Source organism: Equus przewalskii, chromosome 20 (assembly GCF_037783145.1).
Source record: "Equus przewalskii isolate Varuska chromosome 20, EquPr2, whole genome shotgun sequence".
In the NCBI taxonomy this organism is placed as follows: domain Eukaryota; kingdom Metazoa; phylum Chordata; class Mammalia; order Perissodactyla; family Equidae; genus Equus; species Equus przewalskii.
In genome coordinates, this window is record NC_091850.1 from 40,709,796 (window position 1) to 41,863,228 (window position 1,153,433).

General features: G+C 34.8%; 1 protein-coding gene across 10 annotated transcripts; it reads left to right on the top strand.

The window, feature by feature from the left end:
• The first annotated feature begins 47,748 nt into the window (after nucleotides 1–47,748).
• Nucleotides 47,749–952,832, top strand: CDH18 (cadherin 18). Of its 10 annotated transcripts, none has more exons than XM_070587164.1 (13): nucleotides 47,749–48,170; nucleotides 300,488–300,552; nucleotides 639,725–640,208; nucleotides 715,670–715,964; nucleotides 741,861–741,980; nucleotides 828,753–828,920; nucleotides 852,023–852,210; nucleotides 868,964–869,217; nucleotides 880,500–880,636; nucleotides 909,755–909,876; nucleotides 920,967–921,084; nucleotides 941,947–942,092; nucleotides 950,409–952,832. In XM_070587164.1, the coding sequence occupies exons 3-12, from the start codon at nucleotides 639,981–639,983 to the stop codon at nucleotides 942,042–942,044; spliced, it is 1,728 nt and encodes a 575-aa protein (XP_070443265.1). In that variant the 5' UTR covers nucleotides 47,749–48,170; nucleotides 300,488–300,552; nucleotides 639,725–639,980; the 3' UTR covers nucleotides 942,045–942,092; nucleotides 950,409–952,832. The 10 variants fall into 10 exon arrangements, with proteins under 10 accessions (XP_070443265.1, XP_070443260.1, XP_070443267.1 ...); XM_070587159.1 differs by having other exon boundaries at nucleotides 47,770–48,170; nucleotides 941,841–942,092; XM_070587166.1 differs by having other exon boundaries at nucleotides 47,770–48,170; nucleotides 941,950–942,092.
• The last annotated feature ends 200,601 nt before the right edge of the window (nucleotides 952,833–1,153,433 follow it).

A 1,153,433-nucleotide genomic window follows, 5' to 3' on the forward strand; every position in this document is an offset into this window, starting at 1 on the left:
CTTTTTAAAAAAATCTGTGTCAAATGAGGCTTGGAGATTTAAAAATCCAATAACAGGTTTAACTTGTGGAAAATTTCACATGTTTACTCTTTATGTTTTATTGCCTCATATTTTACAGGGTGATTTTATTTTCTTCAAATACGCTCATGAAGATAAAGAGGGTTTGAGTTCAAGGGATTTCAGGGCTGATCAAGGAAAAAGATATAATGACAAGAAGCAGTATTACACCATAAGCTTTTCTGGAAGAGATGTGGACAGGGTTGCATGGGAGAAGAAATCCCTCACAGCTTGACACTATCCAGAGGCTAGGGTGTGGGGGCCACCACCCAGGAAAGGAAGAGAGTAAGAGAACTCCAGGGGAGCGGGGAGCCAGAAAGTGGGCTTCCGTGTCTAGATGATGTGCTCAGCGGCACATCGGGGAGTCTCTGAGTCAGAGAGCTCCAAAGGGCAGTCATGACTTCGGGTCTTGTAACTACAAGACTCTATCTTATCCATGGCCAGCAGATACTGGGTGAGATTTCATGGAAGATGCAAAACAGGCAGGCTTTAAATGACTAAAAATCTCCTTGTTTGGACTGTTTTGGAAATCCTCGCATGTGAAAAAATTTTAGTTCCATGTCAGTTGCCTTTTAAGCTAATGCTTCTTAACATGCAGTGAAGAAATAAACAACCTAGGGACCAATACAGAAGAGAATATCAGTTTTCAAATCTTTAAAAAAACCTGATAATATCAATATTTTAAATATAGCTTAGATAATCAATAGGAAAGTGAAATAAGGAATTAGAGAGGTGAGAGTAGTATAGGAAATAAATGTCTTAGAGAAGTCCAAGTTACATTTTTATGAATACTTCAGTAAAATTTTATCTTCTATGAATATTGTTTAATACCATTATTTATAAAGTAACCTTTCTCTTCTCTTCATACTTTGACTGAAATCTGAGCCTGTAATATATTAGCCGTCTAGTTAATGAATAATGTTCAGAATACTAATTATATTGTGAGCATGCATTAATAAGCAGAAGAAAATAATAGCAGGGTCCATTTTCCCCTTTTGCTTTCATTCATACTGTTTTAAAAATGAGCACTATAAAATAGGGTAATATCTTTAGAATTGAAATGGATGAATAAACCTATTCAAATATAATAAGGCTCACACATGGTACATAATTGAGACAAAAAGGAGGTACAATATAGTGTCCTGGGCATACTTTACTAATACAAACCATGGCCTTATAGATTATTGAATATTACAAACAATGTTTTTTTCAAAAGAGTTATAATAACCAATACCAGTTTGCAATCTGTTTTTTTGACAAGTAAGGACAGCAAAATAACACATCAACAATACAGAAGACATTCTAATATTATATAATAGTGAATGTGTAAGAGGAGATAAAGATCACCACTTTTAAATTAAGTAACTTTAGCTTCTTGGAAAACTTCCAATTTTGTCCACATTTTTCTTCTTTGATGATAGACTGGGAAAATTGCATTCGACATCTACCTGCATTGCATATCCGGCAGGCAGAAACCACCAGAAGAAATGGTTAGACCACTGAATGGTTAGCCAATGGATTTAGTGACACATGGAAATTTGTGGTTCCCCAAAAATAGCTTTATTTAAGCCTTTTTTGGATAACAGTGACAAATGCTGAAATGCCAGTATTCTTTGAGCAAAAATCATACATTTCAAGAGTTAATGTCACTCTCAGTCATCTCAAAATATTGTAATTGAGATTTTTAAAAAATGTCTATTTCTGTTGCCTCCTATTTCTTATTAAATATATTTTTTTTCTATTACTTTTCTTTCTTCCTTCCTCCCTCCTTTCTTGTCTTCCTTCCTTTCTTCTTTCTTCCTTCTTACTCTCCTTCCATTCACTAAGCAATGGAGGGGCAATGGATAAAGTGTGAATCTCTTTTCTCTATACAAGTACAAAGTCAAATGGAAGGATGAGTAAAGGAAGTGAACAAAATAAGATTCCTCCCACCCCCACCCCCGACCACTGCTGGGATATTATCTTCAGTACAAAAATAAATGTTTTAAAATTGCTGATAAATAATAATACATATTAAAATTCTTTTGCAAGATGGCTGGGAGTCGTAAATTAATTGCTTATCTAATATTCTCAATAATTTACAATGTCTGAATTCGTGATATATCTTCATTATAGGAAATTGCTGTATTTTTTTTTGGAATAGTGATTTAGGTATGAATAATCGAAAGTAAATTTTGTTATAGATGCTTGCTATATGCACAATTGGTTTTAATAGATCTTCAATTATGAAGGAAAAGTTGTTATATTTTCAATTAGAGAAAGAGGCTCTGTTCTTGTTATTTTTCTTTATCTCTATGATAATAATGATGAGCCAAACATAGATAAGATAAAAGGGTTCAATATCACGTAGACATGTTATTACATTCTTACTTGTTATTATATTCTATTATTATTCTTACATATTCTATTCTATATCCTTATTATATATTCCATACTTACATATTCTATATTCTTACATATTCTATACATATTCTTACATGTTATTACATTATATAGTAAGATATAATATAAAATTGGAACATAAATTTAAAATATTTATCATTGTCCTTTGAGCTATAGAACATCCTTTATTATTAATGATATTTCATGTGACCAAAGATTTTCAAATTATTGTAGGTTTGTTAACATTAGATGGGAACTAAAACAGTGACACTAAACATAAGAACCTATTTTAACTACTAATGTGTACTAACTTGGTCATCTTAAGTTTGGCGATATCAAGTATGCAGTTTGGAGCCCAGAGGAGAGTCTTGGCCAGAAACAGAAATGTGGATGCCCTAAGTTATATAAATTTACATAAAAATTTAATCATCTTTGGAGATTCTCCATGTATGCTGTATTGAGTTTTCAGCAGCTTACTTCCCTCTATCAGAGGAATTTTCATTCATTTGGAAGAGTAAGTCATATGATCATATACCAAATAAACTGTGTTACTTAAGTCATTTTAATTCAGATATCCAAAGTGTTCTCAACAGATGTTTAGGAGGGAATTTGTGATCTAAATTGAAATTGTAGTATGGGGAGGTAGGCTTATGGCAATTTTATTGTTGAAAAATAATTGTTACAGAAGCAAGAATGTGCATAACAAAAAAGTGTTGCTGCCAGAAGGAAGCATTCAGCCTGCAATGAGTGTTGGGGAGACAAGTGCAAACTCTGATGTTAAACATTCCTTTTAACACTGTCTCTGTCACTCACACTTTTTTGACTTTTGGGTAAATTACTTTCACCTCTTATTTTAGTTTGCAAGGACTGCCATAACAAAATACCTCAGATTGGGTGGTTTAAACAAGAGAAATTTATTTTCTCCCAGTTCTGGAGGCTAGAAGACCAAGCTCAAGGTGTTGGCAGGTTTAGTGTCTCCTGAATCCTTTCTCCTGGGCAGGCAGATGCCACTCACTCCTTCTCACTGTGTTGTCACATGGCCTTTTTCTCTGTGTACATATATCCTTAATGTCTTTTCCTTTCCTTATGAGGACACCAGACTTATCAAACCTATAGTAAGAATCTCTATAGAAAGACTATCCCTAATAGTTATAATATTATTTATAAAAAATAAATGTAATCTGTTATGATATATTATTTTCCATCAAAGTCACAAATCATTCTTGAAACAAGAAAGCATAAATCTTATTTGATGATAGCTAAGAAAGCATAACTTTAAAAATTATCTGTTGCCAAAAGGAGGCATTATGATATAAATTCATAAATTTGTAGCACTCCAACAGACTGTTAAATAATGATGGATGCTGTTAGAAATAAAACAATATTAGCAAATAAGATTATTGACTTAAAGTCTTATAACATTAATAATATAGATAGAGCTAGTTTAAAGAAATGACACATGTAAGCTTTGTAGCAAAACATTCCTAGAGTTGACATAGTAATATTAAATTAAACCCAGACACCACTTTTATATAAGAAAAGCATATTCAAAAATTGTAATATTTCTTTTTCTCTTCAGTCAGAGGTTATGATGAGTATAATCATGATAATTCCTGAAAAGTTAATCAAGTTGAGTAATCAATGAATATTACATTTGCCAAGTAGACACAGATTCTCTAAGTTCTCTTATCTGTGGTACACAAATGTCAGCAAGAAAACTATGAAGAAATAAACCAAATAAGGATTCTTACATATGAAATCTAAACTACATAAAGTGTTAAGAGTATCTGAAGAGAAATTTACATATATTTTTTATTTTGCTCCAAATTTGCTCTCAAATTTCAAAAAACCATAAGTATATATGTTATAAAATAGTGAAAGTTTACATATTCCTCTAGGGCAAACAAGAGTGCATTGCCTTGTAAGATGCAGAATGCTAGATTTTCCATGGTGATCAATTCAGAAATAAAAGAAAATATTTGAATAAATGAATTGTTATCTTTGTTAAGTAATAACTCTTTATAAATACTGTTTCTATGCTTCTTTTAAATGATAATTAAATTATTTGCATCTCTACATGAAAGAGCTGAATTATGATAACATGGATAGTTAGTGTGGACTTTTTTAACAATTTCTAAAATATAGTTTAAATTTTATTATTCATTGGACAAAATTGTCAGTTAGTTTTCATATCTATACAGTAAGTTGAATATAAGGGAAATGACAGAAATCAGAAACCTGGTTCCTCACTTTTGCCGTCTTTTTAATATATTAAAATAGCTTTTCTTATGCATGATTAATACTATCCAAAGACAAAAACGGAAGAGGGCAAGGAGAACAATATTGACTTGGCCTAAAATATTCTTAGATAAAATGTGTCGTGTGTGTGTTCACTTGTCAGCTATATTTAGATTTTGTACTGAACTCATATTTGGGATGCCTTCTTCAATTGCCTTGATGTTATCCATTTATTTCTCAGTCATCAGTCTGCGTCTCACCTGGCAAAGTGTTCTCACAATTTCCAGCCTCAGATGAAATGCCCCACTTCATGCCATGAGGTTTGGCTTCCTGAGCAGCCTCCGTGTGGCCAGAAATGGAACCCTGAAATGAAAGGGAGCTTGTCACCCTTGTTGAGAACTCTGATAGATGAAAACATGAGAAATAAGGTATATTCATTCCATAGAACTGCTGTAACAAAGTGCCACAAACTGAGTGGCTTAAACAAAAATTCATTTCCTCACAGTTCTGGAGACTACGAGTCCTAAGCCAAAGTGCCTGCAGGCTTGCTTCCTTCTGACGGCTGCGAGAGAGCATCTGTTCCAAGCCTCTCTCCTGGCTTCTGGTGGGCTGCCCACACTCTCTGATGTTCTTTCGCTTGTGATACCATTACTCCCATCTTCATCTGGCGCTCTCCCTGGGTCTCTGTCTCTGAGTCCAAGATTCCCCTTTCCATAAGGACACCAGTCAGAGCAGTCCTCACTCTAATGACACCATCTTAACTTGGTTATCCACAAAGACCCTATTTCCAGATAAGATCACATTCATAGGTACTGAGGGTTAGGACTTCAGCATCTTTTGGGGGTACACAATTCAACCTACAAAGTGGGAAACCTGGGAAGATAACCACCGGAGGATTACTTTGATGTACAACTTCTTTTCAAACTTTAGAGAGAATGACTATGTTGTATTAATCATGATTTCTGTATTTTATATGTTTTGGCATCTCGGGGGTACCTAGCTGGCTGGGGAAGGATTGCCCCTCCCAGAGGTAGCTAATTCCTGGAGATAGTAAACAACTTGTTGGTGAGTCCATCTTTCATATACAAACCAGCTAACTCTGAATCCATACCCCTAAACACTCCCTTTATCTTTTATATACCAAACCATATTTCTCCTGCCCTAAATCAACTGAGGGGCAGCTCCCAGACAACAAGGGCCATCCCCTCTGCCCTAAAGCCCACCAGAATTATTCAAACTAGTCAATCCTAAAATGTTTACCCTGCCCTGCCGCACCTTTCCCACAGAAACCCCAAGAAAAGCTGTGACCTGTGTTTTTCCCTTTGTCCTCCTTCTGCCTCCTGACCAAAATCTAGTTCTTCCCCATGTGACCTTGCGTGACATGGCATGGCCCCATTCTCTTGGGAAATGTAAGTACAAACTTCTCGTTTCAGTGGCATTGACCTCTGTGTCATTACTCAGTCACCTCTATAAATTAAAATTCCAGAGGTACTGTTGAGACACAAGTGCTAAGTAAACACGCACGCCCACCAAAAGATCTCGTGGGCTCTTTCAGGCTTTCTGTGAAATGAATTCTGTTGCCTTACTTCCCACCTTTCCATGCCTCACTTCCCCTTCTTTCTTCACTATCACTACCCTAGTATGGAGTTTGCACCTCTAAGATCAAATATCATCTCTTTTTCCTCATCTCAAGCTTTGTTATCTAGAAGACCAAGCTAACATTTATTTGGAACCAGAAATGTACACAATGAAAGAAAGAGTGGTGAAATAAGGTTTAAAATCTAGATATTAAAATCTATTAAGAATTTTTAATAAAATAATTAAAACAATAATTTAAATAATAAGATGTGGAGCCATGGATGGAAAGACAAATCAATATGAAATTTAAAGTTTAGAAACGTGCTCAACTGTATGTATGTGATTAGCAAATAAAATAATATTTCCAAGCAATAGAATGAGTTGCTCAATTGGTATAGTAAGGACAATTAATTGATTGATTAATTAAGAAAAAATGCCCTGTGCAGTAAATTATTCAATTTAGTTAGTAGCCAATAAACCAAACAACAAAATAAGGTAGCATTTGTCACATATTCAATTGAGAATATTAAATAATATTCTCCAAATTGGAGAATGTGTAACAAATACGATGGTCTACTCTGAATGTAAATATGGTAATACTTGCTAAAAATTTTGAAACATGTCATACTCTTTGAATCAGTGATTCATTTTCAAACAGAAACTATTTTAAGGTAGACTGAGGCATTTACGTGAATAAGTATGTTCAAAGGTACTTATAAGAGAATTTCCAGGATGAGGTTATATAGATTATGACCCATTCATGTATTAAACATCCATTAAAATGATAGCGGAAAATAATGGGGATCGATATGAAGAGATATTCATAATATATCATTACATGAAAAGTAAATTATAAAACTCTGTGTTAGTAAGTCTCTCATTTTTGGTAGAACTAAAGAGTTACACTGCATACAGAGAAATTATAGTTGAATATATAAAACCAAAGATATACAGAGAAATTCTAACAGGAGTTATTTTTGGTATTATGATCACTAATGAGTTCTATTTATTCTTCATGCCAATGTGAATTTTCTAAACTTTCTGTAATGAACATGCACACATTTTCTGTAAAATATAAAATTACTTAAATATGATTTGTGCACTCCGTGTCTGTGAATTCCAATAAAATAAATAGTTTAATTTTCTTAATACCAGAATTTCAGAAATATTGTCTGCAAAACACTGTTCTAGAGAAGAAGATGACTCAAGAAAGTTGGACATAGAGGAGAAGAAAGATGTAGATGAGATTGAAAATATTCATGAGGAGTATAATATAGTTGTTCTTTTTTTAAATGTCTTGACCCAGTTTTGAGGACCTACCTAGAGGCTGGTCCTTCTTGAACAGCCTATTAAGTCCACACCCCAACTGTTTCTCTTATCCAGTGTTCACATTCTGGACCACCATGCAACCATCCTAATCTCTCCAGGGCCAGGTACCAAAAAACTGGAGGCAGGCCCTCTGTTCTGGAGCCCACAAAATTACGCAAACTCACCAATCTGCTGGGAACCCGAGGAACATGGCTAACTCCACTCTGCTCACCATATGTAAGTTGTCCCTTACAGCTCTTGTTTGCTGTCACCCTCTGCCTGGGGATAACTTCCTGTGTGGTCCTGCCAGCAGCCTATCTCCTTCTGAGCTGTAAGTAACATACAGTTCTTCCTTTTGTCTAAGTGAGTATCAGTGTGTTGTGTTCCACTATCTTTTGATGGTGAATCTTTCAATCTCATAAAACAAGGAGGTGTGCATGTTTGTATCTATACATACAGACATATATATATATATATCTTTTCCCTCAAAACTTCTGATCTAGTTCAAGTCTTCCTTACCTCTATGCTAACCATTACAAGATCCCTCTAATCCAAACTATCCATCTTCCAATTCAAGATCCCTAATACTCTTTCTAAAACAAATCACATTGTTATGTCTCTCTGTAAAAACTCTTTGTTTAGGTGTACAAATAGATGTGAGTCTGACTCCAGATTAGTTTTCCCATCCCTGTTAATGCACATTACCAGATCACAAGGATCTGTGCATCTGTAAAGCTCTCTGGCAGTACTGTTTCTACTTCCTGCATTATCCTTGTCATATCCAGCTGGAAACTTCCTGATCATTGTTCAAAAACTAATGCTAATATATGTTCAACTCCAAGGATAAAATTTATAGCTTCCTCATCTATTAGTATTTGTTGGTAGTGCTGTTGAGTCAATTCTGACTCCTAGCAACACTGTGCACAGCAGAGCGGAGCCCTGCTCGGTCTTTTTGTTCCATCCTTTCACTTCTGGCGCTATATCAGACAACGTCCACTGCTATTCATATAGCTTTTATGGCCAATTTTTTCAGAAGTGGGCAGCTAGGTCATTCTTCCTAGGCTGTCTTAGTCTGGAAGCTCTGCATCTATTTCTATAACACTTTGCAAATACCACCATAAAGTGACCCATCTATGATATTTATGTGGCTACATTTCCAACTCCTAATAACAAATGGACCTTCTAAGATTAACAAGTATAGCTAATTTCCCCTATTTTCTCTCCCAATTATCAACCACCTGATAGGTAGGGCACACTCAATAACTTGTTTTGCTGAGTTGAATTGAATAAAACTATGTGCATACCTTAGTTAGGAAAGACTGACTGATTTGAAGATGTAATCACTTTTATTGAAAGTCTTTCTTAAATTAGACGTTTTGGGGAAATTATAAGGGAAATGGATGAGATCTTCTCCCACCCCCACACAACCCTAACAATATATCACAAGTACCTGTCCTCCTGCTTCTATGTGGCTCAGAAACAGTTAAATATGAAACACCAGAGACATCGCAACAGAATTTCAGTCCAGAAACCAAGGACTTCTTTCAGGTAACACTTAACCTCAAGTTATTTTTTTCCATTTAAAATCAGGGAGATTTATATACTATATCCATCGGGGAAAAAATGCTAAAGAAAATGTCATTTTGGCAGTCTTCAGAAGGATGGATTCCTATTCGAAGAGAATCATATGTTCAAAATCCTGCATTTTTATAAGTTTATTCAATACCGTAGAGACAGAAAGTGTTAGATCAAGATAAATAGATGTAAATCCTTCATGCTCTGTAGAATGAATATCCTAGAAATTGTAGTGGTATGAAAACTCTGCACAACTGAAAAAAAAAGCTTTGAGATAAAGATTTGATCAACCTAATAATAACCTACAGGATCAGCACAATCTCTGGGCCAGGGTAGTAATCAAATGAGAATAATGGGTAAAAGATGATAGGGAGACTTTGTAGGAGAGCCATACTCTGGCCAAAGAGTTGCCCAAATGTGTTAGTGAAAAAGAATCAGAATAAGGGCCCAAATTATGCCATAACAGTATATGTATATTTTTATATAATTATGTATAAATATTATATGTGTGTATATGTATGTATATAATATGCAAATAATTATATGCAATTTATTGCAAAGTGTGACTCAATTTACCAGTTTATTAAATCCAAAGCTCTAATCACTCCTCTTCTTGAATTGTCAGATTAATTTATACCAGAAAAAGCTGGTGACACCTGTGGATGTGAGGCTGGGACCTGCCAAGAGGAGATCCAGTAAATAATGCCCTTTATCGGCACTCTTTCTTCATATCAATACTATGTAATCCAAATCATATCTTTCACTTGAAGTCCAAATTTTGGATTCTACATTCCTAAATATATTTCTATTTAAGCTGGCCCTCAAAATTTTAACCTTACTCATGCCTCCTTATTACTTTTTCTAAATTCAAAATAAGAACTAAAAGAATTACTGTTTATAAATAAAAATAATTGTGACATAAATCCTGCTTCTGCTCCTCAATATTCTTCATAATAAGTAAAGATCTGTATTTCAGTGCACATGTGACTTAGGAAACAAGGATAAGAAATGAACACACTAAAAACATGAAATCACACTTGCAAATAATGGTGTTGCTCCATTGCGGTTGCTCCCTCCACAGCAAAGCAATGTATGACCAGAGGCAGCATTTAACCCAACTCTCTGAAGGATACTTTTGTTATCTGCTGCCAGGAAAGGGAAAATGAAGCCCATTTATCAGTGGCAGAGATGAGATCCTAACATGTTTGAATTACCATTTCTGGGCTCTTTCCACCATTTATTTTACAAAACAGAAGCATCCAGTTCATAGAAACCTTATGCTAGAATTCTCTAGCTATGAGGAACAGATGGCAGCTTGTGGGGTGGTTGGGACATGGAGGAATAGGAACTTAATATTCTGTATTTATTCATTCTTGGGACAGAAAAACATTTGAGAGGCATTGCAGTTTGCAAATTTGCAAATAGAAATTATAAATTGTGTTAGTTAACAGCTTTTATTTTCAAATTTATTCTATGAATCATGAGATTTGGGCCATCAGAAAATATTTAAAAAGAATATATCGTTATATATATCTGTATACATTTATTAATTTGATGTAATATTTTCACAGGAAATACTTGATTGTTCCCTTATTATTTTTAAAGATCCATTGAAGACTACCAAAATATGGATTATAATAGAGATTTAAAAAGAAGAGGGAATATTTCAAAATCTGTTATTAATATTTAAAAAAATACAAAAATAAAGATTTCTTTTTAAAATGTGTTGAGGTATGGTCGCAGACATGATTTTCTTGTCTTTTGTGCCTAAAAATTTAGCTGTTTATGTCTTTGGAGTCAGTAAATTAGCCTGCAATCTGCCTATTGATAATAAGGAAACTAAAGTGTCTTGTCTCACATTATGTCAAACCATAATTATATGAACATTTGCACACAGTTAATTTTGTTTGTATTCACTTAGAAATACCTGCTGGGTAGGGATTATCACTACATTCAGGATATGCCTGATTTGCCAAAAGGCCAGAAATATCATCCTAGCATACTAAATTCTCTCAGTAACTGAAGTACATTTAGAAAGAATGAAAATGAGGCATCTTCAATATTTCAGGGAAGATATTAGCTAATTTTCGAGCACTTTTGTACATGAATTTATACAACCAATTTAAATATAGAAGACATGGTTTTCTGTTCACCTAATGCTTGAGGGATAGGACCTACATAATTCTATTGACAAAGGAAGACAAAAAATAATTGATGCTCAAGCTCATCTCCTATTTACCTAATTTACAAAGTGGACAAATTTATCAATATCCAATATAGAATTACCACAATTCCACATCAGTATTATAGACTTTTAAAGGAAGCTACCTAATTCTAGCCTCTATCAAAAAGATAGCTGGAGAAAATATGTCAGGATTATTGTCTAAAGACTATGTGTACCACATATTCACATCTTGAGACAATTTATTTCTAAAAGGCTCTACATTACCCTTGCTTTGACCCAACATTTTAGTGTTATGAAATCAGATTGTATGGGAAGTCACACTTGCCAAAAGAAATGGTTTCACATGAATAACACAAGGATATTGAAGACATTATTTCTTGGATCACTATGACCCCACTGAAGTCACATTTGAAAACGGTTTGGGGGCTGGCCCAGTGGCGCAGTGGTTAAGTGTGCACGTTCTGCTTTGGGGGACCGGGGTTCACCGGTTCCTCTCCCAGGCGTGGACATGGCACCGCTTGGCAAGCCATTGTGGTAGGCGTCCATCCTGCATATAAAAAAGTGGAGGAAGATGGGCACAGATGTTAGCTCAGGGCCAGTCTTCCTCAGTGAAAAGAGGAGGATTGGCAGCAGATGTTAGCTCAGGGTTAATCTTCCTCAAAAAAAAAAAAAAGAAAGAAAGAAAAGGATTGGTTGGTTTGTCTGTTTTGGTAAAGTTCCTCCCTGTGGTAGGCTGAATGGTCCCTGAAAGATGCCCGCCTCCTAATCCCTGGAACCAGGAATACATTACATGTCTTGGGAAAAGGAACTTTGCAGATGTAATTAAGGTTGAGGATCTTAAAATCAGGAGATTCACCTGGAATAAATGGTTAGGCCCAATCAAATTACAGGGGTCTTTATAAGCAGAGAACGAACCCTAGCTGGAACAGAAGAAATTCGGCAGAAGAGAAGTTATAGAGACTCAAAGCATGAGAAGGACTGAACGTGCCGTTGCTGGTTTGAAGATGGAGGGGGCAAAGTGACCAGAACCCCAGGTGGTCATAAGGAACTGAGAGAGTCTGCCTGATGATAGCCAGGAGAACACAGGAAGTTCAACCAGAAAAAGATGCAAGAATTCTGCGAACAACCTGAATGATCTTGGAAGCAGATGTTCACTGAGAGCCTGGAGATAGGAGCCCAGGCCGGCTAACACCTTGATTTTGACCTTGTGAGATCTGCCACCAGTCTACCCACTAGGACTTCTGACCTACAGACCTGTGAGTTAATATGTTTGTGTAAAAGAACTAAATTTGTGATAATTTGCTACAACAGCAATAGAGAACTAATATACCCACGCACAGGAAATAATGTACTTCCTACTTCGCATAACAAGAGCAACGTGACCCATTATAGTCTTTTCGTGGCTATAAAGATGCTCGAAGCTAATTTTTAATTTTGTCAAAGATATTATGCACACCTTTATCTCTTGCATAGTTGTCTTTTTCTTTTCATGTATTCTAATTTTTCCCTAATTTTTTTACAATGTAATCATGATTATGTTTTAATCAATTTTTAAATATTTTTATTAAGCTGAAATATCTTCTTTAGAACTGATTGGAATATACATATAAAAAATTAATTTTATGTTTATGTTTATTTATAGTTTCTTTTATTGTGAATATTTAAATAGGGTTTCCAGGAATGCAAAAATGCAAGGTAAAATAAGTTAGGATTGGTTGTGATGGATATCTATTGGGTTTCCTAAGCAATATCCACTTCTTCTTCCTTTGATAAGAGCGGCCTATTTCTTGGGATTTAGGCCTCCTGCATTACATAAAATCTTGGTGGCAGTGTCATAGCATATGTCATATTACTTTAGTAAGGGGAGTATTTTCTGAGCTCTCTGGGGAATATAGATAAACTGGTGATTCTGTGTTCTTATATAATTAATCCATTTTAGCATGTCCACTTGGGTCAGCCTTTTGAACCCATCCTCAGTACTCTACCAAGGCTGTTCTGGCATTTCCTCCTGATTTACTGTTAACTACCAATTTTTCTAAGTTTTGTTAAAGCAAAATTGCACTGGATACAGTTAAATTGGTGAGGAGGACTTTAAGACTACTGTGATGCAAGATAGGGGTTGGAATACAGTCTGAATTCAACTCCACCGTCACAAAGGGAGGGAGTATTTTTAAGAGCTGGGAGTCAGGGTAGGGGGAAATCTTAGGCCATCTGTGTTTGCTAATTGGTCTTACCCAAAGAATACTCTTGTATCTAAATGACAGGAGGTAGTTTTATAACTTGGGTCAGGCACCCACAGAAAGAAATTAGGTTCCTACTTTTCCCTAGAGATTGAGAGAAAAGGGCATCATCTTCCTTGATGACCACATTTCAAAGGGGTGGCTCCCAGGACCTTGAGAAAGGCAGACCTGGATTGTAAAACTGCATGAAGTTTTTCAAAGCATGAAGATTTTAAACAGATTTACATCTCAAAAGAACAAAGGATTTTCAACAACCACAGTTTTTAAAAAGTAAATGCTCTAAGAAAGGGAGGTCAGGTGCCTAGAGTCAGGAAGAAACCTGTCTAAGGTTAAATCAAGACTGGAGATTAGGTTTATTCCTAAATATTTTATTCTTTTCGATGCTGTTGTAAACGAGACTGTTTTCTTAATTTCCTTTTTTGATAGTTCATTGTTTGTGAATAGAAATGCCATTGATTTTTTTATGTTGATTTTGTATGCTGCAACTTTAATGAATTCATTGGCTCTAACAGGTTTTTGGTTATTTGTGGAATCTTCAGGATTTTTTCCATACATGATCATGTCATCTGCAAACAGAGAGAATTTTACTTCTTTTCCAATCTGGATGCCTGTTATTTCTTTTACTTGACTAATTGCTCTGGCTGAGACTTCCAGTATAATGTTGAATAGAAGTGGTGAGAGTGGGCATCTTTGCCTTATCCCTGATCTTAGTGGAAAAGGTTTCAGTTTTTCAGCACTGAGTATATGATAATTGTGGGTTTTTCATATTTAGCCTTTATTACGTTGAAATAAGCTCCTTCTACACCTAATTTCCTGAGAGTTATCATGAAAGGCAGTTGAATCTTGTGAAGTACTTTTTCTGCATCTTAGTATAATCACACACAAATAATAAAAATAATAAATAAAAATGACAGGATACTTTTGGAGGTGATGGATATGTTTATAGCATAGACTGTAGTGATATTTTCACAAATATGCTTATCTCCAACCTCCTCAAGTTGTATAGATTAAATATGTACAGCTTTTTTGTATGTCAATCATCCCTCAATAAAGTGGTTTACAAAAAAAAAAAGCAAGAAAAAAGTAAGAGGAGACTATCAGGCTGTCTTGGTCAGCTTCAGCAGCAGGTTAGAACTAGCTTCAATTGTCCTTGACAGGATGTGGAATCCTGAATCATGGGAGAGTTTCCCCAATATCAATAAACTCTCCCCTAATCAGATTAAAATCTCCTCTACCCCCTTCACAGGTCCAGGACTCTCATGAGTCATCTGAAGACATGTTTTCCTGGTGCCTTCAGGTATATATCCAGTGCTACAACTCCTTTGGCGAATAATCTCTTTCCTCCTACAGCAAGGACAGTGCTTATGGAGCCAAGCTGAGACTTGACCCTAGTTATCAGTATAGGATAGTATATCTTATAGTAAAGTCCTTGAATCTGCAGCCTCATTGCTAGTAGCTTGTTAAAATGCACATTTATAACCTACTTAACAAATTGGAATTCCTGGGGATGGGAACTGAGATACTCAATTTCAACCATCTCTCCAGGTGAATCGCACATTACATTTTGAGGACCACTAGTCTGTAGTGTGGGCAGGTGAATAAAAATACGGAGAAGGGCAAGCATCATCTCATAATGCATCCACTTCAGGTGAAATCCTTGATCTTTTCCAGATAAAGGAAGGCCTCTCTTCTATAGTAAGGGAAGGGACCACTTTTGTTGCCTGGAGAAGTCAAGCAAATCTGTCAGGTTCAGCTTTCTCAAGAGCAGCTACCAGTTGCCCCTGCCTCAGTTCTCAAGGTCTCACCTCTTCTCCATTAGAATGAACACTTTAGCATAAAATTTTCCTGAGGGCTGGAATTTTATCCACTTTTGTAAGTAGCTAATTTGTAAGAGGAAACTCTCTTTAGACAAGACATCAACATTCTCTGACTTGATAGCTGGCCTACATGAGCCTGTCATTTTTTTTTTTTTTTTTTCCTTTCAGGGCTTTTAGAATCTTCCAGTTGCCTCATCAATCATTATAAACACTTGTAATTGCCATTTTCCAATATTTCTCAACTTCTAGAATGATTGTGTAGCCCAGTATGAACCCTCCTACCTTTACTCAATCTAAATTCACAAGATATCATAGTCTCAGTACTTCAGATGTTTACGAAGCTAAGAGTTCGGTGCTCCCTAACTTACTCTCACCAGCGGCCAGCAAATGACCTGGTACTGGAATCACATAATAAGAATCTGCTTGCTAGGAATCCACCTCTAGTACCAACTGTCTTTGTTTAGATTTTCCCGTAATCAACACTGAGACAGGAATTTGAGTACAAGTAGTTTATTTGGAGACAATTTAAGAAAACAGAACCATTGTATGGGAAAGTTAGACCACCAACAAATACAAATACCTACATCAGACCAATTGAATTTCAAATATCTATTTAATTAGTGCTTTTTCCTCTATACTATGGGTCAGAAATTTTTTTCTATAAAGGACCAGTTAGTAAATATTTTAGGCTTTTAAATTTAGGGCTAAATGATCTCTATCAAAACTACATAACATGTCATTGTAAGACAAAATCAGCCATAGATAACGTGTTATTGAATGAGTGTGGATGTGTTCCAATACATATTATTTATAGAGACAGATGATGGGCTGGATTTGGCCCTGAGGCGATACTTGACCAACTTGTGCTGTATGTTTTGACCTACTTGAGGGTAACTTTCCTACTTGAGGGTAAGGATCATGATGACTTGTTATCAATATAACCTAAGTATCTGACCAATGGTGTACACATATATGATGTTGATAGAGTAAATGAATATAATCTTTCATATATTTATAGATGATATGGATGATGACATTCACGTGATCTTTCTCTTTGCTCAATTCAATGAACTTGAGAATATGATTGCTTTTTAAAATCTAAGCTTGAAACTAAAACCCAAGATTGAATCACGCATAGTTATCTTTAAAGCAGAATAGCAATGCACCACACACATAAACTGGACAGTAACCTAGTTTACTCTATTGCCTTTGATAAGGAAAGAATATTTCCCTCAGTAGGTCAATTGTAAAGAAATGAAAAGTAGATGAAGCATAGAGAGAGGTAAACTTTGAATGATTAGCACAACCCTATTCAAGACAGAAATGTAGAGCTTTGAAGAACCACATTGTCACCATGACAGCCAGAAGACCGTTATGAAAGGCTCTGATCGAGCACATATTTTGCTCGGTATTTTGCCTAATTCCCTCTTGCTTTTGTTCTCCTACCTACTTTTGGTTGAAAATGTATTTTTAAAATATATTATGATTCCATTCATTAAAAGTTCTACTACACATAAAACTATTCATTGTACTGATAAGAACATAGCCTTGGATGGTAAATTTATAAAGAATAGCAACTCAAAATCCTGCATGTAATGGGTAAGAGAATGGCTAGAAGAAGACTTCAAGGGATGGTGTACTCAATTATGAAACAGCACAGTATGTGCACAAGTATTCTTTATATTGTGCTAGCCCTTTACAGTTCTGCTACAAATGTTGCTTTGCAAGCAATTCCTATATAATAAGAAAAGTATTTGCTTAAGAGTTTGTATATCTTGCCTTCTTGGCAGTCTTTTTTGAGGAATTCCTTTCATAAGTTATCTAAAGATTGCTCGGTGTGTCAGAATAAAGCATTTTTATGCATGCTTAAGCATCACTCTTGTATATTAGATATATAAAGAGAATTGAATGAAACTTTTTATTTTTTCTCAAAATATGGAGCACGTCAGTTCTAGATCTAGATTTTAGCTCTTAATGCAACTGTACTGTGATGCATTGTCCCCCTTCCTTTCTGATCAATGTAACAATTTTAACAACCTTATCACTTGTAAATCCTAAGTCAGTACCTGCTCCTAGCATCTTACATAAAAAAGAAAACATAGAAAACAAAATTAAAAGCACAAACATTTTAAATTTACAACTTCTTGATTTATTTCCTATTGCAAATAATTTTTATTGCCCTGTTTATTATATAAATAATATAAAACAGCAGTCTCTCATTGGTGAAATGTTCTTTATAGTAATTTACAGAATAACTACATACAATCATGTGCTGTATGTATTCTCTTTTGCAATAAAAAATGGCATTGAGCATAATTACAAGAATTAATGACCTTGCATTAGTGTAGCCTTAAATCAAGCAAAGCCTGTAAATTATTTTAATTGCAGCATCCAGTCAGAATATTTCGATCAATGAGCCTTTACAAATTGTATTAAAATGTGCAAAAATAATTTTGCTGTGATATATATCATGTTAACACACATTTATGATGACCGACTTCAAAATACAATCTTCCCATCAACCTTTTCTTCTGGAATTATGCATTGATTTCTCAACTTTGAATATAAGAAGGCAGCTTAAGCTCAGACTCTTGTCATTGAAGAAGTAAAAATATTTTAAACTCTTCTTCCTCATACACCTAACAAGTTCTCTAGTTACTAGGTCAATCTACCGTCTCTTTCTGTACTAGTTTGCTGTTGCTGAGTAACACGTTACCACACTTAGCTGCTTTAAAAAGCAAACATTCATTATTTCACAGTTTCTGTTGGTTAGGAGTCTAGAACATTTTAGCTAGTCTTCTGTTCAGGGCCTCGCATGGTAAAATCAGGATGTCAGCTGGGTAGGTCATCTTCCTTTCTAAAGCTTGGGAACCTCTTCCAGGCTTACATGGTTGTTCGCAGAATTCAGTTTCCTCTGGCTAGAGCACTGAGATCCCCATTTTCTTGCCCTGTCAATGGGGAATGCTCTCAGCTCCTGGAGGCCACCTTCAGTCCCTTGTCATGTGGCCCAGAACATGGCAGCTTACATCTTCAAAGCCACCAGAAAAATATCTCTCTTACATAACAACATAATCACAGGAGTGACTATCTCATCATGTTCATACGTCCCGTTTGCACTCAAGGATAGACCCTGTATACCAGGGGCAGGGATTCTGTGGGCCATCTTAGAATTCTACCTACCATACTGCTCCAATCACACTTTTTAGCCACAAGCAGAAAATGGTCTCTCTTGGGCCTAAGAAAATAAATTTTTGTCACAGTCTACAACTACCAAACTGGAAAATAGTTAGCATTTACCTTTGAATGAAATTAAACTTATCACTTCAAGAAGAAACAGAGGGGTTAAATAATTTCTGAGAATTTCTAATCATGAAACAATTTCTGATTTATTAAACTTCTGAATATTAAGCATGGACCATCTCCTGATACCTAATGCCACGTTCTATCATGAAGAGGCATGCGCAATATCATGAAGATGTATACATAATCCCCTCTTACGAATTAGTAAACATGTAGCCATGGCTCAGGGAGGTTTTAACTGTTATCTCATAGAAATGAGATTATCAACTATATGGAACAACTTTTCACTCCATCACTCAATCCCAAAATATTCACCCATTTACCTCAAAGTTGATAAATATTTAATAATCATGGAAAAATTTGAGAAATGTATTAAAAATTTTCACAATGCAAAACTTATCCCAAAAATGAAGGCGATAGTACAGTAGACCTGCCAAATGACAACCAGGGCAGCAGATAGCCAAGGTCAAAAGCAGAGAAATATCTCCTTCAATCTGTTTTTTACTTTAATATATAATTCATTTAGTGATATTACAAACGTAACTAGATCTAGCCAAGGACATTTTTATCAGGTGTGATAAATTGTGTTTGACCTACTGGTACCACCCACTGAATACCTAACTTCATGTATTTCAATAACTTTTCTGATAATCAACCACCTGGGCAACATTTGCAGTCTTTCAAGCTGTCACTTTGGGACATGAATTAGTGTTAGCATACCTATAAATCATTGCAGCAAGTCAGGAGGAACTGAAGCAGAGAGCTGCTGGCTTCAAAATAGTCAGATCACCAAGTAAACTGTGGAGATACATTAATTCAGTCAAAATAAATAGATTCTACTTCTAACTTACTTAATTTTGACTATTTTCTTTTTTTTGTTAAATTCTACCAAAATCGCTGTTCCTAAAATTAAAACCATTGCTGTTAAAAGTAAAGGATTATCATCATAAACAAACCATGGCTTGTGATAACGAAACTAAAGAACACTCAATAATGAGGAACGAGCATCTTGAAATAACAAATGATTGAAAAGTAAGAGTGATTATAATTATGGGCTGATGTTGTTATGTCAATCTTCCTGTGAGCCTTTGAACCAACAGTTTCAGAGGAATTAGAAGCAGTACTGAAAAGGATGGAACAGCATCTTGTTTATTGCAAGTCATTTCAAAAACTTGTCAAGGTCATTTTGATATTTTGTGTCCATTGGGGAGATTTTGTTTGACACAAGAATTCTACATAATACCTCTAAATAACAACATCTACTAGCTTCCTAGTAAAAATCTAGGAGAAGGTTAGTTATATTACAAACATAATCATTACACTATGTATCTTCATAGTTCAAGTTTATTGTATTTTATACCTCCTTGCAAAACAATCTACAGTCCAATTTCAGTTTTTATCTAGTGAAAATCAAAAATACACATCAATACATTAAAATGAGTAAAATAATCTATCAGCTCTCACTTAATTTTATAATTTTACTTAAAAAGATATAATTGAATCTAATATGATTTTGTGTTTGCTTTTTAATCAGGCACAGTTAGTTTCAGGTGCCTTTTTATGAATATCTATTTTTTAAACATTTTTTACTATTGTTTCTGCAAAGCATTATATCCAGTTTAATAAAACTGGATAATCAAATATGTCATTTAACATAAGTTTTGATAAAGTTGGAAGTAAGGAGCCATCATAAATAAAAGATATTAAATTTCATATGGGTAAGATGTTGTGAATAAGAAAAAGGATAATAACAATGATATCTAACTTTCAGACATACTAGACTTCTTGGACATAAAAAATAAAAGTTTTCACAATAATAGCCAGATTAAAATTAGGCAGGTGAACTGAATTCCCAGATATATTTCTTCTCTCCCTTGAGGCCTCATGAAAGTAACTATGTGTAGAAGGTATAGACTCATGTAGATAAAGAGGAAAAGAGAGAATATCAGGAGATGAAAAAGCACAAAATAGGCAAGTGCTAACTGACTTAGCAGACATCTCTGCTTTGTGTTCAGAGTGTGCAGAGGCCAAAGCAGAAGAAAAGGATAATGATTGTCACCCACACCTTGAAAGGTTGATAATGCTGAGGAACCAGGTAGGGTCACAAGTAAGAGTGAGATGTGTAGCATATAAATGGAGAATCTGTGTCAAGAACACTAGGTGCACACTCCCAAAGACCTGTAAAAACATGACTGGTGAGATTGACCATGATCAAGGAAGATGTTGGTTGATCTCAAGGAACCAATGGGACATTTAGAAATAGCCACATCCCAACTCCAGCTTCTGTCATGACAGTGCTGACATTTGGGTGTTCTCCTCTCCAATCAGTATTGCATGAAGTTGTCAAAGTGACAAGCCCCACCCGTATATAAATTATTCCATTACATAACATTAGTGCTTCACCCCTAATTCAGACATTCATTCATTAAATGAGTAAATGAATACTCACCACAGTCTAGTAAATGTTCTAGGTAATTGAAATATGTTAGTCATTATGAGTGAGAACATCACTTCTCCTATGGAACTTATACCCTAGCTGGGGCAGACCCACGATAAACATTAGCCATAAAAATACAAAAACTACCTAAAAATAAGTGCTCTGAACAAAGAAAAAAGTAGAACAGTTTAAGAACGGTCAGGAGTATTGTGGAAAGAGGAATTAGTTATAATATTAATTAGAATGTCCAAGGGAGGTGTCATTGAGAAGATGACAATCAAGCAATAGTTGTAATGAGAATGAGGGAATTGGCCATGCGGGTACCTCAGGGAAGAGAATCCCACACAGAGAGAACAGGCAGTGCAAAGGACACAAGGATGGAGTGTAGTTACTCTTTTTAAAAAAATGTAAGGAAGCCACTGTAGCCGGAGGATAAGGTGGGTAGTAATCGGGTGTCACAGAGAAAATAGGAGCAAGATATTACAGATAACTATCAAGAATTTAAAATATGAGTGGCCTATCAAGAAACAGGATATAAAAGAAAGTTCTCCACATGAAAAAGCAAAACAAAGGACAAAAATTATAAACATGAGCAAAAGGAAACACAGATCATGAATGCAGCAGAAGAAATGTACACAAACTAAAGCAATACCAACCCATTTTCAGAGATGTGAAAATAAATTATATCCCTCAAACAGGAAGAGTCTGCCATTAAAAAAGAACAATCAGATTAAAATAAAGAGTATTTGAAGTAAAAATATAAAATTAAAAAACTTGAATTGAAAGTTCTGAAGATAACTTTGAGGAAGTCTTACAGAGAGCAAAGCTAAAGTAAAAATTTTAAATAAGAAAAAAGAAGACTTAGAGGAACAATTCACAGCAGCCCATGTTAAATAAAATCTACCCCAGAAAGAGATTAAGAGCAAAAGATTGGAGAAAATACATAAATAATAGAATAGCATTTCCCAGAAATAGAATCATGATTCAATACAAAAATCATTCAGTATTGATTTTTTAAAATATCTGTATCAAGGGTCATTTTCATATTTCACCATACTAAAGAAATTTTTTTTTTTTAAGCTAATGTAGATTTGCCCTGAGCTAACATCCACTGCCAATCTTCCTCTTTTTGTATATGAGCCACCACCACAGCATGGCCATTTACAGATGAGTGGTGGAGGTCTATACCTAGGAACTGAACTCTGGCTGCCAAAGTGGAGTGCACTGAACTTAACCTCTAGGCCACTGGTTCTGGTCTGACTAAAGACAATTTTAATGGAGTTGAGAGAAGAAAAGCCACTTTAAATATAAAGGTATGATAATGAAATTGGAAGTGGATTTTTTCAATAACGTTGCTGAATGATAGAAGACTGGACAAAACTTTGACAACACTTAGAGAAAATGATGCTTGAGAAAGAATTCCATTCTCAGCCACACTAATAATCAAGGATGAGAGATAATAAAGACAAGGTTGGGGAAAAAACAACTGAAAGGATTTATTTTCATGGAATCCTTTCTTAGGAAGACATGCTCCAGTAAAAGGAAATCTTAACCAAAAACAAAATAAAATAAATAATCCAGAGACAGTGACTCCACCCCAACAGAAGTCCCCAACGTACAGTTGTACTGTAGTCCTAGATAACAATCAGTCTAGCTTGGGCACAAAGTGAAGGGGGGCAGTGAGGAAAAGCCAATACAATAGAGTAGGTAATGCCATGAAAGAATTATGAAAGCCGAAGAAAGAAATCAATGTTTATATGGAAAAGTATGCAAATGAATAGGTAAGGCAATTAATAACTCAAAGAAAATCTGTATAAGAAAAGCATTTTATCATATTTAACCTTTTGTGGAGTGATATTTACATTGACATAATTATGCAAATATTGAATATTTACTTAAGTAACATACACTTTTGACCATAATTAGAAGATAGGAGAGAGAGAGGAAGTATAAAGGAACTCAATCCTCATGTACTGTATTAGTTTTCTATTGCTGTCACAACAATTGACCAAAAACTTCATGACTAAAAAAACAAAACAACACCACCACCAAGTACTCATTGTTTTACAGCTCTGTTTGTCAGTAGTCCGAGTGGGCCCAGCTGGTCCTCTACTTTACATTTTGCAAGACTGAAACCAAGGTGTTGGCAAGTCTTCATACCTTTCTCGAGGCTTTGAGGAAGAATTACCTTCCACATTTAGTCATGCTGTTGGCCAAATGTGGTTCTTTGTGGTTGTATAAGTCTGAAATGCCTGTTTTCTTGCTGGCTGTCAGCTGGGGGGTCACCCTTAGCTCTCGGTGGCATATCATATTACTAGCCCATTCCCTCTGCCAGCCTGCAGACTGTTATATAACTGCTTGTATTTATTTTCTATTGTTGCCATAATAAATTCTACAAACTTAGAGGCTTGAAAAATCCCATGAACTTATCATTTTACAGTTCTGTAGGTTAGAAGCCCAACACGGATATCACTGGGCTAAAATCAAGATGTCAGCCAGGCTGCATTCCATTAGAGCAACTCTAGAACAGAATCCATTTCCTTCATTCCCTTGTCTTTTCCAGCATCTAGGGGCCACCTGCAGTCTTGAGCTTATGGTCCCCTTCCTCCATTTTGAAAGCCAGCTACGGCAGGTGGAATCCTGCTCACATCACATCACTCTTAACTTCTTTCCTGTCTCTGTCTTCTAATTTTAAGGATCCTGTGATGACATTGGTCCCTCTAGATAATCCAAGATAATTTCCCTATTTTAAAATCAGCAAATTAGGGGCCAGAACCCGTGGCCGAGTGGTTAAGTTTGCGTGCTCCACTTCAGTGGCCCAGGCTTTCGCCAGTTCGGATCCTGGGCGCAGATGTGGCACCGCTCATCAGGCCATGCTGGGGTGACGTCCCACATGCCACAGCTAGAGGGACCCACAGTTAAAAATATACAACTATGTGCCGGGGGGATTTGGGGAGGAAAAGGAAAAATAAAATCTTAAAAAAGAAAATCGGCAAATTAGCAACCCAATTCCATCTGTAAACTTAATCTTCCTTTATCATGTAACCCGTCATCTTCACAGATTTTGGAGGATTAATACATTGATGCCTTTGAGAGACAATTATCCTACCTACCACAATCGCTATTCAGTCCATTCATTTTCTGTTATTCCTTTCATGTAATAATCAGAGCACAACCTCACATAATGGCATGAAGTACTTGTTGGGCACTGCGAATCACATTCAGGACCTGAATTAACCAATCATCTCTCCACCATCCTAAGTTCACTGCCTTGCTCTACTTATTTTACACCATCTGTTCCATACTAATTCCCATTTAAAATCCATCCTACACTTATCTTGACAAAAGTGTCCTAAATTCTCCATAACTTCCCAGCATTCCTTGTTAAAAAGTCAATATAGGTTAGAATTATTGCAGTATAAACAAGCCCAAAATTCCAATGGCTTAACAGAGTAAAAGTTTCTTTCTCGCTCGTAAAATCTCTGAAGTTCCCAATAACATTCGAGCTCCAAAGTCTTCTGTGTGATGACTCATTTTTCTAGGCTGATGAAGGTCCCCTATCCTGTAGCTGTACCTTCTGAAGCACGTGGCTTCTCCAGTTAACAAAACAGAGGAAGAGAGAGAGCAGGAGCCATCTCCCGGTGTCATTGAATGTTTCAGTCAAGCTCTGACATAGGTCACTTCTGCTCACTCACTGGCTAGAATTTAGCAATCCCTAATGTTGGCAGTGGGAGCAGGAAAGTTTAATCGTCCCAGATTCATGCAAAAAGAGGGGAAGCAGAAAATGATGAGCACTAGAATTTCCCACAGTACTCGGTCTCAGAGACAGGCATGATCTTTCCTAGAATACAATCCCCAGTGATAATTTCCAAGACCTGGTGGTAGGTTGAAACATTCATTCTTAAACATTTATCTCTTTAGTGAAATCTGGTATTGTTACCCAAATTATCGTAATGCCATCTATCTCCCACTGACAGGGCAGTTCTAGTAACACAGCTGCTAGTTGTTATCAAGGTGGTCGCTGTAGCCTCATTCTGCTAAATATTTAGATCAGAGAGTAGAGTATTATCTATAGCATGATTGAGTTTTCATTCAGTCAAACACCTCTGCATAGTTTATCCATGCAACATTCCACTGCTTATAAATACCCTACAATTTCCACTCCCCGGTATAGACTCAAGTTGCTACTCATGCCATCTTGAAATGCCTATATGAATATCAAAATTGAAAACTTTTTCCCATTTTATTGTAGCTTCAAGTATTTATGTTGAGATACCCAGTGCTATTCAGATTCATGATTGCATTAGTTTAAGCTGGGTATTACCAAAAACTTGGCTTAACCAAAATGCATTTATTATTTTGGTTTCTGGGTCAAGAGTCCAGGCATGCTCTATCCTGTCCTCTGCTCAGAGTTTCACCAGGATGCGATCAACATGTTGACCTGGCTGCATTCTAATCTAGAGACTTGACTGGGGAAGGGTGCACTTGGAAGCACATTCAAATTGCTGGTAGAATTCATTTCCTCATGGCTACAGAAGTTATAGCAGCTTATTTCTCCAGGCCTGCAGGAAAGACAGTCTCTGAACTCAGCGAAGGCCCCCATTCACTTTTACTGGGATTCTAACAGATTAGGCCACGCCGACCTCTTTTGATTAACTTAAAGCAGGTTTATTTGGGAACATAACCTAATCAAAGGCTTAGCACTCATCTTCTTTGCCATATAGTTTAACTTAAACATGAGTGTAACACCAGGCAGTGGAGATCATGCAGGCCATCTTAGAATTTTGGCTACCGCATGGTCCTGTTTTCATCTCTCAACCCTGGAGGATTTTTGGAACTTTTGCTTATCTTCACTATTCGAAAATTCTGGGAAGCTGTGTGAGTTATCACTAATTATGTGATGTTTATGGTGATCCTTTTCAATCTAGAAACTCATTTCCACATTTCTGAAAATTTGTTTATATATTTACTCTAATAATTTCTATGCGTTCATGTTTGTTCTTCTATTTTTTTTTAGGCTCTCATATTTCCTTTTATCTTTAATAATCTAACATATTCATTTATTTTTAATATCTACTCTATTTTCAATTTCCAACAAATTCTATTTTCATCTGAATGTTCCTATATTCTAGTAGCTTTGTCTTGTTTCTGAGATGAAATGCCATCTCACATAATTGTAAAGAAATTATTTGTAGATTTTTCCCCCTTCTATTCAAAATTTCTCTGGTATCTCTCAGTAACTTATTTTGCATTTGCTAGTTTTCATCTCTGACTTTTATTTAGAGGATTTCTTCAAATGTTTGATTTTGTTTGCCCATTAGTCATCAAAAGAGAAACAGAAAATAATTGATTCAAAGCTCTGTGTTTCAGATGGAGCTCGTTGAATGGTGGGCCTCATCATAAAATGTTAGCTCTGGCTTTCATTGGATCTCTTCCTATTACATGGTTTAATTGAATTTTATTTTTAAAAATCTCTCTGATTTCACCTTCTGCCTCATCTCTCTTGCTTCTGCCAGAGAAGGTTCTGTGCTTTTAAGGACTTATGTAATTAGATTGTGCCCATTGGATTAATCCAGAATAATTTCCCTTTTTTTCTTTAAGGTCCATACCTTAATTTAATTTGCAAAGTCCCTTTTGCCATGTAGTGTAACACATTCGTAGATTCTAGGCATTAGGGCCAAGGCATCTTTGAGATGCCTTTATTCAACCTACCACAGTGTTGTTCAGCTTCCCCAGAAAGTAAACTTCTTACTTCCTGCCTGTGTTGTAGAAGCCTGGCTGTCAATATTGGTGGTTTAGGGAGGAAATAGCTTCAGAATTTCAATTAATCTCCTTGCTTTCAGGTTAATGTCTAAACCACATTCAACTTTGCCTGATAGCTCTGAATTCACACAATGCCTGATCCAATTTCTCTGACTCTCAGCTTTCCATGTTTCTGCAAGAGAGGTCCAACTATGTGATGCTGAGTGTTGGTTGGGAGATTCCAATGTCTAGTGGCTTCACAGATAAACTTTTAACAGAATCACTTGTTGTCAGCCACCAGAGCATCCTGCTTCAGCAATATATGGTGCCTTTAATTCCTGAGCCTTTCCTGTATTTGATGAGTTTTATGCCCGCGCACACACACATACACACACACAAAAAAACACACACACACAAAGATGAGCTTTCTCTGCTCTGCCAAATCATTTAACTCTCATTTATCTTCTTTCCAGTTTCTAAAACTTGGTTGCTATCTCTTGTCTTCTGTTATATCCTCTCCTGTGCACATGTACTTGTTAGTTAATGTAGTTTTATTTTATACACTTCTTTTAGAGGACAGTTAGGAGAAAGTGGCTATATCTAAATGTTTTCAGAATTTAAAAGTGTTTGTTTGTTTTCAAATACTCGATTTATTTCCATCAACTGTTATGGCTAGTCTCACAAATTTGTATTTGATATTTAGTAATGGCTTTAATTTTTGTTTAATTTCATAAGAATTATTTAACTAAATGATTTCTTAGAAGTATTTTGGTTTATGTTCCCCTGAAAATGGGAAGTGTGTGCATATGTGTGTATATCTGTGTTTGCTGTGTTTTTTCACTGACTTCTAATGTCATTACACAAAGATGGATGAAAAAGTCTGTGACTTATTCCTTCCTTAAAATGCATTGAGGTCTTCTTTGTGACATTATATCTTGTTACTGCTTGTTTGAAAGTTTACCTTATTATCATTATTATTATTGTTATTACTATTTCATTTATTGATTTCAAAACATGCAATGCTTAGTTCCTAATCACCCTGCTTTGTTCTCTTTTACTAATTTCCCCATGATTCTATTATATGAGTTTAGCGTTGGATTGCTATGAAGATGTTTTCTCACTGGTGTTTGTTCTTTTGGTGCTGTTTCTTTTACACCCCTAAAGAATATCTTTCATTGTTTTCTCCTTGTGTCAGTAGGTCATATTCCAAAACTGCAAACTTAGTTTTAATATTAGGAATCCATTGACGTAATTCATCATACCTGTCAATATAAAGAGAAACACCACACAATCTCCGTAGAGTGACAGTGGGTATTCCATAACATGATAAAATGTGATTTCAGCACTAGAATCGTAACTCCACTCAAAGTAGGTTTTGGTAGAGAATCTTTGATGACTGTGTGTTTATATTTAATTCACCCTTATGCTTAAAAGATAATCTATTTATAAATTCTTTTGTTCGACAATTTAAACATGTTATTTGACTTCCTGCATCCAGCCTTACTGCTATAATGTTGGGTATACAACTAGCTTTTGTTCATTTGTGCATGACCAGTTCTCCTTAGATGCTTTTTAAATTTCTTTTGTCATTGGTATTCCTAAACTTCGCTGTAATATGCCTAGCTTTGTGCATTCTTTTTCTTTTATATTCTACTTAACTACCTATCAATCATCTTAGTTCATGGTGATATACTTTTACATTCCGTGAAATGGCCAGTTATTATTTTATCATCTTTATTTTTCTTTCCTCTGTGACTCTTATTATATCAGTAATGACATTTCTACCTACATCCTTCCTATCACTTATTCTTTATATGAGTCTTTTCATCTCTGCCTCTTTTCTTGATGCTCTTTCCTCTTTTCTAGAACAATTACATGTCTGTTTTTATTTATGTGCAGTCTGATATCTATTTAGCTATCTATCTAAACATTCTCAGAGTGATACTGAAAATTGGCACTCAAGATATGCTTCTCTGGATGAGATTATGAGGAAGGAAATATAAGGTTCTCAAGTGGGTATCAAATCACTAACAAGGCTCTCCTTGATCATCTTCTTTTAAATTGAATCCACCCAAACCCAATGTCCTCTACTTCACTTTTCAGATGTATTTTACTCATTAGTACTTATCATCAAACATACCACATTTTATTCATTTATTATATTTCATTGTATATTTCTTCCCAATAGACTGCGAGATCCATGAGGACGGGGTGTTTGTTTGTTTTTTCATTGTTTTATCCCTAGCCCTTAGTCATTGCTCAGCACATAGTAGGCACTCAAGAAAGGTCTACTAATTTTAATACTTGATGAAACAAAGTTACTTTATATAAACAAATTAACCACATAATGCTCTAGAATAGCATTCTTATGAGATTGAAGGATACTTACTGTATAATATTTAAGGCAGCTCATGGTCAGGACTTCAGCATTCTTACAGCATTGTCTATCATATCTGTTCTTTCCTTAAATGAAAGAGGACACATTGAGTTAGATCAATAGATGTAAATTTTTACTTGCCAAAAGCAATACATGGGTATGTTTTTTAAAAATTGTTTATATTCTCACTAAAAACTGATCTTTCAAAGCCCATGTACAGCCACAACTAGAAGGACCCACAACTAAAATATACAACTATGTGCTGGAGGGATTGGGGAGAAAAAGCAATTAAGAAAAAAAAAAATCCCATGTACACATTTTTTTGTCATAATAAATTTCTTTATCTTTGCCAAATAATCTTTACAGTGGAGAATTAATCTACACTCCTACTTAGTTATCTCCATCCCAACCATCCCTCTAAATTTCTGGAACTTTTCCCTGGAAACTTTGTTTGTTTGTTTTATTTTAATTGTGTGGCAGGAATTTTACCATGTAATGAAGTAAAGCAGAAAAACACTGAAATAGACATATGGTAGCTTGGGCGTAAATGTTCAGCAAAGATTAAACAGCTTAAAACTATGGCTTATGTATTTCTCAAGCATTTTCTGATATATTTAATTTATCTGAGGAAAACTTTGAAAATGACTAAGACTGGCACATATATGCTTAAAATATGTTTAAATTTTGTGATGATATTCAGAACCTCTTGAACTTATATCATTTAGCTCTTTTTATTATACAGAATTTCTTTTTTTTAAGGATTGGCACCTGAGCTAACAACTGTTGCCAATTTTTTTTTCCGTTTTTTCTCCCCAAATCCCCCCAGTATATAGTTGTATATTTTAGTTGTGGTACTTCTAGTTGTGGCACGTTGGATGCTGCCTCAACATGGCCTGATGAGTGGTGCCATGTCCGCAGCTAGGATCAGAACCCTGGGCCACTGGAGCAGAGCATGCGAACTTAACCACTCGGCCATGGGGCCGGCCCCTATATAGAAATATTTTTAAAAGTATTTTATTAAGGTCATATTCGCTTACAACATTGTATAAATTTCAAGTGTACATACACAGAAATTAATTCAAAATGGATTAAAGAAATATTTTAAACATACTGAAGTATGCATACTTAAAATAATATTACAAACGCCTACTCGTGAAGTTTATCAAATGTTAAAATTTATCAGATTTACTTCATTTCTTTATTTTTAGCAATGAATCATGATGGATAATGGGAAAGTTTTTTGTGCCCCTGTACTGTACCTTTCTCTTGGAGTAAGCAATCTCTTGAAGTCAGTGCAATTTCTAAATGTCCAATGTCTTAAAATATAATTTATGTATGAAAGTTTTCTGTGTTTCAAAAACTGCATATCTGGCATTGTATTATATGCATTGTTCTGGGGGAAAAAAATTCCCCTAGAGGTAAAAGCGTAAGAGATGCTAATGAGTTTTGGAATAAATCTCAGTGTGTCTTTCTCTATTTGTAGTCCTCTTTGTGATGCAAAAAGGAGATTGTCTGGAGTTGAGCCTTGGATTTCCAGGGACCAGTGGATATTTTCCCCTGATGTCCAGGAAGGGTTGTGACCTCTTAGTGGCCCCTAAGGCTCTAAGTGATAGGCAGAGGGGATCCATGAGCAATTCATATAAACAGTGCCCAAAATCTAGATGGGCCTGCCCATAAGCAGTTTATTGATTCCTTCATTAAAAGCTGCCTCTCATGCTAAAATAAGGAGAGAGAAAAGGGGCAGGGGTTCCTTCCTAGAACAAAGTTCTCTGACCTCCATCAGCCTCTTTGTGGATGGAGGAAAGACGAGGGAGCCATGATTTCTCTTCATTTGTTGACCCTGGACTTTTGTTTATTTCTCCAATAAAGTCTGTTCTTGGATTCACGTCATGTCTGATGATATGAAATTCATTCCTAGCTATGTCGCACAACAGGTAATGATTTTTTTAAAAAAAATGATTTTCCGAGCATTATTGCTCATAACCAGATGGAGAAAATTCATTCCTAGTACTCTCCTTTTGGAAAAGGCAAGAAGGAATCAATAAAGCCATCAGAGTGGAAGATATTCCCCATGGGAGCAAAGATATCCTCCTAGGAAGATTGATGATCAGGAGCAACTGAGGTAAAAAGGGAGAGAGACCCCGAGGAATGTGGGTAGATCATTGGGAGAGCTAGTAACCATGATGTCAGACACCAGGGTGTTCCTGAGAGGGATGCTGTTCCTTTAGAATGTGAGCCACAACTGCCCATGAGGAGTTGGCAGTCATGTTACCTTCTTACTTTTACTGGAAAATGCTAAGTTCTTTCCTGCCCATCATCTATTGAATTCATTCATCCATTCCTCTCGCAGCCCCTTGCATGGTATACCCATTCTCAAATGTTGTATCTTATCTCAGATGTCTCATCTTTAGAGATGCCTTCTCTGACCATCTTATCTAAAGTAGACACTCTTAGCCACTGACCCATTGATCTTGTCTATTTATTTCAAAGGACTCATCAAAATCTGTGATTATTTGAACCGAATGTGATTTACTGACTGATTATTTATTTTTGGTCCCACTGGTTTTCATTTCATGTTAACTGTAATTATTGTAATCATTGCTATACTCAGTGGGCTCTCAACCCTATTCCACTCTACACTACATTTTTTGTAGAAAACATTGAGAAAGTCCCCTTAACTATCCTAATATAACATTTATAGATAATATAACTTATCTATCCACAACTTCCAAAAATTTAACATGATGTAAAAATTATAATATAAAAGAGAAATAAAAGGAAAATAAAACGTGTTTTAATGTGTAAATACATTTCATTTATCACAATAGACTAAAACAGACATATAATATAATATAGAATAAAAAGAGTAAAATTCCTGAACCCAATGAAAAATCACCAAGATTGTGATAGCCAAAGCTGATTCAAGTATGTTGTATTAGAGGCCCAAATACTATGGTAGCACTATGGTAAATAATACTTGGTAAAGCTTTGAACAAATCAGGGAACAATCATTCCTCAATTTATTAGGTAATTACAGTTCTAAGAAAAACTCTACAAAACATAATGTGTGTTAAGTGTATTTTCTTATTTTTTTAAGTGAGGTATAAAGTACAAAAGTAAAGGGCAAAACCTTAAGACTGTAGCTTGTTGAAATTTTGCCTATGTGTACCCCTGCATATGCATCCTCCAGGAAAAGATATAAATCATTAAAAGTCCCTGGAAGGCTCCTTCATGCCTTCCTGGCGTCCATACCCCTCCCAATATAACCACTATTCTGATTCCTAGCACCATAGATTAGTTGTGCCTATAACCTTTTGTAAATGGCTTATTTGTTCAGCATTATACCTATGAGATTTATTTATGTTGTTCTGAGTAGTTTTGGTTTGTCTTTTATATTGCTATATCATATTTTACTGTATGAATTTATCACAATGTATTCACTTGCTGATGGATATTTTGGGTTGTTTCCAGTTTTTGGCTCTTAAACATAATGCTGCTATGAACATTTTTGTATGTCTTTGATAGACATCAATGCTCATCTATCTTGCCTGAAGAAGAATTTCTGGTTTCTAGATTATAAATATGTTTAACTTTAGAAGATACTGCCAAAATGTTTTCTAAAATGCCTGTGCCAATTTACATTCCCAAGCAATGTAACAAATTCTGATTGTTTACTATTTTGGCTAACATTGGATATTATCAGACTTTTAATTGTAGCCATTCTGGTGGAATATACTGTTGAGACAAAATAATCAATAACCATTCCATGGATAAGAGAAATAAGGTGAGTTTACTTGAGCCAGAGTAAAGATTATAACCCAGGAAGGCCTTAGAAGGTGTTCTGAAGAAGCATGGGTTTCAGCACAGTCTAATATCTTTTTAGAACAAAGAACTTACATTAAACACACCCAGGATACATTTTCATCAGAATTTCAAAGAGGTATTCAGTTGCAAATTAGCAGGACAACAGGTCCATACAGTCAGAAAAGGGACTCATTCAGGAGTTACCAATAGGGCATAGGAGGGAAGGTATGCATTCTTATCTTAAGAGAGTGCATTCTTTACTTTTAATAGTTGAAGCAGATGTACAATGTATGTTTGATAAGCCATAAGTCAGGCTTTTTAGGTCAAGCCAATCAGTTTTGAACTCGAATAGTTACCCCATATACCTCAATAAATGAAAACCTCTCGTCAGTGCTAGTATCTTACTGGTTTTTAACTTTTTTTGCAATATTGTTTTCTAGTCTGTGGCTTTCTTTTTCACTTTCTTAATATTATCACTTGATGAATAGGAGATCTTAATTTTAATAAAGTTCAACTTATAATTTAAAAATGTTTTTAATTGTTCTTTTTGTTGTAAAATTTTAAATTCTTTGCTTATCCTAAAGTTATGAAGATGTTCTCAAATGTTTTCATTAACTTTTACATTTATAATTCATCATAATTTAATTGTTTTGTACTGTGTGATCTAGGGCCAAATTTCAACATTTTATGTAGGTTTATAAATACTGACGGAGCAATATTTATTGTAAAGACCAATATTTATTGTAATATTTCCTTAAAGAATGGACTCTCTATTCTGTTGTTGGTCCTTTCTTGAACCAATGCCACTCACTCAATTTGGATACCTTTAAAAAATACAAAACAAAAGACATATCTAATATAGGAGAAGAAAAATAATTTTCTCTCTACCCTTCTAGATTCTTGATTGAGATGCCCCTGTAATAAAAGACAAATTAACAGGAAAAAAACAAACTAGAAGTTTAGCAACATGTATACCTCCTGGATACATGGAAGATGCTCAGGAGAACCAAGTAACTCCCCAAAATGACACAAGCCTTCATCTTAAATCCCATCTGCAGCTAAAGACAAAAGAATATGTTGCTGCGGGGTGGGGAGCCAGTTATGGGAGGTTTTCAGGCAAAACACAGGAAAGGATGGTATGGTTGTTATGCAGATTTAAGTGTCTGCCTTCTCCATTGATAAGAATTTCTAGAGGTTTAGTCATCCTTCTCTTGGTACAGAGAACAGAGAGAGGGCCTTCCCTGCAAATGGAGATTTCCCCTAGATATGTAAATACCTCTTACATAAAGGTAATTTATATTAGGTTTTCAGAGCTTTTCTTATGTCTGCTGTTTCTTAAAAATAACCAGCTGAAGATAATCCTTATGCCAATGAGTCATATATTGGGGTGGCAAATTCTGCTAATAAGCCAATAATGCAGAAAAATGGAATTATAAAAAAGTATCACATTAATCAAAAGAAGACACAAATAAATGAAAAATGACCAAATTACAGATGATACAAATAGAAAACAAATGTGAGACAGCTGACTTAAACTCAACCATATTGACAGTTACAATAAATTTACAGGCAGACATTGCCAGATTGGATGAAAAGAAAGATCCAACCGTAGGCTGTCTACAAGAAACTCATTTTAGATATTGAAGACATAGTTAAAAGATGAAACTAGATGCTCTATGCAAATGCCAGTCAAAAGATAGCTGGGGGCCAGCTCTTGTGGCCAACAGTTAACTTCAGTGTGATCCACCTTGGCAGCCTGGGTTCAGTTCCCAGGCATAGATCTACACCACTTGTCTATCAGCAGCCATGCTGTGACAGTGGCTCACAAAAAAAATAGAGGAAGATTGGCAACAGATGCTAGCTCAATGTGAATCTTCCTCAGCAGAAAAAAAAAGTTAGCTGGGGTGTTTTCATTTATATCAGAAAAAGTACAGAACAAGGAAGCCAAGCCATTTCGCAATGATAAGAGGACAAAGTCATCAAGAGGACCTAAATTTGGACCACCATCAAGAGGACACCAGAAATGGAATAGCTGGATCATGTGGTAGTTCTATTTTTAATTTTTTGAGGAGTATCCATACTGTTTTCCATAATGGCTTCACCAATTTACATTCCCACTGCAGTGTAGGAGCATTCTCTTTTCTCCACATCCTCTCTAATATTTGTTAAGAATAGATTGGTGGTTACCAGAGGGGAAGGGAAGTAGGGGGAGGGGGAAAGGAGCAAAGGGGCACGTTTATATGGTGACAGATGGCAATTAGACTTTTGGTGGTGAACACTATGTAGTCAGTACAGAAGTCAAAATATAATGATGTACACTTAAATTTATACAATATTATAAAGCAATATGATCTCAATAAATAAAAAAAAAGAAGACACCAACAAATAGAACTTGAAAAATGTCATCAAATGGAGAGTGGCTGGGAAAGGGAATTAACATAAATTTTCATTGATGAAGCATTCATAAAATCTAGACAGTACATTATTTTGTTACAGTTTTTATTTATTTATCCATTATGAATAGTATAGTTCATACTTGGAAAGTATTTATATCAGCCATGGTACCAATGGTAAACAGAAAGCATGATTATATTAAGAAAGTTTATTTTCAAAAGGGACTAATTACAAAGGTGTAGGTGTTATGTAGAGGACCAAAAGGAATAGGGTAGGTATGTGGAGGTAGAAGCTGTTACTGCCCTCGACTGGAACAGACGAGGAATGGGAGCAGTTATTGGGAACACAGAGAGAGTCATGATGAGAAGATCTTAGAAAGGAGCAGTGATATTTGGTTGATGGATTCAACCTACTCAAGGTGACAACTCAAAAATGTAGCCTGGGGAGTAAATAACCTACCCTCAATTTCCATCCTTGCCTCACTTTCTACCATATTCTAGTTTCCTTCCTAGGTTTCCCACTCACCAAAACCTATGGACACCAGAGCACACAGGAGCCTAAAATGGTGTTCTGAGAAGAGAGGAGGGTGGAGAAGAATGAAGACTGCATATGTTAGGGTAAATAGAAGCTGTACAGTATATTGCTCATGAAGAAATAGAAGATGTTCTTTTACAAATTCATTCCAAACTCTGTCATAGGTTAAATTGTTCCCCCCAAATTCACATGTTGAACTCCTAACTCCCAGTACTTCAGAATATGACCTTATTTGTAAATAGAGTCATTGTGGACATAATTGGTTAAGATGAGGTCATAAAGGAGTAGGGCAGGCCAGTAATCCATTATGACCCCCATCTTTATGGAAGGGGGAAATTTGGACACAGACTACAAAAATAGAGATTGCCATGTAATGACTGGAGTTATGCTGCTACAAGTCACAAACTACCATAAGCTAGTAGAGAGACCTGGAACAGATTCTTTCCTAGCACCTTAAGAGGGTGCACGGTGCCTCTAGCACCTTATCTCAGACTAGAATTTAAACATAAGGCTGCTTGCATATTATGGTAGTTTTTGTGTCCTTGTGGCTATGCTATAGTACCCAGTAATTTAATGGAATACTAATGTAAGTATTGCTGTGAAGGTATTACACAGATGTGGTTAACTACTATGATCAGTTGACTATCTGTGTAAGTAAAGAATTACACTTAATAATGTGGGTGGGTCTCATCCAATCAATTGAAAGGTTAAGAGCAGAAATGAGATTTCCTAGAGAGGAAAACTCCTTTCTCAAAACTGCAGCATCAATTCCTTCCTGAGTTTCAGCCTGCTGATCTGTGCTATAGATTTCAGACTTGCCAGCCCCCACAATCATGTGAGCCAATTCCTTAATATATATATTCTGTTTCTCTGGAGAGTCTTGAGATGGATGTTTCCCATTCCTTTGGAGAGCACAGTCTCATCTCTGTTCTCCTTTATTTCTAGAAGTTAATTCGTTGTCGTCTTAGGAATAAGCCACCGTGACAATCTTCTCTTTTACTTCAGATTTTTTATAATGTCAGTCTCTTTATATATTTCTATTTCTCCTTTATTTTTATAATCTTAGGAATCTCAATCTCTCTCTCCGTCTCTCTCCCTCCCTCCTCACACTGAGTGATAAAAGGAACTCACAACCATGTCAGCCTGCTTCATTTTCCCCTGAGTTCTCAATGTCAGTTCTTAAAAGTGGGTGTGTGAGAAGTGAGACTAAACAACTTCCGCCATTTTCTGTAACACTTTCTGTCAAGGAAGGATAAGGCAAGGACTCATAAGTTAAGGCAAGATAATTTCTAATTTTTAGGAAGAGCATAGAATCAGGCCACAATAGATTCCTTAGCTTCTTTTAAAAGCTGTTTTATATAAAATTGAACATAACCTCACAAATATGGAATATCTAACAATGGAATCAGAAATTAATTTTGGCTAGTAGGTGGGTAATCATAGAAAGGCCACTTCGTGGAGTGATGACATTTTAACTGAAGTAGGACAGTAGTATGAGAATGACTAAAATCCTTATAAAAATGATGGAATCATTATAATATGCCAGAGGCAACATTGGCAATAAACTTAAATCTTCTGACCTCTCTTACCAGAAGCCCAGATTTCTGATAAAAGATTTAAAGACGTCTGTGATAGAAATTATTTCTTGAAACAATCCTTGATTTCTTTTTATGTAATATAGAATGCTTATTTTTAATAAATATTTTAATATTAGTATTTTATTTACTTAATAAATGTCTTAGCCAGATTGAATGTAAAAATCTTACTGCATTCCAGACTCAAGTATAAATATCTCCATGTATCTGTTGTTTTGAATTATTTCATATCCTTAATGGTAAAATAACTGAAAAATGGAGAGACTGCTGTGAAAAATATCCTTAATTAAAAGTGTAATTTTGGGGGCCGGCCCAGGGGCCAAGTGGTTAAGTTCTCAGACTCCACTTCAGCGGCCCATGGTTTCACTGGTTCAGAACCTGGGAGCAGACATGCCACCGCTCACTGGGCTATGCTGAGGTGGCGTCCCACATAAGACATCTAGAAGGACCCACAACTAAAGTACACAACTATGTACTGGGGGGATTTGGGGAGAAAAAACAGAAAAAAAAAAAAAGAGGTTGGTTGGCAACAGTTGTTAGCTTAGGTGCCAATCTTTAAAAAAAAAAAGTGTAATTTTATGCTTCAGCTATAACTTCTCACTCTCTTTCCCAACCAAAGAGTTCTACGAACAAAATTTTTTGACAATTATGGCTCAAATTTCTAGTGTGAAATTTTATATATCTCTCAATTTCCATTATTCTTCTTAGTTAAAAAACGTCCCTCAAACCTAAGCAATTCTAACCTGCAGGCAGGCGAAGCCTTCTGTGCACCGTAAACGTCCTAATACCTCAATCCCATTTATTTACTTGATTTCTTTTGTCTATTGTTTGTTGGTTGGTTGGTTGGTTGATTTCAATCCTCAGTCTAAGTTAACTTTATTTCTTCCTATTTCCTTTAAATTAAAGTTGTTAAATTTGTTGACCATCTCCCCAGAGTCTCTGGTGGTGCAAGCGGTGATGATGCTGTACAATCTTAGCCCACAAACTTTAGGTCCAAAGTGACAGAAAGTTTTGAGCTCTTCTAGAATTAATTCATAAATTAGTCACTTCTTCCCCCCCTAAAATTGTCTTCAAGGTATAAGTGTAGTTACAGGCGGGTGTATATATCCACCATTCTCTTTCCAGCATTCATAGGTTTTAACACCAACTTCTATAGCTTTAAAACTGTTAACGATAATTCTACTTTTAATTGTCTTCTTGTCTCTTTAAATGATGTACTTACTTAAAATTGTAATTCACTCCATTCTGCGTGTGAGTATATATATGTGTGAATACGTATAGCAACTCATGGGGACCCCACATTTTATGTGAGCCCCTTGATCTTTTTCTTAAGTATGAGGTTTCAAAAGACTTGCCTCAATGTCTCAGTACATTTGTCTCCTCAGGCACTTTTCCTAGCAACCTTAAAATATTTCTTCCTGTAATCCACATTGGACTTCGTGTTTTCTTTCTAGTTTGCTAGACAGCATTGTTCATATCACTGATACTTTCTCTTTCCTGTGATAGTATTGATTTTTCTCTTTCTAACTTTCTTCTCACTCACAACTCCCAGCCACCACTTTAAACTTCTACTCTCACTTTTCCTTTTTTTACATCTTGAAAGCTTGTGATTTTTTCCTGCTCCATATGTATAATTCAAGAGTAAATGGGCCTGTAGAGTGAACTCTCAAAGTGTATTTGAAAGGATTCTTAATAAAATGAATATGATTGCAATGGTACCTTCAGCTCTAAGTTCTATAAAACTTCATAAATGTTTATTAGATCGGATAGGCAGCACGATTATTTATTTCAGTGCAGTACACTTCCTATGGTAGAAAAATTTTCTTACTGCAGAATTACTGTAATCTTCTCCAGAAAGCAAACTAAAGTAAAACATCTGAGTAAACATGTCCTTTTGGCGAAAGACTGTCCACTTTTCTCTAAGATCACAACATGATACTCTCTTTTTTTTATGTAATGACTCACAGTCAATAAGCATTCCTATAGACAGTTAACGGCCTCACTGAAGCCTATAATATTTCTAATACCTGTGTACAATGCTACAAAGCAATTCGTTTCAACATCAAGATGTTTCTTTCTTCCAGGAGGCGGAAAGGCCAGAGCAGGAAAAGCAGCATGTGTCCAAGTAATTTGATGAAAACACAGACCACAGAAAAAGAAGCAATGCGATTGAAGATGAGCAATGCTCAGAACTCACTGCAAAACATATGCAAACCAATAACCAGATGCTTCAGCTGCGTTCGAAGCTGGCGCTAGATGCAGCCTTTATATAACACTCCTCTCTGGAATAATCTGGTGCAACTGCACTACGCTTCTTAGTATTATAAGTACCCCCAGTTGTATGTACCTTTCTCCTAGTATCAATCAGTTCATGTTCCATCTGATGCCTCGGCCTCAGCTATGTAGAGAGAAATTGTAAGCAGAATCAAGTTGTTATGTGGAAGGAACACCTGGCTCATATTCTTCTGCTTTACAGAAGATTGCCTGTCTGATTCTGTTTCATTTCAGCTCTCTGTTTGAACCTAGAAGAGTCAAATGTTTACGTATTCCTAGTATAAAGCGATTTTTGGCCACTTTCCGCATTCCTATAACCACAGCTTAAAAATTAGCGTTTTGGGGAAATTGTTGTTGAATCCTCTATGTCGAAACATTTAACAAGTCTTTTGTAATCGTCTACTATTTCTTATTCCTGACTGCTTCTTATAGAAAGAGAACCCTAGAAATGGCAAACTCATTTTTTTCCCTTGACTTTGTCTCTATGTAGTGTGTGTAGAGGGGTGGGGTAGCGGGTAACTCAGGGAGTGGGGAAGATATTTTGTATATGGCATTTTACCATTACAAAAGGATTCTTGGCATTCATGATGCCACACTCTTTTCCTATCTCAAAATACATCACAAGCCAGTTATACTGTGGTTTATTATGGCATATGTTCATATGTTTATTTCTATAGGATTGTTAGTTGCAGATAACAGAACCAGTCTAACTATTCTAGCAGTTAGGGATTTATTAAGCATATTAGTTTTCTCACAGACTCATCAGGAGAGGAGAGAACCAGGCTGAGATTCTGCACACTCAGGAGCTACATATCCAGGGATGGAAAGCGAGAAAAGTTTATGAACAACCATACACAGACACTCCATTCATGGAAACCTCACTGTACTTCGCTTCACTGTATCCATCTCGCTTTGCTCATTTCCACTTTGAGTCTCATGAAGACACATTTGATTGGCAGATGTGAAGACACACACCAACAACTTATCTGATGTTAAGCCTAAAAAATGCAGATTTTAGCTTTCAAGACAATCATACAGGAAGACCTGGAAAAGGAGTTTGAAAAGGGTACTGAGTGTTCCTTCCACAGTAACTTGTATATCAGCTGTTGTCATCTATACTTTGAATTTTAAATAAATTTAGCTTGAATCTGCTATCCCACAGCTCAGAAAATTTAAGTGGCTGTCCAACATTTTGGGAATTCCTAGGGGGTTAAATTCTCTTGGAAAACCCTTATTTTGGATATCCTGTTTCCTTTAAATATCTCTTCATTATTTCAACCTGCATCCTGAGAGTTCCCCTTCACTAAGTTGACCTAGAATCGAATTGACGTCTCAATAGTTATGCATCCTGCACGTTTGTATTTTAACAATTCTTCTGGTATTTTGGTATATTGGATGGGGGTTGTGTAATTAGTTTAACTTAAATTTTGCTTCAGCCACCTCTGTCACAATCAATTCCTTTAACCTAGCCCCTCTTTCCAGCTGGTCTCTGATGCCGCGTTGCTTCACCCAAACCCCTTTTTATTCCCTGCACCTTCCCCAACTACACCTTCAAATTCCTACTCATTACCTACTTATCAACATTAACCTATGTCCTTGGATAACCATAGCTCACTCAAGATAAACTCAGGGGACCTCACCTTTAAAATCAGATCTGTCTCAGAAGTAGACAGTTCTCTTCTTGAAAATAATGTGTCTATATTTTTAAGTAATGATATTCTCTCCGAGACACACATAATAACTCATACTTAAAAATAGCAATTCAAAACTCACTTATTGAATCTTTGCTGTGTTAATAGAATAAAAATGCTCATTGTAGAAAATAAAAATATATGAAATATAATTCCTGCTCCAAAATTGCTTATAATCTCTTGAGAGATAAAATACATATGAAAAGAAATAAACTTACAGAGATAGGTAACAGTAATACCAACTGGTACTAGTGGTAGAGATGCTATGTACTACTAGAGTTTAACAAAATGAAATATTGACATGAAAGTAAAAATGATGGTTTGCCATCACCAAAGGAATATATTCACTTGTTAACTAGCTCTTCCATTGTATAGACATTTCCTGATATATTATTAGTGAAGGAAATCTTTCTTCAAAGGTTAATGTTTGATATGCACAAATCATATTTCAAAAGTGAGAGGGTATTTTCAAAAATAAAATAGTTGTATTTGTTAACGTTTTTATGACTCATATGTAAATATACTATAAATACTTGCAATAAATTCTTTTTAAATATACAAGTGCATGTTATTTCATAAAACAAGTGTTCGTCAAAATTCCAAAGATTAAACATATGAACTGGAAAAAATTCAAATTCAAGGGTTTAAGTTCATATTTTTCTACATCTGGTATAATTTCTGATTATCAAAAAGTAATTGGAGACAATAAGTAATACAGACTGTGAATCCTTTCAACGTACTGACTATTTAAAATAGTTTACCTATTTATACAGAATTCTGTTTCTCTCTTATATGAAAAGTGCTTATCTCATTTTCATGTTGTAATATTTGTTTTTTAAGCTTTAAGACATTGTTCATTTCGCCTTTGTAGTCCCATCGTGTCTTGCCTTATATTTCACTATTGTATTCCCCATGTGTTGGCAATGAGTTTTGCATGTAAAGTCACTCAGTATAAAATTATCCAAAGAATGGTTAACACATGGGAGAAAATAATCAGTGGTTGGGAAAGAGGGTCACAGGGCTGATTCTTTTATACGTTTCATTCACCTGTCATCTCTATTATTATAATTGACCCTAATGGACCACAATACAAAACATAATACTGCTCTTTCTAAAGCACCAGTGAATGCCTGATACATTTTTTACTGTGGCTTCTTTAAACATCTATTTTCTGGATTTCTCAAGCCGACCCTTCTCAGAGTCGTTCACTGGCTTGTATCTATGGATCGTTTTCAAATGTCAGAGTTCTCCATGTTCCTGCTTTTCATCTTTTTATTCTACATATTATTTCTTGATTCTCTTGGCTAACATAAATGATGATATATATCTTCTGTCCAAACAACTAGCTTAAGTACCAAAAACCCAATTAGTAAACATTTACTGGACTCTACACCTAAATGTCTACCATAAATATCAGCACCATCATTTCCAAAACCAAAATATACCTTTCTGCCCCCATCATCACTCAAAATCAAAGTAGACCCATAATTAATCTTTGTCTTCACACTTACCAACATTCAATAATTCTTCAAGCCCTGCACATTTTATCACCTAAAAACTGCTCATTTTCCCTCATCTCCATCCCCACAGCTAGTATCTTTGTAAAATCTCCCCTTATTTCTTGTTGTCAGTGAATATTCTTTCTAAAGCATTACTATTATTAGTATCAATATTATTTATTTATAAAACATCATTCTAACAGCACTTTGTTGAAAAAGATTCTTTCTAAAATATGATAATACCCGTTTTACTTTATTTCTACAATGTTTTCACAAAATTATAGGGAAAAAATATAATGTCAGGAATAAAATAGACCCTGACCTCACTGTTTTCTCTCATTCTGATCTCTTCTTAATATAGAATGCAACATCATTCCTGATTGGCATTTCCCACCTTTGCAACCATCCATCTATGCCCGCTTCAGGACACTATTTTCTACTTTTAAAATCTTGCAAACCCAAAGTTAAGCCTCAATATTTTCCCCTTTGTATTTTTCATTTTTAAAATGTTTTTCTTCTCCCTTTTGAAATCTTCTGAGGAATAATTTTTCACTCTGTTCACCACGCCTGCATGCTCACCTTCCAATATGGTTACTTTCCACTTCCATGATTCTTAGTGCTCTCCATATAATTTTATTGGAGAACTTGCTCATAGTAATAACTGTAATTATATAATTGCAATTATATAATTACAAATATATATTTTTTCACTAGATTCGTCAACTTGAAGACAAACGAAATCCTACTTACACATTTAAATCTCCAGCTCCTTGTAGGTTATTGGGAGCATTAAGTTGTTTGTTATTGGGGCCGGCCCAGTGGCACAGCGGTTAAGTGCGCACATTCTGCTTCGGTGGCCTGGGGTTTGCCGGTTCTGATCCCGGGTGCAGACATGGCACCGCTTGGCAAGCCATGCTGTGGTAGGCATCCCACATATAAAGCAGAGGAAGATGGGTATGTATGTTAGCTCAGGGCTAAGCTTTCTCAGCAAAAAGAGGAAGATTGGCAGTAGTTAGCTCAGGGCTAATCTTCCTCAAAAAAAAAAAAAAAAAAGAGTTGTTTGTTATTATTTTTGGAAGAGATAAATTACTTCACCAGATTAATGTTTCATGTAAAGCTTATCTCTTTACTCTTGCCTTACAAGAAATAGCCCATTCCTCTTTGTTAGTATAGATCCCCCATGAAATCTTTTGGCCCTGCCTTTTCATTTCCTTTGTGACCTTGATAAATTAAGCACCTCTATCTCACTCCTTCTCATGTCATCTCTTTTAATCGGTTCTTTATGTACAGAAATATACTTTTTACCACCAATTATTAACACGCTCAAACTATGCAAGATATTAGACTCTCTCCCTCCTCCCTCCCCCCTTCTCATCTCTCTCTTCCCATTCCTGCCAAATTTCTTGTAAAAGAAACCAAATTTTTGCTTTCCAGTAATCCTTTCAATCTCTCAGGCATGCAAGCTACTGAGCACAGCTCAGGAAATCTATGCACTCTTACAAATTGGTGCCACTGGAAATTTATGGCTTGCAGGCTCAGCTGGGCCCTCAGAGAAGATCAGCCAACCTTCTCCTTCCACATGGTAAGGTCCTCACCTTAATTTACCTCAGTGGCTAATCCTATTCCACATACATTTCTACTGGCTCTCTTCCCAATACCTCCTAATAGTCCTCTTTCCTCTCAGCACCTGGCTCTAGAGGTTGTTAAACTTGAACACTTCAGCTTCCTATCCTCCATATACATCCCTTTGATTCTCTAGGTTTAATTTCATTTATTTTTTCCTCCTCTACCTGTTCTAATTATATGACCCACAAATTAACATTCAGATGATTATTTTCTATTATATTACCTGCTGGTTCCTGAAAACTCAACACTGTTAAGAATGCAGGCTTTAAGATTCAGTAGACGCTTATTAGTTGGGTTTCACTGGAGAAGGTAATTAAACTCTTGAAGCTTCACTTTCTTTAGATGTAAAATGAGACGTCTATTTCACACAGTGTTAAGTGAGATAATGTTTGCAGATTAGCTCAGAACTTGTCATGTATTGAGTACTCAATCACTCCAAAAAAGCAAATTATTTTATTGCCATTAATTGAATGACTAACATATGTCAGGTACGATTCTAAAAATTGTGAGGGGAAAATGGGTTAGACAATTCCAATTCTTTTTCTTCACGGAGTTTACATTATTGTAGGAAAGTTGCATATAACAACAACAACAAAAATATATAATTAAGAAAGGATTAATTTTATAACAGAATTGAAAAAAGAGGTGAAGAAGAAATCTGTGCCGGTAATAATTCATCTTTCCTTTCAGTCACCCATCTTATTTGACAATTTAAAATCTTCCTAAGCTGCCTCTCTCCTTAGTAGGTTGCAAAGTCATGTAGAGACCTTATTTTAAAATTTTTCCCAATATTAGTTCATCCTGCTCATTCCCACTGTGAGCTCACTGGTCCTCCCTTCATTACTCTTGAGGGAGACCTTGGCAATGGTGTCCCTAGTGATTGCTCACTCTCACCAGGGTCCTATTCCAATGCAACCTACAATCTTCTGTTAGATTGAGGTTCCCAGAGCACAGTTCAAATTTTATCACTTTTCTGTAAAAAAGAATTTCTAAAAGGCTCCCACTTACCCAATTACTCTCACCCTAGTATTCAAAATCCTCCATATCATTCCCTTCCTTCCAGTCATACCTTCTAGGCCCTACGTGTTTCTGCCATCCATCTTTGCTTTTCCGCCAATATCCCTTGCCATCTCTGGCTTCCTTTGACCCTTTGGTTTTGCTTATGTTATCCCTCTCTCCTCTGTTGCCCTTTCCCTCTGCCTGTAATTTTTTTTTTTTTAAATTCTCTTTGATATGAATCAGTGCAAATGTCATGATTTTACAGGGTCTTTCTGTTGTCCTAAGGGAGGTATGATCTTGCTTTTGAGAACTTAGCTGCTCTTTGAACTACTGGTAAAGAAGCCATTAATCACTCTTCCATGTATTTTGCTTACTTGAGATCTCTTTATCTCCCCAGCAGCTTGTAGACTCCTGGAAGATTGACTGATTCTACTCAGTACATTGAAAATACCAAGAACACAAAGAAGCCTATTCTCTCCTTTACTTAATTACTTTTCTCTTACTGAGAGTACAAGGCCTGATGCAGAGTTGCTCAATAAATATTTGCTGAACTGAGTCAATTAAATCAAGGAGGTTTGCCTCTAATAAGTGTTACAACACTTTATAATTTGGGCTTTAATTGAGTGTAACTCTATGACCATACCTACCTTATGGCCTTACCGGGTCTTCATTGTCAAGACACTTTAGCACGTCTTACAAACTTTTACTTGTAGTATATGATGTTGAAGGTGGCAACTACAATGACTGCTGCCTGGAATTTAATTCCAACTGAGAATTGAGGTGTAGTTAAGCATTCCTATACAATTTACTTTAATGAGTACAGTAATGTATTATTACAAAGAAAAAGTAACTAAAAGGTTGGTTGACCAAGCAGTGTGAAATTGAGATAAGCAACCACTTCCTAATTAGAAATTAAGAAACTGCACTTCTAGGGTTTAGCTAAGTGTTGGAGGAGGTCGTCGAGAGGACATGACCCTAGGTTGACCCACAAGCGAGCTGGACCTCAAGCAACCAGAGGCTCCTCATTTCCTCCCCTGTCCTTGAAATATTCTTCCCACCATTCCCACAGTGGGAGCCGTTTTCAAGGATACAGCCTTGAGAGAGAAGGCGTTGTTGAGCCCATCTGACAGTATACCTGACTGAACCCACGTAAGGCCTCTATATACTTTTAAGATTCTGGTTGTCAGGTCTTGTGGCCACTCAAGACAAGCCTAGTATGTAAGTTCCCTTGTTTATTAAACCTGCTACCTACCAATCTGGAGTGGTCAGCCTCCTCTTTTTTCAGTCTCTCCCTGTCCTCTGTGTACAGGAACCAACACTAAGTTGATCCGCAATGCTCTTTTATTTTTTTTCCCCTGGAAGCAGGTGGGAAATGAAAAATCAATCTGGTCTTCGTGGTTTGCTTTGTGCTCTTTTATTATGGTCAGTTACAGCAGTCGAGCAGTGAACGTGTCACTTTTAGAAGAAAATCTTCTTAACCTCGAAGGGATGAATCAGGTGTGAAATGCTCTATTTGATACATTCAGAGGGATCCTTTTGTAGATTTATGCTTTAAAATTGAGAAACATTTTATACACTGAAGTCTGACTTAGGCTGTAGTTCAAAAATATCTGCAAACATTGTCCCTCTTTTCATATGAGAAACAAAAATATAGCTAGCTATTCTTCTGAAATAAAACGAATAACTTTTAACATCAATCAATACAATGGGGTCTTCTTTAATTGATCCAAGCCATACAGCCTACTGAATGCATTGCTGCTTCTAGCAAAAAGCATTTATTGGTGTATGCAATTTCGCTCTTAAATTTGTCTTATGTATTTGAATTAAAAGATTTTATCACACATGCAACTCTGTAATTCCCAAATGATGCTGAATAGCAGGTGTGTAATTATAAATTAACATCAGCTGGCTAGGAAGGGGTAAATTTTTAAAATGCAAAAATCTGCAATGACATTAAGCTTGCTTTGAGCCTCTGTTCTCTCAAGCCCTATCTCTAAGGGAGATAAAATAATGAAAAATCCTCAGCTAAACTGCTGGCAAAACTCTTATTGTTTGTACCACTCTTGGAAAAGACTCTTGGGACTAGCAGTGGAATCCTTGCTATTGATTGGCTGGTTAAATAGAGGACTATTAGCTTCAGACAGGCTAGATTGATTGTAAGGCAGCAGCAGGAGCTGAGACTCAGAGCTGAGTGAGCGTCAGGGTGAAAAGGAGAGAGAGAGGGGAATGCGAGGTGGAGAGGGAGGCAGTGCACGTTCGTTCCCTAGCATCACTCTGTGACTGCCGGTGCCGAATATCTTGCTCCGTAGCTGCCCCAGTCAACAACTTACTGAGGTGCCTTTTCTTTTACAAGAGGATGTCTGCTTTGAGCCCCAGCAAGAAATAGCAGACTTCACCTTGGAATAGTTCGTCTCACTCCTGCGTCATTAAAGAGGATCTTGAAAAGGAAACAAAAATCAAGTCTCCCTTCCAGCCCCACTTTGTTCCAGAATTGAACAGAAACAGTTTTGTGCTCCAGGTAAGGAAATTATATTTTTATCTCTGGATGACTTTTTAGTCATATACAGTAAAAGACATCATAGCTTTGCATGTTTTAAAAACTGAGTTTGCAGTGACGTGTTAAAGTTAATGCAGCACACAGGCATGTGCATTTAGAAATGTGTTGTTGCATGTTTATATGAATATGTTTGTATTTTATTTCCAGGTTTATGTCAAGTTTTTCTTTGACTACTAAATTATAAGTTTATGTAGCAGATACTCTGTATGAAGAAGAGAAATAAGCAAAGTCCATACTAAAAAGAGCATTTTTGGTGACAACCTTAAAATATATTCACATATGTGGTTCTTAACTGTTAAATAACTTTGAAAAATAATAGCATATTGTGAAAGGACCATTATTGCATTTACTGTCTATTATCATGTTTCATGCAGACATAGAATATACTATGTGCTTTTCAGTGAATGTCAGTGGTTAATTTTTTGCTAAATCTGTCTTTTGATTGCAGTCTTAACTCTTCAACGTAAACATGACGTGTCTTAAATGATGTGACATTAGACTACCGTCTTATTATGGTTAACAATTAGTCTCACAAAAGTACTGAAGTAAGGCAAAGAAATATGACTCTGAAGATATTTAGCTGTTCTAGAGTTCACAGCTAGAGCTGCAGTTCCATCAATTATTGTCTTGAGTGTCAGTGATGGTATGTGCTGGGAAAGTGTCTATGAATATATAGGAACTGCACATATTAAATTCTTTGCTGGAAACAGAATTTTTTTCATTTTCTTTTTGGGGGAAAGTGATGGGATGGAATAGGATTGATGGGTTGGAGCAATGCACTACTGATGTAGTTGACTGACCTTAGGCTTACAGGTCAGAAATGTCAACTGCTAAAGAGACAGCATTGCAATATCAGACAAAAGGGATTTATTTCTCCTTACTAGAACTAAAATGGTTTGTGACAATTTTGCTGTCAATTTACTTGCTTTTGAACCAATGAAGAGAGATAGTTTACCCCAAGGGCTGCTCTGATTGTCCTTTTGAGTGAAGTTCCCTGAGTCACTCCACTAATCAAAGATCAAGCTGCTATCTGTGATATGTCAGCAAAACTTTTTAATTTGTTGTTCAGTGTTTCAAACAAGAATGTGGGTGCCAACACTTAGGAGCCAATGTAGCTGAAGTTAGGCATATTATATACTCTGAATGGCTGTATTTTTGTATGCTTCACCTTTGCTTGTATTTTAAACACAACTGCATATTTGAGGAACACAATTTTTCATGTCACCTGTTTTGTCTTCTAAATGTGAAATAATGTTTTAGTGCTTTGGGATCATATAAATATTACAGCTACCAAGAGACTTCCATTTATATTAACCATATCAGAAAGGAGTAATTGTATTGTTATTATAAATTTTATAAAGTGCAGTTTGACTAAGGGAATAGAAATGTGTATTAGAGAATATTGAAATTTTTTGTCTTGGTATTGTCATTTAAAAAGATGATATATATCTCTTGTGAGTATTATGCTTGAGAAACTAACACCAAACTATTGACTGAAGAAGGTGGCAGGCACTGTAGACGATACATATATGTATATAGTAGCAGTGATATATCAAATGCACATGCAGCATTTGTCTTAAATCTATTATAACCTTTTTAAATTATTGCTTTGGATATTATATTAATTACGTCAACTTTTTGTGCAACTTATCCAAAATGGTGTTTTTAATCCTTCCACCTTATTGTTTATGCAAACAATGTGATATATCTCAACAAAGGATACAATTAAGGTTTAACTAATTCATCTAGTAATTTTTATATTTAATAGACAAAATTATTTAAAATTCTATAACTTTTGCTGCAGCAATAATAAGCGTCTGACCTATTTATACTGCAGTTTCCTTAGAGCACTTCTTTATGGGTTATATTGAAGTATATCAATGAAGAAAACTAATTCCTAATTGCATTGTGTGTTTTGGTGAGACCCTTAATGTTTTAACATGAGTAGATGTAAAGATCCATACCTAATTTTTTTCTATAATAGGCATGTTTTTCCTTTATATAGATTTTTAAAATCATTTCTTAAACTATGTGCCTCTTGCACTTAGGTATTCTTCTCAGCTTACCCTCAACATTACTTTGATTCTCTTTTTTCGTTATCTTACCAATCCTGTAACTGCTCCTAGGAGGTATTTGATTCCCCTTCTTCTTAATAGGAAGTGGTCTCATGATTGGGAAAAGAAAGGAAGTTCTTTTTTGAATAGCATTTCACACTTTCCAGCTATGTAATGAATATGTCTACTGCATTCCAGATCAGTGCTCCTCAGTAAACATGATGGAGGAAGACAAGTGTCCTAGAAGTGGCATATAAAGCATCTGTCTACATCCGAAATCTAGCAGCTTACTTAGTTCAGCTTAGGAATTCTCACTTTTCTTTGCATTTTTACAGAACTCAATTTGACCTTTTATTCAACTTTCTGTTCACTTCCATAGTATCAGATGTCTTTCCTGATTACTCATTTTAGCCATAGTAAACCATCAAGAATAGAGAAAGTACAAGCTCCTCTGTTTTTATAGATATCTGAACCATTAGGGGGCTCTTTCTTCCTGTGTTATACTCGGCAAACCACTGAGAGAGGTGATATTGCATTCTTAGAGTATTTTCCCTGTTTTTAAAATGTGAGAGCTGCTTGCAGTAGCTTTCTCTTACTTCCCACGAAAAGAAACATTCCAGATAAATAAGAATTCTTTATTTTCACAGGAAAGTGAATTCATCCTATGCTTTCTAAATTTATTCTCTTTAAAATATTCTTGTATATAAAATATTTAATCTTTGAAAATAATAATGGCTGGAAATATGAAAATGACATTTTAGGCAAATTTAAAGATTGTATGTTATGCAACTAGCATCATAAGAAATATTAAAATAAGAAAAAAACTGAAGGGAAGAAACTTCCTTTACAATTGTATGTAAATATCCGTGAACATCACAGAGAAAATGAGCGACTCTAGGCTTACATGCAATTTGCTTTCAGGAGAAGAGAACAGCAGGCAGCTAAAAGAGAATACTACTTGGTTCCTACAAAAGCAGACATAAAAGAATTGAAAATAATAGGATTGTTTCATTATGCATACACAGGTAGGAAATGTGTTGTCAAATAGCAAAAAAAGTTTCTTCATCACACTATATGAAGTTTTCATAAATATACACAGAGGGTGAGGCAAGGGCTGATTATGGAGGGAAAGGGCGTTTTCTGAATCGCTTCTGAAAGTTATGCATATTGAATTGTGTTGCAGACTTCCTTAGTAAATGTAAACACATTCCTCCCACCTCCCCAGCAGCTAAAGATGTCCCCTGACTACGGGACTTGTTTGGGGATTAGTCAACACTTAATAGTGACTGTGCAAAAGCAATCTATTTAGGGGAGCTAAGCTTTTCATCAAATGGTACCAGATCCATGGAATGAGAAAGAAGTGACATACACTTTCTGAGAGAGATTTCTTTTGAGAAGTGAGAGAAGGGGAGAGAGCCTGAGCAGTTAATCATGGAATTCCAATCTTGTTTTGAAAGCCTCATTGACTTATCAGGTAGAAGAGTAGTTGCTTAAATAAAATGGGAAAATGGAAATGGTACAGGTATTTCCTTTACTGGTATTTTGAAAGTAAATACATAAGAGTTTTATTCTTTGTGTAGAAATTCGTGTACCTTGAGACGAGTGAATTTTGAATGCAACTAACATAATACACATAGTTGTGTGGGGATCATTAATGTCTAACTGGAAGATTGGTATATACTATAATGTAGTTCTTTATCACAAAATTAGGTTTTGGTAATGTAAATTATTGAGTAATAAGTCTTGAGTGGGAATTCCAATGCTAGAGATTTAACATAATCAGTATGAAAAATATTTTAGAACTTTAAATCTTTTCTAAAAAGAGATTGTCTTTTATGTTAAAGTAGCACAGCATTGGAGATGAAGAAAGGGGCTAAAATTGAAAATAAGACAAAGAAATAAAAGTGTACACGAATGACTGTACGTGAATATTTTTGTTGCAAAATTTTACCCACAACCAAGAGAAAGATATAGCACTGCAAGTTAAATATTCATATTTTTGATTTAATGGTAGAGAAGTGGTAATACCCCGATGAGTAACATTTCTATTGTTCTCATGGTATGGGGAGAAAGCTCTATAGAGAAGTAAAAAGTAGGACAATCAGTAACTGGCATGGGTAACTACTAACACCATGGGCTAAAATCAAGCTTTCAAGGGAAACGATATAGCTCATTCTTATGGAATTTAATATAATGGATGGAGATCGATGATGTCAATAATTAGAAAGCATAAATCTGTTTACGTTTGTCATTGTTGGTACCAATGAACTGAACTGCATTCTCTGCAAAGTTACTTGCGGGGGCCTGTTCGTCTTTGTGAAACTTTATGTATGTATGGTTGGGGGAGAATGTGAGTGTGTGTGTATATATGGGTATGGTTGTTTTTAGAGTTTGAATAACATTAAAATGTAGTCACCTTTACTGTGTGACGTAATTTGTGCTTTCTATTTTCCATTTCCTACTTCAATAAATTACCCTTACTGTATTCAGTCCCTCCCTCCCCACTGGCACTCACACAAACACGGACACTATGATTATCTCTAGGTATTCTATATTAGAATTTGCTTAGATATGACCTTAGATTTGTCTATATTATGCCTCTTCTAATGGGTATTGTTTCCTGTCCATTAGAAGTGCATCTTGAGTCAAGTACCTGAATCCTTAAACTTTCTTTTTTACCAAACTTCAGTCACTCTAAGGTGTAAATGAGAGGATTTTTGGCACAGGGTTACTGAGATTAATGGAAGATAATGTGTTGGACGAGGACATACATTTCATTAATCACAGAATGGATAAGGTATAGGTAGAAATAAGAGCAAGTGTTATCACTTATCTACCAGGTATACAAATGCCATTCATCTCAACTTATCCAGTTATCCATTCTCACCCATGCTTGGCAGAAATAAAGTAAGTGGGAAAAGATCCAGTAGTAAACAGTAGTATATAACAAATAGCATTTTAGACCAGGCATGGCAAATGGGTTTCAAACATACATGAGAAATATGTTTTTTAAATGAATAGACATATTTTAGATGAGTTTTAGATTTACCAATAAATGGGAGGAGAGAACATAGAGAACCCATATACTCCCTCACCTCCATCTCCCCAACCCTGTCAGTTTCCCCTGTTATTAACATCTTTCATTCGCATGGTACATTTGTTGCATTGAATGAGTCATTATTAATAAATTATCAGTAACGAAAGCCCATAGTTTACATTAGGGTTCAGTTTTTGTATTGTGTACTCTATGGTTTTAACAAACGTGTAATGGCATATGTCTGCCGTTATAGCTATATGCAAAATAGTTTCACTACGCTAGTCTCCTGTGCGCCACCTGAATAGTTTCCCTCCCACCCGCCCTCCCTCCCCTGTACCTTGAACCCCTGATCTTTTACTGTCTCCACAGTTTTGCCTTTATAGGAATGTCGTATAGTTGGACTCATACAGTATGTGGTCTTTTCAGGTTGGCTTCTTTCACTTAGCAACGTGAATTTAAATTTGCTCCATGTCTTTTTGGATCTTGATAGCTCATTTCTTTTTATTGCTGAATAATATTCCGTGGTATAGATCAACCACAGTTTGTTTATCCATTTATTTACTGAAGGACATCTTGGTTGCTTCCAAGTTTTGGCAATTATGAATAAAGCTGCTGTAAACATTCATGTGCAGGTTTCTGTGTGGACATTAAGTTTTTAATTCATTTGGGTAAATACCAATGAGCATGATTGCTTGTTCATACAGTAAGAGTGTGTTTAGTTTTGTAAGAAACTGTCAAACTGTCTTCCAAAGTGGCTACACTATTCTGCATTCCCACCAGCAATGACTAAGTGTTCCTGTTACTCCACATACTTACCAGAATTTGGTATTGTCAGTGTTTTGGGTTTTAGTCATTCTAATGGGTATATAGTATATCTTGCTGTTTGTTAAATATACGTTTGATAATAACTCCTTGTGCCATGTTGAGAATAATTTTGAGGCACACAATGATTTTCAGGAAACATGTCCATAATCAATTGGCAATGTTTCCTTGCCAAATTATTTTTTTCCCTTTGCAGGACAGGGTGTGTATGTATGTGTAGGGGCTGCTACTTGTAACACATATTTGCTATTCATAATGTAGGGCTCTGGTGGAATGAATGTATAAATTAGAGCAATGAAAGAATTCAATGCATATTTGTCGATTATCAGATAGTAACCAGTATTTTCCTATTTTTAAAGCAGTATGATTGAATTAGGGAACTTAATTCAGTATATTCTGTTCCATATTGCACTTTCTGGCCATATTTCTCTTGTGGCTAGAATTACCTGGCTTCACATTGCTTATAAGAGAAAATTCCAAGTCCTTGGGTAGATGGTGATTCTTCATAATTTGGCCTTGACCAAAGTTTCTGTCATTTCTGCTGGTTACTTGGAGCTCCAATTAAGCTGTGTTTGCCCTAGCCCCCAAAGCACTTTCTCTCAGCTCTCAGCTTCTGCCTGTGATAACCCTCCTGATTTGATTGGCCTTCTTTATCCTCTCTAATAATTCAAACATTACCAATCTTTCTACAAATCCTTGAGAATTCCTCTGCTGTTAATCACATAAGACCTGGTCTTTACTAAACATTACAGAATCTTTCTATTCAAACTGTATGATTCAAAAGGGGAAAGAAAATCTTTTGCATTTATTTATTCCGGTCCTCAAAGTGCAATGTTCATGCTACTTATTAATACCTCTTAGTTGAAGGAATAAATGAAAACATTAGTTCTTCTAAGTATAAAATATGTAAATGATTTTTAAAAATTTTGTCATGTTTCCAAGTTCTTTTCCTTTTTCTCCCCTTTTCTTTTCTTCTAAAGGGGGCCAATTCACTTCAGGGAAAAGTTCTTGTGCTCTAATCCTTACATGAAGATGGGTACTTATAAAACTCGTAGTCGTGTCATTGAACTGCTCTGTACCTGCTTTCCTGTCCACACAATGGAACAACATGAAGTTGTATTATGGTAGTTAAGTTAATATATACACATCTCTTGCAGATATCATTATGGATGAATATAGGGTCATTATGCAGAGTATACTATTGGATATCCCTCAGAAAACAAAATTTAAAGTATTTGGTGAAAGAAGGCAGTGCAAGGCAGAGAAAACAAGGTGAAAATTTGCTTATGCTTATGCTCCCTTTTTGAGCATTCATTTGAATTTAAAAGATGTTGAAATGAGAGCCAAAGGATTGAACTATTTTGCTAACGTACTAATTAAATTTGGAAGGTCTCCTGAAACAATGTACAGATAAGAGTGTATCTGAAGCATAAATAAACCAACAGTCTGTGAAGATGTTTCGAGGTCCTGCAAAAGAGCAGATAGGGAATGTATTTAAAATGCCACTGTCTTCTCTGTCACCATCTCCTTCTCTGTGTGTGGATATTGGCGTTGACATATTTATTTGTTATAAATTGACTTATATGCTGAAATTCCCTTTCTTGATATTAATTTAATAATATATATGTGCTTTTAATATTGTTTTTTAATAAAGTTTAGTTGTTGGCTGGTAGAAGTACCCAGGGTATCATTTCTTCCATCTAGTTATTGAATGCTTCTGTCATAAATCAATATAACCTTAACTTCTTGGCTGGAACTAGAGAACTGACCAATTCATTGTCAAGAATACTTCTTGATAAACGGCTTCTTAAATCTACTGAGGACAGAACACTTTGACCCGTAGAAGCAAAATTATCACTGAAAAGAGAGGTTTTTCAGAGCAAATTTCTGAGGCTCAGTCTTGAAATTTACTTGATAGAAAAAGAGAATGGAGAGTTGGATTTCAAATTTGAGTCTTCCTGTCTCTGAAGCTCATTTTTTTTTTTTAGCCCTATGTTATATTTTCTCTCTTACTCTAGAAACTTACAAAAGGTTTTTATTTAAAAAATTTGTAAGTTTGAATTTTATCTTCCTTATAGCATGGAAAATAATGGCATTTATCTTATAGGGATAATCCGAGGGTTCAACAACATCATACAGGTAAAAACCTTAGAAGAGTGACTGACATAATCACAGGCATGAAAACAACAGCAAGATCATTTATTTACATTAGATGCTTCTGAATTCACAGTGCTTGAAAATGCCTTCTTACTATTTATTCAATCATTCAAGAAACATTTTCTGGGCAGCTAATAGTTATGAAAATTTATTCTTAACTATTTTTGTGGCTACGAAGATGAATAAAGGAAAGATAAGTGTTCCTCATCTAGGAGACAAGGAATAAAACCATGCGGGTAATTGGACTATTGGTTTTTAACTCCAGTCATTCCCCTCCATCCTCTAAGGTGGGGTGGAAGCTATTGAAACAACATTTTTCCTTTCCCAGCTTGCTTTCTATGAGGTTCTGCAAAGGAAATACTAGAGGGAGGGTAGAAGGCAGGAGGACGGAAAACGACCTTTCCCTTTTCCTTTTCCTGGCTGCTCATCTCAGCATTACCTCACAGTGCTCTTCACTTCAGCAACGGCAGTTGCTTCAACTAGCATTTGCTTCCTGTTTCCAGCTGTTTCCAGTACTCACAGTACTATCCTCATTGTGCCTCCTCAACAGTTACAGCACCAGGCAAGTAGTGCCCTTTCCCTCCCACCAGGGGGCCCCTTCTCCATCTTTTAGGTTCCTATATCCTTAATAAGTAGCCATTCTTCAGAAAACAAAATATTTCTAAGTCCTATATTTAAAAAAAAAAAGGGTGGGGAATACTTCAAGACAGAGAGTGTAAATTAAAGGTTTGTTCTTGTCATTTTTTAAAAGGCATTTATTTGATTCTAAAGATCATAGAAAAAGAACCAAGGAATTGTTTGTTCTTCCAGCCTTAAGGGTGGTAACTGCTTCCAACATTTCCTCTCTCTCTCACCTCACTATTTTCTTGCATTTTCAGTCTTCCAAGATGTATATTCAACTTTCTGTTAAAATAGCTGTTGTGATTTCTGTTCTGACTCAACACTGACTGAATAAAGAGTTGATACTTAAAGTTGATACCACAAGAGTTGATGCCAGAAGTGGAATGGGATACCAATGTTGGGTCCAGGGAATTGGTATGATTATATCTTTGGCCATGAGCAAAGTACTGAAATATTTGTTAATGGCAAATGGAATACTAATAATCTATAGAATGCAGTGGCTTCCCAATTAATCAAATAACCAACCATGTTGACTTGTGTTGAAGTGCTTTCCGAAGCAAAGCTCCAGAAGCCAAGTCATAAACTGTCCATCACTGTTTGCAGTGCTGATTACAAGACTAGAAGACGGAATAATTGTTTTAACTTCACCTGAGAGCTTACAGATAAACCAGAAAAACAAATAAAAACCACACACAAAAGCTCATGGCTTTAAATTTAGATCAAATCATTGCAAGAAAAATAAGGTCATCAGAATGGATTTGAATAACCTGAGAAACTTGAAACCCTGAGTTTCTCTAAGCCTCTCTCATAGACAGAAGACTTCTTTCTTTGTCAGAGGGGACTAACCTTTCTTTACCTGAAGATCCCATAATAATTCACCTGATGGACTTGCCCTACAAAGGTTGTTCATTTACCTCAAGACTCTCCTCCCTGCCTTATTATCTCCTGACCCATCATTAGAATCAGAGCTCTTCTAGAGCTCAGCATGCTCTAGAAGAATACATACAAAATGTGACTTAGGAGGAAGGAAGTAACTTATACTTCAAAATAATTGCAAGACTTTGCTAACTGATATCAGCCAAAGGCCAGGGAGTATGTGAGGTATTGGATTCAAAGAGAAACAGAAAAAGGATGATAAAATATAATAGCTGAACTTACTGATATGGGTGGACCTAACAGGGGTTCTGTATTTAATAGGTTTGATTGCACATCTGAAAGTAGTGCTAAGAGTTTACTTGGTAGGTTGACTGAAATGGGTATTTAACAGTGACCTACATTCAAAGAGGTTGACATCTCATAACTTGTTTATCATAATATAGAAGGAAGAATGCAAAGGCTTAGAGAGATAGGAATGTTGGAGCAGATTTATTATGTGCAAATTGCCTCCCTACTCTCTTCCACCTCACTCCCACCTCGAGGATTTGGAGGATGTTCTCTTTATGAAGGCAGTGAAAAATAAATAGGAGATGAGGATACAAAACATTTCAAATACTGCTTGAAATGATCTGTGGTGCTATCCACAGCAGTGCAGACGTGATGGTGGGGAATGTCACCATTGATTCTTCATCTGTCACCATTGAGATGAGCTCCCTGATATCAGTATATCAGATGGGGAGATTCCAGAGTAATAGAAGCCAAGTAGATAACTGCCAAGGCTAAGATGATGCACTTAGCAAGTAAACAGCAGGGAAAAATTGCTGTTCAGGATGTTTTTACTGTCAGGGATCTTTGCTGTTGGCCAATTGCTCATGCTATTCTTACTAAAATTTTACTCAATATTTACAACAACACATTTTATGTCTGTGACTAGAAACGTGACTTGAATTTCCAAAATGGAGAGCATGACCTCTCATCCAGTTCCCAAAACAAAACATATCTGGAGCAGCTTGATTGATGAGATGGTAGGTTCCCTTGGGTAAAGACCAGCTATACTGCATCAAGTATATATTGTAAATTTCCCTCCATGCCTTCTTCAAAGGAGCCAATGGTCACTTATTAGGGTGACCATACATGGAAGAGAAAAAAATAAATCCCTGGAAAGTGACTCACTGTCTCTGAAGTGATGCTAATTTCTGGTGACCTAAAATATATAGTGACCTGTCAAAGTGGGAGATTATGGTGGTCAGGTGATATGTAAAGGTTTGAGCTACATTTGAATCACAGTGGGCTCAGTCTTGTTAACTCACCCTTTGATTGTTTTCCTAATTCCTGAAAGTGTACTTAACATAAGAATAAATTTGCAACATCTTTACATGAGATTTCTGATCCTGAAACTGAAGATATTATAGAAGGAAGAGCTAAATGAAAGTTTTGGGGGAATTTTTACCACTCCAAAATGGTAAACATTTGTAATAATTGCTAAAATTTTTCTTAAATCCAGGATGCTGTATGAAATGTGAGAGACAATAAAGAAGAAATCAGTTACTTTTATCTTTGCTCAATATGAAAAGTCATCCTAGAGAACTTGATATTAGAGTTGTCTCTAAAATGGTAATAAGTATGCCCCAAAGAATTGTGGGAGGAGGGAAGATATTCAGAATGACCGTGGAGGGTTGGGAAACGTACATGTAGCCCAGCATGGCTGAGATATTGGGTCTGTATTAGGACCTGTGAGCTGTTGGCCCTGGAGAAATAGACAGGCAAACAGATTACCAGAGTATATTCTGTATTATGCTAAGGAATACGGACTTTTTGGATGATAAACCTTTAAATGTTTTTAATCCATGGAGTAACATAATCTGCCTTTAAGTAGGTATCTTAAACATTAATAATAATAGAATACAAGTGCTCAAGGTCCTTTCTATAATTGGAGAATGGGCAAATATGCTGGATATAGCTTCTCTACTAACTTCTTTCATTTCAAATTTTAGCCTGAGTTAGGTTAGACTTCCATTTTGTTTGGGCTAATAACAAGAGTTTAAGGAGCTCTCTTGGGACCACTACTGTACCAGACCTAATATAAATAAATGAGTTGCCTAAAGCAATAGAACTTCTTCAACATACCAGTTAGTGTTTTATGCATGCTAAGCACACTTTAGATCTGTCACAACCAGATGTTCAATTTAAACTCGCGACTGGTATCTGAACAGCAGCAAAAGATTTTCAAACCCAATGAACACTAATTAAAAAAAAATTCAACAGAATTTAAGTAGTCTCCTCTTTTGATTTTATTCATTTATATATATAAAAAACAAGTTGAAGTTATTGTCAATAGTTAAATGGAGGAATATTAAAGAGACATTCTAGGCCTGCCTGTTATATGCAAAAAGAATGAAAGAATATATCTATTTTGCTAAAAATTGAAACAGTGCTCCAAAATGCTTAGCAAACAAATAAAAGCTGTCTAGAATATTTTCACATAAATATTAGACTCTGTTAATGCAATTACCTGATACCCTCACATATGTGCTCTCACAAACTTCACATGAGAAAACACTTCCGGGTGACACTAATATTCTTTTCACCACTCTCCCTTGCCCTTCATTTTACAACTATACGGTATTGGGAAAAGAAAAAAAATATTCTTTGTTGCAGAGTCAGATGCATTTTTGCCCCCATGCTAACAAGTCCTTCACTAATGATCAACTCAGTGTGAAATAAGACCTTCTTTCCACTTTTGGAGTTAGGTTTGCCATATGTTGTAGAAAGAACGTTCTAGGTTAGAGTAGTTAGTATACAATGGTAGAAACTCTTGCTACTCACAGTATGATCCATGTACCAGTAGAATGACATTAACTAGGAGCTTGTTAGAAATGGCCAAAATACACTGGAGTCGACTGAATTAGTATCTGCACTTTGACAATATCCCCAGGCGATTTGCTGGGATATTAAAGATTGAGAAGTACTAAGCAATGCTAGTTATTCTGTGATTTAAATCTAATCGTATTCTTCTTATTTGGTGGTACTGGTATGTCTTTCAATATTTTTATATAAAGTATTGTGATTTGAATTAATTTTTGGTAATCATGCCTCTATATATTTCATATTATTAAAATTTTAATTAATAACCTTGCTTTACATTTTGCTTAATAACTGAGGTACATAAGACTGCTCTAAAGCATTTCCTAAAATATTCCCCCACTCTGATGCTAGGAAGATTCCTCAGGCCTTGTTGAAAAATGATATCTAGTATTCCTTTGTGTGTAGCAATAAACTCATTCTGTTCCTCATACTGCTCCTTGTCCCCAAGCAATTTGAAAACTCTTGATACTAATTTCTATTTCTCTTTTCAAGGGTTTATTACACATATTAACTATTTTGAGTGAAAAATCAATTCCCACCAAATTCCTTTACCCTTTGGATTTGTGAACGCTCAAAGTAGGTCACCTATTTTCTTTTCTATTACAGATCCCTAGTTTTTATAATACTATATCCTCTGTCTATGAGTTTTATAATTAATATTTTCTAAATTTTTGTGATAAAATCTTGAATATTGTTATAAAAATCCTTACATCCCTTTTGTTCATAATATTTGATTCGATGCTTGTGATACAGGTCTTATCATAATATCATATAATTCATATTTTCAGACAAAAAATACAGACTGTCATTTTGTTTCGAACTTTTTGAGAAAACGATGGATTTCTTTTTGATAACTAAAAGAAATCATAAATATATTACAAGATAAGAGTGAGTAAATGAGTTGCATATGTAATCTTATACAACTATGAACTTGTAATTATTTAAAGAAATTACCTTTTACTGCATATAATTTTTGTTCCTTTTAAATCTTCTCTTCTCCACCTATTCATTCCTGCCTGTCCCCAACACTAGGCAACCACTGATCTTTTTATTGTTCCAAACCACTACTTTTACAAATATCTCTATCAATATCTATATCTATATATCTATATAATTTTAAGACAACTTTTTAGGTTCATAGCAAAATTGAGAGGAAGGAACAGAGACTTCACATATATTCAAAAATCTCCTGCGTGTGCATACGTATAGCCTCCCTCATTATCAACATCATTCACCAGACTGGTACATTTGTTACAATTGATGAATCTACATTAACACAAAGTCCATAGTTTACATTAGAGTTCACTCTTGGTGGTATAAATTCTATGGGTTTGGACAAATGTATAATAACATGTATCCATCATTATAATATCGTACAGAGTATTTTCACTACTCTAAAAATCCTCTGTACTCCTCCTGTTCATCTCTCCTTCCCCTTGAACCTCTGGAGACCACTAAACTTTTTACTGTGTCCATAGCCTTTTCAAGAATGTCATATAGTTGGAATTGTACAGCATGTAGCCTTTTCGGATTGTTTTTTTTCACATGCATTTAAGGTTCCTCCACACCTTTTCATGGCTTTGTAGCTCATTTCTTTTAGAACTGAATAATATTCCATTTTCTAGATGTACCACAGTTTATTTATCCATTCACCTACTGAAACACATCTTGATTGCTTCCAAGTTTTGGCAATTATGAATAAAGCTGCTATAAACATTAGTATGCAGGTTTATATGTGGATATAAGTTTTCAACTCATTTGGTTAAGCAGCAAGGCGTGCAATTGCTAGATTATGTGGTAATAGTGGTTTACTTTATAGGAAACCTCCAAACCATCTTCCAAACTGGCTTTGCCATTCTGCATTCCCGTCAGCAATGAATGAGCATTCTTGTTGCTCTACACCCTCACCAGCATTTGTATTTTCAGTGTTCTGATTTTTGGCCTCTCTAATAGTTATGTAGTGGTACCTCATTGTTGTTTTAATTTGCTTTTCCCTAATGATTTATGATGCGAGGCATCTTTCCATATGCCTGTTTGCCCTCTGTGTATCTTCCTTGGTGAGGTGTCTGTTCAAGTCTTTGGCCCACATTTTAATCAGATTGATTGTTTTCTAATTGTTGAGTTTTAAGAATTCTTTGTATATTTTGGATATAGTCCTTTATCAGATATGTCTTTTGTAAATGTTTTCTCCCAAGCTGTGACACGTCTTCTCATTTTGTTGATGCTGATTTAATTTTAGAATTTATTCTTTATTTTGTTCACCTACTTCACAAACATGCCCTGTGTACCTTCGACAACAGTAAAACTTAATTCCTAAACCACCCCAAACTTAGTCTAATGGAGGAGACAGAAGGTTTTCTTTTCTTTTCTAAGCAGCTCTAAATAAAAGAGCTGTCCTGAAGATCAGGCTACTTCTACCTGGGGGAATCTGTTAGGACTACTTGGTGGAAGGAGCTGGTGGCAGTTGAGATTTCTATACTCTGGGTCTTTCTACTATTAAATTACCTTTGACTCTTCGTTTAATGGCTAGTTCTTTTCTTTCTTTTTACAGTGTTTAAAGTCATCAAATGATTCCTAAGATACTGATTCAATCCTTAAATATTATATGTTATTTTATCAAACTGTATTTGGCTTGAGCTTTCCATTGACATATAATAAAACATTAAAAATCTACAAATATAAATCAGAAAACCCCACAATATTTAAAAATTATGGCTATGAATCCAGGAATTTGGAATACAGATTCTGAAAATAGAGTGCCCTCTTTGACTATCTAAAACTCAAGAAAATCCATAGGAAGATGCATTATTCTAGGGCAAGTCCCTTTAAAAATCGTGCCTGTCAAACAAGAAATTCAGAAATCTGTGAGAGCACAGGAGTCTGATGGCAGAGAGAACGCTGATTCAGTCCTTGAATTTTCCATGACGACTTCTCACCTGCACTTAGCAGCTGTTTATTGCTTGGTTCACTGGAGCATATGATGCTGAACCAAGCCATGGGTCAATAAAGTCATTTACAATGATCAACCCTCTGAGTGAAAGAGGTGATGAATCAACCAAAACCCCTTTAGGCAACAGACCTCGCAGGGAAATTTTGCACTTTAGGTAGTAACATATAATCAAATGAGTCAGCAGCCTGCACATCTCCCCAATTAATTTTACTACCTTTGGAGAAAGCATGCAACAGACTTTTAAAAGCTTTTCTCCTTTACTAGGGATGTTAGTGGTTAGATATCAGACTCTGCAAGAAAACTTTTATACCTTGACCTTATAAGTATATAGACAGTGATTTCTTGATTTTTATATTATCAGGTTTGAATTCAATGTTAGCTTTGATATCCTTCACGTCTATGTGATATTTTCCTATTAGATTGAGCTAAGAAAATTGGATATTTTATAATTATTATAAAAATGGTATTATTAATTAATACTTCAATAAAATCCTAACAATTCTTTTTGAGTGCATACTGAGTCCCTGAGCCACACATTTTACTCATCCTATATCATTTAACCTTCACAGGAAGGTGTGAAGCAGATGATATATTTAGTCATATTTATGGAAGCTGGGTGTTTAAAAAGGTTAAATAATGTCCTTAAAGTAGTAGAGTTGATAGGTGAGCCAAGTTAAAACTTGCATATAGGTCTCTCAGAGTTAAAGTCCATGTTTCTAATTACTACGTTACCAGCAAATAATGACATGACATTTATTTAGATACTGTCTTTCATAAAATTAATGTATAGTTTCTGAAACTTTAGCACTTTTTAACTGTTTGAAAAGATTACTAGATTATATTCCATATGATATTTCAAAATTGATGTATGAATTAAATAATTTGTTACATTTATGTTTTAATCACAAGAATGACACTTTATTGAATGATAGTAGATAACATATTTGGAGTCCAGAGAATGTGACACCATGCTAACTGCTCAAGTGTATGATCTGACTTAATCCTCCTCTTAACAGTGGGAGGGGTGTTATCAAACTATGATGAACTGATGTCTACCAAATAATCTTTTTAAGTTTGAATAGAGAGAAATGTAACCAGAATTACATAGTTTTTCTGTGTGAAAATCCTACCTGTTAATACACTCTCCATTTTTTAAAAACTTTACATTGCCAAACAATTTCACATTTAGGCACAATTGTGAATGACTTCTGAGACATTTAAAAAGGCAGCATGTTTGTGTATTAATTTAATCTGCCTGTAAACAATGTTTCTAACTTCATATAGAGATTCATCAACTCAACAAGTATTTATTCCATGCCTACTGGGCGAGGCATGAAGTAGGTGTTGTATAAAGTCAACATGTTTAATAAAATTGACCCTGCACTTTTGCAGTTCCTAAATATTTTCTGAGGGATAACATAAGCACATGCAAATGTAAATAAAACAGCCCTAATTAAATGAGTGTTCAAGAAAGTGAAGTGCAAGCCAAATTAGTGCATGATGCATGTTAAGTGAATTGAATTCAGAGAGGAGAGGGACCATTTAGGGCTAATGTGGTCCCAAAATGCTGTAACAGGCAGAACAGATGGACTATATATAAACCAGATGTCAACTGGGATTTCCTGTGTCCTATCAAAGCTGGATTTATTTGAAATCAACCCACTTTCCGCAATTTCAGGCAATGTGAGACCCAAAGTCTTCTCTATGAGTTCTATGAATTCCTAGAAAAGCATCAAGCCCGCACATAGGCTGTCTCAGTTTACGAAAAATCTCTCTGTCCGTCAAGTCTTTTTTCTTCTGAACTGCATGGATCCAGAACCAATCTTTATTTCTTTTTGAGAAGTACACAGCTCCTTCTCAGATTTCCACAAATAGACCAAAAATGTAACAACATTCTCATATGTCACTTTGTGCAGACAATAGTATTTAATCTAAACTTGAGTAGAAATAGAAGAGGGGACGAGTACATCATAGGAACACTACAAACTAAGGGTCGAAATATAGACACTCCTATTGGTAATGTTCAACCACCAAACCATCGGAGATTTTACCCTGCCCCTTCATTACAGGTAGCACCTGGATTCATGACAGCTCAGAGGCTGTCCTTATCTTGTTCTCTCTAATTTCTCTACCTCATTCATTACTTCCTGACTTATTTAAAAGAATGTCAAGTTCTTTTCACTTTGCAGTCTGGAGCTATTCATCTCCTTACTCTTTCTCTTAAGCTCCAGGCTAACCCACAGAGGCCTTCTATAAAACAAGATACACCCTCCTTAGGAGGCTCCTGTGTTTATTATATGTAAAATATCTCTTGTGCTTTTCTGATTTTGCCAACTTTAAAAGGATTAATCTGGGCAGACATTATGAAAATGACATATTGCACTTAATGTATTTTTGGACTTTGGAGGACTAAATTTAACCTGGAAGTGACTATTGTGCAATGGTTCTGCACATGCTTCAAAACACTATGGAAGAGAATTTTTCTACTTGTTGCACTTTAGAGGGGTGGAAGTTGAACTCTACTATTCATGCTTTAAAGCATAAAGGTTCACTTTTCCAAAGCATTAAAGCAATTGCCGTAATAGGTGAAAACTTTGACTTCCATGGGATTTTTCTTCTTTTTTTTTTTTTTTTTTGAAGATTAGCCCTGAGCTAACATCTGTCACCAATCCTCCTCTGTTTTGCTGAGGGAGACTGGTCCTGAGCTAATATCTGTGCCTCTGTGCCCAGCTTCCTCTACTTTGTATGTGGGATGCCTGCCACAGCATGGCCTCACAAATGGTGCATAAGTCTGCAACTGGGATCCAAACTGGTGAAGCCCAAGCCGCCAAAGTGGAATGTGTGAACTTAACCACTGTGCCAAAAGGCCGGCCCAAAATTTTCTTCATTTTGAATGGTGTATACTACATTGCTACATTACTTTAATATCAGTGTTGAAAAATTACCAGTTATACTTGCTGTTTATGATCTATTTAGACAGTAAGATATATATTTTACATATATCGTATATATATATATTTTTAATCTGTCTTTGCCCTAAATTGAATTGTAAATGTGTCAGATCTTCCACTAAGTGGTCATCCTGTCTTTTCATTGAATAGCTCAAGTTATTGGAAGCTGAATAAAACGTGTCTGATTGTTATAAAGTTACTCATATCAAGCCAGAGTCTGTGTCTCTGTAATTTTCATTCCTTGGTCTTACAGTTTTCCCTCGGTCCATGCAGCAAATGTCTCATGGTTCTACATGTGATTTCCGCTTTTGTTTGAGCTATGTTCATGTTAAACTTCACCATCCTGGTCACTCCCCTTTCAACGTTTTTCCCTATGGTGCCATTAAAATATGATAACTAGAACTGAATACAATGGTCCAGATTTGGTCTTATCCATGAAGGATAAAGGATGTAGCATCTCCCTAATTTGAAACACAACACTTTTGCTAATGAAGACATATACTGATTTTTTTGTGGCTACAAAGCAATTTATTGAATTTAATGACAATGAAAATCTCTGAGTTTCTTTTACATATGTTGCTCCTAAAGTATATCTCCACCATCATGTTTTTATATAACTATCATGATAGAAAATTCTCATTCTTATTTTCTTTAGTCTCAGATTTTGTTGTCCAATCTCTTGATGCAATTAATTGTTTAGCTTACATTGTTTTGGATTTCTTCACATCCAAACTGCAATCTATGTTATTTTTATATTTTCTATAAAATGTTATTTTATATTCTCTATAAAATTATGTGTGAAGCAAAAAAACCTAGTAAAATATTTCTCATGAAACTGATAATACCTAGTTTTTATTTTGTGTCTACTACTATCAGGAATATGAATATACATGCCAGTAGTTTCCTGAAATAGACTCTTTTGTCTTTCTCATATTTTAATTTAGGAATTTCACTGAGTATTCCTAGTCTCTAAAGCTTCAAAGAAATATGCTTGTTTCCTTTAAAGAAATGGGTTTCCCAGCTCTGAGGTATATTATTTCTGACAATCCTTCTTTGACTTATGAGGTAATATCTCCTTCTGATATTCCTGAACAAGACTAATTACCAGAAAATGTCACAGATTGCCTGAAATCATCACATTGATGAGAAAAATTCTCCATCTATTTTAGAGTAGAATTTTATTTACAAAATATCCTAAAAAGAACATAAATATGTATTAATCCTTCATTGATAGATTTATTACTCAAAAATCACTTACTTAGCTTCTAACTTTTAGTCCCTAAATTAGTCACTAAAGGGCCAATGGAATGGTGTGGGGCAAATAAGGCACTGATGCTTTTGAGGAGACCAAAGTGTAACGGAGTGAAAAGCTATGTGAATATATGATGACTTGAGGACCGAACAATGAATCTTATGCTAGGGTTATGTAAATGTAATGCTGGAACATATAGGAATGAGCACATGAGAGGACAGCAGTAAGAGACAGGAATGGGCCTGTTTGGAAAAGTGTTTTATGTCACAGTCTTCAATAAAAAGAGGAATGGCCATTTGGCAGAGAATGAAGTATCTAAATTTTGAGCTTTTCAATGTGATTGACCCTATGACTCTTCGGGTCTTGTATAGACTATAGTGCAGTGGTCCCTCTTACACAGCTGCTTCTTAAGCAGACAGTGCCTAAGTAAATGTAAAGTCTTTTATATCTTCTGAACACTGATGGGTGGTTACTCAACTTAGCCTGCAGGTTGTGAGGGCAGGATGAGATGAGTTTAATTGCTCTTAAAATACTTTGATGATTTCCTTACAGAAAGTGAGAGGATAAGATTTTCCTTTGAGATGCAATATTCTATTAGTGATATGGACAATGACAAAAGGTGGGAAAAGCATAAAAAAACACAAAGGTCCAGTGACTGGTTGTAATGAGGGGTGAAGAGGTAAAGGAAACAGAAGAGACATGATAACTCCCTATTTTCTGGCTTTGGAAATTAGAGAAATGGTAGTACTATACACAGAAATTACATATAAAGAAGAGTTTGAAAAGCAGTGGTAATGATGGCTTTGGTCTGCAGTATTATGACTTTGAGATATATGGAGGAATAAATGTGAGTTTAGTAGACATTTGGGAATTTAGTCTGAAACCTCAGGAAAGATTTGGGAGTAACCATCATTTATCACTGCCAGATGAAAACGTGGTGTTGGCTGATGTTCGCTGAGGACAGAACCACAGAAAACACCACAGTGGAAAATCAGATTTGTTTAAGAAGGATAAAGTAATGTAGACTGAGAAAGAATGTTAGAAAAACAGAAAGACATTTAGAGTAATTAGTGCCTACAAGTCAAGAAAGTAGAGAATTTGAAGTTATTTGTTGCTTTATAATAAATCACTCTAAAGTTTGTGTGCTTAAAACGGCACCCATCCTTCCAGTATTTCTTAAAGTTTCTGTGTATTGTAAATGTGGGAAAGCCTTGGCTTGGTGGTTCTAGTGAAGGTGTCTGACACAGTTGTAGGTACCTTGTGGCTGGAGTAGCAGTATGGGAGATGCCTTTGCATATCTCTCTCTTCATTTAGTCCCATGGCTTCTCCATAGGATCTCTTCATGTGAGCAATTTGGGCTTCCTTATTGCAAGACAGCTTCAGGACATGGGGCTACTTACATGGTGGCACAGAATTCCAGTGCAAGTCTTCCAGTTAATAGTTTGAATATACTGCCTTTTATGACCTAACCTCAGAAGTCATATGGTGTCACTTCTGCAGTGTTCTATTGCTACAGGCCCGTGCAGATTAACCTGAAAAGGATTAAATTCTATCTCTTGATGGAGAGATGGCAAGGTTTTAGAAGAGCATATGTAATTGGAGAAACTTTCTATCTGTTGAAAATTCAATGTACACCATGAAAAACTGACCAAAAATGTCATATATGATGGAGATATAAAGTATGGCAATGGCTAACCTATGCCATTAGCCCTGCAAAGGGGCATTATACAACAAGATAAAAGTAAAAGCAAGATTTCAGTGACCCAAGAATTGAATGGGAGGTAGGGAAGTAGAGAGAGGGTATAACAATTCCATTTATAAATATTGAAGATAAAGAACTATAGGGTATGGTATGTAGAAGAGTAAACTTTTCAAAATGAGAAAGACGAGTGTGTTTATATGCTAAAGAGAAATATATAGAACATGGATTGGAAGTTATGGCCTTTGGGTCAATTCTGGTCCCCTCCCTGTTTTTATGAATAAAGTTTTATTGGTACGTAGCTAGACATTTGATCTGCAACAACAGAACTGAATGATTGTGACAGAGCCCATCTGGCCCACATAGCCCAAAATATTTACTATTTAGAACTTTATACAAGATAATTTTTTTACACCCTGATCTAGGAAATAAATGGTAGAAATATATATTTAAAAAAAATTGGGGCTTCTTGCTGGAGCAAGGTTTCTGAAAAATTAAATATCTGTAGGATCCAAATTTTATCCAAATTCTGCTAGCCTACTAGCCAGTATATACTAGGCACTGAAAAATATTTGTTGAACTAGTGAATGTACGAATAAGAACAGCAGCTTTACTAACAACTCGATCACTCTTTAGGAGTGAAAGACAAAAGAATAAATGCTGATTCAGATTTCTTTTCCAGCAAAGTGTGGTGTAGAATAAGATAGTGGGCATAGAAATGAGAAGGTTGCTATGTTCTAATCCCTGTTTTCCCTGTAACATAGTAGAAGTGATTTTGTCAGTTTAAGTGTGAAGGGAGAACGTAGTTCAGTCTCATGAGATATGCACCTTGAAGATTATAATGAAATTAATGAGTTTTCCTGAAAAATACAAGAGTTAACTTTGTTCACCTAGCAGAATTACTACCTGCAAAGATTTGCCTGCTGCTACCTGGGACATTTAATCTGTATTCCATCTTCCTACGAATGTGGTCAAAGTGGTATTTCACCAAGATTTTCATCTGTAATAGAGGGGGTTTTTATCTTCACAGTATGTTCTCAGAATTAAATTACATAATTTTATAATATGCCCAGTACATGTTAGACATTATTTCTGAATTTTGTTGTTGCTGTTTGTTTCTTTTGGAAAAAGTCAATATGGCAGGTAAGGCAGCATGGCAGTTGAGGAATTTTGACAAGAAATTAAATGAGAAGGTTGTCAGCATAAATGAAAAGAAAGGAGGCACCAATGATATTTCAAATAAATAATGATTATGACTTGTTTAGTACAGAAGAGAGGGGAAAAAGTGGGAAAAAAGAGAATTTTAAGATTGTGAAGATCATAAGACCAGGGTTTGGCAATAACAATATGTTGTAGAATATGGATTCAAAAATAACAGTTATGACTTGAAACCCCTGCACAAGATACAGTTAGGCACTTATTGGGAACAATGATTCAATTCCAAAAAGTGAGTCACAATCTCATTCAAGGTCAAAAAGAATTGATATTAAGTAATAAAAATAAATAATTTGGCAAAATTATCTCTCCATATTTAGTAAAGGTGGGACAATTTTAATTTTATAATTTATTATAAGAATGGAAAGAAACGCTTCTTTGATTTTTTGGGTTTTTTTTGCTCAGGAGGATTTGCCCTGAGCTAACATCTGTTACCAATCTTCCTCCTTTTGCTTGAGGAAGAATTACCCTGAGCTAACATTTGTGCCAATCTTCCTTTATTTTGTATGTGGGTCACTGCCACAGCATGCTGCTGACTAGTGGTGTAGGCCCATGCCCAGGTAACTGGAAAAGGGCCACCGAAGCAGAGAATGTCAAACTTAACCTCTAGGCCACAGGGCCAGCCCCTCAGAATTTTTTCTCATGTTAAAACTGTGTCCAGCAATAATTCAGGGTATCTTTGCAATGGCTATCAAACTTAGACTGTACCGCCTCATGGAAAGAAGGGATTGAAAAGTTGTGGAGCATCTCTTTTTTGTCACAAGCACAGAAGAGTGCTAATGATATTTAGTAACAATGTCAAAGAATACCAAACATCCTTCTGTGCCTGGGTTGGATGTTTATAAATAAGAATTAGCCTGACAATAGCAACTTTGTTAAAAAAGGCTGTATAGAAACTATAATCATAGACATTAACATGATATAAATCTTTCTTTTAAATGAAAAGGAGATATGACTAGATTAACTTTGAGGAGTGTTTTCAAAATTACCATGTAAATTAGAATCTTTCCATAGCATAAAGATCATTGTTTTATAAATCCTTACATATACAATAGCTTATTTTTAAAATAACAGAGTGAATTAACAAATGAGATTTATCTCTAGGAAAATTGCCAGAGAATCTTGATGGCCAGAAAAATCCTAAAATAATATGTATTAAGATGGAGGCTGCTTTCTGAGAAAATGAAATTTCACATTGACTAAATTCTTCTACAGAAAGCCAAGATGATTATTTGACTTAAAGATATTTTCTTAGTTAATTCTGTATCTAATCTGAATTTCTATCTTCTTTTCTGAGATGTTTCAAACCCTGACAACATTTGAATTATCAATGTTTTTCTTTGTTTTCTCCCGTATTTCTAAGTCCTGAATATAAAATTATAGCCAGAGGAGAAAAAGTAAACAAATTGTGTCTGGAAGGGAGTTTTTGTTTCATTGCTTTTTTAGGGGGGTAAGTATGGCTGTGTTTGTATCTTTTTCATATTTTGCTAGCAAATCTTTGATAAACGTCCTGGCTATTGTCTGATGATCCTGAAAAACTCAGTAGGATATTTTGAAGAAATCCCATGTAACTCCACTTACTCATAGACTTATTCATTTTTTGCTCTTATAAACAAACAAACAAAAAAACACAAACTCGCCAAAGTTAGTAGATTAAAACAATTGCAAGTTTGGAGATGTGCTTAAGATATCATCTTTGGCCATCACAATGTCATCACCTGTGTACAAACAGTGAGATTCTGAAGAAACAGTGAGTAGTCTGTTAGTGTGTGAGCCAAAACAGAGGCTCTTTAAGTGAGAGGCAACGATCAGCATCAGAGAGAGCTGTGAGCCGAGCAGGACAAGTGCTTCTTTCTCTCTGTTTTCATTAACAGTGAGTGGAAATAAGACAGTGGCTCATGGCATAAAATGTAGAAGGGCAATTACGACTTTAACTTGAAGTAATTAGACCAATTTCTTCCCTGGCATGGCTAGAAGATACAGATTAGGGAGGTACTTAAGCCTTTCCCTTTGGAAGAGTAAAAACCTAGTTAGTGGATTTTGACTAGGAGCTGGTTAAGCACCAAGGATCATCCCTGAACAAGCTTCTTTCTAACCCAAATCTCTTAAATGAATGAAAATGAAAGATTTATCTTTAAGGGATAAGAAAAACTCCACTAAAAAAAAACATTTTAGATAATATTTTATCTCTTCACTAAAGTTTTATGTAAGAACCAGATTTAAATTTGTTGCTGGTATTTCTTTCATTCATTTATTCCGTATGAGTTTCAATTGTTGGTATATCGAATTACCAGAAACTTTGGGTCTTAAAACAGCACAAAGGTATTATCTTGTAATTCCAACTTTGACCACACCAGGTTAAAACCAAGGTGACAGCAAGGTGCATTCCTTTCTGAAATCCCTAGGGGAGAATCCGCTTCTTAGTTTATTCAGATTTTTGGCAGAATTCAGTTCCTTGTGGCTGTAGGACTGGAGCCCCCGGTTCTTTTCTGTCTGTCAGCTGAGAAAGGTTACTCCCTTTAGAGCCTGCCCACATGCTTTCTCACAGGGCCCCTTCCACCATTTTCAAAGCTAGCAATGGTGGGTCTAGTCTTTTCACACTGTGAATCTTCCTCCTTCTTGTTGACAGATCCCTCACCCTTGTCTTCCTCTTGAACTTTTAAGAGCTCATGCATTTAAATTGAGCCCACTCTTATAATCAGGGATAATCTCCTTATTTTAACGTTTGTCACTTTTATTCCATCTGCAAATTATCTTTTGCCATTTAAGGTACTATCTTCACAGATTCCAGGCTTTTGGATGTAGACGTCTTTGAAAGATCATTATTCTGCCCAACATAAGTCCCTGCTGTATATCAGGTGCTTTGCTAGGTATCAAAGATGTAAGTAGTGAAAATTGAGATTCCCTCTGGGATCCTAATTATGCATGGTAGGCAGATAATCAATAATCAGTCACATAAATATAAAATGATACCTGTGTTATGTCAGACAGAGTAGGCTATATTATATTTTTGCTCTAATAAACTATCCCCAAATATTAAGGGATTAAAATTACAAGTGTATTTCTCACTTAGGCTACATATTATGTTTGGTCAATTAGGGGCTGCTCCATGTAGTTCTCAATCTGGAATCCATACTGAAGAAGCAGGGACCATCTGAGCATGTTGGGAAAGAGAGAGCAGAGGACTGCATACTGGCTCTTAAAGCTTCTACGTAAATGGAGTAGCTGCTCCTGCTACCCACCCTCCACTGGTTAACCAAGTCACATATCCACACTTAACTTCAACTTGACAGGGAAGATGCAATCCCACTAAATGCCTGGGAGGAGAACCAGAAATATTTGGAGTTCACCATGAATTGTTACTAAATAGAGGTGAGTAAGTGCTGAAGGGGGAACATCCCTGCTGCTAAGAAAGGACTTTTCAGGGGAGGTTACCTAACCTGAAATATCAGACCAACTTCCTTGGAGAGTGATTTTTTGATCTGGGGCCAAAGGATGAGTAGGAGTTTAACAAGTGAAAGACTGACAGGGAGAATAAGAAGCTGCCAGTCAGAAAGGACATGTTCAGAGTCCCAGTGGGTGGCAGGAGGCATCTTGAAGGTTATTATAACCGTTGTACAGGCAGGCAAATAAAACCTGGTATCTTATAATAAAGCCCTGTATTTTTAAGAAATATTACAAATAAGGTTCTGTGTTAATATGTTAATCTAGTTTAAAAAATACTAACCATAAATAAATCCTAATAAAATTCACTTAATCACTGCTTTCTCAATATTTTGAATAATAATTCAACACATTTTTAACAGACTCTAAAGGAATCTTTAAATTAATACTTTCTGAAGTCCCATCAGTGAATTATCCACGTCAAATTCACCTGGGATGCCCATTAAAATGTATAAGCCCAGCCCCCCGATATTTAGAGTTGGATTAAGGTAGCAAATTTTTAGGAAGCTCTCCAAGGAATTTGTTTCAGTATAAGTTTTAGAAACACTGTGTTACATAAGGCAAATTTCTGAAATCCACAAAATATATGCGTGATTGCTTTTGGGGCAATGAATTGTTCCTTAATCTTGAGTCTATACATATGAACACATATATAATTTTTAATTCATATTTATGATGGCCTAAAGAAGATTAATATGATCATGTTCCAAAACACCTGGAAAACCACCATAGTACTAGAACTACTATGTAAATTATTTGTTAGGGACTGAAAGCTTGTCTCCCCACAAAATTCATATACTGAACTCTAATCCCAATGTGATGGCATCAAGAGGTGAGGCTTTTACAAGGTAATTGGGTCATGAGGGTGGAGCCCTCAGAATAGGAATAGTGCCCTTCTAAGAAGAGGCCAGGGCACTAGTTGGCTCTTTTCCCCCGGTGTGAGGATGCAAAGGAAAGCTGGCAATCTGCGACCTGGAGGAGGACTCTCACCAGAACCTGACCATGCTGGTACACTGATCTCAGACTTCCAGCCTCCAGGATGGTGAGAAATAAATTTCTGTATTGGTCAGCCACTCGGTCTCCGGTACTTTGCTGTGGTAGCTCTAACTGACTGAGACAGTGTTTGTACTTACTTAAATTCTCCATAGAACTGGCCATAAGAGCTACTGCTCTGATTGTCATGGAAAAATAAAGTAAGAATAAAGATCACCTTGATATATAAAAATGCATTCTTGTAAATTGAGAGGAAAAAAAGAACAGAAAACAACCATCTGTGAGTGAGGACTTCCCAGTGACTTGAATAGTTTCAAGAAAAGTGAAAATGGAGCTAGTTCCCAACTCTGGTTGTATGAGCATGATCTATACAAAAGTCTCTGCTATTTCCATTTGCTTTAGATTCCACAAAAAGCAATTTGGTGTCCACGAAACTTCATCCTTCAATTACATTAATATTAATCTGAATTGCATGTGTTTTATAATGTTAGTGAGTTATTTTGCTGAGATTTTATACCACAGTTTATGCAATAAGAGTAATATGTTTATGTAGTTTTATATTAGAATGTAGTCAAGTTATATTTAAATAAATAATTTAGGCCAAATTTAGGACCTATGAGTTTTTTCAGTTTTCTTCCCTTTTAAAATGGGTCTGTGTATTATAGTACAGAAGGGTGAGAAACATGAGTTTGGGATATTATATTACTCCCTTTGTCTGGCTAATTGCCTCTCATTCTTAGTATCTCAGGATAAACATTTCTAGCTTTGAGTAGCTGTTAAGGACCTCAAAAGAACAGAATTGATCACTTAAATGGAATGACTCGCCACTGTCGGAGCAAGCAGCTCTGAGCACTGTAATGACCTACCTACTAGATTCTGGAGGTACTGGGTAGCATCCATTTGCTCGTTGAGATTTATCTCCACATTCTCCGCCCTGCTCTCTTCTGTGAAATGCTGATAAGGATGGATGTCATCAACAGGCCCCCTTACCCTCTGCTTTCCATTTGGTTTGGCCAATATGAAGCCCCAGTACAAGAGGAGAAAGCGAGAAGAGGGTGAATTCAATGTATTTATTTTCTTGTTTTCTTCCTTAAAGACTCACCTTGGGCTGGAAGTGTCTCTTGACCAAAAAACACTGTCCCTCTCAAGGTTGCCCTATCTCCAGAACTTTCTCTTACAAGGTTCCAGTAACAGATCCCTCTCCTCTCTTCAAGCCCATGGGAGGAAATGGCTCTGCAATTACTAGCCTTGCCTAGTTGTTCTGCTATACTTGTCCATGACTTTGTAAATAGTACATTTATTAAGCACAACTCAAATTGTCCTAATATTTCTTATTAGGGCTCTGAATAATATACTTTAAAATGATAGATTCTTTTGTTAAAATTCCATTCCATTTCTAGCACAGTGTGTGGAATGCATGTGCTCAATAGATATTTCTTTGATGGATAACATTAGTATTAGCTAGGGTATTGATTAAATGAAAATTGAAATTCAGATCTAGAGAAGGACAATTCTATTGGCGACACTATTACTTGAAAAAAACCTTTAACTTTGATTTATTATTTAACCTCTAGTTACTTGTATTATTAAAATTCTGTAGATTGCAATCCTAGCTGCCAAGTAGTTTTAAAGTAATAAGTGTATTTAAATCACTCTGCATAGATGTTAGGACTCTAGTTCTTTATGTTTCCAATAGAACATTAGCATGCATTAGCAGTTTCTCAAACATGCCCAGTATTCGTTTTATCATTGTTGCAATAACATTGCTGTTTACAGTTTCCTTTTGATTGTGCATTAACATTTGCCAGGTCCTTCTACCTAAACTTAATGATACCTAGTGTTCAGTCTTTAAACATGATGAGTATAATAAATCTCAAAATTGAACAAACCATTTTGTGTGAGAGAATCATTGTCTTCTAAGTATTTGGATTAGTCAATAAACTCTAAAGATCACTTTAAATGGAGGAAAATATAGATTTCAAAGATTTTAGATGCATTAGAAAATTTTCATATCAAAGATGCACTAAAAATGTCATTGATATTTTATCTTCACTTCCTGTATATATGTTGAAAAAAACTGGATTAGTGCTTTTCTTTGAGTAGGAATTCAACACATATGATAAATATGCTGTAGTATAATAAATGCATAATAAAATATAGAAGGCTTTTCTACACAATTCTTATGTGCCCACAGAGCCTATTAGATCTCTATATCTCTCCATCCCCACTGCTATTGTCTTATCTTGGATTAAAACAACCTCAGCTGTCTCCTGAATTACTGTAACGGTTCACTTTACTACTTTTCATGTCTCATTCAGTCTTGCCCCACAAAAATTCCTCTTTATGTAGTAGCTAAGATAATACTTCAAAAGAACGCATTTAATCTTCTCACTTTCTTGCTTGAAATTTTTTAATGTTTCCCCATAGGGTCAGGATAAAGTGCAAACTCCTTAATTTTAAATATAAGAGTCTCTGTTATTTGGCCCATGGTTACCTCTATAACCTGCTGTCTTCAAACTTTCTCAGGTGTATCTCTGAGTGTTCCACTCATATGGAAGTCAATGTAGTTCTCAGAAAGCAATAGCTAGTAGATGTTTTGCCGTCATTACCTGGAAAGAAAATAAAAATTAGAAACACAGGCACCCTGTCTTACAAAGTTTGTATTTTGCTTTGTACACCCTTATATGTATCTATGTATGTATATACATATATGTTTTTCTTTATTATATGAAATAATTGTTACATGTATTTATTATATGAAATAATTATTATATATACATATTTATATACATGTCCATATGTGCATATATCATAATTTGTATATGAAATAATAAAATTATATTTTACATTTTAAGTTAATAAGTAATTAAATCCATGTTAATAATATATATTGATATATTCTTATATGAAATAATTATGATGTATATGATGTATATATCATAATTACTTCACACAATACAAATTTTTAACACTAAAATGTTATTCAAGTGCAAACATTTTAAAAAGCATTTAAATTTATGAACTATTTTGTTTCTTTTATTTGTCATATTTCAATGTGAGTCTTCACAAACTGCAGCTGTGGATTTATATGTGAGGACCACTGCAAGTATTTTGTACAAACTTTCTTCTGCCTGAATTTTCTTCTTTCCTCAGATTCCACCACCGTTATATACAGTATGAGATGTCTTTTCCTTTCATTTGACTATTACACCTTAGTTTCAATTTTATTTCTCTACTAAGTTTTTCCTAAACTCTCCAAAGCTGAGTGGTTTCTCACTCTCTTTGTTGCATTGTACTCAATCTTACACCACTGCAGTACACTTGAGATTCTCAAGATCATGACTAGGGTCTTCCTCACAATCAGCTTACTGGTACCTGTCTTACCCAGGCACAGTGTGGTCAAAAATAAAGATTCTATAGATCAATGACTACATCACAATTTCAGCTTGTAAGTCAAGTTCAGGAGCAGCTGTGTAGAAGGCTGATTTGCTGAACACACTTCAGAATTCTCTAGTCATGAACAGAGATGCTCACTTGTTTTTTCCTTCTTTGATTCTAGCCTCACTGGGCAAACATCAGTTATGCTTTTCTTGTCATATTTGGAAAGAAACACTTCTAACTGTGAGAGGAGCATTGTTATAAGAAATTGATAATTCATAACTGATTTACCCTCACTGTTATTGAATTTGATTCTTATGCCTTTAAAAAAAATAAAATATTTGAGTATATATATCTACAGCATGTTCTATGTATATTTGTCACTCCATATAGAAATTTTTTCTTGAAAATTATCCTTGAACATATTTCATACACACACACACACACGCCAAAATATTATTATTGTATTGATAGATTTATCTTCAATATATGGAATTATTTTGGAAGGGGAAGTGATGATTATTTAGATGTCATTTTTATGATATGCCCAATGCAATCTAGCTTTAAAAGAAGGTATTAACATCCATATTTATTATCAAATGAAATACTTTTTTAAAATATAGATTTTTTAACTTCAAGCTGGCTATTTTGAAAAATAATAGGTAATGTAATATCGTAGATCATTAGTTAATCACATAATTTAAAAAGAAAAACTAATATAGGCTTCCTATATATTTGGACACATTTAGAATTTTGGGTCCTTCAGCCACAAAGCATGCATTAAACTGGCATTGCATATTTTTTAATTAGATATAATTTATAAATCTATTTTACAATATCAATATATTCCAATATACATAAGATTTTATTATGTATATTCAAAATTACAATGTCCTTTTTCCTATTCTCTATTGTAGATCTGTTAAAGCAGAAGGCATTGAACATAATCAGGCATTAATAAAAGTGTTTGGGATCCTAAGAAAAATAAATGCTAGCTAAGAGAGTAACTATGAGGTCACACAATGAAATCTTAGTGAATCCACTTCAGTCTTCCTGTTGATCTAAAAATAAGTTTATGGAATCTTTACTTTGTTTGTAACAGGTACCATCATATTTTCATCTGGAAAAATTGCCCACATACTCTTCTATTTTTTTTATTTTTTTATTTTTTGGTGAGGAAAATTGTCACTGAGCTAATATCTGTGCCAATCTTCCTCTATTTTATGTGGGATGCTACCACAGCGTGGCTTGATGGGCAGTGCTAGGTATGCGCCCGGGATCCAAACCTGCGAATCCTGGGCTACTGAAGCAGAATGTGCAAAGTTAGTCACTGCACCACTGGGCTGGCCCCATCTCTTCTTAGGTTTCAAACCAAGTATGTTAACTAGAATGATCCAATATTCAACAAAGCATGCTACCAAATTTTATATCACTTTCATAGTTAATAGTGAAACCCTTTGTACATAGGTTAATTCCCTGGCTCTTTTGGATTTCATTTTTGGTTTTAAGATTCCAGTCCATGTGGCTTGGCATTTTAGACACCATTATTTTCCCTTTATCAATCATTTTAACTCTTGTTTTCTGATAGAAATTGGGTCAATGAATATCAATTCATGATCCTCAAATAAATGCATTCTGAAGTGTGGTGATTTTTTTCACACCTTGGATAAAGTTGCTTCTTTCTGTTTTCTTATCTTTCATCAGATTCATCTCTGCCTTTTGATAGAAGGCATTTACAGGAATGCCAGAGACCCTGCCCTCTATCAAAGAGAGGCAGATAATGTCAGAAAATCTAGCCACCAAGGCCACGTACTTTTCTTCCTGTGGTTTATCAATTTCAAGTTCCCAGTACTAGCCAAGTGGGTATTCTGCTTGCAGGAAAAAGGAGAATTGAAAACAAATAAAGTGTTTTCTCAATATGCTTGGTTGAAAAGGCCGATGGCAAATCTCTGTCTTTTTCACTGTAATGCTACATTTTTGTAACTCACAGTGTACTTTGCTTATGAGTCTAGCTTCCTTTTTCAGCCTCGCCAAACACAATCTTTCCCAACTGTGCTGTGTGCTTGTGCATACTTCTCCAATTTGTAAGTGTCTCTTTGAATTAGCATCTCTGTGTTCGTAATATGTTTGGCCACAATCAAATCTGGCAGGACAAAGAGGGAAATAGGTTCAGCAATAAAGCTAATCACCTGTGAACTGAAAAGCCTTGCACTTGGTTGATCTTGATCATTGAAATGAAGTATTAATGCATATTTACTGAAAAATTTCAAGAACTCATTTCATAGACATTTGAAAGAAAAGAAAGGTATGCTCTGTATTCCTAGAGTATTTACAGAAAGAGCAAAATGAAAATGAGCTTTCACATTCCGAGAATAGTTCCCTCTGAAAAATCTTGCTATAATCAGGTTCTATTTTCTATTTTTTTGTGTAGTTATTCAGCCAGGATACACATAGTAGAATCATGGCAAAAATTAAAAATATAACATTGCATGTGTGTATATACAATGAATTGAATTTAGGTGTTGTATTTTTATTTCTGAAGTGATAAATGATGAACTGAACCAGGAAGAGTAGAAAGATCAAGGTCGTCCAAGGGTAAGGTTTGTGGAAGACATTGTTTTTAATTCCCTTCCATTCTAGAGTGAACTCTGGAACACAGGTAGTAGTGACCAGGGATAGTCACACAAATTGGGAACTGTGATGAGGGTAGAATATGAATCTGACGTCTCTAAGCAGCTTTCTCTGACTGCCATTTTATCTGAAAGCAATTTAAAATCTTTCTGTTCTGGCAAAACTCTGAGTTTTCGTGTCAAAGGTGTGAAAGAGGCTTCAGAGTAGCAGCTTTAAAGCCATGGTTTGGGAGAAGCAGGGGCAAAAGAAGAGAAAATACCAGAGGAGGTATGTAAAAATAATTTATAATTTGGCAAAAGATTGTTTTCATAGACATAAATATTGCCACATAACACATAAAACTAAAAAGATTGGCGTTGAATTGAGAAAACACTATTAGAATTGTGAGAAAAAAGGGCAAATATATAAAATTTAGACTTCTAACAACAACATGAAATGCAGAATAAACTTGTTAATCAGTTAATTATTTTTATCTGCTACTCTGTTACAAGAACTATTAACTATTAGTCTAATTGTTTGGATGCATGTTTATGTAGTGTCTATTTAACAGCAGAATATATAGATTGTGTCACTTCCTAATAACTTGTGCTATATTTTGTGCAATTATTTATATTATCAAAATAATTTAAGCTATTTATTAAAACAAATAAAGAAAAAGTTTTGCTAACAAGTAAACCTATATTTTCATGCGTGATTGGAGTATTTGAAAGCTCAAACAAAAAGATGATAAATTATTTTTCAGTAAGTCACTTTATTCACCCAGACGCAAATATGATATTGGAACTATGAAATGTATTTAAAATAGAAGAGCAGAGTCTAGATTTTCTTGATAGATATTAAGATACACTACAAGTTTATCCTATTGAGAAGGTTGTGGAATTGGCATAAGAATAAACCAGTGAAACAAATTGAAGAGCTCTAAACTGGAGCCCTGTAATTATGGAATCATAGTATATTATGAGCAGTATCATAAATCAATGAGGAAGGCATGAAATACTTGGTAGAAGGTAGAGGGAAATATCTCTGTCTGTAGAATAATAAAGTTGAATTCTTTTTTTTTTTTTATGAGGAAGATTTGCCCTGAGCTAATATGTGTTGCCAATCTTCCTCTTTTTGCTTGAGGAAGATTGTCACTGAGTTAACATTTGTGCCAATCTTCCTCTATTTTGTGTGGGATTCTGCCACAGCATGGCTTCATGAGCGGTGCTAGGTCCATGCCCAGGGTCCAAACCTGTGAACCCCAGACTGCCAAAGCAGAGTGTGGGAACTTAACCATTATGCCATGGGGCTCGCCCCTAAAGTTGTATTCTCACCCTACACCATCTAAAAGATTGAAATCCAGCTGGATTAGAGTTTCTTATGGAAAAGCAACTATAATGTTTTTTATATGATATATCTTTGTATAATCCTAATTATATAAACTATTATGGTAATAAAAATCATCAGCACAAGACTGTAACATGGATCCTTTATAATTACTTCCCTCATTTTCTTCTCATATCTAACAATAATAATTAACTATAATAATTGATGTTTATTTAGCATTTGCTATTACTACTAATAAAAATAATAATAGTTGATGTTATTTAATACTTACTATCTACCTATCATTTGCTAAATTCTTTACAAACAGCAGTGTAATATATATACTGGGTTTTGTGATATTCAATCACTTGGACAGAGATACAAAGCTAATTAATGTCAAACCTTGGATTTGAAACTAAAATATTGACTCTGCCCTTAATCACTCCACACGGTTATCTCTTACATGATTCTCCTGTAAGGTATAGTATAACAGTCCCCTGCTGATTTATTTTTCTTTTTAACGATTTTACCATGGGGTGGAAGATATATTCTTAAAACTCACTCCAAGGAGGAGGTGCTCAAATGTATTGGTTCAATTATGATATCTTATTTACTTTATTTAGAGAGATAAATTTTTCTTATTTAACCAATATTCTGAATCAATTATTCATAACATCAAGCTTACTGACTAGTCAAATTTGATAGTCATTGCTAAATTCACTCAAAAAATATACATTAAATATTCAAAGTCAAGTATGTTCAGAATTTGTTTTACCCATTTATAAGGCATATGTATCATACAAATAAAATCTAGCGTGTGTGGTGTGTAGAAGAGAGTATTGATTGTTTTTATTAGAGGCTCAAAAAAGTATATGATGTCCCCAAATTTAAAAACAAAAAAAATGGCAGTTTAACCAAGGAAGTTCCTATTCACACTTTTAAAAATAATTTTTCCCCTGCTGTCTTTCCTGTGATTTTCAAAGAATGTGAATCTTCATTTAATGCTCCTCATGCCACAGTGTGTAACTCTGTGTGCCACTCTTTCTAGAAAAATACCATGGAGCAAGAAATCATATTTATCAAAGGAGAAGAATGTTGAAGAGATTTATAATAGAACCACATTACATTGTCTTTTTTTTTTTTTTTTTGCTTCATTACTATGACACTCTAAGAGCTGAGATCTATCAGGTACCTGTGATGGCATATACATGTCCTCATTTACTTGATCCTAATTTTATCTTAAATTATTATTTCATATAGGATTTTAATTATTTTAAACATAAATTTTGTTTGCATTTTTTGTAAGTTGCCTTGACTTCATTGTGTGAGAGGCAAATCTGTAAATAAGTTCATTTAAAGACTAGCATTTATCTTGTCATTCTTATTTCACCTGTTAACCTGTTTTACCAGCAGACCTTTAATAGTTTCAATGGTATAATTTAACGTTTCAAGCATTTGGTGTGAAACCAATGTGCTCATGTCTGAAACACAAAGAAAGTATTTCTGGATAAGCTGGTACATGTTAAGATGATGTCCAAAAACTCATTCAGTCCCAAATGAAACTCAAGGCTCTGAAAATGTTAGTACGTTCTTGATAGTACTATTAAAATCTCCACTGTCATATTTATGAATTTTCTACCTTGTTTTGACTTCAAATAGGCTTTCATTTCTGGTTTTGAATTTCTTTCAGGAGGATAGTATTTATCCCAGTAGAGAGATTATTATGTACCGAGTACCAAATAACACATAGCCCCACTCCAAATGGCTATAACTTGGAATCAAGAATTTGAGAGTGGAGCTCGCTCTATCACCACTGATGTCTGTAATGATTTGAAGCTTTCATGAGGAGCCTCAGATGGGCAATATACTCAGACAGTCAAGTGCCATATTTTCCACCATCGATTGCTTTTATTGGTACATATTTGACCAAGGTTGTCAGCCCTGATATTGAGGTTATCCTCATACTGAATATAGCTCTAAAATTTTGCTGAATGATTTGATGGTTTACCTTCTGCTAGAAGCAATTCTGAAGTTGATTCTTACTGGTGATCCTAAATGTTCGTTCATAGCTGACAACTGATCTGTGCCACATTTAAGCGTGCTCCCAGTATATCAGGTTGAGCATAACTGTAACTCAAGTACAGATTTTTTCCTCTTTTTGCAGTTGCTCAAAAACTTTTTATCATTTCAAAGTGTGATTAATATATTGGGACAAACATATCAAAATTGTAGAGCTAGTACAGAATTTTATGACATTATATGTGACATGATACGAGCCTCTTAAAACTGTGCCTGATGCATAGTGTTCAATAATAAATAGTGATGATGATGATGATGATGATGGTAATGATGGTTACTTTGGCCCTTATTTGGTTTATGTTGGCATGTAATCTGTGATTCCCAAGTTTTTCAAGATTATTCTGCATTTTATTCCTTTATTGTAAGGCTGAATTTCTCTTTTAATTTGGTACTACCTGGAATTCGATGAGTCTATTTGATGTTACTATTTTCAAGTCAGGTAAAACAGTAGGTACGAGGCTTTAAATGTGTGTACTCATGGAACACACAAGTCTACATGCTTTCTCAGGTTAACGTTAAAGCGTTGTTAGCCTCTCTGATACATCCACCAACTATACACTCAAAACAATGTGGGACAATACTAAAGCTTTAGTGAAATCAGATGGACTTATTCATACTATTGTGGAGTAGAAATAGATATTAATATAACTGGTTCAGACATTAAAATTTAGGCAATTTGTTAATTTTGTTAAAGAAATAAACATTTAGACAGTTTAGCCATTAAAATAGCTAGTTCAGTTCTTTCAGCTTGGAAACGAGGGATGTGAGACAGATGGGTTAAGTAACTCACACAAGCTATAAGGGACAAAGTCAGGTCTCCAATCAGGAAATTTTCAAGGTAACCTCTGTCTTCTTTCCACAACGAATTTCTTTGTCATGGTCTTTATTATTTTCTGGTGAGTATGCGTGTGTAGTGATGGTCATAGGGAGTAAGATATAATAATAGCTTTTAAAAGCTATTTTACTTCACATAAATGTTTTATTTCGCCACCAACAGAGTCAAACTCTTTGCTAGGATTTTCTAAATGTACTTTCCCAAATGCTCAAAAGCCCTAACCATCAACTTATGTTAACTGCAAATATAGGAACAAATTTCCCATTGCTTTATTATGAAAAGCACATTGTCATAAGGTCTTATGATTCCTGGTTTCAACATACAAAGCTCTTTTGGACTCTTTGCAATAAATATTATCAACGGCATTTTAGAAACTGCAAGCTGACATTAATTCTGCATGGGTATCAGCAGTAATCTCACGGTTGAGACAATGCTAGAAAGGCAGCACTGGGCTTCAAAAAAAGGAAGCTATTTTCTCTTTAGTTTCATGACTATAATTTATTTCAAATGAAGATTGATATCGGGAAAATTTATTTTTCATATACTTTTTTCAGATGTCTGTGCCTGAGATCTTTGATGATAAGATGTTGGCAATGATATACATCCATTGAGTCCTAGAATGAGACCACCACAGCACAAAGATCAAATATTCCTCAGCAGAAGTGATTATCAGTTTTACATAATATGCAATTTCAAATTAGCTAGTATGTAATATTGTTTTCTTCTGCACTTCTACCAAGAATTGGAGAAGCTGATTTGAGATTCATTTATATTCAGTAAACAAAATGAAATCTCTTTCTGTCACTGCTCCCGTCCTCAAAGAATAGAAGAATGTGGCAGAGATTAATGGTCATGATTAACTCCCTACAGGTTGTGGTTTCATGCCCCAGTGATTATTCTGTCATTATTCTGCATGAGATGCTACTAGAGCCACATATGCTTTCAGCCACAAAGCCGGGCAAGACCAAAAGGTCAAGCTACTTAGTAGCTTGATATTCCCTCATTCTGGCATGTGTACTCCTGGCAAAAAACATTGCAATTACGTAGTTAAAATGTTAACATTGATATATTGGGTAATGCAGTGGAGTCTATTGTGAAGAATAGACTGAAATCAAGAGATGAAAGCACCATTTCCTTTTAAAGCATCCAGCTTATCCACATGATGAATGCATTGGACAACTAGCTTTGATCAATTTAATTAGGAGTAGTTTTGAAACCAGCTCTCACTCTGCCCCCTCCATTCTTGTTTTAGATCATTTTATTTTGTGAATTGCAGATTTTGAATTTCTGCCCATTTCTTAATTCACACTTATTTGTTCTACATTTTAGCAGAATGGGGAATTTAGTCCATCAATGTCTGCACTTTGCTCTTTCTGTTGGCAAGTAAAGTCATAATTCTATGGGTTTATCAGTCAAAAGCAGTGTATTTTCTATTAAAAATAGGATGGTCCTCAAATTACATTCTTTAAACACAAAGGAAAGATTACTTTTTATGCTCTATTAGGAAATACTTATACATTTAAAATAAGCCTGTCCCTAAACCTTTCCAAAACCCTCAAATGGATTTTTAATAAATATGACCTCATACTGCTCAAATGTATGGGATATGATGGGGCTAGGGTACCACAACTTTCAGTTGCTGTAGCCAGAGGTAACCACATTTTGTTGCCACAGAAAAGGACTGTAGAAATATTTCACAAAGGTAGAAACTTCGGACAGATTTTTTACCATGGTTTTATTCTTCAAAAAATTATTTTTTTCTCAAGTTTTTCCACACAATGAAAAGCGTTTTGGCATTGATTTCCTTTTGCCTGTTAGTTTTGGTGCTAGTTTAATTCTAGATGCTCAGTATTGGAATTATAAGGTGTTTAATTTTTCATGACTTACAGCCATAATATCTTTTATACCAAAGAGTTTAATCATCCCTGTTGCATCAATAAGTTTTTTATTTCCTTCAGTTCTCCTTTATTTGTGTTTTTATAAAATCATAATTTATAGAACATATATTTTGTCATATATTTTGAAATGTGTCAATGTACTATTAGTTCATATAGAACAATATGGTTCCATTATATGTGTAAAATTTAAGTATTCAATAGATTTCACTGCTTTCCACAATAAAAATAATAATTTTAAAGTGATGTTAACATTGTTATAAGAAATAGAATAGAGTTATGGAAATACCTCTGTTCTATAACAATTGCTATACTGTAATCATAAACATTTTGTTGCAACTTAATATAAATGCATACATTTTTGGAAACATAAATGATGTATTATTTAACTTTTTTGACCTTCTTCCCAAATGTCCTAGTAATAAAGAGAAACAGGAGCTGAGACCCAGGATGATTCAACGGTGCATGTGAATCGTTACTTGTTATCCTAAGGGACAAGTAATGTTCAGGGTTTGAGTGGACAAAAACTGGAATTCACTGAGAGGTTTCCGAGTCTGAATGTTTGGAGATGATTTGACAGTGTAATTCCTAAGCTATTCAAAATACCATAGACTTGGTTGCAAATGTAATGTAAGGGGTCACTTTAGAGGTCTTTGCAATTCAAACTGGGCATAAGGTAAATGGTGGCAAAGACTTTTGCATATTACCATATGATCTCAGAGATGGAGCCACTATGGGTTGATTTGAAAAAAAAATAGAAAGCAAGCATTGATTGTAGAATGCAACATTTTTCAGTGTTTGCATTTGCTACAAGAGCTTGATTCCATACTTATCTATGGAAATTATTATACTTTTTAATAAACTATCTACTAGTAACTCCCCAGTAGAATTATATGTGTGTATACACAGTTACACACATATAAATACTTACAAACGCATAACCCATATACACACTCTAAAACAAATAAGAAAAATATGGGTAAAGAAGGCATTCAAAAGGCTAGGTGTGTTAACGAAAACATTAATGTCTGATAACTAACTGGGCTAGCTACTGGGAAATTACCAGCTTCTTGTGAGATGCTAGTTGAGTTATAATGTAGGTATCTTGAGTATCCTTTCAAATCTGTTTTAAACCTCTGTCTGTTGTAGAGAGCTCTAATTGTGATTAGAATGGGCACACTGTTTAACTGTATTTCATGTTTAATTTCCCTTCCTTATCTGACCAAGAATCAGGGTTCAGGTAAATCTCGTGCAATTTCTTCCTTTTTCTCTACCATTCATTCAATCCAACACAAACTTTAATTTGCTAGCAATTTAAAAGTTGATCATACTTGTAGTTTCCACATCCATAAGTGTAACAGTGCATGGCTGGATCTGTGGGGTAAGATGGAGTATGAATGCTCCATGAGTAGTCAATGTAAAGGTTGAAGATACAATAAAGGTAGGCAAGTGGGTGAGTGTTTAGCTAATTGACCAGCAGGAAATCACCTAGGCATTCTAATGTATTGTGCTAGGTGGTGAGATGGAAAATAAAACATATCATTATCCTGTTCTCTTTTGAGAATTTGCAGCTATAACACAAAATATGTGCATGAAGAAATTAGACATTTTTTGAGAAGAGTTATATGTGTAAATTATCAATACTGTTATGGTTTACTATAAGATTATATGAGAAAAAGAGTAATCCATGAGATGGGCTAAAGCCTGGTACACAGCAAGTTCTGAGAGATATCAGTGGCTAATACGAGAGGGAAGACAGCAAGCCCAACCTGCCACATGGAGTATGACTGTTCAAAACAGAGAGCTAAGCAGCTCTGCCCAATTCAGAAGCAGTGACTTGCAGATTTAGAACTTCAAGGCTCCGACTGACTATTTTATGGAGAAGAAAGCTTTCCCATATTCACATCCCTCCTCCATATCTTCTATAGCTCTAACAATCAAAAATACCATATTCATTTGAAGCAGAATGAAGGCAGAACCACTAACATGGTGCTCCCTTGAGTTTCCTGAATGGTTAAGTTGTAATAATTCCAGTTACTTTCCTGCCTATTTGTGTGTTCTACCCTGTCAACTTTCTCTACGTTGAAAGCCTTCACTGAAACATGTTACGTACTGTAACAACTTGCAGGGCGGAATCTAACTCAGTTTTACCAAGCTCCTCCTTTAACTCCCATTGTAACCATTTCCTCGTCAGATGCACTGTGGAGCACCAGTACTAATTTGCAGGTGCCACTCAGGGTGACACAATCAGAAACATTAGGAAAGCTTATTCTGACCAAACATCTCTGTTATCGTATTCTTTAGCTGTTTCCTTGATATTCGCTGAACTATAAACTCTTCTGGGGACAACAAATATGTTCATTAAATTTGTTTTTTATGCTTTTTTGGTGAGGAAGGTTGGCCCTGAGGTATCTGTTGGCAATCTTCCTTTTTTCTTTTTTTCTCCCCAAAGTGTATAGTTGTATATCTAAGTTGTAGGTTATACTAGTTCTTCTACGTGGGATGGCACCACAGTATGGCCTGATGAGAGGTGTGTAGGTGTGTGACCAGGATCTGAAAAAGCGAACCCTGGACTGCCAAAGTGGAGTGCACGAATTTAACCGGCAGGCCAGAGGTCCAGTCCCTGTTCATTAAATATTGAATGAGTGGATAGAAGGATTTGCCACAACAGTGAGATATAAAGGAGAGCAGAGACCTAGTGGCACGGGCTTCTTTCTGAGAAGGATTGGACTGGCAACACTTTTAGTTATTTTTAGTGGCGGAAAAGAAAAGGTAGCAATTTGTCAAATACTTTATAGTTAAAAATATAATTTAACCTCTGGTGATCATGTTTTTTTTGGTAATTTGATTTATTTGTCCTTTTTCCTCATTGAAATTAAAACTTAAGATAGGGGCCGGCTCCGTGGCTGAGTGGTGAAGTTCGCGCACTCCAATGCGGCGGCCCAGGGTTCAGATCCTCGGCGCGGACATGGCATTGCTCATCAGGCCATGTTGAGGCAGTGTCCCACATCCCACAACTAGAAGGACGTGCAACTAAGATATAGAACTATGTACGAGGTGGGTTGGAGAGATAAAAGCAGAAAAAGAAAAAAAAGATTGGCAACAGTTGTTAGCCCAGGTGCCAATTTAAAAAAAAAAAAAAAAGCTTAAGATAAGTTGGTTGTTTTGTATCCAGGAATAGTGTAACAGTCTATAAACTATTTAAATTTTATTGTGTCTTCTAATGAAAAGAAAATTATGTATAGTATAATAAACAGATGCTCATTCAAAGGAAGTCACACATACATAAATTATTTTATTTAAAAATAAAGTGATAGAAGAAAATAAATCCAGGTAGTGTTCATGGTCTTTGCAAAAAGTCAATTGATTCTTTGAACAAAGCCACAAAATTTACGAAGTAGGGAGTCCCAGCTGTATGTGGATTATCAGACTTATATAAATATTTAGGTTTTTAGATGCTAATTTACTTGGCTTTTTGCTTAGCTCTAATTCCCTTTCACTTAAGAAGTAGTGTTTAACACTGGGCATATGTCTGTACCATGTAGACAGATTTATTTATTCACATTCTTTATCCTGATTAGATTAGGTACGAGTATTTCTTTAAGATTTGCAGGTGGTTCTGATATGGAAGCAGGGTTGACAACATTGTGCGAGGAGAGAGGCAGTCTCTCTGTGTGAATGGTACAGACAAAAACCACCACACTACAACAAATTGGTGGTTAGCTTTATTCCTCAAATTATGAATACTATTTGTGACAATTCCTCCATGTTTCAGCACTTAGGAAAAATGTGTAAATGAGTGCTGAATTATAGCCACGATCGAGATTATTGATATTTGCCAGAATCTTAAGTGCCCTTTTTGATACAGGATAAGTGTGTCCTCCTTAAAATACAATCCATTAATCTACAAAAGGATATTGGTGGCTCTCCTGAAATAGCATGCATTATCAGAAACCCCCTTATTAATGAAAAGTGGGTGCCTAGGAATTAGGTACTAGATAACTTCAAACTTGCAATATGTATTTTTCTTGAGAGAGTTCCAACTAAAAAGGATTTTCCAAGACACAAATATGTAGTTTAAAACTTAAACATCGCTGTGCAAAACCAATATTTGAGCAAATACAGCCTTTATTCAAAACTGTGATGGGTTTTTATTCTTTCTCACTGGGATTGCAAGTCTTTCATATATTCAATATTGACATCCTCACTACCTATTTTTATGAAAACAGCAGAATGCCACTCAAACTGGGAGCTATTTTTGCCTAAACATTTTTTTTTTCCCTCTAAACCCAAACTTCTCTGCAATCCTTTGGATTTTGTAATCAATATAAAAAATCAGGTTGATATAAATCATGCTCTCCAACAAATCAATTGGTTACTATATTATAGAAAATGTAGTGTGAAAATTACCATAGGAAAAATTTCTTTAATCAGCATGTATTGGACTTCCGTTGCTGCTTATAAAGATGGACTGCTGCAAGAATTGTCCTCACGTGGCAAAAAAATGAAACTAGAAAACTAGGCAAAATATATGAAGTAATGGTTTTAGACATTGCATAATAAACAGTGCGAGACTGTGGTCCCTGAGAAAAGAGAAACAAGTGAGGTGAGGTATTTTCCAGGACGCATGTAGGAAGGAGAAAGCAAAATACAGCCCAATCTTCTGGATGCAAAAGGAGACAGAAGTTAGAATTTGGAGGGGTAATGAAGGCTAGAAATTACGGGACAGACTTCTCGAAGAAGATGCTGCACAGAGACTGCCAAATATTTGCACTTTGGTCTGAGAGGAAATGACTGAAAGGTGAGGAAAGGACCATAAGTCATCGGTAGGCAAAACATATCCTAGAGCTGGGAATAGTTTATAAGCCCGACGGTCAAAAGAGAGAGACCTCAGTTACATGAGATGTCGGGGAGACTCCTCAGAAAGCCTTTATGTGATAGGCAGACTAATGTCCTCCCCTCCAAAATCGAATCTTCAGACCCTAATCCCTGGTGTTGACAGTTACATGGCAAAAGGGACTTTACAGAGGGAATTACGATTACACACCTTAAAACAAGCAGACTATCCAGATGGGCCAAATGTAATCACAAGAGGTCTTAAAAGTGGCAGATAGCAAGCAATCAGTCAGAGAGATGTGGCGGCAGAGGAAGAAGCAGGAGAGATTCGAAGCCTGAGATGCTTTGACCTGCCATTGATGGCTTCGAATACGAAGCCAAGGTACCATGCATGAGTCAAGGAATGAAGGTGTTCTCTAAAAGCTAGAAACAATCCTCAGCTGGCACACTGTAAGCAAACCTGAACCTCAGTCCTGCAAGTACAAGGAACTGAAATCTGCCAACAAAATGAATGAACAAGGAAATGGTTTCTTTTTGGTATATTACTGTTGAGAAATAGTGATATATCCAAGTGGTTATTAATGAAGATTTTTCCCTAATCCATGTGCTTTTGACAGTATATTTTTAATAATTTTTCACCCCAAGTGAAGAATGTACAGTGAGAAAATGCTATCATTATCAGGGAGTTTAGATTGATCAAAGATAGGCTATAGTCAGAGGAAAGTGTAAGTCTTAAGAAAAAAACAATAAAAAAATTGTTAATATAGGGGCTGGACGGTGGTGTATGGTTGAGTTTGCATGTTTTGTTTTGCTTTGTGGGTTCAGATCCTGCACGTGGACCTGTCACTGCTCATCAAGCCGCGCTATGGTGGCATCCCACATAAAAAATAGAGGAAGATTGGCAACAGATGTTAGCTCAGGGCCAATCTTCGTCACACAAAAAAATGTTAATATATATTAACAGTAAGGTAGTACAAAGAGCTCAGAAGATAGCCATCTATGATATACTAAATAATTTGCTGTTCAGTTTTCATTAACGTATTTTTAGAAGGCAAAGAAAAGGAGGCACGATGTGTAATAATTAAGGGTCTGTAAAATACAGCATAAGGTTAAAAAGAATAATCTAGGCTACTTCTTTTTATAAAGACCAATGGCTAATTTTGATAAAACTCTTAAAGATTAGAATGTTTTCTTCCTTCTTTCCTTCCTTCTTTCCTTTCTTTTTTTCTATTAAAGAGAATGTAGGAATTTATTCCAACACTGTATAACAGATACAAAATTTAATGATAGTAATGATGTTGAACATGGGTGAATGGAGTGCAGAGAGAACAACATTCAATTATGGGCAGATCTGTTTAAATCAAAATCACCATGACTGATTGAACAACTTGGTTTTCAGTTATGAAGAAAACTGAATTTTTTTGAGACAGACAAGAAAAAAAAAATCACCTTTTTCTGCTCATAATGATTGAAATATTGTCCCATGAAGACTGATAAGGACAATTATGTGCTCTGCATATGTGTTTTGCAGCTCTATTTTGGGGTATAGTAGATAAATATACATGCTCATTTCGTTTAAAAAATATGTATTATTTGATTCTTCCTTAATGCTTCTCCTTATATGATATATAGGCACTCAAATTAGTATCTTTGAATATCAAGCTTTATTTAATAAAATATTTTTTAGTTAAAAAATCCCACTCATATTACAATTTTATGCATATACTAAAGGGTAACCATAGCTCACAAAAGCTAATATCAGCTCATGCAAAAGGAGTTCAGTTAACAAAGTTTTTTTAATTATTATTTTTATTTTATTTTACTACCTACAAAGTTGTGTGCTTTAATTTCGGCAATGAATGGGGAATGAGTTAGCTGCTATAAGGTCTTAGCCTCTAATTGTATTTCACATATGCAAGGTGCTTTTTGTTATGAAAATATTGAAAAGTCAATAAGGCGTTAAAATGATATATGTGTGTGTATGTGTGTCCGTGTGTGTGTCATTCACAATTTAAAATTTTTAAATTACATTTAAGACCTCAAAAGCTTTTTTTTTTTTTTTTTTTAAAGATTTTATTTTTTTTTCCTTTTTCTCCCCAAAGCCCCCCGGTACATAGTTGTATATTCTTCGTTGTGGGTCCTTCCAGTTGTGGCATGTGGGACGCTGCCTCAGCGTGGTCTGATGAGCAGTGCCATGTCGGCGCCCAGGATTCGAACCAACGAAACACTGGGCCGCCTGCAGCGGAGCGCGCGAACTTAACCACTCGGCCACGGGGCCAGCCCCAAAAGCTTTTTTATTATATACAGAAATCTATGATACTTTAAGGCAAAATATGTGTCCTTTAAGATTTTCTACAGAAATTAATAACACCAGCCACGTAAACTTTTGATTAATATAAAATTCTGATTAAGCAGTCTTTATTGTGTCAACTCTTACAAGGGTAGTACTGTGAAAAAATTTCAAAAAATAAAAAAATGAAAATCAGATGGGGTCATCATACAAAGCAAAATGGCATGCCTATTTACATGAAGAAAATGTCGATGTCACAATCCAATGTATACATCAGGATAGATGCGGAGAGGGCTGATGGCCACTCTGAGTTTATTATAACCAGCGTTTCAATATATACATAGCTTACAGCTGTTAAACATACACAGGTGTTCTGAATGAAGTAATTAGTGAGTGCCAAGAATTCTCAGTGATTTCTCAAGGAGCCCTCCCTTGGCCTCTGTTTTGATATTATCATGTTATTGCTGTGCTCCTATATTTTTATCTTGGAGCAGGCAAGGTCTCTTAGGCAACGGTCCCTCCTGCTCCCGATATCGATATCGTGTCTCCATCTGTGCCCCTGGGCGGCCGCCGCCTGGCTTAGGTTGCCCCCAGGGGGTCCTACCCGTCATTGGCTAACCGGCCTTCTCACCTCCGGGTCACAGTTTGTTGGCAAGCTTTTTCCAGTGATTATTAACCCTTCCTGTGTCAGGGGTGGCTACAGAAAATAAGATATTTATGTTAACTTTTGCAAAGTTAAATGGATAATAAATAGTCCACCAAAAGGAATGTACTTAACTCATGAATATTGTGAAAATGCAAATAATGTTGATAATGGATTAGGCTTTATAACCAAGAACGGAAAACAATACATCTATGTAGACTTTGTTTCAGTGTAGCAAACTTTTTGTTGCCTCTACTCACTTGATTTACAAATCTACAATCAGCAAATTTTATGCTTTATATTTATTTAAATAAAATGAAGGCTCAGCTTATTTCAATACTCAAATGAGTCAAAAAATATACTTTTTTTGCATGCCTACTGCTTGCGCTGTGAGGGCAGCGTGTTTTTCACATGTAGACAGCCATTTTTCAACCTTTGAGGAGTGTATGAATTTGTAAGGCTACCATCATCCACAAACTGCGTGGCTTAAACAACAGAAATATATTGTCTCACAGTTCTGGAGGATAGAAATGCAAGATCAAATGTTGGCAGGGTCGGTTCTTTCTGAGGACCATGAAAGAATCCATTCCATGCCTGTCACCTAGCTTTTAATAGCTTGCTGGCGACCTTAGGAGTTCCTGGCTTGTGGAAGCCTCATACTGATCTCTGCCTTCATCTTCACAGGGACTTCTCCCTGTGTGCTTGTCTGTCTCCAAATTTTCCCTTTACATGAGAACACTAGTCATATGGGATTAGAGACCAACCTAATGACTTCTTGTTAACTTGATTACCTCTCTAAAAACCCTACCTCAAATAAAGTTACATTCTGAGATACTGGGGTTAACACTTCAACATACGAATTAGCAGGGACACAATTTCACCCACAAAGGGAAATTTCAAGTCTCTGATGGACAAGATTGTTTATTAAATAATATTAAAATATTACAAAGCTGAATGAGCATCCACACAATAATCTAAAACGCAGTGAATATTAAGAGTAAGATGATTTATTGTTAACTAAACAGAGAAATATTCTAAAGACTATTAGGAGACTTTCTGGATGGCTTGAGACTTTTAGGATTTTTTGGAAAGATTTAAAGGTAATGAATTGTCAAAGAAAATTGGTAGACAAAAGACATAGAAAGAAATAGTGTGGACATACTGAAGTAATGTTAGGTAAAAGACAACAAGAAGTAATGTGAAAAATAATAGGCTGATCATCTTGGACTTCTGACCACACTTGTCTTTAGAAATAATGCTGAAGATTATAGAACTGTGGGAACCTCAGTTGATGGAGGTCATGTGAGCTTGGCAGTTTTGATTTAAATACTGTAGTATAAGAAACCTCCTGACTTGAAGAACAATATAATAAAAATATCAGTGAGAAATTACTTTATCATTATGTACAGGAAAAAAAAAAAAGAAATTTGGGGAAGGTAGACAATTGTAGCAAAGAAAACACTTGTTGGTGGCTGCTTTGGTCTGTATAAGAAAGTAAAGAGTAGCTATAGATACAATGACAATAACTTACAATCAGCAGAACTTCAAATCTGAAACCTGAAGCGGAGGTGGAGGTGGGGTGGATATTTGTACATTTGTAGACATACGCACACACACAAACTCACACATGTTGGACACTGTAGAGAAGCCATGCTGTTGTATGTAGACACTTTACTCTCTCACTTTTTATTTTTCTTCTCAAAGTTCATTACTGCTGAGAGAGTGGGAAGTAGGCCCTGAGCCTGTGCCTTTTTTCCCATTAAAGTTTCAATTAAACATTGTTCCATTAAACTCAGAATTTTAAAGTTGATTTATTAAATGCCATAATAAAAGAGAACACACATACATATATATACAAATACATACATACATTTGAGCAGGACAGTTTCACAATTTGAAGAAAATATAACCTAGAAGAAAATATCTGAATTTATAACATTCTAAACTGACAAATATTGTCTTTTGCTATTCTCATTGTCAAATAGGAGACTCCTTGTCCTTTCTTTAAATTCAGAGGAAGAATAATCCTGAGTTTGAAAACTTCTGAGTCATAAAATATTGCCTAAATATAAGTAGATGAATAAACCACTTAAGATCTTATCTCAGTATATATTTGTATATGAGTGTGTGTGTGTGTGTGGTGGGAGTATATATAACAATTGTGGTGTAGATTCACCTCACACCTTACCTTAGATGAACAAATGAAATACAATTATTTTACTTTTTTGCTGATGTAGTTTTCTTCACAAAATCCCCTTGCTGATTATTAGTTGGAGAAATAAGTTTGTCAAAATGAGCAACATAATTTAAGCTCAGTAAGATCAACTAATTTAAATAGGCCTCTTTGGTCATAATATGCATAAGGAGCTCCATTTCCCAGCTGGCAGGCTCCCCAGCTGCCTCCTTCCCTCTTTCCATTGTTCCCTAGGTGAATTGTAGGAGGACAGAGTGAGAGACATATTCATGGTGGTTACTGGGAAGAATGGGGATCCTGGATCATGGTGTCATCCATCCCCTCTAGTATGCAGGAAGTCCCTTTTCTGCCTACAGACATTTGTGGCTAAGTTCTATGGCTAGCGTGAGTGCAGAATGGACAAATTCATGGAGATTCTAGTCTCAATTGAGCTCCCTTCAGCTACTACTGACGTTGTTCACCCCTAGAGGTCTGGCTCTGATGACTGTTAGGTCCGTGACATTATGATTTAGTTAGCAACATTCCCTAAAAAGACATCTCAGTCATTCTATTGTCAACATGTCTGGAAATTTCCCCAGTCATAATCTCAGTTGCTTCTGGAGTGTCTTTATAAAGTTAAATTTCAGAGCTAATCACAGAGTCTGGGTCGGACCATGCTACATCATTAGTTCTGTTGTTCCTTGTGTTGTTGTCAAATTCCCAAATAGGTTCATGAGCCACATCAACCCTCAGGGCACCTTCAGTCTTCTAAAGAACATGACCTTCTCCCCAGGCAAGGGCCTACAGAAGGAAAACACACTGTTAGTTCTAAGGATTTTGTGGTTTTTCTCTTCCTCTTTTATTCTCTTTCCCATCATTCCTGGGCTTCCTTCAGACCTGGAACAGCAGGCCAACTGGTTAACCAGGAGCTCCATGTTCCAAATGCATTAAACATACAGACTCAAGACCTCCGGGCTTGGTTGTTGACACCTCAAAGAGTGATAAAGGAAACTGGAAAATCCTTTCTCTCTCAATAACACCTCTTTCTTACACCTAGTATCTTGCTATCAAATCCTGCTTTTCATGTTAAAGCTGAGTTTTACCAGCTTTTTGCTCTTGAGCGTTCTTCTCTAAATCCCCAAAGTGACCGCTAATCCCCCGCCATCTGAAACAAGGAAAGATAGTTCTATGCTGTGGAAGAATGAAAAGAAGAGCCAATTCATTTAAAAAGTTTTGCACGTCTACATATAATATTATATATACAAAGTTACAATTTACCAAAATGTGTGGCATACAAAGAATGCAATCATGTAAAATTCTGTGTCACTACATAGATTAACGAAAACCGTATTTTTCAAGTCAGTCTAACCAGTGACAAAAAACACGAATGTCAAGTCACAGAACTTAATGTTTAGTTGATCGTATGTTGAGCTAGAAAGTCTCAACTAATCACCATACAGTCACTTCCTCCTTCCCCTACACCAAGAAAATGAGAACGTTAGCCAGTGTTCTTTTGAGAAATGGAATTATATGGAGGAGGGAGCCAAATGCCAGTTCTAGAGTAATCAATACACACACACATACGAACAAAAAGAGAAAAAACAACACAACACGTGTTATATAGACATAGATTAGATGCAAGTATGGGGTTATGGATATTTAGTTTTTATCACAACAACAGTCCTTCCTTTCTTTACAAAATGACTTTTGGAATTTCCAGGCTTACAAATGTGGCTTCTACTCTTCATTTGCAGAAATCGTGTTTGCAGGCATTCATTAGAGCCTGTGCTTAATTGCAAGATACTAGTTTATTTGTGAAGGTCTAATGCTCTGAGAAATTATAGAATATTCAGATAGTGTGGGATGATGACAATGTAGGCAAAGATGAAAAAAGAGCAATAACAAGATTTAGGCAATCCTGGGCTTGATCACCTAAAAACTATCTTTTTGAAAGTGATATTTAACTTACTGAGCCTTTTGTTCCTTTTCTTCATCTGTTAAATGGGCATATGTGTATTTACCCTGAGAGACTGTGTTAATATTAACTGTAACACTTGTAAGATTTGTAGCACACTGTCTTCCTCTGCACAGGCATTTAACACATGACTGTGCATATTGGTATTAATGAAGCTATTCTACTCTCTAGAAAACAAACACAAAATGATTTCTCAGAGTTGGAAGACAGAAGGGTATTCAGATGACTAGCTAAGAAAATTGAAAGCCACACCTAAGTAACTTGCAATCATTATTTCAAATATATTTTTTTTTTAGAGGCTGGCTCCTGAGCTAACATCTGTTGCCAATCTCTTTTTTTTTCATCTTCTTCTCCACAAAGCCCCCCAGTATGTAGTTGTATATTCTAGTTGTGGTCCTTCTGGTTGTGCTATGTGGGACGCAGCCTCAGCATGGCCGGATGAGTGGTGCCATGTCCACGCCTGGGATCTGAAATCCTGGGCCACTGAAGTGGAGTGCATGAGAAATGAAATCTAAAGTTTTAAAACATGTAGAAAGCTACCTTTTACTAAAGAAAGAACTATTAATCAACATTTCACAGTGCAGTGTAAGAGATGCTGATGGACCCCAAGTTCTCCAACTCAACCACTCTCCAACTCCCTGTTTTACTCAACTCCATCCCTTAATCTTTCCAACCAATTTAATAGCCACTTCAGAAGCAAACACCCTTTAAAATGCTATTTGGTTTATCTCATACAGCTTTTTAAATTATTGATATGATAACATTGATTTATAACATTGTATAGGTTTCAGGTGTACAACATTAAAATTTGACATGTATATACTAATAGTGTGCTTACCACTAAAAGTATAGTTTCCATCTGCCATCATATAATTGACCTCTTTTACCCATTTCACCCCCCTCCCACCCCCTTTCCCCTCTGGTAACCATCAATTGTTGTCTGCTTCTGAGTTTTTGTTTTGTTTATTCATTTGTTTTGTTTTTATTTTATATTACACATACAAGTGAAATCATATAGTATTTGTCTTTCTCCTTCTAACTTATTTCACTCAGCTTAATACCCTTGAGGTCCATCCATGTAGTCACAATGGCAAAGTTTTATCTTTTTTATGGCTGCGTAGTACTCCCTTGTGTGCATGTGTCTGTGTGTGTGTATACCAAGTGTTCTTTATCCATTTATCCATTGATCGGCACTTAGGTTGTTTCCATATCTTAACTATTATGAATAAAGCTGCAATGAAAATAGGGGTGCATATATCTTTTCAAATTAGTGTTTTGGTATTATTTTGATAAATACCTAAAAGTGGAATGCCTGGATCATATAGTAGTTTTATTCTTAATTTTTTGAGGAATCTCCATGTTATTTTCCATAATAGCTGTACCGATTTACATTCCCACCAACAGTGTATGAATGTTCCCTTTTCTACACATCCTCTCCAACACTTGTTATTTCTTGTGCAATCCCTATCAAAATCCCGATGGCATTTTTCACAGAAATAGAACAAAAAAATCCTAAAATTTATATGAAACCACAAAAGACCCTGAATAGCCACAGGATTTCTGAGAGAAAGGCACAAAGCTGGAGGTATCACACTCCCTGATTTCACAATATGCTACAAAGCCATAGTAACCAAAACAGCATGGTACTGGCACAAAAACAGATATACAGATTAATGAACAGAATCAAGAGCCCAGAAATAAATCCATGCATTTATGGACAGCTAATTTTCAACAAGGGAGCCAAGAACATACAATGGAGAAAGGAAAGCGTCTTCAATAAATGATGCTGGGAAAATTGGACAGCCACGTGCAAAAGAATGAAACCAGATCACTATCTTGCACCATACACAAAAATTAACTCAAAATGGATTAAAGACTTAAATGTAACATCTGAAACCATAAAACTCTTAGAAGAAAACATAGGCAGAACTCTGTTCACACCAGCCTTAGCAATATTTGTTTGAATATGTCTCCTCAGGTGAAGGAACAAAAGCAAAAAGAAGCAAATGGGACTATATGAAACTAAAAAGCTTCTGCACGACAAAGGAAACCACCAACAATGAAAGGACAACTTACTGAATGGGAGAAGATATTTGCAAATCATATATCAGATAAAGGGTTAACATCCAAAATATGTAAAGAACTCATACAACTCAACAATAAAACAAATAAACAACTCGATTAAAAAATGGACAGAAGATCTGAATAGACATATTTCCAAAGGAGATATACAGATAGGCAACAGGCACATGAAAAGATGTTCAGCATCACTAACTACCAGGGAAATGCAAATCAAAACTACAATCAGACATCACCTCACACCCATTAGGATGGCTATTATCATATAGCGTTATATTTTACTTTTAATTTAAAAACTAGATCAGTGAAATGGCTTATTTTCACCTGTCTTAAAAGAAAAGAAAAAATATTTCTCAGTTCACCTCTTGCCCTAGATAAATAAAAGGAAAAAGAAATAGATAATCTTTGATGTTATCTCCATCACTGGCATGAATTGAATCTGTGGTGGTGAAGGATGATACTGATACTTCCACTGATCCTTAGTTTTGTCTTAAAAAATTAGAAAAATTAGTGCAGTCGTGCACCACTTAACAATGGGGGCACATTCTGAGAAACGTTAGGTCGTTAGGCGATTTCACCGTTGTGCGAACATCAGAGAGTGCACTTACACAAGCCTAGATGGTATAGCCCGCTACACACCTGGGCTATATGGCACTAATCTTATGGGCTATATGGCACTCATTATATTTGTAGTCTGTCTTTGACCAAACCGTTGTTATGTGGCACATGACCGTACTTAATTTGTCTAGGTTACCTTGGTACCATCCTTGGTTCTCTAGTCCCTGTGGTCACACTTTCTGAACAGTATTCCAGTATTCTAGAAAAGGAGGGGACTCCATGGAAGGTGGTTGGCAGACATCCCTCGCTAATCCATTTTCCAACGTATTGGGCACGGGAGAACTTACATATCCATGGTGCATAGATTTCTGATGATTTTCCCCAGATGGATTTAGCTAATCTAAATGTTATAAAACTAAAAGCAACTTAAAAAGATTCTGGCAATTAACTCTAGAATAAAGCTATAATAAAGTAAAAAAATAAAAATACACAATTCTCCTATAGCAAGCTTGTCATTAGCTACTTTATAATGTGTTTAGAAATCTGACAAGATTACTCAATCTCTTTAAAATATGTATAATAAATGTATAGATATATGTGTTCTATGTACACACACACAGACACATATATATATATAAATATAGTTTCAGATGGGAATTTATGTCCATTATTGTTAACAAATAACCTCAACAAAAAATATACTGTCTCTTGAGATATTAATGATAATATTATACAAATTTTATTGATAAAGGAGTAGCTAGCTGTAAGTACATTGGAGACAAATATGGGGGAAAACTGTGCTCTCCAAGATTAGAGGCCACTGGTTTCCATGATTTCCAAATCAATTGAGTAAACAATCATTGGTTTTAATAAAAAAATAATACTTAAAAATACACTTATTAATTAGCACATGTACTAAAAATAGTTACTGTACAGCCTATGAATATGTACCTGAACCTGAGAGAACTGATTATGATGCATTTATTTTCTTGGGAACTAAATTTGGAATGAGGTATATCTGTTTCTTTTTTGTTTTTTTAATAATAATTATGTATTTTCCTTAACCAAAACACCTCTCTTCATGAAGTAATCTGTCTCTCTCCTCCTTGGAAATTCCATTGTATTTCATGAGGCATATCTGTTTCTTAACCAAGATATTTTTCAACTAAAAATATTGAAAAACCCCATCTGCAAGCCATCACTATCAAACTCTAGGAGTACATACAGCTTTAGTGGGATTAAACGCAATTTCCCAAATGAGCCTGAGTAACATTGTTTACAATCAAATTTTCTCAAATTCATTGGATAGATAAGAAAAGGTCATTTCATATAGGAGGAATACAGGAATAAATATAAAACTTCAGTACAAAGAAGTTGAATTCCTACCAAAATGCATAAATTTACCTTGACTTAGACTGTGCATACACAAATCTCTCCCCCGCTTCTATTTCTGTCATGTACACAGGCAAACACACTTTTTTTTAAAAGTATAGTATTCACTGTTTCAAAGTTAGAATACCTGCTTGTGTTTCCATTATAATATTCTATGATGAGAAATTATTTTATAAAAATTTTCCTGTTTAGATTACATTGAGTAAAACAATTGTCATTCAAAAACAGTTTCTCACTGTCATAATTCTGATGGAAAGGATTCAAACATGGATTCAGCTAAACTTGGATTTGCAGAGGGTCAGCACGCAGCCTGTTACCAGAGGGCAGGACTTGCCTGAGAACATGCTGGTTTTGCAGCAAGCATTCTTCACAGACTTATAGACCAATTAAAATGTCAATTCAGCCGATGGCAAAGAAGAAGACATTTGCAACAGGAATGCATGAGGAAATCTGCTTTGAGCAAACATTTTTCCAGCATTAGTAAAAATTAAAGTTTTTAACAACATACCAACTTGGTAATGCTTGAAATAAGATTGCAAAGACAGTGATTGTCTGTTGCACAAAGATCTTCCACATTAAGTGATTGTGCAGAGAAATGAACTTTAGTGTATTCAGATGAGGCATTTGGAGAATATTCTCAGTTAAATTCTGACATCTTGCAATTTCATGTCTAGCATGAAAACAAGGCAAAATGCTACTTCAAAGAAGGTAAAACACAAGAACTCTGATTCATTGGTTGCATATTAATCTCTATTGAGTTAGAAGTCATACTCAAAGAATTACTGATATGGCTGTGAGTGATTTGAGTTTTATTCTCCCACGTGCTTTATAGAAGCGTTTCAAGTGTGCACACATAAATTAGAAATAAGGTTCTTTTAAATCATGAATCATGTCTGTAATGAAAAACACTTCATGAAAGGTTTTAGACTTATCTGAGAACATCTGTTCAGAGACAAATTTTTTTTTGACGTTAATTTATTGGTCCTGAAAGGTTCTGGAAATGGAGAATAAGGTGCTCTCTTGCCTTTAGGGAAGAATATAACATTTCAGATTCATCTCATGCTGCCCCACGTTAATATTATTCAACTTTCAAATGAAAAGAAACTCCATATGGTTCCCTTTGGATAATCCATATATTATCCTCACTACCATAAATATGTAAGTGCATTGTTGCTTAAGAATTATATTCAGGAGCACTGAACTATAATTAAAAACAATGCACATAAACAGTAGTTTAATCAGTTGTTTGTATTCATTCTTATCTATATCACTTAAATCATATCAATGTATTTTTATTGAGCACCTTTAATAGTAATTGCTCTGCTGACTAAAAAGGAGCATGAGACTTTTCCTTTTTGGTTTTTGAGGAAGATTAGCTCTGAACTAACATCAGCTGCCAAACTTCCTCTTTTTGCTGAGGAAGATTGCCTCTGAGTTAACATCTGTGCCCATCTTCCTCTATTTTATGTGTGGGATGCTGCCACAGCATGGCTTGATAAGTAATACGTAGGTCGGGGCCTGATCCAAGCCGGTGAATCCTGGGCTGCCCTAGCAGGGCATGCAAACTTAATTGCTATGCCACCAGGCCTGCCCTGAGACATGGTTTTGATGTCAAGTGGCTTACATCCTTTTTCAGTTTTCTAGGGCTGCTATAACAAAATACTGCAGACTGGGTGGCTTAAGCAACAGAAATTTATTTTCTCACAATTCTGGAGGCTGGAAATCCAAGATCAAGTTGTTGGCAGATCTTGTTTCTCCTGACGCCTCTCTCCTTGGCTTGTAGATGGCCATCTTCTTGTTATTTCCTCGCATGGTCATCCCTTGATCTGTGTGTGTTTTGAGGGTCTCTTTGTATGTCCAAATTTTCTCTTCTTCTAAGAACACCGTCATACTGGATTAGAGTCCACCCAGAAGACACCATTTAAACTTAATCACCTCTTTAAAGACCTTATCTCCAAATACGGCCATGTGTTGAGGTATTTGGAGGTTAGGACTCCAACATATGAATTTAGAGGGGGACACAATTTATTCCATAACACATTTTTAATTGTTCGTAGGAGTCATCAATCACATTGAATATAGTTGTTTATTCACAGAGGTTTCTTTCCAGTTCTATTTAATTTATTTCATTGTCAAAAAATTTAATTTTATTACAATTAAAAGGAATTCAGCATGATGTTTGTGTATGTGTCTGTAACTTATACTAGGTCCCAAGCCCACTTGCCAACAGAGGGCTCTTGCCCCAAAAGTATCTTTTCTCTCAGGCTCCTAGGTATTTTTCCAACCAAATTGTAACTTTTTGCTTCTACTTTTAGACAATTAGGATATTTACATTTTTCTACTTGTAATTCCTTCCTAAAAACTGGAAGAACCTTACAAGTAAGGATTAGGCATTAAATATTTGTATAACCTCAGCATGAAAGCAAAGTAAGTAAAATGAAGGGGATTATCTTTTATTGAATATTTACCAATATTCAGACTCTCAGGTTTAAATCATTTGCCTGCTTTGCACTTCAAATTACTTACTACTAATAATCATTGTTGATGAAATAAAGTGGTTTTAATTGAAAACCATATTACTTTTTTATCTGGAATATTAATATACTCACTAAAAATGTCCATTAAGTAAACTTATTCCATCCATCATAACATCTGCTTTTAGGAATAGAATTAATTATTCTATCCTATTTGATTATTCATTGTACCCTTTTTGTCTCGTATGTCATTGTCACCTCTTACAGAAAGGAAAGTACATGTAAGCAAATAAATTTTAAAGTTTTATGCTTTCTCTCTATATCCATGACTTTAAACTTATTTTTCTAATAACTTGTTATTAGTAAATAAAATATATAATAGAATATGGATGTTAGTTCAGTTGGTTATAGCCTAGTCCCCAAGCCTGAGGCAATCATCAAAGAGTAAATGTTAACCATAATCAAGATTGTTTAGACATCATTCCTAGACTTACACAAAAATATCTATAATTCTTCTTTCTCACAATCAAAGAGTCTAAGTTATTCTTTAAATTCCATATGTTTTTGTTAAATTCTTATTCTGTCAAGATTGTCCGTTAAGCTATACTCTAGTTGATGAATTTTGTAGAAAAAAGATAATTAATGATACAAATGGTTTCCATTATTTGAAAATCAATAATTCATCAGCACCTTTTGAAACCAGGTTGCAAATTCTGTTTCCTATCTCTACAGAGTTAGGACATGCTTATGGGAAACTGAAAAGAAAGCAAGATAATACATCAAATTTATAAATTATTGTAGGTATTCAGACAAATGATAGTCTTATACATTCCATATCCATTCCTGATTGTATCACAAGCTAATGAGAAAATTAAAAAAAAATTTAAAGAGGTAGAACGAAAATAGAATCTATAATTGGTTCTTAATACCAATTATAGATTTCTCAGCTTTCTTTACTCTCTCCATCCTCTGCATGCTGCCCTCTTTGCCCAAGTACTTGACACAAATCCTTAATGTTTCATCACTTTCTATTTCCCAATGAATGACACCTGCCTAATTTGAAAAGTGGGCCTAAGGTTAATTTTACGAAAACAATTCTCCTTAGTATCTCTCTTATGCCCTGTTTACAATTTTCTCTATAGTCCCTTGCATATAGAACCTTGCATATTGTTTGCAGTAAATTATCTTACTATATTTTCCATTTGATTCTTAGCTGCATTTTATTTGTTCCTTATGAGATTATAAGATCTTTTCTAAACTACTTTTTCAACACTCCAGAGTTTCTCCAAGGCTGTTGTACTCCTATGCACATAGAAGGTCATAAAAGAGACAGATTAATGTGCTAATGAAAAGTTGCCAACAGTGAATTTTTCCACAGCTAATCCTACTTTTCATTAATGTTCCACAAAATGAAAGCAATTCCAAATTATAATATAGCCACCATGATGAGTATGGCAAACCTCTTAAAGTTATCATTTACTGCTAAATATGTAATTTTATGGTGATATTAATAACAATATACCATATGTCAAAAATTTTAAAAATAATAACTTTGAGTTCTGTCAAGCCCATTATGTTAAAAGCCTAATGACAGATTAACTAAAATGAATATGCTAGTCGTTAAACTCACTCAGTGGCTATCAATCTGGATCTTAATATGTTTAATTACTACGTTAATGCCATTCAATTAGTCAAGCAGCTTAGCTTCATCTATTTCCTGGCTTTGCTGATGATAGAATTGTAAATGTTTATACATGAGAAAGTGAGAAGTCTGCCAACACCCAGCAAAGGAAAACATAGAATTATCATCATTTCTAAGACAGAATTTCCATCCTTTGGGGGAAGCTGCTAACTTTGACGTTAAAGAAGTCAATTAGGCAGTACTCATTCTCTAAACTATATATGGAAAGACATCCCAAGGTGGGCATTTGGAAATAAGCCATTGGCCAACATTTTCTAGATGGGTTTGATTAGCTACATAACCCTAGTGTAACAGGTTGGACTGACTTAGATTAAAAAACCTGCCGAATGGGCATTGTTGGGTCTTATTCAACATTGTGAAACATATCAGTAGCAGACAAGCACGGGTGTCGAGGTAAGATTTAAATTATATGTTTCCAATGGGAAAGAAAAATGGAAACGTAATCTTGGGAAGCAAAGCACTAGTGGACAGATGACAAGGGAAGTGTTAAGCCTGCTTGCTTGGTGCAAGACTAATATATTATTTGAACATTTGTTCTCAGTAGCATTTAGGAAGACATGGTCATGACTCTGGATTTCTTTTCCTTTTTTTTTAACTGGTCACTCACTCTCTTCCCTCTTCTTCCCCTATCAAACACTACCACTGTTAAGATTTAGATTCTAGGTCATACAGAATATACATTTGCCTAATTCATTCATTCGCTTTTTTCAACAAATATCTGTTCATTTCATCTTTGGCTCATATTAATGTTCATTCAAAAGTTCATATTGGGCACACGTATGCCACACCATATGTTAAGCGCGAAGATTTCCTACCTTTCCATTGCTGTCTCTTTCCTCTTTTTACGTTGGTATTTTCCTAGCGTTCTTTTTTTTAAAATTTTTCGCTCTCCATCATAAATATTATTGATTCAGTGGCATGTAGTCATCTTCAAGAAGATTGTTTAGGAGGAAATACTCATGAAGTATGAGTGAGTGCAGGAAATCATTGTCCAGTTAATCCCAAGTTGCCCATGAAAAATTTCACACAGTTTGGGATAGCCAGGATTTTTAGTGAACAAGACACCGGGAAACACAAGTCAAACAAGAAAAATCCTCTATTCTTTTCACTTGTCACTTTAAAGTTCCCTGATGTTTATTAATTCCATGTTTTATTGAGCACTGTATCATCTTACTAGCTCAGCATAACTCTAAAGAAAGTTATGTGGTGGGGCGTAAGAGGTAGTGCCATAAACTTGTGTTAATTATACACACAAACAAACATACTCAGTTTATGCTCATGCAGTCAGCTCATAGATATGTCACTTGCCACCAAAATCATCCTTGTCATCTATCATCAAAACAAAGGCCTAAAATCCCCACTCTCTAAATTTCTTCATACTGAAGACAAGGAATGAGATTTTGACATTTTTTTAAAAATCGTTATGACTGTGCTTAATATCTAATATGGGTGTGATAATAAAAGGAGATAAACTAGCAACCTGATCCAAGACACTGGGGCTTTCTTTTTGCTGAGCCATTATAGCAGTTTCTGTTACTCACTTGGCATGTGATTCCTGTGATTCTGGGCATGTCCTTTCCCTCTCCCAGACTCAGTTTTCTTACGTGAGTCAGCCTCTCAAGGAATATGGCAAGAGATAGATTGGTCAAACATTTTGGAAATGAAGAGGTTGAGATATGTAGGAAAGTAGCTAGAAAATATGGTGAGGGTGAAGGAAGAATTTTGTTTTAAAATCAGAGGCAGGGATACGTATAAAGGGGAATACTTTAAACTGCCAAGTGTATATAATAGTCATTCTACCTGATGAGGATTATTTTAGATTGGTTACTTTTAAAAACTGCATAGGGGAAGGAGGCTCTGAGGAGTGGAATTTACTTACCCTTTTTTAAGAGATATTTACATTGTAAAGGAAATCTCCATCTGTAAAGGTGTCTCCCTCTCTGCACCAGGAAGAAGAGGGGATGACCTTATCTCTAGAAACTCTTAATCAATGCCAAAGGCAAGGACTTAAATCTGCATCTTGTTTACTGTACTTATATGGTAATCTCCCATGATCAACTCCCTCTTCACCCCCAACATCCTCCTTTGTCTTTAGCTAAAAATAATATTTAAGGTGGTGGCTTCAGCCATTTACTTAATCCAGTTTGATTCTTATCTAAAAATTATAGGACCACTCAATAACCAGACCCCACCTGCACTGATACCATTTTAATGACTTTTTTTCACATATTCTTTCTTTTGTCTTGTAAAGAGATAACTCACATACCTATGCCTTAAATTTAGCCCTACCCTCAACCCATGTTTGCAGCAGCTCTTCACTGCCCGTGGGTCCTGTCCCCATGCTATTCCATACTATTCTCTAAATAAAAGAGCACTACTGCCAGACCTTGAGACTCCAAGAAATCTTTCTTTTGACTCCTCGGCTCACCGACCCCACATCACTACCTACCCTATAATATTAAAAGAAGATTAACATTTGTGAAAGTGCATCCTGATGACTAAAGTACTATGTAAATATCATGATGAATTTTATCCTCATTATCATCATCACGAATGCCTCCAATATATATATTTGTGTACTGAATGGCTAGATTTAAAGTATTCTTTAATTGGAATCCAGATAGATTTTTAATTCCTTTTTTGCTACAAAAATTTTTTTTTAGGAGATTAAAATGATCAAGCCAATTTGCTGCAAAAATTTTTAGAAAAATATAGAGTGTTCAAATTAACTCTCCAAATTCTTCTAAATGCGTTAAAGGAAAAAGGAGAATATTTGTGTGCTCACTTAATGAAAACATTTTAATTGTCCATATATGTTGATAATACTATGTTTGATTAATGTGGACAATTCTCCCTACTCGTAAGATTTGAAGCCTATATTCATATTGTAATATTGAAAGTTACTTGAATATCTGTGCTTATGATGCATTGTTTATCATTCTAACATTGATTTGATGCAGAACTTTGACCTTTGGTAAAAAATCCAATATATACCTGTTCTCGTGGGAAAATATAATAGATTTATGAGAATATTTATCAAGGTGATTTTTAGAACAGCATTTCCACAGAAAGTGGAACTTCCTTGTAATCAAAATTAAGCAAATAACTGTTCCTCCTAAGATTTCATTTATCTTTTTGAATTTCCAATTTATCCCTTTGTCATAATTTAAGCTTTTCATGTTATCTTAGGCCACTTGTGTAATAAAATTGAAGGTCTTTACAGCCCCAAGATTCCTCACATTTAGCAAGCACCATGGAATCTCTAAGTCTTTTCCATTTTATTAACATTTAAAGAGAGAAAACTTGTCCCTGAGCTTACTACTTACTGTCAACAAACATTTTTTTTGCTGTCTGTGGCATTCATTTATTTATTAACTCTATCAAACATTTAAGGAAATCTACATGGAATTATTGTGCAAAATTCAAGAAAGAAAATGAAGAACCAATAGAGGTTCAATATGCTATAAGATTTTTTGGAAGGAGAGACCATTTGTGACTGAGGAACAGATTCGGAAACTATCTAGGCCAAGGCTCATTAGAGGAGAAGCACGTAAGCTGGGTCACTTTTTAAATTTTTACAACACCTTAGTTCGCACGTTAGAGCAAGATGGAAGGAGAGAATACGCAGATGAATGGAAATACACCACAGGTTTTATTTTCAAATAACTTACAGTCATATGGAATATGTCACCTTGATATAAGGTTATAACAGCAATTTTACATTTTTTAACATGTAAAGAAGAAAAACCACAGATTAAATTCAATCATGAATATAGATACCAAAATCTTAAAATGTGAACACACAAAAGGCAACAACATATTGAGCTAATTCTAAGAATGAAAAATTGATTTAAGAAATCCATCATCAAAATAAGAAATTAAAAATAGATTCACAAAAATAATAATTTTTTAATATACAAAATTTTTAACCAACTATAAAAATATGAGGATTGGTATCCAACACTCAAAATAAAAATAAACTCACCGACAAACAAAAAGTCTAAAACAAACAAAATGTCTCATAGGAATGAACACTTTTAACAGTGAAATGGTAAATGTACCCTCTTTAAATCGAGACTGACAAAAGAAGTCCACAGTTCCCACTTTTGTTCAGTGTTGTATGAGAAATCCTAATCAGAGCAGCTAAATGAAATGCACTTATGAGAGCAAGTGAGAACATCTGGCCCTGAGCTAACATCTGTGCCCATCTTCCTGTACTTTATATGTGGGATGCCTGCCACATCATGGCTTGCCAAGTGGTGCCATGTCCGCACCTGGGATCCAAACCAGCGAACCCCAGGCCACCAAGGCAGAATGTGCAAACTTAGCTGCACCACTGGCTGGCCCCAAGAACATTTTTAAAAAGCCCATTTGCAGATGGTATGATTATCTTATATTTAATTAGAAATTTTAGCAAGCTTGGTAATTATAAAATGAATATAATCCCATCCACTATTTAGAGGTGACACCATTTTTAAGCTCCACCAAAAGTATAAATGTCCCTGTTTCACCTGTAGTCTACATAGTGGAATATATTGTCAAACATTTTCCCCCAGTGTTGTAAGTAAAAAAATAGCTTCGTTGGGAGCTTTCATTAACATTCCCTTTATTATGAGATAGGTTAACTCTCTTTCTTATATTTAAGGACAGTTTGTAAGTCTTTCTCTGAAGTGACTATACATTTGTCCAGTTATGGGTTGTTAGTATTTTCTCTCCTTTTGGAAGCTCTTTATGTCAAATGCATGCTGACCCTTTGCTGTAATATAAACATAATATAAAATGAAAGTATCTTCTCTGTCTGTCATTTATTACAACTTCATTATGGGATTTCCAAGCAACTTCTCTATAATACAAGTACATAGTTTAATCTTTTCTTTTGGATTATGAATCCTATCTGGAATTCACTGCAGTCTGCCATACCTCCCCTCTAAATTTAGATGAGATTTATCTAGAATTTATACTGGTGCAAGGTGTTAGGATATGTTCAGTTTTCATCTTTTTCAGTGTGGCTGTCCAGTTATCTCAACATCATTTAATAAATATGTTTTTAGGTCTAGTTTGAGATATCATCTTTTAATCTCATACTAAATTTCCTTATGTACTTGTGTATATTTTTAGATTTTCTATTTTGTTCCATTGGATTCTCTCTCTATTCTAACAACATACTACACTGTTTTAACATCTTCAATGGCTAGCCATCACCTTCACATGACTTTTCTTTGTCAAGTTTCCTGGCTATTCCTGCTTGTCTAAGCTTTCAAAGAAGAGGACCTTTTTAGCCAACTTGTGTGGGTCTGGGGAATAAATCCTGATGGTGTTTTTTATGGAAATTGCATTCAATTTATACATTAACTTAGGGAGAAATGCTGTGGTTAGGATTTGAGTGTCCTATCAAGAACAAGATATGACCTTGCCGTTGTTCAAGACAAAACTTTTGTGCAGAGGCTGAAATTAGATACGTGAAAATGATGGGAGTTAGGTTTCCTAACACTGAGAAGAAGAGATTCAAACGATTAGAATCACTTTGTGGGAATGTGTGACATTTTGTACATAGCTAACTTTCTGCTATTCAGGCAGAGCTAGAATAATGCAATAACTGAGATGATAACTATGAAAATTCATATACTACATTTTAGTTTATAAAGAATTTCTTCAGAATGATCTTGTTTAATTTTCAATGTAATTTGATTTTACTAACAAGGGAACTGAGACTTATAGAAAATAGCAATTTTCCCTAGGATCATAGATAGAGGAGCTATATAAATCTAGCTTTTTTATACCTGCAAACCTCATGTCCTTGCCAGAGGATCATGCTAACCACTCATCTTTAATTTTGAAGTCTCTCTCACCTAAAATATTATTTCCAAAAGTGTGTACCATAGAATATTGCTTCCTTATATGGTTAATAAGTTTTCTTCAATTAAAATAAAGTCAACTGTAGTCAATCTCTTTGGGACACAATGGGTTAGACCAGTTTCATTACTGCAAGACTTCCCAAAGCAAATAATATACTAATATAATTTAGTAGCAAAAGTTCCTCAGATAAAACAAATATAAGCACATTCATAAAACTGTAGAGGTTTAGATACCAAATTTAGAGAAAGACCCCACACATCGAACTAACTAGCCTGTATATGAATTCCTGAGCCTTGCACTCTAAAAGGGTAGTGTGTCCTGGGAAAAGTTTTGTTATCCTCACAGAGTTGAAGATATAGGTAAGTGGATTGCATAATAAAGCAAAATTTGCAGAGGAATTTTACAGAATTTTGTGATGTCCTCTCTTCTTCTCTAATCTCCCCACTATTTCACTAAACCCAATGATACTCCTTACAGTGATATTATTTTATTGAATGCTTTCTTCCTTGATAAATTGAAAACACTTGAACATTAAGACACGTGGCCAAAGTTTCCTAGTAAATGATCAGGCTCCATACTATTGTCAAATGTGAGTAATGAAAATTCTGACATGTCTAGGTATTGTCTAAAAAATGATATACAATGTTTAGGTTGATTAATAATTTAAAATTATATAATTGACTAAAATTATCTAAATGAGTAGGCTCAAAATGTCTTTATAAAGAAATAAACCAAAGTAAACATTACACAGTGGGTAAATAATCTATTTTTCCTTTTCAAATATCGTTATATATTTCTTGGTTACAGTTTGAAAGTGGAGTAATAAAAACATGTCCTTTAAAAATAAAGATAAAGCTAGGATACAGAATTCTCCATGTCTTTCTGCCATTACTCATTATTTTGCTCAGCCTTCTTTCTTTTGTTATTTTCTTTTTCTTTGGTGATATCTAAGCTTTCCCGAATTTAAATTCTTCCCTTTTTTTCACAGAGTTAACTACATTTACAAATACAAATCTTATCTGATGAAAATCTGTATCGAACCTACATCTCCATTCAAAAGTTGGTTTTTTTAAATGAATTTCATATCTTTATATTAAATAACTTCTTATAAATCTCCATTAACCGAAGAGACAATATAACATGAATCCACTCAATAAATATAGATAAAGCTTCTATAGGTCAATTACACTTTAAGTACTGAGGATATTCACACTGTCCCTTACGTTTTGATTGTGTATTGTTGTATAACCAACTACCAAAAAATGTAGAGGCTTAAATCAAGAGAAGTAGATTTGCTTGTGATTTTGCAATTTGATGGCAATTGTTTGGACAGCTTATGGATGCTCTATGTGTTGTCATCTGAGCTGGCTCAACACTGGGGTGGAGGATCCACTTTCACGATGTCTCTTTCACATGGCTGGCAAAGCTGTTGCTGGTTGATGGCTGGGAGCTCAGCTAGAGCTGTTGTAGGGGCTCACTTTTTCCCTATGTGAGATACTCCACAAAGCTGTCAGGGCTTCCTTACAGCATGACAGAAGGACTACAAAAGGAAGGAATCAGAAGACAGCAATCTGTTCAGAGCTAGGTCTGGCCTGACACTGCATCACTTTAGTCACATTATGTTAGTTAAAGCAGTCACAGGCCCAGACATTTTCAAGACAATGGGAATACTAAAAATAAACAACAACAAAAAAACAATGCTCACCTCTTGGTAGAAGAAGTAATAAAAATTTGCTTCATCTTTAGCCTGCCATTCCTGATACGTGGAGAAGATAGGGATCTGGAAAATAATTATAAGAAGATTTCAGTCAATAATTATAGATAATGATAAATGGATCCCCATATGTTTGCAGATTTCTGTAAATGAGGAACCTCAGTATTGTTAGTGGTATAAAATAGAGGGGCTCTGTATTTTTAGAGATAGAAAGGCATCTCTGGGTACATATTTTTTAATGTAAGAAATGAACATTACTATTGTATTAGTTATTGATTGTTGTGTAAGAATCTTACCTGAAACTTAGCAGCTTACAGCAATACACCTGTAGTAGTTCATAGTTTCCATAGGAGTCTGGGTGTGGCTTACTTGGGTCCTCTATTTTAGGGTCTCACAAGGCGACCCTCAAGGTGTCAACCAGGTTCTCATCTGGTAGATCCACATCCCAACCCAAATGATTGTTGGCAGGATTCACTTTCTCGTGGTTATAGGACTAAGGCCGTCAGTTTCTTGCTGTCTGTCAGCTAAAGGCTGCCTTCAGCACCTAGAGAACATCTGCAGATCCTTGTCATGTGGGGTTCCCCAACGTGGCAATTTGCATCCTCAGATCAGGAAGGCAGTAAAACATTCTAGCCAGATGGGAACTAAGATCTTATGTAACTTAAACACACAGTTATGGTCACAGGATCACATACATTCCAGAACCTTTTTTTGTACACTATAGATTAGTATCAAGTCACAGTTTCCACACACAATTCAAAGGCCAACAGAGGCCAGGCCAGGGACATATGTGAGTGTGGTGGCCTAAGTGTTAAATGTTAGGCTATAAGGAAAGATGTGGTCTTTCTAATGGGTGAGTGTATTCCCAGTATGGAGAGAGTATCAGTCTGTCTGAGGTCCAATGACTGCTTCCATTTGGAAATAGGGGCTCGGTATTGCCAAATAACCTGGTTTATCTTTTCTTTTCTTTTCTTTTCTTTTCTTTTCTTTTCTTTTCTTTTCTTTTCTTTTCTTTTCTTTTCTTTTCCAGAGAAGCTGAACTTCTTTATTTTCATGGGAAATTTTGAAATGTTTGTGAAACAATGTGTAGAAAATGTATCTCCAAGCCAGATCCACGTTACAGTCCACCAGTTCATGACATCAGATTTAAAATCTCTCTCAAACCGACTCTGTAATTATATCTTTTTATGTTTCCTTCATGAAATATGCATGTGTATGAAAGAAAATTATGAACTTTAAATAATTTGTTACTATAACATATTGAAATTATGTAATATTTGAAATTGTGAAATGTACATAAGTAAATATACCGTGATGCTAAGTTGGAAAAATAATGCAACAAAAATAGTCATTGCTTTCTCACCTTCACTGAGATATGTATTGTGTTAATCTGATATATAGGAAATGTTAAATTGAACAATATAATGCTCTCTGGCTCTTTCATGAATGTTCCCTATACGAATCTCTCCAGCATTTCTCCAATCTCTCCTGAAGAGCACTTCCAAAACAACAAATCTAATCATGTCACTTTTCTGTTTAGAATCTTTACATTTTTCTCTACTGAACAGTTTCTCCTTCTTCTACTGCCCTTTATCTACATGTACTTTATCTGCTGGGCAATCTGATATTTCCCCCATATTCTCGATTTATGTTCTCTCTGGTGCCGTTGCTTAAAATCTCTTTTTCAGTTCATTTTTTCCTACCAGCCAAAGTCTCCGTCTTTCACATTCAGTTTAACTGTTCATCTTTTCCATTAAGGCTTCTTACTTCCTCTAGAATTATTTTCATTTCTACTTCTACCAAAGCTTCATTGCACTTGAAGACTTTGGTCTCATAACACTTATATCAATCTCTCTTGTATTATGCTATGTGTATTATGTGATATAGTTTCTATACTTCTGGATTGTAAGCTACTTGTGAGAAAAAAATCTTGATTTCATGGAGTCTTTTTCAAAACTCTTATTCAATGTAATTGCTCAAAATACCTGTGTAAATTCATTTATTTATCACAAAGTAACTTTTAATTATGTTATTCAGTATTGAATTATGCACACACACGACTTTATGAAATATGATTTAAACACTACAAAATCCGTATGAGTTGCATAAAGCAGCTCTTTAACTGATTAAAAAAGTCACAGAAATGAACAAGGGATCAAAGGCTGAAATTCTTTTGTGAAACTTCCAGAAAATAAATAGAATCTAGTTTTTGCTTCTTGCTACCTGAGCGAATGAGTGTTTCGACTTAGCATGCCTCTCGTTGCTGTAAGGATTCAATGTTTATCACATAGTTGGAGCTCAGTAAATGTTTGCTCTTCTTATTATTTTAAAGGTTAATGAATAATGGGATAAACATTGAAATAAACATATAAGAGCCTTAATCATTGAGTTTCAGGCTTGATTTTCACTTCTATATGATATCAAAGTTTCTTAAATGTCATTGTGTCATTGGTGGGGAAAATGTGAAAAACGTGATATGAAGAGCTAGATTATTACATGTTGAGAAACTTGAACTTGCTTTGAATTTTTTGTGGCTTATCCATGAGATTATAGATATTATGATACTATACTACCTCATCACTCAAATTTGAATTAAAATGAGAGTAATAGTTGAGAAAGCTGATAAACAACTCCTTGAAGTCCTACGTCAACTTTAGTTCTGTAATTGCCTTTGTGTGTGCGTGAATTCCATTTTTTTCCCCCTAGATCAGGGTAGCATTGACCTTTTTCTCATAAAAGGAGAATTTTATCACATTAATTTTAATTACGTAGTTAATGTTTTCATTGAGGTGCCTATTAAGTTCCTCTCTGACATTTCTAAGATCAGTTAAAGTTCTGAACTTGTCAGGGAAAAATGTCAACCCATCAAAATACCCACTATCAGTTTATATATGTACTAGCCCTGACTGATTCTCCTATTTCTTTTAGGTAGTTTGTGAAACCTGTTCCAGAGACCCGACTCAAACATTTCCCAAGATTGTTTCAAGGATCTCTTCACCTTATTACATGCCTTATTTGTCTTAAGATCAAATTCATGATCTTATTTATCATAGAAATTCAAACACTTCACAATTATTTGTCTTTTGAGCCAATGCTTGAATGAATACAATTTACAAAACAGATTCATCCATGCTTTAAAAGGATGTCTGTAGCTAGCAGGCATTTATACCAATTCCCCCCAGCTAATTATTCTTTGTCCCACTTCATTAATCTGCACGTTAGAACGAACTCATTGAAGAAACATGGATAATGACTCCAGTTCTATCATCCTTGACAGCACTGGGTTTCCTTCAGGCATTCACTAATGTGTAAATAAGAAGTAAAACATCAAGGGGGTTTTTGGTTGCTGCTAATAAACCTTGACTTCTGCCAGTATGTTATACTCTCCTTTACTCATATTTTTATAGGCTGAGCGTGTCATGCATATTCACCTAAACAATCCATCTTCTTGATTTAGAAGAAAGTACTCCACTGAAAAATGAAACTAATCACCTTTAGCATAGTTCTAAGAAGGATTATGTGAAATGCAGGAAGCAAATTTTCACTCTTTAAACATTCTGGTCTTTTTCCGGAAAAGTAGTCTAACCTAAAAGTAGGTTTGGTAGTATTTAGTATAACCTGACAAGGACATTTCTGAACAACAATGTCAGAAATGCTTTTCCTAAATTATATACCCTCTGTTTTCTTTTTTCTCTGCCAAGTTTATATGACTTTCTAATTAATGCCAAATATTACTTGTTATTTAACATTACTATTTAATCCAGGCTTTTTTGCTGTTTCCTTGAAATAATAAGATGCGTATGTGTGTATCTAAAGATACATTTTTTTTAAGGAAAGTTCAACCTCAGGGTGGGCTGACTAATTCAAGAAATAGTCAACTTTAGTGTTCTTTAATCGTTATAAATAGGCACAAGTACTATCAGGCTATTCCTCTTCGATCTTTAATGGGTTATATATCCTTAAGTTTATAGGTTTTAGTAACATGAGGATAAATTATAGAAATGGTTGATTACTTGGCTATATAGAGCAAAAGCTGTAGAGCAGTATCTATCTGCACAGTGTCATCATTTTCCATTAATATGGCAGGTAATAAAAGTACACATGAATATTTGCTTTTATTATTTTCTGATTATTTATATTTAACAATTTTACATGTTTGTAATGCTGGAGAGTATTTTGAGATCATATTTATTCTATAGTAAAAAGTAAAGAAAGTAAGATTAGGGAAACAACTCATGGTCACTTAGCTAGTTAATGACAGAGATGACATTTCAGTTCCCTCTATAATGTTATACTCACATTTGAAAAAGAATGACTGAAATTGCCCAAAGCCCTTTAGAATTTTGGCATCATTACGGTTGAGTTGTTGCTCCAGGGCCAATTGAGTTTAGTGATGTTAAATTTGGACCACAGCAAATAAACACATTAAAAATATAAACTCTAGGGGCCAGCCTGTGGCATAGCAGTTAAGTTTGCACCTCTGCTTCAGCGGCCTGGGGTTCATGGGTTCTAATGCCAGGCACCAATCTACACATTGCTCATCAAGCTGTGCTGTGGTGGCGTCCCACATACAAAATAGAGGAAGATTAGCAACAGATGTTAGCTCAGAGACAATCTTTCTAACAACAACAGCAATAACAATATATATATACACACACACAAAATCTTTCTTAGCCCAGATCTAACTGATTAAATATCAAATATTACTTTGTAATATCAACATTAATATTTAAATTATACCTAACTCCGTAAGGATAATTTGTATTTATATTTTAGGCACTTATCTTATGACTGTCACTGGAATTGTGTGTCCAAATTTCAGCATATAATCTTACCCATTCCAGTATTTTGACACATTCGCACAGCAGTAGGATCTCCCATTTCATGACAGTTGATGCTGTATAGTCAATTTTCCTAACTGTGCTAAAATATTTGCCTTATGATGCTTTAAGTCCATTTACAGCACACCTCCTGAAAGAGCAGCCCATGTTCAAAGCATATCTAAGTCTTGCAGTTCCTTTGATAATCTATCACAAGTTTACTCTCCAGACCAGATGTTGGCTATTATATTTTACCCCAGGTATTCAAGATAATTTGGAGGAGAGTTGAGTTGCCCAATTCCCCAGGTGCCCTGACCCATTCACCCCTATAATTACTTTCATAGTCCAGGGATATTTGGTGTGTTAAAGGTTACAACTTGTTTCCTTGAGACTCAGCATTTCTTAGGAGAATGTGCAAGTGAAAGAGCTGAGCCATTGTTAGTGAATCATTTATACAGGAGGATCAGAAAACAATTTCTATTTTTTAAAACTCACATCATAATCTACCTAATGGATGTCACCAAAACTTCTAAGGACCAAAGCAGTTCAACAGGAATAATGATATTTGAACTATTTTTAAAAAGTCATTATTTAAACGTATTTCTCTAGAAAACAGCATTAGCAATTTAATTATTTGAGTGAATACAGCACTGTAGAAGGAATATTTATAAGAATTTTCCAGCCTTTGATATTAAAATGTTTCATTTCTGCATAACAAAATCGCAGTGATTATTTTTCAAAATTACTTATACAAAGTACACTATGACACAAGGTTGTAAGCCTGGCATGTCTAGAAAATACATATCTATATCTATAACTGTGTTTTCCAGTTTTAAACTGCATATCCTCATAGGAGTGACACACTTGAAATAGTTCACAATATTATTTTTAGTAAGCATGAGGGGAATAGGCATATGCATATGTTATTGAAAATAGGCATTGCTGATATAAGGATATATTTGTATACTTTGAGATGGCAATTTGTTAGTTTATAGAAAATTTAAATTAATTTTCTCCTCAGATTCATCATTCATATATCTAGGCATTTGTTAATTTTCCATATGCATAGGATACCATTCATGCATTCATTTAACAAATTGTCTTTGATGCATTTGTCGACTATTGATGTCTAAAAGTCTACTATAAAACCTGTTGATCAGGCCAAGCTAACTCTATTAGATTTGCTACACCAAAGAAGAACACCACCATGACTGGGGCCTGCCTGGTGGCATAGTGGTTAAGTTTGCACACTCTGCTTTGGAGGCCAGCAGTTTGCCAGTTCGGATCCTGGGTGTGGACGTATGCACCACTTGTCAAGCAGTGCTGTGGCAGGTATTCCACGTATATTCCACGTACAAAATAGAGGAAGATGGGCACAGATGTTGGCTCAGGGCCAATCTTCCTCAGCCAAAAAAAAAAAAAAAAGGAAAGAAGAAGAAGAAGAAGACTACCACCATGACAGGGTCTAAGTAATGATTTAAACAAAGATATTAAAGCAGAATATTTTTAGAGTTTTAGAGTCTATGGGACTCGAATATGAATCTGTCATGTGAAGGTAGAGATTGCAATTGGGTAGATGTTATGGCATAATAACTGATTAGCATAGCAGAAACTGTGAGGTGAGGGCCTTAAAGCAAGATCTGATAAGCAAACTGTTTATTTTTATAGATATATTGTTTAATTTTTTCACAAACTTATCTTTGAGCATCTGTTATTTCTTGAAGCAAGCAGACAGAAAGATTGTGAACTGTTTGAAACATACTTCTAAACCAGGAACCTAGAGTATGCAATTAAACCTAGAAACTGAACCCATGCTCAGTACAGAAGCCCCACATATCCACACATTCAAAAATACACCTCCTGTTAACTTACAACCATTTTATACATAAAAACAAGAAATTGGGAATTTAATTTTCAAAAATACACCTCCTGTTAACTTACAACCATTTTATACATAAAAACAAGAAATTGGGAATTTAATTTACAACTATGTTTAGAGACCGTTGTTTTCATCATTTTCTTATTTTGAAAGTGTCCAGGTATCCAAATGATTTCTTAATTAACTTGATTTAATACTGGTCCAAAGCGTTAAAGTTGACTGAAGACCTAGAAATTCAATTTCAGCGTAACATTTATAATATCTATAATATTAAATATTTTTAGATGACGTCCATTCTTACAAATTTAGTCAATTAAACTTAGTTGTAATAACCTGTGGAAATAATGTTAACTTACCATAGAGCTGAAATAGATTAAATGCTTAAATCATAAGAAGTTATCTCAAATCTTCTATTAACTAAAATATTATCATTATATTTACATGATGATAAAATTAGTGAAAAATATTAGAGTTAATTTAAAGTTAATTATCACTCTAATCTTTCCAGAGTCATCTATTTATCAAAATAAAATGCCAATTCTTTAAAAATGAATAAGCATCTCTATTCATGTATCAGAAATTTTGATTAAATAATGTCTAAAATTTCCCAAGAGTAGGGAGAAATAGAAGATGAATGGAATAGATGTAAGAGTGGCTTCAGATAGATAGGAAAATTTCACTACATACAGCTAATTATCTTCCTCATATAAGGAGGAGAGAGAACTTAGACACACAAAAACATTTGACGTGCGCATACACGAGAGAGAGAATTACTACAACTGTTCCAAAAACTAATTTATCGTCTTCACCTTTTCATCATCACGTGAGTATAAAGGTAGTATTTCTTAATCCACATGATATGGAAGTAAATGAGATTTTCCTATATACAAGCAAATAATCTCTCTTTTAGACAAGATAGAATGTTTCCTCATGAGGGGCTCTTTCACTCAATTTTTAGGCACATTTCTTAAAACATCCACCTTCATTGGAGAGAGAGTGATAAGTGAACCAAAAGCAAAAACAAAAACAGGTCTTTGTTTTCTACTACTATTTTAAAATTGCTCAGTGTTAGTTGATTCCCCATCTAGAAAGAGGAGAGAAAGTCAAAGTTTGGCCCTGCTTGTAAGGCCTTTATGCCATTCATTCAAACATGAGCACCCGCTTTGGCTTTGCTGTTCCTTTTGATATTTCTTTTCCTTCAAATTTCTGAATGTTTACTGTCTTCATTCTCCTTAAAGTCTTTGTTTAACCATCACTTTCTCTGTGACGCCACCAGAACAATCTCCGATCCCCTACCCATGCACAACCACCTGCAATTTCTCTGAGCCTTTTCTCCTTTTTTTATTCTGTAGAACTTGTCACTTACAACATACCACAAAATTTACTTATTTGTTATAAGGAGTTTAAACTTACACTATATAAACTGAATTTCAAAAAATCTAAGTACAAGAGAGAAGGAGAGGAGAATAGAAGAGAACCCTGATTTTGACTGAGGATTTTCCCAAAAGAGACTTTCAAACTAGAAGAGACTGAGTTACCAGAGTTTTTGAATGGCCAAATATTCACATGATGGAGAAAAAATGGTGAATACCAAGGTCAAGTTGTACTAAGTTACAGAGAAAAGAAAAAAATTACAATGTTATATTCATGAGATTTTAACCTGAAATATTTGTTCGCTTGCTCTACTTTTACATTTCCTTTCATTTATCTGCATTCAAGAGTTGGGTGGCACCAAACAGAAACCTTAAATCTGAGGTGCTGTCATGATGCCCTATTGTTCCCTGAGCCCCTCGTTGGATCCCTGAAGGCTCCTTCAGACAAGGCTCAGGCCCGTGGGTTCGCGAAAATAGCCTGTCATCTGCGACCTTTCTGCTCCCTGTGTTGGCCTTTCCTTGCTGATGACTCAGTTTTCTATAGGGACATTCTCCTCCTCCAGACTCACCCATGCTCCTGGACTGCATTCCTCTAATGAAACTGGCCAGGGGAAGGCCATCCAGAACTTAAACTGGGGTTTATATAAGGAGATAGGGCTATAGGATTAGGGGTTCTTCTCAGCTTTAATACACTCTTGATGGGATTTGATAGACGTGCTTCAAGGATGTGGTCTGAAATTGTGACCAATTTCCTTTTTCATTGAAAATTGATTATTTTACCCTCTATTTTTCAATGTTCTTACAGATTTTTAGACAATTTTGAGGAAGAAAAATAACCAAAAAAAAATGTACTACCATCTTGAAACTGAATTTGTATAAAATCCTGTTAGGTCTCCTTGTCAACTCTTTTATCTTATGACTGCCTTTTTTAACTTTAAATTTTATTAACACTTTGAATACTCCCTGTCATCACTGTCACTTCTGCTGCTGGCCTTATTCCCTTTCTGCCCTCACCCTCTTGCTTCATGCTTCCAATGTTTATACTCAGCACTATTTTAAATATTATGTCATTATTTTGTTTTGTTTTAATTTTATGGTTTATTTCATATTCTTCAAATTGGAAATTACTTAGAATTATTTATTTACCTCTGAAGACACGATTCTGTTTTGGCAAAATAATAGTATAACTAGTTTCCCTTCAGTTGTAATACAAGAGACTGAATGTACAAGAGGGTAATGGCTTGACCAGATATGACGACGGAACTCTGACCTACAGACTGCAGCAACCAGCCCAACGAGCCAAACCGCAGTCTGCAACAGTTGACTCAGAAGAGTCAGGACATGGTCAATGATGGCCACATTCCAAATTTTCTCCTGCTTCCAACTCAGGATCTACAGAGAGGGCCAAATCTGCTTCTGAGCCAATTATATAAGATGCCCCACTTCTAGTTAGCCCCTCTCCAGCTTCTCCATTCAACTACTTCCATTCAGAGCATACCGGAAGCCTCTACTTTTCTCACTGTAAAGCTCTCAACTCTCCTGCCTGCCTTTGAGTCTCTGGCCAAAGCAGATGATGGGAGCTGACTTGCTGGCTATCGCCAGCTCTGAGTAAATAGCCACCGTTTGTTCTCATTTGGGGACCTATGCTTATATCCACAAATAGGAAACAGAGAGAGTGAAAAACATAACAAAGCAGACCCCAAATATTTCATATAGTTTCTTGACATTGAAGAATTTCCATAAGTATATGACATAAACAGTTCTGTTTTTAACTCTTTATGGTCTACTTACGTGTATTTTAACTTTCTGTGATCCAACACTGGCTATCCTCTTAGGGGCTGTCATTATACTTTTCAAAGTTTAGTCTTCTAAATAAATAAATCATGTTCAACATGAATGCAGAAAGACTCATCGAGGCATAAATGAGCTATCAAGATATTACTGCAGGAAGGTTTAATGATAAAACTAAGAAGAAATAAGGGATGAAGATACTTAATAATTTAAAAATTCAATTTAACATTTTTAATATATTCTGATATTCTTAATGTATAATTTTTGTATAACTACAGGTACTTGAAATATCTTACATAACTACAGCTTATATATTTCTTTCTCTGATTATGCCATATACTTATTTATGCAGAACTTTCCCAAGAATAATCTTTTTTGTCAAATGTAAAGATAAATTTTTCCTAAATAAGCCTAAAAATGCGACTTTGCCAATGACATTTCACATGTATAACATTTAAGATGCCATAAAGAAAAAAATCTATATATTTTTTCATGTATACACTTCATTTTTGTATTCCTTGTAACATTTCCACAATTTTTCTAGGAGAAATTAAAGAAACATAAAATAACTTTAGTGGTAAAATGTGTTATTTTGAATTACAGAAGTTAAACAACTAAATCACTGCTAATTTTGTATGCTAACCTTGCCTATATTCAGTCAATTTTCGATTGTCTTTCCTAAAGAAGGTCAAGGTGACACTGAACACCAAAGCACCCTATAATCACATAATCACTTGTAATGGGCTTTTGGAAAGTGTATTGTTGTGAAATATATATATGTATGCCTATATTTTATTACAGTTTTATTTAGGCAAAAATTAAAGCTACTCGTTAATTTGACTGATAAGACGGTACCCCCAAAGGGAGGTGCTGTATGGCTTTAGGAATATAAATATATAATGATTATTTATAATAATCATTATAAATATAATCATATAAATGTAAATATAATCATAACCATAAATAATCATAATAAATATAATGATTTATTTATAAAAAATAATAGGTAGACATGCTCAGATTTTTCTATGAGGAAGAAAGAAATACAATCTGGAATAAGATGAAAATAAGACATGACCACTCTATTATATAAAACAAAATAAATATAAGACTAACGCAGCAGAAATTGTTAGAATAGGGAGATTGGTGGATATTATGACAACTGGCATCCAATATTTAAGGAAAGATCCATAATTTAATTGTTATGAGAAGAATCCTCTTGCTTGAAATTTTCCTTTGTGAAAGTTAAGAATTGCTAACCTTATCATGTCATTTTGTCAGTTTCCTGGTTTTCTGGCAGAAATATTAATTGGCAACTCAGGAAGTCAATATATGAACAATGGTAAAAATTTTACATAATACTCAGTTTACTAAAACCTTTTTAGACTAATAATAAACTACAGAATATACCTAAACATTATAGGGAAAAAAAATCAGACAGTTTTAGAATGTTAATTCTCTGTAGAATCCTAACTTACAGAAATCATTGAAAAAATAAAAAATGTTATGTGTTATTTCAGTCAACACTAAAATTGCTTATGTTTTTAGATTTACAAATAATTGTGCCATGTAAATAAAATAAGTATTATTTTGAAGTCCTTTTGTAATTTTGTGAGAGGATCTACTTGCTTTCCATTAAAACACTTCAAAATGTTAAGACTAGCTCATCACTTAATATTTTATGGTCCCAAAATTATTCTTAGTGTGTAAGTAATTTTGGGAAGAGCTGAAACTTACTGAGTGTTCATTATGTACAATATGTTGAGCTGTGCCTTTTTCATACTCTCATTTCTTGCTTGCACAAATTTTCTGAGGTTAGAAATGTTAAATAATTTTATGGATATGGAAAACTACATCATAGAGAATAAAATAATTTGCCCAAAGTCAGGCAACTACTTTGCAGATTTAGAGCTTGGCCTCAAACTTCAGGCTGTTAATCACTGAGTAAATTTCAGCCTCCATCTAAATAAGTAAGTAAGATGTACTTACTTACCATCTTCTTGAACTAATGTTTAGATTTTTATACACTTGTCCATGATAGCTACTCTGAGTTCAACATATTTTTATGATCTTATCTCCATTTTCTATCTTCATTATTTGATTCTTTACCTAAAGTGTTCCCAACTCTGTATACTAAAGCTGAATGGTGAAATGGAAATAAGTCTGTACCTGGAATTACAAGAATTAAACTATGGCTTTTTCTGGTTCTCTCACCTGGAAAGTCATATAATCTCTCTGGTCATCACTTACAAAAAAGGAAATAGTTAAAATTCATTACCATGGATGTCCTTGAACATGCTATGATTTCTATAAGTGATATACTGTATAATGATTGCCATTAATTGGTTTAGTCTTTTTATCACAAAAAAATGCCCTGGGAAGGATGTATGCATATTAGAAGTCCAAACTATTATCTATCAAAAAAATGTTGATCTATCAGTCTTTAGTAAGAGGCAATTATTATAATACTGATTATTTAAAGCTCTCTCAGATGGGTTGGAGCATATAGAAAAAGACCTTTCTAGTTTGTATGAAAACACTATTCCAGTGTTCTCCTTAGACATTTTAGTAAAGTTGAATCTATTTGTTGAGAAGATAACATGAATGCTAGAATACAAACAAGACCCATGCAAATATTAAAGAGAGCCGAAAGAAAAATTAACATTTTCAATTTCTACAGTAACCATGGCTTATTTTTCTTTCACGCTTTTTTCGTTAGCTATAGAATTTCACATTGTTTCAAAACAAATTGCCATGAAATTTCAACCAGAGCTCTAGAAGTTCAATTAACTTTGAGAAAAATTGTGACTCTTTTTTTGTAATCTAAGGCATCACTACAAGTAAAATGTAAGAATCATAGTCAGAAGGATCTGGAAAAAATATTTTTTGTCTTGAACTACGATATGATTAGTATTACAGATATACTACAAAGTACTTGTGATTTATGTAAACTATTTACTTAACAAATAGGTTACAGAATATCAGTAATCCAAACCTTTGAGGTCTTACAAGACTGTTTTTACAAGAAAAGCACTCTGAATGTTACTATTACCTATTTAAAGATTTGTGTAGAAATCATTTATTAGTATTTGGAAATTTTGCTAGTTCACTATCAAAATATTCAATACCTACTACTAGCTATATTGTCGTCCTCAATTTACTAAAATCTTTAAACATAACTACAATATTATCTTTTAGATTCATTTGCTTCCCTTCCAAAGTAGGCACACAATACTATTAACTAAAAAGGGCAGAGGACTTAGTAACCACATCTAGGGGATATGGAGTCAGTATTCAATAACTCGAATTCTCCATTCAAGAGGTAATATTGAGATATAGATGTATGAAACACAGTTTGTTACTAAAATTAATATATGAAAATTAAACCACATTTTCTTTGTTACATTATTTTGACACATAATTGCTACTTAATAAATATTTTCTATGAGAAGACATGTTTTCAGGCAACATCTTCCTCTTTCCCTGATGTCTTAGATTTACATGAATGTGACTTTTATTTAGAAATTAAGAACAGCTAATTTTATTATTTCCTTCTCAGGTAATAATTTTAATTTTTTAATAAAGTATATAGGAATACATATGTGTATATATATATATATATATACGCAATCCAATGTATACACATAAATATATACATATAGGTTGCCTATACCCTGTATACTAGGATATGTATCTATATGAATATGTATGTATGTGTATGACACATATGTATACGAATGTATGTATAGGAATATATGTGCATTTGTATATATGAATATATACATACATATATAAATATATACATAGATATATACATATCGATTGCCTATATACCCGAACAACCACCACCACAAAAACAACAACAAACTTATTTGAGTCCTAGATACAGCATAGATATTTGTCTTGAGTAGTTTAGAAAAGAAACAGTTTTAATAGATGGAAAGCCATCATAAAATTACCTTACAATGTTGGTGATAGCATCCTTTGCTCTAAATTTTGAAAGCTCCTGTTATGAAGTAAGATTCAAAGGATCCAAATTCCCTGCATGTTATACCATGCCGGACATAGGGAAAGACTGGCTCACCTCTCAGAAGTGTCCTCAAAGGACACATGACAATGCTTCAAGTGCTCCCTCTTGAACCAAAGCATTTTTAACATGAGTGTACTATTCTGCATGTGTATGTAGAGACCTAGTCGAAATACTATTACAGACTTCAAAATTATAAATGATGCCTAAGGACAGATAAAAGTATTTTCAATGACTATCAAACATTTAGAAATCCATCACTGCATTTTGTAGCTCTAAGATATGTCTTTAGAAATTAAACTAACGTTGAAATTTGAAAAGGATAAAAATATACTTTCTTCTGAAACAAAATATATGACATTTTCAGAAGTGCAAGGTATAAAAAAGAAATGGCATGCATGGAAATGACAGGCAGGACAGCCAATCAGCCCAGGAGAGATATGCCATCACTAAAGGCAAGTCCAAATTCACTGAACAGCTTGAGGAGACACCACAGTGTCTCATGCTCAGGTTTGACATTAGAATCTTGAATTGAAGTGGAAAAAATATCTATGAAAATTAAACATATTTTATTTATCTTTGTGCTATCAAAATCTGAAATATTGTCATGGAATGTTGTCTGGAACATTGTCATGTGATTTAAAATGCTATGTAATATTTAATAAAATAGTACGTATATGGATACATAATTCATAATTTCATATTCATAACTACAAATGTATAATTGAGGCAGTTAAATATTGAAAGCATTGTGAAATTTTCCTTAGGGTGAGGAAAAGCCTTTTGATATACTGTGGCTACATAGTGATACTAGGATTTAGTGAATCCAAATGCTGAAATCTGATCTTTTATGACTATGGAGAGAGTACAAATAACTAATCTATATGTATACCTATCTATCTCTATGTCTACGTCTGTGTCTATATCTATATCTGGAGATTTATATATTCAGTTTTCAAAAGCAATCACATTGCTTATCACTTATAAAATAAATGTTATTGATCTAGTCCCATGAGATCAATACTTCTCCCTGACAAATAGAAAATAAATCCTGAAACCTATTGATGTATGTGTATGGTTAAAAAATGTTGATATAAATCAGGATTCAGTGTAGGAAACAGAAAACTCTGAGTTTTTCATGTATTTTAAGAATGGATTAACAAACAGGAAATTAGGTGCATCAACATCCCTGGAGGGTGAGATAAGACAATTCAGACCCACCACAGGACACTTTGTTTCAAGGCCCTGCTTATCATAGTGATGATCCAGACGTCTGGAAAACTGCAATCATTGCAGCTAGTGGCTCCTCTATATCAGCTGCCTGCCACTCAAAACTGCTGCGTGGTCCGAGGATGTGGGTTCCAGCCCTGCAAACACTCCTGTCTGCTCCAGCCTGGCTCTCGGCCACAACCACTCCCAGAAGAATGTCCTCTACCCCCTCGCCATCACTGCAATTTTCCTGTCAATACACCTCATGGACAAAATCCATGTCTTCTATGGAATCCAAGTAACAGAATCTAGGCAATACAGTTTTTAACTTTCCAGCCTCTGAGATACTGAACTTAACATAGAAAGCATGAAAAAGTTTGCCAAAATCTAGTACACAACATCTGCTATGAGCTCTCTCTTTACTATTGAACATCAATCCACAGCACTTCTATATATATTCAAATGTGTAAACAGCAACAAGAAAAACAACATGCTCCCATCTAATGTAATGAATCCTCCTTCATGTTAATGAAAAAATGCTAAATCCTTGTCAATAAAGGAGATCTAAAACCCACCAGTTGCTTTTGTATCTCTGGATAACATCCATGCTCATTCTAATTTAATCACAATACTATTTTAATAATCAGAAACGTAAACATTATATCATAAAGAGGATCACCACCAACAAAAATGTTTGTAAAACAAAGGAAAACAAGATAGAGTAAAATTTAATAATAGAAGTGCAAATGTATGGACATAATATATAGTATTATTTAATATTTAAAGTATGCATGTGTATAGTAAGTGAAACTTACTATTCTATAGTCTTTATTTCAGCCATTGTTTGTAAGACCACAGTTGGGCTTTATACCTTATTTATCAACTTTTCCATACTGTATTCCTTTTGATCTTAGACATCACTTAAACTTCTCAGGATTTTTGACTTTATGAAATGACCCAAAACTTCCATCTTGAAGGCCAGAGTCCTTGTTAGTCATGTCTATTTTAGGTTTATCTAGTCTTCCACTCACATTTACAATAGGACTGGAGACTACAAGGAGGCATGGGAAGATCCCATGGGTTCCGGAAATGTTCTCTGCACTCACTATGCGACAGCAACATACTTCCCCTTTGATAACCAAGATCACTCAGTCAAAAGAGCAAACGCCTTCATGGCCTATAGGTTCAGTGGCAAGAGGATTCCAAATGGTCCAGTGAATCTATTGTATCACTTTTCTGCTGACAACTCTTTCATATGTGTTTCCAATAAACCTTAAAATACAGTACTTTAAATATACTCATACAGACTCTACGTTTCTTCTATTAACAATGACATCTCTTCCCTACAAGATAACCCATTTTTATTTCTACAACTTATCTTCAAATTAATCTATGAAAACATAAAGAGATGTTTTTGAAGAGGAAGTGAAGCAAAATTTTCCATCAATGAGCCTGAAAAGCAGGATATGTTCATTATGACATCACATTATTTCTGTAGATAGATATAGATGGAAGAATTGAGAGGGGATATATGAAGAAAAAAACATTGAGAGGTTGTATTGATTTGAAATAGAAGGCAATCACTTGGGTAAACCTTTATGTTGTTTACAAAGATATCTACATATAAGCACAAGTATTTATAATGCACACACACACACTATATATATATGTATACATATATACGTACATGCACACAATTAACATATTTAGTTTTTCCTCGTCCTTTAAAAGATTTTGGACTTCCACATAAGAAGCTTTTATAAACACTTTAAATCACATTTAAATCATGTTACTTTGCATTACATTATGACAAATAAATCATTGATCATGCTCTATGTTTACCACTAAGGTAAATTTAAAATGCATTATAAAAAAGTTAATATAAATATATGGCATAGACAGATGCCTGTTTCTTGGCATTTAACATACTAACCAACACTTAAAATAGAACTCATGATCTATAATGTTTGAATACCTGCTCCACAAATTGCCAGTATTCATGGTAATAATAGGAAATTTCAGCTAATATGTGAGTGACAGTTGTGTTTGTATATATGACTTTGAAAGAAAATTTGCTTTTTTCTTCCTTGTAGGTATGATTGCAATAAAATATGAAAATATAATCATTAGGGACTAAGAAAATAGATTAAACTCATAAAGATATATATCTCACTTTGACAAACACAGAAATCTGACTAACATGAGAAATTTTGTCTTTCAAAAATATTAGCCATGTGTGCCCAAAGTCATAATGTGCATTGGTTTTTACTTGTTATGGTTGATGTGATAATTTAGAGACTATTGAAAGGAACAAACAAGCAGGTGCATTATCAAGAACATTTTTAAAATTGATGTAATCATTCTCTCAAAACTCACAGGAACAGATTTTGAAACTACTTATGCTAACAGTGTGTTTATGTGTGAATTATGAGAATATAAAGAAAATAAAACAGTGGTTATTATCATGGAAAAATATCATATGGTACTCATCTTTAAATTTCCTATACTTTTAAAGATTTTCTGATAATAAACAATTAGGTTTTATTTGTTTTCACTTTTTTTTAAATTTCTGTTTAAAATCTAAAAGTACTGATATGCCATTACAGTAATTTGGAAGCCAAGATGCCAGACAGATCTTGGTATATCCTAATAAATTATATGCAGTTAATATGCTTAGAGATATAACAAAGACTGGATACATTTAAAAATCCATAATTAATTTTTATATGTTGAAAATTCTAAAATTAGAAATTGGGTTGTATGGCACATAAAATATGATACACACATCTTATCAGTTAGATAGGATGTTCTTAGCTGTCATTTGATTTGGCAAATTTCATATTGAAATTATGAATTTTTACATTCTTATTCCAGAAGTAGCTATGATTTCTTAGTAAAAAGAGGAAAATTAGTGGAACATTTTTGAGGAATGTAACTGGGACAATTATGTATACTGAGCTATTTAAAGCTTATAGATAATCATGTCTTTCAACTAGTAAGGTTTGTAACTGAAATTCCTTTTTGTAGGGGAAAGGAGAGTATAAATCCTCAAAGTGATAAAAATTAAGGCACAGCCTGTTTTAAATAAATAGAAAGAATAAAAATCACTTCTTATTAATTTAAATGTATTTGAGTACAGAAAGTGTGCAAATCATTAGTGTTTAATGAGTATTTACCATGTCAATAGTCTTTGACCCCCAATCTCTTTGATCTTGGCTTTACGGCTACGTGATGTTCTAAGCAATCTATTGACCTTTATTTTCGTCTCCAAGCAAAGTCAGATCTGTGTTGCTATCCATATTGGGGTTTAAGCCATGTCCAGTGTCATATTCAGAAAAGATAACTGGATCCCGTCCTTTTTGTTAGAAATGATTTAGTTGTTTGAATGACCAGCAACCACTACACATATGTCATCTTGAATGGAGAGCCAACAGAATAAAAAGTTTTAACTCAAGCCACCAGTCAACCTTAAAACACTGGTGTAGTAGTAGTGACAGAATGAGAAGAGTTGTGTCAGGATAGAGAAGATAACGGAGAAAGAAATTAACAGCTAGAGTCACAAGTGCCTGAGGCTTGAAATGAAGGAGAGAATGAGACAGACCAGATACTGCTAACTAGAGGGTAGAAATGCTCATTTCCTTCCACCCACCCCTATTAGCTTCAAGTGGATTGTTGTCAGAATGACACCTTAGCAACAATCTCCCATTTGACATCTGTCCATCATATGATCTTTTCAAAGGTTTAGCTTTTACTGTTTTTTCTTAATAGGGAAAATAGCTAAGTGCCATTCCCACTGAATACTGTTTCCTAGGCGTTCTAACTACACTCTCCTTCTCTCTATATAGCAATCCATTGAACACTATAGAGGAAAAACTACTATAACATCCCTAAAATTCTGTAAGTTAAAAACAAAGCAGGAACAAACACAGGAAGAGTCAGATAATCAGTGGGTAAGCTAATATATTTGAAAGTCTGTGAATAGAACAATACCAATTTAAAAAATAGATTCGGTAAGAAATAGAAAACCTGAATAAAATGGTAACCCTGAAATATAATTTAAAATCACTGAAGACTTTCTCTGCAAACAGATGTCTGGTAATGGAGAGTATTACATTAAAGTTATTTAATTTTTTTAAATATCAATCAATAAAAGCTTCTAGAACAGAGAACAAGAGAACTTTACAATTTATGTAATGTTATTATCCTAACGTCATATGAAACTTTAAAACAGCAGCACAAAATATTCTAAATGTGTAATATAGATGTAGAAATCCTAATTAAAATAATAGAAAGTCAAGCCTTTTTTAAAAAGAATATAAAAAGTGCACTTAATAACTATAATAATTGAGATTCTTTCAGTGGAAATGAAGAAATCCAACTCAATTGGCTTAAGCAAAACTGGATAATATAATTGAGAAATACAGTTCTAAACTTAGCTCCAAAAATTGCTGAAATCAATTGTTCAAAAAATTGTTCAAAATCTGACTATTGTCAATTTTATATTCTGTTTTCATTTATGTTGGGTTTCTATTCAGACAGTTTTTCCATGTAGTGACAATGATGGTGACTCTTAGCATGAGTCTAAGAATTGCCTTCTTTTAAGTAAAGGATTCCAGTGAACATATTCATCTCAGTAAAATTATAGAGTGCAGACTAATTGATCTGACTTGGTAATATGCTGAAATCTCAGCCAATCACTATGTCCAAGACAATGCACAACTTTTTAAGGCCAGTCATGGGTAACATCTTTACTGCTAGGAACAGAATTTAAAGTTTGGGTCTATTTAAATCTCAAGGACTGAGAGTAGGCCAAGAATTTGCCCCCAAAGGAAATTTCGAATTCTGTTACCAGAAAGTAGCTGAGATAAACAGCTGACACTTCTCATGGTATTCTTCTAAGGTGTTCTCCTGAAAAATGGGTGATTTACTTTTGCAGTGAGCTGGAACCATTGTGACAACTTTCATAATTCCAGGCACATCTAAATTCCCTCCTAATGATCTACCTGATCGTCAGTACTTTAACCATCCCAATGGTTATGTAAGCCTCTAATACCTTGTATTAAATATATTTATTTTTGAAATACTCATTACATTTTCCTTTATCCTGACTGAAAGCAGACCAATGTAATAGGCAAACACAAGATGTATCTACTAGAACAGGGACAAACTACAGGCAATCTTAGGGAAAATAAAGAGGCCTATTCTCACTGTTAGATATACATAGTATAAATATACATAAACGTATATATAAAGATATGCAATATTATTATTATATAAATTTACATTATCTCCCTAGAATATTCAAATAAAAAGTTGAAAAACTTTTGGAACTTATGATTGCAACAAATAAACAATACACATACCCACTTAAATCAATAGCTTTCCTACATATGAGCACTTACCAGTTAAAATTATAATGCCAAAAAAAGAAAGCTACCAAAATATAAGTATTCATGAATATATCTTAAACAAATTTGATCATGTCACTTCTCTGCTTAAAGCCTATCAACGACTTTTCCTTACTCTTGTTATGAACACTGCAACCCTTAACTTGACATAGAAGTCTGGAATCATCTAGACTCACTTCTTCTCCAGAGTCATCTCATTCAGTGGTTGTCTAATGTCTTCACTTCCTCCCAGACATCAAGTTTCTGTGGTCTAGGAGTATGTCTATCCTGTTCAATTATCTATCCACTGCCCTGGCCAAGGCTAGGAACATCATAGGAACTGTGGGGGCCTGGAATTGGCCACCCCAAGATATGTCTCTTTGACCTTATCTCTAGAAATCCTTAATCAATAGGGAAGGCAAGGACTTAAATCTGCATTTGTTTATTGCGCTTGTCTGGTAAACTCCTGTAACTGACTCCCCCCCACCCCCAGCATCCTCCTTTGTGTTTTGGCTGGATATGATATTTGGGGTGGTGGTTTTGGCCATTTTGGCAGGTTGCTTGGCTTGCCTGGGCCTATCCCATGTGTGCATTGATGAGTAGAGATGGCAAGCAGTGGGATGAGTTGGAGTACATGAGGAAGCCATTTGGAGTGAACCTAATTCGGCCTGACTTTGCTATTTTTTACAAAAGGACCTTACTGTGGCCGTTGAGCATGCATTGTATATCTGCTTTAAAACATTTACTATGGCAAGAACAAAGGCCCTTGAGATAAAGATGCAACTTCCCTCCCCCTCTCAACATTGGCATTTCTGTAAGGATTAAGCATCTTTCCTTAGGCTAGGAACTGATTGCTGCACTCACCTGTGACCACACAGCTTGAGACAATAGACTCGCCTCCTGCTACGCCCTCTGAGATAGCAGACCCACTACCTGCTGTGTCCATCATGCGCTGTGCAGACAGGGCAATCTTGTGACTATTGTGGGAGGGACATTTCAATCATATGTGAAACATCCTGTTTGGGGGTATATAACCACTCTGTGCACCCCACTTCTTTGGTGCCCTTTCTTCCTTCAGGAAGAACAGCCCTGGGCCATGGTCCTCATAAAGCTTTGTTTAATTTTCTCTTGCTATTCTGTCTCATGTGAATTTAATTCACTCCCCAGCCAGATGAACCTACATTGGGTAGAGGAAATGTCTTCCTCCCCTTCAGAACTCAATAAATATTTGTTGAATCTTTGATGAAATGTGCATGGATTCTTGCACAATGAAAAACTAAAAAGTAATACAGGAACATTTTAATTTTTTGTATGCAAAATTAAATATGACAAAAATGCACAATCTTACTAAATTATTTTACACATTAGAATATAATTAGAATCTTAATGGATTTAGTTTTGACTTTGCAACAAGATGAAATGATACTGAAGTTTTCCTGGAAATATATATATATATATTAAAAGGTATTATATAAAGATATCATATACTATATTTGAATATATATATAGTCATAGAAAAAATATGATGACTTCTGCTTGGTATTCAAACATACTGAGAAGTTATGCTATTTAAACTAATGTAGTTCCTTTATAAGAACAGAGTACAATAAATGAGAAGAAAAATCCAAGAAATATACTTTCGTATAAATGAGTGAGTCTTAATTAGAGATTATTTGGTTACAAAGAAAAGAATCCATTATGTTAAGTGAAAACGCAGAATTTATTGGAATGACGAAATGATACTTCTCAGCAAACCCTGCCAGCTCTCCTCTCAATAAGTGGCAAATGTTCTGAACATCTGCCAGGAGCCATGGCAACTTTTTCTCCTCGAGGCATAAGATCTCTGACCATTTCTTTATAGGCATTTATTTTATTCATTTCTCTATCTTCTGAAGAGAAGTTCATCTTCATCTTCTGTTCATGAAGGACAGCTTCTTCATGTGGAAAATGGTCCAGTCCTGTGGTTTGCCTGGCCAACAATAAATAAGTTGACTAAGTCTCCAGGAGCCTATTCCTAAGTTCCAGAATTTAGAGCTGACTGGCCAGCATAGTCCTAGAACAGAGTATCACGTGCGCTTTCTTCTCAGAAAGGCAAAGAGAACTCAGTCTCTGAAATAAGTAAGCAAGAGGAGGGTATAGGCTTAGAAAAAGTGATTCAAGTTCCTAATGGAGAGAAAATTGCCAACAAGGAGTAAAAATTATTAATGATTAGAGCTGGAGAAATTACTTAAAACTGACTTAGAACCAAATATTAACTTCTGGATTAATAAAGATAAATAAATTCCAGTTGGATTAAAGAAATAAATGTAAAAATCATAAGAATAATAAGAAATACAATTGGTTCAATCTTGTTTTAGAATTAAGAAGATCTTTCTAAGCACAAAAACAAGACACCAAAAGATCTGGCTACATAAAAATTAAGTTCTTGATTTCACAAAACAGCATCAATGACAATGAAAGTGTAATGGTGCTTTCACAAACTCAGAGGATAAAAAGATTCACAAATTATGTGGCAAGCAAAAAGATAATATGCTTACTGTTAAGCAGCATTTACAAATCAATAGGGCGAAGTTTGAGGCAGATAAAAGAAGTAAAGGAATAGCACATTAAAAAAGCCCAAAAGAGCATAGATGGCATATAATCTAATGGATGATGTTTCCTCTCACTATGAATCTGAAACAAGTAAGTTTATGAAGCCTAACTCCAGCAAAAACAAATAATGATACCTAGTTTTGGAAAAATTTAAGAACACAAGCACTGTTGTTGAAACTGGTAATTAATACATTTCGGGAGATACTTTAGGGGTTTATTTAGAAAGCCGCAGAAACACGCATGGATGGATGAAAGAATTTTTAACAGTATAAATTGATTCTAAGAATGTGATAAGAAATACTAGGGAAGTGAAAAAGTTATAAGTACAAGAAAAATTATTAATCACTATATTATTTATAATAGTAAAACAGGAAAAAGAAAACGATGTCTAAAGCAGAAAATTAATGAAGCTATGGCACATTCATACAATTGGATGACATTCAAAATATACCTGAAGAGGGGCGGGCCTGGTGGCGCAGCGGTTAAGTTCGCATGTTCTGCTTCTCAGTGGCCTGGGGTTCGCAGGCCTGGATCCCGGGTGCGGACATGGCACCACTTGGCATGCCATGGTAGGCATCCCACATATAAAGTAGAGGAAGATGGGCAGGATGTTAGCTCAGGGCCAGGCTTCCTCAGCAAAAAGAGGAGGAATGGCAGTAGTTAACTCAGGGCTAATCTTCCTCAAAAAAAAAAAAAAAAAAAACCTGAAGAGAAAGACCTAATCAATTTGAAAATCAATTAAGTATAAAAGTTCTGTCACAAAATAATATAAATATTATCATAATCTTTTAAATTATAGAGTCCAACATAAATTTGGAAAGACATAAGATTGAAATGTCAATGGTTTGTTTTATTGAACGAGTGACTTTTATTTTCTTTTTGATATTTTCCTTATTTTTCAGAAACTCCAATACAGTTGTAGTAAGTATAACACAACATTAAGAGTATAAACATCCTGTGGCATTAGATAGTCTTAACGTTTGAATTTCATCTTTACAACTAATCATACAAAGAACCTTAAGAGAGTTAATGTATTAATGCTTATGTTCTCTACTTTAAAATTGTAATATTAATGCCTACTGATAACTCTTGTATGAATTATTGTGTAAATAACTGAGTGAAGAGATGGATTTAAAAACTTGGTTATGTATACTGCATGTATATGTATGTATAAAAAGGATCCCACATCATGTAATAAAATGGTGCAAAATAATATTGCACATTGATATGTTTTAATAACAAATAATTCAGGCATCACAATTAAGTCAAACGTAACACACTGGTTGAAGCTGAGGTTTAAACTTTTCTTTCTTTTTTTTTCTTTTTCATTTGTTTGTTTATTTTCGGATGTACATCATAATATATTTTGACTTCTGTGTAGATTACATCATGTTCACCACCCGGAAACTAATTATAGTCCATCTCCTCACATGTGAGCTTAATCACCCCTTTTGCCCTCCCCCCTCCCCCCTTCTCCTGTGGTAACCACCAATCCAATCTCCAATGCTATGTGTTTTTTTTTGTCATTGTTTTTATCTTCTACTTATGAGTGAGATCATATGGTATTTGATTTTCTCCCTCTGACTTATTTCACTCAGCATAATACCCTCAAGGTCCATCCATGTTGTCACAAATGGCCGGATTTCATGATTTCTTATGGCTGAGGAGTAGTCCATCATGTATAAATATCACATCTTCTTTATCCATTCCTCCCTTGATGGGCACCTAGGTTGCTCCCAAGTCTTGGCTATTGTGTATAATGCTGCAATGAACGTAGGGGTGCATGTATCTTTATGCCTTTGTGTTTTCAAGTTCTTTGGATAAATACCCAGCAGTGGAATAGCTGAAATGCAAATCAAAACTACAATGAGGTATCACCTCACTCCAGTCAGAATGGCTATAATTAACAAGACAGGAAGCAACAAATGTTGGAGAGGATGTGGAGAGAAGGGAACCCTTATTCACTGCTGATGGGAGTGCAAACTGGTGAAGCCAGTATGGAAAGCAGTATGGAGTATCCTCAGAAAATTGAGGTTTAAACTTTTCTAACTGCCAAGGACATTCATTCACCTTAGCTCAGTTCCTGTGATTCAAAGTCAGAGGTGGTGTATAACTGCCAAACATAATCATTTCCAGATGGAATCCACAATCATATTTGCTTCTCTCTCTCCTTTCTTAATTAATAAACTTTACTTTATAGAGTATTTTTAGGTTCACAACAAAACTGAACAAAAAGTAGAGAGTTCTCATATGCTCCCTTTTCCCACAAATGTACAGCCTCACCCACTATGGACACGCTGCACCAGAGTGGTACATGTGCTACAACTGATGAACCTACACTGGTACATCGTTATCACACCAAGTGCATAGGTCACATTAGTCTCTTTTTTAAATCAAGAAACTTTAGAGCAAAACTCAGAGGCAATATCTCATTAGGAAATGTATAGACTATACATGGAATATAAAGAATTTAAAAACTTATGCCTAAACACTAATCATCCACTATTATTAGGAAACTTCAAAAACACAGACTTCTAAACCTCACCCCTCTAAATTTATCATTAAGGATAGTTCTGCTGGTTATTGTCATCATTGTTGAGCTGTCATATAATAGCATATGTCAAGCTTCTTTTTTAAGATAAAACAGTCTTGGGGCTGGCCCTGTACCATTGTGGTTGAGCTCGGCATGCTCTGCTTTGGTGACCCGGGTTGGCAGTTTCAGATCCCAGGCATGGACCTACACCACTCACCGTCCTCACTGTGGCAGCAACCCACATCTGAAATAGAGGAGGCTTGGAAGAGATGTGAGCTCAGAGCTAATGTTCCTCAAGCAATACAAGAGAAAGGTTGACAACAGATATTATCTCAGGGTGAATCTTTGTCAGCAAAAAGAAAAAAAAAAATCATGTAACATATAAACTAGAATACATCAGAAAATTATGAAGGTATTAGATTAAAGATGATTTGTTTGCACTATAGTTGCAGTTGCCAGAATAGTGTCTGATACATAGACTCCAATCAATTCAATGAATTTTTATTGTGTGTCTACTATGAGCAGCATTATTCTAGGGACTTGAGAAGGTACAGTAATAAACACAACAGACAAAAACTTCCCGCTTTTAATGAAATAACATTCTAGAAAGTAAGAGAGTCAATAATTAAATATAATATGTGGAAAAGCAGTAAGTACTGAGGAGAAAAATAAAACAGGGTAGGTGATTGGGAGACCTGGGAGAGAGAAGTAATTCTACACATTTTGGTCAGAAGAGGCCTCATTGTGAAGATAATGTGTGAGTGAAGACTTGAAGGAGATGGGGGATTACATTATGGAAAAACCTTTGGGAAGAGAAACCAAGTTAGAGAAAACAATCAGTGTTATTGACCTCTGATAGAAGATGGCGTTAGCAAGTTTGAGAGAAAGGAAATGAGATCTGAGTGTTAATAAAGCCATCAGTTTTTCATAAGGATTGTAAGTAAAAACTTTGCTTTTTATTCTGAGTGAAATGGGAAACTGGTTAGGGTTGTGAACAGAGAAATAACTTAATCAATACATATGTTAAAAGAATTACTATGATTTGTGATGAATACCCTTGAAGTATGGCATGGATGGAAACAGGGAGACTGGTGCAGAAGCTACTGTCATAATTCAAGTTAGGTAGGATGGTGGCTTGAACCACTGTGGTATGGTAGCAATGAACAGTGCTGAGCGGAGAGTGGATCAAGCACACTGAGAGCAGGATTTATGAAACTGAGTTTACAGGAAGAGAGAAAGGTCAGCTGCATAAATATACGTAAGTTCTAAGAACTGGCCTTGCCTTTATCAGTAGAGAACATTGGTGACCTCACCGAAAATAGTTTCAGTGGAGTGAAGGAGGAAAATGTCCATTTAAAGTGGATTTAAGAGGGATAGGAAAAAGTAGAGTTGCAAAGAGTGTAAAGGACTCTTGAAATAATTTTAGTTGCAATGCAGAAAATAGGAATGATGGGGGAGCTGAAAGGAGGAGGTGGGTCAAGAGAGATTATATTTTTAGGACAGAATAAATAACAGCATGATAGGAATGATCTAGTAGAGAAGGGAAATTGATGGCCCTGGAGATAGAGTGTAGATTACCAGAGGGATGTTCTTGAGCAGGAAAGAGGTCCCCTCCTTAGGGTTGTGTAGGGCATAGAGGTACTGAGCCCAAGGGTCAAGTGGGAGCTGTAATCGAACTCAGGCTCGTTGTCAGCACTTGTACCCCAGCAAAGGGCTGAGTCCACTCAAAAGAAGAGGAGCCTTTTTCTTTGCACCAGAATATTGTGTAGAGTTCAAGACTCTGGTGAGAGGGCTTTGGGAACAGTACATAAGTGGTGGGGCTGGCCTTTGACATACCAACACGACTGAAGGCAAAGCATGCAAGTGTAAATGTTGACAGGTACATAGATCTGAGGACAGGGAATTGGACTTCGTTTCTCAGTGAATTCAGGAGCAAGTTCATCAGCTAAATGTGAGTATGAGGGAGGAGATGAATGTTTGAGGAGTGTAGAAAATGTATATAATAGTCATTCAAGAGAGTGGGAGAGAAGGGAATAGAAAAATGTATTCCCTTAAGAGAATGTAAAATGAGACACAGCAACATCGTTATGTGTTTTTCTCCAGCTATGTCAGTGCTCAGGTTCAGGACTGGATTAGTAAAGAGTTATTTAACTAGGGTTAGGGTATAGAGAAATTGTATGACAAAATTAAAGAAGAGTGGTATAGTTGAGTGTATATGCAAGGGAGTCATTAAAACAACTGACCATGGAGTTTAAGCTTGGTTTTTATGGAAGAGAAAAATATTAGGTTGATGAGGGAAAGTGAAAATATTGTGGGATCAATAAATATACATCCCAGGGGCATGATGGCTTATCAGAGTGGGGTTGCTTGAGGCAGTGAGTAGAAGCAAGAAATCAGGAGGTCGAGCTGACAGACTGTGATGCGTGAAATTAAGATTATGGGGGAGTTGCTATTATAGGTAATGACAAGGTCTTGGTCGTGACTATGAGTGGCTGGGGGATTATGCAAGACAATTTCATAGTACTTAAGAAACTGAGGAGCCAAAGTGTGGTAGAATTTCCATTCACAATGAGAATTGAAATCACTGAAAACTCTGACAGGCAAAATGATAGTGAGGTGGGAGCTAAAGACATCAAGGACTGGAGAGAGACCAGGGTATCAATAGATGATGCAATAATGGAGGATCATGCGTGAAAACATCTGAGAACATGGGATTCAGCTCTCAGTGTAGGATGGAGAATAGACCGGAAAAAGCAGTGAGGAGCGAGGAGGACACAAATTTTACTCTATTTGCAGGCTCAGTGATAAGAGGATTATAGAGGAAACAAAAATAAAACATAACAGAAATCCTCTACCACTTGGGAGCCCTGTAGGGGAAGTCAGTCAGTCCTCAAGAGAGACTCAGGGATCCATTAGAGCAAAACTGGAAAGGGCACTTTCAGTGAAAAGGTTAAAGAAGAGGCATTTCATGTTGATGGAACTTTACTTTTGTAAAAGTATGTCTAATAGCATCCTCTGGGGAACTGGAAGGGCAGAGGCAAAGATTAGAATATTTTAATTTTTACTTCAGTTAAATGGGGTTTTTTGATTGGATCTTTTTAGTTTTAGTTTAAAAAATATTTATTGTCTTTTAAATGTCAATACACACAAAAATGAGTAGAATAAATGAGTTTTCCCAGAAAAATACAGCAGTGGTGCAATGCCTGTGATGTGTGATAATTGTGGATTGTTCACAGTGTACAATTCAGACTGAATATCATGCAAAGTCCCTGAATCTTTCTTATCACTTTACATTCCTTTGACCATCTTTCTCTTTTCATTTGGTGGTAAAAATCATTTTTGTCCGCTACCTGCTGCCATGAGGTTGCCACTATTCCTGTTACATCCTGTGTCATGAAGAGGATGGAAAATGATGGTGCTGAGCTGACTTTACCCAAGGTAATATGCAGTATTTGGGAATAATAATGTCTTCTTTAGGTTGACCGATTTCTAGCATTTCTGAATTCTTTGTCCAGTATTCCAATGCCAGTTTTAATGCATCTTGATCAACATGTTTGAAATTTAGCCCTTTGATTTTATCATCCTGACGTGTATCTTTTTGCCAGTTTTTGTTGATTTTTCTGCCCACTCTACTTAAGACAACCATTTAATCAACTGTTGCTATGTGGGCATGGTAAGTTCAACGGTCTCTGTATTGTGTTATTCATTGACCTGAGACATCTTTAGTCAGTCTAAGCTTAAAGAACTGGTATCTTATGAAATCCTGGTTTGACAGGGCTTCTAAACTGTGCTCATGAAGGTTGTTAGGAAATACTTTACAGGGGAGGAAATTGACCAGTTATTCTGGGGAATAGAGAAAAGGCTTTTTAGAGAAACTGGAGACATTGAAAATATGTAGATGTTTACCATATGGTTTGGGGTCAGTGATATTCTAAGAGGATGGAGGAACATATTTATTGGTAGAAGAAAAAAATCATGATATCCTTGGGGAAATGATTCTAAAAGGGTGGACGACAGCAAAAGGGGAGAAAGAGATGCCAAGAGATGCTACATAATTGGCACCTTTTTTATTTCTTTTTTTCATTATTACGTATGTTCTTACTTTTTAACATGTTTTATTTGAAATGTATTTGGCATATAACATTGTATAAATTTAAGGTATACAATATGTTAATTTAATACATATATATTATAATACAATTGCCATTGTAGCAATAATTAGCACCTCTATAATATTACACAATTAGCTTTTTTTTTTTAGCAGTTGGAATAATTAAGTTCTAGTCTCATAGAAAGTTTGATGATTATAACACAATATTGTTGTCTATATTCACTGTACTGTGCATTAGATCTCTGGGGCTTATTTATTGCCTATTGCAAGTTTTTACCCATAAACAACATCTGTCCTATCCCTCAACTATATTTCTTGGTAACCACCATTTTACTCTCTTTTTTTATGAGTTTGGATTTTTTAGATTCCACATATAAGTGGTATCATGCAGCACTTGTCATTCTCCGTCTGATTTATCTCACTTAGTGTAATGCCCTCAAGGTCCATCCATGTTTTTGCAAATGGCAGAATGTCTTTCTTCCTCATGGCTGAATAATATTTCCTTGTATATCTATCTATATATTCCACATCTTCTTTATCTATTTCTCTGTTGATGGACACTTAGCTTGTTTCTATATCTTGACCATAGTGAGTAAAGCTGCAATAAACATGGGAGCGCATATATCTCTTCAATACCCTGTTTTCATTTCCTTTGGGTATATAACCAGAAATGAAATTGCTGGATTATATGTTAGATATATTTCTAATTTTTTGAGGAACATTCAAATTTTTTCCATAGTGGTTGAACAAATTTATATTCCCACCAACAGTGTGCAAGCATTCTCTTTTCTCCTCGTCCTTACCGATACATGTCATCTCTTGTCTTTTTGGTGACAACCATTCTGAGAGGTGTTAGGTGATAACTCATTGTAATTTTTATTTGCATTCCACTGATGGTTAACAAGGTTGAGCATCTTTCTATGTGATTGGCCATTGGATATCTTTTTTTGCAAAAATGTCTATTTGGTACCTCTGCCCGGTTTTTAATCAGATTGCTTGCTTTTTGTTATTGAGTTGCATGAGTTTTTTATATATTTTGGATATTAACCAATTATCTGATACATGATTCGCAAAAATTTTCTCCCATTTTATAGGTTGCCTTTTCATTTTGTTAGTTGTTCCTTTGCTGTGCAGAAGATTTTAAGTTTGATGCACTGGCATTGTTATATGTCAACTAGAGAAATGTACTTTGATCATATTTGCAATGAGAAATAATTTTTAAAAATTTAAATAGAGGAATACCATCTGCAAAAGGAGTGGAAAATTAAATAAGAAAGAGCAATACTAGAACTGTTAGCCATCATCTCACCTCATAGAAGCTTCTATTGCTCCATATTTTAATAAATGACATTAATTTATAGGCAGTTATTCAAGTCAGACATGATTCTCCATTCCTTCTTTTTCACTGTCATATACATCCACTTAATCACCTTATTATCTATTCATCGATTTATTCGTTCATTCGTTCATTCAATAAGTATGTTAATCAATGTTCTTGGTATAGCGGTGAACAAGACCTTATATTCCACTGAATGCCAATTTTATCTCCAAAATATTTTTAAAACCTTGCACTTCTTTCCATCCTGATGCCATTACCCTAGTCCAATCCTTTTCACCTGATGATTGCCATAGCCTCTTGGCAGCTACTTTTCCTGAAACAATTCTTACCTTTTACTGCTATCCATTTCATAGCTATATCCCAGAAGTTTAATTCCCAAGTCCTTAGTTTGAACTTTTAAAATATGGATGGAGGGATCACATTTGAATATGAAGTGGAGTCTTCTCAAACTTGTATGAAAAGGTACAGTTTTTGTTATTATACGTGAGTCTTTTTAATCACTATTATTTCTTTTAAGATAGAGGCAGCCATTACTGCCATTCTTTGACTTTTAAGAATTATAGTAGATTATAAATACTTATATGTTGAATAAAAAATTGGCTTTAGAACTGGAGATGAAGAATATTGGTGGCCACTACAACAGTATGCACAATAGCCAAATTGACTTATATAGTCACTGAATCAACTAATCTTTAGTTTGACTAATTTCATTTTCATTTATTTTGATGAATGATATTTATAATTTTATATTTTTGAGTCTATAAAACATAGCCAGCCTATCTTTAATTCTGACATCATCCGTTTCTTATTATTCCTCTCCTTTTCCTGCAACAAGGCAAAATTACATTTATTCACCAACCATAATTTTGGAATATTTCTTAAGATATTTACTGATCATTTTATGAGACTTAGGAAAGTAGAATACATCCTGTTCTCAATTTACTATTAAGATTTTAAATTTGCCAAAGTAATAAGCTTGGTTCATTATCTGTCTATGAGGACGGGCACGGTGAAAGAGCTGAGCAGAGAAACATTCCCTAAAAATCTAGAACTCAATGCCTCACATGGGATATAATCAAGGGAAAAAATACTATTAAGATTAGAGTCACTGATGATGCATTGCTCCTTGTAGTGAAAGGACAACTTGTTAACAATCAGATTGCCTGTGCACAGCTGGAACTAGAGAAAAGTAAGTTGTAGCTGTTACTCATATTCTCTACCAAGAGCTGAATACAGAGACAATTATAGTGATTGGAGAAACAATGAAATTCTGAATTGTACTGTCATTATTAATCCTTATCCAGTATGTATTTATTTAAAAATATGTAAAATAATTTGTTGGCTGTAAACATTATCTGAGATATAATTTTATGATAGCTAATACATAATTTATATAGCAACAGAGGACTCAGATTCAAATAACACTGCAAGTCTGCAAGATTTTATTGACTTTCTGGTAAAGAACTTCCCAATCTCATATAACAATAGCAATCACGTACTCCACATTGTATTCCTGTATTAGAGTCACAGTCTAATAAATCAGTTTACTTTCAGTAATTACCTGGGAATGATCTTCCTATTTTTGATGTTCATTAGTCACCGAAAATGAAAATAGCAGGAAAACCAATAGTGCCTAATTTAGAACACTTTTAAATCTTTATAGATTTCTAAGAATGATTAGAAAATAGGAAAACTGCCTCTCCTTCAAGACGATCAATACAGACACATATTAGAAACCAGGAAAGCAGACTTCTCAAGGGCAGTGATTGAACAGCCCTGTAAGTGTGACTGAAACCATGGCTTTCTTATATCTTTATTAGCAGACGTGAAACCACAATTACAGATTTAAAATTAGAAGTGCATAACAAAATAGTAGATCGACTGGTCAGCACAGTTTGTCACCTTAATTAACAATTGATATTTTAAATGATTGCCTCAGACTTTAATTCCTCAAGTACATTGTATTCTGCATTTTATTGAATTATAGAGAGTTGTAAAAACTGTATTTGAATTTATATTAATGTAAAATTGGAATTAAAATATGAATCAAGGCATTAGTTTCTCTGAGAAATAGTTTCAAATGAGAAACAATAGTTTGCGAAAAAGAATTACAATCAGAATGTCAACATTATATTTACTCAAATTGTACAAATATGACAATATCTATAATTTGGCATGTTGGTCAGTAGAACAATATTAAAATGTTTATTAAAATAAATTTAATGAAAGAGCCCTTCACAATATTTCATTTAGTTTTGTCTATAAAATTATTTCTAAAAATCATATTAATCAGTAATACGATTTATTTATTGCTTTGTATACATTTGACAGGTTATTATTTAACGTAAAATTTTAAAAATATAATGTGAAAGTGTTGCGTACGTTTTAAATTAAATTTTAGTTCAGTTTTTATAGGAGCAGAGGTCTATGCTTATACAATGTTTTGGAATGAAATATTTTTGTATTACTACCCATATTTTCTATTTTCTATAGGGAGTAGAAAAGAGACTATAAGACTTAATTTTTGTTGTTTTGGTAATGTTTGTCTGGAAATATCATTCTTTATGTTGATTATGTTGTTGTTATTATAGACAGCTGTAACTGCTTCCTTCTGAACTCTTTCTGCAATCCTGTCCCATCTCTAGAATGTACTGATCATCCCTTCTTCATTGTATCTTCAGTCTTCTCTTCACTGATTCCTCCCTTTATACCTATAAGCGTCACTGTTGGTCTTAACTTGTTCTTGGCAATCTAGTACCACATGTACACTGTCTGTGCTAGCTAATTCCATCTTATCATTCACACGTTTTTTTTTTTTTTTTTGGCAAGGAAGGATTTGCCCTGAGCTAACAACATCTGTTGTCAATCCCCCTGCCACCTCTTTTTTCCTTCTCCCCAAAGCCCCAGTGTTTCATTATATATCCTAGTTGTAGGTCCTTCTATTCTTCTATGTGAGCCGCCACCATAGCATCGCAACTGAGAGACAGGTGCGGTGGTTCTGCAACTGGGCAATGAACCCAGGCTGCCGAGGTGGAGATTGTGGAACTTTAACCATTAGACCATCAGGCCTGGCCCATCATTCACACACTTTTGGAAAGCATAGTTGCACTCAATGCCTTTTCTCTTTTTCGGTCTATTCTCTCATTGTCATTTGCATATAGGATTGCACTATTCATTTACTACTCTGCTGAAACTTCTCTCAATCCGTTCACCAATAATCAACTAATTAACCCATGCAATGTCTTCTCTCTCATTCTCACCTTAGTTATACTCTTTACAGTATTTGATGCCTGACTTTTAATGTCTCTGAGTTTTACTACTTTTCTCCTTTATTTTTCTCTTTCATTTTCCTTCTCAGATTTTACTTGTTCATCCTAAAATTCAATATAGTTCTTTTCCAAGGTTTTCTTTTCAGCACTGCTTTTGTCTCCATCTTCTCACTCTCCCATTCATCCCATTTCAGCAATCATCCCATTGTTGACGATCTTAAAATGTCTCCTCTTGTCTGCCATCAGAACACAACTTTATCACTGTCTATCAGAATTTGACACATGAATGTCTCACTATACTTTAAATGAAAGGTATTGTCATATCACCATCCTCATACATGTCTATTCTCTGCTTTCTGAATGACTGAACTTCCATCATGCCTTTTTCATCTGTTTCACTTTTTCATTGTATTCCCAATGTCTACATTTAGCCCCGTTGCCTCCTTGGTAATCACCTTAAAAAAAAGTGAGATGAGAGAGAAGATGGTTTGGTATAGATCCTCAGTGAACAGAGCCTTACTATTTCAAAAGAACATATGATTATCTAGTTCTCTCTGGATGATTATGTTGCACTCACTTGCACTACCAATTCTACCCATTCACATACACTTCCTTATCTTCATACAACTGCCACACATTTGCAAGTACATCTCCCATGATGGAATCACAGAGGAAGCACAAGCCGATTCATTTGTGCTGACTGCAAAGTTTGGTTCTGTTTGTTTTCCCTTTGGTTTGTCAATATCTGCTTGGTCTATTAGATCCTGCTTTTGCTCATAAACTCGAGGCTCTTCTGTTTCAGGCTCCTCAGTTAGGATGTCTTTTTGCTAAGTTAAGAGAAAACACAGTTTGAATTGAATTAAATAATGCAAAGAAGTTACTGATTTCCATAAATCTAAAAAGCTCAGTGGCTTGTGATACTTCAGAATTTTGACTTGTTTCTGTAATTTCACCCATATTTTTTCTCCTCCCCCTTCCAGTGTGTCCTCTGGCTGGCCTTCATTGTGTAACAGGATAGCAACAATAGTCCCATTGCTCTGCATCTAGTGTCACTATCGAAAGAGAGAGAACTTCTGGTAGAGAAGATTCAGTCAAATGTGATCTCTGATTAGACCAAATATGTGGCATTCCTCATTGTTGAAGTTCTAACTTTCAAAGTTCAAATCCTATACCTTTGATTATGCCTTCTATGCCTTGTCAGTTGACTATTTCCTTATGTTCTTATTATTTTGCTAATCCTAGCCTGATTTCCACACAGTCTACGTTCATAAGGAATCTCTTCATAGAACCAAGCAAACAATCAAACATAAGTTTAAATGTATAGTGCCAGCACCAGAGGAAAATCATGTCCCAAATGTGAAGGAATCTTCTCTAATAATTAAACTCCTGGCTATATATAATACATTTTCTTTCCCTATAATTTGAAAAGTCTCAAGTAATTAAATTTATTTTTTGTTTTGTTTTGTTTTTGCTATAGTATGTTTTCTATAATATAATCTCGTGACCCATAAAGTAACCATTTCTTTGTCCATTTTTTCTTTTAAAGATTGGCACCTGAGCTAAAAACTATTGCCAATCTTTTTTTCCCCCCTGCTTTTTTTCCCCCAATGCCCCCAGTACATAGTTGTATATTTTTAGTTGTGGGTCCTTCTATTTGTGGCATGTGGGATGCCACCTCAACGTGGCGTGACGAGCGACGCCATGTCTGCGCCCAGGATACAACTGATGAAACCCTGGGCTGCCAAAGACCAAGCACGTGAACTTAACCACTCAGCCCCCATCTTTGTCCATTTTGTTTACAAAAGCACAAGACCAAATTAGGATGCAATTCAATCATGAGCAAATTTTTCTGGCAAAAGCCAATACTTCAAAAAATATTTAGACATATTAATAGACATATTAAATAGACATGTTAAACCAAAGTGTTTTTAACTTTGCTATGTTTTAAACATTGTACTCACCCTAGTAATTTTTCTCTGGAGCATGTGACTCCGTTAGAAAAGCAAATTAGAACATCTTTATGTTTCAAAATAGAGTTTGGGGCAGAAAAAAATGTAGTCATAGTCTTAAGAAAAATTTCCTCTAGAGAAAACAGAGAGGAGACATGTAAGTCCCTGTGAATAATATGACTTTGGATATATTTAGCCTAGAAATGTATTACAAGTACTTAGTACATTTAAGGACCTGTATTTCATGGTGTTGTGGAAGGCAACAATGAAAATGAAAACAAAGTATACCTACTGTAAGACCTGTAACAGAAAACCCACTCATGACAGTGAAATGCCTGTCTAGCAAATTTATCCCATGGGTCACCTGGATCTCCTTTTTATTTTTTTCCAGAAGCGCTTATCAACCATCTTCAAGTGCAAGACACTGCCTGGCCTTGAAAAACATATGCACAAATGTGACAAGTTCCCTGTGGTTAAGTTTTCTGTTTGTTTTGTTTGAGTATAATTGCAGGTATCTGCTAAAATGTACACATTTACTTTTAGTAAATTGAATTTTCTGAAATAATAGTATGAATGTGGTAGAATCTCCCAAATGTTACACACGCACACATGTGTGCATACACACACGTGTACTTATTTATATGAATATAAACATTATTCTGAAAGTAAAAGTTCATCTCAGTTCACTTTTTGTTAATTTTTTTAAAAAGCAAGATTTTTATTTTTTTATTTTTTTAAAAGATTTTATTTTTGCTTTTTCTCCCCAAAGCCCCCTGGTACATATTTGTGTATTTTTACTTGAGGGTCCTTCTAGTTGTGGCATGTGGGATGCTGCCTCAGCATGACTTGATGAGCGGTGCCATGTCCGTGCCTAGGATCCAAACTGGCAAAACCCCGGGCCACCAATGCGGAGCACGCGAACTCAACCACTTGGTCACAGGGCGGCCCCCTTTTTAAATGTTATACATAATGGAGAACAACATTTATATTAATATTTTGAGGAGAAATGTGTTATAATATTTATTAGCAATCTTGAGAACAAGATACTAGTGTTTCAATTTTTCCTCTCCTAAATATTGAAGAAGAATTTCTTGTACAAATCAAAAGTAAATGTTTCTAAAAATATATTCTCTTTGAAATAGAAACTTAGCTGGATGGAGAATAATAGTCATGGCACTCATTCAGATTTCAAGTATTCACGTTCAGCTTCAGAAGGAATTTATAACCTTTCATAAATAATAATAGAATCCATCATTTTTTTAAGCCCTTATTACATACATACTTATTTTATTTCTTTAAAAAAAAACTTAAAATGACTATATGGTATGTTAATGTATAAAAAATTTATGATTTTTTTCTTTTATGACTTCAATTTCAATCTATTCTTTTTTCTTTCTTTTTTTCTTTTTCTTTTTTTTTGCTGAGGAAGATTATCCCTGAGCTAACATCTGTGCCAGCCTTCCTCTACTTTGTATGTGGGTCACCACCACAACATGGCCACTGACAAGTAGTATACGTCCATACCTGGGAACCAAACCTGGGCCGCTGAAGCAGAGCACACCAAACTTAACTCCTGGGCCATAGAGCCGGCCCCCAAAATACTCTTCAACATGTCTTTTTTATTTTCCATTTCTGACAATTTTAAGGTAATTTTCTCATTTAATTGGGATGGGAAACTGAGCATTTATTTTCTTTCTTTGGTTCACTGTTATATTTAAGCAGAAGCCCTATATTCCTTTTGCAGCATTTCCTCTTTGTATATTTCCCTTCCCATTCCTCATAGTCACTGTGCTAGGCAAGGCCTACATTTCCCAAAAATTCTTAACTAACCTTCTGGCCTCTAGTCTTCTGTCCAGCCTTATCTTGTATTGCCACTGTCTCTAAATTAATTATCTTAAGGTATTGCTTATAGTAAACTGATAATCTACTGGCTCGTCGTCACACTCTTAGACTTGGAGACCCTTGCAACTCTTACAACAGAAGAATAAGGACAGCATTTCAAAGCAGCACATATCATAACGCAGTGGTGTTTAAACAAGTCCATGTCTGCCCGTGCTCCATCATTTGAACAGGATGGCATAGTGGTTAAAAGCACAGCTGTATATCCACACTGGCTGGCTTCAGATACAACCTTTGTCATCAACTGCCTGTGTAGTTATTTAGTTTGTGTCTATTTTCTCATCTGTAAAATGGGGATACTATCAGTGCCAACTTATTTAGGTTTTTGGAGAACTGAATGAGTAGGGACATGTGAAGATCTGAGAATAGTGCTTGGCACATAGAAAGCACTCAATACATATCAGCTATCATTTTTATATCAATTATCTACTTTATGACTCAGATTGGTTGAATACTAGCAATTTTACACAGCTTAACTTGAAATTTTTCAATCCTCTTTTTTTTTTTTTTTTTTGATGAGGAAGATTGGCCCTGAGCTGACATCTGTTGTCTGTCTTCCTCTTTTTGCCGGAGAAAGAATGTCCCTGAGCTAACATCTGTGCTAGTATTCCTTTATTTTGTATGTAGGACGCTGCCACAGCATGGATTGATGAGTGGTGTGTAGGTCCTTGCCCAGGATACAAAATTGTGATCCCCAGGCCACCAAAACACATCACATAAACTTAACCAGTATGCCACTGGGCCAGCTCCTCAATCCTCTTTTTAATGTGCTACATTGTCCTCCTTGTATCCTGCAAGTCAAAACTTTAAAATATTCTTTCATAAAATAAGAACCTGTAACACTATTTCAATAGTTTGACTTTTTTTTTTTTTTTTTAAAGATTTTATTTTTTCTTTTTTCTCCCCAAAGCCCCCCGGTACATAGTTGTGTATTCTTCGTTGTGGGTTCTTCTAGTTGTGGCATGTGGGACGCTGCCTCAGCGTGGTCTGATGAGCAGTGCCATGTCGGCGCCCAGGATTCGAACTGACGAAACACTGGGCCACCTGCAGCGGAGCGCGCGAACTTAACCACTCGGCCACGGGGCCAGCCCCCAATAGTTTGACTTTTTGATCTGCTTTGCTTTGAGAGGAAACTTTAGAACCAGATGTCATTGTTTCATTTTCCAAGTCTGAAATCTGCTTGTACTCAAAAGTAGACTTTTTCTCAGTCTCTTACAACAGTAATAATATTTTAAATGCTTTAAATATTACAAATGTATTTTAGTTTGTATAATGCGAGAACATGTACACGTAATTCTGTGGAACTCTTCTAAATTTCAAGGCATATCTATTTTGCAAATACCAGCCCAACAGTCATGAAAACTCAGTTCTTTCATGAAGGATCGTCCTCTAATTGATAATCAAAGTTACAGCATTTCCTTTACTGCCTTCTTTATAGAGAAAATCTTAGCACCTGCATTCTTCATTAGACATTCCATTTGGTATCACAGAGACATGATCTACAAATATATGTGTTATAAAGGTAAAATAATATATTTATGCCATTGTATATGTTTAAAATTAGTCTCCTTAAATATTGATATATGTTTCCAGTTTACCAAACAAGTCAAGAAATGATAGACATATGATTCATTATAAAAACCTCCAGTTTTAGCATTTTTCCTTCTGAGAGAATTATTGAATATCAGATTTTTCTTCCAGTTTTATTTTTCTGAGGCTTTACATTTGTGCTAATATAAACTGTGATAGCCTATAAAAAATGATCAAAGGCAAGCCATGAGGGGGACCTACTCCATTTTAGTAGACAGGTGTTTGTCACAGCCCACAATGGGGAGAATTTATTCTTGAAAGTTCTGATTTGGTGCTTATACTTAAGATGCTCCCTTTTGGTTGATTGCTTGCTTGCTTTTTGGCCCGTGATGTCCTAATGCAATTGGAACTTCTGCTGTAAACAGCAGTCACCTAAAGCCCTTATTATACCTTAAATGTCGCTCCTCTGAGGGTGGCTGTCTTTATGGGGATATACAGTTTTCCAACATGAATTTTATGTGTGTCTCATAGCCAATATTTCACATCAAGACATTCCTTATATTCTTCCAAGTCTCTTGATAAATTAGTCCAAACTTGCCCAACTGTCGGATTCTAGTATCAGAAAACCTAATCGTATGTATGGGAATGAAGAAGTAAAGTTAAATAATAGAGTTTGAATGTTTGCTCTCCCTTGCAGACGTCTAGTGTATACATTTTCCTTTTGCTCTTCCAGACCTGCCGCCTACCACACCTCTCTGCTCTCTGCCCTTGGATCGATGTCTCCTCTCTATATCAGTGACATCAGTAGAAATCCTTCCCCTTTTGTTTCAAGTTTGGTTTGGCCAAATGGGAGCTCCAAAAGATAGGAAGAAGGGAGGAGAATGAGGTCGGCACATTGATTACCAAGGTTCTCTCTTCCAGGGCACCCTAAGCTAGCTAGCTGTGTCTCGTAACAGGTTACTGCTCCTCTCAAAGTGGCCACTTCTATATCTAAATCTCTTTTCAGGGATCCAGTAACTACTCCCCCTCATTCTTTGGCATTAAGATGGTAAAAGCTCGATTGTTACTAATCTCAGAATACAATACTACCCCTTCCCACACCTTTGTATGTAGTTCCTTCATTAAACTTTTCTCAAATTATCCTAATTTGAGTGTGCTATCTGACTTTTGCTGAGTCAGGACCCTTACTAATATATCTGTAAAGGATGGACTAGTCACTTCTCATAATCTATGGCCAAGATTTTTTCGATAGTCTAGTAGAACTATCCTTTATATGAATTAACCATAATATAAGCACTATCGATGGATTTTCATAATTGGAACTTCATTTATTTTGAGATTATATTTCAAGCACTAATAAATGGTGAGGCTTATTACTTATTGGGCAAACATTCAAATATTGGGCATTTATAAGCTTCTGTATGACATTTTGGGCTAGACTAGAGATGCCCTTTTATAAATATCACAATACTTCTGGGTTGCTTCAAAGATGAAAAAACATCTAAAATCCTCCCATTTGTCAACGTAATATCAAAATGCAGTCTCATATCACTGTGACACTTACCATTTAGGAGGGCTTTTGAAAGCATAAAAGCCTGAACATAGGAGAAAATCATGTTGCCCTTACTTGAAGAAAAATATAACAGAATCGGATGTTATTTATGTATTGCTTGGCAATAATTGTATGTGCTTATCTTCCCAAAATGATCAAGCCTCTTTGGCTATTGAGTGAGAACATAATGGTCTTTTGCTAGCATTCAATGAGAGTTACTTGTATTACAATTTTAGATTGATATGTCTATCTATTATTATTATTGTATCTTTCCAGACATTTAAAAAAATCAGGACTGTGTTTCTTTATCTTGCATCTGAAGGTTTTGTGCAGTTCATGGAACAAAGTAAGGCTCCATACACAATCACGAACTGAAAATATTAATCTAATCTAAGTGACTCTCAGTGACTTAGTCTGGCAATTTTGATGATGGTGTATCTCTATAAAAACTTAACCAGCATAATGTAATTAATTATATAAGATATATAATATGAAAAAATTGCATTCGAAACAACTATCCAGTTAACTTAATTTTTCAAAAGATACATATTTGTGGGTTAAAGTTCAATGACAATAATTAAAGCTCAGCTCCAAATTTGAACATTTGATAACTCAAATTTATGTCATAGCAATACAACAGAGGCTGACTCACCTTTTGTAAGACCTGCAGCTTATATAATTTGGTGGTCGTGGTGGAGGGTGTTTCTGCATTGTAGGATGCCAGATAAAATAAAAGAATTCCAGTTACACTTGAATTTCAGATAACAACAAATTTTTTTCAGCATAAGTCTGTCTCAAATATTGTTTGGGTTATACTTATACTCAAAATTATTCTGCTATTTTTGTGAAATTCCAATGTAGCTAGGCATCTTGTTTTTTTCCGCTAAATCTGGTAACCTTAGGTGAGTCTTTCAGAAAAAAGAATGCAAAATTTAAAATTCAAGTATATGGCCTTATAATAAATTAGTACAACTGAGGGGACCTGAAACTTAAGCTTCATTAGTTTTTCACTAAATTTACCCCTTCATTGTAATATAATTTGCACTAACAACACATATGCTAATTTAATCTAATTACCTGCAATAGATATGGCTTATGACTTTTTTCCATGTGTGAATATAACTAAATACATAAAGCAAACATCTCAATTGTAGACACCCATTTATATATATTTGTCACTACCTATTATATTCCACATATTGAGGATAAAAATGATCTGAATGAACAGGCCCTCCTCATTCTTAATTATTCCTGTGGGTCACCAGGAAGTAAACGAGTGTGATGTTGTAGGAAATGTATAGGACAAGCAAGCAGTCCGTCCTTGGAAGGTCTAGGTAAACCTTTCTGGATCATGCAACTAACCTGAAGTTTGAAACAGAGAGGAATTTATCAAGGGTGGGATGTGGTGGGAAAAGAATTCTAGTCAGAAGATACAGTGTTGAAAGAACCAAGAGGCAAGAGAGGATGTGACTATTTGAGGAAATGGAAGTAAGGGAAAGGGTGGAATTTAAGAGAAAAAATTGGGCTTACATGACCGATATTCACAATGTTTGTACAATGAGTAATAAGCCTCAGCATTTATTAAGGCCTGAAATATAAAAAATAGAGGACGTGATGAGGCTGGAGAGATAAAGATTGTCTAAATTTCCCCTTCTGCTTTTAGGAATTTGACAATAAAAAGAAGATTCACTAATTTGAGTACCAAAATATCAAAAATTTTGCATGTTAAAAAAACATAATGAGCAAATACAAATATTTAATAAAAATTTGGGGAAAAATATTTGCAACTATCATTAAAAAGGCTAATTTTAGAAAAAAATTTCCAGAATGGCAATCCTCCCCTATAAAAAGCAGGCAAACAACAATGAAAACATTTAAGTATGGTTAAAATTCGCTTCCTGTAACTCAGAATTTATCAGTTGAAATTCATTTAGAACATATAAATACTTACATTTTAATAGATTTTGTTAGGTGAGGAATAGTGGATAAACAGAATTCCAAAATTATAATTTTTGGTTTAATATAGTTTCTTGGCTCTGTATAAAGGTGTAACCTGATTTTTTTTTTTTTTTTTAACTAACACTATGGACTGATCAGACACGTCAATCAAACTGCTCTGTGCATAAAGACAGGTCCAGGCTATTCAGAGAAATCCAAATTTTTACTCTCAACACAAAGAGAACCACTTAGACTCACCAGGCAATGGCTTTAGGTATTTGTAAATATTGACGTATTTAATCCTACATTTTAAAATATGTAATTTCAAAAGATTATTTGCTTGCAATTAATGGTCTAATGGTAGAAAATACTTAGGTTTGAATCTTAGGGCTTGACTTTCAGTTTAACCACAAACTGTTATATGCCTTTCACAAGATACTTAGCCCCTGGAGCCTAAAATAAGAATCATAATATCTTCCTTTCAGGATTGTTTGCTGAGGAAGATTTGCCTTGTCTGTTGCTAATCTTCTTCTTCTTGCTTGGGGAAGATTCGCCCTGAGCTAACATCTGGGCCAGTCTTCCTCTATTTTGTATATGGGTTGCTGCCACAGCATGGCTGTGTACAAGTGGTGTATGTCCACACCCAGGAACCAAACCTGGGCTGCTGAAACAGAGCATACTGAAGTTAACCACTAGGCCATGGGGTCAGCCTCGACTTTCAAGGTTTTAAGAAATATTACAAGTAGTAAATTAAAACCAGGACCTTACCACACTAACCAGACTCTTCTCAACTCTTTCCATTTGCCGAAAATATATTGGACAATCATTTTTTACAATAAAATGAATGCATTTTTTAAGATAAAAAAGCAGCATGGTTTTCCCTTAAACCACTGAAAATATAGGAGGTTAATTCCATTAAGTATATTTACCTGGAACAGCATATTAATGTTAGAATACAGCAAGGTGCATAAAATAAGAGACACATTAATTCTTTCATTCATTAAAAAAAATGTATGGAATGTCCATTTAGTAAATGATCAAAATTATGCAAATATGTATATGTTTTCTACATATATGCATAGATTTCTTCCATTAAATTCTATGTTTTCTCCCTAAAATTTTACCGTGTTTTGGCAAAGGAGGCTACTGAGCTTCCTAGTTGAAATCAATGACATGTTATTTATGGCGATCATTAAAATTTGCTTTGTCTTCATAACCAAATATAAGAAAGCTGCTGGACTTAGAAACATAATCCAAAATGTAATTTATCAAAACCAAAGTTATCAGGCACATAATCACCAGAGAGTAAATTGCTTATTTTTTAAAGGGTAAGTCATACAGTTGAACAGTTTCTCACCTGTATGATCACAGAATTAATAGTGAAAAAGATGAGAAAGGAAAGATTCTGTTTAGAAGAGAGAATTCATTTTAACCATGTATTTTGATGGTCTAAGAAAGAAAACTTGCTGTTCAGAAAGACTTTTATAATTATACCATTTAAATGTTTAATTTTTAGTAGATGTCAAGAAATACATATATATATATGAAATCAATCAGAAAACTAAAATAGAGTTTGTTTTATAAGACAGAGCTTTTTCAAGGGATCAAATTGTAAAAGCTCCACTACTCTTTCTGAATTCCTCATTCCTGTCCAAGTGAGCATACTGTGCATTTTCAGTCTCTACCCCTCTCGTCTCATTCTATCAAGCATCAAGTTTTGCTGATTGTTCTCTAAATATTGCTCAACTCACTCTCCCTGTTGTCCTGTGTAGTAATTCCCTAGTTTAGACCCTTATCACCATCTCTTCCTTCTATTGCTATAGCTTCTTAATTTGTCTCCCTGCCTTTGTCTTTTTCCCCTGGCATCCATCATCCTATTGAGGTCAAAGCTATTGCTCCAAAATGTAAATCTGACTGTGCCCCTTCCTTATTTATAACCTCCAGTAACTCCTCAAGTAAGTCCCAGCTCCCAACAGTGTGTAGGTGGCCATAGGCAGCCTCCTCATGGTACTCTAATTGCAAAGTCCAATGGCTTTTCCTCAAGTATTCAGCTATGGTAATCAATATTTTTTGAGCCTATGGTGTGCCAGTTATTCTTTCTGATGCTAGAAATAGAGGAGTATAGGGACTTTTTTTTTCTACTGACAGATTTCTTCAACTCTAAGATTTGGCTTGTGTTAGGAGAGGCAGGCTCCAACTGGCCATCAGTGTCCCTGTGTGTTCTTCCTGGGTGAACAAAAATGCACAGGTCTGACCACCATTTGGGACATTTGCCAGGGTGTGTTTGCAGCAAGCGAACATGAGGGATGAAGTAACTTCTTCCCTTTGAAAAAATGCAGTCTTGTTTCTACTGGCTATAAAAGCACTGGATTTCTTAAGCTCAATTTTCCTCTCCAGTAACACAACCGAATGAATGTACAGTTGTTATGGACTAAATGTTTGTGCCCCCTCAAAATTTGTATGTTGACGTCCTAATGTCCAATGTGATAGTATTTGGAGTTGCAGCCTTTGAGATGTAATTACGTTGTACAAGGTTGTGAGAGTAGAATTCCCATGATGGGATGAATGCCTTTGAAGGAAGAGGAAGACAGAACACACACAGTGAGATGGCAGCTGTGCACAAGCCAGGAAGAGAGAGCTCACCAAGAACTAAACCTGCAGGCCCTGTGATCTTGGACTTCTCAGCCTGTAGAACTATGAGAAAATAAATGTCTTCTTTAAGCCACTCAGTCCTTGGCACTTTGTTACAGCAGCACAAACTTACTAAAACAACAGTCACCTAGCATGAGCCCTGCATTACTCCCATGAGTGCATGGGGAAAACAGCACATATGAACATGAAGCTCTGGCTACTGCTTTTGCCAGGTGTAATGAAGCACATTGTCTCTGACCCAGGAGTCTCATGTCTTCTGCCAACATCTATGAAACAGTGAAACAGTAATAAGTTAGCTGGTTAGCTAGGAAGTAGGGTAAAGTCCCAAGCCCTACATAATCCTTGAGAGCAAGTTTCTCTTTATTCTCATGTTCTTTCTATGTATGGGATAAAACGGTATATAACTTGATCCTATTTCTGAAACTTATTTGACCGCAGAAATCATTTTTGGAATGTGCTAAATGATTTTCGATACAACAATCCTCAAAAATATGAATATGATAGATTACCTGTAGGATGCTAAATTACTTTTGTCATCTTTATTTTATATAAATTTCTTCCTTGTTCCTTCCAGAAAACAGAATTAATATAAATGGAATCTAACTCAATTTTTATAGAGATTACAATAAATAAATTAATAAAAAGTAGACTAATTTAAAACAAAGTTAAACTTATTGATAAGGGAGAAATTTATTGGCCTAGACTTCTTGTTGTCAACCATCCTTACCCTACTGAAGACAAATCAAAAGAAGAAGCTCTAATATAAAGTAAATTTGCTCATGGCCTAAGCGCGTACGAGAGCTACCATTCTAGAATACAACAGATTCATTTTATAACATGCTCTGTCACTGCCCGAAAAAGTTTATCATATTTATTCCACTTCAAAAGAGTGCTGTCTTCTCTATAATGGTGGTCTAAATTATTTGCCATGTTTAAAAAGTATTCAGTTTTTTCTCCCTTAGATAATAACTGTTATTGGATGCTTCCATGTTTCAGGCTCTTTTTGCATTAAATCTTTCCCATTGCTATGGAAGTAGGATCAGTTATTAGATTTAATTTTTTTTAATTCAAAGTTAATGAACTAGTATTGAAATCATCAAGGGAATTTCTTTTTTTTTAAAGAGTGGCACCAGAGCTGATATCTGTTGCCAAACTTCTTTTTGTCTTCTTCTTCTCCCCAAAGCTTTCCAGTACATAGTTGTATTTTCTACTTTTGAATGCCCCTGGTTGTGCCATGTAGGACGCCACCTCACCATGGCTTGAGTGGTGGCATTTCTGTGCCCAGGATCCGAACCCAGGAAACCCTGAGCCACCGTAGCTGAGTGCATGAACGTAAGCACTTAGCCATGAGGACGGCCCATACTTTTAGTTTTTAAATCAGGAAATTGAAGTTTGAAGAGAATATTAATTTGCTCGAAGAGACAGAATTTGGGGACAACAAAGCTGGGAAACAAACACAGGCAAGCTGATCAGGATCAGAGCTCCTAACCAAACAATTTAATATTTTTTTCTTCCTTACATTGGGAAAAAAAAAAAAAAGAAACAAACAAAAACAAAAAACAAAAAATGGGATTCTTTTATTGAAATGCTGATCACAAGTAAGCCAAATATGTACTTTTTTTTCCTTCTTCACTAAAACTAAGCAAAGCATAGCATAACCTCCTTCTAGATTGCTTGGATGGAAATGTTGCAGTGTCTGAGATAGGAAATGAAGATGAAAAATTATAGCAGCTCTTGAATTATTTTGATGGACCTACAGCCTGCAGGTACACCACAAGACAAGCCATCACAAATGTCATAGAAGAGAAAGGCTCACAAATCAAATTAAAATGCTCATATCACATCAATTTCAAACACAGACAGAAGAGAGAAGGTTGGTTATGGGACCTGAGTCCTAGACTATGCGAAACTAATGCATCCTGCTTCTCTCTCTACTGCATCAGCCTTCCACACTGATGGTGTGTTTATGAATACAGAGTTGAGTTTGAAGAAGGCACCCCAGAGCTAATGACACACGCTTGCCTTAATGTTAAGACACAGGCACAAGTACATCGGGTCACAGCTGGTTTCACCAAGAGGGTGGCCAATGTGGGCGGACAGAGTCATCAGCCCAGTTGTTAGCATGATCATTATTTGATTTTTCCTATTCTCTCCTTTGTTACATTGTAATTCTCTTTATCTTCCCAGTATTTTACAGATTACTATACTAACTTATATATGCGTTTAATAAATCATATAAGTACTGCCCATGTTTCACAAGCCCCTTGCTTAGACATTTTATATAGTTAACATATCCCATGCAATTTGACTGTCATAAACTACTAAATTAATTTCTATATAAACTTAACTTTTCTTATGAGTCTCATCCAACTTGTGTGTGGCCTTCTCTCTATGGAAGAATTAAATATTCCAAAATAATACAGAAAATGCATATTACAACCCTATTTAACACGCTGAACATTTTAACAAGAAGCAATCTCATGGTGATATCCATTACTTTTGGAAACATTTATTTTTTCCTTGTGTATATTTTTACAGATTCTTAAGTGTACCTGCTATCTCAAACTCTGGGAAATATCTTTCTCCAGGGACTCCAGGTGATTTCTAACTATCCACACAGTAAAATCTTAGTACTTTTATTGTCTTTGTCTTTGAAAGCACTGCAAATTGGATATCATTAGCATAAGGGGCTGATATATTTCTTTACATAGTTTTATTAAGGAACCATGTATAGAAGTAAACTGGAAGAACAATAGCTCTTCTAATTGATTATGTTTTTCTGATCATATAGTTTTTCATGGCTATAATTTATTCTCTGTATTATAAAATGTTAATCTTCATTAACGCAACTCACAGTGATATTAACTCCATAGTGAAATTGTTCAGCTTGAAATGAATTGAAAATAAAAGTTCAGTTTTAAACTTGAATTCACATACTTTGAGATATAGTAAAATTTAATTTTAATTTTTTCTAGGTGTATTGAAATGACATATAACATTGTGTAAGCTTAAGAAGGTATAAAATATAATGATTTGACACATGTATATTTTGCAAAATGATTACTAAAATAAGATTCGTTTGTTGCCTTACATAATTGCCATTTTCTGTGAGGAGAACTTTTAAGATCTACTCTTTTAGCAACTTTCAAGTATATAGTACAATACGGTTAATGATAGTTATCATGCCAAACATTAGATTGTAAGAACTTATCTGTCTTATAAATCAAACTTTCTCAGTGAAATCTGAAAAGATCTATATTCACTCAACAAATATGAACTGATGGCCTACTATGTGCCTGTACTATGGTATCTACTGAAGCTAGAGCATTGAGCTAAACAGGCGCGAGCCCTGCTCTCAGGTAATTTACAGAGTAGTAAGAAATATAAATATTATTAAGTAATTATGGTAAAAAATAATGAGTTTTTTCATATACATATCTTGAGTGCTAGGGGAGCACACAGCAGGGTGACAAGTCTCTGACCTGTGGTTTATGTGTCGATGCATAAAGATGGAAATGTGAGAAGATACCCTGCAGCAGCTGCATCCATGGTATCAGAGATGGGTTCAGAATGTGTATTCGTGTGCATGTGGATGAGAGTATGTGAGTGTGTGAGTGTGTGTGAGTGTGATTGCATTTGTATGTGTGAAATTGTGTTAATTTTCCATGGATATGAGTTATTTTGCTTCATTTTATCTTTGCATTGGTGGCAAATGTATTTACATGCCTTTTTATTCTAAAATCAATCAATGTCAGGAGACAGATTTTGTGGAAAGCTGTGGATAATACTCAAAATAAAATACAATCCCATGTGAAATCAGACAACATAAGATTTTTGTTCAAACAATATACTTTAAAATATATATTCATGTTGCAGCAAGTTAAAAAAAGTCTCATGCATACCATTGTGTTGATTTTCAAAATTGCCTGTGAAAACATAGGATTGAAATTTAGCAAGTAAAGCAAATACTCCTGACACTATCTCAGAAAAGATTGTATTAAATTATCAACATTTTACCAAGAGCAATCAAATGACATATCCTAACGTTTTTGTTCATTGCATAGAAATTTGAAAGATATTTAAGAAGTTTGATTATTTTTGCCCTAGTCTTTGTGAGAGTATTTTGAAGTCACCTATAAAATATGGATTATATTATTTTAATTCTAGCTAGGTCTACAAGAGTTAGTTGTACACTACAAGTGTGTCTGAATGCTGATATGTATAAACATGTACACATAGAGTTTGGACACTTTTTCTACCTTTGAAAAGATGTTTTTAATATCTTACTCCCAGTGACACAATAAAAAGAAAGAGGTATTATATTTAAAAATATGATCTACACCAAAGATAGAACTATCAATCCACATTGAGAAAGAAGTTATATTGAATTACAATTTAAATTTTGAATCTTTATTATTTTTCTTAAATGTCTACATAACCTACTTGAAGTCCTGGGTATATATGTATAGCTATATTTTTCCAAAGTCATGAACAAGATAATAAACATAGAATTAATATTATCTTATTATTCAGCATTAACAAAAACATCTTAAAATTCCAGCATCTGTACTAACTTTCCAAAGAAAAAGTTACTACCTAATGTTCAACAATTTGCTTCCAAGCAAAAAAAGCAAACAGCGTAGAGAATGAGAAGATGTTACATATTAATAGAAATTAGATTTTTAGTTCATGGAGGAGATATAAGCTAGGCATGAGACTTGTAAGGGAGTTATGACATCGAGAAGCAACCAAATTGATATATCAAGTTAACGAAAGAAGACATGTTTTATCAAGTTTTCAATATATGTGCAAAATAGTTCGTGGTGTCATAAATTTACTCCGATCTATTCAGGTACATGAAATAGTGGCCTGAAAATCATCCATGATTTTTCTCTGTAGAGGTTAGGAATTCTTTTAGCTTCATATAAGAGGAAACTCTACTTGGCCTTTTCCATGTGCTTGTCTTTCATGTTCTCAAGATAGCTGCTGCAGTTCCAGACATCATGTCTAAGTTCAGGGCAGTAAATAGGGACAAGAGGGAAGGGCTTTGCCAGTTACACCTGTCCCTTCTTCATTGTTGTGATTGTTGTTGTGATCAGTGAGAAAAGCAACAGCTTTTCATAAACTCTCCTCTTGCACTCACTCCAACCCCTGCAAACTTCTGCTTATACCCCCTAGAAGTGGATCACATGCCATTTCTAGCTATAAGGAGTCGATGAAAACAAGTACTGTATTTATCTTCCCAGCATCGGTGAGAGAGGTGACGAGAAAATGAGTACATATTTGTAGTGTCTGATAAGTGTCAGGCAGGATCCCAACAGGAATACCTTTTTGTGATACTCTCTTTTTATGATCTGAAATGCATAATTCTCTAGGTAAAGAAGGATTTCCATCACAATGCGTTTTTCTCATAAATAACAATGATTTCTTTGGCTATAGCTAATAAATTTTCAGAAAATGAAAAAAAAATTAGTTTTACAAATTTTAGCATAAGGTAAGGAAAGCATATTTGTCACACCTGAAGAAGGTTAGAGATCATTTCGAGGACAGTAAAATTGTATGTAAAATTTATGTCTGTTACATTTTCCTTGTTATATAATTATTTTTAAAGTAAGATATTTCAAAGATAAAGTTTAAAGTAGATTTGAGAAAATACCCCCCAAACATTCATATTTTCTTTCAAAATAGCTCACTTGTGAATAAATAGAAGGGAAACATTTTCAAATGGTATGATGCTATTTGCTCTTCAAATAAATGATTAATAGAATTAAAGCCATGTTTCTTCAGAAGAATAGAACTTGATAAAAACAAAAGAAAATAAATGGAACTGGAGCGCCAATGCTGTTGGTGGGGGAGAGTGGTGTCGACAAGAGAAGGACATTGATGAACAATGGATACCGGGCCCTACTCCTCTGGATCAGTGAGCTGATGCCAGTGAGGAGACTCGACAAAAGAAAATTAAACGAGTACTACATACAGAGCCATTAGCTGCAGTAGATCCACCCACCCTTCCCTCTATTTAAAGGCCAATCAGTGCCTTTCACAAACTTTCTCACTTGCTATCTCAGGTCAAGTGAGAGGGACATAGCACCTGCTTCCTAGGTTGCTGGGGGAATCTCTTCTCATGTAATCAACATTCGCTGCACAGCTGTAACAATGCCCATTGTCTCTTCCACCATGTCTATGCAGATTCTTCAAGATAACATTACCCTTCTGGAAAGTACAATACAGTCATTATTTTATACACCTCTCCTTTCTCTGAAGTGTTATGACTAGTAGGTATAGCAGTATTAAAAACAAAGGAATAAGATGGCTTCTAGGCATGCCATAATACTTCTCTCTTTTTCCAAGCCTTGGGTTGTCAAGCCCTGAGAGTCTGTGAATTTGACTTAACTTTTAATTCTACAAATCACACAATCAAATTTTGATTTTCAGTGAAATAAATTCTTTAAGGGACAAATAGAAGATCTCTTGTCCTTTGTCTGTCAGTGAAGCTAAGAGTGTAAAGCCTTGAGCTTGCCTTTGTTTTCTGCATGCTCTCCTGTATGGTAAGAAGAAGATATCCTAGCCCATATGCATCAAGAGCAGACACTTGGTTCTGCCAGTGGCTTTAGACACTTGATCACAATCAACCACAGGTGACAGTTTAACTAATCATGATGCATAGCATGCCAGGAATTACTGATTTCTCATTTCCCTTTGATGAAGAATTCAGCACATTGTTCAAAACCAAGGGTACAAGTAAACCAATCCACAAATCTCATTTATGAGGTTTTGTTTCTTGGGATTATGCTTGGTACCAATATAGAATCAGACTCAGGGTCCAGTTAGGAACAGAGAAATTGCACTAAATATGGTAACAGAAAGAATTTAGTATATTGAATTGGATAAAGAGGTGTTAAAAAATGGAAAGATCAAAATAGAACACAAAAGTGCAGTGGGGTTACAACCCTAAGGCTTGAAACACAAAGGGAAGGGGTTGGGGCTTCCAGAATCCAGAAATTTAGGGAAGATGCCCTGGGGAATTGAGACTTAGCTCTCTGAGAACGCATTGCCAGGCAGCTGCAGCTAATGCACAGGATCTTAGAGAAGGGGCTTTGCAGAGCTGGGCTCCAACTCTGATGAGGAGGCACTGCTTGGTTACTCTTGGGACCTCAGAAGAACATGGGTGGGACACCGCAGAATTTCGGTCCACACCATTGGGAATTGAATATCTCCCAGTCAGTGCTAGCACTTCTGAAGGGACACAGGGATGTTGGTTCCTGGAGGACCAAATTACTGGAGACAGGGGAAACTGCTACTGCTTGGTGAAGGGCCATGGCTGGAGTGAGGCTAGAGTGATGCTGAGAGGAAGAGCAGGCAAAAAGGAAAGAACAAGCCTTTCCCTCGATCTTCCTGCCTGCCAGTTTTAATCTAGTACCCCATATTGGTGGAACTTAACAGGAAGCCATCTGAAAAAATCAGAAATATTATTTTCAGAATTCCAACCTCATCATTACAAAGCAGAGTAGAGATGAGTCAAAGATGAGTGATATAGCTTAAAATAAGCTTAATGTAGCTTTAACATGATAATTGTATATAAAATTGAAAATGAGTCATTCAGTTCAAGATCAGGGAAATGCATAAGGAATGAGTAAGGTTGGGATGTAGGGAAGAGATAGAATGACCATTAAAATATTCACATGTAAGATGGAGCCAAAAAAAAAAAAAAGAAGAAAGATATTGGAACAGACAAGGAAAGAAGGGAGGGACGACAATGAAATTAAAGAAGGACAGAAAAAAGTGTAAATTAATAGAAGGAAAGTGGAAAGAAGAAAAAATTCAAAGTAAAGCATTTCAGGATAAGGAAGTGGAAGGCTAGAAGGAAATTTAGAAGTTTAGCTCATCAACCCATCTTTAACTAGGAGATTGCACTACTTCTGCGAAACAAGTTGTACAACTTCTAAAAATCTTCAGCCACAGTCAGGAAATTTCATAAGAAGTTTCCTTCTGTTTTCCAAGGGTGATATGTACAAAACTGCATCCAAGGCAAATGTTAATTTACCTCCTTCTTGTTAATTTCCTGTTTTCTTTACACATTTAAACCATCACAAAATATCGGTGACTTTGTTCACAGAGGGACAAATAATGGTTATGACAATTCACCCAGAAACGTCAATGTTTCTTTGATGTGCCTTTTTGAATTTTGGAAAAATTAAAGATAATTATTTAAGTTGATGTATTAATAAATTATGAGAAGTATCATTAGGAAGTAAAGTTCTCTGGATTAGTGCATTTGCTACATAGTGGGAACCTGCCATTGAATTGGCATTATTGTGGGGGAAATAAGCATTTTTAATAAACATTTTTCTCAAATGCTCTATGTGATTCTCTGACCTCTTTTAAAGTACAAAGCCTAAATTGGCCTTTTCTTGATAACTCCTGATAAAATTCCCTTTATTGAGAATCTTCCCACCCTTGATATCCAGCTAAACTCTTCTTCCCCCGCCCTCCATACCTAACCAAGCTGCTCTTAGTAATCTTCCATCCACTCCCTTACTCTACCCATTGGCTATTAATCCCCACTGGTCCTTATTGTATTCCTCATTGAGTTCAGTCTCTCTCCCTATTTCAATAGTCTTGACCCCTATTGAAATAATCTTGAGTAAAGTTCTTCCTTGCCATTTTTAACAAATGGTAGAATAATTTTTGTTTTACACTTCAAACCATTATCAAGACTAAATATTATTGAGTGTGATGACTACATTCTGATGTGCATTTGTATCTATTTGTTCTAGGGAATTTGCTCTGCATGTTTTTTAGCCTTCTTCCTTTTAATTTTCTTTTTCTAATCTGTAGTGTTTAAGAAATTAGATAATCAAAGTTCTTAGAATTGTGTACGAAGTAGGGAAATAAACTCTAAATGATGTCTTAATGTTTGATCTTTGTAACAGCTGTTTCTGTAACCCAGAAGTCATTATCTTCGTTACTTTTAATTCAAGACTGTGTTTAGAAGGCCAGGGTGGCAGACAGCACCAACTGTGAATGAAGAAAATGCTACCATATTAAAAGCAGTATATAAAAAGACCAGGAATCATACAGATTTGATTTGCCTTGGAGAGAAAGCTGTAGATGGTCAGCAAAGCTTAATATTTGTGTCTCTGTCTGCAAATGACCATTGTATATAAATGAATAATATATTTTTTTATAAGCAACTCTTGCTTTTTGCTGATGTATTTGTCAACAAATAAATAGAATAGTTTAGGTTTTACTTAACTGTCAGACTGGTTGCATGTCTACTTTGGGATTCTTTTCTTCATATCAAATGAAGTCTTACTGAATAGCAATGGCCAAAAGAGAGCTTAAAACACCATATCTGATTCGGGTGAGCCACCCATAGACTTAACTGTTGATGGTGAGGAAGAAAATTCCAGTGAATTACATGTTCTCTCACTGCCAATCAACAGGTGATCTTTGAATCTCACAGTTTATCTCAGGGATTAGGTAATCAGATACGACAAAGAGGGAATCTAATTTGAAGGTATAAATGTGTGCAAAAAAAATAAGATGGCTTTTCATCCCAGCTGTAATGTTACTTAACACTCTGATCATAGAATGAACTTCCCTTAACTAATTCATCTATTCAGACACGTTTATAAATACCTGGTAAGTGCTAGGCACTACGCAGGAATGAGTAAGATGAATTATAGCACCTCAGTCTATTAGGGAAGAGATTGAAATGGCCACCAGTTCAACCTACATCCTAAGTTTCCTAATCTTAGTAAATGAAGAGTAGACAAATGTGTTCTATTAAAAAATAACCTATTTTATTCTTAAGGAATTAAAGGCCTTCTCAAGTGTATATTTCTAATTGAAAATATGAACTTAATAAAAATAAAAATATAAGGTACTGTTTCATTTATGCTTAGATTAATACTCTTTCACATGGATTGAGTTCAATACTTGATATACAATTCTACTTCCCTGCTTCAGTTATTCATCTGTGCTCAAGCCTGTCAGCACAGTACTTGAAATGAATTTATTGTTATTTGGGAATTTATGCCAACTTTCTATAGATTGGAGCACTTTATGCGTGGATGAAGATTTTCGAATCTACTATTTCAGATGTAGTCTCCTAAAAGACATTTAATGCTATTTGAACCCTTTTCTTAAGAATTTGTTTTGTTTCTTTATCCCAAAGGATGTTATCCTCGCACCAAAAGTTTCATTGTATCTTCAACCACCAATCATTTATGCCTTTTCCTTTTTAGGGAAATTAATCATTTGATTACTCTCAGATGCAGATTTTGCTTAAATCTCCAAATCCAACAGGATCATGGGAATTCTTTTCCCGCATGTTACACAATCCTGAATCCCTGGTTCTTATACAAAGTGCTGTACACAAATGCTGTGGCCACATTGGTATTATTTTCTTGGTCTTTATAACTAAACGAGAAAAAAATTTCAAATCTACTAAACGTAGGCTCCTTGCAAAGCATAGTGTTATTTAATGTTTAACTTAAGATCTGTTTAACTTCTAAAACTTTAATCTATTTTTCCTTTTTTTTTTTTTTTGCTGTCTCTCAACCATCTCAATCACAGACAAGTTATATTAGTCTTTGAGATTTGTATCTCATTTTTATTCAAGAAGATTAAAGTAGAACATGTAAAATGATTGTGACATCTTTGGAAAATCCATGGAGTGTTTTGTGTACGATGTATGTTTAAGCACTTTATTTTAAGGTTCCTTATTGAACAGTCCACACAAGAAAAGCCATGCCATTGACTGACTTACACAAACAAACACTGCATGATTTTCTGATAAAAATTCTTACACCTTGCAAAGTTTGGTTTCTGAGCAAATGGGTGGTTTATATCAAGCAGCTAAAGTAATTCATACAGATTCCGAGAGTACATTTGACATTACAATAGGAATTGTTCCAGATATTCAGATATTCAGTCTTATTACCCACATCGCCAATAGATATGGTCAAATGGAATATGGGTAGGAACTCCTCAAATATCTGTAATACAATTAGAAATTATTTTTTTGGTTTATAAGGCCTAGCGATAAAGGAAGAATACTAGACTATTAGAATTGGAAGATTCTATATAAAAGGTTTTTTATAAATTATAATCCAGAGCTCTCTTGTTGCAAATGTAAAAACCGATACCTGGAGAAATTAAGTGAAGAAAGAACCGAAATTAGAATTGAATTCTTTCCATTCCCCAAGTATATTTTTCACCTTTTAGAAAGTTACTGGGCTCAATGAGTGCTTGATGGATGGAAAGCAAATCCTACCATTCTTCCAATTAGACATCTAATTCAAGTATTTGCATTTGTGGGGGACAGAGGGTTAAAGAAAGAGTTAGATACTTTCTAGCCTTTGCTAAGAACCACTCAAGACCAAAGACCAACAGTAGAATTCTCTGATTAAACAGTTTACCAACTAGAGATAGAGAAATGAATATACAATTAACTAAAATATGAGGTGAACAGACAAATGCTATAAAAGCATAGACTGATATGGAGGAGGTGCTATCTAAGAACTAAGCTAAAAAGAGACACACAATTTTAGATGGATTATTCTGAATTTTGGCTGCTAGTGGCCTAAAGAACAGCCTAATGTATGCTCCCTCAAGGAAAATACTCCATAGATGCATATCATTCACTCTCAATTAAGTACTTTTGGAAACACACACACACACACAGACACAAAGCATTCTGGAGTGGTCCAAAGACATGTTACAGTCAGGACAGTTGGAGCATGGACTATGTCATGACTAATCACCGAGAGTAAAATTGTTATTGCTCACTGTTAAATATAATTTAGGGATACCAAAAATATAGTTATGATGTTTGTTTCTCTTAAAGCAAGAACCTAAAATATTAATTTTCCCTTTAGTTTCTTAGACACTCTTATTTGCAAAAGATATGCATTTTTATTAACACTCATTTTGATGGTAATTTGTAAAAGAAGCCCTGAGTTACTTTTGGTAGTGTCTGCATATCTGATCCATTGAATCTGCATATTTGCCCACATGCAGCCAGTTCATCAATAGCTGACACTTTTCTTTGGCATAGTCATTATTTCTCCTATGACTTTCATTGTCAGATGTACAAGCTTTTCCTGAGAGGCTCCTTTCCGGCAACAGTCAATAACTGCTAGACCAATTAAATCTTGGTAGGCAGCAAGTACTCTTTGCTTAGTTTGGTATCATTTGTTTTGCTTTTCTCCTATTCTGTATTTTATGAGAAATGACACTTTCAGAGGAGGAGACTGTTATTTTTAAGATATAACTTTCTTTTCTACCTAACTGAGCCTTTCAGGATCATCTGCTGTCAGATTATGCCATTTAATGTGATATTGGATGTAAAAATAACTCATGCCCACATATAACTCTTTATCTCAGATGCAGATTTCCAGCATCTTCCATCCAGAGGAGTACAATTTCCATGATTCTTGTATTATATAAGGTATTAGAGGGCTATGTCTTACTAGTACTAGCTACTTGTATTTTCTATCATCATGTGTCAAGATCGATACCTCAATTGACTCTCTACTTTAAAATTTTTAATTCTGTGACACAAAAGGAGTGGTGCTAATGGCCAAGCTGTTTACAGCTAGGTTCCTCTCCTTGTATCCGTGGTGTTGATTACCAGGATGCTGATAACAGTGTTTTACAATGATGAACCAACCATGTTACCAGGGCTGTTTCATTTATTCATCCACTCAACAAATACCATGGAGCCCTGTGATGCAACCACCGTTCTAGATATTAGCAACATAACAGCTAACAAGATAGAAGAAGTTTCTGCATTCAAAGAGCTTGTATTCAGCTCCACTAAGATTTTGCATTGAGTATTTCTATTCCTTTGGATGTGGGAACCTCATTTATTGCACCTAAAACATTTGTTTTAGTCATCATTTTTATTGATGTTATGCACATAGTAAGAACCAGATAAAACAGCTCGATGAACAGTACTGATAATAATTTAAGCTTGGCAATCTAGAGACTTGTACTTCTGAATTTGCTATTAATCTAAATAGTCCTTTCATCTTATTTTCTCATTTGCAACTTGTGATTCTCTGAAATCAAAATAGTAAGATAAAAATAATCCTTGAAATTCTGAAAGTTAAGAGAATTCAGTACTCTTAGAGAATTACCTGGACTCTTACAAATGTTGAGTTTGGAATTGAACTTTTAGCTATAACAGTTTAGCCTTTTTTCATGTGAAAGTTATATTGTGTTCTTTCAAATCAAAATTAAATGATTCTATTTTGATTGCTTGCTTTGTATAATTCTAATACCTTCTTTGAAACTAAACACAGACACATGCACACACATACCATCCCAGTGCCATTTTACACATACAGTCATGTGTTGCTTAACAATGTTTTGGTCAGTGACAGACTGCATATATGACAGCAGTCCCACAAGATTAGTACCATATAGCCTAGGTGTGTAGTAGGCTATACCATCTGGATTTGTTTCAGTACGCTCTATGATGTTTGTACAATGATAAAATTGCCTAATGATTCATTTCTCAGAACGTATCCCTGTCAGTAAGGGACGCATGACTACACATGAAAACACACAGCACCCAGACACACAATGATAGAGACATTAGTTTAGATATTGATTCTGGTGCGTCTTAAGGCAATGTATAAAGGTGAAATCAATTACCTGTGGTTTTCTCTTAATTTTAATGTTCCTTTTATAGACTATTTCCCACATTAATAACTGTATCTACTTTTAAAGTTATCAAAGTTTCCTTTGGCTTTGGAAACTCACAGAATGGTGTACTTTGGTCTGCGTATTTATCAGAAGAACAACTTTGTAATAAACTATTTTTTTTTTTTTAAGATTTTATTTTTTTCCTTTTTCTCCCCAAAGCCCCCCCGGTACATAGTTGTATATTCTTCGTTGTGGGTCCTTCTAGTTGTGGCATGTGGGATGCTGCCTCAGCGTGGTTTGATGAGTAGTGCCATGTCTGTGCCCAGGATTTGAACCAACGAAACACCGGGCTGCCTGCAGCGAAGCGCGCGAACTTAACCATTCGCCACGGGGCAAGCCCCCCTTCAGTCCTTTTAATGAATGAATAACTGAATTCTAGAACTTGAGTATGGATAATTTGTTTATTTTCATGTTGTGTTTACAAATTCATTATTTTTGCTAATAGAATACAATTAATGAGGAATATGAAATAGAGAAACAAAAGTTTATATGCACTTATAGCAATATAATAGCAATACTTAGTAGATATAAAGCTTTGAAAATTTGTACAGTATCTACTCTTTCCCTTTTCAACAGACAACACCCTATGTTTGGGAGTATTTCAAAAGGCATATATTAATTTTAAAGAATAATTTCCCAAGTTATTTTTAATTATTTACAAGGCTGGAGATAATGTGTTGAATCTTGAACACATTGCAAATATTCAGAGTAAAGTAGGCAAGAGATGTGGACAGATTAGCTTAGGAATCACATTATTATAAGAGTGCACATTTTACTTCAGATCATGTTTTAGCAACACCATCTTAACAGCGTCACAATTGTGCCATGCAAAGTTAAATCAAGCGTAAAATGGAGTTGGCGCTATTACAATATTTTCAGATTGTTGGTTGCAATTGATTAAGATTATGAAATCAGTTTAATGACTTTGCCACTAATGTACTTTTATAAACTAGAAAAGAGAAGAAATAAGCTGAAAATAGTGCATTGCACATTAAATTATGAAATTTTGTTTTGAATATGAGTGTGTCTCATGCATCTAAATTTTACTGTGGTTTCTGATCAAACAAGTGTGAAGACTCTTGATTCAGAGGGCCTCCAAAATTCCTTTCAAAAGAGGAGTCTACAATTTGTGAAGAATACATCACTATTACATAGTTTGTAAAAATCTGCCAAAACACACAATTCCCTACAGCGTCCATTTGCTTTTCTAGTTATTGTGAAGGTGAGATTTGCTGATGGGAGACTGTTGAGTCCCCAAAAATATTACAGGTGTTTAGTCTGATGTGTTACTGCTGACAGCTTATATTGATCCCTCAATATCTCACCTAACTCCTGTTTTTGATCACATATGTGTATATTACTAACATTAGGAGAAGAGCCCTACAGAGAAGATTAAGCTTTGTGATTCATTTACTGGAAAAACCAGTTCAAATATACATAATAAATAGTTTTGAGAGTGCACACACACGTTCCACTTTGGCAGCCCAGGGTTCGCCGGTTTGGATCTCAGGTGTGGACATGGCACCGCTTGGCAAGCCATGCTGTTGTAGGCATCCCACACATAACGTAGAGGAAGATGGGCACAGATGTTAGCTCAGTGCCAGTCTTCCTCAGTGAAGAAGAGGATTGGCACCAGATGTTAGCTCAGGGCTAATCTTCCTCAAAAAAATAAAAAAGAGTTTGATGATTTGTCAGCATTTGTTGAATACTATTATTTAGTATTGAAAAAAAATGAATGTTTTAAAATGAGAAATAGAACTGAAATGTATTTTACTATTTTCATTTTACAAATAACTTTGTATGAATTGCTTTTCAGTATTTCCACACATACAGTCCTTAACACAGTGGAATTTCAGGAAATTTAATTAAACAACTGTAGATTGTTCTAGAAAAACAGTGGTAGTGGAAGATATACAAATAGGCTGGGATAAAAAGCAGTGTTAAGTAACCAAAGGAGAATAAACTTAGAGCAATACAGGATACGTGTTACAGCCTCCTGCTCATGTCAGTGTCTTTGACCAGAATTCGGGACAGTTATTGAAATATGAAACTTGAGCTATACTCTTCTCAGCTCTTGTACTGATTTTATATGAACCCACCTTGTTTCACTGCTCTCACTCACTACTGATTTATTAGTTGCCTTAACCCCTCCCTGTTGGTTTATAATACATTTACATAAGTATGTCTTTATTAATTATCATTTTGGCCAGGTCTAAATAGGGTTTAAGGTGAAGCCTTGTTGACTTCATGAATGAATTCTGCAATTTATGCTAGTTTAACAGCTAATGGACTAGCTTTACTTCTGAAGAATAATGGGCAGCAATCCCCAAAGAAGATTCTTGTGGTGTGAAGGCACTTGATGAATTATTTCCTATCTACATCTGCTACCCATTTCTTCTATTTTCAAAGAGTGGTTCCTGTTCCACAAATATAAGAATGCAGGCAGATTTTTTTCAGCCCACAAAAATCTGATACTAAACAAAATATATTCCTTGATCTATGTGAAAAAGAGTAGTGCTTAATTCCTGCAAAAGAACTATATATCAACATGTGCTTTTACCCTATTTGATTTGTTAATTTTAAAATGTTGATACCATGACAATGAAATTATCAGCAATTTTAAATATCACTGCAAATAAATGTTCATATTTATTTCATACTGTCAAGAAATGCCTTTTAAATCTTATATTCCAAGTGAAGTTTATATTTGTCTTTCACACTAGCATCTTTTAAATTTTTTTATAGTGTAACATCTTTAAGTAGGTTGGTACAGCAAGAGAATGAGAACATTTCATTTGTGATTTTATTTATTATGTACATAGGAATTTTTCAAATATATATCAGTTTTGTCTTCAAGTAATTGATATCTTTTCCTGTAGGGCTACCATTTGCTCCATTCTATTAATCCTTTTTCATGGAACATGAATAAACTTATCTGTATTCAAAAAAACAAATTAATGGAGTTATTTTTTATGTACCTAAAAAACATCCAAACTGGATTTGAATTGCACTGCATTTGGCAAAACATTCATTTATTTTAAGCTTATTCACTAACAGAACATTGGATTCAAATGACTACATTCTAAAGTTAGTTTAATCTTGATGAAATTGACAGTATCAGTTTTCATTGTAATCAAGGGACCACTCATGGAAAACACTATTATTCCATCTACTCTGAAGTACAAAGTCACTCTACCCGTAGATGAGAACATTAATTCCTCTAGCCATAAATTATTTATCAGTAACTTTCTGTCTTAGAACACGAAATAATTTCTCCGTAATACAAAAGTAATTTTATGATTAATATTTTTTCTAAATTCTGTGATACATTTTTTAAGACAGAGAAAGATTATTCTACTATATCGTCACATATAGTAATTAAGAACTAATTCTTTTCAGGCTCTAAGCAGCAAGCTATGGGAATTACAAAAACGTATATAAAGTGAAACTATATAGTCTTCATATTAAATAAAAATATCTTGCAGTCACAGTTAGCTCAAATGTTTAACCTTGGGCTTTTTTTTTCTTCTAAGTGATTTGCTACTAGACTGTCTCGATGTAGCACACGCATAAACCTGTGTCCCTCTTTGTTCACACAGCAATTTGTTAGCAATGCCTAAAGATAGCATTAGTATCATCTGAAAATATTTAATATTCTTTGAGGATTTTTTTGGTCTATTCTGCGTTTAGGCTTATTTTCTATTTAAATCATCATCATTGTGTTAAAATTCAGTATAGCTGCTATTTTTTAATTCAAAATTAAGTATTCCTTATGGAATAACACTTTATTAGGAATTATTGTAAGAGTATAACCACCTCCCTTAGTGACATATTTTGATTCTTTGGCATTGAATCCTTTGAAATAAACAAAGGAAAAATCTGTTGCAAGAATCAATCCAAGCAAGTTTGTATCAAAAAAAATATATATGTGTGTATTGTGAATATATATATTCAAACACATATACACATATACCTTTTGATGAAAACCTGTATTAAATATCAGTTTCTTTTACTTTTGGCATCTGACTTCAGGAGCAATGAAAATGCAATGAAAGAGCTACAGTGTGTTGTGTGTTTCACTTTTACCGACCGATTATGTTTAAAGATAATAGTCACATTTATTTGCATTGGAACAGTGAAAGGAAATTAAATAAAGCTAAGCTAAGAAGAGGTAAGCTGTCCAGTATTCACAGGGGCATAACCGTGGGATGTATGGTTTCAGTTTCAATTTAAGAATTCATGAATCAAATCATACCTCACTTTACACTGCAGAGGGGATGGGAAGGTGAGCTGGATTCCCACAACACAATTGAATAATCAATGGAAGCAATAAACAACAAGTATTCCTGGCAATTTGAATTGTTACTTCATTTTCTGGAAGTGAGGTGAAATGGATCTTTCAATTTCTTTCTCTTCCTCTGACCTACAATTATTTATGTAGATTAAATAGTATATGATAGTATATCAGAGATAAGTAAGGCAATTTAAGCACCATAAATTTATACAATCAAATATTTAAGTTATGAGATTAAAATCTCAGTTTCGTCAGTTGTACATCATAAGCTTCTACATATAACAGTTAATTTGAAATCTTTGGAAATAAAGAGATATTTAGGCTAACCCAACTAAAAGGTAGTATTAACAACAATGATAATAATAATGATGATGATAAATATAGTTCATAAAAAAATAGTAGATTCCCAAATAAATATACTTATTTGATTTTATCTTTGGCCAATCTTTTATCACTTTTAAAATTTGTATTATAGGTATTTGTGACACTTGAGTATCTTAGAAATTGTCCTTGGTATTTTTCTTCTCTGGACTCCCATTGTTGACATTTAATTTGCATTGTTTGGAAGTGGAGTGGCAGGCGGAGCCTCTCTTCTACTGACTCTGCATCATAGTGCACTGTGGAGAGTGGCTATACTCAAGCGTTATATGAAGATGCTCCCAACTGGAATAGCCAAGGGTTCTGACTTGTCAGTCTTCGTAACAATATCAGATGTAGGACCTGCCTTAGCCAGACTTGAGCTTGTTAGTTCACACAGGGTAACCAGTGGTTTGCAGCCCTGAGGTTAGGGGTATAGGTAACGGTAACATTCCATTATTATGCTACATCTGCTAGAATGTCCCTTATGGACATGAATTTTGGAAGTATTCGTTCATTAGCTCACTTCTGCAGCATGTATTTACTAACTGCTTTTTACGTATCATATGCACACTGTTCTTAGCCTTGGGGATACAAAACAGAACAAGACTGAGTTAACCCTTGACCTCCTAGTGCAATTGAATGATGTGGGCACTGACATGCCAATGAGTGATCCCCTTAAGACACTTTGAACGTCAATATAATAGGCAAAAATTATATTTTTATTTGAATTGCTGATATGCTCTTTGTTCCATACAATGGAATCCATTCTAGCTGGTTTAAGGAAAAAAAAAATTACTTTCTTAAATGGCCTTAGCTTGCTTGGAGAATCCCCAGGATGGCCAGAGAAATAGTGCAGTGGCTATTCATCTGGACCAATGAACCACTCCCTGCCACGGGACTGCCTCCTGCATGACCCAACTGTTTTCAGGCACACACCTACAGCTCTCCGTAGGGAAGAGGCCCATAGATCCTTTGTAGGCACTTTTACGTCTGCTTCCCCTGAATGCTTGAAGCTGCTCTGGCATACTGACAACCTTCATAGTGTTTTTATTTCATGAAAATTATCCTTATTTATATGGCTCTTCTCTGAATAAAAATCTCAAGGTGGTGGGTCTAATTAGGAGAACCTAGGTAAGCTTCTTATTTTCAGTAACCAGAGAAGACTTAAGTCACCAAACATAAACGTATTTCCATTTGTATTGAGAGTTCTTCTATCACTCCATTGATTAACGTGATATAAATCAGCAAATATTTATTAAATCTCTTCTCTATGTTAGACAATTTGCTACCTGTTGGCTTTATGACAATGTCTATCCTCCACATCACCAGATGCTCATAAGATATATCATAAAATATTCTATTCAACTTGCTGTTGAAGTCCATTCCGTCATGATTTCACTTATTACTTGTTAAGGCCTCTGCAGGGAATTTATTTTCAAGATGTTCTGCACTTTTTTCAAAGCTTCACTTTTCACAGGGGCTCAAACTCGCACATTAACAAACATACTCAAGTAGCTCCATCTGATTTTTTTGTCCGAAAGGCCCTATAATCTAATGTCTCTTTTCAAAATTCAATGAGACTGTCCTTTCCAAAGGTTTTGGTTCACTGATTTAACCTTATTTATTGGCCATTTCTTATGTGTCAGGAACTATTCTAGACGCTGGGAATATGACAGCTCAAAAAACAAATATCCCCATTCTTAGAGAGCTTACATTCTGATACTAACGGTTGTATAACACAATGGTTTTAATTAATCTTTGTGAACTTTTACAACTTCTCTCATGTTAGACTCCTCCTTTGTAAATTTGCTTTTTATTTTCTCTGCTTTAATAGTACAACACTGTCTTGGGACTTTTTTTTGTTTTTGGAGGAAGATTAGCCCTGTGCTAACTACTGCCAATCTTCCTCTTTTTGCTTAGGAAGACTGGCCCTGAGGTAACATCCGTGCCCATCTTCCTCTACTTTATATGTGGGACTCCTGCCACAGCATGGCTTGACAAGCAGTGCCATGTCCACGCCTGGGATCCAAACTGGCGAATCCTGGGCTGCCCAGAAGCAGAACACACGAACTTAACCGCTGCGCCACCAGGCTGGCCCTGTCTTAGGACTTCTTAATTGGTCTTTCTAAAGTTTAAAATCCTTTAGACCCTATTCTCAGCCATATTCCCTTTTTCTCCACATTTCTCCCTTGTATGTTTCATCTTCTCATACAAACTTGCCAAATTTTTTTAAAGGATTAATCATAAATATACATTTAGTCCCACCATTTCTATATTTATAAATAGTTGTTGGATAAATCTACTTGCATTTCCACCTGAAACCTAGTAGGTCAAAGCTTGAAGTTATCAGCTCAGCCCCTCAAATATCTCCCTTACACTTTAAACTTAGAAATGTGAAACTTCTTTTCCATTCCTACACCATTCACTCGTTATCTCCTCAGAGCACCTAACTTATCATTAAATCCTGTTGATTCTTTCTTTATAATATCTTATATTTGCTAATTCTTTCTAGATTTACAGAGTGTGTGTGGTGCAGAAGGGGAAAATTTGGAATAAAATTTTACATGGAAAATTATGTTAATGCTGATTTTCGAGATACAAATAAGAATTCAGTAGTTGGATATATTGCTTGAAAGGCTGGAATGAACTAACATATGGACCTAGCTATATGTAATGCCTCAAACACAATGGAAGTATTTTTCTCACTCACGTTATAGTTATCGTGGATTGTCCCATGTCATAGGTGACATTTTTCCCTGTGTAATTCAGAAAACCAGGCCCATGTCTTGAGTCCTTGCTCTCTGCATCTGACTGGCAAAAGAGAACAAAACGTTTCCTTAAAAAGTCTTGACTCATAAACAGCCCATGTCAATTGTACTCCCATTTCCTTGACTAGAATTAATAATGTATCTATATATAATTGCAAGAAAATCTGAGAAATATAGTCTCAAGAAAAAGACTGACAATTATAAAGACCAGATGGCAGCCTGTCCTACACTGGAAGCGGGAAAAGACATTTCAAGGTAGAAGAAATTGTATGTAAATGAAAGCAGCAATTGTAGCACAGGAGGGGAATAAGAAGATATCCAGTCTTGTTAAAATGTTGATGGGTGGCCATTGATGGAGAGAGCTCCAGGGACTGAGAAGGTACCATGGGAGATGAGGCTACTATACTGAGAGGATGGAAATAGTGAATCAGGGCCTTAATTATTATGCTGAGAAGTGTAAACTTAGCCTCTAAGTGATAGAAGCACACTATAGATAGCTAAGTGAAGAAGGAGCATCACGAGTTTGTGTTACAGAAAGAAAATTTATCTGGCATCTATAGGATGGCATGGTTTGGGAATAAGACTCTTGTTGGAGACAGTAATTTCCCTACCAGACTGGAAACGTCTTGAAGGCAAATTCTTATTCATTTTCTCTTTGTATTCAATATGGAACTTAGCAGTATGACTGTTATGAGCTGAAGTGTGTCCACTCAAAATTCATATGTTGAAACCCTAACACCCAGTACCTCAAATGAGACTGTATTTGGAGATTTGGGCTTTAAAGAGGTAATTAAGTTAAAATAGAGTCTTTAGGGTGGGCCTTAATCCAATAGGACTGGTGTTCTTATAAGAAGAATAAATAAGGACCAGACAACACAGACGAGAGACCATGTGAAGATAAACAGATGGTGGCCATCTGCAAATCAAGGAGGGAGACCTTAGAAACCTGCAGACACCTTGACCTCTGGCTTCTAGCCTCCAGAAGTGTGAGAAAATGTATTTGTTTTATTGAAGCCACCCAGTCTGTGGTATTTGTGACAGCAGCCAAACTAATAGTCACATTCACTTATTACAAATTCAGCAAATATGTATTACAATCGTTCGATTTAACTTCCAATCTGTACTAATTAGTACTGTACTGGTACTACTAACTGCAATCTGTACTAACAGTTCTTCTGCTACCACTCAAAGCCCATCATCAAGTACCCTAACTTTCCCATCTGCCTACCAAATTATCCCTCTGTCTCAACGTCAAAATAGTACTAGGCTCTGAATGAGATTGAACACTAGGCAAGAATAATTAGTAGTTTAGGAAAATTGAGAGTTAGTAATTAAGGGACTAACACCTTAACTAATTACCTCTGTAACCCTCCTTCTGTTTCTAGTTTCGATATGGTTCAGTAACCACCTCAAAACTATGCATGCACAAGGAAATCAGAATGTATTTCAAAAGTGTATTGTCACAGCGGAATTTTTTCTAAGATTTTATTTTTTTTTCCTTTTTCTCCTCAAAGCCCCCCGGTACATAGTTATATATTCTTCGTTGTGGGTCCTTCTAGTTGTGGCATGTGGGACGCTGCCTCAGCATGGTTTGATGAGCAGTGCCATGTCCGTGCCCAGGATTCGAACCAACGAAACACTGGGTCTCCTGCAGCAGAGCACGCAAACTTAACCACTCAGTCATGGGGCCAGCCCCGTCACAGAGGAATTTTTGAGCTAGTGTGTCCAGTATATAGTTAACCTCTGTCATTTAATGGTTACAAGTTTGCAAGCAATTTAGTTAACCTTTGAAAGCACTGTTTATTTTACAAAAAATCAGACAAATATCACTTCACAGGACGGTTATTAGGATTAAATAAACAAGTCATGGGAAGTTTCTAGCACAGTGCCTGGTATATGTGATGCTTTTCTGTAGGCACCCTTTTCTCACTAAATTGTACTAAACTGGTTTTAAACATTATTCAATAAGAATTGTTAGAAAGTAGATTTCACTGCAAAATAGGAGGGAAGAAGTAGATAGCATATATAGAAATTATCAAATGGTATGGCTTTCCTTCAAACAGGTTTCATTCCTTGCTATAAACATATACAGATGTTTATATCAGAAATTTATTGTCATTTTTTAAAAGATACAGAAATTTATTGTCATTTTTTAAAAAGCATTTTTGTAACATTTAGCATTTTTCCATATGGTACCTATAGAGACTTACCATATTTCTCTTAGATGAAAGCACTGTGTTATTATAAAATATAAAATTAAAAAATAGCAAAACAGTCAGAAACCAAGAGAGAAAAAATATTTAATTACTCAACATGACTGCCCTTGTGGAGTTGAAGTCATAGAGGATTTCTATTTCTTTTTTGGGTGTTGATTCTCTTTGTCAATTTTATATTCACTTCTGGCTCTACATCTGTTTAACTTCAGTTTTTAATACCCTGAAGGATAAAAAACAAAGATATTTATTCCAATTGTATTAAGAATCAAATAGTTTCTTGCATCATCACATGTATGTGGTATGAACTAAATCTGGGTTATAGGGAGATGGTTTTATACCTGAGGAGCCCAAGGTAGGTGGATGGTAAGCAACTACACAAGGGCGTGGAATGAGTAAATGGTCAAACTTGCTAAGACACATGGGTAATCTCACCTCAGCCTCACAGTCACAGCATGGTGATTTCCTAGTTAAATACCAGTGTTTGGAGATGATAGATTTTGGTTAGAATGTGGAATCAAAGACCTCTGAGCTGCGTGACCATTGCTTGTCCACTTAAGCCATCTGAAGTTTAGTTGTCTCATCTGCTAATGACAATGATGCTGCCCACCTCATGCTATGAAAACTGTGTGAGTCAATGTGTGTAAGGTGTTTAATGTTACGTTAGCCACATAAGAAGTGTCCAGTAAACTGAATCTTTGTGACACGGCAGAGATTAAGTGTTGTTTTTCTTCATACAGCATAACTGATATTTGCTCATTTTTGAGCCAAATTATAAATTTAAAAAACACCCGATCTTGATTTTACACCCAATTTGTTGTATGCATTCTGTGCAGCTTTTGTTTACTAAAATAAATCCTGAAAAAGTTTATAAAAATAATTACGCATTTTTGTCTCCCTAGTTATTTTTGCCCCTGATATAAGGATTGTCTACACCTGAACTAATCAATTTTCCAAGAAAGTTCTGTGAGGAATGAAGAAATGACACAAAGGAGCAACATTTATATCAAAAATATAAAATAGAGGTTCCTTTGGAACGAGCTTTCACAGTTATCAAATGACTTTGCTGAACAAACCAATGCGTACATTACTATTGACATTATCATTTCACATATTAGCCTTTATGTAAAACAATAGTAAAACCTTTCTTATATAATGACTCTGTCACCAAGAGTTATCTAGTATCCTTTTACTTTAATATTTGGATAAATATCGTAGTTACTGCCAAAATACCCCATCATGTTAAAGTTTAAACAAAACAGAGTTTCTATTTGCTCAGAAGTAGCTCAGTCTTCCTCTCTTTAGCACAGCACGCTGGTAGAAAAACAAAAAACCTACATCTTCCCTTTGTCTCCCACTCCTATGTGAAATTCGTAAGAAATTTCAAAAACAGTGAAGAAAAAAGAGCAACCATGATAAAAAACCAAAGTCATTCAGCTTAGACCTGACTACAGATAATTATTAGTTTATCATTTATAGTAGTGGTTTCCTTTGTTGGATTAAGTAATTAAATTGGCCAAATTAGCGATTCAAGAAATAAACAGTTCTCTTAGAACTGTGAAAGTAGAATAGAGTGTGGGTCCATACCTCTAAAATGAGGGAACACTACTATTCCTCCTTTGTCTGCTCACCTGTTTCCTTAAACAATAATTTAAAGAGTGTGACAATTTATTTGACCCGACTTCTCCTTAAATTGAATCCCCCTGGGTAGGACAGAGGCTGGGAGGCAGCTGTAGAGCTTTTCCACCTTGCGGAGAGGCAGGCTTCTATACGAAGTTTGAATAAAAATGGGGGTGAGTCAGAGACAGCAAAGGAGAATATCACAGTCTCCCTTGAGGAGAGAGATTGGATGAGAACATGCTCAAAAAAAAAGAAGCTGAGCTATCAGCGAAGGAATGGAAGGGCGTTTGTGTTATTTTACACTCCCCTCCAGAACATCAATATTTTATAGGCTTCTCCCTTAGGAAATGATAGAAGATTCTATCTCCACTAAGTAAAAACGTGTATAGTTCCCTTTGAGGGATTGCCTGTTACCATCTAGATGCTGAGAAAATTACGAATGCTTGCACTTTTCAAGGAAATTCTTTCTTATTACTTTTCCTTGCTTTATTTTTCCCTATACCTGAGGAAAAATGCAGACACGGCAGCAAAAGAAGTAATGAATAATGCATATTACTTGTGGTCCATTATGCTTAAATATGTTCTATATTACAGCATCTTGGGTAAAAATAAAATGATAGTTTTCTAATTAGAAAAGTGGCAATTTTCAATTAATGAATTTGCAACTCCAGAATAATACTAAATATTACATCACTGCCCACAATTTTTTATTCCTGAAACATTAGGATTAGTTAAATAGTGTCAATAAATTTGAGTCATGACCTTGTATAGCCAACACCAACCATTTCTTAAAAATTAATAAAATTATTTTTATGCTTCCTAAAAATAATGGGGCGGTGACAGTAAGTGTGAGAGAAGCAACAGAAAAGAAGAGAGAAATAGAAAAGAGCTAATTGGCAAGAGGCAAGGTCTTGGAATTACTAATTAAAAACGTACTGAATTATATCGTCATTTGAAAATCTAATGATGTAACATGACAGGATGAATTCTTTGTTTCAGAATCCCCAAATGTTTATTTTCTAGACTCAAAACACTTCAACTTCAAGTCATTCTCTGATTTTGCCTCATCATATCCTCACTTGACTTTCCTGTTTATAGTGTAAGTACCTCATGAAAAGGATATTTTACTTTAGGTAAATATGAGAGGGAAGAGAGATAACTTCATATGTTCAAATTTCCACAAAATGTTGTATCTTGATGATTTTCTTAAAATGGACATAGCCAAAAACAAACATGTAAGAATTTTATAATGTTATAAAATATTAGATGAAATAAGCTCATTTCTCTTTTAAGGGAAGCTGTATTGTCTGGCCATTTGTAGTGGAACATAGCCAAAGTATTATGATTTTAAAGTTAGATGGATCTTTCTTGAGAAATTTTAAAAATATAGAAAAATACAAAGAGTAGTAGAACAAACATCTGTTTAATATTAATAAAGGTGTTTAAATTTTTATTTTTATGAAAATTGCTCTTTGAAAATTTTGTGTCTATTTTTATATAGATGATCAAAGATGAAGATTAAATTGTATAGCCTAAAACTGAAGAATTTTAGAAGTTTTAATTCTAGTACATTTTTCTTTGAACTTACACAATTTGAGAAAGTGAAAAGGAAGTGGAAGAGACAAGTATATGGAACTGAGAGGTAGTTTGCCAAGAGATATGCCATGATGTTATTTTTAGAGACAACTTCTTGTTGAATTTCTATGCAAAAATTAAAGAGAAATTCAAAATTGAAAATCTCAGGTTCTCCGTAGCCATATGTTTTTGTGATAATCTTTTCCTACTTTTCCTCCATATTTTTCTGTTCACAAAAACATATCAATGCCAGGAATAATGTCGGCTTGTAAATTCCTAGGATTGGCCAATCTGATCCTCATGATGAGTGAACATGGTCATTTATACCCAAAGTACCCTTTTTCCTTAAGGTAGATTTCTTCTGTCACAATTAAAATTTGTAGTTATTAATTTTATTACCAGAAATAGCATCACTCACTCAAGACCCTCCATATTCTGCCATAAATGCTTCATTTCTATCTCCATAAAGTATTTTTCAATATAATATATGTATCATACAAGAAGCTTCAGAAGCATAGGACTATTTACACTTCCTGACATGTGTCCTGTATTTTTCTAATTATTGCATCTTTATTCTTGCTCAAGATCTTTCCTAATTCTGTATTGAAATTTGAAAATGCTGCAAGTCTAATCTTAATTCTCATTCTTCTCTGAATATCATTCCCATCAAATGAGTCATAATTCATCTTTAGTTCCTCAATAATTCCTTTGTGCATTATTTGTACTTAATTTTAGGCAGTTATCACAGTATGCCTTGTATTATATTGTCAGCTCTATATTTATAAATTTACCCAAACAAGCCCTGATGGTAATATGCATCAGGATATAAGTATAGAATAAATTTTATTCGTGTGACTTTTCTTCATTTGATTTACTTAAAGATGTCACTGGGAATGTGTGACCATAGACTCATTTGAACCATCCTCTTAGCCTAGATGCTGGCTCTTATACTTTGGCTCTTTTGCTCAATGCCACCTCCATGGTTTCTTAGTTGGTGTCATAGATTATTATTATTTTCTATTTTACTGAGGAAGATTAGCCCTGGGCTAACACCTGTGCCAGTCCTCCTTTACTTTGTATGTCGGTTGCCGCTACAGCATGGCTGATGAGCAGTGTAGGTCCATGCCCCAGATCCGAATCTGCGAACTGGGCAGCTGAAGAGGAGCACACCAAACTTAACCACTATGCCACAGGCCAGCCTCGCAGCAGATTAATTTTAGTGATTTTAGTTTTAAAATCAATTCTTTGAGCTCAATTCCATTTCTAATATCATTTGCATTTTCAGTAGCAACCCAGAGGGACTACATTCAAATCTTGTCCTGTTTACAGGATGTGCTTACCTAAGAAACGGGTATAAATTATTCTCACTTATGCATAGGAACTCAGTAGAAAGTATAAAGTGAAAATGCCCCTGTGGAGAAAACTGACAGAAGTGGGATTTAGAATGAAGTCCACTCTACTCCTAATGTGTGACCAAGTTTACCTCCTACTCCTAACAGTTCTCAAAAATTTCACAAGGTATCAGTAATCACAGAGTGAATATGTGAAATAATTTGGTAAAAACAGAAAGTCTTAGAATTCTTGTTCATGTTTGAAAATTTTCTTGAAATAAAGGTTTAATATAATGATCATATATGTTTTAATGAAAAGCATTTTCTCTCCATTTCCCAAATATTTCTTAAAGAAAAATAGACTTTGTAAGATGATATGCTGTGTTTATTCTAGTGCCCTGGCTGTCTTCAGAGATTTTTTTTTCCTTTGTAAAATGAAGAAATTGAATACTTTCTAAGGAATTTTTTTCTCTACTGTGCAATTATCCTAAATTCTTAGGTAAATCTTTTGACCTCAGTATAAATAAAAGAAATTCAGAGTCATTTTTAGTGATTGTACCAAAGCATTTGTACTGATTTTTAACTTCTTTTCCTGCATATAAACTTTAACATAAAACGAAAATAATTAGAAGCCTATCCAAAGTTTTCGTTGCTGTAGTTTTGTGGTTACTATAATTTAATCTACAAATTAATAAGTAATTAGTATTGTGTGAATACTATTTTAGCATTTCGAGCACTATCTCATTTAATTACTTCTCTAATTTGATGAGATAGAATCTATGATAATCCATTGTCTGAATCAGCCAGATGAGGCTTAAAAGAGGTGAATAACCTGATGAGGTCAGATTTAGGAGATTTTCCACAAGAACCCATACTCTTAAAATTTCTGCCAAATGTTCCCAGCCTATGTTTCTTTAAGAAGTGGAAGATCTCTGAGACCAGCCCAGTGGTGCAGTGATTAAGTTCATGCACTCTGCTTCAGCTACCCAGGCTTCACCCTTTTGGATCTCGGGCTCAGACCAATGCACAGTTTATCAGCCATGCTGTAGCAGGTGTCCCACATATAAAAAAAATGGAGGAAGATGGGCACAAATGTTAGCTCAGGGATAATCTTCCTCAGCAAAAAGAGGAGGGTTGGTGGTGGATGTTAGCTCAGGGCTAATCTTCCTCAAAACAAAGAGGAGTCGAGAATCCCTAACATTAAAAGTCATACTGGTATTTATTTTAGTTTTATTTGAAAATGTTACAATAAAAATTCTAAGTATTACTTTAGAACAGAAGGGCTGGAGATCCTGCTAGGAGTCAGAGAGCACGCATGGACAACAGTTGGTGGATTTCCTGGGAATGTGCTCAGGACTCATCTGATGGACTAGCTAACCCTTCAGAATGACCTACAATAGGGATGATTTTGACTGTATTAAGTTACTATCAATCATATTCATAATATACAGGTGAAAGTGTGTGAGTATAATTAGTACAGTGTGATACAATTGAATGAAAGGTTGAAAGCTCAAGAAAACTTTTTGTTTTTTCTTTTAAACTTTTATTGATAAAAATATTAATGAATATTTATGAATGAATTTAAGAATGAAATAAAGATGGAATGACAAAATATGGAAAGAAAGTGAAAAGGATAAAAAGTGCAATAATTTTTCAAATTTTCTCAAGTTGCTCTTCATCAGACTCCAAATGCCTTGTCCTGAAACCGATAATATCATGGCTAATAACTATAAATCTCTTGCGAATGCAGTTCTAAGGTCCTAATGTGAATTATCTAATTTAATTTGCACAAAAACTATGATTCTGGTCTATTAACTTTGCATTATTAAATGTGAGAGGAAGGACACACAAAGAGGCCATCTAACTTGGCCAAGGTCACAGAGACAGTGAGGGAGCTGGAATTTCGACCAATGTAGTCTGAGTTCAGACCAAATGAAGCTGCACACTATAATATATTGCCTAACATTTGATTAAAATTATTGTGTAGCACATCAGTATGTTTTTCAAAAATCAATACAAAAAAGAGAATTATTATAATTATCATTGTACCCAATTTGGATTTTCATCTATTTGGCATAAAGTCTATCAACAACAAAATGTGTTATTTGCAGGAGAGTGCTTGTAAATAGCAGCCTAAAACCATCTGTTTTATCAAACCATTTAAAAAAACCAAATTATATAAAGAAACCAGTTAGTTCTTTAAAGTATAAAATACCAGAATTCAAAATAGTAGTAGTTATCGCCAAATTTCAAGCTAAATATAAGGGATTGCATCAATTTTTCTTTTTATCAATGTAATATAATAATGTATCATGTAAAATATAACTGCTAAAATTAAGAATTATAATAAGAATTGCAAAAATCAATTTCTCATCTCAAGATTTCTGTGCACCAAAGGTAACTATTTTTAAATTCTTTTAACTATTTATTCTATCTATTGATTTGTCAATTTTAGACATTACTTGTCAACTTCTTGCGGTAAACAGAGATCTTAACTATCTTAGAACATATACCTCTGGTTGTCATATCCTCCTCATAAATTTTTTGTTAAGTCATATTCAAAGTTTTAATTTACATGACTATATAAATGTTTTCTACTGTTGAGACTTGCAGAATTATACTTTATATTTTTTTCCTATAGAATTTTGTTTTAAATTTCTTTGTTTCAGGAGTTAATATTTGTCTTATATTGTTTTTTTTATTTACTATTTTTTTTTAAACCTAAAGCTAAGTCTTTAATACTCTCCAGTTTCCAATGGTTGTCTGAATAGAATTTTCTAGATAGCGATGTTTGTCAGGTGATCTGATTTGTCTGGTTCTCAAGTGTATGTGTCCTGGGACACCCTTTCCAATGCTCTTCTACCTCCTGCTCCATCCATGACAGACGGAGGAATCTGCCCACTGCACAGTGTAATGCTGGGATTCTGATTTGCTGAGAATTCCCTCTGCTTATTTCCTGTTGGTTTTCATACTGTCAAGAACTTGTATATTCCTCCATCTTCATTTACTTTCTCATTTTGATCAAGCAGAAATTACAATATTTTCGTTACAAAAAGAACAAAGAGATCGTGTAAAACTGTAGCTCTGAAACCTCTTTGCTCTTTCTTTCACATTTACATAGCAGTGGCTGGTGGGAAAGCATGCAGCCTTATTATTTCAGATCCATTAGATGAGAACTAATATCCTTTTCTCAGAATTACCTCTCAGAATTTTTTATCCAAAAAGTCTTGAAATTTCAGAGTAATAAGCCTTGGCAGAGGATATTTATCTTCAATCTTGCAACAAACAAGGAAACTGAAAAAAAACCAAACAGAAAAAAACAAAACAACAACAAAATCTATTTTTTAAAAACACTTTTTCATCTTTTTTTCTTACTACAACTCTTATTAATAAGTCATTTTGTAGTCCTCCTGGATTGACCCTTCAAAGTTCTTGCCTATTATAATCTTTATCTTTTGTCTTCTAATATCTGAAGATCTTAACATCATCTTCCAATTTATTTAAAGATTTTCATATTTCTGTTATTATTTTGTAAATTTGAGGATAAATTTTGGTCCTACATTTTCTACAGCTTACTGGTTTTTTTTATGGATGTAATATATTTGCACATCTCTTTGAGTGTAGTACTTATATTTCCTTTGTTTCTTTTTCTCTTCCAAGTACTATTGCTATTTCTTCTGCACTATACTTTGTATTTTTTTATTTTGGTTAGTGTCTTTCATAATGGAGACTTTCCACAAATATCTGGTCATACTTGGCTGTCTATTTCAATTTAATAAAGACTTCTTAAAATCTTTATCACAAGATATCATGTTGTGTATGTGTGAGTGTGTATGTGAGTGTATATGGATAATGGTGGGAGTGAGGAAGGGTAGTAAATTGGTGAGATATCCTATAGGGTGACCAGGTGACAAGCAAGGCTTTTTGTTGGAACTCCCCAATTATCAGCATCTGTGGCCTTTCCTCTCAAATAGCTTCCATATCAAAGGATCATTTGATCTCCCACCTAGTGGGTAGAAGCCTGCTAGTAAGATTTCTAGAGCCTAGCTGGAGAAAGGGGTTAGCAGTTCAATTATTCACTGTACAGACCCCCATTTAATCTGTTTTTCATTTGGAATATCACTGCTTCTTTTATCTGTGCTTGTGTTTCCAAGTCCAGAGTTTCTCTTGTTCAACTTCATTCTCCAGAAGATGTAACTTCTTCCTCTTCCAGTGACAGGAGAAGTGGTGTTGGTGAGGATTTCAGGTCTAACTGTTCAGTAAAGTGACTTTCAAACTAACACCTTGTTTTTCAACTTACACACCCTTCCCACCAACCTCCTGACTTCTGTTGTGAGAGGTACCTGATTGGTGAGCTTTTTAAAGACTGTGGTGTGAATTGGTGTCTTCACACAATTTATCTCCCTCTACAGGAACTTAAGCCTAACTTTATTCCATTTGGTTACATTGCTTTTTATTTCTTCGTCTGCTCTCAGCCATTATAAATTGTGAATGGGGGCTCTCAGGCATTACACATTGTAATTGGGGTTGTGAATGCCGATTTTCATTAAAAACGGAGGATACGTTCTTAGTTTTTCACTAGTTTTGGGTTAAGTATAGAGAAAAGGGGACAATGTTTTTATTCTACTGTTAAAACTGGCTTTAGCTAAAGTTTAATGTGAATTTGGTTGCAAAGCCAAATATTATGTGTAACTTAAAAATTCATTTATAGAAAAACATATTTTTCTTACATTATTAATTGAATATAGATTAGCCTATGTATCTTAAATAAATATAAAATTATATTAGGTGTAAAGATTAATATTATTAAAGTTTATAAAAATATGCTTTTAAAGCATATTTTAAAATTTTATTTGAAATAATTATTTTACCACATACCACACAAAACACGATTACATGAATTCTTTAATTCCTGAGAGATTAAGGGATCTGTATGTCTTAAATGTTTTAGTATCATAAGCTATGTTATTTTCCTAACTAGTTATACCATGAGCAGCTTAACTAATGGGCTATTTTTTCAATCAATTTGACTGTAATGGGAATTTGCAAATACATTTGGAACAACAGCATTTTTTATCCAACAATGCAGTAAATTCTATTTTTTCCCTGGAATTTTTCTTTTTAAAGATTGGCCCTGAGCTAAGATTTGTTGCCAATCTTTTGTTTGTTTTTCTTCTTCTCCCCAAAGCACCCCATACCTAGTTGTATATTCCAGTTGTAGGTCCTTCCAGTTCTGCAATGTGGGACGTTGCCTCAGCATGGCTTGATGAGCAGTGCTGGGTCCATGCCCAGGATCCAAACTGGGGAAACTGTGGGCCACAGATGCAGAGCATGCAGTACAACTTAACCACTGTGCCATGGGGCCAGCCCCCTCCTGGGATTTTAATACCACACGCATTTGAAAATTAGAACATCTACTACAGGAGAGCTATTACAGTGATATTTCATTTCTGTAAGAAAGTTTCCATGCTAAACTTATCCATAGAAAGAGAGCTAGATAATTTTGATCATAGAAACCAGATAAAATATTTTTAAATATATGGGTATGAGTATAAAGCAGATGGCCTCAAACAATACCAATATGGTGCTTTTGTTGTGTTTGGTAAATCTTTATATGCATGTATGTATATTTGTATATATGTATTTATCTATATATTTAAGTTTATATATATATTATTTATGCATTTACACTCAGTTTTGTTGTATTCACCATATTTCATTATTTCAGCTATTCCAGGGTTTGAACTTCAGTTTTATATAGTAAATTTTGAACCAGTATGGTCATCTGTGAGACCCCTTGTGGTAACACATGATCCTGCAACTTTTTCAATTAGCATGTCCAAAAATCATTTTTAGTCCATTTCAAATATTTGATCTTTAAAAAATGATAATAATTTTTAAATATTTTAATAAGATACATAAATCTGAGGATAGCGTTTCACAGAACTTCACCTAGTATCCAGGAATGCTCTGGATTTCATATTTGTTTCAGCACTTAGTCCTAAATGAAACATTCTTATGGAAATTATCTCATTGTACTTGACAGTGCTGACTGGCATTCAAAAATCCTCTCTCAACCCTTTTCCCCACACTTCCTCTCACCTTTAGAGTGTAAAAAGAAAACCAAATGATTGCTTTCTCTGCATCCATCACAGTTAAAGATGGATTTGTGTTCCTGTTCTGGTCAATGAAGAATCTTCTGGGGGCTTCTGGGAAAGCGGCTCCTTGTCTGAGAGCGGAAATGAGAGAGCCTTTCGGCTGCCCCTTCTCCCTGCTCCCTGCTTTTTAATATGGTTATGGTGCATGAAGCTACATCAGCAATCTTGTGCCTATCAGATGACAGCAAGTGGATCACAAGTGAAGACCCTGAGGTTGATACAACGCATCACTAAAACAGACCTGTGTTCTTGATAACAGTGTTAAAAGTATAAGCTATCCCCAGGTTCCTTGTTATGCAGAGAAAAAATCACAGCGATTTAGAAGACAATACTGATGGATGCTCTACTGCTCGCTGGCGAACACATCTTAAAAGAAAGAGCAATCCTGCCTCACTGTAAAACACACACACACCAAAGACACCTGAATTGTTAGGAAAGTATTTGAATTATAAGATAAATTTTAGGAGTTAAAAATTTCTGCTTTTATGAAAAGTGGCTGGTAAGCATACGGAATTATTGATGTATTACATAGAGAAAGAAAAAGAAAATTCTTTTTTATTTGTATTTTTTTGCTGACTTATTATGGTTAGATAAAATGCCAAATAAGGTATCATAGTTCTGAATTAGTTAGAAAGGAGTAGTAAAATAGTCGAAGATTTTTAAGATATGAGAAGATTCAGTAGTTTCCTGTAGACTGTTTAAATGACATAAGGAAAGAGATTTAAAATAATTTTGATTTTGGTCTATGATTAAGACTAGGACAAAAATGCAAATATCCTATTTCTGTTTTGTGAAACTATATTACTACAGGTAATATATTTTTTTGAGGAATTGTATCTGAGAGTCATTTTCCAAGTAAATGTTTTAATTTTTTACAATAAAAGGTCCTGAGGGAATAAACAAAATCTTAAATTGTCTTCTCTTTAGTACTTGAACATCTATCAATTATATAAAAGAGCACAGAGTTGGAGTACATTCATTTTCCACTGATGGGATTATTGCTTAATTTTGAATTAACGGTAGATATTTTATAAAGAATATGTCCCGAACTCTTATCATTTCTAGTAGATGGATTTAGCCTTTGCCAATGTAAGTACCAAAAGTGTGCAAAAAACGTTTCGAGATGCTATGGACCATTTACTTCTTGCAGGGGTGGGGAGTCAACAAATTTAGTGTATTGAAAACCAAGGCTGTGTAGAAACATCTTCAAAGGAGTCACATGACAGCCACTGATCTCATCGCCACCATGTTGTTCTAGGGTTAATTAAACCAATTGCAGCCACTGGAGGTGAGAATCTCTGGGCTGTTATCATCTGCTGTCTTGGTTAATGTTCAATATTGCTCTGAGTGCTCAAAACTCACAAGAAATTAATTGAATAGAGAGAGTAACTGCTGCTTTGGGGTAAAACAAAACCATATGTTACAAAAAATTTCTCATTTATCTCTTTTCAGAAAGAAAGTGAGTCTGTACCTTTTTTTCTGAGAAATCAATATATAAATAAAGAACAATAAAAGTGGTTAAAATTGTGAATTTAAAATATGAGTCACAACACTGTACAGGCTGTGATAGCACATGTACGATGTATATACATAGCACACACATACATATGCATGTATATACACTTATGTAATTATGCATGCTTGTGTATACACACGTATACACAGTTAAGCTTAAGTCATTTTACAATTAGTTACTATTAATTATACATTATTGAAATATCCGATTGCTCTAAATAGATTTCTTGTGTTTTTGTAGACTAAATAAGAAGAATAAAAATAAAAACTCACCTAAATGTTTTACTCAGAATTCCTCTGTAGAGAAATAAAGACTTCATCTTAGCATATTTACAGGAAAATGTAGCTTTGCACATTTGTGTGCATATGGGCCATGTGTGTTTGTTTAACAGAATCTCCCCAGGAGGAAATATATAGGAAGAGATAATGTAACCCAGGGGCTGAGTCTTATCGAGCCTGTGCGTCTCTTCCTGTAATATACTTCTCAGAAGATAACCCTCCTCATAAGGTTGTGGTTCAGACTAAATGAGTTCATACACAGAAAGGACTTAGAGGAGAGCCTGGCATGTCATCAGAACTATGAAAGCCATCTGTAATTACTCTTATTACATGATTATCATCTAGGAGAAATATAGCTTTGGTATCTGTCTCTAGGTTGGATACTCCTAGTGTGTCCTTTGTAAATGTTGGCTATTAGAGTTGAGCATTGGTCTTCTTTTTCATTGGCAGGAATATGATTGGTGACACAAACAAATACCCTAATTTCATGAGACTTTCTTTGGGACATTAAGGAAACAGTGCTTACTGCTGTCACCTCGAACTATCATCAACTTTTTGGCCAGAGAGTTTTTTCATAAAACAAAATCAGCTTCACATTCTAGAGTTTGTTTACTAAAGCAATCCCTTCCTCTGCTTGTCAGACCTGAGGACCAAGATGTGGTCTCACCTCATTTATTATGTTCTGGAATACAGTGTAACTAATTGGGTTTTATAATGATGGAAATGGACTGTTGGGAATCATATCTGTGTTAACAGCATAAATGTATATTAGTTTTGTGTGCCATATATTCTATATTTGCTGAACTAAACATTTTATTCCAAAGATTTGCTCTTAATAATGAGTAAAAAGGAAATGTTAAATAATTCCAGGAAAATAAATATCTAGGAAGTGTGCAAATCGTTGACAAGAAAATGTAAGTCTACAGCCCTCCTATTATATTTATACTGCATACTTTGGAGCAACAAAAAAGCTAAATTATTAAATATACTTCATGGCTTGCAAACTGTCAGCAAATTACAACATACAAAAAAAATCCTTAAGAAAAATGATTCTTCAATACATTTTTTTATTATTAGGCAATCTGTTTAACTATAAATTCAGGCATTAATATTGGAAACCAATTGGTTTGTTATCCACACACTTCTGAAGAATTCATTTAAGGTATGAACTGGAAGCTAACATATAGAATTGAATGTTACTTTTCTTTTCTGTGGCGCTTTTCCCATGTATAACCTTTTACTATAATGTATACATTATTGAACTTTTATTTTGTCAATAAAATAAAATGACAAAATAATTTGTGCTCCCCCATGCTAAATAACCTGCATCCTGTAGCTGACCCTAGAATTGTTTATTCGTGTTTCAGGGTGCACCTCCACATTACTTTTGTTTTCTTATGCTATGCCGTGGTGTGGCATTTTAAAGTAAGAATATGATAAAATATTAATTTATGAAATCCTCCAGAAGCCATTTTAAGATATCGGATGAGGTTTAGAAGATCAAATATATGACCCTTTCCCTTGGGAGTCGATTTAGAAGACATACTTCATTGGAATTACTGCAGCATGAATCAGATAGCAGAAAACTGTGTGGATGGTAAGTAACTGAAGAAAATGCTCAGGATTGCCTAAGCATTTGCTACTTTCATGTGCCATTGTCCAAACTTTACAGATGTAAGCTACTTGCCTTGCTAATTGATGGAATATTGATTTCAAATATAAAATTAATTACAAAGTTTCACACCATGAACTAAATAAATCATTAACCTGAGTTATTTATGAATCTGTTACTCTATTTGAAAATATCAAGTAAAAATTAATAACTCAGTGCTGAGTGTTACAATTAAAATATATACCTCTACTTGCAGCAGTACTTCTGTGGGTATATTTCTTTGTGGAAACACATATGTTTCTATGTGTTTTCCTATAAAGAAAAAAGTTTATTCTTCAATGAAATTAAACTTTCATCCATGAATTCAGCAAATATTGATAGATAGCCTACTATGTGTCAGGCCCTCCTCCAAGAGCCAGGAATGAAGAAATGAATGTAGGATTTATATTAAATCCAGGAGGAAAGTAGGCAGTGAACAAATATACAAACAGATCATTTCACACTGAGATATAGTCTGTGAAGGAAACAGAAGGAACCCTGGGATAATTAGTAAGGTCAGACTAGCAAATCTTTTCTGAGTAGGTGACATTGTGGAGAGCTGGAAGTTGAGGATAAGCCTAAACCCAGAGAGTTAGGGAAAGAATGTTCCAGATATATGAAAAGTAAGTGCAAATGTCATGAGGTAAGGCAGAGTTTGGCATGTTCTAAGCACAGAAAGCACGTGAGAATGGAGCATTTGAGGTGATAAAAAAAGAAAAAGTACTAGATGAAGTTGGAGAGAGTAGTCAGAAGCAGATCAGAAAGTTTAGTAGATCTGAGGAAGATGCGAACATTTCACCCTTAGTCCACTGAGAAGCCACACAGGGTTGTAAGCAAAAGGAGTAATATGATAGAGTTTATAAATTTAAATATGACTCTGGCCTATATGAGCAAACGAATTTCAAAGGTGAATTGGAATTTGAAGGGTGCAATGGAATAGTCCAAATAACAAATGATGGGAGTCTGGGTTTGTGTCTTAGTAATGAAGAAAGAAGTGAGTAACATGTAGATTTTATAGATAGATTGATCAGAACTTGCTGAAAGACTGTGTGTGAGCAAAGAAGAACAGAAAACAAGGTCTCCTAATTGTATAATTTGATCCACTGTGGACATATTTGTGTAAATTCCTCATGTGAGAAAGATTGAAAGAAAATCATGTTTTGAAGACATGGAAATCAAGAGTTCTCCTCTGGCACATGAACACTTAGATCATCTACACCTGTGACCAGAACATTCTGAAGTTCTGAAGACCTTTCACTAACATATGCTATGCCATATTTTAATTTAAGTACATTCTTCAGAAAAACGTTGCATAGTTTTATAAATGAGTAATTAAGCAGATCAAAGATGGGGCTTATCGAGTTTACCCACTGAAAGAACATTCTATTTTAGAAGTTTACAGATTATGAGTCATCAAGCAATTATCAGGCCAAACTATCTTTATCCTATGTCACTCATAAATCGTGTCTATTCATTTTCTTGATTTTGTTAGCACAAAATGGTGAGACACCTATGTGATCTCATATGCCTATTAGATCTAATTTGTATATGTATATGTTTGTGTGTGTCTGTTGAAGATTTTCAATGTCATGACTGTATGAATATCATTCTTGATGGTTGTTATGATAGAAATCTTAAATGTCGTACCTCCATAGGTGAGTTTGTTGGAGAAGAATACATCCAGTGGTGGGTATACGCTTCTGCTGTATTTATTCTCTTCCAGAATATGGCAGTAAGTTCTGTTGCAAATGGAATGTGGAATCAAAAGTGATCAGAAAGCAGAAAAGTCCTGAACCAAAATTCAGTAGGTTCACTGTCTTGCAAGTAGAGTGATTTGTTTTTACTCATATGTGTAAGTAAATATGTCATCAGTGTTGACATACTGTTGGTGATTTTCTTTGAAAACGAATGTTACTTTTGTTTTTATTTGAAATAGTAAAAGCTATCTAATGCAGTTTTTTTTAAGAATAAATTCAAAGTAGTAGTTGAGAGCAAGTCCATTAGAACCAAAGACTTATATTCAGGTCCTGCCTCCATGACCATAAGACATGTTTTCCTTGAGCATGTTATTTAATTTTTCTGAGTTTCAGCATACTCATCTATAAAAAAGAGGAAAATGATATTCACTATCTCTTCATTTATGTACAGAGAATAATGAGATCTGAGGAAATTTTTCCACAGAATATAAATATACATGAAGTGAGTTCCCAGCATACAAAATACAATAGAAAACAAAAGTTCTTGGTATTTAAAGGATAGAGACAAGCTATATTGTGGAATTAAAGGATCATTTCAGTGTTAAAAAATGAATATTGTTTATCTTGTAAAATTCTTCCTCTTAACATTATTAAATGCTAGAGTTAAAATATTAAAATGCTAGAGTCATCTGTCCTGAAAAATCATAGTTATATTTTCTTTATTTTAAAGTTTTTTCATTTTGCAACTTGTCTAATGAATCAAAAAATCAACTATTTAATATTACACTTGCCATCACTGTGTTGTATTGAGGGAAATATTCAAAAGGAGACAATGAATGTAGGGCACAATTTCTGTACAGTATGGTGTTATTTTCTTCTCTCAGGAGAATATAATTTTTTTCTGTAAAAATATTTTAGCAAATACAAGTGTTACATTTCTCTACAATAAATTTTGTCATTGTGGTTTTGAATAGTAAATGGATTAGAGTTGGTTTAGATTTTATGTAATAGTGGCACTTTTATTTGGAGCCTAAATACATTGGATATTTGACTGTTTATTACTATGGTAATAATTAACGTTTTTTCTTACTCTCTATCCCTGACAGTTGACGCAGTTCTACATCGTTATAGAGCTTTGAAAACATAGTCATTATAAATGAAACCACTTCACATTCAAGGGAGATTGGGTATAAAAAATGGCTCAGCAATGGAAAGTTTATAAATTCAAGTTTGTTCCTATTGTGAATGAGGAGAAGGAAGCTAACAGAGAATTTCTTGGTTTTAGTAATCAATGTTAGAGAACAACTATGAAATTATTATGTGTGATGAATTTGAATGTTCTTGTCCTTCTACAACGTAGACCAAATTTTAAATAATTCAAAGCTCTATGAATTGATACAGAGTGACTAAATCTGTGAAATGGCGGAAATTCAATAGCACGTTAAACTTGATATTAATAGGACATTAAGCATGAAATATGAATACAAATAATAATGATTGATTATAATAATATTTATAGTTACATGCACTTATATAGCTCATTTATGTGTCTGCCCTACTCTAATTATTTCATATTTATTGATTCATTTTTCTCCTTTCAATAATTCTGTGATGCAGAAACTATTAGTATTCCCATTTTCAGGTAAAATCGTGAGATAAGTGGACACTCTGGCTTCAAAGTCTATACTCCTAACTACCATTCCGTGATTTAGAATCTGCCTACAATATGAAAGTCTCTCAATGATATGTGAGACAGAATCATATTCGAGATTATGGCAGGGCTGGCAAACTATACCCAGTGAGCCAAGTCCTCATGTATCCATGACGGCTGCAACATGTGGGGACCATGCCCCACAAAGCCAAAAATATTTACCATCTAGTGCTTTACAGAAACATTTGCTGACTCCTGGATTGCAGGATTCAAAGTAAGAGCAATTAAGCATCTAACTGATGCAAAAGAGATGCAGAACCTCTGAGATACCAGAGCATGGAGTGTATAAGTAAGATTAATATATTTTAAAAAGTGAAGAATGACAATGATAGGCATGACTCAGAAAGTATATAATTTAGAACTTCTGACTTCTCTATAAGAAAAAAAGCCTGGGACAACTGTAGCTTTCAGCAATGTATAAAATGGAGGGGAAGACAGAAAGACTTAAAGGCTTCAGCTAATATATACTATTTGTTTCTAACACCAAATTATTGAAAACAAATTGATATCATATATAGGAGATTAGTTATATGAAGTAGGTTATATTAAAAAATTGGAATCCAAGTTTTTCCACTTAATAGCTGTATGTCTTTGGACATATTATTTAAGGTTTTTGTGCCTTTACCTTCTCATCTGTAAAGAGAGGTGGGTGGATATATTAATAACTTCATCATATGGCTTTTGTGGTCCAAAAATTGTACTTCTCATTCCTCTTCTGATTCTCAATCAGTTGCAAGATACACGAAAGGAACAGAGGCCAACATATCCTATTTATCTCTGATAAAATTGATGGTACAGAATGTGGCTAACTTCTGTAGTCAAGTTGACTTGCTAATATTGGATCTGCAATTTGGATAGATTTACCAAGTTTTTAGTAAATCTCAATAGTCTCCCAAGTGGGGAGAGCTCATTGACCCCTAAACTGACAGCATGACTGATAGGAATCAAAATATGTTCACTGCAGACTAGCTAACTCTAAGAAGCAAGAGTGAGGTATAGACCAATGTACACTTTCTGCATTTTATAACTCCAGCTCACGAGTCAGGTCAAGTTACATCTCCTCCCTTGGGGATGAATGGATAAGGGGCCAAGAAAGTGCAAGAATATTATTCAAATGGAGCTTTCTTCTCATGAAGGGAACATGATAGATTCAGAGACACATACATGCATGTGTAAAATTATTTTTAAATTACGTACAAGAAAAAATAGTTATGGAATTAAGTAAGATTTTTATTTTTCCCTTTAATATTTTTCTGTATTTTTAGGTGATAAAAATGCGTTGTTTTTATTCTTAAAAGCAAAACACAATTTCCACTTTGGAAAAAATAATGTGCACAGATTGGATGTACATGGGATTTGCATATAGTTACATTTTCTGCTACATAGCTGTTACACTTGTATTTTTACAAAGTTTACATAATGTCTTTATTTTATACTGTGGGAAATAGTACACACACACCATATCTGAGAGAAAGAAAATTAAAAGGATACTTCTCTCCACTTATCTAAAATATCTTGCTCTTGATCTTTCACTTATCACTAGTTTGATCAGATGACAGTCAGCAAGTCAAAAGTTTGCAAAACCCAGCGAGCCATAGGATGTTCCCATCTGTATTGGCAGAGAGAACAGAAGCACAAATCATTTTGTTGCTCATCCTACAAAGTCCAAGATCCTAGTTAGCATCAGGATTCTCAAAAGCCTGCCAGCTTAGCCTAAAGAGGTCCCAGGATCCTTGTGCTGACACGGTGCTTGTTATGAAGGTTTGGAAATTGTTTGCCCTCGGTCTTTTGGGAGAGAGAGGTAGGCACTGAGGCTCAGAATTCTTAGATCAGGATTATTCAGAACAACCAGAGATAGTCTCTTAGACTTTTTACGAAGGTTTTTTGCTTTTTCCCCCTCTATCAGGTGTGCCCAGAACAGACTGATCTAAGGGAATTCTCTAGTTTATAAATGTCAACAGCATATAACATAGGACCGTTAGTGTTTTTCTGGATTTCTTGATCAAATACAATCCAAAAAAGACCTTAATAACATAAATGCTATATATAATAAAGCATAACACCATTTAACATGGTCAAATAAGTAATATAAAAATATATGCAGCTTCTGACAGTTCTCTTCATAACAGATTTTTTAAAAACTTTTAAAATAGAAAAAAAATTGATGACTAAACATTTTAAATCAAACAATTTCTCCCCCATATAGTTGCTGTTTATGTTTTTGATTAACGTTCACGTAAATTTTAGGTCTATTATTTCATAGGTTAGTCTTGCCAGACTGTGATACTCTCACCTACGTATCGATTTCTGTAACATAATCATGTTGATAATGACATTATTATTCTCACTCTCTCTAATCATGCAAAATCATTATCTTTTCTACATAGTAGTTAAACATTTTCATATTATTTACTATGCTTGCAAGTGCATTTCTGTTATTACAAATTACATTCTGTAATTAGGTGACTTACAAACCTATTTTCAATAACTTGCCACTTTTCGTTGGTTTCTAAGAAAAAATATATCCAAAAGAGCATTACAATACAATAGTAAATTAACCAATGCATTTTATGTCTGTTGATCAGCTAGAACCTGTTCTCTACTCATGCAGACACTAAAGGCATCTGGAAAAATGAGACAAAACAAAACAAAACACAAATGGTGGATATTCCATATTTCAGTTCCAGAGGATCTCTTCAGCAATTTCCAAGTGAAGCAGCGATTCTGTCAGCCTTTGAAAGCTCTGAAAAACATTCCTAGAAAAATAGTTTCTTTGATGTACACTCACAGTGTTTCTAAAACATATGGGGAGTTACAAATAATGGTTAAACTTTAATTTGGAAAGTACTTCAATGGTTAATGTTTAGATATCATTTTAGTTTGAATATTTTAGCCTGTGAATGGATTCAACAGTGCTCACTCAGAACATCCAAGCGTAAATATATCACAGGTATAAAATATTTTCTATCATCAAAACACATTTAAAACCCAAATCTACTTTAGAATGATGGCTATAATGTAGGGAAAGATTAATGCAACTAAATTTGGAAAAGAAAATATAGTTAAATTAACAATGCCTGTGTACTTAAAAAGGGGGTTTTAGAGAGAGGCAAATGATAGCTTAGTTAGAATAAGAGGTAAGACAAGCACACCTCCTAGTTTGCGTGGAATAGTCCAGTTTATACCTGCTGGCCCAACACAGTATTAATAGAAGTGTCCCTGCTTGGATGACATATGGTCACAGCAGCATTGATGAGAAAAATTGAATGACTTATAGCAGAAGAGGAAGTGAAACGAAACTATTTGCTAGTGCCTTGACATTAGTGGGGAAAAAGAGCAGTCCAGACTGTAATTATAATATAACCCACAATAAAGTCATGCACACATGACTGGCATCTGATGTTTTTTAGAAAAGAGTGAAACCAGTGCTCTTTGAAGTGGTTTGTTTTTATTGCTTGATCTTGATGATATTCAAAGACATGGCTCTTATTGCTTTTCTCGCTTGTGTGTTCCTGATTTCATCCCTTAAGCTCTGCTGCTCCCATTCACCTTCCCATAAGTGAGGATGATTTATTTTCTTACATATTTCCTTCTCTGCTAAGTCTTCCTAGTGGTCATAAAATACTATCATATCGGCCTTCCTATAATGCATTGCCATGATTGACATCCCTTATATAAGTCTGCAAGGGTTCCTACTCTCTACTGTGAAAACTGGTGTTTTCCATGAATTGACTAGTTACTATCCAGCATTCTATACCACTATTCTCCAATAAAAAACTCTTCCATCCATTTCCTACATATAGCCCATCTTTTCTCCCTTATGTGGCTTTAACCAGGAACTTTTTCATCTTTGCTGGTGTAAATAAAAACCTAAGTTCTCACTTCTCTGTTGATGCAAAAGGTATTGTTTCACTTCTCTGATGACACAATCTGAAATTTTATATTGCCTTCAAATAGTTCAACACTATCCAGTCATTGGCTAATTCCTTGGTTGGACTCTAGTAATTTCATGTTTGCTATTTTTGTCTTCTTAACTGGATTAAATTTGGGAAATGAGTGAGCATGCATAATGTATTTCATCTTAGCATAGCTAAGGTTTTCAATATTAAAATGCATTGACTTGCAAACAAATTTACATAATAATTGCTTCAATTGATATGTTTTTTATTTCATTGTCTATGTTTTACCTCTTATTTTTAATTATTCTAATACGAACTCCATTATAAATCCTTAACATCAGAAAGAGTAAGGGTAAAATTTCTTTCTGCTAGCTAATCAGTCGATATACTTTGCAGAATAATTCTTTATGTGAGGACAAGCTGCTCTCTGTTACAGTTGATATCGGTTCCACCTTTGCTGACTCGGAAGGGTCTTTTCCAGCTACTATACAGTTGATTCCTTTGTTTTCAACTTTCAGGGCCACCCCTGAAGTTGTCTCTTCTCTCTGGTGGCTCTCATTTTTTATTCTTTTTTGAATCTTCTATTAAGTGCCAGATACTTTTCTAGGGGCTGAACATGTATCATTGAAAAGGAAATTAGAAAAGCAAACTAAAACCCAGGCCTTCCCTGTTATTGAGGATGAGGAGACAATAAAGATAAAAATAAATGTACTATATAGTATGTTGGAAGGTGCTCAATGATGTGGAAAATGTATAAGAGAGAGGGGAGGAGTGGGGGCACCATGCAGGCAGGAGAGGTACAATTTAAATTAGTTGATTCAATGAGTCTTTCATCTTTAGACCCTCCACTCCCACCTCCTCCACATCCTTGCATTTCTATTCCCAAACCATACAGTTTCTGCCCCACCAGGTCCCATGTCTTTCTTTTTTTGGTCTTTAGGAGTCATTTCAATGGGTTGTGACCAGGTAGATTAAACAACAGAATTTTATTTTCTCACATTTCTGGAGGCTGGAAGTCCAAGATCAAAGTGGCAGCAATTTGGTGTGTCCTGAGGCCTCTCTCCTTGGCTTGCAGATGGTCATCCTCTCTCTGTCTTCCTGCGATCTTTCCTCTGTGCATGCACATCCCAGGTGTCTCTTGTGTGTCTAAATTTTCTCTTCTTATAAAGACACCGGTCAGATTGGATCAGGATGCAGCCTAATTACCTCATTTTAACTTAATCATATCCTTAAAGGCCATATCTCCAAATGCAGCCACTTTCTGAGGTACTGGGAGTTAAGACTTCAACATAGAAATTTTGAAGGGATACAGTTCCCCCCATAACAGATCCCTTCAGTATGTAGCCCAACGTAATTTCTGTTGGCTGCTGTAGAATAATTGTCCAGAGTCAATTATTTACATGACAATCAGTAGAATCCCTCTACCTTTTTGAGTTAAAATATTATGTCTTTGTATTCCATTATGAGTTTTGTTAAAAATCATTTATTTCTGTCATCCTAGAAAGTGGATCGGATTCGTGCCAAGCCCAGAAATTTGGTGGGGAATGAGAAGTGATTAAAAAAATTACCTTAACTTCTCAACTAATTGCTGACTATGTATTGAGTGCATAGAATTAACCCACCGTAGTTTCTCTCTACAAGGTTGTTTTCATGATTTGGGTAAAAATGAAGGGGCTACATATTAAACAAAAGTACTAAACATTGTGATTAAGATCTTACTGTGCACCAGAGAGTGAGCTAATGACATACATGCAAACATTTTTAATCTTTACAACAACCATAAGAAGTATTTTTAAAAGGAGTGTGTTATCTATCAAACAACTCATTGAGATATGTATTATTATTCTAGTTTACAGATGGGGAAAGTGAAATTTAGGATGTTTAAATAACTCCCCCAAATCTCATAACTTTAGATTCTTTGAAATGAACTTGAACCCAGATTTGACTTACTTCAGAGCCTCAATACTTAGCTGTGGTACAAAAAGCTGAGTTCAAAGATTAATTTCTAACACAATTTTGATTCACCCATCAAAAATACTATTAAATTGACAAGTATATTTTTAAGAGATAGTACATTTTAGATCCAACTATTTCCTTTGTGCTATTTCTTTCCTCATTTTGCAAAGATATCCACTTTGTGCCTTTCGCCATCAATCATTAGAAGCCACAGTCCATCTTTCACAGAATGAAAATAATAAAACACTTGAGATGCTTTATGGAATTCAGATATTGGAAGATTTTGCAATTGCACCATCATATTACCTCTTTTTTTCAGTATCCATCCAGGAGGCCAATTTTGCTTCAGCGATTGGGGTCACCACCTAGGGCTGGCTGGTTCCCTCCCTTTTCTTCTCTCCACTTTTCTCATACCCTTTCTTCAATAATCAAGGATAATTTACTGTTGATTTTCTTATTTTTGTTATTTAAAATACTATTAATAATCCAACTTTAATGTTTTCATTCTCTAATCTTTAATGGCTGTATGTGGAATCTGTTCTTTAAAATAAAATCTTACCTACAGGCATGAAAGTTATTTTAAAGATACATTAAAATAATCTCTCCAAGTCCACATTTACATATGCCATTAATCATGTTTTATTTCCAATTAAATTTAACGTGAGTATGTCTACTCAGAGTTTTGCTGAGTATATCTTTGGTGTGTATGGGTGTTTTAGTCTCTACTGTCTATCTATTTAGCATCTCCTATATAGCATTACATGAAATAAGAGAGAAAGATTTCATAGCTTTTTGGTGTGTTCATAATATTCTGTTGTGGCCATATTTGTTTTGTTGTTTGATCCTGATAATATAATAGCTGCTAAGTAAAAACTTAAGTTGATGTTTCTCACTATTAGGAGTGATTCTACTTAAAATTACCACAGTATGGGTCTATAACCTATTTTCTATCACAGAATAAGTAAGGGATGTACATGGTTATGAGATCTAGCAATATTAAAAGAAATCCATAGATAACAATTACAGAAAAAAGCTATATAATCTAAGAAAACTAGCACAATTGCTGGTAGTATCCTATATTTGAGAGATGTTTTATAGTTCTAATTACAGTTTTAATTCAAGAAATCAACATTGAAGTTTCTTAAGCAAAATCATTAGGTATGCCACTAGAGTTAACAACATTTAATAATGCCCAGTTTATGTAGAATGTCCAAAAAGTGTGGAGTATGGTATATAGCAGCATACCCTTTTACCTAAATGAACCATCGGTGACACTCAGCCAAGTTGTATATTCACAGAGTCTTGTCTAGAAGATTCTTAGTAGGTTAATATTTTGAACACTGTAAGAGAATTAAGACAACTTTTCTACTGTTTTTATGTGTATTGCAAGGTTATCTAAACCCTTTATTTACTGAAATTTTACTAAGACAGCCTCAAACTAACTAAGACATCCTGGTACTGAGAGCAGATCGGTACCCACTTGCAGATTGCGCCTGTGCTAAAGTCTAAATCCTCACTATTGTGGTAGGTTTCAGTCCCATTCAACTGCATTGAAGACCGTTATCAGACTCTATAGCATAAGCGTTTTGGCGTTAATGATGTCAGAAAGTTTTGGAATAACATATGTGGATTTAATGTCCAGTTTTTGGATGGTTTTGCAAAAATTAATTGAACATTGTACACATTAGTTTTCTATGAAATTGATACAATGATACAGGACATATAAGATTGGCTGTGAAAAAAGAGAAAGAAGATAATGTCCACCTAGATCAGTGCTTGGGCTTTACCATCTGTCCCCAGCCTCCTGTCTGGAGACTGTGTCCTCAAAGACAGGACAGTTATTGGTTAACAAAGCGAACTGAGAAGTGCATTAACTGTTGCAGGAGAATGAAAAGAGTGTGTGATCTCAGACACAACGTTTATCCCATCCTCACTGTTTTAAGGTTTAAGGAAGAATGGATGTCAACCTAAACAAACATAAGCTTAAAGAAGGAAATTTATGATCGACAAGTTAATAGATTGGAAGGTGGTAACTCGTAAATGTTAATACCAGCTGCTTCCTCTGAGTCATAGCATTTTTATCAATAACTATGTCCTTCATTAGAAATATTCAGAACAATTTTTAAAAGTCTGAATCCTCCCTTTTAATTTTAATTTTCCCCATCTATATATTGCAGCATAAAGAAAGGATATGCTATTATGTACACTGTGATTTTCGCTACGGTGAAATCTAACTCATGACATTTTCTTTTACTCACTGCTAGATGCCTCTGCTGGTCTTCAGTATCAAGTGCGTTTCCACAAAATTGCTCTGTGTGCCACAGCTATTATCTTCCTGTATTTATTAAATATTTCAACGATGGCATCAATTTAACATTGTCTATATTTTCAGATGTGAATAACTAAGCTGGAGACATCTAAGTAAAGAGTTAGCTTTCACTGTGACAGCCTACAATTAACTAAGATAAAGGAGATGTGTCTATGCTAAGAAAAGAATTAACCCAGAATGACCTCTTGGAATTAAATACTGTATTAAACATATTTTGCCAATTTTTATTTGAAATCAGATTTATACTCAAATGTCTTAGTTTGGGCAAAAAGAGTCAAGCAAAAGTAAACAATTTGCAGGTTCATGTACAGGAATGATTGTGTAAGATGGGGTAGATATTTAACATTCATTTCTGACTGTTTTTTTTTCAGCTCTGTCAAAATTCTATTGGCAGAGCAGCATTTAAAAATGTTAAAATATGACAGTTATCTGCTACTTTCTTATAGAAGAATCTTTGTTACACTAAGAAGAGAACAGACCACTTTAGAAAAAGCTAAACTTTTTCTACATATTCTGATATTTTAAGCACAATGACACCAGTGATGTGAGCTACCATCCGAAGGACACAATGTGTGTGCTATTTTAGAACATCAGGGAAAGGTAGTTCATTTTTCTCCTCTTTTTTTAATTAAGACAAAAAAAAATCAAATAACACCTACCCCAAAACAGACACTTGCATGACAGAACCAAATTCCCAACGTCATTCAATTTCTGGAAACCAAAGTTTGCTTTTAACTGTCATAAAACTGCATCCCTGAAGTATGTGGCTCCTCAAACTAAAATAAGACATAGTGCCTTTTTGATATGGAAAAATAAAATACTGGACTGAAAATTATGTTGTGCACTGCCGTGATTCCCTTTAATATTTATATATTCCCTATCGTCTAATCTAAAGTCACCGATAGATTTAGACATTTTATTTTTTTAATTCATTTCACACGTGGAGTTCTTACTTTCTTCTTCACAAGGTAATATTTTCTATTTTTTATTTTATCTGTTTGGACTCTCAATTCTAACTAAATGTGCATGTTTCTATTTATGAGTTTTGGGTTATACTAATGAGCATCTTTGATAAGATTTGTTATCACCTCCTCATTGACAACTTTTCTACAATCTAAACAATTTGAAATACAACTTAGAAATTGGAAACACAAAAGAGAATATGCCTAAACAAGCAGATATCACCAAGTGCATTCGCTAATGCCCGCATTCTTTATTCATAGCAGGGGAATTTAGGTGCTTACTCAGTGTTGATTTGTACTCATTTTATAAATAGCTGTGATGATCATGTTTATGTATTAGAAACAAAATTAAATACAGAAGAAAAAAATTGAGGCTTCTAAACAGAGCATTGCAGGCATCTCACTAAAAAGAATGAAAAGTAAGAAAGGAAGTCAAAATAACTAAAACGATAGCAAAAGAAAGAAGGAAGAAAGGGAAAGAAGAAAGGGAGGTAAGGAAGGAAGAAAGAGAGAGAGAAATGTTTCAAGATAATTTTTCAATATGAATTTGTTTATTTTTGAATAATTTACTATTTGATTCATTCAATTAGGTTGTAAGTTCTTGACTGTTTTATTAGCCATTTTATACCTTGAACCTATCACATTATTAAATCATAATGGATATTTAGATAATATCTGTTGAATGAATTTTAAAAAGTATGAAGTTTACAAATCTTCTATGACTGTAGTTTTAGACATTGAGGCCTATTTCCACATTACATTAAAGCCAGCATAGCACCCTCTCTTCCCACCACAGAGTGGGTAGCCTATAGCTCATTGCAGAATACTTTTTCCTGGGATATGTCTCCACTGAAATCTTAACACATTTAGACTGACTTGAAAAAAAAAAGAAAAAATTAAGAATATTATCTTGGGGCCAGCCCAGTGGTCCAGCAGTTAAGTTCATGTGCTCTGCTTCTGTGGCCTGGGGTTCACCAGTTCGGCATGGACATTTGCACCACTTATGAAGCCATGCTGTGGCAGCATCCCACATATAAAGTAGAGGGAGATGGGCATGGATATTAGCTCAGGGCAAGTCTTCCTCAGCAACAAGATGAGGATTGGCAGCAGATGTTAGCTCACGGTTAAGTTTTCCTCAAAAAAAGAAGATTTATCTTAATTTATAACCAGCAAGGAGGAAATTACAGTCCATGGACCAAGAAACTGACAAGTTCTTTGCCTTGGGAAATTGATGTGAAGGTCACAGCCTTTAGTGGAGGCCAAGGTGATTCTGTTTATAAAGAATGTTCATGTACATACATAGATCAAAGCACTGGGGAACTCCGTGATGAACTATTGCTATTTTATTTTTTTGTGGTCTCTAAAGTGTTACAAATAATTTTTTTTATTTCACTTTCTGAGTAATGCAAGTATAGGAGAGTAATGAAAATACAGAAATCCTTTAGCTTGCTCTTATCAGTTGTCAGTTTTATTCTGTGACTCATCTCAAGTCTGCTTACCAAACAACGTAAGATTAATCCTGACATGAGGTAAATGAATGCAGATCCAACAATATGTATCATTGTCCCCAGTGCACAGGTTCAGGAACCACCAAAAAGAAAGATTAAACGAGTTTCATAAAGCAGGCATAAAAAGAAGTGGTTTTGATTATAAATTCAGAATAATTGAGACAAAGGAAATTCAGAAAATCTAAGAAAGAGGGCAAGGATATGAATGATACATATTTATATAACTGATGATACTACAAAGTAAAACATTTGACCTGTGCTGTTCAACATGGTAGACACAAGCCTCATAGAGCTACTTAAATTTAAATTAATTTAATTAAGCAGAATTAAAAATGAAGTTCTTCATTGTGACATTGCAAAGTGCTCCATGCTAATACCAAGAAAAGTAATTCTAAGTTATTAATAGTCCCCAAGAGGTTTACTTCAAAGCTAATGCTACTTACTAAATTTACTTCATTTTAGGACATTTAATGAAATAAAGAATATGTGTGTAAAATTAATTTGATTCTTATGTCAGATTAACATGTCATCAGTTTTGGATAGATTTTTATGTTAATTGCTATTATTATTATGGCTATTATTTATGAAGGAACATTCAGAAGTTAATTCTTCATATAGTTTTTTCTTTCCCTGGAGGTTGGTTTGTGAAATAAGTGAGGAGTTTCAGTCACCGTGGTTCTTTGTAAAATACCAGGGAATTTCTTAGGTTGAATTCAAGCCCCAAGATGTCCTCCAATCTATCCTAATCCAGAACTCCAGTGCAGAGACCTAACTACCTTAGATAGTGAGAAACTCTAATCTAAACTGTTAGCCTCCCTGAATTCTGACTAATCATTTTATTCCCTCAGTAGATATTGACCTTCTTCCAAAAGCCCCCTCTGAATAATCTCATTCAACACTGACTTTGTCTCTTCTGTGCATGTCTCCAGAATTGAGCCTGAGTTGACGCAATTGGGTTTAGTGATCAGGGGCACAGATTTCTGAGCCAGACAGATCTTGCTTCTGATGTAAAGTATTCAAAAGTAGGATTAGAATTTTCAGTACAATGATGGGGTGACAGCTGGGATCTGGAGATCTGTAGAACATTCCAAACCAAGGGAACACCATGTGAAAAGGCACTGAGGTGGGAAGAAGCATGACACATCCACAACTCAGGACTGAAAGCTGCCATGAAAAGTGAGGACACAGAGTTAGGGGCTATGAAGTAGGCAAGGCCAAGATGTAGAGTCTGACAGAGAATGTGTATTTTAGATTCCAGCTTCACAGCAATGGGAAGCTACTAAACTGTTTTAGGTATAGTGAGATAGAAGCAATGTGAATTTCTAAAATATCATTTTGGCTGAGGTGAGAAAAATGGGTTGGAAAGTGACAAAAAGGGATGCAGGAAGAAAAACAGGAGTCTAATTATAGCAACATCATCAACAACAATACTGACATTTATTCCCATCTTTAATATCTTCCATTTAAATCTCACTGTGACCTAGTTATGAAGTTCTATTGTTACCCCACTTTGAGGAAATAGGCTTGAAATGTAAAATATCTTGCCTAAAATCTCTTAGATACAGCAATGTCAAGGTGACAGAGTCCAGATCTAATTTCAGACAAATTGCTACAGGGAAAAAAAGAAAAAGCAAAAAGCAAACAAAATCAAAATTGATTAATGTCTTGAACACTGTTGGGTAACACTAAAAATAAGAAAAATAAACAAATATGAGGAAAGCCTGCATAATGTCTCAGTTATATATCATAAAATTGGAAGAAGTAACTATATTTGATATCATGCTTACAAGTAGTATTACCCAATGAAAAAAAATACATGCATATGTATACACGTGTGTGTGTGTATGTATGTAATCACCACACAACTAAGTTAATTGTTAACTACTTTCAATTGAAATTTCCTGCTGTTTTCAGCAGGCTTGACTTCCAACCTTTATATGTGATCATTTCATTTATTCTTTTTTTGTTCATTTCATTTATTCTCAAATCTGTTGTACCTCTTACAAAACCAGGATTTGCTCTCCCCACTAATAGCTTTATTTCAGGAGGCCATGTAACTTAGCCGGTAAGAGCATAGACTAAAATTAGACAGTTTCAGTTAATATCCTGTCCTGTGATCGTGCAAAAAGTATTTATCTCCTCTATGCCTGTTTCTTCACCTGTACAAGGAAGTCGTCAGTATCGCCTTCCTCATGTAAGTGGGTAATGCATGTAAGGTGCTTTAGGATATGCCTGGGATATAGCAAGTCCTCATTAAATATTAGTTATTACACGCTGGCTGTTGACTAAATAGAAGCCTTCCTCATAGTCCTATCACCAAAGCTTCAACCCTACACTCATATGCACCTCTTCTCCCACTGCTCTCCTCTTACTCTAGAGAAGGAATTCCTTCTCCACGTGTGAACCGTGTGTGAACTTAGTCCTCTGAATCTCATCATCTGTCCTGTTCTCAAAGGTTCCCTTCCTTAGGAATCTTCTGTTTACTGCACTCTCTCTCCCACTCTACTGAATCTTCCTTTCATTAGCATGTGAGCTTGCTTATTCCGTCTTGTAACAAGCAAGACATACTTTTGACATTCTCTAGTTACCTTCTTATTTCTTTCTCCCCATCACAGGCACATTTCTAGAAAGAATTGTTAGTATATTCCATGCTTTTGACTCTCAGTGACAAATGGGGTCAGCCTAATCAGCCTTTTTCACCTACCACTTATCAAAATATGCTTTTGTCATTTTCCATCTTGTAAAATTCAAAGATTGCCTCCCATTTTTCCATATTCTGAGCCTAGAAAATATGCACCTAGGCCTTCCCTTCCTCTCGTGTCCATGCTCACTTATAAGCTGTTTAACTGACATCTCTACTTGAAAAGATGTCTCAGATGTATCCACCTTGTGCAAGAGGGAACTGCTGACCACCAATCCACCTCTGTCTTCTCACCCACAAATAGTTTTACCCACCACACAGTTGTTCAAACAAGATCCCAGTCATTGTTCTTGATTCTATTTTCCTTGTCATATCTCTCCATCCTTCCTCTACCTTAACACCTTTCAGGAAGTTCCTTTCCCCTCCCTGCTCCCCAACGCACAAACCGCTTCTACCTTCATCTATCAGCATAATCGGTTGCTTGAAGTGAGGCCACAGTCTTCCAATAAACACCCCCTACTCTTATGGCCCTCCCAAAGCATTCTCTAAGAAGTTACAAGAGTGATCTGAAAATATACACCTGAGTATGTCATTCTCCTGTATCTGTCATAGCAATGGCTACTGCACATAAGCTTCACATGTGACTTTTCAACATTTTATACTCAACACTTAATACAGTGTCTAGTACAGGTGGATCTTTTATGAGTGAGTGAATGAATGATTTCAATTATTTTGCAGTCACAGTTAGAAGTAAGACTGTGGGTAATAGTCCAAGAATGCTAGATATGAATCCTAGCTCTTCTACCTACTAGTTGATTCAATTCTCTTGGCTTCAGTTCCCTAACCTCTAAAGTAATAACTGTAACTATGACATAGGGTTGATAAAAGACGTAAACATGTTATTAGACTCAAATCCATTAGAATCATGCTCGTTACATACAATAATGGTGATGATGGTAATGATAATGACCAACTAATTTATCTAGTTGTAAATTTTTTATCCATGTCGTTTTGAAATGAGACAGCATTAATTACTTACTGGGGGAATCTTTGCAGCCTATATATCTCCGTAAATAAAAGGCATTAATAAAAACTGGAATTTCAATATTAAAAGATATTTCATTTTTTGTAAATTGCTCTAGTGTGATTATCTGTTTCTTGCTTCTAACATCAAATGATTTCCAAGTCAGTGATGACCACATTGTTCATTAACAACCGGATAAGCACACAGTGAAAGAAGCTCTTGGCAACTCATGTGTGGCATAGGGTGGCAAAGTGGAGCACTGGAGGAGATGCTTTCAAAACAGAAACAAACATTCTCTTTGATGAGCCTTTCTCCCAGTCATTCTTCTGCAGTGAACTCCTTTGCACAGTGGAATAGGGGCACACTTGCAGTGTTATTAACCATCAGAAAAGATCACTTAGTAACGTTGTATTTCACAATAAATGGAACAAATGGAGAAGCTGTTTGAAAGCTAGCATTTTCTGAGAACAGAACAATTTGCTGGTGCAAAGAGGGCAAGTGAATTGCCCTCTTTCTTTTTATTGAGATAACATTGTGTCGTTCTTCATTTTATTTCTTTCTTTTTGCTGGTTGAAATTAGTGTAGGATATTTATATTGATGGGTTTGAAAGATGTTGTCAGCTTCTCTTTTTTTTCCCTATCTGTAACAGCCAAAATAATTTGGATTCAATTAAGAAGAGGCTACATTTCCCTTTTTTTAGCCATTTCAACCTATATTGGGGTTTAAAAAACCTTCAGTAACTCCCCCAGTCTCCATCCAAGGGAAAAAAAAATCAATTTTTCGGGATTTCTATAGCTCTTTTTTCGGTTTCCATAGCAGTCAAGGGCAAGCTGAGTAGAAGGAGAAAAGAAAAGATTTATTTCCCACTCTTGTGAAAGCTGAGTCCCAAGATAAAAGAAAAAGTCAAGCATAATGAGAGAAAGGGAAAGTAAAAGAAAGCAAACTCCTATAGGTCCGTACTGAATATGACCTTTGTTCTGAAAATTCAAAGAGTAATAAATTATAAGAGAACATAGGGCATCATCTGTGTTATTGAAGCTCTACCTATTGCTTGACTAGGAAGCTGAGTGACAATACACAGATGGAGGGCAATGAATTTATGAAATTACGTGCCAGCTCCCAGGATAGGGCTTGAAATGCGCACTTGCTGTTGGCACTAGGATTGGGACATTGTTTGTTCTAATGCCAGAACGGCATGCTCACACGCTGCTTTTTGTGCCAAAGTTAGATGTTCAGACTGGAAAGCTAAAATTTGTCAAGTTTTAGCGCTGCCTCTCCAAAGCCAGATGATAATGGTATAAAAAGGTACATTTTTTTACTTCAATTTAAAAGTAGAACTGCCACATTAAAATAAATTCACTCTACTCAAAAAATAAAGCGATGATGCATTTCCCTGTCAATGAGCGCATGTAAAAGATGCTGGAAGTGTTTTCTGTCTACTTCTGTTTTTCATTGGCTGCTATGGCCTTGTGCCCATTGCCTCTGGCTTTTAGATTTAGGGAAATATTGCTTTTCTTCGTCCTAGACATTAGTCATATCTCTTGATCTTAAGAACAGCCTTAACAAAAATAATAATTCTTTCAAAGAAATTAAAGTGACCACACTTAATGAAATAGTCTCTAGCCAATTTTTTAAAAATGTGGTTCCAATGTAAGCCACAACCTCACTCTTCCATTTTGTCCTGGGGTCACAAAATAATTTTTCTTTTTATAATACTGAAGTTCTTACACATCCTCTTCTGGATATATCATGCTCATAATACAAAAGCCTAGAGAAACTTTCAATATTGTCTATAATAAGAAATATAGTGCTCACATATTACACTACTGAAGTCCTAAACTCTGTGTCAACAGTTCTTATTCCCTATTGCAGCATAGAATCATCTAAGAAACAGTATAAAAAGTGCCTTTGCCCTGGCCCCACCCTAGATCAATTAAATCAGAATCTCTGAAAGTAGGGCTTAGACATCAATGCTTTTTAAGTTCCCCAGTTGTGTTTAATGTGCAGTCAGAATTGGCAACACACTTCTGTCTTGGTGGAAGCAAAGAAAAGATGTATTGAGGGAGAACAACCAAGTAAGAGTAATCTTAAATCAGTGCTTCTGAAAGAAAAGAACATATGTTACCTTTGTAGTCACCTGACAATTGTTAGCAAGATGAGAATTAAGGATGTAATAAAGAATCACCAGATTTTTTTGTTTTTACTTCACTTTATATTTCCTTTATGCATATTTTCATAGGAGCATCAACATATGAAGAATATAAAAGTATAGGAGTTAATTGTATGTGAAGAGGGAATGTGCAAATGTGAGTATTGTCCTATAAACTCCGTACCCAGTATATTTGCTATTGAAAAATGGAGTGTCAAATACCTTCTCTGCCTGTGATGTGAACCGGGGAGAATGGGAAACAGCACGCCCTCAAGGTCTGCTGGAAAAGCATTCACAGGAGAAACTTAGAGAAATAGCGGGAGTGTGGTCCCGTTGTCCAGTCTAGGGCAGCATGCAAAGATCTAACATAGTCATTTCAGAGTCTGAGGAAATGGCCTGATGTTGAGTTCTAGGACTATAGAGCTGCACAATTAGGGAAATTTAGACCTCAGTTTTCTGCTATGATTGGAGCTATGACACAAGAGCACTGCAACATGGTGGAAGCTTGGCTCTGACCGTATCCTGGCCAGCCCCGTATTAGAGCTTAGGTATAGCACCAACCCCTCCTTTGGTATAATCAGACACTGGGATTCAATGCTGTGGTCGCAATTATGTGAACTGGCAAGCCAGTGGCAGTGCTTGCTAGGTCAGCGTTCATGATGGGAAGAAGTCCCAGCCTCTCCTCTGGTGTTACAGGGCCTGGGATCCTTGAAGTTTGTGTGTGTTAAACCCAGGGTCTTTGCCAGTTTTGCCCCAGAGCTTTGCTAGAGGCCGCTTATTTTCCTGGGAAGCTAACCAGCAGGAGATCAATCTTAAACAATCTAACAGTTACTATTTTTCAATCTACTCCTCTCCTTCAAACACATCATCATACCCATTGTGTTAGCAACTCATACCACTTAGTTCTTGGGGGCTGTCAGGTTAATCATCAGCATCCCAAGAGGCACTAGAAGCTGGTTATAAGTGGCAGAGCATCACCCTGAGGGTGCAGACCTTACAATACCTTCAGCTGATAGAAAAACTTATGGGCACGCATTGTCTAGTCTAGAAACTAGAAAAAGCGTGGCCTTCTATGTGAATCAGTACCTATAGCCATGCTCCAAGTGTCCTGCGATTCCAATGAGCCCCAAATCACCCTGGAGGAAAGCCATGCTGCCCCACTTGCTCAGCCACAGGTATTAGTCCAATACTTTCTACACAGTAGGCATTAAATTAAAATGTCTGGACTCAATGAAATAATGTTAGCCAATATTTGTTGAGCACTTAACAAGAGTCAGGAACCATTCTAAGTGTTTTCATTTTATGGCTCACTATTCCTTATAACTACCCTGTGAAAGAGTTATTATTATTAACACATATTTAGAGAATGAAATTGAGGCATTAAGAGGTAAAATAACTAGCCAAAGATTATGAGGCAAGTAAGTGGCCAAGCTTGATTTCAAACTATGCAGTCTGAATTCAGACTGTCTACCACTGCTTCTCACAGGCATAAGTGAAATACATTGTGTGGAGAATGAATTGTTGAGGAGCACTAGTGACAGTGAGAAACTAGTTAGGATGCCATTTAGATAGTTGATGTGACTTAGACAAGGATATTTCATTGGGACAGGAAAAAAGTGGACAGATTCAAGAGCTATTTAGGAGGTTGAATCAGCAGGACTTGGTGATTGAGTGGTTGTGGTGGGTAAACAAGGAAGACATATCAATCACCATTCTTGGTTTTCTATCTTGTGAAACGAGATAGGAGGAACCACTGGAGATAAAGGAGGTGTGTTTCTGGAAGGCCATGAATTTAGTTTTGGACAAGATAAATTTGAGAGGACTATAACATTTCAATTGGAGTAATCAAGCAGGTTGTTGTGTATATTATTTATATTTCCTCTCATCATCATGATCAGTGAAGTTGCTTTGGCTGGAGTTTTGAACTGATTATTCCAGTGAAGCTATGGAGGCAAATAAATTACAGAAAAAGAAAAATAGGAAAAATATGTTCAGAGAGCATCCTATGGAACTTATCATTTAATATCCAGGAGATGGAAGGGCAACCTACACTCACATTAAGAAGAATGGTCTACAGAAGTATCAAAGTGATGCCTATAATTAGGGAATCCCAAATTAAATGAAATGGAAGAAAGGCAAAATAGAAATTTTAATAATACAGAAAAATAGAAAAGAAAATGAAGCAAACAAGCTTGATGATTGCCAGGATTATGGTTGGGCATTAAGACAAGATTCAAAAATAACTACACGATTTATAGTCTGGATGTTGTAGAAAATAATACTGAAGTGATTGTGAATTTTGTGAGCTGGGAAGGGGAGCTAATTTTGACCTAATTACTAGGGATCATTCATTTTTACTTCTTTTATCAGAGAGAATCCATTACTCTTGATGATAAAGTAAATATGACAAGAAGCATAGGAATATAAATTTTAGCAGTTAGACATATATCTATCATCTGATCATTTTTACATATTTAAAACCAGGATTAGGAAAAGAAACAGTATATTTAAATATTTGCAAGTGTGTTAGTAGTGTTGGATTATGCAAGTCTTTCCACAGGAGATCAGGCATCAAGTTTTCTTAACCACCAACCAAAATTAATAGGGTCACGGAAGATATTCTGGGGTAAATTTTATAAACTTTGTTCTGTTTTAGGAAGACACTTATCTAAATCTTTGCCTAGTCTAGCCTCAGAAAACATTCCCACTTACCCTTGAGTCATTAAATAGCTACTGATTTATTCTTTGTCAAACATTTAATGTTCAGGGTTCACATAACAGTGGTCTCCCAAAATACCATGCTACTTGTGCATTCATATTGTTAATACCATTATTAAATTCTCATTGAAAATAGTTACATAGTACATATTACAGGGAACGTTAATCACTACAGGCATAAGATCTATATAACTGATATGACTGTGGTATGGATACAGATATAGGATACCTATACACAATCATTGTCCAATTTTTAGTATTTAAAAGACATTAAACTGAGAATCTGAAAACATATGTTCTAATGGCCAGACTAACTCTATGTCCCTTAATGAAAACAACTCTCTCTTTATTTTCTATTGCTGCATAAACTAAGTCCACACTTTTTATACTCACAGTGCTCAACAGTTTTCTCAAATATATATCCCCAGGTACAAAGTACATATCTTCATAGAATGTCTTTATTCTATTTTTAATTTTTTTAAAGGTAAATAACTGAACTCGATGATCAATAGAAAGCTTTCTAGAGCTATTATTATCTTTTATTTCAGCACGTGTGTGTGCACACACACCTGTATAACCGTGGTGTTTGTTTTCTTACCTACCAGTTTCATTTAGATGATTAGATAAATTCAATAATTATTTATTGAGGTCCCAAAATACATTTGTTTGTTTGTTATAGGAAATATTTAAAAAATAATGAAAACATCTCCTTACTTCAATGGGCTCTACCTCTTTATTATGGAAGAAACGAGAGAATGGAATCTTGGAAAGAATGGGAAAACCTGGGTTCTGCGCTCAGTACTGTGAAACACAAGTTGTATCATCTTTGTAAAGCTACTTAATCTTTTGGAGTCTTAGTGTCCTTCTCTGCAAAATGAAAATGGTGATGACCAACTCAGGATATTATTAGAGATTATTTCTCAAGTGCCTGGCAGAGGAGCTGGTCCAAAGCAGTAACTCAATCCTGTTCACTATCAGGTTTCAAATGATGACCACACAGTGATGAATGGGGCTATGTAGATACTTAGCCGATGCTTCAGAAACTGAAAAAGGGCCACATTTATTTCTGCCTGGGATGAAAAAGATTCTGTCTTGAACTGGTCAGAGTTAGGCAGGCAGACAAAAGAAGGAGGGCCTTTCAGGCAGAGTCAGCTTGTCTGGCACCATTATATACAGAAGTATGAAAGGCTGGGAAGCAGGGACACTCCAGGAGAGGGCAGGGGATGCTTCTAGGACAGGTGAAGTTGTAGTGTTGGTCTGCTAGGTAAGAGAGACAATGCAGACTTTTCAGCAGAACAGTGACGTAATTTGAATGCATTTAAAATTATTTTCACAGTGTTACTGAGACCAGCTGGAAGTGTTGAGATAAAAAGCCACTGAAGTAATCCAGGCTAGGGAGGATGATAAACCATGAGGATAGCATTGAGACTAAATAAAATGTGGTACAGGCAGACATAAACAGAACAGAATAAAAAGTAAAGCCTTCTCTTGATCGCATTTCCACCATAAAACTGCAGGGTCTCCTTTGCAATTACTCTTTTCATAGCTCTCCAATCTCCCTTCTCACCTCTTTATTTCCTTTGTATGTCCCACTAAAGTCCAACTTTATTTCAATACGGCAAATTTTTTTCCAATTCTGTATGGAGAATGTAGAACACCAAGGAATATCTTGGTTCAAGGGAACATTTTGGGCTAAAGACAAAAATTTACAATACTCAATTTATAGTTGGTAGTTGACTAGAAGGGGGAAAATATTCTTCTCCAGGTCTATATTTCTTCTTTAGATCAGTGTTTCTAATTTCTTGCCAGGAATAGCTATTAACTGTCCCAGAGACACTTCAAACTCAATGTGCATAAAAAGAAACTCATTTTTTCTCCCAATACACACTTCTCCTTTTAATTCCTTGCCAACGATGTATCTAGTCACCTAACCCAGTTGAAAGCAATGGAGTCATCTTCACTGTGTAGTTTTCACATGCAATCTGATACCACCCATTAGGATAGAACCAAAGAAAAGGAAATGACTACAGTTTGCTATTTGGGGAAGTTTGAGGAAGAGAGAAAGAGGGGACATTTTGTAACTGTTAGTTCAGATGCTTCCCTGACACTGTATCAAGATTCACTTTGATTATTGTTCCCTCTTATCACTCTCATCTAAAAGTTCCATTGTTCCCAGTCCCGTCTAAAATTAGAAATTATGCTGCAGTGTCCTATGTATTCTGCGTTTGTTTGTTTGTGATTTCGTTTTGCTGAAAGTATAGTGTATATTATGAGTTATATGTGTAGTTCTCAAAAGTAAATCACGTCTCTAGACCAAACAAGAAAATTGCAGTTAATGTAAATGTTTATGATTTCTGTCTAACTTTACTACATTCTTTGATATTTATTTGCTAACTTACCTTTAAGGAAGAATAGATAGATATAGTTCTCTCGTTTACTAGATTATAAAATATGCATGGTTGGCTTTGGCACGAACGCAAGGAGTAATATTTCCCTCATGTTATTCGTTTGCAGTCAATTAAAATTGTCTTTGCTTAAGCTACATTTGTACTAAATGTTTTGCTGGTATTTTTTTTTATCCTAGTTTCTTCATTCTATTAGTATTTATTGAGCATATACCATAAGCCATATTTTAATTTTTTCTCATTTAAATTAGCCTGATCACAATGTAGATAACCCACAATACTGCGCTTTAAAATAATTTGAAAAGTCTTGGTTAGATGGGAAAAAAGCTTTTTACTGATAAACTTAATAACAAAATAGACAATATCGATTCAGTATAAAAACCAAAATTTATCACTTAGGTCTTTGTCTTCAATATATTTGCTTTCCCAACTAGCCAGCTTTTTGAGGTTAACAGAAAATCAAGGTGTTTTAGTTGTTTATTCTCAGTACATGAAGGTCAAGATACTCCCAAATTAAATTACATTCTTTCCAAGGATAGACACCTTCAACAGTTACTTATAGTTTTCATGGTTTCAATAAGAACATATATGAAATCTATGAACAATTAGCTTAATATCTTATCAAATTGTTATAGGAATAATCTAGTTGAGGACATCATTAAATTTGATCATATTATGTTTAATGCAGGATGGCACTACTTATCATCTTCGTTTGATGTAAAATGACTTCTTTCTCATAAGTTGCTTTTCAGTAATTAAGTAATGTCTTGGTTTATCATTCTGAGTTTGATGACATACAGGTTAATGTTTTCTATGTTATACTAGCACAAAACACTTGGAGTGAGTCCTTCAATTTCTTACTAAACTTCTTTTGAATTGATAACATCAATAACTTAGACATATTTGTCTTATGAAAGAATGAGTATATGAACAATCTGTAATCTAAGTTATACTGGTGAAGAGAATTGCAAAAGTAAAATTTGAGGTCATTTCTCTACTCTCTTCTATTAGAGCTGACTTTTAGTTCTTTATATATTTCATCTATATGTGAACTTTAAAGTCTGTTAGTATTTTATTGTATGTTAATTTTAATATTAAAATAAATTCATTCAAGGTGAGATAGTCTTATGATTTAAAAGCATCTGTCTTTGAATATGTATCTTATATTTAAGATTCTTGTGGGTGGGAGGGCAAATGACATCTTTGCAGTTCTTGCTATTTTCTATTTAAAAAAAAGTGCTATGCAGATCTATATAGAAGCTTTAGCTATTATAAAATGTAAAATAATAACAATGGAAATAATACTAATAACGTAACTTTCAAAGCAATCATCTCTAAAAATGGCAGACTTTACCGACAGATAAAAATATGATGTTAGCATATTTAATCCACTAATTGTGTCATTTGAACACATGCCCAACAATTGTGATAAAGGATAAAACCAGGCTTTATGCTATTGCTGGATTCAGTTATAAGGGATAATCCACTCAGAACAGGGAGGCATTATATGTACTGTCTTATTTAAAATCTTGCCACTTGGCACCTACGCCCCAAGGCCAAAATCCAACCAAATTGTAAGTAGGAATGATGCCAACTTAACAGATGAGCAGAAAGTGCCAAAGCCAAGAGTCCATGTTCACATATCAAATGTGTTTACTTAGGGCAGGATTCCCAGTTATAAATCTTCAAACACATTCAGAAAAACTGTGCCAACATGAAGAGGTTGCCCATCTTTAATTCATCTAGAACAAGGATTAACCTTGAATTTATTTTTAGAGATGCAACTTAGCCACAAAGGTCCGTTATCTTTTTAAGCTGGAGAAAGAATAGGTAGTTTAGGATTTAAGCATTTAACTTCTCAAGTCTTACTTTCTTGTTTATCTAGTGGTTTATTAAAGCTATAATAATTTAAATACTGTTAATTCAAAATTTTGTATTAAATACACTCAGACTAAACTACTGTTTATTAATGATAAATAACATATAGGATGAATTTTTTACTGATTTCCTCAATATCCCACAGTATTCACCAAAAGCTATAAGTAAGGCTATAAATAATAACCTACATTTGAACTTTACAAGATAGTAAAAATTAATATTTCACTGGGTTATTTTATCTACAGATGACTATTGATGAAAACATGTGAAGGATTAATTTGCAAATATTTTATTGAGTGTCTCAATATTATGGTTCTTAAAAGACTTGAGGTTACTTTTTTAAAATATCTGACTATGAAATGTTTTAGAGAAAACTGTTGGGGGATCTTCGTGTTTACCAAAACAGACTAATATATATTCCTAGTTGAAGTTTAATGGATGTATGATAGAAACTGCTGAGACTGCGTCTGGCTCACAAATGTAGCTAAAACATTTAGACACTGGTGTTCTCCTCACATAATTTAGCAAAGGACAGGAGCCCAAAGTTCAAAGAATGGGAAGTATTTAAAGGCCACAATTTACAAAGAAAATATGTCCTAAGAGAAAGATCATTCTTTCATCTGTTTCCAATGTGAGAACACCATGAACTCTCAAAAGGCAGAAATGCTGTAAAAACAAAGCTTCAAAATGCTTTACATTGCATCTGAAAGCCAAATTCTAATCTCTAGATTGTTTTACTAGATTGCTTCAACATAAGCTGCCATTCTTATGAAAACCTTTATGATTTTATTAAATAAGAAAAGCACGCTATTGATAGGAATATTAGACAATATAAATGAGCACAAAGGAAAATGGCTACTAAATCACTCCAAATTGAGCATCAGGCTTAAAAATGGAAATATTTGGGCAAGCTCTCGTGACATAGTGGTTAAGTTCTCACGATCTGTGTCAGTGGCCCAGGGTTCGCAGGTTCGGATCCTGAGCAGAGACCTACATCACTCATCAGGCCATGCTCTGTCGGCGACCCGAATACAAAATAGAGGAAGATTGCCACAGATGTTAGCTCAAGGACAATCATCCTCAAGCAAGAAGAGGAAGATTGGCAACAAATGTTAGCTTGGGGCCAATCTTCCTCACCAAAAAAAAAAAAGAGAGAGAGAGATCACACTAAATGTTTAGTGTTGAAATCTGTTTTATACTAATACTTAAAATATGTAGGCACCATCTTCTAATTTACAAAAATGTGCACCTATTGCTTCAATTTCAGATAAACAACACGTATCAGGACATTTAGATTGCAACTTTTACAAAATTGTGTGACTTTTTTAATATATAACTTGGAACATATCTGAATGGTTTTCTCAGGTTCTGACCTGGTAAGTGGTATTGCTTGACCAAGTGTTTCACACTTTTCTAAGTATTTTGAGGAAAGTTAACTCTAGTAAAAACTCAAACCAACAATGCATGAAGATGAATTCTCTCACCAAACAAAAAAAAAGAATAGCTATAATCAGACATTTATCATTTACTACCGTAAAAATAAATAGAATGTCATTTAAAGTATTTTTTTCTGTCATTATAAAGGGCTTTGAATTATTTGGCCTAGATTTCATTGGCCAATTTTATATTGTGTGAATTTCCTATTTGAATGTAAGATCCACTGGTAGGAAATTTATTTGGTTTTATTCAGTGTTTATCTCTAGTACCAACAACAATTTCTGTAACATAGGAAGCACCTATCTTCAACTATTTTGTATGAATTGCAAATTTTTTGAATCCACATTTCTGTTTTTTGCACATTTTCCTATCAGAGTATTTGGCACATGTGTGTTGATTTGGGTGTGTGTGTGTTTTTCAACTGTTAATTTGTTAATCCCTTGTCTTCCATAAAAATAAAAGTCTATTTTTTCCCAATTACCCGAAATATGTTTATAGCATTTTGCCTGCCTCCTTTCTCCTCGTCTTTCTAATTTTTATTTTTAAATGTATACTGTTAAATAGCTCTATCTATTTATTTTTGCCTTTGGAGTCAGACTTACATATCTATCATTTTCCTTAAGCCTATGTGACATCACCCATCCTCCTTTTTCTATGAATATATATATTTAAATCCACCTGGAATTTTTTCTTGCAATAATGTGTTAGGTAAATAGTTGTATTTTCTCTTAATTTCTAATCTGTTATCCTAACAGTATTTATGAATTAGCTCGTTTTTCCTGAATTTGAGTTATATATTTATAACATATATTTTTAATATCTAGGAATGTTTGGCCCTATTTTTCTAGCACTTCCTCTGTTCTAATGATATGACCATTTCTCCCTCAGCACCAGGTGATTTTAATTCAATTGATAATGTGTTTTAATATCTGATAAAGAAAATCCGCTTTACTCTTGATTTCATCCATCTGCTGTCTAAATTATTAAAAATTTTGATAAATACTTATTTTATGTGAATTGCCCACTTTATTCTTCACTAAATATATTTTTAGTCATCTTAGCTTTTCTTTTTCCATATGCATTTGAGATTTATTCTCAAAAGTCTGTTTTTAATTCCCTACTTGTTTTTCAAACAAATTTGAATGCTTTTGTTAGAAAATGGATGTGTCAATATTCCTATTTTAAATTAATATAGGACATATTTTGCAAATAAAGTATATTTTGTATTTAGGGTAGGAAGTTAACTCCATATCTGTTGCGCTAGTCAACCTGTAGCATTACTAAGTTTCACAGTTCGGACTGTGGCAGATTTAGAATGCTGTGTGGATACCATTGCTCTTGTCCGTCCATCAGTTTCCTGTGTGAATACTGCATTATAATTAAATATACACTGGATGGGGCTGGCCTGGTGGTGCAGTGGTCAAGTTCACACATTCTGCTTCTGCGGCCTGGGGTTCATCGGTTCAGATCCCGGGTATGGACATGGCCCCCCTTGGCAAGGCATGCTGTGGTAGATGTCCCACATAAAAAGTAGAGAAAGATGGGCACAGATGTTAGCTCAGGGCCAGTCTTCCTCATGAAAAAAAAGAGGAGAATTGGCATCAGATGTTAGATAAGGGCTAATCTTCCTCAAAAAAAAACAAAAAAAGATACATTGGCTATGAGTTGTATGTAAATGTTAGACACTGCATTTCCACATATATGTGGGCTAAACTCCAGATGCATAAATATTTAGCTACAAATATCTAAAAGTAATTTTCCCTTATCTTAAGATATTGTTTTCCAATTAGGATAAGGCACCATAGAGTAGATTCTTTGTTCATTCAGCAAAAGTAGTCCTAATCGTAATTAATAAGCAATAAACACTTTCCAAAGCTCCTTATCAATCCCAGAGTAAGAGATCTTACAAAAGAATTAAACGTCAAGCCAAATAAGCATAAGATTTGTATGGCCAACCCATGCCTTTCAAGGAAGGCTATCGTAATCAAAAGAGAAAATAATCTCCCATTCATGTCCATGCTATGTTGACTTCACATGTGAAATGCTCCCTGCAGAGGAGTGTGGCATTTCAAAGAAGATATGTCAGGTCTGGAAAAGCCCAGAGAACGAAAATGAAAGGATCAAAGGCATGTAGTTGCCTTTATAGAGAATGCCATTGGAGTTGCCAGGGGTGTGTTGTGGGGAAAGCCAGATTGTCTTCTCCCATTTTTGATACAAAGGATAATTTCTCAGTCTTACGTGAGGTGTCACTTTAACACAACTGCAAAATATGTTACTTGCATTAGTCTGGATTGTGTAAGATGTTGGCATCAACAGGGAGTTAGATGTGCAGGACATTCATTTGGGGAAAGGAGAAAGGAACTGGAGAAATCCGGGAGAGCCTTTAGACCATGGTGGAGGTCTAACTTAAAGAATAAAGGAAAGAAGTGAAGTGTGGTTCTAAGAAAATTCTAGAAAGGCTATCAGGCAGTCCTTGAGCCAATGTCATGACTCAGAGGAGTGTTTCCAGGAATGGCCCGTCTTATTTCACTTGTCATGCTCAGTCATTGCCTAAGAGCAGCTGTGGGAAACATAACTTCCATGTGAATGGGTCCTGGCTCTCACCGGGCAGCAAGGAGCTGATGGTCTGTTATTAGAAGATCTGATAGGAGCATTGTCAATGGCAACCAAATCATCTGACCCCCTCTCTTTGTCCTTCTATCCAAGATGCCGCCACTAAGTCTCTTCTATACAGAATCTCTGATTCTTTACTGAAGGAAAGATTAAAAGGCTCTGGAGTCAAGTGAGAGAATAAAGATGTGATTTTATATGATTAAAGTGCATAGACAGTGCGAATAACATAATACCTAGTTTGGATAAATTTAACATAAAATGTGCAAAAAAATAGATTCCAAATAAGCAGGATCGCCTCATTTTAAATCAGTTAATGTGAAATTTAAAAGTAGCAGCTCTTTATATCATTGGTTAGCAGAGTGCCACTAACCACTGGTATGTCGCATTTTAAAATCCTTCTTTTTAATGTATTATAATGTTTCGTTCTTTATTGAGGATTTAAAACTATCTCAAAAACACTTCTGGAAACTCTATGTCCAAAGTCGATGAGCTGTTTTAACTTCTGATAAAAATAATGTCATTACACCTGCTTTAAATAAGAATTCAACTTTACAGCTGATGGAAGCGGGAAGCCAAAAGCACTTTTCCTGAAAAAGAATAAAATTTTTTAAAAAAGCAATTTGATCAAGAAACTTTTAAGAACGAGAGAGCTCTAACGACGGTGGGCAGGGGACTCCTGAAGCTTCGGGGATGGGGAAACCCGCCTAGTTTCTTTCCCGTTCTTCAGTCCTGTGGGAGCGAGGATGAAAGGAGGCAGGAACTCTCGGGGCACAGCTGATCCAGAGTGCCAGAAAAGACAAATTACAGTTTTGAGGAGCTGGGAAATAGTCACGGAAACGAATCACTCTCACGAAGATGGTAGAGGCTGATTGCTGCACAATAAGCAATTCCAGCCAGACGCTGTTGCCAGCAGCCTGAAGGGTGAGGACGCAACATCAGGAAGAACTTCTAACAGACGGCCTGGTTTCCGGTGGAGTCAGAAGAGGATATCCTAACAAAAGACTCTCAGTACAATTAGGCTGAATTCGGATGATAAATTAAATAGGATTTAAAATGAATGCGCTGTACGTATGTTGTTGTTTCCTTATTAAGTTTGTTCTAGGGGGAATTAGTTTCTTTTTATAAATTTTGAGTTGACTTAATTCATTAATGTATTTTAATTAAAACACAAGGAATGGTGCATAACACCTTATTAATAACTTAAAATATGATAAGGTCAGATATCTGTCTTACTGAAAAGCAATCTCTGAAAAGGCTCATGCTAGTGACAAGGACATGTTTGCAAACTGGAATCTTGAGCACACATTCTTGGACATGGGGAGAGGAGCTGTCACAAGAAAAAGTGGAAAATCGAACTTAAGCTGTTGAATAGAGAAGCTATGGAGAGATTGTTATAATTAACTCATGTATGAGAAGAAGGTATTCCAGGGAAGACAGACAAGTCCAGGATAAATCACACTGCTGTTGTTTCTGACCTTCTTTCAATGATAAGGGGGAAAAAAATGAGTCGAAGGGAAAAATGACCTCATTACTATTTGTGGTGTATATAGAGAAAAAAAGCTATGAAGGCTTACATAAGAAGGCTCCTTCCTATTAGTGTTCATAACTAGAGCTATTTTTTTAGTGTATTCAATTTGTAAATCCCACCTTATTGTATTAGATGTTATGCAAGAAAAATTTCTGAATAATCAAAATGTATAAACTGCATCAATAGCGTGGATACAAAGAAAGTAAGTTCATATTCATATATAGAAAATTATAATATTAAATTAAGATAATTATATGCAGTTAACTACTTGAATGTGATTCATATAGATTGCTATTGCATTTTTTGGTAATTGAATGTAATGAGATACTGTGGAAAGTGCATGGATATTGAAGTAACATCGATGTGAAGTTAAATCCACTATTTACCACATATTCACTATCTGGATCCTGTCAAAATTCTGTTTCTCTAACTAAGCTTCTATTTGCCCATCCGTGCTATAGGAATAATGATACCATTATCATAAAAACTGGGGGAAAAAATCCCTGTCAGTCTTTGAAGACATCAGCAGTCATGTAGTGAGTGTCCAACAATTGTTTTCCTCCATATTGCTGAATAAGATTATGTGGCAGTTTATAAGTTTATTTGAGAGTCACTCTCCAGTTGACTTAAGCTGCTGAGCTTCAGCTTCGTGAAAGAGGGGAGGAGCTCTTGTTGCTTCCTGTCACTGCCAGTTTAACTTCTTTAGGAAAGTTGGCTTCAGTGGAATTGTTGGGTTCCATACATTCCAGTGCTGCATAAAAATTTGAAATACCATAACAAGATGACACCAAAAATAAAAGATATTGTCTTGCTGATAGCCATCTAGGAGCAGCATAACTAGATGGCAGGCCACAGTCCCTTGAGTCCTACATTTTCACAATGGACTTTCATTTCATAACCATTCTATGTTGACACTACTAAATCTTATCTTTCATTTGCCAAAATTGTGTTTTCATATATCAGCTGGTCAAAAAATTATTTTGAGCTATTTCATAGTGATATGATCCAGCCAACATAGATCTCATAAAGTTTACAATAGTGAAAATAAAAAAGATATGAAGAAATAATTAGATGTACTGAAAAAGCCACATCTTTGGCTTCAGTCAGATGGTGTGTGCTTCCATCTCTTCAGGCACTTCAAGCAGAAATAATCTTTCCAAAAAGCGAGATGTTGTATCAATTATACAAATAGATTTAAGAAGAGCTCAGAAAATTTTATAGATGAAGAAACTGTCTTTGTAACATCCCTTTAACCCTTAAAATAAATAACCGGCTGCTGTTAATGTTGCTAATGCTGAAAATAAATTATTTGCTGGGAAAGCATTTTATATGCTCTTATTCATTCATTCAGCGAATATTTGTTGGATGCGTCCTATGTGCTAGGCATGGGTCTAAGCGCTTGATACACCAGTGAACATAATAGACAAGATCTCTGCCCTCATAGAGTTCACATTCTAGTAGAGGGAGACATAAAACAATGAAAATACACACAAAAATACACACACACAAAATATAAGGAAGTTAAATATGTTAGAAGAGAATGAACGTCAGAAAATAGAGAGATAGGCAGGGTAAAGACTGTGTTGAAAGTTGCAATTTTAATTAGAATGGTCAGGGCAAGCCTCACTGAAAAGTTGACATTTAAGCAAAGATTTGATGGAAATAAGCTTGAAAAAACTCCTATTTTACTTTTCCAAAGTGAAAAGATTTGTAAGTCCTTTGAGATAGTCTAAACTGCCTTCGTGTTGCTTTATCCTCTCTCATTATAAAGAAGCTAAAACTTTGCAAAGCAGGAACACTCTAGGCCGAGTAATATTCTGAAAGCATCAGGTAAGTAGTTCAGTTTTAAAAATTGTTAATTCTTCCTCTTCTTCTCCTTTTTTTCTTTTTTTCCAAATTCTGAGCTATTTCCTTATATCTTATTCTTCTGTCAGAGTTATGATGAAGTGTCTGCCTCCAGAGGGCCCATGAATAACAACAGATTCTTAAAGAGATCTCCCTGTACAGCCAAACCCATGGAAGTCATGCGATTTGGCAAGTCAACTTGTCAGTGCACAACGAATAGCAATGATATGAAAGCCTGCACAAGACAAGCAATCCATGAATGGTTTTGAATGTATTGGCAAGCTACGCATGATATTTTAACAAAATATAAGTACTTTTTTATGAAATGATAATATACCTCCAAAAGTACCTTTATGAGGTGATATTATAGATAATGATTTTGCTCACCTTGATGATCAGAAAATAGAATACATTTTGCATAGAAAAATTGAAATTTTTCCTATCATTTTCTGATACTAATATTCTTTGGAATAAAAATCTCTGGGACTTTGGTTTCTCTGGATTAAATTAAATTAAATGTGTCAGAAAATTTATATATTAAAAATCGTCAGTTCTTATTTTGTTTTAGTTTTTTGTTTTTTTTTCATTGTGAATACCAAAATGAAAAGTTGAGTATCATCTTTAATGTGTAACCTGTACGAGATATTATTGTGAGATGAATGCTTCAACTTAAAAAGCTTTTGTTTTCTAACATAAGAATCGACATTAGAAGAGATCAGTAAATAAGGAAACCCATTCATGGGGCCCTGTCTTACCCTTTGGAAATGACTTATCTAAATATAAAAGCATTACATAAGGGCTCAATTTTTCGTTGCAGACAGACTTCGCTATCTCTTCTCCTAGACTAGGCGAGCTATGTTCAAAGTATATGTCAGGCTTGCTTGCTTGACCTTGGCCCACTGTGGCACTTCCTTTATAAGATTTTATTTATATTTTTTATTAAGGTAGCATTGGCTTATAACATTATATAAATTTCAGGTGTGGTACGTTCTTAAAAACCAGGAAAACTGCTGTGCATGGTGCTATATGTGAAAATGTGCAAACGTAATTTTACGTACCAGAATTTCAAGGCTTATTATATTAGCTGTAGTTCATTTCTTCTTAAAGGATCAGAAATTGAGTTGAAAATATGTCCCACTAGTTGTTCTATGTTAATAGTTATCTAATATGATTCCTTCCTGGCTTTGAGACAATTTATTCTGACATATCTTTTGAAACTTTGACACCTGCAATGGGGTGTTACATATGAAAGAATAACATCCATTAAATTCATAGATAAGTGGCTGAAACATTATATCGTGTAATCTTTGTGTATTCCCAATGCTTGATATACTGATATTACATCCTTTTCATGTCTTTACTTACTATGAATACATAGCCCAAGAACTTCTCTTCAATAATCTTCTGTTTTATCTTTTATCTGTGCATTTGAACTCTAATGCCTACTGGATCAAACACTTTCTTTCATCAATAAGATGAAAAGATTTTCCATGTATTATTCTCAATTTAAAAAATAAACCAGTATATTCTGAAGATTAGAGGCAAAAAGACAGAGATTCTAGAGTATTCAGTAAGTTCTGCATGTTTATCAGGGATGTATATTGCATATGAGCTTGTATCACATTACACTATAATTTGACCTTTTATCTTGAAAAAGGCAGAATAGTATGTAAAATACTTATCCCCACTGTAGTGCTGATCGATGTAGATGTCTAAAATTTCAGTGATAACGTAGAAGCAAAAGAAATTCAAAATGACCTTGAGAAGTTATTTTTGCTCCTTATGACACCACCAAACACTTACTTCTATTTCTTTATTTATGGCATAATGTATGAAATCGTAGTCTATGTAAATATCAGCATTTATGTATCTTCACTTTTGATAATTTCATGATAGCTAATTTCAGTGAGTAGTTTTTTTTTAAAATGTTAATACAAATCTCTAAAACAGAATCTAACATTAGTAGAGATCAAATATCTTCTGAAAAATAATTCTACTCATTTAAGCAAATATATATATAGCTTTTGGACCTTATATCAGAAAAAGTAAAAGCTTCAGGGTATGTGTAAGAAATGAGTTTTTGTTTTGTTTTGTTTGTTTTTTGAGATTGAATGGTCAGGAATAATGGTTTCCATTCTGTTTCCAAAAGAAAGGAGACTACAAGTATTTCAGATTAATGTTCCCTGAGAAAGTACTGAAGTCTAGAAGCTAGCAATGTCTCATCCCTTCTGTCTCTTCCCTTAACGCTTCCACCCACTTTGTGTTGTCTTACATTCCATTGCGAATTCTTACTTTTTTGAACTCTTTTCTCAGTATGGTACAAATTCCCTTATTTCTTTCACTACACTCTAGTCAACTATTCAAAGTTTCTTTCTTGGGCTCATTTCAAGTCAAAATTTTTCCTATGTTTGTCACAGCAACAAATGATCCCCTTCCCCCCCCGCACACACACATGCACTGCCAAGCAGTCTCATGCCAAATAACCAACATACACTGAAAAGGAAAAGAAAAACGTTTGCCTTGCCGCCCATAGGCCCTAAGACTTCACTGATTGTTCATTAATCAGTTTGATGGTTTGATTCCGATGTCCTCCTGCAAACATACATTTTGCATCAGTATTTTCTTCTCCATTGTAATTGTCTACGAGGCAAAGATTTGCCTGCGTGTTTGTCTTTGAACATTGCAATTAAGCAATTAATAGATGTCTTTTGTTTTTACTGAGATTGCTGCTCCATGCTATGTGATCTCATTTTATATCCAGACACGGTCAAGAGGAAGGTTAGATGTCAGCAAAAGATTGTATAATTCTCTCATAGTCGCACATTTATTCCTAGATCTAAAGTAGATGAGGAAGAGGTCCTTTTTTTGTCACTTAACAGGAATACATTTTAATAAAGGAAACAGTTGGTAATGCATAAGTTCATTCATTATGGTCACCATTATTTTACTATCATGCCTAATTTGTCCTCTCTAAAAAGCCCCCCTGTGTAATACAGATCTTATAAGCAGTGTACCTCAGCTTTCTCATTTTTAAGATGTGGATTTGTTAAAAGTAAATTGAATCGGTTTTTAAAATATTCTTTCATAATGTAAAGTAATATACAAATGAAAACTGCTGTTAATATCTTTTTCTGTAAGTCTGCTTTAATGTTTTTCCTACATATTTTTCAGTTGCTTGGTTACACACTTTAATTCTCATTTGTTTGCTGAACAAATATTTACTAATATTCTACTATGTTCCAGAGGCTCTTCTAGGTGCTGGGAATATAACAGTGAACAACACAGATAAAAATTCCTGTCCATTCTAGTGATAAGATGCGGAAAATTAATTAAAGAAGCAAATTGAAGCATGCATATATCCAATGATGATAAGAGAAATAAAGAAAAGTAAAATGGCTATGAGGCTCAGGGAGTGATGAGGCACTGAAAGTTTTCCATTTTTAGTAAGATCAGGAAAGTCCTCACTGGGAAAATGACCTTAAAGAAAATGTCTGAAATAATGATGATAACTCTGTGACTCTCTGGGGCCAAATTATACCTGGCAAGTGAAAGAGCAAATGCAAATGTTCTAAGGCAATAGGGTAGTTGGCATGTTTGAAGAACAGTGAGAAGGTCACCTTGGCTAGAGAAGATAAGGGGAGAGTAATGGGGAATAAAGTCAAGGGTGTAATGGGGAGGTGTCATGGAGGGGCTCTGTTGGATTTGGGCTGTGATTCTCTCTGTGATATGATGGGAGCCATGGAAGATCTGAGCAAGGTTCACCCTACCTATTCTAAGATGAAGAGAGAGGAATCAAGAAGACAGATTAGGAAGCTGTCATCCATTGGTCAGGTGAGAAGGGATCATGGCGTTGACCAAAATGGCAGTTTTGTCAATGAGAATGACAAATTCTCAATGTGTTTTTAAGTTAGAGATGACAGTATATCCTGCTGGAGTCAATGTTTGTGAGATAAAAAGAGAGGAACCTGGAATATCTGCAAGCCTTTAGGTCTGAAAAGATAGAAGAATGGATTTGCCCTTTCTTGAGCTGTAGGATGGGGCATTGGTGTGTGTATGTGAGATGATGGTTGTATGTGTGTGTGTGTTGAGGGAGATTGGTAGAGTTTCTTTGAATGATAAATTACATATGAATACGAGATCAAATTCTATAATCTAACCACTATCTTCCTTGATCCCATAAACACTTAGTTGCCAGGCTCTTTAGATTCCACATTTGTCATCTCTTTGGTACCCACACATCCTTTCTGTTCTCACTGACTGACATTTTTCTTCAATCAATCCTTCTTGCATGAGTTATTAAAACCATCTCTGAATCATCTCTCTGTTGCTCATCTTACTTTGTCCAGTGCCTCTTAAGCACTGTTGTCTCATTAATACTTTGGAAACGCAGTAGTGATTATGTCACTATCTATCCCAAAGATGTTCAAAGACTTCCTTTCCCTCTCCCTACCCATATCCTGTCCTGGTATTCAAGATGTTCCAAAATCTGACCCCAAACCTTATTCTTTTAAATTCATTTGCCTCCTTTCTCATCATGAATTACAATTCTATAAAATGAATTTTTCCTTATAATGCAACTGACTGGCTTCCTCCTTACCCTTCAACCCGTATTCATTTAACCAAACCCCTTTTCATTCAAGATATAATTCTAATTCTCTCCCCTTAAAGATATTCTCAACTCCCACCACCAATGGGCAGTAATCAATCTCTACTCAAACTCTCATTTTTTAAAAAATTTTATACTATTTACATCCATGAGTTTTAATTGTATCCTTCCTTACAAAGTGATTCCTCCAGAGATGATCCTGCTTGTTTAGAAAAGGTAATCTTTCCAGGTATAGATGGACTATTTTAGGGTCAAAGTATACAAATTGCTGCATGACACTATAGCAGACACTTGCCTTTAAGACCTGTACAATCATACCAGTACAATTGATGCCAGTTAAATTCTTAAAATATTGAAAGCATTTGTCTTTTAATCAAACTTGCCTCATTTGAATTAAAGACGTGAAATTGTTCGTAATATCATTAAGACAAAGATTACCTCTAAAAATGGGAAAGAGGGGATGAGTGGTTAAGTTCACACATTCCACTTCAGTGGCCCAGGGTGCACAGGATCGGATCTTGGGCACAGACCTGGCACCACTCATCAAGCCATGCTGAGGCGGCATCCCACATAGAAGAATTAGAATGACGTACAACTAGGATATACATCTATGCACTGGAACTTTGGGAAGGAAAACAAGAAGAGGAAGATTGGCAACAGATGTTGGTTCAGAGCCAATCTTCCTCACCAAAAAAGCATTAAAAATAACAAGAATTATCAGGACAAATGGGAGGGCTTTTGATGCTTATCCATCAGCTTGAGCTAAAAAAAAAAAAAGGAAAGATATTTTGATACCCTACGATATATGTGGTACCCATACAACAACGAGTTTCTTATTAGTATTGTCATAGTTGTATGTCTTGAGACAAATTCTCATACATATTGTATAGAACTACCATATAGCTAATTTTTTTGGTGTTTTATTTTTCTTAGATAATAGGCTCCATGGTCAAAGGGAAGCACAGCCTTGAGTGTATGCCAGGAATGACCGTTCAATACAAGAATTATTTTAAATGTCTGTTCTTATCACCAAAGTCTTAGTCTGAAAGGAGTAAAAATCAATAAACCCATTTAGGGATAGTGAAAAGACAAAGTAGATGATATAGCTGGAGCAGTTGAGGAAGATGGAAAGACATTGTGTTAATTCTGAGAGTAAAAAATTTGAAATATCCTGCAGTTTTAAATCTTACTAGGAGCAAGTTGGAACAAGTATCTAACCTTTAAATAAGAGTCCAGGTTAAACAGTCTAACTTAAAAATAATACAGTTCTAGGAATGATTGAGATCAAATGTGTTCGATAGAAATCAAATAATCATGTTTAGAAATAAACTCAGATAGTAAGAATCCCATATAAAGGGCTTGACTAAACAAAAGCAGACTTCACCCATTTGCAGACTAGAACTTGTGGGTGGAAGGGCCTGTAGACGCCCACAACCTTCATTTTCTAGAGTGCCAGTGGAAGCGCCAGCTTGATCTGCAGCATAACTAGAAACACCGTAGGGCTGGATGTTTTGTAGGCTTCTCTTCCAGCAGAGACCTTTCCCATTTTTCTTTTTATAGGGCAAGTTTGACAGTGTTCTGAGAAACAAGACAAAAAACAATATGCAAATGAGCACCAAATAGCTTGAACTGGGATATCAAATCTTTAAATTTGTTACCAAGAATATCTGATGCACAAGACCTTGAAATTAGGGTTTTGGGGGCTCAACTGCAGCTCTTGCAGAAGGAGGGAGAAAGAGTCTCCATTCTCAACTGTCACATTGCTAAGAAAGTGCTCCTAGAGTCCTTCTTGGACGGTCCTGTTTGTCTATCTACTAAATGCCTTGATGAAATGTCAGAGTCAAAATTAGTGGCTCATCCTAATAATCAAGCTTCAAGATGAAGGAGAAAACCACCAGTGTTATGGAATATTGAATCTACAAGGGGCCTTTGAAAAAAATCTATTTCATATCTTTGTAGGCACAAAGAGATGGAAAGGCTTGCTGGTGGTCACTCAGTAATCACATCACTTTCGGAACCTTGATGAGAACTGAAATCCCTTTTTATTTTTTCTATATAAATTTGAATGAAATCTTTGAAAGAGAGAGAAAAAGGCAAGATGAGAGGGAGGGAGGAAGGAAGGAAGGAAAGAAAAAGAAAATAACAGAATTTGCCATCCTAAAATATACATCTTTGGCATAAAGATTATCTTGAACTGGTTATTTTTTTAGAAAAACAGCAGACATGGAAAAACTGTGAAAAACCAAGTAGATGTTACCCTTTGATAAGAGACAGTTACATTTGTAAGGGAAATCTCCATTTGTAAGGGTATCTCCCTCTCTGTACCAGGAAGAGAAGGATGACTCTAAATCTCTATAAATTATTATCTTTAGAGAAAGCAAGGATCTAAATCTGCATAACAACTTTACCTTCTTTTACTGTACTTTTCCTGAGAGTGTCTCATAACTGGTTTCCCCACCCTCCAACATCTTCTTTTGTCTTCAGCTGAAGATGATATTTAAGGTGATGGCTTGAGACATTTCAGGGAGTTGCTCAGTTTTCCTCCATATCTCCTAAGTATACAGGGGGCATACATGTTATTAAACTTCTGCTTTTTTTCTCCAGTTAATCTCTCTTTTCTTATGGGGGATTCTCAGCCATGAACCTAGAAGGATAAAGGGAAAATTATTTTTACTCCTCTATACTTACCATATAGGTATTCTATTTTATTATATATAAAAGGACAAATAAACAAGAAGATTTTTCAAATTATAGAAGTTCAGATCTTCATTCTGCTATGCCTGGATTTCTCAGAGTAGACAAAAGTTAAAGAAAAATATTTTCTATCCATAATCTTTTCCTTATGTCCACTCTTAATTCTTAGCCTTAGCTCAAACTTTTGTGTCACTGGGCCAGAATTTCCCAAAGTATACTTTGTAGAATATGAGCTTTATGATATGCCAATATTAGTAATGCTTTCTCTTGAAACACCCTGTGGAGAACTCTGTAGGAAACTAATATTTCACTTAAGAATTGATTGCCCAATTCTACTTCTATAATATATCAACAATCCTCAAAAAACATACCTTTTGATTATTTAATTGTATTACTCAAGACAGTTACTTCAGGAGCAGGTCTCCATTGGAATATTCTGATAATGAATTTAAACAACTATTAGAAACATAATAATTAAATTTATATTGAAGTAATAAAATTCTGATAAAAAAACAAATTTATTTTATGACAAAAGATCTATTTATCACTTTATTTTAAATATTTTTTGACTTGAAAGTCATGAAGATAAAGCTATATTTTCATTATTTGTAACTGAATTTTAGTTGCAAGTTTTGTGTTATGAGAAATGATACTGATCTTAGCAGATATTAATCCACTAAAATATCCAGAATCTACTGTAGCTTCAATGGCGCGTGCTATCTGAAACAAGTATATATTAGCTTTACGAAGTATCATCACCTGGGTTTCCTAAAACATATCGTATAGAAACAGACTAACATTCAAGGTTTACTCTTTATCAGCATTTATTTCCTATAGGTTATTTTGCAGAACATTAAAGACAACATTTGTTTAATTTGTCAACACTTGTTCCTCTGTACGTTTTCTGTATATTTTGGCCACATATGTAGCTTGATCAAACAGAAACTTTCATAAGTTGAAAGTTTTAAAATACAGATATTGGAACTTCCTGACATTCAATATGACTTCAAAAGAAATAGATCAGTAATGATCCATTATTTGTGTGCGTTTGTTCATCCACTTTGTTCCTGCCATAAAACCGTCTGTATCCAATGTCTCTCTGATATGCATTATTCAAGGCCCAGTGCATTTGCAAATCCTCACTGAAGCCATCAGGAATGTTTCCTGGCTATTTGTCCTTTTTAGGGAGGAAGAGTGGTTATTAAAGCAGTTTATGTTTGTAGAGATAAATGTGATCTAGAGGTTAGAGGAAATAGCTAATATCATTAATATTTGATCACCCTAAAATTTGTAGAATATGACCTATCTTTACCAAAACTATAAGCACATCATGCATATTTATAGCTCTCTGAATTTTCACTTAAAAAGCAGTTATAGCTAAACATCTGCAGATAAAATACAGTATCATTCATACCTATAACTGAGTGTCCAATCCATTTGACATAGTGGTATCAATACAGCTTAGAATACTCATTTGTTGTCCAAGATAATCATATACAGAGGATAATAGTTAATTTGATCATGCAATTGTTTTTTAAATGACAACATACTTATGTTCAATTTCAAAACTCTAATAATGAAAGTATGCTTTTACTTTATAAAAATTATTAATTCACATCATGAGATGATTTGATTCATTCAGATTTTTTTCTCTAATCATCTATTCCTTGTTGCTACCACATTTGTTTACAGCTGAAGTTAAATTTGGATTTGGAAAGTTGAAGACAACATCCAAGAATAAATATAAAGATCATTGGGGTAGGCTTATTTAGAAATGACAAGTGGGATTCTTTAATATATAAATGGTAACACAAGCCTCTAGAGTAGATGATCACTTAGACTGGGGATTCTCAAATCTGTTTATATATGAGAATCATTTCAGGTACTTTACACAAATATAGATGCCCTATGTAATAGATACATGATATACTTGGCCTTTAAGGGACCATACAAATGTATGATATAAAAACATCACAAGTGATTCTAATGTAGATAAAGTTGAGAATCAGTGACTTGGATGAGATTATATATGGTATTTGAAATAGAGGACAGGAAAAAATACTCCTCTACCCTTCCAGGTCCTTCTGGCTTGTCTAAGAATTAAATTCATATGAGACAGACTAACAGGAGAAAATAAAACAAATTTAATAACATACATGCATTTTAACTCATGTTACAGAAAAACTGAGTAACTTGCCAAAATGGCAGAAGCCACCACCTTGAATATCATCTTCAGAAAAAGACCACGAAGGATGTCGGGGGTTGTGGTTTGGAATTTCAAAGGGGAGGAAGCCAACTCACCTAAGGATGAAAAAACAAATTTTTGGTAAACAAATGTTTGCAATGCCTTGCAAAGACAATGAGACATGGAAAGGAATTGGATCAAATGGGCCTTGCTAGGTTCCTCCCTATCTGTCACACTTAATCACACACATTATACCATAGTTATCTGTGGTATTAGCTCCTTCCTGGACCAGGCCTTCTATCTTAAATCCTTTTAGACAGTTGGTGGGAGGGTTAAAGTTTCTTCCTGAGTCTTTTGTTCTTAAAAATAATCAAGCTGAAGAGACACATTTTAGGGTAGCAAATTCTGCTATTCTAAAGAAGCTGTGACTCAGAGTAAGAACCCTTAAGAAGAACATGTACAGTCAAAATTGAAGAGGGCTTAGAAATGTGCCTGAGCATTTAAAACCTGGGTGGAGGTGAATGAGAAAGCACTGAGTACCAAGAGGTTCCCAGGGAGGCAGGATGAAATCCTTGAGAATAGCATTCAGGAGCCAAAAGAGGACAGTGTTTTCTGTTTTCAGCCGTGCTGAATGTTGCTGAGAGCCGCATTAAAATGAGGGCCAACACAGAACTTATACATGGCTTTTGGATCTATACGTATTATTGGGAGTAGAAAACAGATTGCAAAGGATGTAAAAGCCAATGAAAAGCAAACACAGTCAACAAGGGAGAAGATTAATTGTAAAGAGGAGGAAGGTGGTACAAGGGAGTCAGCTGAGGAGGTGGAGTTGAATCTTCAGAAAGGTGATTTTTGTTTTTAAGATGGAAAAGACAAGCATATTTAAATGTTGAAGTAGGTGGTCTAATGGATTACAAATAAAAAAGAGGAAAAGTAAACTTGATCCTGTATAGGTTCCTAAGAAAGCTGAGGGGCATGTGCTTGTGGTAGATACAAGGGGAGCCAGAGAAATATTTGTTTTGCTCTGCTCATTATTTGTTGCCATTTAGTCTTCCATTATTGAATATCTAAGATATGATAGATTGTGTGAAGACTATGGGACAAATGAAAAAAAAATGATGCATTGTTTTATGCCTGTCTTCCAGTGGGATATAATATACTAGGAAAGATAAAATGCCTGAACAAGTTATTGTGATATGATAGAGATTATAATAGATACTAAGGGGTGGAAGGATTCAGTTCTATGAGGTGCCCAAATGGCCACATAGAGGAAGGATCTTAAAGACTGCATTAATGGAGAAAGAAATAGAATAAGGGTATTCATCAAAGAGAACAAAATATTAATAATCACTTTAATATCAAGTCACTGCCAACAGGGAACTAAGAACTTCACATACCTCATAAGCATTCAGTTCTTTGAATACCAGGAGGTAGCTATTATTCTCAAGATATAGATAGAAGAAGCTAGGGCTCAGAGAAAGTAATCGTTAAAGGATAGAGTTTTTAAAGGTAAATGCTGATTATCATACAAATATAAAATAATTACAAGACAAAGATTTTACTTCACTCATTAATAAGGGAATGGGTAAGATGTTAACAACTAGTTCAAAGAGAATTCGAAGTTTTATACACTGACATAGATAAAGAATACTGGAATAAAAGTATTCATAGATGCTAAGTTGCTTTTATCTGTTGTTTGTTTTGTTTTACTTAAGTTAAATTGCCTTTTTTGCTGGCAGATTTGCTGGCTCAACCAGACAGCATTTGTTTAATTTTAGATTATGAACGTAGAGCATAGAGCTCCCCCCACTCCAGTAGAATCAGATTATTGAAGGACTGTGCTAGAAAATGACTAGTGTTCCACTGGAGACCTCCAATAATATTTTGGCTCATTTAGAAGTCTGTCAAGATTTTTTCCCCTATAAGTGAATCGACCAGGTCTTAGGATTTGAAAGTGTCTGCTGAAATTGTAAAATCCATAAATTCATACTCAGATTTGAACTGATCCACTCTCTTACACGTTGAGAGATTGGTGGATTTGGTTTCTACCTTTAAGTTAATATGATATGTTTGGAGAGTAGCTGGTTGTTTTTAAACATGCAACCTTTTAGCCATAGAAATTTTGGGACTGGAAAAACGAATAGGCCTGAACTAGGATCAATGCTGCCACCTTATTTCAGTAGCACATCGCTCTAAAGGCACTAATTGACCCATTTTCCATAAATTTAGCTATGTAAGCATTCCCATAAAACTTTGCATTATAAATGTTCAAATGAATTAAGATATTCAGCACCAGAATTGTAGATATTGTAAAAGAAAAATGAATTCTTAGATATTGTAAAAGAAAAATGAATTCTTATATGTGTTATACATTTCCTAGATAGTCCCCAGTGCTTGCAAATAATTATACTAAAAAGTGTTTAGAACAGCAGTTGCTTGCTATAGGGCTTAGAGAAAAAAAAATAGGACACATCTCAAATGCATAAATGAAAAAAAAAAAAAAAAACACTGAGTTAGTCTATTGCCACAATCTCTGCTGGATTTTGAGAAAAGGAGTTTCTCTCTGATATGATGTACGTCAAAAAGCCAAAGGGTGAGAATGCGGTCAGTTGGGTATGATTTGTTATTTGAACTGAGTTGAAAGCATATCTTCCTATGAGTGTACCATACTGGATTTCAAGCACATAAAACAAACAAAACACAACTCTTGATAAAAGCAGCCTGTGCACTGTTTAATGCCAATGCGTTCTTGTGAAACAGAAGGGAATCACTTGCTTTTAAAAATGTATAATATCATCTCTTAAAGGCAAATCCTATGTCATATACATGAATTATAAATGAAGGACCCAAGTTAAGGACTAAAGAAGAAAAATCTTGAAATTGCACTCATAAATGGCACCCTTTCACATAATTCTTAAGTCTACAGACCAGGCGCCTATCTAATATTGGTATAATGCGCTACAGGCTGTACAGCTAAGTTATATTCCAATGAACAAATACAGGGTTTAAGATATGTCATCCCAGTGATTACAGCTAGTATTAAAATATGTTAATTTTGTCCATGCTTGGCTAGTTTTCCAGTGCTCAATCATTTTCATTCACTAGATGAATTACTTTTAAGTACTTATTCACATCGGAGATTAAATGCAGATTGTATGACAAAGAGGATCTGTGTCATACCATTTCAGCCTGCTTTTCTTTTTGACCTATTTCATTAATAACACTCATTGTGGCACCAAAGGATATTCCATGTATATTTTTATATTAATTAAAATAAATGTTTACTTTTAATGTTTTGATATGCAGTGCTACAAAAGGAATCAAAGTCATGGGCAGGTGTCTTGCAAATTGTCTTGATGATTGTATTTATTTTAGAGAGTTAGCATAACAGTTTTTTATGAAGACTGTAATTTCAAAGCATCGCTCTGAAAACCAAAACAGAGTAGTTAGCCTTGCTTTGTCAAGCTACTTTTTGTCAATTCATTGTGTTCTTTGAAGAATTATTTTTTGCCTCGGTCTCAGTTTACAATGTTCTAATTAATAACTCAGCTTTAGCTTTTCAAGGGAGTCTTGTTTAAAATAGTCAAAATTTATTAAGCATTTTTGTGCATGGTATGGCTTAGTACTTTATATAAGCAATTCCATCTAATCCTGACCATGACACTATGACAGTGTTAACATGTACGCTGAAGAGGAGGAAACTGAAGCTTCAAGACTTAAGGATGTTTCCCAAAGTCATAGTATTGTGAAGTTCCAGAGCAAAGTTTCTCCGTGTATCTAATTGACAACAAAACAGGGATTTTTTATGTTAAATTAAATACAATGGTATATGAGCAACTTACATCTATTTTCTGAGATCTTAGGGGACTTCGATTACAGTTTTCTTTCTCTTCTATTGTGAATGGCATGTGGACACACGTTCATGAGGACTCAGCCAAAATTAGTGGTTTCTTACAGGGATGTAGGATACAGCATCATATCCTCAGATTCTTTGTTTGCAGTAGGGGGTTGAGATCCACGCTTCAACCATGTCCTTTTTACCCACATAAAATGCTGTCAGCTATGGGACCTTTGCTGCATGCTTCTTCTTGATGTGGGGACAGCGAACCAAAGAGTCGAAAGAAAGATTTCTTGGACTCTCAAGGTCTGGCAGTAGTGCTCTTTTATTTAGAGAATAGTGTGGAATAGCGTGGAGATAGGACCCATGGGCAGTCAGAGCTGCTGCTGCTGCTGCATAGGGACAGGACCCACGGGCAGACAGAGCTGCTGCTGCTGCCATGTGTTGAGGGTTAGGGCTAAATTTATAAGGCATGGATACGTGACATATTTTTACTGGAAAAAGAAAAGATGATGTAAAAAGTCATTAAATGGTTTCAGTGCAGATGGGGTCTGGTTATTGTGTGGTCATATAACTTTAGATATGAATCTGGTCATATAGATCAGCATGTAGGCCAGGATGCCCTGGGCTTCTATCCCTGGGGCAGCCTTGATCCACATCATTCTCAGTTAAAGCCTATAGCCATGGAGACTTCCTTATAAGGCACAACATCTCTATGCTTGGGGAAAATAAATTTGGAATGTACAGCAGGTAAGACTTCAAAGTTAAATGTATGAACAGGGGCTGGCCCTGTGGCCGAGTGATTAAGTTTACACACTCCGCTTCAGTGGCCCAGGGTTTCATCGGTTTGGATCCTGGCATGGACATGGCATTGCTCATCAGGCCATGTTGAGGTGGCATCCCACATGCCACAGCTAGAAGAACCCACAACTATGTACTGGGAGGCTTTGGGGAGAAAAAGGAAAAATAAAATCTTTAAAAAAAGATGTATGAACAGAAGAGGCTTCGGGTAAATTTGTGAAAACAGGGATTTATTTTAGCCATGTTGGGGAGATGGGAGAGGTTTGAGAATGGATGTTTCTTGATTATAAGTAAATAATCTCTGGGTTTTTATTAGGTCTTTATTAATGATTTTGGGTGCAACTACCTTCTTTCTTGTCTTTGCTTCTCTTAAAAGTATAGGAGAATATAGCCCTGATTCTCTTAAAAACACAGCTAAAGGAAAAGATAGAGAGGAAAGGAAAAGAAGAAAGGAGAGGAGAGAAAAAAAAAGAAAGGAGAGACCCACAATGAAGAATATACAACTATGTACTGGGGACTTTGGGGAGAAAAAGGAAAAAAATAAAATCTTTAAAAAGAAAAAAGAAAGGAGAAAGAGAGGAGGAGAAGGGAAGAAAGGAACAACATAGTTTTATGGAAGGAAGAAGCCTGAAAAGTAAATTTTAATAATCGCAGAAACAATAGGAGAGAGGATTGCACTTTTTTATAGAATAATTAAGGCCTTTTTATTAAAGTGAGATAACATTTCATCTGAGGTGACATTTTCCTTCTCCCAGTGCTTCTGCCTGGTTTTTCTTTCCATTTATCCCAAGCTAAAAGGGAGTGGGTAGTTAGAAGCAGCTTACAAATGAGAACAAAGACACCGAACCCCAAATGTCACCTCATGTCCCTGCCATCAGACATGCTAATTTCATTCAGAGTTGCAGAGGAAGTAGACAATGGCAAGGGATCAAAAGAATTTTGAATCCAGAGAAGAAGAAAGTAGAGGGAAGTGTGATTCAGAAGGCTGTTGATAATCCTAGGCATGGTTCTGTGGCTGGAGAAGGCTCCAGGGAAACTCTTTAACATTAGAATGTGATTCTAAAGCATAAGGAATTAACACCCACACATTGAGTATGCTGAGCTATAGAACCTGGAGAATATGTTTGACATTTCCAGGGCAAAAGAGAAAACCAAGGAGTGAGAGCAGACAATGAAAAGAAGAAAAAATACCAGTCAGGACTTCTATAAAATATATACTAAGAATCAATGAGTCTCCATGGGTCAAGAGAAAGCCACAGCTGGCTTCCTATGCATTACCCCAAGCAGCTTCAAGAGGCTTCTCAGGGGACAAAGAGATGCCCCTCCATGGCTATGTGGAACAAAGTACTAGTGCTGCCTACAGCAGACACTGCTCAAGGGAGCCAGCGTTGTTTCCCCTAGGGAAGACCCAGTATTGCAGAATCAGAGGGGAGAGGTGTCTGCAGCAAAGACAGTGGGCACCACCTGAGAGACAGGACTGAGAGGGCATGCCTGCCCCTTTACCGAATAGCCAACATTTTAGAGAGGAAAGGACCCTGGAGAAGCAGAATAATCTCGGGGAGAAATCTGTGGACAGTAAATGAGATGAAGGTACTTGAAGTTGACTGAATATTTACCTGACTGAAATTGTTTTAAAATGAGAGTAACTAGAACACCTTAAAATAGTAACAGTAAGTTTTCCTCTACCAAACAGAAAGGGGCTCAAGAACAAAATTAGGTTCATTTAGGGAAAGTTTTGGGTTTCACACTTTGGGTTTCTGACTGTGCAATTCATCTCTGTTACATTTATAGCTAGTCACTTCTTTTTGGCTCACCTCAGCAATGCGTGACATAGTACTTTCTGTGTGAAAATACAGAAATAATCTTATTCTTTGACTTATTCCTAGAGAAAACCAAGATCTATCTAAGCAAAAGTACCTAGAGGTAAATGAGGACTAAAGAGTTTCAAAGTTTGCCTGGCTCTGGATTTTTTTTATGATTCTTAAATGTATCATTCCCTGTCAATGCTCACTGCCAACAAGCTCATTCAGGTCTTTCTGTGAGAACAGAGCATATGCAAACATGCTATGGGATAATAACAACTAAAAATGGAGCAATGTTAACGTGGCACAATTCACACTAATAAAGCAGCACTGTCTCCATAGCATCCTGGTATATTCAATGCAATGAACTTCTAGCGAGTGGCTTTGGAATTAGAGAGAATGTAACAAACATACAGTCATATATCAAAAGCCTAGGTTTGTCATGTTTTTATCAAGGTTAATTAAAATGTAGAATCAAAATGTAGAATGAGATAAGTGATAACAGCGTCAAACTAGTGTAGGGGAGGAAGACATTTCTTCTACCCTCTCTGGATTCTTCTGGCCAGAGAACAAATTAAATTCACATGAGACAGAATAACAGGAGAAAATTAAACACAGCTTTATAACATGTATACATGGGAGAGGCTCAGGCAAACTGAGCAACTCGCCAAAATGGCTGAAGCCACCACCTTAAATATCATCTTCAGCTAAAGACAAAGGAGGATGTTGGGAGTGGAGGGGGAGTTGATCACGGGAAATTACCACACAAGTACAGTAAACAAGATACAGATTTAAGTCCTTGCCTTTAGCATTGATAAAGAGTTTCTAGAGATAAGTTTATCCCCCCTTCTTCCTGTTACAGAGAGGGAGACACCTTTACAGATGGAGGTTTCCTTTACAATGTAAGTGTCTCTTAACAAAGGGTAAGTAAACTCTGCTTTTCAGAGTTGCTTTCCTGTCTGCAGTTTATTAAAAGTAACCAGCCCCAAACAATACTCATGCCAAAGAGACATATCTTGGGGTAGCCGATTCCAGGCCCCCACCCTAGGAACAAGAGAGAGAGCTACACACATTGACTGTTCTCACAATGATAGGTCTGACTTTGTTCTTCTATAATGTTTTATTCCAGCTATACAGAGTTTCTATATCACAAAAACGGATGTGCACTTTTGTAGACCATTTTTGAGAAAGTAATGTGTATAGCCAAATTTGAGTGAGCAATCTGAAAGATGCTAAGTTATCTCATATACCTTAAATATTAACACAATTTCTCTTTGGCTACCATATCAGAGCTCATCATTAAGATTAAGGTATTTTATCTTTGTGCAAGTCAAGTCCCTAAAACTGCAAATATGTCTAAAAGTAGTGATGCCTTAACTTTTTTTACTCATAGGGGAATAAGAAAATAGAAAAAAACATAAAAAATATAGATGAGTTCTGGAAGAGAAATAAGGAATACAGGGAAACTTATGGAGGAGGCAACATTCACTTTGAGTCTTGGAGTGTGGGTAGTGTCTGAGGAAGTGCATATGGGTTTGAAATTGAATCAACAAAGAATAGAGAGGAGAAAACACACAAATATTGGGACGAGTTGTGTTCAAATTTTCCCTTAATCACAGATCCCCAAAAATCAAATGGAATGTTGGTAAAACATGAAGGGCTTCAAGTTCCCAGTTAAGATATACGCACTTCCTCTGGTAAAAAGCGAATAATTGAAGCATCTCTAGAAGAGGAATGCTAGAACAGGTATTATGAACCATAGTAAAATATAAAGTAAATAAGAGAGCTAGAAATAAGAAAAACAAAGCAGGATCATAAGGAAGTGGTAAAACAGAGCAGGGGAGTTTTCAACAGATGAGCAGGTAGAGGGAGTTCTGGAAAGTGTGTTGCTATTCCAAGCAGAACAGAAGTTAAATCCGCATTTCCCAGAGGTCCACTACTGCTCCAGCAGGTGCTAATAGGTGTTACAAAATCAAAAATATCAAACAAAACAATAACTACAACAATGATAGCACCTCCATGGTCAATAAAGCTGTGAAAATTGTAGGTTAAAAACGAAATAGTTTCCATTACTTCAGTACTTTCAATGCCTTTAATAAACTACTTTGCATTTTAAGGTCTAAGCAGAGAATACACCATGCAGCATTTTTCAAAATTATTTGAACATAAATGTAATTTTGTTTTACTTTTAAGTATAATGTTGCACAGGGCTAGCAATTCTCCGAATATTTTCTGAAACAATGCATTGGAAGTTTATTGCCATTATCATCACCTCTGTAGGAAGATATTTACATTCGTGAGTAGCAATAGGCTTATCTACTACAAAATGCAGAATATGTCACATGATCCACTCAACTACATAATATTTTATTGTACGTAAAATACGTTGTCATTCAAGATTATCATTTTGATATATGCATATATTGAACTTAATTTAAGTTCAGTTAGACTTGTTAGTCCAGGCACATGCCTATCTCAATTAACTACATTCTCTTGGTAATTGTTTATACACAATGAAAATCCTTTTGTATCTACGATGTTTGTACTAGTAAAAGTATAATGTTTAACATGTAATTACTGAATGCAATTACTGAATGTAATTTTAAGTTGCTCCTTTTTAAAAGCCAAAACATAGGAATAACATGTTTTTTTTTTTTTTTAAGATAGAGGAACTGCAGTAACAAAAAGATTTATCCTCTAATATAAAATTTTAAATAGAGGTGTCTTTATTTTGGAATAATCTCAATTGTACTTCCAAGTCAAGGAATATGAAGTTGCATTTAAAAAATGCTTTTTACACAGCTGTCAACAAGGACTTATGCTTCACTTAGAATTCATTCCGCTCTGACATTTGCTGAAATTTGAAGATGTGCCTGGACATTTATTGCATGATTACATGCTTCTCCGAAAAAGATGATAAAATTCTAAAAGCAAAAACAAAACCATTTTACTGATTTCAGATGGGAGATCTCAGACAAAAGTAGTAGGTTAATAATTTATTACGTTTTCTACTGTTAATAGAAAATTAATTTTGCTGTCTAAACATTGGTTTCATTCTCTTTTTACGAAATCTGTGGCTTCTTTCTGATGTCTCTTGTACGATGTTTTTTGTCTTTGTAAGAACTGTCTACCATTCATAAAAGAAAAGGGTTCATTAAAATCTTTAATAAGAAAAAATATCAGTGCATAAAATATACAGCAATGAAAATAGAGAATAGCATAAAATTTGTTAAAATATTCTCTTTAAGGAGAAGCACAAGTACACAATCAAAATGAAATGCAAAAAAATAAAGATTAAAGAATGAATGAAATGCTTCTCTGTTTCTCTTTTCCCCACTCTCTCTGTCTCTATTTACTGTCTTATTTCTCTTCTATCATCTCTTTTCTCTTCTTTCCTCTCTTGTCCAAGGTCAAAATACTTATACATGTCCAAGTTAAATATAGGGCTCTACTTAGTGCCCTATCTCATTGCAAAGTCAAAGAGTTTGCAATTAATTCGAATTTAATAAACTTGACAGCTTCTATTCAGAGAAAGAACTGCCTCAAATTACAATGTTTTTCATTAAATTTAAGTAATTATGTGTATTCTTCAAAATAAAAAAATTTTAAGGCCATAACACCAGCCAGCATTGGAATAATCTTAATACTATGATATTACAATATTAATTTACAACCACAATATCATAATCACTTAGCTATAATGTGATAAGAGAGCTCAATTTGCTATTTTCAGTTGTTTCTTTCCAGCTTTTTTAGTCACTTCCCACCTTAATGACGTCATTTGCATAAATTTACAAATTTCCGATCAATTAATAATTGAATAATATTGAAGCTCAAGGAATAAACAGTTTTCAAAAGGAGAAAAGGCTATCATAGTATATTGGAAAAGTATTAAAACTTGAAAGTGTCTAACTCAACCACCTCACTTTATTGAAACAAAATTGAATCCCTGAAGAGTTTGTGTGTCTTGCCAAAGTTCACACCGATGGTTAGAAGAGGAGTCAGGATTAACATTGTCCCCCATTCTAAGTTTGTTTTAATTGTACCATGCTGTCTGCATGCTATTTACTCATTCAGCAAGTATTTCTTGAGACCTTCATGTATGGCAAGCCTATTCCTAACTCTGGGAATGGAGTCATGAAAAAAATAAAATTAAAATTAAAAAAACAGATTCTGCACTTAAGGAGATTACATTCTTGTTAGGGGCAGAGGTAAACAGTAGTAACAAACCTAAAAATAAGATAATGTTTAGAGTGGCAAGTCATGAGCACATACCCATACAGACACACTCACAAGAGGAGCTATGATGCAGAGCTCTTGGTTATTGACATAGTGTCTGCAAGGAAATGATAGTTTCTTGAGTTGTGAATTATGAAAAGATGTCAGATCTAGGGGATGAGAGTCACAAGCACAGGGAAATGCAAGGGCAAAATCTATATGATGAGAATGAACTTCATGTGTTTGTTTGGGAGAAAGAGAGAGTTGTCAAGTGTGGCGTAGTGAGTTGGAGGGAGGCAGGAGGCAGATCGTCCAGGAGTGTACCGCCTCGTTAGAAGTTAACTTTCATGGTAAGTGATTCAGCCTAGAGTGTCAAGCTTCTATGGTATTAAGCAAAATATTAAGTACAAAGCAAGGGAATAAGATGATACGATTTTTTTCACTTCTAGATAACTGTTGACTGCGACCTAGAATGGATATTGGGTAGAATCAGGTTGGGTCAGTAAACAGTTGCTGCACAAGTCTGATCTTCAATAATTTTATGTTCAAGGTCTGTGGATACAATTTTTTGACTCTATTTTAATACAATTTAGGAGCAACAGATATGCGGACAAGGAAAAAACACGAACAAACTAAGATTTATTAATTTTAGAAAAGAAATGAATATAAAATTTACTTGAAATGCATCAAATCAAATGATATAAAAATAGTTCTGTCTTAGTTCTGGCATTAGTGCTTAAGGGGGTGGGGGGCAATTAATAAAAGGAGAGATGGCAGAAGAGAACTATCATATATGAGTGGAGTTCTTTTGCTCAGTAAAACAATATGTCTGGGTTAAATGAGTTATATCTAAATTAATAAAGTTAATAGAAAATATTTTTTCAAACCCAATTAAAATTCTTCAGTATCTGATGAATGTATTAATTGCATAACCCATACTCTAAGTACTTAAATTGCAAATTTTCATTGTATTGTGAAATTAAGCAAGGCATTGTTTATCAACACAAAATTATCTCTAATTACCAAGTATGTACCTACTGCATATATAAAAATCTCCTAAACCATAGGGTAGATTCTTTCCTTTTCTCGACAATTTTTTAAGCACCTGCTGTGTAGAAGGCATTGCTCTAGCACTGCAGAGTATAAATAATTACCTTGTCTAAAATTGGGGGGATCAGAGCTGTACAAGGAAGAAATAAAGAAGAATTTATTTAAAAAAAGAGAGTTAAAAATGAGGTGAAGGATAGCTCAAATTTAGAAACATGAAAGAAGATGGTGAATAATCCTCAGATTTGGGGGACAGCATGAGAAAATTTGAAAAATGAGAATGTGGTTTCTCAGGTTTGTCTAAACCATCTTTCAGACTGTAATGGAAATTAATAGTTGGGGAGTAAAAGAATATGAATTCCTGTTGATTATTAAAGGATTAGCAGCCATGCAGAGGATTTGTAGCTTAACATGGCAGACTTGAGGGAGACCAGGAACGTTTCTGAACAGTGGCTAACATGGCGTATGTAAGTGCGACAGCATTAGGGAAGTAAGCTTGGGGCATTTAAGTCAGTAAGTGCTGGATGGCTACTGCATGGATCAACAAGACATCATTTCTTCTTTCAAATGGCAAGAACTTAGTAAGTAGTAAAAATGCAGAGTCAAATGCCAACCCATGTCTGCTTTTATTTTTAACTTAAAAGAATTGATTTAAAAATAAATAATGCGGCCTCTTGCCAACTTATTTAGAGAAGCTAACCATCAGAAAGGAATGAAAGTCAAGATACTGTCCAGGGTGAGCTAGGTTATGCTGCAGAATCAATCTCAAAATTTCAATGGTCTGTTACAGTAAATAATTATGTCTTGCTCATCACACATCCATTGTGTTAGCTGAGAAGTGTAGTCTCTGTGTTTTGTTGTTACCCAAGCTGATGGGATATCCATCATCTTGCAAGTTGACAGTTCCTGTAATGGAGAGAAAGAGAATGCTCTTTCTTAATTAAGTATGACACGTCACATCTACTCAAGACTCAAGGAACGTAACTATTTACTTGGCAACACCCATACACAAGGGAGTGGGAAAGTGCAGCCCTGCCGGGTGTTCAGTAAGCAGGGAGCTGGAACCATTTTCTAGGTGTCTACAATGAGATAGAGTAAGATTCCTTGAAAGAAATGTGACAGGTGAAAGTAGTTTCTAATTTTCAAGGGGCAGGGTATATAAAATATTGAGTTTTATGACTGATGAATTTAGCAAGGCTTCTAAAGCAACCGAGGGAACACAGCTTGATATTGTTATTAATATAGGAATCGGTGTGTTGTAGAGTGACTGGGATGAATATGTGGTTGTCAATAGATATAATTTATAGATGAAGTTACAGAATGAGAATATACTGAGGGCATGACAATCCAGAGAGGCCAACAGAAGGGCAAGGACAGAGTGTCAATAACCAGTATTGTGGGAATGAAACAGAGGAATGCACATAGCCAGAAGAGAAGAAAGAATAGAGAGAAGAAAATGGGCAGTGCATTCAAGTGTATTGTAAATGCAAAGAAGAGTTTCAAGAAGTAGGTGACAGAGAGTGTCAAATACTGAAAATGAAGTTGTCCAAAGGAGAAGAAGTCATTGGAATTAGAACAATTACAATAATAACACACAATCGATACTTACTCTGTACCAGACTCTATTCTAAGAGATTTATATAAAGTGATGTCATTTTAACATGCTTTATGACAGATGAGGCACAATGAATGAAGTAAAAATCTCAAGGTCTCGTGACAAGTAAATTATGGAGACCAGAATTTGAACCAGGCATTCTGGCTGGAAAATCCTGGTCTGTGCTTAATCAATGATGTACATTCTACTATTGGCTGCTCGGCATTTTTTTCCCCCAAATAAAGGAATAAAGTCTGGATTGCAAACTAGTAATAATGGTAAATGAGGCACGAAAGCAACAAGTACAGTCTATGTGCTTTGGGGAGTTTAGAGACGAAACGAGGAATTTTGTATTATTGAATGGAGTGCATGGTGAGAGAAGGCTGAGGTTTTTTGACCTAGTTTATTTTTAGAAAAGAAGACACCTAAACACAATTAGCAAAAAGAAGGGAGAAAAGTGAATTAAACTTTGTAGTACATCTACTGTTTATAATGTATTTTATTAAGCATTTAATGCATTTCCTATTTAATTGTAGTGAGCAAATACATGTCCTCCCTCATTTTCTTCTCTTCTGAAATGAAATGTTAGACATCTTCCTCAATTTGCAGAATAATTAAGAGATAGCATCACAATTTACATCCAGATTCCTTTGGCTTCAGAGTCCATATTCCTTTTACTGTGTCATATTAGAGGATACAGAGAGAAAAACAAGTAGACAGAGTGAATACATTTATGTGTATAATAGAGGGAGAAAGAAGAAGTAGATAGAAATACTAGAATCCAATGCAATGGAAGAAAGACACCAAGGATTTGGGGCTAATGGTATGCTGAAATGGCAGTGATTACATATGAGGATGCAAGCTAAATTAGCAGAGGTAATAAAACAATGTCTACATATTTCAAAACCATTGCTATGTAGCTATGGTTTTTCTAAGTACACGGGCAATGTGAGTTGTGTAAAATTACTATCAAGAAATGGTGGGAGATGTTTCTGCTGTACTGAAGTCTGTCACGTGTCACATAGTGACATGATAATTCACTTGGTGCTAAGATAATTTATTTACTTTATTTTCTACAATTTGGGCAGCAGTATTACTGTCTTCAGATATTGTCCAATAGGAAAAAAAATCTTTCCAGGAATCATCTTCATAATTAAATTATCAAGTCAGCTGTGGAGTTTTATTTTATATATTTTTTCCTTAAGGTTTTTAAATCGTTATAGTTGTTAGTACCAAGAACACTAATTTAATGTTTGGATTTTTGCACACGTTATTTTGGTTACAACCCACCAGAGGAACTAAAACATAGATGTTTCTAGCCTATTTAGACAATTAGTATTCTGAAGTAGGTTTGTATAATGTGGAGAGGCAGAAATGAAGGAAGTGAGGGAGGACGTGTATTTGTTCGGTGCAAGATCCTGCATGCTCTTTTCTCATTCTTCCCTCTTTCAACTCTTGAACAAGGCAATTCCCTTTACGACTTGTATTAGGAAGAATATAGTCAAGCAGGTCACCCTGTCTTACAATCTTTACCCTCAGCAGTTAATTCTTATGTGCATGTGTGTGTGTGTGGACACATGTATGTTTAATTTCTTTAAGAATTGGCATTTAACTTAGCATTTTAGATTAGAGCCAACCCTCTATCCAATGTCAAGAAATTAAATAAATACCCCAGTTTTATTACTCCTAGGTATGAAAGTCATAGCCTCAGGGGATTTAAAGGACATCTTTGATGGTTGAGTTTCATACACAACAAAATGCCAGATCACGGAGAGGAAGGCGTGGAGTTATCTATATCTGGGTGCAATGGGCTGTGGATTCCTGTGGCTGAGGTACAAAGTGCTCTCATTATTCAAGGGAAAGTGAGTTAGCACACAAATTTTTAGACTTTTATGATTTAGAAAAAAGATGAAAAAATATAACTTTCTAGGCAACTTCTTTGCTGCTTTCTAATCCTTGTGTATTTAGGTATTTTATTTCATCTTATTTTAGCTATTCCTGGTGTTTTTAAAGTTTATTAAATCAGTGCAACCACTTACCTTCCCTGTTTTTATTTCCACAGACAAAAATACTTTAGAAATAAGGCAGAAATCCTCATTTTGACTTTTCAACCATACAAACTTAACAGATTTAAATTCCATAAACAGTTTGCTGTGAAATGTAGTTTGAAAATCAGTCAACAAAAGCAGAGTCTTCAAAGAGGCCAATAAACAACTCTAGGCATTTCTAATGTATACTGCTTTGAAAGAAAAAAGAAGTCTTTTCATCCTAATGTGCAGTTTTCATCTAAAAAACTCATTTTAGCTAAAGGCAATAAAAATAAGTGTTCTTACTTCCAAATTAAATAAATCTGACTTCTCATTGATGTTTATGTAGCTAAAAATATCAATGTTTAAAGCTAATGTAAAACTGAAACTGATCATTGTGGAAAAATAAAGATCAGATAATGTTAGACTGTGTCAACAGATACTGCCACAGTGAAGAGTATTTTGTGAGTGTTAGGGAAAGTTCTTGAATAATTATCACACTGTATCCTATTTCTGGCTTATGGCTTGGGATATTTGTGCTTAATATGAAATAAATATATATCAAAGGAAAGGAAATATTGTTTAGTTCCTTTTCAGCTTCCATGTCCTAAATAATTTTTACCCTCCAATTGGTAGGTGATGCATGTAAATGAAATGCAATCCAAGCATTTCACTTTAATCTCTTAAGGCACTAATGCTTTCTTATCTTTAACATGTGTGTTAGATAATCGCCTCTGTAGTGCTGCTCTAACTTTAATTTGTATGACTGTTTAGAGTTTTGTTTTCTTTGATGTGAGAGAAAATCTGCAAAAACCATATTGCATGTTGGATGTCTCTTATTGATCAATTATCTGAGACCAACCTAATTATCTATCTTCCCTGACTTAATAGTCTACTAACAAATCTCCCCACACCCTCTTCTCCCCAAGATCTACTCTCAATACTAAAGCCCAAAAGATGATTTTAAAACATAAATCCATTCAAGTCATTCCCCTCCCTAAATCTCAATGGATTTTCCATTGCTGTTAGGATGAAAGACTTCCTGTCATTCCATAATCTCCTTGAACTTGTCCTTCAGCCACGCTGGCTTCTTTCTTTTTGATTCTTTTAAGAATCTTTTAAGAATGTTTTAAGAGTCTTTTTGATTCTTATACTTTAGGATTCATTATATTACATAATTTAATGCCATTTTTTTCAGAGAATTCATCCTTGATCTGCAAGACTAGAATTGGTCTTCCTGTTAACGTGTTCTCAACACATCCTGTATTTTCCTCAATCAGAGTGGTTAAATATATACTTACTTGGGTGACTATTTGAGTAATTCTTTTGCTATAACTAGGCTGTAAGCTCATTGAGGGTAATGACCTTGTTTTTTACTCATCCTTTCATTCCCAACACCAAGCAAATATACAAACCAACGAGTCTTTCTTAAATTAACCAATCTCACACAGGTGCACATCATTAAACTTTATATTCTGTATTTCTATATGGATTTGTGAAAAATGTATCTCTTGGGACTTGAACTTCTGTAACTTTTTGTTCAAAAATACACCTTTTCTGAATTTTCCTCTTATACATTGCCACTCTTTTATATGGTCCCTTTAAAAAGCTAAGTGACTCCCAAAGGAATGGAGAATGTCAGAACATGCTTAGACTTTTAGGAAAGGTCTCTCAGCTAATATTATAAAAAATATTACAGGTTAGGAAGGAAAAGCTCTAAGTATGGGGGGAGCATTAGGAACATTATTTATAAATGTTAGCATTAATATGTATTGCTTTTTTTTTTTTTTGAGGAAGATTAGCCCTGAGCTAACATTTGCCAATCCTCCTCTTTTGGCTGAGGAAGACTGGCCCTGAGCTAACATCTGTGCCCACCTTCCTCTACTTTATATGCAGGACGCCTGCCACAGCATGGCTTTTGCCAAGTGGTGCCACATCCACACCCGGGATCCGAACCGACAAACCCCGGGCTGCCGAGCGGAACGTGCGAACTTAACCGCTGTGCCACCGGGCTGGCCCCTTTACATTCACATGTAAACTAGATAATTCAGCATGTTCAGCCATAAGTTATGCTTGCAAAGAGATTTAACAACTTTTTTTTAAGAAATCTATATAAATTATATTTTAGACAAATGGAAATATGACAACCCCAGAGTTCATTACTAAAATATAATTGTTACCATCACACTTCTTGTTCTCTTAAATAATTGTCTTCTCTGCCTTGGCTGAACTTGGACCCTTTACAGAGGTGGATACAGTTGATGTCACTTTAGAAAAACTGTGCTATCATTGTATGCCTGAGGACAGTTTATCCCCAGTTCTCAGGTGAGAAGTCTGAGAAGAGTCAGGGTCAAAGCCAAGTGGCTCCCACTTCTGGAAGAAGTCATCCACATATTTGGTGTCTGGAACCCTGCCTGATGCTCTGAAACCTTGAATAGACTCAGATAAGCAGTATAACTTGGAAGTAACTGTGTCATGAAAATGTTTTTCTTCTTATACTGTCCACTAAGTGCTTATATTTCCTAGACTAACACACCGTAAAGGTAGTAAGCTCACAATTCCAGACTCCTCTAGACACCTGGGCTGCTTCAATCTTAAAATATTGGTGCACCTTCAAGTTCTTCCATGAAGACCAAAGGGAAATGCCAGGGATCGTCTGCCACACCTATCCTTGATCTTGCGTATAAACTTTGCATTTTTGTTTCGATAGAAAATCAAACAGAAAGGAGCCTGAGTTGTGAATTATGCTGATCTGCAAACAATTCTCATTTTGGACTTATTCAACCGATTAGATTATGCCATATCTAGGTTGGTGCTTTAAAATATAGAAAATGACATATCGAGCACTGAGCTTTGTGGTTTACATATCAAGGAAAATAGCCACCTTAGGCAGGAGAGGTTTAAGATAGTCTTCATCCAACTGTCAAAAACACACCTCTGTGGTCCCCCCTCAGCCCTTTTAGGCATGGCTTTACAAAAAAATCTTCCATACCAGAACATCTGAGGAACCCATGGTTTAACTGTCTCCCCAGTTAGAATTCTCTCAATACAGACATCATATTTGATTTACCGGAATGATGCTGCTTCTTGACATTTTAAATTATTCAAGTCTCAAACTAATTTAGTGTCAAGTTAAAGTGCACGGTCTCTAACATATACAGCAATTAGATGAGGCAAATCCGATCAGCAGAGGATCAAAAGCCAATAGTGCAGGGAAGGATGGTAGATTAGGAAAATTGAATGAACAATATGTCTGGTTGCAAAGGTTCCTTGCTTAGGGATTTTATAGCCTAGGTCATTTCTAAAGAAAACTTTTAGCAATACTACTACTAAATACTACTTCTACTGGTAATAATAATGTTACCAATAATTACTTTGCTAGAGAAGGACTTAAAAATATGAAAAAAGAAGAAATTGGCATCGAATATGATCTCACAAATATGAACATTTTAATATTCAAGAGTCACAAAGTCACCATTGCAAATTAAGAGAGTTCTTTAAATTGAAGCATGTTCTAGATGTTTTCCTTTACTTCTTCATTCCCGTGGACTAGAGAAGACTGCAGCCAGAATTAGCATTTGCCTGCAGAGACTTTCAGGAACCAAGGCTCCAAGTGGTGGTCTTCAGAACTTCTTGATTGCACTCATTTAATCAACAATTTAATGTGCTCTCCAATACATGTATATTTTGTAATGATAAATTATACGTATAGACTGCTATACTAATATATTATGCAAATTATGTAGCATAGACCAAAATAGAAATGTTAAAAGGATAAATTGAAATGAACATAAGTTGAAGTTCGAATATATTTTCATGCACACCAGTGGAAAATTTCAGCCTCCCCTGTTGTGCTTAACCCTACTCAGAAACCTCTACAATGACTCTGCTCTTACCTTCGTGAATAAGTAAGCATTGGGTTTCTCAAAGGATGCTCATGGAAGGAGACACAGTGGAGTTGAAAGTCCCTCATCAGGCTGTAAGAACCACATCAGCCTGTCTCTAATAAGCTATTTCTGTGTTTTCTACCTCTCTTTTAGTTAGACTTTAAAAAAGTCCTTCTAGCATATCTCCTTCAGTGTTCTTTATTAAGGTGGATGAAATATGCTCAGATTAATCTTGTAGGGGTTTAACTTTTATTTGTTCTACATGTTCCATATCCCATGGAAGTACCACTTCTTTACGTGGGTTTATGTCTGAGATGGAGAAAAAGACATGTTTTAAGAAAAAATCAGTTGTTTAAAATTTATTTTAATGGAGAAGAGTCTTGTTGAATGGTAGTTCATGACATCCGCCTAGGACTAGTCAGATGTTGGGACCTAGTATAGACTTGGGAAATACCAGTTCAAAAGCATAGCCATCTCATAAGTTGTGTGCTCATTTGTTAGCCCAGGGAGGCTAGCCTGTTATGAAAAGGAAGACAGTCTGAGGAGATGTTATATTCTCTTAATGACTGACTGATTTATTCTTGAGAATATGTGAAATCTCAGCATCCAAGGACTACATGAAAATGTTCTTCCTCTGAGCTTTTATCAATAGTGGTAACTTGAAACCAGTCCTAGCCTCCATGTGCCCTAAAAGGTGTGTTAACAATTACCTTCCCAAAGCCCGGTATGACAAGAGCTTCTAGCTGGAAGAATATATATCCTGTCCTTGTTAATGTGGGAATAGATGGCAGGGAAAGATGGGAAAGGATTGATGTTCAAATATTTTATTTTCTACAGGGAAATATACACACACACTTCAATCTATGTGGAAATGTCTGAATGGCTCAGATCCTATTATGTATTCAGTTTTCTATGAAAAAACTTGTGTAAATGAGATTGGGGAGAATGGAGCTCTTGACCACTAGGGAGCTTATACTTACCTGCTCTAGAAACGAAGAATCAGTTACCCTAACAGAAAAGATCCAAGATATTTTTTAGCTTCGTGGTGCAGAATTGATTTAAAAAAACAAAATCTCAACTGCAAATGTTCCATAAAAATTTTTTCAGTATGTTGAATAGTGAACTTCAATTCTGGACAATTATTTGATTTTGTGAATTCACGTGAATAGTCCTGTCTGGTTTGGCTAAATCCCAGCTGTAGAAAAACACATTTTTATTAACTTCTCCTAAATTAAGGTGCTTTAACCTATATTTTATCTAAAATATATTCATTTTTATTTATAAACCTAAGGTTCCCAGGCTATTATTTTGTAAAACTATATAGGAAGAAATGTTGAGCCACAAGCGTAGGTCTTCTGCCTTGAACATTTTTATGTTTTATATCTTCTTGAGGAGAAATCTGCGAGAAATAACTCATCTGTTCTGTTTGTTTGTTATGTTTTTTGGATGTGTAGTTTGCATTGAGAGTTCTGGGGCTTTAACTTTAGGAACTCTCATCCTCTCTTGCAGATGCTCAGGCCAAATGGCTTGTCATCAGCCTAGTTGCTTCTATTTTGATGCCAAATCACATTCAACTTTTCCAGAATCTGACAACTTCCCTCTATTAGCACTTCCAACCAGAGTGAGGCCATCACTCTGTCTCAATTTGGGTACGCTCTCGTTCTCTTAACGGACCTCCATGCTTTCTCTATCGCTCCCTAGAATGTTGACACAAGTTTTGACATTTCATCTAAACTTACCTCAGACCATTTTGCTGCCCTATTCAAAACCAGTCAGTTTTCCCATTTCAGAGTAAAACTCAAAATCTGTTGCATTTCATAATTCTCTACATTGCCTTCTCCATCTCTCACCCCTCATGTTTCTGACTTCATCTCCTACTACCCTCCACCTCAGTCACTCTGCTCCAGCCACACTAAATTCATTTATTTTTATTTTTTTGAAACTCCAAGATGTCTCTGTCTAGATGTATTTGTGCATGTTATTCCCTTTCCAGAAATGCTTTTCCCTTATCCAAATTGCTTTCTTCCTCAGTTCCTTCAGCAGTCATCATACCTAGCATCGCATCTTCACTGACATTCTATTCCTCTTTCACACTTTATTTCTTTTTACTTTAGCATGTGTTTCTTACTTCATGGGTTACTTGTCATTCAATTTTATTGGTTGTCTGCCTCACCAGAGTGTAAGGTGAGATATCTTGGTCTGTTTTAATTACTGTTGTATCTTCAGAACAGCGCCTAACATAGAATATGCTCTCAATAAATATGTGTTGAATGAATGATACTAGTTATTCACACTTTTGAATTTTAAGAATCTTAAAACCGTTTTGAGTACATGGGTATGTACTTCCCATTCTGTCTTTTAAATTTGAAATTTAATGCCTTTATATTATTCTCGATGAGTTAATTATTTAGAATGAGGCAATTTGCTTCATTGAGTAGACAACCTGCCCAAAGGAAGGATTATCAATCAGCTCTTCTAGAACTCAATCTTCTAGATTCCCCTAGAATCCTCAATTTTGATAGAAGTCACTAGAAATTACCTTGGGTTTTCTTTTGGCATTCTCTGTAGTAGTATTAGTTACATAAGTAAATATATTTAATGGGGTATGGGAAAACAAAACTGTATTTTTCTAGATTAAATCTTTGATAGCTTTTTTTTCTTTAGCTAATTGGGAAATTTTACAAGAGAGATATAGTTTGCTTTTTCCCACTATGGAACTGAATTATGACGCTTTTGACCACACCTCTTTATCTGGTAGCTTCAAAACTTAAAGGAGGGTCCCAGCCCTGCCCAGAGTACACCTCATTGCAGAGATGGGCTGGTTTTCTAGCCAGGCAAGTTTCTTTCTGTTTCATCTTCCTATGGAAAAAAACACAAAAAAACAAAAAACCTACAGCTGGTTAGCTCAGATGACTATAGAATAATAGGGCTACAGTAATTTGGTAAGATAGATGCCTTCTAGTTACTTATCAGAATAAAAGCATTACAGGTATTGTCAGGGAGAATGGTCTCAAATTCACTGCTGCACAAGTATTCTCCAGTGTTTTGTTCAGAGGGCAGTCTGTAGGGAACCCTCTTATTCCGTACTTCATCCGATAAAATTAGCCATGGCTTCAACAAGAGCTCCAGGAAGGGGTTTATTGGGATCACCACCACCCTGTACCCTTCTCCTGACTTAATTTTCCTTGTCTTAGAATTGTCATTGCTTACGCTGAAAGATGTTGTAAGAAAAAGTGATTGGGCACTAGTTATATTCACTGTGACAATGCTTTTGAGAATCTTTATATTATATTATGCAGTATTTGGTATATGGAGATTCATGGGGTACTGCTTTTTACGGTCTTGGTATTTCTCCTGTGCAACTGGCCTGTTTTTGTGTTATGGACGCTGTGGCTCATTAAATGAATTCTGTTTCTTTTGTTGAAGTAAAAATTAAAGTCTAAGTCATGGGCTTCCTCTAGGAAATAGTTTGAAACCTCTGTACTGGTTGAGATCATGCTTCAGCATCAGACTTGCTAAATTTAAAGGCAGCCTCTGCCACCTGCCAGCCGCATGACTTAGCTCGTGACTCAGCCTCTCTATGCATCAGCTTCCTCAAGGAAAGCGAGGAGAGCTCTTCTCTTAGAGGGAAATTGTTATAAGTGGCAATGCGTAAAAATGCTTAAAACCATAATTCATCAAAATAGAAGTGAGGGGGAGAAAAGACCTATGTGATCTTTATCATGTATTTTGTGTACTAACATTTTGAATTTTTAAAATATCACTATTCTATTTGTACTTTGCCCTGTTTTCTTCATTTACTTCTTTTAAAATAATTTCCTGTTCAAAATGTATTACACATTTAAATATGTACTAATTTATTTTGTTAAAAGACTGCATGAAATTCTGCAGGTAAGACAAGAGATAGGTAAATGGGCATAATAGAACATATATAAATGGATCTACCCACCTATCTCTCCATCTTGATATAAATATAATATACATGTATATAATTAATAATAATTACTTATTTAAGTATTACAATCTGTATTTACATAGATTTGTGTGTTTGTATCAATAATTTGAAGAGTCCCCTACTCATTTATCTCAATTTAAGCAAGGTGGTGAGTATCTAAATAGCATAGTGACATTATCCTTTCAAACCAGGAGATAATGACTATCCTTTCTGGAATCATATCTGAGTTCAGAATGTTTAAAATGTGTGTAAAAGTTAAGTAAATTTAAGATGCCAAAATACCATTAAAGAATAATATATTACATATATTATAAATTAGTTTATCTAGAGCATGTTATGCTGAAGTAGATTTAGGGTCATAGAAACTGCTTTGATTTTGAAGTAATTTAGCAACACTATAATCTATTATAAAAATTTAGTGGGTGTACTGTGAATTTAGTGACAATCTATTATAGAAATTTTTCAGCAGATTGATCTACTCCTGTCAAGTATGATTATAAATTTAGAGAATATAATTCACTGTGAATCTCAATATGTATATATCTGAGGTGTTTGGAGATTTTTCCCAAACCTGTCTACCCTATAATCTCTACATAATTGGTAATCTTCTGAAAAAGTAGTTGAAAATTATTTTCTTTCTTTATTCATTTTCTGTTGAGTCCACTGCCTTATCTCCAATCAAAGTCTTTCCTGTTTATTGCCATCAAGATTATATAAGCTATTATAAGTCCCTCCCAGAGATCTAAACGTCCATGATACTAGAATTTGATATACAAACTTACACAAAATAGTATAAGATTACAAACACCTTGTTCTTTTTGTTGATGCCAGTCTTGTTGTCCTAAGATAATCATATACAATGCCTAAGGTGCATTTCAAAGTACGCATGTGCTATTTTTATCCTAACTGGAGAAAACTTGCCCTGTAACAACTGTAATTAATGGACAATCTAAAATTACACACATACACTCAGAGTTCAAAGTTTACTTTGAATAATTACGCATTAATCATGTGCAACAGCCAAACTAAAGTCACAGCCTTTGGGTTAATATGTTTACTTGATATTTCCTGTAATTTTTTTGGAAATTTATGTAATACCTATCTATTTATCTAGATATAGATATAGAGAGAGACAGAGGGAATGGATTAAACATGGTTAAGCTAAAATGCTTTGATTTTTTTCCTTTAATTTATAAATTGTTTTCTTCAAAAGAATGTGGTTCTGCTGACAAAACATATATATAGTAGAAAATTTTAAAACAAGATAAGATCAACAGACGTGAAAAACAAGAACAGGACAAATAGGATGAAGACAGCTACCACATGGTTTAAATACTGTTACCACTTGAAATTCAGAAAATAATATAGTATGCATTTTGTTGGGATCAATAAGCTACTTTCCTTCTTATGAGATATTGTCATCACACATAAATAAATTTTTACCATTACATCTAACTGTAAGGTAAGGAGACTATCCCTTAGCATCCCCTCTTATCATTTCTCATTTAAGGGGAAACCAAATCAAAACCTACGAACCACACTAAAGCAAACAGTATGTATTTGTGGTACACAGTGCTTGGTTGATTGTTTTTCTGTCATGGGCTAACAGGATACATTAATTCATCTTTGAGGCTTAACCAAGTACAAGGAAAATGGAAAAATATTTGATAACTCTCATGGGCTATTGGTTGTAAAATTTCTTATTTATTAGACAAAATAGCCATTTTAGGTAGATAAGAGGATCGACGATGGCATTGAAGTGCTTTCTTAACTGTACCTTGTCTACCAAAAACTTACATAAGTCAGAGATGCAAAGTGGTAAATATTTGACTCTAAAGCAGTGGATATTTGCTATGACTCAAAGTATGTGTGCATTGCCCGTGCTATTATTTAACAATTAAAATGGATTGATTAAAAATATGTATCATGGACCTTTTAGATATCATTTAATTAGGAGAAAGACAACAGAAAAGATTCAAAAGTGTGCAAATAATGGGGCTGGCCCCGTGGCATAGTGACTAAGTTCAGTGCACTCCACTTTGGCAGCCCAGGTTCAAAGGTTTGCATGCCGGGCACCAACCTACACCATTAGTCAGCCATGTATGGCAGTGATGCACGTACAAAATAGAGGAAGATGGGGACAGGTGTTAGCTCAGGGCTAATCTTCTTCAAGCAGAAAAGAAAAACAGAAAATAAGTACATTAATGTACATCATGTAATTATGTACATTAGTGAAGTTGAATCTAACCCAAGATACCATAAGCCAACCAACAGTAACTTCTATCCTCTTTACAATTATTTTAGGTTTTGATATTTCCTGTGATTTTTATACGTTGAGCTTCAGATTTTATAATATGTGCATAATATAAAATCCATCAAAAGAAGTGGTTTATTTAAATTAATTATTCAAAAAATTTCAGTCATGTGGCCCACCCAGTGGTGTAGTGGTTAGGTTCATGAGCTCAACTTTGGTGGCCTGAGGTTCATTGTTTCGGATCCCAGGTGTGACCTATATACCGCTTATCAAGCCAAGCTGTGGCAGGTGTCCCATATCTAAAATAGAGGAAGATGGGCACAGATGTTAGCTCAGGGCCAGTCTTCCTCAGCAAAAAGAGGAGGATTGGCAGTGGATGTTAGCTCAGGGCTGCTCTTCCTTGGAAAAAAAAAAAATTCAGTCGTGCTAAAAACCAATATTTTACTACTGTTTTCATTGGTTTTCTGAAAAATTTCAAACTTTTTTCTGAAATTTGTTAGTAATACATTTGTATTTTAAAATTTATAACTCTATCTTACTTATTGAATAACATATGAAAATTCTCTTTGCCATGGAAACTTCGATTTCAAATACCCCTCATAAGCATAACTACCTTGATTATTCGTCATACAACTTCTTTTCTTCCTTGGGCAATTCTTTTCTCTCTTAGCGATTAATACTCTGATAGTCTCCTTTCTTCTTTATTCAGCACGCTTCTCTTCCCTATTAACCCGTTGATATGTTTCTCTGGACATTCTTCTGCCATCGTCATCTTTCTATATCTTTGGCTGCACTCTTCCTACCCACACCCTCACAGCTCCAGCTCAATCATTGCAGCTGCTATAGGTTGAGTTGTGTCCTCTGAAAAGATATATACTAAACCCCAGGACCTGTGAATGAGATGTTATTTGAAAATGGGGTCTATGCAGACGTAATCAGCTTAAGATGAGGTCATAGAGTCGGCCCTAAACCCTTATGGCTGGAATCCTTATAGGAAGAGAAGAGGAGACACAGAGATAGATATACACAGAGGGAAAATGATCTGATGACATACAGGGAGAATGCCACATGATGATGGAGGCAGAGAATAGAATGATGCTTCTATAAGACGAGGAATTCCAAGGATTGCCAGCAATGCCAGGGACTGAGAAGGGAATGGGGCAGATTCTACCCTGGAGCCTTCAGAGAAAGCATGACCCTCTGACACCTGGATTTCACCCTTCTTGCCTCCAAAACTGTGAGACAATAAATACCTGTTGTTTAAGTCACTCAGTTTGTGCTTCTTTGTCATGGCAACCTTAGGAAACTAACGTAACTGTCGTTGGCCTCCTCAACATCCATAGCCATACTATAGTGGCCTTTCAAAAACAATGGCAAATGAAATTGAAGATAATGCCCTCACAACTTTAGGAAGGCAGTCCGGGCACTTGGTGATCATTCTCTCTATATTTGGCCGGAGCCATTTCTCTCCTTTATTTCTCTAGTTCATCAATGGTCTATCCTCAATTCTGATTACACTTAGCAGCAACATGGTTTCCCAATCTCAGAAATTGAACCATCAAGTGAGAATTTACTGCCTCTCCATTTGTCCATATTCATTCTTACCCTGCCTTCTCACAACTATTTAAAGTAAAAAACAAAGAACCCCTCATTTTCTGCCAAAAGCTAATGCCTCCATCCATGTCTGATATACAGATCGTCCCCGACTTATCGTGGTGTGGCTTATGATTTTTTGACTTTACGATGGTACAAAAGCAATACCCATTTGGTAGAAACTGTACTTCAAATTTTGAATTTTGATCTTTTCCTGGGCTAGTGATATGCAGTACGATCCTCTCTCGTGATGCTGGGCAGTGGCAGCGAGCCGCAGCTCCCAGTTAGCTCCGCAATTACGAGGGTAAATGACCGATAACTTACAACCATTCTGCACCCATCCAACCATTCTGTTTTTCAATTTTAATACAGTATTCAATAAATACATGAGATACGCAACACTTTATTATAAAAAAGGCTTTGTGTTAGATGATTTTGCCCAACTGTAGACTAAGGTAAGCGTTCTGAGCACGTTTAAGGTAGGCCAGGCTAAGCTATGATGTTCAGTAGTTTAGATGCATTGAATGCATTTTCAACTTAGAATATTTTCAACTTATGATGGTTGAGACATAACCTCATCATAAATTGAGAAAGATCTGTAATTTCTACATCAGTATCAATATCTTAATTCTGACCTTTGCAGAAGATTCAGTACTGGCCTCAGCATGCTTCAACTAAGGAGGGCATTTGAACTCTTCAGAGAGTTACTGAACCAAACAGTTCTAAAAATTGGATATGGTGACATGACAAAGAGGAGGCTATGAAAGAAATTACAGAACAGTTGAGGTCAAACCACCGAGGTGAATCAGAGTAAGCAATAAGACTAGAAAAGCCAGTAGGTCCAGAGGAGATATTCTGAACTTAAGAATTTACCCCATGAGAAAATAAATAAAATAAAGGCTGCTTGGGATTGATGGGTGCCTTGACAAATTGCTTTGAACTGTCTTGCTTTGGGGACCTACTATCATGAAGAATCAAAGCTTGGTGCTTTGACGGTTTGCCTTGTATCTTTAATTATTTCCTCTTTCTGGAAACTAACCATTTTTCCTTTCTACTAGCTCTTTTTGATGTGGAGTAAACCTGTTTAAAATCCTCCCGTCTTTTAACAAGTAGACTTTAAAAACTACTCTCTCACAAGAAATAAAAATAAGACAAATCAAATCCATGCCCTTTCCAGATTATGCCTTTCTATATGACCACATGGCTTCCTTTTATTCCTCAACCTTTTGAAATATTTGTTCGACTTCCTCTGCTCTGCTGAACTGATTTTTTTTGTGTGTTTTCAGCGGTGTCTGTATTGTCAGATTCAAAGCAGTTTTTGGTTCTTGCCTTTCTTAAACTTTACATAATCTTTCTATATCTAGCTACCCAGCACCCCTCTCAAGACCCTCCCTCCTTCACTTTAACTCTCTCCATTCTCCTTCTCCTCCCCAGTCCGACTCTCTCAGTCTTCTTTTCTGGCTGTCCATCTTTCTGAGAGTTATCATCAATCCCTATGGCATCAGCTATCACCCATTTGCCAATGGATCTCAAATTAATATCTCTAACCCAGACTTTTCCTTAAAATTAAAAACTCTGATTCACTATTTCCCAAGCAATGTTAAACTTGGACTGCTCCAAACTAAACATGTGTCCTCCCAAGAATACATCTTCTCTTATATTACAAATTTTATTCTTGGCATGAATAAATTCCTCTGGAAGCCAGACTTCCTTCTTCATCGTTACCACTACTCTCATAGCTCAGAACTGTGTTTTCATTTCCCTTGTCCATTTCAATTTCTTAACTGGACCTTTTGCATCTAGTCTTGCCCTCTAACTCATCCTACATTCTACTCGTAAAACTGGAATCTCAACACATCGCCAGTCTTCTTGAAATGGCTCAGTGACTCCCATAAGCAACATAGAATCTAGTCCAGCTCTATACAGTGACGTAGAATACAGCATTGTTCTGGACTGAGTCACATGTTCAATTCCTATGTCACAACTTTTGCAACTGTTTTTAGTTTTTAGCTATCAGATTACTACTGTCAGTTTTTCAAATTAGCCAAACTTCCTCACGCTGCCATGGCTTTGACCATCTTACTTCTGCTTGGACTGACTTTCCAATCAATCACTGTTCACTAAATTATCTCCTAACACGGGCATCCTTGTCAAGATGCTGCTCAAATATCACCCTTTTGGGAATTATTTTAATCCCTCTAGGTTTGATGAGGTGTCTTGATCTGGGAACCTACATTACTACAGTGAATTACTTGAGTTGTGCAATGGCAGGGCCTATGCCTTGTTCACTTTTGTGACCTCAGCACTCAGCGCGGGTCCAAGTGTAGAGCAGGCATTTGACTATTCATTGAATAAATATGGCCATCTCTGCTCTTCCCCACCTAGTGGGAATCCAGCTGGAAAGCTACATAAGCACTGTTGACACACCTCTTATTGTACTGCACAATCAGTATGGTTCTTTTGATGTCAGGTGTGTGTTTTGAGGAGTGACACTCAGACTTTAGAGTGTATAAGAATTACCCAGAGAGCTTGTTAATGCAGTTAACTTGGACTCATCCCCAGAGGGTTTGATTCATTAAGTCCAGGTGGGGCCCTGGAGTCCTAACAGGCTCATAGGTGCTTCTGCTTCTGGTAGCAACAGGGTAACTCTGGGAAGCACTGATGTAGAATACAGGTGAGAGGGAAGAAAGAGGTTATTTCCCCCTGCCTATGGGGAACAGTCGGGCAAGACACCTTAAGTCCTTTGGTGCAATTATGTTACTTTTTGTCATCTTTAAAATTCTAGAATTAGGTTTGTTTACTTCAATAGTCTTATGAGTATACAGTAATATTAGCAACAGGGTTAGGTGATGAGGATATGAAAATACAAACAGCTATCTACATACTCCTTTCTGCAGCTTCCCTTTGCCTATTCCTTTTAAATGCACTACATTTTTCCTTCCTTCTGGTATTTCTACTTATTGTTAGATCTTTATTGAATCTGCAGGTTAATGTGTATCTGCTCAGTAGGTCTCCTTTGATTGTATTACTACTACAATTTTAAATTTGAGCAAACTTTTAAGGATATTTTTAAAAATATATTTTCCTCTAGGTCTCATGTGATGTCACTACAAACGAGTAGGTTTAAGAAGTTAGACGTTTTTATGCTCATTTCACAAATGAGGAAGCCAAGATCCTTAGAGACAAAGATGTTGATGTGGTCCTGTGGTTAGAGAGCCCCAAAGTAGGCACTAAATTTGCAGAGCACGCCACTCATCAGACATAATGCAGGCTCATGAACGTTTATGTAAGTTAAGGTGACCACAGGGCATGCGGACACTGCCCCCTTTAGTGACCATATTTGTAGTTGTGAAGAACAGAGTTTTTTAGCTAGACTTCTCTAACTCAGGTTTTAGCTCAACAAATTACTACTATCTGTATGTCATTGAGGGAGTGAGTTAAGATCTCATAATTAGCTCATGATTATCATCTCATAATTATTGTTTTTAAGTTGGAGACAAGGGTGGTTGTGAATATTAAATGAGTTACTGTGGAGATATTGGATCCTGGAATATAGCTCTAGTGCAGAAGAAAGATTAGTCAAACGTTGGTAATTGTGGGTAGGAAGGAGGGCAATTAATTGAGATCATGAACTGATGCCTCTGATTAGATAGAATGTTGAGAAATTTGACATGATACGGGTACTATGACAAGATATCCAATAGAATTCTTATGATATTGCTAAAAATAACATCGCAACTTAAAAAAAGTTCTCATTAAATATGAAAAAAATTGGTTAATTTCTGGAAAAGTAAAATTGAGCTTAAAAAATGTGAAGAACCATTCTTTTAAAATATATGTTAATTGTAGTTATTTTAAAATATGAAAGCTTCACAAATTTCCATTCTTCTGAAATATAATCTGCATTATTTGCTTTTTAAATGTAAAGGGATAATACACCATCTGAATGTAGGTAGATGTATATGTGTGGTGTGTGTATATATATATATATATATATATATACATGTTATATATGTACATTACATATATATACATTATATATATACACAGTATATATATATACACACATTATATGTACACATTATATATATATATAACTTACTGTCAAAATAAAGTATCCATTAAGATAAAATTTAAAATTTCCCTTCCTATTACCTTTTGTTTGTTTGTTTTTTATTTGTTTAGGTCTCTCTTTCTTGACAGCCAAATTATTTTTGATCTCATGATGTACCAACATATTTGCCGCAAAATTAGAGTGGGGTTGTGCTACCCTTAGCATAAGAATAATGAAAGGTCTGATCAGGAGGGAAAAAAAAATGGCTCAGTGGCCAGTATTTTGCATCACTGGTCACACTTTTTCACTCTGAATTTAGAAAGGAAATGCTTGTCTCTTATGAAGCAGTTTGATTCTAACTAAATTTTCTTCACCATATTTTTAACTGATACATTCACTTTCGCAGACACCCTCAAATCCTTATAAATGATTTCTATCAGAGTTAGAGGTTTCAGTCATCTGAGAAGATGCAATGCAAGCTGATTCTGCATCTGAATTGGTAACAGTTCATTCTTTTTATATTGTAAAGTGTATTCTTACAGAAACGAAATTTATGCCTTCATTTTCAATGTAGGTTGCATGGCATCTGATCCACAGTAACAGAAAAAAATCATTCCAGAATATCTGCAGTATATTTTGCTGAATGTTAACAGCAGGTTCAGATGTGTTTCATTTCTGACCTTGTGAAATGCTTTCTTGCTTATGCAATGCTTTACACATCAAGTGCACAAACTGCTACAAGGGCTTCAGCTGCTTGCACAAGGATAAATTTCTGAAAACAAATGTTGTTCAGGTCAGTTTCACCAATGCCATTTATCTTCTATTATTCCATGGCATGAGAAATGCATGATATATTTTATTACATTTTAAATGTGATACAGAGAAGACATAATGCTGACTTGTTTCACCTGACTGCTTCTTGCTCTATAGTGTTAAGAAAAATTTATTCAAGCTATCAAACCAGCTAATATTTCCAATCAGATTTGCAGAATATTGCTTCTATTATTGTTATATGCTCATGATAATTCAATTTGGGTGCATATGTCTGTATGTATGTGTGTGTGTGTTAAGGGCATATTATTTGAGTTGAAAATCGAAGTATCTAGACATTGTAGACCTCAGCAAAATTCTGAGGCTTTGAGCTTTTAATGTTTGTATATGTTTGGAATTTTTGCAATACTAAAATTGAGAAAATATTTAGGACTCTAATAGAAGTGGAAAAGTTTTAGACTATTTTTGAAACTTATAATAAACAGAAAAGTAATCAAATATTAGAATCACAGGAACCCATGGAGAATGCAGCACAGTTTTATCCCTCAATTCAACTTCGCATAAATATTTTTTAGATCTTTATAAAAAGACATATAAATGCCTAACATTTGAAAGTGTGTGACTCCGAGACTGTGATCAACTCTGATCTGGTGACGATAGAGTCTAGATAAAGTATGTTGAACTTTCACTATTTTTAAGTATTATTTCAGAGTAAAGTTAGTGAAATTTTTTACAAATTAAAAAAAAACAATCACTCCTCTACCTGCATTATTTTGCCTAATACAGATATCAGTCCACTTAGGCACAGAATCACAGTTCATGCACAATAACTTTAAGGATTTTTTTTCCAAAGGGAAAAGTGGGTAAAAATGTAGTCCAGGTTAGCAATGAAATTTGCTCACTGAATTTTAAAAGAAATATATTCAACTTAGGTGAACAAAAAAAAAATCTTAAAAACAGCTATTACCTAGGCTGTAGAAACTATGAAGAATTCATGCAGGTTGATGCAGGTGAATGATTTTTATTTTAGCCAATCAGCACGCTCAGGGCACAGACCCTGCACTGTGTGTTGGTGGAATATCTCCTTAATAGTTTCAGTGAGCTGGATCGTGAACTTGGCCACCAGAGATGAGGGTAGGAAATAGAGAAATATTGTGTAAGCTGATCTGCTGAATCGCTTCCATTCTGGGATCCCAGGGCAGTCACTGATGTCGAGATGAAAAGGCGGTAGATCTAGACAATTACATTAACACAGGGCACATTACGAAATGGTTATAGCACACCATAATTTTGAATATTTTCCCAATCAGGAATCCCCCCCCAAAATAGGGATAACTTTTTCTAACATGAAGTACATCCAAATAGCAAGGTTTATATTTTATGTATCAATTTTTCTCCTGTAAATCTCTTATGCTCTTTTTGCAATTGAAATATATAGAACATTAATTCAAAGTACTAGTATCATTGCCCTTTTTTCTCACAATAAAAATCATTATTTTCTATTCGGCATCAGTATACAAATAGGTATTGGTATTTAGCTAGTATTATAAATGGCAACTTAGTGATAGGTGTATCTTATTGAAAACTACTACTGCTGGGGCCCGCCTGGTGGCACAGCGGTTAGGTTCACACACTCCACTTTGGCAGCCTGGGGTTCTCCAGTTTGGATCCCAGGTGCAGACATGGCACGGCTTGGCAGGCCATGCAGTGGCAGGCGTCCCACATACAAAGTAGAGGAAGATGCGCATGGATGTTAGCGAGGGACAGTCTTTCTCATCAAAAAGAGAAGGATTGGCAGCAGATGTTAGCTCAGGGCTAATCTTCCTCAAAAAAAAAAAAAAAGCAAACAAACTGTTACTGCTATGTGTAACAATTACCTGACTAAATGTTCAACTTGTCTGTCTCCATTAATATTAAGATTTTAATTTATAAAGTACTTGGTTTACTCACAATAGTGGCAAAGTAAACAATGACGTTTCAGAGATATCACTCTAACACCACATTTATGTTTTTATTACAGGGCTGCTATATACACTGCTTATAATTGTTTGCTTACATATCTTTTCTTTCATTAGACTCTAGGCTCCCTCAGTCCACAGATGATATTTAACTAATATCTGTATTTCTAGCATTAAATAGAATATGTGGTACGTAATAGGTGGTAAAAATTAATATGTCGAAAATGGCAAACATAGGGGCCGGCCCTGTGGCATAGCGGTTAAGTTCTCGCCCTCCACTTCGGTGGCCTGGGGTTCATCGGTTCAGATCCAAGCCACAGATTTAGAACTGCTTATCAAGCCATGCTGTGGTGGCATCCCATATATGAAGTAGAGGATGATGGACATGGACCTTAGCTCAGGGCCAATCTTCCTTAGCAAAAAGAGGAATATTGGTGGCCAATGTTAGCTCAGAGCTAATATTCCTCAGAAAAAACAAAAAGAAAACAAAACAAACAAAATAGCAAACATAAATATACAAGGGGAAGTAAATATATTGATACAATTTCATATAATATTGTTAAAACAATATCATTAAGTATACTGATTCAGTTGGAATTGAAATATAAGATAAATTTTCTTCATCTTAATAACAAAGTTTAGTCTTCAGAAAATTCAATCTCTAAATAAAGTGTATAATTGAAGTTTTTAGATTATCATTGAAATTGGTGCTCATTGATTGTGATGGAGTCTGCAAACTGTGTTTTGTTTGTGCAATAATTACCACTAGAAATCCAAACGAAAGCAAAAAGTGCACTCTCTTTTACGAGAAGGGATCACTGTAATACAACTTTTTGGGTAAAATGCAGACACACTTTTGTCTAGAAAAAATAACTTTTATGATGAATTGAGTCCCAAACATAAAATGAAACATACCAATATTCGTGCTTGTTTCTCCTTGGAAGAGTTTTTCAAGGAACCCATAAAAATGAATGGTAGTACAACGTTACAAGCCATGTCCAATCCTTTAGAATTAACTTGGGCCATAGAACAGAATACAGCTCACTGGTCCCAAATGCAGCTTGACTTCAAATTCTTACATTGCTGTATAAGACTCTATAATAATTAGTCTCTGAGAACTTGAAGTCATAAAAGTGTTAGCTGAAAATGTTAATTAAAAAAGAGAACTCCATGGCTAAATCAGCCGATTCTCAGAGAAAGACATTAGTCGGTGAGGTCAAGTCGGTTTGTGGTCTGGTACTAAGTGTTGGTCCAGGAGAAAAGTTAATTTTTCCTACAGACTGTAAGTTGATTGGTCTTAGAAGAGTGATAGCCATAACTCACAAGAAGAATAAGGCCTAACTCACATGTCAATCCTCCCAATTTCAGTGGGAAAAAAATAAATCAAAAGAGCACTGTGATATGCATGCTGATTAATCATCATTTTTTCTGCCTCTTAGAAAATCTATTAGGATAAGCCCAAATAATAATTTTAAAGATTCTTAATGGACTCAGAACAAGAAAATTAATTGAATTAATCTTAGCACAAAATGTCATAAAGGAGAGCTTGTCTCATCTAACTGTCAAATGGAATAGACATTCTCAGGTCCAAGCATCAATCCTCCTCAGGTGTGTCCTCGGAAAAGCTGACTTTAAAAATATCATTAGAGTTTCCTTTTGTTCAGACTCCTGTGGTATACTACTTATTAGTAAACCCGGTTTTCTTCAGATATAGTGACAATAACAGAATTATACTCCCATGTTCTTTGAAACAGTTGTTGGAGAAATGATAATAATCATGGCAAGCAAAATGATTCATGGTCAAAAGATTTGGAAAATTATTGCAATCTGTATAGTCCTCTTAGAGAATGGCAATACAAAGGAGCATCTTAAATGTTCAGTCCTCATTTTAAAAAATTACATAACATTAAACACTGTTTAATTAATTATTTCCAAACATTGTTTCTATAAAGTGTAGAACAGTTGTTCCCAGGACACATGATAACATCCAAAAATACAATATGTTTTAGAAGAGTGTTCTTGTAAGATACTGAAGTTTATTTTTTGCTTTTGCATTTTTTTAAAACTTCCATATTCTTATCTTCCTAACTTTGATCTGGGAAAATGACGTTAGTTCTTATTTGTTAATAATATTTTTATTAAGTATAATCAAGGGACTATAAACTGTGTATATTTAGTTTACAATTTGATAATTTTTGACATTTCTTCACATCCATGAAACCATTATTGCAATCAAGATAATGAACATATTCATCACCTCAAAAAATGCCTACATGCCTCTTGGTAATCTCTTGATTCTGACCCAGGCAAACACTGGTCAGATTTCTGTCACTATTCATTTGATTGACTTCTAAAAATTTTCTGTAGATTGAATCGTACATGGATTTTTTGGTTGTTTGCTTTTTGGTTTAGGTTTTTTGGGTGAAGAAAAAGGTCTGGCTTATTTCACTCAGCAGAGTTATTCTGAAATTTATCCATGCTCTTTATTCATTTTTATTGCTAAGTTTTATTCCATCACATAGCTAGATATACCACATTTTGTATATTCATTCATCTGTTCGTAGACATTTTTTTGCTTGGTTTTTTTTTTTAGTGTTTGGTTGTTACAAATATATTTCTGTGAACATTTATTTATGGTCTTTGTTTGGACATCTGCTTTTGTTTCTCTTGGATTAATGCCTAGGAGTGGAATGTCTGAATCCTATTGTAGAAATATGTTTCACTTTTTAAGAAACTATCAAAATGTTTCACAGAATGTTTCTATCATTTTACTTTCTCAACAGCAGTGTATGAGGTTTCCTGCTTCTTCACATTCTCGCTAACACATGCCAGGACACAACATTTTAATTTTAGTTATTCTGATATGTGTATAGAGCTAATCATGATTTTGATTTGCATTTCCTTAAAGATTGATGCTGCTGCTTATCTTTACATATGTTTTTTTGTCATTTACTTATATACTTTTGTGAAGTGTCTTTTCAAATCTTGTGGCCATTTTTTTGTCCATAAGTTGGGCTTTTTGTTTTCTTATTAAGTTTTGTGAGTTCCTTAGATATTTGAGTACAAGTCCTTTTTTAGGTTTATGCTTTGCAAATATTTTCTCCAAATCTATGGTTTGATTTTCCATTCTCTTAAGAATCTCTTTTGAAGATAAGGTTTTTTAATTTTGATGTTTATTTGTTTGCTCTTTAAAAATTTGTTCTGTGGGTGCTGTCCCTGAGATACATGCATACAAACATATATAACACAAGGTCACAAAAGTTTTCTACTATATTTCTCCTAGAAATATTCTACTTTTAGCTTTTACCTTTAGATCTATAATCGATTTTGAATTAATTTTTGTATATAGTGCAAGATGTGGGTCAATAATATTCTTTTTTAATATGAATATTCAAATGTTCCAGCACCAATTTTTTAAAAAAATTGGTCTTTTTGCACTGAATTGCCTTGGTACTTTTGTTGAAAATCAGTTTCCCTTTTATATCTGGCTCTATTTCTGGACTCTATCCCATTATGGAGAGTTATTTGGCTTTCCTTTGTAAATATCACATTGCCTTGATTGCTGTGCTTTATGATAACATTTGAAATAGATAGCGTCCACATTCCAAAAGTGTTCTTGTTCAAAGTTATTTGCTACTTATGGTCCTTTGCATTGCCATATAAATTTTAGAATCATTTTGTCAATTTCTACCCAAAAAAAGCCCTCTGGTATTTTGACTGGAATTAAATCTATACATCAATTTGAGAAAATTGATAGCTTACAAATATTGAATCTTCTTACACATAAACATAATATATCTGTCTGTTTATTTAGGATTTCAATTTCTCACAGCAATGTTTGTAGCTTTTACTGTAAAGATCATTCACATTTTTGTCATATTTTCCCTGAAGTAGTTCACAGTTTTGATCCTATAGTTAATGGTATTGTGATTTCTGTTTTGATTTTTAATTGTTTCCAGCTGGTGTATAGAAACATGATTGATTTTATTGTGTTGATCTGAAGTCCTGCAGGCTTGCTAAACTTGCTTATTAGTTTCTGTGGCGCTCTATTATTTTTGACACATAGAAAATAATGTAATTTTCAAATAAAGATAGTTCTACTTCTTTGTTTCTGGTATGGATGATTTTATCTCTTTTGCTTGCCTTATTGTACCAGCTAGAATGTATAGTGCCACGTTGAGTGAAAGCAGTGAGTACAGACATCCATGTCTTGCCTGTGACTAATGGCAAAGCATTCAATCTTTCCCCATGTTGGGTTTTTGATATTCATCTTGCTCACTGTTCTCCCAAATGCACACATGAAGTGTTCTGGATCAGAGATGGATGTGCTAATTTCCTACCTCTGCCGTAATAAAGTACCACAAACTATGTGGCTTAAAACAACAGAACTTTATTCTCTCACTGTTCTGGAAGATAGAAGTTCAAAATCAAGTTGTCAGCAGATTTGTTCTCTCTCTGAAAGCTCTAGGGAAAAATTAGTTTCAGGCTTTTCTCTTAGCTTCTGGTGTTGCCAGGCATCCTTGGTATTCCTTGGCTTATAGATACATCACTGAAAATCTCTGTCTTCTCAGTCACGTGGTGTATCTCTGTCTGTGTCACTCTCTTCTTTTAGAGACACCAGGCCTATTGGATTAGCGTTAAACCTAACAACCTCATCTAAACTTGGTTACGTCTGCAAAGATTCTATTTCCAACTAAGGTTATATTCACAGGTACTGGGGGTTCGGATGTCAACACATGGTTTTGGAAAACACAGTTCAACCTATCACAACTGACTTATGCAGATGCTTAATTTAATCCATTTTGTATGTAATGTCCTAGTTTAACTTTGAGGTTAGCAGTATTTCCGTGTGTGGGTGTCCATCATAGTGGCCACCTATTTACTGACAGCATTAATGATAGAAAACTGCCACCCGAAATAGATAAGCCAACAAATACTGGCAATGTATTTTGTTTGATTTACGCTGTAACTTTTTAAATTTTTTGTCAAGGTTTGATAATTCAGAAATTTCACATAAAAAACTAGATGTCATATTAAACTTGAAATATCAATGACTGGGCAATAGTGGTTCTTCATTACCTTGTTGCACCCATCAATTGAAAGTCATAATGACTGGCACATTCAGTCAGTAATCTGATCTCCAATTGACTATTTTCACTATTCATGTATATTGCTTTTTAAACCAAATCTGCTTAATATCCCCATGTTATCTGCCTCAGCCTCATAAACATATGCTCTTTACTGTAAACTGCACTAACCTATTTGAACATCAGAACAACTTTATAAAACCAGTATGACAAACCTGCAAGAAGACAAGGCTCTGAATGAGGAAGGTCATGTTATATTAATCTTTATAGACAACATACTCTATATTACAGGGTCTGATATTTGTCTTTTTAGTGGCGGTATCTTCATTTATTCATAAATAAAGCATTTACTGGTGTTATCTCATAACTTCATACTTTATAATTAACAAGCCCTACCTAGATGAGTAGAGAACGGTTGCAAATATAACAATAAAGATGCTGATTTGCATTCTATTACAACAGTTGTTTTCCTAAATAAAATGTATTTTTACACAAACCTAAATGGTTATCAGTATATAGTAAATTCTCTGAATCCAAGTAGCTAAATCTATTTATTAGCTTATTTTTAGCGTTTTTCCAGGTACATTCACTTTACTTCATTTTCAGGGAATTTAGCTGTCAACATTGAAAAAATTTGACCTCAGATGCTATGGACAAAATCGTTTATGACAGAGAATAATAGTGACCATTTAAAAATTCTTGGAAATCCTTGCAGTGTTTACATCAACAAATTATTCTATTGAATTTAATTTTTGTTTACTTCCTGTACACAGGTTAGTGTTCTTAGGTAGGGATATAGAACATGCAGACGTAGAAAGATGCAGTGAAAAAAAGAAAAGAATGGGCTTTGGAATCAGACAGACCTAGTGGTATTTGCTAGTATGTTACCTTAATAGAATTATTTTACATTTTAGCTCCAGTTTTATCTTCTCTATAAAGGAAATAATGTTATATGCTTTATGTTATTTTTGTAGTATTCCGCTTGATTCTACTCCAACAAGTAGGACCTTGCTGTCCTGGTGATTTTCTCGCCTTCTGTTCATCCATTGTTCTACACTGACTCTTTGCAGAAAAATCATTTTCTCTCTCATCTAAGAAAATAAAGAAAATAAAAGTTCATCCACTCCGTCTGGATCTATGTTAAAGCCTTCCCTCCACTCAAAGTCATCCTATTTGAAACAAAGCAAACAGACAAAAAGCTAGTCATTGTCTTAGTCTGTTTGGGCTGCTAAACAAAATACCACAGACTGGATAGCTTACAAACAATAGAAATTTATTTCTCACAGTTCTGGAGTCTAGAAGACCAAGATGAGGATGCCAGCATGGCCAGGTAAGGGCCCTCTTCCAGGTTGCAAGCTTCCTATATACTCTTATGGCAGAAGGGCAAAGGATCTCTCTGGGATCTTTTCAATAAAGACACTAATTCCATTCATGAGTGAAGTCTTTACCCTCAGGACCTAATCACATGCCAGAGGCCCCACCTCCTAATACCATCACATTCAGTATTAGGTTTTCAACATATGAATTTGGGGATCCACAGACATTCAGATCAAAGCATTCTGCCTGTGGCCTCCCAAACTTGTTGTCCTTCTTTCATGCAAAGTATATTCATGTTTTCCCAATAGCCCCAAGTCTTAACTTTTTCCAGCATCAGCTCAAAAGTCTGGGCCCAAAGTCTCATTTAAATATCATCTAAATCAGATATGGGTGACATGATCCATCCTAAGGCAAATTGCTCTCCAGCAGTAAACCTGTAAAATCAGACAAGTTATGTGTTTCCAAAATACAAGGGTGGGACAGGCATAAGATAAACACTTCCATTCCAAAAGGGAGAAATAGGAAAGAAGGAACAAGTCCTGAGCAAGTCCAAAACCTTAAGGCCCACTGAAGTGGAATTCCTGCCTTCTGGACACACTAGGGAGTCTCCACTCCCTTAGCTTTGCTTGAGCACAGGCCGCATAGTAGCTCTCGTGGGTTGCAGTTGCATGCCCACAGCTCCCCTGGGGTGGAATTGCACACTGGCGGCTCTACTAGTCTGGGGTCAAGGGGATGGCCACGCTCCCATGTCTCCACTGAACATTGCCCTAGTTGGGCTCTCTGCAGTGGCCTCATCTTCAAGGCAGCCCTCTGTCTGGGTATAATGTCTGCAGTCCTCAACAGCTGGATCCCTAGAAATCCAAGTGGAAGTAGCATATCCCCATGGCTCTGCTGGCAAAGGGCAGGACTTACCTGACTTGTTGAAACCCAGGTAATGCCCCCTTTTACTCCGAGCTTTATTAAAATATAACTGACGTGTAACATTGAGTCAGTTTGAGGTGTACAATGTGTTGATTGGATGCAGTTACATACTGCAAAATGATTACCACTGTGGCCTTAGCTAACATCTGCACTGTGTCACATAAATACCATTTCTTTTCTTTTTTTTATGGTGAGGAAGAGTGGCCCTGAGCTAACATCTGTTGCCAATCTTCCTCTTTTTGCTTGAGGAAGATTGTCCCTGAGCTAACATCTGTGCCAATCTTCCTCTATTTTTTGTTTGTGGGATGCCGCTACAGCATGGCTTGATGAGCTATGTGTAGTACCATGCCGAGGATCCAAACCCACAAACCCCGGGCCAGCAAAGTGAAGTGCACAAACTTGACCATTGTGCCACCAAACCAGCCCCAGTACCATTGTTTTTTTGCGGTGAGAACATATAAGATTTACAGTCTTAGCAACTTTCAAATATACAATACAGTATTATTAACTATAATCAGCATGCTGGACATTAGATCCCCAGAACTTGTTCATCTTATAAGCTGGAAGTTTATAGTCTTTGACCACCATCTCTGCTTTTCTCCCCACCACCAGCCCCTGGTTATCACCAGTCTAGTCTCTGTTTCTGTAAGTTCAGTTTTTGTAGATTCCATGTAGAAGTTAAATCATACAATATTTTTCTTTCTCTGTCTGACATTTCGCTTAGAATAATGTGCTCAAGGTCCATCCATGTTGTTGCAAATGGCAGAATGCTCTTCTTTCTCACGGCTGAATGACATTTCATTGTACAATCATGAATCACTTAATGATGAGGAGATGTTCTGAGAAATGCATTGTTAGGCATTTTCGTCATTGTGAGAACATTATAGAGTACACTTACACAAACCTAGATGGTATAGCCTACTACACACCTAGGCTACATGGTACTACTCGTATGAGACCACCCTCGTTATGCAGTCTGTCATTGACCAAAACGTCGTTATATATATATATATATATGCACACGCTGTATCTTCCAAACTCTTCCAGCCTCTATCCATTACCCAGTTCCAAAGCTGCTTCCACATTTTCAGGTATTTGTTACAGCAACACCCATACTTCCTGGTACTAATTTTCTGTTTTAGTGCATCTGAGCTGCTCTAACAAAGTACCACAGACTGATATCTTAAAAATGAATATATTATGATCCCCTTTCAACTCCCAAACGTGTTTCTAATTTTGTTCTGCCATTCTTTATTAATTTACTCAATTATGTGACAAAAATCTGAAAGATAGTGATAGGAATCTCCCAGCTCACAACTTCCCTTATTAATTCACTTAATCTTGTATTTTTTCCCTCTAAATATGGCTCAAATATATCTTCCCCTCTTCTTTTCCACTGTATTCATTTAACCTATATCTTTTTCTTCTGTGCTATGGCTATCATCTAACTGATTTTCCTGTCTTCATTTTTTATTCTCTCATATTCAAATTGTTACCAAAGAGAATTTTTTTAGACTACGAACCTTGTCTTGTCATTCCCCTGCACAAAACATGTTCTAGTCTTTTGTTTTCAATAACAGTGGTCTTCAAGGAAGGAGTCATGTGCTCTGCCAGTTACTCATGTCAATCTATTGTGGTACAGAGATAAAATGATGGAATTTATCTCTCTGTTTATTTTCCTTCTTTTGCTTTTTAGAAATATAACCTCAACTGTCTACATTTTTGGATATAAAAACTTAAAAACAGTTTTCACAGTCCCCCAGCCCTGGATCAAGTCCATATTCTGAGTTTTCTATAATCTATTCCATCCATTCTGTACCTTATTTCCCTGGGCATTCGGAAATAAACTTGCATTTTAATTCTAAATGCTTCTTCTGCCAAATAGAAATGGTATATGTCAGGTTAATTACAAAACTGCACATCTGTTTTTAAAAAGATAGTTTTTCTAAGGTGTTTAGTTTTTCTTTCCACAAAAGGAAAAACACAATTAACATTCACAGAAAAAAAAGAGAGTTTCTTTTATTTTCCTTGGACTTTTTTCTCGACCTTTAGGAATATCATTCTATGAAGGAAGTACTCTCCTTTCTATATATTACCCAAAAAAAAAGTTTCCTTTGTGAAGAAATATTGTCTGTAATAGGAGATGTGGTTAGAGAAAAGGGCATAAACATTAAGGAGGTAATATACAATAAATTTAATTTCAAAGTTGCCTGTTAGATATCTTCTGATGTAAATGACAGATACTGCGTTTTCTTAGGTAAATTTCAGGTAATAATAACATTTGTCTTGGACTGAATCCGGTTTATTTAGATCCTATCTTCAAGTCACAAAGGGCTTCTCATTTAACACTCTCCAAATATATCCTGGTATCAATCTTCTTGTCTTCAAATCTTTCTTCTTATCACTAGCAAATCATTCCTGGAAGAACTAGATGTCCCAATAGATTCATCAACCAGTGAAATGGAGAATTTAGATTCTGCCTGATGAATATCTCAGCTCACCTCCCCACTGAGCATACAAATATCCCTCTGCCCGGGGAAAGAAGCACTCATTGTGCCTCACTGCAAAGCCACACATTCTTAATACCAAATGTTTTGAAATTTAAAAACAAAGGACTTATGCTATTATCTGTGGGTTTTTTATGAATAAAAAGTTAATTATTAAATAATGAATTTGGTCACAGAAAATTTTTGATAGCTAATAAGATCTCCCTGATTTATAGTTTTTTTGTTGTTATGTCTCTTTGTGATATGTTATATAGACAATCAAAATAGGCATATTACTAACTTCCAGATTTATGTGATCTAAGGAAGATCAGCATCTTTCTTCTAGAATTAGTGTAATAAACGGTTGTGATAATTTTGATAGTACATTGATACACATAGTGTGAAATTAAGTTCACACTTAACTCATATCTGCATTTCTCTTTAAAGGCCATCATTCACAACTAAAAATTATTTGCTGAAGTGAGCATGTAATAATGTTAATATTTTTAATGTTTACTCCTTGAGATCATTTTAAATCACTTTTTGATTAAGAATCTCTGAAGGACTCAATATGCAAACTAGTAAATACGTCAAGGATATTATCATCATTGGCAATGTTCACTATTGTATTGAATGTCGATGGTTTGATTGTAGCATTTAAGTTTGAGGAATACCATGTCTGTAATTAGCATTAAGTCTTTTTAATAGTCTAGGCAAACAATCACATTCTATTAAATTAAAATAATAATGAGACTTTTATGAAAATTATTTTAATTTATTACATTTTGAGTATTTCTGTATTGCTATTAATTCTTTTTAAAAATAAATATTGAAATTAAAAAAGAAATATATTTTAATGATTTACCTCTGAATCGGTAGAAGTAATATACAATTGATTCTACATAATGTAATATGTTTATATTTTTATAGTTATATAAAGAAGATTAAAGAACCATGACCTTTTCCTCAGGCAGTAGTAAACAATGAAAGAACTCACATCTGACAAAAATCATAAAGTCCCCTTCTCGAGCATATGGACAAGCAGATGGATCATTTTTTGATCCCACTAAAAACATGAAAAATGTCCAGAAAATATTGGTAACAATCACAGTAAAACGAGGATTAGATTTCAAATCTGACTGGTATATTTACAAAATAACTGAGAGAATAAGAAGTAACCGAGGGAATAAGGGTGGTTGTAACTCTTTAAAAATTCAGTAATTTGGAAAGAATTTTTTTAGACAAAATTTTTGATCATAAAGATCACATCTTTATGTTATACAGTTGACAGAACAAGAAATCAAATCCATGAATTCTTTTTGAGGTCAGTTTTTTTCCCATTAGAATGGTTTTCATCTGTAAGATTCTTTTGTCTCTGAATGGTCAGTGAAAACGTGACTATTGCTCAGATGTGACAGAAGAAGAGAAATTTAATGGAGTATACTCATACTGCTTTTCCGCATCCTTCTCTTAAACCCACACAAGAATGGAAAATTTGATTAAAAAGTGACTTCTGTGAATGTTGCTAGTATGTTTCTCTACATAACGGCATAAAATTTTTCCTGTTTTTTCAGCTTTAAAATTCATTATCTCAATCACCTTATCTCTCCACTGAAACGTGAGACAATTTGACTGAAATATTTTGACATTCTGCTAGGTTTTAAGGACTGGGGAAACGTCCATGGAGAATATTGCAAACTGATTTTACATACTTATGTCATCCTCTTGAACCATGTAATTTTAAAACATCATTTCATTTTGTTTAGTATTCAAGGGAATTTTACTTTTATAGGTTGTGGAAACTCAGCAAGGAAAAAAAGAACGTTACTGGCTGTGCTTTTCGTCCAAATAGAAAATAGAATCAACAAAATTTTCTCTGCTAAGAAAAGAACATGCAATTCTGGAGATGAAGAACAGTGGACCACTACACACCATGATGCCTTGTTATCATTTCAATGGCATCTTACACCCATAGCAAGAGAACTGCCAATGTATCGTGTCTAACATCATTAGACATTATTCACGCAGAACATCCGTATCTATAATCAAACCAGATAATGCATTCACTTCTTTTTTAAACTTTTAAATAAAATATTTAATATCTACAATATTTTAAAAGAGTGTAATGAATAAAGTACAGTAAAATGATAATTCCTTTATCCACTGACTAGCAGAATCTCTTTTGCCCCTCTCTGATTTCATTTTCCTCCCTCTGCTACTGAGTAAACAGTAAGATGAATTTTGTGTCAATAATTCCTTTGTTTTTCTCTATAGGTTTACAAAATTGTATCTGGAATCCATTTTTTTTTTTGGTTTTGAAATTGATGTAAATAAATTGATATGGATACTTTTTCCTTTTTTCCCCTGAGATCATTACAGTTGATTATGTAGCTGTAATTCATTCATTTTTACTGCTTTATAGTATTACATTGTATAACTGCCACATTAAAAAAAAACACATTCCATGATATGGACATATGACTGATTTTCATCGAACTCCCTCCCATTCTTTTTCTATCTTGGTGGACTTGTGTGAGTCTCTCTGGAGTGAATGCTAGGAGTAAATTTTCTAAATAATACCAACTTTTTTTCCAAAGTATAAGTAGAGATTTCACATCCATCAGTAGTACATAATTAGGCCATTGTCCATAATGTTGCTAACTTTTATTGTCAATGCCCTTTGTTTGTAAGGGGTGTCAAGTTGAGTTATCTAGTTATTAATAAGGATTAAATTTATTATATTGTTATGGAATAGTTATTTCCTCTTCTATGTAGTGCCTGCTCGATAATTCTTTTTATTTTAGGAATCAGTTTGCTGGGTTTTTGCTTAATGATGTAGAGCAGTTTTCTAGTCTTTTTTCTTCTTGTATTTAATGCCTCCTGATCCATTATATGTTATTTGTGTTGAAAATATCAATATGATATGTTACTTGTGTTCACTTTCCAAAAAATAGTGAATTTTGCTAAGCAAATCGTTAAATTTAAATTAGAATTTATCTATGCGTTTCTCTGCCTTTGGGGACTTTTGTGATATACATGGAAATTTTACCTACATTGAAAGCATAAAAACATTCCCCTCATTTGTTTTCTACAAGTTTTCCTTTTAGAGTTCATTATTTAATCCACCTAGAATTGGAGACTTACTTTCTGGTGTATGATGTAAGGACCCTTTTTCTTTTTTTCCTATATGTTCAGCCAATTATCTAAGCGCTATTTATTGAAAAGTTCATCTCGTTTTGCTAATGCCACCCCTGTCATATATCAGGTATCCACATATGCCTGAATTTTTTTCTGGTCTCTCTGTTCTGTTTGAGTAGTCTACTTGCCTTGGTAATGCCAGTACTGTACTGAAATAACTCCCCTAGTGTTAAAATTACCTTTGCTGTGTGGAGGAAGTTTGTCCTACTTACTCTTCTTGTTCAAGTGTGTTTTGACTATATTTGAATCTTTGCATACTCATACACATTTCAAAAGTGGCTTGTTAAATGCTTAAAATAATTTGGAATTTCCTTGAAGCTTATGATGAATTTTGGGGAGAAATGGGATCATTACAATACTCAATCTTTGTTTTTCAAGGATGTGAAAATAGAAAAACTTGCATATAGGGGTATACAGATTTAACACTCTCATTTTCTTTCTTGTTAGTTGAAGATTTTATTATGACTAAGTTCTTTTTTTTTTTTTTGATTTTCTTTTTTTCTTTGTTTGTTTGTGGAAGATTAGCCCTGAGCTAACATCTGCTACCAATCCTCCTCTTTTTGCTGAGGAAGACTGGCCCTGAGCTGACATCCATGCCCATCTTCCTCTACTTTATATGTGGGACGCCTACCACAGCATGGCATGCCAAGTGGTGCCGTGTTTGCACCGGGGATCCAAACCGGCCAACCCCAGGCTGCCGAAGCAGAACGTGTGCACTCAACTACTGCACCACTGGGCCGGCCCCAGTTCTTTTGTTTTAATCTCAAAGAATGCTTTCTTCTTTTGCCCTAAAATGAACGTTTTTTGTGTTATTAGTAGCACAAATAGCAACACACCAATCATTTTCTGTATTTTTGACATTTTTTCAGTTTTATGTTTCAGGTAAATCTCTTTTAAACAGTTTTCAATTATACTTTCTAATCTAACATGACAATTTTTTGCATTTAGCTAAAGAATTACTTCTACTTATTTTATTATCATCAATAATATACAATATTTGATGTTGGATTAAACAAAAAACTATCACACCTAATATTGTGAATTTGGGCATGTTATAAATCCTCATGGGAAATTTTCTTTTTCTTTTCTCTTTATTTTCCTCCTCGTGTCCTAGGAGCAGAGGGAGTTGTTATATTTCTACTTCAACATTGTTCTGAAACTGTAGCCCTTTCAGTGGGTGTGTGTGTGGGGTTGTTCTTTTGCTGTCTGTCTGTTTGCGTGCCTGTTTCTTATTTGGTGTCTCCCCATGAGAAGGCCCTGGGATTTGTCCTCAGAGATTGATCCCCACAAGTTCATACGTATTAATATGCAGAATCACTGGGAAATACCTCATAGATTCCTATATGGCTCACTCTCCTATCTGAATATTTCGTACCTTGGTACCAGCTCCTGGGTGTGTCTAATATTTTACTCTAATATTCTCCCCAGAATTTGAATTGCTTTGTGGAAACCTAGTTGGCCCTATTTCTGGAAAAGGAATTCTATTTTTTTGTATAGTTGTGCATATTTGTAGTATGTATGGACAATAGAACAACCATTGTAATTTTTCTTTTAAAACCACAGAAAATCAATTCCCACTTGTAACTTTTACTTTAAAAAATCGAATACTAAAAGCATATTTGAAGACAATGTCTATTCCCGCAAAAGTTATTTTTCCTACTCAGTTGCATTTCATTTAATATAAAATATTAAAATGATAAAAATTGCTGAAAGTATTTTTCTAATTTTAAAATTAACTAAATGTATGTCTCTAGATCTCATAAATAAAATCATTGATTTTGCTTATGCTATACTAACAGCAGTACTGTTTTGATGAAATTACTTATATAACATAATTAATTCCTCATCTTGTCCAATTTACTCCAAATCTTTTGTAATTATTTCAGCATTAATTTCAAACTATTGCCCTGTCTCAACTTAGCATTTTAAAATAATTTTTAACACTTAATTAAAAACATTCTGGATTAGTCTTATCCTATCATCGAAGCAGACTTTTTACAGCAGAAATTGAAGGGACATATCAAATCTCAGTCTTGTTCCTAGCACCCAAGCAATACCAACTTCCAGCAAAGAGGCAAATACATTTTTTCTTCCATATTGCTAAATAGTCACTGTATTTCTAATGATCACGACTTTCAGAATTGAGCTTATTTAATTTAATGCTCATGTAGGTTAAAACCACATTCATAACTATATTATTTTACTCTTCAATATTTTTTCCCTCAAGAGGTCAGCATCTATGGATTTTCAATTTACCGTGAGGCAGGACCCCTTAGAGTCTTGAAATTGAAGTCCCAAAGATCTTTTTTATATGACTTATATAAGTCAATATTTACTATTTTAGAAATAAAAAGAAAATTTTTAAACTAATTATAATTTTGCCATTGTTTTACTTTTTTTCCCCTAATCTCTTTAACGTTTGGCTTAACAAAAGGCAGATGGATTATCATATCTGCTTCTACATTCAATCTGTTATGATATACTGTTTAGGTGAAGTAGATGGAAAAAACTCTGGCCTCACTCAGATATGTAGTTGAGAAAGATGGCAGTTTAATCTTTTTTTCAGATAATTGTGAAGCTTTTTGATATTACGCTAAAAGTCAACAACTGAAAAATCTTTTATCTACTCATGATTTTGTAACATTATGCCTTGGTCATTGGAGAAATATTAGTTCACTGAGATGTGTGGATCTTCCAAGTATTGAAAAATTTTATTAATAAAGAATCAGATTTTCTAATATTACCAATAGTCTCATCAGAAAAGTCTTTATGAATTGGAAAGCTGTCAAACTCATGGGGATAGATACAAGTTATTCAACATTTTAATTTTTGTTTGAAATATTGAATCTAGCAACAAATACCATGAGTTGTTTTCTTTAAAGTGTCAGGCTCCTTCTCTTCATATTCAAGGAACCGTCACAAGTAGGCAGATATAAGTAGCTACAGTTTGTCTGACCACTAGGTCAAGTAAAAATAGTATTCTCTGAAAAAAAGCAGCTAGTTTAGCTCACAGCTCATAACTCAAAACAACCACACATACACTTTTCCTGGAGATGAGCATCACACTTCACACCACAGCAGAAATGCTTCATATGTGTTTCCTATTTCTTCACAATGAATATGAAAATGATATGTACTCAAGGGTACACATTTATTTATATATTTTTCCTTTATCTAGGAGAAAGTGAGCTTTTTTACCTTCCTTCCTCCCTCTCTCCTTTCCTTTACTTCTTTCCTTTCTCTTTCTCTCTTTCTTTCTTTCTTCTTTCCTATAAGTGTATAGGGTTGAAGAATATAATAAATCTTAGTACAGTTGGGAGCCACTTCTTTGATTTATGCTAAGGAAGTAGCATTTATACCAACCATTGTCTTTTATCATCAATGCCACTGTCAACACAGTGAAAACAGTAAATATAACATTTAATAACTATGAAAATAGTTTTGACCTCACACGTCTCCTGATAGGGTCTCAGGGATCTCCAGGGGTCTAGGGATCAAACTGCAAGAAGCACAGCCTTAATGCAATTTTCTCTGTCACAATTTTAGTATCCTAGACTTTATGTAAATATGTGATATGGAAAAACAACATAAAATCTGACATAACTTAGACATTTTTAATGAATAATATTATACATAACATAATTATGGCTCTCAGTTATTATGTGCCTTCCAATGCTGTGAAAACACATCGAAACAGACTGGCCTAGTTATTGCTCTGTGAGCCCTTTATGCCAGGGCTACTAAATCATTGTCATTTAAGAACATAATTAGCACATCTCATTAGCTAATGAAGATAATGACCATTAAAATTCTTTCCCAATTTATGGTTTCCCCTTTATCACAATTTAACAACAATGTCGTTTCAGGGTAATAACAAAATTGGCTTACAAATGACCCTTATACTAATGAACCAGTAGCACCTTGTATCAAGGAGCAAAGGGTTATTTATTCATTGCACGCCTAATTATATTACATAGTGGAGTGGTATTGCTGATGACTTTCCAATGTGAGTTAGTCGAAATGTTCTGTTTTGTCATTATTATGTTGCAAGTACAAGTTAAACTTCTGAGTGTATGACTTTTTGTTAGCAATCCTTATTGATGGAATAAGTCAGTTTCCACATTCCAAGTATCAAAGTAAAGGATGCATTATAATGATCAATGCAAATAGATTATAAAAGCATTTCTTAAGTAAAGTGCCTTATTTTTAAATTCAAAATGCTCTATTTGTTGAACTCATTTTGTTTTTCTCAAAATTTGTTTTGCCTGTCTTAAAGTGAAAACACTAAAAGTATCTGAAGTTTAAAAAAAAAGTTCTACTGAAAAATATTAACCTTCTCAAAAGGATAATACAGAAGGGAAAAATCTTTGGAGGTTGCTAAAATAAATGGAGTTACATTTAACTATGTAAGTCAAAAAGTGGAGTTAGAAATTCACTCATTCATAATATCACTTTAAAGGTAGTTTTATTGGTTTTCTATCATTGTGAACAAATTACCGTAAACTTAGTGGGTTAAAATATTTATTTGTTATCCCATAGTTTCTGTGAATCAGGGGTCCAGGCCTGAGTTAGCTGGCTCCCTTAAGGCTAACAATGAGTTGGTGGGGACTATGATGCCATCTGAGGATCAGAATCTTCTTCTAAGCTTATTCTTTGTTGGCAGAATTTAGTTTCATGCAGCTGTGGGACTGAAACCCCATATTCTTGCTGGCTGTCAGCCAGGCATCTCTCTCAATTCCTAGAGGTAGTCCTCAAGTCCTCAGCAAACATGGCGACCTACTTCTGCAACACTAGCAGGAGAATCAACCTGCTGTACAGGAGTCTGATGTAACTTAACAATCAGGAACTGACTATCCTGTCATATTCTTAGGACCTGCCCACACTGATGCAGAGAGGATTATACAGGGCCAGTACAGCAGGGCAGAGAAATCTGCTACCATCTGACTTTTAACAATTCAAGATCTGACATGCAAATTATATTCACTCCTTCCAAGGTCCCCATGAGTTTTATTCCGTTAAAACATCAGCTCAAAGTCCAAAATCTAAATCAGGTCCAGGTGTAGACGGGATATATTCTATGCATAGTACATGTTTTCTGGTATCAACTATGTAATATTCATATGTACCTGCTTACTATTTTATCATAAACATTCCCCCATGTCCTTAAAATCTTCTGAGACATAATTTTATTGGCTATGTATAACCATACTCTAATTTTAAATATTTTATATAATTTTCAACTTTCTCTTCCTCACAAAAACTTCTCTAATAAATCTTTCTGTGGGTAAATCTTTGCCTTAATTTCAAATTATTCCTGTGGAAATTCCCCAATAAATTGACCCCAAACATAAGCTGATGTATCACATTTCTACACATGTTTATGACTCAGCTGACTCATGGAGTGTATTATTTTAAGTCCATTCAAGGCAGCTTCTAGCTCAAAGAATCAGAGTTTATCAAAACAGAAAAGATAAGTAACTTGCTGACAGTCGTTCAGCTAGTATATACCTAACCTGGGTTCTTAAGCAAATAATCTGCCTTCAGAACCTATTGCTTTCCCACCATATGTTCAGTAAAGTTGCAGAGTGTATGGGCTTATTGCAGGTTGACTTACCTGTGAAGAAGACTATGAAATGGAGGTTAATGTGCAGGAGATTAATTGCCCAGTAATATTTACATGAAAATATCTGTAAAGAAAGAGAAGAAAAAAGTAGGATTGAGCAGAGGAAGAGGTAAAGTTTTGAGGTAATTGCAAACAAGTCTGAAAAGACTACATGGGGAATTCTGATAATGGAATGACCCTTTAGTACTTCCGAAGAGAAGACCAAGTCTTTATGATGACGAAGTCTCAGTGACAATCAGTTATCGAATACGTGCTTTCCTGGGAGGAGGACATGACCTGAGGAGAGGAGCTTACTTCAACAGAGATCTTCAAATACATTTTTTTTCTGGGATTCTTACTGATAAATTATGATTCTTAAAAAAAAAATGAAGAAAAAGAAAAGCACGAATTCTTACTTTGAGTTGACATGATTCTTAAAAGACACAATCAAAAAATTATATCTTCATGCTTAATGGTGAGAAACTTGAAGCTTTCCTGCAAAGATTAGGTATAAGTCGAGGATGTCCCCTCTCACTACTCTTTTTCAACATCTGCTTAAAGTTCTAGCTAACATAATAAGAAAAAAAAGGAAATAAAAGGTACAAAGATTGGGAAGGAAGAAATAAAACTGTCTTTGTTTGCAGATAACACGATTGTCTACATAGAAAATCTGAAATCATTTCCCAAAAAACTTCTGGAACTAATTGTGATTATAGCAAGGTTGCAGGATACAAAGTTAATATACAAAAGTCAATTGCTTTCCTATATACCAGCAACGACTAAGTAGAATTTAAAATTAAATATGCAATAATATTTATATTAGCACTCAAAAAAATGAAAAACTTAAGTATAAATCCAACAAAATATGTATGAGATCTAAATGAAAAAATCTACAAAACTCTGATGAACAAAATCAAAGTAGAACTAAATAAATGGAGAGAGTCCATGTTCATGGATAGGGAGACTAAAAATAGTCAAGATTTCAGTTCTTCCCAACATGGTCTACACATTCAATGCAACCCCAATCAAAAGCCCAGAATTGTCTAGCAAGTTACTTTGTGAATACCACCAAACTAATTCTGAAGTTTATATGGAGAGGCAAAAGACCCAGAATACCTAACATGCTGTTCAAGGAAAATAACAAAGTTGAAGGACTAACACTAATTGACTTCCAGACTTAATGCAAACCTACAGTAATCAAGAAAGTGCAACGTTGGTGAAAGAATAGATGAGAAGATCCATAGAACAGAATAGAAAGACGAGACATAAACTTACCTCCATAAATATAGTCAACAGATCTTTGACAAAGGATCAAAGGCAATACAATGGAGAAAAAATAGTCTCTTCAACAAATGGTTCTGGAAGAACTGGATATCCACATATAAAATAATGAGTCTAGACACAGACCTCACACTCTTCACAAAAATTAGCTCAAAATGGTTCACAAACCAATACAAAACATACAAAACTATACAACTTTTAGAAGATAATGTAGGAGAAACTTAGATGACCTTGGATGTGATGATGACTCTTTAGAAACAACATCAGGGCACACTCCATGGGAGAAATAATTGATAAGCTGGATTTCATTAAAATAAAAAGCTTCTGCTCTGCAAAAGACAATGTCAAGAGAAGGAGAAGACAGGCCACAGACTGGAAGTAAATATTTGCAAAAGACTTATCTAATGAAGGATTTTATTCTAAATATATAAAGAACACTTAAAACTCAACAGTAAGAAAATAGTCTGATTAAAAAATGAGCGAAAAACCTAATAAACATCTCACCAAAGAGGACATACAGATAGCAAATAAACATATGAAAAAATGTTCTACATTATATGTCATCATGAAAATACAAATTGAAACAAGAATGAGATACCATACACTGGAATCTATAAAACACTTAGAAGATCAGACCCTTATCTTAGAAGATAAGATACATGAGATATATTCTACATAAAACAGCCAAACTCCAGAACACTGACAACAGCAATGGTGGGAATATGGAACAATAGGAACTCTCATTTACTGCTGGTGGGAATACCCTCACTTTGGAAGACAGTTTGGCAACTTCTTACAAAACTAAACATACCCTTACCATACAGTCCAAAATTACAGTCCTTAGTGTTTACCCAAAAGAGTGGAAAACTTTCCACACAAAAACCTGAACACAGAAGTTTATAGTAGCTTTATTCATAATTGCCAAAACTTGCAAGCAACCAAAATGTCCTTTAGTGGAGGAACAGATAAATAAACTGTGGTACATCTAGACAATGGGATATTATTCAGCACTGAAAAATGAACTATCAAACCATGACAAGACATGGAGGAAACTTAAATGCATATTACTAAGTGATAGAAGCAAATCTTCTATGATTTGATTTCAACAATATGATGTTCTGGAAAAGGCAAAACTATGGAAATTATAAAATATTCAATGTTTGCCAGGGGTTGAGGTGTATGAATAGTCAGAGCTGAGAGGATTTCTAGTGCAATGAAGTACTCTGTATGATACCATGATGATGGATACTTGTCATACATTTGTCCAAACCAGTAGAAAGTACTGTATCCAAAGTGAACCTTATATAAGCTATGGACTTCAGGTGATCATAATGTGTCAGTGCAGGTTCATCAATTGTAACAAATGTACCACTCTGGCGAGGGGTGTTGATAACAGCTATGCATGTGTGGGGTGGGGCGTATATGGGAAATCTGTACCTTCCCTTCCATTTTTCTGTGAACCTTCAACTGCTCTAAAACAATAAACTCTTAATAACATAAAATAAAACCAGAAGATTATAGTATTGTTGTATTATGCTGCAATACCTCTTTTTCTATTATTTTTGGGCAACCTGCAGAGAGTTCAGTTTTTGTAAATATATAATAAGCCTATAATTTAGGGAGTCAATTGAAATCCATTGGACTGCAACATAGTATGAATAGCTTTCTGCCAGTCACCTCTATAGTAAGCAAGAATATATTTTATGTGACTACGTAAGTATTTTCTAACATATTCCTTCTCTAGTTAGAAGTATACTTTATAAAAATTAAGAGCTTAGAAGTGCAAATGAGTACTTGAAATTATCTCTAAAATACTTGTTACACTTAAAAATATTAGGCACATAGGAATAACTGAAATAGAGACAAGATTCTGTGATTTAATGTGAAAGAGAAATATATGTTTCTTAATAAGGACAAAATATTATAAATCCTTTATAGAAAGTATTTGACTGGATTGTTCCTTTAGATTTCAATAAATGTACGCAACATAGAAGATGGAGTTGTTATTCACGGTGATATCTCCTGGTTGACAGCATAGTCTTCAAGATGCTAACAACTATAGGGGCTAGCCCCGTGGTCGAGTGGTTAAGTTCTCGCACTCCATTGCAGGTGGCCCAGTGTTTCATTGGTTCGAATCCTGGGTGCGGACATGGCACTGCTCATCAAATCATGCTGAGGCAGCATCCCACATGCCACAACTAGAAGGACCCACAATGAAGAATATATAACTATGTACTGGGAGGCTTTGGGGAGAAAAAGGAAAAAAATAAAATCTTTAAAATATGCTAACAACTATAAACTAATTTTCTTTTGCCAGATTTTAAACAGTTAAATTAGGGGACTGTGTCACAGTTAGAGTCAGTCCTGTGCATTAGCCATACACATGAAAGAGAGTGCTGCTTTTTCTGTGCTAGCAGTGGAGCAGAGATGAATTGATCAGCCATATGCTCTAGGCCTCATCTCCAATAGACCCAGGCTGACCTTGGCAGAAGATGTAAGCCACACATGAATAGATCTCTGTGTGCTCACACGGGAGTTTCTCTCTAATAGAATATTCAAATTACTTAATTTTGAAAAATTACTCCTTGGAAACCCTTGTTGCTCCTCCACTCAAATCAGGCACACATGAGTGGTAGTGGTACCACGCATCAAGCACTATCAATGAGTGATTCTCCCTCCTAACAGCAGGGCACCTGAATATTATGTCATAACTAGTTCCTAAAATCAAACTTAGAAATCAATCACACTGGGTTCCACCTACCTCTTATTTTAGGAAAGGCCATATTGAAACGGTTAGAGCTCCAAAATATAAGCAAGAGAGAACACACTTATAGGCAGTTTAGGGAGCCTGAAGCTTCTGAGTAGTATGTGTGCCAAAGGAATCTGAGAGTTTTTGCTTTGATAGATAGGTAGATAGATACATAGATAGGTAGGTAGGTAGATAGCTAGATAGCTAGATAGATAGAGGATTTATAGATAATTGAGATCTTCAAACTACTTCAAATCTCTTTCTCCTCCTAGTATTTCCAGGACATCACACCACATTTTCCTTTCTCAAAGATTGCTCCTTATCCTTATTCTGACCTTAAGGAGCTCAATCTTTAACTTTCATTTCCACTTATAATCCATCCTTATGTTATCACTTTCAAACTCGCAGTATGTTACCAATAGTTTTCTTCAGCTCCAATATTTCTTCCAGATGTCAAAGTCATCTATCTTGACATTTCTCCTTGGATGAATATCAATAATTCTTAACCCCTTCCTGTCGATTTTTTTTTCTTTTGAGGAAGATTAGCCCTGAGCTAACATCTGCCACCAATCCTCCTCTTTTTGCTGAGGAAGACTGGCCCTGAGCTACCTTCCTTGACCATCTTCCTCCACTTTATATGTGGGACGCCTGACACAGGATGGCTTGCCAAACTGCACGTATGTCTGCACCCGGGATCCAAACTGGTGAACCCTGGGCCGCCAAAGCAGAACATGCGAATTTAACTGCTGTACCACCAGGCTGGCCCCATTGTTGATTTTTTTATAGAAATTATGATGATCTGACATACAATAGATATTTACTTATTAGGGTATACATTTTTGCTACTCCACCTTTCCTGCTCCCCAAAATATAAGCACCACATGGCCAGGTGATTTTATCTCCTGTGTTCACCACTGTATCCTCAGTAGAAATAATGGTATTTAGCAGATAAATTCTCAGGAAATAATTGGCAGATGAATAATCTATCCCTGTTAACTTAATCCTAAAATATTTGAGGCATCTGTTTTATCTTTACAAATGTCATTTTTAACATTTTAGGAAATAGAGGTCATATCAAATCACATTATCAGCTAAGGACTTCTTAAACTGATTTGATCTAATAAGAATTCTTATGCCAATTTGCTTTTAGGTTCTGAAAAGCCTTCATTACCCTCTAAGATCACACACTTGTCTTTCGTTTTTCTTCTTTTAATGTTATCTTTTCAGTATTGATACTTCAATGCAACTGACATTATGTTGTGCACATTATAAGATGAAAACATATTATTAATTTAATTAAATTCCTAATTATCACAATCCTAGAATAATACACCTCCCACTGACTTACAAAACTCCCTTGTTATAAACATCACATTTTAGTTTACATTAAACTCTATTTCTTAATTTTCTAGTCTGATTTGTCTTTCATATTGTATTGGTATCACAGTACATTCATTATTGAACTTATAATACATATTATTAATAATTACTATTATCACCAATATTTTATCATTATTTAACATCACTACTAATACTTTGTATTTTAATATTGACTGTGTATTAGACACAATACTAAGTGCTTCAAATGGATCATAGCACTTAATACTCAGACCTCTACGAGGGGCATATTTTATCTATCTTAATTAGTTGAAGTAATAACAGTTCAGAGAACACAACTGAATTGTCCCAAATTACACGGTGCACAACAGAGAGAAGTGACATTCTAATTGGAGTGTCTGTCTCAAAAAAAAATGCCCCCCAAAAATCTAACAGTTCAAGCCCCTCCATATTTTACCACTTCAGAAAGTGTATTTGCTCTCCATCCCCGTTATGTTTTCATAAAGTGGATTCTTGATTGGTATGGAGAAATTTTTAATAGCTGTGTTTTATATTATTTATAACTATGCATACATTTGTATGATATGTGTTGAAAAGTTTTTCATATATTTTTCTTTTTCTTCCCTTCAGAACCCATTCACAGCAGTTTATAAGAAGAAAATATAACGCCAAACATTCTTAAAGTGAAGCATAAGGTAAATTTTTCTCCGTAATTTCTGTTATATTAAAAATGTGATGGAAATAAAATTATTGTCATATGGTTTCTCTGAGGGATCAGAGTCCTCCCTCAGGACACTACAACCTTGATGATGTTGGAAACTGAGCAAGTCTGGGTTTTCTTATCATATAGGTTCAGAATTTATTTGTGTCACAAAAAAAGTGTGTTTGAAAATGCCTTTTTGGATGCAAGAACACATAGGAGTAAAAACAAACAATATACAGAAACTGTGTTATGAAAGGTTTTGTGGCATACATGGCTTAATTATCTTAATGATAAATAAACTACTTTATTACAAATAAACCAGACTTTACCTATCGTCATGAGTGTACTTCATCATTACAGGAAAAACAGAGTGTGTGTGTGTTTGTGAAAAAATTCACATCATTTTCTATGCCCTAGGATGTGAATTAAAAATGCATAACTTTGAAAATTAAAAGCTTAATGCATAATTTATTATTAAATTATTTATTATGTTTCTATTTTACAGTATCATCCTTAAGGTTGTAGGTAATTGTAAACAGAATTATATTTACACTGAATCATTTGCTCTGCATGTGGGAGCTAAATTCCATCACACACCTTCGGAAAGGGTTGTATTAGAGCTGGTAGAATATCACAAAATTTATCTTGTAAGGTAAAGCTTAATTAGACTTCTAATTTTAGTGCAAGTTTTAGGTCCAATTTAATCAGAGATCTATGCAATGTAAGGGGGAAGAATACGATACGGTTCACCAAGTGAATTTAATCTAAATTCATTTGTCAGATTAAAACATTATTGCAACTTATAAAATAAAAGAGAGAGAGAGAACTGGAAGAAGAGATTTTACACTGATTGCCTTTGCCCGTTCAAGCCTAATCATGTCTTTATGTGGACCTTATATTAAATGTCTCTTAAACTTTGACTCATAAGTGCTTCATGAAACTGTATTGTAAAATATAACGTTCGAGGGCTTAAATATCAAGACAATGTCTGTATTAATGAATGAAGACAGACTAAGGATTAATATCCTTGAAAGAGGCAATTTTTGCTACTGCGTTGGTTACTATGTTTGTAATTTTCCTCTCACTCTACATCCTTTTTATTTAAATCTCTGGTTTACATCCAGCAGTGTCCTACATAATATAGACTTACTTTTCAGAAGAATGTTCATACTCTACTGCTCTCCTGTAACTTATAACAGGAAACCTTTCATCTAAATTTTCCTCAAAAGACAATTTTCAAAAGACACATGTCTACCTTACATTAATGATCAAACTGTCTTCATAATATAATTCAAAATACACCTGTTGAATGATTAGTGGAGTCGAACTGCAAACTGCATTCTAAGTTATAAAATAGTTAAGGGCTGTTCCGTAATTTTGAAAAATTATCCCCAGGTTAGTAGACAATCAGATAAATAATTTTTATTTACTTAAATGAAATGAATGTGAGTACATGATTTATACATATTGACACTCAAAATTGATCTCATACCATTTTCAGTGGATTACTTTTTCTTTTACAATTATAGGAAAATTAGGTAACTCATGTTTACCTGATTAAGTTATTCAATATTTACTCTTCCCTTTGCTCGTCTCAAAAATGTATGAATATATTTCTATTCTATAAATTTCTGCAATTACTATTTTATGCAATTTACATTAGAAAAAATATATAATCTGTCTGCTGTACTCACTTGATAGTAGTTTCAGGTTTTTTTTTCCATAGGTCTTTCTCAGTCCAATAAGAATTCTTTATATGATTACATAAAGAAACCCAGTAAATTGTCTAAAGGCAATATGTAATAGTTTGTATAATTCTGTACTCATTACCATGGCTATATTTTACATGTGACTAATACTGAGGGTGCCGAGTAAGTTATTGAGGTTTGTAAACTCATTTACTCCTTGAAATTACCCTATGATGTAGGTATGATTATTACTTTCCAGAACTCGATAAAATGGAAATGGCATGATTTTTATAGGACTTTATACAGTTATTTAAAAATAACAACTAAAACAAAAAAAAATGTGATTATATTAAGTTCAACATTTGCTTACACTTGTATTCTTAAGTATAGACGAGTAAAGCTTATCAACAAGTGATGCCAAACAATCAGCATGGGGCCTCCTCCTACAGTGGGCCACCTGGGATTGATTTGCTTGTGTGTGTTTGGTTTGAACTGGCAAGAACTTGGGATTCTAGTTGCAGATGTTGAGATGTATGTATTCTGTTCCAGAGAGAAGTAATTCTGAAACAGAACATCAGGGACTACCCTGTTAGAGAGAGAAGTAGTCCTTGACAGTTTCAGCTCTTCTGCTGCCGTTGTTTGGACGGTAGAGTCCATGGCAAGGAGAGTTTGTGCTTCTGCCTCTAGATGAACGTTTTTCTCTTCTCATGTAGCCATTGTAGATTTATAAGCACCTCCGTCCTCTGAGGGATGGAATCAAGCTGACAGTTTAGGAGGAAGAACGTGATTATATGCTTTCAAATTTCTTACATATTTGTTGGAGAGCAGCATTATTCACGTGGCTTGAAGTCACGTACTTATCCCTTTTGGGTACTCCACAGTGTCATCTCTTTGAAACATGTCTCCTGGAAGAAATAGCCTTCTTCATGTCTGCATTAAATGTATCTCTTCAGTAGTTCAAATCTCACCAAAAACTTCAACTTCTTAACAAAATAACCTCATAAAAAACATTCTTTATTTCAGTGATCACACACTTAAAGTTTAATTTACATAAATCAAATAAAAAGCATTTAGCGTGTATTTATAAACAATTTTACTTCCTTGGAAGATAAAGTAAAAGAATTCATTACCTATTCAAAAAGATGAATGAACCTTTTGAAGTATAATATCTTCTTTGGGTCAATTGCAAATTTCCTCAAACATCTCCTTATTTCTAAATATTCTACTACTTTCCATTTTAATTGTATAATTATCTACTAAACTCTACCTATTATTGGGAAGTCATAATGCCTAAGTGCTGTGATTTAAACTACTAAAATTGTTCTTTTCCAAAAAATGTATTTTTGGCTCGCCCTTACAGAATGCCAATTCCTTCTTACTGAGTCTGTTATCTTCACAACTGTAGTTAGCTAACTGAATTGAGGAGAGTGCTCTTAATTTATTTATATTTGTTTTCTACCTTTCTGCCTCACCAATTGAAACTCTCCTCCCTCTGGGGAAAGCACATTACTCAGCATTAGATAGATTAGTAACTATTAATTGAGTTCAACAAAGGGAGGAAAGTGGTGAAGAATTAGTTTAATAGAATGCCTCCTAAAATTTACAAAGGAGTATAAGAGAGCAGAGGTTTGGTGACAGATGAGGGAGGAACATCTTGACTCTTGGCTCATTAACATGAACTAGTTTATTAGATTAACAAATTGTTAGGCTGGATGGTTGAGAAGGCATTGACTGTGAAGGAATGAACGGTAATTGACATGACTCCCCTGGATGAGAACACCGAGAGAATACCCGAAGGATGTTGGGCGGACCTTAGCTCAAGAAAGAGAGCTGAGCTTCCAGGTGTAGAGTAGCTGGTTAACCTACCTTATGACGGTTCCTTAGTTAAAGAAAAAATTCCCAAATGCCCGATATTTTCACTTTATGCATATAAATTATTGGATGTCACTCTAAGCCACTTACTAGGTGATTGGGATACACAATTTCATGTAATATTTAGAATAATTTGATTGTATTGTCTCCATTTTATTGTTGAAGAAGCTAAGCCTGGATTGACTGTGGGTCCTTATGGCACCAACCCTTTGCTCCTCGCCATCAGGAAGGTGGAAGTGTGTAGGTTTTATTCACTTAGATATGTACTGTGGTGGTGGCACTCTGGTATGTAGAATTATTGGTTTCTTCTAATTATGGATTCATGATTATCTCCTTTCCATTTGTACTTCCTGCCTTCCTTCAGGTAAACTATTAGCGCTTCTATTTCAAATCCCTTCAAAATATATGAAAAATTTTGTTTTTTTATGCGTTTTTCTGCCTAGAGTTTGCATACCTTTCATTAAGTTCTCAATAGATCTGCAACTCAAAAGAGTTTGAAGTAAATAAAAACAAGTACAAAAGGATAGAAAACAATCATACTGAAATGTGGATCATTTAGAAAACACAGCTGCATTTGTAAGTGTTTTGTTAATTACATATGCGACAATTGATATAGAAGTAACTCAAGGCCAAAATGTATAGTCAGCCCCTGTCCTTTGGATGTACCACCTCTTGTATTTAGCACCACTTTTATGAATCTATGGATATTTTCCATAATTCCATATAATTCTGCTCAACCTTCCTCAAATCGCAATAGTCATTCTCCAGCTCACCATCGGCTCCCCCCCACCTTAAAACAACAACAATCACAGCATCTCAATAACACTGTGTCCTTTTCTCTTAGTCTTGTTATCTGTAAATCAAAAATGGTGATATTATTAGCTACTGATGTATTAACTATCCATTACTCTCTTTTGAAATTCGATTCCATGTTACAATTAAGATTCAGAGATCCCTACAAAGTAATTGCCAAGGAATGACTTAAATAATGAGGATTTCTGTTCTACGACAGGCCCATGAAGGTTTTTATTGTGCTTTATATGTGTACGTGAGTTTACGTGTGGTGTGGCATGCTTAAATAGGGGCCTGTGGCCTATCTCAGATCACCTTTTTCAACCTCATGAGCATTTTAGGGTAATTACAATGTCAGGTGCTGTGCTGGGCACCACAACGTACATTGGTTATCTCAGGGAGTTTTCTCAAAAATCTGAAAAGGTAGGTATAAATGTCTCTATTTATTTAGAGAAGAGCTTATTAAACAACTCAATCTAGATCAAGTGGGCATTCACACTTAGGTTTTCTGGCTATAATTTTAGAGCTTTCTCTTGTATCACAACTAGCCTGTTTGCCACCTGTTCTTTGCACCTTTGCACGACTGTGATTTCTATTTTACCTCAGAAAAATAAATTGTTTTCAGTCACATTTGTTTTGGGATTCAAATCCAGCCATATTTATGGGGATATAAAAATGTTTTAGAACCTCCTTTGTGATATGGCTTTACTTGTTTTAAACTAGAAAATACTACAACATAATGCCGTCTATTTCAACATTATTGCAAAAATGGTGTATCCAGATTGTTTTGTAAGAAGGTAAAATAAAGTTTGAGACCAATTTTAGCATGAGTGTAGGTTTTTATTTATTAAGCCTGCTCTGCAAGGACAAGAAAAGCCATTGTGCAGAACTGAAGACATATCTACTAACAAATGGCCATTTAGTTATGATTTAATGTAACTCCTGGGCACCAGTAAATCAGCGGGTGAGATACCAAGCCAAAACATAGGATCTTTAAGTTCAGAGGTCTCCTGTCAAACTATTGCTTTATGCAGTTAGACCCAAATATCAAATCTGTTGCTTAATGGCTCAATAAATTGAAGAAAAAAAAGTTGAGATCTCTCTCATTTTTTTGGCCTTAATTTGGGAGATTAACTAGGTTCTTCATTTACCCTCTTGGTATGAGATTTTAAAAATTGAGTGCAGAGAAAATGGCCTTGCAAGTGACAAAATTTATTTGATAATAACATAATGCATTCTGTAAATTACAGAAATACATTCTGTAATTCAAACAAATTCAATTAAAGTTTTCTTACTTCAGAAGTTTTGAAAATCATAAGGTGTCAAGAAACATAATATTGCTTCTACTTATCATCATAAGCAAACTTTATTATTTTTGTTTTTACCTAGTCCCAAACATGAGATTCTGTCCATTTCTTACGCTTAAATTAATTTCTTTAATCTTCTTAAAACTATTGAAAAATTGAGATTTTCTGATCATCGTGAATGTAAGCAATTTATCTGAATATCTTTTCGTTGTTCTTTTCTGCCGTTGAAATTATGAAACTGGTCCAGTGTGGTCATGGAGCCAGGGACATTGAGTGCAGATGACAAGTCTGATAATCTCCCAAAAGAACTCATTATCATATCGAAGATACATTTTTGAACAGAAAAATATTTCCTGCATGCCTATGTGTCAAAGCTTTGATTGAGAGCTTGATTTTGAAAACTCCTCTATTACATTAGCTTAGAACACACAAAATAAAATTTCAAACATAAGATTCAGCCCCCCCTCAACAGAGGTTGTTATTAGATATTTTGTAGCTGGTAATTTAGGGTAAATTATTTTTATTTGCTTTTCTCAATCATATGTTGAAATTGTTATATTTTGAATATTTATATTCTGAGCAAAATACTTAACTACTGTATAATGGTCAACATTTCCATCACTGGTCATATGTTTTCAGCTGAATAATGTCAAAAATCTTCAACTGAGAGTCCAGAGTTCCTAGCATTACTGGGAGCTCTTCTTTTTGACTTTTATTAGCTGTGTGATCTTGAGTAATTAATATACCCTTTCTGGGCCTCAGGCTCATCATTTGATAATTAGGGATAGAGTGAAGTGGGGCTTCCCAAATGCTGATTCTTGAACAGGTCCCTTTCTATTATAAAGTTTCATTGGTCCAGGTTACAGGGATAAACACAGTTCCTGAGTTTATTCTAATGGTATATTTATTTCATTTGAGAATTCTGATTTATTCAGTTATTTGACATTAACTTGTATTTTCTTAAAAGTTTAAGAGACCGTCTCAATCGAGTTTCACTTTTGGACTCAGGATTCTGTTTGGAACAACAAGAATGTAAAACTCTATTTGCAAACAGAGATATTTCTGTTTAGACAGGGTTAGGTAACAAAGAACGACTGATAATTTTATTAACTATAATAATGGTTTCATACTTGTCATTATGTAAGAAAATATCTTTAATTTTTAGAGCTTCATGCTAAACTGTTTAGAAGAAAATTTCTTCATAGATAAGATTTTCTATAAAATACTCCATCAAAATAAGTAGATAACACATGTATGCCAAAATGTTCACAATTTTTAAATCCAAATTATGGATTGAATGTGATTTTCCATTAGTGTAGTTTTAACGCTGGGAATTGGCCCAAACAGGCGCCAGATTTATTAGGCACCTTTGCAATTAGAGATTGACTGAGAGGAAGTTCCAGCACATGGAATGTATCTCATGTATATCCTTGACTAAACATGTACCTTCCAGTAACTCAACTTGGTATTTTTTCACATTTTTTAAATTTAATTATTTTATTGAGGTCATATTGGCTTATAATATTGTGTAATTTCAGGTGTACCTTATTATACATCAGTTTCTATATAGTCTGCACCATGCTCGCCATGAATAGTCTCGTTTTTATCCATCACCATTCGCATGAGCCCCTTTACCCCTTTGACCCTCCCTCCTACCCCTTACCTCAACTTTTCTTTTTTTAAAGATTTTTTATTTTTTCCTTTTTCTCCCTAAAGCCCCCCGGTACATAGTTGTATGTTCTTCGTTGTGGGTCCTTCTAGTTGTGGCATCTCAACTTTTTGCTAACTAATCTTTCAGAAGTCAGATTTAGGTAACAATATTTATTGAGTTTAAACAGTGCCTTTAAATAAAAAGGATTTTTATATTTTAAAATGCGTAAACTGACTCCGGGGAACTAGGAAGGATTATTTTGTGGAGGTAGGACCTCATTTTTGCCATCAAAGTAACTTCAAGGCTTTATTCCTAAAATCTCTCTCAGCTGGTGGGATAACCACACACCACACACACCCAGACCTTTGTCAAGCACTACATCCAGCTTCTCCTCTACTTCTAGGACAGACATGATGCAAAGAATACATGCTTGAACACAGGCTTTGGTGTCAGAGATCTGAGACCTGACTTCAAATCTCAGTTCTGGCACTTATAAGCTACAAAGATTAAAACACTTATTTCTGGGGGCCAACCCAGTGGCTCAGCAGTTAAGTTCGCATGCTTGGCTTTGGCAGCCTGGGTTTCGCTGGTTTGGACCCCGGGTGAGGACATCGCACCATTTGGCTGCCATGCTGTGGTAGGCGTCCCACATGTAAAGTAGAGGAAGACGGGCACGGATGTTAGCTCAGGGCCAGTCTTCCTCAAAAACAAACAAAAACCCCTGAATTATTTCTGAATGATAGCATCTACAAAAACAAACAAACGAAAACACAACAATAACAAAAAGTTTGTTTGGAAAGGTTAAGAAGTTAATAATTTGATACATGACACATATAAATATCTCAATAAAGATAACTTTTTTTCAGTGTTTTTTTCATCATCTATTACACAAAAGTACAGTGTAAATGGGATAAACCTTTTTCAGATTTCCAAAAATGATATAAATAACCTATTTGGATATCGTTCTAATTTAATTGGTAACTTAATTACATCAAGGGAAAAATAGGAAGACAATATGATTCCCAATTTCACTGTTTGATTAAATATGTAAATCTCCCTGTAATTCTGCTGTCTCAAACTTTGTTAGCGTTTTTGCTATGTCATTAAACTTTTCCAGAATATCTTTCTATTCTTAAGGTAGTATCAATAGCTCTTTCTTTTCCAAACAAGCAACACAAAATAGAAGTCAGAGTTTGGGACTAAAACGTTAACTTCCTGAGCCTATAGTAGATGACACATCCTCAGCCCTCCCTGGTAGAGCCTCTAGGGAATGGAAGATAGCGTGGATTTGACGACACTTTATGGGTGTTAAAATGGATCCAAGTAGAAAACAGTATAAGTAGGGACTATTGTTAGTGTTATGCTTTAGAACTTAGCCCATTTTAAATTGCACCTGAACTTGTAAAATAATTCAAAGATTGCTACATACATACTTAGCAAATCTTCAAGCCATCAGTTGAAAACATAGAAGCAAGTTATCAAATTTTGCAAAATCATGTATAAAGTTAGTAATCTATCAAGTCCAGTCAATAAGCATTTTTAAATACCTATGTGTGAAGCATTCTTCAAAGTGATACAGAAAATAAATTCTTCCATGCACACTTGTTTTCAGCATATAAAGAACTTCCATATATATCCTTGTAATTGATTCTTACACACAATTTGAATCAAAAATCATTTTAAGAGCCATTTTTGTATGTTGCAAATTAAATTATCTTACAGTTTATGTTGACCTTCTTTTTTTTGTTTGTTTTCATGGTAAAATAAAAGCATAAAACGTTGTCTTGATAATCTAACAAATTAGAGTCTGCCCCAGCATCATAATGGCCGCTGTTTCAGCAGCCTGGAGTTTGTGGGTTTGGATCGCAGGCACAGACCTACACATCACTCATCAAGTCATGTTGTGATGGTGTCTCATATACAAAATAAAGGAAGATTGGCAGTGACGTTAGCTCAGGGTCAATCTTCCTCAAGCAAAAAAAGATGAAGATTGGCAACAGATGTTAGCTCAGGGCTCATCTTCCTCACCAAAAAAAAAAAAAAAAAAAAAAAATCGAACAAATTAAATCCACACTTGGATACACACTATTGTTTTGTTTTTTCCTTTGGTGTTAGCAACCATCTTATTGTCTTTTTTCCCCCTTTTGTGTTCAAATTCATATTTAAAATACTCCAATGATGTTTGCTCTTCTAGTACATAACTTTTGCTGCTTCAATTTAGGCTAATTAACATTATAAATTCTCCTTTCAGGAAGTCCATTTTCTCTGCATGTTTTTTTCTTTAATACATTTGCCTAGTAAATGTGTGCATCATTGCAGCCAGATATCAATTTCTTAAGACCCAGATCTAGGAGATTCTTAATTAAACAATAGTACAAGCAGGGGTGAGGGGAGGTAATAGACGAAGAAGATGTACCGAAGGATTATCACATGTCTTCATATTCTCATTTAATTGTAAATAATTTTAACTCCATTATTGAGGTATAATTAATACATCAAAACTACACCTATTTAGAGTATGCAATTTGATATGATTTAAAATAAATAAAAGCTGTAGAATCATCAACACTATCAAGGTAGTTGACATTACCAGTATCTGGAAAAGTTTCCTCTTTCTATTTTGTAATCCCTCCCTTTTAGTCCTCTCTGCCTTCTTATCTTTTTATCTGGTGTCCGGTATTATAGATTACTTTCTATTTTCTAGAAATTTTATAGATAGAATGATATGGCAAGTACTGCTTTTTGTCTACCTTCTTTCATTTAGCATAATTATCTTTAGATTTATCCGTATTGGAGTATGTACCAACAGTTATTTACTTATTTTATTGCCAGGTCCTATTCCATTGTATGGATATATGAGTATTTTCTTACCATTCATCGGTTGAGAAACATTTGGGTTGTCTCCAGATTTTGGCTATGACAAATGAAGCTGCTATGCCCATTCACATAGACTCTTCATATGGACATGTACTATCTCTTTTCTTTGATAGGCATCAGGGAGTGCAATGGCTACATCATATAGCAAACGTACTTTAACTGTTTTTCAAAGTGATTGTACAGCTTTACATTCCCACCAGTAGGGTATGAGAGTTCAAGTTCCTGCCCATCCTTGTCAACACTTGATGTGATCAGTCTTTTTGATTTTTAGCTATTTTAATGGTGGGCGGGGAGAAGTATCTCATTGTGCTTTTATTTCATATTTCTCTAATGACATATTGTTGTGCATATTTTCAGATGCTTATTTGCCTCCATATATCTTTTTATGGTGAAACATCTGTTTAAATATTTTCCTAATTTTTATCGGCCTGTTTCTTTATCATGGAGTCTGAAATTTACATATGTGGTCTGAATACAAGTTATTTGTGAGAAAAATGGTTTGCAAATAATTTGCCCTAGTTTGTCACTTGTCTTTTTATTCTCTTATCATATATTTCATGTAGATAGATAGACAAAGATAGATTTAGATTATATACTTCCTATGTCAGATCTCACACATCTTTGCTTTAGCCAAGATCATGAACATTTTATCTTATGTTTTATTCTAGAAAGTTTAGAGTTGTTGTTTTATTTAACTGTTTTTAATATGTTTTGTTTAGCATATGTTTTCTGCAATTTGGTAATATAGTTCCACTAGGCTTCTCCTGGAATGCAATGCAGACTAGAAACTCTCTCAAGTTGTAGCTTTCTTAATGTTTCTGGTACTTGGTATATGTTGAGATTCTTCATCTGTGCTTTCATAATGTTCAGCAAATTTGGAGCATTTCTGCCGTTTTTTTCTTCAAATATTATTTTCTGTGCTCCCTCCCTTATTCTACAAGAACAACAATTATATTTACATTAAGCTCTTAATGTTGTTTTACAGTTACTCTTTAAAAAAACTGTTTTCTTTCTATTTTTGATTTAGGATAACTTTTATCACTCTATCCTGAAGTTCACAAATCTTGTCTTCCCTAATAGCTATCTACCCATAATCCCATCCAATGAATTTTTGTCTCTTATGTTGAAGTTTTCATCACTAGATATACAATATAGGCCTTTTTATATATTCCATACACTTACTTTATTTTTGAACATATGGAAGTTTTATTATATTTTGTTGTATTTATTTTAAAGTCTTTTGTGCTAATTCTAATATTTATAAGAGCTATGAGTCAGTTTATTTGTGAACTATATTTTGCCACATCTTGTGTTCCCAGCAATCTTTGATTGGATTCCAAAGATTAGAAATGTTACTCTTTTGGGTGTTGGATGGTTTTGTATTTCTGTAAATATTCTTGAGTGTTTTCTGTGATGCAGTTGAATCACATGAAAACTGTTTGCTTGTTTTTGTCTTGTTTTCAAGGTGTTACTAGGGTCCAGAACAGCCTTTAGTCTCAGGCTATTGTTCCCCCCTACTGAGGCAACATCTTTCTTAATTTTCAGCTCAAGGCCCTTGAGTCAGAAGGATTTCCAGTGTGGCTAGTAGGAAGAGGAACTGTGCTCGGCCCTGTGTGAATGTCAATCACTGTCACTTCTAGCCCCGACTGCTGCTTCTGTCCCTGCCATCTGATAGTTTCCTTGCATGCATGTGCTTATTAATACTCAACTAATTTCTCTAGGATTGCCTGTGGCAGATTTCTGGAGTCTTGTTTTTTTCTAGCTCTCTCTTCACCAATAGTCTGGTCTACAGTCTCTAGCCATTTGGTTCTCCCTGACTTCTCCATTCTGTCTTCTCAATTCAGGGAATCTGCTGGAATTCTCCTATGTTCCCTTCCTTGAACAGTCTCTTGGAAACTCTCTCAAGACCATTTTTGTGTTTGCCTTGTTTATTTCTGGTATTTTAGGGGTCACTGTTGTTCATTGGTGATGTCTAGTATTTTGAAATATATAGTTTCATAAATTTTGTCTATTTTTTTGTTGTTTCAAGGTGGAAGAAAATCCAATCTCTATTTCTCCGTTTTTCCTGGATTTCCAATCCAGGAAAATAAACTTTCAAAAGTTAATCTTGGGGCCAGCCCAGTGGACTAGTGGTTAAGTTCACTCACTCTGCTTCAGTGGCCTGAGGTTCCCGGGTTCAGATCCCGGGTGCAGACCTACATCTGTTTAATGAGCCATGCTGTGGCAGCATCCCACATACAAAATAGAGGAAGATTGGCACAGATATTAGCTCAGGGCCAATCTTATTCACCAAAATTTAATAATAATAAATAAAAGAAATTTTTAAAAATTTGCTCTTCTTAGAAATTTCAAGGTGGTTTTCAATTTGTTAGAGATATACAGAAAACAATGTCAAATTTCGATGAATGCTATAAAATGTAGATGTTGGAAGACAGAGTAAATTTCTGTTCTGGTGGCTAATTTAAATAAATGTCCATTTTATATCAAGTTAATATTGTAACTAAAGGTTTATATTTAGAAAACATGACTTCACTCTAGCATCTGATAATTCAATCACTATCTTCTTGCATCTTCAGGTCCTTGGTTTTTACTCTATGGCTTAGATTTTATGAATCTGGGGTTCATTATTTTCTCTTATGTTTTTGGTTTCTTTTTTTTTCCTTTGTAGTCTTGAGTTTAAACTAAGAATCAATTAAAGAAAGATTGTTACTAAACATAGCTGACATGGGAACTCATGCCTAGGAACATAGGTTGAGGAAATTACCCAGAGTGCATCACTTAGAAATAAAATGAGAGTGTCAGAAACTGGTTAGGATAAATGGAGAACTGAAAGAATAGGCATAGACTATAATTAATAAGAGTTTCAGAAGAAATATTAGGGAGAATATGACATAAGAAGTATTCCAAGTGAAAACTGATGAGGATTCGGGACAGACGTCTCTGAGTGCTTGGGTAGTCCTGGTTACATGAGCCTGGTCACCTTGTTTAAAGTGGGCTCACGCATGCATCTGTGGTCATCTGATGCATTAGCTGGGGGCTAGCTGGTGTAGAATTGCCTCAGCTAAGACTTATTTCTAGTCTATATTTTCTCTTATCCCCTTATAGGATGATAGGCTTGTTCTCATGGTAGATGCAGATGAGACAGAGATATAGACAGAGAGAGAGGAAAAGAGATGGAAATGCTCAAAGAATTTGAGGCCTCAGTTACATCTGGATTTACGTCATTTCCACTACATTTCATGGATGAAAAGGGACTGTACAACAGATCTGATTTAAGAGGTAGAGAGATAGACTTTACATTTTGATACCCTGAAAAATTACACTGTGATGATAAGGATTCAAGGAGGAGTGAGAATTGTATTCATTTTTGCAATCTATTTACCACTAATATTTTTCAGAATAGGAAAAAACAAAACAAAAGAAAAACCGAAAAGAAATGATACCAAGATTTTAGAAAAATATCTAACTTGAATAAAATAAATCTGTTCCTAAATGTATTTTGTAAACCTATACCAAAAACCAAACAAAAAAATAAGTTCTTAAAAAAAGTCAGAAAATAAAGGCATTACATACAATGAAAGATAAATTTCTCATCAGAATAAAGATCAAACAAGATAATAGAAGATTATTTACTGATGGGCAGATGGGCAATATCTGCCAATATAGAATATCGGTTTAGATAAGCTGTCATTAAAGAGAGAAATAAATAAAATTTCAAGGCTGGCCCCATGGCCTGGTGGTTAAGTTCAGCACAATCTGCTTCAGCGGCCTGGGTTCATTTCCTGGGCATGAACCTACACTGCTTGTCGGCGACCATGCTGTGGTGGTGACTCACATGCAATAGAAGAAGGCTGGCCTCGATGTTAGGTCAGGGTGGATCTTCCTCAAACAAAAAGAGGAAGATTGACAACAAATGTTAGCTCAGGGCCAATCTTCCTCAGCAAAAAAATAAAAATAAACAAAATTTCTAACACAGAATTATACTGTAATGTACCTACTTAAAAAAACTATTAAAAGACTGAAATAGAACAAAAGGAGTGCAAGATAAAGGAGATTAACCTCATAAACCTGTGAATGAGCAAGGATGGTAAAATTATTGTACATGTAAAGATATACAAATAAGCTTAACTAACATATAGTAAATGTATATTACTACTCATAAGCATAGAATATATGTATTATTTTATAAATATATATGTATACCTACACACACAGTTGAGGAAACTAGACGGAACTAAAATATTAGGTAATAATGATATGAAGGACTAGTGTCTTAGTCAACATTGGCTCTCCTAACAAAATACCATAGACTGGGGGGTTTAAACAAAAGAAATTTATTTGATACAGTTCTGGAGGCTGGAAAGCCAAGATCAAGGTGCTAGCATGGTGAGTTTCTGGTGAAGGCTCTCCTCCTGGCTTTTAGGTGGCCACCTTCTTGCTGTGTCCTCATATATCAGGAAAAAAAGAGGGAGAGCAAGCTCTCTAGTGTGCCTTCTGATGAGGACGCTAATCTTATCATGAAGGCCCTACCCTCATGACCTTATCTAAAGCTGACTTTCTCCCAAAGTCCCTGTCTCCAAATACCATTGCACTGGGGCTTAGGGTTTCTACTTATGAAGTTGGGAGGAATGCAATTCAGTGCCTAGCCACTAGTAAGTATGAATTCAGGTAAACATGTTCTAAGTTTCTTAGAGAAGGTGGAGATGTTCATTAACTTCAGGATTTTTAAAGTCAACTTGATTAATCCAATATCAATTTGTTATATTTGCGACTGACATCTACTAGATATATATTCATTTCTACTGAAGAATCTGGTTGGTTATTTAATCACCTGTAAAATGCAGCCTTCCTAAACTAAAATATAGCACTCTTTATCAAAATCAAAATTACAAATATAATAGTCTCATCTTCCCCATTCTTTTGTTTTCTTTAGAAAGAATCCTTTAACTAACGTAGCATATGAAGCTTAAGACCACTTTTTAAATATTACATAAATAAAATAAAATGTTTCAAAATAACAGTCTTATTTTTACTATCTTTTCTTCTTAACAATATTTGTCTTCAAACGTCTGGGAAATACAAATAAAAACTATAATGACCCATCACCTCACACTTGTCAGGATGGCTATTATTGAAAAGACAACAAATTACAAGTGTTGGCGAGGATGTGGAGCAAAGGGTACCTTTGTGTACTGTTGGTGAGAATGTGAATTAGTGCAGCCACTATGGAAAACAGTATGAAGTTTCCTCAAAAAAATTAAAAATAGAACTACTATATGATCCAGCAATACTACTTCTAAGTATTTACCCAAAGAAAACAGAAACACGAGTTCAAAAAGACATATGCACCACTATGTTCATTGCAGTACTATTTACAACAGCCAAGACATCAAAGCAACTTAAGTGTCCATCAATAGAGGACTGCATAAAGAAGATGTGGCATATATACAATAGAATATTACTCAGTCATAAAAAGGAATGAAATCCTCCCATTTACGACAACATGAATGGATCTAGAGAGTATTACACTAGGTGAAATAAGCCAGACAGATAAAGAAGAATACCATATGACTTCACTTATGTCTGGAATCTAAAAGCAAAATAAACAAACAAACAAAACAGAGACTCATAGACATAGGAAACAAACTGGTGGTTACCAGAGGGCGGAGGGCTGGGGGCAGGTGAAGTAAATGAAGGAGATTAAAAGGTACAAAGTTCTAGTCATAAAATAAAAAAGCCATAGGGATGCAATGTACAGCACAGGATTATAGTCAATAATATCGCGATAACTTTGTATGATGACTTATGATTACTAGTCTTATCAGGGTGGTCATTTTATAATGCAGATATATGTCTAATTGGTGTGTAGTACACTTGAAACTAATACAATATTGTTTGTCAACTATACCTCAATAAAAATATTGCCTACATGTCCCCGTAAAACATATCCATGTGACATGTCTTTGTCTCAATATAGCTCTTATAAATAGGTCAAAAGCAAATCGCATCCCATTTGGCATGGTGACTGCTATAAAGTCAAAAAATAGAGTCTTGATGGTAAAAACATCAATGGATACAGAGATGTTGAAATTGCTCAAAGTATAGACAAATTCAAAATAATTTTGGGTGCACATTCTAAACTAATAAAAAATAACTTTAATGGCATTTTGACAAAACCTAATAACTATGATTTAAAGCTAATTAGTCACTGATTCTGTTTTCTTCTTTTTCAACATATCATAGTTATATCTGTAACATAGTTATGTTTCTTTCAGATATGTAGGTTTAACATAGTCTCTTCAAGAACCCACTGCCTGAGGATTTAAGTTCTTAAAGTAATGAAACATATAGATCATCTGTGACAGTAAGAAAAATCATCAAATTCCATCCTCAAATTTCCTTCTTCTCCTCTAGCCCCAGTCTGCAAGCAAAGGGCACCCATAGAGCCCCCTTTACGAAAAAATAATGAGAGACACAAAAACCTTTTTCAAATACTTTAGTAAGATGAATTTAGAATTGATTTATTTGTTTTGCTATTTAGTCTTGTGGATATTGAAGTTCTTGTGCTCATGTTTGGTAAAATAAACTCTTAGAAGAGTTTAAGTATTTATATTTAGCTAGCATGTTATTATTTTACTCTTTACATTTTAGCAACTATTCTTTTTTAACAATAGAAATCTACTGATGTGGCTTAAAAAGTTACTGCTATTACTGTCATTTTAATTTTGAAAATATAGTCATAAATATATTAAAATTATGATATTGAAAATGTTTTATTGACAATCTGAAATAAATAAGGTAAAATGGTTTTACTTATTCTCAATAAACATTAGTCTGGAAATTAGAACAAGTCTTTCTGCTGCTATGTAGCCTTTTAATCTTTGCAGATGATATAGTCTCTAGGCTTTGTTTCAAAATTTGTAAATTGAGGAGATTATCAAGTGATTTCTAAGTGACTTGAACCTACTTTTTTGAGCGCTTTCCGAATCACTGAATTTTGATCATTCAGTTACCACTAGGGGGAACTAAACCCCCTAAAGTTGAAGTCTGATATTTTTTTAAAGTTACTCAATTCATTACTTATTATCATAATTTTGATTTTAATTTTTGTGTACCGGAGAGATTTTGTATATAAACGAGATTTCAACAAATGACTATAGTGGCCAAGGATGAGTGGAATTTACAATGCCAAGCAACAACCTGAATACAAACCCCAATCACTCATGGGGCCCTGTGTTACTCACCTCCTGCTAAGTACATTGAATAATTACTTTACTTGAGTAATAGTGTTTTAACACCCATACTTTTTCCACCTCCTTTTTTCTTCTCTATGTATATTTTTATCGTATTTGTATCATCAGGATAATTTCCAAACAAATTTTTATCATACTAAGAGTGTCTAATTACTTTCCTCCTCTTTTTTTTGAAATAAATAAGATCGGTTTTGGAAACTCTTTGATCTGTTGGATTTCAGTTCAGCAGTATGTAATAGAAAATACAACCTATTCCCAGAAAACCTGGAATGATCAAACTTACCTTATTAAACTGAATAAACTTGAAGGATCAGGCTAAACATAATCTCACAGATAAAATAGTAAATAATAATAATAAAGTCCATTCATATATGAAATGAAGGCATATGTATGACATGTAAGCATACCAAAAAACATTCAGTAATAGCTAAATAGATTATTGGGTTTAATAAGGTGGTCATCAGTCAACAATGGAAAACTAGAGTTTATTTTTGTTTGTAGTCAATAAGATGGTTTAGGCAGTAATAAATCCCTACATTAGGAAGCCCAGATTCTCTAGTTCCTGAAGTAGAGTTATCTAATTATTTTTGGGTTAAGTGTCAAAGGAATAGGGGACATTTGATTTTTGAGAATATATTTTAAGGTGTTCCCAGTATTTTATAAGCCCAGAGTCATCAATTCCATTTCTCTAGATCATTCAGTATCTTAGTGGATGAGGCAGGACTATATCTCAGATGCCCTGATTCCCAGTGTAACGGATCTCTCAGTGTCCTACACTGGTCCACAAAAGGTTTTCTGTAATACGCATACAATTATCAGTAGAGACATGAATGGAAAGTATTATTCCTAATGAATGGAATATCGTATAACCTGGATCATAAAGGACTTTAGTGTCTAATGAGTTTAGAAAAGCTCACCAGTTCTATTTCACATTTCTAAAAGATAATGAGTATGATGGATACACTAAAGAAAAGAAAAAGAAATAGATGCTTATCACTGCAATGCCTGGAAACTAATCAAACTATATCCTAATTCAGAGCTAAGTACTGCAAATAATATACGTTAATGTGCTGAATTCTACAGAAAATAAATAACGGAAGTAACACTGTAATCATATTATTAATTTACAATGCTCCTCTCAAAACAGAATCTGGGACACTATGTGAGGAAAAAACAAAAATTGCACCAATCTTGGCTCCTTGCCCAGAAATACAACCACGTGAAAATACACATAACTAAGGGAGGAAAAAGAATCTGGTCCAAAAAAAGACTGTTGGAGAGAGAGAAGGGGAAAAGAGACAAACATTTTTACTGAATTAGAAAAGGAAAATGCTTTAATTGAAACTATTGGTAAATCTGATGGGGCCTTCACATTTGCCAACAGTTTTATATATTATTGTTAGGAAATAAGAAATATGGTTACTGAAATAGAAAAAGAGCTATGTTAATGATAAAGAATAATTCCAAGAAAACCTAAGTGACCAAAGTAAAGATTTTTTTTTAATAGTAACAAAAAATGTCAATAACAGCAAACATTGTTGAGTTCCTGTCCTTGTCTTCTAGCTGAAATAACCCCTGGATTTAAATGGAAGAACGTGGGGAGCAGATCGTCCCAATGTGCTAATCATAACCAGGACACATCCTTAAGATTCTGGGGCCTTGTGGTGATTCAGAATATTCAATGAGACAGGGCATTAAACTGCCTCGATGAGGTTTATGTGAAGTGCACAACACAATGATAAGGACCTTTTTCTGACTTCAGTAAACATCATGTGATTCTAAATTCTGGGATAACTTTTTAATTAGCAATCTGATTTTATACACTTATACATAAAATTAAAGCTTCAGGATCTGTGAAGACAGCATTTTACTATGCTCCAGGTTTATTCTCTCCCATATTTTCATTGACATCCCCATATGGCATAGAAAATTAAGTAGTAGAAGCTTCCATATTTGGAAAAAATTATATTGATAAACTATCAACTAATTTATCATTCTATTCTTGGAACCTACATAAAATTGAACTGACCTAACTTAACTTACCTTAAGTGCATGTCCTACAGCAGAGACTGTGACTATACAGCTTAATGAGAAAGATTAGTGTCCATTCTGTTATGGTCAAGAAGAGAATTTTGAAAGCAGCCAAAGCCATTAAACTCACTTCTGGCCACACAGTACTTCTCCTCTATTCTGAAGACAAAATTTGCTAGCCAAAAGAAATGTTCAGAGAGAACATGATGAGTGGTATGGCGTTGTGAGGGGATGGGGTTAGCAAAAAGATGAATTAAAAAAACTAGTAAGAAATGACCAAAAAGGAAGGAGGAAAACCAAATGAAGCACAGCTTTTGCTATTGAAGCCGAGGATAGATTGTTTCCAATATGAAGATAAGGTCAATACTGTCAAATATTTTACAAAGTCAAGAAAGACGGGTGCTTGATACATACTGGACCTAGGTAAATAAATTATTTGATAGTCTTAGAAAAACAGTTCCAGCTGAATGGTGAGGATGTTTAGTCAGACTCCAGTGGGTTGAGGAGTGAACTGGAAATGAAATGGAAGGAGTTATGCCCGTGGCAAAGAAAACACTGTGGAGAAAAATGAGACTAGGAAGGTTTATATTTGCTTGCTAGGTTACGTGGAAGAGATCTATATGTGTTTAACCACTGAGAGGAAGAGGCTATGGAGGAGAGGTTGAACTTATAGGAAAAGGAGAATTTTTGAGACGTGAATGAAAAGGATTCAAAATATAGTAGAATGACCAATTTGGAGGGGCTATGGAGTGGAGGAAACAAAGATGATGATAGACACTGTTCCATTTGTGTGACTTTGGAGAGAATTAATTCTTGAATCCTGATGACTTCTAATGTCTTTATGAAGTAGGATCTCAGTCACGTTATGATCATGTGTGTGTACCTGCTGGATTAGGACATTTGCAGAAAGTAAAAGAGTACTGAAATAAACTCTGAGAACAATTGATTGGAGAGCTGTCCAGGGAAATAGAAGATTTCAGGACAGTTTTGAGAGCCAAGTTGATGTTGAAAAACAGAAGTTTGCAAATGACCCCTCTCTCAATTTGTATGATTTTTTATAAATTATGATAGAATGCACAAGTCTAGGGGCCATGTAAATAGAATATTGGTTACATCGAGGGTCGTGCAAGGGAGGGAAGGGACAAAGTAGAACCAATATGTAGATGATATTGGCAAGAGTCGAGTTGGGTTTCACTAATTATGGGATCTGATTTGTATGAAAAGAAGGTGGAAATGGGAGGAACTGGTATATATGAAGAAAATAGTTGTCAAGAGATTAGGATATGAATGAGTAAGAGAACAGTTGCACTGAGAGGAGCAGAGTGAGTGAGATCTTGACAACTGCTTATATCCAGCCAGTGATATGAACGTAATAGTTTACAGCTCATAGAGGCGGTTAACAAAAGAGATTGTGAGTGTTTGGAAAAGAGTGTTGGATGTAATTCAGTTGAGATCAGGAGAGTGACTGATAGTGGATGCATCAGAGAGCACTGAAAAGCAGTGGATCAGGCTGGGAGGGAATACAGAGACATCAAATATTAAAGCGTCAAGTTGGTAATGTAAGTAGTAAATTTATATAGAACAGTTTCAGTGGGTTCTGAGGGCAGGAGCCAGAGTACTTAAAAGTTAAATGCAGTGTTAGAGTTACATATATAAAAGTGAAATACTCTTTAAGAAGAAATGATGAGATAGATGGTGGTGGCTACAGAGGATGAAGAATGAAGAAAAGATTTATGTGTTTATTTTTTGGCATGAAGAGCCTCAGCCTCCAGCGAAACCACCAAATTGTGAGTGATGAGGAAGCTTGAATATTTAGAAGAGCAATGGTATAAATGATTGGACAAGAGAGTAAAGAATGGTAACCAGAAGGATCTCAGGGGAAGGAGTGGCCTTTAAAGGAGAAGGTACATTTCTCCAAGAAGATCTCAAGGGAAAAGACGTTGTTTTACTACATTGGAAATAATTGCATTACCACTCCATACAATGTATTGACAAACACAGTATCACTACCCTACTTTGGGGACTTCACATATTTTCAAATGGCATCATTTTTTTTGTAGGTAAAAAATTGTTGGTATATGAATAACATGTCTCTCTACTAATATTTTACGTTTTATTGAGAAAGCATCACAGAGTGAATCAACAATTTTGTAATATTCAAAGCGTATATTAGTGTTATTACATATTAGATCTTTTATAAATATTTTCTAGATTAATTTAGAATAAAAAAATAAACAGTAAGCATGCATATTTACTTGATAAATTTAACTTGTGTGCATTGAGTACGGAGATTAAATAGTTGGTTTCAAAGATAAAAATCTATAGTTCACCATGTTAGTTTGTATTGAAATAAGTGCATCAGGAATAATATCTAACAATAGAATTTGTGTGACGTTTCTACTTTCTCATTTCCATCTGTAAAAGTAGAATCTACTAAAAATCATTATAAAATGGATGAAAATAAAAATTAAAATATAGGTAGGAATACATAGTCAGAGAGGTCATTTTCTAGTAACTAAACCCACTAAATATATTTCAACACAAATCTTTAATGTATTCTAAAAGAAAAAAATGTTTAACCAACTGTATAACTATAGTACAGTAAAACTCATATCTAAAGTCTTTCTCCTCCTCTGACTCTATCATAATAATTTAGATATTTTTAGTGGCTTGAGTACATTTGAGATTATGGTACTAAATATTTCTGCCACTTGAAAATAACTGATGATTTATTGTAGTTATTTAAGGAGCCATAAATAGCTAGATGTTTGATACTGATTTCTTAGTTTACTAAAGGCTAATTTAAGCAATAAGAAAAGATCTGATATTTTCTAAAGTGATTTTAGTTTTTAGAGTTTTATTTTTCTATGATTTTAAATTTAAGATTTCCCTTAAAATGATAATTACTTCACTGTTGTAAAGTCTTTCATCAACTTTATCATGACCTTAATGTTCTAATTGCAGTGTATCTGTGGCATAAATCACATCAATATAGAAGTGACTAATTTGAATAAACAATATACTAATGAAGTCAACACATTGTTCGTTGCTTTTAATTATACTAATCACCCAAGATCACTTTGAAGCTGAAACTTTGATTGTCAAATATAATTTGGTTCTTATTCACAACAGTGACAGCTAATTCCAGCTGCTGTTTTATACACTTTCACTTAAAATAGTTAATTTAGTAGTGTGAATAAATCTAAAAATATTCTTTTAAGGATCAGATTTTTGCTTTCCAACAGCCAGTGTGTTTGTGTGTGTGTGGAAGTGGATCTTGCTGTTTTCTTTAATATTTACTTTTACTTGTCTTTTTTTGAAACAAATTTAAGACTCAAATGCTTTTTGATGCAAAATATATAACATATGTGTAACAAGAGTTTATTGAATTTGTCAAGATCCAGAAGATCTCCCATCACTCCCTGCAAACACGTTCTGTCGTATCACTGACCATCCCCTGACAGGACCATGGACAGATCCCATAACCTTCCATTCATTTACAGTAAGAATGTTTCTTTATGGCAATAAGAACTTATTTTCAAATGTTTCCAAGTCCACTCTATTCCAACTTAAAACTTTCCATTTCACAGCTAATTCAGACACCCTTGCCTGTTGAGCAAATGCCTTTGAAGGTGGTTCAGGATGTGCCACCTTCTATAGGCATCTATCTTTTCCAGAGGAACTTCACTCATTCTTTCCACACCAGGTACATACTGTCCTATGGCCACTGCTTCTCTGCCATTTGACATCACACACAGGCAACTCAAACGAACCCCTACTACCTTCAGAATTCTCCATGACAGGAGCAAGCACTCAACTCTAAGTTTCCATGTGCTCAACATTCTTTATGGAAAACCCATGACAACTGCTTTGTAATATCTTGTGTTCTCCACTAGTACACACTGTAGTGAACCTAGGAGTTTCTTCACTTCAACAAATATTCAATGTGTGTCTGTGTTTGTGTTTTGGGGGTGTGTGTGGTGATATTCATGGTCTTGGTAGTGATATTAACAGGCTATAGCTGAGATATTATGCAAATCTTGTCTCTTATCTACTATTTTCCTGATGTAGGAAGCAGACTGTCCACCAACATATCCATTCACTCAGCAAATATTTATTAAGAACCCACTCTATCCCAGGCATTTTCCCTAGATGTATGAATACAGTTGTGAACAGAACAAGGTCAATATTGTGCTCCTTCAGTGAAGATAGTCTTATGGTTGTGGAAAACAATAAGTCATAGGAGGTAAAAAAGGTTGTGGAGGAAAAATAACATAAAGTAAGAAGGTAGACAGTGACTTCATGAGCATATATTATAATAGTATTTTCAGGGAAGATTTCCCTGATGAGGTGACATTTGAACCATGTCAATGTCCTGAGAGGAATGAGGGAAGGAAGTATCCAAATAGAAGAAGACTTGTTCTTAGTATAAGGAGAGTTTCTTCTTAATACGAAGGCTTTACTTTGCATGTTTAATAAGTAGTTAGAAGGACACTGTGGGGCTGAGGGTCAGAAGCAAGGAGGAGAGTGAGGGGAAGCGAAATCAGAGAGTATTTATATGAATGTATGTTTCTATATTAGATGAATGTTTGTGATAGAATACTCAAACACATTGCCATTTTCTCAGTAAGTGCTGTATAATCATTTCAAAACAAACTCCTGCAAATTAGAAAAAATAAACTTGTGGAAAATTTGGGGCAAGATTTTATATCATAATTCACCAAGTCAGTAAAAAAGAGAAACACCATTTGTTCTTTAATTTAAAAAAATACATTTTGTTATATCAGCAAAGATTTAACCAAAAGGCTTGTGAATAGAATATATTTACAGAAAACAGCAGATCACTATTAATGATAGCATATCTAAAACAAATTGATTTTGTAATAATAAAACCTTGAAATAAAATGGGAAAAAGAAATCCAGGATTCTGCCTAGTCAAATTCCAAGCTTAGTGGTGCCCACTAATATAATCATTTGCAACACATTCATGTTATGAATTTGGTTTAAAATATAAAAACAATATGATATTCAGATATAAGGGTCCCCTCTCCAACAAGAATTCAAGTATTCTGAATACAACAACATTTCACAATTACTTGAACTAGGAATACTATAACCTGCTCTACTATAAAATAACCCTAGGGTTTTCTTTTATCATGAGAAATATGCGCTTGTTAAATACCTGTGGTTGGTTGATGATTAAATACTTGACCCATATTTCTAGAAACAAGAGTGAGGCAACTTTCTGCCAAAGTAATTTTATATGTTCAAAATCAGAACTAGATTTTAGAGAATCTGAAAGTCACAGGGGCCTAGTTAAAAGAACCTCAATTTATCTCCTATGACAGTGGAACTTGTACAATTTCGAAACAGAAGCAGATACAGAAAAAGTACATTGTGTCATACAGACTGAATATAAAAGGAGCAGTGAATCCTCTCTGGAATAATGATTTTCATCCTTCAAAAAAAATTTGGTTAATTCTTTAACTTTCTCATCCAGAAATTACAAGAGAAAAATTTCTAATGTTATGTAATATGTAGTCTTGATTAAATGACCATCAAAGGAGTTTTATTAAAAGTTAATTTTTTCAGACGCATTACTTAAATAAATAGAATAAATCTAGGGGAAATATTATTATAATAATAATGATTTTCCAAAAGTGGAAGGATTCTATGTGACATTTCAGTTACTTTTGTATATTGTTTTGTGAGATTAAAAAAAGTCAAACTCAAGAATAAATGACTATAAGGAAATCAGACAGTTAAAAGATGTGTCAACAAATGCATAACTCTAGTTAGTACTGGATCACTTCCTTAAAGGAATAAATCTGGAGGCTAAGTCGTTTTTTTCCCTAAAATCGTACTCTTAATTATGTAGTGAGGAAGCACACTATCAAAAAAAGACTGCCATAATTCTTGAAAATTGTAATCTGTAAATTAAATCTCAGTTATAGAAAGTGTAATATTTTGTGCTCCTTCTCTTATTGTGATCTTGTTTCTTTTCTTATCTTGCTCCAGCTGGTTTTTGCTCCAAAATTGAGAAAACGGACATCAACATTTCTATTTTCTAAGTCTTATTTCCGGAGACCATATGTCTTAGGAGTTCTGGTTAGGGGGCACACTTCCTGGATGAAAATCCTTGCTCTGCCACACACACAACAAGTATGGCTTGGGCAAGTTTTTATAAAACATTGTGTTTCTATTTTCTTCTGTACAATGAGAATAATTATTGTACTTATAGCACAGAGATGTTATGAAAATGAAATGAGTTTATGCAGACTTCGTAATGATGTTTGTTATCTAAAAATTTTCCTTTGTGGAGTATAATTAGAGTTTTTGTTTAGACAAAGAGTTCAATCACTTTCCCTTTAGCAAAGTCTTTGGCCTTGGAGTATATCTTTGTCCTTTCTGTTGTCTTGTTAGTATCTATACGGTCTAGGTGTAAAGTATAGACCCCTGTTGAACATGTCTCCCTAGCTTCGTGGAGTCCTCATCCGATGATGATAAGTGCTGCCCTGGCATAGGATCAGAGCTAGTGCCTCTAAAGTCAGTGGATCCAGATCAGGGCTACTCATGCCCAGGAATAAGGGTGGAGCTGGTGAAGGGGGCTTTGACTGAGTATTGACTAATGTAAGAGGAGCATTCTAGAAATAGCGAACAGTGTAAATGGAAGTACAGCTGAACAACTGAGGTTGGCGTGCATCAGGAAGGATGAATACTTCAACTTGATTTTAGTTTGAGCTCCATGTGTAGTAGAAATGTGAAAAAATGCTAGTAGGTATGTGGGAGCAAGACTGCAAAATAAAACTATTGATGTTGTTTTTCTGATTTGTATTGCTATTGATGACTCTCCTCTTACTGTTGTTTTCTCTCATGGTCGGGGGTGGGTATCTACAGGCAAGCATCAGGAACATTTGCTGGGAGGGACAGAGAGCTCAAAGAAAAAACTATTTTCAAATGTCATGGATGATCATTTTAAGACCTTACTTTTGGATAGTCACATTACTAAAAGAAAGAAGGGAAATAATGTAGACCTATTTTATGTATTGTAATGAGCAAGGAATATTTTTTTTGAAGTCTATCCTGGGTTCTGACAAACTGACTGTCCTCAGCTCCCTACTTCTGTTTACATAGACTCATTTAGATAATCTCCCATTCATTTTGGAATCAATAGGAATTTTTTCTTTTAGATTTTATATACATATCAATTTAATCCATAAAATATATTGTAAAGATGAAATTCTAGATCATAAATAAAGATCTGTTTATCACATGTACTTTGATTATTAACTTAGGTGTGTGTGTTACAGTTGACCCAAGAATCAAATGGATGAGATAGCAATATGTAATATGTATATTTATCTAGAAAATTGATAGCTAATGGGTAAAGTTAAAATATAAAAGTAACAACAATAATATTGGAACCGACTTTAGAAAAATGCCAAAAAGACCTGAATATAGAGGGGTAAAATTTATTAAAGTAAATGCAGAGATTACTGCATTTGGGCAAAATATCCTTTCTCTTGTCTTCGCTGACAAAAACACCAGAAAAAAAAGGAGTTTGACTAGTTTTATACCAGTGCCACGTAAAACAATGTGGGTTTATAATTAAGAATAATGTAAATAAATAAGATAAGGAAAATATGAAGAAGCATATAAAATTACAGAGAGCTGTACATCAAGAAACAAAAATACATTCTTTAGTTTAATTAGTATTCTAGAGATTCCTACACTGTTTTGGTTCATGACTATATTAGTGTTTTGGTAATTTTTTTTTTCTTTTTTGGCTGAGGAAGAGTCACCCCAGATTTGCTGAGGAAGAGCTAACATCTGTGCCAATCTTCCTCTACTTTGCCTGTGAGTCACTGCCACAACATGGCTGCTGGCAAGTGGCATAGTTCTGAGCCCAGCAACTGAACCTAGGCCACTGAAGCAGAGCACACTGAACTTAACCACTAGGCCATGAGGCCAGCTGTGTCTCGGTAACTTTTGTTACAGCAACTCCAGGCAAAAAAGCCTATTAGTTCTGCTTATTAAAGATATGAGTCTAAATATCCTAAGAGTAGTAGATTGTTGGGTTTCTTGCAGATGTGCCTGTGTTTCTCTGGAAATTTAAAATATCCTAGGGTGCTTCCGTCTTTGAGTTCATGGTGGTGCTCCAGGAAACCTCATTGCACAGAGTTTGCGGGCATATGCTATCAGTAGAAGCATTTAGAACTAGATTAATGCAGTGGCCTCCTTGTTATACTTTCTGTCCCTGAGATTTTGCATCATGCTCCTGTCCTCTAGTAGTATCTCTAATTACTTCCCAAGTGTTTCAGGAATGAAGTTCAAACTTTTTCCCATTTCGTTGGATTGCCTCTAACCTGCCTGAATATATTCCCAATGCTTATTTTAAAATATCTTCCTGTGCATCAGGCCAGCATCTTCATTTTCCCTGAAATACTCGGATTGTTTTATTCTCTGCACTTTTCCTCTTTCATGGAATGTGCTTCTCTGTCTCTCCTTCCTAATCAAATTACAGCAAATCTAATGTCTAGGTTAAGTTCTACTTGACCTGGATATCTTACTTGCTTAACCCATTCTATTATTATTTTCTATTGTGTTACTTTATTAACATATTATACAGTTATTTTTTCTTATCCTATAATACTTATTTAAAATTATTCATTATTATATGTAGCTATTTTACATTTTGTACACCAAAGGATAAGTACAGTGTTATGCATGTACAAAGTACTAAATAAATACTGACTTGGTAAAAAAAAAACAACTTAAATCTTTACATTAAGTATGTATTTTCCCATATGCATATGCAAACCTGTTTTAAATTCTCTAATGTTAAATATTGAATCATGTCTAGCAAAAAAAAGAAGAAAAGGTATACTGAACACTTAACCTCCGTAACTATGAATGTGACTTATTTAAAAATAGGATTTTTGCAGATGTAATCAACATAAGATGAGGTCTTTAGCATGGGCTCTAATCCAGTATGACTGGTGTCCTTATAAGAAGAGGAAATCACCGTGTGAAAGCAGGGACACACTTGTCTATAGCCATAGGACCATGAACGCACCCAGTCTCGTCTGATGTCAGGAGCAGAGTTAGGCCTGGTCAGTACTTGGATGGGAAGACACACAGGGAGAAGATGATCACATAGCAATAGAGGTAGAGTCTGCGGTGATGCATCTGCAGACCAAGAAGTGCCAAGGATGGCTGACAAACATCAGGAGCTAGAAGAGCAAGGAAGGATTCTCCCCGGTAGTCTTCAGAGGGCGTATGGGTCTACTGACACCCTGATTTCAGATTTCTAGCCTCCAGAACTGTGAAACAACAAATTTCTATTTTAAGCCACCTAGTCTGTGATACTTTTTACAGCAACCCTCGGGGACTAATACAATTAGAATAGGGGTAGACAATGAGAGCAAAGATGCTCCATTTCAAATCATGAGATAACACTTTTATAGTTTAATGAAGCCCTTGTAAATACGTATGATTTCCTTTGGATACAAATACCACAAGTGAGTAATAATAATCACCTGCATCTGTGTAGCACCTACTAGTTTACAAAGCACTTTCAATTACACTGCTTTCTGAAATGCTGAATATTACATAACATGTCACATAAAGCAAATATTATCATATCCTTCTGGCATATGAGCAGAGTCCTTGGGGAAATTTTCGTATCCAGTCACTGATACGTATATTCAAGATACTTATTCTTTCTAAAACTCATAGTTTGTAAGTAAAAGAGCCAGCAATTATATTCTGATTGCTGATTCGAAGCTTGATGTTCAATCTACCAGGTGTCAAAGTCTGATGTTTTCTAAGGATCGATTCCATCGCCTTGATTCTTATGGTTAACTGAAAACAGGACAAAAGGTGATGTATTTACCTAACTACATTCGAGAAAGTGTGCGTATCTGAAGATATTTTCTGATTTAATGAAACGTTGGGCATCATGTTTATAAAAAGAAAGTATTTGTTCCTTTAGAACTTAGGAAGCAGGCATCTGATCCTAGATTTCTGATGCTGCTTTTCTGATCTTGCATTTAAATATCCCCTTTATACATTTATCCTACATGTAATACATTTTGCTCTCTAAGCTGTCATACAGTTTTCTGGCTTTAGTAGTCGCCAGGACTAAATGTCATGCCAAAATTTCAGGAATCAGCAATCGCACAGAGCAAGATTGGCTGGACGCCTTAGGACAAAATCATGATCATTCTCACTGTGAGTGGTGTTTGTGTGAGGAAACTTTCTATTTCTTCCAACTATAACTTCATGAGTCTATTAATTTTCATGCCAAGGGTACTTGGGAAGGTTGAGCTTCTCATGAATATTTGTTGAACACAAAATTTAAACTCATGGAAAATTTTGTCATTTTCTACTTAGAGAATTATTTCCTTGAGATATTTTGATTTATTGTCTAGAAAATTTTGTTAATTTCTTGCAAATTCTAGATATAAAAGGGCTATGCAATGCAAGGAAAGTGAAGAAGAGGGGCGTGGATCTTGTGCTTTATCATTTCCACTTTGTGCTGTTAAACATTCCTCTCCCCATGCCAGCACCGCTCACTTAGAATCCAAGCAGTGTGGTACTGCAGGGTGCTTCCACGGCTTGATGCAGGTCCTGCGGCAAACTTAAGATGCTTCTGAAAGTGCTGCAATTCTGAGGATTTTGTGGATGAGGTATCTGTGAATTGAGCAACAAGCAACCATGCTTCAGATCACAAAAGAATGTAGGATTAAACTACCTATATTTACATTCTTATCAAGTGTTCAATCCATATTCCAGCTGGAGATTTTCTTGTAGAAATACTGTTTTCTGTTCAAACGCTATTTAATATGAATTGAAACATATAAAAATAGAATGTTAAAACCCATTTATTGGTATATTGCTCTTATTAAGTATATAAAACTCTGATTTCAGTTGAAGTTAATTTTCTCTGGGTTGAAACAACTGACTTACCTTTTCCAGGACTCCAAACTTAATACTCATTGAGAGACAGAGCAGTGTTGTGTCTGAGGGCAGAGAACCCAGAATCGGATTATCTGCATTTGATTTCTGCTCCCCCACATATTAGCTGTGTGATCTTGGACAATAACTTCACGTCATCGTGCTTCAGTTTCTTGTTTGTAAAATAGGGATAAGGACAGTTGCTGTCTAATAGTTATTCATGATTATTAAAGAAGCTAATATATGTAAAGAATTCAGAAAATTTTCTGGCAAAGTAGTAAGCACAGTAACTATGACCTATTATGAAAACATACTCTGGGATTGGTCAAAATAATGTTGTTGGGGCTGAATATCAGAAAGAAAAATTTTAACAAAAAACAAACAAACAAACCAAACCCTGGAAACCACACCTTGCTTGTCAGTCTCTCACTTTCTATGCAGATTTACATTCTTCTGTCACTCATTGACTTAGAAGATGAAGCGATGTCCATATCTTCCAGGAAGGAAGCTAAATGTTCATGATGTCGCATAACGGTCACACGGTATATACTATTTGAACACATTCCTAATCATCTGATTTCAACTTGTTTTTGATTTTGTTGAATTATTGGAAGATTGGAATGTCCTATATTTTTCAGCTTCAGGAATCCTCAAACCTCTCTTTAGGTAGTTAAGTGAGAGTGATTGATTTAATATTTAAAAAGACCTCACGATAACATAAATTAAATATCAAAAAATGTAATCTGTATATGAACCACTTGAGAATATACCCTAACTTGTCAAATAATTAGAGTTAGAATATATATTTTACGTATATATATGTATTTACAGTTATCCTTCATCAGAGTATAAAAGCATATAATATTTTGTCATTCATAAATTTTTGGCAGAAAAACAAATTCTCTTAAAGATAACATATTTACTGAGTAAAATATACTAAAATATTATACTCAACCATAGATATCTTAAAAAACCTATCTATACATTCAAGAAATTTGGTCATAATTCATACTTTTATATAATTATTTTACTTGCACTGATTCCATTTAATAAATTCTGCTTCCAGGGCATATAATGTGTAAACCTACAGATAATTTTCTGAAATCTTTATAGCTAATTAAATGTGAGAATATGGTGTAATCAATTTTCCTACAATGAAATTCATCATTCAGAAGAAAAAATAGTATTTTTATTAGCTGGAAACAGACATACATCATAGACATATAATATAAATAAATATGGATACTATAAATGCATTCAAATAGTGCATAGATTTATTGCTCAAAATAATAAAATTCTTTTCTTATAATAAGAGAAAACAATGGATAATTTCAAGTAGCTGAATTTTCTAGTTCCCTGAATGCTAGGCTGTTCATGAAATACAATTCTCAGGCTATAATGATAATTGTATACACGGAAAACTGACTGCTTCTGAATAAGATGTAGGCATCTGTAGGCTTCTGTGTATTACTTAGTTTAGACTTTTAGCTTTGCAGTTACACTTTTGGATCTTTTTCTTTTCCATTATAATACACTAGTTTAAAAATCACAACTATTTAATTTATTAGCCAAACCGACTACAGGCTTTGAAAGCAGCCTGCCAAAATTAAAAAGTTGAAACTGAACTTGACAGTTTTAACTAGGGATAACAAACCTAGAGGGCAAAAAATAAATCAGGCTTAAAGTTATGGTAATGAAATATAAATCTAGACTTGCCTTTTGGTCTCTCGGAGAACAAATCCAGGTAAAGCTGACGGGGTGGTGGGGAGGAAGAAAATTCCCTGCTAGCATCTCAGATCAGTGTACTCAACTCTAGTATTCAAGGAGGTGTTAAGTGTTGCGGAAAATGTCCTCTTATATCTAGGTAGTCAAGAAGCAAACCACTCTTTTTCTTGTGTAACTTTGCTTCAAAGTTTCAGAGTGGTATAAATAGAGTACAAATGGAAAATCTCACAAAACGTAATAGGTAATAAGTTCCATTCATAGTTTTTGCTCATTTACTCTTCTGGTCCTCAGTCCACTAACATTTATAACTTTATGTTATGCCTGTATGCCAGTTCAGAGTCTCTGTCTCTCTAACCAACTGATCCATCAGTAATGTTAGATTTGCATGTATAAATGTAAATACTTCTCTTTTTTTAGATTTAATTTGTCTATGGCTTTCCATGCTTATAGTGTCATTCTGATAATTTTAACCGTTGGTCAACTTGATCAATTCATTACAAAGATAACAATCTCTGAAAAGATATAAGAATGAGAGAGATGTAATAACAGCAAGAAATTTTATTTTATTGGTCCAAAGGGCTTGCACATAGTGTGGCTAAAAGTACAGCTAAGCGGGAAGCAGGGTTACCTAATGGAAGGTATTGGATAGGATAACATTTTGACATTTTCCAGGCATCAGTGTTTACTCATTTTTGAAAAAGTGTTTAAGAGGAGTAGATGAACTTCAGAGTATGTAAACCAAGCCAGTGTATCACAATTTTCCTCACTTTATTCTTTATTTTTTATGCATGATTAATTAATAAAATAACCATTAAAAGTCATTAACTTATTCAATGAACAAATTTTAAACACATACTTCAAATGTGCTGTGAAGTTTCAAGCTTACAAAGATGGAACAACATAAGAGCTGTCCTTGCTATAGATGGTAGTGAAATATGGATTGAAAAATGCAAAAATAATAAGTGCAAAGGTAGACATATGGTGCTGTGGAGCTTACCATTTGGTGGAACATTTCTGTTAGATCTCAAAGGATTAGTATATATGTTTGCCAAAAATAGATGGGAATTTCAGAGAGAATGCTAGAAAGTTTGGTGCTTATAGAAGGAGGGAAAGAAAGGTGATGAAAGACTTCGCATTCCCTATTAAGAAGGTTTAAATTTATGCTGTGAATCAGGAGGGGTCAATGGTAATTATGGCTTTATCAAATATTTTTCTTTTTGTTTAGCAATATGGAAGTAAGTATGAAGTATATTCTTAAGTGATGTGAGGAGAGTGGTTGGGAAATCTTCAGGTGGAAGATTGATACAATCTAGAGTACTGATAAAAAAATGACATAAACTAAGGCAGCAACTGGGAAACTTAGGGGGTAGGACAGATTGAAGAGATACCAGCCAGGTATAGTGGATGGGACTTGGTTGATATAGTGAGGGAGTAGCAGGAATGAGGGTGATTCTGAAGTGGTGCCACTGCTAGGGTATCAGTCAGGATTCAGTAAGGAAGACAGAAAATATACTAAATATTTCAAGTCAGGGGAAATTAAGGCTGACTATTTGTTAGTAGAGGTTAGTAGGCTGAAAAGTAAAAAGAATGCACTGTAGTAATTCAGTAATTAATAACTGCAAGAAACAGCTTTCATCTCGATGGTTGATAAGTAGAATAAGCAGAACCTAGGATTTTGAGGCTAAGCCCTATAGGGCTGATGTTCATTCCTTCAGGGGAGAGCTCAGTACTGTTTACACCTGGACCACTGAGGAGGGCCCTTCTTAGTTGTTGCTGGTCTGTCTGAGATGACTCAGCAAATCCAAAGTCAAGAGTGTTCCAAGAAGGTAGGGGCTGATTCTACTCTCTGCTCTGTTGAAGTGATGCCAACAGGCTCTAACAGAAGAAACCTCTTCTCCCTATTTGACACATTCCACTCATCCTCTATGGCTTCCATTTGGCCAAACCTAAGAAGAAGTCAAAGAGTAAAGGAGTATAAGAAATTAAGTCTGCAGAGGCCAGTCCCAGCCACCAACAGCTGTATTTAGAGGCAGGCATGGAGCTGAGAGACAATAAATAAATAACTTGCACAGTTAGTAACTGAACTTGGCATTTCAGGAAAAAGAAAAACATTGAGGTAAGTACGAAAAGTTCAGTCTTAGATTGGCTGATTTAAGATGAAGGCATGTGGCAGAAATTGAGTTTAGGATCAGACAATCTTTCTTTCTTTGTTTTGTTTATTATCCTCCTTGGTTCTGTCTCTTACTAGTTTTTTGACCCTATGTCAGTAAGTTATCCTCTCTATGCCTTGGTTTTCTCCTTTGTAACATAGAGATGATAATAGTATCTCCGACATGTTAAGTTCTCCAGGAGAGCTAACTACTGTTATCTGAATGTCTTCTATTATATAGGATTTTAAAAACCATCAGAATAGATGTCCACGTAGACAATGAATAGAAGAACATATTGTCCACCAACATTTAAACTTTTGGTGTAAAAGAAAAAGGTATTATTAAATATCAGGAAAACGACAAGGGGACTTAGGGAAAGTAAAGAAGTATACTTTAAGAGAAGAAAATCGTTATGTTCCGATGATCAAGAATAGTGAGATGACAATGAAAAAACAGGCCAAGTGACTCAAAAATTAAGAAGTCACTTATGATATTCTCCTAAAGCTATTTAGGTAGAATAAGGAGGAAGTCTTTGTGCTCTGCTGAATAAGAAATGCGGGCAGTAGGACTGGCCTGATAGTCTAGGGGTCAAGTTTACATACTCCGCTTCCTCAGCCCAGGGTTTCACTGGTTGGGATCCTGGGCACAGACCTAGTACCGCTCCTCAAGCCATGCTGAGGCAGTGTCCCACAGAGCAGAGCTAGAAGGACCTACAGCTAGAATATCCAACTATGTACTGGGGGGCACTGGGGAAAAGAAGAAGAAGAAGAAGAAAAAAAAGATTAGCAACAGGTGTTAGCTCAGGTGCCAAGCTTTAAAAAAAGAAATGCAGGCAGTCAGAGATTCAACAGGAGACTCGCCATCCCTGGAAACTAATACCAGAGGAAAGCAAGCAGCTGAAGACACAGGAAAAAGAAGTTAAGTGGAGCAACGACCCAAAGGAGGTGGAAAGAAAGTGACTAAAAAGTCACTTCGAGAGATCGCTTTGCAAAAGTTGGAAGTACATATCCTTCACAGACACGGGTATGTGTTTAGCATAGAAAGAAAAGAAGGTGAAGCAATTGTGGGGTTTTTTTGCCAAAATAAGAAGAAAAGCAGAGAAATAAAATGGCTGCAATAGCCTAGACTGTAAATTGGTTTTTTACTTGAGTTGGACCCAATAGCAAGGAAATGAGTGAATGGAAGTTTCTGAGGAGGACTTTGCAATAAGTCAGTGAGAACTGGATTTAAAATGCTGGACCCACTAGTTACCATCTGCCTAATTTTAAACAAGCTATTTAAGCTTTCTGTGATGGCAGAAAAGGAATGATAATTTCTTTCTCGTGGGCATATATGAAGTACTTAGTACAGTTCTTAACACACAGTTAAGTGGTACATTTTGAAAATGATGGTGATGAAGGTGATGACAATGATAATGATGGTGATGATGATGAAAAAACTGATGATTAAGAATTTGAAGTGGTCAACCATGGTGCCAATATGGCTAGGGAAAATGTAGATCTGGAGTAAGAATGATTAACATAAAGAACTGAGAATGATCAGTGGAATGAAGAAATTTCTAATATGTGAATCATTCTCTAACATTTATTTGGCCGACTGAATTTGAGTCAAATATTTCAGTTTTTTGAACCACACTGGCACGCTATGGCTTCAAATTGAGGTTTCCTTATTTGTTACCACACTAGAAATTAAGGATACTATTTGGCCAAAGATAATTACATTATTAAATTAAATGAAACTTTTACAAAACATTATATATTATTATAAAAGTTTTCATTATAAAATAAAAGCATAATAGGGATAACAAAGTACAATACACAAAACTAAATATTATAGATATTTGTTAGTTACTTCAATTTGTGACATTTCTTAGCAATGCATTCTTCTCTTAACAATTTATAGAGGATTAACCCTCAGCATATCTGCTTTCTCTATCCAGTTGGCAATTTTTAGGACATAAAAATTCTATATTCTAATTCCAGTATAATTTATATATTTTAATAGGCTTTAGAATATTGGTTATTTCCATTAAGCACATTTCTTTTGAAGTTGTTTATCTTTAAGAAAAATCCCTAACATCTGAGGCCATGTATATTTTACTATAAACAAACTGTGCAAAAATCAATGTTAATGGTTGCTATTTTGGTGTTACTATGAAAAAGTACAATATTCTCAAGTTTCAACTTCTCAGACTTTTAATTACACACATTAACAAATTTATTGTAATAAATTATATAGCATTTTTGGAGAACAGCTCCAATTAAAGAAAAAGATAATATTTCTTGTATTACTTTAAAATCACTTAGGAACTGGGTAGCTGCAAAAAAGAAGTTCTTTTCTTTCTTTGCTTCCTTGCTCGCTTTAGACAGGGAAAAGAATAATGATCATGGAATTTGTATCCAAAGTACATCTTGGTTGGAATCAACCTTTTATAACTTATATGTGTAATCTTGGGAAAATTGTGGCTTAGCCCCATTTATCTCATCTAATGTCTTCAAGGAATATCTATGTTGTAGCATGTGTTAGAATTCCTTTTTAAAGCTGAATTAGATTATATTTTATGTACAGTCATGCATTGCTTAATGATGAGGATATGTTCTGAGAAATGTGTTGTTAGGTGATTTTATCATTGTGTGAACATCATAGAGTGTACTTACACAAACCTAGATGCTATAGCCTACTACATACCTAGGCTGTAGGGTACTAATCTTATGGGACTACCGTCACATATGCAGTATGTTTTTAACCAAGATATTGTTATGCGGCACATGACTGTATTTACCACATTTTCTTTATCCATCTTTCCATTAATAGACATTAGGTTTCCTTCTTCCTTTTGGCTATTGTCAATAATACTACTGTGAATATGGGTCTACAAATATCTGTTTAAGTGCCTGCTTTCATTTGTTTTGGCTATGTACCTAGAAGAGAAATGGCTGGAACATATGGTGATTTTATTAACTTTTTGAGAAATCACCATATGGTTTGCCGTAGTGGTTGCACTATTTATATTCTCACCAGCAATGCACAAGTGTTCCAATTTGTTCACATTCTTGCCAGCACTTGTTATTTTCTGTTTATTTGGGGGGTATTTGTTTTTATTTGATAATAGTCATTCGGATGGGCATGATGCGCTATCTCCTTGTAGTTTTGATTTGCATTTCCCTAATGATTGGTCATGCTGAGCATCTTTTCATGTGCTTTTTGGCCAATTTTATATCTTCTTTGGAGAAATATCCATTCAAATATTTTTTCTTATTTTTTACCTGAGTTGTCTGGTTTTCTTTGTTGTTTTTATTGTTGATTTAGAAGAGTTCTTTATATGTTCGGATAGAAATCACTTATTAGATATATGATTTGCAAATATTTTATCCTACTCTCTGGGTTGCCTTTTCACTCTGTTGATGCACACAAATTTTTATGTTTTGATGCACAAAAGCTTTTAATTTGGGTGAAATACAACTTATCTATTTTCTCTTGTGTTGCTTGTGTTTTTGATATCATATCCAAGAAATCATTGCCAACTCCAATATCATAAAGATTTTATCCTATGTTTTCTTCTAAGAATTTTATAGTTTTAACTCTTCTGGTTATGTCTTTGATCAATTTTTAGTTAATACTTGTATATGGTATAAGGTACGTGTCCAACTTGATTTTTTTGCATGTGGACATCTGGTTTCCCAACACCATCTGTGACTAAAGGTTTTCAATAGATGTGTCTTACTTAACTCCTTTCTGTTTCTTTTCTACTTCTATTTTTGTTTCCGCTCACATTTTCCTTTTCTCCTTTTCTTGTCTCTTCATTCATTTTTTTCCTTCAGCAAAATATTTTTTGCATGCCAACTGGCCATCCAGCACTATTTTAGTCACTGGGTATAAAATAGACCAAAACATAAATTTACTGCCAGCATGGGACTTATAATCTAGTGGAGGAGGGAGATGGTGACAGAAGACAAATTTATGTGTGTTTGTATAATATGTAAGGCAGTGCATGCAATACAAAATAAATAAATGAAGCAGTGTATGGTGTAAAAGAATGGTGGACATTGCTCTATTTGACAGAAAGTGTCCAGAGGCATCTTCTCAGATTAAGCAATATTTGAGCAAAGACCTTAAAGAAGTGAAGAGTGAGCTCTGAAGATGTCCGCAGAAGGGGCTGTAAGAGGAAAGGTCCTCAGACAAGAATGTGGCTGTCTGAGGACCACTAGGAGGCCCCGTGTGACTGAAGTAAAGTGAGCACAGGGATGCGTGCTTGGGATAAGGTTAAAGAGCTAGAGGATGCAAAGACACACAGGGCTTCATAGTCATAGTGTGGGCTTTGGCTTTTATTCTGAATGATAAGGGAAGGCATTGGAGTGCATTGAGCAGAGAAGTGGCATAATATAATTTTTTTCAGAGAATCACTGTGATTGCTATCTTATGAGTATATTGGGAGGGGGCAAGTGGGGTAAATTGATCATTTAGGATGCTACAGTAACTCTGCATGCCAAATATAGTAGAATGTGGAAGGGGGTGTTGGTAGTGAAGGTGATAAGAGATGATCTGGTTCAGTACCTATTTTGAAGATGGAGTTGACAGAATTTCCTTTTGTATTGGATATGGAGTGGGAGATGAAGAGGGAAGTCAAGAATAACTCTAAGGTTTTGAGCCAGAGAAATTGATGAATAAAGTTGCTATTTATTGAGAATTTTTTTAATATCTCTTGGGAAATAAGCTGAAAGAGAAATATAATAAATATATCAATGATGGAGTAAATTATGTGTGGTTCTTATTGTAACTAACTCCTTGGTGAAATTTAAATTAATAGAATTTGAATCTGGAGTTGAACTTGGAGTTGTAAGGTTTAGTTCTTTGCTCTCTGGGAAGGAAGACATATTTTACTATGGCAACTGAAGACCAGACAGCCTATGTAAGTTGTCCAAGGTCACACAACTATGTTGTTGAGAACAAGGAAGAATTCCTCACCCGAGGCAGTGTCTCCTCCATTAAAACACATGATTGGTTCCTTTTTCTAATTTAAATCACATTGATTTTCTGATATTGTGACTTCTAAAGAGAAATTATTTTGCTGATTTTTTTCAATAGTGGGAACAGGAAAATATAAAACATTTTCATTAGACCAACTAATTACTAAGACATAAACGTCCTCAAGATGTTTACTATATGTTTTACCTCAGTTCTCTCCTAACAAAATCACCGTGAGGTGTGAGTTGCTCAGAGAATTACAGAAAGCCAGACACATAAACTTACACTCATTTTCATTATTATCAGAGAAGCTTATTATCTCTGATATGCAGAGGTAGAATGACAGTTTTAGGTGCCTTAAGTTTAGGAGATTTATTTATTTTCTTTTTGATTGTTGACGAGATAGAGAAGAAACAAAGCAGGAGAGAAGATTTAGAGAGCTGCATTGTATGAGGAAGATATAAAGAATAAGGCATGCATTTGATTTCACCATTGACATTAGGGAGGTTTTATAGATCAAGAATAGTACCACTGATGATCTGAATGTAAGTTAATAATCAAAGCATGACAATTACTTTATTTGTTTTACCTTGTGTCTCAGTGCCTATCCATTAAAATAACTTCATTAAAGCTCTCACATATAATTGGGAAAGTATCCGTATGGTTTGTGAAGACTCACGTTAGATGAGTATTCCCTCAAGTTAAAACTATGTTAGAAAATCGATGGCTTTGAGAGCATTCTGTCATTACAATGCCCTGGATTTCTGTCCTCTCTTGTTCCCAAGGAATTAAGGATAACTGTTTCCAAATGTCAATCAAAGAAAAAAATACTTAGAATTTAGTGTATATATTTTCATGTAAGTCAGTCTTTTATTACTGGCAGTAACAATCATTGATATTGTAAATTTGAGGAAGATTTATTAGATAAAATCAATATTAACTAAAAGAACCATCTGTCTAATAAGGAATGAATCATAAAGCTTATAGTTCATTTGCTCTTTTATTTGGCAAATAGTTGCTGAACTGACACTCAGTGCCAAGCCTGCCTCTCAGTACGAAAGTCACAGTATTGAGTAAGCAGTCTCTGGATTCAGAGAACAAGTCGGGTTAAAGAGAAAACTGCCTGTAAATCAATGTCTGTGAAATACACGAAACATTTTATTAAAGGAAAGCAAAGGGTCTGTGAAAACACAGACAAGGAAATGGCTACTTATGATGGCGCCATTTCATCAAAAGCTACAGTCTTTCCTTTTCGTTTCCGTTGTTATTGATTTTACTTTTTTGTTCCTGTTTTAATGTTAATTTCTTCTCTATTTGGAAAGCATCTTTACCCATGATGCCCAGCACTAGGATGAACTTAGAAGATGAAAGATAAATATACATATATCAGTTTATTAAAATTACATTAATAAAATTATCATTAAAGTTATCCTTTTTAAACAAAATAGCTCTCTATTCTGTCAAATCTGTTATACTCATTATACCAAATAGTTACTTTGAAACTAAACTTCTGACAAAATTTTCGAGTGGTTTTGTATCTGTGAATGTAAGGTTCTGTGCTTAGGAATGTAAGATTATTTCGACTTCTAAAAGGAAATTAATAATAATGATGACCATAACTATAATAATCATAATAACAGCTGACACTTATGCAAAGTATGCTCTATGCTAGGCACTATTTTTAGCATTTTACATATCGTAATTGTTTTAATTCCCACAATTAATAAAGTTAACGAGGTAAGTAGTATTATTAACATCCTTCTACAGTTGAAGAAACTGAGGAATCAGAGAGTTTAAATAACTTACCCAGGGTTACAGAACTACTGAGAGAAAGAACGAGAATTTACTTCAGGCACTCTAGCTCCGTACCCTCTGCTCTTCAACATCATATTACTGCCATTATACTCGGAAAAGTTATAAATTTGTATTTCCTCATCATTACAAGCGAAGTTGAAGTAAAAAAAACTATGCAAATTATTCAGACTACCAAAAAATGTAATGTTTTCTCAGTTTCGCTATTAACCCTTAAGATGAGAATATTCTCATTTGGAAGGAATTGAGGGTCACTTTCACCAGTTTATTCTTTTTCTTCCTAGATGTAAAGGATTTTTAGAGACAGGTTTGTACAAGTCAATAATCCATGCTCATTCTCTTTGCTCTGGTGAATGGACAGTCCTAATTGCAATTTGTGCTATGTTTAAGGTCCCTTGTGCAGAAGCGCAGATTGCGGCACAGTGGGCAAAGAATAGACTTTGAAACCAGGTAAACATGGATTTGGATTGCGACTCTGCAAATTACTCTGTGGCCTTAGACAGGTCACTTAACCTCTCTGAGACTCAATTTCTTCAGCTCTGGGATTAGGCATTAACACCTACCCCATAGCATAGGTTATCTTGAGGACTAGCTCCAAAAGATGCGAACAGAGTGCATTAACCAAAGTAGGACCTGGATAACTGATGGTACTGTCAATAAGAAGCAGTACGGTTATTATTTTTGGTGGTGCTATTTTCAATCATATGAAAATGCCATTTCCATAGGTCGAAAGCTGTATTAACCATATATTACTATGTAACAAAACACACCAACATTTAGTAGCTTGGAGCAAGAATGATTTGTTATTTCTTAGGATTCTGTAGATTATCTGGGCAATTCTACTCCTTATCTTATTAGCTGGACTCACTTGAATGGTTGCATTTAGCTGGGAAAGCTCCTTATTGAGATGTCACTCTATGCACTGTCTCATCCCCCACTGCCTTTCAATGTGCCCCTTCTCTCTCCGGCAAGAAATCCTGGGATTTACTATAACCTGGTGGTTGGATACCAAAAGGGGTTCTTTTAAGAGGACAAGCCCCAATCCACAAATGCTTGTCAAGTCTTTGTGCATTTGCTTGCTGCTGCCCAATGACTAAAACAAATCACATAGCCAGGCCCAGAGACAATGTAAGCAGGGTTACACAAGATGTTCATTTGGGGGCCACCAATGTAACAGCCTAGCATACTTTAGAATATTGTTGATTTCTTATGGTTTGAGCTGTATAGACTAGAGGAACTCTCTAGAATGCCTACATTTACCTTAGGAGATTTGCACTCTTGTGGAATTGAAAATGTACCAGGAGAGATTCCCTCCTTTGTCTCTACCACTGTCCTAAATGATCAGCAATCCGTGAGTAGAGTAGAGGCGCAGCCTCAGTGAAGGAGGTGGAGAAGTGACTATGGATAACCTCCTGTGCTTCCTGTAAAAGCTTTAGTGAATAATCCGCTTGACTGGAGTGATAGGTGTATCAGTGCTCCACCCACATCCTCATGGTTAACTTTTCCACTTTTGTGTACATCAGCAGCTGACTTCTGGTGGTTTTCCCCTCCAACCGCCAGCACCTGCCTCTGTTCTTCAGAGAGCTGCCCTCAGGCCGCCACAACCCTCCTGGTCTTCAATCTAGAACTGCAGCCCCCTCTCCTTGTCCACTCTGGCTTTTAACCAATGAATGAGGGGGGCAGAGGAATAATTATCCCTGATTAAAGAATGCTGAGATATGACTAACATTTTCTCCAAATATCTCCTATTGGATTGGGCCAAACTTACCCTTGGTGGGACTTTGTGTGCCTTGCTTGGTTTCTTCCCTTCCTAATCCCACTTCCCATCTCCATGACCAATTTTAAACGCCTGGGAATTCTTCTTAATAAATAAATTTTTACATGAGTCATTGTCTTAAGTTCTGTTCCTGGAGAATGAAATCTAAGACAATTAGTGACAGAAGCATCTAATTTAGCTAGTTCCTGCTTTTCAATATGTAAGTTCTAAATACTACATTTATAACAAAGAAGAAAAGAAACTAAGTACTTTGCAATTTATTTAATAATTCTAAACTTCTCAAAAAAGCTTTGGGGGTTGTTTTTCTTTCAATTTAGGAACACTTTCTTGTTTTCGGCATAACCAATTCTTGATGTCACATACTTTGAAGAAGTTATTTAATCTCTCAGTCTCAGTTTTAACAACCATGTTCAAATAAATAATATTTGTTACCGAATTATTTTTAGAACTAGCAAAAATTCCTGTAAGATTCTTCAGATTTAATGTGTGTTCAGTAAACATAGGCTTTTGCTACCACTGTTGTTTAAAATTATTACTTTTTCATTAATGTACTTGTTGAAATCCCTTTTCCTTTTGAATACATGCATTAAAGGCCTTTTTCAATGACCTACAACTCACCCTGCCATACATTTTTTACGTGGCTATTAGTTTCTCTAAGTTTAAATCATCACTCTTGCCTTTTGGAGTGGAAATCCACTAGGTCTGATTTGTCCTTTCTCTTTTGAGTAACTGTCAACTCCCTCTTGAAAGATATAATTAATGCAGCTCTGTCCACAAGCAGAGTCATTCAATTGTGAGAACACTTGATTTATTGTCAGAAGACCCAGGTTGAAAATTTAGTTCTGCCACTTACTTTTTCTTTGCAATGCCTCGCTTTTCTCCTCCTTAAAGGATGAAAATATCTAGTCTCCCCACTTTATAGTTATTTTGTGTGACTCAAGCCTATGTGGAAATGCTTTGGGAACTACAAATTACAATGCAGGGGAAGGTATTACTATTATTGTCTGCACATTCCCGCTGTTCTTACATATTTTCCACTCATTCGTTTGCCACCTGGTGTGTGAGAAAAGCAGGACACATTTCTTTACGAAAAAAAAAAAGAGAGAGAAATTCTGCTTACACTAATTATTGAAGAAAGGTTTGCTCTCACACCTGCTCTAGGTATTTCACAATTTTTTTTTCTTAATTAGAACTTAAAAGAAGCTACTTCATTTATCTTTAATTGGCTAATAGAGGAAAGGGAAATGGGAAAGAATGATGTTTTAGTTGGGGTTCTCCAGAGACACAGAAACAACGGGATATACATATATAAAGATATATCTCTTACACCCTTATTATAAGGAGTTAGCTCACGTAATAATGGAAGCTAAGTCTCAAGATTTGCTGTAAGCAAGCTGGAGCCTCAAGAGAGGCAGACAGTTTAGTTCCTGTCCAAGTCTGAAGACTAAGAACCAGGAGAGCCGACGGTGTAAGTTCCAGCCTGAAATTCCACAGGCTTTGGAACTAAGAGTCAATTTTTCAGGTTGGCTCTAACGGCAGGAAAAAGTTGTTCCAGACCTCTGGTTTCCAGTTGCACATGTAATGAACTAGGACGTTGCCATTCTATCTTAACAACAAGTAAAAAGCTGACCAGACTGAAAATCAACAACTCTTCTTGGATCTGTAAGAAAGAAGAGAACACAGAGTAAACTGCTGACCCCAAGAGTGGAGAGACAGACAAGTGAATACAAGGAGTCACAGCTTCCCGGAGCAGAGACTCACAAATAGAAAATGCCATAGGCACCAGTGCCAGAGTAGTAAAACATAAACTATAATTGAGAAATTGCTCATGGCTCGATGTGGACAAGTCTGAGACTTAAAAACTCCAGGGGAGGGGCTGGCCCCGTGGCCGAGTGGTTAAGTTCGCGTGCTCCGCTGCAGGCGGCCCAGTGTTTCGTCGGTTCGAATCCTGGGCGCAGACATGGCACTGCTCGTCAGACCACGCTGAGGCAGCGTCCCACATGCCACAACTAGAGGAACCCACAACGAAGAATACACAACTATGTACCGGGGGGCTTTGGGGAGAAAAAGGAAAAAATAAAAAAAATAAAAATCTTAAAAAAAAAAAAAAACAAAAAACTCCAGGGGAACCCACTCATAAAGGGGCCAACACAATATTGTCAGATCTACCAGGTTCACACGGTAAATATTGGAGAAAATTTTCCCTGTGCTTCCAGCATGGGGAGGGGAAAGGAACAATTTTGAAATATGCCAGAGTGCTATGTGCTTCTTAACACCTGCTCTCAGGCGAAATGAACTAACCAGGGCCTAATCTGCTGGGGTATTATAAAAGCCTAACTAACTTGAGGAAGGGAAATATTCAACTCCTGCTAGCTCTGGTCATCTGCCCTCAATTAAGGGGGAGAAAAAGAAGACTGAGAAACACTTGTGAAATTCATGGCACAGAGGCAAACTTTAACTAAAAGACTGAGACTTAGTCATAGGACTATATGACCTGTGCCCTCTCCTCTCACTTCAGCGCCACATTACTAAAAGGCTATTTACAGCAGATCTTTTTATTGGGTACATCATGTCCTGCTATCAAGAAAAAAATTAGGAGGCATACCAAAAGGCAAAAGACAGAATTTGAAGAGCTCAAGCATCAGAACCATACAAATCAGAGATGTTAAAACTATTTAACCAAGAATTTAAAACAAGTATGATTAATATCCTAAGATCTGTAATGGATAAAGTGGTCAGCATGGAACAGATGAACAATGTCATCAGAGAGATAAAAATGCTAAGAAAGGACCAAGAGGAAGCGCTGGAGATTATAAACACTGTAACAGAAATGAAGAATGCCTTTGGTAGACTTATTAGCAGACTGTACATGGCTAAGGGAAGAATCTCTGAGCTAGAGGATAGCATAGACTCTTCAAAACCCAAAAAGCAAAAAGAACAAAGACTAAAAAAATCAGAACAGACTACCTAAGGATTGTGTAACATACACGTAATGAGAATACCAGAAGGAAAAGATAGAGGGAAAGGAACAGAAGAAATATTGGAAACAATAATGACTGAGAATTTCCCCAAATTAATGTCAGCCATCAAACTATAGATCTGGGAAACTCAGAGAACATCAACCAAAATAAAAGACAAAATACTACACCTAGGCACATCACTTTCAAAGTACAGAAAATTGAGGATAAAGAAAAGTTTCTGAAAGTAGATGGAGGAAAAAAATACCTTACCTGTAGAGAAACAAAGATAAGAATTACATCTAAATTCTCCTTAGGAACTATGCAAGTAAGAAGACAGTGGAGTAAAATATTTAGTGCTAAATGGAAAAAAAACAAATCACCAACCTAGAATTCTGTATGCTGCAAAACTACCTTTCAAAAGTAAAGGAGATAAAAAGAATTGTCTGACAAAAATCGAATGTATTTGTTGCCAAATTCCATAACCTAGATGAAATGGACCAATTCCTTGAAAGACACAATCTGTCAAAATTCACAGAAGAAGAAATAGACAATCGAAATAGGCAGGTATCTATTAAAGAAATTGAATCAGTAATAATCTTCCAAAACAGAAAGTACCAAGCCCAGGTGAGTTCACTAGTGAATTCTACCATTTAAGGAATAAACTATGCCAATTCTCTACAAGCTCTTTCAGAAGATAAAAACAGAATACTTCTTAGAGACCAGCATTGCCCTAATACCAAAATCAGACAAAGATATTACAAAAAAGAAAACTGCAGATCAATATCTCTCATTAACATATATGCAAAAATCCTCAACAAAATATTAACAATTCAGTCTAGCAATATATAACAAGAATTATATAACATGACCAAGTGGGATTTATCTTTCCTAAGCTATTCCACATTTGAAAATCAATTAATGTTATCCACCACATCAACAGGCTAAAAAAGAAAAATCAGGGACCAGCCCCAGTGGCCTAATAGTTATGTTTAGTGCACTCCACTTCGGTGGCCCAGCTTTGGTTCCTGGGTGTGGAACTACACTGCTCTGTTAGCAACCATGTTGTGCTGGCAGCCCACATATCAAAAAAACAAAATAGAGGAAGATTGATATGAATGTCCACCCAGGGTAAATCTTCCTCAGAAAAAAAAAAAAAAGAAAGAAAGAAAGAAAAATCACATGATCATATAAATAGATGCAAGAAAAACTACTTGAAAAAAATCCAATATTCGTTCATGGTAAAAACTCTCAATAAACTAGGAATAGAGGAAAACTACCTCAACTTGATAAGGAATATCTACAAAAACCCTACAGCTAACAGTATACTTGATGAGAAACTCAGTTTTCCCACTAAGATCAGGTACAATGCAGGTATGCCTCCTCTCACGACTCCTTTTCAACAGTGGACTGGAAGTTCTTGATAATGCAATACGATGAGAAAGGGAAATAAAAAGTATAAAGATTGGAAGGGAAGATGAAACTGCCTTCATTTGCAGATGACATGATCATCCATGTAGAAAATGCAAAAGAAGTGACAAAAAAACCTCCTGGAACCAATATACAATAATAGCAAAGTAGCAGGATACAAGGTTAATATACAAATGTTAGCTTCTTTCCTATAAACCAACAAATGCCAAGTAGAATTTGAAATTAAAAACAATATCATTTATATTGGCATCCCTAAAAATGAAATGCTTAGTATAAATCTAAAAGAATATGTACAAGATCTATATAAGGAAAGTTACAAAACTCTGAGGAGTAAAATCAAAGAACTAAATAAATGGAGAGATAGTCCATGTCCATGGATAGAAATATTCAATATTGTCAGGATGTCAGTTCTTTTCAACTTGATCTATAAATTCAACATAATCCTACCCAAATTTCCAGAAAGTTATTTGAGGATGTCAACAAACTGATTCTAAAGTTTATTTGCAGAGGCAAAAGATCCATAATAGCTAACACAATATTAAAGTAGAACTATCAAGCCATGAAAAGACATGGAGGAACTTTAAATGCATATTACTAAGCTAAAGAAATCAAACCAAAATGCTCCATACTACATGGTTCCAACTATATGACCATGTGGACAAGGCAAAACTATGGAGACAGTAAAAAGATCAATGGTTGCCAGAATTGTGGGTGGGTGGGCGGAGGGAAGATTAGGCAGAGCATATAAGATCTTTAGGGCAGGGAAAATAATGATAAATATGTATCATTATACATTTGTCCAAACCCATTGAAGGTACAGTACCAAGAGTGAACTCTAAGGTAAACTATGGACTTTGGGTGATTATGATGTATTAATGTAGGTTTATCAGTTGTAACAAATGCACCAATCTGGTGGGACATATTGTTAAAGTGGGAGGCTATGCATCTATGGGGGGAGGGGTACACAGGAAATCTCTCCACCTTCCCCTTAATTTTGCTCTGAATCTTCAGCAGTCAGGCAGGAGGAGTTCCCCTCTACTTGGGGGAGGATCCATCTTTTTCTTCTGTTCAGGTTTAAATTAATTGGATGAGAGCCACCCATATTGGGGAGGGCAATCTGCTTTACTCAGTCTACCCATTCAAATGGTTAATCTCACCCAAAAATATCCTCACAGACATAACCAGAAAAATTTTGATGAAATAGCTGAACATCCTATGGCCGATCAAGTTGAAACACAAAATTAAACATCACAACTGATGAGAAGAGGAAAAATAACTAGCCATCGAAATTGAAGTTGTCTGCATGGAAATGTTAGGTGCTCATATTTTCAAGTTGATAATTCATTCTAAATTGGATATATATAGGAATGAATTAGATAATAACTCCAATATACAAACGAAATTCCCTAGTTCACCTCTTTCCTAGTTGTCTGTTCCTGAGATATTGTGATAATAAGGCTTAGGTCATAGCAGATGTGCCATATATATTTCTCCTCTGATCTATTAATATGGCCATTGTATTTCTGTCGGTGCGGCCCTCTGTAGGAAAATACAGTTGATATTTTCAGAATTCTGAAACTTATACTATTGTATTTTTAATATTTTTAAGCAAATAAAGTCATAGACCAGAACAACCTCATGTTAAATTATTTGGTGCTTCTCACAAGTCCAATATTATCCATCATATGAATTTTACTTTTAGTTTTCAAAGTGTGGTTATTTGTTAAAGTAAGAAATGGAGAGGAACTCAAAATTCAAAAAGTGAAATACCAAAATAAGCTTACTTGGAATGGTCCTTTTTATGATTGCAGGCAAAATATAATATTTCTGTTAGTTTTTAATATAAATTGATATTTTTCCTAGGGCACTGCAAACATTTTGCAAATTAACTTACCCGCACCTCTTAGGCTGAAAAGTTAATTTATTTCCAAAAAATAAGACAGGCTAATTTTTAGCTAGCAGAGTTCGGGTCCTTCTAAACTAAAGAACTTTTCAAGTCACCATTTTAATCCTTGAATTAAAATAACCACATGGAGCAAGATAGGCCTATATCTATCTTGTAAATTTATATAAAGCATAAACTGTATTTAAACATTTTCCACCTACTTTTAACTCTGTATTTTACCTTACTTCCATTAAATTAAAGGTGAAGGGTTTGTGCAGAATTCACTGAGAGACTCAAAAGGTGGAAATTCACATTTCTACTCTAACCCTATGGGAGAATAAGAAAAGGCACTTTGGAAAAATGATTCATTCCATGAAGATGTTACAGAGACTAAACATATATTATTTCCATTTTCTTTAAACTGTGCAATCCTTAAAAGCAATGCTGAGCAAGCAAAAATAATTAGCTTGGTGAATGAAAAACAGAAAGCAACGGTTGATTCATATTTTATCCTGCTAAAGGAATTCTTTCTTATTAAATACAAGAAAATGCAACCAGGTATCAGAAAAATTATTTTGAAAATTTTTGTATTGGTCAGGATAACATTCATAATTATTTCGTAGAAAAATTCCCCAAACTCAGTAGCTTAGACAGCTGGTCAATCCCAGGACAGTCCAGTGAAGCTGGCAGGGAGGATTAGCTTCATGGAATCATTTGGGAATGTACCTTAAGCTCCATCCAAGCTGTGGCTCTTCCATGTTCATCAGAAGACTTTGAGTTCTGCCCTGCATTGTCTAGGTGGCTGACCAGAGAGAGAGAGACAGACAGACAGACAGATAGAGACAGAGACATGAAGATACAACCTCCTCTAAACTGCCCCAGAATGGAAGTGATACAGAATTTCTGTTCACATTCCATTGGTGAGAAAAAGTCCTGATGCCCTAGAAGGATGCCAAAGGCTTTGGGAAATAGAGTTACCTGCAAGTCCAGGAAACTGCTTGCAGAGTGACTAGCCCATCTTTACAACATTGATAAACTAGTTTGAAAGGGATGCACATTCAAGTATAGCATAGGATCCATGCTTCCTTAGCCTAAGACACAAATTTTGAATGGAAGAAAACACAACAACAATATCAGCCAAAATAAGAAACTGTGTTTGACACTTAGCTTTATCAGGAATGGCAGAAGGCAGCAGGAGGGTGGTGGCTGGGTTCATAAGATCATGACTTCTAGTGTCATGCTGCTGAGTTTGTGGTTTGTAGTACGTGAGCTTGAATAGGTTGCTTGTGCTGTCTTCTCCTCCTGCTTCTCCTCCCCTTCTTCCTCTTCTCCCTCCTCCTCCTCCTTATTCACAATAGGACTGAACTGTATCCATAGGCAAATGATCCATTCTTACATACCTTGAACAGACAATGTCTAGACTATCTTGATCACAAGTTTATCTTACTTACTTTGATAGACATGCAAAAAGATTTTTCATTGCTTTCTGAGTATTTCATGGTTTGTAAAAATAGAAAGAGCCTAATTTTTTTAAATGTGGTGTTTGCTGCTAAAAATTAGTCCACTAAATATTACTAGTACAATAAAAGTGTAAAATATTTCTCTAATCCCATTACTCAGAGGTTATTACTATTTACTATTTTGGTAAATTCTCATCTATATTTTCATTATATATTTGTTGTTAATAAAATGGGATTATATTTTACAGATTGTTTCGTACACAGATTTTGTTTTTCCTTAGAAATACAGAGTTCACTTATTTCTAGGTTAAGGAATATTCATCTTTATTTTTGTACTGGTTGCATAGTGTTTCATTTCTCTCAAGGCTTTAAATAAGCATGTTTGACTATGTTACCATTTATTCTGTCCCAAAGGAGTGAATCATTTAGCTGTTTCTAATTAATTTCTCATGAGCTAATTGTGGATATATGTATTTTCCCTGTTGGAATTTGAAACACCTGTAGAGAGTGTCTGTGCTTTCTCTCATTTGTTTAGAACATTACTTGCACACAGTAGTTGCTCAATAATGTGTATCACACTCAATTGAAGGTATCTATTTGTTTTACAAATATCTGACTCAGAACTGAGAATAGAGGACTTGTGTATGATTTCTTTCCATAATAAGCTCATCTACAGATCCTTATGTAAATCAACTATTGCATTGTACTTTAAAATTAAAACACTGTTTTAATAAGTTTAATAATGTTTTATGTTTTCATTAAATATTAAACTTAATTAAATATAAGTTTAATATTCTGAGAAGATGTCATTGACAGTGGCATATGTTGTTAATCTACTAGAATTCCATTCATAAAGAGAAAAACAGCAAGTAGGACAATATGTACAACAAAACTAGGTGACAATTCATTCTCACAAGCCCAAAATATAAATGGTTTGAGATAAACACCAATAGCTACAAGACACAATTGCTATCAAAAATTAAATAAAAGGAAATCATGATGGCCCTTAGAGGGAGAGAACTGAAAATCATCAACATGTGCACATTGGAAAACTCAATGGGCAATCCTAACAGAGCATCTGAAAGTGGTAGTTGTGGTGGTTGGCGAGACTTGAGGTTTCCAATTCTCAATGAGTGCAGTGGAATAAAGGGAGGTCAGTAGTGCTCAAGTAGTCCAGCTGTCTGGGAGGATCAAGCCTGGGAACTAACAAACCAAAGTGCTCTCCCAAGTCAAAGCTGAGGAGGAGAATACTAATCAGCCAGATAGGGTAATGAGCAAAGAATTAGGGACGTTCAGATGAAAAGACGAAGACTTCCAGAAGTTGAATGATAGTGTTCTAGTCTTGAAGAAAAGAAAGGGAACTTTAGAGTAGTGAAACTAGAAAAGCAACATTGGTCCATTCCTTTTTCTTTGAAGTATATGAAAATCCATTTCACTTAAAACTGAGCCACTGAAAAAGATTGTAGCTTTGTCCTTTAAAAATTGTAGGAAAAAAAAGAATAAGGAAGAGCTTAATCACCTACAAATGAAGAAACTGTGTTAGAAATTTATGCTCAGAAAGCAAATGAAAAATATAGCCTAATATTTCAAAAAGAGCTAAAGGGAATTAAAAAAAATGCTATGAGCCAACAACATAAATCAGAACTTTAAAAGATCAGAAATGAGGTAGTTGGGGAAAAGAAAGATATGAAAGCGGAAGTGAGTAAATTCAGTTAAGAATTAGAATAAAGATAAAATGAAATACACATATTAGACCTCCCTGAAGAAGACCAAATATATGGAACAGAACAAATACCAAAAATTAAAATCCAGGAAAATTTCCTGAAATACATAAACAAAAAATGACTTGAAACTACATAATGAAAGAGCAATGTGAGTTCCTTGGCAAGTCAAATGAGAATTTTCAGCACTAAGATACATTCTAGTGAAACAATTAGACTTTAAAGTAAAAGAAAATGTCCTTGGAGGCATCCCGAATAGGGAATGGAAATTTTTGAATTACAATTCAAACTAAGAGTATAGACCAACAAAGAAAACGAGCATTTATATTTCAATATAGAGAAAGAATGTGAACACAACTAGATATGTAATATCAGATAAGGGAAGTACTGTTTTGGGGGTAGTAAGTTTCTGATGGTAGTTATGCTTGAAAAGGGGAATTCTTGTAACTTAGAGACACATACTGAAATACACATAAATTCATATAATGTTGCCTTTTGCCTCAAATTTACCTTGGATGGGAATGAGAAGTAAGTGATGTATACATAAAACAAGATTGGTCATGGGTTGGAAACTATTGAAGCTGAGTGATCGGTTCATGGGCGTTCATTACACTCTTCTTTTCTTCCATATATTTTGAAATATTCCATATAAAACATTTCTTTAAAAATTGCTTTTCTTTTCTACTTTAAAACAAATGGTTTTCCCACATATTATATTTTGATTTATGCCTCCTAATGTAGTAAATATAACTTCCTCACATCGTGGATTACTTTTGCACATTTTATCATGTTGTTAGTGGTAATTCTAGGTTTCAGTTCTGTTCTCAAAGGTATTCCTCTCAGTGAGGAAAATATAGATTATTTTTCATTGATTTTATACTTTAAGCATTAGAAACCCAGAAGTAATTTCTTTATCTAGATTCTAGTACTGTGATTAGTTATTCATAATAATCCATCATCTTTGTTCAAACTACAGGCTTTTCTTATCCCCAGTAATCTGATCTACACTCTCCAATCAGTGATATTTCAAAATGCAAATCTGACCCATGTCGCCTTCCTGCTGGAAACCGTTCTATGGATTCCTATTTTCTTGCAATAAAGACAGAGAATCTTAACCTACATTCTCTTCCCCTCCAGACCTCTTCAGCCTCCTCTTCCCCACCCCCAGCTTCAAGCCTTAAGGCTAAGTTGATCTTCCTCCTTTGCAACTCCGGGTCTTCTGGCTGGACTGCTCCCTCCTGGCCTTCATTTACTTAATTCCTATACATTGATCAGAACATAGTGCTAACAACACTTCCTGGGAAAATGACTTCTGAAATTTGTTTAGCAGTTTCCTTCATGTGTACACTCAGAATACCCTGTGATTTTGATGTAGAGCTATTATATATGTACTTGTATATTTATATGATGTATCTGTCTATTATTATTATATATGTATCTGTCTACTTATTATTTACAAATGTCCATCACTTGCTTTGGGTGATCAACTCCATGAAGGCAGCAGCGATGGGGATTTTAAACTATAATAGTCTCCTATGTTCTGGGATAATATTCATATTAGGCACTTGCAGATTCATTGACTGAAGAATTTCTGAGTATTCCAGTAGTTCGTGTTTAGTACCCCTGTCAGATAATGAACGTTTCCTTAAGAAAAATCACTGATATTCCTGCTCTATACTCTCTTTTTGAAATTACTGCTTTCAGGGCTTCCTTCCCACCTCCCACTGCCCCCAACATTTCTCCTAGGAAATAGTGGCAAGTTAAGCGGAACTTGCTGCATGACTGAGTTCACAAGAAAACTACTGTGGTCTCACATGTCACACTTAAAAGTCTGTCATTTAAACTAAATGGATGCCAGGACTCTCTAGAAACAGTCTCAAAGACATTTCAAAATTGCAACCTGTAGAGTCCACAACTGATTTTTTAAAGGAATAGTGTAAAAACACATGTAGAAGCAAACAGAATAAGATGACAAAGAGAATGGAACAGAGAAAGGCAAGCCCTAAGGAATGTGTACTGCTAATGCAGCCTTTGCTGCCACTAGTAAAAATCTTAAGCTGCTTAGTGTCTAAGCTCAGAGAGGAGAGATTTATACAATGCTATTGATATAAAAGTTCTCAACATACCTTAACTGGCCTTAATTGGAAAAAGCATGTGATAGATCCATTGGTCATGGTGTGGTAATAATAGGCAATTCTTGTTAAATATTCCAGTTCTATGTAGAGGAGAAAATCTAACTAAATCAGATAAAAGTGTTTGGATAAGTATGAATATTTCTCTATTTCTATGTTTTGTCAAGCCATTTTAATTGCATGCTTGGTAATATTTTCCACCAAATTTTTAATGTGCTATTAAAATACAACTTTACACAATTATATTAGTTCATTTATTTTACACTTAGAAGCTTACTTTAATAGTTTAATTTGACCAAGATATAGTTGATTATAAAGAGAAATATATAAATATATAGTCAAAATTGATTAAAATATAGCACTAAAATAATTGCATTTTAAAAACTCTCATTGTTTAATACATAGTCAAATTGTCACACTACTGGATATAAACACCAGAGTTTAAAGAAATAGGCTCTTTGATTCTTCTGGATATTAAAAATACTGACCATTCTGACTTTATTCATTACTTACTTTTCTTCTGCAATTAAAAAGTTAATAAAACTGGAATTAGCCTTTTTGCCAACATCTCACTGAGTTTGTTATCTAAGTGACTTGGATAATATTTAATAACAGAGAGGATTACTTTTGGATTGGTTAAAGTGCGTGAGGACAAACAAACTTTGAGAAGGATCAGGAGCTAAATTAACTCAAAATATTCTGAGAAACTTAGAGTAACACTTATAAAAACTTTCTGCTTTTAAAGTTGAAAGAATCTACCCCCAAGGTAAGATCTGAAAAACAGAAGTATTATTATTATTGCTGCCCAAGAAACAACTTCCTTGACTTGGAACTGAACATAACGTATTGAAAATCTTAATGCATTTGACAGAATACAATCCAAATTAATGTTCTCTCCTTGCTTTGGCAACCTTTTTAGAAATGTTAAAAATTCCTACCTCTACCAAAAGAAGTTAGAAAGTATGGTGCAACTTTCCATTTTATTTAATAGTTGTGTCATTTGAAAGTAAACTAGAATACCCTTCTCCTTGAAGGAGACATATGCCACTGTAGCTCTACTATATTTTGTAATATTATTCTATTTTTATGTAGTCTATTGCTTCACACTAGATCCTATAGCTTGGAATACCACCTTATGCAAGTGTTTGATCATGTCCACTGTTTTATCCACTGATATCTGCCTCTTGCAAATGGATGATACTATTTATCTCAAGGCATAATTATATAAACTTCAGAATTTTGTATCATTTTCAATAATAATGATTAATTTTTCCATTTCTGATTAATTTAAAAGTATACATTTATTTCCTTGACTGGTTCATTTTAAGCCTTGTTATAATTATAATTAGTGATACATTAAAGTGTGCTATACTTTGGCAAGTTGGACCAAGATGGACAGGCCCAGCAAAAATAAATTATTACAATTTTTATTGTGAAAAATTCATCATTGATTTTTAATTTTGAAGTCACAGTGTTCATTGATCAGCATCTTTAGAAATATCATCTCTTGGTGCTGGCCTGGTGGTATAGTGGTTAAGGTTGTGCACTCTACTTCGGTGGCCCGGGTTTCACAAGTTTGATCCTGGGCACAGACCTCCACGCCACTCACCAAGTCATGCTGTGGGGATGTCCCAAATACAAAATAGAGGAAGACTGCCACAGCTGTTAGCTCAGGGCCAATCTTCCTCACACACACGCAAATGTCATCTCTAATTAGCACTCTTGATAAACTTGCTTGCTTTGTGAAGTAATTTTAGTATTATTACTTTAAAATTGTGTGGAGGTCCTCAGATTGTCAAAGGAAATGGAAAAAAAAAGTATGAAAGAACTTAAGCTTTCTTTAAGATAATTATACATGTATACATACATATACATATATACGTGTGTGTGTGTATATATATATATATATAAATATATATATATACACACATCCCTAGAAAAGTTTAACCCTAAATTTATAATTCTAAAATTTATGTATAATCCTAAAAATGTTTAAATGTTAATACTGTTTAAATGTTAATACTGATAAATATTTGTTACAGTATTTATCTATCATGATAATTTCCTATACAGAAATAAAACATCTAATGCATTTATTTACCTCGAGAAATAAATGACTAATTTTTTTTCAATTTTTTGGTAACAAACCCTCTACAACAAATGAGAACTTGTCATTTATTATTCATCATTCATTTATCCATTCAAAATATACTTAAATATTCTGGGATAGGTATTTGTTGTTGGCCCCTTCAGATCCACACCCCACGTTTTTAACTCAGCTTCCTGGCTCATGAAGATGACCAGTATGGAATGCACCTTTCCTCTGCTTTTGTTGGGTTAAGTGAATTGGTGCCATGGCAGGAAATATCAAGGAGGAAGTAGAGTGAGATCAGACTGTTTCTACACACCACCCCTTAGTCTGCCTCTTTGTGGCTGTGTCCCTTGACTGATGTACCAACTTCACTTAAAGGGGGCTTCCTTGTATGACTTTCTCTACCTTGTTCCCTTGGGCCTAGGAGTGGTGGCAGCTCATTTATTGCACAGCTACATGTCTCTTTGTAAAAAGTCCTTTGTAAGTACACTTTGCTTGAATGATCCCAACTTTGGGTGTCCCATCTGTTTCCTGTGGTGCCCAGACTAACATCATTGTCTACTCTGTACCCCATGTGGTTCTTGGAAATGTCAAGAGCATTCTCTTTTATTTATTTATTTATTCATTATGTGTTTATTTGTTTATTCATCTATTCCACTAATTCATTTATTTTAAATTTTAGATGGAACAGAAACCTCAATTTCTTTGCTTGCATTTTTACGTAAAACTAGTTCTAAAGTTCTCAATTTCTGCCTTCCCTTTACACCCATCATCCCAAACATTCAAAATCCCAATCTACAAAAGCAAAACCACAAGATCATGTGAGTGAATTCAAAATCTGAGAAGGTATTTTGTAATGACTCTCTCCTTTCAATGTGAGAACAGAATATGTCCTTTGTGTATAAACTCAAGGGATAAATGAAGATTTTCTTCCCCCATTAAACACTTGTTACGGCACAAAAGGGCATGCTCTGCTTGCCATGAGACAAAAGCCAATGATCAAGAAGCATGATGGAGGCAGAGAAAGGGTGTTTTATTACAGCTTGGTAGTAAGAGGGAAGATGGCTGACTAAAGTCCAAAAGAACCATCTTAAGGGGGGCACAGAATCTTGAAGCAGTTATATAGGCCGGTGGGTTGTAGGGGAGAGGGTTAGGCATGTTGACCCTCTGCTGTTACAGACTAGGAGCTGCCACATCAGATCTTTCAGTTTTTGTTGGGGATGGCTATCAGCAGAGGCTCTTTGTTTGGGGGATCATCACATTCCTAAGGAACTCGAAAGAACAAAGTTATCATCTTATTGCAGCTGGGAGGTAGATGCACTAACAGAGGTTATAATCCAGCTGGGATAGTTAGTCAGAGGTCATTCAAAGTTACAACATGGCCTCTTTTCTACAGTATGGCTTCCCTTAGGTCAACCTTGTGTTAGCTAGTTTCCCACTTTTCAGATGTTTTCAACTGGAAGTGTGTGTTCCTGAAATGTATCCATTGTGACAATAATTTTCTAATAATCAAACAATGCAAATCACTAATGGGGATTGTTTAAAGGAGATTTTTGTCTTCATATGTGTGGCTTATAATTATAGCAAATACAAAAAACATCATTCTTCAAGACCAGTAAAGGGAGCTATGGTTCCATCTAGTTACTCTTAAAATTATTTATATAATCTTTTTAAAAACAATTACTGGATGCTTTTTGGACTAAGAAACATTTAAAGTATTTAAAAATTAAATGACAAAAATATTTAAAAATTTGTATATACAAATCCACAGTTTTGCTATTTTCTAAAGCATTCCTTATTTATTCAATTTTTAATAATGTTTTGTGGGGGAGGAAGATAATTCCTCTACTCTCTAGGTCCTTCTGGCCGGCCTAAGAAAACAAATTGACATGAGACAGAATAACAGGAGAAAATCAAACAAAGTTTAAAAACATGTATACATGGGAGAAACCCAGGAAAACTGAGTAACTTGTCAGAATGGCTGAAGCTGCCACCTTAAGTACCATCTTTAGCTAAAGACAAAAGAAGATGTTGGGAGTAGTTGTTTGGGTCTTCAAAAGGGAGGAAGATAATTTACATGGATATGGAAATGCAAATGTTTGTTAAACAAATGTTTGCTGGGCCACCTATAGACAATGTGAGTGGAGAGACAGAACTTGATAAAAATGGGCTTGTTGGTGCCTTTCTATCACACCTCTTTTACATTATACTATAGTTTCTTATGGTCTTAGCTCCTTCCTGGAACAAGCCTTCTATCTTACATTCTTTTAGGCAGTTAGGGGGAAAGTCAAAGTTACTTTCAAAGTCTCTTGTTCTTAAAAATAACCAAAGCAAAGAGATACATTTCGGGGTGGCCAGTTCTGATCCCTACAGTTTTAGGATGACATATTGATTCTAATTCTTGAAACAGAATCTAGCAATATATGATATCTATCATTTATCAAAATCCTATGAGATAAACTATAATGTTTTATAAAGTTTGGAGTAGAATTCAGAAATATAAAAAAAAATTTGGCACTGTAATATAAAAATACTCTAAGTATAGGTAGATTATGATAATACAAACATTAAATATGTTACAGTTTTGGAGTGTTAATTTTTTATTATTCTTCTCCTTGTCCTAATTTGAACTAGCTTCATCAAGAATTTTGGATTTTAAGGTTGATTTTAAGTCCATTTACAATATAGGAGATGCTATGCCTGTTTCCTTGAAATGGTTGTGCCATTTAATTGCAGTTTTGTCTGAAAATAGCAAATATCTTAAAAGGTATTTATCTTCCCTAAAGGAATTCTAACAGGTGCTTGACTTGCTCTAAATGGTGCTTTGTTGTTCAAGTCTTCTTTATAGGCTTTCCCTCTCTTTCTGGATTGAATTGTCAAAGATATAAATCACTAATCCATCAATCAACTTCTCTCTTGCTCACTCTCACACACACACCCATACTTGTGCACACACAAACAAATATAGGCAGGAAATGCATTCTAGAGATTTCAGAAAAATGAGTGATCATGGGGAGGATGAGAAAGATGAGCAACTAAAGTCAAATATAGTAACAGAGAGAGATGTTTTATAAGACTTATCAGAGCAACTAAAATCAAGACATTATTTTTGAGAAATATATCTCCTCTTCTGAAATTCATTACAGAAGTAAATCTTTACTGAAAACACTAAAATATTCAACTGGATATTTTTTCACTTATCCTCAAAACATCCAAGCACTTAGTCAACATCCCAAAAGCCTTTTGCTAAGCTGTCATTGTTAGTAAAGTCTATTTGCATTTAAGTAAATCTTCTTATACTAAAGGCTGTCCTCTAGTCATTTCTCCATCTTCAGAGTGGGGTACATTCTCAGGCACCTAGTAGACGTTTAGTTAAATCTCTGCAATTAAGTTAACTATTGATACGTGTGTTATTCAGCAAAGATAACACATTTAATCAAGGAGAAAACATGCATTCTAAAATTACAAAATGCATTTACCAAGTCACATTTACACAGAACAAATAATGGAGAATGTTTCCTTTCAAAGATTTCTAATGTGCTTCCCTTTTTCACTGACCTTAATTTTTCCTAAGATGTTTTCTCCCTAGTCAATTCACTTATCGGGTACGGATTTAAATTACTGTCAAAAACTCTTTTACCTCAAATCACTTTTGGTTCAAAGGATGTAAAGGCAGTTAAGTTACGAACAAATTCATTGTTGTATTCCATTTTCCTTTATCCACTCACTGGGGAAGAAATCAGGAGGCAGAAAGGCAGCTACAATTGTAAAAATGGAACAAATGAAGCTTACATTGTGTTCATAAAGTCAACAACAACATGAGACAGTATATAAATCAAAAGGTTCTTAACTTTTACTTCAATTTAGAAGAAAACTTTTTATGGAAATACTTAGATGATTTGGACTCATTTTTTTCTGATAATTACATTTAATATTATTGAAGAATCACATATAAAGAAAAATACTTGTGGGGGCTGCCCCAGTGGCATAGCGGTTAAGTTTGTGCGCTCTGCGTCGGAGGCCTGGAATTCATGGGTTCAGATCCCAGCCACAGACCTACACACACTGCTCAACAGATGTTAGTGCAGGGCCTACTTTCCTCACAAAACGAAAAAAAAAATACTTGTGCATTATCCTACACTCTTTAAGAATGATTCTGCTCCCAGGCTCACATCTAACTAGTTTATTTTATCTGCCAGAATGGAGAATCAATATCAGAAGATGAAAAACTCTTCCCTCTAGTATCCACTTAAGAAACACTGGATAAATTAGGAAGAGATTTTGGAAATTAGCTCATTTTCAAATCAGAAAAATATATGTTATATATTGCAAGATATTATTGATATTTTCTTCTAATTATATGTTTCTGTAAGGTAAGGAACACGGTCCTCAAAAAGTAGTAAAGATAGGCTACAATCCAGCCAGGGTTTAAATGCTTTCTCCACCATTCAATACCTGTGTAACTATCTATAGATTCATTAACACTTTGGAACTCAGAAAGGAGACAATGATTATTACGTAGTTGGGTTATTAATCAATATGTGTGAATCTATTAGTAGTTTTCAATAATTGATGACTTCTATCATCATCAGTACTATCGCGTACATAGTAAACCTTTTATAAATAGTACAAATAAATTAATCCATACTAATGCTTCATATTTATGTAATATATTTCACATATGTTAGCCCAAAGCTCCATATTTAAAAGGGTGATTTTTATAGAAGATCAGAGTTTTTATGTAAAAGTATGCATTTTGTGGGGGAGCCCTCTGGCATAGCCGATAAGTCTGTGTACTCTACTTTGGCGGCCTGGAGTTCATTGGCTTGGATCCCAGGCATGGACCTGGCACTGCTGATCAAACCATGCTGTGGCAGGAGTCCCACATATAAAATAGAGGAACACGGGCACAGATGTTAGGTCAGGGCCAATCTTCCTCAAAAACAAAACAATAAAAAAATTATGCACTTTGAATTGTTTTTGTAGGATGCTGTATATTTGCCAAGCAATATATTTATTTGAAAAAAATTTAGCCATTTTTTAAAATGTATTTTTCTGCTATGTAACTTTTGGCCTTCATACTCATTTCATGCTCTTCACTCAATATTAGTTTCCTCTACTGGGGTGATTACTGATCAGGCTCCACGTATGTGTCCATTTGCTGCCAAGGAGCCAAGCACGACAGGAATCTAGAGATGTTCACTGGATTAGCGAAACATAGTCCATGGTGACTCTACATGAACAGATATGGAGAAAGAGAAAAGCAAGATTGAAGTTGCTTAAAAAGTGCATGAGCAAAAATATTAGATTTTCTATAGAAAAAAAATCCATTTTTAACATGACAAAGGGGGATAAAAGCAAAGGATGGAAGCAGTTCTAAATTAAATGAGACAATTCATACAAATGTGGACGTTGATTCTGTTTTGAATAAGCTATAAAAAGTTTTTCTTTTTAGGAAATAGGAGAAATTTGAAAATGACCACAATATTAGATGATACAAAGGAGTTAATTTTAATGTTGTTAGGTATGGTAAGAGCATTGTGGTGATGCAAGGAAAGCTCCATATTTTTACAAGACTCTTGTGGAAATATATGGGCTAAAGTGTTATAAAGTCAGGCATTTTCTTTAAAATACCTTAAAAGATTTGTGAATAGATGAAGCAATGTTATAAAATCTTCATAATGTTTGAATTTAAGATGCTACAAAACATTATTCTTTCTTCTTTTATATATGTATAAAATTTTTCTAAGAGCATTTATTTGGAAACATTTTTAAAAGAAATAATCTTCACTACTTCCAGCATGAGGATGGGATACCCACCATGACTATCCTTCTGCTGAAAAGTACTAAAAACACTGTATAAAATCAAAAAGAGAAAACCAACTTGGTGATCGCATCAGTGAGCTGGCAAGAAAACAAGGAATCCTGAGACCAAAAACTAATTTAAAGCAAGAAAGAAGAGGGAAATGGCATTTTACTGGAACCAGCTTCTTGCCCTGAGGGCAGTATAAAACAAAACTTACAGAAACTGAGCTTTGTTTTTTTATATATTTGTGGGGCTAGCTCAAGGTCGTAAGCCTTTTAGTGGAACTTCTAAATACAGTTGGGAGTTCAGATGACTATAACTTCAGTGTAAGAGTACCCCAAACATAAGGCCACTTTCTCTAACCCCAGGCTAGATGAGGAAAAACCATCTGCTTCAAAATGAAGAGCTGGGTGAAAAGAAAAAACATTCCCTGATAACTAGTAAGGATAAGCTAGCTTTAAGAATTCTTCATTTTCAATTCAGTTGATCTCGTTGGTTTAAAAAAAAAATGTAAGTAAATACAAATCACTCTGAAGGAACTCTGCATACTCAAAAGAATTCCCATGGATAAAGTTCCATGGAAAATGAGCTCACAGTTAAAAATCACAAAATACACAAGGAAATAAGTCAAGTGACAGACAGTACAAACAACAGAATATTGAATTGGACTCAAAATAGAAGCCTGATTTTATTTATTTTTTTAATTTTTAAAAAAATCTTTTTTTTTGAGGAAGCTTAGCCCTGAGCTAACTACTGCCAGCCCTCCTCTTTCTCCTGAGGAAGCCTGGCCCTGAGCTAACATCCATGTCCATCTTCTCTACTTTATATGTGGGACGCCTACCACAGCATGGCTTGTCAAGCGGTGCCATGTCTGCACCCAGGATCCGAACCAGCGAACCCCGGGTCACTGAGAAGCAGGACATGCGAACCTAACCGCTGTGCCACCGGGCTGGCCCCAAAGAAGCCTGATTTTAACTTTTGAAAACTGAATATGAATTAAGTTTTCTTACTATGGAACAAAAAAGGGTAATTAAAATGCTAATAAGGTGCAAATAAGAATTACAAGAGACTCTTAGATTGCTTGCCCAAGTGGACCATACTCCCAGTATTCAGCCTTGGTTTAGTCATCTCCACATTGACTCTGGGCTCGGCAACTTTTCCTGCTTTGGCCACTGGGAAATTAACAAGCACATGCAGACAGATGTGCAATAAGCACTTGCACATTGAGGTGTGTTCTCTAGGTATGTTCCCCTTTAGAAATGAGCCTCCATGCTGCAAAAAAAGCTTTGGAAATACTGCTGAATTAGGAGGGAAAATACACAGAGAGCCAGTGGGTTTTGAGACCCTGGATGTTCTAGCACCAGCCAAGCATCCAACTGCACGTAATCATGTAGATGACCTCAACTGTGGCACTGAGTCCAGTCAACCCACGGAAGCACAAAAATTAATAAATCAGTATGTTTTTAAACCAGTGGAAGGCAAAGTGGTAGGGCCAGATAATAAATATTTTAGGCTGTGTGGGTCATGCAGTCTCTGACCTGCTACTACTCTGCCACCTACTCAATTCTGTCCTGTAACACACAAGCAGCCACCGACAATATGTAAACAAATGAAATGGCTGTGATCCAATAAAACTTCATTAATGGACACAAGAATTTGAATTTCGTACAATTTTCATGTTTCACAAAATATTCTGTGTTATAACCATTTAAGAATTCAAACCCCTTTCTTGGCTCACAGGTGTACCAAAACAGGTGTTGAACCTAAAACACCTGTTGAACCTAATTTGGCCTTCAGGCTAGTTGTCTGAGCTATTATAAGCAACTAAATTTTGCATCAGTTTGTTACACATCAACAGATAACTGAAACAAAATTGTTACTGAAAGTTGAGTGCTGCTTTAAAGAACATTGCTTGTTCCATCTCAGGCACATTAGTGCTTTATTCTGATGTCACTTCTATTTAGGCCTTCTTTCCATTTCCATCGTGGTTTTAACTTTTTTCCTAAGATATAGACCAAATTTAATTAAAGATTATCTGTCAAGTGATGGGAACACAACAGGGATTATTTTACATAGTATTTGCAAGTTATAATTCCATGTTCATGTGGAAAATTTTATGTAAGAAAAGCTTCATAGGTTTGCAAGGCAAGGCATAAACCTGCAGAGTAGTAGTAAAACCAATAGTTCAAAGTTTTATGATTAGGTCCAACCAATCCTACCCTTTTCCTGTTTTCCTAAGAAAGCTATCTGAATCCACATATTGCTTACATTGGTTCAATTTTCATTCTTGAGTAGAATGTTTGAGTAGGTGGAACAGCTAGGTATTGTGTGACTGTCGAATTGAAGTAAGATTCTTGAAGAGAGGTCTGATTTAAACTGTAGTGTAGCTACCCTATAGATCTTAGGAAGGAAAAAGTGATTTGGAGTTATAAATAGGTTTGCCTTGACCATAATCAAATTTTAGGAAGTAAAGGCAAAGAGAAGTCAGATTCCTCAGAATATAACAAAACACCCTGCCAATTAAATAATAGGATTTGTGCTGAAAGTTGATTAAACTTGTCCCTATTACTCAATGCTCTTCAGTCTCTTTAGGAACAATTAAATTCCTCCACTCCTTTGGATGTGAAAGGAAATGCTCCTGAGGAATTTTATCTTGATTGAAGTTTGTCTCATGATAACCACTCTTGGGTTATGACCGAGGAAGAGGCAACAATAAAATCACTGGCAATTATTGTTAGCTGATCTCACCTGGACAGAATCCAGAAAAATGTAGAACAGAGTTCTCTACATTAGTTTGAATCACCTTTTCTAATCGACAGATCTTCAGATTAGTGTCAGTATATTGGATTGGCCCATCTACTTAGTCCAATTTTTCCCCTGACTCCTAAATAAGTAGGGATTTTCATCCCAGATCCTCCTTCCCAGAGGACAACTTTTCCTCTCATTGGTGGGAAATCTGTTTATTCTTGTTGAACCCTACCTTGTCCCCCCTTTAATGGGCATCAAACATCTTCAATCCTTTATTATCCCCCTTTCTCTTGTCCTACTGTTTTTTCTTTAGTGCTTAGTGTGTATTACTGGTCATTTTATTCCATCCAAGTTCCCGTTTCAAACCAGTAGTGAACTAGTGGAAACAGAGAAAGGAAAGATATTAAAAACATTCCCTAATGCCAAGTAATTATAATACAGTCAAAACTTTTCCATCTTCAAGGTTTATTTCCTTTTAGCAAATTTTCCATAAAAGATGTTCCTATCACTTCATCTGCTTTGAACTGCAATACCGAAAGTTATCCCTCGGGGCTGGCCCCATGCATGGCCGAGTGGTTAAGTTCGCGTGCTCTGCTGCAGGTGGCCCAGTGTTTCGTTGGTTCGAATCCTGGGCACGGACATGGCACTGCTCATCGAACCACGCTGAGGTGGCGTCCCAAATGCCACAACTAGAAGGACCCACAACGAAGAACATACAACTATGTACTGGGGGGCTTTGGGGAGAAAAAGGAAAAAATAAAATCTTTAAAAAAAAAAAGTTACCCCTCATCTGTTATCCAATCCTAGGTCAGACATGCTATATAGTTATACGCATTAGAATAAGAAAAAAAAATTCAGCCATAATAATTAAATTAATGTAATATGTTCTTTTACTGCAGGTTTCAAAGAATTATTTGGTTAATCACAAATGCAAAATTTGTATAGGTAAATTAGCATATAGGATTTTCAAACCTCATTGGATTACCAAACCAATTTCGACAAACACTTTATTACATTACTTGCATAGTATACCTGGCTGGAAAAAATTTCACTTGTTTCTCAACTCAGATTTAATTTTTACTGTTGTTACTATTGTAACAAGATCAAGAGCATTTTATTCTTTTCCTCCCCTAACCTCCTTCCCATAATATAGACTGTCAAGTATAACACAAGTGTTCTTTATTAACGTTGCTATTCTATCTACTCTAATTCTTTCCTCTTTTACATCACATAACTCTAAAAATTTGCAGATTCCAAATTAATCATAGTGAGTTATAAATAGTTACACAATCTCACATAGCATTCAAAACATGGAACTGATAAAGAGCAAGTCAGCAAATCCTCCTTACAGAAATCGACTCCTACATAGACAAAGAATATTATAATTACATAAGACATTGAATTTTATTTAACTGATTTTAACTACATCACATATTCAGCATTAACAAAGCAAATGATCTGAGATATAAAATAGCCGTACTCAACAGAAACAGACATTTCAATGATATTCATGATCTCTAGATTCTCCCTAGGTCATTTATATCCTATTGGACATTATAATAACAAGAAAATAATATTTAAATTCTTCAAGGCAAAGATTTCATTCTCCCCATGCTGTTATACAGTGCATATCAGTATGTAAGTTAGATTTATTGGTATTTTGAGTACCCATAGTCATGTTTTTCAACATGCTCCATCCCAAACTTAAGTTTTATTGCTTGTCCTTTTATGGGCTACATTTAAATTAATATATTTTGTAAGAAGGAAAATAAAAGGAAATGTAAAGTAGGCCTCACGATACTTTAAAAGAAAATGTATGGGCTTTAACCAAAAACAAAACCCAAAAGTTAATACGTTTGTGTCACGTTAACATAAATTTATCTCTAGAAGATAAATGAAAAGTAGTTGCCTGGTTCTTCGCATGATTTTTATTATAGAAACACGACATATTTTCTACAAATATAGAAGAAAATTAACATTAACGTTGTCATTTTAGATATTTTGACTTTCACGTAGAACAAATGGGGACATAAATATGCTTGGACAATCTCAAAGAGCATTCAAATAATGTAAATGCTCAAGAGCAAGTAAGCAAAATTTCCCTTGTAGAAATCAAATCCTATGTGGACAAGGCTTATTAATGCATGATAGCTTTAGAACATAAACTTGAAGAAAATGAAGTTGCTAGCCAAGTGGATACTTGGGTGAGAAATACTGTAAGTAGTAAGACCAGCAAATGAAACGTTCGTGAGTAGTTTACCAACAGCAAGATGACCTTGGTGACTGAGTGCAGTGAGCAAGTGGGAAAGGCAGGAAAACAGGCTGGAGTCAGAGTGTGAATGGGACCACATGGTGCGAGGCCTTGGAGAATACAAGAAGGACTTTGGCTTTTAACATAAGCAAGAAGGAAAACTATTGCGGCATTTTTAGAAAGGTGTAACACGTTTGGGCTTAATTTTAACAGGTTCATTCTCAAAGAACAAATTAGAAAAGGACAGAGCTGAATCAGGGAGATATGTTTTGGGAGTTGTTACCATAATCAAAGAGAAAGTATAGGGACTTAGAGCTGTGGAAACAGAGGTAGTTATATGTGATCAATTACAGATATATTTTCAAAGTAGAGCCAACAAAATTTTCACATGGATTAAATGGCACTAGGGTTCTGTTTTGTTTTCTTTCTAAAAGCAGTTGGAAAGGAGGAACGAAATGAGATGTAGTTTTCGGGCAGACTCACAGGTTCTTGAATAAGAAGAAAAAGGGAATGTTAAGCCTTGATATCTATCCCATAGGTAGCTATGATAAAAGCAAATATTATTGGTTTATTTTTAGATATGCTGTTACTAAAATTTTGGCAAATTATTTACATTAAAAAGTCAGGAAAGCTCTCGAAGGATGTAGAAGGAAAATAATTTATGTGGGAAGATAAAGATTTGGCAGTCATTATTCGTTGATTAATAAAACAGATATTTTTGAGCATATATTAAGTACCAGCCACTCTTCTAGGCATCAGAGATAGAGCAGTTAACCACAGAGAGAAATCAACTCTCTCCAAGGTCAAAAGTACTGACAACAGTGCATGAATGACTAAATATCCTGGTCTATTCTTGGAAGAGTGAGCAGAGGGTAAAATGGGGGTAACAGTCTTGTGTATTTCAGGTGGAGAGAGAGTAGGAGTGTGTGTGCGTGTGTGTGTGTGCGTGTTTAAAGCATCACATGATATGTAATATGGAAACAAATTGTTGTTGACTGAATTGTATTCCCTCTTAATTTCATATGTTGAAGGTTTGACCTCCAATTTTACTATATTTGAAGACAGGTCTTTTAAGAAGGTAAATAAGATTAAATGAGATCATAAAGGTGGGAACTTAATCTAAAATGACTGTGTCCTTATAAGAAAAGGAAGAGAACCAGAAACCTCTGTGTCCACACGTGTACTGAGTAAAGGCCATGTGAGGATAAAGAGAAAAGGTGGCCTTCTGCAAGCCAGGAAGAGAGCTGTAACCAGAAACCAACCCTGTGGCTCCTTGATCTAGTACTTCTAGTCTCCAGAACTATGAGAAAATAAAATTATGCGGTTTAAGCCAGCCAGTCTGTGGTATCTGTTATGGCAGCCTGAGCAGACAAATACACAACCTCAACATTTTATACTATGCTATCATTGGTTTATTTTCTTTTGCTTCTGTCATGTGTATCAAACAGTGTTTGATGCACGTAATAAAAAGTAAACTGACAAATTTAGTGGAAGGGAAGCTAGTGCAGGGATAGGTTCTTACGCAAATAATAGATAGATGGAGAAGACAGACTCTAGGCTGGACTGTCTGAATCCTCCTTGAACAGCACCTAGAATTATTTTCCCAAGGGAGCTGCTACTTTTGAGCCATTTAGACACCAGGAAATTTGGAAACCACTGAGTCACAAAAGCCATTACGGCTCCTGGCTCCAAATTCTTCTCCTTTAACTGTCTATAATCTGGATTTCTGGAAGTCCCAGACTTCCCGTTAAGTTCTGTTAGCTCCAGAACTATGCTGCAACCCCTAAAATTGTTACTAGTAATCCGGAGGTCTAGAGCCCTCTTTCTCTCCTTAACTAAGTTCTGAACTCAGATTTTGTGTAAATTGTTCTTATGGTCAAAAAGTACCCAGAACCTGACCTACAAGAGAGTCATCTAAATCTTAAATGCAACAAAGTGTGACAATGCAGCTTTTGGATTTCTAGCCCATAAGGGTGCATTTAGAAGTTGAAATAGACTTTGGTGTGCATTCTACCATACCTACCTAATAATTAGGAAAATTAATTATTAATTATGAAATAAAAAGCACTGCTGATTAGAAATCAATTGTCTGATAGAAATTTCTGGTACACAACCAGAGACAAGTTGATGTTTGGATAACTGAGAACAAATTGCAGACAGGTTTGTTAGTGATAATGCTCCTAATTTTTGTATTAAATATTCTCATGAGGCAAGCAACAGATAGATCTGGATGCTACTCTTTGTGAGGGAACCTAGGGAATTCACATCGCTCTCTTGATTTCCCACTGTTTAACTTCAAGAGAATGCTTTCTTATTAAAATCTGTTTATATCTTAAAGCCTAAGGGAAATTGTTGGATTAAATAAATCAAAATGAATAAATCGCCACCTTGGGTACTTTTTCAATTGATCTCCAAGAAAGTGCTGTAACTCTTCAATAACCTTTGTGGTATTTCTAAAATAAATTATATGAATTAATATGCCCTTCTCTCTATATGACAATAAGACTACTCCAAACTTAATAGATGTTCTAATTTTGTTTTTATTTATTTTTTCCTCTAATCTTGAAGAGATTTTTTTTCAGGGTTCTGAACCTTAAACAGCAGGCACCTATGGATGGACTCCAGAGTTCTGTGGATTGTGTGAAATTGTATGCATAATTTAGTGTAAGTTCATTTTCTAGGCAGAGGGCCACAACATTTGTCAGATCATATTTTGACATCTATAACCCCAAAATACTTAAAAATCACTGATTTATACAAATCTATCAAAAAGATCTATACAAATCTATTTTACCTCTTGTTTGCAATAACTGACTCGTATTTGTGCAACTGTTGTCTGTATTGAAGTCAGTTAAGAGGAAACGACTTTTCTCTAAGCAAAATTAATTAGCCCTTGGGGAGCTACAACTGTAGATGATCTTGGCCTCACAAATGGCATTCTCCAACTGAGTTAACTGGGGCATTGTGGTGATCTCAGTTCAGTACTAATCTCTAAAACCAACTTGTATTTATTAAGTGCATTTTTACATTTAATTTAATTTCTATGAGAATTTCACTAGAGTAAGATTTTTTTCAGAGACTCAGAATTAGCCCTCAGTGAGGAGATAACTTCTTATCTTCTTTTAACAAGCTTTTTATTTTTTGTGGGAATTGAGATTGGGCAATAGATTATAAGGATTAACCAGCTGAAATTGCAATACTCACTCTGCATCCATAAGAGAGAAGTTTAATCTTTAAGTCTACAAGGAAAGTGCTCCAGAACTCCACTTTATTTCTGATATTAGACTCTGTAAACAAATGTGCAATATAGTAAAGACAATAACGGAGTTCAAGGAATGCCAATATTGAGAATAGAATGTCTTAAAGGAATTTATCTGTTTATAGTGTCTTAATTTGCTCTGGAACCAGACATATAAAGTTTCTCACTTACTCAAAAGAGTCCTTAGCATTAACGTTTATTTGATTCTAATCTTTTATTTAACTTCTAGTTCTACCCACTCAGTAACATTCTTGGAATAATTTTCTAAGAGTAAATACAATTTAATTACTAGGCTGAGTATGAGTCCTAGATTCAATGGCTATTCATGAAATTTCTAATTGCTGACATTTATAAAAAGTTTCTAACTACTGATATTGAACTCATGTGATATCTTATATTTCCAGTGATGGTTCCACTGAGACCATTTTCTTTGTTGGTTTATAGATGTTTAAGTATTATACCTTCATTCATATGTTCATAAATTATTGAAATTATGAGGAAACTTTCTGGATCCTCTTGATTACGACCTGTTGACTATGAAGACAGGATGAGGTCATCAAAAAACTGAAACCTACACGTAGGAAAATAAAATTTATGAAATCACACCCTCACCAGCACTAAAAGCACAACTACAATTACAGTCTTTTGGAGTCTCCTGTCTGTAGTCAATATGATTATTTCAAAATATATTACAGTTTAGAGAAAGCAGCCCAGCTGCAAAGCATTAAGCATGTGTTTCGATGATGAGGATCACAATGGAGTTAGGTGTTTCCTTAGAGCCACATCCTGAATCTCTCTACTGCAGCTCTTACTAGTGGCCAATTATTCAGTCTTTACGTAAATATTTTTAAAACACATACAACCACATAAAACAAATATAAAACTTAAAGAATTATTATAGGGAAGAAAAATATGGTTACCCTTGTAACCATCACCTAGATCAAGAAATAAAACTGTGGCAGACACCTCTAAACCTGTTTCATGTGCCCCATCCCAAATGCGGCCTCTCCCCTTTCTCCAAATGCAAATGCTTCCTTGACTGTAATCATTTCTTTGTTTCCTTATGTCCATCTCAATTTATTATAGTGTAAAGATATCTCTATTTTTTTAAAGGAACCAGTTTCAATGTTTTATATCTCTGATATTAAAGATCTCCTTCTTATTACAACCTCATATCTACCTTCTCATTCCTGCTAAGATTTGTCTAGTACCCTGGAAATACATGGTTAGGCTATTCTTTTTCTTATAATACAGTTTCAAGTAATTGAAGAGGTATCACAATGTTCCACCAGTTTCTTTTGCAGGTTAAATTTATAATTCTTTAACCCAGTTTTTCTCAAATTAAAGTACCCAAACCATTGTCATGAAAATCACCCAGAGAACTGGTTAAAAATATCTATTCTTAGAACTTATTCCAAATCCACTGAATAAAAAGAACTCCAAAGTAAGATATAGTCATCATCCTTTTTTACCCACCTTCACAGATAATTACATATTCACTTCTAAAACTCTATGGGTGGGCAACTCTGAATTGTAATAAATATAGCAGGGGTGAAAATGAAATTCATTTAGGAACTTAACTTATCTTCTTTTCATCCTAAGCTTCTTTTTCTTAATTATCTTCTCTATTCTTTCTTCCTACATTCCTTCATTTTTACAATAAAGACAAAGTTTCCTAGATGGCAAAGAAATTACTAAGACAATGTGGATGACTCAGACTATACTATGCCGGCTAAGGTTTGCAGAATAGACTTTTTGAAACAGAAAGAACGATCCTTCTAGTTTCCCAAGCTCATAGTATCCATCAAAAATGTGTCCTCCTCGCCAAGTACTCAGAAAAGGAAATAAAGGCCATCTTGGGATATTCTGTGTAGATTTAGATAGAAACAGTACCAATATACAACTCTGGCTGTTTTTCATTCTCATTTCTAGATATTATTTTGCTTGGAATAGAAGTGACTAACAACTGAAGCAGTATCAGAAATACCACCTGTCACATAACTTGGGTGTACATCTGCCCTACCACCCCAATATCTCCCTTTGGAGACGATCAAATGAGAAGAAGACATAAAACCAACAGAGTATAGTGTCCAACAACCTGAGTATTGGGAGTGTTTCAAAAAGGAGAACTGTAGTTTCAAATTCTGCTCAAAAATAAAGTAACATAAAGATATAAAAGTTCATTGGTGTTATTGAAATAGACAATACAGATGTCCTCATCAAGAGCTGTATTCATGTATTCATGAGGATAGAAACCACCCTGAAAAGGATTCATGCATGAATGGGAGATGAGCACATTTTGAGAAATTTCAGTATAAACAAATATTTTTAAAAGTTTATCTGTGAAGGTGAAGGGACAGACAATATGATTGCTAGAAAGAAAATAGATATGGTGATAACTTTTTATTGTTTTTGTTGACATCCTTGTTGCATTTATGCTGAGAAATATTTAATCCTGTTCAGATTTGGATGGGCAGTACCATGTAGCAAAGAATCCTTTGAAAGTACAAGAGGGATAACTGATTGTGTAAGGGTCTTTGAAAAAGTAGGGGATAGAGAAATTACATTTTCTTTATTGAAACTAGAAGAAACTAGAAGAGAATGAATGAAAAGTCAGATGAGCATTTGTGTTTAGAAACAGAAAAACAGAAATTTCCCATTTGATGTTTTCTATGTTCTCTGTTGAGTAGGAGGTAAGAGTGTTTGCTTAAAGTGAGAGGATAGTTATAGGAAGGGTACAGATATTGGGGAGGTTGGAGAAGGTCTGAGTTATGGCAACGGATGAGCTCTTTAGACTTTATTTGAAACAGAGGTGAAATTAGTAAATTTATCGCAACACTAATTCTGTCTTGTTGCATGATTGTTTTATGGCAGCTTGACCTTAGAGAAAGGCACTAAGTGGATTAATATAGATTTAGAGTTTGAATGGCCTCAGTAAACCACAAAATGATGAAAAACAACAAAATATGAAGCAAGGAAATTTACACATAAGATTATCATTATTATTGTTATTTTTGCAACTATGAACTAGAAGAGTACTTAAACAAGCAGACTGAAAGGACATTGGATTGCAGGCAGACTATGAAATGATTTACTTAGTGATTTTGGAGGTAAATTGATTCCTGCAAGATATATTTGGTGAAGTGAAGGACAAAGATACTTAAACTGAGGTAGTCAGAGAAATCGGGGTTCAAGATGGTGGTTGGTTCACCCATGACAATATCAACAATTTTCGTAGGGGGTAAAATTGAAAGCATGAAGCAAAGTCTTTAGAAAATGGATACACACAAAAAGTAGGGAAAGGAAGAAGGTGATAGAGTCAAGTGCTAAGATTGTCCAAAAAAAGGCAAGGCTGGTTTTTCACTTATTGGTTTATTATTGTTTGCTCACTTATTGCTTAGTTGTTTTTGTTTCATTCTTTGCTCATTTGTTGCTTTACATATAGTAAAAGAACTGTAGAACAGTAATTGTCTTAAGGCAACAATGAACAATGAGGATAAAGACTTACCTTTTGATTCTGTGGCACAAGAGTTGAGAGAATTTAAAATCTAATCTCTAGAAAGGGTCAAAGAGAAATGGTGTCTTCAGAGGTAAATAAGAATTCAATCAAAGCAATGGAATGGAGGAAACTGGGAGAATATGGTCATCCACCAATATTCCTTAGTATTGATTCAGGGCAGGGAATTGCCCGCTCAAACAGGGACTAGATTTACTAGGTAGCTTTGTCATAAAGTATTGCACTGAACAAAGTTCTAGCATATGAATGTGATAGTGATATATCTCCCTCCAGGCCCAGATCATGACATCTATGTTTACTTCTCCATGCTTTTTTCACCTTCTGGCTGTCTGGCTGCAGTGGAGGACCAGGTCAGAAATAAGAAAGTACATATCATTAAAGTAATCAGCTTCTGTAAAGACTACCTTGACCAGGGGCTGCTCCTATACTTTATGTGTTGACTGATCAAAATGGAGATAGAGCAATAGTTAAATTAAGAAACTCAATTTCTTTAAGCCTAGTGGATGGAGGACATGGTGCTTGTCTTGATCTGAACATACGCAACCTGGTAAAAATAAGGACGCAATCTCAGATCATTTATCCAGGGATGCTGCTGATCCTAGTAACTATAAGTCATTATATATTTTAAGTTGAATTGTTTACAATTTGAAGATAAAAATATTTTCACATCTCCTTTTTGTGTAATAATGATATTATTTTTAGTAAAAATGAGACACAATCATTTACTTAAGCAAGACAAAGTAGAAAGCAAAAATCAAAAACAAGTTTTAAAAAATATAATTTAGTACACACACACAAACACGTATCACTCAGATACACTCTTATTTATCTGGTGGCTTTAGCTTGAACTAATTTAACTCCTAAAGTTGAATGTTTCTCTAAGGACCATAAACCCTCCTTTGCAAGTCCTGTACAGGCAGTCAAGCAATTCACATTGGAAAGAAGGAGCTTTTACCTCCTATTTATTTTCAGCCTTTGTGACAACAGCAACAACAAATGTAGATGCCCCATTTTAATATCTTACTATATATATTTATTGGAAAATCCTTCTGGATCTTGTTCAAAATGGAAAGGGAAAGTTCTAAGAGTAAATGACAAAAATAGTTTCTACCCTGGGGCTGAATATAGGAAAAAGGTCTATATAAAAGGAAGGGAAAATGAGAGGAAAAACAAACAAAAGCAAACTTTTCAAAACATACGGTTTTGAAATGTATACATTGTTAAAATCTATCAAAATTTAAAATTTATACTAAAATGTATATCTTGTTATTATGTCTAGAATATTTTCAACTTTAGGCTATCGTAATAAAGATTGGGAAGAAAAAACTATTTACAGACATTAAAGGGTTTGTAATGTTTTATCTCTCCTTATTCCATCTTTTTTTTCGGAATCAATTTATTTTATCTTTAATAGTGCAATCTAATGATACTTTTGGCTGAGCTGGAGGGTGTAAAAATGCAATTAATATATTTCCTCTTAATACAGTCGCAATGCTTTGGAGTAAACATTCCTTATATTTGTTTGTATAAAATGTTAAAAATTTGAAGCGGAAAGTAAGCAATCTCTGTAATTTCAAATCCCTAAGTACTCTTCCTTTGAATCAACCTTAATAAATATACAACATATGCAGATTAAACCCAAACAATGAGAATTTGTAAATATAATGTAATCATTTATGTCTCGTAAAATTGAAAATGAATCAGAAGAATTCTCCCTTTAGCCATGTTTCCAAAGTTATGCTTTTCTTGAGCTTAAAAATACTTTAAACTGTTAGCATCCCATGAGATCCTCTTAGAAGCAAGCTCTATAAAAATGTGTGCATACTTTTAGAAATGAATAAATAAATAAAACAATAGCTTTTACTTTTCAGCTTTTCCTCAAAGAGGTCAAGAACAGTGGTAATGAATTCATAAGTAATAGTAAACAACGCCTAAGATACCGAAATAAAAGTCTGTCTATATCAAAAGTATGAAAAATCATTCTTTTTGACTATAACATTTTCAAAAAGAGCACTAGCACTTGTTGGAAATAATTATTAAAATGGAAACTGCTTTCAGAATAGAAGATTGTTATTTAATGTATATTTAATTAATTGAAGTTTAAGTAGCTTACATTTTATTTATCCCATTTACTAAAACCTTTTTATACAGGATTTAAATTAAATTGTGATAAATAACACAATTTTTCTTTGACTGTAATAAAAAGTATTTTTGTGACAGGCATTCATTCACTCGTTTGTTCAACAACAATTTTATTTAGTAATTCTAGTATGCCAAGCACTGTTTAAAGTGCTGGAGATAGAGGAAGGAATATATTTGAAGGAGCCTTTGTCTTCATGGACTTAACTTCTAGTGATACACAACAATAAATAAGTGCATAAAGAAATAACTAATATAACACAATATAATAAATTTCAGATAGGTAGGTAAATAGGGAGTGACTAAGTTGAGAGGATGGGGCTACTATTTTAAGGGGGAAGTCCAGAAAAGCACTTCATTTGTGAAAACACATGCAAAATCCTGTAGGGTAAAAACAGCCAGTCATATGAAAATCTTGGTGAAAGACTGTTCTAAGAGGAGAGATCAGCTGACTAAATGCCCTAAAAAGGGAATAAGATTTGCCAACATGAAGAAATGCCATGTGTGTTTGGAGTATAGTGAATGAGAAAGAATGTGGTAGGATAGGAGAATTCAGAGGATGATGGAGAAGACTCCTTTATGACATCATAGCCTATTGCAAGGATTTGATATTATTTATTTATTTTATTTTTGCTGAGGAAGATTCACCCTGAGCTAATGTCTGTGCCAATCTCCCTCTGTAGGATTTGAGATTTAGTTATTAGGTGAAGGGAAGCCCAGGTTTTAAGTATGAGGATGGCATGATTGTAGCTATATATAAAGTTTAAAAGTTCACTCCAGGTGATATGTAGAGAAAGAGTCTATGGGGAGGGTTGGGTAAAAGTGAAAATGTGGTTATCGAATGGTCCAGATGAATGATGGTGATCATTTGCACTAGGGTGATATCAGAGGAGTTTTAGTAAATTGTCAGTTGTGAGGATCAATATTATGTGTCAACTTGGCTAGGATATGGTGTCCAGCTGTTCAGTTAAACTGGTCTAGAAGTTGCTGTGAAGGTATTTTTTAGGTGTGATTAACATTTAAATCAGCAGACTTTGAGTAAAGCAGATTACTCTCCACAATGTGGGTTGGCCTCATCCAATCAGTTAGGCCTTAAGAGAAAAGACTAAAGGAAGAGGAAGGCAGGAAGAGGAAAGAATTCTGCTTCCAGAGTGCCTTCAGAATCAAGACTGCAACATCAACTCTTGCTAGAATTTCCATGAAGCTGGCTTGTTCTTTGGATAACAAACTTGCCACTTCCACAATTGCATGAGCCAATTACCTAAAATAAATCTCTCTCTCTATATATAATATATATACAAATGTATCTTGTTGGTTCTGTTCTTTCGGAGAACTTTGACTAATACGTAGGTTATTGGATTGACATGCATATAGTTGATGGAATGTATATGGGCTGTGAGTAAAAGAAATCAAGGATTCATCTTATGTTTAAGTTCTGAACAACATAGTGAATACTGATGCCATGAACTGATATTCAGAAGACACAGAGTAAAACTGCTTAACATAGAGAAGGGGAGAGCAAGATTTCTGTTTTGCACATGTTAAGAGGCCTGCTATAGATCCAAATGGAGATATTAAGTAAGAAGTAAGATACACACATGTGGAAGGCAAAAAAAGGAATCAGCACTAGAGACAAAGATTCAGAGTATCACCATGGATATAGATGAGATCACCTAGAGAGCTGATGGAGGATGTAGGACTAAGCTTTAGGTCATAAAGAAGGAGAGCACAAAGGACACTGGGTATAAATGTCCAGATTGTAAGAAACAATACAAGAAGAAAAGAGTAGCTAAAATGAGGATAGAGAAGGGGCCACTGGATGTGGCAAAAGAGAGGTCATTGGTGCCCTTGAGAGGAGAGGTTTCAGAGGAGCAGATCAAGACAAACCCCAAAAGGAAATAAGCTAATATAAAAAAAAGATGGCTTGAAAGCAGAGATGGTGAAAAGAATCATCATTTGATCATGTTGATATCAGTGGTTAAAAGTAAATTAAGAATCTTACAAAATTCTGTTGAGTCTCTTATACTCAATTTTATCTTGGAAATTTTACATGATTTCTAAAATAAACGTATCTAACACTGACTTATTTTCTTGTGATTTGCCTTTTTTCCCCCATAAAATAAGTACTGAAAATAAAATGGAAAATTATAGGGTCTATTATTTTGCCATGTGACTTGTTAATGTAATTTTGTTTTGTTTTCATTTAGAAAAAGGGTCTAAAGTTGTAGAATTTACTTTTCTTATGAACTCTATAGATAAGAACTAGCGTAAGATTGTGTTCTTATAAGTGTATCAGGTTATACAGAGTGTCAATAGGCAATAGTAACCATTCCATAATAAAATAGAAAATCGGTACATGAAGCTCATTAGTTGTGACTGTGACTTGGATGGCAACAAGGAACAAAATAAAACTAAAGCAATATGCAGTAACCACATGAAATTAGGGGGCAGAGGGAGGAAAGGGGATTTACAACTCCTCTATTCCCATTACAATAAAACCAGGCAGTTGTTTCAGGGATTAAAGCATCTCCACTTTGAATACATTTCAATACTGAAAATACCACAGATTAACATGTCAACACATTCGGAAAGAGTGTTGACTATTGAATCAAATGAAATTAAATCAAATCCAATGGATAAGAGAGCCACCTTCCCTCCCATGAAGCACATTATGAATAGCACAAATTTAGTTATATTCTCACCACAGAAAAAGAAATTATGTGACTTGATGGAGGCATTAGCTAACACTGTGGTGATAATCACTTTGCAGTATATAAGTGTATTAAATCAACATATTGTACACCTTAAAGTGAGAATGTTTTATGTCAGCTATATCTCAAAAAGGCTGAGGGGAAAAGTTTAGTTATAATTAGTGCTAGTAGTCAAATGCGGGAAGGGCACTTTTGAGAGAAGCTCAAAACTGTCTTTAGTACTGAGAATAAAACAAAAATTAAAAACAAAACAAAAATTCTTCAGCATCGGTGGTCTTGAGATGTAATATTCTTCTTCACATTAAAAAGACAGATCACGGGGGCTGGCCCCGTGGCTGAGTGGTTAAGTTCATGTGCTCCGCTGCAGGTGGCCCAGTGTTTCATTGGTTTGAATACTGGGCGCAGACGTGGCACTGCTCATCAAACCACGCTGAGGCAGCATCCCACATGACACAACCAGAAGGACCCACAACGAAGAATATACAACTATGTACCAGGGGGCTTTGGGGAGGAAAAGGAAAAAAAATAAAATCAAAAAAAAAAATCACAAAATTTGTATGAAGAATAAAATGTAGAATAACTTTAGGAATAGTATTTACTATTGAGAAATGAGAATATTTCTCAGGTAAATATACAAAAAATATTTAATACAATACCATTAATTCATATTTACTTGTAGTTCTGAAGCATTCATATTTTTACACATTAAAAATAACTTATTAAAAAGGAATAGGCTAATAAAATTTCATTAGAATACATTATAAATTTATAACTCTCAGATATTTCAAAATAAATTAAAAATAAGAATTAAATTCAATTATTAAATGAAGTTGTATAAATTTAGGTATTTTTTAACATATATCCTTTAGTCATTAATGACTCCAAGCATCTTTGCATATCTTTTTTTTTTTTGCACATTTTTGAATTCTTGAAGGAAAGCAAGATTTTTGTTGTTTTGTTTTTCCATATGACATTATATTAGTTTGATAGAATGGCTGTGACAAAGTACCAGTAAACTAGGTGGCTTAAACAACAGAAATACATTGTCTCACAGTTCTGGAGGGTGGAAGTTCAAGATCAAACCAAGGTTTGGTTCCCTCTGAGGGCTGTGTGGAAGGATCTGTTCCAGGCCCTTCCAATAGCTTCTGGTGGTCTGTTAGCAATCTTTGGTCTTCCTTGGCTTGTAGACCAGCACCCTGTTCTCTGTCTTCATGTTCACATGGCCTTATCCACTTGTGCATGTTTGTGCCCAAATCTCCACCTTTTATAAGAATGTCAGCCATATTGGATTGATTAGAGTTCACCCTAATCACCTCATCTTAACTGGATTATCTCTATAAACAACTTGTATCCAAACAAGGTCATATTTGGAGGTCCTGAGGCTGGAACTTCAACATATGAATTGTGGGAGGGGGCCACAATTCATCCTATTAACAATCTGTCTTCTGATCTCCCAAAATTCATGTTCTTCTCACATCCAAAATATATTCACCCCATCCCAAAACCCTCAAATAACTTAACTCATTCTAGTACCAACTTAAAGTTTAAAATTTCTTCTAAGTATCATCTAAATCAGGTATGGATGAGACTTGATATATGATTTATTCTGAAGCAAAATTGCTATCTACCTGTGAACCTGTGAAAGCAGATAACAAGTTACCTGCTTCCAAAATACAGTGATGTCTCAGGCATAGGATATATATTCTCATTCCAAAAGAGAGGAATCAGAAGGAATAAAAAGGAATTCTAATTCTCAAGCAAGTCCAAAACCTGGCAGGGTGAATTCCATTAGATTTTAAGGCTTGGGAATACTCCTCTTTGGCTTGATGATCCCCTGCTTCCTGGGCTCACTGGGGAGGGAGCCAGCCCTCTAGGACTTGGGCTGTACCACCTTCCCAACCTCATCTTTGGGTGACAGCCCTGCTCCCTATGCCCTGAGTTGCAGCCTGTCCTCTGAAACCTCAAGGAGGTGGCTTTACTCTCTGAATCCATGGATTTACCCTCACAGAAATTTTTCCTTTAGTGATTCAAAGTCATTCTTCCTTCGTTTCATCCCATCTCTGTCTCTGTCAGTCCAGGTTGGCAGTGTTTCTGCCCTTAGAAAATTCTCAAAAGTCTCGTTAGCATTCCATGCAATTTGCAGAGGTCCAAGACACCCTGCAAAAGGATCCTCCACAGATCTTTCCTGAATAACCATATATCTGTTGCTGGTTTCCACTGAGATGGTTGATCAGATCACGCACAACACACTTAATCTCTTTAGCAAAGGGCTATGCCCTTGACTCTGTTTCAAGAGCACACTATCTGAGTAAGCTGAAATCTTCCAAATCTTCAAGGCCATTTCTTTTTGCTAAGGAGTTTCTTCTTCTGTTTACTGCTTTCCTCTGCATTTTGCAATAAGCAGCAAGGTGCCACTCCATGCCTTCAACACTTTACTTAGAAATCTCCTCAGCTAAACATCCAAGTTCATCACTTACTAGTTGTACTTTCCATCAAACAGAATGGGGTTCAAATAAGTCCTCTGTCACTATATAACAAGATTATCTTTCCTCCAGTTTCCAATAACATGTTCCTCATTTCCATTTGAGATCTACCAGAATCATCTTTAACATTCATATTTCTAGCAATATTCTGTTCATGACAATATATATATTCTCCAAGACTATAGAAGTTTCTCTATAGCTCTTCCCTTTTCTCTGAGTTCTCACCAGAATCGTTGTTAATATTCATATTTCTACGAACAGTCTCTTCAAGGAAATCAAGACCTTTTCAAATTACACATCTCAAAACTCTTCCGGCCTCTATTATCCAATTCCAAAGCTATTTCCACATTTTTAAGTATTTGTTATAGGAGCAACCCACTCTTGGTACCAAAATTTGTATTTTTCTAGGGCTCTCTTAACAAAGTATCATGAACTGAGTGGCATAAACAACAAATATATATTGTCTAACAGTTCTAGAGGATAGAAGTCCAAGATCAAGGTCTCAGTAGGGTTAGTTCTGACTGAGAACTGTGAAGAAGAATCTGTTCCATGTCTCTCACCTAGGTTCCAGTGGTTTGCTGTCAATCTTTAGCATCTTTTGGCTTGTAGAGCATCAACCTGGATCTCTGCCTTCATGGTCACATGGTGTTCTCCCTCTGTGCATGTCTTTGTCCAAAATTCCCCATTTTAAAAGGATACTATTTGTAGTGTGATAGAGTCCAACATAATGACCTCATTTTAACTGGATTACAATTTAGTCAAATTTAGACATGAGATTAAAGCAGATAACTAAATTTTAAAGGAGATAAAGTTTTTCTCTGAACATATTTTCTTGTTATTTCTGCAGCATTAGATATTATAATGCTCAGACTGTCCTCAGTAACCTAACTGAATTTTCCCTTCCTGCTTATGTCGAGACTCCAAATCATTTGCTTCCTCTCACTCTATCTGAATGGAAAGTCACCTTGAAAGAAAATTCTCCTTTCACTATGGATATTTATCTATTCTACAGGTTTGTACCTATCTATTGTGATATGATTCTTCCATATAAAATTTCTAATTGCCTGTAAAATATTTCTAAATTTTACTTTTCATATTTCACATAAATTAATATTTTTATTAATATTTTTTCCTATCATACTCCCCTCCCCTGACTTACACGACATTGCACTATCCTTATCTTCTTTCTCAATCCTCCCCCTTCAATTCACTGTACACATTTTGTGTCTCTTTTATTTTCATTATTTCCCTTTCCACCATGTCATGTCCCCATATAAGTACCCAATAAACCCTTTGCTGCAATTGCCTTCTAAACCTCAATCTATACTCCGACCTTAAGGTTCTAATAATTCAAAAAGCTGGCTTGATCTTTGTCACAGGATGTCCTCAAATCTATCATCTGTGACAAACCAAACTTCTAGATAACAACTCTTTCTCCTGACCTCACTTTTACTATTGATGTCACCCAGCTCAGCCTTAGAGTCATGTAGACTCCTCCATCGATCTTACACCATAACTTATATGCTTTCAAGAATAATAGATTCTTCTTTATAGAGTATCTCAAATCTCAACCTCATTTCTACATCCATGAATAAAATGCTGTATAGGTGCCTCTTACTTGGGATATTTTAATATTCTCCCTATTTCCTTCCCTTCCTCTGGTTCACTCCACTTCCCTCTCTCCTAGCAGCACCATCAAAGTCAATTTAATCAAATTTCATAGACTGATCTATCAAAATGTCTATTAGATGCCCAGATCCAATTTCCTGTTTTCAAGAAACAAACTCTAGTTTGGTGACAGGTGCATAAAAATAGGCTTAATACTAATTATAAGTGCTAAAATAGAAACATGCTTACTTAGGCAATTCGGAATTCCTTCCTGGGGATTCAGAAGAAATTAAATGGTAGAGCTGGAAATGGAGGGTGAGTGGGAGTTCGGCTGGTGGATAAGCACATTCCACACACTAGAAAAGTCCTGTGCAAATGCATTGAGGCATCCAAGTATGTGGAAATTTAGTGAGGCTCCGGTCGTAGTGAGTCCTAGAAATAAAATAGCCTGAAGTGAAAAATAACCCAAGTTATCTAAAAGTTTGGTGGAAATTTATGCTACAATGCAGGAAGATGAGTAAGGCGAGGGCTGAAGGTAACAAAATTAATTTAATACATCCCAAAAGGGGACTCCCAGTTTCAGCTGTGATATGTAAAGAGGTTGAAATTCGGCAGTCTCAGCCTGACAACAAGAAAAGGCAGAAAAAACTGAAAATCAATAACTTTTGTTAGATTCGTCTGAAAATTGAGGTCACAGAGCACTACTACCCCGATATCTGAAGAGTCAGGCACACCTAGACAGACGCAGTTGAGATCTGCTTATTTGAAACTGAAGCTGCTAGAGCTATAAATCTGTTAGAGTACTTACACGGTAATGTATTTGAATTGCTGGAGGCTGATTCTGGACAGCAGGAGAGTGAGAAACACCTCAGACCCCAGATTTAGGGAAACCCACACTTTCCTGACACTTACCCCAAGGAACGTCAACAGGTTTTCATGGTGGCAATGAGAGAACAAAACCCTTCTGGGTCTGACAAGGGAAAGGAAGAGTAATCATGTGAAATGCACTCCAAGCATTCACCAGAACAAAGGCGTACTCTCTAGGGTAAAATATTTACTGGAGCTTTATCCTTGCAGAGGTGAGGGATTTTCTCTCACTCCAGCACCATCTCACCTTCCTGTCTCTCCTAAGGGAAGAAAAATAAACATAGTCAACAGGGTTCTTGGTTACAAGGAAACAGATGGAAAATGCTGCAAACAGTGAAAGGAGTAGAGACAATGGGAGAGAAATGAAACTACGGTCATCTCTCATTATTGGCAGGCAATTGGTTCTAGAACCTCCTGCAGATACCAAAATCTGAAGATGCTCAAGCCCCTTATATGAAATGGCATAGTATTTTCATATAATCTATGCTCATCCTCCGGTACACTTTAAATCATCTCTAGATTACTTATAATACCTAATGCAACGTAAATGCTATGTAACTAATCATTCTACTATATTATTTAGGGAATAATGACAAGAACAGAAAGTCTGTCTGTGTTCAGTACAGACGCAACCATCATAGGCCTTTTGATCTGACATTAGTTGAATTCACAGATGTGGAAATTGTGGATATGGAGGGCTGACTATCCTGAAGAAACTCTTGTGAAGGACACAGCCCTGAGACACAGGCCCAGGAAAAGACTGAGATTTGCAAAACTAGAAGGACCTACAACTAGAATATACAACTATGTACTGGGGGTGTTGGAAAGAAGAAGAAGAAGGAAAAGAAGATTGGCAACAGATGTTAGCTCAGGTGCCAATCTCAAAAAAGAAAAAAAGACTTAGAATTATTTTTTTTTTTCTTGAGGTGGACTGACCTTGAGCTAATATCTGTTACCAATCTTCCTCTTTCTTTTTTTTTTTGTTTCTCCTCAAAGCCCCAATACATAGTTGTAAGTCATTCTAGTTCTTCTATAAGGGATGCCACCACAGCATGACTTGATGAGTGGTGCATAGCTCCACGTCCAGGATCCAAACCAGCAAACCCTGGGTCACTGAAGCGAAGCACATGAACTTAAGCACTTGGCCACAGGGCCAGCCCCAAGATTAAGATTTATTTGAAAGATTATACAGTAATTCCTCTCCCCCACACCACATGGCTCTACCATAGTAACCACGGTTTATGGCTTAAAGACCTGCAAGACTCAGACTCTGTGAGAAGGAGTACTTAGGAAATGCCAAAGTTAAGAGAAGACAAAAACAAGGAGAATAAAGAAATCTGAAACTTTGTGCATCTGTCCTTAAAAAGCAAACACTTCAACAAGAAGTGACAAGGCACAGGGCCCGGCCCTGTAGCATAGTGGTTAAGTTTGTGCACCTTGCTTCAGTGGCCCAGGGTTCACAGGTTTTGATCCTGGGCATGGATCTGCATACCACTCATCAAGCCATGCTGTGGTGGTGTCCTACCTACAAAATAGAGGAAGATTGGCACAGATGTTAGTCCAGCAACAATCTTCCTCAAGCGAAAAACAGGAAGATTGGCAATAGATGTTAGCTCAGGGCCAATCTTCCACATTAAAAAAGAAAAAAAAAGTTACAAGGCACAGCAAAAGTCAAGGAAAGCATAGTCTGAACAGACAAAGCAGTCATCAGAAACAGATGCAAATAGAAAACCTATGTTAGGATCATCAGCCTGATTATTTACAAATAATACTGATTAATATTTTAAGGGCTCTAATGAAAAAAGTAGTAAATGTGCAACAACAGGTGGATAATCTAAGCAGAGAGATGGAAATTCTAAGAATGAATCAAAAGGAAAGGCTAGAAATTAAAAACACGAACAGAAATGAAGACTGCCTGGTCAGTAGACTCCTGGACACTGCCAAGCAAATAATCAGGCACCTCAAAGATATGTGTGTAGAAACTTTCCCAACTGAAATGTAAAGAGAAAAAAGAGTGAAAAAACAAGAAGGAGAAAATCCAAGAAACAGTGAGACAGTATGAAAAGGCGTAACATATATATCGTTGGCAGAGCAGAAGAAGGAAGAGAGAACAAAAGTAATTTGTGAAGTAATAATGGCCTAGAACTTTCCAGAATTAATGGCAGACAGGAAGAGAGGAGTGAAATATTTAATGTGTTAGAAGAAGAAAGAAAACAATAACCAGGAACGTAAGCTTCTATCGCTAATAAAATGATTCTTCAAAAATGCATGAAAAGTAAAGATTTTTCTCAGACAAATACAAACTCAAGAAATTCATTACCAGAAAACTTGCCCTGCAGGAAATGTTGAAAGAGGTTCTCCAGACAGAAGGAAAATTATATAGGTAAGACAATTGGATCTACATAAAATGGCAAGATCATTAGAGAAGGAATAAATGAGAGTAAAATAAAATATTTCTTCCATTCTTAATTTATTTAGGGTATAATGGTTTGATTAAAGAATAGTAATGATAGAGTGATTTTAGCTTGTAGATGAATGAAACGACTAACGGCAATAGCACAAGAGATGGGAGGGAGGAATCAGGAATGCTCTGGAATGAGCTGACTGCACTACACTTGAAGATACATGTACTATTTGAAAGTCAACTTAGGTAATTAAAATGGTATACTATAAATTCTTGAATAACACAAATTAAAAACAAACTATTCTTATGCTAAGACAATATTTAGAATAATATGTAATATGTATTATAATATTAAGAATAAGAGAATATTGCATATACAGCTGTCAGAGTATGTTTTGGAAAGGTATAAAATATAATTTACACTGAGGTAAGACTGGTTAAGAAAGAAGAAATGGAGGTAAAAGATAACTGAGCATCTTCACTACAAATTTCCTGATATTTACCAATTGATTATTCTTCCTGAATCTCTGATCATGGGTCTGCCCACTCAAAAATGATCAAAGGTTCTCAATTATTAAATTAAGTAGAAGTATACCATGACCTATCTGTGATGGTTAATTTCATGGGTCAGCTTGGCTGGGCCATGGTACACAGATATTTGGTCTAGTTGTCACATGAAGATATTTTTTTAAATGAGATTAACATTTAAATCAGCAGAGTTTGAGTAAAGCAGATTAACTTCCATAATGTTGGTGGAACTATTCTAATCAGTTGAAAACCTTAAGAGGGAAAAAAATGAGGTCCCTTGAGGAAAAGAGAATTGTACTTCCAGACTGCCTTTGAACTGGAGCTGCGGCATCGGCTCTTGCCTGGGTCTGCAGCTTGTCAGCCTGCCCTGCAGATTTCAGACTCACCAGCCCCCACAACCACATGAGCTAATTCTTCAAAATAAATTCTTTTTCTCCTCCCTCCTTTTGCCTCTCTCTTTACACACACACACACACACACACACATATACGCATGTTATTGCTTCTGTTTCTCTGGATAACTCTGACTTTTATGATTTATATCCACGTATTTTCATATAGATGCCTCTGATTCTCCCAAAGTGTATTACTTGCATTTCCCAAACACACTCAATAATAGGAATGTCATTTTCACTAAATTTATTTCTCAGTATACTTTCCACTAAGTCTAGCTCTATATATTCTTGTCATTTCTCAGACCCATCAAAAATATCTTTTTTTCCCTGAGCTTTTAGTAATCCATCCAAAAAGATTATATTCTTTATCCAGTATAAAAGTTTATGATCCTTTATAATTCTTCAAAGCATTATATATTCTGTAATGTATTATAAATATTTTAATTTTCTTCCTATCATTAAGCTTTGGATATATTATGCTGATCTTATGGAAGATGGAAATAGAAAGATTCCAACCACACGATATCTCTTCAAGCTTCTGTTCATAGGAGGCACATGTCACTTCTACTCACTTGTCTTTGATCAAAGCAATATACATGACCAAGCCTTTATAAAACCTCACCCAATATCTCTGGTATATAATGTATTATTTCCTCGTTAATGTACTTAAATTGGATTAATGTAGTATATTAATGTATTTGTGTCATTTGTTAGTAATAGAACATAATATGAGATAAAAAGTATTGTATGTGAAATTATTGTCTATTTTCTTGGACCGTGGAACCCAAGGGCGGAAGTTAGGCAGACCCCAGAAAGAAACTGGAAAGACTAAATGAATGTCACTGGTGTATTAATTTCCTGTGGAAGCTATAATAAATGACATAAACATTGGTGCCTTAAAATAACAGAAATTTCTTCTCTCATAGTTCTGGATATCAGAAGTCTTCAATTGTTACTGCCGATCTGAAACCAAGGTGTCAGCAGGGCCAGGCTCCCTCTGGAGGATCTAGGAGAGAATCTGTTCCTTGTCTCTCTCAAATTCTGGTGGCTACTGGCACTCCCTGGCTTGGGACTGCATCACTTCAGTCTTCAAGGCCACCTCTTCACATCTCTCTCTTCTCTACCTTCTCTTCTCTGTGTGTCAAATCTCCATCTTTCTCCATCTTATAAGGATACATATCTTCGCATTTAAGACCCATCTGGATTATCCAGGATAATCTCTCCCTCTCAATACCCTTAATCGCATCTGTAAAGATTTTCCCTCCTTTTTTTTTCCATATGAAATAATGTTCACAATTTCCAGGGATAAGGATGTGGATATATTTGGAGGAGCATTTTTCAGTCTACCACATTGAGTCTGTCTCTTTCTTATTTCTGTTTGATCTGCGGTTCTCTCTCTCTTTCTTTCTGTGTGTGTCTCTCAACCAACAGTTTCTACTCCTTTATCTACACAGTGGAAAAAGGCTGAATAACAGCTACTTCATTTTCATATTCTGGATGCTTCAAGATACATTCAGGGACTGTTTCTGAATCTCAAATCTAAATATTCAGATTTTTAGGATTAAGGATCCTATTGGTTCAGCAGTTCTCAAGAGTCCACTCTTGGTCCAATCAGCTATGACTGGGTGATTTTTTTCAAATCTGACTGCTAGACTTCTTCCCTTACAGAAGATCCATTCTGAAGGGAGAGTTAATGATCATAAGTTGGACAAGCATCCTGAAAAGTGTCTACTATGTTTGCATTGAATATGGTGGTCTGGGGGGAAAATACTGCAGAGTCTAACAAATCTTTTTAAAAGCCTTAAAATTCATTTTCTAGGGCCCGGCCCCCTGGCTGAGTGGTTAAATTCATGCACTCCACTTTGGCGGCCTAGGTTTTTGCTGGTTCGGATCCTGGGCACAGACCTGGCACCGCTCATCAGGCCACGCTGAGGCAGGATCCCACATGCCACAAGTGGAAGAACCCACAACTAAAATATACAACTATGTACTGAGGAGGATTTGGGAAGAAAAAAAACAAGAAGAAGAAGATTGGCAACAGTTGTTAGCTCAGGTGCCAATCTTTAAAAAAAAAAGGAAATTCATTTTCTAAAATTTCACACTTTTTCACACTTTAAGTCAATACATTAATATAATAGCAATCAATAAGAATACTTATAGTACCGTTTCTGATGAATCACAACTTGCAAGGCCACATTTTGTTCTTAAAAGTTAGTAAGGTGGTAAGCTGACAAACTCAGCTGTTCCTGTAGGTAGAGCATTTTGATTCCTGTCAGGGGTAGAAAGTGCATGACAACAAACTTCCCCTTTAGGAGTTGCAAAAGACATGATTCATCAATATATGATGGTCCACATATTGATTTATACCAAGAATACATGGCAGAACACTGCAGCACTGTAAAAACAAGCTCAGTCGCAGCCCCAGTTTGGGTGGGTTAATACTGTAGCATTTTACATATCACAGAGAAACGATTGTAAACTTCTACCAAGTATATCTCTTTTCTGATAGAAGAATTTCTTTATAGTTCAGAGACATTTTAGCCAGGTTTTCTTAAAGATAATAGCACTACATCTTCATATACTGTCTTGAAAGGACTTTTTTCTTCATATTATCTATTTTTTATCTTCACAATATCGTTGTAAGATGAATAGGAGAGTTATTATTTCAGATGAAGGAAATTGAGGTTCAGAAGGATGAAAAGGCTGTTTAGTGACAGACTTAGAAGTGACTTTACTAGAAAAAGATTTTACTGTAGGAAATGGAGTGATACTGAAATGTACTTCTAGAAATGCCCATTGGGAAGAAGAGAGTGAGTTGACGCTGATCTAGTAGTAGCCTGTTGGAGACTTGATAATCTGGGGGAGGCAAGGGCAATTTCTCTTCCCCAGGAGAAGACCAAAGATCCACAATATCCATAGGACAGTGTGGCAATGTCAGATCTGACCTGGGCCACAGTCATTGTGCAAGTGGAGGAAGAGTGTCTTATGAAGGAGTTGTGGCATCAAAGCTGAGTAGCAGGAGTCCTCAGGGTCAAGAAAGCGATTGACTGAAGTGATCTTCGTGAAGTGAATCCAGTACAATGCTCATTGAAAGGTTCCTGCCACAACAACAACAAAAGAAAAGATTGATCTGGTAGATCAAAACAATCTACTCATGGCGTATGTATTCATGCAGCAAACTTTCTGATCTAAAGAAAAGTCTGTACAGAAATTTTAAAGGAAAACACTCTGTAAGTACTTACAGCATAAGATCAAAGCACAATGTGAGAACATATTTTAATTTTTCCCTCCAAATGAAATGTGAGGATGTAAAATTCTAATTGTGGCAAAACCAACCAAAAACCCACTCAAACATATATTCTATATATAATATGAATATATTATAGTGTATGAAACCTTTTATCCAAATAAAACATAATGTAGAAAATAGAAAATCACCTAGACAACCTCAAAAAAAGTATCAACACAATTTTGAGAGCAACTATATTTATTCACACACACACACACACACACACGAGTTGTATAGTTGAGCCAATATTTCATTTTTAGTTACATTTACTCTTAGAGTTTTTCCTGAACCACATATTTCCCTCTTCATAGTAAGCCAATTAAAAATTAAAAAAACCATCTGGCACAATTCTGTGTTGTATGCAGTGTTGAGGTGTGTGTATGGGGGGATCTTGTTTGTTTATTTTGTGTATATGGAAACTTTTATTTCCATACTTGGTAACACTGCGTTCATGATACCTCTCTTAATAGAATATAGCTAATCAATAATAGATCACAAACCATCTTCCTCTTGATAACCCCATTTTTTGTGATGTAAACTCTGATAATCCACATAAACATGATCACTAGGCACCTGGCATTTATCCAAGGACCATTACAAAGAGAATTCCCACTCTAATATTTCAAATCTAATAATACCCCTTACTTAAGTCATGTACCAGATATTGCTAGGTAGGAGGTAGTTATCAACCAAACTCTTCTGCTTCAAGGACATCTCCTTGTTTTTCTATTAATCCAATACATATTTATTGAGCACTACCTATGTTGCGGGTGCTACTCTACATCTTAGGATACATCAGTAAACAAAACTGGCACAAATTCCTGCCTCCCCAAGACCTACATTCCAGTAAACTTTCGCCAGAACTCAACTTGAGTTCTCACTTTTTGTTACCAGATAAACCTACTTCCAACACATCTCTTTGTAGAGATATAGCTTAGCAAAGAATAAAATGGACGGGTACATCTCAGCCCTAAAAGCGGCCAAAGATAGGAATTTTGCAGAATATGATCTCTTTTAATCCTCACAGCAATTGTATTTTCCCTGAGGAGATTGGTATTCAAGGTCATTTTGCACAGCTTGTATTAGATGTAACTGACTTAGAGCCCCTGTTTTCTTACTTTAAATCTCATTTCCTCAGATGGAAAGACATGCTCTGGTTGTTTTTGGCACAATTCTTTTCCTTAGATCATAAACAAGTACCTCAAAGATATCGATCTACTTCTCCATATCAATTTAAAATACTCTATTTTGTGCCTTTCTATGGGACAAGTAAAAAAAATATATAAAAGTTCCCTCTCAGCAAACAAAAATTCTTCTTCTTTATCATGACTGGATTCTTCTTCTTGGCTCTCCTTCCTCAAATAGCCTTCTGTCACTTCTATAGAAATGAAGATTCTCTGGAGGTCTCTCCCCCACAAGGCTCTGATTTGCCTTCTCAGAAAGGCTTCGTTCTTTATGTCTTATATGTCCACATAAAATAATGTTTAAATATATAGTCATATTTGTCTGGGTGTTGTTAATTGTATACAAATTTCTGCTTCCTCTAATAGCTATTATAAATTCAAAATTAAAAGTGACCTTTTATTCATTTTCATTATTGGTTGGTAAACTCTCTGAGGGAACGCAGTCTGTACTTAGCACACTCACTGGTACGGACCAGGGCAGAAATGGAAACTCAAAATATTTCTTCAACAATTCACTCTGAGATGGTTTTTCCCATCATATTTGTGTTAGTGCAGATGCCTAAGGAGCAGACAGCAAGATGGGATTAGACATGGAAGAGATTTTGTGGGGGTGAGGAGATGTCTGTGAAGGGAAATGGAGGGCAAAACTGGAGGTGTGTGGGAGACTTATCAGTCTGGGGACAGGTTGAAACCCTGTGAAAAAGAGAGGGAAGGAAGGTCTTAGACTCTACGTTTCAGCAAGGGTATCAGGAGCCAGAGTTTCCCTCAGGAACAGGCCTGCCTCAGTGCCCCATGCTGTCCTCAAGCATTGTCTGGAAGCTGACCACAGGAATTAAGTCCTCGGGCATTATCATGGGAGGAGTTCAGAGACAGCAGCTGGGGCTATTGGTCAAATAAATTCCTCACAGCAGGAGTTCTGGCAGACACATTGTCCAGACTGATGCAGGATCCTGGAAGCGTCTTCTTCCACTCTTAACCACATCATATTTATTCCTTATACATGTATATTCCTTATATACATGTATTCCATGGACATTCCTTAAGCTTCTCCATCTTGTTGCAGTACAATAGGCTGTCGACCCCACATATTTTGTAAAATAAAATATTTCAAATTATGTAAATATATAAAAGTGAATATGAATATAAAATATAATTTATATATTTGAATATATAAGCACAGATATAGGTGTTATTAAATTTAGGTATAGTTAAACTTCAGTAGCTCATAATTTTAAAATATTAAAGAAGAATATAAAGTACTCTGTCATGATTAGAGAGCAGTATATGTAAGAATTTCCACAATTAAATATTTTATCGTATAGGAATAAATTCCTTTCACACATATTGTAGGAAATAAATACCTTCTATTCATATAAGACTAGAGAAATGTTGATATTCTCAAGGCATAATGTGCTTTTAAAACAGTCCAACATTTGCATTTGGTATATACATTATATGCAATATAATTTAATATCTTCAGTAGAATCACCTCAAATAGTAGTAAAAGTAGTAGAGAATTAATCTGGTGAAACTCACTATAAGTTGAGCCATTTAAATGGTAATTAATTATTAAGTAAACCGCCATTCCGTATTAAGCAGCCACATAGAGAAACTATGGGTATCAAATAAACACATTTCTGGAGCTCCGAAATTCTCTTGATTTTAGGAATTAATAGTTTATATTTAGGTGAAGTATCTGTTTTCTTTTACACTGACTATCTGAAGCTATTCAATAACATATGACATTTTGTAGCCCATTGCTAAAGAATCAGTTATTCTGTGAATAGCATTCACACGTTATTCTCCAATTTCTTCACAAAGAGCCACGGAGAAACAGCAAGGCAGGCTAAAGAAAAGTGATTTCTTAAACTTTCAAAGGCATACATCTAATGACTCAGTTTAAATCAGCAGAATGTAGGTGTTATATTTGCTGGTGACAAAGCTGCATATTTATGGATAGTGTTCCCTGAAGCTATAAAACCAGGGACATGTGGAGCAGAATTGCTTTGAGATTCTTATACAATATGGAGAAGACTACAGAAAGTTATTTTACCCTTTCCACTGTTGCCTGTTTCTAATGAAATTCCTTTCTCTGCATGCTTCATCGTAGGAGGGGTGAAGAATAAACAATGCTGTTTCTCAGTCTTCTGCTGACAGTGAAGTTACAGTAACGATTACGGAGCCTATTTTCAGCTTGGATTTAGGGTTTTTAAAAAAGTATATACCATGATAGTACTGATTTAGCAAAATATTTTTGAACTTTCGGTTTTGTTGTTTTATTTTGAATTTTTAAGCTAATTTTACTTTCCAGAACATTCTGCAGCAGCTTACTGACAAGAGAAAAACAGAAATTCAGCCTTGCTCTTCAGCATGAACTTTTCAATGATTCTGTTTTCTGTATGATCATCAGAATTTTCCTCCCAAAGCTGGAGACCTGCTGAGATGTGTATTTAAGTGCAGGAGTGCAATATTAGACTCATGTAGCAGGAAGAGAAAACGATAGCTTTTCACGTTTTTTAAAGTCTTTTCTTCTAGGATGCTGATTGCAAGCTAACGGATAATAATTTCCATCTGTCTGTGTCTTGCACCTGCTTTACTCCCCCATTCTCATCTTTTTCTTTAAGGAGGAAAGTTTTTGCTGCTTCCTACAACAGCGGTTAATATCTACTGTACAAATACAAATAGTAATAAACATTGTAGGCTCACATAATTTTCAACAAAAACCAGCTTTAATTAAAAAGATGCTGAAGTCATGAATCCATTACGTTTTTAAGTAAAAAAGAAACATAAAGAACTCCTGTGAGTCAATTTTATTACATTTAATCCTTTCTAAAGCATCAATGACTTGGAAACTCTTGAGAAGAGTTTCAAAATAACTTAAAAATTAAATCAAGTTGTAGTTAATTTTCTTGCAAATAAATGCTTTTGGAAGTGTCACAGAAACACCTGGGAGAATAATACAAAAATCTCACAAATAAATGATGTTCCCCTCCTGTATGCACAATGTGCTTTGCAAAGATAAAACATTAAAATTTCCCAATTGACCTTACATTTTAGACTAAATTAGGTGTTGGAAGCAATGGGAGAATATTTCCAGATTTCCATTCGTGAATGCACAAATGTTGCTCTTCAGACAAATCTTAGGATGTATCAACTACCTACTTGTTTGATGAGCAGTGACAACCAACAGTAAATCAAAATATTTGTCATGTTTCCTACAAAAATTCAAATTTTCTATTTGAATGGCAATTCAGGGGGAAAATCAATATAGCCGGTAAATGGTGATCATTTGAGTATTGAATGGTGAAATTCAAGGACAACCAGTATTACAAATGGGTTTAATGACATACTCTCTTCAATTGAAATGTCTATTTGGTTACAATTGGCTAGAGCTGATATAACCATTGCTCAAGACCAATTTAGGACTCTTTAATATTGTTCAGACTATTCTCTCTGTTGTGAAATAGTCATAAAATCAGAGGTCCTGCCCAAGAAGACCCGAGTATATTTATATTGCATTGGTAGTACTTCAATTAGATGCTGTTATGCTATAGTAATCAAAGAATATAATAAAAATCCCTAGCTACTTAGCACATGTGTAACGCCATAATCAACAACTGTATTTTCTCATGTTACATGAACTTTTTGCCCTGCTTTATGTCTAGCAACTAACTCGGTGCCTGACATAGTAGTATTTGTGAAATAAATGTTTAGTAAAAGAATGAATGTGCACATTAAGTGCATGATTTGGCTTACTTTACCTAAGTTTACAGATACACAATTTCTATTAACATAGTTTGCCCTAGAAAAGTCGATATATGCTCTTCTGCTCCTTACAATTACTGCACATTTTCTCTCTGATTGTCTATCCCTTCATTTATTCATTCATTTGTGCATGCATTGGTTCTTTCAAAAGAGATGATAGATGGATAGCTAGCTAGCTAGCCAGCTAGATAGGTAAGTTTATAGAGTATTTCTCTGGAGCTTTGAAAGAGCCCAAACTCAAGTAAGACAGATTAGACACAAACAGATACTTATACTGTGGTTAGAGTTCAAAATGTTTTATATTGAACTGTGAATAGGGCCATAAATTCAGTTGTTGTGTGGAAGAACCATGTGTAGGAAAAACTAGCACAGAAGTGTTTAAGGTATGTCTGAGAAGAGCCTGGATTTATAACAGAGAAATCTAGGCGTCAAAGCAACCAGTGGAACACAATGCAAAATCTTGTCTCAAATTTTGTTCCAGAGAGAAGTAGGGGTAAAAGTCACTTCAGAAAAGCAAGTTCTTCCTAATAATAAGACTGATCCAACAATGCAAGCCACTGGTTCAGGTTTTCACAGACTCTGCTGGAACATTTCCAGGATCACAAGTGAGAGGCCACATGCAGTGGTGCTTCAGAATGGAGAAGGATGAATCCCCTTATCTCCAACCTCAAAGTGAGACATTGCTACTCCATTATATAGAGGTTAGCTGTAAGAAATACTTTTATAGAATATTTTAAAGACCTCTATTGATTATTTATTGACTAATTTGCTCATTCAATAACTATAAATTCTACATTTCTTTTTAAAGATTTTATTTTTCTCCTTTTTCTCCCCAAAGCCCCCTGGTACATAGTTGTATATTTCGTTGTGGGTCCTTCTAGTTGTGGCATGTGGGACGCTGCCTCAGCGTGGTCTGATGAGCAGTGCCATGTTCGCGCCCAGGATTCGAACCAACAAAACACTGGGCCGCCTGCAGTGGAGCGCGAGAACTTAACCACTCGGCCACGGGGCCAGCCCCTATAAATTCTACATTTAGTATGTGAAAGGAGAAAATTATGATTAGATCACAGATAATTGCCAGACAGTGCACTGATGAACCTAGTATGTGTACTCAGTTCAAGGAGGAACAATGGAGAGGGTAATTAATTTCACCTGGGATGATATGGACATATTTGCTTCCGGTATTGAACGATGGGCCATTAGGCAGTCTGGGCCACTGGCCAAATGAGAACAGAGAAAAGGTCATTTCTTCTAGGGAGAAACACATGTTTAAAGATTGAGAAGTTTTCTACTTTTAGTTTTATATTCATAGTTATATGTTTAAACTATGTCTTAATCAATATGACAGTACTACTTGCAAACTGCAGAAGATAAGTCTAGAGAGATACACAGAGACCTTGAATGACATCCTAAATTGCTGGCATTCTATCTTAAAGTTGATATGGAGTTAGTTTAGGTTTCCAAATTTAGTTAAAAGTATATTATTATAACAGGTATATTTAGTAAATATTTCACAGAAACTACTTTAAAAAGTTAAATTACAGTGTTTACAAAATAATCTGCCTATAATCATTGCTTCTCTTTACAATTTGTAGTAAATATAAATAAAGCTATTTGAAGAATTTTAGTTACAAACAGCCTATTCTATAATATTTTATATAAACACTTCTATTCATATTTTTGTTATCTGTTAAACAAAAATATGAATACCATCACGTAATTGCTTTAGTCTCTCAACAATATTTTTCTGAAAAACTAATTTACAATTTAAAAGAAACAATTCACAAAAGTTTTCTTTGACTCTATTTTTTAACATAGTTTCCCTTTTACAACTTACTAACATACCACCCTATACTGGTGACATTCATTTTTTCTAATTCTTTTTGATAAGTTGATCCTTTCTGGGAATTAGTTGCATAAGATAATTAAGTAGGATTACAGAGGAATTAGCAGCAGTGTTATTAGCATAGTCTCCCCCACCACACACACCTCCTATGGCCTCATACTTGACCTCAGAGGAAGAAAACTTATTTTCCTTCTCTTAAATAGTAAATTAAAAACAAAAAACAGGAACAAAAAAAAAGGGTGATTGCTCCAGTTATTCTTTAAAGAAATTGAAATACCTGTGTCTTAAATATTGTTACCTGTTGAACTAAAAATACTTTAATGTATTTCATAAAATGCCTTAAAATTGTTGTCAGATATGTATGACGGAGTATTACTCACCAGTCAATCAAAAGAAATTAAAAATATTTTAAAATATTTAACAGCATCACATCTTATAATTCTGTTCACTGCATTTCTAAAATCTCTCCCATTTTCATTTGCATTCACTTCTTCTAAGTCAACATGTTTTGATCTTGTGGCAAATGTTGTTTATAACCTGAAGGTGATTATAAAACTACATCCTACTTATTACTTAATACATCTTTAATTTAGAATCAGTGCACTCAATTTATCTCCACTAGATCTAAACAAATACTGTATTAGAAAGGTCAGATTTGACTGGCACAAGTAAACAAGTAATTTTAATAAAATCTCATTAAGAAGAAGCATATTTTCCACCTTCAGCTTTTGAGTGAAGTTCCTTTTTAGAAACAATTGAAGGAAAATTAGTCATATATCACTTTTTTTGGTATGTCTTATCAATGCAAAATAATTTGTTTAGAATGAGGTGAAATCAGATAACTATTTTTTTTCTTGATGTATAGCATATGCGTATATTTATGTGCTTTTAATTTGCAAACCTATTTGGAAGAACTATGAACTGATGGGTCTAGAGGTAGATATGAGTATGAAAGAGTTATTTGTTGTACTTAAATATTTTGCGTATAAATTTAAAAGTAAAACAGATTTGGTTAAATGATAAAGTTGAAAAGAAATAAAATCAAATACCCCTCAATGGTAACTTGCTAAGAAATAAGTCAAAATTTTTTTTTTCTCCAAGTGAAAATGTAATTCCAGTAAAATCTAGCTATGTTTAAAAGACTGTATTTTCAGCTACAATTTAATAGGGGTAAAAACATATTCTTGCTTATTCTATTTTTTACGAAGAGATCCACAGGCATAACTTTCCTTCTGGAAAAGTTGCTTATTTCCCTGCCAAATATGGTTTTTCAGATCTATAACTAAAACAGCTTATTTCCTCGATTAAATTCCAGTTTCCAGCTGTGGCCTTCATTGAACTGCAAACTTCATTTTATCTTCTCCCATTTGTCAGGTCATGATAAATGTATAGTTCCTTTTTTGCCACTTCTCCATGAAGTTTCAGGCAATCATTAATTTCATGGGATATTAAAGAAAAAGTAATTTAGAAAGATAAAATTGAAATTGGTTAATCATGCTGTCATTAGCAAATCTTAAAGTATTTTCCCTTCTTTTGAGTTTTATCATCACAATTCCATTTAAAATTGACAGCTTAACTGTAGTGGGAAAGGGTGAGAGACGAGGACTCCCGTCCTAGTCACCAAAGCAAAGTGTACCTCCTGAAATTTCTGGAAGAATTGAGTGGGCAAATTGAAAATTCTGGATATCCTCACTGCAGCCCAAAATTTACAAAACTAAATCTATAGTAATCCTTGAGGCAGAACTCATTTTCTCTTGTATGGAGGATAGAATGCTACTTATTGGAGTCAGCACTGGGAGAGGATGGGAAGAGTGGGAGAATTTTCCCCATAGACTTCCAAGCTTGGGGAATCCATCTCTAATCTTCCCCTAAATAATCTACAAGGCAATAAGCAGTGTTTGGCCACGATTTGAATACGAGTCTGCCACTTAGTTCAGCAGCATCACTTTTTTCTTCCCTGCAGCAGCAGAAGCATCAAGGGAGGTTTATAAGAATACAAAGTCTCAACATTTACATATTTGTACATTGTGTAGCACATGGATGATTCCTTGACTCTTTGACTTTCCAGTACTTCTAACTTCCTTCCACTTCTCAGACTCTATAATGTTTTTATTCTAGGGACCCCATCCCTCTCCCAATTTGCAACATACCCCTGCCCCTTCTCCTCTGCTACAAATCTGTCCCTTCACAAACCTTAATGGATTTTTCATAATTTTAGGTTCCTGCAGGTTCTAAAGTGGGGGGAGGATCCTGGGGAGGGAGGAAGGGAGACCGGGGGTTATGGAAGCTCCTTGGCTCCAAGTTCTCCTTCCCAGTGGTGACTACTTACTTCTCCTGAATTCCCTAAGGGCTGACACAGCTTGCCATCTGGGATGTGAATTTGCTTTTGAAGAACCTAGAATCTACTCCCACATGAGAAATCATATTTTACTTGTTAACATGACTTTTTAATCTCCTACTGCTAGCGAAATAATTACTCAACCTTTTTTGGGTCAAAACCACATTTTTAAAAATTTTTATCTTCCTTAAAAAAATAGTTGCTTGCTTCATCTTTCTGGATCTTCTGTTGCATCCTGAACAGAACTTTCCAGTGGTCTCCTCTGTTTCAATAGTCATTCCTTCTCAATCACTTGTGCTGGTTCTTTTCTCAAGTGTAAACATTATAGAGTCTCAGGGTTCAGGATTCTGAACTTGTCTTAATCTATCACTTTTTTGGGATCTCATATAGACTTATGATGGATTTATTTAAATATCAGATTCTCTCTACAAAACTAGACTCATATGCAACATTCCACTCAGCCTTTCCAATACAGTGTCTAGTAAGAATCTTAAATGTAAATTGACTGCACAATACACACACACACACACACACACACACACACACACACACCACTCTAACCTCACGGAACTTGCTTCTCCTTCAGTCTTCTCCTTCTCAGCAAGTGGTAATGCTTTCATTCCCGTTACTTACGTTGAAAAGCCTGGTGTTATGGTTGAGTCACATCCTTCTCTCACACTCCCTAGGCCAATCATCAGCAATACTGTAGGCCCTAAGATCAAGATATATGCCATCTCATCAACCAGTTTAAAGCACCATCATCTCTCAACCCGCCCCTTGAAATAGCTCCTCCCTCATCTCCTTCTTCCAGCTTGCCCTCCACCAGGCTATTGTAGTCAGAACAATCCTTCTAAGGCTTAACCCAATTCCTCTCATCTTATCTTTAAAACCCTGAAGGTCACTAAGCATGAAAGCCCTGGTCTTTTCCATCTGCATACCTTTCCTCACCTTGCATCAGTCTCAATTTTGTTCTCTGCACTCCAACTACCCTGTGCTCTTTGAGAGTCTCATCACATCCCAACCTCTTGCTGTTACTTCTGTCTCCAACAACCTTTCCCAAATGCCTGAATGACTCCCTTCTTTCTTTCCTTCAGTTCTCTGAAGGTCACCATTAAATCCATTGCCACTCTTTACCCAGTATCTTACCTCTTTAAACCCACATCATCATCCAACTTACAAGACATTCATTTGTGCATTTGTTTATTGTTTATAATTCCTCTCATTAGAAAGAAAACTCCATTAGAGCAAAACTTAGTCTGTTTTGTTCTCAGCACCTTGGGCATAGCTGGTGCTCGATAAATATCTTTGTTCTTAATGTTGTACTTAAATCATCCCTGAATGTATTATCATTAAAAAGATCCTCTTCTTGGGCTGGCCCAGTAGCAGAGTGGTTAAGTTCACGTGCTCTGCTTCAGCACCGCAGGGTTCTCTGGTTCCAATCCTAGACACGGACCTCCATACTGCTCAAGAAGCCATGCTGTGGCAGCATTCCACATACAGAATAAAGGAAGATTGGCACAAATGTTAGCTCAGTGACAGTCTTTCTCGAGCAAAAATATGAAGATTGGCAACAGATGTTAGCTCAAAGCCAACCTTTCTCACCAAAAACAAAAGATCCTCTTCTTTAGTGAAAGATTCCCCTGGCTTTATCTTTGTCTGAACCTCTAATTGAAGAAAGATTTTGCAATGGTCATCTGGTGGTTTCTCTTTGTCCTCCCAGTTATATCTTGATAGCAGTTTAGGATGAGAACAGGAGGAGGAAGGACTGGTTTAGATGGCCACAAGGCTCGTATTACTGGGCTGGAGGTGCAAATCAGGATGCTAGTCCTTATTTCCAAAAATACTTTCAGGTTACTTTTTAGATATAAATTATTTGTCAGAATGGCTACTGCAACTTCTGCTCCCCTTGATCGAAATAATAAGTTGACTCTCTTGATTGACCTGAGCAACCCTGAGCCAAGAACCCTCCATTTAAAGACGTGCACAACACACGCATACTTCTGAAACAGAAACAACAAAAGTCAAGCAGCAACAACAAACCAAAATGAGACAATACAATTCCAAGCAGCCAACAATAACTATGTATATTTTAACCAAAGACTTTTAGCGAAAAGAATGAAGGGATTACATCACAAAATACATAGGGAGAATTTCAGAAAACACACTTTAAAAAGATTTTCTTTGATCTCAAAGTTCTCATTAAGTCCGTTCTCCATAACCATCTCTGTGTTCCCATGCATCTCCTCTTTCCATGTGTTCTCTCCTGCTCTGTAGACGGACTGCTGTAGCTGCTACTCCCTCCTTCAATATTCCCCTTGGAAATTCATTATGATTATCAAGATTGTTTACTTGAGTTCTTACTTCTCTTACCATTTGACAAGAAACCTTCATGAAAACTTTTCCATTGGCATTCTTATTTTCTAGCTAACCCATGAGGTTGCCACTGCTAATAACATTTTTAAAATGCCTTTTACTAAAATCCTTTGATCAAGAGCTACCTAAGAAAACCATTTTCATTACTTTATTGTCATGCCTTGTGTATCACAGCTAAATTCTGAAATCAGACTCTTGGCATCAGAATGCAATCAGGCTGCCAGAGACAGAAGTGTGAAGTGGTTTGTTGTTTTTGTTTGGGGATGGGGAGAGAAATATTGCATATTTTGAATACAAAATATTTTAAATAAAGTTGCAAACTGAAAGCACAGTTATAGACAGAGAACAAAAAGAAAAAGAGTAAGGACTAATATGCTAGCTGAGAATAAGAGAGTCCCAGATTGGGGAAGATGCATATAATTCCTCTTTCAGTAAATGGCAATACTGTGGCATTCCACCACTGAAAACAGAGGCCAGCAGTTTATCTCCTAATGCTCCAATGTGGTAGATTTTAACTCAGTATTTCCCAGAATGAAATAAAATCTTTAAAAATATTACTATTTAGTAAAATGAAGAATTTGGTAAAATATCTTTAGCATATTAGAAACATTTGTGTTCACCTTCGCTTTTAGAATAAAGGAATGAGTTCTCCAACAACAGGGAAGAAACAAGTCTCCAATGATTTTATTGTGTCTTATTTTAAGCCAAAGCAGCCTGCTTTTCATGAGAATTTTAATTAAAAAATCAATAGAAAGTTTCTAATCACATTGGGTTCTCAGTTTCAGGGCAAAACTTCAAATTGCACTAAAAATAATATTTGCAGTACCAGCTCCACAATTCAATTTGAAATTCTCCCACAAGTACAATTTTACCTTATTAATATTTCAGCCAGCAGTAAAAGGTATACATATGTATGTGTGTGTTGGGAGAGAGAACATGAATAATTTGCATTATAAAGAATGGTTGTATTGTTTTTAATATTAACTACTAACAATGTAACTAAATTATTCTTACTTATTTACCAATTTACTGTAGTCATACTAGTCAGTAAAGCAGTATTAATTCTTCATACATTTGGCTAATTATATGACAGTGTTGACACTATACTACTATGTCGATGAATAGTGCTATGACTTAAAAGAAAACATAGTTAGGTCAAAATTATAGCAAATGTAAAAGGGACTAAAGCTTACACATCTATTATAATTTCAAGAATACATTTCATGTAAATATATTTCCTCAACTAAGGTGATTTCTGTGACCTTAATGTATATTTGAAATCCCTGCTTGCCAGAGTAAGAAATCAGTATTAGTTAATAACTATCAAAGCTCATTCCAAGTAATCATCTCTTCCTTTACACTTTAGAGTAGGAAATAACTGTGATACCCTGCTACATATGATCTCTACTAGTAATGATAGTTGAGAGAGAAACAGAATCTTTTATGAATCTGCTACTTATTTGTAATGGCTGCATCTTTTAGCAAGGGGCACTATAGAATTGAGGCTCAGATATTAGATGCTATTTCTGTACACCCAGTAATTATCTTATAGTTTTTGTCATGTGTGAATGTGAAGCTCCTAGAAAAGTGGCTGGCACATGGTAGGTGCTTTATTAGAAAAATTTTCACTAGCTTTTGAAAATAAATCCCCATATCTCTGTGGCTTAATCCATTTAAAATGTATGCCTTGCTCACCTTGAAGGGTGGTGTACGTAAACCAGCCTTCAGGACAGCTCTCCTCCAAGGGGTGACTCAGGCATCCAAGCTTCTTCTATTGGGTAATTTCTCTATCTTGAACTTCTTTGCTTTCATCATTTAGATGGACACAGAGTGTGAACAATGATTCTAAGGGTGAGGATTAGAAGAATTTTATATCACTTGTGCCTACGTGACTTTGGCCATAATAGTGGCACAGCCCCACCCTAACTGCAAAGGAGGCTGCAGATGTAATTTCCCTATGCTCTTGAGGAAGGGAACTAGACTAGTTAACATCTACTTGTTTCCATCCAAATAAAATAAAGAAAATATTGGATGAATCTCCCCATTCAGCCTGTTTGCATAGTAAATGCCTGTATATCAGCTGGGACTTCCTCTGAATCTTTGACTGAAGGTAGAAGCAGCATTTAGGAAGAAAAAAGAAAATCTTTTGTACAAAAGTAAGAAATTAGCTCTGCTTTGCTAGTTCCCTTTCTTTCCTCAAGAAGGGAAGATGGTATATATGGATTAATACAATCAAGGGAATTAAAGAAGAAAAATATCACTTATATAAACTGTAATTGTAAAATTAATCATTTTCCTACTATTTGAGCAGTTGAAAGCAATGACCAACACAGATAAAAAAAGACTGACCTAACTCAATTGTTAATTACTAATTTAAAAAAATAGGAATCTTTTATCCTTAATTATGAGACATCAAAGTACTAGGAAAAAAATCAGAAGACATATGTAGGCAATTTAAGCTTTTTTCTCAAAGAAGATAATTTTCTTAAAACATCCTTTTTTTTTTCACTTTGCTGTGAATAAGTAGATTTCATTAGGGAAAAGTGCATTTTCAATATTCCAGATTCTCAATTCTTTTTTTATTATTCCGCCACTACCTTGGGTGTGAAGTTAATATAAATAGTAGCTAAAGTAACTGCTCTTATATTTCACATTACAAACCCAAATCCCTAAGGGTTATTGAAGTAATCCTTGAAAAAATATTCAGCATTTTCAAAAGTGTAAGTAAAATGATATAACCACCAAAATACAAGCTGAATGGCTAAAAGTACACAATTCTATCATTTAGTAGATTTTTCTAACTGGAAGCTCTGATTAGCAATTGTGTATCTTTAGGTGATCCAAAGTTAGCAGGGAAAAAATAATCAAGCGTTAATTTTTGTACATTACTTACTTTGGTAATGTATTCAAACATGGCGTCCGTGGTGAAGAAGGTCTGGCAGTTCTCAGCCTCAGTTATCTACATTATATAACAGTATTAAGAAATGTAGAGGGGGGAAATAATTTTCTCTCTACTCTTTAGGTTCTTGGCTGAGACCTCCCCACAATAAAAGACAGATTAACAGGAGAAAAACAAACAGAAGTTTAGTAATGTGTATTACTGAGTAACTCCCAAAATGACCCAAGCCATCACTGTAAATACCATCTCCAGCTAAAGACAAAAGAAGATGTGGGGTAGAGGGGCAGTTATAGGAGATTATCAGGCAAAGCACACTAGCAGATGGTATGAGTGATATGTAAATTTAAGCCAGTTGCCTTCTTCATTGATAAGAGTTTCTAGAAATGTGGTCATCCTCCTTTTCCTGGAACAGAGATGGCGACATCTTACAAATGATTTCCCTTATAAATGTAAATTTCTCTTACAAAAGGGTAACTTCCAATGGGTTTTAGCCTATGTCTGCTGTTTCTTAAAAATAATCGGCCTAAAATAATCCTATGCCAGAGACATATTTTGAGGTGGCAAATTCGGTTTGCCTTCAGAAACATGGCAAAATATTGCCTCATCTTGTAACACAAGTAACTACTTTCAAGTGACTTTTCCTACTTTGCATTTCTAAATACTTAGAAAACAACTTAACAAAAAGCCTTTCTTTTTTCATTCTTAATAAATTTTTTATCATTCAAAAACCTCTTTGAAGCTGGAAGGGAGCAAAGCAGGAGGGGAATAATCAAGTCTTCAAGAAAATAATCTCTTGTCATTGTGAAAAACAAAGAAAACAGACAAAAAACACTAAGGTAATTGCCTCTTAAATTGTCATACTAAGAAATAAGAAAAGAAACTCAAAAAGGTTATACATCCTCACATTCAAAACCAGTTTACGTGGACTTGGGATCTGGCTTGAGAGGATCTAGAAGAAAGCTACCTGTTAAGTAGGTATTTGCTAAGTCTGCCAGCTGCTTTTGGCTGCTGGTTCAGCACTGGTACTCATGCCCTTCCTTCAGCTCTACTCCACTGCTTTTAGGCAAATAATGACAACACATAAATCTATTGTGTTAAATGTAAAGCCTTTATCAATTCAGCTCTTTTTTATATTTAAGTTTTTGCTGTTCTTTCCAGTGTGCTTGTTGGAGCTGGTTACAAAGAAGGAAATGTTCTTTCAACTACAGTGACTATGTCTCTCCCCGACAACGTTTCTCAGTATGAACCCTCGCTAGTCAAAGGATGTCTACTTCTAACTCACACCCCTAAACTCTTTCTTCAGTGTTGTTTTTAGGACTAGTCTCAATTACCATTCCCAGTCCAATCATAAAGGGCCAGGTTTCTCTATGCCTGTGCCATTATTCATTCCAACAATATATATTGGATGGAATATATTCCAACAATATATATTAGATGGGTATTGTGTGCAAGCCCAGTACAGGGCTTTAGGAACACTGCAGTGAGCATGGCAAACCCACTCCTGGGCTTCACCAAAGTAATAATCTATGGAGGTAGATGAAAGATTAAGTTGTTATTACCCTTATGAGGGGCCCAAAGGGAGGTCATCTGCCCACTGCAAGACATACCAATAATCAAGAGGCAAGGTGGTAGGAGAGAAAAGACTTTTTATTACAGCCTGCTAGCAAGGGGGAAGATGGCTGACTAACGTCTGAAAGAACCATCTTTCAGAACAAAGACTACAGGCTAGTTACGTAAGGGGCTTGTCTCCAGTGGGTCAGACATCTGGGCTTAGTTCCTGATAGTCTTTTGTTTTACTGGAGATGCATCAGAGAATGGAGCAACACCCTATACCCTGATCTTTCAGTTGTCATTAATGATAGCTATCAATACAGGCTCTCTGCCCACAAGGTCATCACATTCCTAGGGAACTCAAAGGAACAAAGTTATCAACTTATAGCAGCTGGGAAGGGCCATAAAATCTACATAGTATACCTGCGTTAATTAATCAGAGGTCTTTCAAAGTTGCAGTATGTTTTTTTTCCTACAATATGGGGTCCTTTATGTCAACCTTGTGTTACACTGGTATCAAAATGAGTCATAACAGCTAACACTTACAACTTACTAAATGCCAGACTATGTTCTAAGCAATTAATATGGTTTATATAGCTTATTTCTCATTACATACATTTGAAGATATTATCAATTCCTTTTATGAATGAGAAAACTAAGGCATAGAGTGTTTGAATAAGTGTCCTGAGGTTTGACATCTTGTGAACAGCTTTGAACCTTGCAGTCTGAGTGGACTACCAGATAAGCCACCAGAGTGTCACCTAAAAACTGTGACATGTGAGCTTGGTGATAATGGCAGAAGTGCAGGATTTGTAAAAGCCAATTGATAGCAGAAGGAACCATATGCAACCAGGCAGAAGGTGATGCAGGGTCAGTGAGCCGAGGAGTCGAAAGAAAGATTTCTTGGACTCTCAAGTTCTGGCAGTAGTGCTCTTTCATTTAGAGAACAGTGTGGAATAGCATGGGGACAGGACCCATGGGCAGTCAGAGCTGCTGCATGGGGGCCAGGACCCACGGGCTGTCAGAGCTGCTGCTGAAAACATGAGTAGAGAGTTGGGCTAAATTTAAGGCATAGGTATGTGAGTTATCTCTTTACAAGACAAAGGAAAGAATATGTAAAAAAAAAAGTTGTTAAAATGGTATCAGTACTGGTAGGGTCTGGTTATTGGGTGGTCCTATAACTTTTAGATAAAGATCAAACCAGATTAAGTAAATGGCAGAAGCCACCACTTAAATGTTATCTTCAGCTAAAGACAAAGGAGGATGTTTGGAGGGGTGTCAGTTACATGAGGTTACCAGACAGTAAACAACTTAAGTCCTTGCCTTCCCATTAAGAGTTTCCAGAGATAAGTCCAACCCGCCTTCCTCCTGGTGCAGAGAGGAAGACACCCACCACAGATGGAGACCTGCTTCACAAATGCAAATGTCTCTCATCAAAGGGAAAGCAAATTCCACTCCTCAGAGCCCCCTTCTCATCTGCAGTTTTAAAAGCAACCAGCCTAAAATCCTCATCAAAGGGAGCAGGCGTATGGCCCTGGGGAAGCACTGTTTAGGGGATCCAGGTGAGCAGGGTGCGGTTAGCAGGGAAGGTGAGGACAAGTCAAGGATGACTGTGGCCTGCATTGGGAGGAGAGCCAGGGATGAGTTCATTTAATTGAGGGACAGATTTAGAAAAAATAATTGGGAAGATTCAGTGATTGTTTTGACATGGGGGTTGTTGTGGGCTAAATTGTGACCCCCTGCCCCCAATTTATATGTTGAAGTCCAAACCCCCTCAGTACCTCAGAATGTGTCTGTATTTGGAGATAGGGCCATTAAAGTGGTGATTAAGGTAAAATGAGGTCACATAGGGAAGATCTAATCCAACATGACGCATGTCTTTACATGAAGAGGAGATTAGGACATAGACACACACATTAGCAAGACCATGTGAGGACACAGAGAGAAGGCAGCCATCTGCAAGTCAAGGAGGGAGGACGCTGGAGACACCAAACCTGCTAACACCTTGATTTTGGATATCTAGACTTCAGAACATTAAGAAAATAAATTTCTGTTGTTTAAAGCATTGGTTGTGATATTTTGTTCTGATAACCATAGATGTCAGCCTTCTAGGACACAGAACAGAACAGAAAAAGGAAAAGAGTAGAAAACAAAAGTACAACTACTTATTCCAGACATTATCATAGACCCTGTAGACATAACAGACAAATCAGATAAAAATCTGCTCTCAGACTCAAGCACACACTTTTATACCAATGTTCATAGAAGTGTTATTCACAATAGCCAAAATGTGGAATCACCACAAATATCCATCAACAGATAAATGGATCGACACATGGTATATGCATATAATGGAATATTATTCAGCCTTAAAGAAATGAAATTCTGATACGTGCTACAACATGGACCTTAAAAACATTATGCTAAGTGAAATAAGATAGACACTAAATTATGAATATTGCATAATTCCACTTATGTATCTAAAATAGGCAAATTCATAGAGACAGAATGTAGAATAGAAGTTAACAGAGGTTGAGGAGACAGGAGGTTGTGGAATTATTGTTTAATAGGTTTCATTTCTGTTTGGAATGATAAACAGTCCTGGAGATGGATGTTGGTGATGGTTGCACAACGTTGCAAATGAGCTTAATGACACAAAACACATAAGATGAAGATAAATCCTGAGGAAATTCAATAAAGCAATGAATGGTGTAGGGAGTGTGTTCATGTGCACAGGTGGCCATCGGGGGGGGATTGAGATTTTAGTAGAATATACAGGCAAGACTTACGGAAGAAGGCATTAGAGTAAAGACGTCCAAGAAGTGAAGGAGTTAACCATTCAGAGACCTGATGTTGGTTGCAACCTCTGGAGTTCCCGGGATGAAATTTGAAACTGGCCCGCTTACATGAAGGGCACAGAGAGACCAAAGAAAGTGATTAAGAGGTGGGAGGTTTAAGGGAATTCCCATAGCAACTTAAAACAGGCTTGTCTTGGACAGCCACAAGATGAGTAGATCTCTGCACCCACCCACCAGAATCTTAAGAGTTTATATCGAGGCCTTACTGGGGTTCAGCCATGTATGCCATGCAGATGGTGATAATTACACATTCCCATCTCAAGGCTGCATCCTTGAAGTGGCTACTTGTGTGTGAACAGTAGGAGAATGTACATTCCAAGGACAGCAGAGGGGATGAGGAGCCTCCGATTGCCCAAGTCCAGCTCGGGGGTGACCTGCAATCACATCCTTTCAACAACCTCCTCCAATGCCTGAGGAGAATCTATCCCAGGCACTGGAGTAGCACTCCTGATGGCTCAGGGAACACAAGAGGACTGCACCGTGCAGAGTTGAAGGAAAGAGGTGGTGAAGTTAGAAACATCTCAGGGACCTAGACCACGTGGGACCTTTACAACCTTATAAAATCATTTTGTTTTTTAATTCTAGAGAGACAGGAAGGTATTGGAGTATTTTGAACAGACTAATATTTTCAGAGAAAACAATGGAAATCCACTGATATACTCTCATTCCCTCACTTTAGAAATGTTTATATCATGGCCCATAAATGCTAATATGTGTGCCTACAAAGCTGGTAGTAGAACGGGGATTAACACCTGTGTTTTCCCACTCTTGCTTATACACTATATTCCATATCATTAGTCCCTTCATTACAAGGCTCAGAGAAATTTGTGCATAGCTGTTGTTCAATAGAGGTAGTTTTTAATTAATTGCTACTAGTCTTAGCAGTTAATGTCATTTAACTTGCCTTGCAAAATTCACAGGAAGCATGATTTTAAATATATCTGTATATCTAATCTATGTCTATTTTTATGTATCTATACACACATATGTATGTGCATATATAAGTATATAATATACGTGTATACTTTGTGTATGTATATAAAATGTATATACATATATACAAAGTATAAATATGTATGTAGAAAAACTTAGAAGATATTTAATATATTAACACTCTATTGACATATATATATGTATGAGTATATATATATATGTGTTGTGTATTATAGTTAAGACTTACTTGTATGTACATATATGAATTATATCTAAAACTACCCGTACCCTCACATCTCAGCTGAAACTAATTGATTCTTAGGGTCTGAGAGTGGGATCTGAATGTTAAGTTTGTTTTAAGGTGAGCCTGGCGATTATAATTTGCCCTCAAGATTGACAAATACTCACCCGGGAGAAAAAGCAGAAAGAAGAAACACCATAGACCGAGGCTTCATGAACCAAACAGAACTAACTTTGTACAACTTAATTTCCAGTCTCTAAAGTAATATTTAATTATGTTAACATTTATTTCTCAGTTTGCTTTCTTTTGGTTCATATGCACACAGTTGCCACAATAAATTCTATATTAAAGAATGGGAAATTTATATTTTTCCATAAATATCTCAGTTGAAAGTGCTATCATTCATCTACCTCCTATTTAATTTTTTTGTGTTCTCCTTTTACAAATTTGGCTTTTATAAATCGTTTTGGCTGGTGATATGTGAATCTGAAATTACTTTTCAAGAGGGTATTTGAAAGTATTTCAAGCAAATTGTCAGTTTTGAAGAGCACTGCAATCAACTATTGCAAAAACAGAGAAGACTAAAGAGAGAGACATGTTTCAGTACATTGCTTAAAAGCCAACAATTTGACAAGAGCTGTTACAAATAATTCTTGTCTGTACTGAATGGACACATGACACAGCAAAACAGGCATGGGGTTTGTTCCAAAGCATTTTCTAAGGCATTGAGTTCCTGGAATGCTCAGTCTGGATACTAGAATTTTGACTGAAAATATTAATTTGTGACAGTCTGGTTGAGACAGTTTTTAGGCACATAGAGGATTTTATGTGTTTGTGTTTGTATGTGTTCTATTCCAGAACACTATAAGACTAAAAAATTTAATCTTTAAGAACCAATGAACTAATGCTGTTTGTTGGGAAGTGTACTTAATCTTACCTCCTCTTATTTAAATCACAGGTGGTTTATAATATAATCTCTTCTTTCAGCTAACTTAAAGAATTTTGACCCCCCTGTGACTGTTCACCAACCCTTCCCCATTTTCACTGCCTTCCCAATGGCCCCTCCTTCCGTCCGTCCTTGTTCTATTTCTGGTTTTACTAGTTTCTGATCATCCATAAACTGGTGTCTCCAGAGAGTCAAAGGTAAGTGTAATTAAGTGATTGATCAAGAGGAATAGGAGAGGCAGCCTCAACCTCACTTAGATCTAGTTGTTGGACAGTGACTGCTGACTGAGACCTCAGATAGTCCTGTTTCTGCAAGAATCTGACACAAGTTCTAGCTTCTGGACCTTTTGGTCCTCTGGCACTCAGCTCAACACATCTTCATCCAACCCATGGCAGACACTACATTTCTTCTTGCTCAACTCCAGGGTGATGATGCCATAATCTCTGCTGAAGGCATCCATTGATTTTGCTAGCAGGGAAGCCTCTTAGAAGTCAGGGAAGAAGGTGGGAATTACAACATAGCGGGCTTTAAGGGGAAGGAGAACACATATTCAGTGTCTTAAGTTATTTCCACAAGTACATTCCTCACATCCAACTCAATTATGAACACTCACACACACATACACAAACACACATGTATAGTACAGATAATGCCTGAAAACAATCTCAGCCTAGTTCTTATGTTTACTTTGTCAAAGTTCAGAAATGACAGAAGCAAAACCAATGAAATACCAAAGTCATAATTAGTAAAAGTGTAATGTGCATACACCAAACAGACAGTTCTCGAACCAGGAGCACTCAAACCAAAACATGGAATAAGGCTCAGGGGTATATTGTTATAAAACTGCTTCTATAGTGAGGAGGTGGTGACTACTATCCTTCACAGTGATTGGTTATAACATTAGAATTTTCTTAAATGATAAGGAATTGGTTGTGGTTGCCTCATATGAATTCTGGGTACCAGTTTAAGTTTCACTTAGGATTTCCGGAGGCACAGGCAAGAAATGAGCCAGGTCAAGTTAGTCTTGCAAAATAGGTCAAATTAGGCTTTGCTTGTATGACTAAACTGGTTGTGTCTGCTCAGGGAATTTTCAAGCCCTGGTCTCTGTTTTTGATTTTAAGAACTTCTAACTCTGCCCATTTAAGAAACTTGCGTAAAATTTCAGCAATGTATAATGGAGATTCAACTGTTGCATTGGTAATCCAGCTCTTCTATCATCAGACTGGCTTGTTGTGTATTTCTCATCAATCTTCATTTGTGTTTTAAACTGGAGCTTGGTCTGCAGCTCAGTCTGTCTGGCCATTGGTATACAAACTACAGAAACTTCTTAGTCTTGTTTTCAATGATTCAAATCCCACTCTTACAACAGTCGTTATTGCCTGTATTTCCAGGGTTTCAGTTAATGATGCTTCTATTTTTAAGCTTTATGAATCCTAGCGATAGTGGAAATTAGCAGTGTCTCTTACACCCTCTTCAAGGTGGCCATAGCAGATGCCTCAGTGTACTGGTAGATTCATTCTTTTTAAATGAATGAGTTTTAAATTCATTCCTTTTAAATCTGTTGGTGACTTGGAAGTTTTCTAAACTACCACAAGCTTTCCTAATGAGAGTATCTTTCACATTACAGAAAATGGTTGTTTATGAATTCTTCCTCAATCACCCTGGCAACAATTCCTACTGGTTGTAGGAGTCTGGTATTTTATTCTTTAATGATGCCATCTAGCTTACAGGCAGAAAAATTCTCAGATTTATATAAACGGTTATAACCATATGATTATAATATATATTTACTCCCTCAATTAGAATTATAATTAAGTAATTATTTATAAATATGTTAAAGTATAAAGTAAAATCTGTACTAGTAAGTAAATGATAGATACCCACACACATTTTTTTCCTCAGTGCAAATAATAGTGGTGATATGAGGGGGTCATGAAGCACATTAGGATATTAAGGACTTTTGAAAGCTGGACAATGAATAGCAACGAGGAAGAAAGGATCAGAAAATGGAGGCTGGATGTACAAAAACTAAGGCTAATTTTAGATGCTATGGAATTATGTTCTGACATAAACACCTGAGCAAAACTCATCATGCAGCAGACGAATAAACAGTTTTTAGCAAAATCAGTATACACAATGATGACAAATAATAAACTTCCAGAGAGAAAATCCTTTTTAAACATAAGGTATGCAGGTATAAGAGGAAATTAAAATACATAAATATCCAGCTGGCTCTAAGTGAATTTAGGGTTTAACAGCAGAGCGTTATTATAATTGTAACTCAATACATGTTTCTCGTTGAGCAAAAATTTTGAAACATTGTCTCAGGGAATACAGCAATTCTTAAAATAAAACTTTCACATACTAAACAAAAGGATATAAGAATAGACAAAAGTTTCAAAATTATATTCCAATTGCACTACCCAAGGAGTATTTTCTCTTCCTCACATTTGTATTATATATTTTATAAGATTCTCTTTTCTTTGGAAAAATCTTTGTTTATTGAGAAATAGACCTAAAATGTCCAATATTTTCTCCAGAAATAAAAATGATGATTGAAAATTAGAGAAAAAGTTCTTGATTTCATCAGAAAACCAAGAAAAATGTGTCTAATGGATACACTCAATAAGTAATCTCTTCTAATATTTTTTATGAAGACTTTCCTGTCATTTGATATGTAGTAATTATAGCTTCAATTAGAAATTAATGAACAAAATTAGGTGCAACTTTATGGGCCGTAATTTTTTGTGATATTAGAAGAATGTTGTTAAAGAAAGATTAATAATTAACAATAGTTCCAAATAGATAGGTATACGATTTATGTGGATAGAAGAATAAATATGGATGATAGTAATTTCTTCCTGAAAATAACTTTCAATTTTAAAAGAATACCTCCTTATCAGGAGTTAATAAGCTCTCAGTAGATCGTTATATTTATTTTTGGTCATAACAAAATGACCATAGTACAGGCACAGAAATGCTGGAGCTTTCACTGTCACCTAATTCAGTCTTTGATAAAATGGGATAGGCATTAAAATGACTATAATAATCTGTTCTTAGTAGCCAAGATTTTTAATCTCTACAATCACCCAACTTGTGATTATGTCTTCTCTTAAAAAAGTTGGAAATCAGTGGTAAAATGGCATTTTGGTGTAATTGAGATTATGTTTATTCACAGAGTGCTTTGTTTTCCTTATGTGCTGCCAGACATCTGGAAAATGACTGAAATTTTAGCAAAATATTAACATCTTTCCAAGTGTCTAAATGTTGATTTCATTTTATGTTTCACTCTAAATATTTGATGAAATTTAGTTTTATCTACAAAATAAATACTCTGTTACCCCATTATCTTTGCCATTATTTCTTACTCTAGGATTCCAAAGGTAGGATACTGTCTTATTTGAAAGAAGAGAATGAATATATGATGGAATTTTAGAATTGGAAGAGATTAAAATAGTATTGGCCAACCTTAATATTTGTGGCTAATAATTTTAAGAATAAGAAAAATCATTTTTCTAGTCATGTGTGGTATTTGTGACCATGCATAACAAAAATCTCTCTTATACAATAAATGCCCCTTATTTCCCCCTCTATAAAACAGCCCTAAGAGCTAAAATCATTAAAATTAAAATGAGAAACATTATGAGGGACTAGCTGTTAGTCTCAATACTATGTAACACCTTCTTTAAAGTTCTACTGATTGGAGGAACAAAATAAACTAATGTAAAAGTTGCAAAAGGAGAGAGAGAATGATTTATTTTTGCTGAATATATGATTTATCATATATGGCCAATAAAGCACTTTTGAAAGTATAGAAAATTTAAATGAGTAAGCTGTATAAAACAAGTTTTACCTCTCTTCTAACTTTATTTCCCATTTTCATTTATAAGTATATCCTCTTCCCTTCAAAGCAGAAATAAAATAAAACATAATTATTGTTAACAAGTTGGCATAGAACCCACATAAAGAAATTATATAATGTGATGGAAAGATATAAAACTACATCAGAAAAAGTGAAAAGTGACTTTACAATATCAAGATATATAACGCTTACTATCATAAAGTCTCTTTCCCCAAAATTAACATATAAACTCAATACATTTTCAATAAATTGCAACAGTTATTTTTGTCCTTAGATAAAATAATCAACTATATGTTAAAGAATGGATATTTTAAAACAACCAAGAAAACTTTAAAAAGAAGAGGGCCTAGGCAGGAGTATTGTCTTATGTGTCATTGGAACATACTGCAAATTCCTCTTAATGAAGTCAGTACCACATTGGCAAGAAACACACGTGTAAAGCAGTGAAACAGACTAGAACATCCAAAAATGGATTACAATATGCATAATTGTATATAAGGTAAAAGCCATTGTTTTGATTCAGTGAAAAAAGAATGGATAGTGTAACAGAACAGGGAAATGGTCTATTGATCTAGAAGAAATTCGAAGAATTAACATGCAAAAATTAAAACGAAATTGTTGCAAGAAAATTTGGGAGAAACGGTTTATGCGCAATCAAGAGATAGGCAAATCTTGAAAAATTAAGACTAAGAAACAAAAATTTCATCCAGAGAAAGGTCGACATATATGTAAACATAAAAAATGTTTGTATAACCAGATAAGCTGTTGAAAAATCAGTATTAAAATTGAATTGTTAATATGTTTGTCATACTAAGAATGACAAAGGACTGCTATCTATACTACACAAAAGCTGCTCTTAAATTTGACGTTTGTAAGCATCATATAGTTGATTGTTATTTTTATGTATTCTGATGAATTTTGTCTTTAACTAATGAATATGTGCCATTTACCTGTAAAGTAATTTCTGAATTTGGTTTTGTGTTTTGTTTTACTATCTTCCCCATTTGTTTTATTGTTTTAGGCAACATTTTTTTTCTTTTTGCCTTCCGAAATAATTGTATTTCCCTTTCTTTTAGCATTTTAATTATAGATCTTTTTTAGCAAATGGTAAATTTTTTGATAGTTAAACTACAGATATTAAAATGCATAATTGAATTCTTATGTTTAATGTGAATATCATTTTCAAAAACATGCTGACATCTTAAAAGAATTTTTGTCTATTTAGTGTCTTGCATGCCTTTTCATTCTCTATTTATTTTAAACCCATATGCATTGTTCTGATAGTTTTATTTTTTTTTTTTATTTTTTTTTTTATTTTTTAAAGATTTTATTTTTTCCTTTTTCTCCCCAAAGCCCCCCGGTACATAGTTGTGTATTCTTCGTTGTGGGTTCCTCTAGTTGTGGCATGTGGGACGCTGCCTCAGCGTGGTCTGACGAGCAGTGCCATGTCCACGCCCAGGATTCGAACCGACGAAACACTGGGCCGCCTGCAGCGGAGCGCGCGAACTTAACCACTCGGCCACGGGGCCAGCCCCTGTTCTGATAGTTTTATACAATTAAAATTCATTTATATTTTCACATGTATTTATGTTTTATTTTTCTCCTTATTTCTATATATCTCTATTTACTTCTGGTATACTTTTTCTTGGGCCAAATGAGTCCCCTTATAGTTTATATTAATGTGTGGCTACTTTCATTCTGAAAAACATTTATATTTCATTTCACACTTAAAACTATTTGTGCTAGGAATAAAAGCAGAGGTTGGCAGTTATTTTCTCTCATCAATTTAAAGATACCTTTGGTCTGTCATTTCAGTTTTTTTGTTTTAAATAGCCTATCATTTCCTTGAAAAAATATGACTTTTCTGAATAAAATATATGTATATATAAAATGATGGGCCTACATGGAGTTTTCTGAGTACTTATCTTGCTTAGGGTTTCAACTGTATAACAAAAGTGTTGCTTTATGGCTTGATAGCTTTCAATAGTTTGAGGGACTTTGGGGCATTTTCTCTTCAATTATTGCTTCTTTCCCATTCTTGCTTTGCTTCTTGGATTCCCATATAACATATATTAGATCTCCTTTTTGAATCACTTTAAAATCTTTACTCTTTCTGCTTTTGTTTTTCAGCTTGTATATTTTCTATTGGTCTATTTTCCAGTTCACAGTTCTTCTCTTTTATTTGCAATCTGCCCTTAGATCATCAATTTACTTCTTTATTTTAACTACTTCATTTTTTTCATTCTAGAATTTCCAAATAGTTCTTTTACATAGATTATAGTGCTCTAGCCAAATTTTACATTCCTTTCAAAAATTTTTGAACACATTCACAGTTGATTAAAGTCTATTACTAATAACTTCGATAGTGGAGTTATATATGTGTCTGTTCCTATTGCTTCTGTGTTTTCTTGGGCTTGGCAATTTTGAAAATTGTAGAAGTCATAAATACTATTACTTTTTTCTAGTGAAGATTTATTACCCTATTCTCTAATAGGCAGATAAACTAAAAATGTTACTTTAATCCAATCAGGTACTGACTGAGCTGATTCCAGGCTGGGCTGCAGTTTTTATAATAGTCAATTTATATTTCAATCCGGCTTGCTCCTAAGCTGTAGACCTCTCAGAGTCTCAACTGAGAGCGTGGAATATTCACTAGGTCCCTCTTATTTGGAAAATCCTGAGTTTTTGTCTCCTTTGCTCCAGGACCCTGCTGCTAATAACACTCTGCTTTCAGTGGTTTCTCCTTAGCTTCTTAGGCTCTCATCCTGCATAGCTGAGGCCTGATAAATGCTTCTAGGGGATTAGCCTCCTGTCTGTTTAAAATTTTGACTCTTTAATACTAGAAGTTTTTGCTGCTCTGAATGAACCCTCTTCTCTAGGAGTTTTTAAATCTCCTCTGCCCTGCAAACTTTTGTGAAGTTCATTGGCTTCTCTGCCTCTTTGCCCCTTCCCTATTCTAGGATTCCTAGTCTCGTGATCTACACCAGGACTTGCCAAGTGTCCTGAGGAGAAAAGCAGCTCACCTTTTACTGGCTCACTTATCTGCTTCTCAATTCCTGATTACCCAAGCAACTCTCAGATAGTTTCAATCAGTAAGAAAATTAGCAAGGTATAAAACAGCTGACCATAAATGTTTAATTCTCAGTATTTTGTGTAGAAAATCTAAATTTAATGCAGTATCAACACGTATAGATTAACATAATGCCACTATTACTAATGTGACTTCTAAACCAGTGAATTCCCTGTGGCATTCTTGTCCATATAATACATTTCCAATAATTTTATGTGTCTATATTATTTGCACGTTCAAGTAACCAGAGATCATTAAGAAGAGTACACAGGGAGTTTTTGTTTAGTGGGTACAGGGTTTCAGTTTGGGAAGAAGAAAAATTTCCAGAGATGGATAGTGGTAATGGTTGTATAACAATATGAATGTACTTTATGTCATTGAATTCTACACTTAACATAAAAATGGTTAAAACTATAAATTTTATGCATATTTTACCATAGTAAAAAACGTGCAGATCTAAATGAGTATACAAGAAATTAGATTTAAAATGACTTTTTTACATAAGTAGTAGTGAATTCTATTTAAGGATTTTCCCACAATGAATGTAATCTCAACCAGATTTATTTTATACTTTAACATCTGTGAACACATTACATTAGTCATTCTTTCCATTTCAGTGTCATAAACATTCATTTACTTTCTTCATGCATTTGCGCTCTTTGGTATAAAAAATGCTATATCATGCATTGGGGAGGTCCATTAAGTAAATTATACTCTATTTGCCAAAATATGGCAAGCAAAATAAAAATAAAAAGAACTTATTATAAATGATTGAGAGGAAGGATCTATGGAGGAGATCAAGGTGAGGTAGACCTTGAAAGATATGCATAAATATTTCCATGATAATTCAAATTTTTAATACCAATTATCAAGACGATTCCCCTTCAACAGTGGTGTTAAACTATTTGAACTCTAATTTTACTAAGATTGTTACTAATTTTAAGAGCTCAAACATTTAAAACTGTATTCAGAGATATATTAATAGCAGACCATTTCAAAATTCAAAATACTTTTTCTTTAGTCCATTTGCGTCATTTCGCAATTTAAGCTAAAACGTTGTAAGACTTTCTTCTCTATTTGTGCTTCAAGGATAATGCCTTCTGGTCTATTTTCCTGGTTCAGCAAAATACCAATTCCCAAGTCTGTAAAACAATGTGGGAAACAGAATTTTATGTCAGTTGCGAGGGGAGCATTACGTTTTCCAATATAGTGGAAAGCTTATTTTCAATCAAGTGGAGTCAGGAAGAGTAACAATCTGTCACCCAAGGGCTGGTGGGCCATGTGTTTTTCGCCTACCTGAACGTTGCCTGATACTTTGTCATGCCCCCTGTTGAAATGTTCTGTGGTGTTTTACACGGATGCAGCACCCTGCACTGGAAGGAAAATACAATCCCCTTGATACTGAAGTCCTGTCACAGTTTTTCAGTCAGGTGGGTTAGCAGAAAGTAATGAGTCATGCAAGACTGCAATTACAAACAACAGACCAGCAGCCGGCATTGGGATTATGGGCAATTTAACTCACCCTTTGAATTTGCTTTCTTCATGTATAAAATTGTGGTTCCAAAATTACATGGTGAGGCAGCAAAACAAAACCCCTCGATTTGCCTAGGTCTTTTCTCCTATTCATTGTAACTGCACCTCTGGCTATGCCTAATCTGGGGGTCCTTTGCTTAATGTCACCAAGGTACTGTGATATTTGCATGTTATTTCTATTGAAAAGTTTTATTTTTTTATTTGATGAATCATTTCTTCATTTTAAATAAATCCAGTATACAAGTCTTACAAAAATACAAAATAGGGGATCGTTATTGATTTATAAGATAATCTTTATAAGAATTATTTAACAACCAGAACAACCAGATTGTAATAATGAATAAAGAAATCACTGGTACACAGAGAGTTCAAGTGAATTAGCAGTTATAACCTAAACAAGGAGATCCAGAATTAAGAAAAACTTAGACTATTATCTAAACTATAATAATTTTAAATGGTCATGTTTACACCTTTAAGCGTTTTTTGTATATTATAATCTAACTTTTTCTTATTGAGGTAACATTGGTTTATAACATAAATTTTAGTTGTCATTGAAATCATTATATTTCAGTTTCTGTGTAGACTGAGTCATATTCACCATGCAAAGACTAACTACCATCCAGGACCATATACATGTGCCCTATCACCATTTCGCCCTTGTCCCTTCCCACTTCCCCTCTCGTAAAGTAACTACCAATCTGATCTCTGTACCTACGTGCTTGCTTTATGCTGTTGTTGTTTTTAATAAAAACAAACAATCTAACTTTTAAAATTTCAGCTTTCCTTAACTTTTGTAGTCACATTATGATTTCTGAATTGTTGAAGATCATGAATATCTTTCAGTTTTCTATTTTAGAATTAGGTCCATGGCACAGATTCATGAGTTTGAAAGGAAGCTCGTTCATTTTTCATCTACATCCATTTTTTGGAATTGCTTCCCTTAAACAGTTTCAAATACACATGTGTTTTGTCGACAAAAATAATCCATAACCAATCTATAAATGAAAATTTGGGAGAGTTTACTCTGAGCTAAAATCTGAGGACCGTGGCCCAGGGCCTTTCTTCCCAAAGGAAGGAAGGGCACCAAAGAAGTGAGGTATACAGAGTGGTTATATACCCCCAAACAGGGTGTTTCACATATGATTGAAATGTCCCTCCCACTATAGTCACAAGATTGCCCTGTGGGCACAGCGCTTGATGAACACAGCAGGTAGTGGGTCTGCTATCTTGGCAGGTGCAGCAGGAAGCAAGTTTATTGTCTCAAGCTGGGTGGTCACAGGTGAGCCCAGCAATCAGTTCCTAGCCTAAGGAAAGATGCTTAATCCTTAAGGAAATGCCAACGTTGGGAGGGGGAGGGAAGTTGCACCTTTATAACAAGGGCCTTAGGAAATGTTTTAAAGCAGATATACAATGCATGATCAATGACCACGGTCAGGCCCTTTTGGAAAAACAAGGTCAGGCCAAATTAGGTTTACACCAAATGGCTTCCTCATGTACTCCAATATATCCTATTGCTTGCCATTTCTATTTGTCAGTTTCAACACCCTAATAGTTTCCCATGGTGTAACACTTTTCCTATTTTACATAATTCACTAAGATTCTTTGTAACTACTATCCAAAGACAAGCTGTTTAATAAATATAAACAGTTTTTTCCAAAGATCCAAATGAAGTTCACATTCTTGTATCTTTCTATCCTTTTTTATAGTACTTTATTTTCTGTTTTATTTATAGACCTTTTCAAACTGTCACACTTACCCTAAAGTCTGTAAGGACTCTACTTAATCTATTGACAAGTCAAATACTTTCACGTATATATTTCAAAGCATTTCTAATCACCAGATACAAAAGCTTTGACATTATCAAATTCACGACATGGACATACAATTAAGAACATTGGAAGAAATAATATCTCTTAATGATTGTGTGTTAATTGCTCTAACGTCACGATGAAGCTGGTAATATGTGGCAAAACTGAACTAATATTTTAAGCGAAAATAAAATAAAGTATTTCACAGGCAGCAGAGTTTTATTAGCCCAAGTACTTAGGATCCAACTAAGCATATTTGGCCACTACTCTGCTCTAGGGAGGTTTTATAATAACAATGAAATTGCGATAAAATAATGTGCCAGACAAAGTGATACTTCTTTGTATAACTTGTGCCAAAATCTTAATAACTTTAAACATAGGAATCAGATTGAATTGAGAAACTCTGGAGTTTCAATTTTCAACATTTTTCGACGTAAATAGCAATCATCCCAAATGTTAGCGTGAAATGTTTAATCTAAATCAAAATCCAACAATGGCAAACTAAATGCATTAATTTCTGGGCATTTTATTTGTTGATCTTGCAAAATACTAGAAGAAATATTTATATAATTCAACTGTTAGCATAAGAACCAAACTGGGAAGAAAATGCATGAGGTAATCTTCCAAGATTTTCTATTACGATTACACTGAAGAATTTTGCTATTTGCCATTAGACCAGATGATTAACACATAGTTTAAAAAACAAGATAAAGAGATTCAGGAAAGCCTACAAAGATAATTCAAATGTTCTATTTTACCAGGGTACCATGTTGTATTTTACACTAGAATTGAAAAAACATAACAAAAAAGAAAAACCTACTGTTGAGCTTCTTTTACCTGGAATATTCAGAATTAAATTATTACTCAATATTCTTCATTAAACCATAGCTATAAAATTTAAAGTTTTTTAAAAAGTAAGCATAATAGGTTGGGACCTATTCTTTTCAAAACATCTTCATATTCTTCAGAAATATACAGCAATCTCTTTTCTCTCTCTTATATTATCTTCCAAGGCTATCAGATAAACCAGCAATATAAGCTGGGTTTTTGTCAAGCATTTTTTATTCAAAAGCCAAGAGGGGCACTGAATCATAATAAATCTATACTTTTCAGTGTTGGATTCAAGACTCCTTTCAGATCTCTTTAGAACGAGTGAAGAGTGAGTAGTGAGTCATGCAAGACTAGGATTAAAGACAGTAGACCAACTACTAGCATCATGATTATGGGCAATTTAACTCACCATTTGAATTTGCTTTGTTCGTGTATAAAATTGGAATAATTTTGTTACTATGCTTGCAGCTACAAGTTATAGAAAAGCCAACTTAAAAAGGCTTCAACAATAAGGAACTTTAATAACTTACAAAAGAGAGAGTTCAGGGATGCTCTAGACTCCTCGCCTGAGCCGATCTGTGTTCTGGCCCTGTTTCTCTCCTACTGTCCTGTCTGCACATTCTTCTATATGCTGGCAGTGTCCATGCAGGCTAGCTTCCCTCATGGACAGATGTTACCTGCCAGAAACCTCCAGAACCAAATGCTTCCTTAGTCACACCCAGTGAGGAAGAAATAATCTGTAATCCTGTAGGTTTTCTCACTAAGACTGAGAAAGTATATTTCAAGAAATTTCTAGCAAGACAGTCATTGGAAATTATTGACCAGAATCAGGTCATATGAACACCCCAAAAACATTTTCTGGAAGGGAATAGAATACCATTACATCAATCATGTCTATATTTTGTTAGTTCTAAATGGATATTAGGGAGTCAAATATCATGTGAGTGTATCAGAGAATTATTTTAAGTGAAATAGCATTTCTAACTTCCCAAGTTTAATGTCTGCCATAAAATAGGAGTTAATACACAGAATGTTGCTGGATTGGGAATAGTAATGGTGGTGGTGTCTATTCAAAACTCCTTGAACTATATTTTCCATCTAATCTCTGGGTGATTATTTGCAAATCTTCCACTCCCTTTTAGTAGTATTTATTTTCTTGCCTATACATTAGAATGATTTAGTTGTAATATCTATAACTTTGCCAAATGCAGGGTTCACTGAGTTATTGTGACCAATTATATACATGTATTCTTTCTTCCCTATAATTATATTTAGGGCACCTTGGCTTTATGAACTCCAGTGAAGAGCATCACCATTCCAGTTAGAGGAGTCCGTTCTTCATTCTTTGATATTTATGACCTATAAGGCCTTTACTTTCCAACTTCAGCTTAATAGACCTTCACAGTCTTATTGTTTTCCCCTCTCAGTAAATCTCTTTCGCTTAAATCCCAACCCAAAACTGCAGCAGCCTCTAATTGGACTATTCCATCTCCAAGTGCACATTTAGCATTGACTTCAAATCCCTGTTTAAATAATGTGTGCCATGGCCTTTTCTTTGTTCATTAATTGCATTATAATTGTACTCTACTTGTTGGAAATGTATAGAGTTTGTTTTTACAAAACAAGGAAACATATTTACTAAATCCTGAGAAAGGCAGTAGATTAGTTTCCTAGAACTGTCCCAATAAAATACCAAAAGCTGGGTAGCTTGAAACAACAGAAATCTATCGTCTCACACATTTCGAGGCTGTAAGTCTGAAATCAAGGTGTTGGCAGGTCTGAGGGCTGTGAGGGAGAATCTGTTGCATACCTTCCTCCCAGCTTCTAGTAGTCTCAGGTGTTCCCTGCCTTGCAAATGGTATTCTCCCTGTGTCTTCACATCATCCTTCCTCTGTTTGTGTCTTTTTGTGTTCCAATTTTCCTTTTTTGATAAGGGCGTTAGTCATATTGGACCTGATTTTAACTTGATTACCTCTGTTGTAAAAAACCCTATTTCCAAGTAACATCACATTCTGAGATACTTTGGGTTAGACTTCAATACATACTTTTTCTTTTTAATAATTTGTTTTAAGGGTAGGTTTAGGGTCACAGCAAAATTGAGCAAAACATAGAGATTTCCCGTATACCCCCATAGTCACACTTGCATAGCTTCTCCCACGATCAATATCCTCCACCAGAGGGGCACATTTGTCAAAACTGATAAAGCTATATTGACACACCATTATCACCCCAAACCCATAGTTTACATTAGGGTTCACTCTTGGTGGTGCACATTCCACGGGTTTGGACAAATGTATGACGATGTATATCTATACATGTTATAGTATTATACTTTAGCACCCGATGGAGTCGTTTCACTGCTCTAAAAATCCTTTGTGCTCTGCCTAGCACCCCTCCATCCTCCCAAATGTATCTTTTCTGAGGGACACAATTCAACTCATACTAGTGGGAAATATTCATGTTAAAGGACCAAAAAATTGAACTGCTAGAATAGTTCTGTAGTGTATTCTCACAGCATAGGCTTATGCAACTTGCAAAAATAAGTAACAACATACAAATAACTGAGAAAAATAGTATGTTAGCAGATGCATGTATTTTTCTTCTGAAATTTAAACTTTATCCTTGACAAATCACTTTCAAAAATATTTTTAGTAGCTGTCTCAAGTAATATTGTTTCGTATAAATTACAGAGTAATATTTAGTGATTTGAAAATGGAAAAAAAAGCGTATCTTTATATGAAGGATTTATATCACAACTTGTTTTCTGTGGAATTCATGAATAGCAGAAAACTACTTTCCAAAAATTATTGTAACTTGTGCATGTGTGTGTGCAGTGTAACATGAACTGATGTTCCTTCATCTTGGCAAAACACATTGATTAAACACCATCAGCTGATTGAATCCAATATGTTTCCTCAAAAGCATTACCATAACTAGAATAAATAAAGTCTGCATGAGAAAATTTGAGATATCTTTGTAAACAAAAAACACCTCCAAATATAAACCTTTACTAATATTAAGTGGCTTGAAGACTACTGACCTTACATTCAAATTACAAATCACAGTAAGACTTTCTATTACCACATGTAAGTTAAGATAAAAACCTTAATCTTTGCTGAGAAATGAAATAGAAAACATGTTTATCTGCTCTGTCAATTATTTAATCACTTAATGAGTAAATATTTACTGACCACCTATTTTGCAGCAAACACAGTGCTTGGTACCGGTAATAAAATAGGAAATTCTTCTTAAGAAATTCATATTGTAGCATGAGGGAATGATATAAATATATTTTAAATAAAGGATAACCAATGCAATATTAGGGATATGGACATGGTTGAATCCTAGCAAAGAGGAGAAGAAATCAGATTTACCTGAATAGATTCAGGAAAGATTTCACAATTCTGGATATTAATTATGAACGATATTTTCTGTTACTCTGCATATCATTCACTTATACAGGCACAGTAACTTTTTTCTCTTTTACCTTTTCTTCTCTCTTCCCTTCCCCTCCCTCTCCTCCTCATTTTCTTTCCTTTTTATAAAATCTATGCTTACAAGAGTTTATAACCTCGACTTAAAAAAATAAATGATGTACTGATTATTTTAGTCCAAAATACATACGTAATCATTTTAAGAACATTTACTCCTTATCGCTTTGAAAATTTGTAAAGAACACTTTAGTGACAGCCTGAACTAGATGAGATAAAGGTGGGATCACTGTACTCTTGTTGCCTTTGAGCAGCCCTGTCACAGCATTTGAATGTGTACATTAGTATCCTAGTCATGTATCTTATTCCTCTATATTTGTGTAACCTCTAGAGCTATGCGAGCTCTCTGTTCTTAACAAGTTCTCCTAATGAAATTCTGCACAGTACTACTAAATTATGTTACTTCCCAGTTAATCACAGGATGCTTTGATTATTCAGTGAAAACATATTTTGAATGCACTTTTAACTTTGCTATTTCAAGGAAGTTCAAAGTAATAAAGAGAATAAGATAAGTGGCCAAAGGCCAAATATTAGTGATTATCTACATAAAGAAAAGGCATAAAGGCCATGATGCAGAAGAGAGTTTGAAGGTTATACGATTGTCTAGCATGTATGTGTGTGTATGTACAGATGTGTACATTTGCATAGATGTAAAATTTTTACCACTTATTGGAACTATACACACACACACAAACACATATATATGCTCTTGAATGCTTGTTGGACAACAAAATTACAAAAAGTCGAACTAACATTTTCTAGTCTATTGGTTTCTTCTCAAACAGATAGTCTCCTTTCACATGATAAGCCTTCATATGTGGACATCTTCACTCCACAGCGGGCAGCATCACAGCACTAAGGCACTACTAAATTATAAATCTGTGGGTCCATCTGGCTGCTCTCTTCTTCTTGACTTTCCTCCTTAATCTTCTGCTCCCTCATTCTCCTTACTAGGAATTAGTAAAGCTAATTAAGCAGAAGTGATAAGTGATTATTAGTTCAATCTTTCCAGTCCTTCAAAAGTTTGACAAAATACAAAGAAATGGAAGACTTTGTTTTGTCCCCTAATAAAAAGCTATACACAGACATTGAAAGTCTTATATTTTCTCCACCCACTGGCCAACTTATAATGACAGAATAAAATTTCAACCTAAGGGACTTACTATTTTAAGCAATTAAAGCAGTTGACATCTTATTTAAAAATGAATCACTGAATTAAAAACTCAATATTATGCAACTGTAAGAGAACAGCATAGTGGAATTGTTTGGTTTTTGTTCTGGCTAAAATATCCAAATATTTGAAGCTTCTTAATTAAAAAATGACTAAAAATCATGATTACTCTCGTGATAAAATGTAAGATTGCTTATAAAGTGCCACAATTCATAATACATTTCTATCTCATAACAGATTTTGTAAACAAAATTTTACTTTTTTCATTGAAGAGACTGCCGTATTTCTAAATTTTTCTTCCAAACTTTTAAAAAATATATTCAGAAGAAAAGGTTTAATTTTTCAGAAACACTCTTTCATGTTTGGAGTTGTATCTTTGGCATTTCACAGCCTGTAAATCAGAATCCTTGAGGGCCTACTGCCATCCAAGCCCAGGGAAGTGATTTGGAGTGGCCTGAAGTTCGTTGAAAGGGGTATATTCTCCTAAGCTCTGCATTGGCAGTTTGCTGTGTCATCAGTCTTGTTCAGCTGAACAGCATGACAATTTGTCTGGACAACACTACATAAAGGATAGTGAAAGGTTATTGTTAGGTTATGAAGTTTTTCTGACAAGTGCAGCATGCCAAGGTTTATGTAAGTGTAAAACAAACCTTAAACTCAAGAATTGCTTTGTAAGGATCCTTCTACCTCTGTTTCATAGAGAAATTTTGGACTCTAAGTTTGTATACTCCAAGATTCAGGGATGCAGCCTGACCCATAGCATTTGCCTACATAACCTTTTTTATGGGGTCCTCTAATATTATTTTAATGGAGTAGAGGGTGCAGGGGGGAGTTCATGTCAACTTTAGTGTCAAGGGCACAGGACTGTGGTTCCATTATGCTTAGCGGTAAAGACCTAGCACAATTCAAACCAATTGGAATTTGATGTTTTTGGCATTCTTTGCTAACCATTACAAATTATTTTTATAAAGATGTATAACTCATGTTTTATTGATGAAAGATATAATGTTGAAAGACTGTTAATCTATGTCTTTTTCTTTTTAATAACCTTTTTGTATTGCCCATAAAATAAAAATTTATCAATTATCACAAAATAAATTGATATTGAAAAGTTGATAAAGCCTTAGTAACCTTCACTTCTAAGTGAAGATACTAAGCACATTTTGAAATGTAAATATTTTAAAATATTCTTTTAAGATATGTAACTCGTTCGGAAGGTATAAAGAAGTCAGGAATGCAAACTTGAGAGATTTATGAAAATACATCGGGATATCAAATACTCATGCATATAGTTAAGGAAGTTTGAAACTATGCACAATGTTCATATAAATTTTCTATCTTTAATTGATCACATTATTTAGTTATTGCACTTGTTTTCATAACTTTGTCCTGTTCCTTTCTTTTGGAATCTATTTAAAGACAATTTATTTTAATGCCTATTGATGTAGTTTCTTTTAAAAGAGGTGATTAAAGGAATAACCAAATTTCTTATTTCATTATGAAACTTGCATTAATTTGTTTCTATATTTTATAACTGTAGAGGGAAAGAAATTTTCCTCTCCTCTTCTAGGTTCTTCTGGCTGGTCTAATAAGCAAATTGACCTGAGACAGAATAACAGGAGAAAATCAAACAAATTTAATAACATGTATACATGAGAGAAACCCAGAAAAACTGAGTAACTTTCCAAAATGACCAAAGCCACCACCTTAAATACCATCTTCAGCTAAAGCCAAAATAAGATGTTAGGGGTGGTGTTTGGGGACTTTAAAGGGAAGGAAGACAACTCACATGGAGATGGAAAAGGAAATGTTGGTCAACAAATGTTTGCCATGCCGTGCAGAGACAATGGGACATGGAGAGGACTTTGATCAAGTGGGCCTTGCTGGGTTCCTCCCTGTCTACCACACCTAGTTCATATAATACTATAATTATCTATGGAGATAACTCCTTCCTGGACCAGGTCTTCCATCTTAAACTCTTTTTTGTTTTTCAGTCTTAAATTCTTTTAGGCAGTAAGGGGAAGGTTAAAGTTTCCTCCTGAGTCTTTCGTCCTCAAAAATAATCGAGACACATTTTAAGGTGGCAAATTCTGCTCCGCTATATAATCATCTCAGGTAATTGAACATGAAAACAAAACAAACAAACAAACAAAAAGAAAACTTAGTTTAGTTTTTTTTGTTTTTGAGGAAGATTAGCCCTGAGCTAACTGCTGCCAATCCTCCTCTTTTTTCTGAGGAAGACTGGCCCTGAGCTAACATTCATGCCCATCTTCCTGTATGATTTTTGTCTCCTTTGATTGGAACATCTCAATTATCTAGGAAATCTAACAAATTCCAGACCACACACACTCAAAAATGAGAGTCCTTTAATAAATCCTGATATACAAGTGCAAATTTGTATATTATATAATATATAATGATACATGCGATATGTGTTATATGATATAAAATATGTGCTAATGAAAAGTATGTAATAAATATGTATTATTCAATATTCTTATATAATAAAATATATCCATGTTTGGAGCCCCCTAGAACACAGATTGATTTTTGAGTCCAAATAGTGAGGAAAAGACTGTCAGATTTTTTTTGAAATATTGAATTACTTGTATCTCTGAAAATGGCAGATTATATAATAGGTTAAGATTTTTATTATAACATAACAGGTATTTTTCCACTGTGATCTTACCTAAATTGTCATCAACACAGGGAAAATTTCCATTAGAGAGACCACAGACTTTGAATGTAGAAACCGAATAGGCTTTATTGTGACTCTCCCACATTGAATTTAGTACAAGTCACCTAGCTTTCTCCTCATGTGAAATCGAAAATATTGAAATCTGCATTCTACTGTTCTTAGTCTTTACTGTTCTGTCCCCACCTAAAATGCTTAAGTCCTACCTGGTGGCCACACTCTGTCATTACAGAGTTGTACCACTCGGTAAGGTTAATGTCACTTTCATTCAATGAAGTCCAGTACCCAAGAAGTTAATGGGAAATTTGTCATATTTGTGCTTTCTTGGTTTGGCCAACAAAAACCTAAGTAATGATCTAGACAGGCGTATAGAAGTGAAAAAAGCAGTGAGTATGCACTGTCTGCAGGCTATCATGAGTGATTTACTTCTTCAGCCTATTTTCCACTATCCAATTTCTCATCCCAGGGAAAACAAATCTGTATAGGTTCAGAACCTTCTGTATAAGTATGTGAAAATAAAACCACAGTATAGCTTCACTAATAAGGAAAATAATTGCAATAATATAGGTATTTTAGGTGCCAGCCCCATGGCCAAGTGGTTAAGTTCGTGCTCTCCGCTTTGGTGGCCCAAGGTTTCCACAGTTTGGATCCTGGGCGCGGACATAGCACTGCTTCTCAAGCCATGCTAAGGTGTCATCCCACATAGCAGAACCAGAGGCACTCACAACTAGAATATACAGCTATGTACTGGGGACCTTTGGGGAGAAGAATAAGAAGAAAAAAATATATATATATATAGGTATTTTATTTTTTCCTTAAAAGTAAATGATTAATACAGTTAATATGTATTAAAATAGTGCATTTTCTAAGAATATTACACGTATAATAAGTATGGCTCTGCTATTTTAATGTTTAAGTAATCATACCCTTCACAATATTTTACTGTAGAAATTATACACAGAAATAAGAAATTAACAGCCTTATAGATGCAAAAACATTGCATTAAAACCTATGTAAACATTCTCATGTTGCGGTGTATTATAAGGTCATTCATATTTCTGCTTAATTTTGAAAGCACAAATATAAGCACTATGTGTTATCCAAAGAGAAATGAGAGCATGCATCATTATTGATTCTTATTTTGCAGCTCTCTCCTGTCATTTAAAGTTTATTTTAAATGCAAATGTGTTATTTTGTAATAGTTAATTTGGAATGTTACTTCATTATTTGACTTACTTATTTCAAGGAATATTTAGATTTTTTATTTAGCTATTTTGTCCCTGAAGCCCAAAGCAATTATTTGCAAATCTATACACAAGATATTATTTTCAAGAAGTAGTCAATAGTGGGTCAGCAATCAGTTTAAAAACTGTATTGTGTATAAGCGTTATCCTGAGCTATTAAAAAAAAAACCACAAGTAAAAGCACTCAGAAATAAATGCAAGAGACAGAACATGTGATAATCATGCACATATAAGAACTTAGATATTGCATAACAGAGGCATCTAAATGTATGATCCATATTCCGGCTGTATATTTGTATATCTATAAATAATTGCCATTATTATGTTTCAGTTAATACTGGAAGAGAAGGCTTGATAAACTTAACAGCTAATTATCCTATCCTGAATATCTTCACACAATTTGCTCAAGCCAAAAAAGGCTCTGGTACTTGATGCAGGGTTTATATGTAAGGCCGTTTCTGAATTCTTGAAGCAAATTCAGCCCAACATCAATGGTCATTTTGGAAAATATATCCTTCAAAATGATGTCCCAACTAAGGTAAAGAGATTGGTTTTATATGATAATTTTGCAAGGTAAGTGGTAGAATTACCCAGGCATTCACTCAATCTCAGACTGAATATCATTTCAATAGGGATATAGATGCACCTGAAAATGAGATAAGCACGTCCATTAGTACTATTATTTTTTTCTCATCATCTTTTCATTTTCTCTCTCATCCTTTTCATTTTCCCCTTCTTGTTGCCCTTTATTTTATCCTTCCTTCTTATTTTTCTGTTTGCAAAAAATGCTGTCTATTTGAAGCATGACTATTCTAGTACAGTCAAATTTTACTGTGGCAAATATAAGCAGGCATATATGGCTTCTCTCTCCAATTCTAGACATTTTGCAATCTTATATTTTATTAAGAAAAATTACATACACGTCTCATTACTAAGCACAATTCCTACTAGCTCAACACCACCATAAGTAAATTCCTTTTATTCAATAAATAAAATTTGGGGTTGAAAATTCAGTGAAACTTTGCACTGCAAATACTTTGAATTGTCCTCAAGGAGAAATATACATAAAATGAAATTCATTACAGGACTTTTTTAGTATGCATAGTAGAGAAGAACATTGCATTCCCTCCCCACCCTCACTGGAAAAAGGAAAATGAAAAGAGACAAAAAATTATTTTCAGAGAAAGGAATAAAAAATATTAGATCAAGTAACAAAATATGTTTTACAATAGCAAAATTTAAAAATGCTACTTTCACCTAAGAATATTTCCCTCAAATTTCAGATGACTGTGAGTGGGAATTTGATGCTAGGGTATATTTAAGAAAAGACTCATCTGACATTTCAAAAGGTAGACACATGAAGAAAGTGTGCACTGAAAATGAAAGTAGATTGAAATGGAATTGTATGTATTCAGTAGTGTTGGAACCCAGAGCAGAACTATATCGATTATGAATTGCTAAACATTGGTATTTGGATCTGTTCTCACCTAAAATGCTTAATTCAAATAATATTATTACTAGTTCTTAACTTTTTAGAGCATTCTGAAGTTGATAACTAATGATTCTAGTTTTTTGATGTACACTTCCTAATTGCTTCGATAATGAAAAAACACTGAAAAATATGCTTAAAAGCTAATGACTCAATTTCTGTCATCCTCATATTAACAAAAATACAAACATCATTTCCTGATCCATCATCCGTAATACAAGCAGATAGATGATCTCTAATGCTCTTTCAGCTCTAAGTCTATAGATGTATGAAAATACTTTAAATCCTTTCTGCCAATATTTCACAGAAAGACTAGTATTCCAGCCAAAACACTAAAGTTAATTTTTAATAATCATAGGTTAACTTGCCAAGTTTCCCATTTCCTACAAGAAATCATAGTTTGAATTTTTTTTTTTTAAGATTTTATTTTTTTCCTTTTTCTCCCCAAAGACCCCCCGGTACATAGTTGTATATTCTTCAGTGTGGGTCCTTCTAGTTGTGGCATGTGGGATGCTGCCTGAGCGTGGTTTGATGAGCAGTGCCATGTCCGTGCCCAGGATTCGAACCAACGAAACACTGGGCAGCCTGCAGTGGAGCGCGCGAACTTAACCACTCGGCCACGGGGCCGGCCCCGATACTGTTTGAATTTTTAAAAATAGTTTGAATTCTCTGGAGTTTCAGACCTTCACAAAATCATCGTGAACTCTTCATAGCATGTGTGTTGTACCTTTGTGGTAGAATTTGTGGGGGATTTTTTTTTTTTGGTTAAAGAGCATTGATTTGTATTAAAGCACCACTTTTCTATGATTATACCATTCTTTCTCCTTTTCTGGACACTTCTGAGACGTCTGTGTTCTTGTGAAGTCCATTTTAGTTGTCTCAGTTGAAGTAGAATCTCAAGGAATATTTCAAAGGTGTGAATATTTAATCTTCTACTCTATTAAAAGTTTCAGGCAATTACCTTCCATAGTACCCACCGTGTAACTGAAAGTATCAAGCAATTTTAATCCAAATACACTGAGGAGTGGAGTAATCCTCTTTTAATTGGGCAAAAGAAACATAGGAAGAGAAATTTATGGAGCGAATCATTCAACATGGCTAAGGCCTCCTTTTCTTAAATGTAGTTCCCTAATATCCACATCTCAACTCGGTTTTCAGTTATTGTGTAGTTTTCCTCAAGGATCTTATTGTTGCTTCACTGTTCTTCCAGTTCATATTAAGATCTAAGATGGAACATAGTACTTGAGATAAAAGAGTGATAGAAACAACAGTTGTGAGAATTTGGGAATCTCGTTATTTCCCAAATTAGGCATCCTACATTAGCTTTGTTAAAAATAGCAATTTAATAACAAGACATATTAGCTCGCAATTTCTTTTCTAAGGAGATTCTCAGCTAAGGTGTAGACCTCCAAGTTGGCAAGTGACTTCTCTTTAGCTTATAATAAGGAGAAATCCATCTAAATTCCAAGAGAAGGCAGGCTGCAGACCTGAGATACCAAAAGAATGTTTCACAAGACAGTATGTGATACTTTAAAATGCTACTATGTGAGAGAAAAATATTTCAAAGAAATGTATGGTACGTGTCCATGCAATTTACAAAATCAGTTTACAGCACTCAGATTTTCCAAATAATTAGTAATATTACAGCAATAGGGCAGCACATTTTATTAGATCGCAGTTTACATATTGTTTGATAGCCATCAGACTCCAGATTTCTAATTTAATGATGTTAGGAAAGGGCAATACATTTTAATTTGTTGTATTTCACGTGTTTGTCAAAACTTAAAAGAAAACAGCACCTCAGTCAGATTGCTGTTGCTTCAGATTTCAAGAATTCTGAGTTCTAACTAAAGAACTCAGGTGGCTTGTTTATATTTCCTAGTGCTGCATCAACATGCACTAAAAATAGGAGGATTAAAAACATGGGAGGGAGCAAACACAATCATTTTGGGAGTTATATCAAAATTATAAGAACTGAAAGATAGATTTTGTCTCAGTACCCCTTGTTCATCTTAAGTCATTTTAACATATTTATCTTGTTAATTTGGGAGGAATTATATTGCTCTTAACCAACCTAAGGAAGAATATAGCATCACATTTCTTGGGAATTAAACCTTTAGCTAAATCTTTACAGGATTTTTGATTTATTTCAGTGGCAACAGAGAAGAAAAAAGATAATACTGCATGAAGTTTAAAGATATTTTCCAGATCTGAAATTCTGATTTGTCTATTGCTCCTCGTTATTTCTTAAAGGGCAAATTTCATCTGATATAGTCAGATAACCGAGATGAGTGATTTGCACTTTAATTTCAAATCTCAATTTCATTTTGGATGTGTTTACATAGCCTCAAGAAATTATTACACCTTTATTCTCTAGACAAATCTGGATGAACGAGTACATTAAGCTTGTTCACCTAAGATTTTAGCAAAATGGGAGAAAGGATCTTTTTAATGGCATTGCATAAGCTGGTGAGTGGTGTTTTATTAGAAGTTAGTATTAAACACTAGACCAAGAATTGATTAAATAATTATTTTCTGTTGAGATATAATTGGTACGGTTTTATATGCTCTTTCTCTCTCTCTAGGATACGAAATTATAGAGTTTTAAAGAGGTTTAACTGGAAGTAAATAAAAGTATAATATTAAATTATTTCCCAGTTTATTGCTCCATGTTTACAGTTATTCTCTGCAAACTATTCATACTTCTGAATTGATTGCATCTGTTGATAGAGTAAGGACTCACTCACCCATTGCCAAAACCTTGGTGCAAGCTTTTATTACTTTCTCTCTTTTACATCAAATTAATCAGAGACAGCATCCCATCAACTCTTTGCCCATATCCCTAGCAGTCATTTTTTCAGTTTTATGTTCACTGATACCACTCCGGTTCTAAGATTCAGATGTGATTTTCATTTATAGTGATCAATGATCATCTAATTGCCCACTCCAATAAGCTCTTGTTGGTTTTCCTCTAAAATGACCAATGCCACACACTTAAAATTGTCTGTCACTGACTACAGAATGCCAAGTTATTTCTTCTTTACTCCTCAGTTGATTTGCTGGCCTCACTTTTGCCATGCACCTCAAAGCTCTGTCCCTAAGGATCTTCTCTTCTTAGCCATGTTCTCCCAGAGTGATCTCTTTACTCCCGTGACTTGCACTATCTCCTATACTTGAGGACCTCCCAACATTTTTATCCCTACCCTTGATTAACTTCCAGGATTGCAGAATAGTAATTGCAAAAATATGCTTTATAAATTTTCTGTTAATTTCCCTGATATCCAACTTGATGAAAATGGCAGTCATTTACTTCTCTGCCTCTGATATTTATTTTGTTGAATAGTATGGCATACCTAAGCAATAACAGAAAGCCACAAAACAGTCTTTAATTTATTTCACCAAGATTACCTTCTGCTATTATTTTTTTGTGATGCTTCTTCCATTCTAAAAACTTGCTTCAGGTTAGTATTTACATTATTGAACAGATTTTTTTTTTTTTTTTGAGAAACTGCCATATGTCATAATAGTTCTAGACTATTGAGATACATTAGGAAATGAGAAAGATAAACTTCCTTCCCTTACCAATTTTTATTTTCTAGTGAGGGAGGTAAAAGGACCAACAAATAAATATATAAATATGCACATAATTTCACATAACAAATGTTGGGGAGATAATGAAACAAGGTAATGAGATAGAGACTGGGTGGGAAAAAAGGACTTTGCATAGACTGAGCAAGAGGCCTTTCTGAGGAAGTGACACTTAAATCTCAGATATGAGCAAAAGCAATCCAATTGAAGCATTTCAGAAAAAGCATCATAGATAGACGGCGTAGCATGTGCAAAGGTTCTGACGTGAAGGCGAGCTTGGTATGTTTGGATAATGGAAATAATGTTTCTCATTACCTGTTTTTAAATGACAACTAAAATATGATCATTTTGTAATCTTTTGCAACAGTGAAATTTTAAAACGATACTGAGCAACAATATGACTTGAACAAAAAAGCAAAATTTCTTTTCTTCCTTGACTACTAGCTCACATGCCTCAATTTAACGTTATCGTTCAGGAGCATTTGTGGGGTAAATTAGTATTGGTAAGACATTTTGAGTTGTAGTTAATCAGAATGAAGAAATTATTTTAGTGAATTTGGTTTTATTTCTTTATTATCACATTTTAGGACCAAGCTATCAATCAAATCAATGAACTACTATTTCTAATGAGTTATTAGAGGGACAAAAATAATCAATTTGTGACCTGCATATTTTAATTGTTTTAATGATGTGCTCCATCAAAAATTTGCTGATTTGTGAGATAATTTTGTAATTAACAACTTGATCAGCAAGTCAAAGTGATCTTCCCAATACAATCTTATCTTTGATAATAGATATTTGAAATATTTTAGTATTCTTTATTATCCTTGTTTTAATTTTTATTTATAATAATATTATAAACATATAGTTTAAAAAAATAGTATAGCTAACAACCATTTATCATTTCTCAGAAAGAAGAGGTATTAGGAATTTTCCAGATATCCTTTAGACTTCTATTTTGAAAAAATGAAATAATATAGATAAAGCCAAAGTCTGCCATTTGTCCACCATTATCCTGGCAATTCCTCCTTGTTGTCTTGAAGTTGCATTTCTTATTGCTGGGCATGTTTTCATATCTTTATCACATACGTTGTATCCAAAAACGGTACATAGTATTGTTTTTGATGTTTGTTTCCTGGTCTTTGCCTTTTTCCATATAGTCTCCAGTGCCTTTCCACTTGAAAATCTGTATTCTGTGGTATATGACCCATAATGTAGGACTAAAACTTTATAGAAAGTTTTCTGTAAAGAAGGATGCCTCAAAAAGCAACATTCCTTTAAGATAAAAAGCATTGCTGTAGAGAAAGATGGCAAAGCTGGAAGCACTGGGAACCTGTCTCCCCACCTAGCCAACAACTGCATGGCAGAGTCACTATGACGTAACTATTTTGGGATTCTGGAGTCTATTGAAAACTTGCAATTTCTAAAGGAAGTGCTGAACTGTAAATTTCAATAAATTTAGGTTGATTTCAGCCCTTAGCACGCTAGCAATTACCCATCCCCTACCCTCCAGTCCAGGGCAGGCAGCTGTGCACTCAGTTCCTGGAGCAGCTTGTGGGAGCCAGGGTGAGTACAAAGGACCATCTGGGATGTGTGCTCTGATACCTTACTGCTGCTTTAGATCTCAGAGGGTGCAGATAGACAGGCAGGCAGCCATTGTAGTTGCACCTTCACCTCTGGCTGAAGTGACTTCTCTGAGATTTAAACAACCAACACCCTTTTTTCCCTTGTTCATTTTCTGTTTTCCCCTTTTGGAAGCCAAACATTAAACATTATAATCATTAAAGAACAAAACATTAAAAAACAACTGCATATATGGGGGATATTGAAAGTCACCATGCATACCCAGGAAAGGCATAGACTCAAAGACCTGAGAAAACCGAAGTTTACACCTCAGACTGATCATCCTCAGTGAAACAGCCTAAAACAATCAAAAGAATGAAGACAATAAACAAAAATAAAAACAGCAAACCATATTAATAGATTCGAGTGTCTAATTTTAAAGAAAAAAAATCACAAGGCATACAAAGAAACATAGAAGTATGGCACATCCAATGGAAAGAAATAAATCAACAAAAAATATACCTGAAAAAGATCTGATGGCAGATATACAAGATGAAATCTTTAAAACAACTTTCTTAAAGATGCTCAAAGAAAGATGTAGATAAAATTAGGAAAATGATGCATGAACAAAATGGAAATATCAATAAAGAGATAGAAAACCTAAAAAGAAAGCAAAATGAAATTTTGGAGCTGAGCAGTACAATAACTGAAAGGAAAAATCCACTAGAGGCATTCAAAGGCTGATTTGAGTAGCCGGAAGACACAATCTGCAATTTCGAAGATAGGACAATGGAAATAATCATGTCTGGAAACAGAAAGAAAAAAGACTGAGGAAAAGTGAACAGAGACTAAGGGAACTGTGGGATGCCATGAAATGGACAAATGCAAGCATTGTGGGAGTCTCAGAAGGAGGAGAAGAAAAAGGAACAGAGATTATTTGAGGAAATAATGGCTGAAAACTTCCTAAATTTGATGAAAGAGATGAAAATAAACCTCAACAGCCTCCAAGTAACATGAACTCAAAGGGACTCATATGGAGATCTGATATAATCAAACTTCTTTTTTTTTTTCCCCAGCTGGGAGAGATTCTCTCTATGCTAACATCTGTTGCCCATCCTCTTCTTTTTATTTTTTCTCCCCAAAGCCCCAGTACACAGTTGTATATACTAGTTGTAAGTCCTTCTAGTTCTTCTATGTGAGCCACCACCACAGCATGGCTACTGACAGACCAGTGGTGTGATTCTGAGAGCAGGTACCAAACCTGGGCCACCTGAGTGGACAACATCAAACTTTAACCACTAGGCCATTAGGGCTGGCTCTATAATCAAACTTTTGAAAGACAAAGACAAAGAGAGAATCTTGAAAGCAGCAAGAGAGAAATAACTCATTACATATAAGGAATCCTCAATGAGATTATCAGCAGTTTTCTCATATGTACAAGAACAATTATATAAGCTAGTATTGTTGTAACAACAGTTTATAACTCCACTTTTTGTTTTCTACATTATTTAAGAGACTAACACATTTTTTTTTTTAAAAAAAATGAGTCTAAAAGCTAGTATTATTAAAACTTTTGTTTGTAACTCCACACTTTTTTCCTACATAATTTAAGGAACTAATGTATTTAAAAGTATTATTAGTTTATGTTTTTGGGCAAAGAATGTATAAAGATGTAATTTTGTGACATCAACAACTGAACGGGTTGGGAATGGGATATAAAGGAACAGAGTGTTTGTATGTTATTGAAGTTAAGCTGATATAAATTCAAACTAGAGTATTATAATTTTAGGATGTAGTCCCCACAGTAATCCCCATGGTAACCACAAAGTAAATAGCTATAGAATATAAACTAAAGGAAATTTAAATGTTTCACTATAAAAAAACAAAACTATACAAAAGAAGAGAGTAATGCAGGAAATGAGGGACAAAAAAGCCAGAAGATATATGGCAAACAAATAGCAAAATGACAGAATAAGTCCTTCTTCATCAGTAATTATTTTAAATGTAAGCAGAATGAACTCTTCAATCAAAAGACAGAGATTGGCGGAATGGATAAGAAGCCATGATCTAACTGCATACTATCTTTGAGAGACTCACATTAGATTCAGAGATAGGTTTAAATTCAATAGGTTTAAAGTGAAAGAATGGAAAAAGATATTCCAAGCCAATGACAACCAAAGGAAAACAGGAGTAGCTATACTAATATGAGACAAAATAGACTTTAAATCAAAAAAATTTATGAGAGTCAAAGAAAGACTACATATTAATCAAAGGTTCAGTATGGCAAGAAGATAAAACAATTATAAGTAACCTAAAAACAGACCATAAAAATATGTGAATAAAAAATTGACAGAATTGAAGGGAGAAATTCACAGTTCTATAATAATAGTTGGAGACTTCAATACTTCACCCTCAAATAATGTATAGAACAAGCAGACAGAAGACAAGAAAGAAAGGACTGGAACTAAACAATAAGCCAACTGGATGGAATAGTGCACTCTACCCCAAAACGTTACATATATTCTTCTTCAGTCCACATGGGGCATTTTCCAAGATAGACCATAGTTTGGCGACCAATCAAGTCTCAATAGGTTTAAAAAGGTAGATATCATACAAAGTATCTTCTTCAAACACAATGAGCTAAAGTTAGAAATCAATAATAGTAGGAAAATGGAAAACTAACAAATTTGTGGAAATTAAACAACATACTTTTAACAACCAGTAAGTCAAAGAAGAAATCACAGGGAAATTCTGAAATAGAGATGAATGAAAATGAAAACACGATTATCAAAACTCAGGGAACACAGTGAAAGCAGTGAAAGCAGTGCTACCAGGAAAATTTATAGCTATAAATACTTACATAAAAAACAAAGATCTCAAATAAAATCCCTAACCATAGTAATTAAAAAACTGCAAAAAGCACCAAACCCAAAACTAGCAGAGGCATGGAATAATGAAGATAAAGCATAGACAAATTAATTAGAAAGTAGGAAAATATAAAGAACATCAGTGAAATCAAAAGTTGGTTCCTTGAAAAAATCAACAAAATTGATAAATATTTAGCTAGATGGACCAAGAAAAAAAGCGAGACTCAAATTAGTAAAATCAGAAATGAAAGTGGGGACATTACTACCAATTGTACAGAAATAAAAGGATTATAAGAGAAGTATGAACAAGTATACCTACAAATTCAATAACCTAGATGAAATAGACATATTCTTAGAAACACAGAATGTACCAATACTAAATCATGAAGAAATAGAAAATCTGAATAGACCTATAACTAGTAAGCAGATTGAGTCAGTAATCAAAAATCTGAGAGTGAAAACCCCTGGACCTTCACTGGTAAATTCTACCAAACATTTACAAAATAACTCATACCAATCCTTCTCAACCGTTTCCAAATTGAAGAGGAAGAAACACTTCTTAACTCATTCTTTGAGGCCAGATTTACCCTGGTACAAAAGTCAGACAGCACTACAAGAATTCTACAGACCAATCTCCCTTAGGAATTTTGATGCAAAAATCCTCAATGAAAAATCAGCAAACCGACTTCAGCAACATACTAAAAGGATTATACACCATGACCAAATAGGATTCATCCCTAGGATGCAAGGATGATTCAACATATGAAAGTCAATCCATAAAATTAGATAATTACTTTATTTATAGGAATAATAAATCATTATTTAGTTCTTTTCTGTATTTACCTGTGTGGGGTGTTTTGAAGGCATCATTAAAAACAATAACAACTGGGCCAGCCTGGTGGTATAATAGTTGAGTTCACATGCTCTGCTTCAGTGGCCCTGGGGTTCTCAGGTTCAGATCCCAGACGTGGACCTATGCACCGATCGTGGTACCATGCTATGGCGGCATCCCACATTCAAAATGGAGGAACATAGGCACAGATGTTAGCTCTGTGACAATCTTCCTCAAGCAAAAAGAGGAAGATTGGCAACAGATGTTAGCTCAGGGCCAATCTTCCTCACCAAAAAAATGCAATAATAAAAATAACGAGAAATATTTCACCATCCAAAACAGTTCTCTAACATTATCGATGTGGCATTCGTTAAAAACATACTTATCTTTGGCCTTTGTTGTAAGTCTCAGCTAACCACTGAAAACTCTTATTTAAGTGAATTTGCTATTGTATTAATACTATCTACTTATTTTTAATATCAAACCAATTATGAGTTTAGACTCAGCGTGTACTGTAGCATAGCTACTCAGGCCATTAGTTTCTTTTAATTAAATGAAAGTCTTCTAGTGCTCAAGGGCTAAGTAATTTTTATCCCAACTATAAATTAAAGTTTGCTCATTAATGATGAATATCCCCATATTTACCATTATGTAGATATTCATATATAGTTTGTTCCTAAGTAAATAAGAAATAACCTACACATGTTAGACACTATTTTGGCAAAGTTTTTCATTTTTTGTCCTCTTTTCTGTTGTTATGCTTTGTTCTGTCTTTTTGCCAGTATTTGAAACCCAAGAAAATAAATTGTAGGTTTATTTATAGGGCTGCATTATGACCCTAACAAAAATAGGAGATTTGTCTCTCTCCTTAATTATTTATTACTTTAGAAGGAGTCTAAAGTGCCTGAAGAACATCTAATATGAATTCATATATTCAGTTAGATATCAAATTGTTTCTTTTTTGCTGAAGGAATTAAAAATAATGTTCCAAATACTATTGATATGTCACTGTAACTAGGAACGCTACTGAATATATAAGGGCACAAGTACCTGTACATTTAGCTCATGTTTCTGATGGTCAATGTTGGTATAACCTGCTATTAGAAAGATAAATTTAATTTGAGAGTGACAGAATTTATGATATTTTTTCATATTTGACTGTTAATATTGTTATGTTTTCTGTCCCCAGCAAAATCAGAAAACTTTTACTGGGCATCTCGAATATTATCTTCCTTTCTCCTTTTGCCAAGTCTCTTTACTTATATTTTGGTGTTGTTTCTTTTAAATAAAGGAAAGTATGAAAAATATATTATGATGTTTCAGTCACTGGACATTTTGCTGAAAAAAACAAAATGAGATTCTTTTAGATTAAACTTACATTACATAGAGGAGTGTTTTCTGGTATTACATGGAGACTTTTGAATTTCATCAACAACCTTAATATGAATCCTTTGGAAGTAACCTTGTCTGGGTGGATATATTTACTTTGGGTTTGTCCCACCCCAAATTAACAGGAGTGGGGATTCTGAGGCATGCATTGTATGTTGTACATTTGATAACATTGTACAAAATAAAAAATAAATTGAAAGTTACATATCAGGAATATTTTATTGAGATAATTAAACAATTCCAAAGATTAGTGTTTTCTTGGGTGTCTAGATCAGTAGTTTCTTTTTTTAAAGCTGTGTGTTATTGTTACTTAAAATGTACTCAATTGTCAGTACATTAGTTCCTGCAGCATTACTAAGACTATGAAATTGCTGAAAGTACTTACGTGTTTTTATATTTTTGTCATACTTTTTTGAGCTAAAAGATATAGACCAAGCTAGAAAAAAGTGCAGTAGTCAATGTTGGTGTAGCATTATAATTTATGAGGAAATAGTCGCTTCATGAAATTTAACTACACTGAATAAGACCCTCTGGGCTTATGTGTTGCAAGTGTTTTTTTCTTAATTGCTTCCTTTTTTGTTGTTGCTCAGTAATGCACTGTATTTATTTATTTACTTTTTCTTTTTACCTTTTAATTTCCTTCACCCATTTCAGTAAAACTACTGGCTCAGTAGTTTTTAAATGAGACTGTACATCATAAACATTGGGAATATGAGGAGAGAGAGAGAGAACCCCATAGTCCCGATTCCAAACGTCTCTGTTAGAATCTGAGAAAGTCTGGGTCCCATGGCTCTGCATTTTCAAAAGTTTCTTCAAGTGTTTCAGATTCAAAGGAGCCAAAGAAATTTATACTGACTCAGGACTTAAGCAAAGTTACAATTTATGTTCTAGTTTAGTCATTTAGAATTTATTCTCAGTTGATGCAGTTTTTGTTACTATATCCTGGACAGATTTGTAAAATTGTTTTTCCAGCATTCATCATCATAATTTTTACATATTTTATAAAAGTATATAAATCTACTTTGAAAATGCAATAAGTAAAAACAGCTTCATTTTAAAGTCACTTCCAGTGAGTTTCATGTGATTATTTGAATATATTTTGAAAGATCAGTAAATTCATGTTAAGCGCTATGAGAATTGCCTTTATGATATTAAATATCTTTTTATTAAGGTCTCAAGAAAATATTGTGATAATTTCTAATATATTTCATTTTTCCTATAATAAAATTATAAATTTCTGAATTATTGTGAAGGTATTTTGCTTATTATAATATATTTATTTAAGGGAAATTACCAGAAAACTATTTTTAAATGATCTAACTTAGCATAATTAAATTATTTAATTTAACATAGTTAAATTGTGTATAATATTATTTGTAAATTTACATTTAAATTTCTAGACCAAATTAATTGTATCTATTTAGCATAAGCCCTTGGAATGAGAAACTCACAAATTATATCTCCTGAGTAAAAATTTATTATATATATTACTTCTTCATTTTTTAATGAACAAAGATACTCAAGAAAAGAATATTTTTAAAAGTTAATTTAAAATTAGTAGAGAAATAAAACGTAAAATCAACTCAAAAATTAAAGAGAAAGTTTCTCCAATATTCTGACAAAAACTTGGAAATCATAAACCTGCAGGAAGAGAGCATCATAGGGGTGGCTAGGACAATAAACTATGTCATTTTCTTAATGTTCAGAGCATTGAAGCAAGACACTGTGGCTTGGAAAGGATCGCAGTGCAGCGACATGGATTCAACATGGAGAAACTAACTTGGTTTCAAAGTTAATCCGGGGACCCCATATTTCAAGTCCTTCAGGGAAAGTTTAATCAGAAGGACCAACAAATATACTTATTTTACATGAAAAAATTACTCCCTGTCCTAAAGTTAACGTATACCAAAACTACTTCTACTAACACATGATAGAAAAATTAATATATGTATTATATTTGTGAGGGAATCTATTACATACTGCTATACCTTATATTTGTAGATGACTGCATAATTTACAAAGATGCTTTCATAGGTATTATCTCAACTGGTCCTTACAACAGCCCAATGCATTAAGCTGAGCACATACAATGTCTTTATTTTACAGAGGTTCTTCTAAAAACTGAGAATGAAGGTTTAATTGGCTATTGTAGGGTCACATGCCTGTCAGCCTTCTTGTCAGCAGAAGAATCAAGGTCTTCAGAAAAGTGGTTTGCTGATAGGTATCTGAAGAGTCAAACAATAGGCTTGATAATTGAAGAAAAATTTTCAGTCAAATAACTTGTCTGTAAATATAACTATCATACAGAAATTAAAAAAGAAGGTAATTTATTTCCCAATCATAATAAATGAAATTGTGGTTGTTAACTCACATCATTCCATAAAGAAGCAAAAGCTTCTCTTCTAAAACAGACTCCTATTACGAGCAAGAAACCTATGAATCAAGATAAATAGCAGTGACGAGCCTTTTTATTTGCCAATTTTTCCTGATTAAAGTCAATTTATCTTTTACTCTTCAGTTGGTCTTTATATAAAATGAGAAAAAATGTCATCAGGCTTTTGTGTTACATTCTAAATCAAATAGCTAACTTGCAACCATGGTGTTTTGAATTTATGAAGTCCAGAGATTATTTGTCACTATGTTTTGTGTAGTATCGTTTCTGAGACTACAGAGAGTTTTAACTGATGGCAAATAACATTTGTTTTCACAAGGACACATTAAAACCATACATGAGTTGTAAATATATTACTCTAGCTGATTTTTATGGTGTATAAAATATAATTTGTAATGCAATTTAAGCAACCCATTGAGCTTTTCTGTTGTCTTTTTAGTCTCCATTTTATTTATTTCTCCTCTGATCTTTATTTACTTCCTTCTGCTAACTTTCACCTCAGTTTTCTCTTCTTTTTCTAGTTCCTTAAGGTGTAAAGTTAGGTTGTTTATTTAGCATCTTTCTTTTTGTTAATGCAGCTGTTTATTGCTAAACTTCCCTCTTAGAACTGCTCTTGCTGCATCCCATAAGTTTTGGTATGGTTTGTTTCCATTTTTATTTGTCTCAAGATAATTTTTTATTTTTCTTTTGATTTCTTCTTTGACCCATTGGTGATTCAACAGCATATTGGTTAATCTCCATATATGTGTGAATTTTCTAGTTTTCTTTGTGTAATTGATTTCTAGTTTCATACCTTTGTGGTCTGAAAAGATGCTTGATATGATTTCAATCTTCTTAAAATTATTAATGTTTGTTTTGTGGCCTAAAATATGATCTATCCTGGAGAATGTTTCATATGTGCTTGAGGAAAATGTGTATTTTGCTACTGTGCAATGGAATGTTCTATAAATATCCTTTAAGTCTATATGGTCTAATGTATAGTTTAAGTCCAGTGTTTCCTTATTGATTTTCTGTCTGGATGATTGATCTATTGTTGAAAGGGGATATTGAAGTCCCCAACTATTATTGTACTGCTGTCTATTTCTCCCTTCAGTTCTGTTAATGTTTGCTTTATATAGTTAGGTACTCTGAAGTTGGGTGCTATTTATTTTTTATCACAATTTTGATATTATGCATATTTTCCTGAAATCTTTAGTTTTTCTTTTTAACAACTCATTATGGGACTACTTGAGTACTACTTAAGGCAAGATGTTGAGGGAGATATATAGGTAAATCTTTTATGAAATTTCTAGTAGTAAATGCTCCTCCACATTTAATGAAAACAGAATAATTTTGAAGTCAAATTGATTGAATATAGTATACTTCCTAGAACTCTGTGCATGCACAAAAAAGCCCGAGACATTTTTTCATAAGTTTTGAATCTATGTCAAATGTGAATTAATCTTCTGTTTTGAAGCATACATTTTTTCTTCCTGCATTATTTTGCTAGAACGAAGTTAGCTTAGGCGAAAAAATGATTTTTGCCAACCATGTCATAAAGCATGTTTCTTTAAAGCATTTTTTATATTTTCTTTCAGAGCCATTTATGATATATTCTAAATAGTATGATGAATATTACTTGAATTGCTTTTAACTTATATAGAATTGAGCACAGAGAGTAGAATGTAATTCCCTGTTAAATGACGCAAGTTGAATATAAGTAGTCTACCATAATATTTTTCTTTAGATTAAAAAGGATAATTTAATTTCAAAAGTAACATTTCATGTTTTAACACTAATACATTTCATTAAATAACACATGCTTGCCTACGCTGAGTTCATATTTCTATTATGCATATTTCATAATTTTTCAAAATTTCATAATTAATATGAATAATTTTATGGCATAAACTTGTATATTTGTGTAACTGAGTAGTTATTAGTTAAGGATACCAAATGCTATCTTTATTCATGTCCTTTTAATTGTGATTTTCAGGTTGTTGTTATGAGTCTTAATAATTTACTGAGTTCCAACTGGGCCAGCTTAATAACAGTTACAACTACAGAAAACTTTTGGGGGTATATTAGTTGACCATTTTGTAAACCAGAGTTTTCCATGTTATATTTTTCAGGTAACATAAATAATGTAGATACACTTAAAAGCTTGTAAGACAAATTCAAATCATGAGAACTTGCTTCTCTAAGATCTGCTTTTCATTGTAATCTGTTCTTCATGACCATATTTTGGTTTAATTTTTTGTGGGGATGTGTGGTTTCATACTATGATCCTTTGGTTAGACAACTTGTACGTAGTACTATAGAATGTTATTACAGTGAAAGAAAAATATTTAATCTTTATCTTCCATAGATGTAGCCTGAAGTCAAAATTTACATCCAGTAAGTTTCAATAGTAATTTTTCCCAAGAAGAAAATGAACTTTAGTTCTTCTTTACAATTTCCTTATATATACCTAAAACTTACAGACTTTTTCCACTATGGTGCTCATGAATTAATTTATGCTACTTAATAATACTGAGGTTAACCTTCTCTAAATAGTAAACTTAGGAAAAAAAGATATGCAATAGTTCCTGTTTCCTTTAAGGCATGCCATAAAAATAGTGTGAATACAACTATGGTGTTTTTTATGTATTTTTTTATTCACGTGTTTGTGAGAGAAATCAGTTCTGATACAATCTAGAATGCTATTCAATGTCCATATTCATTTACGACAAAACAATATGAATCTCTGACAGTTGAGTGGTAGCTAAGCATTAACATTATGATCAAGACCTTTCGATTTCGGTAAGGTTTTGTTAAAAGATACGTATTTCTTATCTTAATAAAGTGTAGGCCAGAGCTATAATAATCTCTCAATCTCTTTCTTGTGCCATGAGCTTCTAAAATGCTATTTATTTGAAGAAGAAACTAGTCACTAAGAGATAGCTAGCCTTACATAAAACACTGAATTTCATTTATGTTAATTACATTTCCTTGGCATGTATTTCTGAAACATGTTCTCCTGTAAGCATTATTTTAATAATTATTATGCTATTATAATTGTTATAAGCTTATTTTGAAGAATGCTTTTTCCTTTTAACTAAATGTTTGCCTCATTTTTACAATATACCCATTTGAGAAAGGCTCTCTTCCCATTGACTGATGAGGCCATTTCATTATTTGACAGTGGTGGGAGTCTTTAGCAATTAAACATAATCTATGATTAAAAAAGGAAATTATGGGGCCAGCCACATGGCCTAGTGGTTAAGTTCGGCTTCAGTGGCCTAGATTCAGATCCCGGGTGTGGACCTACACCACTCATCAGCCATGTTGTGGCAGCAACCGACATACAAAATAGAGGAAGATTGGCACAGATGTTAACTCAGGGAGAATCTTTCTCAAGTAAAAAGAAAAAGGAAATTGCTTAAGAATCTTAAAGTACTTACATATATTTTGTGTAAGTAAATGTGATTTCAGCACACCACATTCTAAATACACACAAGTCTTTATTTATCATTTCAAGAGAGCTAAGGAAAGAATATCCTCTACTCAGAATTACTGAGACAGATCAGGAAGGTAAAGAGAGTTGAGTTCTATATTCTCAAAGAATAACGTCGGAAATGTAGTTGACCTCTCTGTCTTTATATAGACCTAAGATATCATCCACACATAAATTACAGCCATACTATGGAAAAGTAATTAAATGTGACAAATATCATTTTAAATATGTAATTAAGTATAGACCCTAAATTTCATAAGAGCAGTCTTTGTTCAGGGCTTTGTAACCCCAGTGCCTAGAACAGTGTCTGGCACATGACCGACAGTCCAAGAACTTTTTAAATGAATTAATAATGGGTGAATAAATTAATGCATTAATAAAGAGGGTGTATATCCATTCTCATATAAACTAAGAATTTTGGTGCAGTAGGATAAAAAAAACTATCCAAATTATAGAATAGAATGTTTACATGAATTATTCCTAAAAGACAATTCAAAGTGTATTCAGAAGAAAAAAATTAGGATCTTTCCAAAGATTGGAATAAATTGATAATCTCTTCCTCTTTTGAGATCGTGAGATTTTATGTGGACCAGGTGTTCATGATAGGAATTGATAAAACATGATTCACATGCTAAACAAATATTTATGAAGCTTTTATTGTCTGATGGCCACTATGCTAAATAAACACTGGGGATGCAGTGCTTAGCAAAAATAAGACAAGTTGTGTCTTTGTCCTGATGAAGTTGACATTTTAGTCCAGTGGTTGTCATTTGCTCCTGGATGACATCTTAGGTCTACACAAAAAAATAAGGAAGTTAACTGTAGCTACTACAGCATTGTTTGAGAATATGGAACTCAACTACTGTCTTTATCTTCCCAATTCGTCTCCGCAATTCTCGGTAGGAGGTATTCTTTTCTTAGCTTCCTTCGAAAGAAGATTAAAGACTGCTTGATGCATATGCTTAGGATCAGATACCATATTTACTTAGACAAAATGAACTGGGACCAAAAAATTTAAAAAATAAAGTGAAAACTTATATCGAGGGCAAAGATTACTTCTTGAGAAACACTTCATCTATTCCTGCATGTGAAAGTGCATATTAGTAAATGTAGAGCATACAGAAACCTTTTGGACTCTAAATTTAGCAATAAACTGAAGATTTCCATGTGCAAGCCCTATTTAATATTGGCAAAGAGCCAGTTCCTTTTTTTCCCACAGACAGCCCTGGCTGTTGCTCATAATCATCTTAGAAGCAGGTGCTTATATATTCCTGTCATTAGTATAAAGGACCTTTTATTTCAGGTCAGGTGATAAAAATGAAAGTCTAAATGTCGTCTCCAATACCACCAGATTCCTTCAAAAGAGAACCTCTATGTTAACTCAGTAGGGGTGATTCTACACCGTTCTCTAAATTCACTCAATCCATTTCCTTCAGTCAAAGGAAGGACATCTCTGAAACAGCAGTAGCTGAAATAAAGCAGGCTTTCCTGAAAGCCAATTGTTGGGTTAGTTTGTTTACTTATTTTATAAATGCACACTTAGCCTGACTCTCTGAGCATGGCTGCAGAATACAAATACTTGGAGCCACTAAAATATACCATATGCTTTCCTGCTGTGGAAAGTTTCCAAGAGAATTTGCAGAACTTATCTCACTTGCCTATTGACAAAACCCATCCTTTCTAGACACGCTCTCTACTTGGCTCACGCTTATAAGCTGACTCCACAATAATCATAAAAAAAGCCCAACTGAAAGAATAGGTGTTTTTGGAATTCAGTATTTGGGAACTTAAAACTTAGTTTGTATGGCTGCCAAACATGAACATGAGGATATTTAAGAAGTGAAGAATGTTTCGTGCTTGAGTTTGCGTGCCAATAGTCTTGAACTGATCCCAAAAGGAATTTTATATTTCCCATTGCTAATAAGTCAGACATAGGTGTTTCACGTGTCTAAAATGACTATTTTCTCACATGTTTGACGGTGGTTGGCTACATAAAATAACATCACAACTTTGTTAGGTTTACACGGAAAAATAAAACAAAAGAAAGCAAGAGTGTTTCCTGTGTCGATTGTCTTTCAGAGAAGTGTAGATGACGATGTTGCATTTGAGAGTGTTTTGAAACAAAAGTATTACTACATATGTCCATTGTCAGGGCTACTATATCTGCAGCCTCTTCATAGAGACCCTGTCTTTTCCCATGCTCTGACCTCAGACACAACTTTAGACAGTCAAGTTTATATTACCTGACCCTGCTCCATCTGGCCACAGCAGATTGGATTCAGTTAGGTACCTGATTCAAAGCAGTCAATCCATAGAATGATTGATAATATATGAAAAAGCCAGAAAGGAAAATACTTTTTCCAAAGAATCTGCAGAATTGAGAGACAATCTGGTCACAGTAAATACAATGGGCAGAGGTGGGTCGTGAAGGACCACACACAAGTCAAGCAATGAGTATACTTGAGTTAGAGGCTACAGCAGCTATGATGCAGCAGGAACTATATGGGAGAGAAGAGATATAAAGCAGAAGAAAAAGATGTTTAATTGGCAGCATAGAGACCCTAAGCATGTAAATATAGACATTCCTAATGCAGAAGTTCCTCACGAGGAAATGGAGTTTCCTTGGATGAAAATAATTTTTAAGTTTCTGAGACCTGCCTGGCTATACTATGAATCATCACATTCTGGCTACAAAAAAAGGAGCTGAAATTATAAGATAGCGGAAAAAAAAAGACATTGCTATATAGTAAATGCCACATACATGTCATTCTTTCTTGAACACTTGAATCCTTTATTTAATTTAATCCTTGTAGTAAATCTGTTCATTCTTCTATCCAGGTCATATTTTGAGCACTTCTACATGACACCCACTTATTGAGCATCTATTATGTGTTCGATAGTTGGGGATGCAACATCCTGCCCGGAGGAAGCAGATTGTTAGGGGAGGGTGATGCAAAATAGAAAATAAGCTTATTAAACACATAGATTATATAGTATATATCTTATCTTCAGTTCTGTGCAGAACAGCCTCTAATATGGAAAATCATCTGCAGAGAATTTATTTGGGTGTTCCCTTGGGATCAACACCAGGGGAGGAAGGAAGGAAGTAGGATGGAGCAGAGAGAAGAGTTCGACTGCACCACAGTCTGAATAAAGGGTCTCACAGGAGCTTTGGCACAGGAATGTCTCTTGAACATTGCTCCACCTTTAAGTAGGTGCCCAAGTTTTATTTCCTCCCTCCACTCATGACCAACCATAGAATGTGGGATGTCTACAGGGAGGACGGATGAGCTTAGGCAAGAATATTCTCTTCAGCTAAGCACAATTCCGGGAAAGGAGCTATTGACAGCCCAAGCTCCAAGCACTGTGTTAATGACTCTTTCAAGAGGATCTGGACATCACACCATAGACACAAAAACAGTATATTGGCACATGAGAAATGCTATAAAAAATAGATTTGGATAAGGAAAATCCAGATTATTGGGAAGTTATTTGGAATTTACATACAGAGAACAGAGCAGGTGATGTTTGAACAAAGACTTGAAGGAGGTGAAAGAGTTAGATGGATAGCTGGGTGGAGAGAGTTTCATGCATAAATGACAGAGCAAATATACATCTGAAATGTTCAAGCAAAGACAAGGACGCCAGTCTGGCTAGAGTAGAGTACATGAAGTTTGAGTATTAGGAGAGGAAATTATAAAGGAAATCAGAGGCCGATCCATTTGGGACCTTGTATGTCATGGAAAAAACTATGACTTTTAATTGAAATTAGGAGACTGCGGAATTTTGAATAGAATAGTGAAATGGTTTAATTTACTTTAAAAGCATGACTTTTGCTGTCGTGTTGAGAATGAAATGAGTACGGAGGGGGTAAAAGTGAAGAGTAGAAACCGAAAGACCTGTTGGGACAGTGAGAGTTGGTGAGAGTTGGTGGCTTGAACTAGATCTGTACCTTTGGAGTTAGTAAGAAGTCGGCAGATTCTGTGCACATTTTGAAGCACAGCTAATGAGATTCCTTTTAGTGTTTGTGAGAAACAGGAAAAAGAAAGTTATTAAGGATGCCTCCAAGGTAATCGATCTGATCAACTGGAAGCATGCAATTAGCACCAACTAAGATAGATAAGGCTGGGAGAGGGGAGAATATTTTAGGGGAAAGTGGAATGGTGTTGGGGGTGGTTATCATGTAGATGGTATTTCAACCCTTAGACCGAGTGAGCTCACCAAGGAATTATGGAAAATATGTGAGAGAGAAAGAAACCTGAAAAGGAGCCTGAAGAGTGCTCAATGAGAAAGATAGGAGGTTTCCCATTTTTAAAAACTTTCAGAAACTTTAAAATAACAACTTGAAAATAACTAAGTGGATTTAAATCCTTTTCTGGCTGGCCATACCACTTTGCTTTTTTCATGAGCTTTTTTCTTAGAGACTTAATAGGAGCCTGTGATGTAAGGATTTGGACGCCTTATACAATCTACCCCCTTAAAGACAAAACAACACATGTTATTGTTAAAACCTTTCATAAATTTCATATATTTTATCCCCCCACAGGAACAACATCACAGCTAGTGTGTCCTCTTCAAAATTATTCTCTTCTCCGTGGTATTCTTCAGAGAGAGTCAAACTAGAGCACCTCGTAGATGATGAGAAACTTTTCCTTCTTTTTTTTTTGGTAAAGGTTAAACCTATCTAAGTAATACATTTAACAAGAGACACTATTGATTTATGTTGAAAGTCATCAGGCAAGAGATATTATGAACTTTATGCATGAACATCTCAATAGTTTTTTTCTAGGATTTGGATATTAATAACCCCTTCTCTAATGACTTGAAGAATGAGTTCTATGAAGACTCTAGAATTGAAGAAACATTCAGTACACAAATACAGGCATCCATGTTGGTAACCTTGTTAGTTAAGTATATTTTCTCTGACATAAATGAACTTTATCATATTTGGAACACTAAATGAAGACTCTTGTCTGTACCCAATCTGCATTCTATTGGTAACTTAATGTATGTTATATCGTTTGGAACTGGAATCTTCCCAGCATTGACACCTATGGTGTAGGGCTAACGTTGAAACTGAATTGTAGAAATAGCATCATTTAGCCCCTAATGGACACTTCATCTCTCATCTTGCACTGCAGTCCTGAGATACCAGTTCTCTAGAGTTCCAGGTAAAAGTTCGAAGTCAGGCAAGCCCACCTTCACTTTTCAATTCCCTAGACTTCAGTCACTACTCCAAATGAAAGCCTGTTGTCTTGTGCTGGTCTCAGATTATTGATAACCATTCTTGTGACTGGACCAGCTCTTATTGTTCTTATTATGATTGCAAGATATCTTCAGCAATAACGATCAGGAAACTTTAAAAAAAATAAAGGTTTATTACTTACAAGTGCGAGAAATTACATGGCGCAGCTGAGGCCACACAGCAAGGTCTCAGGGAGAGAGAGAGAACGTGCACACGGGTCTGGGGTTCTGCTTTTATTTGGGGTCTAGGGTGGAGGCCTAGGGGTTTGTCCAGTCTCACTGTTTATTGATGATTTGAAATCTAAAGAGCAGGAAGAGAGAAAAAAATAAGTAATCCAAATAGCCAGTAATCGAAATCAACCAAGATCTCTAAAACAAAGCCCCAGCTGGGTGGGCGAGTAGGGCAGCCTGGCTCTTTGTCTAGTCAAGTGGCTGGCAATGTGTTTATTCCAGAATGCCCTCTTTGAAGTGGATGCCTCTGCAATCAAAACTGAAGTCAGGCACTTGCATCATAAAGAAAGGACAACCCAACTGTCAGGCTTACACTACACTCCTCTAGCTCTCTCTGATTCTCAATGTCTCAGAGATTTCACCATGGCCTTTGGACAGAGTTCCTCCATAATTTCATCTCTTTTGACCTGTGGAACTCGTACTTGTGTGTGTAGTAGACAGAAAACTTTTCATTGTTAATGGCCCGCCTGACTGAAAATCCAGGGGTAAGAGCTGATTGAGGCCATGGTGCATGAGAGAACCCAAACAATGATATCTGGAATTTCTCTCCAGCCCTTCTGTTTGTGCTTTCCCCTGCATCAGAGTGATGCTTCTCGCCTTACATTTACCCTATCAGAAACATTGATCACGCCCACATTTTTGACTCCTGTGATAAAGGAATAATTTCCAAAGCTGTTAATTACTTCTAAATCCATGTCTCCATTCCTAATTATTTTTCAATTCACACATATTTCCAGGTATTCTTGAATACACTTACATGTATATATCTCATAGACTTCATAGCATTATTCCCCACCTCCCCAACCTAGTCTGTGAATACCATGTTTTGCTGACTTGCACAACTAGACTTCCAGTTGTTTGAGTCACGAGCTCATGGTTCATTTCAGTCACAAAGTCCTATAAATTCTCTTTATTAGTAAAACATTGAAATATTTTAAAGAAGTACAATGAACCTATAAAAACACTTCAGATTTGCAATTCTCATTTTTCCTTAGAAACATTCTTTATTTTAACATAGTAAAATCACAATTCAAGAAATATATAATTATCTAGAAAAATCTTTGGAAAAATTACAGTGGTAGAAATATTATAAAAGAAATATAACATAAACTAACTCTGCTATCATCACAATTACATTGAAGAACAGCCACATACCAGTAGACTCTTTGACTTCATTGCAGAAAAATTAGCAAGAATACAGGGGTATTTCAGATTTGGAATTTTCAGCATACCCTACAACTTTCCTTATTACAAAGCTAAATTATGCCTTAAGCCCCCAAAGAGGAAAACAATTTTACTCCCTATTGTATGAGAAAAGGATTTTTGTCTTCTTGTAATGAATTATAATCACACTTGCCACAATTAATAGTCGAAGACATATAATACCCTTTGATCATATCTTTTTTTTCTGGATAATAAGCAAGTGTGGTGAAGTCAAAGTGCATTTTTATTACAAAACTCTGCTGCCTTTCAGACTCCAGCTCTTTTAAAATTATATGGATCACTATAAATTGCAAGAGAGGGCTCTCCAGAGAGCAAGAGCCTTGCCCGTGATGCCTCTCCCCAAAAAAGAAAAAGAAAGACATTGTTCCAGAGAGCTAAATGCCAGACTGTGTCCTGACATTCATAGATTAAAAATAAGACTGCCTTGGTTAGAATCAGTAATTATTTTGTGTTATTTTGGTTACTAAGGGACTGTCATTATTCTGCCTAACTGACATTTCACCCACACTCTACTTGAACTGACTATGGCTGAGCATTAACTTTCTTATTGACCTTAGGAGAAAAATACAATAATATGAAGCATCTTGCAGTGTCTTATTATATCTGTGCAAAAAATATAGATATATTATTCTCTGTCAGAATTAAGCAATATTTTGGATTATAAGATATTTAGCTTGTAAAAGTATATAAATGTGTGTTTAATGATTCATTTAAAGCACTAAATGTATGCATTTACGTTTAAAAAATGTGAGCTGAAACATGTGGAAACCACTGAGTTCTTATCCTTTCCCAACACAGGATGATTATAGTTGTCTGTTTAGAAACCCAGGGCATATGTACAGTTAGGAGAAACTGCCACAGACATTTGCCTTTTTGTTGTAGTATCCATGTTCTTCAAGTAGCAGTGGCCGTAGTGTCACAGATGTTTGGCATCAGCATGAGGAAAACAAAGAGAGCTATGCAACAGAACAACCATTCAGCATTTTAAAAATCAAAATAATAAATTTTAAAGACCAAATACAATAAAAACCTTTATAAGGAAAAGACCCCCAAGCCCCATTTCGCCCACAGGCCAGACTTCTAATATGTTATCTATCTTGGTGGTAAGGGGTGAGTTACCTTCACATCCATAAATAACAGGGTATGTACGACTATTTTAGATTAATCAATTTTACTCATTTGTTTACATCCGGTTTTGACAGGGGAGGATTTGGCTCATATTCCATACTTACTTTTCCTCCATTTTACAGTTTCAATCATTGTGGCTATTTTTTTGGTCTTTTTTCAGTTACATTTTCAACTTTAATTGATATAATTAAATTTGCTAATTCCTTATGTTTCAACGGTATCTCTTCCCTTAATTTTTTATAACTTGAGCATGTCAATAGTCCTGACTTTCTGTCCAGTTCTGTTCTGCTTGCTGCTTACTCTTAGTAAGCTTGCAGGCAAGACCTTTCCTATTACAATGTCAAGGTTGGTAATACATCCATTCTCCTCCAAATTAAGTTTCATTCATGTTTTTTACGGGTATCGTTAAAATCCAATGAGGTCTATTAACATGACTATAAAAATATCGCTGTAGAGCCAAGAGTAGACATGTGCTGCTCAAGGGAGATTCGTCTTAGATCAACATGGAATACATTGTTGTTATTTTTTGACATTGACTTACTGTAAAACTTGCTATATTTTACTATTTCTTGTATGGGAATCACTTATTTTCTGCAAGACTTTCTGGCAGTTCTTAGAAGATCTTATTGCCTTCATTGTCTTGTTGAGACTCTAGGGCCAAATTAATCATCGTTAGCTCTGTGATGGCCTGAGTTCAGGCACATCCTTCAAGAACTCTCCCTTCCATGGTATTTCAGGACTGCCTTTTAGCTAGATCTATTATTTTGTTTTATTTTATCAATGTTTTGCCCCTAAAATCTTATCTTTCACTTATTAAATACATGTTAATTCTGTATGTTAGTTGATGATTATCAGCTTATAGTGCCAGTACAATGAAACAACAAATACTATTTTCAGAAAAGCTCTGAGTACTTCACATTTTATAAGCAAATAAACTACTTGAATTATGTTTTTTAAACCCGTATGAATACCTTGCATTAAAAAATGCAGATATTGTAGGAAATATTTTATTTCGAAATTGCTTCTGCTTTGAAATTTTGTCCTATTGATATCCATGTTGTATTTAAAAGGAACTGGTGAAAAAGAAATTAAATATATATAGCCCTAATAAAGCACTTCCTAGGGTACAAACATGCCACCATGTTTGTAGAGGGAGTGGCTAAGTATTTTATGATAATAAACCAGAAGATTTTTTAACTTCTGTAGACTAGATCAACGGTAAGGACTAGAAATTTGTGATCATCTATTGGGAGCCAGGGGAAACTGCAGAAAGAAGAGCCAACTGAAGTTCAGATCCTGGCTCAGTCATTTAATTACTGCCTGGAAGTTCTTGCCAAATTACTTAAGACACTCTCTGAGACTCAGATTTTGCATCTGAAAAGTGGGTGTAATATTACCTATGCTTCTGGTTTATATTGAAATCTAAATGTAGTAAGACATGTAAACAGTCTAATAGAAGGGGAGATACATAGTAGAAACTCTGCATTTATAATGAAGACTACTATTACATCAAGAGGCTAGAGTCTGTCTTCTCACTAACAACATACCAAATATTTTTTTCAAAACCTAGGCATTTTATGAGGCAGCATTCCTCAGACTGGTTTTATGAGACACTAAATCATTTGTAAGCACTTTGAGTGCACCAAGAAAGAAAGTATTAATTCATTTGACTGGTTCCTTCTTCAGCAACTAATGTACTGAAAATATAGCACAGCTCCAAGTGCTGAAAGGAATATAGATTTAACCCTTAATGTTTATTTTTATCACATCCAATTATTTCAGCCTATTTTTAGGAAAAGATTAAGTAAAAATTTAATAAAACTTTAGATAAGAGTTTCTCAATAATGACTGAAAACATTAAAATTATATAGAATTATTTTTAATAGTATTAAAAACTTAACTATTAACATGTAAGCTCCGACTATCTACACTGCTGAAAAATGTTTCATAAATTATGCATTGAAATCACTTAATACTAAAAGGGACCCGGAAAGAAAGTCTCACTAAATATTCTTAGTTAGCTTTACATAATTAGTGCCCTAAACTGCATTTACTAAATTTTAAAGCTTAAAAAAATAATGGATCACTGTAATTTGTCCAAAGAGTATCAAAGATTTAATAGAATACTTAGGAAACTGCTTAAATCCAATTAGAACTATATGTGGAAACAGGACTTTTCACATCTGTAAGGTTGACAGTAAATATTTATTTTCTGAGTGATTCTTGCTAATACTCTGCTTCCTAATTGCTTCTCTGCATTGAGTAGCAGACTCAAAATCTGTTTGAAGAGATTGCACTTTTCAAACTTTAACAATAGACTATCAGAAAGCAAACATTTGCTCACTTGAGTGCTAGAGTTCTATTTTAAATTACTTTCAATTTGGGTTAATAAGACTGCAAACCTTTGTTTCTGACACGTGTTCCAGTTAACTGTGCAATTTAAAAGCATAATATTTCCCTCACCTCTTTCAAGGATTCCCTAACTATCTCTCAGGTATAGTATTTTCTATTCTTGCGTTTAATAATGAAAATAGTGCTGAAGTGCTTTAAAGTTCAAATGATAATTCCACATGTATTATTCATTGGATAGCTGTTATTTCCATTGTAAAACACGTATCTCTGGTAAGTTGTTTTCGCTTAAGAATTTGTGGATGTTCATCAAATTATTTTTACCACAAAATATGCCAGCATTCATGCATTCTTGTATATGCCCTCTGCCATTTTTTGTTTGTTTCATTGGTTGAACACAATCTTATCTAATTCCAAGCCTTTCCTAATTCGGTCCCTCTGCTTTTTAACTTTGCCTGTCTAGTAGATTATTCTCATCAACATATAAACCTGATAAACATATAAACATTTTAAAACTCTTCCCCTCTTTCCATATCCTGCTTCACCTACTGCTCCATTTTCCTCCCACTCTTCCTCAGAGCAAAATTCCTGTAAAGAATTGTTCTTCATTGTTATCTGTCTTTATCCTCTCCCATTCCTTTCTGAACAAACACCATCTAAATTTTGTTCCAAGAAAGCTACCAAAACTGCTTTTGAAAAGCACTGTGGAATCCAACAGTCAATTCTTCATCATTACCGTCTTTGACCGATTAACAACATTTGGCATATGTGTTGATTCCTCATCCTTGATTTTTTTTTTCTTGTTTGCTTGACCCCTGGGACATTCTCTTCTCACCTCTCTGGCTAATTCTTTCAGTCTCCTTCATATATCTTCTTCAAAATCCACCTTTATAAATGTTTGGTTCCCAAATGCACAATAATTATCTTTGACCCAACCATGTCCTCTAATTATAGGCTCATATGCATCAATTATCTTAGATGTCTTCATTGGGATGTCAAAATTAATACAACCAAACAACTCTTTTTTGTACCCATTCCTGACAGCCTTCTCCCCAGTGTTCCTCATCTCAGTAAATGTAGTAGATTTATAATAATATAGATTTGGAACAATAGTGAAGTATGATGTTAAAATGTTTATAGCAGTGGGTAGAGTAATTCTGATAGAGAAAACTCCATTCTTCCAGTTATTACAGCCAGAAAACATGATATCATCACGAATTTCTGTATTACTTTAACCCCTCATATTAATCTGTTAATGAATTCCATGGGCTCTGTCTTCAAAATACTTTTGGATTCTGGCTGCTTCTTAGTATTGCCACCAGCTACCCCTTACATTCAAGTAACTGTAATTTCTACTCTGAACTTTTAAAATAGCATCCTAAACTTTCTGCCTTTTCTTCTCTCTCTTTATTGAATGATTGATTGATTGATTTCTGACAAAGATTGGCCCTGAGCTAACATCTGTTACCAATCTTCCTTCATTTTGTATGTCAGTCGCCACCACAATATGGCCACAGATGAGTGGTGTAGGTCTGGCGCCTGGAACCAAAGCTAGTCGCCAAAGTGGAGCACATTGATTTTAACCACTAGGCCATGGGGTCCTTCTGCTGTCTCATCTTAGTGGTCTACTATCCTCACAGTAGCTAGAGTGATCCTTCTAAAATTTAAATAAAATCATATCCCTTCCTTGTTGAGGACCTTCAAATTCCTTCCCACTATACACGTAATCAAATCCAACGTCCTTAAATAGCCTACAACCTACCATCCATCTTGTACTCTCTCTGCTCAGCATTTCCTCCTCAACCCACTGTGTCATCCTTGATTTTCCATAAAATATTAAGGATATTTCTACCTCAGGGCCTCACATTCTCTGTTCACTCTGGCTTAATTGTTGTTTCCAACATGACTGGCTTCTTCACTTTTTCCAGGTCTCTGTTCAAATGTCTTCTCCCAGGTGAGATGATCTTGATATTATCTTAAAAACACCATTCTCAGCTAGCTCCTTCACTATTTTCTTATCTATCCCTTTTTTCCTTCATGCTATCTACAGTATTATATGTTTCTACATAGCATGTGAATACACACCCACACACACACGTTTATGTTTTGTTCCTCTCCCCACACTAGAAAGTGAGCTCTCTGGTATTAGAGACTATCTCACTAATTATCTGTTAAATTAGTAATTTTTGTGATTCCTTCTAGAGAGGAATTAGAGAAAGGGAGAATTGAATTACATAGAGCATACAGGTCATGTAGAGGGAGTGGTAATTGTAAATGCTGCAAAGTATTTTTAGTTTTGAGGAAGATTATGGGACTATCTTTGACATTATGTTTAGACATATCTCTAGACTGGATTAGACAGGAAGTAATTTAAGATTCCTTCTAAAGATGTTTTTACTAACAAGAGTTGTTGATATTATTAGAACACATAAATTAAGAAGTGCCTAATACAAAATAAATCAATCATGTAGATAAATATAAGTTTAGTGAAGTCTAGATCGTAAATAATCTGCTGTCATAAATGCTTTCTGTTTCCTATTTTTACAAGACCTTAACTCTTTTTAAAGTAGCAATATCTTGGGCAAAGAGACTATCCCTGGACCTACAGTACAACCTTGTCAAATCACTACTGTACACTCGAATTCAAAATTTATAAAGTCATTAATACAAATTTGTGATCTACCCTGGGAATCATTCACTGTTACGTTTCTCATGTCTGCTTTTGTGAAACCTGCATGTGGCACAGGGACAGACACTGATGGGCACAACTTGAGGAGCACTGAAAAGCCCAATAACCAAAAATGATTGCTCCTTCAACAGCTGATGGTGCCTTGAAGTGTCAGCAGACACATTGCAACTCTGAGTTTCAGCAAAGTGTTTTGTGAAAGTCTTTAAAATGTTTATAAAGTCTTATCACCTTAACACGAATCAATCAGCTGCTAAATAGGACAATGACAGAACAAGGAAAAAGAGCAACATTGATGTATGATGTTACAAATGTTTATAGCACGGGAATGGGATAATATTGACAGAGAAATTTTGGACAATCTTCCCCACTAGGATCTTGGGTAACTGCTGAACACTTTGGTGGAATGAATAAGGTAGAAAAATATTTGCAGTAAGAGAGAGAGTGAGTAAATATTAAAACATATCTTTTTGTATAAAACAAGTAATGTCTGGAGCCTATTATAAAAGTAGAGGAGAAAATATCTAGAGTATGCTAATCCATCAATATCCAGTCATGACCTTGGGATGGCAGGGTGAGGAGAAAGGGGAAAGAGGACAAGGGAAGCAGATTTGGGAGGTAGCAAGATCACCTAGAAGGTAGAATCAGATGATATGCCTTGAATTCTGGCTCTGCCTTTTAATGGCTTACATGAGTCTAGTTAAGTGTCTTACCTTTTCTAAAACAAAGTATCCTCTTCTGTTAAACAGGGATCATAATTTTTCCCACTCCTAAGTGATTGCTATGTGAGTAAGCGATATAAAACATTAATGATATAAAGAACATTGGTGTTGGCTAGTACAGAGAAAGGAATTTGAGGAGGATTTAGTGAATTTAAGATGTTCTCATTGTCATTGTTATTTGGCAGCTTACCCAAAACCATTTTATTTGTTTTACCTATAAGAATTGTTTTATCTATGTTGAAGGATTTCAAGGTACTAGAACTGACGTGGCTAAAACAAAAGTTCCATAATTAATATTTACTATTAATAAATATTTAGGCTTTATGAATCTACTGCAGTCCTAGGTGTTACGTCAGCATTTTCAGACCAATTACTTGGGTCAATAAGCAGAGGTAAGAAGAATCATTGAGGGCTTGCTCTGTGACCCGTGTGCTTCCCTTACTCAAGGGAAAAGTTTATAGCCTTAAGCCAAAGATAATGCCTCAAACTTGACATGATTCTTTCCCAGTTTCCTGCTTTTGTCATGACTAGTCAAACTGCTTGTATTATTTATGATCACCAAAAAGCTCAATATTTTAACAGAATCTTCTCTCAAGCAAAAATGGTACAGAGTTTATCAGTCCAAAGCTGGTGCTTCAAGTGTCATAAAGACCAAGTTCCCACTCCCAGTGCACAGCTTTTGCAGCTGGGGCTGGGGATTTAAAAGCTTTGGGCCAACAGCAGTTGACTGTTTTTTAGCCATCACTTCCAGCCAAGCCCAAGGAAGAAGGTTTGACAAGAGTACTGCACCCTCTCATGAAGGACACCTGCCACATATTGCATGCACTGTTTACACTTAAAAATCATTGTCCAGGAATTTTCACATAGCTCTACCTATGTTTAAGGGAGTACAGGAAATATAATCTGTATTCTTAGGAGCCACGTATTCAGCTAAAAAAGAAGAAAGAGAAATTTCACTATGGCTATAAGGAGACAATAGGCAATCTGGCAATCCTTACCATACACCCTAATTTCTTATAAGAAAATAAACCTATCTAGGCAAATTAATTTTCCTTAATATTATAGAAAGTGTCAGGATTGGTGAGTTCAGCCAGTTTCTGAATGTTTCAGATAAAAAGAAATTTGATCCTATTACACTTACTTTCTGCAAAAATTATAGAAGAGATAAAAAGACATTATATAGTTGTTGAGTTGGAGGAACAGGGACAAAACTCCAATCCAAGTTTCTCTCCTAACTCAGTCACGAGAGTTTTCAAGGCAGAGGTAAAGTAACATCTTCACCATAACATGATGCCAAGAAAACGTTTTATATTTTTGGAAAGGGTTAACAAGTGATGTAACGCTTAAATGCTTCATTTCTCTTTGGTTAAATTATTCTTCTCAATTCTGTTTTTGCATAATTAGCAGATGAGAACTGAATACATGGGTGAACAGTGCATGATTAGGCCAGTCACACTTAGGATGGCTATAGGAAGTGACGAAGATGTGCATAGCTATTCCTGTCTGTTACAACTATTTACAGGGCATATCTTACTAAGGAAACTTCTCAGGCTAAACTTATTTTATTCCAGTTATTTCTATCAATGCTTCTCTAAATTTCAAAAATTCCTGAGGGCATTAATCATGTTTTGACCACCTGTTCGGTCACCATCACACCTGGTAGATTAGATTTGCATCTAATAAACACTAAATGTGTTACTCTGCTTTTAAAAAAAAGACTAGACAGAATCTGGGATTACAAAAATCATTTCTTTAAAATACAAATGATTGTGAAAGTATGTAGTCAGCAACCATGTATTTTTATGAATATATTTATTAGCTAATACTCATGTACAGGGAATAAGAGTCTATATGTCACTCCTTTCACTTGCTAACTGACATTTCTCCAAATTTGGCACCACTAAGGGAACATATGTTTTCAAGTGTGGAGAATAAGCAAAGAATAACTTCAGGGAACTTCCATAAATACAAGTTTTAGGGAGATGAATAAATGGCATAGATATCAAACTTAAGCCATGTTGATTTAAATTTTTTTTTTTATCAAACTGGATCAGAGGAAAGAAAGTCAGCTTTCTGTGACATCTCCTCGTTTAAAACTGTACCACATAGATTCCTATCACCAGATTGCAGAATTGAAGAGATTCCCTTTCAGAGATTTCAACTGATGTATGGGTAAATTGAGTCTTGAAGACTGGCCTGGGAACACAGCCACCAATTATTATGTTGTCACTATAGAGATATTAATTTCTGAGCTCTACACAATCCATTTACAATGGTATGTTATACTATTATAAACAGAGCACCAAAAAGTTTGTCCAGTGAGTGCACGGCACAGCTACACCTTGTCCAGTGGGAAGACATGGTGGAAATCTAGTCTCCATTCCCTCCGCAAGCTCCGTGTCCTACAGTGGGGCCACCATAGCAGCAGGGAGAGAGGCTAGTGGGTAATTGCTTCAAATAGATGGAGTTTGTTTGCAATTTCCATAAAGGTAAAGAAATGGAAGTTAAAATATAGTGGAGACACAAGCAGTAGGGGAAGGTCGTTGAGAAAGAACACAAAAGAAAAATCTCAGCTCTCATGTGAAAGGGTGGGGTCAGACTATGTTGGCCTTAAATCAGTCGTTCTCAACCAGGCAGGATTTCACCCCCCTTGGAATATTTGGCAATATCTGCCGACATGGCTTATTGTCATGATGAGGGGCTGCCATTGGCATCTAGCGAGTAAAGATCAGAGATGCTGCTAAACATCCCAGAAGGCACTGGGCAGCTTCCCACATCAAAGACGTGTCCAAACCAAAATCTTAATGGTGCTGAGACCGAGAAACCAGACCCTAAATGAGCATATACAAAATTAAAAAGACAGTAAGATGTTAGAAAGGAATGAAGTGTTGCTAAAAGGAGATTGGCACCAAAATTAAATTTTTTATGATGTATTGTTTTTCCTGAAAATTAAATATTTCATTATCATAGCCATTGTTTTACACTATTTAATAAGCTGCCATGTAACATTTTTATGTGCAAGAAAAAAATAATGTCTCCTGGTTCCAAACTTTTTCTTTCTTAAAAAGTAGCAGGTTTTATCTTATTTGAAGTATGCCATTTTCCAAGGTTGTTGCTCAGATAAGAAATCTAAATCTCAGGAGAATTTTTCCTTGATATCTTGATCTATTCATTATTTATATAGAATTGTTACTGGGAACTCTTTACTGAACTTCTAAAGTTCAAAATACAGAAGTCAGAGGATTCTGTCCAAAGATTTTCAGTCGGTTATATAAACACAATAAATGTTAAAATAAAAATTATGCAGGAAATAAGTTTAATTATTGAAGTTTGACTTCAAGTTGTATTCATCCATAGTAGGACAATACTCCTCATCCTGTGTCACTAAGCAAAAAAGGAAACCTTGGCTGGAGGGAGCATCATTTTGCTTTAGAACAGAGAAGTGCGAGAAGTATTCATGTGCCATGAACTCTGGCTGACACTGCTTACAACTTCACTCATGCATAAATGCAGGTGCTACATCCATAAATGTGCACTCTAGATATGGTTAAGTATCTGTACTTGTATTTCCATAAAACATAGTATACTTCTTGCTGTTTAAATAGCAAAGGCATATGGTATTACAGATTTATAACCCCCAATTCTAATAGGAATGATCTGTTACCAAGTATTATATAGCTTACTTGGTTATATTCAACAGAATTATTATTCTGCCTCTTTTCATCTGCAAAATGCTCTTTAATGTACTGACATTGCAACTGCTGACTCATCAGAAAGGAAATAACAGCATTATGCCAGCAGTTAAGAAAGATTTGCTGTTTAAGATAAAATAATGAATTCCTCCAAATTTTTAAAAGTGCATTTAGATAGTACAAAAGTACCAAGATCATCATTGGGACCATCTAACCATCACTTTCACACTCTCATCTTACACTTTTCCATGTGAATGTTATCTGCCTTATTTCATCACATAAGCCAAGCAACTGGAATATTTTTTTCCTGGAAAAGGGAAAGAAAAGCACATCCTGAAATGCTTAGTCATTTCAAAAAGCAAACTTTATATTGTTGAGTCATTTAATTAAAGGAGAGAAATGTAGCATGAGATATTAGCAATCTGTGAGACAAAACTAATAACATCTAAAATAGAGTCTCCTAAAACCTAGGTCTGATTTGTAAATAAAGTTTTCGTACCTAGGTATCATAAAGATGAAAAGTATGGCAATATAACAGAAAGAACTAAGCTTAACTGAATCAAAGATTTGTATTATGTCCTGATGATGTATCATGCAACGATGACTCAATAATGTACTATCGTTGTATTATGGTAAAATATGCAAGGCATCATGAAAGGTTAATACACTGTTTACAGGTTAGAAGGAAAATAATTGGGAAATCCACATTTTTAGAGTCATATTACTAGGGTTCTTATATCAACTTCCCCATTTAGTTGCTTGTGATCAGACACAAACTATTTAACCTCTCTGTACCTCTCTCCTAATTTTTTTTGAAGATAATGTTACTTTTCTCATAAGTTAAATGGAATGATGAATATATACCAATAGCTCATAGTGCCTTACTCATAGTAACTGCTGAATAAATACTTGGAGCATCTGTGAGTAACATTGAATAGAGATACATGGAAAGGTAATCGTGTTATTATTTCATAGTTTGAAGGATCCTTAAACAGCGACTGGCTCAGTCTCCCAGTACATACTGACCTTTCTTTTTGGTCTCAGAAGAGGGCAGAATAGCAACTGCCTACACTGTCTTTGACAAGGAATTTACCACTCCATGAGGCAACATATTTCATGATGAATATTTCCTGGGATTCCACTTAGATAACTCTAACATTTGAGAAATGTTCCCTTTGAATGAGCAATAAACAGCACTCCCTAAATTGTTTGTTCATTGAAGTTAGAAGCTTTTCTTCCGCTTCCCTGTCACACATTGGAAGACCACATTCATGCCCATCTGAAGCTTTTCTTTATTTTGAAATAAAACATCTCCAGTTCCTTCTTCCTGATAAATTCCAAAACACTATACACCTGCTTACTTTCTGATTCAAGGCCCTCTTCAAACACAAGACGCTTTAGAGGACACAGTATTTCCGTTGTTCTGTTAGAAGCCCAACATAAGCACTGTTGTTTCCCTACCTCTGGGGCTCTTCAATGCCTGCAGCCTGCATCTTTTTAGTTCTTATTTCATTTGGTTTTATTATATTTTGTTTATCTAAGCCACAGCCCCCTTTTGATTCCTACTAAGCTGAATACTTACAGAAAATGTTTTTAAAAAATTGCACATGTGCATATGTGTGAGTCATCCAAAATCAATGTGACACACCTTAAGGGCTCTCTCAAGTCATTTAAAAGCTTTGAACATGGTGGCCGAAAGACAAAGCTTCGTTCCACCTCCTTTTCTTCCTCCTTCTTTCTCATCCTCCTCCTCTTCCTTCTTCTTTTCAAGCTATCATTTTGAAATGTACTGAGGGTGTATTATCTGCCAGGCTGAATAATTTACCTACATTATCTTATTTAATCCTTACAACAAATAGATAAGGTAGTTACAATTTTCCGTTGTGCGAACAAGGAGCCTGACATGTAGAGAGGTTGTCACTTTTTCCCGTCCCAGGCTATTTGACGCTAAAGCTCAGGCACTTCATCAGGTAGAAAGTTGTGGACCAGCAACCTTAGGGCACACCCTTTGTAAGCAGTTTTGCAGTTAATTTATTACACTTTTTTTAAGTCCACATTTCTCTGCTACCTTAATAATGATTTTATGAATGACTTTGTTAAATGCCTTAATGACTTTCTCATATACTGTCTTGAGGGTCAAGTTGCTAAATACTCTTTATCTCTCAAACCTCAACAAAAAATAGCTACAACTGCAACCAAAAAACAACACAAGAGGAAAATATGTTAAACCACAAAACTCTATCTGTCCTATTATAAAGTGAAACCAGGAGCAAGAGCAAACACAACAAACAATGGTTATTAGCGCAAATTATAAAGGGCATTAGACACATCAGAGTTTGACGCCCAGCTCTGTCACCTTCAGTAAGTTACTTCATATTTCTGAGACTCATTTTCTTAAAAAATAAAGCAAACTTATGCGTTCTAACATCTGCAAAGCTCCTAACAATATAGTATCTGGCTCATTATTATTAAAATAAATGATAGTAAAATCCAGCACATAAGAGATTGCATGAGCATGCTAGGAATGTAACAGCTGGCATAGGTTCATCTATGCAGTGGTAACAAATCCCCAAAATTCAGTGGCTAACACTAAACAAGTTTATGTCTGACTAACCCAGTGTGTCTAATGTGAGTAGGCAGAGGGATTTTACTCACTGTAAATTTTACTGATTTTACTCTCAGCCCAATCACTGAGACAGAAAAAAGGGAAGGAGCTATGACCAATCATGTGATGGATTTTAGTCTCCACGTGGAAGCAGTTTTTGCACTTATATTCATTGGCCATTCAAATCAACCTTATGTAGCTTGCATGGTTTACTGCAAAGACCCTCAGAAGAGCAGGAGCACTTGAATACTAGTTGAACAGTGTTGGGCTTCTAACAGAACAACAGAAATACTGTGTCCTCTAAAGCGTCTTGTGTTTGAAGAGGGCCTTGAATCAGAAAGTAAGCAGGTGTATAGTGTTTTGGAATTTATCAGGAAGAAGGAAATAGAGATGTTTTATTTCAAAATAAAGAAAAGCTTCAGATGGGCATGAATGTGGTCTTCCAATGTATGAAAGGGAAGCTGAAGAGTCCTCCAGTGAAACAGAACCAATAGGATATATGTGTGTGTGTGTGTGTGTGTATGAATGTGTGTGAGTATATATATGTAAAGAGATTCATTATAAGAAGTTGGTCCAATGACTATGGAACAGAAAAGTCCCAACCCAAGAGAACCCATGGTACAGTTCTAGTTCAAGTCTGAAGGAAGGAGAAGACCACTGTCCCAGCTCAAACACAATCAGGCAAAGAGAAAGAAGTTTTTCTTACTCAATCTTTTATTCTATTCAGGCCGTGAGAGGATTGGATGAGGCCCACCCACATTGGGAGGGCAATCTGCCTTACTCAGTGTATCAATTCAAATGTTCATCTTATCCAGATATATCCTCACAGACACATCCAGAAATCATGTCTAAGCCAATATCTAGGCACCCCATGGCCCAGTCAAGTTGACACAGAAAATTAACCATCACACACCGTGATTTCAAAACACCGTGGATTTGGCATATATGTGGGAATTTGCAGAAAAATAATCCAAACCATACAATGATTTTAAGTAAACAGGAAAAGGAAAGGTATCACAGTGCATTTTTAAAAAAATGTTTATATAAGACTAATAGTCTCCCTTCATTTGTAATTAGAAAAGTACTTAAAGATAAATTAATCCCTGGCCCTCATATTTTAATCTCATGGTAGAAAAGCCAAAACTCAACAATTTCTTATTTTCATATATAGTCACAATTCTTTCCCCCTACACACTCCATATTCCCATGCACATATGTGTCTAACACACTTCAGAAATGATACTATGCAGCTGCTTCTGCAGCCATCTGTTTTATTGTAAGTCCTTCTTTTCAGTTTTATGTAAGTTCTGAGAATTGTGTCATTCTTGCATAAGGTTCCTCTTTTATATTGTGCCACTCCAGGATCAGAGGATATTTAAGTAAATATACATAAAAATTTGTCCTGCATTTATGTTTACATTTTCGCTAGAATAACATCTAATCACCATGAAGAGCTTAGAATTACACAGCCACTAATTGATGTTCGTTCATAGAAAGTCATGTCTATATATCAAGGACAACTTACATGACTACATTTCAATTGTATAAGCATTATTAACACTAATGGAATGGATTAGGCTTTACATAAATGAAAGCATTCATTATACGTGGTTTGCCAATGATATGTCATAATATAAAGAACCTGATTGTCCGTGGAAACAGACATATTGCAAAAAAAAAATTTTATCAGTTGCTATTAGGCTCTACCATTCCAAAATAAGCGATTTAACTTTTCATATTGGACAGGAAACGGGAACACTGTGGCCACATTAGGCATAAACAACTCTAGAATCTAAGTGTTGAAGTCATTTTATTCTGAAGAGTGAAACACTGAGACTACAAATTTCAGACAGTCTGCTTTCTTTCTGGTGAGCCGTTTATTCTATCCCATTTGATTCTCCCAAATCTGTTTTACAGTGGTCTGGGTATTATGGTACAGCTAAACACGGTGGTTACACTTCTGTCTGTTTGATGAGAGACCCACCTGTCCTTCAGATGTTTCAATATTCTCTGATAGTTGTGGTCCACAGTACAAAGACATTTAAGCGACAGACAAGTTTTACAGATTACCTAGTTTAACCTCATCACTTCGTAGAAGAGGAAAGAGTTTTTAAAAAGAGACAGATGCAGCTTCTTGTCACTAAAAGAAATATCATTAATCGCTTCCTCTTTCTGAACCTCTAACTGACATGCATTGCATGTAAAATGAAGGCTGCTTTAGAGCTGCGGAAAGGTGGCAGGTTTGTTCTTCAAGGTCTTATACAAGGAAAATATCAAGGGAAAATGTCATTTGTGCTCCCTTTCCTGCCCAACCTCTCAACCTTAGTACTTTCCAGAGCTCTAACTTTATAAAGCAGATCTCAGCATACTGATCTCACAAAACTAAGAGACAACCAAAGGATGATTTAGGGAGCCCTGGAACTTTTACAGGTTTACTACTAATGTGTTATTTGACCCTGGACAAATTAATCTAGCTTTCTTCTATTCATCCGATAAAGGAAAACGTGTTAGATCTGGTTTTTTTTTCTAACTTGCTACATGGAAGTCTTTAAGACTCTATTAAAATGAGAGAAACCACTTTTCAGAGAAAGGAACATCACCCAAGTGTTGTAAATCAGATAGATTGTCAAATTTGAGTGCAATTCCCTCAAAGGGCACACTTAGCTTCTGACAGCAGATGAATCATATGTTGCTGGAAATTGTATAACTCCAAATAATTCAGATCGTTCAAATATCTAGCACAGAGCCTGACACATTGAATTAAAGGCAACAAGGCAGCAAAGTGATAAGATTGGAGACACACACACCTAAGTTCAAATGTTGATTTGGAACTTTCAAGATAATAAGTTCTCTAAACCTTGATTCCTCATCTACTATTTCCAGCAGCTGGGCTGGTGTGGAGGTAAGCAATTATACACGTAAGCAAGCATAACAGTACTGTACACTGAATATAAACATTAGACTAATTAACTGGAAGACTAGGACACGGACATCTTTGGGAGGTCATTATTCTGCTTACCACACTAACCATTTCTTTGGTCTCTTCTTGTTAGAATTTCTTATCCTCTCCTTAAGGCTAGTTATATTCCTACCTTCTCTGCAAAATCCATCTTGTCCATTCTTCTGAAAAAGATCTTGTTCTTTCAAGATGTCTAGTAGAACCTCGTTGTCTGAGTCATTCATTGGGTTCGTCTTTCCTCTAAACCTTTTTTATACGTGTATATATAAACCCATTTTGATTCATTAGATTTTATTAGGTACTGTATTCAAATTCTTTACTCAGAGATCCAGAAGTGACAATATTCTAAAAAAAATAAACTCCAAAAACATAAAGGGCATATATTCCCAGTCTAGCATTTAGGAAAATGGCTTCTGTTGTGTGCATTGATAGGCTGGCCTTGCCCTGTCTTTCTTTCTGGCTCTCAATATCAACCACTAACATTCCCCAGATGTCATCTTTCCTTAACACAGATGTTGGGTGCTGTATTTGCCTTGAAATAGATGAGCCTAGCCTGTCTAGTTTATTGGTGGAAAGTGAATTCACTTCATCTCTCCTCTATGGTCTCTAAAAATACATTCATCTTTAAGAGTCGATTGCTTCTGTGCAAGGATATTGGTGAATTGTGGACTATGAAATATATATTTTTACCTTAATTAATTATCCTAATCTTATTTCTCTACAAATGTCAAAGACTAAAGATTCTCAAGGGTTGTTGCTCTAGGTTTTTGTAATTTTTTTTTGTTTTTTATAAAAACACCGAGTAGTTTATGCATGAGTGTCTTGGATTCTCTCCATAACCAGTGTCACTGCCTCACTTTCCAATTAAAGAAAATAGAAACAGCAACAGAGGGATCAGCAGAGGTGAAACTAAGGTCTCACTTTATGAACTGTAAGTGAAGAAGTTAACCAACTCCCTAGAGATCTCAGAAATTGCATGAGATCACTGGGGACTTCTTACCTCTTTGTTACCTGCCACTTTAGATTTTCCAGTCTGTTGTACTTGATACCATACCCAGGAATCTGTGATGACACCAGCTCCTTCTAAATCTTGTTATTACACAAACATTTTAAACCATTAATTTTCCACGTTCTTCTTTTCTTCTCATTACAGATTAAGGAATCCTGGGTCTTTCTGAGGTCATTATCATCATAGGAATTCAAGTGTAGCAACCTTTTTTTCACAGAAAAAATTAGGTCCAACACAAACCAGAATGAATAAAGATCAGAGCAGCTTACAGAATTCCAGAACTATTTCATCTATAAATCTCCTTTGAGCAAACTCAGGCAGTTCATGCACAGATAGCAATAATGATATCGCTGAGATCCCTTCATGGGTCTCTTGGGCTTCTGTGAATTTTACAGAAATTAGAGGAAATGCACATAGACACTCACGTCCTCTGTATTAAGCAGATGGATGGGCCAAATGTCAGTTTTGAAATTTTCCACTTTAAATAGTCAGTTCTTCCTACTGCTAGCAAAATTTCTTCTGATAGAGCAAATGTGATTATATTAGGTCAGCCCAATGATTTCACAATATTTGCACAACTTTCTTATAACTTTACTTTTCTGTGTCTGTGCAGGTGTAGCTGGTCCATAAAAGTCACATTTGTTCAAGTTGCCTAGCATTCATTGTAAGTTTCACCTCCTAATTCCTAACATTATATAACTTTCACTGGGATTTGAATAATTATCTCCAGGTTTTCTGTGGCCAACCACATCTCAGCATGTCCGAATTTCTTACATTGTTAACCAATATCCGTTAAGTACATGTTTGCAAGCATAACTCAGCATTTTCTTTATCCAGGACTACTTCCCACTTTCCTCACAATGTAACATTGCAACAACGATTTTTGATAGATCGTGAAGCAAATATTTATTACTGCATACTAGAAAAACTTAGCAATCAGTGTATATATCTTATGATCGTGTCACTGTTTCCAGAGACATAACATTTCTATCCATGTACTTCTAAGAAGATAGCCTTAGGGTGAACACTATACATGCAAGTTAGATCCTTTATTTTATAATATAGCACATACTGAGGTGTACTCTCAGAATTTTTCATGGAGAGAGGTTAGCCAACAGCCTCCAGCTATTAACAACTAGAGAGTCCACTTCATCTTTTGAGCTGAAGTCATATCCTTCTTGGATGGCCCTCAGCCAATGACAGAGCAAGGTGGTGATACAAGGTCATTGACATTCCTACCCAATACAGGACTTCTGTAATGACCAACGTTTGTCTTGCGCCCTCTGTTAGACTGGAAGACTTTGACCAAAAGGTTCATCATAACCCCTCTTAGAGTAAGAGCTTATTAAGTCAGGAAATAAACAGAATTCTTAGAGGAAAACAAACAAACAATCTTTTAAAGAAACCATTGTCCTTATGACTTTATTTCTAGAATCATACATACTTTTAGGGAAAAAAAAATCTACCATCGGGAAAACAATAGATAAGTTATTAGTTTCTTGTTTGTTTTAATTTCATTCAAACACTCAGTTATAAGACAAAACAAATGTGTACTTTTTTTGTCTTGTTTTGTTCTTTGTTATTTTTAATTGTCTCCTTCTTTTGCACAGTGATTAAAAACATACATAAAGGTATAACTAGAATATATACACATTGTCTCCACTAGGAGCTTTCAAGGAGTTCCAAAACTGATACATTTTATGAACGATTCACACTAGTGTTTTATCTTTAACATGACATTATTATAAAGCATCATTTTTGAGAAGCTGTAGAATTTGAGAAGCTCTAGAAGCTCTATGACTCACTCTCCAAGGTAGGTTTCTAAGATGCCCTCTAAGATTTCCACCCCTTTCTTGTACTGGTGCTACATAATACCTGGACTTTACTCTCGTGATTAGGTTATGTTATAAGGCAGAATTAAACTTAAGTTAGGGAGGTAATCTAGGTGGGCCTGACCTAATCACATAAGCCCTTTAGAAACAGAGAGTTTTCTTCAGCTAAGGACAGAAGACGAAGTCATAGATTTGAAGCAAGTGTAGGATTCAAATTGCCATTTCTGGCTTGAAGATGGAGAGGACAATGTGGTAAAAAAGAAAATGTAAGCAGCTTCTGGGAGCTGAGAGTGGCCCCCAACTGAACACCGTCAAGGAAAAAGAGACCTCAATCTTATAACTCCACGAAACTCAATTCTGACAACATTGAGAATAAAGTTGGGAGCTGATTTTTGCCCACATCCTCTGTATGAGACCTTAGACCAGCAGACAGCTTAATTTCCACCTGGTGATACTTTGAGCAGAGAACTCAGTCATGCCATGAATTGGCTTGCTACCTACAGAACTGTGTTGTTCTACAGCTCTAAGTTTGTGGTAACTTGTTATGTAGCAATAGAACCTAATACAATTCTTTCATGTTTTAGAAATAATACAATTAGAAAACATACCCTTGTTGAACTCTCCAAATAATAAACTTCAAAATTCACTATTCTGTTTCATAGAAAAGTAATTTTAAAAATTAGCCATTAATCATTTTCCAACAAATAATTAGAACTGATAATCTCATCACCACATGGAAACATTCCTGTTTTAAGTAAGCATCAAAGCCAAACTTCAATAATTTTGCTGTAATCTTTGAAATTTAATCATAAATGAAAAACAAGACCTGCTAATATAGGAATTTTTCTGGGAGGATGGCCAAGCATTTTATATGTTCTAATGAGAATGTTTCAAAGAAAAAAGATTAATAACCGGAATTACAAAAATGCATACCTATCCAATTCATAATTAAACAAAGTATAACACTTTGACCCTGCATCCTTAAGAATAGAATTTACTGTAGGTATTTACCTGTTTCCGACAGTGAAGATTTCTTTGAGGTTTGCAACAGTCACCTCCCATAAACTGATGGACTGATACATCATATTGTTTATATGACAAAATTCCTTTTTTCCCCTTAGACAATCTATTAGTGACAAGCGAAATGTTTAAAAGTTAGAGCCCGCCCCATGGCCAAGTGGTTGGGTTCATATGCTCCACTTCAACCGACAGGGTTTTGCCAGTTCAGCTCCTGGGCGTGGACAGAGCACCGCTCATCAAGCCATGTTGAGGCTGTGTCCCACACAGCACAAACAGAGGGACCTACAGTTCAAATATACAACTATGTGCTGGGGTGCTTTGGGGAGAAGAAAAAGAAAAGGAATGTTTAAAAGTTATTGATGAGGGGCTTGGAATTTCAAGATATAATCCACAAACTGTATAATTTAGGGTAATGTATGAATAAAAGAAATGACTATTATTTTGGGTCCAAAAGATGATTTCTTGAAAAGATGTAGAGGAAAATAGGGGCTTCTTTAATTTAAACTGATACATTTATTCCATCACGGAATGGCCAAAAAGAGCTCTTGTTTAGTAGCTGTAAAGAATTAAAACTCACTCTCAGCTATAGGGAAACTATCACTTGCTCTTGTCTGAAAATTTATGTGACCATTCATATGTTGTAAACATGTTGGATCATTTTAAATTACCCGGGAAAGAGTAGAAGTTAATAGTAAAAGTACCTCCTGAGTTACATACATATATATTCTATTATCTAAAATAAAGGAGAAAACAGTAGAAAGAGTGCGTGGAATTTCTGTTAGCACTTGTTGATTCTAATCTTCTTTTATCTATATAATGTTTCTGGAGAATAATCAAAACAATTTAGTCTTTTAGAAGGTATCCAGAAACTATTCTCCAGAAAGAAAAGACAAATATACATTACCCTTTTAATTTATTGGTATTATATTGAGAACTTTATGATAATTCAGAAAGTTTTCACTGTGCTTACTAAACAGTTTACAGATTTATATATACATATATCTGCTCTATTTATATGTATAAAGTTGAGGAATTAAAGAATTGAAACTATTATAGCATCTCAAAATACTTCTAGATAGACTAAGCAATATTAACTAATCATTACCCTACAAATAGATTTCCATCAATTATGCAAATATTTGGCAAACTTTAGGGTACATTTTAAGACAAGAGGGAAGATCACCAATATTAATCCAACCTTCCCCAAAGGAAGAAAACAAGTTCAATTATATTAATTTACATATTTCCTGATGCTTAACAACCCTATCTTAGATCAGACTGGTCCAACAATTTTTCTTTCAAGACCACAATATGAAAATTAAAAGCAACATTTTAAGTCATAAAAGTTAAGCCAAACTCCCACATGAGAGGGAAGTTGAATTGTGTAATGGAATTAAACAGATGAAATCTACTGCACCACTTACCACCTACATTGCCAGAGAAAACTTTCTTGAATTCACAGGGCTCCCTTAACCCCTGCATAAAACAGGGGAAACACTATCTGCCTTAGCACTGCTCGAAGATCCAATTAATTAATGTTGGTAAAGGCGTCCAGCACTGCATGTGATGTGCTGTAGATTCTCAATAAACGCTAAATTCCTTCCCCATCTTTCCAACTAAACTTTAATTCTTCTTCAGTATCATGTATTTTAAACATACAACCACTTCTCAAAACAGATAAAAGCTAGCAGATTATATACATATTATTATATTTTATTCAAACTTTTTCCACATCCTTTCTATATATTAACCTAAAAGTCTACCATGCATAGTACGTGAATGATAGGGAGTTATTTTTATATTTCAAAACCTGATTTAATCATACATAAAATTATCTAGATTCATTCATTTACAAAAGCAACTTGAGATGATTAGCATTATGTTTATAAAAGAAAAATTTGTTTCGTTGATTCTAATATTAAGGTCTAAATACTACTACGTAAGGCTATTTTTTTAGCTAGAACTTCCTTTTTATTTTCAATAGACAATGTTGACCTTATTCCTAACGTTGACCTGGCATGTATTGTCTCCAACTATAGCTAAACATGTTTGATTTTAACCTAAATATGGCTGTTATAAGAAGAGTTCCAACCTAGAAAACAAAGACGTTTATATTTTGCTATCTGATGGAAAACTAGAATTGCAATGCTTATATATATATAAATGTAAATGATACATATTATTGCATAAGTTTTATGTTCAATGAATATTTGCTGACTACAGTTTATAGGCTTGGTACATGTGTTATTTCTAAACTTCACAAAAATGCCATGAGAAAGATGTTATCTATTTTTTTTCACCTTTGAGAAAACTAAAGCTTAGAAGCTATAAGTAATTCCTCAATGATTACAAAGCAACTAATTTGTAAAGTCATGATTTGACCAAAGATCGAGTCAGCCTGGCCTCAGATCCTTGCCACACATTCTCATACAACAAGCTTCTCCAATATGTTCTCCTATTACAGAAAGGCAACATGTTCCTAAAATATATTTCTAAGAACAATCCCAGGTCAGGTTACCAACATGAACCAAAAAAATTAAATTGCTTAAGAAGGAATTGTGTACATTTAATTTCTGTAAAATTATAGAATAGAAAAACCAGCAATGTTTTAGAATATTTTATTCTTTGATTACCTTTTATGAGGGAAATGATTCAAAAATAATATTTCTATTGCACTTGGTGGGTGGCAGATATTTAATAGAACATATTTCCTAGTAGGAGTTATTACTTTGGGAAAGGAACCAACTGATAAATGGATAGTAATGGAAGGAATATATAAAGTAAGTTGTGATATAAAAAGATTTTCTGAGTGGCTACCTTAGAAAGCAGGCTTAAACATAATAATTTGGAATTGGTACTAACAATGGGGAATGTCTGAACTGATTAAAGGAAAATGAGGCTTAGGACAAGAAAACTGATTAAGAGGAAATTACAGTAGTTAAAAATGGCCTGGGCCTTCACCAGACATTCTTCTATTGAAAGGAAAAGCAAATTGTATTTGGGAAACATCAGCTGGTTAGGTTGGGCCAAAGACTAAAAGAAAATGCTGATTTGCCTTTGCTAGTTAACCAAATGACTAAACTGTGGTTATTTTTATTATTTTCATGCCTACAAGTTTGGAAGTATGTGAATCTATTTTACATGTTTCTATCAATGTTCCCTAAATGGAAACAAGACCAATTAAATATAAACAGAGAATGGAGAAGTTGGAGACATTCTGACATGTTAATTATCTTGGTATTTTTCTTAGGTTTCCCTATGAATCCTAGAAAAATTTGTATACTTTACATTAATTTATATGAATTTTCTACATTTCTCAGAAATCTGCTGCATTGCACAAGTTAAGACATAGCCTTTGTCCACTAGAAACTCATAGCCAAGTGGGAATGTAGATTACAAACAAATACTTACAGTGTAATAAGATCTGTGCTTTTATTGAGGAAAGAAGGCAGAATTCTTCAGGCAGTGAAGAGGACATGTCCATCACTGCCTCAGAATGTGAAGGAAGATTTACAAAGCAAAGCCTGTCTGAGCTGTATCTTGTTAGAAAGAAAACTGAGTAGAGTGGCAGCCTATTCCAGGCAGAGGGAGAGGAATATACAAAGGCATGAAACAAAAGATGTGGCCCAAGAAAGATGATTAGTTCACAACCACTGCAATAGGATAAGTGAAACTGTTAGGAAATAAGCCATAATATTGAAGACCATCCAAGTCAAGTCATGATGCTATTACATCCTCCTGTGTTTATAAAGCACTGACTCCCTCCAGTACAAAAAACTACTGTGTGAATTTGGATCTGGCCCTAGAATAATTGCTTCTAATGTTCTGCATGGCTTTAATCTCACCGTTTTTTAGTCTATGCCCCATAATATCCTCAGGAAAAACTTACGTTCATCTCTTTGTAAGTTTGACTCCTTCCATGGCTCTCCACCACTTACAGGACACAATTTAAACTCTTGGGTGGAGCAGATAAGAATTTTCTTCATCTGATTATCACCTCATCATGTCAACATATAAAACCAATTTTTAGTCATTCCTAAGGACTTACCATTCTCTAACTGTTTCATTCTCTTATATATTCCATACCCTTATATCTTTGCCCAAGTCTGTAAATTCTGCTCCTCTTTTTTTCCCTACATCGTGGTTTCATGGAAACCAAGCCAATGCATGTTTATGGTTCAAAAATTTGCTGAAATACCACTTGCTCTTGGATCAATTTTCTCACCTCTGCCTTTCTCAAGCTCACATACTCCTTTCAGGACTCATGGGAAATTTTACACAACATCATTATATGATCCTGGACTCACTTCACCTATTATTTATTTTACGTAGCATCCTACCTACAGTTTAAACTCTTTGATACAAGACAGCCATATCTTATTTCTTAGAATAAGAGCCTAGAAAAATATTAAGCAAAATTGGACTCTAAAGAATGTTTTTGAGCAAATAAATCATTATCAAAAGAAAAATTAATAAGCAAGTTTGGATTTTAGCCTTTAGACAATAGTTAAAATATTTTGACAGAAGGATAGTAGTTTCATGATTAGATTAGGTTTTCAGAAATACAGTTTTGTTTGCAATATGTGATGGATATCATGAATCCATTTGTTCAACAGCCACTCCAACTAGCGTCCCTCCTTGGACTGCCTTCTTTGGAAAACTAAAAACAGCATTTCCCAGAGTCCATTACAACAAGAGTTCAAGTGGGAGTTAAGTTTCTCTCATCAGTGCACTACTGGGAGGCTGTGCAGAACTGAGTTGGTTAGGGGAGACAGGCAGTGTTTTGTTGTCTTAGATTAGACCAAGGCAATAGGATTCTGGAGTACTTTGGTCTCATGATCATGACTGAAGTTGCTCCTTCCATGGCCCAGTTCTGTGGTGGAATTTTGAGACTTCTTCATGGAAGCTCTGCCTGCAGTCTGTTGTTTTAGCCCCATTATTTTGTGAGCCATCTATACAACTTAATAAATCTCTTTCTTCTTTGACTAGCTTGAGTGGATCTCTTTTATTATAATTAAGAACCCTAGCCAATGAACAATATAAACAATTTAATGAGAGTAGTGGATAAAAGGAACAGCAGGTACAGTTACACACAACTGACATATGATAAGTGTCCTAGTAAAGGAAAGCTGAAGCCTGTGGCTATGAGATTGTGGGAACTGATTTGAGAGGCACCTCTGAAATAGAGATATGACTTACAAATTAATTGGAAGTGGAAGGAGAATGTAATAGAAGATGTCAGATCATAATGACATCATTGATAGAGAAATTCCAAGAGAGAGCAGACATTTGGGAAAAAGATATTCTATTAGGCTTGGTATATTTTAAATTTGAAAAAGCAAAAAGAAATGTGTAGCAGATATTAAAGATAGATTTTGTGGAAGAAAATTTGGATATTTCTACAGAAGCTGAAATTCATCCTTCACCTTTCTAATGCAAACTTACATTAACTTAGCTGGTTTGTATCAACTATGAATGCTACTATATTGTAAGCTCTAAGAAAGATAACAAAAGATAGTAATTTTACACTCCTGTAGAGATGCAGACCATTGGAAAGTGGTCAATTTTATATATACGATATTTTTTCCTTTCTAATTTCAAAATAGGCTTGTGTTATCTTCCATTAATAAATTATATTAAAATGTATGAAACTTAAATTACCTCTGGTATAAAGCTTTGGCGTCCATTGAATTTTTATGTTTAATTTTCATCTTTCGCCCTTTTCTTTCAGGATTTGCTTAAATTGTTATAACTTTCCCTGAAGTGAACAATTACTTTTAAACTATAAAATCATATTAAGGAAAATATTTGGAAGGGGTCAGTGAGCTAATTGACCCTCTATATTAACGGTTTGAATCTGATTAAATTATGCAGCAAAGAATGTCTTTTTGTATCTGTCCTACACTTATTGCCAAATCTTGTGTGTTTATTTAAGATCTTGATTAAATGCTTTTAAAAAATGTTATTCCTAGGGTCCCCTCAAGAGAAGATGATAACATCATTCATATAAACATTGCAGTAAAAACAGAGTCAGTTTTATTAAATTTTTTAGAATCAATGTATTCCATAATCCTTACACTGGCAAATCCCATGCCTTCCCATTACTTCATTATTATTATTTTCATTGAATCATTTCACTAAAACCAGCACATGAAATACACATAATGTAGCAATAGAGAAACAACAGATTCTCGCTAAATATGAACTCAATGTAGTTGATATCCAGGGTGTTTTGTGGTGTTTAAATTATGAGTATAGAAGGTTTTCAGTGAAACACAGACTACTAGCAAGCAGAGGAGGAAGACGTGAATAGTAAGAATAGAATAATAGATGCCCCGCGATTACTCCTCTGCAAAACAGAATCTCCCTTTATGTGATGTGTTGAAAAGTCAATTGCCTTGTGATATCCCTAAAGTGCTTATTTTCTGGGGATAAACTCCCCTTAACCACAGTATTTTTATTAAGCAAGTATTTATCAACTGCTGTGTGCATGGCTTCTGCTTACTGAAAAAACATGTAGCTGTTCCCAAATGCTTATAATAGTTTATGTTATTCTCCAATGTTCTCACTCAATTAAAACGCTTATACAGATTATGTGCTGTTTTATAATGAGTCTATATTACCATATATCATCAGTGAAAAAGTATGTAAACTTCATTCATTTAGCAGTCACAGCTCCATGTGAATTTTAAGCAAACGTTCCTTAACTTTAGCTACTCTGTTTTCTGCATCAAATGACATTCTTATTTTATTGTCTAAAGAGTACAATACTCACTCCTTGTTTAGTGATATTTTCTTGGTGCTTGATAACATGAAAATACCACAGCATTGTTCACCTCCTCAAATTCATTAACAATGCATTATTCTCAGATGACTCACTTAATGGTCTTGTACCTAATGTGCCAAAACTGTTTTTGCCTGATCTGAGTGTTCCAGATACTCATTTTCATTCCATGGATGAAGACCGTTGGTTCTTTTCACTTTCAGTGTTTTTATTAATTGCATCTATAACCTTACAATATTGCTTTAGGAATCCTATTCCGTAAAAAATTTAACATACCATGAATATCTCATCCCTTGTATTTTCTTAAGATCCCTCACACCCAAATATTTAAAATTCTTTATAATACAAAATGTTTTACTTTATTTTATGTACATAATCTCTGGATCATATCTACTCATAAACAAGGCTCAATAAACAAAAATTTTCCAAGTGGTTATACTTTACATATTCATCCTATTCTGAGCAACAGAATCTTAGTTCAGACAGTCATGCCGTGGAGTCTAAGAGTTCTATGTCTATTGCTATTGGATATTGGGCCAAGCAGTTCACTTATTGTAATCATCTTTGCATCTCTAGAGATATCTAAATCTATCTCTGCCTGTATCTTTGTAATATGGGCCCAATAGGAGAGTGTTTAAGTGCATAGACTCTGGATCTAGAATGCCCAGATTGGTCTCTTGGGCCCATATCTCTGTGACATTGGCAAGTTACCTGACTTCCCAGCACCTCAGTTCTAGCCATGAAAAAAGAATAAGAATAATACCTCCTTCATTTTGTTGTTACGAAAATCAAACAGTAAATACTCTAAAGTGTTTAGTAATATTCTGACACATACTAAACACATATAAGTATTACCTGTTAGTTAAGTCTCTCTCTTTCTCTGTAATAGAAAAGCTCAGTTTTTCACCTCCTATGTAAGGAAAACCCCAGTTCTTCCCCTCTATGTCTTTTTTTCACCTGAGTGTCTCACAAAACACTTCACTTCTGACACTTCTGGTCACCAAATGTGTGGAGGTTTTCCCCCACATCAAGCCGTTATCTGCGACACCAGCTAGGTGTCACACAATTTAACTTAATTCTAACACTATCTACCTGGTGATCGTGTCAGATCCTACAGGTTAAGGGGTCAGTCCCATAAGATGGCTCCCAACTCACTTCAGATCCTATCGATGTAGTAGGTCCCCAGGTTACTCACAACTTCTGTCCCATTTGACCACAAATCAGAGGTCCCCATGACCCCTTCCTCAGATTCCATTAATTTGCTAGAGCAACTCACAGAACTCAGAGAAACACTTATCATTACCAGTTTATTAAAGGATGTGATAAAGGATACAGATGAGCAGCCAGATGAAGAGAGACAGGGCAAGGTCTGGGAAGGTCCCAAGTACAGGAGCTTCTGTCCCCGAGGAGTGGGGATGCATCACCTTCTGGTGTAGATGCATTCACTAGCCTGGAAACTCTCGAATCCTGTACTAATGGGATTTTTATGCAGGCTTCGTCACATAGGCATGATCAGTTATAAACTCCTTTTCCAGCCCCTCTCTCTCCTCTGGAGGATTGGGGGGAGGGGAAACAGGGCTGCAAATTCCAAGCTTTTAATCAAGGCTTGGTCTTGCCGATGACGAACTCCCATGCCGGAGTCATCCAGGAGCTCACTTAGAGTCACCTCAGTAGAACAAAAGATGCTCCTAGTGCTTTTATCACTAGGAAATCACAAGAGTTTTAGAAGCCCTGTGCCACGAATTGGGGGCAGAGGCCAGAGATATCTATCAGTATTATCTCATACTCTCCCTCTTCCCACCCATTTCTTTCAGACTGGATTAGAAGCCTTTTCTGGAAGAGCTCTCATCCTGACTTTATCCGATCATAACAATATTTATCATATGGCCAATATTAAAACTTCACCTTCTGTTTTTCTCTCTCCTTCAATATACCATAGATGACTTGCCAGCTGAGACTGTGTATTTTTCTTCCTTGTATCTTAAAATTACAGAGCCTTCCCTTGTAAACATTTTGAAATGAAGCTGAGTACTAACCATTGGACTTGACCTCATTGAATTAAAAAGCGTGGTAGTGCTGGGCCTCTCTGGAATATTTGGAGAGCCCTTGCTCTTGTCCTCTCTAGGTATCAGATACATATTGTGAATATTCTGTCACTGGCATTTTTGTACAACCACAGTGGCATACATTCTCTAAAATGGCACGTTAAACAGTAGGATATCTATTGACTTAAGTAAGTAATCTAAAAATATTTTGGATCTCACCATAAACAACTTTCCTAACTGTTAACAGCATTTGGGGAAAGCATATCAAATCACACTTGACTGTATGAAACAAAGTGACCACCTAATTTTAGGTCTCAAAATACAGTTATAATAATGTAGTTACAAAGGGAATTTTTGGTTTCCTTAAGGTGTTTGGTATGTAGAAATAGTTTGATAGGTGTGAATTTAAATATCCATGTTGTACCCTGAGGCTTGTTTGTAATATCCGTGTTGAAATGTGTGAGTCTAAATTGAGGAAATGATGAAGTAGTAGCCTTAACTGTTTTTGAGATAAATTATATCTACAAAAAAAATTCATCATATTATTAGCCAATCAATATAAATATATAAATAAACAGAATTGGGTACTAGGAGGCATTGAAAATAATCTCTCTCTTCTCTAAAGTCCTAGACAAAAAAGTTTCAAAAACGTGCTACATTGGTTAGTTACCAATCTAACAAGTTAAGCTCTATTTTTGAGCTGCAGTGCAGAATTTACCGGGGTCATAGCTGTTAACCCATTAATATAAGCTGTCCTTAAAACTACAGAGAAGGCCCAGTGAGAGAGGAGCCCCGTGAGATGAGGGCTCAAGAGCATTCCCCGTGTCAAACCAGGGACCCTGAGGACATTATTCTACTGCCTTTGGACTACCAAGTGCCCCCTCCCATGTACATTGCCTTTGTGATAGGAGCAGTATTATAACTTCACAAATTACAAGTTTATATGTATATAATATAGATACTTATAGGTAAAGATCAACATGTGAAAGTTGATAAATTATTAGTTTTCAATTTTTAGATACATTTATAAAAATAGTGACTTATTAGCAGAAAATATTAATAAACTTATAATATTATGATAGAACATTATGGTCATAGAAAATTTTTTCGAAAGCCTACTTGGCATCTGTAGTTCTGTCATTCAGCTAAAGGATATAAAAAAGCTCTGAATACTATGGAAGCACTTCCAAATGATTGTTGTTTGTTGATTATGGAAAACATATGCAATTCATGAAGAATCTTTGTGGGAAAAATATCAAAGGCATTGAGAATTAATGGTCATTTTGAAGAATGAAAAACCAAATAGCTAATTTCAGCTAGACATTGTTTGAGATCGTAGGGGTGATCTGTGATGATTCTTCAGTATTTCCTCTTGCCCCCAAATAATACACCTCAACTCCTTACAAAGCACTTCCAAAAAAAAAAAAAATACACACACATCAGAGAAGGTACAAGTCATAGTGTACCTTGGATGAGGGTGCCTATAGTTAGTGTTTTTAAATAACATTAGTTCTGGTAACTTTATTTTAACTTTTCCTTATCTGCAGATTTTTACATAATTCAGAATGAGTTTCAGTCTTCATTGTATCTGTTTTGGGAAGTCAAACCTTAACTTCTAAGAATAAAAAGCAGAATCTGAAGAATGTGGAGAATCTCTTTGTAATCAGTTTTTTCTCCAAATGTGAATGGTACCTGAAACATTGAAATTTCAATGATTTCTCAAATACACACTCAAATTTCACAGGAACCACAATTATTTTTGTCTTGAGGCATAGCTTCATTGACATAGGCAAGAAATACAGTGTGCAGTTAACATAGCACACATATTTTTAGACTACACGGTATTTCTTACAACTACCAGAAATATTTAGTTATCATTTTGACATTGTCTTAATCAAGCATTTACTCAAATATTCTTATCTACTTTAATGACTAATGTAAGAGTTGTTATAGATATTATTCTGTGAGGACATACAGATTGGAAGTTCAAAATTGACTTTAGTCTGCCCAGGAAGCCTCTTGATGTGTCCTCCAAGTAAGAGAATGAAGTAAAGTCTCTTTTTATTTTGTCCAATCTTCTGGGATCTAAATCCATGACTACAGAGGAATTTTGTCATATTATTATAAAGTAGCAGAAAGAATTTGCTTCAGGGAGACTTCTGGTGACAATCATGAAAATGGTTAGATAAGAACCCTACAAATGCGACTTTTCTGATGTCATGCCCAATTTTGATGCCTCCTGGTCCAAACAAAACCTTTTACAGGACTAACTGTACTTTTGCTCATGCGTCCTTTTCCTAGACTAAAATGTCTTCTCCAACTTCTTTTCATAACAAAATTCTCCTTATCCTGCCTATGCCAACTTTTCTTTGAAGTCATTTTGGATTCCATTATTTAGAGCTAAATACTCCATCAATGTAGCTACATGGATCCTATTTCAGAAGGTATATGAATCAGACAATTTTAATGTTTATTGAACAATTATAAATATTTAACTCTCATTGCCCTAGGTACATTTCAGATTCTTAACAAACAATAAATAATGAGACTTGGCTTTGAATGTCAAAGTAAGGACTTCCCTCGTTATTCTAAAAACAGTTGAATCAATCACAGGATGTTAATGAAGTGATCAATAAGCATCAGACGTATTTAAAAATAACTCTGATATCTTGAAAAGAATGATTTGGATAGGTATAACAGTTCATGTGCAGAAACTAGTGAAGAAACTATTTCTGTAATTTAGGAGAGAGATGAAGATCAACAACAAGAAATATGTCTGTTGAGATGGAAGGCAGTGGATGGAATTGAAATGCCATTTGTGAGGCAAAATGCTCATGTATGATGATAAACTAGATGTTGATGGAGGGTGAGATGAGGGAGAAATAAAAGGTGATCCCTAGGTTCCTGAAGTGTGTGACCAAATCAATAATTGTGCCATTCATTGAAATAGAAATTATAGGGAGAAAGCCATGTTTTGAGGATAAGGAAATCATTATTTCAGTTCTGGAATGCTAGGTTTTTGGTGCCTTAGAGACATCCAAGGGGATATTCAAGTAGACAATTGAATATACAGGTCAGAGAAGAGGCATTGCCTAGAGAAACACATGTGAGAGTCGTTGGCATAAAGAAATTATTTGAAGCCCTGGTCTCTGACAAGATTGCTTAGGTTTGAGTACTGAGTAAGAAACAAAGGAGATGGTCATGAAGAATTCCAACATTTAAGCATAGAGAAGAGCAAGTCTGCAGAGGAGTTTGAGAAAAAGCAACTGGAGGGATGGGAGTAAAAATAGAAATGTACTTTGTCTAAAAATTAAGGAAAAGGGGTTTGTTTTGCTTAAGGACATTTTTTTTGTTTTGCACGGTCAGTGCTACTGAAAATTCAAATAAGTTAAGGATTAAAATATGTCCACGGGAATGAATGATATACAAATCTTTGTAAGACATTCACTTGGTGAAATGAGGGCAGCAAAGTCAAATAGGAATGATCTAAAGAAATGGTAGAAAGTTTTTTTAAAAAGTATACACAACTTTCCAACATTTGTGGTTAAATCTGGATACAGACTGTTCCAATGTTTATTGTATAAGTACCTAAAGGTTCTGTTGACACATCCCTCGAGAAGAGGATGGAATAGATCTCAGTCCAGCAAAATATAACTGGAACCATATTAAATTTCTTAAATTTTAAAAATAAAGAATCTCTCTCTGAGAATCGGGTATTACCAACCAGAGAAACAAAGAATAAGCAGCACATATTAGCATTATCTATCCATGAGGAATTGCCCTGGACAGCTGTTACCATATTTTGAAGAAAGATGAATTACGTTACCTTAGTTTGATGCCATTAAATGTTGAATGATTGTATTAACTTCCTTTGCTCTCCTTCTATTCTCATAAAGCTTACTTTTTATTTTATTTTCCTGAAGAAGATTTGCCCTGAGCTAAGATCTGTTGCCAATCTTCCTCTTTTTTTTGCGGCTGGGCCCTAACACAAAGCTATCTTTACATAATGATTTGTTTTCCTTTTTCAACAGAGAGAGAATACACTCATGTAAGAATTCACCATTTTGGTCTCCTTTGCAGTTATAGTTCTCGACAAAGATTAATCCATCACCATTCTAATTTCATTCATCAGTCTTATAAACTCGATTAATGGCAGTTTGTTCCTGAGAAATGGACTTGTTCTTAATTGATAAGAGCATCAGATTTCTGAGCATGTAGACCTAAGGACAGATTTTGGAATCTAGTTAATGTACTAAGGCGTAGCCCTCCAGGAAAGCTGATGGGAGAAAACCATTCTGTGACACATACTGTTCCACACTAACATCCCTCATTGGACATAACATTTTCCTTATTTCCATCCTCGCATTTACAAGACTGCATCTCATGTATCGCTATAAGTACTTTGTGAGCAGACATCATTTATTTTTCATAGCACCTAACAAATTGCTCTAGACATATTGACTACTGAAAATAAAATAAAAATTTAAAGTGTTTGTATAATTTTATTGATACAAATTTGAGCATAGGCAGGGCATTATTTGCTTGGCAGCAAACTTTGTATTTGACATGCACTATCCATTCACTTATTGAATTCTCTTGTGCTGGAAATTGAAACCCTGAGGGAAAGGGTATTATCGTAAATATGATATACTTTCAAGATCTTGGGCTTTAACTGATAGATATTAGCTAAAAATGGGAAAATGGTGTATTGTAATTGAACACTTTAGTGGAATTAACATTCATGGGAAGGGTGGCTGTTATGTATTGTCAGAGAACAGATTGCCCATCACATGCTCTGTTTGTGATGCGATATCAAAGACCAGCTCTCATAATTTTTCACTCCACATTTATAGATCTGTTTCTGCTGATGGAATACTGGAAATGTAATTAAATGTTTAGTTTAATTACAATGGAAAATAAAGGCTTATTCTCAGAAATTCAGTGCAGCCCAAAGAATAGCAAACGTGAGTGAAGATGTTTCTCAAAAGCAGGTACACTGATTTTCTACATGTATACATTTTTCTAATACTCACATATGACTACACTTGTATATTGTACCATCCCCAAAGCAACTATGCATTATCATCACAATAAAAAATATGTATATCTAGAATTCATATAAGTTTAGGGTAATATTTATATACAAAAATTGGTCAAGTTTTGCCTATCAAATTGATGGGATATGATATGGCTTGCAAAACTGCTGAAAAATGTTTCTACACCAGGGGTCAGCCAAATTTTTCTGTAAAAGGCCAGATAGTAAATGCTTTCTGCTTTGTGGGCCATATGGTCTCTGTCAAAACTACTCTATTCTCTTGTTGGAGCATGAAAGCAGCCACAGACTATAATCAAATGGGCATGAAGGTGTTCAATAAATCTTTATTTATGGACACTAAAATTTACCTTTCATATAATCACATTTTGCTAAATAGTCTTCTTACTTAAACTTTTAGAAAATATAAAAAACTTTCTCAGCTCACATGCCATACAGAAATGGATGGCAGGCCTAATTTGTCCTGAAAACCTTAGTTTGAGATCTGTGCCCCCCCAACACACACACAAACACCCACAAACACACACGGACCACTATTTCCAGTAAAGCGTTTCACTTCAAACTATTCAGTAAACCTCTTTGATCTCAGCTCCTGCCATTCTCTACCTTCTTCATTCTGATCTATTCACTATGGTATTTTTTTCTTTTTCTTCCATGAAATCTTCCTTTATTTTTTCTTTATTTTGAGTCTGGCTTAAAAATTCCTTCTACATTCAAGTATTTTATGGACATTTAACCATAATTTTTCCTCAACATTTTTATGGGTTCATTTTTACATGAAATCATTCATTTATTCAACAAATTTGTCATGCATAGATCAGCTCAGATTGAATCATATCTTTACTTATGTATAAGCTATACTTTAAAATTCGCATTCAAAATATATTTGGCAGTTATAGGTCAATTCAATATGACTTTTCTTTTTCAAAATTGTGTTTTTATGGAAAGATGTCTAAATCAACACTATGATTTTTAAGTATTTATTCTTGGAATATATCGTCAGTATGTGCTAGATCAGAATCAGGATTTGTTTTTTATTCCAAATGGTTAGTCAATTTACCTTCTATAGTTAATTGAATAATGCACCCTTCCTTTCTCTAATTTTCAGTGGCATTTTGCCACATATTAAAGCTTTGTATCCTCTTTTATCTATTTCTGAATTGATTTTGGATCCATTGAATCATATCTTTACTTATGTATAAGCTATACTTTAAAATTCGCATTCAAAATATATTTGGCAGTTATAGGTCAATTCAATATGACTTTTCTTTTTCAAAATTGTCTTGGTACCTCCAGTGAATCAATCTTGAAATAAAAGTAATGTCCACTACCAAGTTAAAAAAATTCCACTCAAATTTTAGTTTTGATCATGTAAAGTTCCTAAAATAATTACCTTAGAATTGACACATTTAATTTTTCACCAAAAAATGTATTTTTAAGGTCTTTCCACAAATTTTGTAAGTTTTTCTTATAAATTCAGCACATTTATGTCTAAGATAACTTTGTTACAAAATACATTTTGTTGTGATTTTTAAAAGGAAATATTTAATACATTTTATTTTTACGTTTCTATTAGAAATGTATCATATTCCTGAAATTACTCATTTATGCAACAGATTTGTCATGCATATAGCAGCTACATACTGTAATTCATTGAATGTCTAAATCAACATTACCTCTTTAAAGTCATGATAATGATTAACCACACAATTATAATAGTTCATTTTATAGTTATAAAATACTGTGTGCCAATTGAGAAACATATGGACAGTGAGTTGAAAAAGAGAAAATTAAAAGTAAATTCATATTTCATCAATCTGAGCATTAACACTTATTTACTTCCAATGTTAATTTTTGTTTAAGATTTTATTTTTTTTCCTTTTTCTCCCCAAAGCCCCCCGGTACACAGTTGTATATTCTTCGTTGTGGGTCCTTCTAGTTGTGGCACGTGGGATGCTGTCTCAGCGTGGTTTGATGAGCAATGCCATGTCTCCGCCCAGGATTCGAACCAACGAAACACTGGGCCGCCTGCAGAGGAGCGCGTGAACTTAACCACTCGGCCACGGGGCCAGCCCCCCAATGTTAATTTTTAATCAATATTTGAGTTGTTGTTATTTTAGAAATTATAGATATTCTCATGGTTAAAAAATACCAACAGCTCAAAATGTTTAAGAAAAGTTCTTCCTCCTAGCACCATCCCCCAGAGGAATTTCTATTTTTAATTCTACTGGTAGACAATATAATTATTTCTTATACTCACAACTTAAAAAAAAATCCATTTATGTGTCAACTCCCTACCATTAAAAGATAAGGAATTTAATACACTTAAACCATCTATTTCCTTCCAGCCCCTTCCGCTTACCGCCTTTATTTCTTTTAGTCTATGCTTCTATTTCTTAAAAAATTTAAATTTCTCCTTTTTCACTTCCCAATTCTAGTTGCTGTCTATTGATGCTTTGTCCTTTATAAAGATGAAGAAATGTATATACTTACCCCCCTCCACCTTGCCTCTCCAATTTTGTTAGTCATGTTATTATTTTGTGTGTATAAGTTCTTTGGTTTTACATTGATTTAGCATCTAATTATTTTCCCATGCTTTCTGAGTTTATTAAAATGACAAATCAATAAACAGTTCCAGTCCATTTGTGAAATCCTATGTCTTTGAAATTGTTGCTCAAAGAAAAATCTTTCAAGTGTCAAGGTCTAATGGTCATTTTTCAAGCTTGTCTAATCATAAGAATAAATTAATAGGAAGTTTTTAAATATTCAGATTCCAGGCATCTACACTAAGGAATCTGATTTGACTGATCCAGGGAGGCTAAGATTAGTCTTATAATCAGAAAAGATGAACTTAATGATTCCTTTGTCTTTTGTCTGGATCTGTTCTGTGACCAGTATTTCTTGCTTTCTTTCGTCACTGTCTTTCTTTTATTTATTTATTCACTTTTCATTGTTTCTCATTTGGTTACGGTACAATCTCAGAGCAATTTAATATGTATGTTTTTAATAAATATATCCGTATTACATATATTTATGTAAAATACATGTGTGAACAAAATTTCTGCAATTTCTCATGTTCAAATATCTTGCCATTGTCTTTGAATAATAATAAGGTAAGCTATGCAATGCTGGATCCACACATCTGTTCAGACTAGGTTCTGCTGTCTCCTAGTTTTCACTGTTGGAGGGAAATCTAATGTCAGTCAAGTTTTCATTCCTTAATAGATAATCTACTTTATTTATTTTTTTTAATCTAGAAGTCTTTAGAAATTTCTCTTTAGTTCTGGCATTTTAAAATTTTGTCGGAAATTATCATGCATGTTTTTTTCATAATTTTAATTTAGAATTTGGTGGGCTACGTCAGCTTACAGATTTATATTTTTCCTGAGTTACAGGGAAATTTTATTCATTTTATTCACTATTGAGATTTATTTTTTCATTTTTATTTTTTCTCTGTTTTTTGGAACTCCTTCCAAGTAGCAAAATTTTATATGCCACCTGTTCAACCTTACACTCATACAGTGTATCTCTTTGTAGTCACCCCTTCAATGTAATAAATTTCTCAGGCTTTTTCTTCCAGATGAACAGTGTGTTCTTTAGTATGGCTGTTCTATTATCCAGGACACGTATTGTATTTTTCAAACTTTATCAATGTGTTCTATCCCGGAGGGTTATCTATTCATTTCCAAGGTTACTACTTGTTTCACATCTTAGATTTCCTTGTTTCTGTTTCTAGTTTTCCTCAAATCCTTCCTGATCCTTGAGTCCATTCATAGATATGAAAAATGAAGTTGGTTAATGAACATATAATACATTAGTTTGCGATATAATTGGGTAACGTATTCTCTCCAATCTATCTCTCCCTTTAAAGGGAGGGCTGACTGCAGCAATTATATAAGCGGAAGAAGACGGAAATTTAGACTTTCCTTTAGTTTTCATATACAGAAAAGAAGAAGACAGATCAGGGACATGCTCAACTACCAAAATGAGATGATTTTATTCTGGCATGATACTCTGTCTTTTTTGTTAGAAACAGGAGATACATTAGGAAGGTGTTTCTGGAATCCTGATGAGAGGGAGTGGCAGCTTGGACCGGTGAAGACATTGAAAAGCAGTTCAGCCAGATTCCGAACATTGTGACTTGCTGACGGATTAGGATTAATAGTGAGAAATCAAGGACAATATCTAGCATATTGGATCAAGAGCAAAAGTGAAATGGTTGGCTGTATATGAGTAGACTTCTTATTGTAATATGAAGAAAGATTAAGAATATGAGCATAATATGAAAGATGCAAGCAGTTTGCTAGATTTTATAGTGAGAAGAAAAGGTTATTTTGTGGTTATTTCTGTTTTGTAAACGAAACTGATATGAAGTCATTCATGGACAGTGAAAAGAGAAAAAAATGTTGTAGGATAGAGAAGAGAAAATTGAGAAATGGTCATCTTGGAAAATTTTTTAAAAATAAGAAACATCACACAATTACTAGGAAACTCCATTTAATGATTTGAGGTCTATGTATTAAATTTAAAGACAGAACAATTTGTAGAGTAGTATGATATTTCTCCAGCAACTTCAAACTATAATAGAAAATGCTTATTTTTATCTTACACACATAACTCTCTAACACACACACACACATACACATAAAGGATTAAAGATTCACATGACTTTTGTAGTCTTTGTGGTACGTTTTCAACTTTAGAAACATGGGAAAAAAAGCTTGAATCCTTTAAAACTGTGTTAATGCACATTCATCTTTCTTTCCACATCGTAGTGTATGGTTATTCTAACTTATTTCAGACAAAATAAGTCAAAATTTGGTAGAAGCAACACTGATAATGTCCTAACGTAATTAAGTTCAATAATGAATTTCAATGTAAATAGTGACAGCTTTGCCAGAAACACACCCAACAGGTGAATTGCTTCTATTTGCTTGGGTTCCTTTTCTGACTTTTCTCTGTTTCACATACTCACTGTTGTGCTCTACAGTATCCGTGATTGGCAAACCAATCCCCTTTATCTCTGGGCTCTGGTTTTTGTCCTCTGGAACTCTGAAATAGAGAAAATCTATATCTTCCCTGAACAGATTGTGGATGGCAGCAGATCCCTTCTTCAGTCCTGCCTTTCACGTTTCAGAGAAGTAGGTAATCTCAATAGCACAAGATGTCAACAAATGAACCATATTGCTATCACCCCAAATCGTTTTCTTTTGTATTATGTTCTCTTCTTTGGTGCAGTCACTTTTAACTTACCAACATGTAGGAGGAGGCCATTTATACACATATACTTTGGTAAAATCATAATAACAACTGAGAGAGTGAATCTATTTTAATAATTGTTATTTACTAAGCATATACTCTACACCAGATACTGTAATAGGTGAATTACATAAATTATCTCCTTCAATATATGTAATCACCACATCTCCTCCAGAAATCTGCTATTTATGCTGTCAATGATGAGCAAACTGAGAGCCAGGGCTTATCAATGTCAACACACTAAATAAGTGGCAATGCCAGAATTGGACCAAAGTTGGTTTCTATCCAAAGTCTAAGCATTTGTTTTCAATTTCCCTTGGAAAAAAAATGGCATAAGGATTTTACAATAAGGAACTCTATTATACAATATATTCAGTAAAGTTCTTGGGGAAATTCAGAAATGGTTGACTAAATGGGTTCAATGCTATTTCAATACAAAAGCTGTACCATTGGATTCTTGTTATGTGTAGAGTAAAATTCAAAACATAGTGGAAAAGTGCTAGAAAGACTTACGAGGCTTTGGAAAGAGATTCTGGCTTGAAGAATGTGATGAGGAAACCATGGATGTGAGTAATAACTAGTGAGTAATGATGGACAGAATATATGGTTCGGGACAATGTGTATAAAACTGCCAACTATAGTATATGAATAAGGGAAGCTTAAGGAATAGTTAGATAGGCAAAGAAGGGCAATGACAGTTCTTCCTGGCAATGACTTGAAGCTGTCACATATGTTTCAGTAGAACTTCAGTATTCTGGGAATAACGTAACCCTACCTATATTTTAGTGTTGTCACTCTAAGGGCCAAATGCTGAGCAGGGCAATGAATTTAAAGCCTGCATTTTCATTGCTCTCCTGAGCCTGTAGTGTAGTTCTTACAGCCTAGGGTGACCAAAAGGACTGGACTTGTCCAACGCAAGTACCCCACAGAGAAGTTATTTCAGCACATCACACACACTGACTTGCAGTAAAACAAAAAGAAAGGAAAGGAATAATAGCAAAAAGCATCCTGAGATATAGGTAAATAAAATCCCTTTGCATCTAATCAATCATCCTGGAGTCCCCAGTTAACACTGGCAATAGGAAATTTATTTTGCACATACTTCCTAGGTAATACATCAGAGACCCTGTTCTCTTTTTAGCTTATTCTGTTCTTTATGGGGTTGATGGCCTCTATAAATTTTTCTCTGAGTTAAAAATAATCAAGCTTTATGTAATAATCCAAGTTTACTTTCAGGGTAGCAATATAAATAACTTTTAATATATAGCAGATACCCTTACTATTGTGCAATCAAACACATAAACACCTATATATTCAGGATAAGAGAAGGGGAGAGATTTCACATTTCAATTTCTTGCTTTCAATACCACCTTTAATTTCCTGTATGGATAATTGTACATGCTGACTACTTGGAAATCCTTTTATAAAGCAACTCTGAATAAGCTAGGAAATGATAAAGTATAGCTAATTACACATTCTCAAATGAAGATCAAGCTTCTCATGTATTAAAATAAAAAGAAAGTGTAGAATTTCATTCAACAATTTCTCATGCTGTAGAATATGCAAATCTCTACTATACTGAGAGTTAATTTGATCTATTTTTAGTTAGACTTTTTTTCCATAGTGACCACACTTACGGACTTTCAAATTTTTTACATCACCAGCTTTTGCAAATATGAGAAAAGTTCTGTTTACTAACCAGTGATAGAAATTTAAAATTACTAAAATGACTTTTTAAAATTATATCAGTTTAAGATTTAGTAGTGTTTTCTGATCACTTCTTCTGACTTCTCTTAAATACCTTCTCTCTCCTCTCGTCTCCCATCCCTTCTTTTCTCTCTCTATTTCTCTCTTACCACCTAGTATGTCTTTATCATTGATCCTGTAGGAACTTTTCTGTTCTCTCGCTCTTTGGGGGATGTAACAGCTTACATTATTAGTATTATTGTCTGTAGATGACTCATAAAATTAAGTCTCCCGCTCAAAACTATTTCTCAAACTGAAGTCTCATATTGCCAAGTGACTCTTGTATAACTCCTCATAATGTCTAGCTAACACCTCAACATCAGCATATTCCAATATGAATCTATTATATTTCCTAACCAGATATTACTATTTTCTTCGCATTTTCTACTAATGACAGTGCCACTTTCTTTTCCAGGACCATGTTTGAAAACTTTGATTCCTTCTTAGCTCCATTATCTTATGGTTAATTATTTCTCTAAACATCTATAATACTTATATATTTCCTTTTTCTATTATTATACCAAGTTAAAGGCATTCATTATATCTTTCTGGATTATAACTACAAATTTGCTACAGCTTTTTCTCTTGCAACTTAGCATGCAAAGTGATAATCAACCATTATGTATTCAACCAATACATTTTGGTTACCCATTAAGTCTTAGAAAGTGTAGACAGTGTCTCCACCAGACCAACTGCTTCCTTACATTGGGCTCCTGTTCTGATTTCTCTGTTCCTACATTTAAATTACAAAAGCAACTAAAATTTCTCCTACTATCTCTCACCCCCTCACTATATAGTTTGGTAGCATCACAATGGCATGGAAGTTAAGCCCTCATGTTAACTAACAGTCACCCTACCTGCCTACATAGCAAAATTCAGGCAAGAGATGATGGTGGAATATAGTAGATCATATGAACGGGAAGAACGAGATTGAGCTTAATGGATGATTTGAGGATTGTCAATAAATTAAGATGAGTGGAGTTTGATTTATTGGATTGATGGTAGTGGTGAGTAGGGCTGCTTCATGAGCACGCAACCTATACTGTCACAGAAACTCCCACATTCAGAATGGCCTTGCGGCCATCTTGAAAATCTTAATTTTTTAAACAAGTCCCTGTATTTTCATTTTTCACTCTGTATCAAATTGTACAGCTGGTCCTGGTGGTGAGGACAAGAAAAACATAAGGGCTAATGCAAGGATTTTGTGCTGTCCGCAGGACATTCCATGAAAACTACATTCTCTCATTTAATAAAAAGCTTCTAGGTAAAAGTTTATTTATTCATTAATCTTTTTATGCTACAAAATGGAGCATAGAAAGCAAATGTGATTTATCTAACACTTACTGAGCACTTAAAATTGAGATTCAACTAACCTTTATTCAAAGCCTTTTACATGACAAGGACTGTGCTAGACCCTTTTGCATGCATAAAACTCTTTAAGGAGTGTGACAGCTCTACAAAGTGAGGCTGTTTTCTCAAATTACAAGTCAGGTAGCATGTTCAGAGAGTAAAACAAGCTGGTAAGCAACTCTCTATTTAATATGAGTGGTAGACATATGGCTTGACCCTGGGTCTCCCAACTCCACCGTAGAGTTATCCACATTACACCAAGCTGCATTTAGACATACCACATACCAGATGCTCATTAGTAGCTTGCATTCAATTAGAAGACAGATATGCAAACAGATAATGACAAGGGAAGCAAGTTTATATGCAAGGTACTATATGCTTAGTAGTTTTCTAAGAACTTTATATATTTTAACATATTTAATCTTCCTAGGAAGCCTAAGAGATAGGTAATATTATTATAGACTTTTTACTAAAGAAGGAACTAAGCATGTTTAATTATATAGCTTCCCAAGTTTGTTTCCAGATTCTACGTTCTTAACTACTATGCCTCATTGCTGCCAGCTATACAGCATTTATTAAAGTGAGATATTGACAGTTTTTAAAAGTATTTTATAGCCTCAAAAATGTAGGGACCAGTCAAACCTATTTGAGCAAGGTGCTTTCTCAAAAGAGGTGACCTTTGTTCTGACCCCCACAGGATGAATAAGGTTGGGGGGCTACAGGGAAAGAAAGAAGCAGGGGTAATCCCAGGGGTGAGAGAGAGAGGAATTAGAAAAGATATTAGCTTTGTCTACTGAATGAACGTATCGTGATGTGGGTAACAAAAACATAAATTCATTTAAAAGGACCAGAATTAGCTATAGTCTTCTTAAAATGCAATATTTCAGGTAAATTCTCAATATTATAGAGTCAAGATAATCACCACTCCAATTTTGATGCTTTGCTTTTATTAAGGATGTGTGCTTATCTCTACATTTTTGACTCTTATATCACATAATTGACTTATATTACAATTATTGTCAGTAGAAATCTCTACCTCTTATTCACAAGTTTTGATTCTAAGACTTGCCTCCAGTATCATATCATTTATTTTTTTAGGTAACATTGGTTTATAGCATTCGATAAATTTCAGATGTACATCATTATATTTCAGCTTCTGTGTCCCTACATCATGTTCACCACCAAAAGCCAAGTTTCCATCCATCAAGGTACACATGTGCCCCTTTATACCTTTCGCCCTTCCCTCACCTACCTTCCCCTCTGGTAACTACAAACCTGTTCTTTGTATCTATGTGTTCGTTTGTTTTTGTTGTTTTTCTATCTTCCACATATGAGTGAAATCATATGGTATTTGTCTTTCTCTATCTGACTTATTTTGCTCCACTACATTTTTAATACTTTCATACTTTTGGATCCAGCTGTAGTATTTCTTGTTTGTTAGATTTAAGATGACACTCAAGTTAGTCAAGACCCTTAAACAATTTTTCCACTTCTTCATCCAAATATGCTGGCTTCTTGTATAGAATTTCTATGGATGACTTCATTGCTCACAGTATTAATAAAAGCCATGATAAGGTTTGAGTTAGAGCTCTGCAGCTTACTACTAGAAACTTTTCCTCCAGGAAAGCACCTCTGAGAATGGTGCCTTAACCAGTTGCTACATTGAACAATTGCACTATGGCTTCTCCATGTAGGCTATAATAGAATCATGAGAAATATAATAACATATGGGAAGATCATATCATGTTCATTTCCCCTATTTCCTGTCTAGCATGTCTGTCATAGAAAGCAATAGCGTTATTTTGAAATGGCTTTCATGTGAATTTGATACAGACTCAGGTGACCCCACCATTTTCTTCCCTTCGCGGTCACTCATCTTTTTAATAAAGCACCTTGTAACTTTGCCAGGTTGCACATTTAGTTCAATAATTTCTAATTTATAGACTCCACATTCAATCAAGTGTTGAAAGTTGGGAAAATGTTTGCTTGTCTCCAGTTTTATTGCACTATTTTATTCTCACTAAATCTTCAAAATTTACCAACAGCATTTCAGACATTTTTAAAATTTGGCATGCACTTTGTGTGATCTTTGTCGAAGAATTAATCACTTAAAACCAGAGTCCATCAACTAGCAAATTTTCACTTATCCTGGGCCCCAGTGTCTTCATTCTATCATTTATAATGCAACAATTATCTATTTTACAGAAATTAAATGTATGTACTATAGAAGTTGAGGAATTTTACTTTTTCCTTTGTCAATTATCAATACTGTCCCATTGGACCCAAAGAAGTTCATTGGTTCTTTGATATTTTACATGCACTGAAGAAAGCTTTTTTAAAAAGTGCATTTATTAATCTAATTATTGTGAGGAAGGTTGGCACTACTTTTTAAAATTAATTATGTTTATAGTTAACTTTGAAATATTTTTGATAGATCTCTTTTCTTCATTGTCCCGCATCAATATTTTCCCAGCACTCTGCAGTTCTTAATCTGATGTTTGATAACAGAATGAGGAAAGCTTAACTTTATTAAGCCATCTTTAATTACACAATTAGAGATAATATTTTTAGCAATGTAAGTTTCCTCTTTTGTTCTTTGAACAAAAATATACAATCTGCAGTGTTTGTCACTCAAGCATATTAAATAAATAGCTGCAAAGGAAATCGTGTATCACTTCACATTTTCACCAGATGTTTTCTTTACGTAAAAATTCGATCACTTTTAGTGTCATTATTGTAATTTCAGTAATTATTTCAATTAAAAATCATGGCACCATGTTTGTGTAGTTGACTGTTCTAAACCCTGAATTATAACCAGGGATACTCGTCCATTTCATTTACATTCCTTTTTTATTTATGTTTTAAAACACTGCATAGCCTCCTGAATTTTCGGGGTAAAATTGGGCATGAGATAACATCTAAAGAGACAATTTCCTGAGTCTGTCTCTCAGCGAACGATCACAGTTTAGCATTACATTTTTATCTTTCCAGTTCTGTAGTCTGACCAGCATCAATCCTATGTTGGATGCTTCTCTGTCACCAGAGAAAATGATTCTTATAACTCTCCCAAGGTAACGGAAGTGGGTATTCAGGATCAGAAGTGTCCGTGCTTTCAGTTTCAGAGATTAGCTCGGTAATAAATTCTGCTGACTGATACATTGTCCAGTTTTTTGAAGTAATCTTTGATATAAGGAGAAAATAAGCACATGCCGACCACCTGGCTTGCCTCAAGCGGCATGTTCCACATTAGTTCACTTACTTTCTTCTTTTGCACCTGAAAATATAAGAGGTATGCTAAGTGGCTAACAGGTTCACTTTTCAGTGGCTAGGGAAAGTTGGCGCGGTTTCAGAATATCAAACTTCGGAAGTCATTTAAATCCAGGGTACATTGCATTGTTGGGTTTGTGAAGAATCTAGAGCCCTTAATCTGAGCGACGTCTCAGAGATATAAATCCTCTCTTCGTGAATGGATTCTTTTTCTAGAAATGGATTGTATTGTTTGGTGATGCTGACAAATCCCCCTGCATGTCATCCCACTCAGGGGCAAGTGCCTGTTGACTTCTATTATGACTGTCCACCAGATGTGCTTATTACAGTCTTATCCAGGGAAAACCACCAAGGAAGGCTAACAAAAACACATTTTGTTTTCAAGTGAATCCCTAGGATGCTCATCGCTGTTGCCTCAGCACAAGCTTCAGTAGCAAGCTGGCAAACAACATTTTATTTCCTTCATTTGGAGGCACTCAAATAAACAGAGCTAGGCTTCTCTAGAGAACGTCATATGTGAAATTTTAAAATTAAACTACATGACCTTTGACAGACAAAAGTTTCTCTTTATATCCCCTTTATTTATCATAGCTATGCCCTTCCTTGTGCTCTCAGGGCTTCATCAACACAGAGAGATTTGACATAGATTCTTTTCAATAATGAGAAATGAATGAGAACTTTTGTTTGGCTACTATGCAAGGAAGATCTCATTTAAATCAGAATCTACATGAGAGAGGCTATACAAAATATAACACAGCATTGGCTCATTATTCTGATGCTATTGCTCCTGTTCCGCTTTTCCCTCAGAGTTTAGATTTTGGAGATTTCCAGGTTCTAATTGACTTCTAACATCTTCCTTAGGAGTAACTGCACTCTTAAGCGTGTACTTCCTTCACAATTAGAAATAATCCAATCCAAGTGCTTCTGTCATTGTTTCTGTTGGTTTGTTTAATCATAGGAAACCCCAAACCAAATTACATCCCTCCACTTTTCACATCACTCAGCCTAAAGAAATGTAGTCAAATACAACTCTATTTGATTCAAAACATTCCCTCTTAGGCCCTTAAATGTCTCTGAAATACCACCTACTTTATCTTCTCAACCTTCTTGACCTTTCTCCAGGCAGGAGAAGAGAAAAGAGGGGGATGATAAGAAATTCACTAACTCTTATTAAAGCTTACCATAGATTAGGTGCAATTGACACATTTTCATTTAATCTTCCCAGGGCCCCTCTGAAGTGAGAATCATCTTCTAGATTTTAAAGAGAAGCTTCCTGAGGCTCAGAGAAGGGAAACAGCTTACACAGGTTCAGGTAGAGAGAAAAGTCTGAGCCAGAACTGGAATCCATGTCTTCTGACCTTTAGAGGGCCTCTTCTCTCTATCACACCACCTCTCTTATGATTAAGTCATTTTATTCCTTTGAATCTCTGAACCTGAGCATTTATAGTATCAACTAACCAAAGCAAGTAATGCTGCTCTCTTAGTGCTTGCAATGACAGAGGGTCTTGAATAATTCTTAATACATCTGCCAGTGACTGTTGGAATAGCCATTCAATTTAGATAAACTTTTACACTTGTTTACTACACTACCTTAAATAGGGATGCTTGATGGTTCTTAGTGAGTATGGGTGACTTTGTGTTGGGAGAAAATGCTAAAGTTATTTCAGCTGTTCACATCAATTTTGAATACAATGATTCCTGAAATCCTTGTTATCAAAAGCTATGTATACTACAAATTGTTTTAATTTATTCTGGAGTAATAAGAGGTGAGAAGTGTGTGTGTGTGTATGTGAGAGAGAGAGTTTTCCTGGCACACGTAAAGGGGGTAGCAAAGGCATTGCAGTTCCCATTGATCTTCACAAATATAATGCTGACCTCCAAGAGAAAGCTCTATCTCATATAATCCCTCCATGCCTTGAGTACTTTGGGGTAAGGCATTAAAGGGCATTACTCAAGCTAAATCTCACGGCTACCACCGGACTATGGATCACTGATGAATGAGCCAGCAGTTGGATGTTTAGCAGGCTGTGACGACTTTGCACGGAAATAGGAAAATTTATTACCAGCCTGCCACATCAGTGCCTGCCCTGCCTGCTTTTTCTCTCCTTCCCTCCCGATGTCTACTCCCACTCCATCTGACAGCCAAACCCCTTCTCGACCCCCAGTTTCCCCTCCCCCGCAGAAAACTGATGGTCTCAACTGTCACGGAGTCCTGGCCATCATTTTTCAAGAGCTGTGGTACTAAAGATGATGCCGTTGGTCCAGGGCTTTGATTCTTTTGCTATTATTGTTAATGGCATTGCTTTCCACATGACCTTGCTGAGGGGGCTAAAGGGTGTCCATTCTGTGTGCCATAGAATTGGTGCAGCCCCCAAAGTACGTATGATGGAGGGGGAAAAAAAGGAAGGAGGCAGAGGGAAAAGCAGCGGACAGGAGAGCCAGGGAGGAGAGGAAGGAGGAGAGACAGGGAGAGGAGAGGATCAGGCGGACAGGCGCAGGCAGCCAATCAGAGGCGCGCTCCGGGGCTGCAGAAGACGGAGCCGCGGAGCCGGGCTCGGAGGAGCGCGGAGCCGGGTCTGGGGCTCTCCGAGGACCGAGCAGCTGTGCCGTGAGCACTGCGAAAGTCCCCTCGCTGCTTCTCATAAATTAAGTTCCTTATCACCAGTTAGGGCAAGTCAGCCAAGGTAAGGCTTCAATAAATGACACTTTACTCTGTAGTGACATTAATATTTTTGTGCAATGGGGCTGCTTACCCGGTTCGGAGTCAAAACAATATTTGGTGAAATCTTCCTCTCAGGTTGGTTTCGCAGGATCTAGTGCGAATGGGAAAGTTGTAGCTAATGCTTCGTCAGCCTTATCGCTAGAATACATTTTTGTATTTTCTTATCCAGGAATGTTACCATAAAGCCTGTGAGATGTGAGTCTGATAATCTAGCTGGGTCTCTGTTTATGTTTATCTGTGGATGTGCTGTTATCTGCCCTGCCCCTGAAGAAGTTGGAGGGATACTCTGCAAGGGACATTTGAATAGTGAGGGCATCAAAATTAGCTGTCATTTATGTCTATCTGTAAAAGTGAGGGAAAGCATTGTCAGAATAGAAACAGGGACGCTGAAATTGTAATTTCGATAGTGCTTTTTAATTATTGCCTTTCCAGTATCCTCTAAAATTACATGATATCGGAGCACCGAAGCTGCAGCAGAGCACGGCTCATTTTCTCTTTTCTGTCTTGCATTCCTTTTTTTCTGTGAATTGCTTCCATAAATGCTTATTAAATCTTATGATGAAACTTTTACTTCTTTTGAAGGGCACTATAAATGATGCATGAAAAGGAATTAGGTAGGCTCCTGTGATCAGCAACACACTTTATTTGGTATATGCCCTTATGTTTGTTAACTCTGACTCATTTCCCTGTCTTAACTTCCTGAACCTGATTTGTTGGGGTCTGGAAATAAAGATTATTTTTTCTTAATTTTCATGTCTTAAAAACAAAGTAAAATTATGCTTTACGCATGTTTATGTGCCTCTCTGTGTGTGCATGTGTGTATGTGTGTGTTGTGTGTACAAATGTGGAACTAGGAAAACCTGTCATATGTAACAGGTGAAAGAATAGAATTTTATTAAGTAGTTATTAAAGTATTTCCTTATATCAATGGCTGTTGTATTTAATGAACTTTCAGATTAATCAAAGGTAAATGTTCCTTGCTATTGCCCTGCTAGAAATGAAGAAATACTAAAATAAAATCTTAGCTACAATTATTATGGTCTTTGGTTTTCTCAGGTGATGGCATCACTGCTTTGAGCTGAGAAAGACAGATCAGAGAAAGATTTTATTATGCAGCCAAAAAAATATATATCTAACTACAGTCTCTGACTGTGTTTTGGAAGCTTTATTTTCCACTCCGAGATCACCTACAGATTTTTCAAAGCAGGGGGCTTTCCTTATGCAGTAATTGAACTCCTCTGTTTTAGTAGACTTGTCTTATCAGAGAAAATATTTAATTCTAAATCAAGAGTTTGAGGTCCAGACTAGCTCTTGTCTGTAGCTTGTTGGATGTGGGAGGAGGAAGACAGGATGAGATACTAGTAGAGAATTAGTTCTGTGGTCTAACACTGGTCCAAGCACCAGTTATCATTTCTGTTTCTTTCAAGCCTCCTGTTATGTATTTAATTCTGGATTTCCTGATAATACATTAACCTCGTGTAGGTCAACCCATTTCTTCACTTAAGATGGCATTCATTTAATGGGCCTTGGTGGATAAGTCTTTTATAAACCATAGTGCTGAGGCTTTTTCACAGAGGTAGCTAACTTAAGGGGGGAAAAAATGACATGATACCCCTGAACAAGTTTGATCTCCTATCCTGACAACAAGGGGAGGTAGAAAATGATGATTTGCTATTTTAGATGCAACAGAAATGTCCAACTGAAGATAACCCAATAGCAAAGGAGAATATAATAGTAGAAGGAAGGTAAGTGACAGGAAACTCTAGCTGTAACTCTATCCAGTGAATGTTGAATATAATTAACTCTAACAGTTGGAGGCATGGTCAATAGCAACCAGTGCTTGAATCAATTCTATACATTGAGCAAATTGGAAATTATTATTCTTCCTGATGACCTATTTCAGATGGATATAATAGAATCATGAGAATGAATAGGTTATTTAGTCCAAATTTATAACTTCTTTAGATGAAGGGTGCGATATATAGTGAATATAAAGTACTTTTTTCATTTGGTTTATATAAATGTCATTATTATGCTTTTTGTTGATTTTTGTGGTCTGTTGAATACAAGCCACATATTTACAAGTTTGTGTGTTCCACTTGTCCTGCATTTGGCTTGTTGATGTTTAGAAGACTGAAGTATACCTTATATATTTGCAACCTGATATAATTGTCCTTTAAAATCTGAACATGCATTTACACTTCAACATATCTAGGACAAAACATATTGAACTTATTGACCTGGCAAAATTTACTTGTCTACCCCTCAAATGCTCTATCTGATGCAGTGTAGTCGAGTGAAAAGTGGGAGAAAGAGATTTTGAGATTAAAGACAGAGAGTGTGTAAGGTGTTCTTTTGCTTTTTTTAAAATAAGTAGAAGACTTCAAATTCTTTACTTTGCTTAATTATCTGACTTTCTTGTAGTTGTGTTATCCGTGTCTATAGAACTACATTCTAGATTAGAGCTTCTTAACCTTGGTGCTATTGATATTTTCGGCTGTATAATTGTCATGAAGCCAGGGCTGTCCTGTGCTTTGTAGGATGTAGCAGCATACCTGTTTTTACCGACGAGATGCTAGTAGTGGCACCCCCAAATTGTGACAACCAAAAATATCTCAAGGCATTGTTAACTGTTCCCTGGGAGATAAAATTGCACTCTTCTCCCTTTGAAAACCACTGATCTAGGAAAAACCAAAGGATGTGTACAGAAAAGGGTCATGTACACACTGAGTAGGCAGCTCCCCTGTGTAGTTCAGTTTTGGTGCTCTAAAATGAACCTTTTTCTTGCTTTAATAATGGATTTGAACTTGCAGGTGTTTCATTAGATCCCTAACACAAAAGTATGAGTGAGCTTATCAGTATTATTTCTTCTGTAAACTCAGAGACTGGGTTTTTTGTCACATGCTCACATCTGTGGGAATAGGAGGAAATAAATACTGAGAAAAGGACAATGATGAGGCTGAAGATAAATTTCATTTTAATTTTTTTCAGATGACCCTTTAATATAAATAATAAATAAATGAAAGGTACTGATTCTCTCTACTCTGAAATTGCTTTCACTATGTTTGTTCGTTTATTTAGTTTTGGAGTATGTGTATATCTTGGGTGTTAGGAGAGGATATTCACTCTAGTAATTCCATGTGCTTTGGGTAGTTTATAATGTTCAAAGACTCCAGAAGTAAAAGGAAAACATTTTGGTTTAAAAAGTGTAGTTCATAACTGGTGGTGATGTGTAGCACAATGGAAAAATGCACTGAGCTTAACGATTTGAAAACATGGCAGAATTTGAAGCCTGCCACCGATTACTTGTGTCACATGTCACTTGTATGTAACCCACTTTTCCTCATCTGCAAAAGGGAATAAGAATAGACATGAGAGCCAAATAATACAAGGTGTTAAATGGGTTGTGTTTTATAAAGATCTACAGTAATGTTGGTAAACTATCATAAATTCAATGTCTTTGACGATTTATTTGATGAGAATTGACTTAGCATGCTAAATCTTCCAGTTATTCTAGAGTAGTTAAAAAATACCTATAAGAAATGATAGCATTAGCTCTTAAAATGTTTCCCATGGATGAAATAGAACATTTTCTCTTTGAAATATGTGATTTAAAATTCTATGTAAACTTCATTTTCCTCTCTTAATTCCATCTTTCCATGTATTATCGACATTTATAATTTGTTGTAAAAATACAGAAATGTAAAACATAGAATACACCTTGAAATTCACTCTTTAACAGTAACCAGTATTACCAGTTTGGCATGTATTCTTAAGTGATTTTTAAATGAATGGAGTGATATAGATATCTACTTATAATTATGAAATTAACATAGATTTAAAACTAAAGAAAAGTTATATAGATTCACACGCATGCATTCACATAAGTATATGTGCACAAACATATGTTTAGATAAAATACACACAACTTGATTAATTGTATAGAACTCATTTTATAGAATGATCACTCTTCCACATGAGTATGTAAAGAATTCATGAATTTGTAACAAGAATCTACTAGGCCATTATGCATAGTCTTGATATTTAACTAGAGTTCAATGTTAGGGACACACATTTGTTTGCAGTTTTCTCTTTTCATTGGGTCAGGTAGGCTACTGCACATTGATTGATGCCCCTGCCATATTGATGGTTATACATTTTGACTATTTCGTATGATAGTATAGATATGCCATCATTCATTTCAGTAATCCCCTATTAAAATGGTGTTCTTTAATGAAGCGTAAAGAGAAGGCCAACACAAATTAAACAATTTAGTATCTCTATCATTGCTGATAGTGTTTTGATTTTAAGTGTAGTGCATGTTCTAGGAAGAGATCTCCAGGAAAATAAATAGACAGTGGGGAAATGTAGAGGCAAGTTTAAGAGGACTATTTGCTCTAGGGTACCCTCACATACCTGGATGGTGTCCTATAGATAACAGAAAATTCTGATATGTAAACTTCTATATAGCTGGGCTACGTAAATTTAGGAAACTTCTTGGTAATTTGGGAATAAAGAACAAAGTTTGATCCCTAAAAGTATTTGAGTGAAATATTTGAATAAAGCAAATATTTCACTTATCTGAGTTCCCCGGGACTGACTTATTCAATATTTTACTTGCGCTGCATGGACTATAATAGATGAATTGCCAGTAAAATGATTTCAGGTTTTGCAGATGCCTCCACTGAAAAGAGGAATTCAACTTTCATTTCCGTTTCATTTTCTGTTTAGGTGACCAAAAGGATCTTCAAATAGATATTTATTGTCATTATGTTTAGGCCTTTAGGGTCAATATATATGACATATATAGCTATACACAATCAGATATGACTGGGAATTTCACTTGATCCAGTTATTTTCTGTCAGTCTACCTAATGCCAAAGTATTTTAAATAAAACTATCTTTTCTAGGTTGAACTCACAGTTATCAGTGGGATTTAAATGAAGACAAGATTCCATTTGAACCTACTGAATCATCATTTTACAAAGAATTTTTGAAACCAATGTTGACAAAGGTGTGATAAAACTCTTACTTACAGTTATTTCTGGTGCAAGTGAAAATTAATATACCCGTTTTGAAAAACAATTTGCAGCCCAGTGCCAGTGACAGGAAAAGGTGGATTCCCTTACATGTAACTTCTGGGAATAAATCATTAGAAGGTAATCCATAGTATTGAAAACATGAAGAAATCCCTCAATAAGTTAAAATCAATTTAAGAATTTGCATCAATCTATAAAATGATAAACTTACAGAAATTGAATATATCAAACAATTCAGAATTTTATATATATTCTGGTTTGAAAAAGGATTTCAAGAAAATTCATTTCGTTGAATAATGTATTGAGACAAAGTGTATATCCCCCAAATTTTTCTGTATTGTTATATTATCTATATTTTTAAATATGTGTAATTAGTACCTTCTAGCTACAATGTATGATGTAAATTTAAATGAGCCATGAAAATATAAACAAAAAATTATTTGTTTGTGTACCTTCTAGCTACAATATGTGATATAATTTAAATGAGCTATGAAAATATAAACAAAATTTTTTGTTGTATGTAATTTTGCTGTGTTTATGGAGAACCTGCTTATTGGCTGATTGGTTCAATTTAACATAGCAATAAATGAGAAAGCCTTGTATTATTGATTAAAAAGTAAACCAGTTCCGAGTAACTATACAGTGAGATTTTCAATTCTAGTGATTGCATTTCTAATTTTAGAAGATTTCTTATATTTTTAAAGCAAAAACAAAGCCAAATTAAATATTAGATTTTATTTTGCTGAATTAAATTCATTTGTGGATATTGCATTCTATTTGGGAAGAGAGATGGTAAAGAAGGGAAGTAATATTTTATATTACTTGTAGAAAATGATAATTGTTAAGAAGGGCATTCTATTTGGGAAGAGAGATGGTAAAGAAGGGAAGTAATATTTTATATTACTTGTAGAAAATGATAATTGTTAAGAAGGGAAAATAAAAGTGAGATGTGGAACAAAAGTTTTGAAGAGATGGGTGGTGGTTTGATGTTTTAGCTATTACTTCTATGAAGCCCTAACCAAGAAGGTGACTTTGAATAAAACCTTGGCGGAAATATGCTTATGAACAGTGTTGATATCTGAGAAAACAACTTCCAGGGAAGGTGAGAAATGAGAGCAAAAGTCCTGGGAGGAGAGCATGCCTGACCTATTTGAAGAATAGCAAAAGTCTGGTTAACTGGAGGGAAATAATGGAAATGGAACAGAAGAGGGGATACTTAAGAGACAATGGAAATCAGATCATGTGTACATCCCGTAGATTAGTGTAAGGACTTTGCATTTTTTCCTAAGCGAATTGAGGTGGCATTCAGTATTTCTGAGTAGAGAAGTAACATGATCTGATTGATATTTCAACACGAAACTCTGGCCACTGTGTTGTGCTTAGACTGAAGGGAGGTCAGTTATAGAGCTATTACAATAATTTTGAGGAGAGATGATGGTAACTTGCACCAGAGTGAAAGCCAGTAGAGGTGGAAAGAAGAGGTTGGAGTCTATATTTATCTTGAAATAAAGTGGAGAGGACTTGGTGTTGTATAGGATGTAGGAGTGGTGGATGAAAGTGAGGATAAAGGATACATTTTGTTTTCTGTATCCTGAGAAACTGAAAGGATGGAGTTGCTATTCCCTAAGAAGGGAAAGAATTGGAGAGAAGCAAGTTTGACGGGGGAAGGAGGGCAGGCAGTGGATATGAAGAACTGAGCTTTGTAGATTTTTAGATTATGTCCCAGTGGGGATGGCATGGGATCGATTGACTACACAAGCGTGGAGTTCAGAGGAAATCAAGAATCATCACTCTTAGACTGCATTTAAAGTGAAAAAACTGAATGTGAATGAAAATATGCAGAAACACAATGGTCAGGACCTGGAGCAACCCCACATCTATACATTGGGGAAATGAAGAAAAAGCAACACAAGAAGTTGAGAAGAAGTAGCTTAAAAGGGGGAAGAAACCCCTATGAGTGAAGTATCTTGAAAACCAGGGGAAGATGGATTTCAAGGAAGAGACTGTCTTCAAAAACATTTTAAATTATTGAAATGGAAAGTCTCCAAAATGTATAAACACATATTCAACATACACATTCTGGCCATTTTCATTTTAGTTATAAAAAATTTATTTCCTTATTTTTCTTAAAAAATGGTCATCGTTGAAGGACGTTATTCATTATAATTGCTTACTTTTTTCAGACTTATCTACTTATAGTACTCAATCATTTTGGAGTCAATGTGAGCCTGACATTAGAAACAACTGGAAAGTTTCTTGATGTCCAAAGGATATTGACACAAAATTATTAGCTTAATCATCTGGAGACTTTATTCATTAATATAGTTCTTCTCTTCTAATGTTTTCATTGGCTTTACCTAAAGTCTAATGTTACAATTATTGCTTTTCAGATCTGATAAATTTACAACATAAAATATATTTCATTTAGTGATAACTGAAAATGTTCCTTTTTGCCAACCCCAAATTATTCTACAAATAATTATAAAAGAAGAGCAGATCAGATGCAAAAGTTTCCTTTTGCCAATAATCCAATTAAGGGATTGTATGTTTTTACTAGTGATACAACCTACTGGTGATTTATATCCACCCTTTGAAGTACAAGGTAAATACAAATATAAATCTACAGTTTCAGCTGCAGGTATGAAGTGACGATAAAGTTGTGAAACTGATCTTTAAGCAAATATGCAAGATTACTATATTAGTAGAGTATATTAATGATACTCACACCAGTTAAAGTGTTCTCACATACAAGTATTCCAAGACACATACACACACATAAGCAACCTTATGGCTTTATGATTACATTCTGTTTCTTAATCTAAATGGACAGTAATCAGCTTGAGGAACTAGCACTTTATCAACCACTGTTCATTTAGAATGTTTATAATCTCAGCTAAATTAAGTGATGTAACTTCTGAAACTCAGTTTTCTGAGAGAAATTACAAAAATTTAAATAATGTATAAGTGCTGTGTGTGACTACATTGAAGACTAATGTGGTTGACAGAATAACGGCCCCTAAAGTTGTTCAGTTACTAATTCATGGAACCCGTGAATTTGTTATGTTATGTGGTAAAGGAGGATTAAGAATGCAGATGAAATTCAGGTTGCTAATCAGCTAACTTAAACTAGGGAGATGATCCTGGATTATCCAGGTAGGCCCAATGTAATCAAAAGTGGAAGAAAGAGACAGAAAGGAGGTCAAGATAATATCTCATGAGAAGGACTGAATCTGACATTGCTGGATGGAATATGGAAGAGGGCCAGGTACCAAGAGCTTTGGGCAGCCTCTAGAACCTGGAAAAGGCAAGGAAATGGATTCTTCAATTAGATCTTCTAGAAAGGAATGAACTCATGCTGATACCCTGCTTTTAGCTCAGTTGTAACTCATTTCAGACTTTTGACCTGACCCTTGTCAGACTTCTGAACTACAGAACAGTAAGATAATAACTTTGTGTTGTTGGAAGCCACTGAATTGTGATGCTTTGACACAGTGACAATAGGGAACCAATACAGCTAGCATCAGGAGGTGTATTAAGTTCTGCCTTTGTTTTATAAACAGCATATCATGTGAAATTTCTGAGAATAAAGGTGTAGAATATTATTGAATATGTAGTAATTGCACTATTAACCTAAGATTTATTGTTTGACACTAAATTGATGGAAAATTATAATATCAAATCTGAATGATGTTTCCTAAAAGAGAATGTAAGCTGTAATTATCCCAAATGAAAGAAAATAATGTACCCTATGTGTATTCTTTCTTTTTCCAGTAAGTATATTGTACCGCTATTTATATGAGTTTACTAGTCGTCTTCTTCCTATGTCCAAATGTACTTTAAAAAGCATTAGTTTGTCTAACTGCCTTAGGTAGATTATTCATTTATGTAGCAATGCGAACATTAACACACAAAGTGAAATATAGAATTACAGCAAAATAAATAAGCCTCTCCCCATTTACTTTTGCAGTGTAGGAAATATTTATTCAACTTCTGAGCAATACCTTTTAAAAAAAGCAAAGTTAATTATGATAGAACATTCTTTAGCTTAGAAAGTATAAAGATATAACCTGGTATGATTAACAAAGATGGATTTAGAATGAGAATATAGAATTCTGTATTCTTTTACTGATGTAACTACTTTTTAAATAAGTGACTGAGATATTGCTTAACCAGCTCAAAACTGTTAAACAGGGAAAAAGTTATTTATCTGAACTTTCATCATCTTGGTCTGAGTGCCCTGATCTGCTTCCAAAGGCCCTGGCTGGGCACCCAGAGGCAGGATTGACTCCAAGACACATGTCCATCCCTACATACAATCAAGTGCCGTTTTATTTTCCTCTAATATGTTTTGCTTTTCTGATTTATTGTTTTGATTTTATTAATTCCTTAAGTGGTAGGTGCTCAGCATAACAAGTCAAATGATTAGAAAGATTAATAACTTCCATTTCCTTTACTTTAATCCCTGCTCAGCTGAAATATCCAAAAATTGTAATTTTTTATCCATCTGCAACCTCTCTGTGCATCTATGTAATGTGTGTAAACACATATATTTAAACATATATATACATATAGAAATATTATGATATGTACCCATTGTTTTTTTCAACTTTATTTTTTTAAAGTAAATGTGTTATTTTATTCAGGTTACTCTACAACAAAGTTTTACTTGACATTAGATCATCAAAACCTGTAGAAATCGGTATATAAATCTGATTCTTGCTTATTTTTATTACTTGTCTCTTTCTCTTAACCTGTTTTCAGCGCTGTTTCTGTCTTTATGTCCAGTCACATTGCGTCCCTTTTTTCACTCTTCAATCTTATCCCTCTTAATTTGTTTGTGTTCCTGTTTTAGTTAGCTTGGGCAGCCATAACAAAATACCATGAACTGTGTGGCTTAAACCATAGGAATTTATTTCTCGCAGTTCTAGAGGGTGAGAAGTCCAAGATGCTGGCCAATTCAGTTCCCTGCTTTGGGCTCCCTTCCTGGCTTGTAGGCGACCACCTTCTCGTTGTGTCCTCAGATGGCAGAGAGAGAGCAAGCTGGTGTCTCTTCTTATAATGGTACATTCCCATCATGAATGCCACACCCTCATAGTCTCATCTAAAGCGAATTACCTTCCAAAGGCCTGTCTCTAAAGACCATCACATTGTTGGGTTAGGGCTTCAACATATGAATTTAGAGGTTACACAATACAGTCCATAGTAGTTCCTTCTTCTGTTTTCTGATTTTCAACTCTATATGATGATGATATTTCCAAACATCCTATTTCTTCCCTCTACCATTCTTGATTCTACCAGTCATTCTCTTTGATCCCCTCCAGTCCTCATTCACCCCTTTCTCCGAAGATACCTTATGTGACTCCTAAAGAATATAGCTGAATATTTTAACCATCTATTTTTCCTGAAACCCTTTAATACTACAGACTAAGTCCACACTCCTTCTCTGAAATGTTTCTGGTGACAATCATCAGTTAGATCATTCAAGCTACTTTAAAGCTCGTGAATATTTGCTTAGCTACTACTCTGCCTGCTGTATACCCTAAAGTGCTGAGAAAACAAATTTTGGAATAATATATATCGTAAATATATGTATATATATGTAGAGAATAATATATATATGCAGAGAATGTTATTTTTTTATCAAATCTTTTCCTATAATTATGTAGATTGCCAAAATCTGTGACATTTTGCATTATCTCTGATATATAAGACCATTTCTTTTCTGGATTTATTGAATACATTTTGTAAAGTGAAATTTAAAATTATTTGTTTCAGAGTTTTAAACAGAATTTCTGGAAGCTTCATTAAGAAAAATTTACTTTGAGCCATTTGGTAGTCACCTGAGTAATAGAAGGAAAAACTTAAGAAATGACAAGAATCAGTAGTACATGAACATTACTGGTTCGAAATTACTGAAGCGAGAGTCACCCTTTCAGATGAGATGCTCTCACCAACTTCAAAGGCAACTCTCGTGTGTTTGAAGATATGTAACAGTTAAGAAGATCTTGTTTTTCTGAGAAAGCATCTCACTCCATTTCCAGTCCATTCTAAGAAGAATTTCATATGTATGCAAAAAGGTATTTTTAACACAAATTTGGTATTAGCATCCTGAAGTGCTGACTCTTCTGAGTGTAAAACTGTGGCTTTCAGAAAGAAATTAACTAGGACACTCTGTCAGCATCCTGGAAATGATACCCATTCTCTTACTAAAAAAAAGGAAACAAAAACAAATGCCAAACATTTAAAATGAAAAAGCAACACATAACTCAATGAGAAGGCTAGATTTTTCTAATCAATAAACTCTACAAGAATAGTTCATTCTTAGCTAATATGTGTTTATCTCTCTAATTTATGAACAACAAAAAAAGCTTTATTTGTAAAACTACAATTTTCTAACAGACATAAAATATTTAAAATAAGAATTTCTTCAGATTGTATTTAATTGTTATTGATCTTTCTGCTTTATCTAAATGCTCAACTCAGAGCCTGCCCTTCAGATGTTTATCAAAGTACACATTTCCCCTGGAAACGTCACGGTTTACTTTTCTGTGTATTAATTTTTCCTCTAATCCCAGTACATTTTCTCCAATTTATTGCATTTCATTAAAAAATTGCTACATAAGGAGATGATAATTTTATGAAATATATAAGTAGCACATTTTGGCAAAATGTTGCAATGGATAAAAAGTGAATTTAGTATAATTTTTTATAGAGTGTAGAGACTTGATATGCTGAAAATTTTCATAGAAATTATCTAATTTATACTTTGACCTCAGATTTTAATTAACATTGATTTATTTAAATTTATAATTATATATAAGTATATAACTCCCCAGACCCTCCCTCCCTTGGCTGCATCATTGAATTATCCCTTCCGAGTTTATAATTTGTATGTACACAGTTAGCCATGTTAACTGGAAGTCTTTCCTGGAACCTCTGTAGGTTGGGCAAGTGTTATTAGCTTCATTTTGTATGAGAGTAAACTGAAGTCATACAAATTCACAGATTTGCCCAATGGAGCACATTTCATAATAGCTGAATCAGAATGGAGTCCTGTCCTCTTCCGTCTGTCATGCCTCTCCACCACCCAGCCTCCATACCCCCTTGACCCTGGATCTCAGCTAATGGCCTTGCCTCACATTACAATTATAAAATTTCTAAAATAAATGGGACGATTATATCTCATGTCACCTCCACCAGATCTGTGTGCAAACTTGTATCTATACTCCAATCCCTTTTCTCTGACCAAATTGTAGTGAAGGAACACCCCTGTTATTATCCACATGCTGTTGTTAGGTTTCTCTCCCCAGACCCTCCCTGACTCCTCCCCTTATTTGGCTTCATCATCAAAGTATCCCTTCCTAACAGAACATTCCCCTAAGTGTGCTCTGGTTAACTCTCATCCTTAACAAAGTACCCCACTACACATTTATGATGCTGAGATTTAACATATTTCAGTCGTCACAAGTGATGCCACCATTTACACAAATCAGAAAACTAAGAGATATTGTTTATATCTTCCTCATCCTTATTCTTCACATCACTACCAAGGTCTATATATTCTACCCCTAAAATATATTTAAAATGTGTTCATCTTTTGTCTGAAATGTCCTTCCCTCACACTTCTCTAGGGCTACCTCTTTATCCTTCATGCTTAATCTCATCCTATTAAAAATAATGTCTTCTTCATATAGTAGCTCTCTATCATACTAGCCTATTTTCTCATGCTCTTCAGTGATACTCTTTAGTTATTAGTTTACTTATTTCCTTTTTCTTACCTCCAATGAGAATGTAAACCCTACTTAAACTAGGATCTTGCCTGTTCATTCACCTTTGGATCACCAATGTTTAAAATACTGCCTGGCACATAGCACAGAATATATCCCAGAAAATATAAGAGAAATGTATTCATAGACTAAAATTTAAACAAGTCCGACTTTTTAAAGTAAACTTTTAAAAATTGTAATTGAAGTATAACATACATAGACTATAGCGCACAAGTCATAAGTGTTCAGATAAATAACTACCAAAAGTTGAGCGTGCCCAGGTAACAGGTAACCACCATCTATATAAAATAGAATATTACATGGATTCCGGAAGGCTTCCTTGTAAATCTTCACAGTCCCTTCCTCTTCTCTAAATGTAACCTCTTTTTTCTGACTTGTTACAATATAGATTAATTTTTTCTGCTATATTTTATATAAATAGAATCATATAGTATTATTCCATTGTGTTTAGCTTCTCAATATTACTTTGGTAAAAGTCATCCATTTTTTGAGTGTATTGGTATTTTATTGGTGTAGATTATTCCATTGTATGAATAGGCCACAAGTTATCCATCCTACAACTGAAGGGCATGGGGTCTGTTTCCAGTTATTAGCTGTTACAAATAATACAACTATGAATGTCCTCATATTTGAATTCTGGAGAACATATATGTGCCTTTTTATTGGGTATATACAGAAAATGGAATGCTGTGCTATAGGATATGTATATGTTTGACATTAATAGATTCAGCCAAATACTTTTCCAAAGTGGTTGTACTCCCACCTCATTGTAAGAGACTTATTCTTTTTATTGTTAATCTTGTTAATTTTAGTCATCCTGGCAGATGTGTAGGGATATTAAGCCATCTTTATTTTTCTGAATATTTTAAAACAATTTTTCAGCGGTAGATGCAGACTTTTAATGATTAGAAGTTTGAATTTCTGAATTTATGGATTTGTTAATTTTGACATTCCCTGAACATTTCATTGATTTACTTTAACAGTTTTCCGAGTGGGATGGTAAGAAGCAATATAAATACAAGGTACTAAGTATATTTATTTCACATGCTGAAGAAAAAGTTATGCTTTGCAACTTGTGAGGATAATATATAAATGAGAAAAACAAAGGCTATGCTAAAAATAAACGAGCTCATTCATTTTGTCCATTGTATTTAATAACATGAATCAGAGATGAAATGCCATTTGTAGATAACGCCACCATAAGGACGAGAGAAGAATATCACCTTTTCTTTGTATCATCTGTTGTTAATTAGTGCAAAGATAGTTATTAACCACCAATGGATGGCAGTTTGGATTCCAGGAAGAAACTGTTTGCTTTTTTTATTTTTTTAACTTCAACACTTTTCTCTTTTTTGTAGTGCTTATAACGGGCACAGCCAAATAGTTGTACCATGCTTTCCTATGAAGAAAACTCTGACAATATATTTAAACTCACTTCCAACCAAACTTTTGCTGGGGAACTGTTTTTTTTTCTTCTTCTTTTCCTGTCTAAGTTTATAAGTAATGTGTATAATTCATCCTTAAACATGAGCTCTGGAATTAATGAGAAATGAGAAACCAGTTTTGTGAAATACTGATTTAGTGGTTACTTTATATTAGAAAAAAGTTTGTTTTTAAGATATTTACTTATGGACAAGCATTTTGGACATTTGTTGTATTATACATTCTGAGTATCAGAAATTTGTCTTGATTGTCTGATAGACTTGCATTTTATCAGTAAACATGCTTTTCAAAATTTGATATGTTGTCTTAAAAGCATCATGTTAAACTAAGAAAGAGATGCCCTAGCAGTTAGAGATGGAATCTGCAAACACGGCACAAATTTTAAAAAGAAATTTTATTTTCCTGTAAAATAGAATCATGCCATTTTCAATATCCTTATATTATTATAAAAAGTTGTCTGCTTTACCTGTATATATCAAGGTATCTTCACTAGAAATTCTAATTGGACTGTTTTCACTATTATTTACAATACCAAGTTGGTCCTGTATGACAGAGCAAATAGACTTTTTTTTCTTTTTAAAGATTTTATTTTTTTCCTTTTTTTCCCCGAAGCCCCCGAGTACATAGTTGTATATTCTTCGTTGTGGGTCCTTCTAGTTGTGGCATATGGGAGGCTGCCTCAGCATGGTTTGATGAGCAGTGCCATGTCCGTGCCCAGGATTTGAACCAAGGAAGCACTGGGCCGCCTGCAGTGGAGTGCGTGAACTTAACCACTCGGCCACGGGGCCAGCCCCCGAGGAGATAGTCTTTTTAATGTACTAGTATGCTTCTCAAGCTTAAACATGAGTTTTACAGTGTAAATAAATATATCAAAACTTATTTTTCCTGCTAAGAATCTTCAAAAAATATTCTTATGAACTGTATTCCCATGAGCCTAGTGAGCTTAGCTTTTAATTTTATTCAGTTAGATCTTTTACAGTTGGCATCATTTTAGCCACAAAACTACATATCCTTTAAAAGAGAAAGTAATATGGTATTACTTTCAACTGCCTGAGATAATAAGTTAGAGTTGTAGAGAATTGTATTATATAACAATTTTACTATATACCAATTTACCTGCTTGTTTATATTTTAAATTTTTGATTTTCTTCTCATTTGTGATGTTAAATGATCAAATGGTTATGCAAAAGTGTAAAATGCTTAGCATATATCTTGGAACAGAAGGACATCCTATCTTATGGATAAATTTAATTGCAAATATCCAAATGCACAATATTTCTTATTAATATATTCTAAACATAAAGACTACTGGACCATGGTAGTATCAGCCAATTTGGGGAAAATTACTTACTGTTTCATTTTTGTTTGTTTTTCTTTGCTATTTATTTATAATTTGTACTATAATTTATTATTGTTTGCTCATTGATTGATTTGCTTCTTCCTCTCTATCTCACTTTTGCATCCCTTTGTTTCTTGCCACCTTGGCTCTGTGGTTGTCTCTCAGTGAATCTTGTATTGACCCTTTGCTTCTGGTCTGTATCATTTCACTCCCTTGTTCAGCTCATCAACTTTCATGGTTCTCACTCAGGTAATTTTATGACTGCATGTATCTAGCTCTGCCCTTTAACCTCTGATCTGATCTTTAGTTTCCAGCAATGAACAGACCTTCTCCACCAAGCTGATTTGCACTTTCTCTCAAACTTACTAGGTAGATAACACTCTCAAATTTTTAAATACATATATTACTCTAAGATATTCATTTATAAACTATTTAGGACACCTCTTTTGCAATCTAAGAATATTGACTTGACTTTATAATTTAAATATAAATAATATGTGCTCTACCTTTTATTTTTCTGACACCAACAGGATGTATTTTAAATAAAGAGAATGAGCTTTAGAATCAGTCAGAAATTGTTTTGAAGCTTGATTACATTAATATTTGTATCACCCCAGGTATATTATTTAATTTTCTATTTGTAATATATGCACAGCACTAGCTGAAAGGATTAAAATGTTATGTTTCTAGCACAGGGCAGTGTCCAGCGTAGAGAAGGCGCTCAGTAAAACCTGGGTCTTCATCATTTCTATTCCGGCAATTTCATCATTTGATTTTTCTATTTATAACATTGGCCAGCACCATGTTTCGTTTAAAGTCAGAAGTGTAAAATAATAGTTGAATATTTCTTCTCTAATCTGTTTCCAGTTCTGTCATTTTTGTCATTAGTGTATCTTGTAGATAACCGAATTTCCTGCATTTCAATGACTATCACTGGTCAATGTCCTTAATCTCTCCTGTTTGGTTTACAATAGCTTTTATTGCATTTGTTCTCTTTTTTTCCTTTCCTATCGTCTTTTCTTACCTATTTTTTCTTTTACAACCTATGTGTTCTACAAACTGCTCGAGGGCAAACATCACATTAATAATTTCTTTTGTATGTCACCCCCACCTGATAGTGAGTTTATTATGTGGATGATACACATTTTAATTAGTTGGTTTGGAATTAGTACATTCAATTATATTTTGACATTTAGGTCTGATGCATACTCAATATAGTTGTATTTCTTCATTACCTAGGTGTCTTTATTATCTTTTATTTTAAAATAAACTCTCTCAAAATGTGAAACTATTTTAAAATGACTTTAAAATAGCTCATCGGGACTATTAATTAAATGCATGGCCTTTGTTTATTTCTTCCTTATTGATTTTATGTGAATAAGTCTGCATATAACTCTTAAGAATAATAACTTGAAGTTTGCTAATGGAAAAGAAAGTTTATCTAAAAAGGCCACTCTTTCTTTGAACTCATTTCAATGTGTAACATTCAATAATGAGAATCTATATTTAAAAAGAAAAAAAATGAGGCTTCTATTTAATGATGTAGTAATCTTGCTACTTTTTTAGATCTTTTGATTATTATAGATTTGCTAAATATATCATTTTCCATTCTTCATATATAATATAGAGGAAAATAATAAATCTATAATACCCAATTGGAATATAAAGTTATGTGTATAGCTAATGTAATATTAAAATGTAATAAACTTTCCCCTTTCCTATCCAGATTTATGGGCACTTAATCTTCTCTCATGCTGCCATATTTTTAGTGATTAAAGATTAGAAGCCCAACTAATATCCATAAAATTATGACATATTTTTCTCTCTGAGAAAGTGCTTCATTGGATATATTATTTATGTGTCATCACAATTAAATTGAATAACGTGAACAGAACAGCTGCCCAGAAATAAGAACACAGTATGTTTTAATGACCAGTAACCTCCGCTTACATACCAAGTGATTTTTCTGTTGTCTTTATGTGTAAATCAAATTAGAATGTATAGTAGTCAGTTCAAACTAAGAAAATCAATTTATTTTCTCTTCCTGAAGACGCGTTGGTTTTTTTTATGATAACCACATACCATCTGTTCAGTATTTACTGTAGGTTATTGTCATTGTGGAAAAAGGAAACAAAATTGTATGTTTCATTGTACTGCATGCACACCTTCTCTAATGTGAAAGTGTTGCTGAGGGAGATTTAGCTGTTTATTGACATGGCTGCGCAATAGGTTAGGAAATTCTGTTCTCTTTTTAGTAACACTCTCTTCCCCACAGCAATGTAAGAAGACTTTCTTTTTCTAGTCTTCTTCTTTTTCCCTCTCTCCCTCTTTAAACTTAACCAAGTGGGGAAATATAGCCCTCAGGACAGTGAAACTGGTGATCTCTGTGCAGTGTTTGTACTATCCTTCCATAATCTCCAGAGAGAAAAAAACCCTAAAAAGTCAATCCCATTAACTCTAGCTCACTGGTTAAACTTCAGTAGGTACATTGCTAATATATAATACTGTTTATTTAGTCTACTCATTAAAATTATTTTGATAATGCTCATCTGTATTAGGAGAGTTCGCTATGAGATTTTTAAAATATTCTAAAATTAGATACTGTCTGTCTAAATGCATCGAGCCATCTAAACAATTGTGCATACAGCAGGGTTCGGATTTAGAGTTTCTCACAGAATTAGCCAGTGAAGCTGTCTGGTCCTGGGTTTTTTTGTGTTGGGAGGTTTTTATTCAATCTCCTTATTTGTTTTGGTCAGTTCAGATTTTTTCTTTCTTTCTGATTCAGTCTTGGAAAGTTGTGTGTTTCTAGGAATTTATCCTAATTTGTCCATATTGTTGGCATATAATTGTTCATAGTAGTCTCTTATGATCTTATATATTTCTGTAGAATCAGTTCTGATGTCTTCTTTTTCATTTCTAATTTTATTTGATTCTTCTCTCTTTTTTCTTAGTCTTGCTAAAGGTTTGTCAGTTTTATCTTTCGAAAAAACCAGCTCTTAGTTTTTTGGATCCTCTCTATTGTTTCTCAGGTCTCTATTTCATCTATTTCCACCCTGATCTTTATTATTTCCTTCATTCTGCTAACTTTGGGCTTAATTTGTTTTCTTGTTCTAGTTCCTTGAGATGTAAAGTTAGATTGTTTGATATCTTTCTAATTTCTTAATAAAGAGTTTCTCTTGCTTGTCAGAACTATGGAGAAAATCTTTTAATATTGGTCCTACCTTATAGTCCCATGTAGACAGATACTGTTGTACTGTTCACTTATATTCAAATAGGACTTATTATTTATTGTAAATTTCTAGGGAATTGAAGTTATTTTTGTAGAATAGCTTATAGTACTGTAATGCTTGCATTATTCATTTTTATTTGTCTACATAAAAGTAATACAGATTTATTTTTTAAAATGCAGGTGTAGGAAATGCATAAAGTATGAAAAAAAGACACCCTACAATCCCACCACTCAAAGATAATCTCTGAAAACACTGAATGTTCTTGAAAGCACATATAAGTAGAATCACTTTACATGTTACATAATGTACATATATCGGTTTTAAAACAATTTTACCCCAAATAGTACACCATTGGTTGTTCCAGTAGCCTTAAATATTTCAATGTAATATAATTTAATGTCTTTATCTATTGAATGGACATATCAAAATGCGTTTATCCAACCCTTGATGTTTGGCTCTTTAGTTTATTTCTACCGCTACTGCCAACATGGCTATGGTCATTTTTATTCATTACTTTTTTGCATTTCTTATTTTTTCAAGCTCAGTTCCTATAATGGAATTACCAAAAACGTGAATTTTTGGGGGGTTCTAAATATATAGTTCCATATTATACTTCAAAATTTTTATTCAAGTTCTCTTCAGGTTATCTGCATGACTAACCAATTTTGTGTACTGTCATTGACTAGTCAGCTGGCTGAATACATTTTCTAGAAAGATATATGGAAACATTCTTGATATGTCCTTTCCTTGAATTCCATCATGTTCTAGTTCTAAAACTTTTCAATCAAATAATAGGCTTTATAAACCTTTGAAAATTCTCGGTATAACGTTTGGTCTTTTTCTTTCACACCTCAATTATCACTTTCCAACAGCATCTTAGTTTATTCCTTCAAGTGAAAAGTTAGATTGGAATAAAACCCACTTAATAATTTTCATCGTGTTAAGAATTTTTGGAAAATGAAAACATTTTGGAAAACATGAAAACATATTGTGGCAGCTCTAGAAACAAACTAGTTTTTTAAAGACTTTACAAATGAGAACTGTGTAAACCCATAATTTTATGTGAGGAATTGTGTAACCTAAATGATTGAACTGGGATGTAGATATTCACCTGACCATGAGGGCTAACGCTTATTATTACTGTTTCTCTTTTGTTGCTTTTTCAGATCTCTTAATAGCAATAGTTCTCAGTCAATTTTAAATTTGAGATAAGAAAATAAATTTTAAAAATCGAATATCCAAGGAAATACAATGTATTCTTTTGTCATTACCTAGTGGCAATGAGCCACAAAAGAGAGAGGATAATCAACTCAATAATATCTTTCCTGCTTGGTGAATTAGATGGAAAGTCATTATTTTAAACGGATGGTGTATAATGAAAACTTTAAGTAGTATTCTCTGATACTTAAGCATTACACTGAATCTCCTTAAGATTTTCCTGGAAAACATAGGATAATGCTCTCTGACATAGAGTTTGATACCGGAACAAATATGTCAAATAATTTGAAAGGAAATTAATTTTCTGACTTTTTCTAACTTATGGATTTATCACTTTATGTGTTTAGCATTTATTATTTATAGATAATTAATTTATCCATTAAATAGGGATTTATCACTGAGTTCATGTTGTATTGTCTTTTCAACTTAACTTATTAAATGTTTCTAAATAATAAATCTAACTTGTAGATATGTGTTTCTATCTTTAAAAACTAGAATCTGACACTGATGTAAGATGAGAGACGAATTAAAGTAACAAAATATTCCATAAGTAAAGAATTTTGCACATAAGCATTTATCATACAGTCAAGGAATCTTCACACTGAGGTTGAAGAATATATCTTACACTAAATTATGGCAATATTGGAAATATCAATTAAAATCTTACTTCTTCAAACAAAATAATATGCACTAGCACTCAATTATAAAAAGTAAGATTGTAGAAAACCAGAAGGAATTATAATTATAATTATATTTATGATACTTGTGGGAGAAAGGGTCAATATAATCTTGTAATGTTTAGAAAAAATATTACATAGGAAAATAAGTTTGAGAAAAATATAAACTTAAAACCCTAAGGAATTAAATAAAACAAGTGAGGCTAATAAAGTATTTACTGCAATCTTGATGCTGGCCAACAATTTTATTATAATGCCAAAACCTGGAAAACCCCATGACCTGTAATCATGATTATAGAAATATTACTATATAAATAATGCATACACACATTGAAATTTAAAAAATCAAAAAGAACAATAGGCAACAGACAAAACAAAGAATGTAGTCACAAAGAATGTACACTATGAATTTCAGCCTTGCTTGTAATTAATGGTATTAAAATTATGCCAAAGTTATCATTTTTCCAATAATCTAATATTGCTTGGAGCCTATCAAGTTCCAAGCATGTACTAGGCAGTAAGAGCACAGGGTATGTTAAAGACCGAACACCTGACCTCAGGTAGCTTACAGTCTGGCTTTGAAGCTTACCTGTGGCCGGTCATAGTCTTAGGCACAAATACTTAGGGTCTTTATTGAACAGCCCAACATGGTTCCAGGTCAGTGGTTGAGAGTATTTGTTCTACTACAGTCATTTAGGGACTTAGGGTGCCTAAAACTCTGCCGTCATCAACGTGTGGCTTTCTTCACCGTGGAAGTCACTATCCAGTCGGGTGAAGGCGAAATAGTATTAAACATCTCACATGGAAAACTTAATGGGCTGGCAGTCATCACATGGCCTTTCATAAAAGCAAAGAAGGCTGACAAAGCAGTTTATTTGTGAGTCCAGAAAGAAGAGAAAAAGACTTATTTCATACTTTTGTGTCTACTATGCTTTGTCTTAAAATGGACTCCAATAAAATGTTTAAGCATCATAATCATTGATAAAGTGTTTCTCTATTTCAGTTATCCACACATCACATTTTAGTAGAAAACATCTCCTTAATAAGAATGCAGATTTTATTTTCTCGGATGAGCCCTTTAACTCTGAAAACAAGTGGTCCTCTATTTACATCAGCTCACAACTATAACGGATGATGGAGGAAAAGAAAGAAAACGCATGCAATTCTTTTTAAGTGCACAAAGAGTAATGCCAAGGTTGCCTTTTAAACAAATTGTAGACATGTTTTTATTTAAAAATCAAATACTAGATTGTTGGAGTTTTGTTGACAATTTCTTTCTGTATATAGCCAGTCTTTCATATCCAGTGATAAATGATAACTAAAACATGTCCATATATCTAAATAGAAACACTTTGGTCATAGCTAGCTGCAATGCACATCTTAACTTAAAACTTGTGAAGGGGTATGAAAAGATTATGTAGATACTTTTAAATAAACCCATATATGTGCATAAAATATATAACCAATAGACAAATTAGTCTCTGCACGGTAAAATATTTTCGTATATATGTGTAATATCTCCAAACATTAATATATATTTTCAAACATATATACATATATATGCCTATATAAGTATATATGTTTATATAAGTATATATATTTATGTTTTCAGAGGACTGAAATCACTGCAAAAGTAAAAAAATGATTCTCGATGATTTTCTTGTTCATTCTTTGTCAAATTAAATGCAGATTCCCCAGTGCTGAGATCTCCTTAAAATGGTCAATAAAAGAGATTAGAGATTCTTAATTTCTATAACATAAGAAACATAAAAAGGGACTTCTCAACACTTTACCAAACTGAGAAACAGATTTTATTTTTCTCCAGAATATTCCAGACCTTTAATGAGCAGAAATAGAACTTAATTAAAGGGGTAATATAAGTAATTATAGATATGTGTATGAAGACATATAAATTTTATTGTGTAAATAAGTTAGACAGGTGTATATCCACCTTTACTACTTGAAATTTACTAAGGTATTCTTTAGTTCACAGTTTTCTGCTCTTGAGAGTCTTACATGAATTATGTATGACAACTGAAAACAAGAAGAGTTGAAGTGTGAAAATCTCTGAGAAGGATTAACACCCATGAATAGTCTAAGGATAAAGCTGCATATGATTCCCTACTCTACATCAATATTTATCATATTTGTTAAGGTTTTGAAACTCCATGATATTTAACGACAAATGAGCTTTACTTCAAAATATAGCAAGTAGATGGAAAACTGTCCTAGTAACTTGTCAGCACTGGTCTCTTTTGCACTGGAAATGAAATACAAGGGACTACAGCTGCCATCAGGAAGTTTCAGAGAGAGACTGTAAGCTACATGAGGCCAGGGGTTAGATCTTTATTCTTACCCTGGGCTCTTAGTGCCTGGCACATGCCAGAAACTAGATAGCCATCAAGCAATATTGGCTGAATGAATACATAAAAAGACCAAAATGTAAAAGAGGAAAAGGATATGTAAAATAGTCATTATAAAAGACTAAGAGCCTGTTAGCATGACCCTAAGGATCCCCCAGTAATAGACACTCATCCTTTCAACTCTAAATGGAGTTTACTCAAGCCAGTTTATGTAAGTTTTGAGAGACTGGGAGTAACAAACAGGACGTAAACTCATGTGTGATGTTCTGTTTTGCATCATATTCTGTTGTCATATTTTTTGGAGAATGCTTAAACTTCCGAAACAGTGTGATATGGCATCACTTTGTCAGATCATTCGCAAAAATGCCCTTGAAGAATGTTGCTGACTGTTCCACTATGTGGCTTGACTGCCATGCCCTCCTCCTGTATCATGAAATAATTTACCTCTGTTTGACTAACTCAACAATGTCTGCATCTGGTCTTTCTCTTATTCTGGAGCTACTGTTGACAATTGTTCAATAGATTGGTAAGGCAGAAGAAAAAGAGAAATCATATGTATTTATTTATATATTATATTATATATATAGAAATTACATATATATATTCTTCCTTAACATCACAAATATTCCACTGTAAAGAAGTATAAGGTACATGATATGCTAAATACTGAACTTTAGACAGTAACTATTCATATTACAAAAGGATTGTTAGGTATATTGTTAACTATTTGATAAAGATTTGATAACTATTTGATTTAAGGGAGAATAATACTAAATAGTTTCACAGTATCTATAATTTGAAATTCAACCAATATTGAATATAAACGATCACTAAATATTTCAATACACTTTTACTGGAGACCCTGTGCAGAAATTTATAGACAGGCTCACCATGGAATTAAACAATGTTTATTATTAGTAAATATATTTAACACTAACTACTGATGATTAAAAATTATTATGACCTGCTTTTCTAGCCTAAGGATGTAATCAAAGTGTTACATTTAGGATTCCCTACTACAAATAAATAACTGTTTAGAGAATGGACAGGACAAAAAGATTGAAATTGAGCATATATTTGTTTCATTATGTAAATAAGTTTTTTTAGTAAGAGGGTATGGAAAGAATTAGCTCGGGGTCATTTCAATTTGGTACCTAAGTAATGCACAGGACTGGTTTTCAAGTAAGAAAGAAAACCTACATTTCAAATGATATCATTTGATTTTTCATTTGATTTGATAAAACTTAGTTTATAAGTTTATTTTTCCTTACAAGTATGCCACAGTAATATAAATAAAGATATTATATAACCAGTTTTCAACTAATTATGATGGAATTACTGTGCTGCTCTGAGGTGGGCATTTTTTTAAATTATAAAAATGTCAGTATGTTCAGAATTTGATATTCTGAGAAAAAATAAAGCAGTGTATACGTGCTAGGATATCTGAAACTTTATATGTAAATTTGTTTTTTGTGATGAAATGTTTCATTAAAATATGTATTTCTAAGTGGCATATTTTCTTGGAGAGAGTATCATTGTGGTCAGCAAATTTATTTACTAGATGAATAGATCCATAAACCTGTGTACACACTTGTATGCATAGAGCTATTCATCCAGGATTTGTAGCTGTTTGTGTCTTATTATTTTTCCTGTTCATTCCAAATTTTCTCTAATTCTACTTTAATTTTTTCATCCCTGATTCTGCTATCTATACATTCCATTAAATTCTTTAGCAAGTAGTAGTACTCATTATGTTATAAATTTAAGTGTTACTGCTGCCCCTGTCTTTGAGCTTGCCTGACCACTCTATCATATTTAAAATTAAGAATGGGACTATCTCTTTAACCATCCTCTTAGGATATTTTTAAAAAATAGTATAAAATCAATACAAACAGAGGTTACAATAAATTCTCAGTAGAGAAGTGGATAAAATTTAAATTATCTCACTGCCTTCACCGGATTGTAAAATTGTTAAAATAGGCACTTTGTGCATTTTATTCTTTGTTGCTCGTCTATAATGCTACAACTGATTTTACTTCCTCCATTTCTCTACCATCTTGACACTATCATCAAATAATGGGCACTTTAAACACTATTCCCTTAAACTTCACTTCTATGCATTTTACAGAATATCTTTAATTCCCTAGGATGCCTTTTTCTGAGATTACCACTTTTCCTAATAGATGCTTCTTGTTTTGGTTGATGTAGTCTTCAAATGTGAATGGATTTGAAAAACATAAGACAGTTTGAAAATATATATTTATTTAGAATATATATATGCTATTTACTTTCTAGAAATCTGTTCAGATTGATCATCTTGGTCTCTTCTTTCTGCCATGTGTTTTCTTTAAATGCTGGGTGGTTTTCGGTGTTCTGACATATTTATGAATTAAGGACATGTTTAGTATAAGTCTCTGTAGGGTTTATCTACAGTTGTGCTGGACTGTTTCCCAAATATGACAGCCCCCTTTGGCATATTTTTCATTTTACCAAATAAGACCTTTGTCATCTTCCAAATACAGATTGATGTGTCTAGCATTTCTCTTAATTTTTATATTTAATATACTTTTATAGGATTTAAATCTTAATTGTTGGTTCTCTTCACAGTGTTAATGCACATGTCTATAAAACTAAACAAAAATCAGTTTAATACTGTTTCCAGCCTTTTCACCTATTTTCCTAAAATTAAACTTATTATATTAAAGTGAAGCTAGTAAGTAATAGTTTTTTGAAAAGCAATGTATGTTGTTCATATATGTCAATTTAGGATCGTAAATGATCCACATGTTAGATTTGGGTGGTATTTTTAGAGTATTTACTAAGTGCAGATAATGTAATAGGGCCTGAAATGAATGCGAAGATGTGGTGGAATCAAAATCTATGAATTCATTGATCATAGTCTCCTAAAAAGAAATACTTTAAAGTGATAGCTGTGATTTTGATAGTTTTCATTTTTAAATCCTCAACTCTTTTGTTTAAAAGATTTCCCTTTTCCTAGATAAAATGAGAACAATAACTAGACTGATTATGTCTTCCATTTAACTCCCCACACCCACTCACCCACCCGCAAATACTCATAACAGACAAAAATCAAAGCAGTCAAACATTCTGATATTTTGACTAGACTCTAATCCCCCAGTTCTGCTTTGGTGGCAAGACAAAAAGCTATGTCAGGATGACATCAAGCAACAAACTGATTTTCTGTGCTCTTTTCTAGTCTGCAAAATAATCTACACCATTAAATCTACTTCAGGAAACAAGCTGTATATCACTATGTCAAAGCTAAAGATGAACAGCAAAGTGAATTCATTTTTCTGGCAGACAAGAATATATGAGATATTCATTAGTTATGGTGTTGTCTGTAATTGTTTTTAAACTCCAATCATTTGATTTTTTTTATTTGAACTTTTCTGCCTACCAACAAGGCCTATCAATCAAATATAATAAAAATTCACAAGTATAGTTAACAAGCCAGAGAATTACAAGGATTTATTTTTGTTGCCACCCATTGCATTGAGCCCAAATAAAGTAAAACAGTAGCAAGGCTGTAAGCAGTACTCCAATGAATGAATGAATGAATGAATGAATTAATTAATTAATTAATTTTGTGGTTATTACACTCATTTATTCTTTGGTCTTATACTCAATATTGATTCTGTTCACAGACTCCATGTATTTTTGTTATATTTAACTATGCTCTCTTTCTAAATAATTCATAGGATATTCATGAATATATTTTTAATCACAGATATTTTAGGAGTTTAGGATACAGCTGAGATTTAATGTTCTATCAAAGTAATCTGTGTGTACTGTGCATACCCTTCTGCCTTGGAACCCAACAGTAGATATTCTGAGCACAACAGCTTCATCAAATTCTTTCCTAGAAGATGAGTCTTTTGAAAATATAACCCAAGTTATTGCTATATTTGGTAATATAGGTAAATATGTGTTCACCAATCTTATTTCCCTGTCAGATAAGTGAAAGTGGATAAAGCAGATATTTATGACTCAATTCAGATGGTGAAATTCCCATAGATTTATTTTCTGTTTTAGAAGTTCTGGTTTCAAACACTTGAACAACCTTATAATTAAATTTCACTGTTGTGACAGATCTTCGTTTCTCTATGTCAGAATCTCCCCCCACATTCCTCTCATGTAGGTACATATATTAATTGGATTTGAATATACATTGACTATTTGGAGCTATGGAATGTCTAACTTTGCTATGTAGTGACCAGTTCTATGTATTGCAAAAATACTGACAGCTTAAAAATAAAGTACACTGCAAGCAGTGAAATACAATTTCACAAGTTACTTCAGTAAACTACTTTTTGCTTTGAAGTATATTCACGTTTGCCTGTTCTAGGAAATAAACCAGAGGTTGCATGTGCTAGTAATGAATGAAGCATGTTATGGAGAGATAATGTACGGGCATGATGTTTGTGCATCTTAAATGTGCTTTGGCTTCAGATCCTCAGCAAGGCAGTGGAGACAGAGAAAGGGGTCAGTAAACCAGAAGTCTTGGAACACTAATCTGGGAAGTAGAGTTACTAGGTTACAGTTCAGCCTCTGTTGCAGTTTGAAATTGGGACAGAGTAATCAGGATGATCATACAGGAGAATAACAAAGAATCTTTTCTGATATGAATACGTTTGCTTCTATGGTTCTTGATTTTCAAATAAGTGAGTTGAAATTTAGTAAGTTGCATTTGTATTTAGAATGTAACAGATTTCATGACTTTGAAATGCCTCAGATTCCTAAATATTTATAACCATCTGGATACCTCTGAATGGTGAGAAATCAAAAGCAAAGTGGGATCATGATAACAAACAGCTGGAAACTTGCCTCCCACTCCACCCCACCCTCACTACATAATTGAAACACACTGAGTATCCTAAGATGCAAAGTGTCAAAATGTCCTTACAATGCAATAATTTTAGCACTTCTAGAAGAAATATATGTATTAATCCAGAGTTCTGTACCCAGTAAAATAAAGTCACATAATTAACACTGTTTTTTGATATCAGATCCCCAATGAACTCAGTTTAGGTTTCTCAGGCACAACCTCAGCAAGCTCTAAATTAGAATACATCCTGACAAGTTCTTGAGGATAATGTTAAACATAAAGCTCCCCATTTCAAATATGCTGTCAATTATTAATATATTTTTCTTAAAAAAGAAAAAAGGGAATAAATACTAGGGAAAATACAAAGACTGAACCTTATAGAATAACAATCCTTTAAACAATGCACTTGTTCCAGTTTTATGATTTCTACTTTTAAGTAAAGTGAAGTTTACTCTATCACAGATATACAGGCCTTCATCCTCATTTATATTTATGGCATTTAAATGTCTTACCCAAAGAGAGAAATACTTGGATGGTATGCCATGGCTCTCTGGGTCTCACACACTTGGAAGACATCTCTAATGTTTCCCACTGAGGCTTGGGTTTCTTCTCAAAATTGTCCTCAAGTCTGCTACAGCCGATTGAAAGGAGCAGACACTGAAGTAGAAGCCTATTTACCCCAAATATACTTGGTGCATAAGAGCGTGAGTTAAACTGATTCATTGTTAAAATAGCCTATCACTCTCACTGAACCACAGCAATAATTAACCCAGTCCAAGTGAAGGAAAAGTATCTTGTTCATTTTATTTTGTGCTTGGTGATACGACTTTAATAGAGAAGTGTAGGTTTAAAAATATTTGTTTGTGGGGGCTGGCCCAGAGGCATAGTTGGTTAAGTTTGGTGTGATCTGCTTCAGTGGCCCCGGTCCACAGGTTCAGATCCCTGGTAAGGACCTACACTACTCATCAGCCATGCTATGGCAGCAACCCACATACAAAATAGGGGGAGATTGGCACAGATTTTAGCTCAGGGCAGATCTTGCTCACGAAAAAAAATTATATATACACACACACACATGTATATATGTATATATATACATATGCACACACACATACATATATACATATATGTGGGATGACAAACTTTTGACAAATACTTTTAAATCTTATAGTGAAAATAATATTTACTTCTCATGCATTAATATTTATATACAATATAAAATAATGCATTAAATATCAAATGTTTATTATTTTCAGTAGCTCTTTGCAATAGAGTTCTCAATTTTATGATTGAGATTAAATACATTGCATTGTTTCTTGATATCAACTTTGTGTGGTTTATCTGATAACTTAACTTCCAGATAGTAATTAACAGAGATCATTGGTAAAGAGAAAAGTTTTGGTCACAAAATATTTTCGCAACTGTAGTTAATATTTTCCACATGTCACGAAATAGAATTATCTTGATAGTTACTTTTTAAAGAATATTATAAACCTACGCTTTTTTCCTTTTGTAACTAGAAACAGTTGGTAGATCAAAACTGATCAAATAATTTGTACCCATATTTTATCTATTAATCAAAGTTGATGTATTCTGGTTTAGCCAAAAATTATAATAATCCTTCCCTACTTTCCAGAAGAATTAAAACAAAGGAATTCAATTAAAAAAAGAATAATGTGCTTATTTTAAATATTTTCTTGCCAGCTTAAATTCTAAAAAGAGAGAGAGATGTTGCCTTCTTATGTTCTCTTTGGAATTTTGGGGGAATAGTATTAAATCCAAAACTTACACATGGTTTCCAAATGGACAAGACTGAGTTGTGAAGGTGCAGGTCTAACTTAAATATTGTTGAGCACTTTAAAATAAGAGTGAGATATCACACATATATGCCTCTATGCCAAAGATCATGTCAGGAAGAAGTGAAGTGGCTGTTAGCTTGAATCTGTCAAATACTTAGATGGGTTTTTGTTAGGAAGCCGTAAGGGAAAAAAATACACATACATCAAAACTTGTTTTTCTCTTTCTAAATACAGCACTCAGATCTAAGTAAAAGACTGAGGAAAACCCATTTTGAAGTAGAGTCTTTTGGAGATATTAAGAACAGATTTAGTGTCATTTCTTTTATGCCTGCAGAAGAAACACCCTGAGAAAATATAATTTATTGATTATGGTTAATGTAATCTATGATTCCACATATGTAGCTATGCTTACTTTTATTTTTTAAATATGACTTTCTTATGTTTACAAAGTACATCAACCATTCAATCATATGTAAAAATGGACCCATTGCTTAGATATACGTATTATGGAGAAGAGCACTCTCGACCACTTTAATGCAGAGTAAATTTCCCATAGTCTGCTAGCTTGCTTTAATTTGCTTGAGTTCTTGAGCAACTTTGGGCCCATGTAATACATTTTATCTACACATTTATTTTGAAATAATTATAGATTCATAGAAAGTTGAAAAGTGTACAAGGAGATCCAATATACTCTTCACCATTTCTCCCCAATATTAACATCTTGCATGCATATAGTACAGCATGAAATTCACATTTATATGATCCACAAAACATATTCAGATTGTAATGGTTATATATGCACTCATTTGTGTATGTATGTATGTAAGTTCTATGCAATTTTATCACATATGTAGCTCTATGTAAATATAATAGCAAACAAGATGCAGAAATGTTCTGTCATCCAGGCTCCCTAATACTAACTGTTTATAGCCACGTCCCAAATTCAAATCCATACACATGGCAACCACTAAGATGTTTTCTATCTCTATAATTACTGTATTTCAAGGGTGTTGTATAACTCCCTTGAGGTCTTCCCCAGTTGTTGCATGTATCAATAGTGCTTTCCCCTTTACTGTTGAGTAGTATTGCATGGTATGGGTAACTCACAGTTTAATCATTCACCCGTCGAAGGACATTTGGGTTGTTTTCACTTTTTGATTATGAATAAAGTTGCTATGAATGTTTGTATACAGATTTTTGCATGAACAAGTTTTCATTACTCAGGGGTTAATGCTTATGAGTAAAATTGCTGCTTTGTATGGTAATAGTAGTTATAGTTTAAAGAAACTGCCAATCTGCATTCAAGAGTGGCTGTACCATTTTACATTCATGCCAGCAATGAATGAGTGATCCGCTTTCTCCATATCCTTGTCAGCGTATTTTTTGCAGCCATTCTAATAGGTGTTTAGTGATATTGCATGTGGTTTTAATTTACATTTCCTTAATGGCTAATGATAATGGACATCTTTTCAAATGCCTATGTTTTATCTGTGTGTCTTCTTCAGTGAAATGATTGTTCATTTCTTTTGCCCATTTTCTAACTGGATTGTTTTTGTTTACTGTTCAGACTTAAGAGTTCTTTATATATTTTAGTCACAAGCCATTATGGAGATGTGTGGTTTACAAATATTTTCTCACAGCCTGTAATTTGTCTTTTCAGCCTGCTAACAGTGACTATTGAAGAGCAATAGTCTTTAATTTCAACGAGGTCAAATTTGTCAGTTTTTCCTATTAAGGATCATGCTTTTATGGTTAAGTCTAAGAACACTTCATGTATGTATATATGTGTGTGTGCGTGTATATGTATTCTGAAGATTTTTTCCAATATGTTTTTCTCCCCATAAGTGTGTAGATTTATATTTACATTCAACCCTTTGATTCCTTGTGAGTTAATTTTCATATAGGGTATGAAGTTTAGGCCATTTCCAGCATGTATGCCTTTAATTTCTTTTCTTCCCTTATTGCCCTGGCTAGAACATCCAGTACTATGCTGAATTGTTGGGGGGAGAGCAAACATCCTTGCCCTGTTCCATTAAGCATAAAATTAGCTGTGGGTTTTTTGTACATGTGCTTTATCTAGCAGAGGAAGTATCCTCTAATCTTAGATTCTAAAGTACTTTATAATGAATGGCTTTTGGATTTTGTTGAATACGTTTTCTGTATCAGTCAATATGATCATGACTTTTTGCTATGTTCTGCTAAAGTGGAGGTTACACTGATTTTTTAATATTTAACCAGCCTTGCATATCTTGAATAAATCTCAGTTGATTATTGTGTATAATTCATTTTCTATGTTGCTAGATTCAATTTTGTAATATTTTATTGAAGATTTTTCCTTCTTAGTTTGTGACAGATATTGGTCTGTAGGTTTCTTGTTTTGTACTGTCTTTGTCTGGCTTTAGTATCAGGACAATACTGGTCTTATAAAATATATCTGGAAGTGTTCTCTTCCTTTGTATTTTCTGGAAGGCACTGTGTAAAATTGGTGTTAATTCTTCTTTAAACATTTGGTAAATTCCCTAGTGAAGCCATCCTGGCTTGAAGATTTGTTTTTTGGGAGAAAGTTACTAATTCAATTTCTTGTCTGGTTATAGGACTTTTCAGGTTTTCTATTTCATGTTGATCAAGTTTACTCCTTTACTCTCCGCATTTTTGAAATATAATTGTCTTAAATATTTCCCCTACATGCATTTAACACTACATCGGGTGGTGTAATTATTTTGATTCAGCAAAGAAAGGTGGTTTAAAAACTTATGAGGAGGACAGTCAACTGCGTATACCCCTATATTTACCCATTCCATTGTTTTTCTTCCCTTTCTTCCATTAACATTTTCTTTTTGTTTAGAGAACTTACTTTAGCCATAATTTAAGAGTAGGTCCACTGACAGCAAATTCTCTTAGCTTACTTCTTTGAAAATGTGTTTATTTCCTATTTATTCTGGAAGGATGGTTTCACTGAATATTGAATTAGCAGTTGACATTTGTTTCGTTTTAGCGCTTGTAAAATTTGCTACTTTCTTCAGGTCTCTGTAGTTTCAGGTGAGATATGTGCTGTCATTCAAATTGATATTCTTTGTAGGTAATGGCTCTTTTGTCTGTGGTTGCTTTTAAGACTTTTTCCTTGTTCTTATTTTTTAGTTGTTTAATTCTGATGTCTTAGTATGGATTTCTTGGGGTTTATCCTATGTGGGCTTCAATAAGTTTCTCAAATCTGTGGGTTTATGTATTATATATTTGGGGTGTTTTCACCATTATTTATTCAAATAATATTTTAGTTTTACACGCTGTATCCTCTTTTGCAACTGCAGTGACATTGATATTAGATCTTTCCATATCATCCCATAGATCCCTGAGTCTCGGTTATTTCCTTTTAGTCTGTTTTCTCTCTGCTGATCAGTTTGGGTAAATTCTTTTGACTTGTCCTAAAGTTCACTGATTTTATCTTCTGTCATTTCCAGTCTACTATTGAAGCTATCCAATGTGTTCTGTTGTTGTTCTGATTGTGTTTTTCAGTTCTGTAATTTCCATCTGGTGCTTTGTTTCATAACTGCTATTTATTTGCTGACATTGTCTATCTTTTCATTTATTTCAAGAGAATTTGTAATTTTCCAAAAATTTTTATGATGGCTACTTTAAAATCCTTTTCAGGTAATTCCAAGATCTGACTCATCTTAGTATTGGTGTTAGTTGATTGTCTTTTATCATCAAACAGTGAATGTCTTCATTCTTGGTACAATGAGAGATTTTGGACTTCATCCTGCCTGGATATTTTTACTATTATGTTAGGAGATTCGATCCTGTTTAAATCTACTATTTCAGCAGTTGCTCTTTTAGGCTTATGTGTATGTTCAGGCCTTCTTTGTTGTCTATGGTTCCAATTTAATTTTCAGATTCCTTGTGATATTTTCTTATCTACCTCAGTTTTACTGGTGCATATGGGTCTTTGGCTTGATTGCTGATGGTGTTGCCTGCAGGTCACGTAGTGTTTTCCTGTCCCACCTGCAGGTGGGGGAGGCCTTGTAGGAAGAAGCTACCAGGCTTGGTTTTCTCTCTTTCATTGGTGGAGATGCTGGGCTGGGTCTCCCATGCCTCAGGTAGAAGCCCAGTGACCCCAGGCTCTGCTGCCACTGAGAAAGGATCAGCCCCATCACTGCCCTGGGTGTGAAATGAATATGATGTCTCCCCACTTGGTGTCTGCTGGGTTTCTCCTTTCATGGTCTTTTGGACAGAAAGGCAGGTTTTTCTTATTTTGTTGTTGATGGTTCCAGGTTGTAGGCTTCTCTGGTGCTCAAGCTGAGATTAATGGTAAATAAAAAGAAAACCCAAGAAATTCACTGTGATGCCAGTCCTTGAGTCCTGAAGTCTCTAGCTAGTTACTCTGTCTTTCTAGATTTTAGGGTCCTTTTATAGTTATTTTGGGAGGTTATTTCAAGGGTATTTAGTTATAGTTAGAAGGAAAGAGTAGAGAAAAGTGAATCTACGCTAGCTCATCTGGGCACATGTAACGCAAATTGAGGAAATGGCTATATCCTGTGCATACCCAGTTCAGTAAACATACCAGCTTAATATAGAGCTGTTAATTAGGCAGGTAGTTCATTTTCAACTAAAATATTGAGTGAAATGGGCTAAGGACAGGAAAATGAATTCTACAAATAGAGCCTACCCTCATAAAGTACTGTGCATTTTCCCAGTGTGTACAATATTGAAAACAGTTGAGGATTCATATATTTTCAATCTTCTACACCAGTCTTATTAAGCAATCACCACTGAAAGCCAAATATTAGTATAAGAAAGTGATGAATCTAGTTCCTTTATTAAATTATATGCACAGTTTATGGACGCAGGTTTTCCTGAGCATTATATGTTACCTATTTAAGTCCAGAGTTGTCCCCCTACATCCTAAATTAAGGTTGAATAGGCAAACTTTGCCCATTTTCTATTTCCAGCCAAATATCATTATATCAAATGACATAGGATAGTTAGGTGTTTAGGTAAAGACAAAACAAAAATGCGATAACAAATGTGTTATTGGAAATTCCGTTACTTACTAGGAGGTTTAGTGTGATACCAGAACAGTCACCTGGAGCTTATGAGAAATACACTAAAGTAGAAAAGGAAAAAGGAAAAAATGTCAAGTGGTGCTTCCATCCTGACTTCTTCAACTCAATTAGATCTTTAAATTATAAGTGAATATCATTTTATTTTATTTTATTGATTGTATTAGTTAATTTGGTTTTTATGATAGGGGTAGTTGAAATGTCTGAAGTCAGGATGAATACATGTAACTACTGCTTGTTAGTAATACAAAATAACTATTGAAAAGAAAATCAGCCTATATCTCCTTCCTTGTAGAATTTCTTTTCTGTAAATTATCAAGTAATAAGATTTCTACAAATGGCACAGCGTTGGATATTTTTCTTTAAGGGAATGGCTTAAGTATTTGTTTTGCTCATTTTTTTCATGTTACTATTTAATTACAAATAGAACATTGTAATGCTCTAATGGATCAGGCAGCAGGAAATTAAAATGTTTAAAAATATTTACTAGAAACTATAGTTTCTGATTCTCAAAGATTCGTGGGATATTATACAATTTTTCTATGTAGCATGAAAAAAGGATTAACTTGTTTGTTTTTATTTTCTCTAAAATTAGATCTTGAAATATATGACAGATGATAGATCAGAGGACTGTTATTCAAATATGACATTTAAATCACATCTCAGTTTAGAGCTTGGAATGGCTTTCGTATCTTGACAAGATTGGTTATTTACAATCTGAGCTCTATCTCAGGATTCATATGTTTGGATTCATTCTATATCTCCTCGAAATATTACATTTAGCTTCTTGTTTCCTTCCAATTCACTTTGAGAACTGAATTACTTAAAGTGAGACGGTATAGGGGAAAGAAAATGGCATTTGGATTCAAGAGACCACATTTGAATTTGAACATCACCACAAAGCAACTATATATGCTTGTCAAAGCTTTTAACCTTTCTGATTCTTACATTCTTTACTGAAAAATGAGGATTATAAGCATTTCCACCCCAGGTACTTCATGGTCTTGTTGTGAGGATCAAGATGAAATGAGAGGATGTAAACACAATGTATAAATTACTGAATTATTATCATCATTTGTAAATCTGTCTCTTTACAATGAGCTCATGATGATCTAAAATGAAGCTTAAAGAGACATCATACTATCTTGGGGCATGTGGGTCACCTAGCAGAGAGTTTGTAGTCTCACCATCTGTGACATGGGTCACTCAATTCCATCTCCAGATCCTGAATTTGCTGTGTGCTAGTAATCACTCCCTGTCAATGGCAAGAAATCCAGTCCAACTGCTTGCTGCCTTGACTGCTTCTCTCTGAGGATCAGGGTATTTCTTGACACTGGCTGTGCTCTTGAGGTTTGCTTCATGCTCTATCTTAATGTCCATTTTCTGCTCAAACTTTTGTCTGGCATTTGGGCTGATGTCAAATCAAAGTCTCATACCTTACTCTGTCTCCATCAAGCATCCAAGGGGGCAGGTCAAAAGGAGGCAAGAAGGGTGACATCTATCAGCCCTCCTGAATCCATTTGGAAGGACACAGCCTGCAGATTGTCTTGTTTCAGGGAAATATTAGTAAAATGCCAGATTAAAATCCAGACATCAAGGATTAAAGCTACCCTTACGAGAGTTTTAGAATGGACATATTTTCCTTTGCAAATTTGAATACTTTACGGAAATATAGCTCCCTGATACAATAAAGAAAGGTATTTTATTTGTACATGAATCTAGGGCCAGAGAGGCACTTCTCAATGGCAGCATTCTTTATTGAGCTGTGAGTGATTCAGTGGCTGAGGTAGATCGCACTTATCTTCAAGGGCCAAGCCTTCAAGCAATTTAAGGCAGATTTACCTTACTCTAGGTTAGGATGAGAATCTGTTGAAGAGAAATCATATCTGACTCAATTCAGGGGAAATAGCCTCACTGAAATCTGCAAATTCTTCTTCCAAAAAAGAATCTGTATCCTCCTGAAATTTCTGTACTATTTCAGCACAAGAGCTCTGCCCATGGCATGGATCTTAATAATCTTGATCCCTAGTTTAATATACTTCTTGATGTTGAATCATTGTTTAACTGCCTTATATGTTTTATTTCCCATTTGAAATCCACTTTGCTGATCATGTCTTAATGCCCTGGGCCTAAACACAACTGCCATCACTAGGCTCATATGAAATTCCAGGAGTTCAGGTTGAAGGGAAAAAGGACAATGTAATGAAATAAGCATGATTGGGAAGACAGGACGTTCATATCAGTCAGTTTCTCAACTAGGTTGGTATGCGTTCTTAGGCAAATACATCAGTAACACTTCCTCTGTCCTCACGTGTCATACAACACAGTTAGACAGGATGGTTGAGGGAGTTCTTAAACACAATTAGGAGACAGTCCAGAGCAGATGTTCAGATCATGGGCAGTGAAGTCAGACCACTTGCATTTAATCCTATCTCAACCAAATATTTATTGTATTACTTTGCCAAGCTGTTTACTCTCTCTAGAACTTTGTTTACACCCTCTTTTTATTATGGGCAGAATATATTGAGGAGAATATATTGAATCCTGCAATGGGCATTGGAAATATAGATGTAAACAAGAAAAATATAGCCCCTGCATTCTGGCTCTTGAATTTTACTTGGGGAAAAATAAGCAAACAAATACAAAATAATTGGACATTTTTTTGTCTGTAAGTGCTATAAAGAAAATGAATGGGTACTTGGAGAAAATGTACTGGGAAAGGAGCCTCGTTTTAAGCAGGGTAGTTAGAAAACCCCTTGCTGAGGTGATGTTATTGACGGGCACCATGAAAAAGGAGAAGGAATTAGGGAAAGAATTCTCTAGATCCATAGGCCAGTAAGTGTACATTTCAGTAAAAGGCTTGCTAAGTTAGAGGGAATGAAAAAACAAAAACAAAAATTAAAAAAAAAAACCTGCCTGAGTAAGGCCCAAATAATGGGAGAGAAATTTGGAGTTGTACATAGGAATTGGCTTATGCAGAGCTATGCAAGCCAAATAATGAATTTGGACTCTTTTTCTAAGTGCACGTCCATGCAAGGGGTTGTGACACCATTTGATCCACATTTTTAAGATGGTGGTCGAGTTGATGTGTAGAGAACAGGTTGGGGGCAATATCTGTAGATGGAAGATCTTTAGTTAGGTGGATAGTATGATGACTTAAGACAGAGATGATCCTGATTTAGACTAGGGAGATGTCGAAGGAGATGGGGACATATGGAGGCTATATTTTTACAGTATTTGGATCTTATGACTTGAAAAACATATTTAGATATTATTGTTACTATAATATTTATCTATGTTTAATATTGATTGGCTGTCATATACAGATTTCATCTTCAAAAAGCTAAATAACAACCCTCTGTAATGAGCTTCCTTTTTCTGCACAATCACTCAAAACTTGTCAAAGATGTGGGAGCTATGCTTTCTGCCTGTACAACTGGAGTAAACAATGTAATTAGAAAAGAGAATTACTAAAGTTAATAAACCTATTGATTTTTATTTACTATTTCATAAAAGTACAATATAAGGAGTTTATGTGAAATAAAAGTTCCCTTTATCTGGATAACATTTTTTCCAGTCCACAAACTAATGGAAATTTTACGATATTGTGGGCACTTTTTAGAGTCCTAATTTTAATAATTCAAAATAATCGCTAATAATATACCACTCCATTATTTGAAATGAAAGCTTTGCTTTCCAATATATAAATTTGCATTCCACCCCAAGAATGGAAAGAAAGTATCTTATGTCTAATCACTCTTTAAGAACAAAGTACTTTTCTACCCTATGCTTTAATTCATAATTAGTGCACATACAGTTGCAAATATAATTAGGGTAGAAAATTGCTATCACAATTTGTCTCCATTTTCAGTATACTTGATGATAATAAAAAGAATTAGACACTTTTTCATCAGTGATGAAGTGGTAAAGTCTACTTTGAGGCTTAATAAATCTGGGCTATAATCTAAGAAAATAGATATACAAAGTAAATACTAAAAATGTAATAACATGCTAAACTGGCTTTATTGGTTGTTTGTAATTTTAAGAAAGTTAGCATTTTTTATTGAATTTCATAAATGAAAGAGACAGTTACTTCATGAATTATATTTAAAATCATGCCACCAAATTTACAAAAAAACTTTGCTATCTATCACTGGTAGGTCTAAAGTAGGAAAGAGGTAAAATTAACTTTCAGGTTGTTGTTGAAAAGCTCATTTCAAATGAATTTCACTGGCAAATGTTTTGATCTCCTTTGGGGAAAAAATGGATTTTCAATTATGAAAGTCTAATTATTAAATGAACTTGCTTTTATCTGAAATTATTACTCTTCTTTAAAAATCTGTTTCTTTTTTTTGGTGTATAAAAGGAAGCTGTTCCACTTTAATCCTAATTCTAACTTTAAAAAAATGAGTAAAGAAGACACGCTCAAAATGTGTTTAAAAACATTAAAAAATCAAATTCATCTTTTATACCTAATAGTGAATTTTTTACGAAAATGTGTTCTTAATAAAGTATCTTTGTAACTGTAAAAGGCATTTAATAGGCAAGGTTGTTTACTTTTTTCTAAAAATTTTGGTCAATGCCATCTAAAAATATCTAGATATACACACCATGTCCTGAGAATTATTCCAGATACAAAGTATGACATGAAAAAACCAGTTTGCTCTAAGACATTGAATATGGTATCTGGAAAATATATATTACAAGAGTTATAGAAGGGCAAATTCTTGGAATTTCTTATGACTTTTGCAATTTATTTTGGTAATATTTACTTAACTTTTCTAGTTATAAAATCAGAGTATAATATTATGTATCTTAATGGGATATAAAGTAAATTATGTGACAATGCATCTTACTACTGAAAGTTATCATTCTTGATTAAATATTCAATCTAGGATGTCTGATGTAATAATTATAATACCAATAATAATCTTTAAAAATAGAGTGGGTTTCTCTGTCAGGAAGGCTACAATCCAAAGGATATGAATAAAAGTAATCATGACAACAGACTAAGTTTTCTGTAACCCCCCATCACTGGGTCCCTATCTTCTCAAACTTCTTTCTTCCTTTTGTCATGGTCTTGGGATGTCCCCATGTTTCCTGGATTTCACTGCTTCATGGTTATATGCTCTCTAAATCTCTAAAGTGACTCACAAAATGAGGGTCTATATACCCATCGTTCAAAATATAAAAGGCTGCTAGAACTTTCTTGTATTTAAAGGCTTTAGTATTTCAAATACTAGTAGTAGTCTTATCCCCCCCCGCCCTTAAAAAAAAAAAAGAAAGAAACTGAGAAATATGCACTGCCCATAGTGAGGATAAATACTGTTTAGTTACGTTTTTCTTATGTTTTCTTATAAGTTTTATGTATGTATTTCTAGGTGTGGGTATGTATATCATCTGTGTGCATGTATGTATGGTTGTATGTTTATGCATATTGGCTTGCTATCTAAAACATATTTGTAACCAAAAATAATTGAAAAAAATATTCTAATGTGTATTTATACTCTATCTATATTATTCAGGTTTTTTCTTTTCCATGTTGGCATCTAGTTTAACCCTGTTCAACCATTGTGCCTCACATGCATCAGGCCCTTAGGTAAATCATATCTTCACTACCCCACTTAACACCTCCATGCTAACTTCTTGTTAAGAAAGCTAGTTCACATTACATGGCAAGTGATTAAGAGAAATTATTATATAGAATGAAAGAACACTGCCTAACCAAATGAACGAGTGATGAGTATCCAGAACTGGCTCTTTTCTGTAACTATGTTTATCTTGTTACGATAGACCCTTCCTAACTTCAACTCTTCACGTTTCTGCTCCTCCACAGTCTAATCGTGGATATTTAGAACCTTGATATTGGTATTTTCTAAACTTCTGTGATGTTTTAAACTAATCAAATGATTAATTAAAACATTTTATTTTAATATTTTACTTTTCTAAGAATTGTTTTAACCATTTGCAGTAATATCATATCAGAATATATAATTACTGTAAAATGGCATACATAGTCGTATTGATACTTGCAGTGATATTATTACCCTATGCAAAGTGTATTTGAAGCTGAGATCACAATAGTCACAATATCTATATATTATTATTACATCTATATTCATTAATGACTTATTTGAACTGACATATTTGATAGTTTCTATATTTTATTTTTAAATCTTTTAACATAAAAGGAGTTTTGTCTTCACGTGCTAAGTAAATAAAGTTAACATACATTTGTGGACAGGAAAGTGTGTTAAAGATAGCTTTAGTGCTATTTTATTTAAAATTTCCAGGAAGACCTTAAGAATGTCACCATTTTGCCAAAAACGCAAACATTTATATTATTCGGAGCCTCAAGGTTTTGTTTATTCTTTAAAAAAAAAGGTATCCAAGAAGCAAAATTGTGTCATAGTTGTAACATCTATTAACTTCGTTTTACTGCAAGCATTAGAATAGCTATTTGATCATTCCTTTTACAGAAGCGTAGAGCACATTATTTTTAATCAGTTTTGTATTGTTTCAAACTTTTAAATACAGGATATACAATGGTTAAAAACAGAACTCAGGGCAGTTTGAGTTAAAGGATTTCCTTTATGAACATTCCTGCTATTTTCTTCAACGTTTTGCACAAATTTGTAGCCAGAGAAATAAGTCACATTTATAATTCATTCTTTTAAAAGTAAAAGAAATGCCCTTTAACCTTCACTTGGACAGGATTTCTGTTGAAAAATAAAAAGTCTCTGTACCCTTTTTATGCCTAAGGAGAAATGTTTAAAACTAGCAAGGCAACAAATGATTAAAAAAACCCAAACATTTAAAACTATATTTGAATCAACTGCCTGATGTGGAAAACAAAAGCAACTTTTTGGGTTACTTAGAATAACAGAATTAGAACTGAAAGTGTCATAGGATTAGCACACTATGTGGTATTACACTAGACACATATGGATTGTTGAAACCCGAGTTTCTATCACTATGATTATACAGTGTATCCTATATGTGATATACAGAGACTGGAAAATAGCAGATATTCCAATTATACCATTTAGAACAACAATGCTAACAGATCAAATGAGACTGATCAGGAAAAAAAAAATCATCACTAGAAACAATCATTGAGAAGACATCCAGAAAGAGTGGGAGCAGGGGATATCCTGACAGTCCTTAAAATCTAGCTCAGTGTTTATGAATGACAAACACATTAAGATTCTTCCTTAGTAAGATAATACCCCCAAATAATTCAAATAGCCTAGCCTATTTAAGAATGCCCGTAGAAAATACAGTGAAGGATACAAAAAGCAGGCAAGTCAAAGCCTATTGATACTCATCTTTCCAGTTTGGGACAATTAAACGCAATGCTGCCATCAAGATGTAATAAGCTGCTCATTAACAGGTGTGTTACCAATGAACTGTGAGTCCCCTTAAAGTTTTTTGAACGGCCTTCCCTTCTGAAGGTGCGGGACAGCATGCAGACAAAAAAAGAACCCTGGTGGTTACCATTGGGGAAGGGGGTTGGGGGGAGGGCAGAAGGGGTGATTAGGGTTACATGTGAGGGGATGCACTATAATTAGTGTTCGGGTGGTGAACATGATGTAATGTATACAGAATTCAAAATATGATGTACATCTGAAAAAAATAAAAATTAAAAAAATAAATAAATAAAAGAAAAATAAAAAAGAACCCTGCCTGGAATAACAACTTAATTTCTGTTTTCCCACTTCTAAACTAGAAGGGCTGTTTGAAGATAAAGACATAATCATAGGCCAAGAAAATAAATTAAATTGTGTCTTTGAAAGTTCCCTATGCATAGGAAAATATGCTAAATAAATTCATGATATTATGGAACCCGTTGTTTTCTTCCCCACAATTTTTCCAGGATTATTTTAACAGAGGAATTTAGGTCTTAGGATAAAGTATAATAGGAAAGACCTGAGCTTACCCACTTTGATGGGTCTAGAGCTTTTTAATCCTGTCATTATTCTAAGTTTAAAAATATATTGATCAAATGAAAACTATTGTCTAAACATTTGCAAAAAATGATGCCCATGTAAATAAAAGCAGTTCTACGTGTGGCCAAATTGCATTGTTGAGGGGCCGCCTATGAATCCCCTGTATCCACACATCAAAGCCACATTTTCTCTAATCAACACCTCCAGTGTATACTTTGTGCAGATCAAGGTTCTTTTTTAGTTATTATGAAATGGAAGTAAAAATGGGCATTTAAAAAAAATTTAAACATTTCCTCTGGCATGCTCAGGCTTCACTGTTAGGAAGAACTCTTTAGGAAACCATCTGTTTGCAAATGGCCTTTCCATACCTCTTAGAAAGTGAAGGCTAGTGCATAGAATATCAAAACATTCCAGGAGGATGGAACAGGAACCCACTGGATTATCTTCATCACTAAAAGATATTTAGTTCTAGGAATCTGAAGTGCAGCAGAGTGTTATATGTAAACTCAGACGTACCTTATTCCATTACCTTGAAAGATGTAAAAATAGTCCAACACATTAAACTCTTCCCAAATCTAATGTCCCTGAAATCATTAATTCATTCACTCATTTATTCTTCTATTTGTCACAATAATTTGAACCTCTTTTACCACTTTTTATCCTATGAGCTAGAATTTAACAATGGGGGACATAGTCCCTGTTCTCATGGAACTTAGATCTATTGAAATCAGATGTTTTAAACATTACTCAGATGGGGAAGCATTCAAGAGAAACAGGCTTGGGAAGTAGAGTGAGGAATATCAAATTTTTAGGTGGTGTTAGATATGCAAGTGGATATGATGTATTAGAAATTGAACATTTTAGTCTGGTTCAGGAGATAGATCCACACTAGAGACAAACTGGTGAGGCAACAATATATGTTTATTATTCAAAGCCATGAGAATACATATGATCCCTTTCCCAGATGATAAAAAGAAGTAAAGAGGTACAAATACTGCTCCTCTTCAAAATTTTAAGGATCAGGAGAGGTAACAGAAAAGGAGGCTAATAAGAGGTTCCAGTAAGATAGGAGAAAATGCAGGCACTCTACTGTCTTGGAAGCAAGAAGAAATTTGAAATGAGAAAGAAGGATCAACTATTTAAATGTTCCTGTTTGGTCAAGAAGAATTACGCCAAAAACCAACAGTTGGATTTAACAGTATGGAGATCACTGACCTTGCCAACAGCACTTTGAGTGGAGTTATGATAGCAAAATGCCGCCTACAATTAGTACAAAAGAAAAAAGGAGGCACCATGGAGATAGTAAGTATAAGTAACTCTTTGCCAAAGTTTTGCTTTCAGGGAAATAGAGATATGGTTCAATAGCTGGAAAGGGAACTTGGGTCAATATTGGATATATTCATATACTGGAATAAATAGCTAAAGAAAAGAGAAAACTGATGGAAGAGCAAGAGAGACTGATTGACGGGGTGCTTTTCTTGAGAATGTAAAAGAAATGAAATCTAGTCTGCAAGTAGATTACTTGGAACTTGATGGGAACACAAATATGTTTATTGATAATAAAAAAAGAAGGCAGGTAACATGTGAATAGATGTAAGCAGGCAGGGAAATGTGGTGGAAGGTCATCAAATTTCTCTTCAGGTTATTTCTTCTCTATTAAGTAATAAATATGATCATTAGCTGAGGGGGAAAAAGTGGTAGAGATTTAAGATAGGGGAAAGTGTGAAAGTGTCAGCTACTAGAGAAGGATATTGAATGGAGCAGGATTGTAACATTTCTACAGTATTGGGAGCCCATTTTAGGGTAATGGTCATAAACCTAACGAGAAAGCAGTACAGATGACTATGTGAATTCTTTATCAGTCATTTCTAGTTGCGTGAGCACAGGCATGGAGAAGAGAAAGAAGTAAATTTTACCAGTGTTAATTATTTAGTCAAATGATGCATTTAAGTATTTGAAGAGAAGAGAATTAAGCAAGTCATTTGAGCATGTATGCAAGGAAATACTTTCAATAACTGTACATGGAGTGAAAAGGAAAGTTAGGACATAATGGATGAAAGGTACTATGAAAAGATGGTAGGATCATTGGACTATAATTTCAGGGATGGATATAGAATTGTTAGGGGGCTGGCCCCATGACCGAGTGGTTAAGTTCGCATGCTCTGCTTCAGTCCAGGGTTTCACTAGTTCTGATCAGGCCGTGCTGAGGTGGCATCCCACATAACACAGCTAGAGGCACTCACAACTAGAATATACAACGATGTACTGGGGGGCTTTGGGGAGAAGACGAAGAAAGAAAGGAATAAAACAAAAGAAGATGGGTAACAGAAGTTAGCTCAGGTGCCCGTGTATAAAAAAAAAATGTTAAAATTGGGGTAATAAAGTGAATGAGCTGCAAAGTGATTGGGGATGGTGGGCAAGCAGTGATGCCTGCTTGTTGAGAGTTTCAATTATTGTTAAGACAAGATCTAGCATTAGAGAAGGGTTGAGGTAGTGTGCAAAAGAATATCTTTGGAGAAATGGAAGTCAAGAAATTGAGAAGCCCATAGTATTGGCATGGACATCTATATAGATTTATGATAGAATTGTTGCAGAGAATGAGTGAGCCAGGATTTTTTTTAAAAAGGGAGGAAGATAAAGAATATACATTTTTTCATAAATAGATATGACATGGTAAATATGTCTGCACATGGATATGAAACAGAGCCTTTCCTATGTCAAAATTTATCTAACTATGAAATCCTCAATGTATTCCTAGCAGTCTGGGCTTATGTGCTTACTGCTTTCTCATCCTCATAGATTATCAGGGAACCAAGAGTCGTAAATATGGGATGTACAGTGCATCCTTATTAGTTTGCAAAGTGATATACTCTAGCTCTATTTTAGTCTATAAATTTTAATCCATAAATTCAATTCCCACCAAAAATATATACTTTAATAGAGTGAAAGAGAGACCGAGTAAAGAGGATAGAATGAGGAAGTTGGAGTTATCTTTGTTTAAAGGGGAAGAGAGATGACACAGAACGGAGGATAGGATGAGAGAAAAGGGGGAAAATAAAACTTAAAAGGGAGAAAAGAAGGTATAGATATGTACGTAGGGAGAGAAACACTCAAAAAGTCAGTTAGAGGGTACAGAGGCCAAGAAAGAGATGTTGGATGCAAGAGTTAATACAAAAGCAAAAAGATACATGAAAGACTTAGAGAAAGAGACTTTGAACAAAATTCTCATGTTTTACTCTGCGTTAAAAAGTATTAGTCATGTGGCATTTTTCCATTTGGAGGCTTGAAAAGCTTACCAGTTCTCAGGCACATGCCACATAAACAAATATTAATGGGGCCATTTTTGTATCTGATCTGTAGTCAGACACCACCAACAGATTTTAGGCTTTCTGCTTTAGAATGCCGTGTCTCTGAAAGCTTACAGGAGCCAATGCCTGCATTTAAAGCAGAGAAATTGTCGTTAGGGAGTAACGTCAATAGCTCTAATATCCAGGACTCAATTGTGATCACATTTATGGAAAGCACATTCATCACAATTTTAAAAGTGCATCTTAATTTCAGAGGAAAATAAAATTTTACTTTTGGAGTCAGAAACGAATTAGTTTTTTCCTATTGAGGACCTACAAAACTTAGAAAAATTTAGCCGTAGATATGTGTTAGCATTTTAACTAAGTTGAAGTTATTTTGATAGTTGAAATCCCAACTGAGATTAGATTGCAAAGATGCAAAATGATCATTGAAGAATCCTGTATTTGAACTAATAGAAATCATTTTATTAATCAAATATGTGAAGGATCATGACATATTTAAATAATTCTTAAATATGACAAAATTAGTAATGTAACTTATCTAAATGCTGTATCTTATGTGAGCTTGTTGATATTGTACGTCTAATACTATCTGTCTGCTTGAATATTTCAGTATTTGAGTACAACCAACCCATGACTGCAACATATTTTTAAATTACATCTGTCAAGATGTAGTCCATCATAAAGCCTTGATCATTTTTCCATCTTCAGATTTATTTTCCTTTCTTGGATTTACTTTCCATTCTAAGATTTTTCTTTTTCCCAGATGTGTTTTTCTTTCTTATAGGTTTTTAATTGGGTTTCTGTCATTTAACTACAAAAATATCTTAGGATATGGATTTTTTGACTATTTTATTTTTAAATTATTTTACTATGTAAACAGTGATGGCTATGATCTTCTTTAAATATATGATGATCTTACATAGTACAAGCAAGGCTTGTTTTTTAAATTTAGCTGTGGAGTCGTGATTGGTTTTCATCCAGCTTGTTTCCTTAGCAGCACAGGAGGTCTCTTGTTATCAAGCCTCCCTGTGTTCCATTTTTGGCATCCATAAACTGGGACGGTGTGAAAACAGGATGTGACCCTTAAGGCTTTTTTAGGACTAAATGAAGTAATCTTTGCGAACAGCTTTGAATATTCCCTGGCGTACACTAAATCTTCTAGGTGAATGTTAGTCACAGTTCTTATCTTTTACTCTGTCACTCTCATTAGGCATCTGAACCTTTTTCTCCCATCTAAGTTTCTACTTCAATCACTACTCCTGATTGTGAATGAGGAGCCTAACCAGCGTTATCCCTGCCACAGAAAACCATCAGGCTTTCCTTTTCAGTAAATCACTGGAAATATGGGAATCCTGAGATGAACCTTTGTGGATATAATATGAAATTTCAGCATATATAAATAAGTTTGGCTGATTCCATTTACTATAGAAAGAATGCAAATAAGAGTTTGGGCCTAGGCTACAGAACTCAGCTTAAGGTGGTCACATTAGCACACCAAGATGTAAGGCTCTGATATATCAGGGCCTTGCTTGATTTAAGAGTCCTTGTGAATCATGCATTAACTACCATGCACATAATTGCCAGTTTCTGGGTTTCAGAATCCAAGGAGAACAATGCTGAGAAGTAGTCAAGATGTTCATTAATTTGTTCATCCACTTATTCGTTAAGTAACTAATATAGGCCTACCTTGGGTGAGTTACAGAAAATCAGATTCCCTGCAACCCAGAAGCTTGTGCATACCTGCGGAGATCTAACATGTCTCCAGCAAAGTTAAACATTGATTGACAAAGCAAATTATAAATGAGGGAGAATGCCCAAACAGCATCCATCATGCCTCCTGTCTACTCTATGCCGGTGCCACCTACATATTCAACCTTACTCCCAATTCCTCTTGTTTACTGGTCCCCCTAACGTTCTTTTTATACTAATATTTCTTCCATCTTATGGCTTGTTCCCATTTCCCACAGAAAATGTTTGAGCCAATCTTGTGAGTCAGTCTCTTTCATGATGCCTATTGTGTCCATGTGTATGATAGCGCTCTTCTGTTCCTATGTGTCGTGGAGTATTCATGTGCCATCGATAGCTATATATGTTGCCTAACTAAACCTAAACGATTAAGTAATTTGACTAAAAGGCCTGTATCTTGAGTGGTCTAATACTGATAAGAAGAAGTGGGGACTCAGAACTATGAGATTGTTTGTCACAACGATGGGTCAGGCCTTTTTTCTTTTCCGTTGACTATAGAAAATATGAACAGATGTATCCTTAGCTCGCCTACAGACTGCCATTGATGATAAAAAGTTAGAAAACAGTTTTTATAGTGTTGAATGACATCCCAAGGAATTTTATGGAAGCTCACTTCCACTATATAATTAAGGATGGAAATCACTTGTATGTGAGGCTGAAATCTGAAAAACATTTGAAGAAAAACGCCATAGGTCTCTTTCAACCCACTTTTTGGAATGGCCTGTGACTAAATTTCTTCAGCTGTACAACTGGATAATAGTCCCCATGTACAAGTCCGTGGTGAGATTTAAAAAGGGTAACATGTGGAAAGAGCTTTTCAGAGCCTAATACTCAGTAAAGAAGTCAATGAGTTTATTAACAGATCCTGAGGGTCAAGATTTGCCTTCAGCTGACAGATGATTCATTGCAATGCCAGCTTTAGGCTCTTATCTTCCCAGGCCCAGTCCTGCATCTCTTCCAAATGTTTTGCTCTCTTATGCTATTCTTAGCCATTGTTCATTTATTTCTTTAAAAAAATTCTGTTGCTTGCATGCAAGTATTGTGTATCTGAGTATACTGCTTTCTATGTTCTACAAAACATTTAGGAAAATCGTTTATTTTTCCATGTGAATTTATATAATGTTTGGCAATTTTAAATCAAATACACAAGTATTTAGCCTTGGCCATGTCTAGGATTCCCATCTTTTATTTTGTTTAACAAACTCTTATGTAGTTTTTACACAATGCCTTCTGTGCTGGGCCCTGTTCTAACCGCTTGTAGACATTAATTCATCTGTATGAATAGTTTCTAGTACTGCAAAAAAACCTAGAAAATATATTGGCAAGCAGCATATGTAGTCGAATCCTGTTTCAATAATATTTGTCTTAAATATTTGGGTGCAATTTAATTCAGTTTAAGTGTTTTTGGACTGCAGCCATTGAAAGCTGTGGGGGTTCTTTGCAGGTAATCTGAAGTAGTTTTTGTCCTCCTTGCAGTGTTTGGGTATTGCTGGAGCTTCTCCATGGCAATAAATCATGCAGCATAGGGCCTGGAGTGCTGTGTTTTCAGGAGCTCTGCATGATCAAAGAGTGAGTTGTGTAAATAAATAGCTCTATCTCAAATAAACACAATAAAATAGAATGGATTTAATAGACATGAAATCTCTTGTAGGCTTAGTGGCCAAATTCTCTATTTAAAAGCTCAGAGTCACAATAAAGCTGAATTTATAAAAGGCACAGCATCTCTTGGATCAGAGACGGAGCAGACACTTGTAATTTATTTACAAGCTCAATAAATATATGTGTACATCATATAAGTTGTTCAGAATTCTAGGGATAAATTGAGACTCCATTTCTCAAGCATTTCTTCCTCCATGTCAGATTTGTAACATTTTCCCTGAAAATAACTTTTTTATACATAGTCTTGACAAAATTACATTAGAAAGCAATTTTGCAGTGGCCTTCATCAAACTATAATTTTACTAAAATAACGTATATCACAATAATGTTTCCTAAATCTATATTTTCAGACTTTATTTCAGAATCATGTATCTTTAATATTAAAGGAAATATTTTATTATTATTACTAGGGTACTGACTACATTTATGCATTTAATGTTGTGGTTAAGAGTTCTGTATCTGGAGTTGGAGACTTCCTGAGTTCCATTCAGGGCTCCACCACTGTATTGCCTTTTGATTGATAAGTTGCTTAACCTCCTCTGTACAGTGAATACAAGAGTCAAAACTAACTTAGAGTCTTGTGCGGGTGAACTGAGTTATTTGAGGTAAACCATATAGCATGCTACCTGGTATATGTTATCAGAAACAATTCTCTATGAGTCTCTCGTGTTTCTGCACATCTTCTGAGCAAGAGGTATTGACATCCTTGTCTAAACCCTAGATCAGAGATAGAATAGATAGAAATAGATAGAACTATAGATCTCATCTTCTTTGAGGGAGAGGAAAGATTTATTTCCTAACCAGTATAATAAAGACAATGTCTCCATCCTGGGGAAAGATTGAATGTGTCTGCTAGGAGCTAGCTTTAAAAGATTCGGGTTTTCTAAGCTTGGAGTTCCTCAGTATGTATAAGCCTGTGCAACATAGACGTGAGCTGTTTCACATGGTCCTCATGACACTTGTGGGGCAAGAAGAACTGATGTGAACATGAAGCTCATGCTGCCTGCTGTGTCCTGGGTAATAATGTCCTTTGTTTCTGAGTGAGGAATCCCATATTGTATGCCACCACTGAAAAAAACCTCATAAGCAAGTTAACTTAGCTTACAAGCAGGGTGAAATCTTAAACCCTTCACAGTTATTGACTACTTGATTAACACTCAATAAACATTGCTGTCAATATCATTATGTAATCTAAATGTCATAAAACAAGAAGTAATCAATGTAAAATTCCCAACACTAAGACCGATAATATGCCAAATGACTAAAGCAATACTGTAATAATGCATTTAATGTTTGTTTTCCTTTTTTTTCTTTTTTCTGAATGACATAATGTTTAGGTTAATTAGACTATGGTCTAGCATTTTGGCTCCTTCATTTAAATATGGCTTTGTTTATGAGGATATTTCCTATATTGAAAATAAAAGTTATTTTCTATTCTATTTTATAGTATTTCAATATTAATATTAAAATATTAATATTAAAATATTATATTTTATATTATTTTAAAAAGAATTGACCAATATGATTCCTAGCCATGAAATTCTGAAATCTCTAAGGAAAACAAAAAGAAAGTAAATAAAATTTGGAAATTGGATCACTGATTTTCATTTTGTTAGCAAAAGGAAATTACATGTTATACCAAATCTTTTGTAGACTCTTTGGATAGAAAAAAAAATCAAACCAACAAAATCATACTTGAGAGTCAATTTTATTACCTATAATTTGTAGAGTTATTCAATTAGAAAAAGGAGACAGTTTTGATTGATACAGAACTTGAAAACTAGGGCTTGTGAATAAAAATGTAAGTGTTGTATTAACTCAGTTTCAAAAGTATTCTTTTGCTTTGTTAATTATGTTCTGGTTTTACAAAATTGAGAACATTTTGATTACCAAAAATAACTAATTACGTGTAGTCAGTGTTTTCAGACCACACTTGGCAAACTCAGGAAATTCTTCAAGTAAACAGGGGTGATTGAAGCAGCTTTATTCTCAGGTCAACGCAAAAGTTACTTAGCTGGAATTAATTTACGGAGAATGAGTGTTTGTCTATATGTTGTTAACTTGGTATAAAACATATATGACCTTTTATTTTTATTATAGTTTTAAAGTATTTAAAATATCTTACAAATGAAATTGAGAGTAAAGATTTATTGAATCTCTAAAGCTTCTCCAAGTCTAGGCAGAATATGTTTTAAAGGCACTGTGCCAGTTAGAGAGAGTATGTGGGAAGTCCTCAAAGTGTGTTCCACTTGAGGTTGTGCTGGGTCTCCATGCTGTTAGGCTTTGGATGGGCTCACCAGTTCTCTTCCATCTCTTCGACTCTGTGCTCTTCTGCTCACCCAGCTGACTTTATCTACATTACTTTTTTCTTCCTATACTTAGCTGAATTTTAACCTTGCATTAGTTGATTCCTATTGTCCTATCAAAATTTGAAGTGCCATCATTTTAAGAATGTGAAGAAAAAGGAAAAAAAAATAGAAAACAATTCAAGGGGATATTTTAAAGATAGAAAGTGAACCTGAGTAGGGGAAGAGAAGAGAGCATATATAATGGACTGTTGATTTAGGGAAAAGAATCCAATGTTGGGAGAACATACCTGTGGAAGCACACCTCTCCTATAATTGTTCCTCTCATCAACTAAAGATAATTTTTTTCTTTTACTGCTAATAAATGTTTTTTATAAATTCATGATTAAAACACCATTATATTTGTAAGTTTACTTGGGGTAAGACGGTTATATTTGATAGGATAAAATGTAAACCAAATTGTGGCAATGCCCCCAAGAAAATAATTATGTAATAGTTTCACTATAAAACACACTCTTCTTGCTGGTTCATCACATAACACGACTCTTATAACTACTGTGTTTCCCTGGGGGATGGTGTGGCACTTGATCTGCAGTCACTTTTCCACAAGAGGTGAACAACAGCTTTAGGCAGTTGTCAGAATTTCTGCAGTCTAAATACAAATCTTTCACAAGCTCTTCATTTGAGAAGAGTACACTGTAAAATAACGGGAAATCCTTGAAGCATGGTTTCAGATTTTTAAAGAATTTTGAACATGGTATTTAGAGCTTTACAAGTAACTGCATTGTCAGTTTGTATACTATCCCTTTCAGTTCTTTGGCCTGAGTTAGAGATATTGTGGTAAGAAGTGCAGGGAGCAGACACCATCCAGCTTTTCCTAACTTCTATGAGAATGTGTTCTTATATTTTCATTAGAGTCCAGAGTCTAGAATCATAGGCTCTGCATTTTTCTGCTGTATGTATGAAATTGGAGGTACAGTAACAGAGGAAAAGCAAATTCAACCCGTACCTAAGTGACAAAGATATTTAAGGAAAATGATGTCTTATGGATATCTATATTGATTTTAACAAAACAACCCATACTTATTGGTATCAAGTGACAAACTTTGTTTGTATGCTCACAGTTTCTCTGGATCAGGAAGTCAGACAGTGCACAGAGGGCATGACTTGTCTCTGCTCTGCATCTTTCTGGACCCTCATAAAGGGAGACCTGAAATGCTTGGGATTACCTAGCTGGTTAGCTGTTGAAATTATCTCAAGGGTTTTTCACTCATATGTCTGGGATTGCGGTTAAGACAACTTGAAGGCTAAGCTTGTCTGGGCCTGTCCATTGGAATGCCTCTACATGGCTTCTCCATGTGATTTGGGCTTCCTTGCAACATGGCAGTCCAATGATTTACATGGTGTCTCAGAACTCCAAAAGTAGAGAGGAAGTTACATAGCCTTATAAGACCTAGCCTTACAAGTCACACAATGTCATTTCTGCTGTACCCTATTGCTCAAAGCAACCTCAAGTCTGGCCAGATCCAAGTGGAGGGTATAGAGATGCCACTTCACTATTGGAGGACTGTTACAGAATTCATATTAAAACTGCCACCAAATCTAAATTTAAAAAATTGAGAAGTGATATCTTAAGTCAATTACTTAAAAATAGAGCAATCTATAATGAATTTGGAGGAAGTCAATTTTCTTTACTTTCTTCAAAAATAGCTCACAATGCAGGAACATCTTGGGTAATTTTAATGATACCAAGAAGAAGACATATAATGCCTTTTTGGTTCAATGTTTTGTTTCCTTAATAATTATTCATGCATTCTTCAGGAGAATAATGACAAAATAAATGTTTCAAAGGTTAGTAAAATTAAACACAGAGAGTTTAAACAAATTTCCAAAGATAAAAGAGCAATTCCCAGGCAGAGAAGTAAGATTAAAAGTAAATTCTTTAAAGTACACACATCTCAGTAATTTTACATTTTTCTGTCACAAGTTGACAAGGATCTTGTTAACAACAGACAGAGGAGGTTTGGGTTGATTTTTATGTCAAAAACATAGATCTGACGCGATCAAAAATATAATATGACGCTGCATGATAGGATTTGATGCTTACGTGACAGGCTTGATCTTCTGTAGTATCCACAAAATTCTTTAACTGAAAAAAGTTTGATGCTTCTATATTTAGCATTTGTGAACATTTCAATCATTTTTTAAAAGCACCATTTTGTAGTAATTTTGAGCTCATTTGACCATATCACAACCTGATGGAGAGAAGTATTAATGGTGCTTCAGTTGACTGAGCTAAAACAGCATGCACGTGAGACATGAACAGAACAAGAAATGTTTTTGTTTATACTCCTCTATAAGTTCTTTGCATTGACAGTTTATTTTATTTTAGAGGGATGAGATTAATTACCGTGAGTGAAAACAGTGCTCTCTCCTTGCAAACTGAGCTTAGTTGTGACAATTCACTGAGAGAAGAATAGTTCATCTGTGAAACTGTGTTAATTCAGCAAGACTGTCCATCTTCTACCATTTACCTTCACACTCCTAGAAATGACCTGACATTGGTATTATCTTCCTCCTTAACAAAAGCCGAGATAAATGTAATAAACCTTTACTCTAGCCAGTGGATTTCAAAGTTTTGGTCTCAGGACCTTTTTAGACTTTTAAAAATTATTGAAAGCTATCAAGAGCCTTTTTTTATGGGCTTTATCCATTGATATTAATTGCATTAAAAATTGAAACTGAAGAATTCTTGTGTGGGAATTTCTATCTTCACACTTTATTACCAACATGGTCTGTAACAATTATCTTTGCCAATTTAATAGGTGAAACATGTGTAGTTTTAATTTTGAATTTTTTAAATTATGACTGAGGTTGCACATCTCTTCTTGAGATTTTACATTCCTTTTGTGATGAAATCTTTATATTCTTTGCACAACTTTACGTTGAGTTTTAACTTATTTCTTATTTTTCCAGAAGTTGTATATGTTTCAAGATAACTAACAATTTGTCCATGAGATGAATTGAAAATGTTTCTTCTGTTTGTTTCTGACTTAGGCTTTAAGTTGTCGTCATTGCTTTTTGTGTGTATTTATTTTTTTTATTTATATACCTAGGTTTATCAAGATTTTTGTGTTTTCTAGTTTATAATTGCAATGTTCTTTCTGACTTACATCAAAATTTTCTCCTATTGGTTTTCAAGTGCATTTTCTGTGTATGTCTAAGTTTTTCTCTCCAAAGATTTTATTTTTGTATCATCTTTGAGGTAGTAACCTAATTTTTGTTTTTCTAGATGACTAACCAATTGTCATTTTGAAATGATTTCTCTTTTCAATAATACCATTTTGAAATGATTTCTCTTTTCCCCATTGCTTTGAAATGAAATTTTTGTCTCATGGTAAATCCCCCTGTGGTCGTGTGTGTGTGTTTACTTTGTTCTCTGCCCATTAATTTCAGAGCTGGGAAAAGTAAGATTATATATCCTGTCTAATGAGTATTATTTGATAAAGAGCAATTTGTTTGAAGACACTTTAGACAAATGGCGATTTTAGAGAAGGCGGTGGTAGGGATGGCGTCTATATTAACTGTGCAGCTGGGACCAAAACTGATGCTTCTTACTATCCAATCTACAAGTCATACTTGTTCACATTGAACTCAGTGAGTTGTCATCTCTTTCTATTATTTCTTATTCAGAATGGCTTAAGTTAAATGATTCTTTTGCTTGTAATTTTATGATAGCTAAATGATCTAATGACAATGAAGGGCAGAATAGGATGTTCTATAGGATATCATGAATTATAGCTTTCAAAAATAGCAAGATTTTAACCAGAAAGTTTTATTATGATACTACAAATATTATAGTACAGAAAATAATATTTTAATATTGTGTCTGCACTTACTTTAAAATTGGTTCTGGGAGATAAATTAGAGCCAAAAAGTGATCTACTAATGCAGAGTTTGCCATTTATTATGCCTCATTGTTTCCTTATAATATAGAAATGTCTATTCTCTGAATGTAATAGAAAAGGGAAGAGAATTAACATTCAGATGAAGACACTTTAATGTGGTTGGTCTTTTCTAGGCTTATTTTTTTTTTCACTTTGTTTGTTTCCATTTTTGTATAGGAAAACATAACCCAGAAAGCCTGTCGTAAGCCTATACTTTGTAATCATCTCCTCATCTTTATACTCATACCACCACTTTTTTGCTCATATTGGATCAAATCTTGAATCACATATTCAAAGTAGAAATGAGTATCCTTTCTTCCATCAAACTACTTGACATCTGTAAAAATTTAAATGGGATAACTGGTCTACTGCCCCAGACAAAAACTTTATTTAACTTTAACTTTACTTACATGGTGCTTTTGAGACCTCTCTGTGTTTTTTCAAGGGATGCTCTAATTTTGATAAAGTAATTGTGAAAAAAAATTAAAACCTCTCATCTCATTTGTTTAATCGTTAAGATTTGTTTATTCATTATCTCCTGTAATTTTCACAGTTGATTTTTGTTGGAGGACATGGATAGCACAGTTATTATTGCACTACTGAGCAAACAAATGTGATGTCTGTGTTAATGTGTGTCTGAATATTGATACATTAGAGCAAGACCTAAGCACATGGCCTGATGGATTATGTTTACTCATTGACACAGAAATTATCATGGCATGTCGTATGTTGCCTGAATTCTTCCCAAGATTTTTATGTATGATAACAGAGTTTTAAAGCCTTATTGCTTATATATGAAATAAATAATTAACTCTGATGACAGAGTGCAATGAAATCTAATCAGTAAATGCTACATCATTTTTTTAAAGGTAAATGTGCATTCACATTATCTTGAAGTGTATCAACATGCAACAGTTGAATTGTCATATTGCAAGTTCTTCATTTTCTGAAGTTGTCTCTTTTAAAATCAGAGATTCAGGCTGACACCGACATATTTTGACAGAATATACTTGTGTCCGCATATACATATGAGTTTTCAGCCATACATGAAATTTGCCTCATTTGAAAGATCATACTGGAACATTAAGGCACACATTATTTTAGAGAATTATAGTACTGCTCACTTTCCTATAAAATACTGAGTTCCTGAAGACAAGATTTCCCTTACTAGTCTTTCTTCCCCATCTCACTTCTGTATTTCAGCTACACAAGGATTTATACCTATTAGTAATTGCCCATCATAGAGGCTTTGTTCAAATGTGCTGAGTTGCATCGAAGAGCTAAATAATAAAAATTGAATTTTTGACCACATTATGTAGTGCATTGTGGTTTAGCATATATTTTTAGACTATCACCTTGTACACTCTTCTAAGTACTGAGAAACTGTGATGATAAATAATGTAGTGCTCTTCCTTCAAAGAGCTTACAATAAGTTTTTGCTTTAATATGATGTGTATTGGTGTGCATCTGAGTCTGTTACTCTTGTTGACCCGTGAGAAGTAAATCGAATGGATATCACTTCCTGCCTTTATATGAAGAAGTTGCTCCTCAGAGACATTTTCCAAGTCTCAGGATCATTAAGTAGGGACACAAGAATGTAAAACCAGGCTTTTAAAATCTTAACCTAAAGTCTCTTCTGTTCTTCTAGACTAGCTCAGTTAGGAACCTGAGCCCTCTAGTTGCTAAAAGTAGTTTAAATCTTAAGGACCATGATTCTAAAAGAACATGCATTTTTAAATCCTCCATGCCAGAAACAAAATTGAGAAATACAAGAGAATGAAAAAAGTCCATAATATATTTGACAAAAAAGGATTTCCCATTTTTTAAAACACATAGAGAAGTGGATTCTAATCACTGTATATCAAAAGTTTTTAAAAAATCCGCAGTTACTTTGTGAACTCTTAAAAAGGCAGTGGTAATTTTTAGATGTCACCATGAATCAGTTGTATCAAACTAAAAAAAATATGTTATCAAGGAACTAGTAAAATGAAGCTAAAATATAGACATGATACATGTTGATTTCAGTCATGCAGCTGATGGATTTTCTCAAAATAATTTGGAGACATTTTAAGGAGATGTGGATTGCACCGATCATTAATTTATAGTATTTTGATAGAATGATCATAGAAGATTGCTTATAGGAATGGTGCCATCTTAGTTAACATGTGCATGTTGCACAGCTCTATACTTGGCCTTAGCTGTGAGAAACAGAATTCTTAGTAGCAAATTCTGTTGAAACCATCTAAATAAAATATGCAAGTTAACCAAAGTTGCTAGGTTTGTCTTATGTTGGATAAGATCAAAAAATTAATACTGACTTCACAGACTTGAATGATTGCAAGAACTTAACAAAAATAAAATGGTATAAGAATAAGTGTGAAATCCTGATTGAAAAAAATAACACAAGCTGTTGTGTGTCTAATAAGTCTCAGGCACTATTTCAGGGACTTGGGCTACATCAATGACATATGGGGTCAGCCATCCCTGAATTCATGGATCATGGGTCTTATATTCTAGCTGCTAGCTGGGAGACACAGAAAATAAACAATAAGCCTATCATATGGTATTTTGAAGGTGATGGATATGTGCTTGGGGGAAATGTGGAGAAGAAGCAGGGGCATGGGGATTGGTCCAAGGTGACTGTGGAGCTGCAGGCTGCAGTATTAAGTATCAGGGTCAAGAGGTGTCTCACTGAGAAGGTAGGGATGGAGCAAGAATTTGGACAAGAGGAGGGAATAATCCATGTGGGTATCTGAAAGAAAAATTCTCCTGCAGAGGAATAGCTAGAGGGGCCTAAATGGAGAAACATAGACCTGCTGAGTTCTGGATGTGCAGGGAGGTGTGCGTGGTGGGTATGGAGTGTATGAGCGGGACTGTAGGAAGACAGGAGGTCAGAGAAGTAACTGGAGGTCAGATTCTGTAGCATCTTTTGGGCCAGCATAAAGGACTGTTGGCTGTTGATGGCTTTCACCTGAGGAGTGATATGATCTGATTTATGACTTAAAGGGATCCTTGTGGCTACTGTGTTAAGATTAGACAATAGAAGGGGACATGGTGGAAGCAGGAAAATTAGTTAGGAAGCTAGTGTGCGATGTGAGAGAAAGGTAGGAGGCAAAGCTCCCTTCCTCCAATAACATTGGACTGAATAGCTTGAAGCGTTTAACGTGAATACATCTGAAAATCATTCACAAGTTTAAAAGAAGGGAAAGAGTAATTTATAGGGTAAACAAACGATTTTATTACTTGTAAGCTTAATGGAAATCAAAAACAAAAATTCTGTTAATGAGTGAAATAAAGAATAGATGTTTATTAAGCCCTAACTACAATCTGCGCACTGGGCCAGGCACTTATTAAATATCTCCTTTGATCAAAATATATCCAGGGGATTCCAATTAGAATATTCTTCCAATCAGGATATATCTAATGAGGAAATTAAAAGAAAGAACTATAAAAGAAAATTAAAAGACAAAACATATATCCATATATATATATATATATATATACAAACACAGCTATCTGTATAAGATAGCATGAGTACATGAGCCATTTAATATATCTACTTAGCTGTCTTAAAACAATTGAAATGCTATTATTTCCATTTTTTAAAAAAGTAATATTTTATTTCAAATGATGGGTTTTATAAAAAGCAAATTTGGGATACATTTAAATAGTGCAGTCCCGATGGAAATGGCCCAGGCTGCTTTGGGAAATAGTGAAAATGCGAAGTGCCCTGTCAGATATTAAATACCACCCTCAGTGAAGTTATCTAGAGGGGAATTTGTCTGAGAGGGAGTTTGTACTTTTTTAAGGTCGCTTCCATTACTGGCATTCAAAGATTTGTATATTCTATGACTATAAGAATATGGAAAATAATCTGATAACTCATGGTCAACCTTTTTCAGATTAAAGTGTAACATTATGCCACCCACACAGATCAACCTTTAACCCCCTTGTGCCATTGGCACAACTTAGCTGGCCTTGGCCTGAGGTCAAAGGCTGAGACCTTCACTTTCCCACCATGCATTTCTCTTTACCATTGACAACTACTGTCAGATGTGTGAAGAATTCTCTTTGCCTTTTTTCCCCAAGAAACAACCTGTGGGATGAGAAAGACCAAAACTTCCAACTCCAATTCTGACAAATGGTTTCACATTTTAAAAAGATTGAAGTATTTACCATTTGAGAGTTCCAGGAATAAAGTTTGGGGAACAAAAAGGACAGGAAATAAGGACACTAATTTTGGGTAATTTGAGCTTCTGGAAAGGTCAAATTTAATTGCTAAAAAGGAAAGAGGGTGACTGAAGTGGATCATGTGTGCAGACAGATAAAAGCAAAGCAGTCTGAGGTCTTAAACCTTGCAAGCAGAAGAAAGAATTTAGAATGCTAGTGAGGGAAGGTGGTAGAGGAAAGAGAAGCAATTAAGAATGAATTGGGAAAGACCAGTGGACAAGACAGTATTTCTCAAAAGTAAATTTATAAGGGAATCTCTTAAGGAACTAGGAAATCAAAGGCAGACTCAGGCAAAAATGCCAATTCTTATTTTTTCCTTAAAAGAAGACAGTTATGTTTTAGTGCAACATAAAAGCTCTCCCATACCACTTGTTTCCTAAGAGGGTATTTACTGTCCTCTGCCGAGCACAAATGATTCTTTCCTTGTGAGTCTCTAGTTCATTGTTTGTGCCATGGAGTGGATTCCGACTTCTGGCAACCCTGTGGACAGCAGAGTGGAAACCTGCCCGGTCCTTTTGCACCATCCTCTCGCCTTCCCGTGCCATATCAGATAATTCTCTGCTGCTATCCATAGGGTTTTCATGGCCAATTTTTTCGGAAGTGGATGGTCAGGCTCTTCTTCCTAGTCTGTCTAGTCTAGAAGCTCCGCTGAAACCTGTCCACCATGGGTGACCCTGCTGATATTTGAAATATTGGTGGCATAGCTTTCAGCATCACAACAATATGCAGCTACCACAGTATGACAATGGACAGAGGAGTGGTATGGTTCCCTGACCAGAAAATGGACCCTAGTGGCAATGAGAGCACAGAATCTTAACCACAAGGCCACCAGGGCTGTCTATGGGACTCTATCACGTAGTTCATATAAGTGATTTTTATTAGTTCCTTCTGATAGGGGGGAAAAAGCAATAAGACTGTAGTAGAGGAAGATTAATTTCAACGATATCACCATGAAAAAAAATTGAAGTGACTGTCTTACTTCTATTACCACATTACTCATTTTATCAGAAAATGTGATGGTGTTTGTGTATGTGAGTGTTTCTTTCCAGAGGTGTTGACTCCAGCTATTATGAAACTTGACATTTTGTTTCATTTCTTGTGGCAAGACATGATTCATGAACCATAAAGAGTCTAGTATTGCTGGGTGCTCAAGTAGGAGTAATATTCAAATTGCTTTTTATTATTTCTGACATTCTTCTTTATCTTACTAGCTAGCCCTTCACATTTTTAACCACTTTTGCCAATAATAATCACACAAAAAAACTAAAATATTTATTAGTGTATATATGTATATATTTAGGTGGATGAATATATCTAACTATGAAAATAGGCAAATATTTGATTACCTGATGGATCAATGTTACATTAGTTGCATTTTCTTATGGGGAGCATAAGGGATCACATGACTGGGCAGAGTAATTAATCTGGGCCCAGACATTTGACATTACTGTAAAACTGATATAATGGATGATTCTCTATTTTCCACAGTAAAAGATACTGAATATTATGTTATTTTTGCCCTGCAGGACACTATGAAATTGTGTATCAACGTAACAAATGTGTCATAGGATTTCTTTCTTCCCCAGTGAATATACAATTCCATGTTATTTTGCATCTGTTTTGAACCAGTTTAGTCGTTTATTTGCTTTCCTTGTTAATGAGTTAAGTACATTTTGACACAACTTCATTACGTGCTGTATGATAATGGTCTTCTCAGTATTATGAGAATTATATATTGACAGAAGCAACAAGAATTAAATTGTCCCCATGTCATTTCTTATCCTACTTCTACTACACATGCAGATAGTTTTGTTTTTTCCTATCCCTGTAACATCCCTCAGTTCCTTCCCTATCCTCTAAATCTGCAAATTCCTAGTCTAATTCAGGAGCAAAAAAGAGCCACCAATGATGTCATAATTTCCTTGTATCAGGAAGGGAAAAATTGAATATATTACTTCAGATGCTTCTCTAGAGTTTCAGATTTATGGCTTATGCTGGGTTTCTCTCGATCTTAGCTCAGCATCACTCATTCATTTTAGATGGGCATCGTGTCTAATCTATCTGTATATAAATACCTTTGAGGAATCACTTTCTAATGTTAAAGGCACATACTCCTAAATTCCTCATATTTCCTCTCTAATTTTAGACCCAGGTTGCAATTATGATAGAAAAGTTTTGTTTGTTTTATGATCAAAGAGTCCAAGCAAAGTCAAGGTCACTGAAAATCAAGAACCCTGGGAACTCATTAGCATATTCAATGAAAGTCTCTTTCTAATTTTTTCCTGTTGCAAGTTTAATCTCCCTCCTTCGCTCCCTCTTAATTCCTTCCCCAAAACATAAGAATAACTATTATTTCAATGGATCCAATTGTATTTTTTCTCGTTCTAGAATCAGAAATCTCATAAGGAAAGGAGAGTGACAAGCATTGCGTTTTCTTTAATCTTATTACTTCACTTAAATTGTTCATACTTTTAAATATCCTTGTAATAGTGACTAATGTAAGAAGAGCCTGATTCTTTTCTAGTATAAAATATGAAAGTATCTTGTGCACACACTCAATACATCCATTTCTGCTTTTAAAAAATCAGTACCTCTTTTCCGTCATTTTCTCAATTCCTTCTTTCTTTCTGCAGTGATGGGCAAAAAGGATTGATTTTCTTTAAAATACTCATATTCTTCCTGCCACTTTCCTGACCAATTGCTTCAAAGGCTCTTTACTCTCTCTAAGAAATGTCTAAAATCCTTTCTCTGGCATTCAAGCCTCTTGAGAATCATCTGGACCCAGCTACTTCCTCAGGCTCAGGGTCTGGTCATCCCTTTGAGGTACCCTCATGGCTCAGGGCCTTCTCAGAGTTAGAAAAATCCACTCTCCTTTTTTGTGACTCATGACCCTGACCACTTTTAGCCTTCTCTCTTACCCACTACATTTTGCTGTGTGCCATTCATTCATTCTTCAGGCTAAGCTCAAACCAACATCTCTGCCTTCACGCAATTTTTCATCATTCTTCCATGCACACATTATCTGTCCCATAGCATCTGCTGCCTATAAATTCATAACACAGAATAGGTTATTAGCAAAATAATTCAACTCTTGTTTCCTTACTTGCAAGTGGAATAACATTTCTAAGATGAAGAGGAACATTGACATAGAGAAACTAGGAGATGATCTCTTAAATTAGTTTCAGCCAGATAATTGTTTGATTTTATTCTCTAAGTTTGACACTATTCCCAACCCAATCATCCAGTATCTGGCCTCATTGCTGCACTATAATGATTCTATTTAAGGTGACCGTGTCCTCCAGGTGACTAAATCCGTGGTCACCCTTCAGTTTTCGTCTCCCTTAGTCTCTCAGAGCCTCGGACACGGATATGTTTGTCTGCCTTCTGCAAGAGAACTTCGTGTGAGGTCAATGAACAATCCTCCTCCTTTGCTCCTTTCTGCTCTGTTTCAATTGACTTTGCTTTTACAAAGCTTTTAAATGTTGAAAGGCCGTTAATAGCTAGACAACCCTTGGTTTCTTTTTTTCTTACTCTATGCTCTCTTCCTGAGCACTCTTACCAATGCTTTTAATTGTTATCCTGAATCTACGACTCCCAAAGAGCCTCGCTAACCTAGAAGCCTTCTCTGATTTCTAGAGCTGGAAATCTAGCTGCTTAGCTGACACCACTAAGAATCTCAAAGGCAACTCAAGTTCCACCACATCTGAATGTGCGGTTACTGCCGCCACCCTCAACCCCCAACCTAAATGTAGGCTTTTCCATGGCTCCTTTTCTCTATGGCATCTATTGCTCAAGAAAGTTATCTAGAAATAACCGTTGGCAACTCAGTCCCTACTGCTATATTCAGTTTACCTCTTCTGTGGCTATTGTTTTACTCAGCTCAGATGGCTATAACAAAATACTACAGACTAGGTGGTTTATAGAACATTTGTTTCTCACAGTTCTAGAGCCTGGGAAGTCCATGATCAAGGTGCCAGCAGATTCAGTTCTGGTGAGCATCCTTTTCCCACCTTGTAGACAGCTGCCTTCTCACTGTGTCTTCACCTGGCAGAGAGAGTGACCTCTGGTGTCTCTTCCTCTTATAAGGACCCTAATCTTATCATGGGGACCCCATCCTCATCATCTCAGCTAAACCCAGTTACCTCGTAAAAGCCGCCACTTACAAATACTATCATATAAGGGGTTAGGACTTTAATATATGAATTTGGGGAGCACACAAACATTCAGGCCATTACAGATCTTATCTCCTAGTGATCACTGGGATCTATCCCCTTCTATCTTCATCATTCACACCCTCTTTCAAATAACCATCCTATTTTATCTGTACTCAACTTTCCCCTGCCTCCATCCCTTGCTGCACCAAGAGAACAGAGAGGTTTTTAATGAGAATGTGAATCTAATCATGACACTGAGCTACCAAATGCCTTTCCATGGCCTCTTACTGTTTGGTATGAGAACATAGTCTAAAAGATGGCCTGGAGCTGCCACCCAGTTAGGTCTTCAGGTTCTATTCCCAAGTGACTTTCCCCTCCCCATCCCTTGCTCTTTCAGGAGGCAGCCACAGTAAACTTCTTTCAGCTGCTTGTGCTTACAGGCATTTGAAGAGGCTCTATCCTCTGCCTGGAATGTTCCCCCTGCTTCCAGTCTGTTTACTTAGTAGGTATCCGCTTATCTTTAACACATCAGCTCAGATGTCACTACTAGATGGACGCCTTCCCCAGGTCAGGGTAAATCCTTTATATGTTTTCACTGTATATTTTCTTCCTAGAATTTAGAATATTTGATGAGATTGTTTACATGATTATTGGGTTAATATGTGTCTTCACTCCACCTCCCAGACTGTAAGATCCAAAATAGAGATGTCTTTCTCTGGTTGGTGGCTCTTTCATCTCCAATTCCTAGGACACATAATGGGCCTTACATAAGTACTTTTGAATAGTTGATTATATCATGCATTACCTTCAGACATGTTTGTAGTTTTATTTGCCTTTTGTAGTACAATACATTCTTAGAATACTTATTTTGCCTCCTGGTTTCCTTCCCATCATGCCTGTAAAGCTTATTAATTATTAATATAAGTAAAGGAGTATTGATTGATTGCCTAGAAAAATCTCTGACCATATCCATTTGTAAATCCATAATAAGTGAACTTATATACAAAGGTGCAGTTGTGACAGTCAGATTCTGAAGATAGGAAGAGCAAATAAACCCCCACGACATCAGTTCATAATACAGAGCTTAATGGAGCGCAGGCCACTGCTGCTGCGTCCTTAAGGAAGACGTGCTTGTTTGCACTCTTAGGTCATCTAAACCTGTATAGAGTCGTTTTTATTGAGGTAGCTGAGGCACTTTAAAAGAATGATTGTGGTGTTGCTGACTAATTGGGTTCCAGTTCACTGGGATATATTTCATCATATATTGTATTTCCTCAATAAGTGTAAATAACACCAATTTGCAAGCAGCACTTTTCACATTTCCTCCTTATTATGTCCCATTTTGGCCACATTTATTGAGCAACATTGAAACTGATTTATTTCGCCAGAAGAAAATAAACTATCCACGTTTCAAAGGTTAACTGATACATTAGCAGGAGAGGAAATCTATTGAGTGGACCCCTAAAGGATGTTTGCCACAGCAAGAATGAACTTGCAGACTGAACCAAAGTGTTCATGTATAAAAGAGAAGAGGAAAATGGCAGCATTTCAACACATATATTTTGAGTTTTAAAGTGTAGTATCTTTCCCCCAAAAGGAAAACAAAAGAGGGCACCAGTCATCCCAACACCATACCTGTTGTATTTGGATTACTGAATGCATTATATATTGGCTACCATGTAATCTATGGGGGAAGGCCATATGTATCTGCCAGGAGTTGTATAGACTGATAATAGCTGGAGATGATGTTCGCCTCTCTTCTGTTACAATGACTGTTTCAGTGAAGGCAAATTCAAAACAAGCACCAAATAGGTTTACAATTCTATTTTGTTAGAATCATTTCCTGCAAACCCCAAGTAGATGATCGTGCAGGATGAGAATAACTACTTCAGACAGATATCAACTTGTGTGTTTTTTTTTCTTTTTTTGCCGTTTCACCTACTGGATATCTTTGGCATCAGATTTCTAATGCAATAGTAATTAGGATAATAATAATATTCACCAAAGAGTTCCATTATAACAGAAATGTAGGAAATCACTTTACTGGCGTTGTTTCATTTACCTTCACAACATGTCTATAGAATTGTTGTTTGTCATTTAGGTGGCAGAGAAACTAAAAAAAAGATTGTGGAGTTGCTGACTAGTTTAGGTTCCAGTTCTCTAGGATCAATGTCATCATATGTTGTATTTTCTCAATAAATGTAGAAAACACAAATTTCTCTTCTCTGCACTGTTACGATTCTCATTTTGTAGTTAATAAAGCTGATGTTTCTGAAGTGAAAAGACACGCCAAAAATAACAACTTGGAACTCATAGGCAGCTGAGCCAGGCTGTGAACCCAGGTCGGACCAACTGACACCATACACTGCCCTTACCCACTGCACTTATCTGCCTCTTAGCATCAATGTCCAGCCTAATAACCAGACATTAGTATTTTTATTCCATTTTGGATTTAGGGAAAACTGCTCTCCAACAAGCAGAATTCAACATTAGATTTTGTGTTAGCATTCAGGACTGACAAAATGTAATTAAATTTACAACTGTAAATCATTGTCCTTATACCACTGTTTACTTGGAAGAAATGAAAATCTCAGCTCACGTGAAAATAGGTCACAGGACTGACCACTGGTTGCCTGTGTCTTTGTCATGCATGGGCTGTATGCTCTATGAAAGAGCTGTCAACACCCTGGAAAGACGTGAATAAATTCTAGAATTTTTTTTAAGGCTTCCATACCCTCCAACTGCCAGGAAGCAAAGTTCCAAAAATTATAGAGATTCATTTTAGAAGAATAAAATTTTACTACAGAAAATATTAATATTTTTTATAACTATTTTAGATTCACTTGTCTACATTTTTCTTAATATATATCATTAATATATATGATAGATATAATTTTTTCTCCTGACTTCTCACAGTATGTATATAACTTCAGGTTAAGATTATGGAAGACGTGCATCCTCTAGGAAAATATTTTAATTAGAAGAGATTAAAGTTTTCATGTGTATGTCTATAAGAAACATTGTTATTGTCCATATAAGAACTCATCAAAACAATCTTGCTTTGAAACGTATGAGTACTTGAATTTCATTTTCCATTAAACATTTAATCATATTAATTCCATTGACTTTTTTACTCATCAAAAATATTTAAACGAGAGATCAGGTATTTCTGACAATTTTTATAATGATAGTAAATCAGCCTTCTGAAACAAGATTTTTATTTCGTTACCAAGAAGAATAGAAAGCAAAGACTAACTTTTCATTGTTGCTAGGATACATCATTGAGAAATAATAAAGGCAAATTATATATTAGTCAGACATTTCTGACTAACACTTCCTTGTCTACAGAGACTTTAAAGCATATATGTCAAGCTGCTAATATTTTATTTTGAGTCAAAATTTAAAATATTGCTCCTAAATATTGAATGAATAATTGGTTGAAAATTATGATATTTATAAAGTTGAAAAAAGTAATATAGTCTTGAAATTTAGTACGTTCAGTAAATAAATTAATTAAGGCAAACTACAATGATATAATTTTATAGCAATTCATTTTGTGGTTATGCTTTTCCCAATTTTCTTTAGATCAGTTGGTTGTGGTTAAAAGAAACAAAGAAGGGGCCAGCCCAGTGGCACAGTGGTTAAGTTGGCACGTTCCGCTTCTTGGCGGCCCGGTGTTCACCTGTTTTGATCCCGGGTGAAGACATGGCGCCACTTGGCAAAAGCCATGCTGTGGTAGGCGTCCCACATATAACATAGAGGAAGATGGGCGTGGATGTTAGCTCAGGGCCAGTCTTCCTCAGCAAAAGGAGGAGGTTTGGCAGTAGTTAGCTCAGGGCTAATCTTCCTCAAAAAAAAAAAAAAGAAGAAGAAGAAAGAAAGAAAATAAGAAAATTATCAGAAATTATAGAAGAGAAAAAGTCAGTGAAAATGTATTTATCATCACGATTTATTTAACTTTATAAAATTATTTAAATTTTTATAATACTATGATTTCTAACCAAAGTACAAAGTATATTGTTTGTCAATCTACAGAAGCAGGTTTAGTGGACAGCATCATTCAAACATACATAACCATGGATTTTTTCCAAATGGAGATATCTCGCTGTACTGGTGTTTTTAAGAACTGATTGAGGGAAAGTTTGCCACAAAGACAAACAAAAAAAGAATCTTTGCTTTGAATTAATGGACTGTTTTGAACAATCATCATGGTCTCTTTAACTTTCAGGCATGTTATGGTAGACAAATCACTATTATTTTATCATTAATCACTAAACATTGGAAATTCCCTTTTCTCATTGATCTTTATCCATCTATAAAGAGATAGATCACTGTGCTTTAGTTACCAACTCCTGACACCTGGTGTATATGATAGCTTAGAGGGAAAGAGAGACAGACAAACTTGGGGAGATGAGTTGTGTTTTGATTGGTTGTTGGTTTAGTTTTTTTTCACACCCTTGGTCCAATTATGGAAATATTTATATTCTCAAACATCCATTCTTTAATATTTGATCCTAGAATGATGCATTGTTGACCATATTTTCTGTTGACATAGTATTTTGAATAGGTGAATGAGCTAGAATACTTTTCTGAATGTTGCTTGAAATTATACAGGTTTGAATAGCAATTCAAAACTATCTTGTACAAAGTCTTAGAATCTTGGGTGTTGTGAATGGTTCATTTTGATACTAATATTTGCAATAAAAGGATAAAGGGTTCCAATGAGGCTGTTGTCAAGGTATAGAACTTCTCACTGGTTATATTGTCCTGGTTATGTTAGGGAGAAATATCTTTAATAAGGTAAACAATGATTTTATATATTTTTTATATATAGATATAGATATATTCAATTTAATAAATTTCAAATTGTCTTTAGTAGTTTTCATAAACCTTTAAAATTTTAGCACATTACACATTTAAACTTAATATTAATAGGAAGGATCAAGGGATAGATAGTGTTTATTTGAAGTTTTTTTTTAATTATAAGAATGACATAGTTAATGCATATGGATTAGATTTATTAGTCCTATGAAATCTCTGCTGTAATAGAATTTGCATCAAGTTTTTTAAAATTATTTTTACATCTGATATCACTAGATATGAGAACTATTGACATCTGGTTTTCATTTTTCAGATGATTAGATGTTCATTAATTAAGGAATTCTTTCTTCCACTATCCCTAGGGATTATAAATTGAAGTTTAATTTCTGAAAGCCCACATTGTTGAGGAGTATGTTAATGACTAGAGATTTGATAATTCTTACAGATAAGTGTACTAGCTTCAGAATGTAATTGTTTAAAAAAAATTCTAGTGGTATTATTAAGGATGACTAGTCTTAGTGCTTACATCTAGAGTTTTTTCCCTGTTCAGAAAAATGTTTTGAATAATACCAGTTGCAGTAAACACTATATAATCTAACTGCTCCTTGGCAGTTTATTCCTGGATTCTCTCCCAGCCTTCATGTTTGATAATTCACAAGTCCTGTTGATTTTAATACAGTTGTTTCATGGCCTCAGACCAATTGGTCTATGCTGACACTTCCCATCACCTAAGAAACTTTCTTAAAAGGTTATAAACAAGTATATAGAGGTAGAGAAATAAACTCTCAGATTTTTTAGTTACCTCTGCCTAGCGTTTACTGAATCTTTCTGATGAAAGATCAGAAAAATTTCTGAAAAGTGACTATTATACTAAACTGCAAATCACAAACGTACATAACAATCATGCAAATTTATTATAAATTTGCCATAGTTCTCAATATATTATAACTCATTCCTTGTCCTATTTCCAATATTTTTAATGAACTGCTAATAAAAATAAAGAATTACAAGTCAGCCCCAAATTCCAAACAGGTTGTGCTCTGCAAGTGCATTTGTTAAGCCACTGTTAGAATTTGGAACATATTTCATAAAATCTATGTGATGAATGTGGTTAGGACGTGAAACCAACCTGCAAGATTCTACCTAAATCAAAATGTAATTAAAACGTAGCACCAGTATTATTAGAGAACCTGGCCGTTATTTATCCAGCTCCTTCTTTGGGGAACAGTTTCCAATTTCTAAGTTGGAAATTGGAACACTTGAACTTCGTCTTTCTTCACATCTCCAATTGTTAACAGAATTCTGCCTGCCTTTCTCCAGCCCCGCCTTTCAAAATCTCCTACTTCAATAATATAAAGTGAAGTCCTGTATCAGTATGGAGAAACATCTCTCAGTGAGAAACCATTTGCAGTTACAAGATCTTCATAAATCATATGGTTATCTTTCAGACTTGCCTTTAAGATTGTGTTCTGTTTTGTGGTCGTTTTTGTAAATCTGTATTTTTCAAGAAAGCAGATGCACAATTGTCATAATATTCTCAAAGGAATTAAAGATCGCCTCCCTCAACAATGCAAAAATCTGTTTTCATAAATTTGGGAAAGTAATGCGTACCATAATTAGATAATAATAAAATTAACTCTGCGAGTATCAATAAATGATAGAACTGAGAGCTGATAGTTCAAGATCATAAATCCAATGCTTGTTTTTCATATGAGAAAAGCAAAAGCCAAAATTAGTCTGCATTTAGCCAACCTTATATATCTAGCTAATTTGCACAGCCGGAGTTCAACACAGAGCAATAGTGTTATATCACAGTACCTAAAAACTTATGTATCAAGAGATTTGTAGGTCTTTTTCTCTAATGTTTTCCTAAGAGATATTCATATATATATGTATACACACACACACAGACACACACAAACACACACACTTGTATCTTATATCCTCAAGTGCCTACCCAGAGTCTCAATCCTAACAAATTTTGACAACTTGAAGTCACACATATAAATTCCTCTGTTTTCCTATATGCTATTAGATTATGTCCTTTATTGGATAAAGCCTCTTATGATATGGAAACATTAAATTATATGTATAGTACCAAAGTCATCCAAGTATCATGTATTTCAATTGCCTTATTCAGCGAATGACGAAAAGACGGTTAGATGGTTAAGAAGATTGTAACTTTTTCCAAAGCACTGTCCATTTTGTCAAAATCTGCTTTAGAAGGAACCCGCTGTGTCCTCTGAAGCAAGGGGAAGAATGGGGACATTCTCTGTTTTAATCTTAGAGACAAGCAGAATCTTTTTCAGTGCTTTAATGAGTTCCGTCTACATATTGCAAAATCTTGTTCAGATGGTTTAAATGCTCAGTCCTTCAGAGAAAAAAAAAAAAACTTTGCTTGCATTACTGAAAAAACTAGGATGAGGGCTGAAGCTCCTGATTACATCCATAAAAATGTTCCTGATGTCGTTATATTGAGTAGTAACTACAAAAATGGTGTTATATGTTACTCTGTGTTCATAAGAAGACACATAACCTTTTTTTCACCTGCCTTTCCAAAACCAGTTAGAAGCTAAGAGATAAGGAAGCACAGTCTCTCCTCAGCATTATTTGACAGGGAGAAGAGAGAGTGTGTGATTCCAAGTCATAAGATTAATCACCTACAAAATGAAAATTCTAACCTACAAAATAAAATTGGAAATTGTGAAGCTCAAAAGGCTATGACAACACTTTTCTTTTAATTTTCAATTTAAAAATCTCTAATGCTTTATTATGATGTGGAGATGTTTTGCCTTCTATGACTGGATTTACAGGTCTTTCTTAGCTTGTCAAAGTTTGTACAGGTTTGGAAGATATATTAAAATTATCCAAGCCAAACTCTGGTTGCGAAAAGCCGTTGTGCAGAGGTATCAAGGAATTATTTCAATTAAATTCTTTATTTCTTCTATTTTGAGTATTTTAGCATAAAAAGAAAATATTTGAAATAATAATAACAATGGTAAAATCATAATATTGCTTAGGATGAACTATTGATATTGATTATGATGAATTATGATGAATAGTTATTATGAACTATTTATTGATTAGTTTCTATGTGCCCATTTACTTGATAAAATACTGGATGCTTGATAACACTAAACATCTGAATTACTCTGCAAGATATAGAAAATAAGTCCTGGTTTTGAAAATAGGAAACTAAAGTTCTGAGAGAAAAACTAACATGTACAGTCACCTGGGCACCCAGCCAGTTATGTCACCAAATTCTGTATTTTTTACCACCTGTATTAGTTTTCTGTAAACTTGGCAGCTTAAAACAGCAAATATTATCTCACACAATTTCTGAGGGCCAGGAATCTGGGAGTGGCTTAGCTGGGCGGTTCTTGCTCAGGGTCTCTCACAAGATTGTGGTTGGCAGGGCGTGCACTCCTCTCATGGCTTAATTGGGACTAGAAAATCCACTTCCAAGCTCACTCACGTAGTTGTTTGCAGGCTTCAGTCTTCGCTGGTTGTCGGACTGAGGTCCCCAGCAGTTTGCCACATGGGCTTCTCTATAAGGCAGCTCACACCATGACAGCTGACCTCCCCAAGAAGAAGTAATCCAAGAGAGAGGGAAAAAGACCCAAGATGATAACTGAAGTTTTCTTGTAACAATTTCAGAAGTGATGTGCCATCAATTCTGCCAAATCTTTAAATAGAAATCAGCCACTAAGATTAGCCCCCACTCAAGGGGTGGGGAATGAATCTCCATCATCTTGTTGGGGGGAAGATTAGAAAATTTGTGCTTGTATTTTTAAGACCACCACACTGCTCTTATATACTGCTTCCATATACGTTTTGTCACATGTAACATGTGACAAAATCAAGTATTATTAGCATGTTAAAATTAAAGTCAGTATCGCCCTAATATTTTTATAAGGACTAGAAATGAATTAACACTGTGATGGCCTAATTTGCATGTTTTGGTCGAATCAAGAAAAATTAATAGGGCTATGCAAGGCAATGATATGTGTAAAAATTTATTTAGGGCCTCGTGATGTTATTCTGAGACAGAGACTAATTATTCCTTTATATTAAAATATTTTGAATGCTATTTATTTGGCTTTTGATTGAGATACTAACATCTATACCTGAAACATTTTATGCTTTAAATGTATGTGAAAAAATATTTATCCAATGATTAAGTGATTGTGACCAATTATTATTTATTTGACAAAGTGCCATAATATTAAATATAAAAAATATTGATACTGGGTTTCTTTTTGAGTCTAATATTTTATTTATAAAGGACTTGCATCTCATATTTCAATTTCTACCAGGAAATATATTCAGTTTATCTTATAGATATTTTAATGCTTTTTATCTGAACATTTATTTTTTTTAAAATATTAAATTGTATTTCAAAGACGTACTACATCCTACGGAAATACTTATTTGTTCCCAACTCAGTGAGAAGTCCAGCATTTCTGAAACTTGGAACTATCTGTAACAGATTTAAGACCAACTCTCTAAAGCTCATTTTGCTTCCAATGCAATTAATGTAGAGGATTCAAATATAAGTAGATAAATTAAAGGATGATTAGTTTGGCTCGTTTTAAGATGAAGAAAGATTTCTGGGAAAGAGTGAACAAAAAAGATAAAGTAAGAAAAATGAAAATGCATAATTATATATTTCCTTCTGTTATAACTATTAAATTTATAGAATTATTGAAACAGTTTCTTCTCGAAACGGTTTCTTCTTAATTGAAATAATAAACGGTATTTAAAAAGTAATTATAAGAATGAAGCAAAATGTCTACTTTTAGAAGTGTAATGAGTTGAGTTTTAATTAGAGAATGCAGTCATTAGTGTATCAAAACGTGATTGTGGAAGGTTTCTCCAGTATATTAATAATAAGGACAAAAGTAGTGATATAAACTATAATTTTTTAAGACTAGACAATAATATACTCACCAAATCTTACATCATTATTTTTTACAAATTTTATGGAGGAAGAAATTGTCACAGAATTTAAATAAATTCCTCGAGGCACAAGGTCATAAGAGCCAGGCCAGGATTTTAACCTGCTCTGCTTGATTGCAAAGTCTGTTTTTGATTCCTCCACTTACTCAGATGATATTTTTGGAAGGTCCCTCTTATACAAAGCCTTTATTGATATTTTTAAAAATGCATGTATTATTCTCAAAAAAAAGGAAAAGGCAGATTTGCAATAAAAAGATTATAGCTTGTAAAATCTTAGTACTAAAGTTTATTTTTAAAACTCAGGAGAACAGATAGTCAAAAAAAACCCAAAAGTGATCATAACCACAACACTAATTTATTATTATTGTCAATAATTAGTATATATACATTCAGACTTTTTTCGATTATGTATATTTAAGTGGACTCATTCCATACATAACATTGGTAACATGCTGTTTCACTTAGTAATGATTTCTCCTCATTTTCCGCATAATTATAGGTTTTCATACATCACATCTTTTTTTTTTCTTAAGGTTGGCACCTGAGCTAACAACTGTTGCCAACCTTCTTTTTCTTCTTCTCCCCAAAGCCCCCCAGTACATAGTTGTATATTCTAATTGTAGGTCCTCCTAGTTGAGCTATGTGGGAAACTGCCTCAAGATGGCCTCAAGCCGTGCTAGGTCCGTGCCCAGGATCCGAACCAGCGAAACCCTGGGCCACCAAAGCAGGGCATGCAAACTTAACCACTTGGCCACAGGGCCGGCCCCACACATCATTTTTATTGGTTCATTATTTCTTTACATGGTTGTACCCATTTTATTTAAACAACCTTCTATTAGTAATCATTTTTCATATATTTTCAATAAACAGCACCAGATTGAATTTCCATAAAGCTCTGTATTTACATACACCCTTGATTAATTCTGTGGAATGCATTCTGAAATTTGGAATATATTGCTTACACATCATTAGTAACCAATTAAAAAATGAGATAAGTTGAAGTTTTCTTTAACAATAGCAATTATGATTGATATATATGTAAAGTTAACAAAATAATCTGACCAAAAATTTGCATGACTTATATAAAAGAATAGAGAAGCCTGAAAATTTTTTCTGAAGGAAATAAATACTCAATAAGTATTAAGATATAGCATACTCTTGGGTGTTATAATCTAAAATAACAAGGATAAAAATATCTCCCATCTGTAAATTCAGTTCAATCCCTTTTGTATATTTTCTTCATATAAATAGACTTGTTCACTACTATGTACTTTCTCCTCTGTTTTTTTTATTTAACGTTATTTTTGAGTGATTCATCCATGGTGGTACGCATAGTTGTAATTATTTCATTATTAATGCTCTGTAACATTGCTACGTTTTACTACAAGAATACTTAATCATTCAAAGGTAGAACAACATTTGGGTTGTTTCTAGTTTAGTATTATTATGAATATTATTGCTCTAAGCATGTGTGTATGTATCTTTGGGTACATATATGTACGTATTTCTGTTGGTGTATGTATATATATATGTACGTGTGTGTCTGGAATTACTGGATCATAGAGAATGTGTATATTCAACTTTATTACATAGTGCAAAACAGTTTTCAAAATGGATGCGTCAATTTAAACTCATGGGCAGTGTAAAAAACTTTCAATTTGTCTACAACATAATGAATAGCTGGTAATGTCTTAGTTTTTAATAGTAATCATTGGGGTGACTATACAGTGGTATCACATTATGGTATATTCACTTTTCTTTGACTATTAATTTAATCGTTTTGTGTGTTTACGGGTCTTTTAGATATGCTCTCTTATGAAGGCATTCTGTTTAAACTTTTTGCTCATTTATTTTTACATAATGGATTTTCAGTTATTTTGTAGGAACTCTTTATACTGTATAGGAGTAATTTATCACATACTTAAATGGCAAGTATTCTCCCACTCTGTGGGTTACCTTTCATGCTGTTTTTTTTTTTTTTAGGAATTACATTTTTTAATTTTAATATATTTAATTTAATATATTTCCTTATGATTAACATGTTTTTGTGTTGTGTTTTGCTATCTTTGCATAGCTTATGGTCATGAAAATATTCTTCAGGTTTTTTTCTAATAGTTCTTAGTGAAATAACTCTACCACTTTTTTAAATTGTTTTAATTTTGAGATATATATATAGATTCACATGCAAGTGTGAGATCACACAAAGAGATCCCATGAACCCTTTAACCAGTTTCCCCCAGGGGTAACACCTTGCAAAATTGTAGTGCAATATCAGAACCAGAAAATTGATAATGATATAACCCACCAACCTTACTCAGATTTCCTCAATTTTATATGTACTAATTTGTGTATGTGTATTTATGTTTAGTTCTATGCAATTTCTTCATATGTACAGTGTTTTTGTTCCTATGGCTGCTGTAACAAATTACCACAAACTCAGTGGCTTAAAATGGCAGAAATTTAACTCTCACATTTTTGAAGGCCAGAACACCCGGATCAGTATCACTGGGCCAAAATCAAGGTGTCTGCAGGGCCGTGATCCCTGTGGAGACTCTAGGGGAGAATCTGCTCTTGGTGCTTCCAGCTTCTGGTGTCGGGCGCTGTTCCTTGACCTGGGGTGGTATTACTCCCATCTCTGCATCCGTGCTTACATTGCCTCCTTCTCTTGTGTAATCTCTCCCTGCTTCTATTTTATAAAGACAGCTGTGATGGTATTTTGGGTTCACTCAAATACTCTAGGATAATCACCTCTTTTTAATACCCTTAATTCAATGACATCCTAATTTAAAGACGTCTCTTCCAAATAAGGCAACATTTACAGATTTCGGGGATTGGAGCATTCGTATCTCTTGGAGTCCATTTTTCAGTCTACTGCACGTACGTTTGTGCATCCACCACCACTGGGCGTCTCCACCTGCCTGTCTAATCTACGGCAACTACTAGTCTGTTCTCCACCTCTGTATTTTTATCATTTGGGGAATGTTGTATAAGTAGAATTATATATTATATAACCTTTTGGGATTGACTTTTTCCATTGGGCATAATTCCCCAGAGAATTAACCAAGTGTTGTGCTTATCAGTAGGCGATTCTTCTTATCACTGAGTACTTTTCCACGGTATGGATGTACCACAGTTTGTATAACTATTCACCTGTTGAAGGACATCTGAGTTGTCCACAACTCAGTTGTTCTCAACTGATAACAAATAACCCTACTACCAACATGTGTTTATAGGTATTTGTGTGAATGTAAGTTTTCATTTCTCTGGGATCAATGTCCAGGAGTGTCATTGCTGGGCCATTTGGAACTGCTGGAGATCTAGAACTTGTCATTTCTAAATCTTGGGCCCTTTGCTCTTTGACACCCAGGTCGAAGCCCTTAGCTTTCTTCAGATAAACTACTCCTTTATTAAAAATGTGACATTAATAAGATCAAGCTCAGCATTTGTTGCTTCTTCTTCAAGAAGTCTCCTTAGGCTCCCTGCAAAGAGACTTTTATTGGGGGTCATTATCAGTTTGCAATACATTCTATGAAAAATCTGTCCATTCCAACTAAAATTCCATCTCAATGAGAATCTCAATTCTGTTTTCCATTGCTACTTCTGCTGTATTTTCCCCATAAGTTCAGCTGACTCCAACAGTGAACATAGTCTAGATTGAGACTGAACTATCTACTGTCTAGAATAATGTGGACATTTTGACCCAAGTTTCCATTAAAATGAAGATATTCTATAGGCTCCCTAAAATCGAAAGGTTGGCAATGAAAACAAAGATCCATAAGCAAATCTTCAGCAAGGACAGAATTATCTGCGCACATCAAAGAGAAAAATTCACCTTCAGGGACTTTCAAGGCTTAAGATTAACCTCATCCTTCTTCTCAAGCCCCTAAGAAATTCTCCAGGAAAACATGACACAGTGATAAATTACTTTTTGGTATTCACTAACATTGGATGAGTCTGAAAGAAAGAAATGTTCAGAGGTCAAATTTTACTGACTTTCTAGCCCCCAAATATTTGTTCAAACAGTTGTGAAGATAAATGGGAATTCATTTGGAAAAAGTTATATGACGACACAAAATATTCTGATTTTTCTATAGTGGACAATTCATATATGGTTTCTTAATTTTCTCTAGTAATGCAAAATATCTCCATAAAATCAAGGAATAAGTTATAATGGGAATTTAAATTATGTGCTTTAATAATTCAAGTTATAAAATTTGAAATCTCCCTGCTTGCTGTTTTTTTTCTGGATGTGACTAGCACTTTATTTAATACTAAAGAACTAATATGTTGTCATTTTCTTAATATGTGACTTATGTAATGTATCTATTTCTCATATTAAGAAGGTGAATAGAATACTAATATTAACTCATGAAGATGTTCTGAATTTTTCAGAAAAGCATATATTCCTATAAAAATATCAGTTTCATTTAATAATTGCATGGAAATATTCAAGTAATTACAAATTTATATTTTTATGTGCATACATTAAGATCTATCACTCTTTCACTTCAAAGAGGAAGTTAATAAAAAATAAAATAGATCCTATTTGAAAATATCTAGTGATTCCTGATTCTTATCCTAATGTGTTTTAGGATTATTAGAAATTAGAGACTCTTTGCATCTCTCCTTTTATAAAAAATAAAAATAAAATATCTTACTCTACAGTCTATTAAAAAATCATTTTTAAAAATATAATAAATGAAAAATGATAATAATTCTACAAAACAGAAACTGAAAAGGTTCATGAAGCAAGTTCCTGCTATGAAATAAGAGCATTTTTCCCCACCTCTGACCCTTATAATAGGAGTTTTCAATATGAAATAGTGAGTTAAAAAGACAAAGAGGTTATATATATGTTTTCACTAGAAGTCATTCCCTACCAAATTTCAACATTAACATTTCCTAAAAGAGAATTTAGTAAAAACAACAACAATCAACATGTGTTGAAGAGTCACAACAACTTCAATAAAACTTCCTTTACTAGTCTCTGCTATTATCTAAATAGAATAAGACTGAAGTTCCTTTATCCTTGTTCCCTTGCTCATTTTTTCTTGAACCTGATGTACTGTGAAGCTTAATCGTGTGTGTGTGTGTGTGTGTGTGTGTGTGTGTGTGTGTGATACTACCTCTACTTATAAACTAGAGATACTTTGTGTTTGTTTGTTTAGGAAGAGTCACCCTGAGCTAACATCTGTGTCAGTCTTCCTCTATTTTGTATGTGGGTGGCTGCCACAGCATGGCTGCCAACAAGTGGTGTAGTTTGGTGCCTGGGAACTGAACCCAGGCCACCAAAGCAGAGTGTGCCAAATTTAACCACTATGCCATAGGGCTGGCTTGTAGGGATAGGTTTTAAAGTCATTATTAAATTGTGTCAGTCCTTGTGGCCCTGAATGTACAGTTTGACCCTTGCTTTTTGAGGTCCCCCTATGGGATTAAGTAATTTGCTGATTCTAGGAATAGTTTGGATATTCACAAAGGCTATTTGGGGAAGAACTTTGTCACCATGGTACTGATCCAGTGAATTGGTTAACATAATTTACATACATATTTGCATAGTTACACAAATATATTTTTATATTGTATCAGTTACCTATTACTGCATAATAAATTACTCCAAAACTCAACAGCTTAAATAACAGTAAATGCTTAATATCTCACAGCTTTTTGTGTGTCAAAAAATTAGAAGCAGCTAAATTGGGTGGTTTTGGCTCAGGTTCTCTTATGACATCACCTTCAAGACATGTTGGCAGGGGCTTCCATCTTCTGAAATCTTGACTGGGCCTGAAAGACACATTCACCTACTTGCTGCTGGTAGTTGGCAGGAAGCCTTAGTTTCTTCTTAGCTGGGTTTCTGCTTGAGTGTTGTCTACATGATATGGTAGCTGGCTTCCCTTAGAGTGAACAGTCCAAGAGAATGCAAGGCAGAAGCCGTCTTGAAAGTCACACTCCGTCATTTATATAATATCGTTATTTGTCACAGTGCTTGGCCCTACTCAATGTCAGAGGTGACTACATAGGTACTTAAATAGCAGGAGCAAGACTCATGGGGGTCACAGATCATTGAGATGATCTTTTAGCTCAAATGCTTAATGCTAATGTTAAGAATTTAAGCAATATAATTGATAATTATAAGGGTAGTAGCCTCACAAAGACTATGCCGCCTACAAATGCTTGTTTCCAACCACTTCTTATCCTGAAAAAGTGAAATTAAATTTCATTATTATTTATTATTTTAATATCTCAGGAAGTAAAGAGTGCTATATATCACAGCATTAATTTTTCCTACTAAAGGTAAACAAATATTAACTACAAGACTTTAAAGATAATCTTGTCCTCTGTATACCTTAGCAAGTAGAATTCTAGCTCTGTGGTTTTTTAGCTAAGTCAAGCAGTGTCTTCTAACTTTTGTTTTGAATGGAGTTAATCCCTTATTATTCCTAACATTGATTATTATATCAAATAGAAAATTAAATAGTTTTTATTTTGCTTTCTTATCCTCTCTGATATCCATCCAATTGTGCATTTACTACTCATCCTCGTTTCCCACAATGTGCTAGGACTCAGTGAACAGAGAAGTTATCTAGAAAGACAGCCAGATAAAATGTAGGCAGGACAATGCCCTTTCAGGCACTTCATCTGTGGTAACTCTTCATCTTTTTTGGTCTTTCCTCTTACTAAGAGTCTTTCTTTCTTACTTTGCTCCTAGGAAACACTTTTAAACATGAAATATGTAATTACATTCTATTCTCTTGGTGAATGTATGAGTCAGTTAGAAAGCAAGTTTAAATATAACAGGGAGATCAGATCTGCCCAGGCTGGAGTTTGTATCTTTTCCAAAGCTGTTGTTTCTATTCTGAAAACAGAGCATCTCAGCTTTGGGAGAAATTTAAAGGTTGTAGGGACCTCACACCAATCTGATGCTCAAATCTTCTCTATTAGCCTACTGCCAAATACAATCCAGTTAATGTTTGAGGGCATTTAATCACAGGTAACTCAATTATCTCCTGAGGGAAGCTTGATCGAGTTGTTTTGTGAGTTCTTCCTTTTACTGAGTCAAAAAATTACAATTCTTTTGGATGTGAGACTTTTTAATTTATGTACATAACACATCTATAAATCAATGCCCATCCAGATTTAGTGTCTCTAACTCCCACAACCGTTTTTCATAAAAAGTCAGGATGATGCTCATGCTCATGAACTTTTGACTCAGTAAAGATTCCCACTTGCACTTCAGCCCAACACCCATTCCTCTGCCTCTCTGGCTAAGAATTCTCAAATAAATGAAATTTTACTGATGTTAGAAAGTGAAACTAGAAAATCAGCACATGCTTTGTTTTGTAGATGTACTATCACTTTAATGAGTTAGAAGTGTTCTTGGGCAAGCGGATACAAATATATTGAAGACTGTCGTTTAGAAGGACTGGTAAAATGGAATAATTCAGAGAGCAGACCCCAAGGCCAAAGATTACTGATGCCCATGTTAGAAATTCACCAAGAAGAAAGAGTCCTTGGTAATGAATCCTCAATAGTGTGGTCTTATTAAGGATGCTATCCACTGTTGTGGAAATGGGTGATTCACTATTATGTTTTTCCATTAGTAGTAATGCTTTCTAGTATGTAACTAAATCTTCTTTTTGCAAATCTAAATTAACTCAGAAATTTTTATGTTTTTTAAATTGGTTTCTTACATAGGTCCATCCAGAAGGAATGACTGTAGCAGTTGTTCTGTGAAAAGTATTGCAATCTATATGATATTTTAAGTATGTAATTTGGTGTTCTAGACTAATACTATCCTGAGTTTGATTAATGTGAGATGACTGCATGTTCTGTGTAATGTCAAAATTATATTATTTCTCAATAAGCCAATCTTCTTTGGACTGAGCTTAGCCATTGAATGTTTATATATTCAACAAGTTCACCTGTGGTAGGCTGAATGATGGTCCCCCAAAGATGTCCACATCCTAATCCTCAGGATGTGTAGACACATTACTTTACACAGCAGAAAGGACTTTACAGATGTGTTTAAGGATCTTAAGATGGGGAGAATATCCTGGATTATCCAGATGGGCCTAAAGTAATCACAAGGGTCCAGATAAGAGGAAAGTAGGAGGATCAGAGTCAGAAGAGATGTGATAGTATAAGCAAAGATTGGAGTGGTAAGTTTTGAGGTGGAGGAAGAGGGCATGAGCCAAGGAATGCAGGCAGCTTCTAGAAGCTGGAAATCGATTCTCTCCAGTTTCCAAAAAGAACACAGCTTTACCAATAAATTGGTTTTAGTCTGTAAGACTCATTTTGGACTTCTGACTTTCAGAACTATAAAATAATAAATTTGTGTAGTTTTAAGCCACCAAGTTTTTGGTCATTAGTTACAGCAGCAGTTGGAAACTAATATAGGAACTTATCCTTTGAAGACTCTTAGATGGTATCCATTTGACCTTTTCGTGTTAATAGCTCTATCTTTCATTGCAAGTTTTTTCTTCTTAAATGTCAACACACACATCTGTCACATAATCTTCTGGAACAAACACGCGTTTTGGACATAGTCTGACATCTCACATTCCTCTTTATTAGATTCTGTGTTTCAAGTGTGCATTTTAAAACCACAGTATCTTTTTTGATTGAGACCACATGATCTCTTAAGACCTTATAAAAATCTGTATAAATTGCTATTTCTCCTTATTCTACTTAGAGATCCTTTTACTTAAAAATTCAGATACCATTAAAATCTTCTGCTAAAGAGTACTAGGCCTATTGGCATCAGCTGCAAATTCTTCCAAATATTTAGATTTGAAGTAACAGCATTTTTAGATAATTTTTTCTAGAGAATAGGAAAATAAGAATGGTTTATTAAGGCTAAGTAATGATATTACAATGAAATAAAAACATAAGCCAGTAGTATCACCTGTAAACATAAATACAAGCATCCTAAAAATAGTAGCAAAATGAATCAAGCAACATATAAAAATAGCAGAGTTGAGTTTCTTTCAGAAGGACATGGTCGGTGTCAGTTTGAAACTCAAATTTCAAAATTTTTATGGATTATAGGAGAAAAATTTTATGTTTTTCCCAATGGATAAGACAAAGTATTAGATAAAATATAATACCAATTCATAATAAAATTCTTAGCAAACTAGATAGGGCATTGCCTTTACCAGGTAAAGAGTATTTAAAGCAAACCTTATATTTATTGGTAAAATAATAAAACCATTCCTGTATTATTCAGGATTTTCCAGAAAAACAGAACCAATAGAATACATATAGATATATAAAAGGAGATTTATTACAGGAATTACCTCATGCAGTTATGGAGGGTCAACTATGCTATCATATGCTGTTTGCAACTGGAGAATTGGGAAAGCTAGTGGTGTAATTCAGTGTAAATGTAAAGTTCTGAGAACCAGAGGAGTCATTAGTGTAAGGTCTACAGTCCAAAGCCCTGAGAACCAGGAACCCCAATGTCTGAGGGCAGGAGCATGGATGTCCCAATTTGAGAAGAAAGAGAGCTGATTTGCCTGGCCTTCATCTTTTTGTTCTGTTTAGGCCTTCAGTGGATTCTATCATGCCCATTTACACTGGTGAGGGCGGATCCTCTTTACTGCTGAATCAATGCTAATCTCTCTCAGAAACACCCCACAGCCACACCCAGAAATGTTTTACCAGTCAAGTTGACACACAGCATTAATCAACTCAGGTCCTCTAGAAATCAAGAGCAAGTTCAGAATGTCTTATCAGCACTTCTATTTAACATTGTATAGAGGTTCCTGCCAGTGCAAAGAAAATGAAATACGAATGTAAGGAATGGTGAAGAAGAAACAAAAATGTTATTGAAGATAAGAAGACTATGTACATAAAAAATTCGAAAGAATCTACAGATAAATAATTAAAATTGATAATTTTAGCAGATTTGCTGGTAAAACCCTAAAATGTAAACACTATTTTTATTTGTTTCTACATGCCAGCTAAAATTTAGAAATTTAAAATTAAGTATCATTTACGTGTACATCAGAGAACATTAAATACTTAGGAATATATCTACTGTAAGATATGTAAGACTTCTAAATACAAAATCCCTCAAAACATTACAGAGAGAAAACAAAGGGCATAGATAAGAGGAGATACATACCATGCTCAAGGATTAAAAAGTTGTGAATATGACAATTCTTTCAAAATATATTTGTAGATTCAGTGAAATCTCCATTTAAAAAAAAAATCTGGCAGTGTGTGTGCACTTTCATATTTGGGCAAATCGGAAAGCTGTGCATAAAATTTATGTGAAAATACAAATATCTAAGAATAGCAAAGACAATCCTGAAGAAGAAAAAGGTTAGAGGGCTAGCACTAAGGTATCGAAACTAATTATATAATACATAGTAAAACAGTGAATAGCGTGATAGAGATCCAAGAACAAACAAACAGAATAATGGAATAGAACAGAGACTAGAATTATTCCACGCATGTACTGTGATCTGACTTATGACATAGATGGTACCTACACCACGCAATGGTGTAAGCATGGTATTTTTAATAAATGGTCCTAAATCGATTGAATATACGTTTCACAAAAAAATTGAACCTTGACTCTCATACTATATACAAAAATAAATTCTATCTGAATGGATTGTAGATCTAAATGTGAAAGTTAAAACAGCTTTGAAAAAATACATAGGAGAATATTGCCACGATTTTTTTTAATAGTCACAGAAGTCATTAAGTATTAAAGAAAATACTAATAAATTGGAGTGTTTTTAAATTAAGATTTCTGTTCATCAAAACACAACGAAGAGAAGGAAAAAGCAAATCACAGAAAAATATATGTATATGTAGGACAAAACATTTATATCAGGATATTTAAGAAGTCCTACAAACCCGTAAGAAAAGATGGACAGCCACTTTGTAAAACTGGGAATATTTTCAGCTATTCTGCTTCCAGCTGTATGTATATGTATCACAGAACAAAAGTCATGTACATGTATGCATCCAAAGACAGGTCCATGTATGTTTATAGTGACATTATTCATTATAGCCTCCAACTAGAAGCAATGTAATGTACATCAACAGGAGTAGGCATAAACCAATACTGGTACATACATCCAATACACCTCAAACAACCTGAGATCTGCTGATGCAATGGACAGAGGATATTTCTGGGGCCAAATAGACTCGAGTTCAAGTTCCATTTGCATCAGTTATGGTTTTGTCTCTCTGTATCCTGTTTTCCTCATCTGCCGATTAGTTCTGTCAGTACCTCACAAAATTATTGGGAGATGATTTTGAAGATGACATGAGATATATGAAATTATTTACTCCTAATAATAACAGTAACACTGCATAGCATTGAAAAGATAAAACTATTGCTATATATTTTGGCATGGATAAATCTCATATATATAACGTTGAGTAAAAGAAGCCATACGCAAAAGATAACATCTCATCCCATTTAATGATATCAAGTTCATATACAGCTGAGGTAATCTATAGAGATACAGCTGAGGTAATCTATAGAGATAAAAGTTAAAAGTCACCTTTGGTAGAGGACCGATGACCTGAAGCGGGCATCTGTGAGGCATCTAGAATTCTAGTAATGTTCTAATTACTGGCCTGGGTGGTAACTACACAAATGCTTTCACTTTATAAACATCATTAATGTGTATATTTAAAATGTGTATGCCCTTCTACATGTGTGTTACAGTTCAATGAAAATGTGTTACTAAAATAGATACATTCGCAAAGTAACACATATATCCAATAGAGAAAGATTACGAGGAAACACAGCCAATCTCCGGAGCATTCTAAGTCATGTTAACTGGCCCATGAAGCCTGGGACTGGATGTTAGTAATCAACGTTTCTTCTTCCTATTTGGGAGCCGAAATGATTGCCTCTTGTCTCTGTTTCTCTCTCCCTGTCCTCTCTGATTTTGATTCTTTCTGCCAATTAGGTTTCTTTGCTTGCTCATGCTGTCTCCTGCATAATTTTGGTGCTTGTATGTGGCTTTGGCTCTCCATATCACCGATGCTAGATCATATACTAGGTGAATTTTAATTTTAAGTACCTGCAGTCATCTAATTTACTTTATCAATCAGAATCTAAATTCTAGATTCCCAGGAGAGAATATGATTAGCCAGCTTGATTCAGATGCCTATCTTGGGCCCGGTCTTAGGTAATGAAGATTGAGCAGTGTGTTAATTAATGATGCCTTAACCAAGGATGTGGGTTAGGCAGTTTTGGTGTTTTTTTCTTCAAAGAAACATATGGTTGGGGGGCCAGCATGGTGGTGTAGTGGTTAAGGTAACATTCTCCACTTTGGCAGCCCAGGGTTTGCATGTTTGGGATACAGGGCACAGACCTAGCACTACTCATCAAGCCACACTGTGGCGGCATCCCACATCAAATAGAGGAAGATTGGCACAGAGGTTAGCTCAGCGACAATCTTCCTCCAGCAAAAAGAGAAAGATTGGCAACAGATTTAGTTCAAGGCAAAGCTTCCTCACCCAAAACAAAATAAAATATGGTTGGGAATAATTGATTGAAATACCAGTTGTACTTGCTGTGTGGGTGATTGAAATAAAATGATGTGGTACAGTGGTTCTCAAAACTTTAGTTCTCAAACACTCTTAAATTTATTGAAGACCTTCAAAAGCTTTGGTTGATATGGATTATATCTATCAATATTTGCCATATAAGAACTTAAAAGTAAGAAATTATAAAAGTATTTATTTTAATTCCATAAAATAACAGTAATTCATTGCATGCTATCATGGCACCTATTTTACGGAAAATAACTGTATTCCCCCCCAAAAAAATAGCAAGAAAATTGGCATTATTTTACATATTTACGGATCTCTTTGTCTGACTTAATGGAAGGCAACTCATTTCACATATCTCTTTGTGCTTTCAATCTGTTGCAATATCACATGTCTTATAGTCTCTAAAAAAAAACTTCACCACACACTTAAGAGGAAATGAAAGTGAAAAAGGAACATAACATCTTACTAATGTTATGAAAATATTTTTGATCTCCCAGACCCCTTGAAAAAGTCTCCAGCAGCTAACTCCCACCCCCAACAACTCCCCAAATGACCTGACATCTGCTGATGTAATGGAGGGAGGCTATTTCTGGGGCCAAAGAGACTCAAGCTCAAATTCCAGTTGAATCATTTATGGTTTTGTCTCTCTGAACCCTATTTTCCTCATCTGCCAATTGGTTCTGTTAATCCCTCACAAAATTATTGGGAGATGACTTTTTTGTTTTGTTTGGTTTTCTGCTGAGGAAGATTCACCCTGAGGGAATGTCTGGTGCCAGTCTTTCTCTATTTTGTATGTAGGCTGTCGCCATAGCACGGCCACTGACAGACGAGTCATTTAGGTCCACACGTGGAACCAAACTCAGGCCACCAAAGCGGAGCGGGCCGGGCTTAACCACTAGGTCATCAGGGCTGGCTCAGGGAGATGATTTTGAAGATGACATGAGATAACGTGAAATTATTTACTCCTAATAATAGCAATCATACTAATAATAGAGTGTCTTTTTCACTGAACCTTCACTGCACCTCGGGCTTTGTTGTATTCGCTTCACATGAGTTAACTCTCAATAGGTCTATGAGTTCAGTTCCAACTTGAGCTCCATTTTATAGATACAGAAACTGAGACAAAAACGTGACTTACTTAAGATAACACTAGTCAGTAAAGGAAAAGGATATGAACTCAGACTTTCTAGTGCCAGAGCTCTTGTTCTGAGCTATGATGTGCTCTTTGGCAATTAAGATGTAAACAACAAAATCAGTGCATTTTCGTAACTATTTTTTACTCTAATGTAGAAACTTCAATGTCATTCTTACTTTGTTTAGTCTAGTTAAGATCAATTATGATTCCAGTTTCATGTCTTTCCTGGATGCATATGAAGCACATTACAGATTTACTGTCCCTTCTTAGGCATCATGTCATATGCAATTCTGATTTGCTGGTAATAACTAATACTTCAATACTGTTAAAAATGAGCTGGATGCCATACTAAGTTAATGTCACAACAGCCTTCCAAAGTATATGCTGCATTTATATGCATTTCACAAATAAAGATGACGGAATTAGAACTAAGCCACTTGTCTTCCCCCAGAGAGGTAGTTGGGGATAGAGCTAGAATTTGAACTTCAGTATTCTAGCCCCAGAGTTCATTCAAGTTATAAATTTTAAATCTTCTCTGTTAGCTTATAGTATTGTAGAGAGTGAGAAAAGGAGGCAGAAATGTGGTATAAATTTATAGCTCTTTGGTAATACTTTATTATTTTATTTGTGCTGCTATCACATCTTGAAACATCAAAATCACACAGCAAAAATACACAATATCTTGACAGTGTGGAGTATCAATTGCAAATTATCCCTTCCCCTAGTTTGCTTTCAATAGTCAGTTGTTTATAAATGATGTTATTTAATAGCTTTGCTGTGTTCTGCTATGTTTGGTTATATTGAGCTGCTTTAGTGGTAAGAATCCTTTGAGAGAAAGAGAGAGAGCAGTTATTAGAAGAAAAAGTGTTTGAAATTCCTTACTGAAAGTTGCTAGGAATAATCCTCTTCTTTCAAGTGGCAATGAAATGACACAAGAACACAGAAGGACACTCACACAGATACTATTTTATTAAACCCACATTGTTATAGGTGTTTTCAAATTTATGTGAGTAGTTTACAGTATTTATGGTACTCCTTTCCCGTATTTCTTTTATGATCTTATGTATCTGTTATTGTTCATATAATAAGAGTAATGATGTGCAATATGCTTATTCCTCTTCAGATGGTTTGTTTCTATTTTTATGATTTGAATATTTTGTATAGGAATTCATATTAGTAAGAAACAAAATGATAGATTTCAACTTAAAATAGGAACTAGCCTCAAGGGAAAAACTAGTTGCTATGTTAGTCAGTATGTAAGAACCCTTTTACATTTCTAGTTTCTTTTAGGACTGTTGAGTTCTCCTTTCATTGTTCTCACTCTGTTCCATTAATAGGTCTTAAGTTTATCTCAGAAGCGCAACTGCCAAAATCTTCAAAGGTTTAGTGAAAACAATTTTGTTAACAGTCTTTTATAACAAAGGATGGTCTGAAGCAGGCAAGCTTGCTGCAGAATTTATTTTCAGACGTTTTAGTAGAACATGGGCTCCAACTGTAGCTATAATTTTAACTTCCCATTGACTGTCAGTTGAAAATATATAGAAAAAGATGTGCTACTCACAGAATTCCCCGTAAAAGGTTTAAAGATTATACATTTCAACATATTCAACTGACAACCTGTGCTTTACTGCACATAAAAATAATCACACATTGAAAAGAAATAAACACTTTATAGACTGTAAAATACGTAGAACAAATTATATTCCTTAAGTCATGTTTCAGAAAGTCAAATGAAATTTAAACAAAGATGACATGAGTAATAGCTTAATATCATATATTATAATGACATAGCATTATACTAAGCAATAGAATTATTTCAATATTTTAGAGAGTAAGCATATTCCTTTAGTAAACTCTCTAATCTTGTATGTTTACAAGTTGAGATTTATTTCTGCAATATATTTAGAAGTAAAAACTCAACTACAAAATATATTTGGCCTTAAAAACTGAACATTAAAACCCTTTATTTTTCAGAATCAGTTTATATGGCATTTTCAAACCTTACTTAATGTTCAAATATGTAGTCTTTATATGCAAGACATAACATAGAATAAATGAAAACTAATTACCTTTTTTGAACTATATGAAATTGTAAGACGAATGAAAATGCCCGATTCCAAAATAATTTGAATTAAGCGGTAACCTAGATGTTTGTGTCTCAGTATATACAACACTATGCCTCTCGTTAGATGCATTAAAATAAATTCATGTAATAAAAAATAAGTTTAAAATATAATACTGGACAAAACAGTTATGACTCTTTCTCTAAATCTTTAGAAATATAAGGGCAAAATTCAGGCTTAGAAGCCAAATAAATCACAAATACCTAAGGGGAAAAAACATGAGGACATTGTTGGTGTAGTAAATGATCAGTGGATTGTCCTTATGTGAGGTCCTGAATGCCTGTGATCTGGTTTTAGAGTATAAATTGCTCATTACTTTCTTTTTAAATTTCCTTGAACATTTCACTCTAATGGTATAGCAGAGCCTTCCACAATTTGATCTCAATCTTAGTTTCAAATAATTGTGTATCCCATTCCTCAAGACCAATGACTCCAAACATTAGTTTCCAAACATTTGATTCCAAATATTCTAAAGAATCATCTGAAGAGCTCATTTAAAATGTAATTTCCAGACGATGCCCAAAGGTAGTGAGTCTAGGTTGGGGCTCTCTAATCTGCATTTTGGGCCATCTGAAGCATTTGATAAGCAGGGTATGTTTATAGGTCATTTTTTTGTACTTTAGGGTTAAACTACCTTGAAAAGCCAAAGCACACATTTTCTTTTCTAGGATTAAGTGTATTCAATAGCATGTTACTCCTATTATCAATTTGAAAACACTAAGTATATAAGTGATTGTAGGTTTATAAAGATAATAAAATGCATCCAATGATATCTTCATAACTGATAAAATTGAGTTAATTTTCACAATTCTCCCTTTTTTCTTTATCAGGGATTGCTTACATATGGTAAAGTCTACTCCATGTTCATGTATATGTATCTTCTGTTCTGATATTGTCCTAGGGCATTATTTCTAAGATGGCAGAGATCACATATTAATGAAAAATCTTCTATTACTTCTTTCCAAGTTTTGATATCTTCACTTATATCACATTGAGCAAATATTGATGCCATGCTGTCAAGGTATTAGACTTCAGAGAGTTTAGATACAGACTATGTGAAACTAAAGTGTAACAGTGAAATGAATCTTTATGTTTTGTATTTCCAATACATAATTTCTACTTACACCACTTATATCATAAATCCAACCTATTGTTCTAGTTCACAAAGTACTCAAAATATTCACAATGTGAATGTGTATGAATTTCTTTATCTTATACAATTCACTTTATTTAATTATCATAAGAAAATTAAACTTTTTGATGTAACTTTTGAAATAAAGCACCTACAGAAGTTGGCATGGACTTTCTGCATATATTTTGTAACAGACTCAAATCATTACTGGATGCACATTTACCCCAATGTTATATACAATGGAGAATGAAAAATAATGGAATATTCCCATGCTTAGAATATTTTCATGGTGAAGTAATGAGACATCATAGATTCAAAAGAACAGCAATAAAAAAGTAAATTGTGAGCATTTTTTTAAATGTGCAGTTATCTTCTCAAAGATAAGTAAAATAGTACTGTAAGACTTATGTAATGTGAGGTGCACATATGACTTGAGCATACGCATGAATAGCAGAAGAGCAAATATTGATAATCACAATGATGATGTGTTATTAAAAATTTTAATATTCACATTAGGATATGGCATGACCTAAATTCAGATATTCAAAATATATTACAAAATAGTAAAGGTACACTATGAAGGTTATATTTAAAAATACCAAAAGTTTAGTCATCTTCATCTCCTTGCCCGGTACAGTTCAATATAACTATTACATAGTACAGAATGAACATGTATAAAATGTGATTAAACCCATAAGTGAGGGATATAATAGAATAATCAAGGTGGTTCAAAGAACACTTGAAGATGTGGGTATTTATCAGCATTTAAAAATTGAATGTCGGACTAAAATAAGTTTACTTGTTTAGATATGAAACTGATTGATGTCCTCTGGGACAATAAAACCATAACCTCTGATGTTATCTTTTCCAATGAACAGAACCATTTGCATTTGACCAGACAAAACATCTACAAGTTATCATGTAATTTTACAGAGTATTGACCTTTAATCGATAGTAAATAGCACATAAGACAAAGAGAGATTCCTCTAGATATTTACAAAATCTTTGTGCACTCTATTAAAGTAAGACATCAAAAGGACATTGTATCTTCTCATTGCCATATTTCCAAGTTTTAGATAATTTTTCTTAATATTTCTTCTGCTCTCTTTTTTTTATATACATCCCTTCTTTAATAATACTGTCTAGTTTATGGCACTATTTAATAAACTCTTTACCCTCTCCTTTTACCGGAAAAACACTTCCCTGGAGAGAAGGAAGTAATTAAGTGTGTGAATTCAAAGGGGCTCCCTGCAGGGCTATAGGCATCATGCTAAGTAAGAGTAAATAGAAATTGTTTGAGATGTCAACAATTAGAGCAGACACAATCAATAAGAATTTAGAGGTAAGATTAGCAATAGATAAGCCACTAAATAGGAAATATTCCTTTTGAGAGTTAATGGAATCTTTATTTGGAAAGTTCTGAGACTCTTCGTGTTTCTCTGTGAGCATACAAATGTTTCGAACAGATTTTTCATTCTAATTTGAGATATTTTGGATGTTGCATTAAAAATTCCTTCATGTTTTGAGCAGATATAATTAAATGCTATTTAATGTGCCCTTCAAAATGAGACACTTCGATAATTTACTGTACTTCGTTCTATAGTGCTTAAGTCCAGAGCAATGATTATACCAAATTGATCTCTTGACATTTTTCACAGCACTTCATTTTCAAAGTAGTTGGTCTTGTACACATGCATATCAACCAAAAATACTGCAATTCAGAGGAGCTCTTCAACAAACTGTCAAATAAATCTATCTTTCTTCAATGCTTAATTCGCTTGAAAGCTAAATCCTATGGATTTGATGGCTACCTAAATGGGTATAATTACTCTTCATTTTAGGGCTTCTAAAAAGCCTTCTTCTTGTTTAAAAATTACTTAATTTGCATTCACCTCAGTATGTGTGGATGGTATTTGTTGTTTGGAAGCCTAATTTAAATAAAATCTAATTTAATATATTTGGGTTCCTAATATAGCTAAGGTTCTGCTTGTGACTTTTTTTTTCCCCCATGACTTCTGAATTATTTCATGTCTTGTTTCCTCTGAATGGAGATTAAGTGTTTGGTTCATACGGCAGTTAGAGAGTAGACAAGAAAAAGAGATCTAAATATACATAGAGATTAATTTGAACAGGATGGTTTGTTTGATCATTTTCCAGAAATAGGAGCTTTGCTCGTGCTACACTTTGGGAAAACGTTATTTCTGCCATGTTAAATATATGAATACGAGGTTTCATCCTTTCAATGCTCCCAAAAAGCAATGTATTAGGATTTGGCTTTGGGTAAACTGTGTAAATTGTTTTCTTTAACTCACCTGGTAGCAATAGGGTTCCATTAGAAATCACCTTAAAAAGATGTAAATATGTCTTTAAGTATTTATTTAAGTACTAAATAGGCATGAAGTCAGATACAACAATGACAAGAGACCATCGTAGAATAATTCAAGCAAGATAGGCCCAAACTAGGAGATCTATCTGTATCTTTGAAAGAAACAACTAATAAACAAATGGAATATATTACATAAATATCTATAATCTCTCTGTCATGCACACATATTCCATTTCCTTATCAGAAGTTCAATATTCTGGTATTTCTAAGCAATTCAACTAACATTTACAAAATGTTTGCTATAGCACAGCATCGCTACAGAAATTATGGTGAACACTTCGTGTGGACTGTCCTAGTTATACTCACAACAATCCTATGTTTTAGATTTTATTTCTTTCACACTGGAGGAAATAACAAAGCAAGGATTTCAAGAAGTTTACCCAACAACACACAGGTAATAAATGGCAGAACTGAGTTTTAGATAGTAACCTGGAACTTTCAGGCCCATGTTTTTTCTATTTTATCGTTTCCTTTACAAATTTGGGAATTGTAAGGTCAGTGTTTGATGTATCAATTCTTACCCCTTTATGCTGGGGTTAAAAAACAACAAGCAGTTAGTTGGCAAAAATGGTTTTAAAGAGTTACAAGTCTTCTTTTTCACTTTAAGAATTAGCACAGTTTTTCAATTCGCTTACAGCATTCTTCTACCCTGTAAATATCTCTCTTTACAACATTACACTTGCTGGTTTTTTCAGTTGACTGCTTAGATTAAAGCACTTATTGTATTAAGCCAGTTAAGCTACTTCAGTTAAAAGAAGATCATATTAGGATATCATTCACTGGGTCAGAAGGGAAAATTAATATCATATCCAAGTTTATGTTTCTTTAGTTTCTCAAATGGGAAAACCTATAGTGGTGGATATTTGAATGCATGAACAAATGAATTTGTAGTATTACGTTGGAGACACAAAGTTTTCTTTTTATATGATCATCTTGGATAGTACTTATTTAAAAATTCAGAAAATTTCAAAATTAATTCTAAGCGAGAAATAGGGTTTTTTATATTAAAATTTAAATTCTTACTTTGCGCCAAAAGAAAAGGTTTCATAAAATTCCTTTTGGGTATGAGGCTACATTTATCATAGACCCTTAAACAAAATATGCTCTTATTTATTACATTGACTGTGCCACTTATAAGAGATATAATTGTAGTTAAGTTTCTTAATGTTTCTGATTCTTGATTTTTTTCATGATAAAATGCATGTCTGTAATACCTTCCTTTTTGAACATGAGACAATGCCTATAAATTGTTTAACGCAGTGCCCAGCACCTAGTAAGAAGTCAGTACATGTAGGGTCTTTTGACTTTGTCCTTCCCATCAGCTACAGAAATAACTTGGGGAGCGTGATGATATTCATAGCTCTTTCTTCAATAGATGGAAAATTGTACAAGCCAGCATGAAAAGTTATATTGCCTGAGTTCCTCATGATAGTTTTACATGCCCTATTTTTATGTTGTGACATTTCAACAAAGCATAATATGAATTCATTATATAAGTACCTCAATTAGTATATTTTAGAATTATGGTTGAAGCACTGCTGGTTTATGTATTTTGAGCATATGAATTAAAGTTAGCCATCTAATTGCAATATTATGACATTTGGTCTCTGTTTCTCTTTCTCTTTCTCTCAAAAATAATGGCAATTGTCAAAAAATTAAAATAATTAAAATTATAAAGAACCAGTTGGAGTCCTCCCCAATTCCCATACCCAATGGGAAAAATATTTTGGAAAACTTTCCTTTATTTTCTTATCCACCTAAGTTTTAAAAAATGGGAACATACTGCACTCAGTGCTCTATAACTACCTTTTTACACCTAATAAATTTGTTTCTTTGTGCTTTCCAGGTCAATAATAACAGTGGTATTTAATCATCATCATAATATTAATAAGCCTTTTTGAGCATCTAATGTATGTCAGATACTGGATGAAACACTTTGCAATGGATTTTGAGATATAACGTTCAAAACAGTCGAGATTAGCCATTAATTCCCAGTCAAGCATCTTGTCCCAGATTTCATGTGAAGCAGTTAGCAGAGCCTATCCTCAGACACTTGCCTCTTAGGACCAAAGAACTTCTCCGAATTCCCTAGATTCATGACTTAATATGACACTGAAATTTTCTATTGCAATAATCAACACATTCTATGTACTTATTCTAGGTTTTACTTCCAAGCTATAAAAAGGAAATGGACAATACCTGTATTTTCAATCTGTGTTACTATAGGCATGTGTGCTTCACACATCGGCAGCTTTGGACAACTCAGTAAAAAAAAAAAAAAAAAAAAAACATGAACTGGTTTTAGTAGCTTCATTATATTCCTCTGTGTGCACATGCTGTGAAGTATTTAGCTAGGCCCTTTTGATTTATTTGGGTCCTTATTTCAACTGCTACGAACATCCTTGTGTTTATATTCTTGCACAGTTGTTCAAATTTTTCTTCTTTGGGAAAAGTCCCATAATTACAATTGCTCAAAGCACGTACCCATTTAAAATTCTATGGCATACTGTATAATACTGTCACCTAGAAAGACTTTCCCAGGATTGCTTTCATAATAGTGAATGAGTGACTATTTCCCCCACTTTTAAGCACATTTAATATTATAGTTTTTTGCGTTCAGATTAGTTATTAGTCAAAATTAAATCCTACCAGAATTGTAGCACGCTTGCTTTGTAGTCATAAACTCCAAATCCTAGCTGCTTAACACAGGTGATTTTATTTTACTCACCTGAAGTTTTTGGGAGCAGTGAGGCCCTCTGCTCCCACAGTCATTCAGGGAATAGTTCCTTCCGTCTTGTGGCTCGACCTTCCTCTAAGGGTTTAATGTTTTCTCTGTTCATCCTGTATATGGTAGAGCAAATGGAGCATTGATCACAAGAGAAGATTTTATGGGCCATGTGTAGAAATGAGTTATTATTTCCACCTGGATTCTATGGGCCAGAATTGAGTCATAAGGCCATCTTTAACTTCAAGGAGGCTGGGAAGTTAGTCCAGCTATATGCCCGGGAAAACTGGAACATAAATTTAGTGAAAAATGAACCAATCCCTACCAGAGTTTTTCCTTCTTGTCAACAAACATGTGTTTTGATCTTTGTTTTCCCTGTAAAACATACTCATGCCGTCCCAAAGGAGAGGGTTGTGCATCCCAAATGTAAAATATTTGAGATCTCCGGGCAATAGTCTTCTCCAAAAGATCAAAGTCTAAAAACTGTCCCAGGCTCCCACCCAATACATCCACCCAAAGTGAAGGTCAGAAAATAAGAGACAAGCAGAAGTTCCCAGTCTACATTAATTTTGATGTATTCCTGGAGATGAGACTCAGATCCTCCCAAATGAGAGGAACTCTCTGGTCCGTTATTCTGGATAAGGTACCTAGCTTCACCTTATACATGATATTTCCTTCTCTTTTTTCTTCCATGGCTACATCTAAAGCAGGCTCTGGTGAATCCTTTTCATAACCTGAAGAATCACTCTCACAACCTGCCACCTATATGCACCAGCCTCAGGATCCAAAGGTTGTTTTGAGTCTCAGAGTGCCCAAATGTTTTTAGTCTGGGCTCTTTGTTTCTTTGTCAGTAAGCTTTCCTCAAAAACTTCTGATGGATTGGTTTCTAATCATTTTCATATGACAATAAATGCAAGGTTATTACCTAAACAAACTCTAAGCTCTCTTTTATTTCCTTACATCTCACCTCTATGCACCTTCCTCTCTCAAATTAATACTGGCTACCTTGAGGTGATCTGGAACAAAAAAGTTGAGTGTGGAGAGAAAACTCTTAATCTGATCGTTTATGCAAACCATGCTATTTTGTTCAACCGACAGGTTTTAACAAGTTTTATTTTTAAACTCTAAGATATTTTCAAATCTACCTTTCAGTTGTTGGGGTCCATATTACAGTCAGTTTTGCAAACTTCTATAGCACCATGCTCTTTCTATTCCCTTTGATCTGTACTTAAATATAAAGACATACTCACTGAGCTAATTGCATTCTCATACTTTTGTGAAGGCAGCCATTAATAGCCATCACAGTCCACCTGACTTTGTAACAAATTCCTCTAGATGTAGAATGTCACTTGGCATATTATCTGCCTTCTAAGTTACTGCAGGTGATAATTTCACCAACATATGCTACTTCATATTATGATGATAGGACTCCAATACAAGGTACTAATTTTGATATTAGTTGGAGGAATATTAGCAGCTCTAAGAGACAAATCCCACAATCTTAGTTTAGCACAATGGAAGTTTATTTCCAGCTCGAATAAAAACCACTTGAGACTAAGGGTAATTCTGCTCTATATTGTCATTCAGAGATGGCTCCTTTGATCTTGGGTGTCTACCTTATTGTTCTAAGGGTGCAGTAGCCTATGGGAGTCTTTTATGGGCTAGGTGTGTATGTAGCTTCTACCACTTTCAGCCACATTCCTTTGGCAAGACCTTAGTGAACACAGCCACACCTGCAAGAAAGGGGGAGGAAATGTAACACAACTGGATGCCCAGGAGGAAAGATACACTATTTTGGTAAACACGAGCCCATTGCTGCCTGAACTTCTGGGAAGATAATAGACTGCACTTTAAGGAATAACTTTGTTAATTTTAGCTGCCTTGTTAAAGTTAGGATATAGTCTGTATATAAAGGAAGACAAAAGTACAATTTGATTCTTTTTTAAAATGTCTTTACTAAGGAATAAAATAAAAAGTTAATAGGAAAATATATATTTCATGAATTCTTTTTTTAATGAAAGTGATTAATTAAACTACCGTTTAATTGTAAAGTTTTAAAAATACAAGACATTAAAATATAAGTAGATGTTGTATACAAATAAAAATTAAAAGTTAAACGTATTCTTCCTCCTAGATTTAACAATTTGGTGGATCTAATTTGATTTTCGTTACTTGAATTTTAAAAGAGAAATTATAATTATATATACAAACTTTAGGGAAGAAGAAACAGAATATATTTTCAAGTACAAAATTGAAATTCCCCAGTTACATAAGAAAAAGGCAAAATTGACAGATGAAATTAGGCACTTCTTCTTCAGTTGCTGAATCCTCTGTTAAGTGAGGCCCCTTGAAACCCTATTAACCAAATGTTATGATGTCACAATGTCAAAGCCTTAATTCAACAGTCATGTATTAAGCATCTCCCATATGTGAGAAACAATGTGATATAATGGGAATTCAAGAATAAATAAGACACCCTTAAAAGGATTCTAGTTGGTTGCGATGGTTATCAGGTGGTGTTTCTGAGATGGGCAGAATCAGCATCACTTGTGAATTCACTTGACGAAATCTCGGGCTCCATGAGCTATGTTTTTTAACAAAGCTTCTGAGTGATTCCGATGCAAGCTAAAGGTGGAGTATCGCTGGTTTACAGAGATCCTTTAGGGGCAGTTCTGATGAGAGAGAGAATATACCTAGCCCCCTGCTCCTACCTCGTCCTGAGCATTTTTCTAAATCACAACAGTAAACAGTAAAATGTGTAAGAGCTGAGCTTCAGCACGTCTTGTTCCATTTGTCTGTGTTATGTCCTATAAACATTATAAAAATAAATATTCCTATAAATAAGTTGCTGCAGAGAAGGTCTTGTGGGTATTTGGTAAGCAGATATATCAAAATAAAAGAATGTGATAGAATCCAACTTAACAAGCATGTTTTTACTTCTCTTTCTTTATATTAAATCTGCTCCTTTTTCCCCTAATAGATTAAAGACATGTTCTACCGAAAATCTGTAAATATACAGTTAATGAGGAATGAGTCAAAAGTAAAGATCAAGACAATAAAAAGGAAGAAAGTTCTGTCAACTATGATAGTAAATATAGATTATGTGATTGAGAATTAGATTTCGTTCTTATATTTCTTTGAGGTGAGATTAAAAGGAAAGCATGACTGGTCACATTGGGATTGTTACTATAGAAACATGAAATACTATGTTGTATTTTCATAAAGATGTCGTGAAGGTACTATTAAAGACATGGAGAGATCCCAAACTCAGTAGCCTGAAGGCTACTAAAGAGAGAAGACTATGGAAACCTGGTGAGTACAAGCCGCTCTAATGTGAGCCTGTCCTTCTGAGCTTGCAGAGATCATTGCCGAACTGAATAGAGAATAAATTTCACCAGATCTCCAGATTTTCCTAAAGAAGTTAGAAATTTTGATTTTTAGGTAAAAACTCCAAATTCTTTAATATTTTCTTAAATATGCTTTTTATTTTATTTTTTTAAAGATTTTATTTTTTCCTTTTTCTCCCCAAAGACTCCCGGTACATAATTATATATTTTAGTTGTGGGTCCTTCTAGTTGTGGCATGTGGGATGCTGCCTCAGCATGGACTGACCATCAGTGCCATGTCTGTGCTCAGGATCAGAACCGGCGAACCCTGGGCCGCCGAAGCAGAGCACGCGAACTTAACCATTCAGCCACAGGGTTAATATTTTTAATTTTTTTAATATTTTCAAATAAGATGTATTTCATAATGTTGTGTTGGAAAAATGGTATACTTCTGAGCGTGAGTATGCCCTAGACTACCACTGGTATACTGATTCCGTATTGCGTCCTTACTAAGGGTCATTCTTTAATTCTTTAATATTTACTGAGTGCTGGTTTTATGACAGGCAGTGCTTTAGGTTCTGAGAATACAACTATGGTACTCTTCTTTGAATTAAAAAAAAAGTATAGGAACTTGGGTTTTGAATTTTGGAGCCATGTGATCCTGGGATAGAATGAGTTCTGCTCACTAGTTTCAGATCTTTGGCAAGTTTTTAACTTTGCCAAGTCTGTGAATCATACATTACTACTCATCTAATAAGATTATTATAAAGATAAGAAATAATTCAGGCCAAGTGTTTAGTGTCCTACATATAATACAGTGATCAATAAATGTCAAAGACAATGATGATGATAATTTTATGAATAATAATAATGAACTCAAAATATGAGATTTAGTGTTGTGTGAAAGAAGCATACAAAGGAAAGCTGATTAAAATGTGTAACAGTGATAACAAACTTGAGGTATATAGGGATAAATGTGATCTTCTGGCGGATATTGTTGGGCTGACATTATTTCTACAGTTATGCGGAGCAAACTGGGCTGAACCATTATCCACGCAACATCTAGCTTTCCACAGTCCACATTCACATCGCTTACTTGTTTTACTATATATGCCTGGTCCTTTAGACATTTTGAGTCATTACCCTTAAAGTGGAAGTGATTAGTGGTTTTTTCCTAGTGGCTAGACTTCTAGCACAAGGAAAAAGTAAACTTGCCCTTGGGAAGGAGTAGTTCTAGTTGAAGAAGTGTTATTCTATGCAATCATTTGAGGAAGTCTCAGAATCTCATATAACAGCGGAATACTCACTAGCTGAATTAACAGAATATTATATAATAAAATCCAAATCTATGCTAGCTAAAAATCAAACATTACCAAAAGGAGATGTTGAAGACACTCATAAAAATATATTATAGAGCAAAAAAAAAGTCAACCTCTCATTCTGGAATATGTAGAAAAACTCTCTTTTCTCCCAAAACTGTATTGGGAAAGCACAAAACAGATCAAGTTTCAAGCAACAAAATGTATCCCCCATTTAGAACTAATAAAATCTATTTGGACAGTGGAAATCCACTGGCTTTTTTGACAAGAACTGCATGATTTCTAAGGGGCTAAAATGATGTTGACCTTCCTCACGGAGTTAGGAGATCAAATCAAAGTTTAGACACAGTGTGCATTGGTTATCGATGAGTTATGAATCAACCATCTCTCTTACTTAAGATTTCACATGCTTGTGCAGATAAGACATATTTTTGCGTTACTAATATTAATATGTTCATTTGTTTGTCAAATGGTTTGTACAAACCCATAAACTTTTATTCAGAATGCTGGAATTTAATGTTAAAACATTCTGTGTGCTTCTTAAAATCTGAAGAATGACTTTCCCACATGAAAAATTCTAAGTAAATAGCACTAACAATTATAATTCTGAAATTGCAATATTGATATATTACTTGTTCTAGCAAGTTTTGCAGGAACCACATCAACTGGTATGAAAACTGAACATAGATTTGCCCATTCAAAGTTGGGGAGATGATATAACAGGATTTTCTAGACATTTGAATTTAAATGGAACTGCCAGTTAGCAACTGCAAACACCTTAGTCCAAATAAGGTAAATCTAGTATTATCTAATAACAAACTGCGTGAAACTACTAATGCCATCCATTTATATGTAAACTACCTTTTCAGTTTATGAAATGTATTATTTCATTTAATCCTTACAGCCTCCTCTAAGGACAAGTCATAAAGTGAGATTGAAAGTTTTATCGGGGCAATTCTGGATAGAGTTGTTATTATTGAAATCAGAGCAAATATATATATTACAAAGGAAAATTATTTGTTTTTTGGTAGAGAAAATGAAAAAGAAACTCATTGTGCATTGTGTTTATAATCAAAAGATGCCTGTAATATTCAATTGGGTGGATAATTTCAACAGGTCAAATCGGAAGACGCTCATAATTACCCCTTTGTTCTCCAGAGTATGTAGAATGAAATTAACACTAACTTGTCTCGGAGAGTACCTACCACCACAACTGTACGGGGTAAAGTATTAATGAAAGAGAAAGAGACCCAAGGAACATCTTGTTATTCCAAAAACTCAGATTACTATTTAAAAACTAGCATGATGAGGCTGGCCCGGTGGTGTAGTGGTTAAGTTCACACACTCTGCTTTGGCGGCCCAGGATTCACAGGTTCAGATCCCAGGCACAGGCCTGGCACTGCTTGCCAAGCCATGCTGTGAGGAAGTCCCACATAAAATAGAGGAAGATTGGCACAATATTAGCTCAGTGACAATCTTTCTCAAACAAAATAGGAGGATTGGCAACAGATGTTAGCTCAGGGCCAATCTTCCTTACAAAAAAACAACTGACAGGATGATTAATGTGTTTACTCCTTAAAAATGGGCTGACACTACTAAGTTTTAATGGATGTGTTTAGCTAATTAATTTCCTGCTTATTTTCAAAAGGTATTTAAGAATGCATACCAATGTGCATCTGGCATAGTACAATAAAATGAACAAAAGTCATTTTATTTTTTCCATATACTGCCTTCACAACTGCTTTGTCATTTCTAACTTTCTTGTCCCTTAATGATGTTTGGTCATATTTTTAATTTTTATGGCCACTTTCAGTTTTAAAATTATTTTTTTAAGTCCAATGGAAAACATGAAACTCAAAATCAAATTTAATCTATTTCTGTCTTTACCCTACCCTTATTCCTTCTATTTCTTCTCTTTCCCCACCCACATTCTCCAGGCCTGTGGGGCAGACATGAGCTGGGATCCTCATTCTTTGACTGAATGGGGTGTGGCATGGTTTTTTATCCCCTTTTCTGGACTCTGTGGCCTCCAGGATTGGGTACTGGGGAACAATGGCCATGGAGATGGAGTTCATTTATGGAAATGGCACATATTTATGTTGGAGGATAATTCTAACTTTGTGTGGTTCTATCTGACTCTAAGGCTATTTATATGACATGCGTGGTTTTCATGAGGTGGTGGATTTCCACCTGACATCACGCCCCAATTTGTTTTTAAGACAATGTACTATGGGTAAAGGATATAACCCCAAATAAAATACGGTAAGGTCAGTTTTTTTTGTGTATGTGTGTAATCTAGCATGCATCTCTCTGAGGACTTGTATTATGACAGATTTTTATAGTACATCTCTAGATGGTAATTCTCTACTTTTAAAAATATTAATCATGCTGGTTTCTCTAGGGCTCTCCACATAGTTCAGTGTCCAGGTTATCATAAATAAAGCCCAAGAGATGGATCTCCACAGACATAGGAGTTAGTGGTGAATCTGGGGAAAGAGATGGAGAAAAATGTATGGATTATCACACATTATTAAATTTTGTCTCTGTAAAACCTAATATTATTACATTTCACTTGAAATTTATATATATTAGTAAAATTTACATATATTGGTAAATATATATATTTATATATATTGGCAACATATATATTATAACTCATATATATTGGTAGAGTAATTAAATTTATATGGTACAGCACTAAATATAAATTTAGATAAACTGATTATTTTCAATCAGTATTTATATGTTGACTACATCATATGTATATCACATTTAGTGTCTGATACTCTAAGATAGGACCATTTCTAATTAAATCACGTTGATAGAGCAATATACTATTCATAAAATCAGTTAGTAAGCCATCAGGGAATAGCCTGTATTCCAAGCTTTTTGCTATACACAAAATCTTTGAGGTATGTGGCAAATGCTACATATTCCAGAAGGCTTCCAAAAAATGTAAAAAGATGGATGGTGAAAAGATATTTATATAGACATTGAATCTTTTTCTCTCAATTCATTGTGTGTCCCTTTACTTTCTAATTATCTTATATCTGTATATTTAATCCCATTCAATTCAGCAAAACTTTGTCTCAGATATATTCCTGGCATGGTAAGATTATGCAGTTAAGATTATTTAGTTCTTCCTAAGTAGTCCCACATATTATTAAAAAAAAAAAAAACTATCAAGTAAGTGACAAGAAGTAAAATGAGAATCTGATTTCCTTCTGTAATGTCAATTTCAATAATCTTTTAGAATTTTAGTTTTTCTTTATTTTTGGTGAGGACAATTAGCACTGAGCTAACATCTGTTGCCAATCTTCCTCTTTTTGCTTGAGCAAGATTGTCCCTGAGCTAACATCTGTGCCAATCTTCCTCTATTTTGTATGTGGGATGCTGCCACAGCATGGCTTGGTGAGCAGTGCATAGGTCCAAGCCCAGGATTTGAACCTGTGAACCTCAGGCTGCTGAAGAGGAGCACACGAACTTAACCACTACACTGCTGAGCCAGCCCCTAGAATTATTAAATATCGAATTATATCATGGAAATGTTTTCCTTGAGGGGATGGACAAGTGTTGGCTACGTGTGCATTTTTACTGTGCTAAATACATGCTTGGATTGCCTATTGAGTAGAATGACTCTATCATTTATTTCCTAAACCAGATACTTTTAAGAGTGGAGAGGAGAGATATTAATCATCACATCAGGATGACAGGGATAAAATGAGACTGGCTCCTGCACACTGGGATGTGGGTACCCTCTGAGAAATCCTGCACCTAGAATAGGAGGTTCTTTCCTGCTCCTTCCCCCCACACCTTAAATGCTGCCTTGCTTACTTGATACCAGGTAGGTTCCCCACACACCAGTGCTTTATTCAGCTTGTCTTTGCACCTGGAGTGCTCTCCTCCTTGCCTTCATTATTAGACAAAACTTAGCTGAGTGCCCTCCTTCTTTGGAACCCCTTCTGCGACCCTTCCCCTCCCAGTGCCCTCCAGCTCGAGATTGCCTTTCTTCCACATCCAGGCTGAATTGAGCAGTCACTAAATGCCTGCTGGGTTTTCCTAGATGCTGGGTTCTGTAAGGACATGTTTCCTTCTTGACAGGATAATAATTTGATTATACTGATTATGTGTTCTTCATGCACAATCCCCATTCCAGGCTGATTGCTCTCTGAGTTTTATTATAGAAACGCCTCAAGGCATAGTTAATTTTGTAGAGGGAAAATGCTTTATGCTTTTTAAGAGGCTTGTTTTTTGTTTTCAAGAGAAGTCCCGGAGAACTCAAATCCACAAGTTTATGTCTTAAGCAGTGAGAAGTTTTTGTTTTGGGATTTTTTCCCCCACATACCCAGATCTGATATAGATGCCACTGGCTATGAAAGGGAGAAGAGTGAACGAGGAAGCGTAAAGTTAGAATCTGGTGGGGTCTCTGAAAAATTGTCATGATCCCTGTTATCCCTGAGCATGGTTAGGAAATACAACTGAAAGATGGAGCCGCATTTGGTGATTCAAAGACAGAGGGGACATAATCTGTTTCCTAGTTGGATCCTAAGGAAACAAGTTCTGTCCATTGATACCAACACACCATAGTGACAGTAGACTATAAGTGGCAGCATTGCATAAAGAACAAAGAGGGTAGGAATCCAACCCGCTCCCCTCAGTCTCCTGCAGCCCATGGGAGCTGTCTGAGATCAGCCAGATTTCCCACACCCCAGAAAGGAGTGAAGTGCTAGCCCAGAAATACTGATGAGTATTGAGAGACATTGAGGACACAGAGAGGCCTGCAAGGAGACAGGGCCAGAGACCGGCTGGGGATGTGGAATTCTCGGGAAGAGCTGACTCCCTGAGTACCTTGGAGTAGGTACTCCTCCACCATCCTCCTCCACCTGTCACCTTGAGAAGGATCAAATCTAGAAAAGACTATTTTCATTTACATAGACAGAATTTACCAGGATTTGATTAAATTCTATATTGAAATAGAAATTAAGTTGAATTTATGTTTAAGTAACAAAAGTTACATTTTCTGCACATCGGGCTGTAGATTATACATCAAGCAGCTTTTCAAAATGAAATAGAAAAGCTCAAGAACTCAAAGACACTGCATGCTGTAATTTGCCAGGTCTTTTGGTATTTTATGTATATTATCTCATTTATCCTTCAAAATACTTCATATATTTTATAGTATTATTCAGAATTCCTACCAAAAAAATGTGGCTTCATTCAAGGGCTTGTGTGCAGATAGTCTATTTTGTGAAGCCGTTGTAAGGAACATGTGCAAGCATGGGAAGAATGACCCAGGTCAGGAAAGAAAGTCAGTCAAAGGGTATCTTATGGGGCTGGTCATTGTGGGCAACTGTGGCTTCATCCAGCTGGGGTTCTGAGGGATTCTGGAGAAATCTCCACTTCAGACTTCTCTGCCCAGGGGCACAAAGAAGTGAATATTTGTCCATCAGCTAACACTTCCTCATTGATTGTGTACTTTCTTGCTGTTTGAGTTTGTGCATATGTCAGAATAGCTGAGTTGGTTGCCGTAGTGTCTATATATGCAAGAGTGGCAGAAAATCCTGGGATAGAAAATGAGATATATGCTGAGCATCTAAGGCAAGATGCTGGTTAGGTTACATTTGAGCATAGCTGACTACCACACAAGAGCCAGAATAAAGTTAGGTCTAGAGGACGTGAGGTATGACATAAAAGTTGCCCCGTGGATCCAGAACTGGTTTCACGAGTATGCAACCAGGGCAGTCACACAGGGCCCTGTGCTCAGAAGGTTCCTACGCTTGGAAATTAGTGCTCTGTGAAATTCTTAGGAATATTGTCTTTCAATTGTTTTATAAGTGAAGTCTGACGGGGCAACGGAGCATGAACTGAGACTTAGAGCATCACCGACACTGCATCCTGCCTCCCACAGCATCGCATATTTTGAGCTGCTTGATTAGTGGCTGCCCATTCCCTGCCTTCTAGTGACCTGTGCCCCACCAGGCTTTATGCCCCTCTTTCCCGTTCTGAGACTGCTGCCACCTTCTGCCTGGGACAATGACCAGGTTGCATTGGTGGGTGGAGGAGGGGGGACCCTATTCTATCATTGTCTTCTGTCCCAGTGGGTAACTGGGCCTGGACACAGGGAGGTGCAGGGTCAGGCCCATTCCATTTGTCTTGGGGAGGAGGAGAAGTCAGTGACCATCCTCTCCTAGGTGGCAGTGCCATGGATAGGACATTTGACAAGAGACTCAGTGAGGTCTCCTGAACACCCCAATCCAGGTATGAAGCACATTTCATTGTGGAAGAGATTGCCATCACTTGGGATTCCACCATCTGCAGTGGATTGGGCCTGTGAGGAGAGATTGACTTCCCCACTGTATCAACAGTGTTTTCTAATTTCTGTATCTGATGTTCTATATCTGATATTTGACATCTGGGGCCTTGCTGACTAGGGAGGGACTGTTCCTCCCAAGGTTAGTGCATTCCCAGAGATAGCAAAGGACTCCCTGCTTTCCATATGCAGAGTTATCAATGCAAAGCTTATATCCTCCTTCCCAACCTGCTCTGTCTTGCACTGCAGGACACTATTCTCCTGCCCAAATCAGCCCAGGGCCAGTCCTCTCACAACTAGGAGCCCACTGAAATCTTTCAAGCTAGTCAATCTTAACATACTAGCTTGCTTACCCTGCCTCTCCCATTATTTCCCTAGAAAACCACATTAAAGCCTTTCTATCAGTTTCCCTTGCTCTCTCTCTGCCTTGCTCTCTCTCACCAGCCAACCTCAGTGTTCTCTCGTGTCCCCCTGCATGGCGCAGCACGTCCTCCTACTTTAAGAATTATGAGTAATAAACTATCATTTCAGTGATGTTGGCCTCATCATCCTGGGTACATTTAAAAATAACCACTGGCTGGGGCCAGGCCACATTTTCATTTTGTACTGGGCCCTGAAATTATGGATCAAATCCTACATTCAGGAAGCATTGATACAGAGGTTTAAGTCTCACTTAAAGTCATATGTATGCAGTGGTAGAGCTCAGATTCTGGTCCAGTTCTGTTTTCTCTAGGATTTTGTTCTGCTTACACCACTCTGCCTGCAGCACTAAAATACGTTCGTTCAAGAAGCAGTTAAACAACGTGAGCTGAGGAAATGAATTTGGGATGTGGTGTTAAGATAAAGAACACGCAGACGTAAAGCAGATTCTGACGTGTTAAATGGATGAATCTTCTTAAAAAGGGAAATTATTTGGGAGACATGTCAGTAGCACGCACAGGTCAAAAACAAGGCAGGGTATCCATCATTAGGCCAATGTCTTCCTACCTCACAAGTGACCTTTAGTAAAAAGTACCTTTACCTTCTGCATCTGGTGAGATAGTATAATAGATTGTTCTGGTGATTTTGGATCATATGTATGTACTAACAGAATATCTCTACTTGACTCACACCACACCTTTTAGGGGTGTAGGAGTGAAAAATAATTTTTCTTCTATCCTTCTAGGTTCTTGTTGAGACCCCCCCTTTAATAAAATAAAATTAACAAGAGGAAAAACAAAAGTTTAATAACATGTATAACTCCTGTAGACATGGTAAAAACCCAGGAAAACTGAATAACTCTCTGAAATGGCCCAAGCCACCACCTTAAAGACCATCTTCAGCTGAAGACAGAAGATGTCTGGGAGAAGGGGAACCAGCTATGGGAGGTTACCAGGAAAAGCACAGTAAACAAGGCTCTGGTTGATATTTGGATTTAAGTCCTTGCCTTCTCCACTGACAAGAGTTTCTAGAGGTTTAGAGTCATCCTTCTCTTCCTGGTACAGAGAGAGGCCTTTCCAAATAGAGATATCCCTTATAAATGTAAATGTTCCCGACAAAAGAGTAACTTCTACTCCATTTTCAGAGCTTCTCCTGTGTCTGCTGTTTCTTAAAAATAATCAGCCTAAAATAGTCCTTGTGCCAAAGAGGCATGTTTTGGGGTGTTATATTTTGCTCCCATTCAGGGGACTGAATGGATAGAAACAGTTAATACAATTTCCCTCTTGAAGCGGCATAAAGTAGTATATCTGAAATAATATCAGCATTTGAAATAGTGACTGCTCTCCTCCTCCATGGGGCGTACACTTCACTGGGCTTCTAGGTTACCATATTCTCCCTGTTTTTTCTTACCTCCCTGGTTTCTCCTCCACAGCCTTTTTGATAGGACCTCCCCATTTCCTATTCATCTAAATATTGACGGATCCAAGGGCTAGGTCCTTTGAGCCATTTTCCATCTACATTTATTCCACTAATGATGTTATCCAGCTTCAAAAATTCAACTATCTTCATTCTGGTAACTCCCAAATTTATATCTCCAGTCTAGAACTCTTTCTGAACTCTTGGCTTGAATATTTATTTTTCTGCTCACTAATCATTTCCAAGAGCTGATCAGTTAGATACCACAAGTTCAACATGTAGAATACTGACCTCTTAATATTTCCTTCCATACACTTAAAACACTCTGCATCCTTAGAAATTTTCCAGTAAATGTGAACACAATTTTTCCAATTGTTCAGCTCAAGGGTATTGGAGTCATCTTAGAGTCATCTCTTTTTTTTCACTCTCCACATTTATCAACAGATTCTCTTGACTTTAACTTCCAAATGTCTAAAATCTGACCCTTTCTCACTATCTCAAGTCCAAGATACCCTTATCTCTCTCCTGGCTACTGGTCCTCACACTTCTGTCTTTGTTCCTCTTTGTCCTTACAGAGAGCTGAAGAATTCCTGAGGAAAAGCAAATCATGTCCCTCTTCTGCTTTAAACCCACCTCGTACAGATTCAACGCCAAGTTCTTCCTGGGACCCTTACATGATCTGCCCTTCCCTCACCTCTCTAACTTAATCTCCTTCTGGTTTTTCAACTCTAGCTACCTCACTGCTCCTGGAAACATGGCTCAGGTCATGAGTCTAGGTTAGTCCCTACCTTGAATCTCTTCCTTCAGATATTCCTACAACAAGCATTCTTACGTCCTGCAGCCCCTAGATTGATGTCAAAAGGGAAATTTTAACTCAGTAGTTATTTTGCATCTACAACTCTCCCCCAGTGGTAGGCAATTACTACTACTTGCAGGTTTATAAAGCATATGAGGCACTGAGACCCTCAGTTATGAAGAATCTAGCTTCTCTCTATAGACAGATTTAATAGCATTCTATAGGATAGAATATCTTTCTTTTGAAAATGATGAAATAATAGTTTTTATTAGTTTAGTTATTTCTACCCATCCATTGATGAAATATAGAATAAAGTCTTAGTCCAGATTTCAGATGGAAAGAGCTTTTGGTTTACATCAAGATTTACTAGTCGACCTGATGGGTACTTACAAAGAAAATTATGAGCTCAGAATAGAGAGGTAAATAATTTAGGAAATAATTTATTTTTACTGTTATTAAGAGATGTTCAGTCCCACAACTAGAAGGACCTACAACTAAGATATACAACTGTGTACGGGGGGGGGGGGGGGCGTTGGGGAGATAAAGCAGAAAAAAAAATTTTAAAAATTTAAAAATTTAAAAACAGATGTTTAGAGTATATTCTGAATTATGAATATTTAAGTTTACTTTTCTTAGTACCTATGTCCACATGTTCAATGGCAATCATCTTTATAAATAAGCTAATTTCTTCCTGAAATACAATGGGCTTTTTTGATAACTTAAGCTCGTATAACACTAATACTCAAAAATTTTTATTTTTCTAAGTCTTTGAAAACACTCCCTACTCAGAAACTGAGCAACAGAGCCTTGAAGCATAAAATACACTGTGTACCTTAAAAAATGCCATATAGTTGAAGGGACAAATCAGACCAATACAAAAATTATATATTTTTTAAAAAGCAAATGATATGAACTAGAACAAAATTATATGCAAATATGTGGAAATTGCTTAAAACAGCTATAAAAGTTGAAAATAAAATTTTTAAGCCAATGAGAAATAATGAGTGAAGGCAATTTGAGATGATAGGACTTGGGATCATCTTTGAAGGAAATGGATATATAGAATTAACAGAAGATGAGGATAACACATGAGCAAACATGTAATAATTGAGGTAATCAAAGTTCATCTTAGCAATACTGAATGTAATGGACCAAGCAGAGCAAAGGGTCCAGTTGAGAAATACTAGAAAATAAAGCTATTCTTTGGTGGGTCTTGTAGAGATTCTTGAATCCAGGCAAGAAATTTAAATTGCTGATGGTTGGAGTCATTGAAAACAATTGAATGGATGATGAGAGACAGATTGTTATAAATTTCCAGTAAGTAGTGAGAGTGTGAGAAACACCTAATGGAGCACAGTTATCCTTGAGTGTCTAACAAATGAGTTTCTCACTCTATGATATTGCAACGATGTTCTGCTTTTAGACAGTTTAGTGTCTTCAGTTGGAGTTTGGTTTGAGGTCAAATTTCTAAATATGACATTTTGTAAAATAAATTTCTAATTATTATATAATTTATTGCATATGAGATTAAATTGTTTTTAATTATTTTTTGCATTGTTTGTCCTTAGTAATTTTATTTTACAGTCAAGAAAAATGAGAGGGCTGTGGCTAGGCGTTTTCTTCCATTTTGGTAAGAATAATGGTTTGATTTAATGTAATTAAAACAAGACCAATTAATTTTGAAACGTTTATCAAACTTTAACTCTACTTTCTCCCAGCATGGGCTTTATAATTTGTATAAATATGCATATTTTTGACAACCTGGTATTTCTAATACAACCATGAGAAAAAGAAAAAAAACAATAAAGAAAATTCTGAGTTTGTTACATGCTCTGATCTGTAGTGATATTGACTATCTAGCCACCACTTGATTTATAACTCAATTTATCAAAAAACGTCCCTAGAAGGGTTTATAACAAACCTAAATATTCTACCTATGCCACTGAGTACTTTATATTTTAGTGAACACTATTATATATTGGAAATGTAAGACCGCCCACAGAGAACTATACAAAGAATTGTTCATTTGCTTCAGATTTTGAACTCTCATCAACAAGGAAATCACGTAGGGGCCGGCCCCATGGCCAAGTGGTTAAGTTCACCGGCTGTGCTTCGGCAGCCCAGGGTTTTGCTGGTTGGGATCCTGGGTGCAGACCTAGTACTGCTCATGAAGCCATGTTGAGGCAGTGTCCCACATAGCAGAGCCAGAAGGACCTACAACTAGAATATACAACTATGTACTGGGGAACTTGGGGTGAAGAAGAAAAAAAAAGAAAGATTGGCAACAGATGTTAGCTCAGGGCCAATCTTTAAAAAAGAAAAAACAAGGAAATTACATGATACTCTTGTACTAACATAAATATCATACCACTAAATATTAGATAGATTTTTTTTTTTACTTTTTATTAAGATTATGATAGTGTATAACCTTGTGAAACTTCAGTTGCACATTATTGTTTGTCAGTTGTGTTGTAGGTGCACCACTTCACCCTTTGTGCCCACCCCCTCTACCTCCACTTTCCCCTGGTAACCACTAATCTGTTCTCTTTGTCTACATATTTAACTTCCACATATGAGTGGAGTCATACAGAGTTTGTCTTTATCTGGCTTATTTCACTTAACATAATACCTTTAAGGTCCATCCATGTTGTTGTGAATGAGATGATTTTATCCTTTTTTATGGCTGAGTAGTATTCCGTTGTATATATATATATACATCGTATCTTCTTTATCCAATCGTCGGTTGATGGGCACTTAGGTTGCTTCAGTATCTTGGCTATTGTAAATAATGATGCAATGAACATAGGGGTGCATGGGACTCTTGGAATTGCTGATTTCAAGTAATATTAGATAGATTTTTAAGCATTTGTACATTTATGCTCTCTAAATAAATTATTCAAAATAAAAAATCATCTCAGACTTGAAATTAGGTCCCTTGAATTGAGAAAATAATAATCTTCCTTTTTCAGAATCTTTATTTCCCTAATCTAACTGAGGTATAAAATTTGTCACTCAATCTGAATTCCTTAAGTGTGCTTGAGAGGTATTTTTGGAAATTGCCTTATTAGCAAAGATTCTATTCTTGTTCAGATGCTTTATTTAAGCTGGTCAGATATTCTGTTTATTCCTGGTGTTTATCATGAAGAAAATCATGATTTACAACACACTGTTATTTAAAAATATTGATCCTGAATGTTCCTTCCCTAGTATGTTGGTTTACGTTCGTCATCACATTCCACCAGGAAAACATATATGAGTGGTTCCAAGCCATTCTGTGTCCAAAAAATTATGCTTTGTGCTTTAAGGCCATTATTATTTTAATGTTCACAACATCCAGTTTATGTCAGCTATATATCATCATTTCAATCTAAAGAAACTAAGACTCAGAGAAGGTAATTTACTGGCATAAATTCCCATCAGTCTTAAATGGTAGATGGGCCTCACAAACATAATCTTAAACCACATAGTTTAAATTTTACATTTTACTCATGCTTCAGTTGTGAACAGTGGCAGAATTAATGGCCTCAATTTTCTAATCCGGGACTAATTATTTTGCTACTTTCAGAAGAAAAAAATTGAGTTGGTGGTTGTATTAGTTTTCTAGGGCCACCATAATAACAGAAATTTATTTTCTCACATTTCTGGAGGCTGGAAGTCCACCTCATGGTGATGGTGAAAGTTTTTCTCCTGAGGCCTCTCTCCTTGGCTTGTAGATGGCCCCCTGCTCACTGTCTCTTCACAGGGAAAAACAAATTTCCTCTTCTTAAAAGGATACCAGTCCTACTGGGTTAGGGCCCACCCTAACTACCTCCTTTTAACTTAATCATCTCTTTAAAGACCTTATCTCTAAATAGAGTTACATTCTGAGGCATTGGGGGTTGGGATTTAATGTATGAATTTTGGGGAGACAAAATGCAGCCCATAACAGTGGTCTTTTAATAACCTTTGTATCAATCACCCCAACTTTGAACCTAATATATTTCCAAACTGTCTAGTATTGGGAAGATGTGCAATCTATCCTCAATAGAGATGTAGTGCATATCTACACATGCGCCCGCTCTTGTTATATTTTCTTATAGGAAGATTGCTCATGATTTTTCATCATAGATAGGTTTCACTGTCATTTCAGGGATATAATACATAGGGGCAGGATTTTTTAAATATTAGAGAGTATCAGAATTGCTTGTTGGAACACGGACACCTGGCTGCATCTCCAGAGACTGGGAATTTGCATTTCTAATCAGCTCCTAGTGGAAGCTGATGCTTCTTGTGTATAGAACATGATTTAAGCAGTGAAATTCTAAGACATTCACACTGACTCATGTTATTTTTTATTACTTCTGAGAAATGTCACGAATTCATTTAACGTGTTTATGGAAACAAAGTGATAGCTTCAGACAATTATTAGGAAAAGTGTTTTGCTGTGGGCATTCCTTTGGCTCTAAGCAAATGCAATTCCTCTCAATAAAGAAAAGAATAACTTTGCCTTCTTCACCATTATCCCTAAATCCTTCTCTTTATCTAGAAACCACCTTGAAAATAAATGAGTAATCAAATTGAAAGATATATATATTTTTTCTTTTTTACAATCTGGCTTCCCAAATATAGTAACTTCTTAATCTACATAATAGTTGATAAGCTCTTTCTTTGTTTTAGTGGGGTTAAATCAACACACAATTTTATCTGTTGTAGCTAAAATGGATAGTAATTATTAAAACATTATTACTGGCAAGCATATTGTGTTTTGAGGATCCAGCACAGCTGGGAACTGCACAGCACCTCAGACACCAGATGCTCCGTTTGCTGTCATTTGTTTATTATTATTTACACACATGGATGGGTGAGTGGAAGGGCAGGAAGGCACCAAAAATTGTTATTATTTCAACATTTTAAAAATTTTTCTAGATAACTCCTTGGCATGGCTTAAAATATTATAAAAAGGAAAAATAAAATATATAAAGGAAAATGTCTCCTTCCTATCCAGTACGTGCCACATGATTTCCACTCTTCTCCAAACAGGAGATACTGTAAATTTATCACATATTATTTCAAAGATATTTTTGCATAAAGAAGTAAATATAAATGCATACTTTGTCCCTCTCTTTTCTTCTTCTTCTTCTTTTTTATTTAGTGAGGAAGATTGGCCCTGAGCTAACATCTTTTGCCCATCTTCCTCTATTTTATGTGAGATGCTACCACAGCATGGCTTGACGAGTGGCACCCAGGATCTGAATCTGCAAACCCTGGCCTGCCAAAACAGACTGCATAAACTTAGCCATTATGTCCCTGGGCCAGCTCCTTGTCCCACTCTTTAAAAACAGTCAGTAGCACACCGTATACACTATTCAGAAACTTATCTTCTTTTATCAATGTATCTTGAAGATCTTTCTATATCTATACGTAAAGAGCTGTTTGTTGTTCCCTTGCATGGACCTGTCATAATCCCTTTAACTAGTCATCTGTAGATAGACATTAACAAGTAAATGTTAACAGGTAAACTTTCGCTTTAACAAAACATTTCCATTGAATGTGGTGTTAAACATTACATAAATGTTACCTAGATCATTTCTTGTGTTTGTGGTTAAATTTTATGAAAGCCGTTCCTCCTATGACGTGAAAAGAATATACTGACTACCTTTTACTCTTCTTTTCAATTTTAAATGATACGTTTTAACAATCTGTAGGACAGAGTACTAGAGTAGAATTTATTAGTCAAGAAATATAGGCTTTATAATTTTTGTAGAAATTGACAAATTGTCCTCAAAGGATTAATCTATTTTACATAAACATAAGCAATGTGTAAGAGTGGACGCCTCCTCTGACAAGCTTGCCAAAGAGTTAGCAAACCTTTGGAGTTTTGACAATCTATTGAGTGAGAAATTAGATGTCGATGTAGTTTTAATTTCCGTGTCTCTTGCTTTGAGTGAGGTTGATGAATTTTTTAAAAATGTTTAAAACTTTTTTTATGTTTTCTTGCTGTGAATTGTCCATTATGTACATTGCCCAATTTTGGAGAGTAGGATTATTGAGCACTTTGTCTGCTTTGCTTATCATGTTCATGCCATGTAGACAATTTCAAGTTTTTGAATTGGTTGGTTTTGTTTCTTTTCCTTTGCTGAGGATGATTCGCCCTGCACTAACATCTGTTGCCAATCTTCCTCTTTTTGCTTGAGGAAGATTGTCACTGAGCTAATAACTGTTCCAGTCCTCGTCTGTTTTGTATGAGGATCACCGCCACAGCATGGCTGCCAACAAGTGGTGTAGGTCTGTGCCTGGGAACTGAACCTGGGCCATGGAAGCAGAGTGTGCCGAACTTTACCATGAGGCCACGGGGCCAGCCCCTATGAATTGGTTTTTAACATTCTTTTCTTTTATGATTTCATGGGTTAAAAAAAAAGAGAGACTGTTTTCTCACATTATAACTTCATATATTTATGGGACTAGCACTATAGTTGTCTGAATTAGTTGGTTTCTACAATTTAAGACTCTTCATCCCTTGCTAGAGACAAATTGCTTTCAGGAAATCTACCATGTTTGTGTGTGATTCTTGGTGCAGTCTTGCCTCCTCTGCTCTGCTGAACCATACAGGGTCCAGGAGGGTTTTTGTGCCAACCTGACACCTTCCTCCCACTCAAGGTCTCGTTGCAGCTAAGGTTTAACCCCTGGTTGTGCACCCCCACCCTCAGAAAGTTTATCTTTGCTGAGATTTACTACTAATTACTCCATTGGCTTCTGAAATCTCTTTAAATGGTTCCTTGCCTCCGTTCCCTTCCGTGTAGCACATGGGAAGTACTTAGGTTCATTCCTATAGTTTTTGGAAGCCCTTACATGTAATTTAGATCCTAGGGATTACACGTTGTTAGAGATTGAATGTTAGTGTTCCCCAAAATTCGTATGTTGAAGCTCTAACCCCCAGTGTGGCTCTGTTTGGAGATGGGGCCTCTAAGGAAGTACTTAAGGTTGAATGGGATCATAAGGGTAGTGATCCAATAGGATAGCTGTCCTTATAAAAAAGACGCAAGGGGATTTCTCTTTCTTCTTCTCTGCCTCTCTTCATGTGCGTGGACTGAGGAATATAAAAAGTTTGGCTCCTCAGACAGATAATGGGAACTAAAGAATATATGAATTTCAATATAGCTATTAGAGCAGATGTGAAACAAATAATTTTAGGACCTCATGATCCTCTCCTAGTTGGATGTATGTGCTCACATGTAAATCCCCATGATCCAGTCCTGCAGGACGATGTTCCACAATTGTTTGGTTATCCCCCACAAAGGAAGACAATAGAGTGATCATTGTTTTCCTGGTAATAATGACAACCATGTTATTCCTAACTGCACCTGAGAGATTTATAAGGCTCTTGGAGATATTATCTCAAGTAATAATTTTATCATTACTACTGAACAATTGTTATTATGCTTATTTCAAGTATGCAAACTCAGAGGCTAGTGGAAGTTTAGCTTGCCTAGATAGCCCAGTTTACTAATGATAAGGGGCAGAGTCAAGACTCAAACTCAGATCAGCCTTGCTTTTCAGGTCTACCACCGGGCTAATCCAGATAGAATCTCCAAGAAGGACAGGGTATATAATGAAGAATTTACTCTCTATTTTGATAATTTACAAAGTTACATGATATGGTGAAATAGTATGAATAATCATTTTTTTCCTATTTAAGCACATTTTAAATGAGCTTAGTTATCAACATGTACATGCTAATAGAGACAAAATACATAAACAGATTGCGTTTATTTTTCATCATGTAACACAGAATATTCTAAAATAAACTAAAAGCCTGATTTTCCCTTGGTTTAAACTTGCAGATTTTGAATTAATCTTTTGAAATGAAAGAGGATTGTTGTCTACTGATTTGAAAAAGTATATGCTGCTTTTCAAGGGTGTAGTGTCTGTATGTTCATCAGTAAGATAGCGAGTATTTAAATTATTGTGCATTCTTACAATTGTGTGATATGCAGTAATTAAAAATAACAAGTTAGATCTATAGTAAACAGAAAACACGTTTAATATTATGGCAAAAAGCAATTACAAAATACTAATATAACATGATTTTGTTACTGTAAAAAATGTCAATTTAGCTTTCTTACTTCACTTATCCTCTGTTTGTCAATATAGCTGTTAGTTACTGTGATGTATTTTCAAGTCTTCAAGACTATATATGCATATTAATTTTTATGTATGGAAAGTAGAACTTACAGTCAAGGGAAGAAAGACAGGGTTTTTGTGTTTTGTTTTTTGTTCTTTTTTTGTTTTTCCCTTTATACCCAGTTATATTGTTTTTATTTATTTATTTTATTTTCTTACCATGAGCAGGTAACACTTTTATAATAGCAAGTAGTAAAATCATCATCACAATAAATGTTTTCAAGATAAAAATCTAGATCTAGATATATACACCTAATTATTTGCAAAGTGAATATAAATGGCTTCTAAATATTCCCGGTAAAACTATATCAGCTGAAAAGTCTTTATTTTTATAGGACCACAAGGTAGTGATTGTATTAACAATGTGGCAGATTCCCCACGTAAACATATCAGCAAGTTATCTAACAATACTCTGGAGAACATTACACAATTTTCTTGTTTTGTTTTCACCATGACTCAACAAAGTCATACTTTAGTAGCCAACAAGAGTTAACTGGAATGTCCACAGGGACTTATTACAACCAGGAGACCCTTCCTTATAGTTAGTCTTTGAAATGATTACATTATGCAAACATATTACCTACTTTATTCTCTAATTGCTAAAAACTATAAAATAGCATAAACAGGCTGATGCAATAACTGGGAATATGAACCCCAAATTGCAGACAAAAGCTCAATGAGTTTTCAGATAATGAAAGTAAAACCCTTTACTTTCTTACCACACTAAATAAATTAGATATTTAATGTCTCATTCTATTAATTTCTCAAAATTTAGTAACACCTTGAAAATATTGGGGTTAATTTTGCTTTTATAGGTCTGAGAGACTGATAACAAAATAGTTGAGGGTGGTCCTCTACAATTTTCCTATGTCCTTTTGGTTTACCATACATCAACATCTCAAAAGAAAATTTCTCTGCCACTTAAAAACTCTGTCTATGTAGAGGTTGTGTCTAGAGTTTATCCTCGTTTGCAAGGAAAGGAGAATCAGACTCATTTAAACCATAAGCTCATTATCTTATTGAAGTTATTAGGAGACATTTGAATATGTATGACTTTCATTTTTCTAAGCTGGCAGAAATATAGATAATGGTAATGTGGAAGAAAATCACATTTATCCTAAACATTATGTGTAGTTGCTTATCATAGTGCACACATTTACTTTTTAATTTTAGGCTAGTACACTAGATATGATAACCAGAAGGCCTTCCTTATCTTTATCTTTAAATTTTGTGGATAGAAAAAAAGAGTAACATGTAATAAAGATAACTATGAGTCAAATGCTGAAATGAGATCTTCTTATAAAAATAGTAATGTTACTTACTAACACATTTCAAGGGCTTATTATGAATCAGAAAGAGTTCTCAGTGCTTTATCTTCTTTGGCTCATATAGTACTAACTACAATTCATGGGGTAGGTAACTACTATCACACTCATTCAACATCCAGGGAATTGAAGCTCTGAGAAGGCAAATAACTCACATCTCAAGGACCAGTGGCAAGGAGACCAAAGCATAATGATTCAAGCCTATGTCTTGAAGTCCAGTGTTAGAGAAAGACATTGAACCCAAATAGAACTGTCATCAAATCTCATCTCTTGGGCAAGCTGTTTCAAAGGTATGTCTTAGTGTCTTCAAATAGAAAATGATCATAAAACAATTTAATTAAATAAGATAATGGCTTTAAGCTTATAGCCCATTATGTGGCATGCAGTATCTATATTTAAAACGCTAATTTCTGTCCCTCATTCTATAATTACATATTTACATAAATTCATTGTGAAAGGTAGGTTGATGTTATCTGGGTCTTGTATAAATTAAGATTGATTTAATTAGTGTGCTATCCTTTCCCCCTAAAATACTTTGTTCTCTGGGCTTCTATGATACCCTACTTGTCCCCCCACCATACTACATATTTCTTCTATTTCTTATACAGGTTCCTGATTCTCTGATTTTAACTGTTAATGTTGAGTCTCCAGTACTGAACCCTATGCCCTACACTCTTCTCAGCTTCAGTCTCTTCCAACATGACTTTATTCCCTCACGGGAATAAACTTACGTCAATATCCTGCTATCCTTTTTGCCAATACCTTTTGTCCTGACCTCTCCACTTAGCTCCAGGCTAGTTTAGTTGGCTGCCCACTCAAGTGGCATCTCCTATCAGATGCCTCATAGGTAGCACACATTTACTAAGTTTGAAGACAGAACTCGTCATTCTTACCCTGTTACTCTCTACCTCTTATGATTCTTTTTGAATTTTATCTTTCTTCTAATGCAACCCTCATAGAGTCTAACATATAGTCTTAGCTAATCCATCTGTCTATCAATCTTTATCCCCCCCATGCTAGTACCTTATTCTTAGTTACCATCATCTTTCTCTTGCCCTTCTGAAGTAGTTTTCAAACTTCTTCATTTAATCCTATTACTCTCCCATATTCCACTCTCCCCATGAATGCCAGAGTGTTCTTTTGAATCAGTTTATATTATTCACTCCTCAAAACTCTGCAGTGTCTTCTCATTTCAGTTAGTATAAAGTCAAATGCCCTGAGTGATATCAGTAAAATGGCAGAATAGGAAGCCCCAGATCCTCCTCCCTCCCCTGGAGACACTGATTCAACAATATACAAATTCCCGTGATGAGAATTTCAGAAACCAATTTTGACCCTCCTGCACTCCAGGCAAGTGTGAAAACAGACACATAAAAGTCAGTAGGAAAATTTGTAGCACCCTCTCACCATAATCCCTCCTCCTGGAACAGCACCATGCAATTGGCAGCAAACTCTAAGCTCCCAGCTTCTCTCTGGGGAAGGCAAGGTAAAACTGGGCCATATCGCCAACGTTCTGATCTTTTGAGGGCACTGCCTAAGAGACTGGCCTCTGTCTCTTCTGTCTCAGAATGCTCACGGGACCCAGCAATGATGCCCACTCTCACCACATCTGTTCAACATAGTACTGGAAGTCCTAGTCAGAGCAATTAAGCAAGAGAAAGAAAAGGTACCCAAATTGGTAAGGAAACAAATATTATCTCTAATCACAGATAACATGTTTTTATATGTATATAAACCTAAAGATTACACACACACAAACAAAACCTATTAGAACTAGTAAACAAATGCAAGAAAGTTGTAGGATATAAAATCAAACATGCAAAATTGAGTTGCATTGCCTTACGTTAACAATGAACAATCTAAACAGGAAATTAGGAAAACAATTCCATTTACAATTGCATCGAAAATAACAAACTACTTAGGAACAAATTTAACCAAGGAAATGAAAGATTTATACGCTGAAAACTATAAAACTCTGCTGAAAGAAATGAAAGACACAAATTGGAAAGACCTACCATGTTCATGCATTGAAAGACTTTATATTTTTAAAATGTCCATACCACCCAAAGCAATATACAGAGTCAATGCAACCCCTACCAAAATCCCAAGGGCATTTTTTTAGGTAAATGGAAAAAAATCCTAAAATTCATATAGAACCAAAAAGGACCCGGATAACCAAAACAATCTTGAGAAAGAAGAGCAAAGCTGGAAGCATCAGACTTCTTGATTTCAAAACATATTAGAAAGCAGTACTAATCAAAGCAGTATAGTGCTTGCATAAAAACAGACATATAGACCTATGGAACAGAATCGAGAACCCAGAAATAAACCCAACTGATATTCAAGAGTACCAAAAATACACAAAGGAGAAAAGATAGTCTCTTTAATAAATTGTGCTGGAAAATTGGATATCTACATGCAGAACAATGAAATTGGACCTTTCTCTTACACCATACACAAAAGTCAACCCAAAATACATTAAAGACTTAAATGTAACACCTGAAAGTGTAAAACTCCTAGAAGAATACTTAGGCAGTAAACTTCTTGACATCAATCTTGGCAATGATTTTTTTGGATATGATACCACAAGCAAAGGTAACCAACGTAAAAATAAAATGTGGGACTACATTGAACTGAAAAGCTCCTGCACAGCAAAGGAAACCATCAACAAAATGCAAGGTAATGTACAGAATGGGAGAAAATGTTTGAAAATCATATATCTGATAAGGGGTTAATTTCCAAAATATCTAGAGAACTCATACAACTCTAGCAGTCAAGAACCATCTTCTTAAAAATGGGCAGAGGATCTGAATAGACATTTTTCCAAAGGAGACACACAGATGCCCGATAGGCGCATGAAAATGTGCTCAACATCACTAATCATCAGGGAAATGCAAATTGAAACCACAATGAGATATCACCTGACATGTGTTAGAATGGCTACTTCCAAAAAGGCAAAAAATAGCAAGTGTTGGCAAGGATGTGGAGAACGGGATTGCTTAGGCAACATTGGTGATAATGTAAAATGGTGCAACCGCTATGGAGAACAGTATGGAGATTCCTCAAAAGATTAAAAATAGAACTACCATGTGATCTAGCAATCTCACTTCTGGGTATTTATCCAGAGGAAATGGAAACAGGATCTTGAAGAGATATCTGCACTCTCTTGTTGATTGCAGTGTGATTCACAATAGCCAAGAGGTGAAAACAACCTAAATGTCCATCAATGCCATCAATGGATGAACAGATAAAGAAGATGTGGTATACATACACACACACACACACACACACACACACGCACACTGGAATATTAGTCAGCCAAGAAAATCAAGGAAGTCCTATTGTATGCTACAACATGGATGAAACAAGGGTAAATCTTGAGGACATCATACTTAGTGAAATAAGCTTGTTGTATATAGAAGGACAAATACTGCATGGTTCTGTTTACATGAAGTATTTAAAGTAGTCAAACTTATCAAAAAAGAAAGGAGAATGGTGGTTACCAGGGGCTTTGGGAGGGGTAAATGGGGAGTTGCTGTTCAAGGGGTGTTTCAGTCATGCCAGATGAAAAATTTTGATCATGCAAGATGAAAAACTCTAGAAATCTGTAAAACATTGTACTTATAGTGAACAATACTATCTTGTACAGTTAAAATTTGTTGAAGGAGATCTCATATATGTGTTTTTTACAATAGTAATAATAAAAAGCCATGTGGAGGCCAGCTTGGTGGCGCAGTGGTCTGGGGTTCACCGGTTCGGATCCTGGGTGGGGACATGGCACCGCTTGGCAATCCATGCTGTGGCAGGCGTCCCACATATAAAGTAGAGGAAGATGGGCATGGATGTTAGCTCAGGGCCAGTCTTCCTCAGCAAAAAGAGGAGAATTGGCAGAGATGTTAGCTCAGGACTAATCTCCCTCAAAAAAAGAAAGAAAGAAAGAAAGAAAAGCCATGTGTTCCTAGCCATAGGGCTACACTGCCTCAGAAATATCCAGTATCCTCAAAGGCTCTTGGTATTCTTAGACCTGTCTGTCTCTGATGCTGTAGCTCACCCCTTTCCAACCTCAGCTCCACTATCCTTGAGCACAGCTGGGTTTTACTTTCTTGCTTTTTGTAAGCTCATCTTGAACTAAGAACCATGGCTTCTGCTGTTTTCTCTATCTGGAATGATTATCCTTTACATATTTACATCTGATCTTTTGTGATTCAGATCTCCAAATATTAGGCCCACAGTAGAGGCCTTCTTTCTGCCTACTCATTTTGAAGTTCCCTAAATTCACTTGCCTTTAAAACACTCTTTTGTTTTTCATTTTGTTTTCCTTCCATAATACATATTTTTACCAAAAAATATTTGTATATTTCTTTACTTTTTTAACCAACCCTAACATAATATAATAACAAGAACACCTATTTTCAGTTAATCAGTAATCTCCAGCATTAGAGCAGAGACTGGCTCATAATAGATATTCAATCTTTGCTGAATGATGAAAAAAATAACTGATTAAATGAGTTTCATAATAATTCAAATCAAAATCCTTGAGTGAAACCCATAAAACTCACATGAAATGATGTGTTCTCCTAAAAATTTCTTAACTCTTTCAAATTTAGAGGATGCTATTTCTCATCTCAAATCTTTTTGCATTTTATTCACACATTTTTAAGTATATTATCACTTTCCAGTTACCTCACAGTATTCCTGTGAAAATCAAATAATAAAGAATATGAGAATGCACATGCACATTATAATGTAGCATACAACTTTTTACAGCAATATGGGATTTTAGTTATTTTATATGTAGAAGAGGAAGATATTTGCCTCTACCCTTCTAGGTTCTTCTGGCTGCTCTAAGAATTAAATTGACGTGAAACAATTAACAGGAGAAAAACAAGTTTAATAATGTGTATATCTGAGAGAAACCCAGGAAAACTGAGTAACTTCTCAAAGTGGCTAAAACTCTCATCTTAAATATCATCTGCAGCTAAAGACAAAGAACAAGTTAGGGATGGAGGGAGACTTCAAAGGGAAGGAAGGCAATTCTCAGGTAGGGGAAAAGGAGCAAACATTTGGAAAACAAGTGTTTGGCTGCACAGAAACAGAAGAACATAGAGGGGAACCCAACAAACAGACTTCTCTGGGTTCCTCCCTGTCCACCACCAGGTTCATGTTATGCTAAAATGAGAGCTTGCTTCCTGAGACAGGTTTTATTATCTGAATTCTTTTAGACAATTAAGGGGGAGGTAACAAGAAAAACTTCCTGAGTCTTTTGTTTCTTAAAAATAATCAGGTTAAAATAATCTTCATGTTAGAGAGATAGATTTTGTGGTGGCAAATTTTGTTCCCTTTCACATATGTTCTATTTCTTTTATCAAACACTGGTTACTTTATGGGCTGCCTTCATTTCCATTTTTTATCTTGTTATCCTGCAAGACCATAGTACAGCAATTTGCATGTAGTAGAATTTGATAAAAATATTTTGTTGAATACAAAATAGCAGGTGGCAAATTTTCCTGCAATATTACATCCACAATAAACTGTTTCATGTTGGCAATACTGGATCTATTATAAATCATCGAATCATATCAAAATTCAAATTTCACTGAAAGCTTCTATTGCAGTTTAGGTGATTTAAGTTTTTTTTTAAACTATTAGATTAAGTTCATGTTGGTTATTGGATGATTCGGAAAATCATGCAAAGGACTTTTTTTTAATTCACTCTATTCCAAATATTTGAGAAATAACAATAAATACCCATCTTGTTTTTAAGAAGTTCACAGTCTAGTTTGAGAAAAAAATATGGTAAAATTTTATAATACAAAATAAAATGCTGTTTACAATGTGTTATGGGTGTGGAGAAGAGGAAGGACCTAAGTCATGTAGTAGGGGACTGCAATCTGGGGAGACAGAAAAGGAATGGTGCTTGTGTTTGAAAGATGAATATACAAGTTTTAAGGGCTTAAGTTGTGAGATGCATTTAGAAGAAGCAGAGCATGCAACTTCATGTGAACAAGCATTGGGTGTTCAAATTACTATAATCCTTGAGCATATAGAGTCCAGAGTTTATGGGGGGGGGATGGCTGATGATAAGATGTCTTCTTGGTCTGTTAAGAAGTTTGTATAGTTTACAGAAATTGACAAGTGGCTTATAATTAGAAAAACTGTACAAATAACATGGTTTCTGTGATGCAGTAGGATAAAGGAATACTGAGAACCTTTCAAGGTTGGAGACTGTGAAGCTGTGGTGCCACCAGTGCACATATCTGTTTGTCTTCTTCATGCAGATAGCACGTAGGGCTAAAGTGTTAGTCTTAGGGCTAAAGTGTAGCCAAGTAGATATAATAAGCTTGCAATGTGATGTAAGAGTTGACTATATTGGTAAGAGTATGATTGTAATGGTAGGAAGTAAATTTGAAACTGAATAGAGATATAAAGATCTATCAGTCATCAGACCATTTGACTGTAATATTTTATGTATATGTATGACAACACCACACATACCTTTTTCTGCTTGGGACATTTTATCAAATTTTCTCATTAACTAAAATTCAGAAGGGCAATATCTCAAAAGTTAAACAATGTTATTGCTCATACAGATGTACGTTTTCTGAGGAAAACTATCTGTAACACAGTTTTTAATTCAAAATTGATTTGACTCCATATTTTAAATGAAACTTTGGGACAAATTTGGCATCCTAAAATATTTTAACACTTAATTTTCTTAGAAATAGGAATCGAGATGTTATATATTATGTTTTAATTAAGCCAACAAGCTTCCATATAAATTAAAGAAACTGAAATAGCTGCCAAAAAAGAGAATCATATTCTTACATTTTATAGGAAAAGGTAAGCCAGTTTACTATAGAAATGGTTGAAGAAAACATACTAAAGAGAAGCTAAATTTCTTCAATTCCATTGTAGGTTTATTATACACCCAACTAAGTAGTTTTTTGGGCAGCATCAATTGGGGCATTTACATAGTTACTTTTTAAAATGTATATTTTCAAAGCAAATGGGAAACATTTTTTAATTACTCAAATACCGTACATTATATCGATAGAAAACTAGAGCTCAGAGAAAGGGCACACAAGTATTAAATATTCATTATCAAGACATTATGCAAATACTTTCTCTTAATGTTTAGCTTTAATTGATTTTCAAGAAATATAAAATCTAAATTAAAATATTTTTTATATCCAGATCATGGGAAATGATTCCATTACTACATGCAAATGATGCATATAACATAATATTTCATGTCAAGAGCATGCTACTCTTACTTTTAAGAGGCATACTTTGATGTTCATTTTCCCAGCAGTGGTGGTGGATTTTGACTGAGTCATCCAGGAACTCTCAACTGTGTCCATAACTCTGATTAATTCTTACAGAGATTCCATAAGGTTATTAGATCTATTTTACATATGAGAAAATTTGGCTAAGGTCACATGATAACTAGATGGGATGCTGAAAACTGATACAACACAAACCTGGTTTTATTTGTTCATTCAACTGATTCTTAACTGAGCACCAGACTATGCTAATCGCTGAGGATATAGAGATTAAATTTAAATTCTGGCAGGGGGTTGTAGTCTGGTTTGGACGATAGACCAGGGAATGCATAATTCCTGTGATAAATGTGACTGTGGCAGAGTAAAAAAACTTTCCTTTTACCTTTTAGGTTCTTGACGGATGCTTCTGTAATAAGACATTAACAAGAGAAAAACATATAAATTTATTTAATATAAGTTTTACCTAATATGGGACTTGCGCAAGGACATGAAGATCCAAAGAAACAGTTTGAGCCAGACACTTATAACTGAATTAGACAAAGTGTAGTAAATTGTGAAAAACTGACAAGGCAAAGGGGCTTGGGCTAGTTAGTTGTGTGGATAGAGAAGTGACTAGAAAGATAAGAGTTAGTTTAGCAAGGTTTCCTTGTACAGATTTCGCTTAGCCTTGATTTCCCATCCTTGGTGATGAGACTGTTCCCTACCTTCTGATATAGGGAGGACATCTTTTATGTGGGGATTTTATCTTCTGCTTTGAGGAAGGTCGGAGTGCCCTTTATGCACCTGTTCCTTTTCAAGTGACTTTAACTTAAAATAATTTATATGCTAGAGTAGCATATTTTGGTATGATGTGTGCTGAGCTCCTTCAAGACAATAGGGACAACAGGCAGCCTTGGGAGAAGAGCGGATGGGCTCTGAAGACTCACGTGGGGGCCTGGTGATTCACTCATCATTTAAACAATGGGATGGGGTTTATATTTAGAAGAAACACCTTGCATAAAGGATGGCTAGAGCACAGCATAGTCCGGAGACAGTGAGCCTGGTAAAATATGAATGGGTCATGGTGCTTCCTGGGCAAACACTGAAGGTGAGAGCAAGTGGAAAGGTGCCAAATATTGAAAAGGCATGGATTTGGTGTGAAAGTTATTTGATTCTCTCCTAGACACGATACAAAGGCTTGGATGAATTTCAAGCAGGAAGGGAAGGAGATTATATGTAGCTAAGGATAGATTTCAAAGGGAGAGGCCTTGAGGGAGTCCTTTGGACAAGTATTACCCCCTCCATTTGCATTGCACAGTACTTTGTGCTGTAGATGACCCAGAAAGAGCATAGGACATGGTTTCTGACTTCAGAGTAAAGAGAGAAAAATAAGACTTGCACATTTTAATAATTGTGATAAAAGTTGCAGAGAAGACCGTCACCGGAAATAAGTTCTCTGGAATTAAAATAGAGTGTCATCCCTTATCTTCCCATGTTTTTTTCCTCTGCTTTTTCTTTTATTTCTTTCTTTCCTCCGTGCTTTATTTCTCAGTCCCTCCCCCAAATCTAAAGCCATGAAAAATATCCTGTTTCAGCTCAATGGTCGTTAAATTAGGGTTAAGTTCAGCTCTGAGTAACAGAAGCACAAAATAGCTGTGGCTTTAAAGAGACTGAAATATTTTCTCCCTTAACTGATCTCAGAGGAAGACAGCCAGAGGCTCATGTGGCAGCTCTGCTCTAAAGCGTTCTCTGAGTTCAAGTTGCTTGGTTCCTCTATCTCCAGGCCATGACCCTCATTCTCATGGTCCAAAGGAGCTCTCGTCATCCCATTCAGGATTCAAGCGTCAAGATGGAGGAAAGGGAGAGACTAGATAAGGCACATATCGGCAGTCTTCTAGGGAAATTTCCTGAGGAGTTAATAGACAGTACTTCAGCTTATGTGCCCTTGGCTAGAACTTAGTAATTGGGCCATACTCAGCTACAAGTCAGGCTAGGAAATGTAGTCTTTGTTCTAAGGCAATGGGGTAGGGGGACGTATGCTTGGCAAGACCTATAGGGTGCTCAGTGATAGAAACCAGACTGTGAGGCCACTAGAGGTCTCTATTCCAGTACAATTTCTTTAGTATTTTTTGGTATTTTAAAGCAAACTGAATAACCATTTTAAAATTTATTTCATGAAATTCTTTCATGTGAAATGAATATTTATATATACACACACATACACAGGCACATATATATACATGTATATATGCAATCATGTGTCATATTATAATGTAATGTCATTACGCTTCAATCAACAGTGGACCACATATACAGTGGTGGTCCCACAAGATTAGTACCATATAGCCTTGGTGTCTAGTAGGCTATACCATCTAGGTTTGTGTAAGTCTATTATGTTGGTACAACAATGAAATTGCCTAATGGTGCATTTCTCAGAACATATCCCCATTGTTAATTGATGCATGACTGTGTGTATAAGAATATAAACAAAGTATAAAATAGTGTGATAAGTGGAAATACTTTTGGAAGACGTGAAGAAATTCAAAACATCTGTTCAACACTCTGAAGTATACAGATAAGTAAGGAAACATTGCATTTGGTTCCATCACTTTCTTCTTTTTTTTTTTTTGTTTTCTAATTTTGTCAATAATATCCACTAGGCATTAAGATTATTAGAATCAGCAACCTGAAAATTGGAAGTAATTCTATGATATTAGCTATTGTGGCCAAATGTGCCAGTATCATGAATATCATCTTACATTTGTATTTACCGTCAGGGCATTGCTCTTCCTAGTTATATGTATAATTTCTGGAATATAAAATATTAAAATAAAACTCAACTCTATATAAAGATGTTTGCATTAATCTAATGATAATGGAGTATATCTTGAGACAGAAGAATAGTGACCATGTGAATGGTCTCTGTTTAATTCTATATATTTTTTTAGTCAACATAGTAGGAATGTTCATACATGTATTTTGAACTACATAAAGTGAATAAGATATTATTCACAGTAGCATACGGTATATGCCATTGCAAAGTTTACTAATGCACATTTGGCTCAATGTTTGAACGACTTCCCTAATTTCTTCTGTATTAAAAGGAACTTAGTGAGAAAGCAGGATTTTATTGATAAAATGTAACTTTGTTATCCAATACTTAATGGGTCTTTGATTGTGACAGGCTTTTAAATGGAAAACAAAGTATAATGTTAACTAATGCTCTTAAAAAGTTTTCACATTGTTACCATTAAATATTCTAAGTTGAAATTTGATATTTTAATACCACTCTTGCTGCACAAACCCTGAATTAATTTGTTTATTTCCCATTTGTTTATTCCTTCACTCAACAAATGTTTACTTATTGGCGACATTATGAAAGGTGCTTCAGTAGCCAACACAGGAGATGGAAAATACGTAAACATGGTGTGAGAACTCAAAAAAATCTGATCCAAAGGGAAAATTAGCTAGCAGCTATATAAATATTTTGAATGCTAGTCTGTAATAGTAAGAAAGGATTAGGTAAATGCTATGATAATTTAGAGAAGCAAGCAGTTGCGTTGAACTGTGATATCCAGACTGTCAAGTGAAGAGTTTAAGATTTTACCCTACTTTCAAACTAATAAATTGGGCTACCACAGTTTTATAGATGCTGCCAGAAGATAGGAAACTCTGGGTCAGAGACAAAAGACTCTGTTACCAATAGCAGCAGGCAGCATCAGTTCCCCTTGTTTCTCACATGCTGTGGGGTAAAACAATGCAGCCCTGATGTGTGCCACACGAAACCTCTATTTGGGTCATGATTAAGGAGGCCTGAACTTTGGAATCCCCATCATGTATGAGGCCAGCCAGCACCCTTCTCCAATCTTTGTCCTAGAGGAAGACATTATCTTCACAATCCAGTCAGAAAACAAATCCACCCTCTGTCTCCAAGGGAGGTTCTATCTTTCTTCCAAGGCTGTTTGATATACAAATATCCTTGAAAAGATAGCAGGAAACAAAGCTGTCAATGCCTCTTGCTCAGAAGATGTGCAGAAACACAAAAGATCCAAAGAGAATTGTCTCCCCAACACAGAAGTCTTTATGGAGAAACACCTTTTAGTCTAGGCCTTGGAGGGTAGGTTTTACTAAATGAAGGCTGGAGAGTAAGACTTTTAAGGCAAATGGAGTTTAATGAGCCATGGATGGGAGTAATGCCTGTATGTGCACACAGTGTTTTCATCACTGTCTCCATGGAATTTGAATGAAAATTTCCTACAGAAAAACAGAATATGCAAAAATTAATGCTTTCTGATTTATGTTATTTAGATATTTCATATTTTAGAGCCACACTTTAAGATAATTTTAAATATATTATATATGTTTAAATATATACCTACTTTAAGCAAATGAAATTTATTATATCCAAACCTTGGAACTATGAGAATATTCTGAAATGGTCATATTGAAATTGAAAATATTGATTTGGGAATCAACCTAGAAAATATCCTTGCAACAAATTTAGATGAAGCCCTCCACAATTCCATGTTGTGTATGAGGATTTGCATTTTGACTGTAAGCAAGAGCTATTTAATCCAATTGACACAGATAGAGAAGAGCAAAATTAAGTATTAAACAGATAAATTATCAATTGAGAGAGAATAAAACAAAGTTATGAATAAAATAGTAAAAATAGAAGGTAAAGGATAGGAAGGTAAAACAAAAATTCAGAAGTCAATATCATTAGAAATTGAACAAGAACTTCACTTAGAACAAGAGAGCGATACTGATACTGTTGATCATTGGATCTGAAAATAATGGAAACCATAGTTCCAGGGTCAGGCATATAGCTGAGAATGCATCTTATTGGCAATGGGAGTTATGCCTATAATCACAAACCCAAAGGATAACTTTATGGTTTTAGAATGTCCTGAATGTGCACACATACAAACACACACACACACACACACACATATGCATATGCATGCATGCATAGGTAAGTAATAAATAATTATTAATTAATCTTAAAAATGGCTTTTGTTCATCATTTGTAACTTTCACCTTATTTAAGTACTCCAGTATGCAAACATAATATCAATTTCCTTATATTTAAATCTGTCTGACAGTATGATGGCTTTAAATTATTCATCATGGAAAAGTTAAGTTCCATTATTTTTAAGATGAGTCACCTCATATAAAGAACAGCCTTCTAATCTGATGGGTTTACAGGTTTGACAAAGGTTTGGGAAGCCCCCGCTTCTGTGTACTGGTGCCGTGCTCCCATTGATATGTACTTTTCCACAAAAGATACCTAATATCTCACAATGAAAGTAATTCCAAAAAGTGTGGACTTTCCGTTATATTTTTTCTTTGACATTTCCTTCTTAAGCTAGGCTTGCTCTGTGAAAGTCAGATAAAGTCCTGTCATTTATATAATGCTAGAATTTAGGAGTTGGTGGCAAGTACAATCCTAGATTTTTTGAACATATGAAATACTATCTTATGTCACCCACATATAGGGAGAATGGAATGACAATTCATGAAATAAAGTTGACAGAGTATATTTTACGAAGATATTTTCAAGTCTAGAAAAAAGAGCAAAGGAATCTTCTTTTTAACAAAAGGCAATAGAGGCATCCTCTAGACCTCTTTGGAGTCCCAGGTTTATAAATTAAGAACTAATTCAAAGGCCCAAGTTGCAATTAATATCACTAGGGGTAAATGCGAGAATCCTTTTCTTTGAGAATGGTGTTTCCTCAGAGATCTCTGCGGGGGTGAGTGTACTGAGGAACTTAGAGTGGCTTGTTGTTTAATCTTGGGTGATGTGTGTAACTCTGGGTAAGTAAGAAAAGCCATTTGTGAATGATACACAGGTTACTAAATTATACATTCAAAGAATTAGATAGCTGAACATGTTTAAAGATAATTCAGTGAATGTATTTATTCATAAATGAGAAATGTGAAACTCAGAGAATAAAAAGTTCGCAGAAATGTAGTAGTTTTCTGCAAAATGAACATTCGAGGTCATGCCTCTTGACTCATAGTACAGTGTAATTAACTTTACTACTGAAGAGGGAGTAGTTACAGAAGCAAGGGGACCAGTCTCTGGAAGCAATGTTAGGTCATTAGATTAGGTACCGAACAGAGGTGAGAGGTCTCCTTTACACACTATTGCATGAAATGCATTATTTGGAAACTACTACTTTGTTGGAATATTATAACAGTGATGCTTTTTATGAGAGAAAGCTCTTATTTTCAAACAGAAGTCAACTTTGGCCATAGAAAGCAGCAAATAAATTTATTGGAAAAATATTGTGTATTTTGTGTAAAATAAGTTTATTGGAAGAAAATTGATGAGGGGCCTTAAGAATCAGGTTTGGCAAGAAATAAGAACCAATAGAAATTAGGCAGTAAGAAAACATTTCAAGTACTTGTCATTGTAACTGTGTAGTTAGAATGATTCTTAATTCATGCCCCTGCCACTAGACATTGTTCCTCAGAACTGCTGGACTCACCACTGTTACAGCTGGACCTTGAGACTCTTACCACTGCTGTGAAAAATTTCTCAGTGTCTCTACATCCATCCATCATTTGCTCCAGGGTGTTGGAGCATATAATTAACATGCATATGTCATTGGTGCAAGTTCTAACTCAAAGGTTAGAAGAAGAACGTATCTGGTCCATAGATGTTCAGAGATCAAACTTGGGGCTGTGCTCATCAGAATTCAAATATTGAAGTTCCAAGAGAGCAGGAAGGGTTTTTGAATGTTGCTTAGTAAAAAAATGATAAATGTCTACAACATATTTATGTTGTTTTAGTCTCAATCAATGGTTTATTTTATTATTTGCATTTTAATTCTTTCTAACCTAGGCAGGGATGAATTTCTTGAAGTAGAGCAGAAAACGTGCATATTTGGAGTCCTGTCCTCTTACTATGTAGTAAATGAAATCGCTTTCAAAAGTATGGTAGTGATGTTTATTCTTGCTCTTTCATCCACAGAGCCTTATTTATCACTTTTGGTAATTGTCATAATAGAGATTCATAAACATATAATGCTTATGTAGATTAAAATGCATTTAGGTATTTTTGGAATGCCACACAGGATCATTCTTGTAAAGAAAACATTATTCTACATATCTGTAATGCATCACAAAAGCCACTTTCTTCACCTTGTACTCATGAATTATGCTTTGTTAAACAACTTAGCATAAAGGGCAGAGACGTTAATTTCCTTTAAAAATCACACCCAATGGTGTGAATGTATTAAGATAACACTTTTTATATGTTCATCAACTTGACTTCTAAGAAGAAAGACTAGTTAGGTTTCTTTTTTGTAATCTGTGATTGAAAATTAAGAATCTTTTGATAAATAAAAAACTTTAATATAAAATTATCCAAATAACTTATTGGATAGGCTGGAAAGAATATTAAAAGTAATTATTCAAGCCACAAATTTTAGTAAATGAGAAAATTGAGACTCAGAGAAATTAGATGGTTCACGTAAATTCGTGTTGTAAGTAAATTGTCAAAAAAAGACAAGAAAATCTCTTTTTTCACTTCCTTTCCAGTATTTTGTCCCAAGTTGGAGCTAGAATGATATTGTTTTTTTTTGTCTGTTAGAGTGTTTGATTCATTTTAATTTAAATTAATGAAAAATGTGTCTTTGCCTTCATAAAACATTATAAACTTCAATTTATATTTGCCAGATGATTAAAATGAAATCTCAATTCTAATCCAATACAATTCTTGTACCACTGGTGAAGTAAGCATTATTATTAACCCTAATTTATGGGGAGAGACACTGAGAAAAAAGCAGATTGCTCTGGGATTTGTGATTTTTTTATTCCCTGCTCAGTGTAAACATTTTTCTCAATTGTATGAAAGAATTATGCTGACTGATTCTTTATATTCAATTTTTAAAATAATCCGTATTGTCATGTGAACCACCTTGTAATTCATTTAGAGCTACATTTTAATTTGTGCTGATTTATACGGGTGAATTTTATGGAATGAGAAAGTGATTCATCTAATATTTATTACTAGATGGAACAGTGATAATCTTGAATCAATATAATTTTCTAAACACATATTGAAACACACATACATAAAAATACAGCAAAACTTACTACACAGTTTTCAGTAAGCTAAGAATTTCAGAGTTCTCCTTTTCTCTCCCAAATCCTGTGTTTTGTCTTCTAGAAACGATTCTCAAGTTTTGCTCGATTGCTCAATTATACTAAAACCTAATTCCAAGTCATCAACATTTCTTATTTGAAAATCAAAGAATTTTCACCTCTTATTTTTGGCACCATTCTTTTCTTCCTTACACCTTTGTTTACATAGCTCCTGGAATTATGTGTGGTGTCATTTCCAAGCTTGAATATCCGTCTTGGTCTTGCCTATATGTGAAGATGGCACTCGGGAGTATTATCTTCAGGCCTATCAAATCCATGCAAGATATGATTCAGCCAACTGGTGTTCTCACTCAGATTCAGTTGTGCCAATCTGATCCCCAAGTGTGGAGTAACTTTCAATTGCATACAGTCTTTTCAGCCATCTTCTTTTCTATTATGCTTTATTTTCTTCTATTTTACTTATGCAGCAAATTAAGGACCTGCTTGATTGTTGTGATGGTCTGTGACAATTTTCAACCCTAGAAAGTATTTTGTGGAAGCTCACTCAGTCATACATAGTAGGTAACTGATGTGTGGTTTGTGTAGTGCATTTGTATCACATCTAGCAAAAACAAAATAAACACAAGAACAAACAAAAAATTTGTACTTTGCATGGAGTCCCTAATAGATCACGTATTGTAAGAGATCATGCTATGCTCAGACATGTGCACATACTCATGGTCAATTTCTGAGCATTTCATCCCTCCCTAGGGCTGCATTCCCATTGTTTCAAAGAATATATATAGCCTCAATTATATATATATATATACATATATGTAAATACATATATATAAATAGCCTCAATTATATATATATACATATATGTAAATACATATATATAAATACAACTGAGAATTAACAGTAGAGATAGGGAGGTCTCCATGGAAAAATGTGTGCAGTGTGCAAACCTATGTATGATTATCTGTATGTATGTGTGTATTTCCAAAAGAATTTGTTTATATTCTTTGCCTGTCAGCATCACACTACAAAATAGTATAATTTGCACTCAAAGCAAATACTTAAGTTACCGTGTTTTGTAATGTATATAATTTTCTCTTTTTCCATTAGGTAGAAAATGGTTGCCCGTGTTCACCTATTGTGAAGATTTGGAATCAGACAACTACAGCTTTGGTTCTCCAAGTGTTTCAGGATGTAAATGTAGTCTGACCTTTCCCTGATGGGCAGTTAAATCATGGACATGCCAAACAATTTACTTTGGACTCTCCTTCCAAAAGATGCTTTGGCTTCTCTCTTGAATGCTCACTAAGCATTTGTAACTGACAAGGAAAAGAAAGAAAACTGTTAACTGGAAAGTTATCTTACAATGAAAATTACGAGCACATCTTGCATCTGTCCAGTCCTAGTGTGTCTCTGTTTTGTGCAGAGGTGTTATGGAACTGCTCACCACAGCTCTATCAAGGTGACCAGAAACCAAACCAAACACATTGAGGGTGAAACCGAAGTCCACCATCGTCCCAAAAGGGGATGGGTTTGGAATCAGTTCTTTGTTTTAGAAGAACATATGGGACCAGATCCACAATATGTTGGAAAAGTAAGTTTTCATTGTCTTTTCTTCCCCTTTTCTAGTAAATTGTGGGGTGAGATGAGGATGGAGTTAGAGTTGGATTTGAGAGACATGGAACATGAAGTGCATTATATTATAGAATGCTATTACTTATAGTCAACAGTTCAAAATAATGATTGTAAAAAATGAACTTTACCAATCATGTCACATCCCCTTGAACGTTTGTCCACATGTACTAGACTGAGTGCTCTTTACCAGCATATTACTCTCTCTGTTCTCTCATGTAAAATGGAAACAGTTAACTGAACACAGAGTTAAGTCATTTTGTCTTTATTACTGTGAATACTTATTGGAATTCACAATGTAGTTTACTGATACACTGATATTTAAAACTTTTTACTATCTATTGCTGATGCACAGGATGCTAAAAAGAAAACACTGTATCATGATGTTTAATATATTTCTGTTAGTTATTACAGAGATTGTATTCAAATTCAAGTAAATCTTTAAAAGCATATGGATATTTTTCCAATCTTCCAAATTAATTTCCATGACAATGCTGATAAATTTTAAATGTAGATTAAATACACTGGGTGTACAGTTTTTTAAAAAATCCCGAAAGAATGAATTTGATGAAATGGTCAGTAGCTTCAGACTAACTTCCCTTTCTGTCAAAAATACAGGTAAGACAGTGTCATGGCTTGTCAAGCACTTTAGGAAATTGTGTGCTGAGTAATAGAGGGCAGTTTAAGGATGTGTCATCTAGCCTCCAGGGTAAAGAATGGGAGGGGTGGGCACCCCATAGCTCAGTGGTTAAAGGTCCACGTGCTCTGCTTTGGCAGTCCAGGGTTCACTGGTTCAGATCCCAGGTGCAGACCTACTCCACTCATCAGCCATGCTGTGAAGGCACCCCACGTACAAAGTAGGGGAAGATGGGCACAGATGTTAGCTCAGGGCTAATCTTCCTCAAGCAAAAAAAAACAGGAGGATTGGCAACGGATGTTAGCTCAGGGCAATTCTTCCTCACGCGCAAAAAGAAAAAAAAAAAATTAAAAAGAATCGAGTGAGAAGCAGAGAAGCCATCTTCTGATGAATTACTGATGGTTGGAAGCAGCCACACTTAGGTTTGTTGAGTATCTATGGGAGAAACAGCAAGCACAGCAGTGGAATCTCCAGGACTGCAGCCTCAGTGACTTCCATTTCCCTGCTTGACTATTTATTTTCACTTTAGCACTGTTAGTACAAAAAATTTAAAAAAATTGTACTCCATCCAAATCCTGGTGCTTCTCTAATGTGTAGGCAGTACAGGATCACGGGCCATCTGTTCCACCCCTCGTCCAACAGGGACTGGGTTGCAGCTGTATTTTCTGTACAAGGCAGGGGCTGTGGAGTCAAAATATGGAACACAAAAAAAGATCTGAAACAATTCTATCATTTTCTTATGTGCATATTAAAATGAGACAAGAGAATCAACTTCATCATATACTTTTTTCCCTACAAAGTATTCCATGAAGTAAATGGAAACAAATATGTTAAAATTAAAACATAATATATTGAATTGCTTGAAAGTTATTTTTCTTATGAACTTCAAAATTCTTTCTCTATAATCCTTTCAATCCTTGAAAAGGAGAAAAAAAGGAACAGAAAAAATTTTTCCCCTTCAGGAGTACACCAAAAGGAAAAAATATTTTATTATTAAAAAGGTTTTGTTATGCCTATTTCTTGTCATTTTTATTTAACTAAGAAACAAAAATAAAATTTGCCAGAAAGAGGAAGGGAGAGATAAGACAACTTCTCATTTTCTCTCTGTTCACCTAGTTTTAATGAAAGATGAAGCTTCAGTAGGTAGATCAATTCCAAGCGATCTTTCTGAGCGTGGGTGCCAAGAAACATATGTTTGAGAGCTTGTTACCCATCAGGAGGTGGCAGAGGTCTGTGAAACCATTCAAGTGTGTGGAGGTTCTGTGGAAATTAGGATCTGTTCTACTGTTTGTGGTATTGATGAAGAAATACAAGGAATCACACCCAGGATGTTGTTCTCTTAATCTCTGCCTCGCTTGGGCCCCTCAATCAAAGTGTTTCTCTCTGTTCTAATCTGCTTTTGTGAGCAATTTTAACTTAATTGTACAGATTCTTCCCTCTCACCCACCACCCTCCAATATAAATACGTACATATACACATATATACATACATATATACATAACTTTGACAATTAAAAAAATACAAAGCTCAACAATCGACATGTGCTGAAAATAATTCCTTCTTGTCTCATTATTTTTATTTAAGAAGTGAATTTATATCCAACACTTATAAATAGATAATAAACAAATTCATATTCAAAAACTAGAATCATTACAATTTCTATGAGCCTGAGAAGGGACATCTCCAAAGAGCTGAAAATTGTCTCCTTTCCACCTCTCTGTCACAGAAATGCCAGCAGGAAGTTTTTCAACAGAAATAAAATAATCATCATGCATTACAGTTCTGGTATTAATATTTTTTCTAGATGTATCATATATGCTTTTTTAAATTCTCCTTGAGCTCTTGATTGTAATTTTGTATACCTGTAGTTATACTTCACATTATAAAATAATAGTCACTGGACGTTCGATAAGAGCACAAGCCTCAGTGTTTTGATACATACCAACTTCCCTTGTCTTATGATAATTTTCTTAGACTTTTCTCTGTCAATGACTGGATTTATTATGAGGCAATTTATTTTGTTGACATTGGTCAATATATGTTTTTCACTACTAAGACCTTTATGTGTGGCTAAGGCCATGATCATAAATCTATTTCTAATGGCAGATAGGATACATATACATATATATGTATAATCATATACCAATCATGCATAAATATATATATAATTGTACATATATATGTATAATTTGTAATCAATAATTTTTTTCTCGAATGTATTGGCCATGAGAGATCAAACACCAAAACTACCATATAAATATGTCTCTTGGATTTATCTCAAGGCCTAGTTAAAGTTTGGTTTTTTTTAATGATAGGTTACAATCTTGTGAAATTTCAGTTGTACATTAATGTTTGTCATTCGTGTTGTGGGTGCACCACTTCATGCTTTGTGCCCACCCCCCACCCCACCTTTCCCCTGGTAGCCACTAATCTGTTCTCTTTGTCTACATTTTTAAATTCCTCAAATGAGTGGAGTCATACAGAGATTATCCTTCTCTAACTGGCTTATTTCACTTAACATAATTCCCTCAAGGTCCATCCATGTTGTTGCAAATGGAATGATTTTGTTCTGTTTTACGGCTGAGTAGTATTCCATTGTATATATATACCACATCTTCTTTATCCATTCATCTGTTGATGGGCACTTAGGTTGCTTCTGTGTCTTGGCTATTGTAAATAATGCTGCAATGAACATTGGGGTGCATGAGACTTTTGGAATTGCTGACTTCAAGCTCTTTGGATAGATACCCAGAAGTGGCATAGCTGGGTCGTATGGTAGTTCTATTTTTAATTTTTTGAGAACTCTCCATACTGTTTTCCATAGTGGCTGCACCAGTTTGCATTCCCACCAGCAGTGTATGAGGGTTCCTTTTTCTCCACAACCTCTCCAACATTTACTATTAGTTTTAGATATTTTTGTCATTCTAATGGGTGTAAGGTGATATCTTAGTGTAGTTTTCATTTACATTTCCCTGATGATCATCGATGATGAACATCTTATCATGTGCCTATTGGCCATCCGTATATCTTCTTTGGAGAAATGTCTGTTCATGTGTCCAGCCCATTTTTTGATCGGGTTGTTGGATTTTTTATTATTGAGTTGTGAGAGTACTTTATATGTTATGAATATTAAGCCTTTGTCAGATATATGACTTGCAAATATTTTTTCCCAGTTAGTGGGTTGATTTTTGTTTCAGTCCTGTTTTCATTTGCCTTGAAGAAGCTCTTTAGTCTGATGAAGTCCCATTTGTTTATTCTTTCTATTGTTTCTTTTCTCTGAGAAGACATGGTGTCCGAATAGATCCTTTTAATACTGACGTCAAAGAGTGTACTGCCTACGTTTTCCTCTAGAAGCCTTATGCTTTCAGGTCTCACCTTTAGGTCTTTGATCCATTTTGAGTTTATTTTGGTGAATGGTGAGAAAGAATGGTCAATTTTCATTCTTTTACATATGGCTTTCCAGTTTTCCCAGCACCATTTGTTGAAAAGGCTTTCTTTTCTCCGTTGTATGCCCTCAGCTCCTTTGTCAAAGATAAGCTGTCCATAGATGTGTGGTTTTATTTCTGGGCTTTCAATTCTGTTTCATTGATCTGTGCACCTGTTTTTGTACCAGTACCAGGCTGTTTTGATTACTGTAGCTTTGTAGTATGTTTTGAAGTCAGGGATTGTGATACCTCCCGTTTTGTTCTGTTTTCTCACGATTGCTTTAGCAATTCGGGGTCTTTTGTTGCCCCATATGAATTTTAGGATTCTTTGTTCTAATTCTGTAAAGAATGTTTTGTTGGTGTTTTTGCATGTGTGTGTTAGGGAGATGGGCCCTGAGCCAACATCTGTGCCAGTTTTCCTCTATCTTATGTGAGATGCTACCACAGACTGGCTTGATGAGAGATGGTAGGCCTGCGCCCAGGATCCAAACCTGAGAATCCAGGGCCATCAAACTGAAGTGCACGAACTTAATCACTACACCACCAGGCCGGCTCCAATTAAAGATCTTTTTATATATTTCATGAACTTGTTAAAGATATTTTTAAATAATTGAAGGATTAAGGCAAGGAAGATATAATAGCACATTTGTTAGAAAATAAGTTCTTTCTTCTGGAATAAATTATATGATAACGTCATTACAGTTTTAAAAGAAAAGCGTTCCCATCTTTTCCAAAAATCATGGAAAAACTAACACAGACCGTATAGTCTATTTTTCATTCCTCAAAAGATGAACAGTGCTGAATGAACCCCATTATAAGTAAGAACATATTATATGAAGTATCACACACATCCTAAAATGCATGTCACACATCATACCTATCATTGGAGTAGACACTTCGCCTTCATGAGATAATAATGATTAGTGAACAAAGAGCTGGGTTTGAGTTATAGCTTCTCTGCTTATTATCTGTGTTACAACTGGCAAGTCTCCTCATTTCCCTGCATTTCTGTTTCCTTACATGTAAAACTGAGAGATGCTGCTTTACATTTCTGTTACTAACTTAAATATATTAGAAAGTCTGGCTTATAGCTTAGATTATGGGTCAAACTACGGCCTGTGTGCCAAATTCAGCCAGTTGCATGTTTTGGTATTAACTGCATACTAAACAGTTTTTTTCATTTTTGAATTGTCGAAAAAAGTTTTTAAATAATATTTTGTGACACATGGAAATTATATGAAACCCTGATTTCAGTTTGCATAAACAATGTTTTAGTGGAGTACAGCCACACTCATGCATTTATTTATTGTATATAGCTGTTTTCAAGATACAATGGTAGAACTGAGTAGTGGCAAGAGAGAGTAAAGCCCGCAAAGTCTAAAATGTTTAGTGATGACTATTTACAGGAAATGTCTGTGAGCCCCTGGTTAAGATATCTGCCTCACCTAGTATACTGTGAACACCTTGGAAGCAGTTCTGGGACTCTTTCATCTTTACTCACACAGGATCCATCTCAGTGCCTGTTGTAATGGTCAACTATGGTGACTCACTGAGAAGTACTCCCTAAACTATAACCTTTTGTAGCCCTACTATGTTAATGGTTGTGATACTTATTAGAAATTATTAAAACAAAAATCTCTCTCACTAGTCATTGCTTTTAAGGAAGAGAGAATTTTCTGAGGTTGTTATCACTTTCACGGGTGTGTCCCTCCCCCATAGTTCTTTTAATGTTTATTAGCTCTGGTGTTTTTGTCTTTATTGTTGTTGTTACACGCAATAGTGATGAATGTTCTTGTACACAAATCATTTAGCAGACTTACAGGTATATCTGTGGGAGAGATTTCCAGAAGTGGGATTTTGATTCAAAGATAAATAAATCTTTAATTTTGGTGGATATTACTAGATTCCCCTCATAGGTGTTTTAGTAATTTGCACCTCTGCCAGTGATGTGTAAGAGTGACTATTTCTATATTGTAATGGCAACAAATGAGACAGTAAAACTTGGAATTTAGGAAATATAATGGGTGAAAATTTGCATCTCTGTGTATCTTTAATTTACATTTCTCTTATTATGAGTGAAATTGATCATCTTTTCATATTGGGGGAATAGAAATAGTTCTTTTTTTTACTAAACGACTCTTCATAGCCCGGGATTTTATATTCTTTTGTTATTCTTTTTAGTTTATCAGTACCAGTAGTTCTTTATATAATAGGTACAATAGTTCTTTGCTAGTCATATAAATTACCAATGATTTCTTCACAGTTGCCATTTGCATTTTGACTTTGTTTATGCTTTATAGAAATTTATTATTTTAATATGATAATTCTTAGCATTTTTGGCTGAAAGTATGTTTTTATTTGATTTGGATTCTTCTGAAATTTGAGGCTATTGGTGTTCAGAATTAGTAGCAGTAGATAAAAATGTTTTTTTCAGGCCTTAATAGCTATCATTTATCAGATGTGTTAGAACATATTACTTTTTGAATAATAAGAATGGTGTAAAAATGGAATTGCATTTGTTAGAGACCAGAAATTCTAATTTTGTATACATCTGAATTCCTATTTTTAGCCACTAGCCATTGACTGTATTGAATATGAGTCTCATATTTATCAATACAGTATATACTATATGTGTAGATTGTAATTGCAAAGTGTGTTGACTCTTACTGGTGTATGTTGGGAACATGTAAATGTATGTAACTGGTAGAATTTAAATAAGGATATAAATTGAAAAGGTCTACTAACACACTACTGCTAGCAATATGCTTCATATATTTCAAGTGGTAACTGCTTGTAATTAGCAAGATGTTCTGCTCCATAAATACATACTGTTTTCATTTTGAAAACATTATACATGATTTTTTTAACTGGCCAAGCATTCTTATATAAGATACAAAGGAAACTCTGTGTTTATTCCAGGATATTTGTAAGTGGATATTGTCCACGTTGCATTATTTAATAATTAAGGAGAATGGAATAAAAAATCACAAACAAGAAGTAAGAGACCAAAAAGTGTGTTCTTACTTAGCGGTGTGTTTTAGGGTAAAATAGCTGATCTATTAACAACGTTATGTTAGATTTGGGGCTGTATTGACAGTAAAGATATGTTGGATAATAAAAGTTAATAAGAACTTAAAAATTTGCAGAATAAACAAGTTAATTATATTCTCCATTATCACTTACCTACCTTTGTGGTGTATCTGCTTATAACTGTTGGATTTTTTTCTAGATATAAACCATAACACGTAGAAGATATTGCCCATATCTACTAAGAATTTAGTTAGTAAAATTCGACCACTCTTCACCTCCTCCCCACCCATGTCCTGTGGGTGTGTGAGTACATAAGTGTAGATGGTAGATAATTATTCTCAACTTGCTTTATTAAAAACTATAGCAATAAACATATAGAGGTAAGCAAGGAATCCTAGCAATATAAAGGAACTAAGAAATCATCTTGCCAAATTCCTTAAGTAATAGAAAGCAACTTGAAATGCTTGAAACAGTTAAGTGACCTCTTCATGTCCACAGAATTAGTGATGGTTGTGCCAAAGAACAAATTGTAAGCTATCTGATTCTTTAATGAAAATCAATTTCTAGTATATAGTACATGAATTCCCCTGTCATCATTACTGTTATGGCTGTTATTCTATATTTTTTCTTTTCTTTAAAAGACAACCTTCAAATCTCTTTTAATATGAAGCACTGTAGTTTCAAATTAAACAAGTGATTTTGAGGTAAAAGAGAGAATAAACCATGTAAAAAGGACAGGAAAGATTCAGGCTTCAGAAAAAAAATATTTGATAGATTTAGTATCATCATAAACTCTGAATTAAAAATTAAATGCACAGCAAAGAAAGGCCCAAATTCTCATCTAATATTGTCAAGATGATAGTTTTATGAACATTTTTATCATAGCTGCCTTGAAATGGAAAACATTGTGCATCAAAACATGACATTTGAATTTTGTACAAATGACAATGTGATGACATGATGTCATGGGAAATTAATTATGGCATACAGTTCCATACGGATATAGAACTTTCTCAATAGTCATCATGCAAATTTAACTACTTAGATCCAGTACTATAAGAAATTGGATGCATGAAAGAGTCATTTGATTTGATGTATATTTGTTTAATTTGTAGTGATTTAGAACTTTTTTCTTGAGAAATCAGATTTCATTAAAGTTATATTTTTAAAGACTAGGTGATATTTTATTTAAATGTTTAATTAATGTATTTCTTAATGCCGTACTTAGAATTTTTTAAAAAGTCATAATACATATGGACACAACATATATATTTACTTACATTGTGAACTTCATATTACTATACAAATGCACTCACCCATGTATATATTGGTGTGTGTGTGTGTGTATAAGTGATGTTAAATCAGCGGTGACTTTGACTCCTGGGGGCATCTGGCAATGTCTGGAGAAATTTTTCGCCAGAGCTAAATTGTCTATTAATTACAGTTGGCCTACTCACTAAGGTCTATGATACTTAAAGGGCCCAGGAAAATGTTTTAATGCATTTTCAAAGCAGAATAAAATATGAAAACGAGTATAATTCAGCTGAGTTATATTTAGTCTTTATAGTAAATACAATTATAAGTAGAATTTATTGTTTTAATTGAAAAAAGGGCCTATATAAGGCAAAAAGGCCAAGGGTTCATGAAAGTTCTAATGTGGATCTGATCTTTGATTGTGACAAGTAAGGATGTGGTGCCGCTGGAACTTACTTAGCAGAGGCCAGAGATGCTGTCACACATTCTATAACACCAAGGACAGTTCCCGCCCACCCCCAACAAAGGGTTATCAGCCCCAAATGGCAATAGTGCCAGCGCTGATCTGATATTAACATCCTTAATGTTTCTCTTGGTCAAAATGTTTTTGAATATTTTGTCCAAATTATTATATCACTGTAATGATATTTTATATGTGTATCTTATGATGTGTCTGTTTATAACACGTACAGAGTAGTTTTAACTTTTAGTTTGTTTGTGACAATTTATTGACATATTTATTTGACAATATTTATTTTACTGACAATTTATTTTTCTAAGCGACGATTTTATTCCATTATGCAAATTGTGATTTCTAATACCCTTGGACTTATTACTACCAATTTATTTTGTATTTTATATTCACTATGTTTTTTGTTTTTTCCCCTTTTGTTCTACTATATGGACTTCTACTGGAATTTCTTTCTACTGTTTTAGAAGTTTTATGCTGTATGTTTTTGATATTTGTGCTTGTCTTAATTTTTTGCAGGCTTTCTTGCCTTGACATGTCACAATTTAACATCTCTACCCACCTCCTAAACAACAAGGACATAGAATGATCAAATTTTGATTACATTGTTGTGTTTTCTACTTTTTACATGCCTACTGTGCCAAGTTGTTTTTAAGCCACTCATTATTCTTCTTACTGTTATTATGATTAGTATTATGTAAAAGTGTATAGTTTATGTCTAACATATTTAACCACTTTTTGAATATCCCTTACTTCTATATCAAACTTCTCCTCTTAGTTTACTTTTTCCTGAGATATGTCTGTACCCTATTTTTTTTAACAGATATCCTTTATAAGTTGAAAGTTGATACTTTTACAGTTACCCTAAACAACACATAGAATTAAGGATGTTTAGACACTAATTACTTTCCACTTTTTCTTATTGTATTTGTCTAGTATCTCATTTCTTTCTTCTTCAAAAGTACTTTCCAGGTATTTCATTTTTATTAAAATCATTTAAACATTTGATCTTAGATTTATCCAGGTTGACCAATATCTTTGTTCTTCATTTCTTCTACCGCTGTCCTTTCTCCTGGTTTGATTTTCTTATTACATATATACCACTGTTATTTTTTTCTTTTTTTAAACATATATATATGTTTAAAATATATATATATGACATATATAATAATATCATAATATCATAATATCATAATATCATAATAATCATATATATATATGAGCTAACATCCATTGCCAATCCTCCTCTTTTTTTTTTTTGCTTGAGGAAGATCTGCCCTGAGCTACCATCCGAGCCAATCCTCCTCTACTTTTTGTGTGTGGGACACTTCCACAGCATGACTGATGAGTGGAGTAGGTCTGCACCTGGGATCCAAACCCGTGGACCTGGGCCACTGAAGCAAAGTACCCAGAATTTTAAACACTTGGCCGTGTGGCTAGCCCCTCCAGTATTACCTTTTTTTTTTTTTTACCATTCAGCCTATGAGCAGTAAAACTTGCTTTCTTGTTTTATTGAACCATTTTTCTGTGTGTGTATAGGATTCTAAGATGAGTTTTTCCACTATTGTTTTATGGAAGATATATGGTGTACTCTGCTTTTGATGATGATAAGTCTGCTGTAATTCCATTTTAAATTTATTCTCCCTGTCTTAGGTTGACTTCAGAATTATTACTGTGTCCTTTGTGGTCTGTAGATTCACTAACATGTCCAGGCTCTGAATTGTTTTTTGCTTTCTGTTTTTCTTGGTCTGTGTACTAATTTGCCAGGGCTGCTATAACAAAGTACTACACACCAAATGGCTTAAACAATAGAAATTTATTGTCTTCTAGTTCTGGAGGTTAGAAATATGGAATCAAGACGTTGCCAGGGTTGATTCCTCCTGTGGTTTCTGAAGGGAGGATCTTTTCCAGGCTTCTCTGCTTGGCTTGTAATTGGCGCTGTTCATGTTCACATGGTGATCTCCTGATAGTTGCATCTCCATGTCCAAATTTTCAATTTTCATAGGGACATCAGTCATATTGGATTAGAGTCTGCCTTAATGACCTCATTTTAACTTAATTATCTTTGTAAAGACCCTAACTCCAAATAAGGTACCGGGGGTTAGGACTTCAACATAGGAACTTTGCTGGTACACACTTCGACCTATAACAGTCTGGAATCAGTAGGTTTTTGTGTAATTATTAGGATTTTTATACTTATATAGCATCCATTATTTCTTTGAATTTTCTTCTTCCTCATTTACTGTTTCATTATGAAACTTGTATTTGATACAATTTCTGCCAAATTTATTTCTAGCGTACTAATGCTCTCTTCAACTAAATTGAATAGTTAAGCATATTCTTTGATGTAAAAATGAGTATTAGCTTTAAAATATTTTAAATTTCTAGTTCTTTTTGGTTCCTTTTCTCCTTTTGATGAAATGACCCATCCTTTCCTTTTGACCTCTGTTTCTTCTCTTATGACTTTCGTTATTGCAAGCCACCTATTTGACAATCTTGCTCAAATTTTTTATTTTTTTGTCTGTGTGTGCTTGATGAATTCGAATACTTCTTTTGTCCGTTCACTATCCATCTTGGAGACATGATCCTAGATGCCTTTTTAGATTTTACATACACATGTCTTCAATGGTGTGTGGTAAGTGCTAATGGGGATTTCGGTGGAATTCCTCCAAAATATAGTTTGAGAAATATCCATAAAGAGCCACTTATCTTTTGTCTGCCTGGTAACCAATTGGTTCCATGAATTGTAATAGATACAACTTTTTAATTCTTAACTATTGATTCTTGTCCATACATTTAATGTAAACAGCAACAAGTACACCAACAACACTAAAAAATAAAACATATCTTTCGCCTATGCTGCAGATTTTGGTTTCAATTTACTGCAAGAATCTTTTTTTCTACCAAGAACTCCTAACAGACCACACGCTTCCTTGCTACTTTTTTTAAAGCTGGTGGATGGATAGTTTATTTCTCCTTTCATGGTGTTAACATCAAATAGTCTTTCTTTCTTCAGGTATCTCCATTCTCATAGCATACCTTGAAGAGACCAAAAGTCATGGTTTATAATCTTCAGGATATGTAAACACCAAATTCTTGGTGCCCAGGGCCTGTATCTAGTTTAATTTCATCCAGAGGCATCAGGCTGTCTGCCAGGTGGAAATAGTCTACCTGGTACTAAGTACTCTCTTTCTTCCCTTTCCCCAGTGAATTTTCTTTCATTGTTTCTAGCTTGTTGTATTGTGTTTTAACTTTTAATTTTTATATACCATTTTAATTGTTTATAGTAACAGCCATGTCTTTATTAGCTTTATCTGCTTTTTTTTATGGTCATAACTTGCCTCAGATTTTTCTTTGCACAAAAACAAGATGTGGATTATATAATATTCATAATATCTCTTCTGGATGTAAATAATAGTATTCTTTTACCATGCTTTAATATTTTCATGCACAGAAGTAGAGATGAAAACCCAAATGATCCCAAAATATGAAAAAATAAGAAATATGCATTCCAAAAATCTTATTGTACTTCATAACTAATTATAGACTGATTTCTTTAAGCATGTATTTGTCCTACAGAAATGCATAGTTTTTATCGTAGATGTTAAATTATTCTCAGGAAATGTGTTTCATTGTTTTATTGACTTTTATCCAATGAATACTTGAAGATTTAATGCACTGGACTTCACATAAAAGGCATTTAACTTGAAAGTTGAGCTTAGAAGTTCATCCAATACATCCAGATTTTGTTTTTTTAACTTTCATGAAGAAAATGTCAAGCATTTTATTACAAGAATTAGAGTGAAATATGATCAATCTCTTTCCTCTAGGATTATTTGTTTTCTATATATGATTTACTTGTCACTATATTCATAGAAATTAAACAAGATACTGTGTGAAATCTTTTTCTACACTAAAAATTAAATAATATAAAATATAAAAAATAAAAATATATTAACTTAATCATGGCCTTTTCTTTGGTTTGCATTGTTTGGAACTATAGCTTAATTAAAGTTGAGTTTATTCTGACAAAGTTTGAAGACTATTTAGGACATATTTATTCATTCAGAATTTATTGAGCACCTCCTCAGTTCTAGTTACTGTGCTGGGCATTGTTTATTCAGTGAGGAACAAAGCAGATTTATTGGGGGATACTGACCTTAAACCAGCAGTCACACAAATAAATATTCAACTGTAGAATGTGATGAGGATTATGAAAGAAAATTGTACTTGTTGCATAGTGTACAACCTAGCTCAAGGATGAGGGAAGACTCTTTGAGGCAGGGACAGTCAGGCTGATGTCTGAAAATAAATAGGAGCTAATCAGGCCAAATTGACAGAGTGCCCGTGTGTGAGTGTTGGGAGTGGAGGAGTGTCCATGGTGAAGCAGCAGCACATGTAAAGATCCTGAGATGGGAAGGAGTTTGTGCATTTGAGGTTCAAAGAAAACCTGGGTGCCTACAATATAAGAAATAAGCAGTAAAAAGGAAAGAGATGGGGCTAGACACAATAGGGCCTAGGTGTTACAGGGTCTTTTAAGTAAATAATTACGAGCTTCATATTTAGAGAAATGTGAAGACATTATTAACTTTTAAGAAGGAACGTATGTGGCATTAATGTTTTGATTGATTGATTGTTAAGCAATCACTCTTGCTTCTCTATGAGTAACTGAATTGTGGGGAAGAAGAATTTCGGGAAAAGCAGAAGTAGGTTAATTTCTGTAAACAAATTAATATATCATACAAAAAAGGGTAGTAGAGCATAGTTGGCTTATTTGCCTTTCCGTGATGACTGAAGGGATAATGGATTAATGTAGTGTATAATGTATTATGGAATCAGGATGACACCTAAGACATACTTGCAATGCATATATAAGTAACAAGAAATAATGGAAGGAATATTGGACAGGTAGACTTGAATTTTCTACCAAATAATTTTTTGACCTTGGTAAATCCCAACTTTCAAACAGAGTCTTATTGTGCACATTAATAAGGGGCATGAATGAGATAATTGTAAGGCTCTGATTTTGCTTCAAATGTCACTGATTCAACAGGAATTCAATGGTTATAAAAAACTAACAGCATGCCATACATCGTGCTAGATTTAGAGATTATACTAATGAAATATGCAGTCCCAATAATTATTGCAATGAAGGCAAGAAGAAGAAGCAATTTCAAGGACAAATGATTGCATCACAATGCTGATGGCAGGATAACAGTGCTAAGCACAGAGGATGACGGTGTGATATACTTAAGGAAGTGTGACATTCTTGACTTAGACCAATTTAGGGAAGGCTCCTCAGAAGAGGAAGACGTTGAACTAATATTTTGTTATAAATAGAAAATGAGACAGGTAAAATGGATTGTTTAAGAGAGAGCTGCAATGGAATTTTAGGAATGACATATCAAAAGTAGATAAGTAGCATTCGAGGACATATAGGAACAGCAGTTGGAGCACAGAGTACATGTTAAGAAGTGAGAGTAAGGATGAAGCTAGAGAACCTGATGGGCTACAGAGTATGAGTCCTGATAGGAGATTCAAAGGAGAATATATCCCATCCAGAAATGTTTGGGAATGAATGGAAGGATTTTCCAGTGGGAAGTGACGTGAGGCATTTAGAACCGGTTTGAAGGCAGAGAGGATGCTTTACCATTGTACAAGTCTAGACTTGAGTTTAGTAATTGCAAAAGAAATTGAAAGGAGAAAACAGACTAAAACTTTTTTTTAGGATGTAGAATTGACAAGATTTTGTGTCTATTGAGAGTGAGAAATAGGGATGCAGGACTGTTTAAAAATGGTTGGCAGGCTCCTCATGAAATTGAGGGACCAAAGAGTAAAGGAGGAGGATCCTGTCTGGGAGTGAGGGTGATAGAGTTAGGTTTAGACAGGCTATGTCCAGGGTGCTCTGTGGGCATGCAGGTAGGCAGGTATAGACGGACGTAGAACACTAGAGGGAAGATGTGGGCTAAAGAGTACAAATGGAAGATGCTAGGGTTTAAGTGGTGATTGAAGCCAAGCATAAAGCTTTAGGGAAACATATATGAACTCCTGACTCAGAATGGAATTCTACGGAACATAATGTTTTGAGAGGAAAGAAAAAACTAGGTCAACATAAAGAGTTTGAAAATGCGTTTCTACAGAAGAAGTAGAAACAAGAGAGCAGAAATAGAATCACAGTAGATAAGGAAGGAGAAAATCTCAAGGAGGAGGAAGTAGACAAGAAATCTGATGCTCGAATGAGCATAAAATAACACTGTATTGTATACATAAAAATGTGCTGAGAGGGTAGATCTCATGTTAAGTGTTCTTACAACAAATAATAGTAATAACAAAGAGGGAAGGAGGAAACTTTTGGAGGTAATACATATGTTTATGGCATAGATTGTGGTGATGGTTTCATGGATGACTCCTTATCTCCGAACTCATGAAGTTGTATACATTAAATATGTACAGCTTTTCGTATGTCAGTTATACATCAATAGAGTGATTTTAAAAACTCCAAAATAACCATAAAACCTTTAAAAGTTGAGAAAAGCAAATTGTATTTTTCACAGTTAATTTTTTACCTAGGAAGTTATTTTCTCCTGAACAGCTTTAGCAGTGTCCAGGGGGTTGACCCAGACTCAAGAAGATTGGGTAGTGATAGAGAAAGAAGGCTATAAACTAATGTGACTCCTTGGATTCTGTGTTTGTTATAGACCTGTTCGTCTTATTTAGCCTTTTTATTTGTTGCCCTCTAGCCACCAATAATCCAGAACATGTGAGAATTTGCATATACCTCAACATGCTACTCATCCTGAACTCTTCTCATCTGCTTTAGTGATTGACACAATGTTTGTATCGGTTGGTAACCGAAGGAAAAACTAGTTTAACAATAGGAAATAATTTACCAGCTTGCATACCTGAGAGTAGACAGGCTCCAGGCACAGGTAGAATCAGAGATACGAATGATGTGATTAGGATTCTAACCAATCCCCTAAAGCTGCAATCTCATAAAGTATGTGGAGTCCAAGTCCCAAGATTCGCAGGCAACAGTTCAATCAGTTTCTATACTCTGTTATAAAAAGCATTGTCTTGCTTGCAGCCAGATATAGAGGGATTTTAAGTGCCCGAATATTTGTCAGTTCTACATTTTAGGGTCTGTCTTTAAAACTTTCCTTTTCTAGGTACTAGTTTTCCTATCAATTAGAGTCTTTTGGTTGAAAAGAAACCAATTTGTTAACAAACAAACAAAAAAGAAAAGAAAATATAAAAATATAAAAGAAGATAAATTCACTTTAAGAAAAGGTATATATCTTTTCTTTGAGCCTTGTTGGACTACTCTTCAAGCACCACGCTGGACTGACAGTTAATCTGTTTCGAATAACTGTCTGGATTTCTGGTTTAAACACTGGGAAGACTGAATTATAATGTGCTCTCCAACAGAACTTTCTGCAATCATGGTTATGTTTTATATTTGCACTATCATTATTGTAACTAGTAGCCACATGTGACTATTGAACTTTTGAAATGTGGCCTGAACAACTAAGAGATTGAATGTTTATTATATTACTTTAAATTTAAATAGCTACTTGTAGCTATTGGCTCCTATATCAGACAGTGCAGGGTTAGAGGGATCAGGAAGGAAATGTGGCCTCATGTATAAAATGTATACAAAAGTATGAGTCTGTGAAGGCCACATCAAATCATAGGCATACAGGACAAGATTAAACACTGTGGATCTAACAGCCTAACTCTAATATGTAAAAATATTACGAACACTGGAGGAGTGAAGTCTTACTCTCTTTTCTCTGGTTTCAAATAGCCTACTTTGTTATTGTTCAATGTATATGTATATGTGGGTGTGTGAGTGGGTACTTGCTCTCAAAGGCATAATTTAGTGGATCACCTTCTTGCTGCAACAGAATCTGACTCTGAGTAATTTAAGCATAAAAGTAACTTTCCAGATGGATACTGGATAACTCACAGAATTGGCAGAACGGCCAGTGAGTCACATTTGAAATAAAGCAGGAACCAAGGGAGCTGGTGGCTGTAAATGCAGCCAAGTTGATACCCTGGGAACAAATGGGTCAGAACATTGCCATTGACCCTTCTGCTCCCGGACTTGGCACTGCTCCTATCGCTGTGTTCTTGATAACACGCCATGAATAATATCGGATCTGTCCCTTAGAGGGCTGGCTGCCCCAAGCAGAGAAGATGCAGAGTCTCGCTCCTGAAGTTTCCGTAATTGAGACAGAACTCTGTTTTCTACCAAAAGTCTCACAATGGGGTGTCAGTTTTTCCAAAATAAGTTGGGGGTCCATAAAAGACATATTTACGTATACACCCACATACACCCCCAGCACATAGTTTAATATAATTCCCACACTCTATGGGAAAATTTAATAGATTTCACTTTTGTTTTACTTCATTATTTTATTTTATCCATGGTGTCTCCAGGATATGTTAAATATCATTCATCCTGTTTTAAAATAAACAAAAACACAGAAAAATTAGAGATCACTGTTTTTTTCCAATGCCCACTGACTTTTTTTGAAGAAAGGAATTAGTACTTTATATATATATATAAATATACACACACACACACACACACACACACACACATGGCTGAAAGTAATGATTCATAAACTTGTTCTGAAACATCTCGTCTTCTCGGTAATTGCTTGTTCAGTTCATTAGTTGCTTTGCATGCATGGGTTCTTTCTATTGTTCTATCAAAATTATGAGAAGTATTAAACACGTCTATAGTTTTCAAGGCAATATAAACTACTTTTAATTAAAATAAGAGGACACTAAGCAGAAAGGAAATGCTATAAGAGAGACATACATATTTTACTTGGAATTACGTTTCTCTCTTATATACGACTTATGTTATGGGTTTATGTTTTTTGTTTTCTAGCCTTGCCATTTTACTCCTGGTCTTTGAACCCTGTTATTATTGTTCCATTGAATTAAATTGACCATGAGGAGTTTTCAGTTTTATTACTATTTTTATAACTGTTTAGATAAAGAAGGGTAAAATGATATCTAATTACACATCGATTATCAGCATAAACAACATTAAGTAAATATTTATGTTTCCAGGGGGAGGAGCGTCAATATGTAGTGCAGCTGTGGAGACTAAAGACTCTTTCTGGAGGGCTGTTAATTTGCATATAAGTTATTTCTAGTCTACACTTTGCAGCTGCATTTTTCTTAGTGTCTCTAAGACACATTGAAAATAACAAGATAAGTATAGGCTGTGTTTGTGTTAATGTATTAAAAACAAAGCTTTGATTTAGTATACATCATTATGGGACAAATATGGATAAGATATACAGCTGTAGTTTTCAACTTTGTTTAGATATTAGAATCAAGTGAGAAGTTTTTGAAAGTCCTTAGGCCCAGTCTGTGCACCAGATCCATGAAGTCAGGAAATGTGAAAATAGAACCTTGAGATCAATATTTTTAAAGCTACAGAAATGATCCTAAATTAGTGTCTTTCAGAACTGCCAGGTTTTAGGCTCAGTTTACTAATAATGGGTAAGTAAGTGACAACAATCTTTAATAGTGTTAGAAATTGCTACTTTGTTTTAATAACTGGCATCGGTAAAATAGTGATCATCTTAATGCAACATAGATGTGCTTAATCTTTTTGCATGGTCTTGAATAACACTGAAACATCTTTTTTTCACTTTATTTTAAAATTTTTTAAAATTTTATTGCGATCACATTGGTTTATAGCGTTATGTAAATTTCAGGTGTACGTCGTTATCTTTCAGCTTCTGTATAGACTGCATCATGTTCAGCACCCAAAGTCTAGTTAGCATCACTGACATATGTGCCCCTTTACTGCTTTCACCCTCTCCCTACCCCTTCCCCTATGGTAACCACCAATCTGTTCTCTCGTATGTGTTTGTATGTTTGTTTTATCTTCCACATATGAGTGAAATCATATTCTGTTTGTCTTTCTCTGTTTGACTTATTTTGCTTAGCATAGCACCCTCAAAGTCCCTCCATGTCATTCATTTCAGCATTATTCATAGTAACCATGACTCAGAAGCAACTTAAGTGCCCGGCAAGAAGTTTCATCGGATGAAAGTTCTAAATGAAAGTATTCTTCCTCTTTTAAAAATATATTGTTAAATGAGACTATTTTTTTCTCTATGTACATCTTCATATCACCTTTATTATTTTATTATGTTTATTTTCATTTCTATTGATATAATACATGCACTTGGAGGGAAAAGGCAAATAGTAAAAAAGCAGTTAAAACAAAATTCATATTCCTCTTCTTCCCTACCATTCCTTTCCTTACAGATAAAAACCACTCTTGTAATATTTTAGTCTTTTATTTTAACATGACTAGACTTTATCTTGATTTTCCACTATGATACATGAGGGTCTACTGATTTACTAACTTTATGTTTTTTTGTCTTCTCTCCATATCATTTTATCATTAATTTTATGGCTTTTCCCTTGGTTGTGTTTTTAACATATGTAAAATACTGACATCTTTATTCCCTCCCTCGTTAACTATAGACAGGTTGCAATTACTTCCCACTTTTTCAAATGAGGGTGTAGAAAACCATACCATTGGATTCAGAAGGCACTGAGATAGATGGCAGGAGTTTGGGCAAGTTTCATCCCTAGTTCCCAAGCTTAGTTCACCTAGACATCTTAATTCACGTTTCTCTTAAAAATTTTAGCATTTAGTTTTTCTAAGAATATGCTCTATTGTTGGGAGAGGTTTGTGACTAGTTGTTGAGTGTTCTGTTTGGAGTTGTCATTTACTCTTCCTATAATTCCCCATTTACCTTTATGTTTTAGAACTACATCTCACTCCCAGCCTCCACTATACTTGGCTTTTTTTTTTTTTTTTTGAGGAAGATTAGCTCTGAGCTAACTGCTGCCAATCCTCCTCTTTTTGCTGAGAAGACTGGCCCTGAGCTAACATCCATGCCCATCTTGCTCCACTTTATATGTGGGACGCTGACCACAGCATGGCGTGCCAAATGGTGCCATGTCCACACCCAGGATCCCAACCAGCGAACCCCGAGCTGCCAAAGCGGAACGTGCACACTTAACCACTGCACCACCTGGCTGTCCCCTACTTGGCATTTTTGACTCCTAAGTTTTTCAGAAAATAAGCAAGACAGGCCTAAGTCCTGCACAGCAGAGCTCTCCCACACATTTTTAAAGATATGGTTTCCTTTCTCCTTCTATAGCAATCATTATTTTGTCATTTGCAATTTGTCTTTGAAGAACTCACTGAAATATCTTTTGTGTTGAGGGCAACCCTTAGAAACTTTTCCTGGCAAAGTGTTTAAATCTTTTTTTGTTTGTTTGTTTGTTTGTTGCTGAGGAAGATTCACCCTCAGCTAATATCTGTGCCAATCTTCCTCTATTATTTTTGTATGTGGGTTGCCACCACAGCATGGCCACTGATGAGCGGTGTAGGTCCATGTCTGGGAACCGAACCTGGGCCACCAAAGCAGAGTGCACTGAACCCAACCATCAGGCCCTGGGTTTAAACACTTTGTTTTTACTTTTTATTGAGATTATGATAGTTTACAACCTTGTCAAATTTCAGTTGTACATTATTGTTTGTCAGTCATGTTGTAGGGGTACCACTTCACCCTTTGTGCCCATCTCCCACACCTCCTTTCCCCTGGTAACCACTAATCTGTTCTTGTCTACATGTTTAACTTCCGCATATTTAAACACTTTTTATAGTTTAACGAGCCTTCAAGGAGAAGAAGAAATAAAAAGTTTGTGCTTCGTCCCCCGACCTTGAGCAGAAAGACTTCAGGAAAGCTCATTTAAAGGAAAATGTATATTGTTTAAGTTACGGTGTTTTTTGATAATGATAGGTGGTTTGCAGAGTTTACATGTGCCAAATATTGGGGCTATACAAACATGCAAATATACTGTATGATGTCAGCATTATTATCAGAGCCAGCTAAATAGTCACTACTGATAACTACGATATTAACTTCGCTGTTGTCCATTGTGTTAGATCTTAGGCAATAGTGGAAAAAAATCCCCTAGGATGCTAATGCAGCAATGAAAGTACTTTCATACATTTTCACATCAGTAAATAGTTGTGTTTACATAGGCTATGTAACAATACTATTTTCCACCTCCTTTGTCCATAATTCCTTAAGTTATTTTACAATATCTTGTAGGCTTTATAAAGTATTTATCTGAACATCCAAATATAGAATTTAATCAACATTTGTAATTAAAGAATTAGCAGAAGAAAATTATAGTTTTAAAAGACACTAAGATTTATCTGATAGTTTTAGAATGAATAGAAATTGATTCTCAACATTTAATGCAGCTTAAATTTAATTCTGGAAAAGCATGAAGACAAATATGATGACCTTTAGAGATGTCTTCTAAATTTGCTTTAAGATTACGTGATGAAGAAATGAACTTTATTCATGCTAGTAAGAGGGACTCATTTTGTCCATGCCTCTCCCCCCATCCCAATTCAACAACAAAGATGCTTATCAGTTAAGAGTACTTCCAAAGTTCTAGAAATTCATCATAGGTTATGTTTTTTTAACTAAGTATGCTTTTTTTAATTAAAATTTTTATTGGCATAATTACAGATTCACATGTATTTGTAATAAATAATGCAGAGACATTCCTTATAAATTTTGCCCAATTTCCCCCAACAGTAATATTTTCCAAAACCAGGATATTGGTCTTGGTACAATCCACCAATTTTATTCAGATATTCCAAGGTCTCCTTGTAATTACTCATGTGTATATATGTGTATTAAGTTCTATAAAAATGTTATCATCTGGGTAGGTTCTCATATACCCACCAGCACTGTAATGATACTGAGTAATTCCAATACCACAGAGATCTTTCATGTTGCCTCTGTAATGCTGCAGTTTTCTTCCTGCCACCATCTCATCTCCCCCATGCTCGCTCATCTCTAACCCCAGGCAAACATTATTCTCTTCTCCCTTCTACAATTTTTCCATTTCAAAAATGTTATAGAAATGGAAATATATAATATGTAACCTTTTGGTCTTTGCTGTTGTTCACTCAGCATAAGTCTCTGGAGATTCACTGAAATTGATGCATGTATCAGTAGTTTTTTCCTTTTCTTGCTGCCTATGACTCCATGTGCCACAGGTGGGTCAACTATTCATCTGTTTCAGGACATCTGGGGCTGTTACAAATAAAGCTGCTATGAACATTCATTTATAGGTGTTTGTGTGAACAAAAGTTTTCATTTCTTTGGGATAAATAAGTGTGCAGTTGCTGAGGTGCGTAGTAGTAGAATATTTACTTTTTTAAGAAACTGCCCATTTTCTAAAGTTGTTGTGATATTTTACAGCCTCCCTAGAAATATATGAGTGATCCAGTTCCTCACATCTTCTCCAGCATTTAGTGTTGTTGCTATTTTTTATGTTGGTCATTCTGATCAGTGAGTTGTGATATCGTGTGTGGTTTTAATTTTCTTTTTCCTAATGGCTAATGATATTTAACATGTTTCCACGTGCTTACAGTCATGTGTCACTTGATGGGGATGCGTTCTCAGAAGTGTGTCATTAGGCGATTTTGTCATTGTATGAACATCATAGTGTACTTAGACGAACCTAGGTGGGATAGCTTACTACACACCTAGGCTGTATGGTACTAATCTGATGGGACCACCATCATATAGTCAATCTGTGTTGACTGAAATATTTTGTGGTGCATAGCTGTATTTGTAATCTGTATTTTGTAATTTGTAACTTGTATCTTTGGCAAAATGTCTGTCCATGTCTTTTGTTCATTTTCTATTTTATTTTTAACTGTTAAGTTTTGAGAGTTCATTATATGTGCTAGACACTATTTGTGGGATGTGTAGTTTGTAAATTCTTGCTCCCAGTCTCTAGGGATTTATTAAATTATGTTTTAATTCTTTTCATGTAGGCGTTCATGAAAAAGAAAGTTTTCATTTCACTAAGGTCCAATTTATCATTTTTTCTTTTATGCATCATACTTTTGGTGCTGAGTCTAAGAATTCTTCTCCTTGTGCCAGGTACCAGGATTTTCTCCTTATTTTTTCCCCCCAAAGTTATATAGTTTTAGGTTTTGTATTTATGGCTACAAGGCAATTTGAGATAACTTTTGTATACGATGTGAGGTTTAGGGCAAGGCTGATTTTCTTTCAATCTGTAGATATCCAGTTGATCCAGCATAATTTATTGAAAAGGCTATCTTTCCTCCTTTGAATTGATTTCACACCTTTGTTAAAATTCACTTGAGCATGTTTGTGTGGGCCAATTTCTAGGTCATCCTTTCTGTTCCATTGATCTATCTGCCTCTCTCAACCAAGAGCACACCTTCCTGGTTACTGTAGCTAGATAACCAGCATTAATATCAAAGACAGCAATTTCTTTTCATTGTCAAGATTGTTTTAACTAATTTAGAGCGTGTGTCTTCCCATAGAAATTTTAGAATAAGGTTGTTTATGTCTATAAAATATCTTGCTAGAATTTTGATAGGCATTGCATTAAACTTATTGATCAATTTGGGAAGAATCGAAATTTTACTGTGTTGATTCTTCTAATTCTTGATCCTGATATCTTCACTTATTTAGTCTGATTTTTTAATCAACATTTTGCAATGTTCAGCATACAGTACATAAAACATCCTGTGCATGTTTTATTATTGTGCCATTTATTAAGTTTATGGTTTTCTTTGGAGTGTGTGTAAATGACTTTGTACTTTAATTTTAGTTTCTACGTGTTCATTGTTACTATTGATGTATATTTGTTCATCTTCTATCCTGCAAATTTGCTGAACTCACGTTATTTATAGGATTTTTTGTTTTTGTTTTTTGGTTTGTTTGTATTGTAGATTTTCTACATAGATAATGATGTCCTTCACAAATAGGCAGAATTATAATTCTACCTTTGATCTGTATGCATTTTTATTTCCTTTTCTTTCCCTATTCCTGCATCGGCTAGAACTTACAGTTTTATGTTGAATAAGAGTGGTAAGAGATGACGTTTTTGCTGTGCTCCTAATCTTGGGGAGAAAGTATTCAGTTCTTCACTATTAGGTATGCTATTAATTGTAAGTTTATTATAGATGCTCTTTATCATATTGAATTAATTCTTCTCTATTTCTATCTTGTTGAGAGTTTTTATCATGAATGGATGTTGGGGTTTGCTAGGTGCTTTTCTGCATTAATTGATTTGACCATATGCTTTTTCTTTCTTATCTTATTCATATGGTTGATTACATTCATTGATTTTCACTTGATCTTAGGCAAAAGGCCGAGAAGCAATACATTCATTGATTTTCAAAAGTTGAACCAGTTTTGCATACATGGTCTAAATCCACTTCATCTTTTTATACATTGATGATTCAGTTTGCTAATGTTTTGTTGAGGATTAATGCATTCAATTTCATGAGAAATATTAATAAGTAGGCTTTTTTGTTTGTTTTTGTACTGGCTTTCAGGGTAATATTGGCACATTAAATTACTTGAGCAATGGCACCTCTTCCTATATTTTCTGGAGGATATTTTGTAAAATTGGTATTAATAGTTCTTTAAATATTTGGTAGAATTATCCAGTGAAAACGTCCAATGTAAAGCGACCATCGGGACCTTTTTTATTATGAATACAATTTCTTTGATGGTTATGACCAATTCAGATCTTCTGTTTCACCATGGCAGTGTGTGGTTTTTGAGGAATTGATCGATTTCTTTTAAGTTTTCAAATATATGAGCATAAAGTTTTCATAGTATCCCCTTACCTTTTAAAAGGCTGCAGTATCGGTAGTGTTATTCCATATTTTATTCATGAATTAGTGATTTTTCTATTCTTCCTCCTTTTTAAAAAATATTTTTCAGTCTTCCTAGAAGTTTGTCAATTTAATTGATTTCTTTGAACAATCAGAATTTTGTTTCATTGATCTTTCTATATTTTTTCTTATTTTCAATTTTATTGACTTCCCTTATCTTTATTGTTTCTTTCCTTCTATTTACTCAAGTTTATATTTCATTCTTTTGCTTGTTCTTGAGATAGGAATTAAAGTTATTGATATGAAAGTTTATCTCATATCTAATGCAGGCATTTAGCTATGAAGTTTCTTCTCAGCACTGCTTTAGGTGCCTTCTACATATTTTGATATGCTGTTTTTCCTCTCATTTAGTTATAAATATTTCTTATTTCCTTTGAGACCCTCTTTGACCCATGAATAATTTGCAATGTCTTCTTACATTTCCATATATTTAGAGACTTTTCTGTTGCCTTCCTGTTCATTTCTAGTTTGATTCCATTAAATCATATAACACATTCTGCATTTTAAATTTTTGAATTTTGTTTTATGGCCCAGGATTTGGTCTATCTTGGTGAATGTTCCATGGATCCTTGGAAAAAGATATATATGTATTATACTTTTTAATCAATATCTATACAGTATATCAACATCTATCTATGTAATTGAATTTGAAGTTAGTTTTTTTGTAAGCAGCATATAGTTGGATTGTGTCTTTTGATCTCATGTGCTTTTTCTATCTTATTGTTATCTTTGAGACATTTACTTTTAACATAATTATTAATATGTAATGTGTTAATGAATAAGAGTTTATTTATTATACCTTTTCTATTTGTTTTCTCTGGTGCTCATTTCTCTGTTTCTTTTTTCACACTATTCTAAGGGTTACGTGAACATTATTTAAGAGACTGTCATTTAATTTATAATGTTTTTGAGTGTACCTCTTTGTGTAGTTTTCACTGTGGATGCTCTAGGTATTATCATATACATATTTATAACAGTCTACTGATGTCAACCTCTTACCACTTTGAGTAAATATGAAAACCTCACTTCCATTTTGGTCCTTTTATTTTCCTTACTTTAAAATATTAACTAGGTCTGGTGGTCTAGTGGTTAAGATCTGTGCTGTCACCGCTGTGGCCCTGGTTTGTTTCCTGGTCAGGGAACCACACCACCCATTTGTCAGCTGTTATACTGTGGTGGTAGTGTGGTGCTGTGATGCTGAAAGCTCTGCCACCAGTATTTCGAATACCAGTAGCGTCAGCCATGATGGAGAGGTTCAGCATGTGGTGTACGCGCTTCTGGATTAGACAGACAAGGAAGAATGACCTGGCCACTCACTTCCAAAAACCTGGCCATGAAAATCTTATGAATGACAGTGGAGAACTGCAAAAAAGACCAGGAAGCGTTTCTGCTCTGCTTTACTCAGGGTTGCTAGAGTTGGAATTGACTGATGGCACTAACAACACGCTTTAAATTATTGCAGTCTTGGATATCAGATGGTGTTATAATTTTCACTTCAATATCTAAATATGCTTTAAAAAATTCATGAGGAAAAGATAACCTATTGTATTTATTTATATTTCTGTTTTTCTTATTGCTCTGCCTTCCTATTGCTTCAAGATTACTTCATTTGTCATTTTCTTTCTGTTTGAAGAATTTCCTATAAGATTACATCTAATATCAACAGATTCTGTTAGTTTTCCTTCATCTGAGAATGTTTTTATTTCTCTTCATTCTTGAAGGAAATTTCTATAGTTTAGAATTCATAGTTGACTGTGCTTTTCTTTCAAACTTTCAAAATGAAATAATACCACTACCTTCTAGTTTCCGTGGTTTCGTAGGAGAAATCCACTGTCATTTGAATTGTTTTTTCTCTGTAGATAATTCATTGTTTCTCTCTGGCTCTTTTCAACACTTTTTCTTTATCTTTACTTTCTTTTGAAGATTAATTGTGATAAAGGATGGTGTGGATTACTTTGCATTTAACCTGTTTGGGTTTTTCTCAGCTTCTTGGATCTGTAAGTTGTGTTTTTAACCACATTTGGGGTGTTATCAGTCATTATTTCTTCAAAATTCTTCCAGCTCCAGACCTTGCACCTCTCCTCCTGGGATGTATTACTAGAATACATCTATTGAGTCCTTTGTTATTAGCCCTTGGGTCTCTAAGGCACTGTTTATTATTTTACAGACTATTTTCTCTCTGCTTTAAGATTGAGTTTGATTATTCTGTCCTCAAGTTGACCAATTCTATCCTCTGCCTTCTCCATTCTACTCTTAAACCTATTGAGTGATATCTTTTGTCTGTTATTGTTTTCTAATTCTATAATTTTTATTTAGTTATCTTTTTAATAACTTCTATTTCTTTTTTTGAGAAAGAATAGCTGAGAGCTAACGTCTGCCACCAATCCTCCTCTTTTTGCTGAGGAAGACTGGCCCTGATGGCCCTAAGCTAATATCCGTGCCCATCTTCCTCTACTTTATATGTGACATGCCTGCAACAGCATGGCTTGGCAAGAGGTGTGTAAATCTGCACCCAGGATCCGAACTGGCGCTCCCTAGGCCGCCGAAGCAGAATGTGCAAACTCAACCACTGTGCCACTGGGCTGGCCCCTAATAACTTCTATTTCTTTGCTGAGATTATCTACTTTTTCATTTGTTTCAAGTGAAATTGTAGTTTATTATTGAAGCCTTTTTATAAAAGCTACTTTAAAATCCTTATCAGATAATTGCAACAATTGATTCATCTTGGTGTTGGCATTGGTTGATTGTCTTTTGTCATTCAAGTTAGATTTTCCTGGTTCTTGATATATTGCGTAAATTTTTATTTCCTAGACTTTTTTTCTGTTGTTATCAGAAACTCTGAGTCCTATTTAAATGTGCTATTTTAGCAAGTTTAGGTTTAGCATGTGAACCTTGGCCTACTTTTATGGACTGCGGTTCAAATGGCAGTAAATGTTCAGTGCCTTTTGCTATTTTGGTCTGCCTCATTTATCTGGAGTCACTGGGGTCCTGATTCATCCAAGATGCTGCTGCTTGAGGGGGATAAGTTTGTTTTCCCTAGGCCAGTCTGCTCAGCGTCTCTTGTGGAAGAGAGCTATGGTGGAATTTCCCTGCTGGTGACCTCCAGCTTCCCTGATGTCTTCGGATAGGGATGGAGAATCTCAAGACCATGAAGTCAAAGAGGCTTCCTAGACCAGAACAGCTGTTGTTTGGTCTCTCCAGCAACTGTGCCTGCCTGTCTCAGGAGCTCTTAGTAGAAAAAAGGGGTCTGACATTCTATGAGGAAGCAGAGTGCTTCCACTGGCTGTCTATTCTTCATGGAGCTCCAAGCACTCTAAAATTGTCTGCTTACCTGATGTTGTCAGAGGTACTTCTGTTTGATCCAGGGGAGAAATGAGCTTACATATGTTCCTTCTGTTATCAGGATTGGGTGTCAAGAGACACCAAGTCTGGGTGGCTTTCTTCTGTTGGGTTGTAGGACACAAGACACCCTATTGCTGTCCTATTCCTCCAGACACTGGGTCACAGGCAAGCTCACCTTCTTCTTACCACCTTGCAGAAGTCACTGATGATTGTCTCTTGTGCCGTTTCCAGGGTTTATAATTGTGCTTATCAGGAAGGAACAGGAAAAAATGGGGCTACTCCATCTCGTCTGAACTAGAAGCCTAGCACACATTTTAGACGTTGAATTACCTTATTTACCTGTGTGAACACCCTATTTATCAATTTATCTTGTTGGGAGGGGGGTTCTACCAGTATGTTTCATGCATGCCTTTTAAAAAATAAATGCCATTAATATATGCTATTAAATCTAGTTAGTTACAGTTAGTGCTATTTCATGATGTAGTGCTATTTGTAGCACTATTTCAAGTGAAACAGAATTCATTGGGTTGTGGTTGAATCTGGATTATTTGTTTGGATTTTGAGAGAGATTTTGTTCCTCTCTACATACATATTCAAATGTTTTTCAAGAAGATTATATTTGAATCTGGGCCACTTTTCCAGTTGTAGCATCTTGGAACTTATCTAAAATAGGGGATATTTTATTACTAAATTTATCATTTCCTATTTAGGTGAATGCTTTCCATGTGTACAGAGTTATCTCTAATCCTTCTCCCAAAAATGTATTGCAATGGAGCTTTACCTCCTTCCAGAATATATCCAGACGAGAGTCAGGTTACCAAGCAGCCTTCCATAACCCTCATTCTCAGACCTTCTCCTAACTCAAGAATGCAGCACTGAGACCCTGGTTTTTATATGTTTTACTCTGTCTTTTCTAAGGTTAAATTGCTGACAAATTATGACTGTTCCCTTGTTCTCCTCATCTTAAATTTCACTTATAATGTTCTTCATTTTCCTGGTCCTAATACTGACAAAATCCACAATGAATGCGAGAGAGTAAAAGGCAGCTAAGATTTTATTCTCGAATTTTATTCTCGAATTTTTCGAAGTCAACCATGCTTCTCTTTTACCCCTGATGGGCTGGTTTACACCTGCTTTCCCATAATAAAATATAGTGAACAGTTGATGGTGAATTTTATGGTCAACTTTGCTCTGGGGCAATAAATACTTGTTCCCGGAATATTCATAGAATGACTTCAAATGCCCCCTTAACAGATTACAGCAAGTTAACATAAAATTTGTTTAATATTTACTTATACTATGTACTTTGGAGTGAGTAAAATGTTAGTAACCTGTGACTACTTTAGTTTAGTCTTAGGTTTAAGGTAGGTAACAAGTGGAATCATTTTACTGCAAATTATAGGCCCAGATCACTGTCTGGACTCTACTTTCTCCAAGTGATATGCTTTGTCTTGAGAAGGAAAAAGCAAAATATGATCAGGAAAGTAGGTGAAGAATTATAGAATCATACAATTTTCTTTCATAGTAAAGAGAGCAGTGGTAGTATTGTTGAAGAAGTGAAATAATTATCATTTATTGATTGCCCAGAGCCAGACACCAGGATGGTCAAAGGGGTGCATTGTTCTGAATGCTATAATGTCTATTAAAACAGCAGTGAAATGAATTGCAAGTATCACGCTTATAGTCTGATGTATTCCCAAGTGCCTCTATGTATAAATGTCTAAATGACTTGCCTTTCGTTTAAAGTAGAAGTGAAGTTTCTACATAGCTTGTTCATCTCTATGGAAGAGAAAACAATTTACTTGTTTACATTAAGGTATAACGTTTTGTATGTAACATATAAGTCTATATTCTAATGTCTGTTGTCATACTTTTTGCAGATATTTAACAAATAAAGTTGTATTTTATCATGCATTTGTGATCCAGTTTGTCTTGGTGCCATGACAATAAAAAGCCAGTGACATAAAGCTTCTTTAGTTCCGATCAACTAAAATTCAGACACCAAATAATGCCTGATATATAACTATTTACCTGTCATATGTAGTTAAAAATAAATATATCAATTTTAAGTTCATTAATATCTCTCTGAAAGTAGTCTGTTGTGGAATGGCACAAAATAAAGTGAAGCTGGAACAAGAGCTGTGGAAAAGTGGGAAACATCTTGCTGAAATTTTCAGAGTATTGACTCTGCTTCAACTGGTGTAAATGAATGAGTAAGGAAATCTATTTCTTTTCCTCCTGTTTCTGTCACATTTCTTGTGAGAACCTGATTCACATTTGAAGTTTGAAATGGAAAATAAAAATAGAGCACTGTTTGGCTTCTGCTGTGTCAGATAATTACTTTCAAAATTCTGTAACTGAAAGCCAGTTGGGATTGGAACTGTGTTTTTGTTCCTGTGAAACAGAAATTCTGTCATGTGCAGCTACAGGATTTGACTGATGCTGCTGGAAGTTACCTTTCAACTTAGTGAGCATGAGTGAGTAGCTTATCCAGTTACAAGTGATGGGAAGGCTGTTAAGGAAAGATAATTACAGAAAGTTAACATGCTTTCACATAATATAATATTATACATGGCATACAGTTCTTATTTTGAATATAAAGAACAAAGCATACAACTTTCATTAAGAGAAATATTTTTTCCTGTCCCGACTAAATGCATGCTGAACAGCATATATATATGTATATATATATATATATTTTTTTTTTTTCCTTTTTGAAGGTGGAGGAATATCATTAGGCTCGCACATCTGATATCTGTGCCCAGTGTTATGTGGCTGGCATTTTGTACTTATTACTGTTTACTACCACACACAGTACCATCCTCATTTCAAATGAGGAAACTGACTTTTATACATGGTCTAAATAGAGATGACTTAGAGATTTATATTTCTAACTGAAACCTCTCTTCTGAGCATCAGACTCCTACAGTTAATATGAATTTAATATTTATATTTGGAGGCTTTGCTGCCATCTCAATATTAAACTGTACGGAACTGGCCTCTAAGTCTCTCTCCTCACCTCGGCTCAGACTTTCTTTCCCTGTGGAATCCTCTTTTCAGTAATTACACTTCGGTGCACTCAGGTGTTTGAGCAACACGCCTGAGAATCATTCCTGACACCTCTTTCACACTTACCTCTCCCTAAACCCAATCTGTTAGTGAGTCTTGTCAGCTCCTCATCTAAAATGTGTCTAACATCTGTCTGGCTCTCTTCATTTCAACCCTCTCTACTCTAATTTACTTTACCACCATCTCTCACTTTAAAGGCTGCAGTAGCTTCCTGATTGGTATCTCTCTTCCCCTCTTGCACCATCTGAACTCTTCCCTATCCGGCATCATGATTCATCCTTTATCAACAGAAATCTGGTCTGCTCATTCTAGGGTTTAAAATTCTTCTGTGGCTTCCAAGTGCATTTAGATTAAATTCCAAATTCGTAACAAGACTAAATGGCATGGTCTGGCCTCTGGATGCATTCCCAGCCTCGTCGATTGCTACTCGTTCTTTTAGCTCTCTCAGCTCCACTTGCTTTTTATCTCTTCTCGTAACAACTTCTATTGTTCCTTTATAGAACTTAGCATATTAAAATGTTTTAATCATCTGTGTTTGAATAGCTGGATTCATCACTAGATTCTAAACTCCTTAAGTGCAGATATAATGTATCTTCTGTTTGCCCTATGCCTCTGGATAGTCAGCAGATAGCCAAGCACTGGCACATACTAGAAAGTCTATAAGCATTGAATAAAGGAAAGTCGAAAGAAGGAAGTAAAATTTCAGAATTGACATATATAGTAAAAAGAAGAACCAGAATTGAAACAGGGGCCTCCTGGTTTCCATTGTTTCTGGTTTTATCTCTTAAAATATATTGACTAGGGGTCTGGCCCTGTTGTCCAGTGGTTAAGTTCACACCCTCTGCTTCTGCGGCCCGGGGTTCTCCAGTTTGGATCCTGGGCATGGATCTACACACCGCTCATCAAGCCATGCTGTGGAGGCATCCCACAAGGAGAAACTATAATGACTTGCAACTAAGGTATACAGTTATGTACTTTAAGAAGGAAAAAAAAAGAGGAGGATTGTCAACAGATGTTAGCTCAGAGCCGATTTTCACACACACACACACACACACACACTAATATATATATATATATATATATATATATATGTATATTATAGAAAAGTTTGATTAGATTTTTTTAAAATTATGGATGTTTACAGAGACAGTAAAGAAGACACAAGGGATAGCAGGGGTATTCTGATCATACATTCAGTCCATGAAAAACCTGGAATGTAATTGAAACCAAAAACAGAGCAATGGCCCTGGTGATGTTATCATCACCATCATACAAAATTAGATGTCTCACATCATTTGAGTCCTGGACATGAACCTTCTCAATGACAAAACACATAAGTGGAGATACTAAGTGAAAGTTTGGAGTGGACATAAATTGTGATAAATTATCAATATCCACTTCACAACCCAATGAAAATGTGGAATGATCCCCAGAATATATTATTAGATTGAAATGTTTTAAGAATAACACATTTCACCAGTTACATGTATTTATTTAAGTTCCTTCCTCATCAAACAGCTGAAAATTTTATTTTTATCATGGAGAATCTAATGATATCTTGAATTAACTGACACAAACTTCAGCAAATGTTTGCAAGAATGAATTCTTGCTTTCTGTCTAAAGTCATCTGAGCTATGGCCTTGAAAATTCTATCCATGTGTCTCCAGAGTAGACAGATTCCAACCCCAGTTGAAGTTGCTTGGTTATGAGTTCTCAGCACCCAGAGAGTAAGAGAATATTTGAGGATTTGAAAATAATAGAGAGGTTCCATTTTTTTCACTGCTTACTCTATTATAAGCAAAATGGTAAGCACCATCTAAGCAGTTTTTCCATTGGTGTTAGTTTAATTGTAGGCAAAGAGTGGTAGAAATTCAGCAATAATGAGACCGAGCCAGAGAAAGATTGAGACATTCCACAAACTGGTAAATATTAATAGGTGCTATATCCAATAAAAATAAATATTATTTATCAGACATAACTTTTGAAAAAGTTAATTGTTTCATTTTGGTTTTACAAATAATTTTTTAGTGCAAGTTACTGCTGTTCATTGGATGTTTGTTGGAAGCATATTTAAATCCATTTAATTTCTGTCACTCTACCTTGAACTTTTGTCTGACGTTTTCTGTTTCACTTGCTTTTTCTCTTTCTCTTGCTCTTCTTGCTAGATTTTTTTCTTTAGGTCTCATGACAGACTTTTATCTTTTCTCTTTTGTTACGTGGTCTTAGATGCAAGCTTGGCTCACACTAATTTAGTCTTCATTTTGCTTTGTCTCACTTCTCTTACCTTTATTTCAGTCTTAGAGACACTGTCAGTATGCAGTGGTGGCATCATTCAGTCATTTGGGACAAGCCACGTTAAACAGTAATCACAAGTAGAACAGAAAGTTTACTGTTACAATAAGGAATACTGATAAAATATAAATTAGTGCTAATGTACAGTGTCACAGAATGGACATATTTTTACTTTTAAACATTAATGATATCAGGTATGCAACTTATTGATACCAGTATTTTTGTATAAAATACGTTATTTTGATTTCCAACTGTAATAAAATAATGATGGATGATATCTTTTTAGAAGACATATAAGATATTTTCTTAAATGCATAGTCATTTGTATCTGTAGTTTTAAAGTTTCTAAGAATATTAAGTTTATTGCATCAACAAATTTGAAATTGTAACCTATAAAATATGATTCTATTTCAATTGTCTGTAATATATGTATTGGATTTTTGATCTTTTCATTGTCAATATTTGAAGAAAGATTTTGGTATATTTGCATATTGGATATTCAGAGAGTATCATGTCTTGTTGAAATGATACAATAACTCCCATACTGAGACTAAAAAGATTGTAGTGAAATTTGGAGATGAATAAAAATAGCAGAGACACTACACACGTGGGGGTGGGGGCTAAACGTACTGTCTGCTGTACAATCCTTAAACTTTTCAGCAGCTGTAACTTTCTCGTTTATCAAAGATTCCTCTCTACAACCTTAGGTTTTCTAACTATTTCTAGCACTGAGATTTATAATACTCTATGGCTACTAAATCTTGGATTATCCTGCCTTGTGAATTTTTAAAAAATTTGTAATGAAACACTACGTGTTATTAATGTGATACTTGTCACAATTTATATTTACACAAATACACATTTTTCACTGTAGATTCTAATTAAGCAAGATAGTTTATTTTAAAATAAATTAACTTTGTTCTTGCATTGTTTTACTATGGCTTACCATGCAAATTATTCTTGAGGATATTAAAAAGTTCTAGAACTATCTGCTTCAGGATATAGTTTATATTTTATATGCATGTACTTTTAAATAGCTACTATTGGACTGCTTATTCAGATTTTATAAATATTGTTTCCTTTATTATTTCATGGATTTTTCTTTCTTGCTTTAGCCTTAAATGTTGCTATTTCTAATTATTCTGAGAGATTTTGCTTTCTGAGATACAATTAAAAAGGTAATTGAGAGAAAACTTTTGCATTATGGTTCCGTTTACACAATTTATCTTAGCACCAATATGTTTTTTTTCCAGTATTTATTCCTTAAATAAAAAAAAACTTTTTGTGTAAATTTTGATTTTTTCAGTGACAATTTTTTATTAGTGACAATTAATTCTACGTCCTACTACATGGCATACTTATTTCAGAAAACTGCTCTAGGTGTGAATATAAGCCTCTGTGTGAAATAATAACTTGCAAAAAATAGTAATTAATATTCTGCCACTGGAGTTATTGAGAGCTCACAGCAGAAAGTTGCCCTAAGCAGTAGTCTTATATTTTTCAGTGATCTCAATTGGTATTTACTAAATCACATTAGGGACTAATAGCCAGGCACATACTCATAATTTCTGACAATTAATAAAAATAATGCTCTTTTTCATTCCAATATTCACTTATTCATTAAACAGGCAAGTTTCGCAAGCTTTGCCGTGTACCATCCTAATTTGGTATACGCCAAAATGAAATGTCTCTTCTCTCCAGGTCAGCCCAAAGTGGAAAGATCTTAGATTTGTGAAATGGTGTGTGCCAGAGACAGCTAGCTGCCCACAAAGATTCCTGCCCTCCTTATCTAGAGGCCCCCTCAGTTGCCTGCATTTCCCAGTCCTGCTCCTATTTATAGCTATATCTCTCGAATGAAATAAGACTGGAAGGGATTCATTCATGCTGCCTCCACAGGGGATCTTGTCCTCTCTTTTCCTTCTTTGCCTGTGGAATGCAGACGGTCCAGCAGAGGGCCCTGAGTCCCCAAGTCATGCCAGAACTGCAAGGTGGAAGGAGCCAGAATAGAATGCACCCCCTCCAACCCTCCAACCACTGCCACAGACAGGCTGGACTTTATGTGAGTTGCAAATATACCTCTGTCATGGTAACCCACTGGGATTCTAAGGTTAGCTCTAGCTGTACTTCAACTAATGTAGTGTCTAATGTGCAATGTATGGTTAAGTGACATGCTAAGTGTCTGTGTGGAGGGCAGTGAGGACAAGGAAGAGTTAGAGTACAAATGTGTGGTATCAGGAGCATGGAGGTGGCTTTTTGTAGAAGTGGTAGGAGCCTGTACTATGCTATCCTCTTTCCCTCTCTTTAATTTCGTTTTAGGTTATTTTATTTTCCTTTTTTAGGGTTAGAGTCTGTACATTCAAGGAGACTGATCGGAGGTACAGGTCAATATCTCGTAGAACTGATTGACCCATGTTGGGATAGCAACGGCAAACCTCATGAGCAAACCAGAAAATATCACTCTCACTTTAATAGATTTGCTTTACAAAATATAGGTGAAGCAATTGCTCTACTTCTGTAAAGTCAAATACAAGCAGACTAATGTATCATATAGCAATTTAGGGCACTAAGAAAAGCACTTGGTGCATGCGCAGGAGTCTGTTATGTTGACATTTTTACATCAGTGTCAACACAGCAGGGCCGTCTTAATTTAGAAATAACTGAAGACCTTTTGTGTTATTTTTAGCATTCTTTATTATTTTCTTTTTGTTTTCCTTAACTGATTATTCTGGTCTAATATAATTTTAAAAGTCTACCATGAATAGAAAGCTGAGGCCTAGTGATTTTTTCCTTATCATTTTTATTGTTGTGTAGTTGTTGCTACATTTTAAAAAAGAAAAGAACACTATTTTGACAATCTGTGAATGCTGTAAATTTTTCTCTTCTGAATTCATTCTCATTCCTATTTTAGAGAGAGCATTGCTGTACTTATAAATGTGCCAAGTTCCCATTACAGGTTTCACTGTATTTTGCACTGCTTTTTAACGTACAAAGACAGAATTGAATATTCATTATTACTGAGTTCCTGAACTTTACTAGAAAAGGATCACAGTGTACATGTAAGGATTACTTAGTTTTGGCATGTTATGATTATAGATACATGTTGTTCATTTTCATTTCACAAGTAATGAATATTTTCAGTGTAAGAGCATTGAAAAATGCAGAAAATAAAGGAAAATTTTAAAATCATGTTTTGCAATATATTTCAAAAGTATCTCTCATTAACATTTTTCTGTGCCATTGTAGAGCTTTTTCTGTGCCTATAGACATGTTTATGTTGAAAAATAGGATCATTCCTGCCCAAACTATTTCTAGTTTCCTATTTTATGATGGAAAACTTAAATAATCTTCCCATGAGTAAATATATTGATACAAAGCATTGTTACTAGGTAATATTCCGCTTTCAAATATACTATAATTTATCTAGTTAACTATGATGCAACGTTTTGTTTGTTTTCAGTGATTCATTATTGTATCGAATATTGCAATGAAGCTTATCATACAACCAACTTTGGTTTAATTCTGTTTTCATTTGACACTTCTTCTATGGCAAGGATTGTGTTACAACCTGAGTCAAGTGTCAGTGAGTTTAAGAGCGTGGATTCAGGAGTCATGTCTCCGACACATGGACACTTTACTAGCTGTATGACCTCAGGCAAGTTATTTAAGTTTTTGTCCACGTTAATTTATCTCTAAACTGTGTAGGGCTATCAATCTTTTAGGGGTATTGAAAAAATAACGTTGGTTAGTGCAGATAAAGTACTTAAAATTTTTTGGTTCATAGAAAGTATAGTTATTGCTTTTCGAAAAATTAACAAAGTAAAAGAGAGTGATAAGAACTAATGTGGTGCAATAAAAGGACAATGGCTCAGTGAGTTGAAACTATTGACAAGAGACAACGTAGAAACCTAAGATGCACGCCACACAGCAGACGATTCCAGTTAGATCAGGGACCGATTTTAATGTCTAAAGTGAATGAAGCAGGTAGAAATATATATGGTCATTTTCAAAATAACAAAAAAGACAAGGACTTGGTCTCTCAGAGTGGAAGCAAACATGTTATTGTTCCACAATTCTATAAATGATTTTGTAAAAGTAAAATTACTGGCTCAAGAGCTGTGCACGGTTTGATGGCTTTTTGTACCTATTGCCAAATATATGAAACTTTGAGATGGATTCGAGCATGTGCACTCTGACCAAATACGAAATTGTATGTTTTTTTGCGTGTGAGAGAAGACGATCGGCCGTGAGCTAACATCTGTTGCCAATCTTCCTCTTTTTGCTCGAGGAAGATTGTCCCTGAGCTAACATCTGTGCCAGTCTTCCCCTGTATTACATAGGATGCCACCACAGTGTGGCTTGATGAGCAGTGCTAGGTCCACACCCAGGATCCAAACCTGAGAACCCTGGGCTGCTGAAGCAGAGCACTCGAACTTAATCACTATGCTACTGGCTGGCCCCTGGTTTTGTTTTTGTTTATATCCTGACCATTTATATATATTGTTTGAGGTGTAATTGATATATAACATTATATTAGTTTCAGGTATACAACATAATTATTTGATATTTGTATATATTGTGAAATGATCACTACAATATATCTAGTTAACGTTTGTCCTCATACATAATTATAATTTTTTTTTCTGTCATGAGAACTTTTAAGATCTACTCACTTAGCAACTTTCAAATATGCAATAGAATATTATTATCTATAGTTACCATGCCATACCTTATATTCCTGGACTTATTTATCTTTATTCTTCCTGTATTGTCTATCACTTTTCTATAGCCTATATAACTATTATTTTTATTTTAGAATTATTAAATATATATAAAATAAGTCTACCATTTAGTGGTAAAATATATTGCTTTTTGACCTAGGTTTATTATTTTTTCATTGTTTTACTGATATTTATTGTTATTGATATAAAAATATGTTAATAATTTGGGGTCAACATCAGTCTTTTCCTCTGTTGTTTCTTTAGAAATGACAAGTTATGCTTAACAGAGCAACCCAAATCATCAATATTTCTTGTAGTCCTTTAATATTTATTTTATATTTTAAGTTTTAATCCAGTCAGATTCATTGTGGGTATTGTATGAACAATTTTAAGTTTATATTTTCCAAGGAAGGGACACTTAGTTATTTTGGCACCAATTTTAACTAATTACCTCATTCACTTTCCTCACTGATTTGAGATTTTTATCTTCATCATGGTTTACATTTTCTCTCACATGTGTGTATGTGTGTGTGTATATATATATCTTTATTCTATTTCATTAGACAATTTTCTTTCTAGTCTTTCAATAACATCAAACATCACGGTATTTTATTATTATCACTTACTGAGAATTGATGCATAGTTTACAAGTAACAATACTCACATATTTAAGAATATAGGTCAATGAATCTGGATGGATGTCTACACCCTAGTAACCATCCTTTGATCAAGGTATAGAGCTGTGTTGTTCACTACTGTAGCCACAAGTGTTTACGGAATAGTTGAAGTGTTGCTAGTTCAAACTGAGATGTTCTCTAGTACAAAATGAGTATCAGATTTTGAAGACTTAGTGTGGAAAAAAAATGGAATATATCTCATGGATAATTTTTTTATTTTGATTTCAAGAAGTGATGATAATGTTTTAGATATAATGGGTTAAATGAATGTATTATTACAATGAAGTTCACTTGTTTCTTTGTTACTCTTTTTAAACGTGTCTGATAGAAAACTTCAAGTTGCATGTATGGCCTACACTGTAATTCAGTTGGGCCGCACAGATAGAGATCATTTTTACTTCCTCAGATATTGTCTTGCTTCCCTCCCCCTGAGAACTACTGACCTGATTTCTGTCACTATAGATTTTTCTTGCCTATTCTAGAATTTTATATAAATGAAATAATGTTGAATGTACTCTTTTGGTTCGGGAATATTTTGCTCAGTTTATCTTCAATTTTCATCCCTATCGTAAATTTGTTTCCATTTATGAGTATATCACCTTTGTTTATCGGTTCACCTGCTAATGAGCATTTGGGTTGATTCCAGTTTCAAGTTCAAATGAATAAACTTGCTATGGCTATACATATACAAGTCTTTATGCATATATAATTTCCTTTCCTTTGGGTAAAGTGACATTTCTAGGTCATATGGTAAGCGTATATCTAACTTTATAACAAACTGCCAAACTATTTCTAAAAGGCTTGTACATTTCACATTCTCTCAGTAATGTATGACAATTCCTATTGTTCTACATCTGCACTTGGAATTGCCAATCATTTATGTTAGCTATTTTATCACATGTGAAGAGGTATATCATCGTGGTTTGAATTTCTCTGCTGACATCTTTTTAGGTACATATTGTATCTATATCTTCTTTTATGAAGTATCTGTTTAAATATTTTGCGTATTTTTTATTGGGAGGTTTATTTTCTTATTATTGAATTATAAGAATCCTTTATATATTCTGAATATAAGATCTTTGTATGTGTTAAAAATATTTTCTGCCTGGATGTGGCTTGCATTTTCATTTTCTTGATGGCATCTTAAGAAAAGATGTTTTTAAGTTTGGTAAAATCCAATTTATATATTTTTCTTATGTGGTTAGTGTTTTCTTTGGTCTTGTCTGAGAATTATTTGATTATATAAGATCCTCCAAATTTGACCATGTATTTTCTTTTAGATGGTTTATGTTTTAGCTTTTGCATCTGTGATCCATTTTGAATTGATTTTTGTAGCAGGATTTGTTCACTTTTTTTCTGTATAGACATCTAGTTGTTTCACTATCGTTTGTTAAGGAATATACTCTCTGTTAAATTTTTCTAAATTGAGTGACTGTGTATATGTGTGTCTCTTTCTGAACTCTCTTATTCTATTTCATTGACACATATTTGATTACCATAGCTTGAAACTAAGTCTTGAAGTCGGGTGGTCCTGGTTTCAAAGTCCTCCAATTTGTCTTTTTCCTTTTCCCAAAATATTTTTGCTAATCTAGGTCTTTGCATTTCCTTATGAAAATCAGAGATTTTAACTTGAGATTATAAATCTACAAATTTTTATATATTGAAACTTAGTATACTATAAATTATACTATATATAAATGTTAAATTTATATACTATATATTTATGTACTATAAATTTATATGTATATAAACAAATTTGGAGAGAAAGGACATTTAACCAATGTTTAGTCCTCAAATCTGTTAACATGGCATAATCCTTAATTTATTTGAATCTTCTGTAATTAATTTCTCTGTGTAATATTTTGTAGTTTTCAGTGTAGAGGTCTTGCACTCTTTTCATTAAATTTATTTCTAACTATATTGCTTTCTTGATACTATTGCAAATAACATTGTTTTGTTTAATATGGTTTGCTAACTTTTTGCTGTTAGATAGAAATGCATTTTTGAAAATATTGTTATTCTGTTACTTTACTAAATGCACTTAACTTTAAAAATTTTTTGTAGATCTTTAGAATTTCCTTTTTATTTTAAAGATTGGCACCTGAGCTAACATCTGTTGCCAATCTTTTTCTTCTTCTCCCAAAGTTTCTCAAATACGTAGTTGTATATTTCAGTTGTAGGTCCTTCTGGTTGTGCTATGTGGGACACCGCCTCAGCATGACCTGATGAGCAGTGGGCCATGTCTGTGCCCAAGATCCGAACTGGTGAAACCCTGGGCCGCCGAAGTGGATTGTGCGAACTTAACCACTTGGCCAGGAGGCTAACCTCTAGAATTTTCTAAATAGATTCTCCTGTTCTCTGTGAAGACTGCCAGTGTGGTTCTGAGTAGAAAGGATGAGGGGGAACACCCTTGCCTTTTTTCTTAACTTGAGGAGAAAGCATTCAGTCTTTCATCATTTAGTATAGTCTTAGCTCTAGGTTTTTAGTAGAAACTCATTGTCAGGATGAGATATTTCTGTTTCTTTGTATTTTTTACTGTTTTATTATAAATGTGTGTTGAATTTTTCAAAAGCTTTTTCTGAATCTATTGAGTATTCATATGATTTTTTTTATTCTTTATTCACTTACTGGGAAGATCTATATTGGTTGAATTTCACAAATTAAACAAACATTCCATTTCTGGGATTGACCTATTGGTCATTATGTCTTATCCTTTTCATTTAGTACTGAATTTGTTGAGAATATTCATGGGGGATGTTTGTCTATAATTTTCTTTCATTTAATATTGTTGTCAGATTTGGGGATCAAAGTAATAATTGTGCTTTGAAGTTTTATATGATAATATTAATTCTTCGTTGAAAGTATGAAAGAACTCAGCAATGAAAATCTTGTTTTCTGTGTTGATCTGGTGTTTACATTGTGGTAAAGATTTTGAATACAAATCTAATTCATTATTAGATATATTTCTATTTCTTCTTGAAGCTGGTTTACTTTGTTATTTTCATATTTTATATAATTTGTTGAGTATTGGCATAAAAGTCTTCAATTTATACCTTTAGTATCTTTTGTAAACCACTTTATTGAGGTATGGTTAACATATGAAGAGCTGTACATATTTAATGTGTCGGACTTGCAGGCTTTGGAGATAAGTCTACACCTGTGGCACCATCACCACAATCAATTCCATAAACATATCCACCAGATGCAGAAGCTTCCTCCAGACCTCTTTATTTATTTCTATGTGTGTCATAAGAACACTTAACATAAGATCTGCCCTCTAAGCAAAAATTAAAGTATACAATATGGTATTGTTAACCTCAGGCACTATGTTGTACCGCAGATCTCTGAGATTTCTTCGTCTTGCACAACTGAATCTTTGCATCGTTCGATCTTCACCTTCCCCAGCCTCTGGTAACCACCATTCTACTCTCTGCTTCTATGAATTTGACAATTTTAGATTCCTCATCTAAATGGGATCATGTGATGTTTGTTCTTCTGAATCTGGCTTATTTCACTTAGTTACAATGACTTACAATGAAAATAAAAGAAGTCACTTGGATCAAAAAATGGTGGCTGGTATAGAGAGAATGATATTCCTCACTTTTGACATTTCAGGTTATTCTCCATCATAACAGTAATTTTAATAATTTTGCTGGGAAAGTCCAAGTAAGATTTTATTCCCACTACTCCCTCCATAAACTCTTAGTTTCACACAGTGGTTGCTTCTTTATGTTTCCAAAGGAGCATTCCTTCTGTTGCTTCAATGTTCGGTATTTGGCTTGATTTCCTTGTCTCTAATTAGTCTTAAAATTCAAAAGGTTTTTATTGAACACTCACTATTTCAAAAATTTAGACTTTCAAGATTCTGGCAGTAACCGCATTTAGTAAATGCCTGCTAGAGCCTAGGCTAAGTGCTTTTATAAATATTACATACATTTCCTCACATATATCAACCTGTTTAATCTTCGTGAAAACACTATGATCTCTCTATTTTAATCTGTATTTGACAGATGAAGAAAGTCAGGCTGAAATATTTTAGTTTCATTTATTCACAAAATCTCTGGGATGGCTACTGTTTTGTGTTTTGTTTGTATATATTTGGATGGAAGCTGGAGATTCAACAATGAGAAAGATAAATATTCTCTCTGAGTTAATGAGGTAGTAAGTCCATCAATAAATAAACAGGCAAAACATCCATAACAACAACAAATACACACACACATATATTTGTGTATGTATGTGTGTATGGGTGTGTATACACACGAATACAAATTGTGCCTATGGGAGTTTTAAAATATGTCTGAAAATCCTTTGTCATTTTTCTCCTTAAGAGTTGCTTCTAAGTTGGCTTTGGTGACTCACTCAGTCTTGATTCTAAGCTGACTTCAGTGACTCAGTCTTGATTCTAAACTGGAGTCGGTGACTCACTTATGATTAATTGAAAGTGGTGAGGGTGCTGCTGTGTGACTTCTGAGGCCAGGTCTGCAGAGGCCCTGTAATTTCATCCCAGTTCTCTTGGGCCACTCACACTGGGGGAAGCCAGGGCCCATATAAGAAGTCTGACTACCTGAGACCACTATTTTGGGAGGCTACTTCTTGCAGTCTTTAGCTGGATAATCACATGCCCAGCTAAAACCCAGGGGCTTTACCATTAATATGCAGAAGTAAGGAGGCATCCTAGGGGGGAAATTAGCAGTCTTTCCCACAATATGCATACTTACAGCCCAGGGCCATTTCTTAACAGCCATCTAGGATTTTCCTAATTTCTTATTTGTACTTATTAGTCTCCTGCATATCTTCATTTGCCTTTTGTTTTGAAGTGCTTTGGGTTCAATGTGTTCTGATATAAACTCATATTACTCCAAGAACTTGTACTTTTCATTATTTATTAAGCATATATAAATGGAGCAGCTACTATGTTCCAGGCACTATCCTAGATAAGCAATAAACTTTGTGTTCTCCAACTTGAGAAATACCATATGTGATCAATCAGTCATGAAGGCTGGACACATTCATTCATTTGACAAATACTAATTTATCATATAGTCTAATGCAGGGCACTATTCTTGCTGCAGTGGTTATAGCAGTAAACAAAATATAGGATGCCTTTATGAAAGTTACATTCCAGTTGGAAGACAGGAAAGAAACAATTAAAAAAGTAGCATATGGTGTGAAATATAATGGGAATTGATATGGAGAAAAATAAAGCAGAGAGGGGGCTAGTTCTGGGGCTGGGGATGCTATTTTTATTAGGATGGTCAGAGAACAATCTGCTAATAGGTGACCTTTGCACAGAGACCTGAAGGAGAAGAGAGGGAGCTATGCATATGTTGGGTGTGAGAGCATTGCAGGCATATGGAGCAGAATGTGCAAAAGCCCTGAGGCAGAATTCCAGCTAGTGAAGTATGAATTGATAGAAAATTTGGTTAGAGACGCTATGCAGAATCGGATCGTTTCAGTTCTTGGTGGTAGTTGTGGGAAGAATATACACTCACCTGGACTCTGTAACATAGCTGAGAGCTTTCATTTTTCAACCTGCTCATTTCATAGCTTAAGGTTCACCTTTGTATAGTATATAGCAGTTCACAGATCTCCAATGGCTAGCAGAAAAAAAGAGTATTCCAAGATGGAAAAGATACCGCAGAGGAACAATAATTGCAAAGTTTTAAATACAAACTGAAAAGAAGTCATTTTTATCACATGGATTGTGGCCGTAGGTGGGAAAACTGAGTTTGAAGTCAGAACATTGCTAAAGTCCTTGACATTCTCTTTCATACTTACCATGGAGTTGTACAATCAATAGTCAATATTGGCAAAGTCTGAAAAATGGAATTGTTTTGCTAGGTTATAAATACGGAATGTAAATTGAGAAATCACTTTGGTGAGCAATTTGGCAACATATTGTAAAGTTAAAGGTTCACCTCTGCTACAATCCCCTTACAAGGAAAACTCACATGTGGGCAGAGGAAATGTACAAATATGTTTGAGCATTGTTTTAATAGCCAAAGAATTGAAACAATCTAAAACAAAAGAGCAAGGATAAACAAGACGTGGCAATCTTGCAGGATGGAATGCTGTGTAAGAGTACTGTCATATGAAACAATCTGACTTACATGTCTCAACATGATCAGTTGTCAGAATAATAATAACTGAAAATTTCTAGTTACAGAAAGGCATGTGGAAAATGATGTCTTTTTAATAAAAACTAGCACAAGGAAAAAAGTGTTATATTTTGCTTAAGGATACACTTGTATATAGAAAAATATAAGACATTCATGAGAATGTTGAACATAGATTAGGGCAGTATAAATATGGAGAATAAACTACATCTTAACGTTTTGTGGGTTTTTATCTTAAAACATTGCAAATGTATCTGGTAGAACATTTTGTTTATTAAAATTGGGCAGCATATTCAATGGAGATCGTTATTTTATTGTCTATACTTTTCTATATATTTATGGTATTTTATAATATAAAAGTAGGTGAACATAAGAACATAGTTTTGATTAAGCACCTTATATATTATATATAACTAAACACATATAATTATATAAGGTATTAAACTATATAGTTGTATATCTAAAAACATTTTAAATACAGGAAATAGTTTAGATATATAACTAATATTATACATGAGAATAATATATAATATGATATATATAATAATAATGACCATAACATATAAGATGCATTATGCATTGTATATGCATATACAATTAATTATATATGCACATACGTATAGTTGCAATTAATAATTTCTTCCTGAATTGAAGAAAGAAAGAATGCAAGTTGAAGAGAGATATTTGGTCTTTAAGGGTGTGTACAGGATACTTCCTAGAGATCCAAAATACCTCAAAATGCCATGAAGAATGTTTTGAAAAATATGAGTTCTTTGATGTGCTACACACATACACACAGGATGAGGGTCATGTCTGCAAGGAAGTGAGGGAAATATTACTTTATATTTTGTCTTCTTGATTCTCAAAAAACATGAACAAAATTATTTTGTGTCCTTTGTCTTGCCAAATATCTTACGGATTCACTCTGTTACCCAAGATAAAACATTCACTCATTTGCAAACATTTCATCATCACATACTACATGACAGACATTTAGTTCTTTAAAAAGGTTTTAACTTTCCACAACCCATTTTCCCCAAATTTATTGATCAAAGGACATTTTTTCTTTAACTCTTATCTAGAAACAGTTTAATCCTAATTTAATCCTTCTTTAACCTCAATTAAATAAAATGAATTTATGAGATGCTTAAATGTAAAATATTTTAAATTGAAACTATGTTTACTTTGTGATTAATGAATGCTGAATAAATATAAAATATCACTAAATCCATACTATCCATTACAGCCCACATGCTTCCCTGAATATTTGAATTTGTATTGTACATATATTGGGCACAGATGAGTTCTCTTGTCTGATCATTGTAAGATGAATTCTTGGCTTTTAGAGAGTGAAAATCAGTAACTTTTCTAGATGTTTCCTAGTTATTGTCTGTAGTATGAAATTTGGAAATATTCTTACACTTTTTTGGAATTTTCACTCTTTTAACTTTAGTTTTTCTGTATGTTTTTTTCTCCATTTAACCATATTTTAAACTTTAGAAAACACATTTTTTAAAAGCATAAATTTGTTCAAAGCTTGCATAGTGTTGTACATGTGGCAATGTTATACATTTGGCAAATTATTGATTTTAATAATTAAAATGTATTAATAAATATTTAATGAAGAAATGAATGAAATTTTTGAGTACAAAAGCTGGAAATATGTTTTTTCTCATCTATAAAATAAATAAAATCATAGTTACCTGTATGATTTTTGTATATAAAGGGCACAGGATTGTATCTGGCAAAAAATAAGTATTCGATAAATAGAACAGAGCATTTTAATGTTAGTAGCCTATAAGTAATTTAACATGCATAAAAGTCCCATTACTCACAAAGAACTTGTATTGTTCTCAAATCCTTTAGTAAACGTCTTCTTGTCTGAAATTCAAGGAGGATGTAATTGTTTGTGCTCAATGTCATGATTTTATATTAATGCACAAGGTAATCATGATACATGGAGATAAGACCACACAATTCATAACAGACTCTAAGAAATGAAACAGAACTATTCCTAAAACCCTGGGGAGATGGGTAGAACAAGGAGAGAAAAAATAACAGAACTGCATGCAGCCCCATCTGGGGAATGAGCTTTCCTTGATAGAAGAAATGTTTGGTCTTACCATCCAGGAATTTCTAGTTGAAATATTATTAAATTTGGAATGTAAGAGCAACAGCCAATGCACTCAGGTTACTGGGAGATGTGGTTATTTAAAATCTAGTCATGTTTTCTTTTTCTTCACCCTCACTGCTTTGAAAGTTGAAAACGTCTAATATATTAATGTGTAGATATATGAGATTTATGAATGTTAATTTATGTCTTTCGTGATTTTATTTTGTCTGATATTTCCACATCCATAGCTCTCTATAGAACCAATTTTGCAGAGGTTAAGAGACATCTTATCTAAGTGGGCCTTATTAATAAATGGTGGAGTCAGGATGTGCACAGAAGCCTATCAGACTCAATTTCATGTTCTTTCCACGGCCGCATCCAGCCTTCAAGTTACTTATAGGAGCGCAGCAGATTAATTTGTAATTCTGATGCATAAACCAGTGAAACCTTTCAAAAGGGTTTTATCAGGATTTGTCTCTATTAATTAGGCAGAAACGAAGTTATGGCAGCTTAGAGCAGTAAAGAACTTTCATTCCAATACATTTTACATTTGTGAACCAGATGTCATATTCAAAAGTCTCTGACTATACAAAATACTAAACTACTCTCAAGAGCAGAGAGGCATTTAGTGAAATTAAATATTTTATAGAAACAAATATTAATATATTCTTGCTACATGCAGGCAATGCAAAGTAAAAAATTAGTCCTCATAAGCTTTCATGATAAACTGAAGGTCTGAAGTTATAGGAAGATTTAGGGAGCCTTCGCCACACAGAGCTTACATCAAAGCTGGATGAAACGTCATTTATGTCATTGGGGTGGAGTTTGATCCAGCATACCTATGAGTTAGAGAGAATTTTTATCATCCTCATTTTACAGTGGAGGGAACTGAGTCACAGAGAAGTTAAATAACTTGTTCCAGATTACATAGGTATCCTCATAAAAGTTCCAAAATTCTGCCACTGGAACTAGGCTCTTGATTGGCATCCTGCTATGTCCCCTCAGCTGTGGTATAATTATGTCTTTGAGGACATGGCTTTTTATTACGTAAATTTGGGTTTGCTTCTCTCTGCATCACAACCCACTAACCTAGACTACACCACGTGAAAGTCCATCTTGTCCTCACTCACCACTATGGAAAGGCGTGTTCTTTTATTCTGTTGTTAATATGCCCCTTGCTAACCTAATACTTCAACTGAAAATAGATCGTTAGGTCAGAATATACCTTTTTTTACAGAAAAGAATTCGGCTGATTATAAAGATGGAGAGAAATATATTCACTAGATATTGGAGATGTGATATCTGTGCATGTTAATGAAGGATGTCTTAGATGTGGCAAAGAAATGCAGAAAGTATTAAAACATTACAGATATATAAAATTTGATGCTTCCTCTTGCTTTTCATTTAAAATGAGAGATTGCCACCATTCTTTCCTTTCTGCTCTCATTGTGTTTTCTATTTTCACCTACAATTCTCTCTGGACTCAGTCTATTTTCAGTGTTTAATTTGGATGCTAAAAACTCTAATGTTGAGAAAGAAAAAAATATGAAGACATCAAATCATTTAATAATGGGTCTTCACTCTGTAAGGCAGTTTATCTTAAAGCAGTTTCAGTAAAAGCTATTTTATATGAACAAGATAAATAATCCAACAATTAGTTAAATGTATTCATCAATTCTTTTGGCATTTACACAGAGCCCAGTTTTAGAGCATTTTGGTACTGCGTACAATATCTTTTTTGTTATTTTGTCTTTTATGATGATCATCATTAATTCTTCAAGAAGGTTCTAAGTCATACACATATGTCTATCTTCCAATATCTTTTATAGGGTTAATGGTACCTATTTTTGCTGTCATATATAAATTTTAAATAATTTTTCTGATATGTGATTTAAAATAATGGACTTATTTGTGAGTTTTTCTTCTGAAGGCCTTTTAAATCTTTGATTTGCTTGAATTAATTTTATATCGTTCAACAAGAAAATATTATATTTTCAATAAGAAAACCCTCAGCAAGCCTTATTTGATCACTTGTAGCATTATTCTCTACCAAGAAGTATAAGCTTCTTCATTTGTATGGTAACACTTTCCATGACCAAACCTTTGTCCAAAACCAGTGCAAAATGTGACTTGAAAGTAACTATAGCCCATGTTTTAATTTAGCAGGCCTTATTAACAGTCTAGAAATTACAGCCCTGTAGAAAACATCAGAGAAAGGAAGAGATTACAATGAAACTAGAAAAAAAAATAGGTGAATTTTGTCTGTAGTGAATTTGCAGCTGATGATGGAAAATCATTTCACACTTCAGGGAAGTTATTGAAGCAGAAATGAAAAAAGAGTCATCATGAACCAGGCTGTCATGCTCTGCTATTTTGTAGATTAGGAGACCAAGGAAAAAAGTATCTAGAAGCAGTGTAAAGAATTTCCAAGATAAAGATTTTTTTCTTAAAAAACAGATATATTTAAATATGTTGCAAAAAATAGCATAGAAGATAGTGACAACAGAATTTAATGTTTTGATAAAATCAGTATAAAAATAACTTGTGAACATGAACAACTCTATTGATTTATAAGGAATGAAAATATTGTGTCAGGAAAATTACCGGCAGAATAAGGATTTATTGTTCCTTTTTATTGACAGGGAAACACATAGATATTAGTTTTATACGGTTAGGCTCAAGACCTCTTAGAGCAGGTGAGTTTAGTATCTGTAACTATACTCAGTTAAACGATGAATAGCTTCCATATCTGTGAAAGTGGAAGTGGTACATGAAGACACAGATAACTTTGATTGATGGTTAAAAAAACGAAACCAAAAACTTCAGTTATGTGTTGACAATCAGGTAGCAGATTATTTATTATTATTATGATCATTATTATTATTATTTGTTGAACCAGCAGGGGTTTGCAGTCTGTTTCCCTCCTCAGCTCATTCACCTTCCTAGCTTGGTAGTTCCAGCAGTGGCATCAGCTAATTTCCTCTGATTCACATTTCCACTATACGGGGGCAGAGGTTCCCTGTGGCTGGGACAGAGGAATTAGAGGGAATCTTAGGTGTTCTGGTTGAGGCAGAGAGGGATGGGAACAGAAGATCTTACCCTCCTCATCTTATTTTAGAATGCCAAAGGCCCAGTCCCAAAGGTCCTCTGTGGAGGGTGATCATTACACAGGACAGGACTAAACAGATACTGCCTAATTCCCACCCCTTAAGTTAAGTAGCTAAGTGTGTTATGTTTAAGAATACAACAAGCTAAGAAGGTCATATAAAAGGATGCATTAACAGGTCCCTCCTACATCTTTATCAAAAATGCCTGAGTTCTTGGCATTATACAGAATTCATAAATTACCATTCTTATATGGAACATCTATACAGTGATGTGTCATATAGAGTGAAATGCACTGAACTTTTTAGTCTGTCATATTGTGAAAGAAAAAGAACTTGGGTTTTGAAATCAGACAAAGCTTTCAATTCCATGAGCCTTGCATTGCTGGTTGTATAATGATGAGGACAGACTGCTAGTTGTGCCCCAATATCTGATTGCTGTTGTACATTTTAGTGATATAAACATCCCCTTGTATGTCAACCAGCAGAGGAAGACGTTATCCAGCATTCTTTATAGCTTGTGTGGCCATGATAAAGTTTCAGGAATTGGAAGTTAGTACAAGTGATATGTGTGGCTTTCATACAGGCCCTTAAGAGGAATACAGTGTGCATGTTTTCCAGTTTCTCTTACTTTCTTTTCCCTTGGCTGGGACATGGCAAAGCAGAAATGAAAGTCTTGGGCCCAGATGTGAAAGTCATTGTGGATAGCAAAGCTGCCTTGCTTGGAATAGGTTGCCTACATCTGGACTGGAGAGAAAGACTTAAGCTTACATTGTATTTTCCCCCTATTTGTTACAGTAATTTACTCTCTACTTAAAACAATGACCTTATACAAGTTTCTAAATCTAGCTGATATTAGATTCACTCACTAGGAAAAAAGAAGGTAAAACCAAATTTGCAGTGGTGGTGTGATAATTCAGTTAAATAAAGTATGCAACTTATATTTAGTGATATTATCCCATAAAGGTTAAGATCATGGATTTTGGTGTTGTGCTGCATGGCCCTTACATATTTGTTGAAAATCAGTTGGCCATATATGTTATGGTTGTTTTTAGGGACACATTATTGTTTTTCATTAGTGTATCTGCCTATCTTTATCTTTACCACATTGTCTTGATTACTATCCTTTTATAATTAGTCTTGAAGTGAGGTAGTGTTAATCCTCCAAAATTTTTTTTTCTCTTTTTCAATATTATTTTGGCTGTTCTTGGTTCTTTGCATTACCAGAATCAGGTAATCTAAATTCTAATTGAAATTTAGAATCAGGTAGTTCATTTGTGGAAAAAGACCTACTGGAAATTTGAATGGAATTATGTTAAACCAATGGATCAACTTTGGAGAGTAGACATCTTAAAAATACTGATTCTTTTGACCCATATACACAGTTTTCCCTATAGTTAGGCTTTCTTTATTTTTTCATAACAATGATTAATTTCTCTTAGCCTTGTACAGGTCCTTCACATATTTTCAACATTTGTTTCTAATCATGTAATAGTTTGATACTATTTTAAATAATATATTTTGATTTCAGTTTTTGTTTATTGATTACTAGTATATAGAGATAAAACTGATTCTTATATTTTGATCTTGTATCTTTCTATCTGGCTAAACTGTATACGTTCTAATAGCGTTTTTGAAATTCAAGAGAATTTTTTACATAGATCATATCATCATCTGTGAATTCATACAGTTTTACTTCTTCCTTTCTAATCCAGAGACCTTTTTGTTTTTGCCATATTTCCTTGGTTAAAATTTCCAGTAAAATGTTAAATACAGTAATGATAGCATATACCTTTGTCATGTTCCTGATCTTAGGGAGAAAGCATTTCATATTTCAAATTTAATCATGAAGTAAGACATAAGTTTTTCATAGATGGTATTTATCAGATTGAATATGCTTCCTTCTGCTTCTAGTTTGTTAATAGCTTTTATCAGAAATAGATGTAGGGTTTTGGAAAACGCTTTTTGTATGTTTATTGCAATTTTTGTACTTTTTTTATTTTTACTTTGTTAATATGGTGAGTTACATTTGCTTTTCAAATGTTAAGTCAACCTTGCATTCCTGTAATATTCTCAACTTAGTCATGTAGTTTTTTCATTCGTTGCTGGATTTGATTAGCTAGTATTTTCTTTGAATTTATCTATGTTCATGAGTGAGAGATATTTTCCTGTACTTCTCTGGTAATTAATATCTTGGTCTTACTTTGGTGTCAGGATAATGGCAAAATTACAAAATGAGCCGGTAAGCATTTTATTTCCTCTTTTTCCATTTTCTGGAAGTGTTTGGGTAGAATTGTTTTTATTTTTATTTTTTTAATGTTTGATTGAATTTACCAGTTAAGCCATCTGGGCCTGACGCTGTTTTGTTTGGATGACTGATTGTGTTTTGGGAAAGTTTAAACTACAAATTCCATTTTTTTAATAGATGCAAGCCTATTTGTATTTTTGTCTTCTTGAGTGAGGTTTGGTAATTTGTGTCTTTCAAGGAATTCATTTTATCTACGTTACTTAATTTATTGGAATAAAGTTGTGCATATTCTTCTCTTATTGTCTTTTTACTAGTTTTAGAATTTTAATGCTGTCCTCTCTCATTCCTAATACTGATAATTTTGTCCTCTCTTTTTTCTTAGTAGTCTAGCTAAAGTTGTATTAATTTTAGCAATTTTGATTATTTTCTTAAACAATCTTCAGAAAGGGCCAAATATTTTGAAAAACTTCAAATATAAACCTACTTAACTTTGGAACTGTCGCAGAAACTAAAGATGAGCCTCCATGACAATGTAGAGCTATAAGATATCTATTTGGTTCTTCCCCATCTATTTCTTCTTTGATCGAGGAAGAAAGGAACTTTCATCTCAATATTATTTCATTCTAATTCACCTGCAAGAATGCCAACAATTTAGACCTTAATATGTCTTTTAAACACAATGCCTTATTCTTTATCTTGTGTGTTTTAGATAATCTGGATAAGCACACAGAGGCCCAAGGCCAACCTATGTGCCTCTTTTTTCCATTGGTTGTCTCAGGTTGCTTAGACACTGGCTATCCCAGCATGGCAGTGCATTTGAGCTCTATTTGTAATGGCTAATTTACCCAAATTGCATTCCTTTTTACCTATGAACCTATATTGCCTTTAATATACATTGTGGAGAGAGAGAGAAAAAAACAACACGGGTATCCATATAAACCTGTTTTTGCTTTATATTTGCGTTTTATTTTTAAAATTTATACTTTACTTTTTATACATTTGTACATACACTCTTTATACAATTTGCTCTTTATCTACTTATATAAAAACATATGATACAATCAGGAAAACAAACAGCTTGTTGTTACCACATAACAGAAATGTTTATAGGCTTTCTTTATGAAATATAACCCAACCGTTCTATATCTGCTTACTTTCTAAAATAGCCCACTGACAATACATAACACTGTTCACTATTCCATTTTCCTTCCTCCATCTTAATTTGACCATAGGATTATCATTGGTACCTTCATAGATTTTTCCCCTCTCTCTCCCACTTCTCTCTTCCCTCCATCCATTTCTCTTTCTCTCCCTCCCTTCTTTTTCCCTTTTCTCTTCAATGTTGAGTACGTATGAACAGATGATGTAAATAAATAAGAAATAAACAACTGCCAGTGCTTTCATCTCTCTGAATTCTTACTCTAGTCGATATTCCTCCTCCTCTGCATAAGTAATAAGCCTGTTAAATCTGATACTCCTGGCGATCACTACAGCATTACGTAAGCTTACATTTGGGAGGTAGAAAAGGAAAGCTGCTTTTCCTCCCCATTTGATACTGTTCAGTATACCCTTACCTTCCAATTCAGTTATTTCCTGTACTATGTTAAATTCACTGTTTAATTCATCCACTAAAATTTTTATTCCTATAATGTTTTTCATTTCCAGATGGTATTTTTTCAAATGTCTATTCATTCTTGATGGTTTTCTGTTGTTGCAGCATCTTTGTAATTGCCTTCTTTATTTCTCTAATTGTTTCATATGCAGTATCATTTTTCTGTATCTGATTGTACATCTGCAATTTTTGATCATGAAAAATCAGTTGTTTCTCAACTTTGATTCTCATTTGAGATGCTCTGCCTTTTCATGTCTTTTATACTTTTTGTTCTTGTGGTGAAGACACACTTGGTTTTAATGAGTAGTATTTCTGTGGGCCCCATGTGGTGAAATATTCTGCTGCATTGCACGTGCATCTATCTCAGCTGGTAATATGGGCATGCCCCTGGCCCTGTAATGCTTCAACTCAACTCTCTCCCTATAATTTTGGCAGAGAGCTAGTGTAGCATCTGTTCCAAGCATCTTCATGTTCACAGCCTTGTTGTCATGGGAATCCACCTATTGGTCCAGTCTGACTCCTTCCCCCTTCTGGCTACTGGCTTCTCCCATTCTCTGCTATTTCTGCCTTGTCTCCCAGTGTCTGCCACTCAGGCTCTGGCTGCCACCCTAGTGCGCAGATGTTCCTGTCCAGGCTCCAGGGATTTTGAGCCCTAGCTGGGAGGTTCTGAAATCCAGGCATTTTTCTACTACAGCTTCTCTCACTTCCCACTCCTGTTGTATTGGAGGGCTTTGTGAAGACCAGCAGTATTTCCAAGTGATTAATACCCTGGATCGTGTTGAATAGAGAATGTTTTCCAGAAAACTTCAGAAAGTTTTCTCTGTCTTTCACCTGTCTCTTTTTTTTTTTTTTTTTAAAGATTTTATTTTTTTCCTTTTTTTCTCCCCAAAGCCCCCTGGTACATAGTTGTATATTCTTCGTTGTGGGTCCTTCTAGTTGTGGCATGTGGGATGCCGCCTCAGCGTGGTCTGATGAGTAGTGCCATGTCCGCGCCCAGGATTCGAACCAACGAAACACTGGGCCGCCTGCAGCGGAGCGCGTGAACTTAACCACTTGGCCACGGGGCCAGCCCCTCACCTGTCTCTTTTTAATACGTGTGTGTTTGGGTGTGTGTCTATGTGTTTATCTGCTTTTTCCTTAAATATCGATGGTTTCAAGTTTTTAGAAATGTTCTCAGTTCTTACTTGTTTTCTGGATTTAATTAGCATCTATGAAAACCTTTATGTTTATAATCCATATCTTTTGTTTTCTAGTGTCTCATTTATCTGTCAACTTCCTAGATCCACTTATGAGTTTATAGATAGCTCAAAACTCAGTTTTCCTCAACTATCATCATATTTCTATCATCTTCTATTTTAAAACCCTCGCCTACAATTTGGTGTCTCCCATATTACTTTTAACCTGTAAAAGACATAATTATCTCCCCAGTCCCCAAGATAGATAACAAATTGCCCATCTTGATTTTACCCCTTCCTGTTTCTTATGTTATAAAAGCAATGCATTTCTAAATTTTGGATGTAATGCCTATTTACTGTCTCTCTAATGTGTCCCTGTGTTGTGTCTTTTTTTATCGAATAAATTTAACATGCAACATTGTGTAAGTGTATGTTCAGCATGTTACTTTGATACATTTATATATTATAATATGATTGCCGATGTAATGATATTTATCACATTACATAATTATAGTACAATGTTACTGTCTGTATTCATTATACCATGCATTAGTTCTCTGTGGCTTATTTACTGCTCATTATAAGTTTGTACCCTTAAACACCATCGCTCTTATCTCCCTTCCTCATCCCTAGTAACCACCATTTTACTCTCTGTTTTTTATAGGTTTAACTTGATCAGATTCCACATATAAGTTATGTCATACAGTACTTGTCCTGTGTTGCATCTTGAAATTTTTTAATGTAGCCTCTTAACTTAGGTTTTATACAGCCTTAGTCCTTGTAAATAAAATTCCACATTGCTTTATCTCTAAAATTCAATTCTGCTTCTGTCATTTGCATTCGTTCTCTCTCTCTCTTTGCTGTCTCTCTTTACCTCCCTTTCTAGGTCAAAATAATTGTGCAGATCTTTTCTTTTTTCAGAAAGAATTTTAAACTACTTTAGATGGCATTCAAGGACCTGAGCCCTATGTACCTCTTCAGACTTCTTATCTGGTCTTGTTCTGTAGGCTCTGGAACTTAAGCATGAATGCCATTTTGTTTGTCCTTGAATTTGCACTTACTTTTATATTGCCTGTTCCTTAATAGCTGTTCAAGTTAGTCGGTGCTTAGTAAGTGTTCAATATATAGCTGCTGAAATATGAAGCAGACACAAGAATCTCTTATATGTGCCCTATGATCATGTATATAGATTAGATCTATTTAAATTATACAGGAAGCATAATGAATGTCAGAAGAGAAATATGGTAGAAATGTTGCACAATAATTCATTGGCCTTCAATTGTGATTTATTTAAGAGGAGACCACTACTGTTTAATCTTAAACAAGTTTGAAATTTAATGTTTGTCTATTGCAGAAGATGTGGAAATGTATCTACAGTTTGTACATTTAGATTTTTCAATACTTATGTATGTGTATATGCAATAAGATCATTTGGCTACAGTATAAGAATCCAGGTTCTGAAGCTAAGGGGTTCAAGTCTACATTCTCTTACTTAATAGCTTTGTGGCCTTGAGCAAATTAACTGACAACAGCAAGATTCACTTTGTTAACTTAAAAAATATGTGGATAATAATAATGTCTACTTCATAGAGTTACTGTAAGAAAATGTATGTTAATCTTTTAGCAGGATATGTGGCATATGCAACTTTGTCATTTTCCTACTTCTGTAACAAATTATCACAACCTTAGTGTCTTAAATAACACAAATTTATGATCTTACAGTTCTGAGGTCTCAAGTCCTAAAATCAAGGTGTCAATGTGGTTGCCTTCCTTTTGGGGACTTGGGAAAACCTGTTTCTTTTCAAGCTTCTAAGAAGTGGCCTGATTTCCTTGGCTTGTAGCCCACTTTTAAATCTTTAAGCAAAACAGCATAGCATCTTCAAATGTGTCTCCCTGTGTGTCTCTTTCTCTCTCTCTCTCTCTCTCACCAACCTCTGCTTCTGTCGTCATATCTTTCTCTGACTCCCCTGCCTCTGCCTTTCTCTTACAAGAACATTTGTTACATTGGGAACACTGAAATAATCCAGGATCATCTCCCCTTAATTTATTCACATCAGCAAAGTCCATTTTTCCAAGTAAAATAACATTAGTAGGACATAGACATATTGGGAGGGTGTCCTAAGTACAAAATATATGTAGTTTTTATATTTTTTGTAGAAAACAAAGTGACAGTCAGGTTCTATCACTCCAAAGTTTGCCCCAGATGCTAACTAGTTAACTGTAGGACACTAGTTTTATAAGAGAATAGAAGGGACATCTTAAAGATTATCTAAGTAGATCCCACAAAGAGAATACAGAATGGAAAATAATTTGAGTATTTCTTTGTCTACTAAGCTATAGAAAAACATAAACCTTTACTTTTGAAGGTAGACTTTTATTTTCTAACAAAGTTTAAAGTCCTACAAGGCAATATGAAATAATTCATTGTTCTTACCAAATTTCTAAGTGCTCTTTTACTTACCAAACCTAATATAATTGTGAAAAATGCCTGAGTACATGTAAAACATTCTTTGGATCATGGTCAAAGCCTTTTTAACATTGTACTTAAATAATAGGTCATTTTATTTAACTTGTTTGAAAAATAGCCATTTCTAAGTTAAGGAAATTTTGAGGTAGGATTATAGCATTCTTCTTGTACCTCATTTTAAATTATAAACTCTATGGCAGGGATCCTGTAGCAACAATTATGTTTTTATATAGCAACCATTGCAGTATGCTCTTGGTGCTTAATAAATTTTCGTACTTATTAGCAATAAAAAAGAGATACACTGTACATGACGCATAATGAGCATAGAATAAGTGCATACTTTGAAGACATTTGAAAACCCTATAAACCATCCTAATCAAGATAATGAAAACTTTGCAGTCATTGATTTCTTTAACTATGGCTTAGTTTTGCCTGGTCTATACATTTTTACAGATGAACCAACATATTTGCTTTTTTTATGTTTGCCTTATTTCATTAGAATACTGCTTTGAGATACATTCTTATCTTATGCATCGCTAGTGGATTAATTATTTTCCAAACATTCAGTGCATTAAATCAACAAATATTTATTATCTCACAGTTTCTGTTGAGTCAGAACTTCAAGCATGGCTTCTCTGGGTGTCTTTAATTCAGAGTCTTTCATCAGGCTGTGATCAAGTTGTCTAACGGGCTGCAATCATCTCAAGGATAAATTTTTTGAAAATCCACATCCAAGTTCACTCACTATCTGTTAGCAGACCTCAGATCCACGGTGGCTGTTGGCTGGAGACATCAGTTTCTTGCCATGTGAGCTTCTTGGTAGGGATTCTCATGCATGGCAGTTTGCTTCCCTTAGGGCATCAAAAAGGAAAGAGAGAGAGAGACAGCGCAACAGAGTTATAGGTAACAAGAATGGGTAAGCATGACAGAAGCCATTACCTTTTATAACCTATTTTTCAAAATGACAACCCATCACTTTTATCTAATTAGAAAGATTTACTATGTCCCACCCACACTTAAGGATAGAGAATTACATAAGTGTGTAAATAGCAGGAGATAGTCATCATTATGGGTAATTCCAATAGCTGCCTACCACAGTCTGCCCTCTGACCCCCCAGTGATTCATATTCCTCCTGAAAAATACCCTTACCCCTACCCAAGGTCCCTAGAAGTATCATCCCATTATAGTGTTAGCTCACAGTCCAGAATCTTATCATCTAACTCAAGTCCAAGTGTAGATGAGGCTCTTTGGCTATATGTCCTTAAGTGCATATCCTCAGATACAGTTCGTCTTAGTCCGTAGTTCTCTGAATCTATAAAGACATGTTATTTACCCACCACACACACATGGATGGAATAGGCATAAGAAACCAGGATATATTCAAAAAGGACAAAATTGGACACACAAAAGAGTCAACTGCTCCCTAGAAATTTTGGAATTCAGTTAGGCAAATATTGGAAGTTCCTTAATAAAGTCTCTAGATATAGGAATAATTTTCATGACTCCACCTTCTGGATTGATATTTCCTGCAGTCTGCATCATCCTTCTCTTTTTATATAAAAATTAGGATGTGTTTTGCAGCCGAAATTTTCTTAGCTGGCCTCCTGCTATTAGAATTTTGTGGATCCATCAGCCTCTTTTCCTAGAATTTTTGAAGAAATGTCCCTATTAAATTACTATATTAAGTTTCATTAAATTAAATTATTAAGTTACAGGAGAACCTCTGTTGAAATTCAAGTTATGATAAATGTGCAGGGGGTGTCTATTTTGATCTGTCTATTCTGTCCCTTTAATCTGTATGTCTGTGTTTATAGCAATGTAGTTTTCTTGTGATACCCGAAATCAAAGAATGTAAATCTGCCAATTATGTTCTTATTTCCCAAAACTATTTTGGCTGTTATAAATCATTGGCAATTTCCATATAATTTTTAGAATTGGCTTGTCAGTTTCTAGGAAAAAGCACATGGTGAGATTGAAATTTCTGTATTCTATGGATTGATTTTGTGGAAAAAAGATAATTTTGTGGACACTTGCAAACTATGAATATGCTATACCTTGCTTTCTTTTTTTGTTTGTTTTGCTTTTCTTAATTTTTTTTTAGCAATGGCTGGTACTTTTCAGTAAAGAGAACTTCCCACATCTTTCTTTAAATTTATTCTTAAGTATTTTGGCTTTTTGATGCTATCATAAATGGTATTGCTTAATGTTAATTTTATTTTTGTTTGTTGCTAGTGTGTAGAAATGCGTTGTTTATAAATATTGTCCTTGAATCCTTTGACTTTGCTAAATTCACCAGAAGAGTAGTAACTCTGTGTGTGTGTGTGTGTCTATGTACATAGATTTCTTGGTATTTTCTGGTTAGACAAACATGTTATCTGTGAATACAGACAGGTTTACTTGTTCCTTTCGAATCTATATAGTTTTTTATGTTGTTTATTTTTTATTTCTGTTTTGTTTTATTGTACTAAGACTTTCAGTACAATGTTGACTTTAAGTAGTAAAAATAGATATACTTGCCTTCTCAATCTTAGCAGGAAAGATATCTGGATGTTTATCTTTTGTAATGAAGTATGGTGTTAGCTTTAGCTGTTTGTAAGTGCTGCTTATAGGTTGTGAGTTTCCTTCTATTCCTAGTGTGCTGCGGGTTTGAACCATGAATGCACATGGACTTTTGTGGGATGCCTTTTATACATTTATTGAGACGACCATATAATTATTCTTCCTTAATTGTTTTAAAGTGGTTAATTTCAGGGGCTGGCCCCGTGGCCGAGTGGTTAAGTTCGCGCGCTCCGCTGCAGGCGGCCCAGTGTTTCGTTAGTTCGAATCCTGGGCGCGGACATGGCACTACTCATCAGACCATGCTGAGGCAGCGTCCCACATGCCACAACTAGAAGAACCCACAACGAAGAATACACAACTATGTACCGGGGGGTTTGGGGAGAAAAAGGAAAAAATAAAATCTTTAAAAAAAAAAAAGTGGTTAATTTCATTGTTTGGTTTTTGAATGTAAAACAAACTTTTTATTAATGTGATAAACTTCGCCTGCTCATGGTATACTATTTATTTTATATAATGGATTTGATTTGCTAATGTATGATGAAAAATATTTCATGTATTTTTATAAGGGGTATTGGGTTATATCTTTCCTAGTTTAATGTTAGAATAATACTGTTTCCGTAAAATATGTTTGGAAACGGTCTCTATTTTCTGAAGGAGACCAGGTCGTGTTGATATTTTCTCTTGCCTCAGTGTTTGAAAGCATTCACTGGGGTAATTGTCTGTGCCTCAAGCACGTGTTCTTAACTGGTGGTGATTTTGCTTCACAAGTGACGTTTGGGAACGTCTATAGACTGGTAGGAGATGCTACTGGCATAAAGCGGGTAGAGGCCAAGACTTCTAGTAGACATCCTACAATGTGCAGGAAGGCCACCCTCAGTGAAGAAGTATGTGCTCTAAGCTATCTGTGGTGTTGAGTTTGTGAAATCCTGGCTTAGAGTTTTCTTTGTGGTGAGGATGTAGATTATAAAAGCAATTACTTTAAAATATAATTAATTTATCTTTTTCTATGTTTTTGAGTCATTTTTTTTTCCTGAAGAGTGGGTAGAGAGCAAGGCTTTTTAGAAAAAAATTGTTTCATTGCGGTAACATTGGTTTACAACATTACATAATATTCAGGTGTACATCATTATATATTGAGTCGAGTAGATTTCATCATGTTTACTACCCAAAGGCTAATTACCATCCATCACCACACACATGTGCCTAATCACCCCTTTTGCCCTCCTCCCTCCTTCTCATCTGGTAACCACCAATCCAATCTCTGTCTCCATGTGCTTGTTTGTTGTTGTTTTGTGTTCTAATTCTTATTTTATTTTTAAAGATTGGCACCTAAGCTAACAACTGTCGTCAATCTTTTTATTTTCTGCTTTTTTTCTCTCCAAATCCCCCCAGTACCTAGTTGTATATTTTAGTTGTGGTTCCTTCTGGCTGTGGCATGTGGGACGCCACCTCAACATGGCCTGCTGAGTGGTGCCATGTCTGTGCCCAGGATCCAAACCAGCGAAACCCCAGGCCTCCGAAGCAGAGTGTGCAAACTTAACCACTCGGCCACGGGGCCGGCCCTCTGTCTTCTACTTCTGACTGAGATCATCATATGGTATTCGACTTTCTCCCTCTGAGTTATTTCCCTTAGTATAATACCCTCAAGATCCACCCAGGTTGTCGCAAATGGCCAGATTTCATCTTTTTTATGGCTGAGGAGTATTCCATTGTTGGATGATTTCCTTTATCATTATGTAGTGCCCTTCTTTATCTCTTATTACAGGTTTTGTTTTAAAATCTGTTTTGTCAGCTTTCTTTTCATTGCCATTTACATGGAGTGTCTTTTTCCATCCCTTCACTTTTGGTTTGTGAGTGTCTTTCAGTCTGAAGTGTGTCTCTTGTATGCAGCATATATTTGGGTCTTGTTTTTTTATCCAATCGGACACCCTCTGCCTTTAACTGGAGTATTTAGTCCATTGTCATTTAAAATAATTATCAATAAAATGTACTTATTGCCATTTTGTTACTTTTTTCAGAGTGTCCTGGTAGTTCTCTGTTCCTTTCATCATCTCTTGCTCTTCTCCTTTGTGGTTTGATAGCTTTCATTAGTATTATGTTTGGGTTCTTTTCTCTTAAGTTTATGTGTATTTATTATAGGTTTCTGCTTTGTGATTATCATGAGGTTCAAATATAAGAACCTACATATTTAGCAATCTATATTAAGTTGATGGTCTGTTTAGTTTGAGCTCTTACTAAAAGCTCTACTCTTTTATTCACTTCCTCCCACATTTTATGTTTTTGATGTCATATCTTACCTCTTTTTTTGGTACATGTATCTCTTACCCTCTTATCATGGAAATAGATAATTTTAGTACTTTTGCTTTTTGACATTCATTTTAGGTTTATAGGTGGTTTATCTGTTACCTTTACTGTATATTTGCCTTTACCAGTGATTTTGTTGCCTTTTTTTTTGACAATTTTCTTATTCCTATTTGTGGTCTTCTCTTTTCCACTTAATAAGTCCCTTTAGCATTTATTGTAAGGTTAGTTTCTTGCTGATAAACTCCTTTAGTTTTTGCTTGTATGGAAAACTCTTTATCTCTCCTTCCATTCTGAATGATAACCTTGCTGGGTAGAGTATTCTTGGCTGTAGGGTTTTTCCTTTCAGCACTTTAAATACATCGTGCTACTCCCTTCTAGCCTGTAAGGCTTCTGCTGAGAAGTCAGCTGATAGCCTTTGGGGTTTCATTTGTAGGTAACTTGTTGAATTTCTCTTGCAGCTTTTAGGATTTTCTCTTTATCTTTAATTTTGGACATTTTAATTATAATGTGTCTCGATGTGGGCCACTTTGGGGTTACCTTGTTTGCTGCTCTCTGTGCTTCCTATACCTGTGTGTCTGTTTCCTTCCTTAGGTTAGGAAAGTTTTCAGCTATTATTTATTCAAATAGATTCTCTGGCCCTTTGTTTCTCACTTCTCCTGGGACACCTATAATAAGGATATTCATGTGCTGGACGTTGTCCCAGAAGTCCCTCAGACTGTTCTCGTTGTTTTTAATTCTTTTCTTTTATCTGTTCAGCTTGAGTGATTTCCTCTTGTCTTTTGTCCAGCTACTGATCTGTTCTTCTCTATCATCTACTCTGCTATTGAGTTCCTCTAGTGAATATTTCATTTCCAGTATTGCATTCTTCATATCTATTTGGTTCTTTTAAATATTTTCCAATTCCTTGTTTATGTTCTCACTAGATTCATCCATTCTTCTCTCAAGATCAGTGAGCATCCTTATGACTGTTACTTTGTACTCTTTGTCAAGTAGATTGTTTATCTCTGCTTCGTTTCTTTCTTTTTCTGTGGTTTTGTCCTGGTCCCTTACTTGGAACATATTTCTTTGTCTCCTCATTTTGCCTCTTTCTCTGGGCTTATATCTGTGTATTAGGCAGGTGAGCTACATTTCCCAATCTTGGAGAGATGGCTTTAGGTAAGTGATGCCTTATGAGGCCCAGCAGTGTGCTTCCCTCTTGTCATCAGTTCCCAATGCTCCAGGACCGTCCCCTATGTGGGCTGTGTGTGTCCTTCTGTTGTGTTAGGATTGCTCTTGCTACAGGTACATAGAGAGGGTAGGCTGTCCCTCTGTCTGCCTGGTTTGTAATGCTCAGCTGTGTGCAGGTGCTACAGTCCCCCACTTTATTGGGGGGGGGGGTGCCACAGCACAGTTGACTGCAAGCTCTAGTAGCACATTCTTGTTGCAGTTTTCCTGTTAAGTGAGTAAGAACCCAATGTGGCTGGTTGCTATGCTCAGGAGTTTCCAATAGCTTTAGACTTCTGGCCTGCAAGGCTCTTCTCATCTCTCTCAGGATTGCAGCTGAGTGATGCCAGCAACAGGCATGGGAGTAACCAATTGTTTCAGGCTTTGGAAAGTGGGACCAATCCCCTATGTGGCTATTTGAGAAGCACAAGTCTCCTGCAGCTGAGAAGCCCCACCACCTGCAGGGCCACACACCCTGTCAACACAGTCCTGCCCCATGCTCATGCCCGAACCCACTTAAGAGAACCCAGTCACCCCAGTTAAGAGGCTCCACAAATTTTGATACATTGTGTTTACCTTATATTTCAATTCAAGTATTGGTAAATCTTCTTTGGACTTGTTTTTGGCATATGGTTTATTTAGAAGTGTGCTATTTTAGTCCAACTATTTGTCATTTTCTAAATATATTATTTTCACTCATTTGTACTTTTTCCATCTTCATCAGAGAGCATACTTTGTAAGTTTCATTCTTTTAAAATTTATTGAGACTTGTATAATCAAATATATGATCTCTCTTGGTGAACATTCCTTATGCACTTGAAAAGAATATGTTTCATGTTATTGTTGAGCCTACTGTTTTGTATAGTCAATTTTGTCAAATTGATAGATAACGTAGTGAAACTTTACTCTATCCTTTATAATTTTGTATGTTTATTCCATCAATTACTAACAGTGACGTGTTGAATTTATCACCTTGATTGTGTATTTCCTATTTCTCTTATTAATTATGTCAGTTTTTGCTTTATGGATTTTCATGTTCTGTAATTAGGTCTATGCATATTTAGGATTTTTGTATACTCTTGATGAATCATGAACTTTTCTCCTTCAACTCTAGTAATATACTTTTTGTTAAAATATACTTTGTCTGATATTCATGAATTTTGATTTTTTGTGCTAATATTTATCTTCTGTATCATCTTTCATCTTTTATTTTTAACTTTCTTATTTATTTTCATTTAATGTATATTATTGCAGACAGCATGTAGTTGGATCTTATTTTTTAACTCAATCTAATAATTGCTGCCTTTTAATTGATTTGTTTAGTATGTTTATGTAGTTTCCTAGGTTTTTATTGAGGTATAAGTCACAAAATATAATATTTGTGCTTTTAAAGTGTACAATTCATTGGCTCTTAATTCTCACAAAGTTGCATACAACTATCTCAGCTCTCTAATTCCAGAATATTTGCATCACCCCAAGAAAGAAGCCCTATCCTCATTAGTAGTCACTCTTCTTTTCTCCTACTACCCCCAGCCCTGGCAACCACATTTGTTTAGAGGTTCTGTGTGTCATATGTCTTCATTTCTTTTGGGTACATACCTAAGCTTAGTATTAGTGAGTCACATGGTAACTTTGTGTGTAACATTTTGAAGAATTGCCAGATGTTTATCAAAGTGACTACACCATTTTACAATTCCATCAGCAATGTATGAAGGCTCTAACTTCTCCACATCCCTGCCTACTCATTTTATTTTCTATCTTTTTTAAAATTTTAGCAATCATAGTGGGTGTGAAGTGATAACTCATTTTGGTTTTAATTTGCATTTTCCTAATGACTAACGATGTTGGTCATATTTTCCTTTACTCATTGGTTATTCATATCTCTTCTCTTGAGAAATGTGTATTCTATTTTTTTGTCCATCTTTTAATTGGGCTATTTGTCTTTTTATTGTTGAGTTGTAAGTGTTGTTTATAAATTCTAGATACTAGACCCGTATTAGATATATGGTTTGTAAATATTTTTGCCTACTCTGTGAGTTGTCTTGTCACTTACTTGATAGTGTGCTTTGAAGCATCAGTGTTTTTAATGTTGATAGTTAAATTTATCTATTCTTTTGGTTGTGTGTGCTTTTGGTGTCGTAGCTAGAAAACCTTGCCTATTCCAATATTACAAAGTTTTATACCAATGTTTTATCTAAGAGTTTTATAGTTTTAGCTCTTACATATAGGTTATTTTTTTAATGCACTTTGAGTTAAGTTTTGTATGTGATGTGAGCTTGTGATGCAATTTCATCCTTTTTTTTATGTGCATATCCAGTTGTCCTTCAGAATTTGCTGAAAAGAGAATTTCCTCTTCCATTGAATTGTTTTAGCACAGATATCAAAAATCAATTGACCTTACAGGTACTGGTTTATTTCTGAACTTTCCTTTCTATTCCACTGATCTATAAGTTTATTCTATCCCAGTACCATGTGGTCTTGATCACTGTAGTTTTCTCATAAATTTTTAAATCTAGAATATCCATTTTTCCAACTTTGTTTTTTTCTCCAAAATGTTTTGGCTATTTAGGTTACCGTTGATATCCATATGAGTTTTATGAACAGCTTGTCAATTTCTCCAAAACATGTTGGAATTTTGGTAGAGATTCCAACAAATAAATATTTCAATATTAACAATATAAAAATTTCCAATCAATGAACATAGGATGTCTTTTCTTTTATTTAGGGCTTCTTTAATTTTTTTCAGGGATATTTTATAGTTTTCAGTATATAACTTTGCTAAACTTTTGTTAAAATTTATTACTAAATATCTTACTGTTTTGGATGCTATTTTAAATTGTTATCTTAATTTAAATTTTGGATTCTTCATTGCTAGGTTATAAAAATAAAATTTAGGGGCTAGCCCCATGGCCTAGTGGTTAAGTTCAGTGTTGTCTACTTCAGTGGCCTGGGTTCAGTTCCTGGGCTGAAACCTACACCACTCGTCAGTGGCCAAGCTGTGGCAGTGTCCCACATACGAAATAGAGGAAGATTGACATGGATGTTAACTCAGGGTGAATCTTCCTCAGTAAAAAATAAATAACTACATAAAAGAAAACATTTTTATATTCGTCTTGTATCTTGAAAGATTGCTGAACTTGTTTTTATAACTCTATTAATTTTTGGTGGACTGCTTAGGATTTTATTTACAAAAAAATCATGTCTGCAAATAGAGAGAGTATTTTTCTTCCCTTCCAAAGCACATGCATTTGTTTTTCTTGCTTTCTTAATTGCCCTGGCTAGAACCTCCAGTACGAGCTTGAAATGAAATGGCAAGAGTAGATATTTTGTCTTGCTCCTGATCCTTGGAGGAAAGCATTCAGTCTTTTACCATTAATTATGATGTTAGCTGTTAGTCTGTTGTAGATGCACTTTATCAGGTTGAAGATGTTCCCTTCTATTCCTAGTTTGTTGATTGTTTTTGTTGTGAAAGAGTTTGTTTGTGTCAAATGTTTTTTTCTGAATCTCTGAGTTAATTATATAATTTTTGTCCTTTATAATACTTATATCTTGTGCTATATTGATTGATTTGGATATGTTTTAAGCAACCTTGGTTTATCTGGATAAATCATACTTAATCACAGTGTATAATCTTTTTTATATTTTGCTGGATTCAATTTGCTAGTATTTTGTTGAGGATTCTTGTGTCTATATTTATAATGTAAATTGATCTGTAGATTTATCTTTTTATCATATTTCTATCAGGTTTTAGTGTCAGTATAATGTTGGCCTCATACAATGAGTTGTAAATTATGCTTTCTTATTCTATTTTTTTGGAGGAGTTTATGAAGGAGTGATGTTAATTATTTCGGTATTTGGTAGAAATCACCAGTAAGGCCATCTGGTCCTGGACTTTTCTTCCTGGGTTTTTGCTGGGATTCCAGAATGTTGCTTTTTAATGCTACTGTGGAGCTGTCAGGGGGAGGATGGGAATAAGACACATTAAAACACCACAAAGCTCACTGTTCATACCAAGATTCAGCTATTTTTCTTGCTACCTTCTCCCTGGTATACTGCAAGTCTTTGGTTAATTCCAGAGATCTGAAAAAGTTGATTCTCCCAATTTTTGCCAGTATTCTCATTGCTCTTACGGAGGAGAAAATTTTAGAGGTCCTTATTCCACCTTTTGGTGAAGACTCCCATACATTTATATTTAATATTATAATTTATAATGTTGGTAGACATCAGCAATATTGCTTTGTCCTTACTTTGTCTTGGTTTTGTTCTCTCATGTTCCTTTCCACCTTATCTTTGTTTATTCAAAAATATTTTTATAATTCTGTTTAATTCTTCCATTGATGTTTTTAGTTATACATCACTTTATTAATTTGTAGTGTTGGGTCTAGTGCTAAACAATATGCATTAAGAACATATAAAAGTCTATTTGGAATCAATATTGTACCACTTCACATATGCCACTTCATATTTGCTACACTATTCCCTCTGCCCACATCACACATGACACTTCCTCCTTTCCAACTTTCACCTCACCCTTCAAACTTTCTCCTTCACCAGTGCCATGCCGTTAGGACAGTATAATTACAATGAGTTGCCACTACCATTTTATTTTTTACTTCTGTCATACTTTTCATTAAATTATCTTGTAAAACCCATCTTACAATGGTATTAGTTTTACTTTAAAAATCAGTTGTCTTTTTAAATTGAGAATTTTTAAAAAGCATACTATTTTTACATTTACTTTAATGACTACTTTTAGATTCCTTCCTGTTGAGCCAAGTTTCCTCCTGGTATTATTTTAATATCTTGACTCTTTTTTTGTAACTTTTAAATTTGTTTGTTTATTCCTATTTGAGATCTTTTAATGTGTCATGAAATTACTTAAGAAAATTTCAATCATCATACTTCATTCTTTAATAATGTTTATTGAAAATCAGATGTGTGTTGCATACTGGAGACATGCAAATGAATGAAATGTGGTTGTTTCCCTCAATGAGAAGCAAGTAAAGTGGGGGGAATGGAGCATTTCACTAAAAACAGAGCTTGATGTGGTAAGTGCTGAAGGATAGGTAAGCAAAAGATTCTTTCACATCACAAAGGAGTGGCAGCTTATTTGAATGAAAAGGTCAGAGGCAACTTCACAGAAGATGGGAAACTACTTACCTCTGGGCAGATAAATGGAAAATGGCTCCTTTGAAAGGAATCAGGTGTGGACACTTTGTCGCTTTAGGAGACAGATCATCCAGTTTAGTTTGGCTGAAATGTAGTGTGAATGGTGAAGTCCCCAAAGGTTAAGTTAGACACGTAGACAGGAGCCAGATGAGGAGGTATGCCATCTGAAGGCTGTGGGAAGCTCTCAAGTGTTTTATTCAGGAAGGGATCAAATTCAAATTTTAGAAATAACACACTGAACTGTAGTCTGAATGGACTGTGGGTGGGACAGAAACAGGAAGAGAGGTCATGAGACCTCTTAGGAGATAAATGCAATAATCTTTGTCAGAAAGTATGAGGACATCAATTAACTCAGGGTAACTGTGTTGAAGGGACAGGGGTGGGCATCTGGGAGATTTTAAATAGATCGAGTCACAGGAACTTAGAAAGATTTTAGTGAGAAGAAGTGGAGAAAGAAAAATCATTAATACATAGAATTTCATCTTGCATGACTGAGAGGAGAGTAGGATAGCCCTGGTTATTCAATCTGATAAGAAACACAAGAGGAGGTAAAGAATGATTTCAAGCTTGTAACTGAGTAACATGGACTTTATGATTCAAAAAATTTTCAGTAACATTTTCATTCTAAACAAGCGTACCTGAGAGGAAAATTCATGCACCATAGCTGACTGCGGTTTTGATTTCAACATGCAGTGTTATGTGGCCTCAACTCTGGGTTGAGTGACGCCATGCTCTAGCACAAAAAAACTTAGCAAGACACTTTGAACTGTCTTCCTCACTGTGCCTCAGTCCACAGTCTCTCTCCATGAAAAAAGCTTTTCCATTCCCATTCCCTGCATTTTCAGAGTTAAGATCTCATATTTGAGAGTTTTGCATTCTGCTCTTTTGTGTTGAGCTAGCTTTATCATGTTCTTAAATTACTCCCCTCCTTTAGAAAAAAAATATTATTCCATAACTAGGAGATGTTTGGTGACCTTGAAACAATTTCTGTTGAGTGATAGGGTTAAATCCAGAATGCAGATGATGAAGGAAAAGCTTGATAAGAATTAAAAAAATATTCTTGAATAACTTTCATTCTTTTATGGGAATGGAGAAATAAAACTATAAATCGAGACTCAACGTCCTCTCCTCTGGGAAAACTTCCCAGCAAGGAAAAGTTAGGTTCACCTCATGCCTCTATCAGAACATTGACTACTCTGTGGCTCTGTTGCTCTTTCTTGCTCATTACACTAAAAACTTCTTGAGGACAGAGGATCCTGTCTGATTCATCTCAGCACATTGCTTGTTTCATACTGGGGATGCAATTAATTTTTTCTTCTATTCACTTACATTGAATTGGTTTTAAACCTACAGTAAACACAAGGACTGTGTTGATACAGCCCAGAGATACAGCTGAATAGAGAGGAAGAAATTACAGGGCTCAGTTGAGGAGCATGTGAGACAGATAGGCAGGGATACAAATCCAAAAGCTCCAAGACAGACTTTAACAAGACATGCAGTCAGTTGAGTAAGTGATACCTAGCCATACCTGGGCAACTTAATTGAATCGTCTGGGAGTTACAGCTGAATTCAGGACAGAATTTAGCACGGCCAGAAGAAAGATGAAATTCATAAGCATCTCAGAATGAGAACCAAGCAAAGGTTAGAGGCTATGCATGGGAATGTGGTTGTACCTGAGATTTTCTGATGATTCTTACCATTTTGAGAGAGGGTTGCAATATATTGTGACTTTTCTACATAACTGGCCCAAATAAAACCCAGAACCCTCATTTAATAAGAAAATCTCAATATTTATATAAAAAAGTAATAGATACTCATTCAAGCAATTAAACTAGAAAAGAGACGTAAAAGGAAATTGGCCAGCTTACTGCACTGGAGCCTCTTTTTCTGCCTTCCATCAAGTGTAACTTGCGTGGATTATATTTTTCCCTAACTTTCTATATGTTCATGTTAATAAATAGGAATATACTACTGCATATGTAGTTTTATTGTTATTTATACTTTTTATCTAAATAAGATCTTACCCTCCATATTATTCCACAATATGATTTTCTCAATTAATGACAAATTTTGGATAGTTTTCAGAGCCAACATATTCATAGTACTATTTTCATGATGATTCATCATTTATACAACAATTTCCCTCCAGCTGGACCCTTAGATTATTTTTTTTTTTTGGCTCTCAAATAATCAAGAATTTTTATTCTTATATAGATAGCAGCCATGCTGTGGCAGCAACTCACATAAAAGAGGAAGACAATGGATGCTAGCTCAGGGCGAATCTTCCTCAGGAATAAAAAAAGAAATTAGAAGCTAAAAACCAAAATTGAACAGGAGAACTTTGAATGTTTACAAAGACCTCTGATGCTTCTAGTTAAAAAAATGCATAGCTTATTTCCTTACTCTCATCTAATTTCGTAACATTTGGATTAATCAACTTTATCTTTGTGGTTGAATGAAGCTTTATTGATAGTCTTTTTAACTTAACTTTTTACATGTTAATTGATGCATCATTAAAACTGATGGTTATGCATTTTTTTCATGAATAGACTTATGTGTTAGTTACTGAGAGATTGTTATTATTTGATATTTTTTTCCTTCACATCACTTGTAAATAGTTCAATTGAGTATTATTTCATTTGCTTATAGTTTAGCTAAAATATAACACATTCTGGAATAAATGGTGCATAATAAGTTTCAATAACTTGTATTTCCTATTATTCTCACATTTCTCTCATGCTGTATCACTTGTGTCTTATGTGTGGGAGAAAATAATAGTGGAATTACTATATAATATCTCTGACTTTAATTCTGTCTTCCACTGGAATATTGTAAATATAAGTTTCCTACTCATAGAAAAGTACGTAAATTATGTAGCCTAAATTATTACAATTTTAAGTCAGTGACCTATCTTTTTAACATAGCTTGAAGTCCTAACTAAAACAACTTTCGAAATTAATTACTCTGCCACCATCTTCTTAACCTTTTAAAGTTATTCTTCCCTGAGGGATAGGATATTATCTTAGTGAGGAACTCTGCATCAGATTGAAAGCTATAAATTTTTAGGTCCTGATCCTAATGTGTCCAGGGTGAATAAATAGTTTTCTGGGGAACTCATGTGAGTCACATTAGCTTTCTAAGTGCCATAGGTTATGATGTAACACTATGACAGAGACAATTTATTAAAGTACTGCCAGAGAAGTGTTCATTTTGCTTTACTCAGGTGACTATGTGTTCTTTTCTTTCTTTCTTCATTCTCCTCCCTTTTTCTGTTCTTTACAAAGCAATTAATTAACCCCACTTTATGTGATCAGATACGTAAAGATTATCACTTCTTGCTTTAGGACAATATACCATCCATCTTTCAGCGTAAAAACGCCACTCACTTTGTAAAACCTCATGACTCTAAAAGTATATTCCCACCACTGTGTGTTATGAAAAGACCCTGCTACTGTTCTGTCAGTTGTATTTCTAAACTGCCTGCTAAAAGGAGTTCATTGTATAGGACTAAAATCAACTTTATCTTCCAAAGATTTTTACATATTTCAATGTAAAAAATGATAGAAATCTCTCTTAAATACATGTAGCTGGCTAAATGTACAATGTAATATTTTACTGGTTACTAAATCAGTACCATGTCTATATCCAGAGTATTTCTGCTTAACATGCTCTACTCCAGTCTCTTTCACTGGTGTCTCATTGCTGCCCACACTCCAAGATGACACATTTTTATTCTGATTAATTGTTATCTAAGAGACTTCTCTCCATGTTTTGATTTCTACCTTTACTACTACCATTACTGCTCACCCAATTCATTCATTCATTCACTCATTCATCGTTTCTTGCCTTACAAAACCTAATACAAAACATGTGCTCTTCTAGTATCTTAAAACTCACTTGTTAAGCAACATGAGACAATATAGCCAATGTTTCTCTCAGGGGCCACCTCTGTTGCAGAGGGTATGTTGCAAACAGAACTGAAGATTTGAGGTTGGATATGGTAGAGAAGAGGTAATCCTGAAGGTAGATCACTTTGTTGCTTCACGAATGGTTATCATCATAATCATATAAACTATTAATCAATTGACTAAATGGCACTGTGATGATTTCCCATTAGTGTAACATGGAAACTAATCATTTCAAGATTCCACCGGGCCAGCTGAGAGATTAAAAAATCCACTATAAAATGATCATCTACATTATTTAAATATTCAAGCTAAGTATTATCGACAACTTACATAATCCAAGTACGTTTTTATAATATTTTGATGTAACTTTTACTATGTTATCCAAAAATATAAACACTGCTAAATTACATTTCACTGGTTGTATTGCACATCTATTTTCAAATTGGACATAACTTCTAAAATACTTAACCTAAGTGATTTATTAATTCTAAAACGTTTATAAATAGGAAACAGATTCAGGTCTTAAAATATAAAGCAATAAAATTACTGGCATTTTTAAAATCTGAATTACTTAACCAGTATCTGTATAAAGCATAGAGTATATAATCTTTTTCTAGATGAATTAGATTGGCAACTTTACTATTTACGTACTTCTGTTGCTGGTCTACATATATAAGCCCTTTCTTCTTTAAATATAATTAACTATTTGTTATACAAATCTTTAATCCAAAACTAAATCATATCAAATTAACCTCATTAAAAACATAGAAGAGTATGCAAATATATCCTGAAGGTGTGTCAATTGTCACATCTTTCTGAAATTAGTTGTTAGAAGGCATAGTACTTTCCTCAAAACTGTTTTTTATCAGTTTATTTATACAGATTTATAATTTGTATATAATATAGCAGTAGCTGGTAAATCTATCTTACCATCTGCTAATTTAATAGGAACTGTTCCAGAAAAGGTTTTAGAAACCTTTGCTCGGTGAATTTGTTTCTTTACTTTGCTATGCTTTGGTTATGTATTGAAGCAATGTTGAAGAATATGAAACAGGCTGTGTCGATATTTTGTAGGTGTCTGCTTCATAAATGATAAATCTTTACTTCTAGATGCTAAAATGATATGTCAAGAGACATAAATAAATAAATACATTTTCATATGTGCATACAACCGTCTCCACATAACTCATTCTGCATTCTGCATTTACTAGTTAATTTACTAACAAAGTGTACACATTTAAAGGCTATGTTTTTCTTGTTTTGCTAATATTTTTACTCCTTTTTATAAGAACTCTAAAAAAAGTAGTTTTGAAATGATTTAATTTGTTGAATCTTGCTGAGTGATTCTCATCAGAATTTTCTCCCTGTTTAGATTTTGTGTTTTCACTAAAGAAGTAAAATTATTCCTGTTGTACTATCATTTATGTTTCAGTTGCCTTTATTTTTCCCATTAAAAATAGTCCTTCTTTCATAGTGTATTATCTTTTTTTATATTTTTATCTTTTTAAAAATGTCTTCTAAGACTTCAGAGACTTCAAAATAAACCTTGAAAATGTTCACTTTACTATGGGCAAGAAACCAAAATGCTATGTGAACAAAGTTATATTTTTTCAATGTTTCCAGGTGTCAGAAATGAGCAAAAGGGGAGTAGCTGAGGTTTTGTGACCAGAAAGGTTTCATATGAAAGATAAGTGTTCAGATCTCTTGGGAAGTACAATTCTTCAAATACATGTTTGCAATTTGAGAAAATGCTACAGTTGTTGCTACTGTGTAGTAGTGACATTCCTGGAAATGTTTAACTCAATATTGATGTCACAAGTTATAGTAGAGTGTTAAGTACGAGCAATACACTGTTTAAAAGCATTTACTGAAGTTTAAATGAAAAAAAAGTAGTTTATGATTATCTTAATATATTATTTATCTTTCTTATTGAAGACCTCTTTTCTGCTGAAATATTACTTTTCTAATATCTGTTCAAAGAGTATTCAATCATTTTAGCTTTAATAAGTGAGAATTTACTAGTGTATCTTAATTAAAAATTAAGACTGACATTGATTAAATCCATCACTACTGTTTAAGTTAAATTTTCATAATCTCTAAAGAATGCAAATATTCTACCACAAGCAGTATATTCTTTTAATTCTAAATCTAAACAATCGATGTCGAAAGTATTCTTTTTATTTTTTCAAATTAATAAATTAATGCCTCTTTAACGAATAAGTGCCTCTATTGTGGAAATTTTAGTAATTAATTTTGATCTCAATTTGTCCTATCTTATTTGTTTTTCTAAATTTAAGGTTGAAATAGAATGTGAACAATTAAGTTAAAAAAACATAAAACATTATTCCTACAGGTATGGAAGGCAGCAATGATTTACTGGTAATTTCTTTTCCCAATTCTATTCTGTATAGTTAGTAAAATGTTGATTTAGTAGAATGACCTCAAGGATTGTTTTTTTAAAATAAGTATTGTTTATTAATTTCTCTTAAACCAAATTGGATCTCTTCTATAGATAATGATGAAAATTATTAATAATATCCATATTAATACCAAGTGGAGGAAAACTTCAGAAAAATAAATGATCCTAGTAACACACAGAATACTGTGGAGAGAAGAAAAGTCGTAATCAAACTACGTATTAAATTATAGATATGGAATTTTCAGAGAACACCACGTGAGATTGGAATATAATTGCATCTTAAATTGTTCCATTTGTATTTTACAGCTGCACTCCAATTCTGACAAAGGTGATGGATCTGTCAAGTACATCCTTACTGGAGAAGGTGCAGGGACTATATTTATCATTGATGATACCACAGGTGACATCCACTCAACGAAAAGCCTAGACAGAGAACAGAAAACCCACTATGTGCTTCATGCCCAGGCTATTGACCGGCGGACAAACAAGCCTCTTGAACCTGAATCTGAGTTTATCATCAAAGTGCAAGACATTAATGACAACGCTCCAAAGTTTACAGATGGACCATATATCGTTACTGTGCCAGAAATGTCAGACATGGGTAAGGGCAATCGTTTTTATACTTTGGCAGTCTTATTTTTGAGGACCCAAAAATCATCTTTTGAAGACCAGTTTTGAATTGTGTGTGTGTGTGTGGTGGGGGGAATTTCAAGATGTTCCAAAATATTTTAATAATTTCATGTGGCTTTATGTGTTAAAGAATATTGGGTCTAGCTGTTATAACATTTATTAAAATGAATTTCTAACTGTACAAGTGTAAGTAATGGTTTAATCTTAAGAAAAAACTAAGATAAATGGGAAAAGACTTGCAATTCTTGCTTAATTGACAAGATTCTTTGACCACATAAATTCTTCATGTATATTGTTAAGATCATACTGCCACATTCAAGGCGACAACTTGCATAGATGAAGAAAAACAGTATAATGCCTGAAATCTCTTGCTACGTCTTTTAAATTTGCAGTTTATGACAAAATTATAATAGTACTAATAGTACAAGTAATAGCTACATTCATCAATAAAATTTTCAGGTACTCCTAAGCATTTGCATAACATTTTAAAATATACAACTCTATGAAGTATTTTGAATACTACTTAAAGATATAAAAAACTGGCATAAAATACTTAAGTAAGTTTTCTGAATTCACTTGTCTAGAAAATGACTGAGAAGAAATTGACTCCAGGTTGTCCTGCATGCAAAGCCTACACTGCAGTTGATAAATTATGATCTAGGTTTCCAGTCACTCTGGTGATATGGGGCTGTCCCACCATTCACAGATTTCTGCGGTCTAGTCATTTCTTTTATTTTTATCTCATATGATGAATTTTTAAATGTAATTAAAATAAATTTCCACTATGATAATTTTTTGACTATCTCTGTGAGACTCTAAGCTTGAATTTAGAACACATTTTTTGAACAAAGATGTTATATATTTAAGTTTACTATATATATATGCATATTATTTTAAATTAAGGTTATTTTAGTCATTAGTAATATCACTTTGTGTAATCATATACATCAGGTTGGTTATTTTTTAATTTGGGAAAATTTTTCCAGCTTATTGAGATATGATTAACATATAGCACGGTATATGTTTAAGGTGTACAGCATAGTAACTTTTGTATATTGTGAAATGATTACTACAATATGTTTAGTCAGCATCCTTCGTCTCATATACATATGGTTTTTCAATGGAAGATTATAGTTTCTTCCCCTCCCAACTCCATCCCATTTTAGTTCTCTTGAACTAGGCAGATAGTTCCTGAAACAGCTGGGGACACGTTAGAAAGGGAGACTAAGTTCTTCTTGACCAGAATCTCAGGAGAGAAAGCAGTTACCAAACTGGCTCCCTCTGGACCAGAGGAGAACACAAGGACCAGCCTCAGAGAGCTGTGGAGAGGCCCAAAAGTAACTCAAGCTCATTGGTCTCTAAGGAAAGCTAACAGGAGACTGAAGAGCTCAACACTGTTAATGCTGGCTGGTGAGAGTTTGTGTGGAAACTCTAGAACAGACTTCCTCTTAGCGCATTGTCAAAGGACTGACCGCCCATCTGCCAGTACACTTCTGTCTGACAAAAGCAAAGAGCTCTATGAAGCCACCATTTTTGAGGATGTCACTGGTAAGGTACTTCCAGAAGCTATGTAGGAACCCCAAGGAGCACAAGGAAAACCACCACAACAATAGGGGGCAGAGCACCAGAGAGTGAAAAACATGGATTGCTGTTGAGCAACCATTACCCAGAAAGACAGTGTATTGAACAGTACATAAAAAGAGCACTCGTGTTTTAAGAGCACTACAAGGAGATTTCTGTAACTCACAGCCACGTTTTCTACAAATAAGTAAACAATAAAAAATCAGTATATGGACTAAAGCATGAATGGTCACTGATAAAACCCAAATTATTGTCCTGGAACTTGAGAACATACCAGACTGGAAGAGATAACTAAAAATGAGAGAGCAAAAATATGGAAATGATGGGAAAAAAGATGAAACTTGGAGGATGTGTTCATTAGAGCTATCATTTGAATAACATATGTTCCCAGAGAGCAAAAAAGAGAAGATGAAGGAGAAAACAATAGTATTTTTTCCTTGAGGTGAAGAAGATACTGAATTTACAAATTTAATAGATTTTCTGAATTCCAGAAGGGGTTAATCAAATAAGAATAAAACTTAGGTAAATCCTGGCAAAGTTCCTAAAGCCTAAATATAAAGAGAAAATTTTACTACCACTCAGAGTTTTTAAATTACCGACCAAGGAAAAAATATATTCATGTCATATTTATCACTTGAAATATTGGAATCTGGTCGACAGTTGAATACCATTTACAGCCTACAGAGAAAAGTCTGAAACCCAAATCCTTTGTTCAATCAAAACATGATTCATTTGTCAGGGTGAAAGTAATATTTGGAGAAAGATTCAGAAAGTATATCATCCACCGACCTTACCTAGAAAAATATTTGAGAAAATAGTTGAAATTGAAAGTAGTTGAAGTGAATCAGAAAAGAGATGGAAAAGCCAAAGAAAATGACACAAAGAGGAAAAGAGTTATCAGACATGCAGACTGAAATATTTGCATGTGTGTGAACACAGTTAAATCTAAATGGGTACTTTGAGGATGCTAAAGGATACTGCACAGTCTAAGAATCATGAAGCATAAAGGAATTATTGCAGCAAAGGCTGTAGTTTGAGGACTTGGGAACAAGTCAAGACATTTTAAATTCCTCATCTAGGGCTTGGAGAGGAGGATGGGGATGAGCAATACCTAGGTATTCTTAAATTCTTTTACAGTGACGTGTGTGAGTGAGGGAGAAATATTTAATACTTGAAAGAGTAGAGAAAAAGGACAAAGCAGAGTAGGCTTTAAATCCCTCTACTATTTTAGTTTTAGGCATGATTCTGTTGAAAGAGTGTGGCAAGCTTTAGGATGAACATTAGAAATTGTGTGTGTATGGGAACTCTATTTTGGAAAAAGAAACATCATAATAGCATCTAATGCATATTGTAATATGAATGTATAAAAGGTGATATGAAACTTAGTGGAAGGAGAAATTCACTTTACATTGTGTGCTCAAGGATGAGTGATATTTGCATTGACTATAAGTTTAGAAACAAACAAACAAAAAAACTAGTAATATTGTGGGGCTGGCCCTGTGGCTGAGTGGTTAAAGTTCTGTGTGCTTCGTTTCAGTGGCCCGGATTCGCAGGTTCAGATCCCAGGCACAGACCTATACATGGCTTGTGAAGCCATGCTGTGGTGGTGACCCACATACAAAATAGAGGAAAATTGGCAATGGATGTTAGCTCAGAGTAAAACTTCCTCAGCAGAAAAACAAACACAAAAACTAGTAATATTGTAGAGGAGGGACCAGTGAATAATGGCAGGATAGACAAATCCAGCCTGCTGTCTGTTTTTGTAGATAACGTTTTACTGGAACAAAGCCATACCCATTTGTTTAAATATTAGCTCTGATAGTTTGAGCACTGCAAAGGCAGAGTTGAGTAGTTGCAACCAAGAGTTTATGGCTCACAAAGCCTAAAATATTTACTATATTGCCTTGACAGAAAAAATTCACCAACCTCCATTGTAAGGTATTTCAGGGATGAGGGTGGAAGCAGGAGGAACAATTGGAGGATTGCACTCTAGTCCTGATAGACAAGGCATCTGCTGATCTAGGGTGGTGAGTGTTCTGACAGCCCTGCTGACTATACACATATGCACAAAAATGTGGCATTTGCTACAAAGGGTAAGATCGTGCTTCTTCCCTTTAGGTGGACACCGTTAATTATGTAACTAACATTCAACCTCCTCTTCTGTGTTACTAAGAGAACTCAGTTTTGTTCAGTGATACGATGCAGTGTTAACTGTTTACCTCCTACCACTTACTTCCATCTAAGAATAGCCATGTGATGTAATTCTAGATGGTAGGATGTTATGTGTAGGCCAATGGAGTGGAGCTTCCAGGAAAGATATAGATATCCTGAGAGAAAGACACACTTGGCATATTTCACCCATTGCCATTTTCCTTTCTTGTTGCCTAAATGCAGATGTGGTATGGAAATGCAGCAACCAATTACAATCATAAGGATGAGAGCCTCTTGAAAAGGGAGATGAAGCAGAAAGATAAAAGGGCCTGGGAGAATAATCCTGTCACAGAACTGATGCTCCAGCCCTGTCCTGCCGATCTCAAGAGCTTTCTTAAGAAAGTAAAGCTCTCTATTTAAGCTCTTTAGTTGGATTTCAGATACATACAGTTACACTGAGTCTGAATTGGTACTTAGACAAATTCTATGTTTTAACATGGACCAAGTAACCAACGAACTGAACCTAATGCTGAATCCAAAGGAATAGTGAGAAAAGTTTCAGCATCAGATAAGAAACAGTGATGCCATTTTCCATTAAGTGCCTTGATGTGGGAATGATAAAGGAAACCTTCACTCCTTTCCTTTCCACTGGATAATTGTGATGCTGGACAATTTTGCTATGGCAGCAGTTTTCCTTTCTGCCTGTGATGTAGCTGACCGTTGATTTCAGAAATCGAAGTCTTGCTTCCTGGCAACTGTAGAATCAATTGTATCCATACAGGTGCTGATCAGCGGATAAAAGGACATTGGACCTTTTGAATGTAGACTTTGAGTTCTATAGAAAATTTAAAATTGATTGCCACAAAACAACCAGTTAGTTTTGCCAGAGTCTGAGACTATAGAATACTACAGCATTTGGGATAATCATCACTGAAATAGCTCCAACGAGTATTTATTGAGTACTAACTATGTGCCAGGCACTGCATGCCGTTTGCAATCATTTCATGTTTGTATCATCATGAGGGCAGTATTATGATTGTCCTTGTTTTACAGAGGATGAAACTGATACATAGAATCAAGTAATTTGCCCAAGATCGTATGGTTAGTAAGAAGAGCAACTGGAAAATATGTCTAAGCTAGGCAGAGATTCAGCTTTTGAGTTCCCAGTTTTTAATATAGTTAAAAATTTAAAATCTGGATCAAGTTATTTGTGGAATAATTTTAACCAAAAAACTGGATGTTTCAGAATCCATTCAGTTTACTGAGCCAGTGGTGAGGGTTCCTTCTTGATTTATTAGACTAGATTTGATATTCTTATATTGTTCCTTTTGTTTAAGAGACAGGATTTTGGGATGACTACATACCATAAAGAGGAAAATTGATCTGCAACTGCCTGGAAGTGAGGGAGTAGCCATTTATTAATACTAGAATCTAATTCCCAGGGAGTCCAACAGAAACAGCTTTTGCAAAGAAAATCCTTCTCACAATCCCAAAATATATATATCAAAGATAGTGTGGAGAAAGACAATAGGCAGGTTCCAGAAAGGTATATGTACCAAAACCTTTGTAAAGATTTGAAATCTTTGAAAAATCTCTGAAAAGTCTTCATGACACAGATAGTGTGGACAATGAGGCAAATGAAATAGTCTAGGGCCACTTTCTGGAGTGGAAAGTAGCCCGTTAACTGAGCTAAGGAGTGGAGTTCAGATGGAGGACCAGGTGTGGTCATGATGTGGGACAATGAGAGTTAGTGTATTTTTCCCTCCACTTAAGGACAAAGTAAATGGTAAACAAATCCATGATTAGACTATAAAAACGGAAACTTCCAATCCTTGAATAAATACACAACCACTAAAAAAACAAAACAAACAAGTGTAGTGAAGGACTTTTTAATGTAAGATATGAATACAATAACCAATAAGAAATGACATAAATTTAAATGAATAAACATTTGAAAATATAGATGTCAAATAATTACGCTAAATCTACTAAGAGGAAAGATAAATTGAAATACTTAGAAACATACAGGGCTGACAAAGGACTAATTTTTATTATATAAGGAGCTATTTTTAATAATAAGAAAAAATACACTACAACCAAATAAACATGGGGAAATTACATTAGCAGGAAATTCACAGGAAAAATAGACCCATGTTAATTATACAGGGAACCCCTCAAATTTCACTACTCTAAATTACTAGAAACCACAAAGAAGAAGGAGATACCAATTTCACCTACCAAGTGTGGAAGTTTGATGATTCACAAGATTGTTAGTGTGCGGAATGCTTAGTGGAAAGGTGAATTTTCATAGTTTTTGGAGGGGAATCTGGCAATATCTATCAAAATTTTAAAAAGAACATGTTCTTTTGTTGAACAATCTCTATTTTAGAAAACTATTCTATAGATGGACTGACATGGATATGCAAAGGTGTATGTAAAAGGTTGCCCATTGAAGAATTGTTCATAGTAGTGAAAAATTGAAACACTTAAAGTACACTGATAAGGAAGTTTTCAAATAAATGATTCTTCAAACATATACAGGAACCCTAAGCAGCCTTAAAATGAATGAATTCAAACTATTTATGTTGACATACAAAGATCTATATTATTTTAGTGAGAAAGAAGTTTTCAGAAATCCTTGTGGAAGAGTTCCAAATTATGTTAGAAAGTAAAGATGTGTTGCAGAATACACATGCACATACACAGGAAACACCTGAAGGAAACATGCACACACATGCACATGGGTAAATGTCAGTCTAAAGAAATGGGTTACAGCTTTATCTGGTATGAGAGAAATACATTCTTTACTAAAATAATGTATACACATGTTATTTATGAAATGATGAAAAGTAAAATGGAGATTTGTCAGAATAAGCGAAGAAATTTTTAACAATATTTATGCTTAACTTAAAGCCACATCAGTTTTTAATACTAATAAAGGCTAACAATAGTGTAGATAGGTGATGACAAAATTTTATCACCATGTAGTGTCTAATAAGATCATTCTTTTTACCATATACTCATTAATTGGATTTTGACTCATCCAGTCATTTAAAAAAATCTATCTCCTTATATTTCTCTAATTCTTTCTGAGAGAGGGAGAGAGTGAAGGTATTTCATGTGCTGAGAACTGTGATAGTGGCCAGTAATAAAACAAGGCCCCTAATTTGAGCATGCTGAGGACATATAAACAGAAAATGTCAGAATGCTGTTTGATAAGCAAAAAATAGAGGAACCGTAAAGTTGGACAGGAAGCCCAGCGTACAGATTAGAGAAGATGTCCTCATTGAATCTTAAACTGAATTACATTGAATCTTACTGGGATTTGTCAGACAAGGAAAAAAATGGGCATTCCACATAGAGGATACAATGATGAAAAATATTTCTCTCTTCCCTGTGGGTTTATAGTTGACTTAGGGGTTTGTGTGGGTGTGTATGTGTGTATGGGGGGGGGGGCGGTGGGTGTGTGTTAAGAGTGAATAAGCAGGATCATTGTGCAAATGATGAATTCTCTGTAGAGCTTAGCAAAATGTGCAATGAGAATACAGGGAAGGCAAAGAAGGCACCACCAGAGACTTCCTGGGTGAGCAAGTTTGTATCAAATTATTGTTTTTTGTATATCCACTGTGCTAAGTAATGGTCATGGAGCCCTCCAAGGGCTTGTTGTGTGCTATATTGCCAGTGTGAAAAGCATAATGTGGTTGTATATTTCTGTCAGTGGGTAATAATCAGCAAAATCTGTGGCATTCTGGATGTTTTAATAAAGAAAGATACAAAATAAACTGAAATAATTTTAGATGCATGTTTCAATATAAGGTTTTTCTTTATCTCTTTGATTTACATCATGTAATTTCAGTTATTATCTAAGGACTCATATCTCCCTAGGGCAGGGCTTTTCAACCTTGCCATTATGAAGTTTTGGACTAAATAATTCTTTGTTTTATGGGCTGTGCTGTGTATTGTAGCATGTTTAGCAGCATCCCTGGATTACACCCAGTAGATGCCAGTGGCATCCCTCCCATTAGCGCCATATTTGATGTCTTCAGACATTGCCGAATGCTCTCTGAGGGGCAAAATTGCCCTCAATGGAGAGCCACTGCTGTAGGAAACATGCTAGATAAAAGAATGAAAACGTTTCAAAGTAGAAATGTGGATCGGAGAAATGATATTTGTTACATTTAGAGTCACTTCCAAAGAGAATCCCATAGTGTTAAAATCCTCATGCCATACATTTTATGACCCCAAACTATTTGCCCATTTAAACATTTTTATGTTTAAATATTACTTACCATATTCAAATGCATGATATTATGAAAACAGCCAGGAAAACCACTAAACAAAGTTAGATTATTGTACTCACAGATAGAAGAGCAGTGATGTGGCTACTTGAGAGGCATTATGGCTCTCATTTTTAAAAGAAAATATGCCAGTTTTTATAGCATATATTGAAACAGACTATTTGAATTATGATGGGCATCTGTTAAAGCTGCTGGCTGTCATTTTGATGTTTTTTAACCTACCTAAAAATGTGACCAAATTCAAGAAAGGGAACATTTGTGGACAGAATAACATTATAATATTATGAAGGGCAAATGTAACCTGAATAGGCCCATGAAGAGACTTGTATGCATTTTATCACTGCACATTTAATATTTGCTTTTCTGTGGTATGCACTACATTATCATTCCAACCTTGATGACTTTACCACTTCCTACAAATTATCCTATAGAAGTACTTCTTTAACTTGGTTTTATAACTATATTAAATGTCTAAGTTTTTGAAAACTGAGACTTAAGAATATGAAATGAAAAGTTAATAATGTTAACTGTCATGGCGCAAAGAAGAAAATAACCATGAGATGAAACTATACTTGTTTTGGGAATCAACCTTCAAATGCATGTGTGACATTTTAGAAATGAAGATAGGAGGAATAAAGTTGTATTTGTAAACTGCATTGCCATTCTCAGGTGGAAAGGCATTGTAAGAGTCTTAAGACAGTTAGCAAGATTACACTGATATATTGTTATCATAGAAAAGCTGGTAAAGGGGTTTCTTTAAATTATGTGTGTTGATAAATCTCTTTTCTTTAAAACAATGAGTAATTTTTTCTCTTTATTTGTTTATAAGTATACCCAAACTTCAGCAATTATAGTCTTGCTTTCCCCTGGAATCAGGAGTTTTTAGTACAAATTTTAAATTTGGTTGTATTGCAGTCACTTTAAATTTTCAAAAAATTAATTTATATCTAGAAAATGTTTCAAAGAAAACCACACCAGGTCACAATCCAATTTGCTTGAAAATAAATTTCACATCTTTTTTATTTTTCACAGAAATATGTTGATAAGAAAGTATATAAATCTCTACCTATTCTCTTTTGAATAGTAATAAAATATACCTACAACTAAACATTATTTAAAAGCATTTTAAAAATTATGACAGATTAAAATAATGGTTTTTAATTTATTGAAAGAAAATATTGCATTTTATGGAAATCATGAGTATATAATTTATAAACTGTTACTTCAGTGAAGTACTGAAACAGTTTGGCATATAAGAAATAGGATATGAAGTTTTACTGTATGACTCAAGCTCTGCAAGATTCCTTATCTTTGGAGATGTATTAAAACTCCCTTTGTCTTTTACATATGTTCTTTGTTCCCCTCCAATCTCTAACCTCAGGCCCGTTTCTATTTGCTGCTGTGTTCTTTGTTGCAAAGCAACAAGAAGAGACACCAGCTGTCCTTACTTTATTGTGCTGCTTGTTGGGGGACTGATTTATTTCTGCCCAAACATCTTGGGACCTTCACCCTGGCTGTCTTCCAGGATTCTAGTAGCCATTTTAAAATCATTACTCTGCGGCATAATCTTCAGAATGAGATCATTTTAATAAAGTGAGGCTGACACTACAATTCTACAGGGTAAATTAGAATGCCTATGAGGAGTCACATACGATAACCAATGAATCATATATTGGACAAAAATTTCCAAGTTTCATAACTTTTTTATTCTCATCTTCCCATAGCTTTTTTTTTGGTGTTAGTGAGCTATCATTTTGCAACAAACTAGTCCACAACTTAGTGGCTCAAAACATCATCCATTTTACAATGAACTGCCAGAAAGAGAAATTAAGGAAACAATCCCACAAACAATAGCATCGAAAAGAATAAGATATTTAGGAATAAATTTAACTAAAGAGGTGAAAAATCTGTACACTGAAAACTATAAGGCATTGATGAAAGAAATTGAAGAAGACATAAATAAATGGAAAGATATTCTGTGTTCATGGATTGGAAGAATTAATATTGTGAAAATATCCGTACTGCATAAAGCAATCTACAAATTCAATGCAATCTCTGTCAAAATTTCAAGGACGTATTCTTCAGAAATAGAAAAATCAATCCTAAAATTTGTATGGAATGAGAAAAGACCCCAAAAACTGAAGAAATCTTGAGAAAGAAGAACACAGCTGGAGGCATCACCCTTCCTGATTGCAAGCTATATTACAAAGCTATAGTAATTAAAACAATATGGTATTGGCATAAAAACAGAGAGCTAGATGGATGGAACAGAATATAGAGCCCAGAAGTAAACTGTGCATGTATAGTCAATTAATTGTTGAGAAAGAAACCAAGAATATATAATTGGGAAAGGACAGTCTCTTCAATAAATTGTTTTGGGAAAACTGGACACTGATATGCAAAAGAATGAAACTGGACCACTATTTACACCATACACAAAATATTGACTCAAAACAGATTAAAGAATTGAACGTAAGACCTAAAATTGTAAAACTCATGGAGAAAACACAGGGGGTAATCTCCCTGATGAAACTATTAGCCTATTCATTCAACCAGTAGCTTTAGCCTTACAACTAACTGCCAACATCATTGGTCTTGGCTGTGATTTTTTGGATTTGACACTAAAAGCAAATGCAACAAAGGCAAAAATAAACAAGTGGGACTACAACAAATAAAAGACTTCTGAACAGTAAAGGAAACCATCAACAAAATGAAAAGGAGATCTGTGGAGTGGGAGAAAATATTTCATATGCATTCTTAGGGCAGCATTTCAAGAGTGTGAAAGCAGAATATTTAAGGGTTTAAGAGGAGGCTCAGGAGTTCTACTACTTTATTTTTGCTATATTCTGTAATTGTAACCACATCACTTGAAAAGCTGTTTTGTAAATATTTATTGAATAATTGCATATAGACCCTTTTGACCTACAATTTTGTCTGAGGGAAAATTTTTGTTAAAATATAGCCTCTTAATTTTTTGAAGGCTGCCCTGGTGGTCTAGTGCTTAAGATTCAGCATTCTCACCACCACCTCACGGGTTCATTTCCGGGTTAGGGAACCACGTTATCCATCTGTGGATTGTCGTACTGTGGGTGCTGTGTGTTACTGTGTTGATGAAACGTATGCCACCAATATGTTAAATACCACCAGGGTCACTCATGGTGGACAGGTTTCAGCAGAGCTTCCAGACTAAGACAGACTAGGAAGAAGGACCTGGCCACCCACTTCTGAAAAAATTGGCCATGAAAACCTTATGTTTAGCAGTGGAGCATTGTCTAATGTAGCGCCAGAAGGTGAGATGATGGCACTAAAAGACTGGGCAGGCTTCCACTGTGCTGTTCACAGAGTCAGAATCTACTGGACAACACTAACAACAGAACATTTTTTGAACGTCATTGTTCTGATAACTGGTAAAAATGCATTATTGATTCATGGGGTAGTGGTTAATTTTATTTTCCTGTACATAATTAAATTAATTGTAAATTCCAGAAAAGTCACATGAACCAATCTAGTCTCTCACCTTTATTTAATAATTGATGTGATCCACCAGATTACATTTTATGCTACTGCTGATTCCTTAGTTTCTCCTTTTACTTTTTATGAAAGTAGACTGGACTTGGAATTCCCCAATAAAACCCATCAATTCATAATAGAAAATACTTCACTGGAATAGATAAATTCTTTCACCATAAGCTGGACCCAATTCCTAAAACTTAATTCTGCACATCGTGTTTTTAAAAAAGTGTATACAAAGAATGATTTCCATACATACATGAGGGTGTATACATTACCCCTCAGTGCAGGAAATTTGAATACAAAGCAAACCGATCAGAGTTTTGGCAGTTCTAGATATGTTTACATAGTTGTAAAAAGTGTAATAGGTGAAATTTTCATAGTAACCAGTGGAACATTCAGATATGTCAATTGACTTTGGAACTTAACACTTCTCTTGATGGAGATAATGGCTTTTTAAAAAACAAATGTAACTTAAAATTCCTACTTCTAGCGATCTTAGAGCATCCTGGGCTTATTCCTTTATCACTTACCACCTTGCATTATACATTACTTTGAAGTTTTACTGATATTTTACTGGTCTGTAGTTGCCTTAAATTTTTTTTATTTCATTTCTTCACAGTGTACCTAAAAAATATTGCAAACATAATAGTCAATAAATAAATAAAATACATATAAAATAAGCACAAATTATATATACTTTTCATAGAGGCCCAGAACAATTATTCCATGTGATATTTTTCCTGATTTTTGTTATATAAACACATGGATATAATTATTTACTTATTAAAATCATTTTTATTATTGGCAAAAGTTTACTAACATTTTATATAAATTCATCCAAATAATGACCACCTTTGTTGTGTTGTTGTTTCTTTCTTTTTTTCTTTCCTACTCAAGAAATAGGTCAAACCAAAAGTCTCATAATAGATACTTACTGTTACTCAATTATCACTGATAATATGAGCTGGTCTATGCTATTGCCCCTGTATTTTATTAAAATTTCATAAATTGAAATTATTGTGAAGTTTTATAAGTTGAAGAAGATTTTTAAGTGTAAAATCACTATATTGAGTATATGCTGCCTAAATTTCCTTCTAAAAGCTTCGATTTGCAATAAATTCAACTTTTAATTGAACTTGATTTCTAATTCTATTGTGGAGTTTGACTTTCTTTTTTGAGACACGATTTTTAGTTTTCTCCATTTTGTAGGAGTCAGGTACAGAGTGGTGGAACAGCAATCAGGTGAAGGGAGCAGCCCAGGGGGAAAGAGGTGGCCCAGTGAGAAGGAGCAATGTCAGGGCCTCATAGATTCCTGCTGTCATCTTTGAGATGTTGTTCCCACTGGTTTTCAGTGGTCAGTGCTTGATAGTCCTGGCCTCCTGCCATCTGTCTTAATTGCAGGTTCTCTTGAGACCCAGTGAGTTTCTCTCAGCTACATTTCATTTCCCACCTTAGTAAATGGGAAATATTTTCTTTCTCCCATACATTGGAGGGGGAGAGCTCTGTGAAGGTCAGTCTAGACCTTTTTCTCCTTCACGAGCTAAATGATCTCTTTAAATCTTCCACTGCTGTGTTACACTGAAGTGCCATGGAATATTGGAAAAGTTGTGCCCCTTCAGAAGGGGACACTGCTCTGGAAGCTTATCACAGCATCACATGTGTATAGCAAGGAACAAACAAACAAACACAAATATAAGAATATGTGATGGCTTTTGTTTTACCCAATTGTTATGCAGCAGTATAAAGTAACACTACTAGGAGAATCTAAATCTGCATCAATAAACAATGTGGAATGTCATGCAGCTATTAAAATTGTATTTACCTAGTTGGCATGGATATGTCCATGACATATTTTTATGTGCAGAAAAAGCTGCATGGTGTTCTGTTTAATATATGCATGACTACATATTAGACCCTGGAATGAGCAGAGATAGAGTTATGGAAAGACACACAAGACACTGTTAAGATTACTTTTTTAAAGGAAATGGCACTAGAGTTGTGTTTATTTTTCTTACTGAGATCATGTTTTACTTCTCTAATGTAAAGTATCCGGTAATATAAATACAATTAACAAATAGAGATTGAATGGGAACTTTTCTCTATTTTCTTTTCAGCAAAGAGATTAAGAACATTGGGTTTGGAATTGCTTTGTAACTAAATTTACACTCTGACTCAGGGTCTGTGTGACTAAAACACCTAATGAGACTGCAACTGACAAATACACAGAGAACATAGTGATTCCAAGCAACGTTTCATAAACCTGTTTCACCAGGTTTAATTTTCAATCTTTAATTGTATATATATTATAACAAAACAACCAGCTTAGTGAGCCCATAGGACCCTACTGTCTGTACTCTGATTCACCTGATCAGGTGCTTTTCATACACTCACCTGTATGTATTGATCCAGAGTAGCATGCGTGCAATATGTTTATGTTTTCTGTATTTTGAATGATCTAGATTATACGTTTAAATAATTTGATCTCAACTTAGAATTAGTTTTGCTATTCATCGAGAGAGAAAGCAGAAACAAACATTGTATGTAGATGAGCCAGAGAACAAGAACTACAAATATAAAATATTCTTATATAACTTTACTGTAAAGTTTTAATTCCAAAACATTCTGTAATAGTCTCGATTGAAAAGAACCGTTGTCAATGCTGATCTACAGCAACTTTGTAGAGGGTAGTGGCTCAGTAGCCTGTGTCCCTGAGGGAAGAGAACTTTTAGCAAAGTAGCACCAGTCCAACCATAACGTGCGGTGTGAGTGAGAAATCAACTTTTGTTGTTTACCGCCCCTGAAATTTAGGGATTGTTTGTTACTGCAACATAACTTAACCTGCTCTTCCTGACATATCTCCCTTTGACATGTCAGAGAGGATATTCCTAAAAGAAACCATAAATATCTCAGAAAGAAATCATAAGGACAAGATAGGGTACCAACAGTGGATAAGAGATTCTGAAAATTCCTGGAGCATTGAAAACTGAATTAATGGAGAAAAAGAGACAAGTCAAATTTATAGCCATAAGCTATATAGGTGAAAATTGTTCTGTGCAAGAAATCCCTTGTAAATCCAAGAACACAGAGAAGGACTTGGGAAAGTCACTAGGGCAAATCGTTAAATTAAAGCTTTCATGACAAGGAAGATTTCTTTAAACCTCTTATGTACATACAAAGAAAATGTGTATTTTTATTCTACCATAAAGGCTTTAATGATTTTTTTTTTCCTAAGGATGGCTCATATGGGGGTATTGGAACACGAAAATGAAGGAGAAAATAGCTTTCAGTAAACCAAAGATCCACTTAAAAAGGGAACAAAAAAGAGTAAAACAACTTTTACCAGTAAGCAAATGTCACAAAGTCCCTTCTGATGCAAATTACTCTTCCTTTTGGGGACATAAGAGTCTTCCACTTGTCTGGCAAGTATACACACCCATCCAGCCAAACTTATTAAGATGTAGCATTCCTATTTAACAGAGAACTTAACTCACTTTCTTTTTTTCGTTTTAATTTTAATTTTTTCAGTTTTACTAGGATATAATTGATAAATAGGAATTGTATATATTTAAGATGTATAACTTGATGCTTTGATATATGTAAACATTGTGAAATGACCCCTATGATCAAGCTTATTAACATATCCATCACCTCACATAGCTACCACTTTCTTTTTTTGAATTTTTGTGCCTGTGTGATGAGAACACTTAAGATCTATCCTCTTAGTAAATTAAGAGGATTTATCCTCTTGGGGAACTCTAGTCACCATACTGTATATTAAATCTCTAGAACTTATTCATCTTGCACAACTGAAATGTTGTAGCTTTGACCAATATCTCCCATTTCTTCCTCCCCCTGCCCCTGGGAGCTACCACTCTACCCTCTACTTTATGAGTTTGAATATTTTAGATTCCACATATAAGTAAGGTAATACAGTATTTGCCTTTTGTGTCTGGCTTATTTTCCTTAGCTTAATATCCTCCAGATTCATCCATGTTGTTGCAAATGGCAGGATTTCCTTCTTATTTTAAGGCTGGATAATATTCCATTATATATGTATCTCACATTTTCTTTGTCTATTCATTCATCTTTTTTTTTCAAGATAAAGGAACAATTCAAAGGACAGGGATTAAAATAAAACTGAACAATCATCTACTACAAAGAAACAGAGAATTCAGATAAAAGAAAATAATTTAAATTACCAATCTACTTTTTTTAAACTGTGAAATCTGAGATTTTATGCATTCATTAAACAAGAGCAGATTGAAATGAAGAATAAAATTTTCAAAGAACAGAAAATAGAATTTTAAAATTAAAGATAAGATACTGAAATTAAAACAAATAATAATCAATGGACTATATAATGTAATGGACATAGCTGAAGACTAAGTTGGTGATCTAAAAGAAGCCAGAGACATCTCACATTATGTAGAACAAAAAGGATGAAATAGAAAAACATATAAGATACATTGACAGACGTGGATGATCAACTGAAAATGTCTTACCTTCATTGTGAAAGAAAAAAGATATTGAACATGAATCTTCAACTTGAAAAAATCTAAATAAACACCAAACGGGAAAATTAATAAATTAACTAATTTTAAAATCTACATCTAGGATTGCCTTGGATAATGAAGAAATAGTAACATGTAAGAATAAAAGAGATACATTTTTAAGGACAAACATTTTTCTATATTATGCTTTTTATGAGAAATGATGGAAATAAGAAGACAATGGCAAACTGTATAAAAATTCTACTTGGATTCCAGCAGAAAGATAATTGATCAAATATTAGACAAAATTAGGATTTTTCAAACATGAAAGGACTGAGAAAACTTCAGACATAGAAAGAGTAGGAAAAATTAAGAACCACTTCTAATAGTGATAATATTATTAACTTTAACAAAATAGTGAGCTATACAGTACGTCTAGAAAGAAGAATATATTGCATATATAAAATGAGTAAAAAATATGCCATACGCACTAAAGAATTCTGAAACGTCATTGATCTTGACACTTTGAACATTCTCATTTTGTTTACAAAAGCTTAGAAATAACGCATTTGCATCTTTTCGAGTTATTCAAGTCACATGAATTAGTTTTGGAGAGAATAATTTCTTATGTAATCAAAGAGTGCTTATTACTTCTTGATTTCTTATAATCTGTGGAATTAAATGAAGATCAACCAAATGAGAAGGAGCAAAGGCTATTTCTTCAGTTTGCTATAGCAAGAGAGTTTACCACCATCACTTGCATTTTGGCGAAGACTTAAAAGCAGGCAGAGGAGTGGGAAGGATTTATAGTGGACAAAAGGGGATTGCTTCCAGGATGGCATGATTGGAAGGACTTCCCAGGATGGACTGGGGAAGCTGTAGGGGAGCTAACTAGAAGCAGAGTGTCTTATGTGATTAGTTAAGGATGCAGATTTTGCTTTATCTTATGGGTCTTAAGTTGGAAATGGGGGAAAAAATCAGGGAAACTGAAAGTTATTAATCAAGTCCTGGCCATTTGGGATTAAATGTTATTGTTTGGCTTCTTGGATTGTTGCTAGTGACCGTGATTTGACTTCCTACAAGTCTGACTTAGAGATAGTAGCCTGGCTCTTGGTCTGTTTTTTGTAGATAGAGTCAGTTTCTTGGGCTGGTTGTTGCAGAATGTGGGTCAGAGTTCTATTTTTATATGGGGTCTTGCTATTGTCCACTGTATATTCAGTCTCTCAAATCAAATCATAGTAAAAGCATAAAAGTAATTTTTTTGTAGAGGAAGAACGTAATATAATGTTGTATACTACAAGGACCTCACGTACATAACTGACAAAAATCAAGGGTGAAAAGCTGTTGAATTATATATATTTCCTCAGAAATCATTAGGGCCCAGTATTTGCTGCCTGAAATTAATGAAGCAAGATATAAGGATTTAATCATTTTATCTATAGTGATAAAAGTAATACTAGCATACTTAAAATTAATAATGTAATTAAAATTGCATGTTCAGGAGTAGTGTTCGGAGGTAATATAAATGCAGTGCATTTTTCATCTTTAATTATGGTGTATTAATGAGTATTTTTCAATTGTGATAGAATCAGAAAATTTATTATAGTGAAAGAACAAGTAGAGGGCAAAGACAAAGTTGCTACATTCAAATAGCGGATCTGGTGGGAGTAGGCTTGGAAGCTAAAAAGATAGGCTTTTAATTTTATATCTGTATTGTTTTATTTTATTTTATTTTTGCTTACGTTAAAATGTATAGACTGTGCTATTATCATATTTTAGAAATCAGTTTTTCCAGGTAACTAGTAAAAAATAAATTGGAATTATTTTCTCAATGATTAAATGTCATTTAGTGTGTGTGTAGTATGTACATATACATATATATTTACATAAACATGGTATATATAATACGTAGTATATATATTATGAATATATATTACTTTATGAAACTCTTCTGAAATATTATTGACAACATTTGTGAGCAAACAAGGACAAAATGTTTCTATCCCTGGTATTCTATTTTAGAGTGGTTATTGTTTCATTGTTTATTTGGTTTTGGTTTTGTTTCTGCTTTTGTTGTTATTGTTGAAGGAAAATTCAGGTGAAATAAGATTTCATTATTCAGGACAATGCTAAATTTGTTAACTTTTATTTTTCAAGTGGGATCTTTCCAAAGAGTGAAAATTAAAGCAATTTATAGATACAAATTCTAATTTTTGATAAGAAACTGATATTAAATCAGCAACAATGGAATGGTCTTAATTACCACATATGCTAAACCAGGAAAATAACCGGTAGAATACTTTAAGAAGTATCGAATGGTTTAACACTATATATCTGTATCTACAGATAGATGGATATCTATACACTATACATATGTATGAATTTTCCTCCATGTTAAAAAAATTCTCTTCTGAAGTCTCATCATTTTATTTTGCAGGCAATGAACAACTCTCCAAACGATATATTTGCCAGATTCCATTTTGTTGAATAATTTCAAGTTATTGAATGTAAAGAACACCTAGATTCTTGTTTAAAAATACTAACTGTATTAGAATCAAGTAAAGAATCTAACCTTTATATTTGGTAATGTATAGTCATTACTCAGAAAAGGGATGAAAGATAGTTAGGAAGAAACCTGTTAATACCTCTGTATGAGACAGAATTTAATCAGGAAAACCAAATCCACTGCCAGTTATAGTTCAATAAAAGGGGCTAAGTATGTGGAACAAATTACAAAAATGATAGGAGAACTGAAAAGCCAAATATTGGACTGTGAGGTAACCAGTGAAGGAGTCTACCATCCCTAAAGCTGGGAAAGTAGTGTTACCTGACCCCAGGAGCTGGGCTTTATTGCATGGACCATGGAAGGGTGGCAACTGAGAGGAAGTTTCAACCACTGAAGAAATGTCTTGACGGCCAGAGACACCACTCAAAGCAGAAAGGGGGAGGGGGGATGAGGGGAGAGACAAAGAAAGAAAGAGAGATGCCTTTTTATTTTTTTCTGTTTTTCAATTTCCTTCTAGCACCTGCCATTGTTCAGTTGATAAGGAACGCTAATCAATGTCAATGGCAGGTGTTAGGTTCCTGCAAACAGAGCAGAACAGGATAGGAAATTAATCTGAGAGCATCATGAAAATGTATTTAGAAGATATATAAGACTGGTGGGAATAAGGTCAGTCCAGTCACTTTTTACTGCAACCTTTGCTCTGCATAAGAGAATTGTGAGCATTGTGTAAGGCTGCAGCAGAGCACAATGGTGTTGTCGGTCTCCAGAGGCTGCTTCCCCTTAAGTATTCTACCACGCACCTTCATTTGACAAAATATATTTACTCACTTGGCCTTTGGCTATGGGGGGTGAAGTATAATGCTGCCTCTCCCCATGCAGAAGCATCTGGACTGCCATTACTTACCACCAAGGAAACACACAAGAAAAGGGGCAGAAGATATTGTAATTATTAAAGTACATTAAACAGGTCATAACTGGGTGGAGCAACAGAATATATGAGAAAGAACGTCACATATCAAAATAGACAGGACCAAGCTGGAATTCTTCCTTTTCCAATTGTCAACTATTTGACCTCTTTGAACCTCAATGCCCCCATGTAAAATGGCATTAAATTTCACTTTCTCAATAGGTTAATCTCATTATTAAATTAAATAGCATATCGCTGAGGGATTCCTACATCATTGGCACTAAATAAACATTATTTCCTTAATCAATTTTCTTCCATTTATGGAATATAATATAAAATTTACTTGAGTAATAGGAAATTTGACATTAGGTAGTTCCATTAAAAGAATCCAATTGAGGGTGCAGAGAAATTAACAATAGCCATAATTTAAAATATACAGTTACAATAGCGGTTTTTGTTTTGGTACCCAGATGTTTCATAAGTATTCTTACAGAGGATCTTTGTTTAAATCCAGTGACTCTTGGGTGAATACTCAAAGCTCTGTGAAATTACACAGTGACTGGAATCCTGTGTTATTGCTCTGTTGGTGAAATTATAGTTCTCCTGTGTGGAATGAAATTTAAGTTGAATCTTGATGACTATTGCTTTTTCACAGTCTCTGGGAAAATCTTCTGAGAATTAAGCCCTAAGAGATTCCTTCAGAGAGATATTCTCTGCCTTCATAAATCTTCAGCTTATTTTTACTCAAAGTTCTTGCTCAACACTGATTCACTTGAGATTTTAACAGAGCTGTGAACCATGACAAGTCATGCATAACGATTTGCAACCTCAGAGAATATTTGCTTGGTATTAAAATGCCTTATTAAATATTTCAAATTGGTCTTTAGAGACTTTTGAGAAAGTCCACTCTGCTTCTCACTGGTATGTAACTTTACAAAATGTGCGCTATTTATAAAGCAGTCATACAAAAGGAAACCAAATGAAAAGAATGACACAGGGCAATCCCCAAAGGAAACACGACTTAAGTTTTATTGTAGAAAAGATATCTTGAAAGCTTTTTTATGTACTTAAATCTTTTCAGATTTGTATAAAACATCAACTGAGAGGCACTAATCCCTAGGATGGGAACAGCTGAGTGTGTGCCATAGGAAATATTTAACAGGAAAATATTGTACACTGAATAGCCAATGAAACTTTAAAATGCAGTGTTTCTTTGGTTATTGTTTTTAATGGAAACAGTTGTAAAAATTAAGAAAGCTTGTATAGCACTTTTTAAAGTTTTCTTTGATTGGAAGCCAATTATATGGGGAAGGGCTGTTGGTTTAATATCTATTGACAAATCCATATAATAATTTCCAGAAAAAATCGGATTCTTATCTTAATATTCTAGTGGAGTAATTGACTTTAAGGCGTCATTTTATATTTTTTAATTTGGAAGTCTAGCTCTGTAGAGGTTAATAATTTTCCCTTTTCTACTACATATGCAGTTAGGGCACATAGCACAAGTAAAGGAATTGAATTGTATAACATGGGAAATTTTTCTCAGACGTAGATGTGTAAACATTGATGTTTTTTTTCACTTAAATTTTTAACCAGGGGTAAAAATTCTTCATTAAAATAACCAATATAACTCATTAATTCACTTAGAAATTCAAACAGATAGATCCCTAGTAGTGCCTACTGTTAAAAAAAAAAAATCAAATACACGAATTTCTACCTAATTAATTTTTCTACTTGTGAAATGAACTTTTTTATTTTATCTCAGTTATGACGTATCTGGCATCAAACAGCATAAGAAATTATCCATCATTTTTTTTCTGGACTTGTAACTTCAAACTCTTTTCAAGATTCAGTTAAAGAACAATTGTAAATTCTGAGCATAAACATCATTTCTTTGCCTCTATAACACACTGTATTCGTTTGCTAGGGCTGCTGTACGAAAGTACCACAAACTAGGTAGCTTAAACAACAGTTTATTGCCTCGCTGTTTCTAAAGCTGGGCGTCTGAGGTCAGGCGGGCAGCAGGGCCAGGCACCCTCTGAAGACACTGGGGAAGGATCTGTTCCGAGCCTCTCCGCTAGCTTCTACTGGTTTACTGGCAATAGTTGACTTCCCTTGGCTTGTAGAAGTGTCACTCCAATCTCTGCCTTCATATTCACATAAATTACTCCCTGTGTGTGTGTGGCTGTCTGTTTCCAGATTTCCCAGTTTTATAAGGACACCAGTCATATTAGAGTAGGGGCCCACACAACTCCAGTATGATCTCATCTTAATAAACTACATCTACAGTGACTCTATTTCCAAATAAGTGTGTCACCTCTTGAAGGACTGGAGTTTAGAACTTTTAACATGTGAACTTGGAGGGAAAACAATTCAACCCATAATACAAACTGTGAAGAGTTCTAATTTTTTGATTATTGATATATGTTTTATGAAAATAAAATATTTTTCTAATATAAAAGAACTTCCCAAAGCACCAGTGGTTCTTATAATTTTCCCATTTGGACTTGAAATAAATGAGAGAGTGAGATAAGTATGTGCACATATTTGTTTTGGCCTGAAACTTCCTTATCAGTTCTTCTCCGTGAGAAATCCTTGAACAATTGAGCAAGGGATTTATTTTCCATCCCTGCTGTTTCTCTCTACCCTTGCTGTATTCCCAGCAGGTTGACTTTTGGTCAGGCTTGCTGTGCATGTATGTGTGCATAACTAGTCAGCAATGAGCGTGTTCCAAGTGGTAGCCTGATCCCTTCAGATGCCACCACCAAGTACAGTGACAGAGGTAATTTGCTGCTCCTCACTTCACACACAAATAGAATTACCCAATACCTGTGAGACCTACTGTGCAGAGATAGGTGTAGCTGTTAATGACCATACTTTTTGACCAAAGAAGAGAGTAATTATATTTTCTTTTTCTGCCCTGAACCCTTTTTCTACTCTGCTCACTTCCCTCTGCTACTTTAAACCATCACTTTGTCAATCAACACCAGTACGCTACCCTTCTTTCTTTTCTTTCTCCTTTTCTCCTTGGTCTCCATTTCACTTGTCACTCTGTTCAGGCATCAAAGCTTTCACTTAACAAGGCTGGATTTTGCAGACACCTCAAGCCAGGCAGAACACTGTTTTTCTTTTGTGTGGTGACACAGCCTATCACCACAAAGGAGGTGTGATCTTCCACTGTCTTTCTCAGCTTGCTCCATGGAATGGTTGCTTGGGGACTCCTTTAAGACATTAAAAACTATTTAGACTTAGTCGTTATTGCGTGGCCAGAGCAAGTTTCAAAACCTTAGGATTTTGTAAGTGAGGTTTCTTAATTGCCTTTATTTTATAGCTTTCTGTACTGTTTTCTCTTTTCTGAATCCCAGTAATCCCTATATGCCCAGTATTATGAGTATTTTTCCTATCAGATCAAAGATTTGACTGATAGAGTTTTATAACGTTCTAGCCGCTATATGGGCTTTTTACAATTTTAGAGCCTGATCTGAGTACCTACTACAGATTTTAATTTTTTCAATTAGGTACCAATGAAAATGCCTCCTAAACCAAGCTGTATTTGTGAATATCTACCGACTGGTATAATCAGAACAATCTGGAGAGATGAATGTTGGGGATGGAACAAGTATTGTGACATCATAGGAAAATCCTTAAAATTCTATAACTTCATTATATTCTATACCTTATTATTTTATAACTTCATATTCTATACTTAGTAGTGGAAGAGATAGCCTACATGTGACTAGCTCTGGAAAGTTTTATCAGGCCAGAAAGTGTAGTGCTATAATGAAAAAACTCATGAGACACACACAAGCCCAGATAAGACTCTCTAAGAATGGACTAGCACTAAGGCAAGAAGACGTTTTTGGTTTTTTTTTAAACTTTTAATTTTAAGATCATCATAGATTCATATGCAGTGGTGAGAAATAATATGGAGAGAGTCCTTGTACCCTTTACCACATATTCCCCACTGGTAACATCTTGCAAAATTATAAAACAATATCATACCCAGGTTATGGAAATGATTTAATCAACCAATCTTATTTGCATTTCCATAGTTTTACTTGTATGTGTATATGTGGGTGTGTCTAGTTCTGTGTAACTTATCACCTGTGTAGGTTCATGTATCCACCACCATAATGGAAATACTGAACAGGTCCACCATCACGAGGATCCCTCATGTTGCCCTTATATATTAACCAAACTCACCTCCCTCTACTTCCTCCTCCCCAACCTCGGGCAGCTCCTAATCTGTCATCCATCTCTAAAATATCATCATTTCAAAAGAGTCAAATAAATGGGATCATACAGTATATGCGGGATTGGCCTTGGGGATGGTCTTTTTTTCCCACTGGGTATAATTCCTGAAGATTCATTCAAGTTGTTGCCTATATCAATAGTCTGGTTTTTCAAATTACTCAGTAGTATTCCATAGTATGAATGTACCATGATTTGTTTAACCACTTTCTCATTGAAGGACATCTGGGTTATTTCCAGTTTGGGGCTGCTACAAATAATGTTTCTGTGAATATTTGTAAACAGGTTTTTATGTGAACATACGTTTTCATTACTTTAATATGAATGCCCAAGGGTACAATTTGTTGGGCTGTATGGGAAATGTGTGTTTTGTTTTATAAGAATCTTCTACACTTATATTTCTATCAGCAGTGTTTGAATGACCTAGTTTCTCAGCATTCTTGCCAGCATTTGGTGTTGCCATCATATTTTATTATCCATAATTAATTTCTTTTAGACTTAGCACAGTCCTTCCCTTCTGAGTATGCATAATTGCTACTCATATTTCTGCTTAGACTCTCAGTGTAAAAATACTCTTTGGAGGTCAGAATCATCATTTGTTATTAAAAATCCATGGACATTTATGATCTACTAACAAGGGTTGTCAGGTGAAGTTGGCTTACTAATTCTATTAAGTTTTCTAGGGTCCCTTGAAGGCACAGACCAAGTTTTGCTTAAAATTGTGTCAGAATTTCAGCATGGAAGTAAAAACTGTGTAGTTGAACAGATATTAGACCCTTAATAGGTGTGTTACACCTAAATCATTAAAGTAATTACTAAAATTAAAAACTGAAAATTGTTAGTACTTCCAGAGTCAAGTGCCAAAATGAATGTAGAATTTCATACAGGCTCACTTGATTGTGGAAATATTTTTGTTTGATACATAACCCAAATTAGTAGGTAGAATTTTTCTAGTTAGCAGAATAAAATATCAAGTATGCACTATTAGATGATTCATCAAGTACATTTCTTGAATAAATGAGAGCTCCACCTCCTAATTCTACAATGAGGTTGTATAGCCCTTAATAGATGGTTGTCATGTTACGCTTAGATTAGTTTTCATTTAGGAATAACCAAAATCTGATAGAGATGTATCTAATTATGCAAATAGTGTTTAAAAGTGGTAAACATAACGAAAACAACATAATAGATCCACTAATTTTACTACCTCAAAATACGGTATTTTGAAGTTTATAAATTACATTTTAATCTTCAAAATCCAGTGTGATAGGCATGTCCTGATACCAATTGTAGACGATAATTATGTCGGTACTGTGTATAAGAGCCTGAAGAAATAAGATCTGAACCTTCGGGATGACTTAGGAGACGCATTAATAGTCCATGTAAGAAATAAGAATGATGAAATCGCTCCACGAATGTTGAAAAATGACTTGAATGTACTATCTTGATGCCACTGATAATTTAACGTCAACTCACCCACCTTCCCACCTAAACACAAACCATCCCGCCACTTTTCTGAATAGTCATGTAGAATGCAATGTGCACCCTCACCGTACTTTTGACTTCACTCCTTAGTTAATACCAGTTTGATTCTTGAGCATCAATCCATCCCAACCCTGATTATGTGATTGTCAAAAAAGCCCCTTCGCCAGCCCGTGGCCCAGTGGTTAAGTTCGCGCACTCCGCTTCAGTGGCCCAGGCTTTCACCAATTTGGATCAAGGGCCCCGACATGGCACCGCTCATTAGGCCATATTGAGGTGGTGTCCCACATGCCACAATTAAAAGGACCCACAACTAAAATATACAACTATATACTTGGGAGATTTGGGAAGAAAAAGCAGAAAAAAAAAAGATTGGCAACAGTTGTTAGCTCAGGTGCCAATCTTTAAAAAAAAGAAAAAGAGCCCCATTCACAATGGTATTAGCACATAAAGAGCCATATTAAAATATCAGAGACCAAAGGTTCTACTTTGGATCCTCATTTGATACAGTTGATGGCAGGAAAAGAAAGCAAGGAATATTTTTGACAGATAAATGTAAGAATTAAATTTAATAGGACACATCCATGATAGCCCTCTGTAGATATTTCAGCATAATCTTTTTCTATGTACAAGTTAATCATGTGCTAAATGCCATCACACACTAAAATTTGTTTTCCTGAATGCACAGGTACCTCTGTTCTACAGGTGACAGCTACTGATGCCGATGACCCTACCTATGGAAATAGCGCTCGGGTGGTTTACAGTATTCTCCAGGGACAACCCTACTTCTCCGTAGATCCCAAAACAGGTTAGTGCATTTACGTATAATTTGTGCGCAGATGCATGCTACGATAAAAGAAAGCCCTATTTTTATTTCCGTGTACATTTCTACATCAGATGTTATTTTAGCACATTTAGAAATGCCTTCACTTTTGTAAAACAATGTGATTGGATAACTGAAGATGAATTAACTGCTTTCCTTCATATTTTGATTATTTATTATTTATACTGCTACTAGTAAAAATCTTTTTATCTTTGCATATTTTTTACATTTAAATAAATGTTCCCTATTTAATACAGAGTGTTACATAATACTTGGTTATGTACTCCAACTATGAAGTATTAGATAAAACGAGATTTTCAAGTGTATTATTTGTTTTGTTTACATATTAATTTTACTTCTTTGCCAAAGAGAGTACATTTTTCCATACTTTATTTGAATTTGATTGTCACAAAAAGTGATATATATATGACATTACGTACATATGACATTACATTACATCGTTGCATTGAGGGAATTCTTTAGCCCTCATGTGTTGTGTTATGTAAAAGAAATTAACTGAAAATAAAGCCAAAGAAATATGAACATTTTTTTCAGGAAAAATATGAATTCTGCTCTCTTTCTTCTCTTTTCTCTGGACAAAACAATCATATCATATTATATTATGTGATGCCAAAATGAAATGAAGGGTACTCAATAATGCATTATAGGATTATGTTACAGCAGCATAATCTAAAAACCACAAAAAGCTCATGGCCGCATTAAGAAACAGTTTGTTAATAAAAACTTGGCTAAATATAAACCCGTTTTTAATGAAGCCAAATGTTCAGTAAGAAATGTCTCAAGTTTTATGAATAATTTCAAAGATATACGTATCATGAGACATAGATGAAGCAGAGAGAGATCCAGGATGTTCCAGCATCTCCCTACATCCTCTGGTCATGTTAGATACACTCTGAATCAGGTTAACATGTGGGATCTTCAAGTAAAGGGCACAGTAACATAACTAACACAAAATAGAGCCGTGTTTAGTCATAAACATCTCTTTATAATCATGTAAATACATAGCATACAACACATTTTTCGGGGAACCTTGATCCATAAGTGTATAGATTCCAGGTTTGTTAACCATTATCTTAGGCAATCAGGTACATCCACCTGAAAAGATGCTCTAAACAGCATACTCCCAATACCTAATACCACCAGATTGTTTACTAGGAGTGTTGTCATCATGTTTACAAGAAGATTTGACCAGATGACTTACCTTCTTTCTTTGCCTGGTGTGCTTCAACACATAAGTACACTGGGTAAGAATAGATCTCAGACATGCTGCAAAACCTTTGAATTTCCATAATTTAAGAAGAAAACAATGAAGAATGTATATAGATATGTAAATGAAGAATATACACATATACATACATATCCATATCTTATATACACTATAAGTATAATATAAATGATCATACATAATTAAATGAAGTAAAAAACAGAACTTGGGAGATAAAAATAAATAATATAATGTGACTTAAAATAAGTATGAGATATGCAAATTCTTTTAGTGCCAAGATATTATTAAATATTTAGAAGTAAAAATGTTTATTAACCAAATAATCAAGGTTATGGGACAAAAATGTTCATACATACCTGTACACATTATTGCTCTGGTAGGAGGGTTTAGAATTATTTGTCAATCTTAAAACAATGTTTGATCTTAGTATTGCTTATTTTGTTCTTTTTTCCCAATAACCGTGGTGGTTTTGTAAGTGAAAGAAGTATATTTTTCCCTTTAAATATGCATCTCCCTAGAGGAAAGAAACAAGGACGCTATGTTCCAATTACCTTGTTTAAGATCACACACGCACATACGTGAGCATGCGTGCACACACATGTACGCATGTGCAGACACACATGGCTTTAGTCCATTCACTGTCGCTTTACATGGCCAAATGTTTATTTATAAATAAATATTATATTTACTTAATAGAGTATTGCTGAGTTACAGGCATATTAAAGAGATTTATTAAAAATTTCCATACACTTGTTGAACTTGTTAAAAAACAATTACCAATTCTGCATCTGTGTGTGTTGGGGTGAATGTTTGCATGTGTTTGAGTGCGTGTGGGTGTGTGTTTGTGTGTCTATGTGTGTATGCACTTTGAATAGATAAAGCAGGCCACCGAGGATGAGATTTGACTAGTGTTGGACTCTGCTGTAGTGTGTGCTTTAGTGAAGAAAATATATTAGTAACATAATAGTCAAACAAAATTGCATTTGGTTATACATATTTATTATAGGTCAATTAAGTACTTCATTAAACAACAAAATTTTATCTGGAACATAAATAAACTGCAATTGGAATACTGCTCTATGAAATTTTCTTTCTCTTACAAGTCTTTGCTCCTTTCGTTAAGTGAAATGATTTATTGAAAGAACTACATGCCTCCATGTTGATACATTTTAATTTCAATATTATAGTGACTGAAGCATCATGGGAATCTCTGAAGATATGTCCTAGTATAAAGATTCTTTAAATATGCAAATCTCTTAGACAGTTGTCTGTAGAAAGTGGTAAGTGGGGTTATAAAACCAAATACTCATTATTCTCTCCAAAGCCAAGATCTTTTGGTAATTTATGCTTAAAAGACCTATTACTGTGTAATTAAACATCCTCAGAATGAATTTAGTTGAAATTGTGCTTGCTTAAAATGACTGGAATAAAATACAGATAAAACAGTAAAAACTAAAGAATCAGTTGCCATGGATGGGATGTTACACAAGAAGTGTTGGGATAGCAGTTACTTATAAAGGTACATTTTAATAGTATAACTTTTCTTCTATCCTCTCATTTGTCATGACTCTATTTCAAAATGTCTCCTATTATTTTCAATGCAGACTAATTGTAATAAGAAACAAATATAATAAGTTTGTGCCCAAATAGAATTGTGAGTGCTTATGGTTAAGATCAGGACTTTGGATCACTTTGTTTCCATTGTTAAAATGTACCTTTGGGTACTTACGATGATTTCCAATAATGAGCTGCCAATGAAACTTGCTTTCTATTATGTAAACCATCTATGAATGACGTTATCCAGAGAAATGAATTGCGTGACTCTTGAGTTACTATATTGTACATAATTGGTTTAATGAAGTCTGTATTGTTTTACATTGAAATTCCATAAATCAGGATGATGAAATATAAATCTTGTGAATAATTTATTGTTTTAAAGAAGTTTTGCTGAGGTAACTATTTCATGATGTTTGCGTAATGTATAACAACAGAAGAGGAATGCCCATTAAAAAGTGATATTTTAACATTAACTACCATTTGAAAGATGCAGACTATGAAAGAATAAACTAGAGATAACAATGAAATATAGAAGCCATATAATATATTTGGCCAGAATCATGTAAGAAGGCTTATTAGTGTAGGCTTAATGAGGATAATTTTATTTGAATATATTATTTTTAATTCAGCAGGAAAATACTTTTAGATTTATTAAGTGAAGGAACCATTTCAATGTTCATGAAAACAACTAACCCAAGCAAGGCATTTTGAGGAAGACTGCTGAATGAGCGAGCCTTATGAAGTGGCAGAGAACCAAAGTCAAGAGAAATCTGGGCTCATTGGTTGTTTATTAACACTAATCTCAATCCTAGTCCAGTTAATCTAGGGTAAACTGGACTAAAAATAAATCAAAGGGCCAGCCCGGTGGTGTAGCAGTTAAGTTTGCTTTGGCGACCCGGCGTTCTCTGGTTTGGATCCTGGGTGCAGACCTAGGCACCACTGGTCAAGCCATGCTGGGGCAGGCCTCCCACATATAAAATAGAGGAAGATGAGCACGGATGTTAGCTCAGGGCCAGTCTTCCTCAGCAAAAAGAGGAGGATTGGTGGCAGATGTTAGCTCAAGTCTAATCTTTCTCAAATCAATAAATCAATGTGTTCAAGCTTTCTATACCTCTTTAGAAACTGCAGAATTTCTGTCAGATGGTGACAGCAGAAGCTGAGTGATTGAGTTGCAATGCTACAAAAAGGAACTACTTCTCTTGACTTAGCTCAAAGACAAAGCCACAAATCCACCATGTATCTTTTTAGGATCTTAGAATGGGAATTACACAAGAGGCAGGTGTGCCATTTTTAACTGAGAATGCAAATCTCTTAATGGTCATGACATTTCTACCCATTGATGATTCTCTCTACTAGCTATTTCATAGTCAATAACTTATGAATTACTTCACCTTATTTTAGATATTGCATATGTGTTAAGTTCTGCCTGTGTCTATTTCCCACAAATATGTTGAGTCCTCCTCATAGTCACCTCTGGAAACATGGAAACCTAGATTAAAATCTGATATCAGGGAAAACAGAGGGATATGTGGCTTTACAAAATCTTAGTTAAGCTTTATTTATGATTGTTTACCTGCTAACAATGGTGAATATCAGCTATTTTGATGATAAATAGCATGAAACATACACATCAGCAATGGTCACTCCTAGTGTTGCATAAATCATGTGTACAGTGGCTTTTTGCCACACACCTAATAAAGACTTTTAGGACATTTATGCATTTAATATTGATGTGTTTACTTTTTAACTTGTGAATCATTTTGATTATAATCTTTATATATTTTTACTTATTAAAGAATGAATATTTAATTGGAAAATATAGCAGCTGAAAGCATTTCTGTTGATAAATACTACATTTAATTTTCAGGTACATAAAAATAATAAGACTAGAAAGACTGCATGTTAATTATCTACGGAGAGCATACCAGATATTGCTTTCTTCAACACTTCAAGTATATTTTAGCATTAGAGTAGTTTCTGCTACGTGTCAAAAAAGGGTGGATATTGGCTTTCAAATCTCTTCTCAGTCAAATTCTTCTGCACTAATAGCATCTATTCCACAGGGCACAGGACACTTGACATCAAATAAAGCACATTGCATCGAACGGTACTTCTCAGTTCTAAAGGCACAGATAATATCATTACTTATTTTTATAAGACACTGTTGGAAATATAATAAACAAACTGTTTACTTGACCTGACTATGAACAGATTAAGATATTTTGTCATGTTATAGTTTAATTAATATAATGTAGTAATTCATGTTTATTCTTTTTCCAAAATACCAAGGTTTATTCCAAAATGATACCTCATGGTCAAATCCTAAGATGTTACTTAGTATCATAGTAAATTGATCAAGTTACTTAAATTCTATGCTTCTGTTTCCTTATATATAAATTTAGAATGATAGTGCCTAAATCCAATGGGAAAATTATTGCAGTACTCTTAGCCCCATCCTTGAAAAAAATGTAGCTACTTAGTAAAGTTCTTTTGTTCTCCTCTATTTCACTTAAGATTGAGAAGAATATCTGAAATTACGTAGTGCTCAGACTAAGAGTTTGAAATAGTCTTATCTGAAGTAAAAAGCATAATAATTTTGTTTGGAAGAAGTTTTTAATCCACATAACTACACAAATCTTTTTCAGGTGCAAGTTCCATTTATCAACTTTTATGTAGTTAAATTCCTTTTCAGATATTTTAAGGAAAGCTTTTACAAACATTATAAATAAGGGAAATCTACATGTAGAAAATTTGGAATAATGATTTAAAAGGAAATGTTAGACGATAAAACAACCAAACTTTTATCTTCAGAATTGACTGTCTCAATTCAGAATAGTCTCTAGCTGAGATAAATTGGCTTGCTCTCTGCGAAACAGTTGTCATTAATGTGCAGGTCTTGACCTACAATAGCTTTGATTCTTGAAAATGACCTTTCCTTAACATCTTGTAGCAGAAATCAATCAGCTATAAATATGCACTCACTGGAAGGCCTTCTTAAGTTTCTTGGGATCTAACTGAAAACAAAGTTTCCAACATTCTTTCTCCATTGTAAGTGAGGTAATTAAATTCATCAACAGTTGGTTCTATTTAACCTCTTTAAATTTATTTCATTTCAACAATGAACAAAACAATTGTTTGTGGAAGTTCACTATGTATGTTTGGATAAAAAGATATAAATCATCTTTAAAGGTTTTATGGATTTCAATATTAATTTCACATAATTCCATATGAAAATCTACTTGAAAATAGTTTTGTTTTACCAAAAGCAATATTTTATGTTTATTAACAGCTAAAAAGTTAAAATATTTAAATTATGGTCTACAGTATCTACATAACCCATTCCTAGTTGATATAATGAAAATAACAATAATAATTGCATGCACAAATAATTACAGATACATTTTAAAATAATTTTCCTACAACTGACTGCATAATAGACAAAAGCACCTAATTAGTGGCCTCAGTCCTAAAGAATTTGTTCCTCTTACAGAAAAATGGAATGTATTAATTCAAAACTGTGTCATATCATCAATTTACTGAAAGAAACATTAGCTCACTTTCTCTTCTTTAGGGAAGAATTCTAAATAGTTCCCGGACTGCAGTGGAATGTATAGGGGTTAACAGCACAAAAAGTCCATTTTATGTAGTGTTTAAGAAATAAAGAATCAAAGAACTATAGTAGACACTAGTGTTGGTCCACTCAAGATCAACATTTTACCTTCCTATCAGAACTCTGATTATGTTCAGTGTAGCAACATAATTAAAAAGCTAAATTTCCCAGCCTTCCTTTAGTTACTGTGACATAGTTCTGATCAGTGAGATATAAAGGAAAGACAAGAGGCCTGCCCGGTGGCGCTGCGGTAAAGTTCACATGTCCTGCTTCGTTGGTCCAGGGTTCACTGGTTCGGATCCCGGGTGCGGACATATGCGTCACCTGTCAAGCCATGCTACAGTAGGCGTCCCACATATAAAGTAGAGGAAGATGGGCACAGATGTTAGTTTAGGGCCAGTGTTCCTCAGCAAAAAAGAGGAGGATTGGCAGTAGGTATTAGCTCAGGGCTAATCTTCCTCAAAAATAAATAAATAAATAATAAAGGAAAGACAACTGGGGATTTCTAGGAAAGTTTTGATATCTCCATATAGATATGAATGCTTCCTTCCTTGGGCTTCCCTTCGTCTGGATTTAAACACCTGTAATGATTGGAAGTCCAGCAACCATCTTGTGATCATGTGACATACACACAAGATAAAAGTCACAGGTAAAAGATTGCTGAGCAAAAGACTGGCAGTGAAGTCACTCTGGTTAGGTTGTTTTTATGTGCACACCTATACAATGCTGATACCTAGACCTTTGTGAAATGTGCTTTGCAAACCGAAAAAACACCTTCACAGCACTGTGCACGGCCCACGCAGCTCTAGAGCAGGATGCCAGGATTGCTTTCCTTCCTCTCAACCCCAAATCCATGTTCCAGAGAAAGCACACTACCTTCTGCATAGGAGTAGCCATTTTACAGTTTTAGTGCTAATACAAAACTGGAAGAGGAGATTTTTCATATTGATTTTAATGAATTATCAAAAGTTATGTTACTCGTTGATTTTTGGGGAACCAGACAATGGAACCAAAGGTAGTTTTCTCTGGTACTCCATTGATAATGCATATCTGAAAAATAATTTGCTATCATCAAGAAGCAGCAAAGTACTTACAGACACAATAGATGTCAGATAACTCTACTACTTGGTAGCAAGGAGGTCATCATCTCCCATTGACACGAAGAGAATTAATAATATCTATCAAATTTAATTCTATAAGTATAGTTGTAAAGAAACAAAATTATAGATTAGTGCTCTTTGTTAGTCAGTTAAACTAGTCATCACAGCCTTACATGGATCCATATAATTGAATCGACTTGAATTGGACACTTAAGTGAATTTTATGTTGCGTAAATTAAACTTAAAGCTGTTAAGCAAGCAAAGAAATGAAACCAGTTGAATCTGCTTTTTCGCAAACATGAACTTTTTGTGACAAAATTGACCAGCTGTTACCAGAAAGGGAAAAAACTAATCTCATTGACTATAAAACAGTAGTGATATCTTTCCCCATCAAAGTGATAGGAATCAGTGTTGGTTAATTGTAAGCTACTTTATCCTATTTCTTCCCGCTAAAATGCAGATTTGTCTTCTTCCTTCGTAACTTCACTAAGTGTATCCTGCAGCTTAATAGCAACTATTGAGGAAAATGCCAGGGATTAATATATTGGTGTCTCCAGTCGTTAGCCAACAGCCTGGTAAATATATTAACTACATGAAAATTAAATGTTGAATATTGAATAGATGGATGATAGAAAATGTTACAATTGTCTTGTTTTGTCTTTAGACCTGATTAGGCATCACCAATGGAATTCAATTTTTCCTCCAACCCATTAAATTTATTCTAAGATGCTATTTCTTCCCCTGCCCCAGGATGAAATGTACAGCAATCCCATTGACTCCTTAAATTTTTCCCCTAATCAAATATCTTAGATATTTAAAATTAAATCTAGACTGCTTTAGGACAATATCATTTTTATCTATCTGTCTGTCTATCTATCTATCCATCTATCTATCTCCCACCAACCTCTATATCTCAGCCAAGCATGACTTGTGCCTAATTTTTCTGCTTAGGCTGTTACCCGCTATCCTGGCTTATCCTGCCCAGGCAAATGTCTGCTACAATGGTTGGTTTCCTGTACTCTTTAGTCAGAACTAATCTCTCTGATCTTTGAGCTCCTTCTTTGTGGACCTTGTAAAACATAGCGAATACTCCTTTTGCTCAGGTTTTAATTCTTCCCTACTTTGAGAGCTCCTTTAGGGCATGAACACAATCATGTAATCATTGGCCTCCACACTGGGTCCCACACAGTACCTTACATGTGGAGCTATGATTCTAATTATCTTTTTTGAGGGGATATATTATCTAACTGACTACAAAATTAAGTCTATAAAAGTTCTGTAGAAAAAAATGATTTATTCTCATTGTGCCTTTTGATGTTTTGTAATTAATGTTATTTTTATTATACTGTATAACATGTGCCTGATCTTTGGTCTTCTATAAACATCTTTTTTATTTATATATTTCTATCAGTCACATAACCTTCTAATTTAAGACTGCTCTCAATTGATTGCCAGAAAGTTAGTATGTAACTGCTGTTAGAAACCTAAGTAGGGGGTCAGCCTGGTGGCACAGCAGTTAAGTGTGCACGTTCCGCTTTGGTGGCCCAGGGTTCGCCACTTCTGATCCCAGGTGCGGACATGACACTGCTTGGCAAGCCAAGCACTGTAGGCATCCCACATAGAAAGTAGAGGAAGATGGGCGCAGATGTTAGCTCAGGGCCAGTCTTCCTCAGCAAGAAGAGGAGGAATGGCAGCAGTTAGCTCAGGGCTAATCTTCCTTAAAAAAAAAAAGTATTGGGGACATCATTAAAAAATCATTAATAAGTTGCAAGGTCACAAACAGCATTATTCCTAAGGAACAAAAATATGTTTTATATGTATAAAATTGAAAATTGAATTCCTAGAATGCAAACTCCTTGAGAACTTCTCTTACTCATCTTTGTATCTTCCGTAATGATTAATGCATTGTGTGATGTACAGAAGGCAACACTATTTATTTTTATAGAAATAAAGTATGACTTGGCAAGGGTGGTTTACCAAATAACACCAGTTTCTAATATTAACTCTCATTTTATGTTATTACCATCATTACTTCATTTTTCAAAACTTTTCCTGTTTTTCACATATTGGATTTAGAAAGGTTGAACATTTGAATCAGAAAAGTATAATGAAATTGTGATTTTTGAGAATATTTATTTTTTCTATTCTTTTTTTCTCTCTCTCTCATTTTCCTTTTCTTTGGTCTTATGTGCCTAACTCTTCCAACTTTTTGGGATGAGCCTTTGCTTTCAATCCAAATAAATGGCTCAAGCTGCCATCCCAGGAAGTGTGGGAAGAAAAGTGTTGTCCCTAGTCTTCTGAAGCTTCCTGATGTGAAAAGAAGAGGCAGGAAGAAACTTATCCTTTGTTTGCCATGTCCTAACTCCCAATTTCAGCTCTAAGGGCTGCTATCTTCTCTCTACTTCTGCTGGAGAACAGAGTCCCCACTTCATCATTGCCCGAAACACTGCTAACACAGGATTCTAGGGGAACCAGAATTGTCTGAAGGTTGAGGGAAATGTCGGAGGTAATTACCAGCTTGCAGAGAGTAATCAACTTGAAGCAGGAAATTAAATATTGCAAGTTCTTCATTAATTGTTGTCATAGGATAGTTAAACTGCCATTGTATTTCAAAGGAGTCCCCTCTCTTTCACTCTTTAGGCCACTTTTTCTTGTTTCCATGTTTTCAACATCTTCCAGAATGTTCCACAAAAAGTCTATTGTTATGCAGAGAAATATGGACCTTCTTATACCTCATTTTTGTTCATCTGATGCCTACAAGGGGACTCCACTCTTCTCCAAGTGACAGTACTGGAGATTGCTTTCTCCTAAGAATAATGTCCTTCCTTCACAGAGACACTTAGCCAACTTTTAAAATACATACATTTCGCACATTGCTAACTAATTATTTCTCAAAACATGCACAGCTTAGTTAAGCATTTTAATATTTTAGCTTATTTCTCATCCTTTCTGATCTCTACTAGCAGTTAGAATTTTTATTTACAATAATTTACTCACAACAATCACTATTTGTTGTATCTGCATTTCTTGGCCCTTGCTTCTTTTCCTTCTTCAGCTTTTTTTCTCACTATATTTCCCCACTTGAGTCTCTCAAATTTCTTACTCTTTTCTAAAAAAACCAATGATTTCCTAATTCTTCCTCTGAGTCTAATGTAACTAAGGATTTGCACTGAATGAGAATTGTAGAGAAACTGTTATAATGGTGACAAGACCCACAGGCTGTTCTTGTGAGAAAAAAATAAAAGTGCTTCCTACTGGGAATATTCAGGTACACAAATATATGCACAGGCCCTGGAGTCCACCGAAATGTACTGACGGGCAGGCTTTGCCATCGGCACACCTGTGCTTGCAAAAGACCCACAGGAGACTGTCATTCTTAGTTTGTGAAGCATTCATCCGTAGCAGGAGTAACTTAAGTCTTAAGAGATAAGGGCTTTATGGTCCCAATCCTTCCCTATGTAGAAGCTGTACATGAGGTTTGCCTCAGAAAATTAAAATAAATGCAAATAGGTCATATAAACAGCTTTGAAAAGCCCTCTGATATATATATATAAAATTATAAATTATATATAATTATAAATTTTATATAATGATAAATTATATGTGTATATGTGTGTGTGTGTGTGTGTGAGTGCAATACAGTTATGGCCCTCAGTTGAAATTTGTTCTACATTCTCAAAGCATTTATTCCTGCATTCCTTGATGTTAATGAATATTTATAATGCCTTATATGTGGCATTTCCTCTGCTAGCTGAGCATTTATGGTTTTGCTTAGGGTTTTACTAACACTGCCTTTACACACTCGAAATGCTCAGCTCCCTCTAATACCGTCACTTGAAAACAAATCCCGCAGCAGCCTTATGCCTGTCAAAATGGTTCATTGTTCACATCGCCTCAGTCCTGCAAACACTGGGGAGCTGCTCTCTCCAGATGACTGTTTGATTGCCTACTAGATGCAGCTGATTGATAAGGGTAGGAAACCCAAAGAAGCAGTATTTTGTTTAAAGCACTTGATGGCTGTATGTAAATACTGTAGATAATATTGACACCTCAGGCTTCTCCAAGTTCACTGAAGACTCAGGCAAGTTGAACTTCTCATGCAAATAGATTTGATTTTTAGAATTAGTTTTTCTCTATCCGATCTTCCTTAAGTATATAGCATTTTATATCTAAGGGGTAGTTCTCAATCTTTATATTGCCTCAACATTTTCCATTTCTCACATCTGTAACACATTCTCTTCAGGAATATTAAAAAGGATGATTCTAAATGGGCAAAAGGGAGAAAGTATTGGAGAGTAGGGCTGGAGACTAGAATATGCGGCTGGCCTGGAGAGTGTTCAGAGGCTTAGGGGGACTGTGCTTGGTGGGTGGGGCTCCCTCCCAGGACAAAGCTAGGGCCACTCCTGGGGGCCGCAGGGGCACGATGGGCTCCACCCCCCCAGGGAAGTGATCACCAGCAGACTAAGGGCTGCCACCGCTTCTTCCTACAGTCTCCCCAGGGCATATTCCTTCTTTCAGGGCTCAGAGGTACTATGTGCACTTACATGGGCCTGGAGTGATCTTGCCCCAGCATGTGCACCTGCTTCTGTCTCTGCTTGCGGTCCCACCAGCCACTGTGCTTGGTGTGTGGGGCTTCCTCACCAGGACCAAACTAGGGCCGCTCCTTGGGGCTAACGGGGCCTCTTCCTACAGTCACCTGGTGCACATTCCCTCTTTTTGGGCTCAGCAGTACTATGGACACTCACGTGGGCCTGGAGTTCACTTGCCCCAGTGTGTAGATCTGCTGCTGTGTCTGCTTTTGTTCCCACTGGCCACTGTGCATGGGGGCTGGAGCTTCCTCATCAGGATGAGCTAGGGCCACTCCTTGGGGCTGCAGGGGCATGGGGGGCTCTCCTGGGGGAGGGGGAAGGCAATTACATTTGGGCTAAGGACTGCCACCACCTCTTCCTTCACTTGCCCTGGGGCATATTCCCTTTATCAGGGCTGATGGGTACTATGGGCGCTCCTGTGGGTCTGGAGTGCTCTTGCCCCAGGGTGTGTCTCTGCTGTTGTCTCTGCTCTTGGTCTCACTGGCCCACTGTGCTTGGTGGGTGGGGCTTCCTTGCTAGACCAGGATCCTAGCGGGAGCAGGGGCACAGTCGGCTCTCCCTCACTGGGAAAGGAATCATGAGTGGACTAAGGGCTACTGCTATCTCTTCCTACAGTCACCCCTATGCATATTCCCACTTTAAGGGCACTCATGCCAGGCTGGCAAGCATTCCTGTGCATGCACAGGGCTACTGGGGGAGGGCAGGGAGTCTCACCTATCTCCACCACTTCCCAGAGGGCGAGTCAATTCTCCCTCAGATGTATAGCTGCCTGTGCCTCTCAGACGTCCTGTTGTGCTGTGTGGGCTTCCTCCATTGGTCAATGAATGTCCGTTTAGTTTTAGTTCAAAAGGGGGAGGGAAACAGGGGACAGCTCACTCCACCATGTTGCTGATGTCACTCCATCTAGTTTTTTTAAAGATCATTTTCAAACTATTGGAAGTATTTTGTTATTTACTGAGTCAAATTAGACATCTACAATATGGAAAACCACTTCTTTCTTGACCCTTGGATTCCCAGGATTACTATCATAGATTTTATTCTTCTATATATCTGCTAAATTATGACGCAGTGAGCTATAAACTAAACAATAGCAAGTCTTTGACCTCAATGTGCAAAATTAAAAAATGGTAATAATATTCTTAGGAAAATAGATGAGACAAATAGCATATTTTCAGAAGTCTTCCATAATTTAAAATATGGGTCCACGTCAATCATTTCACCATATAGTCTCATTATCAAGAATGTGACCAGTTCTGGAATATAGGTTGGAGTTTCTGGTTCCCAAATGAATACAGCTCTTTAAGGAACTGATAAAATAGTCCCTGAGTTGAATAAGACAGGTATACATAAGCAGATATAGATAAAATTTATCTGAGATGAAGAAGCTGCAGTATTTAAAAATGTTCTCACTTGCCACGGACAGAAGAAAGATTCCATGTGGATATCCATAAGGCATCCCTGACTAAGAGACCTGAAGCAGACAAGACTAGAAACTGCTTGCCTAGACAGGGCCCATGTTCATCTGAGGAAGATGAAAATGGGTCACTGAACCAGCACCTTAAAGACTTAGATGGGGGCCAGCCCCGTGGCCGAGTGGTTAAGTTCTCATGCTCCGCTGAGGCGGCCCAGTGTTTCGTTGGTTCAAATCCTGGGCGCGGACATGGCACTGCTCATTGAGCCACGCTGAGGCAGCGTCCCACATGCCACAACTAGAAGGACACATAACTAAGAATATACAACTATGTACTGGGGGGTTTGGGGAGAAAAAGGAAAAAAAAAGAAAAGAGACTTAGATGGATTGACTCTTCTTTCCCTCTCTGGGAACTCATGGAATACACTCAAGGCTGCCCACATGACTTTTTTGTTTGCTATTCTTGACAAAACCTTTTTATTACCATGCCCATCATGGGAGTCATTAGAGTGAAAGGTTTTACATTTTTCTTGTGAGCTGAAAAACTTTTTTGTATTCTCTTATTCTAGAAATATTGAACTTTTGGCCTTATATTTTCTTCCTTTGTTCAAAAGCTAGGGGCTTTTTTCAGGAGTATTCAATTATACCTCTGTGTCAGATTTCTTCTAATGATTTTCAATCATATGTGAGAAAATATTCTCAGATTTATAAATAAACCTTGAATAAAATGATCCATACTATAGTTTGCTAGCATCCTGACTAGTAAAATGGAATTCTTTAAATCATGTGTTAAGTATTCAAATATAAACCACTTATGATAACCAATATGCCTACAGTCAAAAATGAATGCATATTTAATATGTAAATTTGTATTTAAAAGTACAATTTAAATAATGTAGCAATTTAATGTCATTCTGTTAACATGAATTACGTGAAATACACAACTGAGATTGATCTATACCTAATTATTCTCATTCCAAATAAACCATGCGATTTAATTTCCTTTTGTATTTGAAAAGTCATAGAATCACCCACAGCAACTGGTAAATATTGGGACATATGTGAGAGAGAGGTCATATTTTTAGAACCTAAAACAGGTGATATTTTCTACTTTTCTGGACATTTATTTTTTTAATAGGCATTATATCATGTGTTTCAACTGGAGCCTTCAGTTATTTCTATTACTCATACAAAAGCAAAATTACTCATTGTAAGATTCTGATTCATTCATTCAGTCAGTATTTGCTGCGTTCCCTGTATGTGCAAGATTGTGAAATGTTAAGTTTTGTTCAGTTAATGCAATAACATCAGGATCTAAATTACTGAAAGCATCTTCCTTTTGGATTTTAAAAAATTTACCAGGAATCGAAAACAAACTTCCAAACTGGCCCTCACAGTTATTCAAATGAACAATGTCCATCACATTTTCCGAGTAGAATAGGACAAATATGTTTGACCTTTTTTGAAGCCACTTTTATAAATAGTAAATACGTTCAGTCTTACTGGAAACAACTGGGTGGCTCCTGTGATCCCTTTATAGATGATAAATCATGTTCAAGACAGGATTCAACTGAAAAACGTTGTCAGTGGCCACAGTGTTTAGACAAATTCAGCCCTCTCTGTCAGTAAAGCTTATGTTGATTATGCAACATCCCCTTATTCTCAGTAGCATATCTTGCCAATAAAGTATACTGATACGTACAATTCCTCCTAGATTAATCATGAATGTATTTTTAACCTCCAAAGCAAAATACAAGCTTTAAAAAAAGAACATTTTGGAGAATTTATTTACATGAAAACTTTAGAGAGATGAAAAAAATCTATACTTAAGCTAATAGTCTTGATTAAAAATTAATTAACTTCCATGGAATCGTGACTACCACATCCTATTAAACCATTTTTAGATCATAGCAAAACAGAGTAATGAGACTGAGACTGACTTGTCCCATAAGATATTTATATATTACAAGGAATGAGGTTACCCCAAGAATGAATAATCTATTATGGCTAACTGAAACACGGATCCTGCATAGTTACCTGATTTTTGAAATCTATGAAATAAAGCACTTGATTTGCTTTTAGTAATTAAATAGTCTTTTGTGTGGGAACATGGAAAACTATGTGGGTTAAGAAAAGTCCCCCAAATTCGAATAAAAATTCTGGTTCTTAATTTACTTCCAGTGTTTCAGTTTAAAGGAGCAGTTACTTGAATGGGATGCAATACTGTATTTTCTTTGATTCCAGAAAACATCTAAAAGAAAAAAATCACTAGTGAGCTCTGAAGTACAAGTTTATAGAGGAGCAAACATGGAACCCAGATTCAGATGAGAGAGCTGCATTCTGCTCCACGGTATACTCCCCATGTGCCCCAGTTAAGTCACTTCATAATCCTGAGCTTCAGTTTTCTCTCATGTAAAATGGGGATAAGAATGCCTCCCCTAATTTCCTGTCAAGGTAGAGGTGACTATTAGAGAACTTATACACATACAGACGCACACAGAGACACACATGTGAAGCTCTTTATATACCAAGGAATTATTATAATTTAATTGCAATAAAGTGATGCAGCAATGGATAAATAAATAAACGTCAAAATATATAATCTTATTTGACAGTAGGTAAACAAAGCGGTGCAGTGAACTACATTTTGACTTTTAAGTTTGAGGCTATATTCCAGGTTTGGATTACAATGTTAAGATGAACTCAGTTCCAGAAGTTGTTTATCTTTCTCACACACATAAGGAAATTTACCTTGTAGTCACAGTCAGTGGGTGCTGTACCTGGTGCTTGCAATAACTTCAGACTTAGGCTTTTAGAGTTGAAATAATCCAAAGCGTCAACTTGGAGAGCACTAACGTCTTCCTGATTGCAGCCCCCAGGATGCTGATTGCAATGTGGAAGCCTGTGTAAAGGACAAGCCCCTGGATCATTGTCAATGAACTTTGGAACAATAATTGCAATTTTGTGACTATTTTTATAACTGAATGTATGTCAGGCAAAAAATATGGAATACATTTTTAGGCTTTCAATGTGTCTTAAATTTTACATGGAGTAGACTAGCTATTTCTGTTGTATAAACAGATCACTAATCATTCATTGGTCTCTTTCTGGATAGCAAGATGATATTTAATATTCAAGAGCCCTGCATCCTTAGATTTAACACTGCAGAGATATTTTAAAAATTATCCTTTGTAGCAAAGATACAACATAACCACAATTTATGTCTCTTATGTGTCCTTGTTCAATAAACAAATCATTAGTTTGGAGACAGAATGTCAATACAGAAAAAAAATAATTATGAGTGTTTCCTTCCAGCAAATTGCTGCATTGCTTTCTATGCACACACAGAGCTGGGGCTATGATTCTATTATTCATCCCTTTCACACGCGCATGCATGAATGTGTGCACACAGTCACACACCAGGAAAGAGATATTGTGTTGTCCCACAGGCAATCAAATGGAATAAAAGAACAAAGCTCTGAGTTCAATCAACACTAATTACCTGAGCCTCCTGTTTGAGACCCTGTCCTAGGTGCTGTTATGCAGTGTTCTCAAGCTGTAGCAAGAGCTCTTCTCCTCATTTCTCCTCTAGATGTCTTTCTTAAAGTGTCACCTAAGCCTTCTCACCTTACTGCATTATGTAATCAATCATGCACAGTTGCTCTTGTCATTCATTTATTCAATAAATATTCATTAACATTCAATAAACATTCATAAACATTCATCTCCCACAAAGTGCCAGAGGCTCTAGCAGGCAATAGGAATAAAAGATAAAGATTACTTCCCCCACACATATAGATTAATTATGAATTAATTTGAGAATCCTTGTACTGGTTACTGTAGCAATATGATTGTTAAGCTAGTGAAATATAGACTCAAGAATACTAAATATCTATTAATATTATCAAAGATTGTATTTTGCTTCTTCAAGACTTCCTTAGTCTGTTTTAAAATATATCCAAACCATTTTTCTTATTTTCTTGTTGCCAGATAATTTGCAAATCCAAAATATATGGGCATATGAAGGAAAATACTCTTAATTATTGCGTTCCATCATTAACTTTCATTACAAATATTTTATTTAGTTTTTCTAAATAGGGTTTTGGTTACTTCCTCTATAGTTTTTGGTCACCATTGCTCAGAACAGACTTTAAAACAGTGGAGAATTGTGGGGAGAACGTGCAGCTTGAGAAGATAGATAGCCTGAGGACCAGCCCTGGTGGTCTAGTGGTTAAGTTCAGCACACTCCGCTTCAGTGGTCTTGGTTTGGTTCCTGGGCATATGGACCTACACCACTTGTCTGTCAGTGGCCATGCTGTGGTGGCGACCCACATACAAAAAGAGGATCCCCCATGTTGGCAATCGATGTTAGCTCAGGCAAAAGAAAAGAAAAGAAAATAGCCTGGAAACATTAAATATTTCCTTATACTGACTATTGAGGAGACTGGACCTATTGATAGGGTGGTCCCTGGAGTCTGATTTGTGTTTGTGTGTCTATTTTTATATGTGTATGTTCATACTTCCAGATGTAAAGTGTGCAAAAGAGGGAAGTGGACAACTGTTCTCCCTCTGAGATGGATTTAATAAAATTTGGAATGGAACTTGACCCAGCTTGTTCAGCTTCAACTTTCCTGGTAATATTACTTAGACTCATCATCCAATTATATATATATATATATATATATTTTTTTTTTTTATTAACTTATACTTTTTTTAAGATTTTATTATTTTTTCCTTTTTCTCCCCAAAGCCCCCTGGTACATAGTTGTATATTCTTAGTTGTGAGTCCTTCTAGTTGTGGCATGTGGAACACCGCCTCAGCGTGGCTCAATGAGCAGTGTCATGTCTGCGCCCAGGATTCGAACTGACGAAACACTGGGCTGCCTGCAGCAGAGCGCGCGAACTTAACTACTCAGCCACAGGGCCGGCCCCCCAATTATATTTTTTAATAGCTTACAATCTTTATTTTGTAAGCAAATTATAAGTACAGTTTGGAAATATTAAAATAAAATGTTAAAGTGAGACACCAAGAATTTTCTGGAATGGATATGGAGGGAGGTACAGATTATTTATTATATAGATATAATGAAATCCTTCCCAATTAGAAATTCCCAAGAAAGATGCACTTTCATTATTTTAGATGGTTTTAATAGTTTTAACTTTTTTAACTTTTCCAAACATTACATTAATTTCAGTTTTTTTCATGCAATTTCTAAGAAAATTTATTGCTAGTAATTGAAAACTATAGTTTACCTTTTACTAATTATAGAAATGGAGATTAAGAGTTAGTAAGAGTGTAACAAACAGTAAGAGGATTGCTGTTGAAATAATTGTAAGTTTTGAATCTTAATTTTAAAAGGTAAACACTTTAAACTTCAAAGATGATTCAAATGTTATTTTGCAGTGCCCTTTTTTTCAGAGCGTTCTTTGTAGTTTCAAAGAATTTACTATAAGTGCTGAATAAAGCTTTCTGTGGCTCAGAAATTTAGATATAAACTTAAGAGTTTACATTACTTAAGATCAGATAATCAACTTCTCCTTTAATATTGCAGGTATAATCTCTTCCTTTAACCAAATTATATTTAAAGGAATTTTTATAGGTTCTTTTGTGAATAATGAGTCTCTTTTTCTTCTTAGATTATTGCCTTTGCTGAGTTGAAATGGGCAAGCCTTTCCATTTTTTCAAATAAATTCAAATTGCTACAGAGTTATTACTACTTTATTTGATACATGTGTGCAATAACAGCTATTAAAATTACATAGTTTTCTAGATAAACTATGCAATTTATTTTCCTTCATCCTTTGCTATAGTATTTGTAATCCTCCACACAATTGCCTCTACAAATTCTCATCGGTAGGCTGAGGTGATCCTTGATTGGGTGTTTGTGATGAGGAAGATATTTGTGGTATCTGTAGATGTAGTTATAAGTCCTCTGTTTCTCTATGACAATGCAAAAAATAGTGATTTAGCCAATATGAAATACAGTAAGTTCTGTTATCAAGCTTGTTTTGTAAACACAAATGTGTTCCAACATGATTGATATATTAAGGGACAATTTTTACATAATGCAAATTTTGCATTTGTTTATGCATTATTCCATCCATGAGAAACTAGGTGAACACTGCGAACTGCATCCAACTGAGTACACAAAATTTGAACACGGAAACGCCGTCTTCAAACATCCACCAACTATTGAATTGCATATATAATGAACCACATCTACCCACACCTATAAGGTGTGTAAACTTTCCATCCGATTTCAGAGAACCCACCATCCATCACTTGACTGTAATTCAAGCTGCAACTCTTCCAACACTCAGTTTCACAAGCAAACTTCAGGTTTTTTTCAAGGTGAAGTGCCATATTTATTATAGTATTGATTTATTTGTTAGCCATTTAGCAGGTGAAAACTCTTTCTGTTAGTTTTCTAATTTTTATTTTATTTGTGTTTCTGACAAAGTTTTTGAATATTGTGGCCCTGACTCCATTGTCCCCATAAGCCCTGTGTTTTTTATTGTGCAACTTTTCGTTGCGTGGTGAATCTTAGCAGTGTGTGCTATAGCAGAACTAACTTTAATGGTATTAACTAATAACTCCATATTACAAGTACCTGTCAGTTGAAAATACTTCTTGGGGGTTTACTACATATGACATACAGTGCTTTATGCTCGCCACACTGTTTTCTTCTTTCTGACACATGTGAAGTGAGCCATCCTCTCCCATAGTCAGTGTGGGGCTATGTTACAATTGGAGTGTGAAAGAAATAATATATGTTACTTCCAAGCCTGGAACTTAAAAAATCCTGTGTGATCCTCCAGCCATCTCTCCTGCTTTGATTATGATTAATCAGTGTCTAGTCTGAGAATATCTTCCTTCAAATAGAGACAACTTAAAATAGGAAATTGACTATACAGTTGTCTTCACAGCAGAGAAGCCAAACAGGGGATGATGATGTAATAAAGAGGACTGGAGCAACCAAGGCAGAAGATGATGTCACTAGAGCCTATGAGTCAGGGCATTCAAAATTGAAACTAAGGTGTGCTAGCCTAGATAGGTCTAAATTCATGGGGGAAAGCTGGAACTCCTGAAGATGCCACCCAAAGCAGAGAGAGGTGGGGAGCAAAATCATGGCCACTAATATTTTCCTCTACGTAAGTCTTTTGAGAATACTTCCCAGAATCCAAACAAAAAGGAAGTCTCAGAAAGGAAATTGCTTGCAATACAAAGCAGGGCAGAGACAGGCTGGAAATGGATGTGAAAGCAAACAGAAAAACAACCTTAACAGGGTGACCCTTGAAACAATACGTCCTGGGTTGCATAATTAGAATATGGAGGCATTTGGGGTCCCTAATTAGAGGAAAACTATCTTACTGGGGATGATTCCTTTGAGGGAAACAATGAGCTGGTTCTGTGAGTGTCAAACAATAAAACAATCTCAGAAAAGGAGATGAGAATAAAGTGATGAAGCCATTGTGATGGGTTTTGTCTAAGGCCATGCTGACAGGAATAAGAAATGAGGAGCATCTCCTTCTTCCTCTTCCTCTCTCCCTCTAGTGTTCCTTTTGGCAAAATTTAAGAGTGAGTAGCTATTAAAGCTGAAATGCGGCTTGCAGAGTCTGAGGCTTAGCACCAGGAATCAAAATATCAATAAAGAGAAATTTGGAGCTGATACATGATAGCTTAAAAACTGCCACATGTATCAAATGTCTTAAAGCTTTTATTTCCTTCCTCTAAGGCTCAGTCTTCAGGAAATATTGTTTTCCATGTATTGTGATAAGAGCAAAGTTTTGCAAAACAATCTAAGTCTTTAAGAATAGGGGAGTGGAAAATTAATGCATCTTAATTTTATAGGGTAGAATACTACACAGTCAGTAAAAATGATCACTGTAAATAATTTTTATGACATACAGAATATTTAAGGAAACAGTGAATATTCCAGGTTATGGTAATGTTAACAGGCTGTAGCACAGAGAATGAAAATATATGGATCTTCCTCGACTTATGGTGGGATCATGTCCTGAGAGGCCCATCATAAGTTGAAAATGTCATAAGTCTAAAATGCACTTAATACAGTTAATCTACTGAACATCATAGCTTAGCCCAGCCTACCTTAAACATGCTCAGAACACTTACATTAGCCTACAGATGGGCACAGTCACCTAACACAAAGCCTGTTTTATAATAAACTATTGAAGATCCAATGTAATTTATTGAATACTGTACTGAAAGTGAAAAACAGAATGGTTAGATGGATACAGAATGGTTCTATGGATATCGCTTGTTCACCCTCGTGATGGCGGGGCTGCCTGGGAGCTGTGGCTCGCTGTCCCTGCCCATCACGAGGAGCATCATACTGCATATTGCTAGCCCCGGAAAAGATCAAACTTTGAACTATGGTTTCTATTGAATGTGTATTGCTTTTATACCATTGTAGAGTTGAAAAATCATAAATTGAAACTTCTTAAGTTGGGGGCCATCTGTAGTACATTAATTAAGACAGAAGGTTATTTGTCTCCAGATAACAGCCCAGGTTGTTTCAACTGGCGGAGCAACTCAACTTCCTGTGGTCATTTAAGGTCTCACATTTCTTTTACGCAGCTTATTACTCAGTTATTTGTAAAGACATTTTTCTGGTCTGTATTTCAGCTCTTAGAAAGGCAAAAGATGCCAAAGTCCTGGAAATACAGCTAAACTTTAAGATAGTTCTGAGATATTGGTACAATATAAGAAAGCAGTTTCTAGTGATTACGATAAATACTAAACGAGGGTGACTGCATTGGTAGCATAACTACTCAACTCAAGTCTTTGGTGATGTTAAAGAGGGATTTGCATTATCAGAAAAGTGGGTGGGTAAAAAGTCTAAGTATCCTTCCAAATTTAAGTTTCTGCTATCTACAAATTATAAAACATTATTATTTTGGAAGCTTTCTAAACCTTTCAAACTAATAATGACTTTTATTTACATTGCCATTTGCAAACTGAATTGCCAAAGCATTTAGCTACAATCATTTCATATTAATATTTGCTACAGCTAACACCCTTTTTACCCCTATGTTATATGTATGTCGTCTATGATGATAATTGACTGGTAACCAATATAGTTAATGTAGTTAAGCTATGTAGTTAAGCTAACTAGCGACCCATATAGGTACTGCAGTTAAAGTTAAGACATGAAGGTACAAATGATAAGAACCTCCATCTGAAGAAAAATTTTTGGAGAAAAAGATCCAAAATACTATTGAGAATAAAAAAAGAAAGAAAAATAAATGTTATAGAAACAAAACTTTTGGACAAATTATAGATGAACACCTACTGTTTTGCTTTCTTATCCCCTTTCTTTATATTTTTTTTCTTTTTCTGCAACAATGTTTGGGGTGTTTTTTCATTGACTCCTTAAGTGAAAATCAGTTTTTATATAGTTCCTTCATTTCGCAAAGTCAGCTTTTAAATGTCCTGAACTCTTATATTTGCACATCCTTGTAAAGAACATTTCTTATTTTCTGCCCATTAACTTGAACCCCTGTGTTCCTCACCAGATTCACTATGATGTAAACTTATGAGTTTAATATTGTCCCTTGTGCTGCCACCTCAGGAAAAAAAATAGAAGCTGTAATCTAGAAAAATCTTCCTTTTTCCTCTTCATTTTCAATTCAGTTTGTGAGGTTTGTGTGAAATTTGATTTGCTTAAGTGCATGTCTTTGTTGAAAGTGTCATTTGTGTAATGGTTGTGAGGTCAGTCTGCCTGGACCCTAGTCTGACTTCACCCTTTCTGGCTGTGTGAACTTGGGCAAGTAATCTAACCTGTCGATGAATCAATTTTCTCTGTAAAATGGAGAATATAACAGCAGCTCTCACAGCGTTGTTGTGACAATTGCATGTGTTGGTAATTGTAGAGTTTATTGCATTGTACATTATCATAGTATTTTAAACATTATTATTCTGATTACAGGAGTAAGATATGCTTGTGAAGTTTAAACAATGAAAAAGTAGAATACAGAAAGCTGATTAAAGTTATTTGAGTTAATTAAAGAATATATTTCAATAAATCATTTTATAGAGATATTTGAATTCAGTATCCAAAGAAACAACAACAAGAAATATCGGTTAATTTGCATTTCTTCTCACAATTCTGATTAACTTTAGTTTATACATCAGTTAAGAAAGACATAAAAATCACCAAAATTCTGGTTATAAACCAGAACTACGACATTTCTAAATGATAATCATCTGGACTTATCCATAAAATATAGCTTTAATTGCTAAAATAAATAGCTAGAATCACATTAACCATTTTAAAGGACTATTGTAGCTGTTTAAGTATTTCATAAAGCTATAACCTGTTAAGCCTTAATAAATGATTTCATTTCTGATGATATTTAACCTAATCATATTTAACCTAACAATTCATAGAAATTCCTAGCAGTCTAAGGAGAGGCTAAACAAAGAGAAAAGAGTAAATCATAGTGAAAGGTGATTGTTTGTGGATTAGCTCTCATTTCCTCAGTGTCTCAAATCAAAAAAAAAAGATCCCTTAACATAACATAATACTGCTTGCTGTTAAATGAATTAAATCATCCCTTATTCTTGGCTGAATGTAGTGGGCATCACCTAAAGAAACGGCTCATTTAATTATATCCCAAGTAATATGTCTCTTAAGAAAAGTCATTTCTGAAAATAACTGTTTTGATCACTCTTTACTATTTTCTACAATAATAGAGTTTGTCTAAAAATCTTAGCATTTAAAATACCCCTGACCAGAAGATTAAAAACAAATAGTGCCATCAAATATTATCATTAACAGTATCTCTATTCCCTATAAAGTTATGCTTCTGTTTTTCAATACAGGTATCAGCAACATATTTCTTACAGCTTCTTATCTTTCTGTCAGATAATATCTATATTATTATCGTATTGATTTTTCTCACCCACATAACTATTCCTGTGGAGTTTACCTTTCATAAGCTCTCTTGAATTTAAAAAGAACTTTAAAGGAATTAAAACCACCAACCAGTAAAGAAAATTGTACTAAATTACTTGGTCCTTCATTAACATTTCTGAGGATTAAAATGCTTATGAGAATCGTATAGAGAAAAATTGTGAGCACAGGTAGTTTACTTCAGAGAAAATGAAGAGTTATGACTCATTGTTTTCTCCAGTGAATCTCTCAATACCGAAGACATCAGCAGGTTGCCATGAGAGGAGTTGTTCCCTCCCATTAGGAAAAGGAAGTTATTATTTATTTTCAAAGCATTCTTCCAAGTGCTTTAGTTTAATTCTAACAACAGCTCTATAAATGCTGTAATATTATTATCTGGATTTATTTTATTTTATCTTTGCTGAGGAAGATTTGCCCTGAGCTAACATCTCGGCCAATCTTCCTCTATTTTGTACATGAATGAACACCACAGCTTGGCTGCCTACGAGTCATGTAGGTCCATTCCCGGGAAATGACCCTGGGCCACTGAAGTGGAGTGCACTGAATTTAACCAGTAATCCACTCTGTGGCTTTTGATTGAAGAACTCAATCCATTTACATTTAGAGTGATTGTTGACATTTGAGGGCTTAATACTGCCATATTATCACTTGTTTTTCCCTTCTGTATTTTCCTTGTTTCTCATCCTGTGTATTTCTGACTGCCATTTCAGTTTGGTGTTTCTCTATAATGGTTTTCTCATTATTTATCATTTGTGTCTCTATTCTGATTTTTTGTTTAGTGGCTACTGTGAGGTTTTTATAAATTATCTTGTAGATGAGATAGTCCATTTTCTGATAGCCTCTTATTTCCTTAGTCTAAGCAAGTTCCATCCCTTTCCTCTTCCTTGTCTAAATAAACTGTTATCATAACTTATTACATTTTGTGTTGTGAGTTTATGATTAAAATGAAGAGACAATAGTTATTTTTGATGCTTTCCTTCCCTCTATCTTTAAGGTTATAATTAAATGTTTGCTAATCTGTTCTGATGCAGAGCTGCAATTTTCTGATTTTGTTTGTCTAGATGTCTCCTTGCTCAAGGCTTTGTAAACCTTTCCTTTTTTTTCAAGCATGAGGGCCTCCATCATTGATTGTAGGGGGGTCTTATGGTGATGAACTCCCTCAGGTTTTGTTTATCTGGGAAAGTCTTTATTTCTCCATCGTATCTGAAGGATAGTTTCACTAGATAGATTATTTTTGGCTGAAAGTTTGTCTTTCAGAATTTTGAATATATCATTCCACTCTCTCCTGGCCTGTAAGGTTTCTGCTGAGAAATCTGCTGAAAGCCTGATGCAGGTTCCTTTGTAGGTTATTTTCTTCTACGTTGTTGCCCTAAATATTTTTTCTTTGTCATTGACTTTGCCAGTTTTACTAATATATGCCTTGGAGAAGGCCTTTTACATTGATGTAATTAGGAGTTCTATTAATTCATTTACATGTGATTCAAGCTCCTTTTACAGGTTTTGGAAGTTCTCAGCTATTATTTCTTTGAACAAGCTCTCTGTTCCTTTTTCCCTCTGGAATACGTCTAAGCCTTATGTCACATTTCCTAATTGAGTCAGATATTTCTTGGAGAATTTCCTCATTTCTTTTTAGTTTTAGCTCTTTCTCCTCCATTTGCAGCATTTCTATATTTCTGTCCTCTAAATTACTGATTCTGTGCTCCAGAATATCAGCTCTGTTTTTTAAGGACTCAGGACTTTTCTTAATTTCATTCATTGTGGTTTTCATCTCCAACATTTCTGAGTTTTCTTTTTTTATAATTTCAGTCTCTTTGGGGAACAATTCCCTCGGTTCATTAATTTTATACCTGAGATCATTAAACTGTCTTTCTGAGTTTTCTTTAACTTGTTGAGTTTCTTTATGATAGCTATTTTGAATTCTCTGTCATTTAGATTGTAAATTCCTGTGACCTGAGGATTGATTTCTGGGTACTTGTCATTTTCGTTCTGGTCTAGAGTGTTAATAGGCCTCTTCATGTTATTTGATGGGGTGGGGTTTTACCATCACATATTGGTAGTTTCTGGTCACAGTTTCCACCTGCCACCACTGGGTGAGGGGGCAGGAGATGTGTTTTCTGAGCCCTCTGTGACCCATGCCAGATGCTCCTGTCCACTGGAAGCTGTGCTGACAGGGTCTGTCTGCATTTGCCCATTGGCCACTGTGGCTTTACACACATATGCACAGGCACTCTGGCAAGGATCCCCTCCTCCGGCTGACTGGTCAAGCTGGTGCACCAGGTGGTGCCGAGAGGTGCTTTCTTTCACATGTGTGACCCCATGGGCCCCACTCTGCACTCACTGTCTGCCTGTTGGGCTGCTTGGTATGGTGTGGATGCCCACATGACTGCTTAGCTGCCTTGGTGTGGAGCATTACCCCAGGTTCACAGGCAGCTCTGAGAGCACAAGTGTTCCTGCAGAGGGCTGACCTTTCCCCCTTCTCCTCTCAGGGTCCCGTGCCAGCTGCCACACAAGGTCCCAGGCTCTAGATTGCTACCACTTGAGAGTGAGAGGAAATCCCCTTACCTCCTTCCCCTGCCTCCTGGATCTGGGGGCAGGGAGGTCCATCACCTCCACCTTCAGATATGTGGCTGTGTGAATCTCTCAGTCATCTTTTGTACTGAATGAATGTCCTCTATTGGTTGATGAATGTCTTTTTCACTATATCCTAGAGAGGAGACTCTAAGGGAAGCGTTTACTCCACCATGATGCTGATGTCACTCCTCTAGAATGAGCTTTTTAATGTATATTTTATCATGTTATGCAGCTACTTACAATTCTTCAATATGGCCCAGTCCTTAGAGATTAAAGTTGAATTTGTCCTAAATGTCACAGAGGCCCCCTTCATCTCATGATCTTTGATTCATTCTCTAGCCACACATCTAACCACCCTTCAATGCATGAACATGAACTTTTGGCTAACATTCCTCACCCTTCCTTATTGAAAGTGTTTGTGTTCCTTAAAATCTATGCATATATACTGGTTATGTAATCTTCTTTTCCCTTTTCACTAACAGAATTTGCTATTACTTAAAATTTTTATATTGAAACCATAACTCATTTACAATTTTAATTACCCTAAGCTATTAAATATTTTCCATATTTTATGTGAAAAAATTTTTTTCAGCAATTTTTAATGAAATGCATTATCTTCGTGGAGTTTACTGACATAAGCTTCTTTTTGTACTTCCTTGCTACTCCCTTGTATAGAATTCACTCTATGAGTATTGCTCCCCAAACCTATGGGAAATCTACCCCTCCCCTCTTTCCCTAGTTCACTCCCGCTCAGTTTTCGGACCTCATTTCAAGTGTGACTTCCAGATGTGCTGAGGCTCCCATTTCAGCACTTTACAACGTGCTGGGCCCTAGACCAGCAGATTCAGCATTGCCTGAAAACTTCGTAGACATGGAACTTCTCAGGCCCCCATCAGATCCCCACAGATACCTAGGCACTCAGGTCCAGGAGATAGAAATTGATTCTTTTTTTTCTTTCTTTCCTTTTTTTTTTGTGAGGAAGATCGGCCCTAAGCTAACAGCTATTGCCAATCTTCCTCTTTTTGCTTGAAGAAGATTGTGCCTGAGCTAACATCTGTGCCAATCTTCCTCTATTTTTTGTCTGCACGATGCCACCACAGGATGGCTTGATGAACAGTATGTAGATCCATGCCTGGGATCCAAACCCTGGGCCACTGAAGCAGAGTATGCAAACTTAACTACTACACCACCAGGACAGCCCTGCCAATTGTTTTTAACCACTATATTCGCTGTACTTTTACAAGGCCTGGCATAGAGTAGGCACACAGTAAATATTTGCTGAATAATGAATACACCACTTGGTTTTTTTCTTTGTCCTTCTTGTTATCCTATAACCTTGTTGCTTTGGTCCTTTTATATATTATATATATATATATATATGAATAAATTTATAGACATACATTATTGGGATATATTGAATTTTCCAATAATACGTATTTTCCTTGCCTTTCCTCTGGCAATGTAACCATTATAAAGATTGCACAGGGGCTGGCCCAGTTGTGCAGTGGTTAAGTGCGCATGTTATGCTATGGTAGCCCGGGGTTCATTGGTTCAGATCCCGGGTGTGGACATGGCACCGCTTGGCAAGCAATGCTATGGTAGGCGTCCCACATATAAGGTAGAGGTAGATGGGCACGGATGTTAGCTTGGGGCCAGTCTTCCTCAGCAAAGAGAAGAGGATTGGCAGCAGTTAGCTCAGGGCTAATCTTCCTCAAAAAAAAAAAAAAAAAAGGATTGCAGAAACCAAGCTTGATTTAATGTTCTGTTTTGAAAATTTAGTTATTTTGTCGTATGAATGTCTATGTAAACACAAAGTGTGTGTTATATTCAAGGCATCATGAAAAACTTACTGAGTGGGAAAATAATCATATTTAATGCTTCAGTTTTTGGTATATTATTTTATTCCTTATTTAAATATAGCCTCACAAAAAATTATGGCTTACAGCAAAATGGCTAGTTTAAAACCAATTGAGGGGGCTGGTCTAGTGGCGCAGTGGTTAAGTTCACACCTTCTGCTTCAGTGGCCCAGGGTTCACCGGTTCGGATCACGGGTGAGGACATGGCACCACTTCGCAAACACCATGCTGTGGTAGGTGTCCTGTGTATAAAGTGAAGGAAGATGGGCATGAATGTTAGCTCAGGGCCAGTCTTCCTCATCAAAAGGAGGAGGATTGGCGGTAGTTAGCTCAGGCTAATCTTCCTCAAAAAAAACCCAGAAACAATTGATACTACTAAAATATTTGTTTACATAAATGCAGTGTGACTACTAGGAAACAAGTGTTTATACTGGTAAGAACACTTCATGGCTGAGATATCACCCGGTCAGGGACTATAATGCTAGTGCACCTTGCAGTCACCTTCACATCTTATTTTTGACAATTAATTAAGAAACATCATTCATTACAACGCTTTGTTCAATTATTAAAAAAAAATCCCTTTCATTCATACATCTTTTAAACCACACTTATCTCTTTGACTTTCACTTATTTCATTCAAAACTGAGCTAGGCTGATAAGTCTTAATTATTTTATATAATACTAACTATAATTCTCGGCAGCCATTCTTGATAGACAGTTATCTCTTATTAATTAAATAGACAGCATTTATATTTTAAATTGCTATAACAGGTCTTTCGATGATACTAGTCTAATGCCTTACAAGAATAAAGAAACATATAAAGTAAATGGAAGGTCATTATCATCTTATTTGTTTTTCAATGCTAATGAGAATCATATAATCTAATAGAATATTAATAAGGACTTTACGCCAATTTAAAAGTTCGGGTGAAAATATTATAACCATGTATATTCAAATGATTTCACAACTGCATTCAAAGACCACATACTCACAGACTCACAAAGAATATTCCAGTATTTGTCATTTAAAAAGCATAGTAAAAGTAAAATATAAATACACATAAGGGTTTTTAATTTGCAATTACCCCAGCAGTCATTTCAGATAATTTGTCTCATGTTAAGTATTTGAATTTATATTTTCACATTGACAAAGTCCTTGTCATTATCCCAAAGAAATCAATAAACCAACCATAATTTTGAGAGAAAATGTTTTATAATTTTTGATTAGCTTTATTATTATTGGTAAAACTGAATACCCAAAATATGTTTAAACTTATCATTTTATTATTATTGTGCATGTCACATGGTTAATTAGAGAGTAATAAATACAACCAAATGGTACTCTAGCATAGTCAGTAAATTCCTATTGTAAATGGCATTTGTAAGGGTGCCTGTTTGGTATATCAGCCACATTAAGAGTAGAACAACTATCAATTGAATTTTAACATAAGATAAAAATAATTCATCAATATGAGGACATTCAAATATAAAAACTTTGCAAAACAGGATATTTAAGTAAAAATATATGGAGATACTTTAATAAAATAAATATACATATATACATTTATCTGTTATTTATACTGGATATTATATACATTATCTGTAATTATGATACATTATCTGTAATTATGATATTTAAGCGTGTTTAATTACTTTGAATATTATTCCTGTGTTTATGCCACTCAGGATCAGCAAACTAAACTAGTGTATGTATGTATACTTATATACACTATTACCTAAACAACATACATTATGATTATAAGTCTCATGAAAAATGCTAGATTTTGAAATCCTGAAAGATGCTGTTATGTTTTTAAAATGAGACCAACACATAATCTATTTTAATAATTAGCTGATTACATTTTAAATTTGTTCATTTTCAAATAACAAAATAATATTGACAATAAAGTATGGAATGTTTAATTCACTAAACTGTTATTTTATATAGTAAGATATAATTTGATCTACTTGTATCAATAAAATATGAACTACTTGAGTCATCATAAATACATGTTCTTGTTAATTCTACACTTATAACTTGTATATTATACTATTTTGTTATTTCTGTTATTTATCAATTTCGTTTGGGGAGATAAAGTGGTTTTCTCAGAGAAATCTTAATTACTAATTTAAAAATGAAAACATATTTTATCCCAATGCAACAGATTAAGGAATCAGAATTTCATTCGAAACTTTATTGAGATTGATGGTTTCAACGTTTTAAAACGACATATTTGAGTGCTAATTCATACCGTAATTTTAGACTTCAAGATTTACTTGATACAGAATAAAGTTTTCTTTGGTACATTTCTCCCTTTCTTTGTATACCTTCCCCAGTCCTTCAACAGAAACTTAGAAAGGGTACAAATAACTTTTGTTACATCTAGTGACCCATATAAGCTCATAATCTCCGTCTTCTTCCCAGTGTTTGCCCTTACTTCTTGTATCTCTCCCCTCATCCCTATTACCGGTTTTGTGACCATGAAATATTCTAGTTCTCTTCAGTTGCAGAGCATTTTACCAAAAAACAATTTGCTTTTGGGAGATTGATTTCAATCAAATTGATTTTTGAAGAGTTAACCTACAGCTATTTCTATCTACTTACAAAACCACTTCCTTAAATTTTATTTTTACTGGTAGCACAAGCTCAGCATGCTCAAATACAACAGCTATAACTTCCTCCTGAAATGATTTTCTAGTCATGTCTTCTTCGTTAGCTTGTGTTGTAATATTCCATCTGTTCTCCCAGAGCAGACATTGGGCGATATATTTGATTATTTCCTTGCATTCATCATCTAGGATGGGTCATCAAAATATACCATTTTTCTTGCAAAATATGGGATGGATAATTTTTGTTTTAGTTCTCTTAAAGGTCATTCTTACATCTTCCTTAGCTTTTCTCACTAGTCTAAATACTATCAACTTGAATGAGACTCCCTTTTCTCAACCCACCCTGCATAACAATATAAAGTTCTTCATACAAAATCACTGGTCTGTGTATGACATATTCTATCACAATATCTGTTGCTAAATATTTAAATTCTAAAGCTCCGTATTATCAAGACATTTCTTAAACTCTCGCTACCATAATAATAATTCTTTCCATTGTGTAATCACACTTCTTTCTTAGGTTAACTTCCTCGCTGTTCCCTTATCCAATACCATATTTCCATGTGCAAATAATTTCTATGTTTCAGAAGAATACCTGTTTTTCATGTTAATATCCTGATATGTTCTTCCTTTTCATTCATAACATGTATTTCCTAAGCTTCGAAAATTTAAAGATCAAAACAATTTGCCTTTTTAAATGAAAATCTATAATGACTTAATTGGAAGCACAGAATTCTATTCCTGTACGCTAACTGTTGCCTAACCAACATAATTGACAGTTGCTGATAAGAAGAAGCATTTATTAAACTACCAGATGTCTTTCAGTCGTCCATTCTACAAAGAAAAACGTTGAGCCGCACATAGTCACTATATGACTATTAATTGATAATGTTAAAGTTAAATCTTTTTAGAAAATGAAATACAAATGTATTTTGGTTATTTGACAATCCATTCCCAGTTTATTATGTATACATAAAGTAAATTTTACTCCAGAAAACAAAAGTGAACCTAAAAATTCAAACTGTAGAACTTTTTAAATTTATTTTTGAGATAGTTTATATAATTATATAATGTATTATTTCATACATGAAATGGATCGTACTTACCATAATTAAATAATTTTATGTAAATTCTTTCTACAACATTACTGATAGGTGTTACTGTAGTTCTAAGGTTTTCTTCTCTTTAAATGTTTATCCTTATAAACATTTAAATGTTAACAATTTTTTTATGGAAATGTTCTACCAGTTATTAATTATCATGATAGTTGTCTACCTTATGGCAATCTTCTTGCTCATGTCTAGATTTTCTCAAGCCATTTATTCTTTCAATCATTTATGAATACCTATCTCTATGTCATTTATTCTTCTACATATGGATATACAGAGAAAAGAACCTGATATGATCCTTGCCTTCAAGGATAATTACAGAAATTCTCTGTCTTAGTTCCAAGAGCTCTAAAATGGAGATAATGATTCCAAACTCAGATTTGTTTTGAGAATTAACTGATTTAATGCGGTAAAGGATATAGCATTGTGTCTCATGCATAGGATACGTTCAATTAATGTTAGCTTATTTCAATGCAACCTATGATGGCATCAATATTTTTGATGGCAATACTTCACAGAAAAGACTCACCTTGAATATATAGTTAATTAAACATTCTGAAATGTCTTTGCACATACATTGAAGCCATTTTGAAAAATATGTGGTTGATTTCTTTATACCTAGGTTTGAATTTTCACATTATTTTTCATCCTTTCAGATAGTCAGTTTTTCCACCTAGATTGGATTTTGATTTAATGAACCTGAAATTTCTCTCAATTTTGCATAGTATACACATTTGATCAACTTTCTAACTATGTCAAGATATTAATCACAAATAAAATAATAAATTTTACAGAACTGATGAATCCTTAAAAGTCTATCTAAATCCTGCTAGAAATTTATCTTGAGTTTCACATTAATTTTCCCATAAGAAAATGTGATCATGGGAGATCAATGTAGGATATTTTGAGTGTCCCTAAATAGTATTTTCTCTGGAACAAATTTCTTGATTTGTCTAAAGGGCTAATAGAGTGATCATGTCAAATACGTTATTAAAATCAAGGTCACCACATTTTTTAAGATTCCATTAGATTAACATGCCATGACTTGTTGCTGAATGCAAGTTACTTCACAGAGGTTAATGCATTTCTTCGAAATTCTTGCACACTGTTACTTCAGTAATTTATTCCACTGTTGAATTCTATCCCGGATCTATTCCATGGTTCAATAGACCATGTCATATTTGGCATTCATTCTGTAGAATCAATTTCAGGAAATAAACTTGTCTAAATACTGATTATAACTATTACTTTTAAATTTTAAATGTCTTTTTGTTCTCAACAAATCCATGAACTATATGCAGAAGTTAAAATACTGGAGTATCTAACTTTTTTTTTCCCGTTTATAAAGTTCCCCTTATTCAAGGCTAAAGAAAATCTGCTTGAGAGAATTCCATTTTGTGACATAGAATATCAATTCTCAAAATATTTCATATGAAATATTAATATGGTCAATGAAAATGAATGAAATGAAAAAAATGTTCACTGGTCAAATAAATTGAGAATTGGAGTTAAACAAAGTTAAAGAGATTTATTCAGCCCAAGACTTAGTAATGGCTTTAGCATATAATGTAAAGCAAAATATTCCAGAGGGAGATGTGGTTGCTTCCATTTCCTTACTCATTGACCCTTACTCATTAAACAATGGTCTCATTTCTTTCCTTCAGAGATTATCTCTCAAGCTTAATTTCCTCCAGTAGTCACTTGGAAAGTTCGGTTTAGGAGAGTCTTGGCTTAAAATTGTTCCCACGCCCACTCTAGCAGGCTAAGAATTTAGGATGTAAATGTACTAGCACTCAAAATCTGAAGACTCCCTCAATCAATGTTCATATGCTTAAAAAGACTTGATAATTCTCGTAAAATTTAAAGGTACAGGGGATGAACAAATTCATACTTATTTGAAAATAGTTAGCGTCAACATATATTTTGTATATTTTTACACTGCAAAAATAAAACTGTGAATTATAATTATACAAGAGGATAGAACGATTTTGTTTCCTCACAATGGTATTTTCCTCTGATAAAATTCTGTCATTTGAAAGTTTCCAAAAATACCCAAATGCCCATTAGGAATATAAAAGGAATCATTCTTGGAAAGCATTAGTTTTGTTACTTTTAATACAGTTGCATTATTGTAATATTTAAAGATCTGCCCAAAAAAACCCCACAAAACTATTAGATGAGGTCTTTCGTGTAATTTCCAGCTTCTCAGAGTTTTAGATCTTTTCTCACCAATGTTACAACAAAATAGGGAATTAAAGTAGATATATTCATTCCCCTAATTTTTTTTCAACAATTTCCCCAAGTTGTTTTTGTTCACTTTGCATTGTTTCTAAAATATGCCAGCTAGATAAGCTTGCCTCCTTATTATTCTCCCATACAGAGTGCTTGATTTGTTGTGGAAAGGAAGCGTAAGTGCAGTGTGCTCTAATTTTAGTTACAGCTATATTTTGTTTCATTCTGCACATTTTGCATTAATTTCACACAATTTACATGTCCCAGGTAAAACAAAAGCTCATAATTAATGCATGGATAGAGAAAAATAGGGCAGATAGAGTGGTATTTGGCTTATGGCTCATAATACTATTCGGAATTGTGTAGGGAAGGTAGAATAAATAGTTAATGGAGAAGACATTTTAAGTAATTTATCAAACAGGAGAGGGGACTCCAAGCTTCTAGAGCTAGGATGTAGAAATAATACAAGCTGTGCAATTATGTACTTTTCAAGTGATAAACTGCATATCTATGGCATTACAGCATAGAGTCACAGCACGAATTCTTGTATGGTGATATTTACCTCTATTACACACAGTCAGGAACAGCACGCTGGGAGACTCGGTGACCCATTTGTTCTTTTTTTCCTCCAAATATCCATGTGGCATTTCATCAGCACCGCTATTCACATGAGTAGCATATGCTAGCTAGAAATAAATGCCAGCATATCAAGATAAATTCTAAAGACATAATAGCATCTTGAACAGTCTGGGTAAATGCTTATATTTTCATGTGTAAAAAAATGACCTATTTTTGAAAGAACATGCTCTCTTGTATATGATTTAAAACATCTGTAAATATGCAATATGTAAAAAAAGTCAAGATTTCAAAACATGTAAAAAGAAAAAAAATCAGTGAAAAAGTAAACCAAAGTGGTGATTGTATTTTCTTGGATCCCATATATTTTCAGTCACCCAGTGGGCATGGGAGTCTCCACACACATGAATTTGAATTTAAGCTGAGATGTGCTTATTATTAATTATTTTTTTCTCCTGAGGTGAAGTAACTGAAAACACTGACTTATTGTGTCATCCCCTCTGGATTTTGGCTTCTCCCAAATTTGCAGTCTAAACTCAGGTTCTGAAAATGGGGGTTGGGGGATAAAGCCTTAGGTGATCCCTAAATTTAGGGACAGATGGTAGGCGGTAAGTGCATTACTCACTGTCCATCTGAGTTTGCATATTTCTGAATCAGGCTTAGAGATGTCTCATTTCTCCTTGTAGAATCGTCCTCTTCTCCAAAACATGGAATTACTTTCGATAAAGTCTTTTTCTTCCAAACCCAGTTCTGCAGCTCATTCTGTGTATTTTATTGTATTTTCATTCCATTTTGCAATGTATTTTCCATAATTTATCTACCAATATGAGACTTTGCATTTAAACCTCACTTACCTAATTTTTCAAAAATCTATTCTCTCACTAGTTTTCTTGAAATGCAAATAAGTAAAAAGGAGAAGAAACTTGAATATTGTTTTATTTTAAAAGAAACGTCTTCTGGTCTATCAACTACCTTTTATAAATGTGACGTCATATTTCTTTTTGATTTCTCAGTAGACTAAGGGATGTTATATGCTATCATTTACATTTTGTCTTTTTTACAAAAGTAACTTAAGAAATAGAATTTGTCCAAGAACTTCAATCCTTGTATGATCTTAAAATACGTGGTGTGTAATATGTTTGGGGTATTTAATTGGAATCCAAAAAGTAAAAAAAAAAAATTAAAAGGATTCAAAAATAAGTACTGTTCAAATAAACAGAAACATAATAGTAGAATTTCTTTCAAAACCTAAAGGATAATCATATAGTCAATATGCTTGTCACAATTCCTACTGTTTTGTTTTTTGTCCTCCCGCAGGAAATGGGTTTTGCGTCCTCAATCTCCTCTTTTTTTTTCACCATTACTTTATTAGTATTAGTTTCCTGTTGCTGCTTAATAAATTACCACAAACTAAGAAGCTTGAAGCAATAACCACGTATTTTCTTAAAGTTCTAGGTCAGAAGTCCAGATGGGCTTCACTGGGTTATCTGCTTAGAGTTTCATAAAACTGAAATCAAGGTGTCAGCTGACTAGGCTCTAATCCAGAGGCTCCGGGGCTCTGCGGGGGAGCTTATTTGGGTGGTTGGCTGAATCCAGTTCTGGGCAATCTTAGGACCGAGGCCCGTGTTTTCTTGCTGATCAACAGCCAGTGAACACTTTCAGCTCTGAGAGGCTACTCTCAGGGCCCTTCCATCTGAAGATGCCCCCTTACTCTTCAAATCTAGCAACAAAATACTTCTCTTCTGTCAAATCCTTCTCAACTTCAAAATTCTCTGTTTTCACTACAACTATAGCTACCAGTCCAAGAAAAATCTCTTTGATTTTAAAAGGCTCAGGTGATTGGGTAGGTTAGCCTACCTACATACCCCTCCTATCAGAAGAAGGTCAAATGCTTAGTAGGCTTAATTATACCTGCAAAATCTCGTTACAACTTAAAATAACATAATCACAGGAATAACACCAGGGAGCCAAGGTCATGTTGACCATCTTGGAAAATGAGTTATTTTCCAAGTCCAAAACTTCAAGATACTTGTAGTTTTTTGTCTCTGACCTATTCCTTTCTCCTCTAATCCAAATATCTGTAATACTGATGTATTTATTTATTATTTAAATAATTTATTTCAAGAAAAACTACCTACAGAGGAATTATATTTATGTGGACTTACACTCTGAGAAAATATGTAGGGACATATATGTATCTCAAAATGTATTAATTCTCAAACTTTTAAAATATTATGACTACTCAAGATTTTTAAATGGTAGATATGATTTGCATTTCTAAAATTATAACATTTAGAATAACTAAGAAAATATTTTTAGTTTACTATATAATTGATTAAGTAACAGAATCATAAAACATTATGTATTTTTCCTCCTAAAAAAATCAGTCATTTGCTATTTAATGTCTCATTACAAACTAGGGGCAAAATTTTTGATGATGAAATATATTTTATAGGTTGAACTGCATTAAATTGTGTTCCATAAATATGGAATTCTGATAATTTTGAAAGCATTTATAAATAGCTTAAAAGATAAAGCAAATTTACAGAATTTTCAGGTAGTCCAGAGTTCAGAAACAGTGATTTTTTCCATATGAAAGAAGAGATTAGCAGATTGATTATGTTATTTAAACTGATTTATTAAGGGAATTCTTCTCAAAATATTTATCCGTATTTATCCAATCCAATTCAGTTTATCCACAATATTTATCTAATATTTATCCATATCCATTATTTAATTAGTTTCTGTACTTTGGCCGAAGTAAATACATGTTATAACTCACATTATATGTCATCAGGGAAATGCAAATTAAAACAATCCAATACTACTACACATTATTAGAATGCACAAAATCTAAAACACTGACATTACCAAATGTGAATATGGAGCAATAGGAACCCTCTTTCACTGATGGTGACAACGAAAACTGGTACAGCCACTTTGGAAGACTTTGGGCTTTGAATGGTAATGATGTGTCAATGTAGGTTCATCAGTTTTAACAAATGTATCGCACTGGTAGGAGATGTTGTTAGCCATCATTGCGGGGGCGGGGGTGGGGGAGGGAATGCATCAGTGAGCCTAAGGTTATATGGGGAATCTCTGTACTTTTATACAATGTTAAATATATGCCTAAGTGAGCCTAAGAGTATATGGGGGATCTCTGTACCTTTATACAATAAAATATATGGTGAAGTTGAATGTTTTGAAAACTTTATTCTTCATAACTTCAAGAGTCTGAGACAAAAAATCTGAGTAATATGTGACTCCATATAAAATAATAAAACTACGTTGTAACTCTATTTTTATTGAGATATAATTTACATAAAGTAGAATTCTTTTATTTTTTTGATTAACATTTCTGAAAGTTTTGACAAGAAGTGCTCATGTAGCCACTAGTGTAATCAACATGTAGAACAAAATTTCCACCTGTCCCTGGAGAGTTAACCATTCCTTTCACCCCAGGTCCTGGTAGCCACTGATCTGTATTCTATCCTTTTAGTTTTGTCTTTTCTTCTAGAATATCATATAAACGAACTCATACAGTATATAGTCTTATGAGTCTGGATTTTTCCAGGGAGCAAAAGGCATTTAGAATCATCCACAGTGAATGTGTCAGTAACTCTTTTCTTTTTATCTCTGAGTGATATTCCATTATAAGGATAAATAATAGTTTATTCATTTACTAGGTTAAGAATAGTCGGGGGTTTGCCAATTATTAATAAAATTACTATAATCATTTACATGCAGGTTTTTGCATGAACGTAAGTTTTTACTTCCCTTGAGAAAATACCTGGTAGTGGGATTGCTAAATTGTACAGTAGGTATATACTTAATTTTGTAAGAAAATATCCCTGGGCTTCCAAAGTGGCTGAAAGATTTTACCTCCCCACTATCAGTATATGAGAGTTTCAGTTGCTTTATATCTTTGGAAGCAATCGATAATACCATTTCTAAAAATAATTTAATTTTAGCCATTCTAATAGATACTTATATTCCATCATGGTTTTAATTATCTTTTCATTAATGACTAATGAAGTTGAGCATCTTTTCATTATTTTTTTCCACCACTGTATATCTTCTTTGGTGAAATGATCAAATAACTTCCATCGATTCGGAGTTTTCTAGAGTTTTTTAAATTATTAATTGGTACTGAATTTTATCAAGTGCTATTTATGTACCTATTTAGAAGACCATATTGATTTTCTTTGTTTGGCCTATTGATATGATGATTCACATTGGTTAATTTTCAAATATTGAATCAACGTTACATTCCGAGTTAAAATTCCATTGATCATGATGTATTATTCTTTTTATATTTTGTTCTCTATAACTTGCTAATATTTTACTGAGACTTTTCTATTTATGTTCATGTGAAAAATTGGTCCCTAGTTGTGATTTTTTGTTGAGTTTTCATTTGATTTGACATCAGTGTTAAAGTGAGTTGGAAAGCATTCCTCACTTTATTTTCTGGAAGATTATTTAGTATAGACTTACTATTTTGTATTTCTTTAAATTTTGATAGAATTTGTCAGAGGAACTGTTGGGCTTTGGGGTTTGTTGAAAGGCTAGCTACGTATATAATTGCTTTAATAGAATTAGGGCTTTTAAGGATATCTGTTTTATCTGGAATGAGCTTTGGCAGTTTGTGTCATTCAAGAAATTTCCATTCTATCTACATTTTTGGAATAAAGTTGTTCACATATTTACTTATTATCCGTTTAATTTCTGTAGTATCTGGAGTGATATCCATATTTTATTTATTATATTGGTAACTTGTATCTTCTTTTTCATGGCCAGTTTTTCTAGAGTTTTATTCATTTTATGAATTTTTTAAAAAGTCAGCTTTTTGTCTTTTTTATTTTATTTATTTTTCTTTTTAAAATTTTATTGATTTTTGCCCCTTATGATTTCTTTCCTTCTGCTTATTTTAGGTTTGATCTGCTCTTATACTTCTTATCTCAAGGTGGAATCTTAGATAGTTGATTTGAACTGTTCTATTCTTTCTAATGTAATCCTTTATTGCTATTAACTTTCTCTCTGTGCACTCCTATAGTTGCATTGCCCAAATTTTGAAATAGTGTGTTTTAATTTTAACTCAATTCAAACTATTTTCTAATTTCCCTTGTGGCTACTTCTTTGACCCCTGGGTTATTTAGAAACGTATTGTTCGATTTCACAATACTCTTGAATATTTCAGATATCTGTTATTGATGTCTAGTTTAATGTTGTTAGTGTGACAGCATACTTTGTATGATTTCAATTCTTGTAAGTGTATTAAGATTTGTTTTATGGCCCTGCTCTATGGTCTGCCTTGTTGAATGTTCCATGTGCACTTGATAAGAATGTATATTTTCTGTTACTGGGTGGAGCATTCTATAAATATCAAATAACTCAAGCTGGTTGATAGAATTATTTAGAACTTCTAAATCCTCACTCATGTGCAGATCCAATCTTCCTTCTCAAGCTTGTAATTTCCCCTGCAACCCCGAGTCTCTGAAGTGATCAAAAAAGTTATTATTTTTTTTGATTATCCAATGTTTGCCGTTGTTGTTATTGTTGTTTTTGTGACACCAATGTTGTTGCTAACTTTGTATATTCTAAGCGGAAGCCAGAAAACATAATTGCATTTTTAGAGAAAAATGGAAAACAGTTATTGGTTCCACCTTCTGTTCTTTGGCTGGTTTGCACTTGTTGCATTCTGGGAATCCTTACCAATCCACTCTCAGTACTTTACTGTGAAAGATGAGAAATGCTCATAAGGAGGTGAAAATGTATTCTATTTACATTTTAAAACTATTCATAAGAACCGAAAATTAATAAATATGCTGTTAGAATTCTTGTGAAAAGTGTGACATGAAACCACTTAGAAATTTGAAAACTAAAGTTTCTCTCTATTAATGTTGGTTTTAGGTGTACAACATTATGATTTGATATTTGTATATATTGAGAAATGATCACCACAAGAAAGCTCGTTAATATTTTGAATTCTTTTACAGTGATTAAACAATCTTTTCAGTATGACAATAACAATAAGAATAGTGGGAAGTAAGAACTTCGAAAGATAAGAAGTTAAATGCTCCCCTCTAAAAAAAACCCGTTTTGTCATAAAATTCTCAACTGCTTCTAATGTGATATTGACACCATCAACAGCTTAAGAAGGAATAAATTTGATAAGGAATGAGTATATGCACGGTACTAGGTTGTCATAATTTTCAACAACTTGTCATACTTTGAAAATATTTGGAATATGTTCTGCAGATACAGTTCATTTCATAATGATCAAACTGTCAAGTGCTTTAGATTGTTTCTCATTCACTGTTTATTTAATACAAGATCCACACATAGTAATTTAACTATTTTGATAGTTATTTGCTTCAAAGAATTTTTGATCAAAAGTCATGCCATAAAAATCCAGAAAGAGTTTACAATAAAGTAACTTAACAAGGCACTGAGGTGAGTACTATAGCCCCCCCCCCCAAGTACTTCTCATTCTGTAGACAGTCATTCTGTTCATTTAAATATAGAATTTAGAAAGAATTTGACTTGACTTGAAAATATTAACTTGATTTTCTAAAAGACAGATGTTAAACTATTTAGAAGCTCATAATTATCAAATAAATGTACGAGACCAAAGAAATTTACTTATACTTGGTACTATTTATTATCAGCAATTGTATAATTAAAAGTACTAATAACTAGCACCATGGAGGCATTCTATATTCCAGACAGCTTCACAGACGTTTTGCGGACTTTACATAAGTAAATATCACCGAAGGCTTGGAAAGTACATGCTGTTATTCCCCTTTAAGAGGCTGGAAAACTAGGTCCCATTAAGAAACTTGCCCAGAGACACAAAACTGTTTTACTCAAAAGCCAATGTTGTAGTAAGTCACCTCCCTGACAAATTATGAGGTGTTATACAAAACTTTCATATGTGTTGATGTGACACGTACATGCTGTCATTCATTGATGGGAAGAATATAATGTTTTGAGCTCCTACACCACACATAAAATGATCATATCTAGATAAATAAATGCAAACGTAGATGCTCAATTTCAGTACAAAAAGAACTAAATTAACAGCAAGAAATAACTTTGATGCAGGAGAATAATCATACATGAATTTAGAAATATTTGCAAAAGTAGCTTCAGTTCCTAAAGAAGGAAATCTTCTAATGATCAGATAGACTGATTCTAGATAGAAAGCCTCCTCAATCCTCTCCAGTGCCAATTTTCCCTGGGTAGGGTGCTTACACAAGTGATAAGAGTTCTACATGGTAAGAGGCCCTCTTGCTCAAAATCTCAGTTGACTGACAGACGGTCCCTTAGGACAAACTGCAAACTTTCTACTAAGAATTAGAAAGGACAAACTCCTGCAGGGGAAATTGCCATTCCTCACCTAGCCCAGGAAGCATGAGCTGCCCAGAATAAGGAGAATGGTTAATGGTTTTCAGGTTGTTTCAAAGCACAACTCTCCTGTAGATAGAGAAGATATTCTATTGAAATGAATGATACTTTGCCTTTCAGTTGGAAAATGCATTTAAAGCTGGTTCAGCAAAACTAAAACTATCTTTTAGATCAATTATTTTTAACTTCACAATATTTAAAAGAAATGAAACCTTTAAATATTTTTGTAGACCATGGGTTACAGTTAGCAAACAATGCCAAAATGTATTTATTAGAACTAATTGATAAATAGTTCTATTATAAATTTTAATCTGTATTTCAAATAATGTCTTAAAAAACAACATTATTTTGTAAGAGTATTTGAATACATTATAAGGCTTTTATATGAAGCATTGATGATACCAAATCTTGATTGTAGGATTTATTTTGAAAGGTTTATTTGGAGGGTCAACTTTATTCTAAAACTGGCATCTCTTTTCTTTCTTCTACACACAATACAGATTCATTTATTTTAAAATTTATCATGTCAAATGATTATTTTCCATTCAAATTATCATTTTTCCTTGTTAAATATATTTCCTCCCAAGTAAAATGCTCTTAGGTATACATATAGATTTTGATCTAGTTAGGTAGATGGCACAAGAGAGTACAGGTTTAATTAACTAAATTCTAGTCTAGCTTTTATATATTTCACAGAAAAATGATTATTGCTATCCTATCCTTGATTTTTAATATGTTACATATCCTTCAAGAGTCAAGACCAATGCTAATTTCTCCAAACCTCAAAATATATTAATTGTCCTGAGTGTTCATTCCCATACCATGCTGTTTGCGTTTCTTTCATCATAATTATCTTAACCATACGTGCTACCAGGTAGTTGTAAGAATAAATGATTACTCACTACTAACACACACACACACACACACACACACATATATAAAGCTAAATTGGCATATATCTTTTTGTAGCTTTATTGAGACATAATTGACATATAACATTATTTAAAGTGTAAGGTGTACAATGTGATGATTTAATACATGTATTTATTGATAAATGATTACCACAGTAGGGTTAATTAACACCTCCATCATCTCACATAATTACCATTTCCTTTTTGTGGTGAGAACATTCAAGACGTACTCTCTAAGCAACATTTAAGAATATAATACGATATTGTTAGCTATAGTCACCATGCTGCACATTGGTTCCCCAGACTTATTAATCTTTTATAACTAGAAGTTTGTACCCTTTAACCAACATCTCCCCATTTCCCCTACCTCCCTTCTTCTGGATACCCCCATTCTACTCTCTGTTTCTATTAGTTTGGCTCTTTTATATTACACATGTAAGTGATGTGCTAGAGTATTTGTCTTTATCTGACTTAAGACAGCATACTGTCCTCAAGAGTCATCCATGTTGTCACAAATGTCAGAATTTCCTTCTTTCTCATGACTGAATAACACCCCATTGTATGTATGTGTGTACATATATACACATAGACGTATATATACATATACCACATCTTCTTTAACCATTCATCTGTAGATGGACACTTACGTTGTTTCCATATCTTGGCTATTGTGAGTAATATTGTAATGGACATGAGACTACAGATAGCTCTTTGAGATCCCGATTTCATTTCCTTTAGATGTATACCCAGAAGTGAAAAATGCTGGATCGTATGGTATTCCTATTTTTCCTTTTTTGAGGAATCTCCATACTGTTTTCCATAGTGGTTCTACATTCCCACCAAGAATGTGCAAGTGTTCCCTTTTCTCCATGTCCTTCGCCAGCAATTATCATCTCTTATCTTTTTGATGATAGCCATTCTAAGAGATGTGAAATTTTATGTCACTGTGGTTTTGATTTGTATTTTTGATGATTAGTGATGTCGAGCACTTTTTCTGTACTTGATGACTATTTGTTTGTCTTCTTTGGAAAAATGTCTATTCAGTTCCTCTAGGCTTTTTAATAGGATTTTTTTTTTTTGGTATTAAGATATATGAGTTCCTTAATATTTTGAATATTAACCCCTTGTCTAATACATAATTTTAAAATTTTTTTCCCATTCTGTAGGTTACTTTTTTCATTTTGTTGACTGTTCCTTTTACTATGTGGAAGCTTTTTAATTTGATGTAATCCCACTTACTAACTTTTGCTTTCATTGCTTATGCTTTTGGTATCATATTCAAAAACTCATTGCCAAGATCAATGTCAAAGAGCTTTTTTCCTATGTTTTCTTCTAGGAGTTTTATGGTTTCAGGTCTTATGTTTAAGTCTTTAATCCATTTTGAGTTAATTTTTGTGAGTAGTGTAAGACAGGGGTACAATTTCATTATTCTGCATATGACTATACAATTTTCCCAACACCACTTGTTGAGAGATTATCCTTTCTCCGTTGAGTATCCTTGGCTTTCTTGTAAAATATTAGTTAACTCTCTATGTGATGGTTTATTTCTGGGATCTTGATTTTGTTGCACTGGTCTATGTGTCTATTTTCATGCCTATACTGTACTGTTTTGTTTACTATAGCTTTGTAATATAATTTTATGAGGAAATGTGTTGCCTTCAACTTTGTTCTTTCTCAGGATTCCTTTGCTATTGAGGGTTTTTTGTGGTTCCATAGGAATTTTAGGATTGTTTTCTCTATCTTTGTGAAAGATGACATTGGAAATTTGATAGAGATTGTGTTCAATCTCTAGAATGCTTTGGGTAATGTGAACATTTTAATAATATTAAATTCTTCCAATACACGAACACAGAATATCTTTCCATTTATTTGTGTCTCTTTCCAATTCCTGTCATCAGTGTTTTAGTTTTCCGTTTCCAGATCTTTCACATCCTTGGTTAAATTTCTTCCTAAGTAATTTTTTTGGATGCTATTGTGAATTGGATTGTTTTCTTTGTTTCTTTTTCAGATGTTTTTGTTGTTAGTGTATAGAAATGCAACAGATTTGTGTATGTTGGTTTTGCATCCTACAACTCTATTGAATTTGTTGATTAGTTCTAATAGCGTTTTAGTGAAGTCTCTAGGATTTTCCATATATAAAATCATATCATCACAATTTTACTTCTTCCTTACCAACTTGGATGCATTTTGTTTATTTTTCTTGCCCGATTGCTCTGGGTAGGACTTCCAGTGCTACACTGAATAAAAGTGGTGAGAGTAGGTATCCTTGTCTTGTTCCTGATCTTAGAGGAAAGGATTAAAATTTTCATCACTGAGTATCATGTTAGCTATGGGCTTGTCATATATATGCTTTATTATGTTGAGGTAAATTCCTTCTATGCCCAATTTGTTGAGAGTTTTTATCATGAAAGATTGCTGTATTTTATAAAATGCTTTTTCTGCATCTACTGAGATAACCGTCTTATTTTTACTTTTCATTCTATTAATGTGATATATCACATTTATTGATTTGTGTATGTTGAACCATCCTCACACCCCAGGAATAAATCTCACTTGATCATGGTGTATGATACTTTAATGTGCTGTAGAATTTTGTTTGCTAATATTTTGTTAAGAACTTTTACAAAGACATTTATTACGGATGTTGACCTGTAGTTTTCCCTTCTGGTATTGTCCTTCTCTGGCTCTGGTATCAAGGTAATGATGGCCCTGTAAGATGATTTTGTGTGTGTTCCCACCTCTTCAGTTTTTTGGAAGTATTTAAGAAGCATAGGAGTTAATTCTTCTTTAAATATTTGGTAGAATTCACCAAGGAAACCACCTGGCTCTGGGCTTTTCTTTTTTTGGGAAATTTTTGATTAGTGATTCAATCTCCTTACCCGTATTCGTCTTGTTCAGATTTTCTATTTCTTCATAATTCAGTCTTGGTAGGTTGTGTGCTTCTAGGAATTTATCCATTCTTCAAGGTTATCCAATTTGTTGCTGAATAATTCTTCATAGTATTCTCTTATGATCTTTTGTATTTCTGTGTTATCAACTGTAATGTCTCTGCTTTCATTTTTTATTTTATTTATTTGAAATTTCTCTTTTTTCCTTAGTCAAGCTTAAGATTTGTCAGTCTTATTTATCTTTCCAAAAAACTGACTTGGTTTTATTGATTTTGTTCTATTGTTTTCCTTGTCTCTATTTCATTATTTCCTGCTTTGCTATTGCATTCCTTCTGCCAGCTTTGGGCTTAGTTTGTTCTTTTTCTAATTCTTTGAGGCATAAAGTTAGGTTATTTTTGTGATCATTCTTTTTTCTTGATATAGGCATTTATCTCTATAAACTTCCCTCTTGGAGCTATTTTTAATGCACTCCATAAGTTTGGATATGTTGTGTTCCATTTTTGTTTGTTTTAGGATTTTTTTTAAATTCCTTTTTTATTTCTTCTTTGATCGATTTGTTGTTCAGACGTGTGTTGTGTAATTTCCACGTATTTGTGATTTTTTCAGTTTTCCTCTTGTTATTGATTGCTAGTTTCATGCCATTGTAGTAGGAAAAGCTATTTGGTATGATTTTAATCTTTTCAAATTTGCTAAAACTTATCAATATTGAATGTAGGATATTAAAGTTTCCCTACTATTATAGTATTGTTGTCTATTTCTCATTCAGATATGTTAGTATTTTCTTACTATATTTAGGTGCTGAGATGTTGGGTGCATATTTATTGATGATTGTTATATCCTATTGATGAATTGACCTCTTCATCATTATATAACAGCTTTATTTGTCTCTTGTTACCAACTTTGGCTTAAAGTCTATATTTTCCTGATGTAAGTGCAGCTACTCCTGCTCTCCTTTGGTTTCCACTTGCATGGAATATCTTTATCCATCCCTTCACTTTGAGCCTATGTGGGCCCTTAAAGCTGAAGTGAGTCTCTTGCAGGCAACATATAGTTGGGTCTATTTTTTTTTCCCCATCCAGCTACTCTTTGCCTTTTGATTGGAGAATGTAATCCATTTACATTAAAAGTAATTACTGATAGGTAAGAACTTACTAATACTGTTGTATTGTTCTTTGGCTGTTATGTAGTTCCCTTGTTCCTTTCTCCCTGTCTTCCTGCCTTCCTTCATGAATTGATGATTTTCCACAATGATGTGCTTTGATTTCCTTCCTTCATCTTTTGTGAAGGTTTCTTCTACTCTACTATAGGTTTTTGCTTTGTGGTTACCATGAGGCTTACATAAAATATCTACAGGTATAATGCTGATAACAACTTCAGTCATACACAAGATCACTACCCTTGATTCCCTTTTTTTTTTTTAATGTTTTCGATATCACAATTTACCTCTTTTTATATTGTGCATTAGTTAACAAATTATAGAAGCCATAGTTATTTTTAAACTACTTTTGTACTTTAACCTTCATCTAAAGTGTTTATCATACCACCATAATACAGTATGTGAGTATTCTGAATTTGACTGTTTCCTTACCTTTAACAGTGCATTGTATATTTTCATGTTACTAGTTAGTGTCCTTTCATTTCAGCTTGAGAAACTCTTTATTTTTTGGAAGGCAGGTCTGGTGGTGATGATCTCCCTCAGCTTTTGTTTTCCTGTAGAAGTCTTTATCTCCTATTCATTTCTGAATGACAACTTTGCCAGATAGAGTATTCTTGACAATTTCTTCTTCGAGCTCTTTAAATATATCATCCTATTCTCTCCTGACCTGTAAGAATCTTCTAGAAAATCTGCTGATAGCCTTATGGTGTTTTCCTTATAAGTGACAAGCGTTATTTTTTAAAAGATATTCTCTTTATCTTTGATTTTTGACAGTTTTATTATAATGCGTCTTGGAGAAAATATCTTTAAATGACATTTGTTTGGTGACCCATGACCTTCATGAACTTGGATATCCAAATCACTCCACAGATTTGAAAAGTTCTCAGCCATTGTTTCTTTAAATACATTTTCTGCTCCTTCTCCCTCTCTTCTTCTAAATCACCAATAATTTGATGATTATTTCTTTTGGTATTTTCCCATACGTCACAGAGACTTTCTTCATTCTTTCATTTGTTTTACTTTGTTCTCTTCTGACTGGATAATTTCAGAGTTCCCGTCTTCTAATATACACACTATTTTTTTATTATTCTTGATTGATTCTGCTGTTGATTCTCTTTTTTTGCAGTTTTCATTTCTTTCATTGTATTCTTCAGCTCCAGAATCTTTTTTCATGATTTTTATCTCTGTTAAACTTCTCATTTTGTTCATATGTTGCTTTCCTGATTTTGCCGAATTGTCTTTCTATATTTTTTTGTAGCTAATTTAGCTTCTTTTAAACAGTTATTTTGAACTCTTTATTGGGTAAATTGCAGATGTCTTTGAGATCAGCTATTGGCAAGATTATTGTGATCCTTTGGTGATGTCCTGTTTCTTCGATTTTTCACATTCCTTGAAGTCTTGAGATGCTGTCTTTGCATTTGCAGTAGTAATCACCTCCTCCAGTCTTTACTCAATGACCTTGGGAGAGAAATTCCTTCTGTCAGCCTTACTAGGGATGCTGAGGCTTTATAAGCCCTTCAGTGGATATGCCAGCTTTACACAACTTGCTCCCACTTGTGGCAGAATGCTTAAACTTGTATTCCTTCTCCAGATCCTACAATGCACCAGGGCAAGTGCTGACAGCCTCCTTTTGGGTGAGCTAAAGCTCAAGCTTGTGGTCTCTTCCTGGCCTGCAGATTTGGGCTGGCTTTCTGCACATGCTCTCTAGCCATCTACCAAAGCTCCTTCTTGCCACCTTTGTGAGAGAGCACAGACATCCAGCTCTGAGGGTGGGGGAGGCATGTTTAGTGCTAAGGGTGCCTGAAGGCCATTTGAGGGAATATGGGTGAGGCATCCCCAGTGGCTCATTGGTGGGCTTCTTGATGGAGTCTATGATGCATTTAGTAGGACCCATGTCCTTTTAATGCTCTCTGATAGTCCTATTTCCTGCTTTCTCAACCTTTTCCCATCCCCAATCATGCAGTTCATAACTCAGCACTCTGAATTGGGGTGGGAGTTCGGGGAGGAATAAGCCTCTTGGCAGCTGGGGCAGCCAGGAACTCACTGACATGCCTCACTTTTCCCCGTGGGGAAATCTCAGGCCTAGAAGGTCTCACCTGGCACTGAGCTATGCCATCTTGAGGGAGGGATGACTCAGGTAAAGTTAGACTCTTCCTCTTACCCTCTCCAGTGTGTCCAAACTCATATTTTTTTTTCTCCAGTGGTGTGCTGGAACTTGTCTGCTGGAAACCTGGACTTCCACAGAGACTCTCTCACCTGGAGGTGATTGTCTAAGACAGTATTCTCCAGGGGCTCCCAGAGAGTGATTGAGAGGGGCTGGAGCCAGGTCATGGGCCACTGCAGGGTCCACAGCTGTGGTGGAGGTCTATATGCCTATTACCCAGTGCATGGCTAGGTAAGATTCCTCCAGGGTCCCTTTGCATATGGTGCTGAATCCCACAGCTCCCACAAAGACACTTTTGTCCATGGATGGATGCTATATCTTGTTGTTGAGGGGGGATACTACAAAGGATGCCTTGTTCAGCTATGTTGCTGATGTCACTGCAGCATCTATCTTTAATTTGGACATTAGTATTCTACTTGGAACCAAACCTAGCACTCGACACTCTATAATACTTTACAGAAGTCAGTTCCATTTGTTATTCTCTGTACCAATGTCAAAAGAGTGTTCAGCATACATACACATATTTGTCAACAGAAATCTAATTTTTTTCTGTAATATTTCATCAGTTTCTATTTTTGTTCGAGTGCTTGTTTCTTTTCTTCTTTGGTAACTTTGGTCACTCCCACCTGGCATTTTATGTATTTATACACCTTTAGCAAATTCTAACTCAATTGAAATAGTTCTCTTAAATTCCTCTACATATCTATGCTGCCCCAAAAGAGGAAGACAATGTATTTCTATCTCCACACTTTCTTTATAGTCAGCCTCAATAGAACTTGTGGCAACATAAATGGCAACATAATCCACCTATAGTTGGCTGTTTCTTTGCAAATTGTCTTAGTTTGATTTAAAATATTGTCTCTATTAAGGAATTATATTTTAAGAAAAAGTTTATTAAAACATTTTATTTGCTGATTCTGAATTTGTTCATTCAATTAAAGAAAAAGACAAAAATATGATTACCACTAGATTTTGGGAGATATAGTGAAATAAAATTAAACATGATATCCTGGCAGCAATTCCAGTTAAAATGTTAGACAGAGTTGCCTTATTTTTTTTTCAATGTACTCAGAAATACGTTACTCAGAAATAAATTTTCTGCCTACTTGCATGGAAGGTAACTCTAAGGGAAATTGCGTTCTTGTTGGTTATGTCTAAATATATTTCACAGCCAGAATTTCAATTACTGAGGACCTTACCTTATGAGCCAGGAGAAATCTGTCAGTGTTAAAAAAAAGAAGTGAGGAGACTAAAAGTATCTCTTTTCTCATGCTTCCTCTGTGTATGAGAAGAATCAATTTGCTTTCATCTTAATCCCAAATAGAAGGAGCAATTGACTTTGGGGAAATCCTGTAAAATTTATTGCTGACAGCGTGTTAGAGAGTACTTTCTAAGGATGACAGAACACATGAATTGATTTTCTTTCAGTGACACCAGGATAACTGATTCTCTCAATCACAGCGCGTAGCTCTGGGGGTTGTTGTCACTTTTCCCTGCAGTTTGAAAGGTTTATAGCAAATATGTGGAAGGACAATTTCAGAGGAGATATCCAATGTGGTGCTTAATTAGCATGATGTAGCCACTGCCATTGCCCATGTATAGAAAATATGCAGAGAGTTAATTTACTAAATATACGAGGAAGAAAACGTTGACTTAAATACAACAACAGAACTTAAACATTAGAAAATATATTAATGAACAAAATAATATATTTATTTCCCAAGTATTAATCAAAAACAATTTTAAGAAAGACATGATTTAGAGATAAACTCTCTCTCTTATTTAATATATATATGCACCATTATGCAACAACTTTAATGTTTATAATATACAAATGCATACAATTATCAAATACAGTGGTTGATTTTGGAAGATGAAATGGAATTCTTCTTGAGTAAATGATATTTATTTCTTGTCTCCTTCATGGAATGTGTATAGATGTATGTACATATACATACATACATATACACAATATCATATACCTATACATACACATACCAGTGTGTATATATATATAGTCTTAGTATACATCAAAATATGCACACATATACATTCACATACATGTATACACGCATATATACATAAATCAATTTCATATATGCACACATAATTTACATATTTCAGAGTATTTTCAAGTGCCTATAATATAGGCAGGAATTATTTTTAGCTACATAATACAAGAGAAGCAGGAGAATATTATAGATATTTTGTCATTTTTTCCCTCCTCCCCGTGACACCACCCCCCAAAAGAACTCATAGGAATCCAACTAGGATTAAAGTACACACATTTTATTTTTAAAGATCCTATAACAGATTGTAAGTGAACCTCCTCCTACTGTCTCCAAGTTTCCACAGAGGCCTCTGAAGAGAGGCTGAGGAAAGACAAGAGTGTGCTGTTTCATCCCTCGCTAATGAGAAGTAGGAAATGTCTACACAACACTTCCAAAAGAAATGACTCAAGTGTCGTTTGGGGGACATTAATCAGTCATACAGCTGCCTCCTATAGGAGAAATGATGGTTGAAAATGTGGAAGAAAGGATCTTATTACAGGACTTTGGCAGTGTACTGCCCATCAACCACTTCCTCCAATTTCTTCCCAGGCAAAGACGTGGAACGCTAGCCTTCAGTTTAAGCCAAGTAAAGGAAGTTCTAAGGCAGTCACAGCAGGAGCGTGTCACATGCTCACCAGAGCTTGAGGACCCTAGGGGCCCACAGGAGAGGCTACACCACCATAGGCTAAGGTGGCAGGGAGAGAAAGCCAAGCCTTCACTTCCGGAAAGATGAATGCACTCTCTGGGGACAGCAAAATAAGACAATCTTGGGGATTCTGCTCAAGGAGACTGACTAAAAGGTTAAAATAACCAACAATGAGAGGAGCGTTAGGTTCCCTTGACCCAAAGGATGAGAGAGAAGTGCTAAGTGAGGTGCTGGAGAAGTTTTGGGCAGTGTCTACATCAAGGTAAACTCCAATGCAGGTCTGCAAAAATAGTCCCTGGGACATATCCTGCAAGGTTGCATCAGTGATGGAGAAGGCACCAACCCAAGATTATGGCTAACTCTGCCATGTACGATTATGTTACTTGTAGTGAGTCCCCCACTTCCTTTGGGTCAGATTCTGGAGAGCTTTATAATAGCAGCTAACTAGGTAATACAGAAAATATGATGTAGCAAGAAAAAACCATCTAGATCATGTCTCATTGGAGGTTTACAGGCCTTGAGCAGATCCAAGCTTGGGGTCTGCTATTCTTTTTTTTTTTTTTTTTTTTTTTAAAGATTTTATGTTTTCCTTTTTCTCCCCAAAGCCCCCCAGTACATAGTTGTATATTCTTCGTTGTGGGTCCTTCTAGTTGTGGCACGTGGGACGCTGCCTCAGCGTGGTCTGATGAGCAGTGCCATGTCCACGCCCAGGATTCGAACCAACGAAACACTGGGCCGCTTGCAGCGGAGCGCGCGAACTTAACCACTCGGCCACGGGGCCAGCCCCTGGGGTCTGCTATTCTTGACCAGATTGTTGTTATGTAATAAATATCCTGATGTGGAATTTTTATGCCTTAGCAAGGAACTATTTATAATATATGTTGTATGGAGTGCCTGAAAAGCTGTAGGGCTTATCTGAGGTTTTATTCAGGATCATAAAAAAGTACTAGACCGCAAAGCCGATGTAAAGAGATAATGGGAGTAGAAGTAATTTGGTTTCTGGTTACAAGTCAAATCTAGGTCATTCAAAAATCCACTGTCCTAAGGTATGAAGGCATTTCAATATCTACCAATTCTCCTTGAAAAGAAATGCATCCTTTGTCTACACTTAAAGAAAACATTTATTTCCAATCTTCATTATAGATGTAACTTGCCTCCTCTTTGCCACTCCTGATACCTCCTTAGCTCATATGGCATCTTGCCCTCATGGTCCCTCTGAATGATTTTGTTACCAGTGGTCTCAGAATTCTCAATCTATACTTTACATTTTAATATAAAGTATTATATTATATCTGGAAAATAATTCTACATTCCAGACTTATATTTCAAAAAATCAGAATCCAGGGGCTGGCCCCGTGGCCGAGTGGTTAAGTTCGCGCGCTCCGCTGCAAGCGGCCCAGTGTTTCGTTGGTTCGAATCCTGGGCGTGGACATGGCACTGCTCATCAGACCATGCTGAGGCAGCGTCCCACATGCCACAACTAGAAGGACCCACAACGAAGAATACACAACTATGTACCGGGGGGCGTTGGGGAGAAAAAAAGGAAAAAATAAAATCTTAAAAAAAAAACAAATCAGAATCCAATCATTTCAATTTTTGCTTCTTAAACACCAATCTTGACCTCCCCCAGCAGCACCTTCAGAAATAAAACTCATACTTTGTTTTTGTTTGTGCGGGGAAAGATTTGCCCTGAGTTAACATCTATTGCAAATCTTCCTCTTTTCTTTTCTCTCTCCCCAGAGCCCCAGTACATGGTTATGTCCTAGTTGTAAGTCATTCTAGCTCTTCTGTGTAAGCTGCCACCACAGAATGGCAACTACCAGGCAGGTGGTGTGGTTTCGCGACTGGGAAGCAAACCCCGGTCACCAAAATGGTGAGTGCTGAACTTTAACCACTAGGCCATCAGGGCTACCTCAGAAGTCACATTTTTTTACAGCTTATATCAGACCCTCTTATGATCTGTGTCTTATTTGCCTTTCTGGGATCATGTTTCCCATCCATACAAAACCTCTCTTTGCTCTAATATTTCCTCTACTATATGATACCTGCGCATCTCTGTAGAATGGCCGCTCCACTGCCTGACTCCTTCCGCCATTTTCTTTACCTGGCTAATGTCTACTTTTCTAATCGGTCTCAGAGGCACTTCAACTGGTGACTTCTTTGGAAACTCATCCTAACTGTTTTCAGCCATCAGCCTGAGTTAAATCTCCCTACTCTGCTAAATTAACCTCTTGTAAATTTCTATCATATTCTTGGTCTGTCATTAGGAAGTAATAAATTAAATAGACACTGCTAATAACATAAAAATTGCCAGTAAAATAAAACTTCTAAAGAAAATTATACTTTAATCATTTGCTTTCACTATGTGAATATGATAAAAATGTTAAAAAGAGAGATGAAATTTAAGTAATGAAACTAATAGTAAGTCATAATTACCACATAAAAGGCTGGTATCTTTTATTGTATGAAAAATTAAATAAAATGTTAATAGCAACATGAATATCATTGATAGCTATGGTTTATTAAGTGCTTACTTATTCCAAGATAAATTTTATAACCTCACAAAGAATTTTATATAAGTTAATTTAGTCAAAGCTCAAAAAATTTTTATCTTATTTTTCCATTCTTTAAATGAGGAAACTCTGATTCTGAGAGGTTAAGGGAATTCACAGAGCTAATAAAAGAGCACGACAGAGAGCTAACTTTATTCCTGTCTGTTTCTGAAGTTCTTACAATTATCTTCTGGGTTTGACCCACAACTCTTGTTTTATTATATCAGTTTATCACAGACTTTTATGCTTTCAAATGAAAACAAAAACATAGGGTGATGTTTTTAGCTTAGTCCCTCAATGTGCTCAAGGGGCTACTCATCATAGGTTAGAGAAACAAGGAAATGTTTTATCTTATAATTTTATGAGACTCATACGGAATTTCCATTTCGGAAAGTCTTTTAGGTGAAATCCTGTCTCTGGTTAAAGTTTTTATTCTCCCTTAACATCTTCTTTGACAGAACTTGGGTTCTTGTGCTGTTGCTACTGATGGGTGTGCTGACCACTGAACAGGAGGGATGCTGACACTGAGGGTCAGGCACTTTTAAAAAAAAATCATTTTATTGAGGTCACATTAGTTTGTAACGTGTAAATTTCAGATGTACATCATTGTATTTCAGCATCTATATGGACCACATCGTGTTTAGGTCTTTCTACTTCAGGTCTTGATATTTTTAACAATTTTTTAGAACTACTTATATAACTAGCTATGGAAAAAATGTCTTTGACAAGCAATGCTGTTGAAATACTTTTATTTTTTTTTAATCCAGAGATATTTTTTGGCAACTTTATGCCTACAATATTTTCTGGAAAATATTTCCTTCATTCACCCTTCCCACATCGATTTAGAAAGTATATACTAGAGGGATAACATCAAAGAGGAGTTACATATTTATTTGTTAGTGAAAATTTTTAGTTTATCTTGGTTGGAAGACTTTTTTTGTTTTACGATTACAAATGTATTGGAAGCAAAAGCTTTTCTGTGTGGATATCCAAAGATTTCTAAGAAGCTGGTTTAGTATTAGTATTTATTATGTGGGTTTGTTAATGTGTAGGTCAAAACAAGTGGTTTATAGATTTCCATGTCATGTGCTGTTTCTTCCTGCCTTAATTGAAAACTCTTGAGGAAATTTGTAGATTAAGGAAATATCTTGGGGCGGGGGGCGCTGGTTGAGACGTATTTCACTGTGAATTCCTAATTTAGCTTTTGCCATAAAACTGTCCTTGCTGGAAGAGTAGGTCAAATGTGCAAACAAGTTAAGAAGACGTAACTAGGGTGAGAAAATAATGCAAATTCTTTCATTACATGCAAACCAATATATAAATGATTTAATCACTGCGTGTACAAAATTTAATGTATTGTAAAGAATAAGAGAGAGAAAGAGGATATTAGGAGTCATAAAACTAAAAGTGTTATATTGTTGTTTCAAAGCTAAGTTTTCTTTTTTAATTCATTATTTAAATGAGTGAAAAAAAATTCGCATCTGCTTATAAAATAATTCAGCATCAAAGACAAAGAGATTTCATGTCCAAAATGATGTGAACATCGATAGAATAGCTACGGGGTTAAAAGACAAAAGAGGAAGGTTTGATCAGGCAGAGCCTGGTTTTTGGTTCAAGAACTGAATCCGAAAACAAACAGCAAAACATGCAAAATGTGAAAGTTGATTAGTAATATTTAGTTACTTAGGAGACATTCCAGGATATCTAATCTGGCTTCTTCCCTGTATAATTAAGACATTAACTAATTGTACATGCCATTTAGCTGAGATATGTCGAGATCTGGTTCCAGAATCTGAGACTCTATTGCAATAAGCAGTTTTATAGTTCTGTCCTCAGATACCTTTGAAACATATCATATCATCTTTTTCTGCCCGCATAACTCAATTTTCGAGTATTTTGGGGTTTCAGATATTTCAATTACAAATGCACACCTAAGCGATCTAATGAGAATAGTGTATTGATTTTCTCAATTTTCTCAGACTGTCAAGTAAAACTAGAATTTTCAACAACGATAGATGGGCCCCCCAGTCCTCTGTGGTGTATCACCATCAACACAAAACTAGTCAAAGAGAATGCAGCAGCGGAGCCAGCGGGAAGTGATCAATCCGTGGCTGGTCTGAGTTGCCCTAGATTTTCAGGCACATTGACCCTCCAATTTACTGGGCCTGTTCCCTGTGTAAATACTGCTGCAGAGAGGAGATTGCTGCTTCTAAATTGCCTCAGACTGCTTGGGGCTGGCCTCCAGGGCCCACTACAAAAGCCCTGCTTAAATTGCATCAATCTCTAATAGCCTAAGGGATTCAAAATTTTGCATTTCTTGTCCTTAAGTTAGGAATGTCAATGAGAATCATAACTCTTCTATCTTTATCTTGTGAGACCACACTTCTTTCCTGGGGAGGTGGGTTGTAAATATGACAAAGACTGCAATTAACCTTGAAATCATAAAAAAAAAAAAAAATCTTGCAGTAGTGACTTTCAAGGCTGTTCCCTTTTATTATAGTTCTTACTCTCAACTAAGAGCATTTTTGATCGGAAAATCCATTGTCTTCCAGTTAGGAAGTTTCCTCCTTCACCTTCTCCTCATCCATCTTTTCCTCTTCCTCCCCATCTTCTATCTTGAACATTGTAGGTGTTATATTTTGTCATTTTTAAAGATTTTTTTGCCATTTATAAGATAGCGAAATCTGGGCCCTGTATCAGCTTTTCTTAATATCTGCTCTTTTTTAACTTCTTCTTTGTTCTTTATGAGAAAGCTTCAACATGCTTTCTGCATCATTTATTTGATTTGAATTTTTCAGTATTGATGCTATAGTTTATTGCTTCTAAATTTTTAATTTAAAGTCAATAATGAATTTTGTGTTTTTTTAATGTGTTTTTTCTTTTCTTTTCTTTTTTTCTTTTTTGGTGAGGAAGATTGGCCCTCAGCTAACATCTATTGCCAATCTTCCTCTTTCGTGCTTGAGGAAGATTGTCACTGAGCTAACATCTGTGGCAATCTTCCTCTGTTTTGTATGTGGGTCACCACCGCAGCATGGCTTGATGAGCAGTGCATAGGTCCACACTGGGGATCCAAACCTGTGAACCCTGGGCTGCTTAAGTGAAGGGGACAAACTTAACCACTACACCACTAGGCTAGCCCCAGAATGTGTTTTTTCTTATATAGGCTGTGTTTTAGTTTATATTCCAATCTTCTCCACCTAAATAAATAAGTCCATTCTTATAGTTGCTCAGGACAAAGAAAGAATAACAGATAAACAAATGAAAAGTCATCCTGAGTTTTTCCTTTCTCCCACACTTTTCAGCCAATCCACCAGTGAATCTCTTCAACTCTGCCTTCAATATCTATCCTCAGTCCAATCACTTCATTTCACCTCTATTTCTAATATCTTAGATCATCTCATATGCACGATCTCAGTATCATCCCATCTTGTCTCCTGATTCTATTCTTGCTTCCATGTATTGCATTCTCCACAAAACAACTGAGGGATCCTTTAAAACTTCACACACTCATGTTAATTTAATCGATGGTATTATTGTTTACATTCGCCTGTGCTTTTCTTTTTCTCAAGTGTATATACCTCCATACCTGTTACTTTGAGATTCTCAGGAGAAAGCATACCCATTCTGATATTATGGAGATGTTGGGCCTGGTGACTTGTAGGGTAATGAGATGTGAAGGGTAGTGATAGGGCCACTTCCCAGCAGAAGCACCTCCATCTCTCTTGCTCTTCCATTCTGGCTTGAGGCACAGAACTACAGCTGACCTATATCCAAGGATGTGTAACATGAGCAAGAAATAAATCACTACTGTTTATGTCAGAGCTCAGCCTATGGCTAAGGCCTTCCATACCTTCTCCACCAAAAACCCACCCAATGCTTCCCGCAAAATGGAAGACAATACCATTTCAAGGGCTTGCAGTGCCTTGCATGATTTAGACTGCTCTACCTGTCTGCTCTCCTTTTACTTTCATCCCCATATACATTCCTCCCCCGCCACGTTGACTCCTCATGTTCTTGCACTTCTTCAGCTCCCTCTAGCTTTGGATAGTTTGCGTTTACTATCACTTCTGCCTGCAAAGCTTTTGTTTAGACAAGCCCATAGTTCATTCTCTCTCTTCTCGGATCAAATCTAACCTTCCCAGAAGCAGTTTCTAACCACGCTATGTAATTTTCAGAGTCAACTTTTGTCTCACACCCTGATTTATTTGTCTTCCTATAACCTATTGCTTACATCTTTAACAACAACAGTAACAGCAGATAACATGTATTGAGTAGTTACCAAATGCAAACACTGTTCTAAGCGTTTTCTGTGTTTCATTTCCTTGCGTCCTCTCTATAACACTATGAAGAAGGCCCTGCTATTATCTTATTTTACAGATCAGGAAACTGAAGGACAGGGAGGGTAAGTAATTTAACCAAGTCACAAAGGATTAAGTGAAAGAGCCTGATACAAACCCAGCCATTCTCATTTCAGAGAATGGGCTCTTGGCCAGTGTGCTAAGCCAGCCTGAAATTGTCTTAGGTGTATGGATGACTTCTCTTGGGGGCTGAACACTATTCATGAAAAGCTATTGAAATTCCTTGCCAAGGTTGGGAGTTGAAAGCTGGTTTGATATAACTTGGCATTACTATTTCAGAGATTCGGCAACCTTAGAGAAGCAAAGATACTTTTGGGACCATAACAAACCCAAGCAAAGAGAGCAGATATCCTGTTCATTTATTTTTTATTGTTTTATTGTATAAAAATTTTTCTATTTTTGTGATTTTTTTCAGAGGATCCACATACAGAAGATCCGCATTTCAGTATCTGGTTTATCACAACTTCTACAGGATAATTATATCAAAACTTCTTCCTAGCTATGACCCACAATTTCAGAGAAGAACCTTGAACTCAACTTTATAGGGAGAAAGAAGAGCAGTTCTAATGAGTTATCTGCTTTCTGTTTATTGTAGCTTTGCTAGCTTTAGGCTTCCAGATGTAGGTGATTCAGAGTGATTTAGATACACACCACAAGAAACGGGTTTTGAACACGTTGCTTTCATCTGTCTTATGGCCCCTACCCATTAGGATTTGTTGGTGAAGTAAAGCTAAGATGGTAACCCATTAGGATTTGTTGGTGAAGTAAAGTTAAGATGGTATTTATGTGTTTTCTATGACACATGCCACAGTATTAGGAAGAAATTTACACTTCCCTCCCACGACTGGTTCTATCATTTGGTTTTCCAGCTGCATTGAAGATTACTCACTGGAAGCTATGTTGCTTGGACGGCACTTTTACAGCGTTGAGTAGATTTTCCCCTATAAGAACATTTCTGTGGTCAGTTCACTTGGGTTCTAAATGACTGCTTTCCTCACTTTGCCCTCTTTCCCAGGAGCCACAGTCAGTAATCACTTGCTCAAAATAAAATTTGGACCTAAATGAAGTGGTGTATAACTTTCTCAGCTGTCTCTTATCAGTCAAGTTAGATGGAAAGGAACTGTTTTAACTTGCATAGTTCATGCAAAATATTAAGTAAATATTTAAACACACTAAAGAAATATTTGATCTACATGCACTTACTCTCTTACTCTAATATTGATGAGAGAAAGGTTGGGGAGGAATTACTTCCTATAAAATATGACAAAAGAGGAACAAACTAACAAATGACTGTATGTGCTGCATAAGAGGAGCAATTGTGGTCTCTATTCAACGACGTGCAGTTAAGGTAGGAAGGCTTGATGTAAATGAAAATGTAGATTCAGAATGGGCAGGTCTGGGTCTGCACTTCCAGCAAGCTCCCAGGTGGTGGTGATGCTGTGAATCCAAGTGCTACATTCTGAATATCAAAAGTCTAAGAATTTTGAAAGAAACTATGGTGCTTCTGGTTATTATGCTATCTACATCATTAACGATTATCCTGTCATTTATTCAGTTATTCTTTTATTTAGCAGGTATTTACTGACAACTTGTTATATGTCAAGTATTCAACTAAGGTGTTTGGAATACATCAGCAAACAAAACAAGTCCATATCCATGAACACCCAGCTTGCATTCTAGGTGTCAGGGGTGGTAAAGAGAAGACAGACAATAAATAATAAAAATAAAACTACGTAGAATGTTAGAAAGTGGTAATTGCTATGGAATTAAAAGAGCAATTAGAGCAAGACATTTGAATCAAGAATGTGGAGACTAGGACAAGACAGGTATGGTATCAAATAAGGGGGCAGATTAGGTGCATCAGCAATGTTATTAGTATGTCCAATCTAAACAGGAATAAAAACAATCTACCAGCAATTTGTACATTTCCGAAAGCTCTCCTTTAATATTCCCCAGAGGAGCCAAACTCCATTAAGAGAAAAGGCACAGATGGTTTTGATTCAGTCTTTTCTCTCAGTTTTGCTTGAGAGGAGATGGTATTTATTCTATCGTCTCTGGCTGAAAGAGAAGACTCAACATTGCTTATAAAAGGTAAATCCATAGTTATGTAGATAAGATACAAAGGAAAACGTAGGCTTCAGAATGCCAAGAGGAGTAGAGGTTTGGCTAAGAATATACATCGTCATGATTTCAGTTTCTTTCTTTCTTGTTCTTTCTCTCTGAATGATATGTTTTACTAACATGTGAGTAACTATGACCATAGCAGGAGAAAATTCTGACAAAAGATGAAAGACAGTACGTATGGCACAGAGTTGTGGATGTTTTTTTAGTGACTATGGTAATTCCACAATTTTATGTAGCTTTTTCTTTATAAATGAAAATAGTTTGAATTTATATTGATATCACATCTTAGATATTAGAGAGAGCAGTGTGTATGAGAATTGCTAGTCAGACTTTTTAAACGTAAATAATTAAAATTTAAATCATAAATAACTTTCTTTATAACCTCAAGATACATCATGTGAACTGAACATTTACAAAACATAGAAAATAAAGTAAAACGCTTTCACAACAGATCATGTGAATAAAAAAGAATCAGGCATTTTGGGTTGGAAAAGAATTTTGTGCATGGTTTTTGAACCATTAAAGAGGTGATTAATATTTATTAATTAAGCTCCAGAACTGGGTGTACTTGTAAATTCGCAGCTTGTAATCCTAAGGCGGCATCCCACATACAAAAATAGAGGAAGATTGGCACATATGTTAGCTTGGGGTCAGTCTTCCTTGCCAAAAAAAAATCACAATAGCAACATCTTTGACATAGCAATCAAACCAAAACAAGACAATTTTTAGAGTTCCCATATGTATTTGCATATGTAAATTTTATTTTATATAATTTAAGGAGGATCACCTGATGATCACACATCAATAAGGATATCTGATATACTTATGTCAAAAAAGTTGCCTATAGTAAAACATAAAGTGCTCCCACAGGTAACTCTGGTTAGGTGGCCCTACTAATCTATGTAAGGAGCATGCTACAATCGTTCATTTGCTCTATAAAAATAAATCTGGCATCAATGGTCAGTAGACAATCACTAAACACTTATTAGCTAATCCAGACGAATTACTTGATATTTTGTGCCTTTGTCCCCATCAATAAATTAAGAATAATGTGTAAATATCCTGTCTTGTCATCTCAGGGGGCCATTTTGAGTTGAAAATCAGATTGTTTATGTTACAAAACTTCGTAAACTTTAAAAGACTATAAAAATTGTAAGAGCAATGTTCACCCAAACATCTTTGGAAGAATATTTCCCACTAAACTGATTATATTGTTTGGTCATCCTGACATATGATAACATAATAAAAACAATAAGAACTATGCTAACTTTTGCTTATGATGTTTCTCCTGCTTTTCTTGGCAGTTTTCTAAATGCTTTGCACGTGCTATTTTTTTTCATGACAAGAAGAATCAATTCTTTTACTTATAATTTTCAATGATCATCCATACTATTAAGAAAACAGCACCATGCCCTTGCCCTTTTGCCAGAGTAAGCAACCTGCATTAGACATTCCACCATATTGATGTTTTCTAGTTTTTAAATGATGTTTAATTATCTGAAAGATAAACAATCAAAATGAAGAAATAGGGAAAGAAGCAAATAACATCACTTTCAAATCAACATCCTCAATGAAAAGAATTGATTTTCCACACACATTTAGACTTACCTTCTGTGATAAGCCGTAGACCAGTGTTCAGCTTCATGCTGTTTTTCTGAAGCTCCTTTATTTATTTTGCATTAATCTGTCTCCCTTGTGTGCCTGGAACTCAGTAATCTGCTCATCTCTAGCACGATCTGTACTAATCCATCGCTTCTCCCTCCATGCTTTTTTTTGGTTTTGTTTAGTGTATTTTCTTTTACTTTAACCAATATCTTTACATTTTTCATTGAGATTGGTTGATAAGATTATATAAATTTCAGGTGTATATCCTTACATTTTGACGTCTATGAAGACTATATCGTTTTTGCCACCCAAAGTCTAACTGCTGTCCATCACAGTATAGGAACTCCTGGTCTATATTTTCTAAAGGAGGAAACTGAGTCATAGAAAAGTAATTTCCTTCAGGCCATACTGTTAACCAATGAGAATAACATTTGGACTTAGTCTGTCTGCAGAGCTCCTGTTCTTGATTGTTATATTATTTTCTCTTCTTTTTTTTTTTTTTTGAGTTTTTAAGAGCATATATTCTGTATTACACATACTTATACTACATGTAGAACTTTGTCATAAGCACTGCTGGGTAAAGTTAAATAGTGTTGAACCAATTTCCAATGTGTCTGAATAAACCCAATGGAGTGTAAAGATTTTCCTTCTTACAGTATATGCCCAGAATCAGTAGAGTTAAGAATTTGGCAAGGAGGACCAAAGATAATCCACATATTCTGGTTTGTTAAATAAAATAGAACATATTTATTAGGTTGTAAACATTTAGAATAAAAAAATACATATTATACATTGGAGAGAGATGCTGCAAAGTAGGAAGGAATCTAAATATTCTTAATTCCTACCCTCCTTTTCTAAATCCTGATCTTCTCTACATTTCCAGGACAAATGTTAGATAATTCCCCATTTTTCCATCCAATTAAATATACAGGGAATATAGTTAAAGCGTTCAATTGATACACTATTTTCAATACTGCCTAGAGTTCTAGTGTAGAAATGGAAAGAAAAGAAAACAATCATCTTGCTCTATTAAATAACAGTATTGTTATATATCAAAATATAGTTATTCATAAGCTTTTTTTCACACTTATAAACAGTTCTGCAGAAATAGCTTAATATGATATTAGATAAGAGAAAAATACGAACTTTAACTTAAATCCCTACATGCCTTTACAAGCATACTTCTAGGAAGGGGTTTGTCTTGAATTTGACCAAGGTTTCAAAGTGTGAGTAAGACGTTACTGGAGCAGTATTATCACACCCAGGGGCTCTGACTTGTTTCTGCCAGGACTTGCTTACACACTTTGGGATCCAGAAAATAATTTAAATATTAATTAGGAGATATCCCATCCCTCAATGCTTCATTCTTTAAATGCATTTTTAAAAGAGCGTTTGAAATAATCAAGGTTGAGCTAACGTGGATATGTCATGTAAAAGAAGAAAAGTCAAGCCATTTACTCTGTAAGCACATTTTTTTGCCACTATTTTCTCTACACTTTTGTATTCTGAGCACTTAATATGTGATAATGCAATCAAAGCTCACTGAATTAATTACTTCATTAAATGAATTAACTAAATTATTTTGGTGATTTCTAATTTGTTAGAATTTGGTTCTTTTAACTTACAAAATGCAATTGGAAGAAATAGACTGTGTTCCATGTCTGTTGACATATAGAGATTGTGTTGATACCTTTGCCTTGTTATTAATTCTGTTTGATGGCAGGGCTGCAATGTAAAATCTGAAGGCAATGTATAATAAATCTACTATGGAGAAAAGAGATATCACAGCGACCAGGATATATGGAAATTTTATGATTTTCTTTATTTAGAGCGAGGAGCTCGGTAAGCACACTGGAGGCCAATTAATGCTGTGTAAATGAATATGCTGCCCTGGCCACTATGTACAATATCCCACTGTGTTCTCTACTTAGAAGCTTCCAGCAGTCAGAGGAATCTTTGCAGCCTGCTGGGAAGCAGAGAAAGACAGCAGTCAATGGAGAATGCATGCAAAGGCATTCAGTGGAGGGCATGTGGCTACAGAATACAGAGAGCGTGGGACACATTCAGTAAAGTTCATCTTCTTTACTTAAATGATGATTCTCAAATTAAAGAGAAAATATGGCAAACGGTAGACTTTTAAGTGTTCTATAAATCTAAGTTTTGATAAGTAAGAAACTGGGTCATAAGATGATTAAATGAAATAGCTGCAAAAATCATATTTAACATAATGCTTGGCTCATGGGAGGTATTCATAATTCTGTATATACACACATCCCTAGAGATAAATAGACTCATGATCGTATATAATAAAAGCTTGCTACTATAGGTGGGATTGCGGGAAACTCTAAAGAAAAGAGATAGCGCTGGGTTTGGGAGTAGCACACAGGCTTTAGAATTAGCAGGAAGAAAATCAGAGAGAATGAAGGGAAAATTCCTGTACATTTGAATGAGAAAAGCTCAATGTAGTCAACTTGTAGAAAACAGGGTTAGAAGATGTGTTTCTAATTGGAATTGCAAACAAATAATTTACAAACCTCCAGAACTACAGGTTGAAATATTGCTGATGCTCAGGTAAGCAAAACAAATAGCTCACCATTCTAAATTCTCTAGGGGAAAATACAAGTCAGAGAACAGTTCAGGAATTGTGAAGTCTGTGACTTGCATAATTGCTCTGGAAAAGAAATGCCCATTTTTGAACAAAACGGAGAAACAGAAATGACTTTTCTTAAAAATGCAGATGATAACTGTATTGAGTGTTTACTATGTGATACACACTGTTCTAAATGTTTTCGTTAATTAATGTAATTTCACATTAATCAGATAAAATATGTAATATTGGTGTTTCCATGCTACCTTTGAGGAAATGGTGGAACCAAGGTTTGAATGCAGACAGCTGACTCCAGACCCCTAGACCTCCACCATACTATATTGTCAAAGTATGTTGTTTTTGCAAATTAGTCTACAAATGTAGCTAAGAGAAAACCCCAGTGGCTAAAGCATGCAATTAATGACCAAATAGTGGAGCTAAAAATAGAGAAAAGAAACAGTAAATACTTTCACATATTAAAGGAAAATAACAGATGTTTTATTTTATTTTTATTGAGGTATAATTGACATCTAACGTTATATTGGTTTTGTGTGTACAACATAGATTCAAAATTTGTATTTATTGCAAAGTAATCACCACAATAAGTCCAGTTAACATCTGTCACCATATATAGTTACAAATATTTTGTTTCTTCTGATGAGAATTTTTAAAATCTACTTTATCAGCAACTTTGAAATATGCAATACAGTATTATTAATTGTAGTTATCATGCTGTACATTGCATCCCCGACTTATTTTATAACTAGATGTTTTTACCTTGTGACAACCTTCATCCAATTTGCCCACCCCGTACACCTTGTCTCTGGCAACCACCAATCTGTTCTCTGTAGCAGTGAGGTGTTTTTTGTTTTGTTATTTTTAGATTTCACATATAAGTGAGGTCACATGCTACTTGTAGTTCTCCATCTGACTTATTTCACTTAGCATAATACACTCAAGGTCCGTCCATGTTATCTCAAATGGCAAGATTTCAGTCTTTATTTATGGCTGAATAAGGGATATTTTTTAAATAGTCCATTACAAATATAAATTTTGATAATAATAAAAGCATCTGGATGATTTTAAATGTAGTATTAGATGATGGTTAGCTATATTCTTCATTGTTTCAAAAAGACAATATTATCTTGTCTTCAGTTTTTATGAATAAAATGATAGATTTCTTAAGACACGTCTTAAGCCCTTCAACAAAGCTCTGAATATTTTTGTTCTATATAATAAAGTTTATTGACTCAGCCTATAACCTGAAAATAGCCTCAGAGTTTGAGAAATGGCTGGTCCAGTGACCTTGCTAAAGTTACTACAAAGGAGAGCTTAAGAAGTAAAAATATTTTTTTTTAAACTCAGGAGCTTGAATAGACAGATTTTTGTAACAAAGCAAAGAAAATATTGACAAGTTGAGAATCAGTTTAGATCTCAAATGGCATCAGAAAGGAGTAAAATTGAAAAGAGTTATCTTCAAGCATATCATGCTGCTGCTTCTAAATTAACTGGGAAAATGTCAAAATCCCCACTTGATACACATTCTCAATTATCCATCTGCATAAAATATCTCAGGCTTATGGCTTACCTACACTCACATCTGGTGTTCTCTCTTTAGTTCATTGCTTTTAGAATTATTTCTGAAAGAGAAATGCTGAAAAGCAAGATGTGTAAACTCTTGCCTGGTGAGCTCATGCAGTAACGTTGATAAATGGTACTTGAATCCCTGGAAAGACATTTATAGGTTCTCTGGAACCAAAAGAGTGAATAACGTTAAAATAAACAGTGAAAGGTGCTAAATCAACAAAAGTGATATGATTTCTGGGCTTACTTTAATAGAAAAGTCTCTAAATAACTAAATCAATGCCTCATTTAGCCTTTCTTCCTCAGTCATTATTTGCCATGTTAATTCCCTTCCTAGTTCAGTCCTCGTTCCATAATCCTGATTATTCTCTTGTTCTCTAATATAACTCATTCTTCAAATTTTAAATAACTTTATACAAAGAATTCCCAAATATTTCCAGGAAACCAGATCTTTATATTCAGTCTGCAATACATTGCACTGATTAATGCAGTGTTTGTTCTAGTTACTTCAGAGGCTGCCTTAGGTGCCTAGTTCTTTTTCTGCCCGGTCCGCCTAATAAGAAACAAAATGAAAAAGTATTGAATGGCAGGTAATTGGGTGAAGAAAGATGCTGGTATGAGAATTACAAAGCAGTCACTCCCAAACTATGGGATTCTGGTCTACCTCACACAATAAAGCATCCTTAGCTGCAAAAACAAAACAAAAAGAGTACACATGCACAAACAAAAAATAATGCACTTCTGCTAACCCTGTATGCTACTTCAGGAATGTAGAAACAATATTAAAAATACAAAGCTACAATAGGACAGAGTTTATATATCATATGAGTTCTAGTTGGCAGTTATCTTGTAGGATATAGCTTCACAAAGGAAGGACCAGATTGATAACCATAAGTGAGTGGCAGAAGGGGGATATGGATGGACAGTTTACATCAGTAACTGAAAAAATGTTTTAAAGATCTACTTTCCCCCTTCTTAAATTACTGTCTTTCTACAAATCTTTTTTCTTCCCCTTTTGGGACATGTCGTCTACTTTTCTAAATATCTCTAAATGATCCTTATATTGTGCAAAAGTTCCTCCAAATTTGATTGAGGAAAATTCAGCATGGTCGAAGTGTTATTGGACTTTCCAATTAAACCTGGTTTATACCGTGCTCACGTAAAGGAGTAATTCAGCCAATCCTGTCCATTGCATAGTTGTATTTATGTATGGAGGAAAGCAATGTCATTTTCAGTCAAAATAGTCCTTTTTTTGGTTTTATATTCATTAATATTAGATTGATTTTATCTCACTTACATTTTTTTAAATAAAATTTTTCTGTCCTGATTGATGTTTTTAGTATATGGTGCAAGAATTGAAGGTTCAACAGAGAGCAATTTAGACCAATACTTGTAATAAGTGGCCCTTTCTTCATTACGTTGGGCAAGAGTGGGTTTCTATCCAGCCATCTCTTTATAACTGTTATTATCCTGACTGGCCAACCCAGACCTTTCTGCTGAATGCCATGTGTTCAACTATGCATCAGTCTTTTCCACATAGATAGCTCTTAAGCACATAAAAGTCAATATAGCCATGAATTAACGCTCTCTTCACTGATCTTTATCTTACGCTTCTAATCTTGTAGAGGGCCTCCCCACTGACCCAAGTCCTTAAGCCAAATGCCTGAGTGCCATTTGAATCATTCCCTTTCCGTCACACTCCACTTCTAATCAGTTGTCTTGTCCTTAAAAATTTACTCCGAATTGCCTCACAGATCCTTTTCGTTATTTCATATCTCCTAGGAAGTTTAGATTTGGCTGCCACCTTTCCCATGATAATGCCCCTGACTCTAATTCATTTTGTGTATGAAAAATGTTCAAGCCACATCATACTTGACTTAACAATCGGATTTGTCACACTGGATCAGTTTCTCTTCCTTGAAATACTTTTCCAGGATGCCACACCCTCTTGGTTTTCTTCCTTTCTCAATGATCACGGGTTATGTGTTGCTTGCACCTTTCCTCCCAAACTCACTGCGTATGGCAGTGTTCAATGTTTGAGCCTCTTTTATATACTTATTCCTTTGCTAATCTCATCAGGCTTAATGGCTTTAATTGTTACCTCTATGCTGACCACATTTATAGTGTTAGTTTGGACTGTTCCTCTAAACACCACCAAACTGTGTGCCAAGTGCACATCTCTGCCTGGGTGTCTAGGACACATATCACAGAGCACATCCAAAATTGAATTACTGAGCTCCAACCACCTCCTGTTTTTTGTTCATACTGTTCATCTATTTCATCAGCAAACACTACCTTCAAGACATACCTGGTGTCTGACCACATCTCCTCACTCCTCTTTTAACTAACTTTATCGCAATTATTTCTTAACCTATCTCCTTAATTTTACCCTTGTTCCACCCCATCTATTCCCAACACAGCAGCCAAAGCAGACATGTTAAAATATATCAGATCTTGTCATTCCTTTGCTCAAAACCTGCCACTGGCTTCCCATCTCATTCAGGGTCAAAGTCAAAAGCATTACAATAATATATATTTCTATAAATGATCTAGCTCATCATATCTTTCTGATCTCATCTCCTCTTCTTGTTATTTTTGCTTTAGAGATGCTGACCTCACAGATTTCCCTGAAACAAACTGGAAAGCGCCCACCTTAGAATATTTGAATTTGTGACTCTTTTTGCCTGGAACACTTTATCTCTCACCTCTTTCAAGTCTATTTATCCCTAGAAGTCAGTGGTGTGCTAGTAAATATTTAACAACCAGAAACATATATGCATGTATTTATGTTTACTGTAAATTTTACTGACATAAAAGATATGTAGCACCTAATTTGCAAACACTTATAAAATGTACATTATACTGTATTGTAAATTCCACAGGCCTATTGATTCTTACAGAATGCTTGCATTGATTTTTGCCAAACTCTTGCATCCACACACAACCTATTGTTGCAATGCGAGGAATATTGACAAAATCCTACTGTAAATAAATGCTTGATTACTGTCTGATTCAGCAAAGAAGTTGCTCAGGTCATTGACAAAGGAGTTTATTTCTGGCTTGGGTGTTGGTTGATATTTTTGTTTACTCTAACATATAGATAAAAAATGTTTATACAAACTTCACTTGCTCATCAATTGTATGAACCTCTTTTTACTGCTCAGTTGAACAATAGTTTTAATTAGTTAGGATAATTTTTCTTTAACTTTTTGTGTTACTACAATGTAATAGCTACATGTTTGAGTTTAATATGTTTTACTTATACTTGCTTCTTTCCTTTCTCAAGTCTAGAAAATCACTGAATTGGTAAATTAAACCTGATTGATTTGGTAGCATTTGCTGACTTTCATGTTGAAAATAGTTCCACTGCCAATAATTTTCAAATTACCAGGATGACACTACTGGATTTGAAGTTGAGAAGGGATGAGCAGTAGCACGTTGTTTTATAGTATTTCTGTCATATAGTTAAAATAGACATCAATAACATCAAGAGCATAAATAATAGTAAAATATGGTAATTCACTTAGAAAGTGATGAATTTTCAGGGTTTATTTTTATAATATGATGTTGAATTATAAATTTATGTAATTTAATTTTTAGTAATGGCTATATTTACTAGCTGGCTTTCCAAATTCTTAAAATTTTAGCAATCAACTGTGTAAGCCAGTACTAGCTAACTCCAAAAACCGCTATTACAGTTCTAGTTAAAACTATAAGCCCAGGGCTGGTCCAGTGACATAGTGGTTAAGTTCATGCTCTCTGCTTCAATGGCCCTACACACCACTCATCAAGCCATGCTGTGGTGGCGTCCCACATAGAAAGTGGAGGAAGATTGGCACAGATGTTAGCTCAGGGCCAGTCTTCCTCACAAGAAAAAAGAAAAAAACTGTAAGCCCAAACCAAATGCTTCATTCCCTCCCCCCAGCAATTAAAACTACCTAATCTGCTATATATAAAAGTAGATAATTATCTTTACTTTCTTTTCTCTTATCTGCCCTCTCTAGATTGTCAGCTTCATGAGGGCAGCGATTTTGTTTGCCGCTGAGACAGAGCCTGGATTCTAGTGCGCATTCTGTAACTACTAGTTGAAGGAATGAATGACTCTATAGCTCATGGGATAAAGGAACTCAAAGCCAGTCTCCATGACCATATGCTTGTACAATTTCTATCCTTACATCCCTCAGACTGCCCACACAAAGCTCTTTATCCATCTCCACCTTTTCTGTTACATAATGTTCTTCCACATTTTTTCTTATCTGTGTTCTTAGGGTGCCTTTATCAGCCCCACTTTGATCAAACTAACTCATAATTTTGCTTAAAGGATTTCACTAATATAGGATCAAAGAACAGGCTTAAATATTCAATACATATTTATTTTTTCTTGGTATAATTTATTTTTTTGCTTAGAGTCATAGGTTGAATTGCCTCCATCCCTTAATTCTTATATTGAATTCCTAACCTCCAGTACTTCCAAATGCAACCTTATTGGAGACACGATCCTTACAGAGATAGTCAAGCTGAGGTGAGGTATAGGGTGGGCCATAATACAATATGACTGGTGTCCTTATCAAAAGGGGACACTTGGACATAGAGATACACACAGGAGAAGATGATTTGAAGATACAGGGAGAATGCCATGTGAGCACAAAAACAGCCATCAACAAGCCAAAGAGGGAGGCCTGGCAAGACGCATCCCTCACAGCCCAGCAGGAACCGACCCTGCCAATACCTTGATTTCAGACTTCCGGCTTCCAAAGCTGTGAGACAATTCGTTTTTGTTTTTAAGCCTCCTGGTTTATGGTACTTTATTATAGCAGCCATGGCAAGCTAATACATTTAATATCCAAAGGAAATAAATTTGGTAACTTTGTTTTACACCTGTTCTAGTTTTTTTCTAAACCAAAAACTTGATACTATGATGCATTTCTGTGGATTTTGAAGCACTCCATTCATTCAGGAAAGATTCACTGAGGACAGCTATGGGTTCAGAACTGTTTTAGGCAGTGAGGGCACAGCAGTGAAAACACAACAAACAACAATCCTTGACCTTGTGAAACTGGTATTCTAGTGGAAAAGGACTAACACTTGTCCAAATTAATAAGTAAATTGCTATAATGATAATAATTAAATTAGTATTATGGCAATACAAAACACAAGAGAGTAAAATTGAGAGAGAGAAGAAAGTGACATCTTTAGGAAGGGTGGCCAGTTTGCTTATGGTGAGATGAGGACAGACGTTATCCAATGGATCTGACAACAGGAGAGCTAGTGAAGGTAAGATCATGTGAACATTTGCAGTATAGTGCACAGCTTCAGTCAGGACTGGAGGGGCTCGAACTGGAAATCAGGGGAAATAAACTAGAATTACTGCATGGTGGACACAGATGCACGACCATGAGCCCCATTTAAGGAAGGACTTAGAGCCCACCTTGGGGAGTGCATTCAGCACCCCACTCCCAGCTGTCAGCTACTTCAACATCTATTTCACGTGCTGATGGACATCTTGCTGATGTCATGTCGTTTCTGGGATGACCTTCCTGCAGTGACTGATGAAAGGGAATGGATAAAGGCCTAACTATTTCAGCCCAAGGCCGGACACTCAAACAGGCAATATATCATTGCTGCATTAGCCTGAACTTTGTCACACCTGCGTCCCAGACTAATGTCTTCCCCTATCCCTTCAGGCTTGATCCTTCTGTTCACTGTTGATCCCTAATAAATATCCTGCACCCAAATCTCCACCCCAGTGACTGTTTCATACTGTATATAGACAACTCTTTCCAGAGATTTGCCACAAGAATAACAGAAATTCAAGCACAGTATACCTTTCATTTTTTACATGACAGCTACTGTACTATCATGTGTTACGCAAAGATTAAAATGGTGCTTATGTTAGCCACAATACATACAAGGAGAGTTCTGAGAATTTCTATGCCTGTTAGCTTTCACTAATCTACCAGTTTATGATCTGGTATTACAAGGAGAGTTCTGAGAATTTCTATGCCTGTTAGCTTTCACTAATCTACCAGTTTATGATCTGGTATTATCATCACTGCGGAAACAAAGTAAAAGTTAATATTTGGCTGAACCTTTTTTCCTTTATCTGTCTGATTTTACTATTTGGGGGTTCACATCTCTAACCAGCATATGCAAAATAATGACTTTCCATTTTTTTCTACCATGGAGTCGATTCTCAATAATCTGTTTTTTTTTTTTTTTTAACACAAATTTTTTTTGGGGCAACATGTTAAATTATCCTATGTTCCCAGTAATTGAGAATGACATATTTATCAGTTTCCAATCATTCCTTCCTTTCCCATGGTTTCAATTTAACCAATCAACAATACATTACTCCACGGATCCAAATATTAGGAAAACATGGTAAAATTGTATAGCCTGGTGGAGCAAAACAAGTTTTCAATGTTTATTCCTTAGCTGTTTTTTATTTCATAGAAATCCTTTCCTATGAAAATATTCAGATACTGATTAAAAGTCCCACTCTACAAATCATATAAGAGAATTCTTCTAGACACGTCTTTCAAGTATTAAGGGCTTTCTATTCACTCTCTTCATCAAAGGAGCAAAAACCTCTTCATATATTGCTGGATTCAGCTGGTGTGCCTCAGATTATCAAGTAATAATGAATCCTGTTATTTTGCTATCATGCAGTAAAAACAACAGCATTTTACATTTACATAACTCAACAAGCACTCAAATGTTTTTAGAATATCATTTAAATTAGAATATAGTACTCTTCTATGTTGTACCTTCTGTTATTACCATTTAGCCACTAGTTAAATAGGGCACCAGATTAATTTACTGCATCACTTACATCGAGTAAATGCTAACATGCACCCAAACTGAGCAGACAAGAGATTAACACATGAGGAAACTTATTTCCCAGAAATGAGACTCTTTATATAAAATTTTCATGTTTCTTTGAGCTACTTAATCTTCCTATTACTTTATGTTACCTGCCTCTGTACTTGTAAGCGGTATTTGTAATTTGTTTGCGTGTTCACGTGATCTCGCCATATTGCCTCTCAGTAATACTGGAACCACAATGGACAGATAAATTATTAATTAATAATAAATTTGTAAATTAATAACAGACACCTAAGATTGAATTGTATATTAATCAGAGTTACACAATCAGTATAACATCTCCTTCCAAACACTGCCAAACATGCTACTCTTTTATCATTTTTAAGGTTTCTAGGAAAATACAGGTAGTGTCGTGGTTAAATGATTAATTTTGTTATGTTTTCACTTTAGATTTGTGTTTAAGAGATCAAAGGCGGTAAGAATGCTTGAGCATTCTTGAAAGCCTAGGGATTACTTTACTCTGTTTTTCAATTAAATTGGCACTTTTCTTATGCTGCTCCTTGTGTACACTACAACCATTCTGGCCACAGTCTAATTCTTATTCTCTAAAATTTAATAGTCACTTAAATTCTTCGCAAGTGCCTTAAGGATTCAACACCAAGGCACTTTGGTAAATTAGGTGCCAAAGAAATACAACATACATATTCATACCCTTAAAATCTTAAAGATAATTTTAGGGATTGGATATATGAGTTTCTTTCAGTACTACATATTTGTTATATGTGGCATATATAACATGTATATATAATATATGCATATATATATTCAAATGTATAGCATGCATAATGTTATAAACAGCTTATTGAAAATGGCAATGTCTTCTTAGATTATTAGAGTACCATATAATACATTATAAAATAAAATCATACTCTAAGGAAAATAAAACCTTCTTTTAAAAATCAAGAAAGCTGTTGACACAATACGTGATTTGGTATTAGAGGAGAAATTGTCAATTTTGAGTAACTTAGGGCCTATGTTGTCAAGTATATCATGACTAATAGAACTAGATGGTCGTCGGTGTATGAGTATATTTATAAAGCAATGTTTTAGTATTTTTTCTTAATAAATGGCTTTAAATATAGGTGACTCAACAACAAATATTCCGTATGTTTTTGATACAGTCATATTAAGTGACCTTTCTTAAGTAGCAGCTGTGAACAAAAAAATGCTATATAAAGCATTTTACCTTTTTGAATTCATTTTATCCACCATAAGCAAAAAAATGAAGAGAAAAAAACAAATTATAGAAAAAATGAGAAGCAAAATAACAGAAAAATACATTAATGTTTTAATAAAGCATAATATATCTACACAATAAACTTAATATTTCTTATTTATGTTTTCATTTTGAGCCCATCAGATTTTTATAAACCACGTGAACAGCTATTTTAGGAAAATCATAGTTAACTACTTCACAATATTTGGTAGTATTTTCCCTGAGTTACTCACAAAGAAGCAGAGTTCAGATTTCTAGATTCTTAAAATTATTTTATTATTATTTTCCAAAGCATACATTTATATTGAAGTTAAAGTATTTCTGCATTCAATATCTATTAATAAAATATTTTATTTGATATTAAAAAAATTTGAAATTATATTGTTAATTCTCTTGATTAAAAAAATCCCATAAATATCATAGATAATCTTATTGTTACCCATAGGGTGCAAATTTCCAGATGATAAGAATCTTAACAACTTCATTATTCATTGAAAATCAATTATATGAAGATCAGTTATGTTTTCCCTCTTCTCTTTGTCCTCCAAATATCGTGTTTGCCTGGACTCATGAAATATATTTACACGTACTATAGCTGAAATATTTGATATATGTGTGTTTCTGTATATGTATGTGTATATGGACTTCAGTTCTGAAGAGAAGAGTAGAGAGAGAGAGGGAGAGAGAAAGAATGAGAGATAGAGACAGAGAGAGAGAAGAGAAAATAGTATTTAGGAAATATATAATCTTGATTTAATGGTGTTAGGGGTAGATCTAGAAAGCCAGATATTAAGTATCATTTATTTCCCTGTGAGGAATAAATATGTGTATGTATATGTTTTTATGTTTCTATATATGTGTATGTATGTGTAGAGATGCATGCATGTGTATATGTATACGTGTATGTGTGTGTGTATCTCTGTGTATGTATATTCCACATTTGAATGCCATTGCTGTGTAGCAAACTACCCCAAAATTCAGAGCCTTCAAAACAACAGTGACTTTGAAAGTCAAGAAGTTGAGCAGGGATTATCTGGGCAATTTCTTGACCCATGTGGCATTAGTTTAGTTACTCAGTAGCATTCACCTGACACCTGGACTCATGGAGGTTCAGAGAAGAGCTCACCCATGTGCCTAGCGCCTCTGTGGGAAGAGTTGGGGGACCGGGCTCAGACGGATCCCTTGCCCTTTCCATCTCACAGCCTCTGTATGTGGTCGCTTTAGCAGGGTAACTAGACTATTTCCATGAGAGCTCTGAGTTTGCATAGACAAAGGTAGAACTTCCCAGGACTCTTAAGTCTGGGGCAAAAATTGCCATAATGAAACTTCCACTGTACTGTATTGGTCAAAGTAGTCATGGGCCAACACTGATTAGTGTTGTTGGTATTTGATTCCCCGCAAAAAGACCATAAACAGCTAATGGCGTCTTGGAGCGAGATCAATCTTCAGTTTCTGCTTCTTACTCTTTCTTCTGTTGTACAAAAGACCGAATCCTTAGCTTTTGGAGTCAGATCTTTCAGTTCCCCAGGATTATTCGCCATCTTTTTGACATCTCCTTGATTATAATCAGAACTTTGTTTCCAGTGGTATTACAACCAAAACTGACCAAAAAAACCAGAGATTGCTTCTGAAACCACATTGCCAAGATGCAGACATCCTTCCAAAATCTATTACACAATATTTGGTGGTATTTTCCCTGAGTTACTCACAAAGAAGCAGAGCTCAGAAGGTAGTGTTTGTGACAACAGACAACGCAATTCTAGTTGCATAGATTGGATACTGGCTCTATCATAGCTTTCTGTCCTTGGGCAATTTTCTTAACCTTTCTGTTCTTACAATCTCTCTTTGATAAAAGGGGGAGCATATGAATAACTTCCATAGGTAATTGATGTGAGGCTTTAGTGTGATGATCAACATAATGCATTTTTCCTAATGTTCAATAAATACTTAATAACTGTCAGTAGTTCTATCATCATCATCACCACCATTGGAATTTACTCCAAGATAAGAATTTTTTTGAAGTTTATAGGTTATTTTCCTCCATATGGTCCTGTCTCAGCACATTTTTGCTGAATGGAGTAGTTATGCTGAAAGTCTGAAAGTCTAGAGAATATCTGGCCTTCACAAATTCCCCAGCAGCCCTATGATTTCCTAAGTGTGGTTATTAAGTATGTTAACTAGGTAGACTGATCTTGTGAAATTTTAGGTCACATTGAAACACTAATAACAGATAAAAAAATAAACAAAATGCAAAAAAATAGAAAGATGGAAATGAAACATTCTAAATCAGAAGTATCTTTAATGATGTATCAATACAGCTACATTCTCTTTGAATCTGTCCGATGTATGCCCCCAAATCCTTAGAGAAGGTAATACCTACTTTTATGGTGATGTTCCTCTTTCTATCTCCTCCTCTGTCTCTCTTGCTCTCTTTCTGGCTCTCTCTTTCAAAATATCCCAAGCTTCTCCTATAGACTTTATAAGATTCCAGATCTTAATTACTTGAGCTAACACCTGTGGCATTAGGATTTTAACGTCAGGAAGTCCTGTGTTATATTTCAGGTTTTAGAAATTTCTGATCTACGAAGAATTATTTAAACTTTGACCTTTCTCTTTTACGGAATGTATGGGAAAAAAATATATGAGATATATACCTGAAGGGAGTGGCTGTGTCACAGTCCATACTCAAAACCTGTGAATTCTCCTTCCTTTTCTCCTCAGCAGAAAGAAAATGCTGTATCATCAATTTTAATGGTAGGAAGAGAAAAAGTGTAGAGGAGGAAAAATTGAATATTCCTACCAAAGCATAAAAATGTCTACCTTCATGAATTTATGATTGTTCATTCCATGAGTCATAGCTTAAAGCTAAATATGTTTTTTTAAAAAAAATTCTGGGATGCCAATGTTTCATATCATATATTATACAATTTTCTTTAAAAATAAGATAAATTGTATAGCAAAAATATAAACAAAAATGTGAAGTTTAGTCCATTACCCACGGGAAAATTAGAGTTTCGAAGGTGCTAACTGTTACTGTAAAGATAACTGTGCATCTGCTCAGCCACAGCCAGTAACAACTGACCAATAGTGAAGTTTAGTCAGTCTTGACTTTCCACAGGGGCAGAAACAGAGCTTTTCCAACTTTCAGTCACTTAAGGAACAAGACGTACAAATATTCAGAGTATTTTAATCACTAAGTACCTAATCTCTACTATTCTCCTCAATCATTTTCCAATGAAGCCAGTTTGTCTACATAGCCATACACATTCCAGATCTAGATCCAGATTCCAATCTACACCTTTGTTCATGTCAGATCCTCTTTCCATGGGTACTCTGCCTCTCCATCCATCCTTCCATATCCTAGAAACATGCCGTTCTCCCAAAGTACTTTGTGGTTGTGCTCATCCATTTTGATAACTATGACCTCTCAAGTCTGGGTTTTGTTTGCCATTTAATAAAATGTGTTTTCTGTATTACTTAACTTTCCAGATTTGCATATCTATTTCCCTATCAGTCAATGTTCTAATTATAACATTCTAATGTTGTAAGCTCTGTTGTATATGTCTCCATACCCCAAATTTTATTCAAAGCAGAAACAAATTCAGCATACATTGAATTGGTGATGAATGAAGAAAACAGATGTCTGAACTGTGTTGCTGATGGATAGATTCAACGTCTAAATGTTTTTGCTTTCAATGTAGACAAGAATTTATGGAAGCACATTATCTTTACAAAGTTAGTAGGGAACATTCAAAATGTGTAGCTGAATAGATACAGCATATGATATACTAAATGATGAAACAAATAGCAATTGAATAGCTAACATAAAGAATCTTCCAGGTACCTAGATCACCACAATCAGGCAGTTGGAAAGATGGATAATTACTGTCAAAAATGCTGTGTCATTGTGTAGAAAATGGTCAATGAAACTTCTAAACCTCTCAGCAATTAATTGTTTTAAATAAACAGATTCTCCAATGAAAGAGGAGAACCTTGAGGCCAGATATCATGTGTTCTCGACTCTGGGTGGATATCTCAAATTTGACCATCAGTAGAATCATGGAAGGAGCTTGTCACAAATACTGATGCTTGGGCCCACTCCTTCAGATTCTGATTCAGTAGGTCTAAGATGACATCCCTGAAGTTGCATAATAATTGGCATTCCATGTGATTTTGTTATTAAGTAGCCCTTTTGCCCCACTAGAGAAACACTGGGACTCCAGTATATTTTAATAGATATTACATAATTACATGATAGCCTTTGAATGAATGAGCAATTGAGCAAATTAAGAAGCAAAATAAGCAACTGAGTCAAAATGTATATGTGTAGTTTACACATGAAAGAAGACTTACCACTTCCTCTTATAAATGTATATGTGTGCCTTGGAAGTCTCTGTAGGAATTTGAATGTGCATCCTTGTTTCTTTGTCCTAGTCTTTTAGGCATTTTATTCTGCAGTCTTCTACGGTATTATCTAATGACCCAGGTTTGCACATTTCCATCTTAAATTCTTTTTACTGATTAAATTGCAAGAAAACATTCTCGAGGATCTCTTGCTACATATGAATATCATCAGTCAGGGAACAAGTACATAGGGTAGGCCAGTGAGACAGGTTCAACGAGTAATGTTTATAACCACAAATGAGTTTTCAATGTTATGAACTTGTATTCAGCAGAGAGTAATTCCCAGGTACAAGCCCCTACATATCAAGGTGATTGAGAAGCAGTAGTCAGAAGGTAATTTGCAGACAGTGGGGCACCTACAATTGTTTACCAGGAAAGTAATAAGAAACAAAACAAAATGATGCAACAGTAATCACATCCTGTTGATTCAACCCAGCATCACAGGAGAATAAGAGGCAACAATTCCTTTTAAAATTTTTGGTAAACATTGCTAGTGAAGCATATCCGACAAACATTCAGAATATGCCATTTCCAGTTACCTTCTATGTATTGAAAACAGGAGAGTTTTCTTTATTTTTAAACAAATGAACAATACAATAATTTATACTAACTAATTTAGCTGCTGTATTTTTTTTCTTTACAAATTTGCTTAATGAAAAGGTCATGTGCTATGTCTTTATTAAGTTTATTTGCATGACGAAGGTAAGTTGTATTACAGTTACTGGGTACATGGATACACGGCAGAAAAGGCCAAACGAATCATCACTTCTTACTTCCACTGTGTAAACATAGTTTATCCAAGTCTTATACATGAGTTTAGGCTTCACAGTTTTGTAAAATGTATATTATCATTGTATATTATTTGTTGTCTGTGTGCATGTGTGTATCCCCATACATCTATGCATTTATTGGCATGACAAGATGGAGATAAAAAGTGAAGAAATGTGTAAATACATAATAGTAGAATTTCATCTTTCTAATTGTGGCTTTTCAAAGTATGATCTTGACCCACTTGCACTGGAATCACCTGTGGTAGTTGTTATGGATGTTGGGGCAATCATTGAGAGGATGTGACTGCCAAATGAACTGTAAGTGAGAGGGATAAAGGACCAGGAGCATTCAGAAGAATGGTGTGATCTTGGACAAGGGATGTTAAAGCCTGCTTGAACCATTGTTACGCATCTGCTTCAAGCAATCGGGAAGCATATCAGTACATTAAACTGTAAAATTAGAAAGTATTTTATATATTTTTAATCTTACTAACCAATCCAGATGGAATACATGAATGAAATAAATTTACTTAAGAAATAATTCATTCAGTGACACCACGTATCATTCACTGTTGAAAAACCCACAATCTGAACTAGGAAAGGCATTCTTATTTAAAAGTGTTAAGGATCTCTTCTGCTAAAAAGTATATTCCCAGATTTTAAAAGTTGCTTTGCTGCAAACTAAGAATAGAGAGATTCTTCCTCATCTTTCTCAATTAGTCCTTTCTTCTTTTTTTTCATTTTGGAGATTGGCACCTGAGCTAACATCTGTAGCCAATCTTTTTTTTCCTTCTTCTTCTTCTTCTTCTTCTCTCCAAAGCCCCCGAGTACATAGTTGTGTATTCTAGTTGTAGGTCCTTCTGGTTGTGCTAGGTGGGACAGCACCTCACCATGGCCTGATGAGTGGGGCCATGTCCACTCCCAGGATCCAAACCAGCAAAACCCCGGGCTGCTGAAGTGGAGTGTGTGAACCTAACCACTCAGCCATGGGGCTGGCCCCTCAAATGATCCTTTCTTGATCAATCAAGACTATCTACAAAATACCTACAGCTAACATCATACTTAATGATAAGAAACTGAAAGCTTCCCCACTAAGATCAGGAACAAGGTGAAGACGTCCCCTCTCACCACTGCTTTAGAATATCATAACTTAAGTTCTAGCTAAAGCAACAAAATATTTCTTAGGAAATAAAAGCTATGCGTATTTGTAAAGAAGAAATAAAACTGTCTTTGTTCACAGATGATATAGTTGTCTATGTAGAAAATCCAAAGGAATCAATGGCATCTAGGAAAACTCCAGGAACCATTGAGCATTTTAGCAAGGTTTCAGGATATAAGGATAATATATAAAAGCCAATCACTTTCCTATATACCAGCAATGAACAAGTGGAATTTAATTTAAAAATACAATATCATTTAGGTAAGCTTTCCCCCAAAAGAAATATTTAGATATAAATCTAACAAAAAAGTTACAAAATCTATATGAGGAAAACAGGAAAGCGACAAAACTCTAATGGAAGAAACAAAGAACTAAATAAATGGAGAGATAGTCCATGTGGAAAGATAGAAAGATTCAACATTGCCAAGATGTCAGTTCTTCCCAGCTTTATCTATAGAGTCAATGAAATACCAATCAAAATCCCAGAAAGTTATTTTGTGGATATTGACAAATTGATTCTAAAGTTTGTATATAGAGGCAAAAGACTCAGAATAGCCAACACAGTATTGAAGGAGAAGAACAAAAATGAAGGACTGACACTACCTGACTTCAAGACTTACTATAAAGCTATGGTAATCAAGATGGTGTGATATTGATGGAAGAATAGACAAATATATCAATGGGACAGAATAGAGAGTCCCAAAACAGACCCACATACATGGAGTCAACTACTCTTTGACAAAGGAGCAAACATAATACAATGGAGAAGACAGTCTTTTCAACAAATGTTGCTGGAAAAAATTGACATCCACATGCAAAAAGATGACAGATGTTACACTTTTAACAAGAAGTAACTCAAAATAGATCACAGACCTAAGTACTAAACACAAAACTATAAATTTCCTAGAAGATAACATAGGAGAAAATCTAGAGGACCATGGGTATGACAATAATTTTTTAGATACAACCCCAAAGTCATGATCCATGAAAGAAATAATTGATAATTTGGACTTCAAAAATTAAAAACTTCTGCACTGTGAAGGACACTCAAGAGAATGAGAATCTATGTCTTAGCCTTGGAGAAAATATTTGCAAATGACATATCTGATAAAGGACTGTTATCTAAAATATGCGGAGAACTCTTACAATTCAGCAATAAGAAAACACTGGGCAAAAGACCTTAACAGACACCTCACCAAATAAGACATACGTATGAAAATAAGAATATGAAAAAATGTTCAATATTATCGCCATTATGGAAATACAAATTCAAACAATGAGATAGCACTAGACAATACAATGGCCAAAATCCAAAACACAGACAATAGCAAATGCTGATGAGGATGTGAACAACAGGAACTCTCCTTCACTGTTAGTGGGAATGTAAAATAGGACAGCCACTTTGGAAGACAGTTTGCAGTTTCTTACAAAACTAAACAGACTCTTAACCATAAAATCTAGCAGTCATACTCCTTGATATTTACTCAAAGGAGCTGAAAACTTCTATCTACACAAAAAACTGCACATGGATGTTTATAGCAGCTTTATTCATAATCACCAAAATGTAGAAAAATCGAAAATGTCTTCCAGTAGGTGAATATATAAACAAAGGTTGATACATCCAGAAAATGGAATATTATTTAGCACTAAAAATAAATGAGCTATCAAGCCACGAAAAGACATGGAGGATCCTTAAATGCCTATTGTGAAGTAAAGAAGCCAATCTGAAAAGGCTAGTGTGTGATTCCAATTATATGATATTCTGGAAAAGGCAAAATTATGTAGACAGTAAAAAGATCAGTGGTTGCCAACGGTTCAGAGGAGAGAGGGATGAATAAGTTGAGCAGAGGTGAATTTTAGGGTAGTTAACTTATTCTGTGTGATACTATGATGGTGGATACATGCCATTACACATTTGTCCAAACCCATAGAAGGTGTAACAACAAGAGTGAACCCTACTGTAAACTATGGACCTTGGGTGATGTTAATAGTAGAGGAGGCCGTGTGTTTGGGTGAGAGGAGTAAGGTAACTGTCTATACTTTCTTCTGAATTTTGCTCTGGACCTAAAACTGCTCTGAAAAATAAAGTCTATTTAAAAGCAAAAAAGATGTTACTATGCATTGGCTGTGTTCTAGGCTACCCCAATTACAAGCATCTGGGCTACGTGTTAGAGGAGGATTATTATATACTAGGCTCATGTTGCTATGGCAATTTGATTGAACATTCCCAGTGGTACCTATGTGCCCTCAAGGGAGGTCATAGCTAAGTATGTGCAACTGAGCTATCCTCAAGAGAATTGTGTATTTAAATGGATGCTTAGACAATCATTTCTGAGAAGGATGTGTCAATTCTGGATGTGCTCTTTTCTTTCCAAAAGCAAATTTGGCTGACAACTTTCTTTCCATTTTGTGGCAGAAGCAGCTATATTATAAAAGAAGGGAGATAATGCGATGAGTTATTAAAGTCTGTACTATAAAACAGAAGTTGTGCTGATTTCCCTTCTCTGAGCCTCTTGAATGAATAACATGCAAATTGTATAAAAGGAATATCCATCATTCACTTTGTAATGATGGATATTCCTTTTATATATTTATATCCTGCAAATATTGCTTTAATGATTTCATTGTAAAACATTATCCTGGACAATAATCTAATACTGCTACACACCAGAGGCATTTCCCATTTACAATGTATTCTTTTCAGAATGGCATCCTTACTTTTTTTCCAAATATTGGAAAGTATACATTTGTTTCATGAAATATTTTCAGAAATTCTTAGCCTGTTCATTTCTGCATCAATTCAATTTCTTCTTATATAATTATCTTATGTGATAAAACATTGTTCTTTTTAATAAGGATGCTTGAGGCTTTTTCATATACATGAATTAGATGAATCATTTATTATCTCATTATTATAATTTCTTTTGATAAGAATAATTTTCATTTCTATTTAGCTTCAGGAAAGTTTTCCTGCATTCCCACAATTATGTATTCACAAATTTTGGAAGTTGTGGGATCTCTTTTCCTGATGCCTGAGGTTCTTCTTTCAAAGACATTATACATGCAATCAATTAGGTTAAAAAAAATGTAGTGGCTCAGTGTTCTATACTCAAAATTACTGATTGATGACTCCTTCCCACTTTTAAAAGACTATTTTTTAACTTGAATATACAACCCTATTTTCTTTCTCTTTTTTTTTTTTTTTGAGGAAGATTAGTCCTGAGCTAACTGCTGCCAAGCCTCCTCTTTTTTTTTTTTTTTGCTGAGGAAGCCTGGCCCTGAGCTAACAGCTGTGCCCATCTTCCTCTACTTTATACGTGTGATGCCTACAACAGCATGGCATGCGAAGTGGTGCCATGTCTGCACCCAGGATCTGAACTGACAAACTGCGGGCTGCCGAAGCGGAATGTGTGCCCTTAACCACTGTGCCACTGGGCTGGCCCCTACAACCTTATTTTCTCTCATTATATCAAGATGTTATCTGTAAAAGTGTTCGTTAAATTCTATAGTCAACAGTTATTATAATTGGCGTCATCCTATGAATTGCGCTAATAGTCAAGTGTGTGAGTGATTGAAACCATTGGTGTGTTTCTCAAAAGTGACATGATCCAAATATTTTTAATAAGGTGATTTTTAAAAAGGTGATTGTTAAATATTGACCTATGTTTGGAATTGCAAATTTATATGCATGTATAATACAAATGTATATTATACGTATGTATTTATACTTATTTATAATATGGTTCATCTACATGAGGACGATTTTTTAATTTTGTGACATAGTTAATAGTTCTAGGGTAAGTTTGACCCTCTGGAAAATGCGTTTCAGTTTTAAATTAAAGGATCTATTGACAAAGCTATGTAAATTATATGTGTGTGTTACATGTATACTACATGTTGGTGTAATTTATGTGTTACATGTATGTGTACTATGCATAATTACATATGAATATATAACTTTTTTATCTCTTTATTGAATCCAAGTGTTAATTCATGAAAAACGTGTTAAATATCTCCTTTGGCACTATTATCAGACAAAGAATGTGACTTTAATGTGTGATTTTTGGAATCAATCTCATCACTTTCCTTAGTTTGCTTATGTACTTAAAGCTAGTTCTTAGAGTTGTTATTTCCTGACAAAAACAGTAAGTTTCTTAGTCTTGATAAATGTTAAAATGCCTCCCAATCTTTGTTCAAGTGTCCACACTCTTTCAATGTTTTCCATCACCTAATTTTGATAACCCTGTCAGGAAGCTATATAAATTGTTCTGAAAAGAGGAAAATTAGCCTCTGCTCAAATCATTTCAGTGGACACTTGTGAGGAGCACAAGTTGTGAAATGTTCAGCACACCAGAAGAAGGGGAAAGCTCGGGCTGCAAGGCTGCCCTCTAGGGACCATCCACCCTAAAGAACACAAAGAGATGGGTATCTTAATTTGCCACTAATAGAATGCTTTGGAACATGTGGTGTAAATAAATGGTTCAATGTGACGATTTGGGTTCAATTGTTAAGATACTATTTGTCTCAGAAGTCTAGCTTCCTCTCAAAAATATTTCATTTAAAAATACAATTCTTGGAGCTGGCCTGATGGCATAGTAGTTAAGTTCATATGCCCTGCTTCAGCAGCCAGGGGTTCATGGGTTTGGACACCAGGTGAGAACCTACACACTGCTCATCAAGCCTTGCTGTTGTCATGTCCCACATATAAAATAGGGGAAGCTGGGCACAGATGTTAGCTCAGGGCCAATCTTCCTCACCAAAAAACAAACAAAAAAAAATGCTGAAAACAGAAAAAGATAGAGAGATATTTCTTTTAATGTAATATAATCTCTTGCTTCTCATTTAATGTATAATCCATATTGTTTTGTTTAAAATATGTATTACAGGAGTTATTAGAACTGCCTTACATAATATGGACAGAGAAGCCAGAGAACACTACTCGGTGGTCATTCAAGCCAAAGACATGGCTGGGCAAGTTGGAGGGCTTTCAGGATCGACAACGGTCAACATCACCCTGACCGATGTCAACGACAACCCCCCACGGTTTCCTCAGAGTATGTACCTTTTTCTTATGGTTTGCCCTTATCACTGTTCATTTATGTAAATCACAATGAAATACTTGAAAATATAATGTCATGTTATTATTATCTCAATGAGAATATTTTATTTTCATGCTTTATGGTCTCCCTTCTATACACAGGGCTAAAGAAGTCACTCCACCTATTGGCTCCTGAATCTGGTAGATAATTGTTTCTGTGTTAAAGATATGTGTTTCAGTTGGCATCACAGTTAAATATTAAAAATGATGTAGTGGGGCTAAGTAATGATATCCTGAATTTGAGGAAGTAGTTGTGTGTTTCTAAGATCTTTATGGAGATGTTCAAAATACATTTTGATATCAGTATTCTACTCACACAAAATAATTGCACATGTACCTTTTGTGACTAAAATTTTTAAAAAATCCTTCATGTTATGAACGAATGCTCTGCACACAAACACATGCACACACACACACCATCCAACAGCAGGGCACAGCTGATAGAATAAAGTAGGATCTCAGAATAGAATATGAGCCTTGAGAGTGGAGAACTCAAACCAGCAGGCAATTCAGGGGGAGAAGGTGTCAGTTCTGTGAGTTTGGAACGAAATGGTGTTTATGACATCTTCAGACTAGGAAAGAAATATATTTCAGCATTTCTAATGTAACAGAGCTGTGGATGACATTTTATAGAATAATCTTTAATTATCATAAAAACCCTGTTGAGAAGCTGTTCCTTATGTCCTTCTCACACATGATGTTAAAACTATAATAAAGGAGACAATGTGGTATCCACGAAGGGTCTTCACAAGTCAGTGCCAAATGCCTCGCCCAGTTTTATCTCTTCACATTGCTCAGTACACTCCAGGTCTAGCCACAGTGAATCAGTTCCTGTTCCTAAAATGCAATAACACTTTACACATCCTTAACTCAGCCCAGAATTCTCCATACTCATATTTCTTTGTTTAAAACCCTCTCATGAATTTCTCTGAACTCTGTTGCAGAATTAGCAGAGAGTTAATTAATTCTTGTTTCCTGTTGCATAGCCCTGTCCCATGCACTTTCATGTAATGTGTATTTCTGTAGGTATGTATCTCCTTACTACAAGTCCAAGTAAGAACAATGCTTAAGTTGTCTGTGTAAACTTAAGTCTTCAGATTAGTGCCCATCCCTGGGTAAATGATTACTAAGTGAATGAGTTGAATTTAAGTATTCTGTCAAACTACCATTGTGAGGAAGCATACAAGTCAAATTCACAGTTAGGTAAAACCACCTTAAAATACTGGGTCTAGTAATAAGATTATGTGACGTGGTTCCTTCATGTGGCCTGTGCTCCATGAAAAACGTATGCTTGAAAGAAAATTATAAATCATAGGTAAATCTGTATTATATTAAACCATAAAATATAATTAAATTTTAAGTTATTTTACAAATTATAGTACACTTTGTATTTATTTTATCGCTTAGTCCACGCAACATGCATATACAAATATATCACCATAAGACAAATGCTATTATTTCATAGTATGAGGAAATTGAAGTTCAAAGATTTTCTTAAAGATGTAGTGAATCATAATACTAAACTCAACTGAATGTAAACTTGATGATAATTTACAACACCAACTTGTCTACATTATTTTTGAGTAGATTCTACCACTACTATTTTTGAGATGCATATTAACATTATAGTTTTCAGTAGAGTGAAAACTCAAGTATACACAATAGACACTCAATAAATGTTTGACCATGGTACAAATAGTGTCTCCCAGTCTTTCTCTTCCTCCTTCTCACCATAAACTATTTTTTTTAATTTACAAGTCCATTATAATTGGTTTTAGACATCAATAGAAAATTGTAGTTGTGATGAATATAGAGAAGTGTATTCCTAATTTTAGTAACTTGATTAATAACAGTGTTACTGTTGAAACATCAGTTCATGGTGAAACAATTGTTTTACCTGACAAGGACACAGAATAAATGAACACTCTCTGAGCGAACTCATGATATCTAACAGGATCTACCTTTTTACATCAGTAGTAGTCTGTGCAGAATAACTGACAGATGCCAATCCTGCCACACTGCAGGATGCATGTTAATTGTTTTGCAATGGAGGCAGTGCACACACAGAACCTCACACTCTAGTTTGTTTAAAAGATATTTGATTATGGCTAACACACTGCTGCTTTCAGAATGATATGGTGTCACCATGACAAGAGTGGCTTATTCTTTAATTTACCCAGAAGCATTGTAACTCATCAAATGCTTAGGTATATCATGGGAAACTCTGTAAACTGCTTGGAGAAAAAAATGATATATTATGAGAACTGCATTCGTGATGCACCATGAAATGCAGACATTTTATAGACAGTTCAAATTGTATAAAGATCATACCCAGGCATTAAATGGATCCAGTAGTCTAATTGTTTTCTTTCAAATATGATATTTTTACAGTTCACCTGCGGACTTCTTTCTCTCTTCACCTGTCTGAGCCATGATTCTTACACCATTGCTGTCACTGACTCTAGTATAAACATCTGTCACTCAAAACTTTGCACAACCTTCCCTCAAAGCATTTGTTTTCTTTTCTTTTTCTTTCTTCTGTTAATCTACCAAGGCCTGAGAAAGTGAGTCAGCTTTTTATATCTTGCATCTTAATTTAAAGTAAATAGACTTTGAGTAAGTGTTTGAGAGCTAGAGAGTGAGCTAGACTAATAATTTGCTTTACAAAGTCTCTACATTAGGGAGTTATAAGCTCAGTGGTCTAGGATATGAGGCACATAAAGATGCAGGCTGAAGCAGGTTGCCTGCCAGTGTCAGGGAGGCAGTAGGGGAGGGTAAATACTGCATAATACATGCCCAACTAAGAGCACAGCCATGAGCAATTCCCGGTAATGTGGACATGTGGGCGGGAAAGTGTCAGGAAAGGGAGCTGTTTGTAAGACTCACAGTGAAAGCGAACAAATCAGCCCATTTGTGGCTTGAATCCTTAATCTAAAGACACAAAGGATACCTAGTTCTTGAGAGAAAAACATCTCAAGGTATAAAACTCCTCAATATTAGTTCTTCTATTGAAAGGAATCTATTCTACTTCTTAAGCTTCTTACTATTTCCTTCTCTGGTTTTAACTATGTTAATAGTTATTGCTTAATTTATTCTTAGGTATGTAAAAAGTCGCTGACATCTTTTATTTTGTATAAAGAGTTTGCATGTAAAATTCAATAACTTTCATGAAAGTTCATAAAGCAAACCTTCCGTACCCTAAATGGGAGGAGCTGTATTTTGATAACTGCCCTTGTAGAGTAGATAACCATGTTGGGGAAAGAAGAATGACACACACCAACTGATCACAACAAAATAGTAGAAGCTTGATTACCTAACAAAACTTGCCCAAGAACTTGAAATGCTTGCAAATTGTAAGTCATCCAACAAATTAAGCCCGCTTATGACTAGAGATGATATAATTCAATGTAACATTGGGAGGAGAGAGTCCTAAAAATTCAATAGATGGCAATATTTCCCGTAATGCTAAAAATGAAGGCTGTTCAATTGGTTTGTGTAAGTTTTAATGTTAGTGAAAAAGGAAATATCACAAATGAAGATACCGACATTGATATGATTTTGTTGATAGCAAAACATTTTAGAAGAAGGATCACTGTTTTTAATTTATCATTTTCATTTTCATGAAAACAAATCTAAATGGTATATAATATATTTAGCTTTATTTTCTTGGAAACAGGAGTTTTAAAAAACGAACAAGAAAACTTCTCTTTTGACCCATCAAAATGTGGAGTGTATGTTTTAATTATCAGCAAGCTAGAGTTTCTCTAGTATACTTATAAAAAATGATATCTAGTTTATTTTTTAATGGCTACAGACATATATTTTGAAACTTGCAGAGGGTTTCTTTAGATGTTAGCATGTACTTGATTTAGATAAGTATCTCTATGTGCTTTAAAAGAAGGTAAATTCTGCAGCTGCAGGGTTAGATTTCTACATATGTAAATAAGTTCAAGTTTATTCATTATGTCATTTCAGTTTTCTATATCTATACAGAATTTTCATTGTCAGCCATTGAGGGGTGTATATTAATGTCTTCCACTACGATACTGGATTTTTCTATTTATCCTTTTATTTTTCTATTAGTTTTTGTTTTGTTTTGTTTAGATATAGTTTGAAACCGTATTACTGGAGTACACAGATTGAAGGTTATGATATCCTCCTTTGGATTGAAAATAATTCATTGTGAAATGTCTCTCTTTAACTTTAATAATGATTCATAACTAAAGTCCAATTTGCCTGATATTAATATAACTATAAAACATTTTTGTTTTCTTTTTTGTTCATTAATGGTTAAATGTTATGTTGTCCATCATTTTACTTTCAAACTATATTGGTCTTATTTTTTAAAAGTTTCATGTAAGCTACTAAGCTAAGTATTTGTTGTTTTGTTTTATTTTAATCTGGTTTTATAATTTTTATTATTTGATTTACTGCACTTATAATTAAAGTACTGATATGTTTCTATTTGTCTACCATCTTCCTGTTTGTTTAATTTTTTCTTTCCTTTCCTTTTTTTTCTCCTTTCATATTTTATTTGTATTTTATTCATGTGTTTCACTCCATTCATTTTCTCCTCCATTAACATTTTTTTATTTTGCTTTCTTTTATTTTTCTTTAATGTTTACTCTAGATATTACAATTTATTGCATTATATCTTAAATTGCAATTTTATCGCTTGAAAAATGAACAACTTTAAAACTGTTTAACACTGTTATACCTGTTTGGTTTTTGCTATTTTTGTCATCTTATATATTAAGCCCTGTAAAATATTATCATTAGTTTATTTGTTTTAAATAGTAAAGAATTATTTTTAAGTCAGTAATAATTTATCCTCTCTGGTGCTATTTATCCTTTCCTGAATTTCTGTATTTCCTTCTAGAATAATTTTTTTTCTAAAGGAAATTCTAAATTTTCTAAGAAAAAATCTCTTTCTGCTTCTTTTAGTACTGGGCTACTGTCAATGTATTCTTTCCTTTTTTGTTTTTTGGTTTTTCACTAAACATTGTTTTTCTACTTTTTTTTACGGGGCATTTCCACTGGGAGTAGAATTCTAGTTTGAGGAATTTTTCCTATTCCAATAATTAGTGATGTAATTTAATTGTCAGCTGACTACCCTCTTGTCTGTTGAAAAAACACCTATCAGTCTTATTGTTGCTTTACTGTAGATCACTTTATTTTACTTTAAAGGATGTTTCTTATTTTAAGATATTCTTTCTATTTAGTTTTCAGGAGTTTAACTATGATGCACCTAGGAGGTATTTACTTTTTTAAAAATCTGCTTTTCAGTTATAACGAATTTTTAAGCTATCTTTTATTAGTTCTGGGAAACTTTGCTCAGCTTTCTTCAAATATTTCTTCTATCTTATTTTCTCACTTCTCTCCCACTGGTTCTGCAAAAGGATGCATGTTAGGTCTTTTAACTATTCACCATCAGTTTATTATTCTTTTTTCAGTATATTTAAAACATTTTACTCTTTTTTAACCTGGATATTTTATATTGACCCATCTTCTAGTACACTAATCTTCTTTTCCAGTGTGTTCATTCTTTAATTAACCCCATCTATTAAATCTTTTAGATATACCTACAGCATTGAATTTTTTAACTTTTATAATTTTTACTTGATGCATTAAATATAAATCATTGGTTATTGTTGAGTCCTGCTAAAAATCTCCACCTTTTTTCTATTTTTTTAAACACATTAATCATAGTTATTTCAAAATTATTTTATAATAACTACAATATCAAAATCAGGTCTTGGTCATTTTATTGATTGTTTTTTTCTCGGTTTTGATCATTTTCCATTTTTAAAGATGCTTTGGAATTGTTGATTGAACACTGTGTATAAACAATTGTAGAAGTCTCTGACTATGTCATCTTCCTCCAGAGCGGGTGGAATTATTTTCTTGGATTACCGAATTTAGTTTAATTTTGTTAGAACTAGTCTATTTCATTTTTCCCTTGTTCCTGGGAAGCTCTTACTCCTGAAAACTAATCTTTCTCTAGCATCAGCTGAAATCTCAAGTGTTTACCAATTTGGATTCCCAGTGACTCATGGCTGCTGAAACCTTTGCTTAGTTCCTTGCCTTCCAGCTCTGCTTTCTCTTGGTTTCTTGGAGTCTCTATGTGTACAACTATAGTGTACGTATCTATCATTACCACAGGAAAATTGCATTCAGATTTTTTGGCTCATTTCTCTGAGGTTTCTTCTTCTCTAAGCCTTTGTTCTCATTTTATCTACCGTGCCAGCCCTGAACATGAACCTGTGTCTCCACAAACTATATAATTTCTTCTTGGACTCTTTCCCCTAGCACTGAACATTTACAAATGCACTGAGTCATTGTGAATATAAAACTCACCCTGTTATGCTTCTTTTCTCTCAAGGATCATACCTCATCCAGGCCTTTCTACATTGAATGTGTTCCACTGACTTGAAACAGTCATTTTATGGGTATTGTGTAGCTTTGATAGCTGTATTCTATGGGGAAGTTCGTCAGATATATATCACGCCCTCATATCCAGATTGGAAAGACCATCCCACTGAAGTTTAAGTTGAAACATTGTGGAAGAAACTTAGATGAATAGTATATCAGTTTGATATTCCACATAGCTGAATTGAAAGTATAAATTTTGAAAGAAAGCTCTAATTTTCTAATTAATAGTAAAACAGATTATTGGCATGTTATAAATATTTTTTCATTCAGCCTCGACAAAGACAAAGTATGTTTATCTTATGTCACAAAATTTAGTATATAAAATAAAGACAATCGAAATTCTTTTATTATATATTTATTCTATTAAACAAGATACATAGAACTGGAGAAAACATTTCTTTCAGACAAGGTAATAACTAAAAAATAAATAAGGTTGTGACATTCTTCTAATTTTAAAGTCAATCATTTTGAGATAATTTGAGGTTTTTCTCTTTAGAAACTTACCAGTCGTAACATGTTAATTGTTTTATGATTTGTTTTCAATCTGTATGGCTGCATGCTATAGCAAAGGTAGGGATTAATTATTTTTCTCTTACTCTGTTTTGTATAGATATGTATGTTTATGGTCATAGGCACATACTTCTTAGAAATGATTTTCTTGTTACTAGTTAGTCTTTACAAATCAATTTCTAATTCTTTACAGAATGCTAAAAAGAATAGGAATGATTTTCAATTAGAATTTATACAGTTACTGTCTTTCCACTTTTTATCAGTCATGTTTATGCTTCAGAAAATGTTAAAAAGAAAAGTGGCCCACCATACCATTACTTTGAGGAAAAATTTTTTACAGAATAATCACCTTAGCAGTAGTGCATGTTGACATATGGTAACACAGAATGTGTTGGGTTAAGCAATTTTAAAGATATTATTCCAGAGTACCATGAAGATTCTGATATAGGACAACTGTCCTTTTAATGTGGGGCATTCAAATAGCTGTCAAATTAGTCATTTACTTTACTCATGTATTAAAAACATTGCAGGCAGAGCTTAATATAATTCTTAATGATCAATATTCAATACAAGTTTCTTGGATGCAGGAAAATCCCATATTCCTTGTGTATCTTTTTTTTCAATTTTACTGTAACATTTCCAATGTAAACTGTATCTGCATAAAACAATTTAAAGTAGAGCTTTAGAAACTCTCTGCTTAATCGTATCAATAATATCAGACATCCTGGATAAGTTAGACATCACAGTATCCAACGACTTACATGTCAATCAGTTTTCCCCCAGAATCATCTATGAATAAATATATATCTCGTATATAGGGAGTCATTTCTCAAGTAAATACTATTCATGTAAGAAAAATAGTAATTAGTCAGAAAAACGTACTGATCAGAATGATTACAGCTTTTGTAGACTGGGACCTGGGGATAATCTTAGGGAATAACTTCTTTGCTCACCTGGCAAAGTTACGAAGCGAAGACACAAGGTCTTTTAAAAGCAATTAACATCAATACTATCCTGGGAGAAAAGTGTATTAAAAGGGACGAGCTTCAATGAACCAAATGCTCTTTTATTATTCCCACCAAGTTTTCTTAAATGTACTTGTTAATCATTAGCATTTTGTGATGCAGTCTAAGAAATTATGTAAAAAAGGATCACATATGGCATATGAAATTATGGTACATTGAGAAAGAAAAATGTGAAATAACAATGCCTGTATCTCTATGCTATGTAAAATTACATAGTCTTAAAACTAAAATAGAGAATACTAGCACTATTTGAAGATATCTTTAAAATTTGCTAATTAGGTAAAATATAACTTAGAAATTATTCACATATATTCAAAGTAAGGGGGAAAAAAAGACTTTATTATTATACTACAAATAATTTGGTACCTAAAATTCAATGATTCCCAGTGTACCACCTTATATCTCAGCAAATCTAAGCTTCATATCCAGGCATTTAAATCATAACTGTTCCAATATATTTAATTGTTGGATAAGAGAAAATTCTACCCTAAAGCAATATTTTTTGAGAAGATTAGCCCTGAACGAACATCTGCTGCCAATCCTCTTCTTTTTGCTGAGGAAGACTGGCCCTGACCTAACATCCGTGCCCATCTTCCTCTACTTTATATGTGGGATGCCTACCACAGCATGGCTTGCCAAGTGGTGCCATGTCTGCACCCGGGATCCAAACTGGTGAACCCCAGGCCACCAAAGCAGAACGTGCACACTTAACCACTGTGCCACAAGTTGGCCCACCATGAATGTGTTTTATAGTTGCCAAGAGTAAACCAGGTTTGTAGTATAGTTGTGTAGACTATCAATATTTTGCTTTGACAACAATTAGGTATCTAATATGAAAAAGGAACTTAAATTTAGAGTAATGAGGAGAGACCCATTGTAGTGGGCCTGGACATTGATTTCAGTCGTTTAGAAAGCAGCTGGCTCAGTAGATATGAGCTAGCTCTATAGTCTATAAGCTGGCACCAGCTCCAGAGGCTCTTTCTTTCTAGCACAGACCCCTTTTTAGCTAGGGAGCTTCCTCTGTTGCATATTTGCATAGGTGTGCCAGTGTTCCCTGTCTCCCTGACTCTGAACCTATAGAGAACATTAGAGGAGTCAGGGTTCCTTTCCACTGGAGCTCTGTCGTAGAGTTCAGTGAAGCCTAAGTATCATACTCTAGAATGATGAGTCTAGGGAATTATGCCTGTTCTGCTACTGATAGAATTGTAATTCCCCCTCCCCCAATAGACTTTAATTTATACTTCCACATGGCTGCAGTGGTGTGAGTACACCTGCACAGCAAGTGGCAAATTGGCAAGCTGATGTTGTGGAAGCCCAGAGGGAATATAAGGCAGAATGTAGACCCCAGGAGCTGGCATCTTAGCTTGTTAGCCCTGGAAAAGGGAGAAGTGTATAATTACAGGAATTTATTAAGAATATCACTAAAGTTACATGTCAGGCATGAAACCAGGGCTTGCTCTGAAATGGAAAATGGAAAACTCTGCTTATCAGTCAACAGAAGCCACAACACAGACATTGACTTTAAGAACTCAAGCAAACTAGGAAAATAGGACATTTGATAAAATTGAATATAGAGTAAGTAAACTGCAAGGAAAATCTGAGGAAATTAGCCAGAATGCCTCAGAGAGAAAATTGGAAGAAAAAAGTAAAGAGAGGGATCAAAATATATATAAGGAAAACAAAATTTCAACGTACAACAATAAGAGTTTCAGATGAAGACACCAAAGAGAATGATGAGACAGCATTCAAAAAACAAAAAGAAAAGGCTGGACTAAGAGTTTTCAAGAATAAATACAGGGGCTGGCCCGGTGGCTTAGTGATTAAGTTCGTATGCTCTGCTTTAGTGGCCCAGATTCACAGGTTTGAATCCCAGGTGCAGACCTACACACTACTCATCTAGCTATGCTGTGGCGGCATCCCACATACAAAATGGAGGAAGATTGGCACAGATGTTAGCTCAGCCACAATCTTCCTCAAGCAAAAAGAGGAAGATGGGCAACAGATGTTAGCTCAGGGTCAATCTTCCTTACCAAAAGAACCCCAAAAAGAATAAATACATATATTAATCATTATATAAACAATCATAAGAAATCATAAGAAGGTGGAAAAATCTTATCACCTAGATGTGTTGTGTTTAGGTTTAAAATTCTGAAACCAAAGACGAAACAGTGTGACACATAGTGGGCTTCTTACCAACAAAAATAGAGTACAGATTACAATAGAGAATTATCTTCACAATTGATGAGAAGGGCAAAAAAAAATTTTCTCTAGAAATCTTGAACTTACTAAATTGCATTCAATATGAGGATGAAATAAAGATACATTAAAACAAAGAGAATGAGTTCACTATTCAGAGAACCTTTTCGGAAAACTCCTTAAGATGTTTGTGTCAGAGATTGCAATCATTACACAATATTCATTCTCATTTGTCTTGCTTCCTTAGAGAATTCTGTTTGGAATAGAATTTTACTGACTTCTCATCCTCAAGTACTTGATATTTCTCTTACCTGCCCTGGTAGATTTCATCTTTGTTCACAATTATTCATTCTCTCACTGCCTCTGCTATGCTCTCTTATAACTAGAAGATATTTTCGCGTTTAATTTGGGAATGGCCAATTAATTTGCCTTGGTCAATGGCATGTGAAATGTCATGTAAATGTCATTAATGCCATTTAATCACGTTTGAGAGGAAAGCTTAATGAGCTTGCCTGGTTTGGTTTAATTTCTCTTGTTCTTGGCCTCCGCTCTGATAACAACACAACCTAGAAAGAAACTACTCCTTCAGCCTAATGAGAAGACAGTTAAGCTCGATAGAGGCGAGCACAGCAGAGCCCAGCAGAGCAGCACCAAGCTGGAGCTCTCATGTAAAGTGAGAAGAAATAATGTCTGCATTTGAAAATCATTGAGATACAGGCGTTATCTCTTGATACAGCAGAAGTTGATTAATAAACAAAGGGATTGTGCATTCTATACTCTCTCTCTCTCGAAACAAGTTTCTGTCACCACTACCACCACCCACCACCACAACAGCGAAGTATGTGGAATTGTGTTTGAAGAAGAAAACGGTATAAAGTAAAGCTTACAGGATGCTAGAAAATGACTGGTTTGCTTTGGTAACGCCTTCCTGGGATAGCTTGGAAGGCAGAAAATTGTGCCTAACGAAGCCATGACTTTTAGGAGAAAAGGTATTAAAAGTGACTCTCTGTAGTGTAAGTTGATTGTTAACCGCATTTGATAAGATACTACAAGCAGGAGAGGAGCTAAGAAAAAAATTGTCTATTTTCTAATAGACATGGAAAAGAAGGGGAAGAAATCAGAAATTTCATGACTTTCAGGGCTAACAATGCAAATGTAAAGAGTTCACTAAATAAGCCTTAGGGACAGAAACCCTTGCAATGATTGAAGAGAATAATTTCTGAGTTATTATGAACCACTGACATTCTCTTTCAAATAGCGTATTCATTTCTATTATTTTATCCTTTTTCATCCCCAATTATATGTTGAATTTGTGATGGGCAAATAATTTGTCCTAATTCAGTGCTCTCTGGGTCAAGAAGAGCCACATTCTGATTTGATTATATTACAAGACCTTGAAATTCAAGACTGGTGCCATTGTTTAAAGAGATTTGGGGCGTCAGGGAGCAAGTAAGTAGATTTTAGCTGTAAGAGGCGTACAGATATTTGTGACTAGAGAGTGGACTGTGAACAGATTGTGTTGTATGTTCATATTATTTGTTCCTTTCCTTCTCTTATGCTTTCCTATAGGTAGCATATATGTCCCTGCTACTTTAACTTTGTGCTTTACCTATGACTTTGTTTGGCCATCGGAATATGAGCAGACATGCCATAAGCCATGTTTGAGGGGAAGCTTTAAATGCACTTCAGTGGTTTCATTCTGTGTTCATAATCTTTCCCTCCCAATGACTGCTTTCTCAACTCATATACTGGAATGAAAATTCATTTGGAACTGCAGCTGTGCAAGCAGAATTGTAGCTCAGTCATAGTTGTCATATAATGCAAGACTGAATTAAATATTTGTTGTTGTAAGCTACTGAAATATTTTGGTGATTAATCAACACAGAAAGAGCTGATTAATAAACATGCTGTATCTCTTATCCTTAGCATTATCACTATGTAATATACCACATATTTTTATTACATATCTTGCCCACTGTCTCTCTCCCTCGTGAGAACCTACACTCCATGTGCATGAGGATTTCTGTCTGCTTTGTTTACTGTATTTCAATTAAGTGAAATTGTGCTGGCACAAGGCAAGTGACATTTACTGAATGAGTCAACAATTTAGACCCCACAATTCATATGGAAGAATACAAATTCATAAATAATTAAGAACTTTAAAAAAATTAATTGGGAAAGGGCTGACAAAACAGATATCAACCTCCGTTTGGTTTGACAGATAGATCTGGGGCACTTGGTGGAGCACTCAGGAAGCAGCTCCATGGATACCCTGGGGCAGGGTATATATCCAAGGTGGAGTGACAAATAATACTGTTAGAGCCATGTGTACCCTGGGGCGTGGTATATGTCCAGTTGAAGTTACAGTTTAAAATATATTAGGAAGTGAAAGGCATTGCTATCATTGGCCATCCTTGTGAAAGTAGGTAAATTGACCTCCTGAAGGTTTACCAAATTGATTAAAGACTTATATGCTATTTATGCTTTAAAACAAATCCAGGGCCAGCTGGGTGGTGTAGTGGTTAAGTTCATACACTCTGCTTTGGCAGCCCAGAGTTCATGTCCTGGGAACAGACCTACACACTGCTCATCAAGCTATCCTGTGGCAGCATCCCACATACAAAGTAGAGGAAAATTGTCACAGGTGTTAGCTCAGGGTCAATCTTTCTCAAGCAAAAGTAGGAAGATTGGCAACAGATCTTAGTTTGGTGCCAGTCTTCCTCACCAAAAAAAAAAAAAAAAAAAGGAAGAAAGAAAAAAAAAGAAATACAAGATTATTTTATGGCATTAGAAGAGGGAAAGATTAAAAAAACAAAGACATTAAACATAAAATGATTGATCAATATTACTGCATAAACATTAAATTTCTTTAAGAAAAAGATATATTAGGGAAAAAATTATCTGGTATTTAAAAAGCATAATAGTTACAATAATAATTATTATATATAATTTATGAAATTAGAAGGTTATAAAAACCTTTTGTGTCCCAAAATCAAAAAGTTAGGAGCTTATAAAATTACTACAACAAAAAACAAGATAATCTTACAGATGTCCAGAAATCTGGGGATAAACCAACTATGGGCACCAAATATTCTTTTTAGAAAACTAATTATCATTTTTAACAGAATAGAAACAAAAATAGCTTCAATATAAAAGTAAAAGAAAGCTTGAAGTTTCTGATATAAATATATTTTTGTTGAAATAATTTTTAAAAAACCAGAAACCATGGTGATGTGCAAAAGGAGATGTAGAAAATAAATTAGGAGTTCTAGAAAACTGGAAATGCTTTATTAAGATCAGTCAGATGTAATAAAAATCAAATGGACCAATAATAATATAAAAACAATGATATAAAAATGAAGAAAAAAGAGATGTTTATACAATAAGCAGCAAGGTAGTATTTTCTATGTGGGAGACGACAGAGAGGAAAACTACGAAATGTAAATACCTCTTCAAAAATAACAAAAATGATAAAATAAACATTTTGAAACAAAATTTCCATGGTTGGAAAGAAAAAAGATTAAACTCAGATTAAAATATTTCTACATATTTTCATATTAAAACGCCATCCAGAACTAAACACATCCTGGTGATATTTGTTTATTATAAAGACCAAAATAAATCCTAAAGCTATGGACGCAGCGATAGAGCTTACTAGACGGCGTGAGTCAGTCGGCTGGTTGTAGTTTACTCCTCTGCCGAACCATCTCCCCATCTACGTACAACATATAAAGCTGCAAATGGGGACACTTTTTTTGCTCTGGGAGGAGGTTTCATATCACATAATTTTACATTGTTGTTACCTACTTCAGCCCTCAGCAAAGCAAAAATTTGTTTTACCACGAAGGACCCTTTTTCGGTGATTCTTTACTGCTCCACAGTTCAGATAGAAAATCCTTTCATCGTTGAAGTCTATTCAAACAATAACTAGGGTGGTTCTGTTGTAGACTGTGTATGCGAATACCGAGTTATTTACTATGCGTGTACTGGGGCAGCATAATTATTAAATATAATTATTTTTTATAAAAGCAGAGCTACATGTAAACCATATGACTGTTTTCTTACTTAAGAATTTGAAAAATGAATTCCTGGATTTTAGAAAAATGTATTAAATGACTTGACTTTTTATTTTTTTAAAACGATCTCTTTTTTAGTTTTCTGCAGAAAGAAGCAGAAAATAGAGACTTGGAGCAAAAATCTTGGCAAGGTAGAGCCCTACATTCTAGTTATTTGAGTCCCAGCTTCTCCTCTATCCTGCCTATGGCTTTGTTATTCATTTATTATCCGTTCTGTAACAGATATTCTTTAAATCAATTTCTTCATTATATCAATTAGATCTATAATTATATCTATGATATTATGAAGTTTTTAAATGCATAAATACATTGTAGCTATTCAAGATATATTTTATATACATGGTCATATATATGACAAGTTTTCTGTAGTAAATGCTTTAAGAAAAGGAAGGGAGCTGGGAAAAAAAACCCTCCTCTTAATTTCAACAGGAAGAATTAAGAATTATGTTTCTTGGCTTAAATTTGTGTTTGTCCTAACAAACCCAATTATAAAATTTATTTCTGAGAATTGAATACATGATTTTTCTCTCTCCACTCTGTCAAGCTAATAGATAAATGGAGATACTATATAACAAGCATACATGCAATATTTTATATATTTTGCAAATTTATATTGTGTGGGTATATATGTTTATGTGTGTGTGTTTATACATGCGTGTGAAATCTTAATCGCAATTTTTTTTAATCCTCTTGGAAATGGAATAACACGTACAGTATATAACCTTTCTGTGAACTCGAGCAGAGTACTCTGAGGGATTTTTTTGGCAACAGTAGAAATGCTGATTAGACCGTACTGTAAAATTATCCAAGATGGATGTATGTTTCTTTTTCCCAGAGAGAGTAATTACAGAGTAAAAATAATACAGAAAGGCAAAAGATCATTCACCTTGTATACCAAGATTCTATGAGTTATGACCTTTGTTAATCTTATTTAGGTAAAAGCACATTCTTTCTAGATAATAAACTGATTCTTTCTAAGTGATTGAGTCATTTCATGGATAGCAATGGCAAAACTTTAGGCTGTTACTCAAAAATTTTTAAATACATTTTGAACTATAACCTTTATAATTTCTCCCAAGTATTCTTCACTCCTATAGAGGATACCAATTCTCAGAAAGTAACGTGAACTTGAAGGTTCAAGTATTATTATTATTATTATTATTGTTCCGAGTTGATAATGCCTAATTATTTATGGAATGTTGGCTCTCAGTAATCAGAATTCTTAATGCTAATTCTGTATATCTCTTCATGATTAGTATTTGCATGTTTTTCTGTTAAAATTAGTGTTTAGAGTAAGTTTTGACTGATCTATTTTGTTATTTAGGAATAATTTTATATATTTCCTCCCATGGTCAGTCACATTATACTAAAAACGTTACAAGACATAAAAGTATTATATTGGAGGATTAAAGTTACAAAAGTACATGTGACTTACATTTATGTTAAACACAAATATTAATAAAATACTTAAGCATTAAATGCATACTAGGCCTTATAGTATATACTTTCTACTCTAGAACGATCTTAGTCCCAAAGATCTTGGCTTCTTTAAAATTATTTAATTCCTAGTAACCCTATTTTTTATATTCTTGGTGATCTTTATTATCAGACATCCGAAGCTCATTGAGTTCATCTCCTTTTATCATAATATTTCTAGGGCTTTTTTGCAATTTCATCTTCTATTAATTCTATAATTCTCTCACCAGAATATCACCTTTGCTATATATTTTATCTTATTAGAGAGGCTCTTTATTCATTTGTATATGAGTGGACACTTGGGTTGTTTCCATGTCTTGGCCATTGTGAATAATGCTGAAATAAATATGAGAATACAGCTATTTCTTTGAGATCCTAATTTCAGTTCTTTGGGATATATATCTAGAAGTAAGACTGCTGGATTATATGGTAGTTCTATTTTTAATTATCTGAGCAACCTCCATACTGTTTTCCATAATGGTTGCACTGTTTTACATTCCCACCAACGGTGTATAAGGATTTCAATTTCTCTGCAACTTTGCCAACACATTTTATCTTTTGACTTTTTGATAAGAGCAATCCTAACAGTGTGACGTGATCTCTCACTGTAGTTTTGATTTGCTTTGTTGGTAATTAACGATGTTGAGCATCTTTTCATAAACCTGTTGGCTATTTGCATGTCCTTGAAGAAATTTCTGCTCAAATCCTTTGCCCGTTTTTAACGAGGTTTTTCGTTTTTGCTATTGACTTGTACGAATTCCTTATGTATTTTGAAAATAATCTGCTTAGAAGATAAATGATTTGCAAATATTTTCTCCCATTCTGTAGTTGTCTTTTCATTCTGACTATTGTCTCCTTTTCTGTGTGTAAGCTTTTTTAGTTTGATGCACTTGGCTATTTTTGCTTTTGTTGCCTTTGCATTTTTGTCATATCCAAGAACCTATTGCCAAGACCAATGTCAAGAAGGATTTCCCCTATGTTTTGTTCTAGGAATTTTACATTTGCAGGTCTTGCATTTAAGTTCTTAATTCATTTTGACTTGATTTTTGTGTATAGTGTAAAGTTATGACCAATTTCATTGTTTTGCTGGTGTATGTCTAGTTTCCTCAATGCCATTTGATGAAGAAACTATCCTTTCCCCATTTTTTACTATTAGCACCTCATCAAAGATTGATTGACCTTATAAACTTGGCTTTAATTCTAGGCTCTCTGTTCAGTTTCATTGGTCTATATGTCTATCTTTATGCCAGTACCATACTATTTTACTTACTGTAGCTTTGTAACATATTCTGAACTCAGGAAGTGTGAAACCTCCAGCTTTGTTCTTTCTCAAGATTGCTTTATATCTGTTCTGGGTCTTTTGCAGTTTCATATGAATTTTAAGATTTTTTTCTATTTCTGTGACAAATTGCTACTGGAATTCTAATCAGGATAGCAGCACTGAATCTGTAGGTTGCATTGGGTAGTATGGACATTTTAACAATGTCTTTCCATTTATTCATGTCTTGTTCAATTTCTTTCAGCAATGTTTTGTAACTTCCAGTACACAGTGATTTCACCTCCTTGGTTAAGTTTATTCCTAAGTATTTTATTCTTTTCGATGCTATTGTAAATGGGATTATTTTCTGAATTCCCTTTCTAGTTGGTTTTCTGTTAGTGTAGAAACACAACTAATTTTTGTGTGTTGATTTTGTATCCTGCAACTTTACTGAATTTATTTGTTCATTCTAATAGTTTTTTGGGGGGGGCTAGAGATTTTAGAATTTTCTACATGTAAAATCATGTCATCTGCAAACATAAATAATTTCACTTTTTCCTTTGTAATTGAATCCCTTGTATTTTTTCTTTCTAATTTCTCTGGCTAGAACTTCCAGTACAGTGCTGAACAGAAGTGGTGAGATTGGACAACCTTGCTATCTTCCAGATCTGAGAGAAAAATTTTCGATTTTTCACCATTATATGATGTTAGCTGTGAGCTTAGCATATAGGGCCTTTATTCTGTTGAGGCACCTTCCTTCCATACCTAGTTTGTTTTGGTTTATATATACAATGGAATATTATTCAACCTTAAAAAAGAAGAAAATCCTACCATGTATGACATGGATGGACCTGGAGGTCATTATGCTAAGTAAAATAAGTCCATCACAGAAAGCCAAATACTGCATGATTCTACTTCTGCGAGGTATCAAAATTTGTTAAACTCATAGAAACATAGAATTCAGTAGTGTTTGTCAAGGGCAGGGGTTCTGTGGGAAATGAGGAGTTGTTCAATGGGTATAAATTTGGTATAAATTTCAGTTATACTAGATGGTTATGTTCTAGAGGTCTGCTGTGCACATCTCTTGTGCCACATGGTTAACGATACAGTGTTGTGCACTTCAAAATTTGTTAGTAGAGTAGATTGCATGTTAAATGTTCTTATTAAAAAAAAAACAAAGCAAAGGGACACAAGAGAACTTTGGGAGGTAATGGATATGTGTATTATACTGATTTTGGTGATGATTTTGCCAGTGTTTGCATATGTCCAGACTCAGGAAATTGTATACATTACATACATACAGTTCTTTCTATATCAAGTGTACCTCAATACGGCTATTTTTAAGAAATGAGGCTCACCATATTCATTCTTCTGGAATTTAGAGTAATTTTTTTCTTTTTTTGTTGAGGAAGAATTGCCTTGAACTAACATTTGTGCCAATCTTCCTCTACTTTATATGTGGGATGCCATCACAGCACAGCTGAGGAGTGGTATAGGTCCACACTCAGGATCGGAACCTCTGAACCCAGGCTGACGAAGTGGCGTGTCCTGAACTTTTAACCACTCAGTCATGGGGCCAGCCCCTAGAGTATTTTTTTAGAGATATGGCTATTCATTCAGTCCTTAGGTGTTCCTGGAAAATATCCTAAACTTCTTTTGATTTACAAAGAAATATTCTCTATCAGCTATTTTATAGTGATTAGGAGACATTGTGAATACTTTAGCATTGTATGTTTTACCAGTTTGAATAATTTGGGGCATTTTACAGTCTGTATTATACACTTTTTAGAGTATACAGCATACTTAGAATTATTCTTTTGAGTTGTATCATAGCATCTTCATTTTCATGCCTAATTACTATTTCTAAAAGATAATCCTCTTTTTTTAAGACTATGTGTTTTAGAGCAATTTTAGGTTTACATCAAAATTGAGAGGAGGTGCAGAGATTTTCCATATGTCCTCTGCCCTGACATCTACATAGCCTCCCCCACTATCAACATCAATCACCAGAAATGTACTTTTTTTTTGGTGAGGAAGATTGACCCTGAGCTAACATCTGTGCCAATCTTCCTCTATTTTGTATGTGGGTTGCCACCACAACATGGCTTGATGAGCAGTGTGTAGGTCCAGGCCCAGGATCCGAACCTGTGAACCCCAGGCTGCAGAAGCAGAGCACACGAACTTTATCACTATGCCACTAGGCCAGCTCCTGTACTTCTTTTTACCAAGGATGAATTTACATTGACCCATAATAATCATGCAAAATCCATAGTTTAACTTAGGTTAACTCTTGATATTGTATAGTCTATGAATTTGAACACATGTATAATGATCACCAGTATAGAATCACACAGAATATTTTCACTGTCCTAAAAATCCTCTGTGATCCCCCTGTTCATCTCTCCCCACACCACCCCTGGCAACTACTGATCTTTTTATTGTCTTTTTTATATTTTACCTTTTCCAAAATGTCATATAATTGTAATCAAACAGTATGTAGCCTTTTCAGATTGACCTCTTTCATTTAGTAATATGCATTTAAAGTTCCTCCATGTCTTTTCATGGCTTGATAGTTCATTTCTTTTTAGCACTCAATTATATTCCATTGTCTAGATGTCCCACAGTTTATTTATTTGTTCACTGCAGAAGGACATCTTGCTGGCTTCCAAGTTTTGGCCATTATGAATAGAGCTGCTATCAACATGCATGTGTAGGTTTTTTTGTGGATATAAGTTTTCAACTCCTTTGGGTAAACACCAAGGAGTGTGATTACTAGATGATATGGTATCCTCTGAGAGAATGAGCTGAGAATTTGCTTATGATAAATGGTTCACCTTGGGCACTAGCTGAGACTGCAATCATTTATTTCTTTATAAAATAATATCTGGAGATTGAGACATTTTCAATACTGTATTCCAAGAATAAATGTATTATCATGTTTTTTGTTTGCTTGTTTGAATTTTTGTTTTGTTTTGGTTTGCGTTTAAATTTCCCCAAACATTACACAAAGCACCACAGGATTACACAGCTTGTGTAATGTAATCTCCTCACGGGATGACAAGAACTGAAAAGTGTCCATTGGATTTGGCAAATCACTGACAATTGCAGTGGAGCTCTGTGCGAATTATCTATTGCTGTATTGCAAATCAGTCCAAATTTAGCAGCTTTAAACAGCCAACATTTATTATCTCACAATTTCTGGAGATCAGGAATCTAGATTTGACTTAGCTGGGTGCTTCAGATTCAGGTCCATGAGATCCCAGTGTATCTGGCATCAGGGGCTGTGGTCTTATCCAAAGGCTTGCCTGGGGTGATGCAGGGATGGTTTCTGCTTCCAGCTTACCAACATGATTGTTGTCAGGTTTTAGTCCCTTGCTGTATGGTCCACTCAACAGGGCTTCAATACAACAAGCTATCCGGATTCCCCCAGGGGAACAATCTGAGAGAAAGTGGAAGAGAGTACCCATAACGGGAGCCACAGTTCTTTCATAATCTAATGTTGGAACTGACATCCCATTAGTTTTGCTATAATCAACTCATTATAGGTGAGTCACTATATCTAGGCAAATTGAGGGGAGGGGATTACTCAAGGGCATTGATATAGGGAACATCAGGGACAATCTTAGAAGCTACCTCCTGAAGGTTAATTCACAATTTACAATTCATAAATTCTGAACGATATGGAGAGTGTAGAAAATGTTAAAGTATTAATCTTAATATACTCCATTTTGTACGCAGAAGAGTTACTATACTTGCAGTCCTTAGAATGCATCGACAAGTATCAATTCTTCCTTTAACATGATCTTCTTCTTCCAGGGATATGCTTCCTCTTGTAAGGCAGCCTAAATGTTTTCTGGGCTATGAATCTGTATGACCTACTTGTACAGGTTTTTGCAACTTTCTTTGTAGAAACAACCTGCTTTGTAATACTACTACCATAATAATTCTGTGATTTACTTATTTATCTCTGTGTACTAAGATTCTTTTGATTGTGAGTGTCATCACTGCAGTCTTGGCTAGCTGGAACTCCTTTGTGAGGCTTACAGAGTGATGGGAAGTAATGGAATTTAGAGATCATAGCACTTAGGAACTTTACTTCCTAGTCTTTCTATCTCAGAAAAAAATCATGAGATGTATTCTTGTTTATTTTGTAACTTGTCTATGTATATTTTTTAACAGAACTGAGTCCTATTTTATGTAGCTGCATAGGAAAATCGTAATATTTTCAAGGATTCTGAAAATTACTATGGCTTCTCTCTGATGCTGAATTTGTGTCCTTAGATTAAGTACTTCAACATAAATTTTGGAAACATGGCCATTGCCAGCATTTCATAGCCTTGTCACCAAAGAGAGACTAAAATTCTTTCCTATTTCCAGTTAGAACACTTTGGAGAATGTACTCTCTTTGCATCATTGTGAATCAGCTGCCTACCTTTTCACCAATCTACTGTGAGAAAGAAAGGTGAAGTCCTTTAAAAATTTGGGCCATGCTCTTCCCAGATCAATTAACAGTATCAAGAGGGATAGAGTTTAGAAAAATGTCAGATCTTGATGAAAACACATGATTAAGTTCAGGGGATCACGTGTTTCACAGTGGAGGGTGGGAAATACCTGGGAAATATTATGTTGGCGAGGACCGTTGAACTAAAAATTAATATTTTATGTCAAGTACCATCTCAGATTTTTGTACAACTGGGAAAAATCTTTGTTGAATAATGAATAAACACAGACACATGTACACACACAAGTCAATCCTTAGCATGTACACATAGCACTTTAAAACATACAATTGTATCTTTAGAAGCAAATTAGAATACTCCATACACTTACCAGATATATTAACTTCAAAATAATTGTTATCATACCACAACTAACAAAATATTGGCTCAGAGAAATTATTTTCATAGAGGCTTTTCATTCACTTATCTATATAGTCTGATTATATCCATGTATAATGTTAAATCACTATTAGTTTAGTCTTGGTTGAAATTCTTTTATAAAATTACATTTTAATTCAAGGTTCCTATTATTTATATTGCTGTTTGAAATTTGCTATAATAAAGAAATTGCTTTAATAAGTAGTTTCTAAGTTATCAATAAAACAGTTGTAATGACATGGACATTATGCTTCTTAATGTCTATTTCATGTGTTCCTATAGGAAGACTTATCTGAACTCTCCTTACAGGAATTAGTATCAGGACATACTTTGAAATTTTTTTTATTTTTTAGTGTAAACATTTAGTATCAGGAGATAATGAAAAACATATTTCTGCAGATAAGATAATGAAATATATAGAATCAGTAGTATTTTAATGTTGTCAGCTATACAATATATAGTCAAAATTAATGCTAATCACAAATATTGCATCATTCTATGTAGTCATTATATTTACTTTCCCATCCTTTAATTTGGTCATTTTTTTAATTTTAATAACTTTATCTTATTTATGACTTTATTATAAAACCACTTCAAAATCTTTTTAGATGCTAACCAGGAATACGTGATAAATGAATGCATATATACATATAGAATCTTTCTTTGTCATGGCTTATAAATTTCACTAAAGGTTATTGATCAAAATAATAATCATATTCACAAATAACCTATATTTTCTCTGTTTCACTTTGAATTCCAAGTTCTCACACTTTTATATTTTAACTTCACAGTGTACACAGATGGAGAATTGTATTGGGGATTACATTAATACTAGATTAATATAAAAATGCAAACTTGACCTCCCTTATCTATTTTTCTGTTGCGTCTGGATGTAGAGCAAGAAAAATATTTATAGCCAGATATCTACAAATTATTTTCCTGTAGACTATTTTAAATATATTTTAAAATTTATATAAATCTAGTATTTCATTACTGGGTAGTATACTAATATTTAAAATCTGAAAACAAATCAGTTTTATACATTACTTAATATAATATACATTTGAATATGTGGTCTAAATATTTTCATGTCTTTTTCTTGTAAGATTATTATTTCTAATTATTATTTGTATTGCTAGGATGATTGTTATTATTTCTTGTAATATGATTATTATCATCAAATAAGTTTAATATGAAATGTTTTTCAGAGCACTATCAGCTCTATGTTCCTGAGTCAGCTCAAGTTGGTTCAGCTGTCGGGAAAATCAAGGCCAATGATGCAGACACTGGTTCAAACGCTGACATGACATACTCCATCATTAACGGTGATGGTGTCGGGATTTTCTCCATCTCCACCGACAAAGAGACCAGAGAAGGGATCCTTTCCTTAAAGAAGGTAAAAAGAACATACCGTTAGTGATTTAGGCAACTCAGCCATTTTACCATGAATGGAAATTTGGCAGAGGTATGAATAATCCATTTTGCTAGGTCATTAAAATGATAACATATTTTCTCTTTGAGATGTGTATTCATTTTAATTATGGTTTTGTCTGACTCTTTGGATCTTCCCTTAGGAAATATATTTTGTTATAAGGGACGATCTGATGTAGAATACACCATGAATATGCTCCCCTGAACTTGGTTTTCAAATAACAAATTTATCATGAATGCTAGTTCTATTAATGGCATTACTTTATGTTGTACTAATCTAAGTGGCATTAAGAAACTTTTTTCTAACTACTGTAAAAACCTTCACCATCTTAGCTAACACGCATTAGGAGACAGGATTTTGCTTGACCGTCGTGGATCCATAAAGGCAGCTTTAGTGAAACCATTAACCTTGTCCCTCAGTCTTTTTTTATTTCTAAGAATTTGTCATTGGCCTGAATCTATTGCTTTTTGCTTTTAAGAGCACATAACGCCCGTGTCCTTGTAGAAATGAAGTGGAACACAGACAATTAGCAAAGAAGCATTAGTGTAACTCCTAATGCAATGTGTCTCAGTCTTTAAATGTTTAACAATTTCAGCTTGGAAATCTAGTAATATTGAGATCCCTAGGCCTTAGCTTCATATATTTTAACTCAGAAAGACTGGAGTGGGGCTGAGGAATTGGCCTTTTAATAAGTACTCCAAATCATTCTAGTGTAGAGTATGTTCAGAACATAGGCTGAGAAAGTGTATCCTGATGTGCTATTGTAGTTATTGAAATGTATCAATCTACATCTATCTATCCATCGTATCTTCTAGCTATCTATTTAGTTATCTATTTGCGCCTTTCGTATATACTTTTCTATTTGCACTATATAAAATCTCATTAATTCTTCCAATAATCACAATTTTATATTGATTTAAAATTGAGTGCTAACTTGTCTTTTGGATGCTTCAAAAGGGGCCTGCAAAGTAGAACTTAGAGTGAGTAAATACTTCCAGAGCAGTGGTCATCACTGGTCCATGTAAAATATTGATGTTTTCACCTAAAATATTTTCTCATTTTAATCTTTCTTTCCAGAGATTGTCAAACCTGGGTCAAAAATGTGATAATAAAAAGAGTCAACTTTCATATCTTTATTTAACAAATATGTGTATTTTGAGGGCCTCTTACATGCCGATTGCTATGCTCCACATGAACCATGTGAGGATAAGCAGAGCCAGAGTTCATGTCTGCCTGCAAAAAGCTTCCAATCTGTGGAAGTGGAAAGACATAAGTCAAATATCACATACATCTTAGATAGATAATGAAAGCTGTTCAACGAAGAAGAGTTATACGGTGCTATTGGGAAATCAAAATCTAGGGTATTTGATCCTGCCTGATAGTCAGTGATGGTTGAACAGACAACTGAAAGAAACTTAAGAGGTAGTTAGGTAAAGAGTTATAAGGATGAGCATTCCATAAGGAGAAAAGAAAATGCACCAACAGTCTGAGGTGAGTGGAACATGGCACGTTAAGGAACCAAGTAAAATCATTGATTCTGGAGCAGAAAGAGTGAGAGACTAAGTCAGTAGGTATAAGAGCACACAGGATCTTGTTAAATTTTACCCAATGGAGAACGATTGGTGGTACCTAAGCAGGAAATGAGACAAAGTCTCATTTGATGTTCATATTTCTGATTAATTGTTGATGTACACGACATGATGACAAGATTATTTAACTCATCACTGCATTCCCAATGTCTAGCATGTTTTTTGACACAGAGTAGGCATTCAATAAATATTAGAGCAATTAATGGATGTAACATAGATAAAAAGATGAAGAGAGGGGGTCGGCCCCATGGCCGGGTTGTTAAGTTCGCACTCAGCTTCAGTGGCCTAGGGTTTCACCTGTCCAGATCCTGGGGACGAACCTAGCACTGCTCATCAAGCCATGCTGGGGCAGCATCCCACATAGCAGAACTAGAAGGACTTACAACTACAATATACAACTATGTACTGGGGGGCTGCGGGGAGAAGAAGAAGAAAAGAAAGAAGATTGGCAATAGATGCTAGCTCCCCACCAATGTTAAATAAATTCATTAACTAATTAAAAAAAGAAGATGAAGAGAGGATTGCCTGCTTTTCATTCCTTGATTGGCTTCTTCACTCAAGTAAATCCAGGTAAATGGGTGAATAATTCTTTCTGAAAGGTGAAATTGGTATCCTAGGGAGCACCAGTGTTTAAGAAACAAACAGAAGACAAGAAAGAAATAAAGTCTTGGAAGAAAATTTCAAAAAATAGAAAGGAATTTTGGCATTGGAAATTCCAAAGGAAGGCTATACAGGAGGAAGATAGTCATTAAAAATTTGAAATATCCTAGAAACTTAAAAAAAAATAGGATTATAAATATGAATTGGATTTGGCAAAAGGTAGGACAGGGTGATTGTCACTAGTAGTTTTTAGCTCATCATAATCATCATCATTATCATCACAATAATAGTAACAGCAACTTACATTTGTGAAGTGTTTCCTCTGTGTCAGGACGGATTTTGAGCACTTTTTCTAAGTTTTTATTTAGTCGGTACACCTATTATCATTTCTTTAAATCTCACTACAACCTTATGATACAGAGTGTGTTACTATCCTCACTAATGATACAGATACCGCATCACAGCTAAAGAAACTGGTCACAGAGAGATGAAGAATCATACCTAAGTAGAAATTCATTGAATAAAACTGAACTCAGGAGTCTGTCTTCAGAGTCTGAACAATTACTCCTTTTAAATATTTAGATGGAAAAATATATAATTATTCTTTGCAAAAACAAGAAAGGAACAAATTTATTGTAGTGGAAAGAAAATCTGAACCAATGAAATGGGAGGGAAAAAAAAAGGAGAAACACACCATCTTCTTTGGGAAGCTTTGTGATAAAGCAGAAGAGAAATATTATGAAGCAAGTAAAGGAGAACATGATCAAATGAAGATTTTACTTGGAAGTTGGAAGACTGAAAGTGTATTTCTGTGCAGATGGGTAAACGGTCAACAGAGACAAGAAACTGAGGACACTAAAGAGAGGATCATTGATTTACTAAGATGAACTGAGGTAAAGATGGCCCTGTATAGAATCTTGATCACAGCTGGAAAGAACCCATAATAGTATGCCACCTTTCCTGAGAAAATCAAACAGGAGGGAGAAGTAAATGGTTGAAGATAAATTTGCAATGATCTAGCTGGAGTGTGTGTGTGTGGTGGCAGGGGGACGTCCTTGCCTAATAAGCAACATTGTCTTTATAAAGTAGGAAATTACATCATATTTGCAAAAAGTGAAGGTGGTGGTACATGGTTTGAATATACACCTGATCTGAAACACAAGTATTTATTATAGGATTGAGAACGATGGGTATCTCACCACCCTGCGTGGCCTCAATGAATTTGATGTTATTTGTGAGAAATGAAGGCAAAATGGTATATGCACATATGTGTGCATATATATTTAATTAATATTCTTCATTCTATATTGCGTGCACACACACACACATACAATAGGTATTTTCAAGAAGACAATTGTCTCAATTGTGTAAAGGGCAGTTAGTGATGATGTACTAAAAATGATTTTGACAATTAACGACTTCAAATTGTCTTTCACTTCTTTCCCTGAATTTATTTTTAATGTAGTCTTTTCTTTCTCTAAGACACATTAATGTCTGCATTCATCTGATTTTCTGATCCTTCAAATTAGGATTATCAGTCTCAGAGTTACTTCATTGTTATATATTTTATGTTGCAAATAATTACAAATTGAAAATTAAACTATATAACTCAATCGACTTTAACTTTTAAGAAGTACTCATTGAGATGGGAGGAAATAGATAAAACAGTCCTTTGAAACCTGTCCCGTATTTAATCTCTAAGGCAGTTCACTTTAGCCAGCAAGGCAGAACAGCTAATCTTCCCAAAGATCAAAATCAGCACTATTCTATAAATCAGTTTCCAGGAGCGTCTGCACATTCCTGTCCATATCATTCTTTCATCAGAAAATTGCCAAGTTAAATTCACTGGTCCATGAAGTGGTACATTGTAAATACACTTTGATAACTTTCATTCATTGTTTAATGGAGCCTGACTGGGTGGAAAGGGGAAAAAAGATAAGGATGAATGTAAGTCGATGCACTCTTTCTTCTGACATAAAGTTCTGTAGCTAGGGATGTACTTCTTAACAGCCTTCCTCAGAATCTCTTCTTGGGATCCCTATATCAATTGGCACTCTTTATAGCAGTGGCTCTAACTTTTTTTTGTTTTGTTTTAATTTTGAGGTTCCAACCCTATTGGCTGTCCAGACTTTTGGCAATACTGTTTGTAGTATCAGTTTTCTTTTTCAAGCTTATTTAACTGCATATACAATTCCTATTAATTTAAACCAAAAAATTCTTAAACTTGTCTTCAGTCAATGAAGAAGGGTGGAAAATATGATCTGTACTGTCAGACCAAATGTAAATTTTGGCCTGCCATTTAAGAGATCTGTGACATTTTCTCAAGTGTTTGAATCTTCAGTTTTCTTACTTAAGCACTTTGCAAAATGATTATTAAAATAGATGAAATAAGGAGCCAGCCCAGTGGCACAGCAGTTGAGTTTGCACATTCTGCTTTGGTGGCCTGAGATTGGCCAGTTCGGATCCCGGGTGCAGACCCACACTCTGCTTGTCAAGCCGTGCTGTGGCAGGTGTCCCACGCACAAAGTGGAGGAAGATGGGCATGGATGTTAGCTCAGGGCCAGTCTTCCTCGGCAAAAAGAGGAGGATTGGCAGCAGATGTTATCTCAGGGCTAATCTCCCTCAAAAAATAAATATAAAAAAATAGATGAAATAAGGTGAAAATAGTACTCTAAGCTGTATCTGGCTAATAATTACAATAATACCTCAATATCTACCTTTTTTCTTGTCTTCCTTTCTTCGTCTGTTTGCACCAAATTTTAATTACACTTTCCGGACCACTCCATGTGGTTGTTTTGCTGTCCTCCTCTGTTTCATGTTATCCAGTTCACGTGTAAGAACACAAAGAATGAAATATCCTGTGTGTATTATATCGCATGCACATTCTGTCAGTCATGTTTTTTGGTAATCCACTTCCTCTTCCTTCTTCTGTACAAGATTCTTTTTCAGAATTGAAGTACAATATTGTCTTTGTAGTGCAACATTTCCAGATGTATTTCAGTCACAAATATTCTTCTTTAGATTATCTTTTCTGTTTTACATATCATAGTAGGCATTTCACAAATTTCTTGCTTTAGAAAATGTAGCGATTCCATATCCCTCCTAAATTTTCTAGGTCTGATAGAGTAGGAAGACTTTATTTTGTTTAATTTACTACAAATGCACTGATAATTCCCATGTATGTGCATCTATGTCTGCTACACGTGTATCCCTGTCTACTACAGTAGTTAAGCATTTTGCAACCAGGTACTTCTTTTTTTAAGTTTTCATATTCTATATTGTGTAAAAGATCATTATACCATATCATTTAACAAATGATTTGACATGGATCGTAGAGTAAACATAATAAGTTATAAAAGTACATTTTAAAAGTTTAAGGCAATCTTAAGGGAAAAAATATGAAATGTGTTCAACTATAACACTACCAGGTCTATTCCAAATAACTACAGTTTTGTTTTTTTAGTGGATTATGTTTATTTAATTTTTCTATGTCATTACTTTGCCTGGCATTGAATGACAGATTAAGAATCAGGGTGTTCTTTGCCATTTGATTTTAAAGTTTGGGGCTATAGACCATGAAGAGCAATAAATAAGGCATCCTGAACCATTGCAAATGCACATCCAGGCAAACGCAGGAGCATACTTTGTACATAAGAAGAAACAAGTTTCTAATTCTAATGAACTATTTACAAGAACTGAACATTCATGAGGAATTTTATTACCAAAAATCTCAACCCAGATGCTATTTTTATTCTTAGAAGATTCTAATATCTGGAGAGTAGTTCTCCTGTGTAGTCAGAAGCTGAAGAGAGAAGAGTATAAGTTTCAATTCAATGAAATCCATTACTATATTTGTAATATGTTTTGAGGGAGACCTGCTATTGGGCAACTTTTGTTCTTACTGTTCATTTAGAGGCATGGCTGTGAACCTGGAGGGATAGATCAAGTGAAAGTACTTTGAATGTTGATTGACTGTTTTAGCACATATATTCCTACAGTATAATTTGTGCACTGCTTGGAAATTAATGATCTGTTGAAGCATTCTCATGAGTTAAGCTAACCATATCCATAGGCTATTGGTAAGTTTTAATATGTGTGGATATATTGGAATACACACACATACATGCACACACGTACATACGTGCTTGTATATGATTATATCTAAATATTATGTAATATATAAATATACTTTATATATATTATATAATATATGTGTTTTTATTATTTGAAATAAAATCTTTCCATTTATTTTCCCAGCCTCAAAATGACAGCAAGCAAACATGTTATATGTATTTGTATTGATATCCTTGGAATTATACATGTTGAATGAGCATTGCACTCTTCTGCATAGAGAAATTTATAATAAGAAAGCTTAATAAGAAAGCTTATACTGTGTTCTAGTCTCCACCAAATGTCTACCAGCCAGTAAAGGCCTCTGACAAGGACCAAACACTGTGGCATAATAAGAAAGCCAAGCTGAAGAAATATTTTTCAAATTGATGCCATTTTCTTGTTTTGGCAAAATACTATCATTCAGAATCTACATTTTGTTTTAGAAACAAAAATTAATAATAGTGTCAGTCACTATTCCAGGATCTGGCCATTTTTTGCATGGTAGAAGTGACATTTCTCATGTATTAAAATGTTGATACCAGGGCTGCCCCATGGAATAGTGGTTAAGGTTATGCACTCCACTTCAGCATCCTGGGTTCGTGGGTTTGGATCCTGGATGACCTACACCACTCGCCAGCTGTGCTGTGGCAGCAACCCATGTACAAAAGGTAGAGGAAGATTTGCATAGATGTTAGCTCAGGGCTAATCTTCCTCAGGCAAAAAAAAAAAAAAAAGAAGAAGATTGATAACAAAAGTTAGCTCAGGGTGAATCTTCCTTAGCAACAAAAAAAGACAAAAAAAAGAATACCAGGAGGATATCAACTATGTCAAAGTTTCAGTAGCCCTACCTATGAAGGAAATCCATCCAGCTTCCATAAAACCTTGCTAGCTCTGGGGCAATAAAACTGGCATAAAAAAAATTGTTGATATCAACCCCCTTATTATCCTCCTATTCCTGGAATTGAAAACCTGGATGATGAATCCAATATAGAAACTGAACCAAGAAGAGATCATAAGGAGTCTCTTCTCTTATTATTTAAGAAAACAGAATTTTAAGACCTCCTTCAACTCCAAGAAGAATTGAGTTATAGAGCAACTTGGCTAAATGCTCTTTTCAGTATCCTTCTATTTATGATAATTATATAGTTCTAGAGGAGGAATATACTAGTGTGATTTAATGAATAGTAGAAATGATTAATGTGAAACAATTAAAAAGTCCCAAATATGTAGAGCTGGCTGGAAAAAGATTGATGGGAAAGATGATAACTATCCACAATAATATGAAATATATTAATATTAAAGAGGGAAAAGTATCATTTTATAAGTTAGAAAGAGCAATGAATTGTAAAAGTAATTACAAGGAGTAATAGGATGGAATTAAGAAACTAAAATATAAGATGAAAATTGAAGTCAACTCATTGACAGCAACGTGCATTCGGATATTTGAGCAGTAACTACAGAAAAGGGAGAGAAGCCCCACTGCCTGGAGAAGTTAAAATTAGACCAGAATAAGCAGTTCTAGCAGGAGCAGAGTTGATAAAGGATTTTGCATGAAAAGCATTTCAGTTTCATAGGTCTGTGCGTCTGTGAATTATGGAAATTATAAAGGTACTCATAGTTCTGGTAGCCAGAATTAATGGAGTTAATGAAGTTATCAGTTCATTTTCAATGTTATTAGAAATACTTGGAAGGTTGATACATGAATGTGTCTCTAATAGGGAGTCCATTACATTCCACTAAAAATCTGTTCATCTACAGTCATTAATATGGAATGTTAAATTACACTATTTATGTGCTAATTAGATTTTAGACAGTATAGCAAAGTGCTTAAGGGCACAAACTATAGAGTCTATTGCCTGAGTTCAAATCCTAAGTATACCACTTATAGGCTATTGCCCCTGGACAAATTTCTTAACTTTTCTGTGCCTTGATTTCCTCATTTGTACATGGGAAACAATTACACCTCACAGAAGTGTTATGATGATTAAATGAGTTAATATATATTCATTGTTTAGGTCCCACATAGGTGTTACCTATTTGTATTTTAGAAATAATATAGAATTTTTCATCTTTCAAATGTAAACCATGAAATAGCACTTTTCTGTACTCTAAACACAGCTGCATTTTGAGATTGAAGAAGAGCTATTAATCACCCACCATGTACTAGGAGTTACGCCAGATACCTGGAAAGGAAGATGAATTAGATAATGTTCTTCTCTTAGGGAAAACTGAGTAGACATGAAACATTATTGTAATGCCAGATGTCAAATGCTAATGGCATAGGTTTACTTAAATTGTTATGAGCTCACAGATAAAAGGGCTAATTTTTCAAAGATGGAGGAGGGTCAGGAAGATCTTTGCATGGGAGATTATTTTTAACCATGTATGGAGCAATACACCAGAGACTCAAGAAAATAAATGTGCATCAAAGGCTTTGTGTTCAACTACATTGTCCTTCAAGCCTGGAGATCACAGGCAGACAATTTTGAAATTAAATAAGTGAGGGAATATGGTCTTGTGGAATACATTCTCTAATGAAAATAGCTGTGGGTACTAAAGGAAAACTACAAGCGGAACACTGGGGACAATTAACATCAGGACCAGGGGGATGGATCAGAATGTAAACAATATGTGTCCTAAAAATGTACAGACAATACCTCTTATAATAAGAAAGTGAGATTAAAAGTGAAATAAACTCATGGATTGCTTCAATAGTAAAAGCTAGGAATCAAAAAATATAAGTCAAAGTCAAAAATTTAAATATTAGATCTATAAGCATACTTAAGAGTACAGAGTTAAAAAATGCTAATAATATGATAGCAAAGTGGGAGAAAAAATAAACACTTTTTTAAATCACTTTTTTATGTAGAGTACTAATAATTACCATTAAAAGAAGCACAAGGGCCAACCCAGTGACATAGTGATTAAGTTTGTGCACTCCACTTTGGTGGCAGGGTTCGCAGGTTCTGATCCCAGGTGCGGACCTACACGCTGGTTATCAAACCATGCTGTGGCCACATCTCACATACAAAATGGAGGAAGATGAGCACAGATGTTAACTCAGGGTAAATCATCTTGCCCACTAAAAAGAAAAAAGAAACACAGATTAAGCATATTACCTAAATTTTAAAGCATAAAGTTAGTCACTAGAACAAAACTGTAAAATTTTGTAAAAAACAGAAAGATGAAAACTTCATGCAACAAAACTGGAGACATGTGAAACAAAGACGTTAAAATTAAAATAAAAGAGTAATAAAAAAGGAAATAAGAAATGTGATTTTAATGCCTATCTTGTTGAAATCATAAAAATACAGAAGAGACCTTATAATTCTAAAGGGAGCACTTGACAATGTGTATACAATATGGGTAGATATTTATGCAGTATATTACATAGCGACAACATTCACAAAGCAATGCACAAATATTGTAATACAATATTTGTATTATAAATATATAAATTTAATTAATTCCATATAATAATTAACTTAATTGTTATATTTATTAAAATAATAATATATTAATATGTGTATTATAATAAAAATATTGTAGTACAATATTTTTGTATTACAATATATACAAAAAGCTATGTATAAGACCAGACAGGTAGAAGGAGACTATAATACACCTATTTCTGTCCATAACAAAGTAAGTTTTAAAAATGTGAGTAATTCAATAACATAATTCATAAGGAGGTTGATATATATACATCTCTGTATTCTGAAGTTATATATTTTATTTCAAGTGTTCATGGAACATGTAGTAAAATTGACCATATATCAGTCTTCAAAGGATATCTCAATAAGTGCCCAAAAGTCAAAATAGTACAGGTAAAATGCTCTCATCCGAATGCAATACAACAAAAATTTAATAAAAATTAGAAGACAAAAAGTTTCCTCAACCTGGAAGTTTACCAATAACCACAACAACAGAAATCTTTGTCATCAACAACATGCACGTCACAGACAAAAATACACAGCAAAATTGCAGAATTTCTAGGAAAAAATGACGAGGAAAAAGAATATATATGGAAATCATACCATACAGAATAACTACTTCTCACAGTATATCATAATCCTAAATATGTTAAAGACAGAAAATAAAATAAAATTAGATGAATTAAATCTATTACTAGAAGATAGAAAGGGAGAATAAAAGCAGAAGATGAATTAATAAGACAAAAGGAGGTTAGAAAACAGAAATATATTTAATTTAGAAACTTTGTTTTTTTTGGAACTATAGCAATATAGCAAATAAACCTTAACTAATCTTATTGAGAAACCCAGATGGAATTAGAGAAAATAAATAACAAGAATAAAGGGTAACAATCATTTCTTAATTCTACACAAATTTCATGTAAAGAATATTTTTGCCTAAGTTGCTAAAAGCAACTTCGAAGAAAAAGAAAATACATATAAACTGATTTCCATATAAAAAAGAAACTTGTGAATGAACTACCTCTCCAGTTCTGATACTATTTATACACTTTCGGCACACTAAAAACAAAGAAAATGAAATTTCTACTGTTTTCATATAAAGCAAATAAATCTTATATTAGTTTCCTGGGGCTGCTGTAAAAAATTACAGCAAACTGAAGCTTAAAACAACAGATGCATTCTCTCACGTTTCTGCCATCCAGAAGTTTGAAGTCAAGGCAGAAGTCAGAAAGGCTGCACTTCTTCCATAGACTCTAGGGGAGAATCCATTCCAGCTTCAGATGGCAGCAGGCATTCCTTGGCTTGTGGCGTCCTCACTCTAATCTCTGCCTCTGTGGTCACATTACCTCATCCTGTTTTCTCTGCTAAATCTCCCTCTGCCTCACTCCTAAGGACAGTTGCCATTGGATTCAACGCCCATCTGGATAATCCAGGAGAAGCTCCTCCTTTCATCTTTTACTATATAAGCTAATTGCATCTTTTGCTATAAGCATATGTTTTGGGGTGCCGCCATTCAACCCACTCCAATCTGCCTTATAACCCTCAAAAATTCACGTCCATCCTGTGTATAACATATATTCACTCCATCCCAACATCCATAAATGTCGCAATTCATTACAAAATCAATTCTAAGTGCAACATCTCATCTAAGTATCATCACAAGTTTGAAACCTCATCTAGATCATCTGAATTAGGTATGGGTGATACTCTGGATAGGTTCTATTCCAGGACAAAATTCTTCATCTGTGGACCTGTGAAACTAGAAAACAAGTTATCTGCTTCCAAAATACAACAGTGCGACAGGCATAGGATAATAGTTATAGACATTGACATTCCAAAAGGAAGAAGACAGAAGGAATAAAGAAGTTGCTAGTCCCAAACAAGTTTACTTTCCAGCACAGCAAATTCCATTAGGTTTCAAGTCCTGAGAATAACATTCTGTGGCTCTGCCCTCTGAGTTCACAGCTCTGGTCACTGCCTCCGTGCTGGGCATGAATTAGGAAATCTTCTAGGTCTCCCCAGAAAGAAGTCTTTATGGTCCATTGCTGCAACACTGAGATTTCTCAACCCTAACCCTGGAGTCTCATCCTGCAAGTGGTTGAATAAGGATGCTAAGTGAATTCCCAACCAAGAATGCCAAAGTAGTCACAGAAATTAGAAAAGGTGAGGAACAGATTCTCCCCGGGAACCCTCCAGAGAGAACTCTGCCTTGCCAAATTTCAGACTTCTGGTCCCCAGAACTGCCAGAGAATAAATTTCGGTTGTTTTAAGGACCCAGTTTATGGTAATTTGTTATGGCAACTAGGAAATTAATACAGTTACATTGACACAAAAATGTAATAAACCAATACAAATATTAAGCAACCTCATTTATGACTATCTGAGAAACCATTATAAACAGCTTTGAGTAAAACAAAACACATCACAAGTGGGATTATTCCAGGAATGCTTGGATGGTTCAGTGTTAGAAAAACAAATATGTTAGGCTGAATCATGAAATTCTATATATGAAATTACCTTTTGTGTATGTCATACACTGTTGATATCAGCAACTTCGTATGGTTAAAGCTAATTTGATTTTTTCAAAGGTGAAAGCCAATACATATCCATGTTATATTTGCTGGTAATTACATATAGCTGATGTATTTAATCGCCAAGTAAGATCTTCATGATTGTATCATAGTTAGCGTTGCTAGATAAAGGGCACCTAATTAAATTTTAATTTCAGATAAATGATAAATAATTTCTTAGTATAAGGATGTCACATGTGATTATTGACACATACTCCACTTAAAATAATTTTAATTTACTAAATTTGCCAACACTAATCATAGCACTTAAGTGTGAGTGTCCATCATGTGGGAATTGTTTTTCAACTCACAGAACTTGAACCAGAACTGAGACTGGTCCAGGGAATTAATCCTAAAACAAATTCTATAAAAATGAAAAAAGAATCTGATAATGTTCCTGGAATTTTTATCCCTAAACATTAATATATTGCTTTCCAGTAGAACACTTTTGCCATATGCTTACCTATTTCTCATATTAAACACTGAAATGGTAATCCAGACTTGCAGTATTTTATTTTATTTTATTTTATTTTTAAAGATTGGCACCTAGGCTAACAACTGTTGCCAATCTTCCTTTTTTTTTTTTTTTTTCCTACTTTATTTCCCAAACCCCCCGGTACATAGTTGTATATCTTTGCAGGTCCTTCTAGTTGTGGGACTTGCAGTATTTTAAAAAGACAAACTTGACATAGCTCTGAAATTTTGTTCAATGGGATTAACTCTGTTCAAATTATCAATCCCCACCCCCAACACCAAATATCCCAATGAGGCAAAATTTATGGAGTAAATAATGGTAAACAAATTCTCAAAGACTGAAACCTACTCTTTCAAACAGCCTTCAAGTAGTTCTAAAAGGAAGAACTCTTTCTCCAATTCTTTAGCTTGGCTTTTAGTCTGCTGTTCAATCTGAATGATTATTGTCAGAATCCAGCCCGAAAGAGCTACATGCATGAACGGTTGGCATTTTAATATAGAGCTAGAAACAAAACAAAACAAAAAACTCATGCACGCAAGCAGTGTCTGGCTCTACAGCTGCCCTTGTCAAGTTCATAGTGTGCCTCATGTTTATGGAGTTATTCTGTATTTGTTTTTGTCTTGTTTTAAGACAGGAAAACTGTATGTTTTGTGTTTTATAAACTCTCAGCCAGACAGTTCATGTTATTGCTTTCTATGGTACGTCAATAACTTGGGTAAATTTTCTTTTCTTTCTTTTAAGTTTTTTCCTCCACTGTCTTCTCATCAAAACCAGGTATTAGATGAACAATTTTCACTGCTCCTGGTATACTATTTTTATCTATTTTTAGGTAAAAGAAAAAAATCTACTGGTAATTAAGGAAAGTGAAACCCACAGATAGACCTCTAGTTTCCCAGAAGCAAAAGATTACTAGGAAATTACTGGAAGAGCGATTTAAAATGTGTGAATGATGAGTATTTGGAAAGCTTTGCCAGGATTACCATAATAGGAAAAATAATAATTATAATCCTAATCCAATCTCTATATACTATTTTAGTTGTAATACAAAACAAAGAATTAACATAATTTAAATTATATTCTCTCTCTAATAAATGGGTATAATTTCTTCCCAGTTTTTCTATACTTGCAATTCAGCACTGTCAGGTTCTCTTCATAAATGAGGTTGTTAAATTACTTCTATTTACATAGTTTATCTGTTTCTAAATTCCTGTCCCAACCTGAAATAATCCTTTCATTCCTTAGTGTCTCCAGATGGGTCCCTATTCATCCATCTGCCAGTCCTGGCAAACAAGTCCTTCAAAATGATTATCCCTGCCTTGGAGAAGTTAAAGATATGTCAGATGATCATAAACATGAATCCATGTGCCCACAGAAACAGCCTGCACCTTAGCAGTAGGTAGGTTAGTGTTAAGATAAATGACATCTAACTTGCCAAGGGATCTGCTAAAAAAATGGACAAAGAGATGCCTGTCATATTGGATGCACAGCTTGATAATAATATCTGATGGGGTAGAAGTGGCCAAAATTACCTCCACAAATTTCATTGAGAGTCAGAAAAATGTAAAAGCCTACAAAAATGAATAAACAGAGATGAATGTTTTGAAATCCTATGTTATGATGAGAAAGGAATGTTAAACATCTCTAGTAAAGTAAACAAATCCCATTTTTCAGTTTTAAGGTCTCAAAGACTCACGTTCAAAGAGAAGAAGCTTAGTCATTATAAAATCTACCACATGCAGCAGGTTGACTCTAAAAGATGCTATGGTCCTTAAACAAATGGTAAACCTGCTAAGGGTGTTGCTGTTCAAGAGTGAAATGCCCGGATTCTGACAGTCCCTGCTCCTCTGCACCAAGGGGGACCATATCCATCCACCAAATTCCTGATAGACAGCAAGTCTGTCCCATTTCTAGTGTAAGTTAGTTAAATTTGAGTGAGATTTATAGAATTGGTCAAAGACAGATTCCCATTTACTAATCTTAAGGAGAGAAGAGTAAGGAAAGAAAAAGTGCAGTCAATTTGTGGGTCCAACTAGGAGTTGTGCAATTCCCCAAACAAGATGGATGTTAGTTACCTTGGCAAATCACTAATAGCTTAAATTCTCTCAGAAGCAAATGGCTCCCAATCAGTGGGTCATAAACTGCAGAATCAATTAACCCTTTTGTAACATATATAAATCTAAAATACGTAGTTTTTTGACATATATAAATGTATACATATTGTATATATGGTGCACTTTTGAGAATTTGAGTTTTTAAGATTTTTAGAATTTTTATTCTGTCTTAGAAAAACTTGTAAAATAGAGTGGCCCTGTCTCATCCATGTCCCTGAGAAGTATTATAGGTTCTAGATTTTTAATATCTGGTTTGGAAATTAAATGGTTGTTTTTCCTTCTATGCAATTTGCAATCTATGTGAAAGCCAATTTTCCGAGGCAATTCAGAAGAGATAAGGGAAGTAATCATCAGTAGAACTGATCATTCTGTTTATAAAATCCTATTGAGGGCACACTTTCAAATCTGCTTCTCCTGGGCCCTTAGGGTAAAGGAAAACATCTGAATTCCCCCAAAGGGAATGATCATTCTCCTGTCGTGACAACAAAGAAGACTGCAAAATTGAGGCAGGCTAGTGCAAAATCGGTGGCAGAAAATAAGGATGAAAAAAACATCTTTTCTGCTTCTTCTTATGGATATTAATTAGGGAGACCAGCATCAATGGATACTTCACCAGGCTTAAAATAAAAATGTCTGGTCTCTGAATCACCTGTACTAACATCACCATGGAGAGTTTTGACATTGTCAGTCCTAACTCTGAGCTCATTTTGGATCACAGAACCTATTATAGGCATCATTTTAACACTTTCCAAATATTCAGTTCTTATCTGAAAAGAGACTTCCTCTTGGAAATATTACCTAGCTGGTCACATGTACCCCTGTATCTGAATTTATGTCCTTATGTTTTCCATAAAACCTAGTATGACTTATAGCACTAAATATACAGTGCTGTAAATGTTTATTTACTACTTTATATGCTACAATAAACCATATATTCCTTGGGACAAAACATCAAACTGACTTCATTCATTATTGCATGCTAAGTCAAATTCATGACTCCTATCATATGTTATTAATAGAAAAAGAGTATATATTGACTGTATGATTTTTAAAAAATAGCTAAAAAACTAAAAGATTATGAGAAATTATTAATATAGACTAAAAGCTAAAAATTAAATGGTATGAACAAACAAAAAGAAAGCTATAATTTAAAAACCAAGTTGATCAAATCATAATATAATAAAGAAAAAGAACAAAAAGACAAATACATGAAATAGCATTACCAGCAAAACAGAAAATTAACACAATTAAAACAACAAAAATGAAATTCAAAAGTTTTTATAAAATCTTTTCCTAAAATTCCAAGAAAATATTGTTACATTGAAAACTTAAAAATTTATCAGATTTTAAAGTAAGATACCATGTTTAAAACGAGCAAGGTGAAAGTCAGATGATGAGATAAAGATCAATGATACAAGATAAATTCAGTGCAAAATGGTCTGTATTTTAAATTTAACAAATTAACAGCAAATATTTTTAAGATTAGTAGTGTAAGTTCAAGAGGAGCTATAAAGAAGTTCTTAGAAGAGACTAAGAATGAGAATCTCTAAAAAGCAATATTTGTTTGCCTATGGAAAACATCCTTTTGTACCTAGTTACCATCATGTTTATGGCTGTGTGAAAACTCACAAATGGTTCTGACTCCAGTTCCATGATTTCTGCTGTAGATGTTGTCGACAAACTTCATAGTTTGTTTTTAAAAGAAAAGAGATTAACTTAAATCTATCCATGTTTGTTTGTTTCTTTCAAAAATGGGAAAAAAATGCTCCTATGAAAAGTGATGACAATCATAATATTGGAAATCTTATTTTATTTTTCCCAACAGCCGCTGAACTACGAGAAAAAGAAATCATATACCCTCAACATAGAAGGAGCAAATACACATCTTGATTTTCGCTTTTCTCACTTGGGTCCTTTTAAAGATGCTACCATGCTGAAGATCATTGTTGGAGATGTAGATGAACCACCACTATTTTCCATGCCTTCCTACGTAATGGAAGTCTATGAAAATGCCAAGATCGGGACTGTTGTTGGCACAGTTTTGGCACAAGATCCCGACAGTGCTAACAGCTTAGTAAGGTATGGTATTCTTCACCTTTTAGAAGTAAAAACATTTTTATTGACTTTCAAGTAATTTAAAATGAAGAAAATAATACTTAAATATTTTATTTCCATGTTATTTTACTACTAATATAATAAAATTATATCAACTGATTCTTTAACTGAGTAATGTAACAGATGAGCTTCTATCAAATTAACAATACATGTTGCTGAGGCCGGTCCAGTGGCATAGTAGTTAAGTTTGTGCACTCTGCTTCAGCAGCCTGGGGTTTGTGGGTTGGGATCCCAAGCGTGGACCTATACACTGCTCATCAAGCTGTGCTGTGGCAGCATCCCACATAAAAAGTGAAGGAAGGTTGGCACAGATGTTAGCTCAGGGACAATCTTCCTCACCAAAAAATTCATTAAAATACAGCATTCAATGGAGTGCACAAGCATTGTGGGCTTTCTTCTGGTTGAACAACTAAGACTATTGACTTCTACTTTCATCCCTTGGAGATCAGTTTCTTTTGTTTGTTTTTTAAAGATTGGAACCTGAGCTAACATCTCTTGCCAATCTTCTTTTTCTTGTTCTTCTTCTTCTCCCTGAAGCCCCTCAGTACATAGTTGTATATTCTAGTTGTAGATCCTTCTTGTTGAGCTATTTGGGATGCTGCCTCAGCATGGCCTGATGAGCAGTGCTAGGTCCATACTCTGGATCCGAACCAGTGAAACCCTGGGCCACTAAAATGGAGCATGCAGACTTAACCTCTTGGCCACTGGGCTGGCCCCCAGCGATCAATTTCTATAACTGGGTTTATGCATATTGTCTTGTATACTCTGCCTTTCCTGATTCTTCAAGCAACGTCCTGCTTTTGCCCTCAATATGACAGAGGGGTTACCGATTGACAAGGTGCTGTTTCTGCACTCACAGATGGAACAGGACGTTGAATGTATATATATTTGTGTACAGAAAATTGTTTCTCTCAGTGCATGGGTGCGGTGGGCATTTTTAAAAAATGGAAACAATCATGCTTATGTAAAAGGAAATTGAGAGCCTTTACAAACATTATATAGATACTGAGGGGAATGTTTACCATTTTAGCCTTTGGGGAAATGGATGAGAAGTAAAGAGAGTAAGAATAAGAACATGATGAGAAAAAGGAGACAGACGTGTTAAGGATTTCCAACTTTTTAGGCCCTTAGGATTATCCAAGGGTATAAATTCAGGGTAACTAAAGAGTTTTATACATTTCTGCAGCTCTTTGATTTTGTCATAATTGAAACAAAAACAAAAAGGAACACCTTTCTGATTATGTAAGGAAAGCTTTAATCCTCTTTCCTGCATGACATACTAAAAGATGTGCCAATCTTCCTCTATTTTATATGTGGAATGCCGCCACAGTATGGCTTGATGAGCGGTATGTAGGTCTGAGATCAGGATCCGAACCCGTGAACCCCAGGCCGCCGAACTTGAGCGCATGAACTTAATCACTATGCAACTGGGCCAACACTTAAATGACATTTTTGATACTTAACAATAAGTAAAATTTGTCTAACTCTATTAAAAACTGTAGCATTAAAAGGATATTTAGAAATGTGGCCATTCTTTGTCAAAGGAGCCAACACCTCTTGAGAATAAAAACATTTCATGCTGTTAGTTTGATGTGAAAATGTTTGATAAACATTAGTAAGACTTTCTTTTGAAAATTAAAATTTGATACTAAGGATATATTCTGTGATTTTTAATTAAAAGAGGTGGAAGGTATGTTCATTTTTAGAAGTGATATTTAAAGTACATATCACATGTCAATATTACAATAGTTCTCATGATAAAGAAATTAAGCACGTGCATGCACACACACACACAGAGCAACTTGAAGTCCAGTGGAGAAATAAACTTGAAAATAATTGCATGCTTTGATAAGGGAGATAAAGGTATCATAAATATGTGCACAGAGCAAGTGTGCCCAACTTATTCTGGACAAGGTGAATTGAGGAAGATGAATTGAAGCTCAAAACCCAGGTTAGGGAATTAGACTGTTGAAGGACAAAGACGGGAACTGTAGTTGTTGTGTTTATGAGGAGCTTAGGTTCTTTGTGTGGGAATGAGGTTGTAGAGAGAAGCTAGAGAGAGATCATGAAAAGACTTTGCTGCTAAGCTGATGTGTTGAAATGTTGTCTGGCAGCAATGTCAATGGGGGTAGAAAAGGAAACAGATGTAGGAGTAACTTTAATCAAAACAATGACAGGAAGACGCATTTGAAAATTAATAATAATGAATTTTCAAAATGCTATGACGACTGGAATATATGTGCCAAAATGGTAGGCCAAGGGAGGAAATTTGAGGTCAAGGACAAACTTCTTTCAGTGTTGCTCTATGTATCGCAACACACACAAATTGACCCATTCCACATAGAACAGTGTTTCTCATTCAGTGGCAAAATCCCCTCCACCAGGGGACATTTGGCGATGTCGGAGGACATGTTCGGTTGTCACAACTGGAGGAGGAATGCTGGCTGCTATTCTCTGGGGGTAGAGACCAGGGTGATGCTGAACATCCTCCCACTAAGAAGAGTCCCCACAACAAAGAATTATCTGGTCCAAAATGAGAGTGAGAAACCCTGACACAGAGTAAACCAAATTGGCTGATAACTTGGTAAAAATAGTACTCATGGAAAGAAATTTTGAAAACATATTTTTGGGAAGTGAATACCAGTATGTATGTTTCACATACATGCATAGGCATGTGAATATTTCAAAATATATGTTTTATTTAATAAAAGAAATTATTGTATATAATTGATTATCCTATGATATTACTAATTGCCTCTGTAATTGTTCCATGTTATTGAGAGTATTTAATTGAACATGTTGCATACACTTTCTCAGTCGTTGGGATGCAGATAATTGGTACATTTTCTCCAAATGCTAACATTGAGGAACACGAATCTATTAGCATATGCATTATTCTTACTGCTTTGTTTTGGTTAGACAACTGAAATGAATCCTTCTAAGCTGCCTTAAGATAATTAGGCTCCATAGCGGCTCTTTGGGGGCATAATTTCCATAATATTTATTCTTGGTTTTATAAAAATGTGTCATTCACATGGGCCTCTAGGTGCAAACAGTGAATAAAAAACAGAAAACATTAACAAGCACAAAAGCAAGCCTTATACTTCCACCTTTCTCAGGGATCAAATGTTTGTACTAATTATGGAAATGCACACTGAAAAGATGTACCTTGCAATGTGCCCTGAAATGCAATTAACTCCAAGTTTGTAGAATTGATAATGAAAGGGAGTTTGAGTCTTCCAGGCATTTGTGAAAAGCTTCCTGACTTCAGTCTTTGTATTTCAATTTTCTAAACTATTAGTGAGACTCTTCAGATTTCTAAGAGTGTTCTATGTCTAGGTTTTGTCTCTTTCAACTCAAAAGAAGGATGTGCAATTTGCAGCAATATAATCATCACCATTTTCAAAAATAAAATCAGAACCAGGCTGTTTACCAGCAGCGAAGAAGCCCTTGATTTAGACAGGCTGCACTCTCTCGCTAGCGTTCTGCAAATGGAATTTGGAATTTCCTAATCAGCTATTGAGAGATGAGCAATCCTATGTGGAGCGTGAGAAGCTAGAGAACTTTCTGGTAATGTGACCATATATCATGTGACTATTAAAAATAGTGACTACTCATTGTTTGCCCTCTCTGGGTCAGGGTATTTATATTGTAGGCCAAAAACCCTTGTAAGAACCCTAAAAATTCTGTATTATTAGTCTCATTCTATGGGTGAAGAAACAGGCTCAGAAAGTAATTTGGCCAAGTTTACATGGTAATAAAGTGGCAGATTCAGAGTTTAAATCCAGTTTTGCTTTACTCCAAAACTCTGTTTCTTTAAAGCCGCAATATGCTGCCTGTCATATATTTCAACTAGTAATAGTAATTTTTGAAAACTGCATTTACGGACATCAAGTATCACAAAGTAGGAAACAGATGAAGGTTTTACACGTCCAGAGAGCCATGGATTAAATGCCAGGACCTGGGGTCTACTATTTGTGTAGATGCATTTCATACACTGGGGAAAAGGGATGCTGAAGAGAGTGAAGTCTCACGTTAACTCCAGCACCTCAGGAACAAAACTGTTCTTAATTTCAGAGCTTCTCCATATTGCAAAGTCAAAGACGTATAGCACTGCTTGATTTAGTACAAGAAAAAGAAAGTTATTGAAGTCCCCCCTTAGCATTTTTCATAGGATGAAGAGCTGTAGTATGAATTACATGAGTGAGTATATTTCCCCATCTTGACTTTTTTCACATTAACCTGTAAGCTGAATTTATCTATACATTTACTTATTGTTAAAATTTCTAATATTTTCCTTGAATAATAACTTTAAAGCAATCAGAAGGAAATATGCTGGATCTGTTTTAGAAAGAAAGCTCCATAGAATTTATCCTTACATTCTGAACAAATCAAGGCAAGGGTCTGCAACTTATTGTACACAGAAGAAAAGAATGTAGGAGATGTTTTCCAGTGGCCTGAAGAGGTTATTAACTGAAATATCTGAAAATTGGAAAATTTCTTCCTGGTAAGCCCCCCTATGCATTCTTCTTTCCTCTTCTAGCTTCAAGAGTCCAGGGCATGTATAAAGCTCTCTGAGAATTAAACACTCTTGCTCTTCCTTTTTCTAACTAGGCATTTCAGCCTTCAAAAATGCACTGTGAGTTGCACTTTTCCCACTAAGTATCATTAGTCATCTCTTCTACAAAGACAATAATTACATTTTCTCAATGACTTAATTGACGATAGGATTGAATTCTTATTCCTCACCTAAGAATGTTTTAAAGTAAGGTCATATTACTCAAGTGTAACACCGTGTATAGGAGCAGTGATATTGATTGGCACACCAATGTGTGGGTGAAGGAGAGAACTTCCGTTTGTATCCTATCTACAGCCTAAAACATAAAGCTTCTCTCTCTCTCTTTCTCTCTTACTAGACTAGTAGCCAACACCAGAGGGACAGTGGTCTGAAAAATGCCACCCCACTTCTGAAACCAGATCTAAGATATCTTTCTCTCTCTCTCTTTCTGTCTCACATAAAATTATTATATTTCATACTTTCTAAATAATCTCTGATGCTCAGCTCTTTAGTTAACTGTTACTCATCCCTCAAGACTGATCAAACAATGTCTTTCCTGAAGCCCAATATGTCCTAGAATTTTACTATGACCTCTGATTTTAATCTCTGTGCATCAACTGTATTAGTTTGCAAATATTCCTTTCCTTTTTCTTTTCTGCTTATTTGTTTTCCTAACTAAATCATATGTCTAAATAATTCTCAGATCTTGCTATTTTCTCTTTTGCATGCCTCTTGTTCCTTTCTTGTACTCCTTCAAATAAGTATTTTTTGAATAAATAGATAAAGCCTCAAATATTGTCTACTTTTTTATAAAGGAACTTATAAATGTTACTTAGTAGACAAATTGCATTTTAATCCCTTACATTAACTAACTCCTTGATGTTGGATAAAACCCTCGATCACACTGTGCCTCACTTCCCTCCTCTGTAAAAAGGGGCTATTAATAGTGCCTACCTGGGGGCCAGCCCTGTGGCTGAGCGGTTAAGTTCAGGCACTCCACTGCGGCGGCCCAGGGTTTCGCTGGTTCGGATCCTAGACGTGGACATGGCACTACTCATCAGGCCACGTTGAGGCGGCGTCCCATGTGCCACAGCTAGAAGGACCCACAACTAAAATATACAACTATGTACTGGGGGGATTGGGGGAGAAAAAGCAGAAAGAGAAAAAAATAGATTGGCCACTGTTGTTAGATCAGGTGCCAATCTTTAAAAAAAAAAAAATTACCTATCTCATATAGTTGTCTTAAGTATGCAATGAACTGATACTTAGAAAACACTTAAAGCACGATGTAGTGCATTGTAAGTGCTCCATAAATGTTAGCATATATTACTTCTTATTGGATGCTTTTGTAAATAACTCGTATACGTGTATAAGTATTTCCTCTTTGTCTTACATATCATCCTTATACTCTCAGTCTTATATTAAGGGGGAAAGGAGAATTTAAAGAATATCTTCAAATGTCTTGTTTGCTTGTATATACTCTAAGTGTAGTTTACACTGGTTTATTTTTGGTAGCTGTGGACTAGAACATTAAAAAATAATCCTCAAGACTTTCTCAGATTTTTTCATTAACCCCAAATTAGGGCCTATGTTGTCTAAGCAAATGGTTATGTGATTTTAAACTTGCTGGATATCCCTGAAATTGTCAAATTAATAACAGCATTGGCAAAAATATCTAAATATTCATAATTAACTTCATCAGGTATTAAGATGGGTTTACTTTTTGAAGGTTTGTGAAAGGAAACAATTAGGTTTTATTATTAAAATTATTTGAAAAGTCACCTACTGAGAATATTTAAATCTATTTTGTTATTTGATAAACAGTTTTATGGACCCATGTCACATCTTAATTTTAAATAATGAGCATTGAATGATTCTATATTTAATCCCCTAAAATAGTTTTGAATGGTTTCTTTTCTCTCACATTTCTGTTTTCCCTTTTTCTGAGTTTTTATTTCTATTTCTAAGGCAGAAATCCAAGGGTTAGTTAAGCAGAACTATTTAGTTCTCCTTGAGTCAAAATTCAATTTCAACTTTGTGAATAAGACTCTTTGGATCCAAGCAATCTCCAATATCCTACCCTTACATTATGGATTTCCCAAGAGAATTAGGTGGCAGAGAAAGCTAAGAAGTAAATTACATGAGTGTGATACACATGCCTAGCATTATACCTACTATTTTTAAAAATGTTTAAACATAACTTTTATTTTTTAACCCAAATGAAAAGCATATTTAATCTAAAAGTACTTAACCACTAATACTAGCACTTACCTTATAAAGCTCTATGTGAAGTGTCTAAAAGAGGGAAGATTGCTCCAATAGCCTACACATTTTCAGATTCTTAATTTAGCTTAAAAAATAAGAAACCGCCTTTTCTTCCAGATTGGCAGGTCCAAAGTGATCAGATTTCTAAAGTGGGGCGTGTTCTGCTATATTTCATAGGGTATATTTATAGTAATATAATCCAAGCTTTGCTGAATGTTGCTGCAGGAAACTTTGAGGTCGAATTACGTTTAAATTTTAGGCCCAACTTTCAGATACAGAAACCATTGTTCTTAGAGTACTCCAAAATGGAAAGTTTCTTGAAGACAGGTTAATGGCAACTAACTTTAGATGATATAATAACAAGGTTGCCAACTGCTTACATTTTAAAGGATGCTATCCTTTCATGTGACAAGACTTCTCATATCTCCTAAGCACTTCAACCCTCATCCTCAGCTTCAGGACTCTTGGGAAGAGATATTATCACAAGGGTTTTTTTGTGATGTGAACTGAAGTCAAAGAAAGTAAATCAGTTTCAGTGTACCGTGGCCTAATGCTTTGGGAAAGCCCAATGACCTACCATTTTCCCACTATTCTGTAGTATCTGGATCTATTTACCCACTCGTCTGTAGTGTCTGGATCCTGAAGATTTTATAGTGTCTCTTCTCTGAATCAAATTTGCTTTGTATATGTATTTCTTGTTTAAATTGCTTTTTCATATTGAACTTTCTTCAATAAACGTATAGTTATTATTAGAACAATCAATGCACAGTGGTCAATTCCTTATTTTGATCACACACTTACAAGTGATATATTTTGTCTCTTTTTGGGTGTTATTTTCACTAAATGAGCTCCTAGATTTCTTGGCGTGTTCTATAGTTTTGGTCTACATGGTGCTATTAATATCTTCTACCATGTTTGTTCATATAAATTTTCACATCTTAGCAATATGTTCCACATACCCTGTTAACACATTACACCTCCTATGAGAGACATAGGGTTGTATTTCACTTACACTTATACTCCTCTGTTCCAAAAACTATGATGAATTTTGTGATATTTTTATCACTACAATCACCTATTCTATATATTTATCCAATGTCTGAGATTTTACTCATTCTAAAATGGAAGAAGTGCCCCTATTGCTTTCAATGGAAATCTCTATATTTGTGCTCTGGAACCCAATCCTGCTCACCTTCTCATGAATTTTAACTTTTTGGATATCCCCTTCTTTCAAAATAATCATTCCTTTCACTGAAGACACTGCTTAATATCTTCCATATCAGAACATTTGATTTATCCATCCCACTTCTCTGATGACGTGAGGCACCATTTTCTGATCTCTTTCTCAGGGAATGGTATCCAATAAAATGTCAGGACTCATAGCCCTCATATACTCACATTCAATATACTCTTGAATCCACTGTAATAAAACTCCCATCCTCTCGTATTTTATTAAAACTACTCTTTTCAAGTTAACCAATGATCTCCATCTTGCCAAATCCAATTAACTGTTTCTAATCTCACTCAACTTCTTAACAGAATTCACTATAGTTGTCCATTTAAAATATTCTTCTTTCTTGGCTTCTATGACACATCACTCTCCCAGTTTCACTTCCTTCCTGGGCTGTTCCTTTGTTTTTGCTAGTACTTTCTTTCATATCTAAGCTGGGCTGCTTTACACTCAAAATGTTAGGTGTTGTAGCGCTTAATCTTTCACTTCCTTTTCTCTTACAATTCTCTTTTAGATGAGATTATACTGTTCTCATTACTTTAAATTTAGACTGATGTATCTCAAATTTATATTTCCTGTTCAGAAAGCACATTTGAATTCTACACCCATATTTAATTCTCTGCTTTTTATTCTATATGTTTATCTAATTGACATCTAAAGCACAAAACATCAAAATCATTGATATCTCCCAAATTCTTTTTCTCCCAAAAGGAGTTTTTCCCCTACCTCTTTATCCAGCTCAGTATTGGGCTTATCAATTACAGAATTTGTGTAGATCAAACACACACAACACACAAAAATCGAGTCAATTGTAATTTCTCCCTCTTACTAATGTCACTCCAACAAAAAGTTCTACAGGTTCTATCTAATATATAGCACTATTTTATACACTTCTTTCCATTTCCTTCTTTTTTTCCACCTTTGTCCAAGATGTCATAATTTTTTTCCCAAAATTGTTTTTAACTTTCTACAATTCAAGATTCAAAGTAGCTACTGTGATTTTTCCAGATCATAGATAGATCTGTTATTTCCTTTGCTTACTATTTTCCCATTGCTTTCTTAAAACAGTAGAAACTCTTCACCATGTGCTACACGTCTTGCTTGCCCCACTCCCTCACCATCCATCTCATTCAGTCTGCCTGGACACACTGAAACCTACATTTGTTTTTATTTTTTTATTTTTCAAAAATTTTTTATTGAGTTAATGATAGGTTACAATCTTGTGAAATTTCAGTTGTATATTATTGTCTGTCAGTCGTGTTGTAGGTGCAACCCTTCACCCTTTGTGCCCACCCCCACCCCCCTTTCCCCTGGTAGCCACTAATCTGTTCTCTTTGTCCACAGGTTTAAAGTCCTCATATGAGTGGAGTCATACAGAGATTGCCCTTTTCTATCTGGCTTATTTCACTTAACATAATTCTCTCAAGGTCCATCCATGTTGTTGCAAATGGGATGATTTTGTTCTTTTTTACAGCTGAGTAGTATTCCATTGTATATATATACCACATCTTCTTTATCCAATCATCTGTTGATGGGCACTTAGGTTGCTTCCACATCTTGGCGATTGTAAATGATGCTGCAATAAACATCGGGGTGCATAGGACTTTTGGAATTGCTGACTTCAAGCTCTCTGGATAGATATCCACCTTACACCCATTAGAATGACAAAAATAACTAAAATAAATAGTAACAAATGTTGGAGAGGTTGTGGAGAAAAAAGGAACCCTCATACACTGCTGGTGGGAATGCAAACTGGTGCAGCCACAATGGAAAACAGTATGGAAATTCCTCAAAAAATTAAAAATAGAACTACCATATGATCCAGCTATTCCGCTATTGGGTATCTATCCAGAGAACTTGAAGTCAGCAATACATTTGTTTTTAAACCAAGTCAAGCCTTTTCTTTAATTTGGATCTTTGCACTTAGGTTCCATATATTTCAAATATTCTTCCACTAGAACTTTTTGCATGATCAATTAGTTTTTATTCTTCAGATCTAGAGGAAATTTTACTTGAGATGAGATTAAGGAAGAGGGGAGAAGTATTAAAGTTTTAAGGAAAGAAGAAAACACTCATCTCTTTAAGTAGTTTTATAAATAGATTGGAACACTTCTAGAACATTTGATGATTGTTTACTATATTATTTATTCATATTTATGTTAAGTAACTACTCCTGAATAATGTAAAATCCCAAAAGTCATAAGTATATTTAAAAAGTAATTTATAACCATAGTGTATGTGTCTGTGAGTTAGCTGAGCATCAGCTAAAGTAAGTTGGCTTTTGTTTGCCAGCCCTGCTTGTCTCCAGTGCATTCAATCATGCATCAGTTCATTTACTAGGTAGTTCTACTCTAGGATGGGGAACATGAACAGGGGCAACTCTGCCCTTGTGTCTCTCATCTTCTTTCTGGGACCACTGGACTAGGCCTGGCATGTTCTTCTTATGGCGATGGCAGAGTATAGGAGGAAATGTGCAAAGTCTCATGGAACCCAGGCCCAAATATGGAACAGGACACCATCACTTTCAACTCATTCTATTGCCAAAAAAAGCTGGAAGTCAAACTTAACATGAGAGAATCAGGAAAAATTACATCAATGGGAGAGGGAAGAAGATTTGTGGCCAATAATGCAAGCTACCTCCCATTTATTTATTTTCTCATTCTTTCACTAAACACAGGTGCCAGGTGATGGAGATACAATAGCAATTGACTAAAATGTTTTGTTTTTCACTTTATATTTATCTTCAAATCTCAATTATAATGAAACTCCAAGATAAATCAATCTCTGACATCTCGTGTTATCCTAAAAATTTTGTACCTATAACAGAAATTTCATTAAAGACTTAATTTATTTTTTTCTTCCAATGTCCTATATTTTGTCTCCCCCTTATTAATCACTGTGTTTCTGCTAGATACAATCCACTGTTCTATTCATGGAATTTTAGTAAGTGGGCTTTTTAAAAAAAATTGTTTGAATTAGTAATTGAGCTAAGCATTAACTGACAGGTAAAAATAGTTGATGTCAGTTCTGTGCAAATATGAAGTTGCCAGGCAAATCTTAAGAGCCAAATATAAAAATTAAAAATATGCATTTAAATATTTAAATATATTTGATTTAATACTGCCGTTTATTCCATTTTATTTTCTTTATTACAACATCAAATAAAATGATTTGTCTGGTTTTTTTCTGTAGGTACTTCATTGAGTACAATGCTGAAGATGACCGATCTTTCAACATTGATGCCAACACTGGGATCATTAAGACTACAAAGGTTCTTGATAGAGAGGAAACTCCGTGGTACAACATCACAGTTGCTGCTTCAGAAAAAGGTAAGCTCACTAACTTTAATGTATCATAGAAAAAGATGCCACTTGTACAGGAAAACTCATACTGAGATTTTCTCAAGAGTAACCCTCTCACCATTTTTATTTTTGATCCCAGGATCTGGCAGAATGCACAGAATGTATTAGATACAGTAACTCATTGCCAGATGCTGTGAATGCATTTTATACTTTTTTCTTTACTTTAATCCCACCATAGGGGTGGAAAATTGGCATCAAAGAACACTTCATCCTCATCTCTGAGTCAAAGTATTTGGTTGACCTCGTAATTGGGAGACTTCCTCTGTCATGTGCTTATATCTTACTTAAGCCAACAAGGAGTTAGAAGGAGAAGATTTCACGTACAGTAGTTTAGAAGAAAAAGAAATGAAAATCTATCATTGTATGGAAATAATTTTGTCAATGTGATACTCCTTCTCAAGCCTCAATTAACACTTAGAAAGTTTACAATAAAAGAATAAATGTTGGAATTTCTGCAGGCGAGTCTAAGCTTTCTTCAAGAGTAGTTTATAAGATATAGCTGAGTAAGACTCTTGTTCCATCCCCATCCAGAATATTGCATTGTGGTAAACACCTGAGTTCAGAAAAAACAAGCATAAATATCAATAATTATCTCTGAATTCAAGAGGATATACATGACTGTGTTCAAATGAAACTAAGATAGAACTCTAAGAAAATAGATCTATTGTCATGACAATGAAGTCTTTCTTTACATATTGGGAATAAACCTAAGGGACCAGTTATCCCAAGTTTAGAATCATGTGCAAAAATTATGCATACATTTGGGAAAGGTTTCAATGTATTCATGAGAGAAACATAAATATATTATTAACTAGAAATATTTCACATTAGAAAATAGTGTTATGTAAAACGAAATTTTGCTCTCTCTCTCTTTTGCCCTTAGGGATAAAACATTAAAGTTTTTTTAAGTTTCATCTAGATATAATTCAAATACCGTAAAATTCACCTTTCTAGAGTATACAATTCAGTGGCTTTTAGTGTAATCAGAGTTATGCATCCATCACCACAATCAATTTTATAACATTTACATTACTCCAAAAAGAAATTCTACATCCTTTAGTCATCATCTTTTGGTCCCCAGCCCCCCATCCCTTGTACCCTAAACCCAGGAAGCCACTAATCTAGTGTTTGTTTCTATAGATATCTTAGTTTGTTCAAGCTACTATAACAAAGTACCATAAACTAGGTGTTTCAAAAACATTTATTTCTCACAGTTCTAGAGACTAGGAAGTCCAAGATCAAGGACAGGCAGATTTGGTGTTGCTGAGGACCTGCTTCCTGGTTCATGGGTGGCTGTCTTCTAGGGATGTCCTCACATGCTGGAAGGACGAGGGAGTTCTCTGGGGTCCCTTTAATAAGGGCACTAATTTCATTCACGAGCGCTCTACTCTCATGACCTAATAACCTCCCCAAGACCCTACCTCCTAATACCATCAACTGGTGGTTAAGTTTCAACATCAGAAATTTGGGGAAATATAAACATTCAGTCTCTAGCAATAAATTTTCCTATTATTAGCATTTCGTATTGCAGAATTATACAATATGTCGTCTCTTGTAACTGGCTTATTTCATTTGGCATAATGTCTTCAATGTTTAACCGCATTGAAGCATGTATTAGTACTTCATTCCTTCTTATTGCTAAAAAGTATCCCATTGTATGGATATACCTTGTTTTATTTATCCATTCATCCCTTGATAGACATTTGGGCTGTTTCCACTTTTCACCTACTATAAATAATACTGCTATGAGCATTAATACAGAAGTTTTTGTGTAGACATATTTTCATTTCTTGGGTATATAACTAGGAGTGAGATTGCTGGGTCATATGGAAACTCTATATTTAATCATTTGATGAACTGACGGACTGTTTTCCAAAGTGACTACACTTTACTTTCCCCAAAGCAGTGTGTGAGGGTTCTAATTTATTTATATTTAATTTATTATTATATATATTTTTTATTTTAATCATTCTAGTGGGTGTGGGGTGATAGCCCCTTGTGGCTTATGCACTTTTATAACATCCTTTGTTACAAATCAATAGACTACTCTAGTCTTTTCTGTTCTACCTGAATTTTTCAGGGTTTTGCATCTGCAAAATTAGCTCAAGTGACTTCCATTTAAACAATTTTTTCAACGTAATATTCTTTTTGAAAATAAGCATTCACTTATTACTTTTAAATGAGTGTTATAAAGAATACACGAGTGGGTTCATTCGTGATCATTCTGGGTAATTTTCATTTTAAAAATAACTAGACTAAGTGTAGAGTTGCATTCTTAGGCACTTAAGGACAATTAAATGCCTGTCAAATGATAAGGGCTCATTGAAAATTAGTTGAAAAAACAAAAAAATGAATAGATTCATGTACCCAAGAAGTGATGACAACATTGAAAAGATTCAGAAAAGCTTGCGTAGCTCTTCTGGGCAACAGGCTCAGTGTATTGAAGATGGAAGAGAAGAACCCCTTGAGAGAATTTCATTTGTCAGAAAAGAACAGAAATTTATTTTAAAATGACTTCAGCTCAAATCTAGAGGTATTTCAATCGGAAACCATACTTTGCTTCCAAATCTCACCTCAGTCCAAATAATATTTGCATCAAGTAGACACTAATTTATAAATACACATGAGTCCATATTTGCCATGAAAATTATATTATTTGCAATCATTACCAAAGGAAATGCCCGTTTTCACTAAAGTAACATCTTAAATATGTACTTCTTAAGTACTTTTTTTTCTTTTACTATTTGCTAGTAGTTCATATGGGAAATGAGTTAATACATATCCACTAAGTAAAACAGTATAGTAAATTGTGTTACCTATATTTTATAGATGGTAATAAAAAAGCCTTAGAGACATCTCAATGAGGATTATTAAAATATAATTTAATCCTAATCATAAACAGGTATGTAGAAAGAATGAGCAATAGTTTTTATAGTCATACTGGGAGATATGTGTTTAGAAAAGTGCCCATTCATGCACTGATTGCTTGGCCTAAGGGCCTGGTAAATATTGTTGGGAGCTCTTCCATGTACAATTGTTTACAAGCTTTCAATTGTTTGTAAACCTCAACACTAGCTAAGTTATCAAAGTGTTTTTTAGTATATTCTGTTTTGGAAATGTACTTGATGCTTTTTTTAAACCAGATTTTTTTTTAGAGGCCTAAATTTTTTAGAGCAGTTTTAGATTCACAGCAAAACTGAATGTAAGTAGAGATTTCCCAAATACCTCCTGCACCTAAACATGTATAGCATCTTCCACGATCAACATGCCTCCACCAGAGTGATGCTTTTGCTTCAGTTGATGAACCTACATTGACACATCATCATCACCTAAAGTCTGTAGTTTAACTTAGGGTTCACTCCTGGTGTTCTATGAGTTCGAACAAATGTATAATGACATGTTTTTATCATTATCATATCATATGGATTATTTTCACTGTACTAAAAGTCTGTAAGCTCTGCTTACTTATCTCTTCCCACCCCAATCCATGGTAACCACTGACCTTTTTCTTGGCTCCACAGTTTGGCCTTTTCCAGAACGTGGTATAGTTGGAATCTTACAGTAGGAAGGCTCTTCAGACTGGCTTCTTCACTTAGTAATAAGCATTTAAGGATTCTCCAGTCTTTCCATGGCTTGATAGCTCATTTCCTTTTAGCACTCAGTTATATTTTGTTGTTTGGCTGGACCACATGTGTAGATTTTTGTATGGACAGAAGTTTTCAATTTCTTTAGGTTAATACCAAGAGGTGCAATTAATGAATCATATGGTAAGAGTATATTTAGTTATGTAAGAAACTGGCAAAGCATCTTCCAAAGTGGCTGTGCCGTTCTGCACTCCCACCAGCAAGGAATGAGAGTTCCCATTGCTCCACATCCTCGTCAGCATTTGGCCTTTGCAGTGTCCCCAGATTTGGGCCACTCTAATAGGTATATAGCGACATTTCATTTGCATTTCCCAGATGACATATATTTGGAGCATCTTTTCACATGTTTATTTGCCATCTGTATGTCTTCTTTGGTGAGGTATCTGTTAAGGTCCTTGGCCAATTATTTTAATCAGGTTGTTTTCTTAAAGGTGCATTTTAAGAGTTCTTTGTATGCTTTCGGAAACAGCCCTTTATCACATATGTATTTTGCAAATATTTTCTCACACTCTGTGTCTTGATATTCTTTTGACAGTGTCTTTTGCAGAGTTGAAATCAGATTTTTAAAATCTTCTTTATGTAAGTTTGAGGAGGCTGTTCTGTGGAATTACATGTGGAAGTTAATGTTTTAAAGTACTTTTCTAGCCTTATGAGGGTGTTGTTCAAGTAAGAGAAAGGTGCCCCTCTTAGCAGATGAAGCAATGCACCACGATTTAACAGTGAATAAGAGCAAAGCACCTCTGTGCACAAAAAAAACAAAAACAAAAGAATCACAATGTTCCTTCTTCCAGGTGAACAGACTTCATGCTTCAGGACCACTGTGAGAGTATAGGGTGTCATATAAATAGTGGGGAGACCTCTGAGCAGGCAGGTAGGACCCAAATGCAATGTAGCTCTTAAGGACATGGTGTTTGGCTCTGCCTTCTTTTGTCCTACAGTTCTAGGTCAAAGTGACTATTCAGCTGCCCAGTAATCTGGTGAAGGCAGAAAACAGGTCTGGTCCATGATGCCTTTTACTGCTGCTGCTAAACATAACTAGTAGCTGTCTTGCACTTGAATGCTGTACTTTTACAGACATGGCATCCAAACAAAAATTCCTGTGAAATAGAGAGAACAGATGTATTATTCTCATTTTATAGATAAGGAAACTAAGACTCATACAAAATATCAATCTAAATATTTTGGTTCCTAGATCTATGCTCATTCTATTATGGCCTCCCAGGGAAGCTGATATTCATTGAACCTAAATATTAGTCAGGTGTTTTAACTGATTGAGGTTTATTTTTTAAATTTATTCTGGGATGTTAGACTATTTTCATGATTCTAAAGAATACATGAAGAATTAGATAAATTCAATAAATATCTACAATCAAGGAAACAGAAAGTGTTGTACTCTCATCACATATCATAGTTCTAGGGGAAGCATACTTTCTAAATAAATACCTGTGGAATATGTCTGTTAGAGGTAACAATACCTTGTCTCTACATAATCCCTAATTTAGCTATTTGGTAATTTCCGTCATTGTTCCATTGTTGTATAAGAAATAACCACACGATTTCTGTAGGTCAAAAGTCCAAGTGGGTTCAGCTGGGTTCCCTGGTTAAGGTTTGACAAGACTGAAGTCATAGGTCAACTGGGCTGGGGTCCTGTCTGGAGAGTCTCTGGAAGAACCTGATTCAGTGTTCATTCTTCTCTTCAGCAGTCCACTTCCTTGAGGATGCAGATGCAAAGTCTCCATTTTCCGCACATTGTTAGCTGGGGCACTTCTCTCCTAGGGGCTGCCTGTATCCCTTCTCACGTGGCACTCACCTTCTTTAGAAAGGCGACGGGGTATTACATCCTTCTCATGCTTTGAATACTTCTTCTTCTGCCACCAGCTGGAGAAAGTCTGTGCTTTCAGTGGTGTCTACCTGATTGGGTCAGGCCCATCCAGATAAACACTGTATTTGAAGATCAACTGACTTGAGACTTTAATTACATCTGCAAAATCCTTTAACGGTAGTTCCTATGTTAGTGTTTGGTTGAATAACTAATGCATGGGAATCGTGTGCTGCCATCTTTAGAATTCTGCTTACCATGACCCTAAAATACCTGTAAAAATTTGAGGGGGTTATTCTTTTTACTGGATAATAAATATTCTTCCAAACTTGTATGATACGGCTTACTTTTCCTTGTATATGACTCCCTAGTAAAATAGTGCCACTAGTAGGCACTCAATAAATAGATCTTAATATATTTTTCTCGGGTAAATAGCACCCATCTCCTTCCATTTCCTTATTAATGACTCAGCTCAAGATAATGTAACTTTTTAGTCCCCCTGCTTTTCAGAAACTGACATTATGGTCATCACCTCCTAATAGCTAAATCTGATGAGTACCTTTCATTTCTTATCCCTGTCTGAGTTTTTTTGGTGATATTTGACTATATTAATCATTCTCTTTCCTCTAAGAGTTTTCTACTTTCTTAGCTACCATTCGACTTCTTTGATATGATGTACTTTATCATTTCCATCCTAAAGTATACATTAATTAACTCACTCAGGATGTATTAATAAACAATATGTTCTAAGCAATGTTGTATTTTAGGTACTAAGGATATTGAGGACATAATTTTGCCTTTGAGGAATTTTAGTCTAAAGCAGAAAACAAGGTAAGCAGATGATTGAATTATGGATAATTAAGGTGACAATAAGGATTTTAGGGGCTAGAAAAACATGAAACCATGGTAGTTTAATCTCTCTAAGAGGATCAGTGAAGGTTTCATAGAGAGGATAATGCATGGGTTCAGTCTTGAGGTGATAGATGAGTGAAGGTTAGCATGCATTGTTTCCAAGTATATCTGTTTTAATCAGGGTTCTGCAGAGAAACTGTAGGACTCAGAAACAATAGGCTTCAGAACCAATAAAGAGATTTATTATAAGGAATTGGCTCAGGCAACTATGGAGGCTGGGAAGTTCAAAATCCTCAGAGCCAATGCCCCAGGTCAAGTCTAAAGGTCAGAATCAGGGAGAGCCTGTATCCCAGATTAAAGGCCATCAGGCAAGAGAATTCTCCATCATTTGAGGGAGGATCAGGCTTTTGTTCTATTCAGTCTTCACATGATTGGATGAGGCCCCTCACAAGATAGAGAACAATCTGCTTTACTCAGTCCACCAACTTAAATGTTAATCTTATCGAAAAACACCCTCAGGGAAACACACAGAATAATGTTTGACTAAATATCTGGGTACACCATGAATTAGAAACTGGTTGTGGCCAGTATCCTGGGTATCAGGCCCTCTGGGTGATTTTCATGCATGCTCAAATTTGAGAACCTCTGACCTATGCAATTCTAATGTAAATTAAGTTTAAGAAATATTATTTTCAATCACAATTTGATGTATGCCATAGCTCTATTTAATATTAATCCCATGGGCATGCACACACACACAGACACACACACGTCCTGAATGCCTAAGAAATAAACTCCACATCAGACAGTATGTGGTTTTCCTTTATAAGACTTGACTCTCTCTGTTCTCAGCTTAATCCTCTGAAAAGTGATTATCAAGCTTTTAGTTACAAATACTCAAACATGCTGTGTTCTTTCAAAAATTTTGTAATCCTTTCATCTCTCAATGCCCTCTTCTCATTTTGTTCTACTTTATAAACACCTATTTGCTTTCAAGAACTATTTCAAATGTCACAACATCTATGAAATCTTCCTTAGCTTCTCAGGCAAATTTTATATCTCCTTCCCTTCTATGCTTTACCTGTATGCATGTCTCAAATCTAGCAATATCACTTACTAGCCTTAAATAGAGCACATATCACATTTTATTGTAATATTTTTCAGCTCTACTCGATTATGAATACTCAAGTCTAGGAATCAGGTTTATTTTAAATTTGTTTATCATAGTATTCCATAATACTTAGTAAATTTCCTGACACATAGAACTTATTTAATGAAATTTTGTTAAACACATGAATATTCTTTGCCCCTCATTTCTCTACCTACCTTAACTGCCCAACAAATTTATTACTATACAGTTCAATGATTGCTAAACTCTATATTTCCCATTTTACCTAAAGTATCCTATTTCTCCTTGTTCTGTGTACTAAATGTGAGAACTTATTCCACCTGATTAAAACACCAAAATGGGACTCTATCATTCATTCATTGCTTGCATAACAGTTGAATTTCCAAGGGAGTCAAAATTGAGGAGATGCTACTTTCTTCTGTTGACGAAAATAATCCATAACCAATCTATAAATGAAAATTTGGGTGAGTTTATTCTGAGCTGAAATCTGAGGACCATGGCCCGAGGCCTTTCTTCCCAAAGGAAGAAAGGGCACCGAAGAAGTGGGGTGCACAGAGTGGTTATATACCCCCAAACAGGGTGTTTCACATATGATTGAAATGTCCCTCCCACAATAGTCACAAGATTGCCCTGTTGGCACAGCACTTGATGGACACAGCAGGTAGTGGGTCTGCGATCTTGGTGGGTGTAGTAGGAGGCAAGTCTATTGTCTGGAGCTGGGTGGTCACAGGTGAGCATAGCAATCAGTTTCTAGCCTAAGGAAAGATGCTTAATCCTTAAGGAGACGCCAACGTTGGGAGGGGGAGGGAGGTTGCACTTTTATCTCAAGGGCATTTGTTCTTGCCATAGGAAATATCTAAAGCAGATATACAATGCATGCTCAACAGCCTCGGTCAGGCCCTTTTGGAAAGACAAGTTCAGGCCGAATTAGGTTTATACCAAATGGCTTCCTCATATTCTCCAATATATCCTATTGCTTGCCATTTTTATTTGTCACTTCAAACTTTTGATGAGTCCAAAAGGTTCTGCTCTCACCAGAGTTCATAAATTAAACAACACTGCTGTGAGCATTGATATCGTATTTGCTTCAGATCTGTTTCACTGTTTCTCTAAACGGATTCTATACATAACTCAGTTCAGAAACCAATGTTGACATGTTCTTTATTCATTGAATCTTTCTTGTTTTTTTCCTCAATTCTCATGCAAACATACTCAAAGATTAGGCTTCACAAATTTCTAATTTAACCCACTTGTTAACTTCACGTGATGGAAATTAAATTTAGATTTTATGAACTCATTCCTTGTTGCCTTTTAGTGTGAAGCTAATTTTTGTTAGCAGCTGCACCTAACAATGCAAAATTCCATTACTGAAGAGTAATGGAAGCTTTAGCTTCTACACATTATTTTGCTGTTGTCAGTGTGCTTATTTTGATAGATGAAATTTGCCTTTCAAGAATGTGTTCATATTAGCAATTTCCCTTGGCACACAAAAGGGTCCTAATTGGCACTTTTTCCTTAGCACACAAAGGGAATAGCACACAAAGAAATTGGTGTTGCTTTAACCAATGTTCAAAAGTAATAAATAAAATGCTTTTCTGAAGTATTTGTTTATACATTTGTATATCAGTGTATTAGTTACCTGTTGCCGTGTAACAGATTGCTACAAAATATCCAAAAATAATTCAGTCTGTTCTAAGATTTAAAATAAATTTATTGGCCCATGTACGTATAAAGTTGAGATAATTAGGCTTCAGGCTTACTCTGATCAGATCTCTATCTCCATTTCTCTGTGATATTTCCTTTTCTGCATTCCTTTTTATCTCTTCTTTTGCTTTAGTATTGCTATATTACAGTAACAAGCAAAAAGTACTATAATAACTTGTAATATATTAACAGGATGAATGCCACCATAAATTGGGGGTACTTTCATCCTCTTTTACAGCCAGGGTAAGATAAATTGTCACTTTGGATAACCATTCAAAATGTTGCTCCAATTAGGTCTTTTTGAACTAATCTCCATTCACTGTCTTTAAAAATTGTATTTAATACATGAAATGTGCCCTTGATTGCACTAATTATTATGGCAAAAGGTATGGGGTTATCCACATTGGCTCAAGACCATCAAGGCCCTTATTTTCATTTTCACTTGCAGTCAATTCCGATCTCTTGGGTTCTACACATGGCGAGGAGTTTGGTGAGGCACTTACAATATTTACTACATTCTAACTTTTGTCATCATTTACATGATATGTCAATGCACTTAAGAGTTTACTAATGGCACTATCGTAATCTCAGTATCAAATTCTAGAAGAATTAGAACAAATTTGTTTATTCCAAAGAAACTCGAATAACTGAAATAATTAATATACACTGCTGTTAGGTATTTATTTTATAATTTTCCTCTCTCCTCAAATTTCAATGCCTCTTCCAATTTCCTTGCATGCATCGCATAGTCTTGCTTTTCTGATGTTACAACATAAGAACAATCAGTAAAAGATTTCCACAGATTCTTGCCTTCGTATCTACCAACCTAACTAGTACTAAGAGTGTTAGTCCCCATAAATCTGGCTTCCTTCAGGTTACTGTGAATGAACTCCCCATGCCATATTTATGGCCACCCCTCTAAGTCACCCTAAATCCTGTCCTTTCTGATTCACTTTGAGACACTGCCTGCCAATTAGTTTTGCTCTTTCCTTCATTTTCATTTTTCCCTCTCTGATATATAATTTTCCTATCTTCAAAAATAGGCTTTATTTATTATCTGGAAATAAAATTAACTCAAGAAAACAAAAACTGTAAACCTACCTCAGTCTAGTGGTTCCCTTCAGATACAACTCTATTATTCCATTCCTTTTACTGAAAAACTTGAAAAAGTCATCTATATTCACAGTCTGTGCTATTTTCGTGTTTTTTAAAATCCGCTCTAAAAAGACTCTTGTCCTTACAACTTCACCAAAATTACTCTTGTCCTACATATTGCAAAGTCTAAAGTATAATTCTCATTCCTCCATTTACTCAACAAAGCAGCAGCATTTGGCAGAATTGACAACTCCTTCAAGAAGCAGATTGTTTCTTTGGCTTAAGGATACAACATTCTCTTAACTCTCTTCATCCTTCACTGGTTCTTCTATCTCTGTGTGCTGTTTAGTTCCTCCCTATCTCTCCATTCATTCAATTGTGGGGCATCCTGATTTTCAGACCTTGCACCTATCTGGAGTTATTGCTCACGTACTCTCATTCAGTCTAATGGATTTCTATAACATCTACATTAATGATATCTCTCAAATTTAAATCTGCAACAGCTTGGGTACTTTCTCCCTGACTTCCATATTAGCCACCCTAGTATCTCCTCTCAGAGGTCTCAAACTCAACAAGATCCAAGTAAATCTTTTCCTCAAAATCCAATTTCTCTGTAAATCTGCTCCTCCAAAGGTCTTATCCATCAATAATGGTGGGATAGTCTTCAGATTGCTTATGTAAATCACACAGAGTCATATCTGGCTGCTCTTTTTCTCTCACGCTCCACTTTCAATTCATCAGAAACTTCTGTCAGCTGTACTTTAAAAAATACCTATAAGTCAACGAGTTTGTACCATTTTCATTACTCCCACCCTGTTCAAACAACCATCACCCCCACCTAGAGTATTGAAATAGCTTCCTAAATTGTCTTTTGGACTTAACCCCAGCCTCTTTTAATCTATTATCCAGAAAGCTGCAAGATTATTCCTTTTAAATCATAAATAATGCCATATACCTGTCTTTTAAGTAAGATAAAACACTCCCAAATAAATTAAGGTTCCAAAGCATGACATTCATAATAGGTGAACCAACATACACACACATACACACACGTGCATGCACACACACACACCCATTCTGCCAAAAAACAGTAAAGATAAAGCATAGCTTCTGTTTTCATTTCAGTTCTGGGTTGAGGGATGAAGATGTGAAATTGTGTACACTGCGCTTACATATCATTTCAGATCACCTTAATAACTTAATAACTCTTAATAACTCTGTGACAAATGTAAAAAAGAAGTATTTTCAAACAACCAAAATTGAGAAAGTTTACATTGTTATTAAAAAGTTCATTAGAAAGAAAGAAAATTATCTCAAAAAGAAAGTCTAAGATTCACTAAGAAATGATGACAAAGAAAATGGTACACATGAGGAAACCTTTCTCTGTAATGACATAACAAAATGTCAAATTTGACAGATTAACAAAACACAAGCATCACTATCATCATCATCATCATTATCATCACCATAACTTAGAGACATAAAGTGATGAAAGACTTGATTGGAATTAAAGCATTTAAAAGTTAGTATAGGGGCAGGACCAGTGGCACAGCGGTTAAGTTCACACATTCTACTTCAGTGGCCCAGGGTTCGCCAGTCCAGATCCCTACTGAGGACCTACGCACAACTTGTTGAGCCATGCTGTGGCATGCATCCCACATAAAACAGAGGAAGATGAGCATGCATGGTAGCTCAGGGCCAGTCTTGTTCAGCAAAAAGAGGAGGATTGGTGGCAGATGTTATCTCAGGGTTAATCTTCCTCAAAAAACATAAATTATAAAAAAATTTTTTTAAACATTATTATAATGCTCAGGAAGAGAGTAAAAATGTTGATTGTTCTCAGATTTTCCAGAGGTATTACAAGCATGTTAAGATTTCTGGGTTAAAAAAAATAAAGGAAATTTAATATGCAGATTTAAAATTAGAGGAAAAATGTAATAAGAATGAAACCTTAAACAATATACTGGAAAGTAATATTAGAAAGGATAAAAACAGAAAAATTAGGACAAATTTGAAGTACAAAGTAAAGTGGTAAAAGTATATATTAATAACCAAAGTGAAGTAAATAGAATAAACTCTCCTGTTAAGACAACAGTACCATAGCGAAGTGAAATAAGAAAGAAAAAAAAGATCTTTGTGTTGCTTGTAATAGGCACATATGAGATATAAAGATATAGAAAGTTTTAAAATAAAAGAATACAATAAAAATATATAATATTAACCAAAAGAAATCTGGCAGATCTGTTAGTATTAGACAAAATATGTTTTAAAACAAAAAGCTATCATGATGATAAGAGGGTCACTCCATATTGACATGCATATATGTCACCAGAGTGATGTGGCCATTAAAAACTTGTATACACCTAATAAAATGTCTTCAAAATAAACACAAACATAATCCTGGAGGAAACCATTAACAAACTTCTCTCAGAAATATTTTATTAAGCAGACCAAAAGAGTTAGTAATGATAAAGTGTTTCAAAGAATAAAATAAAAGCATTTGATACTTGCTATATATATATATTGCAATAAATTTAAAGAATATATATCATTTTCAAGCATACGAAGAAAAATATGTTAACATTGATGACATAGTAAACCGCATAGCAATTTCGAAAAGAAAAATTATGTTGTTGCAAGCTACATTCGTTGAGAACCATATAACCAAATTGCTACAGGGCGGAGTTGTTTGCAGGTTAAAGGGGAGAATGGATGAACATTTCAACAAACAGGTGAAGACGGAGCGATGCCATGTGGCCATCCAAATGGAAGCAAATTTATTTATTTACCTCACAACCATACAAAATAAGTAATCCCAGTATATAAAAGATAAACATTGAACTTTAAATAAAATGTAGGATAACATCACTATGACTTTGGCTTAGAGAAAGTTTTATAAAAATACAAATTATACAACCATAAAGAAAGACATTGATAAGTAAAACTATGAAAATTATGCTTAGTTGGTAATCAGAATATAATTTGAAGTTATGAATGAAGATGTATATACACGTATGGTGTAGATGTGTATGTACATATATACACACATTTATCCTCATTAATATATGATAAATTTAAATAATTGGACCAAATATATTTCAATTGACATTACAATATATATTAAATGTATGGATATCTTAAGTATATGGTCAGTTTAAATTACAAATGAAGGCCAATTTAAGAGCCACCCACTTCCAAGAATAAGCTTTACACGTGCCTTGCTGTCTCAGAGCTCAGCAATACTGAATTTTGTATTATTTGTTCCATTCTTTTCTTTATAGTTTTATCAAATACAGTTAGGCCATTTATATATCAATATTTATATATGTAATTACATCTTTATATTTATTGGCTCATGGGCATTATATATATAAATAGGTTAATATAATATGCACTTTTTGTGAATTTTTTTCTCATTGCTATGTTTTTAAGATTCATCCACGTGGAGAACTACAGCTGAAGTTTATTTGTTTTCACTATGATGAGAAAATAAATCTATTTTAACTCATGCATACAACTTCCAATAGCTTTGGGTTGTTTTCAGTTTTTAGTAGCTTCATGTATGATTAATATTGCTGATATGACATGATTTGTACGTACTTCCTATTGCAAATGAGAAAAACTTCTCTACATATATACCTGGATGCACATACCAAGAGCATTTGATATATTCTTAGAAGTGTTATCAAATGTTTTTCAAAGAGAGAAGGTTTAACATGTGTTTTTAATAAATATATAACTGCAATCAATTATTGACCCAGAAATTAGTATGTACGCTAAATATTTGAGTTACAGCTCTCTTAACCAATACATTTCATTTTATGCAGAAAAATTCCACTTTAAAACATGTTTGTATTCAGTTCCAAGATTACATTAACTGTCCTAAAGCTTCAGCTCTTATGTTACTGCAAATTGTAAAAATTTAAAGAAAGTCTACAGGAAAGATGTTCTAATATTTTGCATATGAATATGGATGCATTTTGGAGATTTTTTATAAATGTAGACATCTAGAAAATGATTTTACTATTGAAGCACCATTAAAATACATTCAGCAAACTCACTCTCTTAACTGATTTATTTCATGTAAAACTTACTTAGGTGGTGCCCACAATCAACTGTATGCTAGTAATTAGTGAGACTTTCTCTAGAAAGCATGAGCATTTGACTCTCCGTGACTATATTTATAGTTATCTAGATATTTTAAATTTCTCTTAGTAATATTTATAGGTTTCAGCAAATATTGAACATATTTTATTTGGCTACATGTTTTTCATGTTATATAAATTCAATATTTAAATATTTATTTTCTTGTTATAGAAAGAAATGCTAATATAAACTTGTATCCTGTGATATTGCTGACTCATTAGTTCTAACAGCTTTTTGTAGATTATTTGGTTTTTCTAAATGGATCATCACACGCTCTGTGAAGAAATATAGATTTGTTTCTTACTTTACAATCGATATGACTTTTATTTCTTCTTCTGTCTAATTACACTGACTATAACCTTCAGTACGATGATTAAGAGAAGTGCTAAGAGCATGCATCCCAGCCTTTTTTTTTGGTGCTTAGGTTAAGGCACTCAATCTTTCACTGATAAGAATGATGACACTTGTAGATTTTTGGTACATGCATTTATCCAGGTTAGGGAAGTCCCTTGTACTCTTAGTTTGCTGAGTGTGTTTTTTCCTTTTTAAATAAAAAATATGTATTATGTTTTGTTGATTTTTTCTGTCTATTGAAATAATTATATGTGTGTGTAGTGAATTATGCTTATTGATTTTTAAATGTTAAACAACCAGCCTTTCTTTCCAGAGATATATCTCACTTGGTCGTGATGAATATGTTATCAAAGCAGGAGGCAATCCTAGGCTCAGCTTGTGTGTCTCTTTGCTCAGGGAGCATGGTTTTTCACTGTCTGCCTTTCAGGTCTGAGGACAGTAGCTTCATATATTTTGTTCAGTTTTATAGTCATTCATGCTAGTCAGACATGCAGGCTAGTCTGGTATGAGTTGCTATTTCCTGGCCAAAATACGAAGTTTCTTTCCTGAATTAAACTTCAAAGCCTGTTAAACTTATCATTGTAGTTATGTAATTTATTTAAATATTACACAAAAGAATGTACATAATGGAATCAGGATATGTGTAGCATGAGTTGAAAGTTTTCCTAAGACATGATGAAAATGATTTGCTAAAAATAAGCTGCAATTTAGGAGAAAAATGAGATAATTATAAAATCTCAGAGAATTTCATAGAAAGTCAAAATTTTTGTTATATTTAACCTGTTTTGAATATATCTTCCTATTATTTCTTCACTTGGAATAAATCAGTTTTGAGCTTCACAGATGATGCTGTGCTTGTGTTTTTGGGGGGCTTTAGGTTTTTTATTGGGTTCATAATAGTCTACATCACTGTGAGATTTCAGTTGTACATTATTTCTTGACGGTCACCATGTAAGTGCTCTCCTTCACCCCCTGTGCCCACCCCTCACCCCCCTTCCCCTGGTAACCACTGAACTGTTTTCTTTGTCCATGTGTTTTTTCATATTCCACATATGAGTGAAATCATCTGGTCTTTGTCTTTCTCAGTTGGCTTATTTTGCTTAGCCTAATTCCCTCCAGCTCTTTCCATGTTGTTGCAAATGGGATGAATTGGCCTTTATTATGGGTGAGCAGTATTCCATTATATATTTACCACATCTTCTTTATCCAATCACCAGTCGACAGGCACTTGGATTGTTTCCACGCCTTTGCCATTGTGAATAGTGCTGCAATGAGCATAGGGGTACATATGTTACTTTGGATAGTTGATTTCAAGTTATTTGGGTAGGTACTCAGTAGTGGGATAGCTGGGCCATATGGTAGTTCTATTTTTAGTTTTTTGAGCACTCTCCATACTGTTTTCAATAGTGGCTGCACCAGTTTGCATTCCCACCTGCAGTGTATCAGGGTTCCCTTTTCTCCACACTCTCTCCAAAATTTGTTATTTCTAGTCTTTGGGATTATAGGCATTTTAACAGGAGTAATACTACACTAAGTATCTTAGTTTAGTTTTGATTTGCATTTCCCTGATGAATAATGATGTTAAATGTCTTTAGATGTGTTTATCGGCCATCTATATATCTTCTTTGGAAAAATATCTGTTCATACCCTCTGCCTATTTTTTGGTCAGGTTGTTTGTTTTTTATTGTTCAGTTGTGAGAGTTCATTATACATTATGGAGATTAAACTCTTGTCAGATATATGATTTGCAAGTATTTTCTCCCAATTGATGGGTTGTCTCTTTGTTTTGATCCTAGCTTCTTTTGCCTTGCAGAAGCTCTTTAGTCTAATGAACTCCCACTTGTTTATTTTTTCTTTTGTTTTCCTTGTCTGAGAAGACATGGTATTCGAAAAGATCCTTTTAAGTTCGATGTCAAAGAGTGTACTACCTATATTATCTTCCAGGAATTTTATCGTTTCAGGACTTCAAGTCATGATCCATTTTGAGTTTATTTTTGTGTATGGCATGAGATAATTGTCTACGTTTATTCTTTTGCATATGGCTGTCCAGTTTTCCCAACACCATTTGTTGAAGAGACTGTATTTTCTCCATTGCATGTTCTTGGCAGCTTTTTTCAAAGATTAGCTGTCCGTAGATGTTCAGTGTTAGTTTGGGCTTTCAGTTCTGTTCCACTGATCTGTGTGCCTCTTTTTGTACCTGTACCATGTTGTTTTGAACACTATGGCTTTGTAGTACATTTTGAAGTCAGGGAGTGTGATGCCTCCAGCTTTGTTCTTTTTTCTCAGGATTGCCTTAGTAATTCAGGTTCTTTGGTTGCCCCATATGAATTTTAGGATTCTTTGTTCTATTTCCATGAAGAATGTCATTGGGATTCTGATTGGGATTGCATTGAATCTGTAGATTGCTTTGGGTAGTATGGCCATTTTAACTATGTTTACTCTTCCAATCCATAAGTATGGAATCTCTTTCCATCTCTTTATGTCATTATCAATTGCTTTCAGTAATGTCTTATAATTTTCATTTTATAAGCCCTTCTCTCCTTGGTTAAATTTATTCCTAGGTACTTTATTCTTTTGGTTGCAATTGTAAATGGAATTGTGTTCTTGAGTTCTCTTTCTGTAAGTTTGTTATTAGAATATAGAAAAACAACTGATTTTTGTAAGTTGATTTTGTACCCTGCAACTTTACTGTAGTTGTTAACTATTTCCATTGGTTTTCCAATGGATTCTTTGGGGTTTTCTATATATAAGATCTTGTCATCTGCAAACAGTGAGAGTTTCACATCTTCACTCCCTATTTGGATTCCTTTTATTCTTTTCTCTTGCCTACTTGCTCTGGTCAAATACTCCAGTACCATATAAATAAGAGTGGTGATAGAGGGCATCCTTGTCTTATTCCTGTTCTTAAGGGAATGGTCTTCAGCTTTTGTCCATTGAGTATGATGTTGGCTGTGGGTTTGTCATATATGACCTTTATTATGTTCAGATAATTTCCTTCTATCCCCATTTTGTTAAGAGTTTTTATCCTAAATGGTTGTTGGATCTTGTCAATTGCTTTCTCTACATCTACTGAGATGATCATGTGGTGTTTGTTCCTCAATTTGTTGATGTGGTGTTTCATATTGATGGATTTGTGAATGTTGAATCAACCCTGTTTCCCAGGCGTAAATCCCACTTGATCATGATGTATGATCCTTTTGATGTATTGCTGAATTTGAGTTGCCAAAATTTTGTTGAGGATCTTTGCATCTATGTTCATTAGCGATATTGGCCTGTAGTTTTCCTCTTTTGTGTTGTCCTTGTCAGGCTTTGGTATCAGAGTGATGCTGGCATCGTAGAATGTGTTACGAAGTGTTCCATCATCCCTAATTTTTTGGAATAGCTTGAGCAGGATAGGTATTAAATCCTCTCTGAAGTTTGGTAGAATTCCCCAGGGAAGCTGTCTGGTCCTGGGGTTTTATTATTTGGGATGTTCTTGATTACTGGTTCAATCTCTTTCCTTGTTATTGGTCTATTCAGATTATCTGTTTCTACTTAATTCAGCTTTGAGAAGGTTTAAGAGTATAAGAATTTATCCATTTCCTCTAGATTGTCCATTTTGTTGGCATACAGATTTTCATAGAACAGTCATAATCTGTTGTATTTCTGTTGTGTCTGTTGTTATCTCTCCCATTTCATTTTTAATTTTGTTTATCTGAGCTTTGTCTTTTTTTTTCTTTGTAACTCTGGCTAGGGGGTTGTCAATTTTATTTATCTTCTCAAAGAGCCAGGTCTTGTTTCACTGATCATTTCTACTGCCTTTTTTGTTTCAATACCATTTTTTTCTGCTCTGATTTTTATTGTTTCTCTCCTGCCGACTTTGGGCTTGTTTGTTCTTCTTTTTCGAATTCAGTTAGGTGTAATTTGAAATTGTTTATGTGGAATTTTTCTTGTTTGTTAAGGTGTGCCTGTATTGCAATGAATTTCCCTCGTACTACAAATTTTACTGCATGCCATATAGGTTGGTATGGTATATTATCATTTTCATTTGTCTCCAGATATTTTTTGATTTCTCCTTTAATTTCTTCAATGATCCATTGGTTGTTCAATAGCTTGTTGTTTAGTGTCCACATCTTTGTCCCTTTCACAGCTTTTTTCTTGTAATTAATTTCTAGCTTTATAGCATTTTGATTGGAAAAGATGTTTCTTATTATTTCACTTTTCTTAAATTTGTTGAGGCTTGCCTTCTTTCCCAACATATGATCTACCCTTGAGAATGTTCCCTGTGTGCTGGAGAAGAATGTGTATTCTGCTGTTTTTGGATGGAGTGTTCTATATATGTCTATTAGTCCAACTGATTTAGTTTTACATTTAATTCCACTGTCTCCTTGTTGATATTCTGTCTGGATGATCTATCCATTGACGTGAGTGGAGCATTGAGGTCTCCTACTATTATTGTGTTATTATTAATATTTTCTTTCAGGTTTGTTAATAGTTGCTGTATGTACTTTGGTGCTCCTGTGTTGAGTGCATAGATATTTATGTGTTACTTCTTCTTGATGGAGTGTCCTTTTGATCATTATATACTGCCCCTCTTTGTCTCTCTTTATCTGTCTTATCTTGAAGTCTACTTGGTCTGATATAAGTATTGTGACACCTGCTTTCTTTTGTTTACCATTAGCTTGGAGTATCGTCTTCCCTCCCTTCACTCTGAGCCTGTGTTTATCATTGGAACCAAGATGTGTTTCCTGGAGGCAGCATATTTTTGAGTCTTTTTCTTTAATCCTTCTCACCACTCTGTGTCTTTTAATTGGAGAATTGAATCCATTTATGTTAATTCTTGATGTATAAGTTCTTAATGCTCTCATTTTATAACTCATTTTCCAGTTCTGCATTTCATTTGTTTCTCATCCTGGGTGTTTTGGTCTACCCACTGAATTATCTAGTTTTTTATGATGCATTTCTTTGTTTTCTCCTTGTTTATTATTTGTGTCTCTGTTCTGCTTTTTTGTTTAGTGGTTACCATGAGGTTTGTATTCAGAATCTCATGTATAAGATAGTCCCTTTTCTGATGGCCTCTTATTTCCTTAGTCTAAGCCAATTCAGTACCTTTCCTCCTCCCTTCTAAGTTGTTTTTCTCACATCTTATTCCATCTTGGGTTATGAGTTTATGGTTAAAATAACAAGATTATCTTTGTTTCTCGTGTTTTGCTTCCTTTTATCTTTAATATTATGCTTAAGTATTTGCTATCCTATTCTGATTCTGTCTACCTGTTTATCTCCTTACTCTGTGCCCTTTTTCCCCTTTTGTTTTCTTTTTCAGGCATGAGGGCCTTCTTGAGGATTTCTTGTAGGGGGAGGTCTAGTGGCTATGAACTCCCTTAGTTTTTGTTTGGCTGGGAAAGTTTTTATTTCTCCATCATATCTGAAGGATATTTTTGGTGGATAGAGTATTCTTGCCTGAAAATTTTTGTCTTTTAAGGATTTGAATATGTCCCTCCTTTTTCTCCTAGCTTGTATGGTTTCTGCAGAGAAATCCACTGAAAGCCTGATAGAGGCTTCTTTGTAGGTTATTTTCCTCTGCCTTGCTGCCCTTAGTATTCTTTCTTTGTCACTCATTTTTGCCAGTGTTACTATTTTATGCCTTGCAGTAGGTCTCTTTACATTGACATATCTAGGAGATATGGTAGCCTCTTTCACATGGATTTCCTCTCTTTCACTAGGTTTAGGAAGTTCTCTGCTATTATGTCTTTCTGCTCCATTCTCCTTCTCTTCTCCTTCTTGAATACCTATAATTCTTATGTTGCATTTCCTAGTTGAGTCAAATATTTCTTGGAGACTTTCTTTATTTCTTTTTAGTCTTTGTTCTCTCTCTTCCTCTGTCTGGAGCATTTCAACGTGTTATCTTCGATCTCTATGAGCTCTATGATGTCCACTTGAGTAATCAGGGAATCCGTATTTTGTTTTATGTCTTCCATTGTGTCTTTCATCTCTAATATTACAGATTGATTCTTGTTTATAGTTTCAATCTCTTTTCTGAAGTAGCTCCCAAACCCATTGAATTGTTTCTCTACATTCTCTTTTACCTCATTGAGTTTTTGGATGATAGCTATTTTGAATTCATTGTCATTTAGCTTACATATTTTTGTGTCCTCAGGAATGAATTCTGGATACTTGTTTACTCTCTGATCTGAAGATTTGATATAATTTTTGATATTTCTAGAGGAGGTGGCTTGGATCTTACGTATCTTGATATTATTTGTTTGACATTACCACCTGTCACCACTGGGTGGGGGTCAAGAGCTGCATATTCTGAGCTGTCTGCCTTCAGCTGAGATCCCAGGCAGTGGAGCAGGTGCAAGGCAGGTGAGGGGAAGGGCATTTTCTCCTGCATGCACTCTGTGTTTTCTCACTCTGCTCTCACTATTTTCTCTTCTGGGGTGTGTGCTTGATGAGGTCATCCCCCATGAAAGCTCTCGCCCCCGTAGAGGTCTTCCCTGTAGGTTGCATGGGCCCTCAGGGGCCCTTCATGTTCCTGTGAATGAATGTCCCCTCCCCCATTCATTCCCTCTCGGATCCTCCAATGGTCACGGATAGCAGTCTTTAGGGGAACCAGTGAAGTTCTCTCCTACCCCATTCCAGCTCCTCCAAGGGGCCTCCAGCCTCTCTGCCTTCCATCGTATGGCTGTCTCTCTGACTTTTTTGTGCTGTGTTAGGATGTCCTCTGTTGGAGTATAGATGTCTGCTTTTGTTGTATGCTGGAGGGGAGAGGATCCTGGGCACGTTCACTCTGCCATGATGCTGATGTCGCTCCTGTGCATGTGTTTTTTATAAGACTGATGACATTAACCCCAAGCAGCTGAACGCTATCTCAGTTCTCAGAGATAAGGCCTTATCCCTACATCCAGAGATTGGAGATTGGAGAATGATTGGGCACTCAAATATTTTAATACAAATGTGTAAAATATATATGCATCATTTTTATTAATGATTTCCTGTTTTCCTGTTTTGTTGTAATAAAAAAATACTTTTAGATGCCAATTGTATCTGGTAAGAAAATTCTTATTATCCTTACATTGCTCATCCAGAAAAAGAAAAAGAATGTAAAATGGTGATCCATTCTATTAGTTAAGTTCTAGGCAGCATCAAAAAATATAATTGCAAATATAACTTCAAAGGACAGCACAATAGTTCATCACAAGAGGAATTTGGAAAACTCTACAAAGATGAAAGCTGGAAGAGTTCACAGGCATTATGGATGAAATGACCAACTTGGAAAATAAATGTTAAAACTGAATTATGACAAGAATTAGAAAATAAATGTGACATTTGTTATATTCTTTCTTACAATTGAATGGGCCAATTGTGGCATTTTAAAAGAGATAAAAGAAAATAAAGATTTTCAATTTATTTTATAATCAATAGCATATTCTTACATCATCCCAGTGATTCTTGGAGGTGAATTAGTTTGACCTTACAGCTCTGGCTACAGAACAAAGACAGTGTTCATTCCTAACATCAAAGACATGACTTAAACTTTTGAAGTTTCCACCTCGATTAGTCTCAGGCAATCATACTACAGACACATTGGGAATTGTTGGAGGATTTATGAGTAACTGGGAAAGAAATAATGTCCTTAAAATGGTCAAGATTTGTTTTACAGTAATTCCCTTCAATCTGGGATCTTTCTGATGAGCAGACCATTAATAAATAAGATTTTATACAGTACACTGATAAAAAAAAATTGGATAAGTACATGAAATGAATTTTAGATAACACGTTTCTAAATGCTTTGCAATTTTTTTAAGGTTTTCTAGACGAGTATCAGATTTTTTTAACTATTAAGAAGGAAGTAAATGATTTAAAACATATAGGGTCAGTTCAATTTTCTATCACATACACTTCACAGAATGTTTTACTTTAAATGTTTCTATTTGGCTATAAGGAAAAGATGTTTTAGGGTTAATCTATTAGATATCAGGCATATATTCTCACTTATCCATTATGCTAAATTATTTTACATACAATATTTGACTTTTCAATTAGTATTTACATGAGATATGAGGAAGGAAGGAAGGAGAGAAAAGGGACATAAGGGTACCAGGCACGTACCAGGCATGGTGATAATTTTATCCATAAAGTAATCCTTAAATAGATTAAATACTTATATTACTAAGGATTTTCTATTATTTATTATTTATATTCTTTTATCTCAGTTGTTTTTCTAACAATTAAATATGACTTTCATATGCAAGATTTTAAAATTCAAGTAAAAATAGCAAAACTGTCTTCATTTCAAAATAAATATATTGTGTGGAAAATTTGTTTCATTTGAATACTTATTTGAAAAACTTATTTTTATGTATTTATTTAAGGATATGGTAGAAACATATTTTTTAATAAGCAAAAGATTAGTCTAGCATTTTAAAATATTCTAGCATCAGTCTACCATGACAATTCACAAGAGTACAGACTGTTTTGATTTGTAGGTATATGCCTATAATGAAATCTTTTAATAAGAATCAAAAAAACACAGACCAAAAAATACAATTTATAAATACATCTTTATAAGCATGGGCATTTATGAAACAGCTGTAAATGTGATTATTTAATTAAATTCATCATCAGTGTAATTTACTATTATAGTAAGATATAAGGTTTTTCATTTTGAGTGAATTTTCATAAAGAAGAATAAAACCACATTGTCAGGAAAATAATCTGTGAAATCTACATTATATTGACAAGAAAATTTGCACTGATCTGCTTATATATTTGACAACTATTTAATACTAGCTTTAGAATGTGAATACTTAGAAATCTAGTAAACTGTGCTATATATACTGATGAACATGATTTAGCTTTTCAGAGGGGCGCATATTTAAATAGTAATGACTTTGGGGTAAAGTTAAGTTAAACACTTAAGTCACTATTTTAAAGAAAGAAAATGGAAAAAATACCAATATTTAGTTTTTCTCCCTTCCATATTGATAGTGGGAAATCTAGAGGAGTGGTTTATTTCATTGTTCTGTGTTCTCTAGAGTCGATCATAGTGGTATGTACATATCAGACTCTTCAAATGAATTTGCTGGATAAAATGAGTTATTCCTCAAATTATAGAAAATCCTCTGAATATCTTAACATCAAGCTGACTTTTGCACTGGAGTACCATTCATTGTCATCACTGTCTCCATAGGGGACACTCTGCTGATGTGAACTCCTGTTTCATTGATATTGCATAAAACATGGATGATTTTTATATAGTGTGGTCATGATGGAAATCACATGTATAGAATTGTCATCATGGTATATATTTTATTTTTTGTTTCTGTTTTGTGTTTGATTTTCAGAAAGGATTGAAATATGCATTCTGCTCTCTCCCAAGTTTCGTATTTTAAAGTTTACATAGCTTCCTTAATTGTTTCTCAGAAACACAATTTGGCAAGTCAAATAACTCATATTCCAGCTTACAGATTAAATAATTGTGGCATAGAAATAATATATAACTTTCCAAAGTTTATGTTCCCGAAGAGTGATAGAAAGGGGATTCATATTTGGATTTGTCTGATTCTGAAGTATTTTATTTACTCTGCCATCATAAAGACTTAAAATTGATTTCTAGAAATGAAGAATGAAAATGAAAATAATAATAGCATTAACAGAAATGTTGCATTAAGAACTTCAGGGACATTATCCAATTTTTGTCATAACAAAATGCTTCTAACACACATGAATATATTCACATTTTATAGGTAAAGTGATTGATACTTAAGGGTAAAATATTAACCCAAGGACTGTGAGAAATAAAAAATAGAAACCTAACGAACTTGCCAAGTCACTAATATAGAATTAGCTAATTTTACTATTGAGCAGAAAATACCAGAATGCATGCAGGTAATCCACAAGTGGCTACAAGCTCCAGTGGGTTTTCAGCTCTAATTATCTGGAATTAAAGCTACAGTTTTTATACATCGTCCTACTTCTAGTAAACAGACAGCAATTATTCAATTTGCATCAGTAATGCCGTTAAGCTTACTCTGACATCTTTTTATCAGTATCTCCTGTGATTGTCCCTGACAGTGCATTAGTCACATCCACAATGAGGTTAGATTCAGTTCAGCTTCTCCAAGGAACACTTAATGGTAGGAAGTCTACAGACAAAGTGGTATTTGTCTGATCCCAACACAGTACTTTTAATCATTAAGTGATGGAATATTAATTGTACTTTAAAGATGTAAAATAATGTTGAATCAACATGGAGAGAGTTTATTTCTGTCTAGAAGGATTTAACTTCCTGTACCCAAGAATGAAATGGGCACAAGGCCATACCAGTTCCAGAGGACAGCGTGAGCAAGACGGAGGTGGGACAGTGAGAAAATGAAGATTGAGAATAGTCACACGCTTAGTTATTGTTTTATACTAGTCCTTCCTTAAAATGTAGTCTTTCCTTTGTCCTCTCCTATGAAACCTTTTTTCTGACTGCATGAAGATTGCTCCTGACTCTGTGCTCAGAAAAGGAGCACAGAACTATTTACTCAGGGACAATTAAGGCTTCTAATACAATGATTAGAACTAATAAAATTGTTCTTTCCTTAGATTTCTAGAACAGATTGCTTTTTTCTTCTCTTAAAAGGTAAGCAAATACCTGGTTGAGAAATATAGGAATACATGAAAAAAATCATAAATAATATTTACAGCAGAAGAGAGATATTTATATAGTGGCAATAGTAAGGCAAGAGAAATAGATCATAACCCTGGTTTTGCCAAGATAAGTCATTTAAACCGTGTCAACTTCAGTTTTGTAATTTACAAAATGAGAACTTGGATTAAATGTTATCTTTTAGTTTTAAAATATTATGAAAAATCAGTAATGGTCAATATTAGCTTCCATAAAAGTTGTAGTGGTGGCTTGTCTTCATAAACAGAAGTCACTATAAATAAGCAAATATTTAAATCAGTATTTAAGTAATTTTAAATTAGTGAATATATTTATTTTCTCTATATGATATTAAATTGTTTAGTATAATGATATATAAGCATCACATTATCACTCACTGTGCAGAGACAAAAATATTTTTAATGCCAATATTAATTATATATGAAGCTGTTAACAGACTATATTACTTTCAAGATGTTTTTGTAGCTTTTTTCTACATGTTGAACATAGTATTCAAATCTACAAAGAATATATTGCAAAGTTTAATAATAAACAAATTTTAACACATCGCTGTACTTAAGAATTAGTGTCACTAATAACATTGTCCTATACAATATCTTATTTAGTTTTACAATAAATCATTTAATTTTGCGTGTTGTTTTCCAGCTCTACGAAATTTTACTGTACTTGGATGCAGTCTTCTGAGACATTTCTGAGAAAATATTTTAATCAGCATTTTGTTTCTAAGATTGATCCCCATGTGGCCATGCTGCGATTCATGTATCTTCTCTCTGATGTAAATGGATCACAGTTAGTGTATTTATTTAGCGGTTGTTAGACATTTGTATTTTCCTGCTGTTGGTGTTCCTGTTAATTGTGCTGATGGCATATGGATTCAAGAGTTTTCCCACAGATACAAGGCAGGGAAATTGCTGGATCTTGGACATGAGAATATACAACTGCGTAAGTTGTTACATGTGGTTCATTTTAATTTACTGGCATTCCCATGGGTCTATATCTAATCCAGCATTTGAGGAATCTGGTCAAACTTCTTAATATTGTGTCAGTTTCCTTGGTGTTAAGCGGTAACTTATTTTGATTAACCTGCATTTCTATAAATACTAATGATATTGAAAAAATTTTCATATATTTCTTTGCCATTTACATTACCTCTTCTGTTACATATTTGTCGTTAATTTTACCCATTTTTATATTGTGCTGGCTCTTTTCTCTTATTGAATCAATGTTTTGTATTATATATTAGAGATGCAGATCTTCTGTCAGTTACATATACTGCAAATATCTTCACTCATGTTGTAACATTTTTTTCCTCTTTGGAGAAATTTTAAAAATATCACATTTTAATGTAATCAAGTTTATCAATGCTTTCTTTATAGTTAGTATATTTTGTGTTTTGAAAACTTTCCTGTACCTTGATATGTTATATGTTAATATTTGCTCTAAAGTGCGTATAGTTTTGCCTTACACACTTAAGTCCTTAATTATTTAAAATGTATTTTTGGATTTAGTATAATGTATGGTCTATTTTACAATGATGATGAAGACATGGATAACAAGTTTTACTAAAACCATTTTTAATAAATCTGTACTTTCGCCCCTGGTCTGCCGTAGCATCGTTACTATAAATTAAATTTCTCTATGTAATGGACCTGTGCCCGAGTTCTGTTTTCTGTTTCTGTTTGTGTATCTTTTGACATTGGCACAATGTCTTAAGTTCTAATACTATATAACAAGCCTTGACAAATGGTAGGGCAAGTATCCTTTATTGAGCTGCTCTATACAAGTCTGAATAATCTTAGTACTTAGAAATCTTAGAATCAGCTTTCAATTTCTAGGAGCAATTCCCGTTGGATTTGTATTAAATTACATTGAATTTACACATCAGTTTGGAAAGGCTGACTTCATGATAGTTTGTCTTCCAGTCACGTCCATGATATAGCTGTTAATTTCTTCAGATCTTTAATGAAATTCAAAAAAGTGTTCTGTGTGTAGGTGTTTCATATACTTTATTAGCTTTATTTCTAGGTGTCTTACAGTATTTTTATTGACTCGTTAGTTTTTCACCACTAAGAATAATATACATTGTAGTTTTTTATTCCTGTTGTTTGTTTAATGTATTCTTAATCAGCTTGAGAGGGCATGTTCTATTTCTAGTTTGCTAACAAGTCTTTTGTTTGTTTTTATTTTATACTGTTTAGAATGTATGGATATTGCATTTTATTTCTTGTTTTTTCTATATGTGTTGAGGTGACATCTGTGCTTTTTTGTCCCTCTTTTGATTCGTTAAGTTTGTGGATAATTTTTGTACTTTTTAAAATTTGTTTCCTTCCTTCCTTCCTTTCTTCTTTCCTTCCTTCCTTCCTTCCTTCCTTTAATGCTGAATTAAACAAGCATTCCTGGAACTAAATTGCTAAAGATAGATTTTCTTTTTACACACCAGTGGACTAAGTTTGCCATTATTTAAGTTATTGAAATTTCTCTCTCATGAGTGGGAGCATCTGCTATTGATATCAAAGTCTTCAGGCCACAGAAAAAAAGTTGTAGAGTATTTCCTTCTCCCTCTATTTTCTGGGAAAAAAGATGTATAAGACTAAAATTACCTGGTTCTTTAACTTTAGGTAAAATTAACTAGGCCTGATTGTTTTCTCTTTGGAAAAATTATTTGTTTACCTAAAAATTGAGTTTCATTTATTATTAGAGTACTACTCTGATTTTCTATTTCTTTTAGAAACAAATATGGCACTTGTTAACCCAGCCACTTTCTTACTATTTTTAGTATCTTCTGTATATATATTTATTCTCTCTTTTTCATTAGGAGTCTGGTTAGTTTTTGCCTTCTCGTGTTCTGCTTTGATAAATTTGTGTAAATTTTATATCTTTTTTCACTAGTTTTTTTTAATGTGTTAGTCTGTTATTATAATTTTAATTTTGGGTTTTTTTCAGATAATGACAGAAATGTCAGCAATAAAAAAAAAAGATTTAATTTTCCCACTACGAATTCTGCATTTATAGCTTTGACATGTAAAATCAATCAAATATTTGCCTTTTTCTTACATTTCAGAATTAATAAACTTACAGAAAAATGGGGAGACTGCATTTAAAACCTATTTTGAAGTGTTAACTCTGACATTTTGATATCTACCAGAGTTATATATGAATTCATGCTAAGTGCTGATTTAAATTTTATTTTTCCCCAGTATGACTTAACATCACACACTCCATATATTCTCCTATAAGAGGAAAATGAGCCTTTATTTAAAGAACTTTACTTTCTATTTTCTCCAAGTTTATTTTGATTTGAAACCTTGAACTTTTTAAAACTTACGTGATTTTTTTACCAGCTGCTTTTCTTAGATTAATGATGAAACCAATTGTTCATGCCTTCAGCTCGACAGCAGACAGTGAATTCTGACAACTTTCTCCCACTCCGGTTCCTGAATAACATGTAATTTCCTTGATATGACAAAATATCATTTTAGCATTTGCGTCATGCCTTGGTGTTCATTTTTCATTTTTCTGTAAGTTAATGAGTTCTAGCAAAGAGTGCCATCATTAAGTTGTCTTTTGTCAAGAGCCCTGCTGCGGCATATGGGGCTAGAGACAAGCTACAGTATTAAAGAGATTTGTTTTCAACCAAACCTCTGAAGTGTGCACGGAAATACTAAATACATCCCTGTGTGTTTTGCAGACAATCCTGGTTTGCTGAGCCATGTCGCAGTGGGCATTAGAGTTCTGGATGTCAATGACAATCCACCCGAACTTGCCAGGGAATATGATATTGTTGTCTGTGAAAATTCTAAGCCTGGCCAGGTAAGTTAATTGTTTCCTTCCTGTCATTTGAGTGGAAGAAAAACAAGCAGCTCTATTTCCATTATTCTTCGGTATAATCCTCAAAATCCCCCAGTGTTACTTTTGTGCTAAGCGAATATAATTTTAGAAAGCTTTATTTTAAGTACCAAGTAGGTTTTTTTGAGAATCATAGAAAATACATTTTCTCCAGATCCCAAATATAATTCAAAAAATGAACTCATTCATGAACACATTCATCATACCAATAAAATTATATTGAATACTTTGTATACAGCCCTGTATTAAATGAGGAGGAAACAGTGAACTTCCCTGTCCTAATAAAGCTTAGAGACTAAAGCAGGGAAGAGGGAGGGGCCTGGTTTATTTTGAAGGGTCTGAAGGAGTGACATATGAGTGACTATTGACTGATATTGGTACTAAAAGATGATTAGGTTTTAACAACGTGAAGACTGTGTATGTATTAAGGAGGTGGGGAGAGTGAAGGATGGAGAGAAAACCTTGAACATGGGACATGAGTCTAGATGTATCATGGCGGCGGGTTAAAGGAACATGGCAATTTGGAAAGAAAGCCAGTGTGCCTGAGGCCATAAAGCAATTGAGATACTGGAAGGGGATGTGCATTTGTCTTCTCTGTTGTATAAAAAATTACACTAACTTAGAAGCTTAAAACAACACATATTCATTATCTCACAGTTTCTGTAGGTCAGATTTCTACTCATGGCTCAGCTAGGTCTTTCGAGGGGTCTCACAAGACTGGAATCAAAGTATCAATCAGAATCGTGTTCTTACCTGAGTCTTGGGGATCTCTTTCAAGTTCACATGGGGGTTGGTAGCATTCAGTTACTTTCATCTCTAGAACTGAGAGCTTCAGGATTTTTCCCAGCTCTTCAATGTTCCCTAGAGTTTTGAGATGCCACCCACAGTCTGTTGCCATATCAGCTTCCCCAATATGGCCACTTACTTCATCAAACAAGTAAGGAAAGTCTCTCTGGTAAGTCTCCGACAGTCTCACTGGACAGTCTTGTATAATGTGACATAATCAGGTGAGTGATATATAAATACTTTTTCCTACATTCTATTGGTCAGAAGGCCAACAGAAGCCACACCCAGACTTAAGGGGAAGAAATTAAATAGAAGCATACGTTCCATGCAGGGTAACTTAAAGTGTGTTTGCCTCAGATGAATCCAGAGAGGTAGAAAGGCTCTAGGTCCAGCTGAGTCAAATAGTCTGCTTTACTATCTTTGCTAAACCAGAATGAATATATCATCCCAAATTACGTTAAATCACCCTGAAAATTGTGATGAAATTATAGTCCTGAGAAACATTGTCTTGTGTGTTTGTGTATGACGGACAAGCAATAGCGACTTACTAAAGTAATCATTGCTTATGTGTTTTTAATAAACCCAGGGAAAGTATTTAAATATTTATAAATGGAGGACTCTTTTTTACATGAAGTTTTCTCATGTTCATTGTCCACAATAAAATTGGAAAATATGAATGAGGACAAAATGGATGAAAATTATATTTGGAAGTATTTATAGGTTATATGTTTTATACTCTTAACAATGTATTAAGATATCACATCAGGTGCTTAAATAGTTTTCTATATCAGCATTTTAAAAGCAGCAATAAATTTTATGTTACATATATATAATTCTTTACTTACCCAAGTCCATTTCAATTATGTCATAAATGAAGGCACACATTACGAAATTATTTTCTTGACATACATTGCAAAAGAACGAGTTACCCAAATCCATTTCAGTTATGTCAGAAGTGAAGGTGCATATTGCAAAATTATTTTCTTGACATACATTATAAAAGAACAACTGATGAGAAAAATGTTAAATACTCAAATGGAAATTTAGATTTTAAAAAATATAGCCACTGAATATGGGATCTCAATTCTTGGTAATAATATCAGATTATACATAGCTGAAGAGAAAATAAGTGAATTGGAAAATAGGTCAGAATAAAATATCCATGTTGAAGCATGGAAAGACAAAAAGATAGAAAGTAGAAACAAGAATATGAAAGACATATTGGACATGCAGATCTAGCATATAAATTATTGAATTCCCAGAGGGATATTAAATAATTGAATTGTGCAGAAGTAATATTTGAGTAGATCATGGCTGAAGATTTTTCCATACTGATGGCATACCTCAAGTTAACCATTTAAGAAGCATGGAGAAAAACAAAAACAAAAAACTAAGGGACTGACTACAAAGATAACTTCACCTAGATGCATTAAAATAAAATTTCAGAAATAAACTCATAAAATTAAAACAGCAAGAGAAGAAATACATAATACATTTAGAAAAATAACATGAATCTAGTCTGAAATGAAGAGTTCTTAGATTTGACACCAAAAGCATGATCCATAAAAGAAAAACATCGACAAATTAGACTTGATTAAGTTAAAATTTTTTGCTTTGTGAAAGACCTTGTGAAGAGGAAAAGAAGACAAGACAGAGAGTAGGAGAATATATTTGCAAACCAAATATTCAATCAATGATTAATACCTAGAATATAAAAAGTATACTCAAAACTCAACATTAAAAAGAAATGCAATTTAAAAATGGGCAGAAGACATGAGCAGACATTTCACTCAAGAGGATTTACAAATAGAAAACAAGCAAATGAAAAGCTGTTCAGCGTCACTAATGATTAGGCAAATGAAAACTAAAGCTGCAATGAGACATCATTACACACCTGTTAGATGTGTGGGGCCAAATGAAAAATAGTGACAAAGAATCCAGGGGAGATACAGAGAAACTGGTCATTGATACATTACTGGTGGAAGTGTGAAACGGTACAGCTACTCTGAAATACATTTTTGCAATTTCTTAAGAAACTAAACATACAATTACCATATACTCCAGAAATGGCACTTTGGGACATTTTTCTGAGAGATATGAAGATTTATATTCACACACAAAAACTTTACATGAATGTTTATATAGGTTTTATTCATAATGAATCCAAACTGGAAACAACTCAGATATCTTTTAATGGGTGAATGGTTAAACTGCAGTGAATTCATATCATGGAATACTTCTCAGCAATAAAAAGGAATAAACAATTGATAAATGCAAAAACCTGGCTGAAATTCCAGATAATTCTGCTGAGTGAGAAGAAAGAAACTAATAGCACCAAGCTTTCATAATGTATGACATCAAAGGTTAAGGAGGAGAAGAGGGGGCGGGGAAGCATGTATTGGCTGTAAAGGGCAGCATGGGGGATTCTTATGGTGAAGAAAATGTTCTGTATCTTGACTGCACCAATGTCAATATCCTGGTTATGACATCGTATTATAGTTTTGCAAGATGTTAACAGTAGGGGAAATTGGGTAAATGTATACAGCATCTCTCTGTATCTCTTACAACTGCATATGAATCTATCATTATAATAATATAGAAAGTTTAATTAAAAGTAAAATCAAATGAACATTTTTGAAAAGATCAATGCCTTTAAAAGAACCACACCAGTGTTTATTTTTCCTGATGAAAAATCAAAGCCAGAAAGCACTGAAAAGGTAACTCCCAAGAGCCACAACGTAAAAACTGACAACCATGAATTCTCTTTCTAACAAAAATCTTCCTCAAAAATAGACAATTAAAACTCATATTTAGGCAAACATAAATGTGAAAATTTGTTACCATAAGCCACACATTAAAGCTTTTCTTGTGTGAAAAAGGAAAATAACCATTTTGGTAGCTTGGAGGGGCAAGAATGCTTAATGACCAAAGCAATTAATAAATATATTGTTAAAACTAGGTTATTTATAAGTGAATAGAAGTCAAAAGAACATTTTCTAGGGGCTTGCCCAGTGGCATAGTGGTTAAGTTTGTGCACTCTGCTTTGGTAGCCCAGAGTTTGTGGGTTCAGATCCCAGTCACAGACCTACACAACGCTCATCAAGCCATGCTGTGGCAGCATCCCACATACAAAATAGATTGGCCCTAAGCCAATCTTCCTCACAAAAGAAAAAGAGAGAAATATTCCAGGATTTAAAATATACATAGTATACAGGGCAACAAGAGATCATAAATAAGGAAAAATATTCTAAACTCCTTAAATTTGAGGGAAATTGATAAACTACTAATTTATAATCAATATTATGTGTCAAGAATGCATGCTGTAATTTCTAGTTTAAGTAATAAAATTAGTAAAAGACAATGTAACTAACAAGTTAATAGAAATTGAAAATAAAAATACTTAATCCTAAAGAAGGCAATATTTAAAGTTCTATTTCTTGAGCTTAATTGTATTTATTAAGCTATAAAATATTTTTTATTTTTAAAATAATTCACACTTGCAAAATTGTTGTGTGTGACTTTATTCTACTTTATTATGTTTTACAACACAAAGGTAAAGGCAAAAGAAGCTTTTCATATACAACTTGGCTTCAAGGATTCTAGAAGGGCATATTTCAAAACTAAAATGTAATCCTAATAAAATACGAAGTTTATAATGAATTTACTAGTTCTAAAGTAATCCAAAATAATCAAGTTCTGTGACTTTTGCAAAGCTCAAAGTGAGAATGGTCAATTTTCATATTTGCTGTTAAGATATAGTTTGTCTTTTAACACATAATAGACAATATAAAATTTGAAAGTTTTATTACACAAAATTACAATAGCTAAGTAGATGCCATGGTAATTTTTTTATTAAAAAAATCAACAAATAGACATAAATATAGAATATGGGGAAAATAAAAAGTAAATAAAATGATGTAAATTTAAAGAAGTATATGTCAGTATTTATGTTAAAATAAAATCACTTAAATACTCAAACTAAAATACTCCTTTTGTCAAAATAAATAAGAACAAAGTCAATTAAATGTTGTTTATGAGAGATGCATAATAAATATAATAAAGAAAAAAGTTTGAAAGAAAAAGTATGGAAAGATACACCAAACAACTACTTGAATAATTGCTATATACATACTCACCCAACTGCACACACACATGGACAAACTTTATCAAAGGAAAAGTTACTAGATATAAAAAGGCACATTCATTGTGATCAAAACAGTGTAGCAGGTAGAAATAACAATTTTAAATTTTTATATGCTTATCAACATTGCCTCAAAATGAACAAAGCAAAAATTGATAGAAATATAAAGAAAAATAGATAAGCCCATTATTTTGTTGAGAATTTTAGTATGCTTTTGCTGGAACTGATAGAATATTCACATAAAATTTTAGTAAGGATACTGAAAATTGAATATCACAATTAACAAACTTTACCATTTAACAAATATAGAGTACTGTACTGAACTGCTTCAGATTATGCATTCTTTCAAAATTTATACAAAACATTGATGAAAAATTTGCTATATACAGAACCAAAAAACATGTTTTATTAATTTGCAAAGGATTGGCCTCAATATTTTTCTTTATTAAAACAAAATGAAACTAGAAACTAACTCAAAATATTGCTAAAAATGTCCATTGGAAATAAAGCAAGGCACTTCTAAATAAGTTGTGAGTCAACGAAGTAATAAAAATTTAAAATATTTAAATGGAATGATAATGAAAATATACTGTATCAAAAAGGAAAACAGGAGGAATCTATTTTCCACTCACTTTTATGATGACAACATAACTTTGATATCAAAACCTGAGGCTATCATCTGAATTATAGATATTCTTTCTCAAGAACATAGATGGAAATATCATAAATAAAATATTGTCAAAGATAATCCACCAGAAATAATACTTTAAAATGAAAAGGAGAAAAATTAAAATTTATTTTTATAGGTGAAGCCAAAGCTTTTGGTAAAGTTCAACATCCGTTAACAATAATAGTGATAATACTGCTATACACTAGTAGAATTTAGGAATGAAATGAACACTTCTGCTAAATATAAGATCTACATAGATGTATTTCTTATATTTCTTTATATCCCAAAATCTAGAAGGTGAAACTTAAACACTATACCATTCACTATCATATTAATAGAATAAAATATCTAGAAGTAAATGTTACCTTTCTTAAATAGTAATTACTTGATTTATAAATAACAATCTTTAGTAAACTTAAGTCCTTTTCTTCACTGAATCTTTATTTCTTTGGTTCATAGGTTATTCAAAAGATTCAAAACTGGATCATTTGAAATGTGATATAAAAAATTAAAAGTCCAAACATAAGCTAATGATTACACCAGCCATTTTTAGATGTTTTCTTTTTAGATAGTTTATTCTTTTTTGAAAATTTGTATAAATAAATAATTTATTTTGACTTCAAGGTAATTTCAAAACTTCAAAGACAAAATGTGATTTTGTATTAAGAGTGATGCACACTTGCTAATCCACAGCCAACTTTGTAGGTGAAATTGCTGAAAATCTAGGCCAATGGTACTCAGCCATTGTTCTTGAGTCAGCTGATGTTTCTCCTGTTGACGTCAGCATCTGCTCCCGAATCTTAAATGCCAGCTTTAGTTTTCTGGATTGCACTGTCTTCCTCTTGGCCTGTGACCTTGACTATTTCCACTGACCTCCCATATTGCCCACTTCTTGCTCATGTGAAAGTTATTCAGACATTCTCTCTAGGCCATGCTCTCCTCTCAGTGTGACATTACTAGCCTGGGTCCTTCTGTTTTACCCTCTACATTGACCACCTAAACTCTGTAGCATTTCTGACAAATTATTTATATGGCATTGACAAGTGCTTTCTTCATCTCTAAAATGAACAATTGTCAACATTTCAGGGCTCTTCCAAACCTGAGATTAGATGAGTACATGACTAGATAAGTCTCAAATTCCTTTAAATGTGGATTACTTTATTCTCCTCACATGAAAAGTCATTCCACTTTTAGAGAGGGCTAAATTTGTGACAAACTCTTTTTTCTCCTGTGGGTCCCCATTAACTATTTAAATGTATTTCTCTCTTATTTATATAACTGTTACTGTTTTCAGAAAGTAATCGTTAGACTTAGCACCACTAAGTTCTAACATATATAGATTTAGTTATGTGATTACTTCTTTTTATGTTCGAAAATTATATTCCTATTTAGTATCATTGCTGTCTTTAATATTGTATGATTTTAGATGTCATTACAAGATAGTTGCAGTCTTTATTTTGCTTGAGCATTTGTTTCCAACTCTTTCACGAAAATTAATTTAAACTTTTTATTGAGGAGATAAAAGACTCATTTTTAAATATTATTTATTGCATCCCTATTTAAACAAATCATTGCCAATCAGTCTGATCATTTTGTCTGATTAACTCATTACAGAACAAATGGTCTGAATGTTTCTATTGCTTAATTTTGCAATCTTTGGCTCATTTAACCTTCTGTTGGTAGCGTTTCTGGAAAACCTTTGTGTGTTTTGTTGGAGTGGGAATAAGAAATTCTTTTGAAATAATAATTTGTGGAGTGGGTTTTCTGAAGCGTATTTGTACTGCCCAGCTGTACCATACTTCCTCTTTCTATGACAATTGCTTTAGAATCACAGACATTTCTATTATGGATGCTGTGCATCTAAACATAACAGCATGTGGCAATGGCAGAGACTGGTCTTTTATGAAAGCAGAGATTTAGAACACATAGAACAGCCGAGTTCAGGTCAATGCAGGTATCAGCATAAACTGCAACAATATATTTCTCTGAGTCAATATATTTTACTGTTCTGAAAAATATCTTTTAGGCACTTTTCATGAAAATATATTAAAAAGAAAATGACGCACACATGAAATTTGAAGTCAGTTCCCAAAATAAAGTGAATTGAAAATAATTGTGATGTGCCCACACCTGGAAACTTTGAAAAATAAATGAAGGAAATGCTTTCTATCTTATTCATATTAAATTTTACCGCTTTTTTAAGAAGTAAGCTTAGGAAGCATAACATATAAAAAATATTTTATTACCTAACACAAGCCTCTGCTCACATCACATCCAATTATTAATGATACAACTTTGTATGAAAAAAATTAACTAAATCCGTAGAGGTTTTACACCATGTCAAAGATCAAGCTCATTTAACTAACAAAAGTTAGCAGCAAATCAATTTATGATTCCACTTGAGATTATATTATAAAAGAAACTCATTGATTAATTTAAAGAAAATACCTCGTGTTCTATAGAACTTCCTTTTTAATCTAAATGTTTAGTTAGGACTAGCTCATTTACCTAATAGAAGACCACATAATTTGTGTAAATTTGTGACAGTATTTCTTTTTTTCCTAATAAAGAAGCTTATAAGTAATAGACTATGGAAAACATATTTTAAAAAGGGGATAAATTTATTTGAAAAAAGAAATACAAAATTGGTCCTAATCACTTTCTGCCAAAAGTCAATCCTTATTAATGTGCATTATCAAAAAATTCTGTTGGCAATTATTTATAAATACCAACTATCAATTTGGATTTCTTTCTCCCTTTGGTAGAATAAATCTGTAACTGTGTTCCTCTCAGATATTTCAAAATAATCATACACTTGATGCACTAATTACATAATGTGTATATGATAGAAGACATCTAAGTTCAGTTAGAAGGAATAAGAGTCAGAAAATAAATTGTTATGGATTGTACATCAACAAGCAACGGCACAGAGAGCGCAGAGAGCACAGTCAGATGAATCGTAATTCTGACAATAGGGTAGAAAATATTGATGGTGGAGACCTGCTCTAGATATCTACCCAAAGATTAAATCTTCTAAAAATCATAAACCTGTGAACTTCTTAGGTATGTTTCCTAATACAAGTCTGAGGAAACAATAAACGGAAATCTATTTCCTAATAAAAGAGAAAAAGTGATTAGAAAAACAGAAACATTGCATATAGCTTCCTCATCAAGAGAATATATCAGAGTTCTAGATAAAAGTAGACCAACATTCTAGGTTTTTGGAAGCATTTCTCAGAAATATTATGGAAAAATATTTAATTATAGGTGTATGACCAACAATTCTACAAGAGTTCAGGATGGTTCACTCATAAACAAAATGTAGTATCATCAACTCATCATTTGCTGTATAGATGAGACTGAGAACTCTTTCCGAGAAAGAGAAATTGGCCATCAGTGAGCTTCTTGGTAACTGCAGATTTGAAATTACCTGTGTAATAATGGAAAGGATTTTTGTGCTAAAAATAACAGAAATACAGTAAACACAATGCAATATGAATTATATTTGAGTTTAACAAATAGAATAAGCTCATGTTTATAAAAATATTAAGAAAATTCAAAATAACTTATAAACTAACTTTGAAATGAGAAGAAAAGGATTGTCCCAAAGAAGTAATAACAGGAAACATAAAATAGCTCAGTTGATTTAAATTAATTGTTCTCCACCAATCCCATCCACAATTACCTTCTAGGATAAGAAGTGAACTTGCACGTGTCAGTTTGTAATGAGGTATCATGGAGAAAATAGAACTGCAAATTGGAGAATCACAATGAATGATGAGGGGGTGGGAGGACATTTATTTTCCAAAAGAGGAATCTATATTTATTTTACCTAACCCTGAACACAATCTTGAAAATTTATGTTGTTTTTAGTTTAATTTTATATTACGTAACTGACATGTGGAGAACGTAGGTATGTTGCTCAGATCATGCACACTCTGAACTTTACGGAGCTTTTCATGCGCTTGTGAGAAAAAGGTCCAATTGCTTCTGATTATCCATCAATTTATTCTCCTACTCAGAGTCTAAACCAATAAACGGAAAAAACATTGATCCAGAGACTACCTGTACTTTAAATGACAAGGAAACCAAACAATAAGCATATGTGTAAATTTTCAGCTCATAAATAAGTAATACAGAGGGAAATGACTCAAGAGAAGAGGGATAGAGACTTCTTGGGAGATGTGTGGGGAGGGCCTTTTACCCAGGATCTCTTGCTGAGAAAGTAAATTTTGAGCCGTGGTGGAAAGGATATAAAGGAATGAGCTATGTAAATGTATGGAGGAAATTGATCACGTCCGTATCCCGAAGGACTTTCTTCACTTTCACTTCATGAAAACATGTGCCTTTCTGGTCTTTTATTCTCACCGACCACTGCTTCTCAGTGGTTTTATATTCCTCCTCCTCTCCTCACTAACTAAAGGACTCAATACATGGAGAGGAGTTTAGGTTTTAACTATGATTCATTCTGGTGGATTATTTCACTTGTAAAATATTGAAATGGGCTGAAATCAAATAAAATGGTCTTAGAAATTATGTCAGTTTGTGAAGTGGACATACTATATTTCACATATATGGGATACTATTTTTTATGGCTCTATTTTACCTCTCTTTGTTTTGAATTTCTCTAAAGAAAACCTGGAAAGCAGACACTGAAGCAGTAGGACACTAATTTTTAAAAGAGGAAAATATTATCTTGCTTATCTGTTTGGATAGTTATTTTTTAAGAGCGTAATGGCTATAGCTATTGGAATTTGTGTTCTGCTCTTATGCCACCTGGAATATTTTCTTTATATAGTCTAACTTTCTCTGCTCCTTAATGTGCGTAAAGTTCAAATTTCAGAATTGCTTTCTCTCAACCTCTAGAGAAGAGAAGTATTGGAAAAAGCTCTGAGTGGTATAGTTTTGCCTCTGCCACTATTTTACAGATTTGAGGTGTATCACAATCTTTCAGGGACTCAAATTCCTCATCTCTAAAATACAAGGGCTGGATTATGATCTCAACGGTCCCTTGAAACAGTAGAAAAATATGCCTCCACTGCTTTCACATTTACTGACTGAGACCAGCATATACTGCAAGGCTGTTATGCATCAACTCTGGGATATTTATATTTGTGCAAACAATACTTCATGTCTCCCCAAACAGGTGTTCCTACAAAATCTTACAACAAATTGGCCCCAAGGTACTGAGTGATAAAGGAGAAAAATATAAATGTTTGTGCCGTGCTAGAAAATAAGTGCGGATGATTATAAATTGTGCCATAATATGTTTCCTAAAATGGAATGCAAGGGAGAGCAAATTAACTGGTACTCTTAATAGATAAATTTGAAAACACTCAAAGTGGATAAAGAGGTCTTTTAAAAAGGTTTTTGTGTTAACACTTGAAAATGTTATAATTAAAATCAAGATAGTAAGCCAAATTAAATTTACTATTTAGTATTTGTTTTTTTCTTTAGGTTATTCATACCATCAGTGCCACTGATAAAGACGATTTTGCCAATGGACCGAGGTTTAACTTCTTTCTTGATGAACGGCTGTCTATAAACCCAAATTTCACTCTAAAGGACAATGAAGGTGAAGACGAATACCTATATCTTTTGGTCTCTGTGGTATCTTTACTGTCATGATACGGAATAGATCTGATCACTTCTGTCTTATTCTTATATTCCATGAACAGCTTGCAAGTCAGCATTCAAAGTCAGTTTGATGTTAATGTGTTATGATCTGTGAATAGCTTGTATTTAAAATTGAGCCGTATGTACAAATAGCTTTCATTGAGTTTTATACAGAAGCATCCCTTTAAACAAGAAATGTACATGTAATATGCTCTTGGGCAAATTTTAGAAGAAATCTTAGCCGACAAACATGTTGATGAGAGCTGCTGCAACTGCTAGGAGGTAGAAAAAATTTAAATTAGGAAAAATGAAAAATATGTCCTAGGGACAGTTAGGAAAGGAAATGCAATGTTTGAAATCATCTTGCATTAGCAAGGCTATCAAGATGTGCGGTACAAATTATATTTCCTCTTGTTATTATGAATATTTTCCAAAATATGGGTAGATAAATATGCATAATTGCGGAGTGCTTTGGAAATTTTTGAATTCTTTTTGTTTAACCTTCTGTATTGTGTGGGAAAAAAGAACACAAGAATTTAATAAGAAGAAAAGATTCATTGTGGTCTAGGTTTCTTATTTGGTGGATTCCTCAAGGTTGTGTAAATTTACTTTCTGTACATAAGGGGAAGATTAAGCCTTTCAATCTGTGCAGTGTTCTGGTTAGCATCAATTTTCTTCTTCCCAAAACTATCTTTGATCATGTTTATATGAATATGCTGTTATTTGGGACTTAACGCTTGCTTCAGAATCACATGAAAGAAACAATGGTGCATATATTTTAGAGTAAGCGTTTAATTACCTCTCTGTACCTTTCATGGAGAAGCATTTTCAAATGTAAGGAAAAATAATATCACTAAATGACAGCCCACTAAAACATTTTTCCCATTATCCCTAAGCTTCTTTAAATTATAACAAGGATAACAAATTGTGGGTGGCCGTTACAAAGTTTATATGAAAATACAAAGCTTGTTTGCCGCTCTTGTTTCAACTAGCCCTGTGGTCAGCTCCTTGTGGGAATACGTGTTTGTGTGTGAAAATTGTATTTAATTGACTAGTATGTATTTATTTACATTTGACCATCCTATTCTATAATTTCAAATATACTTAATATAATTAACTATACTAAATATGTAAAAAATGAATTCATATTTTCCTGTACTCAAATAATTACATAATTTGGGGAGTATTCAACATTCTGTAGATTAAGATCACATCTAGATACCCATACTTATATTTCAGTTCGATTTTTTCCATTTCATTAAAGATTTTATTTTACATTTTTAAAGTAATTTTAATTTGATGGTATAATGAAAATTTGACTTAGATTTAAAGATATATTATAATCAACCTATTTAACCTATATAACTCCAAAAGTATTTTAGAAAAACAAGAGAATTTTACCGTTGTTAAAACCCTACCTGAGTGACTAAAATTTCTTCATTCAAGATGATTACATTTGGAATATGTAGATTTAATTAATGAATATATTCAAAAGGTCCTAATTCAGTAGTTTGACAACATAACCAGTGCTGTGAACTCATATTTAAGAAATTCCCCTCAAAATATATACATACTTTTAAAAGGGTTTATAATGCTGATGTAATTTTTCTTAACACTTATTTTAACCATATATATGAATTTTTAAATCAGCCGCACCATCTCAAGTCTGAGAGGCCTATGGACAGTTGTGTAAGGGAAAAGATGTTTTAATCATTTTGTAAGACTAGTTTTTAAATTTTTGAGAACTGACAAAATTTTAAATAACACGGAAATAATTTCTTTTAGATAGCAAAAACAGCAATTTTCTGAGAAACAGTAATACCAGTACCTAGCTGAAAACATGTGCTTGAGTAAATAGACTTGGTTGTGCTAGATAAGACAAGCCTCCTAACCTCTCTGAGCCTCAGTTTTTACGTCCATAAATTGTGGTTAGAAATACCCACTTTGTAGCATTGCGAGAATTAATGATACCATATGTGAAAGTGTTTAAGTCAAAATGAGCTTTTCTCCAAACACAAGGCAGCTATGGATAATAATGTATAAAAATGAAATTAAAAGTGGAATAGCCATACCAAAATAAATACATATATATATATATATGCGTTCCTGCATATACAAATACTTCTCTAGACAACCAGAACAAAAGCACAAAGGAGTAAGAGTCAGCAAATCCAGGCCTGCTAGATCTTGGTAGCTTGAGCATTGCATTATATGAGTTAATAGATATTTATGTGCTCCAGAACATAAACAAAGAAATCTAGGAGAAAAAAATTAAAACCATTATTCTTCTGTGCTCACTGCTTACAAGAATTGCATATTCTGGGAACAGTAAAAAGTAGACAGCACCTTCAAGCCAGGATGAGTGACCGGGAAGCCACTGGTTTAGTGGCATTTCTAAAATTGCTGTGTGGCAAAGAGTGAGTGGAGAGAAGAAGACATTTCCAAAATAAGAGAGAGAAATACATATTGTCGTTTGTGATAAGCCTGAAAACCAAATAATTAAAAGAAGGTCAATGAAATGAGAAATCAGAAAATGAATGCACTCTGAATGGTACAAAATATATAAATGATGACAAAAACACTTTAATATAAGTATGTTTAAAGTTCTCAAAATTAAAAAAAATTAATAATATCTTTACAAAAAAGACCAAGAAGTGATTAAATGAAATAAGACAACAAGGAAATAAAACAAATTTGTATGAAAATAATTTTTAAAATTGTCAAAATAAAACTATAGTATTTGTGTATATAGAAAATTGCATAGGACTATATGAAAATATTTGGTAATTTAATTTTATATACATAACTATATGTAAATATATATCCAGAAATAAAAATTTAAAATTTAGTTATGAATACACATGTATGTATACACATTATATATAAACTACAGTTATGAATATGTAGAAAATTATATAACACTATGTATAGAAATATATATAAATTTAGATATATAGAGAACTATATAGATATAAATTTACATCCATATACTTAAAATTTAATTGTATATAGACATATATACACATATATACAGATGGGCCCCAACTTACAATGGTTCACTTTAATGATTTTTTCAAATTTACAATGATGCAAAAGCAGTACACACACAATAGAAACTCTGCTTTGAATTTTGATGTTTTCCTGAACTAGCAATATGAATTTGGTACTCTTTCCTGATGCTGGGCAGGGGCAGCGAGCTGAGGCTCCCAGTCAGCCCCGTGATCACCAGGGTGAACAACCGACACACTTACAACCATCTGTACCCATCCAGCCATTCTGTTTTTCACTTTTAGAACAGTATTCAATAAATTGCATGTGATATTTAACACTCTATTATAAAATAGTCTTTGTGTTAGATGATTTTGCCTAACTGTGGGCTAATGTAAGTGTTCTGAGCACGTTTAAGGTAGGCTAGGCTGAGTTATGATGTTCGGGAGGTTAAGTATACTAAGTGCATTTTCGACTTACAGTATTTCCAACTTACAGTATTTTCAACTTATGATGGGTTTATTGGGATCTAAGTCCATCGTAAGTCGAGGAAGATCTGTACATGTACAATGTACTTGTGAATGTATATGTATACTCACATGCACACATACAGAGAGAGAACAATAAAAATCAATAGACAGTAGAATATCTAGACTGGATGCAAAGAGAGATTTAACAAGTCAAATGTAAAATTCATTAATTCAAGCAAACAAAGCTCAGATAGATTAAAATAAAGAAAAATTGTAAGAACACTTTTTTAAATTAAAAAAATTAAAACTATCAAAAAGAAAAGGCAGAATAATAAAAAGCGATGAGAGTTAGATTTAAAGTAGGTTCCTGGTTCAAAAAAAATAGGTGACAGAAGTCGATAAAAATTATATCCTCAAAATACTGAAGGAAAATAATTTCCTATTGTCAACTTTATATTTAGTTAAAAGTGGTAAACTATCAGGAATTAAGGAAGGACAGTTATTAAAGACCTTTTCCAATACTTAAGGAAAAACTTTTTATTTTTATCTACTAAAATTTTGGCAAATATGATATCAACCTTGGCCTTCAGGATCTCTGCAAGAAATAATAGACAAGAAAAAACACAATTAATATTAATAAACTAATAATATTTTATTTCATATGTTATTTAATATTTTATTAATGTTTTACTTCGTATGTTAAAACTTGAAGTGTTAACACTGAATAAGAATCTGTCATTTCCAAAGCAAGGAAAGATTTTGGAAAGTTAAATAATAAGGCTTATTTCATCAATAGAACAGAAGCTCAGAAAGGAGAATAAAAGATGTAAAGCAGAAGCATGAAAATGAAAAAAAAAGTAGAAATTAGTTCAAAATACCATAATCACAATCGGATTAAGTATCATTCCTAAGCAACGATATTTCATTATATTTAAAAAAATATATTGTTATATGCTGCTTACAAGAGATATACCAAATTCAAAATGAGATGGGAAGTTTGATATAAAAAGTTAGAAATATTTAGCTATTGATTCATAAGAAACAGCTATCACTAAAAAAAGAAAACAAATCCAAAACTTGGTGTTTTAAAATAAAAAGCATTTATTTAGCTCACATTTCTAAGAATCAGCAATTTCTGACAGGTTCAGCTGGTCGATTCTTCTGGTCTCAGGATAAGGTTACTACAACGTCAGTCACTACAACTAATCAGCATTGTACTGAATGTCCTCCTCAATTCAAAAAGATGAAGAAAACAAATAAGAACAATAATAAGTAGAAACAAAACACAAGATTCTCATTGTCAACAGATGATGAAATTGTCTATATGAAAATTTAAGAGCATCTATGGAAACATCTTAAGAAATAATAGAATAGATTCTCAAATTTTTGGAATACTAATCAATACCCCAAATAAATAGATTTCCTCTATTTTTAAAAATATGAATAAATAGCAAGTCAGATACAATTTAAAATGCAAAAATAAATCAATAAAATACCTAATATCATTAGAGGAAAAAATATCCAATAAGTAATGTTCAATTTCATCATTATAAAAAGCAATGTTACTTAAAATATAAAACTATACCAGAAAAATAGAATATCTATGTTAGTGAATCGGAATACTCGAGTTTTCATATTAATCTGTAAGGTAAATATAATTTTAATCATAAACTGAATTCAATAATTTGTTAATAAAATGCAAATGGTAAAGTATTAAGAAAGCAAGAATGTATTGAAAAAGATTATGAGGAAGGTGTATAGTTAGAAGAAAGAGAAGAAAAGAGGCATTTCCTAACAGATATTGAGACATTATAAAGATGAATGAAGTACAAGCCCTGAAAGTTGGTTTTCCTTTTTTTTTTTCGGAAGGCAAGTGCCTGACTTAAGCTTTGATTGCCAAGCAGCCACTTCCAACAGGCATCCACTTCAAAGATGGCTATCTTGAATAAACACATTGCCAGCCACATGACTAGATAAAACAGCCAGCCCCATTTCCCCCTTGCCCCACCAAATAGACTCCTTTGCTTTAGAGTTCTTGGTTGATTTTGATACCTGACCGTTTGGGCCACTTGTTTTTTCTCTTATTGCACTTTAAATTCCTGCTCTCACGTTTTAAATACTCCAAAAGAGAGCAAGCCCACAATACCCTAGGCCCCAACTCTTGACCTCAATAAAAGCAGAACCCCAGGCCCATATGTTCTCTCTCTCTCTCTCTTTCTCTCTCTCTACCCAAGACCTTACTGTGTGGCCCCAGGGGTGCCCTGTAATTTCCAAGAAATGTGAATAATATTTTTTTTTTCAAAATTTCCTGATAGTTGTGGCTGAAGGGCATCTTGCAATTATAATAAGAATCACAAGGGCTGACCCAGCCCTGCTGTGGATTATGGGTATGCTGAGACTGGCATACAATGGCATACTCCTTAAATATGTAGTAGTATAGGAATAGACAAATAGATGAGGAGAACAAATTGAGAGAGCTGAAATAAAATGATTAGATATCTAAATCTATATATAAATATATGAACTTGACAGAAGGCAAAGGTAGCATTTCTTTTCTTGCTTTTTGTTTTTCTGAGGAAGATTAGCCCTGAGCTTACACCTGCTGCCAATCCTCCTCTTTTTGCTGAGGAAGATTGGGCCTGAGCTAACATCCATATGCATTTTCCTGTACTTTGTCTGTGGGACTCCTGCCACAACATAGGCCCACGCCCCGGATGGAATTGGCGAACCCCGGGCTGCCAAAGCAGAGCCTGTGAACTTAACCTCTAAGCCACTGGGCTGGCCCCCACAGGTAACATCTTTAACCATTGTCAGAAGGATAATCCAAAAAGTACATAAAAAGGGACCAACTAGCTATATATGTAGAGAAACTAAAATTAGAATTCCTTAAACACATGCACAAAAATAAATTATGCAGAAATTAAAGAACCACTTGAACAAGTAGCATTTTAAGAATTTTAGAAGAAAATGTAGTGGACTAATTTTGTAAAATTGGAGTTGGAGAGGATTTCTTATAAAATATACAAACATCACATTCATAAAATATTGGAACATGTGATAATATTAAAATTATTATATTCCTGCATCGAATGATTTCTAAACATAATTTAAAAACAGGTCATAACCTGGGGTAAGATATAGCCATATATATAAACAAGTAAAGATTAGTATCATGAATACATTTAGAACATCTCACAAAATAAAATAAACATTCCATTTAGGAAACAAAACAGTTAAAGGATAGTAATAAGTAATTGACAGAAAAGAAATAGAAACATGGTAAATAAACATACGAATGTTCAAAACTGTTAATGATCTTAATCATAAAAATGAAAAGACAATAATGTAATAGTTACATGCATTCCTTTGGCCAAAAATAAAAACAAAATCTGGGAATGTCAATGGTTCAACAACAAGTAGTTGTCGAAGATGTGGAATAATAGCATTCACATTTTGACGTTGAGATTATACCCTACTTACATGCTAAACTGTTCATCTTGACAGTTTTATAGATACTAGCAGAAGGCTCAATACTCCTGGGTCAGAGATAAATGACTTAATTTCTCATCACATGGGGAGCAGTATGAACATTCATGTTTTCTCTGATTCCTCTGACTCCAGATTCTCAAGGGAGTGACATGGAGTGGCCCAGGTGCAATCTGGGTGTGCAGTGGGTTTGCCTCACCGCAGAATAATCTTAAATTAGGTAATCCCAATATTCTATAATGGGGTGCAAGAAAATCAGGCTGGACTTCCACCCAGAGGTAGACATTATATTTATTATATGGGGTAATAAACAAATCTGTCCTCCGCTCTGGAGAAGGACACTCTGTTGTCTAAGGCTGTTCTTAATAAGAGCTCATAATATATGCTGTGACATGAGTAATAAAAGTCCTTTGTGTCTAATCCAGGAGTTTTAGGACTTCTGCCAGCATCCGTAAAATTGTAGCAGGCTAACTTGTTAGCACGTGGATATAGTAAAATCTCAATCCTTTTGTGTTTCTTGACACTTTATTGGACTAATTCCTACTAGAAACAATTACAAAAAAACACCTATTTATTTATTATAACTTATTCGTATATGTATATTAAGCTTATCCCTGAGGCAGATACCTTAATATTATTTATGCCTAGAATCATATAAGCTAGCTAATGTCCTCATACCGGCTGAGAGGATCTTCTTCTTCCATCCATACCCTGATGAGATTTACCACCAGATCTGCTTGCTAAATAATCAAATTTAAGACAATGTTCCATGTTTTTCCAGATTGGCTCCATCTTCATTAGATCTTTCCTGCCATATGTTTTATCCCTCATTAATTTAGAATCTGCTAATTTATCTAAACATTGGAGAACAAATGTCTTCTTGAATGTGTCATCCCGTTTATATAAAAGTTTATTTGGGTCCTACTTTTTATTACTCACCATGACATATGCTGGGATTATAGTGGTAGAAAACACCAGCATGGAGCTGTTATGCCCAAGGAAGGAAGAGTCCTATCAAAGCAAATACATCCATTCAAAGAAAATGTGGTCCAGGTGCTCACTGGTTTGGTTGATGGCCATTTCCTCCCTTTAGAGATGTAAATCTCTGCTGAAATTCTCCATCCTTCCTTTTATGTTTCTATCTTTTCCTCTATTTTCTTGAACATATTAATCTTAATGATTTTACAATTATTGTCAGCTAACTTTAATATCTCAATAAGGTGACAGGTTTTTGTTTTTGTTCTGGTCAGAGGCACTGGAGAGACAGGATTGGGTCCTAGGGTTTTGTTCCTTGATACGTCTAATACTTTTCTGTTGGGTGCCACATGTAGTGTGTCAACCTAGAAGAGACTCACATGATAATATATTTCTTCAGAGTATTCACTATTTTCTCTGACACGCAGCTGGAGAGGCGATTATACTGTAATCTAATCAGAGTGGAGTCAATTTGCAGTTTTGTTTAGCTTTGGTTGGTCTCTGATTTGTCCCTGTTCCGGGGCATGACCCTCTAGGGATTTCAACTGAGAACCTGTTTGCGTGCTAGGACCACTCACTCTGATTTAATCACTGTCTGTTCAATGTGAAGAGATGGCAAGAAAAGCTCTTCTTCATCTTCTAGAGCTTTTGCGTTTGGAGTTTTAGATGTCTGTTCAATTTTCAATTTAGCTTTCAATTTAAACTTTCAATAACAAATATCTTCAGGGAAAATTAGCCATGTGGTTAAGGCCCATCAATTTCCAGTCTGATTGCAGGTCCAGGAGACTTGTAAGAAACCTTCTGTTTCTCTGTCCTCAGCTTGGAATTCCAGCCTCTTGTTAGTTCCTGGCATAAGCAGATACACTGTAATCAGCAGTTCCACATTTTCCCCTCTCGGGAATCTGAACTCCTCTAGTTATCTTGCTTCAGCAGTTCTCTAATGCCATTAAACAGATATTTTCTTGGGTATTTCAGGCTTTCTCTTTGATATCAAGGAGAGTATGGGTCAGTCAAAAATCTACTATTCTACTCAGACCTACATTTTGTAAAAGAAGAGTCATTTGGGAACAGTCTCATTAAATAGTTGGGGTATAAACTGGGCTTGGAAGAAAGGACCCTGTGCAATAATCTAATTATTATTGAGACGCGGGATGCCCAGATGTTCACTGATATGCTACAGACGTATGTTCTTTAAAATTTAATAAAAATTGGTTCCGAACCCCTTCCTGTGAAATGAGCAAAACTGAAATCCTCTCCAAAATTTCTGAGAATTAGAATGGGGTATACAGCGTTGTCACTTTTTGTGCTAGTCGCCATTTCAACTGATTTTTCCCTTTTTTTCCTGTTTCTTATTTTCCTTCTTACTCTTTCAAGCATGCTGCATTTCTTCTCCCTAAAGTACAAACTATTTATTACCAAAAATCTGAGTGTACAGAGTGCAGTGAAAGAGAAGCTCAGCTTAGTGGCTACCTAAAAGGGAGAAGAGTTGAAAGAAATTATAGCCTAAGAACTGATTTCAAGCTCATTCTTTCTTCTAAATCTTTACTGAGGTAACATGTACAGCTAAATAAAATTTGCCTGTTGATGGATCCTGAAAGTCACCCTTAAGGCAGAGTGGCGTAGAGATTCACAAGAAGCTATTTAGGTGCTGGCTCAAGTCTACCCACTATCCCTTACTATATTGGAGGAATCCCTGGGAATCAGAACTCTAAGTAAGGGGCAGAGGGTAGGATTTCTTAGGGGTCAAGTAAGTAGAAGGACAGAGGCAGTTAGCATATATCGAGGTGTACTTAATATTAGAAAGAGAAAGTCATACTTAAATATCTAAACAAGACTTTTTGGGTTGACACATGAAAATACGGCCAATATAAAACTTCTGGTAAGATGATAAAATTGAAATGAACACTGCTGCAAACTGAATTAGTGATCAGAAAGATAAAAGAGGAAGCAACACCGCCCTAAAGAACAGTCCTTTCTCCACACCCTCTCAAAGCTGAGTTGGGAGGTGGGGTCAGTGTCCTTGGGCCCCCTCTTTGCTCTTTTGAGTCTTGTGGCATTTTGCTGTGTCTCCTGTTTCCTATCATCTACCAACATCCAGTCACTTTCTCCTTTCATAGAAGTCTTGGGAGCACTCTCTCTATCTACATTTGGAATCATAACTGGAAAAAATTAATGCCCATAATAGCAAATTGGCCAGGACTTCAGCCACCCGACACTCAATACCCAACCATCACCAGCCCAAGCAAACTCATTTATTTAAAGGACAAATGTGCCCATATGATAACCTGCACCTCCCTAAACATAGCACTGGTCACACTGGAGGCTCTGTCCCCATTAGACGTAAGCTCCATGAGGACAGGGATTTTTGTCTGACTTATTTGCTGCTGTATTCCTAACTCCACCACAGTGCCTGACCTAGGGAAATTTTAAATAAACATTTGTAAAATTAAAAGAAAAGAGAGAAAGAAGCAACATAGAAGAATGTTTCCTAGTTAGACTCTGGAAACATGTTGCCTCTGTTTGAAACCTGATTTCTCTGCTAATTATGGGTGAGACCACGGCAAGTCTCTACTATTGTGTGTCTCAGTTTCTTCTTTTGTGAAGCGGATTTAGATACAATTATTACTACTTTATTCTTATGAAGAGAGATCAAAATTTAAAGAATTTGAAATCACACATAAAGTGCTACAAGTTATAAAGGGCACATTGAAGATAACTAAAAATCAAATAAATAAATTGTTAGAAAAATAATAATCAAGTGTCTGAAGAAATTACCCTGAGTGAAGGAATATTTGGATTTAAGATTGAAATAATATGTATAAGATCCCAGAGAAATTCGCTAACTTGATGGATAAGGAAATGACTTTACAAATTGACAGACAATGAGTTTAAATTATAAAGAGAATGAATGGTGCTGAATTATTCATTTACAAAATTACAAGCTAACAGCCAATGGACTATCTTGTAGTGACATTTGAAAAAACAAACTATAATAAAATAATCTTCTTCCTGTCTAAGATAATGGCCGTGTGACAATTAGAAGAGTACTTTAAAATACCAAATTCCTCAGAAAATATTAAAACTAAGTATCAATTATAACAAAATTCCATGATAAAATATTTGGAGCTATGGCAGCCAAATGAAAACAAGATAAAATAAGAATGTCTTAAAAGATAAATACAGTGTATAAAGTAAACAATATATGATTAAACATTGAAAAGAAATAATGATACGACTGCAGAGCGTAGTCCCATTTAAAAGCAATAATAGTAATATCATAGAAAATATAATAGATCTTAAGAAATGTCTATAAAACACACTTTGAAGATTTTCAATAAGAATATACTCGTTTATTGTATCTAATTAAAACTGCAGAAAAACACCTGAAATACACACATACACACAGTCCTATCCTCTTGCCTGACATTTTACACAGTCTGTCCAGCATATTCTATTCCAGCCTCAAACTATATTAATATTCATCACCATTGGTACTCTATCTTGTTAGAAACAATGTTTTATCTCTAAAAGAGATTCTGTAGTCAGCTCTTGAATTAACGTGGTTTTTCTCCTACCACTTAATCTTTATGGTGATACGCACTGTCTACCGTCTCTAAGGCAGTGAACTAACCTATCCAGAATGCGAGGAATTAAGACACACAGTTCCTTCTTTCAAGGGACTTGCCATCTAGTTGACGAAACAAGGATGATATGAAAAGTAACTGGCAATCGAGGGCCGTGAAACGAGTTACTTGATTGAGATCCCTAAAAGTTGTATTGTTAAAAGAGGTGGAACATGATTTGACTTTTTAAAAGATAGAGTCTGTTCCACCAGGTAGAGCAAATCATAGAATACTTCTCAATTAGGTGGAGAAGGAAGACAGCATAGAGATGAGAGAATGCAACATCAGCTAGAAGAATCTAGCCAGGGAGATGTGGTAAAGCAGAGACACAGGCATTTTAATTTACTATTGACAATGCACTAAGTATTAAGCACTGTACTATATTCTGTGCTGTAAAAAGAGATGTTCTAGGGCCCGGCACAGTGGTTAAATTTACACATTCCATTTGGGCCACCCGGGGTTTACTGTTTCGGATCCTGGGTGTGGACCTAGGCACCAGTTGGCAAGCCATGCTGTGGCAGGCATCCCGCATATAAAGTAGAGGAAGATGGGCATGGATCTTAGCTCAGAGCCAGTCTTCGTCAGCAAAAAGAGGAGGATTGGCAGCAGATGTTAGCTCAGGGCTAATCTTTCTCAAAAAATAGTAATAATAATAATAAAAAGATGTTTTAGCATTAATTCTTTCACTGCTCTTGTAGTAAATTTTGGTGGATAGAAAAATTTGTACTAACCAGAAATCTTCAATATTTATCTGGAAGAATTATAGCCCCTTACCTATTAAATACTAAAGACTTTGATTAGGAACATAACCAAGTTTAGAATTTCTATTTTCTTTTTATAGCATATACCACAAGATGTGTATTGTTTATTTGATAATGACCTTATTTTTATCATTAGCTAATATATTGGTAATAACACAATTTTATTTAAAACTAAAAACCAGAGTCCAGAAGATAATTTTTGTGACAACATTTTAAAATTATACCACTCTAAAACACCAACAAAAGCATGAACTGTTTCCTGATTAAATGTAGTTTTTCTTACAACTACCTTCTCTTTAAATTGTGATAGGGAAACTTTCCGTTTTAGCTCCAAAAAATCCATTGTATAATTTCAACTTCTTAATGAAGTATCTATAGCAAATCAGCTATAGCTATAATGTTGCAAAGTCTATGAATATAGGCTTACATCAGGGGTCAGTGCATACAATAGCTTTTTTCATTTATTTTCTAAAATAAAAGTGCAACCTAATCCCCCAATATAAAATCATCTTTAGACTACAAGGTAAGCCTGTTCTGCTTCTTGATTTTTATGATGCCTCTGGAGGGACTAGGTTTTATTTGAAGCAAGGAGATTTGGCAGTCTAATTCCTAGGCTTAATTCTAATTGTCAAGTGCATTTGTAAGTCTTACAGACTTTAGTGGGGGAAGAGATTATTTCTAACTATATATATACTTGTATCTCTTTTTGCAGGGTTGTAAATCACGTTCAATGTGCCTTTCAAATTTGAAAATCCTTATGATTTTATTGATCATTTGCTATTGAGAACATCTACTATTCATATTTGTCTCTAGGTTTTCTTCTTTAGATATATATTTTCCATCTTTTTGAAGACACTTCCATTCTTTAAAAATGAATGAGTCCAAATAACACGTTCTTTTTAAAATAATGAGCAAACCACTAAAAATTATCAATTTTAATCATATTACACAAAAAATTCTGTAGACTGTCATTTTCACCTTGTTGCAGCATTTTGAAGATTGTCTTTTTCCCTTGGTTATATTACTTTTTATTATTTCTTTGCAATATTCATTTCTACTTCACAAAATGAAAGGCATGTTGTTTGTAAGTTGTTTCATGATTTTTGGCAAAATACTTGAAAGGCAATGTCGGAAAATGCTTTTTTCCCCTTGTGGCTATTTGGGTTTGCTAAAGGATATCTAACTTTAAGTTTACATGCATTGAGTTTAAGGTAAGGGATATTTTCAAATTTGACCATGTAGCTGTTAAAAGATGTCTTTAGGGGCCTTTTTTTTCAGCTTTCACAATCCATTGGTAGTGAAACGCAGTTATTTAGTTTGCTACATATTGGAAACCATGAGAGACTTTATGTTGATTTTGTACTCCTTTGGCATCGTCAGATTGGTAGCATAGTTTATTTTTGTCCTTTAAATGAGAAATCACAGCTGGTGTTGTAATGTGCTTAATTTCTCTCGAGAGTATAGCCATTTAAAATTCCACTTTATCCACAAGCTTCAAGAGACCATTTAGCAGTTCTCCCATTCCTAAGTAAAATAGCACACACGTAGTCTGTCCTGAGAATATGGCTACAAATGAAGCCTCCAACATCCTCTGGTGGACGTGGGAGCAGCTGTGCCTGCTGGGTCACTCACCTACTGTCAGTGATGAGGCTGGGCCAGGTTGTTTTTCTCCCACCGTGGATCTCCTTTCTCCTCCCAGTCAAATCTCAGTCTTCACTTCCTAACATTCAACCAGTCACACTTGATAGAATCACACTATTCTTTACGCGAAGGTAAAGACTCAAAGCTTGACTACCGAGAAGGCAACAATCAATCTGTGTGCAGTCTTGACTCCAACTGGAACCTGTAGATGTAAGGATTTATTTTAGTGGATCTTTTGCTCTAGATAGAAAAATATGCTTTTATTCTCTCCTTAGTTATTTTTAACTTGTTGATTTTTTCTTTACTTTGACATGTTTTTTCCTAATAGGTGTGCCAGCCCACACCTGCTCTCACCTTCTTATGCTGCTACTCACAGTGAAAATAAAAGGCTAACTGACTCATATTCACTAAGCTGAAAACCTGAAAGTAGAAAATCAAAATAAAAATATAGCAAATTTTACTATTTCATGCCATTTTGTGTTGCTTTCTATTTGTGAAATGTAAGTTACGCTCTTGGGCCTTAATCCCCTCCTTGCTGAGACCCACAGAGTGCTACAGGCGTCATCTGCTCCACCTCTGCCTTCAGGCAGGGGAAACTTCAAACAGTTTTAAAAATAAGATTATATGTTCTCTTTTTAAAGCTCTCTAAGGATTTATCCTTACAATTTCATTCAGTGTTTATAAATATCCAGTCATGCGTCTGTTAATGATGGGGATGCATTCTGAGAATTGCATCCTTAGGTGATTTCGCCATGCGAACATCATAGAGTGTACGTACACATACCTACATGGTATAGCTTACTCCACACCTAGGCTATATGGTACTAATCTTATGAACCCAGCCTCCTATGTGAGGTCTGTCGTTGACTGAAACGTCATTATGTGGTGGATGATTGTAGTGACTTCAAACGTAATTTCTCTACTTTGACTCATTTATTCCCTACTAAAAATAATAGTGTTTGTTAAAGGTATGTGATAAATAATGGGTAGAGGGTTTCTCTTGGAGTTCATATTACTTTTTTTTTTTTTTGGTAAACTGTTGCTTTTATCTCTACTTCTGCAATTTCTGTATTTATTATATTATTGTGATTTTGTGATATGTTTATGAATTGCTTTGAATTTGGGGTAGGATTTCTATTTTAAACAGCTTCTTTTTTCTTTTTTCTTTCCCTCTCCACCTAAATTTACACTCTTATGCAAATTAATATGTGTTATTCATGAGCAGATTTGCTGATATTCTTCAAGATTCACATTTTTGTTCAATACGTATTTATACTCTTTTTTTTAGGTCTCTAATATACAGAGTCTTGTATAGCACAGATAGACGTAATTAATAGCAAAAATGAATTGCGCAGTTTCAAAAGTGGTCTTAAAATGTTGGTAGTAGATGGTAGCTTCTTTTTGGAAAGAGATATTTTTCTGCTGTGAGTGGGAGAACAGGGCTCAAAAGAAAATGGCAAAATAAATTTAGAATAGCTACTGTATGACATCTGATAAAGTATAGATAGTCACACGCCGATTACTAATCTCCTTTGAGGGTATAGTCTTGGTTTCTCTTCATACTTGGTCTCATCAATTTAGATGACTATAACTATTTTACCAGTATTTTTTATGAATCTGAAAACAGAAAACTTAGACAATGGATGGTTGCGTTTGTCTGGGATTTAAAGATTATCAAGAAGTGTGGCAGATGGTCAAAGGGGTGGCGTTTCATGGTACAAATAAGACAATAATGATATACTGGATCATACATTTGTGGTTTGGCAGAAACACAAATGAGGCCAGGAGGGTGTTTACAAACTTAAATGTACAGGCAGAATCTGAAAATTGAGATTAGAGCCATTCTAGGATTAAAAGAAAGGGAAGTCAGGAAACATGAAAGAAGGAATAAACGTTCAGTAGAGAGCATGAGAAGATCATGCTGCTGAAGTTTTACAAGATATGCCAGCTCATTTTAGTTTTAATTTCTTAATACATGTCAACATAAGAAGAAAACTGTAACAGAAGACAAGCTCCTGCTGAGTGTAATTCAAATCGTTATTTATCAAGTACCTATTATGTGAAAGGAGCTTTGCAGGAAAGCAAAAGAGCATTTTGTTTCATGCTTGGGCTCTGATAATGGTTAAATTATGAATGGATCTTATTGCTGCTGGAAAACTAGGAAAAAATGAAAACAATATTAAGCCATGCGTATTTATCTGTCTGGTGGAAATTGCTTACCAGCTTTCTCTTCAAACAGATTAAAAAAAAATTTAGACCAGTTAAAGATTCATATGTGCAGATTCCAAATGTTTTTGCTATTCTGATACATTTAGAAATATTATCTTAATCATCTGCTAGGCTGTGCTTCAGGTAAAGTATATCTTTACGCTTGCATTATCAAACGAGGAATCCATTGAAATGGCAGAGAGTACAGAGTATCTAATAATTTAAGGGTTTTGAAGAATACATACTTTCAATACTTTCCAAGATATAAAGTAATTTTGGACTTTAGTATGGGATTTGTTTTTCGCCAGGAATTATTTTAAAAACATGCTTTATTTTAAATTAAACTGTTTTAAAGTTTACAAAAGTGGCACACAGATTAGAATCTCTCAATACTTTCCAAGATACTGAACAAAGAAATAATGACATTATTAGTTCAGGAAAATTATATCTGAATTCTAGAGGCAGTATGAAACTTGTATTATGCTATCCTAATCTGTAGCCTTCTGTCCTTTAGAAATATAGAGATTAGAAGTGTATCTATCTATCTATCCAATAATACGTTTCACTAAAATTATTTTTGTGAAAGCTCCCCACAAAATTATCAGTCAATTATAAAATCTCTGGAATTCCTCCAGCTACAAGAATGAATTTTGTTATTATTATTGCTTTTCAAAGGACTCCAAATTTCAATTCTTTCACAGTCATCACAGTGATATTTTTAAATATCCATAGGAGTCAGATATTAAATGTCTGCATGACAATCTCTCTCATTCCTCCTCTATGTGCCCATATTCTTTTCTGCACAAGAAATGGGATATATAACAAAATAAAGAAGGTACCGTCATTTATTTTGAAAGATTAAAACATGTTCAAGGCTATTTCTACATTACACTGAAGATATAGTTGCTGAGAGTATCAGGAATATATTGATTATATTCAGAAAGACAGTAATTACTAAGAGAGTTTCCCCAACTTCGGGACAATATCTGAGATCCTTTGGTCTCCTAAATTCATATGTGACATGTAGAATTTTCACATGATGTAGTTTCAAAGATTCTTCATATGACATATTTTTGTAACTTTTTTTTTTTTGAGGAAGAGTAGCCCTGAGCTAACTACTGCCAATCCTCCTCCTTTCCCTGAGGAAGACTGGCCCTGAGCTAACATCCATGCCCATCTTCCTCTATTTTATACGTGGGACGCCTACCACAGCATGGCTTTTGCCAAGCCGTGCCATGTCTGCACTCGGGATCCGAACGGGCGAACCCCAGGCCGCCGAGAAGCGGAAGGTGCGCACTTAACCACTGCGCCACTGGGCCCGCCCCTTTGTAACTCTTTTGCCATCGCAGTCAAGCTCTTCTAAATACACTCCATTGGGTTAAAGTATCACTTTGAATGTAGTAGAACCCAAAATATGCACAGTATTCCAATTAAGTCTTCTCAATAGAGAGATACGTAGAAATTCAATACCTTTATTGAATGCTTCTGGGACTGTTCGAGCTTGTTTGGCCTCTCTATTGCCTTATCGCTCCATTCAGATATGTATATATATCTCTCTCTCTGATATATCTCAGATGATACATATATAGATGTCAGATGATATAGATACATATATATCAGATGATATAGATACATATATATCTATATATCTGATGATATATATATCAGATATTGATATAAATTCAGATATATATATATTTCAAAATAATAGATCTCACTCAAGAGCTCTCCCATTTGATACTTTTCAGAGTTTGCCATCTAACATACATCCTGATTTCATGTTGTCTTGTTAGTTTAAGATCTTTGTGCCAGCTGCTCAAAATCTCCTTGAATCCTAGTTCAATATATTAGCTATATGAGCTTGATGTCCAAGTGTTCTGTAAGCTTCTGTCTTCATCCAAACTGCTGAGTGTCAGAATGAGGAAGCAAGCTTGTGTACACATTATTAGAGATTGTCCTTTATTTGACATTGATAATAGGTATTTTTCATCCACAGATGTTCCATTCTGCTATGGTTACCTTTTATTCAGCTCATTTCAATTATTTTATCCACTTGGAAGTCATGCAAGACTTTCTATAATACTTTTATTTTCTTAAACATTATACTTCAAGTTGAGAGATTTGTTGCTGCTTTTGTCACCTAATTTTTCAGTTTCAACAAGATATATTTGTTCTCTGTATATATATATATATATATATATTCAAAATTATATATGTATATATGTATGTTTACATATGTGTGTATATATCTTCTTACTCCTTTCATTTTAGTTCAGAGTTTTCTTGTTCAAGGTCAGTGAGTCTTCTGCTAAGCACATTTTTGCAGTTCCAGTGAGGTACACAACATCCCTTGTCAAGAGCTCCTTATTGTGCTGTGCTAAGCCTTTCTAGATGGGAAGATCTTTGCTTCCTGAATCCTCTTTTCTTTTCAAAAGTCAAAGCTTCAGTTGGAAAAAAGAAAGAACATTTTTATGTCTCCATGTCTGAGAACTTTCTATTTAACTTAAACTGCACCAGAAACGTATTCTGACTTTCTTCTTGTCGCTGATCCTGTTTCTGATTGCATTTCTGATAATTATACTGAAGGGCAACATTTCTGATAATTATCCTGAAAGACAAATAACAAATTGTACATATAGACAAGTTTGTATTAATCACGATGCAACATCCTACACCTGATAGCTGTGCTTCCTCAAAGCTTCAGTTTTCTGGGAGAGTATGTGTGACTGTTGTACTCTTATATGACACACGTTGCAATTTCTCTAGTTTTCTTTCTCTATTCTGAAACCTGCTTCGGAATAGACCATTGATACTATTTTATAATTCGTCTTCTACAAAGTAAGAAAATCTTTTTCAGTTCTTTGTTAGATTATTTATACTCCATAATAAACCTCCAACAACATAGATAGGTAGACAGATGGATAGATAGATAGATTGACAGATGGATGTGTGTGTATGTATATATGTATATATATATATAAAATTTATATAGGTAATGTATAATTCATGTGTTTTATTATGTTTTACATTTAATGTTTGAAAAATCTATTATCTTTCTATTGCATTACTTTGGCAAAGTACAATCAGGAAAATATAGCTGCAGGATATTATATCACTTCTATCATAGACACACTTATATGTAACACAATTCCAATTTTCAAAATAAAAGAAATTTATATGAGAAAATGAATCTTTAAATATAATTGTCTAATGATCCACTTACTTTTTAGCGAAAAGTAATTAACTCATGGGTGAGGTCACAGGTTTGATTCTCTGGGAAGCTGACCCTGAATTGGAGTTTAGAGGACAGGATGTGTGCCCTTAGGATCAACATCTGTGGACCTCAGCGGAAAGAATGGTTGGGCAGAGTGAGAAATCGAGCTGCCATGCAATTGTAATGTGTCTGTGGCTGACCCCATGGGAAAGCTCTGGAACAAAACTCGCCCTTTATTATTGTCTGCATTCAGCAGAAATGTCTTAACCTTTATAACCTTGCAGCAATAAATCATTGATTAGGTGCTATTCCAGAAGGGTGTGACCTTGGGCCAGGTCGTGATTTACAGCTAGGGTAACAAGTCCTTCCATGCAGTGGATCTGAGCTGCACATCCAAGTATTCACCAGAAGGGTCTTTTGACTAATAGGCCTGGAATGGGGAATAACGATGCCAAGATAATGATGTCCTGTGTGCACCTGAGGTCATCAATACCAGTTGGAAGTGAACTGCTGAAGAAGAGGCAGTACAACATTGTGGCTTTGAGAGAGTTCTAGAATGTATTGGGATTGTAGCCTGATCATTCACTAGCTCTGTGATTTTGGGCAATTTATCCTCTGGGACTCAGGTTATTTATTTTTAAAGTATTAATTATAGTAAAAATAATTTTCCCAAAAATGTTAGGAATTTAAAATCCTCTCCCTTATAATGTTTTGTGAATTGAGCAAAATATACCATGCAAGCATTTCCTATAGTACATAGCTTTTAAAAAGCACATAGAAAATAGAATTAACTATTTTATTCATCATTAATTTTACCATGGTTTGCCCACTACGACAAGAGTGCTTCAAATTATGACTATGTCTAAAAGGCTTTATCAATTGATCTGGTGTCTCCATAAATATGTTGTCTATACCAGTGGTTCTTAAACTTTTCGTACATTAGTATCACCTGAATAGTTTAAAAACACAGATTAAATTCAGAGTCAGCAGGTTTGGGTTGAGGACTACTGGCTCATCCCAAAGTTTAGGATCCACTGGCTTTAAGCTATCTTTATCCTTTTTAATCCTTTGGCTATTATGTCCATGTCCAAAATGTTTATTGCTTCCTCCCTCCTCTGTCTTCCACTATTTCCCCTCTCTTTTAGTTTGGGCTCAATTAACTTTTAAAATAATCTCTAAACTTGAGAACCAATATTAGTTACGCTTTAATAATCACCTCGTCATGTTCCCTTGTCCATTTCATGAACTGAAAAAGAAATTACACATAGCCATTTAATCCATTGAAGGAAATGTGAATCTTTAATGGCAACTTTACTAAGTACATTTTGTTTTGCTTATGTCTGTCATAGATAACACAGCCAGCATTCTGACAAGGCGGAGGAGATTTAGTCGAACTATTCAGGATGTGTATTATCTCCCCATTATGATCTCTGATGGTGGAATCCCCTCTCTCAGCAGCAGCAGCACCCTCACCATCAGGGTTTGTGCATGCGAGAGAGATGGGCGCGTGCGGACCTGCCATGCAGAAGCGTTCCTGTCCTCGGCGGGTTTGAGTACAGGAGCCTTAATCGCTATTCTTCTGTGTGTTGTCATTCTCCTGGGTAAGTCATTGTAAATCCTAATGTTGTATGATGGCAATGCTGATGGTACCCTACAATGGCCAGGGGTGCATTAGGAAAGAGAAAGACAGAGAGAGACAGAGAGGGACAGTCATTTTGACAAAACTTAAGAATTAGGAACGCATAATTTGGATAACAAAACACAGCTGCACAGATGTCCTTTTAATTAACTTTCTCAATACCATAGTTAATCTAGAAATAATTTGATTCGAATGTGATGAAAGAGTTGAAATATCAGAGGAAAAGATAGACTTTGAGAGCAATCTTTTTGTAAAGAATCTATTTTAGAAAGAATTGATATTAAATAGTCTGAATCCCATATTGAAAGGGATTTTACAATTTATTTCAAAGAACATAAGTGATATCATTCTACAATAAATCTGAACACCAAATAAACAGATTTCTGGTAGAAACTTCTATCAGTCTAAAATATTATTTAATCATCAATGTTAGAGGAATTTTAAAGTACTAAATCTATATAATTTTGGCCTTAGAGATATTAAATTTTATTAAATTTAATAGAATTTTTCATTACAGATTTGCATTACATTTCATTTTAATAAAAAATAAAATACTTTTTCTAATTATATATTATCTTTTTAATAGGCTAAATCTTAGCACAACCGCATTTGAAGCTGATATTACTATAAACTCTTAACGTTGCTGTTTAAAACAAGACAGAGAATCTAGATTTTTATAACAAGAAAGACACATGTAAAGAATCTTTCTGCCCCATAGTTCAAAGTGGGCACATATTTTTTTCCAGCGTCTCCCCCAACTTCTACCTTTCTCTTAGCAGCCTTATCTTTTGCTCTTTTCTTAGTTCTGTGCAAACATGAAAAAAAAAAAAAAGAACGAAACTGCATGCTTTGGTGAGACAGACATTTTCGTCCAAGAAATGTTCCTTGTTTTGTTTCCGGGGTGGAAGACAAATTACTGGTACAGAGCGGGTGGAGAGCAAGGTAGAATGACACTGAAAAGCAGAATGGATATTTACTTGGATAGTTTGGGGCTTCGCTGGCGCGGCAAAGATGCTAGTCTTTGTTCTAGGAGGGTAAAGAGAGATTTAAAGCAAGAGAGTCCCATCATAAACTTTGCATTTTGATAAAGGATGCCTATGAATGAAGTAGAGAATAGATCTCATGATGGCAAAAGACATGCAGGCAGACGGATTAGGAAGGCGATGCAATTGTCTCGCTCAGACACAGCGACATTTAGCCTTGCATACTGAGAGCGGAGGGGAAGAAGGTGGATAATGTCAAGATGTTTCAGTGAAATCGAAAGTGATCTTGGATAACATGATGCAGATCCCTGGATGAAAATATTTATCAAAATCTTGACTAAATGTTTACTGGAAGTGTCTGAGTTTCTGTATGAAAACTGCAATTTTCCTAATTTCATGTCAGTGAGCAAATGTCTAATGTTTCTAACATAATGTCTTTTTCTTAAAACGAGTTTCCAAGGGCCAAAACTGACACAGCAAAAAATTCCCCAAAAAAGATGGTCTTGGGTAAACATGTGGCTGAGTTAGAACAGTGTCAAAGAACACCTTTCATTTCTTGGTGAGTGTGGGCCGTGATTTCCCCTGAGCTGGGGGACACCGGAAGTGCACTTTGTTGAAGTCGCTACAGCAAAAGAATACGGTATAAAGAAAGAAACAGAAGACTAGGCCTGAGCTGTGATAAACTGCCATGTGCTAAGTCAAGAAGGATGAGATACAAGAGAGATCGAAGGAGAAGGCAGAAAAGAAGGAAGAAAATTAGTAAATTAGTAAAGTATAATGTCTTGAGAGTCAAAGGAAAAAATGTATATTAAAGAGGACAGACATTCAAAAATGTTAAAAGCTGCTCAGAAATTAAATAAATTGAATAGCAAAAAGTATCAGTTGCACTTAGCAACGTGGAGCATGGAGATTGGACATACCATAACAAGAACTATTTCCTTGCAGTACATAGTCTTTTATAGTAAAAGCATGATGGAGAAGGAAGCCAGGAAAATCACGCTTTCTAGATTTTATTTGTTTATATATTGATTGGTCACCAATGTTATTTTCTTTAGATATTAACATATTAACGTTTTTTGTCTTTGAAAATTAAGTCAAAAACTCATAAAACAAATAAAAAATAAAATAAAATAACTGCATACATTAATTCCTCTAGAATTCCTAACTTAAACTACAAAGAATAGAACTCCATCACTTTAATATAAATACTTCTAGAGTCCTTATTCTGAAAGATAGTTCAGTTGGGGAACTATAGTTCAGTTGTTACCTTTGGCTTTTGTTTTCATTTATCATCATAAAACTATTTTGTGAACTAAGATAAAAGTTTAAAAAGTAATTGAAAAATGTTAATATACAGGACCATGTAAGGTATATTATGTAAAGTAATATTTTATTATTTCATGAAACAATACTTTCCTTTAATTAATTTTATGAAAACGTTGTTTCCCCTTTGGAGTAAACAAGAGGACATTTTAAAATTTTATGCTATCCCTCAGGACTAATGAAACAAAGGTTGCCATTTGATACGTCTATGCCTTCAATTTTTCCTGAAACTCAAATTTGTTTTGCAGTTTTATCCAAAGGATATAGAATAATTTCCTACGCTTGGGTTTAAACAAAATTACATTACTTATAATGTACTTATAATGTAATTTATATTTTTCATGACATTGCAAGGGTTTATTGTTATTCAGAAAATATTTGGCCAACAGACTTAGAATCTAGTCATTTGTAATTTTGAAATAATATTGGTTACTGTGAAAGCTCATAATTTTCAAAGAAAAAAAAAATTCTGCAACACCAGAGGTTGCACAACTTTATTTTAGAACTTGTAATTCTGAAATAACACTCAACCCTAACAGCTAAACAAATTGTGAAATTAATATTTTAGTATTGAAAAATATTTTGACTATTAGCTATTTGTTTGTGAAAATGAGTACGATTGCATAAACCCAGAGCTAGTTGTGCCACTAATTAACCACATGACCTCAGGCAACTCAGTCAGTCTCTTGTTTCTGTTTCCAAATCTGTGAAAATAAACTTTCAACTAGAAGGACCTTAGTCATCTGTAAAATTCGGTGGTGCTTATTTATGCTTTATTGTAGGTTACATATGATTTAGTATTTTACAATATGGTCAGACTTCAGCTGTGTATTTACTGATTATCTGAAAATGGTGCTAGAAAAGCGATGGACCCAACTTTAAATTGCAGATGTACATGTTGTGGGTTGGGTTATCTTCTGTCAGGATTACATTTTTATGGGATGGGAGGGGAGAATTTAAAGTGGGCCTTCAGGATGCAGTCAGAGTTTGGTGCTGGAGGAGCAGGTAGCTATAGTCCTCTTTCCCTTCCAGAGATCTGACGTTTCTTTCCCCATCTCACCCCATCGCTTGCCAAGGGGACCGGGGCAGTTGGCAGATCAAACCTTAATCACACTTAACTCAACAAATCGTTGAATCAGGATCTGAATGCGACCTCTGCCAGCTACTCTTTCAGCGCACACATCACATATAAGCAGGTGACCTAGATGAGTCCACTACCTACGTTGCTCCTACTCTTGCATATATATTTCCTGATAAATGGGGACCAGGCTGGATTTGGTGTGAGGAGAGAGAAGGACTAGGAGAGGAAGTGGAATTGGTGAGGAGATAATTGCCAACCTGTTCGTCATCAGAGCTGCCTTAAATGACTTTGTGGGCTCCCCTTGGTTTGAAAAAGTAAGTTTCGGTGAGAAGAGCCATTATCAGGTGTGACCAATAGCACTAAAGAAGCTAATAAAAGTAATCTCCTTGACTTGGGGCACCTCATTCTACCAAATTTACTACTAATATATGATGGTATAAAAAAGAATTGAGTAATATTTAGGAGTAAAAAATCTGCTATGAAAAGTATTTGGGGGGCAGTCTGTTGGGAGTCAGTACATAATGTGTTCACATGGAGGTTGTATGACAGTTTAAGTTATGAAAACTCGAAACCCCATAGTATTCCAAGCACTGCAATGATAATATATAGAAATAAATAACATATATGAGAAAATAATTAGAAAAATATTTCTGCAAATTTGAATTCCTTTATGGTTAAAATAAATTAATGACACAAATTCATTTTAATTTTCTTAAATAAAAGGAACCAAGTGGGTTTAAAATCCTGGCAAAACTCAAAGAGAAGAGAAGAGAAGAAAAAAATACACTAACCAAGAATAAAATATTCATTAGAATAAAGACATCTCAAAAAATTTGTTCATGTTTAAGTCTAGAAAATATAACCAAACTTCAAAATACCAGAAATCATTTATAATTTTGAACAAAGAAGGACAAGCTCTGTATCTCTTATTCCTTTTATAAGACCATGACTCTAACATATTATATTTTCTGAGATGACCCACTGTAAGAAGAGGTACCTTGTTTCTCATGTCTGGTTTGATAGACTGTCGGGGGGCGGGTCATTTAAATATACCCATCTGACTGCCAGTTTTTAAATAGGAATTTAACTCTCAAATCTATATGCATAATTATTATCTTCACTCATTGTCTTAAATTTGGTCTTGGGATTTGGGGGGAAATATTTAGTTTGGTTTTCAAACATTAAAAAATTAATTGTTTGGTATTATTAGTAACCATAAGCTGATTTTAAAAAATATATTTTAAAACTATTTTTCTAGTGAGGCTATTACTATTCATGAAGATTCTCTTAAGACAATCCCACATTGTCACTTTCACAGAGATTATTCTTTTGTTCATCCACATAAGAATTGTTTATGGAGTATCTACTCTGTGCCGTCTGCTCCAGAAACATCTACTGAACAGACACGAATGAAAGCAGTTAATTAGGGGCACAGCTTCTCATCTAGTTTCCCAAGTCTTCTCTGAGTTGATTTGAATTTGCCTCTTACTAGAGGGGCCATATGTCCATATTTGTCCTGATGTCCTGATGTAATTATAAATGACATCCCCTTTCACCTTTAAAAGTATCTCTGATTGTATGATTAATTATATGCTGATCTGTATATTAAATAGGTATGTAACAAATCTAGGAATCCTTGGTCACTGGCAAATAACTATCTATACCTGGAAAAGAGATAGACATAAAAGCTCAAAGTTCAAACTTAACTAGTACCTATATTTTGAGTCAAAATATATCAAGAATATTTTCTTAAATTTGGGGGAATAAGCAAATATAAACTATCTTAATAATAAACCCAGCATTATCTCCTATGTTTCTTTAGACAAATATGATACTAATATTGATGAAGGATGCAAATTACCTCCATACTTCAATAACAGTATTGATCACATTCTCCCTGTTACGCATGCCCATAAATTCCCTTAACATCAACGACCAACCATGTCAACATAAAGAAAAATAGGTTGATTTATTGACAAAAGAAATTTTACGATAATAAATTAGGCAGTCCTCATAAATAGATGTTTTAATCTAGAACAGCCTCCTCACTTAATCATAAAGATGTGCAGAAGTAGATAGTGGACGATAAATCTAAACCTCTCAATAGAATGAAGTGAGTTACTTGAGGAGGCTGCTTGGGTCATTGGATTAGAAAGCTGGAGGCTGGATTTACACTAAGGAAACAGTGAGGTACTAAGGCATATTTACTGCATTCAGCAAAGGTCTCCCCACCCCCAAAATAAATAGCTATATTAAAAAATGTCTTTGAAGCATAAGCAACATGCATGGGAAACTATTTTATTCTGTAGCATAGTATCTGTGACGCAGGGCCATGCATAGCATCCACATTTCATTCTCAGCTCTCTGTAATCACTCTGTTCCCAACACAGTGACTCAGTGCTTCCCTGTGTCTGCCATAATCTCCCCCATGGCATTTTCCCATTACCTAGTCAGGACCCTCTTATTTCATAATTTTCCACATGATTCTCTGACCCTCGCTAAAGGTGTTTTACCTTTTTTTGCCTTTATTCTCATAGGCTCACACTTGCCTTTTCTCTGCAAAATTAGTTTCTTCACAGTGCACTGTGACTATCTCTTTTGACATATAGTAGACTTCTCTCTCATAATTACCCTTTCCACATCTGGCTTGAAAATCTATTTCTCTTCCTCTCCATATTTTCAAGTCTTAAGAAAGTATGTACACTTTGGTATCTAGGTAAAATACAGGCAAAGCTCATCTATATTGTTTATGAGTAGACATCAAAAGGGGTTAAACTATAAAGAGAAGCAAAGAAACAATAACAGAAGTAAGAATCAAAGTTACTTTTTAGAGGTAAGGGGTAAAAGGGCAGTTTTGAGGGAGCCAGGAATGTTCTTGATCAGGGGATGGCTAAGCTGGTGTTTGTTTTACAACCATTTGTTAAAGCTTTCATATAATTAGGATTGCCGAATCAAATACAAAATAGAGATATAAATAGATAGACAAAATACAGTATAGAAATGTGAATTTCAGATAAAATATATATCTGTAGATCTCTAAGTCTGTGTGTATATATATACATATATACATACATATATACTTACAGATATATTGCATGGGGCATACTTCTGCTATATATATATAATGCTATAATATACTTATGATATATATTTTTTATGCTATATTATATAAGTATGTCCCATGCAATAATATTGAGTCAAACATATATATTTATTTCATATATGTGTCCATATAGTATTTGCATATGCATGTGTGTGTCCCAAATATTGCATGAGACGTAGTTGACTATATGTATGTGTGTGTGTATATACATACATATATTTTTGTTATTCATCTCATATTATACATATACATATATTTTTATTGTTTTTATTCATTTTAAATTCATATTTCATTGGGTGTCCTGCGTTATTTGCTAAATCTGACAACCATACATGCCATATGAATGTACTTCTGATTATTATATTGTAAAGAATGTTTAAAATACTAATGAACCTAATAACTATCATCACAAAGCCTAGAATATCAGCTAGCCAAGAAGAGAACAGTCTGTAGAGATGAAGTAAAGGATTTGAGAGCTAATGGCACAAAGTAGAAGTGAGGTAATTCTTCCTACTTAGTAATGGTTTAATAGAGTGATCTGAAACTACTGAAAAATGGCCAAAGCAAAGTACGCAAGACCCATTTCTCTCAATGCATCCAATGGTTGTGAGCATACTAGTAATAAGGACTCATCCACTGAATTTGGTAAAGTTATTCTGACTCATGTCATACTGGTCACCTAGTTCCTTATTCCATATTTTTAAAATAATGAAGCAGAATATGGTAATGGAAACATTGTCACTTTGGATGTGAGAAGTTGTAGATCATGGCCCAAGCTCTTCCACCTGCCATTTATGTGATCTTAGACTTTATATCATAGTTACTCATGTAATCTTTCCTGAGTCTCAGTTTCCTCATTTTGAAAATGGCAAAAGCCAGGGCCGGCCCAATGGTGTGGTGGTGGGGTTTGCACCCTTTGCTTTGACAGCCCAAGGTTCGCATGTTCAGATCCCAGGCATGGACCTAGACACCACTCATCAAGTCATGTTGTGGCAGTGGCCCACATATGACACAGAGGAAGAGTGGCACAGATGTTAGCTCAGGGACAATCTTCTCAAGCAAAAAGAGGAATATTGGCAACATATGTTAGCTTAGGGCCAATCTTTCTCTCTCTCTCTCTCTCACACACACACACACACACACAAAAGGAAAAGTAAAGAAGTCATGTAAAGAGAATTGTGCAAACTGGAAAATTCCTGAAACATAAATTGTGTACAAATAAAATAACATCTTTTGCAATTTGATATAGAAATGCAATTATTAATGCATGATAATATTATGGACAAAAGAGATCAACCACATAAAATATTCCTGCTTTGATTTCCAACAAAGCACCAAAAGTAAAGGGTTTAATGTAGGAGCTCCTTCCTATTTTACAGAAACCGAAAATATCCTGCCTTTAGTGTATCTCCCTACAAAAGTTAAGCATCTACATGTAGACCACCTCACATAATATTATTTTTCCAGTGAAAATCTCATATTGCTTTTCCATCATCTGTGTCCCTCTGTGTAAACACTGAATGGTTATACTGCAATGCAAGCCAAGAATCCTGATTGCATAAGATCAGTGATTCCCAATGTTTTGTAGGGATAATCATTTTTTACATTCTTTGAGATATTAAAAAATCTTGAAGTGTTATTCAAAGAGTGCAGAGACCAGGGTTGTGTTACACTGCAAGCTGAAATGAAATGTAATTGACGACAGGAGTTGGAAATTGCTGATGTCAAATCTTCAAGAGTTTCCTTCTTTTTTTTCTAACTCTTCATCCTCTTTGCATTTTTCCTCAGCAATTGTAGTACTTTTTATCACCCTGAGACGCAGCAAAAAAGAACCCCTGATCATTTCCGAGGAGGACGTGCGGGAGAATGTGGTCACCTATGATGACGAGGGGGGCGGGGAGGAGGACACCGAGGCCTTTGACATCACAGCCTTGAGGAATCCGTCCGCTGCTGAGGAGCTCAAGTACCGGAGAGATATCATACCCGAAGTGAACCTCACCCCCAGACACCAGACATTGTCCACCCTGGAAAGTATAGATGTTCAGGAATTTATTAAGCAAAGACTGGCAGAAGCCGACCTAGATCCCAGCGTTCCCCCTTATGACTCTCTTCAGACTTATGCCTACGAGGGTCAGAGATCGGAAGCGGGGTCGATCAGCTCCCTGGATTCAGCAACAACACAATCAGACCAGGATTATCACTACCTTGGAGACTGGGGACCTGAGTTTAAAAAGTTAGCTGAACTCTATGGAGAAATAGAATCTGAAAGAACAACTTAGGGGGCCAATTCTTGGAACACTCTAGAATTTGCTTCCTGAGCAAGTGGAGATATAACCTCAGCAATGACAAGGAAGAAGCCTGGAAACAGTACTTGGAACTGAGCAAGCTGTGCACAGCTACTGTAGAAACAAGTGCCCTTTTCATGATCGAAACTGGGTTATTTAATCGGAAGAAAGTCAAATTAAAAAAAAAATACAGAGAAAAAGCTATTGTTCCTTGTGTATATTTTCAATTGCTCAATAAAGTCTGTGGTACTGTTTAATTAAGAATACCTGAATTAAGCCAAACAATGATGTTTGTTTCAATATTTTGTGGTTTCTTTTAAAAAGCAAAACTAAACAGAAAGATTCAAAATCACTTACGACTCTGATTTCTAGGGGTGGTACACTGCAAAATGAAACTTGTGAAGGTAATCACAATCTCTTTTTTTCACTTTTCTGGGTGGACTCTCAACACCCACACTCTGTTATGGTGACAGATCTCATTAGCTTTGTCTTGTATTTAAATTACATGAGGTGTACCCGGGATACCAGACCACTCCATCATGGAATTGTATGTAAGTTTCATTTGCCCTCCCCACTTCTTTTCTCCATACGAAATTGATGGAGCATGGGGATTTGCTGCTTGAACTATAATGTATGCAACTTCTGTGCACCAGTTGTGTGCTGCTCTGAAGCACGGGCACTACTGTCTCTGTCCTGCCTGCCCCCTTTATTTTAATAGGAGAACCCCCTTTTTTTAAATGGATACAATGAATAGTTTAAGACATACTCAGATAATCCAATATGTCAGGGAAAGATTTAACTTCAAGAACAGCTGTAAACTTTATCCTGTACAAAATGTTAGAGAATTCTATTCTTTTATCCTTTTATTTTAGTACATTTAAATCAGCTGTTTGGATCATTTCTAAACCTAAAATTAGCTGTCAAAAATTTTGTTATTGGTTTTCGCTTCAGTCTGATTGGCTTGTTTATAACATGGGCAGTCATAAAAAATATGTACCTCACAAGATAGCAATGTAGTCTTAAAATTCATACACTTACGATTGACTTACCTTTGTTCCTTACACAAGTTCATACATTCCCCACTTCACTGAATAACTAGCCCCTTGTATATTTGAGATAGACGGGAAAATGTGTAGGACTAGGAGCAAAAAGTAGGAGATTCACACTTATCTTTGGACATTTCCACCAAAGTCTCTGAGCTTCAAGATCCCTACCTACAAAATAAAGATGGCAACAACTGCCCTGCCTACCTCACAGGGCTGTGTGAGGACCAATAAGCATCTGTAAAAATGCTTTGCCCTCTGCAAAGTGTTCTGTTACATTAATGCTTGCAGATACTATCTAATTTTTAATTCCGTTAGCTTATAAATATATAGTTACATGCATTTGGAGTAAAATACTACGTTGTCATGGGAGAATATCATAAAACCTTCAACAGTGAAGTAACTGCTAACTAAACGTATAATGCATAAGTTTAATTATTTTGATATGTTCCCAGATGATAAGCTAATTTTCATGGAATTTCTTTGCTTTTTCCCCCTAAGTTGTTTAGATAATATTTTGCTGTGGTTGCACTTGGTCTTATAAGAATTCATAGCGTAATGGTCCTATTCTCCAAAAATGACCACCTTTATGTATTTCAGATAAATTGGAATCCTGAAACCCACAAATTAAGAATTATTTCAAAGAGGAGTTTTTTTTCTTTACTCTTTAAATTTATCATAATCTAGTGTCTTCAGAAGTGATATTACATTTTCTGTCTGATTCAATTTATCTGCAAAATTTTGAATTTTGCCTCTGTTTGAAACTGCCCTTTGCTATCATTTTACAGTTTTGAGGTATGAGAAGTAAGTAAATTTAATTTGAATAATTCTCAATTTGTGTTTTAAGCCTGAGGAATAAAATGTAATTTAAGTTTTTTACAACATTTTAGCTTTCCAGATGCTGCTTTATCATTTTTTATATCACAATGGCGTGCATTCCAGTATGAAGCTACATCAAAAGAGACACTCAGGGGCTGTGGGGAATAACCTCTGGAAACACATACTCTATTATGCTAATGCTGGACTACAGTCATCCTGAAAGAAGGGTAAACCTTTCCAGAAGGACCGTGGATCCTGGTGTTTCGACTTTCCTATGCACAGAGGACTAGGAAAGCCAGATTTTCAAAGTCTATTAGGCTTTTGGATTTAGATTTTTGATAAACTATCCATGGCTTTGTTTTGTTTTTGTATTTTTTTAATATTCATCTATAACTTTGCAGATGAATGTTTAAAAGATAAAAATGTATGTATACATTTAACCATTTACGTAAAAGCCAAGGACCTCTGCATGGTTTTGAGTAGGAAAATATTTCCCTGATTTTGCAGAAAAAGCACCCTAGACCCATCTAATTTTTATTATGCATTATAATTATAATAAATTGCTCCTAAGCCCCTAGTATTAAATCTAATATGAAGGCAAAATGGAGCTTCTGTAGTCTTGAAATATTATGTTTCCATGTTAATGTATTTTAGAATTTTGTTGATAAAAGCATTCCAAGTATTATTTTTATTTGAACTCTGAAACAAGGCTATTATATCAGTATTATAAGTATGGATTGGGTCTCATTTTTATTTTCTTTGCTACTTTGAGTCGAGAAAAAAATAAGGATATATAAATACTCTGCAAATGGACTGAGGTCATTTAACACCCAATGCCTTGTTTTACAATCTGCAGTTTGTGAATGTCAGAAGAAAATTCGCAGTGTTTAGTGGGCAAAGAATTTGCTCCTTGACTCTGAGCATTCACTAGCCACAGTTAATCAGCTGTGGAATCATATGTGCTTCCATATAGAATCAGCTATGGAATCACTAATGTGACTTGGTGCATTTTATAAGCCTTAGTCGATATTTATAGATCTAAATAAAATATGACTTTGAATCAATTTCCTTTGTTCTAATAAGATAAATTTCTACAGACAGACCCTCTACAAAACGGTGGCTGCTAAATTAGAAGAAATATACATAGTTACAAGTTTTTTAATCCAAAGTGTTTCTTATGAGAATTTATAAATTCCAAATATTCTTTGTGCAAACACTAAGTTAATAGGTCTTGCAGAAATCACTAAAGATCTCTCATCAGAAATTGTTTCTATGACAAATCCGTACAAACACAGATTTGAAGAGGAGATTGAAGAGGAAATTATCACTGAAATAAGTCTCTATACAGAGTTAAGTTGTGACTTTCCTATAACCTGGTTCAAAAAAGAAAATATTCTAAGAGACATTGCATCCACATAACCATATACACACATATACGCATGCACATATATCTTCTTGAAGAATATTTGGAATGTAAAAGAATATTCAAAACAGTGACTTGGATAGTGATATGATTTAAATAAGTAATACATACAAAATTTTAGTACCCAACATATGGAAGATTTAGCTAGAAGTTAATGAACAGTTTTTGGCCTTTATTTTGTATCCAACCTTGGACTAACCTTCAGTGCTATCACTGACTGGAGTTGATTCACTGGTGTAGTTACACAGGGTGGACAAAATTATCAAATAGTTATAAATCTAAAATTTTAGAAATAATGATTCAATGGACACAATGTGGCTATTAAATACTAAGAAATGCTTTGATGTCGATGTTTAGTGTACTAAAACGTAGTCAGAAATCTGGGTAGAAGGAGAGAAGTGTATTGAATCCACCATTTTCAGCAATATAGAGATAGCTTAAATATACAATTAGTCATTGTTTTATTTGTTCTTACACACCTGCACCCAAAGGTTTGATTTGTTGCTTCCTGTTTGGTTTAGTTGAATGTATAGGGTAAACAAACAGAAATTCAGGTAGACATTCATTTCAGCAGCCATCAAGAAGCACAAGTTAACTGAGCATGGTAATGGGTACACTGGAACGTGCATAGATCCAACACTTTGGGGGTAAGTCTTCATCTGCTTATTAGTATGGACAGCTATTCAACAAATCAGAACTCTAAAGCTGATTATTCTGGAAAGAGAGAAGAGTGCCCTGTTTCCAACTCAAATTGTGCTTAACTTCAAGGTATGGTAGCATTCAATTAACTTACTTGGCTTTCAATTTCAAGAATAGAACAAATCTCAGAACAGTCCTTGGGAGATATGTACTCAAATTCAAATTCTCTCTCTCTTTTTTTTTTTGTCCTTTAGGATTAAAGGCAAATTAAATATTATCTGAAGGAAACAAAACCATTTCAACTTTTATTTTCTACCTCATCTACAGAAGGTAAATCTTTTTGCGATATAATAGTACAAATCTCATGAACTCTACTGCCAAAAGTAGCTGACAACCATTTGAAGATAATACTAGCACACAACTCACTCCCTTTTTTAAAGATTCCAAACAGATTTTTTAAATGAAAATATTAATAGTAACACTTTTTAACATGTCAAAAGATGTGTTTTAACTTTGACTTATACCAATGAAAGATGTAGTGAGGTGTTTTGTTTTTAATAAGGGAAGAGATCAGAGAACAACAAAACATATCTTTCTTTGAAGCATTGATGCAAAAAAAATGGTCTTAGGCTAGTGAGGAATGATTACGTTTATTCATTTTGCTGAATCTATGGAAATGAAGGATCTTTGTCCTTCAACACTACAAAGACATCACACCTATTTCAGTAATGATTCCTTTTTAAAGTCTTAAGTGAAAGCGAGTGGAGAAAATAGGCATTCAAGGTCTCGCGAAATTATATCCTATGGGGAAGGCACACGCCATCTATAGATTAAGCTGGGTTCATCTGATGGTTTAGTCTTATTGTCCGGTGATATCAACTTGGGAAGTAAGAAAATGGGCTATAATAATTAGTGTCACTCTAATAATTTCATCAAGGCATCTTTTCTTATGTCAAAATGCATCAAATTTTTACTCTAAATCATCTACTTCTATTTTCAAAGTGCCTTTTAAAATGCCTTAGTTTCAAACAGAAATTCATACAATCTAACATTTATTAATAGAGTAAGATTTTCTAAACACGCTATATGTAAGATACTATTGAAGGCACCGAAAGGGATGTAAAGAAAAATGTCTTAGTGATAGGTGTTATCATCAATGAAACTAGACTCTCACTTGAGAGTTAGACCTGTAAAAAGCTATCGACAACGTAATATGTAGCAAAAAGTGGCAAGTGTTCTAATATAGGCTTGGATACAATGCTAGGAAAGGTGGCAGGATCACATCAAAACTGTGTCAGTGATGTGGAACACTGATGTACTACTCTATAGGACAGGGGGAATGATACAAGTGCAGAGGGAGGCAGAAGCAGAGGAATAAGTTTAAACAAAAGGACAAAAGGAAATTTCTCTATGTGGAATAGAGGATTCATGCAGGGAAATAATGATAATGTACAATGTTAAGAGAAGTTAGAGTTATATCTGAGGTGACTGAATGGAACTTATTCTTTAACCACTGTCATTGAGTTTGTTTCTCCCGCAAACAGGAAAGTGACCATGATCAGACTTCTCTTTTAGCAAACTGAGTCTTTCATTAATGTCTATCCTTCTGTAAAGATATATTAATGAAAGATTATAGAGTTATGTGTACCTACAGAAAAAAATATTAGACTACTTTAATTACTTCCAAAAGATAATTGTCTATTTCAGGAATATATCTTGAGAAGGTAAAAAAAAAAAAAAAAAAAAAAGAGCCATAGTTAATTTACATTTCAGGGTTTGAATGTTGCAGTCACTTAATCTTATCAAGTTATTCATCCTAGTAAAAATAAATTAAAATGAGGGCAAGAGAGATACTTTCGAGAAGAATACTTGTTCATATAAATTTATTCTTAACTGGATAAATGTGTCTATCTTCTATAGGTACTGTTATAGGTATAAAAATATTTTTGAAGTAAAAAGAAGTAATATCCAAATACCAAACCCCAAACTGATGCCTTAATAAAACTACACCAGTTATTTTTAAATAAATTGTTTTTAATAATTAACACAAAAGATGTCACATACTCTAATGTTTCGTGATATAAAAATTCCATTTGGATTTATTTTCAAAAAGTGACTATCATACAACATGAAGATTCAATGATTTGTTATTATCACAGGTAGACAGCCTGGAATCTCTTCTTTTATATCTTCTGTTTCTCACCTTTTCTTCTTTCACATTCACTTGCCTTTTTTTTTACAACCCTTGAAAGGCTATGTTTGAGTAATTGCTATATTTAATGTATTTTTCAGAACAAATTCAAGAAAATGTTTTTCAGAAACAGAAAGTCGTTATCATGTTATTTTCAGGGTTCTGATTTTCAAAGCATTTTCTCCCCCTCTGTCGCTAATCATGCTCTTCCTCACCATAAAATAATAAAAGAAAATTGCATTTAGAAAAGTACTCTGTGACAGTCACTTTCCTATGAGCTGGAGGTTTCAATCCATGATGGGGTTTGGTTTTGTAGTTCTCAAAACACTATGTATTTCCAATCTCCCGGAAGGCATCCTTCTTCATTCTTCCAAAGATAGCTGGGGCGAAAGGTTATTTTTGTTCATGTAAAATTTATTTCTAATATTTTAAATGGCTTCGATGACCTATTTTATGAGCCATTGAAATTAAAATAGTGCTTTACTCTTTACAAAGCATCTTCAATATTATGTTTTAAAAGTTTAAAGTATAATTATAATTTTCAAAAGAATAAGTATAATTTCATGGATATCCTTCCCTTCACTAAAAGAAAACTTTGAAAATTGGTTTTTCAGAAAAACTAACACTGAATAAATCTCCAAAATTTCATCACCTAAGTGAAGTTTTCTCTTTTCAATAGCACGTAAGTTTCACAATGGTCATACAATGATAATAAATGGCAATTAGCATATCAATAAAATACCACATTACACATTCTTTTAATACTATCTAATAGTTTGATTGGTTTGTCAATTGTCATGCTGTGGCAGCTGCGAGTTGCTATGACACTGAAAGCTTTGCCACCAGTATTTTAAATATCAGCAATGTCATCCATGGGGGACAGGTGTCAGTGGAGCTTCCAGACCAAGACAGACTAGGAAGAAGGACCTGTCCACCCACTTCCAAAACATTGGGCCATGAAAACCCTATGAATAGCAGTTGAACATTGTCTAAAAGAGTACCAGAAGGTGAGACAATGGCACAAAAAGACCAGGCAGGGCTTCACTCTCCTGGACACACGCTCACTGGGTGTGAGAATCCATTGGACAACACTAACTAGAGTTTAGGCTGAGATACAATGCTCAAGCTTCTTTTCGTTTGTGTTTCACTAAATTCTCATCAGATTATGAATTCTAAGGCATGGAAAGATATACACTCTTTCCTTTGCCTCCCATCAACATTTGTCATTTTCTTTCATTTTCGCAGTCTTAAATTAGCTGTCCCTCCCATCCTTAGCTGTCTCAGTTTCAGTTAGATGGAATGAGTGATACAGGAAAGTGAAATGCTTTATTGCAGCAAATAGTCTTGGAAAAACCATGTCAAGACTCAGCTTTCTTGATTCCTAATCAATGTCTTGAATTCAAATATTAAATTGGAAAATATTACCTGAAAATATCTATAGCTAGATTAACCAGGGAGAAAAAACCTTAGGGTAAGGAGTCTAAGATTTACAACATGTCAGAAATCTGTGACTATGACTACTTGTATAAGTTTAAATGTAAATTTAAACATTGTTTTAATTCTCCTTTAGTTTAAAATAGAAATAACAATATCTTTATATTTACCTCACAAAGTTGTTATGAATACCAGATGTGATTCTGTGTGTGAAACATAGAAATGAGTAAAATTCTTGGCAAATTGAGTACTCTTATTATTATGGTTTCTTTTTTGCTCCCGCAAGCTTTCCCTCAGGAAATTGTGACTTGGATTGTATATTACAGTTATGAAGGCTTTGCAAAGTTTCAACATAGTCTTAGCATGGAGATGTATTCTGCATCAAGCGGGGAAAGAAAACAATCATTCTAGTTTGAGCACATTCGATCCTTCTTTTCATCATGCAGAAGACAAAAGAGATTATAATTGCTATATTTCACTATGTGTATTGGATTTCCTTTAATACCCTTAGTACACAAAAATCTAAATATCAGATTAGACTAATAAATTAGAATTGTGTTATAAATTAGACTTACTCTTAACTTCCCCTTTGTTTCAGCATCTTTTTTAGTACAAATCAGTTTCTCTTGTTGATACGATTATTTTAAAAACATGAAATTTAATTCTTATGATTTTTTTGAAAAATATAATTGAATCATTTAGAGCAAGAATATTTGGAGGTTTATGAAAACTTAAACTTCAAGAGAAACAAAGCTCACTAGCATAGCCATGAAGCATATTATTTTCTTTTTTTGTGTCTGAGAGAGAATGGCCCTGAGCTAACATCTGTTGCCAATCTTCCTCTCTTTGCTTGAGGAAGATTGTCGTTGAGCTAACATCTGCGCCAGTCTTCCTCTGCTTTATGTGGGATGCAGCCACAGCATGGCTTGATGAGTGGTGCTAGGATCTGAACCTGTGAACCCTGGGCCACCAAAGAGGAGTGTGCAAACTTAACCACCACGCCACCGAGTTGGCCCCAGCCATGACGTATATTTTGCATGATTAAGGAAACATAATTCTATAATGTCTGAGAGCTCTTTGAGGGAATTATAGGGACCTTATCATGTCTAATAACACCATGTTATTATACAATAATTAATAAATACTCAAATATAATAAACACTTAAATATCATCCAGTGCTCGGAAATTCTTAAATAGGGTAGATACGAAGCAGGGTCTAGAAGAAAACCATCTCCTTCAAATTCGACTTTTCCCTTTATTCTACACACAACCCAGAGGCACTAGGTTGTGAATTTTCATTCATACATTATTAATTTTGATAGAGTTATATCTGCAAATAGAGAATAGAGTCTATTCTCCAACTTCAATCAAAGAAGAATGTTCCTATTTGAGGAGATACTGAATAAAATAAAAATGATTTATTTAGAGGTTAATCCTTCACCTGCCAGACCATAAAAGTTCATATTCCACAGATAGGAAAAGAAATATTTGTTTTCATGAAACATAACTTCCTTTTGAGAAAGTTAACATTGTTGTATTTTATTAGCACAGAGCAACTTAAGAATATTAAGGCAGGTTTTATTGGAAACAAGAGTACATTTTGAGGGAATTTCTGCTGTCCTTTATGTCCCAATCATAGACCAGCCCCTCTCTGTTAAATGGCAGCTTCATCTTTTGTTCATAAAAAGGGAGGAATCACTAATTAAGTAAAATAACAGAATTCCACACTTTTTGCTTTCTCTCTCCCAAATCTTATTTTGCTTCAACAAACGAATTTGACATCTAGGACTCTTCAGAAATCCCTCTGAAGTCTTCTTCAGTAGCTACTTATTTTTCTGTCAGTTAGTTAAAGGACTATTCTCTCAAATTTTCATTCAGCCTTTACACCAGGAAGACCATTGAAGAAGTTCAAAAAGAGAATTTAAAAAGCGAAGTAGAAAAAAATCAGAGTACTGGTGAAATTGCACATTTTCCCAAGAGTGTTACTCCCAGAACATTTCATCACTGCTTTTAGCTAGTGGTTTCTTAAAGCCTAGCCAGGTTACACTCAATTTTTGGAAGAAAAAATTAAGTAGTAGGGGAACTGAACTTTTTATTTCCCAAAATGAAGGTTATGACAATATTACTTACTATAGAACAGAACTTGACCATAGGGAAGGAAAAGTAAATAAGGAATTGTGTTATAAAATGCTAGTGACCATGCCTAGGAGATTAAAGCCAGGGGTAGATGGAGGTCAGAATATTTGGAGTTGGAGATTTTCTCATATGGCAAAGGGGGAACTGAGAATCTTTAGGGGGCATTATAGAGCATACAGGCAAGGATTTCATTGTACTCAGTCATACTTTTAAATAAAAACACTTGCCTATCATGAGGCACTGGGGCTGGCAAAGGTCAGTTTGGCAAATCAAATGAAAAAAGGCGGACAAAAAAACACCTCTTTGAGGAATGAAAATGCCCCATATTATCCATATTATTACAACAAAAGACTTTAGCGAATCAGGACAGATAAGTAATGGCAGTCTCTTTCTGTATGACCTTTAGAAAGCAAATTCTTGGTAATAGGAAAAAGTACTCAACAAGGATCCCTCCTTAGGAAAGCCTGCAGTGGCTGAATTTTCAGCTAGAAACTGGAAGGAAAAATAAAGTTACCCGGGGCTGGCCCAGTGGTGCAGCGGTTAAGTTCTCACGTTCCACTTCAGCAGCCCCAGGTTTGCCGGTTCAGATCCCAGGTACAGACCTATGCACCACTTGTCAAGCCTCAGCAAAAAGTGGAGGATTGGCTGCAGATGTTAGCTCATGGCTAATCTTCCTCAAAAAAGAAATAAAATAAAATTAATTGAAAAAATAAAACAAAATAAAGCTACCCTGATATAATATTGAGGGAGAAATTTTAGGAATCGAAATCAAATCATTAAAGGAGGAATTAACCCTCAATCTGGGAACATAAAATTTACAGTTGTTCTCAGGTCCAGGTCACAACACGCAGTAGACAAGATCTTACAAGAAGCACAGAAATAATAACAACATTTACCAGTTCCTTGTGAATCTTCTATGTATCCCATGTGAAGTTACCTTGAAAGACTTCTTCCTACATCCCACAGAACATTAAGCTTTTCCAGGAAAAATGATTGGAAAAATTTCAACCCTGAGCCATGAATACTTTGAGATATTTCAAAATATTTTGAACTAGAAAAACAGCAGTAGAGAAGTCTTATCACAATTAATAATGGGTGAATAACAATTAACAATCAGGTGTCCCTGGGTGATGAGTAGGATGAAAAGGAAAACAGAATTTGGACGAGACGCCAGGTTTTCTTTGATATTCTGCATTGTATCTATTCAGTTTAAGAATTTCCAAGCATTGGGTGATCTTTGAGTATTTATTATATTTGGGTGTTTATTATTTATTGCATAATAACTTGGTGCTTTGATACTTGATAGAGTCCCTGTAATTCCCCGAAAGAGCTCTCAGATTGCAATAGGGCTCCCTGAGGTTACCAAACACATATATTCTCATGCTATGAAAGAGCCCAATGCACCAAATCATGAGTGCTCTACTGCTGAACTTATCATCAATGTAGTCATTGATTCCCTAACCATTAAAGAACCAGGAAGAGACTGTGTTCAAGGGATAAAAAACAGTCATTGATGAGAGTCGGATTTACTAGTTCATGACAATTTTTAGTCATGAAATATATGCATATTTTATAAATATTTATACATGTATAAATAAAGAATTAATATATTTAAATCTCCTATGAGCATATGCCCAATAACATTATTTTCTACTCTCCCAATGGTAGCCACTATCTTGTCTTTTGCTTTTCCTTAAAATTTCAGCAATATTTATCTTTGTGCCTTAATTCGATTGAATAATAATTTCTTCCGTGATTTTTTTCTCCCTAATATATTTTTTTGAAAGCTCACATTTTAGCATTGGCACATTTATCATTTAGCATTTAGCATTGTCAGTAATCCTGGTAGGAGGAGGGTCTTTGGAGCAAAAATCATACCAAAGAATTGTCCCTGGTTGAAACAATTGTTTCTGATGTTCACACTCTGGTATTTGTGAGTTGCTACTCAAGGAGAGTTCTCAGGAATCTCCTAGAAAGTCAGGTTAATGTCAACCAAGGGAATTCTGCGTAAAAGGCACTCATAGTGTCTTGGAGTGGGTGCACTCACCAGGAGAGAAAATCTAGCTAGGTTGAGTACTCCACCTCTAGCCTGTTAATTGACAGTTTTTAAATGTTAATAAAACTTTGCATTCCTAAAAGAGATCCAAAGTATATATTATATATTACTCTTTTATAAAAGTTGAGGGACTCAATTTGCTGGTATTTTGACTTCGTTTTCTGTATCTATATTTGTGAATGCCATTTACCTACTGTTTTAATTTTTCGTATTGCCTTTTCTAACTCTGATGTCAAGGTTATTCCAGCATCAGAATAAAAATTAGAGCCCTTTACCATAGTTTTATTATTTGGAATAAGAGTCGAGAAATCCATTCTTTGAAAACCTGATGGAACTCATCTGTAAAATTATCTGGGCCTACATCGAGGGAGAGGAAAGTGAAGAAGAGTGAGATTTTTAATTCTTGATTCAAATGTTTAATGCTTATAGGAATATTCAGATTTTCTAATCCTTCTTGGGTGAGTTTTGGTAAAACTACACTTTTCTGGACATTTATTGTTTTAAAATTTTTAGCAAGAAGATGTTCACATTGTCTTACAAACTTTTTGGTATCTACTGCATCTGCATTATTTATTATTATTATTTTTATCCTAAAATGTTTTTTTTGCCTCTCCCCTTTTCTTTTTAACAAGCTTGAAAGAATTTTGCCAATTTTATCATTTTTAATGAATAATATTCAATTTTCATATTTCTCCCCCTAGTATACTTTTTAATTTCCTAATTTCTGCTCTCAGCTTCATGCTCTTTAAAATTCCTTCTGCTTTATTTGGCTTTTTAAATTGATCTTTATCAACCATTTTAAGTTTGAAACTTAACTCATTTGAATTAAGATTTCCTTACTTTCAAATGTTAGCCTTCCAAGATACAAATCTTTCCCCCACCCTCTTATAATGGCTTATCTGTATTTATTAGGGCAATACTATGCTATAACATACAAGAGTCCAAATGTCGGTGGTTTGTCAGAATAGAAGTTTATTTCTTGCTCTGGTAAAGTCTAGGTAAGTGTCCCTGACATGTAGTTGCATGTCTCCCAAGCAGTGACCCGTGAATCCAGTCACCTTCCATTTTGTTTCTCTGATATCCTTTAGGTCATGGAGTCATCTTCTGGACCCTCTGAATCCAGTTCCCTTCATGGAAAAGACAGACCGATCCACTCACTTTCTATTTGGTGAGACCTGGTACCATGGCTCACCTAGTTGAAAGAAAAGGTATGAAACATTACTGGCTATGCAGCTTGTTAGAGTTCAATGCCCAAGGTATTCATGGGTGACTGGTCATGCATACATCCTCTGCCTACACATAACAAAATTCCAGACTCCCAGAAGTAAAGAAGATGTTCAGTATATACCATATATTTTTGCACAAAGAGTTTAAGTAACGTAAACCATGCTTACCAGATAGGAAACTGTGGGAAGTCTCCCAAAATCCAAGTTCTCAGATAACAGCCAGGGGCAAATTGCAAGCAGGCCTTTGTAAGGAAAGCAGTCCTAGGTTTACTACGTTAATTCTTTTCTACAAACTTACCTTGTTGTTTTTTGGGAGAAAGTGTCCCATTTCTCGCCATTAAGTATGTTAAATTTAGGTTTTTTGGTAGATGTTATTTATAAAGTTGAGGAACTTCCCACCTATTCCTAGTTTGCTGAGGGTGTTTTTCATAAATGGGCGTATTAGTCAGGGTTCTCTAGAGAAACAGAACCAATAGGATATGTATATATAGAGAGAGAGAGAGAGAAAGAGAGACAGAGAGACAGAAGGAGATTTATTGTAAAGAATTAACTCAAGCAATTATGGAAGCTGGTGAGTCCAAAATCTGCAGTGTGGGTGGCAGGCTGGAGACTTGGGATGCCAATCGTATAGATGAAGTCCAAGGACATTCTGCTGGAGAGTTACCTCTTGCTCTAGGATGCTAGTCTTTTTGTTCTACTCAGGCCTTCAGCTGATTGGATGAGGATACCCACACTGAGAAGGAAATCTGCTTACTCAAAGTTCACCATCTCATCTAAAAACATTCTCCAGGGGCCGGCCCCATGGCCGAGTAGTTAGCTTCACGCCCTCTGCTGGTTTTGCTGGTTCAGATCCTGGGCGCGGACATGGCATCGCTCATTAGGACATGCCACAAATAGAAGGACCCACAACTAAAATATACAGCTATTTACTGGGGGGATTTGGGGAGAAAAAAAACAGAAAAGAAGAAGATTGGCAACAGTTGTTGGCTCAGGTGCCAATCTTTATAAAAAGGAAAATTCTCCAAATTGATACATAAAATTAACCATCATAAAGGGTGTCAGATTTTGTCAAATATTTTTCCTGCATCAATTTATATGTGCACATAGCTTTTCTTCTTTCACCTGTTTATATAAAAGATTCTGTTGACTGATTTTCTAATGTTGGAATAATCTTGAAAATCAGAAGTAAATCCCATTTGGTCTTGGTAATTTTGTATACTGCTGTATAATAAAGACTTTGTGTAGTCTTTGTCTTGGGTTCTTGGGATGGAGCTTCTAAACCTCTGGAATTTCCTGAGTGATGGGGGGGTCTTTGTTATTTACGGTGGGCCTTTAGGATCATTCCTTAATTTATGCTAATGAGATGACTTACAGAGGCCCCCAAATAGTTTCAGGATGAACAAAGGGTGGGAGCTGACCATGCCAGAAGGGCCCACAATGTGATTTGAGGGTTGGATCTTTGAGCCAGGTGACATCAGCCTAAACTGAAGGGAGTGGAAGGGGCTGGAGATTGGGTACAGTCACTTAGACAATAATTCAATCAATCGTACCTACATGATGAGACCCAATAAAAACTCTGACACTAAAACTCAGTTGAATTTTCTGGTAGTAAGCACCTTGATGTGTCAGGAGGGTGGCATGTTCTGATTCAACAAGGAGAGGACATGATGCTTCCACATTTGGGATCCTCCTAGGCTTCTCTCTATAGTTCTCTTCATTTGAGAGTTCTTAATTTGAATCCTTGATAGTAAAATAGTAATTGAAAATGTAGCATTTTCCTGAGTTCTGTGAGTTACTCTACTAAATTATAAAATCTGATGAAGTTAAGGGAATCTTAGAATTTGTAGCCATTTAGTCAGAAGTGCAGATGGTATGGGGACCCCTGAATTTGTGGCTGGTGTCTGAATTGAGAGCAGTCTTATCGGGGGCTGTGCCCTTTACCTGCAGAGTCTGTGCAAACTCTGGATAGTTCGTGGCAGAACTGTATAGACCACATTGGATTCAATTTAATTTTTTGTTGAGGATTTTGGAATTTATGTTCAAGAAAGATATTAGTCTGTAGTTTTCCTTTCTTGCAATATCTGGTTTTAGTCTTAGGGTAAGGAAGACCTCATAAAATGAGCTTTGAAGTGCTCACTCTGATTTTATTTTCTAGAACAGATTGTCAACAAGTACTATCATTAATTCCCCAAGCATTCGGTAGAATTTATCAGTGAAACCATCTGGTTCTGGTTCTTTCTTTTTTGGAAGTTTATTAATTATTGATTAAATTTCCTATTAGACATATCTATTGAAATTATCTTTCTCCTCGTGTCAGTTTCATTAGTTTACATCTTTTAAGGAATTGCTCCATTTCATCTAATTTGTTGAGTGTTTATAATATTCCTTTGTTATCCTTATAATATCCACAGGATCTCTTGACTTATATTGCCTTTCTGTTCTTGCCTGATGTCTACTTTTTTCATTAACACTTTTAATGTATTAATCGTAATTCTTTTATATTCCAGAAACTTTGTCATAACTGAGTCTGATTCTGAGGCTTGCTTGGTATCTTCAGATTGTTTTTTTTCTTATCGTTCAACATGTCTAATAACTTTTGGTTGAGAGCCAGATATGAGTGATTGGGTAACAGAAACTCAGGTAGGTAGGCCTTTACTGTGAGGTTCTGTGTTAATCTGGTCAGGAATTGGACGCTGTTTACTGTTTGTGTTACCTGCACATGCCAGAGAACACAAAATCCTCTATTGTTCTTGTTTCCATCTTTCCTATTGTTTTGAACTCCTTCTTCAAAAGAGTCTGTGTCTTGCAGCTCTTTAGATTGTAATCCACTGTTATTATACTGTAGCCCTGGTGATAAGGTGGTAAGATGTGGGGAACAGGAAGTGTCCTACAATCTTATAATTAAATCTGGTCATTTTTGGTTATTCTGTGTCCTGGGCTGTAATTTTTCAGAAGTGCTTCTTAGCTTCCCCCTCCCTTATCCTTAGCCTAGAGGTGAATGTAGTCAGATAAATGCTCTTCCCCTAGGTAGGATAAAGTGCTGATAAAACCTTTTTTTTCCCTTTTCTCCTGTTACAAAGAAGGCTCTGTGTTTATTTCTCAATGGTTAATTTTTCCCTCACCTTGCTAAAGCCAGCAGGAAATCTTTCTGGGCTGTTCAATGAAAGAACCTAATGGAATTCTTATAGGTAAAGCTCACAAAATTGCAGACCCCCCCAAGACTGAGGCCTCAGGATTTTCTCATGCTCATGCTAGTCCACAATCAGCTTCTAGCAATTTGTCAAAATGACCATTTAAGTGTCCCTACCAATTTTTACTCCAACGGCTTCTGATCCAGGCAAGCAAATTTTGGCTGTTACTCCTTGTATCAGCATGTCTCCCAGGATATCTGTGTGGCAGTTTGTCCTGAGGCCTCATTTCTCTGTCAGATCCAAGAAAATTCATTGATTTTTAGTTTATTCAGATTTTTTCTTCTTATAAAAATAGGAGTGATGATTTCCAAAATTCTTACATGTTGGAGCTGAAACCAAGAGTGACTGGTCATTTTTAATACACTCATTCTTCTATCATACATTCAATAAGCACTTCTGCTTATTTAAATATATAGATTGTAGCTATTTTAATTAGTATTTTTTATTTCCATAATCCTTGGTCTTCTCGTCTTTGAGGTGACCCTGGCGATGTCTGAAGAGCAGAGACTAGCGGTCCCCACAAATTCTGCCCCGATTGCAGATTTGTGAGCAAAATAAATGATTGTTGATATTGAAAACCACCAAATTTGAAGTGATTCACCGTGAATTAATAAAAAACTGGAATATGTAGATTAAGGGAAGATTTTTGTTGTTGTTGTCTTGTCCAGCACTAGAGTTACTGTCAACCGGGAACTATATCAAAGTAAATAATCTGTTTGGTTTGACGATGCTTGCATTTTAGGTCCTTTTCCTACCTTGCTTTACAGCTAGGATATGTTTTACCAATTTGTAGAGGCAGATTGTTGTTAATCTCACCTAATTCGCTTAGATCGAGACCCAAAACTGTGATGGACTATTCTCATTCCTATGTCCTTTTACAGTGTGATTTTTTTCTTAATTCTTACTTTCATTGATGTTTCACTTTTCTTCATCCTAGATTTATGAGAAAGTTTTTAATCTGAATTCCCAACTTACATGAGACAATATGCTTTTTCTCCCGTCTCCCTGTAGTCCTTTAAAATATAATTTCCAGGTCATCAGTGAGTGACAGAAGCCCATAGGATAGCTGCTGGCTAGAGGACTTGTTTTGCTTCCTGGATCCATGCTTTTTCATTGTTTTGAGCCTGTGAAGATTTTCTTTATATAATTGTCTGCTCAGCAGTGTCTTTTAAAAGTAGGTCTTTGTTTTTTATCAAATATTTGAAGTATTTTGTGCAAAGAAACTTTTTTGTTTTTTAAGATATCGTGTTCCCTTGTTGCCAGGAAGAGAATTAGTTTGCATTTGTACATTCTTATTTTAAAACTCTCATTTCAGAACAATTCTTCCAAGGATCGTGACCAATCATGCCAGCTATATCTCAAAAGAAAACCAGTTGTTATAATTGTATCGAACTTCAAATTAAAAGAAAGTAAATGCAAAAGAAATGGTCAGCCGTGTCCAATAAATTTAGGTTGAGAATATATTTATTCCCATCACTTGTTTCTATTTTTTTGGAACATTCAGGTAAATGAGGCAAATAGCCAACTTCTAGTGAGGATCTTCGGGGGTCGTAAAGCAATTAGCATTCGCAATAGTTGATTACTATCACTCCATAGGCGAAATTCTTATCATAGCTCATGCTTCCCTTGGGAGCATTCTCCTTACTTAAGAATCCATGTAAAAATTTTACTTTCACAAAAAGAGTGTGAAGGCTCAACTTTGAGGCCCCTCTTATCTCCTATACTCAAGTTCTTCATGTGCTGAACATATATGTGTGTACACATATGAAAAATTAGAACTCCCTACAATTTTCAACCACAAATCTCTGCTAAATCATATAAATTAATGCAGTAGTATATTCATGCATTAAAATAATATAGAGAGTTACCTAGTCATGTATTTTCAAATTCTAAGTGTGTAATATGGTAGGTCATATTTTTATTACCATATTTCTAAATTTATTGTATTATGATCTGGGAATATGACTTTAATTTTTGAACATTTAAAAGATTGTAGCCAAGTGATTTGATAAATATTCTTTTAAATATTCCATGGGTATGCAAGAAAATTTATTCTGAGTTCAAGGGATGTGATGTTTTATATATTGAAAAGTGGCTAGTTATATAATAGAAAGAATAAATGTTTTTTCCATTAGCAATTTTAGATGGTGTCCTGTTCAAGTCCAGTTTTTAGTATTCTAAGTGAGAATTCTGATACTAAATAGTCTATTCTTTTTTTCATATTTTCATAATTTATTCTTTCTCTCAGCAGCTTATCAAATTTTCTTGAATTCAAGATATTCACAGTGTTGTCTAAGTTTGTATTATTTTTCAGTATTTCAATCTTTTGCACTAAAGGCATGAGTATTTCTCCATCTTGTATGTATTGCATTCCATTATTTGTTCAGCTATTTCTCTCTCCCATGTGCTTCTTTTCTTGTCATAACAGTATTTTTATTAACGTGTAGGAGTTATTGAAACTCTTATTCCTTCATATTTTTCTCTCTGTATTTTTACTTTAAGTTTTTAGATGTGTCTTTGAGTTGGTATCAGAGGTCACTAATTTAAAAATTGGTGGTCATGTTCACCATATTCTGTCCATATGATAGTCACAGCCACCCTCCAATTCATCTGTTTTGTTATGGTTTTTGTTGTTGATTTTAAGCTCTAGAAAGTTTTTATGTGATTCAGCTTGAATCTCCTTAAATACTGCCACGCCGCTTATATGCAAATATAGTCTGTTTGCTTTGCTGGCTGTTGGTTTAGGCATCAGGTTTAGTTTTCTCTGTCTTTACACTGGTGCTATCCAATGGAGATACAGTGTGAAATTAAATGTTAGAGTAATGTATAAATATGAGTATTTATATAAATATAGAAGAGTAATTTTACATTTTTTTAATTTCCACATTAAAAACAAGTGATAGGAAACAGGTAAAATTAATTTTGACAATATATTTTATTTAACTCAATATATCAAAAAATATCAAATACATCAAAATATTACTTCAATATACGATCAATATATATCTAGTAATAAAATACTTTATTTTATTTTTTGTTATATTTTTAAACTGGCTGTAGGTTTTACACTTTAAACACATCTCAAACCAGTCACCAAATTCTCACCAGTAAAAATGAAATGTAGTCTTCAGACATTGTAGCCACATTTCAAGTGCTTAGTAGCCATATGTATCTAGTGACTACTGTATTGGGTAATTCAATTCTAGTACTTGATTATTTTAGTATATTGTTATTTGACAATTTTTCTTCTGTTCAGTCTGGTTTTTGAAAACACAAAGGATGGAATTTTAAATAGTCTCCTGTTCTTTACCAATTAGGACAAGGGAGGCCTCAGCTAACCTATTTAATTCTTTCTCTTCAGTTTTTTGGGGCCAGAGATAAGGGGGATTTTGACATAAGGCCAATATCATGTGTCCCTTAGGGTCAAGCTATGAACAGATACACAGTCACGCACAAGCATGACAATCTCGAAAAATGTGCAAGGAGGATCTGATAAACTTCGGCAGTCTTTCATGATAAAACCTTTTCGGAAACCAAGGACAGAAGAGACATAACTTAATGAAACCTCTTTACTTAAAATGAAGGTAGAAACAATTATTTTCATTGTGAAATCTATTAGGAACAAGAGTAGGACACTATTTAGTGAGTCTGCTATTCAATATATGGAAGGCCTGACAAGAAAAAATGAAAAAAAGACTTTTAGTGACGAGAACTGCAGGGAAAAAACTGCCTTTTCTTGAGAACATTTGATTGTCTAAGTAGAACATCTGAGAAAATCAAGCAACAACTTAGTAGTAAAAAGAGATTAGCAGTATTACTGAACACAAGTGTGTTGGGGATAAGTGCGTACCTTTTTAAACAAAAATAAACAGTTTTAAATAAAATACAAATGAAAGAATTTATTATTTAAAATAAAAACGAGTTCTCAAACTTTTTTCTTTTTGTTTTTTTTAAAGATTTTATTATTTCCTTTTTCTCCCCAAAGCCCCCTTGTACATAGTTGTATATTCTTCGTTGTGGTTTCTTCTAGTTGTGGCATGTGGGACGCTGCCTCAGCGTGGTCTGATGAGCAGTGCTGTGTCTGCGCCCAGGAATCGAACCAACGAAACACTGGGCCGCCTGCAGCAGAGCGCGCGAACTTAACCACTCGGCCACGGGGCCAGCCCCTCAAACTTTTTTCAATTACCTGAAATATGGATCTGTTTCCTTGCAATTTATATTTGGATTCTACGTAAATGTCATCTTTAACAACTAATTCCAGCACTCGATGTTTATGGTCAGAAAATTCCATATTATAATATGTAGAAAGATGACTTTTGTGGCATTGTAAGCATGAAGGCAGCACAATATCAACTGTCAAATTTTTGATGTGTATTCTAAACAGTTTTTCACGAAATGTATTTAATGCTTTATCCCTTAGCAATATTCCTATTCTCATTGAGGCTTTGCTATGAAATTTAGGAACACTGCCTTGTTGGAAAGGCAGGCTCTATCCCGTAACCTTCTTTACTTGGTGGATTAATTAGTATGCTTTTCCTTCTAATCAACAGTGTCAAATGTTCTATTGAAAATGTATCACTGTAACCAAAATAACTGATAATTTATCTCTGGATACTATGTCATAGTGCTATTCAATATAATATTCATCAATAATAAAAATTTCATGGTAGCTAGAAGCCACATATACTATTGTGCAACTGAGAAACTGAATTTTTAATTTTATTTAAATTTAATTGATTTTAAATTTACATAGTTGTGTTCATGGCTAGTGGCTACCATGTTAATTAGCATAGGTATAGATCAATTCAGCCATTAGAAAAACGTATCATCTCTTAGTGTATTCCATCTTTAAACATTATCATATTCTTAAAAATTATGTCCAGTTTTGAACTTTCTGGAGATAATCCCTCCATTCATAGATCAAAAGAGGAACAATTTTCTTTCCAAACCAAAATATATTGATCTTGATTGTAGTATCCTCAGAGTACTCTTGCACAGGCTCACTTAATAAATGAACCAATAAACTCGTTAAACAGGAAAAAACATTTTGTGTATTAGGAAAGCAGAACCTATTTGGCTTCATTGATAGTAGACACAAACTGTGTCTTGCTACTGTGTTGCTCCCTACTTAGCAACCCATGGTGTAGATCTGAATAATCGCCCAAACCTCGACATTAGGAAGAATGAGCAAATATACACCCATTCCTTCCCTTTCTTCGTAATCTGCTTAAATAACCTGATGCCATGTATGACACAGTTTTAGGCCTAAAGGGAAATCTAGTTTATATCTCCAAATATTCTATGAATTAAATAAATCATTTATGTTCAAGCAAAATAAATTATTATGTTCTGTCTTTTTTCCACCAGCAAAACTATCATGAGAATCTTAAATTCACTTGGTTCCAAATGGCTACTGAACTTTTTTTTTAAGTTTACAAATTTATTGAGGTATACTTGACACAAAACAGAGTTCACATGTTTAAAATACTCATTTTGATGAGTTTTGACTTATGTGTATATTCTTTAAACCATTACCACGCTCAAAATGTCAAAAATTTCTACTAAAATTTATTTAACAGAAAAGTGAATGGAACTAAGAAGTCAGATATTTTACAATTTTATATTCTACATGGAATAAGTTAATGAGTATCTCTACTACTGATGGAAAATACGGTCAATAAATAATATCGCCACTTGGATCTTTAAGATCTAACTTTTAGAATAAATACTAAATCACCACAGCATGCAGAGAAGAGAGAAAGTCATCCCTTGTCAACCAATGCCAATTTCATTTAGTCACCCATCATAGTCAGCTTGTGCTACATAAGCATTTGTACAATGGAATTCAAAGCACTTGCATAATAACAGAATAAGAAACTTGGCTCTCTGCCCAAAGAAGTCAAACTTTTATGGGATGTCATTTTATGTGTCCCCGAGGAGCTAGTGACAATATTAATCCACAAGTGTTGGAAAATGGCCATTCTGAAGTAAAATGAGATTTCATTTTATGAAATGAGAATGAAAGTATGCAATGAGAAATGCTGTATCTGTTGGAATTTTGTGTACACTCATATAATTCAATTTCTTAGAGTTTTCATTAAATAGATGTTTACATGTGTGTGTGTTAGAGATTGCTCTCAATATCCCATAATTTATTTGCCTTTTCAGAACTCCAGTTACTTCTATCTGTTATTTTATAATAATTTAGGGTGTATCCAGTCCTATGAAATGTCACATAATCATTATCGCAAAAAGTATTTGTCTAGCTCCTTACAACTTATAAACATAACTTTGATTAATAGCTATGATTAATAGCTTTTGACGTAGGCAGAAAAGTTGTTTTTGTAGTTTATTTTCTTTTTTTATTTTACAGGAGAGGAAACTAAAAGTCAGGAATGAAAGAAAACTCACAAGCTACCTAACAGTGATTGGGTTAAAGAAAAACTCTTTTTCATTCTCACACTGTGGATTCTGGTTCTCTGAATCACTGATTCAATTTAAATTTAACTTAGCTTCCAAACATAAATAGCAGGCATGTAATATAAATGGCCAAATGCCTAATGGCTGATAGTATCTTGCCAAATAGTCAAATAATAATATGAAAGCAGCATGATGGATTAAAAAAAATCAAACTGAAACCAAGAAACAAGGCTGTAGTCCTATCTCCCTGATGACAAGCTACATGGTGTAATGCAACTCTTATTATTACTGAGTGTGTCTACTCATCTTTAAAGAGGATGGTAAGCCATGTGATCTCTAAGTAAGTTCAGACCTCAAAAATTCTACAGCTTTTTCTTTTCATTGCCTTATCTGACTTCACTCAATTTACGGTGTTTTGTTTTTAACATTTAATCATCGGTACCATGAAAGAGAATGGATATTCCTAAGGATGCACACCTAGAAACTTTAGTTCTTTCATTGACGTGCTCATTTCCAGATTCCCTGACAACACTCTCGAAAATTCAGTGTTTGCACTCCATAGTCAGATGCAAGTATTTATTTATGATCTCTGCATGCTGAAACTTGTGAATCTGTTCTGAAATTTTGACTTAATTTTGCCATAAATTGTTAATGATTCTTCAGTATCTCTGGTTACTTTTCAGGTTAGGACAAAAAATGAGTAATTACTCACTGCCGTCTGTGCAATCCAACGTCACGTATAATTCCTTGAAGTAATAAGTGGTGCTTACTAAGATGTCAAATCCACCATCTTGAATGGATTATGAGACCATTAAGCAACTAAACCTTATGTACCGGTGGGAGTACTGCATATGAGTTTTCTCAGAACTCCTAAATTCCAAAGAGTCTTTCACAAACTTTCCTAGATAGAGTCGTATGACCATATTAGAAAAATGAAAGGGCATAAAGAAGTAAGGAGTGTGTGAACGAATGAGGAAAATTAACAATGTTGATGAATTCTTCCATGATGTCAATGCAAATAATCCATAATCAATCTGTAAATTAAAATTGGGGTGAGTTTACTATATGAGCCAGCTTTGGGGACTATAGCGTGTAAGTGACCTTCACCAAGGAAGGAAGCACTCCGAAGAAGCAAGGTGTACAGAGTGGTTATACACTGTCTTGGAACAAGGAACATACATCTCATATGACAAGACTATCTCTTTTACAACAGTCACGAGATGCTTTGCCGGCACAGCACATCCGTGGCGATAAGGTGAACTTAGCAAGTCGGTGGTCGCGAGGTGAGTTAAAGCAGGTCAGTAATTAATCCTCAGGTCCTGGGAAGAAAGCTTACCCTTAAAGAAATGCTGATATGGGGGGAGACAACTCTATCTTTAAGGGCATTATTCTCGGCTTTGAGACATCGTAAATGTTTAAACAGATGTACAAGGCACGCCCTGTAGGCCATATCAGGCCCTTCTGGAAAAACAAAGTCAGGCTTAATTTAGTTTTAAACCAAATGACTTCCTCATATACTCTAATATATCTTATTGCTTATCAATGATAGCATCAAACAAAACTATTTATTGAAATGCAATACGTAAATTAGAAAGAGGAAAAAGCAAAGAAAGCTGAACACAACCTTCACTTGACTTTTCCTTCACTGCACTATTGAAGCATTTACTGTTGTCAGTTTGGGGTTTGTTGCTCCTGTTTTCAGTACAGATGTTCCCTTCTGTGGGAAGTAAACTCTAGTTTTTCACTTATATACCAAAATTTGTGCAGTTTTTTGTAGATGCCAGTTGGCTGTTGGATAAACAATTTCATGCTCTTTGTTCACACATATGGTTCACAACTGAATTTCATTCTCAAGTCTGGGATAACTTAATTACTCACAGACTGTATCCGAGATATTTTAGATTTAGTCCTAGGTGAATATCACTAATACATGTGGCAGTGGCAGTTTTATGTGTCTTATACCTAAACATGGTATGTTTTATGCCTTTAGCATTTTTAGATTAAGTTTAGTTACTTTTCTCCTCTTATTAATTGAATATATCTTAAACTTGGTAACACTGCAATGCTAAGAATCTAGCCACACAGTCTACTGGTCCCAGTTGAAGAATGTGAAACTCTATGGCATTGTAATTGCAGTGTTTCAGACATGGCAGAGCTCAGCACTGGCTACCTGTGATTGAAGACAGCCACATTCTTTGAGGGTTTTAAATAGGGAAAAATGCACATGCTGGACATAGTCAACAGTCTGAGTGACCTAGTTCCAAAACTTAGTTGTAAATGAAATGGGTTAGAAGGGACATGAAGCATTCTGCATTCTGGAAAACTAATCAAGTACTAGACAATATAGAAAGATTAGTTTACTTAATCCTCTTAATGACTTGATGAGTTAGGTATTAATATTTTCCATAGGGATTTAGACAGGTAAAAAATATTCCCCAAGTTCTTATAGTTTTTTTTCCTTTTCCTGGCAAAGCTGAGATTTGAGACCTGAATTTCTGTCTCAGTGAAAGGCTATGATTTATGTACTCCACATTTCTCTTAGAAAGTAAAATAATTAATATTTATTAACTTGGGATCAAAATACAAGCCATAAATCAGTTCCTAATGTTTAATCCAGGAAACTTTTCTTCAAAGAAAACTTAGTATGAGTGTCTTTGTATGTTAGGGATTGTAGCATGAGTTTCAGGATCATATTAAAATAGGAAGCTGTGATCTATTAAGACCACATCTTTTATGTTAGTCTGTAATCCCTTTGTCCATACATAGCAGAACAGTGAATATATTTCATCAAATACTTTTTACTGTATTCTGTTATTTGACAGAAATTATTCCCAGAACCTGACATTTAAAAAATGAGGGTAATTATGTTCTGCAATGAGGAACTTTTCACCATCTATCATGGGCCTCAGAATGGAAATTAACAAACACATTAATTGACTATTAAATTAGCATCCTGCCTTTAGAACAGGGATAATTTTTAATGTTCCTTCATTGTTAAATTTAACCATGAGCAAACTATGTTCATGTTTTTTACTTGATGTTTTTAGAAAAGTGGCTATATATGTACTATCATTATTAAATAGAATGCAGAAGAAGAAAAATAAATCCAAAAAATAGAGTACTGAGACAAAAAAATTAAATGTGACCAAGTCATAAAAATATCTTCACACTATGCATTGTGGAAGTAATTGGTCACATAATTCTCTCAGTTGTATGCACACACAAATACTAGTCATTACCATGATGACATTTTCCTTTTGAAGACAGCAATATATGGTTTTGGTTAAAGATTTAGTATAATAAAACATATACAAATGAATATTTATGTACAATTGCAAACAGGGTCTACATATTCATAGGTGCATGTATGTCATGGTCGCATGCCAAGGAACGTCATCAGGAAAGAAAACATCAAAGCATTTATGAATTCACCTCTGATTGTTCAGGAAAGAATTTACTTGTTTCTCTGATGACTAGTAATTTTAAATAAAAGAACTTGTGCATAAAGAGAATTATTCTGGTGAAGATTATCCCATATTTATTTATTTGTTTTTCCAGAAAATATATCAAAAGTACTATCGTTTGAAACCATGATGTTTTATTTCTTCTGCTAACTTGGGCATCTTCTTTCCTCACTGCTCAAGCTACATCATGGGCCCTTCAATCAAGACTCTTTGAGCCCTGTTCCAACTGTGGTTGGAAAACAAGCCAGAGAATCATGCTATTATAATGGGAGTAGCAAATTGATAAATGGCGAATGTTGTATCTGTGTCCATATAAAAACCATGGTATAATAGCATATTGTATCCCAAAATTTACTTGACCTTTAGGAATAAAGTTATATTTTTCTGTATATTTTTGAAGGAGAGTGAATGTTTTTTAAAAAAGTATAAATCATAGAGTGTAAGACTTTCCCCATACGTGACTTCTCTCCACATTAAGCTTTTAGGTTCATCATAGACAAGGAGACAGAGCAGATAAAGACAGGAATCTAAGGTATAGATAATAGGATGTTCATTATATCGTCACTCAATGGAAAGTTGGATTTCGTACAAATTAGGTTCATCTTTCACATTTTACAAGAAATTTTCACTGCTGAATTACTGATATGATCTTCATATACAAGCATCATTTAAAATGGTATTTTTATGGAAGAAATCCCGATTTTAGTATAGAAAAAAGATTTACAAATATAATAGTGTTCAAAATCAAAGTGTGTGAAACTAAAGTGTGGTTAACATTAGAGGAAAACCTGTGAGAAGTCTACGTAAATTATCTGTATTGTCTTTGCAAATTTTCTGTATATCTATACTTATTCCATATCAATTTTTCATTCAAAAATTTGAAATGTGGCCTAAAGCATAATGTACCCAAGTTCCTCCTTAAAAGGTGAATTGCTCTTCTGGCATCACTTACCCTATGTTCAGCTTTGCCTGGAATATCCTAGAAAATGAGTTACTACTCTCCTACTCTTGGACAAACCACTGCATTTCCCAGTCCCAGAAGAGGATCTCATTCTTAAAGGGCTGCTGGGGTCAAGGTGGAGAGCCATTTGCCCTGACCAGCAAATTAGCTGAATTCACCCTTAAATTAAAAAGGAGGATGAATTTGCTTTCACATCCCCTGAAATCTCTTAATAAAACGTTCTTGCAAAGTAATTCTCTTTTACGTAAGTTGTGTCTGTGTGAAATGATTCAGTCATTTTCGAAACAGAAGCATTTTTTTTTTTTAAAGATTTTATTTTTTCCTTTTTCTCCCCAAAGCCCCCCAGTGCATATAGTTGTGTATTCTTCGTTGTGGGTTCCTCTAGCTGTGGCATGTGAGACACCGCCTCAGCGTGGTCTGACGAGCAGTGCCATGTCCGCGCCCAGGATTCGAACCGACGAAACACTGGGCCGCCTGCAGCGGAGCGCGCGTACTTAACCACTCGGCCACGGGACCAGCCCCAAAACAGAAGCATTTTTTAAGCACCTACTAAATAGTGCACACTCTATTAAGTGGTGTTGATAGCAAGATAATTAGGAATGACATTGAGAAAAAGATGATTAACAGCTCATCCCTTCAAGAACGTACCGTATAAAGGGAAATGGGCACATAAGTCAACCGTCAAAATATATAAAACATACATCTTCATATATGTTTCTATAAAAATGCAAAAAAATCATAAAAATAAAAATATTTAAATGATCGCTTATTTGTAAAGAGAGAGAATGTAGTAGAAGGGATAAATGGTGACTTCTTGCGTATTTCTTGTTTTATAGATTTTGCTTATAAATTAGGTAAAATATTTTATATATTTATAATTATCAAATTAAAACAATCAAAAATCATAAAAATTAAAGGGAATAAATGAAACAAAATGTATCTCTGTTTCTTATTATAGCCATAGAGAGTAGTATTATTACAAGTGATTTTAAAAGATGGTAATTTGAATATATATCCATAATGGGATATAACATGGAGAAATAAAAACAACAATATAAATTTAAAAAATAAGAACAAAAGCTTCAATTCAGTTGTATTGAGATGTATAATAAAATAAATGAATGGTTTATTCATTTTTTAATAAAATAAATAAAATAATGAATAAAAATGAATAATAAAAATGAATGGTTATGTGAAATTATAAATCCATTACTTTTGGTGCTGTTGAGAACAGATTTTTAACGTGGGGAGAAGAAAACATAAATGTAAAATCAAAGAAGTGAGCAAAATCCTTGTAGTACTAAATTTTAATTGGAAGTATCAGTGTGGATTCATCATGTCTTTTACCTTTAAATAAAATAGTAATCCGAGTATGAATAAAGGCAAAAAAATGATGATCAACCAACTAGCAATGAGGGTCTCAAGTACTCAAATTGTGGCCTCAAACTAATACTTTCCAACAAAAGGAAATGGGGCTGCTTAGAAATGTATAATGTTTCAAGAAAGCCGTAAAAAAAAAAATCCTAAAATCTCTAGAATGGGCTTGAGATCCAACTTGAAAGGACCAAATAATAATAATGACCAAATTAATAATAGCCAAATAACAGGTGATGGGAAAAAGATTTCTACAAAATTGTTCAGCATAAAAAAGAGGAAGAAATGATCTACGAATGTCAAAATTATGCAACCTTGAATGAATTTACAGGTCTATCATTAATCATCAACAGTTGCTAACTTCACCTAAAGAAAGGTGTCTGGCCATCACCTCCCTCCCGTTGAAACCAAAGCACCATCTACTGAAGGAGACGTGCCAAGAAAGTAAGTAATGACAAAATCTATTTGAGATACAAGTGCAATTTACAGAAAAAAGACAAGACAGGTAATTGTTATTTTCATGGTGTAATAATGATATTTTGAGCAATATATATTTTATATGTATTTTTCCCCCATAGGGATTCTGAACCATTTTCCCAACTACAATTATTTAAGCCAAAGTGCTTATAAGTATCTCCTATTTCCTCCCCATCCATTATTAATGATTTATAATGTAGTATATTAATATTCAGGAAAGTTTGGAAGTATTCTTTTTTCTGTTTTCATCTTCTGGCAACCAGCAAGTAAGTTAAGAATCCTAGGTAGTCTGATTTCTAATGCAATTGCCTTGCACAATTATCTCCTTATATTTTTCTGCTTGCATTTGGAGTATTTCATTTGTTTGAATAATCATCGTTAATGGACTTATTATTGTAAATAAATATACAGAGGTCATAATTGTCATTGGACTATTTACATCCTCTGTCTCACACACACACTCATACCACTATGCTAATATAAGCACTGTACAGTACGTACAAATTTCAAACACATCACTATTTCGAGTACAGATAATGGCTTCTGATATGCTGATAATAATTATATTTAGCTTGTTATAAAAATAACCTTGTACAATTTCTACATTAAATATTGTATTACTCCACTGATATTTATTTTTAGAACTAGGATATTGTGTATGAGGCAAAAATTTTTATGGACTATTATCTAATGAAAGAATATATTTTCATTATTATTGTTTTTAATTGCAAGTGTCCTATTAAACAAAGACAGCAGGTTAAATACAAATTTGCTCTTTATCCAATACAAAGTATTTTTTACTCAGAATTTTGCAGGCCAAAGGTAGTGGCGAATCTTTGCAGAATAGCAAATGATTCATTGGTCAAGAAAATTTCAACATGGAATTTCTTATATGGATTGAGTTGCATCTACAATGTGGAGATATATTATATATAATATATATCCAAGCCGAAAATGGGAGAATATGATGGGTATGCATTTACATGACCCCCCCCCCCAACACACACATGCATATATCCAAAGTCTGTGCAGAGTGATGGAAAGACATGTGTTATTGAATTATTATTTGTCTGCTTTCAAATGTTTCCACTTCCTAGTTGTTCTAAGATATTTAGACAAATTCTGAACTTTCCATTTTCTCATTAATAGTAAAGAGAGTTAATACCCCACATTTTACATAACTCTCTTCACTACAAGGAATATGCAGTGTGGTTTTAGTGTCAAGTCCATGTTCATGCTCCTATGTGAAATTCTTCCATTCTCAATAGCACTTGAAAGAATTTATTTCAACCTTGCTTGAAGTCATTTTTATCTGGTACTTAATGTTCTGCTCTTCTGTGTGCTAGATTGCTAGAGCAATTCAAAATGAATTGCTCATTTCCTTGAATCATTCCGTCTATACTAATTAAAGAAAAATAATATTCTCTTGAAATTCCTCGGTTGATAAAGAGAATGTTTTCCCAATGCTCATTACTTTTGAATGTTTTTACTCTAGATGTGAGTAAGTATATTATGGTGAATTTGCTGTCTACCCCTTACGAATGACCTCACTAGCCCTCTCTGACACGGCTCAACCTCTATCAGAATTATCAAGGGGCTATGAGAGTTTATAAAGGCTGCAAGGTCTTTTCTAGTGAAGAAGAAAATTTAAATTGAATAAAACCTGAAAAAAGCCATCTTTATGTACTCCTCTCAAATATTCCCCTGGTTCCAGCAACTGGGGATATATTGGGTCACCATTTTTTACCCACCACATGTAGGCAACAGCAATTCCATAATGATAAAGAGTCTCAAATTATCTTTTTATTGACTGTAATTACCTCAATTATAGTAAAGCCTATGGACAACTGGAGATGTATAATTACAACACATTTGTACTTAAAAATGGAGTTCCAATACTTAAAGATCAGTGTTTAATGGAAACTACTTTGAAATAAACTGCCACATGTGGATTTATGTTAAATTATCCACAAAACTACCAGATGGTTAAAGATGTTTCAATTTTATTTTACAGAATATCAAGTGTAAAACTCCAAATTGCACAGCCAAATTTAGAAGGAAAGAAAATACATGTTCAAGACAGTCAAAGTAATGCTCAGTCAGTTTTATAGTAGCTTAAAATTGATCTTATTCAACTGGATGAACTTTATGTGAAAAAAATTCTAGTCAGAATCATAAATAGTTCGTATTGATAATGTTGAACTGCAAACCAGTTGTTCCACTAACAACCTATTGAATTTAACTAAATTTTCCAAAAGACTTATTTGGAATTCCATAGATTCGGTCTGCAGGGTGCATTTGCTACAGAATTACTTCCATTCTCTTGATCTAGTAAGAAAAAACCAAATCAGACATGGATTATAAGAGCTTAATTTAAAAGTAAAAGACAGTATGGTTTTGTCATTCCAAAATGAACAAATCTATTAGGATTTATAGTACCTAGATGACAGAAATATTTCCAAGGGAATCAAACAGTGGATTTCAGACATATCCACTACCTGTGCTCTTTCACTGAAGAGTATATCAAATTTCCCTGTATTAGGCAGAAATGACTGTGGTTGGTCCATGGCAAATTACTTTTACTAGAAATTTTAGTTGGAGGCTATTTTTGAGTAAAATAGCTTCTTTTCCAGCAGGCTCACTGGATAAAATATTCTGTAATGGTCAATCATTTTCAGAAGTTGATCTGTTGTAGCTGATACACCGAAAGCCACATAAAAAAAGATTGAGGTTATACAATGAAGACTACAAGACTTTCCTGAAAGAAATTGATGATAACATAGATGGAAAGACATTCCATGCACATGGATTGGAAGAATAAACATAGTTAAAATGTCCATACTACATAAAGCAATCTACAGATTCAATGCAATCTCAATCAGAATCCCAATGGCATTCTTCGCAGAAATAGAAAAAAGAATCCTAAAATTCATATGGGGCAAGAAAAGACCCCGAATTGCTAAAGCAATCCTGAGAAAAAAGAACAAAGCTAGAGGCATCACAAATTCCTGAGTTAAAAATATACTACAAACCTATAGTAATCAAAACAGCATGGTACTGGTACAAAAACAGGCACAAAGATCAATGGAACAGAACTGAAGGTCCAGAAATAAAACCACACATCTATGGACAGCTTATCTTCGACAAAGGAGCTGAGGGCATACGATGGAGAAAAGAATGTCTTTTCAACATATGGTGTTGGGAAAGCTGGACAGCCACATGTAAAAGAATGAAAGTAGACTTTCTCTTATGCAATTCACAAAAATAAACTCAAACTGGATCAAAGACTTGAAGGTAAGACCTGAAACCATAAAAATCCTAGAAGAAAATATAGGCAGTACACTCTTTGATGTCAGTCTTAAAAGGATCTTCTTGCATACCATGTCTACTTGGACAAAGCAAATGATAGAAAGGGTAAATAAGTGGGACTTCATCAGACTAAAGAGCTTCTACAAGGCAAGGGAAAACAGGATTGAAATGAAAAGACAACCCACCAACTGGGAAAAAAAATTTGCAAATCATATATCCCCCAAAGGTTAATCTCCATGATATATAAAGAACTCACACAACTCAACAACAAAAATCAAACAACCTGATGAAAAAATGGGCAGGGGATATGAACGGACATTTCTCCAAAGAAGACATATGGATGGTCAATCGGTGCATGGAAAGATGCTCATCTTCACTGGTCATCAGGGAAATGCAAATCAAAACTACACTAAGATATCACCTTATATCTGTTAGAATGGCTATAATAACTAAGAGAAAAAATAACAAATGTTGGAGAGGTTGTAGAGAAAAATGAACCCTCATACACTGCTGGTGGGAATGAAAACTGATGCAGCCACTGTGGAAAACAGTATGGAGATTTCTCAAAAAATTAAAAGTAGAAATACCATATGGCCCAGCCATCCCACTACTAGGTATCTACCCAAAGAACTTGAAATCAACAATTCAAAGAGACTTATGCCCCTCTATGTTCATTGCAGCATTATTCACAATAGGCAAGACGGGGAAACAACCCAAGTGCCCATCAACTGATGACTGGATAAAGAAGATATGGTATATATATACAATGGAATGCTACTCAACCATAAAAAATGATAAAACCATCCCATTCACAACATTGATGGACCTTGAGGGTATTATGTTAAGCTAAGTAAGCTAGATAGAGAAAGACAAACTCTGTATGATTCCACTCATGTGGAAGATAGACACATGGACAAATAAAACAGATTAGTGGTTACCAGGGAGAAGGGGGGTGGGGAGTGGGCACAAAGGGTGAGGGAGCGCACCTATAAGATAACTGACAAATAGTAATGTACAACTGAAATTTCACAATGTTGTAAACTATCATAACCTCAATATAAAAAAAAGGGAATGAGGTTAATATAAGTACAGGATTCAAGAGTTTGCCATATTACACGTAAGTCTTCAATAAAATATATGTACTGTCCATCTTACTCATAGCATCTTCCCCATTCCCACACCACCCTACTCCCTATAACTTGATTCCAATAAAAATAATGATTCTATGCACTTATACGAATCTTTTCTAACACTATGATTCTTCAATTCTCTCTCTTTTGAGTTTGGTGTCCTTGTTTAACCATAACATAACTGATTTTGGCTTAGATGTCAAGAACTTGTCTTTAATTTATCCTCCATTTCTTTTTCTTTTTTCTTTTTGAGGAAGATTAGCCCTGAGCTAACATCTGCCACCAAATCTCCTCTTTTTGCTGAGGAAGAATGGCCCTGAGCTAACATCCGTGTCCATCTTCCTCTACTTTATATGTGGGACGCCTACCACAGCATGACTTGACAAGTGGTGCCATGTCCGCACCCGGGATCCGAACCAGCGAATCCCTGCCGCTGAAGAAGAACGTGCGATCTTAACCACTGCACCACCAGGCAGGCCCCTATCCTCCATTGCTAATAAGTAGTATTTTGTCTTAACAAATCTCCCTTGCAGAACCGGGAAAACTGACCATGTGTGCTTAGACCCAGCTACTTTTCAGTGCTGCACAAAGTGGAATAAAATGTCAAGTTACATGTTAGAGAATAATATGTTTCGCCTCAGTTTAAAACCACATAGCTGGTTAAGAAGGCAGTGTTTTTCTCCCATTATGCTGTGGCAATATTTTGTTTCTATCTGAGATTTTAGCACTGAAAAAGAAAAAAGTTGAAGGCATTAGACCATCTTATTAAAATGACTACACAGCATCCTATGCCAAGCAGTTGTTTAGGAACTTAAAACATATTAAGGGATCACTCATGGATTTTACCATGTACATGCTTCTGGAATGCAGTTAAGTTCTTGAGTATCTAAATTGAGAGAAAATCCTCCCACTATCTTTTAAACTGAGATTTTTTTATAACACTATAAATATGTATTCCACTCCGACAGATAAGATGTTTTAGGCAACATCTCCTCAAGAATATTGCTCAGGTACTTTTCCCATTCTGGGCATCAGAATCTCAACAAAAGTGATGGATTAGCACAGTTCTGGCTTCCAAATAGGTAAGAAATGCTTAATAAGTATTTGAAGACTAGATAAATTAAGGGACTTTGTAATGAGAAGGAATAACTACTAAAACAATATCATAAAATGAGAACCATATACAGATCGTTAACACAAAAAACAGTAATTATATATCAGTTGTATATAAAGTAGGTTTAATTTTAGCTGCCAAGCACTCTATATGGAGATTTAGCAAAAACCATTTTAAAAGTGCTATGTACTGATTATGTATTCGTGTTTTTTTCCCTTGTACTCATGTTGTACAGCATCCATCAATTTCTGTTGTATCCTCTCGTACTCTTGTCCAGTAGCAATCTCTATCAGAAGGGCCACATCAATTTAATGTCAGGGTTTTAGACCTCAGTCACTGAAATTTTCAAGCCCTACTTGCTCAATCAGTGGATTTTTCTTAACACTTTCCATAGCACAGATCATCCTGGCATTTAAGAAATACGTTTTCTAAAATGCATAGTTCCTCTTTTTTGTGAAAATTACTTTTTCTGTGCTTATCCTCCTGAACTTCTTTTCCTTTACTCCTTAATTTTCTTAGTATTCTCAAACTTTCCTCAGCTGTGGAATAATTTAATTCTTTTTATTTTGGTAGGAAAAGATACATTTCTTGAATGAGCATGATCTGATTTAAAACTAAAAAAAATAATAAAAACTTACCTTCCACTCAACATCATCTCTCTCTCTCCCAAAATTCCAACTAATGACCCATACTCTACAGTTCACAATTTTAATTTTTAACCATGTCAAACAATCATTTGTCAGACTATAATACTGCTTGAACTTTGTGTGTGTGTGTTTAATTAGTTGTATAGTTATATGTCAATCCAGACGGTTTTATATATGTATATATATATATATATGTATATATATATAGTTACAAATAAATAAGAATAGCAGCATGCCTACATGAAAATTATTATTTGTTCATTCTTTGTCATATATTTTATTACAGTCTACTGAGGTTGCATCTGCAACTGCTAAGATTTGAAGTTTTAATAGCAAGTGTACTGACATTTGAATCCTTTTAATACAGTGTTCCCCAGCCTCCCCACCTCAAATCTGTATCATCCATAAAAGACTTTTACTGAAAAAAGGATGGTGAGAATAGGGCCAGCATCCAAGCACCTATGACATACTCCCTGATTGAAATCTCTGGTAAGAACGGCTTTGCTTCGATTTTCAGCTTGTTGAGCCTTCCTTGAAGAAAGAACTGAAGGAGCAGAGAACGTAGTTTTTCATCACACTTTTCCTCCAGCAATTCTTCGAGCCAGAGGCATAGTCCCACAGATCTCTCATATTTTGAACCGAGTTGTTTCAAGCATCCTTTTACCATTTACTTGATCTTATATCACACATCGTTACTTTCCTTTAGTTGCAATATTTTCCCAAACTTCCAAGTGTTCAGAAGCTACTGATCTCATTGAGTGACATGAGAGATTGCTGTCAAATGTTGTCTTTGTTCTGCAGAAAGGATGGAAAAGTAATAATTGTTTGAAACTATATTATCTGACCTTGTGGAAGTCAATGTTTATCTTCATATTAAATGCTGCTTTTGCAAAGACCAAGTGCTTCTTTGAATAGCTGGTATTCTGTTCACCTGTGTGATTTAGGGGTAGTTGTTAACTAACTCTGAATTTCAGTTTTCTCATCTGGAAAATGGAGTGACAGGTCAATTGCAATTGATGTGTATACATAGTGCATTTCAGGGTATTCCTTTGATGGGCCATCAAGAGGAGAGACTACACATATAGTCCTACCTAAAGACTCCTGCTGAGTTCCTGCCTTATTTTTAACCAGTTCAAGGCTGAGCCAGGGGGGCGGGGTGGGAAATACAGAACATGCAGTGGTTCTGTCTTTCTGCTTCTTACTGCTCTTTGTTTTTGTGGTTTTGATTTATCATCTTATATTTGCCATTTTTCTGGGTAAAGTTTTGCTGACATTTCCAGTTCTCATGAATACACTATCTTGATTTATTTTCTTTCTATTACCTTACCTGAATAACCTCTTTTCTTATGTATAGTTACTTTCCCCTCACTAGACTGTCCCTCTGGTTAATTTCACCCACTCAGCAAAAAATGTCTCCCATAACAATGTCATTTGTGGTATTTTATTATATCATAAATGAGAAGGGTAAAAAAAATATATTTTAGATATGGAATGACTAAGACAACATAACTTATTGGTTGAGGAAAATAATTGAGAGAGGGGAAAAAAAAAAACCTGGTTAGTATAACAATAAATGAGAAAAGATCTTAAAAGAGTGGGGAAAAAAGGAATGTAAAAAAGAATGTGAGCAGAAACTGAAATATTTGCAGTTAAATCTAAAAAATTTATATGAATCTAAACTGAAATCTAAGAATTACAAAAAAAGAAGACAAATTAAAAAACATAATTTTACCTTACAAATATAACAACTAATTATTCTAACTAAACACATGAAAGGGTGTGATTTGGAGATTTGAAAGCAAAAGTGAGGGTCTTTTTTATTTTTTGAGGAAGATTAGCCCTGAGCTAACATCTGCCACCAAATCTCCTCTTTTTGCTGAGGAAGACTGGCCCTGAGCTAACATCCCTGCCCATCTTCCCCCACTTTATATGTGGGACGCCTGCCGCAGCATGGCTTGACAAGTGGTGCATAGGTCAGTACCCGGGATCTGAGCCAGCGAACCCTGGGTTGCTGAAGGGAAATGTGTGAACTCAACCACTGCATCACTGGGTGGGCCTCCTGAAGGTCTTTTTTTGAGAGGCATGGTTAATGTTTAATTTGGCATTTTGATTAAAAAAATATAAAATCTACCACATGTTAGAAATGGAAGAATTATAGTAATTTAAAAATTACTTGCTAGATCAAGAATAAAATAGAGAAAAGAGAATAGTAACAATAAGAAAAGCATATTAAATAGTAAACACACAATAAATATTGAGCAGCTAATGGGTTGGAGGGAATAGATCAATGATAACCGTAAATAAGTTTTGATTTTGATTAGGTAACATTATGGTGGGTTTATCCAAATGTTTTGAAATGGAGGAATCACCAAGCACCTTATTGCTGCTTGAAAAGGCAATTAGTAGTTTTGCTCCATTAGTATCATGAAAAAACTATAGACATTCACACATCAAGATCATTAAATACCAATGCATATAAATAAAAAAAAATATTGATATATTCTAAACTGCTTGCAGAAATACAAGAAGAACATAATAGGGAGCAGCATTTTTACTCTAGACACAACTGTATTCTTATTTTTACATTGAGCACACAGGTGCATGTTATTTTCACATTTAAAAAAGTTAATTTAAACAAAGACTATTTAGGGTGTTTATAATTGTTAGAATTTATTGTTTAGGATATGAACTTATCTAATAATGCACATCTATGTGTGTGTAATTATGTCATTTGAGTTTAGTTAGATGTAATTTAAAATGATATGCAGCACATGAATGGAAGTTCACTCTTACATCTCTTGTGCCCTTCTTGGCAGTTACTATTTTGATGCTGTGATGTGTTTAAGCATGTCTGAGTCACATATTTAGAGACTTGTAAAGACTTTGAGTGTTGAGTGGTAGAGGAATTCATCTCATTGGTCCCAAATGATATGAAGGAAGGTGGAAACTATTGGACTAATGGCTCCTGGAATGTGCTGGAGGTACTTTTCTAACTCTTCTCTGATATCATCTATTGAGAAGGGCAGAAATGTATTGTTTTTCCACAATCCTGAATAAAGACCCATCTTGGGGCCGGCCCTGTGGCCGAGTGGTTAAGTTCACATGCTCCACTTCAGCAGCCCAGGGTTTCACTGGTTCCGATCCTGGGCGTGGACATAGCACTGCTCGTTAGGCCATGCTGAGGTGGCGTTTCACATGCCATAACTAGAGGGACTCACAACTGAAATATACAGGTGTGTAATAGGGGACTTTTGGGAGAAAAAACAGGAAAAAAAAAAGATTGGCAATAGTTGTTAGCTCAGGTGCCAATTTGTTTTTTTTCTTTTTTAAAAAAAGATCCATCTTGTTTAAAAGGAAGCAATTGTAAAGAAAACCAGAAAAATTTGAAACTAAGTGGACTATTTCAGCCATGAGTGAACACATATTTAAAATACCAAAAAGATATATTGCATAGTAAAAATGTTTATCAAAGTTTTGATAATAGACAATTTGCAAATGAATAATAGGTTTCTGCACATACATTTACTGAAAACATGGTACATTACTCATATAATGTAGGTTCAATTGTGATTTTATTTAGAATAATTATCGTGTTATTTACAAACCTTGTTTTATCCAAAAGAGAGTTAAAACATTATGAAAAATGTATACACTACATCAGGATAAAAAATAGTTGAGCAAAGAGAGATCAGTGCAAGGAGACAGAAATAAATACAGAAATGTTAGTACATGGCCAATACACTGCTGAAAAATAGCTCAGTCAAATCAATTATATAGTTGTAGTTTCCAGAAACCGAAAGACAAAATCACTATTGGTTATATAAATTACATTTTCTATAAGCAAAAAATATCCATCAAATATTTATCTTAAGACCACGAATATTCTTAATACCAAGACCTCTAAAGAGTGTCCTAGATGGATCATCACAGCTGCATCATTAGACACCATTGCAGTGTTAATAACCATCCCATAAACTCCTTGTAGTAAATATGACAAAGATTTGTATATTTTTGTCTAAAATCCCTTAATTTAGAATAATACCATAAAGTCAAAACATGTTCTAGAAAAAGTTGTTCCTGTGGTTGGAGTTAGAGAGGTGGCAGATGCCAACTTCCATGGTTCAAGCACACAAGTTGACTTAATCCTATCTAGATATTCTTCTATAAACACTGTTATGAGTTGAGTGTGTCCCTGAAAATCCATATGTTGAAGTCCTAACTATCAGTATCTCAGACTGTAAACTGATTTTGAAGAGGGTCTGGGCAGATATAACTAGTCAAGTTCAAATGGTGTCTTGGGAATGAGTGAATGAGCCCTAATCCAGTGCAGCCAGTTACCTAAAAAGGGGAAGTTTGGACACAGAAACAGATCCATATAGAGGCATGGCAATGTGAGGAGACACAGGGAGAACGCCATGCAATTATGAAGCCAGATGGGGTGATGTTTCTGCAAGGCAAGAAACCAACGCTAACACCTTGATCTTGTACTTCGAGCCTTCAGAGCTGTGAGGCAATACACCGCCACCGTGAAAGCCACCAAGTTCGTGGTAGTTTGTTACAGCAGCCCTAGCAAACTAATACAAAGATTATTTCTCCCTACCATGCACTTGATAAATATTGTGTTGCTCTGTTTTTGAGAATATAAGCTTTGAGAAAGGCCTGGAGATGAATGTTCTGTGTTGCAAGATAATTGCAGACCCAGTATTTTCTTTTAACTTTCTGCAGTCCTACTGATATGCTTCACCAGGGCAAATATTTTTGTCTTTTTATTCACTGATATAATGCAAGTGACCTGAATGGTATGTTTGGCATATGGTCGACACTCAATAAATATTTGTTGCATGAATGATTGAATTCTCTTCTGAGAGTTCAAGGGTCTAACCATTATTTCTCCCTGAGTAGATTGCTATTCAACCATATCACAGAAGTGGACCAAGGGAGTATTTATCAGCAGATCCAAATGACCTCCTCAGCAAAAAATTATGGGTCAGGTTCATGAGAAAAAATATTAAATCGAGCCTTAAATTGCTATATTAAAGGGAATACCATAGTGTTACTTTAAAGCTTGTGTTTCCAAATATCTACCATTGAACCTTGATGTCAGAAGGAATCCTGAGAAATAAAAGCCACAATGGAAGGTAAGCCTGGGAAATTTCTGCAAGTAAGTTTTTCTAATCATTTAGACGATACCTTTAGTCAGACTTTACTTACTTCTCTCTCCGGAAGATATAAAAATGTCTGGAATTACATAGTTAGGTAAATCATTAAGAGTTACATGTCAAATCAACTCATATTGTTACCTCATTCTGAAAGCAAAGTATGAATGTACCCTACTTTGGCACAACTGTTAAGTGAAAAACAGGAAATCCATGGGAAGGGTTTCTATAGTTACATTATTGTAATAGGAAATGGTAGTAACCGTAGTTAATTTGATCTGCCATCGTGGCCTAGGAAAGGATCTTGAAACCAGGGTGATTGTTAATAGCTCAGTTTTGGCGGCGACTCTGCTCAACTTAAGAACACATCTAATGGGAAGAAAACCCATCCCTTGTTTTACTTGTTACCATCTGATTTTCTGATTAGTTAAGAGACTATTCCTGACAATCCCGATTGATGGTTTTACTTTAGAGAGACATCTGTAAGGAGTTTACACTGAATTGGTACAACTTAATGCCTGTTCCTGGAGATAAGATCAAGGAAAGATCAATAATTACTGAAAATAATACATTATCTTTCATAGGATTCCTAGGTCATAATCAAAAAAATTAAAGTGGTCTGAGGTGGATTAAACATGCTTAAATCTCATCTACTTCTCAATTAAAATAGTACAGTAATGATGATATTAGAAATATATTTATTTGAGTCTCAGTAAAAGTCCCTAATGCTTTCAAAACTTTTCATAGCAAGAAGTAGTTTACTGACAATGAAAATCATCAAACTGTCTCATTTCTGTATTAACATGAAAGGTATTTTCAATTTGTATAGGACAATAGTCTGTACATGGATATATTTAATATGTAAACACTATGAAAAATACCCAAACATATCTGAAAAATAATTGTCAAGACTATAGAATCTTTAAATATACAGAAAAAAAAGACACATGTAATTGTTTATGGATGAAAATAAAAATAAAGATATTAGTGGGGATTGTTATAAAGACACATATGATTTAAAATCAGGCGGATATGAGTCCAAATATTGGCTCTATTTCCAAGTATTTTAAGTTGGTCATATTATTTCAATTCTTGGAGCCTCAGTTTTCTTATGTGGGCAATGGAGGCAAATAATGTTTTACTTACAGGCTTTTGTCAAGTGAAATGCTTGGTGTCATAAGGTTTGGATCTTGAATAAATAGGAGTTCTTCACATTAGCATTAATATTAACAGTCATAGCCTAGGCCCAAGAGAGTTGGAGTTACTAATCTAAGTGAGCCTTCAGCTTGGAATAAGGTCATTACAACTGGATATGTGAACAAGCCAGATTAGCTATTCTATGTAAAAATGCAAAGTGACATCAATACAGAAGTGGATCAAGTGAAATTTTAGTTCTTAGAGAAAACACATCTTTAAAATAAATAAAATTAGCAGATATGAATAGTAAAAGAAGTTTTATTTTAACTCTATCCCTAATACACAAAATATACACAGATTGGGTGGATATCTAAATGGCAGGAAATGAAAGGCTTAAGGGGAATGGAAACTTGAAAGAGGAAGACAGAGCAGATTTTACAGACAAAATAATAGGAAGGCTATAGCTTTAAATTAAAACTCAGCTGCTGTGGCCTGCATAGAATAATCAGCAAGCGGGAAATGTCCTCAGATGGAATATTAGGAATCATCAGTTAATGTGGGAAGAAATGCATACGTGGTTTCTATGTGGATAGAAAAGGATAGCTCATTTTTGGAGTTCCATTAGACTCATGGAAGTGTTCAGACACAGGGGAATGCAAATGCTATAAAATACTGCAACCAGTAGTAAGTGTGAATCTCACTGCCAACGTCCATATTACTGTTGGGCCCAACATTTTGCATGGGGGGAAAAGAACATTAATTTGAATATATGTTTAAAGACTGAACTGTAATTTCCACTACACTTCTGTCATTGAAATTTACACTATGATCCTCCTATTAACGTAGAGAAAGAGAAGAAATTAAAGCATTCAATTATTGGCAACATTTTGTGAGTCCAGACTCCTACCATAGTCATCTCCCAACTGCAAGGATGGAGTAGAGGATCTTTCAAGAAGAAATATATTTCCAAACTGTTTGGGTATACTCCCTAACCTTATTTTGACATTCTTCTGGTCAATGAGTCCTCAGCTGAGATGTACTATGGAGCACGTGGGAAAGTTTATAATTTCTGATCAAGTTTATAATTTCTGACAGACAGGATTTGCACCATCCTTTCAATTCGCCTCTCTTCCCCTTTTTTTTTTTTATCGAGAATGTGATTATGAGTCATCAGCAATCACCTAGAGAATAAGAGGTGGAGATTTTACTAGAATTATTAAGTGACTTGGTAAGCTTTTTCCTCTTTTATATAAACTAGAATAATTTTATAGAATTAGAACAATCTTTTTCTTGATCATTTCATAAAAATGACAGAGTGTATGGATTTTTCCGTGACTACTATTTAAACTGATGATTCAATTTTGTTAGTATTGATGAGGAAATTCAGGTTTTATATTTTTATTGAGAAAGTTTGGTAATGTATACATTCCTGGAAATTACCCATTTATTTATTTTCAGTTTACTTTCAAGATGTTTTTCTACTTAATATCTATTCAATCTGTAATCCTGCCTATTTTATACTCCATATATTATTAATTTCAGCTGTACTTTAGTTTTTAATTTGTCTTGAGGTTGTAAAAATACTATTACTCCTTTCAAAGAACCAAGTTTGGTTTCTCCTTCTCCTCTTCTCCTCCTTCTTTTCTTTGTATCTCCATATTTTTTCTCTATTTTATTCATTTCTTCTCTAATAACTTATTTCTTTTTCTATTTTCTAAGAGTTAATTTGTTGCTCTTTTTTTTAAATTTCTTGACCATTTAGGTTAATATTTCCTTATTTTCTAAATATTACATTTAAGGATAAAAAACTTTTCCATCTACTGTTTTATTTATATCACACTAGTTTTAAGACAGTCATTTCATCATCGTTTATTTCAAAATATAATAAAAACTATTATAATATTCATCTCTTTATTATTTAAAATAGCATATTTTCTTATTAACATTTTTATGATTTCCTATTTTCTTTTTTTTTTTTTTGAGGAAGAGGATTAGCCCTGAGCTAGCATCTGCCACTGGTTGTCGTCTTTTTGCTGAGAAAGATTGGTCCAGAGCTAATGTCTGTGCTCATTTTCCTCTATTTTATATGTAGGACGCCTGCCACAGCATGGCTTGATGAGCCAGTGTGTAGGTCCATGCCCAAGATTGGAACTGGCGAACTCTGGACCACCGAAGTGGAGTGCACAAACTCAAGCACTATGCCACTGGGCCAGACCCCTTACTTTTTTAATTTTCAACAATAGCTTTCACTGTCATAAATACCAGGTATTCCCAGAAATAGCATTCTTCTGATAATAGTGCTAAATAATTCCAAAATATCCTGTAGATTGTCTAAATTCTCATGAACCCTTTTACGGAGGTATATATTAGACAATTTCTTCATATATATTATCAGAAAGTATAGAGTTATTAAAAAAAAACAACAGAAAACCAGCCTGTGATACGGAGAAAAGGCAAGGCTTTGGGTATCAGAAGATACCATTTATTAACTCTGTGTCCCTGGCTATGTGATTACTACATTTTTGAATCTCGTTCTCTTATCAGAAATTTGTTTGTGATAATATTACTTAGTTTTTGAGAGAAGATTAAATTAGATAATTTATATAAAATTACTTTTCCATCTATAAAGCCCCATGAAAGTTTTAATATAACAAAATGACATGATTCAGAAAAATGAAAAGCTTGAGTTCTCAGCTTTATGCATAGTTCTCAGTAAATATAATAGTTTGGTGATGAATACTGAACTCTTGGTATCATGATGAAAAATAGAAAACTGAACTCTTGTCCCTCCTGTTATATGGCATGGTTCAGAAAGCATAGTTTGAAACCTAAAGGAAGTGTTATGCATCACAGGTCTTAACTTGAGGGAGTTGTCAAAAACTCTGAAGGTTTGAGGCTCTAATCTCTTTGAAAGCTAAAAATTTAGCATCCCAGTTTCAAAAGTGCTAGCAGAAAACACAAGAAACCTAGGTCGGAGACAAAGAAGGTTATTACTCACAGAGAGCGGCATGAGTTTCATGTTCACATCAGTTCCCCTTGCCTGTGGCCCCAGTTCTCTCGGGGCAATATACAGAACCCCAGTTGGAAGCTGCATACACAGTGGCCCTGAGTCACAGCTGAAGAATCCCAGGTTTAGGAATCCCCCAATTTATAAGGGGACTATGAGCAAAGTTGCCCAGAATTTCCCTAGAGAGAGGCATTATTTTCATTATCCTGATCAGGAAACAAAAATATGCCCACTGCTCCAGAAGGAGAAACTATATTTATGTTCCAAGGCTATTTGCTATAAAAACATCCTTGAAATGAAATAACATGGAACACAGCTGTCAATGCTTCTTCACAAGATTATCAGAAATGCAAGAGATCCATTGAGAATTGTCTTTCAACAGGAGTAGTTAGTACACATTTATGCCCAGTAAGATTTTAACATCAGTTTAATATTTGAAACTAGGAGGCTAATTATTTATATTGTAAATCTTATATGTATTTTACCTGGATAGCATGAAAATTAATACAGATCCTATGAGGAATATTTGGGGAACTAAGATTTTGATATTTTTTTCTGTTTACCAATAAGTATGACAATCTCATATGTGAATTAAATGACTGGAGAGTCAAGAAATAATCACATGATTCATGACAAAGGATGACATTTATTTGCAATTTCTAAATGACATGACATTCACCATTTCTCCTGTACTACCTTTTCCCTTGAAATAAGATCCATCATCTATGACATTTCACCTCTCAAAGATGGAATAAAAACAACTCAAATGAACGCCTTCTACTTGTAAAGTCTGATTGCAAGTACCAGATAATATGAATTCCACATTTTCAAAAAAGAATTGATAGCTTAATAAGAGCATTTGGACATACTTAGTACATAAATGATTAATCTATGTTAAACTATAAATTACTGACAAAAGCATGTCACCAGTCAGCATAATATGGCTAATTGCCCATTTCAAGGAATGATCCAAGTGTAGGAATTTCCCTGACATTTTCCTCAGGCAAGGCAATTGAGAGAAATCTATTTCGTCTCTTCGCAATTTCCCTTTTATGTGAAAGAACTTCATTTACATCCTCTTTATATAGTAATCCCACTGATTCTCAAGCTGGCTTGCTTCTCTTAATAGGCTGTTAGAACTTCATAATTTTGCTTTCAAGACCACTATCTGGCAATTCTCTATTTATTTTTATTCTGCTTGTCTTCTAGTTTTGTTTCCAGATGAAGAAAGAGATCCAATGAAAGTCATGTGAAGAAAGAATCTCTGATATGCTTGCAGGATGCAGTTCTGGGTTTGAATCTAAGCTTGACCTTGTATGATTTCAGGGCCTTAAATTGAAAAGTAACATAGGTTGATGGCAAACTCAAATTTGAATAGGTTGTAGAAATTGTTAGAAAAAGGGATTCATTTTGAATTGACAGTCTCTGAAATGTCCCATAGCATATACGTCGGCCAAGATTTTAAATTATAACTTGAATGCTATTATTGATGGCTGAAAGCTTTGAGAGATGTATCATGGGCATAATCTCGATACAGATTTACATAATCTCAGATAACTTCAATTTTGATGGGAATCCATAGCAACGTTATTTGTTAAGGGTGCGTTAAATTTTTAAAACAACCTGCCCATGTTCAAGAACACTGTAGGTCTTCTCTGTAGTAATTGGCATAAAACAGACCTGGGACATTTAGTTGGCAGGAATAACAAGAGCCAACAATGTGTTGAGAAACCCAGTATATCTAACTGAAACTTACATATCATTATTGACAGCATAATGTGATAATAAAAAAATGGTAATGTTTGATAAATCTCCAGTGGTCACCAACTCTGGAAAATAGTATTGCTCTCAGTTCCCAGTATTCTAATTTTTCTTGAGGAAAATGTATGCAAAACAAGTGTTACCTTAAAATATTTGAATCCAGGAGTAAGGAAAAGAGACCAGACAGTGTGAATTACCCTCTTGAGAAAAATAAGGAGCTATATGGAAGCAGTTTCCAAATAGATTATCCTAATGGTGAGAAATCTAAACGTTATAACCATGGAATGGATTACATACTTAGAAGTCACCATCAGCAGAGTTATTCCATATATGTCAAATTATTGCTCACCAACATCTCATGATTGTTCCTTGCCAGAAGCGGCCTGTGGAAATTCCTTTGCAAAACTGGTAATCTGTAATTCTGTGACAGTTGATATGTAGATTTTTTTCCTTTTTGTTACTAGTTTTGTTTTTTTTCATTTTGACAGAAACAAAATAGTGCAATATTTTTCAAAACAAGACTGAAAATGAAAATAATGGTAATAAGACGATATTAATATAAAAAGTATGGTTCAAGGAGAGATTATTAAATTAATTCAATTTTTATTTTTTCTGAGGAAGATTCATCCTGAGCTAACATCTGTGCCAGTCTTCATCTGTTTTGTATGTTTGTCACTGTCACAGCATGGCTGACAAGTGGTATAGGTCCATGCCTAGGATCCGAACCCACGAACCTGGGTCGCTGAAATGGAGCACACTGAAACCAACCACTACACCATGGGGCCAGCCCCTAAATTAATTCGCTTTTTGTATTTGGATTGGTATTCTTGAATGACACTAAGATTGTATTTAAGTAGTCAAATTTCAGTCAATTTTTTTAAAAGTCACCAAGAGAAAATTAAACTTGTGGAGGATAAAATTTTTTGACAATGAATTTTATATTTTGGTGGGTAATGTTATTTAGGACTAATAATCTCAAAAGAAGCCTGAATATATCAGCATAAGCCAAGAGGTATATAATACTTCTTGCATTTCAAGGAGTGTTCTCAGAGTGATGACTGCCATATATTCTCTGATGGCATAAATCCTTTGGCCTCTTTTCCAGAGGTCAATTTCCTGCTTGTCTCTGCAATCACTTCTTTTCCTGGTGTTATAATGATGTTAAATCAGTGTTCCATTGTCCAAATTCTCATAGTCACTGTTTGCTATTTAGAGCTAGGGAGTGAACACTGAGAAGGATATCAAGAAGCAAAATCAGCATAGTTTTTCTCCTTTTACAACACTGGATTGATATATGAAAAATATCTTTGTTTTAACTGATGGTTGCTAGTTATCTATTGCTGCATGAAAAATTATCTCACAATTTAAGCTTAAGACAGCAACTATTTATCTTCTGAGTTTCTGAGTCAGGAATCCGGGTTTCAATTAGTCGATTCCCTCTGCTTCAAGGTCTCTTATGGTTTTATAGTTATACTGTTGGCAGGGGCTTTGGATATATCTAAAAGCTCAACTGGAGGGAAATTAGCTCCTTCTAAGCTCACCTTCATGATTGTTTGCTGGCTGCAGTTTCTTGTTACCTGGGCGTCTGCAAAGGGCTGTTTCACGCGATGGCAGCCAGCTGTCCCACAGCACAACAATTGGCTTCCACCAAGGCAAACAGTCTGAGAGATTGAGAGAGACAAATCAAGATGAAAACCACAGATTTTTTTATAATCTAATCTAAGACGTGACATGATATCACTTCTGTTGTATTTTATTAGTTATAAGTGAGTCAGGCCTATAAGTCCAGGCCAAACTCAAGGGGAGGGGAGTAGAAAAAACTAATAAAGGAGGTAGAGATTAGTGGTGGCCATGCTGGAGTCTACTTATCACAGTGGTCTTCTAATTTTTTAATCTCAGAATTCCTACTCAAAGTACTCAGGGTTTGTATATAGGAATACATAGCTCTCAATGGAATCTATGTTTTATTAGCATCGAAGGAATCAGTATACATGAGTTCTTCCTCAAGGAGACCATGACCTCACAACATTGCTGGCGTTTATCCATACTAAGGAGTCTCTTGTTAGGGATGCCCTGTATTGTCATTCTCTGGTATTATTCGACAGGAAACTGAAATTGGCATTTAGTAAACAAAGATTTATTTTTAATATTAAGAAAATATAGTCTATTAAGGACTATTTTCTTGCATATCTATCTCTACATATTTTGTATTCCCACACAACTGAAACCCACTCATGTCCTACTTTCATTGTGTGATTCACTCCCCTTTTCAGGGAAATGGGAGAATTTCAAATTTATCAGAGGGGAACGGTTCTTCACATTCTCAGTTTTGCTGCTGCTCTCCTCATTTTGATCCCTGATTCTAACAACCTCGTACCCGTGTACCTTGCACTTCCTTGGAACCTACGTCCAGTATATGCTACCGTGACCAAGTCTTTTGCTAGATTTATCACCTGCTGTTAATTGGTCAACTACGATCTCCCTTTACCTGGCTGGTTGAATTCCTATATTATGCTTTAGAGACTGACACGTATTATTTATTCCATGAACCTTAGCAAGTAGAATATTGCTACAGATTTAATAATATCACTAACAACATGTATAAATATTCCCATAGTTTGCAAAGCCTTCTTTAACACTTTTCATATTTCATAATTATAACAACATTTATAGTTACACTTTGCCATTTTATGATTGCTTTAGTCGAAACTTCAGGTTAAATGATGTCTATATTGTACAGTTATTTAATGGTAGAACCAATACTTAAATACAGATTTTGTCTACTGCATACCTTAAAATCCATACAGTATCAGTAAGTGGTTACATTGCATGAGATTGGAGTAAGGAAAATTATAAAATAGTTCTATAAATAAAGGGGACTTAATTTTCTTTTCTCTTTTAATATACCAAGAACACTTAGGTGGAAACTTCTTTCAAAGAAATTTGGTTTAAATAAGGTGTCCAAATGATATACTCTTGGAATAGTTTTGGTAAGCGTAGGTCTTATATTCTGTGTTTCTACATGCAAGAACACAGCACTTTGGGATATTTTGCTGGTTTTTGAAATACTGGATCCTTCTAAGTGTTCGTAGCACTGTCTCTTGTCATGCTCTGTGTCATGAATCTTAGCATGACATCCCCTAACGATATTGCTAGAAAGAACAAAAGCTGAGGCAGGAGTCCCAGGGTAAACATTAAGGAACTGCATTAACCTGGTGAGTAGTTGACAACTTAAATTGCTCTAATCAATTCAATAAAATGTGTCTTATAATGTGGTTTTTAAGCTGCAAATGAATTTTTTAAAATAGTGTACATACACTTTTTAAATGGAACTTCTTGGATGTGGAAATAATTCTGATTTATTTCATTTGGAAAAGAAAACAAATCTGCACCACCATTTTCATTTAATGCTTTTATCCCTGCAGTTTCTCATATACAAAACAATTTGAAATTGCCAAAATTTCAAGTCACTAATTTTATTTCTTTGATTACATTACATTAAAGGAATTATAGTCGTGGAACATTGCCAAGGGAGATAAAAGGGATCCATTTATTCTCCAATATCTTTCCTCTCTCTCTTCTATCTTATTATTTTCAATAATAGAATATTAGAACTAGACAGAGTTTCTAAAAAAGGAACAATTTAACCCAAGTTATTTCTATAAAGGAATGAGAAGGTAATTAACTTTTTTGAGGATCCATTCTTTTCCAAGAGACCTACATGAGTTATGTTAATTTTTCTTGACAGTAGCTTTGCCAAGTAAATATTGTTTTATAGGTTAGAAAAGTAAAGTTAACAGTATTAAAATAATTTATTTATAACAAAAATAATAATTAATAGAGCTAGGAGTTCCATATCTTTCCTTCAGTCTTCCTTCCAGTTTAAAAGAGAATACCACAAAGAGGCAGTGCTGGTGGCCGTAGAAGGGTGTCTGTTGCTTCAGTTTTGTGGGAGATAGCTTGTTTGCTGTTTGCCTAGTGAGAGATTCATTTTTAAACTACGGATTCCTCTATAAACTATGCCATGCCAAAGTAACATTATTGTAACAAATTAAACAACATGTTGAGACTGGAAAAATTTGAGTTTAAAATGGAAACTAATGTTATTTACTGCCTTAAAATCTACCTACAGTGCTGCTTAAGGCTGGTTACAGCTAAATAAGACAGTATAAATTAAGTAGAGAATAAATTAGTTATATATTATTTATATTTGAATGATACTTTGAATTCATACATTTATTCATTTTATAGGATATGTGTTATTCAATCTGCCATGGCCTCGAATGACTGTTTCTTCTCTTCTATACACCTGCTTCCTCTACTCTTCCTTGGTACCTCTTGCAAATCTATCAAGTCCCAGGATTATCAACTCTGAAACCTTTCATTCTCCCAGGAAGGTGGATTCTGCTCTTCTGTGCTTCTTTAGCATCTTGTCCATGTATATACTTCCGTCCATCACCTCACCAATAAAATAGCTTTCTCATCACCCCTGCAAAAAAAGGGAAACCAAAAAGCACATTTTTATCAACATCCAGCCTCACCTAGTTCTCTATTTTTATGGAGGTAGCCCTATCTTGATTTTAGGCTAACCCACTTCTGCTCCATATACCATCTTCTCTACTTTCTTGTGAGTTACCCCCATATTTCCTTGAATTCCACCATCATTCGGCTCTCTTCTTTCTTAACAAAACTGAAAAGAAATTAAACTTCACTTAGTTCCAACACTTCTCACTGTGATCTCCACTCTCTCGATTCTCCTTTGATGCTGAGTTTCTTGAAAGGGTGACATGTACTCCCCACACATTCATTCTTCAGATCACACCGATCTGACAATTGCCTCCACCACTGGAGAAACAGTTCTGACCCAGGACATCAATAACTTCCTCATTGCTAAATCTTAACGCCAACTTTTATTCCTCATAGTAATTAATGTCTTTACAGCATTCAACATGCCTCTTCCTTTATTCTTTTTCCCTATTTTTTGTGATTACAACACGATCCTTGATTCTTCTTCTCCTCTAGCATTCCTTCTCAATATTCCTGTTTTTGTGGATTATGGTCTCCCTTAATCGTCACCAGTCTGACTTCAAATAATACGTCATCTCATATTTAGTTTAAGGAGTTTACAGTTGCAAATTTCCATTTCTTCCTTTCTAATTTTTGAAGTTTTAATTCACTTTTGTTTCTGCATGTGTTATAAGCCCAATATATTATTTCCTTTTGTTTAGACAGTAAATTATTTTCATAGACTTAAAATAAAAAAATACGTGTTCTATGTTTACCCACCCTTTTTTTTTACACCATTCTCAGGACTACTAATTTTAGTATAGTTCAAATTTCCATTTGATATCATAATCCTTCCTCCTGAAGAAATGTGTGTAATATTTTTTATAGTGTTGTGCAGGTCGCCAGATAATGAATTCTTTTGGCTTTCTAAATTTTGTTTTGTCTGAGGAGGCCCTTATTTAATGTATATTTTTGAAAATATCACTACTGAGGCATAATTGACATACAATGAACTACGCATATTTAAAGTTTAAAATTTGGTAAATTTTGACATAATTATCGGCAATGATATTATCATCCCAATAAAAAAATAAACATATCCATCAAACCCATGTACTTAGGCAACCATTGTTCTGCTTTTGGTCACTATAAGTTTTTTTAAATGCTGATGAATCTGATTGGTCAATTTATTCACTTATAGGTTGTGCTTCTGATGGTATTTTATCTAAAACATATTTGCCTAACCCAAGCTCATAAACATTTTCTAATGTTTTTATATAATCTTGGGCTTTACATTTAGGTCTGTGACCAATTTTAAGTTAATTTTATGAGGCATAATCTATGATTCAAGGTTTCAATTTGACATATGGATAGCCAGGTTTCCACCACCAGTCCTTGAAAGGACTATTCGTTCTCCACTGAATTGCCTTGGTACATTTATTAAAAATCAGTTATCTAAATATGTGGGGGGCTTATTTATGGAATTTCCATTCTGTTTCATTATTTTATTCCTTTATCTTTACAAAACCACCACATTCTTAAATACGTCTAGAATTCAGGGAATATCGGTCCTCAGAATTTTTTTTTTCTTCAAAGTTGTTTTGTCTATGAAAGGTCCTTCATAGCCCATATGGATTTTAAAATCAGTTTGTCAATTTACACAAAAATAAAGATAAAAATCTGGGATTTTGAATGGGATTGAATTGAATCTATAGGTTAATTAGGGGAGAATTGCCATCCTAACAATATTAAGCCTCCTCAATATATCTCTCCAGTTTTTTAGGTCACTGATTTCTTTATCAGTGATTTGTAATTTTCACTGTACAATTTTTCCCCATATTTTACAAAAATTTCCCCAACTATTTCAAATCTTTGCTGCTATTATAAATTGTGTTATTTAACATTTTTAATTCAGTTGTTTCTTGCTGGTATTTATAATGCAGTTAATTTTTATACTTTCATATGTTATCCAGCAATCTTACCACATTCATTCATTGCTTCTAGTACCTTTTTTGTAAATACCATTGGAATTTTTCATGGCTTATTGCTCTGGCTGGAATCCCAATTATAATGTTGATTAAAAATGGTCAGAGAGACATCCTGTCTTATTCACAAGAACAGAGAAAAAAACTCTTCATTCTTTCATATTTAATATAATTAAATATTTAATTATCTATCAATTTTTTTTCCTAGATACCTTTTATCAGGCTGAGGAAGTTTCTTTCTATGTCTCATTTGCTAAGAAATTTTTTTACTCAGGAATAAATGATGGATTTTGTCACATGTTTAAGTAATTATATGAGTTTTTAATAAATTGTCTGAAATGGTAAATTGCATTAATTTTCAAGTATTATATCACTTTGTATGCTTGTAATAAACTGCATTTGGTCATGATAAACTATCTTTTTTTGTATGTTATTGGATTTGGTTAGCTAAGTTTTCAAAAATAATTTTCATCTTTTGTTTTCATCAAGGATATTGGTGGAAGTATTGAATATGTGGACCTTTAGAAATAAGACTAAAACAAATATATCCTTGAATGACAGAATAGAATAGTCTATATATGCATTGACTCTATAGAAATGATGCAATTAATAAAAATATGAGATAAAGTAGAAAATTAATGTGTGTTGATTGGTGGCTCTGTCATAGCCAGGAATCCAAGGTGATCGCTTCTTATTGAAAAATAAAGTAATATAATTATCAGAATATTAAATATTGTAAAGGTAAACATTATGACATATCATGTAGTTAAAGGAAATATTTATTCTCTGCTTATATCAGGGAACTAATATAGAGAGCTTAATCCTAATGGATAAAGTTATTATATAAACGTATCATTATAAAGTTAACTACTAGAAAACATGTCACAAAATAAAAGTTAAAAAAATCTATAAAAACAGAAAACACAGCATAAAAGTTTAAAAGGAACTAATTTCAAATATACTGTCATATCAATAAATTGAAACATTTGATTCATATATTAAATTTCAGTTCAGAATAATAACAACACTAATCTGAAATTTTTGTCCTATATAAGGGATGTACCTAAAACAAATTGATTTGGAAAATTTTAAAATAAAAGCATGAGCAATGATATATTAAGTATGGGAAAAAATATATTGGAAAACTGAAGATTAAAAAAGGAGGAATAGCATTTTTTATATCAGCCAGGTGGATGAAATCACAAAGCATTAATTAAGGCAAAGAAGACTTGTAATACTGATATTTTGCAGTATATACAAAGAATAGACTACGAGGCTCATCTAAAAAATAACAATGGAGCCCTCTATGCAACTTTTTAAAATAGCTCCAAGAAATTATTTTAAATGAAAAACATGTTGAAGAACATTATGAATAACAGGCTATCTTTGGTAAAAGTTAGAAAATTCACCATCATACTTTTATTCTGTGATGAATGTAGAATTTGTTTTAAAAGGTTAGCATATCAAATTTTAAGTTTGCACTTGATTGTTTTCTTCTTTAAGAATAGAATTTTAAAAATGCATATCATTTTGTTTGGATTGAGGCATGGCTTGAAATAAATTAAAAGTACATGATGTATGACATACATTAAATATGACAAAATTTGAAATGAGCTTCAATTTATGAGTGTCAGAAATTCCCTCTATAGATAAATAAAATATTATGTTTTAATATTTCATAAAAGAACATCTTTCATGTTGCTTTGAAATTCCCTTTTTGTTGTTATAAAAGCCAATATTTTTGTATTTAGCTGTTTGTACAGCTATGGCAATTGCTTCAACTCAATGATTCTAGTCTTGCAGTACATGAGGTGTATTATGTCTTAGTTCTACATTATTAACTTTTAGTTTAAGATGATATCATATACACTGAAGAATTATGTGTCTTCTTGAGTTCAAAAAAAGGGTTTTTTTTAATGTCTTTAAAATAACACTAAAGCAAAAATAAATTTGGTGTATTTAAATTGTTAGATGTTTAGTATTATATATACTTCTTCAAGTAATTATTCAGTGTACATTACTTGTCTTGCCATCTAATTATTCAATATATATTATTTATGCTACTATACCAGAAACAGAAAAATTAACAGGTTTATTTGTAAGTTAAAAAACAGGGAGGTCAAAATGATTATAAAATCCAGAAATTGTGCAGGATTTTTAATGTTTGGCCTACATCTTTTACTTTGTTTCCTTTGCACTCAATACTTAAATTTATGTAAGGGTAAAACTTGAGAGGGTGACCTTTCTCTGCTTTCACTCCATTCAAAACTTGTGTGAGTGTGACTGAATCAAAGAGGATTAGGGGCTGGCCCGATGGTATAGTGATCAAGTCTGCATCCTTCAGTTCAGCAGCTCAGGGATCTTGGGTTTGGATCCCGGGAGCAAACCTACACACTGCTCATCAAGCCATGCTGTGGCAGCATCCCACATACAAAATAGAGGAAGATTGGTGACAGATGTTAGCTCAGGGATAATTTTACTCACCAAAAACTGAAAAAAAGTATTAAATTATTTGTAAAACCCAATTTACCTACTGTAGCTGTTTTCTAGAAACACCAATGCTGAGACTTTTTTAAGAGGTTGCGTAATTTAGATCTAACTAGTATTGCAAAACCTTAAAGAAAGGATTAAATACCTTAAAAAATATAGATGTGTGTGTCAAATAAAGTCCTGCTGAGCACACTCGACCCATGTTCTTCCCACCCTGTTTTTCCTGTGTTCTTGTTGTGGAATTCAAACAAGTTCTTCCTGCCTCCAAACTTCTCTCCTTTCTTCTGTTCCCTCTCTTGCTCCTCCCTGCTTTCTTCCTTCCCTCCTGTTCTAAGCCTTGAAAATACATTGGTATGAAAGAGTAAGCAAGGTGGATATGGTCCTCATCCTTATGACTCCCTTTTGTTGTGATCAGATATAGGAACTAGTCTATGTCAATAGATGCATGAGTATGTATGTCCCTGGGTGTGTATGTTGTGGGTGTGAAGAGAAAAACAGAGGGACAGCCAGAAACAGAGAGATGCAGAGACAAAGATTGGAGAATCAGAGATTATTTACTTTGATATTCTTTCTATAGATATGACACATAAAGTAAAACACAATTTTACAAAACCTTTATCTCTAACTCAAAGCAAAGTTGGAGTTTTACCTGGAGCAAAGTTAATATTTTCTTTTTATTAAAGGAAGTGAATAGATGTGAGTCGTTTAAAAAAATCTGATGCTACTGATTTCAATAAAGCATGTACAAGGTTTCTCCTTTACTTCTGAGGAGTCTATAAAAGTGCTTTGAAGCTATAATCGTATTCAATGGATGTTTTTCAATATGAACTATGATTCCACTAAATAGAATGCGATTGAAAACAGAAAAATGTGCATATAAAATATATTATTTTCAATAAGTGCTAAAATGAGTAATTACATGATTATAAGAAAAATAATTTTATTAATTTAGAATTGTAGCCTAAAATCAAATATAAAAATTTTTAGCAGTGTGAATTATTCAGCCTCGCTTAGTTTATTTTACTATAACAAACAAACTCAGCATCTCAGTAAATTAAAAATCTCCCTATTTTTCTCTTGCTCTCACATTTCCATCAAGAATAGCTTGGAGAAGGCTCTGCTCTGCCTCTTCCTTCTTGAAAGACCAAGTCTCAGGGTGCCTAACACTCCATGCATCATGATTTCCTAGACAGCAAATGGAATCGTTGCAACTCAGGGTTCCATCTGGTCACTTTCATTTGTCAGAGCAAATCATATGGTCACATCGAACTCCAGAAGTGAAGGGAAGTACAATCTGACCATGCCTGTTGAAGATGGAGAGCCAGAAATATATTTGAAGAACACAAATGACTATTAGAGCAATGATGTAAATATAAGCCTTTGAGTCTCAAAAATTTATGAGTGAGGCTCAAATTGACAGTAGTTGATGTGAAAAATTCAGCTGAAGATAGTTCAACAAGGGGAGACACGGGCTGGAAAATCCCCATGGATCCTGACTGCGTTAATAGATTTTTGTCAAAATGAAAAGTCATAGACTCATAGTCTCACCACCCTCTTCACCTCTATCAGTGGTGGCCCAAGAGCCTTCAGTCTGAATAGAAATCGATAACCTAAGACTCATGAGTGGTGGCATTCTTTGGGATTAATCTTGCATCTTATTGGGTTTTTTTTTTAATGATTGGCACGTGAACTAACAACTCTTGCCAATCTTCTTTATTCTTTTTTTCTGCTTTTTCTCCCCAAGTCACCCCAGTACATAGTTGTATGTTTTAGTTGTGCATTCCTCTAGTTGTGGTATGTGGGACTCCACCTCAACATGGCCTAATGAGTGGTTCCATGTCCGTGCCAGGGATCTGAACCCGCAAAACCGTGGGCCATGGAAGTGGAGCATGCGAACTTAACCACTTGGCCACAGGACCGGCCCCTAATCCTGCATCTTAAAAGATGCATTTGTGGTGTCAGTATTCACTAAATTTCTCTTTATGAAGAACCTCTGTTGTTATTTTCTGTTTGCCTGACAGTTATCAACCTGGGAGGCAGAATCATTCCTAAATTTGTCTGGACGGATGGGCTTCTGACATCTCATAAGCATTTGATGAATCTCTTTCCCCAAAGCACTGTCTCTGAACCTAAACCTTGGCAACAAGCATGGATATTAATTCAAATTGCACTCACTCTTGAAAATGTCCCCATCTTTCCCAAGATTCAAGGATCAACTCCGTCAATAAAACATCTTATCTTTGCCACAAAACAGCATTTGTTCTATTTGTATGCTAATCACGTTCAGATTGTGCTTGAATTTCGGATTATTCTGTTCTATCTTCCCTGGGAACCCATTCTTTCAGGGCTGTTTGTGTCTCTGAGTCAAAGCTGTCTATTTCTAGTGTATTACCTATATTCGTTTCTGTGGCTGCTGTAACCAATTACCACAAACTTGCTGGCTTAAAAGAGCAGAAATTTATTCTCACAGTTCTAGAGCCTCACTGAGCAGAAATCAAAGTATCAGCAGAGTCAGGCATGTTCTCCAGAGACCAGAGAGGAAAGACTACGTCCTTGTCTTTTTCCAGCATCTAAAGCAGCATTTCTTGTAATCCTTGGCCCGTGGCCCCTTTCTCTAGCTTCAAAACCGATCTGTCTTAGTTTGTTAAGGCTGCCACAGCAAAATGCCACACATGGGGTGGCTTAAACAACAGAAGTGCATTTCTGCTCAACTTAGAAGGCTAAAGTCTAAGACCAAGGTGTCGGCAGGTTTGGTTTTCCTTAAGGCCTCTCTCTTTGACTTGCACACATCTGCCTTTTCACTGTGTCCTCACATGCATGTCCCTGTGCATATTATGTGCCTGATGTCTCTCTCTCTGTGACCTAATCTCTCTTTTTATAAGGACATCAGTCCTATTGGATTAGGGCTTGCTTCCATGACCTCATTTTAACCTAATTACCTCTTTAAAAGCCCTATCTTCAAATATAGTCACATTCTGAGTTATTGGGAGTTAGAGCTTCAACATGTAAATTTGTGGGTGCCACAATTCAGCCCACAACACAGTGGTATAACATCTTCTCTCTCTGGCTCTGTTTCCCTTTTCTTCTATCACAGTGCTGCTTCTCTCCTCTGTTCTTTGTCAAATCTCCCTCTCCCTCCTTCTCATAAGGGTACGTGTGATTGCATTTAAGTCCTGGCTGGGTGAATGCCCCCCTTGTAAAATCATTACCTGAATAACATTTGCAAAATCCTTTCTTTCCATATAAAGTAACATTAACAGGTTCCAGGGATCAGGTTTTATGTATCATTTAAGGGATCATTATTCAAGCTACCATGTTTCTGTTCCCCACTTTCCTGATCTCAAGGTTGTCTTGAGAACCATGCATGGCTTAAGACCCATGCACTTCCAAATCTGATTACTACAGTTTAAGAAAACCATAGAATACAGAATTGTGAGGATAGGTGTTGGACGGCAAACATATTGTATGAGAAGTAGATAAAAATATTCAATTATTTTAACTGCTTCTCCTACAGAAAAGTGAAGACCTGAGATCTACTGCAATGCAATGATTTTCAAATAAGGCAACAGATGAACTTTGGATGTCTCAACTAAATGAATTGGGACAGATGGACAGAAGTTCAAAGGGAGAAAATATTTCAACATTAAAAAGATTTAAGTGCTCTTTAACATTAGAAATGTATGCTTCTTAAAGTCATACCTCCTGGTAATTGTGTTGTTTCAAAAGAAAGTCTAATTCTCAAATGTCAGGGATGATATAAAACATGTTACTGTTGTGGGAGAGTGCCTGACCCTAATGACTGGTAAGATTCACTCCAATTCTGAGAGGCTAAATACTCTTATCTCAGATAATTCGTTTAGTCAAAATATATATATGCACACATACATATGTATACATACATATATGTACATATATATTTAGAAGCAGCTTTTACTACATTAAAATAGTCAATCAGTTTTCTCTTTATCTAAGGTGTACATTAAGCTAGCAGAGCTGGAAACAAAAGATATTCCCTTGCTTATTTCCATTTTTTGTGGGGGGGGGAACTGAGGAAGATTGGCCCTGAGCCAACATCTGGCCAATCTTCCTCTGTTTTGTATGTGGGATGCCACCATAGCATAGCCTGATGAGCAGTGTGTAGGCCTGAAAGCATGAACCCTGGGCAGCTGAAGCAGAGCATGCGAGCTTAACCACTATGTCATGGGGCCAGCCCCTTATTTCCATTCTTTATTATCTAGTAAATGCTTGTTTATAGTACTTCACTTTAACCATGTAAAGGATATAAGATGCACCCTGTGTAATATCATAAGCCGAAAACTCGATGCTGAAAAAATGATTAAAGTATAATTTCCCTACAGAAAATGATGTCATGTCTCCAACACAAATATTCAAAGAAGTTTGGGCGAGATGACTCCTGATCAAAATGTGAATACAAACTCTAATCCCACTCTTTCAACTCTGTTTTATTGGAATGACCATAACAATTTGAAAACAAGTAATATTTGCATTAGAAATTATCGGCAAATAATGGTATCTTCTTCCATAAAGAGAAATGTGTTCTTGAAAACCAAAATGAGGAAAACAAAAAGTTTTATTGCTGGTGAGGGCCAAGATCTTCATGAGAAGACTCACCTAGCAGAAACTCACGAACTTTATCAAGTTCTAAGTTACATTTGGAGACAAGGGCTTGCCAGGGAAGATGGGGACAGGATCCCAATGTGGCAAAAGCCATTCTACAGGGTCCTGTGTGCAGCCTTCTGTCATGCTTATTCTGAATTTACAGCTGACTTGGGGGATGTACTCTGACATGGGTCATGTGGGAGCACTGCCACAGCTGGTTTCTAATGACAGCAGCCTTATGATTCGGGAAAAGGTGCCCTCTACAAATTGATCTGGTTTCAACAAGTCTATAAAAGAAGTCTTCCTTCTGAGCAAATCTAATCCTTGTGGACCCACAGCCTCCAGCTAGAACTCCCTCTGTCTTTTCCTACATTATTCACCCAACACTCTAATCCTGTAATGTTGTTTTCCAATATCAAAACTAATTTGAAAGTTTTATCCATGTATTTCTGTATTTTATCTAAATAATGGTTTAATAAGTTCAACAGGTATTAGCTACCTCTTCAAGTTTTGGATAATTAACAGATGTGCTATTACATCTATAATTGTGTTCATGGCATTGAAAAAGATTGAGAGGCAGTGAGTGCTACAGTGGAAACTTTCCATTCTGCCTGAAGACATAAACACATTGTACAATGTTTTTTCCATTATTACTTAGCATTGATACTATAATATAAAACTGCTTTAAAAAAGCAGAAATGCTTTCAGAAAATTATGTAGATTTTCATTCTGTGTAGTCAAACATTTCATTTGTCAACGTCAATTTTTAGTCTTTATCATGTACACATTTATTTTTTATATATTTACAATATTTTCATAAAATTATTGACATGTAACATCTATTTAAACTTCATAATGATGCAGTAATCCATTATTCAGTGGTCTTCTTTTTTTCTTCCTTATCTTTGATACTCTACATTCTCATCGCTCAAGTCATTGCATTTTTGACGTTGACACTTCACTTTCTCTCTATATATGAGGATTTGGGAGTAAACATGGTATCATTCTGTATTATCTTCTCTTATGTTGTATTTCTCACTTAACAAAATATCATAAAAATGCCTCCAAGCCTACTGATTATATATATATATATTTAATAACTGTATAATGTTTCCCATTAAAATGAACCAATGTTTATGTAACCATTTCCCACTGATGGATATTCCAGAATTCCCAGCTTTCTGCTGCTACTAAAGATGCCAAAATAATCATTATATATATATATTCTTTTTTTGCCAAGGAAGACTTGCCCTGAGTTAACATCTATTGCTCATCTTCATCTTTTTTGCTTGAGGAAGATTCACCCTGAGCTAACGTCTGTGCCAGTCTTCCTGTATTTTGTATGTGGGTCGCCGCCACAACATGGGCACTGACAAGTGGTATACGTCCGGGCCTGGGGAACAAACCCAGGCCACTGAAGCGGAAGGTACTAACCACTAGCCCATGGGGCCAGCCTCATTACTATATAATTTTACATAGTGATGCTTTCATCTTTATAGATTCTTGTATAAAGTGGAGTTTATGACTAACGTATATATATTTTAATTTTAATTGCTACTATCAGATTGCTTTTAAAAACTACTCTACCAATGTACATTTCCAACAGCAATGGATGAGAATGTCACATTCCTGCAGGCACTGGGTGTTATTATTTATTCAATTTTTCCTAGGTATAGGAAGTCTATTTCACTGTTATTTTTATTCAGTTTCTTTCACAAGCTCTAAGATTGAGCATCTTTCCTTAGGCTTCTTGGCAGCTGGAAGATTCTCTTTGACTATCCCTTTTCATAAATTCAAATCTTTTGCCAATTATTTTTTATCACACTGTATCTCTTTCTTAATTAGTAACAGGTGTTTAGACAATATAAATATCAAAATTGTATCTCTATTAAGCATTTACTAATCACTTTATTCTGAAGCTATGTAACAGTATAATTTAAATTAAAAAGTATGAAGCTTTGTACAGTCAAACATTATATATCATTGCTTCAGGGTTTCTTCTCTTACTTCTAAATCTCCCTCATTTATTTTTTACTCTTGATTCTTTTTTAAGTATTTTACCTTTCATAAAATTTACATTGATTTCTCTATGGTAAGAAGCAAAATTCCAAACACATGTTTCCAGATACATAGACTACTTTTTCAGCAAAAGTGCTATTCCCACAGAAATAAAATACTGTCCTACTATATATTAAATTCCTATGCATACTAGAATGTATTTTGAGACTCTTTATTCTGCACTGTAACATATTTTCTATTACTATTAAGACACTACATTATTTTTGTTTAACTTGTTTAAAGGTGTGGTTTAATATTTAATGATGAAAATCTTTTCTAACTATTGTGACTTTTAAGTATTTTTTAAAATTCTTCGTCATTTATCCTTTACCACAGGACTATAAAATTGTTTTATCTAATTTTTTTAAAAGTCAGCAAATTTCCAGAGATACGGAAATTTCTATATGAAAAATCTATGTTTTTATCCTAACTTTATGATCAGCCAGCAAATATTTCTCCATCTTCTCCATAAAGAAAAACAAAGATTTATTTCAAAGGCTATGAAAATCAGTATACACTACACCTTTTGTCTTCCTTTTTAAATATTGGGTTAATTGTGCAGGAATTCTTAGAGTGGACCAACATAATTTTTAACCATTATCTAATACATTATAAGGACTCAGAAACCATTCATAAAACAATCTATTCTGATTATCTTGCCACTCTCATCAATCTGTGATTCATTAAATCAAGGATTGTGACTTAGTCTTGCCATTCTCTCTCTTTAGTGGTGTTTTTTCCATTCTCAGTGTTTATTTAGAGATCATCAATTAGTTCTTCCAGCTTAAAACTTCTATTATTGTATCTCTCAGACTATGGAGTGCCTACTTTTTTCTGGAACAGAATATGCTCAGAAATTTTTCATTATATCAGGATTGAAATCAGAAGACCAAGAGATAGTCATCAATCAAAGGGTTTCATAAACCTACTATTCTTTTTCAACAGTAATTCTTAACAATATCCAGATATTTTCTGCATTGCTTCAGTCTTTTGCCCAATGATGGAAAGTTTTGGACAGCCACATGCAAAAGATTGAAAATTGACCATTCTTTTTCACCACACACCAAAATAAACTCAAAATGGATCAAAGACCTAAAGATTAGGCCTGAGACAATAAGTCTTTTGGAAGAGAATATAGGCAGTACACTCTTTGACATCAGTTTCAAAAGAACCTTTTCGGACACTGTAACTCCTCAGTTGAGGGAAACAATAGAAAGAATAAACAAATGGGACTTCATCAGACTAAAGACCTTCTTCAAGGCAAGGGAAAACAGGATTGAAACAAAAAAACAGCTCACTAATTGGGAAAAAATATTTACAAGCCACTTATCCGACAAAGGGTTAATCTCCATAATATACAAAGAACTCACACTGATTAGCAACAAAAAAACAAACAACCTGATCAAAAAATGGGCAGAGGACATGAACAGACATTTCTCAAAAGAAGATATGAATATGGCCAATAGACACATGAAAAGATGTTCATCATCGCTAATCATCAGGGAAATGCAAACCAATGATGGAAAGTTTTAATTTTTTTCCTTGTTTTCTGAAAGTTCTTAAGGCTGAGAACTCCCATTTAACAATGACCAAAATGGTGGTAAGAAAGGAGATAATAGAAGGTGACTTTCCAGTCTACAATTGAATTCTTTTAGGGAACAGTGGGTGGCAATTCCCAAAATTTAAGAGAATTTCAAACTGTAATATTGCTTGTACAGTGGCATCAGTTTGAAATTCATAAGATGGACATTTACAAACTCCTTATGAGAAGCAAAGATGTATATATTTCTAAATCTACAAATATGAACAAGAGAAAGCAAAGTTGATCCCTAAACAACAGTCAAAGAAAAAAATATCTCCAGATATTATTCCTTAGAACACATATGGAAAGAACAGTGTGCTTGGCAGAACTGGTTCAAAAACAATCATCATTGAGGTAGAGTAAAATTGACAAGTAAATTTAAAACTTACTTGTAAAATATAAGAATTTCATTTGACCTCAGGGAGAAATTTGCTGTATTAGGAATAAGTACTTTATAATCTAAAAGAAATTGTCTTCAAAAATCAGTAATTTTCACCAACATATAAGGCAGATTGCTATTATCAGACTTTGGCACCAGCATCGAGTGTATTTCATAGTTTCAACCACAAAAGCAAAATGCACTTCTTGTTTTGTGGAAGAAAATTTACCAGCATTACATACCTATTTATTTGCATTGCCGTACAAGGCTTTTTAGTAAACCCAAACACTCATCACGTTATAGTGATATGATGATATTATAAATTGGCAATGACTGCTAAAGGGGCCTCTTGGAATAAGGACTGGAAAGGAACCCCTGTGGAGCTCTGAGAGATGGTACTGTTGTTTTAGCAACTAACGGTTATAATCATTTCGCCTGTTAGAATCAGGGAGAAATGAGGCTGCTGATAGCAGAGGGTCAGTGGATATTTGTCAGTAGTCATGATTTACTAGTCCCATTTGTTCTGGTGAAAAGGAAAAATTGGTACATAGTATCAGTTCAGTAGAGATCTTAGGTCCCATGGATTTTCCATACCAATTATCTTGAGGTTAGAAAGACAATGTTTTATGGATGAGAGATTAGGGCTCTTGTGAGCAAAGATTGTTAAATTCAACAACTACGTTAACTAGAAAGTTTATTCACAGATGCTCCCCTGTTCAATGCACACTCACACATACTCAACCATATCATTCATTCTAAGAGAAGCACACCATACACAGATGCTCACACACAAATACACGGGAGGATGCCATAGCTGTGGTTCCGTCACCTATGGAGCGTTTATTCCTTTATATGTAAAGTATCATTTTTCTTACTTATTGATTTAAAAAAATGGTGGTACCAATTAGGGTTGAATAGTTTCACTTTCTGTGAACTCTCTATATTTATCACATCATGTATTTTATTGTGTCATTTATTATCTTCGTAAGACCAACTATATCGTCACTTTTGTATATACTCTGCAATTTAGAGAGACTGTGATTACTTTCAGTTTCTCCGAGCGGACTAAATATACAGAAAATGTTTCTTAAGGAGAGGTTTTAAATTTCTCTTCATCACTTTTAGTAATTTTTTTTTTTTAAATATACATGATAAAATACCTGGGTCCCCATGTCAAACGTCTTAGCAATTTGCTAGGTCACAAGAGAAGTGCAAAGTGCAGGGAGAGAAATTGCCCCCAGTCTCCTGTTTTAATCTGACCCCTTCTGCCCACCCCCTGTGGTTCCTCATTAAGCTTCTTCTACACTCAGTACTTTTGTGACATTTTCCTCTCCCTCTCCCCTGTAACCGCTGCTCTAAGTGAATTGAGTTGAAAAGGAAGAGAAAATTCATTTTCGGTGCAGGCATTTGCAGAAGAGCAGCGTTTCATAGAACTGAGAGCCCAGAGGTGCAGGTTAAAGCACAGATTTAACGTTGAGTGTGGTCTGAGAAGTTAAACATTAAAAAATGCTTGCCTCTCCTCAACTAAATGAAGTGGAGTATGATTTTTCTAAGTTATAGAAAAGTGTCAGAGTAGAGAATTTTGACTTTAATTTTCTCTTCCTTAGGTCTTGCATTTTAAAAGGCAGCAATCTCTTTATAATATATGATGGGCCCACTTTCAGTGCCTTTTAAATTAGTTTCTTTAATTTGTCAAGTATAAAATATCTTAATCATCCTCATAATGATCCCACAGTATGTTGCATTAACTTATTTTGGAGGTAATAAACAAAGTGGAAAACAATAAGAAATAAGTATTGTCTTTAAATCATGAACTCCAAGCAGATTTTTCTGCTGAATCACAGACCTTGTTTGTCTGCACATTTCCAGCTGTATTTCCCTATGGGTATTTCATATATAACATTTCTAAGATGACTTCCACTATCCATCATTCCTCCAACTTTTTGGCTTTCTTCTCTTTACCTTTTTAAAGCTCATTCAGAGGTCAGAATTGTCTAATTTTATTTTCTTGCTTTATTGAAAGCTGTTGTGAGTATATCATAACGGATCAGTTTCTTACATCTGCTCATTAGGATTAACACAGCTGCTGAAATAAATGTGCAGCACAGGCTAAATAGACCTCACGAATGGTTACAAAAGAGGAGAGATGATAGGGAGACAAGCTTAAGGGGCCCCAGCTGGGGCTCTCTCATTTGGATGGTATTCTTCCACATCAAGTATTTTGAATGTTTTGAAATATAATCATTGATAATATTCCTCCTACTTCAAATTCAATATTGAATAGTTCTGTCCAATGATAACCTTAGATTTGCATGTTTTTTGAAGCTTAGAATTATTCCATGAAGATTACAAATAGGTCTATTAACATGTAAATCAATATGAGATCATTTTACGATAAGAAGTTACAGAGAAGAGATGATGCCCTCTCCTTCACAGCTTTTATGTGCCTATAAATATTCCTGTAAATGTTCCTTTGAAAGTTCATTCAGTGGGGGCGGTAGTGACTTGTTTACAAAATCTTGTATACATCTTGATAAACAAAACCTGCAGATGAACCAATTGGGGAATCAAATCCTCCTAGAAAGTATTAAATTACAGTAAAGAACTTATTACAGTGCATCTAATCTCTATTTGAGGACTGTCATTTCTCTAAAGCAGAGCCATAAACCAAATTAACTAGAACTGACGCTCCAAATGAGAAGATGTGTGTATACGTTTATGCCTAATAACGTCTTCGGCTCTGGGTGAAAATGTCCACCTGGGCAAACTCATTTCCCCTTCTGCCTCCTCATGTAAGTTAATTATGCGACCAGATTCAAACTTTGCAATCAGATCTGAGAATGTTTACCTAAGGAAACACTGCATCTTATAAATTCCTGCAGTCTTGTAATTTCTTCTTGTTTATGTGCTCATGTAAATCTTGCTACTCAGGTCTTTCATTTCTTGCCATTTTTTGATTTTATACAACTATTTTTTGATGCATTTGACAAAATTTGCAACTTTGTTTTCTGTTTTAAAACTTATCCTATTTATTTTTTGAATTGTAAAATTGATGCATAGTTACTACAAAATTTGCGAAATTCAGAATCTAAGAATGAAACGCTATCAGGGAAATGCAAATCAAAACTACAATGAGGTATCACCTCACTCCGGTCAGAATGGCTATAATTAACAAGACAAGAAATAACAAATGTTGGAGAGAGTGTGGAGAGAAGGGAACCCTTGTTCACTGCTGGTGGCAGTGCAAACTGGTGCAGCCACTATGGAAAGCAGTATGGAGTACCCTCAGAAAATTAAGGATAGATCTACTATATGATCCAGCTATCCCACTGCTGGGTATTTATCCAAAGAACTTGAAAACACAAAGGCATAAAGATACTTGCAACCCTATGTTCATTGCGGCATTATACACAATAGCCAAGACATGGAAGCAACTTAGGTGCCCATCAAGGGACGAATGGTTAAAGAAGATGTGGTATTTATACACGATAGACTACTACTCAGCCATAAGAAATGACGAAAGCAGGCCATTTGTGACAACATGGATGGACCTTGAGGGTATTAAGCTGAGTGAAATAAGTAAGAGGGAGAAAGTCAAATACCATATGATCTCACTCATAAGTAGAAGATAAAAACGACAAAAAAAAACAACACATAGCATTGGAGATTGGACTGGTGGTTACCTTCGGGGGAGGGGAGAGGGCAAAAGGGGTGATTAGGCTCACATGTGAGGGGATGCACTATAATTAGTGTTCGGGTGGTGAACATGATGTAATGTATACAGAATTTGAAATATGACGTACATCCGAAAAAAATAAAAATTAAAAAACAGAAAAATTATAATATTAAAATTAAAAAAAGAATAAAACGTAAAACTCTTTTCCCATCGATTGAAGAGATCTCCTTTTATTATCACATTCTGTCCAATCACAACCTTTTTCTGTGATTTTCTCTTAATAGCGTCTATTCCTCCTTCTCCCCATTTCTCATTTTCTCTCTCCTTTTCTCTTGCTCTCTCTCATTTTTCTTCTTTTTACATATCTTTCTCTCACAATCTGTTTCTTTGTTGGACATTCTTTAATTTTCCATGTCAGACATTTATTAGTGTTTCTCTTTTGCTCTCTCTGACTCTACACACACATACAATTATCTCTGATATTGAAAAACTATAATTCGCTTCATAAAAACCCCTAACATTTCTTATTTGGGTTATACCTAGATATTTTAAGGTTTTTTCAGTTACTTCTTTCTAAGGGAATATTCCCACCCAGTCGGTGTTCTAACTATATTTTCTAATATATATGAAAACTAATGTTTCTTGTACAATACAATCCTGCTCATAATTCCTGCTTTTATGTAATGCTCATTATATTGGATAAACTTACGAAAGAAAACTAAGAGTGATGATAGTAAGCTAGTTTATTTATTCTCAACTTCAAAGGTAATGCTGCCAGCATTCCATCATGATGCAGAGTGTTTTTTGTTAATTTGGGACGATTATATTTTTCCAGGTTAAGGAGGTAGCTTCTGTTATTAGGCTGTTGATTCTTCCACTTGCTTTTTGTTCAGCTGTGGATTTTCAGACTTTTATTCAATATGTTTCAGCATTAATTAATATCTTGGAAATTTTATTAGTTGTATGATAAACATGTTCTCTTACTACAGGTAAAAATACCACTTCAATATGAGTTATAATTCTTTCCAAAAGTTCTATAAAACTGATTATTATTCTATATAGGATTTTGAACATGACATGCCAAAGTTTTATTTTTATTTATCTTATTATTTTTCTAAATTTGTAGTGCTCTAATCTTTATTTTTTTAAAAATCAAGATTTGCTAATATATAAAACATTTAGAATTACTACTATTGGGGCCGAGGGCAGGCCACCCCAAAATATCTCACAATGGCATATTGATTATTTTATTTTGAATGAAAGTTACTTGAGAAGTAAAAAGGGTATTCTCACCCTCCTGTCTCTGTTTCCCTGAAAGCAGGAAATAATCTCTCCTGTGGAAGGTGCTCACCCTGCCTGCTGATCACTGCGGGGCATTCAGGGCTGAGAAGCCTGCAGAAATGAACCCTGCAGATTTACTACCTCAAGCCTCAACTCTGCTTAAATTCTTCACTAATCACCTCCCCCAAACCTAAGTTTCTTTGTCCCATCAATTCTTCACAACTTTATTGTTTCTTTGTGTAAAAGATATATATATATATATATTGCCTGCTTTGTTTACTCTTCAATTATCATTTCTCTATGATCTCCAATACGTAAGTATTGAACTGGGTTTTTCTCCTGTTAATCTGGTCTTGTGTCAATTTAACTGTTAGTCCAGCCATAAGAACACAAGGAGGGAAGAAGAGGATTTTCCCCTGCCTGGACACTACCCTTTTTCAAGATTCTAAACTATAAAACTACAAGAGAATTACATAGTAGAATATCGTTTTGAGTTGGTACTTTTACAAATGTTTAAACCAATCTCAGATACTCTGTCTAGATTAGGCAAATTAAAGACACACACATACATCTAATATATAATACATATATATATTAATATATATATAATATGTAATATACTTAAAACCGATAACATTGTTGTGTTGCTTGATATAATTATTTTTATCTTTTAATTTTGCATTTACCAAAGTTTGTTTTTTCTCTTTGCCTGACATTTATTAGCTTGATCCAATTTCCTTTGTTTCTATTTTTCTTCATTTTCAAAATTAAACATCCTTTTTCTCTTCCCAACAGTTGCAATTTTGTTAATATGTGTCTAGATATGAATATATTATCTGTCCTACCAGAGATTCATCTCTGTATTACAACCTGGGAAATGACCCACCATTTACATCTTTGAATATTCCTTCCTGCTTGTTCTCTGTTCTCTCTTTCCATATAAATGAGAGAGTTACCAAGATGAAAAGCACAGTCTTTTTTCCTTTAACCTGTTTTCAGAAATGGCATTCCGTCATTTATATGGTATTCTCATCTTTAAAAGTTTGTCAAATAAGTCCAGCCCACACTCAAGGGGCCGATGCTACACAAGGACATGAATCCAGGATAGAGAAATCATTGGGGGTTATTGTAGAGACTGTCTACCACACTAATTAAAGTATTCAATGATATCAATTCATCTTTGAAATCTATGGCTCACCCCTTTTTTTCACATGTCATAAAATTGATTATTTGTAGCCTTATCTGGTCAAAATTTGTAATGATACTGTAATTGAAAAAAAATAAATTTTACTTATTTTTTTTAGATTATAAAGCTTTACAGGTAGCAAGTAAACACTATATCATAAATCATTTCCATCATGTCTTTATTTCTTTTTTACAGATCTGATCTCTCAAAGGCTGAGACCATTTTACTATTCTTGGCAAATATCAGATATTCACCAAGGTACACTTGTATGACTAAAAGTATTTGATTTCTTTAATATGAAACCATATATTTCACTTGTGCTAGAGTAACTTATTAATTTGAGTTCTGTTCACCAACTTCCCACCCTCCACCTCCTGTTCTCAGAAAGAAACCAAAGCACAAAGCTGAAGATGCTGACGCCCCTCATATAGAACCACTTAGAGATTCACTACCTTGCCAAAGGTGTTAAGGCTGCTAAAGAGTAGACCCAGGATTTGAACCCAGACCATTTAGCTCCAGGAGTTGGACTCAAGTTGTGATGGGTTGGGGTGGATCATCATGGCCGTCAGAGAAAGCCAAGGGACAGGCAGGGTGAGATAACTTTCTCCAATCCAGAAGTAGGGCCAGCACAGGACCAGGCTCCCGCCCCTGCTTTGGTCCACGCCAGAGTTGTGTTCTGGAAAGGTCCAGGCTTTCTCTCTCCCTGATACCCCAGGCTTCCCTGAGCCAATATCCTTCCCTCACCAGCCCTGGGGATTCTTTTACTACCTAAACTTTTCTTTCCTACCCCCTCGAACTAGGCAATGCTGAATCAACCAGTTCCCAGCTCCTCAGGAGCCCTGAGAGCCATCTGAGCTCTATGGTCCCCAAACAAGAAATGCATCAGCTTCCTCTTCTGGGGCAGAGGCCATTCTTTCACTGTGTGGGGTTCAGATTGCACCAATAGCCTGCTCTTCTGCAGATAAAAATGAAGGAATAGTGACCTCCTCTATTCTCCTCTCCTATTGTCCTAGTGCAAAGGCAGCATTTCCATCACCAGCAGCACCTGCATGCTATAACTCTGTCACTGTTCACCACCCCCCCCCCCCCACCAACTCTCCAGGAAGGCCCCTCACTCTGTTTCAGGCTGGACCACTGCATCTCAAGGCCCAGCTCAAGCTGCTTCGCCTGTGATGGATTGAGGAGAGTAGCTGTGAGAGGGCACCACCAGGACCACAGGGACTCCAACACCCCCATCTCGTCTGCCTTCTTGCTTTAACTCTGCAAATCTGAGACCACTTAATCACCCTGTTTTAAAGTCAGTCACATAGCAACCTTACTTCCCCTTTGCTATGCAATCGGATGCATTCAGAGGTTCTGGAGATTAGGACATGGGCATTTTAGGGGGACGAATATTCTGCTTCCCATAATGGTTTTAAGATAACTTTAAGTTAGGAAGTGTTAGTCAAATATTCCCATTTAATGAAAATATGCATTTATCAAACTGTAGTTATACTATTTTAAAACTGGAGATCTTATAATGATTATATCACTTCTTTTTTAAATTTGAAATAGCCTTTTAAGGGATATTCCTTAAGGAAAACTGCATTTGAATTTTGCATGTATGTGCATGTGGGTGTTAGTGTGTCAGGGTGTATGGTGGTGGTGTGAGAGAGAAAAGGAGAAAGAACAAGAGTGAAGGAGAAAGAATAATAATAAAACATTTTTTCATGAGATCATTTTCTGTTTAGGATACTATTTACTCCTTTGAAAGCTCTTCAAGATTTCTTTCAGAAAGATTTGTTTAGACTTGCAATCATTTACACCGTTCTTTAATGGCCAATTTCTTTTTACTTAAAAGCCACCTTTGCAAATTTCTAACTAAAGATAATGACTGTACTGAAATTATATAGCTCCCTTCTTTCTTGTTGCATTTTCTCTTTCCTGCCTGTGACACCATCACACCGTTGCACTAAAACCAATAATTTTCCTTTCCAAAAGTGTTTTCTTTCAAAAGAAAATCAACAGAAACTATTTCATATTCTCACTTTCCTGTTCAAATTGGTTTACCGTACTCCCTTTACATTAAGTTGGCTTACATCTGTGTTTTTTTTTTTTTTTTTGTAATGCTCTGCCAGTGCACTTCTCACAGTTTTTACAGGGCCCCAATTTCAAACAACAAACACAATACTCCTTTGCACTAATAGCATTCTTTCCTATCGATAACTCATGGTTTAAAACTCTTTTAAAAAATTCATGATGCTGTCCTTACTCAGAAGAAACTCCATCCACATATTTGTTCATAATGCCCTAACTTTTGCCCCTTCATCATTCCTTTCCTCAGTTTCGGAAAGTTACTCTATTATTCATAGTCTTTTTTGAGCTATAACTGATGGCAATACTTCTCTGAACTTAACCTGACAGGACAGGTTTAATCATCTCTTGCTCTTTGCTTAGATATATCATCTGTTTTTCCTGTTAAGGGAGCTGGATATGTTCCATAATTGTTACATTATTATTAGAGTCCCAGGGACAGTATTCACCAATGTCATTTTGATTCAGCCTCCTCATACACAGTCTATGAACTCATATTTACTATTTTCACCCCAAAGGCATCAAGATTGAGCATTTTCTACTACAAAATCTTCTAGGGTTCATGCAAGTGAGCTCTGTTTCATTGTGTTGCCTCTTGTATTTTATATAACACTCACTACATTTGTAACTTTATTTCAATATTATTTTTCTTAGTATCTCGCCTCCTTCTGAGACTGTGGGCTTATAAAATGATGGTATCTATTTTGCTCAATCTGTCCTTTGGCTTTTAGCCTAGTGGCTGGAATAAAGAAAAGCTCAAAACATTGTGAAGGTTAAAATATGCAAGATGATTCCTATTTTCCTTTGTGTGCTTAACCAGGTTTTGAATAGGTGTTATGAGAGTAGAGATGAATAAGGCTTTTCATCGTTATTATGCATTTTCTAGACTCTGTTAACTGGGATTTTCCAAGAGTATATATGCAGACTGCGTGTATAAGCTCTAGTCCTATAAATTCAATTTAATTTTATGCCACAGGAAGGTAATAGAGCTTTGGAAATAACATGGGTTTTGGAATCGGTGACACCTGAGTTAGCATCCGACCTCTGTCCCCTCTAGTTATATGATGTTGACTATTGCCCTTAACCTCCAGTGCCTCAATCTCAACATCTGATCAACAAGAGAGCTGCATTTTTGGGAGGACTAAGCAGGATAATATAGCCCATATGTTGAATTTCTTGTTTCAATAAAAATATTTCCTCCTGTACTTGACTTTTTTCATATCCACTTCTTGGTTCAAATCTATCTAATTGTGTTATTTAACTTACTGTTCAAGTTTATGGATGCTATTATTCTCCTGTTTTTTTTACTGTATCCCACAATAAACTTGTTTAAGTGTTTATCAACATGCCTTAGACTTCTTTTCTAATTAAATGATTTATCTTATTTGCCAATTTGGGGGGATATTTCTTTTCTTCTTTTGATTTGAAAAATGTCATTGGCAAGCTTTTTGTGAGTAGGAAGTTCTTTTTTTTTCTTTCCTTTTCCAGCTTATGGTCGCCTCCAACAAACCCCATTTTGAACCATATTTTGTACGGGGAGACCTTTCCTATCATTCGCAAGTGATATAAAAATTCAGCCCTGGAACACTGTGGTGCTTGGCTGGGTTCTCAAGGGTGGGCCTCCATCCACACCAGCTAAGCATGCAGCTTTGGACTTATCAGCTGTGGCAATGGGAGTGGTCTTCTTAGTCTTGTTCAGCCTCTTCTCCATGAATTGGAATATCACTATGGGGTTGCTTTAATGTATAAATTTCCTGTTATCCATCACAGTTCACATTTTCTTACAGAATCTAAATTCCTACCCATACTGATAGTTCAGTCTCTGGACTTAGAGACCAATAGGCTATGCCAGCAGGCACTGCTCATCATTCAATGATTTCATTCTGTTTAATCTCTGTACAGATGTTCAATTGTTAAATATATTTTTACCTATTCTTCATCTGTTTTTGTAGTGGTGGCAATGATGCTAGTAGTGATGGTAGCACACAGCACAGTGACATGAACAAAGAAGCCAATTAATATTATTTATTAGGATCATCTTTGGCAACCAGGCATCACACCAAAATGTCAAACTCACATTTCAACAAATATAAAAGCAAGACATTTCCCCCTAAATTATGCACTTCCTAGTGCAATTTATGTACTAGTGCCTAGCATTATCATGTGCTGAGTTACAGAATTTGAAACCTTCAACTTGCCCTGAATTTCTTCTTCTTCTTCTGCAATGTAGCAAAACAATGACCAAATGCAGACCATGATTTTGTAAGTATTCTTATATTAAAATATTTCTCAATTTTTTATTGCTATTACCTAATTCAGGTCCCTTTCCTTCCTATCTGGGTGTTATTTACAAAGGTAAGGCAATATATAAATCTCACGTCAGTATTTCAAACTAAGTAGACAATGGGGATCCAGCAAAATGTTCCTACCAAGAAATATTAGCTAAATCTCATAGTTTTAGAATAGTGTAAAAGATAGACTTGTTATTCTTATCCCTACATATGACTCCCTCCAATGCCTACCTGCTGTGACGCATCTCCATGTTGTTTACATGCATTATTAAAGGAAACTTGCTCTCCAGGTGCAGTCTGACAGCCTCTCTAACTGTGCAGAACAAAGTGTCAATAAGTCATAACTGATTTTCCTACTGTTTATCATTATAAAGATGGCAGCTATAGTCACTCTTGTGGACATAGGCTAGGATGGATTTTATAAATGCTATAAGCTATAAAGACTGGGAAATAACTGAAATTTTTCAAACTGTTTTGATCTGAGTTCATCCTAGTAAGCAATAGGTATGTTACAGTTTTATAAGCTATACACTGAAGATATAGAAATACTAGTTTGAAGGTCATATACTAGATTTTCCATAATAAATCTGTAGTCCAGATTAAAACTATCACTTCTGTAGTAATTGCTATTGTTATGTTTGTCCTTCAAAAATGCCAGAATCCACATCAATGCTCTCTAAAATGTCATATCTGTATCTATATCTATATATTTATAGCTGTATCTATACGTCTGTTTCCTGTGTGTGTGTGTGTGTGCATGTGTGTGTGTGTAATTTTAATTTTCACAAGCTTTGGTAAGGACAAAAAAACAAATAAATGAAGAGGTTTTTAGAAATGAAGAAACTTAAGGAGAGCCTTTTTATAGCAAGCCATAAGAAAAATGTACTGTTGTTTTTTAAAACAGCAATAGATTTTAAATTTTAACTTTTGACAAAATACACACACATACACAAAACTGTTAATCTGATTTGGTTTGAAGTGACCCATCTAGATTTTTAATGAATTAAACTAGTGACCTTCAGCAAATATGAGTAACACTAATTTCTTACATACTACTAGTTATGCAACCCAAAATATGCTTTAAAATTGCATGGTGGTTTAAACAATTCTCTAAAATTAAAAATTATCTTCTCAAAAGGACAGGATGTTTTTGAGATTGTATCCTTTTGAGGTAGGATCCTTGGGGTTATATGCAATAAACCTGTGTGAGAGGAGTGAATATTAGAACTTCTACTTCTGTTCTTAAAAATTTCTACTTGGGGAATAGAGTAGGACATAAATAAAATTTAATAAGTAATAATCAAATACTGGAGGATACCTCAACATTTCTATGGCTAAAGCTGTAGTTTCCAAGATGGAGTCCATTGGGCTGCACCATTTAAGTAAAATTTATAATATAATGTCTTGCAATTTATTCTTAAATTGGTTTATACTGTACCATTGTAAAAATGGGCCTATCCAATTGTCTATAATCCCTCAAAATAGATCATAAAATTATTAATCTGTTGTGAAGGCTAAAGATGGAATTGTGTGTGTGTATTCAATATATATTGAATTATATATATCAAATTTGTGTATAGTATATATAGATATATACAAATATAATATGCATATTATATATACAGATATACATAGATGAAATATAATTTTTTTAAAATTTTTACTTTTAATGTACACTTCCTTCTTCACAACCACATAATCTCTAAAGTACTTCTAGTGTATATGGATTCATGAGGAAGAGGTTTTAATAGTCCTTTAGCTTGATGGCACCTCTGTTCTGCAAAGCTAATAAAAATAGCCATCATGGTATGAGATTTCAACATAAAGAGTATCTTTAAAAATGGAGATATTTGGACTACAGTGGATCAGAGAGTACTGCAGTAGTTTTAGGTGGTAATTTTTAAAAGCTTCTAAGATAAAGTATGGTTACAATTTTGGGATTGAATTATTTTTGGGTAAATGCATTTTACTTCTACCTAATGGGGTAAGATGTATAGAGGGAGTAACTGTCATTCCATGTCATATCTCATATCTCTGAATGGGCTCAATCTCTAAATTAAAATGAATTATTTTATTACCATCTCTGTATATAGCTGCTTCAAGAGAAGACTACATAGTTTGAAAGAGCAGAACTGATGGTCATGGACCAATCTGTACATTTTCTTTTGTGCTAAGAGGATCAGTATCTTTTTAAAATGACGTCTTCTTCCCATTGTTATCCAAATAGTTATTATGCATATACTAGAAACATAATGATGTTTGTATGTTTACAATCTTAATCCACTCTAGCTTCATTTTTTACTCTACAACAACTCCTCTGGGTGTTCAGGAACTCAACTTGTTTTTGGGCAGATGTTTGAAACATCCTGAGCCATTTCAAAGGAGAGATTTTGAAAGAGGGTCATTTAGACATAGAGAGAGAAGGTGATTTTTTTCTTGAAAGATTCATAGGAATCAAGCAGGCAACAGTGAAATGTCCATGTCAAGAACTACCATCTGTGTGGCTGTGTGTGGTGTTCACAGACGTGAAAATTATTGAATCTACAGTATCGCTTCTATTTCCCACTAGGAGGATATAGTCCAGGTGGTGTTTAATAGTGTGCCAATTCTGACTCTGTTTTTTCTTTTAGCATGATCCTCTGGCTGCTCCTATCTTACTTCCACTACCCTCTTCTCCAATGTCACCCACCATCTCCCTTCACCTTCATTTGTCCTCAGATGTCTCTTATTTAATCTTAGTGAGTATGAGGGGATGCAAAGGATTATTCTTCTCCTATTCTTCACTCTTTCTAGTTCATTGTTAACGTCTAATCTCTTTTCCCAGCATCCCTCAGGCCTTTCTGGAACTTACTCTGCATTCAATTTTGTCAATTGTTGACTCTTACTTTATATCCCAATTAGTAATATTTTAATTATTCTAGAGACTATATTTGTGCCTCTCAATGGTTAGGAGAAAATTATCTGTAAGAAGTGAGAAAAGAAAACCCAAAGACTGATCTTCTAGCTATATAACTAATAAATTATATGTAAATTCTACTGAATTTCTAAGGAAACAATCATATTCTATGCAAATGATGAAGTTATTCCAGAGTTTATTTGAAGGAAAATATCTTACAAGGTTAAAAGTTTAATTATGAGATAACCTATTTAAATGCTCTCTGGCTTTTCTAAGTATTATTTTATGTAATTAATATTTATTAAGGACATGCTATATGCTAAGTCTTGTGGATACAGTAATAAAAAAGACATTACAAGGATATGCTCCCATAGAGCTAATTTTTTTGGTAGAAGAAATTAAAATCTAGGTAAATAAAGATTATAAGTAACTTCAGATAGAAATAAGTATAATGGAGAAAATAAAAGTAGACCATAGAGAGTGTTCGGAGGAAGGACAATTTGTATTATGTGGTCAAAGAATCTCTGATAAGGCAACAGTAGAGCTATCTCTTGTATTTGAATACAAGAGAAAGTGAGAAAATTCTCTGGGCAGACAAAATAGTAACGAAAAAGATTTCAGGGAAAAAATAAGTTTAGCTTGTGTCTTAGTTGGTAGGGCAGCCATAATAAAGTACCATAAATTAGATGAGTTAAAAAAGAAAATTTTATTGTTTCACAGTTCTGGAGCTAGACGTCTGAGAACAAAGTGTTGGTAGGGTTGCTTCCTTCTGAGAGCTGTGAGCAAGCATTGGTTCCACACTTCTCCCTTAGTTTCTTGTAGTTTGCTAGCAATCTTTTGCATTCCTTGGCTTGTAGAAACATCTCTCTGAGTGTCTTTACCTTCATCTTCACATGGCATTCTCCCTGAGTGCACGTCCAAATTTCCCCCTTTTATAACGACACCAGTCATATTGGCTTGGGGACTTTTCTTATTCCACTGTGACCTATATACCTAAGTAATTATATCTGCAACAATCCTTTTTCCAAATAAGTTCAGATTCTGAGGTTCTAGGTGTTGGGACTTCTACATAGGGATTTTGTGGGGACACAGTTCAACCCATAACAGATTGTATAAAGTCAGTTTTTCCTGTAAAACAAACCATCCCAAAATTTAGTGGCTTTAAACAACAGCTATTTATTTTGCCCCTGATTTCCCACATTGGCAATTGGGGCCAGAATCACTTGGTTGCTTAGCTGGATTCACTCAAGCACTTGTGTTCAGCTGATGGTTAATGAAGCAGTTTTGCTTCTAGAGGTTGGCTGGTTGTTGGTTGAGGTGGCAGGTACAACTAGGTTATGTGTCTTTCATCACCCAACAAGGTAGCTCAGAGTTGTTCATGTGTTGGTTCATGTATTCAAGATCCAGGAGCAACAAAAGAGAATGTCCAGTGTGCAAGTGCTTTCCAAACTTTTACTTATTTCATGTTTGCTGATGTCTCATTGGCCAAAGCAAGTCATACCCAGGTTCAATGGGTAAAGAAATAGATTCCAATTCTTCAGGAAAGAATCTGCAGTATCATATTACATAGGCCTGGATGCAAGAACATGACCAATTTGTGCCCATTTTATACTTATCTGAAGACCAGAAATAAGATTTGCATGAATATCCACAGGTTTCAACTGATTCATTTTTGTTGAGTAATTTAAAAAGAATTCATTTTTTTTCATTGTGGATGTGAATAAAAGGGAAAACAGAAATGGCAACAAAATCCAGAATTTAACTCTTCCATCTTTGTTCCCATAATCCCTATTCCCTGTTCCCATGGTAGATGACTTTCATGATCTGGGCATTTTTCTCCATGCAATACACAAGATGTAAAATATATGCAATATCAACCATTTTTCCAGGCCAAGGAAGAGCCAAAGTGTTAGGATTCTAACCCTCAATACCGTGACAGAATTATAGATGCAATCAACATAGTGGCTCTTACTCATACTAGCTCACGTCTTAAACAGGTTTTGGATATTTATCATGAACCGCTTTTAACCTCAGTCCATTACCACAGAAGAACCTGCTTCTAAATTTGTCCCCTTTCCCCAAGGATATTACATTAAGAGTTGGGGTTTACATATTTAATTGGCTTAAGTCTTCTACTCAAATAAGAACTATTCTTAGTTCTTCTATTTCATATTTAATTGGCTTAGGTTTTAGTTTCAGGAAGAGGATTCAAGTTCTTTTTCATGTAAGAAGACTTTTTTCTTTATCTATGATCTAGTATCCATTTGTTTGTATTTTGATACAGTAGCCTGATTTCCTTCTAGAGAATTATAATTTTCCCTTTCAGTACAGTATTAGTTCCTTCACATAGACAGGAGGTGAAAGACTTAAATTAAATCAATCTGACTCATTCTCCTGGGATTTTCAATCATGAGATACATTATTCAATGAAACAAATAGACAGAAGTTCATTACTTGTGGTGGAGGCTCCTTAGTGGGATTGTAGAGTAATTTTTTTTTTATAGATTTTATATTTTTCCTTTTTCTCCTCAAAGCCCCTGGTACATAGTTGTATACTGTTAGTTGTGGGTCCTTCTAGTTGTGGCATGTGGCACACCACCTCAGTGTGGCTTGATGAGCAGTACCATGTCCGTGCCCAGGATTCGAACCGACGAAACACTGGGCCGCCAGCAGCAGAGCACGCAAACTTACCCACTTGGCCACGGGCTGGCCCCTGTTGAGTAATTTTTTATGCATAGCCCTCAGAGCTGTCTACTGTTGCCTTTTCCTAAGCTTGGCTCTCCAGTCTTTCCTTGATTATATAAAATATCTGATATTTTCCTATCTGATTGTTTTTCTATTCAAGTCAGCCTGAGTAAATTCCCACTATTTGCAACTAAAAATTGCAACTCATATTCTCTTATAAACTCAACGATTAGAGTTTCCTTATCAGAAAATTTTAACACATATGGAAATTCTACTTCTTGTGTCATGTTGAATAATACAAAATTATATTTAAACAATCATTAATTTTGAGTGAAAACATACTCATTATATAAAACGTAAACATCATCTGGCCTTGTTCCTACTTCCAGTCAGATGAAAAACTTACCAATATGTCTTAAAATTTCAAATATCATGATTAGAAATTTCCGTAAGGATGTAAAAACATAATTTACAGCTCTTTATTTCTTTTTCCTGGATGGTCACATTGTCTGTTTTGTATAATGTTTATATTGAATAATGTAATTGTGTGGAATGTTTGAGTGACTATTGTGAGTGATTTGAGAATAAGTAGGCTAGAGGGAGGGGGAATCAACGCCAACAAAAAGCTCTAGCAAATTATATGTGAAAAACACCCAAGTTAGGAAATAGAGGAAAGTTTTTTATCGTAAAGAGATAGAGCAAAGAAATAATCTTGATTAAAAAGAAAAGAAATGACTACACTGTCATATACCATAAAAATATCTCTAAGACATTTTGAAGACTTCAAATCTATTTTTTTGCTGTGCGTTAATAATGACCAGGAAATCAAGTATATATGTTAATGGATAACAAAGGCTACTAAAACATCTTCAAATAAATATTTCTATTAAAAAAAACTCAACCTAAAATAATTTTTAAAAGGCAACTTAAGAAAAATCTGCAGATATATTTAATTGTTTTGCTATGTCATTTGTGTCTGCATTTAATTTCTCTATTTCTAAATTAGTGTATATGTAGCAAGTATTTATATAAAGTTTTTCCAAAGAAAGGGGTATGTGGCCAGCACTGGTGGGGCACTGCTCATATGCTGGTTATTGGTCCTTAGCATTTCACTGCACTGACTTCCAAATACTATCATCTGCATTTCTTTGCCTGAAGTCTTCCTTTAGTGGCAGAAATATGCTTTTGTCAATGCATAAAACAGGTCAAAAATGCCAGAAAATAATATTCTTATTGAGCATCCTTCAATTAAGATGGATGGAAAAATATCCTTACTTTCCTCTCCCATTGACTCGTAAAACTCCAAAGTAAATATTCTACATCATCTGTCATCAGTTCCTAGGATCAAAAGGAAACTAGGATCAAATGGAAATGATTTATGCTATTCGATTTAATCTTTACAGTAATCTTTTGATGTAAATAATTGAAATACATAACATTTATTCAGCATATTATAATTTACACAGAACATTCCTTATATTGTGGCAGTTGATACTAACATTCTCATTGCTCCTCCCTTTACAATGTATGCACTCCTAAAATTGATTTTATGTGTAATTTTCCAAAAACAGTGTCCAGTCTCATCCTTCTATGTTTTGCTCCAGTAGTTCACTGTGACATGAATATTCATCACTGGTCTCTTCATTCCCAAATTTCAGTTCATCCTTTTAGACTGTTCAGGCAGAATATATTACCTTACCCCTTCTCCAATACTTGTTGAGTGTGCAAGTCTAGGGAAATACTTCTCAGTCAATTCAGGTTAAAGACAAGGTATAATTTCTATTTTTTATTACATCTGGTAGATTCTAGGTCACTAGCCAATAATTTCAAGTAAGCCAAGCTTCATTTCTTGAGTCCACTATTGGAGTTTTGTTCTGTAAACTTTATTTTTATTTATTTATTTATTTTTATTGCAGTAACATTGGATTATAACTTTATATAGCTTTCAGGTGTACATCATAATATATATCAAATTCTGTGTAGGTTACATCATGTTCACCACCCAAAAACTAATTATAGTCCATCACCACACACGTGTGTCTAATCACCCCTTTTGCCCTTCCCCCTCTTTCTCTCCCCGGTGGTAAGCACCAATCCAATCTCTGTTGCTATGTGTTTGTTTGTCCTTGTTATTATCTTCTACTTATGAGTGAGGTCATATGGTATTTGACGTTCTTGCTCTGACTTATTTCACTTAGCATAATACCTTCAAGGTCCATCCATGTTGTGAGAAATGGTCAGATTTCATCATTTCTTTTATGGCTGAATAGTATTCCATTATGTGTATATACCACATCTTTATTCATTCATCCCTTTTTGGGCACCTAGGTTGCTTCCAAGTCTTGGCTATTATGAATAATCCTGCAATGAACATAGGGGTGCAGGTATCTTTACGCATTTGTGTTTTCAAGTTCTTTGGATAAATACCCAGCAGTTGAATAGCTGGATCATATGGTAGATCTATTAATTTTTTGAGGATACTCCATACTGCTTTCCATAGTGGCTGCACCACATGAAAAAGAATGAAAGTAGACCATGACCTTACACCATGCACAAAAATCAACTCAAAATGGATTAAAAACTTGAATGTAAGACCCCAAACCATGAAACTTCTAGAAGAAAACGTAGGCAATATGCTCTTTGACATCGGTCTTAACAGCATATTTTCAAGTACCGTGTCTGACTGGGCAAGGGAAATAAAAGAAAAAATGAATAAATGGGACTATATCAAACTAAAAGCCTTCTGCACAACAAAGGAAACCATCAACAAAATGAAAAGACAAGCTAACAATTGGGAGAAGATATTTGCAAACCATATATCAGATAAGGGGTTAATATCCAAAATATACAAAGAACATCTCAACAACAAAAAAACCAGCAACCCAATTAAAAAATGGGCAAAAGATCTGAACAGAGATTTCTCCAAAGAAGATATACGGATGGCCAACAGGTACATGAAAAGATGTTCAACATCATCAGCTATCAGGGAAATGCACATCAAAACTACAATGAGACATCACCTCACTCCGGTCAGAATGGCTATAATTAACAAGACAGGAAACAACAAATGTTGGAGAGGATGTGGAGAGAAGGGAACCATCATACACTGCTGGTGGGAGTGCAAACTTTATTTTTAATACTGTACATTTATTGCTTGTTATTGTTCCCATAGGCTTTTCACCTCTATTTTAGTACAAATCAGATATTATTATAAACATTTATGTACATTGCATCCCCAGTAGGTTAAGGCTTCTAAAGAACAAAGGTCTCAAAAGTGCAAAAATTAAAAGGTGCAAAACTTGCTGCTTGCATGTTTAACTCCAGAAATCAGGTACAGTACATACTTATAAAGAAGTAAGAAAATTCCAGAAATAGATTTGAAAAGTGTATCTTGGGAACTTAGAGTAAAATTAGGAATGTTGACTATCATTTGCATGTAATTTAAAAAGAATATCTTCCATGGTATAAAATGTACCTTAATGCCAGACTTGGTGACTACAGATTTGTAGTGGACTTTCAGGCCACTTACTATTTTATATCTAATTTGAAATCATACATAAAAACCTGATAATGCACAATTCAGGCAGCTCTAAGTGACTAAAGTAGTCTTCAGTGAATTAAATACAAGAATATATTTTATAGTTATTATATGTCTACAAGCACCAATGGTTCAAAGTTCCCCAATAGTCATGGATCCATAATAAATGACAAATTATCAAAATAACAACAATATACATAATCTCATTCAATATTTTATGTATCCAAAAAGAACACTCATTTTTTAAGGTAGGAAAGAGTTTATGCATCATTCGAACGTCAAATGACTTTCATGTCTATTAAACCTAAAGTATCAGGTTTCTAACAATGCTATTAAAGAGGAGGAAATCATACAAATTCAAGAATAAAAAGTGAAAATCTCATTGCTTTAAAAAAGAATTCTCCTTCTTTACTTAATGTTTGTTTCCCATCTCCTCATAATAGAAAAAAATTATTATATTACATATCTCAATACTTAAATGGATATTATAATATTTTGTTTCATGATATCATAAGATTTCCAAGACTATGTACCAAAATCCTATTCATGTGTGTATACACGGTACCTCAAATAGTTGCTGATATTACAACTCATGCACTATTTATAGGATTGTAGGCACCAGATCCCCGGTACTGGAGGAAATGGGGTTATTATATGGCAGAGGAGAGTCATGTAGTAACAGCAATTTGACCTTCAGTTGGACCTCAGCCAGCTGGAAGCAACTGCCAGCACAGACTGGGAATAAACTCCTTGGCCTCATTTCCTGCTTTGGGTACCATTTGGCCAAACACCATCAGAAACTACAGAGTGAGAAATTTCACAGTTACAGTGCACAGAGGTCAGATTCACAGGGCAGGAAACAGGATGGAGAAGGGGGACAGGGTGAGGGAAGGTAGATCTAGAAGGGCAAATGTAAGGTATTCTGCACTTTGGTTTCCAAGTGACTGGTGAGTTAAAGATGGAGGAAAGGAGAAATTTACCCCTACACAGCTCTCTCCTAAGCAGTGGTAGAAGCAAATAAAATTTATCTTCTTTAAATAAAAAGCTGTAGTCCCTTCAAAATCGAAGTGTCTTTGTCTTTTTCCTCTCTTTTTTTTTTTTTAGCAAGCATGTGAAGACCTCTGAGGTTCCTGAAGTCATCAAATTTGAATTATTTAGAGAAAAGTTATGAGTTGTATCAGAGATGCTTGGATACTTGTCACTCATTTGTTGACATTACTCCAGTACTCCCCAGCCATATAGTAGCCAGTTTAAAAATCAGGCTACAGAAAAGATTTTTCTCAAAGCTACAGTATGTTATAAATAATACTTAGAAGACTGGGCCACTTGTCCATGTGGTTCAATGAACCTTAGTGCCCAGCCGAGGAGTAAATTCCAGCCCAGGCTTAGCTTCATAAGCCCTTATATTAGCCTTGCCAGAAGGGAGCACCCTTTTCAATTTGTCCAAAGATGCAATTCTTATCTTCCCATAATGATAAAGAGAACACGTTTTTAGTATGCAAGAAGACGTCAATAACACCGAGCAGCAGAGGGCTTTACAGGTGACTTTCAGCAATGAAGGAAAGTTCTGTAAGGAAACCCAAAAATAATGCTGGACAGAATTTCTGGGTACTATAATAGTAAAGAAATATGTGGATTTACAATATCTGAAGGCTGCAAGGCAAAGAAACTAAGTTCTCAATTGTGAACGGAGCATGCACTTACATTATCTAACATCTCCAGCGGAAAAATATGTGACATTTTTAAAAAAAAATTACATCAGTTCCTGAAATTACAGATAAAACTATAATATAAGAAAATGGAAACATTTCCTACCCAAGTCTGAGCTCCTCATCTTAGGGCCATGCAGAAGGAAACGAGTGCAATGAAGTGAGACTCTGATAGAAGTCAGGTTATTGCTTTTTCCAAAGCTGCAGGTTATTTATGATCAAAAAAACACATCTACTTGGAGATTTAAAAAAAGTCAGCCAACCATATACTGGGAAAGATAGAACACAGCCGTCCTGTTGAAGATATTCTTAATGATGTGGAAAACAAAACTTTTCTGATTTTTGTTTATTATTAATTTGTTCTAATATATCGCTTTTGGTAATCTAGAGATAAATTTATTTTATGCTTATATATCCTACAATAGTTCACATGTTCACATGTTTATTTCTGAACTGTGTATAGTTTTTAACTTAATCAAAAGCAGATTAAAAGAATATAAAATATAAAACATCATTGAAACCACACTTCTGCTTTCTAAGCCCTACTTTCAAGACACTAAGTTGAAAAAAAGTTTCTCCTAAGAACTAAAAGGTATTTTGCAATCACTTTTCATTTAAATTGCTATTTAATCATGTGCTAACATTTAAGGAATTTTATACTGAGTTAAAAATTAATTCAGTAAATGGTAAAATTGGATTAAACCATTGTACGTGATTAAAAAGCAAATTTGTCTACATTTGAAAGCTACTTCAAAAAGTATTGTACTGTTTTAACTGCATAATACAATAACCCTACAAATTGAGAAAAGAAAGAAAATTGGAGATGTGCATTTTCAACCAGTTATTTTCCAGTTACCTTTAATATGTAGATATATTTTATTCTTAATAATAAGTCTTTCCTACATTTCCTGCATTGAAACTTAGAGTTCATCATGTTTTTATCTTGGTAATGGATCTTAATTCATAGTCAGAAAGAAATTAGATATTCGATAAAATGAAAGTGGAATGGATATAAAAAGTACTTGTAGCAACTCTTCTCCAAAAATTAAACTCTTCTAGTGTTAAAAACAAGAGAGCAGGCCCAAAAGGAAGTCACTTATGCTAAGTTCCTCATCACAAAACTGAAGCTTAATTGGCTTCAACTCTCCCAGAAACAGAATCTTTCTAATTTACTTATTTATTTATTTACTTACTTAGTTATTTATTTACTTAGTTACATATTTATTTAATTGAGGTCACATTGGTTTATAACATTACGTAAATTTCATGTGTACATCATTATATTTCGGCTGCTCTATAGACTGCCTCATGTTCATCACCAAAAGTCTAGTTTCCATCCATCACCATACACACATGTTCCTTTACCCTGTTGGCACTCACCCCATCCCTTTCTCTCTGGTAACCACCAGTCTCTTCTAAGTATCTGTGTATTTGTTTGTTTGTTTATCGTCCACATATCAGTGAAATCATACAGTAATTGTCTTTCTCTCTCTGACTTATTTTGTTTAGCATAATACCCTCAACATCCACCCATGTTGTCGAAAATAGCATGATTTTGTCTTTTTTTAAGGCTGAGTAGTAATCCGTTGTATATGTATCTTCTTTATCCATTTATCTGTTGATGGGCACTTATGTTGCTTCCAAGTCTTGGCTATTGTGAATATTTCTGTAATGAAACAGGAGTGTATATATCGCTTCAAGTTAGTGTTTTCATGTTCTTTGGATAAGTACCCAGAAGTTGAATAGCTGGATCATATGGTATTTCTACTTTTAATTTTTTAAGAAATCTCCATACTGTTTTCCATAGTGACTGCACCAATTACATTCCCCCAGCAATGTATAAGGGTTCTCTTTTCTCCACGTCCTCTCCAATACTTATTATTTCTTGTCTTTTTAGTAATAGCCGTTGTGATTTGTTGAGGTGATACCTCCTTGCAGTTTCAATTTGCATTTCTCTAATAATTAATGATGTTGAACACCTTTTCATGTGTCTATTGGCTATTTGTATATCTCAAAGCAGTCAGTCAGGAATCACCTGATCAGCACCAGTTAGGTAATCTGCCGGATAAACTCCTCACATCTCCTAAAGGAAAGTAACTTTGCAATAACTTTGTGGCATAGGGGTTAAGTTTGCACATTCCACTTTGGTGCCCCGGGGTTTGCTGGTTCGGATCCCAGACACAGACCTGTGCACCGCTTAACAAGTCATTCTGCGGCAGGTGTCCCACATATAAAACAGAGAAAGATGAGCACAGATGTTAGCTCAGGGCCAATCTTCCTCAAAAAAAAAAGAAAGTCTCTGACTATATGAAGCTCCTTGGAGCTCCTTTCTATCTGCTAGACCGGATGCTCCTGATTCAAATCTATTTTTGCTCAAATAAATCTCTAAAATTTTTAACATGCCTCAGTTTATCTTTTAACACTAGGTAATTGGAATTGACTAAACTCTACAATATTTTCCCTTTATTTATAAGAAGCAACATACTAAATCAGCAAAACATGAGTTAGAATTTGGTCAAAATGAAGCTACAATATTGTCTCTGTGAGTACCTGTGGAGGTGCTGCAAAGCTTTATACAGGGCTTTTCCTCTTCCAAAGTCAGTTACCAGCACACTACTTATGTGTGTCTTACATCAAATACACACACTTTATTAAGCATTGGCTTCCCTCTTGGGAAGAAAATTTGAGAAACAGAGAAGAAGATAAGCATTAAGAATGTAAAGCCACTGGACCCACCTTCACATTGCTTAGGAGTACATTCTTTGAGAGTAATTGGGGCAACAAATCTCCAGAGCTTCCATATTTCTCATACAATGTTTGCATACCTAATGACCTTCTGCTTTAATTTTAATAAAATTATATTTTATTTTTAACTATAATGAGTCGTCCTGAATTTCAACAATGTCTTTACCTCTCTTTTGCTTTGTTTTACTCTTTTAACCTTCTTGGCTTTTAAGACAGAGTACTACCAGGTTTATTAAGCTTGGCAATAGTAATAGTGGAATAGTGGAATAGTGGAATAGACTAGAACTAGTGGAATATAAATCAACATAATCATAAAGGTCTACATTGTTAATTAGAGTTAAATTTTCATTACTACTCATTTGAATAGAGAAAAATTTTTTAAACTACTTATAAGATAAATTGTTTACATGTAGGAATCAACACAATCCTCCTTTCCTCCCCAAAAAATATTGTTTCTAGGTCATCACTTGTAAAGATCTCATTTTCTTGATTTCCTTCGACTTTTGCAGGAGTGAAAAGGTTAAACTCGTTAACATTTATCGCACTAAAAAAGGTTGCCTTGTCTAGATTTCTTCGTGAGATATATATATAAAGTAGGTAAGCTGGACGGATTCTTTATTTATTAAAATATTGCTCATGCACTGTTTCAGAAAAGTCTCCAACCAGGAAGTGATTGACACAAACTCCGTTGTTTGTTGAACTACGCGGAGGAAGACAAGGAATAAAATACATATTCTCCTGTGGAGAATGAAATGTTGAGAATGAGTGCCAAAGTTTCCTAGCGGATGGAAAAGAAAAATAACTTCCTGGTATGTGTTTCCTTCCCCATTTCGTTTCTTCACACTTGTATTTCTATGAATGGTAACCTATTTTTTCCATTTGTGTAAAAAAGCTATATTTTGAAATGAAGTCCCTAGAAATGAGTACTAAAAATGTGTTTATAAATTTACAAATAGGACAAATAATTTGTTCATTCAGTAAATATTGCATAAGCATCTTCTATCTGTTAGGCCCTGTGCTAGTTCTGCACACATCAAAATAAATGAGATCATCTTGTCCGTGAGAAATATACCACCCATTTATAAAGAGAGACACATAACTAAATAATTACAATATCATATATCAAGAAATAACTGCAATCGAGTATAATCAGCTCTATAATTTCTGTATATTGAAGGAAACCAAGGATTCAATAGGAAGTAAAAGAATTAAAATCAGATATGTCTCTTTACTAAGCCAAAAACAAAGATTGATGGCTGTTACCATAGTGTTGCTCAGAGTGGCATTTATTACACTGAAAAACATTTTAATGAGCAATGCCTATTAAAATGATTTCCTTTAGACACCATTGTAATTCACTCAGGCTTCTCAGTTTTTGACTTTAAAGATCCAACACAAACACAAAGTATTTCATAAAATGACTTTTTTTTATAGTAAGACTCTTTTTTCCCCAATTAGAGAAACAGAGATAGACTCAGGCAGTGTTAAGTGAAAGATGTTTTATAGTAAGAGTATCTATAAAAGGAAACTGGAAAGCCATAAGGAAAAGCGTTCATCTCTAGGAAATAGCTAAGCACTCATTCTTGTTCTCTTTCTCTTTCTTGTTCTCTCTCTTTCTCACTTTTATTAGATTCTTGACATTTGTCTACTGAAATTGCAGTTTCTCCCTGAACTCGGTCTCTCTTAACTTCTCCTGATATTCACAGTCTGCGCTTCTTCCTCACGATGGCGCAAACCTGTCACAGCTGCTCTGGCCTCTCAAGCTATCAGGACCCTTCCACTGCATCTCTCACTGCCAGGATATCCCCCCTTTCCACTGTAGGTCAGATTTCAGGAAAAGGGAGCTGGATTTATCCAGGCTTCAACCAACTCTGCAACTTCTCAGTATTTCAACGCATTTCTGGAGTGAACAGTTTTATTAGTATGGAAGGCGGATCTGGGAATTAGTAGATACATCCCTAATACAATCCTGCAGCATAATTTCACTCATCCTATAAATATAAGAAAGTGTGTATAGTACTATTAGCATGGACTTTAAAAATTTAAAATTCCAAAATATGTCTGGGGAATTTCAAAAGAGACATATTTGGGAGAACTGGCATTCTTGTATTTAAAAGTTTCTACAGGACCATCGCATCTGTATCAGTGGATTTAGGTTTAGAATTGCTTTAGAATTAACCAAAAGATTCATTGAGGACATGTGTTCCTTTGTTGTTAACGTCCTGGAGTTGATTCCAACTCCTAGGGACCCCGTGTACGGCACAGCGGAACACTACCCAGTCTTTTTGCGCCTTCTTCTCACCTTCTGGTGCGCTATCAGACAATGCTCTGCTGCTATTCACAGGGTTTTCGTGGCCAATTTTTTTTGGAAGTAGATGGCCATGTCCTTCTTCCTAATCTGTCTAATCTAGAAGCCTTGCTGAAACCTGTCCATCATGGGTGACCCTACTGGAATTTGAAATACCAGTGACATAGCTTTCAGCATCACGGCAACATGCCGCTGCCACAGTGTGATAATACACAAATGGGCTGTGTGGTTCCTTGACCAGGAATCAAACCAGGGCCACAGCAGTCAGGGCACCAAATTGTAACCACTAGACCACTGGAGCTGGCAATATGTTCCTTACACCAGCTTATTTAGCTTTAGAGACTGTAAAGAAAGCAAAGCAACTCAGAGAAAAAGAGTTGGATTGGGATGTCCCACAATATGTCAAGCATAGTTTCCCAGGCACTTCACCCTACTGGTTCCCTCTCTTGTTGAAAAGAGGCAAGCTTGAAGCAGGTAAAGACCACTTCAGCTCAGGGAATTTATTTCTCCCTTCTAGACTTCTTTACATACCATGTTTTGCATACAGACCCTCTGGCCACATGGGCCAAGGCCATACCTGCCAGTGAAACTGCAACTCCTCAATCAGAGGTGTCCCAGTGAAAAATTCTGAGAACCAGGCAAAACCTAACTGTTAGTATTTCATATTTCTTTCAATTCATTATAACCTGCATGTCAGTGCTACAAGAGTGAAAATCCAGAGTCATCCCAAGCATCCTGGGTCTGGGGGTTGAACTTCACATTAACAGTTAGCCAAGTACCTGAACAGGATTAAAAAATAGTGGAGAGGCCACCATGGTGGCGCAGCAGTTAGATTCACACGTTATGCTTCATCAGCCTGGGGTTCACTGGTTTGGATCCCAGGTGTGGACCTACACACTGCTTGTCAAGGCATGCTGTGGCAGGGGTCTCACCTGTAAAGTAGAGGAATAGGGCACAGATGTTGGCTCAGGGCCACGCTTCGTCAGCAAAGAAGGAGGATTGGCAGCAGATGTTAGCTCAGGGCTAAACCTTCCTCAAAAAAAACACACAAAGTTGATACCACCAAATCAAGGATTTCTTTAATGATACATGAATGGACTTCATGGGTTTTTGTGAATTCCTTGAAAATACCTGTGAGAAGGGTCTTAGTGTATACCCATTTATCTGGCGAAAGGATATAAAATTTCAAAAAACTTTTGAACTTTGTGATGAAAAGAAAAAAAAAATGTAGAATCCTGCATGACATGCAGAGGCATTGACATAAGGGCTTGATATTAGACAGTTTCACAGAAGCAAAAGCACAAACGCAGAAGTCCGCGGGACTTAGCAGACACAATACCTTCTGGGAGAAACAGAAAGCAAGACAGTGACCAGCAAACATTTCTCATTTTACAAGTACTAAGGCAATGGATCAAAATCCCTCTGGAGTTACCACTGCTGTGTTCAATAGTAATGTAATTTAATTGTACTTCAGAGGCATTTGCCTATGGTGTAGACTTTTTATTTCTATGAGTCTGCCTTTTTCCTATGAAAAGAATGTCTGTTTGACAGTAAATTAATCTCTTATTCACAAAAGGCTCATTAATATTTACTTCTCCTACGCTCATATTGAAGCATGATTTAATAATGATGTTTATATCTTCATAATTCTCTAGCTTCCTGTCAAAAAGACCATGTCTATCGTGTTGAGTGGTTCCTAACATCCACAGGTTAATGATCAGAGGCACCATAGGCAACACAATTTCCAGTATCTTTTGTTGCAACTATTTTCATTGAGGACTATTCAGCAACACAGATTCTGTCTATTTGAGTTGCCTGTAAATACATAACTCATTATTCTTCAATTGACTAAACTCATTTGGGAAAATTTACATTGATAAAGCCTGGCAAAATGATTGATTACCTTTTTTCATGGAGACGACAGGCTCATGTATTTCTTGAACAGAAGTTATGTATATTGTATAGGGCATATTTGTGATTTAGGAAAGCCATTTTGATTTTTTTGAATGGTACTAATATATTTTAAATTAAAAACAAATTATTAATAGCCATTGAAGCCTTGAAAACTAATTTATGCATTCAAAGTTCATAACACTTCTGTCTCAATAGACACGTTGAGAGTCTTATTTAGAGCATTTTGTATTTTGGGATAAATTTTATTTAAAATATGTTTGTATGTATGAGTGTTTTAGTAAATTATAATTCACTGAGTAATTTTTACAACGAGAGTTCTCCTATTTCATGTAACCAAAGTTTGGATGTAGATTTTTTCCTGTTTATGTATATTCATGAAAACATATTCAGCATGCGTGAGGAAACGTCCTTGAGATGTGATTTGGTTATTTTATAAACAAATGCATTTTCATCTATTTTACCATTCTTAAGATCTACACTTATTTTCTAAAATTTGACACTCATAGTGTATGCAATACCACACATTGCAATAGCACACTTGATTATATTTAATCTAAATAAATAAAAAATAAATTAATTTTCAATATTTTACATCAAGCACTATGCCATAGGATATCGAGGTTAAGAAGGCACAGTGCAACATGGTCTCTGTCCAAATTTAGCACACCCAGCTTTACAATAATATATTCATTTGAGATTTAGAGAGTTTATTTTGATGATCACAAATTTTATGTACATTTATGTGAACTTTCAAAAAAATGTTCTCTGTTATCTTGATTGGCTGAGTCATGCTATTATAATAAAGAAATATTCAAATTTAATAGCTTAAAAAAAAGGTTATGGGGCACACATTCTGCATGCCAATCACAGGTCACTGAAATCAGTAAGGATCAAGGTTGATGGGACCTCAGTGTAAACATAGGCTTCCACAATCTCAGAGGCGAAAGGAAGAGAATGCAGTGATCCACGTGCTGCCTCAGAAGGCTTCTGCCTAGAAGTGGTATATTTTACCACCATACATATTTTATTGACTAAAACAAAACACATGGTCAACTGGACAGGTATGAATATATTTCTCTAAGAGAGGAACATCTAGTTGGTTTTTTGTTTAATAAGAATAGAAATTCAGTCTATCTCAGGTAAATTACTTCAATGTTCAAGATCCTTCTATTTAATGAAAATGGTAAACTTTTCTTCCTCCTCTGCTAAGCAAAGATTATTGCAATGATTTCCATGAAGATTTACCTATAGTAAAAATTGTGAATAGTGCCACAAGTGGACTTATCAAAAGATCTTTAAATTTCGTATAGAATTCACTAGTTTGGGTCACAGCTTGTATAAGTGTATGGCATGACTTTAGAAACCTTATTTAAATTCTATAATTTTTAGTTCTTATCTCTAAAATGGTTCTACTTGTATCTATCTCATAGAGTTCTTGGGAAGACCACATGAATTAATTTGTGCAAAGCTAGAAACCTAAAGACACGTACAAATTTCAGCAATGCTGGCATATTTTATTATTCAGATAATATAAATCCGTACTTATATGTGTACATGCAGAACAAGACCAGTTTGACTGGAGAAACTTGAGAATATTTAGCTGAGTCTTATTAGAAAATATATATATATATATATATGTATTTCCACCCCTAGCTGAAATATATAAAAGAAGAAAAATGTTATTTGATCTGCGATGTGAACATGGTGTGGTTCATAAACGATTGGTTGATATCATCAGAAAGCATAACCAGTCATTATTCTACCAGCTTGTTTCTCTACAGGGGCTGAGATCCTAGTGAAAGAAGTATTCAGAATTCCATAATGGAATGAGTGGAAGCCCAAAAGACTCAGAACGGCACTGAATGATAAAGAACAAAGAAACAACTGAAGCAATGAAGAAAGTGCTTCAGAGAAGAGACATAATATTTCTTCATGTCAGTTGATAATCACTTCAGTGAGATGCTTCTCTCTCATATCCGGGGAAATTCTAGGGATGACGATCAGAAAAAAATGAATCCTGTTAAAGCATCTGCAGGCACATGATATCAGAGAGACTAGCCAGCTTTATTTTCAGAGTAAAAATAATCAATAACATTTTTAAACTGTTAAAAAGTTCTTTGCGTGTGGGAATACAAATAATATTAGATATATGAGACACGGTCACTGCCCTTAAAGACCTTGAACTCTATATATGGAAATAAAGTTGAAACATATCCAAATCAAAACAAAATGAAAGACGAACCTTGAAGAGTTGCTTTAATACACTGCTAACTTCTAATTGAGTGGTGTGTATTAATAATATGTATTTCCATATGAGTGGTATCACTCTGAAAGAGAAGATTGTTTTAATTTTGCCTTACTTCAACAAATATTTTTGCATATCTGCTATGTAACTGTGCTAGGCTTTAGGATCACAATGAAAAGAGAAGTTCATCTTCATTGAACATGCAGTCTAGTGGGTGATACAATTAAAGTAAGAAATGCATAAGTGGATAAAATAATTATACACCTAGGTAAGAACTACAATAAAACAAACAAAAAAGATACAAGCTAATATGAGAGCAAAAATTATTATCAGATAGACTGGTCTATAAAAAGATTTTTCTGTAGTAACAGTCTCTGTGGTTACAATCACAGACACTTATCTTTCACTCATGAGTTTGCAAATTGGCAGTGAGTCTATTTGGCTCTGCTCCTTATGTCTTCATATTCTGGATTTCAAGCAGAAGAAGTAGCCCTATTCTGATGAAGAAGTCAAGAAAAAAAGGTTGGACCAATCCACAAAGACACATTTAAACTTTAGATATGACATATACATAATCCACTGGGAAAAGAAAGACACATAGCCAAACCTGACAATGGGACATGGCAAAGATGGGATATAAAATACTCTTACAGGGGAAGGAGGAGATAATTGGAGAAAATAACATAATATGGCACAGTCTGCTTTCTTAGTCATAAATATCCATTTCTCTTCTACATGAAAATATACTCTTCCCTTCTGCAGGGAATTAACTCCAAAAGTTTCATCCAATCATGATATGAGGCTCAAAGTCCAGGGATTTTTAACCTACCTCAGTCCCAGACGAATCTCCTTCTGATTCAGGTGGCTAGCAACCAAAAATACAAATTATCTAACTCTTCTCAAATACAATAGACAATAATCCAGAATAGCCAAAATGAACTCATTCAGACAAGAAAAGATAAATAGTCTATAGCAATTCTGAAATACCACTGGGATGATATCCTGGGGTCCCACTCCCTGTAGGCAAGGAATGTTCCCTGATTAGGCCCATGAATTCCCTGTGCTCCTTGGAACACGTACCTTGCCCCTTGTTTTCTGTGGCTCTTGGTCCTGCCCTCTGGGAGATCCTCTCTTTTCCACTTCTTGTCCACATCTGAAGTTTGGAGAATATCATCACTAGAAACTGAGAATTTTTTTTAATTTGAACCTGTTGGAGATAGAAAGTAATGGACACAAAATATCATTTTTAATATCAAACAGTCACAGTCTCTCTTAATCATCCGACAGCTTAGTGGAATATATAGCATTGTCATTTTTGATTTTTAAAAATCAACAAAATTTAAAAATCTAGTTGATTTCATGCAGAATCACATGCCAATAGTCATATCTATGATTCTTTTTGAGAATCTTTCTTGATGTTTCTTTTTCTCTTTCTCTTTCGACTTGGTTAGAAATACTTTGAGCCTATTAGGCTTCTGTGGGACTATAGCCCCATTCTTATTTCCCTGAGCCATTTTGTGCAGCTAAAATAAGTATTGGTGGGCCACATTAAGGTCATCAATTATCTTAACAAAGAGCATAGTAGACAGTCTTTTGAATTCATTTTCCTTCGGAGTCTTATTCTGAGTCTTAATAGGCCTTTGTAAATAATAGAACTTTTCAAATTTTTTACACATAATTTACAAGAATCCGTTCATTTTTCCAATCCTACAAGTTCCATAAATTCTGCACTCCCTTCTTTTAATCCTTTCTCAACAAAAGGCCAGCTATTGGTTTGTGCTCATAATTTTTGTAGTTTTCATCACAGAAAGATAATCAACAAATACTCACCACCATTGTTTTACTAACTTCCAGGTTCAGTAGATACAGTAGGTTTGGATGCTACAGCTGAATTTGAATCCTGGTAGAAATTTCTGGTTAGTCAGGTTTTGATACAGAAACAATGTAAAAATTTGATGGCTCAAAAAACCGAAAATTAGTTTCTCATTCAGCTGTTGCTGGTGACTCTGCTGGGTTCTGCCTGGTTCTGCTGGCCTCTGAGGCCTTTTTCGGCCTTTGCTTCACTCTGGTTGTCTGCACAGCCCTTTTCATTGTGGGACCAGGCTGAAGGATTAGACATTTTCTCAGGGCAGAAGACAGGAACAAGAAGATGAAACAAATCATTTAAGCTCATTTAAAGCTTCTTCTCAGAAAAGGAGTGCATTGAGTCTATTCACATTTCACTAGATAAAGCAAATCACATGGTCAACACTAATGATGGGTGTAGAAATGCCTTCTGCCTATAGGGAGACATGGCAAGGATGGAAATGAACAGTATCCCTACAGGGAGAAAGAGAATAATTGGGAACAATAATGCAACTCACCCTAGACGTACTCAAGATGTGATGTTTATGATGTGCGTGATGAAGAGGCAGAAAAAATAGTGTATACACAGGCTTTGAGTTTAGAAAGGGCTTTATGTGTCTCACTATGCCACAAAACACCAGTATTGCTGAAATCTAGTGAGAGAGAGGGAGAAGGGCAAAAGGTGGGTGAGACTACATAAGCTATAGCCAAATCATCTGGATAGCACAGGAAAAGTGATGAATTTAGGTCTTTATTCTATGTGCAATTGGAAGCCATAACATTTATTTAGTAAGAGGAAGGAAATAATTTAATATGTAGTTCAGTTTAATATACATTTACAATGTCTTTGTTTGGGTTTACCAGAAGCAGTATCTAAGATGAAAATTTGTTTGCAAGTGATTTATTAAAGAAGTGCTTCCAAGAGAAACTAGGAAAGGACAGGAGAAGCAGGAGAAAAGTCAGGCAGACTACCATCTACCTGATCAATGCTAAGTATAAATTAAGACTCAGAACTGTCCAAATTAAGACTCGGGAGTTGTCTGTCCTCAAGACACGGAAGCTGAGCATCACACAGTGGCACCTGTCAGTGATGAGCTCAAAGCCACCCTTCTAGGGTGTGATTCCCTGGCACTTCCTGGTGTCCTTGAATGTGGGTTCAGTAGCCTTAATGCAGCCCTCTGAAAAAGAGCTGCATACACTGCATGTTGGAATGAGGAGAGCATAGCCAGGAGGCACCCCAGGCTAGGCCAGCAGGTCATATTAGGTGTGCTCATGGGACCCAGGTGACATTTTTGTAGCACTATTGCACTTAATAAGTACTTGTGTAGCATCTATTTTCCTGGATATTGCCCTGAGTGGATGCTGAATTTTCCGGTGAAAAAATGTCTCCAGTCTAGACCTCTCTCCGTGGTCCTGACTCCCTCTTCTGGAAGGCAATGACGTCTTACGTGGAAACGTGGTTCTTTTTGTTGTTCTCTCCAAATTTAATAAAAATGTCCGGGAGGTGAGCTTAAGCTTTCTTAGTCATCTAGAGCTCTTACCCAGATAACTGCTCTTCCACTTCCTAACTTTTTAAAATTTCTTTTTCAAAAAAATCTTTATTCAAAACACAGAAGAGGAGAATGTAAGGTGAATTTAACAAAAGTAAATCTTCTTTATTAATAACAATGAAGTTAATACTAAGAAGAAATTTTATATCACGATAAATGTGGGATGTAGTTTTTTTAAAAAAAATATTAACTTTAAAGAATGTTCATTATGATACTCACAACTAAGTCCAGATTTGATTTTTAACCATGGAGTAATTCCTGAGAAAGATTAAATCTTGCACCATGAACTGACAGAGACTGTGTCTATATCATTGTATTTACACTTAGTACAGCGTACCCAATACAATGCTCGGTGTCATTAAACACTTGTTGGTTGGTTGACGATAAAGAACTTGCTTTGGAAGAAGGAGAGCACAGCCAAGTCTTCTGACTGTTTTGAACCACTTTAAAATCCCTTCCCCCATCCATCTCAGCAGACTTTCTACTGAAAACTCCCAGGACACTTGTGCAAAAGACAACCACAGAAGTGCTGTCCGGCCCTTCTGCCTTTAACAGTTCTCCTCATGGATACCTTTCATGGCACGTTCACTACAATCTTTCTCTTTCCGTGATTTGGAGCTGGTGAGTTGGATTAAGTGGAGGGCGCTTCACTGTAACTTTGAGCAAATACTTGGGTCCCTGAGAGTCATGTTCCCATCCCAGCTGTGTCCCTCACTAGTTGCTGGCCTCAGACCAGTTATTCTTAGCTTCCATATCACTGACCCTCAGTTTGCTTAACTGTTAAATGGCGAAAATAATGCCCACCTCGTAGGGTTGTGAGGATTAAACGCCTCTGATCTTTCTATGCCTTACTGTGCTTTTTCTTCCCCAATTATTTATTTGTGGAGAGAAGAGCAGGCAGGGAAGGAAATAAAGGGTTTGGAAGTGAGAAAGGAATTAGTTTTCTCATCTGAAAGAGACTCATTATTGATGTAATGGTTTACCAAACAGATCACACAAGGCTGACTCACACTCATGATACCGACCCTGATATCAGTTCCCCTACATTAAACCCAGCATATATGGAGCTAAAACCAAAACACTATTTCTCTGTTTACTCCCTGGCTTCCTGGCTCCAGAATCTACTATCATCCCTGGAGACAGACACAGCCAAGGACAAGCACCTGGATTCATTATCTCCTCCCTGCAAGGAGATACAGGCTGGTGGGAAAGCTGCTGAGCAGCAGGGTCACAGGCTACCTCCTTTCTGCAAGTAGTCTCAAGGCCAAACAGGCTGGTGGCAAAGCTCCAACTGGCAAGGCCATATGGTCCCCTTACCTTCCCTAAAACCCCAAATAAAAACCTTTCCTTTTAGCTTTTTGGGGAGTTTGGGATTTCCGTGTTAGCTGCCCTCTCTCCTTGCTCAGCACTGTGCAATAATAAAATTCCTACTTTCTTTCGCAAACCCCCAGTGTCAGATTGGCTTGCTGTGAAATGGGTGAGCAAACTCACTTCAAGTTCGATATCACTTAGGGTGTCCCACTTGCTAAAGTTGTGATAGGACTTCAAATACTTGGCAGAGATCATCTTTAGGGCGAGAATGGCATCGACTGTAGTGTCATCCTCCTTAATCTTCTTCCTAATCTTGCCTACCACCAACTCATGAATGTCTTTGCTGTAGAGCTCTCTCCCCTTCTCATAGACAATGGTCACTGTGATCTTTCACTGGATTCCCTGCTGAAGCAAAGTTTTCCCCTGACAGGCCAAACCTGCTGTGTGGTCAACAACAACTGGAAATAGACTCTCCTATCAGCTCCAGTTCACTGATTTCAAACCAACCCGAAAGATCACACTTGCTCATGTTCTGGCCAAGGCTGGTTTTGCTCATGGTGTTTAACTTGGTGGCTGGAACTGGCTTAGAGAGTGAAATGGGTGGAGGGAAGAATCATCAAGACTGCTGAAGTGGACTGTCAAGCTCACGACCTTGAAGGTGGAGTACCTGTTGCTGATAATGCCCAAAGACTTCACATATGATAGATTTGGTTTTGGAATATTCCACAAATGATTTGGTGACCTCTGCTGCAATCAAGCTTCAGGCATTCAAGATCCTCCATAATCTACCCCAACTGGCATTCCTTTTCCATTAGAAATAAAGCTCCTAGAATGCATGGGCTTTATATGTTTCCATCATTGTCTCGCAATTGTCCACATCAGCAAGTGAGATGTTATAGGCAGTCAATCAGTATTTTTAAAAATGAGAGAAAGTAGGAAGGAAAGAAATAAAGGAAAAAGTAGGAAGGAAAAAATGTAAAGAAAAACAAATACTTGAATTTAACTGACTATTGAATTTAACCAACTATTTCAAAGGTTATATGGAAAAATATTTTAACATTTGGAAATATTATTTAAAAAATAAACATAGATTGGATTTTCCATCTATTAGAGCATATTGCAAAAATATAATTTAAATGATATGGAATTAACTAAAAACTAAACATGTTGAACAACCAGAGTCAAGAAATCCTAAAATACCATTATACAATAGTTCACAATAAAAGAAATTATCTGTAAGTAGATAATTGTCAAATAGGTATTTTATTAATATAATCTATTGGAATATCTGCTTATATCATCTGTTTATATCATGAGGAATATAAAAACATTTATAATTACCTTGATAAAAATTGACAGATATTTATAGGACTTAAATAAAAATTGCAAATTGTAGCAATGAATATGGAAGTGAGTAACTCTCAAAACATTGCAGGACAGGTAATTTTTAAATGACAGAAGCAATAGAATAAACTAGAAGCTACAAGAAATAAGATAGAAGATGGGTCAATGAAAACAAAATATTATTTTAATATTGATAAAGCTAATGGCAGAATAAGTCTCTAGATCTTCCCGTAAACAGATTGTTAAAACCCACCAAGACCAACATTTCTGTTCGGGATGGCCTAGAAGACAGGGATGACTCAAAAAAAAAGGGGGGCGAGGACTGAAATTCCTACACTCATGTTCTTTCGACAAACTTCTATCTTGGAGAAGATTTTCTGGAGTGGGGGGCATAGAGAATCTGGCAAGTCTTCTGGAGTATTACTTCAGGAAAGTGGAAAAATCACTACTATGGAAGCATGGGTGTGAAATATGTCTTTCTCTCTTAAAAAAAAGTTGTATTAGAAAGAAAAGAATATGATGACCAAAGAAGAGGGAAAAAAAGTCAGAAATAAATTATAGAAATGCTATTTCTGAAACTATAAATGAATAAATTATTCTTTGTGCTTTATCAAGGATGATAAGCACATATAAAATAAATTACGTGTTGTGAATATTTTTTGGTGTCCACGAATAGGAAAATATTAGTACAAATCCAATGCATTCCAAAAAGACGCTAAAAGAGCTAAATATTCTATGCCTTTAGATGTCCTATTTAGAAGAAAATGTATTTGAGGAATATTATTTGAATAAATTAATAACTAAACAAAGAGGAAACTGATAAGCTGAGACATTCAGAGATTTTGTACGTACGACAATGAATTGACATTCCAGGTTCAATTTTGTTTTGGTAGTTTGCTCTTCACATTAAAAGTGATTCTAATTTCCTTGGTTGAGAAGACAGGCAAAAGGCAATTGAAACACGAACTTCCTAATTCGATTGTCTTAATCATTGTTTTTAATTTAAATTAAACTGAATGGCTGGAATAGAAATTTGGAGTGGAATTTGTCTGACCATGGGTATTGCTATTTCTAACTCTATAAAGAGAAAGAATGGGACTTTATTTCTGTTAATCTACCCACCAAATAAGGACTTATACTTTTAGAGGTATTAATGCACGGAAAGCATTCAAATTTTGACTTAAAACTTGTCTATCACATACTATTAATTAGCACGTAATGTGCAAGTTCATAAGGATATGCAGCCACCAGATTTGTTTTGGCCTTTATTTTAATTGCAGTAGCTATAATATAAAAATCTATTATCGTGAATTTTTTAATTATAATATATCCTTATGTAGTTTGCATTAAAAAATGATCAGGAATGCATGTAGTTTTCCTGTTTGTCATGACTGGTTATGCAAATTCATTTTTATCTCAAATATTCTTAAAGGTAGGTTCATTCACATTTTAGATCTCATTAAACTAAAAATAGAAAGGCACAAAACTATCAACCACGAATAGTGATTTTTACTCTCTGGTTTCATCTTGATAATAGACATTTATTGTTCACTTTCTGTTTTAAATTATAGTGTGCTGGCTTCAATGCGACAATAGGCTTCATTTAATTTGGCTGTGTATTACCAAAGGTAACTATAGATACACCCTTTAATACCTACTCAGATAGTTTCTCATCCGATGAAACTCTTATTCCCAGATAAGTGCAGTATGAGCCAGGTGCTGATGCAGAGATCTTAAAAATGGAAATTAAAAAAATATATATCCTCATTGGAATTCAGGCAAAAGCATCCTACACAATTCTAACAGCATATAAACAGGCAAGATTATAAATGCAATATAATTGCAGCAAGGCGGGGTAATTATGTCAAGAAAGACTGTCCCACTGTTGTATTGATTCCCATCAAATTGGTCACTAGAAGTTAAACTTTAATTAAAGGGTAATCATTCTCAGTCACTTTATTTCCCAGTTTTAAATAAGGGACTGGATTATCATTTTCAATGAAGTTGACAGTATTCATTGTCTGGAACACATTCAGAGGAAAATAACCCTGCATCTCTAATATTCCCTTTCTGGAAGTCAGGAGGTGGCGTCAGGTCATGGGAGGTGTTCTATCAATGTCACTATGAACAGGGCAGAAACGTGGAAACTACTGATTGTTGGAAGAAATTTCAAGAACTTCTTGGGGTTGAACACACTTGATTCTTTGGTCATTTCATCATTTCCTTTAACTCACATTTGAGGAAAAGAAACAAAGCAATAATAAGATACCATTAAAGCTAAGCACAGTATTCTTGACTGCCAGGACTGAATACAAGGAAAGTTTTGAAATATATTAACATAAAAAAATAGACAGTACATGGTAGAAAACTGATTATTTAAAATGAAGTTTAATGGAAACAAATATTATTTAAAAAGCAATTCTTTTTGAGAGAGTTTCAAGATTACAAAGAAATGTCCCGTTTTTTAAAAGATAAAACTAAAGCTCAGAATTTGATACGTGTTCATCACTACCCTTTCTACTGTGTCCTATAATAGGAACATGTTAGAGAGGATGCTAGCAGTATCTTGATGGTAAATTTTACATTGGCCAAAAATCATATTGTTGATTAATGATATTTGCTTACAACATTTTCTTTTAAAGTCTATTGAGTTTGTGTAAAGAATTCTGGGCAGATTAAGTAAGGCACAATGGAGGCTTAGTATATATGGCTCCATGTATAAACGTTCCATCTTTATACATATATAATGACTTACAATATTAAATTCTGTTTACTATTTACAAAATTCCTCTTCTGGTTCTTGAGCTTAGAGGGCTGGCAGCTACTTTTAACTGGATGTTGGGTGGTATTTTTAGATAGATTGACTTGGACAAAGAATATCCTTATAGCTTAAAATGTAAACCAATTTGGAGTCTGTCCTAGATATATTTAAAGGTTGAGGAAAGAGTAAGACAGTGCATATTAGAAGGCAGTGACTAGAGAAAACTAAATCTGTCTTCCTTACTGTCCTGCACTTAGTCTATCCTATACATTATTTATATTTCTATACATAATCTTAGATCACTAAAAATTGGATTCTTTTACAAGGACTTCCATAATGGTTATTGTTATTCAGTAGGTCAATATCCTCAAAGAATAAATATAGACATTTCCTCTCTGCTCTTATTTTATAGGAAAACATTTTCACCTATAGCATTGTTAAACTGGTAACACTTATAAGTACTCATGTTCCTTGGGTACTAAGGATTAACGAGCAAGCTCCTAAGAAAGAAAAAGGTAAAAACAGGTCAAGATGCCAAGAGTCCAACATTCTTTTTAGTTGAGGTCTTATGGGATGATATTAAGGAAGGGAAGAAAAGCAATTCTCTTTTCTCTGACTCCTCTGTTCTTAGGCAAATATTTCTTCCCCTGGGGAGTAACTCTGGAGTATTATCTCAATGAATTACTGCTGTTCTGATGGCCCAAATCAAATGTCCTTCTTTATTTGGGCCGGCTTGCGGTTGTCTTCATCAGGTATTGCTCTTCAGTATCTATAGCTCTGATTCCCATAAATGAAGCCCTCTCTTCATTTGCATAAGTCTTTCTGGAAGCTATAGCCAAAGAATAACATTATTTGGATTGTTTTGGTTTTCAGCTGGCTGTTCCAATCAAGCATCTGGAAACTGATTCTTGAGAACCCAAATTGTGATAATCTGCTAATCTCCCTTGTGTCAGACTTTTGCTGTGTTTCTTCTCACTAATGCTCTACTTTTACTTGAATGAAATAAAAAAGCAGATTTTGTACTAAAAGTATAAAATTTAAAACTTCTATTATTCTATGTATGTTCTATATGGATTTCTGCTTTAACATATAGCTAGATTGTGAGTTGAATTTAGCCTATTTCCAATTAACTCACTTCTTTCTAGGTTTCAGATAAGATTTTCTTTTATTCATTTGTGATACAATAAAAAAATATTCTGGATAACTGAAGGGGAGGAAGAAATATTCCTCTACCATTCTAGGTTCTTCTGGCTGGTCTAAATTAAATTGACTTGAGACAACAGAAGAAAATCAAATAAAAGTAATAACACATATGCATGGGAGAAACCATGTATACATGTTACTGAGTAACTCACCAAAATGGCCAAAGCCACCACTTTAAATACCATCTTCAGCTAAAGACAAAGGATGACGTTGGGAATAGTGGTTTGGGACTTCAAAGGGGAGTAAGGCAATTCACATGGAGATGGAAAAGCAAATGTTTGGTAAACCAGTGTTTGCCATGCCTTGCAGAGACAATGAGACATGGAGAGGACTTTGATCAAATGGGTGATGATCAAAGTAGGTATCACTCTGTCGACCACTCCAGTTGATGTTATATTATAGTTATCTATGATGATAACTCCCTCCTGTAATGGGTTTCCTATCTTAAATTCTTTTAGGCAGTTAGGGGGAAGGTCAAAGTTTCTTCCTGAGTCTTTTGTTCTTAAAAATAAACAAGCCAGGGGCTGGCCCCATGGCCGACTGGTTAATTTCGCGCCTCCGCTGCAGGCCACCCAGTGTTTCGTTGGTTCGAATCCTGGGCGTGGACATGGCACTGCTCGTCAAGCCACGCTGAGGCAGCGTCCCACATGCCACAACTAGAAGGACCCACAACGAAGAATATACAACTATGTACTGGGGGGCTTTGGGGAGAAAAAGGAAAAAATAAAAATCTTTAAAAAAATAAAAATAAAAAATAAATAAAAAAATAAACAAGCCAGAGAGACACATTTGGGGGTAACAAATTCTGCTCCCCTACATAATCATAGCAAAAATTGAAAATGTGTTCTGATAAACAGAATATATGTTTATGTTTGAATGCTTCACTCATTAAATACTGAATTGTTACTCCTAATTATCTATATTTGTTTGCATTTTGCTTGATTTTTCAACCCTAGATGTGAAATATCACCATAAACATAGGTAAAGACTATGAGTTTTGTAGAATTAATTATAATCCCTCCTTGTTAATCTATTTAAAAAAATAGACTTGAACCAAACCTATTGCGTATGCAACATTGATCACCTAGGAACCATCCTCTCTTTTGTTTTGAATTTCCTATTTTCACTTGTAGTTTATTGTAACTAAACCTACACAAACTTTCCCTTATAATCAATGTTCCTTGCTCTGGGGAATTTCTTATCAACTCTACATACCTGCAGAAAGCTCATTTCCACATAGTTCCACTCTTTGCTACACAAGATTTAATCAGAGGTCTTAGAACCTTCAATTAACATTTAATGAAGAATTCTTCCTTACTTGATAGTGTATTGTTTCATTCCAGTTAAAGCAGACAACCTGAAACTTGAGGCAGTGTGGTGGACAAGCCACCATGTGGAGTCTGATGTAGTACACTGTCCCAGCGGAGAACTCTCCGCTCTGGACTAAAGGGCTGTCTCACATGTATGGTGGTTTTATTTAAAAGCACAGTCCCATAATCTATGTAATCACAACTTCACGGATATTGGAATCTGGCCAGTATGACCTGGCTCCTTAATCTTTTAACACCCTCTGTGCTATAAAGACCATATCCTAAACTTACGCCTATATTAAATTTAACAGCGTGTTACATTTACAATTAGAGATTAAGATATATAGTGATTGCTCTTGACTTTTACTCTTAGAGACTTAAAGAAATAAGGAATTTGAAGGAAACAATTTGCATCACAAAATTATAATCATATCTGCAAAATATAAAATATCTGAACTTTTAAGTATTATATTAAGAATTTTCCTGAGTGGCTTTTTTTTTTTTTTCCATACACTTGCTGGGTTTTAGACTGTCTGTAACACTCATGATTACTTTTGGAAGCAAAATTCACATTTCTACATTATTCAGAGCAGGATTCTGCTTTGTTTTACAGCATGTATTTGAATCTGTGTGCGTGTTCATATGTCCAAGGGGATCTGTGCACTTGTTTATCTGTATACCTATATGTCTGTGTGTGTATTACAATTACTTATATACACATATTCAATAACTATGCATATTCAATTACTACAATGCATTAAAAAGATATGCACATTCAATTACTAAAAGAAAAAATAAATTTAGTGATCTAAAATGATCAAAATAATGCTCAAAAATATATTTTAAAATGCTCAAAAATAAAAAATCTTTGTACTCTCAGATCCTTTTGTAAAAAATATTCCCAAATTAGCTATTTTTCCTTTTTTTGTTGCTGTTCTGTATTTCTTGGGAGAATGAACAAAATCATGCCAGTATAGCATGTTGAAAATTCCTTTAATGTCCTCAGAATATTTCAAACAGTACTAATTTCCTGAGAATCATTTAGAAAGTAAAGATCACATATAGATACTTTATGAATATTGCCATCCCATCAACCAGTTGGATTTTTCTTTTTCCTTCAACTTGAACTTTGTGTGGCAAATGAAAGCCTGAAAACTAATGGGATTTGTCCCACGGTCAGTACCTCAGAGCATTTCTTTTAGAATTGAAATTTTGTGGAAAATGAAGGAAAAACTAGTTATGAAACAAATTATGCAATTAAATAAAAAGTAGCAGCTGGGTATTTCAAGGATTTTATATGAAAATCACAGCAAACATTGCTTACCTTCATGGAATCAGATTTCCAGTGGATTTGTTATTTGCTGTGGAAGATTCACAGCAGCAACTCAATTACTATTTGCATTTCTGCAAAACTTTTCTCCTCTACTCACCTCAATTACAATGAGGCAGTAGAACTAATTCCATCATTTAGGAAAAAATATAGACTGCAACCTGATAATGCACATTTTAAAACCTGCTAATGATTATCCATTAGAGTCAAGGAGTGCATTACATGTCATTTTAAAATTCAATACATTCAAACTGTTCATTTTTAAATGGCATTGAAATGTGAAGACATTGAACTGAATGCGTGTAATATACACTTCATGTATTTGCAAATGTATAAATGTTTACAAATATAGCACATCTCTGTCTTTGATGTATACATCTGATTTGAAATATTTCATTTCAATGTTGCTATAAGTACTCATATTTTCTAATAACATAAACTGCTTTTCTTTTATTTGAAAAGATAGCATATAAAATTAAATTCTATGTTTGTTGAATGAAGCTCATTCCTTTTTTGAGGGGCCAGGCGATCCTTATGACATTAATAATATCTTGATTACAGAACAACCGTTTTTTTCATGTTTTAACATTTCTCAGATTTGAATCTGTTTGCAATCAATTGCTTATAACAATTGTCACTATTGGATTTTGGGTATTTTTTTCCTTTCTTGTTATATTTATATATTAATTTATTTATGTATTAACATAAAATATATTAATTTATTATATACTATATATTTTATTACATGTTATATAATATATAATATATTAATATAAATTATATATCAGTATCTTAATATAATATATATATTTTTTCCTTCTGTTTTTTCTTTTTTTATTATAAAATAGTGACACAATACAACAAATTTTGGTAGTGGGTTTTTTTTTCTTATTGTAAAAGCATGGTAAAATAACATATTTGAAATACTTTCATATACATTATCTCTAATTTTTTAATTCAGCAGATATTTATTGAGTATCTAATGTATGTTCTTCTCTACAGCCAACAATGAATTTGGGACAGGCCCAACCTTTATGAAACTCTGAAACTAGTGGGAAAAATATTCAAGACAACTTTTCAATATAATATAATGTTATAAAATTACCTAAATTATTCATGGATGGCCAGAAAATAATTTTAGACAAGACAAATTGTGTCATCCTCAGAATAACTGTTTTAGCAGTTTAGGGTTTGAAAAGATGACATTCCAAAGAGAAACATTATTCGTCAAAAAGCTCATAAGTGATAAATGATCACTTTACACAAAGTCCTTTGGAATAACTGAAGTTAAGGTAGGGAAAAAATACTACTAGAAAGGAGAGAAGGAGACGCAACATGAAGAGTACTGCATGTTACAGCAAAGTGCTTGGGCTTTATGACAGCTGGAGGCTGCAAAGCTGTCATGTCTTTAAATTGAGAAGTTTCATTGGATCTTTGTTGCTAAAAAATTGGTCAATCTTATCTCATGCTCTTTAATGGATCCAGACTGCAATGATTCCAGTCTCATAAAGCCTTCCATCTCTGGAAACTATTTTCTTCAAAAACTAGCCAACTCTTGTCTCTGCTCATTTCTATCTTGTAAAAACCTATAATAGTCACTGCATGCCATTATCTTCAGGGTTTAAAATCACTTCAACAATATCTAGAGGCTTCAGAGGCTTCCGTTTTACCATTTTTTTCAACTTCCTCATATGAATCTCTAACTTTTCAAACTCCAATTTTATTTGTTTATTTGTGTCTCCCATCTCCCAAATACTATGCCATAAATTTTAGATTTTTGGTAATGGACGAATCCAATAGTATGCTGGCAAATATTTAACAACGAGACATCCACAAATAAAACAAAACAAAATAACAAACAAAAAAGGCCTGATTTGTTGTTTTTGATTATTTCTTTAATGTTAATACTTCCACCTTGGATAATCTGAGGCTATCAGCTTTCTGTCAATGAATGCAGAGTTGAACTCTCTTGAACCATTGATAGGAAGCCCAATACAAGACACCACTTCCTGTATTAGTTAAGGTATTAATAACAGTGCATACAGTTCCTATTTCAGGTTGTATTTGTTGATTGAAAATGGTCCTATTATTTCTGCATCCTTTAAAATATAACTTTACAGTTTCTCTCACGAAGAGGGGTCTATTTCTCAAAAGTTTGACTTGCTTTGACTAAGAAAATGTGGTAGAAGTTACACTGTGCCTGTTCTGAGCCTGGGTCTCAAGAGTTTTTGCATGCTTCCATTCTCTGCCTTCACTTTGAGAGCAAACCCAGACCAGCCAGCTGAGGGATAGCAGAGACAGGAAGAAGAGCGTTGAGTCATCAAGCAAGAATAAGCACAAATCGCCACCTCCCAGCAAACCCACCACGCAGAAACAACAGCAAGCCTAAGTGGGACCAAACTCAGCTGAACCACACAGCCACTCCATAGACCACTGAAAAATAATCACCATTATTTTTTGTGATTATTTTTCAGCTATTGGCCCTTTGTGGATTGCTAGAATACCAAGCGTGTTATTACATCTCACAGAACATTGGTCCAGAACTGAAGCTTAAATCTTTTTTATCTTAATTTGTTTATACACACACACACAGACAACTCAAGCATTTTGTTGACAATTCCAGGAAGATTATGGTTGTTAGACAGATTTGACTACCCTATGTAAAGTATAAAACTGACTGTGAACTGAATTAGTGACCTAATGATATCAAACCTGAAGTGAGTTCACTCACTTGTTGCACAGCAAGCCAATCTCTGACACTGGGTGTAGTGGAAAAAAGTAGGAATTTTATTATTGCACAGCACCGAGCAAGGAGAGAGGGCAGCTAATGCTGAAATCCCAAACTCTCTGAGAAGCTATAAGGAAGGGTTTTTATTTGGGGTTTTAGCGAAGGGAGGAGGAGCATATGGCCTTGGTGGATGGAGTTTTGCCACCAGCCTGTGTTTGGCCTTGAGACTACTTGCAGAGAGGAGGGAGCCTCAGCAGCTTTCCCACCAGCCTCTATCTTCTTGTGGGGAGGAGATAATGAACCCAGGTGTTTGTCCTTGGTGGTGTCTGTCTCCATGGAGGATAGTGGATTCAGGAGCCAGGAAGCCAGGGAGTAAGCAGGGAAAGAATATTTTGGTTTTAACCCCATATATGCTGGGTTTAATGTAGGGAAACTGATATCAGGGTCAGTATCACTAATTTCTCACTGTCTCCTTAGCTCCTTTCATTGCCTTGCCACCTATTTTCTTCTCATAACTTTGTCCTAAATTTATTCTGTGACATTCAAATAATTTTCCCAAATATACAAACAAATTTATTAATGGAAGCCCCTCTTCTGAATTACCCCTTCAGGTTCAGTTTGCGGGTACTCAGCAAAGAAACAAACAAGAGAATAAATAAACCTTCCTTTAGAAGAAGTTGATGGTTTAGAATATAGCTCTAGATAAAAGTAGGTTTTTGTCTTCACATAATTTCAGGAAGCTTCCTCACTATTTAAAATAAAGTACATAACTTTCATTCTAACCACTACAGATATACAGCAGAACTGGCAAAGGAATAAATAAAGAGCGATGAGAACTACAAAAACTCTTGGCAGGAAAGCCTCCCTCAATGTCCCCACCCTCACCCAACTCTAGCACGGTTTCTAACGACCTAAGGCCATGTCCTTGGACAACTCAGCCATCCTTGAGTTCCTGCCTGGGAAAGCTCAAAGCTGCCAAGAGAATTTACTGTTTGTTCCAGCCAACACCAGACAATAGACCACAGATCTATTTCTTAGACTACTTTTTAGAACATGAACTTTAGAAAACCTGCAATTGCAAATCCTTCCTCTTTCCCCTTAAGATTTACATGTATATTTTACAACCCAAAAGTATCTTTCTCAAGGACCTGAAAGCTATCCCTTATAAATGTAATCATCAAGAAAGATAGGACCCCTGTCTCCCAGTCTCTAAGGGAGGGTAGGAACCTAACTTTGATAAGTCCCAGTTAGCACACACAGATAGTCTTATCTTATTGAACTTTTACATTTTTTTTGTAGTTTTCTACTTCCATAAATTGTTTTGCTGCCATTCCCCCTGTCTACTCCCTCATTCTCCCTTGAAAATACCCAGCCACCTCTGCACAGATCAGAGTTGAACCCAAGTTACACTGAGGCCTCTTCCTTTTCGCAGTAGTACTGAGTAAAATCTGTCTTACTGTCTTTACCTGATGTCAGGCTTTGTTTCTCCTTGACAGTGGGTAGGGGATATACAAAGGTACAAATTGGTGGGAATGATGAATAAGGAGACAAAGCAACAACTTAGGCATGTCTTTCTGTGTAGGCGGAAGATAGTCACACAACTGTATCTGCCTGTGCTCTGTTTACCTGTTATTGTAGATGTTTGACAACTCTTGCTTAACCTTTAGAATATTTATTACTGTTGAATAAGAATCTTCAATAACATGAACGTTTGTCACAAAGCTTCTCATATCTAATTACGAATGCATGAAAACAAAATGCTTTTTTGGAAATTGTAACTCTAAATTAGATTTCCAATTTAGAAATTAGAAATTGGTTGTTACAGTAAAGTCACGTGTTGGGATATGTGATATTGTTTCATTTTTTATTTTCTGCTTATATAGTTGGCATAAGATCATTTAGTTGGCCACTGAGTGTTAAATGTGTGTGTGTATAAATAGCAGAGCTAGATTGAACCTGCCTAACTCTAAAAGCCATGATCTTAGACATTAACGTGTCAATACAAGTAACTGATAATCAATCTAAGATTAAAAATGAGGTGTGTTTATTACATGAGCCAATCTGAGAACTGTAGACCAGAAGTGTAACCTCCATCAGGGAAGAAATCACTTTGGAAAAGTGAGAGATACAGCATGGTTATGTACTGTTTTGGAACAAAAAACATACATCAAACATGACAGGAATACCTTTTTTTTCTTCTTTTACTACAGTCTCCAGATAGTTTGCTGCATATTCAGCAGGTCAATTTGACCCTAGTTTCTGGGAAAGAAATCTTATCGTCAAAGAAAGGCAGATATGGAAGGAAGGTAACCATCTCTATCACTGAAGGCAACATTCTTTGCTTTGGGATACTGTTTAGTTTTTAAAGCAGATGTACAATGCATGCTTGACAGGCCATAAGTCAGGCCATTCTGGAAAAACAAGTTCAGGCCAAGTCAATTTTAAACCAAAAGGGCTTCCTTATATACCTCAATATATTAACTTTCCTTATTAGTTTTATTGTTTTTCATCTATTCTGTCAACTGCTATTTTATCATCCTTATATTCATATTCTTTGTCAAGAGTTGAACGGAGTTAATGTTATCCATTAATATTAGTTAAATTTGCACTCAACAATTTCAATGGGCTCAATATGGTTATTGTTCCTTTAAATAATATATACTGAGCACCTATTATGTTTAAGGCACTGTGTTAACACTATGCTGGGGATGAAGGGATGGACAAAAATGATTGGATTTGTGCTCTTAGAAAACTCAGTTTTGTGTAGGAATGCAAGACAGTCACAATCAAATAATCACTCTAAAAAATGGTTTAAAAATTGGGGTAGGAAAGCCATAGGAAAAACTTTGTGGTTCAAAGGGAAACTATGCATTGTTTAGAGCACTTTCTTCTGAGTTGTCTGATTCTGATTCTGATTCTGATTCAGTGAGGGCCCTGGGCTTTCTTTGTCTTTGAGCTGCTTTACAATTCTATACATTGTAGGTAATCAGTGGGACTTGCAAATAAGTGTCTATAGACATGCAAATAAATTCTGCCCAGTGGAGAGACTACCCTTTTCTCCCCACTCCTCTGTTCTACCTGCTTACTGTGATGGAAAAAGTCAGTTTTCAGGCAGCTACTTACAAATTTATTTTAGTAAACTATCTGTGCTTGGCAATGTGTTTACCAAGCCCTCCAGGTGATTCTGATGAGTAGAAAAGACTGGCAACAATTTCATAGGTGATGGAGGCTGCTGGTGAGCTTAACATCAATTGTTTAGGTTGAAGTTGGAAATTAGACCCACATTATACTGAGCAGAGGAGATAATGGGAAGTGATAACCATAGCTGTCAGGAATAAAGCAATTTGAAGAATGCTGGCTTGAAAGAAGAAGAGATAATTATGACAGCTACAGGGAGATATATAGTCAAGGGTCAGTTGGTTGATGATTGTCGTTGTTGCTGTTTTAAATAAGAGACATTTGAGGGTAGTTAAAAGGAAACAGGATCTACTCCGGAGAAAATGTCTGAACATAAAATGAAATAAATGTATTATAAATTCAAAAAGTTCTTGAGAGGATTGATGAAGTTGAAGTCCAAAAGGAATATTTTAAAGTTCAACATTACATGAGAATTGTTAGTTGCTGTAGTGAAAATTGGCAAACTTTTTCCGTAAAATGTGAACATTTTAGGCTTTGAGGAACAGCCTCTGTTAAAACTACTTGACTTTGCCATTTTATCAGGAAAGCAGACATCCACAATAGGTCAAAGAATGGGCATTGCTGTACTCCAATAAAACTCTATTTGCCAAAATAGGTGGCATACCATTTTTGGCCCATGGGTTGCATTTTGCCAACCCCTGCTTTAATGAAACAGGAACAAAGGAGCAGAGGATGTTGAAGATGTAGGAATGCTTTTGTGTTCGTATATTTGTAGAAGGAAGACGGAAGGGATTGGCTTTTTCCGATTGTTACTATAATATCTATGATTTAGGTGACAGAAGAATATATTGACCTTGTGCGTCTTGAAGGAGTGATTACAGAAGAACAGGACATTTTCAAAAAGTAATTTCAAAGCCTGAGTTGACCTGGGAAAATTAGTAGAACCTCTTGGTGTGTTGGGCTCATCTGGGTTTTGTGATCAGAACTTTGCCGGCTTTGGTGAAATTTTCTCCATTAACTCTCACCTGGAAAAAATAGAAAGCTGAGTTCAGCCACAGTTAGCGGATTGCCAATTAAGCAAATCCGTAATTGACACAAATAATCCATAATCAATCTATAAATCAAAATCAGGGTCAGTTTATTATCAGCCAGGTTGGAGGTCTATAGCCAGTGGGGTGGGAGGGGCTCACTTCCCCAAGGGAGGAAGCACACCCTGAAGAAGTGGAATGTACAGAGTGGTTATATGCTGTCTTGGAACAACGAGCATAGATCACATATGACAGGAATATCTCTTCTACTACTGTCACTAGATGCTTAGCTGGCACAGCACGTCAGTGGTCACAAGGTGAGCACAGCAGGTGTGTAATTAATCCTGAGTTTCCAGGAAGAGGTGCTTATCCTTAAAGAAATGCCAATATGGGGGGACGCTACATCCCTATCTTTGAGGGCATCATTCTTGTCTTTGGTACATAGTAAATGTTTAAAGCAGATGTACAATGCATGCTCAACAGGGCACAATGGGCCCTTTGGGAAAAACAAGGTTGGCCTGTATTACTTTTAAACCAGATGGATTTTTCATATACTCCAATATATTCCATTGCTTTCCTTTTATTCATCAAGTGAAAAACAAACAGAAAGGTAAAAAGGGGTAAAGGAGCTTATAGTATTTTCAATACAGTCATTGAACTTGTGATTTCTGAAACCTAAGCTGGACAGGAAGAGAAGAAAACACTGCCTGATTAGGAAGTGTAGAATGTCAATGGATTTAATGTGCCTATAAAAAGTAGAAAAGCCATTTTAGTGATTAAAAACTGGCAGAAGATAAAAGAAGCTTGTGGCTTCCAGACAAATTCCTAGAGACCTATAAGTTATCTGCAAATGTTTTAATTGAATTCATCTTTGTTTGGAGGATAATTTAAAATTTCCTTTGAGTGTATTTTACATGATTTAAGTAACCATCTTTTAACAAAATTCTGCCAAGTTATCTTTGTATCCTTTGATAAATTTTGTTTTTGTTTTTTGTCTTTTGGGTTTTGTGTGTGTGTGTGTGAGGAAAATTAGCCCTGAGCTAACATCTATTGCCAATCTCCCTCTTTTTATTTTTTTCTCTGCAAAGCCCCAGTACCTAGTTATATATCACAGTTGTAGGTCATTCTAGTTCTTCTCTGTGGGATGCTGCCACAGCATGGCTTGGTGAGCAGCATGTAGGGCCACACGCAGGATCCGAACCCATGAATCCCAGGCCTCCAAAGCAGATTGCACCTACTTCACCACTCAGCCATGGGGCCAGCCCCTGTATCCTTTGATACACCTTTAAAATTATGTTGGTACCTTCAAATAGCAATGTTAATAAGAAAAAAAAAATAAGTCAGACTTAATTCATGAATGAAGCCAGTGTGAATGAAATACAAGTGGCACAAGGTCATTCCTCAGTAATGAAAGTCTCAGAAACTTTCATTAGAGGAAAGAAGTGGAAAATTGAGAAATCACACTTTAACTAGGCTTAATTAACTCAATGTAATCTGAAACAACAATAATTTAACTTTAAGCAACATAAACCATCATATTAAATTTCAATTTTAATTTAAAATTCATTATTTTTGTAGTTTTTTTATATTAATATAATCTACTAATGTACTTTAGTATGACAATGTTCTGATGGCTATATGGTTATAAATTGTTACTATTATTTGTTTAGACATATCTCAGTGATGTAATTAAAATAATTCCAGAAAGGGGGTCAAGTTGGAACAATGATGTTACAGGTGATGTAAACATTTTTGATAATTAAAATATATTAAATATTAGTTCAGATGATAATTATGGGTCATATGGTAAAGAAGTACATTTTTATGTGAATTAGAAAATAAACTCCAGAATAATTCAAATAGTTCAATTTATTTAGTGTATTCCACCACTCTTGGCTACGTTCAAATCCCTTTGGAATGCAAAAAGCCCTAATGAAAGCTGTGATTAACTAGTTACATTTTCATAACCGAGGTCTAATTATAAGTTTAGACATTTCCTTGCCTAACAAAGAAAAAGCCATTGCTACTGACAGCTGCACAAGCTATAAAAGCTGGGAACTGACTAAGTAAGGGAATTTGAAACAGCTGTGACATTGTCAGGGTAAAACCCTGCAGTTTCTCTTCTGTGAGGTGAGAGAAGATGTATCATTAAGTACACAACAAAACACATCTTTCTGTGAGAATTCACCAGTCCCCATTGGTTGTAAAATTCTAACTGCCAATTTTTTAAAACAAAGCTTACAACTATTAGAGTTTTAAATAGAAAGCAATGTATCGCAATTACAAAACATTCACAAAACTTTTCTGGGACAAAATTTTCATATTGTTTTTGATTCCTTTATGTGATATAACTAGATTCTTCCAGTTTACAAAGTTACATTAATGAGTAGAATTTAAAAGTGTCTCTATGGCAGTTTTATAAGGTAAAAATATTTTATAACATTAGCCATTAAATTTCCAAATTTTGATTGGAAGGCTTATGCTGAAGTTTAATAAAACTATATACCTATTTATCTTTACATTCATTTATCTATATATCTACATATATATATAAATACATTTTATAGTCAAATATAGCCAAATAGTCATTATATATAGCACTTTACTATATATAATACTTAACTATTTGACAATATTTGACTATAAAATATATATAGAGAGAGGGAGAGTACTTGACTATTTGCTTTTCATAGTAGATCCTTATCACTAAAAAATTAAATTTTATCTAAGAAAATTTGTAGCGCTACCATTGAGATGGTTTCACTTTAGTTGGTGCTTTTTCTAATTTCACTACTGTAGGGGCATTAGCTGGTGTGCCCCTTTAAAAATCATGTGTCCCTGAGGCTCCTGTCTGGGCTATGTGCCAGGACTCATGAAGATAACAGTCCTGGGCTTGGTCAACCCAGCTGCTTTCTCATGGGAGAGTTAGCACCAAGACCCTCACAGTCTGAGGCAACACAGAGGCCCTCGGGTGCCGGTGGTAGGGGGCTCTGGTCCTTGGAATGCAGGTCATACAGGGATGATCCCCCTTGGCAAGCATGCAGCCTTCGTTCCTGTGCCTGCTTAAGCCGGCTTCTCTCAGGGGGCGGTAGTTGGTGCACGTTGCTGTCCAGCCAGCCGCCACTGGACCTTCCCTGTAACTCCCAATAAACCCACATGTCCATTCACTGTCTCTGGGTCTTTTCTTTGGTCTCTCGGAAACCTGTCCAACATTGCTCACCCAGACAGGCATGTGGAGGAACAACTACATAAAACAAATTAGCAATTTGTGGACGTTTTCCGCGATGTGGGTTCATTTATACATTTATTCAACAAATGCATATGCAGAAATTAATACATAGCAGGCACTAACTTCATCTTGTTGTTCAAGGTGGTGAACAAAATAGACACAGCCTGATGCGGCTTTCAGTCCGAAGGGGCAGTTGACCAATGAAAAATGTCAACAAATGATATCTTTTACTTTACCAATCCTAAAATGCACATTTATATTTTGCATTGTAACATCTCTGAACTTAGTATCCATTGTCTCATTAATAGCGCCTTCTGTTGCTGTGGTCCAGGCAGCAGTCTCCGAGTACAAAGTTGAAGTAATTGTCACTGTCTGCCTATGGGCACATTTAATCGGGTTGTTCACATGTCATTATATCAGTGGAGTCAGGTGTATTATTTGACAAACTGTCTCAGCCCTTAGGGGAAAGGAATTCACAGGCATATTAGTGCCTCTCATATTAATTAATTATTTAATTAATTAACATAAAAGAAAGAGGCTTTTCCTTCAACTTGCAAATGAGAGGAAGAGATGTCTACAGGGCTCAGGGGAAGAAAGAAGGATTAGAACTGACTGAAGTTCGTAGGAAGCAAAAGTGATGAGGCAGCTCTACTTGGTGTTGACATAGGTGTGTACAATTAGAGAATAAGCTCATGTGATAGCATGTCTAGTTGTTAGAGGTCGATCTGGAAATCTACTCCCATTGACATTTCACTGCACAAGATATTTCAAGACTATTTGGAGGAATAGAAGTCCTGGTTATTGACAACTTATGCTAAAATTAAGAAAGTGCCAACACCAAGACTTGAAAATGTGTGCCAGTGGTTTAGTTTAAAACCCAGGAAACAATGATAAAGTAATCTTTGGGGGGGAAAAATGGTTTCCTTCCTTCTCTGCATTTGTCAACTCTCTTCATAGAATGGAGGGTAACATTGTGTGGAAAATATGGATAGCAATTATTGTGAATCAAAATGAAAACTGGAGAATTTGAACTGTGAATTCAAGGAAGGGTTAGGGATACTTTCGTCAAATTATTTTGCTTATAATTATGTTGTTTATATGTACAAGAGTGAGAAATGTTGACTAAGATTCAAAGCATTCTTTCAGAAAGCTTACAATGAAAATTATGAGTGATAGAAAAGCAATGTATCTTAGTCTGGCAATGTTGCTGCTTTCCTAGAGGTATTTAAAATAATTCTGGGTCTTCTAGTCTTATATAAACTTAATGAAATATACGGTAATTAAAACATTTGCTTAAAGGAGAAACCGAATAAGGCATAAGATTCTGTTAATTGGGGAAAGTTTTATAAAAGATCGTCAGGCAAGTTTTCTGATGAAGTGACATTTATTTTGAGATTTGAAAAATAATAATAGTTTGCTTTGCAAAAACAAGTTTACTAAAGAATTTGTCCAAACTGAGCCATTTCTGAGGGAAAAGGGGACACTCTTAATAATTATGTTGAGATTGTAACCAGAAAACCAATGAGCATGGTCACATTAAACAAAGAGTAGGGGAAGTTTTACAAGGCAGAGAAAAATGTAAAATAATGAGAAAAATTTTGGCATGTGGAAGAAACAAGACAGTTTGCCTAGACTATAATAGAATTGGAGAATGCTATTGAGATGAGATCTAAGTGGTAAACGGGAAAAGATCAAGCAGGCTTTAATAGCCTGAGGTAGAGTACACATTTTATTCTAAATACAAAAGAAAGCATTTAAATTGAAAATAATATTATCTGGTTATTAATGTAAAAGCATTATTCTGGCTACACTGTGAGAATGGATTGGAAGAATCAAGACAAATATTAGGGTTTGAGTTAGAAGGCTATTGAAATAACCCATATGACCAGGATGGTGACAATCGAGATCAGACAAAGTGGACATATTATAGATAAAATATTTTTTTAAATATAAGAAATATTGAACCTTGGATATACTGGCTGAAGGGGAGATAGGAGTGCAAAATGGCTCAAACTTTTCTTCCCTGAATAACTGGATGAATTCTGGCAGAATTTTCTGATATATGGTTTGCTCAAGAGCAAACAGATTTGAGAAGAGGAGTCAGGATTTCTGCTTACATGTTTCCGATGCATGAGAGACATCTACAGGGAGATATCAAGCAGAGATTTAGATAAATGAGATTGAAGCTCAGAGGAAAAATCTAGGAGAAAGAGTTAAAATTAGAAAACATCAACATAGCATGTTGAGTAAAGCAGTATCATGCTTATTTCACCTAAGGAGAGAGTATAAAAGATAAGAAAACAAAGATCTGGGGTATGCCAATGAGATATGGAAATGAGAAGAAGAGACTGGTAAAGTTGAATGAACCACACATGTTAAATATAAAAAGGAAGCGTATCATTTCCCAGAATGCAAGAGAGATTATTGCAAGAGAAAGAGTAGTTTCTGTTGAAATATTTAATAAGATGAAGTGTGAAGAATTGCCAATTGATTTGGCAATAAGATACTGAATAAAATACATGGTAGAAGCTGCATTTAGCCAATAGGGGACGGATAAGTAAAAGGCAGATTCAAAAGTTGAGCGAATATGGGTGACAATACTCTCAAGAAGTATGCCAACGAGGAGACCTAGAAAAATAAGGTATAAGATGGAAATCAATTTACTGTCAAGAGGGAGAATTTTATTTATTTTCATTATTATCATTATATTTTAATGATAATATCCTAGGAAGAACTTATATTCTTGGATGGGAGATAGGCAAGATGTATTAGGAAGGAAGAACTTGATTTAATATATCATAGCAAGAAGCAAGCTCCTTGAGAATGTGAGAAAACTCCGAGTATAAAAGCAGGGATAGCTTTCAGATTGCAGAGACACTTTGTAGGATAAGAGAGTGAGAATGTGCCTCACAGACCTCCAACTGCAGAGGATAGAATTGAACAACTGGATGATAGGGACAGAATTAGAAAAAGAGAGATAAAGTTAGAGAGGACATAAATATAAAATTTCAAAAAACGTATTTGTCAACATCGATAACGCACTTATGCAAGGATCCTGAGGTTGCTAAAGGCTGAATATATAAATAGTTTTAAGTGTTTTGAGGAATTAATCAATGAGATTAATTGTTATCAATGAAAACTAAAGGATTTTTGAAAGAGTGCTTCTCAGAAGATGTGCATGTATGTGTATGTGGGTGGTGATAGGGATGGTTGTGGGGGTGGGAGGGGTGTGTTGTTGAAAGGTATCAATATAAGTAACAGATTGTGACTCAAGCTAAGTATTCCCATTCTCTGGTGATTCCAGGGACTATGTAGAAGAAGACTGCATATTACCTACCCCTTGTGAGGTGGAATCCAGGGATTACCCATGCATCGTGTCTTCACAAGTTCAAGGAGTCCCTTTCATAATTTATCAGGGTAATATTAAGAAAGAGTATGAACGCACGGCACATACAAGTCAATTAATGTCTAAACCAATTAATGTCCCATGTTACAATATACCTCAGAGAATGATCATTTTTGTTGGAAGGAGAGAGGTGAAGGACAGGATATTTTAGAATGCTTTCCCTGCAATTCTGTTACAGCCTCGCCCCTCATCACTGGACAATTTACCACATTTTTAGTAGTTTACCTCACAGAGAGCAACAATGCTTTCTTACAAAGTGTCCCAATTATGGTTGCTGTCAAAATGAACACTATTCAAGTGCTTCACTCAAATGGGCTAATAGTATACTTGACCCAGTTGCATCTTCTATCTCCCCATACGAGGGGAAATTAGTACATTTTTTATCTTATATTTCCATTATATAAACAAGTATACTAATCTAGCACTGCATAGTTAAAACTCTTGTAGAATGGTAAAAGTAGCCCTTCCTTAAAACACAGAATTGTTCCTTTAGCTATAGTAATAGCCACTTGTCACAAATGGATTGTGTCAACATAGATTGGATCTGATTCAGTGGTTAAGACTGAAATAATCAGAAAATTGCAGTCAATTCAATTATACTAACAATCCTAATCACTAAATTAGATTGCACTAACTTATTTAGGTTAGGAATGATCTATTTCAAAGCAGTTGATATTATTTTTGTTTGAGATGGAAATTAATCATTTGTGGATGTTCATCCTACAAACAGCCTTTTTGAATTGAATCTGGTATTGTTCAAAATTAATTATCGACTTCTCTCTGATTTAGAAACTTGAATAGTGATAGGTGAACAATACAGGTTTTTAGAAATTATATATCAATTTTTTATGGCTAACAAGAAAATATTCAGACATTTGATTATATAGAAAGGTTCTTAGAGTGTCCCTTGTCTGGAAATAAGACAGTAATGCAGAAAGATATCTTTCCTGCTGTTTTCAATCAGCTGCTCTCAGTATTGTAATAAAAATCAAACAGTAATGATTGTTATGTGTACAAACAAAACTCTTCATATTGTAATCATGGAAATGAATATTGACTTGTCAAAGTATAGCCCATGCTACCATATGTGGCAGTGGGAGACTGTAGAGTTTACAATGTACCATGACAAAGTGAAACTCAATCTAATTGGAAATACGTGTAAGTTTTATTATAGTGTATGAATATTTTGAGCTGATAATGATGAAGCCTTTGACCTAACCAGAATTAAATTATAACAGCTGTGATATCGCAATCCCAACCCATGTCAAATGAACCCAACACTTAGAACATCTGTTCTGAGATAAAAGAAAGCTAATTGCTGCAATCTCAATGACATTCGAGTAGAATTGCCAGATTCCAACAGAGAGCAAAGAAAGAAAAAGCAATCTGGAAGAATTTAGTATTCACTAAAGTAAGATCCTTGATTTTTTCTAAAAGGAAAATATTTAAGAATTTTTCAGTGAACTGCTTTATAATTTTTAAATGGTTAGACATTAATTGGAGTATTTATTCTCTAAGTATATAAATAAATGAATAAATAAAATAAACCAGCACAGCTTCTTGAATTCCTCAAAGTAGAATCAGATGGCTGGAGCACTAACCAATGCAAATCTTATGAAAACTGTTGAACCGTTTCCAAAGGGAATACAATACAAATTCAGAAAATCATTTCAAGGCATTGATTTATTTTCACATGCCCATCCCTAAGTATCTAAGGTTAAAACATCTGTGCTAGAGTTTGGCTTTTATTTGTTTTTGTGTGTGTGTTCATGTTAAGAAATAACACAAAGAGAAAAAGATGATGAATAAAAAAACAGCTTAATATCTGTAATTATCATTAATGTATTACAGGTTAAAAATCTCTAATTGGAATGAAGAGTCAAAAGTAGAGAAAATTGATTAGCCGAAAACCCTGAGACAAATAGAAATTGCTCCTGTGCAATTCTAAGGGAAAGTAAAAAATCATTATGAACCATATATATTGCATATATTATATAATTCATGATTTCATGATATTACATCTATCTTTGTAAAACTTTCTATTTAAAGCCATTGAAATGTTGGTGCTTTAGATTTATGAATAAATAAGAAGTATTGGTAGACATGTTAGAGCATGACATTGTATATTAAAATAAAGAGATTTGAAGTAAGTAAATATCAAAGAGAGAGAGAACACAGGCATTGGAGATGAATTAATCATGAGTGAACAGGAAGAAGGCAAGAAGCATTTAAGAAAGTTTTTCGTACTCACTAAGCAATGCTTTTTTCTAACGAATAAATAGCATTTACTTCATAACAAATCAATAGCCGAAAAATTTGAGTTTGGTTTTTAAGAAATGCTAAATCACTTTATTGAGGTATAATTGATATACAAAGAGCTGTAGATTCCTAATGTATACGACTTGAGGAGTTTGAAAATAAACAGGCATTGTTTTCTGGAAAAATTATTTTGATGTTTTAACGGAGAATAGGATTTTTCAATTGCACTTCTTGTCATCAGTATGAAAGCCTTAGTGATACTGGCCTGATTTCTACATTGCATTTTAGATAGTCACCACCAACACCCAGGTCAACAACGTCAACACCTTTGACATGCCTTTCCCTGGCTGCATCCTAACTAGACTTCAGTCTTGCGACTTAATTTGAAAGGAGATTGAGTCTTCTCCTCAATCTTGTTGATTTATCGCTCCCAGTTGAGAAACATCATTCTCAGACCAATTTTACTGACTTTTGAAATTCAAAATAAATTGCCTATCTTATCTAAGTACAAATATATACACCTTAGGGCAAATTCTGCTTTATTTTCAAACTCTTGTAACAAATCCCATTTCTGATATAGGGCCTTTCACTGGATTACGTTTTTGACCTTGCCGCTAGGGACCCACTAATCTTGAACAAGTGACAAGTCTTCAGCCCAGCATCGAAAAATCTTTGTGATCTAGCCAAGGCTGGCCATTCCAGATTAATTGTTTGCAACACATCGCATTACAATGTGTGGCCCCTTGATTCTGAACTTCCTGTCCTTGTTCCGTATACATCATACTGTTCCTTTGTCTGACTGTCTCCTACCCATAATTCTCATATTATGCATCACTTTCTACTAAAAGAATTCTCCTCAACCTTCTTTCTCCAAAGCCTAATTGTGATTCTTCACATCTTTTATCTCATGTATATATGTCTACAATTTAGCACTTACCACTTTCTATTGTATTTACATTTAATATTTACTTCTATCTCTCCCAGTTGACTATAGTCTCCTCTTGAGCAGAAACTGTGGTATTCTGTTTTCTAACCTTAGATCTTAACATAAAACCATGCATTCCAGGGATAGAACATTTGTTTATTAAATGAATGAATTCAATTGAGAAGAATCTTGGTGTGGTAGAAAAACGTACATGTTAAATCACTGGTGTTAAATCATTCTTGACTAAAATTTCAACTCTATCAGTTACCAGTTCTGTGACATTTGGTAAGAAAGATAAACTTCTGGTTCACAAGAATTTAATCCTCCGCAAAACTGGATTAACAGGAATGGACCTTTGTAGGATTGTTATTGACAATCAGGATAATGTATTTAATGTAACAAATAATGCCTAAAGCATGGAGAAAATAAGTAAACATTGTTTTTCCTCTGTTCCCATCACTAGCGTCAACTCAGTTCACTAAAATAAAAGAAAGGACTTTAAAAAGAGATTTGCCCCTCGAAAATGAATGAATAGAATTAGGTAACCAGTATCTGTTGTGGTTAGTCAGTCACTGGTTTGGAATCTGGTAAGTGGACGGTTATAATTCCTCATTTTATAGAAATACGTATATTTTATAAAGTAAAAAGATTTCTAAGTTTCCAACCTTAGGAGATTTACGCTATAATACCTTTAAATATATCAATGTTGAAAAAAAGTCTTTACACCCTTTTGGTTTATATACTACCTCAAGACACTTTTTTAATAAATCGGTAATGATGCATAAAAATAATAGTATGCTATATAATGAGATTGATTTTATTAGGAAAAAAGTTAACTTTTAAATTGGATTTGGTAAAAATTGACCAAGAAAGGAAAAATCTTTGTCACACTAACTGCAATACTTTTAAAGTTTGAGGCAGTACAGAACTTTGGTCTAGCATGTGATATGGCTGTTTATAAATAATTTTCCTCACTGTTGGGTGCCAATAGACTCAGGGCCACTCAGCCAAAAAATTACAAAATTACTACCTTACGTGATCATTTTTGTCATTTAGGTTTTCAGAGAAACTGCAGCAAGTACAAATGCTATTTTGACAAAAATGTGTGTTTGGCAGAAGCCACCATCTTAGATTTGAAACTTAAGAGTTCCTGAATTGATTCCTTAATTTTCCTTTTTTTAAAAAAGTTTCAAAAGTACATCAAGATTGCTATGGGTGATTGAAAATGTCCTATAAAGTTTCTCGGAAAAAATTATTCTGCAGATTTTTGGGGGAGAGTGGTTTCGTTTTTCTGTAATCTCACAAAAAGAAAATTCACTCATAAAAATGTATTTCTACATTGCATATATAATTACTGTATGAGCCAGCAATTCCAGTCTAGATATCTACTAAAGAGAAATAAAATCATATATCTACATAAAACTTGTACATGAATGGCCACAACAGCATTATTCATAATTATCAAGAAATCAGAACAAATATCCATCAACTGATGAATGTATAAATTAAATGTGATACGTCTATTTGACAATAAAAAGGAATGGAGTACTGATACATGCTACAACATTATGTCATGTGAAAAGAGCCAATCACAAAAGACTACATACTGTATGATTCTATTCATATACATTTCCAGATATTCATATGAAATTGACAAATCTATAGACACAGTGTAAAGCTGTGGCTACCATGGATTGGGGCTTAGTGAGGGGAGAAGGAAGTGACTGATAAAAGGCACAAGATTTCATTTCAGGTGATGAAAATTTTCTAAATTAGATTATGTTAATGGCTGCACAACTCTGTAAATATACTAAAAATCGTTGAATCGTATATTTAAAACAGGTAAGTTTTATGTTATGTAAATTATAGTTCAATAAAGCTTTTTAAATATATATATCTTTTAAAGATTAAAAGGGTTTAATATACTGAGTAGTAAAATTGTTTTATGTTTTAACAAAGAAATCTTTAAAAATATTAGCTTCGAAAGCTAACAGTAAGTCATCTGCTTAGACATCTTTATTCTAAATATTCAAGGTTTAATATTTTTCATGGACTTCTCCTTATGAATATTAAAACATAAACACCACAAATAAAAACCAATGACTAATTTGAAAGATATAGAAGTTTAAAAGCTTTAAATTTTACTTAAATCTTTCTGTTACCATGCTTAAATTTGCTTTCCTATTTTAATATATAACAAGGTAATTTTTAAGTAGGCTTGTGCTTCATTGGAGTAATTAATAAATTAATAAAAGTCAAGGAAATATAATTGGCTATCAAATAAACTCTGCTCTCACCCAAGAATCCTGCATTATCTATTGTAAACTCAGGTGGAGGGTCTTTCTACTCTCCCACACCCCAGACAAGTCACCCTGAGTTTTAATGGCACTTTTTTTGGCCTGTTTCAAAACATACAGCTTTATTTTTTCCTTTTGTTCATGACATCTGGTTATACAACAAAATTTAAGGACTCTTCTTTGACAAGATTGTATTAACTCTTGGTCATTACTACTCATTTCCTTAGACGTTGACTTTCTCTTCACCTAAACAAGGCACATCTTCTTGGATTTGTGCTTGAATGGTTGTTTGGATGATTTATCTGTTTTAACCATGTTTTGTTGAAGTAATCACCTCAAATCACAGTTACTTACAACAACACAAGTTTTTTTTTGGAGATTGTACATGCGCTATGGTATTTCTGGACTCTGCTCTTTTTTAATGAGTTCTTATTCTTGAACCTAGGCCAAAAGAGCTGCCCATATCTGGGATGTGCTATTCTCAAGGTTGAGTGTAGGAATAAAATGAAACAGAGCCAAATCACACCAGTGCGTTGAATGCTTCTGAACAGATGTGGAGAAAATTCTGTGTGTTTACACATCGTTGGCCTAAACAAGTTATGTGGTTAAGCCCTAAGTCATTAAAGTATATCCAACACCCAGAGAAGCAAGGAAAGAGTAGAGAGAGAACAGAGAACTGTGAACAATTATTACATTCATCCACAGTCTACCCCTTTGGTGAAAAACATTTGTTTTCCCTTCATGCAGTTAAAGTCACCCCCTCCAAGAGCTCCAAATTCTTCATTCAATTATTCTATCAGACTTAAAATTTGGGGCTTCATCATCTGCATGAGGTCAGGATGCAGTTTCACTTGATTCAACATCTGTGAACTGAAAGGATAAGATCGTGCTTGTTTCCATCACATACACATGCACAAAGCATAGAAGGGTGAAACAGTAATAAGACACCTACAATAAATTGTCACATCTGGAAAACAGGAAACAGTAGATATATATAAGTCACTGGCCAATAGCAGTTCTGAAGACCAGGCAAAAGTTGTGAAGTCTCTCTATTCTTGAGACATGAACTATTCCTTCATTAGAGTCTTGTTTACCCTATAGGAGTAGCTGCCTGAGGTATTCTCCATGGCTCTTGACTCTGTCCTATGGAAAGCTATTTCTTGTCTATCAACCTCCTTGGATATATTTGAAAAGAAATGAAGAATATTCACTTTGAGGGGATTAAGCAGTCTTCTAAGTATGTTTCCTATACCTAGTAATTTGGGATCCCAAGGGGTGTATTTTTATCTTGAACAGTCACAATATTCCTTAATCTAGACTGGTAGGATTTTAGGCATTACAGCACATTCAATTTTTAAAAATATTTTACTAGTTGATTCCAGTCAGCTTCAAATGCATGTAGACACGTCTTTCTATCTGATTAGAGATATCATGGGTTTCCCAGGCTTCCATGGGATAATATCCTTGCTTTCTTCCCTAGAGCCATTTTATTTAATTGAATAAAATTTCTAAGTGCAACCTTAATCCAATCATATATTTTAACAAAGAATATGATGACCACATCCTTGATTTTTGTTTGGAGGTTCTTTTACTGGCTAGAATTAAGAAGGAGTTGTTTCTTCAGATTCTTATAGTCTTGATATCCTAGATTCTCTCATTTTTTAAAAACCGTGCTTGTAAGCAGGCTTTTTTTCCTGAGCCAATCTAATTTTTGCATTATTTATCTAATGCATCTAATAATGAACAATTCATGCTGCCAATATTCTTTCTTGGGTAAAACCTCATTTTCCAAAGCCACAAATTTATTTGACAAGTTTTCTGCCTTCCAAGTTATTACAGGTGACGGTCGTACTCAGAGCTTCTCTGATACATAACACGGTTGCGAACTTCAATAGCCTTTTGCTCTGAGTTGGTATCCAGAACGAAAGCCCATGCCATATATTTTAGGTGTTTGCTGTGGCTGCTCGCCGTATTTGTACACGTTTCCTCTTCAGTCAGTTCTTGCTAGGGAAACAAACAACACAAATATTTTAGGGCTTACACAAACAAACGTGTTTTTATTGTTCACTTCAAAGGATGGCTGCAGATCAGATGTTGCTTGGCTGGCTTCTGCTGGTGATGCTTGGCTTCATCTGCCTTCTCATTCCAAAATACATGCTGAAGGAGAAATCCTTATTTAGGACATGTTGTATGCATGGCAGGGGGCAGAATTTCAAGAGGCAGAGAAAACGTGTAAGTGCATCGAAAGGTTCTGGTTTGGCATGAATGTAGTATATTTCATCTGCCTACATTCCATCGGCCAGTGAAGTCTCATGGATAAAGTCAATTGGAAATATGCTCCACTTATAGGGAAACACGGTATGAGATAGAGTGAAAAATAACTGAATCACAACACAATATTCCTTATCATCTCTCATGGGCTGGACTGTGTCCCCCCAAAATTCATATGTTGAAATTGTAATCCCTAGCACCTCAGAATGTGATAGTATTTTGACAAGGAGCCTTTAAAGGGATATTTAAGTTAAAACGAGCCCACTAGAGTGGGCCCTAATCCAATATAACTGGTATATTTATAGGAAGAGGAAATTTAAACACAGACACGCATACAGAAAGAATAGCATGCTGTAGTCTGCTCGAGTTGCCATGACAAAATGCCACGGACTGGGTGGCTTAAACAAAAGAAATTTGTTCTCTCAGTTCTGGAGGTTCGAAGTCTGAGATCAATGCATTGGCCAATTCAATCTCTTTCTGGCTTGCAGTCTGCCTTGTTGCTGAGTCCTCACAAGGCCTCTCTTCTGAGAGAACTCTGGTGTCCCTTCCTCTTCCTTTTGGATTAGAGCCGCACCCTATGACTTCATTTAACCTTAAAATTCCATCCATAAAGGTCCTATCACAGTGGGGTTTGGGGCCTCAACATGAATTGGGGTGTTGGGAAGGTCACAGTTCAATGCATAACAGGCTATATGAAGATGAAGAGGGAAGACAGACTTCTACAAGCTAAAGAGAGGCTCCAGGAACAGATCCCTGCCATCACCTTGATCTTATACTACTAGCTTCCAGAACTGTGAGAAAATACATTGCTGTGGTTTAAGCCACTGATTCCGCGGTACTAGCGAACTAATACACCATCCAAAGCCCCCCACTCTTCTTCCTCAGTGGTAGTTCTACAGTTATTACTTCTTTATGAATAGCCAGGATATTGTCATTGGAGGACACAGCTCAAATTTGAAATGCTACATTTCAATATACAGCCTCTAACGGTAGGTTTATGTTCCTCCTGCTCTGTTTCTCCATTACTTTCATTACACCGTACCTGCTTTGTAATCTTTCAAGACCCTCAGAATCTTGATTCTTTCTTCTTGTGTATAAAACATGGAATGCTCATGCATTAACTTTCTTTCCTAATTTAAGCAAATGACTTTAATACATCAATCTCAATGAGAAGAAACATTCGGTTCCTTCCTCCCTTGCCCTTCTATTGCTTCTATTCTTAACATGACCAGTGTGGTTTAATTCTTAATTAGTGATTGAATATTTTTAAGCCTAGAATTCTACTTAATTTAAAGTGAATGATGAAAAGAAATCTTGTAGAATGTAAGGAGTACTACCTTCCCCAGACTAAAGTTAAGATCTATCCACCTGACCTGGAATTGTCCTGTGTTCCCCACTAACTCATATTTCCCTCCTCTTATTAATTTCTTTTCCTCTTAGCCCTATCAAATTAAGCAAGGAGGCCATTAGACAGGTGGCTCTAATGCCAGGCAGCCTTCTTAAGCAAATTAAAATAGAAACCTGTAAGTCCCTCAAGGTTTCAAAATCGAAATCTTAAAACAACCAATCACAAACAGCCAACTATAGACTTTAAGCTATAGCCAATTAATAATTATCTCACTTTACTTCTGCTTTTTCTCTTTAAAAGTCTTTCCCCAGCTTCTGTCAGTGGAGCATACCTAACCACTTCTGGTTTGGCACTGCCTGATTCAAACAAACTCTTAAAACTTTAATAATGCCTCAGTTTATCTTTTAAAAACCCATAATGGCATCTAAAATTAGAATATTAGATTCATGAAGGCAGGGTTTTGTCTGTTCTATTCACTGTCCTATCCCCTGTTTCTAGAATTCTATGGGGAACATGGTCGTACTAAGCATACATGAATACAAGGACTGAGGAATACAGGGCTAGCCAGAAGCATGGCCCAGGACAAATAGTACTGAAAGTTTCCAGTTGAGAGAAAAGGTTAGCATTGACCATTGGCCAAGACAAGAGAGTCTAAGGCCATCTTGCCAGCCAACCCACCTGGGAATAGCTGTTTATTCACTGTATTGCTCCGCTTGCCTTTGCCCTGCGGTTAACAGCCGAACAAGGAGGAGAAACACTAAGATACAGGGAAAAGGACATTTACTCGCCTCCCCCGGTTCAAGGAGCCAGTATATAGTGTTGGAGAAACATAACTTAAAACAAAATCTCCTCTCACCCCCAAAAACTTTCTCACAAAGGTAGAAGAGAAATAAAACAATTTTATTGCTGAACAAGGCTTAAACTGGAATGTGATGCACATCCCAGGCAATCTGCTGAAAGATTGCAAAGATCATATAAAATTGTCCCCATTTATATAGATAGCCAAGCAGACATGGCACATCACATTCACGTTATGTAGACCTGAGAGCACATTATTTGTCACATATAGATCATCCTAAATTCACACGGTAATTGGAGTGATCTCTTCTTAGCTAATTGGCTTCATCCAAAGGAACAATAAACTTCTCCTATCTTTATGATAGGAAATATGTGTGCAACTTGCAGCCAGGCACCCTCAGCATTTAAGCTCCTCCCACAGGAATTGGGGCTCTATGTTATTTGATGATCACATTTGAAAGGAATGGTTCCTAGGTCACTGAGAAAGACATTCCTAGGTCATAAAGCTGATGTGAGGCTAATTTAGTTTTTAAAAAGATTTACGTACATTTCAGAGTGACAGAGTAAGATCTTACAAGTTTGCTAAAGTAAATGCTCTAAGAAAAGGGATGGGGGAGTCTCTCCGCTTATTTGCAGCAGGGCTCATGTAGCCTCTTAATTTTAATTTGTATTTACCATTAAGGATAACAGCCCCAAGCTGTGAAAAGGGTTAGCAAGTTGCATTAGGGTAAGTTTAAAGTTCACAGTTTTGAACTGATGACCCAGGACTGGTCACTTTAGGTTACCGTGTTTATGACCTAAAATTACTGTATAACATTTTACTTCCTATGAATAAGGCAAGAAATTAAGGAGTTTGCTGGGGTTTTCCTGGGTTGGAACAGGATAGAGTACAGCCTCAGAATAGAGTTGAGGGACACTGGATGAAAAACAAAAATAAAGATGCTTTTAAAACTATACCTCCTTACTAAATATAGTACACATATGTGTGTGTGTGTGCACACATACACACACACACACGGGCACTATTTCAGAACATATTCTCAAGACCTGACAAAGAGTATTTGCCACCCAGAGGAAACTGTCTTTTATACTTTTTAACCACAGCTGTATGAAGGCAAAGAAAAAATAATGTTCATCATTAGTAAACCACATGTTGACTATTTCTCCTCCAGTGCTGGGGAGAAGGAATCTTCTCCTAGATGGGAGAAGCTCTCTTTGCTTCTTGTCCCACTTTGCAGATGCCAACCAGCAGAACAAGACATTGATTCCCACTTAACGAGAAAAAGCAGAGGTCATAAACGTGACAACTACTATTCATCTCTTCATATTGTGGACATCAAAAATCCATATACAATATTAATCCCTCATCATATATTTCTGTGCAATCACAGTAAAATGAATAAACACACACGTATACTTACTGAGTCATACTATGCAGATTTTCAGTTTTAAGGTAGGTAGCTGCCCAGTCATATTGTCTCTATCGAGCTGACAATTTGTGGACATAGACAAGTAGAGACTGACCTTTGGGATCTCAACAATGCTTTCCAAACCCAGGATCCAAACTGTGGTTGTGATGAGAAATCAGGTGATTTCATATTTCCTTTCAGTAAAAGAATTGGTGATAAGCAGGTAAGCAATGCTTAGGAAAATGAGGAAAAGGAATCTTGAGCCCTGGCTGGGTTTTACTATAAAATGCTCATTTTCTTCAGGGTTTTGAGCTTATGCAGAAGACATACACTCACTTGGCTGGAGGATGGGTCATGGTACCATTTTTATCACAACTCAGCTCCCATGTTCAGTCTCAAAACTATAACTCTTATATTTTATTCTTACCTGCAGTTTTCTGCTTATGCTAGTTCTCAAACTCTTAGTTGTTTTGCACTCCAAATGCATCCGGAACAATGATAGTTTTACACTAAACAGGTGCCTCAAGAAGGGAACAACACTTTTAAACACAATCTACTTTCATTACTAGGATATTATCTCTTCTACCAAGGACAGTTTCATTTGCATGAGAATGTCTTGGAATTGCAAGGGATGACAGCAATCACCTAATCCCATCTCCTCCACAAGGCAGTTCTCTCTGACTTCTGGCTGTTCCCAGTGCAGGAATAATCTCCAACCCTCCCAACCTCCTTTACAAAGAGATTGCCTTAGATATCAGTGTAGAGAATTTACTTTGGGAAGTTTGCATTGACTCCTCAAGGCTAATCTATGAACCCCTCATAAGTGCTACCTGCCATATTTCTTCAGTAAAACTGCTTTACAACCAACCTAGCAGTGTTGCCTGGTAGGCTGATTTCAGGTTCTATAAATAAGGACCTTTGCTGATCTTGTGCTTTATGGTAATCAGCTGTCAATACAGTATCTCTCATATAGTACACCATTAATCAATATTTTGATGCGGTGAATGAATAGTTCAATAATGTCAACTGTGTCAAATTTAAAGACATTTTTGAAAATAATATGAAAGTCCAAGGATCAAATTTCTTTCTAAATTCTGCACCAAGAATAGTATCTTTACACAGTGGGCATGATTAATTATATAATTAATGAAGTTTTCTATTTTAGGTTGGATTCTTGGAAGATTAGAGTCAAACGTTTGATTCAGGCATAAAATATGATTGTATCCACCTTCCTGATGGGTCCATTTTAAACCTCTCCCTTGTTTATTATTTTTAATTTGTTCTTCAAAGAAATTCTCATGTGACTCTAAATTGAGCTATTTTAGCATTAATAACTATTCCACATCATCACAAAGCACCTGGAATTCATTTTGAAGTAAACACAGAGCATAGCTAAAAAATTTAGAAAACCATAATGCCAGAAAAAAATACATTGATTTTTTTCTTACAAGATCAAAGCTCTTTCCTCTTAAAATTAGAATCATTTATGAAGTCTTTTACATTATTCTAAGGCATCCTATCTTAAACTTTCAAATTATATCACAATTCCTAGATTTCAATCCTGTGTGTATATGCAAGATTACTTGATATTAGTTTATATGATTCTTTGGTTGTGTGAAGGAGAACATTGAAATCAAAACTGAATAAAAGTTAAAGCTGATCCTTATTGAAGACAAGCTTTTTACAGATAGCTTTTGCTAATGAGAACAAAAAATATCCTGTTTCTTAGCTCAAAGAAATTCTTTAGATATAAGCCAGAACTCCAAATTCTTAGCTGGCTAGAAAATATATTAGTTCATTACTGCACTGATGCATATGTTCACATGAATATCCCTAACTTAACTTGCAAACCAACTTGTTTGGGGGAAAAAAAAGAACATGTATGCACAGAAATAAAAAAGTACCAAAGTTCAGCTAATGTGTTAGGCAGACAAATTTCCATTTGACTAAAGCAATAGTTTATATTTAATATTTCACTAATTTATGTAACCTATGATGTTATGAAAACAGGGTGTTGGAATGACTTTCTCAGAAAGACTAAAGGCAGACCTAATTTCAGGATTAAGCATCTGTTATGGGTTGAACTGTGTGCCCCCATAATTTAAATGTTGAAGTCCTAACCCCCAGTACCTCAGAATGTGACTTTATTTGGAAATAGAGTTACTGCAGATGTAATTAGTTAAGATGAGGTCATACTGAAGTAGAGTGGGCCCCTAATACTACATGATTAGTGTCTTTCTAAAAAGAGGAAATTTGGACATGGATACCCATATAGAATCCCACACAGGGAGAAGTTCATGTGAACATGAAGGCAGAGATTGGGGCGAAGCATCTACAAGTCAAGGAATGTCAAGATTGCCAGCAAACACCCAGAAGCTAGGGGAGAGGCGTGAAACAGATTCTTCTTCACAGCCCTCAGAAGAAATCAACCCTGCTAACACCTTCGTCTTGGATCTATAGTCTCCAAAAGTACGAGTCAGTAAAGTTTCGTTGTTTATCTACTCAGTTTACTTTTTTATGTCAGTCCTAGAAAAGGAATACGTCATATGATTCATTTTCTCCTATTGTCCTATAGTAATCAAGCCACTGCCTACAGACAAAACACCACTCCACGTTGATCATGTCCTTTCCATTATGTGTCCACTGTGATGGACTGAATGATCATATACCGTATTTGCATGCTTACTGGCCTATTTTTTTTAACTTTCATGAGCAGTGGGTGACTTTCTCAGCATCCTAGGCAGCAATTGATATAATTGGGCTTATCTAAAGATCGTCTAAACTGCATATACATTCTCAATTTTGCTATTCCTTAGACAAAATACTCTAAATTGTATACATGTTATTTTTGACGATATTTTACCACTTTTAGTGACATTTATTGTTCAAATCCTCTCTGATACAGTTTTCCCCCTCTTTATTATAATCGCTATATTTGATCCAGTACAGAGTGTTTCTTGGAAGATGTCAAGATGACCTTTCTTTCCTAGAATATCCTACATTATCAGCTAAAAAATAGAAAAAAAATTACTGGTAACAAAAAATAGTGTTTTGTTATGGTTCATGGTATAACAAGGGATAGCCTTACTAAGCTATTGTGACTTTGGAACAAATTTAAAATTTAAAGTGATTGACAGTGTGTGTGTGTATGCATGCATGTGTATATATGTATATAAATACACATGTGTGTGTATATAATTATTGAATATATAATTCAATAATCCCACAAGTTGCTAGGTATTTTGTTCTTACTAATCATGATGAGAAAAAGGAATCCTGTTCAGGTAGCTCACTTTTACTTTGCCTTCTTCCAGATATTATGTCTCCCTAGACAGTGGATTTCAAAAGATAAGCAATGTCCTACCAAAATTCACTATGACACACAATATCCTGAGTAATCCCAAACATAGCCCAAATTTCAATATGGAAAACATACGTCAATGTTTTATTATTTTGTGGAAATTTTCAATAGCTGTTGTTTTATATATATTTCTTGCGTAATTTCTGTGTTAAGTGTGAATTGGGGGATGATAAAGAAAGGCAATTATAGTCTTTCAGACTGGAAGCATCTCATTGTTTAAAACAACAAATAGAAGATCAAAGAAAGATCTCTCATTGCCTAGTTACTGTAGAAAGTAATATATAAAAAATCAGTTGCATTACACAACATCACATAGCATGCATTCACAATAATAGCTCTTTCCTTCATATAAGCTATCTATCTGACTGTATTAGGCCAAAACCATCACATAATTTATTATACTGTTGTCAATAATATAATAGGAACTTTTAAAAAATAAATGATGTCCCCAGTAACAATGAACACACCTTGTGCCCAAATTTTGTTTTGTAATACTATTTTTCAATAAAACTCCTTGGAAAAAGAGCTGATTCTAGGACTGGAGCAGGAAATATATAAGATGAGACTAGAACATCTTCTCATGACCCTAAGTAAGGAAGAGTTTAAACACATACACACACGCACAGACATACACACACACACACACACAAATGAGGATATGTCAGAGAGACATAGGTATCAATTGAAAGAGCTCCCAATGGACAAGGATGGAATAATTTGAGCATCAAAATTAATGAAATCATATTGGATTAACCCAAAGTATAAAATAAACATCCATAAGTTCATGCTGTTATAAATGATTAAATAAGTAAACAGACAGACAGAGGAGAATAGACTAACTTCCCATGCAGAAAATCCCAATCAATTTATATAGACACATCATCCTCACAGAGGTGGAGCATAGCTCCCCTCTCCTGAAGTGTGAGCTGTGCATAGTGGTTTCCTTCCAAAAAGTACAGCGTGGAAAGGGAGAAAAAAGGTGTAATTTTACAGTGCAGAAACCTGACAAACACAACCTCAGCAAGATGGTAAGAGCTAACATTAGCAGTGGTAATTTCTGTTGACAATGTACCCCTTTGATATGATGAGATGAGAATGTCATTTTCCTTTGTGGTTTTCCTCCCCAAAACCCCACAACCACTAATCATGAAAAGAACGTCAGACAAATCCCAATTGAGAGATACTCTACAAAATAACTGACTGGTACTTCTCAAAACTTTCAAAGTTATCAAAAACAAGCAAAGTCTGAAAATGACCACATCCAAAATGAGCCTAAGGAGGCAAGATGACCTCACGTGTTGTGATATCCTGGATGAGATCCTGAAAGAGAAAAAAAATAGGTTAAAAGTAAATAAATAATAATAAAAATAAAAAATGGACTTTAATTAATAAAAATGCAGACATTGGTTCATCAATTGTGACACATGTACCATACCAATGTGAGATGCTCATAATAGAGGAAATTAGGTATGTGGTAACTGGTAACTTTCTGTACTATCTTGCCATTTTTCTGTAAATCTAAAACTAAAATAAAAAGTTTATCAAAATGTAAGTGATGAAATGGCATTTAGAATTAAACATTGAGTGTTGAAGTCGTAAGATTGCTTGCTGTGGGCCAACAAAAAACTGAGGCATTTTCCATAGGACATGACATTTAGAGTTAAAATTATTAATAGAACAAAATTGAGTGCTCAAGTTATTTATTATTGACGCTGGAGATGAAACTTATAATAGTAAAATGTGTCAGATTTTAAGAGAAAAGAAAGGAATTTTTGATAGTAATTTTCAAAATTAAGATTAAAGAGAAATAGACGTAATACATTTGGGCAAAGAGATATATAACAGATTAAATGACCATTCCCAAACTGTATTTGATAATACTGGTTCATCAAAAATGGCAATATTTTATCTCCTCTGGAATGGAGATATGACCAAGTCCATATAATTCTAGTAAATTTGATATAAATAAAAGTTTTACACAGTTGGAAAATAGAAGAGGATTCATTTTTTAGCATGAAAACCATGGAAAAATCAGTTTACTTGTTTTATTGTCAATTTTTTAAATGATAGTTTATATCACCCTGACACAATAGATTCATTTGAAATCAAATTGTGCTCATTCTGACAATCAATTCTACTCTCCAAGTCAAGCTTTGTCTCCAACGAAAACATGAAAAATAATATTCCATAGGATTTGAAGTCCATTCCAAAGCGGAGTATAACCCTCCAAACCATGACACGATAGTTGGGCTTACATATGCTCTTTTATGGAGACTTTTATGAAGGCAGTCGTGTATTTGGAAAGAAATATTATATCATATGAGTTGAGAAATAAAAGCTTATCACATAGTTATACCTTGTGCCTCTGTTATGGAAATAAATAGCACATATTAAAATTTTAAATTAAGGTTGTGTCCTTTACTGGCATGTCCTGCATACAGTGAGAAGAAAATACACAGTCTAGTAATTCATATAGCCGTAATGCTTTGCTGTTACAAATGTACTTTTACCTTCTTTATTCAGAACACATGTGGGCAACTAGCTTACAGAGATTGAGAAAAACGTCAGGACACTTTTTCTGAGAACTAATTTTCTCTTATAGCTGGATTACCTCATGGTATGAAGGAAGTGTGGGCTGCATTATTTTTTGACACAAGGAGAACTAGCATAGTGACTTGAGCGAGCTATCAAAGGCTCTTGCTATGGGCTATTTTTCAGTTTGCAAGCGTATTTTGTGTTACAGGGAGATACACTTAAATTCATGGGCACTAATATAAATGGCTACTTAGAGTAGGAGCGATTAGATCTTTATCATTCCCCACTTTGTGAGTGCATTTACGTATCATAATTTATGGGATGATTTGTAACATTTGGTATGACTCCCAGTATAACAGAATTAGCAGTGGATTTAAGGAAAATATAATTCATTTTTGGTGTGCTAGGAATCAGTGGATAGCAGCTATCGCCGCCATATTGACGGAGGAGACAGTTGGGGTGGAGGTGTTCCTTTTGGGAATGGGGAGGAAAGGTCTTTCTACAAGGCAACATTAAACTAGAACAATTACAAAGTAAAAACCTCTAAGTATCCTATGGTCAGTATTTGCTCAGTGGGTTCTCAGTCTCTATCAGAAGCCCTGAGATATTTTGGTCTGTATGTGTCATGCAGGTCTTAGAGACTCTGATGGTGGGTTTCATTCAGCCTGATTTGGATTCCATAGAATAATCCTTTCCTCCTTGCCTAAACTGTTACAGGAAGGTGAAAATGAACACTTGTCTTCTAGGCTTTTGAACGAAGCTTGAAAATCATTGTTGTTGTCTCTTTGCTAGGAATCCCAGAAATCTAAACAAAGTGACCTTTGAATAATACTTGGTTCTTTTATGATCTAATAAATTTCTTGCTAGATTAGCAATTCAAACAATTCCTCAACTCTCAAGTTTGGCTGCCTAGACTTACTCTAAGGAATGATTTCATTTTTGATCTATTAATTTAAATTTTATGAAATTGTTGTTAGCCATTTTTATCTATAAAATCAGCAATTTCATATGGTGAAGCTAATATTTCCAGTTACTCAAGTGGTCCATATCTAACAAACAATTAGATACTACCCTGAGCATTCTGAGTTTCTTATTCTAGGTCTTGATGGAGAGAGCCTTAAGAGTCTCTCAGAGCAGTTCATGGGTACAGGGTGAGTTTAAGGCACTGACGGGGGGGTCAGAGAAAGCATGTGTGCCTCCGTTACCAGCCTTTAGTTCCTGACTAGGTGATTTGACTGGAGATAAATTTGTGCTTGACAATCCATACAATTTCAGGCCATCCCATGCCTACCATTTCCATTTTTTCAAAAACCTGTTTCACAGAGCAGGACCGTAATAACAGAACACAAACAGCAGGAGTGGGACTCCGCTCCCGGAAAGCAAGGTGTCTGTATTAACTTGATCTAGCCTAGAAAACAAAATCAAACAAAAAACAGAACATTCATTCTCCATACAGATAATTGTAGATTAAATATTAATGGCAGAAGAGGGGTAGCAGACAGACCAGTTCCGTTTGTGATCCTAAACGAAGACGGCAGAGGCTTCTGAACTGACTCTAGTTCAGGTTCAAAGACAAGCCATAATGGCTCCACACAAAAGGGAGGTAATGGGAAACAGAAAGTCAGACAAGGAGTCTGGAGACTTCACACTGTGCTCTCATTCTGAAATTCTTCCTGCTATTCCTGGGAGTCTTCTTGCCCCAAATGATATCAAGATCCTGCTAAATTCTTGAGAAATAAAGAAGACAGGCTCAATATGCAAAGCAAACTTCATCTTTTCTGGAATTCTGCAGGCAGAGAGGAGGAGAGAGCGTGGAGGTTTCTGCCTGAGGACTGTCTGCTTGTTATTCTGTTTTCTCTCTCTTTTCTGCTCACTGACATGAGGTAACTAACGAAAAAATATTGTTTTAAATTTAGTCTGAGATTTTTCTTTCTAAAACATAATGCGGCACAAGACTCTAATCCTGGAGAAGAAGGGAGAGAGTGGGTAGTAATAGTTGAATATTTTGGGAAGTGACGAAGCAGGAGTCCAAATGGAGATCTGTTTAATTCTAGACCAGTTGTTAAAAAAAGAAAAAAGATGGTAAAATTTTGAGGAGAAATAAAAAGTAGGGCACGGCTCCATTAATTTCAAGATGAAAACTGGAAAGTGTAGAAGTTATAAATAGATCAAAGTTATCCTTTAAAAAGTTTTTAAAACCAGCCAGGTTTTTAAGGTTAGCTTGAAAAGATAGAAACAGGTTAGATATTTCTTAAAGGATTTTTTGGTTCTTATTAAAATGACAAAGAGAAGGAAGAATTAGAAATATGACAGAATATGAAGAGAGTTTCACCCGCTGCAGTGAGGAAGAACTTATGTAGAATATATTAGAGTGGTTTATTTCTTAGATGGAAACTTCTAGAATTCATTCAGATTAGAATATCTCCTTTACTCAAAGTGTTACCTTTGAATGAGATAATACATGAGCCGGCATTTCTGATATCAAAAATGCAGACCATAACAAGAACTACAAGTATATAACTCTCCCAGATACTTTTAAAAGAGTTAACATTTCTTTATCGTCTCTGGTTTGTAGACATTGTCTCATTGAGTCAGCACACATTTTATTTACTGTTGAACAAATCTTATCTTACCAACTACATGTACACTTTTTAAGAGCAACAAGTGAGCTTTATATTTTTTCCACATTTTATTGAACATAATAGGACTTTGTTAAGCTTTTCTGAAATGTAATTTATTTTTATCTCTTCACTGCTTTCTATAAATAACAAGTAGATTCCTGTTATTTAATACAATGTTGACATCAATTATAGCGCGAAGTTTACTTTATCTTATTGATAAATAGTTATAGGGCTCTTAAAAATGAACAGACTGGAGTGCTCTTCAAGGGACCTGAACATTGGTATGAACATTTAGCAAGATTTTTGGAATTCTAATGCTTTTCCAGATCATTTATCTTCATCCTAATCCATGCAAATTATGCATCAAGATGATTATAGGTACTAGAGGCAATTACACGTGTCTAACCTATTAACAGTACTCTAAGTTCCACATAAATTAAGTCTGTTTCCAAGTGTTAATTAACTAAATGTATGAAAACTTGATTATAATTTGGCCTCTGGCATTTGAAAAATTATTAATCCCCTTAAATTATCTTCTCTTATTGCTTCTCTTTTGCTGAAATTCTCTAAAGACAGTAAAATTATAAATCATATTACCAAAAAGACAGAATTTGCTTCTTATGGATTTGGAAATTACACAGTTGCTTTCAACTAATAGTACTTAGCATCCAAGAAAGTTAGTTAATGTCCAAAAGCCAAATTTTGGGGAAACAGTACATGAGACTTTAAAAATGGAACTTTTGGGGCTGGCCCAGTGATGCAGCAGTTAGGTGTATGTGCTCTGATTCAGCGACCTGGGGTTTGTGGGTTCAGATCCGGGGCATGAACCTGCACACCACTCATCAAGCCATGCTGTGGTGGCATCGCACGTAGAAAATAGAGGGAGATTGGCACAGATGTTAGCTTACGGACAATCTTCCTCAAGCAAGAAGAGGAAGACTGCCAACAGATGTTAGCTCACGGCCCATCTTCCACACCAAAAATAAAAAAATGAACTTATTTTCATAAAAAAGGAAAGTGCTGTTTCCTTTCAATCTGACAATTATGAATTTCGGCCATGCACTACAATTTGAAAAACTGCCCAATGCAGGAACATGGGGAGTCTTAGCAAATAGTAACTTGCAAGAATATCATCTATATTTTATAAAGGGAGAGTCTAGGAAGATAAATCCTAAATTTTCTCCATTACAGCTCATCAATTTACAAGCAAGGCCACATAATAATTATTCTCCATTTAAATGATGGCATATCAGATGTGGTGGGGAGGGCTATAGTCTCTTTTCTTTTCTGTTTTTGGGAAAGACTTGAATGCTGTGCACCAAATTCATACTGCAGATTAATCTCAAGTTGGCATATTTTTGTCTCCTCTATTCATATTGAAAGCATATGTGTAACTTTCACAAATCAGTTATATATGATTAAAGAATCATATTCAAATCTTATGTGAATCTTTTCAACTTGTTTCTAAAGGGCAATCTTTAATTCCCATTGATTTATATTCCTTGTGGACATTTCACAAATTATCATCAGGTCCAAATAAGGAATGTGGAACACTCACAAGCTCCATCACTGAGAAAGAACACCTTTAACAACTGTTCTTAGCTGAACGTGTTTCCTGAAAAGACATGTTGAAGCTCTAACCCTCAACCCTGTGAATGCGACCTTATTTGGGAATACGGTCTTTGCAATATAATCAAAATGACGTCCTACTGGATTATGGTGGCCCCACTCAGACACAGAGGGAGAACATACTATGATGATGGAGGCAGGAATTGGAGTGATGACTCTACAAGCCAGTGAACTCCAAGGATTGTAGCAAACACCAGAAACTAGGAAGAGGCAAGGAAATGTTCTTCCCTAAGACTCAGAAGGAACACGGGCCTGCTGACACTGGTTTCATACTTCTAGTCTCGAGAACTCTGAAAGAATCAATTTCTGTTGTAATTTTAGACCACCTTGTTGATGGCACTTTGTTTTGGTAGTGTTATGACCATTTATGGACACTACTATCAATGCTATTTCATACTTTTAACTTTTTAAACTTATATATAAATTTAAAGCTATATAATATCTGTCTTAGCCACACCTTTTATTTTTATGCTTTCCTGAGCATTTCATTTCTTAATGTTCCTTGTAAACAATATAAAAATGAGTTTTTAGGGGCTGGCCCAGTGGCACAGAGGTTAAGTTCACACATTCCAGTTTGGCAGCCTGGGGATGGCCAGTTCGGATCCCAGGTGTGGACCTAGACACCACTTGTGAAGCCATGCTGTGGCAGGCGTCCCACATATAAAGTAGAGGAAGATGGGCACGGATGTTAGCTCAGGGCCAGTCTTCCTCAGTAAAAAACAGGAGGATTGGTGGCAGATGTTAGCTCCGGGCTAATCTTCCTCAATAAAAAAAAAGAAATGAGTTTTTAAAAAGCTATGTGACAAATTATTTTCAGGGAATTTAGTGATGAGCACTTAGATCAATCTTATGTAACATTGTTTTGTTTCTATATTCAGATTTATTATTTTACATTGTGTTCTTCTGTTATTAAATCTTCTTATTTCAGATTTGATCAACTTGCTATTTACCCTATCTTGTCTCCATATTTATTGGTAATTTCTCCTGTACCTTTCTTTCTAATTTGCATACTTTCCCAAAGATCATAACAAAGTAGATATTTCTATGTTATTACAGGCACAAAAGATATCTATATTCTCCCCTATATTTACTCTCCCCAACACAACCAAAACTACTACATCAAATGAGCCATTTAAAATGTTTCCCTTAAACACCTACTTACCAAAGAGATTTTTAAGTTAATATTTTTTCTTTTGTCCATTTCCATATCCTGTAAAACTAAGGCTTTGCTAAAATACTATATTTAACATGCTTAGCTCCAAGCCTTGACTAAGTTTTACTTTAAGATTTGTCTTCCCTTTTTCAAATGTTTTAGTTAACACTAATTACACAGTTCTTTTCTTTCTAGTACTACCCGTTTACAATATCTGTACTGTTATGGATTGATGTTTATGCACTTTTCCCCCTGCCAAATTCATATGTTGAAGATTAACCCTCAGAGTGGCAGTATTCGGAGATGGGGCTCTAAGACAGTAATTAAGGTTAAACACTGTCATAACAGTGGGGCCCGGATCTGACAGGTTTAGTGTCCTTATAAGAAGACACAGCAGAGAGCTCCTTCTCTCTTTCTTTCTCCACCAACACATGCACTACAGACAGGCCATGTGAGGAATAGCAAGAAGGTGGATGTCCGCAAGGCAGAAAAAGAGCTCTCATGAGAAACAGACCCTGTTGGACCTTGTCCTGGGCCACCCAGCCTAAACTGTGAGAAAATAAATTTCTGTTAAGTCACCCATCTGTGGTATTTTGTTATGGTAGCCCTAAGGAAACTAAAACATCTATGTTCTAGATTTAAAAAAAAAAAAAAGAAAGAAAATCTAAAGATTGCTAGCTGGTCACAGGATTCTTGGCATTTAATCCATAACCCTCCTATCTCATAGTTTAAGATGTCCATCCAGCTCCTTTCAGATTTCCACTGTTGCTAGTAAAATCAACCTGTAGACCTAGGCTTATCTTCAAGACAAAAGGATTTTCCTCTAATATTACAGCCAGCTTTTACTCCACTTTCTGGAATATTTTTTAAGATTTTCTGGTTCTGGTCTCCAAAACTCAAAAGTTTTGTTTTCCTCCAGGATTTCCATGGCTTTGATATGTTCATTTCTTGTTCATCTGGTTCACAGCTTGATAATCTATGGCTCAATCGTCAAGTCTGGCCCCCTGCCTGTGTGTGTTAATAAAGTTTTATTAGAACATAGCCATGCTTGTTCATTTCTGTATTGAATATGACTGTTTTCCTCTGAGTTAAATAGTTACAATAGAGACCTTACTGCCAGCAAGAGCTGAACTATTTACTATCTGGCTCTTTACTGAGAAATTTCTGATCCCTATCTAAATCGCTAATTAAATTTTGTACTCATACCCTCTTCCCCTTCAGTGTCAACAGAATAATCCTTAATAAATGAATTTCCAAAGCTCTCAGAAAGCTCTTATTATTTTAATTTAATGTTGTCGTTGTTTTTTCATCTGGCTCTACTTCAGTAGGTCTGATATTACCTCCTAAGAGAGATCACTTATAATTTTTCTCTCGGTTGGCTAGTCCCCTTAAATGTCTTCATTTTTCTTTTGCCTACCTTGAGGCTCAGGCGAAGCTGGTCAGGTAGCTTAAGTAGCAATACACATTCAAGCAGGGGGGAAGGTTGCATCCAGCAGCTGCTGCTGATGTGTTAGATGGTCAGACAATAAGGCAGAGTTTCTAAAGTGATTTAGGGTGGGTGAAAAAGTAGTAGTAGAATGTAGGATTTCAGGAATTCAGGATTTGTGGTGGGAGAGCATAAAGTCATACAGGGCTTTATCATCTCTTTCATGAACACGATGTTGACTGCAGCCCCCTTCTTTCCTTTATTTCTGAACTTCCTTTGAAAACCTGGAATGTAATGTGGGTGTTTGTAGAGTATTACTTATAAGGCTTTGGCCTTTCCTCCTTAGTTACAACTGGGCAAATCACTCCTAAATGTATTGTTGCAACATAATGAGTTTGGTAGAGTCCATGTCAAACAATAGCATATATTTTAAATCAAAATTTGTTTGGTCAGATTTTATAAATTGCAAAAGATGGATGAAAGCAGAAGTGGGATATATTTTTTAAAAATTAGAAAGAGCTGAGACATTGAAGAAGGAGAGGTGGTTCTAGAAAGATGGCTACCCCCTTCTCATGCCTGTCTCCCTAACTTCCATCTATAAGTCAAACACAGAACACCTGAACTAGCAGAGCAGCTGTGGGAGCAGGTAGAACCAGAGGATTGGTCCCAATTCTTGGACTGTCTGGGTTTTTGGACAGAAAGAATGACTGCAGGACTTTATTTTCTTCTTGTGGAACTAGACCAGAGATCCCTGGTGTGATGATCAGAATTTCACAATTCCCGAAGAGAACTTGACCTAAAGAGATCCATGAATCCAAGACAAGGAAGGTACACCAGTCTGTGTATATGAGATTGTACAACAAGCTGCTCCTTGTCTCAAGGCTCACAAAGTATCTCCAGGGTGCTGGTAAACCTGTGGTTCAAATTCCACCCTAACTCTAAGCCTGGGTTAGCATAAGGCTTTGCCAAAACATATATTGAGAATACAATATAAGGGTTGTTTTATGCTAAGTACCAGGGATCCAAAGGAAAAGAAATTATAAATGTGACCTAGAGAAGCCACAAGGGAGAGACAGACATCTAGAGTTACCTGTCAATGTCCTAGGATAAACACTGCAGTCAGGGTTCGCTTAGGTGTTACAAGCGCATCAACTTAGAATTAAATCCAGTGAGTGACTTTGCTGGAAAAAATCTAATGGTTTCCTTCATCTACTTTATTTAATTTTCTTTGCCTGGGTTTAAAAACCATGATAAATTCTTAGCTACACAAGGTCTGTCTTTCTAATAGAATAGAACTTAATATCTATGACTATATATCATTGAAGGTTACAAATTCATTTTATATATTTCTCTTTTCATTTGAGCTTGATGGCAAGTTCTTTGAGGGAGAGGTCAAATTCTACAATCTTTATTATAACTTCAGAAAACCCAACAGATAAATATGTCAATTATAATACATTAAATTATTTGTATACCACTCTGAACAAAGGATCTAATAAGGTCGTATTTGGTAGTGTGGGAAAGTACGCATAGAAATAAAAAAGAAATTTCTATACTTCTTCTGGAAAGCCAGAGTTTTATTTAACTTTGCGTTAGTTAGCGAGACGGGTTGTTTTCACATTTTTAAATAAATTAAGTTCTCATGTCTTGATTTGTACAAAGTAAAGGAAAAATGATGGGATTTTTTTGACAGCTCATTTTTTCCTACCTAGAAAGAATAAATCATTGACAGTATGAGATCAAAAAGAGATATTGAAGATAGAATTTATGAAGAATAGAAATAATAGGGCCATTGTTTCCATAAACTGGTGAAAACCACTCTTTTCAAATGTTGTGAAGTTCTTAGTGGTTTTAAAAATAAAGTGAAAAGTAAATCATGTTGACTTCATCGCCTGCAGTGAAAACACACTGAGCCTTAAATATTAACATTTGGTGCCATTTCTTGTCCTATAAATGTTACGATGAAGATGAACTTAGACTAATCTGTCTTCACACAGTTCAATTTCACAGTGTAATTCCAGGCAAATAGACTAAAATGAGCTAAATATTCTGTACACCAACTTCTCAGCAATGATTTATTTCCCTAATAAAAAGTAGCCAGTATTCTCTATTTTGGACAATTATGATATAAATAATACAGGGTACAGAAAATGAAAAAAAGAAAAAAGGCCAACATGCTATATAGAGAAAATGACTTCAGTATCATAGGTCTAAGAATGTGAGGACCTGAAGTTCATTTCAATCTATACTTGAGTGAATTGGTCCAAGAACCCTGGGGTAAAACAAAAACTTATTATTGCTGAAAAATGGAATTGGCTGCACTATTTCATTGTAGCGAGAGTTTGTTAGACATGATAAACTATATGCCATAAACAATTGTGCTATCCTGATTATCAAGACTGTGGCTTTGGTTGTTCTTCAAAACTTTAGAACAAATGGAATTATGTCTTCCTTCTATTCAATAAAATTTCTGATACAAAATCACATTATGTATGGATTATTCTCAGAAAATTTTGTGCTATCGTGCACTTTTCATCGCTCATAGTGTAAGATAGGAGTGGCACGATTGCCAATTTGTGTCAGCCAGCATTCGTATTTAATTAATATTTTTCCTCTCTCTACTATTTGGTATATCATAAGCATAACATGTTATCCATAAAAATAAACTAAATATACATACGTTATTTTTATATTGCTGCCATAATAAATTGTTACAAATTTAAAGGCTTAAAAGCAATTTGTATTTATTACCCATAGTTCTGACACAGTATCACTCAGCTAAAATCTAGGTGATGGCAGGGCTACCTTCTTTCTTGGAGGTTCTATTTGTATTCTTATTTCCTTGCAGGTTGTCAAATGAAGGCCATGACCCCCTTTTGCATCTTCAAACATACAATGGTGAGTTGAATCCTTCTCACGCTGTGGATTTCTCTTGCCTTTTCTTCTATCCTTGTCTTTCTCTTACTGACTCTCCCTCCTTCTTCTTCACTGTATGAGACCATGAGCTTACTCATATTGGACCCATCCAAATAATTCAGGATAATCTATTTTAAGGAAACCTTAATTCTATGGACAAAGCTAATTTTGTCATTGAAAGTAACATATTCACTGGTTCCAGGGATTAGTGTGTGTACACCCGAGGAAGAGGCATTATTCTATATACCACATCAAGTTTCTCGAAATTAAGACATTAAAATCTACCTATTAGAGCAAGGAAAAATTGTCTTTTAAACTCAATCTTTTAACAAGCAATTTGAGTGAGTTGCTTATTTTTATTACGAAATAATATTTCATAACATTTTTTTTATTTACATACTTATAGAGACTTATATCTCCTCCATAATGTGGGTTTTAATAAAGTAAATACTTGTAGTTCCAGCACAATATGACAGCACAGAGAATAAAAAGGATTTTCATCTCCGCCTTTTTCTATCTTTTCCTTTACCCGTTCCTTAATGTTTTTTGTCCCCAGACAATGGCCTTTTCCTCTTTGCTTTTTTATTCTAACAAATCTCTCTGTCTAAGCTCATTAATTCCCAAAGCTGAGTGGCCTCTAGTAGATCTTTCACAAGTAGGTACAATTTGATATATTTCAAACTAAATACATAATTTACCCTCTGTCTTCCCATATCTATCTACCTCCTCCATTTGATGCTTAGTGAATTACATTCAGCTTGATCACCAAGGCTAACTCCAGGGGCTATCCTTGATGTTTTCCTCTCCATCACCAGCCTCAATCATTCGTTAGAGTCCCATAGATGCTACCAAATAAGCTCTCTCAAATCTGTCCATCTCCGTGGCTGGTGCCTTATATCAAGCTTTACATTCTGGTTCTCTAAGCTCTTTTATTGCTCACTAACATGCATAAATTCAAAGAATGCTTATTAGTACTTGAATTACTTGGCCTTTCAGGATTATTCAACACTTTTCACCACTCTCTCCTCCAAATGCTCACTCTTGGCCTCAGTGGACCAAGATATCCTGTTTCCTTCTTCTATCATGATGTGCCCTTGTGATGGTCAATTTTACATGTCAGCCTGGCTAGATTAAAAGCACAGTTTTTTTGTCAAACATGAGACTAGATGTTCCTGTAAAGGTATTTTTTAAAAGTAATTAACACTGACAATTAGTTGACTTTGAGTAAAGCAGATTACTCTCCATAATATGGATGGGACTCAGCCAAACCAGAGAGATTTGCCACAGAAAAAGGAATTGCATGTCACGACTGCAACACAGAAATTCTGAGTTTCCAGCCTTCGAACTTAAGAATGAAACATCAACTGTTATGTGAGTCTCCTGCCTGTTGAGCACAATGCAAATTACAAAGTTGCCAGCCTGCAAAATCATTTGAGGAGTCAATTTCTTTATATATATATACATCTATATATAGAGAGAGATGTAGATTTGTTTAGTGTCCTTATAAGAAGACACAGCAGAGAGCTCCTTCTCTCTTTCTTTCTCCACCAACACATGCACTACAGACAGGCCATGTGAGGAATAGCAAGAAGGTGGATGTCTGCAAGCCAGAAAAAGAGCTCTCATGAGAAACAGACCCATGTACATATATATATGTAGGTATATATATATATATATATATATATATATATATATACAAATGTGTCAATCTCTAGATAGATATACAGATAGATTTATAGATAGATAGATAGTTGGATAGATATAGAAGAGAGTTATATATAATGTTATATATATATGTCTCCTATTTCTGTTTCTCTGGAGGACCCATTGTGAACATCTATGTCTATTCCTTAGCCCTCTTTATTGCAGGTGTTTTGGGTTCCCAGTTTTGTCTGAGGCACTATTTCCTTGTCATTTTATATGTTTTGCTAATTAATCTAAACATTTGCCATTAAAAAGATTTACATCAGTGTATCAAAGACTTTCAAATCGATCTATACCTTATTCTAACTTCTGCACTCTTACGGTTTGATTATTTAACATCTTCTCAACTCGGTTATCTTAGACTCACTATGTTCAAAACATATCTGTCTTCTTTACAAGTCTCTATGATTAGTTCTGTTCCCCCTTTAATATCCAAGTCAAGTTTTAACTCACTCTCATTCCAATCACCAATTTGCATACATGTTGATTCTAACACCGACATATCTAAAAGTCCTTTACCTCTTTCTATCACTTCTCACTCAATCCTTGTCTAACCTAGTCCCAGCTTTTAAAAACTTGCTCTACATTCATTCATTTTTCCCTTTTGTCCTTCTTCTAATAGTATTTCTTTGACTTCAGAAAAAATTCTACATTCTTCTCAGTCTATTTCTCCAGTTTCATCCCTCACTAGTTCCCCCCCACACTATATGTAATTCAGTCATTGCTGTTCATTTCTTTTCTTAAGGTCGCCTCTTGTGCTATACCTTTTTCCTGGGACCCTCTTCCTCTCCTCCATCTAGGTAGCTTCTACTGAAATTTATATCTTATTATATACTTATTTTATATCTTCATATAAGACTTTAGATTATTCTGTCATACTCTCATTGTGTTCTCTATTTCCACTTGGTTTTAGCATTCATCAGACTTAATCTCAGTAGTTCAGTATATCTCTGCCCCTCTAGACTATAAACCTTACAAACATGGAGATTATTTGCCTTGTTCTCACCTGGATCCCTGTGGCTAGCACAGATTATCACATATATTCAGTAGTCAATACATGTCGTTCAAGAATAAGCTAATGAATGTGCTTCACTCCATTTCCTCTATTTGGATTCCCCTCAGTTTCACCTGTGCACTGTAATTAGATTCACTGTCCTTGAATATGAAATTGAATATACCAGCCCTCTGCTTGAAATTATTCTATGGGTCTCCATCAATTTAAGAATAAAGTTCACATAGCTTGCTATGGCACATTTGCCCCTTTGTTGTTTAAATAAGGGGAAAAAACACATTTAAATAATGAAGATTCCTATAGCTCTAATTTTCACTTGTAATCCCAATAAAGTTATAGCCTACTAAGTGACAGAATTAAAACTATGGAAGCATCATGGTTTCTTAATAGATTCCTCTGATTCTGAACAACTTCTGCGGTTATTGAAGACCCAGTAAAGTTTCCAGATCTGAGGAATCATAGAGTAGAGGAAGTTTTTTGTCTTATTCCCTTTATCTTTAACTTTCCACCTCTAACTCTGCAAAGCCAAGTTTATTTGCCAATTCAGAGAGAGGTAACCACCAACAAAACACAGGCCTGGACATTGACCTGGCCCTTTCTATCTACCATCACCTTCTGCCTTCTATCGTTATGCTGCAGAGACAGCTTTGTCCCCGATAGCTCTTCTTCGGCACTATCAAACTAACTGTGGTTGCTCAAATTCACCATATTTTGTCATTCATTCAAGAAATATTAATCAAATGCCTACTTCATGTCAGACAATTTTCTAGGCTTGGGATACTTTAGTAAATAAAAGAGATCCCAACTTTGTTGTGAAACTTAAATTCTAGTATCATGCATTTGTATCTTATAGACTAGTGCCTTTTAATAAAACGCAGCTCTCCCAATTCTGTATGAATAACCTAATACTATCTTCAAAACTCAGTTAAACATGATCTCTCATGGGAAATCTTGCACATCTGTTCCCTCGATCCTATGCACAGCATTATTACAGCACTTAACATGCAAAATGGTAATTGCTGAGTTAATTTTCCATCAAGACTATGATCACCTTCAGTGTGGAGACTGTCAATCATCACCTTTATATCCGCAAGCTCCATCTTTGCTCAGATGAGAATTTTTACTGAAATAATAGATAACAGAATCACTTTTAAATGTTATGTGTATATCTAACAAAGTCATGAGATAAAGAAAGTGGTACAGATTACTTTGGGTTATGAATTATGGAGGGAAATGTTAAAAGTAGGTGTCAGGTTCAAGGGATAATAGTACTAGAAGTGTCTTTGATGAGACTGAGTACAAGCTGCACCATAATTGTGCTTGTTCTGGTCCTCTTCTGGCTACAGATGTGTTTTATTAATAGGGTTGTCTCCAAGGAAGGGAGGTCAGTCCCAATTGATCTACCTGCTTTTTGGTTAGACTTAGTGATTTTAAGTCTCTTTTATGTCAGAATCATATTATTTCAGGTTTAGTTTCCAATATAATTTTCTACATAGATGTCCAGATGTGGAGCTCAGAGTAGTACGTACTTTTTGCAGGAGGAGAGGCAGCTCCTATCTGTTCCTTTATCACTCTCTGAGCCGGTTGAAATTGATCATTCGGAGTGATCAAATTACTTAATCAGACCCTAGTTTGACCCCACGAAGCAACATGCATTCCTAATGGACCTAATTTGAACAGATGTTAATTTGAGACCACAAAGAAGAAGAATTTTCCCCTTACTCCTCATCCCCCTTGTATGATGTCCTTATGATCAAAGCTCTGTTTTGGTTTGTCCGTTGATGCCCATGTTGGTATTCTTCTCATAGACTATTAGCCATCTGGACTGGGCTCTGTTGTGATTTCTTCTCAAGTGTTTGAAGCTAAGTGAAAGACTAACTCTCTAGACCTAGTCGTAGTGAGCAGTGAATATACACATAAAATTCTCCATTAACTGACTCAGGTTTGTAAGTTCTCATCTTGCTTTCATGGTCTTATCCACCAGATTAAGGTCTAAATCAGCATAAATAGAGGGGGCAGAAAACTAATGGGTGATTTCAAGAGGATTTCACTTTTTTTCTTTCCCAAAGGTAGATTTTATCTTTTCGTCACTGGCTAAATTTTCCACATTCACTATCAAAATATGATTCAGCTGGTAAACCTAAGTAACGAGATCCATATTTCAGAATCTGGAGAAACTATGTCTAGTTTAAAGCAAAAAAATCAAATAACTTAGTCATTTCAACTCACTTTGGCTCATCAATATCCATGGCTGAGTGCATCTTTGTCACTAGAGATTTCCCCCACTATTCGAAAGTCGAGAGAGCCTATGAAACTTTCATAAGTGAAATGGTGTAAAGCAAAGAAGCCATTACCATTAATTTATATAGAAAATGATTTTTAGCATTCCCAGACTCCTACCAAATCATACCAAATAACACATAGAATCTAAAATAGCACTAACATATAGTAAAAGCAGGAATTATATGATAAATACACAGCCTATATAAAGCAGAAATAACATATGTGCGGTGTTCACTTACCAGAATTAAGAAGACAGCGAGCACACTCGAAGGCTGAGAGGTGGCGGTGGTGGCGATGGTGTGTTAGGCTGGATCGTCAGGATTTGGGGTGGTGAGAAGTACAGAAGATTAGAGTGTGGGAGAGAGAGTAAGAGGATAATCTATTAACATCACATAGTCATCTGAATCCATCAGGGCAAGCAGATCACCAATATCTGCACCTTCTTCTGTGTCCACCTGTCTTGATGACTAAGGTCGAGGTCCATCGTCTGCTGTGGCTAATGTGGAAGTCTTGAAATACGACCGTATGCTTGACTACTTAGCCTCTATAAAGCTCCTGTAAAACTAATGCTAAACGCTATTTTTGCTTTTTGTCTTTTTTTCGTAAAAGCAAAAATCCTCTTCGTATTTCTTTTGGTTAGCAAAAACAGGTACTAGTGTAGGTCTTTCCTAAAAGCACAGTGGCATAAAACAAACTTTCAGATAGCAGGAGAAACCTGTTCAGCACCTGTTTTGTGCTAAATGAACTAATTTAAATGGCCAACTATTTCCCCACCATCTATTGATTAAACACTAAAATTGTTCGTGCTTTTCCCTAGTGATTATCCATCTCAAACTGAGTAACAAAGTTGACCTGCTGATACTAAGACAGTACATACATCACACACAGTACAGCTGTTAAAAACAGATTGCAGAGTCAGACTGACTGGGTTCGAAGCTTGGCTCCACCCCCATGGACTGTGGGCCTTTGAGCATATCACTTAGTCTTCTGAGGCTTAGTTTATTTACCTATAAAATAATGAAGATAATGGAACTGCTATGACAGAATGGAGTGAGGATTAAATGAAACAATTAATGGGAAGTTCACAGCACAGTTCTTGGCACAGAAAAATGTGCAATAAACATGGAATTTGTGATGTAAGCTATGAATATTCAAACAGAGTTGAAGTGAACTTGGATAGGGAGAAATAAGGAAACATTGAATCTTCCTAATTCTCTAATATATACTAAAGACGTGACACCTCCTTTAAAATGTTTGTCATTTCCAGACTTTTCTAATAAGAACCCCACATCCATTGATATTAAATATCTATGTGAGATCCTTTACAGCAAAAATCAAATCATATTAATGGTGATATAATTTTGAGATTATAAGTGGAGTAGTTCTACATCCTGGCCTATTTAACGGAATCCAGGTTTATATCTATTGTATAATAATTAAGATCATCCTCTTACATTTTCAAAATGATTTGGTTTGGACAATAAATTATATCGTCACACTAATTTTAGAAGACACAAAATCACATAAACATTCTCCAGCTTCTCCCTTACTTTTCTTTTTGTTCAAACACATATTCCATAGACGAATTGAAGCAAACTATAAGAAAATCATATATTTGTTCACTAATCAGTAGTTCAACTGGTCTAGGTGACTAGTTAGGTTTAATTTCCTACAAATGATAATTTATTACATTATTATTGTCAATCTAATTTCCATAAAGAGATTCCAAATCAGATATTCAGAGTCAATACACTTCCAACTCATTAATCCATATCCCATAAGAAAAATTCCATTGAATTTTAAAACTATTCTACCAATAGGGGAAGCAATTTTTTAAATATAGTAGTGACCTAAGATAGAGGTAGATATTCCAAGATTACATTTCTACAGTAATGAGGCTAATATATTAATGTGAAAGCCCAATATCCAGGGTTGATTTAAATTTATGAGTTTATACTGCTATTGCCATTCATCAAATCCCCATCTTTTTAGAAAATTAAATGATTGTATCATGTATTTATATGCACAAACACACATTTCTTGTTTTAAACTGAAGAGTAAGAGGACTATAATCTATATTGGAAGACAATTTTCCCTGGGTCTCTCGCATTTCTGCACATCATGTGACCAGAGACACTGATAGCCTTTTTCTAGACTACCTTTTTATGGATGTTTGTATAATGAATAACCTTATAAGATGAGAGATACTATCTCCCTCAAGAGCAGAAGGAAGGTATGTTAAAGTTTAACAAAGATAGCATCTTCCCGCTGGACAAAGTTTGGCAGATTTGCTGGCATCTCATTATAAACGTTTGTTGTTTCCTAAGCTCAGGGCTCCTCAGTTGTGATACACATCACATTTGCAGCATCCATCTAGGCTCACCTGCCTTGCTTCCATGGGATTTGTGGTGCATGGGGAACAACATGAATATGAAGCTCATGTCGCCTGCTCTAGTATAATAATACAGTCCTTTGTCTCTGACCCAGGAGTCTCGAGTCTTCTGCCGGCAGATATGGAACTGTGGCAGGCTAATTGATTAGTGTGCAAATCAATAACTTTCTCTCTATTGAATTTTAATAAGAAACGTATTAATACTATCTATGTGATATTTAATTTTTTGTTCATAGGTACACTTCTTCTTAGGGATACACAGAACACAAACATTTCTGTGTGTGTGTATTTCCAATGTATACTTTAAATTGTATTATTTAAAAATGAGTTCTACTTCTCAACTATAGAAAATAGGAATTATGACTTTACACAAATGTAAAACTCGTCATGTTAGCAGAAAAAATTATTTTGATAAGTAACAGTGATTTTCTTTTTTGTTTTAAGGTCCAGCACAAACCCAACTTACTAACAACATACTTCATAATTTCGTGTAACATGCTTAAAAAAGAAAATATTTAAATATCCTTTCCATAAATTTATCACCATTACTATTAATTGATACAGAAATTACATATAACAACTTTAAAGAAAAGCATAAAAGTCTACAACCTAAAAATATAGATATTTAATAAAGAAACTTGAATTTTAAACCCTTAATTTTCACAAGGTTGTCTAATCGCCCTTAATAATTTTCTGTCTTGTGACTTACTGTGCAATCTGTACTATGAACTGTTGGTATTTTGTCTCTGAATTTCTGTTTTTAGTCTTACCAATTCCTGAGCTAATATACACCCTCATGTAACTTTTAAGTTCCAAATGTCATATCAAATCTTGACAGAAATACCTCTCTAGTATGTTAATATAAAATTATAATTCCAAATTTTGTGATTTATCCTTTACTTGAGACTTAAGAAAAAAATAAATGGAGAAGTTGTTGAAACAAGTTATTGCACAAATTCAAAGTAGTGGATTAGCTTTTACTCTTTTTTTAGAATCAAAAAAAAAAAAAAAATGGAGAAAGCCTGAGAATCTAGAAATACTTACATAACACCATAAAAGTCAGATTACCCTTATATGTTCTGAATCTTCTCACCAAAACTGAATTCCATCTTATTTGTTAAATTGTGTAAAATTCTCCTGCTTTATTTAGAGTTTGCAATAATAGATTTACTCTGAGGACTGTTTGGAAAATTAAAGAGGGATAGCCTTTGCAATGCCTTCCATCAAGAGGTGAGTTCTAGTTCCCTTCCCCTTTGAGGGTGGCTTGCAATGTGATGGTCTTCAACCAACAGAAAGGATTGAAAGGGCTGCTCTGTAACTTCTGAGGCTGGGTCTCAAGAAATCTGCATCCCCTGCTGTCACCTCTCTTGGAATGCTCTTTTTTTAAAACTCAAATGCCATGTTGTGAGGAAGCTCAAATAGCAACAGGAAGAGGCCCTAAAAGCCCATGGAAAGTGAGGGGTCCAGATATACAAGCCCTCTCAACTGAGAGTTCCAAAAGAATTCCCAGTCCCCAGCTCTTCCAGTTGGCAGCTCCAGCTAAGCTTCCAAGCCAACATCAGGAACCCACGGCTGGTCATGTGACTGAAGCCATTTTGGACACTCCAGTCCTGTTTTAGCCACTCCAGCTAGGAGTGAGGAGCCACCCCTGTCAAGCCCTGCCTGATCTGCAAAATCATGATGAACACGTGTGGATATGTTAGGCCAGTTGTCAGCAAATGTTTATGTAAAAGTGTATATGTGGACCACATATGATTTTTGTCAGATTTTTTTTTTTCTTTTGAGGAAGATTGGCCCTGAGCTAACTGCTGCCAATCTTTCTCTTTTCGCTGAGGAAGATTGCCCCTGAGCTGACATCCATGCCCATCTTCCTCTACTTTATATGTGGGATGCCTACCACAGCATGGCATGCCAAGCGGTGCCATGTCCACACCTGCGATCCCAACCTGCGAACCCTGGGCCGCTGAAGTAGAACGTGCGCACTTAAGCGCTGTGCCACTGGGCTGGCCCCTGTCAGACATTTCTTTTTGTTTTGTGTGGGGTTTTTGCAATACTTTAAAAATGTAAAATTGACCGTTCACTCGCAGGCTGTGTAAAGAAACCATAAGCCGGATTTGGCCCATGGGTCATAGTTTGCCATCCCCTGCTTTAAATCGTTAAATATTGGGGTGGTTTGTCACACAGCGATAGACAGCCAAAGCAGACTATAGCATGTAATCTTCAGAGTATTTACATTCTAAAGGATGCACTTGTTAAAGTCTTTGTTGTAGAGAATTGTGTATACTCAAGTTCTAAACCAAGGTTTCATGGAAGGTTCAATATTCTCATCCACTTCGATATAATCACTCCTACTTTTTCCTCATTTAACCCAATAAGGATATAAAAATAATATAAATTCTTTTATAAATAAAACAATACAAAAAAGACGTTTTCACCCTTGCAAAGGTAATTTTTGAAAGCTAAATAAAAAAACTTGTTATTCTAGCAGATTCATTTTAAACCATAACTGCATCTCATTCTTTTATCAATCTTGAATCAGAAGTTTTCTCTTTTGAGTCCAATCTTTTAGATGTATGTTCCTAAATATCAGCAGTAGGTGCCCACCACATTTGCTCATCCTCTTTTGAGTCTCTCTCTGTTCACAACATCGCCAGTCCTGATTTGCTCAAGCTGCAAACATAAGCGTTATCCTCGATGCTTCCCTCTTACTTGCTCTATGCAGCCAAGTAACTGTCTTCCAGCTCAGTATTACCCGTAGTTATTCTTCCTCTTCCTCCCAACTGGCAGTGACTTTTTTTTTCCACTCCTTCATCATCTATGAACGGAACTCCTGACAGATATTACTTCTGGCCACCCACGTAAATGCAACACAGAAATCCATGGGAACTTGCCTTAAAATTCTTCATGTTAACTACTGGAAATTCCAGTAGTCATTCGTTACACATGGCTAAGACTAGATATTGACTAGATTCAGGTATTCTTTGCATGCAGAAAAACTTTTCCCTTTCCCTTTCCATCTTCCTGGTTATAACTTCAGTGCTTTTTCAACTATTCAATGTAACCCATTACCTCTCTAATATCATTAAGGAATTCTTCAGCTATCAGGCAATGGCAGCTTTTTATTGCTCCTTAACTTTCTCTAGACAAAAATATAAATACCTATTACTTTTTAATTTTTCCCTACTTGCAAATCCATCTTTTCTAGGTATTATTCCTATGCTAATTAATTGCCTTTTTAGTATATAGATATTATCCAGCCACTGCTTAACACAAATCCTATTGTCTAAGGTATACATTTCTACTCTATACCTGAAAATGTTTTCTTTTTCTTGAACTGCCTCCAATCTAGCTTAACAGTTAAATCTATTACACTTTTCCTCTAATTCCTAAACATAAATCACAATTAAGATGTTTTCTTTCAATCTACTAGCCATTACACATCCTAATTCCTTTTTCTGTAATACTCTCTTACCACTTTTTCACCATTTATCCCATCCTAAGAATTCAATCTAAATTTCACCTCCATTTGAAAGCTGCTAGGACACATATGAGCAGAATCAACTATTCCATTAACTTTGTTTCCACAATACTCTTTGCGTTTCTTATACAACCTCTCTACTCAGATTTCATTTTGATTTCTTCAAGGAAATAGTGAGGTAGTATTTACAGATCCTTGCACTTAATATTATTCACAGGTCCTCTTGGTGAAATAACCAACACAATTGTATTTTTTTTCTCAAATATCAACGTGCCATGGTCAAGTTGTTCAAGAAGAAGACTGTATTCTTATTGATATCCTATAAAAGTGGAATTTAAATTAAAATGTATATAATATTTTTACTAAAGTCAAAAGAAAAGTAAGAAAATATGGGGTGAGATTTCAGGTGCTCTCATCCCATAAGTATTCTCTGTTTTCGCTAACAGATGTCAAATGCTCCTCAAACTTGACTTCTTCCTCTCAAACTTAATCAGATTTTAAGCCCCTAATATCACTGGCTAGCTGTATAGTGCCTGTTACTATCAGGTAGCTTTTTTAAACAACCACAAACTTACTGTGAATCAATAATCTCCATACTTTAGTAGGAAGAATTCTGAGACATCCCCTTATATCTCCTTACCCTGGTGCTACATACTATATAATCCCCTCCTCCTGGGTCTGGGTGGGAACTGTGACCTGCTTCTCACAATGAAACATGCCAGTGACGGGATGTCACGCCCATGACCACATCTTACTCTCTGTAAGACTCTCTGTTAGCAGAGCAGAGGCAGTGAGAGTCTCCTGCTGGCCTTCAAGGAGCAATCGTCCCTCCGTGAATTGCCTACGGAGAGGACCACACAGCAAAGAACTGCAGCTGACTGTTAGGTGCTGAAGACCGCGGTCATACAGCCACAAGGAAGTGAATATTGACAACACCCTCAGCGGACCTGGTAACAGATTATTTTCTGGTTTAGCCTCCAGATGAGAGTGAAGCTCAGCTGGCAACTCTATTGCAACCATGTGTGACCCTGAGCCAAGGGCCAGCTAAACTGTGCCTGGATTCCTTACCCACGTATAATGTGAAATGACAAATGTGTGTTGTTTTAGGGCGCTACTTTTTTTAGTAATTTGTCATGCAGCTTTAGAAAACTAACAGAGAGCAACAATAAAATTCTAATACACCTACCCACGGCTGCCGAAGTCAGGTGCAATCTCCTCTCCATTTCACCTAATAGGGAATTCTTTTAGATTAAATGCTGTAGTAAAAATTTCTCAAGATACAAAGACTCCTAGAGCCTATTCCAGGGTTACTCCAGTGCTCTTTAATCCTTACTCAAAATACTATTTAAGTATATTCATATTTGACCACATTCACTTCAGTCTCTGCTTATAAGATTCCTCCCTTTTTCTCATGAGTGACCCTTCACTCCCTACAGCTCATTGCTCTGAAGCTAAGTGATCCTGGCAATGGATTCACAGAAGCACATTTTTATAAAATATGCAAAAGAAAAGATTTTGACCATAATTGTTTAAGAATGCTGCCTCTTTAAACTTTGGCTCCTAGTTTGCACAGTTCTCGTCTCGTGGGTGACTTTGAAGTGGCTATGGTTATTTGGAGATCTAGCAAAGGGGAGACGATTTGGGGCACAGTTAGTTAGGATTTAGGCTGATGCATTTACGTTCAGAGTAACTTCCATCTATTTTTAAGTTACTGACAAGCTTCCTGATGTTGGAATGTCTTCCAGAAACACTTCTATGCCTGGACCTCTGACTCATACAAAGTTGTGAAACCAAGGATTTATATAATATGTGCTTATGCCATTCATTCTCTTGATCTAATTGGAGAAAAGTTGCCTTTCCAGTACCTAAATTTGTTGGCTCTTGCCACCTTGCAATTTTTTACGTATTCTTCCTACAAGCTCATCTAGCTGCCAATTTGGTTTTTTAATTTTTTAAGTGTAATGGGATTATCTGCCCACTATAAAGCTGTTCAGGCTTTGCAATATGGGACGAAAACCATTTTAAACATTCCAAAACATATTTTCAAAATCTAAGAAGTGAAACCAAAACACAAATAAAATGCTCAATTTATTCAAAAAGTTGACATAGTTCAAATGTGTCATTCAACTGCAATTCTAAAAAACATTTTGAATGTTTTAATAAAACACATGAAATAACAGATGCTTGATTTGGACACTTATGAAAGGTATCCTATTTGTTTATTGAAGAACAGTAGAAAAGACTTAGATTAAAAAAACAAGTGGAATATAGGACCCAGCCCAGTGGTGTGGTGGTTAAGTTTGTGTGCTCTGCTTTGGTGGCCCAGGGTTCGCAGGTTCAGATCACCACCAAGGACATACGTACTACTTGTCAAGCCACATTTTAAGTGAAAGCATTCCACATAAAATAGAGGAAGATGGGCAACAGATGCTGGCTCAGGATCAATCTTCCTCACAGAAAAATAAAAAATAAAGATAAGTGGAATATGAAATAATAATGATAAATGCAAGTGGTGTAATCAATAGAAAACATTTTGATATTAAGAAGTAAATTGTAAGAAAAAATTAGGTAATATCAAATAGAGTAATTCATTAAGACAAAGGGATAAATTCCAAAAACAGTTAATGAATAACGTTTGGCTTTTGTGAATCCATTTATGTAAAAGAATTAATCATAAGAACATATGTCAAAAATTTAAAAATGTGATTCATTTGACATACAAGACCAACACCAAAGGGGGTAACATAAAACTAACAAAATATCATTTCCATGAAGATATTAAAAACAAAGTAGTTAATGAGTGAATACTTCAGATGAGTCGCTGAAGAGGAATTTTGAAACACCTTCAAATCTTACACTTCATATATCGAAAATGTTTGATAGGGATTTTCCTAAATTTAGTAACAATTGCAAAAAGTTATATAATATTATAAAAAATTCATTATGAGGCCAAAAGCAACTTTTGTAAACAATCAGTATAAATAATAAAAATATATCAATTATATTAAAGGAAAGGATGAAATATTTTTCTATTTCTCTTAAAGAAAATATTATAAAACATTTTCATAGTAGAGGGTTATCAGTATGTAGCCAAAAAATCACTGAAAAAACTGATATAGAGGCATGTCAGGCAACTAATTAGTAAAAATATGCTATTTTTTTCTAGCTTTTGAATTTTTGAGCCTTTTAAAAGTTTAAAGTGTTGTGATTTTTTTCTCATTTTTAAATATATAGTCACTTTCATAATCAATTTTGTAGTTTTTTCTTAAAATTAATGTATAATTACATTATATATCCTTGAATCTAGCCCAGCCTTGGTATGCAGAGTGGAAGAGAGTGTTTTCCTAATGACGGTAAGTCTTTTCTAGTGGGAAGTAGTGGATGTCTTTGTATTTAGACTTTGAGCAGATACAGTTAGGGGTTAGACATTCAGTCAGGGATTCATTCCTTCCTTCGAGACAGGTCAGCCGTTCTCCAGCCATCATATTACACAAAAGGCTGGAACCATTTGGGGGAACTTACTTTTGGGAACATTTCAAGGGAACTTGGCAAGTTTTTAACGTTCCATCTATTGCAATAATGTGAAAGAGGATTGATGACGGGAGGGACTTAGTGATTTTCTTGAGCATAATACTTAATAGGCACTGTTGGGGTTTGTTTATTTATTTTTTCATTCTGTCTTTTTTTATTTTGAGTTCATAATAGTTTACATCAATGTGAGATTTCAATTGTACCTTATTTCTTGACTGTCACCACATGAGTGCTCCCCTTCACTCCTTGTGCCCGCTCCCCCCAACGCCCTTCCCCTAGTAACCACTGAACTGTTTTCTTTTGTCCATGGGTTTGTTCATATTCCACATATGAGTGAAATCATGTGGTGTTTGTCTTTCTCAATCTGGCTTATTTCGCTAAGCATAATTCCCTCCAGGTCCTTCCATGTTATTGAAAATGGGATGAATCTGTCTTTTTTTTTCTGGCTGAGTAGTATTCCATTGTATATATATACATACACCACATCATCTTTATGCACTCATCAGTCGATGTTCACTTGGAATATTTCCATGTCTTGGCTATTGTGAATAGTGCTGCAATGAACACGGGTGCATATGTTACTTTGGATTGTTGATTTCAAATTATTTGGGTAGATACCCAGTAGTGGGATAGCTGGATCGTATGGTAGTTCTACTTTTAGTATTTTGAGGAATCTCTATACAGTTTTCCATAGTGGCTGCACCAGTGTGCATTCCCACCAGCAGTGTATGAGTGTTGCCTTCTCTCCACACCTTCTCCAACATTTCTTATTTTTAGTCTTAGTGATTATAGCCATTTTAACAGATACAAGGTGGTATCTTAGTGTAGTTTTGATTTGCATTTCCTTGATGATTAGTGACGGTGAACATCTTTTCATGCGTTTATTGGCCATCTGTATGTCTTCTTTGGAAAAATGTCTGTTCATATCCTCTGCTCATTTTTTGATCAGGTTGTTTGTGTTCGTTATTATTCAGTTGCGAGACTTCCTTTTATATTACAGAGATTAAACACTTAGATACATTATTTGCGATTAGTGAGTTGTCTCTTTGTTTTCATTCTAGTTTCTTTTGCCTTGCAGAAGCTCTTTAGTCAGGTGGATTCCCACTTATTTATTTTTTGTTGTTTCCCTTGTCTGAGAAGATACGGTTTTCGAAAGTCAAAGAATGTACTACCTATATTATCTTCCAGAAGTGTTATGATTTCATGATTTAAGTCCTTGATCCATTTTGAGTTTATTTTTGTGTATGGCGTGAGATAATGGTCTACCTTCATTCTTTTGCGTGTGGCTACCAGTTTTCCCAACACCATTTACTGAAAGACTGTATTTTCTCCATTCTGTGTTATTGGCACCTTTATCGAAGATTAGCTGTCCATAGATGTGTGGTTGTATTTCTGGGCTTTCAGTTCTGTTCCATTGATCTATGTGCCTGTTTTTGTACCAGTACCATGCCATTTTGATCACTATGGCTTTGTAGTACATTTTTAAGTCAGGGATTGTGATGCCTCTAGCTTTGTTCTTTTTTCTCAGGAGTGCCTTAGCAATTCAGGGTCTTTGGTTGCCCCATATGAATTTTAGGATTCTTTGTTCTATTTCCATGAAGAATGTCATTGGGATTTTGATTGGGATTGTATTGAATCTGTAGATTGCTTTGGGAAGTATGGACATTTTAAATATGTTTATTCTTCCAATCCATGTGCATGGAATCTCTTTCCGCCTGTTTATGTCATCATCAATTGCTTCAGTAATGTCTTATAAGTTTCATTGTATAAGCCCTTTACCTCCTTGGTCAAATTTATTCCTAGGTACTTTATTCCTTTAGTTGCGACTGTGAATAGAATTGTATTCATGAGTTCTCTTTCTGTAAGTTCATTATTGGAGTATAGAAAAGCAACTGATTTTTGTGTGGACATATGTTTTCCTGTTTCTTGGCTAGATGCTTAGGATTGGAATTTCTCGATTATATGGCAACTCTATTTTTAAACTGCCAAACAGTTTTTTAAAAATTTTTTATTTTTTTAATTGCAGTAACATTGGGTTACAACATTATATAGCTTTCAGATGTACATCATAATATATTTCTAATTCTTTGTAGATAACATCAAGTTCACCACCCAAAAACTAATTGCAGTCCATCCCCTCACATGTGAGCCTAGTCACCCCTTTTGCCCTCCCCCTCTTCCCCTATGGTCACCACCAATCCAATCTCCATTGCTATGCATTGGTTTGTCGTTGTTTTTGTCTTCTACTTATGAGTGAGATCATACAGTATTTGACTTTGTCCCTCTGATTAATTTCACTCAACATACTACCCTCAAGGATCATCCATGCTGTCACAAATGGCCAGATTTCATCATTTCTTACGGCTGAGTAGTATTCCATTGTGTATAAATATCACATCTTCTTTATCCATTCATCCCTTGATGGGCACCTAGGTTGCTTCCGGGTCTTGGCTATTGTGTATAATGCTGCTGGTGGCATAAGCAGACTCTGAACTCATCTCTCCCCATGAACACAACCAAGTTACAACTACTTTGCAAAAATTACACTGGGTATAAAACTGAAAACTGGATAAAAAGAACCCCCACAACAGGAATAGTCCTGACTAAGGTGGAAGGGTCAAACAGTTTTTTAATGTAGCTGCACCAATTTGCTTTTCCACCTGCAATGTATGCAGGTTCCAATTTCTCTTCATCTGTGTCAACACTTGTTACTGTCTGTATTGGAGTTCTCCAGAGAAACAGAACCAAAAGCATATAGAAAGAGATTTCTTATAAGGAATTGACTTATGCAATTATGGGTGCCGAAAAACCTGTGACCTGCTGTTTGCAAGCTGGAGACCCAGGAAAGCTGTGGCATAATCCAGTCTGATTCCCAAGACCTGAGAACCATGATGTAAATCTCAGTCCAAGGGTAGGGGAAGATGAGATGAGAAGTCCCAGCGCAAGCAGTGAGGCAGGAAAAATGGGGCGAATTCCAACTTTCTAGGCCTTTTGATCTATTCCATCCCTTAATAGATTGGATGATACCCATTCACATTGGGGAGGGCCATCTACTTTACTGAGTCCATTAATTCAAATGGTAATCTCATCCAGAAACACCTTCACAGATACATCCAGAAATGATGTTTAATCAGATATCTGGGCATCCTTGATTCAGTCAAATAGATGTGTAAAAGTAACTATCACCTTGTCTCATTTATTATAGCCATTCTGGTGAGTGTGAATTTGTATAAAATTGTGGTTTTGATTTGCATCACCCTAACTAATTTTGGGCCCCTTTTCATGTGCTTACTGGCCTTTTGTACAACTTTAGATAAATATCTATTAAAATACTTTGACATTTTTATTAGATTATTTATCTTTTTATTATTGAGTGCAATTACCTTAATATTTTTTATTAATAGACTATATTTTTTAGAAGAGTTGTTGATATACAGAAAAGTTGAGCAGACAATACAGAGAGTTCTCGTATATATTCTCTCCCCCTGAAAACTTCCTCTGTTATTAAGACCTTCCCTTTGTATGGCTATTTTGTTACCAATAATAAAGCAATACTGATACATTATTATTCACTAAGGCCTTTAGTTTATTCAGAGTGTTTTCTTAGTTTTTACCTAATGTCTACAATTTTTCACACCAATATTAGAATGACTTTTTCAACCATTTTCTTCGCCTGTGATTCCCCACAACTTCATCACAAAGAAAGCAGCAGAAGGTGTTTCTGAAAATAATAACGTCAAGAGGACTTTTAATGCACTCGGGGACAGACCTATAGCTAATTAAGTTTGAGCTACATCCCCACTCTCATGAGCCCTTCAATGTCTTGGTGAGGTCTCAGCAATGTGTTCACATGATCGCAATCTCTTTAACTTAGAAAAATGAGATTTTTGTATATATTTGTGTAAAGAAGTCTCCAAGTATGTAAAATCTTCAGACCCCCAAATTTGGATAAGCCCCCTAATGCTCTTTGTTATTCTATAATGTAAGCCAACACCAAATAAGTTTGGAATCAAATATTCCATTGTGCATTAAAGATTTCAAGTTACCTACATTTTAAGTGAAAATAAAGGCGAGGGGTTCCAATCAGAGGACATCCATTGTTAGGGGTTCAAAAAAGAGTTATTGGAAAATACATCATCTTTTACCCATTAATCATCCCTAAGGAAAAACGTCATATCCTTGGGAGAAAATGGCATGCAGGACAGCATTAAATGCATTCTGTGTGTTTGAGTCATACCAGTTCTGTTTGAATATTATCACTTCTCATGATTAATGTTAGTCTTCTATAGAATGAAGGCACGTCATATTTAATATTAATTTCTTATCATGTCTTTTGAGCATATTGTTGCTTACATTATTCATGTCTACTTGAAGACTCGTGTGAGAAATTCCTTCTGAGTCTTAGTGTAAAAAAGAAGAATGCTACAGGGAAAGTAATTTTTTTAACCTTATGAGTCTGGTGAATTGTATGAATTATAAATTTCTGAGACAGTTGCTAGAAAGCCTACAGCTAAGATATAAGATATTCATCCACTGAAGGTGCCTAGATGTATATATAACATTTTTTGAATCCAAACTGTCCTAACCCTTATTTGCCAAACTTCTTCCACTCCTAGATTTAGGATATGTCATTTTATTTTATATGATGTGTTTTTGCAAGTAACTTTAAAATCTATTTTAGAATAAGACATGATGTAAGTTAAAATATAGCTAAAAATAGTAATCACATCTATAATAATCACACCTATAATAAGCAAATAATGAATACAAGTAAATTTGAGTCATATCTAATAATCAAATAATGAATACAAGTAAAATGAGTCATTAAATACACCTAGCTTTATCAATGCATGTTATTAGCTTCCTAGCATAATTTTCAAGTTAAGAATAGGTATCTTATTTCCATTTTTCTTTTTAAAAAAACAGCCTCTCTAGTATCTTTTAGTTAGAAATACCACACTACTGCATGTTATGAAATTTCCTTTACCTAAATACTACCTCCATTTTGCTCATCAGTTTCTATGACATAGATTTCTAAAAGCCTTGACTGACTGATTGTTTCGAGGATTAAGATCTTTTCACTACACACTCAAGGCTCACCCATCCAACACTAATCTTGAATCAATCCTGAGGAATGCTTTAAGGATTTTGCCTACAATTGTAGGATGTTTGGATTTAAATTTGTGGTTTCAAAGATCTGCCAGTCTATCTAATGTTGTTATATTAACATTCTATATCTGTTTTCTTAACAAAGTTTACCTTGATTTTCTATTTTTTTCAATTTATGTGGAAATTGGAGCCATCTCTTTAATTCAATCCAGCCATCATTCTAACCTAGATTGTGTTTCCCAGCCTCCTAGGCAGAAGTTAGATAGTTTATCCAGAACAGAAGAACCACATCCTACCGCATGCAAAATTCCAAGAGGTCCCCTATTTAGAAAACTTTGTCTGCTCTGTCCAAAAATGGTTTGTTGTCTTGTGTTGATCGGGTCTCCAAGATAAAGACTTGTCTAAAAATTTATTAATGCCATTAGCTCATATCTAGCCCATTTCCACTGCCTTAACATCTCCACTGAGGCATGCCACTGAGTTTACAGCATGCCTGCAGACACTGTCACCTCCTTGTTCTCATTCCTATGTGCAGAATGAGCAAATATGGAATTTATTCTAATCATATGTGTCTCTGTTTTGAAACAAGGGACCATGTTTCCATGCAAGATATGCAAGGAGCATTCATTACTTTAGGTGAACCTGATATTTCATCTCAAAACTCTGGTTACGGGGACACAGAGTCCATCAAGTTATAGGACCCATCTTGATCATCGTTTTGTTATTGTTTTTGTTTTCCCTATAGATGAGGACAAAAAGATGATGGGAAATTTTTTTATGAAAACTGATGTCTTTCTCACTCTTCAAAAAATAAAACCATAACAGGACTCTTCTAGTTCAAGTTCTTAGCTCTCCTGTAAAAGAGGCATGTTTGTTCAATGACAGGTCTGCTTCAGTAGAATCTCTGTATATACTACATAAGAAATTTGGAGGGAGCTTGCCCTGTTTCCTAGTGGATAAGTTCACACGCTCCGCTTTGGGGGCCCAAGGTTTGGATCCTGGGCACAGACAGGGCACTGCTCATTAAGCCATGTTGAGGCGGCATCCCACATGCCACAACTATAAGGGCACACAACTAAAATATACAACTATGTTCTGGGGGGATTTGGGGAGAAAAAAAGCAGGAAAAAAAAGAAATTTGGAAATGCTCTCACTACCAAATATTTCCACAATGTAGTAACTTTTTAAATTGTATATCAAACATCGATTTTTCAGAGAGAAAATAGCCTCGCCAGAAGCATACTTGTTACTGTCAAGTCAGATTTGTGCATTTTTACACTAATGGCTAAAAATCAGGGACCTTGTGCTTTAGAGGCTGAACAATGAGTACTAGGAATAGAAATATTCCTGCCTATGAAGGCAGATGTGCTGCAAGTAACAGATGACGATATTTCAAGAGCTGAGCAAATAACATGGAGAGATTGATAGATACAAAACCTGTAACAGACAGATCCTTTAGATAGTTTATCTATTGAACACTCCATGACGCTTTTGTACTTTGGATCACTAAAATCATCATACTTGTCTGCTTCTGTCATAGAAACCTTTCAGGATTAATGATCAGGAACTATCCTAATAAATATAAAGAATGGAGAAGGATATTCTATTCAAGGTTGTGGAATATATTATAGCTCAGAAGTTACTGGAATGGCCAAGGACTTGAAAACAACTTCATGTCATGGCCTTAATTTGTTCTAGATATTCCATCATAAGCATTATCCTTTATAAAGAGTGGCCTTTTTTATGGCTACACTTTACATAATATATTTGAGTAACAAAATTAATACTTGTTGAAATGGATTAAATATCATCAAATTGAGGGCCCGGGGTGAGCAAAACAGATTGCAAGACTGAAATAAATCTTCTGGAATTGAGCCATTTGATTAGTCAAGATAGACCAGGTTGCATAGCAAAAGCAAATATCAGTAGCTTAATTCAGCAGAGGTGTATTTCTTGCTCATGCAAAATACAGTCCAAGTTTGGTAACTTTTCGGATAGCTGTATTCATGTGGCGCCTCCGTAATTCAGTTGCTTCTACTGTGTTGCTCCTCTATTTCAAAACATGGACTCTTAAATGCCACAGAGGCCTAAGAGAGAACACAGAAATCTCACACTTCTTCTTAAATATCTCATCCTAAAATGGCACAGGTCACTTTTGTCAACAGCCTGTTGGTGAGTACTGGACAAGTATCCCACTAACCTCAAGGGAATTGAGAAATGTAGGACCCCCATGTGCACAGAAAATTGAGAACTAGAAGTACCTGCAGCACTGCTGGACAGAAATCTGAGATTGTTTTCTAAATGAGGTCTTGTTGGTAACAGGATATCAATTCTGTCTAAACTATTGTTATTTTTTCTATCATGTTTTTACATTTTATTTCATATTATAAAACATTTTTGACTCAATCCTGCGAGAGGCTGGACTATTCCCTGGTTGAAATAGCCATTGAATTCTTAGTCAATAAATTTAGAGAAATTAACTTATTTATACAAGAAAATCATAAGATTACATATGATTTTACTAAATACTATCTAGATGTCAAGGCATCTTCGATATGATTTCTAGAGAACTCATATTTCTACACTGTCTTTCCCACCAACTTATTGCACAGAGATCAGACAGAATTAGGCATAAAATAAAGAGTTGATGATGAACAAGATCTACAGCCAGGCTGAGGCAACTGTCATTTCTCTCTGCAGAATATTTTCCTCTTCTCATCCCCACTACCAAAACAAAGACAGCTACAAATCAGCAAGTCTGCAAAACCTTCAATTCTCAGTTTCAGGCATTAACTATAGGCTCCAAGAGGATATGTGTGCTAATTTCCTTGCCAAATTTCTGTTTCCTGATCAGCATCACTGGTTAGTCATTCTCTCTGAACATAGAATAAAAAGAGATTTAACTTCTTTTTTTATCCTATCATGGCACATATAACTTTCATTCTTCTTAAAGTGAATACCTTTATTATAGTGTCCAATAGCAGGAATCTGCAAGGTTATTTAAATTCCATAAGATTCTTAGTGGAGGAAAAAAATTTGTTATGTAAACTTTTTAATTTTTATTTTTTTCATGACTATAATGTTGGGGTTAAACATTTAATTAATCCAAAGTACAGAAATGTTTTTTCTATTTCATTATAGTATGAAGTATTTTGGTTTAACATTGTTTTTAGGATTTAAAAGTGATTAAGGCCTTTACTTATCAAAAATTATTAAATATTAATTTAGAAATATTTCTATTTCCAAGCAAAGTTTACCTTTTAACTTGATTTGTAGTCAACTTTTGCTGCTAAGAGCATATCATGATACACTGAATTGTGCACTAGTTTTAACTTAGAGGCCCACTTTGGAAAAATTTTGAATAACAAATATTAATATTGTAAGTGATTTTTTTTTTGAGAAAGTTTAGCCCTAAGCTAGCATCTGCTGCCAATCCTCCTCTTTTTGCTGAGGAAGACTGCCCCTGAGCTAACACCTGTGCCCATCTTCTTCAGCTTTATATATGGCACATCTGCCACAGCGTGGCTTGGTAAGTGGTGCATAGTTCCACACCTGGGATGTGAACCAGTGAACCTCAAGCCACCGAAGCAGAGCGTTTGAACCTAACTGCTGCACCACCCCGCTGGCCCTTAAGTGATTTTTTAATTTAGTAAAATCTTAAGTTAAAATATGTTCCATTATAATTCTATTTTGCTAAGTTAATTTTGGCCCTGGGGTAATTGTATTGTACATTATCTGGCACATTCTTTTATGTTTTATTCTTCTTCATTTCTTCTGATTTTCTGAATACCACCCATAACTTTAAAAACACTTAAATCCAGTCTGAGTTTTTGTTTGCACGGACCAATGCCTTTTCTATTCCTTTATCCTATAGCTTACCTATTTTTCTGTAAAACTTCTCAGAGGTCTTGGACTTTAAAATACAACATGAAGCATGCCCAAGTTTTTAAAAGCATTTTATGAGTAAAATAATGGTGATATTAGTTGTCAATTTGGCAAAATAGTTGTTGACAGAATTTATCAATCTTTTGCTGAGAAAAAGCACAATTATAAACAAATCTGATGCAAACAATTAGCTTATGTGGTAGTGATGCGGGCTCGGCAAGCCAAAGAGTGGAAAGAAAGGTTTCTTTCACTCTCAAGGTCTGGTAGTAGTGCTCCTTTATTCAGAGAATAGCATGGGGCCAGGACCCACAGGCAGTGAAGAGCTGCAATGTGTTGAGGGTTAGGGCTAAATTTATAAGGCATGGGTGCGTGATTCATTTTTACTAGACAAAGGAAAGATGATGTAAAAAATCATTAAATCGTATCAGTGCAGGTGGGATCTGGTTATTGTGTGGTCTCCTAACTGCAGATATGAATCGGTTCATACAGATCACGTGTAGGCCGGGATGCCTTGGGCTCCTTCCCTGGGGCAGCCCTGATCCACATCAGTAGCAAACTGTTGGAGTGGCATATTTTCTTCCCAGTCTTGGCGTCTAGGAAGAAGCTTTCTTTTTTTTTTTTTACCAATACTAACTCCTCACACACATTTTTTCCAAATGATGAAGTATTTATTTTGATTGATAGATCTGAGTGGCAGAAATGGAAATGGAAATTAACTTTAGTGGTATCTACCTTCCTGAAGAAAGCAAGCCCTCTTTTTCTTTAACTCCCTATGCAATAAATAATATAGGGACAGGCCTTCTCAGGAAATGTCTGCAGTTGTTCAAATCTGCTTATAACAGGGAGCATAAAATTAGTATTGTAATAATTTCCTTCCAACACAGTCTACACAGCATTAAAGGTGACACTTTGCCATGGACTTTGGAAATACCTCTATTGATTTCAAATTTAGATAAGATCTTTTCCTTGAAAAACAGATTTATGTTTGAACTGTAGAAGTTTATTTAATTGTTCTTTCTCATATGCTAATATTAATGATTAACTTTAGTCATAGTTTTGGAAACATTATTTGAATGACATTTTCTTTGATAATAATTATACAGTGATTTGTTTTTCAATGAAAGATTTTAGGATATAAAGAAAACAAAAACCCCTTGGACATATCTCAGATTTTACAATTTTGGGGATTCATTTTCTATTGCATATGTTACATTCACTAAAAGATATAAGCTCAGTAATGTTTATTAAATATTATGAAGTTCTATAAAATTATTGAAGACTTACTGCATATGTTTTCTTATACAAATACATTGATACATACATCTAGATATAATCAAATGTTACTTTAAGTGAATATATTTTGTTTCTATGATATTTCTTTATATAGGGTTACTTAAGCATAAATAATTTAAGAATCAGAATATTTACCAGAAATATTAATGAGCAAATACTTAAATAACTTTCCCAAAAGTAAAAAACTGAAATATACACCTTTATCTACAAGTTATATCTGTTACATCAGTAGATTGTTGTTGTTAAACCAACCATTATGGACATTTAATCAAACTGGGTCAAAATGTACTATACTTTGAGTACATTGTTGGATTTGGTTTACTGATATTTTCAGAGTTTATTTTCGCATTTGTTCATCAATATTATTACACTGTAATTTTCTTATTTAAAACTGTCTTTTCAGTTTCTGGTATAAAAGTTTTTGCTAGCTTTCTAAAATGACAAGGAACATGATTTCTCTTTTTCAACTATCTAGAATAATTTATAAAATATTGGAATTACTTGTACCTTAAATGGTTGATAAAACTTAGCAATGAGATCATCTAAGCTGTCTGTGCCTGTATGTGTTTGATTATTTTGATTATTAATGCAATTTCTTTAACTATAATAAGCCTATAATATTCAGGTTTTCTATTTCTTCTTTCATCTGCTTTTGAAGGTTAATTTTTTATAAATATGTGTCTATTACATCTAGAGTTTCAAATGTTGGCATAATTTGTTTGTATTCTCTTTTTTTACTCCTGACTTGGTTTTTATACCTTTGTTCTCTGTCTCTGTCTCTCTTTCTGTCTCTAGTCTCACAAGAAGTGCACTTGTCTTACAAAATTCACCTCAATTTCCCACATCAGAAAGATATATGAAGATAATATTAGCAGAGATATTTTCATTTTGTAGAAAGTTGTGAGACCATGGGATACAGGGTCAAGGAAAATTTGAAAATAAAAGGTAGATGTAAATCTCATAAATTGCTAATCCTATAAATAGATGAATCCATAGATAGATGGACAGATAGAGTTAAACCATTTAAAAATGTAATAAACTTGAAGTTAGTGTAACGTAGTTTCAGGCTGTTTTCAATCAGAATTTTAGGACAATTAGCTTGATGATAATGCACCTTTACTGACTAACATAATTATGTACATTTTAAACAGGAGTCACTCCTATAAAAACAACAGCAAAGATAAATGCATGTTTTTTAATAAATTCTCTTATTAATCAATGGAAGTCCATCCTTCCATAAATTAAAGTGGAAATACTTTCATTTTGGTTAATAGATGTTTCCATCAGCTTCTCAATAGGAATAGAGCTATAACTAGAATAAGGACTGTGTTTCACCTATGACCAGGAATGTGCTGGAAATCAATTGGTTCATAAATATCATCTAACACTCACTGGATTGGCTTTGTTTTTTAAATTCCTTGCCTCGGTGTCTACAATCAATCAGCAGGAATGAAGATGGATGAAAAACACGGCTTTCTGTTTAACATCTGTTAATCTTTCAAAACCGTTTCACTCAGTTTTCTTAAGGCAATGGTAGACTGGAAACGAAAGTAAGGCTTTCCCCAAATCTACCATTACTGATTCATGGTTGAAATGATTGACAGCTCCAAAAACTTTCCTTTAATGTAGCACTTAACAGCAGCAAACCTTCCAAACAGACCATCTACTGTCAACAAACATTATAAGAAGTCATCCCAAATTTGAAATGATGGCTTAGGGCAAGTAAACTGGAGGAATCTCTCACATGTTAGTGAGGGAGAAAACAAATTTTCAGGCTTCCTTGAGAAAGAGCACAGATTTCAAAAGAAAGTTTTATTAAAAGGAAATTTAGAGATGGTTCTCCATAGATATGGGATAGTTATGCTCAAAACACTATATTTTGTTTTATAAATATATATGTTAAATATTTCAAAATAAATAATGAAGAACATTTCCGTTTGTCTGAAGGCTTGGTTTGTTCCCCTCTTACTGGTTTTGCTTTCTATGGGATTTGCTAAGATGTTTGTTTGCCCAAAGGGGCCATTTTACTAAGGTGCTGCCTTCACTTTATTTTTTAATATACTGTCACATAGACTAAACTATTTTTTTCCATGTGGACCTTCGAATCATTAGGATTTAGGAAATGAGCTCACTTTTGTCATGAAAAAAAAAGTTTTCTCTTTCTGTTAGACCAACATATTACTGAACTGGGGGCATGCACTATCAAAATACAACTTAAAAAGCTCTTTTGTTTACACAACTGCTTAAATGATGCATGGTATTACACATTGCGGTTTGTGAAAATTAATTGCACGCTTCTAGATGTGTGATTGTTGTATAGGTTTTACTCCTGTAAAAATGAGATGTTGAATTTAACTCAATCTCCCTTGATATTAAGTCTTTAGCATAAATGAATAAAATTTATTGTCATCTAACAGACAAGTGTCTAATACACAAGACAATTTTGGTGTTAAAATAATGTGATCTAGTGAACTTGGTATAGACACCTCTTTTCTTTAGTAAACTATGACAAATTTAAGTTTTAGTATAAGTAGGCTATTTCAATTTCTTTCTCTTCTTTCAGTATTTTGCTGTAGTTGCTTAATAGTTTCTTAGCCAGGGAAGAAAAAGGATTAACTTGACTAAAACCCAGTTAAAATGCAAATGAAATGAATTTCTGGGCAATAAAGCATGCATTAAGCTGGAACTCTAATGAACATAATAGTAAAAAGTCCCTGGAATATTTTATGCACCTCTATCTATTTCATCTTTATGCTCATTTAGATGTAAGTCTTCTGATAATTTTAGAGGCTTTGCATTTCTGCTTGCCACAAACATGATTAACAATTTTATTGCTCTGTTTCCTCCAGAGACGGCTTTGAACCTACTGCATTTCACTCTCCTGAAACCAAACCAGGAAGCCAGAAAGAATCTTAGCCAACTTCTAAGATTTATGCTCATTTCCTAGAGATTATGAAATTCAATATTAGTAGCTGTATATCATATTAAAAGGCTAAGAATCGTTATGAGGCTCTGGTCTATGTTTTGAAACGCATTTTTATTTAAAACAAAAGAAAAGTTAATACTCGCGTTATGTAAGTGAGTTAATTATTAGGATAGAGATAAGAAGGAATGGTTTCTTTGTAGAAACAGAGACACTAATTCCTCTTACCAGCCCAAAGATAGAGGACAGTCATTGGTGGGCTGAGAAGGAGTCTTTCATCTTAGTGATAGATTTTGCTGACTCAGGTGTCCCTTCTGTTGAGAGACGGCAGAGTTTAAGCAAACATAACTAGGTCATTTCTTTTACCTTGTTAGACCTATTCACATTTTGCTCAAAGGCTTTTTAAAAATTCAGAGGATTTTAATATATTATCCTATAAAATAATTGTGTAATCTATTATTATAATAGATCATAAAAGAGTATGGTCGTTATGGAGTAAGTACTATTCCAGAATCATAAAATGTTAATAAGTGTTCAAGGTCAGGAAAATATAGGATAGGCTGAGAGTTAAATCTACAAAAGCTGGTACATTGTGAGTTGAAATAGCTTCAAAAGATTCATGGAGTCTATTCTATGCCAAGAACAGTATCCCTGAAACTAATTTGTGATTAGTTTTACTTTTTTCATGTTCATCCGTTAGAAAGCATATGGCATAGCCTCAATGATTATAGCAATAAAAAAGGACCATTTGCTAGTCATGGCAATGTTGTGACTATGAGATAGAAGGTCAAATAGAGCAAAAGAAGTCTTAAAACTAAAAGCCATTGAAAAGTATCACTTAATGTGCATTATCCACATTATGTACTATACGCTTTTGATATTAGAAAGAAGGTATTTTGGCCTCAACTGTGTTGAGTTGGGAGAAAAAAATAAATCATTGAATTAGGTGGGCAAATGAATTCCTGAGTGGGTGGTCCCATCGACTCATTCAATTTGATAGACTATCTTTGGACTCTCTTTCTGAAGCCCGAATATTAACTTTGCCAACTGCTTCGTGAATGAAAGATCCTTTATCAAGGATATGCTCTGTCCTCTAGGAAATATGAAGTGCTGTGCTGCCTGGTGACTCAGAAAGCACTTTAAATAGCTGAGGAGATGTAACTCTTTCAGTGTCCTATTTAATTATTCTTTCTACAGTTAAAATTGAGCTGTTATTCTATCATAAAATATGTACCTATATGCTCATTTACATTCATTTAGTCATGGAGTTCTTAATCTCAGCTCCTTTGGAACAATTAATTCTATTCCAGTCATGCTCTGGGTATTGCTCTTCCCTGCCACCCCTCTCAGGCTCCACCTCTGCATTCTCTCTGAGTTCTGCCTTATTATTAAAGAGAATGGTCATGTAGGGACCTGAAATTGGCCACCCCAAGATATGTCTCTTTGGCATCAGGATTATTTGAGGCTGATTGCTTTTGATAAACTGGGACAGGGAAGGAGGCTCTGAGGAATGGAACTTGCCCTTTGTTAGGACACGTCTACATTTGTAAGGTAAATCTCTATCTGTAAAGGTGCCTCGCTCTCTGTACCAGGAAGAAGAAAGGAGATGACCTTCTCTCTAGAAACTCTTAATCAATACCAAAGGCAAAGACTTAAATCTGCATTTTATTCTGCTTCTCTGGTAACTTCCTGTAACTGACTTCCCTCCCCCTCCCAACGTTGGAATTTCTGTAAGGATTAAGCATCTTTCCTTAGGCTAGGAACTGATTGCTGCGCTCACCTGTGACCACCCAGCTCCAGACAATCCACTAGCCTCCTGTTATGCCCTCTGAGATAGCAGACCATTACCTGCTGTGTCCATCAAGCACTGTGCCGACAGAGCAATCTTGTGACTATTGTGGGAGGGACATTTCGATCACGTGTGAAACACCCTGTTTGGGGGTATATAACCACTATGTGCACCCCACTTCTTCGATGCCCTTTCTTCCTTCGGGAAGAAAGGCCCTGAGCCATGGTTCCTCATAAAGCTTTGTTTAATTTTCTCTTGCTATTCTGTCTCATATGAATTTAATTCCTTCTCCAGCCAGACGAACCCACATTTGGGAAGAGGAAATGTCTTCCTCCCCTACAGTCACAACATGAATATGCATTTACTGTGCTTATCTGAGGCAGCAGTGCTCTGTCCCTATGAAATGCTTCTTCTTCTAATTTGCAGTGTAGCATTTATTCTTTACGGTAAGCCACTATTGCAGTCACTAATGGTGGGAGCCAACAGTCTACATTCTTGGTGAACTGCGGGTGGATAGGTTATTGGTTTGGAGATGAGGTTAAGTCACTTGACTGAACACCATTGCTGTCGTTTGACTGCCCAACACTCTTCCCTCTCACATTTGTACATGTATAATATCACCTTCTATTTGTTAGAGAACTTCTATCTTTCATTCAGATTTTTTTCTGGTAAAGCATTCAATCCAGTGGCCAATTCCATCCCCCACATCCCCCACTCGTGTGACCAATTCAGGGATGAGCATGTAATCAGGCAGCCTGATCAGGATCTTCCCTGTAACTGTTCTAGTATAAAGGGAAGGGATCATTTTCTTTTGTTTTGATGCAATTTATTTGTGTAATCCAATATCAGAGTAAGGGGCCTTTATTCTGATATAGCTGATTCTATCTAGAAAAATAACATTACATATATATTTTCAAATATTTTATTTAACTGTGGACCTGTTGCAGTTTGGTATGCTAACTTAATATGTAGTAAAAGGAGTATAGGTCATGATATAATTAATACGATAAAAATTGGTGCACACAGTTTGAATCAAAATATATCTCAAGGACAGCATAGGAATGTATGCTATTCAATTATATACTTTTCTCACAAAAAGATGAAAAATTACTTAAAATGAGGATATGGATAGTTCTTCAAGATATGATAAGTAAAGACGATAATTTTCATTCAACTAATGAAAATTGAGCAATGCTTGTAACAATTTGATAAGTTCTAGAAAATGAAAAACACTGCTTTCATAATAAGTTTTCCTTGCAGTACACTATTTTCTAGGTAGTTGAGATTTTGAATTAACACTCGATATATTTATGTCAATTGTTTAGGACTTGGTTATATTGGCTAAAATATGTGTAAATAGGAATAGATTCACAAAATATTACAATAACAACAATAACGAACAATTTATAAAATCTTCCTAGTGATTTGTAAAAATTTCTAATCAATGTAATTTCTCTATAACCATGGAAGAAAGTAAAATTTAAATCAACATCCTTTTTTAAATACGTGATATAACTTACCATGCTATTTTAACATACGGGGTATAAAAGTCTGAGAAATGTATTTAACCGAAGATCCCTTATGCAGGAAGCAGGCAATGACCATAGAATCACATTGCCGTTAAAAAGAGGAAGGTTTCATGTCCCTCTCAGCCGACTGTGAGAAGAATTTCCCTGAGGGTCCCCAAGTTGCTTATAGTCTTTCTGTCTGGCTCCTTCTTTCACGTACTTAATCCTCAAGCCCTCTGTGGATGACACCTCACTCAGGCCCTCCTTCATACATGCATCCAAACCATACTGATGCCCACGGCTGGAGGCCTTTCCTATAGAATGTCAGGGACTCACAGTGCCAAAAATCCCAGGGGTTCCAACCATCTTCACTGCTGTATTTTGGCTTCTCTTTTGCATAACTTCATTCTCCTCCTTTAAGTCCCAGATCTCTCCATAGACAAAGACTGTGTCCTATTTTCAGGCATCTCAAGTTTTAAAGCTTCCAGCTGGAATCTACTCAGATATGGATCAGAGTGGGAAATGGAATCTTTTCTCCTTGAAAACCACAGCATGGGGTAGGTGACAATCCCTGACAGCTCCCCATCCTCCTCCCAATGTGCCTGTGCTGCACGTGGGATCATTCAAATGATCCAGTGACAAGGGTGTGTGGATTGTCAGGGAAGCCACTTGTGCTAGCCCCAGTGATGTAAGCGAGTTCTTGGTCCTCCGTGGTCAGGGGCTTTGGAGGGCACCAACATGTAAAACCATGCTAAACTGGGCAAAAAGACAGGATGTTTCCATGCCTACACTACCACTCCTAAGAGAAAATTAGACTGAAGTATTCTTCTCATCTACACTACTTTCTTACCTTTTTTCCTTTCTTCGCTGTCTCCCAAGGGACTCAGAAACTAATGCTTTCTCTCTATGAAATGTTTTCTTCTTTTAAAGGCAATGTATTTTTGTTCTTTGTGTCAATATGTCACAAGTCATTAATGGTAACAGTCTACATTCTACATTCTAGATGAAATGTATGTGGGCTATTGGCTAGAAAGCTGACAAGTTAAGTCACTTGACGAAACAACATAGTGGCATAGACCCTATACCTAGATTTTACAGCAAGAAGTCTTAATACTTAACAGAAATAAAAGATTAAAAATATTATTCTGATACCACCACATGAATTTACATTTCGTTAGGCAAACCTTACACAGAAGGATATTTAAATTCCAACTGATGTTTGTATTTGAGGTACGGCAAACAATATAGATTGTCCCCACTCCACCGTCTTTATTAACAAGTTGAAGACAAATCTTTTTTCATGGTTTTAATAGAGATAGAGGCATTCTCTTCTTTGTTTGACCTACAAAAAATAATTATGCTCTAAGGCCCCAAATTGTTGAGATCTTCTAAAAAAATAAACAATTTTTTAAATTTTAATGGTAAGGTATAAATCATGGTACAACAGGACTTTTAAGAAAACAGATTACTTCTAACATTTAATCATATAATGTTTTGCCTCAAAAACGGGATAAATAGATTATTTTATTTTATGAGCAAATGCATCAAGGGTGGTTCTGCTGATGACAATTTGCTTGTTCTCTTGGCATTCGCTTCTGCCCAGAATTTTACACTGATTAAATTTAAACACATCCTGTCCCACCAGTTGTGTGATCTAATTCTGTCCTTTAGTCCTCTAAATATAGAAAAGTTTAACTCTTTTCTAACAATATTCACTTACAAAATAAAAATTCAAATTGGTAGTTTGGCTGGACTGTTCTATTTTTAACATAACACCACTTGAGAATATATCCTACTTTTATAAATTTATTACCATTGTCCAAGGTTTTCTGTAAATGCCCTTCTTTTGTTCTCATTTCACATCCTATTTTCTCATCTCATGTTTGTAGAAGCTCTACTTTTTTAGTGAAATCTTCCATGCAGCCATCATTCTGCACTTTTATTTTGGAACAAACCTCTGAGAGAGTTCTTCAATGATGAATTTATGTAACTGTCCCACTCCATCCCATCGCAAATGGACAATGCCTTGGGATGAGATTGACAAATTTTAAAAAATGGTACAAGTTCATAATATTCAGCTTTGTGTAGTCTAAACTCACTTCTCAGCTCTGCAATATAGTACTCTTCAACTCAAAAACCACTTGAATGAGACACATCTTGTGCCATTTCTGATCCTCTCTTCCTCACCCATCTCCTGTTCTAGATGTTGCTATGGTAAGCATCTCTGGGTGGGCTCCAAACTTCTTCCCTCAGTCACCACCTGAGATACCATGCTGTACTTCAATGGCATATGCTTCTTGTTCCAGAGTTCTTTCTGACATCACTATGCGAACCTGCTTGGTATTCAAACACATACGATCTGAGATTGTGAAGTCAAAGTCATGTGAAATGAAACTTAGATGGATAGGAAATGGGATCCCGGAGACAAATTCCTCCCCTCTCTGTTCCCCAGCTGAGAGTCCTGAGATACATTTTTTGCAGTTTCGTTGGGACTGAGCAACAATTGTGAACAGCTCAAAATGGGATCTTTGACTCTTACTCCATGGAATTATATGTCCTAGTAAAGTAACAGCACACACGTCCTTTATTTCACATTCTACTTTGTAGGTAACCCATGCAAAGACAATTGGTAGCAGAAATAACCCCACAGGACGACAGTTTGCACTTGAGTTACTAACAAGCAGAAGAGCAATGGGGATGTAAATGAAGGAGGTAAGTGCGTGGTGATAAACTCTAGCATTCAATGGCATCACAACTATTGTAGTTTTCACTTGAACTTAAGTAGGATGGTGTAAGGAGGAAAGTGAACCACTGTGATGTCCACTTGCTGTGCACTTGACCAGTTTGGGAGAAATAAGTATAAGGAAGACTGGCTTCGGTTGCCTGATTGAAAATCTTTGAAAATAAAAATCTTAGGCTAGGAGCAGCAAAATTCAACCAAATTAGGAAGACATAGATCTCTAATGTAACTTTTACACAGATCCTCATCTTCTATAGCTATGGACAAGTCTGTACTGAAAATCAGACCCAAGTTCAAAGTAAAAGTGTGGATGACCTGCAAAGAAGCTTTGACAGATCTGCTGTGTGAAAGTCAGGGCACTCTGGAAAAGAAATGAGTGAGACTGAAACCTGGAATGGGGCATATGGATGACAAGCCTGAGAATCTTAGACTCCAAGCATCCCTTGAATGCTCCAGGGAGTGCTTGAAATATGCACATTTAAGTTCAAGGTAATGAAGAATTTTGTCCTTTGGGGGATTGAGGTCTAAATATCTCTAATAGGAAGTAATCAAGACCAGACAAATTGCTGACCGTGACTTAGGGTGATCTAGAACCTGTGGTGGAGCAGAAGGAGGTGATGGATGCTAATTACAGCCTGCAACCAGCTGCAACGATGGGGAATGTCGCAGTCTAAAGTCTTTCAGTTGTTGTGTCTGGCTGCTGCCTTGAAGGGCATGCTGCGGTTAATTGAACTTTCACTTCTACTCTGGTAAAATAAGTGAGGGCCTCTTCTCGTAAAAATGGAATTGACATATTGTAACCATGGGAGCCTACTACAATAGAGGGAATGAGTGGGCCCTGGGGTACAGGGAGTAAACTGCATCAGATACATCAAATACAGTATTTTCCATCTACTTTGCCTCGCCTATCTGTTGTTCCAGCTGCCCTAATTAGCTCTTTGTGGACACAGGTGCAGCCTGACTACACCTGACTTCATGACAGTTCAGCATGCTTCTCAACTGATTTCCTAGGTCTCATCCTTGATGCCGTTATGTGAACCACTTATATTACTACCTGGGAGGGTGGAGGAGTTAATAGAAAGAGGATATGTCTCTTACTAATGGAAGAGCAGAGGCAGTAGGTAAATCCTTCTCCCTTTCTCTCCCGTGATTGGTGTTCCTGAGACATACTTTACATGGCTAACACGATGTGAGACTGTGGTTTGGACAATTGCTCACTCACAGTAGCACGGACCTTGATAAAGCCCTCCTGTGTCGGGCCTCCCTCCTTTCTTCCTTTCCGGTTCCCTTCTCCTGTTCTATAGGTTTGTATGGTTAGTGAGGCGATAGCACTGAAGATCTCTGCCTCAGATTTCACTTTCCAGGTAACTCAGATTAAGAAAGCATTTGAAAAATGCAATTAAATAAATTACTTTAAATTAACAAATAATACCTATTTAGTGTGTAGAGAAGACATGAAAATTAAATTTGGCTGTTTTTTTCTTTTTTTTTAATAATTAAGTTTTTGTAAGAAAATCTGCTGTTTCTCAGATTTTCTTATTTGCTGCTCTCTTCTCTGAAGGGCAATTTGGGGATAGTTATCAAATAACCCTTTGTCCCAGTAATTGTGCTTGCAATAACTTATCCAAAGGATTTAATCTAAAGAGTATGCAAAGTGTTTTATAATTGTAATTATCATTATGTATAATAGAAGGAAAGCATCAGAAACAGATGTATATAGTCAAGATAAGTATTTAAATAAAGTATGATACAGATAAATAATGGAATATTATGCAGTAATTAAAATGCATATTCTAGAAGCATATGTAAAGGCTTGTAGTATGACGCTGGGAGAAAATCTGTTAAAACCTGGATATATGTGTGTGACTTTCATTTTAGAAATACAACAAAAGATTAGTAATGAATATTATTTTTGTAGAACATTTTCTTATTATTTTGGATAAAACTTTTTAGATTAAGTTTTGTATAGTAAAATTATTACTTCTAAACCAGATAAGTAAATACATTATCACCATAAATCATCTGATTCTTGTAATATTTTTATCTTTGAATAATTCAGTCTTTTTTCATAGTAAATGATCACTTCTTTTAAATACTTCTCAGTAAATAAATGTTCATGTCCTTCTCTCACCAAGTAGTACCAAATCCTTTTTTCTCTTATCAAATCATGTCCAAAACATATTGCAGCATACAGCTCCAAAAACATTGATATCTAGTCTAACCAACATATCCAGAAGCCACAATGGAAGGCAAGTGGAACATTTTAAGAAGACAATCACCAGCTGGCACATTCTAGAAATATTACCAACACTAATATTACTAAAATATAACAAATAACATCAAGGCATTCGTACTACATTTACTTTTCATACATATGTTTATTTGCAAAACAAAATCTAAATTTACATTAAAATGTTATGAGCAAGCGTTCTAATGACTCCTAATTTAATATACCCATCTGCCAACCTCTTCCCTAATGTATCCCAATTGATATCTCTTCTTAGATGTCAGTTCACACTTCAAACTGTGTGTGTCCTTTCTAAATGGCTCCCTCAACCCCGACTATTTCTTCTCCCTTTAATGGCAAGATTATATATCCAGTTGCTTTCTACCTAAAATCCAAAATTCATTCTTGTTTTCTCCTTCTCCTCAATCCTTGACCCATATTTAATACACTAAAAAGTACCTTTGGCTTAAAACTCCAAAATACATTTTTAAATAGCTCTTGTATCCTTAATTCCTCTTTTACCAACCAAGAACACAGCTCCAGTTCTTACTTTGCTAAAACATATCTAAAAGAGTCCCAAACTATCCTTCTCCTTCTTAAAAAGTAGCAATAATGATTCTTTTGAAAGAGAAATCATATGTTATCAGCCCTCTGCTAAAACTAGAAAACAAAACCACCACCAAATGTGTCCCTGTTGCGCTTAGAATAACTCAAGTGAGTCAAACTTCTTCCTCTGCACAGCCTTCAAGGTTCTCCAGGAACTCGTCCTGGCCTTCCTCGCCCCATATCCTCATGTTACTCCTCCTCTCAGCGTGTATGCTCTTCCGTCTTCTACCTCTTCACGTTCAATCCTTGATCAACACAAAATGTGAGTGCTGAAAACACTCTTCTCCAGAACTCCATGAGGTTGACTCCTTCTCATTTGTCACATCCCAGCTCAGAGGTTGTCTTCTTAAACAGGTCTTACCCACCCCGAACACCTTTTAAAGAAGCTTTCCTTCAAAAGTCACTCTCTGCAATTTTCTCTTTTATATTCTTTACACTAATTAGCACAAACAATAACATATTTATGTATTTAAATAATTGTTTAATTTCTCTCTCTCCTCTAGAATGGAGGCTCCATCAAAGCAGGGTTTCCTGTCTTTTATTATCTTTTTTTCACCAAGTACAATTTCTCGCATAGAAGAGAAATAATGAACCTGAAATAAAACAGCAACTTCCCCTTCTCCTCCTGCCTATCTCCTAGCTCCTCTCCAACCTCCTCCTCCTCTTGCTCCTGCTCCTCCTCCTCCTCCTGCTCCTCCTCCTCCTCCTCCTCTCCCTCCTGCTCTTCCTCCTCCTCCTCCTCCTCCTCTCCCTCCTGCTCTTCCTCATTCTCCTCCTCCTCCTCTTCCTCCTGCTCCTCCTCCTCCTCTTCCTCCTCCTCCTCCTCCTCCTCCTGCTCCTCCTCCTCCTCCTCCTCTCCCTCCTGCTCTTCCTCCTCCTCCTCTCCCTCCTGCTCTTCCTCATCCTCCTCCTCCTCCTCGTCTTCTTTCTGCTCGTTCTCCTCCTCCTCCCACTTCTCTTCCTCCTCTTCCTCTTCTTCCTGCTCTTCCTCCTAGCTCTCTTCTTCTTCCTCCTCCCCCTTTTCCACCTCTTCCTCCTACTCCTCCCTTCTGCTTGTTACAGCAATCTGTCATAGTTGCAATATAAAGATCATGATCTAAATTTAGTCAAATTCAGAAAGTCATCTGATAGCTGAACAACTTACCTCATTACACATAAAAGCATCACTCCTGTTCTAAATAATTTTATGTTGTTTTTCTCAAATTTGGTTTTAATTAAGTGGAAAGGAAGCTAGGAAAACCTTCATAGCCGGGGTCATTCTTATGACCTTTCATGAAGGTGGTAGAAAAACTGGAGATTGATATACTAGGAGCAGATTCTTGTAAGATGGCAGCAGAAATTCCAAAGAGCCTCTCTTCTTTTCACATGAACATTTACTAAGGCTTCTGAACTTGTTTCTCACCTACATCAGGTGAGGGACATGGGCGAGTGCTGCCCCGTGCCTTCCATCCATTCCCTTCTTGTGAATAGCAAGCTTCTGGACTGCTTGGTTCTTCATCACGATGCACATGAGAAAACTGTCATACAGTCATTTAGAGTGGGACTGAATTTTGTGAGATGCTAGGAGACCACTTTGCAGTAAGTCAGATATAGAATTGTCCAGGGAAAAAGAAAAAATGTGATATTTTTTTGATTTGCTGAAATCGCATGAATAAGACACACACCACGTTAAAGAATATCACTTAATTGCCATATCTTCCACACGGCTATGGCTATGGTAAAAGAGGCCTGCTTCAGCACACGTCTGAGTTTCTGCTGCCTGAGGAAATGTCTATATGCCTTCAACTACCAAGGACGAAGTCCAGTGGTAAAGACAAAGTCAGTTTGCAGAAATGGTGATGATTGCATTAAACTGTGTTTGCTAGCATCTCTATAGCTCTTTCTCAGCCAATAAGAAAGCCATAATTAATAGCTATGTAGAACTTTTTGACACATTATTTCTGGAAATGCCATGGTGAACAGTGACTAAACCCAAATAAGACAATTCTTGATCCTTCCTGAAGCTCCAGCAATAGGAGAGTTAACTACTAATAACTGATTTGAAAGCCAGGATTATTATGTGCTCCAAACAGCTAACAATATCGAAATGTATATCTTTGACACAAATATCTTAAAGGGACAAACCAACTAAAGAAGTTACCAGATTGGGCATTGATTGATGTTTCAGTATTGCCTACTTGCTTAGCAGAACCCTAACCACTGTTTATCTTTTCTTACAGACTTTTGAAGGTCAATTGCCTGATCAAGGATGAATATTAAGATTAATACCATAAAAAAATGTGTTCCAGAGGAATATATAGCCAGAAGAACAGAGAGTGAATGCTTTATCCTTAGTTTTCTATGTAGGCTGACATGTTACAATATAAATATTCGAATCAATCTAACGAGTGTTTTTCTGGTTTACTTGTAGAGAGTTCAGAATTTTTTTAACCCATTAAAAGGAAAAAAGGCCCAGATATGTTTCCAAAATGGGACTATGAGGAGTGCAATACTTTATTTGGAATGTCTAATGATTGGAATAATCAGACACATTTATCCAGCAATTGTTAGTGATAATAATAGTAGATAATAATAGTAATAATAATAGTGGGACTATTACTAATATGTGGTCAGTACAATTATCTATCTACCTGTCTATATATAATCCCTATCTCAAAATATCACTTAAAATGACAAGGATTATATATACAAAATATTTACGTGTAGATAGACACAGAAGAAACCTATAAAATATCAATTTATCAGAAAGATTTTGGAATTCCGCAAGTACAAAAGAAATTGATATTGGGGCTGGCCCCATGGCTTAGTGGTTAAGTTCGCATGCTCCACTTCAGCACTGCACGGTGCGCTGGTTCCGATCCCGGGTGTGGACCTACCCACTGCTTGTCAAGCCAGGATCTGGCAGGCATTCCACATATAAAATAGAGGAAGATGGGCACGGATGTTAGCTCAGGGCCAAGCTTCTTCAGCAAAAAGAGGAGGATTGGTGGTGGATGTTAACTCAGGGCTAATCTTCCTCAAAAAACAAAAAAGGAATTGATATTAAATTCTTAAATTCCTTCGTTTGCTAGAGAACGCCAGGTAACTACCTCCAGCAACTTATCCTTATCTACAACTCCCTCCCTGTTCTCATTTTCCTCCTTACCAGCTTAGATTCAACGGTTGATTCTTACGAAGCCCTTAGAATTACCCCAATTCGCGCTCTCCTTTCTTCCCCAATAATATTCTGTTGACAAAAATCCCAGCCCTGCTTAAATCTAACTGTCCAGCCCTCCTGCTCAGTAGTTCTACCCGAACATACTTCGACTACACAGGACACTGAGGACAAAATTACACGAGTCTGACAAGCTGCGCTTCAAATAAACAATTCAGTCACATTGCTCTGCAAAAGAATTAACCTAGACTTTACAGAAACGTCAGTGTCAAGAAAGAAAAAAAGAAAAGAAGCTGAGGAACTGACCTATATTCAAGGAGAGTAAAGAGGCATGATAAACCAAAATAACATTAACCCTTGCTTGGATCCTGAATCAAACAATGAGACATGCCTATCAAGTTCATTATTAGGATAATTTCATGAATCTGAGCACAGATTGCGTATTAGATCACAGTATTGTATAAATATGATATTCCTGAGGGTGGTAATTGAATTGTGGTTATGTAAAAGAATGCTCCTTTGAAAATGTCAATAGAGTGACAGAGGAAACAGAGGGGAGAGATTTTAATCCACAGCCCACGCAGAAGAGCATTGCTGAGGGACCATTCAGAGGTGTCCACTCAAAGCAAGAGATAAGGGGGGACCATGAGGTGATCATAAGAGTCCCTAAGAGAAGGCCAACCCACAGAACACCAGGGCCATCGAGGCCTGAGCTTTCCTAACTATATGGAGCAACAGGTCCAGCTTCGCCTGGACAATTAATCATTGAAATAAAGCAACTTCCTGGAGAGCCAGTGTGTATATCGAGGGAGGACATTGAACCTGGGAGAGCTTGAGTATGTCCTCAAAGGTCTTTCACAGATCTGTTTTCCACAATGGGTGTTCCTAGCACAGTTAAGAAGCTCCCAGAATTTAGCTAAGTGTTTGTCAGTACTTAAACCTATTAGCAATCTTGTTAAAAATGCTAACTCAGTAAATCCACATCAGGGCACAGGAACCAACACTTTAACCAGGAAAACAGGTGACTTTTATGCAAGCAATTTAAAGATCTCATAAAAAATCTTAGATCTTAGGGGGGTTTTTATATGGTTTTGTGACAGTTCTCAACTTACTATGATTATATTTTTTCTCAACCAGATTGAAAATATTCATCTCTATTTTGCTTTTCCAGATGACTTCTAGCACAATGCTTGTGGAGGTATGTAATGCTGTACAACTATTTATCATTACAACTCATCACCTATGTATTGTACTTACAATGACCCAAACTACATTGGCGTATAGTGGTGTTTTTCTGCAGTAAAATTGATAGCAACTCTGCCAGGTTGTTAGGGTGGGGGCCAACCTCATTTTCCATATAAAAAAACAAACTATGGAAACCTTAAATAACACATTTATAACTTCACTTGCATATTGTTAAAGAAAAAAATATGTTGTTAAAACTGCCTCATGTTACAGTGGTCTTATATCTTAAATTACTGAATTCATACAATTCTTCATTACTGGGTTGACAGAATAAACACCTCCTGAGGGTAGGGGCTTATATCCCTAGCACCCAGCAGTGTTCCTGATGAAAACAAAAAAAATGAGAGAGAAAGTATAAAAGTATGAAAAAACAATGAGGGCGAAATGTGTAGTTAGGCACGTGTGTATGGTGATGGATTGTAATAGTCTTTGGGTGGCAAACATGATGTAATCTACACAGAAACTGAAATATAATTATATCCACCTGAAATTTATATAATGATATAAACCAATATTACTGCAATAAAAAGAAAAAAGAATGAAAAGGAGAGGAAGTGCAGCTAAATGTGTAATGATGAAACTAAAATATTCCTAGGGTATTTCCTTCCAAGGGGAGAAAGATGTGTAGCCTGCCTCATGTGTTTAAGTATAGCTTTATCTTCTTATCCAAAAGTCTTTTCTTATACTTAAAAACCCCTAGATACCTATTTATTTTCCATTATGCTCCATTGTGAAGCGCTTTCCTTATCCTGTAGTGAATTTGAATTAAGACGCCATATGCTATTCCAAAGAGCTTGTTTCTGTGAAGTGTTTGTTACAATTATGGGCACCCTTTTCAATTTTTGGTGCTGCTGTGTAGTTGAATATGAGGCAAACCAAATAAATGTGATTGTGAGTGTGTGTGTATGTATGTGTGCGTGAGAGTAGGCTTTATTAGCATATATCTGTACTTTGCATGTGATTAATATTTTACCTATATCAAAGATGTATTGCTCAATACATCAGTTTATTTGATTCAAATGATTAAAGTGAAATGTAATAGAATGTAATCTTTTGAGAATCGTATTTATAGCTTTAGATGTTTAATTTCAACTCTTTTATGTATAAAAGAACAGTGTAAAAATGTATCTTTGAAGGTGCAAAATCTGCTTTGACTATCATCTTCTGCAGTCATAATCTGGATTTTATAAGAAATTTTCAAACATTCTCTGGTGAATGTGCATGTGAACCGATTTTCCTATTTGCTCTTACACAGGCAATATTGTATTGGCATTGATTTCGTGCTATGCTCCCAAATCACCCCAAGTTCTTTCTTTCCTTCCTGGAAACATTTAGCAGATGCTCCTCCATAGTGAAAGGAGTTATATTAACATTATTATGTTTAAAAATGGTTTATGAATCTTAGAAAGATTGCGAGAATAGCTTTGGGGATTTTATTTCATTGAATTTATAATTTTTTTAATCCACATAATCCAAATGTTTCACAACTTCATGATTCAAAGCTTTATAAACAACTCCTATGAGTGTTTTTCTCAGATAGAGTATAAATACTTTGGTATAGCAGATATTAAATGTGCAGTGCAGCTGAATAAATCTGTTTTATCTGTAGAATGTGTATACCTGTAAATATATTTCTAGTCATGGACTGAACTGAAGTTGTGGGCTACAGCAGGTAGGGAAAAAGAAAATAATTATGTAGACTTCTACAACAGAAGGGTGGTCCATCGTATTTATCTCTATGTCCTCTTCAAAAGCACAGGCTGCCCTCCCAACACTTATTCAGCAGCTCAGGAATTAGGTACCACCTTAAGCTCAATATTTGAATTATTCTCTCTACTCCAAATAATACAGGAGGACTTTTCCTCTTTAGGAGTAATCAAAGCTGTCAATCCCAAGACTTGCCACTTAAACAAGAAGAGAATTACTATTTTTAACCGAAAGGCTATTTCTTACATGCATCCTGAAAGACAGCTCCCAGTTCCTCAACTCCAATTGTATCTGTATGTAATTTTCATTGGTCCTAACAAAATGGGAATTTGCAGGTATAAAGGAGTCATGGTCATATATTGAAGAGATAGATTACTCTTCCAATAGCTAACAGTTAAGAAGCTAGGGGTAAAATAAGCTTTGTAAAAACATTACAAAGCCAATACAAAATAGAAGGTAAATTTCTGTATTGGCTTCTGTCTTTAATATAAGATTGCTGAACCACTTAGACGCTGATTTAAAAGATGGAGAAGTAGGAGGGTGTTTTTCATCTCTCTGTCTCTCTCTGACACCTAGTAAAGTGAAATGAATATAAAACACAGTTAAAATAACCTAGGCATTTTAATAACTAATGTGAAATATAGAGGGATATAATATTATATAGAGGGATAGAATATTTTCCTATCTCAATCTGCATGGAGTACGCCATACATATTTAAGAAAAGAAAAAGGAGGGGGAATAATAATCAAGAAAAAATGTTAAAAAAGTATTTATAACAATTATTTCAAAACATGGAAAGTATTAAGGCGAGTACTTCTTGATTTTTTTTTCTAAATTGGGAAAAACTTAAAAATGAACAAAAGTTTTTGAATGTCCTATCTGTTGTACCTTTCAGGATTATCTCTGCTTTTCATTGTCTTTGAGCTATTTTAGCAATCTATGTAGAAAGCTGATAGTAATGCAAATGATTCTAGTCTCTAGAAATGCCAGTGGCATACAATTCATTCCTGCCCTGTGGATACTGACAAATTTTGTATCTATTTGTAAGTTTATTTCAGTACCGCTAATGGCCCAAATATATGTGTTTGTGTTTATGTGTGTGTGTGTTTTCCTTTGAACCAACTGTAACATCTTACTGGTTCCCTCATTAATTAATAAGTTAAACAAATCTTTGATATTTATTCAAATTATATTTGTATAAAAATCATAATTTTATTTTAAAAAATATAGCCTTTAGCAAATATCTGTTAACATAGACAATACAGAGATTGCAGAATAATCTTAATTTTGATAAAACCATAAAAGGACATGACAAATACATTGAAGGATTATAGGAAATAAATTAAATAATAAGAAAAGCAGTAGTGATATAAACTGCATTAGAAGCACACAGAATTAAATCAATAACACTGAAGCCATCATCAGTGATATGAAGAAAAGCTTAAGAAAATAACAATGCAGAAAGAGTAAAACATTAAATAGAAAAAATAAATGAGATATTTGAACTGGAAAAAATTTAAGTAAAATAGAGATAGTGAATTTCAGCAAAGAATTAAAGAAATAGACCAAAATTTCTTAAAGAATATTAATAATAAAAAAGAAGTTTTCTGGCCTTCAGCTATAAAAAATCACACCTCTTACAAGGGGAAAAAAATCAGAGTGGCCTGAGCTTTTGGAAAAAGAAACAGAAAATCACTGTCAAAAGACAGTAAAGGAGAAGTTAGGAGATATAAAATATGAAGAAATTATTAAATTTCAGAAGAAAAAGACACCAGTTTCCTCAATAAAACTGAAGACTTGAGGATACTGGGCAGATGGTAGTGGTGTCAGCTTAGATTTTTAACGCATTTGAGCTCCCTGATTTCCCCCCTTAAACAAAGTAACTAAGATAATTAAACAAACAAAATAACCCGCTGACAGATGACTGCATATATCCAGTAAGCATCTGTGCAAAAGAAAGCAGACCCAAGCAAATGGGCCACTTATCCTCCTGTGAGTGGGAAAATCCCCCCAGAGCCAAGAGGTACTCACTGAAGGTGACCAATTTAAGACCAGCAGATGATATGCATTGAGGGTTTTGCACACGCCAACCCACGGGGGAATGAAAAGGAAACTTGGGGATCTAGTGAATCTAACAGCCAAATAGACTTTTCAAGACAATCTCAAAACGAAGAGAAAGACAGATAATAATGGTGAACCTGAGCAGGGACCATAAGGGCAAAGGAAATGGAACTTTTAAATGAAAACGGAAGAGAGAAAGAAGACAAACTCTCAGGGTGCCTTAAGCTATACTTTTGAGTACTGATGAAACCAACAGAAGAAGCTGAGCATTGTGAAATGGAAAGTCTACCCCTCCCTTCCTCACCTTCCCCCCGACCAACATACTTCCTTGTAAAATCTGAGAATATTAATTTCATGTAAAATAAACAACAGAAAAGGATTGCCATTAAATTCCATAATGATTTTATTTTGTTAGAGAAATGTAATTAAAACCAAATCTCCTCGCAACCCAGAAAGCTCTCCAAAGGTAGGAGAGAAAGAAAATAATTTTATTATTGAATGAGCATTAGGCCAGAAAGCGATGAGCATCACAAGCTGTCTGCTGAGAGACGCAAAGGCGGAAGGCAATCTCACTTGTTGATAAAGCCGGGCAACTACAATCCATTACATACAGGTCCTCAAGATGAACCACAACTAGTCCTAAGGTAACGGCACATTTGGCGCTCTTAGGTCATCTTAGATTCACTTGGTAACCTGCAATGACCATTAAGTCTTTATACAATGGAAAAATATCACAAAATCTAATACAGCTATGCATCACATAACAGCTTTCGGTCAACAAAGGACTGCCTATATGATGGAGTCCCCTTAGGTCAGTACCATACAGCTTCGGTGTGCAATAGGCTATTGCATCTAGGTGTGTGTGAATGCACTCTATGATGTTCACACAACTACGAAATTGTCTAACCACACATTTCTCAGAACTATCCCCTTCCTTAAGTGACACATGACTGTATTGCAACTTGGAGAGAGGCTCCCGTGGAAGTTAGGCTCTGGCCCTCCCATAGAACTGAGACACAGGGGCTCTATCTCGTTGATGATCACATTTCAAAGGGATGGTTCCCAGGTTCTTGAAAAAGACAGTCCTGAGTTCTAAAGCCAGCAAGAGGTTTATTTAGCTTTTAAAAGGGTTTACATAAATTTCAGAGACAAAAAAAGAACTTATAGTTGCAAGCTTTCTAAAGTAAAAAGTCTAAGAAAAGGAAGGAGAGGAGTCTCTTCTCTTATTTTCAACACGTAGAATTAAACCTCTTTTTTGTTTTTATTTTATGGTTTTATACCTCCTACTCAATTTTTAAATGCAAATAGCAATTATGTATATAGAGAGAATCGATGATAAATGAGTGTCATCTTGGATTATTTTTTGTGGAAAATAATTACATTTTCCAAAACAAAAAAATTTGGTGAACCGAATGTCACTGTTTTATCTTTGCAATTCTTTCTAGTGCCTGGCATAATAGAAAACTGCTGTATTGTCACTCTGCGTCTGCATTTAATCTGTAGCAAAGTGTTATGGTTGAAGAATGTGAAGAAAAATGTATATGCTATATATGCTACATATTAGAATGGAACAGCACATTCAGGTTACTACAGCCTTTGACCTTGGCAGATATCAATCTAGGGCCCCAGCTGCTGCCAGATGCCCAAATCATTGCCCCTGGCCTTTCTGGTTCTTGGAAAGCTACAGATTTGAAGCCCATGCACTCACAGTTCACTTTCAGCTTCTGTGTCAGGTGGTCCCTCCCCTGTACAGCCTTTAGGCCAGAGACAGTCTCTCCACATCTGGTCGGGCTTCTGGGGTAAAGCACCATAGCACAGTGACTCTGATGAGGGGAGGCAGGGCATCCAAAATACTGGAGTTTGTGTGATAGGTAGTATGAGCCAGACTCCTTAAAGGCAAGAGTCTGAGATCAGGTACTTCCAGCACCAGGGGCACTGAGGTGTTTCTTATCCTAGGACTCCTCTGCTGGCCCCATTAGAACTCCCGAGATCCCGTGAGATTGGGCTTCCTCTGGGAAGAGTGAAAAAAAATACTATATATTATATAATATATATTATATAATGCTGTATAGTGGATAGTGAAGGTGGTTCTCTTGATTACTGAAAAAGAAAACAGAAGTTATTTAATCCAGAATAAGTGTTGGATCTAGGACAGGACTAGGAGAAAGTAGGGTAGGTGAGTAGATTTGCCAATAGGAGGAAATCAGAGGGAGAAAAATTGTCTTGGTCTAGGAATTTGTCTGAGTGTCTGGAATGCTCTTCTCATTTTGTTCAAATTCAAAGAATTTTAAAACTAAAGGAATGTTGTCGTACTACACTCTGCTCGACAGTTTTCCCAGGGTACTGATAAATGCATGTTTCTAACAGAGATTCAGAAAGGTAGTCACAGCTGTAGACTCTTCTGCTGTTCTGCAGTGAAAACATGTAGTGCGAAGACACTGGCACTGACCTTAATTACTATACACTTGGCTGTTTCCAAGTAGATCCAGGATCACATAGATTAGGAGAAAAGATTAAGTGGAATCTCTTGATTTGGTCTCCAGGTGGTTCTCCAGTGGATGGGAAGGAAAGTTTTCCTAGCAGCAAATCGCCCAATTGGTGGATTCTTTCCAAGTCCCTTTCTGCCATTATCCTAACTGCCTTATGAAATCCCCATTGGTCAGTAGTGCATATTTCTGTTTTCTCTTCAGTGTGTCACAATGAATAAGACTTGAAATAGATCACCACGCAAAACATTTTGATGCCTAAGATTCTAAGAATTTTTACATCTTGGACAGAGTTTCTGTGGCTGTGTGGTTATGTGTACACAAATATAATTTTTACACGTGGGTATAAAAACACTTATAACCATTTCAACACCTCTACAGAGGAAAATTGACATCAGTGCACAGGAAATAATGGAAGCAAGTGTCCTAAAATTTTCAGCATGGAGCATGTAATTACCATTGACATCCACACTAGAAGTATTATTTATAGGTATAACTTGTTTACTCTAGAAACTAGGCAGTGGTTGTGAAAGTCGATGTAGGGAAAAATATTTCAGAAACAGACAAGAGGTAGTAAAGATCATGATGCTTAACAGTGAAATTCTCAATATCTTAACTGTATAGGGACAGATACTTCTAAAAATCATCATTGAAAAGTGACATCTCTCATTACATGTTAGTTTGTGTATGTGTGTGTCTGTGCATTTCACAGAATATAATATACTGAATATCCTGGTTAGGCTACTCTTAAATTCCATTTAACTTTTTATTTCTATTTATCCAACACTTAATAAAATGCTTTAATTTGTATAATTAATTGGAAAATAACCACCCAAAAAAGAGCTAGCTATAAAAAAATAGAAGCCTTGTTTAATCCTATCTTCCAGATATAACCATTGTTAGTATTTTTCTATTTTCCCTTTTGGTCAAGTTCATATGCATTGCCACTTGCGTTTTATGAGAAATTGACTTAGGCCAATTTGCATTAGTATATTATAAAATATCAAGCACAGCTCTAGGCACAACATTTGGAATAACGTGAATCCCTAGACATTAAAATTTTTGTCAAAAACTAATTAATTTTGAAGTTGTCAGGCTCAAGAAATTGCAAACAGTTTTCATACTGTTGACACATGATGCCACTACTTTAGCTGAAATAAACATCTGACAGACTTTATTAGGATAAGATTTGAATTATGAAAGTTTTGAATTAAGCCGATTATTCAGGCTTGCATCTCTCACATAAATGCCACATTCCTGAGTGTATCTCTGCCTCTTTGTTTACGTGTAGACTATAAGGCTCACACGGGAACCTCAGGCAAATCTCCGTGAAGATCTCCTGAGACTTACCAAGCATTTAATTTTTGTGTATGTGTACATGAAAAGATAGTTTTAAAAACTGTGGCTCTTAGCCAAATTATATGAAGAACCATTAAACATAGTTTAACAAGGGTAGATATCATGAAGTATTTATATACAACTATGGAAACTCACTTTTTCTAGAAATTCTACTTCCTTGTTTACTCTTTATACTGAAGAATATGGGGTGACCTGTCCACTGAACTTGCCTCAAGTGACGTGATAGAGTTATGATTTTGGATGGCTCTGTGGTCAAATGTTTATGCCCCATTGGAGGTAATAAATGGTCTCAAAACACCATTTACCAGAACCACCTCTTAGTGAGCAAAGGGCTTGACTGTGAGACTTTAGTAAACTCTTGAAGAAAAATAAGGGAGCTATGCTGTGTTTCACTGAACAGCTTGGACACGTGAACAAATCCTATTCTTAACTGATGGCTGAAAAAGTGTAGTGTCTAGATGTCACTTGATATTTTTGCCACAAATGGAAAAAATAAAGAGTAATATACACACAAACTTTTCAACTGGGCTTGGTTTCTGTGTTCTGAAATGATGTTCTAGTTATTATGTTTTAAAGCATAAACATAAATATGTACGTTTTAAAGAGGTATATTCAAAGAAGCATATATTCCAGCTTAAAGAAGTAAGTAATTGAAATTTGACAAGGTCCTGATCTATTCCATCATTCTGTTGTTTCATTTCACGTTATGTCATGAGCATTTTCTTCTATCATTAAGTAGTCTGTGACGACCTGCCTTTTGGGACTAACAGTACTACTCCTCATACCACCATAGGTGACAGTGAGTACTTACTCTTCTCCCTCATTTTAGGACAAAGACCGAGGCATAGATGTATATACAATGTGTCGAGGTCATGTTTCTAGTACGTAGCAAACCCAGATTTCACTCCATGTTATGTCACTCCAGAATTGTCACTCAACATCACCCTAAAAATGTCTCACAAATGACCCTATCAGATTCCTCCATAAAGATATACCATAATTCTTTTGAATGGATATTTAGATATGTCCTCAAATAAAGCTTTTGTAAATAACAATATAATAAACATATAGTATAGTCTTTCTTTTCTTTCTTTTTTGTCTTTAAATGAAATTGAATTAATGCAGATTTATGTTCCAGCAGGGTGAACTTTATCTCTATTATCATTTTTATATGTTTTGCTTCATATGTGGTTTCCTTTAACGTAGTAAATGCTTACCTCATGCTGAATGCTACTTTTGAAGAAATATGTGCAGGTGATTTATTTCATCTAATTGTTAAAATAACATTAATTTAAGACTAAACAGTTTAAAAGAGATAAATATCTTAACTGTAAACACAGGAAATATGGATGCAAAATATTTCACAAAGAAAATGCAAAAGGAGAGCTAGAAATGAAATAGGTAGAAAATTCATATCCTTGTTATAAGTGTCAGATTTTTGAGCCTATGTTGGTCTTGAGGATTTTTTGTATCTTAACAAAACAGACCTTTTGATGTTGTTTCCTGATGTATTAAAGGAGAATTTATTATTAGAAAAAGTTTTAAATAGTGACTTTATTATGTCTGAATCCTCATTATTCAAAAGATAAAAGAGCATAAAAAGGTTCAAAGGTGTAGATAGATTTATTAAGAATAAAAATGTATAATTGTATAACATCACAGATTTTAATAATAATTTAACATTTTCTTCTTCACACACACACACACACACACACACACAGAGCCAGGGATAATTTCTAATTTCTAGCCTTGCCTGTGTCCATAGACTCTTTTGAATATTCCTCATTATTCATATATTTATTCATTTTGTGCATGTTTCTCTTTCTTGACTCCATCTTAATTATTTTCTGCCCTAATTCTTAGCTCTCCAATTTCTGCACATAATTTCTATTTAATTTTTCATCATGCTAAGTTACATGAATTTTTGAAATTTCTTTGAATTCTTTCCAAACAGATGGCGTATGTCAATATTTAACCCTGATGGGGATGTCATTAACCACTGTCTCAGCTCTGAAAGTCTCAAGAATCTTTAATTCTGCTGCATCTATTACAGTGCGAGTGGAGGTGTGTGTTACCATCACCATTCTGTTTGTTTTTCAGGATATAAATCCCTTTTGCTTGATAATAAAATGACCCTGGGGTATTGTGTGAAGAAGCATGTACTCCAATGATGCGAGAAATGGTAGGAAAGGTAGCATTAACATTACGTATACAGAGAGGGAGCTGCTGATGTTTAGAAAGGAAGCAATAATGGAAGGAGCAGCTAACCCAGTCCTTGAATTCTGGCAGTGGGTGTTCTTGTTGAAATAAGGTTTGGGAGATTTATGTGTGCTGTCAACCACTACTTTACTCCTGGGCTATTAAATGCCAGATTCTACCTGATTATTTGCCGTTCTTTCGTTTTGTGCTAATGTCCTTGGTTTGTTTTCAGCCTCATATACTCCCCGCCATCTTGGTGGTAAATTCTCTACTTTACCTCTCCTCTGTTTTCCCTTTTTTAAAAAATATTCATACTGATAGTGATAATAAGAAGGATAGAAAATTGGCCAAAGCAACATGATACCATGTTTCAGAAACTGGTTTTAAAATATTTTTTTCCATTCTTTTTATTATTGAAATATAATTGACATGCAACATTGTGTAAGTTTAAGGTTACAATGTGTTGATCTGATACACTTCTACACTGCAATGTGGTCACCACCAGTAGTGTTAGCTAATACCTGCATCATATCACATCATTATCATTTTTTTTTGTGGTGAAAACATTTAAGGTCTAGTCTCCTAGTAACTTTCAAATATATAATACAGAATTAACTATAATTACAATACTGTGCATTAGACCCCCAGAACTCATTCATCTTCCAACTGCATATTTGTACCATTTGACCCATCCCCTCACCCATGACTCCACATTGACTGGTAACCACCATTCTACTCTCTGTTTCTATGAGTTTGACTTTTTCAGATTTCATGTATAAGTGACATTATACAGTATTTGTCCTTCTCTATCTGATATATCTCACTTAGCATAATGCCCTCAAGTCCATCCATGTTGTCACAAATGAAAGGATTTCCTTCTTTCTCATGGCTGAATGATATTCCATGTGTGCATGCGTGTGTGTGTGTGTCACGTCTTTATCCATTCATTCATTGATGGTCACTTATGTTATTTTCATATCTTGGCTATTGTGAATAATGCTACAATAAACATGCAAGTGCAGTTATCTTTTTGATATCCTCTTTTCATTTCCTTTGGATATATACCCAGAAGTAAAATTGCTGTATCACATGGTAGTTCTATTTCTAATTTTTTGAGGCATCTCCATACTGTTTTCCATAGTGGCTGAACCAATTTACATTCCTACCGATAGTAAACAAGGATTTCCTTTCTCCACATCCTTGCCAATACCTGTTGTCTCTTCACACCATTCTAACTGGTGTGAAGTAACTTTTCATTGTGTTTTTTATTTTAATTTACCTGATGATTAGTGATGCTAAAGCATTTTTTCACTTACCTGTTGGCCATTTGGATGTCTTTGGAAAAATATCTATTCAGTTACCCTGTCCATTTTTTAATCAGATTTTTCATTTGTCTTTGCTATTGAGTTGTATGAGCTCCTTAATCTTCTAGATATAAACTTCTTATCAGATTTATGATTTTCAAATATTTTCTTCCATTTTGAAGGTTCCCTTTTCATTTCGCTGACTTTTTCATGTGCTGTGCAGAACGTTTTTAGATTGATGTGGTCCCACTTATTTAAGTTTGCTTTTGTTGCTGTGCTTTTGGTGTCATATCCAAAAAATTGTTGCCCAGATCAAAGCCAAGGAGCTTTTCCCCTATGTTCTCTTATAGGAGTTTCACAGCTTTAGGCCTTATGTTTAAGTCTTTAATCCATTTTGAGTTAATTTTTGTGAGTGATGTAAGATAGGAATTTAATTTTATGATGCTGCATGTTGTTATTCACTTTTCCCAACACCATTTATTGAAGAGGCTAGCCTTTACGCATTGAGCAATCTTGGCTCTCTTGTCAAATATTGGTAGACTGCATATGCAAGGGTTAATTTCTGGGCTCTTGATTCTGTTCCATTGATCTATGTGTTTATTTTTATGCCAGTACCACACTTTTTTGATTACTATAGCTTCATAGTATAGTTTGAAATCAGGAAGTGTGATGCCTTCAGCTTTGTTCTTCTTTGTCAGGATTGCTTTGTCTATTTGGGGTCTTTTGTGGTCCCATGAAAATTTTAAGATTTTTTTTCTATTTCTGTGAAAAATGCCATGGGAATTTTGATAGAGATTGCATTGAATCTATTGATGGCTTTGGGTATTATGGACATTTCAAAATATTGTTTCTTCCATAGAGGAAATGGATAAATTCCTACAGACATACAATATACCAAGACTGAATTATGAAGAAATAGAAAACATGAACAGATCAATAATGAGTAAGGAAATTGGATCAATAATCGAAAACCTCCCAGGAAAGAAAAGCCCAAGACCAGATGGTTTTACTGTTGATTTCTACCAAATACTTAAAGAAGAATGAATGCCAATCCTTCTCAAAGTCTTTCAAAAAGTTGAAGAAGAGGAAACACTCCCAAACTCATTTTATGAGGCCAACATTACTCTGATACCAAAGTCATCTGGACACTACAAGAAAACTACAGACCAATATCCCTGATGAATATAGACGTAAAAATCCTCAACAAAATATTATAAACTAAATTCAACAGTACATTAAAAGGATCATATACCATGACCAAGTGGGAGTCATCCCTGGATGCAAGGATTGTTCAACATATGCAAATAAATAATTGAGATGCACACATTAATAGAATGAAATTTTGATAATTTCAATAGGTGCAGAAAAAGCACTTGACAAAATACAAAATCCCTTCATGGTAAAAGCCCTCAGAAAATTGAGTATAGAAGGAACATACCTCAACATAACAAAGGCAATATATGACAGGCCCACAGCTAACATCATACTCAACTGTGAAAGGCTGAAAGCTTTTCCTCTAAGACTAGGAACAAGACTAGGGTGCTTACTCTCATCACTCTTATTCAACATAGTACTGGAAGCTCTAGCCAGAGCAATTAGGCAAGATAAAGAAATAAAAGGCATCTAAATTGGAAAGGAAGAAGTAAAATCATCTTTATTTAAAGATGGTATGATTTTATATAGAGAAAATTCTAAAGACTGAACCAAAAATCTGTTGGAAATAATCAACAAATTCGGTAAAGTTACGAGATATAAAATCAACATATGGAAATCAAATGCGTTTCTATAAGCAAACAACGAGATATCTGAGATAAACAAAGAAAGAAATTCCCATTCACAATTGCATCAAAAGGAATAAAATATTCAGGAATAAATTTAAACAAGACAGTGAAAGATCTGTACATGGAAAACTATAAGACTTTGATGAAAGAAATTGAAGACAAACAAATGGAAAGATATCCTCTGCTCATGCATCAGAAGGATTAATATTGTTAAAATGTCTCCTCTGTTTTTTATTAACTCATTTAAAACATCTGTCCTGGCTCTGTTTGTTTCCTCAAAAGCTGTTTTTCTCATTCTATGTTCTCTGTGATAGAATTTTTAGCTCCTTGCTGAAGTTAATTTTTCCATTCTTTTTTCTATTAGAACCCAAGATTTGTTTGGTGTATATCCCTCAAGGTAGGAGACAATAATATCCTGCTCATGGAAGACCCAATGGGTCAAAGATAGTGGTTTTTCCTAGATTTATCTGAAGAGATTTTAAAAAAATACTAATTCACAGACCTGACCCTAAGTAAACATATGAGAATTTTTGGAGGCAAGCCCTGAGTTCCTACGCTTTTTACAATAACTCCTTAGACGATTGTGATTCCTAGTGAAGATTAAAAAGCACTAGTTTAATCCAATCATTTTGGTTCCATTCCTCCTGCCAATGAATATCGCATTCCTCTTGCTAGTAATTGATTTGAGCAGGCATATAGGAGCATGTTCCATAATGTTGACCAGAGACACAAGCGGAAGTTACCTAGGGAGCTTCTGGAGAATGTTTACTCATTCTTCAAAGTTAAAGAAGGAAGAAACATACATAATTTTATTTGAGCAGTCCCATGTCAGGATTTAAGCCCTGCAATTTCTGTAATCATCTTGTGATCATGAAATAAGGTAACTGGGGATAAATCCAAGAAGCTGAGGAGTGCCAAGGATAACATGGGTTGGGGGGACTGGTTGTTGAAAATATTTACAACCAGGGTCTGGACCTGTGGAGTAGTGTTTAAGTTCTGTGTGCTCCAGTTCAGTGGCCTGGGTTCAGGGGTTTAGGTCCCAGGTATGGACCTAGACAACTTGTTAGCCATGTTGTGGTGGTGACCCACATACAAAATACAGGAAGATTGGCACAGATGTTGGCTCAGGGCTAATCTTCCTCAGCAAAAAAAAGGAAAGAAAGAAGGAAAAATACTTAGAAAATTTAAATATTAATTGATCAATCCAGTAGCCAGAACTTTTCTTATTTTAAATAATTGATTGTTTAAGATAGTTTATATTAGATTTCTATTTTTTTGCAACTCAGATGTTTATTTATTTTTTTGGTATAATATACCCTAAACCTGTATCATTAATG

Coding starts and splice junctions, on each gene's coding strand:
- CDH18 (XM_070587159.1), top strand. CDS start 639,981: ATGAAAATTACGAGCACATCTTGCATCTGTCCAGTCCTAGTGTGTCTC. Junction 921,085..941,840: donor CACTCTAAAGGACAATGAAG/GTGAAGACGAAT, acceptor TGTCTGTCATAG/ATAACACAGCCAGCATTCTG. Junction 942,093..950,408: donor GTGTGTTGTCATTCTCCTGG/GTAAGTCATTGT, acceptor ATTTTTCCTCAG/CAATTGTAGTACTTTTTATC.